The following is a 1,153,433-nucleotide window of genomic DNA, read 5'->3' on the forward strand; positions in this document are numbered from 1 at the left end:
GTCAGCCTAACAGAGAGGGAGAAAGGAGATCCCGCAAACAGATGACAGAACAACATACAGGAGTAGGGCAGAGTCCCCGGGATGACAGCAGGGCAACAGGCCCAGAAGTGACAGACCTCTTTGGAACAGAAAAGGAAATAATTATTAACTAAGCAAAAACAAAAAGTTATTTTAAAAAGTAACAGGAAAAAGAGTCATGGTATATTACTTGGTTCAGCTGATACATCATTAAATATGAATTCAACCAAAAATTCTGACAACTTTGCACATAGTATTAGGTTCTGTAGGACCCAGTATAAGTGCTGGTCACCACCAGCCAACAGCAGCATACCCCGGGGAAAGAATGTGGGCAGCAGCCTGGAAAGCCCTGAGCCCTGGCTGCACTTCCTCTATCAAGGCTCACTGAATATTCTTTGCATAAATGGACAATTAAGTCAATGAGTTTAAGAACTGGATCAATTGTATATGTTGATTCTTTCTGCCAACAAGATCCGTCCTGCCAATGAGAATAACTTCATGAAGTATACAAACATCTGACAAGCTGAATAAAAGACGATTTGTAGAAAACCACTCTCCAACACTCCCCAAATCCTAAAGTTGATTTCAATTTGTTATGCTTTTTTGTTAGACCCTTTTGGCCTGCTACCAAGATTTTTGAGCCTCTTTTTTAGAGCTATGCTGTGAATGTCTATTTCGACCCAGTCACTATAAACATCTATTTCAATCCTCATTTGCCATCTTGCAGGGTAGAAAAGTATAAGTACAGAAATCATTTTTTTTTAATTGGTTGAAATAACAAATTGGTCAAAATAATAAGTAAATATAGTAAGTGAATATTAATAAGTAAAAATTAATATTTTCAGACATAATTTTTAGATGTTTTTGTATATCATTAAGCAGTATTGGTACTCCTTATGAGTTTTAATTTCACAGATTTTTTTTAAATTTTGAAAACACTCCAGAATTTTGTTTCCTGGAACTTTTGGCCATTTTAATAATGACACATAATCTTTTAGGTAATTTTGCATATTCTGTCTGATCAAATTTTTTTATGAGTTTTCAATTTTTATCTCCAGTGCTAAGTGAACTGATTAAAAGTAAAAAGGCCCAAAATTTATTCGGTTTGATCCATAATTCCCATATTGATGATGCCTATATATCCTAGAAGCATTTATTTATGGTCATGATTTTTAATATTAATTAATTTCTCTTTAGAGAATTCACCATTTTCTAAGTACTTCAAGCTTTAAAAAACACTTAAATACATTTTTCTAGCATTCATGCTAAGTTTAGAGGACCTACACTGAACTTGAGAGAAAAATGGAACACTACCTATTGCAATGCTCAAATAATGAGAAATTGTCTAGACAGATATTTATCAGATGTTTATTCTACATTCCATTTTTAAAAAAATAACATATTAGTGACCTTCTCAGGAATATCTGGCAAAAACTGCATAAAACTGAATATTAAATGTTGCACAGTAAAATTTATGGAAATAATGGCCAAAGAGTCAAAAATAGGCATTACTCAGTTTTACTTGACTTCCCTTTACAGTTCTTTTTGGCTTGTATTTTACCTTTTATTTCTAATATCATTAATTTTCAAAAATGGATAAAAATAAATTCAAAATACTTCTGAAAAATCTCAAAAGCAAACAAAGTATTAAGGGACACTCAAAGCTGCCAGATTATGCTAGGGATCTAGCTTAGGGGTAGAGCATTTGCCTAGCATGTGTGAAGACCTGGGTTCAATTCTCATCACAGCCAAAAAGAGTTGCTAATTTTCCATTCTAGAGGTCACAAGCTAGAAAAATTTTTAAAAAAGATATTTTTTTTATATTTATTTTTTAGTTATAGGTGGACACAATACCTTTATTTTATTTTTATGTGGTGCTGAGGATGGAACTGAGTGCCTCACGCATGCTAGGCGAGTGCTCTACCGCTGAGCCACCACCCCAGCCCCTGCTGATTTTTTTAAAATAAATATTCTTTTAAAAAATGCTTTTAAGGTGCATTAAAAGTTGCAAATAACTAAGGATGAATAACTGGCAGTAGAAATCCAGTCCTTTTCATAATCAATTTGCGAGTGAATAAACTGTTTGTTGCAGTTGTCATGTCCTGCTACTGCTGAAGAAACAAGATGGGAGAGGTTAAGGATCTTGCCAAACATCACACAGCCACTTAGAGACAGACCCTATATATAAATTGAGCCTGTTGTCTTTTACCAACACAGCTCTCCCTGCATGGGCTGTCTCCTGCCCTCTGCTTTTTCCTGCTTGATCCTTTTTATAGCTGATTCCAGAGGGCTTGTCAACTGAAAGCTAGGCGGGAAATTTCATGTCTAGGTATTTCATTATCCCTTAGCAGTTTTAAAAATTGTTTGATATGAGGGGAAATGGAAATCAGTGGCTAAAATAAGACTTTGAGATTCCAGATGAATTTCCGATGTATTTCACATATTCCCGATCCTGAATCATCAAGGCTTGACTCTTCCAAAAAAGCACATTGGATTCCCAACAATGCCCTTCTTTGAGGCAAAGACAGGGCACAGGGACAGGTGGTATGTGGGACAAGTGTCTTTGTACACTGTTCCAAACTGAAATAGGAGTTTCTTTGCCAAAAATCTCTGTGCTGCTTCCAAGTTTCTTTGACTTCTTGACTTATTGAATCAGAAAGATTCTTTAAACAGGCAATGTGTTTTAATCTGAACTGGATCATTTCCCTAATGTTCTACCTGTATAAAGGATGTGAATATAAAGCATGGTAAATATTCAGTACCTGTTTGCCAGAGGGATGAAGCCCTTAATTCAAACAGACATCCAGATAAAGATAGGTAAAGATGGAGATATTTTCAGTACTGGTCAGTTTTCATTCATTGTGACAAAAATGCCTGAGATAAATCAGCTTATAAGGAGAAAATTTTTATTTTGAATCACTGTTTCAGAGATTTTAGTTCATGGTCACTTGTCCCTGTTCTTATGGTGGCACAGTACCTCATGGCAGGAGCATGTAGTAGAAGAGGCCTGTTGACCTATGTCAGCCAAGAAGAAAAGAGAGATAGGAAGGGGTGAGGGTCCTGATATCCCCTGCAAGACTATCCCCAATAACCAAACTTCCACCAAGTAAGACACACTCCTAAAAGTTCTGCTGCCTCCCAATGGCACCACAATGTGGCAACTAAGCCTTCAAAACATGGGCCTTTGGGAACATTTAAGATTCAAACCATAGCCGGGTGTGGTGGCACAAGTCTGTAATCCCAGAGGGGTGGGAGGCTGAGGCAAAAGGATCGTAATTTCAAAGCCAGCCTCAACAAAAGTGAGGTGCTAAAGCAACTCAGTGTGACCCTGTCTCTTAATAAAATACAAAATAAGGCTCAGTGGTTGAGTGTCCCTGAGTTCAATCCCTCTGATACCCCCCCCAAAAGATTCAAACCATAGCAAATTTTAAGCAAAGACTCAATTTCTTTCATTCTTCCCTTTTCCCCTCTTTTTAAAAATTGAGTATCTAGGTACATGCCTATAATCCCAGCATCTAAGGAGGCAGAGGCAGGAGAATTGCAAGTTCAAAGTCAGCCTCAGCAACTTAGCAAGGCACTAAGCAATTTAGCAAACCCTGTTTCTAAATATAAAGTATAAAAAAGGGATGGGGATGTTGCTCAGTGATTAAGCACCACTGGATTCAATCCCCAGTACCAAAAAAACAAAAAAACAACAACAACAAAAAAAAAACAAAAACAAATTGAGTCTCTAAGTTTGTTTATGATGCTAGTAAACAAACTCCAGCTAAAATTCACCATTATTCACTAATCAGTAAAATCAGCTTTTCTTTTTAAAATTATCACTTAAATACCTATAAAGGAGAATGAGGTGTGAGGTAGTGAATTAATGTCAATCACATTGTACACATTATCTCCTTGAATTCTTGCAGCGATCTTGTGAAAAGAGCCATTGTCTACTCATTTTAGAGATAGAATAGGAAAATTGAGTCTCAGAGAATTTTAGTAATTTGTTCAAGTTCACAACACTGGAACATACCTGAACAGATTTTGAGGCTTAGGTCTATCTGTTCCAAAGCCCTCCAACCTCTCCCCAGTCCACCCAACATGAAGCACAACCTCCCAAGGAAGAAAAGATTCTCAAACATCTTTTTAAGGTTTATGGAAAATTATCATCTTGAAGGTTAAGTCACATTGGAAACAGTGAATGGAAAGTAGAAGTCGCTTCTTTTTCTATGAAGGCAGTGATTCCACTGGACACACCAGGGTTTGGTTGAGGTGACCCCTCTAGGTAGGAGGAAACAGGCCCCAGGCCAATGTCCCTCTTCCAACTGGAAATCTATGCCATATTGATTGATTGCTGCATTACTTTGGATCAGCCTTCAGAAAGTTAAGCAAATGTGGTCACTTCCCACAAATCCCCGGACTTCCCCATGGCACCAAGGAAAACGCCTTTAGGGTGCCTGATTCTGGCAGTCTCTCTCCTGCAGCCTTAACTCCCTGTGGGAGAAAATGCATCAGTCTAGGCGGGTCAGGGCTGGAGTTTAGGAACAATCCAAGGCTCATCTTTCCTGGCTTGCTGTGTGTTTTGAAACAAGCAGGTATAAGGGACAAATAAATTCATATTTCTGTGCCAAAAAATAATGCCTGAAAGAAAGATCATTTCTGGGGCAATATGTGGGAATCATTCTTGAGATGAGCACCAAAAGGGACATTTAGTCTAACAAATAGGGAAGGAGAAAAGGGCAGGCAGAAAAACCAAGGGACAGGAATGATTGTGGCATGTCACAGGACAGCACTCGTTTAATATTTTGAGTCGTGGAAGTGCAATGAAGAATGGTAGAACCTGTGGAGGAGGTGGAGTGAGTCGAGAGGAGAGCTGCTTTCACCTCTTTTTCTTCTTCTTTAGACAATGGGGGCACTCAGGGGGCTGTTGGTTTTAGCTAGCCAGAACCTACAGGAGAAAACTTTCCCTCCCAACGCTCACCCTGTCCCTCTCATTGGCATGGTCCTCTGGGAGGACTCCCATTTAGAACCCCAGAATATCAACTGGATCCATCCTGAAGTCCTCCGACACTGAGGGAGTGTCGTCTTCTTTCCTGGGATTGGTCTGTGCTGTAACGTTTCAGACAATAAAGAGTTCCCTGTAAATATTAAAAATCCACATTCATGTGCTGGTACCTTATGTAAAATCAATTGGATTTAGCTATGAAAACATAGCTCAAGGACAGTCCGTTTCAACAAGGAGGTACTGAATAGGCTATCCCGGGTTCAAAGAGCACCTCCTAAAACAGATCACGGAATATACGAAGATGATTGTGCATATGTGTATACGCAGCATGTATTTTCCTTTATAATTCTTGATCTTCCAGAAAACCTTCACCACTCTTACTTAAAAAATCAATGGTAAGCCTAAAATTGGCAATAGAAATTAATAAAATATTCTTAAATCTATACATGTATCAAAGATACAGAGATTCTTACTGAAGTTCCTAGAGATTCCTGAAGTAAATCACTCTTTACCAGGAAGGTGAATGAATATAGGGGTGCAGTTGAATAAGAGGAATAACTTCTAATGTTCTACAGCATAGCAGGTTAACTGTGGTTGGCCACATTTAATTGTATTTTTCCAAATAGCTAGTAGAAGGGATTCTGAATGTTCCCAACACAAAGAAATGGTAAATGGTCGAGGTGATAGATATGTCAATTGCTCTGATTCAAACATTACACATTTATACACGTTGAAGTATCAGGCTGTACCCCATAATTATGTACAGTTATTATGTGTTAGTTAACATTTTAAAAATATTTTTAAAACAAAACATAAAGTACTGTCTTCCAAAGTAAGATCATAGTTTGTAAGCTATTGTTCAACCAATTCCAAGTTCAGAAAACGCAATTGCTCTATAGAGAACATTGGCTGAATCTCCCTAAGCAGCTGTTGGACCATGGGTTTCTCAAGGAGGCAAAATGCTAAGCTCATCTTGAGAAGGACCAAGCAGTAACTTCTACTTATCTGCTGACAGGTGTGACAGAAACCCAGCCCCAGGGACCAAGCACAGGACTCAGTGCCCATCCCTGGAGTCCACCATGCCTTGAGTGGACTTCCATCCCAAAGGTCAGGCATGAAGCTTAGAGCAGGGGCAGCAGACACATGGAAGGACCACATACTTTGCTCTGTTAACCCTTCATAGAGGGTTCACAAGGCCCCATGGCCAGGGCCAACAGATGGCATGCATGGAAGTAGCCCTTCACATAAAGACGGGATTCATGTAAATATGTGAGTCTACAGGAAACAGGCAGCCCCTCACTGGTGCCACCTTTTGTTCACCTGACCCAGGACCCAGGTGAGAAATAGATATCCTAAACTGATGCCCATAGCATCAGATGCCCAGCAACTCTCCCTCTTCTTGTCTAACAACCAAAAAAAAAAAAAAAAATGGACCTAAACAAGCACACCAGTCAGTCAAGTGGTAACAAACTGGGACACCTCATTCCCCACTCACCTTGCTTTCCCAGAGTTAATATCTATAATGCATTTCAAAACCGATAGCAAAGATGTTCTGCACAATCTAAATATATTTATAATTAATCCAAAATAGCAAGTGGCCAGCAACTAGTAACTAGTAAGTAGGGTGAATTCTGGCTGTGAGGTCAAACAAGAATTTACAAAGGAATCTTCCAAAAACCTGTTTCCTTTTGTCACATCCAAAGATGAGAAGTCTATCAGACTTCCTGAGGTCAGGAAGCCATGGGAGCGCGGCTCTCCCCAGCTCTCCAGAATGGCCACTTTTTGTAGGAAAACCTCAGAGACATTTTCCAGGGTTTCCTTGGTGTTATGATTTATATCTGGAATGTCCCCCAAAAGCCATGTCCAGGGGTAGGGCTTTTGGGAAAGGATTGAATCATGAGGGCTCTAACCTCATAAGTGGATTAATCCATTTGATGGATTAATAATTTGAATGAATACTGGGAGGAGATGGAACTGTCGGCAGGTGGGGCATGGTTGGAGGAAGCAGGTCACTGGGAGCATGTCTTTAGGGACTGTACCTTGACGCCCCCCTCCTCCCCTCTGTTTCCTGGCTGTCCCGAGCCCAGCAGCCTCCTCTGCCAAGCCCTTCCACCATGCCTCTTCTTCCTTGGAAAAAACCTGACCATGAACGGAAACCTCAGAAAGCTTGAGTCAAAATAAAGTCTTCCTTCTTTGCATTGTTTATGTTAGATATTTCTGTCATAGTGACAAAGAAGCTGACCAACATATTTGGAAATCAAAAGTTGGGTTTTTCTGGTTTGGGAGATATTAAGGAGCAGGAAAGCATGCTTCCAAGCAAGGAAGATTTCCCAGGGAGGCCAGTGGAAGAACCGAAGGAGTTTGAGGTTTTCAGGGAATAATGAGGCCAAATACAGACCACGTCCTGCACAGAGCTCCTGTGCTCCAAGGAGCAACATCATTGATGGCTACTTTGGCCTCAAGCCCCTGCATAGCCCTGCAGGGCACTGAAAGTATCTGATCCTTATTTAAAATTTTGACATTTCCTCCCCCATCAAATTTTGTGTTGATTTTGATTTTTTTAAAAAAATATTTACATTAAAGTATTATTTATCTGGGTTATTGATTCTTTGACAGATTCTTTATTTCTTGTGTCCAAGGCAAGTTCTTCCCTCCCTTGGTCCTGCTTCTGTGACTCTTTATATGGATTGCATGCCCACCCTGACTAGGGCAAAGAGGAAACAAACAGAATTGACTTGCTAGTAAGAAATACCACCAGCAGCCACTAAGAATCAGTGTAAAGAAAAGGCAAAGAAAAATGGAGGTAAAATGTGTGTCTTGACATTGACCCGATATTGTGGTTAAGACACTTGTCAGCTGAGCCAAACAGAAGAGTGAAGGAATTCCTCCCACCTGCTTCTGTAGCTGTCAGCTGGGTTTTAGCCCTCACAGGAAAAAAAAAAAAAAAAAAAAAAACACCCTCCCAGTGCAATGCGTGAGCTGGGACCTGTGGTGGTGTAGAGGGCCTGCAGCATGGTGGAATGTGGCACTGTCAGACACAAGCACAGTCAACTCCTGCCTCCTCAAGCAAGCCAACATACTGACTTTGCCAGAAGACCCGACGATGGATTTCCATGAGCTTCTGGAGGCTCCAGAGGCAAAAACATGTCTGTTTGCCATATTATAGGAATTAAATTACTCTGGATGAATGGATGGTTGGATGGATGGAAGAAAGGAAGGAAGAAAAATTTTAAAAAGCCCAAGCACCCCAGACAGAGACCCTGAGCACTAATTCCACCTTGTGTGACCTTCCTGAACCCTCTGAAATTCAGTTTCCTCATCTGTAAAATGGAGAGGAGAATGTTAACTATTTCACAGGGTTTATAAGAGGATCAAATGATAAAATGTTCCTGAAAGTGTCTCATAAGAATGTAGTTTAACAAAAGATTGTATTGGTTTAAGCAATACTAAGAAAAATGTTGTATGGTCTGGAGGGTATTTTTGGAGAAGGAAAAACTCATTGGAGCCAAAATAAAAACAGCAAGGGAAAGTCATGAATGATTAAGGGAGGTGAGTGTCTGCTACTGTCTATGGAAAACAGAAATCAAAACATAATTCCCTGAAAACAGCAAGATGGGGCTTTCAAGTATTAAAAAAAAATCATGGCAACAGACCACGGTCATCATTCCTGCATAAATGTGAATATGTTTCAGATTATAGATCGAGTTTACTCAGGGCACAGTCAGAATCCCCCAAAGCCGTCATTTTCTATTTTGAATGCTTTTCCAAATATGTAATATTCAAAATAAATGGTTAGATGCCACACACACAAAAAAAGAGAGTACTCGTGTTTTTAATAGCTTGTGAAATGCAGCCAGGGGTCTGCTGGTTGGGGTTGAAAGGAAGTAGCCCATAAACAACTCCATCAAGCGTGACAGAGCATGTTGGAGCTAAGTTTCACACAAAGAAAATTCTTCCATAGTTCCAAGGGCCTGGTCCCTCAAACAACCTCACATCCTATTGGGAGAAATGCAAGACCCCTCACGAAAGCTGAAATGATACCCTGAAAACATCCCGAAAGAGAGATGTGGCCTGAGGGTTGAGAGTTGTGAGATTTAAGATTTATAAGAAATGTGGGATACGTTCAATGCTTGCCTCTAAAATGGTTTGATAAAATCTTCTCTGACAGCTTTAGGAAGCTAAGGTTTGAATGGAAGCCTATTGTAGAGGGGACCATTTCAATTTAATTTTACTGTGGATCAATAGGCACAGGAAAAGATAAATGTATCTTTTAGTGAGGGGAGGGAGAAAGTCATTCTTTTAGATTCCTTCTTCTAGTACTTATAATTATCTCTCAAAGTGGTCAGAGCAACTACTCAAGGAAGTTATCAGAGTCCCCAAGGAGATAGCAGAATTCATTTAAGTATATAGAAAGAACATAAAGCTCAGATCTGTGCTCTGTAATCCTATCATTCAGTCACTGCTTGTATGAATGTGTCTAGGCCCTGGAACACCCCTTCGTCTTGGCCATTGCTGTGGATAAATGTGAGCCGTGCTTTATCCTCTGGAATGACCCAACCTTGTCTAATAATGGCTGATGGCTCTTCTCTATCCTCAAAGTCACACAGGAGCTACCCTATCTCTACTACAAGATCCCACCTCTGGCTACCGTGGATTAGTCCCATGGGACCCAAGCCTGGGAAATCAGTCCCTACAAAATCTGAATCGGATCTAAGAAAGAGTTATTTTCTGCCATATGGATAGAAAAACAGGCAAGACATCCTGCAAGAGAGAGGGAATAAGCACCTAGGAGAGGCAGAGAAGAGCGGTCAAAGGGGCAAAGATGATATGGGGACTCTTTGGACATCTTACTCCCTAGGTCCAAACCCAGCTTTGTCACTTCTTAGCAGACTCCATTCCTGAAGTCCATGTGCCTTCAAATCTTTGCAGTTCATGAAATCAATACTTCCACTCCACAGTTTGCACATAAGTTTGCTTGATTCAGATTGGGTTTTATAATTACAGCCTACAGAGCCCCAACTAACGGTATTCCTGTAATATAAACCCCCAAACTAAATTAGATGCTATTTGTGAAGCCCATCCCTATGGTCCCCGCACCATCACCACTGCCACCACCTCTGTTTGCTGAGTAAATTAGATTATAGCTTGGAAGACTGGCCGAAACCATAGAGAAGATCCAATCCCATCCTTTAGCTGACAGATGCAGAACCACAGAGGATAAGTGACTTGCTCAAAACCACCCTGTTTATGGTGGAAGAGTCACAGATGCTTTCTGTCTTAGCCACAGCATCTGAGGCATGAGTCTTAGAGGTTTTCAGTTTTTCTCTCGCCCTCTCTCTTTCTCTTTGGATAACTCTTGTTTCAGTGTGCTCTGACAGTGTAGCACAAGAAGTCAGATGTAGTAATTTAAGAGGTTGGGACACAAATCCTATGTTACAAGTCCAGGTACCACAATAAAATGATTCATTCTGGTAGAAAAATACGGTTTGAGCATCATACTGCCTGGGTACAAACCCAGCTCTATCACTCATTAGCTAGGCGAGCTTGGCAAGTTAGTTAAGCCCCTCTAAACTTTCCTTGTCCTCAGCCTATCTCAGGGGGCCGATGCCTGGTATGCTACCACACAATACTACTTCTATAAAATGGCAGATCACCCCAGCAGGCAGAGACTAGGGGGCCGCTCCTATGATCTTTTACACTTATGGCTTACACCTTATCAACAATACCCTCTGCCAAGTCTGAGAGGAGGCACAGCTGCCCCTGTTGTGGGAGAAGAAGGCAGACTCACTAGAGATTAAAGAGAGCTTAAAAAGCCACCTGCCAGACGTTCCTGGCTCCCCCAGCCTTTCCAAAGAGACATGCACTACAATGGGCTCTCTGGGCTTTTTCACGTTCCTCTTTCTGATTTCCACCCCCCAGGTGACTGGGATACCTGTTCACACCCTGGAGCCAAATACTTCCCTTAGGCGTACAGAAATTCTCCACCTACTTCATAGCCTCGATATTTGAACTATGCTAGAAATTTCTCTTTCATTTTGCCCATCCATCAGGTCTTCATTTCTAGTGTCAAACAAAAGTGCTCAGGCACTTCTGCCCCTGACATTGGCAGAGAAAGTAATTGAGCCGAGCGGATATTTATTTAAGTGACTGGGCGTTGATTTAAACGCTAGTGATAAATTTGTCGATCCTGCTCTAAAGACTGTTATTCTTGGTAATGTAATTGTCATGGATCATAACTACAAGACAAAGCACAGCTTCAGCCGCACGCCTTGTTGCTGCAAGATGGAATGCGGGTGCTCTTCTGGCTGTGGAGCATTTCCTGGAGGAGAGAGAACAATAGATCCTTCTCAATGTGGGATTAAACACATATGAAAACACACCTTGAAAGCTGGTAGAAGCATGGATCTGTTGAGAAATCATAGCCCTGTGCTGCTTTCTTTTGTGGCACTAAATGGCATTTAACTGATGGCATTAGATGGCACTCTGCTGCCTCTGGAATAGCTTTGCCTTCCCCTTTTCCCCCATGAAAACACCACACTTTCTCACCTGTGGCTTCTTATGCACTGTTTCCTCTCCCTGGATTTCATCTTTTTCCTCATTTACTACACCAGGACTTAACTGATAATTCTCCCCGATTCCCCAGGGCCAGCTCAACACTTGCCTCTTGATAGGTTCCCCAAGAGTCCCAAACAGGATGAGGATCCCTGCTCAGAATGCACTCACTGTTAAATTGACACACGTCCCCAGTAAGTGCCTGTTGTCTCCTCTTAATGCAGGGTCCCTCTGCATATTAGATGTTCGATAAATATTGTGGAATGAATGACTGATCACTTCATGAATCAGCTTTATGCAAAAACAATAGAAAGGAAAGCCATACCTATATCTTATGACCTAGACAAACTGGGAATTCTCTGATGTGTCAGCTGAGCTGAAAGTGCCCATTAGATTTATGGTTAACAAGCCACAGGAACAAAGAGGGAAAATATTAAACAACCATCTTATTTCTATTCCTGTGCCTCATTTCTATTTCCTGTGGGGAGACTAAAAAGCACAAGAATCACACTGTTTATATGATCTATGTGTGTTCGTAGGGGCTATTTCACAAGAGCCCACACTAGCCCTTCCTGCTTCAGAAGCTCTGATCACACCAGCTGTGGTCTCTGATAAAAATGGAGAAACAACAAGCCATTAAAAGGGAGACCAGCTTGGAAGAATCCACTTTTAAATATCACAAATGGAAATGACCCAGACTGGTGATATGGCAGCAGGGAAAGTCAGAAAGTAGATGACATTTTTCTTAGCAACAGCCCTGCTGATGAACCCTACAGCTGAGGCTCATGAGAAAGACACTCTGTCTCCATGGTTCACTAAACTACCCAGGTAAGTTCTTTTTCTGTGCCTGAATCACTGGGGACTCCAGGGCCACAGGGAATCCCTTTACACATTTCACACTAACAGTTTCCCTTCCTGTTAAACGCTTCCCAAAGAGAGACTCTGCTAAGACTTCCTATGGAGACCATAGTCCAATCTGTCTGGACTAAATGTAAAATGTAAAATTAAAATGTAAACACGAGTACCAGCAATTCAACTGCAAGGCTGGTACTGCATGAAGTATAGTCGTCACAAGATCTCTCCGAGTCTCATAGTATTATTATTTCCATTTTACAGATGAGTAAACTGAGAATCAGAAAGACAAGCCAATGTCATCAGTCACAAAGCTGGGAGCCATTGATCCAGATGGAGCCCAGGCTGTCAAACTTTCAGGCACATTTTCTTATTCATTATATTTGGATGGTGTCCATGGTCTCCACACTGGATCTATCAGAACATAGAAAAAGTGGGCATCTCCCCAGCATGAAAAACTCCTTTTGGTTTGAAGACTGTTTCTACTGTGTGTCTCTCCTCGGGGCTGAACAATCACAATCCTTTAATGTTTCCCCAATCAGGTGATTTACATATTCTAGCCATCATGACCACTGGCGTGCTCAGAATTACCATTTACTGAGTCTGGACTGCATTGCCATATTTTTTATTAAACATTTACACAAAAGCCTGAGAAACAAATAACCCAATTTAAAAAGTGGACAAGGGAACTGAACCAATTTGACCAAAGAAGACAAACAAATGGCAGACAGATATATGGAAAAATGTAGCATCACTAATCATCAGGGAAATGCAAATCAAAATCATAGTGAGATGCCACCTCGTATCTGTTGGGACGGCTAGAGATGACAAGTGATCGTGAAGATGGCTGGGAACCCTGGCGGAGGTAAGTGACCTTGGGTGCAGATTCACTCCAAGTTCTACAAGTGACTGTAAAGGGCTTGTAAGGGCTGTAAAATAATGAGCTAGTTGAGATGGGTGGAGGTGAGTGAGGAAAGGGTCTTGAAGCAAAATTGTGTACAATGGACAATTTTATTTACTATGCACAATTTCATGCAAAGCTATCCCAAGTCTGTCATTATGTATGAGACTGATTTTCAGTGTGTGTGTGTGTGTGGGGGGGGTGTAGTGGAGAAGTCCTTGAACCCATTCTCAGCCCTGCCTTCCTTCCTCCAGTGAAGAAACTTGCTGAGCCTCCATTCCTAACCTGCAACTTGGAGATAAAGTGTCTATCTCATAGAACTTTGAGAGGACTGAGTGAGTTCGCATACACAGGACTAATACTCAGTAGATGCTCAATTAAAGGTGGCTACTTATTAGCAATGGATTTGTTCAAAACTAAGCACCACTCTTCTTCCTTCTCAGAGCTGTTATAAATGTATTTTCTCTAGTACATATGAAAAGAACTGGATCATCAAAGCCTAATGTGGAGGACAGCTGACATTTTATGTTCACTAAATATTTATACCCATCAAAGCCCCAAAAGGATTTGAAGTCACTTGCAATAGAAGACACAAGCATAAGATCCACCAAGTCATTAAACAAGGGCAACAGAATAAGATTCCAGTAAAAGGGGGAGGGAGCAATGATGCAGACGAGAGGAGGGCAGGATCTCCACACTGGGTGGAAACCTTATTAAAATGCACATTCCACTTTACTGGGTCCCCAGAGTGGAGTCTGAGATCCTGCCTCCCTAACAAATCCACCCCCCACCGCCCCCATGAAGCAAATGCTGCCTCTGGTCCATGCTGTCTTGTGTAGCAGGATTGGGGAAAGCTAATGAAGAGAACACAGCACCACGTTATAGTTCGGATACATCTTTCTGTGAAAAGCGCTGCATAGATGCTAATGTAGAAATGCATTTCTATGCAATTTCCCTTTTCTCTCTCTTTTTCTCCCTCATTGCTATACAAAATTACATATAAGAGGTTGTGAGGGGAATGGGAAGATAAACAAGGAGAGAAATGAATTACAGTAGATGGGGTAGAGAGAGAAGATGTGAGGGAAGGGGAGGGGGGATAGTAGGGGATAGGAAAGGTAGCAGAATACAACAATTACTAATAGGGCATTATGTAAAATTGTGGATGTGTAACCGACGTGATTCTGCAACCTGCATTTGGGGTAAAATTGGGAGTTCATAACCCACTTCAATCTAATGTATGAAATATGATATGTCAAGAGCTTTGTAATGTTGTGAACAACCAATAAAAAAAATAAAATTTAATTTAAAAAAAGAAATGAAAAAAAAGAAATGCATTTCTAATAACCTTTTAATTAGCAGAAAACTCGGAGGGTATTGGTGTGTGTGGAACCGTAGCCCCTTTGAAAAAATGCTTTCTCTTCCTGCACCTCCCCCTACTCCTCCAGCGCCTTCTGGACCTGACACTGTGAGCAAGAAACCTGACATGCCCGACCATCCTCTTTCTAAATGATTTCAAGGAAGAAGCAGCAGGCTGCACAGATACTGGAAATGCATGATGTAACCTTTTACTTTCAGAGAAAGGGCCGTCCCTAATTCAAGCCATATTTTGCCCCATGAAGAAGATATATTTGAAACTGGAAAACATCCAAAGAAAACATGGAATCCAATATATTTCTGCAAGTCATGGCCTTTGCCTTCTCGTGGCCCAAATTACCTACCTATGCCTGGCTCGGTCCTTTCTTGTGCTGGACACTTCCCAATGCTAATTTGTACTTGAGCTCTCTAGTGAGGCATCTGTGGGTGAGAAATCTATAAAGCACTTAAAGGTTGTTGAGAGCTTCCCAGGAGTAAGGCTGTGTGCTAAAAGCTATAATAGTTTATCTCATTTAACCCACAGTGAGGACGTTCAGATGAGGACCTTCATAAAGAAGGAGAATATGACAAGGTCACACATCTAGTAGGTGTCATAACAGGGATTCAGATCCAGTTCTCTCTAACCCAGAGTGTCTTGACCTCTGCAAAATGTCAGTGGATATTTTAGAGCAGATAATTCTTTGTTTTCGCAGGTTGGGGGTATGTCCTGTGCTGTGTGGGATATTTAGGTACATTAGTAACCCCTCATTCTGGTTATGACAACCAAAAGTGCATCCAAACATTGCAAAATGTCCCTTCAGGGGTAAAATTGACCCTGGTTGAGACTATTCCTGACCCAAATCTGGGTTTTCAATAAAGAAGACTAGACATTATTATGACTTTTTTTTTTTTTTTTTTTTGGTCCTGGGGATTGAACCCAGGACAGCTTAACCACTAAGCTACATCCCTAGTCTGTTTTATTTTTTATTTTGAGATGAGGTATCACTGAGTTGCTTAGGGCCTCCCTCAGTTGCCTAGGCTGACTTTGAACTCACAATCCTCCTGCCTCAGCCTCCCCAGCCACCAGGATTACAAGCAACACATCCAGCTAGACATTATTTTTTAACACCTTCAGGGCTGAATTTTGGCCCCTCACCCCAAATATATATATATATATATATATATATATATATATATATATATATATACTGTAATTTTTCCTAATGCCTCATAATGGGATTGTATTTGGAGATAGGGCCAGAAAAAAGGTACTTGCAATGAAGCCATTAGAGTGCACCCTACTTTAGTCTGATGGGTGTCCCTATAGGAGAGGGAATTTGGACAGAGACACTAGGGTTGTGCATAGAGAGAAAAGACCACGTTAGGACCCAGCGAGAAGGCAGCGTCTGCAAGTCAGGAAAAGAGGCCTTGGAAGAAACCATTCTACCAACACCTTGATCTCAGACTTCCAACCTCCTGAGCTGTGAGACAGATGTCTGTTGTGGTCGCCAGCCTGCAGGTCTTTCTTATGGGAACTCTCACAAATGCAAATAAGCCCCAAAGAGCCACATCATGTTTTTGGCCTTTACTTTCCCATCTTGATTAGAAGGTTTTAGAATCATTCCAGGGCCTGCAAAACAAAGGGTGAACTCAGGAGTTCTATGAAGATATCCCAAAATATAACTTGGCACTGCTGTGTATAGTCCATATTTCTTTTCACAGATGGAGAATAACTGTGCTAGAAAAATCTTCTTGAAATCCCTCTCATGCCACAGCAATTGCTTTAAACCTTTTTTAACTGGTTGCCATCCACACTCTAACTCTGGTTTGTTCCCTAATCTTTCTACGTCTTTAATGAGAGTATATTTCCTAGAAACTATGTGACATGGCAATATGGTATAGTGCCAATACAGCAAGGATACTTGTGATGTCACTCCCTACTACAAACATCAAAGAAAATGAGTCCCTCGAATTCTACAATGAGAAGACATCTGGATCCTTCTTAATACTATGACCCAGGCAAGACTACCAAATGATCAGAGGTACCAGGAGAGATGAAATCTTATGTACTAGCCTAGATGTAGTGCAGTGTCTGGCTACTCATTGGAATCATTTAGGAAGTTTTAAAAAAGTACCCTTGCTCAGTCTTCACCCCTTCAAATTCAGGTCAGTTGGTCTAGGGCAGATCTAGGTATCAGAGTTGTCCCAGTAACTGCAGTGCCCAGCCAACATTAAGAACACTGACCCCTGGGAACAGAGTGAATTTAAGCTTGACCACACTAACTACAGGGCCAAGCACTGGGTTCTCGATTTCTTCAGGCCTCAGTTTTCTCACTTGAAAAATGGCCATCATAACCCTCTTGCTTATCTTATAGGATTGCTATGTTCAATTTAGATAACTTGAAAAACACACAAAACATACTATACAGTTTTAAAACCGAGATTTCGTGCTGACATTGGCACTGCTGCTTGTCATTTGGCCCCTCTATCAAGTCACTGTGCAGCCTCAGGAGAAGCAACTTCCCCTTCGGAGGCCTTCGTTTAGGCTCACATAGAATTCAGCAGGGTCTAAACTTGACTTTAGTCAAAAATCCCATGTTCCTGGCAGGAACACTTAATACGTTACATGTAACAATGGCTATTTCAGCTGAGCTCTGATTTTCTCATTAAACTAGAATGTGAGGAGTTTAGCTTCTTCCTCTTAACCATCAAGATGACAGTAAGAATTAAATTTAAATTACCCTGCGGTCTGCTTAGTAATTTGGTAATTTGGATCAAGTGACTTAAATGTTCAGTTTTTGGCCCATTAAATCCAGTTCCGAGAATCCATTTGTTTTTTAAAGAAAAAATAATCAAGATGTCATTAGAGACTTCTGTGTAAGGATGGTCATTATAGAATTTATAAAAGTAGAAGCACAGGGGAGTGAGAATATAATTTCTAACAGTAAAAATGCTTCTATAAATGATGATGTAGTTGTAGGACAGAATACCATATAGTCATGAAAAAAACATTTTTCAGAACATATTTAATGACAGACAAAGTATATGTTGAAGGACTAAGTAAAGTCTAGAACTCACAGGCCTATGTGTTGGAGGACTGTCCTCCAGAGTGGCACTATCGGGAGGTCATGGAAATTTTAAAAGATGGGGCTTAGTGGGAGGTCATAAAGTCATTGAGGAGTGTGTCCTCAAGGGGAACTATGAGACCCTGGCCTCTTGTTCTCTCTGGCTTTGCTTCCAGGGGCCATGAGGTGAGTAGCCTTGTTTTACTGTGTGCTCCTGCCCGAGGCCTCAATGAAATGTTTCTGCCTGATCATGGACTGAAGCCCCTAAAACTGTGAGCCAAAATGAACCTTTCTCGTTAAAAGTTGATTGCTTAAGCTATTCATTATAGTAATACAAAGCTAACACATATCATGACATATGTTAAGTAAAACAAGTGATCAAAGGAGAGAAACTCTATATAATGTATGCACACATGTTCTCTCTCTCTCTCTCTCTCTCTCTCTCTCTCTCTCTCACACACACACACACACACACACACACACCTGAAAATGATTACACTAAAATATTGATCAGTTCTAATAACTATGATCATGTATAAAGTGTTTTTGTTTCCATTATATTTCTGTACTTTCTAAGTTTTCTTCCATATTCATGGAATGCTTTTATCATCAGAAGGGAAAACATGATTTAAAAAAGCTACTGTGGGTTCAGATATAGGAAAGATGATACATTTGAGGAAACATCCAGTGAAGGAAAGCATAAATGCTGACGTCTCAGTCTATGAGATGTCTCAGAAGCACAGCCTATGAGAACTCAGATCAGACGGGGCTTTGGGTGAAAACTAAAGACCAGCTGCAGGTATCTCCCGTTGCCAATAGAGATCTTTTCAATTAGGGAAATGGCAAAGTCCCACAGCTCGGTGTCTAGGAGGCTTTCCCCATCTTCCCTGAAAGACTCACATTCTATCTTTGGAGGACACAGTGGAGAAAGAAAGGATGCAATGAAAGGCACCAAGTGGTGGATTTACCACAAAATCAATGAAGCAGAAGCTTCAGGGCATCTCACTTCACCAGCCCCTTCCAAAGCCAGGAATGGGCTGTACCCTAGCTGTGGTCATTATCTCTCAAATTTGCAAAAGTAAGATGAGTCACAATCTCAATATCTTCCATATTGACTTCCCTCCATCACTCTTCTGCTCACATGGGGTGGTACAGAAATGGCTGTGGCAGGTTTTGGGGACCCACTTAGTAAAGGCTTCTCTGCTTCAGCACTATTGACACTTTCAGTTGGCTACTTCTTTGTATTAGAAGTCCCATGCATTGCAGGAGGCTGAGCGGCACCCCTGGCTTCAACCCATTCAATTCCAGAAGCACCAGAACCAACCCTACCCAGTCACGAGAACCCAAACTGTCTCCAGACATTTCCAAAAACATCTGAGAGTGGAGAGCGAAATTTCCCCTGGCTGAGAACAACAAGCCTAAGGGGAAATTGAGTTGGGGACACAGTACATTTAGTTTGAGTGCAGTGGAATACAGTTACATGATTCACTATCTCTTCCGTTCATAGTTAAGTTTCCAGCTGTCCTGGTAGGAATGGCTTCCAGGAAAACTTCCACAGGTTCCTGTACTGATTCATCCCATGTGACATGAAGGTGCAAGGCTAGAAGGGTTAGTTAGGTGTGACGTGAGTAAGTCCGTAGCTCTTGGCACTTGAAATATGTATTTGGTGATGGAGAAATAAAGTTAAAAATATGAAGCCAGAAACTATTCACAGAAGGTTCTTCTGATCAGAAGTGTAAGGGGTTTCATTCCTCACCGACACTGATCAAACAAGTTCTAATCTGCAGCATATGAAGCATAACCTCACCAAATGAGGCCCTCTCATCTGTTTCTGCATGGAACCAAGAGAAATTATTCTGATATACAGATGCAAATTGTAACCAAAACTTTTCAAAGACTACAAAAAAATCAGCAATTCCTTAAGAAGGAGAGAAATACTGAATAGAAACCATGAACAGGCCCTGAGAGTTCCTGATACTGCAGCCCAGGAGAAGAATGAACCATCTGAGCATGGGAGAGGCTTTGCCTTTTTTTTTCCTTTTTTTTTTCTTATTTACTTGAAATCACTGCTGTGGATGATGATCACATAGAATATAGAGCTTGACTGAAGCAAGGACATCAGTGATATTCTGTTTAGCAAGTGCTCCAGGTCAAAGAATGTTTAGGATGGATTATTTCACAACACGTGAGAAGCCCTGAAACGCAACTGATGGAAGTTTTCTTAAATCTAGCTATTCTAAAATAGCTGCTTATAGCAAGTTATGAACTGGAAAGAAAAAAATTGCAACTGTCAATAACAACAACAAAGTTACATTGATCCACCGTGCCACAGGAAAAACGAAATTATCTTATTCTCTTCATGGACGGTAATAGTTCTATGAAGAGGCAAAGAGTATACAGCTCAAAAATATGGGGACAAGGGTATTAATGAGGTTGGGGTATTCTATTGTTAGTAAATAAAAAATGTTAGAGTATTCTGAATGTTGTAGTATTTGTGATAAGTGTTGAATTTTCAAAATTTTGAATTTGTTGAAAATTTCCTCTAATATATTTGTAATGTATATTTTTTTTTCTCATGACAGCCTCCACCCCAAGTTGCAGAAGATCCAGGTCTCACCACCCTTGGGGTTACCTCTGCAATCTCACCCCAGCCAGGCCCTGAGTTTATGACCCCTCAGGCCATCCTCCAAACCACCTAATGAAGTGGAGCATATTATTGTCCCTTTTACCACTAATCTAATTTATTGGATCCTATACCTTTCTCCAAACGTATCAAGTATTCTGAGACATCCTTTAGAAGTGCCTAGATGTCTACATCCCATAAGGAAGCCCTGTCATCCTTTCTGATGGTGCTGCAGAGTACATGTGGGTTAGTGGCTCCAGGGCTAGAGAACAGAGCCCATGCCCACCTCACAGCAACTACAAAGGGCACAGGAACTCTCAGGACAGCAGCCAACATTACTGAGCCCCTGTCCAATCAGCTCTGAACTCATCAGATCCATTAAATGGTTCCCTGATTTTTAAATGTGAAAGATGTAGTGGGCAAATTATACAATGACGAGGGCAGAATAAATACATTTAGTATGGGCCCACCAAGCAAATAACTAATGGTCAAGAAGCAATGCAGCATTATTTATACTATTAAGCCATTTATAATGAATATATATATAGTGTTCTGAGGGGTAAGTTCTTTAGCTTAGTAAAGAACTTGTGAAGAACTCCAGCAAGGAGAAGCTATTAGCCTGTTATGCTTTCCAAAAAGCTCCATGTGGGCCAGGTCTACGTATAGCTAGCACTTGCAGATGCTTGACAGATAATTGGTGAGTGAATAAGACTCCCACATTCCCTGTTTCCTGGAAGTGGAGGAGGGAACAAATAATTATGACTAGTAATTTTATTTGTTAAGCAACTCATGCCTGAAAAGGAAACCATCCTTCAGAAATCTATGAGGTGACAGAAATGAGGAGACCATTAAAAAGGAAACAACAGGCCAGGTGCAGTGGCACAGGCCTATAATCCCAGTGGTTTGGGAGGCTGAGGCAGGAGGATCGTGAGTTCAAAGCCAGCCTCAGCAAAAGTGAGGTTCTAAGCAACTCAGTGAGACCCTGTCTCTAAATAAAATACAAAAATAGGGCTGGGGATGTGTCTCAGTGGTCAAGTACCCCTGAGTTCAATCCCTAATACCCACCCCCCCACAAAAGGGAAGCAACACTGGATCCCAGTGGCTAATGCAGACACACCAACAGAGAACAGGATGAAGTCTCTTAGAAGCAAAATGACGCTGAAGAGAGAAATCCCCACAAGGGCTATTTATTTATTTTAAAGGCTAAATTTAACAACAACAACAACAACAACAACAACAACAAAATTTCTTTCATAGCAAAGATGAGGCAATCCAAAGATTCAGCCCTAGGAGGTTGCAATAGACAGTGAACATTTTCAGTTTCCATGCAGTATGTTCCGTATCTGACTGTTATGACTATTAGCCAGCAAAGTATAGCATATACCCTAAAATATGTGATTTATAAAAGTCACTTCGATCTCAATTCCCATTTTTATTACATAGTGGGACCATTTCCTTCCTTCTCTTTTGAAAATGTACACCTCTAATGCCATATTCCACAGGAAAATGTTTTCTACAGCCAACTTTATAGAAACATATATTTAAAAAGAGTTCTGAAAACCATGCCAAAATCCTGTCCTCACCAATGACTGGTTTTGTATTTGTTAGACCTGAATCAATGTATGACCTTCTTATTTTCTTTTCCTTTTGCCCTTTATAGATTTTTATTTAGATGTTTATCTTCATCTTTAAATACATAGTTTGTCTTCCTCAAGTGCAAAGAAAATTTCTTTTAAAAGCAGGCAGTATGAGATGATCGTGAGGAAAACAGAATGCACCACGTTTGATCCTGCGCTTGGCAGTGCCTGAAGTTCGGGGGAATCTCACCCCTGGGCCTTTGCATTCCTTCTGCCTACTCACCAATGGACAGCTACACAATTTACTCCAGTTGCTTATTTGTCACTTAATGTAGCAATGACTTTCCTATTAAATTATCAAATAACTAACCCCCATTTTGTATAGGACATATAGGATATTGCTTCTTTCAAATGTATTTTTCAGGATCACATAGGTGATGGCAACTTAGTTTTCCCAGTTAATTAAATTTGAAACCAGACCACTGGGGAAAAATAAAAAGCATATCCAAATGACTCAAAATAGTACTGGGCTTCAATTATATTTTAATGACTTTCACAACAAACCTCAGTGTCTGTTTTGGCAGCGAATGTCTCCCCTAACTTTATTGAGAAAAACAAGATTGAGATGCCAAAACAATTTTTAGCAAAATATCACACTGATGGTTTATTGCGTTGTGATTTAAAATAATAGAAATAAATTTTTTTCCCCAAAAGGAGAGTTAGAAATGAAACAATTCGAACTTAGTTCTTCCAGCAGATTTTAAAATCTGTTAGAAGATAAGCAATTGGAGTGGTGTCGGCAGCAATTCCATGCCCATCCTCTTCCTAAGCTCTTCCTTGAAGGAGAGGTGGCCTGTCCCTGCTCAGGCTAGCTTCCTATTGTTTGTCGTGAGAGGAAGTACTGTTGTGTGGGGCCTCTGACCCAGGAAGCAGATTAGAGGTTCTGCAGGTGGAAGAAGATGCCAGACACAGTTAGGATGGTACACATGCTTTATTCAGGGGTGGCCACATCCATTAGTTGGCTGACATTTCTGTTTCAGCCCCTAGCTGGTTCCATTTTAGGTCCTCCCTTAGCCCATTTCCATAGGCTATTTATATATGCAGGCCAAACAAAGAAGGCACACTGCCAACAGGTTACATAGAGGGACTGCTGCTCACAAGTTCATGTTTATGACCTTGAGTCTATACACTGAATCCAAGTGTTTCTGGCCTTGACTAACCATAACATGGTCAGTACCCAGCCCTGACTATACACTAAAAACATAACATAGCCTGCTGGAAGTCTCAGCAAAGGAGCATAACTACAGCCATTTGGGGCCTGCCCCAACAGGTACCCAGACAATGACCATGGGCTTCATATCCCAGAGCCACTTATGAACTAGAATCAGGCCCAAAGAACACTAAATCCAAGGTAGGTACTGGCCAGTATTTATTGGCCACAAGCAATCACCATATGACTTTGGCCCTTAATGTCAACAGAACTCGCATTTAGCCATTTCCCCATGAAGTTCCCTGAGGTGAGGCAAACTCTGGGAGACCATAAAATCTGAGGCTTAGCTGCCTCTTCCTGGCATGCGCCTGCCAGTACCAATAGCTTTTCAGAGCTGGAAATGGGTACATCTTCTCACCAAGCCCATGTCTCAAGGCCCAGGGAGAGGAATGACCAGTCATGTCAGTCCATGGCAGAGCTGAAATTGGGATTCAAGATTCTCTGTTTGCCAATAAAAGAGGTAAATAGAGAGCCTACATCCTGGGAACAAATTTTTACCCCTCACACCTCAGATAGAGCCCTAATATCCAGAATGTACAAAGAACTCAAAAAATTAAACAATAAGATAACAAATAACCCAATCAACAAATGGGCCAAGGACCTGAACAGACACTTCTCAGAGAAGGACATACAATCAATCAACAAGTACATGAAAAAATGCTCACCATCTCTAGCAATCAGAGAAATGCAAATCAAAACCACCCTAAGATACCATCTCACTCCAGTAAGATTGGCAGCCATTATGAAGTCAAACAACAATAAGTGTTGGTGGGGATGTGGGGAAAAGGGTACACTTGTACACTGCTGGTGGGACTGCAAAATGGTGAGGCCAATTTGGAAAGCAGTATGGAGATTCCTGGGAAAGCTGGGAATGGATCCACCATTTGACCCAGCTATCGCCCTTCTCGGACTATTCCCTGAGGACCTTAAAAGAGCGCACTATAGGGATACCGCCACATCAATGATTATAGCGGCACAATTCACAATAGCTAGACTGTGGAACCAACCTAGATGCCCTTCAATAGATGAGTGGATAAAAAAATGTGGCATCTATACACAATGGAGTATTATGCAGCACTAAGAAATGACAAAATCATAGAATTTGCAGGGAAATGGATGGCATTAGAGCAGATTATGCTAAGTGAAGCTAGCCAAGCCCTAAAAAAAACAAATGCCAAATGTCTGCTTTGATATAAAGAGAAAAACTAAGAACAGAACAGGAAGGAAGAGCATGAGGAAAAGACTAACAGTAAACAAAGACGAATGGGGGGAGAGAAAGGGAGAGAGAAGGGAAAGCACATGGAAATAGTAGGAGACCTTCAATGATACACAAAATTATAAGAGGTTATGAGGGTCAAGGGGGAGGGGGGAAAAGGGGAGAGAATTGAACAACAGCAGAGGAGGTAGAGAGGGAAGATGGGAGGGGAGGGGAGGGGAGGGGAGGGGGGATAGTAGGGGATAGGAAAGGTACCAGAATACAACAGTCACTAATATGCCATTATGCAATAATGTGAGTATGTAGCAGATGTGATTCTGCAATCTGTATTTTGGGTAAAAATGGGAGTTCAAAACCCAATTGAGTCTAATGTATGAAAGATGATATATCATGAGCTCTGTGATGTTTTGAATAATCAATAAAAAAAAAAGATTCTCTGTTTGCAATTCACATCTTTCTGTTCAGCTCTGCCACATTACTCCACCTTGAAATAAACGAGTTCAACTCCTTCATCCTGACAGAGATCACGATTTTGCTCCGGGTTCCAGTCATCATGGAAACTCCACTTACTTTCCATCGGAGTTCCCTGTGAGCCTCCAAATCTACCCTCTCTAGTCCATCCCTGGGCTTGCCGTGCTTTCAAGTGAGTGCCAAATGAGGGCGATAATGATGTTAATTGAGTCTCCTTATTTCTCCCCCTGCAAGTTATGAAGTGGCTTGATGAAGCTAATTTATTATAGAGTCAATGTGTTGGGACAGGGGTGGGGTCCTAGTTCATTTCAGTTCCCAGATCTTTTGCTGATGAGGCCTTTGAACTCCTGCCCACACAGATCCCATGAATCAGTGTCATTTACCATGTGCATTTAGATAATTGGAATAATAAAGATGAAATGAATACAAAAGATCTACTATTTCATGAAAAACAAATTCTTTTTATCAGTGCACCAACAGTGAAGCAGACTAGACCACCTACATTCCTGTCCCATAAAAAAGATCCTATCTCCCCCCACCCCCATCTTCACAGCATTTCATTTTCTTCTTCAAAAAGGCACTAACACATACAGGTGAGCTTCCAATCAGAATCACCACTCTGAATGGGAATGATGTGGGGATTTATATTATGCACAGGAAGAAAATTGAACACAAATGTTTCTATTTTTCTGCTTCACTACAATATAAAAGTTAAAACACACAAAGATTGGAAGTTTAAAAACTCAGCTTACTATAAACTTTGAAATTCTATGCTGAAAAAAAAAGAACAAAAGTGTTCATATTTAAAGCCACTTAGTGTGCTATAAAATCCGGGGGAAAGTATCATTCGTAAAAATGAAACACTCTTAAAGCAGTTAGGAAGACACTGTGGCTAAGAGAGGACTTCATTAATTTTGAACATTATTTTGAATGTTCAAGGCAAGTCTCAAATTCCAACGATGATGATAAATTGTGCTTCACCTCCCTGACTAGTAATTAACACAAATTTAAAAGTGACAGAGCTTATAAATTCAAAAAGATTCTTCCAGATCCATTTCCAATTTCAATATTGGTTTTAAAACTAGGATTGTGCTTCAAAATGCTAAAACAAACAACCCACAGATTTAAGTTAGAAGGAAATCACTAAAAGAAAAGAGTACATTCTCTCGACAAAGAATGCCAGGCAATGAAACTTCTAAGGGAAATCTCCATAAAAATAAACATTTGGCAATACATGCGTGGTGTTACCAATGCACTTTGACTCCTGCCTTCTATACCATAGGAGTACCTCTTGACAGTGGTCCAAGTTCAAAGCAGGGGCCTATGCTAACTTTCCATTGCTGTGACAAAATACCTAAGATCAATCAACTTATAAGGGGGAAAAGGTTATCTTGGCTCATGGTTTCAGAAGTTTCAGTTTGTGGCCAGATGGCCCTGTTGCTTTGGGTCTGTGGTGATACAGTGCATCATGGTAGGAGCACCAGGTTGAAGATGACTATTCACCTCACTGTAGCCAAGTAGTAGAGAAAAGCAGGAAGGGACCAGAGTCCCAGTATCCTCTTCAAGGGCACACCCCAGTGATCTAACTTCCTCTAATTGAGCCCTATTTCCTAAAGGTTACACCACCTCCCAATAGCACCACAGACCGATGACCAAGCCTTTGTGGGCCTTTGGGGAGCATTTCATATCCAAACTCTAGCCAGGACTCTTAGCAAATACTTGGGAGTTGTTTCATCCTTCCCCCATTCCAATCTCTCTGTGAAATTGCTATCATTTTAAGTCCCCTTCAAAATTAAATTTTGTGTTGACATTTAATTGCCACAATGATTGGGAGTCAAGACCTAGAGAGATGATTAGGTCGTGGGGTCTTGAATGGACGGATTCATTCGTCATGTTGGGAGTATAGTAGTTATTATGCTGTTTCTGCCATGAAATGACACAGTAGGAAGGTCCTCACCAGATGCTGACACTTCAATATTGGACTTCTCAGCCTCCAGAACTGTGAGAAGTGAATTTCTTTTCTTTATAAATCACCTGCTTTGAGGTATAACCTCTGTTGTAGCTGCAGAAAACTGGCTTATACAGTCATCCTGTAAGTGATCATTCTCCCTGAACCCTTCTTTGGGGACTGAAATAGTGTCTGGCCCACACAAGTCCCTCGAGAAGTATTTCTGAATTAGTTAGCCTACACTCCCACATCTCCAGGTGTCACTTCAATCTAACCTTAACAACTAGCCACAGGAGGTCAGAACAGGATACCTCAAGATACTGCACCTTGACAGGCCAAGTACTTTCAATTAAAGGACCATGGAAAGTTCTCAGAGCAAGGTCCTTCAGACCATCTCCCATCCTCTGGTCTCCTGCCCTCTTTCTCCCCCAAAGCAAGTCATAGCAGAATTGGAGAATTCTTAGAGAATATCTCCCCGAGATAGATAGGTCCTAGAAACTAGAACCCCTTTCCCCAAGTAAACAACAAAATCTGAAAAGTCACTCTCTCCCTTCTCCTTCTTCCTTGAAGAAACTCACTCTGGGAGAAGGAACACTGTGCAGAGGCTGAGAAGAATCTGGACAGACAGGCCTTGCTGGATTCTCCTCTCAGTCTATTACCATTAGATCAGACCCTCTGGTCCAGTCACATTTCTACATGGCTATTCATCAACCCTAAGCATAAAAACAGTTTTCCCTGGATCTTCGGGTCTTTATTTCCGAAGGCTCTCCTGTCACATAACACTTCCATTAAATAAATACAGTATGCTTTTCTCATGTTCTTTGTTACAGGAGCGCTGGCTATGACCTTTATAATGGGTGAGGAAAGATATCACACCTCTCCACCCACCCCTACCCCACTCAGCAGGAGAAAGTTCATTTCCCAAGAGCCTCTGCAACTTCCTGCTCCAGCTGTCTAGATAACCCCTTGACTTGGCTATCAATCTGGGCATTTCCCCACGCAGCAGTGCTATATGGAACTCTTTCTACAGGTGACCAGATTGAATCAACAGCAAAGGAGAAAAAAAATCAGAAATAGGTAAATCACAACTCTCATTTCTCTTTCTCACCAAATATATTCAAACAAAACTACACGTTCCAGCAATCTCGAGGGACTTTTCTTCCTTCTCTCTCTTCTCCTCTCCTTCTTCTTCATCTCTTTCTTTCTTACTTTCCTTCTGTCTTTCCTTTTTTCATTCCATAAAATTCAGGTATCAGCATGCCAGCATTTTAGACTTACTAAGATTTTATTAGAGAAATTTGAGATTTTAGGAGGATTAAAACAACACCGAGAGTCAGGTTTTGGGGACCAGAGGACTCCTTTGTCTTTAGATGTGTCAATAATCAATTATATAAAATGTTGGGGAAATTGTGGTCCTTAATATCTATTTGCCAATTCAAGAGTGGACTAACTCACCAAAAGAAATTCACCATCAGTTCCATATCCAGATCATCTCTGTGAGCACAGTGGCAGGCATTCTGCTAGGTAATGGGGAATCAGAAATGACTGAGACAGGAGACACCACGGCAGAGTTAAGAGGGCAGAGGGCAGAGTCAGGTAGGAAGGGCTGATGTCTATTGCAGTGCCTCCCTCAGGGCCAGGCAGAGGACCAGCAGGCCTGCCCTGAGACCCCAAAGGCCACACACGGACCTCCTGCCAGAGCCTAAGCAGAGTGCAAGACCAAAGGGAGGTCACATCAGCAGAAGAGCCACCAAGCCAAGAAAGACTAGGTGAGGTGGTTATCAGCTGCAGATATCAGGAAAAGAGATCCATGAAACACAGGAGGCAAGGCTGCCCAGAAATGACAGCAGCCACAGTGCAGCTGGGACCAGCCAGGGACCCAAGTCCATCCAGAGATCCAGGTGCCATCTTGATGCAGGTGGAGGGACTAGCCCAAGGGAGCAAGCACAGCCTGCTCCACACTCCTACCACTGTCTAACCAGGGACAAGAACAGCCGCTAGAAATGGGGTGGGGGGGTTGAGCAGTCACCTCCAAAGATGCATTTATCTAGAGAGGCCTTTAAATCAGCATTGGGTCTAAGATTTAAAGTGGGTGGTATATTTGATTGCTTTCTTCTCTCCCACCTGCCTAGTAGAACAGAGACTTCTACAGAGCACAAGACAGTTAAAAATAGAAAAAGAAACTCTACTTGCTCCTGTGCCTCTGTGTCACAGTGGACAGACCCCTGACAAAGAGAGAAGGGCAGTAAGGACATGCCAGGCTGGGTGTGGAACCGTGAATGTGAAGAACGCATTTGGGAATTTAAGAGATTTTTGTCCTGACTCGATAAGACAGTTTAAGAGCAAGACCCCTCAAGGTCAGGATATTTTAGAGGTTTATGACTCTCTGGATATGGAGCTTAAACCTTATTTTGCTAAATTTTAACTTAAATCTGATTTAGCTAAAGAGCAGCTTTTTTTTTTTTTACTCTGGATTTTAAAAAATATCAGAATTTCAGATTCACATCAGTGTTTACCTTCAATTCTCTGATCCAGAGATCTTTTTCGTTATTGAGAAATTCACTAACAATTCCACTACACATAGAGGGAAGAAATATCCTCAGGGTAAAATAAATCTCATGGACAAGAGGAGCTGAATTCATTATTGCATGTTCACGTAAAAAATGATCAAAATGACCAAAATAATAAAAGAGACACACAGTAAAACTGTACCATGCCAAGGGATTGCATGGTTTTACTTTCCACCGGACTGTAAACTGTCTGAAAGAAACACACACAAAAAAAGCACGTCTGGGTTGAATTTCAGCACGTTGCATGAGGAATTAATTACCTCCAATTTTAAACTGGCCTTTCAAGGGTTTGCTTTCAGTTTGGGATATTTATGACTTTGAATTTTTAAAAAAACTGATTTAACAGGTTTCTCCCTTTTTATTATCTGTGGTACAAAGGCAGCCGCATCTTTCCCCATCAGACAGCACAAGATCAGAGTGTGGGTACCAGGCTGCTTCTGTGTTGTGGGGTGTCATCCGGCCGGCAAAGAAACGGCAGCAAGCACTGAGCAATGGAATATACAATTGTCCCTCAGTATATTTGGGGGATTGGTGACAAGACCTCCGCAGATCCAAAAATATCTAAGGATGCTCAAGTCCATTGTATAAAATGGCATAGTATTTACATAAAATCTGTGCAATATCATCTCCTATACTATAAATCATCCCAAGATTACTTGCAATACATAATATAATGCAAATGCTATGTAAATAGTTCTGTACTGTATTATTTAGTGAATAATGACAAAGGAAAAGTCTGCATGTGTTCAATATAGATGCAACTTTTTTTAAATAATATTTCAATATGCAGTTGGTTGAATATAAAGATGCAAAACCCATGGATACAGAAAGCCCACTGTCAAGGTCTACCATATCGGTCAACATGGATTCTCTGAGGCAAAAGGGATTTTGTTTTGCAGGACAATGGGCTAACCCTACCTCATTCAAAATTTCACTAAGTAGAAATTTTGTCTGGAAGTTGAGGTTGGCTTTGTTTGAAAGTCAGTGGTGCAGTGTTCCTGCCACACAATTTATACAGGCTTTTACGATACTGAAGGATTGCACACACGCAGAACTATCTGCAACACCTTGACCGTGCCAAGGGATTTCATTCCCTTTCTTCTACCTCAATGTCCTCACCTAGTTATCAGCAAGCAAACTCCTACCCATTCTTCAAAACCCAGCTCACCCATAATTGGCAAGGCTTCTCTATCCCACAGGGAGGGGAGATTGCTTTCTCCTCTGAGCAACCTTACCCTACTCCCACATATGGCAAATATCACAGTTCATTGTGTCCATCCTTTAAAAGATAGTCAGCCCAACACTCCCCCCAGGGACCATAAGAACCTTTAGGATCGAAAGTGGATTCTAGGACAGTTTTTAAAAAGTAGGTATTTACTAAAGGCTGAGTGTAACAGATTCTAACAGAAAGATAATAAGATAATTGGGTTAGGCTCTATTAGGAGATACGCTTCGTCGCAGTGAACTTTCTGAAGTATCAGGATGCAGTCACAAGAGCAGGGGTTGAATGCCCAGGTAACATTCAGATCAATGACTGTTTATAGGTACCAAAGAATGACTAACGGTGGGAAAGAATGTTAATCAAACAAAACATTAGAGTTAATAAATAGAAGGAAATATATGTAAATAGCTCCAAAACTAAGATTTCTTAGATTACAAGCATTAATTTTTCTCTTAGGATAAATAAATAAATATTATATATATAATATGTATTATATTATATATACATATGTATAAATTGGAACATGTTAAAATTAAGAACTTTAGTTATCAAAAGACAGTGTGAAGAAAGTGAAACCTTCTCCACAGAATGGATGGAGATATTTTTTTTTAAAGAGAGAGTGAGAGAGGAGAGAGAGAGAGAGAGAGAGAGAAGAGAGAGAGAGAGAGAGAGAGAGAGAGAGAGAGAGAGAGAATTTTTTTATATATATATATATATATATTTTTAGTTCTCGGCGGACACAACATCTTTGTTGGTATGTGGTGCTGAGGATCGAACCCGGGCCGCCCGCATGCCAGGCGAGCGCGCTACCGCTTGAGCCACATCCCCAGCCCTGGATGGAGATATTTGTGATACATGCATCATATCTGACAAAGGACTCATAACCATAATAAATAAAGAACTCCCAATGAGAACAAGGCAACTTGACAGTAAGAGAGAAACTTAAGCAGATGCTTCCCAAGAGAATACACAAATAGCCACTAAACCTATGTAAAGGGTGTGGTGGCACACACCTGTAATCCTAGCAGCTCAGGAGGTTGAGGCAAGAGGATTATGACTTCAAAGTCAGCCTCAGCAACTTAGCAAGGCTCTAAGAAATTTACCAAGACCATGTTTCTAAATAAAATATAAAAATTGGCTGGGGAATGTGGCTCAGGAGTTAAATGCCCTTGGTACTAAATGAATGAATGAATGAATGAATGAATGAATGAATGAATGAATAAATAAATAAATAAAGTTGCCCAGCATCATTAGTTACTGGGAGAGCAAAAATTAAAACACATGAGATTCCACTGTAGGATTCAATCACTGATCCCCAAATAGGACACCTTGGTATTTGAGAAAACAGCAAAAGCAGGAAGGTCTCCAACTGTCTCCCCAGAAACAGACCACAAAGGAATCCTTTGACCTTCCTTTAATGTAGAACATTAGACCCTCATTCCAGAGAAGTCCTTTCCAAGTCCAGAGGAAAGAAATGAAGACACAGAGACATAGAAGAATCTACGCAAACAGCCCTTGTGGAGCCCCCTGCCCTTTTTATTCCCATGGAATCACACCCTCTTGTTCCCCAGTCACTCTTCTGCACAACTGTCCACAAAAACATACTTTTCCCTGTGTCCTTGGATCTTTATTCTGAAGGTTCCTGTGTTGCACAAAACTTACATTAATTTTATTTGTCAATCTTGCCTCTTATTAATCTGCCTTTTGTTACAGGTATCTCAGCCATGAGCCCTGCAGTGGGTGAGGGAAGGATATTACTTTTTCTCTCCTACGTGCAAGAGAATGGCAATCACATAAACACTGGCAATGACAACGTAGGTAACACAAGGGAGGAAAAAAGATCTTTTTTAACCCAGCTGAGATTCTCCACCGGGGGCCCAGTACCTTAGAGTGGCCAAAAGCAGATTAACAAGAGAAAAACAGGTTGATTGACAAGTACATGGAGTTTGCACATGGGGGTGTCCTGTGGTGAGTTACCCAAAAGAGTGGTTGAAACTTGGATTTATATACTACCTTGAGATAAAACAAAGGAAAAAGAGGTTTGGGGCATCTGGGTGGGGACAGAAAGTTATGAGAAGGTGACCAGTTGTTACTAATAAAGTGTGTTGTATAGATTTAAACTGATGCTCTCATGATTGATAAGTTAGTAAGAGTCCTCTTCCTGGTATAGGAGGAGACATCTCTTCAAACAGAAATTTTCTTTACCACAGAAAAACATGTGCCCTGTTTTAAGAGCTTTTTCTGTATTTGCTTTTTCTCAATAAAAATCTGTAGGCCAAAGAAAAATATTTTGGAGGGAGGCATAATCTGGTACACCACAGTAAGAATATGAAGCCACCTGAGGACTTATACACAACTGATGGGAGTAAAAAAATGATACAACCACTTTAGAAATGTGTTTGAAACATTCACCAAACCCCAGAAATGTGTATATATATATATATATATATATATATATATATATATATATATATATTTCATGACCCATGAATCCACACCTATGTTCACATCCAACATACACAGTTCATATGTCAACCACAAGGCATATATAGGAATATTTAATAGACCCATGTAATGCAGAAAATTGAAAAAATTCAAATGTCTTTCCATGGTGGAATGGGTATATAGTAGTACCTTTGGACAATCAAATCTTATACAACAAACAGACCTGAAGAACAGCTACAAGGATGAATTTTACCAACCCTCTGCTGAGAATAAGAAACCAGGCCCTGAATAGTCTATGCTCTGATTTGAGCCATATCAAGTCAGCTTCAAACAGAAGTAATCTCTGGAGATAGAAGTTAGGACAGTGGAGACCTTGGAGGGGTGTGGAGAGTGGGCAGGGACATGAGAGATGCTTCAACCTTCTATTCATCTGAGTGCCGGATCCATGGGGGTATTCCATACGCGGAAATCCACCAAAGGGAATGCTTACAATTTGTGCATGTTGTGTGTGTGTGAGATACTGGGGATTGAACCCATTCTCTTGCATGTAGGAGAGAAAAAGTAATATCCTTCCCTCACCCACTGCATGCTCATGGCTGAGATACCTTTTTCATTTTATTTTGAGACAAGGTCTCACTAAGTTGCAGTTACTGACCTCAACCTCTCAATCCTCGTGCCTCAGCCTCCCGAATAGCTGGACTTATAGGTGAGTAAGTGCCACTGTACCTAGCTGTGTGCCTCTTTTTCTGTGTGGTTGTTTACATGGGTGGAAAGCACACTTGAAACACAAATGTCTTGATGCAGGCCCACCTACCAGCATAGAGGCTTCGGCATTAGCATTCCACAGCCTCCTACGCTTTTCCATCCAACAGCGTGGCAAAGCTGGACTCGGCCCATAAAGCCACTCTTCTGTATGATTATAATGGATTTCTGCATTTATGTGGCGCCTTTCCTCTGCAGAGATCAAAGGGCTTCTGCATAATAAAAGATAGCATATCAAATGCAGCATATCAAACGCAGTTAGGTCTAAGGGAATAAAAGGGAAACAGTGAACTCAGGGACACATAATCTAGGAAACTCATAGACGTAAAATAAGCCATAAAAACTGTATGTAAAAACAGTCACAAACATCAACTATTAAGAATTCATTTGTGTGAAATAAAAGGCCCGCTTCTCCTGAGGTTGCTTTCTTACTCTTGACAGGAGAAGGACAGAGAGCGGCCGAGGCTTTCAATTTGGGACTTAGACTCCTAGGCACCACATGGCAAGATTTCTCTGGAGCCGGCTTGGCACCTCACCGCAGTAAAACAGAACAACTAAATAAACTCTCTGTGCTGCCGTTCAAAGCGCTTTCATATGTGCTTTAAGACATAAACTCACTAGCCCTGACAACTAATTAAATGGGCCTTTTTTATATTTGTGAAATACATATTCAATGGCTATATCTCTCCAGGGCATATAGAATTATATACATCGCTTTTACGTTCCACAGGGACATGCACCGAATGTGTTATTCTTGAGCTTCAGTTCCCGAAATCACCAAGGGAAAGTATGTCCAATGAGGAATTTTTCACTGACCCAAGGTCACTTTGGAAACCTCTGTGTGGTGACATTCTGGGTGGGCCAGTGACCCCAGGAGATGTTTCCATTAGCCTAACAAAGGATAGACACCCTTGGCTTTATGCATTGTGATACAGCTGCTCAGACATCCCTGAAATCTCTACACACGTGGAGAGAGGAAAAAGGAAAATGGTTTGCCTTGAATAATTTAAATAGTTCAGCAAATGGATAACAAAGGCAGTCCGATAAATAAACGCCCTGTTTTAATTTCACGTATGTATCCCTTGTGAGGGACAACTATGGCCAGTGGTAATGCAGAGGAGAAAAACTGGGTCATAAACATTTGGCAAGCACTTTAAATGGAGAACCTCATTAAATTCTCACAGCGACCTTATTAAGTTAGTAGTTTATTATCTCCATTTTATAGATACAAAAGTGGAGATTAAAAAAAAAAAAAGGTTAACCAATTGTCTGAGATCATGCTACATAATAAGTGATGTAATCCCAGGCAATGTACTCTTTATTGCTAACGTTAATGGGATTAGGTGGAAGAGAAACTAAGGTATTCCCTGGTAAGATTTTGTGTGGAAAGAATGCCTTGTTATCTTCTGGGACCCATGTTTTTTAGGGACTTCTCTGGCATAAACTAGTCAGCTAACTCTTAATAAGCTTGAGAGAGATCTGCTTCTCTCAAGTAGAAATGAGCCACCGGTCCTGTCTTCCTGGAGGGCCCCACCAAAGATAGGCCAAGAATCAGGGCACACCTTGAAATCTTGTTTTGACACAATACACATAAATCTAAAATATTAAAACCACTCCCTATCATTAGAGTTCATTCCTTTTGCAGATTTCTGACTTGTCCTTTGAGCCTAACCGCGTTTACAAAGTTTTCCCTAGAAGGTAAACTCACGTTCCCTGAAAACCCTATGGAATAAGTCTGATTTCCTCCATAGGCAGTAGCAATGATTCATTCATAACAAGAGTGTTGCTAACTTGTTCAATAGGAGACTAGTCTTTGGGGAAAAAAACAACAGCTAGGAGATTTTCATCTGAACAGGAGGTCACTTTAAAATTCAATTTAGTGACACCCTTGTGGGTTTTCCCTGGCACCTAGAATATATGGACTAATAATTGGGAACAGCTGCTTGTCTTGACTGGAACCACTCTATTTAAATAGCTCCAAGATTACACCCTTGGCCTCTGCTTCTTTATATACTTTGGAAATAAACTACTGTGGATGCCCAAATGTATCCAGACAATGGAAGAAATGATTTATGGGGACTGACTACATCCAGAGCCGCAAGCCCCATTCATTTCTCTGGTTCAATCATCAACGGTGAGAGAACAGCAATGTCACGTGATTATTTATCCCAAGAGTCAGCCCAAACAGGAGTTAGCTTGGGATGTGAAGTCTTTTTTTATGACCCATACCCAGGGCACAGCCATTGCATTTGACTCTCCCAAACACTTAATTATCAAGTATTTTTTTCAGTCTGATAACCCCAGCCTATTTATTTCTGGCATGCTCCAACTGAAGTCCTAAACTGTTAATGAAATTCCTTTAAAATATGGGATTTATGTCTTTTAACCGAACATTTTAAAAGACATTTTGATTTTCCTCACATTTGAGCAATTTTATCCAATTTTATTTTTGTTTTGAATCATTGATTCTATGAAGATTTATTATATGCCTCTTCTGAGCCAAGTGCTCATCCTTCAAAGTGGCCTGAGCTAAACCTGCTCATGCCAAACACACTTGTAACCTCCCTTTTTCAATGTAAATCTCCAGCAATAGAAAAGTAATAAAATTCAGCATGGCACAACCACTTGGCAAAATATTATAGGCCCATTGACAAATAATGATAACCTAATGAAGGAAATTGGAAAAATTAAAGTGATATTAAGTTAACAAGAAACAAAATTGAGTAGACCCATGATGACAACTATGTAAAATGATGCACAGACAAAAGATGGAAAGGAAATAAAACTCAGAAGGAAATAAATATTCTACATGATGAATCTCTCCATAAATATTCCAGAAAACCATACAGGTGGACAAGATGAGCAGCAAAACCACGAGTAGAGCACAACGAGGATTTCAAATTATATCCAAACAGGCAAATAAATTATATCCAAACAGCCAAAGTCAGAACCAGTTCAGACAAGAAGAAAGAAAAGTAGAGGGCTTGGTGTGGAGAAACCAAGAAAATACCCCAAAAGAGAGTGTCTATCCTGAATAGGAAAATCCTTAGCTTAGGTTTGAGAACAAGCAGGTGGAGCAATGGTTAGCGAAGACCAACAAGGGAAGAGGTCTGCAGGACCATATGTGTGGGACCCTTGAGAAGGCATCAGCTCTGCAGCAGGAGCCACCTGGAGAGGGTGGCCTTCCGAGGCGATGGTGAAGAAAAATAAGAAAAGACGACATCAAGAGTATGGAAAAACAAGAGAATCACAAAATCAGAAGACAGACTACCAACTCCCAAAGGCGGCCAATTTTTAATGAAACTGTGCTTTGCCAACAAGGAGAGGAGGAAGCTCTTGAATTAAGAAACCCCCAGCACTACCCCACCCCTTACTCCTTGCCTCTGTCTGTATGAGACAGTTATTGCTGGTTCAGGGGAAAAAAAAAAAAAAAAACATCTCACAATGACTAATGGGGCTGGGTTGTGGCTCAGTGGTGGAGCGCTTGCCTAGCATGTGTGAGGCACTGGATTCAATCCCCAGCACTACATATAAATAAATAAGATAAAGGTTCATTAACAACTAAAAAATATTTTTTTTTTTAAAAAATGAGGAACAAAGAGTACACTATCCATACAAAGGGGCTATAAGAAGTAAACAGCACAAAAATCCAAACCTTTATCTGATGAATTGTCTCACTCCCTAAACACAAAGAAAGCACAAGATGTTACTACCCCAAAGTTAATTAAAAAGCAAGCATCAGAGATGTGAGGGCGAAAAGCACTCTGACTTAGAAATCTAACACATAGTGCAATATTTTTGCCAAAAACATTTAATCAGAATTGAATCATTCAGAAAGAATCAGACAAATTCAAGTTGAGGGTCCATTTTACACAAGTGGCCTGAACATAAAAAAAAAATGCCAATATCATTTTTTTTTTGTAACATGAGAGAAGAAAAATAATTCCAGATTAATAGAGACACAAAAGGAGCAAAACAATCAAAATATAGGAGATGGCAATTGATTATACCATGGATTTTAAAACTGTAAAATGATTGGAACCATTGAGGAAATTTGGATGTGACTGCAATTAGATGACATTACTTTACCAAGATTTAATTTGGGGAGAGTGATAATGGTTTGGGGTTACACAGGAGAATTTTTTAGGTGGTATCTGAGAAAGTAGTGCAGGGTAAAAGGTGATGTCCACAATTTCAGAATGGTTCAGGGAAATCTGACAATAATGGCAAAACGTTAGCAATCAGCAAACCTGGGCAATGGATGTGAAAGTTCATTTTTCTATTCTTCAGTTGTCCTGCAAGTTTGATTTAAAAAAAATATGGAAAAATAAAAAAGAGACAAAAATGATTCAAAGATGTCAGAAGAGAAGCCAGGCTAACAATCAATCACCCAAGGGATGTATAAGGAGAGTCGTGCAAGAAGTGGGCATCATCTTGGGGGCAGACAAAGTCATCTTTCTTGACTGACACGGATGCAGGTCCCACAGGGATGGTCACTTGAGGAAAACTCGGAGAGCTGTCAGTGTACAGTTTCGTTTTCCTGTATGTGAATCATGCTTCAATTACAAATGTTTTGTTTCAGGCAAGAGTCATCAAATTCAGGAGGTTTAGTTATTTAGTTGGTTATTTTAACTATTTTTCTTTTCTATTTTTTTTAATATCACAGCAAATTAACTTTTATAATTCAGATGTTATAAATAAGTATTTTTATAGTTTAAATCTCCTTTTCCTCTTCAGGGAAGTAGGGGCGTGTGGATGATCTCAGGTGTCACACTACGTCAAGGTTCCATGTCCTATCATTCAGAAAGGGCTTGAGGCAGGCCCCTCCCAAATGGAAACTTCACTGCATTTCTATGTAGACCTCATGACAGGGGAGGTCTGCCTTCTAAATATTTCCCTTTAGAGAAATAAGTGACATTTTCATGTTGATTAAATAATGGCTTATTAAAAATGCAATTTTATTCAGCAATAAAAGAGAATAAAATCATGGCATTTGCAGGTAAATGGATGGAGTTGGAGGTTATAATGCTAATTTGAAGTTAGCCAATCCCAAAAAAACAAAATGCTGAATGTTTTCTCTGATATAAGGAGGCTGATTCATAGTGGGGTAGGGAGAGGGAGCATGGGAGGAATAGATTACTCTAGATAGGGCAGAGGGGTGGCAGGGGAAGGGAAGGGGCATGGGGTTAGAAATGATGGTGGAATGTGGTGGACATCATTATCCAAAGTACATGTATGAAGACACGAATTGGTGTGAATATACTTTGTGTATAACCAGAGATATGAAAAATTGTGCTCTATACAGAATTGTAATGCATTCCACTGACATATACATTTTAAAAAATTAACTTAAAAATAAATAAATGTATGGCTATTTCACCTTTAAAAAAAATGTTTAGCAGTATGGCCCATGCAACTAATTGTTAAATCTGAGTCTATGCATGCCCACTATCTCTGTGTTGTATTCTCACCTCAGTGTGGATACGCCAGGTCCACGAATATAGGGAAAAGGGACCAAGGAGGTCAGCACCAGCATCAGGACCTACTCTGCTCCTTTTCAAACCTGGGCAACATTATTTACAATACACAGTGTCATCTGAGTAATAAATGCGTCCTTCTCCTTATGTCCACTCATTTCAGAACCCACCTCAGAATGCCACATGGCAGATTTCATTTGTAATGCACATTTTTTATGTACCTGCAGGATAGAAGTGAGAATGAACAAAACGGCCTCTCTCTGTACAAGTATATCTGTCCAGAGAAGACTGTCAACAATTTTTTTAAAGAGAGAGAGAGAGAATTTTTTTAAATATTTATTTTATAGGGTTTTTTTTTTTTCCGGTGGACACAACATCTTTATTTGTATGTGGTGCTGAGGATCGTACACAGGGTCGCGCATGCCAGGCGAGCGCGCTACCGCTTGAGCCACATCTCCAGCCCTGTCCACAATTTTTTAAAGGAAAAAATCATCGACTTTTAAAATGATTCTGACCTACACTCCAATTTAATCTATTTGACATTTTTTAGGAAGATAGTCAAGTCCTTCTAAAACAAATAGGGAGCTCAAAGTGGGCAGTGTCCTTGTATAGAGAAGCCAGAGACAGGGCTTGGGCAACATAGGTCCATTTACAATAGCATGGCACCTAGCCACAGTCTTATTTTCTATACTTCCATGAGCACAAGCCCTAAAGCATTTCAAATACAAGTCACTAGTTGCCCATTGGTTTGCAAGTCTCTAGAGAATAGGGAAAAACTCAAGGATATTTAATGGAGAGAAAGCTTCCAGAATTCATTTTTGAGGGACACCAACTTGAGCAAGTCCTGTTAATCTTTGGCTGTGCCCACCCTCAGGAGATGCAGCACATTCAGAAAGACTTCATTCATCTCTGAGGACAATGTCCCCAAGAGAGGGGGAAAATTATACCCCAGCCTCCCTCTCCTGCAAATGATCATTTCCATTAAAAGAACGGAATGTTGGGCTGGGATTGTGGCTCAGCAGTAGAGAGCTCGCCTAGCACGAGCGGGACCCGGGTTCGATTCTCAGCACCACATAAAAATAAAGGCATTGTGTTGTGTCCATCTACAAAAAAGATTCATATTCTCTCTCTCTCTCTCTCTCTCTCTCTCTCTCTCTCTCTCTCTCTCAAAAAAAAAAAAAAAAAAAAAAGAATAGAATGTGGATTCTCCCATGGAAACTAACAGAAATATTCAGCCAGACAAAGAGAAAGAAGGAAGTTCTTCAGAAAAATCACACTGTCCATTTCTTGCCTGAACTGAAGTCATCTTGGAATTAGCATTTACAGTCGAAATTTCAAAAGGTCCATAGAAGGAAAAGGATTCCTCCTTGTCCACAAAGTCCTGAGAAAGAAAGAAAAAAGTTTTTGCTCTTAGTAAACTGAGTTTTTTTCAGTTCTTAATAGAAATGGATAAAACTACCAAGGATGGTCACACATTCGTCCTTCATGTATTGGTGCCAGCTATGAAGTCCAAAGTGGATGAGCTTTCTTCAAGTTGGATAATCTTCATTCCTTTATCATTTCCTCATGTGCAGTACACTTTACCATGTAAAGATGTAACTCTAAACACAGCACGCTGACATGGACAACACATCCTTGCATTGCAAGATCCTGGCTCACGAACCCTACAAAATTAATTTGAATATTCCTGTTGCCTATTTAGGAATCAGAATGGTGGTTCCCCTGGGGATGGGGTGACTGGAAGGAAGTACAGATACTGTTCTGTTTCTTGACCACAGTACGGATTACAGGCCTGTATTCTTTGGAATAATTCATTTATTTTTAACTTCTCTGCACGTGTGTTATTACAGTTAGTGAATTGTTAATAAAATCTTTACCCAAAAAACAAATCATGCCACCTACAGCCACAGGTTCCTCACTTGCCAGGTAAAAATCTTAACCTCTCCTATCTTTCAGGGTTGTTGTGAAAAAGAATCAAGACAGCATTGGGAATGAGTGTTATCACATGTGGGGTCCCATGGGCTGTTGTTGATGCTGCCTAGTGTTGACGATAAGCTTCTCAAAGAGCCATGTTCAATTGCGCAGGACCAGCCTACATTCAAGCAAAGTATCTGTAGTTGCCTGTGTAGACAAAGGCAGAAGGAATACATGATTTACACATTGTTAGACCACAGGGGGAACTCCTATTGCCCAACCCTTTTCCAGCCCACAGTCCCAAGATAGATTATTTTGCAACTAATTACTTGCAGATGTGAAATCATTTAGTGTTATGAAAACAGCAGAATGGATCCTGGAATGGGCGGTACTGAGCGTGGAGTGGACAATGCAACAAAGTCATTGCTATTCTCGGCTCAAGGCCTCATTTTGCAGCTCTCAGTTCTGTCTCCTTCCATTGTTCTACTAGGGAAAAAAAGTAAAAACTGTCCCTAGATCACTAAAAAGAAATCCAGGTTGTACTCTCTTTCTTAATTACTCACACCCTCAGTACCAAAACTAAAAACATAACTTCAGTCCTGTTATTTTCAAGAAGTTTTCAGCCTCAGCCAATTGAAAAGAGGATAAACTCAAAAAAAAAAAAAAAAGTGAGGCAGAAGAGATGTTAGGTTATTTTTAAAGAGAAGGAATGTACCAAAACCCTCTGAAGCCCTAGTGGGAAGAGGGAAACCCTGAAGGAGGAAATGATGGAGTGAGATTTCATATCCCTACCTCTCTCTCTGCAAGATACTTAGCCAATGACAGCAACACGACAAAAGCATGTCACCACTCCTGCTTAAAGCAATCACTAAAAAAGAGATTTCTTCTGAATTTCAGAGTGAGAAAAAACACATGCTTCCCAAGTTGGAAAAGAACAAAGGTAGAAGGAAAACATTTGCTTCAGACACTATGGGCTCAAGCTCTCCCCACCACAGTGAGCCATCCCACAGCAAATAACCCATGCAGAGGCCTAATCAATGGAAGTCAAAACTCAGCCATTGCAGGGCAGAGCCTAGAGAACCTGCATTCTTCAGTTACAAACTGTTTACTAAGCCATGCCTCAGTTGGCAGATACACTTCCACGAGTATTTATAGGATACCAGGGATTGAACTCAGGGGCACTCAACCACAGAGCCACATTCCTAGTCCTATTTTGTATTTTATTTAGAGACAGGGTATCACTGAGTTGCTCAACGCCTCACTTTTGCTGAGGCTGGCGTTGAACTCTTGATCCTCCTGTCTCAGCCTCCTGAACCACTATGATTCTAGGCGTGCACCACCATGCCCAGCCATACTATAAATTTTTGAGAACATCTTTGTTGCTTTACTAGGTTACAAAAAACTTTGTAAATAAATGATGAGCACTCTGAAACTACAAAGAAAAACAGCTGGCCTACACTGAAGTAGTACCCCCAGAACAAGAGAAAAAAAAAGTAGTAACTCCGGAATTAGGAAGGAAAATTATTTTGAACTGCAATTTTATTCACAAGGAAAATATTGTTCACTGAAAACTGTCAATCAAGAACCCTTTATGTAGGAATAATTAGAAGATAACTTGTAGGAAAAAAGATCAAAATCCTAGATCCAAAAGAGGAAAATATGGGCACATGAAAAAGCAATAAGACAAAAGTCATAGGTAAGCCCAAAAATATATTGATAATATTACTAGTCCTTCAGGCATTTGTCAGGAAATTATGCCTAAGTAGAAGCATAATATAAAAAATACTCTTAGTGTCAGCATCAATTTTTTTCTTTCTCCTGGATCATTCCCATCTGCAAAGAAAAAAGAAAATAGAAACAAAAAAATTCATTCTGCTGCCAAATTTTAAAAAGCATTGCTACAAAATAATCAAAATTGGTAAGAATTGATCATTCTGGAGGCAGAATAACAACTGACACTCATTGTTCTCCTTTCTTGTATATGTTTGAAATTTTTCATAATTAAACACATTACAAATTTTCTCCTGTTGAAAGAGAAATATTTAGCTGGGCATGGTGGTGCATGCCTGTAATCCCAGCTGCTCCGGAGGCTGAGACAGGAGGATTGCAATTTCAAAGCCAGTCTTAGCAAAGGTGAGGCACTAAGCAACTCAATGAGACCCTGTCTCTAAATAAAACACAAAATAGAGCTGGGGATGTGGCTCTGTGGTTGAATGCCCTCAGAATTCAATCCCTGGTACCAAAAAAAGAAAAGAGAGATATTTAAAACAAAATTATTCAGAAAAATAAAAAATAATAAGGTCCCCAGTACCACATTAAATAAATAAACAATAATATATCAGGTAAATTCTTTCATATAAAAGCAGGTATAAAAAGTTTCGTATCATAAAGTATTAAATAAGATAAAGGAAGATTGCATTGAGAGGTGTCAGAGAAACTTTTAAAGTAAATCTTTATACATCTAAATAGTTATATAACAGCAAAAAAATTTATATGAATAAAGAAATAGTAACAGATTCAATGTCATAGTGAAAAACTAGCCTAATCTCTCACAAACTGGCAGAGCCATAGGCAAGAATCTACAGAATATCTACAAAAAATGATATAATGGTCCTCAAGGAAAAAGCATCATAAATTCTAAAAGTAAAAAATCACAGAGGGCTCATTCCTTGATCATAATGTAATAAAACTAGAAAGTAACATTCAAAATATTTCTTAAATCCCCTTCATCTAGAAAGTGTTAAATACTTGCTTAGAAACAAGAGGAAGTCAAATCCAAAATTTCAGATTTCTTCCAATGCTGTAATTGCAAAAGTAATAGAATGCAGACAACACCATAAATTGGTAGATAATTTCTTCATCTTAGCTACATATATTCAAAAATAAAAAATATTGGAAATAAAAGAACTAACCATTCAGCTAAAATAAGGTAGAAAAAGATATAGGAACCTAAAGAAAATATGTAACTATCTTCTCGTTCTAATCTCCATCTTAGCTTGATTGCTCCTTTGTGTGTTTTATTTTAGAGACCATGTTTTTTTGTTTCATTTCTTTGTTTTTAAGCCAATCGCTGATGTCTTACCATTTTTCTAAAAATTTCTTCCAGAATCCACAAAAGATCATTCTTTAATCTTCAAGATATTGTTCTCTTTCCTTCAGTCAGCAGTATGCAGATTTCTCATCAGCCTACCTTGGAGTGTTTTAAATGTTTGTATCCTGCATAGGGAGAGTTATCTAAACTCAATTCCTACCAATACTCAGCAACAAACCCATTTCCCACAGATCTGTGGACATGCCCCTGGAATTCTGGTCAGATCTGTAGAAAGTCCAAGAACATCTCCCTACCCAATTTCATATAACTGGTGGGCACCTGTCAAGTAGAGATCTGCTGGGGTGAAGTGGAATTATTTATTCCCTCTACTGCTGAGAATCTGAATTGGGGATGGAAAATACTTGATCCTTGTGGCATCTCCAGAATTCACTCTGTGCTCAAGGTTGGCTTCACTAATAAGATAAAACTTGTAACAACAATAATCTAATCTGAGATAGAACCTGTTTTTTCTACCCTGCTCCAAATCAATGAGCATGTGAAAGCTCCCATCTCTGACCCATGCTTTTCTCAGGCCCCAGCCCCCAGCCAGTGCCCTGGCATTGCTGCTGCTCTTAACCTGGCTTCTAGAGCTCACCTTCTTCCCCAGCATCCCTTCCCTTTAGAAAACTATCTCTTTCCCCCAGCCTGATAAATAAGTAATTCAGAAGTACAGATAACATTTTTGTGTGTTTTTAAAAATTATTATTACAACCTTACAACCCTTTTGGATACCCTCATCGACCCTAACCTGGGTCATAACCTGAAATGGGCACCCAAGAATCAGAATTTAATTTCTGGCAGGTTTTTAGTTATCTATATGTTGACTTGAACTCCATCTGGAATGATCTAAAATTAAATTACCATTGTCTTTGCTTTTTAAAAAATAAAAGTGCCTTTAGCATACCTGCCAACTACTGACACTTTGAACATTTTAGACCAAAAAAGTACACACAGACCAATAATCTTACAGAAAATTTAATTTCCTACTTACTTCCTGAATGTCATTCAGGGAATAATGTACTTCACACACACACACACACACACACACAAAAAAAAAAAAAAAAAAAAAAAAAAAAAAAACACCTTATGGACTCTCCTTTGTTGGGTTACTTAGCAGTGAGTTGAATAAATCTACCCCAGGGAGGGAAGACCTTGGAGTAGATCAAAGCACATAGGATTTTTCCAGAGAAAAGCATCAGAAATACAACACAAGCTGCTTTAAACAAACAAGGGAGACTTACTAGAAGGGCCCTGAGGTAGCTTGCAGATGAGAAAGCCAATCATGGCTGTAGGGACAAGACTGGTCCTGGGGCCTTGGGGGACTGAGCAGAGCCCAGATCTGGCAGGCCTCTCTCAAGGCCTCATGTTGGCTTGGCTTAGCCCTGAACTTTCTCCACACAGAAGAACAAGGCCCCTATGTTGTTCCTTCCTTCACAAACCAAGGACAGAAGGATCTTCTCCATTAGTTCATCCAAGCATCAACCATCTGTGGAGCTTGACTTTGGGGCCCAGACATGGCTAGGGGCATGGGATACCCTGAGGACCCAAGCCAGTATTCTTTTCCCATTCCCAGGGTCCAAGTGCAGGATTTCTGAGTAGAAAGGGACAAAATGGGAGCAAAAGCCAGAAGTGCATCCAAACCCACAGCTACCATGATCAGTATGCCTTCACTTACAGCACCATTGTCCCCCATATCCACAGGGGACTGGTTCCAGGACTCTCTTGAATACCAAAGTTTAACCCTTGTACAAAAGGACAAGATATTTGCATATAATCAATACATAGCATCCTGTATACTTCAATCATGTCTAGGTTATTTATAATTTCTAGATAATTTATAATATACAATGTTATACCTATCATCTAGAGAATAAGGACAACAAATAAATAGTCTGTACATGTTCAGCACAGACAGAATGTTTTTTCAAATACTTTTGATCCATAGGTGGTTGAATGCATGGATTCAAAAATCCACAGATACGGAGGGCTGACTGAATTGTAGCATCTAATTCTCAGCACAGGATAGGATTTGGGGAAAGGAAAGGACACTGTATATCTGATGGCTTAGAAGAGAGAGTTGCTGTAGGTGGGAAGACAGAGAGAGTGGAGAATGTCACCCTATCACACTTTCAAGTGCACACTGGTACCTGTTTCTGCCACCAACAGCAAGTGTGTAAGTTCACTATCTGTCTCAACTCCAAAGCTCAGGACTGAACTGGAGGCTGTACCCTTTGTTTTTTGTTTTTAATAGTTTTACTTGCTCTTTTTAGATATACATGACAGTTGTTTTAGTCAGCTTTTATGCTACTATGACTAAAAGACCTGACCAGCACAATTATAGAGGAGGAAAAGTTTATCTGACAGCTCACAGTTTCGGAGGTCTTAGTCCACAGAAGGCTAGCTCCATTCCCCGGGGCTCTAGGTGAGGCAAAACATCATGGTGGAAGAGTGTGGCTAAGAGAACCAGCTCACATGATGATCAGTAAGCAGAGAGAGACTCCACTCTCCAAATACAAAATATATATCCCAAAATCACACCTCCAATTAATCACTTCCTCCAGCCACACCCCACCTGCCTCCAGCTGTCACTCAGTTAATCACATCAGGGATTAATTCACTGATTAGGTTAAAGTTAGAATCTGATCATTTCTCCTCTGAACCTTCATGCATTGTCCCACATGTGAGCCTTTGGGGGACACTACATCTGAACTATAACAACAGTAAAGTGTATTTTGGCATATCATACATACATGGAGTATAACCTTCCATTTTTGTGGTGGTACATGATGTGGAGTTTCACTGGTCGTGTATGTGTATTCATATATGAACATAGGAAAGTTATATCTGATTCATTCTACTGTCCTTCCCATTCCCATCCCCCTTCCTTTCATTTCCCTTTTTCTAATCCAATGAACTTCTATTTTTTCCTCCTTGCCTCCTTATTGTGTGTTCACATCTTCATATCAGAGAGAACATTCGGCCTTTGATTTTTTGGGATTGGCTTATTTCACTTAGCATGATAGTCTCCAGTTTTATCCATTTACTTTCAAATGCCATAATTTCATTCTTCTGCATGGCTAAGTAATATTTCATTGTGTATATATACACCACAATTTCTTTATCCATTTATCTGTTGAAGGGCATCAAGGTTCCATGATAGTTCCTAGAAGGGCATCTAGATTGGTTCCATAGCTTAGCTATTGTGATTTGAGCTGCTATAAACATTGATGTGGCTGTGTCCCTCTAGTATGCTGATTTTAAGTCCTTTGGGTATAAACCAAGGAATGGGATTCTATTCCAAGTTTTCTGAGGTATCTCCATACTGCTTTCCACATTGGTTGCATCAACTTGCAGTCCCACCAGCAATGTGTGGGTGCTATACCCTTTTCTTGATGTCATCATATGCCTAGCTGTGGAGTAAAGTGATCTGCCTTAGCCTGACAGGTTTTGAATTTGGACCAAGTCCTGCCCGAGCTTTTACCCTCCAAGCACACATACCGGGTGCTTGGACATTATCAACTTAGTCTCTTAAACTGTGCTTGTAGTCATTCTCTTCTGTCATTTCCTACAAATGTGCATTATATCCATTTTGACACAGCCTGGGATGGACAGATGTCGCACTCCAAGGAGACAGGATCCATATAAGACAGCTAACAGTGGGGACATCTACAGGAATCAGGGAGAAGTCTGGAAATGCTCTTCTGCAATTATGAATTGGGAAGTATGCAAAATATTTCACACTTATTATTTAGTTTAATCCTCAAAACAAGCACAAAAGAAGGCATTATTATCTCTGCTTCATAGCTAAGGAAAATGAGGCTCAGAGAGGCTGGTCCTGGAACTGATGAGCTGTCAATCATGTTACAGACTGCCTGGCAGCAGAGACCACCAAGCACTTCCCTCCAGGTCAGCCCATGGCCATCCCTGACCTTGTACCTTGAACTCACAGGAGCCTCCAGGGTCCTGGATGGCAGAACACTTCTGCCAAAATTGAGCCCTGTATGCACTCACCTCCCATCTGTGACCGGGACCCTGGAGGGCCCAGTAGGCAACCTGGACAAACTAGGAGCCTGAGAGTTTCCATTCTTGGGTCTCCGTGGGAAGCTGGGCCTTGACATCGATGGGTACAGTCCATCTCCTACTCATCCCCAGGAAAGTTTTCTGGCCTTGAATCTGAACTGTGGAGGGGGCAATGCTGGGGCATTGGGTGAAGCAGCTCTGCTCCCAGAGCAGAATGGGACACAGAGAGTGGACCAGTGGGCAGGGGAACAGTTTCCAAGCCCAAGTGACCAACTCCAATTCATGCAGAGAAAAGATGTCTGCGGGCAACACGACTCCCTTTCCCTTTTAATGCTCTGAAAACCACATTTACCAAGATTATTGTACAAACACAATTTTTATAGGAGGAAAAGAAATATTTTTTCCCTCGGAACTTGTAAAAGTATACAGAACGGAATACTACCAGCATTCTGTTATTCCATCATGAGGAAGTTATTCCCACGATCTTGAGATGGCACTGGTAAAAACCCATAAAGATGACTGATTACATTTTGGTATTATCCAGCAAAGAGCTCCTATCCACTCCTATGCCGATACTTATTTCAAACCTTAAAGGGGAAAAAAAAAAGGTAATTCACCAGCTTCACAGTGTAAGCCAATTTTTCATATTGTTCATGAGAAACCAGCCTTCAAAGTCTGTCGGCTGAGTAATGGGATTTTTTCATGAGAAACAGTTCCAAAATGTACCCTCCCAAAATATATGTCAGTTTTCTTAGAAGAAAAGGCAATCAAGTGATTTTTAAATTTTTTTTTCAATAAAGTGATTTTTTAAAAAGTTTTTTTAAGTCTTCTTTTCAAATCTTTCTCAAAGAAAAGCAAGCTATGTAGAATCATTTTTTAGTGAAGTTGGTGACTACATTTTTCACTTTGCCTTATGAGAAAAAACTGATACAATCAAAGCAGAAGTCATAGGGAAGAAAGGAATGTTGTGTAAGGACAAGCTCAGTGAGTGGCTCTTAGGGATGAAGGTGTGGGCAGGTGGCTTTCCCTGTACAGCATGTCTTTTTCCACACAATTCTTGTTTGGTTTGGTTAATCCTAGTTTGGGCCACCTGATTGGGTCCCAAAGTTTTAGAAGGGGTTAGACTGCACACCACTCACCCAGCTAAAGGGTTTTCCTGATCCTTTCTCACAAACCAAAGAAAATTTTCCTTAAGGCTAAAATGAAGGTGTTGCCACACCAGCCTCCAGGCATCCCCCTCCTTCACATTCACCTCAAAGAAGCCCCAGATCAGTTCAAGGTGGGCACTGACATAGTCTGTATTTCTCTATCTATCTATCTATCTATCTATCTATCTATCTATCTTTCTATCTATTTATTTTTGGTACTGGGCATTGAGCCCAGTAGTGCTTAACCACTGAGCCACATCTCCAGCCCCTTTTTATATTTTACTTAGAGACAGGATCTCACTGAGTTGCGTAGGACCTCCTTAAGTTGCTGAGGCTGGCTTTGAACTCATGATCCTCCTGCTTCAGCCTCCTGAGCTGCTGGGATTACAGACATGCTCCATCACACCCAGAACATTTATTTATTTTTAATAAAGAATTATTGAGTGTGGAAATGAGGCCTCTTTATAATTTACGCCCATTAAAACCAACACACATAAATAATTCTGTTCTAACTGTCATGAATTGACAGGAATAATGAGAAGGAAGTGGGGCCTTGAGTTGGTTGGAGCTGGCAATGGTCATTCTGAAGCCCAACACAAGGCTGGGCAGTGTAGCTCAATGGTACAGTGCTTGCCTAGCAGGTGTGAGGCTCTGACATGAATCCCTAGCACCACAAAAGAAAAAAAAAGAAGAAAGAAAAGAAAAGAAAGAAAGCTGGGTCATTGAGAGATGCGACAAACACCCACACTGGCCAGCCCAGGAGGACAAGGCCCAGGTGGCAAGTCAACAAGCCTGGAGAATCAGTCCCAAGTGGGAGAGCCCTTCTGAAAAGCAAGGGATGATACCTACTGGATGAAGAGGGTGGCAAGGTGTACCCAAAGGTTAGGTTGGCAGCCCTGCACGTGGGAGAGGACTAGATGCCCTCAGTGCAATGGTTGCTGGTTCCACTTCTTGCTCATTTTGTTTGTGGGGTGGGGGGCTACTAGGGATTGAACTCAGGGGCACTCAACCACTGAGCCACATCCCCAGCCCTATTTTGTATGTTATTTAGAGTCAGGGTCTCACTGAGTTGCTTAATGCCTCGATTTTGCTGAGGCTGGCTTTGAACTCGTGATACTCCTGTCTCAGCCTCCTAAGTGGCTGGGATTACAGGCCTCTGTCACCATGCCTGGCTCCACTTGCTGTTCATTTCACAAGCCAAAGATAATGTCCAAAGGACCTTTCTATTCACTTATGACCCTGAATGGTTAAGTAGCTTTCACCCTCTTCTCTGTGGAGTTGGTGGAACCTTGAATACTGAACACTTCTCAGGGATGTCGCTGTGGCTTCTGGGAAACAGTTACTGAGGAAAGAGCTTAACAGTTGGCTGCATGCCAAGAGACACCAACAGCAGGAAGAAACCAGTCCCACAACAGGACAGTAAAGGAAATGCAAAAGAAAACCCAGTTACTTCCTTGAGCACCCAACCCCTTCTCACATGCCATATTTCATTACAGTCCTGGCACACCAATCTGGCCAGCAAACAGTTTCTTCTCTAGAGTTTCCAGCCTAATTTGTAGGCAAATCTCTCCTTTCCCTCAACATGAAATACAATACCTTTCGGTGATGAGAGGGAATTTGTTCCATTCTATGCATCAATTAGCAGCTGTGATTCTCCATCCTGGTGCCCCCATTGCTCACTGGAACTTCCCCAAAAGGGAACAGCCTCCCCCTCCAGCATCTCTTTAATAATCCCGGTCACTGGAACACCAAGCAAGGGAAGTTGATGAGAATCGGGACGGCACCCATAGAGTGGAGTAAGTCATGGTTGAGTTCTTCTGTACAAACCACATGCTTCCACATCACATCCAGTGTTTCCTTACCATCTGAAATTACATCAAGCTGGGATTTGGTTTGAATTAAAAGGGAGGGTCTTTTGGAGGGAAGGGGCCCCTGAACTGGTACTGGATGAGTTAGGGCCACCCGCTGGGAGAGGCTCTGAAAATTAGACTCATACATGAGGCCAAGTAGCTGCCTGCTCAGCAAACCAGCAATGCCTGGCCTGGCTTTCCCCGCTACCTGTCCTGGGCTGATTGATGCCTGCTTGATGCCAGAGACTGAGGATGCAAGATCCACAGGGCACAGGCCCAGAGGGAGGACACTTCACTCTTAGGAGGAGGCCATCATAGGTTTTTGAGAGGGGGCACTGCAGCTGAGCCTCTAGGGATGAGGGTGGTAGGAAAGCAGGGCTCAGAGAGAAGCAAGAGGGCACTGGCAGATAGGAACTGGGACAAAGGTCACAGTCCTCAAAGGCCTGGCACAGCTCTATCCCTTCCTTGCATGAATCCCGCCTCTGTCTCAAGGTCACAGCCACTTCCTCAGAGAAGCATTTCCAGCAAGATCAAGCGCCTGCATTTTCATGGGCCTGCATCGTCCCGCGTGCTTTGTCTCCACAGTGCTCACAGGGCAGGCGTGTTGTAGCTTTCCAGGAGGAAAACCTAGAGTAAATTCTATTTCCTTGAAGTGGGACGGAAGAGGGTGGACACCTGAGGAATTTTCAGGAAGCAGGTCTATTGACTGCAGGGTTCAGAGGTGGCTCACACCTAAGAATTCTTCCTCTGAACAAAGATTTTGGAAATTCTTTGAACTTTATATCCAGTGGGAGGAGGGGCTTGGGGGTTTTACATGACAAGTGACCTCTGTTCCATCCTGTAGACCAGACACAGGTTTCATAAGTTTTTACCAAGAAAACGGAGGAGATAATATCTTTTCATACAACAAGCTAGCAGACTCTACTCTCACACCTTTTGTGTGCGAACCTGGTATTTGCAAGAAAGAGGAAGCTACCAGCCACAATAACCTCTGCAGGCATCCTGCTGATCTGACAGGAAGAGAAGCTTAATTATAGCAAGGGTCTTCTGGGTGAGGGTCTCTGGCCTGCTTCGCCTCCACCTGGTGGTCACTCCATGAGGCAAGGACAGGGTTTCTTTGGGGCTTACTATGGACCCCCATCATTATACATGGTACCTGTACATCATAGACACTAAATGTCCTTGAGGGGAAAGACTAGAAGACTGAAGGGATGTAGATAACTGAATGATGGCAGAAGGCAGGAGACCTTCCCTCTAGGAGATGTTCGAGAGTACAGTGCGGCTGGAGAAAGGGGTGGGGGTGATGCTGGGGAGCCCAGAGAAGTCAGAAGAAGGGATGCTGTGGAGGCACCTGAGTCCACCAAGGAAGTGAGTTTGAATTTGACACTGAAATCTCTGGGATCAGCAGGAGTCTGGCTGCCTGACAAACCCATCTCCCAGAACACTGGAAGTATGCTCTTAGGTATTATTTAGGGCCTTAGAGAACTAGCAGAGAGAGTTTGATCCCCACCTGACACAGGGGTGGGAGACCCTGTGGTTGACTAATCCAATTGAGTTTGCTCAACAGGCAGTAAATGCAATTTGCTGTGAACCATAATTATATACTTTTTTATTCCAAAAAATATATATGCTTTTTTATTCCAAAAAAATCTCTGCAGAAGATTCAATTAAGCTCAGATTTTTAAAAAATGGCATTTGAACTTGTATCTAACGGTCTCTTACCTTTCTCACCTCATTTATCTTTTGCTCTGTTTCTGTTTGAATTAAATCTCCCATACATGTATAAACTGGACGGATTTACATAGTTACTCCACTTGAAATGGTTTTCACATAGACCTGTTCTGCTTTGCTTATGTCTCAGCTGTACAACTTCTGTGCATTTTAATAATTATTTGGCAAGGAATTTTTAGATGCAATTAAAAGCAGCTAATCACATCAAAAATTCAAATGGAAAGTTTCACAAACTTGTGGCACATTACAAAAAAAAAAATGTAAATAGTCACAATGTGAGGGCTGTCCTAAGTTTCACAAGTGAGAATTCAAAGTGCACAAATAGTCTTGAAATATAAACCGTGGAAGAGAGAAGGCCCAAATCTGAAATTAGCCCTTTAAAGTTTTCTAAATATTTACACAGCAATAAAATACAGAAGAGTTTTAGACGAACTCAGAGGTAACCACAGTAGCAAGTGTAATTGTCGAAGTTTAATTTGTTGATAATGTAAGAAAGATTGTATTTATTTAAAGGCGATTCAGTTGAATTCATGGTTTTACAGAATGCAGTTTTAGCATTAAATAAGGCTATGTTACTGTGGTGGCTTGACGTGTGAAGTTCAGGTACCTTATTTCTGATAAAGTTAAATGACAAAGTTTTAAAATATGTGAAAGGGAAAAAAAAAAACACACAAAATAGTACCATTTGATCCCCTGCCTTGCGTCAAGCATCGCATTGAAAGCTTTGTTTTTTTATTTCAGCTCAGCCTAGTCAGCACCCCAGAGTGAGGGGGCTACTTCTGGCTTCATTTTAAGTATTATGGAGCACTGAGGAACAGAAAGAGGCAGGCACTGTCTGAGGTCACACAGCAAGAAGCAGAGTTAACACTGCCACCTGAGTCTCTCCCCACTTCCCTGCGCCGTTTCTATGGCCACCCAGAATTTTCAAAAGAAAAAAAAAAGTATTAACAAAGGAAACAAAGATTAATTCTTGAATAGTTTCCTAAATGAGAGCTCACACATGAGTATTTTAACGCAACTTAACAAAGACCCCATATGCGGGATTTAAGAGTAATTACATAATGACTAAATGACCTTCTGTGGCCTTGTAAACTAACTCCCTGAATCACACATAACGCACCTTCTTGCTTGGGTGTTTGCCCCACACAGCCTTTAATACTCTTAAGTCTGAAGTCACTGTTTATTTGGCTCTTTGAGCACAGGCTCTATTCAAAGGTGACACAAAGGAGTGCAGGATAAGAATTCTAGGGTCTGGACTGAACCTCACCAAACCGCGCTCTGCTGCTCCCCTTCCTTGGTCCCCACTGCAGCCCTGCTCAGGCAAAAGTGGGAGCTTCTTGCTCCTGGCACCCTAGGGCCCCCACTGATAGAACTCACGTTGCATTTTATTTAGCTCTCTCATTCTCTCCTGTTTGGAGGCAGGAAAGAGTATTTAATTTTATTTGCCAATTGTTTGTTGCTAGCATTTAGAAATATAATGGAGTCTTTGTATTAACTTTTACTAAATTTACTAAATTTATTCTAATAGCTGTTTTCAAGATTCTGTTGCATATGAACAAAGACAGTTTCATCTATTCCTTTACAATATCTGTACCTCCCCTCCTCACCCACCCATCTTCTGCCTTACTGCACTTGGCACGGCTCCAAGGCCATGCAAAACCAAGTGGAGGGAGGCATGAGGCACTCCTTCCATGTACAGTCTGTCCCCACCAAGTGTCAGGTTAGCCCAAGTTATCACATGAAGAAGTTCCTTCCTTTCCTACTTTGCTGAGAGTTTTTAACCAAAAGGAAATACTAAATATTTATCAAATACTCCTACTGCCGCAGCACCTATTGGGATGATCATATTATTTTCTCTTATATCCTGAATAAGGTGAATGGCCTTGATTGATTTTAGAGTGTTAAACCAACCTTGCATTTAGGGGATAAGCCTGACTTCATGGGATATGTTAACCTTTTTATATATGGCTGGGTTCTATTAATATCTCTGTCAAATTTTGCACCTGTGTTCATGAGAAATATTGTAATGGTCTTTTTCTTTTTCCTCTTCTATCTTGTTTGTTCATTTGTTTTGTTCCTTTTGTATGTTTGTTTCTTTGGTAAGAGGGAGTGAACTCTGGGGAGCTTAACCTCTGAGCCACATCCCCCCACCCCTGTACTTCTGGTTTATTTTGTTTGTTTTTGTTTTGTTTTGTTTTAAAGAAGAGTCTTCCTACATTGCTTAGGATCTGGCTAAGTTGCTGAGGCTGGCCTTGAACTTGCCATTCTCCTCCCTTAGCCCCCCAGAGTCGCTGGGATTACAGGCATGCACCACTGTGCTCAGATTTTGTTTTAAATAACACTTTTGCCCTGTTTTCTTCGGGATAATGCTGTGTTTAAAAAATAATAATAATAATAAGTTGAAAATGATTCCCTCCCCCTGTTTTCTGAGTTTGGTAGGGCTGATATTTTTATATTATCTGTTTGATAGAATTCACCTGTGAATTCACAATCTGAGAAGGTTTTTAAATATAAAAACATTTTAAAAATAGATATTGCAATGCTCAGATTTTCCTTTTATTCTTGTATCAGTTTTTGTAATAGGTAATTTTCAAGAAATTTGTCTAAGCATTTAAGCTGTAAAATTTATTGGCTCAGGATGTTCGTAATGCTCCTTCATTATCCTTGTGGTGTCACTAGGGGTGTGTACTCCTGTCCCTCCATTTATTCCTCACTCTAAGTTCATGTCTGTCCTCTTTCTTCTTGATTGGCCATTTTTCTTTTTGTTCATCTTTTCTAAAAGAAGACCTTTTGTTTCATGAGCTCCTTTATCATTTTCTATTATTGTATTTCACTGAGTTCTACTCCTTATGATTGTCTTCCATTTTTCTTGCTTCAGGTTTAACTTACTCTTCTTTTTCCAGTTATGTAAGTGGAAACTTTGGTTGTTGATATTTAGACCTTTCCGTTTTTCTAACTTGAGCCCTTAAAGTTACACATTTCTTTCTAAGCATTGGATCCGATTCACCTCACAAATTATGATATCATGTTTTCATTATCATTCAATTCACAGTATTTTCTAAGTTCTCTTGTGATTTCTTCTTTATTTTTAAGCAGGGTGTTTAATTTCTAAGTGCATGGGGTTTTCCCGTTGTCTTCTTGTTATTGGTTTCTAATTAATATCACCTGTCATCAGAAAAGATATTCTGAATGATTTTAGTACTTTAAAGTTTACTGAGACATTTTATGTCCAAACATATGGTCTCCCTAGGGGAATGTTCTATGCTCACTTAAAGATAATGTTATTTCTCCCATGTTAGATGTTGTGTTCTTTAGATGTTAATGAGGTTGATGGGGATGTTTGTGTCTTCTATATCCTTATTAATTTTCTGTCTGTTCTCTCAATCAATTACGGGGAGAAGGTTATTGAAATCTCTAAATGTGATTATAGATTTTCCTTCTGGTTCTATTGAGGTTTTGGGGGTAGGGGAAGAGTGTTGGTTCTTTTTAGTTATACGTGACAGTAGAGTCCATTTTGATATAATTATACAACCATGGAATATATATTATTCTAATTAAGAATATGGAACACTTCATGGATTTGCATGTCCTCCTTGTGCAGGGACCATGCTAATCTTCTCTGTATTGTTCAGTTTTAGTATATGTGCTGCTGAATCGAGCACTCTGTGAAGTTTTGCTTCATATATTTTGGAGTTCTATTATTAGATGTTCTCTCATATAAGATTGTCATCTCCCAGCCCCGAGTTGGGGATTGAATCCAGGACCTTGTGCATGCTAGGCAAGCACTCTACCACCAAGCTACACCTCCAGCCATTATGTTTTTCTGTTTGTTTGATTTTGGTTTGTTTTTGGTACTGGGGATTGAACCAAGGGACATTCTACGACTGAGCTATATTCCTATTATTCCTACTTCTTTTTATTTTTATTTTGAGACAGGGTCTTGCCAGGATACCAAGGGTCTCACTAAATTACTATGGCTAGCCTTGAACTTGCCATCTTCTTGCTTCAGCCTCCCCAGTTGCTGGGATTAAAGCCATATGCCACTGTGCCAAGCTCTCTTCTGTATTCTTGATAAGATTTCCCTTTTATTATTAACTTTTCCTCTTTAACTTTGGTAATATTCTTTGCTTCGAAGTCTATTTTGTCTGATATTAATATCATAGTTTAGTGTGATATATCATTTTCCTCTTAACTTTTAATCTGTCGTTAAATTGCAGTTTATGTTTTGTGGACAGTATATACTTAGATCTTGCTTTTATTTAATCTAGTCTGAGAAGAATCACACTGGATATAATCATTTATATATTTAGGTGTAAGTCTCCTACTTGCTATTCATTTTATATTTTTCCCATGTTTTATTCCTTTAATTTCTCTTTTCCTGTCTTTTAGATTAATTGAGTACTTCTTGGTGTTCTATTTTTTATACCTATACCTATTTTTTTCCTAGTGGTCCCTCTGGAGTTTATAATATATACCTTAAAAATATCATAGTCTAATCACCTTCGAATATTATTATATCATTTTATATGTAATGTAAGAAGGTTATGATGGTATGATTTTACCCTCTCTAGACTTTGTACTATTACAACATATTTTGTTTCTACACTTGTAATAAATTCCAAAATGTTATTTTTTTTGTTATAAGCAGCCAATTTTCTTTTAAATAACTATGAGTAAAAGGTATATATTTAATTATATTTATCATTTCCAGTATTCTTCATTTCTTTTTATAAAGCTAATCCATCTAGAATCATTTTCCTTCAACCAAAAGAACTTTTAAAATATTTATTTAAGTGTGGATCTGCTGGTTATGAATGAACTCTCTCAGTTTATTCATTGGGAGCTTTCATCTTAATTTGGGGGTGATATTTTCAATGGCTCTAATATTATTGACTGACAATTTTGTCTTCTCAGCACACTGAAGTTGTTCAGTTGTCTTCTGAGTGGCATTTTTTCTAATGAAAAGTTAGCAGTTCTCTTATGTTTCTTTCCTTAGTGTAATGTGTCTTTTTCACTGTTAATTTTTAAATTTTTTCTTTATGAATGATTTTCAGAAAATAAATCATGATATACCTTTGTATGATTTTTATGTTTCACTTGATATTTTTTTCTGGGATTTTTGGATTCATAGACTTTACAATTTTCACCCAATTTGGAAAATTGTCATCCACTGGTCTTATGAAAAATATTCTTTAGAAGATGGTGGCGGGAAGTGAGTAAGCCACTCCGTGCTCCGCGCCGCAGCGCCTGCAGCGTATGTTGCCGCGTCTTAAAAGAAGTAAAGATCATTAAAGGAGATCTGTCCACAAAGACTCAGCACCGTGTCAAGAAAGGGGCCTAGGTGGAGTGAATCCGCCACGACTCCAGCCAAGGTGGAGTGAGTGAGTCCATCACGACTTCAGCGCGAGCAGTAATGCTGCAGCCCCAGCTGCCCGGCTCCCTCGGCCCCTTCTCCTTCTCCTCTGCACCTTTCAGCTTTGCTTCTCCTCCGCCATCTCTCCTCCCACGCTCAGTCCCTAAATCTAGATCTCAATTTCTTTCCCCCACCCCGCCCGCTCTCCTGCGTGTCCAGTACCCGGCCCACTCGGGCCCAGAGGCGCTGCCTCCCCTCCCCCAACCCGCACCCCCTCCCCGGGGGTCCTGAAGGCCACATCTGGGCCGCTGTCGCCGCCACCGCCACCCCCGCTTCCCGCGGAGCACCATAGAGCAGACTCTTCACTGCGCGAGTGAGCTGCCGAGTAAAATGGAACAGCTGATAAGATGAGTGACAATTTAAAATCTAAGTGATCCAACATGGCGGCGGATGCGGAGAGATCAAGTCTCTAACCCCTTCAGCTGCGCGAGCATAGGGAGAAGTAAACTGTCAAAATACTGTTCGCTCAGGACCACTAGGCACTGTTGAGCTGAAGGGGATCCCGGGCGAACAGTCTGCCCCTCTCAGAACACACCAAGCCCGGATTGGGCTGCATTCTAGTTCTGGTTCGCCTGCTTCTCGTGACTCAGCACTAATGATCCCGCTGAAATAACTAGTCGGCCCACCTGAACTCACAGAGGTAAAAGACAACTGAGCACGAGAGTCAGACCCAGGGTATCCCTCTGCTGACAACAGAGGTCCCTTGCACCAGCTACCAGGGGAGTTGCTACCTGAGGGCAAACAAATTCGCTGGGGGCCCTCAGCCCCAAGCCCTACAAACTTAGGGTCTGAGGGAGGCAAACAGAAAGGGTGTGCCCAGGCATCCATGGAAACAGGGCTCCCAGGAGCAGCAGACTCGGCGTGTAGCCAGTATTGTGGTGAGCGTCACAGGTGAGCGGGGCCTGGCTTGAGGAACCACAAGAGAAGGCCCTAGGCACTCAGGATTGGAGACCCGCACAGTCTGGGAAGAAGAGCTGAGGCACAGTGATTGGTTCCCACCCATCAAGAAGAGAAGCCTGGCCCAGTTCCCACCTACTGGAAGAGAAGTTAATTGAGCTCTATGACTGCATTTATTATTATTATGATTATTTTAATGATTATTATTGTATTTTTTTTTAGATTTTATTTTCAGTTTTTGTTGTTGATGTTGTTGTTGTTCTTCAACTTTCTTATTAATGGTTTCAATTTTTTTTTTTTTTTAACATTCTGTTTATTTTTATTTACTTTTTTTTTTTTGGTACCCAGTTTTATTTTTTTTTTTATTGATTATTTATCGCATTACATAGTTCATGATATATCATCTTTCATACATTAGACTCAAATTGTGCTTTGAACTCCCATTTTCACCCCAAATACAGATTGCAGAATCACATCTGTTACATATTCACATTTTTACATAATGCCATATTAGTGACTGTTATATTCTGCTACCTTTCCTATCCCCTACTATCCCCCCTCCCCTCCCCTCCCCTCCCATCTTCCCTCTCTACCTCCCCTGCTGTTGTTCAGTTCTCTCCCTTTTTTTCCCTCCCCCTTGCCCCTCATAACCTCTTATAATTCTATGTATCATTGAAGGTCTCCTACCATTTCCATGTGCTTTCCCTTCTCTCTCCGTTTCTCTCCCCCCATTCGTCTTTGTTTACTGTAGTCTTTTCCTCATGCTCTTCCTTCCTGTTCTGTTCTTAGTTGTTCTCTTTATATCAAAGCAGACATTTGGCATTTGTTTTTTAGGGCTTGGCTAGCTTCGCTTAGCATAATCTGCTCTAATGCCATCCATTTCCCCGCAAATTCTATGATTTTGTCATTTCTTAGTGCTGCATAATACTCCATTGTGTATAGATGCCACATTTTTTTTATCCATTCATCAATTGAAGGGCATCTAGGTTGGTTCCACAGTCTAGCTATTGTGAATTGTGCCGCTATAATCATTGATGCAGCCGTATCCCTATAGTGCGCTCTTTTAAGGTCCTCAGGGAATAGTCCGAGAAGTGCGATAGCTGGGTCAAATGGTGGTTCCATTCCCAGCTTTCCCAGGAATCTCCATACTGCTTTCCAAATTGGCCTCACCATTTTGCAGTCCCACCAGCAGTGTACAAGTGTACCCTTTTCCCCACATCCCCGCCAACACTTGTTGTTGTTTGACTTCATAATGGCTGCCAATCTTACTGGAGTGAGATGGTATCTTAGGGTGGTTTTGATTTGCATTTCTCTGATTGCTAGAGATGGTGAGCATTTTTTCATGTACTTGTTGATTGATTGTATGTCCTCCTCTGAGAAGTGTCTGTTGAGGTCCTTGGCCCATTTGTTAATTGGGTTATTTGTTATCTTATTGTTTAATTTTTTGAGTTCTTTGTACATTCTGGATATTAGGGCTCTATCGGAGGTGTGGGGGGTAAAGATTTGTTCCCAGGATGTAGGCTCTCTATTTACCTCTTTTATTGTTTCTCTTGCTGAGAAAAAACTTTTTAGTTTAATTAAGTCCCATTTGTTTATTCTTGTTGTTAACTCTTGGGCTATGGGTGTCCTATTGAGGAATTTGGAGCCTGACCCCACAATTTGTAGATTGTAGCCAACTTTTTCTTCTATCAGACGCAGTGTCTCTGATTTGATACCTAGCTCCCTGATCCATTTTGAGTTAATTTTTGTGGATGGCGAGAGAAAGGGATTCAATTTCATTTTGTTGCATATGGATTTCCAATTTTCCCAGCACCATGTGTTGAAAATGCTATCCTTCCTCCATTGCATGCTTTTAGCCCCTTTATCAAATATAAGATAGTTGTAACTTTGTGGATTAGTCTCTGTGTCTTCTATTCTGTACCATTGGTCTACCCACCTGTTTTGGTACCAGTACCATGCTGTTTTTGTTACTATTGCTTTGTAGTACAGTTTGACCTCTGGTATCGCTATGCCTCCAGATTCACACTTCCTGCTTAGAATTGCTTTTGCTATTCTGGGTCTTTTGTTTTTCCATATGAATTTCATGATTGCTTTGTCTATTTCTACAAGAAATGCCTTTGGGATTTTGATTGGCATCGCATTAAATCTGTAGAGAAGTTTGGGTAATATTGCCATTTTGACGATGTTAGTTCTGCCTATCCATGAACAGGGTACATTTTTCCATCTTCTGAGATCTTCTTCTATCTCTCTCTTTAGGGTTCTGTAGTTTTCATTGTATAAATCTTTCACCTCTTTTGTTAGGTTGATTCCCAAGTATCTTATTTTCTTTGAGGATATTGTGAATGGAGTGGTTTTTCTTATTTCCATTTCCGAGGTTTTGTTGCTGATATACAGGAATGCCTTTGATTTATGCGTGTTGATTTTATACCCTGCCACTTTGCTGAATTCATTTATTAACTCTAGCAGCTTCTTTGTAGACTCTTTTGGGTCTGTTAAGTATATTATCATGTCATCCGCAAATAGCGATAGTTTAATTTCTTCTTTTCCTATTTTTATGCCTTTAATTTCTTTTGTCTGTCTAATTGCTCTGGCTAGTACTTCGAGAACTAAATTGAATAGAAGTGGTGATAGAGGGCATCCCTGTCTTGTTCCAGATTTTAGAGGAAATGCCTTCAGTTTTTCTCCGTTTAGGATGATGCTAGCCTGAGGTTTAGCATATACAGCTTTTACAATGTTGAGGTAAGTTCCTGTTATCCCTAGTTTTTCTAGTGTTTTGAACATAAAGGGATGCTGTACTTTGTCAAATGCTTTTTCTGCATCCATCGAGATGATCATGTGGTTCTTGTCTTTAAGTCTATTGATGTGGTGAATAGCATTTATTGATTTCCGTATATTGAACCATCCTTGCATCCCAGGAATGAATCCTACTTGATCATGGTGCACAAGTTTTCTGATATGTTTTTGTATTCGATTCGCCAGAATTTTATTGAGAATTTTTGCATCCAAGTTCATTAGAGATATTGGTCTGTAGTTTTCTTTCTTTGAAGTATCTTTGTCTGGTTTTGGGATCAAAGTGATGTTGGCCTCATAGAATGAATTTGGAAGAGCTCCTTCTTTTTCTATTTCTTGAAATAGCTTGAAAAGTATTGGTATTAATTCTTCTTTGAAGGTTTTGTAGAACTCCGCTGTATAGCCATCTGGTCCGGGGCTTTTCTTAGTTGGTAGTCTTTTGATGGCTTCTTCTATTTCTTCTATTGTTATTGGTCTGTTTAAATTGTGTGTGTCTTCCTGTCTCAATCTGGGCAAATCATATGCCTTAAGAAATTTATCGATATCTTCATTATCTTCTATTTTATTGGAATATAGGGTTTCAAAATACTTTCTAATTATCTTCTGTATTTCTGTAGTGTCTGTTGTGATATTGCCTTTTTCATCCCGTATGTTAGTAATTTGAGTTCTCTCTCTTCTTCTTTTCGTTAGCATGGCTAAGGGCTTGTCTATCTTATTTATTTTTTCAAAGAACCAACTTTTAGTTTTATCTATCTTTTCAATGGTTTCTTTTGTTTCAATTTCGTTGATTTCTGCTCTAATTTTAATTATTTCTTGTCTTCTACTATATTTGCTGTTGTTTTGCTCTTCCTTTTCTAGGTTTTTGAGGTGTTGTGTGAGTTCATTTATCTGTTGGTTTTTTCTTTTTTTGAGGTAAGAACTCCAAGAAATGAATTTCCCTCTTAAAACTGCTTTCATTGTGTCCCATAGATTCTGGTATGTTGTGTCTGTGTTGTCATTTGACTCTAAGAATTTTTTCATCTCCTCCTTTATGTCTTCTACAACCCATTGATCCTTCAATAATATATTGTTCATTTTCCATGTGATGTAGGATTTTTCCTTCCTTCTTTTATCATTGATTTCCAATTTCATTCCATTATGGTCAGATATGGTGCATGGTATTATCTCCACACCCTTATAATTACTAAGAGTTGCCTTATGGCATAATATATGGTCTATCTTTGAGTAGGATCCATGTGCTGCTGAGAAGAACGTGTATCCACTTGATGATGGTTGATATATTCTATATATGTCGGTTAAGTCTAGGTTATTGATTGTGCTGTTGAGTTCTATAGTTTCTTTATTCAGTTTTTGTCTAGAGGATCTGTCTAATGGCGAGAGCGGTGTGTTGAAGTCACCCATAATTATTGTGTTGTGGTCTATTTGACTCTTGAACTTGAGGAGAGTTTGTTTTATGAACGTTGCAGCTCCATTGTTTGGTGCATACAAATTGATGATTGTTATGTCTTGTTGGTGGATGGTTCCTTTTAACAGTATATAGTGACCTTCTTTATCCTTCTTGATTAACTTAGGTTTGAAGTTGATTTTATTCGATATGAGTATGGCCACTCCTGCTTGCTTCCGAGGGCCATATGAGTGGTATGATTTTTCCCAACCTTTTACCTTCAGCCTGTGTATATCTTTTCCTATCATATGAGTCTCCTGAAGGCAGCATATTGTTGGATTTGTTTTTTTGATCCAGGTTACTAGCCTATGTCTCTTGATTGGTGAATTTAGGCCATTAACATTTAAGGTTACAATTGAGATATGATTTGTATTTCCAGTCATGCTTCTTTATTTATTTATTTTAGTTTGGCTAGTTTTGCTTTTTGGTTGTTTTCCTCCCCCTTTACTGAGATACCTCCTGCTGTTAGTTTTGGGCACTATTTATCAAATCCTCTTCTTGTAGTGTTTTGTTCAAAATGCTTTGCAGAGCTGGTTTTCTTGCTGCAAATTCTTTTAGCTTTTGTTTATCATGAAAGATTTTAATTTCATTGTCAAATTTGAAGCTCAATTTTGCTGGATATAGTATTCTTGGTTGGAATCCATTATTTTTCAGCGTTTGAAATACATTATTCCAGGATCTTCTCGCTTTCAAAGTTTGTGATGAGAAATCGGTCGTTAACCTAATTGGTTTACCCCTGAAAGTAATCTGCCTCTTTTCTCTCGTAGCTTTTAATATTCTCTCCTTGTTCTGTACGTTGGCTATCTTCATAATTATATGTCTTGGGGTTGGTCTATTATGGTTTTGAATGTTTGGGGTCCTGTAGGCTTCCAGGATTTGGCAATCCATTCCATCTTTCATCTCTGGGAAGTTTTCTAGAATTATTTCATTTAATATGTTGTCCATTCCTTTGGTTTGAAACTCTGTGCCTTCTTCTATCCCTATGACTCTCAGATTTGGTTTTTTTATGACATCCCATAACTCTTGAATAGATTGTTCGTGGGATTTAAGCATCTTTTCTGTGTTGACTATATTCTTTTCAAGTTGATAAACCTTGTCTTCATTATCTGATGTTCTGACTTCTACTTGATCAAGTCTATTTGTAATATTCTCGTTTGAGTTTTTAATTTGGCTTATAGTTTCCTGCAATTCTAGGATTATTGTTTGATTTTTTTTTAAGATCTCTATCTCCTGGTAGATCTCGTTCTTTGCCATTTGAATTTGTTTGTTTAATTCATTTTCAAAATATACTTTTATTTCTTGGACTTGCTGTCTCATGTCTTCTCTAATATTCCTTTCCATTCGAGTTAGGTATCCCCTGAGTTCTTTCCATATCCCTGTTTCTGAAGTTTCTATGTCCTCTTGTAGAATTGAGTTGTCTTGCATTGTTTGAAATCCTTTTTTCCCTTGTTTTCTCATGTTGTCCACGTTACTTTCCAGTTCTTTTTGATTGTCGTGTTTCTGCTCTCTTCTATAGATTTGTTTTGTTTCTGTATTACTCTGATGTCTCTCCTTTGTGTTGTTGAACTATGCCTGCTAACGTGGATTCTGCTGGGAAGGAATTCCGACGTCTGAGCTCCAGTGACGACACTACTCTGCTATGCCGTGCCCCAGTCTCCTTGCCGGGGTGCCCTAATGGGGGGGTGTGAGTGGACTGTCTCTGTTTGGTTTCAGCACCTGGTCGTGGCAGGCAGGCAGACTCCCGCCGCCCAGTATCTCAGGCCGTGGGCAGGTGATCCATCGCCAGCGGGAGGGCGTTCTCCTACCGCCCAGTTACCCTGGCAGTGGATGAACTGTCGCCGGCGGGCCTGCAGTTTACAGCTGCCCAGTCACGAGAGCCTTGCCTCTAGTCTCCTGTTCTCTCCTGCTAGGCTTGGGTTCTCCTGCTAGACCAGATTTCCCCTCAGTGATGGTTCTCGGCAGTTCAAGCTATACTCTGGGCCTGTTTTGTTGCAATCTGTGGGAGAGTGGCAGTGGATACTTCAGCTCTCTAAGATGGTGGCCGCTGTTTGCCTTTGTTTTGTCCGCTGATGAGAGGGGGGGTTGAGGGTCAGGTGCCTCTAGCTCCCCTTTAGTCTTTATGCAGGCTCACTCTGATACTGCCTCCCCCTGAAAGTCTAGGAGAGATTTTATGTGAAATCCCCCTAAGTTTGGGGGCTGGGCTGGGTCACACACACCTGTTTTGTTGCTGCAATCTGTCGGAGAGTGGCGGTGGGTACTTCAGCCCTCTAAGATGGTGGCCGCTGTTTGCCTTAGCGGAGTGTCCCTTGTGGGGGGCGGGGCCTTACCGGCTTCCTTCCCTGACTGCAATCCCGAACTCAGCCCGGAGGTCAGTGCGGGCTTGGCTGGTGGGATACCACCGTGTCCCAGCCACTTAATTCCCTGCTGACTGGTTAACCCCTTCTCTGCGGCGCCACGCCTTCTGTAGCCTCGGGGCAGGCCGCGCGTATCAGACAGCCTGGATCCCCTGGGTCACACCGTTGGCTTTTTGGTTTCAATTTTTTAAAATTCTTTTTATTCTATTATTATTACTATTATTTTTTAAACTTTAATTTCCATTTGTTTATTATCATTATAATTTTTTTTGGTTTTAAATTTTTATTTTTTCATTTTTTCTTTCGTTCTTTTCACTTTTTTTCTTTTGTCTTTTCATTTCTTTTCAATTTTCTTATTCCCCCTTTCTTGAATTCTACCTGCCTATAATCACTCTCTTTAGTGACTTCTTCCCTTCCCTTCTAATATCTCTCCTCCCAAGCATCAAATAAATTAATAACAGTAAACAGTAACTCAGCAGTCAAACAGAACAAGAAGTATCATGAGCATAAAAAAGCAAGGAAGAAAAGGAGTACAAACAATGAAGGACAGCCTAAATATTCAGGAGGACCTGGAGTCATCAGAAAAATGGCCATATAAAGAACTCAAGGAACACCTTAGACAGATGGAAAGGAACCTTAAAAATCACATTGAAGATGAATCACATAAACAGATAAAAGAAGAAGTTAAGCATCTTTATCAGGATATAGAGATTATAAAAAAATCAAACAATAATTCCAGAAATGAAGGAAACAATAAACCAAATTAAAAACTCAATCGAGAGTATCACTAACAGAGTGGAGCAAGTAGAAGCCAGAACGTCAGATAATGAAGACAAAATATATCATCTTGAAAAGAGTCTAGCCAACTCAGATAGGCTGGTAAAAAATCACGAGAAAAACACCCAAGAGATTTGGGATAACTTAAAAAAAACAAACTTACGAGTCATCGGGATAGAGGAAGGCACAGAGATTCATACCTAGGGAATGAGTAACCTGCTGAATGAAATAATTACAGAAAACTTTCCAGAAATAAAAAAGGAAACAGATATACAAATTGTAGATGCATACAGGACACCGAGCACACAAAATCACAGTAGACCAACAGCAAGACACATTGTTATGAGGATATCCAATATACAGAACAAAGAGAAAATATTAAAAGCTACAAGAGAAAAGAGGCAGATTACATTCAGGAGTAAACCAATAAGGTTAACAATGGATTTTTTATCACAGAGGCTGAAAGCGAGAAGATCCTGGAACAACGTATTTCAAACACTGAAAGACAATGGATGCCAACCAAGAATTCTGTATCCAGCAAAATTAAGCTTCAGATATGACAACGAAATAAAAATCTTTCATGATAAACAAAAGCTAAAAGAATTTGTAGCCAGAAAACCAGCATTGCAAAGCATCTTGAGCAAAACTCTACACGAGGAAGAAATGAAAAACAATAACCAAAACCATCAGTGGGAAGTGCCTCGGTAAAGACAGAGGATGGGGGGAAAGCTAATCATGGAGAAACAAACTAAATTAGAAAAAAAAGAGATAAATAATCAAACATGGCAGGAAGTACAAACCATATATCAATAGTAACTCTAAACGTTAATGGCTTAAACTCTCCAATAAAGCGACATAGGCTGGTAACATGGATTAAAAAAACAAATCCAACAATATGCTGCCTCCAGGAGACACATCTGATTGGAAAAGACATACACAGGCTCAAGGTAAAAGGTTGGGAAAAAATATACCAAGCACACGGTCCTCATAAGCAAGCAGGGGTGGCCATTCTCATATCGAATAAAATCGACTTCAAGACTAAATTAATCAAAAGGGATAAGGAAGGACATTATATACTGTTAAAAGGAACCATTCACCAACAAGACATAACAATTATCAATATTTACGCACCAAATAATGGCGCTGTGACATTCATAAAACAAACTCTCCTCAAGTTCAAGAATCAAATAGACCACAACACAATAATCATGGGTGACTTCAACACACCTCTCTCACCATTGGACAGATCCTCCAAACAAAAGTTGAATAAAGAAACTATTGACCTCAATATCACAATCAATAACCTAGACTTAACTGACATATATAGAATATATCAACCATCATCAAGTGGATATACTTTTTTCTCAGCAGCACATGGATCCTTCTCAAAAATAGACCATATATTATGCCATAGAGCAACCCTCAGTAAATATAAAGGGGTGGAGATAATACCATGCACTTTATCAGATCATAATGGAATGAAACTGGAAATCAATGATAAAAGAAGGAAGGAAAAATCCTACATCACATGGACAATGAACAATATGTTACTGAATGATCAATGGGTTACAGAAGACATAAAGGAGGAAATCAAAAAATTCTTAGAGATAAATGAAAATACAGACACAACATATCGGAATCTATGGGACACAATGAAAGCAGTTTTAAGAGGGAAATTCATCACCTGGAGGTCATTCCTCAAAAAAAGGAAAAACCAATAAAAAAATGAGCTCACACTTCATCTCAAAGCCCTAGAAAAGGAAGAGCAAAACAACAGCAAATGTAGCAGAAGGCAAGAATTAATTAAAATCAGAGCAGAAATCAATGAAATTAAAAAAAAAGAAACTTGAAAAAATTAACAAAACAAAAAGTTGGTTCTTTGAAAAAATAAACAAGATCGACAGACCCTTAGCCATGCTAATGAAGAGAAGAAGAGAGAGAACTCAAATTACTAACATACGAGATGAAAAAGGCAATATCACAACAGATGCTACAGAAATAAAGAAGACAATTAGAAATTACTTTGAAAACCTATATTCCAATAAAATAGAAGATAGTGAAGACATTGATGAATTTTTTAGGTCATATGATTGGCCCAGACTGAGTCAGGAGGATACACACAATTTAAACAGACCAATATCAATGGATGAAATTGAAGAAGCCATCAAAAGACTACCAACCAAGAAAAGCCCAGGACCCGATGGGTACACAGCGGAGTTTTACAAAACCTTTAAAGAAGAATTAATACCAATACTTTTCAAATTATTTCAGGAAATAGAAAAAGATGGAGTTCTACCAAATTCATTCTATGAGGCCAACATCACCCTGATTCTGAAACCAGATAAAGACACCTCAAAGAAAGAAAACTACAGACCAATATCTCTGATGAACCTAGATGCAAAAATTCTCAATAAAATTCTGGCGAATCGGATACAAAGGCACATCAAAAAAATTGTGCACCATGATCAAGTAGGATTCATCCCTGGGATGCAAGGATGGTTCAATATACGGAAATCAATAAATGTTATTCACCACATCAATAGACTTAAAGATAAGAGCTATATGATCATCTCGATAGACGCAGAGAAAGCATTCGACAAAGTACAGCATCCCTTTATGTTCAAAACATTAGAAAAACTAGGGATAACAGGAACTTACCTTGACATTGTAAAAGCTATCTATGCTAAGCCTCAGGCTAGCATCATTCTGAATGGAGAAAAGTTAAAGGTATTCCCTCTAAAATATGGAACAAGACAGGGATGCCCTCTATCACCACTTCTATTCAATATAGTTCTCGAAATACTGGCCAGAGCAATTAGACGAAAGAAATTAAAGGCATAAAAATTGGAAAAGAAGAACTTAAATTATCACTATTTGCAGATGACATGATTATATACCTAGAAGACCCAAAAGGGTCTACAAAGAAACTACTAGAACTAATAAATGAATTCAGCAAAGTGGCAGGATATAAAATCAACACACATAAATCAAAGGCATTTCTGTATATCAGCGACAAAACTTCTGAAACGGAAATGAGGAAAAACACTCCATTCACAATATCCTCAAAAAAAATAAAATACTTGGGAATCAACCTAACAAAAGAGGTGAAAGATTTATACAATGAAAACTACAGAACCCTAAAGAGAAAAATAGAAGAAGATCTTAGAAGATGGAAAAATATACCCTGTTCATGGATAGGCAGAACTAACATTATCAAAATGGCAATATTACCAAAAGTTCTCTATAGGTTTAATGCAATGCCAATCAATTCCCAATGGCATTTCTTGTAGAAATAGATAAAGCAATTGTGAAATTCATATGAAAAAATAAAAGACCCAGAATAGCAAAAACAATTCTAAGCAGGAAGTGTGAATCAGGTGGTATAGCGATACCAGATTTCAAACTATATTACAGAGCAATAGTAATAAAAACAGCATGGTACTAGTACCAGAACAGGCGGGTGGACCAATGGTACAGAATAGAGGACACAGAGACTAATCCACAAAGCTACAACTATCTTATATTTGATAAAGGAGCTAAAAACATGCAATGGAGAAAGGATAGCATCTTCAACAAATGGTGTTGGGAAAACTGGAAATCCATATGCAACAAAATGAAACTGAATCCCCTCCTCTCGCCATGCACAAAAGTCAACTCAAAGTGGATCAAGGAGCTAGATATGAAATCAGAGACTCTCCGTCTGATAGAAGAAAAATTTGGCTCCGATCTACATATTGTGGGGTCGGGCTCCAAATTCCTTAATAGGACACCCATAGCACAAGAGTTAATAACAAGAATCAACAAATGGGACTTTCTTAAACTGAAAAGTTTTTTTCTCAGCAAGAGAAACAATAAGAGAGGTAAATGGGGAGCCTACATCCTGGGAACAAATTTTTACTCCTCACACTTCAGATAGAGCCCTAATATCCAGAGTATACAAAGAATACTCTTTGTATACAGAGTATACAAAGAATAAAAAATTAGACAATAAGAAAACAAACAACCCAATCAACAAATGGGCCAAGGACATGAACAAACACTTCACAGAGGAGGACATACAATCAATCAACAAGTACATGAAAAAATGCTCACCATCTCTAGCAGTCAGAGAAATGCAAATCAAAACCACCCTAAGATACCATCTCACTCCAGTAAGATTGGCAGCCATGATGAAGTCAAACAACAATGAGTGCTGGCGAGGATGTGGGGAAAAGGGTACTCTTGTACACTGCTGGTGGGACTGCAAACGGGTGCGGCCAATTTGGAAAGCAGTTTGGAGATTCCTGGGAAAGCTGGGAATGGAACCACCATTTGACCCTGCTATTGCCCTTCTCAGACTATTTCCTGAAGACCTTAAAAGAGCACACTACAGGGATACTGCCACATCGATGTTCATAGCAATACAATTCACAATTGCTAGACTGTGGAATCAACCCAGATGCCCTTCAATAGATGAATGGATAAAAAAAATGTGGCATTCATACACCATGGAATATTACGCAGCACTAAAAAATGACAAAATCACGGAATTTGCAGGGAAATGGATGGCACTAGAGCAGATTATGCTTAGTGAAGTTAGCCAATCCCTAAAAAACAAATACCAAATGTCTTCTTTGATATAATGAGAGCAACTAAGAACAGAATAGGGAGGAAGAGTAGGAAGAAAAGATTAACATTAAACAGGACATGAGGTGGGAGGGAAAGGGAGAAAAAAAGGGAAATTGCATGGAAATGGAGGGAGACCCTCATTGTTATACAAAATTACATATAAGAGGTTATGAGGGGAATGGGATAACAAACATGGAGGGAAATGAATTACAGTAGATGGGGTAGAGAGAGAAGATGTGAGGGAAGGGGAGGGGGGATAGTAGGGGATAGGAAAGGTAGCAGAATACAACAGTCACTAATATGGCAGTATGTAAAAATGTGATGTGTAACCGATGTGATTCTGAAATCTGTATTTGGGCTAAAAATGCGAGTTCATAACCCACTTGATTCTAATGTATGAAATATGATATGTCAAGAGCTTTGTAATGTTGTGAACAACCAATAAAAAAAACATATAAGAATAGTAATTGGTTAAAATTGGGAGTATACAGTTGACAAAACCTTATTATAATTGAATTTCACTATGAATCTTGTTCACTTTCAAAAAGTCTTATATTCATTGATAAATTCGTTAAATATTTACTGAGAGCCTCATGATTTACGGTCTGTTGGAGTAGACAAAAATGAGGTTGACAAATAATTGAATTCTAAAATAAAATAAACTGAAAGTAAAAAAAAATATTCTTTAAATATTTTTGACATGACCTCCCTCCCATAGACACCTCCCCCAGAGTCCTTCTAGGACTCAAATTATATGAACTCACAAGTCCTTGATATGGAGGTTCTGCTAGTTTTATTTGCAGATTTCTTTTTGAGTTCTGCCTTGATAGTACATATTGCTCTGTCTTGACATTCATTAATCCATTCATTAATCTTGTCTTCTGTGTGTCTAATTTTCTGTGAAGGCCATCCAGTACTTTCTAGCTCATACTGTTGTGGGCCAGGCTATATGGACAATGACCAAACAGACTTCATTTTGTCCTGAGACTCCTTATCCTGTAAGAAATGCTTCTTCCATGGGAAAGCCCCACCTCTGTACCCATTAATAATTACCTAGCATAACACGCTTGGCAACACAAAATAGCAATTCTTTTACAATGTAAAATTGTTCTCATTGGTTTCCATTTTCCTTGGGCAGTGTACCCTGTCAGAGATTGATTGTTTAGACGTTAGTAACCATTCTCTACTAAACTAGGGTCATTTTGACCCACTTTCCTTCTGTTTGCTTACTGATATTCCAACCTGGAAAGTCCCATGGGAAGTACCAATATACCCATTTCATTGTCTCAGTAACTCCCCAATTCAGCTTGTGTGTCTGCTTGCTTGCAGCTACATCAACCTAGATGTGGTTTTGGCCTTTAAATACCCTAAAATGCTCTGGGTTGGGGCTGTTCCTTGCTGAGACAGTTATGGGTCCTACAGTAGGCAGTCCTACTGCCTGCTGACTAAATAAAGACTCTTCAATTTGGACAAAACTGGGACTTGGTGTGTTCCTGAGCAACCTGCCCCACAATGATACAACTATATTTGTCTCCAGAAGTTCTGATTCTTTTTTTAAAATCTTTATTTCTCTCCTTTTGTGTTTATGTTTTATTTTAAATCCTTAAGTTTGTTTACAAACCTTACATTGAAGACCTTGTTTGCTAGTTTCATAATCTAGAATTTTGGGGTCTATTTCTATTGACTGATTTTTCTCCTTTTTTCTTTAATACAATTTTTCTGCTATGTGACTTTTTCACATCTCTATTTTTTTTAATTGAATGCTTATTATTATGAATGTTACTTTGTAGAGTATATAATTGTGTTGTTCATCTTTGAAGAATATTTTATTTTGGCAGTCAGTTAAATTAACTGAAGAGGAGCTAGATTCTTTTGAGACTGTTTTAAGCTTTCTTGGGCTGTTTTGGTGTTGCCTTTACTCATCTTATTAGTTTAGCTCTCTTAATAAGATATAATCCTTTGTGATTTATTTGGGGTCTTTTGTTTTTTGATATTGAAATAAATTTTATTGCATGACTTCCCATAACAGAGAAGATTTTTAAATAGTGACTTTTGCTTACTAAGTTTTTTTGTTTTTTATTTTCTCCAGAAATGACTAGAAATTTATTTTTCTTTCACTGAGTACCTAAGAGATTTTATTTGTGGCTGTGGTATAATTATGTATATACACACATTTATTTGGTCTTTGCCTTGATTTTTCATATGTACAAAAAATTTTAGTCAGATCTTTACCAAATACGCTAAGCAATCTACAAAATCTCCTCACTCTGGCTGGTTGAAACTTGAATATACATGCAGGTCTATTACAGCCCTAGAAATTGTTGACCTTACAATTCCCTTGTAGTTGTTTTTCCTCCAAAATTGTTATTTTGCTGGTCTTATGAAGTTTTACCTTAAAGAAGTACAATTTGCTGAAGCTGATTTCTATGCTTAAGTTCTTTTCTGTATTGTGCTTGTTCTATCTATATATCTGTCTATCCATCTATTAATCATCTATCTCCTGCTATGTTATATGAGTTGATATGTTCTTTGTTCTTCTTTCTTTACTGTAGTCCAAAATGGGCCTCAGAAAAGAGTGCTGGGGCAATTATAGGACTTGACTCATTTGTTTCCCCTCACTGAGTAATAACAGTGTTAGGTGATTTGATGAGTGACTGAAAACAGTTATTTAATATAGTTTGCAAAATTTTGAAGTTGTTTATAGAGGGAGATTATGTTAGTTGGCTTTTCATTGCTGTAACCAAAATACCTAACAAGAACAACTTAGGATAAAAAAAGTTTAATTTGGCTTATGGTTTCAGAGTTTCAGTCCATGTTGGCTGTCTCCATTGCTGTGGGCGATAGTGACGTAGACCATCATGGCAGAATGGCACAGCAGAAGAAAACTGTTCAGGTATTTTCAGACAGAAAGCAGGGTGTGTGTGTTCAGGGAATGGGTAACAGAGAAGACAAACCTTTCCAGGGTATGCCCCAGTCACCTACCTCCTATAGCTGGGTCCCCACCTGCCTACAGTTATCACCTAGTATAGTTGTAGTTTAAAATTATTAATCCATCAAATGAATTAATCCATTAAATGATCAATGCATTAAATGATTAGGTCATAGCTCTCATAATCTAATCACTTCATTTAACATTCCTGAATTAGTATGAAATTTTGGGGGGCATGTTATGATTTAGATATAAGGTATCCCCCAAAAGCTCACATGAGAGACAATACAATAAAGTTTAGAAATGAAATGATTGGCTTATGAGAACCTTAACCTAATCAGTGTGTTGATCCACTTGAATGGATTAACCAATGGTAACTGTGGGCAAGTAGTGTGTGCCTTGAGGAGGTAGGTCTCTGGGGGTGTGTTTTTGGGGTATATATTTTGTCCCTGATGACTGGTGTCTCTCTCTGCCTCCTGTCTGCCATGTTCTCAGCTGTTTTCCTCTGTCATGCTCTTCTGCCTTGATATTCTGTCTCAGCTTGGGCACAGAGCAATGGAGTCAGCCATCTATGGACTGAGACCCTCAAAACTGTGATCCCCAAATGAACTGTCTCTCTTCTAAAATTGTTATTGTCAGGTTTTTTGGTAACAGAGTCAAAACAAAACCAAAAACCCTGACTATAATAGAAACTGGTATAAAAAGTCGTGTTAATGTGACTAAACTGAACATGTGGATTCAGAAGCTTTTTGGAATTTGTATAAAGAATTTTGAAAAGTTTAGAGATGCAAGTTGGGAAAGTTTTAGATTATCATAAGTGGAATTCAAAATACCATAATGCTGATAAGAATGTGGACAGTAAAGACTGGGATCATCAGAAGAGGAGGACTCTAATGGAAACTGGACTAGAGGTCATTCATGTTATGTTCTGGTTAACAAGTTGTCTACATTTTGTCCATGTCCTGAGACTTTCTGTGAGGCTAAATTTTAAGGTGATGTCCTAATTAAACTGACAGAAAAAATTTCTAGGCAGTGCAGCATTCAGGCAGCAGCATAGCAATTGCTGGTGGCTTTTAGCAAAACTTACTATAATGGTCAACAACAGAAATCACAGCAGAAATATTTAGAAATCTTGGGGTTCATTCAGAAAAGTGCTAATAAAACTGACACTAAGAAACTTGTGGTTGCTAGACTTTATGGTCACTAAAGAGATGCTAAGTACTTAGAGACAAAAGGATAGATGAATTGAGAGCATCTCAGGAATTGGCAAGATCATATCCATCTCAGGCTCAATGGCATAAAAATAAAAAAAAATTCCCTTGAAAAGAAACTAATGGGGTACTTTGCTTGCACAGGGGACCTTAGGAAGTTGTTTCACCATGCTTATCATTTATTAAGGTCAAAATGACAAAAATTCTGGCTAAAAAAAGTAACACCTCATATCTAAACCCCTGGCTCCCAAAATCTCATGTCCATCTCACAATAAAATATATTTAGTTCATTTCAAAGAGTACCCATAATCTTAACAGTTCCAGCATTGCCCAAAAGTCCAAGTCCAAAGTTTACTCTGAGACTCTAGACAAACTTTTGGCTATGAACTCATGTAAAAATCAAAAGCAAGTCATGTATGTCCAGTATATAATGGCTCCGCCTTGGTACTAGTTCCCAGGGTAGCATCTGCTTGTGGGTTTTTGCTATAGTAGCTAATCATTTTCTGTGTTTGCCTGTCTAATTTAGGGGATAGTTGTTTGCCCTGTGACTTATTGATCTAACTATTAAGAAAAGTTGATTCTCTAGTTTGTTAGCTTTTCACTCATTTGGACAGAGTGATATCTTTTATCCATGGCTGGAAACTGAAGATACAGAGGGATGTTTTTAATGTATATGGATTTAACATGTAAGAAGCTGTAAGACAAACAGGATGGGGGATAGGAACTATTGTTTGAATGCTGGTAGTATTCACCTGTAAAGATATGTGACTATTTTTACACACACACACACACACACACACACACACACACATAGTTGGGGGCTAAGGTTTTTAGCTTCTGATAAAATTACTTTAAAGACTAAAGAATTATCATCTTTTGTATTTCTTTTTGAGTGCATTTCAAATTATATTTTTAAAAGAATTTAATCATATCATTGAAATTTTCACATTTATTAGCATAAAGTTGTTTAGTACAGAATTTAGCAGAAACCAGCAAGATGAAAGCTGGCTTTGACTCTGGCTGCCCTCTCAGGATTTTCGTTTTCATGGCTTGTCACAATAGTTCAATATATTAAAAGAACACATATTGGTTACACTTCTTTTAGCAGTTTAGTTGTGTCAAGCAGAATTTTTGTTTGTGCAGCCACAGCACCTAGTACAATGTCTGAAAATAATTTAATTTTGCTTTTGAATGAACAAATGGGTAAATAAATGTCCAGACTATTCAGAAGGAAAATGGGGTGAAGGAGGCTGATGCAAATCAGAAAACACATTTTCAGAAAGACCAGGACTAAAACTGAGGCCACCTGACCCTTAGTCACAAGATCTTTTGTTCTGTATCATATTTTCTCCTTTAAGGAGTGGACTTTGAGTGGTTTTCTGAAAGCAGGTGGAATCTTGACCAGATGGAGATGAGAAATAATTCTAAGCATAGAATAAAGTTTGGGAAAACATCCAAAGGTGGTACTGGAATAATGAGACAAACAAGATTCTTTGCAAGGAAACTTTTTTTTTTTTGCATTTTTTATTTCTTTTCTTTTCTTTTCTTTTTTATTGGTTGTTCACAACATTACAAAGCTCTTGACATATCATATTTCATACATTAGATTGAAGTGGGTTAAGAACCCCCAATTTTACCCCAAATGCAGATTGCAGAATCACGTCGGTTACACATCCACAATGGAAACATTGATAGAATGAAGAGATAGGCTGTACCAGAAGATGCAGGAGGGAGTACTGAGCCATTGCCACTGCAGGGGTCAGCTGGGTGCACACAAATGAGGAGAGAGACAGGGGCAAGCAGGCATCAGAGAGGTAATGGATTGAAGGGCAGCCTGGGAAGAGGTACATCACAGTTGCTGGGATGGAAAGGGAGGACCAGGTCAAGATGGCACTGGTTTTTAGAAGTAGATCATGTGACGTGTATGCATATGTGTGTGCTGTGTTTTATTATTCATGACTGACAATTCAGAAAAAGATTAAGAATAAATCACAGCTTTCATCTTCTATCCATTTCAACACAGTCTGGGGTATGTTTAATGTTTTCTTTCAGAATTTCTTGTTGACTGTTATTTTTTTCTTTTTTCCTTTTTGGGAACTGATGAATGTGGAAGATGAGTATTTCACTTTCCCATAAAGAGGAAGTAACTACTAAATTTTTATTCCAAATGACAGTAAAATAAAAGCTTCAGTTTTCTCACTTGTGACTACAGAACTAAATAAATTTCCTAACTTTAGTCTTCAAATTAATAAGAAGACTCTTGTCTTGTTTACCTAAATACAGCTCACCTAAATACAGGAAGATAATATTAAAGATTCAATGATTTCACAAAGTGGCAAGCAACTTGAGTCTAGGCTCAGTTGGGACTCTGTTCTGAGAACATAATGTTTCTAGACTTTTTGTTCACATGAAAGGATTTGGTTCCAACTGTCCCTCATATTGAGATGATTAGGAAATGAGAATTTATAGGTGATGCCATGAGCTGCTCCCTCTGGGACTGGGACCAGACAGAGCAAACATGACGATGGTGGCCAGTCAGTCAGAATTTAGTCAAATTAATCGCACGAAACCTCTCCACTCTCACCAGTCCGATCATCCTGGAGCTGGCTGGGCTGTTTTAACTTCAGTAGTATGTTGTGTGTTTTTCTATCTAAAATAGACCCATCAGTCTGATTGGACCAAAAACTGACTTTGTTTCTTTTGGGACAACTCCTGGAGCAGTTGCAAAGAAATAAGGGTCAGTAGAACTGCCCCTGAGTGTGGAAGGTGAACCATCTCTCCACAGAGGGGACACTGAGTTCGGGAACTGTTCTGCTAATCCACACAGGTTTACTGGTGTCTGTAAGGGAATAATTGCCAAAAATGAAAAGTGGATGTGTACTTAAATTTGAGCCCAAGGCCATGTGAAAGTGCACAGTGCATACCCAAAGACTCCTGGGGTATATTTAAAGGGATTTTGAACTCCTGTCAAAATCTGCACTTTCCTCTCCTGCACCTACCCCCGCCACCAAATATTCCTGCCATATACAATTTTTTTGGAGTCATTTCAAATGTGGATAAATTTTTAAAATAAACTCTTCATAGCTTAGTTGTAGGCTCTCTCTTGCTACAAGATAGATTTACTGTGATGCTAATGAAGCTTAATAAGTTGAGGGCACTGTCTTTGCTCAGGTACAGGGTCATGTTTTTGCATCATTTTAATCATAATTGGTGAAGACTACTATCTCTTCTTTGGTTTTCCCTCATATTGGACTTCAGATTTGGGGATCTGACCAAGGAGAAGTTGAGTTGGGGAGACATTTAATTTGGTTAATGAGAGATATTCACGAGGCTTGAGTCCTTTGAATATGCTTAAATTATTGCTAGATCTTTCCCTGGAGGAATGAATCCCAGGAATTCCACTGCTGCCTATTACTCTTCCTCACCCAGTCCTGAAGGAAAAGCACAGAGCAGTAGGCTGTATCAGAGACAGCATGTTCTATGGTGCCTGGCAGCAGAAGTATCAGCATCGTAGAGATAAAACACGGTGTGTAATGTACAAAATCTGATGCTCTGTACATCAGACATGTCAAAGCATAAGCTGAAGATTCCAGTTTCATGGACACCAAGTCAAAGCAAAAGTTCTGGCATATTGGGAATATATCTGATAATTCAAAGTCAACAATTGTGAACCTACCATTTGATAACACTTTCCAATATAAGTTTATATGTATCAATAACTTATTCTATCAATCAGTAAGCAAATCATAAAATCATTTTCAAATCATACCAATCTTAATTAAGATGAGATGATAAATAGATTTTTTATTATTTAATTATCTAGTTAATAAAAAAGAGTGAATCATATGAACACATTGGGGAAATATTTAAAGATCTTGCTGATTTGACATAAATATTGGTGGGGTAAAGGTAACTTTAACGAGGACTTTAATGACAAACTAACTAGTAAGAATTGTCAGTTCCAAGACTGCTTCAAATTTACCACTGTACAGAAAAAGGCTGGAAGAACCTAAAATCTTTCAGTGCAGGTATGAAAAAGTTTAATAGATGTTTTCCTAAATATGACAATAATCCTAAAATCCTACACTACATTCCTAGTAAAGAGTTATGAAGCAAAAAGAAACTTCTATAAACTATCATCATCATCACCATGATCATCATCCTCATTTTATTTACTTATTTTTGGTACTGAGGTTTGAACACAAGGACACTCTGTCACTGAACTACATCCCCAGCCCTTTTATTTTTTATTTTGAGACAATCATCATTTTATTTACTTATTTTTGGTACTGGGGATTGAATGCAAGGACACTCTGCCACTGAACACTCTGCCACTGAACTACATCCCTAGCCTTTTTTTTTTTTTTTTGAGACAAGGTCTTATTAAACTGCTGAGGGTCTCATTAAGTTGTAAGGCCAGCCTCAAATTTGTCATCCTCCTGCTTCAGTCTCCCAAATCATCAGGATTACAGACATGCACCACCATATCCAGCTACCATTAATTTTTAAAAATGATCAACAATGCCAGAGGAAAACTATATTTTAATTCACTGTACAGAATATGAAATTACTAAATTATTAATAATTGAAGAGATAAATAAGGAATTTGATGATCAAAAAATCTGAAATGATTCAAGTATATAAGCTAATATAAATGTTTGGGTATGGATTTTGTTATAATTGTGGCAATTGTCAGCTCTTTACAAATGTGTAACTTGTTATTCTTTTCTGGTTCTAAACACATATTTTTTAGTGAATCTTCAATGTTGTATTAGAATTTTTATTGAACTCTGTTCAAATCAATGTCACCTAAATACTCATTAAAAAATATGAAGAACTGAAATTTTAAGAATCAGACTTTTTCTAAGTCCAAACTTAAGTAGAAATAGTAGGATAGTTACATTGGCTTCTTCTCAGCATAATCTCTGCAATACCAAACGAGGCCAGCCAGGTCACAGGTACTTGTTCTAAATCACTGGTTTCTCCATTTCTCTTTGACTTGCTGAGTTTTAGGAGGTAAGTTGATCTGTTCATACAATGAAATATCATTTACTAAACAGTGGAAAGAAGCCAAGAACATCTGTGTCCAAGGAGCCTGCAGACCTACCTGGAAAAGAAAATATGACTTCTGAAATAAAGGAAGTGAGAGATACACATGTTAAGAGAGAAGCAGAGTTGTACAGGAATCTCCAGGAGAGGAACATGACTGCCAACAAACAAGAGACCCTCCAGAGGTTGACAGGCTTGACTCATTCATCTTCCATCTTGTTACACAAATAACTTAAGGGCACACCAGCACCCGTCAATATAACAATCTCTGACCAGGGGGCCATGCACACACACCTGTTGACACACAAAAGGAATATGAGTGCTGTCAGAAATAACTTGGCCAAGCCTATATTACACAATGCCTTTAAAGGGATTTAAGCTCTCCAGACTTATATTTCATTTTGATTTTCTTGCTTATCTGTACCTACAGTTTTATGTAATAGGGCAGACTGCCACACAGATTACCAAGTAGTCTGAGGCAGGTGTTTTTAGAAAAACAAAATACAGAGTTTGCTTGAATTCGTCAGTTTTAAGGCATGGCATAATTTTTTAAAAAATGAAATTATGGCAAAACTATTCATCACATAACCTGATGTTCCTGAACTTCAGCTGATTAAAGCCTCAGGGAATTCCTGTGTTTCCAGATATCTCTGATCTTGGAACTACCTCCCCTTTTTACAAGCCAGTCTCTCGAGAGGCTGGAAAAACAAAACAGGGAATTGGGGGAAGAGGATGCCGACCTACCTCATCACTGACTTGCCTGTACACACTGATTTAAGTTGGAACACTGTGCCAACCTGAGCCTAACCATGCTCACAGGGGATGGGGTCAGGCTTGTTCAGGTCTGGAGGGCTGGCAAGTGAGTGCCTGGGCTATTTTAAAGAGTGCTATGGAATCTTCAGGGAAAACTGATCATGCCAAAGGAGAGAGAGCCTCAAGGGTGGGGCCCAATCCTCAGACTTAAGGATTTTGAAGGCAGTGTAGTGTTTACTGCTTGGGTCACCCTCCCAAGGGTGAAGGAGTGGTAATAAAGAGCAGGTGAACCTAGGAGGCATTTTACATAAAACTAGGAGAGACTGGAAAGCTGAAGAGAATATAGCTTCGTGGCAAATGTAACCAGAGCATCACCTTTGGAAGGTGAGATCGAAGCCTGCCATAGCACAGGACCAAACCACCTTGTCAGGACCTCAGATTGGCACAGGGAAGCAGGAGAGCCCCCAGGGTACCCTAGACTTCACACTGAAGGCACAAACCACAGAGGGGTCAATAGATTTGGCTACTTAAAATTTAGAAAACTTGTATTTAAAAAATCAAACCCAGAAATAAGATGAAAAGTGAAAACTTGAGAACAATGTCTATATCATGTGATCAGCCAAAGATTATGTCATTTTTACATAGAAAGCTATGGTAAATCAGTAAGGAGATAATTACCACTACCACCACCCAAAAAGGGAAAGAGCACAACCACATAGTTCATCAGAGAAAAAATATAATTGTCCAATATACATTTTTTTTTCAATTAGGCACCACCCTAGAAATCAAAGAAGTGCAGCTATCTTACATTACAAGGTTTCAGTTTTAGAATATACTTTATGGTAGTTTTACCAATGTGCATTTGAACTATCTATCAATGTGTATTTGAGCTTTGGGGATGAGACTGGATTAAAACTCCAGTCACCTACCTAGTGACTGGGGATATTGGATAAATTATTTAACATCTACAGACCTCACAAACAGAGATATGAAAAATTGTGGTATATATGTGTGATAAGAATTGTAATGCAAAAAAATATGAGTACATGTATAAAGACATGAATTGGCGTGAACATACTTTATACAAAGATATGAAAAATTGTGCTCTATATGTATAACAAGAATTGTAATACATTCTGCTGTTGTGTATTTAAAAAAATAAAATCAATTAAAAAAATGAGAAAACTGAAAAACAAATATCTACAGACCTCAGTATTTTCCCTGGTAAAATAGAGATAACAGTACCTATATCACATGTTGTGATACATGTATACATTGTATAATATTTAAATCAGGTTAAACATTTATCTCCTCAAGCATTTATCACTTCTTTATGGTGAAAACATTCAAAATCCTTTCTCCTAGCAAGATACATTGTCAATAAACCTAATATCTAATATATTCATGTTTGAGTATGATTATATACAGAGAGTTTTGTGTAAAGTGATTCAAATAAAAGATAAAAATATTTGGTCAAGTTTGTTAGCCTTCTATTAGTGAGATAATCAACTTTGAAAAACACACATTCTGGATCACAGTTGTGGAGGTTCCAGTCCATAGTCAGTCAGCTGATGCAGCTGCTTTCTGGTGTCAAGGCAGTGCATGTGGCAGGGAGCACGTGGCAGAGGAAACTCATTCACCTCATGGCTGGGAAGGGAAAGGAAAAGAGGGAGGGGCTAGGGTATTAACATCTCCTTCAAGAGTATGTCCCTAGTGGCCTAATTTCCTCCCACTATGCCCCACTTTTAAAGTTTCTTGCATAGCACCATGGACTGGGGACTAAGGCTTTAAACTTGGGTTCTTGGGGGACATTTAAGATCCAAACTATAGGGGCAAGTAATTATGTTAATACTTTTAAGATGGTAATGATTACCATGAAACATTTACTACACATTTACAAATATACTTCTCAATGTAAAAACTCTAACAAGTAATTGTAGCAACAAAAGTCACCCTAAACTCCCAAACAAGAGAAAGGAAGCCTTTTGAATTTATATTGGTGGTCACTTTCTCATAGAACAGTGAGTGCAGTCATAGACTATATTTAAAAATGGAAAACAATGGAGGAAGAATTTGAGAGATAGAAATCATCGCACTCATGCACACTGTAGCCTTTAGGCATCAAACAATATGCTTTCAGTTTTATACCACAGAAAATAAAGAGAGAAAAATAAAAAAGAGAAGGGAAAGAATTGTGGGAATAAATTGAGAAAAAAATTTCCAAGGTACAGAGAAACCAGAGAGAGAAAAACAGAATTTAAAAAGGAGATTGAAGGACACATGCACATTGGACATGACCCTGTGCCCCCGAAAAGAAGAAAGAGAAAGGAGGACAGAGATGAGCACATGGTATACTCACAGTACAAAAATATCCATGGAAACCAAATATTTAAAGAGAGAGAGGAGAGAGAAAAAAAAACACATTTGCAAGAAGAAAGATACCTCTCTGTGACCTTTCTGAACAGAGCTGTTAAAGATGATCAGAAGTATTATACTTTTGCAACTATTGACATACACAGAACCATGGCATCTTTGTACTGGTCCCCACATGCTGGGTGAAGTTCATCCACAGGCTAGCTGTCCACACCTATGCTCCACAATTAAAAACAGTACAACTCTGTTGTTTCCTACAAAAGGATGCTAGAAATAATAAATAATGCAGTTTTTTGACACTTCACATATAGAAAACCCATGAACCACTTTTTCCTTTGTGCTGACAGAAAGGCATTCTAAAACTGGCACGGGGATATTTTAGTCTAAATAAGTCTTATAATTGTAATTCTCACTTGAAATATGCAGTTACTTTAATCTTTTACATACAAAAACCTTAATTTTAATTGTAACAGAGTGTGAATCCTTTTATAATTGGATTTTTGAAAGGTGTCACCCTTTAAGGTAATGAAAGAAGGATGATGATGTATTAGGTTTTCAAAAATATTTTAAAAAGTTTTATACAATACTAGAAAACTTATCCTCTTCCACCTCTAGTCTAACAGAACAGTCAGCCAATAGTTCTGCTATAGTGGTTCTTTTATGTATAAAATAATCCCATTCAAGTCTTCCCATGGCATAGTAAACTTTATAATTTCCTTCAAAAATCAATATAGAGAAATCACTTGTAGAGCCCTTTGATTATAAATCAACTCCAAGACATTGTTTGATAATGAGATGCTTTATTAAATTTGATACACTTACTATATAAGAACTCTTTGAAAAAAATGGGACATCAAATTATTTTGACTGTGGATCTCTGTATTATGAAGTCTGTTTCCACACTATATCATCTCGCTATGTTCTGTGATTATAGGCATATAGATGGCTAAGGGCAGTAGTAGCCTTTCCCTGCAAGAATACACAAATCTTGTCTTCCAGCTGACTTGCATGGTATTCCAAGTCCTCCAGAATAATGAGAAGCCCCATCCCCATCTCCATTCAGTGTCCTGTCCAGGGGTGAGCTTTACATAGCACCTGGGCCAGCCCCACATCTATGCTGAACATGCAGTACACATAGGGTAGGCCTTGGGAGGCATCTCCTCTCAGCCACACAACTCTGCGTGGACTATTCTGAAACTCCTTGGAGAGCTGAAACTTCTGGAAAAAAAGAAAGAGAGGGAGAGTAAAAGTCTCACTGATGACACAAAAACAAAAAAACAACCAAGAAGTCAGAAAATGACTACTTTTGCAAAATGCTCTCTGATATAGCCCGAATTGAACAGTGTGCTATTTTGCTGATTTATCACTTGTTAAGGCCACCCATTCTCTTACCAGGCACAGGAGTCTCTGCAATGAGGTGCCTGTGGTTGGTAAACAGCTCCGTGGAGTCTTGTTCTACTGATCTCTCCTCTAGGTCTGATTCTGGAATTGGAGTACAGCCACCTAGGTAAAAAACACAAATGATATTTTAAGCAATGTGTAAGAAAATCTGCCTCTCCACACAGCGACCAGAGTTTAGGAACGCACCAAGCATAAAGGTAATAAATGATGTGACAACAATCTTTAGGAATGGACCAAAAAGAATTATCTTCAATGTTACTCTGGTGAAAATACTAGAAGTGAGTTACTGCCCCCAAAGACATGTTACAGTGCTTATGACTTGGCAACAGTAGCAACAGTGTTGTCTTCAAATGTATCCTTTTTTTGAAGTCAGAGAAGACAAAACATATAGCATATGTGATATCCATAGTATAACAGTCTCTCAGCAGGAAGTCCCTTTAATGCCAGAGCATAGGAAACTATGAATGCACATGGACCAGAGAAGGGATCCTCCTTGGGCCAGGGAAAGTTGCAGGTATCCCAAGACAGTGATTTCTCTGGAATTTGACTCTCTCCCTGAATCCCAACACCTCACAGCACAGACGCCAACACTTCACAACTCAACAGCAAAGCTGTGAACTGCATGTGGGAGATTTTGATTCTAAGGTGACTTGAGGATGAGCTGGCATCATGGAGCTTTTTAAAGATTGGATAATTCATCTGACTTTATCCACCAAAATCTTGTATGGGAAACTCAGAATCATGTGAGAATCTCCCGACGACATCTGCAACTTGATCTGACTAACGTGCCCTCATTTCCTGGAAGTGAGCTAACACTTCACCCTACCCATTTCACTCCAAAGCCATTCTTCTTGTTAATGAAGTGTGATTTCTTTTTCATAGGCTACTCACACACTGAGTCCAAAGCCTCAACGCTCAGGTTGGGTTTTATGCTTGAGAAGGTTTATGAAGCTCATGACATTCTGAGGAAAGACAGGGTGTCGGCAGGACTGATTGGAAAACCACATCACTCAGAGGAGAGGAAAATGGCAAGATCCTGGGTCTGAAGGAAAATACATCTTACCACCCAGCCCTCTGCATCACCTCTGAAAAAGAAACTGATGCCGAGAGAAACTAAAGAGAAAGGTGTTGCCACACTCATAAAGTGAGAATCAGTGGTAGCCCTAGAGGTGCCCAAATAGGTAACATTGGAATCACCCATCAACATAATAGCACTCACCTAGATCTGTCTGCAAATGGCAAGACCCTTCCTGGAAGGAGAACCAGGGTAATTTTTAAATCTCTTTTGCAATGGTAAGTTTTTAGTCAGGGCACAAGAACTATTGCTATTAAGCAGTTGCTAAGTGATTGAGACCCTGCCTATATATGTTATACCGTGGCACAAATAGTATTCTGCCAAGGTCACATAATTCTGTAGTGCTGAGAAGCCCAAGAAACAGCCCCTTTCTTTTTCTCCTTTACACTCAGTCAACTGAGTGAAAAGGAAAGGGGGTGAGATTGGAAGAAGGGGCTGGGGGCACCTGTAAGGTAATGTCAGGGAGGAGAGGAAAGAAGGAATGTGCTTGCCGATGAACAGAGCCCTAATCCCAAGGGAAAAAGGAAGAAGAAGGACCTGTTTCTCATTTCAGACTCACCAGTCAGATCAAGTCACTTCTCCTAGAGACAGAGGGAGGCCAGGCATGCCATTGTCATGCAGCTACCTTCACACACAAGTAAAGGAGTGAAATGGGAAGGAGTGCACAGAGCAGTTAGCAATGTCCACCTCTGACTCGAGCTGACTCAATATTGGGGCAAAACAAAAGTATGAAAACTTAAAGAGCAACTCCTAGTTCTTTATCACAGGGGGCACAAAAAGAAAAGTCAGTTGCTGTAGACAGAGAATGGGTGGCCTTAATAACTAATGTAAATTCCTCTTCACTGTCCTGAGTACAGAGGGATGACAAGCTGCCCTGCTGGATGCTCTCTACTCTGCAGGTGCTGTATTGGGACCCAACTGTTGCACCTCCTCAGATTCCCTTAGCACATCCCACTTCAGTCAATGCCCACTGCAGGGCCCACCAGTCACCTCCCCTCACAATGAGACCCCCTTTCTTTGGATGCCTCAGGCAGGTGGACTGCCCACCATAGGTCAAGAATCCCTGCCATTTCTAGCACGACAGGAACAATGTGGTGTGAGCTCTGGCCTCCTGGGCAATGGGAAATTGGAGAACAGAAGATGCTGCGCAGACAGATTGCCTCCTGCCTCTCTCTCTAGGATCTCAGCTCTTTGCAAATCTCCAGGAAGGTGCTGTGTGCTGAGTGGGTATACCTGCTCAGTCTCTTCCTGGCTCTCTGGGAGAAGTGGTCATCTGTGAGCCAGCACCACTTGGCATGACCTCACATATTTCCTTGTTCACTTTCCTTTGTGCTTCACAAATAAATTGACATCAATTTAGTCCTTGCCTCAGGCCCTGCTTTCTTGTTAAAAAATTTTTTTTCTTAAAAAATTCTTAAAGCCAGGCCTTCAAGATTAAATTTGGAAGCTAGATTGGCCACTCTTTATTCCGCAAGAATAAGCTGGCTCCATAGCTGGTGCTGAACAGGATGGCAACCACCTCTAGTTGTAAACAAAGCTTTTACCCATGGTTTACTGGGATGATATGCACGCAGGGGTCAAGACATTGGGAGATCAAATTACTGTGGCATGGAAATATTTATAATTATAAAGACTTCAGAGTAGTGTGACTGTTCCTGATGACCAGATACCCTGCAAACAGAAAGTGCAGGCTCACTGCAGCTAAAGGGCAACTGAAAGCAAATTCAGAAAGTCAGAAGGTTTCTTGGGCCTTGCTAGTGTGAGATCATCACACCAGTAGCAGAGGGATCACCTGAGACCCGTTAGAAATGAAGAATTTCAGGCCCCACTCCACACATTTTGGATTCAAATCTGCTGAAAAGGAGTGATGAGTATATCCAATGAGATTTTTGCTAAGAAAAAGAAAATGTGTGTGTGTGTGTGTGTGTGTGTGTGTGTGTGTAAAAAGAAATATATATACATATATATACATATATTTGCTAAAAATTTAAGAGTAAGTGATTAAAGAATAGAAATAAAACATAAAACTTCCAAACTGACAGAGACCCTCTGAAGCCCATCTGTGGAAGCATAGCTTGGGTCCCACGGACACCAGATGAAGTGCCCTTGGCTTGGAGCCCACCCTATAAAAGGAAAAGGGGAAGAAAACCCTCGGCTGGATGAGATCATCAAAACACAAATGGTGTGTGGACACACAGGAGGAGCCAACAGGCAGGTACGACCAGGATCTGGGACCTTCCTGACCTGGAAACAAGGCAAGGGCCTCCAGGAGGGCAAGGGGCTCAGAGTCCTTGGGTCCTACTGTGTGCTGGGCACTCTGCTGTGCATTTGTAATGTTAATTCAATCGATCCTCAGACAACCCTGCCGGAACAGACTCTCTGCCCTCGTTTTGTTTTGTTTTTTAATTATTTATTTATTTTTAGAGGAGGAAAGTTTATTTGGGGGCTTACACTTCCAGAGGTCTCAGTTAACAGATGACAAATTCCATTGTTCTGGGTCCCATGTGAGGCAGAACATCATGGTAGAAGGGTGTGGAGATGGAAATCAGTGCAGGACATAGCAACAAGGAAGCAAAGAGAATTCTGCTCACCAGGGACAAAATATAAACACACACACACCCCCACCCCAGTGACTCACCTCCTCCAACCGCTCCCAACCTGTCTACAGTCACCGTCACTGCTCTGTTACTCCATATCAGTGGATCAATGCAGTGACGGGGTTAAACCTCCCATAACTCAAATCTTTTTCTTTTCAGTTCTTTTTCTGTTTTTTTTTTATTGGTTGTTCACAACATTACAAAGCTCTTGACATATCATATTTCATACATTAGATTGAAGTGGGTTATGAACCCCCAATTTTACCCCAAATGCAGATTGCAGAATCATGTCGGTTACACATCCACAATTTTACATAATGCCCTATTAGTAACTGTTGTATTCTGCTACCTTTCCTATCCCCTACTATCACCCCTCCTCTTCCCTCCCATCTTCTCTCTCTACCCCATCTACTGTAATTCATTTCTCTCCTTGTTTATTTTCCCATTCCCCTCACAACCTCTTATATGTAATTTTGTATAGCAATGAGGGTCTCCCTTCATTTCCATGCAATTTTCCTCTTCTCTCCCTTTCCCTCCCATCTCATGTCACTGATTAATGTTACTCTTTTCTTCCTACTCTTCCTCCCTGCTCTGTTCATGTTTGCTCTCATTATATCAAAGAAGACATTTGGTATTTGTTTTTTAGGGATTGGCTAGCTTCACTAAGCATAATCTGCTCTAGTGCCATCCATTTCCCTGCAAATTCTATGATTTTGTCATTTTTATTGCTGCATAGTTCTCCATTGTGTGTAGATGCCACATTTTTTTATCCATTCATCTATTGAGGGGCATCTGGGTTGGTTCCACAGTCTAGCAATTGTGAATTGTGCTGCTATGAACATCGATGTGGCAGTATCCCTGTAGCATGCTCTTTTAAGGTCTTCAGGGAATAGTCCGAGAAGGGCAATAGCAGGGTCAAATGGTGGTTCCATTCCCAGCTTTCCCAGGAATCTCCAAACTGCTTTCCAAATTGGCCGCACCAATTTGCAGTCCCACCAGCAATGTACAAGTGTACCCTTTTCTCCACATCCTCGCCAGCACTTGTTGTTGTTTGACTTCATAGTGGCTGCCAATCTTACTGGAGTGAGATGGTATCTTAGGGTGCTTTTGATTTGCATTTCTCTGACTGCTAGAGATGGTGAGCATTTTTTCATGTACTTGTTGATTGATTGTATATCCTCCTCTGAGAAGTGTCTGTTCAGGTCCTTGGCCCATTTGTTGATTGGGTTATTTGTTATCTTATTGTCTAATTTTTTGAGTTCTTTGTATATTCTGGATATTAGGGCTCTATCTGAAGTGTGAGGAGTAAAAATTTGTTCCCAGGATGTAGGCTCTCTATTTACATCTCTTATTGTTTCTCTTGCTGAGAAAAAACTTTTTAGTTTAAGTAAGTCCCATTTGTTGATTCTTGTTATTAACTCTTGTGCTATGGGTGTCCTATTAAGGAATTTGGAGCCCGACACCACAATATGTAGATCGGAGCCAACTTTTTCTTCTATCAGACGCAGAGTCTCTGATTTGATATCAAGCTCCTTGATCCATTTTGGGTTAAATGTTGTGCATGGCGAGAGAAAGGGATTCAGTTTAAAACCAACAAATAAATGAGCTCACACTTCATCTCAAAGCCCTAGAAAAGGAAGAGCAAAACAACAGCAAATGTAGCAGAAGGCAAGAAATAATTAAAATCAGAGCGGAAATCAATGAAATTGAAACAAAAGAAACTATTGAAAGAATTAACAAAACTAAAAGTTGGTTCTTCGAAAAAATAAATAAGATCGAAAGACCTTTAGCCATGCTAACGAAGAGAAGAAGAGAGAGAACTCAAATTACTAACATACGGGATGAAAAAGGCAATATCACAACAGATGCTACAGAAATACAGAAGACAATTAGAAATTATTTTGAAAACCTATATTCCAATAAAATAGAAGATAGTGAAGACATCGATAAATTTCTTAAGTCATATGATTTGCCCAGACTGAGTCAGGAGGATACACACAATTTGAACAGACCAATATCAATGGATGAAATTGAAGAAGCAATCAAAAGACTACCAACCAAAAAAAGCCCAGGACCGGAAGGGTATACAGCGGAGTTTTACAAAACCTTTAAAGAAGAATTAATACCAATACTTTTCAAGTTATTTCAGGAAATAGAAAAAGAAGCTTCTTCTATTTCGTCTATTGATATTGGTCTGTTTAAGTTGTGAGTTTCTTCCTGACTCAGTCTGGGCAAATCATATGACTTAAGGAATTTATCGATGTCTTCACTATCTTCTATTTTATTGGAATATAGGTTTTCAAAATAATTTCTAATTGTTTTCTGTATTTCTGAAGCGTCTGTTGTAATATTACCTTTTTCATGATTAGCTTTCCGCCCATCCTCTGTCTTTACCGAGGCACTTCCCACTGATGGTTTTGGTTATTGTTTTCCATTTCTTCCTCTTGTAGAGTTTTGCTCAAGACGCTTTGCAATGCTGGTTTTCTGGCTACAAATTCTTTTAGCTTTTGTTTATCATGAAAGATTTTTATTTCGTTGTCGTATCTGAAGGTTAATTTTGCTGGATACAGAATTCTTGGTTGGCATCCATTGTCTTTCAGTGTTTGAAATACGTTGTTCCAGGATCTTCTCGCTTTCATCGTCTGTGATGAAAAATCCGTTGTCAACCTTATTGGTTTACCCCTAAATGTAATCTGCCTCTTTTCTCTTGTAGCTTTTAATATTTTCTCTTTGTTCTGTATATTGGATATCCTCATAACAATGTGTCTTGGCGTTGGTCTACTGTGATTTTGTGTGCTCGGAGTCCTGTATGCATCTACAATTTGTATATCTGTTTCCTTTTTTATTTCTGGAAAGTTTTCTGTAATTATTTCCTTCAGCAAGTTACTCATTCCCTTGGCATGAATCTCTGTGCCTTCCTCTATCCCGATGACTCGTAAGTTTGGTTTTTTTAAGTTATCCCAAATCTCTTGGATGTTTTTCTCGTGATTTTTTACCAGCCTATCTGAGTTGGCTAGACTCTTTTCAAGATGATATATTTTGTCTTCATTATCTGACATTCTGGCTTCTACTTGCTCCACTCTGTTGGTGATACTCTCGATTGAGTTTTTAATTTGGTTTATCGTTTCCTTCATTTCTAGAATTATTGTTTGATTTTTTTTTAATAATCTCTATCTCCTGATAAAGATGCTTAACTTCTTCTTTTATCTGTTTATGTAATTCATTTTCAATGTGATCTTTAAGGTTCCTTTCCATCTGTCTAAGGTGTTCCTTGAGTTCTTTATATGGCCATTTTTCTGATGACTCCAGGTCCTCCTGAATATTTAGGCTGTCTTTCATTGTTTGTACTCCTTTTCTTCCTTGCTTTTTTATGCTCATGATACTTCTTGTTCTGTTTGACTGCTGGGTTACTGTTTATTCTTATAAATTTATTTGATGCTTGGGAGGAGAGGTATTAGAAGGGAAGGGAAGAAGTCACTAAAGAGAGTGAGTGTAGGCAGGTGGAATTCAAGAGAGGGGGAATAAGAAAATTGAAAAGAAATGAAAAGACAAAAGAAAAAAAGTGAAAAGAAAGAAAGAAAAAACGAAAAAATAAAAATTGAAAACAAACAAAAAATTATAATGATAATAAAAAATGGAAATTGAAGTTTAAAAAATAATAGTAATAATAATAGAATAAAAAGAATTAAAAAATTGAAACCATTAATAAGAAAGTTAAAGAACAACAACATCAACTACAAAAAGTAATAAAAAAAAGTAAAAAAAATACTAATAATAATCCTTAAAAAAATAATAATAATAATAAATGCAGTCATAGAGCTCGATTAACTTCTCTTCCAGTAGGTGGAGTTATGTCCACTGGGCCAGGCTTCTCCTCTTGATAGGTGGGAACCAATCACTGTGCCTCAGCTCTTCTTCCCAGACTGTGCGGGTCTCCAGTCCTGAGTGCCTAGGTCCTTCTCTTGTGGTTCCTCAATCCAGGCCCCACTCACCTGTGACGCTTACCACATTACTGGCTACACGCCGGGTCTGCTGCTCCTGGGAGCCCTGTTTTCATGGATGCCTGGGCACACCCTTTCTGTTTGCCTCCCTCGGACCCTAAGTTTGTAGGGCTTGGGGCTGAGGACCCCCAGCGAATTTGTTTGCCCTCAGGTAGCAACTCCCCTGGTAGCTGGTGCAAGGGACCTCTGTTGTCAGCCCTGGTGGGAGCGATAGCCGGGGATTCTGCGCTGCTAGTCCCACATCACTCCTGATTCCCTGGGTCTGGCTATGGTGCTCAGTTGGCTTTTACCTCTGTAAGATCAGGTGGGCCGACTAGTTATTTCAGCGGGATCGTTAGTGCTGAGTCACGAGAAGCAGGCGATCCGGGGCTTAAATGCAGTAGATTCGTGCTCAGTGTGTGTTTTCTGAGGGGCCCAAAGTGTACGCCCTAGCTCCACGTCAGCTCAGCATTGCCTAGTGATCCTGAGCAAATAGGCTTTAGATAATATACAGCTCCCTATGCCCGCGCAGTTGAAGAGGTCAGAGACTTGATCTCTCCGCGCCTGCCGCCATGTTAGACCTCCTCAATGATATTCATGTTACCCTCACAGTTTCCTGGCATAAGCAAGATCTTGGGGTTATACAAACTGCTGCTTCTGTTTCCAGTCCCGTTTTCTAGAACTGAAACCCTGCTGCCGTCGCCTCCACCTTTGGGCCGCGCTCTTGGGCACCGCGCTTGTCCGCCGCGCTTGTCCGCGACCTTAGCAGCGCCGCCGCGGCCTCCGCTCTTCCTCGGCCCAGTGCCTAGCATCCAGGGCCCAAGCGGCTGCCGCCGCGCCTCTCCAGCCCCGGAGCATGGGTCCCCTCGCAGGGGGGTGCCGAACGACCCCAGAGCAGGCTCTGTCCCAAGGTGCAGCAGGGAATAGGCGACCGAGGCGCTTAAGGCCGTGGTCCAGCCTTCGGAGGACAGGGCTCGGCACGCAGCCCAGTTCCAGTCTCTAGATGCGGCAGCTGGACCGTGTAGACAGGGCCATCAAGACACACATGCAGAAAGCAAATGGCGGCTCCCGCGGAGTGGATTTTCGGCCCCGAAACCACAGCCCAGCCAACAATTTCAATCCACTAACTCTCCCTGTATAGACAATATTCAGAAAAAAAAAAAAAAAGGGGCGGGGTGTACTGAGCTTTCTTTGCCTCAGGTACTTACAATCCACTGCTGATTACCCATTCAGCTTCTCTGCCGGGAGCGAAGTGAAAGAGGAAGCAGATGGGCGCAAAGCGCCCGCGGCTCTGAGTAGGAAAGCGTCCAGGAGCCAAGCGTCTCTTTTTCAATCTCTTTGTTTTTTCTGCTGCTTGGCCGGATGGTCCACTACAGATTAATGGTGAAAGGAGCTCTAACAAGCTGCGCAAAGACTCGATTAAAGCCGTTGCTCTGAGCACCAGGCTCAGCACTTCAGCAACCCCCGTACGCAGCGGCCATCTTCCCGGCTCTGTTTTTAAATTATTACTTTAAAAACTTTTCTGGAGTAATCTGGAAACCTAATCCTTGCATGTGAAATTTTAAAACATGCGGCATGTTTTATGAATTGTGAATTATCAGCATTGAAGCAATTGGAACAAAGCTGTTAATAAACTGCAAACTACACCAGTGATATTAAAAAGGATTTCCAAGCTGCCTGTGATTCTGAATTTTTTTATTAGTTGCTCAAAACATTACAATGATCTTGACATATCATACATTTGATTCAAATGGGGTATGAATTCTTATTTTTCCACGTGTATAGATTGCAGTATCACATTGGTTTTACAGCCACGTTTATACATACAGCCATACTAGTGTCTATTGTATTCTGCTACCCTTTCTATCCCCCCTCCCTTCCCCTCCCCTCCCATCGCCTCTCTCTACCCACTCTACTATGACACTTTTCTCTCTCCCCCCTCACATCATCTTATATGTAATTTTGCATAACAGTGAGGGTCTCCTTCCATCTTCCGTGCGATTCCCCTTCTCTCTCCCATTCCCTCCCACCTCTCGTCCCTGTTTAATGGCAATCTTCTTCTCATGCTCTTCTTCCCTGCTCTGTTTTGAGTCGCCCCGCTTATATCAAAGAAGACATTCGGCATTTGCTCCTTAGGGATTGGCTAGCTTCACTCAGCATAATCTATTCTGAATTTTTAACAAATTATATACATGACCATTTGTGTTAATGAAACCTGTTATGAAAATCTGTTTGGGGGAATCTGATTAATACATATAGAAATCTTCACCTAGTCAGATGATTATTTAAGTAGAAAATTTTACTTAAAAGGAGTTCCCCATAAATTTATAAACACAATACAACTCTAGAATTTGCAGGCATGGGGAGGAATTCTAAGCTGTCCTCAAACCTGTTTCTATATTCAAAAGCAAATTATAGAATAGGTGGACTTCCTCCTCAACAAGTGGAACATATTTTATCATCAAGAGAGTCACACTGAGGAATTTCTATCCATTGTCATAAAAAGAAAAACAAAAAACAACAAAAAGAACTCAGGCCTTCCTGCAGGTTGCTGCTGTAGATGTCACTGTAAGAGGTATAGAGTTTAAAGGTTAAGATTGGAGGTCAGGCAGAAATGAATGTGGCTGACATATGGAATACTAAGATCAGTCAGAACGCAAGGTAAGCAGCACTGTGCTGGTAAATGTGTGACAGCTGGACTTCTAGGAAAAAACAAGATAAACCCTAATCTATAGTGTTTGCCAATTTCTGTGGTACAAATACTCCCATTATAGCCAGTTTCAAGCAACCAAATATGGAGCTTGGCAGAGTTACACAGTTGTACAGTACTATTTAGTATTTTCTCCTATTCCACACACATAAATAATTTCAAGTACACACCCACTAGTGAAACAGTAAAGTAATTATGAAAGTAAAATCATTGAGTATGCATATATATAATTTATTTGTTTATAAGTTTACATAATCAAATTTGCAATAATGGCTGTCTTTTACAACTCACAAAATCCCTAGAAATCCAAGAATTGGTTCACATTAGCCAGAGTGAGCAAGCTCTCTCACGCTGAAGGTGGGGATGGTGTAGACAGTTTAAAGTTGTGCTTTGAAGCCTAGATTCAAACCATGGCTCAGCATTTACTAGCAAAGTGACCCTCCTGAGCAAGTTATTTCAATGAAATCAGCCTCAATCTCCTTATCTATAAAATAAAACTTTGGCAGCCTACTTCACAAGGGAGAAACAGATGAATGTGTATAGTGCCTGGCACACTAAAACACACATTAAGTTCTGACTATTTACTGTCAGACCAAGTCAGGAATACCAAAAGAAGAGTAGGATAAACAGGCCAAGATAAAGTTCTTCGGGTGGGGTTCTGGAAAGGTAGGGTTCACACAGACTTATAGACCTCGGAGCTAAGCCACAGCTCTGCAGCAGAGAGGAGGGTGCCTGCAAACCTTACACATGTAGCTACCACAGGAGATGGCTGTTCCACCTCACTCAAGCCATACCCAATATCTCTCCTGCTACTTTATCTGCCTTTAATATTTGATTCTAATCCAGGGGGATTCTGGGGCCCAACTAAACTACTCCACTCAGCCTAAACCAGCAGTTTGTTCAGAGAATAAATATTATTTAAGCTCTGCACCATCCAGTTTCTGGTGCCACAATCCAGTTTTGCCCCAGTCGTCCAAAAGCAGTCATAGTAAATGTGTAAATGTGATTAGGCATTGGCTGTGTTTCAATAAAACTTTATCTACCCAAACAAGCGGTGGGCCAGATATGGCGCAAAGGCCTAAGTAGTTTGCCAATCCTGACTTATGGAAAGCTGCTCTGCATATCCTAATTCTAAGGATTCCATGAGGCACTGAATAGTGCTATATGTCTTGTTTTATAACACTACTACTAGAATATCTTACAGTGTTACTATAATAAATTTTAAAATATTATTGTTTGCCCAATTCAACAAATGCTCTTTTTTGGTTGGGCAGATTTTAGTTTTTGTAACAAATGTAATTGTGCAGAATTTAGCAGATTGAGTACAGAGCATTCCCATATGTCCTCTGCAGCTTCCCTATTATTAACTTCTTTCATTAGTATGGTACATATGTTACATTAATAAGCTAATATTGACAAGTTATTATTAAATTCCAGAGTTTATTCAGATTTTCTTCATTTCTATCTAATGTCCTTTTTTTGTTTCAGGATGCTTTTCAGAGTAGCATAGCATGGGTTGTCATATTCTTTGTTCCCTTAGTTTTGGGACAGTTTCTAAGACTTTGATTTTGATGGCCTTGATGGTTTTGAGGAGGATTTGTGAGGGATATTACAGGAAGCCCTTCTGTTGGAGTTTGTCTGATTTTTTTCTTATGATTAGACTGAAGAAATATTTTAAAGGGAGGTTTCTTTTCAAATTATTGAGGTTTTCAATATTTTAGGATGATCTCCAAGTGTTTCTCTCATCTTCTATCAAAAGTAAAACTAAGCAGGCAGTGAATAGAGAGGTTACTGAAAGGGACAGAGGCAAAGCACAAGTTCAAGCTCACACAGCAGTGCACTGGCTGGATCTAGCTGTAGGAGCTAGGGCATGTAATCAGTTACCCCATGGGTAAGAAGGGAATCATGATGACACCAATTGTGAGTATTCCATGAAATCATGTATGCTGGCACTGTGCTCAGCACATAATATACCTTTTCACTCTCTACCTTCTATTAATTTTCTTAGCATAGATGCCCTTGTTGTACCTTTCTGTGGAATCAAAGAACCTAATTTTAGTTCAATCACCTGCATTTAGTAGATATCAAGTCAGAGACTCAGAGCTGATGCCATTAGAGCTTTCTCAGGATCTCCTTTTTCTCCAGGAAGATCTTAATAGTTATTTGCTTGCAATTTGGCTATCTTAACTAGTGCTTCCTTTCAATAATACAGAAAGTCCAGAGGGCTGCAAGCTGTTTTCTGGGTGATTTAAAGACTGCTCATTTGTTTTCTTGCAACAGTGACTTCACAATCAACTGGTTGTATGGATAGGAGTGTTCCACTCCTTTAGGGAGGAGAAAACATTCATATTTTTAAGAGTAATCAGACAAGAAAATACTTTTAGAGAATCACAAATGACTTGCCAACCAAATAATCTTCTGTCTTCATGGCCTGAATTGATACTAAGAATTACAAACAGCAGAAACCTCAAAAATATACACCAGTGACATTCTTCTTTTAATTAAGATTTACTTGATAGGACATTATGCTTTGGAGATGAGGTATCTCTCCTGTGTTAATGCAGGAATGTTTAGAGGCAAAATGATCAAATTGTGAAAGCTGTAACCTATGCAGTCCATCCTAGTTCAATGGAATGACTGGGTGATAACTGTGGGCAGTGGGGCATGGCTGGTGGCTCATCTGCACTGCAACCCCTTGCCCTCTCTCTGCTGCCTGGCTGCCATGAGGTGAGCAGCTTTCCTCTGGCACTGCCCTTCTACCATGATGTTCTGCCTTGTTCAGGCCCAAAGTGATGGAATCAGCCAACCAAGAACTGAACGTCTGAAACTGTGAGCCCCAAATAAATGTTTCCTCTTCTAAGTTGGTCTTATTGTATATTTTGGTCACAGCAACATAAAGCTGACTTACACAATAACATGTTTTATGAAGTTAACATCAGAACTCATTTCAAAGTTTTATAATTCATGTGAGGTGTAGAGAATGGGTGCTTTGCAATGAATATCACACTCAAATATGAAGAAGCTTCCTCAGACATTTTCTGTAAATATATTCATTTGGAAAGTTTTATTCTCTCTCTCTCTCTCTCTCTCTCTCTCTCTCTCTCTCTCTCTCTTGTGTGCGTGTGTGTGTGTGTGTGTGTGTGTGTGTGTGTGTGTGTCTCTGTTCATACATATGCACAGAGGTATAATAGTCCCTCCCTTATCCAATACTTCATTTTACATTGTTCCAGTTACCCCAGGTCAACTGCAATCTAAAAATACTTAATGGAAAATTTCAGAAATAAATAATTCATACATTTTAAATTGTACATCATTCAGAGAAGTATGATACAGATCTCATGCTATCCTGCTCCAACCCATGATCTGAACCATTCTTTGTTCCAGAACATCCATGCTATATATGCTACCTACCCTCAGTAGCCACCTTGGTTATCAGATCCACTGGCAGTACTGCAGTGTTTGTGTACAAATATCTCTTATTTTATTGTTCAAAGTGCAAGAGTAGTGATGGAAGCAGATTGGATGTGAAAAAGAGAAGCTATGAAATATTTCTTTAAAGTAAAAAGGTAAAAGTTCTTGATTTAATGAGGAAAGAAAAAACCATATGCTGAGATTATTAAGATCTACAGTAAAAATGAATATTGTCACTATTAAATAGTGAAGAAGGAAAAGAAATCAGTGGCAGTTTGCTGTTGTACCTCAAGCTGCTAAAGTTACAATCTATGTAAGTGCTTAGTAATAGAGTTTAGTACTCTCGATGGTTTCAGGCATCCATTGGGGGTCTCGGAAATTATTCCCCATGAATAAGGGTAGAATCCTCCACTCTTCATTTTTCTCGTCATTTCAAATGTATTTTTTCTAACCCTAGGAGAACGTAAGCTATAGAAAATCAAGGATCCAGTTAGTACTTTTGGCTGAGTATTTAGGAACTTTTTGGCAAAATGGAAGAATGAAAGGAAGGAGGGGGATAGAATACAGGGAGGAACAGAGGATGAAAAGGGAAAGGGGAAGGGAAAGAATAAATCATCAATATATATTATTTTTCTGTCTATACACTTCTATGCAAGACATTTGAGATGTCTTACTAAAGGTATAGATGATGAAGCATTAAACATACAAAACATATTAGTAGCTAGAAAAATATAAACCAGAATAAGAGATACAATTAGGAAGAATTATGCATAAGCACAGATAAGGACTTAAACAAGGGCTATGGTAGAGACAAAAAGAAAAACGCTCTGAAGAGAGAGTGTAGCTGCACTTTTTCTGATCAATCCTCCTTAACCTCTCTTTTTCCAACCTGGACTTCAGACTAAAGGGCCCATCTGTTCCTTACCTGGACTTAACATTTTTTTAAAGAACACCACAGTTGGTAAAGCTATGTTTGTTGGAATTTTTTTTAACTAATGGTGTGTGTCTGTGTGGGTGTGAGTGAGAGAGACAGACAGAGAGAGAATGTTCTATGTACATGGGTCAGTTCGGACAGTCAACATTTCTATGAAACTGGGTTTTTAAGGTGTTTACTGAACAGATGCCTTCCAGAAAAACTCATTTATAGGAGATGGTTAATGAATACAAAATCACAGACCTAATCAAAGCATGTCTTAGAAATATAGTTCTGGGTAATCTAGTCCTTTGTTCCTGTGTTCCTACCACAGCATAGACAATCAGGTTGATCTCATATGAAGCTGCAACTACTCTTGAGATGGGATTGGAGGACATATGTCCATCTCTCTCACCTCCACTTCCATTCTACCTTTCACTGTGTGTAATGAGGAGAGGGACTTACCACTCCTGACCTGGTATAATTTTACCATTTATGAACAGTAGAAAAAAGTACCTTTCTATACAGCCTTAGGTTTCCAGTTCTAATATGCAATATTTGTTTATCTATATTCCTTTTAAATCTACTCTACCACTTTTCTTTCTCCCTGTATTTGCAGAAACCAAGCTGATCACATTGACAGTAGCTGATCTGCTGGCAACAGTAATCTTGGTTAGCCATAGGGAGGCAGGTGAAGGCCACTGCAGTGTGTGTTCAATGTGAAGCTCTGGGGAATGTTTGGAGCTTAGTCCGCTGCTTAATAATCAACTTTGATCCCCCCGACACGGTGAGAATTAAAACATGTTCAAGACTATGCATGTACCCTATGTTTGAAAATATTTCCATTTCACACCTCATAGCAAAGACCAACTGTGTGAATGAAAGGGAGTCTAATACATTTTAAGAGGTCTAGTATGTGTCTCAACAAGTTTTAAAACCCCCATAAAGGCTGAACATTCAGTCCCTTAAGGCATAAGGGCTCCAGTCAGGGAGTCTGGATTTAAGAGAGTAGGGTGCTCCTGGCATTAAGATGTTTCCACAACTTGAATAACAATAGAAGTCCAAGTATTATAGCTGGACTGCTGGTTAGAATTTAGGTCTATTTGGTAGAGAGGACTAAGAAATTTCAGGAACATTGTCATTTTCATCCATTGATAATTATGTAAACAGAATGTACCAAGCAGAAAGAGAGTCCTATTTACAAAAGAGCAAGCACAGTCTATAAATCCTACAGATTGGAATGAATCCAGGTTAAGAATTTCTCCAGATGTCAGTCTGTAAACAGGGCTTCATAAAGTGAATTCCCCAATTAATTGTTGGCAAGAGTGATCTCCACACTGTATCGGTGCACAATGACCTCTAGCACATGTTGGCACACGGCTGCCTGGCCCTATTGATTGTTAATCAATTCTAATACAACAGAAGTCAGGGAAAAGAAGCTGGGTCAACACAACTTCTGATATGGCAAGAAGGTTCTACTAAATTATTGCTCAGGAACTTGGAGCTCTGTTCACTGAAGGAAATGAGAACTCTCTCATTTATTTGTGTTACATCTGTTTTTCTAACACATTTAGTTCTTAACCTGGAGGCTTGGAAAGACACACACCCAGTAAGAACATAAACATGGAAACTTAAAAAAAATACTCACTATTTTGTTACAGTCTCTAATCACAATGCTTTCACACACGATTGCAAGGTTATTATACCCTCCAAACAGAAACACAATCGCCTTACCCAGTCATTGTAAAAGGTGAAGAAGAGTAAGTTAACATTTTCTTTTCTTTGCCACCTAATCAATGTGTGGAGCCCTCTGCCATGAAAAGCAAAATCTGTTGTCTTTCAATTAGATCTTTTCTCTGCTGATGAGTACAGCATAGTTCAAAAAGAAAGTAGCTGTGGTTTTCAATTGCCATTTTGTTTCTAAATCTTAAGGAAATCCAATGTACAACTGGAAAGAGACATAATTTTAAAACATTTCCATTTCAAATACTTTCCTCTCCTAACTCCCTCTTCAGAGACCAAGACTCTCTCAAAGTACACACGCACAAATAAAACATTAGAGTTACAGTTGAGAAAGAAAGGAAGCCAATAGTTCTGCAATAATAATTTCAAAAAAAGAAAGAAAGAAAGAAAGAAAAAAATAGTAAGAGCATAACTCTGCTTTGCCTGGACACCACATAATAAGAGAACTAGTGTTCCTCACAGCTTCCCCCTTGCATCAAGTGGCTATTAATTCCCCAGTGATTCTGGCAACATTTCTTTAACTTGAGTTTCTTTCCACAACCTAATTAAAAGCCATAATCTTGACCAACTAGTGTTGTTTTTAATAATGACAGTCTAGGTGGTGATTATGAAACTTTGAGTTCAGCTGGGTCACTGGCTGACAAACAGGGTAAGGGGAAAGAGAAATCATGTGAGCTCTGGAGAGCCAGTGCTGCACCAAGGTCTTTTACATCTTTTACATGAGGAAATGCAGTGAACACTACGGATCTTTCCAAGGCAACTGTTATCTAGTGCTGTGTGGGTAGGATAGCCCATTAAGCAATGCCATATTTTGCAGAAAAGTATGATAAACTGAACCACTGATCATGGAAAGGGACATTCATAAAGGGGACATGGCACATACTGCCTGGAGCAAAGTCACAGGAGTCTGGGTATTGGTTTCTTTTCCCTTAAATGCAGAAAATACATTATCTACTTTCCAAGAGATGAGGGTTAAATTAATGCTTTTAATGGGTTTTAGCACAACACCTGGCACAGAAAAAACCCCCCAAGAAATATGAACTATAAATTATAGTACTCACCCCCTCATAGCAGTTATAGCCAGATACATATAAAACTGCAAGTCATGAGGACACCACAGATTTATATGTGATTTTCTAAAAATTGCTCAGGAAAAAGTTGAGGATGGCAAGCAGGCCAGTGGTAGAATGTTTATAGTTGGACCCATGGCCAAGAGTGAAGCTGTCAATGAGGCACTGAAAATAATTCAGTCTTTTAAAGAGGAAATCACTGATATTCTGCTATCACAGAAAACGGCTCTTCTGAGATCACAACAGGAATTTTAAAAGGACCCTGATGATGATGATTATGGTGGTGGTATTGGTGGTGGTGGTGTATAATCACATTGTTTATTTTCTGTTTACCAGTAGTGCCTTTACTACTGATAAATGCAAGCCTGCATGCTAATATGACATCAATGGAAGAAACATTAGGATAAAAAGGTAAAACAGTGGTAGGTTTGCTTTCTCATGGGAAATGGAAGTGGCCAGCAGATGAACCTTAAAGGAGGAAGTCTGCTGACCTAGTGTTACTAAACATAGGAAGCAGCCAAGGAACAGAGAAACAGAGCAATGTATTTCAATGTATGCCTTGAAGGAAGCAAACACCAATTATTTTTATATGACTTTAATTCTCCCAGTGAATATTTTATGGGTGTTGGCAAGTCCTTCTGGAAAAGGAAGGGATTATTAATGAAGGATTCAGGGGCAACTGCTTACCAGCATTTTAAGAAGTAACACTTAACAAAGAATGGTTTGGTTTATACCTCATCTCTAAAGATATAGAAATTTTAAAGACACTTTGAAAAAAAATAGCAAAATTATATGTCTACATATATAACCTTTTCTGTTTTGTTTTCAGATGATTCTATAGCTTGTATGATAAACAAATAAGCTTCCCATTGGAACATAAACACATAAAGTTAAGGAGTTAATTTTTTTCTTATGAAAGAGTGGGTGCATAATATATGCTTGTTGACTTGTAAAGGAATTCATGAAACTTGAGGAAATACAGCCTTTTTTTAAAAAAAGTCATCACTAAAGAATGTTCCACCACATCATTCCAGGATTGTGGGCTGGACACAGCCCACTAATGTACAGGCTAGTAAATCTGAAGAAATGACCAATGTTGTTTCTCAAAAAACCTAACTTATTATGTGTAAAATAAAATCTCTCTAGCTATCAGCTTGTTTTGAAAATTCTCCAGTTGTTTCAAAGAGCATGACCTCTGGAGTGGGGTTGACAGAATTTTAATGCTAGCTATACTGTTATTAGCTTTTTTTTTTTTAAAGAAACAACTATTTAATCTGTCTCAATTTCCTTGTTTGTAAAATGCAGAAAATAAATGTACCCAGCTCAGTGAGTAAGTGTAAAGACTAAAGGAGTTAATGATATCAAACGCTTCAAACAGTGCCAGGTTCCTAGCAGGTAGCACATGAATATTATCACAGTACCATCATCACCCTGCCATTCCCTTGTAAGAGGAGCTGGGGAGCTAAAGAGACTGAGGGTAGTGAATTTTAAGAAGGCAAGAAGCAGCAGCTATAGCTCCAGGAAAATGAAGTGTTGGGTTAGTTAGTCAAGAAAAAAATCTCAATTGGTTATCTGATCTGCCAACAAAACAAAACGGTGCTCAAAAGACATAATAGCTTGGTAAATAGAGCAAAGATTGGGGTCTAGATTAATAATAAAAGACAACAGTAAACATCATATCAGTAACAAAATTTACCATCTCTTTAAAAAAATTTTGTTAGTTGTAGATGGACAAAATACCTTTATTTTATTTATTTACTTATTTATTTTTATGTGGTGCTAAGGATTGAACCCAGTGTCTCACACATGCCAGGCAAGTGCTCTACCACCAAGCCACAACCCCAGCCCTACCATTTCTTGATACTACTTTCCTGCCAGCATCTTCTACTATTTCTTTGCTCTTCTTGGAAGCAAAACTCTTCCTAAGAGTGCTCAGTATTGGAAGTTTTCAACATTTTAGCATCTCTCATCCATTTCAGCCTACCCTTTGTTCCTAACTTTGCACAGAAGTTGCTTGAGATAACAATGACCTCCACATTGCTAAATCTACTGGACACTTCTCAGCTCCCAACTTATTTGGCCTAAAAGCAGCATTTGACATTGCTGATCATCTGTCTTCCTTGAATCTCTTTTTTACCTTATTTCTAGGATACCACATCCTACCGATTCTCCTCTTAATTCACTACATGCTCGATCTCATTATTCTTTGCTAGTTCCTTCTCTTTTCCCAAACCTCCTAAAAATTAGAGTATCCAGCTCTCAGGCTTTTGTCCTCATCTCTTTTCTAAATTTATTTCCTTGGTGACCTTATCCAGCATCATGGCTTTGAATAATATTTTCATGCTGGAAACCTGTAACTTTATAACTCCAGCCCAGATTTCTCTCCCAAACTCCAGGCTTGGATAGCCAACTACCTACCCAATATCTCTACTTGGATATCTAACAGCATCTCAAACTCAATATGTTCCAAACTTTATTTCTGTTCTTCCCCACAAATCTGTCCCACCCATAGCCTTTACCATCTCAATTCCATCTTTCCAGCTGCTCAAGCCAAAACTCTTGGGGTCACTGTGAACTCCCTTATTCCTCTCACACAGTATTTCCACTTATGTTTACTTATCATGTTTATTATTTATTTTCTCCCCTTATGTTTCAGTCAGCTTTTTTTTTTTTGCCACTGTGATGAAAGGACCCCATCAGAACTACTGTAGAGGAGGAAAGGTTTATTTAGTGGCTTATGGTTTCAGAGGTCTCAGTCCAGAGATAGCAGGCTCCATTCCTTGAGGTTCAAGATGAGGCAGGACATAATGGCAGAAGAGTGTGGAAGAGGGAACCAGCTCATATTATGATCAGGCAGCAGAGGGAGAGAGATTCCACTCTCCAGATACAAAATATATACCCCACAGCCACACCCCCAATGAACCACTTCCTCCAGCCACATTCCACCTGCTTCCAGTTACCACTCAGTTAATTCTTATCAGGGGATTAATTCACTGACTGGGTTAAATCAATCATTTCTCCTCCGAACCTTCTTGCATTGTCTCACACATGAGATTTTGGGGAACACCTCACATCCAAACCATAATGCCCTGCAAGAATAAAGAACTACAAAATGGCAAGGATCTCAAAGCCAGAGAATAGTTCTTGGCACACAATAGATACACAATAATTACTTATTGACTTGAATGAATAAATTTAGCCTGACAGATTAGACGAAACAATGGAAAGCATTTTTTACACAATATTATGTCTTTCCACTAGGAGTTTAGGAAGTAAACACAACAAAATATAGTATAGAACCTTGTGTTCCTACTCCTAATTCCACCTGGCTTCTCTGTGAACCAAAACAGGTTTTCACAAAGAACCTTTCAATAAAGTTTCTCTTTGCTTTAGCTGATATATATCTCTAAGAAACGGATCTTACTGGGTGACAACACATGGAGAGAACCTTTGAGACTGAGTAGGTGTAACAACAAAATGTCCAGTCCAGAAAAGAAATAAGATCCTGGCAGTAATTTTTGTAGGAGCTAAAGTTAAAAAGAAGCAATAGAGCACTTGTAATTCTGGTTCTTGATAATACTTATTTGTGGATGAAGGCTCTGTAAAGGAAGGTACAAAGACATCTGTCTGCTTGGGAAATTTTTCAAAACGAATGAAAAAAGATCCATCTTATTTCCACTGGGGCATCAAGTTATGGCCTGGAAGAGTTTATTTTTCCCAGGCTACTTCAAATCTAAATGTGTTTTTAAAAGCAAGCTCAATGAAAGATTAGATAAACAACTGGACAATGTTTTTTACACTCTGGTAACATAAACATTTCAAATTCCTCCCTCTTTACAAGCATAAATCTCTAATTCCAGAAAAGGTGAAATATCCTCAAAGTTTAAACATTACTTTGAATTATTCACATTTACCTTCATTTTCATCTTGCAGTTTTTTGGCAATAAAAGGATGGATTTTATCCAAGGTATGGTACTACCTTCCAACTCTGAAACACCTCAGAGGGATCCCAGCTGTACTTCCTTTGAGGATGGAACATAGCAGCCCTTCCCAACAGTTTCTTTTAGTTTCTTTCTTACCTCCTATACATCCTGCACTTCCCTTTTTCAAACCAAGCTTTATAAACAGAAAGGAAACATGGAGCCATATGCCTAAAATTAAGCTATAAAAACAATTTCAAAATTATGTCAATTAAAAAATGAAACCAGACCCCTATTTCTCATCCTGCACAAAACTCAAATTGAAATAGATCAAAGTCTTAGAAAATACTAGAAACTTTAGAACTATTAGAAGAAAACTCCATCATATAGGTACTAACACCAACTTCATTAACAAGACCCCAAAGTGCAAGAAATAAAATCAAGATTCAATAAGTAGGATGCCATCAAACTAAAAAGATTCTACATAGAAAAGGAAATGATTAAGAGCATGAAGAGAGAGCCTATAGAATGGGAGAAAATCTTGACCAGTTACCCCTCTGATAGGGAATTAAAATCCAGAATAAAGTAAGAACTCAAAAAACCTAATACACACACAAACACATAAAAAAATAACCCAATCAACAAATGGGTAAAAGATATAACAAAAAAGAAACTTCTCAAAAGAAGAAACACAAATGGCCAACAAATATATGAAAATATATTCAACCCAGTTGTGGTGGTGCATGCTTGTAAGCCAGCTTGGGAGGCTGAAGACAAGAGGATCAAACATTCAAATCCAGGCTCAGCAACTTATCAAGTCCCTATGAAACTTGGCAAGACCCTGTTTTAAAATAAAAAAGAAAAAGGGCTATGGATAAAGCTCAGTGATTAAGTGGATCTTGGTTCAATCCTTGGTACCAAAGAAAGAGAGAAAAGAAAAAATGTTTGATATTAGCAATCTGGGAAATGCAAATCAAAACTACATTAAGGTTTCATCTTGCTCCAGTCAGAATGTCAATATCAATAATATGAACAATAAGAAATGCTGGCTAGGTTGGGGAGAGAAAGTTTCATTTGAACATTGTTGGTGGGACTACAGACTAGTACAACACTCTGGAAAGCAGTTATGGAGATTCCTCAAAAAACTTGGGATGAAACCACCAGCTTTCTCATTCATTGGTATTTTCTAAAAAGATCTAAAATTAGCACTATACAACAATATAGTATACACACACACACACACACACACACACACACACAATGGACTTCTACTCAGCAATAAAAAATTTCATTTATGGAGTTTGCTGGTAAATGGATGGAAATGGAGAATATCATGTTAAGTGAAATAAGCCAAACTCAGAAACTCAAAGGTCAAATGTGTTCTCTCATATGCAGAAGCTGGAGTAAAATAAAGGAAAAGGAAAGGAAAGAATAAGATAACATAAAGAATGAATGAAATATAAATTAAGAGACACGTGAAAGCAAGTCTAGTAGAGTAGAGGAAGGGGAATGGGAGAGGGAAAGGAAGATGGGAGGGAAAAAGGGCAGGGAGAAGAGGGGAGATCACTGAAATTGATATCCATGCATATATGAGTCTGTTGTGATGAACCCAATTACTATGTATAACTATAAATCTATAATAAAAAAGAAAAAAAATTGTAAAAAAGAAAAAAGTATCCATGTCAAACACAACAGAGCTGGGTTGAAATACTTGGTAAAGAAAGAAAACATCAGGGAGAAGAAGGTTTGCTTAGGAAGGAGACACAGGAATACCATGGGAGGAGAGGTGGGAGGAGACAATGGGGATGTGAAAACCTAGAGGGAATGAGGATAACCAGCTCCCAGTACAACCACATGCCAGAAAGTTTAAGGGTGAAAGGATGGTGGCTAGGAGAGAAGAGAAAATACTGGACTCACAGAGACACTGCATTTATATCGTATTCTGCAGTTCTGCAGTTTGCTCATTTAACACTGACCTAACGGGGTAGTTATTAATTATCTCATTTGACAGATGATGACACTAGGCTCTAAAAAGTTCAAGTGATTTGCTCAGTCACATACATAGTGAGTATTAGAACCTGAGTTCAAATATGTTATATGCTAACTCCAAAATTCAAGTCCTAAATGATTCTATTTATTATCTATTCTAATATCATGCTTTTTCCTGTTAAAAAGGAAATACATACAAAAATGTAATTGTGAATTACTATTCAAAATTTAGAGTTTTAGGCTGCCAAAAATAAGATTAATACGTATACCCCATAAACTCAACAGTTACACCATCTATTGCTCAAACGAAAAGTGAATATGTTTGGAAAAATGACTTGAGGTCCATTTCAGTAAAAAAGAAATTAACATAGGAGTAACTTAAAAAGCCACCAGGAAATAAAGGTCCTTAAACTATCTAAAAAGATCCTTACATTGCTTAAAAAGAATTAAGAACTGATGGATGCTTCTATAGCAATCTAGAATATAATTACAAAGGAGAAAAAGAAGCTCAGAGGAGTGGATAAGATTTACAACTAGAAATAACTGAAGTAATAAAGTGGAAGCTATTGCTTTTTCCAATTATGTTAAGAAAAAAAGATTAAAAATTAATCTTTTAGAAGTTGGGAAAGTTCCAAGGAGTTCATAGAAGATAAAATTTAATTACAACAAAAATCAGAGGAAATTTATTTAAAGAATGATTATAGGGAAGAAAACTTAGTAACCTTCTCAAAATGCTGGATGGTGGTAGAACATTTAATATTTATATGGACATTTGTTTTCCAAAGTTAACATTACTATGTTATGAAAAACACAAAGTCCTGAGGACAAATTTACATAGGAGGAAACTCAGGGACAGTCTCACACACAAATGTATGTGCAAAAATTCAAATTAAGATGTTAACAAAATCAAACTCAGAATTATATTTTTAAAAACATAATAAGAAGAAGTTTACGCCAGAAAAGAAAAACAATTCAATCAGTATAATTTCATCAAATAAATATATCAAAAAAGACTCTCAATAGGTGATAATACTCAACATCCACTTTTGGTGAACTACCTGAAAACTACCTGAAATTAATAGGTGACATAAAATGTATAAGCAAAGCAGAAAAAAATGATCACATTAGAAAGGTTAAAGGTGAGAAGCTTGGTTGGTTATCACTAGTACTATTTAATACTCTTCTAGAAATTCAAAGAAGTACAATAAGAAAAAAAGAAATGTATGCCTTAGAGAAAAAGTAGTGATCATAATTTCTAAATGATATGAGGGAATACCTAAAAATTTTCCAAGTATATGAAATAAGAGTCTATTAGAACAAGTGGAAGATTAAAGATGTCTAGCATACACAGGGCCCTTGGATCAATTCCCAGCATCACTCACATACACATAAAAACATAAACATAAAAAATCTTGATAACTTTCCTCTACATTAATAATATCTAGTTGGAAAACATTACATTGAAAAAGATATTCAGACTGACCCCAGCCCGATGCTTGGAGGAGGAGACTGACTTAGTAGTGCCCCCCACCCATCTACCAATGCACTGCTGTCCCAGCTTGCTTCCATCTAGAGACAATAGCCAGGAATGGGAAGACCATCAACAAGGTCCCTGATAGACCTGGTTACACCAGAGGCAAGGTGTTGGTAACCTGCAGGGACACTGTAAGATTATAGCATAGAAACTGTAACACCTCAGATTTGCACTGCTAGAGAGAAAGACACATGAACAACATGAAAAAAACAAGGGGGAAAATGCCCCAAACAAACCAAGATGCTACAATAATAGAATCCATTGACAGCTCAGTAGATGAAATGTCAGAAAAGGAGTTCAGAACATACATAATTGAAATGATCTGCAAAGCACAGAAAAATATGAGAGAAACTATAGGCAACAATTGATAAATCCAACAAAGAGATTAGAGAGCAAATACAGACAACAACTGATCACTCCACCAAAGAAAAAAGAGAGCAAATACAGGTAGCAAAAGATAACTTCTAGAAAGAGATAGAGACTCTGAAAAAAATCAAACAGAAATCCTCAAAATGAAGGAAAGAGTAAACCAATTAAAAAGCACAACAGAAAGCATCACCACTAGATTAGACAACTTGGAAGACAGAACCTCAGGCAATGAAGAAAAAATTTTGAAAATAAAGTTGACCACACAATGAAGATGGTAAAAAACCATGAAAAGAACATCCAAGAATTATGGGATAACATTAAAAGACCAAATATAAGAATATTGGCATAGAGGAAGGCACAGAGATACAAACCAAAGGAATGCACAATCTCTTCAGTGAAATAATATCAGAAAATTTCCCAAACATGAAGAATGAAATGGAAATCAAATACAAAAAGCTTATGGGACACCAAATGTACAAAACTACAACAGATCCACACCTATGCATATTATAATGCAAATGACTACCATACAGAATAAGGATAGAATTTTAAATGCCACAAGAGAAAAGTTTCAGGTTATATACAGGGGGAAACCAATTCGGATCTCAGCAGATTTCTCAACCCAGACACTCAAAGCTAGGAGATCCTGGAACAACATAGACCAAACTCTAAAAGAAAATGGATTCCAACCAAGAATCTTATATCCAGAAAAATTAAGCTTCAGATTTGATGGCGAAATAAAAACCTTCCAAGATAAAAAAAAAAAAAAGTTAAAAGAATGTTCAATGAGAAAGCCTGCACTACAAAACATTCTTGGCAAAATATTCCATGAGGAGGAAATGAAAAACAATAATGAAAATCAGAAAAGGAGGAACTACACTAAATAAAAAGCCAAACAAAGGAGAAACCAACTCAAGTTAAAAACCAAAAATAAACAACAATGACCAGGAATACAAACATATTTCAATAATAACCCTGAATGCTGATGGCCTAAACTCATCAATTAAAAGACATAGACAGGCATATTGGATTAAAAAAAGAAGACCCAACAATATGCTGACTTCAATAGACTTATCTCATAGGAAAAAATGTCCACAGACTGAAGGTGAAAGGATGGGAAGAAACAGACCACTCACATGAACCATGTAAACAAGCAGGGGTTTCCATCCTCATATCAGATAAAGTAGACTAAAAACCAAAGTGTCAGAAAAGATAAAGAAGGTCATTTCATACTCCTTAAGGGAATCATGCAAAAACATAACAATCATAAATATCTATGCCCCAAACAATGGAACATCCACATATATCAAACAAACTCTTCTGAATTTTAACAAATAGACCACAAGACAATAATACTAGGCAACTTTACAACACCTCTCTCACCACTGGACAGATCTTTCAAACAAAAACTAAACAAATAAACCATAGAGCTCAATAATATAATCAATAATTTAGACTTAACAGACATATATAAAATATTCTAACCATCAACAAGTGAAAACACTTTTTTCCTCAGCAGTATATGGATCCTTCTTTAAAACAGACCATATGTTATGCCACAAAGCAAGTCTTAGCAAATACAATAAAATAGAGATACTACCCTGCATTCTATCAGACTATAATGGAATGCAATTAGAAATCAATGATAAAATAAAAAATATAAGCTACTCCAACACCTGGAGACTAAATAATATGCTACTGAATGACACATAAAGACATCAGGGAGGAGATAAAAAAAATTCTTAGAGGTCAATGAGAACTCTGATACAACTTATCAAAATCTCTGGGACACTATGAAGGCAGTGCTAAGAGGAAAGTTCATTCCATTAAGCTCATTCATTAAAAGAAGAAAAAGTCAACAAATAAATGACATAACATTATATCTCAAAGCTCTAGAAAAAGAAAAATAATCAATACCAAAAGTAGTAGAAGACAGGAAAAAATTAAAATCAGGGCTGAAATCTGTGAAATTGAAACAAAAGAAAACAACTGAAAAAACTGACAAAACAAAAAGCTGGTTCTTTAAAAACATAAATAAAATTGATACACCTGTAGACCATTCTAACAAAAAGAAGGAGAGAGAACACTCAAATTACTAAAGTTCATGATGAGAAAGGAAATATCATGAAGATACCACTGAAATATAGAAGATAATTAGAAAGTAATTTAACAATTTATACTCCAATAAAATAGAAAATATCAAAGACACTGACAAGTTTCTTGAGAAATAAGAAATGAGAAAGCTGCCCAAACTGAATCAGGAGCAATGAAATAGAAGATGCCATCAAAAGCCTACTAATCAAGAAAAGCCTAGGACCAGATTGATTCTCAATTGAGTTCTATAAGACTTACAAAGAAGAAATAATACCAATACTCCTCAAATTATTCCATGAAATAGAAAAGGAGGGACCCTTCCAAATTCTATGAGGCTAGTTAACACTGATTCTAAAACCAGACAAAGACATAAGAAAGAAAACTTCAGACCAATATCCCTGATGAGCACAGATGCAAAATTTCTCAATAAAATTCTGACAAATTGCATACAACAACATATTAGAGCACCATGATCAAGTGGGGTTCATCCCAGGAACACAAGGTTGGTTCAACATATGGAAATCAATAATCATAATTCATCACATCAATAGACTTAAAGATAAAAATCACCTCAATAGATGCAGAAAAAACACTTGATAAAATACAACACTCTTTCATGTTCAGAACACAGGAAAAAATATGGATAGTAGGGACATACTTCAACATTGTAAAAGCTATCTATGTTAATCCCAAGGCAAACATCATTCTAAATGGAGAAAAACTGAAAGCATTTCAAGAACTGCAACAAGACAGGGATGTCCTCTTTCACCACTTTTATTCAACATTGTTATTGAAACTCTAGCTAGAGCAATCAGACAGACAGACAAAAGAAATTAAAGGAATATGCATAGGAAAAGAAGAACTCAAACTATCACTATTTGCTGGTGACATGATTCTATATTTAGAAGATCCAAAAAATTTTCCAGCAGAAAACTTGTAGAACTCATAAATGTATTCAGCAAAGTAGCAGGATATAAATCAATACCTGTAAATAAAGTGCATTTCTATACATAAGCAACGAATCTACTGCAAGAGAAATTTAAAAAATCAGCCCATTTACCATAGCTTAAAAAATATAATACTTGGGAATCAATATAACAAAAGGGTGAAAGACTTATACAATGAAAACTATAAGACACTAAAGAAAGAAATTGAAGATCTCAGAAGTTGGAAAGATCTCCCATGTTCTTGGATAGGAAGAATTAATATTGTCAAAATGGCCATACTACCAAAACTGTGATACAGATTTAATAGAATTCCTATAAAAATAACAAAGACATTCTTCATAGAACTAGAAAAAGCAATTATGAAATTCATTTGGAAAAATAAGAGACCCAGAATAGCCAAGGCAGTCCTTAGCAAGAAGAATGAAGCAGAAGGCACCACAATACCAGACTCTAAACTATATTACAGAGCAATAGTAACAAAAATGGCATGATATTGGTACCAAAATAGACATATAGACCAATGGTACAAAATAGAAGACACAGAGACAAACTTACATAAATATGGCTATCTCATACTAGACAAAGGCACTAAAAACATACATGGGAAAACAGCCTATTCAACAAAACAGGGCTGGGAAAACTGAAAATCCATTTGTAGCAGAATGAAATTGAACATCTATCTCTCACCCTGCACAAAAATCAACTCAAAGTAGATCAAAGACTTGGACGCTAGAACAGAGACCCTGCACCTAATAGAAGAAAAAGTAGGCCCAAATCTTCATCGTGAGGGATTAGGCCCTGACTTCCTGAACAAGACTCCTAAATCGCAAGAAGTAAAATCAAGAACAAATAAATGGGATGGATTCAAACTAAAAAGTTGCTTCTCAGCAAAGAAACAATCAATAATGTGATGAGAGAGCCTACAGAATGGAAAAATCTTTCCCATGTGCACCTCAGAAAGAGCACTAATCTCCAGGACATAAAAAGAATTCAAAGAATGTAACACCAAAAAACCAAATAACTCAGTAAATAACAGGGTAAGGAACTGAACAGACACTTTACAGAAGAAATACAATCAATCAACAAAAATATGAAAAAATGTTCATCACCTCCCTCCAGTAATTAGAGAAATGCAAATCAAAACTACTCTTAAGATTTTATCTCATTCCAGTCAAAATGGCAATTATCAAGAATACAAACAATAATAAGTGTTGGCAAGGATGTGGGGGAAAAAAGGTACACTCATACATTGTTGGTGGGACTGCAAATTGGTGCAAACCCTCTGGAAAGCAGTATAGAGATACCTCAGAAAACAGAATGGATCCACCATTCTAAAAAAATATTTATTTTTTTAGTTGTAGTTGGACACAATGCTTTTTATTTATTTATATTTATGTGGTGCTGAGCATTGAGCCCAGGGCCTCACACATGCTAGGTGAGCACTCTGCTGCTGAGCCACAACCCCAGCCCTGGATCCACCATTTGACCCAGCTATCCCACTCCTAGGTTATTACCCAAAGGACTTAAAATCAGCATACTACAGTGATGAAGCCACATCAATGTTTATAGCAGCTCAATTCACAATAGCTAAACTATGGAACAAGTCTAGACGCTCTTCAATAGATGAATGGATAAAGAAAATGTGGTATATATACACAATGGAATATTACTCAGCCTTAAATAAGAATGAAATTATGGCATTTGCAGGTAAATGGAGAGAACTACAGAATATCATGCTAAATGAAATAAGCTGATCCCCCAAACTAAAAGCTGAATGTTTTCTCTGATAAGTAGATGTTAATCCATAGTGGGGTAGGGGGAGGGAAAAATGAAGGAACTTTGGTTTGTATGGAGGGTAATCAGGGGAGGGTGGGGTCTTGTGGATGGGAAGGACAGTAGAAAGAGACAGACATTATTACCCTATATATATATACACTAATGGAGTGACTCGGAAACATGTAAAACCAGAGGAATGAGAAGTTGTGTGCTCCATTTGTGTACTATACATCAAAATGCATTCTACTATAAAATTAATTATTTTTAAAAAAAGAAAAAATACTCAATTAATTTTTTTAACTTGTAGATGGATACAATACTTTTATTTTACTTGTTTTTATTTTTATGTGGTGCCGGGGATCAAACCCAGTACCTCATGCATGCTGGGCAAGTGCTCTATCACTGAGCCACAACCGCCGACCCTCAATTAGATTTTTAGAAAATAATTATTAGGGAAAAGAAAAGTGAAAAATAAATTTCAAGAACTATAGGATAAGAACTAAATATTTATAGATTGATATTCATGATTTGAATAGACAAAAAATACAATAAGTTCAACTGGCTTCAAATTTTAGTGTACTTCCAATCTAAATTCCCAAAGGCTACTTTAAACTTGATGATATGATGCTAAAGTTCCTAGTATTAGAAATAGAATCGAGAAATTGTGAATAAAATAATAGTGATGGGAAATTTGTACCATTGATTTTATAAGATATTTCACAGTTATAACAATTACAATGACATGGTATCAGTGTCAGAAAAACACAGGAAATGGGATAGCACAGAAATACTAGAAATAGTCCCATTTATATAAAAATACTTAGATATCACTGATATCAAGACACACCAAAGAGTCAGCAGTGAACTTCTGAATGAAGAACTTATTAGAGGGCAAGCCAGGAGTAGAAGTAAGTTCTTTGATTCCAGCCCCTTAGGGTTAGGCAACAAGCAAAGTGGGTGTAATTTCTTCAAACACATGTTGGATGCACACAGTGTTTTTAAAAATTTAAAAATGATGTCATCTAAACATCCAGGAATCAGGGTTACAACATCTACACACTTTCTGTTATACATCTCACTCTAAAGATCTTATGGTTAGTCCTCGGAATAAAATCTGGTTTCTCCTTTGCTCTAGATTAAAATGTGTCTCTGCCAGGAATGTCCTCTCCTGATTGCCTTATTCGTGTTCTTCATGAATTAGTTTAGTGAATAATAAGAACTATGATAATGATAAAGGAAACACTGATCTGGGCTTGATGGCACAAGTCTGTAATCCCAGAGGCTTGGTAGGCTGAGGCAGGAGGATACTAAATTCAAAGCCAGCCTCAGCAATTTAGTGAGGCCCTGTCTCAAAATATAAAGGGCTAGGGATGTAAGCATTCTTGAGATCAATCCCTCGTACCAAAAAAAAAAAAAAGAAAGAAAGAACGAAAAAGAAAAGCAATAACAACAACAGCTAATATTTATCAAGTGCTTTTAAGAGACAAGTGCTATTCTAAATGATATACTAAGATATCAATACTGATAGCAATCCTATAAGATTATGCCATTATTATCTTCACTTTACAGATGAGAAAACTTAAGTACCAAGGAGTTAAACAACTTATGCCAGGGAACATAGCCAGTTAGTGCTAGAGTGTGGATACAAATCCAAACAAAAATATGGTTCTAAGTCCATGTTTACAGCTTTCAGTCTGTCCCAGTCACCTCTGTAAAAATTTCTTATGCTTCAAGCCCAAAGTCAGGCCCTTGTTCCCAAATCTCCCATATACTCTTGAGGAGTGTATCACTCTTTATAATATTTTCTCTCCAAAATGAGTACAAAGTTTATTGGTTTAAAATAGTCTGTTTAGAACTAAAGAAATGGTTCTTCTCTTTCTTTTTTCCTTTCCTTTCTTATTCCTCCCTATCTTCCTCCCTTCCTTTCTCTTCCTGTCACTTTCTATCAAATGTGCATGTTCTCCCCCCTGCCACCCTCATACACACACACACACACACAAAAAAAAAACCACAACACAAAACTTTCAGCAAATGTCAGGCCAACACTTTCTTTGAAGGTCATAGATAATGACTGGCTATATAACACAGCTTGGTGTAACTACTTGCCAATGTTCAATCTTTACTTTCCCGAAAGGTTTCATTCTGAATAATCTAGGCCACAATGCAGAAAGGGTTAAGCTCTAACCTTCTAAGTTACTGAATCATGGGTCTTAATGATATTCATGAAAATCCTACACATACAAAACTAAAAAAGTTCAGAATTATTTTAGCATCTCAGCCAAAATCATCTCCTTATATATGTTCAAACTGGAATGATTTTTGTTATATACCTTTCAACTATTTCTGGAAGAGACAAATGAATAACTATGCCCGTTTGATCGGTAAAAATTTTCCTCTTGGTGAAATTATCCTTTAACAACCTCCCATGACACTCTCTGGTTCAGTCTTTTGTAGGATTCTTTGATGTTTTCTCTTGTTTCTCATGAGCAGCATATGGATAACCATCACTTAAAAAAGAAAAAACAAAGTCTCATCTGGAGACACAAGGAATAGCAATTATTTTCCATACAAATAAGAAATCTTATTTCTTGATTGCTACCTAACTCCATTTCTACCCAGCTTTTATAAACTTACCCTCACAGTGCCTATACCCATTTTTAAAAAGTCAGTTTCTTTCACTGTCTCTCTAGACAAGGCCACATGATTAACTTTCTGTTCTAAGTGATCATCTAGTAGACCTGTCCACAACTAACTACATTACCTGGAAGGACTGAGCTTCAAATCGAAAAACTATCATATATGGAGATCAAAAGCATGCTGGACTGAGATTCTAGGGCTCCAGTTTCAGCTCCACAGCTGAATGTTCTTAGGTGAATAACTTAACCTTGTTTAGTCATCTATAAAGTGGGGCCAATAACTGTACCTGCCTCGTAAGATTTTTGCAATCTTCCTAAGGATATGCCAGGTGTATAACAATTGTCCAAAAGTATTATTTCTGTTATTTTTATTTTTGTAAATAAATTAGTTTAAAAATAGATGATAAATAAAACTTTTTGTTGCTTTTTTTGGTGTTCCTTTTATGAGTACTGGCACATAAAAGAAAGTTCTTCATGAAGAACACACTAACTATGACACAACACTATAGATTACCTCTTTTGGTGGTTATTCTGTCCCAAATGAATGAAACTCATCCAGTTGAATATACACTGTATCAATTTAAGTATTTAAACAAACATTTGCCTTAGGCTTAAAGAAGTAGAAGGAATTGGGCAATGCTCTGTCTTGAAAAGCATGGCTGACATTTTATATATATATATATATTTTTGCCACTGTCAAGGGTACTGAGAAGCTCACTAACACCCTATTGAAATGGATTCTGAAGTCTGGTTGTTGTCCAAGTCATCTCATAATTTAACTTCTCATCATCTGATCATTAAAATGACAGGTAATATCCCAGCCACTGTTGAAACTCTCTTTATGTTTGAGGCTCGGTTGATGGAAAACAAACCTCAGTGCTTCAAGACAAGCCTGTGATACAAACTGAGGCCAAACCTTCTAAAGGATGCCATAAACATATTTAAACTCTCAATTTAGAGAATGAGTTTCCCTCTGCATGACACAAATAAACAAGACCAACTGGAGATGGTGAATGGCTTGGTGACCCTAAGATCTGGGAAATAAGACAAACACACTGTCTTGTTCCATCTCAGATAGAATAGGGTCTTTTGTACTGACTCCTTTTCAGCTCATAATGAATGAAGTGTTTCAGAGGACGAAATGGCTAGGTTTTGGGGGTCCCAGAAGTACAGGATAACTTCCAAGCTAGACACTGACAAGGATGACCCCTCAAAAACTTCCCACTTTAATTAGGGATTCCAAATAAGAATGTCCAATATTAAGGTTTTCAAGCTGTCAGGAGTTAGGGCCAAAGAGCAACCTTAAGCTTTCTGAATACAGAGAAACAGACAGCCCTGCAGACAGCTGGTAAAGCAGAGCCCAACATTGGGCAGAATTCCCTCCTCTGGACACAGGACACTGAGGATTTTCATTTTCCAATACTTTTAATGTACACTTCCTGCAGGCTCCAATGCTTCGTTCTGCTCTTCTTGCTTATGCTTTTTCTGTGTTGAATATATTCTATGTCCAGATAAAAGATTACATATACCATTTCCCTTTGTTCCAGAGAAATAGAAAATGTGAAAGCTTCTATACTGATAGGGAACAGATTTTAACAGCTCATGAATCTCAGAACAGGGCTGTGACAATGAGTCCTTTTTAAAAGTAATGTAACATAAAGGCATGAATTCCTACCTGAACTTGTTAACATTTTTGCTGCAGATTATGGCATAGAGATTGTGCAAGACAAGTGATAACATATTCAGTTTCTAAAACTAGGCTTCAATTAGATAGCATAGTGCTCCATTAAAATAAGAGAAACATGGAGAGAAGTGAAGATAGTATTAAATGGGTCTGCAGGAGCAGATGACTCTGTATAAAAGAAAGAAGCAGTCCTTGATATCGTGTTGCTCCTCCTCAAACCATAGCTGAACGATTTTTATTATTTCTTGGGTCTAAAGTCATACTTCCTGCTGCCCAGCTGGGAACTGTTCTGCCTGGTAGGGTTGAATGAGTACTGGAGTCAGGAGTCTAGCTAGCTCATCTCCTGCTAGCTTAACCTTATCACTGCTGCACAACCTCAGACAAGTTGCTTACAAATTCTAAGACTCAGTTTTCTCTGTAACACCACAAAATTATCATAAATAATGATAACAAAAATAAAATGAATGGGTAAAGATAGGCCATAATCAAGCACTAAGCCTTTTTAGCCAAGGGACTTGGATTTAAGGCTTTCCAAATACGGAGAAACCATTTCATGCAAGGGAATTGAATCTAGGAGATCACCATGCTTTTACCCTCTTAAAGGCTAAAATGAATAAGACGCCAACAGAGAATATGTAGCACCAAATTCTTCTTTCCTTAGGAAAGAGTGTAATATCTAGTTTTAAAATCATTTTTTTTTATTTTATTTTTTTTACATTTTTTTATTGGTTGTTCACAACATTGCAAAGCTCTTGACATATCATATTTCATACATTAGATTGAAGTGGGTTATGAACCCCCAATTTTACCCCAAATGCAGATTGCAGAATCACGTCGATTACACATCCACAATTTTACATAATGCCCTATTAGTAATTGTTGTATTCTGCTACCTTTCCTATCCCCTACTATCCCCCCTCTCCTCCCCTCCCATCTTCTCTCTCTACCACATCTAATGTAATTCATTTCTCTCCTTGTTTATTTTCCCATTCCCCTCACAACCTCTTATATGTAATTTTGTATAGCAATGAGGGTCTCCCTTCATTTCCATGCAATTTCCCTTTTCTCTCCCTTTCCCTCCCATCTCATGTCTCTGTTTAATGTTAACCTTTTCGTCCTGCTCTTCCTCCCTACTCTGTTCATAATTGCTCTATTATATCAAAGAAGACATTTGGTATTTGTTTTTTAGGGATTGGCTAGCTTCACTAAGCATAATCTGCTCTAGTGCCATCCATTTCCCTGCAAATTCTATGATTTTGTCATTTTTTATTGCTGCATAGTCCTCCATTGTGTATAGATGCCACATTTTTTTTATCCATCCATCTATTGAAGGGCATCTGGGTTGGTTCCACAGTCTAGCTATTGTGAATTGTGCTGCTATGAACATCGATGTGGCAGTATCCCTGTAGCATGCTCTTTTAAGGTCTTCAGGAAATAGTCCGAGAAGGGCAATAGCAGGGTCAAATGGTGGTTCCATTCCCAGCTTTCCCAGGAATCTCCAAACTGCTTTCCAAATTGGCTGCACCAATTTGCAGTATCACCAGCAATGTACAAGTGTACCCTTTTCTCCACATCCTCGCCAGCACTTGTTGTTGTTTGACTTCATAATGGCTGCCAATCTTACTGGAGTGAGATGGTATCTTAGGGTGGTTTTGATTTGCATTTCTCTGACTGCTAGAGATGGTGAGCATTTTTTCATGTACTTGTTGATTGATTGTATATCCTCCTCTGAGAAGTGTCTGTTCAGGTCCTTGGCCCATTGGTTGATTGGGTTGTTTGTTATCTTATTGTCTAATTTTTTGAGTTCTTTGTATACTCTGGATATTAGGGCTCTATCTGAAGTGTGAGGAGTAAAAATTTGTTCCCAGGATGTAGGCTACCTATTTACCTCTCTTATTGTTTCTCTTGCTGAGAAAAAACTTTTTAGTTTAAGTAAGTCCCATTTGTTGATTCTTGTTATTAACTCTTGTGCTATGGGTGTCCTATTAAGGAATTTGGAGCCGACCCCACAATATGTAGATCGGAGCCAACTTTTTCTTCTATCAGACGCAGAGTCTCTGATTTGATATCAAGCTCCTTGATCCATTTTGAGTTAACTTTTGTGCATGGTGAGAGAAAGGGATTCAGTTTCATTTTGTTGCATATGGATTTCCAGTTTTCCCAGCACCATTTGTTGAAGATGCTATCCTTCCTCCATTGCATGCTTTTAGCCCCTTTATCAAATATAAGATAGTTGTAACTTTGTGGATTAGTCTCTGTGCCCTCTATTCTATACCATTGGTCCACCCGCCTGTTTTGGTACCAGTACCATGCTGTTTTTGTCACTATTGCTCTGTAATATAGTTTGAAATCTGGTATCGCTATTATACTGCCTGATTCACACTTCCTGTTTAGCATTGCTTTTGCTATTCTGGGTCTTTTATTTTTCCATATGAATTTCATGATTGCTTTATCTATTTCTACAAGAAATGCCATTGGGATTTTGATTGACATTGCACTAAACCTATAGAGAACTTTTGGTAATATTGCCATTTTGATAATGTTAGTTCTGCCTATCCATGAACAGGGTATATTTTTCCATCTTCTAAGATCTTCTTCTATTTTTCTCTTTAGGGTTCTGTAGTTTTCATTGTATAAATCTTTCACCTCTTTTGTTAGGTGGATTCCCAAGTATTTTATTTTTTTTGAGGATATTGTGAATGGAGTGTTTTTCCTCATTTCCGTTTCAGAAGTTTTGTCGCTGATATACAGAAATGCCTTTGATTTATGCGTGTTGATTTTATATCCTGCCACATTGCTGAATTCATTTATTAGTTCTAGTAGTTTCTTTGTAGACCCTTTTGGATCTTCTAGGTATAGAATCATGTCATCTGCAAATAGTGATAATTTAAGTTCTTCTTTTCCAATTTTTATGCCTTTAATTTCTTTCGTCTGTCTAATTGCTCTGGCCAGTGTTTCGAGAACTATATTGAATAGAAGTGGTGATAGAGGGCATCCCTGTCTTGTTCCATATTTTAGAGGGAATACCTTTAACTTTTGTCCATTCAGAATAATGCTAGCCTGAGGCTTAGCATAGATAGCTTTTACAATGTCAAGGTAAGTTCCTGTTATCCCTAGTTTTTCTAATGTTTTGAACATAAAGGGATGCTGTACTTTGTCAAATGCTTTTTCTGCATCTATCGAGATGATCATATGGTTCTTATCTTTAAGTCTATTGATGTGGTGAATAACATTTATTGATTTCCGTATATTGAACCATCCTTGCATCCCAGGGATGAATCCTACTTGATCTTGGTGCACAATTTTTTTGATGTGTTTTTGTATTCGATTCGCCAGAATTTTATTGAGGATTTTTTCATCTAGGTTCATTAGAGATATTGGTCTGTAGTTTTCTTTCTTTGAGGTGTCTTTGTCTGGTTTCGGAATCAGGGGGATGTTGGCCTCATAGAATGAATTTGGAAGAGCTCCCTCTTTTTCTATTTCCTGAAATAACTTGAAAAGTATTGGTATTAATTCTTCTTTAAAGGTTTTGTAGAACTCCGCTGTATACCCATCCGGTCCTGGGCTTTTCTTGGTTGGTAGTCTTTTGATGGCTTCTTCAATTTCATCCACTGATATTGGTCTGTTCAGATTGTGTGTATCCTCCTGACTCAGTCTGGGCAAATCATATGACTTAAGAAATTTATCGATGTCTTCACTATCTTCTATTTTATTGGAATATAGGTTTTCAAAATAATGTCTAATTGTCTTCTGTATTTCTGTAGCATCTGTTGTGATATTGCCTTTTTCATCCCGTATGTTAGTAATTTGAGTTCTCTCTCTTCTTCTCTTCATTAGCATGGCTAAAGGTCTGTCAATCTTATTTATTTTTTCGAAGAACCAACTTTTAGTTTTGTTAATTTTTTCAATAGTTTCTTTTGTTTCAATTTCATTGATTTCTGCTCTGATTTTAATTATTTCTTGCCTTCTGCTACATTTGCTGCTGTTTTGCTCTTCCTTTTCTAGGGCTTTGAGATGAAGTGTGAGCTCATTTATTTGTTGTTTTTTTCTTTTTTTGAGGAATGACCACCAGGCGATGAATTTTCCTCTTAAAACTGCTTTCATTGTGTCCCATAGATTCTGCTATGTTGTGTCTGTATTTTCATTTATCTCTAAGAATTTTTTGATTTCCTCCTTTATGTCTTCTGTAACCCATTGATCATTCAGTAACATATTGTTCATTTTCCATGTGATGTAGGATTTTTCCTTCCTTCTTTTATCATTGATTTCCAGTTTCATCCCATTATGATCAGATAAAATGCATGGTATTATCTCCACCCCTTTATATTTACTGAGGGTTGCCCTATGGCATAATATATGGTCTATTTTTGAGAAGGATCCATGTGCTGCTGAGAAAAAAGTATATCCATTTGATGATGGTTGATATATTCTATATGTGTCAGTTAAGTCTAGGTTATTGATTGTGATATTGAGTTCTATACTTTCTTTATTCAACTTTTGTTTGGAGGATCTGTCCAATGGTGAGAGAGGTGTGTTGAAGTCACCCATGATTATTGTGTTGTGGTCTATTTGATTCTTGAACTTGAGGAGAATTTGTTTTATGAATGTCGCAGCACCATTATTTGGTGCATAAATATTGATAATTGTTATGTCTGGTTGGTGAATGGTTCCTTTTAACAGTATATAATATCCTTCTTTATCCCTTTTGATTAACTTAGTCTTGAAGTCGATTTTATTCGATATGAGGATGGCCACCCCTGCTTGCTTACGAGCACCGTGTGCGTGGTATATTTTTTCCCATCCTTTCACCTTCAGCCTGTGTATATCTTTTCCAATCAGATGTGTCTCCTGGAGGCAGCATATTGTTGGATTTGTTTGTTTAATCCATGATATCAGCCTATTATTGGAGAGTTTAAGCCATTAACATTCAGAGTTACTATTGATATATGGTTTGTACTTCCATCCATGTTTGATTATTTATCCTTTTTTAAAAAAAATTAGTTTGTTTCTCCATGATTATCTTTCCCCTCGCCCTCTGTCTTTACAGAGGCACTTCCCACTGATGGTTTTGGTTATTGTTTTTCAGTTCTTCCTCGTGTAGAGTTTTGCTCAAAATGCTTTGCAATGCTGGTTTTCTGGCTGCAAATTCTTTTAACTTTTGTTTATCATGAAAGATTTTTATTTCGTTGTCATACCTGAAGCTTAATTTTGCTGGATACAGAATTCTTGGTTGGCATCCATTGTCTTTCAGTGTTTGAAATACATTGTTCCATGACCTTCTTGCTTTCAGTGTCTGTGATGAAAAATCCTTTGTTAACCTTATTGGTTTACCCCTGAATGTAATGTGTCTCCTTTCTCTTGTAGCTTTTAATATTTTCTCTTTGTTCTGTATATTGGATATCTTCATAACAATGTGTCTTGGCGTTGGTCTACTGTGATTTTGTGTGCTCGGTGTCCTGTACGCATCTTCAATTTGTATATCTGTTTCCTTTTTTATTTCTGGAAAGTTTTCTGTAAGTATTTCATTCAGCAGGTTACTCATTCCCTTGGTTTGAATCTCTGTACCTTCTTCTATCCCGATGTCTCGTAAGTTTGGTTTTTTTATGTTATCCCATAACTCTTGGATGTTTTTCTCGTGATTTTTTACCAGCCTTTCTGAGTTGGCTAGACTCTTTTCAAGATGATATATTTTGTCTTCATTATTTGACGTTCTGGCTTCTACTTGCTCCACTCTTGTAGTGATACTCTCCATTGAGTTTTTAATTTGGTTTATCGTTTCCTTCATTTCTAGAATTATTGTTTGATTATTTTTTATAATCTCTATCTCCTGATAAAGATGCTTAACTTCTTCTTTTATCTGTTTATGTAATTCATTCTCAATGTGTTCTTTTGCTTCTTGAATTTGCTGTCTTGTATCCTCTTTAAGGTTCCATTCCATCTGTCTAAGGTGTTCCTTGAGTTCTTTATATGACCATTTTTCTGATGACTCTAGGTCCTCCTGAATATTTAGGCTGTCCTGCATTGTTTGTACTCCTTTTCTTCCTTGCTTTTTGAAGCTGCTCATGTTACTTCTTGTTCTGTTTGACTGCTGAGTTACTGTTTACTCCTATAAATTTATTTGATGCTTGGGAGGAAAGGTATTAGAAGGGAAGGGAAGAAGTCACTAAAGAGAATGAGAGTAAGCAGGTAGAATTCAAGGAAGGGGGGATAAGATAATTGAAAAGAAATGAAAGGACAAAAGAAGAAAAAAATAGGATATAAAAAAAGAAAAAAATTTTTTTTAAATAATTAAAAAAATTAAAATTAAAATTAGAAGAAAAAAAATTTTAAAAAAATTGTAAAACAAAATTTAAAAACAACAAGAAAGAAAAATGAAAATGAAAGAAAAACCCAAATAAAAAAAAAATTGAAAAGAAAAAAAACCTAATAAATGCAGTCTTAGCTTTTGATTAACTTCTCTTCCAGTAGGTGGCGCTGTGCCCACCAGGCCAAGTTTCTCCTGTCAATATGCGGGAACCAATCACTGTGCAGCAGCTCCTCCCAGACTGGGCGAGTCTCCAATCCTGAGTGCCTAGGGCCTCCTCTTGTGTCTAGTCACTTCCCACGTTTCCTCTAGCCAGGCCCCTCTCATGGGTGCCGCTCACCACAATACTGGCTACACGCCAGGTCTGCTGCTCCCGGGAGCCCTGTTTTCATGAACGACTGGGCACACTCTTCCAGTTTGCCATTCCCTCAGACCCTAAGTTTGTAGAGCTTGGGGCTGAGAATCCTCAGCGAATTTTACTTGCCCTCCGGTAGCCACACCCCCGGTAGCTGGTGCAAGAGACCTCAGCTGTCAGCCCTGGTGGGAGCGGTACTTCCGCGCCGCGGGTCCCGCGTTACGGGTCCCGCGCCACCTCTGATTCCCTCGGGCTGGCTATCACGCTCACGGGAGAGCTGGGAGGGGCCCTTATGGTTTCCCCGATGTGTGGAGAGGGAAGGCTAGGGAATTTCACACCTGTAGCCGCAGGTTTCAATGAAGTTATCTCCTCCGCCGCAGTCTGATGACGTCAGTTCTCTGCCATGGTGATATCTCTTGCAAATGGCGACAGTTCGTTTCCCTTTGCCGGGCGACCAATGCAATGGGTGGGTCCTTACTGTCTCTCCCAAGCCCCGTTTCAAACCTGTGGCCACTACCTATGAAGGCTTGGTAGGCATTTACCTCAGTAGGATCAGAAGGGCTGACCAGTTGTTTCAGCCGGATGGATTAGTGCTGAGTCACAGCTGTTTGTCTGCGGGAAGCAGGCGAACGGGAGCTTGAATTCAATCATTTTATTTTTAAAAAGAGAAAAATATTTACCAGCCTGAAGTCCTAGAGTTCATAATGGTTAATCATGCTATCACCAGCTCTGTTCAAGTCAGATAAGGTGGAATAACAATAGGAACCAGATAAAGCACCCAACTTGTGAAAAGAGATTATCTCCTTTTAATTAAGAGTAGGCAACAAACCCAAGTTATAACTTCAAAAAAAGTTGAGGTGTGTAAAATGTGCCTATTTACACAAATCAATTAATTTGTACTTCCATTTCTAGATATTTACCCAATATACATGAAAACATAGTTCCACAGAAAAATCCTATATGTAAATATTATATGGAGTTATGGGGGAAGTGAGACTAGAAAGGCCAAGAGGGGACTTTCTAAGTTGAGAAAATTGTTCTGTATCATGATTAGGTAGTGATTATATGAGTGGAAACAACTGTCAAAATTCATCTAACTATAAATATAAATCAGGACATTCTATTGAATGCAATATATATACAATATATATCCTAATGCAATATATATATATATTATTCTTGGACACAGAGATCCAGTGTCATAAGATATTGGTTCTCCCCATGTTAATTTTTCGGCCATGCTTCTCCCCACAATATAATATCAAGTCACCCTTCCCCAATCTAGAGCCTAACAAGATGATTAGAAAGTTAATTTACAATATTAAACAAGCAAGAAAATATTAAAAAAAAAAACTTTAAATCTAAAAACGAAGAGCCATAGAGGAAGGGGCTTTATAAGACATTTAAACTCTATAAGATATTTAAACACATTATAATTAGAAGTATAACAATGGAACCTGTATAAACAGATGGCCTAATGTAACTAAATAGAAGATACAGAAATAGATCTAACTACCCTGATTCTGAAAAGCAAAAACAAAACTACCATTTCTTCTTTTTTTCTCATAATGTTTATCTTTAACATAAAAATTATGGTTTAGATATGAGGTATCCACCCGAAGTGCCTATATTAATACAGGAATAGTCAGAGGTGAAATGACTCGATTGTGAGAGCTGTGACCTACCATTCTAGTTTGCTAGTTTGAATGAACTGACTGGATGGTAACTGTAGACAGATGGGGTGTGGATGGAGGAGGTGGGTCACTGGGAGTGTACCCTGAAATGGTGCACCTGCCCCTTCCCCCTTTCTTCTCTCTGTTTTCAGACAACAATAACCTGAGTAGTTTTCCACCACCGTGCCCTTCTGCTATTGATGTGTTGCCTCAGCTTGGGCCCAGAGCAATGGAATCAGCCCACCACAAACTAAACCTCAAAAACCTTGAGCTCAAATAAACTTTTACTCCTAAATAGTATCTGTTAGGTATTTTGGTCACTGCATCACAAAGATAACAGTAAAAATCCCTTGTATTTGCATGTGCTTTGAATCTTGAAAATTACTTTTTTACACATGGAACAATAGTTATGATCCATAAAGAAAAAAAAAGCAGAATATAAAACATAAGCATATATTATCTTTATAATTAGCCTGTCCTTTTATTAGAGATTGTAATTAGAAATAAAAATCTGGGCAGTAGGTATTCTCACTATTGCTAAAATGTCTGCTCCCAGGCCCTCTTAGCAGTCAGAGCTAGAGGATATTATGTACATCAAACTGTGTGCATATGTGCACATATGCACAAATCTACTTTATTGTTGTACCTATAAATCTGTATAGATGTCTGAATATCTATACATTTATAAAGATTTAAAGCCATGACTTTATATACTACTTCTGATTTCATTCCAAGGTTCTCCCCTTCCATAACTTTACCTTCTTTGTTTAATCCTAGTATACCTATAAACCCATTTCAAAACCCTCACCCCTTTGAGCAACAGATTCGCTAATGTGGAGTACAGTTTCTGTTTGTATATCTCTTTTTGCCCTCAGCCTCACAATATACAGTCAAAATGCTCAGGTTAGTGCTTTCTTCCCACTCCCTTCATTGTTAATGTTATTAATTCACAACAGAGTTAGGCTCATTACAATTTCTATCACACTTTGGGTTCCCACACATTGTTGTTTTATTTATCTACTTATTTTGGAAAGCAGGTATGCAAAACATTACTATGGTTCTAGGAATCAAGCAGCACACAAAGAGATTCTCAGAAGAGAGCTATTCCTTCCCCGTCCCTACTATCTTGCTCCCACCTTACCTATTCTTTCCATCCCTTTATCTTTTACTTTACAGGTAACCATCTCTATTTTTTCCATATTTGCATAAACTTTAATAGCAAAGTCACTCTAGCAATAAATGAATGAAAAAAAGGGAGACAAGGAGAACTTAACACATGATCCTTCCACAAATTTGGGTCAAAACAGGTATGCATGAAACTTTCAGACCTATACTGTCGCTGTTAATAGAGACTACACCTACTAATTTTGATTATGCATATTTTCTAAAACATAATTATGAAAGAGTGCAAAGTCCAATAATGATGTCAAGAAAATATTGTCCTAAAATTTTAACAAAGCATTTTGAGAAAATCTAAAACCTATTTTCCCAAATTGAGTATCAGTTTGCAACTTAAACTTTTACCACTCATAAAAAATTACCAAAAATAGATTGATGAGTCTTTACTAATTGTGACTACTTATATTTAAATTAAGCAAATTATTTTACCTAGTTCTTTATATAAAAATTACCACTTGTCCTATGTGAAATTTATTAAAAAGTTAAAAACCACAGAAATGTCATTAGAAATAATGCATTCAAAATGTAACTGCTTTCCATCAATGAAGAATAAAATAACTAAATTGAAAAGTACTGGATTTCCCAGCAATTTCAGCTGCAGCAGAATTCCTCATGAAGGTTTTCTGTGATTTAAGGGACTATGTGTCAGTGGGGATAATTAGTGCTCTGTTTCTGAACTTCAGGACCAATACTCTGTATGTTTTCTTCCTAACTTGGATGTTTCCCATTACTAAGACCAGTGCCCATGAAGCATCTTCCTTGCTTTAACAGGTGAGTTGCTGACTGTTTCCATGAGCATGGTAACCATGTCTCTAGTTTCTGAGTTATCCTTCCTGTATTTCTTTTGCATCAAGGTGTAAACACATATTTTCTTATATTCTTTCCTTCTTACCTGAAGGTAAGGATACCATAATAGTATTCTGTATTTCCCTTTTTCTTTTAATAGTATATACAATTCAACATGTTTTGAAGTTAAGCTCTCATATGAAATTAGAAGAGATTCTGAAACTGAGGGAAGATCTAATACATGATAACACTGGCAAAACCACTAAAGAAAAGGTAAAAAAAGTCACAGTACTTCACCCTTACTCTCCAGTCAAGAAATATTTTTCAAGCATCCACTATATTCCAGGAATTACTGAGTTTCAACAATGGCAAAAGAAAAAAAAAACTTTAACCTTAAGGAACTTAAAATCCAGAGGGAAGTGAGAGTCAAAGGACAATTCTCTTCCACTAAAGTAAGTCTATGATAAGGGTGACCAATATGAATCCATAGACACACAGAACTTCAACTGGGTGAGGGAGAGGAAGTGGGGATGTCAGCAAGAGCTTCTGGAAGAGGAATCATATGAACTGAGAAATGAGGTCAATTAGGAACTGGCCAGGGTTAAGCAGTAACATAGGAAGAGGCAGGAATTCCATCCATGAACAAATGTTTAAAGAGAAAATTCATCTTGTTCATGTCAGAGTGATGAGAGACAAGGCTAGAAAAGAAAGCAGTGATGAGATCATGAGGTCACAAAGGGTCTCTTCCCATGGTAGGGAGTTTGGACTTAATCCTAGAAATGATGGGAGCCATTGAAGTAAGATCTTAAGCCAACGGGAATTCTTTCTACATCTTCTGAAATGCAGAAAATGTATCAAAGACGATGAGAGGAAGAGAGAACAGGCTGCTGCAAAAAAGCAAACATAGCAAAAGTGGTGGCCTGTGCTAGGCCAGTGGCCAGTAGGGACAGAGACAAACAGTTGGAGGAAAGAGATTTTATATATCAATTTAACTCTAGTTTGGGTACTTCAGCTAAACAGGTGTTGGTACCAATTCTGATATATAAATACAAAGAAAAATGGGCAAAGATGGGTGGAATGTGGGAGCTGATAACTTCAGTTTCTGAAAATGTTGAGTTTAAGGTATTTATACCATATTTAAGGGAGGATAGCCAATAAATGATTGGATATATGGAACTACAGCTTGGGATAGACAAATCTGGAATTCATCAACATATATAAAGTAACCAATGACAAAAATTAAGATCACCCAGTGAGAAGAGAGCCAAGGTCAGAACCTAAAGGAATACCAACTTATCAGGTTAAGCAGAGAAAGAAGCCCACAAAAGAGGGTGAAGAGAGCAATGGAGGAGATGAGACAAGGTCACAGACCAGGGGAAGAAAAATGGTCAAAGAGGAGGGAATGATCATCAAGACCAGTGCTGCTCAAAGGTTAAGAAAGACAATAATGTGGGTTACTTCAGAAAAGCTTGATTCTGAAAGAAGTAGAAATAAATAGTAGTAGTGATTGAAGAGTCCTGGGATCCAGGCAAATATATGCAATATAGACATTTTTTAAAAGGGAGAAACTCAGCTGAGTTTGGATGTTATTGAGAAAAGGAATGAGTTTGCATATTCACAGGTCAAAGAAAGAGCTCCATATCATAAGATGGAATGAAAAAGCAGAAAGATAGGGCCTCAGGTAGGTTCACCTTGTACTTGATGGGGAACAGATGAGGTCTGATTTAGAGATTCTTTAACTAATACACATTTAATTAGATCCACTTTAATATGACAGCAGGCTTCCATTCTGAGAGGGAACAGAACCCAAGTACCCTTCCTCTTTTTCCTTTTATTGTCCTCATTATCTCAATGAACCACCACTGAGAAGGAACTTACCATGTGGGTAAATTTAGTTCCTCATTACAGTTATTTTTCTTATGTCCTTATGTTGTGGCTGTTGATGTTCTCAATATAAAGGATTTAATATTCTTATTGTCTTTGAAAAAAATGTCTCTAATTTGTCAAATGTACATTCTTCTTCAATGAAACTTAAGCCAATTTAGAGTCTTTCATTTGAAAGTTTTGTCTTTATATTAATAACATATGTATAAAATTTTGGCAAAATGTACTGTATATATCCAGTAATGACTTACTAATTCTCCTTGTTTAAAAAAAAAAAGATAGCACTCTGATGATAACCAGAGCTATGAAAACAGCAAACAAGTGTTCAGATGTAAAAGGCTCTGATTCTTTTATCTCTACCTTCACAATCAGAGATATTACTTCAAAACAAACAAATGACATAGAAACTACTCTTTAATTTTCAGGACACAAGGTCCTTTTTATAAATGTCTGGTTCCTCTCATTAAATGGGAGCTTTAAGGATGATGTTACTCTCAAAATTTACTATCTTCCAGGAAAAACTTTCCAACAAAATTAAAAAATAATTAAATGTATAATATATATATATATACACACACACATACATGTATATATTATAGGTACATAGGTTATGTATTATATAGTTTGAGAAATCTTGCATTGTAATTTACACTATATATATATATATATATATATATATATATATATATATATATATGGCTTTCAAACTTTTAAAAAATTTTTTTTATTAGTTACACATGACAGTACATCGATCTTGACATATGATACATCTGAATCAAATGGGGTATAATTTCTCATTTTTCTGAGTGCACAGGTTGCAGAATCACATTGGTCATACAGTCTCGTATATACACACAGCAATACTAGTGTCTATTTTATTGTGCTCAAACTTAACAAAGAAAGTACATGAATTTTTTAAGTATTAGCACTTGTCTCTAGCACTTTCAAATCACCAACTTAATATTATTTCAACATCCTAGCAATAAGAATCAATCCTTCCCATCAGTACATATCAATATTGTGTCTGTGAATATGTGAGAAGCATAGAGTGCAGCCTGTGACCCACAAGGCAGAAATCAACAAAATCTATGTTTAATGGAACCAAACCTAAATAGACATTTAGAGATAAAACTAATCCAGCTGTTATCTGCAGACCACACTCCCTGTTGTTTTGTTTTGTTTTTCACCAACAGTAAATAAGGTCCAACTCAGACCCTGAGACATAGTCCTTTCCACTTCCCACCTTGTACGTATATAAATAAATTCTGTTATTGCTATCTAAGAGGTGTCCTGACTTATTTATGGCTATATTTTAGAGTCATCCTTAAAACATCTGTGGAAATGATAGGCTTAATGTTCTGTATTGATCTGGGCTCTGCTTTTGACTCACTTGGATACTGGCTGTTAGGCAAGACTCCAAGCCAGACCTGAAGATAGGCCATTAAAACTTAAGTGACGGCATATACGTCTTCTCCTTCACTGGCAAGAATATACCCAACAATCTGGCAGTTCATGAGACAAATATAGAATTTAAGACAATCTCTGCTATCTTTGTGTGTCCTTAAAAAACAAAGACCAGGGAGCCAAGAGAAATAACAAAAGAAAACAAACTCTTGAATGACATCATTTTGTTGACTGCAACAGACTTAGTGAGGGGAAAGTCATTACCTGGCACCAATGCATTTTCTGCCAGCTCACAAATGTTTTAGCTGGTGCACAGTTACCACATCATTTCTCTCTAAGACATATTTTCTGGAAGCTCTACTAGGCAACTTATGGTCAGGATCAGTCCTCCTCATACCAAATAGGCAAATATAGGAATGACTCAGAAGCAAGGGCTCAAGGTGAGAAAGTACAGAAAGCAGAGCAAGTCAGTAAAAAAGAAGTAGTTATACATGGAAATGTGTCAAACATTGTAGAAAGGGCAGAGGACAATTAGGATCTATTGAGCACCTACTGGGTACCAGATATTGGGTCCAGGTACTTTATATGTGTTATCTTTCTTGATATTTCAATATACTTATGAAGCAGGCATTATGAGCACCATTTAGAAATGACACTGGAGCAAATGACATCTAATTAGTAAGTAGAATCTAGATTTAAGTATGTTCACTCAATTCCAATCTTTAGGCTATTTTTACTTCTCCAAGTAGTTCCATCCCATCTACCACTCTACGCAAAAATTTCCTTTTGATGTTATATCTACACTGCAATTCTACAGCCAGGTATTCTTAAGTGTTAGTTCCAAAAACTTAGTTCAAATCATTCTTTACCTCAAAAAGAGAGATTATCTCCCAGCAATGAGTTCAGTTTTTGGAGAAACAGGCTGGATCTGCTTTCAATCTCAAATGCCTGGTAAGGCAACATAGAAATATTTGTGAGATTGTTATTCTCATCATAGAATGAGCACACATAACATTTTCACCTCTTTTCCAGAAGAAATTGATCAGGGCTTTAAAGCAACAGCCAAGAATTTCTTTATGTAATCTTCCATGGCAGTTTTAGAACATCTGACGCAAAAAGGAATATATCACTTTCCATTATAACAGTTATAATAAAACAAAAAGTTATCATGAATTGAGCATTTCCCATGGGCCAGGTCCTGGTCTAAGATATGTCTTCCATGCATATCTCGCAACACTACCATGATATTAAATGAGGAGACTGAGACTCAGAAGATTTAATTGCTCAAAATCACATGACAAATTAAATGATAAGCAAGGATACCAATCCAGGTCAGTCTGCCTCAATATTCATGTTCCTAAAACACAACGTCATCTCCAACAAATTATTTGTTGCTTGTGTTAGATTAAAATGTGTTCAAATGTCAGACATACAAGAGGAATTATAGGTGAGAGTTACAAACAGGGTGATAGAAGGGGTCATGGATGAATAAGTGAACAACAGATCTACAGCAGACAATTTACATTAATCAGTAATATAACCAAGATGCAATAAAAATTTCTGGATCTCAATCTCTCTCTGTTACAAACCCCCTCCCTTTCATTAGCCAATAAAACAAAAAGGGGGAGAAGATTGCTTAAAATAAGACAAAATTTTCATCTTTAAAGTGGGATTCATTAAAAAAACAATGAAATATTTTTTTTTAATTGATGAATTCCAGGGAAGATTTTTTTTCCAAGTCTTTGAAAGCTAAAATGAATAAAGCATAAGTTTTGGTAAGTATTTGGTCTTACTGGCAGCCACATTTGGAGATCTGAAGTTTTAGCTAGCGCTTCCTCAAATACTGCAATCCTGCAACAAGGCCCACAGCAAACACTGTTCAAAGAAGCTCTTGCTTCACATTTCATGACTCTGCTTTAGCACTGAATGCAGACTGGCACAGGCATTGTGCTGCACTCCTACTGACATTCCTTCCCTTCACCATCACTTACAGCACACCCTGCAGCTAAACTGACCCATGCGTGCAACTCAATAGGCATGAGGATTGGGTTATTCACATAAGAATCAATTTTACATTAGACCAGTATAAAAAGTTGCTTTTAATGTACCAGAAAAGAGGCCAAAAATACACACCATTTCTTTGGGAGTACAAACACCACACTGTCTCCATTTTCAGAGAGAGAGAGAGAGTAGTACAGTGGTCTATAAAATAAAGTTATCAAAATTGAATATTCTATTCAATGTCTTGATTTCAGATCAGAATAATGTTAGGAAGTGACTAAAAAAAGTTATTTTTAATGTAGATTTTACCTCCAGTGTTTGTGGGGATCGAAAATTCTTTCAAAGGCTGTCTCTTAGAATGATGGCCCCATTATGATGATAATAAATTAAAAACAAAACAACTGTTACTAATCCTAACAATAAACCCATTTCCAGATCTAAGATTTCAGTGGTCTTGACCTTGGTTTAGAGTGGAAGTGAAATGTGAAATGCACAGAGGTCTTAAAAGCCAGGGCATAAATCTGGTGAATATCTACATATATTCTTGCCAATTCTTTCATTCTATCCAAACTTATCATTTGAAACCTAGAAATGACTTAACACAATCTGGAGTACTGTTTTGACAGTATTTTTGATTTACAATGATAGATCCATTGCATTTGCCTAGGTTTTAGCATTATGGATTATTTTAAAAAAGAGAATATTAAGACTGGTCTCCTTTGTTTTTTTCTGTAGCTGCTATCACTACATGTCCAAGATATTAGACCTTTTAATTTTTTGTAGGTTAGCTGTTTCAAGGTTGGTTTAGGATTCAGGGCTGTTCTATATAATATGGCACCTATTGGACTTAATGGAAGCCAATTCATTTAATTTTGGGGAAGATGAAATTCTGTCTTGTCTGAAGACTGAAACTTTGGTCAAATGGCACCTTTTCACAGAAGGAAGAAAAATTAGTATTTCATTTTCTTTTGGGTAGCTATTTTGATTTTGAAGAGACCTAGATATGAGGACTGTGTATAATATATTAACAATAAAAACTAATCTTTAACATTAGTATATATCAATATTGCATCTGAAATGTATGGTCCCTGATACTTGTTGCAATAAAAGCAGAGAAAGATTTAAAAGTTAGAGTCTCTGAAGAATAACATGAGAAGAAAAAGGCAAAATTCACTTTAATTGCAGTAGAAAGCAAAAGCAGCCTGGGGGAAGCCAGACACCCGCAATTACAACTAGGGATTGTCAGGTGCTGGTGAGTATTTGTCTTTTATTTCCACTGAAGCCAGGACAAAAGGAAATGAGATTAAATTGCAACAGGAGGGATTAAAGCTAAACATTAGGGGAAAAAAACCTTCCTGATGAGAACTCTGGTAAGCTAATGGAATACAAAACTAAGAGGCGGTGGAAGCCTATCCCTAGAGACACTGAAGAATAGACATCTATCTTTCTGGGATGGTTTTGATACAGAAGGGCCTAGAATATTAGAATGGAGACTTTTAGATTTTTCTTCCAGTCCTGAAATACTTTATTTAATAGACTGTTTCCTTGGCCCCTCTACTGAAGCTGTGATGAATGAGCCAGGGGAAGCAAGCAGCAGCACCAGTTTATTTTGACCTTGGTTGGATAAAAGCAATGCTCAGAGCTCCTGAGCCACAGCTTATGCCCAGGTGTGGCTAATCCTAGGCTAATTAATGAATGTTTCTCATGAGAATTTCACAGAGTTACAAGTTGGAACCATGCTTCTTCATTAAACAAAAGGTTTGTAAAAAAAGTTTTCTTTTAAAAAGGGAAGCAATCAAATTGTCTGTAATGTGATAGGAAGACTGAATTAAGTTTCATTATCTTGTTCCTACCCAGAATTATCTAGTGTAATACCTTAGACTGGTTTGGAGAAGATCCAATTGTTCTCCATAATATCAGAGCCAAGAAAGATATACTACTACACTATGTACACTGATCTATCCCTCACCAAGCATCTCCTGTGGGCAGACTCTGCTAAGAGCTAGGGGTAACCAATAGCAAGAAACACAACCCCTATCTCCATGGAGCCCACAGCAGGGTTGGGGTATGAGAAAAGATCTTTATAATACAATGTGACTGTAGATACAGTGTATTGGGGAAACAGGGTCAAAGATATGACTCAGGCAGAAAGGAGTGTTAGGTACTGTGGTAGAGGCAGGGAACATGGATGGCCTTAGAAAATATCAGCGCTGCGAAGGACTACAGGGGTCAGTTAGATGGAGTAGGCAAGATGGAAATCCTAGGCAGAAGAGTAGCAAGGCTGGGGACAAGGGAGACCTGAAAACAAGGGGTGGAAATGGTTCCTTCTGGGAGTTGCAGCTGGGTGAGAATGATAGCAGCATAAGTTGCTGGTGGCAAGTGGAATGAAGGGGCTAGAGAGCTAGAATTGACATCATGATTGGACCCTGAGTCATGGTGAGTAACTGGGAGTTAACTGGGAGGCCATGAAGTACATCAAGCTCTGGAGGGAAATGAGCAGACCATATGTGTCTCTATGGGTTGCATAAGATAAAGAAACTCATCTGGCAGCATATGTGACTGAGATTTCTAGTACCTGGATAGTGATTGGGTCAGGTGGGCTTTTGGGTAATTACTGGACTGTTAAATCTCATATGTCCAAGCCATAATCCTATTTTTATTGGGTTAAGTTGCTGTCCAAAACTTCAGCCAGGCTCATTCTGCCTCTGTGCCTGACAGCTAAATGAAGAGATTATAATATTGTGGCAACTCTTGGCATTTATTACTTAGAGAAGAAAAAGAGGTTAAAAAAAGCCTCATTGTTGACTAATTCTATTCTTAAAGAGCAGTTTATATCACTTGTATCTTCCTGACACTAAGAATTTAAAAATAAATGTCAAGAGTCACAGAGTTCTACTTTATCATCATCAAATTTCCTGTGGTTTCTGAGCAATTATCATAGTGCTTTACCCATCAGCTGTGCAATGTTTATTCCTGGTCTCCTACGGACACAAAAATGTTTAGGAAATCAACTACAAAGATTAGTGTGGCCATTGGGGACAATTCTCTTCCTGACGATCATTTTCACCAAAAGCAGGGAGAAGCATTATGAATCATCTGTGACCACTTATGCTTAACCTGAATACATTAAAATTTAATGGCTTTGGCACAAGAAGCCAGTCCTAACCCTGCACATCAAGGCACTAATGTGTTGGGCCTAATTGTACTTAGACAAGTCAGTCAGGAATGTATGGCAGTCAACTCTATTTTGCTGTAAAATGAAAATTATGAATCTCTAATCACAAGCATGGTTTCTTTTTTTAAATTCATTATTCATGATTTCATTCTCTTTAAATTATTCATTTTCCCAAATGTTATTGCAGCAGCCTTTTAAACTTTTCTATTCCTTTACTTTCAAGTGATAAATGCCTGAGAAGTGAGCAGTGGCAGGCCTTTTGATTATAACAAAATGCTTTTTCAACATGCTTCTGGCTCTGCTCACAATTATTTTGGACTGTGAATATAGACTGGCTATTCAAGGTTAAGACTGTCACCTTTCATTTGGTCTAGGAAATAAAAGATTCATCTAAAAAGTGGCCCAGTTCGAGAATTTTCATTTCCAATAAAACCCAAATTTTGAAAAAAGGCCTCCTTTATAATCTGGCTCCTGCCCACCTAACTGATGCTACTTCATAGCATTGTCCCCAAACACATGGGCCTCCTTTCCTACCTCCATCAAGTCCTTTGCGTGTTCTGTTCCCTTAAACTGGAATGTCCACCACTCCAATCCCCACTCTTATTCCTGAGACCACCAAGGGATTGTCATATGCTAGCTCTTTTCCAACTTTCCAGTCTCACCTTACATGTTTCCCTACTCAGAAAGGTCTGAGAACCTCCTTTACCTACCATTATCACACTACCCCCTACTCACTGCCCGCATAATATCACAGTTTATCTTTTTTGCTGTTTTTGTACTATTTCCTTCCCCACTAGTCTGGATACTTTATTAGGATAGTCTTTGTCTATTTTGTTCATTGTATACCCAGGTTCTAGTATGGTAATGAGCACAGAGTAAGTACTCCATAAATATTTGTAGAATAAATGAATTTTTAATTCCAAGACACAATTATCAAAGTATATTTTACCTCCAAACCACCTTTTCAGTTAAATAATTTCTATTTGTTGCCGGCTCACCTCGGTTTTATGAACTGACTTCATGAGCCATCAAAGGGTGCCACCAAGCAATCAACAGGCTATATCATAAAACTTGGGATGTTGCATGTCGAGGATTATATCACAGATGCTCACTGACATAAGCATACCGAGATCCTAACAGAGGTAAAGAAAAAAAATTGAGGGGAAGAAAAGTCAAATGTGAAACCATCTTCCTCCCTCAGCATTCTGCAATTCATGAAGGATGTCTGTAGCTAACTGTAGGATGGCTGGAAAGAAGAGTCTAGAAACAGCTTATCAACTTAGATGGACTCCTTAGAAATGCCACAGATCCCTGTGCAGCTTAGTTTCAGACTGAACCCTCCTCTTGGGTAGAGAAAGAGGACGCACTTTGTCCAGGATTGCCCCTCATCAGCTGTCATGGTCCATTATCACTACCCTCTTCACTGGAGCCCCATCTGACAATGAATCACTAACCCCCCCAAAGCACCAAAGCTAAATACAAAAGGAGTAGAACTAAATGGGTAGAGTTAATAGAGGGTAAGTCTCTGACTAAATTTCATTTCCACAGTAAAAAACAAAATTTGAATGGTACCTTTGAGCATGTTATGCGTTTTCAAATTAAGTGATGGTTCTGGCTAGCACACAATGTATTACTACCATAAGGAAAGCTTAGGTTCAGATATTAAATATAAATTAATGATGATGGGCTTTAAAGTAATTCAAAGTTACTCAAATGGAAACTGAGCATGTAATTACTAGACCCTTTGGCAGATGAAAATGAAAAAAAGCAAAAGATCTTCAGATAAGCAGTCCAATTAAGCACCTTGGGATTATTGAGAGATGATTTTACAAGTATTTAAGACAGGGTTATCATAGTATTTTTTGGAGTACCAATAAGTTCTTCACAACACGTCTTTGAAATATTATTATTGGCATTTGCAGGAGAATTGAAGCCAGGGAAGGAAAGGTAACTGGTTTCGTTAGAAAATTCATGCCTAAAATGACAACAGAAAGGGGTTTAAGTAAGTACTTGTTGAATAACTGATGAGCCAGATAAAGATTAGAGAAATGGAAAAGCTTAAATTTCAACTCCCAGTCCTACATACAACCCTTTAGATTAGGCAGGTCTTCTTGCAGGCCAGCTTGGACTTCTCATTACTCATTAAAACAAGATTTTGGAATGCCTCCTAAAGTCATTCAAACTGCCCTTTTGTACCTTAGGTGGCTAACGTGGCAATATAATTTACAGAGGATACATTATGTTAGACCTTACAGCAGATCTGTGATGTTCTCAGATGCCCACCAAGGACTCCAGCAAATTGACACCTCTAAAGTCATTTTCCTGGCATCTCAAGATGAATTTAGTGCCAGGTCTTCAAATATGAATAGCTCATATGTCATCCCATTATGCCACCTGGCCTCTGACCAGCACACCTTTAAAATAGATTTATTTAGGCTATAAACTTACAGGACAGTGCCTCTGTCTTCAAATATATTACATTTAAACAGCTGGGAAAATAAAAATTCCAATTTTCCAATGCTGAAATTTCTGAAGCTAATTTGAGAAACACTATGGAGAAGACTATCAAATTCTATTAAAGACACAAACTTAGATGATGTTTTATAATGTACTAAGGGAAAAACACACAAGAAGCAAAATTTCAGACTGGGAAAACTCTTGAAAGTTCATCACTCTTGTGTTTCACTTGAGGCTCAGTTAACATGATAGGTGATAAGGGTTTCACAACTTTAATTTTTAAAAAGTTTCAGATAGGGAACAAATTCCATTAGAACTGTGGAGTGTATTACTTATTCTCTATTAATAAACTCATTCATTCCTGTTGCCCTGAAAGATACCACTGTCTAATAATTTTTTATAGATTCTGAATTAACCCATAATTAGGATATTCTCAAGGAAATCCAAGTATGCAGTGTTTTAAAACACCATGCTCTGCCACATGTTGTCAGCTGTAATAAACAAAAATAGTCATAATGGAATTTATACTCACATGGATTTCATGTCTTCATTTATAACACAGAGCAATTAGAGAAACAGTATAAAGCTAAGTGCCACTGGGCAGTACTGTGACAGTAACAGGTTGAAGCATATGAAATTGCTAACATTATTTAATCTAGGAGTGAGAGTAGTCAGCAAAGGGTTGAATATTCAGGGAAGCCTTTCTCCAGGAAAGGCAGACATTGGATGAGCACTCACGGACAAAACTAAACTCATAATCTGTCCCCTTCAAACTCTATCCTCTTCCAAAGATGCCTTTTCAATGAATGGCTCACCAGCTACCTGGAACCAGCCAAATGGAGCTCTCCCTGATACCTCTTTTCCCCCTGAACCCTTCTCTCCAATCAACTACCAAGCCCTGCTGATTTCATCTCCATTGTTGATTCGTAGGTCTGAGCCTCCATCATCTCTTGCCCTCATTGTATTTATCTCATTTTGTAATTGAACATTTTTTCCTATAAATACTTATTAATTTATTTTTTTAAAAAATGTGCTGTTAACCTTTTTATGGGGCAACAAGCTATGTGAAAATTACAAAACTTTTTGTCAAATGTAATATTGAGAGTGCTTTTGACATAGTTCGCTGGTTTTTCACCTGTATCAGTATATACTGCGCAATGGGCAAGGCTAGAATCCACGAACCAAGCAGCAAAGATCTCAAGCTAAATAAGGTAGAAAGATTTTGGGAAACAAAATGTATGTATGCTGACTTCATAAACTGAAAATATAGGCTACATGACAACTGAGACTATGTCTGTTTTGCTCACCATTGTTTTTCTATTGCTTGCTAAAGTTCCTGGAATGTAAGGAAAGAATAAGTAAAGAAACTGGTATAACTGAATGTTTAGTCAGCTTTTTCACTTTTGTGACTAAATGACCTGACAAGAACAATTTTAAAGGAGGAAAAATTTATTTGGGGACTCATGGCTTCAGAGGTCTTAATCCACAGACAGCCAGCTTGAGGTGAGGTAAAACATCACAGCAGAAGAGTGTGGTGGAGGTAAGTGGCTCACAAGATGATCAGAAAGCAGAGAGAGACTCCACTTGCCTGATATAAAATATATACCCTAAAGGCATGCCCCCAGTGCCCACCTACTCCAATCACAACATACACACCTTCAATTACCACTCAGTTAATCCCCATTAGGGGGATTAATTTACTGTTGGGTTACGGCTCTCATAACCCAGTCATTTCACCTCTGAATGCTCTTACATTGTCTCACACATGAGCTTTTGGGGAACATATCACATCCAAACCACAACACTGGAGCTAACAGTTCAAAATAAAGAGAAGATGCCGAGCATGCATGAGGCCCTGGATTCAGTTTCCAGTGCCACAAAAGGGAAAAAAAGAAGAGGAATAAGAGAAGGAACAAGTAAGCTAGATAATGATGAGCTTGGACCTAAAATAATAAGTTTGGAATTGCTCTAGTTAGAAAACTTGGGATTTTTCTGTGTCCTCTGAAGAAAAAACAAGATGGGATATGGGCTCATTGATATGTCATCTATATTGGCTATCCCTATATACTAAAAAAAAAAAGTCTATCAAGATACATGTAAAACTTTTCATTAGTGATAAGGAATGAATATATATAAGAAGAAATGTTGCAAAACCTATAAGACTCCAGGTAGAAGAAGTATGCCACTCCTATCTCTGCCCTTACCATGTTCCATGTGCTGACCTTGGAAATCCTCCCTCTCTTGGCTTCCATGTGGCTACTTTCTCACAGTTTCCCTCTTACTCATTCCTTGGCTGCTTCTCCTCAATTTCCGATGTTGGCTCCTGCCCTTCTACCTGACCTCTAGATGTTGGAAGTCACTCAGCTTAGATCAGACCCCTTCTCTTTCCTCTCCCCATGTAAGTGAGTCCATCCAGCTTGGAACAACACAAATAGCTTCCATCTCCCAACAGTCTATCTGCAGTTCAGACTTTAACTTTGCACTCCAGTCCACTTGACATCTACAAGTGGATGCCAGCCAGGCCTCTCAGATGGAACGCAGCCAAAACTGAGCCTCTGGTTCTGCCATCCCCCAACCCACATCCTACAATACTGTTCTTCCCTCAGACTCTCCCAGTTCACCAACAGCAGTACTGTCTACCTCTTCACTAAAGCCAATATTCCAGAAATCATTTCTTTCCCCTCCCTTTATTTCATCCTCTACATGCAGTCCACCACCAAGTTCTATATATTTTGGCCTCTAAAATATGCCTTAGATCTGTTTCTACCTCTTTTGACACAACCCATCAAGATGGCCTCTCACTCACACATCTACAATAGTCTCTTTAGCTATCTCTGTTTCTATTCCAGCTATTTTCTAATACATTCCCCATACACCAGTCATAGTAATTTTTAAAAGCATAGATAAGATCATGTATCTTCCCTACTTAAGACTACTTGATAGCTTCCTTCTATTCACTGGATAACTATCATTTAAATTCCTTGCATGGAATGTAAGGAACAGTACATGATATAGCTCTTCCTGCAAACTCTCTTCATCCACCAAGAAATCTCTCAACTCTTCTTTCACCACAATTAATACAACCTGCAATTTTCCTATTTTGTTTTATAACTGTCTATTATCTGGCTCCCCCACAGAATGTGAGCTCCATCAGGGTAAGAATCTTGTCTCTCTCTTATTTAATAATCATATTATTAATAATCTTCTTAATAATCAGCTCTATATGTGAACACTGTGGCAGTATAAAAAATAGCTGTTAATTGAAAACAAAATTGTCCTATTTTATAAATAGATAAATTTCATAAATAAATTTCACCCTTTTAAGGACCTTATATGTGTTCATTATGTTGTTAATCTTTTTTCCAGGGTCAAAACAAGAATTGTCACATATGCTTCATTCTAAATTCATATTTAAGAGGCCACAATGTAACTGATACAATATATAAGTCTGGAAGAGAGTTTTTAAAAAGACAGTTTATAAAATAACATGAATAGTCAGGAGGCATTACTGAAACAAAGGAGAACTGAGAAAAGTTTAGAAATGGGAAAGGAATAACATTAAAGAACTATCTGACAGGTCAAGTGAGGTTAATTTGAAGATATAAGGTCTCTGAGGAAATAAGAAAAGGAGGGATGCAATTGATCCATCAGTTGTCGTTAGGATATCCATTCCATGCAGACAGAGCTGGTATAATAGGGAAATACAATAATACAACTCATAACAAAGATCCAAATATGAATTATATTTCAGCTATAAAGAAAAAGTCCAAGAGATCATAAGCAAGAATAACAGGAGTCACAGAAGACTTCTTACAGGAAAGTGACCTATAAATCGAGATATGAGAATGTATACAAGTTAGCCAGTGAACATGTGTATATGGAGTAGGGTGGCAGGCAAGGGCAGAGTGGGGGTGTTTGGGAGTGAATAGAAGACATTTTCAAGCATATGCAAAGACCAGAGGCAGAAAGAAGTTTGATGAGTGAAGGCAAAGGAGACTTGTGCAGCCAGGATGGAATGGGCAAGGGGAATTGGGAGGGAGAGTTGTAGATGGAGAAGTGGATAGAGAGAGCGAGCCAGGAGAAGTAGAGACCTCCAGGCCAAGGAATGCCTGATTTTGATCCTAAGACTAAGCATGTCTTTTCCTGAGAAAGAACAGAAAGACAAAAGATAAATAAAATTACCAATAAATTTTGAAGTGAAGTAGTGGAAAGTGAAGTCTGCTCTGGAAAGGCTTGAGCTCCCCAGGTACAGCAGAAGAGAGGTCTTCTGTGCAGAAGACCTAAACTAAACAGTGCATTTAGGAGAAAAGAGATTTGAGTTTGAGCAAAACAACAGAAATTAACTCTTGGGAAAAAGATAGAAATTCACTCAAAAACCTGATTAGCAGAGAAAGGCTCAGGTAATGTCACACAGCATGAAAGGAGGCAGAAGGAATAGGTCAGTTTTATGTTTAATTTTAGCATTCATTTCTAGTTACAGAGTACATCTAAGAATAGACAAAGATTTGCCCAGGTCTAGGAACTATCATGGAACCTTGAGGAGAAATCCACAAGTTTCAAGAGTGAAGAATACAGGCCAGTTGAGGGACAGACGAAGGTGGATGCATTTGCCAGGAGGTGGGGTGGGGACAACAGAGAACAGAGTAGCATAAAGGAGAAAGAGAGGAAATAATGGTTCAGCAAGTGATTCAATTCAAATTAATTCCACAAAGATCTGTTGAATACCTTTTAGTTCCAATTGTATTAAATTCTAAATATGTGGGAATGAATCACGGTCTCTGCCCTCAGAGATGATACCATGAGACAGCAGACTTTTAACAGTCGCTAATAAACTCAAAGGCACAATGAAGATAATAAGAATATTATTTTTATGGCATAAAATGTTTTAATGATCATTACAGCCAGTTTGTTAAATTTCTTTATTAGGAAAACTTCTCAAGAATTGCTTTGCTTCTTTTCTGAAAACTGAAACAGATTTTTTGATCAGACAATTTTAATATTAACAGTAATAAACTAATCTAAATATTATGGAACCAAACAGAATTGAACTAGTAACATAATGAATCTGTCTCAAATAATAAAATATGACAGCTTCTTATTTCACTAAATGAAGAAAAATAGAAAGAGGCTTGGGTCCTAAAAAAGATATAAACAAAAATTGCCAGGTGCAGTAGAGCACACTCCTAATCCCAGCATGGCTCAGGAGGCTCAGGTGGAAGGATCTTGAATTCAAAGCCAGCCTTAGTAACTTATCGAGATCCTGTCTCTAAATAAAATATTAAAAGGGCTGGGGATGTTGTTCAGTGGTTAGTGCCTTTGGGTTCAATCCCTGGTATAAAAAAAAAAAAAGATTTATAATCAGCCCTCTTCCCCTCATCTTGATTTACTTTTCTGCATTGTACTTTTCATTGTTTGAACTTTGTTTTCCTGTATAGTGACTGTCCCCTGCCAGCATGCAAATTCCCTGAGGGTCAGGATTGTGTCTGTCTGGTTCACCACTGTGCCTCAGTACCTAGAACAACACCTGCCCAGAGTAAGCACTCACAAATCACCTTAGGGTTCTGAATCTTGGGTGGTATATCATGTGATTTTTAATGCAAATAACAGAGAAAGTATATAACTTATTGATTTTTGTATGAGTTTACACATTAAATTTAAAAAATCATCACAGTCTGGTGTTTTACTTAATTCTGAAAGGAAATATGTCTTTAAAAAAAGATTAAAAAACATGAGGCATTTATTTGCACAAGTATGCAGTCGTGTATACTGACTATTTGTTTATAAGATGTGCTTTATTGAACTTGATCTTTTTCATTGAAACCCAACCAGACTTCTGCACCTACCTGCCATGATTTTTGTTTGTGACTACAGTGGCAATAAACTGGAGCCTGCCCCCCCACCCCCCCACCCCCGCTTTACCTTGATATTCACTAGGACAATGTATTTGCTTCTTATTTACATGTGTAGTGGTTTCCAAGACTATTTTAAACAAATGACAAAAATATCTTAGTTCAACCAATGTGCAAACACCTGTACTAAATAAAAACTACCTATTAGCATTAGCATAAATCATGGCTTCTGAGAGCAAGGGAATGACATCACTGTTTGTAGGTAACATTTACTGTATAATCCTGAACTCTGGTTCAGAAAGCAGACTTGAAAGGAATACAAAAATTCTAGTTAATTAAAATATTTGTTTTAAAACATTAAGCATTTTAAGAATAAAAAGCTAATTATTTTTTAAAGAGCATGGAGTTGAAACATTCTTCTGAACAATAAAAGATGTTTACTTTTTAGAATAGGAATTTTATACGCACTAAGAAACATCAGAAATGAGAACTTGTTTTATTTAAAGTTTTAACTGTTATCCACACTATGTATAAATCAGAAGAGTTTTTGACTCGTCCAACAATTTATTGGAATAAACACACTAAAAATGTTTTTTTTGAATAAAAAGTTTAGTATTAAAAGATTTTTTAAAAGGTTGGCAGCATGGACCTGGCTTAATTCAGCATGACAATTCTGAAAGAATGTCATCTTTTCTTGTCATGGCTAAGCAGTGTCAAAAGTAAAGCATTCCTATTTTTGGACAGTTACATTGCCCAGAATTAAAAGTGACTAAGTAATAGGAATGGGCCCAATTGTTGGGTCTGCCCCATATACATGTAAATACTCTCATCATACATGCATTTAAATTTTTTAAAACAATGATATGTGCATGTATGAATATATAATGACAACTCCCAACATTATGTACAATTATAATGTGCCAATAAAAATAGGGGGAAAAAGAAAATAATGTGACATATAATAAGTCTTTTTAAAAATTTCTTACATACATGACAATAGCGGAATGCATTACAACATTGATTATCCATTCACAGCACAATTTTTCATAACTCTGTATATAAAGTATGTTCATACCAAATTATGCCATTATACATGAGCTCTCATTAGTTTTTTTGCATTTCAATTCTTAATACACCTTTATACCACAATTTATCATATCTCTGTTTGTATATAAGATATGTTGACACCAAATTCACATCTTCATACATGTATTTTGTATAATGATGAGGGTCTCCTTCCACCATCCATGCTATTCCCCTTCTCCCTCACTTTCCTTCCCACACCTATTCCCTATCTAGAGGTAATCTTCCTCACATGCTCTCCCTCCCTACCCCATTTTTAGTCACCCCCCTTATATCAGAGAAGACATTGGGCATTTGTTTTTTGGGGTTTGGCTAACTTCACTTAGCATATTCTTCTCTAATGCCATCCATTTCCCTGCAAATGCCATAATCTTATTCTTTTTTAGTGCTGAGTAATATTCCATTGTGTATAAATGCCACATTTTTTTTTACCCATTCATCCACTGAAGGACATCTCGGTTGGCTCCACAGTTTAACTATTGTGAATTGTGCTGCTATAAACATTGATGTGGCTATTTCCCTGTAGTATAATGTTTTTAGGTCGTTTGGGTATAGTCTGAGAAGAGGAATAACTGGGTCAAATGGTGGTTCCATTCCCAGCTTTCCAAGGAATCTCTATACTGCTTTCCAAATTGGCTGCACCAATTTGCAGTCCCACCAGCAGTGTATGAGTGTACCTTTTTCCCCACATCCTCGCCAGCAATTGTTATTGTTTGTCTTCATAATGGCTGCCATTCTTACTGGAGTGAGATGGTATCTTAGAGTAGTTTTAATTTGCATTTCTCTGATTGCTAGAGATGATAAGCATTTTTTGTATATTTCTTGATTGATTGTATATCCTCTTCTGAGAAGTGTCTGTTCAGGTCCTTAGCCCATTTATTGATTGGATTATTTGTGTTTTTTTGGTGCTTATCTTGTTGAGCTCTTTATATAACCTAGAGATTAGAACTCTATCTGATGTATGAGGGATAAAAATTTGTTCCCAGGATGTAGGCCCTCTATTCACCTCACATATTACTTCTTTTGCCGAGAAAAAAACTTTTTAGTTTGAATCAGTCCCATGTGTTGATTCTTGGTTTTAATTCTTGTGCTATAGGTGTCTTATTAAGGAAGTTGAGGCCTAGCCCCATGTGATGGAGATTAGGGCCTACTTTTTCTTCTATTACACACAGAGTCTCTTGGTTTAATTCCTAGATCCTTGATCCATTTTAAGTTAACTTTTGTGCATGGTGAGAGATAGGGATTCAATTTCATTTTGTTGCATATGGATTTCCAGTTTTCCCAGCACCATTTATTGGAGATGCTATCCTTTCTCCAGTGCATGCTTTTGGCACCTTTGTCTAATGTAAGGTGGTTGTGATTCTGTGACCTCTATTCTTACCATTGGTCTACCATCCTGTTTTGGTGCCAGTAGCATGCTGTTTTTGTTACTATTGCTCTGTAGTATAGTTTAAGGTCTGGTATAGCGATACCACCTATTTCACTCTTCCTGCTTAGAACTGCTTTAGCTATTCTGGGTCTCTTATTTTTCAAGATGAATTTCATGATTGCTTTTTCTATTTCTATGAGGAATGCCATTGGGATTTTGACTGAAATTGCATTGAACCTTTATAGTGCTTTTGGTAGTATGGTCATTTTAATAATATTAATTCTGCCTATCCATGAGCAAGGTAGATCTTTCATTTCTTCTAAGGTGTTCTTCAATTTTTCTCTTTAGGGTTCTATAGTTTTCATTGTATAGATCTTTCACTTCTTTTGTTAAGTTGATTCCTAAGTATTTTATTTATTTTTTTGAGGATATTGTGAATGGGGTAGTTTTCCTCATTTCCTTTTCAGAGGATTTGTCACTCATATACAGAAATGCCTTTGATCTATGGGTGTTGATTTTATATCCTGCCACTTTGCTGAATTCATTTACTAGTTCTAGAAGTTTCTTGGTAGAGTTTTTTGGGTTTTCTAGGTATAGAATCATATCATCAGCAAAAAGTGCTAGTTTAAGTTCTTCTTTTCCTATAGTTATTCCTTTAATTTCTTTCATCTGTCTAATTGCTCTGGCCAGTGTTTCAAGAACTATGTTGAATAGAAGTGGTGAGAGGGCATCCCTGTCTTGTTCCAGATTTTTTCTCAATTTAGAATGATGCTGGCCTGAATCTTAGTGTAGACACCTTTTACAATGTTGAAGTAAGTTCCTGTTATCCCTAGTTTTTCTAGTGTTTTGAACATAAAGGGGTGCTATATTTTATCAAATGCTATTTCTGCATCTATCAAGATGATCATATGGTTTTTTAAGTCTATTGATGTGATAAATTACATTTATTGATTTCCGTATGTTGAATCATCCTTGCATCCCAGGGATGAATCCCACTTGATCATGCTGCACAATCTTTTTGATATGTTTTTGTATCCGATTTGCCAGAATTTTATTGAGGATTTTTGCATCTATATTCATTAGAGATATTGGTCTGAAGTTTTCTTTCTTTGAGGTATCTTTGTCTGGTTTTGGAATCAGGGTGATATTGGCCTCATAGAATGAATTTGGAAGTACTCCCTCTTTTTCTATTTCCTGAAATAGATTGAAGAGTATTGGTATTAGTTCTTTTTTAAAGGTCTTTTAAAACTCAGCTGAATATACATCCAGTCCTGGGCTTTTCTTGGTTGGTAATATTTTGATGGCTTCTTCTATTTCCTCACTTGATATTGGTCTGTTTAAGTTGTGTATATCCTCCTGACTCAATCTGGGCAGATCACATGACTTAAAGAATTCATCATTGCCTTCACTATCTTCTATTTTATTAGAGTATAAGGTTTCAAAATAATTTCTAATTATCTTCTGTATTTCTTTAGTGTCTGTTGTGATATTGCCTTTTTCATCCCATATGCTAGTAATTTGGGTTATCTCTCTTCTTCTCTTCGTTAGCATGGCTAAGGGTCTATCAATCTTATTTATTTTTTCAAATAATCAACTTTTAGTTTTGTCAATTTTTTCTTTTATTTTTATTTCATTGATTTCAGCTCTGACTTTAATTATTTATTGCCTTCTACTGCATTTGCAACTGATTTGTTCTTCTTTTTCTAGGGCTTTGAGATGTAATGTGAGGTCGTTTATTTGTTGGCTTTTTCTTCTTTTGAGGAATAAACTTCATGCAATGAATTTTCCTCTTAGTATTGCTTTCGTAGTGTCCCAGAGATTTTGTATGTTCTGTGTTTTCATTTACCTCTAAGAATTTTTTAATTCCCTCCTTTATATCTTTTGTAACCCATTGTTCATTCAGTAGTATATTGTTCATTCTCCATGTGATGTAGGAAATTTTCTTCCTTATTTTATTGTTGATTTCCAATTTCATTCCATTATGATCAGATAAAATGCATGGTAGTATCTCTACTCTTTTGTATTTGCTAAGAGTTGCCCTGTGGCATAATATGTGGTCTATTTTTGAGAAGGATCCATGTGCTGCTGAGAAAAAAGTGTATCCGCTTGATGTTGGTTGATATATTCTGTATAAGTCAATTAAGTCTAAGTTATTAATTGTGTTATTGAGTTCTATAGTTTCTTTATTCATCTTTTGTTTGGAAGATCTGTCCAATGGGGAGAGAGGTGTGTTAAAATCACCCATGATTATTGTGTTGTGGTCTATTTGACTCTTGAACTTGAGAAGAGTTTGATTGATGAACACAGCTGCACCATTGTTTTGGGCATATATATTAATGATTGGTATGTCTTGTTGGTGTATGGTTCCCTTGAGCAGTATGTAGTGTCCTTCTTTATCCCTTTTGATTAACTTTGGCTTGAAGTCTATTTTATTTGATATGAGTATGGACACCCCTGCTTGCTTCCAAGGTCCATGTGAGTGGTATGATTTTTCCCAAACTTTCACCTTCAGTCTGTGTGTGTCTTTTCTTATCAGATGAGTCTCATGTAGGCAGCATATTGTTGGTTCTTTTTTAAAAATCCATTCTACTAGCCTATGTCTTTTGATTGGTGAGTTTAAGCCATTAACATTTAGGGTTATTATTGAGATATAGTTTCTATTCCCAGCCATATTTATTTATTTTTGTTATTTAACTTGATTTGTTTTTCCTCTTTGATTAGTTTTTCCTTTACTGTACTACCTCCCACTGTTGGTTTTCATTGTTATTTTTCATTTCCTCTTTATGTAATATTTTTCCAAGGATGTTTTGAAGTGCCGGTTTTCTAGTTGCAAATTCTTTCAACTTTTGTTATTGTGGAAGGTCTTTATTTCATCTTCAAACCTAAAGCTTAATTTTGCTGGTTACAAGATTCTTGGTTGGAACCCATTATCTTTCAGCATTTGAAATATGTTGTTCCAGGATCTTGTAGCTTTCAGAGTCTGTGTTGAAAGATCAGCCATTAACCTAATTGGTTTATACCTAAATGTAATCTGCTTCCTTTCTCTTATGGCTTTTAAAATTCTCTCCTTATTCTGTATGTTGGGCATTTTCATTATATTGTGTCTTGGTGTGGATCTCTTGTGATTTTGCACATTCGGCATCCTGTAGGCTTCTAGGATTTGGATTTCCATTTCATTCTTCATTTCTGGAAAGTTTTCTAATATTATTTCATTGAATAGATTGTTCATTCCTTTGGTTTGGACCTCTATACCTTCCTCTATCCAAATAACTCTTAAATTTGGTCTCATTATGGTATCCCATATTTCTTGGATGTGCTGCTTGTGGTTTCTTATCAGTCTCACTATACTGTATGATATATGTTGTTTTCATTGTCTGGTGTTCTGTTTTCTAAGCGTTATACTCTCCTGTGATACTCTCATTTGAGTTTTTGAGTTTTTAATTTGGTTTATCATTTCCTTCATTTCTAGGATTTCTTTCTTTTTTTTTTTTTTGTATAACCTCTATCTCACTGTAGAGTTGATCTTTTGCTTCTTGGATTTGTTTATGTAATTCATTGTCAAAGTGATCTTTCATTGTCTGCATTTGCTGTCTAATGTCTTCCTTGAGATTCCAGATCATCTGACCATGTATATCCTGAAATCTTTATCTGACATTCTTTCTGCTGTAGATGTTACCTCTTCTAATGTTGAATTGTCCTGCCTTTTTTGTGGTCCTTTCTTTCCTTGTCTTTTCATGTTGCTCACATTTCTTTCTAGCTCTGTGTTACTGTTGGGTTATTGTTTTTCCCCTATAGATTTGTATTGCTCTTATATAGTTCCGAAATCTCTCCTTTGTGATGGGAAACAATGCGAACAGTTCCCAATATCAACTATTCATCATCTATGAGCTTGTTTTTGTTGTTAATACATTTATAGTTAGTCTCTATGTCTAGAGATGTTGGATTCAATTATTATTTAAAATACATTCATAGTTTCATAAAAGGCATACAGTTTCTGGTGGCATACAGAGAGCTGAGGGTCGGGCATTGGACTTTATGTTAAGGGAGAAAGATGTGAGGGTATGGGGTTAACATATCTTAGCTACTTTGGAGGAGAACTCTAATGAAAGGGGTTATTAGAAGGAGAACAGACAGGAGGTATTTTAGGTTAGTTAAGTATGTGGGAGGATAATAAGAAGCATAGAAACACACACTTATTTGTATTTAGTAAATTACACGTAGTAGAAATAGTAACACTTAGGAGGTTGAGAGAGGAAGAAAAGGAGGAATAAAAGTAATAAGAAAAGAAGAAGAAAAAAGGGGGGAAAAGAGAGAGAAATGAATGAAAAAAAGAGGGAGGAAAAGAGAGAAGAAAAGATAAAAAGAAAAAGGAAAGAAGGGAAAAATATGCACTCTAAGAATTCTGTTTTCTTCTCTTCCAGTAGGTGGTGTTGTGCATTCCAGGTTGAGTCACTGCCCTCAGGGTGATGGAAGCAATCCCTGTGAGGCGGCTCTCCCTCCCCTGCTGGGTGCCTCTCCGATCCCGGGTCCCTTTGGGCTGTTCTTGGTCTCTATCCCCCTCCCCTCTCCTGCCCACCAGGCCTCAGTTGATGTATCTCTTGTCTGTAGCCTTGAGTTGACTCTGGGCGGGTAGTACCCTGGCTGTCCTGAGGTTCTGATCAACTGAGTGCTATCTCTGTGTTGGGTAGTCACCAATTCATCACAGGTGGGGAGAGGGGGAGTTGGAAACCGGCAACCTGTTCTGTTGTATTCCCTCTGATAGCCACGCCCACTGAAAGCTGGCGAGAAAGGTTTTGAGTTATCACAGCAGCGGGAGGGAGAGTTGGAGATCAGGTACCTTCTCAGTTGCACTCTGCTCTGATAGCTATGCCCGCTAAAAGCTGGCGAGAGGGGCTGGAGATGTGGCTCAAGTGGTAGCGCAGTCACCTAGCATGCATGAGGCACTGGGTTCAATTCTCAGCACCACATTAAAAATAAATAAAGATATTTTTTAAAAAAAGCTGGCGAGAACAGTTTTGAGTTATCATAGCTGGGGAGAGGGAAGGCTGGTAATCACACACCTGTTCAGATGCCCATTGTGCCATCAGCTACACCCATCAAAAGTTGAAGAGGTTGATTTTCCAAGAAGGCGACCACCTGTTTTTGCCCAGGGTGTCTGGTGAAGTGGAGGGAGCTAGGCTGTTCCTACGCTACATCCAGAATTTGATCCTCCGTCAGGTGCCCCGCCGTGATGCAGGTGGCAGTGTGGCACGCTCCAGCCCTAAAGCATCAGTAACCCTGTGTCTCTGCACTGCCAGAACTCCATGGCACTCAATCTCCGCCCATCTACGGCAGGTTCCCAGGCCATGCTGCTGGCCGGCTTACGCAGCAAAGAGTGACTCTGGTTTCCCTGCATTCTGGGCTACACTTGCAACAAACCTTGTGTAAAATCCTGTCACACGCTCCATGAAGCTTAAATTCGTGAATGGGAGCTTCTGTGGGGAAAAACTTCTGACCACTCACTAGGAGTCATGCCAGTAACGGGTTCTCCTCTACTCTGCCATCTTGGAAACCTCATAATAAGTCTTAATGACTGTTTCACATAAGTAACTGGTTAACAAATTGCTTTTAAGCAAAGAAAATACCTTATCTGGGCACCCTACAAATCTAAAGGAAAATGAAAAAATTAATTCAACTTTAATAATATTTGTGAATTTAAAGTGAAACTAGAGAAATAGAATCATTTTATTGTTGAAACTGAATTCTTCACAGAATTAGTAGATAGTGGAAACAGAAGTTTAAGGGAAAAAATATGAATATTTATTATAAGTTTGAGGTGAACCAATAAAGCATGACTATTGAAAATAAATTCACTAAGGAAGCAGAAACTGAAGTCAAGAGGTTTTTTTCTCCAAAAAAAAAAAAAAAAAACGTTTTTTGAACTTTTTTAAAAAAAAAGTTTCATGTTTGTAGGTGCCTAATAGAAATCCCATAATTTTGCTCTCATTGCCAGCAACTGTTAGAATAAATATATCCATTTTTCATCCTCATATTTGAAAACAAAGAAATCCCTAATGTCCATAGAATATGTAAGAAAAGTTATTTTTAAAAGTATTTTTAGTTGTAGGTGGACATAATGCCTTTATTTTTATTTATTTATTTTTATTTGGTGCTGAGGATTAAACCCGTGCCTCACTGGCGATAGGCGAGTACTCTATCACTTGAGCCACAACCCCAGCCCAGAAAAGTTATTTTTGATATGATAGCTTCAGAGATAACTGTCTTCCTGAGGGATGCTCCTACTACTGAAGTACTTTTTAGTGGGGAGAGGGCACCTAAGTTATGTGATTTTTAAGGCTACTGAAAACTGCATGCAGTCAGAGATTCCACTGTGATATTTCACATGAGAGTAGCCTACAGGAAAATACAGCTTGCATAGATAGCTGGGTGACCAAAAAAAAAAAAAAATGGGCATTTTACAAATTTGACAGTATGGCATTATTGAAGAAATAGAAATAGTGATATTCTTTAAAAGTTATTTAATGTATCTCCCTCCCTTTCAGGCAGGGTTTTTCCCAAATTATCTTTGGATTGTTGAGTAGTCACATTAGTATAAACATCTGCAGGGAAGGAAATTCCTCAAACTCCCCTGGTATTCTATTCCTGTATTAACAACCTTACTTCCAAGAAGCTGGTCTTTGGTCATCACATTGTAATTAGTTACTAGCCAGCATGTCTATCAACAAGTATTTGCTAAGTACACACAGAGAAAATGTTATTCTGTTGGGTCTTTGATGGGAGACCTTCCTCTCCAACTCATTCTAATTGCTTCTTCTGCCAAATCCAACTCTAATCCTAGACTCAAATACTCTTCTACTAATCTTCCATTCATGTTATTATGGTCTATTACAACAAATAAGAATGTACATCCTATTAATAAATGAATGCTTCCTTTACTTACACAATACAGTTTGATTTTCAAATAATTTTGAAACAATATGTATTTTTCAAAACAAGGAGGTGTTATCAGTTTTTCAAGTGAGAAAACTATGACTTCAACAGAATAAACAGTTGTACAACTATGAAATTGCCAAGTTTATCTTTCTTCCAGGGGCTAATACAAATCAACTTCAGGTTACTACCTCGCCATTCATCTTTTCCTGCTCTTTCACAAATTACTATAAACTACTTCTCTAAAGCCTGTGTGGCTGAACTTTACTACGTTTGCCTCTTTTTTATTTGATTAATCTCTCTATATCCCAATGCATATCCAGGTTCTTACTTTTTCTCTTCTCAAATGCTAACTCTCTGCAGTCTACATATATTCTACCTTATTCCTTCAGCCTCCCCAAAGCTTCCTATTTAACACAAACATTGGATTGTAGTACTTTCATCTTGCCACACCACCTGACTACAAGCATCTGACAAAAGCCTACTTTTTCTTCCATCAGCTTTCTTATACTGTTTTTTGTTTTTCCCACTAGATTTTTCCTGACCCTCTGTTGTCCTTGATAGTACTGACACTACTTCTTCTGTGAGATCTTTGAAATTCACTGGTCTCTTTAGTCATCTTCTTGTTCCCAACCACAGTTCTTCAGCTGGGTCTCAAATCCTGGGTGCTCCACTCGTCATGACTTTACCCCCTCAGAGGATTCAATCCGGTGCAAGGTTATCAATGATGACTCCAGCCTGAGGATACCAAAATGCATTTTTCCTGCTTCAGTCTTACCCTTAATCTAAAATTTCTCAGAGACAGATGTAGACATATCTTTTCTTTCTTTTTTAAAAAATATTTATTTTTTAGTTATAGATGGACATAATATCTTCATTTTTATTTTTATGTGGTACTTAGGATCAAACCCAGTGCCTCACACATGGTAGGCGAGCACTCTACCTCTGAGTGACAACCATAGCCCTGACATATATCTTTTTATATCATTCCTTATTTCACACTTCCCTCCATGCTGTATACCATCATTGATTAGTATTTCTAAAACATAGCCTTTGTAGGTCACAAAGACACAAGTTACAAACCAACAACAGCCTATATTACCATCTTTATCATGCTTAATAATTTTGTTCAGCCTCTCAGGTCCTATATCTACTGCTTCTGACTGCTGTTCCCAATGACTTTCTAAGCTGAACCTTAACATGCTTATCTACAGACTTATCTTGCTCAGACCACAAGTTCTATCTTCAGGATTTACCATCACCCTTTCTAGAAGCCCAAAACTTATACCTAGTTCAAGGTTTGTACTTTTTACAAAAATCCTCATTGATTCCAAAAATATATGGTATGCCCATGTCAACTTCCTAGTTTTGATGTTGTACTAGTTGTATAAGATGTCACCACTTCTGGGATCGCATGTACAACTGTAGATATGTTCCTGTGAGTCATGATTATTTCAAAATAAAAGTTTAAAAATATATGGTATCAGCTGTGTGTGTGTTGGGGGGGGGGAAGTGGGATACTGAGATCACAGGGAAGAATACAATAAAATCTAAATGGGATGAGGGACAGAATAGAAATACAAAGTGATGATACTCTATGAGAAGTACTAAAATAGCCATATATCCAGGGTATCAGGGAATACAGAGAAAAGAGTGAACAGTAATGCAAGAAGGTCCATGGAATGCTTTGTGGAACATCAATTCAGCTTGGGCCTTCAGAAATTCATGGTAATTTTATTACCAGGCCCAAACTGTCTACCCAGAGCAATGAGACTCTTTATAACAGAGAAACCTGAAAACCATGGTATACTTGGAGACTATTGAGAAGTTTAGTATCAGTAAAGGCTCTTAAGGAAGAAAATGTAGGGAATATGGCTAGAAGGAAAATGTGGATCTCCTTAATAAAGAACATCGTATTTCAGGCTTAGGACTTTCAATTTTACATAGTAGAAAACTGTAAAGTCTTTTAAAGTGAGGAAGTAAAATAACCAGATCCATATCTTTTCAAAGAAACCCATACTCATGGAAAAACATAAATTTATCATAATAAACACAGATTTAGGTATAAGAATATTCACCACATAATTGTGTATCATACCATCAACAGAAACAGTTTACATGCTTCACAAAAGGAGACAAGTTAAGTATACAATCATTAAAATATTGTACACTATATAATAATGAGATAACATAATGAAAGTTTTAAAAGTAGAGTGTAAAGCAGTAGGTACAATATTTCCAATTTTACAAAATAGAAGTATACACATGCAAAGAAAAAAGACTATAAGGATATGAATACACATACACATATGTATCTGTGTATATAAGGATACATATACGTATGTGTATTCATATCCTTATATGCATACTATAAGGATATGTATATACACAGATAGGTATGGGTACTTGATCTCATATTTACCTCAGGTTGGTTAGATTATTAGTAATTTTAAATTTTCTTTTTGCTTATCTGAATTTTCTGAACTTGTACAAAGAACACTTTCATCTTCTACTAAAAAAGGCTGTTTTTAATAACTTTATTGGGATTTAATTCACATATAACTTACCTTTTCAAAATATGTGTAGGATGTCTTGCTGACCCTTGCAGAGCCCAGGCAGGCCCAGGATAGCCCTGCCAACCAGCGCGGAACTCAAGCCCAGGCCCAGGCCCAGGCCCAGGACTACCCTGCCAAACCGCAAAGAGCCCAGGCCTGGTACCAAGAACAGGACTTCACACCACTCTGAGGACCACACCCACACACCACAGCACTGCTTCTCCAAACAGGCTTCCAAAGCAGTCCTTTGACTTGCCAGTTCAACCCCATCTCTAAAAATGGTTGCTACCATCTTGAGACACCTCTAAGGGTGCCCCCGCTGCTGCTACCACCATCTTTAGTTGTGGCAGCTTCTATCTTGGGATACTGGTCAGTGGCTGGAAGCCCAAAACCAAGGTACTTACAGGTTTGACACTACCCTGCCACCAAATTCAGATGTGGACACTTCCATCTAGAGACAACAGCCAGGTTCCAAAAGACTATAACCAAAGTCCCTGCAGCTTTGATACACCAGAGGTATCCCTGCTAGGTGTGCTAACAGCCACCATTTTGTTGCAGAGGCAGTAGAGTTCCTTGCACTGGGCCAACTCTTTCTCTCTTTTCTTCTGTTAACAGCCAACTTCTTTTGATTCAGCTTCTACTCTTTCTATGAGCTAATACCTCTATATTATGACCGTCTACTTCATGAACATCACATCCTACAACCCCCGTTTCTCTTTGTCCACCATTAGAATCTGTAGACCCTTTTGTAAACCTACTGTTTATATTGCAAATAATAATTGAACACATAATTCCTGTTTACTGTGATAAAACTGTAATCATCTAAATGGGATCTCTTTGATTTAAGGCTGTATATTGTTTGCATTGGGTGCTGTTAATATTGATCTCCCTCTTAAAGGCAAGACATCAATAACCTGCAGGGAGACTATAAGATTATAAGGCAGAAACTATAATACCTCAGATCTGCACTGCTAGAAGGGAAGACATGGAAACCATGAAAAGATAAGGGAAGAAAGTGCCCAAAACAAACCAAGATGATACAATAATAGAAGTAATTGAAGCACAGTAGGTAAAATTTCAGAGAAGGAGTTCAGAATGGACAAAATTTGAGTGATCTGCAGATCAAACAATGCCATAAGAGAGCAAATACAGGCCACAATTGATCACTCCAACAAAGAGATGAGAGAGCAAATACAGGTAGCAAAGATTACTTCAAGAAAGAGAGAAATTCTGAAATAAAACCAAACAGAAATCCTTGAAATGAAAGAAATAATAAACCAAAAGAAAAAAAAACTCAACAGAAAGTATCACCAACAGACTATAGCACTTGGAAGAAAGCAACTCAGGCAATGAAGACAAAATATCTACTCTTTTTTTTCTTTCTTCTTTTTTTTTAGAGTGGGAGAGAGAGAGAGAGAGAGAGAGGGAGGGAGGGAGAGAGAGAGAGAGAGAGAATTTTTTTAATATTTATTTTTTAGTTCTTGGCGGACACAACATCTTTTTTTTTTTGTATGTGGTGCTGAGGATCGAACCCGGGCCGCACGCATGCTAGGCGAGCGTGCTACCGCTTGAGCCACATCCCCAGCCCCAAAAATATCTACTCTTAAAAATAAAGTTAACCAAACAGTAAAGATGATAAGAAACCATGAATAGAACATCTAAGAATTATGGGATAACATCAAAAAGACCAAATCTAAGATTTATCGGGATAGAGGAAGGCACAGAGATACAAACCAAAGGAATGCACAATTTCTTCAATGAAATAATATCAGAAAATTTCCCAATGATGAAGAATGAATTGGAAAATCCAATACAAGAGGCTTACAGGACACCAAATTACAACAGATCTACACCAAGGCACATTATAATGAAAATGCCTAGATACAGAATAAAGATTGAATTTTAAAAGATGCAAGAGAAAGGTTTCAGATTCTATATAGGGGAAACCAATTTGAATCTCTGCAGATTTCTCAATCTAGACCCTCAAAGCTAGGAACAAGATATAGCAAGCTCTGAGACAAAACGGATGCCAACCAAGAATCTTATATCCAGAAAAATTAAGTTTCAGATTTGATGATGAAATAAAATCCTTCCATGATAAACAAAAGTTAAAAGAATTTATAGCAAAAAAGCCTGCGCTACAGAACATTCTTGACAAAAATATTCCATAAGGAGGAAATAAAAAACAATAATGAAAATCAACAAAGGGAGGAATTACACTAAAAAAGAAACCAAAGGAGAAATCAAGTCAAGTAAAAAACCAAAATGACTAGGAATACAAATCATATTTCCATAATAACCTTGACTATTAATGGCCTAAAAGACATAGACTGGCAGATTGGATTAAAAAGGAAGACCCAACAATATGCTGCCTTAAAGAGACTCATCTTATTGGAAAAGACATCCATAGACTGAAGGTGAAAGCATGAGGAAAGTCATTCTACTCATAGGACAGAATAAACAAATAGGGGGTTCAAACCTCATATCAGATAAAGTGGACTTCAAACAAAAGATAGTCAGAAGGGATATAGAAGGACATTTCATACTGCTTAAGTATGAATCATACATTAATAAGACATAACAATTGTAAATATTTATTCCCCAAACAATGGAGTTCCTACATACATCAATCAAATCCTTATCAATGACAAGAATCAAATAGACCATAAGATAATAAAAATGGGTGACTTTAACACACCTCTCTCATCACTGGATAGATCTTCCAAACAAAAACTAAACAAAAAAATTACAGAACTCAATAATATAATCAATAATTTAGAAAAAATAATTTATACTTAACAGATATATATATATATATATATATATATATATGTGTGTGTGTGTGTGTGTGTGTGTGTGTGTGTGTAGAACATTCTATCTATTAATAAGTGAATACACTTTTTTCCTCAGCAGCACATGGATCCTTTTCTAAAACAGACCATATGTTATGCCATAAAGCAACTCTCAGCAAATACAAAAAAATAGAGATAATACCTTGCATTCTATTAGACCATAATGAAATAAAATTAGAAATCAATGATAAAATAAAAATAGAAGCTAATCCAACACCTGGAGACTGAGTAATGGGACCATGCATGGATAGCAGAAGACATCAGGAAGGAGATAAAAAAATTCTTAGATGTAAATGAGAATTCTGATATAACACACCAAAATCTCTGGGAAACTATGAAAGTAGTGCTAAGAGGAAAGTTCATTGCATTGAACTCATTCCTTAAAAGAATAAGAAGTCAACAAATAAATGATTTCACATTGCATCTCAAAGCCCTAGAAAAAGAAGAAAAAAAATCAACACCAAAAGTAGTAGAAGACAGGACATAATTAAAATCAGGAGTGAAATCAATGAAATTGAAACAAAAGAAACAATTGAAAATTTTGAAAAACCAAAAGGCTGGTTCTTAGAAAAAATAAATAAATTGATAAGCCCTCATCCACCCTAACAAAAAGGAGAGAGAAAACGCAAATCACTAAAATTTGTGATGAAAAAGGAAATATCGTGACTGATACCACTGAAATACAGAAGATAATTAGAAACTATTTTGAAAATTTATACTCCAATAAAATAGAAAATATTTGAGAAATATGAACTGCCCAAACTGAATTCGAGGACATACACAACTTAAACAGTTCTATTTAGAACAATGAAATAGAAGATGCCATTAAAAGCCTACCAACACAAGACTGGGGTTGCAGCTCAGTGGAAGAGCACTTGCCTAGCATGTGTGAGGCCCTGGGTTTGATTCTCAGCACCACATATAAATAAATAAAGTTCCATTGACAACTAAAAAAATATCAAAAGAAAAAAATTAGAAAAAAAAGGCTACCAACTAAGAAAGGCCCAGGACCAGATGGTTTCTCAGCTGAATTCTGTAAGACCTACAAAGAAGAATTAATACCAATACTCCTCAAATTATTCCATGAAGTAGAAAAGAGGGAACCCTTCCAAATTCATTCTATGAGGCTAGTGTCAACCTGATACCCATGCCAGATAAAGACACATCAAGAAAAGAAAGCTTCAGACCACTATCCCTAATGAACATAGATGCAAAAATTCTCAATAAAATTCTGGCAAATTGCATACAAAAATATATTAAAAATATAGTGCACCACGATCAAGTGGGGTTCATCCCAGGGATGCAAGTTTGGTTCAAAATACAGAAACCAATAAACGTAATTCATCACATCAATAGACTTAAATATAAAAATTACATGATCATTTCAATAGATACAGAAAAAGTATTTGATAAAATACAATAATACATGTTCATAACACTAGAAAAACTATGAATAGTAAGAACATATCTCAACATTGCAAAAGCTATCTATGCTAAGCCCAAGGCCAATATTATTCTAAATGGAGAAAAATTGGAGGCATTTCCTCTAAGAACTGGAACAAGACAGGGATGCCCTCTTTCTCCATTCATATTCAATGTATTCCATGAAACTCTGACCAAAACAATTAGACAGATGAAAAAAATTAAAGGGATACAAATAGGAAAAGAAGAACTCAAACTATCACTATTTGCTGAAGACATGGTTATATACTTAGAGGATCTAAAAAATGCCACCAGAAAACTTCTAGAATTAATAAATGAGTTCAGAAAAATAGCAGGATATAAAATCAACATCCATAAATCAAATGCATTTCTATGCATCAGTGAAGAACCCTCAGAAAGAGAAATTAGAAAAACTACTGCATTCACAATAGCCTCAAAAAAATAATATACTTGGGAGCAATCTAACAAAAGATGTGAAAGGCCTATATAATGAAAACTACAGATCACTAAAGAAAAAAATTGAAGAAGACCTCAGAAGATGGAAAGATCTCCCATATGCTTGGATAGGAACAATTAATATTGTCAAAATGGCCATACTAACAAAAGCTTTATACAGATTTAATGCAACTTCTACTAAAACCCCAACAACATTCCTCATAGAAATAGGGAAAGCAATCATGAAATTCATTTGGAAAAATAAGAGACCCAAAATAGTCAAAGCAATCCTTAGCAAGAAAAGTGAAGCAGGAAGCATCACAATACCAGAACTTAAACTATTCTACAGACTACAGTAACAAAAACAGTGCGGTATTGGCACCAAAATAAATATGTAGACCAGTGGTACAGAATAGAAAACACAGAGACAAACTCATAAAAATACAGTTATCTCATATTAGACAAAGGTGCCAAAAGTATACATTGGTGAAAAGATAGCCTCTTCAACAAAAGGTGCTGGGAAAACTGGAAATCCATATGCAGAAAATGAAATTAAACCACTAATCTCTCACCATGCACAAAACTCTACTCAAAGGATAAAGGACCTAAGAATTGGACAGACACCCTGTACCTAATTGAAGAAAAAGTAGGCCCAAATCTTCATCATGTCATCTTAGGTCTGACTTCCTTAACCAGACTCCTAAAGCACAAGAAATAGAAATGAGAACAAATAAAGGGGATGGATTCAAACTAAAAAGCTTCTTCTCAGCAAAGGAAAAAATTAGTAACATGAAGAGAATGCCCACAGATTGGAAGAACATCTTAACTACACACACACATCAGATAGAGCACTAATCTCCGGGATATATAAAGAAGTCAAAAAACTTAACACCAATCAATCAATAAATAAATAACCCAATCAATAAATGGGCTAAGGAACTGAACAGACACTTCACAGAAGAAGTAATACAATTTATCAGCAAATATATAAAAAAAAGTTCAACTTCTCTAGTATTTAGAGAAATGCAATCAGAACTACTTTAAGATTTCATCTCATTTGAGTTAGAATGGCAATTATCAAGAATACAAGCAATCATAAATGTTGGTGAGGATGTCGAGGAAAAGGTACACTCACATATTTCAGGAGGGACTGCAAATTGGTGCAACCACTATGGAAAGCAGTATGGAGATTCCTTAGAAAGCTTGGAATGGAACCACCATTTGACCCAGCTATCCCACTCCTTGGCCTATACAAAAAGTACTTAAAATCAGCATACTATAGTGATGCGGCCACATCAGTGTTATAGCACCTCAATTCACAATAGCTAACTGTGGAACCAACCTAGATGCCTTTCAGTAGATGAATGAATAAAGAAACTGTGGCATATATACACAATGGAATATTATTCAGCATTAAAAGAGAATAAAATTATGGCATTTGCAGGTAAATGGATGGAATTGGAGAATAGCCTGCTAAGCAAAGTAAACCAATCCCTCAAAACCAAAGGCTGAATGTTCTCTGATAAGTGGGTGCTGACCTATAATGGGGGATGGGAGAATGGAGGAACTTTGATTGGGCAAAGGGGTGGGTGGGGAGGGTAGGGGCATGGGGGCAGGAAAGATGGTGGGATGAGATGAACATCATTACCCCAGGTATGTGTATGACTGCACATGTGCTGTGACTCTACATAGTGTATAATCAGAGAAATGAAAAGTTGTGCACTGTTTGTGTACAATGAATCAAAATGCATTCTGATATCATGTATAACTAATTAGAACAGATAAAAATAAGGAATATAAAAAATAAAAATACATGTGGAATAATTTTTATTATAATCACATAGTAATGTGAACTTCACCATGATATCATTTTAGAATATTAGCTGTCACTCCTGCTTTTCCCTGGGCAACCACTAATATATTTTCTGTCTCCATTAATTTGCCTATTCTGGAAATGTTATGTGAATGGAATTATACAATTTATGGCTGTTTGTAGTTGGCTTCTTTCATTTAGCATAATGGTTTCAAGGCTCAACTACTCTAGCATATATCAATTCTTTAGTTCTTTTTATTACTAAAGAATATACCACTGCATGACATAACATATTTATTTATTCACTCATTTGTTGATGGATATTTGGACTATTTCTACTTTTTGGTTAAACTTTTCTATGAACATTTATAAATTCTTTTTTTAAAGTAAGAATAAAAAGACAAGGAGATTATTGATAGGTCATTTTAACAGTTTGGTAAGAGATAAAGGGGTTAGGTAATAGCAAGGTGGACAGTGAAAAAGGACATATTTGGTAGGCACCACCATCAGGTCTTGGTGACTGACTAAACACAGGATGGAAGAGAAACACAGAGTGGAAGTTGTTCTAAGGTCCCAGCCTGGACATGGGGTAACGTTATCCACTGAAATTGGACTCACGAGAGGAAATGCGTTCCACTCAGGTATATGAAAATGCAGAGGCCCGTAGGGTGGGTATTGGGTGGAGGCATGTGGCACCTGGAAGGGAAACCACAGGAAGATATGAACCTAGAAACTCATGGAATTCAGGTGGCAGTTGGATAATATTGTCCAGGGTAAAATGAAGAAAGAATATCAGCAGTCTTAAAAGGCACAAGAAGCCAGAAAGCAGATTATCAAAGATAGTTTAAGGGGGATAGGAACAATGTCCTGTACTAAAAAAAAGAAGCCAAGGAATGAAAATGACCCCATTGTAAAATACTGAGAAGTAGTAAAGTAGGTTGTAGGCAAAGGGTTCACCAGATTGACAAGGTGAAGTGTTACTAAGAGATCAGCAACTTTCATGACTTGGTCTGTGCTGGGTGAGGAGCTACAGAAACTGGAAGAAGGCAGAATCCAGAAGTCAGCTGCCCACAATTCCTGTGCAGGACTTGGATTAGTTTATCAAAACTGACATACAAACAAGCCCCATAAACACAATGCCCTTTAACAGTTCACTTCCTTTGGGGGGAAATAAAGTCAATTTTCCTGATTTGTGGAAATTGGCCCTATCTCCTTAGCACCATATCTGATACAATTACACAGCTGTCTTCTTATTGGAAGTTTCTATCACAGCCTTTTTGTAAAAGTAATACACAGTATTTGTAGGAAATGTACACAGATATAAAAAAGGAAGAGTAAGAGGAGCTCCAGATTTCACCTATAACTCTACCACCGGAGGTAATTTCCATAATACACACCTTTGTGTACATCCTTCTGAATCAGATTTTGAGCGGGAATAACTGCAGCTCAGTCTTTTGTTTTCAGCCTTTGCTGACTTTTTCAGAAAAATCTATGCTGATTCCATACCTGTGTATTTGCATTTATCTCCATGTGTGTTTTTATGATTTCTTTCTTTCCTCCCTGCCGCACCCATTTCAAACTGCTTTTATCTGAAATGTATTGTGGCATATGGTATGAAGGAGATCCTATTTCTTTTCTCCAAATGGTTGGCCAGTTCCCAACACCATTTTTTAAACTAATTCATCTTGTCCTCTTTCCATTTCTTTGAAATGCCACATTAGCACATGTGGTCAGAGTTAGGGTTCACACATTTGTAATTAGGGAGAAGGAGCTGGATCCTCCTATTTAAGGAAGGCTTAATTTTTCCAGTTTTAATTTTTGACTAATTCTTGTAATCATACAAAAGCAAAACCAGAACACACAAATATTCATTCAAAACTAACTGACCACTTATAAAATTAGTCTCTAATCAAATATTCTTCAGTGTTCAACAACAGATCAGTCCCTGCCTGCTATCAATATTTTATTGGTTAATCTCTTGCTGGCTATTGGAAATTGTTACAAATTCAACATAAATAGGCTGTAAGGGAAATATACAAATTGCATACACTATGCAAGAGTAACACTGTTTAACTAATCTTGTAGAAATGTTCCTGTCACAAGGAAGGCTAGTGATCACTGAAAATCTTGCAGTTATTCCTATTAACATTGAAGAGAAGAAAATTGACAAGAATGAAGACATTGTAGATGTTTTAAAATTATCTGGCTGGAAGCAGGGCATAGTGGCACACTGTTGAGAGCCACAGCCGAAGGGGCCCCAGCAAACTTCCAGCCGATTGGCTGGGTCGGAGCCAAAAGAGTCCCCCAATGAGCAGCTCTGTGGTCTGAAAGGGCGGGGAAACAGCCCAATGAGCATCACCACAGAGGAGCCAATCAGAGGGCAGCTGGAAGTTTGCTGGGGCCACGGTTTAAATTTAAATTGGATAAACAGCTGTTGAGGATTGTTTTAATATGTGAACAAAAAAGGAGATTAACAGATCTGTTTGTTTACTTTCACCTTTCCTTTTCATTATATTTAATAATTCTGTTCAGGATAATGTAAATTTTTCAGAAAATTGTTTTCTTTTGGTGCCTGCTGGAATGTTGCATAATACAGCCAATCGGCCTCAAGAGCGGGAGGAGTGGGGGTTGAGAGGCTCCACAGAAGCCAGTGGCAGTTGGACTCTTAGGGAATTCCTGAAGAGCTCCTGTGGTGCCGCATGTGTTCTAAAAATAAAGTTTGTTTCTGCTTGACAAGTGGCTTGTGAATTGTGCCCAGCCAGACTGTGGCAGCACATACCCATAATCCTAATAGCTCAGGAGGCTGAGGCAGAAGGGTCACAAGTTCAAGGCCAGCCTGGGCAACTTAGCAAGACCCTCAGCTGCTTAGTGAGACTCTGTCTAAAATAAAAAATAATAAGGACTGAGGATATAGTTCAGTGGTTAAAGTGCTCCTAGGTTCAATCCCCAGTACCACAACATTAAATTAAATAAAAGAAAGCAAATTATCTGCATATCAAAAGATTGAGAGAGACCTCTAGGAAAACAAGGATGAGTTGGAATATTTTTTCCTGAAAACCACTCTCCTTGTAAAGGTATTTGTAAGGTGAAATTTAAGTGTTTGAGTATGCCAAAAACTAAACAAAAACCTCATTCAATTCTTTTATTGTTGTCTCCAAAAACCAGGACATTATTATAAGCATAACCTAAATTTTGGCAAATATTAGATAAAGTAAACTTACAGTTAATTTTAAGTTACTTTTCAAACAAACCTTTTGCTTTCCCAATATCTACTATGAAATATTAGTCTTAGTTTCAGGTGGACTTTTTTTTTTTTAATTCCATATAGCCTCAAACCTTCTGTAATTTAACCAGTTCTGAATTTTCTAACTAGGTGTAAGCTCTTTTTATGATGCACAATTATCATTTACAGTTTTTTATAATAATATTTTTAAAAGGAAAATTTTATACTCTTCTTTATAAATTCCCCATCTATTCTTACATCCCCTAATTGAACCCTAGAATCCTTTGGTTGAATACTCCCAAAATGCCTTTGGGATTTTCCTTTAATATTTATTATCATTATTGATAAAAGCTTGCTTTTAGTGAGAATTTGCTATGTATCAGACACTCACTAAGCATTTTCCATGTACTACTCTATTCAATTTGGCCAACTCTAAAATAATCAAGTACCATTATTATTTCTATTGATAGCTGATAAAACAAAGAAGTAGACAGGCTAAGAAATGTGTTCCATATCATAGAACTGGGAAAGGGCCAAGTTAGCTTTGGAACACAGGCACTTCTGGTGTCGAAGTCCAATTTACAATAGTATTTTGCTATTTTGGAACTAATTTAAAAAAAAAAAGTACAAAGTATCGTATTCTTTATAGGAAAAAGCAGGCTCAAAAACCATTTAGTAATTTTCCTAAAGCCTTTCCTATATTGAATTCATATAAATTTCCTTAATGAAAGACTGCAAACTTAATAAAAATTCATTGTAAGACAAACAGTTAAACTGTACTGACAATATGAAAGTAAACACCAAACATCTTACCAAAAATCTCAGTGAGGCTTCATGAAAAACGAAACTTAAATTCTGTAAAAATGAATCATTTGGAAGTAGCCTCAAAATAACATCAAATCCTTAAGTCAAAAAGGTCATTAAGTTTAAAATACTAAACAGTGTTAATTTTAATGCATCTCCAAGGGGATAGACTAGGTACCTTATTCATATTTATACTCTATATTCAGATTAATACTCTGCATTTTCTTCTATCCATTTAATATAAAAAAAGATGCACAAAATATAATTCCTGGGTGGTCCATATCACATCTGAAAATAGTAACTGTTCTGATCCACAACCATGAAAAGGCTCATTTTATTTATCAAACTGTCTTTGCTTCCTCTCCTACTCCCCACCACTGGCTTCCTCTTGGTCCTAAACTCTGACAGTGCCAAAGAAAATACAGCTGAAGCTATGGCCCATTATGACTTCTGGCTCATGTGATCACATGAAGGAAATATTCACTTGTGGCCCTTGATCAAGCTGGTTTCCCTTCAAGCCCTTTCTCCTTGCCTGGCTTGCTCTGCTTGCCCTGCCGTGGGGCCCGCATCACTAGCCCTCAAAATTCATCTAAGATGCCACACCACTTCTTCATGGGCAGAATCTCAGCTGGATAAAATGAAGCTTAAAAAAAAAGAAAGAAGAAAGGAAGAAAGGAAGAAAGGAAGAAAGGAAGAAAGGAAGAAAGGAAGAAAGGAAGAAAGGAAGAACGGAAGAACGGAAGAACGAAAGAAAGAAAGAAAGAAAGAAAGAAAGAAAGAAAGAACCTGTATAAAAGGACAAAAGCTCCCATGTTCATGAGGTTAAAATGATTAATCTCCAAATGTCATGAGTAAGGCCCACCTATGTATGCATTAAGTTGTGCAAAGGTACTTGAGATAATTTCTTTATTGTACAGAAATTAAGAAATGACAATAATTTCTTTATTAGGCTACTGAAATTTTGTCCTAGACCCTAAACTCATAAAAGGAGGCAAATCTCTCAGCCCCAAGCACCTGCAGAGGCAAAAGTAGGTAATATATGAGAAGACAAATTAGACTACTAAACCATTCATTTTCAGATTTGAGAAAACACTGTCCTGATGGTGCTCTGTAGCAATTGCTCTAAGAGCAGAATGCATAGAGCCAAGGCTGCAGGAAAGATTTTAATAAAAGTGAATTCCTTATAAGCCATATTCTCTAGCAGAAAGATATGAATACCAGAGCTACAGGTAAGAAAAATGTAAGTTTGATGGTTCTGCAATAAAAAGAATTTGCCTGGAAAAGGTTAATTAAAAGTCTGATAGAGAGTCAATAAAGGCAGGCAGGAGAAATGCGAGGCATGAAGACCATCAGGTGATTCCCAGTGGGAAAGATTTTCAAACTCCACACCCCAGGGAGGAAGTTGTCATCATGGCCTTCACTGGAGCACAGAAAAGGCATATCCAAGGTGCTGTGCTCATAAAGTATCCAGGCTAGAAAAGACCAAAGGTTTGTTTTTTTGTTTTTTTTTTTAATTCAGAGATGTTTATCCATCTTCAATTTAATAGGGAACATGGTAAAATTACACACACTCCTGTCTTTTAATACTAACCACTTTACCTTCTTAGGCCTTCATTACCTCAGCAGTTAAGTGAGGGAGGTGAACCAGATGATTTCTAAGTTCTCATCCAGAGTTTTAAAAAATATCATGTCTGTGATATTTCCTAATAGGCCACTGTACCTTTTTATATCATGATGCATCTAGTAGATCTGAACTTACACAGTAAATTGCACAGTTATAGGCTTGAAGCAGAAATAATTCATTGTCTTATTACCTCTATGCTAATAGTATCATGTCTCTGTAGAGAATAAAATCAAGCACAAAACATACAATAAATATTTAATATATTCCTCACAGAAAAGAAACTGTGTGAAGCCATGTCTTAGCTTTCTCCCACCCCAACATTGCTGGACCAATTTAAGCAAAAGAAGGCAGTTCAGGAACTGCTTACACAGGAGGAGGCTCTGCTTAGAAGCAGATTTGTACCACTGTAGTCTGTGTGGTCTACAGGGCAACACAGTGGACAGGGAGATTTGGATGCTAGGCCTAAACCTTTTAGCAATCATGTAACTCCAGGCAAATATCTCACCTTTACTGCCTCCATTTTCCATCTGTAAAATAACTACACTTCTACATGTCTCTTCTACCTCGAAAATGGGCCAAGTACAGAGATAAAGTATGTGAAAATGCTGAGTTCTAGAGAGGAAAAGTGTCATAGGCAGATAAGTGAGCACTCATTGCCTGAAACACTTTGGCAGTAAACTCACTCTGAAGTAAACTCACTATTGTAATCAGATTGAGACAAGTAGGGTAGAGTCACTGGACCACAGAGTTGCAAAGTGAGTTATCAGAAAGTAAGAGCAAACAATACTGTGACAAGAATGTGACTTTGACAATATGATTGTGACAGGCAGCACACACAGCCTAATCTCCCCAGTGAAAGAACTCAACTAGACTGGTGTGAGACACAGAGGGCTCATAGGCTTCTGGGCTGTGAAAACATTTTCCATCTTCCTTCCTTTATTTCTTCCTCCCATGCATCTCTTCCCCCTTTCCTCCATCCCTTCCCTCCACACATTCAAAGATTTTTCTCTGAAATCTTAAGTGTTCCTTATTATAGATATGGAAATAGACCTTAAATTGCTTAGTCGTTTAAATTACAATGACTAAAGTTCCATAATCAGTACATGTGACTGAGGAAACCCCTGGGCTTTTGCTAGCTTTGTCTATAGACTCCTAATAGCTGCTCCCACAGAGGCTCAGACAGGGGTCTGCAGAGGAAACTCAGGACTGCTGCAGCGTGGACTGGCAGGGGACCAGCCAATCAGGTGGGCTAAGCCCATCTTCCTTCAGATTTTCTCCTTCATATATTCAGCATTTCCCCTGAATATGGAGGGAAAGCCATAATCTATGTTCCAATTATAGTGAAGAGTTTTCAATTATTATCTCATTAAGACATTATTTATTTCTTAGGATATAAATAAATAATTTCTTCTACAATACTGGACAGAAGATAGACAAACAGAGGCCAGAAGACTAGTTTGGAGGATGTCATGAGAGCAAGATGAAGAGGGCCCACATAAAGGCAAACCATATCAGAACTGTCTCTCCGTGGAAAAGCATTTCTATTTGAAAAGGCCAAATAACAAACATTCTTTTGAAGTAAAAGCTGATTTCTCTGTGTAGTTCAGGTCAAAGTATTTCAAGTCAAAGACTATAGAATCCAATGACTCTAAACCAGCTATTTCCTCACTGCAAAATCTAGAGGCTGAATTATACATATACTGATAACAATGGCAATAATTATCGCTTGAGTTTCTTCAGTGTTTCTCCATTCCCAGCGTTGTAGCAGGTGCTTTACAAACACATTAGGCCCTGGCAATAAGGCAGACTTTATTATACTCTATTTCCAGAGGAAAAAACTTGAGACTGAAAAGTTAAGAAACATATCCATAAGTAGCATGGGATAGAGGCAAGATCCAAACATTGGTCTGTCTGCCTCCAGAGTCTGTGCTTATTAGATTATGTTATGCTGTCTCCATGTTTATCTTTTTAAGATTTTGCTTGCATTCCTTTTTACTTCTAGGAATGCTGATTAAGGGGAAAAAGAAGGCAACAGCAAGAGCATCAGCAAGGGAGGAGGGGAAGTAGACAAAAGGCATGTTAAGAAGGAAGAAGAGAAAACCACATCACTTCCTAAACTATGGTTCTTGTCTTAGAGAAATAGATGCCACAGCTGTCACACTTAATAAATTCACTTGTACTATGCTCCCTGCTGCTGCCTTAGAGAGGGTAGGAAGAGGAAAGTGGGACTTCCAAGCTTGCTGCCTCTGACAGACCTGAGTGTAGTGAGACTGACAGCTTGTCGAGCACCCCTCCCAACCCCCGAAATGAGAAGGGCCAACCTGGGTGCCTATGACCCTCACTGACTGTCTACATTGGCACAAGCTAGAGCTCCTCCTCTACCCTGGCCCATAGGCTCCTCCTCCTCCTTACCTTGGCCCTGAAGCCTGCTCACATCTCCTGATCCCAGGTCTTTCCTTTTGTCTCTTCCTTCTTATTCAGATGACCACAGTCCAAGCAAACAGCAGAAGGGACCTAACTCATCTGGATTACATTAGCTCCTTGTATCATGCTATTTACATACACGAAATATGGTATTGCGAGATCACATTTAGTAAAACTTTTCCTTAAAAACAGTTTTATTCTCTAATCCACTTTTTATTGGTTAGGAGCAAAACAAAATGGAGCATATATTTAAAAGCAGAGGGAAGAAAAGAGACATACCATTCTAGAACTGTCTAGCAAGCAAATGCCCCAAGAATATTTATCCAAGTGGTTACCCTGGGATATCTGAGGGGAAACGTGAAAGCTATTTTCTTGGCTATCATCACTTTAATATGAAATTTAAACCCCAAACACAACCACAAGCACATTCCTTTAATTTGAGGAAAGTAAAATTGTGCTTAGGGAGCATGGACAAAGCTCTTACCTGGCATGACCATAGTCTGTGGGGCTGCAGCATCATTACTTAAGCAGAGACGGCCACCTTTGGCTAATCTATCGCAAAGCAAGGTGATGTGTTTTTTCAGTCGGCTTGTGTCTTTAGGTATGTTCAGCTGGCTGCTGAGGTTCAAAGCCTGTTCCTTCGAACTCTTTGACAGGCAGGTCTTCAATAAGTGAGAAATGGCAGCATCCACCGTTTCTTCCCAACCCTGTATGCAAAAGCCAGGAAGGGTGACAATGAGCCAAGTGGGCACTTTACTGTTAACCAGGTTATCCAAATGATTGAGTGTTTATTATGTTCAGGTTCTGGGAAAAAGCATGGTCCCTGCAATACTCCAGACCAGACACATTTTGAATTCTAGCTCTGTCAGCTGTTTGACCCTGAAAAGGTTACTAATTCCTCTTGGCCCCATCCTCCACGAGGGTTGGGGTGATTAAATGAGATGATATATAAGAAGCTCTTAGCACCGTGTCAGGCACAGAGTAATCAGTAACAAAAAGATTAATCTCCAATACAGGTCTGTTTGATGATCTGGTGGGGGAAGCTGCCAGAAGCATCGTCTGTTTTGCTTTATACTTCTGCCAAAGGAGAGCTGGCCCAACAGGCAGGACCTAGGCAGGACCTATGGATACCTCGGGAGAAACCGAAATGGAGATAAAACCCTGATGTGTCAGCTACCAGCCGCACAGCCATGGGGTTGCAGGCAAAAAAACCAAAGGAGCTAATTTCAAGAGGGATTTTGTGAGACACAAGGGCCCATCTAGTCCCATTTCACTCAAGTGACAAAAAGTAACACAAAGCAAGAAACCATTTAGCCTACTTTTGTTGGGAATAGTGTGACTGTGCTGTGGTGAAGACGTGGAGAAGTACAGCATCACCTCAGTACCATGAAGGCTGTGATCCTAGGAATAGCAGTGTTGTGGAAGGTCCTCAGCATTGCCACAGAGGATGCTATCACCAGCAGGACTGGCACAGGCACGGTCACCTTCAGGTGGGTACAGATAAGATTTGCAATAAGGAGTGGGTGGTGAGGGGGTAAAGAGCAGGATGGATCAATTGATGGACTTCCATTAGGCATCCCAGGAGGCCCAGAGATTCCTGGGTAAGATCTTCATGGGGGTTTGAGGTCCTTAGCAACAGGGAAGCCTGAATGAAATTTGGGCGTTGGTGTCTGGAACTCTTTCAGTTCCACAGCAACATCACAGACTTGAAGCCAGAACCTCAGAGGCCATCCGCTTGCTGACTTTCCTGCTTCCTAAGCTCTCTCCTCAGCCACCCTCTTGGGAGAGTAGTTTTCTGTCACTCCCAGCCTGTGTCTGGGAGAGTAATTACATCATTTAAAGAACACCCTTCAGCAATGATCATGAGCAGGCAGAAGTTTCTGGATTTGCTTTTCCTGTTTGGGATAAAGTTTTGGGTACTGAAATGTGAAAAGAGTGATCAAATTATGTTTTTTCCTCCTCTGCTATTCCTTTAAGGAAATAATATTGTATACAGTACTTCCTGCAGGCATTGTTACCATTCAGCTTCTTGTTTCCTTTCAAAGCCTTCTATTAAGAATTTAAGACTTGTAATATCTTGACCTGAAGTGGATTTATTTATTTATTTATTTATTTTTTTCTCAGAATAATTATCTTACTTTATACAAATTATGGATAAAATGTGACTAAAAATGTATAGTATGTAAACATACTCAAATATTCAAATAAATGTATGTGTTATATTTAAAAAAAATGAAGTGGATTTATTTATATATCCATTCAGCATTAAAAAAAAATGCCACTCGTACCCACAGGCTGACAAGGCCAAGAGCACCAAGGGCCATATACTCAAAGTGTTATGCAAAGAAGGACAGAAAAAGAATTTATTCTCATACATTATTCCAGAATAGTTCAATACCCTTACAATAGAGGTGATAAATCTGAGACTTGGATGAAACGTGGCTCTGGAAGCCCTCACTGTTATTGCCACTCCATCTTCAACGTTGTTTTTGAGGCACTTTTGAAATATGCAAATCAGATGATGTTATTCCCAAGCTTCAGCTCCTATATGTAAATGCTAAGTTTAGTATTTAAGGCTCTTTCTGCCCCAGCTTCTGCTCCACTGTACTCTCTTCCCACCCACCTACACCCACGCTCCCTCCTGCTCAGGCCTCTCACATGTTCAGTTCTCATGCTGCTATACCCTACCCCTACTCTTTACCTGACTGACTCCCACTTTCACCTCAGCTCAGGCACTGGCACCTAAGGATGACATTCACAGGCCCTCTTCAGGGCTCTGAGAAACTCTACTCTAGCACACCTCACCCAATGCTGGGGTTGCTGTTTGCAAGTCTAGCTTCCCCAACTGGAGTGCTAGGAACTATCCACATCATTGTACTTGGTACACTGACAGTGGTCAAGAAATATGTTTGCAGGACTGAGATGGTGGGATATAGAACCAGCATGCTAGAGTTGGGAGGGTTTTGGAGATCTTTAAGTCCAGTCTTGTGGGATTTTCCCAGGATCCTTTAGATAATACCAACTATCTGCCCAGACAGGAATATCTTCAAAATCCAAAATTATATTATATTTTTTGGGGGGTGGTACCAGGGATTGAACCCAGGGGTGCTCAGCCACTGAGCCACATCCCCATCCCTTTTTATATTTTATTTTGAGACAGGGTCTCACTAAGTTACTTAGGGCCTCACTAAGTTGCTGAGACTGGCTTTGAACTCACAATCCTCTTGCTTCAGTCTCCCCAGCCTCTGGGATTACAGACATGTACCACTGTGCCTGGCCCAAAATTTATGTTACTTTTTGAGGCAGTTCACTCCTCTCAGGACATGTACAACCAACAGAAAGCTATTTGCTTTCTAAACCGAAGTTGGCTTCAGTGGCCCTTGTTCTAACCTCCAGAACCATGCAAAATCAGTCTAAACTCTCTTATACATGACAGCCCTATATATCTGTGAAGACAGCAATTCTGTACCCTCTCCTCCAGAATAAACATCCCAGTTCCTCCAGCTCTTCCTTATATAAACATGGTTTCAAGTTTTCTCTCCATCCAAACCACTCTTCTTTGAATGGGTTCCAATTTTAAACACTTAAAAATTTATGCATCTAAGGAGAGAACCCCAAACTGACCCCAGGACACCAGGCTGGGCCTGGTAGTACAGGCTGGGACACTGGCCTCCTTCCTGTTTTCTGCGGATCCTACCTGCCAGCCTGGCTTCTTCTCTCTTGGCTGCTGCACCATGATCTTGTTTCACAATGTATACATGAACACTTCAAGCCTAGGCCCTGCCACACTCACCACTGTCTTCCCTTCTTGGCTCACACAGCAGCTTCATTAGACCAAAGTGCAGACTCTACAACTACTGCAGGACTTGACACTGATTGACATAATCCATTAATCCAGACTCTTTCATCTACTGACCCATTTCTATTGTCCCTTTATTGATGTAACTAGGAAAATTAGGAAATAATGATTTTAAAATGACTGGAAAATCCTTTCAAGAAGACCTCAAAGACTGCAAAAACAGTTTCCTAACCACTAAAGAATAATAAACCACTAGTTACTACAAAGATATCTCTCTACTACTACTAAAATCTAAATTAGACAAATATCAAAAATTGACTCTTCATCCCAATAATAATGAAATGAGACAAGGAAAGACCAAAAAAGCAACCCAGATGTTACTGGAGAAGACAAATTTTCAAGTTGCTTTTGGCGCCTTTGACAAAGATCTCTGGAGTATAAGAAGGAAAAATCCTTTGAGTATATTTTGACATCTGTATCCTCTGTGGTCATTTCAGCATGAATACAGTTTTCACTCTCCTATAGACTATTCATCTACGCAAACTTCTGTATTAATAAGTAGATTACAGCAGTTTATTAGATAATTTAAGTAGGTATGGAATTTAGTTAGCATAGAAGTACCTCAATAGAATTTATTTGCCTACTTCCAACTTGCAAATCAAGTAAAAAATCATGTCATATTTAGGTATTTGGCATGGAATAGAATGAAGCATGATGCCAATACTTCAGAGAGATTGCTACTAAAATACAGAGTTATTATTTGCAAGGTCTGAATTGCTACATAAATTCAAATATGATAATCAAAGAGAATATATTTATGAGACAAGAGGAGCCTTTGAAATGGGAGTTTAGTTTATATAAAAATACAATTCATTAATCCACCATGTAACATACCTACCTAATGAAATATTAAACAAAACTGTGTGGAATATAGAAACTACATGTGAGAAGTACCTTAAAAGTAAGCTATTTTGGTGTCTGATTCTATCATCTTTATTTACAGCCCATATCTAAACATACCTACATGCCTCACATACACATACCTAACTTATCCTTTAAAGCTGCATATAGGAGAGTGAAAGTAAATCTTAATACAGAGGAAATATCTCCAAAAATATCTGGAAGGGAACTAAGCATATACCCTTCAGTGAGAACTGGGTTTTGTTTTAGTTCTCAAATATCCATTTTAAACTCTAAAATCTCAGTTGTCTGTATGACTTTTAGAAAACAACAGCAGGTAGATAGAGGAAGAACTAAAGGCAGGAAGGAATTTAAACATATGTGTTATTCTACTTTAAGTATTGGAAATTAACTTATTCATTAGGTTTGGGAAGGGTGTGTTCACATTTCCTAGTATTAATAACTGGGTTTTTCCTTCATTCCCAAGACCTTGTCTATATCCACACTTTATGGTTTGGATCTTAAATGTTCTCCCAAAACTCAAGTGCTGAAGGCTGGGTCCCCAGTTGGTGGCATGATGGGGAGGTAGTGCAAACTTCAGGGGTAGAACTAGTTGGAGGAAATAGGTCACTGAGTACATCCTCTTGAAGGGTACAGGGGACCCAGTCTCCTCTTCTCTCTCTCCCTGTTTCCTGGATTCCATGAAGTGACTAGCTTTGTTCTACCATGTGCTCACCACCATAATGTTCTGCCTTGCCAAAGGCCCCAAAGAAATAGAGTCAGCCAATCATGAACTGAAACGTCAAAACCATGAGCCAAAATAAACCTTTCTTCCTTTTAAGCTGTTTATCTTGGATATTTTGTCACAATGACACAAAATGAAGCTGACTGTGGGACACATCGCTGTGGGAACTTTATTTTTGTCTTAGTCCACTGCCTGAGCCCCTTTCTTGGGAGCCTACTTAAAGTGTCACTCTGACAGACTGAGCTGCCTTGATCTTTGCCAGATGCCCTCCAATGAACTGGACTCTGTCTGTGGCCTTACTGCCTATTTCTCCAATGCTCAGTTTCTTGCTATGGGTATCCACAAAAGGCTACCCAGTTTTCAGCTTCCATGTTTCACCTGCCTCTGCAAAGCCTCTTATACTACATGGGGATCACAGATGTCTTTGGGTACCAGGGTGATACCCAGGTGTGCCCTGTTTCCATGGGTCAGCTCTTTACATTGAAGTTCCTGGCCTTGCCTAGTCTAATACTCCTGACAGAAGTCAAACAGGTTATTTTTTAAACTACTAGACCAGAGAGCTGCTGCTGAGTTTCTGATTGCTCTGCTCTACTTATCCTGCTAGTCTCCACTGGTCACGGTGCCCAAATATCAGTACCAAGCAAGTGGCTTATCAGAAACAGTAAGAAGCAAAAAGTCTAACCCATTTTGTAAAATTAACTCCTTAGGGTATTAATCAAAGAAATCAAAGAAAAAATAAAATGAGAATATTCCCAGGATACTTGTAAATTAAAACAAGTGAGTTAAGATAGCTGCCCCTTCTGGGTTCTGACTTATCCTCATTCACCTCCTCTGTCCCATTCACTCAATCTTCCTAAGGCATATCTGAGGTCTCCATAAAAACAGGAATAACATTATTCACTATGTCAATCTTTCAAAGGTAATAATACACTCTGGAATCTTAATTAGAAGACAATATGGAACCAGTGAATATATTTAATTCTATCTTTTTTCCACATTTTTATTGGTACATTATAGTTATACATGGTGGTCTTTGTTGTTACATATTAGTATATGCAAACAATATAACAATATAATTTGACCAATTTGGCTCCACAGCAATTCCCCCCTCCCTCCTCACCTCTCACCCCTAGTGATACTTTCCTCTATTCTATGGATCTCCCTTTGATTTTCATGAAATTCTCCCCACACACAACTTTTATTCTGTCCTCTATAGCTTCAATCCTGCTTTCTCTTTAAATAACAAAAAAAGTATAACATTGAAAACCAATGTGCAAAACAACATCTTTAATTTTTTCACAAATTATAAACTCCTGAAAACTTGTTTATAATAGAAACACTACCACATCCTTAATTGTAGTAGTATATGGAAACCCCACAAAATGCCATAGCACTGTTTATTACCAATGTGCAAAACTTAACTCTCAGGGAAAGAAAAAGGATTAAAAAGATGATCAGTCTAAAGAAACAAATGGAAACTATATGGCCATGGCCCAGGTTTCAGTTGAGGAAAGAAGACTGTCATACACAATGCCTGTCTAGCATTAAATACTTCAAGGCAAAACAACCTTTACATCATATTTACTTATCTTTTAAAGACTGTATTAAAGGGAAATAAATTTTCTCTTGCATAGATGTACAGGATTCATACTAGAAAGTCTGGATATTTATTTGACCCACAGAACATAATCAGCATTATTTTGTACTGCTTTCTATTATACTAAGCAAAAAAAAGTAAAAATAATTGTATGAAGGGTCATTATAAACCCAAATAAAACTTTGTATGTTAGTTGTAAATTACATATTGTGGAAGGAATAGTATTTACCTATGTTCAGATTATTTCCAAGGAATAGACTGTATTCAGTCAATATAGGGGCTGTCATGTAAAGAGGGTTCAAAATATTGAGCTAGTCACCCTTGAGCTGTTAGTCATCTGAAACAGCTCTTTGAATCTTAAATATAAAGTAAAATTATAACGTGAAACTAAGTTGTAGAGTCTATATGGTATCAATGAATTTGAAATCATACTCATTGATTTTTATAAAATAAAGCATTGAAAAAAGTCAGCTTGAAATTTTTCAAATCATTGCTAATAAAAGGAAGAAAATTGTACATGTAAACCACTCACTCTCATTCCCCAATATCATTCTTTTTTTATTTTAAATTGATCTTGTTGGGCTTTTGAAATTCTCAATTTCTTTTGTCATGACTCCAAAGCTGTAAAAATCTGAGGTTTCAACCAAAATTAGATGGAGGTGGAAACCTATCCACTCTACTTTGTGAAAAATCAAGCACACTGCTTGTTACTGGATGAAAATCAAAACCTGTTTAACAAACAAAAGCTAAGCAACCTTCACAGAGCTGCAGTACAAGCAGAAGCACAAGACTGCTTCAAACCAACTGACTCTGATCTTTTTTCCCCCCCAAAGCTTATACTTTGTCAAGAAATTTGCAATTGACCTGTACTCCCATCCTGACCCCATGGTTTTAGGTTGAGGAATAAAAAGCAAATTACCTACATTATTAAGAAACTTGATCCTGGATGGCCATAATCAGTTTAAAAAATAAAACAAAGCATTAATAAAATCTGAAAGAGTTAATCTCATTGATTAAGCACTGAATTTTGCTTCATGCAAAAGCTTCCAGTCACATGCACTATTCAGAAGCAACTTACAAAAGAATTAAAGACAGGAAAATCAAATTGATAATGAGGGAGTCCAAGGGAAAGTTGATTCTGGTGATGGTAAGTTGAATCATTTGGACCAATTTTCTAAGAATACTTAGAAAAAAAATTTAAAAATTTCTTCAAAGGCACAGGAAAGCTAACAAGATAGTAAAAAAAAAAGTACTAGATAAAGATCTAGGGAACAATGGAGGAGCAGAATGGTGAACCCCAAATTTGAGGTTACTTTCCCCCTGAGATCATTAGATGTGTGCTGTCACATTCTGCACAGTACCTCCACATTCACCAGCTCACACCACACTTGCTAATATATATTTATATATGCTAATATATTTTCACAAAGAGGCTATGAAAAGTACATATTGGAAATGAGAAGACATAAGCTTCTGACTTATTAAGGCTTAAACAAACATAAGCTTTCTGTATCTGAGAAACTTACTTTAATTTTCTAGGTCTCAGTTATCTCATCAGTAAGAAGCTACAACAGTATTTTTCTTCCTGGGTGCTTGTTGAGATTTAATGAGACTTCTTTTTAGTAACCGCAGGTAGTTAATTCTGTGCCATGTTTCTTATTTGTGAGAGTCTTCTCTGAAGGTTTATTTCTCCTGTGCAAGTTCACTTGATTAATATCAGCAACAACAAAGAGTAAAACACTTTGAATGTTAGGACCTCTTATGATAGAAAATGTGCTAAGAATTTTATAAATCTCTAGAGGGTGGGGTTGTGGTTCAGTAGAGTGCTTGTCTAGCACGTGTGAGACCCCAGGTTTGATACTCAGCACCACATAAAAATAAAACAAAGTTATTGTGACCATCTGTAACTAAAAAACAATCTTTGAAAAGAATTTTACAAATAGCATTTCAGTTCATCCTCTTTAGTAGCCTATAAGATAGGTGTCATGATCTCCAAATGAGGCTCTAGATGAAAGGTATTTCATTACAAATGACAGAACTATTAACAGTAGCATCGATAATGAAATCCAGGGCTATAAGTCCCATTTCTTTGACCACTATACTATGGAGCACTTCTTTCCCATTTCATTATGTATATCTTTCAATCTTTTTTGAGAAGATCTGCTTAGGGTCCTTTTACTATATTGAGATTTAGAAATGACTTCTTCCACTAGAAAATTTATGGCCACAATATTAATTCTTGATTTTAATTCTTGCACTATAGGAGTCTTGTTAAGGAAGTAGGTGTCTAATCTGATACGATGGAGATTTGAGCCTACTTTTTCCTCTATTAGATGTAGGGTCTCTCGTTTAATCCCTAGGTCCTTGATCCACTTTGAGTTGAGTTTTGTACCTGGTGAGAGATAGGGGTTTAATTTCATTTTGTTGCATATGGATTTCCAGTTTTGGCAGCACCACTTGTTGAAGAGGCTACCTTTTCTCCAATGTATGTTTTTGGCGCATTTGTCTAATATAACTGTAATTATGTGGGTTATGTACCATTGGTCTACCATCTAATTTGGTGCCAATACCATGCTGTTTTTGTTACTATTGCTCTGTATTATAGTTTAAAGTCTTGCTAAGGATTGCTTTAGCTTTTCTGGGTCTCATATTTTTCCAGATAAATTTCAAGACTGCTTTTTCTATTTCTATGAGGAATGTCGTTGGGATTTTGATTGGAATTGCATTAAATATGTATAGTGATTTGGTAGTATGGTCATTTTGACAATATTAATTCTGCCTATCCAAGAACAAGGGAGAACTTTTCATTTTCTAAAGTCTTCTTTAATTTCTTTCTTTAGTGTTCTGTAGTTTTCATTGTAGAGGTCTTTCACCTCTTTTATTTGGTTGATTTCCAAGTATTATACTTTTTTTGTGGCTATTGTAAATGGGGTAGTTGTCCTCATTTCCCTTTCAGAGGATTTGTCACTGAAATACAGAAATGCCTTTGATTTATGGGTGTTGATTTTTGTATCCTGCTACTTAGTTGAATTCATGTATTTTTACCACTTGCACATCAGACAGAATACTAACCTCTAGGGTATATAAAGAACTCTAAAAGCTAAACTCCAAAAAACCAAATAACCTAATCAATAAATGGATCAAGGAACTGAACAGACACTTCTCAGAAGATGATATACAATCAATCAACAAATATATGAAAAAATGTTCAACATCTCTAGCAATTAGAGAAATGCAAATCAAAACTACTCTAAAATTTCATCTCACTCCAGTCAGAATGGAAGCTATTAAGAATACAAACAACAATAAGTGCTGGCAAGAATGTGGGGGAAAAGGCACACTCATACATTGCTGGTGGGACTGCAAGATGGTACATCCAATATGGAAGGCAGTATGGGGATTCCTTGGGAATCTGGAAATGTAACCACCATTTGGCCCAACTATCCCACTCCTCAGTCTATACCCAAGGGAATTAAAAACAGCATACTACAGGGATACAGCCACATCAATGTTTATTGCAGCACAATTCACAGTAGCTAAACTGTGGAGCCAAACTAGATGCCTTTCAGTAGATTAATGCTTAAAGAAAATGTGTATATATGCACAATGGAGTACTACTTGGCATTAAAAGAGAATAAAATCATGGTATTTGCAGGTAAATGGATGGAGTTGGGAATATTATGCTAAGTGAAGTAAACCAATCCCAAAAAACCAAATGCCGAATGTTTTCTCTGATATAAGAATGCTAATCCATAATGGGGATGGGGGGCATGGGAGGAATGGAGGAACTTTAGATAGGGCAAAGGGGAGGGAAGGGAACAGAGGGGGAATGGGGGTAGAAGAGATGGTGGAGTGCATTGGATATTATTACCCTACGTACATATATGAAGACACAAATGGTGTGACTCTACTTTGTACACAACCAGAGATGTAAAAAATTGTGCTCTATATGTGTAATATCAATTGAAATACATTCTGCTATCATATATAAAAATTAGAATAAATTTAAAAAGGAAAAAGAAAAAAAAGAGTAGAGTGATCTATGTCAATCTGGTTGAGTCAAACATTTAGAAGAGTTCATCAAAGCTTTTAGTACTTGCATAGACTACTGAAACTGACATCTGAGAATAACTGGGGGGCCATGGCTCCTGAAAACATAACAATGATCATATTTGATTCTGATGAGTCTAAATCATAGATGCTCATCATACAGGGACTCATTATTGAGACTACTTGGAGCAGCTACCGATGTTATCAAATCATAATATTACATGGGGTAACAGACTTCCAAAGTACCAAAATATCTGAGAGAGTCCTAAGAAAGCTCGAGAGACCCCCAAGCACTAAAGAACCACCATGTGAGCAAACTACAGGCATCAATCTCTCCAGTGACAATGCTGCACCAAATATCTCAAAGAACAGGAACGACCAAACTCAAGGGGAAAAAAATGACCAGATTCAAACTCAAAAATACATAAAACCAATGATTAAAGTGTAAAGTAATACACTTTTCCTTCTATTTTTCTCTTCTCCCTTTAATTAGTTCAGATTTTTTAGAACCACCCAGAAACTTCACTATTTTAAGATGTGGCTACCTACTTCCTGTTTAATCAGGATTTCCAATGGGTATGAAACAGCTACAGAAAGATCTACATACAATTCACATTTCTATTTTCTTCAAACAGAATTCAAGTCTGGAGAAAAAGTATGTAGGATAGTACCCAAAATGACTGTGTTGTGTATCATTCAATGTTAGTGTCATTTTTCATAGCAATCAAGCTAAAATAAAAGTAATGCAGTTGCTCAAATCTCAAAAGCTGTAATTATTTATGAGGTTGCATGTTTATCCTTATATTGATTCTAATTTTAAATGTCTTTTCTCATTAAATAAAGCACTAATTTGAATACTATAGACATTTATTTATTTAAAAATACTTAGGGGCAACTAGAACAAAACATTACACTAAATACTGTGAAGTTAAAAACATCAATAAAGTTGAATCAGATATGGATTCTACACTCCAGTACCTTACACTCAGTGATGAGAATCTTAAAAATATAACAACATAGAAATAAAATGTACTGAGAAAGGTATAGGTAAAGTGCTTTAGGAATGATTAGTTTTAACCCCCATATGCCAGCCCACTTTCATCAAGAATTATTTATCATATAAAAGTTATTCAATGTTCTCCCTGATACGTGGATGCTGAAACAAAATTAGGGGGTTGAGAGTTCATTGGGTTAGACAAAGGGAAATGAAGGGAAAGGTAGGGGAATGGCAATACAAAGACAGTAGAATGAATCAGACATAACTTTCCTATGCTCTTATATGAATACACAACCAGTATAATGCCACATCATGTACAACTGCAAGAATGAGAAGTTATACTCCATGTATGTATAATATATCTAAAAGAAAAAAAATTTAAAATAACAAAAAAGCTTCTCGAACCAGAAAGTCTTTACACTTCTCTAAAAAAATATAAAGTATCTTCTGATCAGTTTTGGGCAAGAACTGATTACACAGTTTGAGTTCATTTTAGTATTATGGGAAGCAAACCACAAATTGATTAATTTTGTCAGCATTTTCTAGGACAGAATCCAGCTCAAGTGTATACATAAACACAAAACAATAAATCCACACTTATCCTTGTTAAAGTAGTCAAATTGGAAAAGAATAAAAACTCAACATGATCAGCTCGTCCAAAGTTTCTTGATTGTGTCAGATTTTCATTTTTGTGAGGTCCTTTAGTTTGGGTTCAAATCTTTTCTGTTATTTTCTTGGTATGTGACCTTGGGCATATTTCTTAATCTGCATATTGGAGCTAATAGGCCTGAGATAAGGATATGAACATAAGTAGTTTACCTGGGAAATGATCCAAGAAGTGACAACCGGGAGTGGGGAAATAAGATGGGGAAGAGGTAGAAGTCAATAAAGGGTATATTATTGAGCAGGTGCCATTCATTATAGGCAACTGGTTCTCAATCCTGCTGGACAACCCTGGGAGATGGTATTTAGAAGGGAACTGGGTATTAATCTACCAAATCCCGTCAGTAACTGGTTGAGCATGGTGGCTAGGCTATATAACCTCTACCACAGAGAGGAAGTCCTCAGGCAAAAAAAAAAAAAAAAAAAAAATGCAGGTTTTCATCAAGTGGAAGCTATCAGGAATGAGAAGTGAAGAACTTGGGTAGTGCATATACAGCATCTGTCACACCTCCTTCCTCAAAGGGACATAGTGAACATGAGATAATGTATCAAAAGTTACCTGTCATTGCCTAGCATAGAAACTGCTCAAGAAGAATTAATTTTCTTACATTCTTTTGAATTGTCTGAGGCAGGTCCATCTTGTACATGTGCATGCTTAATTCCTCTACTTTTTTCTTTACAAAACAGGAAATATTCTAATTATAGAGGTTTATTGAACTTGATTCTGAGATTGCTAAAAATTACATGGACATGTTTATGACCTTGAATTCAGACCCAATGAGTTAGAAAGCAACTAACCACTGCAGTTAAAGCATAGAAATTAGATTTTATTTCCTAGGAAGCTGGAAAATTTCATCACTCCAAATGCAAAGAGTAAAGTATACTCTTGTTAACAATATTAGTGATTTCATCTGAAAATTCTTATTCACTGTGGTGGGAAAGAAGATCTGTATTCCTGCAGTTCTCACAAACTCCATATCAGTAAGATCTAAACTTAGATTTCATAACTATGTTATACAATCTGCCAGATTAAAAATGATAGCAATAGAAACCAAATCTTCATTATTCCTCACAGTTTACTTGTGGCTTTCTCTTAAAAAATCAACAACTGAAAGATTTTCCTGTGTATATGAAATGTGCTTCTGGTCAAGGATGCCTGCTCCCAGATGGAAAATCAAGACCTTGTCTTTTTCTGTAACTTCCTGCCCCAAATTTAATCTATTTGCAAGATCCCTCTTACTAAAAGAAGTCCATAATTATGATTCTTTTACTCTGTTCTTATAGTTATGTTCCATCAGTTCTGGCACACCCCCCACCCCCACCCCACATTTCCACATTTTAACATCCCTGAAGGATGCATCTAACACTTAGTGATATCAACAAGTGTTGGCTTCAGTCTTTGGTCATCCTGTAGTTAATACTGCCTGTGTATATGCAGCCTTTATCTCAGCTGTTCACTTTATGTTACTTCCACCAACTTATATGTCATGTTCATACTACCCTGTCGAGCTGCCATTTAAAATTTCTTTAAAATTTACACTATGACTTGTCATTGAACAAAAAAGTTACTGTGTGCACAGAAAGGCATGAAAATAGAGCAGTTGGAAGTATTAACTTGTTATTACTGAAGCGAGCATTCATGAATGAAGACTGACGGCAATTCCATATTTTCTTACAAAGCAAAAGCTAAGCACTTCCCAGGATGTAAGACAGAAGATGCCTAAAGGTAGAAAAACTATGTTATGCTTTGTTACTGGGATACATGCACATACAAGACTATCCTTTGCCAAGAAATACAACTGAAATCAGAAAGAATTGCCAAATCTCTGGCATAGATGTGATTTGATTAATTAGTATATCATGCAAGATTGTAATTGGAACAGTAAAGATCAATTTACCTAAAATGCCCTGCTGTTATTTTTAAGCTGTTTAACTTTCAGCAACATGATTCAACTTATTTAAGTTAAAGAAATTTTTCAGAATGGATAGCAGAGGCTCAGAAAAAAATGTCATAGAGGCAACAGTGTCAAAGTCATTAAGAAACAGTGCATCAACCACAGTCTTCCTGGCACATAGATCAGGCTGCGAGGAAAAACACAATTGGCAATGACCTGTAGTGTAAAGGTGATTTAGCAGAATCAAACTTTAAAAGTTTTAGGAATACCTTAATCAGCTTATGTTGCTTACACATATCTCCCTATTCGGGCTCAAGGGTACTTATACCATAAAAGAGCTCTTTCAATTATTATTAAAAATTTTCAAGTTATAAAATCATTATATCATAGTTTAATTGTCAATGTTTCTGTTTTTCTTGTTGTCTTTCCTAACTAGTTCATAAAATAATGCCATAACTTAAAGTGGTTGGCATCTTATTATTGTAAGACAGTGGTAATAATAACTCCCAATTCTGAGTACCCACCAGCTACCACATTTCGCACTTTATATATTACCTCAATGTTCCTCACAAAACCTTAAGAGGTATATAAAGGGTGTCCTCATGAAACCTCAAACCTTTGAAAAGTTTCCAAATGGGGTTATAAGTTTTTTGTTTGTATGTTTCTTTTTTTTTTTCCTGGTGGTGTTGAGGACTGAACCCAGGAGCACTACACATGCTAAGTATATGCTTTACCACTAAGCTACACCCTCAATACTGATCAGTTTTTAAAAATATGGTTTAGCACCTCTGGATGATGATGATGATGATGATCATCATCATCATCATCATCATCTTCCAGATGACATAGATAACTAAACACCAAAACCCTAAATCTGAAATAATGATAAAATACTAAAGGGAGGCTCAGTGTGTGGTCTAGTTCACTGAAACTAAACAAGTGATATAACTCTAAGTTATGTTGTGTTAAAAAAATACAATTTGGATGTTATATATATTTGGATGTCTTATTGAAGAAGAAAACCTTAGTGTGTGTGTGTGTGTGTGTATATATATATATTTTTTTCAATGTTTATTGAGTTTCAATAAGTCATTTAAAGAAGGCCACAGGCAAAGCTAATGAAGTCCAGATTATGTGGTTAAAAAAAAGGCAGCAGCAGCCCCAAAAGGATATACCTGAAATGTAGAAAGAGAAAGAAACTCCTTGAGTAACAGCTCCGGGACTGACCATGTAAGCCTGTGCTACTGCATTCCTCTGACCTGGCTGATGCCTTATTCTGCAGACTGTTTTCCATCCCACTCTGGGAATAAGACACTGGAGAGTCAAGTTCACTCGCATTCTTAATATCATGTTCCTCTTCTGTACCATTTGTTTACTAGTTCAGTAAGAATACAAAGTGAAAACAAGCTAAAATCAAATCTCAATGAACACTCTCCCTTCTCTTCAAAGCAGAACCAGTGCTTAGGGTGTGGACTAGTTTACCTCTGTACAGATCAGCATCCCAATGCTCAGAGTCCCACAACTTTCCTAAGGATATGGATCTATTAAGTATTTGTTCAAAAAGAAATTTGAACCCCAGTCTGGCACATATTCTATTCAACTGATATGACACAGTTTCTATTTTCCAACTATTAGCATTAAAGTTGCTTTCAGTACTTCATAATTATAAATATAAACATTATGATACCAAATGGATTTTAGTTTACTTCTTTTAGTGCATTAACTTAGATCTGATGCAGGATTAGTTTTGTGACCCATATTTTCCTAAAGTACTCTCTGGAAAGACCATTCCAGAAATAGATGGGTATGTCTATTTTACTACACGTTTGTTGGACCATTTTTCAACAAATTTGGTTAAATCAATGTAACTAAAGTGTATATAACAGTAGCTTTCACTTGCATATATTTATCACTGGTAATATTGAAAATTTTGTGTTTACTTTTTTGAGTTATAAGAACCTGTGTGTGTGTGTGTGTGTGTGTGTGTGTGTGTATAGTCATGCACAGCTTAACAACTGGGATACATTCTGAAAAATGTGTCATGAGGCACTATATCATATGTGCATTAGAGTACCCTTAAATGTCACCAAATGATATAATCTTATGGAACCATGTTTGTATATTTAATCCATTGTTGGCCAAAATATTGTCAAGTGTCACATGACTGTATATGTGTTGTGCCTAGCTATCAATCTATCTGTATCTTTTAATATCTGTATGGGAAAGAACAAGTTTTTTCTTATACAATCAAAAATATTTAGGGGTTATAAAAATGGAGATAGTATGTTTCCTTTTCAAATAATAATTTTTAGAAACTGCATAGTTGTTGGAGGAACATCTATAATTATGTAAGACATTATGAAAATAAATAGCTTATTAAACAATCCCTAGATTGCTTACATATGACTATATGCTTAAATGCTTGAATTCTGTGGGGATGTGAAAAAATACATCTTTATTTTATAAGAAATATAAGACAAGCACATATGACAATTTTAGAGTATATATACTATGGGAGCTAAATTGTGTCATAACCCCAGGTGAAATTCACAAGAGAATGGAAGCCAGAATAAAAGGAAGAAAATAAAAATTGATCTGCCTCTTTAAAGAGGAAGGCAGAGGGATAAAGAGCAGATACTATTTGAAGTGAAAAAAAAAAATAGCATTACCAGCCCTGGTTTGATGGAAAGAAGTTGCATATCCATGGAAACTCAGCATTCTCAGAGTGAAAGGGGAGGGGGAAGCTGGGAGACATAAAAAATGAGTTCTAGAAATAAGATATGGTAGAGCCAAATGACTGAAAGTCCCACACACCTGGCACCGAGTTCAAACTGAACACAATGACCAAGAGAGCCACAGTAAGTATGGAAGCAAACATGCCAGGGGAGAGCAGTGGGCTCTGAGTCCAACAGACACTGGCTCAACACTGCAGACACAGGGGCAGAAAAGCTGCTACAGAAGCCACCACGGGCAGCCAGGTGGAAAAACAAGGACCTGAGCCAAGGGGGTTTCCCAGAAACATTTCCAAATGAACACCAGAAGGCCAGGGTGACGGAATAAACATGGAGATGCAGAGAGAAAAGGAACTGAATGTGGCTAAAGCACAGAGGGCAAGCTGGTTTTAAAGGAAAGACACCAATTTCCATGTGTATGTTTCTGAAAGAATGTATTATCTTAGAAATGTCATAATCATCTATCTGTAATCAACAGACTTCAACTGGGTTAGGAAAAGGTATTTTAAGGAAATTGAATTAATGTAATCACCTTTCCAACCAGGAGTCAAAATGGTAAGCATTGTGAAGGAGATGGTCTTCATTTTCCTCACTGCAATTGTTTCAATTTTGCTTGTTTAGTTAATTTACTTTGAAATCCCGTCTTATTTCACAAAAGATTTGAGGGCTTATCCAGGAAGACTGATGTTTTAATTCTTCATTTACTGAGTTTTTCCCAATTTTTAAATACACAAATAACATTAAATGCATCCTTTAAAGCACAATTTCATATCTGATACACACAAAGTTTAAAAATTTTGAGTTACAATATGTGCATTGTATCCTGCCTGGCTCCTATTCTGATGTACCTCAGTTATTTAGTTTTTTAAACAGCAAGAAACTCATCTTCTTGCTAAAGTATGTTATATTCAACTTCAGTGAGGTAGAACATTATACAACTTCTTAAAACCAGTCCCAACTAACTAGCAACTGTGACACATGGTAAATGACCATTATGAACATAAAACTAATTATTTCATGTTTATCTTGCTGGCTAAGATCATGGGAATTACCAAAATATTTACTTTCTGCACTATGTTCCCATAGACAGTTTTAATTGTGATGATACTTGAACAGTCATAAAGGGAGACTTAATACTGACACCAGACTTCCTCCTCTTGTTTGCCTTTTAAGAAAAGGTCATTAATAATGGTAATGATTAGCCATCTCGGTCATCACTCAATCCAGACAGCTGGCACAATGGCCCTTACATCAAATCTGACCTGTGACGTAGAAGTCTTTAAACCTTGTAAGTGAGCCTTGATAAGTCCCTCTACACAATAGGATTTCCTATTATAAACATCTGTTTTCTCACATGAACCATGTTGAACATGTTAAAAATAAGTCTCTATTTTCATATCAGTTTGTAAAAGGAATAATCAATCAAAAGTAAGGCAGGAGATCTAAATCTCCTCCTCCAACTGAAGTAAATTTCCATCCTAATTTTCCCAGGGACTTTTAAAGTTCAATACTAGGGACTTATTAAATTATTAAACCCGTAAGAACACAATCAAGCTTTTCTTTTTCAAATAGTAGATAATATCTACTGAAGATATTGAATGTACTTTGAAAGAAAAGAAAAATCCAAACAAAATGCTATGCAATGTGCCAATATTTCTTCCAACTCTTGGATTCTATGTAATCAGGTCCCAAAACCAGGGTGTAGTGCTCTTTTCTTAGAGATTCCTTCAGAGTCAATTGAACAGAAATCCAACACAACCCACTTGGAAATGTTGATACTGACTGCGCCTCTTTGCTCTCTTGCCATCTGCTAGATGAACTAAGTGGATTTTGTCCACATACCAACTCCAAATGTAACCACCTAGAATGTTGTATTCAAAAGTATTCAGAGACTATGTACAAGTTAAACAGGAAATTCATGATGATTACAATGTCTGCCAAAGCCAGGAAGGGTATATTAGTCAGCTTTCCATCACTGTGACAATATAGCTGAGATAATCAACTTTATAAATCGATTACAGATAGAAAAAGTTTATAGGCAGAAAGGTTTATTTTGGCTCACAGTTTCAGAGGTTTCATTCCATAGTCAATTGGCCCTTTTGCCTTTGGGCCTCTGATGAGGTAGTACATCATGATAGAAGCATGAGGTGGAGGAGCTGCTGACTTCATGGCAGAGACAGGAAGCCAAAGAGACAGACAGAAAGGGGAAGGGTTCCCCTATCTCTTTCAAGAGCATGCTGCCAATGACCTAACTTCCTAATAGGCTCCACCTCCTAAAGGTTCCATTATCTCCCAACAGCACCTGAAATAGCCCACTTGGAAATACTGGTACTTCTCCTTGATGGTGGACTGATGTTTTAGTGTGGATATATGGTGTCCCCTAAAAGTTACTGTTAAGACTAAAACAGATGGCAATCAAGCCTTCAACACATGGAGCTTTGGGGGACATTTCTAAACCATAGCAAAGGGAAACTAGCAGTACTCGTGCCGACTTCTTGTCTCCCCTTTATATAGGTACACAAATCTCTCCATAGAAATCTATTCCTGGGAGAGAATTTGGGTATTGTACATATGTCCATGATGATCCTAGGATACTAGAAACAGGGACCAGTGATGCAAAATATCATGGCAGAACTTAATGTCAGAGTCCTACCTTACTTTCATTCATCAAAATGTGCTGAAGCTAATTCTCTTGATGACCAAAGAAACTTTCTGCAATGATAGAAATGTTCTATATACAGGCTGGTCAATGTAGTAAACACTGAACATATGTGGCTACTGAGCTGTTGAAATACAGCCAGTGATATTCTAATTTTATTTCACTTAATTTATTTAATATCATGTGACAAGAGGCTACTATATTAGACAACACAGGACTACAATGTTTGCCCATGATGTTGAAGAAAACCCACAAAGGATGGGATCTCAGTCTGCTTTGTTTATTGAGGCATGCTGTATGCCTAGAACACTGCCTAAAACATTATTAGGTATTCAATAAATACTCCTTGAGTAAATAACTAGATAAAAGATCTTTCTTATTATGCCATACTTATTTGGCTTCTGTATGGTATCATGGGAGGGAGATATATCTCATGCTATAATTAAACACTCTTTCAGAATCAAAACAGTAACACAGTCTGCACTGACTTTGGTAAATGAAATGTTTTCAAAAAAAATTCAAGTAGTGGATTAGTAGAGATATTTACATTCTGCACTGAGAATTTACTCTAAACATCCTTAGTTCTTAATTTGAAAGGTATGAAAACAATTAATTTTAAAATTGTCCTATCAAGGGCTAGGGCTGTAGATCAATAGTAGTTAGCAAGTGCAAGGCCCTGGGTTTGATCCCCAGCACAAAAAAAGAAAAAATTGCCCTATCACATATTGTGATGGTTATTTTTCACAAAACTTCATCAGAAGACGAAGATGGTAATGACAATTACTGACTATCAAGTCCAATAATGGAACTGAGTTTAAGAGCTCTTTTTTTTTGAGATACCAGGTAGAACATTTAATGTTTTTCTTAGAGTGAAAAGGGGGTATCCCAAAAAATACATCTGGCATATATAAGTTTCAGCACCTTAAAAATTATATGTAATAGTCTGCAATACCAGCATTTATTTGCTCTATTATAGTACTGAGAAGTGACAACAATGGAAAAGCATTACTAAAAACACAGATCAAAGAAAACAATGATCAATATTGTTCCAAATGCAATAGCATTTAAACAAAATATTGATTAATGTAATGCAAAGAACATTATTTTTCCATTAGCAATAGTAAATTCTAAATATTCTGTTTTCTGAACCTGATACCATTAGAAAGAAAATATTCTAGAGTTTACTATAGCATTTACCCTGCCTTTTGACACATACCATATAGACAACAACACAACACAATCATTATGCAGAGCTGTTTGAAATGTAAATAAAATATATTCTGAACATTTTCTTCTACCTCTCAATACATGTGGGGACATCTGACCTTGAGCTGAGAGTCTCTTCTGAAAATGTTGTCCACATGTCTAAAGTCCCCCCCTCCCACATGTACCCTGCCATCTACCCTCAACCAAACCATCTAAATTACATTCAGATTTTTGTGGTATCATAATAACTTCAATATGGGATATATTTTCAACATTCTGGTAAGAGACTCCTTTCTTCCCGCCTCACCCTCCTTCCAAGTTATTTCAGGTTTGCATATTTCATTTTCACATCTCAGTGGGATACCCATCACATAGCATTTATTTGTGAGGTCTAAAGGCATAATGTGAGGGACTGTGAATGAGTATGTCAAAACCACATGCTGTATATGTATGTCTTAAAGAATGAAAAAGGATTCCTTTTTTCTCAAGACATAGAAGCTGTCTCAACAGTAGAAGCCCAAAGTGAATACCACAACCTAATTAAAGATGAAGAGCATAACAAGCAGTATTAAAATGTCTTTTTTGATTCATTCTTCTCCAAGCTATGTTTTTATCAAATGTCTTGTCTCATTAATAACTCCAATAGACATAACGAGTATGCACACCTTCTAATCTCACCAGATTTGAAAGAGAGTTGAAAGTATTTTCCTCTACATGTTTTCTGGGAGGTATGAAAGAAAAGGTTGCAGAGGATGCAGGGTGGAAAGAGGCTCTGGGAAGACACTAAGTCCACTTACTTGCCTACAGGGATGATCACACTTATTAATATACTTCCAGACAGAAGAGGCTGCTTTTAATCATCACTGGAGTAAGAAACACCACAGTCTCTCTTAGGAATCAGTTCCTACATTTAGAACCTTGATATCCAGGAAGTTCTTCCATGTTTCGGGGTAGCTTCCTAATAAACAATGGAGCTGCTTGGTCACTCAGGCCCTTGTATGTAGAAGGGACTCCTGCCCAGTTTAATGTTTTTTTGTTTTTGTTTTTGTTTTTTGTCACCATCTTGAAATTCTTAGTACTTTTATTTTTGAACTGTGTTCTGTAGGCAAAGTCTGATGGGGCAATGGAGCCTGTGTATGAAAAGGGAAGATACGAGTAGTGTGTGTGTCCCATCTCTCCTTTCTGTCCCATTCACAAACAGCCTGGAAACCTCAGAAGTGCCATGGCCCTAGGGTGCGTGGGATGCTCAAGTGAGGAAGGTACGCTGTGTCTAGATGATTAATCAGGGACACTGACAGCTCAAGAGGCTTTTCACTGGAACCAGAAAGTGTTTTAAATGAAGAAAGAATTCAGTAGCATTCAAAGAAACATGAATGACTGAGGAAGTCTACTCTATCCTTTCTTACTCCTGTTTCTTTCCCATATCATGAAACCACTTTCATTGAAAATGATAACATGGAATGAAAGGGAAAGATGCAGCCACACAGAGTTCCTTTTCCAAGTGTTGGAGTATGGCACATATCAAACAAAAAGTGAAATAAAAAGTTAAATCTTGTGCAGCAATTCCATAGTTCTGTAAAAACAAAACACATCTGCATGTATAAGCTATGAAATACAAGTTGTGTAATTTTGTTGAGTCTTCATATGAGCATAATGCTCTCATATTTGTATTTCAAAATGGCACTGCTCTTTATAAAGATCAGTGGTAAATTTTATACTAATAGTTTAGATTTTTAATTTTTCTTAGAAGGACATGAAATAGTAAATAAAAAGCACCATTGCAAGGCAACCATGGTGGTACACTCATATAATCCCAGCAACTCAGGAGGCTGAGAAAGGAAGACCGCAAGTTCAAGGCCAGCCTCAGCAACTTATCAAGTCTTTCAGTAAGCAAGACCATGTGTCAATATAAGAGATGAAAAGGGCTGGGGATCTAGCTTAGTGGTAAAGCATCCCTGGCTGGGCTCAACTCCCAGCACCAAACAACAACAACAAAAAGCACCATGGCAAGTTGAAGGGAGACAGGCGGGAGGGAGGGAGGGAGGGAGGGAGGGAAGGAGGGAAGAAAGGAAGGAAGGAAGGAAGGAGAGAGAGAGGGAGGAAGGAAGAAGGAGAGAGAGAGGAAGGAAGGAGGGAGAGGGAGGGAGGGATCCAGGTAGGAAGGAAGGAGAGAAGGAGGAAGAAAGGAGGGAGGGAGAGAGGGGCAGAGGGAGGGAGGGATGGAGGCAGAGAGGGAGGGAGGGGGGAAGGGAGGGAGGGGGGAAGGAAGAAAGCAACCTACCTTGCTTTGTTTTTAGTACAATAATCCCTCTCTTACCTACAGGGTAAGTAGGTAAGAGAGGGATTCCAAAAACCCAGTGAGTGCCTAAAACCTTGCACAGGATAAGCCCTAGGTATATTGTTTTTTCCTATGTACATACCTATGATAAAGTTTAATTTATAAATTAGGCATAGTAAGAGATTGACAATAAAAACCAATAATAAAATAGAACATTTATAACCATATGCTGTAATAAAAGTTATGTGAATACACATGTTCTCTCTTTCTCTCTCAAGAATCAAGACAAATATTAATATTTCTGGACCATGGTTGACCACAGGTTAAAAAAAACACAAAAAGTGAAAACCAAGGATAAGGGAGACTACCACATCTGTTTTAACAACACTTCAGCACTTTTCCATACTTCATGAACAAGGGGACTGCAATATCCTTTGCACTGAGCTCTACAAGTTCCGTAGCTGGCTCTGCCCTGCTTCCTCCAGTGGTAGACTGCATCCTCTATGTCTGTTCCACAAGGCCACCTTGGTAACTGTCACCATTTTCTCTGCTCACCCACCCAACAAATACTGACTGCACTATGCTCAGCCTTGTGCCACGTACTGCAGATATAAAAAGCAATAGGGTACTCTTGCTCTGAAGTATATGGGGACAGGAACAAATAACCATGGAAAGGTAGAAATATTCACCTTGCATGAATTTAGTGAGGACTATAAATAATACACATAAAATGTACAAACCAGTTTCAACAACAATTGCTAATAAAAATTGTCATCTGACAATTTTTTGACCCAATTGTCGAAAAATCTGATTCAACTGACAAAACTTGTGATTTTCAAAATTATATTCAGGACTCTTTTCATTAAAATATGGTGTGCTGGTTAAAAATATGTGCTTTGGAAGCAAGCAGACCTGTATCCATACTGGTTCTGTTGCCCTCTAGTTTCAGAAAGGAACTTCACTGTCACATCATAATTTTCACATATATGAAATAGGGATGAAGACAGTACCTTAACTATCTCTGTGACATAATTAAAATAGCACCTGACAAGCACCTAAAAATATATTTCCAGAACTATTATTTTTAGTACCATGTCCTCACATTTGGCTTTAAAATGAATTTGAGGGCTGGGTTGTGGCTCAGTGGTACAGTGCTTGTCTCACATGCATGGGGCACTTCAATCCTCAGCACCACATAAATAAATAAAATAAAGGTATAAAAAAGTGAATTTGAAACAAGTTTTCCTTTGAAAGCATTTACTCTAGTACAAAACACTAAGTTCAAGGGTCCCTAATTTCTAAAATATATATTATTTTTGTAAATAAAAACATAGAAGAAGTCACTTAGAGAAATTGATCAAATTCTGCTATGTGTGTATGACTCTGTGACAACAAAGTCCACCTTTATGTACAATTATATCAGTAAAAAAAAAAAGGATGTTAAGAAAAAGTCACCCAGAATGGCATCTGGTGGTTATATATACCTCTATGTTTCAAAGGATCTAAGATGTTTTTATTTAAATAATCCTTCACTGAAAAATTCAATTATCACCTTCATTTTCCCCCTTTTAATTCTAAACTGCCCATTCTAGGGTGAGGGCAAAAAAGTTTATAAACTATTATAAAGAACTCTATAAATGAAAGGAACTATTCCTGTCATAGCAAGGCCATCTCAGCTCTCTCTAACCTTTGAAGTGACACTTAAATTTAAGAATACTGAACAGGTTAAAATGGCTGTACTGTTTTCTCTGGAGGAAAAGGAAAGGATTAGCTAAACTGAAGGTTTATTGCCATCACTCAGGCTGTCAAATGACTGTTTCCCTGGATTCTAAGTGATTGAAGAGCACATAAAAAATAGACTGAATATCACATAAAAATGGACTATATACCTATTTTTAAAATAGCTCTAGAAAAAAATAAAGGTCCTCATTTGACACTTTATTATGGCTTAAAGAAAAAAAAAGAAGCATTTTGTAAAAAAAAAAAAATCTCAAGGCTTTATTTGATAACTTAGAAAACATGGATAGCCATGTGACATCTTTCCAAAACCAAAATCTTTTCAACAACACTGGCCGTTTCCACTGCAGGCATGTGGGTCCTTACCAATTCTTGCATGTCTTCCTGTAGTGGCAGAAATGCTGCTTCCAGAATAGCAATCTGGTCAGCACTAAGCTTCTGCCACAGGCCGATCAGCAGAATCATCAAATGGGTAGCACTTTTCAGCTTGGTGAATGCCTGGAACAGATTGCCTTGGTTTTCCTCAACAGCATCTGCTAGAGCTATTACCTGTAGAAATTACAAACTTTGGTTAGGGATAATTTCACAATTCTTGAGCCCTCAACAAATTACATTTGGCACAGTTTTGTTTTTCTTTAAAACAACTTGATGAACTTTGTCTTTCACAAGCATAAGCTATGTTGAGCAATAAAAGAGTTATCATTCATCTACTCATTTCCTTCTTTAAAAAAATGTCCAAAGTAATTCCAAATCCATATGGCCAGAAGATGAAAATATCCACAACATCAGCTTAATGCAGACATTGTTCAGTGTCTGCTTCACCATTGATTGACCTTCAATATTTGGTAATACAAGCAACCTCTAAGAAGGTTTATTATAGCCTTTATTACCAGCCATGGATACCAATCAATTAAAATATTCTTTCAAAATAATTGTATTTTCCTTAGGGTTCAAAATAATTTCATGATACCTTTTTTTCAGAAAGTAATGATCTTCCCCTGATATTAGTCTTTATATGTTACATAGTGTTAGAATAGCAAATATTTATTGACTATATCTAAAAGGCAGATAATTTCAAACATTAGGCCAGTTGAATAATGTAGTTTTTAACCCAAATGTCAGGAACAGCCCACAGGGACATGAAAGAAAAAAAAAAGTTTAGGGTGTGTTAGCTTTACAATGCCAAACCTACTTAGGATAAAAATTGGCAAGAGTGACTAGAATTTGCTTTTTTTTTTAATCCTTTTGAATAATCCTGTGGAAAAAAGAACTAAAGCAACAATTGGATGGAACATCCAAGGCTGCCCAATGGTGTTTTATTTTATTTTAATATCGTGGTGAATTCTGTGCTCATTAAAAGTAATGAACTGACTGCTCCAGAGGCTGACAGTCCCAAGAACACAAATAGCAAAGGCCAAGGCAATGAGTTCCTTTCTATAAGTCCCTGTCAGCTTGAGGGACTAGAGTTCTGATGAGATTCAGAAGTCTGGTGCAGATGAGCCATTTGGTGATATTTCATGGCTTACTGACTCTGGCCCAAAGGGCTTATTAAAAAGTCATCATTCAAACAAGCAGAGTCTACAGCTGTGTGGTCTCTCAATTCACTGTGGGGAGAGGGGCTATAAAGGGAAAGTCCTCAGAGTATCTGGGAGACCCTAGAAAAGAGATACAAGATAGGGAGAGAGGGTGCAACTGAAGGCCCTTGCCTGAAAATGCTTGACAGATCAGGATTCTTTGCCACTTAGCGGAGGGCTTACAGGAGTTATAAAAGGTAATCACAGTTCACATTCAGCTCTCCAAGGAGCTATGGAAGTTTGAACCAAGACCAATGCTACAGAAAGTACATTTCCTATTATGTGCCTAGTATTGTGCTTGCCATTGGCATTCAAAAGAAGTACATGATATCTCAAAGCCCACAAGGATCTTTTAAATTTTGGGAAGAAAACATACATATACAACCAATTAGTGGGAAGAAACATTACTATAATAATGTCCTACTTGTGCAGAACAGAAAGTAAGTGTGAAAGAAGTTAGCAAAGGGATGGATTACTGTGGGCTAGAGTTAATATCCCTGGGGCCTCTTTTACTCAAATGGGGCTTGGAACTCATCCCTTCCTATTACTTCAAGAAGTCCCCTTAAAGAGACGGAGAGAAGCCACTTTCCTTAAACCAAAACACCTGGATTTATATACTTCCCCACCCTCACCATGATTACAACTGACTCCTGTTAAAAATCTAAGTTTATACCGTTTTTCTCCCTGTGAATGTTAACAATTAAGCCTCATTGTGGAGCCATGATATTGACATAGATGCTGATTGTCAAAACATCCAAATCATTCAAAGATCAAGGTCCTAAATACCTACTGACTAGCAGGTATATGCAAGAATTTGAGGGAAACCCTGTAGGGACAATGGTGACAGATCTAATCTGTACCTTCAGAGAGTCCATAATAAAGAAAGGAAAAGAGGTCAAGGAAGCAAAAATTGACCATATAAGGAAAACAGGATAGACTCTAAAGGAGGGTTCCATTAACGTTATGATTATTATTTTAATGGTAATCCCTCTAATTAACTGAGCATAGACTGGTGCCTCAAATTTTGCTCTGTGCTATGCAGGTATCGTGGCTTCAGTCCTCATGCTTTCAATGCAACTTAGTTGATACCATGTCTCTTTCACAAATGAGAACTTTGAGGTTCAACTAATGTCTGGCATTTGCCTGGTACTGTACACAGGGTATGTAATCTGTGTGCATACTCAGAAGAGGCCCACACTTAGTTTAAGGCTCTACTATGTGTCTGTCCTGAGATTCTTAAGAATTTTATTTTTGAACCTGTGTTTTGTAATTGAAGTCAATGGAACAATGAAGCCCAAACATGAGCAGAAGATAAGTGCATTCCCACAGGAGTGAAATGCTTTTACATTTGCCTTTAAAACTGGCATTAACATATAAAGATTAGGGGTAAAGGCCATGCTTATAGTTTAAATTTTTACATTTTTCCTTACATGGAAATATGTTAAATATAAAATTAAAACAAAACAAAACACCACTGGAAGCTGTGAAAGCAAGACCACTAAAGAAAAAAAAGTCTTATTTTAATAGCTGTTTTAATATCTGCCTTTTTAACAAGAACCCTCACTTTCATTTTGCATTGGGATCTGCAAATTAAGTAGTCAGTCTGATCGTACACCTAGTAGATGAAAGAACAGAATTCAAACTTCACAGTTGTCTCGCTCCATAGCCTGCTTGAGATTACTGCTAGCTGAGTATTGAAGATTTAGGAAAGAGAAGGTGAAGGGAGAACCAGTGGCATGCTGAAGCTGGCTCAATCAGCCCTTCCCAGGTCCTGAGAAAAAAACAATTGTTTAATTGGCAGGGATTTTGCAAACCAGTTGCCATTGCTAAAAATTAGATTATATAAACTTAAAACTAAATAAATTACATTAAAAACTAAGGTAATAAATAATCAAAACTCATTTCTTCCTACTTGATGTAGGCTCCAAGGTTACTTCTGCCTATTATATCTGTACATTGGAAACACTTTGCAATAGTGGGCTACTGCCCATTTCTTTCCAACTCTGCATTCAGAGACCTTACATTGGCAGCTGAAATCAGCCACCCTGGAAGTATTTACAACATGGAAACCAACAAATGTTAAGGAGTCAGGCTTCTTATACTCCCTCTCCTTGCCACAGAGCCTGTTGTTAAATATTTACCAGCACACCACTGAAAAGAGGTACCTGAAATGCATCCTAAAGCACACACATTAGGTAAGAGAGCTTTAAAAAAGAAGGAAACAACTTGAACAAAGCAGAAAAGTGGAGGCTGGTTGCTTGGGGAAGAGTAATCTTTTATGCTGGGAAGGATATTTCACAAAACTAAAAATGTAAGCTGCGTAAGTACCAAAGAGGAACCAGAATGTCAGAGAAAAGAGCAGGCACTGGGGCAGCCACTGAGTACTCTTGAGTGTGGGTGCTGCCTGATGGAGTAGCTATCAAATCGTAAGAAATATTTGGGGCATTTTGGGGACTTAAGTGAAAGTTTCATGCACGTTCTCGGCTATCGAGAGGAAATTCTCACTAAGTATAACTGCATGTCAGATCATGGACCCACCCAACTTACTAAACACAGCTGCGTGGAAGAATGACTTCTCAGTGAGACAGCAGCCCAGGCCACAGGATCTTTCCTGAGCAAGGCCCAAAATACATCAATCCGGGAGAAGCATCGTCTCTCTTTAAGTTTCCGTCTCATTGGATATGTTTCTGTGCCATTGGGGAAACAGTCCACTATCCCCAAATGGTCACAGAAATTGGAAAGAAATGGGATAAACAATTCCTTATGTAAATTACCCCCAAGGAAAATCTTCCTGACCTACTGGCCAGCATGAAATACTAAACAGATCTCCATGTTCTCAGTTTAGTTTTACATGTAACAGCCAAGTTTACTTTGTCTTTCTTGAAAGCCAAATGAATTTAGCAGAATTAACATAGTAAAAAGAGCTGGAAAAACTAGAACCATCAAGATTCAGATCTGTGTGACCAAGGCCTAGAAGATCTCCAGCTCACCTGGAACTGAGAAATGAGGCCAACCAGCTGCTAGGACTTAAATTTGAGGAAGAGTGATTTTTCAAGGCTCATCGCTGGCTAAGCAAGCTGTGTGTTCCCTGGTGTTCAACAGAACTACAGAAAGGGAAGGCTGTAGGAAACAATAAATGCTAACAATTTCAAGCACAATGTGTTGATGGCCTTTGTTTTGCTTTTTCAAATTGAAGGTTTCCAAATAAAATGGAGACCCCAAAGGACATCTCTGTCCAACTGCCATATCAGTTGATGCCAAAGTAATGAGGCAGAGGCCCAGGGAGCTGCTTGCAGGAAAACGCTCAACTCATAAAGTGAGTGTGAAATTAATCCCAAATACTTCCAGCTGCCAAGATAGGCTCTAAAATTGGTTACAGGAAAGCAGCAGCAGCAGCAACAGTGGAGTAGACATGAATCATACTATGTGAACACGACATGTCCAATTTCTTCACCTAAACTTATTGTCCAATCTGCCTCCAAATCTCATGTGTGTGGCATGCAGAATCCCACTACTTGCTGTGTAGGTGTCATTTAATGAAGGCTGACTGTGAGCCAGGCAATGCACTCCGTGAGATCATCATTTGGTCAGATAGGAATTGTTGATCCCCTCTGTCCTCACTTGCAGATGAAGAAAAGGAGCTTAGAGACATCTGAGCACATTGGCCATGGTGACGAACAGGGGCAGAAAAGTGTCAGGATTCCAATCTTGTCTTCTGATTTCCGATTGAGTGGTCCTGCTCCTTCTATACAGATACACAAATGTATACAGGTGGCCCCACAAAATAATGCTATGGATTTTTATATTGATAATCAAACAAAAATACTAAGGAAAAACACTACTCATATATTACATTCATCACAGACATAATTTTTCTACCATAGGGCTTTTAACATGGGGTCAATTTGAGCTGGTTGGTTTCTGCCCAAAGTTGCAAAGTCACTATAAAGGAAATGAGTTCATAATTTGTAAGGAGGAAAGTTAACATAATAAGCTTTCTTCTCTTAACAAGAGAAATATTATTATGTTCAATATAGCTCAAAAAAGGGGCTGGGCTCAGTGGTAGAAGCATACCTAGCATGCATGAGGCACTGGGTTCAATACTCAGCATCATATACAAATAAAAAAATAAAGATATTGTGTCCACCTAAAAGTAAAAAATAAATATTAAAAAGATAAAAAATATATATAACTCAAAAATATGAAGATTTCAGATAAAGCATTTATTTTCTAGATCTGCTTATTTAATGAAGCCATTTTTTAAATGGATGGTTCATTTGTTTTTTTCTAAATTTCACAATATAATGTTTCAAATGGTCTGAGAAAGTTGACATTCTATAATTGTCAACATCATTTGAGGATGTCAAAGGACCAGTCACTGTGCAAAAACTTTTTTACCAAGATTATCCCATTTAAATCTCAAAAAAGGCTGAGCACTGTAATGCACACCTGTAATCCCAGCTATTGAGGTGGCTGAGGTAGGCAGATGGCAAGCCAGCCTGGGCAACTCAGGGAGACACTGTACCAAAACAACAAATTTTAAAAAGACTGGAGATGTAGTTCAGTGATAAAATGTCCCTGGGCTCAATCCTTGGTACTGCAAAAAATAAAGAAATAAAAATTTAAAAATCTAATGAGGTAAATACTATTATTGCTCCCATTTTAAAAATACTCTTATTTTTACTGAAAGGGTAAAATGTTAAGTGGCAGGGCTAGAACTCATAGTCAAGCAATCTGACCCAAGAAATGTCACCATATAACAGTGCCTACATTAATTATCTGCCCACACATTGGGCTCACCCTCGGCAATATGTGGAACAAATTCTATCAGGAGCTTCCCAATGGAAGGTTTCAGTTTTGCTGACCTTCAAATACCCCCAGATGAATTAATATAGATTTGTTATAATAAAAGGCCAGCTTGGATAAATAAGTTAAGAAAATAGATGAGTTTATACAACCCCTAGGGAAGAACGCAATAGACTGTGCTAGAACAGACAACGGCCTGGGAGCCAAGAAGATGGGACTTGCTACTAAGCAGCTCTACATCAGTTTTCAGTTTACTTCCCTTTCTTGGGCTTTAGTTTAATCATCTTGAAAATGTGGGAAATTGATCTCTAATATGCAACATGATATAAATATCTAATTCAAAAACTAGTTTGTTAAAAATATCTAATTTTTAAACTACTTTGTTGTTTTGAACTATACAAGACACTTCTTCCTATCTATTTGAACACACACATGAGGCTTCTTGTTTAATGTTTATTGACTTGGATTTTTTCATCTATAAATTATCATACAATTATGAGAATTAGACAAAAGTCAAAAATAGACAATAGCAAGTGTTGGCAAAGATGCAGAGAAATTAGAACACTGTACATTGCTGGAGAAATATGATATGGTATAGTCACTTCAGGAGACAAACTGATAGTTCCTTAAAAAGTTAAATTACCACATGATCCAGCTATTCCACTTCTAGGTATATGCTCAAAATAATTTAAAATATGTATTTACTTAAAAAGTTGTTCATTAATTATGTTATTAGTCAGTTTTCTGTTCCTATAACAATTATCGGAGAAAATAACTTATAAAGAGAAAAGATTTACATTGGCTCACAGTTTGGGTTGTTTCAGACCATGATCAATTGGCTGTCTTGCTTTGGGTCCATGGTGGCACATCATGGAAGGGAAAAACCATTTGACTCATGACCAGGAAGAAAAAAAAAAAAGGAAGAGGAAGTGTCCAGGGACCAATTATCTCCTTTAAGGACATGTCCCCAGTGATCTAAAGATCTCACACCAGACCCCACCTTCTAAAAGTTTCCATTACTTCCTAATGGTCCCAAGCTAGGATCCAATCCTCTATCTCATAGGCCTTTGGAAGTTATTATATAGCCAAGCTATAACATGAATAAAGGTTAAGAACAGCATTATTTAAGATGCCAAAAGGTAGAAACAAATGTCCACCAACTGATGAATGGATAAACAGAATGTGGCATGTCCACATGACATAATGGAATATTATTCAGTCATAAAAAGAAATGAATTATTTATACATGCTCTTATATGGATGAATCTTGAAAACATTGTACTAAGTAAGAGAAACTCATCACAAAGGACCACACACTATATAATTTCATTTGTTACCAAAAAATATAGATAATATCTTGCATCCTATCAGATCATAATGGAATGAAACTAGAAATCAATGATAAAATAAAAACCCGAAAGAACTCTAACACCTGGAGACTAAATAATATGCAATTGAATGGCAAATGGATAGCATAAGAAATCAGGAATTAAATACAAAAAAAAAAAAAATACTTAGAGGGCTGGGATGTAGCTCAATGGCAAAATGTCTGCCTTGTATTTGCAAAGCCCTGGGTTCAACCCCCCAGTTCCAAAAAAGACAAAAAAAAAATCCTACCAAAAAAAATTGAGAATAGTGATAAAATATATCAAAATCTCTGGAACACTCTTAAGGCACTGCTAAGAAGAAAGTTCATTGCATTGAGCTCATTCATTAAAAGACTAGAAAGTCAACAAATAAATAAGCTAACATTACATCTCAAAGACCTAGAAAAAGAAGAACAAATCAACACCAAAAGCAGAAGATACAAAATAATTAAAATCAGAGCTGAAATCAATGAAATTGAAACAAAAGAAACACTCCAAAAAATTGACAAAAAGTTGGTTCTTTGAAAAAATCAATAAAATTGATAAACCCTTAGCTAAGCTAAGAGAGAAAACTCAAATTACTAAAATTAATGATGAAAGAAGGAAATATCACAACTGACACTACTGAAATACAGATGATAATCAGAACCTATTTTGAAAATCTCTAATAAAATAGAAAATCTTGAAGACATTGACAAATTTCTAGAAATATATAACTTACCCAAACTAAATCAGGAGGACATACACAATTGCAACAGATCAACTTCAAGCTATGAAGTTGAAGATGCCAACAGAATCCTACCAACAAAGAAAAGCCCAGGACCAGATGGATTCTCAGCTAAGTTTTACCAAACCTTCAAAGAAGAAGTAAACACCAAACATCCTCAAATTGTTCCATGAAATAGAAAAGGAGAGAACCTTTCCAAACTCACTCTATGAAGCTAGTCAAAACCAGACAAAGACACATCAAGGAAAGAAAACTTCAGACCAATATCCCCGATGAATCTAGATGTAAAAATTCTTAATAAAATACTGGAAACTGCATACAAAAACATATTTAAAAGATAGTGCACAATGATGCACTATGCACATGAAATAAGAGTTCATCCCAGGATTCGAGGCTGGTTTACAAATCAATAAACATAATTCATCACATCAACAGACTTAAAGAAACACAGGATTATCTCAATAGATGCAGAAAAAGTATTTGACAAAATACAACATCCATTCATGTTCAAAACACTAGAAAAACCAGGGAGAGTAGGAACATATCTCAACATTATAAAAGCTATATATGTTAAACCCAAGGCCAACATCATTCTAAACAGTAAAATTGAAAGCATTCCCTCTAAAAACTAGAACAAGACAGGGGTGCCCTCTTTTATCATTTCTATTTAACACAGTCCTTGAAACTCTAGCCAGATCAATTAGACAGGAGAAAGAAATTAAAGGGATATAAATAGGAAAAGAAGAACTCAAATTATCCCTATTTGTTGATGACATGATTTTATGTTTAGAAGACTCAAAAAACTCCACCAGAACTCATAAAGAATTCAGCAAAGTAGCAGGATATAAAATTAACACCCATAAATCAAATGCATTCCTATACATCAGTGATGAATCAACTGAAAGATAAATTAGGAAAACTATGCCATTTACAATAGCCTCAAAGAAAATAAAATATTTGGGAATCAATCTAAAAAAAAAGAGGTAAAAGACCTCTACATTGAAAACTACGGAACACTAAAGAAAGAAATTGAAGAAGACCTTAGAAGATGAAAAGATCTCCCATGTTCTTGGATAGCCAAAATTAATATTGTCAAAATGGCCATATTACCAAAAGTGCTATACAGATTTAACACAATTCCTATTAAGGTTCCAATTATGTTATTCATAAAAATTTAAAAAAAACACTCATGAAATTCATTTGGAATAAGAAGATGCCCAGAATAGCCAAAGAAATCCTCAGCAAGAAAGGTGAAGCAAAGGCAACAATACCAGACCATAAATCATACTACAGAGCCATTCTAACAAAAACAACATGGCATTGGCACCAAAACAGATAAATAGACCAACTGCCCAGAATAGAAGACACAGACACAAACCCACATAAATACAGTTATCTCATATTACACAAAGACACCATATAAACACACATTGGAGAAAAGATAACCTCTTCAACAAATGGTTCTGGGAGAAGTGGAAATCCATATATAATAAAATGAAATTAGACCCTTATCTCTCACTGTGCACAAAACTCAACTCAAAGTGGATCAAGGACCTGGAAATTTGACCAGAGGCCCTGCACTACTAGAAGAAAAAGTAGACCCAAATGTCCATCATGTTGGCTTAGGAACTAAATTCCTCAGACTCCTAAAGCACAAGAAGTAAAATCAAGAATCAAGAAATGGGATGGTATCATCCCATTGCTTCTTCACAGCAAACAATGAAGAACATGAAGAGAAAACTTACAGAATGGGAGAAAATCTTTGCCACCTACACCTCAGATAGAGCATTAATCTCCAGTATATGTTAAAAACTCAAACAACAACAACAAAATAATCCAAACAATAAATGGGCAAAGGAACTCAACAGATACTTCACAGAAGAAGAAATACGAATGGTCAACAAGTATATGAAAAAATGTTCAACATCACTAGCAATTAGAGAAATGCAAATTAAAACTACACTGAGATTTCATCTCACTCCAGTCAGAATGGCAATTATCAAAGAATACAAGTAACAATAAATGTTGGGAAGGATATGGGGGAAAAGTACACTCATGTATTGCTAGTAAGACTGCAAATTGGTGAAACCCCTCTGGAAAACAGGATGGAGATTCCTCAGAAAACTCGGAATGGAACCATCATTTGACCCAGTTATCCCAACTCCTCAGTTTATACCCAAAGGACTTAAAATCAGCAATACTGCGCTCGCCTAGCATGCGTGAGGCACTGGGTTCGATTCTCAGCACCACATAAAAAAATAAAGATATTGTGTCTACCTAAAACTAAAAAAATAAATTTTAAAAAATCGGCATACCATAGTTACACAGCCACATCAATGTTCACATTAGCTCAATTCACAGTAGCTAAATTATGTATCCAACCTAGGTGCCCTTCAATAGATGAATGAATGAAGAAAATGTGGTACATATACACAATGGAATGTTATTCAGCCATAAAGAAGAATGAAATTATGCCATTTGCCAGTAAATGGATGGAACTAGAGACTATCATGATTAGTGAAATAAGACAATCCCCCCAAAACCAAAGGTCAAATTTTCTCTCTAACATGCAGATGTTGGCTCATAATAGGTGGGATGGAGGGGTAGGTTCACTGGATTGGACAGGGAGGAATGGGGGGAAGGGGGGCTGGGAATGGGAAAGACAGTAGAATGAACCAGACATAACTTCCCTATGTTTATATATGAATACACGACCAGTCTAACTCCACGTCATGCACAACCACAAGAATGGGAAGTTGTACTCTATGTATATATGATATGTTAAAATACATTCTACTGTCATGTGTAACTAAAAAGAACAAATAAAATATAAATTTATTTAAAAAAATTCCATTTGTACGAAATGCTGTAAACACAGAAAATAGATTAGTAGCTGCTTAGGGTTGGGGTAGGTGATGGATAGAAGGGAGCAGGTAGGAACAGCTAATGGGCACAGGGTCTTTTTTAGGGAGTATGAGGTGCTCCAGAATTAAATTGTGGTAACGATGGCATGACTCTGTGACTACAACAAAAATTCTTGAATGTACTTTATGTGCGTGGCACTGGTGATTGAAAGCACCATCTAGGAAAGTGCTCTACTATTCACCTATATTCACAACTCTTTTGTTTGTTTGTTTTGTTTTGAGACCAGGTCTCACTAAGTTGCTATGACTGGCCTCAAACTTGTTATCCTTCTACCTCAGTCTCCTGAGTAGCTGAAATTAGAGACATGCATCATTACATATGAAGAATTATACACTTTAAATGGATGGATTGCACCCAATATAAATTGCATCTTAATAAAGCTATTAAAATGAGAGAAATAAAAAGTAATTTGAAGGGCTGGTGTTTAGCTCAGTGGTAGACAGCCTGCCTAGCATGTATAGGTACCACATTTGATCACCAGGTTTGAGAATCTCAAAAAAAAAAAAAAATGGAAAAAGTACTTTGAAAGCACTATTGACATAAGACAGATAAATTAATACAAATAAGGCACCTTTACTTATGCAACAATTTTGATGTGTTAACAGTTTTACCATACTGCATCTAGAGTTTAATGGCATTCTGGATGATTGAATAATCATGTGACTTTGGAGTCAATCAGATTTAAGTGTGAATACTGGCAATGCTACTTACGAGCTATTGGACCTTTGGCTAGTTAGTTTACCTCCCTCAGACCTAGTTTTCTCACCTATAAAATAATATTTAATAAAAGATTGTTAACACCCCTTTTATTCATTTATAACTTGTTTGGCTCCTGATTATTTCTTAGTACTCCCCCTAATAGTTTACAACTCATTTCAAATTAGTTATACCAGATAAACACTGCTGTTTATTAAATTAATAATGACATCCAAAAAGGAGGACCTTTTATTGGTACTTGAAGCACACCGCCAAGTACTCTCTCAAAGGGAGGCAGAACAGCCATCACCCCCTTGTTTCATTACCCTCCCTCTATGATGGCTCAATGGGATATTGCTCATTTTGTAGATAATTCAAAGCAAAAAATCATGAGACTCCATATCAAATATATTACTAAAAGCCCTGTGAGTTACACATTTGAATTCCCTTATTGTCCTCCTTTAGCATTTCTTTTCAAACATGCACACACAGACACACAACTTTGCCTGGTATGACTTGTTCTCTAAAAATCCTCTGATGCTTGTTATTCAGGGAGGTATGCATTGTTTGATTTTCTTTTATATCTTATTGAAAATGCTAAAAAAATTGCACACCATGAAAACTAAAGGGAAAATAAAACTCACATTCAAAAAACTCAGAAAATTTCAGTATAAAAAGAACAATTGATAAGCTCCTAACATGCTCACAATTTTCCAGTATCAGGAATACAGTGGGTGTCCCATAAGTGCTGGCTGAACTGATAAACTTCAAAGACACCCCCTCCCCACAAAAAACCCAGCACAATTAGAAACCATAATACCAAAATGCCTCTTAAATCCTATACACCCTGTCAGGCTACCAGTTTGAATGGAACTCAAGTAATGTCACCTAGAAACAATGGACCTACCTCAATACAGCTGTCATCTACTTAAAAAAGAAAAGAAAAAAAGAAACTGCTCCATTTCACCATTAGCCATAGCTGCCTAACACCAAGGTACAGACGGCTCTAATGACTGTTGAAAAGAATTTATTCTTCAGATGGCAGCTCTCTTGTTAGCAAGATACATTTTCAGTCTAGGAGAGATTTGGAAGCTGGCAGGAAATAGGACATACTTCCCTCTCAACAGTGCTATTTGTAATGGCATTTGCCACAGACTCCAACCAAAGAGCTTGTAATAAGGAACAAGAAAAAGTTTACCAGGTCTAAACTTTTACTTTGGCTGAAAAGATCCAATTTGTATACAAAATAATTGTTCTTTTCCAAAAGAAAAATGAAATGCAAGTTAAAAAGGAAAAGAGAAAAGGCATGGAGATGGTTTAAATGCCAGAGTAGCACACTGGAAGTGTTGGGTAGCAAGTGTATAAATAATTTACTAACCATGTGTACTCATTACCTGCAGGTGAACTTTCAGCTAAATAAAATAGAACAATGGAGTTTTTATTTTGAAGGCATAGCAAGAATCTAATTCTTAGCTATTTTTGCTACTATGTTAATTTATCAAAACAGGATATGAGGACTGAATTATATTCTACTGCACCTACAATGAAGAGAAAGCCTAAAATTCCCCTTTACCATGTGTTTTGCTTAAAATTTTAAATGAAAACTTAGATTAGAATACATTTTTAACCATGGTACTGGTCTAGGTATCTAATAAAATAACAGGAAAAATGTATACATTCAGGGAAAAGTTCAGTCACACAAATTATGTCTTCACAGAAAGAGACATACTCACTGGTTAAACCACCTGATGCTTCAGAACACCAAGGTACGATCACTGTGACTCTTAGAAGTCATGATGGTTTTTCTGATCCAGGAGTAGAATTTTCCCTGACATCAATCTACACTTGCCAAATGCCTTCAGTAGTCACATAAAACTGGTCTTAGAAAAACAAATTATTCCTGAGAAATTTCTTTATACTGTGTACTATAGAACACTTTTTTCTTTTTCAATATTCTGCCCGGAAGAGTATAAAAGGTAGGCAGTGCTAGGATATAGACTTTGGCTGAGGCTTTTAAATTTTATACCATTGATACATAAAAATGTTAAATGAGAGAGACAATAAATCATTTACAAGTGACATAGAGACAAATTTTGCTATTTCTGCAAAACTTATTCACCAAATAGACATGTAACTTAATCAGCTGAAAGGAAACTAACTCCAATGCTTGGCTAATATAAAGCTAAAAATACAACTGATCTCAAGTCTGATTACTATTTTTACCTTTTTTCCCCTCTGGCTGACCAAATTTTTACCCCTTTCCATAAAATTATCTACGTATAGCCAAGTGAGACCCAAATTTTAAAAATAATAATTAATGGAATCAAGTTGTAAAAAGAAGAATGAGTGTTCTCTGGACCATGGTTACTCATTGAGCAGATTGCTATTAAAGTTGGAATCCATGGTTGGCAATGTCAGAGCTCATTTTACAAGCTCTGGAGAATGCCACAGTTATCACTCTCCAAAAACAACATCCACAGGTCTGATCTGAATAGTTTCTTAGTTTAGAATGTTTCAGGCCACATTCTTACATGCAGACATGTTGGTAATTATGTAGCCACCCACACAGCCTTGAGTGCCATCTCCAATGAAGGCAAATGATAGGCAGTTGGCTGGGTATCCTTAGTGTATTCTTTTACCTAAGGTCACAGATCAATTAGGGCATGATCAATTAGGGCATACTGATGATGATACACCAAAGTGGCAAAAAAAGGGAGCCTAGAGATCCCAACAATGCTGGTGATATTATGCATTATTTCCTCAATTTCAGTTTCACAGGTGAAAGTGACATTTTCAAAAAGTGAAACTGCTGTTTTCTTTTTCTTTTAAGACATCCATTTTTCTGGAGGGTCTATTTCTCTTGAAAATTTGTGGTTTTATGTTTCTGCTTTTTTTAGGTAGAAGATACAGCTGTATCCCTACTACCAGTTAGTACTTTGGCTAGACATGCTACAGTAGGCCTACATGGCTAGAACACATGGAAATAATATAAAAGGCAACCAGTGGAGCTGCCTGGTTTCACATGAAGGGAAACTAGGGCAAACTGTGGTACTTCTGTGATCACTGACTATTGGGACATTCTATTGGAAGAGGCTTTGCTGAAGATACATGGTGCCTGATTTCTACAGTACTGTAAACTCCTCCAGGTCTCTTATTTACTGAACCCACCCACAGTCTGTGCTTCACAGCAGGCATTCAATGCATATTTGCTAAAAATTAAATTAAAAATTCTGATGACTCAATAGCACCAGAGTATCCATTAAGATGGTCATTTACAGGATACTGCTTGGTAAAGGGAAGTCCATCCCTACATTCCAGATGAACAGGACCAGGACCTACTATCTTTGAGAAGTTTTTATAGACAATGTTTTCTAGATTGTAAATAACTGGGCTCTACTTTCATACCTTTGACATGTATTGCATTACAATAGATTCCTAAATTCATTCGGTTAAGTCTGTAATTTAACTTTAAAATTCATCACCATAGACAGAGTCACATGATATGAGCATGTAAGTCAGTTTAAGCTACATTTAAGAGCAGGGTTTCTTGGTTTGCTCATTAATGACATTTAGGGCCAGATGATTCCTTGCTGTGGGGGCTGACAGGTACTATAGGAAGTTTAGCAGCATACTAGACTCCTATACTAATGCATCCCACACCCATTAGTTAGCATTATTGTTAATTATTCCTTGTCTAAACACCCAACCAACACATGACCACAAATGTTTCCAGACATGGTCAAACATTCCCCTGGAGGAAAAATCACCCTGTTGAGATCCACTGGTCTGGAATCAGTGAATTCATGCTCAAAACAGCTATCCTTCTCATCACAAGCAAAGCCCACAAACCAGAAGGGGCTACCACAAGCACTTGCATTTAGGCTATGGGTATCCCAAGCAACACTGGAGAATTTTAATTACCATAATAAATGTCAGAAATTAGTTTTGATTGGTGAGATCAGAAGTTTGATGACTGGTATTATAGATATTAGAAACAAGTTAACTAGCAAAATCAGTGTTATTCAAGACATGTAGATAGACTTAGTCTTTTTATACTCCTGCTCTCCTTTGCATGAACAGGATACATGAATCCAGCAAGACATCGATGAGTGAGGTCTGAGGCTTTAGCCTGTGTCCTGCCTTTAGAGAAGCAGATTTCTAGCTATTTGATGCCCAATATGAGGAAAAAGAATCTTGCCCTGGATTATTATACAATCTGCCTCAAGTGAACCTTTCCAGAAAGGTGGTGGTAGTCTAGTATGCAAAAGACAGCACTCAGTCTTTCATATAGGCTGTACAGATTATTCTGTGTTCATAAAAGTTTATTTAGTAAAAATCTTGATGTATGACAAAATTTGACATAAAACTTCCCTTCATTATAACCAAGGAGAGAGGCAGTGGAGAAACAGCTTATTCTCATCCATCTCAAGTTTTGGGATAGCTATCTTTACTTACAGAAAAGAATTTAAGAGTTGTGTATAACCAAATTGGAAAAGGTAGTGTACAACATCGGGTCTGTGCTAAGTGATGGGGAGACATGTGATTTAGGAACTGCCTGTGAAGAACCAACAGCCTGAACAAGAAAAACAAATGTATTAGAAAGAAAAAAACAGCTGCTACTTACTACATGTCTGCTATGTGCTAGGGAGTCTTGTGAGTGTTGTGTATATTATTCTTAAATCATTTAATAACCCTCTAGGTAATTATTATTTTTGAATAATGAAGAAACCAAGATTCAGAGAAGTTAAGCAACTTGGTCAAAATCATATAGCAGGATCAAGATTCAAACGAGGTCTATCTAAAACCCACAAAGCAGAAATATTTCCCACCATACCATGCTGCATCCTTAGACACATACACAAACACACACACACACACACACACACACACACACACACAGAGAGAGGGGGGGGAGAGGGAGAGGGAGAGGGAGAGAGAGAGGGAGAGAGAGAGATACAGAGAAACACCCCTACCTACCTACTTATATACATAAACTGGATGAAAAATGCTATGCAAATGACTGCTAGATTGAGTTGATATGAGAAAATCTTAAAATGTTTTTCCTACCAACTGACCTCTTGAGGATGACGGGATCTGATTCCTTTGTTTGTCAATCTTAAATAAACATATATTTGAAGGCTTTAATGACTACGGTTAAGAAAGGCATGAGTTCTGGACATTACTCTTTGCCTTCCATCTACATCTATATTATCTGCAAGGTCCTGGAGTCATTTGAGCTTGTAATCCCTGAAGTAATCATAAATTTCAAACATAAAAAACTACACAGGTATGGAAAAGCAGAGATCTATCTCATCACCAGTGATTAAAACAAATCTAGACTCTGTGGGATTGACCCTAACAGAGAGACCCTTAGCTTCTTTCAGCATCAGTTTTATCCTCTGTAAAAGAGGTGTTTGACATGAAGATTAAATGAGATGCAACATAAAATAAGATTATCACAGTGCTTAGCACACAATAAGCTTCAATGAAAGTTGGCATTATTGTTATTAATTATTTCCTGTCTAAACACCCAACCAACACATTATTTAATAAAACAAAGCAGAAATAGCATACACCTGAAGATGATAATATCCCCTTTTGCCTTTACATCTCTAGTTTACCAAATTCCAATAATTTTAGTATCTCTTCATGAGACTGATTTTCACAAAGGTATATACATTGCTTACCAAAGAATATGGCATAATCTCCACACCTCACTCTCTCAAAGCACCTTGTATGTTTTCTTTTATTATATCCATCACATTTAGAATTACTTAATACTTTCAAACTCTGTAAGGACAATATTGTGAAAGATTATACAGGTCACTGGGGACTGCTCACCACAAAACAATCCAAGATGTCAGAAATCTATTGTGAAGGAATTTGAGAATGATAAACTGAACACAGTCACATCTCAGTTTACCAGTTTTCAAGGTATTTATATATTTCTCCGCTTTTATAACAGCTATTGTCAGAACAGAGAATAGGAAGGTCTTGGTCATCAATACTACTTTGATAAGTTATTAAACATCCAAAGTTCCCTTCTACTTACTGGAGAAAACTTAGTCAATTTTAGCAACAAAAAACTTAGCATCAGATTCACTTAAGAAGTTTAAAAAGCCAAAATTCTAGACTGGTCTTCTATGGGTTGAACCTTCTCTAATTAAATTTCTTTCAAGAAGAAAACTCTTACTTATATTCACCAACAAAGTTTCTCATAAAGTTTTAGCCCAGGTTTTCTCAAAAGCTGTCATTATAGAAATTCCAAGTGGTAATTTTGATCTTAAGAAGTTCATACTGAATGTTATTTGGTGTTTCAGACACATACCTGTTATCAATCACTGCTAATGTTCTACTAAAATACAAGCAAACCATTCCTTAATAGAAACTATTTCTAGCAATTTGTTGAATTCTTCTACTCTGGAGAAAAATAAACTCTAAAATTAATGAGACTAGGGGAAATGAGTTTGGCAATCATAGAATCAAACTTCTAGGGCTAGATCATAAGATATCTACATCACACATTGTCTCCATTCCCTGGATTATACATTCTTTGAAATAAGGACAGGTCCTTATTTACAGCAAATAACACTATTCAATACATTCATCTGAATTCAACTGACTAAATTTGAAAATACCTTCAGAATCACCTCATCCAAGTCCCATTTTTAATGTAAAACACAAAAAGTTCTAAGACAGAAAGATTTGATCACAGGAGTTTAGTGGTGAATCCATGTCTAATCCCTCATAACCATGTCCTCCTCTAAGGATTTTACCTATGCAGACTTATTTCGTATTTATAACAATTTTATGAATCATGTAGCTAAAGAATCTAAAGCCCCCAATTTTTGAGAAAGAATGCAAAATGCCAAGGTCCAAGAGAAGGTTAAAAGGGAAAACTTCAGGCCTAAACTTTTGTTCTTGTGGCACAAAGAATTTAAAATATGCTACACATTACCACAAGGCATGAGCTAGTAAAGCAGAAGTGAACCCACTCCAAGTGTGCAGAGCAGATGGCACAGAAGAAAAGGGAAACATAGATGTGGCCTAAAAAGAGATTGCTATGAGGTGGCAAAGTGTAGGTGTCTGAGGACAGGAGAGGGACTTGCAACTGGTAGTGGCAGGTGTCTCCATAAAATTGGATCCTGGTCTGGCTTTGATTTTCCATTTTCTCCAAAACTTAGTAATTAATTATCTTCACTATCAGTTTTATAATTTGCCAAACTGATTTCATATATTGTTTCCAATCATCTCTGACACTGCGATTATTTTTCCTGTGATCACTAGGCTGTGATATTGAGATATCATGATGAAATGTTATCCTTACTTTAAAGGAGTCTGAAAGGGCCCAAGCCTTACCATTTCTCAGGCTGGACATACGGTGTTCACTGATGGCCAGGAATGACACAGTTCAGAAAGGACAGAGTCCTAGACACATCTGGCCATTCTCACCAGAGATCCTGGGATGAGGGGCCTCAAAGAGTAAAACAAGATGGAAGGAGAAAGAAATGGCCCTGATCTCTTCTCTAGCAGCAAAAACCTGCCTAAAAGTCGCTCCATGGAGTACAAAGAACATTGGTGCTGGGGTCAACATTTGAGTCCAAGTTCTGACATTTGACCTCAGACAAATCATTCTATTTTTCTACACAATTCTCCTATTTTTCTAATGTGAAAAGAAGCAAAATAACACTAACTTGCCTCACAGAGTTATTGTGAGGGTCAATTAAAATAATGTATGGAATAAATTTTATTAAACTATGAGACAATTTAAATGTTAGCTATCATTATACTGGAAGAGTAAGTAATTTAACATCTCCACATATTCTTCATTAATATTTTACAAACCAAGGCCTATTCCTCAACTAATGTAATTACAAGGAAGACATATAAAATCAGTAGCTATTCTGGGGATGGGGGGAAAACAGCATCTGGAACAAATTACAGTTTAAGAAATGGGAAAACCAATGAATTACAACGAATCCTAGGCTATGTCTTGAAACAAAGACTACTATTTATGAGTAAAGATTCGCCAGATTATACAGTACAGAGGGGACATTCAATAGTCACAAGGTGAGGATCAAAAGATTTTCAATATTGAAAAGCTTTATAATAAAGAAAGAAGTTTTGCTTTCGGTAACACTGGTATTGAATTTCAATTTATAAAATAAAATATAGTCACTGACTCAGGACATTCACATGATGAAGATGTGAGGTAAGATACTACCTAACAAATCACAAACTCAACTCGTGTGAAATCAATGAAGCATATTTTTTTCACTGGTGAGAGCACCTGTGAGTATCATGCTCTCCTCTTAAGCAGCTGGAAGGAACTGGGGGTGGGGGAGGAAAAATCCCCTTTTCAACCTAATGGCTAGCAGGGCTACCTGTGAACAGGCAACTGGTTTGCTGCTTGAAGAATCCTGGGACTTTTCAGCATCTATCAAAACAACAATAACAGGAGCAAGAAGCTGGCCTCTGATTTGACTCAAGGTTCTTGACTTTGTCCCCTAAACCCCACATTGCTGATATTAACCTCTGCCTTAAAATCCACATATCCAGGTTAGGCAAAGTTCTTAATATGCAAAAATATGAAATGACACTCTATTGGGAGGGTTTCCTCACTTTAAAGAGTGATTCTTAACAGGATCCCTCTTAAGTTTAGCAACTCCCTAAGGGCAATGAAAACAGAATTAGATTTTAAACAAATCTCATTTCCCTATGTTTTTTTCCTCCAAAGAAGGTTATCTGACTGCTGGCTTCCTTGCTTCCAGCACTTTCACTCCCTGGGGCTTTCTCTGGGGCTGCTCCTGACCCACACACACATCCATGAGGAGGCCATTTACAGCCCACTTGAATATTATGAATTTGAGGAGCTGTGACAGCACCATTATTCTAAGACTGCTCCTGATTGTAACCTGAAAAACAAATTTAGCCTACATAGTTTAGACTGAGGAAAAAACTTAACTTTGGCAAGGAATCTTGAACAATAAGGCTAAATTATGTCTCTGAATTTTGGAGAAGACAGAGGCTGCTTTGGTTGATCCCCCCAACTCCTACTCCCCAAAAGAACATAAAAAAGATTAATTTCCAAAGTTAGGAAATCGGGCTTCAACCCACCATTGTGTGGTCATAAGAATTACACCCAACCACTCATGAGTCATCAAGCACTGGATTCAGTCAGTGAATGAATTCATCTTTTTTCCTTTTTGATGGAGGTGGCTGGCTATCTACACCATAGCAAACTGGCAAAAATGAATAATCTGGGTTAAAGTAAGCCAATGCCCTTCTTAAGGGTCACACCTAATCAACTAAATTTTTTATTCAAATGTATCAACTAATTTGACCCTATCTTCCCACCCTTGTCAAGGTTGTGGTTCACTACATTACACAATGTCCACCTTATAGAGACCCAGCTGAAAAGTTCCACTGAGACCTCAGAATTAGGAAAAGTCAATTTACTACTGAAAAAGCAAACAATAACAAAAAATTTAAAAAGAAAACAAAAACTATATGTGTCCTCTCATTCTTTATAATGTTAACGATTTTTTAATTGGTTGTGATTTGAATGAAAAGAAGCCCTATCCACGCATGGCTGAATGTAGAAATACTATATATTGTATACAATATAGATTTTTTTCTTTTTATCCAGACTGAATAAGGCTTACTGAAAAGTTAAACTTTTTGGTAGATTTTCCTGGGTCCTACTGGGCTGACTCTAACAATCAACAACTATAACTTCTTGCTAAATTAAGTGACTCATACCAGGCTAATCACAATAAGGGTCTTAATTTATCCAAATTAGTATTAGCAAGTATTTAAGTCTCAGCTCATTAAGTCACATTTCAGAACTTTTTCTCCATATCACCTTAACACTAATGACAGAGACTTGTTGATCATTTACATCTGCCTGACACTTTACCTCAAAATGATTTTCTTCAAATTTTTAAAAGTAATAGTAAGTAAAAGTTTTGAGATTAAACTGGCATCTATTAAACCAAGGCAAATGTCACATAGTAATAAACTGAGTGTTAAACTTCAAAGTATTTCCTATAAATAAGACTGGTGGGATTAAAAAATGAAGAGTAGAGTTGTTAGGAAAAAATCTCACTGGATGTTGGAGAGCCTGAATTTGTTCTATCAAAGGAACATGGTGAATCTAGAAAAGGTGTATATGCCAGTGGAGGCCCTGAGGTAAGATTGACACCATGTTTTCATAGGCCAATGAAAAGAGCCGTGTCTGAGAAGCAGAACTTAAGGGAATAGTAAATTCTGGAAAATTTACTTAAGGCAGGACTTAGTGAATAACACAAAGACTTGAGTTTAATGATTCCAAAGTCTAAGAAGGATGCCTTTTCTTCCAATCCTAGGTCAACTACTTTTTTATAGAATATGAGGATATTCTGCTCAGTTCAAGGACCAAATGACTATGACACAGGCTACCAATTGTCGAATATGTCAGTCTATTTTTAAGCTATTTCCTAGAAAAAAAATATATTCTTTTTTAACCTTTATTTTGTTTATTTATTTTTTTAATGTGGTGCCGAGGATCAAACCCAGTGCCTCACACGTTTGAGGCAAGCGCTCCACTGCTGAGCCACAACTCCAGCCCCAATATATTTATTCTTTATTTAGAATTCATGATTTATTCAAGAAAGAAGATTAAAATGTAAAATTGCTCTCCTTTTTTATTTCTCTCCAGGATCTGGTTTACTAAACCTCTTAAAATAGGGATAACTAACATACTTCTATTCAAATTAATTAAATAAATACCATTTCCATTCTAGAATACTTCAAAAATAGAAGTGGTGAGGTGTATATGGCCCAAACAACAGAAAGTCCTTAACCTCTGAAAATCACTGAAACACAAATGCTTTAAATCCACTTGATTAAAAAGTAAATTTAAGAAGTAAATATACATGTTTCATACTATATAATTTCAACTGAGCTGGAAATATGCAGTTTCTAACATAGTTTTAACAGACAAATTTCAGGCTAACTCTTAAATTGAAAGAAATGTTGTCTAAAATTAGTAATTAGGGAAAGCAAAAGACCAGCAAATTAGAAGTTCTAAAACTTACTACTAAACATAATATTATTTCCAGGATATATCTTTATATCTCAATTATACAACTGTATCTCCTATTTTGAGCCAACCTTCATGGCATCTCAACTGTTATTGTTAAACTAAAAAAAATAGGCCACCACAGCTTTTAAAAACAGAGCCCTTTTTAGCAGGATTAAAAAAGAGGGGCTACAAACAAAGAACCTATCACAATGAGATACCTTAGCATCACTTGTGGACAGTTCCTCCCACCAAAGGCATCATAGTTGTCAAACCTCAACTAGATTTTATCCATTTTCCTAGTTCTTGCTTTCTCAGTCTCTCAAATGAGAACAGATCATATGTGCCCATTCTCCTCAAGAAATATGTTCAGAATTGAATAGATATTTCATTTTTCAAGATTGTTGAATTCTATAATAGAAAATTCAAAATATAATATCAGCTTCAGTTTACTCTATTTTTTGTTTTACTTTATCTCATTCACTTTTTATTAAAAATTATTCGAATTAGTTATACATGATAGTAGAATGCATTTTGACACACTGTATACAAATGGAGCACAGCTCCTCCGTCCTCTGGCTGAACATGGTGCAAAGTCACACTGGTAGCGTAATCATACATGTATATTGGGTAATAATGTCCATCTCATTCCACCAACCATCCCTACAACCCCTTCCCTCCCTTCATTCCCCTCTGCACAATCCAAAGTTCCTTCACTCTCCCCCGACCCCATTATGGATTACCACTGACTTATCAGAGAAAACATTTGGCCTTTGTTTTTTGGGATTGGATTATTTCACTTAGCATGACATTCTCCAGCTCCATCCAGTTACCTGAAAATGCCATAATCTCATTCTTTTTTAAGGCTGAGTAATATTCCATTGTATATATGGACCACATTTTCTTTATCCATTCATCAGTTGAAGAGCATCTAGGTTGACTCTATAGTTTAGCTATTGTGAATTGAGTTACTATAAGCACTGATGTTGCTACATTACTGTAGTATGCTGATTTTAAGTCAAAAGCAAGAATCAATAAATGGGACAGACTCAAACTAAAAAGCTGCTTCTCAGCAAAGGAAATAATCAATAAGGTGAAGAGACAGCCTACAGAATGGGAGAAAATTTTTACCACACACATTCAAAGAGAGCACTAATCTCCAGGATATATAAAGAACTCAGAAAACTTAATACCAAATAACAAACAACCCAATCAATAAACGGGCTAAGGAACTGAATAGACACTTCACAGAACATGAAATACAATCAATAAACAAACATATGAAAAAATGTTCATACCTCTAGCAATTAGAGAAATGCAAATCAAAACTACTGTAAGATTTCATCTGACTTTAGTCATAAATGGCAATCATCGAGAATACGAGCAACAATAAGTGTTTTTGAGGATGTGGGGAAAAAAGTATCCTCATACATTGCTGGTGGACTGCAAATTGGTGCAACCACTATGGGAATTCCTCAGAAAACTTGGCATGGAACCACCATTTGACCCAGTTATCCCACTCTTCAGTTTATACCCAATGGACTTAAAATCATTCACTCTTAAGAACTAGTTCAGTTACTGCTTCATATTTTTCATAATAGTTGAAGAAGTTGCCATTAATAAGCCAATTTTCCATAAAAATGTCCCAAGCAAGAGGGTACACATCTCTCCAAGCTATTGATTGTGCCAAGTGGCTCAAAACTCTTAATATCATATTTAACTCACAATTCCACTTGTGTCCCCTTCATCAAAACCCCAAATCCCTTCAATTCTGCCTTCAAAATATTTCTCCATATTTACTTTTTCCTCTCCACTCCAACCAACACTATTCTCTCCAAATCACCCCTACGTTATTAGAGACTGACAAAATTGAAAAGGTGGGGGATCAAATTATATACCATCTAGAGAAAGCCATTGTTAATATTTTGAGAAATATCTTTTCACATAATGTTCTCTGACACTATTTTCATATTTTAGATACTTCACAGACTGCTTCTTTTATACAGTAAATACCATCTCGTTTAATTTACTTCTAAATTATATATCTGTATTTACCAAATGATCTGTTCCTGCCCTTATTTTATAGAGAAATACACAAGGAAATCATGTCCTACTCATGCTGTGGAGCAATTTAATAACAATATACAAGTCTTCCCAATCTTGTGTTTATCTTATCCAATCTCAACTTATACTATTTTCCTGTATCAGTTTCTTCATCTAAACTAATTTGGTCCATAATATACCACTCCAGACACAGGTATTCCCACTCCACATATTAATTTGTATTCTTCCTTCTGACCTCAAATCCTTCCTATGTTCCCTAAAGTGTAGTCCTTGCTTCTAGACAAAATAGAATTTCTGCCTCTTTATTTATGCGTTAATTATTTATTCTTGTTACATGTATTTCCTAGTATATTTCATAGTGTGTGTGTATATATGTGTGTGTAGGTGTGTGTGTATATATATATATATACACACACACAATGCATCAGTGATAAACATTCAAAGTAAAACAATGTATCTACACCAGACCTTCCCCTAAGCAACATCCCAAATAATGGCCAAGAATGACAATTAAATAAGTCATAACATAAAAATATGATCAAATTAGATCAAAGTATATGGCCCCTTCCAAAGAACTTTCTCAGTGAAGCTTTGACAAGACACCCTGGCCCATGATATTGAATCCCAAATAAGAATCCCTCTTCCATTTATTTATTACCTATGTATATTCATGCCAAAGCTTGAACTATGTTCTCCTACACTGTAGTTTTTTGGGGGGTACATTTCCTTCCTCCTCACTGAAATTGTTATGTTAAATAATTTTGTGTTCCTAGAAATCAGTAGGGGCTTGCACAAAATAAGTAATAATTATTGTTATTGCTGCTGCTGCTAACACTATAAAATAAGAATTTGACTATCTAGTAATTGCATGCTTCAAATAAGAATTTAGAAGCTTTTTTTAAAAAAATCATTTACATGCTTAGTATACACGTAGCTCTGAGTTCAAACCGCAGCACCACATACAAACAAAATTATTTACAGATATTCTTCATATCTCTAAGTTATTTCCACTTACCTAAAGTTTCTACTGAGGCTCTGATCTCTACTGAGAATTTTGATATAAAAACAACGTTGTGATTCCTCCTGCTGAATTAAGCAGTGTAGAGCTAAAAGTCAACAAGCTTGACTCTCAATGGTCTGAATCCCTCAACAAGGACAGAACTGAGCTGGGCATGCACTGTACCTTCATCACCTCTAGCAATTAGAGAAATGCAAATAAAGACTACTTTGGAAGCTAAAGTAGGAAGACTGCAAGTTCACGGCAGTCTGGGCAACTTAGTGAATCCCTGTCTTAAAATAAAAGCATTCGACAAAGTACAGCATCCCTTTATGTTCAAAACTCTAGAAAAACTAGGGATAACAGGAACATACCTCAAAATTGTTAAGCAATCTATGCTAAGCCTCAGGCTGGCATCATTCTGAATGGAGAAAAATTGAAGGCATTCCCTCTAAAATCTGGAACAAGACAGGGATGCCCTCTCTCACCACTTCTGTTCAAGATAGTTCTCGAAACACTGGCCAGAGCAATTAGACAGACGAAAGAAATTAAAGGCATAAAAATAGGAAAAGAAGAACTTAAATTATCACTATTTGCAGATGACATGATTCTATAACTAGCAGACCCAAAAGGGTCTACAAAGAAACTATTAGAGTTAATAAATGAATTCAGCAAAGTGGCAGGATATAAAATCAACACGCGTATATCAAAGGCATTCCTGTATATCAAAGACAAATCCTCTGAAATGGAAATGAGGACAACGACTCCATTCACAATATCCTCAAAAAAAAAAAAATACTTGGGAATCAACCTAACAAAAGAGGTGAAAGACTTATACAATGAAAACTACAGAACCCTAAATAGAGAAATAGAAGATGGAAAAATATACCCTGTTCATGGATAGGCAGAACTAACATCATCAAAATGGCAATATTACCAAAAGTTCTCTATAGGTTTAATGCAATGCCAATCAAAATCCCAACGGCATTTCTTGTAGAAATAGATAAAACAATCAGGAAATTCATATGGAAAAATAAAAGACCCAGAATAGCAAAAACAATGCTAAGCAGGAAGTGTGAATCAGGCGGTATAGCAATACCAGACTTCAAACTATACTACAGAGCAATAGTAACAAAAACAGCATGGTACTGGTACCAAAACAGGCGGGTGGACCAATGGTACAGAATAGAGGACACAGAAACCAATCCACAAAACTACAACTATCTTATATTTGATAAAGGGGCTAAAAGCATGCAATGGAGGAAGGATAGCATCTTCAACAAATGGTGCTGGGAAAACTGGAAATCCATATGCAACAAAATGAAACTGAATCCCTTTCTCTTGCCATGCACAAAAGTTAACTCAAAATGGATCAAGGAGCTTGATATCAAATCAGAGACACTGCGTCTGATAGAAGAAAAAGTTGGCTACGATCTACATATTGTGGGGTCGGGCTCCAAATTCCTCAATAGGACACCCATAGCACAAGAGTTAATAACTAGAATCAACAAATGGGACTTACTCAAACTAAAAAGTTTTTTCTCAGCAAAAGAAACAATAAGAGAGGTAAATAGGGAGCCTACATCATGGGAACAAATATTTACTCCTCACACTTGAGATAGAGCCCTAATATCCAGAGTATACAAAGAACTCAAAAAATTAGACAATAAGATAACAACCCAATCAACAAATGGGCCAAGGACCTGAACAGACACTTCTCAGAGGAGGACATACAATCAATCAACAAGTACATGGAAAAATGCTCACCATCGCTAGCAGTCAGAGAAATGCAAATCAAAATCACCCTAAGATACCACCTCACCCCAGTAAGATTGGCAGCCATTATGAAGTCAAACAACAACAAGTGCTGGCGAGGATGTGGGGAAAAGGGTACACTTGTTCATTGTTGGTGGGACTGCAAATTGGTGCAGCCAATTTGGAAAGCAGTATGGAGATTTCTTGGAAAGCTGGGAATGGAACCACCATTTGACCCAGCTATTCCCCTTCTCGGTCTATTCCCTAAACACCTAAAAAGAGCATGCTACAGGGACACTCCTACATCGATGTTCATAGCAGCACAATTCACAATAGCAAGACTGTGGAACCAACCTAGATGCCCTTCAATAGACGAATGGATAAAAAAAAAATGTGGCATTTATACACAATGGAGTATTACTCTGCATTAAAAAATGACAAAATCATAGAATTTGGAGAGAAATGGATGGCATTAGAGCAGATTATGCTAAGTGAAGCTAGCCAATCCCTAAAAAACAAATGCCAAATGTCTTCTTTGATATAAGGAGAGTAACTAAGAACAGAGTAGGGATGAAGAGCATGAGAAGAAGATTAACATTAAACAGGGATGAGAGGTGGGAGGGAAAGGGAGAGAGAATGGAAATTGCATGGAAATGGAAGGAGACCCTCAGGGTTATACAAAATTACATACAAGAGGAAGTGAGGGGAAAGGGAAAAATAATACAAGGGGGAGAAATGAATTACAGTAGAGTGGATAGAGAGAGAAGAGGGGAGGGGAGGGGGGATAGTAGAGGATAGGAAAGGCAGCAAAATACAACAGACACTAGTATGGCAATATGTAAAACAATGGAAGTGTAACTGGTGTGATTCTGCAATCTGTATACAGGGTAAAAATGGGAGTTCATAACCCACTTGAATCAAAATGTGAAATATGATATGTCAAGAACTATGTAATGTTTTGAACAACCAACAATAAAAAAAAATTTAAAAGAACTGGAGGTGTAGCTCACTGGTGAACACCTAACCTAGCATGTATGAGATCTTGGGTTCATCTCTCAGTGCTACAAGTGGAAAAAAAAAAAATATATATATATACACATATAAAACACAATCCTACCTACTGCCCTCTATAGCCACACTCTGAACCAATCTGATTGGTTTGCTTACTAATATTGATTTCAGGAATGTCAGTTATTAGTAAATATATAGAAAAATACCATTTTCAGCCACATATAAATTATGTTTGAGGAAAACAAGAACATTTGTTTTAAAATGTTTTTAAAACATATTTAAATTGCTCCCCAAAACAACTTTGCTTTATTCAACTTTGCTTCTCTTGTCTATTTGGAAGAGCAAATTATATTGACTGTTTTACAGAAATATCAAGATACATAAGTGAAGATTCACAAACAATCAAAATAAAATATCTAGCTCTAACGATTCAAGTTGCAATTTATACAGATTGAAAAGTAAAAACCTGAAATCATCTTTCCAAATAAATAAATAAATAAGATTACAAGTATTCCTGATTGTTTTGCTAGGCTAAATTCTCTGATAAGAACACCTTACACTCTGAAATAAAATTACATCAACTATGCTTTTTGTATTTTCCTTGATGAATATTTTGAGTTCTTACTTTTTTTTTCCAGTTAGTTTTAACTGTATTGCACCTTGCAGCAGCTACTAAAAGAGGTATTCTGTAAGAAATATAAGTATTACCAGGATCATGCCAATCTGGCAATCAGAAACTACAGTGGTTCCCAATTGCTTCCCAAGTGAATAATAAAATTACAAATATTGGCATGATCCTAAAAACCCTAACCTTTCCTTTAGCCCAGAGCTTTGTAACCTGGACCCCAAATGGGCCTCAGGGGTCAGTAAACCCCCTGAAACTGAAACTAACATTTTGCATATTTTTATGCATTTTTCTAGAGGAAAGACCCCAAAGTTTTCAGAATCCCACTGGAGTCTCTGACCTCAAAAAAGGTTCACAGCTATAATTTTAATATTCCCCTTTCATCACCTCCATCATATTTAATGGCCCACATCCATTATTATTTCACAGATCTGGAATTTCTAGCAGAGTCAAGCAAATCTACCTGCTGCCTTGAAAAGAGAGATATATGATTTCCGTCACTTAAAATATCCTAACAACCCTTACAAAGGTCTTTTTGAAATTCCCTTCCCCAACATTCCACTCCACCAGGCCTCACTGACCCAGTTCACCCTGGTGTATCAGGATTACTCATCCCCAAATGGTGACAGAATAGGACAGCTGACAAACAAGATAAGGACCTGGGGCCAGTCTACTGAATGAATTTGGGCAAATGTGTTCACAGGGGTTTTTCTGTGATACACTCCCTAGGTAATGATGTTACAAGGACTTTCCAAGACAAGTCTTAATAAATTTAAAGATAAAATTTGTAAGCAACTGGAGCCGGAGTGATAGTATATTTTAAGGCAGGTCAGGTCTCACACCATCCTTTATGTCACACCAGATCAGCATCCATCTCTTATGGAATCACCTTTAGCTATAAATGGGTTTCAATAATAATCTGTCTCTTCAAATTCACTCCATAGTAATTAATGTTAAAATTCATAAGTGATAAGTACAATCTTAAAAAAATAAGTAAATGTTGCTTTTCCCCTTCTGTTATTATTTCAATTTAATTTGACAAATTTAACAGGAACTAAAAGCATTTGGGGGGAACTTTTTAATTTCCTTTTCTGTTTTTAAGACTGGCATTAATAGCTACCAAAAGTATATGTTAGTATATAAGCTATTATAGATATACACAGTATCTACTTTATTTTTATGTCACTTAAAAAACAACAAAATCTTATGAGAAATATGTCCTAATAGTCTGTATCCAAGACAGTTGGGGTTGAGCTTTGAATCAGTAGGAGTTTAATCAACAAAACAGAAACCACTTTGAGTGCTCAAAACTCAGGAATTTTGATGTAGGATTTAATAGGTTAAAAAGGAACTGAGAAGCTAGATGGGGTGGGTTGCAGAAAGCCATCTGTGAAATGCAGGAGGACTTTTTCAGCATTGTAGCCAGTGTGGAGTAGATCTGGTATTTGGGAACTTATAGTGGCACTTCACTATCAAGACAGCACGATGCAAGTGAACCCCCCTCTTCTGCCAAAAGGTCCTGGGAAGCACCAGGGATGGGTGTGACCCCTTAGGAACTGAGCAACCTACCTGTCCCACCCTTATCCTGTTTTGGTGAAGAACTTTCTATAGAAAGCCTTTGATATATTCCAATATAAATAAAGCTCCCTACTTTGATAGAAGCTGGACCCATCTGGTCATCTTTGCCCATCACTGCCCCAGCTCTGAAACTACTTTTCTGTTTTCTGTGGTTATTTAATAGTATACTTTTCTTTATTTCTCAGCCAGCCCATCCCTCTGGAGGGAAACCCACTCCCTCCCTCCCCCACGCAGGAAGATTGTCAACAGCAGGAAATCACCATGATCCCTCAGGCTAGAGGAACAATAGGAGGAGTCTAGGATATCAGAGCCCAGCATCCAGACAGAACAACAGCAGGTTCCTTCAAAGGGACCTGGAACTGAGCAGGAGAGGCAGCTATGGAAGTGATGCTGCCAAAAGCAGACAGGGAGTCAGGAGAAACATGGACTTCTAATTTTTCCTGCCACCTTCAGGTGTCCTTCCTGTCAATGCCTTCTTATTGGCATGGATCCTGAAATGCAGTCAGCATCACTCTATTATACAGAGCAGAGCCAGAGAAGAGTGAAGAATAATGGCACAGACTAACCACACATTTCCACCATGGCTTTGTTACCTACATAAATATTCAAAGTCAAGTCCAAATAGTATCTAATATGTAAAAACTTCCTAAACAAACAACAACAAAACCATAAACAGAGTTTATATAAAATAGAAAACCAACTGCATTTTATTAGTGTTACTTTTAAAAGGCTAACAAAATTTTGTAAATTAAACTATTCTTAAAATCTTTGCATGAAAACTAATTCTACCAGAACCAACTACAGATGTCATCTTTAACTGAGGCTTTTTACTTAATGGGATGTTTTACTCCTTAATTGTCTTCCTCTCTGCATTTATTGTCAGAATCTATAAAGTTCCTTCAATTTTGCCATTTAATTCTTAGCCAAAGAAAATCTTAGAAAATAGGTATTATGTTTCTATTTTCTGGAACTTTCTGTCCAATGAAGTCTTTCTCAGGAGTTATGATGTGATTGGCAGAGACACTGCTGGTTGTATCTCCACCAATCATCTTTCTCCATTCTTTTCTCACAGCATAGAGATTGGGTATATACTCCTACTCTAAATGTGACAATGAAAGGTGAACCTGTCTCCATATCCAGGAGAGAGATCTGAAAAGTCAAAGTCTAAGGGGGAGGTAAAGGGTCCAGAGGTAGAAATTTGCCCCATAGAGAACATTCATCAATGTTTCAAATATTTTTTGGTCATCATACTAGAGGAGAGGCAGAAGTATGAGGGTGGGGCTACTATAAAGTAGTGAGCAATGGCTAGAGATGCTGTTAAACATCCTAAAATGCACAGGACAGCATTTCCCCACCACCACCCCTTCACTGCCCACTAAGAGATACACAGAAGCCCTGGTCTAAGTCATTGGTTCTAAAACTGAGGTTTCTGAACTATCAGCCTCAGCATCTAACAAGAGGAGCTTATTAGAAGTATAAATTCTCTGGCTCTTCTCTAAATCTTCAGAATCTAAAACTCTGAGGATGGGACCTTCTACTTTAACAAGTCCCCTGTTAATTCTGATAAATGCTAATGTTTCAGAATCACTGAACTAAGGCTTCAAGGGTTGCCACCTGTGTAAATTATACATATTATTGAAACAGAAACACCAGTTCATTAACTTACGGTCTATTGTTGCTACAACAGCAAAATACAACAGATGGATGGCAAGGCCAAAACATTTGCTATCTAAGCCTTTAGGAGAAAGTTTGCCAACTCTTCATGGAATCACCATAAGTCCCAGCTATACCACTCCTTGGTATTTATCCTAAAGAATTAAAGCATCATACTATACATATCCATGTTTATAGCAGCTCAATTCACAGTAGTCAAACTATGAACCAGTCTAGGAGTTCATTGATTAATAAATGAATAAAGAAAATGTGGTAAATACACACATGGAATTTCATTCAGTCATAAAGAAAAATGAAATTATGTCATCTGCATGAAAATAAATGGAACTCAAGAACATTATATTAAGCAAAATAAGCCAAACTCAGAAGGTCAAGGGTCATATGTTTTCTCTCATATGTGGAGAGGAAAAGGAAAACAAAAGAAGAGATTATGAAAATCAAAGGGGGATCAGTAGAAGGAAAGAGACCAGGGAATAGGAGGAAGGGAGGGAATGGGGAAGTTTTGGGGAGTGACACTCATCTGCCACATTATATTGTTATGTTGTGTGCATGTTTGAATATATAACAACAAATCATTATATACAACTATAATGCATCAATAAAAATGTGGAAAGAAAAAGTTTGCCAAATCTTAAAACCAATTATGATAATTTTATCATTCTCATCAGTAACTGGTTTAGGAATGGCTTACTTAGGAATAAGACTAACTTGACTATTGTGATCTATACGATGGAAGAGGAATATTGCTGGACATAAAGATGGGACATTAGGCAAAATATTCCTTATTTCCAAGGAGAACAGACACAAAAAGAGATATGCTCTATTCTCCTCTGGATATTATATTATCTGGATGTGATACTAAAACTGCAACAGCCATCTTGCAATCACAAAGAAAGCCAGACTAAGAGCAAAAACAACACTTCAAAGATAAGAGAAATAAAATATGAAACAGCTTGACATCCAGGTTAATTTTTTCCATAATGAGGTTGTATTAATTGAATAATAAGAAAAAAATAAGGGCAAAAATGGGATAAAAAACCAAGGGGTGGGGGAAAGAACAGATTCAAATAACCACAAGAGTTTTTAATTAACTTCAGTCTATGTTTAGTGCATGTATGTTTGTATCCACAATCCATACAAATACTGAAGTAAAACAATTTTGGTTTGAAGCAAATTAAATTTTTCCTCAAACCATAGTGAGGAATAACTATTTCCTTTTCCACTGCAACCAAAGCAACTTAAACTAACAGGCCACATTTGCATAAATATAATCAAAGTTTTACCACAAGACACACACAGTACAAGCTACTATACTTGCAATGCTTTCTCCAAGAAATAAACAGCTTTTGAAGACACAGATTCATTGACTTGAATCTGTGATATACCAAAATATAAATGAATATTTTAAATCTACCTCAGGTAGACTACCTCATTTCCCATAGAATATAATGTAGCTTGTCATATGTTTACATAATATATAATACACCTGGCATCGTGCAATATTCTAGAAAAAAATACAAATGGGCCATGAGCTCCTGCCTTCAAGTAGCTTCTGTCTGATAAAGAAAATGATAAATACACACAGAGAATTACAAAAAAGGAATAGAGTACAGAAGTTTGCAGAGTGTTATGAAAACAAAGATTCGGGGCAGATAATCTAATTAGAATCAAATTTGTGAGTAAGAAACTATTATGGAAACTGTAATTTACCATACAAAGATTTAAGAAGTTACACTTTGAAAAACTGGTATTTAAAAAATGTTGCATACAGAGGAACACAGAGTTTGTTTAGCAAACTAATCTGGATAAAAATATTTTAAATAGATTAATCTGTAGGCAACATATTTTACTTAAAAAAATTATACTTCCTAAAAGATCACTGCACTTGGAGATTTATCTTCATTAAATTCTCATCATTCACCTGGTAAGAACACATAATCTTTAAAGATTAGCATTCCAGGGATGGTCCCAATTTCATGAATGATAGTCTTCCTAAGTATAAAGAAGTATCCAATCCAGAGTGGGAGCTCAGCAAGACCATCCTGGGTCTACATGACCAACTTAGGGCCTTGAGGCAAGATAAAGTCCAAAACTTTGTAGAACCATGAACTAGATCAATACTCAACAAAATCACCATGACTGGGATGAGTCATTTCATTCCATGTGTGACCAAGTGGAAAAATAATTTGTTGTGTGGTTATGGTCACTGACACTATTGACAATGTTTATTATGTGATGAATTACACAAACAATAAACTTTATATGTCCACTACAAGAGAAAATAAGGGTGGTTTAGAAGATGGAGCTAATGCTACTATATTCTAGGACCCAAGAACCACAGGTAAGAAGAAGCTATTTGGCCCAAGTAGCTCACATAATTAAATATGCCATTAACTTCAACTATAAATTGCACTTGTCAATGTGTTCTGCAATTACTTTGCTGCTAAAGAATCTCTCAAGCAGTTAACCAAACCCAGACCTGCCAGGGAAAGTGTATTTATTCATCAATACTACCTAACCTTCACATTATTTAACATCATGCCCTGATCTGATTTTATCTGAGAGGTCACCCAGCTTCAAGCTTACTTATTATATTTGGTCCATTTACTAGAATTAGATCCAAAATCTTCTCTAAGAGATATTTTTTCAAGTATTGCATAAGAAATCAGTGCTACTTTTTTTTTCCTGGAAAATGATCCTCCATATGAATTTTGTCTTGCTATTATCCACCATAATATCAAAAAATAAACAAAATCCTCCATGATCAAAGTGTAGGCCTTTATCCAAAATTCTCATCTGCTCTCCATCTATTTCTTTTCCTTCAAAACTTCATAAACTCACCTGAACATGTTTACAGTGCTTTAGATAATGCCTATTGCCTCTGAGGGAATAAAAATATCATTTCTCTGCACTCATTATTTATCATTGAGCAATCACTTCTAACACTCTTGCCAACTTCACTAGTTCTCAGCTGGACAGAGAGATGAAATTAATAAATGTCCTTTTAGAAGATGCTCTGTGAGTCAAAAGGCCCTGGAGAGAAATGGGGGTTCACCCTAAGAAATGACTAGGCAAGAAATCCCTAGTGAATGATTTTAGGTACTTGTGGTCAGAGGCAATCTGGCCTGGCGGAAGTCCTCAGGCTGAGCCACCATTACCAGTCTGCTCTACCGTCTGTGCAAAACCCTGGCTTCCCATAAAATCAACTTCATTGAACTGGTGGCAGTTCACGGTTTTGAAAATTCCACTTTAACTGGAAAATTTCTAAAATGGCTTTGTAACTCTGGTTTGCTGACAACCAACATTTACAAATTTGGCAAGAATCCCCTGTTGCCCAGCTGCCTCCGATTTACTGTTGCTGGGCACAGTCTCCAGCTTGGCTGCTGGGCTCTATGCACTTAGCACTGCCATCGCCTCTGGGCAATGTGGTATGGTGGAAAGCAATGGACGGAAGGTAAGCAGACCTGGGGCCGGCCCTGCTTCTGTCACTAATGAGAATGCCCTTAAACTTCCTAGATTTTGGTTTCTGCACCTCTAAGCTTTCTTTCTAGCTCTAGAAAGACAGTTAAGTTCACTAGTAGTTACTAAGCACAGTTTAATGATTCTCTGACTCAGGCAACTTGCCATCTTTTATGCTAAAAAAAAGAAACAGTGCTGATATAACCTAAATTAATTCCAATATCTCATTTTGTCAACTCTTTTAAAACTTCACCAACTTCTGGATAAGCAAACAAGTAACAATTTAGAATAAATGGAAGACCATCACCTCTGGCTTTCTTCCTTGTCCCACTAGGATTGCCCATTCAAAAATCAACTAAAGGTTGGATGAAACAGGACAAACAAGAAGCCTGGAGAAGTGAACACAACTTAATTAGCCAATGGAACAGCAGACAGTTGCCAGAATTTATGTTGAAGAAAAATGCAGCAATACCAGCTAAAAACTACCAGACTATCCACATGAAAGTCGTCACATTGAAAACTAGTTAATCAATAATCCACAGGATAATGACAAGCTATGCCATTATGTGGCACAATGGCATTATGGAATCTTCTAAGAATCACAATGATCTATTTCTTAGCTGATATATGTTTGTCCCCTCTTGAAAAGCCTACTCAAAATTTACCTTCCATAACCACAGGACACCATCTTTGATTGGTGTCCTTTTCTATGTTCATCTATGTGCCTAGATCTCCATAGAAGAGAAAAAATTCAAGGACTCTCTTGCATGGTTCATGCACTACTTTATGAGCTTGTGTGTGACCTTTCTTCTGCAGCTTTAAATATTTCAGAGACAGTATCTTATGGCACACAGTGAGAATGCTATTTTCTGCCTACGTTGGCTTCACATCTTCCAAGGTCTGTTATGCTAAGACAAAATCTAGTACCATCTAAAAAAAAGGGAATTCATCATTGAGCACTGACATCACACACATCAGAAAAGTGATTGTTATATTCATGGAAAATGAAAAGGATAAAAGATAATTTATTTGAGAATAATAAATAGTTGTACAAAAGCAGATGAAAATTATATAATTTACATTAGGAGTTTAGGGAGAAAGTCTGACCATCAAAGCAATAGAAATATCTTAGAAAGTCTGGAAATGATTTTTATAAACCTAGGTTCTAAGTTTCTACAATAGAAACAACTAGTTGAACAACCTGTGTAAAATCATTAATCTGAAAAAGAGGATACTGGTATTCACTATTTACAAAAAACTAGAAAGCTAATACTCAAGTAAATGTGAAATCCTGGGGGGAAAATCATGTAACTATAATTATTATGACAGGGCAAGATGGTACCACAGTTGGGTTTAACACAAGGAACATTTCATGAGGGCCCGCCATGGGCCAGGAGTTGGGCTAGGTCTCCATTCCAAGGATGAACAAGACTCAGTCTCTTCTCTCACAGAGTTTACATTCCAGTTCCAAGCTCAACAAAGGCTTTCTCAGAACAAATCCAACCTAACACACCAAATGTCTGCTAGTTATGGTAATTAAAATAACGGGGACTTAAACATGCTCACAAGTGTATACTCTTGAGAAAAAGAAGATATTTTTGTAAGAAAATCAAGACAACAGAGCCTGTAGGTTTGAGTTACAAACCTGGGTTACATGCTTTGCCGAACCACAAAGAGCTTGTTTTATTATTATTTTTTTCTTTTTAAACAGCTGGGAAAGTTGTGGGGTGGTATGTCTGGTCCAAAAATGTTATTTTTTGGCTTTGCTTAGTTTTGCAAAAATAAAAGGAATTTCAAATAGATTTCATATCTTTGGAGTTCATTAAACCCTCCAGATATTTTCCCACTTTGTCAACCATTTCATTTGTATCTTATTTGCAAACATCTCCCTCTTTTATCAATTTCTCTATCATTTTTCATTAAATTTGGTATATTCCTTCTGTCTGTAAAGAAACAGAACTTTGTGATATAAAACATTTCAAAGATATTTAGCCAAATAAAAATTGATGTTGATTGGAAAAGTGACTAAAGATAAAGTGCAGATCTTGTCCAAAATTATTCAGGGTTATTTGTTTATGTACTACATGTAACATATACACTAGTAGACCTCTCTATGGGATTCTTCTTTTTTTTTAACCCTATTTTTATGGGTACATTATAGTTGTACAAAATAGTGGAATTTGCTGTTGAATATTTGTACACACAATGTAACCACAGAATTGGCCAATATAGCTCCTCAGTATTTCCCCTTTTCCTCCCCTCCTCTATGGGCCACTCTTTCTAAGTAAAAGAGAAGAAATTATCAAAATTTACAATTTGTGGCATCCTATACAGGGATAATCTTTTTTCTTATTCAGTTTAGTTCAGATGTACTACTCGTTCATTTTGAGCTAAGGTAGTTTGAAAACAATGCCTGTTTCAGTCATCTAAACTGCCTACAAGGCCATCAGTGAATCACTGGACAGGGCAACGGCCATGCTGACACTATTTACCCATGCACAGTCAATCTACTCCACTGTGACAGTGACTGTTAACATAACTACCACAAAAACAGATGGCTTCTCAGAAGAGTGGTTTCTCCACTCTTATCACTGTGTAATGGGGTCAGCCTTCATTGTACATTATGAAACAGATCCATTAGAATAGCTTTCAAAAAGTACTGAAAAGTATTTGGGCTTGAGACAACTTGACCCACAATGTCCACACTACCTCCATTAATGTTAATTAAGAGAGTCTCTTCCCATTCTACCTAGCTATTTTATCCATTCCCTGGCCTTCTTTTTATCCTTTTTCTTCTGCTATTCTCTATTACATTGGAGTGAAAGAACACATGTATCTTCCTGTAAAAATGAATAATAGTTGAACATTTAACTCACAGAGCATATGACTAAAGTTTGAACAATTATCAGAACTGATGGATGAGATTTTTTTTTCAAGGTAATCACATAGTCTTCAGCCAGGGGTTAGACCAACTCAGATTTCAGCCTCAGGATTGGATTGATTTTTCTTATCACTTGCATTCTTCCTCATTAACAGAGCTGTCACATTTCCAATTCACCACTGTTTCATGTAGGTACCCCGACTATCTAGAGTCTGTTAAAGTTTCTGTACATTAAAAGATTCACTTCACTTATTATCTTTCAGCACAAAAAGCTTCTATTTATTCATAGGAACATGAATAAATATTCATGGCTGATACTGGTTCTCAATCCTCTACCATCTAAGGATGATACAATGTGATGGGTGATATGTGTTTGTTGCTTATTTGTATATATATATGAAAGAACCCCTCCTCCAAAGTAATGTCTAGCTTAATATTAGACCAACTGACCAATTAAATTCAACATCTCCTGGATTTTATTCTATTGACTGAATTACCCTTCATGACTGAAACATCGGAAAATAGTGTAGGATTCTCAGCAGTTGAGGCCCAAGTTATGTAAGAGATTAATAGATTTGGGCAAGAAGACATTTTGGGGGTTAGAGATAGTGAGTTCCAGTCTAGGGCATGATTAATATTCAATGTAATTAAAAGATATAAAGAATTATGGGCCAATTGTGCACATTTTTATAATCTCAGCAACTTGGGAGGCTAAGGCAGGATTACAAGTTCAAGGCCAGCCTCAGAAACTTAGCAAGAACCCTCTCTCAAAATAAAAAATAAAAATGACTACGGAAAAAGCTCAGTGTTAAAGCACACCAGGTTCAGTCCCCAATAGCAAAATAAAGAATCATAACAAAGGTCTGGAAATGGAGAAATAGTCATGGTATCATAAAATCAGAGCTATTGCTCTGTGTCAACAGAAGTCAAAAATCTCCAACTGCTTTAAGCTTACACGAAATTCCTATGAGCATAAAAATGATATAATTTGATGCAAATTAGATAGCAAAAGGCTGTTAATGGATTCTTTCACCTATGTTACCTGTAATAAGTCAAAAAGAAACCCATAACATGTCTTCAGCCAGTATAATAAAGGATCAATATTTTAACAAAAATGCAGACAAGACAGTCATTCTTTAAAAAGAGGAGGAAAGAAGGAAGATAATAAATTCTGCATGAAGAATTTGATATTCTAAGATACTATTCCAGAAAGATCTTTTCATTACATAGGAAAATTCTATTAAGAACTCTAAAGACATAAGATTAACACATTAGACAGTTCAATGGAGTAATTATAAGGCAATGACAAGAGTGCAGATGGAGTGGAGAGGGGTTGTTTCACAGCACAACTGGATTCTTGATAAAGGACGGCATTAGGAAAACATTTTTATAAAGACAAGACACACAATTGGGTCAAAATCAAAGAAATACACAAATGAAATAATAGACTTTTTGTTTAAACTAGGAAGAGGAAAGCACATATGAGCTGAAGTTAATGATCTTGTCCAGCCACAGAGAAATTACAAAGGAAACATAATACAAGGTCTGGAATCCCTAATGATTTTTAAAGAGAGCTAAAAGGTGATATAAACAAAGGAGACAGCATACTATTCTGGGTCTAGTAAACAAATTAAAATGAAAGGAGGTGTTTTGCTGATAAACATAATTGATCAAGCAGACAAGATTGAGATACTGCACAGAATACTTCCTGGAAGACCATTTTGTCAAAATCAAAGCCCCTGTCTCTAAGGAGGCATGCAGCAAATGTGCTTAGGCCATCTTCAATCACCGCCCCCTCTTCTAGTTAAAAAAGTGATGCACATTCTCTTAACAGTCACTAGTCCCTGGATAGTTGTTAAGCAATGGTTGCCATAATGAGGAGTGTGGCTGTCATAATAAGTCACTGCCCCCCTCTTTCCTTGGCATGCTCAAGCACAAACACACACACACACACACACACACACACACACAAACACTTTCGTTGATCAAGTACTAGAGAGGACATACACAAAGAAGACATACATATTTGTGTGTGAGAGTGTGTGTGTGTTTGTGTGTGTGTGTGTATGTGTGTTATGGAGGTTGATGGTCCTGATACCTGGAAAGCCATCCCAGAGGAAGGCTTACCCTGAATTTCTGCTAATACCCCCCACCCCAATAGTACCACATTGACAGGCTCAAGTCCATTATATATTCCCTGGGTCAAATTTGTGCCTACTGGGCTTCTTTGTGTATGTCCTCTCTAATTGTATTTGATCAACATATGGCATTGTCCCATTTCATCCTGTTTATGAAACTCCTCTTTTGAGAAAGAGAGAGAGATGATCATGCGCACGTGTAGGTGTACTCAGGACTGAACCCAAGGGCACTCTACCACTGAAATACATCCCTATTCCTTTTCATTTTCTGAGAAAGGGTCTCGTTAATTTGTCCAAACTGGCTTTGGACTTGTTATCCTTCTGTATCAGCCTTCTGAGTAGCTGAAATTATAAGCATGTGCCACCATACCCAGCTGAAATAACGCTTTGATTATCATATATCCTTTTTTAGAATTTTTCTGACTTTTAAGGATATAAAATGTGATATCATGATTCTTACACTCCCCACTCAGTAATCAATTAGTGTATTTCAAGATTACATTACTCCAGCCAAGCTATGGAAACAACCTAGCATCTGTCAACAGGGCTAGGGGTATAACTCAGTGGTAGAGTCTAGTATGTGCAAGGCCCTGAATTCAATCCCTTATACTGCAAACAAAACAAAACAAAAAAAACTCACTAAGTGTCTGTAAACAGATGAATAAATAAACAAAATGTGAATTTATCAACATATATATGTACAGAAACATACACACAGACATATTGGAATATTATTCATCTAAAGAACCAAAAAAGAAAGTCCTGCCATTTGAAACAAAATTGACAAACCTTATGAGATTTGTCATTATGGAGGACATTATGCAAAAGAATAAGCCAGACACTGAAAAACAAATACTGCATGATCTCACTTATATAGGGAATCGAAAAAGACCAAATTCATAAAAAACTAAGAGTTGAATAGCAAATGCCAAAAGCTAAGAGGTGGGAGAAATGGGAAAATGTTGATCAAAGGGCAAAAAAGGTCATTTATGTGGGATGAATAAGTTTAGAAGCATATACAACATAGTGACTATAATTGATACTGTTTTGTGTACTTGAAATTTTCTAAGAAAGTTGATCTTGATTGTTCTCATAGCATACAAAAATCATTACTATGAGGTTATAGATATGTTACTTAGCTTGATTATGGCAATAATTTCACAAAGTATACATGTATCAAACAACATGTTTAAACCTTAAATATATACAATTTTTATTTGTCAAGTATACCTCAAAAAAGCTAGGAGAAAAAAAGACTGCCATTATTCCTACCTAAATGATCTTTCTTGATTTATATCAATTTGATCTAATTTCATAGCTCATCTGATACAGTGAAAAATGAAATCATTATTTTCATTGCTAGAAAGGGCATTCTTTAAAATTATTAGTCCAGTTAACTGTGAGCAACAAGGCAAGAATAGACTAATAGTGATAATAGCTAATGCGTATTAAGCACTTAGAATGTCCCTTGCACTAAGTTCTTTATGTGTATCAACTCAATTAATACTCAGAACCACCTATAAGATGGGTTATTATTAACCCCATTTTAGAGATGAGAAAACTGAAATACAGACAGTAAGTGAAAGACAGGATTCAAATTCAGACAATTCCCCCAAAGGGATCTGTAATTCAAAACTGTCACTTTGGATGGAATGAGTGTCATAAAATTAAAATTTATAGAGGGATCATTTTACCTCTATAAAAGGTATAAAGTTATATACCCACTATACAGGAAACAGCAAAAGAAGGAAGATGCTCACCTTATTTACTGATGTTCTCTTGGGCACAGTAACATTCCTGTCCCTGCTGCTGGGGCTCCTCTATGTACACCTTTCAGTGCCAGCCACCCCCACCCCCCCACCCCACAGCTCTACCTCATGAAGGGGATCTCATTAGGGATGAATTTTATAAGGATCATAAAAGTAATATGCTTCCTAGAAGCATTACTGGGGGAAGGCTGAAGAAAAAAGAAATAACTTATTTTTTTCCCCACCAGACTTTGGCTTTGGGGCACTAAATGTTATCTTTAAGTCAAAATCACAAGAATAATCACAGATTCCTCTCTATCTGGAGTTGCCATCAAGTAACTTAAAGATGTACAGGAGCTCTGGTTTTTATGAAAAAAAATTGAAAAAACTGTAAGAGAGCATAATCAACAAAAGTCTGATGAACTGGCACATATCATTGGTGGCGCTAGGGTGGTAGATAAAGCAATAAGTACCCAAAGAATGAGTTTCAAAGAGTTGGTCTCCTCACCTGTAAAATACAGATAATAACAGCTAAATAAGGGACTTATTACAAGTTGATAAAATCATGCAATACTTATGAGTTCCATGAAACATTTGACAATTCTAATATATTATGGAATGCAATTTTAATTTAACAATTTGATGAATGTACTTTCTAATATTAAACATTAAACATTTAATATAAATTGGAGAACAAAATTACCAATACCCCATATTTATGAACTAACTGAAGAGTCTAAAAAATTAATGTAATTTCTGTTTTAAGGTGGGAAAAACTATCAAACAGATGTCATCATATTTTCAACTGGAATCAGCTAAATGAGGGTCTTTAAAAATTCTGGGGAAAAACTAAAATTTGAAGAAAACTATTCCTCACTACCCCCTAAAATAAGTCTCTATGTAACTGTAAGGAAGTTTTTCAGTTTCATGTACATTTCACATTTATTATTCTCAATTCTATGAAGGAAATTGAAATTAGCATTCCTATTTTATAAGAGAAGGAAACCTAATCACGGAGTAAATGGAAAAATAGGAAATGAATCCCAAAACTTCTTGTTCACAGCCCTTACATTTTTACATTACCCCAGGTCAGTAAGAAATAATGCCTTTATTTTCACAAGGCTATTGTCGTTTTATTTTGACCTAACTTTTCTGATAATGGAGTGGAATTTTCCCCCAGTTAAACAAAGTCAAAGTCTTTTCAAATATGTTAACCTTTTAAATAATCTGATTAGCCAAAGAAGATAGCCAAACTTATGAGTTCCATGAAACATTTGACAATTCTAATATATTATGGAATGCAATTTTAATTTAACAAAATAATAAAAATTGTCATTTAGATGTATGAAATACTTAAATATGAGCGTATCTAAAACACTTAAAGCCATTATACTATAGGATTTGTCAACCTCATTGGACAAAAAGCAACCGATACCTAGAAAAATCTTGCATTATTTAAATTTTCATACACCCAAATACAACACAAACTTCAACTCACAGAATTTTTGGAGAGCACTAAGTTTATAGGTGATCAAATTTTAAATTTTAGTTTAATCTTTCCATAAATGAATTTAGCATCTTCATATTGGTATAATATTTCCTACAAATTAGGCTCTTCTGCTTTGGTAAACAGAGAGCATAAAAGCTTAAAACACTTGGAAAACATTATTTTAAGTTTGTTGATATTTGACTACAATAGCTCCCTTGTACTAGCTGAAGCTTGCTAAATATAGAAGAATTTGATTAACTTTATTTCAAACAAAATAAAAGGTTAAGGGCAGTGGTAAAAGCACATCATGACTCACAGAGATGCTGAATAAACTCACAGTCTAGAAACACAGAATTTTTAGAATCGGAAAGGATCATTGAAACATGGAAATATTTTGGAACCCATTTCTCCCATTGATCCAAGCAATACAGCTTTTTTTTTTTTTCTTCTACAAGGTTCCTAACAGAAACTGAATCTACAGAGCAAGGTACAAGCATCACCATGTCAGAAAGTTAATGTAGAAGCTCTCTTTCCTATTTATGAATGCATAATGTTAGCACAACTGGTTGCAAAAAGGAAAATACAAGCATCTGAGAGTCTGTCTTGGTCTACACAATGCCAAGCAACCTTTGGTAAGGTCTTGTCAATTAACTGATTACCATGCAGTTGAATGGCACAGCCTCAATCCTCTGGCCAGCGACAACTAACCACAAGGAAAGCCTGGGCACACCACTCTCTTCGTGATATCTTGGGAAATCCAAACAAATTAAGTATTCATTATATTTTACACAGACCATCCAGGCTCGCCATCAAGGCTCCCCAGGTGTTCTTTCTTTACTCATCATACACACACCCACATCCTTCAACATCCATTTTCTTCTGGCTTGCCTCTACAGTCAACACTAAGTCCTAAAAATTTCAACGTGATTGTGTTTTTAATCTACTTTTCAGACTTTAAATATTTCCTAATTAAAAAACATTTTTTGAAAAGGTGGACAGAATGCAGGCTTCCTGAGTCTGTATTGAGGCAAACCCAGAAGAACAATGCTATTGTTATGAGAAGAACTGCCCATCAAACGTGCCCTTTCACCCTCCCTGGGTTACTTCATTCTGACATGTTTAAGTAATATCCTTCATTTATGTGGCCTATGTTCTAAAGAACCCATGGATAATCTTTACATGTTTTTCCATAAGCATGTGCCTAAGCACAGAGTTTTTAAAAAGTTCATTTAGAGGCTCGAGCAGAATCACCACCACATTTTTGTCACTGCCAGATATCATGTGAACTACATTCATGTTAGCATACACAGTTTCAAACTAAGCTACTGCAATTTCCCAAGTCAATCTACTATGATAATTTTCCTATGCTCAGTGTTTTCAGATAAGTATAGCCATCAATGGGAGAATTTCTTACCTAATAGTGGAAATTTAGCAACCCAGAGCTAAATTTACTATGTGCCATCTTCCAATACCAAACCCCAACTATATGATTTCCCTTCTACACTAACATTATGCTTCTTGTCAAAATTTTTTGACAACTATTTCCTTAATTAAGGAAAGGATTACAAGTAATTCCTGACTTTAAATGTAACTGTAAACATAAGTAGGATATAAAAGACAATCACAACTAAAGATCCAAATTTGGAATTTTTACATATTGATATGATGGGAACATTTTATATTTCACAACAGGAGAAGCTAACACATAACCAAGTATTATCCCAATAAAAAGTTCTTATGTGATCTAACTAGAGTTGAGGGTTGTTTTCTTTTCTTTTCTTTTTTTTTTTTTTAGTACTGTGATCGAATCCAGGGCCTTACACACACTGAGCAAATGCCTTACCACTGATAGCACTGAGCTACATCCCTAGCCTCCCCCTCTTTTTTTAAAATTTTGAGATAGGCCATGCCTGGGCTGGACTTGAATTTGCCATTCTTCTGCCTCAGCCTCCCATGTAACTGCCATTGTAGGCATACACCACTGAGCTGACCGAGTTTTACAATTTTATTTATTTTGTTATTTAATAATTAACCTAGGACACAGACCCCATTGGAAAACTACACAGCTTCATGTTTGAATTCATAAAGACACCAAACAGAGAAATAAAACCAAAATGATCTTTTAATTGGGAAGTATTAGCTTCACCAGCCCTTGGAAAACATTTATGTTGTACATTAGAGTTCATCATTCATTCATTCAATAAATATTTATTATGTGGAAGAGACAGTGTCAGGTGCTAGGGACATTCTTGTGAACCAGACAGATTTGCTTCCTGCACTTATGAAGTTTCCTGTCTGTCTGGAAAATTAACTACCAATTCAGTTCAATGAGTATTTATCAAACATCTGTAATAAACCAGCTCTGTGTTGACTCATTTGAGGATATGAAAAGCTAACACAGGATCCTTGTCTCCCATTCTATGTCTTTGGAATTAAAAGTTTACATAAATGAAGTGCTTAGAAAACAATACAAACTGGCTGTTGGTTGCTTTAAAAAAATAGAATTCATAACATAATTTCTGAATCTACTTGGAAATGAGATACACTGTGAGTAAAGTGACAAGAGAGCATCCTAAGACTATTTTTTAGGCAAATCTTGAAAACTCCAGCAACAAGGCAAAGAAGAAAAAAACTAACTTTCTATTTTATGGGTATATCTTCAAATATAGATCTCTTCTTTTCCTTTTCAGAATAAATAAAATATTTATTAACTCCTCAAATATATAAAGGGCTATTGAGCACCCAACATAATTTTTGGTTTGTTTTGGTTTTACTTTATATCAAGTCATATGGAAAGTAGATACTGTAATGAAAGTTCAAATTGGTTTCAGTGAAGCTCAGGGGAGAGCTAGGTAATTGTTTTAGAGCAAAAGACTAGAAATTAAAGGCCTGGAATCTTTCTGAGAGTCTCACAAACTCTTCCTACGAGGAACATGGGAATTATGCAAAGTTTTTTTTTTTTTAAGTATCTTTGGTTAAAGTGGTGGATATGTTAAATAATAATCTATTTTTTGAATTAAAAAACTCAAGTATTGAGTAAAGTATGTTTCCAAATTAAGTATTTTGATTTAAAAAACAGACATAAAATTAATTTTTTTTTTTTAAAATCACTACACTGGTATGGAAAGCAGTTTGGTTACTCCTCAGAAAGGTAAACATAGATCTATCATGACTTACAATGCCACTCCAAGATATACAACTGAAAACAGGCACTCAAATACATGTCCACACATGTCCATAGTAGCAATATTTACTATGGCCAAAGGTGAAAACAACCCAAATATCCAAAAACGGATGAATAGATAAGCAAAGTGTGGTAATATTCATACAATGGAAAATTATTCAGCCTTAATAAGGAACAAAGTACTGATAGATGCTATAAAGTGGATGAATGTCCAACACACTGTGCTAAGTGAAAAAAGGCAGACAAAGATCACATAAAGCATAATTCACTTATATGAAATATATAGAATAGACAAATCCACAAAGATAGTATGCAGACCAGTAGTTGCTAGGGGCTGAGAGAATAGAGCAATAGGAGAAACTACTTACTGGGTAAGGAGTTTTGCTTTGGAGTGATGAAATGTTTGGGAACCAGAGAGAGGAGGTGATAATACAACCATTGCACAAAATGTCAACGAGTTATTCACTTTAAAATGGCAATGGTTACGTTACATGATTCACCTTGATAAATTACTTTTTAAAATACTAAATGACCAAAACTTCAGATAACATACAGGGCAGTAATGTTTGAAAAAATATAGATCCTGACAATTCTGTTTAAATGTGATCCAAAAGAGATCCTGAATGTAAAAAAGTTTTAGGAATACCTTAAATAATTTTGTTTATATTTCTTTACATGTATACTTAAGTGTGATAAACTATAAAATTTCTATATAAATAAATCTCAAAGAGTTCTTTTAATACATAAATATTTACATAACAAGAAAAGACTTGCTTTGTTTTAAAACAAAATTATTTTCACTTGTTCCTGAAATGTTTTAAAAAATCACTGATGCTGCATAAAGAGAAAACCCTGACAGGTTAAATAGATCAATCCTGGACCTAAAAGATAGTTTCTGAAATAAGAAAAAAGCAGCCATGGGCAAAGCTTTAAAATTCTAGAATCACAAAGAAGAATTAAAACCTTACATTTTAGAATATAAACCTTCTATTTCTGTTGGGATATAAATATTGACTAGTGAAAGACTATCTAATAAACTTGATTGCAATAAAACTCTTCTATCAATGTTCATCACCATGCATATTTTTACACACTTCAGAACAAATTATCTGTATGTAGACAGGATTAGGTGCCTTGCAGCACCTGTAGGAAGCTGTGAAATAAAACATGTGGTAAAAGCCATTAATAACAAAGTTGTCTAAAAGCACCAGTAGTCTCCAATACCATCAGCATGTTATAAAAGAATATATCTGACAAATCATTATTACAGGTTCTATTTAGGTTACAAAGATGTCATTTCAAATTTCAATACTATTGGGGTGCTATGAATATCCACATGGGTCAAACACTAGAAAAGTATTTTAAAGTAAATGAATATGAAAAAAAACATGTCTTAAAAATTGATCTTATTAACACATTAAGTTTCAATTGTGGAGTTTTAAAAAACCAGTACCAACCAGCACACCTAATTCCCAGATCTTGATTTCTAATACTACCTACCCTTCAATGAAAGAACTAGGACTCCTTGGAGAAAATTGCTGATTTTAGGATAAGGGCAAGAGATATACAAGTTGAGGATGGTGTATCTTATACTGCCAGAAAATACAAAAGTGCTCAAAACAAAAGTGCTCAAAATCTTGAATATTTGCTTGCACAAGCCAGCTGTGAATTTGCAGATAGGAAGCCTTTTAATTTCTTCATTGAGAGCAGTTTCTCAATCTCAGCACTTCAAATATGTTGAGACAGTATTGTTTTGTCATGGGAGGCTGTTTGGCGCATTGTAGGAAGTTATGCAGTATCACTGGCATCTAGCCACTAGATGCCAATAGCATCCTCACCCTCTTCCCCAGTTGTGACAATCAAAAATGTCCCAGAAAATGCCTTATGTCTTAAAAGTGGAGGGCCCAAAATGGCCCACCCCCAATTAAGAACCATTTCTCCAGAGAAACTTCAAAAATGCTCAACTAAATAAAATCTGATAGTTGAAACATAGAACAATGCTGTGAGATTCTGACCAGTATAAAGAACTAATCTGGCAAAGGGAATAGGGGTTCTTAAGGGAAAGGAGCTGGTTTTGTCTTCTTGATCATTTCTCCTCTCCTTTCCCCTTCATCAATCAGCAAAGGGCCCTCTTCAAGACTCTTAGTACTGTATTCCTGATCCCCTAACTTCATCCCCCCTGCTGCTAAGGAGCAGAGAAAAGCTGCAGTATTTGACCCACTTCACCAAAGCTGTCCTTCAAGGACACTCAGTAGAGAAGCAATTTAATTAAAGACAGGGACAATAGCTTGCCAGTTAAACTCAGAAACACCAAATAAGGAGGGTGCTACATTTTCTGGAATCCCATCTCTTCCACTGCTAGTAAAAAAGTTCACTGAATCCAGAGTACTAAAAGAACTGCCATAATGTGTGCAGGGTGTGAAATTGAGAAACACCTATTCCAGTGAATCACTCTTCCATAACATTTGAGAAGAAGTACAAGTATACTCCCCTTGGGCAAACACCTGTTTATGAACAGGAACATGTGATTAACAGAGACCAGTTTCTTTTACACCCTGTGCCAAATTCACTGTAACTCATTTGGCTTCTGCCAGAATTGGATTCTAATCCTGTATTCTAGACAATTAGCTGCAATCTTTAGCTTCTTGTTCTTCATTTTAGCCAAAAGCAGAGAAGGATTTTCCACAAAGAGAAACAGGCACAGAATTATAAACATAAACACTCTCCAAAATGTAAGGTAATTCCACAAATTCTTTAACTGAACTACAACTTTAAGTGCAAGTCAAATTATATATGCTGATATCTCACAACAAAGAAACTTACAGATCAAACAAGCAAACAGCTACACTGACCCATGTTCTGAAGGCTGTTTTGAAAATAGTAAAAGCAGCTTATTTTATCTCTACTTTTTTCTTTCATTCAGAAAATCATCTTTACATGTGTTCCATTCACCCTTTCTTCAGCTAAATTTTACAATCCTTCCCTGATAAAGAGTAATATAAACCATTCAGACAAATCCAGAGATTCCCTATAATGAGCACTACTCCCCAAAACAACAACACCCCACAGATTTATCCAAGACAAAATGGCTCTTTCACAAGCACACCTGAAGGCTCCATTTAAATTGGCTAGTGCCGGTCTCAAGGCAGAACTAGCTAATTGTTTTAGAGCAAAAGACCAGAAATCAAAAGCCTTGAATCTTTTTCTAATTCTGCCACTTACTGTATTATTTTGACAAGTCACTCAACCTCTTTGGACTTTTATTGATCTATAAATGACAACTATTTGGCAAATGACAGGATAATTTATGGGACAGAGAACTTAAAAGCATTGGCTAAAAGCCATAGAATAAAAGTTAAATTGTATTTTTAAACTCTAAATAGATATACTGGGGTCTTTAACACTCTGAAGACACAATTTCACTGAAATTTTTCCACAGATAAATATTTCAGATTTCCATAAAAATTAATCTGTGGAAAAATTTTGCATGCCAGAAGCTGTTTACCCTATAATACATGCTTTTTGTATATTCTGTTAAATATTTTAAGCACAAAAAATTTATTTCTTTATTACATCAACAAGTAAGTCTCTTAATGTACGGAAATAAGTACAGCGACATTTCTCATTGAGTAACTACAGTGGAACTGTTTATTAAAACAATAATGTTAGCCAAGACTCAAAAATCCTTTCTCTCTGGCTCAGAGAATGCCTTAAAATCTTGCCCTCAGGGCAGGCAAAAGAGAAGCCCTGAAATCTGCCCTACCCTGTTTCTCTGGGTGTATCAATATTAAGAGACTAGCATGATAGAGGCAAAAACTCCCCTGCACAAGCAGAAACTAATTTATTTGATTCTTGATGTTCCTCTTGTACCTGAGGAACATATGTGGTCTCTTACCACTAACACCCAGTATGATAAGGCTAATTACTTCTGTGACTCATTAATCAGAGTGTCCTGTGCATTTTCCAGAGAGATGAACCCCTGTGTAAACAAGGTCTGACTAGGCCCACAGAAGACACAGAGGAGGGCAAAAGGATAAATCCTAATCTCTCTCCCAAAGTGCTGGCTTTTCAATAGTCTGGAGTGCACCTAGGGCTCCCTGGTATGGGCTGCAACCACATTCTCTGCCCTGCACCATGGAGACCAAGTCTCAGCCCTACTTACTACTCATCCCACTTAATTAACAGTGTGACTTGTTTATTCTACAGACTTACTTGTCTTAGGAAAATTACCTTGCAATCAGAATCAATTATAAAAAGTTAACCAGTAATCATTCTACATATGGCCTTTCTATCTGTTCTATTTTTAAATTGGTACTTTTTAGATGATGTTACTTCTTCCCACTTTTTAATAAAAGCTCCATCTGACACACTGGAGGAGATACAGGGATGTTATTTAGGAGGATCCAAGATTCACCATTTTGTTATCCATGACAGCAATCTTAAACTTTCCATTTTATCTGGAAGAGACATTTATTTACCCATATCAAGGATACAGAAAACAAATACTTTAGGGGAGACAAAGGAAAAACAAGGGAAGTCCTGGGTTTAATTCAGGTTTTCCTTTTTTAACCCAAACAACTATAAAACCTACCTAGAACAAAGCAAAAGGAAGCCTTCTAATTATCATTTATAAGTGACTCTTTATTAGATTAATATTAGTACAGGTATGAGTTTAAGACTCTAAAGACATTATATTATTACATACCTCTCCTTATATTTATTATTACCACGACACAGAGCTGCCATTTGAACATAATGCTGTCTTAATTAAATGCTTATTTTTCCTTTGATATTGAATAAATTTCAATATTTATGTTCAAATTCAAAGCCTGTGGGAAATTTATCTAGCAGTTGAAAGGATTTCAAATTAGACTCTAAATTCTTAAAGACTTACTATCCCCGAATAAATTCCAAGATATTTAGTCCCCATCTGAGTATTACCACTAAAAATATTTGCTATTTCTATGATTAAGAAATATTTACTAAAGAAAACTAATATTACATAAACATTCATATCTTGGATTAATGCACTGTGTGCGAGTGAGAGAGAAAGAGAATGAAAACACATTTGATCCCATGTTTCTAATGTGATGGTTAATTTTTCCCCAGCATAATAATTTCATTATCTCTATATATTCCAAATATTTTTTAAATTGTTATTAAATACAAAAGACAGACATATTGACCTACACAACAGTAGTAATTAAATAATAATTTCCTCTTTTTTTAATATTGTAACAAAATAGATTGAGCCAAATAAGCACCCATTTATCAATAACAGTGTTGTTAAAATAGTACACAAAAAAAAACTAACCCAGATTTTTCCTATAAACCCTGAGGTTCTGATCTTGAATTAGGTGGAGCCCTAATTCAGACTCTGCCTTAAAAAAATCAATAACCTAATTACCACACCACATGGGGGGTGCTTTTACCACTGATGGTTTTCTACAGTCTCTATTACCAAGGCAACCTCTCAATTACTGCTGAGAGGCTTGGCTTCTCAGAGTGCTTGGCTTGCCTAGCATGTGTAAGGACCTGGGTTCAAACTTCATATTATTACTGTGGGGATAATTTTTGTGAAATAAAGCCTAGAGAAAACAGGACTAATTGTGTCAAACTGCCTTGAGTGTGACATGAAAGCAATACTTTGAGGTGAGAACAACAAAAAAGGAAAGGAATAATTTGTCAAGAATTTCTTTCTGGTTTAGTAAACTAATTTCTTCTGGAAATTTTTACCTAAAAAATTATGGAGGGCAACAGTGGCCAGAATCTCTATCTAATCTCATCAGAAACATGGAGACTTTCTGACAGTTGAGTAGGGGTTATGCTGTGTGTTATCTATGACCCCTGCCAAGTATAACCAACAACAGCTCTTCAATAGGAGTTACCATCTATATTTTACACATGAGGAACTGGTGTCTGAGGAAGTCAAGTGACTTGTCAAAGTCCTCCCCATTAGGAAGTTTTACAACCGGGGAATACCTATGTATTTAAAGACTATAAAAGTAGCTAACATTCAGTGAATACTTACATACAACTTCTCAAAAAAACTCTCACAACTTGATAAACTAGTTAGCACTTCTATTACCTCCCTTTTTCAGAAGAAAACTGTGTCACAGGAGAATTGTCACTTGCTGCTGATTTTATAGCTGAAGACCACAACTACTCTTAAAACAGGAAGAAGAGCCTTTGCCTTACTCTTTAAGCTTTGAAAGGCCAGAGTTGCACCCTCCTCTAGCCAAACCCTCCCATGGGAAAAGCAGCCCATAAAGCCAAGGAAATGTACCAACCCAGAGACTGGGCTTTCCCCTTCTAGACATGTTCTGACTGGCTTAGAATTCCCTACCCAAACTGCCACAAGCCCACTTCCAAGGTATCTTCCACAAATCCTTCTTCAGGGCTGGTGGTATACAGGTGTGCACATACCCACATCCATCTGCCTATAGAACAGCGGCCATTGAGACTGAAGTAGTTTGACCCAGCTCAAGAGATGAGTTATGATTTGAATTGAGTCAGCTATGACTCCATCCTTCTTGACAATGACTGGTTCAATAACCTGCCCCAAACCATTCATTATATGATATTCCTCCAGTATCAAAGATTGTTTCCAAAATGGACAGGTGACCTAACACACAGGCCAGAGAAAAATAAGGAACAATCTGCTTGGGGCTTCTTGAAATTTATTTTCTCCAAGAGTAAGTCTCTGGATGTTGTGTGTAGCTGTGGGGTCTAGTATAGCTGGAGATATCTCAGTACTACCCACTCCAGGATGAAGCCAAAACCCAGAGGAAGGCAAAGACAAGCAAATCTAGGACAAGAGAATGGAAGCCACTGGATTAAAAACAGTTCTGAGCCGGGTGCGATGGCAGGTGCCTATAATCCCAGCTGCTTGGGAGGCTGAGACAAAAGGATCTCGAGTTCAAAGCCAGCCTCAGCAACTTAGCAAGGCACTTAGCAACTCAGCAAGGCACTTGGAAACTCAGCAAGATCCTGTCTCTACATAAAATATTAAATTAAGGGCTGGGGATATGGCTCAATGGCTAAATACCCCTGGGTTCAATCCCTATTATCAAAAAATAAATAAAATTCTAAATCCTCTGGACATTCAGTTAGATGAACCCACACATTTCTTTATTGCTTAAGCCAAACTGAGCCAGGTTTCAGTTACATACAGACCAAAGCATCCCAAACTGAGTCAGGTTAGTTACCTAAAGACTCTGGATCATTACAAAGTACTGTCTACCATGAAGGGTGAGGGTTCTGGAGGAGCAGCACTGACCCCAAAGGATCCCAAAGTCCTGCTTATATCCATAGTAACATGTATTTGGATGCAGCTTGGCAATTCCTTTAACTTAGCTGCTTGGTGAATCTGAATTCTCCAGAACATACCATCTCTGAAAAGTATAGAGTTCACTTTATCTAATGGCATTACCATTCTTAGCCAATAACTGTGGTTGAAACCTTTAGACCTGATTTCCAGTACTTTAAAATCTTAGTCCTATGGAACATTTGGAAATTCTGGAAAAGCCAAGGGTTTAAAACCAGTGGAAAAACATACATTATTCTGAAGGAAAACCTTTCAAAACTACATCTCCAATTCCATCACCTTCTTAAAATGAGTGCACTTCATGTAACTTAATTTTTTCTTGATGACTCGAGAAGTCACCACTATGAACGTCAACTGCTACATTTCGTTCTAAATTTATCCAGCTAGAAGAAATTGCAGGTAATAGACAAAGCAATCATGAAATTCATATGGAAAAACAAAAGACCCAGAATAGCAAAAGCAATTCTAAGCAGGAAGTGTGAATCTGGAGGTATAGAGATACCAGAGTTCAAACTGTACTACAAAGCAATAGTAACAAAACAGCATGGTACTGGTACCAAAACAGGCAGGTGGACCAATGGTACAGAATAGAGGACACAGAGACTAATCCACAAAGTTACAACTATCTTATATTTGATAAAGGGGCTAAAAGCATGCAATGGAGGAAGGATAGCATCTTCAACAAATGGTGCTGGGAAAATTGGAAATCCAGATGCAACAAAATGAAATTGAATCCCTTTCTCTCGCCATCCACAAAAATTAACTCAAAATGGATCAGGGAGCTAGATATCAAATCAGAGACACTGCGTCTGATAGAAGAAAAAGTTGGCTACGATCTACATATTGTGGGGTCGGGCTCCAAATTCCTTAATAGGACACCCATAGCACAAGAGTTAATAACAAGAATAAACAAATGGGACTTACTTAAACTAAAAAGTTTTTTCTCAGCAAGAGAAACAATAAAAGAGGTAAATAGAGAGCCTACATCCTGGGAACAAATTTTTACCCCACACACCTCAGATAGAGCCCTAATATCCAGAATGTACAAAGAATACAAAAAATTAAACAATAAGATAACAAATAACCCAATCAACAAATGGGCCAAGGACCTGAACAGACACTTCTCAGAGGAGGACATACAATCAATCAACAAGTACATGAAAAAATGCTCACCATCTCTAGCAATCAGAGAAATGCAAATCAAAACCACCCTAAGATACCATCTCACTCCAGTAAGATTGGCAGCCATTATGAAGTCAAACAACAATAAGTGTTGGCGGGGATGTGGGGAAAAGGGTACACTTGTACACTGCTGGTGGGGCTGCAAAATGGTGAGGCCAATTTGGAAAGCAGTATGGAGATTCCTGGGAAATCTGGGAATGGATCCACCATTTGACCCAGCTATCGCCCTTCTCGGTCTATTCCCTGAGGACCTTAAAAGAGTGCACTATAGGGATACGGCTGCATCAATGATTATAGCGGCACAATTCACAATAGCTAGACTGTGGAACCAACCTAGATGCCCTTCAATAGATGAATGGATAAAAAAAATGTGGCATCTATACACAATGGAGTATTATGCAGCACTAAGAAATGACAAAATCATGGATTTTGCAGGGAAATGGATGGCATTAGAGCAGATTATGCTAAGCGAAGCTAGCCAAGACCTAAAAAACAAATGCCAAATGTCTGCTTTGATATAAAGAGAGCAACTAAGAACAGAACAGGAAGGAAGAGAATGAGGAAAAGACTACAGTAAACAAAGACGAATGGGGGAGAGAGAAAGGGAGAGAGAAGGGAAAGCATATGGAAATGGTAGGAGACCTTCAATGATACATAAAATTATAAGAGGTTATGAGGGGCAAGGGGGAGGGAAAAAAGGGAGAGAATTGAATAACAGCAGAGGAGGTAGAGAGGGAAGATGGGAGGGGAGGGGAGGGGGGATAGTAGGGGATAGGAAAGGTAGCAGAATACAACAGTCACTAATATGGCATTATGTAAAAATGTGAATATGTAACAGATGTGATTCTGCAATCTGTATTTGGGGTGAAAATGGGAGTTCAAAACACAATTTGAGTCAAATGTATGAAAGATGATATATCATGAGCTATGTAATGCTTTAAATAATCAATAAAAAAAGAAGAAATTGCAGGGAGCTCATTGGATCCTAAAAGATTTGGTACAACTATTGTACTATTATTGTTTTTATGTTTAATTTTATACTTTTTTTCTTCTTTCTTTTTAGTACTATCAGTTTTTCTCAATGTTACTAGAATGTCTAGAGTAACCCTTGTAATTTATTATATCTGCTCTACAGTGGTGTAAGAAATTTCAAAATACATAAGAATGCATTTTTAAAAATATTTAATAATAGATACTTCTGAACACTTAGCATGTTTCATGAATTATGTTCAGGGTTTTGTCTCCATTATCTCAATTAATACTCAATTAACCTCATAAGGTACACACTATCTTCTCCACTAGCAAAAAGAGAGCATCGAGGCTGGACAATTACTTAAAGCAAAACTCTAAATGAAGATGTATAGCGCTCTCCTCCTAGGATAATGCAAAGGTTTTGTGAACATTATTTTGCATATTCAAAAGACTATGGTTCTTGGAAAAGTAGGCCAAATCTTCACCATGTTGGCCTAGGATCTGACTCCCTTAACAAGACTCCTAAAGCACAAGAAGTAAAATCAGGAATCAAAAAATGGGATGGATTCAAATTAAAAAGCTTCTTCTCAGCAAAGGAAACAATCAATAACATGAGGAGAGAGCCTACAGATTGGGAGAAAATCTTTACCACATGCACCTCTGATAGGGCATTAATCTCTAGGATGTATAAAGAACTCAAAAATTTAACAACAACAACAACAACAACAAAATAACCCAATCAATAAATGGGCTAAGGAACTGAACAGACACTTCACAGAAGAAGTAATAAAATTGATCAACAAATATATGACAAAGTGTTCAAAGTCTCTAGCAATTAGAGAAATGCAAATCAAAACTACACTTAGATTTCATCTCACTCCTGTTAGAATGCATTCATCAAGAACAGAGGCAAGAATAAATGTTGGCAAGGATGTGGGGGAAAAGGTAAACTCATACATTGCTAGTGGGACTGCAAATTGGTGCAACCACTATGGAAAGCAATATGAAAATTCCACAGGAAACTTGAAATGGAACCACCATTTAACCCAGCTATCCCACTCCTTGGTTTATATCCAAAGGACTTAAAATGAGCATATTATAGTAATGCAGCCACATCGATGTCACAATACCTAAACTATAGAACTAACCTAGATGTCCTTCAATAGATGAATGGATAAAGAAAATGTGGTATATATATTCAATGGAATATTACTCAGCTTAAAGAAGAATGAAATTACGGCATTTGCCAGTAAATGGATGGAGTTGGAGAATATCATGCTAAGCAAAGAAAGCCAGTCCCCCCCAAAAACAAAGGCCAAATGTTTTCTCTAAAATGCAGATGCTAATTCACAATACAATATGATGGGGGGCACTAGAGAAGATTAGCGTTACCTTAGATTAGGTAGAGGGAAGTGATGGGAGGGAAATGGAGGGGATGTGGGGATAGGAAAGATAGTAGAATGAAACAGACATTATTATTTTATGTATATATATGACTGCATGACCATTATGATTCTACAACATTAACACTCAGAAAAATGAGAAATTATATCCCATCTATGTATGATATATCAAAGTGCATAAATGCATTATATTGTCACATGTAACTAATTAAAGCAAATTAAAAAGGTAAAAAGAAAATACTATGGTTCTTGGTAATGGAAAGAAAGCTGAACTTCAGAAAGATACAGTGTTAATATGTAAATTAAAAAATTGGAAATCAACTCAATTCCATAAACTTGTGTTAAAGAAATAATTCTCAAAATAAAACTCTTAAGAATAAACTAATGAGGTGAAAGACTTATACACTGAGAACTATAAAATATTGCTAAAGAAATTAAAGAAGATACAAATAAACCAAAGATATCCTTGTTCAAGAACTGGAACATTTAATGTTGTTAACATGTCCACACTATACAAAATAATACCAGATTCAGTGCAATCTCTATCAAAATCCCAATGGTATTTTATGTTAAAGAAGAAAAAAATCCTAAAATTCATATAAAACCTCAAAGGACCCAAAAGAGAAAATAATCCTGAAAAGGAAGAACAAAGCTAAAGAACTCATATTTCTTGATTTCCAAATATTAGAAGGATACATAGGGAGAATGGATATATATGATCAGAGTACATTATATTCAAGGGAAAAAAGTCATAAGAAACCCATTATTTTGTGCAGTTAATATGTGCTAATAATGATACACAAATTACAAAGCTATAGTAATCAAAATAGTGTGGTACTGGCACTAAGACAGACATATAGAGCATTGGAACAGAATACACTACTCAGAAATAAACCCCTATGTGTGTGGTCAAATGATGTTTAGCCAGGGTGTCAAAACAACACAAGGGGGAAGGAGAGTCTTTTCAACAAATAGTATTGGGAAAACTGAATATCCACATGCAAAAGAAAGAAACTGGACCCTTATCTTACCCCATTCACAAAAGCAACTCAAAATGGATTGAAGACTTAGTATAAAACTCTTAGAAAAAAATATGTGGTAAAGGCTTTTTAACTGGTTTTGGCAATGCCTTCCGGAATGATACCAAAGGCATAAAAAACAGACACCCAGGACTATATCAAACTAAAAGCATTCTGCATAGCAAAGAAAACAACCAAGAGAGTTAAAAGGTAGCAATGGGAGAAAATGTTTGCAAACCATATATCTGATAAAAGTACATAAGTACAAAAGCAATTCCTACAATTCAAAAACAATAATCACCCAATTTAAAAATGGGGCAAGAACTTGAATAAAAATTTTTCAAAAAAATGTAAATGGCGAAGAAGCATATGAAGAGATGCTTGACATCACTAATTATCAGTGAATGCAAATCAAATCCACAAAGGGAAATCATCTCAAACCTATTATGTTAGCCACTATTAAGAAACAGGATTTAGAGAAACGGGAACCCTTGTGTACTCTTTTTAAGAATGTAAAATGGTGGACTGGGGTTGTGGCTCAGCGATAGAGTGAGCACCTAGCACATGTGAAGCCCTGGGTTCAATCCTCAGCACCACATAAAAATAAATAAAATAAAGGTACTGTGTTCAACTACAAGTAAAAAATAAATATTAAAAAAAGAATGTAAAATTTTACACTACTATGGAAAACAGTATGTGGATGTTCCTCAAGAAACTAAAAATAGAACTACAATAATATTTACAGCTTAAGAAAGGAGGCACAGGAGATTAAGTAACTCCCAATTCAAATCCAGGCCTGTCTGACTCTAGAGCCCCTGTTTTGAACCACTACCCCATGTTGCCTCTATTTTTTTTTTTTAATGCTGAGAATGCAACCCAGGGATGCTCTGCCACTGAGCTATATCCCCTGCACTTTTTTTTTTGGGGGGGGGGATTGGGGGTTACTGAGGAATCTAACTCAGGGCCTCACATATGGTAGGCTAGTTCTCTACCACTGAGCTGTATCCCCAGCTCACTCCCTAGCACTTTTTAGTTTTTAATTTTGAAAGAGGGTCCAAGTTGCCTAGGCAGGTCTTGAACTTGTGATCCTCCTGCATCAGCCTCCTGACAGTTATGTGCCACCACAACTTGCTCCATACTGCCTTCTCAACAGCAAATGAGATCACACATGAGAGCCCCTGAAGTAGAAAACTGCCAAGGCAAAGAAAATGTACTAGGAAAATAGAAAACCTCAAAGACACTGACAAACTTCTAGAGGCATATGATCTACCCAAACTGAACCAGAGGACATACACAATTTAAACAGATCAATTTCAAGCAAAGAAATAGAAGACAACATCAGAAGCCTACCAATCAAGAAAATCCCAGGACCACATGGTTTCTTAGCTGAGTTCTTCAAGACCTACAAAAAAAATAATTAATACCAATACTCCTCAAATTATTCCATGAAATAGAAAAGGAGGGAACCCTTCCAAATTCATTCTATGAGGCTACTATCATCGTGATATCAAAACCAGACAGAAACACATCAAGGAAAGAAAATTTCAGACCAATACCCCTGATGAACATTGATGCAAAAATTCTCAATAAAATTCTGGCAAATTGCACACAAAAACATATTTTAAAAAATAGTGCACTATGATCAAGTGGGATTCATTCCAGGAAAGCAAGGTCAGTTCAACATATGAAAAATAATAAATCACATCAACACACGTAGAGTTAAGAATCATATGATTATATCAATTTATGCAGAAAAAGCATTTGACAAAATACAGAACCCTTTCATGTTCAAAACACTTAAAAAACTAGGGAATAGTAGGAACATACCTCAACATTGTGAAAGCTACCTATGCTAAACTAAGGCCAACATCATTCTAAATAAAGAAAAATTGGAAGCATTCCCTCTAAAAACTGGAACAATACAGGGATGCCCTATTTCACCATTTCTATTCAACATAGTTCTTGAAACTCTAGTCAGAGCAATTAGATGAAAGAAATTAAAGGAATACGAATAGGAAAAAAAGAACTCAAACTATAATCATTTGCTAATGACATGATTCTATACTTAGAGGATCCAAAACATTCCACCAGAAAACTTCTATAATTAATAATGAATTCAGAAAATTAGCAGGATATATAATATCAACATCCATAAATCAAATGCATTTCTATACATAAGTGATGAACCCTCAGAAAGAGAAATTAGGAAAACTACCTCATTCACAATAGCCTCAAAAAACAACAACAACAACAACAACAACTTAGGAGTCAATTTAACAAAAGAGGTGAAAGACCTCAACAATGAAAACTACAGAACACTAAATAAAGAAATTGAAGAAGACCTTAGAAAATGAAAAGATCTCCCAAGCTCCCAGATTGAATTAATTTTTTCAAAACTACCCAAAGTGCTATACAGATTCAATGCAATTCCAATTAAAATCCCAATGTCATTCCTTATAGAAAAAGTAATCATGAAATTCACTTGGAAAATTAAGAGACCCAGAATAGCCAAAGCAATCTTAGGAAGAAAAGTGAAGCAAGAGGCATCACAATTCCAGACCTTAAACTATACTATAAGGTTATAGTAATAAAAATGGCATGGTATTGGCACCAAAATAGACATGTAAACCAGCGGTAAAGAATAGAAGAAACAGAGACCAACCCACATAAATACAGTTATATCATACTAGACAAAGGTGCCAAAAACCACACATTGGAGAAAAGATAGTCTCTTCAACAAATGGTGCTGGGAAAACTGGAAATCCATATTTGCAAAATGAACTAAACCCCTATCTCTCACCATGCACAAAACTCAACTCAAAGTGGATCAAAGACTTAAGAATTAGACTAGAGACCCTATGCCTAATAGAAGAAAAAGTAGGTCCAAATCTTCATCATGTTGGATTAGACTCTGACTTCCCTAACAAGACTCCTAAAGTGTAAGAAATAAAATCAAGAATCAATAAGTGGGATGAATTCAAACCAAAAAGCTTCTTCTCAGCAAAAGTAACAATCAATGAGGTAAACAGAAAGCCTACATTTTGGGAGCAAATTTTTGCCACACGCATGTCAGAGCACTAATCTCCAGGATATATATAAAACTCAAAAAACTTAACACTAGGTAGGGGCTGGGGTGGTGGCTCAGTGGTAGAGCACTAGCTTAGCATGTGTGAGACACTGGGTTCAATTCTCAGCACTGCATATTCGTAAATAAAATAAAGGTCCATTGACAACTTTAAAAAATAGATATTAAAAAAAAACTTAACACCAAAAATCAAACAACCCAATCAATAAATGGGCTAAGGAGATGAACAAACACTTCTCAGAAGAAAATATACAATTGATCAACAAATACATGAAAAAAATGTTCAACATCTCTAATAATTAGAGAAATGCAAATCAAAACTACTCTAAGATTTCATCTCATGCCAGTCAGAATGGCAGTTATGAAGAATGCAAGCAACAATAAGTGTTGGGGAGCATGTAGAGGAAAAGGCACACTCACACATTGCTGTCAGGACTGCAAATTGGTGCAACCACTATGAAAAGCAGTATGGAGATTCCTTTAAAACTTGGAATGGAATCACAATTTGACCCAGCTATTCCACTCCTCAGTCTATATCCAAAGGATTTAAAATCAGCATACTATAGTGACACAGCCATATCAATGTTCATAGCAGCACAATTCACAATAGCCAAACTGTGGAACCAACTAATAGATGAATGGATAAAGAAACTGTGGTATATATACACAATGGAATATTATTCAGCAATAAAAGAGAATAAAATTATGGCATTTGCAGACAAATGGATGGAGTTAGAGAATATCCTGCTAAGCAAAGTAAGCCAATCCCCCAAAACCAAAGGCTAATGTTTTCTCTGATAAGTGGATGCTAAATCCATAATGTGGGGGAGGGTGGATGAGTGGAGGAACTTTGGATGGGGCAAAGGGGAGGTGGGGAGGGAACATGGGGGTAGGAAAGATGGTGGAATGAAATGGTCATCGTTACCCTAGGCACATGTTTGATTGCACAAATGGTGTGACCTTAATTTGGGTACAACCAGAGAAGTCAAAAATTATGATTAATTTGTATATAATGAATTGAAGAGCATTCTGCTGTCATGTATAACTGATTAAAATAAATGAATAATAAATAGAAAATTTATTGGGGACTGTATAGTAGTCAGTAAAAAACATGAACTGAAAAACCAACACCAGCCTATGAGAACACACATCAGAAAGGTTAGGAAATGAGGGAGGGACAGAAGCCTGAACTGGGGAATTATCTGGAGAGCTGAGCAGAGATGAAATCAGAACAAGTCCTCAGTTTTCCACATAGCAGCAATGTTTCAGTTATCAGGACAGGCAGAGGCCAGAAACCCGACAGCCAGGAATCACAGTGAAGGAACATCAAAGAAGGCAGCAGGCCTCTAATTTAACTTCCATTTCTCTGGCCAGAACTAACTGTGGAACATATCTGCTCTGAGCTTTTTTTAAAAAAGAAAAAAAAAAAACTAAAAATTTGAGATTTTCTTTTCTTTTCTTTTCAACTAGGTGCCAATAAAACTTGTGCCATTTAATCCCTTCTGCACCTCCCAGATATAACTGGAGTTCTGCTAGTAAGTAAAATAGACACCATGTAGGCAGAACTGGAACCATACATATCCATACTTCCTTCTTTGTTAAAATTTGTTCTGATTATTTACCTTTTGGAAACTCCCCAAATTACATGCCTATGGTACCTAAGGCATATATATGCTACCAAAAGTTGGCCTCTATGTGAATAAAAATGACAGAAATTCTGAAATAAACACATGACCTATAGCAGCCTTCTCAGATCACTAACTTAATTATTCCACAGACATCAAATAAATATGTAACAGTCCCTTATTAAATATCTCTAGAGCAACACTGAATATTTCTAGGAGAAAATTATGAAGATATTTATGGAGGAAGTCTTTTTTTAAAAACACATAACTAACCTAACAAGCATTCAAATCAAATCTAAAATTTCTGTATGTAAAATTTTTTAAATGTTAGGGCAATATTCAAAATTAATTCAAGTCATGACTACTGAAAATGTAGATTATTTGCTGTTAGTATTTAACTCATGAGGTACTAAGTGCTCATTATAATAAAGTTTGTCCTCAGATACAGGGTCTGACCAGACTGTCTTCCTCTAAAGTCTGTTTCTTTGTGGAGCGCCCATTCTGATTGCTCCTCTGTAGTTTCAATAATTAATGTAGGTCTCAATCCTCTGGATGCACTATCAGTCTGTGGCCATCTGCCCTAGAAGTGAGGAGAAAAAACTGCCAACCAGAAATAAAGTGGAATATTCTGGTTTGTCTCTTCTTGCACATCTTTAGCAATCTTTGTTTTTCTGTATCCTCCTCCCTGATAATGTGTAAGAAACACAGCCCTAAAAATATCCACATGGTCTTTGAAAGGACAATTTTAAGCCTTGCTCACACATTGCTGGTAGGACTGCAAACTGGTGCAACCAATTTGATCTTTGATTTTGCTTATCCCATAAATTCATTGGTTTCTTTCTTGCCTATGGTTGGCTCTGCCTGTCCCCTCCAGACTATTAAACCTCTTGGTAACAAGGCTTGCCACCTTCTGCCAATCTATGGTGAAATGTGCCTAGCAGTAGGACTCAATCTGTTCTCCACATGTTCAGGCTCTGTCCAGATGCTAGTTGGAAGGCCTCTGAGGGGCTCCACACCAGATACAATCTGGGATTGGTGTGCTTCAGACCAAGGGAATGGAAATGCAAACAACCCAAGTCTTCCTGATATTGCTGCCCAACTTCACCCCATTAGCCTGAGAGAGGAATTCTGGAAAATGTGGTATCATCTTCTGACAAACAGGAGAAATACACACAAGACAATGAAGAAGGCCGGAATTAAGTACTTTCCCATTTAATGACTTTCTACCTCTTCTGGGCCAAATACCAAGTTCCAACTTTAAGTAAAGCTTAAATGAAGGCCTTAATATTATTTTAGATAAGCTGCTTGTCAACTATGACCATGATACTGAACAGGTAGATATTCAATCAAACCTCAAGTTTACCTGATATAGTAGGATGATACTTATGAAACTTCACACTGTAAGGGAATGTCAAGCTCTTTAAAGAAAACAGACTTAATATTTAATTTTATTATTAATCATTGATACTAATTAATTATATATTCATTTATATTTACTTCACAATGCTAACCAAATGGCAATACTATGGACAAAGAATTGTATCCTAATATTAGTCACAGAAGCACAACAATTTTTGGCTCATGTATGCTTATTCTCTTTCCTTTCATATACTGCATTTTCAGGCTTCCTTTATTTACTTCCAAAGTACTGTGGCTATGGCTCTACAACTGTAGGATTTTGTTGTTGTTGCTGTAGCTGCTGTTTTAATCTCAATCAACTCCATTTTAGAAGTATCACTCTCAAATCAAATAAATTTAAATTTGGGGGTTTTCATTCTTAATATATTACTTGAAAGAATGATAAAACAAATAGCATCTACCTCAAAAATATATTAATGTCATTTAATTGGATTACAATGGTTTCAATAAAGTGTATTGTCATTTAATTGGATTACAATGGTCTCAAAGTGATGAGCAACTTGATAAAAGAGAACATTCTAACCATATGAGAACAAAACAAATTTTTTAAGCCTCAGTTACTCACTGAAGTTTTGTTGCCAAATTTAATTTTATACATCAACATATATGTAGTTTACTAAGTAGATACTCACCAGGGTAGATTATCACTTCTGATATAAATGTAATACATGCATTCCTAAAAAACTTCACATTCTGCAAATATGTATACTAAAACTAACAGAATTAGGGACAAACCACTCAAAATGTATGCAAGTCCTTAATCAGAGCACTAATTAAAACATTAAGTTTTGACAGGAATATCAGGATGGTTCAATCAGGACCTGAAAACCCAGGCTCACACTTCCTCCTACAGGATGTAAGTCCTTATGTGGATTCATTCCCAGTAGAGAACAGTTTCGTAAAAAATCCAACCTAGAGATCTGATGTATCATATAGCAACTCAATCTCAAGCATCCATGATTGATGGGCAACCTTTGAATTAAGATAACCTATAAAAGGAATTCTTTTAACATATTTAAAATAGAACTTTCTGTAAGATTTTCCACTTTTCCCTTAAGGTCTTCATGTATTGATAAGGCTTTGTTTAGCTGTGAGTCAGCTTGAAGCATGACACAGGAAAACCTGGACAGTGCTTCTACTCTCCATCACTAAAGTTACAGACTCCAAAGCATGGCCTAGAGCTCCCATCATGCAATGTTCTGGGCTCTTATTAAGATCACTAAAGCCTTCACCCTGGCAAAAATCCGAGTCAGCACTCATTTAATACATGTGCTCTTGGAGCCAAGGCATCTGTGTGTGGTAATAATGACATGCAAGTTACAAAGGAGTGTTTATATCTCACTTTAGTGTAATGTGAACATTTAACTGTTACAAATCAGCTTTCTATAATGACTAATTCTTAAAGGATTTACTGTATTTCCAATCAAAGTTCTTAACAGTATACAACAAATTTATATGAACTGATTAAGCTATCCATTATAGCAATTTCAGAAGTGCTCTTAAGACAGCAGCCAGACACGTGGAAAAATAGAGAAATTTAAAATAATCTCTATCATCCAAAATAACTATCATATTTCACTACTTTCAAATAATTTATTTCATTTTCATCTCCCTGAATAATAAAATTATTATTCTCCAAAACTGACAATGAAGAAAACAAGTTTAGATGGAGGCTATATGGATTTGGGGAAGCACTCTTCCAAGTTCCCATCCAAAGACAGCAATGGAGGCAGCCATCTCTATTTGGTGGTCCTAGTGAAATACAGATGTGCAAGGTCATATTCTGACCCCATGCACTGCACCACAGGTATCACTCTTCAAAAGGAAAAGTTGAAATTCTTGCCAGGGTTGCCTTAGGGGGAAAGGAGAGGAGGGCAATTATCTTTCAGACCTGAAGAAGTAATGTCAAAGGTCACTCTGGAGGTCAGAAGACCAATTCAAACAGTTCATCAATTCAAACACCTTCTCTGGATTTTTAAGCTACTCAGCTTGTGGTGAGCACAGTTGGAGCTCTTTGTTTCCACAACTCATAAACCTCTACTGATGACTTCTTTTCTCAGGCATTCACTTTATTGCCTTAAACTTGTCTCAAGTGAAGTCACTCAGCAGTTACAATCTATGGTCACGCAGAAGGGGTCTGGTGCCATATGTAACCCATTTTTGGCTGGCTGGCTAACAGGACTATAAGAGAATACCAGCACGGACCCTTTGCAGGTAACAATTATGAATCAATGAGTTATTTTCAACATTTTTTTTAAATGAGAGAAAATACATGTTTATATATAATGACTTCCAAGTGAAGTAAAATGTCAAGTCACTTTGTAGCAATATAGATTGCTTCACAGTGAACATAAAATCTCATATGTAGTTCCATATAGTATTAATAAAATTACATGAAAATTGCTATATTATCCTTGAGAGACAATTTTTTAATATTTTTTGAGAGAGAGAGAGAGAGAGAGAGAGAGAGAGAGAGAGAGAGAGAGGATTTTTTAATATTTATTTTTTAGTTTTCGGCGGACACATCTTTGTTTGTACGTGGTGCTGAGGATCAAACCCGGGCCACACTCATGCCAGGTGAGCATGCTACTGCTTGAGCCACATCCCCAGCCCAAGAGAGATAGACAATTTTTAAAGCAGGAGTCCATAAGAAAGAATAATGTTGGGGTTTCCAGGGTAAGAATATGGGGCATGGAAGATAGGATGTCTGGACTGAAGAGACTCCCAGTGACACAGTTAGTTTTCCATTAGCCAAGCCTCAGAATATGCAAGAAAGACATTTTCCATATTTCTCTTTGTAAAACCAACAGACATAGTGACAAGCAAGTAACCTTTCTCATCTTCCTTTCTATCAAGACTAAATCAAGTAATTCTGGTGAACTGTTACAAATTAAAGGTTTGATTCAATTATTTGGCTTAGAACAAGTTCCATTTTTACCAAAATGAATCTCCAATCCATAAATTCCTGATAATCCTGCCAGTTCTACCACAAAGTAGTCATGATTTTTCACAGAAATGAGTCCATGATCTACCCATTTATTCATATACAAGGTGTGACAGCAGAATGAGACCAATTCCATAAGCCAGTCATAAAAACCAATTCCATTAACTTTTCATACATGACACAGAAGATGCCAAATATGCTTTATGTTTCCAAGAGACTTCCTTTGCTTTCAAAGCTATTTCTTAGAAGGGTTTTTTTTTTTCTGCCTATATTTATACAGTGTGAAAACTGGACAAGGGCCATTCCAGGTAAAAGTGACTTAATAACTCTAACTAGACTTGCATTAACTAAAGGAATCTGATAAACATCTTGTTAAAAAGACAAACATAAGGAATTACATTATCCTTAATGCATACCTTCTTTGAGGGACAATAATCCTCAAACTTGGTGTGTTTACAGTGGAGCTTCCGATCATCGTTGATTTGTGAGGTGCTAATGAACTTTTCTTTCCCAACCAGAAGAAAGTAATAATTTATCAGGTCTAAATGGACTCACCATTTTAATCATTATAATATTTTGTTTGCTAAAACTTACTCTGCTGTAAGTTTAATTTGATGAAATGTTTCCAACGTTCTTCAAATATATGACACTGATACTTTCTTAAGAACATTTGTTTTTAAAAGTTCATTCTTGTATTCTGCATATAGCTTACATACCACAAACCACAATGCTCTTTTTTTCTGCTTCATATTACAGTTTGAATTATGCAAACTATTGTTATCTTAATCTCTTTCCTGTTCTTTGAGGAACTTAATACAATAATTAGTATCAAGGGTTTTCAGACTGAGTTCACGGATTCAACTGTCAAATTGACTGAATGTGGAAATTTCTTAGAAGTATACACTAGGGATGGCTGAAAACATTTCTATGATTGATGGGCAACCTTTGAATTGAGATGGCCTATAAAAGGAATTTTTAAACACATCTTAAGCTTTCTGAATTCCACAAGAAATGAGTGCAACTCCTCATAATGGATACTTAGAAAACAAATCAAAAATGTAATAAAACAAAAGTCATCAAAGCAAACATAATTTCAAATAAGTGGGCTAATGATCCTGTGAATACTAATTTCCTGAGAAATAGAGATATTAGAGGTATAAATACAAATGTGGATCTTCATGTTTCTTGCTGTACTAAGTAGAATATTCAATTCTCAAAAAGAACATTATAAAGAAATACATTATGTAGTAATAATCCAAAATATAATTAAATGACTAATTTTTCATAGGCTATTATTACAATTATTTTATTAACAGACAAATTAAACCATTGTTTCTCCATCTTTAATTTTTTAAAAATTAATCTGAGTCCTCTCTCAGTTTGCACCCTTTGAGCCCTTGTGCATATCGTCTCCAGAATTTAATGGGCCTTTCCCTTCTTTTGCCAATGAACAGATGAATCTTGCCTCAAAACCTAACTCAAGCATTTCTGGGTTAACTCCACTGCAGCTATTTTAAAGATTCCTTCACCCTGTTTCCCACCACAATCAGAAGTTCTACTTGTAAGATAATCTGTAGCTGCTTGACAGTTTCATACCTAGTAATTTTTTCCACTAAACATTTCTGCCTTTATTATGTTGTTTAACTATGCAGGAAATGCATAGATTTTAAGTGTATAGTTCAATGAGTTCTGAAAAATGCACCCACCTGTATAATTAATATCCCACTCAAGAAATAGAATATTTCTATCTGCCTAGAAAGTTTGCTCATTTCATTTCCCAGTTAATCTCCCTCTCTCTCCAAAAGCAACTATTTTTCTGACCTTGATTCCTCAATTATGTCTATTTAGTAAATCATAAATAACAGCAAAGTTGCACTGTATACATCGTGTACTAAGTCCTTGGATGATGCTAATATTTTATTGTTCCAATTTCATCTACTTTTTTTGGCTCCCATAATCTTATCCTTAAAGTCAAGCCTGTTTGTTGACCTGGTTTTTGACAATACTACTCCAAACCACATAAAAACTAAGTCCTAAAATCCTAACTCTCATATTTCCATGGCAAATTACATACATCATCACAATCAATCCACAATAGGTTTTCAAAATAGGCAGGGTAAGTGGTATTCTATTTTATAGATGAAGAAGAGATTCAAATGGTAATTGAATTGTTCAAAATTATCTTACAAATTAACTGGTGACATGAGCATTCCTTCTGTCTTTCTCTCTCTCTCTCATTCCACTCTCTCAGGCTGCACCATTATAAAGAGCTAGCTAGCTAACTTGTGTTCAGAAGTCAAGCTCCTCTGGCATTTTTTATGTTGCCTACTTTGTCCAATTTCTAGCATACTTCTCAACACTGTTAAAGTCCAAAGATATTGCTACGTCCAAAGTTGTCTTGTTTCGTTTTTACTCCAGCTAGACAAAAAACATGAGCCTTCCAGATGTGGATGGTTTTACTTCACTGTACTCCTCCTCCCTTTGAAATCTCTTGATTTATGTGAATTTGACCTATATCATCCAATGGTATATTGATGGGCCCTGAAATTTTTCCATATTCAATAATTTTCCATGTTTCTCTAATGTCCATTTACTTATAATATTTTGTAATTCAGTAGTTTTTCATTTCTTGATAAATGATTTCTTTAGAAAGGAAATAAATTCTGGCAGTTTCCCTTTATTGACCCCAAACCTTCTGGCACGGTCTCAGCAGACTATAGGGCAGCCCCCACAAACTGGGAATTGTGGCCTATGACCCTGAATGTGCTACCTAGCAGCATCCCCAAGAAGCAACAAACTCATACTTAATAATTTTACATGCTAAAAGAGATGTGCTCAGCTGCAGTGCATTTATGAATAAATAATCTGCCATTTATTTAGAAAAGAAAGGTCACTAAGAAAATAGAAATGAAAGCTACTTTGTGTTGAACTATGAGATTACTGATACTACATACTGGATATACAAGAAAGACCAAAAGAATGCTAGACATCATAAAAAAATAATATTGATGACAATACTATTGCATATGTGTATGGCAATTTATAATTTATAATGCACTTTCAAATAAATTAAACTACACAACTCCATGAGATGTTTTATTATTTCCATCCTCTGATGGATAAAACTATGGCTTACAGTTTTTATAAGAGTCTTTTCCAACTTCAAGAGTTTTTATGAGTTTTTCCAAGATCACATAGCTAGAAAACTGCCAGCCCTACAGTCTAAACCTTTTTGTGCTACAGCACTAGAAAACATTACTTAACATTACCAAATTTCCCTGGTATGCTATGTACTGTTCTAGACAATGCAACTCATGCAAAATCTAAATGCTACGGTTGACCTCACTTGCCTCACCTACCTCACAGTCAATTCCTTGTGCCCTACTACAGACTAGAAGTTCCTTAAAGAAGTGACATTTCCTCCTTAAAGACAATAAGTGAATATGGGAACAGACTTATGGAAACAGAAATGTTCAGTATAAAATAGCGAAAGCCCAGGGCATGGTGGAGCACACCCATAATTCTGGCTACTAAGGAGGCTGAGGCAGGAGGATTGCAAATTGGAGGCCACACTTACCAATTTATTGCAACCCTGTCTCAAAATAAAAAAATAAAAAGGGATGGGGATGTAGCTGAATGGTAGAACAGCCCTGGGTTCAATCCCCTAGTACATACATACATACATAAAATTAAATAATGAAAGGCAGGAAGGAAGAAATAAAAATCATGGATGGCACAGAAAAAATAAAATAGCATTTCTCCCAAATAAAATGGAAAAGTGAAATTCTGTGAAACTTGATAGGTCCATTCGATATAAGCAAAAAGTATAAGAGCTCATATAGCTGGGTGCAGTGGCGTGTGACTGTGATTCCTGCAGCTAGGGAGGCTGAGGCAGGAGGATCAAAAGTTCAAAGCCAACCTCAGCAAAAGCAAGGCACTAAGCAACTCAGTGAGCCCTGTCACTAAATAAAATCAAAATAGGGCTGAGGATATGGCTCAGTGGTAGAGTACCCCTGAGTTCATCCTCAGTACCAAAAAAAGCTTATATAGACAATCACTCAAAAATCAAAGCATCCCAACCAGAGTACCCAAGAGAAAATTCTTACAAGAAACAAATGGATACAAATAGAGAAGATATATATGAATAGCAGGACCATGTAAGCAGTGGTCAAGTAGCCCATGGAAAAAATGGTAGAGCCAGGCCTTGCATGATCCTCACACCTGAGCTGGCCTTGGGCTTTAGGGTTGGATGGTCCATAAAACTTGCTCAAGAGTACAAGTATTAGACCTGTTTATAAACCAGTTCAAAGTTTGAAACCTCTGTTTACATTCTTGGTGATTTACTTACCAAAACATGGATAGAGTTCTCAAACCTGAGCACCTTCCAAATATCATGCACTAAGGTCATAAGAGACTCCTTTGGTAACTTTAGTCATCAGAATTCTATGAACTGACCATTCCAACAGAAAGAAACAATATAAATATTATGAGAAAATTTACCTGCTTTGAAAAATTAATATCCTCTCTGTACTTTTTAATTTTTTTATTTTTTAATTCGTTCTAATTAGTTATACATGACTAACTAAATATCTGTGTTCTTTTCTCAACATACATAATATTTTAAAAAATGTTTTAGATGTTCACATGTTGCCCAAATTTATTCATCTTAACTGCTCTCCAAATATACCCATTTGTACTCCTACCAAGAGTATGGAGATTTCTCATTGCTTCATATACTTGCCAAAACTTTGCCCTATTAGATCTTTCCTTTCCTTTCATTCAGTTTTATTTGTATGCAATACAAATTCACTATGGGGGGGGGGGGGCTGGGTTGTGGCTCAGTGGTAGCACGCTTGCCTAGCATGCGTGAGGTACTGGGCTTGATTGTCAGCACCACATAACATAAATAAAATAAAGGTTCATCAACAACTAAAAAATATTTTTTAAAAAGAAAGAAATTCACTATGGGTTTTAATTTACATTTCTTTGATTGCTACCAAGGTTAAGCATCCTTTTATATTTGGGGCTGCTTCTTTTTGGCATTTTCTACACATAGCCATTGTCCAATTTTTCTATTGGATTTGTTTTTCTTAATATTTATGTGGGATTCTTTTTTTTATTCATGAAATTCATTTGGGAAAATAAGAGATCCAGAATAGCCAAAGCAGTCCTTGGAAAGAAAAGTGAAACAGGAGGCATCACAATACCAGACCTTAAACTATACTACAGAGAAATAGTAACAAAAACAGCATGGTATTGGCACCAAAATAGACCTGTAGACCAATGGTACAGAATAGAAGACAGATAGCAACCCACATAAATACAGTTATCTCATAATAGACAAAGATGCCAAAAACATACTTTGGAGAAAAGATAGTCTCTTCAATAAATGGTGCTGGGAAAACTGGAAATCCATATGTAGCATATGGATAAACTAAAAATATCTTGTCTTAATTTGGTTCAAAGTTTACTTCAATGTATAAAAGTTACATTTTGATTCAGTAAAATTTATCAATTTTTTTTATTTTAAAGTGTATCAGTGCTGGGCTGGGGTTGTGGCTCAGTGGTAGAGCACTTGCCTCACATGCGTGGGGCACTGGGTTCAATCCTTAGCACCTCATAAATAAATAAAGTAAAGGCCTACAACTAAAAATTAGAAAAAAAGAAAAAAGAGTGGCAGTGCTTTCTGTAGCTTGTTTAGCAAGTCCTGCCCTCAAATTATAAAGATTGATACCACGTTTTTCTTATACAATCTATGCCTTTCCCACTTAGGTATTTAATTCACTTAGAACTTATTTTTGTTTATGGTATGAAGTAAGGATTCAATTGTAATTTTTATGTATAAATAATCAATTGGTTTAGTTCTGTGGTATTTTAAAATCCACAATATGCTTATTGTAGCGCTTATTACAAGGTATTATAATATGCTTTTGATACTTATTACCAAAGATTAAAACTGCTAAAGAAGAGAGCTGTGTATTTTTCATTTCTGTGTTTCAGACCCCAACACCACTTCCAACAAAAATAGTTACTAAATGTACTATTTGTTAAAATACAAAGATTTCTTCTAAAGATATATTAAAAACATATGAACAGAGTTATCTAAGAAGTTCTCCTTTCTTGCACTGTAATCTTCAATATAAATCAATTTGTGTTTCTAACTAAAGAATTTATGTGAAATACAAACGAGTTTTCCAAAGAAATTGGAAGTAACTCTGACAGACACCATTTTGGTGCTTCTCTGAATATCCATTAAAAATACCCTGAGGTTAACCTACTATAGCACTTGATTTTATTCAACGAATAATCACAAATCACTGTTTGGAAAGAAGACTGGTGTAGGAGCAGGTAGGTAAGCTTCATGGTCTTTCATAAAGAGCAAACCTTGCTCTGACTCTAAAGAGGTCAATGCCAAGGCAAGTTTCAGTTTACCTCAATAGAAACAACACTGAATTAGATGGTTTCTAATTATTCTTCTAGCTAATGATTAAATATCAGGCATAAGCCTGAAACAGACAAGATTGTGATGAACGAAGATAAATTTTAGAAGGCGGTTCCAAATACTATCTAAAGCTGGAAGCTATATCTTTTCTCTTTATCTAATCCCTTATATTTTGAATCTACTGTTATTCATACAAATATTACCATCAAAATTTATATTAAATAACGCATATTACAGTTACAAGTTATACAGAAATGATCTCAGACCACTAATATTTTATAACATGAGTGTTTTCTATCATATGCCATGTTTAAATCAATTCAAGATAATTTGGAGAACATTTATCTGGCATTTATTAACAAATGGGATGCTTCCTAATACTTAGGAATATCGTTACAGTGGGGGCACTCACAACTCACAGCTTTGTTAACAAAACAGATATGTAATAAAATAATTGCAATATAATGTTATAAATGCTTTATTTAAGTGGATCTAAAAGCTGTGATAGCAAAGAGAACAGTCTAGCTTCACTGGGAGTAAGAGTAGAGAAGGGTCTTGACAAATAAATAGATTTTAAATAGTCAATGAATAGAACATCTTTGGTTTGGACTTGAAAAAGTAAAAGTTTTAGCTGGGCACAGTGGTGCTCACCCATAATCCCAGCTATTTGGAAGGGTAAGGCAGGAAGATTGCAAGTTTAAGGCAGGCTGGGCATTACAGTGAGATCTTATCTCAAAAAAAAAAAAACAATAAATGGATGGAACTGGAGACTATCATGCTTAGTGAAACAAGCCAATCCCAAAAAACCAAAGACAGAATGTTCTATCTGATATGCAGATGCTAACACACAGTGCTGGGGGGCTGTGGAGATAGAAGTTCTTTGGATTAGACAAATGGGAATTAAAGGAAGAGGGATGGGAATCAGAAAGACAGTAAAATGAATTGGATATAACTTTCCTATTTTCATATATGAATATATAACCAGTAAAACTCCACATCATGTACAACCACAAGAGTGGGAAGTTATACTCCCATGTTTGTATAACATGTCAAAATACACTCTAATGTCATGTACATATAAAAAGATTAAAAAATTAGAATGCACTGATAACTCTTAACAGAAACTGTGTTTTACTGTAATGAGCAGCTGAATTACACTGATAATTCTGACCACTTAAATTTTTACACATTAGAAGCACAAGGGACCAAAAACTCAATATCACAAGAGAACACACCAAATTCTCAGGAAAATATGTCTCCATAATGAACATGAACTGCTATTTTGTCAATGACTTATTGATAATTATGATTTTTGCAAATCAGGCAAACTAATTCCAATAGTTGCAAACACAGGATATTGCCTACCCACATAGTAAGCTTGATACTTAATTCAGTATCTATTGATTCATCTGTTTTACAATGAAAGGACAAAAACATTTTTGAAGGTATTACTTTTCTGACAACTGCAAGCTTAATGGATTTAGTTCTCTTCAATAGAACCTTGGTTTAGTCCTAACCTTCCACATGTTTTACATACAAGTATAACCAGGGTCCATTTTATGCTTTGAGTATAAACCTTGCTGCTCAAGCATGAGTAGCTTATCTAAAAATAAGCTTATTTTTAAAAATGATAGCTTTTTTACTCCTTTTCTTTCCCCTTCTCTGCCCCCCTAACAGCAGGGGAAATAAGACTAACATTTTTCCTATCCCAGGCTAAGCTATCATGTCCTACACTTCTGGATAAGTGTCACTGCCCACAAGAATAAAGAAACCTCAGGGGTAGAGCTCCATGGTACAGCACTTGCCTAACACCTGTGAGGCACTGGGTTTGACCCCTCAGCACTAAATAACCAAATAAATAAATAAATGTACTGTGTCCATCTACAACTGAAAGAAAAAAATAATAATAAAAGAAACTTCAGGCTAAACTATCATGTCCTTCACTTCCCACATGAGTGTCACTGGCCACAGAATAAAGAAACCCCAGATCTGGGAACTGGACCAATAGCTCTCTCAAGAACATCTGATGGACACTAATTAATTATATATACTGATAATATTTTGATCCCAGAATTTGTAAGTCCTTTTTTAAAAGCCCAGTGCTCCCATGGGCAGAGAAAAATCACAGCCTCTGGGACCAGAGTCCCCTGAGTTTCTCTTTTGCTAGCAAATCAATAAAACTTTTTTTTTTTCTTTTTCTCAAAACCTTGTCTTTGTTATTGGAGTGGCAATGGAGACAAGAACTGACCTTTCATATAACTAGGATGAGAAAGGAACCAACTTTTATTAAGGATCTTTTATAAACAGGGTGTTATTACTGATTCCATTAAATCTTTGAAGTAATATCATCCCTTATTAACAGATGAGAAAACTGGAGATCAGAAAGTATCAAGAACATGACAGAGTTCATATTACCAGTACATTTCATAGACAGAAGGCTTAAATGACTCCAAATATTCTAATCATTCCTATGGTTCTTTCCCTTCACCAGAAGTCTATTGATAAGATAAGACCTAAAAGAGTTCAAGTGGAGGAGATGGGGCTATGGCTCAGCAGTAGCACACTTGCCTGGCATGTGTGAGGCACTGGGTTCGATTCTCAGCACAGCATATAAACAACTAAAATAAAGTTCTATTAACAAATTTAAAAATCTTTTAAAAACAAAAACATTTCATTATCACAAAATAAACTTCATACCATTAAAAAAGAGTTCAACTAGAAAGAGCAGCAGCAAGTGACCTTCTTGAAATGGAATATTTATTTTGCCTAAGGATTCAAGATTACTTTATAATATAATGAAGACAATGTTCCTGTCAGCGTGGGCAGAGGAATAAAAATCATGTTTTATGTATTCCTTACAGAGGAGGTGAGAATTCCTAATATTCCTTAAAATATCTTGTAATAGAATGCTAAAATGAAGTAATGGAGTCACAACGTTAAAATTATTATTCATCTCACATAATGTGTTTAGAAGAGGTAAAATTTTCTAATATTTCTTAAGAAGTCCTGTGATAAAAGGTTAAAGTGAAGTAATAGAGTCACAACAATATAATGAAAACATTCCCTTTGAATTCAGTATTTTCTGTATATTTTATGAGGACAAAGCTATAACATTACATTAAATTCAAATCATCTTTATATCAAGATTATCATTTTAGGATCCATTACTTAAGATCCAATGAGTAAATGAACAGATATGCTATTTCAAATATAATTGTTTATATTAATTACCTGGAATGTCTACTAATTTTGCCATAATTATAATTTTTTAGAAAAACTATGTCATCAAAGAGTTCTGTAAATGAATTAAAAACACAGGTAAAAATACAATGAAAAGCTGGGATTGTGGCTCAGTGGTAGAATGCTTGCCTAGCATGCATGAGGCAACTGGGTTAGACTCTTAGCACCACATATAAATGAATAAATAAAAAGTTTGAAAAAAGGCTCATCAACAAGTAAAAGAATATTTAAAAAAAAAACACAATGTAATCTCAGTAATTATTTATGAGGCAGCAGACAGCAGCTCTCACTTTTCCACAGCATATTTACAGAACTCTTATCATGTATCTGAATTCAGGCCTAAACCACTCTACCATTCATATATTTAGCTACAGGACCTAGCAATTTAAGTCATCAAAAATTATATCATTAGCAAAGATAGCCCACCCAAAATGTCAGGTAGCTTTTAGCATTAGGAAACTACTAAAATAACCAAAACAGCTTAGTGAATAAATTAATGATTACCTAACTTGTCTATTTGGATGAATATATTACTGAAAAGATAACTATACAGCATTACATCAAAAATGACTATAACCAAGTAGGCTAAAACAGGAAGACTTTTAAAAAAACAGAAAATAATGGCTCAGTGTCTATGGAAAATTGTTTGGCAATATGTATCAAGAGTTTTTTAAATGCTTATATCCTTTGGCCTAATAATCTCACTTCTAGAAATCTAAGGAAATATGACCAAAAACGTACAAATGAAAAAATGTGTGATTATTAAAAACAATAAAAACATACAAAAAATATGACTGAAAATGATTAAATAATATGATTATTATATATACATCAAAACCAAATTTTTAAAATGTTGTATGGGAAAAGATTCATAATGTAATGCTAAAAAATCAGTATTCAAAACTATATATACAACCATATACAACATGCACTTTATTTTTAAAAAAATTTTTCAAAAAGACTAGAAGATTAACCTGTTACTAGGTGACAAAATTATAAATCGTTTATTTTCCTTTTTACACATTTCCAATGTTTATGGATTACAAATTTTCTAATTTTGTATAACAGTTATCTGTAAAATAAAAGATTATTTACAAGATGATGTTTACATCAGTCTCATATCAGTTTCTTATTTCATTCCAGTTGACATCAACAAAATAAAAAGACCTACTCTATAAAAGATCTACTAATGAGGTCTTTTCTATAAATGTAAAACAAATGAAAAACAGGACAAGCTGATCCAGAAGGCTCTCGACATAATTGTACCTCCTCAGACTGAATACTAATGCTGATAGCACTAATGGAATGAAACCAGAATGGCATGAATAATACATTACTTGTACCAATCAATGGTACGATGTTACAAGCTGATGGAAAACAAATACGCAGAGTAAAAACAGAGGAAGAAATTTCAAATGCAAGTACAGTATAGCAATCCATCTACTATCTCTACCGATCAGGGTGTGGGAAGATTGTTGCAACTCTGCCAAAAGAATGCAAAATCAGTAACAACTGTTGCGTTCTCAGCAGGCCAAACTATTCTACCCACAATGTGTCAGAGGAAAGGCATTACAGATGACTGTGACTGAAGGTCAATTATTGATTAATATACATGTGTTTTTATGTAACTATGGATACCCATCAACAAAAGACTATGATACTAGGAAGTGCAAATTTTGAATTGACATCTCTACTATTAGCATAAAATTATATGTACTATGTTAAAACCAAGAACAGAAATAAAATAGACATAAAGGAGTTCATTAGAGTCCACATTATGTATAGTCCTAAATCAAGGGTCTACTAGAATGTGGCATTGGAGGAAATGATTCACAGTTTTCAGCCTCTATGTAAAGTGGCTAGGTGATGGATGAAACATGCCTCAAGGAATACATAAGTCCTTTTATTCACATATATGTCAGCTCCTTTTCAACTGAGGGTCTGAATTATAGAATAGATCAGAGCCTCAGGAGACAAAACGGGAGAGAAGATACCAGCAGGTAAAAGTCCTACAGTGAAACTCTTAGGGTATAATGTTCCACATATGATAAAATATAGAAAGCAATCTTAGAAAAAGGAAAAAGCATGCTACTGTAAAACCTTACTTAGGAATGCTCATATAACTCACCTCTAGGCCTAATAAAATATGATTTCATTTTTATTTCATATCACCTTCCATTTTAGATAACAAAATATACAAATCTGAGTCTTTTGGAGTATTTTTCCTGCTAAATCTTTTCTTCTAAAACAACAAAAGAACATCATGTACAACCAGAAGAATGAGATATTATACTCCATTTATGTAGGATGTATCATACTACATTTTACTGCCATATATAACTATTTAGAACAAATTTTTTAAAAAGAAAAGAAAGAAACTAAACAAAAGTACAAAAGGTGGGGGAGGAGAGACTGTCTTGATGGTTTAATACTTTAACCTAATGGCCCAAAAAGAACATCTGGAATTACATGATATAAGCTAGTTTTCAATAGAACCCTTTAGGTTTATCAGAAAATAAACAGAAGATGTATAAAAATCACCTTATAAGGGAATTAAACTGACAAATGATTTAAGAAAAAGTTCCTGACACAACTGTTTGACAATCTATAATATTTTTTGGCATATTATAAACCCCTGTTTTCTTGGTGACCCTTCCAAGGATAAAAGGGGAAGGTTTTTTGACTGACATGGTGGTTAGCAAGTGGTACTTGGTTTGTTCTTCTGTCTTATTTTGGTGTTAATTCCCTTTTAAGGGAATAAAGCACTCCAGAGTAAAGATATTCTCCAGTTACAAAGCACTGAAGAGTAAAAATTTTCATCGATTGTCCACTATACATTAGGAGTAATTTCTACTACACATATGGCTCTTAGTCCATGTGTGTTCCCATGATACTACTCCCCAGGTACTAGTAAGACCATGTTGCACCAAGTCACCAATATGACTAGACATTATGGGGAAAAGATCCTTTCCATATGGGCCACAAGCTAATTCAGGCTCAGAGCTTCCTAAGACAGACCCTCCTTCCCACAGAGAAGCCGGTCTCAGAAAATGAAGCTTCTAAGTAGGGAAATACCATAAGGGATAGAAATGTGTGATCCCTATGGCATTAAAGCTCCAGAATCCAGTTAGGAACTCCAGCCTATGCAGGTTTACCTACATGAAATATTAAAGGTCACACATTAGGATCAGTTTACAAAATAACTAAAAAATTTTTTAAAAACACTCTTTAAGTTTTTAACTTGTTATTTGGTAAATAACTGTTCTCCTAAACTATTATAAAACTACTGTCAGAAGAAAATAAAAATTGAATTTGTAGAGTGTTTATAAAATCATAAAAATAATAAACTTTGGGAAAGGAACAAAGCAATCATGGTAGGCAAGCAAAAGAATGAAAAGATTCAGAGTGTAATAAATTAGTTGGTTGATTATAAAAAACATAAGGCAGAACCTAGTCAAAAAAGGTGAAGGCAACACAAAAATCAGGAAAGAAAAGAAGCTATAACAAGAAGTTAGGATGGCCTTACAGAGAGAAAGACAGTGACAGAGACAGGGAGAGCCACTGTAATATACAATATGCCAATGTGTTCTAATAGATGCTCCATCAAAAAACATTTGGAACTTAAGTGTGGAGAATATTGGGATAAACAAAGTTTCAACAAGTTATTTCCAGCATTTCTACTAGTATTTAACAGGCTGTCAGTATACTGTTAAATTTCCAAGATACATTATTTGACCACAGAAATATTTCACAGAATACACCCTTTAAAAATATGTAAGTATGAAGCTAGCTACAGTGAAACATGCCTGTAGTTCCAGCTACTCAGGAAACTGAGGCAGGAGGATCACTTGAAGTGTGAGACCATCCTAGGCAACATAGCAAGCCCCCCCATATCTAAAGAACATACAAACAAAAATATATCAATATGGAAAAATTTACAAAATGTATTTACAAAGCTAGCCATACACTGATTTAAAAAATAATCTCTAACAAGTGGCACAATAGAAAAAAAAAAAAACAACAACTGAGAACAACTCTAATACCCTATAGAGGTTAATTAAGCAACTAAGTATAAACCATAAGAAGAAAACTATCCTAATTATTAAAGATCTGTATATTGTTATTCTTTGTTAAAACTCCCACTGAAATGATGTCAAGGAAGCAAATGTAAGTATTTTATCCTTTGTCAGTTGACAAGGGGTAGACAAGATAGTGTTGCAATTTTCCATCCTCAGCTGGGTTTCATTTAGATGAGGAATGTGGTCCCTATAAAGCCAAGTCAATCATGTTCTTCAGTTTGAGAGGGTGGAGGAAGAAAGAGGAGAATAATCCTCTCCTGTTTTTTTTTAATGTCATAAATATTTCCTTTTCTTTGGACTGCACTAAATTCTGGAAACCCTTAAAACACTGAGGTGTGAGAAAAGGATGTGCAGTAATCCATTTTATCTGTATTGGAACTATCAATAAGGGTGGGTCTGCCTTGGTAATGAATCACTTTTAAAAGCACAATAAAATATTTAAAACTATTTGAGCTCAACATATTGACTCAATGGGAGATAGCACCCTAGAATCACACCTGTCAAAAGTTAGTGCAAAAATGACCAAAATTTAGTCTAGTATTTGAGTATTTAACTTTTTAAAAAACATTTTTATTTTTTAGTTTTAGTATTTAACTTTTATACACACGAGGTTGACTATACACCCTATACATGGCACTCTAGGCTTACACTGGTTCTCCTGGCATAATTATTCCCTTTCCTCTAGTGTGTCTATAAACACATGGTCACCTTAAACCCAAGACAAATAGTATCATTATCTTCATAAAACCTCAGTTTGCAGGAAGAGAGTAGATTCATAACTCTGCTAATGATGTGATCTGGAGGTGGGCAGATCACTTTCTCTCTAGATATCAATTTCCTCAGGTACAAAATATGGATAAAAATAGGATCATTATGAAAATTAAATAAAAGAATACCCTATGCTTAGCATAGCAGCTGGTGTTTAGTAAGCTCTACAAATGCCAACAATGAATATTACAAAATCACCTCACAGAGTCACAGTCTCTTCATATATAAATTTGTGACTAATAATACCAAAAAACTGAGTGATATAAACAATTACATGACTAAATCCTTGTAAAGCATTTAGCAGAGTGCCAGGTAAATAATACATGCTGGACAATATAGTCCTTTCTTTCCCTAAATCTATAAGAGCTGTAATACTAATGATCCTCCATCATTTGGTATTTCATTATACAAAGAGAAATACTATATCTGGTAAAATAAGGTGGAAGAGAACATAGCAAAATATAACTGATATCTAGAACAAAAGAAAGCTACACAAACTGAGATAAATTGGTTCATAGGAACAAACTGGAGGATCCAATATTCCTTTGGATTCAATATTCTAGAATGTTTGGAAGGTCTTAAATTTAGAATCATATGTTGTTGAACCTCTATTTTTCAATTCTTCAGAGCTTTCCCTGCCTTTCCACCCTTATCACACCCTAGGCTATACAGCCATCACTAAAGAGAAGACCCAACCATCTCCAAGGACATATTTAAGCATCTCCCAACTGTTAAGAACTGTGAAGGGTATAAAAATGAAATTGCTAGCTAACAAGTTAATTTGCCATCGTTTCACTGATGCTTATGGGAGATTTGGCAAAGAATTTGACTATTTACAGCATCAGCAGTAGCCAGACTGTCAGCCTTTGAGCTTGTTCCTTGAGCCCAAATTCCAATGGGTGATGTGAAAAGAGTCAAATCCACTGCATATGTTGTGTGTTGTGTTTAGGAGGAAAACCCTGAGCTTAGGGAACCTGAATCTTTTATAATGTTCAGTAAGCATGCCTGAACTTTGTCCTGGAAGGAGCAGTCTTCTCTTTATGATACCAGACAGCAAAGGATCTATCCTCTACTCTTGAAGGGAGATACTATCTCTATCATCCAAGTCTATCTGCTATAAAATATTCTTAGAAAAGAGTCCAGAGCAAAAGCAGCCAATGCCCCTGTTGATATGACGTACAGAAACAACAGACAACCACACAGAACTGTCTTCCCATCCCAACTAGGCACTCATGAAATGTGTTTCCATCCTCACACTTACATTCCTCCACATGCGAAGTGTTCTGTGTTACGACAAATTAGGAAAACAGTAACCGCAGTTTTTTTTGTTTTTTTTTAACTTTTTTATTATTTAAAGCATTACATAGCTCATGATATATCATCTTTCATACATTTGACTCAAATTGTGTTTTCAACTCCCATTTTCACCCCAAATACAGATTGCAGAATCACATCTGTTACATATTCACATTTTTACATAATGCCATATTAGTGACTGTTGTATTCTGCTACCTTTCCTATCCCCTACTATCCCCCCTCCCCTCCCCTCCCCTCTCATCTTCCTTCTCTACCTCCCCTGCTGTTGTTCAATTCTCTCCCTTTTTTTTCCTCCCCCTTGCCCCTCATAACCTCTTATAATTTTATGTATCATTGAAGGTCTCCTACCATTTCCATGTGCTTTCCCTTCTCTCTCCGTTTCTCTCCCCCCATTCGTCTTTGTTTACTGTAGTCTTTTCCTCATGCTCTTCCTTCCTGTTCTGTTCTTAGTTGTTCTCTTTATATCAAAGCAGACATTTGGCATTTGTTTTTTAGGGCTTGGCTAGCTTCGCTTAGCATAATCTGCTCTAATGCCATCCATTTCCCTGCAAATTCTATGATTTTGTCATTTCTTAGTGCTGCATAATACTCCATTGTGTATAGATGCCACATTTTTTTTTATCCATTCATCTATTGAGGGGCATCTAGATTGGTTCCACAGTCTAGCTATTGTGAATTGTGCCGCTATAATCATTGATGCAGCCGTATCCCTATAGAGCGCTTTTTTAAGGTCCTCAGGGAATAGTCCGAGAAGGGCGATAGCTGGGTCAAATGGTGGATCCATTCCCAGCTTTCCCAGGAATCTCCATACTGCTTTCCAAATTGGCCTCACCATTTTGCAGCCCCACCAGCAGTGTACAAGTGTACCCTTTTCCCCACATCCCCGCCAACACTTATTGTTGTTTGACTTCATAATGGCTGCCAATCTTACTGGAGTGAGATGGTATCTTAGGGTGGTTTTGATTTGCATTTCTCTGACTGCTAGAGATGGTGAGCATTTTTTCATGTACTTGTTGATTGATTGTATGTCCTCCTCTGAGAAGTGTCTGTTCAGGTCCTTGGCCCATTTGTTAATTGGGTTATTTGTTATCTTATTGTTTAATTTTTTGAGTTCTTTGTACATTCTGGATATTAGGGCTCTATCGGAGGTGTGGGGGGTAAAAATTTGTTCCCACAGTAACCACAGTTTTAAAAAGAAAGATTCTCTACAGCAGAACTTCTCAGAGCCTTTAATAACCCACAGTGACTTAATGATTCCAACAAGAGGATATAGAGTGCAGTGTTTTAAAATTCATTTTTCACAGAACACCTATTAATATCTCCCAGAGGAATATTCCTTGGATCATAGTTTGGGAAATGTGGGGAAAGGTTATACCATGTGCCCAGTACCATCATTCTCCTTTGTACAAGGTTACCTAATATTTTCCCATATATGTCCTAAAACCCCAAGTCCACAGGGAATTGTTTACATAAAAAATGCTGTTTAAGGGGCTGGGATTGTGGCCCCATGAGGCACTAGGTTTGATCCTCGGCTCCACATAAAAATAAATAAACAAATAAATAAATAAAGTTATTGTGTCCACTTACAACTAAAAAAATATTTTGAAAAAAATGCTGTTTAAAGATATTAACTTATTGAAGGCAAAAAAAATTACACAGAGTCCCTCTGTGTAACAGAACCTTTAAAAATAATTGAGATAATTTAGGTAAAGTACTTAGCACCAGCTGGCACACAGTAAGTGCTCAAAAAATAGCAACTATTATAAGTATTAGCCATTTTTATCATGGTACATGTACAGAACCCTCTTTGTTGTAACACACTGAATTCCTATTATAAGCAAGCTGGTGTGGCTGTAGTAACATCGGGTCATGACTAGTGATGTTTCCTTCTTGAATTCTCCTCCCGTACATTTTCCTACATGCAATGTTTCCATTTTCTTCATGCCAATATTTTACTCCACAAACTGGACCTTATAAACCTCTAGGTTTATTTTAGTCTAAATTTGATAAATGTTACCCAGAACCAGTCTTCCTTTTTGTTTTCTTTTAATGTAAAAAATTAGATCCGAATTTGTTTAGAAGAATTAATTCAAACTTTCTTTGTTTGTGCTTTCTTCAGTTTTTCTCCCTTAACAGGGTTTACCACTCAAAGGTTGAGCTGGATCTTATAATCAAGTGGCAAAAGATGCTGGCTTGGTTATCTGAAGCTCAACACTAAAATAAAATTCAGTGAGGCCCACTTGGTATTTCAAAGCGAAAGCAATGTTAAGTTAGCTTGACAAGGTCCCAAAAGAGGTTTCTTAATTCCTCACTTCTTACAGCCCCTCTCCTAACAGTGCCTTTAGTTTCTGAGCCAGCTGGGAAGGGGAAAACTGGGAGGCAAGTAGCAATCCATCTTTACAAGGCCTCTGTCACCTGGCCAGACTGTCTCTCAAAAGTGTGCCTGTTTGTCTTATTATAATCATGCTTTGACTTAATTACCTGTAACTCATTGAATAAAGGAGGTTTAAGTAGAAAGACAACAGTTGGATTTATAACCAGTCTCTAAACATAGGATATGGAAGGGAGGAGAACTTCTCCAATTATTATAAAGGTGTGTATAACAAAATGGCATGGAAATTAAATAATCTAGTACTATTCTTCGTGTTTATCATACATACATCAGAATATCCTTAGATAAGTGCTTTTCCTCCTCATCACTCAAATCCCTGTCTCCTAACTAGAATGAGATCATTTCCCCTTCATTCATAGTTTAAAAGAGAGATTAATGAACATATAAAACATTAACTTATACCCAATAACTCATACTATTTAAAATTTTTTGCCATAACATGATGGCGAATATTCACTTGCACATCTGTTACTCTCAGAATGATTAAATCTTTTAAGTTATAAAAAGGAAACTTCTAACGATTAATCTGGCATTCCAGATATTTTCTGAATAGCAGCTAAGCAATAAAGTAGATTTCCATTTCCAAAAATTTAAAAACAAATCTTATAATTATATGGCCATCAGAGGGAAGAAGAAGAAGAGGAAGAAGGGGAAACTTCCAGATAAGAAACTTCATTAAATGTGGTCTACCTGTTAAAATTGTCTACAAATTCACATTCAAACCTCTGTCTAAAACTATTTGTAGATGTTTTTAAATACCTGTTTCAGATAAGGTAAACTTTTTAAAAAATTAGTTCTCAGAATTCTCTTACTAGTGCAGTTCTCACAAGTTACAAGACAGAAATTTGCCAGGCATTTTCCTGGACCTTGCATCAGAACCACCAGGAAACCTTATAAAAAAAAAATACATCATTCTGCCTTGAAATTCACTGAATCCAGGGTGGGGCTTAGAAATCTGTATTTTTAAATGTTCCCCTCTTGATTGAACCCAAGGCAAATGTTAGAACTCTTTAAGCATCAAGTGTGTACATTTCAATTCACATCTAGTTAGCAAAAGAAAAATGATCTTTGAAAAAGAAATGGTTCTCCCTTTTTATAAGACCAGTTGATTCTCTTTTCTTTTGGAATTATAGCTAACAAGTTTTCCTGTGTTCCTCCATCTATCACCTTGCTTAAATCATTTGTTCTTCAATAAGAATAGAAAAGTCAGAATTTTAAAAATAAAATCATATACATATATACAAGGTGTGTGCGCATTTCCAGCCACAAAATGACGAGAAAAACAAGATCACTGCTATTGTCAGGTCTGAGAAAGACTGTGCTATTGGTGGCTGAAGTTGAAAATGCCTATGAATAACTGAAAACTCATAAAACATCTTTTATACTAAGTCAAAAAGTAAATTCCAATTTGTAAATTTAACTTAACTTTCATTTTATTTGCTCTAGTTCAAAGAGGAATGAAAGTGGCATTTTTCACTTCCCCACCTGAGAAAAAGCTTTATTGGCCAGACTCATATTTTTTATCAAATAATGGATGCCCCCTGGTGGCTGCTTACCCCAATTACAAGGGCTTGAGGAAGGCTTACACAGTCTTGAAAGAAGATTTATCTTTGAAACAAGTACAGAAACTAAAGCTGGTCTCTGAATGTCCTAGTATATTCATCCTGGTAAAGTGACTATCTCCAGACCTTTAATTTACTTTCTGAGGCATCTGCAATTTTTGAAGTTCACCAACTTTGACAAAAAAACAATGCAAAATATTTTTATGCTTTTTTGTTTGTTTCCTACATTCATATATTCTTTACTCACTGTATAATAACCACTGTATATAATCTGAGATCCTGGTAACTCTCAGAAGCAGGCTGTGCCTTAACTCTGCATATTCCCCACCCCTCACTAGAGACCAGGCTGTTTCTGTCCCCAGCAACAGAGGCAGATACATTCCCTGCTGTGGAATTGGTCCACATGGTGTTTGTGTAGGAGAGCTATCCCACAATCAGGCAGGCTAAAACTTCAACCCCTCAATGGGTAGCTTCTGTAATCTCTCTAACCTGCCTACAGTTGCCTATTTTGTTGACCTCCTAGCTTCTGAGGCACTCACTGTGGTCATCATTGTCTTAGACCCTTTAGGAAGTAGCACTCACTTTTGATGGGAAGATCATTAATCTGGTCACCCCAAATACTCTCCCAGTCAGGATTCCTCCAGAACATTATTATGCCAGATATAATTCAAACAGATATGCTAATATACAAATTAAATTGTTAGCTTGTTTGCTTTTTTGCCCCCAAGACTGGGAATGGGAACTAAGGACTTGTACATGTTAGACATACACTATACCACTGAGCTACACCCCCAGCCCCGATTAACACTACATTTTTCTAAACCTGATAGCACTGCTTCTCTGGTAACAAGCTCTGTTCTATTTGTTGAAAATCAAGCATAATGTCTTATATTTCTTCTCTTGAATTATCAAATTATAAACATAACAGATAACTATTCTTTTTTAATATTTATTTTTTTAGTTGTAGTTAGACACGATATCTTTATTTTATTTGTTTATTTTCATGTGGTGCTGAGGATTGAACCCAGGGCAATTGCACATGCAAGGCAATCCCAGCCCAATAAACCCTTCTTTAGAGAATAGTTAAGTAGGGCAATCAAAAGTAAGTAAATTTTGGTAGATGGAAAGCAAGAAATGTTGAACATCTAGTTTCCTACTTAACTGATATTTTTTTAAAATATCAAATTTTTACCACACAAATTTTAGGTATCATTACTATGTAATCAAATATTAGTAAAAAATATCACTCTTTCTCTAAAAGTGTGCTTTAAGTTAGAAAGTGAAGCTTCTTAAAGTAAATCACCAACTGAAAGAAAAAAATCAGCTAATCTGAAACGGTAAATATTTATCCCTTGTGGTACACATCAAATATACAGTGGTCTGCATCAGAATAATATTTATTCACAAAAGTGAAATGAATTACTTACATGTTACTCTGAAGCAGTAGGCCACATTTTTTAAAAAGGCGGAAGCATACAAACTACTGAAACTAGCAGCAAGAATAACTATATTTATTAAAATCTAGAGTTGCCATAACCTTATATATGATTTATATTTATATAAGACATGCACCTTCCAAATATGTAACATATGGACATATAGCCCCATTTAAAAATATTTATATTTATACATAATACTACACGTTCACAAATCTAGAAGGATACACACTAAACTTAAACTATGATCTTTCTTTTGGGGATTATGGTAGTTTTTATTTTTTTTCCTTCTCATATGTATTTTCTGATGAAGAATCCTAATATTTAGTTCATACTTTTAAAGAGTCAAATTTAAAAGAAAAGAAAGTAAAAACATAATTTTGCTATTTTTATGTTATTTGAAGTTACCACCATATTCCTTCTTGAAGAAGGATCTGCGTTGCTCAGTTAAAAACAAGAGCAAGCTTTTCTTTCTTGTCTGAGACTTCTTGGAGGAGGAGGGCAGCAGTGCCGAGAGCACTGTTCCAGGACCTCTTACTGTTTGTATCCATCATTTTAAATATCCAAAACAACTCTATGTCTCCACATTCCAGGCTGACTAAGGAAAGACATGAGTACGTTCTGCAATAATTGGCTTTTGCTGCACTCTGCTGGAACATTCTCTGATGTTCTGCCCAAAATGATCAATAAAGTACACCTCATTCTTTGCTACATCTGCTAAAAAATGTTCTCATGAAAATTTACATATTTCTATGAATAATTAAGAATATTTTTATCTAATTAAAAGGGACTGAGTTTACAAACACATATGCCACACAAATTTTAGGTATCATTTCTATGTAGTCATCACACTCACATATTAATAAGTGGCTATCCAAGCAATCATTGATGATGATAAAGAAGTATTTTTAAATGTTATGTTTTGTATAATGCCATCATACCGAGATCTTTTCTCATTTCCTCTAAACAAATTCAAAGATCCATCTTCAACAATGGAAATGTTGCTGTAAATTCCCTGGATGTACCTAATTGGTTTCACAGTTTGTTGAATCATTTGTTACTTATATAAAAAAAAATCTTCGCCAAATTAAAGCAGGTTGTTTTTGCAATTTGCTGGGAAACAGCCAAAGGACTTACACCTGCTTTATCTTACTACCAATCATTGAGTTTTTGCCCTTTTTCCTCCTACCACAAAACACACCTGCAGTCAACATTCAATACAAAGCTCTTTTGGTGAAAAGTAAATCAATTTGCGTTGGCCCAAGAATTCACAAAACAGTGTCTGAAGCAGCCTCAGTAATACAGATGCAATGGAAAAGAATCATGCCCGGCTTGTTTCAACAATCTTCCAAGGGCAGTGAGGTAAAACTTTCACCTTAGTTCTATCATGGGAGTTGCAAACACAAATGTTGGCAAGAATCCCAGCATACACAAAATACTTCTCAATTTTTACTAATACCTGCTAAAATTATGTTTTTGCCTCTTTGCTTGGGAAGAAGAGTCTGGAATGACCCCCTTCTTTTGTTATAATCTGCATAAATCTCTCAAAAAGGGTTCATAGGGAAAGTTTCCTTGGATTTTTTTTTTTTTTTTTTTTTTTTTTTTTTGCAAAAAGCAGGGGGTGGGGAAGGAGCAGCTTCTTCAGTAATCTCTCTCTGTGGATTTGTCTGCTGCCCTATCAAATGAGAATGGGGACATTGCAGGAGTCCATGGGCCACAGAACAAAAGTGCTGAGGGGCCTCAGCATGCGCCCTGCCCAGTTCTTCCAATGTTATCATCATAAACTGAGTGCATACTAGCGCCCCCATGTGTCTGATGCTGAACCAGCAGCAAGCCCAAAACTCAAGGCCAAAACAGCATCTTATTCTGTATAAATGATCTGCTACTAGACAACACTGTATTGTAGAGAAGACTTTGGCCTGGCAAAGATAATTGTGTCCATACAGATTAGGCACTTAGAAGGACCAGGACCTGAGCCAGCCCTTCACTTCCATTATCTCAGGATGTCATTCAATGCCCTTAAGATGAAAAAAAAAAATTGTCCTCATTTTACAGAAGAGGAAAACGAGACTCACAGAGCCTCAATAACCTGCCCAATATCACAAAGGTGGTCAACAGTGAAGTCATGGTTGAAACACAGATTTGCCTGACCTCAAATCTCTTTCAAATGCAACACACTGCCTCAGAGACCCTGTTTTTGTTCCATCTCAACTACTGAAGAACTCTGAGCTGTTCACTAAATATTTGAGGCTGCTATTCTTTCTTCTGTTAAATGAGGTAACTTAACCTAATTTCCAAGAAATCTTCAAACTCAAAAAGTCACTATCTTAGAATCTGCTCATATATTTCTTCCCCCTGCCCTTCCCTATCCTGGCAATTTTTTCCTTTGATGTGATATAAGGATGTAAATTTTCTAGGCTAAATAAACTCAAGGTAATCTGGGGGCTTTATATATCAGATGCTTTCCAGTGCTGAGAATAAAGTTTGCAATTATCAGTAATATTCTCACTGAATCTGATTTTTAACAGGGTAGAACAGTTATCAAATACAAACAGGCCCCAAAAAGCACCAAATGCTATTAAGGAATTTAAAATACTATGTTCAAAAATTGTAGTCCCTAAATTTATTTATGATTAATTCACAAGTTTGCCAAAATAGTAACATATTTGGAATCAAATAAAAAGAGGTGTTTGTTTGTAGACCCTTTTGGGTCTTCTAGGTATAGGATCATATCATCCCCAAATAGTGATATTTTAAGTTCTTCTTTTCCTATTTTTATGCCTTTAATTTCTTTTGTCTGTCTAATTGCTCTGGCTAGTATTTCAAGGACTAAATTAAATAGAAGTGGTGAGAGAGGGCATCCCTGTCTTGTTCCAGATTTTAGCGGGAATGCCTTCAGTTTTTCTCCATTTAGAATGATGCTAGCCTGAGGCTTAGCATATATAGCTTTTACAATGTTGAGGTAAGTTCCTGTTATCCCCAGTTTTTCTAGTGTTTTGAACATAAAGGAATGCTATACTTTGTCGAATGCTTTTTCTGCATCTATCGAGACGATCATATGGTTCTTATCTTTAAGTCTATTGATGTGGTGAATAATATTTATTGATTTCCTTATATTGAACCAACCTTGCATCCCAGGGATGAATCCTACTTGATCATGGTGCACAATTTTTTTGATATGCTTTTGTATTCGATTCGCCAGGATTTTATTGAGGATTTTTGCATCTATGTTCATTAGAGATATTGGTCTGTGAATTCAGTAAAGTGGCAGGATATAAAATCAACATGCATAAATCAAAGGCATTCCTGTATATCAGCAACAAAACTTCTGAAATGGAAATGAGGAAAAACACTCCATTCACAATATCCTCAAAAAAAATAAAATACTTGGGAATCAACCTAACAAAAGAGGTGAAAGATTTATACAATGAAAACTACAGAACCCTAAAGAGAGAGAGAGAAGAAGATCTTAGAAGATGGAAAAATGTACCCTGTTCATGGATAGGCAGAACCAACATCATCAAAATGGCAATATTACCCAAAGTTCTCTACAGGTTCAACACAATGCCAATCAAAATCCCAACGGCATTTCTTGTAGAAATAGATAAAGCTATCATGAAATTCATATGGAAAAACAAAAGACCCAGAATAGCAAAAGCAATTCTAAGCAGGAAGTGCGAATGAGGCGGTATAGCGATACCAGATTTCAAACTATATTACAGAGCAATAGTAACAAAAACAGCATGGTACTGGTACCAAAACAGGCAGGTGGACCAATGGTACAGAATAGAGGACACAGAGACCAATCCACAAAATTACAACTTTCTTATATTTGATAAAGGCGCTAAAAGCATGCAATGGAGAAAGGATAGCATCTTCAACAAATGGTGCTGGGAAAACTGGAAATCCATATGCAACAAAATGAAGCTGAACCCCTTTCTCTCGCCATGCACAAAAGTCAATTCAAAATGGATCAAGGAGCTAGATATCAAATCAGAGACTCTGCACCTGATAGAAGAAAAAGTTGGCTCTGATCTACATATTGTGGGGTCGGGCTCCAAATTCCTTAATAGGACGCCCATAGCCCAAGAGTTATATACAAGAATAAACAAATGGGACTTACTTAAACTAAAAAGTTTTTTCTCAGCAAGAGAAATAATAAGAGAGGTAAACAGGGAACCTACATCCTGGGAACAAATTTTTACTCCTCACACTTCAGATAGAGCCCTACTATCCAGAATATACAAAGAACTCAAAAAATTAAACAATAAGATAACAAACAACCCTATCAACAATGGGCCAAGGACCTGAACAGACACTTCTCAGAGGAGGACATACAATCAATCAACAAGTACATGAAAAAATGCTCACCATCTCTAGCAGTCAGAGAAATGCAAATCAAAACCACCCTAAGATACCATCTCACTCCAGTAAGATTGGCAGCCACTATGAAGTCAAACAACAACAAGTGCTGGCGAGGATGTGGAGGAAAGGGTACACTTGTACATTGCTGGTGGGACTGCAAATTGGTGCGGCCAATATGGAAAGCAGTATGGAGATTCTTAGGAAAGCTGGGAATGGAACCACCATTTGACCCAGCTATCGCCCTTCTCGGTCTATTCCCCGAGGACCTTAAAAGAGCATACTATAGGGATACTGCCACATCAATGATCATAGCAGCACAATTCACAATAGCTAGACTTTGGAATCAATCTAGATGCCCTTCAATAGATGAATGGATTAAAAAACTGTGGCATTTATACACAATGGAGTATTACGCAGCACTAAAAAATGACAAAATCATGGATTTTGCAGGGAAATGGATGGCATTAGAGCAGATAATGCTAAGTGAAGCTAGCCAATCCTTAAAAAACAAATGCCAAATGTCTTCTTTGATATAAAGAGAGCAACTAAGATCAGAACAGGGAAGAAGAGCTTGAGGAAAAGATTAACATTAAACAGAGACCAGTGGGATGGGAGAAAGGGAGAGAGAAGGGAAAATGTATGGAAATGGAAGGAGACCCTCATTGTTACACAAAATTACATATAAGAGTTTGTGAGGGGAAAGGGGAAAAAAAAACATGGGAGAGAATTAAACAACAGCAGATGGGATAGAGAGGGAAAATGAGAGGGAAGGGGAGGGGGGATAGTAGGGGATAGGAAAGGTAGCAGAATACAACAGTCATTAATATGCTATTATGTAAAAATGTGGATGTGTAACCGATGTGATTCTGCAACTTGTATTTGGGGTAAAAAAGGGGAGTTCATAACCCACTTGAATCAAATGTATGGAAGATGATATGTCATGAGCTTTGTAATGTTTTGAACAACCAATTAAAAAAAAAAAGAGGTGTTTGTTGCTGCACCACCATTAGGATTTAGTTTCACAACATTTTATGTTTATATTCATCATAATCTAAAGTATGTTTACATAATAAGGTAACAATGAATTTAACTAGAAAATTATTACATTTAAAAAACCAATAGCTCAATATTTTTAAACAAGCTTCCCATTTTTATCAATTATGTAATCAATTGTTTGGCCTTAATCTGAGCATGGCTATTTCAAAAAGCAAGCAAGCAACACTTTTAAAATCTATTTCCCCCCCATTAAAGGTACATTTTGTTTCACTGATGTACAATTTTAATTAAAATACCAAGTCTCTATATTTCACTTTTTAAATGACAGATATTTTCATTAATTAGCACATAGTTAACCTACTGTCACAATCCTCCCTAAATAATGTATATGATGAAAAACAATCAAGGTAATGAGGAGGGCAAAAGGTTACTTAAGACTTTACCACAGTGTGAGCTTAAATTATAGGCTTTAAACAAGATGTAAGGATCAGTGCACATTAAAAAAAAGTGCAATTTTAATGGAATGCAGAACGAATTAACTTTTTAACATTTAATACTACCCAACTGCATAATGGGATTTTGCTAAGTACTACAGGGGGCAGAAAATAAAAGTATGCTTGTTAACTACTTCAAATTGAAGGCATTACTGGCCTTCTAAATGTGACTAAATGGACACACTGTGACATACTTGAAAGACTGAGCTCACCATCTGATTTGCATGTTTTATTTGTTTCAAAGAGAGGGAAGATAAAAAACTTTTAAGGAGGGCTGGGGTTGTGGCTCAGTAGGAGAGCACTTGCCTAGCATGTGTGAGGCACTGGGTTCCATCCTCAGCACCACATATAAATAAATGAATAAAATAAAGGTCCATCAACGTCTAAAAATATATTTTAAAAAAACCTTTAAGGAGTCTGTCAGCATATTCCCGAACTCCTCCACCCTCTCTTCTCCAGCCTGAGACAGGCTTCTCTTACAGGGTTATCTTCTCCCCTCTTAGGCCTTCCACCCTGATCTATTAAGTCAACCAGAAAGGTGGCTACAAGATACTTTCAAACCCAGCTCTCTCCAGGGGGCAGAGCCACCACCCCAGTCCCCATCAACCCATAACCGAAGGAGTCTGCAGTTCAATCTGAGCCTCCTACTTAAAGCAATAACCACAGGGCACCGGGCCAGCCTTTGTTTTCATCCAATTAATTGAGTGAAAATGGTTTCCACTGTGAAAAGATCCTTCATGACCTACCTCCAAAACTTGGCAAAAAATGGAATGGAACACCAGCCTAAGCTTCAGAATTACATTGCACAAAGCCACCATGCTAGAAGCAGGCCACACACTCAGTGTCCCCAGAGAGATGGCTCTTTCATGGTCAGTTTTTGTTTCTCAACATTAGGGGTGAAAATACATCCATCAACCTACTAACCAGAAGCCTTTCCACAGAAAAGACACACTGTGTCCTGAACACAACTGTCAAAATCTCAAAGACCAAATCAGAACCAGCAATGAATGAACACATACATCTATCCTTTAACATACATTTTTAATAATAATAATAATAATAAAATCCTGCTTAAGCATCCAGAGGAACCAACGTCATGATACATTGAAGAGCACTAAACTAAACTTCCTCCAAAGATGGTAGGTACCTCACTAACTCTGAGGTACCTACCATGTGCTAGCACTGTGCTTGGATGTGAAAACAAGATAGATATGGTGCTATTCTCACAGAACCTAGGATGTACAGGTTGTTCACTGCCATAAATAGTCTCAATCACTTGGGTTTAATCTAGAAAAGGAAAGTGGCAAACTCAAAAAGTAAACAGAACATACTATTAGAAATCGTGTTGTTGTGCTCTATTTCCTGTTCTTTAATACTTCAATGAAGTCCCTAAAGAATGTAGCTGAATGAAAGACTGGCCACTAGAAAGGAAATAGCACTGAGACTTTTTGCTTCCAATGGCTGAAAGCAATTATTGACTTTGATGAGACAGGAAAAAAAAACTCCTTTCTTATAGACAACATATACTGAAACATTCCTATTTTCCATGTCATTGACAGACTTTACTAAATACTTATGACAACTTTTGCCTTAGAGACTGGGTAAAACCTGAGAATCCTTCTCAACTTGGCGTTTTTGACAGCTACCCCCAATTTTTGGGAATTGGCAAAGGAGGTGAAAATTATTTGCTAGTGTAACATAAAGTTGCATTAAATGAAGTTTCTATACCCAACAAGATTAGAGTATATGACTAAGGCTAGTTTCAATGCCATGAATCTAGGAATATGAAATCCTAAAAAGAGGAAATATCCAACTTACAATTACAACATTCCCAAAGTGTTTATTAGTAGGGTATTTAAGCCCATAGAAGGAATTTCTCCCAATGAAACAATGCTATAAATTGTGTTTATTTCACAAACCAGTTCCCAAAAGTCTCTTTTAGTTAACAATGTGCCAAAATGGAACTGGCTAGTAGTATACATTTGAAATAAGAAGCTAGTAGAGAATAACATACTTAATGGGGGTTAGTATATTATTCACAATAAATGTTTAAAGCAGCTTTGTGGGCTATACCCCAAACCTAACTACTACTTTAAAATGTTATACCTATTGTAGTTATTGGAATGTGTATCTCATCTTCCCAGTGAGACTGGAAACTACTTGAGAAGAACAGCCATGGTATCCCTCCCTGACTCACCTGCCCAGAGTCTCTCCTAAGTATCCATTAAGCAAGTGTAGATAAATAAAGATTTTTCTAGAAGAAACTCAAGAGTATCAGAGAAGCAAATGCCCCTTCTCTTATCTACCCACATAAAAGAGAAAAGGAACAATGGGGCTTCTGTATCATTTTCTAATCACTAAGAGAAGATAATTTGCTCCTTCGTTGACAGCCTCCATCGGAATGGCCATTTATGCCTATAAATTGCTTGTAAGCCAGAGATTCCAAATAATTTGGACAGCCCCACTAGAATGTAGACACTATAATGGTGTGGACCATGCCTGCCTTATGCACTGTTGAGGCCTCAGTGACCTGGCACAGTGGCCATCACTGTGCATCACAGCTCAGTGGTCTAGCATACAATAGGCACTTAAATAACGTTTGTTGATGAATGAAGGAATAATTGTCTCCAGGCAATACCTTTTAACAGACCTCGGGGTCAGTACTGGTCAGTATAGTGTCCTGAACCCTGAAATTTATGTAATTTTTCAATTCACCATTCATTTTTAAATGTTCATAAATGTGGGTAATAAAAGCAATTTCTTCTTCCTTGTAGCTTTATAATAAGGGAGGAGGGGAAGCACAAACTTGATGATAAAAGATAACTTATTTTCAGGATCAGTGACAGGTGACAATACCAGTGGTGGAAGTTATTAGACAGAAGGCACGATCCATGTGAAGGGGATAACCCAATCTCATCATGAGAGAATGAATACAGGCCCTGTGTTTCCAGAACCTCTGATTTTTCAAGAGAATGTTTTGAAGTCTTCTGGTTTTTAAATTTTTTCACTAATAAAAGTTTTAATAAAAACACTATTTGACACCGCTAGCAATTGAAGCAATGTAAATTAAAACTACACTGAGATTTCATATTGCTCCAGTCAAAATGGCAATTTCAAGGACACAATTAACAATAAATAAATGTTGGCAAGGATGTGGGGGGAAAGCTACACTAATAACATTGCTGGTAGGATTGCAAATTGGTCCAATACTATGGAATGCAATATGGAGAATCCTCAGAAAACTTGGAGTGGAACTACCATTTGGTTTAGCTATCCCATGCATCGGTTTATACCCAAAGGAGTCAAAATCAGCATACTACAGTGACACGGCCTCTTCAATATTTATAGCAGCTCAATTCACAATAGCTAAGCTATAGAACCAACCTAGGTGCTCTTCAACAGATGAATAAATAAAGAAAATGTGGTATATATACATAACGGAGTATTACTCAACCATAAAGAAGAATTAAGTTACAGAATTTGCCAATAAATGGATGGAACTGGAGACTATCATGCTAAGTGAAATAAGCCAGTCCCAAAACACCAAAGGCCAAATTTTCTCTCTGATATGTGGTTGCTAACACACAAGGTGGAATGGGGGCATAGAAGTTCACTGAAGCAGGCACAGGGGAATAAAGAAAAGAGAGGGGATATGAGAATAGGAAATAAATCAGACATAATTTTCCTATGTTCATATATCAACCAGTGAAACTCCACATAACATAAAACCACAAGAATGGGATCCTAATTGGAACAAGTTATACTCCATGTATGTATGTCAAAATACACTCTACTGTCATGTATACCTAAAAAGAACAAATTAATAAAAAACAGAACCACTGTGTGAGCCAATTATAATATCTGACCAAGATTAACCCAACTTATTACTATGCTGCCCCCAAAGGAAAAGAGGGAGAAAAACTTCTCTGCTTCCTTAGGAATGTTGAAATAAACCAAGTAAGCCTGTAAACCAGGGATATAAATAAGCAGGAGGCTGAGTCAGACAGCCTCAAAGACTCTTTAAAGTTGCAAAAATTATGGTAACTAGGGCAGTGGTTGGCAAACTTGCTAAAAATTGAAATCATCAGTGATGTCAAATTAAAAAAAAAAAAGTTGAGGCACTCAGGTTGAAGACTGATCTTCCCATCCTATATCATGATGGCCCGATAGTCCATGGAGTCCCTGAGATTCCACTGAAGACATTTTAGAAAACTGATAACTAGGTGATTGGCTACTCAGGCTGGGAGGGAGGTAAAATTAAGGCAAATCCAATAAAGGAGATATGCTCAAGAGTCACAGTCTGAAATATAAATATGTCTTGGAAAACGTTCCACTTTAAAGCACTGCAAATAAGACCCAAAGGCAGGAAGAAACCCAGAAATAATACAGGCCAAAAACTATTATTTTCTCCATATTCCTTGAGTTCCAAAGCATGTGTAGGAGAGTATGCCACTAGAAGGCCTTGAAAAAAAATAGATTAAAAAGTGCTTAACAACTGGGGATTGGACTAACCTCCGCACTCAGTCCCCACATCCAGCATTGGACCTGAAAGAGGAGCTGGAGCATCCCAAGTGCCAATAAAGATCAAGACTCAGGCCTAACCATAAAAAGAATTCACACAAAAAGTAAGAGATACGATTTTCATCTATAAAACTGGCAAAGATTTTGTTGCTGTTTTAATAGTAATTTCCAGTGTTGCTAGAGAGATGCTGAGAAGTAAACTATCTTATCTTATGTGCTGCTGGAGGGAAACTTTTACAAAAATACATAGACCTTGGCCCACCTACTCCACATCTGGAAATTTGGCCTAAGGAAATGGTCAAGAATGTACCAAGTTTTACTCCAAAATATATGCACTATGGTATTATTTACAGTAACCAAATTATCCAACACTAAAGAACTGATTGAATTTTGACAAAGCCACACTATGTAACATTAAATAGGATGCTACTGTAATATTTAAGATGACATAAAATATTCCTGAGATGAAATTAAAAGAAAAAGCAGATTTATATGATGACCCAAATTTTTTAAATAATGCACCAATGTATATACATGAAGAGGAAAACGTTCACAAGAAATTATGGGTATTTTCATTTTGTGTTTTGTAATTGTATAAATTTTACAAATTTTCTACATGATAATTTTCAATTCTTTTTAAAAAAAATAGAAAGATTACATAAGACAAAATATTTCTAAGAGGGGCCTTTATAAAAATTCTCTTTGTGGGATTTAAACATATTTCACCATAAAATACAATCAAAAGTCAATCATTACTTTCCTTGGAGATAAGCAATGGGGATAGTTTAGGGCTGACACAGTCAAGGAAAATTCTATTAATTAACCTAAATTACAAAATATGTGCTTGCTGCCTCCCTCTCAGTCCACTCTGGGAAGCTGGGTTTTTTGCTGAGTTTGGTTTTTAATTCACCATAAGCAAAGGTCCAATGGGCAGCCCCTGTCTTTAGCTAGTAGTACCAATACTCCATGTTTGCTTCCATATGCAATTGTTTGCTCTAATTGTGCTGGGTGGTCCTCCAAGACAGAACCAAGAACACATATTCTTTTCATAATTTTCTGTAAGGAGCTCTAAAAATAATGACCTTTGAACACTTAGTAAAGAAGATACTCTCAGGAAATAAAGAATCACCCTTGCATTTCCTATGATGTTGGTAGCAATATTAACTCATAAAATTTGCAGCAACTTGATAATTTAAATTAAAGGTTTAAAATGCTCCTGTTCTTTGATTTTGCAACACTTAATATGGAAGCCTATCTTAAAACATTCCATTTTTAAAAAAAGAATGTTCAAAACAAAAAAAAAATTAACTCAAGTCTTTATAAGAGAATGGTTAACTAAAACACCATTCATTCATAGTCCCAGTGAATTATCCACCTAGAGAAAGCTAAAAGTTAAAATGATTTTTCAGGCACCAAGGGTTTTAGGAATACTGGTTCACCTCATCTTTACTAGTGAAACTATATTTTATCTGGACCACTGGAGGCTAAGGGAGCTGTCATTTAACCTATCATCTAGTGTGGACTATGAAGAGTCCAGAAAAGTTAACTCATAGCAAAAAGTAAGTGGACTTTTTCTAGATCCTGGGTATCTAATATTACCTAACTTTACCTATTTATCTGTATCAAACACTGTAGTCAATAACTTTCAATTTTTTTATGGAAAATAATTGTTATTTCAAAGAGATAAAGTACTTTACAACATCATTTCTAGTCGATGGGATTCAGGCTCATAGAAAACATTTTTTCTTAAAAAAAGGTAAACCTAATTGAGATGTGACATATAATTTACCTCAAGTGATATAAAACATAAACATTTCAAATGCTTGCAACTTAACACCAAAAGGATGATAGAGCCTATTCTTGTTCCAAGATTATAACTGTTTTCTAAGCACAAAGGGATCATAAAAATTCCAGTGACAAAACTGAAAGTCCCAAAACACAATGAGAACCAAGTACCTGTACTGACTGGAGTAGGAATGATAAACACAGGCATGTAGGTTGTAAAGTATATATCTCATTAGCAAAATAATATCCTGGCCCAGAGGAAATTCCTGGCAGAAACATTAGACAGGCCTCCAGAAACTCCCACAAGGAATGCCAACTGCTTCTGAAAGAACCAGAGGGTTCCACAAATATGTACTGAGCAACTACAATGACACATCACATCAGACTCTATGCTAGGCACTGTGACACAGTAATGAACAATGTGAGGTCTGAAAATTAATTCCACCCTGGATACAGACTGAAAATCCATTCAACTAAAATATTCAGTACGTATATTCATGCTAAATAGTTTGGGGTCCTGGAAGAGAAATGATACAGAAGCATGGCTGTGAATTTTTTTCTAACAAAATAGGTCCAACTACAAAAACTACATTAAAATAATCTATTATTGAGCTGTGTAGCTCCTACTAGTCACTATTAATGTCAATTAAAATTATGTTCATCTGATAACATTTTATTTTTAAAAATTATGTATAATAAATCTGCTCATATTTCACTTAATATACATTTTATTTTTCAGATAGTTATGATTATCCTGAATAGCAAAAAAAAATAGACTGAGATAACATTTATTCATCTTTAGAATTATTATCTACATAAGAAAATCATGTTTCTTGATGCTATACAAACTGTTATAAACACCTCATACACTTCTTCCTAATCCAGAGAACTCCAGTTACTCAATAAATATTTAACAGATTAATTCCTTAAACTGAATTTCTTCATCCCTGAATTTCACTGATCAAAATATATCCTATTTTTTCTAAGAGAATTTTTTTTCTTTGAACCCCAAACATTTTGACACATCATGTTGAACATTTATAGATCGAATGACACTTCCAAGACTCAAAACCACCAAAAGCCAGCAGAAAATATACTCCCCTGGCTGAATCTAAAGCATTTAAATTAGTACATATATAAGATTCTATAAAAACCAGTAAGAAACACACCATTTTTGTGGAACTTTAAAAAAAAATCTGGTCAAAATCTAAGTTTAAATTTAAGTAAACAGGAAAAGAAGGAAGAAATGTGGTTAATCTCAAGAAGACAATTTTTCAAAGTTTTTATACTGGTTCTACAAAATGTGAAGATTGCATCTGTTTAGTGTGCCTGGCAATAAAGTTTGTAGACAAGCAACAGTGTTGAAACCTTGTCAAGAAATGCTTTAAATATTAAAAAACTATGTCAACCTTTGTTCTGCTCATGACTAAACTTGATACAATCAAGAAAAATTAGTTTCGGATGTGGGATACTTCAGGGATTTGAAGTAGTTTGCTAAATAGGAAGCTAAATCCAATTACTTTTCTGAAGATTTGGCATCTTTAACTGAAAACCAATATTCCAATTAACATTAGACAAATATCCAAGCTTATCCACATATTCCAGGCATACTTTCTGCCTAAAAAGTAGAGTGCATTTCTGTATTTAATTATTCCCATATGCATATATAGGGTCTGCATTATACTGGAGGTACATACAGTAAAAAACAGGAAAATTTTAAATGCTTCTGTGGTACATTTTTGCATGTGCAAAACCCAAATTTAATCTTCTCTATAATTTTATCTTCTTTTCTAAATTAAAAACATGCCAACATAAATCTTATTTTTAATATGTGATATTCCAAACTTAAATAAATAGTATTAATGTCAAAGGCACTCCCTAAATCACTTCACTCTACCCCCAAATTACAAACAAACAACAAAAAAACACCCCATCATCAAATATTATCCTTAGCTTTCCTGAAGCTTAAATGCAATTTAGATATTCAGAACCAGATTATCTACATGGCTCCTTTAACTTCAAGGAAAACTTTCTGAGCAAAAAGCCATCAAGTAGAAAAGACACAGTTTATTCTTAATCAGTAAAAGCTCTTCTCAAAAGGAAAAAATCTTCAAGAGTGGGTGGCTTGGTTAACACAGCATAAATGGATATGGTTCAAGGGTGTTATAACTTCTTTAATCTTGTGTCACCTAAACCAAATGTAAAATTTTATATTAATGCTATGCTATGTAACACACCATATAATTTTCTGACCAGGACTTTTGGAGCAAAAAAGTTGTTATACAATAGTGGTCTATCACACGGTATATAACTATGGAAATCGTTTTCAGTTGATTTTCTAAGGGTAAAGACCTGTGCAACAAATTAAAAGAACTTATGTATACATATGGATGTATATGAAGGTGCACACGTCAGTAAAATATCAGCTATTTAGATTGCAAGTCTCTGGTGATGTCATCCATCCAAACTAATAAGAATTATGAGATAGTGGAGAGGATAAGGAAGAAAAATGACTGGACTCCCATAATAGATTTGTAACTGAAATCTAAAAACTGACTCACATAAAAAAACTGACATAAATTTCAGGTTCCTGCTCAGTACCCACTACTACTAATTTGTATATCATATAAATCTGTTAATCCCTTTGCTAAATCTACCAAAGTGGGAATCAGCAGGGTTACTATAAATAAGAAGTGAAGATAATACCCCTAAAACAACAGAAAACAAGAATTCTAATTTTACATTTTTTTAAGGTAGACAAAAAAATTTAAATTGTATGTTAGTTTGAACCATTCACTAGAAGGACAAACAATACTTAGTGGGCCTTAAATGGAACATGAAGCTTAGTCCTCAGACCCATTTTCAGCTTTATCCTCAGTGGTTCCCAAACTATAAGTCATGAACCATAATAGTGGCATGTGAAATCAATTAAATGAATCATGAACAGATGTTTGTGTATGATGGGACAAGATATTCTAGGCAAAGTACATATATTCATTGAAAATGAAAGTAAGTAATGACTATTTCTGATTAATTTTTGTCATCCTTCCCTCATAGTTCCTAACATAGTGCTTATACATTAAAAAAATAAAATCAAATCAAAATGTCCCATAAGGGAAAATTTGAATCATATAAAAATTATTTAAACAGTGAAAGCATATCAAGTAGACTGCAGCAGATCAGACAGAACACAACATTTAAAGGAAGAAGAAAGAAAGAAACAAAAAGAACAAAGAAATAATGGCTGTAGGAATGGCCATATTTTTAAGGAAGTCAGAGATTTTCAAAACAGTAAGAATGGATAAGAGTGCCAACACACAAAGGCCATGTAATGTGACAAAAAAAAAAAATTGTTGGGTTTGGCCTTAAGAGTGATCTTGATGAAGAGGTAGAGGCAGAAGTCACATTAAAAGTTGGTTGGGCTGTGGCTGTGGCTGTGGCTGCTCAACAGGAGAGCACTCTCCTAGCAATTCGAGGCCCTGAGTTCGATCGTCAACACCACATAAAAATAAATAAATAAAATAAAGGTATTGTGTCCAACTACAACTAAAAAAGAAAATCCATTTTAAAAAAAGTGTAGGTGCTTAATATTGCTAATTATTAGGGAAATGCAAATCACCTTATACCTGTTGTAGGATATCAGCTCACACCTGTTTTAACATTATTTTAAAAATAAAAAATAAGTGTTGGTGAGGCTGTGAAGAAGAGGTAACCCCTGTATACAGTTACTTAAAATATAAAATAATGCAGTCACTATGAAAATTAGTATGGATGTTCCTCAAAATATTAAAAATATAACTATCATATGTAGTTATCCCACTCTGGATAATTATCTAACAGAATTAGAAAAGGACCTTGAGGAGAAATTTGTTTTCCACATTCATTGCAGTATTATTCACAACAGCCAAGAGGCAGAAACAACCAAATTGTCCTCTGACAGATAAATGGGTAAAGAATATGTGTATATAAGTACAATAGAGCATTATACAGCCTTGAAAAAGAAGGAAATCAGCCAAATGCAGTAGTACATACCTTTAGTACCAACAACCCAGGAGGATGAGTCAGGAGATTGAAAGTTCAAAGCCAGCCTTGGCAACTTAGTGACAGCCAATCTCCAAATTTAAAAATCCCTAGTATTTGGAGATTTAAAAAGAGGGATTTTTTTTAATTTGGAGATTTGTTCAGTGTTAAAGCATTTTTAATTCCCAGTACCAAAAAAGGAAAAGAGAAAAGAGAAAAAGAAAAAGGAGAACGAGGAGAAGGAGGGAAGGAAGAAAAGCAAGGAAGCCTTTCATATCCTGCACCATGGATGAACCTTGAAATAAACAAATCACAGAAGGACAAATGCTGCATTATGACTTGATGTATATGAGGTGTCCAACAGTCAAACTCATAGAAGAAGAAAATAGAATGGAAGTTGCCAAGAAATAGGTGAATTTTGGAATGCAAATTGTATGTCAATAAAGCTGTTTGTATCTTTTCTTATTCTTTTAATTAGCAAAAAAATTGTTTAGGTAGTCCAAAGTGGTGTTGTACTTTTAATTTAATGTGGAATGATTACATCAATATAATTAACATACTCATCACCTCACTTAGTTAACATGTTTTATAATCAGTACATTGGAAATTTTGTCCTAATATTTAAATACACAGTAGTCAATTATTAGCTATATTCACAATGCTGTGCAATTTATCTAAAAAAATCAAATTTATTCCTTCTATCTGAGGCTTTATAAAAAATTATACCTTTCATGATCTCATTTCACCCCCACCCAAGTCTCTGGTAACTACTTTACCACTATTCTTTATGAATTCAATTATTTTAGGCTCCAAATACAAGCAATAAAATGTGGCATCTTTCTTTCTTTCTGGCTTATTTTACTTTGCATTAATAATGTTCTTCAATTCCATCCATGTTGTCACAAATGACAGAATTTCTTCCATTTTAAAGGCAGAACAGTATCCCATTGCATACCATTTATTTTATTCCTTGACAGAAAATTAGCTTGATATTTTAAGAAGATAGGCTAGCTTGACTGGCAAATAGTTTCTGTGGAAATGGGAGTTAACCACTTCATGTACAATCACAAGGATGGGTTCCTAATTAGAATAAGTTATACTTCATAATATGTCAAAATATGTCATTATGTCAAAATACACTCTACTGTCATGTAAATCTAAAAAGAACAAATAAAAGAAATAGGAGTTAAGATTAGACAGATCTGTGTAGGACTCTTCAGAGATCTTTGAATGTCACAGTGAGAAGCCTTGAATTAATCTAATAAACAACAGGTATCTTCCAAAGGTCTTGGAATGAGATAAGACAAAAACAAACAAAAACTACGGATCAGTAACCTTAGCTAATGTGTCAAACCAGTAGTTGACAAATTTGACCATAAGGACCAAAACTTGTGGGATTCCCTGAGACTCTGGCCTCTACTTAATCCTCTTATATACTTCTACCTTAAATCACAAATGTGGAATGACTGATGGAGGGATATGGCCCTGAAAACCTGCCACTTTCACAGGAAAAAAAAATCCTTAAGAATAAACATGGCTTTGTGTTCATCACTCTAACAGGGGAATCAAATGAACAAAAAGGACAACCAGAAGTCAGTCCTAGATGAGTGGGAGTGGTCAAAATTTGGGTTGAGAGAGGTTAGATTTCCTTGAAATCTAATATTCTGCTATAAAAGACTTATAAATTATATAAACTAAAACTCAAAAACAAAAATACAAGTGGCTCCTCTATTGAAAAGCCCAGTGAAATTAGAGAGCTGCTAGTCTTACAGCACATTCATTAATGATTCTTAGGTAGTATGAAAACACATTTGAATTCATTTAAAGTCCAATGTTTAAAGTGTCTTTTTACTTACCACTAACTTGTTTCTGTATATTCATTAGGCTTACCCCAAATATCTTTTAAAATAGAACCTTAATTTATCCTTCGTTACATTTGGTACTTTGAAGCAACACTGATCATTACCTTCTATGTGTTACTATAGAGAGAAACACATATCAGAATTATTATAGATACTATGAGAGTTTCTATTCATCAATACTGTTATAAAGATGGCACATCTTTTAGTTAGAGTTATTGAGAAATATTACAAAATAATCTCTAGGAAACAGGATTTGTGCACCTTTATTTAAAGAGGGAAAATGTGGGGAAGGGAAAGAAAGGGGAGGGGAGGGCTGCTAGGGTTATAAGGGTTGTAATAATTGTTAACTCACAATTCAAACCATTCAGAACTCCATTTACAGAAAACTGATACAAAAGGAATAATTGTGCTAGATGGGATTAAACAGGAAGATAGATAAGATAATGAAAGAAAGCCTCATACAATTACAGATAATTGGAGGCCACTTTTATATTTTTCTCTCATCACTGACACAAAAAGATAAGATTTTCATTTCCTTATAATGTATCCATTAATACTTTTATTGTAATATTAGAAACATCTTGCTTCTGAGTATGTCTCAAAGAACTAATTTTTTCTAAAGATCAAACATCAAGTAGAAGGAAATTTTAGCAAAAGAGGGTACCCCATGATTACCTCTGAATTAGAAATCTTTATTTCAGACAGATGATCAAATTTCTAAATCTGATAATTTACCAAGATAAAAATCCTAATATTAAATTTACAATCTAGGCAGTTGTTCAAGCTGACACTAGCAAGCAGAAAACTCAAATGCAGATTGAAGAACATACAGATAAAGAAGTATGCATTCAATTTATGAAAAGCATATATGCCCCAGGGAAGTAAAGCATACCAGATGGTTATTAAAAGTGGAATTTTTTTATACACTAATAGGTCTGTTCTCTCCTTGATGTATGTACCACCCACATTAATGTCAATTAGCATTACATACCTAAATCCAGGGAAGCATAACTTCAATGTTATAATACTTTACACTTACATATCTTGTCTGAATTAACTCATTCTCACAAAGCCCTGTAACTTAGACCATATCATTACATTATCGTTACCAAAAAATGCCAACTGGCCAACAACCACACTCCTGTCTAGGAGCTGCCACTAAATGACCCAAAAGGACCCAATGGTTTCTGAAATCCTGAACTGATGAAAATATAAAATCACAAGTCCCTTGCTATAAATATGTAGATACAATAAACATTTATTGAGAATCTGACTAGAAGATAAGCACCATGCTAGATGTATAAGCACCAAGCAGATGTTTCTAAATGAATCAAAGATAAAAGTGAAGAAGGTAAAGTTCAGAGAAATGAAGTGACAGGTCCAAAGTTTAAAAAAAAAAAAAAAACAGAAAGGGCTCAGACTAGGACCCAGTTTTGTTGACACAAAGTTTGATAACTTTTTAAAATAATACCTGAAGGCATGGTTTATATGAGCAAAGGTTCCTAAAGAAACTAAGAGTGATTCTGTGAGAAACTAAGAGTGATTCTCAACTGTTTTGTTATTCATATCTAGTGAGTGAAAGTCACTTGGTCAGTAATACTCTATAAACAAGAATTTGAAAGGATTAAAGAAAAGGAAAAAATCAACAAAAGAGAAAGAAACAATATGAAATTGTGATTTGGCAATTCTCTATGTCTTCAGCTGTACTGTTCAATAAAGCAGACACTAGCCACATGTGGCTACTAAGCACTTGAAATAGACTGCAAGTATAAAATAAGCCAGATTTTGAAAACCTGCTATAAAATATAAGACATTTCATTAATAACTTTTATTTGATTACATGTTTAAATGATAATATTTTGTATGTGTAGAGCTAAATAAAATATGTTGTTAAACATTTTTTTCATTTGTTTCATTTTACCTTTAACATGGCATCTAGAAAATTAAAAATTATATATGTGGTTCACATTAGTGGCTTGGACAAACTTCTTTTGGACAACATTGGTCTAGACCATGCAGTCACACAGAAACTGAACAGAATAATGATACACTGATGTAAATTTTGGAGACTGCATTCTAGATTGTACTCTGACCTGAGTGAAGAAAATTTTAAATACTTGTGAAAGAGCTTTGTATACTTCTTTAGTTTAGCTGAAGGTGTAAGAGGGTCAGACAGAGCAAGAGACCACCCACTCTTACCCATATATTCGTTCCAACATACCATTCAGTTATCTAATTGCTCTCTTTTGAATAAACAGGAATAAACCAATTCATATATGGAATGATAATCCAAAGCTCTAAACATTCTGAGACCAGAAAAATAAGTTTTTAGAGTATATGCATAAAAAAGTAATGCCTCACTCAGAAAATAACAATGACGACCAGGAGTTTGTGACCACATCCCATTTTACAAAAAAAGTGATTATTTGTGGTATTATATTTTATCTCAGATAAAATATACATAACATAAAATTTGCCATCTTAACTACTTTTAAGTATACAGTACTGTAGTATTAAGTACATTCACACTGTTACAAAAAAATATTTATTCTCATCAAATTATGATCAGAATATTAAATTAAGATATTAAACTTATCTAAAACACTCTATTTTCAGTTTTTTTATTCCTTCCAAATATTTTCACACTTATCTATTATAGATATCTATTTCATTATTTGTTACTTACTATATACTATTTCATATACTGCTTTCTTCAACTATATGAAATGGTTTATGGTTGTCTAGCTTTTAAAATAATGAAATAATGATGTGAATGACACCACATCAAATAGTAGTACTCAAAAACACTAGTCATTTTCAAACTATGGAAAGCTGGTAATCAATACTGAAATTTCTTACAAATGAAACTAATATTATAATATTATTGTTAATTAATATTAACAACTTGATGAATGTATTTTTTCCTTTGTGAACTATTTTCTTAGCTAAATATCCAAGAGTGAAATTATAGGGTGAAAACATGTAAACTCCTTTTTTTTACTGCCATCATTTCTTTACCACTCCCATTCATCCTCAAATATATAGTTGCAAATTCTTGTGCCCTACTTTCTCATCCAATGTTCTAGCACCTTTACAGACATAATTTTCTTTAGCTTTTACGTGATCATACAGAAAACAAGTTGAACAACAACATCATGTCCTCTATAGCTCCTTTTCAGTCTATCAGCACATTGTTTCTACTTGCCAATGGCAATGAAGGAAGTGGGTCTCTGAATGGTTTCATCACATATTCCTTTGTGTTATCAGCCAAAATCAGGCTCATTTAAAAAGTCACGGACCAAAACACTCTCAGACATCTGCGTGACTTAAAATGATTTCTTATATCAATACCATACAAATAAACAGAGTGGAAGGAAGTTTTAAGTACAGAAAAAGTAACAAATAGCAAACTCCAAACCACAGGATCTCTGGTTAAAATTAAGCCTAATATAGCCTCTGTTTTGAAGAAGAGAAAAATTAGCCAAGTGCCTTTCTAGAACATTAATGACTATCAGTCATTACATCACACATATGTCATCTGACACAAACTTTTAGATCAGTAAACATTTTCCCTCTGCTACAACAGAGGGTTAGTGTTCACAGCAGGGGAAGATTTCAGCACACATAAAAGCATCAAAACATAAGCCAAACCAAAGGGTAAATCTAACTTCCCCTATTTCAATTTACTCAGTCTTGCTTCGAATAACAAATGTATGTGAATATTTTATAACATGAAAGAGAAATTATTTTCCAAAACTTTTCTGCCAAATGTAATAAGCATTAGCATTCAATTACAAAAAAAAACTGTGTAAGTTCACAAATTAACAAAGTCCCCCTCTTCCTCTTGAAAATATATCAATTTTTAGATATATCATAATTTAGGGAACTCTCCAGAAGCTTTTATTACTGATAGGTATATACATGATGAATATTAGATGATCATGAATATATAAACATTCAAAGCATGAATATGTGAAAGCAGTTTTTATGCATCTCCTTATTATTTAACCTGACCATACCTTTACTAAGAAAAATCTAGCATATCTACATCCCACCTGGCAATGACTAAAGTAAAAATGCCATGTGATATATTAAAGCACAGACTTTGGAATACATTTGCTTAATATCTGTATAACTCTGAATAATTAACTTTCTTAACCTGCTCAGAGTCTCAGTTTCTTCATCCATAAAATAGGAGTAGTGCCACCCACACAAGATGATGGAAAGCATTAAAATACTGAAGGAAATTTATTTCAAGCTGAACAGATACTGAATAAACATGAATTTCACCTCTTTTCCCTTACTTCGTCTCAGGTCCTTCAAAACTACATTCAGGTGATTGAGAAAGTAAGGCAATGTGATTACTTTCTTTCAACATTATGCCTCTAAAGTTAGGAAGTACAGGTCAAAGTTCTTTCAAAAAGGAAGATTATTTCCCCCAAATTCTAGAATACAAACAATTGAAATTGTGGTCGACAACTTGAATAATCTTTATTCACTAGAGGCCAGATCTTTTCCATGTAAGAATCCTGAGATGCTTTTCCCAGAGTGATACTCCTAGTCCCTCTCCTTCTTTCAACCACTGGCTAACTTCAATAAGGGATGCTTGATGGATGGCCCAGAGGAGTGTGATATAGTGGTAGCTGGAAAAGGAATGCAGGCAAAAAATTGGGATATGACTTTAAAGACTCCTATACAGACATAGGAAATGACTTGTGGTTGAAAATAGGAGCAAAATGATTATTTGACCCTCATGTGCATCAAAACTCAAAGCTACTGATGGTGCATCTTGAAATCAGTAACCTACCTACTGGAAATCTAAAAGACCAGAGAGAGCAAACTGCAGGATACTATGTCTAGACGAGGTTACTCATCATGCATGGCTGCTTCATGACCAGTTAACCAAGACACCTGCCCAGAAAGAAGCCCTTACACTGCCCAGAGGAGCTATCAGTGACATCCATTGCAATCCCTTTTCTTCATATTTGGGGAAGCCTATAGGTGATTTGGGGTTAGGGGTAAAATAGTTGTTCTGTACTTCAACCCTGTATTTGAAATCTCAGTTGTCTTACTCTATCCATCAGAAATTTATATCCTAACAGGGTCAGGATCAGCTACATTATTTGAGGCACCCAGTGCAAAATAAAAATACAGGGTTGGGGTTGTGGCTCACTGGTGGAGTGCTTGCCTAGCACACGTGAAGCACTGGGTTCAATCCTCAGCACCACATAAAAAAATAAACAAACAAAATAAAGATATTGTGTCCATGTATAACTTTAAAACATATTTTTAAAAATAAAATAAAGGTATTATGTCCATCTATCATTAAAATATATGTATATATTTTTAAATCTTACTTTAAAAAATACAGGGTTTCTTGTTTTTAAAGGTATTAAGATTTTGAGGATGACTATGGCAGAGCATTAAACCAAACACAGGTCTCTGTGTAACAATGCAGGTCACATTCCCATGATGCCAGGCCTAGAAGGAGACAAAATAATGGTGCCATCCTTCACACAAGCACATAACTAAGCACAATTGGTAAGTGTGTCAGTAGTCCCAATAGCCTGAAAGCAGTACTGATACTCTGTCTGCTTTAAACAACTATTGACAAACCTAGTTAATTTTAAGATAAATTATATTCAAAGTCCACAGACCACAACTATTGTAAGACCCTGTATCCTCAGTGAATGCCCCCCAAATTCCTTTAAGCCTATGCATTTCAGATGTTGTTTGGCTCTAGAGAGGACACCCAAAGGAAGGGGTATGAGGACTGTGAGCTCAAGTGGTCATCTTCTAATTCTGACTGATTAATTTGTTACAAGCAATAACCCCTAGAAAAACAAACATTTGCATATGTTCTTGAATTATAATTTGGTACAATGTTTCTGCAATGCAATAGATATGGGTGTGGTTGTATGTTTGTGTGTGTGCGTGTGTGTATGTATGTGAAATGGTTTTGGGTTTTTATTGATTTTTCTTTTAGAAATACATGCAAATGAAACAATTAGAGTCTCAGAAGAAGGTCACTTGAGGCCGTGATCCTCATGTTCCTTCCCTTTGGTACCCTCTACAGAACCAAACATCTGATATAAGTATGCTTAGAGGAGTTTGGGAGCTGCCTCTGAGGATAAAAATCTTCCTGATTCTTTGTTTTAATTTTATTTATTTTTTAGTTGTAGATGGACACAATATCTTTATTTATTTATTTCTATGTGGTGCTGAAGATCGAACTCAGTGCCTCCCATGTTCGAGGCAGGCGTTGTACCACTGAAATATAACCCCAGCCCCCTGATACTTAATTAATATCTAGATATGTGAGGCTGACAGCAGAGTTTCAGAGATGATGTATTAATATAATCTTCATTTAATCAATTAATAGCACTACTTATGAGCATAACTTATTAGACAAATAAAGATGAATATTTCCCAGAACTATAATTAACATTTGTTGAGAGCTTATTGTATACCAAGCACTCGCTCATGCAATTTGTTTACACAATTGTATTCTCACAACCCATGCAGGAGGCACCATTATCATCAACATTCTAAAAGTGGGGAAACTGAAGCTTAGGGAGGGTTTTCTTTTTGGTTTGTTTAAGTAACTGCCTAAGAGCACACAGCTAGCAAGTAACAATACCAGGAATGAAACACAGGCAAGCTGACTCTAGACAGAAAGCTTTTGTTATGGTTGAGATATTCGATGTCCCACTAAAAGCTCAAGTATAAGACGATGCAAGAAAGTTCAGAGGTGAAATGACTGGGTTATGATTAACCTAATCAGTGCATCAATTCACTTGAATGGATCAGCTGCGTGGTAACTACAGGCAGGTGGGGTATGCCTACAGGAGGTGGGTCACTGGGGGCCATTGAGTATATATTTTGTATCTGACAAGCAGAGCTCTCTCCACTTCCTGGTGCCATGCCCTGAGCTGTTTTCCTCCTCCATACCCTTCTTCCATGATATTCTACCTCATCTTAGGCCCAGAACAATGGAGTTAGTCAGACATCTATAGACTGAGACCTCTGAAACTGTGAGCCCCGAATAAACTGTTTATCCTCTAAAATTATTTCTTCAGGTCTTTTGGTCACAATGGTGAAAAAACTGATGAAAACAGCTCTCAGTTGTTATCCTATGATATACTGAATATAATTCAAACCCTACAGTATTTATTAGAATGTGCTTAAAAAAAACAGTGTTGGATTTTTACTGCACCCTTAGAAGCAAAGCAATGGCTTTCACACATTGGCTCTTGCTGTACCATAATTAAAGGCATCTAAACCCAAGGTCATCCAAGGATTGGAAGCCCACTTCACTGGCTTACTGTCTAAACTACAGGTGCTCAGACTTATATCTAAAAATCAAAGATATAGTTCCCATACTGTCTGCTCTGAACTTGCCTACTTCTGTACCTTGTCAATGGAACTTCCTGTAACCTAAGAGTAATAATAGCTACTATTATTGAATATAGAGATAGTAAGCCAAACTTTAACCCTAGTAGTCTACTCCTACTATTATATGAATGAATATTCCATATAAACTACCTCAAATTACAGCCAACTTGGCAATGCTTAATCATTTGTTTATCAAGAGTTTAAGCTACATTTTCTGATTTTCAGAATGACTTTATTTAAATTCATAGCAGTTCCTGGCCTATATAGAACCCATGAAATGCCCAAATTGCCTTTTAATTCTACATTTTTGTATTCTGATTGCTCAAAGGATATGTTTTAGGAAAGAAATTTTGCCTTTCTATGAGGAAGAGTTCATCAATTCTATGAACAGGAAATAAAGAGAATCAGAAATTTTCATGCTTCTGGACATATATTTTTATAATATATTTATACTGGAAAATCCCAATTAATTCTTATGCCACTTAGAATATGAAGGGATTCAACCTCAAAAACAGTCCATGTGCATGGAGGCAGTTCAACAGATGATCATTTCACATTTCACTGCAGTACACACGCTCTCATTTAAAAAAAAAAAGGAAGAAAAAGAAAAAAAATTTTTCTCAGCCAAGAATTTGCAGCTATAAACCTTTCCTGGCTTTGTCAGTTTGCCGGATTCCTCCAATTATGTTATTTGGGAAGAGAGAAAAGAGTTTCCATTTCTTAGCAGCTTTTAAGTATTTTAGAAAAAATCACCCTAATGATGCATGAGCCTGTACTCAAAGAATTCTCTGCAACTTTGTTCTTTGTAGTGGTGCCTTTATCATCAAAGACACAGAGTTTCCAGAAAATTATATTCATTAGTGACGACAGATCATTCATTCACAGAATGAATATTTACTAAACACCTATTTTGTGCCAAGACATGTATTATACTAAAAATAGAGTGATGAATAAGACAAAATAATCCCTTCTCCTTAGAGAGCTTACACTCTAGTTTTAGAAAAATAAATAATTGTCTCTGCTTATATTTTTCACATAAGCAAATGACCATTGCTTCCTTAAACGCTGACAATATAGCATCTTCCAGATACTGGTGACAAGAGAAACAGAATTAAATCTATCACTGCACGGCTGATTGCTTCTGAGATAATCAAAGTGGCACTAAGATCAACAAAAGGACTGAGAGAAAAATTGAAAGTTCTCTTTCCTAAGAAGAAAAGGACTCCAAGAACGTGGCAGATCTAGTTTTAAATTTATCAATAAAATACTTTTAATACTTATAATAGTGTGTTATGCTAGGGAGAGTAAGATGGGGCTCTACCAGAGCTTATTATTTCATTGCCGTGGCTAATCCACCAAGCAAACCATGCTCCCTACCCAAGCAAGGTATGAAGATAACAGCAAACTGAAGGTATGTGATATGCCTGCCTGATCACAATAGAGTTGTCTAAAAGGACTTTTTCCTTTGTGTTAGATTCAACATTAAAATACTAATAAAATGTTTCCTTTCATAAACCATGGTTTATGCATAGTACAGAATGTTCATACCCCAGAATACCATGTAGCCACTACAAATAGAGAAGTTGATCTATGGATTAATATAGAAGAACTCCAGAACACACTATTATAAGAAAAAATAAGAGGAATTCAGTTACACTAATATATATGATACCATACTCTTCATAGGTTGTTCTTTAACCTCACAAAACAATATTTCATTTCTACATATATATAAAAAAGAAAATATCTAGAATGACAAAAAATAATGATAACACTTCTGGGCAGATACAAAAGAGAACAGAAGGGAATTAAGCATTATGTATAATATTGTAATTTTTGTGGGAAAATTATATTCATGTTTATCATGTCATTAAAAATTAAAGATAGGTTAAATGACTATTATGATCAAGAAACTACCTGAGGGCTGGGGTTGTGACTCAGTGGTAGAGGGCTAGCACTACATTAAAATAAATAAATAAATAAATAAAAGTACACATCTACAACTAAAAAACAAAAGTACTTTTAAAAAAAGAAACTAACTGAACAATCAACAGCTCACTATAATGTAACTTCAACATATATTATAAAATGAATGGCAAAGTAAATTTAAGTCACATTCCCCATAGTATTCATATTTTTCATTCAAAATCTTATTTAATCTTTTGTTAACTGAAAAGGATGCACACTTAAAAATATGCACTCAAATGAAAATCCAGAGTTTTGACTATTCTTGTCTCTAATATTACAAATCATACAAACTCCTAAACCTAACACTAAGTAGAAAAAAAAATTTCACATTTAAAATGTATAATAGAGGAAGGAGAGAGGGATGGTAAAGCACTCCTAAAACCTTAGCTACATGGGAAGCAAAGACAGGAATATCCCAAGTTCAAGGCCAGCCTTAGAAACTTTAGCAAGGCCCTGTCTCAAAATAAAATAAAATAAATTAAAAAGTTGAGGACCTAGCTCAGTGGTAAAGTGTCACTGTGTTCAATTTCCCATAACAAAAAGAAAAAGGGAAAAAAATAAGACAGAGAGATAGACAGAGACAGAGACAGAAAAAAAAAAGTCTTGCTTCCTTTAGAAAAGAAAAACTTAGAGAAATTGTAAAGCATTAAATTAAGCTGCCTCAATGACCCTTTAAACATCCCTCTTCCATTGTATCTAATAAAAGAGAGAGCATCATTAAAGACAAGGCTGAGCATTTCTTCAGCTCCAAGTCTGGCAATTATGACAACATGCTTAAGAATGAAATAGACAAGTGATCAAAGAAATGTGAAGAAGGAAGGAAATGAATACAAACCAAGACAAAAAAAATTCAATAAGGAGATTGAAAAGGGTTGTCAGAAAGGGCATCAGTGCCTATAGAACTAGGGGGCTCATATAATTACTCCAGGATAAAAGAAACTGGCAGTCTGGATTTGTAGAACAATATACAAAGCATATCCATATACATTACGGAATAGTCTCTGCAACACCACAGTATTGATCCCATTTTACAGAAAGAAACTTAAGTTCTGAGAGGGTAAGGGAATTGCCAAAAGCCTTGCAGATAATGAGTAATAGAATAAAGGTCTTTGACTTCCAAGCCCAAGCCCAATGTTTTTCCCAGTATCCCACTACTCTACAGACTTTCTCTCAAAGTACTAATTTTCAAATAATCATGAAATTTTCAAGAAGCAAGTGGATTATCAATATAAATACACAAGCGGTTTCCTTTCCTGTAGAAAAAAAAAACTTTGAGAAAAATATCTGATTTGTCCTTACAAAATCGACAGATTGGAGTAGGGGGAGAGAGTAGAGCAGAAATGTGGTAATAAAGGGTAGCATGAAGGAAATGTGATGAAGAAGCTATTCAGTATCTGGCATATGGTGGTGAATACACAAACCTAAACATGTGATAAAATTGTGTAGAATACACACATTTAGACAAATGAGTACAAGTTAAATCTGAATAAGAGCTGTGAGTTTTATCAATGTCAATATCCTGCTCATTGTACAGTTTTGCAAAACACTACCATTGGAGAAAAGTGGGGAAAGGATACATGGAATATTTCTATATTATTTGTTAGAATGGCACAGGACATTTCTACTGCATTAAAAATCTCAATTTAAAAAATAATATTCAGGCATGCGAACCGTCACCTCCAATATCTGTGAATGGCTCGAACTTTGAATGGTGCACCTCCAATCCCTGAAGTGGCGCAAACTCTCCGCCAATGAAGAAGTAGCAGCCCACTAGCCTTGCTCCTCCTCATCCTGTGTTAATCCCATGAATATCAACACCCTGTTTGTGCTTGCTCTTTTACTCTCTCTCTCTCCTCTCACCCTCTCTCTCTCTCCCCTCTTACTCTCACCCTCTCCCTCTCTTATTCTCCCTCTCTCTCTTTATTTTACCTCTCTTACTCTCCCCATCTCTTCCCCTCTCTCTCTCTCTCTCTCTCTCTCTTTCTCTCTCTCTCTCTCTCTCTCTCTCTCTCTCTCTCTCTCTCTCCCCCCCCCTTCTCTTCTGCAACTGGCCACTACAGTCCTGCTAATAAAATCTCAGACACATAAAAAAAAATAATAATAATATTCAGCCAGGCATGGTGATATACACCTGTAATCCCAAATACTTGGGAGTCTGAGGCAGGATATTCCAAGTTGGAGGCCAGCCCAGACAAGACCTTGTCTCAAAATTTTAAAATACTATTTTAAAGAGCAGGAGATGTAACTCAGTGGTAGAGCACTTGCCTAACATGCATGAGGCCCTAGGTTCAATACTCAGTACTGTAAAATAAATCAGAATATTCTACCACCAACAATGATTTTTAAAACAAGACAGTGATATTATGTAAAAATATGAAAGACACAATGTAGTCAGAATCTAATCAAGAAAAGAGTTCATTATAGTGGAACTGATAGGAACATTACTCCTGAAATTAAAATTTTAAAAATTATTATTCTAAGTCAGGGATGATAATTTTGAAGCAGTTTGGAGATATACTGCCTTAACAGGGAGAGCCTTTTCACACTAGCTGAACAAATAATAAGACTACAGAAAGACACAAGGAAGAGGAGAAAAGAAAGAAGAGAAACAAAATCCATTTGAACTAGAACTCTTTGAATTAAGCTGCTTACAAATTCCATTTTAAAATATCAACTGACATAACTAGAAGCATAAATCAGTTTCTTGTAAAGATAGAGAATTATGTTGATAGTTATAGGATATACCAAGAATTATCTAATAATAATCGTAATCATAATAAACAGGAAAGAAATACCTCATCTTGGTATTCTCATACATGACTTTAGGGTGAGGAAAAAAAATTATATCCAGTGACAGAAAACTATCACTGACATACTGACCTGCTTGTAGGTTCCATCTAGCAAGACATCCAGGTGTTGAAGAGGGGCTGGTGTTTTATCTTTGAACCTTGTTAATAGCCGGCGTTGGATGGCCCGAAATTGTACAGCTCTTTCAGATAAGAGTTCTTCTAATTTTTCACCATTTATCCGTAGCTACAATAAAGAATTTCTTAAATTGAGGTTAAATAGATTTAACAAAACATGTTTAAGTAAGAATATAGGCACTAAAAGTTTTAAAAAGGGTAATGAACAAATTTAAATGATTTACAGAGTTCTAGGAATTAAAACAATATGGTATTTGGTACATGAATACATAGATAATACAGTCAAATAGTTCATATGGAAATTTAGAAAAGGTGATCCAGTATCACGGGGGTAGAGATTGATTATTTGGTAAATATTTTTTAATAAGTGAGTACATGGGGACAAGAAGGAATTTCTCCCCATTCTTTATAATAAAATCAATTTGGGAGGAAATAAAAGTTATATACAATAAAAGCACTAAAAAAATAGAATTGTTTTCTCTAATCTTAGCACAATAAAGGGCTTTGTTAGTATGAGTCAAAAGCCAGCCCCCCACACACATACACACTAAAACTGATAAAGTACTAAAAAATAAAACCAAAAACATTTAATTCTACATGGTTAAAAAAACTACAAGCCAAGTGATAAGACAAACGGCAAACTGTAAAAAGTAATGGCAACAACCAAAAAAGACAAAAGTTATGTCCATGACATCTAAAAAGTATCTACCAATGGGACCACAACTCAATAGAATTCAGTAAGAACAAAAATATGATTTTAAAAAATGGGAAAAGTTTTACCCAAAGGTTAATACAATAGCTTTTGAAAATACAGTTTGTGATCTAACAATTCCATTTCCAGGAATTTAACCCAGAACTTTGCTTGCAAAAAATAATGTATATATAAGGATACTCATAACATAAATGTTCTATTGTTAGTATACTAAGATGTTGAACATCAAATGCCCATTAATAGTAGAACTAATTAAATAAAGAAAACTATTCTGCAAGGTAGGTGCAGACATGTGATATTATCTAAAAATGCATTTAAAGAAGCAAAGCAAAATAATGCAGAATAGTATGTCTCATGATACTATCCATGTGTGTTTTTAAAAATAAGCCTGTATAGTAGCATAGCTGTGACTATGTAGAATACTTCTAAAAAGATACACAAGAAACTGGACACCAAAAATATCCATCCAAATAGAAGACTGAGGCCAGGTACAGTGGTGGACACCTGTAATTCCAGCAATAGGGGAGCCTGAGGTAGGAGGATTCCAAGTTGAAGGCCAGCCTGGACAATTTAGCAAGATCCTGTCTCAAACTAAAAAAATCAAAAGCACTGAGGATGTAGCTCAGTGTTAAGAGCACCTCTTGATCCAATCCCAAGTATTGGAGAAAAAATTTAAAAAGAGAGAAAGAAAGATTGAGAGGCTAGGGGAATGAGAATCAGAAATTACTCCTCACCATAACACATCTCATAACTTTTACATCTAATATCAATAAAATAAAAGAAAGCTAGCCAAAGTCATAGAAGAAATACTCCATGAGATCAGATCAAATGCACTGGTAATTGAACTTTATAAAACTGTAATAAACTAATTAAAATAAATATCATATCCAAAATGTTCAGAAATCAAGTATATTATGGTTTATATTTCTAGAATCATACCAAACTTCTTTTCATTGCAGGTATACTCCACATACACTTATATATAAGATAGAATCTAGAATTTTATTAACTTATTTTAATCCCAATTTTAGAAGCATTAAGTAGTTAACTAAACCAAAGAATATTCCCTGGAGGAGGGGGAAAAACTTTCATTACCAAAAATTAAGTAATACTATCAATTTTTTACCAACTAAATTTTTAAAAGAATAGTATCATAATTATCAATAATTCATTCATCTAACTGTATAATTTATTGCCATAATACTTTACTTCCTAACTTTATGAAGTACAAAAAAAATTAAAAGACATTCTCAATGTTCAGACACCAGCCAGGTTATCATTCCTTTCAATGTATAAACAAGCAGCAGTGACTAAAATGTTTGTACTTGTCAGAATTTCAACTTTTAGCAGATATTTATTGATCCCAGGGCTAAGAAATGTTTTAGGCACTCAGAATTATAGCAATAAATAAAACAGACATAAATTCATGCCTTGCTTACACAAAGGGACACTTAGATTCCAAAAGCATCTTGATTCAACATTTACAATGATTAAAATGGTTGAAAGCAGATAGTGGGGTCAGAAATAAAAGTAAGCATAATCATGCCACCTTTATTTTGTATGTAACAAAGGAAAGTGCTTATAGTTTACCATATTTTCTCAGTCCTGCCCAAAAAGAAACACTGTGATGTGGAAACATTCCAAGGAATTCCCAGTAAACAAATAAAAAGATAAAACTGTATGTCAGACTCATTAGTCAACAGTACTTAATATTCTCTACTTTAAATATTAAAAATATGTAATTAATATAGTCTTTCTGTGGACTCTCTTTCATAAACCATTAGAATCTAGTTTGGCATAGAGAAGCAAGGCTATCTTAAAACATATCCTAGAGAAATGCAAAGATTGTCAATCCTTAAAATACCTGAACATTCTCCCCCAAACTATAAATTTTGGTGCCACAATTTGGACAAATACATACTGTCCGAGAAAATACTATCACAACAGATGAAAAAAAAAACAAATTAATCCAATTTATGTGATAATGACATGATTATTCATAAATGAATTACATGTACCTGAAATTTCCCCTTCAAGTTCATACTACATTAAAAGAAGTCTTGATAGGTGAAAGTCAGTGGTCTTAGAATGTTCAAGGGATGACTGATAAGTTGCATGACTAATCATCTCATTTGTCTCTCTCTCTCACACACACACACATATCATAGTTTATAAACTGAAATATCTATTAGTCCTTAAAAATTAGTCACTCTAGGAACCAATGCTTTTGAATAATGTTCAAAGTTCTTTCAAACTTCCTATTTTGTACTGCCTATAATAGTCTGTTTATAATATAGGTAAAGTAATTGGAGCCTCCTGGCTTTATTTTTAATATACAGAATTTTTTGAATGATGACGGTCATTGTCCAACCCATTCACAAAACATGTCTCTTTCCAAATACCAAATTAATCTTCAACAGATGAAGATTCAACACCAAATAGCAATGTCAAATCTCATTTATTTAGACATTTAATCATTCATCATTTACTACACATCAATTATGCCAGGTACCAGAGAATATTTTAAGTAGTTAATCTTCATTCAGATGCAGAAGCTCTACTGTGCTTGTTAAAAAAAGGAAAAGAAAAAAAAATCACTTTACTTTATAATCACACCTCATTTATGGCCTGCTAGAATTAGTTAGCCAAATGGATGCCCATAAGCTTGAACAGTTTTAACACTAGGTTATTGGGGTCAAGGGTTAATTCCCCATGTGGGAGAATTAAATCAGCTCTGTTTCAAGGCCAGACCACGTGCTTAGCTCCAGGCAGCCACTCTGTAAATGTCTGCAACTGATCACAAACTAGGCAAGAGGGCAGGAATGAATTTGCGAAACCCACCATCAGCACAGGAATAACTCAGAGCATGTAGCCTACTAGCATCTATGCTAGAATTCTCACTCTATAGCAGTTCTTTCACATATTTAGGGATTATAGATGATGTGGGTTATAATCATACACACCTCAAAATGATGATCAATCAACTCGAAATATTCTTGAAGGGGTATGGATCCAGAAAAAGAAGATGCAAAATCTTTGATTCCCTGTTTTTCAAAATATTTCTGAAGGCGGAGAATAAGTTCATTTGTTATGAGCCAAAGATCTTCAAATTGTTCACTCTGAATGCGATACCGTTCTAAAAAAGAAAAATAATAAATAAACATAAATAAAAGAAGAAATAAAAATGCTTATTAACATATATTTACTAGCTAAAACTAAGTCAACTATCACTAACCTTGACACAAATACTAAAACTAAAAGGAAAAAACGAATTCTTTTTGTAATATATACGATTTCAGTTAACTTCATTTAAAACATACTTTTACTGTTGCTGTTTTCTGTATCAGTAATTTAACAATTTCAAATGTAAATGCAAAGGTAGATGGTTCCTCTTTACCATTTACCTAATAAAAAGTACAATAAAATCACCCAAATTTTGACTTTTTAAAAACGACTTTTTCTTAAAAAGTAAGAAAACAACCATTGCAAAAGTATGAGCTGGTATTATTACTTTGTTTCAGAAAATCTGGCATTATTACTTTGTTTCGGAAAATTGATGGGAAATAAAAATTTCTATTCAACGTTTTCTTCTTTTTTTCATAGTTTTTAATTTGAAGAGAGATTTTATAGTAAGACTCTATCTGAACATAAATTTTGTTTCCCTCTTTTCCCTGAAACCTCAGTTCCAAGAGAACTAGATTCCTTGTATTGTCTGTGACAATGACAGCGGTAATGATGATGTTGACGGTGATGCCTCCACCAACAATGAAGAAGGCAGTTGTGGCAATAACATATATAATACAAGCAACTGTTATTTGCTGGGCACCAACTATTTCAAGCATTTTTATTGCAATAGCCCCCTTCTATAAAAAGAAAAACAAAGCACAGAGAATTTTGGTGACCTGTCAAGGATCACAAAGCAAATTAAATGTCAGAGCTGGAATTCATAATATGTATCCTTCCCTACCTGTCCAAATCCTACCTATTCCTCAGGAAGAACCTAGCTTTAATTTCATCTATCCTTAAAAATCCTTGACTTCTCAAACACAGAAGCTAATATGCCCTAGGCTCTGCCTCAAGCACTCTTTTACTCATTCTCCTTTTCAGCTATATATAGAATACAATTCATGGGGTAGGCATACCTACCTACCATAGAACACGCGAAACCCTGGTATTCTCTTTTGCTGTCACACCATTTCTCTCAGAGCTCCCCCTATACTCCCGATACCCCAAAATCAGAGATAATAGTTTTTACATTTCTTTGTAAATGTCACTGAAGGTTTAATGCTTTAGAGGAAGCACAGTTGTGCGGAAGTAGGGGTAAAGAGGGACAAAGAAGAACGATGATGATGATGATAAAGTATAGTTTTAGAATCCTCTAAATCTAGTTTATTCAAACTAATCTTTAGATCCAACATATTAAACCCATACTGGTATTTATTCCATGCTTTCATTCATTTATGTAACTCTCATTTATGTAACTCTCTTTAAGACACTGGGGATAAAATCAAGAATAAAGCAAAAGCCTCTGCCCTCAAAGTGCTCAGTGGGGTCTAAGAAAGATGGTATGATGACAGAAGAATGAACACTGTTTCTGCCATCACCCAATAACAATGACTATGCCACTATGAGGCCAGGACTTCCTCCAGAAGATAGATTATCAGTATGACTGGAATTAGATAGACTACCAGCTTCTGTTAAATCACCATGAAGGTATTCCAAGATCTGGAAACAAGGCATGTTCAAGTACGTCCAGGAAAACCTATCAACAAAAAGAAAGTATAAAAATAGATCACAACTTACCACTGGGGAATATATGGACAGGGTTTTCAGCAAAACACCAGTAGTACTTTCAAGCCTAGGTGGCCAGGGGCTAAGTTGTTCAGGGAGAAGGATGACCCCAATTAGCACCTACCCTGATGCCTCATTGGAGGTGCTGGGTTTAGTCCTCATTCACAGCTTACACTGGGCATGGGAAAGCAGGAATGCTGTGGACTGGCCAACAAAGGCAGTAGTGAATCGAATTCTTCCCCCAGAGAGGCAAATTGTCTTAGCTACCTATAAGTAGAGCTCCTCCCTTACTCCTGGTAGACTATAGTAGACAACAAATTCTCTAATTTGAGAAGTGAAAAGTGGACAAATCTAAACTTCTCCCTTCTACTTTTACAAAGACTTGAATTATCTGAATAGGGACCTATAATCTCTCTCAGAGAGACATCTCAATTCCCAATATTGGGCAAAGAATTCCCCTATTTAAAAGATAAAGTAACAGAAATGTCATGTGAAATTGGTTCAAAAGAAAGAGAAAAATCAAAGGAATGAAATTCACTTTATGAACAAGAAGTAACTAAAGACTACCCTTACTTATAGATGCAATAGATCCAAGGTAACACTACATCTATTCATTCATTTAATATATACCATTGAAAGATAAATGATGGGGAGACAATAGTAAACAATACACACATGATCCTGGTCCTCATCCTAGTGAGAAAGACAGGAAACAAAAACAAAATAGAGGTTTTGAAAGGACTATGGTTCAGATAAAAAAGGATGCTGTGATAAGACCAATGGGAGTTTTCTTGAGATACTATGATCATAGAGGACCACACTGAGAGGTCAACATCAGTACTAATACTAATGAAAGTAATACTCAGAGCTAAAGTTTATCTAGCACTTACAATTTACGAGGAAAGTATCACATGCTTTTTTGAGAGTTTAGCTCATTTGATTCATATATAATATTATCATATTATTTTATTACCATCTTATGGGTTTAAAAACATTTACTGGTGTTTTATGGACAATTAAATAATCTTTCCAAAGTCATACAGATAAACTGTAAGCCAGAGATAAGATCTAAAATATTGAGTGTAGAATCCACATTACTAATCATTTTGTGCATAAAGCTTAGACCTTTAGGTAGAGGGAATGACAAAGACAAAGACCTCAGGCCAGAAAAAAAATCCATACTAGGAACGGAAAGAATGTCAGACTCATAACACACAGGGAGATCTGCAATGCTTGGTAAAGAGTTTGTGTATTATTATAAACACAAGATTTTTTAGGTAGAAGGTAGCATTGTGATTTGCACTTGTTTCTTTGTTTGTTTTTATTATCAGAGCTGCCAAGTAGAAAATGAATTGGAAAAGTATAAGAAAGAATTTATAATTAGAACGCTCTAACCATGGTCCAGGTAACAGATGGTAGTACCATATGGAACAATTAAGGGCAATCTTGCTAGGAAGGAAACCTCTAGTTTCTCAGGTCTTATTTTCTAAGAAAAAATAAAATTTTTAAATCTATAACTTTAGTTAAAATAGATTACCCAATCTTCAATTTCTTCATTTACATAAAAGGGAAAATAAAACCCTTCATAAGGTTGTTGGGGAGATTCAATATAACACTGTATGGCAAAGACCTATACAAATGCAATTAGTCTTTGTACTATTAAAATTTAGAACAAAATTAGTGCTCAAAAATATTGGCTAAAATATTAAAACTATCTGATACCAAAAACCATCTAATACCAAAAGTATAGAGTAAAACAAATTAAAAATCTAAAATGAAATGAAAAACCAAAATATACATAAAATTCTAGCTATCTGATACTCTACTCTCATCTAGTATTATTGTCACTAAATAATAGAAATCTCAGTATCATAATAAACATTTGAATATGTATGATGCATTCTATAGTTTTAAATTTTGAACTTCTTTTTCCAATAAACATTCAGGGGGAAAAAAGAAAAATAAAAATGAAAAATTGGACTTGGTATTCTGAAAGATGAAAAATATTCTTAACTTTTTTTCAGATTATGAAGAATTAACAAGAATCAATGTGTCAAAAATTTATAAAGCATTATTTTGATTATTAACATTTTCTTAGTGTTAGCATTCTAATATGATTAATATTGTCCTTGGAGTCTTTCCAGATTATATAGTTCATGGAAAGAATAAATAAAAAATTCTACTTATAAATAGCTTAAAGAGAGAAGCATTTTAAAAATACTAGTAATCAAAAAAGCTGCCAAAGTGAACACTCAATTTGTTTATCTCTTTTTCTTTGCATCTTGTAATGGCAGCTCAGTGGAAATAAGCATTTCAGTTTCCAAATAAAAGAAATTTGGATAATCAGAACCCAGTCAATTGTCACTCTACTCAACAAGTGAAAAAAAGAATATTTTTATTTAAACATGGCACAAAAATGCATCATATCAATATCATGCTAGAACATCTGAAAAACATCAATATAAAAAATGTCTGTATTCATAACATAAACAATACATCTATATAATTTATGGTATTTGGAAATTATAAATGTAAGATAAAAAAATACATGAATGCTTTTTAGATCCTAAGTTGGAAGAAATAATATGAACATTTTCAATAGATATAATAGTCTAAATATACAACCACTTTGATATTAGTAGACACTGGGGAAGTTTATCTACACTTACATTTAAAAGACTTTTTAAAAGTTGCATTTATAGAATAATCATGATGTCCCTTGATAATTCCTTAATAAATACTACTAGTAGTGTATTAATGAATCACTTCATTATTTAAACTGCTCATAGAGGCATGACTTAAGCATCAAACAGCTTTAGATTTGATCATTACAATCATTAATTGTCCCTAAATTTCTTGGCTTCATTAAAGGACTGTCTCAGAGCCCCTACAATATGATGTTTCAGACACTCAAGACAATTCACTGATCTCTAAAAACCTCATGCTTTACTAAACATGTGAAGATACCTTTCCCTCTTCCTGGAATGCCCTCCACCTGAAAGTCCATCTCAATCCTAAAGACTCTTTACTGATAAAAATCTCCTGTGGAGTCTCATTCTTTTGGAATCTAATAGCACTTAGCGCATGCTTCCGTAAGCACATCAGACATTCTATTAGTGATTCTCTTTACCTGTTTGTCTCTCCCAATACTAGTCCAGTAACTACACAAGAGCTACAACTGTCTTTATATCTAATATGTCTGCTGAATGACAAAAGAACAAAGGTATGGACTACCAAGATGAAGTAAAACAAGACTCTCACATCCCTTGTTCTGAAGATATTTTATGAACACAGTTCAAGATCACTACACTTTCTTTTGACAGATATAAAAAGAAAGGCTTCTTGTTGTTTGACTTCATACTGGCTTTCAATCTTACTGGAGTGAGATGGTATCTTAGGGTGGTTTTGATTTGCATTTCTCTGACTGCTAGAGATGGTGAGCATTTTTTCATGTACTTGTTGATTGATTGTATATCCTCCTCTGAGAAGTGTCTGTCAGGTCCTTGGCCCATTTGTTGATTGGGTTATTTGTTTTCTTATTGTTTAATATTTTGAGTTCGTTGTATACTCTGGATATTAGGGCTCTATCTGAAGTGTGAGGAGTAAAAATTTGTTCCCAGGATGTAGGCTCCCTGTTTACCTCTCTTATTGTTTCTCTTGCTGAGAAAAAATTTTTTAGTTTGAGTAAGTCCCATTTGTTGATCCTTGTTTTTAACTCTTGTGCTATGGGTGTCCTATTAAGGAATTTGGAGTCCGACCCCACAATATGTAGACTGGAGCCAACTTTTTCTTCTATCAGACGCAGTGTCTCTGATTTGATATCAAGCTCCTTGATCCATTTTGAGTTAAGTTTTGTGCATGGTGAGAGAAAGGGATTCAGTTTCATTTTGTTGCATATGGATTTCCAGTTTTCCCACCACCATTTGTTGAAGATGCTATCCTTCCTCCATTGCATGCTTTTAGCCCCTTTATCAAATATAAAATAGTTGTAATTTTATGGATTGGTCTCTATGTCCTCTATTCTGTACCATTGGTCCACCCACCTGTTTTGGTACCAGTACCATGCTGTTTTTGTTACTATTGCTCTGTAGTATAGTTTGAAGTCTGGTATCGCTATACCGCCTGATTCACACTTCCTGCTTACAATTGCTTTTGCTATTCTGGGTCTTTTATTTTTCCATATGAATTTCATGATAGCTTTATCTATTTCTACAAGAAATGCTGTTGGGATTTTGATTGGCATTGCATTAAACCTATAGAGAACTTTTGGTAATATCACCATTTTGATGATATTAGTTCTGCCTATCCATGAACAGGGTGGGTATATTTTTCCATCTTCTAAGATCTTCTTCAATTTCTCTCTTTAGGGTTCTGTAGTTTTCGGGAAAAGGATACACTTGTACATTGCTGGTGGGACTGCAAATTGGTGCGGCCAATTTGAAAAGCAGTATGGAGATTTCTTGGAAAGCTGGAAATGGAACCACCATTTGACCCAGCTATTCCCCTTCTCAGACTATTCCCTGAAGACCTTAAAAGAGCGTACTACAGGGATACTGCCACATCGATGTTCATAGCAGCACAATTCACAATAGCTAGACTGTGGAACCAACCCAGATGCCCTTCAATAGATGAATGGATAAAAAAATGTGGCATTTATACACAGTGAATAAATTATTCTGCACTAAAAAATGACAAAATCATGGAATTTGCAGGGAAATGGATGGCATTAGAGCAGATTATGCTAAGTGAAGCTAGCCAATCCCTAAAAAACAAATGCCAAATGTCTTCTTTGATATAAGGAGAGCAACTAAGAACAGAACAGGGAGGAAGAGCATAAGAAGAAGATTAACATTAAACAGGGACGAGAGGTGGGAGGGAAAGGGAGAGAGAAGGGAAATTGCATGGAAATGGAAGGAGACCCTCATTGTTTTACAAAATTACATATAAGAGGAAGTGAGAGGAAAAGGAAAAAAAACAAGGGGGAGAAATGAATTACAGTAGATGGGGAGGAGAGAGAAGATGGGAGGGGAGGGGCGGGGAGGGGGATAGTAGAGGATAGGAAAGGCAACAGAACACAACAGACACTAATATGGCAATGTGTAAAAAAGTGGATGTGTAACCGATGTGATTCTGCAATCTGTATATGGGATAAAAATGGGAGTTCATAACCCACTTGAATCAAATTTATATGAAATATGATATGTCAAGAACTATATAATGTTTTGAACAACTAATAATAAAAATTAAAAAATAAATAAAATAAAAAGAAAGGCTTTTTGAAGGCCCAATCCTTTTCCCCATGTACAACTACTATTGTATCTGAAAGCAAAATAATTAAAATGGATAAGGAAGTTATTTTAAAACTTGATCTTATTTGATTCATCTACTCTCTCTAGCATGTTAAAATCTTCTAGGATATAGAAAAGTCCAATGTATTAGTTATCTTTTCCATTTTTCAAATGCCTACCTGAAGTTATACAAATTTGTTATGTGTAATTGTTCAGCCCTAATTTGTGACACTGAGATTATGTGTTTATTCAGCATTGTTGTTTGATTACCAATTTAGCAGGATGCAGAAGTCTAAGCTGAAAAGTATTTTCCTTCAATCTTGGAGAAAATGTCTTCATTATCCTATAGCAACCAACAATTTTGATGAAAAGTTAAATGCTTTCTTTATTTCTGTTGAGTAGCTTGTTTTTTCCTTTCTAATCTGAGTACTCTAAAATTTCAAAATTATTTGTCTGGGTGTATTTCTTTTTCTCATTTATTGGAGAAAACATCAAATAGGTCTTTTCAATATCCACTACTGTGAGATTCCATCTCTTTGTCTCCAAAGCCTCCTCTCTAGTTTAGCAATCCACTCCCCCAAGGTTATAGCTTTGTCTGATGAGCTTATAATTTTAAGAATCTGCAGTCTGTCTGAACTTTTGGCATCAACAACCAATCCATTCTCTGAACACTACCTTTGTCATAGTTCACTTGTTTTGTAAGCCTTACTACTTCAACTTTTGTGATTTTTCTGTCAATCCAGAGTTCTATACTAGAATTAACACTACATGCTTTTCACAGAAAAGAAAAATACCAACACTTGTTGGGAAAAAAATATATATTTCATTGCTTTCCTGGGGATAAATATTCTGAAAAAGTAGAAAGAAGCATGAATATCTGCCTCAATCCCAGAAATCTATAGATTTCATGCTCATCTCCTTTATCACAAAATCCTCTGAGTAGAAACCTATGACACTGAAGCCAAAAGACCAATAGTAAATTATAGGGGCTTCTCTTCAGGCTTCTATTTGTGCAGTTTATCTGGGTCTTTGTTTAAAAAGTCCTGTTCTGTTTCATTATTTAGTCTGTCAAACTACTCTATGGCTATGGCAAGGAACTGCAATGTGCTCAAATGAAGTGAATAAATCAGTTTTATATGGCTATTTGGTAAAATTTTAATAAGAAGAAGTTAATTGTGGTAAACACCAATACTCTAAGAGCTGCTTTATCTATAAATACCCTCATTTGCACAAACAATAATTTTTGCCTTTTTTAAATGGTTCCAATTACAGATTGGGACAATTACATTTTTTTACAAAGCACCATCAACTGAAGTGAGACAGATATATGTAACTTCCCAAAAACTATGGGCAACAAATTTTTTAGTTTAACTTTAAAAGAATAATTATAATCACCAAAATGATTATGTCATCTAATGATAAAAGTTAACTAAAGCAAAAGAGTAGCATGTACCTATAATCAACAGTATTGTTTTATACACTATAATGATGTATATCCTCTTAATACTTGTTGGGAAATAAAAAATACCAACACTTGTTGGGAAAAAATATTTCATTGCTTTCTTGGGGAAAAATATTATGACAAAGTAGAAAGGAGTTAATTTTTTTAAAAAAAATTAAGATACATTAAGAGAATAGACCTCATATTAAGTATTCTTACTACAATAAAATAATTTTAAAATTAAATAATTGTGACAGATCACAAAGGCAATGAAAACTACTAAATCATTCTTCCCAGAGTTGTTTTTGACTTCTGTGACTTACTCTATAATATTCAGTTGTACTCAAGTTCATTTTAATAGTCACCAAATTTACAAATTCCAAAAGCTATCATGATATTAGGCACAGAGATACAGTTTGTTTCATAATGTTCCTCCTGCTAACAACTTTCTTTTGCATAAAAGAGATAACCCTTATTTTACTCTGCTTATTATAAAATAAACAATTACAACTGAAAATGCCTAAAGTAGGAAGTAAAGAAATTAGGGTTTGCTCAAACTATTTCCACACACACACACATTTTCCCCAATACAAATTTGTTAAACACTTTTTAATATTTCCCTTTTTTTCTTGAAGACGTGTATGATAATATGAGTTCAGTAACTTAAGTATACTATAAACATTAGTCATTAGTTTTGCATTGACCATTTTCAACTATTATTCTCATATGAATAAATCAATAAAGTATATTCAATTGAAACTTAAACTTGACTGTATAATTACTGCTTTTCTACCTATTGAGATTAGTATCAGCAAAAATCATTTCACTTTCATCTCTACCAGTGTCCAGTTGGGAACATAAGAATATAGACATCAAAAAATCAATTCAAGTTTCTGGAAACTCCTAAAACCTAGTTTACTATATAACTACCTTAAAAACATTTCAATTCTTTAAATTCCCCCTCTCAAACCCTTCTCATCCCCCAAACCAGTCATATATCTCTAACAAAACACAATCCTATCTTCATAACTTTTACATCCTATATATGATGGCTCTTAGTTTTTGATATCTAAACATTACCCTTACCCTTTGCAGGAATCTTGATGCGAAAATGCTTTGTGATTGATTGTACTTAATAGAAACTTACAAAAGCAGTAAAAACATGATTTTACTTACGAGAGGTTTTGGAAGCAAGAAGAGTAACTCGGGAGCCACCTAAGAATCGAAAACCCATTACATTGACCTGATCATCATCTGACTGATTGGCAAAACCTACAGAAAAAAGAAAACATATTACATAAACATAAGGCACAATTAACACTTAATATATGAAATTTAGCTGAATATATTTTTATGACACTAGCCATATTTAAAGTCCATGTATTAATGATAATATATTAACTTTGATTTTCATAGTAGCTTCCAATTGCTGAAATTTCTGACTCAGAGTAACATGCTGGAAGATTTCATTTCTTTTATTTTAGTGATTAATTCTGGGTCTGAAGGAGATCATGCCCAAGAGAACCTAAGATATACTGCCACAGCAGATAGCAAGGTACCTATTCTATGAAAAGGACTTGGGAACCAACTTAAAGAGGCTATCACTAAATCAATTTCCATGCATGTATGAGTTTGTCAGGATGAACCCAACTACTGTGTATAACCATAAAGCTGTAATTTTTAAAAAAAGAGGCTACAACTAGCCACAGACAAAATATTTGAAGATCAAATACAGGACAAAATACCTGTAGCAAAGCATACTTAATGAAAAACTGAATGTCCACTCTCACTGTTCCTATTCAATATCACCCCAGAAGTTCTAGCCAAGGCAAAAAAGAACAATCCACCAAGACTGGAAAGGGAAAAGTTAAACTGTTTTAATTTGCCAATAACATGATCATCTACATAGAGACACTGCGTCTGATAGAAGAAAAAGTTGGCTACGATCTACATATTGTGGGGTCGGGCTCCAAATTCCTTAATAGGACACCCATAGCCCAAGAGTTAACAACAAGAATAAACAAATGGGACTTACTTAAACTAAAAAGTTTTTTCTCAGCAAGAGAAACAATAAAAGAGGTAAATAGAGAGCCTACATCCTGGGAACAAATTTTTACCCCCCACACCTCCGATAGAACCCTAATATCCAGAATGTACAAAGAACTCAAAAAAATAAACAATAAGATAACAAATAACCCAATCAACAAATGGGCCAAGGACCTGAACAGACACTTCTCAGAGGAGGGCATACAATCAATCAACAAGTACATGAAAAAATGCTCACCATCTCTAGCAGTCAGAGAAATGCAAATCAAAACCACCCTAAGATACCATCTCACTCCAGTAAGATTGGCAGCCATTATGAAATCAAACAACAACAAGTGTTGGCGGGGATGTGGGGAAAAGGGTACACTTGTACACTGCTGGTGGGGCTGCAAAATGGTGAGGCCAATTTGGAAAGCAGTATGGAGATTTCTGGGAAAGCTGGGAATGGATCCACCATTTGACCCAGCTATCGCCCTTCTCGGACTATTCCCTGAGGACCTTAAAAAAGCGCTCTATAGGGATACGGCTGCATCAATGATTATAGCGGCACAATTCACAATAGCTAGACTGTGGAACCAATCTAGATGCCCCTCAATAGATGAATGGATAAAAAAAAATGTGGCATCTATACACAATGGAGTATTATGCAGCACTAAGAAATGACAAAATCATAGAATTTGCAGGGAAATGGATGGCATTAGAGCAGATTATGCTAAGCGAAGCTAGCCAAGCCCTAAAAAACAAATGCCAAATGTCTGCTTTGATATAAAGAGAACAACTAAGAACAGAACAGGAAGGAAGAGCATGAGGAAAAGACTACAGTAAACAAAGACGAATGGGGGGAGAGAAACGGAGAGAGAAGGGAAAGCACATGGAAATGGTAGGAGACCTTCAATGATACATAGAATTATAAGAGGTTATGAGGGGCAAGGGGGAGGGAAAAAAAGGGAGAGAATTGAACAACAGCAGGGGAGGTAGAGAGGGAAGATGGGAGGGGAGGGGAGGGGAGGGGGGATAGTAGGGGATAGGAAAGGTAGCAGAATACAACAGTCACTAATATGGCATTATGTAAAAATATGAATATGTAACAGATGTGATTCTGCAATCTGTATTTGGGGTGAAATGGGAGTTCAAAACACAATTTGAGTCAAATGTATGAAAGATGATATATCATGAGCTATGTAATGCTTTAAATAATCAATAAAAAAATGAAAAAAAAGAAAGTTTACATATTTGCCAATTAAAAACAGATGAGGGGTTGGGGTATTGTTCAGTGATAAAGCACTTGAGGAGCATGCTTGATGATCTGGGTTCAATCCTCAGGACCACACACACACACACACACATACACACACAAGAGGTGGGGAGAGCAGAGAAACCTTTTATGCAATGAAGCCATGGGACACGTGATAAACTAGGAAAACACTGTTTATAGCACAGATGACAGATAAAAGGGTTGGTATTTTTAATATATAAAGAATGCAGGGCTGGGGATAAAAAAAAAAAAGAAAAGAAAATCTAACTAAATATACAAAAAACTAACAACAAGTGACTTAACAATGTTGCATCAAACAAAACCCATGTACCATATTAATTGTATTTCTATGTACCAACAAAGAATAATTTGAAAGTGAAATAAAGCAATGTAATTTGCAATAGCATCAAAATATATAAAATAATTTGGAATAAATATGATAAAATATGTGTAAGACCTATACACTGAAAAAGTTACCCTCCCTGAGAAATGAAATAGCCCTAAATAGATGAAGATCTGTACTTTCATCTTAATAAACTAGAGTAAGTAGAGCAAATTATATCTTGTTTGATATTGTTATAATGTTAATTTTCTCTCAATTGGTCTATGGAATCAATGCAATCCCAATCCCAATTAAAATCCCAGCAGGATATTTTTAAATTAACAAATTGATTTTAACATTTATGTGGAAAAAAGCTAGAATATCTATAGTAACTTTGAAAAAACAAGAATAAAGTTGGAAATATTATAATACCTGAAATCAAAACTTATTGTAAATTACAATAATCAAGACAGTATTCTATTAATATTTAGCAATGTTGGTGGGCATAGACAAATAGATCAATGGAACAAAATAAAGTAAGCAAAAAATATACCCATATTAATATGGTCACATGATTTTCCACAAAGTTGCAGACAATATATTTTTTTTTTGATACCAGGGATTGAACTCAGAGCACTCGGCCACTGAGCCATATCCCCAGCCCTATTCTGTAGGTTATTTAGAGACAGGGTCTCACTGAGTTACTTAGCACCTCACTTTTGCTGAGGCTGGCTTTGAACTCACAATTCTCCTGCCTCAGCCTCACAAGCTGCTGGGATTACAGGTGTGTTACCATGCCTTGCAGTTGCAGATAGTTCTTATAGAGATTATCTCCCTATTCAAAAGTATGTATTTTTATTCAATCTCTGAGTAAGTATAAAGGAAGCAGAAGGAGAAAAATAAGAGATAAAAAATATTTACTAGCAATATATACACACATTTGACTCAAACTTAAGAATAGAATAATTTTAATAAAGAATATTTGATTTTAGAGATGTTCTCAAAGAGTTACATATAAAGTTTTTTAAGTACTTCAAATTAATGAAAAATAAATTTAAAGCACTTTACGTAATTAATAACACAAAAGTTGACTTACCATAAATTTCTAAACCTTGTGGGAAATATTCTCTGTATTCTAAATCCTATCCACAAATAAAAGGATGAGGGTACATCTCATAGCCAACAGTGCTGATTTTTTTTTTTTTAATATTTATTTTTATTTTTATTTTTATTTTTTTTACAGAATTACATATAAGAGGTTGTGAGGGGAATGGGAAAATAAACAAAGAGAGAAATGAATTACAGTAGATGGGGTAGAGAGAGAAGATGGGAGGGGAGGGGAGGGGGGATAGTAGGGGATAGGAAAGGTAGCAGAATACAACAGTCACTAATATGGCATTATGTAAAATTGTGGATGTGTAACTGACGTGATTCTGCAATCTGCATTTGGGGTAAAATTGGGAGTTCATAACCCATGTCAATCTAATGTATGAAATATAATATGTCAAGAGCTTTGTAATGTTGTGAACAACCAATAAAAAAAACAGTGCTGATTTTTAATGAAGGATTTAAAAGGGTGATTTAATCCCCAGAATTTTTTCTTTAATTCCACCCATCACCAAGAAAGTTAATGGATGTGATACATTAGAAACCTTGATTACTAAAGATGCTTTATCCAATCAAAGCTTCTATTTGTCTAAACTACTCAGAAAAACTGAGACTTGGAAAAAGTCACAACTTGACAAATTACCCCAAATGATCATTGTGATACGGGAGCCCTAAATAAGCCCCACAAAATGACCTGAATGAACATATGTTCCCTCCTGCTACCGTAGACAGGAAAACCACAAAGAGCACCTACTTATATGAGATTACTTTTCAGGGATATAAGAATATACTTTCGGGCGGGGGTTGTGACTCAGTGGTAGAGTGCTTGCCTGGCCTGTGTGAGGTACTGGGTTTGGTCCTCAGCACTACATAAAAAAATGAATAAATTAAATAAAATAAAGGTATTGTGGCCATCTACAACTAAAAATAGTTTTAAGAAAGAATATACTTTAAAAGGGTACATATCCAAAGGCCCACATGAAGATAAAGAATTAAATATTTATATTCTTAGAAAGAGGATATGTCGAAAATCCACAATAAAGATAAATAATGAATATTTACATTACAAGCCCCAAATTCCAATCTAAAACGTTTTTATTTTTGGAATACTGAAGCAAAATAATGATTATAATAATTTCAATCAAACTTAAAAGGTACAACTTATTACCTTGTTGATATAAGCCATTTCGCCTTTGAACAGGTCAAATGAGGGAAAAGTCTTTGAGGCATTTTTATATTCTTATTTAACATTTATCAGATAATTGCCCTATCATTATTTGCTAATGAAGAATTCCATTAAAAATTCTTAACATATCTGATGCTACAGGCATGTTAGTTCAAAAGTCCTACCTGGGAAGAGACTGGGAAGACTGACTGGAGATTGGTTGGTATCAATAGTTAGTTTGTGGTTTGCAGTTTTTGAAGCCTGACCTGGTAAGCAGATTAATTTCAGGGGAAGTCTAAATTTACACTGGACAACTCGAGGAGTGCCTGAAATAAGAAAAGACACGAAGATTCATAGATCTGACAAATAATTTGGCAAAGAATAATTTGTAGTTTGAGTAGTAACTTATTTTAATTTGTAAGTCTGTTGCCTGCCCAATTTATTTAGTATAATGACAATGACTGTAGAACACCATCCTGATTTATATTTTTTAAAAGTGCAAAGCAAAAATAAAATCTTAAAAGAAATATAGGCATAAGATCTTTAATAATAGTATCATATTTTTACATCATCATATTTGGAAACTATAAAAATCATTATAGTTACTTATATTCAATGACTAAACTAAGTCTTTAAAATCTTCAAAGCTCAATCTCTAATCCAAGACTATCAGCTAAAATGAGCAAAAAAAAAATCTGAATTTTGTATCAGTAAGACTCTATACAACCATATCTAAAATATTCAATATCAAAACATTTTAAATATTTAAGTAGTCTTACTTCAAATTATATTAACCATTTTTAATTAATGATGAATATGAAAGCATAATTTGCTCTACTGACATTCTACTGAAGTCCATGTCCATTTTACACATTAGTATTAAGAATACTACTTTAATATTACATTTTTAAGACATTTAACTTTGCATATCGTTTTAAGTGACATTTTGAAAAGCTTTCCTATCACTCAATTGTCAAATGTTTTCAATATATTCATATTGAAATAGATAACTGAATTTTTGACTGAATAGGATTAAAGATAAAAAATAATATACACAAGTCTATATCTTAGCATACTTCATACTATGTAGAGAAGTGGAAAGCTCAAAATGTACTAATCTACTTGATGGATTTACACATTAATTCCTTTATTTCTTCACAGTCTAGTCAGTGAGCAGCTTAAAAATAGCAAAAGCAGAAGCAATTATAAGTATGGAGACATGATCACAGAGCAGGATCTCTGGAATTAGCAATATATTTTGTTAATGACAATTGGAATTGTGTGGCTTACTCTACATCCAGGCTGGGAATACACTTTTCAGTACTACTTATTCACCAGGATAGTGAGAGATCATCAACAATAGCAAGAATATTGATATATGAGGCCAATTAAATACTTTTTCAGAGCATGTGGAGCATATTTGTCATTCTCTTCAGCATAATCTATTATCCATCAAATTTTACCTAGCTCATTTTTTGTTCATAACCAACATATGTTAAATTCACTTCTCCTGGAATCTTAGATGAAAATTATAACTGGTGTCTCTCAAGGAAAATCCCAGGGTATTATTTCCTGACATTCTGTGAGGTTTTTAGAGGCATATGTATTTATACTTTACAATGATGAAATGTTTTGAATCCAAGTAGTATGGTAACATGATCTAAAACACTGGTCAAACCACAACTATCAATATCACCACACACAAAAAAAATCATAAAAAAATTATAAAGCACTACTTTTTCCAACTTTAAGGAAATTTCCATATATTCTATATATCCCTGAATTATGAAAATGTGCTCACTGAATATGCTTCTGCCACAAAAAAATAAATTACAACTTTAATTAATAGATATGGTCTGAAAAGAACAAAAAATAGAGATCTTTTTTTTTCCATTTTAACGAGTAGTACAACAGCCAACTCCTGAAAATTGTATCTATACACAAAGCTATCTTGTATACATTTCGTAATATCATATTCTAAGCTAAATTCTCAAACAAAAGTTGGCTCCAATTGTTCTTCTAAAACTGCACCATAGCCTCTATGTCACTTGGATCAGGTACATACTGAATTCATGGTTAAAAAATAAATTCAGATAATCAACAACACTAGCTTTATACTACTGAGTCTCTTTATTTGAAGATTATTATCCTAAATCTTCAAGAACTTGTAGCACTTTCCAAAACAGAAATGAATGTATTATAAGCACTAATAAACCCAAGGAGGAAAATACATTAGAACTCAATTCACAATTCAGTTAGGTCATTTAATGACAATATCACACATTAAGGCAATGATCTGTAGTTGCTAAGATTTGTAGAACCTCTCCAGAATTTCTTTTCTCCCCAGGAATTGTAAACCTGCTTCATAGGACATTTGGAAAATATTACTTTGAAAAATGATGACACTCATACTAAATAAAATGATTATGGCTATTTTTTAAATGATGGCAGCTTGAAAAGTTTTACCTTTAGGGGAAAAAATGAAAATGACAACCTATAAAAACCAGATTAAGGAAACCATACCTTTAGAAGAAAAATTAGAATGCCACTAATTTATGATATTACCCATCAAACTGGAATTCAATACAATCTCTAGTACATAAACATGGGTTATTTGAGGCACATTTCTATTGGAGTTTACATTTTCTTGAGCAGTTTAAAGTATAAATTTGGCTTCCAATTACTCTTCAGGTTGTAACCACAGCAAAGACTAAAGTCAAAGACCAGTAGAGGCATGTGCGTGCGCGCGTGTGTGTATGTGTGTGTATACACGCGCACACACATCTGTCTGTAATAAAGAAAGAATTACATGTATTTAAAGACTTTTCAAGGTTGTTCATAGAACAGCTTTCAACTTAACTGAAAGAGCCTAACTGGGCCTGACTTTGCCCATTATCTGCAGTATTTCCTCTATGCAGTAGGAAAAACAGTCTCTATATCTGGCCTACTAAACTCTGGTAAGCTAAAAGAAAATTTCAACATGTATTTACTCAAATATTGGCCTCATCATTCACCAGTCCGACTTTTTTCTGTAGGGCTTTTTTAAGCAAATATAATCACTTCTCCCTCAAACACTTCCCTTCCCCTAACCTACTAGAGGAAATGGATAGTCGCAACTAACACAGTGCAATTAATCACAAAATTATTTAGCACTCAGAGAGAAAATTCACATCAAAACCACTCCTGACAGAACAATTTTTCCAGGAAGAGAATTCTAATTACACCTGGCGCACCCAAGAGTCCAGTATCAGTGTCAAACAGGAAGCCAAAATGTGTTTTAAAAAGAAAAAAGAACATACATCTATATTAAAGTAGGATAACTACATCTATACATTACACATCTATATAATAACTTAGAACTCTTTCCAGGGGCCTGCTAGAGTAATTTCTTACTGAAAACAAGGAACCCCAAAGCAGTAGCAATGTCTGGTAGCCAGAACTTCCTTGATCCCTTCCTGTTATGTCTGGCTACGTACTGTGCTTCATCGGCAATCATGTTTTACACTGCCCGTGTCATGTAACTTTAATGGAGAAATAATGGAGACTAACTCTTGTGGGACAACATAAAACCTTGTTTGCTTCTCTTTTTCCACATGTAAAAGCAGAACTGCTTATCTACAAAATAACCTGGACACATCAGGACAATAAAGATCAGTCTGAAATACGAAGCCTTGCATGTAAGCCCAAGTGGCAACATATTATTTTCTTGCCTACTTCATGTGGCTGAATATTTCAAATATACTCCCTCAAGCTTAATTACATTTTTAAATATATCAGAAGAAATTATTAAAACCAGTTCTAGTTTTGTATTGAAACATTAAAATTTCCATAAATTGTGATTCTTTTTCTCATAGTTTAGGCTGAATTTACAGTAAAAAAGAATAAATTTATTTCAAACATTACTGGTGTTTTTCAACTTAAAGCTAATCACTTAAAATTAATATTCTATTTTACAGTATTTAATCCAAAATCTTATCAGTTGCATACAATCTTGAGAATTAAAATGTAAATATTCATTATCAATAAAAGAATTTTTATGAATTAAACTATAATTTAACATTATTTCTATTAAGCTATTTCTCATATAAATACACATTCAGGTATCAAGATATTTGTTATATGACTCAAATTGTTGTCATTACTAAAATCATGCCAGTAAATATTCTGTTAAGTACTTTAATTATATTTGTTACAAATCAATTAATATTATCTAAAATTTATCTTGACAAAAGTATCTTTAATAAAAATAAACCACCATATGAAGTTAGATATCTAGAAAGAAGTAATCAAAGTAAGAGATACTTTTAGTGCCTGCTGTGTACCCTAATATTGCATAATATATCAATACACTCAAATAATTCAAAATCTATAAGGAAAACATAAGAAATAAATTGAATAAAACTCCCATTATGACATGTATTACAGCAGAGTCAAACAAAGGATTTGGGGAGGTGTGCAGAAATGAGTAACAAAATTTGACCCAAGCAAGTTCAAGGGGCCAAGAATTTGATGACAGTCCCCCACAAATTCTAAACAAGACAAGAAAGAGGCCCACAGAGTGAGTATACCCAGCATTTTTATCAGAGAGAAAGGTGGATCTGTTGAGGCATGCAGAAAATAGACAATTTAGAATTCAATGACAAACACCTTTGTTCTTCATTTTTTTCTTAAGTAAAAATAACAAAGCATGTAAATAATAACAAGTACACTTGTAAATAAAAACTAAGAACACTTTGAGCAATAAGTTGACAATACATCCTTTAATGTTTTTCAAAAGGAGCCATTCTGTTCTTTTTCTTAACTTTGTTCTTTTTCATTAGTCTGAAACAACTAGTAATGATCTAACTCTTCATGGAACTAGCTACTATGTTCTCCACAGCAGGATCAAATCACCACATTATCCTAAAGAGGTCTGTATAATTAAAATAGCAGTATATATAAAACAGTTCATTTGTGGTATAATACTCATCAACCAAATCTCAGCTCTGAAATTCATCTCTTTCTAAATTATCTTTTCACTTACCATCAGGATTTCGATCTATCCATCAGATGTAATGCAAAAGGGGATAGAGGAGAAAGAATGCAACAGATTATCTGCAGTAAGGTTACAACATAAATTTAATAAACATCTGTTTAAAATATAAGTTAAAATTTTCAAGATATTCTCACAGATGGTGTAGATGCTCTCTAAACCAACACAAAGTGTTCATAATTGAAGAGGCTGGCTTGAATAAATGTAATCCAACAATGTATTTGCACTCAGGAGTCCATGAATGTGTTATTCCAGTGTTAAATGTGGTAAAAAGAGGTAAAGATATCTGATCAAGTCAAAAAGTACTCAATATGTAAAAGGTACTCAATATGTAAATGGTATCAAGAATATTAGATGGAAAACAACTAAAAGGCCCAATACATAATCTTTCCGATCACTATTGCTTGAAATAATTTTAGTAGATACTACTATGAAGCAATGTTTATTTGGGGTTTAGGGGCTTGGTATTCTTTTATGTTTACATAATTTTCTTAACATTTAATTTCTAATGCACTTTCAGCCAATTAATATCTATGTGCTCTGTCCCAGGAATAATTTATAATCTTTTAAATTTCATCTATAAAAAAGCATAGTAGCCCCAAGTGGTATGTGCAACCATAAGCTCAGAGACTGATTTTACAACTTTATAATGTATTTTGAAACATTCTGCCCATATTTAATGACCCATTTCTCTATTTTAAATTTATTTTCAACCAGTATCATGAGTTTTCCTTAAAAAATGAATGAAAGAATTTGCGAAATTAAAGCATTAGCAGACTTCCAACTGTATATTCGACAGTGTAGCAAGGTGTGATATGCTGACAATTATTGAAATGTTCAATTAATGAAAATTGTTCTGGAGATCTTAACCAAATATTTCTGCTTCTTTATCTCATGTGTCAAAATGAAAATAACATTGAAAATCTTAGCAAGGTGAAGTGGCAAATGCCTGTAATCCCAGTGACTCAGGAGGCTATGGCACAGAATAACAAATTCAAGCACAGCCTGGGCAACTTAATGAGACTATGTCTCAAAATCAAAAGAGCTGGGGATGTAGCTCAGTGGTATACCACTTGATTAGTGCCTTAGGTTCAACCCCTATATGGAGGAAAAGAGAAGCCTCAATGTTCCTTTCAGAAATATCCAACCAAAAGGTCCATTATTCCTTAATTCTTTATGAAGTTTTTCCTTCTTTTTAAAACAAATTTCATCAAAGCTATTTAAACATTAAATATAAATATGTCTATAACCACAAATTTGAAAAAATATGGTATATGGCTAAAGTGGTTACTTCTAGCTAAAAATAAATTTTTAAAACAATTTTTAAAGCAAAATACTTTACAAAGCAGAAGAAATAGATTTCTAAAGCATATATGTAGGTTATAAAGTCATACTAAAGCATATAGACTTATCAATGACTAAGCAAGAAAATTCAGACAAAGAAAAAATTAAAAATATGAAAAAAATCACCAAGTAAGCAAATGGACATAAATGGTTAGGAAAAAAACATGAATAAGCCATTTTAAAACTAAAATATATATGTATGCACAGAACACTTTTAAAAAGATTAATATTGTTGAAATGCCCTATTATCAAATATACTACATTTAAAAGTACATTTAAAAAAGTAATGACTACTAAGTTTAATTTTCTACCAAACTCATGTCAAACTGTTATCATGGATGAATTCAATACATAGGAAAGAAAAAGAAACAATACTTATCAAGTTGGACTCAACCAAATAGAAATTTAAAATGATTGAAACTTACTTGGCAACCTTTAAAAATCTAAAAGAGATTTTTTGAAAAAATACAGACCAAATTTTAATATATTTGTTCTTAAATATTTTAACATATAAAATACTAAGGAGTCTTACATAGTCACCAGAATATTGTCTAAAATTGAATACTGTCATGTTAGAGTAATCCATAATATTCTTTTCTTGTTTTAACTAAGTTAGACTAGGCTTTTCTTTAGTTCAAGTAAATGAAGTTTGAACTACAATAACATTTTTCCAGTGGGAATAAAAATATATCGAATTTGCTATTAACTGAAAAAAGGAACCAAACATTATATATGGAAGTCAGTTAAACATACTTAACTCCTCCTAACATATAAAAGTAATTAAAGCCTGAATGTTCATTTAACAGTACAAAAGAGCAGGTTTTTATTAAATTATATTTTGCAACATGTCTCCCCATCTTAAACACATCATCATTTAACTGATAAATCCAACAATTTAAAGGCATAAATAGGCTTGCAAATGTGTGAACCACTGTTTACCTGTAGGTCTAGAATAAGAAACAACAGCATTTCCTTCCAAATCAGATGGTGTATAACTTCTTTTCAAATAAACAGAAAAGGATACGGTGCTAATCATCTCTGGTGCTATAAATAAAATAAAAGTAATGTAAATTACATAATCAGGTCAACTGTTATTAATAACAGTTAAAATTTATTAAGTATTCACTATATGCCAAATATTGTCATAAGTCCTTTATTTTTTAATCATTTTCATTAGTGAACATTAATTATACAGAAGAGTAGGTTTCATTGTGGCACATTTGTGTATACACAAATATATAATTTGATCAATTTCACTCTCCAATACCTCCCTAGTCTTCCCTCCCCCCTTGTCCAAACCCCTTCCATTCCCTAATTTCAAGAAGACCCTTTTTCTTTTTTTAACCTGTTTTGTTTCATTTTTTTATTTAATTGATTTTATTTTTTAATACATGATAACAGAATGCATTACAATTCTTATTATACATATAAAGCATAATTTTTCATTATTTGCTTGCTATTTGTTTTTTTCTTCTAGCTTCCACATCTGTGTCTGACTTATTCTGACTTATTTTATTCAGAATTACTCTTCAGTTCCAACCATTTTCCTGCAAAAGACCTAATTGTATTCTTCTTTATAGTTGATAAAATTTCACTATATATACGCAGTACATTTTCTTTATCCATTCATCTAATGACAGACACCTAGGTTGATTCCATAACTTGGCTATTATGTTGTCATAGTACTTTAAATGGAGTAATCACATAATCTTCACAACAACCCTACAAGATAGGTAAACATTATAGCTCCTATTTTTTTATGTGTGAGGAAAGCAGAACACAGAGTGGTAAAGATCATCCAACAAACAAGTAATATCAGGGGTAATAACTGACTCCAGAACAAGGTATCCAGCATTGGACATTACTACTCATCGTGCAAACAGACAGAAAAAAAGGTTCACAAAAAGGGAAAGAAAAATTAGGGGAAAATTATACTTTATCATAGCTAGCACACACAGTTTGTAGGGGTAAATGGAAGAGGGGAATTATATATGAATATAAGAGTAGGAACTTAGCAGACTTTGCATGTTTTTGCATTAATGAACTTGGCCTCCGACTTGTGTTAGAAAGCCATAAGAGATTTTTAACTGGAAAAATAAATTGTTCAGAATGTGTTTTAGAAAAATAAATTGAAAGTATTATAAAAATATTTTAAAGTGAGATCTAATGGTTGGGCCTCACCTACAAGGTTACTTCAGTCAATCATTCGTTTGGTCATTCAATGAATATTTATTGAGTTTTCATTAGATGCCATCAGTTGATATGGGAGGTGGAAGGGCACAAAGACTTGACAGAAAACTCAAAGAGCATTTTCACAGGACTAATGGCAGGTTGGATGTCAGTAGTTGGTGATAATGCTATACAAAGAAATCCTTACTAAGAGTTGCCTTTTAGGACAGGTCTATTGTTTTAGACATTATTATGGATATCTTTTTTGGGGGGGTTGGGGTACTAGGGATTGAACTCAGGGGGACTCGGCCACTGAGCCACATCCCCAGCCCTATTTTGTATTTTACTTAGAGACAGGGTCTCACTCAGTTGCTTAGCATCTCGCTTTTGCAGAGGCTAGCTTTGAACTCATAATCCTCCTGTCTCAGCCTCCTCAAGCTACTGGGATTGCAGGCATGTGCCACGCCACCATGCCGGGATGGATATCTTGTACAAATTCATTTTCTGATTAAATCCACACAGATTCCTTTTCTAATTAAATCCTCAAAACAATACATTTCTTATCCTCTTTTGCAAATTGAATAACTGAGGCTCCAAGTGATTACTAAGGTAACTTTCCTGAAATTACACATGGAGTGTTGAGCTAGGATTCAAACTCTAAAGTTAATATACTTTCTACAAATGTTACTGTTTCAATAAACAGGTCACTAGAGAAATACGAACAAAGAAATCCTTCCAAATTATGGTATTTAAACACAATAACTAAGCCAACCAGCTTTTAAAAAGTACTTAGAAATATGTATTCCAAACAAAATAACTGATTGAGTATCTATGTATGATACTTGAAGGGAAAATATAAGCAACACAATATTATCACTGATTTCAGAAAAGCCTCATCTTCACTATTTAAAAAAGAAACGTAGCCCTGAAATAAACACACTAATATTGTTTTTGTTTTTTAATAAACAAGAAAGAAACCCTCACACCATGGTAGACTTGAAGCCAAAACACAAACTTACCCAGAAATTCAAAGGTAAATTGATCACAAGTCAATACTAATGGTGGCTGAACATAGATGGATAATTTAACTTTTGGCAATACAATTCGATTCTGCAGTGTGACCTAAGGAAACAGTCATTGACATTAATAGAAAAATCACATTTTATCCAAATTTACATATGCTATTATAATCACTTAAAAATAACTAGCAAATAATTAGGAAAACTGAGAAAAATTAGAAGTAGAAAAATAGAACATGTAACATAAACAGTAGACTAAAATACTCCCTCCAGTTAGAAAATGGGCAAAGCAGTTAAACAGATTTTTCTCCAGAGAAGATACAAAGATGAACAGGATGCTGATGCAAAGATGCTCAATATCTTTAGCAGGAGGCTGAGGCAGAAGGATCATGAGTTCAAAGCCATCCTCAGCAAAAACGAGGCTCTAAGCAACTCAGCGAGATCCTGTCTCTAAAATTTAAAACTGGGGTAGGGGGGCCTGCTGGGGATGTAACTCAGGTGATTTAGCACTCCTGGGTTCAATCCCCAGTAGAAAGAAAGAGAGAGAGTGAGTGTGGGTGCCCACGCGCGCGTCCACACACACACACACACACACACACACACACACACACTCACATGAGAATGGCTATAACCAAACAACAATTGGTGTTAGCAAGGAACATGGAAGAACTAGGAATATAAAATGTTACAACCACTAAATAATGTTTGAAAATTTCTTAAAAAGGTAAACATAAATTTACCATACTGGCTCATGATTCCATGCTAAGAGAACTGAAAACACATATCTACACAAAAACTTGAACAAAAGTTCCTAACAACATTATTAATAATAGTCAATGAGTGGTAATAATCAAATGTTGCATCAAGATGAATGATAAACAAAGGTGGTACAGTTGTACAATAAATTAATATTCATCAAAAAAAGAAATGAAATATCGATAAATGCTACAATATATGTCAACCTTGAAAATATTATAAGTGAAAGCAGCCAGTCATAAATAAGCACATGTTGTATAATTCATTTTACATGAAATCTGTAGAATAACCACATCTACAGAAAAAGAAAGTAGATTAGCAGTTGCTTCAAGATGGGTGGAATGAGGAATGATAGCTATTGATATGACTTTTGGGGGAGACAAATGTTCTAAAATCAGATCATGTTTATGGTTGCCCAACTTGGAAAACATACTAAAAATCACTGGAGTGAGTCATATGGTATGTGAATTATCTCTACAAGGCTGTCAAAAAATGATCTACCAACAGAAAAGAAAAATCTTCCCTCATAGCTATTGAATAACTACATCATGAAATAAATGTATTCATTCTTTTTTCATATATAACTATACTATCATGATTTATCTTATCTAGTATATATATATATATATATATATATATAGTATCAGTATATTTCCTTTTATATCAGCTAATTATTCTCTTATTGTTTCCTTACTTAGAAAGATTTATACTAGTATCAATATATATTGATACACCACATTTTCTTCCATGGCTTATCACAAAAATATATGACATAGGAATTCTATAAAATATTGAAGAATAGCAATATTGACTGCTGCATCTCTAACATGACTGCATTTCCAGACTGGTGCTCTTTCTTTGTAATGCTAAAAAAAATCCTTCTACTATAATTTTTTAATTAATTAATTTTCTACTCTAATTTTGAATCAAGAGCTAAGAACTCTAGAATATCAGTTTACCTGGAAAATATGGTGAATATGGCTACAAAGGCCAGAACTTCTCTCACTTTCATCTCAGGAGTGTCAATAGAAACCATCAGACTCAAGGATCTTTACTGAGTCAAAGTGCTAAAAGTGTCATTTTCACACTATCAATAAAGGCTTAAGGACCTAACTTCCACTGGGCATATTCTCTCTTTGGATTTGGTCTCCTAAAAGTACCAGCCTCTTTAAATAGTCTCTTTTAGATCACACATGGATAGTGTAGTAAACCAGACTGTATAGTCACCAATCTAGGTAGGGTCACTGGACCAACTTAGAATCTCTAAGGACAGATCCAAGTATGGATAGTTTCTATGGCTTCCAAGTGATTCTTATGCACAACAGGGAATCGCTGGTTGATAATTGAAACACTATTCTATGTGGTACATTTTCTATGGAGAAGTTCAGTCTTATTAGATTCTATTTAATGAGACAGACATATATCATTACTAACTGATACAATATAAAGACATTTTTATTTTTAAGAAAAGTAGTTTGGGAGAAGGGGCTGTAGTTCAATGGCAAGGCACTTGTCTAGCATACATGAAGCACTGGATTTGATCCTCAGCACCACATAAAAATAAACAAATAAAATAAAGGCACTGTGTCCATCTACAACTACAAAAAATATTTAAGTAGTTTTGGCTTTTCTCTTAAATAAAAGGCATGTATTAGCCTTGCTATATTATAAAATATATGTAGTAAATAGTAATGATATATATTATACATATAATATACAAAATATACAATATACCTGCAAGCACTATATATGTTTATCAGTAAATGTGTTAATTTCAAGTGAAAAATTTTGAACTGCAAAGCAAAATTTTTAAGAGGTAATTATTAATGCAAACAAATATGACAAGCACAGCAAATGAATAGCACTTCCTTGACTTTTAATTTGTCAAAAAAAATGTTCTCCCAAAAGAAAAGAAAAATCTAGTAACAGATTTTGGCATGCCATAAACAAAACTTCCTCAATGATACCTCAAAGGTGAACAATGTAATACTTCTTAAGTAAAACCCTGATGAAAATTATGGCAAGAAAAATGTATGCATGTGGCAGAAATTTCTTCAATAAGTAAATAAATTCTAGCCCAATAAATATATTTAAGTATTACAGGTATTTAACTATCAACAATAATACAATGCCAGTTTGTGTGTGTGTGTGTGTGTATACATGTATGTGTATTTTAAAAGAAAATTAACAATATTAATAATAGTCATTAGCAGCTTTTATGTGCATGAAACTGTACTAATAAATTATTTCTGTGTATTATCTCATTTAATCTTCACAGCAGTGTATACTATCACACACCATTCTACAGAAAACGGGTACAAAGTAATTTTTCCAAGGCTGCTCTAAGTGGAAGAATCACAATTAAACTGTTATTTGCCAGTACTCAAGAGTCCTTACCAAAAAAAAAGAGTCCTTACCTTTAACCAACTGTGGTTAAATCTCAAAATAACTCTGCAAATGAAAAAGGATTCCTATTTTACAGTTTAAAAATAGAGGTTCAGAGAAGGTAAAAAACATGTTCCAGCTCACTGAGTCAATAAGTGCTAGAGATCTGAAAACTGTGACCAGGAACATATCATGAAAGTTCTATTTTATAACCAAAAATGTAAACACCTTAAAGTAGTAATATGCTATTTATAAAGGAGCAGACATTCTGACTTTGCCTGACATAATGATATCTACTTTAGACAATAATCAAAATTTTATGCTATTACAAGAAGGGCTTGCATTTAGTTTAGATGCACAATCATGATAGCGCCCATACACAGATTTATTGAATCCCAATAATGGTTTAGGCACTTTCAAAACACAAATCAAAAAGATGTGACAAAAATAACTACAGTAACAAAGAATAGTTGTGTTTGAGCCAAAAAAAAAGGAATTAAAGATTTGGCTAGATCATAGACTTCATATTTTAAAAGGAAATAATTATAGAATATTAAGGAGAACATATAAAATGTTAATATGAGAATTTTCCATGCTATTTTCTACTTCTAACGAAATGAAATATAATCTGAAGAAATATAATTCCAAATTTTTATCCTAGATATATAAATATGATTTCAAAGACCAGGTATGAACAACCTCACTGCCTAGTTGCCTGGAATAGATGGTCACGCATCATGCACACATACTCAAAGTAGCCACATCTTCATTCATTTGGAACAGATGGAAAAATTTTCTCAATTAACAGGATTTATTATGATGGAAACTTGCATGGTTATATGTCTTGGCTGCTCTTGTTATAAAAGGCCATAAGGAGAGATTTATAGCAGAAATTTGTATAGAGACTGTCAGACAGGATCAGGAAATCATTGTGTCCGCTGTGTGAGTCTAGCCAATTTTGTGTAACACTTGTATGTTGCATTCTTTCTCATGCTTTCATAATGGCAATGAGAAAGAGTTGTGAGTTTGGCATTCTCAAATATAGTAAATTTCACTAGTGGAGAATTTTCCAGTAATGTCATGCCATCATCTTATGGTGGCTATTTCACATGAAAGCTTCAGAATCACACAGGAGGGATAGTGTATTTACATATAGCAATAATTCCTGGTTGATTGGGGTGGAGGTGGCATAAGCAACTTTACCTGGTTTAGATACAAGATTTCTTTTTGCAATTTACAGTGTGCTCCTGAATTAGTATGCACATGTGTCTGAATAATATTACATAGGTAAAAAGAGGCTTGTCCACACAAAAGTATAGATCATTTCTGGATCTCTGGTTATTTTTTTTTCTTAATATCTTTGATTTCTTGCCACTAATTCCTTTACAGACTCAGAAGTATTAATGAGATAGAGTCTTTGACTGGATAGGGGGAAGGGAAACTGGGAAAGACCACCCTTGTTTCTAGTGGCAAGAATCCAAAAAAATTAGTTGAGGAAACTGTTATAAGATTGGGCTCCCTTCAACTTCAACCAAAGATCTCCACACGTGGGCCACCCGCTGGGTCCAGTGTAAGCGAACACAATTGGTAAAGCCTGGTGCTCTGTCAAGCTTCTCCAAGGACAGCAACCCATAATCTAAGAAAATATGAAGACTTGTCCAAGTTTTGACTAAGTGAATTGCCAAAATCCACAACTTTTCCTGGCTTCCAAGGTCTGGGCAGTGATAAATATTTTCAGCTTAATAATGTGCTGACTGATTACTACACTCTAATCTAAATGCCTTAAGAAGGTTCTACATTAGAGTTCTAGTTCTAAAATTCTACAATGACGGGACTCAAAATCTTAAGCAAAACCACATCCTTCATATTCTATTTTTCTAAGACTATCAATTTGTCACTACTCTACTTTGTGGCTTCTTCATTTAATATTTTCTTGCTATAAATACATCCATTTAAGGCTAATATTATGCCATACGAATGCCTGGGAATTCTTTTCAAACATATACATGGCCATACATATAAGAATTATATTACCATCCATGTGCTTCCCCAATATCATTTCACAGTCTACTACATGTGATGCTACAATCAAATGGTTGGTCTATTATGAATGGTGATGACACAATTTCTTTAGCAGATTTAAAATGATAATTTTACTTCTAGGGGGAAAAAAACCTGAATCATGCTACACATCTAAATAATGGTAGAAAAAGTCATGATGATGGTTTATATTATATACATATTACAATAAATGCAAATATCAGCTTTATATTTGCAGGTAACAACGAAGGTTTTCTACTCACTATACAAGGTTAAGGAAAATCTGAAAATTTCAAATGTTTATTTTATATTTCCATAAACTTCTTACAGGGTAACGATAGGGACAATATGATGAATATTTAATGCTGTTGGCACATTACAATCTAAAACCTGGTACAATACCTGCACTGTGATGGAAGGGACAACATCAGTTCCGATTTCAACATCAGTGGCTTGCTATAAACACAAAATTGAAAAGAGATATTACCCACCAATGAGTGAATACATTTGGGAACAATATATACTTCCTACCATCAAGTAAGAAACTAACTATAAAGGATTTATCACTCTAGTGATAACTAAAAGACTCAGTATGGCTTTTAGATTAGCTAACATTAAAAAAAAAAACTCAAAAAGGAAAGGAAAAGTCACATATTTTATCAAACCATTCTATTTCCAAATTTACTTGAATGTACAAATTTACTTGAATGCCCAATGTTGTCACTTTGTTAACTTGTTCTTTATATTATATGAAAGAAGCCTTCCTTATACTTCCCAGATAAACATCATGCCATTATGTCACTTATTTAGGTACTTGTCCTTTCAACTTGCAAAAGTATGTTTTATTTAGATTAAGAATATGTATCTCAGACATGTAAATAAGAGGCAAATGGCCTTAAACCTAGAAAATACAAATGGAATAGTACTTTTCTTAATAGTTCATGAACTAATGGGCCCTCTTTGAACATCATTGTTACCTGTTCCTATCTCTTAAACAACTCATCGTACATACGGCAAATATCTACTTATAATTTTATAGAGTAAAAGTGGCATACTGAGAAGAAACAAATATTCACTGTATGATAAAATAATACCAAGGGGAAACATATTGTAATAATACCCATATAAATTCTGTGGAACAATTAAGATTATAATGTCTGTGTTCAACCAATGAACCAGACCCTTTGTGCTTGTATATTTGAAAATTTTTTTGCTAGGAAAACTAAGCCACTTCTAATCAATGTAGAAAACTATGATGTAATGGGCATCAGCAGAATTAAGAGTTGGGAGATTCACATTCTGTTTGTGGTTCCATAGAAGATCATATTTGAACGCTGGTCCAGTTGCTCAGACAGGAAGATGGGATAGTTATGTTTCTCTCCTCCACAAAAGACTCCATTCTAATATAAGTTATATTTCTGATTCTGAGGTGCATTCTTTCATAACAACGATTCAAAATAAAATATTAATGCAGGCTTTTTGCGCCAGTACCAAGTTACCTAATATCCAGGAAGTGTTTCACATTTAGCTGCCCACAGATCTAGAAAAGAAACCAACACCTCCCGTTTCCGGCTCTTTTCAATCCATGTTGAAACACCTAGATTTTTCAAGGACAGTCATATGTTGGGAACATGAAATTATAGCTAGAGAGAAATGGCTATAAGAAGACATCATGGCACCACAGCCACATAAATTGTTGGGCTAATGTTTTCCAGTGGGATGAATATGATATTCTTAAGAAATAAGAATATCAACACAGGGAAAATGAAGCTGAAAAGAGACATCTACTTAAGAGCAAACAGCACTCAAGGTTACCAATAGGGAAATATACATTACAATAAGCACCACAACATAAGACCAAAAGTTCCCAAAGAACAGAAAAAAATTCCTCATTCCAAATAGCCTATGTTTAAAATAACCTAGAAAAAATTATGTAAGTTGCCTAAAGGAAAAAAAAAGAGTCATTTCCACAGCAAGAAAATGTGAGTACATTTGTCAGCTAACTAAGTAGAAATGTTCCATTCAGGCTTACCTTTCAGGTAGAGTAAGAAATGGTGTGTGTTAAATGGCTCATGTTTAAAATAGTTCCTCTAGCATGTGAGTCATCTGGGGTGAATGTTTCTTTCAAATAGTCTTAGAGTACCTAATTTATTATACTACAGCAATGTTAACATGATTTTTATCACAATTTGGATTGGCTGTTCACACGAGATTAATCTTTGAAGACTCATGATAATTACTTATGATAGTATGTTCTGATACTTAAATATCAAGCAACATTATATGATATGAACCACAAATGTAAAATGAGCAAATTCAATCACTTCCCTAAATTGATCAATTTCTGGCAGAAGCATAGATAAACTTAATAGATTTTTACCCAAGCCTCAGGCAATGGACTTTATCCAAACCTCAGGCAATAGGACATAATCAATCATACTCTTCAAAACTATAAACAGAAAACTAAACGAGGAGATGGAATAATACAACCAAGAATTATCGTCCCTTTCATTCCCTTTCATTCTTCCTGGTTCTTGGTATTACACATTCACAAAGCAAATATTTATTGAGTATCTATTATATGGAAAGCACTAAGGATACAAGTGAACAAGATAAGTAATGGTACATAGGTGGTGGCAATGTTGGAAAAAGCAAAATGCAATTTGGTGGTAGTGGTGGTGGTGATGATGATGATAATTAATTATCATAACAATTCAACAAATAGATTCTATTATTATTATTCTCATTTTTCAGATGAAAAGTTGAGACTAAAATAATTAAGTACCTTGCTGGGATCACACAGATATAGGTGGACGAGAATATAATTCCTGGACCAACTGAACTCTTAAACTCCCTTACTACCATCCCAAACAAAAAAAGTATTAAATGCTATAAATAATCAAATTCTAAGCCAGGCCATTTATAAACATCATCACATTGAACCTTCAACAAAAATCTTGTGGAGTAGGTATTATCATCTGAATTAAAATTATCTCAATTCTATGGTAATGAGAAAGTTTTAAAATTAAAATTAAATAAAAAAAAAAGATTGGGCTGGGGATATGGCTCAAGCGGTAGCGCACTTGCCTGGCATATGCGTGGCGCTGGGTTTGATCCTCAGCACCACAAAAAAATAAAATAAAGATGTTGTGTCCACCAAAAACTAAAAAATAAATATTAAAAAATTCTCTCTCTCTGTAAAAAAAAAAAAAAGATACCTTCAGAACAACAATCTTTCTACTACTCATCCCCCCCACACACACATACCCATATACCCTCACATCTTTTTTAGACTGGAATCCTACTGAAAAAGCTCCTTACTGGCATTAAGAAGATAGAAATGTTTTTATTTGAAAGTTTAAAAGTCTAAAATTTGTTATCTTCCCTGAAGTTTCTGTTGGGAGACCTAGAATTTAAACTGATACACTCTGATCTCAATACAAAATATATGAATACACCTACAGAGACTGGATCAAAGTTAGAAGAAACCATGGCATAAACTTTTAGGTCATCTTCTTTCTCAGGCATGGGCCAAATACCTGTAATTAAAAATAAAAGATATTTAATCATAAAGTAAAACCTGCATCATGTAATTTTTCTTTAAAGGTTTATCTGTACCATATTTTTTAAAACTCATAAACATACAAATTGAAAAAAAAATTCATTAACAGAATGAGAAGCTTAATCCTAATTCTTTTCCTCTTCAATACTGTGAAGAATACCTTCTCTTGCTCCAAAGGTATTAGCTAAGATTAGAGTCATTGACCAGTATTGGAAATTGTAATGCTATCTCCTCAACCATTAGTGAAAGTCCAAATTAATGCAACTTTTTTGAAGATAAGTTGTGGCTTTAATTATGAAAATATAAATTGTACCTATCCTATAACTTAACAATTCTACAACCAAGAATTTATCCAATACTCACAAACCCAAGGAGGTTCTCTGCTATTAATAGCTTAAATATAAAAATAAAAACAACTAAAATATCCATATATCTATTTAATAGGGAGATAGTTAAATAAAATATGGTATATCCATACTGTGTAATGGTTCCAACCTATACATAAGAGTGCATTCAATCTTCATACACTAATATGAACTCAGAGATATACCTATTAATTTTTAAAAAGCAAAATATAGCACAATGTGTTTAATATGCACATGTTTGGTCAAAACAAGTACATAAACCTTAATATTTTCTATTTTACAAAACTATTGTAAGAATTTCCTTTAAGAAAGAGAACTAGAATAAATATTAATGTGTAAAAAATAAAAAGAAAAGAAAGGTAATTAGGATCTGGATCAAAGATAGACTCATGTTTCACTATTTATCCTTTTAGTACTTTCTGAATTAGTTTTACTATGCATTTCTATATTTCAAGTATATCCCCCAAAGGTTCAACTGCAGGAAGCTTGGCACCGGACACAGTGATGTTAAGAGACAGTGGAACCTTTAAGAGGTGGGACTAACGGGAGGTTCTTAAATCACTGAAGGCACTGACTGTCCTTGAAGAAATTGACATAGCATTTGGGGACCCTGGATAGTTCTTGCAACAGGGTTGTCATAAAAAGAACAAGACTGGTCCCTCCCTTCTCTCTGGCTTCCAGTCTTACAATGTAATCTCTGCCCTCTCACACATGCTCTGCCATTGTGATGCCATCTATCATGAGGTCCTCACCAAAAGCAAGCCAATGCTGATGCTATGCCCATGAACTATGAGCTAAATAAAGTACTTTTCTTTATTTTTTTATTGGTTGTTCAAAACATTACAAAGTTCGTGACATATCATCTTCCATACGTTTGATTCAAGTGGGTTATGAACTCCCATTTTTTACCGCAAATACAAGTTGCAGAATCACAACGCTTACAGATCCACATTTTTACATAATACAATATTAATGACTATTGTATTCGCTACCTTTCCTATCCCCTACTATCCCCCCTCCCCTTCCCTCTCATTTTCCCTCTCTACCCCATCTGTTGTTGTTTAATTCTCTCCCTTGTTTTTTTTTCCCCTTTCCCCTCACAAACTCTTATATGTAATTTTGTATAACAATGAGGGTCTCCTTCCATTTCCATACATTTTCCCTTCTCTCTCCCTTTCTCCCACCCCACTCGTCTCTGTTTAATGTTAATCTTCTCCTCAAGCTCTTCTTCCCTGTTCTGATCTTAGTTGCTCTCTTTATATCAAAGAAGACATTTGGCATTTGTTTTTTAAGGATTGGCTAGCTTCACTTAGCATTATCTGCTCTAATGCCATCCATTTCCCTGCAAAATCCATGATTTTGTCATTTTTTAGTGCTGCGTAATACTCCATTGTGTATAAATGCCACAGTTTTTTAATCCATTCATCTATTGAAGGGCATCTAGATTGATTCCAAAGTCTAGCTATTGTGAATTGTGCTGCTATGATCATTGATGTGGCAGTATCCCTATAGTATGCTCTTTTAAGGTCCTCGGGGAATAGACCGAGAAGGGCGATAGCTGGGTCAAATGGTGGTTCCATTCCCAGCTTTCCTAAGAATCTCCATACTGCTTTCCATATTGGCCGCACCAATTTGCAGTCCCACCAGCAATGTACAAGTGTACCCTTTTCTCCACATCCTCGCCAGCACTTGTTGTTGTTTGACTTCATAGTGGCTGCCAATCTTACTGGAGTGAGATGGTATCTTAGGGTGGTTTTGATTTGCATTTCTCTGACTGCTAGAGATGGTGAGCATTTTTTCATGTACTTGTTGATTGATTGTATGTCCTCCTCTGAGAAGTGTCTGTTCAGGTCCTTGGCCCATTGTTGATAGGGTTGTTTGTTATCTTATTGTTTAATTTTTTGAGTTCTTTGTATATTCTGGATAGTAGGGCTCTATCTGAAGTGTGAGGAGTAAAAATTTGTTCCCAGGATGTAGGTTCCCTGTTTACCTCTCTTATTATTTCTCTTGCTGAGAAAAAACTTTTTAGTTTAAGTAAGTCCCATTTGTTTATTCTTGTATATAACTCTTGGGCTATGGGCGTCCTATTAAGGAATTTGGAGCCCGACACCACAATATGTAGATCAGAGCCAACTTTTTCTTCTATCAGGTGCAGAGTCTCTGATTTGATATCTAGCTCCTTGATCCATTTTGAATTGATTTTTGTGCATGGCAAGAGAAAGGGGTTCAGCTTCATTTTGTTGCATATGGATTTCCAGTTTTCCCAGAACCATTTGTTGAAGATGCTATCCTTTCTCCATTGCATGCTTTTAGCGCCTTTATCAAATATAAGAAAGTTGTAATTTTGTGGATTGGTCTCTGTGTCCTCTATTCTGTACCATTGGTCCACCTGCCTGTTTTGGTACCAGTACCATGCTGTTTTTCTTACTATTGCTCTGTAATATAGTTTGAAATCTGGTATCGCTATACCGCCTCATTCGCACTTCCTGCTTAGAATTGCTTTTGCTATTCTGGGTCTTTTGTTTTTCCGTATGAATTTCATGATAGCTTTATCTATTTCTACAAGAAATGCCGTTGGGATTTGGATTGGCATTGTGTTGAACCTGTAGAGAACTTTGGGTAATATTGCCATTTTGATGATGTTGGTTCTGCCTATCCATGAACAGGGTACATTTTTCCATCTTCTAAGATCTTCTTCTATCTCTCTCTTTAGGGTTCTGTAGTTTTCATTGTACAAATCTTTCACCTCTTTTGTTAGGTTGATTCCCAAGTATTTTTTTTTTGAGGATATTGTGAATGGGGTGTTTTTCCTCATTTCCATTTCAGAAGTTTTGTTGCTAATATACAGGAATGCCTTTGATTTATGCATGTTGATTTTATATCCTGCCACTTTGCTGAATTCATTTATTAGTTCTAGTAGTTTCTTTGTAGACCCTTTTGGGTCTTCTAGGTATAGGATCATATCGTCCGCAAATAGTGATATTTTAAGTTCTTCTTTTCCTATTTTTATGCCTTTAATTTCTTTTGTCTGTCTAATTGCTCTGGCTAGTATTTCAAGGACTAAATTAAATAGAAGTGGTGAGAGAGGGCATCCCTGTCTTGTTCCAGATTTTAGAGGGAATACCTTCAACTTTTGTCCATTCAGAATGATTCTAGCCTGAGGCTTAGCATAGATAGCTTTTACAATGTCAATGTAAGTTCCTGTTATCCCTAGTTTTTCTAATGTTTTGAACATAAAGGGATGCTGTACTTTGGCGAATGCTTTCTCTGTGTCTATCGAGATGATCATATGGTTCTTATCTTTAAGTCTATTGATGTGGTGAATAACATTTATTGATTTCCGTATATTGAACCATCCTTGCATCCCAGGGATGAATCCTACTTGATCATGGTGCACAATTTTTTTGATATGCTTTTGTATTCGATTCACCAGGATTTTATTGAGGATTTTTGCATCTAGGTTCATTAGAGATATTGGTCTTTAGTTTTCTTTCTTTGAAGTGTCTTTGTCTGGTTTTGGGATCAGGGTGATGTTGGCCTCATAGAATGAATTTGGAAGAGCTCCTTCTTTTTCTATTTCTTGAAATAGCTTGAAAAGTATTGGTATTAATTCTTCTTTGAAGGTTTTGTAAAACTCTGCTGTATACCCATCCAGTCCAGGGCTTTTCGTGGTTGGTAGTCTTTTGATGGCTTCTTCTATTTCTTCCTTTGTTATTGGTCTGTTTAAATAGTGTGTGTCTTCCTGACTCAATCTGGGCAGCTCATATGACTTAAGAAATTTATTGATGTCTTCACTGTCTTCTATTTTATTAGAATATAGGGTTTAAAAATACTTTCTAATTATCTTCTGTATTTCTGTAGTGTCTGTTGTGATATTGCCTTTTTCATCCCGTATGTTAGTAATTTGAGTTTTCTCTCCTCTTCGTTAGCATGGCTAAGAGTCTGTCGATCTTATTTATTCTTTCAAAGAACCAACTTTTAGTTTTATCAATTTTTTCAATGGTTTTTTTTTTGTTTCGATTTCGTTGATTTCCGCTCTGATTTTAATTATTTCTTGTCTTCTGCTATATTTGCTGTTGTTTTGCTCTTCCTTTTCTAGGGTTTTGAGATGTAGTGTGAGTTCGTTTATTTGTTTTTTTTTTCTTTTTTTGAGGAATGAACTCCAGGAAATGAATTTCCCTCTTAGAACTGCTTTCATTGTGTCACATAGATTCCGGTATGTTGTGTCTGAATTGTCGTTTATCTCTAAGAATTTTTTTATTTCCTCCTTTATGTCTTCTGTAACCCATTGATCATTCAGTAACATATTGTTTATTTTCCATGTGATGCTGGATTTTTCCTTCCTTCTTTTATCATTGATTTCCAGTTTCATTCCATTATGATCAGATATGGTGCATGGTATTAACTCCACAACTTTATATTTACTAAGAGTTGCCCTATGGCATAATATATGATCTATCTTTGAGTAAGATCCATGTGCTGCTGAGAAGAACGTGTATCCACTTGATGATGGTTGATATATTCTATATATGTCGGTTAAGTCTAGGTTATTGATTGTGCTGTTGAGTTCTATAGTTTCTTCAGTTTTTGTCTAGAGGATCTGTCTAATGGCGAGAGCAGTGTGTTGAAGTCACCCATAATTATTGTGTTGTGGTCAATTTGACTCTTGAACTTGAGGAGAGTTTGTTTTATGAACGTTGGTGCACCATTATTTGGTGCATATAAATTGATAATTGTTATGTCTTGTTGGTGGATAGTTCCTTTTAACAGGATATAGTGTCCTTCTTTATCCCTTTTGATTAACTTAGGTTTGAAGTTGATTTTATTCGATATGAGTATGGCCACTCCTGCTTGCTTCCAAGGGCCATGTGAGTGGTATGATTTTTCCCAACCTTTCACCTTCAGCCTGTGTATGTCTTTTCCTATCATATGAGTCTCCTGAAGGCAGCATACTGTTGGGTTTGTTTTTTTTGATCCAGGTTACTAGCCTATGTCTCTTGATTGGTGACTTTAGTCCATTAACATTTAAGGTTACAATTGAAATATGATTTGTACTTCCAGTCATGTTTATTTATTTATTTATTTTAGTTTGGCTAGTTTTTACTTTTTGGTTTTTTTCCTCCCCCTTTACTGAGATACCTCCCGCTGTTGGTTTGGGGCACTATTTTTCCATTCCTCTTCTTGTAGAATTTTGCCCAAAATGCTTTGCAGTGCTGGTTTTCTGGCTGCAAATTCTTTTAGCTTTTGTTTATCGTGAAAGATTTTAATTTCATTGTCAAATCTGAAGCTTAATTTTGCTGGATACAGTATTCTTGGTTGGAGACCATTATTTTTCAGCGTTTGAAATACGTTGTTCCAGGATCTTCTCGCTTTCAAAGTCTGTGATGAAAAATCAGCCGTTAACCTAATTGGTTTACCCCTGAATGTAATCTGCCTCCTTTCCCTCGTAGCTTTTAATATTCTCTCCTTGTTCTGTATGTTGGCTATCTTCATAATTATATGTCTTGGAGTTGGTCTATTACAGTTTTGGATGTTTGGGGTCCTGTAGGCTTCCAGGATTTGGCCATCCATTCCATCTTTCATCTCTGGGAAGTTTTCTAGGATTATTTCATTTAATAGGTTGTGCATTCCTTTGGTTTAAACCTCTGTGCCTTCTTCTATCCCAATGACTCTCAAATTTGGTTTTTTGATGAGATCCCATATCTCTTGGATAGATTGCTCGTGAGATTTAAGCATCTTTTCAGTGTTGACTATATTCAAGTTGATAAACTTCGTCTTCATTATCTGATGTTCTGACTTCTACTTGATCTAGTCTATTTGTAATATTCTCGTTAGCGTTTTTAACCTGATTTATGGTTTCTTGCATTTCTAAAATTACTGTTTGGTTTTTTTTTAAGATCTATATCTCCTGGTAAAGCTCGTTCTTTGCAGTTTGAATTTGTTTAGTTCGTTTTCAAAATATACTTTCAATTCTTGGACTTGCTGTCTCATGTCTTCTCTAAAATTCTGTTCCATCTGAGTTAGGTATGCCTTGATTTCTTTCCCTGTCCATGTTTCTGATGCTTCTAGGTCCTCCTGTAGATTTAAGTTGTCCTGCATTATCTGTAATCCTTTTTTCCCTTGTTTTTTCATGTTGTTCACGTTACTTTCCAGCTCTGTTTGACTGCTTTGTAACTGCTTTCTCCTATACATTTGTTTTGGCTTTGTTTATCTCTGTTTTCTCTCCTTTGTGGTGGGAGATTATGCCTATAGATGTTAGGCTTCATTGTACTTTAGAGCTGATTCATTCAATTTATACAGGGCTTCCGGATTTTGTATGCATATAGTGGTTTGTTTTTTGTTCTTAGGACTTTAGGTTAGGTGCTATGCAGGTATAAGAGTTAGTATGTCTTGGCTACTTTAGAAGATTGCTCTACTGAAGGGGGATACTAACCGTTGATTGGATCAGGGTGTTGGTAGAAGCTAGTTATTTAGGAGCACTATAGACGGCCTCGAAACATTCACCTATTTGCATTTAGACAGTTACACGAAATGGAGGACGTAATGCTTGGGATGAAAGTTGGGGGGAAGGGAAGGAAGGTGCTCTTGAAAAGAAAGAAGGAGAGGGAGATAGATAGCATAGAGGAGAATGGAAAGAACAATAAAACTTGGAAGGGGAGAGAGAGAAGGAAAAAGGGAGAGAAAAAAATAAAATGAAATAAGAAATAAAATTAGGTCTTAGAGATCCATTTTCTTCTCTTCCCGTAGTCAAAGCTGTGCCCTCCGGGCTGAGTTTTGCCCTCAATGTGTCAACAGCAATCCCTGTAAGGCGGCTCCTGGGAGACTCTCAATCCTGTTGGTCCAGAGCCGTTTCATTTCTACGGCCCCTCCTCCCTTCCTCCTGCCAGCCAGCCAGGTCCTGCTCACCGGAGGCGGTTCCCCAAGGATTTGGTTACACTTTCAGCCCCACCAAGTGCTCTATTTCCCTAACGACTGAGCACTCTCTCTGTCATTCATCTAAGCCCCAGTGCTGTGGAGCTGTGGTCCGGGAGTCAATAGTTTAATTTTTCCGGACCCCTTTGGTGGGCACACCTTCGGAATCTGGTGGCTAAGACCATTGGTGTCGCCGCTGGTGGTAATGGGAGTTGGGGGTCGAGGATCCCCTCTGCTTCCCTCAGCCCCTACAATCACCACCACTCCGTTGGCGGTAGGAGGAGTTGGGGGTCTGGAGTGTCCTCTGTTTCCCTCCGCCCCTACCGTCAAGCCCTCTCAGTTGGCGGTTGGGGGAGTTGGGGGTGGGGAGTCTTCTCTGCTTCCCTCTGCCCCTACAGTCACGCCCTCGTCACTGGCAGTAGGGGGAGTTGGGGGTTGAGAGTCCTTTGGCCCTTATGGTCACGCCCATGGAGGGATTTTGAAGTTTCCAGGTTGTTTGTATCTGATGTGGGTGGGAGTCACACACCTGCTAAAGTAGATTCCGCTGGGAAGGAATCTCTTTGGCCGAACTTTGGTGACTTCCCCTCTCTGCTATGGCGGGCCCCTGGCTCCTTGCCGGAGTGTCCAAAGGGAGGGGTGGAACTGGCTTGTCTCTGGTCTGACACAATCTCTGGTTTTAGTTCCCAGTTCGCTATTTCATAAAGGCTTGGTTAGATTCCCTTCACGTCGTCTGGGGGGGGGAGCCGTTTGCTGGGTGGTCGGGGCCGTTAGCAGAGCCGGGAGGGCGTGGGCCGTCTGCTGGGCCAGGCGGGGACCCTTCTCGCTGGGCCGGGCCGCCGGGGGCCGCTTGTAGAGCCAGGCAGCTGCGGCCGAGTGGCTAAGAGCCGGGCGGGCGGGGTGGCCGTTCGCAGAGCGAGAGCAGGTCCACCAGGAGAGCCAGGATGGCAGGAGCCGTCTGCTGGGTCGGGCGGGGACCCTTCTCGCCGCGCCGCTCCGGGCCGCTGGCCGCTTGTAGAAGCAGCCGATGGCCGTGGGATTGGACCTCTGCACCCGCGAGGCCGGCCAAGATTCACTTGTCTGGGACAAACTGTCACTTCTAATAAACTTACTAATTCCCGGCAGGTCTCCTTTTAACAGAATTTTGCTAGAAGTTCCTCAGTAGGTAGAATGTAGCTGTTTTAATGGGTCTTTCTGATCCCGTTAATGTGGAGATATTGAAAGTGCTACTTCCTCGCCGGCCGCCATGTTGGATCCAAGTACTTTTCTTTATAAGGTACCCAGCTTCAGGCATTTTATCACAGAAACAGACTAACACGTACAAGCTGTTTTCATAATTTCAAACATTTTTATTACATAATATTATGAATAAGTGACAAGAGATCCTAAATAAGAAGCAGAAATTATTTTATGCACATATGTGTACGCATATATACATACACATATGTATATTTCATATATATATACATACACATACAGACATATGTGCATTCATGGACACACAAACACAAATCCAACAATTGATGGCCTGCCCAGCAGACATTCTTCCCTCCTCCCTCTGTGGCACAGCCCTAATTTCACTGAGGTAGTCTGCTTCATCTCAGAGAAAGTCTCCTCTCTCAGGCTTCAGGTTCAAATCTAATCCTAGTGGTTCCATTCCACTGACCATTCATTATTTTAAAGATAAACATGATCTTAATCCTGGCAAATAGGAGGAAAGAGAAGTGGGGATAGTGGAATGCTGGCATATGCTTCTGGGAAAGCTGTTCTTCCTTCATAAGAGGGAGACTCAGGCCTCTTCTTCCCTGAAAAATCATATCTGCACACAATGCCAGGAACTGCTAAGGTTACCCTGTGATCCTAAGGGAAAACATCCTCACACAATGAGGACAGATGACTGAAAACATAGACGCAACTGAATACCTCACAAACAAGAAAAAAAAAATGTCCACAATTGCCACCAGGCATTCCTTCCAATAATGCAAAAATTGGAAAGGGAATTTCTAAACCTGGTAAGAGTACAAAAGGCCACTCATTGCCCATCCAATAACAATTTTTCAATTCTTCTTTACTAAAATAAGCCTAATTTTATTCTGAGCAACAAAGTACTCAGTTAAAACACTTAACTTCCCTGCCTATTTTGCAATTTGGAATAGCCAGAGAGATGTAAGTAGGAGCTGTTGAGGGTGCGGCTTCCAGGAAAGCTCTTCAGAGGCTGACTCAACTGCAGATGTGAGAGCAAAAGTTCCAGAAGCCATTCTGGACCAATAGATGACCCTGGGATAGAAGGAATCCGAATCCCTGTGACTAGAACTGCTAGGCTGCCACATCTCTGAGTTTCTCCTTGTTCAAGCTACCTTATACAGGTATTCTGTTATATGCAGCCAGATATAACCCTAAATTAACAAGGTCACTAATTTCTAATGTTTCTAGTACTGAGTGGTTATGTCAACCTAAGTCTTCCCAAACATATTTCCAATGGGGTGCAGACTCATTTATATGCCTATGTCTTACTGCTGTCCTACCCTGAAGATGTAACTATATGGGTGCCTATCTTAAATGCTGCAACCAGTGCATCATACTCACCCCTGGTAGAGAACATGATCAATTGTTTAAATCATAAGAAAACTCCCATCTCTAAAAGTACCTATCATCAGGTATTACTGCCAACTGGTAACAAAAATGCTAGGCAGGATTCTCACTAATGAGTTGAATATGAAAAGCTTCAGAATCCATGAGCCATACAGAAATTATTACTATAATTTCATGCTTACAACATACATTCCTCATATAACTTACACACATAAAATCAGCTTCAAAACACTTTTATTGCAGTAGATAATACACACCATGTGTACAACAAAATGTACTCTTTAAATTGCCTTTAAATTTTGCTGCAACTCTTCCTTTGAAAAAGTTTTTAAGAGCTTTAAGTTCAGAACACAGCCCACAAAACTGTGAATTCCTTTTGCAAGTTAAAGCCACTGTACTAAAATAAGTGACATTTAAATGAATAATGAGGTCATCAAAAAGTTCAGAGTTTTAATTTCTCATAAACTATAAATGAAATAATTTGGAACTTTAATATAATTACAGGTATTTTAATAAATAAACATACCAAAGCTTTATAAGGGTACAAAATACTAAGCTTTTTTCCATATCTAGAAATAAAATATTTTAAAAGCTTCACTTTTTTAAGTTTGTTTCTTTTTCAAGAATAAAACCATAATATAGTAGAATAAAAGGGGCAAGGAACTTCAAACATTAACTAAAATTTGAGGTTATGTAAATAATGAACTTTGCACTCAAGTCTGTGGATATATCTCCAGCTTAATTAGCACTTATTTCAAGATACACAAATGAATCCAGGCAATGACAAGTAAAATAGCCTAACCCTTCTCACTCTAGGGCATCATTATGGATGCCAAGGAATAACTTTTAGCTATAAGGGATTTTCTGAGAAATTTCATACACAATTAATGTTAATCAAAATACCATTAGCACACTGCTTATGGAAAGGGCAAAATCTCAAGGCACAAACTTTGGAGTGAAAACCTAGAGTTTTATGAACTCTAGAAATTTCACATTCATGTGCAGGCCACTCTTCCCCAATTACATTTTTAAATGACAAGATGAGACTTATAATTCCATTAATCACCAAAATACTGGTATCAAAAACTAAAAATAAAATAGTATCTTGCAGTATGACAGCTCCACTGTTAACCATTCTCTAGCCGACATGGGGGTGCTGACAACAAAGCAGCTTTTAAGTAATTGGAGGTACTTGAAAGACCCGAGTTTCATTGGCTTACTTTGAAAACTTTCTAAAAGAACGTGTGAAGCCAAAGCATAACAACTTCATTTTTAATACATACATATATATATATCATCTCAGTTCCTTAGAACCAAAGAAATATAATCTTGGTAATACACTCAAAAATACATAAATCTAGGGAAATGATTGGATCAGGATTAAGATTGGCTCTGTTGTTTTGGTTGGCCTTTGATGCTCTGCTTCTTTTACAATTCCTACTTGTTTTAACATTTCTTTTATGTGAGAATAGTCCATATTTTTTCTCATTAAAAAAATACTTTTACCTGACCCTGAAAAAGGAACTTAAAGTAATGCTTTTCACATGTCTAACTCTAACTCCAGGATTGGTGTTTTGTTTCTCCTTTTAATTTACAATAAAATTACACCCTTGTGAGTCCCAAAGTAAGATAATATTGAGTTATTCAAAACTTAGGAACTGAAAATATCATCAGTCTCTGAGTCATTAGAAATCAGCATACCACAGGCTACACTCCATTTGGACAGTTGATTAACTCCAAACATAAATTATATCACTAAGCTACAAATTACTACATTTTTAGTAACAACATGTACTGCTTTGATTTCTTTTAAAAGCAGTAACTAAATTTTTTTCAGGGATATTAGAAGTTAATAAATGCCCACTCTAACCTTCTTCTCAAGGCCTGAAATCACAACCCAAAGATTTACTTTTCCTTTTCTTAAAGTTTAAGGGGGAAAAAAAACTAAATAGTGCTGACCCTGAAACACATTGACAAAAGCATTATCTTGAATAGAGCATATTTTCCAGAAAGTTTACTATACAAAGTAAGCTCAAAGACTACATGCTAAGTAACACTGTCTTTGAAATATGACTTTAATTAATCTTGGGAGAGGAAATTAACTAGTATGTACAAAACATTGTCTATATGCAAGATAAAGTAGATTTTACAATAAATACTAAAATTAAATAATAAAAGCTGCAAATGAGATACCTTGTGATTTAACAACTTTGATAATTCTCTGAAGTTCTTTCAATTCTACATCAAGTTCATCATAGTTTAATTCTCTAGATTCAACTTTTGGAGCTTGGAATAGAGAAGGGTCTGTACCCAGGTAAGAGCACTGCAAGCGACCATCATCACTGAGGGTAACTATCACTCCCTTTAAGTCCCTACAATAAGGAAGAGAAAATGAGACATGATTAAAAAATTCAAAGTGTTTATCCTTGACAAACTACATTTTTACTCAATTCAGTATCAACATTCCAAGAAGAAAATGATTGTATATCTATTTTTAAAGTTTTACTTGAAAGACTTATTTCAAATGTTTAAATCATCATTATATTTACAGAAGTACTCCCAATGTTAAGATTTATTACAGAAGGGAAAAATAACCTCTAAAATTCTTATAATAGCCACCATTTTGGGGACCTAACCACATGGTGAACAGTGCTCTCAGGTACTGTTTTTAATTCTCACTTGACAGATTCATGACAAACTTGAGAACTACAGGTTGGTTGGTTGGTTGGTTGGTTTGGCACAGGGAATTGAATCCAGAAGCACTTAACCACTGAGCCACACCTCTGCCCCTTTTATTTTTTATTTTGATACAGGGTCTCACTATGTTGCTAAGGTTGCCTCAAACTTTCGATCCTCTTGCCTCAGAGGTGATGGGATTACAGGAATGCACCATCATGCCTGGCTGTGAACTATACTTTTAAGTCTAATGGATCAAGAGATGGAGCTGGGTGGCTGGAGCTGGAGCTCAGTAATAGAGCACTTGCCTAGAATGGATGAGATACTGGGTCTGATCCTTAGCAACACATTAAAAAAAAAATAGAGATGAAGCTGGGATGCTGGCTGGATGAAGATAATGGATGAGGTACAGAAGAAAGGTCAGGATAATCAAAGAGACAAGAGTGAAGATGGTTGAAAAAGCCAGGCAAGGCCTAGGAGAAAAACAACACGCTCCTGCTTTTTTCTCATCCTTTTCTATCTACCCTTAGGGTTAACATTTACCCTCTTTCCACTTCCTTTATACACTTCCCTTCCCAAATGCCATCAAATTTGTTTTTTTTTCCACTGTTAGACCATCGTCCTGCTTCATAACTCTTTCTAATCACTCATCATGATTTTCTCTTTTCCTCCCCGTCTGCAACAGTTTGAATGTATCCCCCAAAAGGCATGTATTGGAAACTTAATTCCCAATGCAAAAGTGTTAAGAGGTGAGACTTTTGAGAGTAGATTAGGCAATGATGGCACAACTTCATGAATGGATTAAGGTTGCTTATAAAGAACTTGATGTTCCAAGTTCAATCTCCTGCTGTTTCACACACATGCTCTCTTTCTCTTCCACCTTCTGCCATGGAATGATGCATCAAGAAGGTCCTCACCAGATGTGCATACAAACTTTGAACTTCCCAACTCCCAAACCATAAGCGAAATAATTTTCTTTTCTTTACAAATTATGCAGTCTCTGGTGTCATTGTAGTAGCATAATATAGTGTAAGACACCATCTTTTTATTCTTCCTTCTCTTAGAATCTCTTATTTCTGTTTTACTCTAGAAACTAGTCTTAATATATAAATTGTGGGTAATTTTTAACCTGCCATTGTAAAAAATAAAAACTAAGATTTTCTGAAGTTTTACTATAAAAAATAGTTGAAATGAATAGTGCATTTGCTTCCTCCTTAATTTTTCCAGAGGAAAAAAAAATCAATATTGGCATAAGTCCTTTGGGGTAGATATATAATAGACTTATTTGATTTTTGTTATATTTTCTACAGTGATCTTTTGATCAAAAAAGAAAAAAAAAGATTTTGATCTTGGTCTAAAGGTTAACTATTAATCAATTGGATAGAAGCTTTTTGAGAGAAAATAAGATGGAAAAAATGTTGCTATTTATCTGAAGAAAAAAAAGGAAATATACAATGGATAAGATATCTAAAACTTGAGGCTTACTCAGAATAAATAAAAATATTTAAACTGCCCCAACTATGGATCATTGCAACTCATCATCTCATTAATATAAAAGCTTGGCTGAGCTGAGAGTAGACACCATTATTACTCAATCCATCCCATTGGTGACCACCAACATTCACTTTACCACTTTCTTCAAATACAACATTCCTTATGCACCTTCTCCAGGGCTATGTATGGTGAGTACCACAGAACCCTGCAATGTAGCATCACTGAAATTAAAAAAATTATATCATTGATCCAACAGCTAAAGAGTTAGATAGAAGTCAGAGGACTTGAATTCTAGCTATGCCTTTGCCCTACAGAGCAGAGCCCACTTGAATTCCTCTTAAACATTCTCTATTCTAAATGGGGTGAAACTAGATAATCCCCAGAAATCTTTAAGTTATATGACTTGTTGTGTCATCTACCTCAGAAAATGAACACACTCCAGATGAAATCATTTTCCTAAAATAAAGTGTGAAAAATAACCCCATAGTAGCTCTAGGCTTTGAACCTTTGTTTGCAGGCAACTGAAGCCACCTAGTGGCCAAGGGAATTCTAACTTACAGCTCTGAGGTTTCAAGATTACAAATCCTCCCTTCCCTTCAAGTAGTGACTGTACCCTGGTCTCCAATCCACCCAGCCCCACTAAAGTCTAGGAATCCAACAAGTGCTCAGGAAACTCTAAATGTTAAAGGGAAGATCCCTAGTTACCTTCTCAAAGAATACAGTAATCATCTGTTCTTGGAATACAGACAGCATTTCCATTTCATTCTCATCCTTTGAGGGATCTAAATAATAGGAAAGCTAGCATGACCCAAAACAAATGTCCCTTCCTATCCAAATTTATTTGGTTATTGGATAGTTTAGTAGTGTAACTTTTATTCCATCATTTCAGATAGCAAATAACTGTCAATTTAGATATAAGGGACTTAACTAAAAAGTCATCTGACCATATGAAATTTCTGAGTTCAAACAGAATTTAAATAATGGGAAATACATATTTCTTTCGACTCTAAAAAAACACTCTTTATTGCTGTTAGAGGTGTTCAAGCAGAAAAGGAAAGAGTTAGGGTCTTCTTTCTCTGAAAGAACTAATCAAATGATTTTCACCAGAATATCATAACAGTTAAAGTCATTACAGAACTTAAGCAATTTACATTTTTCTTATCTCTAGAATCAGAATAACTATATGTATTTAAATTTAAAAACCCAGAAATTTCTACTATAAATTAATTCATTTAACATTGTATGCTGTCAGGCACAGTGGCATACACCTGTAATCCCAGTCACTCAAGATGCTGAGGCAGGAGGATTGAAAGTTTCAAAGCCAGCCTCAGAAATTTAGTGAGGCCCTAAACAACTCAGTGAGACCCTGTCTCTAAATAAAATACAAAAAAGGGTTGGGGACATGGCTTAGTGGTAAGTCTCCTGGGTTTAATACCCAGTAACAACAACAAAAAAAATCATATGCTTATTTCACAGAAACACTATGACAAACTCTAAATGCTCTAGAATAAATCAGTGGAATTTCTTTCTAAAACACCTAAGATGGACAAAGAGTTTGACACAGGCCTAGGAAACTACTAAATAAATAATTATTACCACTTAGTATCCTTATGTAAAGGGAAATTTTTTATATAAGTATATAGATGATACAAATATCCCAAAGTTAAGCCCAATTTATAAAAGAAAAAGGAAACACAATCAATCAAGATTTTTTAAATACTTCTTCTACTTAAAGAACATTTTATATAATGTTTTCCTTGTAGGTTAAAAGAAAAGGTTCTCTGAATGATAGAATGTTATGCTACAAGGAATCATCAATTAAATCCAACATTATGTACAGTATTCCTTCCAATTTAAAAATGGAGATAACACTGACAAAATTAAGGTCTCTGAATTATTTCTGATTCTTGAAACATATTAGCTAACTCAAAGCACAGAATAATGTACTTTATGAAGAACCAAAGTCAAAGATGTTATATTCCTAGGATACTTAATTATTTTATGATTTTAGCAATGGGGCATGAAATTAAACAACAGTGTTTAGCTATGGAATGTGAGTAATTGTTTCATCATTCAGTAAACAGATCCCTGCCATAACAATACATTAAAATAAAATTCCAGATGGATTTCAAAAGTTAAATTTAAAAATATGAAACTATAAAAATATTTATCTTCTTTTGGGATAGAAAGAACCTTTAGTGCCAGAAAGCAATTAAAGGCCACTACAAAGGAAAGGATCTTTAAATGAAACCACACAAAAATTTTAAACCTGTTATATGCTTAAGAAACACAACAGAGTAAAAACGAAAGGTAAACTTAGAAAATACTGGCAACCAATAAAAAATACAAAATTTATAAAATTTGTATAAAGTTATTGATATTCAACTGCTTTTGACCTATAAAAACAACTTTATATGTTGAACCTAATAAGCAAAGAACTTTTATACAAATCAATGAAAATATCAATAAGATTAAATCACAACAGAAAGAAGTCAAAGGACATGTGCCGACAATTCACATATAAAACTAATAAGTAGAGAAAAAACTCAAAATCAAAGAAATTTATATTTTTTAAACTATTGCAAAAGCATATTTGTTTAACACCTCAAACTACTGTATTTAATGAGTCCTGGGTAAGAAAACGTATCTGGCAACTTGGTGACAATACAACTTTGTTTAAAATCCTTTTAGGGAACATTTTATGTACACACACACACACACACACACACACACACACATTTGTGTGATCATATTACATGAATATATGCATATGTGTGTACTCAAAAAATCCTTAAAAATGCTCATTGCCTTTGACACAGTATTTGATTTCATAGTTATTAAGGAAATTTAGAAACAACCCAAATGATAAGAAAAGGGAAAGACATTATAGTAGAATGTTTACAATCCATTAAAAAATATGTTTTAGGCGGCGGGAAGTGAGTAAGCCGCTCTGAGCCCCGCGCCGCAGCATCTGAAAAGATGAGGTAAAGATCATTAAAGGAGATCTGTCGACAAAAACCCAGCACCGTGTCAAGAAAGGGGCCTAGGTGGAGTGAATCAGCCACTAATCCAGCCAAGGTGAAGGGAGTACAGCACGACTTCAGCGCGAGCAGTAAGGCTGCAGCCCGAGCCGCCCGGCTCCCTCAGCCCCTTCTCCTTCTCCTTCCCCTTCTCCTCTCCGCCTTTCCGCCTTGCTTCTTTCTCCCCAGCCGTCTCTCCTCCCAAGCTCAGTCTCTAAATTTAGATCTCAACTTCTTTCCCCCACCCCGCCCGCTCTCCTGCGTGTCCGGTACCCGGACCGCGCGGCCCTGAGGCGCCGCCTCCCCTCCCCCAACCCGCACCCCCTCCCCGGGGGTCCCGAAGGCCGCTGCCGCCGCCGCTGCTGGCACCGCCTCCCATGGAGCACCATAGAGCAGACTCTTCACCGCGCGAATGAACTGCCGAATTATATGAAACAGCTGATAAGATGAGCGACAATTTAAAATCCAAGTGATCCGAGAACACGCACTGAGCCCTGATCCGCTGAATTCAAACTCCCAGTCACCTGCTTCCCGCAGACAAACAGCTATGACTCGGCATTAATTCATCCCGCTGAAACAACTGGTCAGCCCTTCTCATCATACGAAGGTAAATGCCTACCGAGCCTTCATAAGTAGTGGCCACAGGTTTGAAACGGGGCTTGGGAGAGAAGGACCCACCCGTTGAATTAGTCTCCCGGCAAAGGGAAACCGTGTCATCAGACTGCTGTGGAGGAGATAACTTCATTGAAACAGGTGTGTGATCCCATAGCCTTGCCTCTCCACACATCGGGAAAACTCTAAGAGCCCCTCCCAGCTCTCCCGTAAGGGCCCCTCCCAGCTCTCCTGTGAGTGCTTCAGCCAGCCCGAGGGAATCAGAGGTGGTGCGGGTCCCGCAAGCGGAACTACCGCTCCCACCAGGGCTGACTGCTGAGGTCTCTTGCACCACCTACGGGAAGTGGATACCAGAGGGCAAGTAAAAGCCGCTGAGGATTCTCAGCCCCAAACTCTACAAGCTTAGGGTCTGAGGGAATGGCAAACAGGGAGAGTGTGCCCAGTCGTTCATGAAAACAGGGCTCCCGGGAGCAGCAGACTTGGCGTGTAGCCAGTATTGTGGTGAGAGGGGCCTGGCTAGAGAAAAAGTGGGAAGTGACTAGACACAAGAGGAGGCCCTAGACACTCAGGATTGGAGACTCGCCCAGTCTGGGAGGAGCTGCTGCACAGTGATTGGTTCCCGCGTATTGACAGGAGAAACTTGACCTGGTGGGCACAGCGCCATCTGCTGGAAGAGAAGTTAATCAAACTCTAAGACTGCATTTATTAGGTTTTTTTTTCTTTTTCTTTTCTCCTTTTTTTTTTTTGTTTTTTTTTTGATTTAGGTTTTTCTTTCATTTTCATTTTTTCTTTCTTGTTGTTTTATTAATTTTTTTTTACAAAATATTTTTTTAAATTTTTTTTCTACTAATTTTAATTTAAATTTTTTTAATTATTATTATTATTATTATTTTAATCTTTTTCTTTTTTAGTTCCTATTCTTTTTCTTCTTTAGTCTTCTCATTTTTCTTCTCCCCCCTTTTTTCTTGAATTCTACCTGCCTACTCTCATTCTCTTTAGAGACTTCTTCCCTTCCCTACAAATACCTTTCCTCCCAAGCATCAAACTAATTTATAGGAGTAAACAGTAACTCAGCAGTCAAACAGAACAAGAAGCAACATGAGCAGCTTCAAAAAACAAGGAAGAAAAGGAGTACAAACAACGCAGGACAGCCTAAATATTCAGGAGGACCTAGAGTCATAAGAAAAATGGTCATATAAAGAACTCAAGGAACACCTAAGACAGATGGAATGGAACCTTAAAGAGGATACAAGACAGCAAATTCAAGCAGCGAAAGAACACATTGAGAATGCATTTCACAAACAGATAAAAGAAGAAGTTAAGCATCTTTATCAGGAGATAGAGATTATAAAAAATAATCAAACAATAATTCTAGAAATGAAGGAAACGATAAACCAAATTAAAAACTCAATTGAGAGTATCACTAACAGAGTGGAGCAAGTAGAAACCAGAACATCAGATAATGAAGACAAAATATACCATCTTGAAAAGAGTCTAGCCAACTCAGAAAGGCTGGTAAAAAATCACGAGAAAAACATCCAAGAATTATGGGATAACATTAAGAAACCGAACTTACGAGTCATCGGGATAGAAGAAGGTACAGAGATTCAAACCAAGGGAATGAGAAACTTGCTGAAGGAGATAATTACAGAAAACTTTCCAGAAATAAAAAAGGAAACAGATATACAAATTGTAGATGCATACAGGACACCGAGCACACAAAATCACAGTAGACCAACGCCAAGACACATTGTTATGAAGATATCCAATATACAGAACAAAGAGAAAATATTAAAAGCTACAAGAGAAAGGAGACAGATTACATTTAGGGGTAAACCAATACGGTTAACCACGGATTTTTCATCACAGACACTGAAAGCAAGAAGGTCATGGAACAATGTATTTCAAACACTGAAAGACAATGGATGCCAACCAAGAATTCTGTATCCAGCAAAATTAAGCTTCAGATATGACAACGAAATAAAAATCTTTCATGATAAACAAAAGTTAAAAGAATTTGCAGCCAGAAAACCAGCATTGCAAAGCATTTTGAGCAAAACACTACACGAGGAAGAAATGAAAAACAATAACCAAAACCATCAGTGGGAAGTGCCTCAGTAAAGACAGAGGGCAAGGGGAAAGACAATCATGGAGAGACAAACTAAATTTTTTTTTAAAAAAAGGATAAACAATCAAACATGGATGGAAGTTCAAACCACATATCAATAGTAACTCTGAATGTTAATGGCTTAAACTCTCCAATAAAGCGACATAGGCTGGTATCATGGATTAAAAAAACAAATCCAACAATATGCTGCCTCCAGGAGACACATCTGATGGGAAAAGACATACACAGGCTGAAGGTGAAAGGATGGGAAAAAATATACCACGCACATGGTCCTCGTAAGCAAGCAGGGGTGGCCATCCTCATATCGAATAAAATCGACTTCAAGACTAAGTTAATCAAAAGGGATAAAGAAGGTCATTATATACTGTTAAAAGGAACCATTCACCAACAGGACATAACAATTATCAATATTTACGCACCAAATAATGGTGCTGCGACATTCACAAAACAAATTCTCCTCAAATTCAAGAATCAAATAGACCACAACACAATAATTATGGGAGACTTCAACACACCTCTCTCACTATTGGACAGATCCTCCAAACAAAAGTTAAATAAAGAAACTATAGAACTCAATACCACAATCAATAACCTAGACTTAACTGACTTATATAGAATATATCAACCATCATCAAATGGATATACTTTCTTCTCAGCAGCACATGGATCCTTCTCAAAAATAGACCATATATTATGCCATAGGGCAACCCTCAGTAAATATAAAGGGGTGGGGATAATACCATGCATTTTATCTGATCATAATGGAATGAAACTGGAAATCAATGATAAAAGAAGGAAGGAAAAATCCTACATCACATGGAAAATGAACAATATGTTACTGAATGATCAATGGGTTACAAAAGACATAAAGGAGGAAATCAAAAAATTCTTAGAGATAAATGAAAATACAGACACAACATATCGGAATCTATGGGACACAATGAAAGCAGTTTTAAGAGGAAAGTTATCGCCTGGTGGTCATTCCTCAAAAAAAGAAGAAACCAACAAATAAATGAGCTCACACTCCAACTCAAAGCCCTAGAAAAGGAAGAGCAAAACAACAGCAAATGTAGCAGAAGGCAAGAAATAATTAAAATCAGAGCGGAAATTAATGAAATTGAAACAAAAGAAACTATTGAAAAAATTAACAAAACTAAAAGTTTGTTCTTCGAAAAAATAAATAAGATCGACAGACCTTTAGCCATGCTAACGAAGAGAAGAAGAGAGAGAACTCAAATTACTAACATACGGGATGAAAAAGGCAATATCACAACAGATGCTACAGAAATACAGAAGACAATTAGAAATTACTTGGAAAACCTATATTCCAATAAAATAGAGGATAGTGAAGACATCGATAAATTTCTTAAGTCATATGATTTGCCCAGACTGAGTCAGGAGGATATAGACAATCTGAACAGACCAATATCAATAGATGAAATTGAAGAAGCCATCAAAAGACTACCAACCAAGAAAAGCCCAGGACCGGATGGGTATACAGCAGAGTTTTACAAAACCTTTAAAGAAGAATTAATACCAATACTTTTCAAGTTATTTCAGGAAATAGAAAAAGAGGGAGCTCTTCCAAATTCATTCTATGAGGCCAACATCACCCTGATCCCGAAACCAGACAAAGACACCTCAAAGAAAGAAAACTACAGACCAATATCTCTAATGAACCTAGATGCAAAAATCCTCAATAAAATTCTGGCGAATCGAATACAAAAACACATCAAAAAAATAGTGCATCATGATCAAGTAGGATTCATCCCTGGGATGCAAGGATGGTTCAACATACGGAAATCAATAAATGTTATTCACCACATCAATAGACTTAAAGATAAGAACCATATGATCATCTCGATAGATGCAGAGAAAGCATTCGACAAAGTACAGCATGCCTTTATGTTCAAAACATTAGAAAAACTAGGGATAACAGGAACTTACCTTGACATTGTAAAAGCTATCTATGCTAAGCCTCAGGCTAGCATCATTCTGAATGGACAAAAGTTGAAGGCATTCCCTCTAAAATCCGGAACAAGACAGGGATGCCCTCTATCTCCACTTCTATTCAATATAGTTCTCGAAACACTGGCCAGAGCAATTAGACAGACGAAAGAAATTAAAGGCATAAAAATTGGAAAAGAAGAACTTAAATTATCACTATTTGCAGATGACATGATTCTATACCTAGAAGACCCAAAAGGGTCTACAAAGAAACTACTAGAAGTAATAAATGAATTCAGCAAAGTGGCAGGATATAAAATCAACACGCATAAATCAAAGGCATTTCTGTATATCAGCAACAAAACTTCTGAAATGGAAATGAGGAAAAACACTCCATTCACAATATCCTCAAAAAAAATAAGATACTTGGGAATCAACCTAACAAAAGAGGTGAAAGATTTATACAATGAAAACTACAGAACCCTAAAGAGAGAAGTAGAAGAAGATCTTAGAAGATGGAAAAATATACCCTGTTCATGGATAGGCAGAACTAACATCATCAAAATGGCGATATTACCAAAAGTTCTCTATAGATTTAATGCAATGCCAATCAAAATCCCAACGGCATTTCTTGTAGAAATAGATAAAGCAATCATGAAATTCATATGGAAAAATAAAAGACCCAGAATAGCAAAAGCAATTCTAAGCAGAAAGAGTGAATCAAGCGGTATAGCGATACCAGATTTCAAACTATATTACAGAGCAATAGTGACAAAAACAGCATGGTACTGGTACCAAAACAGGCGGGTGGACCAATGGTATAAAATAGAGGACACAGAGACTAACCCACAAAGTTACAACTATCTTATATTTGATAAAGGGGCTATAAGCATGCAATGGAGGAAGGATAGCATCTTCAACAAATGGTGTTGGGAAAACTGGAAATCCATATGCAACAAAATGAAACTGAATCCCTTTCTCTCGCCATGCACAAAAGTTAACTCAAAATGGATCAAGGAGCTTGATATCAAATCAGAAACTCTGCGTCTGATAGAAGATAAAGTTGGCTCCGATCTACAGATTGTGGGGTCGGGCTCCAAATTCCTTAATAGGACACCCATAGCACAAGAGTTAACAACTAGAATCAACAAATGGGACTTAATTAAACTTAAAAGTTTTTTTTCAGCAAAAGAAACAATAAGAGAGGTAAATAGGGAGCCTACATCCTGGGAACAAATTTTTACGCCTCACACTTCAGATAGAGCCCTAATATCCAGAGTATACAAAGAACTCAAAAAATTAGACAATAAGATAACAAATAACCCAATCAACAAATGGGCCAAGGACCTGAACAGACACTTCTCAGAGGAGGATATACAATCAATCAACAAGTACATGAAAAAATGCTCTCCATCTCTAGCAGTCAGAGAAATGCAAATCAAAACCACCCTAAGATACCATCTCACTCCAGTAAGATTGGCAGCCACTATGAATTCAAACAACAACAAGTGCTGGCGAGGATGTGGAGAAAAGGGTACACTTGTACATTGCTGGTGGGACTGCAAATTGGTGCGGCCAATTTGGAAAGCAGTTTGGAGATTCCTGGGAAAGCTGGGAATGGAACCACCATTTGACCCGGCTATTGCCCTTCTCGGACTATTCCCTGAAGACCTTAAAAGAGCATGCTACAGGGACACTGCCACATCGATGTTCATAGCAGCACAATTCACAATAGCTAGACTGTGGAACCAACCCAGATGCCCTTCAATAGATGAATGGATAAAAAAAAATGTGGCATCTATACACAATGGAGTACTATGCAGCAATAAAAAATGACAAAATCATAGAATTTTCAGGGAAATGGATGGCATTAGAGCAGATTATGCTTAGTGAAGCTAGCCAAACCCTAAAAAACAGATACCAAATGTCTTCTTTGATATAATGAGAGCAAGTATGAACAGAGCAGGGAGGAAGAGTAGGAAGAAAAGAGTAACATTAAACAGAGACTTGAGATGGGAGGGAAAGGGAGAGAAAAGGGAAATTGCATGGAAATGAAGGGAGACACTCATTGCTAAACAAAATTACATATAAGAGGTTGTGAGGGGAATGGGAAAATAAACAAAGAGAGAAATGAATTACAGTAGATGGGGTAGAGGGGAGGGGGGATAGTAGGGGATAGGAAAGGTAGCAGAATACAACAATTACTATTAGTGCATTATGTAAAATTGTGGATGTGTAACTGACGTGATTCTGCAATCTGCATTTGGGGTAAAATTGGGAGTTCATAACCCACTTCAATCTAATGTATGAAATATAATATGTCAAGAGCTTTGTAATGTTGTGAACAACCAATAAAAAAATGTAAAAAAAAATAAAATAAAATAAAATACGCAATAAGCCTGAAAAAAAAATATGTTTTATACATGAAGAGAGAGTGAACAGAATGGGGGAAAAATCTTTGCCACCTGTACCTCAGAGCATTAATCTCCAGGTTACATAAGGAACTCAAAAAACTTAACACCAAAGAAACCGAATAATCCACTCAATAAATGGGAAAAGGAACTGAACAGACACTTCACAGAAAAAGAAATACAATCAATCAAAAAACATATAAGAAAGTGTTCAACATCACTAGCAATTAGAAAAATGCAAATTAAAACTACATTGAGATTCTATCTCTCTTCAGTCAGTATGGCAATTATCAAGAATACAAGTTAGCAATAAATGTTGGTGAGGATGTGGTTAAAAAGATACACTCATACATTGCTGGTAGGACTGCAAATTGGTGCAACCACTATGGAAAGCAGTATGGAGATTCCTCAAAAAACTTAGAAAAGAACAAACATTTGACCCAGTTATCTCACTCCTCAGCATATACCCAAAGGGCTTAAAATCAGCATACTATAGTGACGCAGCCACATCAATACTCATAGCAGTTCAATTCACGATAGCTAAGTATGGAACCAAACTAGATGCCCTTCAACAGATAAATGGATAAAGAAATTGTGGTACATATACACAATGGAATATTACCCAACCATAAAGAATGAAATTATGGCATGAAACTGGGATACAATGGGAAAGACAGTAGAATGAATTGAACATAACTCTCCTATGTTCATATATGAGTATACAGCAGTGTAACTCTACATCATGTACAACTACAAGAATGGGAAGTTATACTCCGTGTATGTAGGATATGTCAAGATATATTCTACTGCCATATATAAAAACGAACAATTTTTTAAAAATCTATGTCTTATAAAATATCTGCTATACAAAAGTAGCAAAAAATATTAAATGTAAAACAAAGTTCTGCACATCAATTTTATTCTGTTTACAAAATGTAGATTAGGAAAAAATACATAATGCTAACAGAATGGTGACTATCTAGTTAGTGAAATCATAAATTATTTTTATTGTGTTTTACAGTTACAAAATAAGATTAGAGGAAAAACTTTTTTAAGGGGAAAAAAGCTTTATTTTCCATTGCCAGAGGCTGAATTTGAATCAGCAACTTAGAAATTAAACATCTGTGGAACTCAAACATTTATCTAAATATCTTTTTCTGACAAGACCAATCTATAAAAATACAACCTGAAAATATATGAAGTGTAACTTAGAATAGGCAGCAAACAAAGCTTGTTTCATTTGCTAGTACAATGAAATAAATAATAGTTTTTAAAACAAATTTAAAAATCTAATGGTCTTTTTTCCAGCCTCATTTTATACAAAACAGAAACATTTTAAGTTATCTACTTGTCAAAGTCTGTTTTGCCACCCTGTGTAGATATCAAAGAAATCCTAAAAACTTAAATGCTACCTATTGTACTCAATTTTTATACTCTACCTTGGTAAGATGCACATTTAAAGTACTTCCTTTCAAGTACTGCAAGACAGATTCAGTACATGTAGCTCTTTCTCAGCCTTGAAGAGCTATACATGGGCACTTGAACATATTTTGAATCAGTCCATCATCATTCATTTAAGCTATGATTATTGAGGATCTCCTATAAAACAGATGGTATAAGTTAAAGAAGATATGATCCTTTCCTTATTAAAAGAAGAAAACTTTGGTCTAATTTTTTAAAAATCATAATTACAACTTAATGTGACAGATACTACAGCATGGTAGGAAGAGAATGTGGAGGCCTTGCATCAAAGAGCAGAGCAAGGATTCACAGGACAAAGAACACAAAGACTGCACCTTGACCTACAATTAGATCTTCAAAGATGGAAAGAATGGACAGACTAAAGGCAGAGGACCTCAGTCTTGGCGAACTTATTCAGTCTCACAACTTTAAACATCTCCATTGTTCAGGTTCCCACATTTATATCTCAAGCCAGACCTCTCTCTCCCACAGTCCAGATATGCAAATGAACCTTTGGAAAACAAAGCATATGGAAACCATATCTTATTCCATCAGCAAATATTGCCAGTCCTACTTTTAAATATATCCAGAATTCAACTCCTTCTCACCAAGTTCACTGCTGCATTCCTGAACAAATGCCCTTATATTCCCCTGAATAATTGCTATCAACCAGGCTTCCTACTTCTACCTTGTGCCTCTAAACTAACTTTCCAAGAGTGAGAATGTTCATGTCAGCTTTCTACCCTCCAGTGCCTCCACTGACATGCCACAGAAAAGCCCAAATCCTTATAAAAATCCTCAAGACCCCAAATATTATGAACCCTACATCTCATTTCCATTTCCTATTATTCTCTATTCTTTTTCAGCCACAGCTATACAGAAGTTATTCAATCCTTCTAGCAAAAAGAAACATGGGAAGCAATGTTTAGATATGTCAGTAGCAATCTGACAATGCTGCAGCACCTAAGCATGTGATCAGTAAAATCCATCACACTGATAGGATATTGACTTGTCCAAATACCGTGGAGCCCACATAGTAAGTTACCTATGTCACATGCCATCTATTAATCATGTGTAGTAGGACCACTCATATTGAAATTTGAAAAAATGAAATCTTTTACCCCAGAATCTTAAGAGCACTACAAGCACACTCTGACCTCAGGACATTTATATTAGCTCTTTTCTCTGCCTAGAACTCATATTCTTTTCCCAGATATCCACGCGGAAGTATCCTCCTCTTCCCTCAGGTCATTCCATTTGGGTGCTTAAATGTCACCTGCTCACTGAGGACTTAACCACCATACTATCTGAAAAGGTAACCATTCCACGCCCTGCACCCCACCACATACACTTTTTATCCTCCTCTAACACCTTATGTTCTTTCATAGCACTGGTCTAATATATTACATTATGTGTTACTTTCTGTCTCCAGTAGAATATAAGCCATAAGGCAGTGAATTTATCCATTTCTGAATGCCCAGAACAGTATCTAGCACCTATTATGAACCCAACACAGCTTTGTTAATTGAATAAATGAACAAATGAGAGAGTTCATTCTCAGAGTCATTTACCAAGGCCTTATGTTTCTTTAAAGGAATAAAATGAGTAATTAAAGCACATTGATACTCTTCTTTCTCATAGCACAGTTTCAAAAATGCTGGGCACATGACATGTAGGTCTCCAGCTAGCTATTCTTTTGATTAAAGGAAGGTTACAGTTTGACTTAAATTCAATGAATATTTGTGAACTATCTACCAAGCCCAGGCTGATGGACTTAAAATTAAAACTTGTGACACCTGTCAATCTGAGAAACCAGGTTGACTTCAGCTGACCTATCCGACCAGGCATGTGTACTCCTCACTTAGGTATTATTTCATACATTTGCCTCTCAAAATTAAGCATTTAGTAATAAAAACTAACTCTTCTAATTTTTCATTCAATAAATATAAAAAACCTACAATAACCAGGGATAGTGATAAGAACTGAGATTATATAGTTGAACAAAATATGTACAGAGTCCCTTCCCAACTTTATAGACAGGGAGAGAGCCCCTAAATAGCCATATACTTTTACTTGGGAATATACAATTATTTAAAACCATTCAATAAGTGCTGTATAAGATAAGTAGACAGATATAGATTTCAAAGAAACACTAAGTAGATTATGAGAACAGGGCTTTGAAGGGTAGGGATGAGGTTAGAAGAGACCTTGGTCTGAGGTAGTAACATGTAACCCAAAATACAAAGAATGAATAGGGGAGTTGGGGAGAAAGGGAAAATGAGTGATAAAATGGCCAATGATGTAAAAAGTTTGTTCAACAAGAAAGACCAACATATGTAAAGACTCCAAGACAAGTAGATACATGAGGCATCCAGTGAAATAAAGAATCCAGAGCAGCTGGAACAAAGAAAGCTCATGAGATTAGGTCAAGATGGGGGTCAAAAAATTTTTAAAAATTTATAAATAATGAAGGCTCTTAAAACTCTGATAAAGAGTGGAATTTTACACTAAAGCAATGGGAAATCACATCATAGTTCTTTAAATATAGGAGTGAGGAATGACATGATGGAATTCATCTCTAATTGCAATGGAAATGGGTATGGCCCGGTGGCAGAGCCCTTGACTCAATAAGAGAGAAAGAAAGGAACACTTTGAGGGGGGTTAATACTGTAAAATCAGGCAATGGGAGATGGTGGCCCAAGTAAGAATGATGGGAATAGAGAGAAAGGGATAAATTTAAACACCTGTAGAAAGTATGACCAGTTTCTCTTCTCCTAATAATTTATAAGAAGAAGATACTACCTCTAATTTATAAAGAAAAAAATAATGAAACCCAACCAGGCAAAAGAAATAGATCATGACTGCCAAGAGATAAGAAGCAGAACTGAAGTTAAAAAGCAGCAGATGAAAGCAGGGTACTGTAGCACATGCCTGTAATCCCAGAGGCTCAGAAGGCTGAGGCAGGAGAAACCAATGCTACATAAAATATTGTAGAAATGTATTTGCCTTCAATCAATAAAGTTAATACAAAATGATTATGATTGATTCCTCATGTTAAAATGACAACTGTTGGAATTCAGTAATAAAGACATATTTGATATCAATTTCTAAATGGCTATCTTCAGCAGGTGTCAACTTTGCATATCTTTAAAAAATTTTAAAACTCTTGATGAGAATTATCAATTGTTAAAATTATTTTGCTTATAAAATGGATTAATGAGTATCTACACAATCTAACAGGAATGTGATTTTCTATTTAGTAGTTGTGAAGACACATATGACTTAAAAGAAATCATTTTCATATTGGAAATACCTCAAATTATAATTATTATTCTGATAGTTAAACTAACTTTGAATTTGTTGTTTTTGTTGTTCTACTTAGTTATACATGACGGCAAGATACATTCCGATTCATTATACACAAATGAAGCACAACTTTTCATTTATCTGATTGTACATGGTAGAGTCACACAATTTGTGCAATTGTATATTTACCTGGGGTAATGATGCTCATCTCATTCTACCAGTTTCCTACTCCCATGCTCCCTCCCATCCCATCCCTCCCCTTTGCCCTACCAAATTTCCTCCATTCCTCCCACCCCACCTTAGCCCAGATTATGGATCAGCATCCACTTATATATTCGGCCTTTGGTTTTGGGGAACTGGCTTAGTTCCCTTAGCATGATATTCTCCAACTCCACTCATTTGCCTGCAAACGCCATCATTTTATTCTCTTTTAATAGCTTTGGATTCTTTAGTCCCTTACCAAATATTGAAATAGAAAACAAAAAGAACATATGAATTATATACAATTTAGTTTTAGCCTCTTTTAACTCTTTTCTCATTTCTCCATTATAATTCCATTCACTCATCATTCATTCATTCACAAAATATTTTCTGTTATATGCATTTGAAGGGCTATAGAACATAGACAGATAAATCAAAATCAGAAATATATTTAAAAAATGGTAACCTATGAAGATAGAAATAGATATGTTCCTTGATAAGTATGACATAAAGTAGAAATCACAGGTATCATAAGACAAGAATAAGTACTTTATTATTCAGAAGTAGGAATGCCATTTCTAGACAGGGAAATCAAGGACATTTTAATGGTAGAAATAAAAGCTTAAGCTAGATGCTCAAGAACAGAGTGTTCTTCAATGATGGTTTCTGAAAAGTGAATTAATTCATATGTAAACAAGGAAAAGATGTCAACAGAACTCTGAAGCTGATTCATACTCAGTTTTTCCCAACACGTGAATGTTTCAAACCCTGACACCAAAGCAGGAAAACAGCACAGGATTATACACAATGCACCATTATCCCACTGTTTCACTGCAGCTCAGTTTGCCTGTGTGTGGACGGGCAAGTGCCTCTAACTGCCTATTTTGATCAGTATGTATTTTGCTCTTGTATCCCCAAAACTTCCTTCACCTTCATATTTTAAATAAAATGCTATTTTATTATGATTTATTGAGGTTTTGCTTTGTTTGGTGGTTTTTGTTTTGTTCACTGTGTTGGTATTCTGATTATATAGTGGTAAAATTTTTCAGTGATCTAAGACAATTTATTTTTAAAAAATATTTTACTGTTAATTTTCAATTTATTACATTATAACATAAATTACTATAATATTTGAATATGTGGATTTGGAGAGTAGGTATGAAGAAGATCAAGAATGGAGGACATAAGTTAAAAGCACAAAGAGAAAAAAATGTAAACTACTTATGTGAAAGAATAAGAGCCTGGATACAATATATCATGGCTTTAAAAAAATTAGATTATTGAGTACAAAGCTTCCTATGATCTTAAACACTAAATTATAATGAAACCAATGTAGGCTTTTGAGCTGGTCTATATATGCAGCACAATCCAAATCACAATTTCAGCAGACTTTTCTTTTTTCCTTTTCCATATAAATTGACAAGCTAATTTTCATGATTTCTATGGAAATGCAAAAGAGCCTAGAATAGCAAAACAATGTTAAAAAAAAGAGAGATGAAGAATCTTCGCAGCTATCCCCAAGACACCCTATAAATCTACAGTAATCAAGACAGTGTGGTACTCGCATGAGGAAAAACAGATCAACAGAAAAGATTCCAGAAACAAACCCACACTCCTACAGTTAATTGATTTTCAACAAAGATGCCAAAGTAATTCAAAGGGAAAGGCAAGTCTTTTCAACAAATGGTGCTGGAAAAACTGGATATCCCTATGGAGAAAAAATAAACCTCACAGTACATACAAAAAATAATTTGATAGGAATCATGAACCTAAACATAGAAGTTAAACCTAAAGCTGTTTGGGGAAAAAAACATGAGATATCTTCATGACCTAAGATAAACAAAGACTTATTTAAGATATGGAAAACAAAAAAATAGAAGAAAAATGACAAATTAGACTTTTTCAAATATCATAAGTTCTGTTTATCAATAGACACAAAGGTGGCATATAAGCCTGTGATCCCAGCAGCTCGGGAGGCTGAGGCAGGAGGATTGCAATTTCAAAGGAAGCCTCAGAAACTTAATAAGGATAACTTAGTGAGAACCCGTCTCTAAAGAAAACATGAAAAGGTCTGGTAAAGTACCTCTGGGTTCAATCCCCAGTACCAAGACAAAAAAAAAAAAAAAAAAAGCACAAAGAAAATGATTAGACAAGCCAAAGTCTGGGGGTAAATATTCACAAAACAAATATCTGCCAAGTACTTTTGTCTTTTATATATAAAGAACTACTATAACAATAAAAAAAAAATCATGGAGAATCAGGGGTATAGCTCAGCATTTGCCTAGCATGCTCCAGGCCTTGGGTTTGATTTCCCAGCACTGGCAGGGGAGAGGGAGATACATCTTTAATCATAAGGGAAATGTGAATTAAAATCATAATTAGCTATCACCACATATATACTAGAATATGTAAATTTAAAAGACTGACAGCACTAAATGTTGGAGAGAAGGTGAACCAATCAGAGGTCTTATATACTATTGTTGGGAATGTAAAACACAACTACTTTGCAAAAAGGTTTGGCAGTTTCTTATAAAAGTAAAGATACAGGGCTGGGCTTGTGGCTCAGTGGTACAGCACTTGCCTTGCATGTGTGAGACGCTGGGTTCAATCATCAGCACCACATAAAAATAAAATAAAGGTATGTGTACACCTACAAATAAAAATAATTTTTTTTTAAAAAAAGTAAAGATACAACATCTTTTTGACTCAACAAATCTACTAGTTATTTGTGTAAGATAAATGGAACATACATCCACAAAAATGATTTATACAGAAGAGATTTTAAAATGAGAAGTATAAGAATTGAACACTACTCAACAATAAAAAATAAATAGCCCCTGATATTTATTTATTTTATATTTAACAACATAGATGGCTAAAAAATGTTATGCTAAACAAAATATGACAAACATTAAGTACACCTACTATATAATTCCATTTACATTAAGTTCTAGAATAGTTAACATCCCTTGTAGAAAAAAAAAATATGAATAGTGGTTACCTAGGAGTAGAGGAGAGGGAGATTATTAACTGGGAAGGGATATAGGGAAATTTTCTAGGTTATGGAAATGTTCTATAAATTGAGAAAAGTGTGGTATACACAAATTCATCCACTTGTCAAAATGGTACAGTTAAGCTGTCTTTAAATGTGTTAATCTTACCTTACAAAAGGCAATAAAACACAGGAATTACAGAAAAAGCAAGCACATCAGAATGTTGATTGTTGAATCTAAGTGTGGTATACATGAATGTTCATTTCACTATCTACTCACTTTTTACTTTTTTTACTATGAACTTTTCCATAGTAAAAAATTCTTGGGGTGGACATCAGCACATAGAATTCATGTATATACACATACCTACACAATGACACCACCAATGTACCACCTACAGAGCTGTTGTACGAAATATGCTGACTGGCATGAGCCTGCTTAACATTCTAGCTCTATGTTATGGTTTAGACCTGGAATGTATCCCAAAGTCTCATGTGTTGAAGGTTTAGTTCCTGACGCAGCAATGTTCAGAGGTGGGGCTTTTGAGAGGTGACTGGATCATGCAGACTCTGACCTGGATTAATGGATTAATTCATTGACAGCTAAATAGACTACTGAGAGGTGGTAGGAAAAGGCAAGCAGTGGGGCATGGAGGAAGTAAGTCATCAGGAGCATGCTCTGGTGAGTATTTCTTATTCCCTGGACCCTTCCACCTACCTCTACCTCCACCCCACCCAGTAGCAACTTCCTACCTGCCAGAAGTGGAAGAGCTTTCCTTCCCCATGCCCTTCCTCCATGATGTTCTGCCTCACCTGAGGCCCAAAGCAATGGAACAAGCCAACTGTAGACTGACATCTCTGAAATCATGAGCCAAAATAAATGTTTCCTTCTTTAAATTATTCATGTCATATATTTTGGTCACTGTGATGAAAAGCTAATTAACATACTCCATATTTATGCCATAAATGTTCTCTCTCCCTCCCTTCAAATTTCTCCACCTTTCCCATTACAATTATCTGTTGGTAGGCTACAAATATGATCAAAATTTTCACTGCCTTTGCAAAGTGACTTTATAGCTTATTTCATCTATAGGTGTAGCATCTTCCTCCACCCCTTGAATATGAGACAGAACGAGTGGCTTATTTTGGCTAAGAGAATGATAAGATCATCCCTGATAAAGGTGGGCTGCAAATAGAATAATGTGTCCTTATGAAAGTCAGAAAAGAAGAAGAAATATAGAAAACAGTGAAGAAATAGGCACAGATTAGAGTGATGAGTCCACAAGCCATTGACACAAGAGGCTACCACAGTCCACCAGAAGCTAGGAGAAAGGAATGGAACAGATTTTTCCTGAGAGCCTCCAGAAGGAATCAGCCCTGTAGACACGGTGATCTGGACTTCTGTCCTCCAGAACTGTAAGAGAATAAATTTCCATTGTTTTAAGCCAAAAAGTTTGTTACAATTTGTTATAACAGCCCCAGGAAACCAGTAAATCAGCCAAGAGGGCTGATTCACTGAATCCAGTCCTAAATTAACAACTCACAGAATCATGACCTAAATAAATAGTTGTTGTAAGTTACTAAATTTGGGGATGGTTTGTTACACAGTAAAACTAATTGACACAATCTGGCAAATACCCAGTCCTCTTTTTAAAACTCTTTCTACAAAGCCAATGTCATTACTTTCAGATAACAGACTACCTTACTTTTATAATCTCATTACAGCCACAAAATAATACTTCTATGTTAATACTTATAAAATATTATTACAATTTATTTTTGCATATTTATCATCTTTAAGCAGGCTTAAACTCCCTCAGAGGAAGGATTATGGTAGGATTAAATATGTATCCATTAATGTCAGTGGCAATGACTTTTTAAAAATTAAATTATTTATTTATTCTAATTTGTTACACATGATGGCAGAATGCAATTCATTTCATATTACACACAGAGCACAATTTTTCAAGTCGTGGCAATGATTTTATCTACATGAAATTTTCCAAAATGATTTACTCTGGGTTCATTGAGGTATAATACCTTTTTTTTTTTTTTTGGCGAGGGTGGGGGCGGGGGAGGCAGTACTGGGGATTGAACCACTCAGGGGAGCTCTACCACTGAGCTCTATCTCCAATCCATTTTTTTTTTACAGTTATGGGACAGAATGCTTTATTTTATTTGTTTATTTTTATGTGATGCTAAGGATTGAACCCAGTGCCTCACACAGGCTAGGCAAGCGCTCTGCTACTGAGCTACAGCCCCAGTTCCTGTTTATTTGTTTTTGAGGCAGGGTCTCACTAAATTGCTAAGACTGGCCTTGAACTTGTAGTCCTCCTGCCTCAGTTCCCTAGTTGCTGGAAACACAGGCGCACACACACCACCTTATGTGTAATACTTATTTATAAGCACATATAAAAACACTACAAAATTCCACATACCAATATCAGACTACAGACTAACAAGAAAATGTAAAACTCTTAAATGCCCCTAATAGTTCAAAGAGAACCTTTGAGATCAACACAGAATATGACCAACTTTACTTCCAGCTATCTAATATTCATTCCTTATTCCTTCTAATTATCAGACAATGTCAAAAGTGGGTAATGTATAGGTATACAGGTGGTAGCTCTAATCTAGATTGAGCTTTGAATGTGGAAATGCCAAGAAAACTAGTTATTTTAATCAGTTTTTGCATGGCTGTGACCAAAATACCCAACAAGAACAACTTAGAGAAGGAAAAGTTTATGGGGCCTCCACTGCTCTGTACACAAAGCAAGGCAAGACATTATGGTAGAAAGGTCCAGCAGAGGAAAGCTGCTTAGTTCATGGCAGAGTCAGGAAGCAGAGAAGGGGAGAGGAAGGACCGTAAAGAATATGTATTCTTCCAGGACATGCCCCGCCACCCACCCCACTCCCAGTGATCTATCTCTTCCAGCCACACCCCATCTGCCTACTTACCACCCAGGCAATCCATTCAAACTAGGATCAGGTTATAGCTCTCATGATCCAATCATTTCAGCTGGGAACTTCCTATATTAACATAGGAGGTATGGGAGAACATCTCATATCCAAACTATAACACTAGTGTATAGAGAGATCCTTTCCCAAGGAAAAGAAAAAGGCTAATTATTTTCTAAAGTTTAGGTTCAAGGCAAAAATTTTCTACAAAGAAAGCTGGATGTTTAAGTCCTTCCCTGATGCATGGGAAAAAAGACAGGATTCGAGCCAAATATTTACAATATATGGAGATAAATCAGGTATTAAGCAAATCACCTGCAAATGCTTTTAGCAAGCACATATAGAGGAGTTTCTTTTCTACTTTTTCAAAATAATAACGCTGGTTGGTCCTTTCCTGCATAACCAGGGCAAAGCTTCAAATCAATGTATTTTGATGTACATGGCTCATACTGCATACAAAAACCTGGGAGACAGGGAGGTTCAAGTCTAGAATCTGTTTCTTTATTCATAGTGAGTGTTTGGTCCTCACCTTTCCATATTAACTTCTCAAGAATGGAAAATTTTAAACAATTTTAAGGTGCAATTTGAGGTTTGTATAAATGGCATTCAGTTATTATTGCTATCTTCCATTAGCCTCAATAATCAACAACTAGATTACTTAATGGGCGAGACATGGTAATTAGAATGCTCAAGATGGGGACAAGCAAAATGGGGAGCCAAAGCCAGCTTCCAAAGACATCAAAATAGCAAGAAGTCTGCAAAACTAAGTTGTCACAGCAAATTGCAGAAATTACAGAGGTTATACAGGGGAAACTACACAAAATATCATTTGTAGTAAAGAGATTTCTTTGCAAAAAACTCTAGGTTTATTTAGCCTGTTCTCTAAAAACTAACTCGTATTAGACTTAATAGAAAGTCAACACAATACAACTAAATCTCACTAATTATGTTCACAGTCTAAACAAATAAATTGTTAACCAGAAAAAAAAGAAAGTAATGTAACTTTTAGAAGTGGTTATTTTGTACTATGGAAGTAAAATATGTTTATAAGGATTTTGCACAACTATAACTTCTTTCATAATTGAAAAAATATTTATTTAGTACCTACTAGATTCAGAAACCATTCTAGATGCTAAAAATAGGTAAACTTCACTGTCCAGTTCCCTCAAAGAATATGAAAATTATAGTGGGTGATAGAGATATATTAGCAAGGTAGACTATAGAAACAAATAGAAAGAATTTTAAAATCAGACACTGAGGAGAGAGAATGCTTGCTAGAGGGAATGACACAAGCAGAAACTGAATGAGGGAAGGAATAGGGCATTTCAGCAAAGTGTTCCCTTCCTTATAGTGCACACATACACATCATCAAAGAGTGCTGCACATTCAGAGAAAATATTTTTACTAAGGCCACAACCACTGAGTGCCAAGGATGTACCAGGCATTGTTCCAGAGTAAAACACAGATATATCTGTCCTCACATTTTAGGGAGAGAAAAAAAAAGAAATAAATATATATATATCCAATGGCAATGGGTGCTATGGTAAAATAATAAGAAAGTAAATCAACAGTCAAATTAGAATCAGGAAGACAGATATGATTTGCACAGGTATTAAAGCTGGGCAATTTATTCTGAAAAAAAGTAGAACAGCACATGCATTCAGACGCATGTGTTTATATCAGCAGAAAAGCCTATATTCCCCCAAGAAGATGAAAATGGAAAAAAATGTTAGTGATAAAAAATTAAGGGTACACAAGACTCTGAATGTCTGGCAAAAAGTTGTGAACCTTACCCCACAAGCAATGGGAAGTCACTGAAAGACTCCATGGAAGGAAACCATGTTTGCTTTCTCAATTTTTATATTATATCTGAAAGTACTGATCATGCCTCTGCTGCTTACTCATTCAATAAGGATTCACTGTTCAGCTACATGATCGTGTGTTAAATATTATTTTTAAAGTAAACATTGTATTATAGCATAATGTCACAAAGAAAAATGCCTATACCCCATTCTAGTCAACACATGACACAAGGTACCAAGTGATATAATGAATGGCCTAAGTATAGTGGTAACACAGAAAAGGATGTTCTAAAATGTTAATCTTGTGAAACCAAGAAAGGCTCCATGGAGGATTTGAAAAACAAGTAAAATTTAATGAAGAGAGATGAGCAAAAGAAAGGCATTTGGGGTAGAGAAGCAACAGGAAGGGAGGTTTATAGATATATAATCCCATGTCACTACTAATGCAGGACAGCTAAAGCATTGCTAAGAAAAAATCTTTTTGAATAAGAGTTTATTTAACAAAAATACAATTGTCAAAAGAAAAAAATGCAAATGTCTCTCAGCCACATTCTCTTTCAAAATTAAAATAGCTTTTAATATGCCACATGTGGAAAAGTAAATTTCTTACAATTTAGATTATATTCTATTGAATAGAAGAATGTCAGTGGAAAAAAACAATGACCACTATTTTTAAGCCATTGAAATGTTACTTTATAGACATTTTTGAGGGCAGCTCTCTAACAGTAAACATAGAGGGTATGTGAGAAGAACACAGAGATGAGATTACAAATGCAAAAGACTATGACACATATTGAATTCTGTGAGTGTTCTCTTCAGGCAAATCAGTAACACAATTAGGTAATATTTTAAAAATAAGGGATCTTTTTTGAAATGCAAATTTGATTACATCACTCCCTTGATTAGAAACCTCCAATGGTCTCCCATATGAAAATCAAAATCCTTTAAACAAAGTTGTGATCAGCCCCAGGCTTATCTTACCAGCCTCCCTCTAGGTGCCTCTCCTACCCTGTATCCTCCTCCCATACTGGTTCTTTAAAATAGTCACTCTCCATGCCCTTTGGCACCTGATATAATCTTCCTCTCTCCTCTTCAGAAGGATCTTTGTCTAGATCAGACAAACTCATCTCTCAGATTTCAATTTAACTGTCATAAAATTTCCCCGACTTCAAGGCCCCTACTATATGCTCCAAAGTGCCAAGTACTATTAGTTCCAAGTATTTTTCACTATTGGAATGACATATTTGTGCAATTATGTATTTAATCTCAGTCTCCCCCACTACAAGCTATGTGAATTCAGTGACCATGACTTCTTTGTTCATAAATGTATCCCCAGGATCTAGCACAGACTGACACATGTTGAATTCTGTGAGTGTGCTCTTTAGGCAAATCAGTAACATCAGTACCTGGCATAAAGGAGAAAACCAAATAAACACTCACTGCATTAATGAAGAAAGCCAAGTAAGTCCTTAAGGGACTTCCCCATGCATTATAAGATGTTAAGCAGCATCCCTGGCCTGAATTCACCCACTGAATGCCATTAACAGTCTTCCTCCTCCAGTTATGACAAAACCAAAACCTGTCTCCAAGTATTGCCAAATGTCCTGGAGCTGGTGGGTAAAATCACTCTCAGCTGAGAACCACTGAGCTAGTATAACCATACATCCTGGTTTGTACAGGACTGTCCCTACTTGCACCTATTTTCCTGGTAAAATTCTTAACAAAAAATCCTTTTCACCCTCAAAAATATCCTAGATTGGATGATGAATTATATTATCATTGTCATTCTACACATGACCCATCTGGATGTGTCTTTTTGAGTTCTCTTGGCCAGAATCAGTGATTTGTATTGTTTATAATGATCATAATTTTGCTTCCAACATAGCAGAAATTATTAGTATTATTTCTAATAAAAGTGTTTATTAAATTATTTATTCATTCTAATTTGTTATATATGATGGCAGAATGCAATTCATTTCATATTACACATATAGAGCACAATTTTTCAAGTCACTGATTGTACACAAAGTATTTTCACACCACTCGTGTCTTTATACATGCACTTAGGGTAATGATGTCTAACTCATTCCACCATCATTCCTACCCACTTGCCCCCTCCTTTCCCCTCTCTCCCCTTTGCCTAGCTAAAGTTCCTCCATTCCCATGCTCCCCCCACCCATCACCATTATGAGTCAACATCCTCATTTCAAATAAAACATTTGGCCTTTGTTTTTTGGGGATTGGCTTACTTCACTTAGCATTATATTCTCCAACTTCATCCATTTACCTGCAAATGCCATGATTTTAATAAAACTGTTTTTTTTAAAGACTACATAACCAGTCACAGTGGCACATGCCTATTTGGGAGGCTGAGGCAGGAGGATGACAAGTTCAAAGCCAGCCTCAGCAAAAGCAAGGCACTAAGCAACTTGGTGAGACCCTGTCTCTAAATAAAATAAAAAATAGGGCTGGGGATGTGGCTCAGTGGCTGAGTGACCCTGAGTTTAATCCCCAATACCCACCCGCCCAAATACTGTGGAATAGGCTTTGGAATTAGTGGAAATTAGTATAATAACAATGGAAAGAAGGAACATACCAGAGACAGAATGAATAATAGGAAATGATCAATTAAATGTGGTTAAAGAGTGACAAGAAGAAGTTCAAAAAATATCCCTGACTTTTGGCCTAAGAGAACTGGGTCTGAAGCCACCCAACATGATCAGGTATACTTCGGAAGGAGGACTGAATTTTGTGGAGTGAATGAGATAAAGTGGAAAGCAAACTTGGATTCTGAGGTACCTCCTCAAAGGTCAGGTAGTATCCACCAGACACCTGGAAGAACAGGTCTTGCAAACATGCAGACTGTTTTCATGATATGTGCTACTCCTTGGACTCCAATGCCATGGACTTCTCTAATTACTCTGGTTTTCTTCAAGGATTCTCCTTCCTGCTTCCTAATAATGAATATCCCTAAACTGACTTTTCCTTTTCTCACTCTCTACTAACTCTTGGAAAATTCAATGCTGCACTAGCTATTACCTCTGTTCTGAAGATTGTTAGCCAACCCTCTCACCTGTAACCTTGAATAAGATTTGGCCAGGTAACTTCTGAGTATTTTGAACTATATTAACTTCTATGAGTCTTTCCAGTCTCTTTGGCACACGTTTCTTTCCCTCATTCAACAGAGTGAGAAATAAACATTTCTTTCTCATAAATCTGGTCCCTTTTCCAACTTTCCCATCTCTTTCAGTATGGCTACAATTAGCCCACTGTGTTAGTCAGCTTTGTGTCACTGTGACCTGAGAAAAACAATTTAAAAGAGGAAGGATTTATTTTTGGTTCTCAATTTCAGACCATGTTCAATATGCTCCATTGCTTTGAGGTGAAGCAGAACATCATGGCAGAGGGTATAGCAAAGAAAACCCAGTTAGTTCATGACAGCTGGGAAGCAGGATAAGAGAAGAAGGGGCCAGGGACAATAAGGACCATGGACAATAAGGACCAAGGACGCACTACTTTAACCAGGTCCATACCTCTCACAGCCTCCACCATTTTCCAGTAGTCCATTCAGATATCAATGGATTAATCCACTGATGAGGTCAGAGCCCTTGTGGTCCAATCACTTCCTGAAAGCCCCACCTCTGAACATTACTGCATTGGAGACCAAGCCTTCAACATTTGAACCACTGGGGACATTCTGGATCTAAACCATAATACCTATCAGCCATGCTCCAAATACTAACCCAAATTATTTATCTGCTTAATGCCTTTATGTAAATACAGTCCCCAAATCAACTTATTCCTTTCTGAGTTTACTAGCTTGCAAAATAAAACAGCACCTTCTAGCTCAACAGTGTTATAATTTTAAGTCTTGGAAATTCTTGGATTCATTCACCACTACCTTAGTCTAGGCTAGTGATTCTCAATTCTAGCAACACATCATAATTATTACCCAGGAATCTTCTAAAAAATATGTCGTCCTCTTGAGGCCTAGTTATCCATGTTATTTAAAAACACCCACACACGTACTCTCTAGTGATTCCAATGTCACTAAGACCGAGAACCAGGATTTAGGCTCTCATTATTGCTACCTCTCATTCTGCATATGAAGAGACTCAGACTCAGAGAAGTGTCAAGATTGACATATTTCATAAGTAGTAAAAGAACCAAGATCTCTATAATTCCTAAGTCCCTATTCTTTCCATTATGCCAAAAAGCAACTGATACTTAAACAATCAATACATCCAACTGATATAATATTTCTTTTACACTGCTTTAAAAATGTTTCATTTTTCTCTCATATGTGTATGGCTGGTGTCTCCTAAGTCAAAGACGGAGTCTTCTCATTGTCCCCATAGAAATGATGTAAGGATTGAGAATACAATAAATATAAAGTCTATTCTTAAAATAGCTTTTATAAAGCAATGATTTGGGTTCACGTATTCAAAATTCCAAGCAGATGTCTATTCATCTCTTTAAAATTTCCACAATAATGTAAATATACTATCAAATGATTAAGATGGAGAATCATTATAGCACAAAATTCTATAGGGAAGGCAATTTCTAGGTGCAGAATTGGAATGGATAGTGCTTTCTTACAGCTGTATGAATATAAGATGGCAAAAATGAGACATTTAGTGTCTAATCTTTGATTAAACACCTTAGCAATAATTCTCTAGCACATACCAATTAAAAATAATTTCAGAAACTCATCGATGTCTACTTCATCATCTGCTTCCCTCCTGTCTAAAAGTTTACACTAATCTTGACAAATAAACCTCTAAACTGCTTTCACAATTCTCTTTGGGCAGCCTATTCCTTAATTCTGCTCTTATTTTCTTTTCTCAAGACAGCAGAGGGGTGTGTGACAGCTGCATCTTCCAGAGCAATTATTCCTTGGTTCCATGTCCCTTAGGGGATGCTCCAGACCCTTTCTTGTGGTTCTTCCAACTAATGCATACACTGAAGCATATTGTCACCTAGCTACCTACTGAGAACACCAAACCAACAACATCCTGCCTACTTTTTACCATTTATAAAATGGCATTTATTAAATTGTGCATCTTCAGTCCTCACCAACCAAAACACATACACTTTAATCAGCATGTGCCACTTCATTCCCAACTGGATTTTGACTTATCAGTCATTTAGCAATTGAGGTCATTTTGCAAATCTGCTAACAATATTTCACAACTGGTTTGTTTTAGAACTTGATTTTTGGAGAGTAGAAAGTGACAATATTTCAACAAAACACAATACCATTTGAATAGAATCAAATGGTTCTATTACAAATGGTTCTATTATTCTACGCTTTTACAGAACTTACTTGTTTGCAATCATATTTAGCAACAAACAAATCATCAAATCTACTGGAACAGAGCCAAAGTTAGTAACACTTTTTTAAGTTATAGGATACTTTCAGTGTCTACCAGGTACTATAACTGAGAAATCCCTGCAACAAATACAAAAAAAAAAAAAAAAAAAGCAAAAGAAGGCAAAGACAGTACTCATAAAAACAACAAATGATTTTTAAACACGTCATTACTAATAAAGAATATTTTAAAATTCTAGGTAGCTTATGATGATCCATGAATAGTAACAGACCAATTAAGCATATGTGCTTATAAATGGGGTATGAGAATGGCTTTCTTTTGTTTTTTTAGATAAAATATCTTTTTTTTAAATTGGTTGTTCACAACATTACAAAGCTCTTGACATATCATATTTCATACATTAGATTGAAGTGGGTTATGAACCCCCAATTTTACCCCAAATGCAGATTGCAGAATCACGTCAGTTACACATCCACAATTTTACATAATGCCCTATTAGTAATTGTTGTATTCTGCTACCTTTCCTATCCCCTACTATCCCCCCTCCCCTCCCCTCCCATCTTCTCTCTCTACCCCATCTACTGTAATTCATTTCTCTCCTTGTTTATTTTCCCATTCCCCTCACAACCTCTTATATGTAATTTTGTATAGCAATGAGGGTCTCCCTTCATTTCCATGCAATTTCCCTTTTCTCTCCCTTTCCCTCCCATCTCATGTCTCTGTTTAATGTTACTCTTTTCTTCCTACTCTTCCTCCCTGCTCTGTTCACAGTTGCTCTCATTATATCAAAGAAGACATTTGGTATTTGTTTTTTAGGGATTGGCTAGCTTCACTAAGCATAATCTGCTCTAGTGCCATCCATTTCCCTGCAAATTCTATGATTTTGTCATTTTTTATTGCTGCATAGTACTCCATTGTGTATAGATGCCACATTTTTTTTTATCCATTCATCTATTGAAGGGCATCTGGGTTGGTTCCACAGACTAGCTATTGTGAATTGTGCTGCTATGGCTTTCTTGATGGTTACTAGTTACTTCCACTACTAGTATTACTACAGGTTGTAAGTCTCCTTTGGGATCAGATGATTTCAGAATGTTACCAACATTTAAAATCCAATAAACATAGAAGAAGAAAAAAAACACTAATTTTGTTTCTGCATGTATACAACCAAGTGACACTTTAAAGAGAAATATGGGTTATAAGTTGAGTTGAAGATAATACTATATTGCATTACTCATGCATTGCTTATCATTCAATCAGATTGCTTTATGTTTTTGTTTTTTTTAAAATTATGAGGTCTAAGACAGGAGTCTTGCATTTAATAGCTTTTAAGAAAGATTACTCAGAGATACTACATGCACACAATATCCCTGCAAATATAATTACTTTGTTCAATAGATTGCTTGTAGTATTTGCCATCTCAATTACTTGCCAAAATATTTTATTTTGTGCTATTTCTGTCATATATCATACTAGAATCACAGGAATATGGATTCTGAAGGGGAATTCAATGCTTAAAATATGAAACAAATTACTTTGGTATCTAAAAAAACCTAACTGTGAAAACAACTCCTACACACATGTGGTAATAATTTGCAAAAGTTATCTTTTATTGGATTCTAGGTAATAACAATGGCATATGCTTTTTGTACGTCTACTCTTACAAAACAAATTTTTCACAACATAACCTTTTAAGAAATCAAAATGCTTCAGATACTTTCCATCTTGCAATATCAAACTAATAATTCAAATATCTGGCTTACAGGATTTAGAACACAAACTTTTTCAGATTACTATCAAAAGAAAAGCAGTTCATCATTTGTATTCCAATATAGTTTAGTGGTTGTAAAAAGACTCTCATATTTTAAATAACATTTTTTTCCTTTTTCTTGTTTTCCTTTTTCTTCATACTTTTGTCCTGACTTGACTATGAGAGACTTCAAGGATACTAGTACAAAATGAATTTGGTGTCTGGAAGGAAAAATTCTTCAGTAGTCTAATGGTTTCCACTACTTACTAACATATTGTGTCCTTTACAATAAAAATCTACCATTTTCAAAATCCTTAGCTTTGTATAATGCTTCAGAATTGATAAGATGCCTTTCTTATTAAAAAGTATACATTCATAACCTTATCATATCATAGTTAAAATGCTAAAAATCAAAGCTAGAAAAGTCTTAAAAGCAACCAGAAAAAGTATAGACTACTTTCAAAAAAGTGACAATTCAATTAAATAGTAGCCAAATGACCAATGGATTGATATTTTTAAAGTGCTGTAAGAAAAAGACTGCCAATTAATCTAGAATTCTATAGCTAGCAAAAAAAAAAATACCCTTCAAAAATAACAGAAGATTAAAAAAAAAACTTTTCAGATGAAGAAAAACTGAAAGATTTATTTACCAATAGATCCACACTAAAAGAAATAGTAAAAGGATAATTTTTTAGGCAGGGGAAAAAATGATCTCAGAAGCTTAAAGATTTAGGAAGAAAACTAATAATAAAGATAAAAATGTAGATATATCCAAATGTTATTAAATGTACAAAGTTCAGTACTATTTCAGGGAACCATATTAAATCTACTGAGAACAGGAATAGTATCAAAATTATCAGTCATGAGGCTGGAGCTGGGGCTCAGAGGAAGAGTGCTCACCTAGCATGCCTGAGGCACTGGGTTCAATCCTCAGCACCACATAAAAATAAAATAAAAGTATTTTGTCCACCTTCAACTAAAAAATAAATGTTTAAAAAATTATCAATTTTTTAAATTTCAATTAACATATTTTAAAGAAGAATAAAAAAGAAGAGATATATCCAAAGTTCATTTGTCCAAAATTCTAAAGGGAAATCTGGTAACTACAGGGAAAGATTCTTAGTATAGATTCTCCCTCATATAATTAAGAAGACAAAATTAAAAATTAAGATGAAAGAGAAGCAAGTTAAACTTTAACAACAGAAATAGAAAATCCTGGCTTTACTTGTGCTTTGACATTGAGAAACTATTTTTTTAGTAATGCATCTGTGAACTAGATATTTTCTGTTCTCCCTGCAAACTTTCCATCTGTTTCTAATCAGATCTGGGTCAGAAGAAGCTGACCACTGTATCCAAGGATCCCTTTTCCTCTAGCTTCCAATTGAGTTTGCCCAAGGAGGATCACAGCAGGAGACTGGAGAGAGGGAGGAAGGTGAAGTTCAGGTATTCATTTTCTCAGCTCTTCCTCTGCTGCCACGAAGGGATGTCTTATCCCTCAACCTAGGGCAACAGCTCCCCTCAAACAGCCCTCTCCTTTAGCTACAGCTACTGAGAAAACAATATGGAATGCCTTTCCCTGCCCCCTCAGATATAGATTATGTAATATTTACCATTGTTATCAGCATCCCGTAGTGTCTCTTACCCTGTCCACTCCTAGAGTATTAATTACCACATTTGAATGTGCATCATGCTGCCAAGACCCTGTGTGCCAATTCATAACATGGAGGGTAGTAAAAATAGAATAGGAACACAAGGTATGGTGGCACATGCCTATAATTCCAGCAACTCTGATGGCCAGCCTCGATCAACAATTTAGCATTTCTCTAAGCAACTTAGTGAGATCCTGTCACAAAATTAAAAAAATAAAAGTAAAGTGCCTCTGGGTTCAATCCCCAGTACCATAAAAATAAAAAAATAAAAACAAAACATAGGGACAAATGGCTCTGATACCAAAGATAGAAATAATTAGACCTGCCAACAAAACTATGATCTTCTAAGTTTCTCTTATCTCATTTATAAAATTAAAAAATAATAGTGTCTACTTCAAAAATTATTTTGGTGTGAATTATTTTTAATATATGCATTTTTCAATTAACTGATACATAATAATTATCATATTTTTGGGCCACAATGTGATATTTCAATACATGTATACAGTGTGTAAAATATTTATTATCTCTTTGTGATAAAATACTCAAATTTTTCCCTAATTGAAATATACAATTAATTATTGAAAACCCTAGTTACTCTAATGTACTATATATAACTTTAGAAGTTATTACTCCTACACATGGTGTGAATTATTTAACACAAAGACCTTGTCCAGTGGAAAGTAAAGGCTTAATAAATATTAAACTATTTGTTATTATTATTATTATTGCTTACTAGTATTTACTTCATAATTATAGTATAAAAATGACCACAACTATACTCAATATATTTACAGAGAGTAAATTTATCCATCCCACTCAGGTTTTTATCTTTTTTTTTTTTTTAGGTTTTTATCTTAATTACTATTTAACAGATCAAGTTTCACACCTGAAAATCATGACAAAAGCCAAACTATGCCCTTTTACAAAACTTCGCTTGGCACAGACTAAAATGCAACTAGTATTCATAATTTTTTCTCTATGTAAGTAATCATATGTGTGTTTCAGAAGATAGCATTAGGACAATAAGTGGTTCTACTCGAATTTAGCATTACTGGGAAAAAAATAGAGGCATAAATTAGCTCAATCTTATTTCATCTGGCTCAGAGCTAAAGTAAATTCTAACTGGGTCAAGTCAAAGCAAATCATTTCAGTACATCATATATAACTGCCCTGAACCCCCACCCTCCATAAAAGGATATATTAGATAGACATCAACGATACACTTGTGGTCAGAAAGGCTCAAAAATAAGAATAATTTGAAAACTAAAACAAAAAACAGGTGAAAGAGAAGACAGACCATCAAAATTCAGTATCCATCCTTCAAGTTTACTGTTGTGACTGAAAGTCTTAGTATTCACGCAACTGTGAGTTTAAATACCAAATATAGCCAGGAATACTAAAGCTGAGTATATGGCAGCTAGATAGGTTGCATGTCCTTTAGAAAACAACTGCAGCTGCTGCCTGCAGGGTCTGCATAATAACAATATATTTGGCAGCTCTAAACAGATAACCATCTTCCAAATTTCCTCTAAGTGAAAATCAGGATCAACAACAATAAAAGACTGCTGACTGCTATTTAAACCATCAACCAAAATATTTTTCCTAGGTTGGTTGTGGTACTGACTAAATGGGTAGAAAGAGAAAAGCACAACTTGTTCCTTTATACTGCATCAAGGTACCAGTTCAGCCTGGTGTCCAGGTGGACTACAGTTTCAGTACTTGATTAGAGATCATAACTGCCATCCTGAATCAAATCCCTGTAAGAAACAATTTCCAACTGTCTCTGATTTAAACTGTGTGAACTTGATGCAATCCAGCAAACAAAGGAAATGAAACAAATCTGAATATGAGGGACTAAATGATGTTGCTGACTAAGTAACCCATTACCTTATTTTTACCAGGAAATACCTAATTCTTTATCTAACTTTCCTATCTTGAGTCCAATCTTCTAAGAAAGATACCATTCAGAGACAACTTAATTTCTGTCAGGGACTTAATAATTATAGTTAAAGGATCTCAAAAGAAAATTATTATCAAAAGTAAACACACTGGTAAATGTTCCAAAACTAATACTAGTAATAGTCAGAACATACCGTACTGGTGCCAAGTATTCTTCTCAGTTATTCTTAACTCATCCAATCCCCATAACAACCACATGAAGAAGATATTGATATTAGATCCATTTTACAGAAATCTGGGGCTAAGGCAAAGAAAATTTAAATATCTTGCCCAGTTCTCAGAGCCAATGAACAACTCAAAGCCCTGTAGGCCACAATTCTCTGTTTTAATCACTATAATATCCTCATCCTAAAAACATAGCTTTTAAAAATATTCCTCAGCCATAATATCACTGAACTGACTAAAGCACTTCTATAGCTCTAATTTCCCCTATCTGTGAATTAATAAGTCTAGACGTACAAATAAGAGAACAGAGCATATAATTCCTTTTAAATGATAAGGCTGTAATAAAATTTCTACCCAATGAAATTTCCAAAGGTTCATTATGGCAAATCTATAAATGATTGAGAAAATGTCTTTGGTAGATATTTATAAGGCACATAATTATTCAAGAAGTATTCACTAAGATGATGGTATTTGTGTCTAACAGAGTTAATTCTATTCTGTGTTCAAGTTTTAAAGAGTAGCATCCTTTCACGGTTCTAATAAACAATCTTAACAGCCCAACTCAAAATTACTATCAAATGCCTGCTTTGTACTTCTTGTATTCCTAAATAGAACATAACCAACTAATGTCCAAGAGTTGGCTACACTGGTAACATATATTATGATATAAATCTTCTGTTGCCCATTCACTAAAAGGTAAGAAATATATTCCCAAGAAAAAGGATCTATTTCTTCTTGCTTCTCCTCTTCTTGATTCTTCTGTTGCTTCCATATTACCAAATCTGATGCCAGAATCACCTAACTACAATTGGAAAAATTCATCCACCAGTTGTAAATGGTATAATCTATAAACAAAGGAAAAAACCTACCAATAAAGTCATCTACTACTAAAGACTGATCAGCCATTATAATTTCTTAAGAGAAATGCTCCCTTATATTCTTCAGTTATACAGAGACTTATTTTATTCTTCACAGAATATATCCTACATAGAATGTTCTTTAGCACTATTTAAATGTCTTCAGAATAGTGGTGTTCATTAAACAGATTTTTACTCTAAAAACTTAGTACAGCAAGTATGTTCACAGGAGTAAACCTCAAGAGGAAAAAAAAATCAACTATCTAAGATACCCACTGACTTTTGAAATAATTCACAACAGGTCATCTCTTAGAGTCATAAGTTTTTCATTTCTAAATATTCTTTTACTCTGGCTTGTTTTCTAAGGCTTACATCCCAGAAAATCAGAATGTTTTCCCTTTCATGTCAACAATGACTTTCTTAAAGGTCTTTTCTATATCAGAGGCAGAAATATATTTCCACTGAAATTTTCTTTTTTACTCTGCAATTCTTGAAGATAACCAGGCACAGAAAGACCATAATTTTCCTTTGAAGAGTAAATGTAACTGGCACTTGGTCATTTTTGTATTTCTGTTGTCTATAACAAAAATACTAAGCCCAAGAAACACACTGAATTCTATTTGGTTTCCTATCTTAAGCAAACCACAACTGGAGGTGCCAAATTAACTCTGAACAAATTTGCTTCAGGGAACCTACAGGGGCCACAAGCCTTTAATCTTCAAGTAACAAGAGTGTTTATATGCCTCTGTTGGAAAGAGATACAGGTCTAGGATGTCAAAGGTTAGTCAACGGAGGAGGGAAAATGGAGCAGAATCTCTCAAGATGATGTAAGAAAGTAATGAACCCTACAAGTGCTTTCACTGGCAAAATGAGAGAACTGCCAAGTTTGGGTCAGAGGTCCAAAATAGGAGTCCTTTTTTTTTTTTTAGTTCAAATTTAATTTTTTTTTAACTTTAGAATTTTATTTTTATTTTTTTAATTGGTTGTTCAAACATTACAAAGCTCTTGACATATCATATTTCATACATTAGATTGAAGTGGGTTATGAACTCCCAATTTTTACCCCAAATGCAGATTGCAGAATCACGTCAGTTACACATCCACAATTTTACATAATGCCCTATTAGTAACTGTTGTATTCTGCTACCTTTCCTATCCCCTACTATCTCCCCTCCCCTCCCCTCCCATCTTCTCTCTCTACCCCATCTACTGTAATTCATTTCTCTCCTTGTTTATTTTCCCATTCCCCTCACGACCTCTTATATATAATTTTGTATAGCAATGAGGGTCTCCCTTCATTTCCATGCAATTTCCCTTTTCTCTCCCTTTCCCTCCCATCTCATGACTCTGTTTAATGTTAATCTTTTCTTCCTGCTCTTCCTCCCTGCTCTGTTCATAGTTGCTCTCATTATATCAAAGAATACATTTGGTATTTGTTTTTTAGGGATTGGCTAGCTTCACTAAGCATAATCTGCTCTAGTGCCATCCATTTCCCTGCAAATTCTATGATTTTGTCATTTTTTAATGCTGTGTAATACTCCATGGTGTATAAATGCCACATTTTTTTATCCATTCATCTATTGAAGGGCATCTGGGTTGGTTCCACAGTCTAGCTATTGTGAATTGTGCTGCTATGAACATCTATGTGGCAGTATCCCTGTAGTATGCTCTTTTAAGGTCTTCAGGGAATAGTCCGAGAAGGGCAATAGCTGGGTCAAATGGTGGTTCCATTCCCAGCTTTCCCAGCAATCTCCATACTGCTTTCCAAATTGGCCGCACCAATTTGCAGTCCCACCAGCAATGTACAAGTGTACCCTTTTCTCCACATCCTTGCCAGCACTTGTTGTTGTTTGACTTCATAGTGGCTGCCAATCTTACTGGAGTGAGATGGTATCTTAGGGTGGTTTTGATTTGCATTTCTCTGACTGCCTATTTTGTGCCTTTAGGTTACCATAATCTGAGTGAAGCTGGTGATCATTCACTAACTAAAAAGAATTTCCAAATTATAAACCCAAAATGAATGCATGACAAATAATGCAATTTGTAAATATAAAATAATTGCTATTACTTAACTGGATATCAAAACATGATCAAATCTCGTCTATTCACAAATTTTAACAACACATAATATTAAGATTTATAACTTAGCAGTACTACCAATTCCAAGATACATAAACATACTGTTATCACAAGTCACTAATGAACCAAAAATATCCATCATAATATTTTTTGAACTATTTTTTCAACAGTTTGGAAAAAACAGTTGCTAGTGTAGCAATTAAATCACAATGCAGTGTATTTCTGGATAAACCTATCTCAATTTATCTGCCTACTATAGCTGTTTTGAATTCACACAGCTTTTCTTTGATGTCAGTTTATCTAAAATAGAAGGTCACTCCATTCCAATACAATCTGGAATAATTTTTTTATTCCTCAAACTAAAATAATAATAGGTTGCTTTTTTTAAACTTACATTCAGGGTAGGAAAAAACTGAGAACATTTTAGATGGAGGAAAATTGGAAATGTCATTAAGGAGTGAAAGCAGAACTGAAGTTTAAAAATTCGGTATCACATAAAACTGTTTTTTTAATTATTTCTTACTCTCACCCATTTTATTGCTTAACAAATAATTTTAAAAGCTACCTACACTATAGTCTTTTAGTGTTGATTTAAAAAATGCTCTTCAGAATTTTCCACTTCAAATTTAAATACCAAACTTCATATGTAAGTAACAGAATGACAAAAGGTGAAAAATATCAAAAATTTCTCTATTCTGGTTAAAAATTTTACTCTTACACATCAATGGCAATTCATAACTCTCCTGTTCTCTAACAGTGAATAAGTAAAACCAAATTCCTTTGAATTTCTGACCCTTTAAAACTGATTTTAAATCCAACCTCATTTAAGCACAAATTCCAACACTGCCTGTCTTAATAGTAGACACCTGTGAAATTTTGTAATGTCTCTGTATATCTTTTAGTTACAACTGTATTTCAAATGCTCAACATGGCAGTACTAACTAAAGAAAAAGCTCCTAACTAATAAAAGATCATACTGGCCTCATAATAACAGTAAACATTATAAAGTTACTTCCAATTAGAGCAAGTTCTACTTAGGAAAGAAGAGACTATTTGAAAAAGCACTACACAAAATAAATTTATCATCAAGAAAATCATTTGCAATGAAACACAGAATATCATAGCATAACTTGCTTTTTTGATTGTATCAATTTGCATAGATAAACACTAAAAGCAACCATTTGAATTTCTATATGAATTGGTTATTATCTAGAAAATCAAATTTGGCTTCATGAATACAAATTCATTTTTAGTGTTTATCATATTTAGACTTTTTAGTATACAAGCATGACTACAAGTATATAAAAGCTTCTAAATGTGATTTATTTAGTAAGAACATAACTCTAAGGTACTATATTAAATATTACCACTTACAGTTTGGGTGACCAGCCGTAAAAGGGTCAGCTACATTACCAAAAGTTAGAGTGTAGAAGTCGTCTATTAATAATGCCCAGTGTCTTAAATCAACAAAAACCTCCAGCCAAGACCCCTTCCAACTCCCCCCTCCCATAAGCCATCCACCCTATCAACTGTGAAGGGGAAGACAGATACATACATGTATGCATACACACATACATAAGCAAGTAAATGGGTGGAATGACAGATGGAGACATAGAAGTGTGTGTGCGTGCATGTGCACACATGTGTGCCAGGGTGAGGAGAATTTGCTGCTCATGATAAAAGTAAACATTCTAAAGGAAAAGATATTTAGAAGTCTTATTACTGCTAACTGACCAAAGTAAAGCAGCTTGATATAATACAGAATAAATTGCTTACTTTAGTGGCTTCTAAGAAAGTACATATTAAATTAAGATTTGCTGTACTGTTTCTGTATAGAGGTTCTGCTAGGAGCCACAAGCAAATATACGATGTATGGCACCTTTGGTTGTAAAGTGACGCCAGCTAGCCACTGAGATGATTATGTTAAGATTTACATTCATATGGAAATTGGACTCCCGCTGTTCACCTTGGCCTGCTACGGGATTCATGTTACGGGACTCATGGAGAGTTCCCATTGGTTGGGGAAGGATAGTAGGAGGGAATTCCGGGGGAGGTCCGGGGGGGGGACGCGAGGTTCCGGTCAGACGCCCGCGTGGAAGGACCGGTTTTGGCTTGCAGGCGCTGAGAGTGTTGGCGGCTTTTTCAAAATAAAGTTTTGTTCCTGCTTGAGTGGCTCGTGATTCTGTGCCCAGCCAAGACTGCGGCAAGGTTCTAAGCCACTCGAAAATTGAGTGGCTTAGGAAAAAAAGTCTTTAAGACACCTCCACATGATGGCATTGTAACTTGTGCTCCACTGAGAAATAAGATGAAAATATTTCTAGCAGTCATATTAAAGTCACACATTAATTTTGCTCAGATCTCCTCACATAGTTAAATACTATATCTCTCAGAACCAGGTGAAGAAATAGAGGTATCAATTGAAGAATAAAAATATTATATTGAAGAAGCCAGGTGTGGTGGTGCATGCCTGTAATCCAACTGGCTCAGGAGGCTAAGGCAAGAGTATCTCAAGTTCTAGGACAGCCTCAGTAACTTAGCAAGGCCATAAACAACCAAGCAAGACCCTGTTTCAAAATAAAAATGGACTAGGGATGTCTCTCAGTGGTAAAGGGCCCTGAATTCAATTCCCAGTACCAAAATAAAGCAACAAATAAATTTGAAATGACACTGGTGAAATGAAGTACATTATTCATTAGTAACTGTAGTAATGAAAAGTATATGAATCTTTATGGCCCAGTGGCCTATAGAATAGGTTTTGTTTATCAATTAAATGAGACTCAAAACTATTTAGACAAATAGAAAGCCAAAAGTAGAACAAAAGCTTAGATAACACATTACAACACAACATCTAACCTGCCCTAAAGAATAACTTGATTTGTTTGTTTCTCTTCACATTTTCTACTGGTACATTATAGTTGAACATAATGATGGCATTTGTTGGTATATATTTGTACATGCATGATAACTCCCTGTGGGGTTGGTTTTTTTTTTTTTTTTTTTTGTACTGGGGATTGAACCCAGAGGCACTTAACCACTGAGCCAAATTCCCAGCCCTTTTTATATTTTATTTAGAAACAGGGTCTCTCTGAGTTGTGTAGGACCTCACTAAATTGCTGAAGCTGGCTTTGAACTTGGAATCCTCCTGCCTCAGCCTCCCTAGCTACTGGGATTACAAGCATGTGCCACTATGTCCTGCTGATTTTATTATAAACTATGCTGTCACTTTATCTCAGATGAAACTATAATCTCAAGAAACAATATGTCAATAGAAACAATGAAAATTTGCATTATAAGGTATTAAATTATTCAGTGCCTACATAAAAATCTATATGTGCTCTGATTGGTGCTGATTTAGCCCTTCTCTTATGACAATTTGTGCTGATTTAGCCCTTATTTCTATGTGTGAATCTTTGTTTCCTTTTTGCAACACTAAAACTATGAAGTTTTTCCCCAAGCATCACAGTATTATCTAATTATGATGTCAGTTTTTGCTGTAACTCTATAGTCACCACTTATAATTATACATTTCAAGTGACCAATGCTGAGCTATATATATAATATATATCTGATAAAAATATAAAATACTTTCACACAAAAATAAATTTTAACATATTCCATTAAAATATAATTAAATCTCCTATTTTGAAAATGGTGTGAGAAATTTTATATATAAAAATAAATAAATTCAGCTGGGTACAGTGGTATACACCTGTAATACCAGCAGTTTGGGAGGCTAAGGCAGGAGAAATCTCTAGTTAAAAAGCCAGCCTCAGCAAAAGCAAGGCATTAAGGAATTCAGTGAGATCCTGTCTTTAAATAAAATACAAAATAGGGCTGGGGATGTGACTCAGTGGTGAAGTACCCCTGAGTTCAATCCCTGATACTCCCCCCAAAAAATGTGTGTGTGTGTGTGTGTGTGTATGAATTCAATATTACTGATATAAAATAAAATCAAAGCCAGAAAACATAATTCTTTTGAAATTTAATTCTGTAATCTAAAGTAATAGTTCAGGCACACTTAGTAGCATAATAAATATTAATTATGCACACAAGAAATTCAAATAGCAATCATGTCTTTCATTAAATATGAATCTAAGACTTCATGACATTCATCTGTGTCTGACAAAACAAAAGAAGTGAGTAAAATGTTTGACCTATACAAATTAATGTTCCCTATTATCCATAGAAGAAAAGATAGTCTTACTAGGACTGAATTAAATTCCCATGAATTAGACCATAGTTTTAACCTACTCCTACAGTAACTGCTATATGATTGAAAACAATTTTTAAAGAACCAAACTAAATGCTCTTTCAAGTTTCTAGAGGCAAAGTGAGCAGGTTCTGAAACAGCATGCTCTTGACCCCTCAAGTGAGTCATTTGCTTACAGATCATGCCTTCATTAATTTCTCCATCATTTGTTCATTCAACCAATATTTGTTGAATACAAACTTACTGGTAAAGCAGAAGAAACTAAGAGTGGCCCCCATAAGAAAGTATCCATTCTATAAGCCAATTCCCTGGGAAAACTTCAGCTGGAGATGACAATTCTCCCCAGAGACTCAGAGTGTTCCTAAAGAAAACACACCACAGGACTCCAATCCCAGCTATGGGAAAAGCTTAGATATAGCAAATATTTTGTTTCCATGCTACATGGCTTTCTACATAAACCCCACCTAACACTACTATTCAGTTGAATTTGTCTTTAAGAAATCAAATCCTGTAGAATTCACTGGGCCTCTTTAGGATAGTGAATATTACTATGGTTTTCTGTTGGTTAATGATATGTGAATATCACTTGGATGGTTCAAATGATTTAAGAATGAGATCTGGCAAAACTCAACACACAGCATTAAATCCTCTTAATATATAAAAAGGTAAATTAAGACTTCTATACACACCTGGATTTCCTGAATACAAATGTGACATAATCTTAGATGATTTTTTTCTAAATTAATATAAATTTTTATGAAATAAATAAAAACTGAAAGAAATCATGTAATTGGGGAAAATAACATAAGAAAGGTGGTAACACTCTTCCTAAAAGCAACTTATAACTATTGCTTGATTGCTCTAAAGTATATTAACATTGAAAAGTAGGCAAAAGAAACCTGGACAACAATTATTCTGATTTTAACAGAACTTACTTTTCATAAGAGATCAGTTTTTGAGACTAAGTAATTAAGGAATAGAAGAGGAAAAGAAAGTTAAAATGAATAATTGATCCAAAATTATAATGATTGTGGCTTTGCAAGAAGTAAAATCAAGAAATCAATAAATGGAATGGTATTAAACTAAAAAGCTTCTTCACAGCAAAGAAACAGTCAAGAAGGTGAAGAGAAAGCCTACAGAATGGGAGAAAATCTTCGCCATGTGTACATCAGATAGAGCATTAATCTCTAGGATATACAAAGAACTCAAAAATCTTAACACCAAAAAACAAATAATTCAATCAATAAGTGAGCTAAGGAACAGAACAGACACTTCACAGAAGAAGATATACATTGGATCAACAACAAATATATGCAAAAATGTTCATCATCTCTAGCAATTAGAGAAATGCAAATCAAAACTACACTGAGATTCCATCTCATCCTGCTCAGAATGGCAATTATCAAGAATACGAGAAACAATGTTAGTGAGGATGTGGAGAAAGAGGTTCACTTATACACTGCTGGTAGGTACATATTGGTACAACCACTATGGAAACCAGTATGGAGATTCCTCAGTAAACTTGGAATGAATCTTCCATTTGACCCAGGTAACCTACTCCTTGGTCTATACCCAAAGAACATCAAAACAGCATACTGCAGGGACACAGCCACATCAATGTTTATACCAGCACAATTCACAATGGCTAATGCCCTTCAATAGATGAATGAATAAAGAAAATGTGGTATATATACCCAATGGAATATTACTCAGCATTAAAAGATAGCAAACTCATGGCATTTGCAGGCAAACGGATGGAGTCAGAGAATAAGTGAATTAAGCCAAAGCCACAAAACAAATGCCAAATGTTTTCTCTGATAAGTGGATGCTGATACATAATGGGGGTGGAAGGGAACATAGGAGGAATGGAGAAACTTTGGATAGGGCAAAGGGAAGGAAGTAGAAGGAAGGGATTATGTGGGTAGGAATGATGGTGGAATGAGATGGACATCATTACCCTAAGTACATGTATGAAAACACAAATGGTGTGACTCTACTTTGTGTACAACCAGAGATATGAAAACTGTGCTCTATTTGTGCAATATGAATTGAATTGCATTCTGCTGTCATATATAACAAATTAGAATAAATAAAGTTTAAAATTTTTGCATAGAAAACAGTAATATACATTTCCATTTCTAGCAAAAACATGTAATATGGAAAAAGAAATAAAACAAGTGCATAATTTTAATGGATCACCTATAGCTGTATTCCTTACTTACAACTTAAGTAAATTCAATAATAAAGAAATTCTAATGTTCAATTCTAACTCAGAAAAAAATTTCTAGACCACTCAAAGAGAAATATGTAACTCTGATTCATGTAATTTTTTTCCATAAAACTGTGTAATAAGTTCTAAATTTTGCCTTTTTTTATATGGTGATGCTTAGTGTTTGCAGTAGTTACAGTGGAGTCAGTTACACTAAAGAACAACAGATGGGTTGAAGGGGAGAACAAAGCCTTTCCTACCATCTGGAAGCCTGCAGAAATTGAAAAAAACAGTGAGATAACTTTTTAAATTACATCCCTCATTACTCTTAATATGACTATGTTTTAATTTTTCATATATTTCTCTTAAACTTAATTACTCTGGATAGTCCAGTGGCTTGCTCTCCCACACATGAGCCCCATCAACTTTCACATGGTATGGGCACAGTTGAAGCTTCAAAAAGTGGAGTATTTTTTTCTAACTATAGTCCTTAACAGATATATTTGCTTGCTTTATTGTTTACAAGTTTTTATAAAACGGAAATTCAATTTTTTTATTTTCCTGAAAGTTCAAATTATTGCAAAATGCATTCCTAAATATAAATTGCATATGGTCCAAATCAGAATAATTTTCCCTCCTAGAAATTTTAAAATATTCAATAAGTTGTGCTTATTCATTGAAAACACGAAAGTAACAAGATAGGATAAGATGAAAGAAGTTTGATGTTGGAAATAAATACAAATAAAAGATAAAAGGTAGCATTCTAAAATGCTGTGTCCAAAAGCAAAAGGCATTATTTTTCATTATATTTTAACTAATAAATTACTAGAAAATTCTCATTTGCAAACCATAACTTTTACCTTAAATAAAATGAAAGAGGGAATAGTATTCTTCTTGTTAAAAATACTTAACAATTATCTTTCAATTTTCATTTATTCCAAATTATGTTTGAACCTAACACATTTAAACTGTTACAGATTTAAATAAAAGAGCCTTGGCAGCATCATTAGTTGTCCAAAGACTTGAGTTAATTTTTAGAATACCTGAGATTTTCTAAAAGATATTTTGAAAATGCATTCAGACCTCCCATTCTTCAGTCCCACACTCCAAAAGTAGTATATTTTGTTTTAGGCTCTTGTTCTTTGATTTCTCAGATGTTTACCTCCACAACTTTAAATAAGATACTTGCCAGATAGAATATTCAGTAGCACTAATCTGAATGAGAAGTAATTGTGTTAGAGGCAGGGAAATGTGTAAGAGATTTTTAATAGAAATGAAAAGAGCTGGGACTTCTAGCAGCGTGGTGGACTAAATACTCTGAAGGTCCTACCTAGCATATTCTTCTTCTCTCTAGTATAACACTAACCCATGTATGATAGGATTATTTGTTTACATGTTTACTTATGATTGAAACATATTATTTGACTTCTCTAAGGCCCATGTTTCCTCATCTATAAGATCCAGATGGTACTAACTAGAATCATAATAACTATTCCTGAAATAATTAAATCTGTCAGTATGTGAAAAGCAGTCAGGATATGGCCTGACAACATACTGAGCAGTATATATTAACTATTATCATCATATGAACTCCAAGAATAGTGTTAGGGTAAAATAATACATTTCTACTTAACCAATAAATATATGTCCATAAAACATCTTTATAACATATACAACATAGTGGATATCTACAAATATTAAAGTATGCTCACTCTAAAACATTTTAACATCATAGATAGTTTTTCAATGAAATACAGAGGACACAAGAATAACAAATCTTTCTTTCTATACAAAGCAAAGGTAGAAAGCCAAGGTTTACCAACATTAGAACATAAATTCTAATCAGAACATAGTCCATTATATTACATTAATCTAAATTAAATGAATTAATCTTCAATAATGAATTAATCTTCAATAATGACATGTTGTCATCTGCCACTGAAAAACACTTTAATTTTGAATTTTTACAGTTTTCCTCTATGGTTTTAAATATTATACACTCACAACAAATTACCTGGATATCTGCCACTTTTTGTACATCAATAAAGCATGTAAAAATTTAATTTTACACGTATTTTACTAGTAAACTGCATTTTAGTAAACCAAAGTGAATTTTCTCTATGTAAAGGCAGGAAAACAAAGATGGACATAGTAGTGCATACTGTAATCCCAGCAATTCAGAAAGCTGAGGCAGGAGGATCATAAATTCAAGGGCAGCCTCAGCAACTTAGTGAGCCCCTAAAGAACCTGCCAAAACCCTGTCTCAAAATAAAAAAAAAAAAGAAGAAAGAGGGATGTATCTCAATGGTAAAGTGCTCCTGGGTTTAATCCCTACTACCAGAATGAATTGAATAAATAAATAGACAGATGCAGGAAAACCACTGAACATTGTTCTCCACTTTAGAATACATGGGAGCCATCCTGTTTACAGATTCTATGGATCATAGAGGTCAGAGTTTAAAGCCTTATTTGACCAGTGAGATTTCATTTACTTACACAAGTTTCAAGCTAAAGTTACAAAGAGGCCTTAAATGATATGACTGACAGTATATTTTATTTTTAACACTATTTTTGGTAATTTTAATTAATGTTCTATTTCTTTCTATTTTTTAAATTTTGTATTAGCTTTAATTAGTTACACATGACAGTATAATGATCTTGATATATCATACATTTGAATCAGATGGGATATAATTTCTTATTTTTCTGAGTGTACAGGTTGCAGAATTACATTCATCATGCAGTCACGTATATACCCACAGCAATAATAATGTCTATTTTATTCTGCTGTCCTTCCATTCCCTTCCCCTCCCCTCCCCTCCCATCACTTCTCTCTACCCAATCTAATGTGACCCACTTCTTTTTCCCCCTCACATCGTCATACATGTATTCTGTATAACAAATGTTCTATTTCTTTAATATAAAAATGCATCATTGTTTTCCCACACATTTTTTCATAAGTTGTAGAGAATTAATGAAGGTTTCTAAACTATTAAACCTGCTATGGTAAACACTTAAAAACTTTTGAATAACCTACCAATGTGTAGTTTTGTTTTGTTTTGCTTTTTGGTTGTTTTGTTGACAGAATCTCTCTACGTTGCTCAAGCTGGGTAAATAAATATATGTCCATAAAACATCTTTATGGCAGGGATTCTAGGTGTGTGCTACCACATTTCCACATCTGGCTCCAATGTAACTCTTTATTTAAATTCTAATGATGCAATGTTAACAGTGCATAGCAGGCAATAAATAATACTATATTCCCCACATTTCCTTTCAGATCATGATTCTAATTTTAAGTCATCCAAAATTAGCCTATACAGTAACAGATATACATTACACTCTACAATATTATTTACATACTTTTTAATTTTGTCAACAACTCAGATTCTGAAGTATAGGCCACACACTAGATAACAGAATAAAGAAACTAAGCCTATCCAGAGTTCAAAGTTCTTTTGCAAAGACATTAGCAATATGTAAACCTAAGTTTACCAATCATTTTTTTCCATTTTATATTCTTTGGTAAGCAACTAAGAAAATGTAACTTTTTCCTCTTCAAAAATAAGAGATACATAGAAAAAAAAAGTGAACTCAGTGAGTCAAATTCCAGTTATCAGAAGGAATCACTATTTGAAGTAAGAAGAGAAGCTGTAAAATTGCATGTAGTTCCCAAAAAAGATAAAAAGCAAAGCCACCAACCTGATAAAAATGATCTCCAGGACCAAAGGGCTTAGTGAGAGGTAAGATCTTTGTAGCTAGTGAAAAGCAAAACACTTTTCCTGCTGGCCACTACTCTATTAAACAACTAACTGACTCTACTCTGCTACGGGTTACTGAATCAGCAACCTAAAACATAAAAGCACTTTTGATACTAGCATAGATTATTTTCTTTGAAACTGAGAGTTTCGATTTTAAGAAACATTTACAGCCTCAATGACAGTATAACTAAAGAAGTTTTTCCTGTGGAAATACATGGTAATAAGTAGAGTTCTATCACTAAACAATTTAGAAAACAAAATGATAAACACAACCAGCATTCTAAGTGCAACTCCTTATATTTCGCTATTCAGTGTTTCTAAAATCTTTGACAGGAAAATTAAACAGATTTACTATGGAATGTAACAAAATTGAACAATCTGGAACTGTAATTACTGTTATACACCTATGAGAATAAAGATGTTGTATTTTACATTACTGCATAAAATAAAATGATAATAAAAACACGAGTTCAAGTAGAAGATTTCTAACCTTCATAAGAATAACAACCCCAATTGACAAATAACAAAGATGGGACCTTTAGTTTATCTATATAATTTATATAATTACCACAAATCTTTTCAACCTAAATAAAAGTATTAAAGTAGCCATACTACAGCTTATGAAAAGTAGCACACCAAATGATAGCCATATGTCAATGTTGGCTTAGACACATGACTGTAGAGACAATACAAACACAATTCTTGTGCTTCTCCAGTTTAATCAATCAATATAAAATATGGAGGTCATTTCATTAAGGACCTTTGATATCACACAATGGAAATAGATGCATGAAAGTAATAATGAGCTTCAAAAATAATATAACCCATTTTACACCCCCCCCCAAAAAAATTCTTCAATGGGACTGACAGAAACAATTTGTCCAAATCACAGATACTAAGGTACCAACAAGAGGCAGAAAAAATATCCTAAATATCACATAATTCTGTTCTTCCATTCCCCACAACTCTTGTGTTAAGAAAATGATATCATTAGCAGGCCCACCAGGCCCTAATAAACCCATTTCTGGTAGAGGCCCATAAAAGACAGCGGTTTTCTTGCCCCAGTACTTGTGATCCAAAACCAAAATTATATACTCTTATTCTGCTTAAGCCACAGATTTCTTAAAAACGGATTGATCATTACTAATACAAAAAAAAGATTTTTTTAACCTCCCAAATAGATTAAAAAGGCAAATCAAAAAGAGACAAGAAAATTAACAAACAAGCAAACAGTGGGGGAAGGAGCTGGGATTTCTTAGGAAAAACATAATGGTGGACAATGAAATTCAGTGAGCTTAAACAGAGTAAAATGAGCTAAATTAAACTTAATTTAATTAGAATGTCAAAAGCACCAGTTACAACCAAAAACACAATTTCTAGAAAATCACTAAAAGAATACAAACACAACATTAAGATAGGCAAGAGCAAAATCAAGAAAATAATCATGTTAATATCAAAACCCACTATGTTGAGTTTCATGGAACAGTAAATTCCTTCTTATACTAGAATTTGGCCATAAGGAATACTATGCAAAACAAACTAAACATGAACTGGTCAGGGCGGGTAGTGGATATTCAACAATTAAAGATAGCAGTATTTGTTGTGAAAAAAAAAAAAAAACAAGAATTCAGCAACCACTGGAGAAATTTATCCTTCTAAAAATTTTGACATTCTATTTTTTAATTAAAAAAAAAACATATCACTTCATTTCTAGCTTGAAGAGAAATTAGTTTTGGAAAATAACAGGTAAATTAAACAGATTTACCATGGAGAGAAATTCAGTATTATTCCAGTCTAATTCCTTACTAGATTTTTTTTTCTGCAATTTAAGAATATGATCCTAAGATTTTTCTGAAATATATAAAATAATATAGCAACAGCCTTCAGAGCGATCCCTCCAATAGTTAACTAAAACAGTCATGCAGAAACAGAGAACACACACAGAGGCACAAAAATCACTGAAAAGAGAAAGGAAAGGGATAACGGCAGGAGGAAAGAGAAAAAAACAACTCTACAAGTTGTAAATCCAAAACTTAAAAGGAATTTAGACTAAGTATCATGTAAATGAAGCCAAAAATCCAACTTTAGCTCATACCAGACTCCAGCTTCATTTCATCTCAACAAAGGCAGAAAGTTGTTTCATTCTTCCTCCCTAATCTCAACTTTGGCTAATCTGGTTCAGAAACACAGGTTCTATATAAACCAGAAAACTGCAGACATCTGTTACCTAACCTACATAGTTGAAGCAACCTATTTTATTCTAACTTACCTGAACCTCTCACCTCTACAGCTGTTTAAGAAAAAAGTCACGGGCTGGGGATGTGGCTCAAGCGGTAGCACGCTCGCCTGGCATGCGTGCGGCCCGGGTTCGATCCTCAGCACCACATACTGTTGAGAGCCACAACCAAAGGGGCCCCAGCAAACTTCCAGCTGCCAGCAAACTTCCAGCTGCCGGCTGATGATTGACTCACAGCAGCCCCAGCAACATCTAGCTGATTGGCTCCTATGCGGTGATGCTCATTGGGCTGTTTTCCTGCCCTTCAGACTGCCAGCTGATGATTGGCTCACAGCGGCCCCAGCAACATCTAGCTGATTGGCTCCTCTGTGGTGATGTTCATTGGGCTGTTTCCCTGCCCTTCAGACTGCCAGCTGATGATTGGCTCACAGAGGCCCCAGCAACATCTAGCTGATTGGCTCCTCCACGGAGCTGCTGATTGGGGGACTTCTTTGGCTCCGCCCACGCAACCCAGCCAATCGGCCTCAAGAACAGGAGGATTGTGGGAGGTGGTGAGGTTTGTGTGGGGGTGAGAGGCTTGTGGGAAGCCGGTGGTGGCAGTTGGGCTCTGAGGGTTTTTTCCTGAGGAGCTGTTTTGTTTGGCATTTGTAGTTCTAAAAATAAAGTTAGTTTCTTTTGACAAGTGGCTCCTGAATTGTGCCCAGCCAGACTGCGGCATTTGGTGGCTCGCACGGGGAGCGACTGAGGGTAAGTAAGCCTCTCGCCCCTGAGGGCAGGGCGAGAGGATGGGTAGCCATTCTAAGATTCCTCTTTTGTTTTGCTTCATTTTTGTTTTAACTTGCCTGTCCCTGGAGAAACCGCTCACATCTGAGGAAAAACTATTTGCATCTGAGGAAAAACTATTTGCGTCTGAGGAACAGATAGGGAGAAAGGACGGATGCACATGTCAGGAGGATAGAAAGGCTGTCATAATGATTTTGTGTGGTTCCATTTTTATTTCATTCTGTCTCAGTTTTGTTTGGGGTTATCTTGTTGGGTTGTATTATAGTAGAAATACGGGATCAGCAATTAGTAAAAAACAAACCGAAAGACTGTTAAGTAAATTGTTAGAGGAAGGAGGCATCGCAGTAAAATCAAGAACAGTCAGGGCATACGTTGATACAATACAAAAATGTAGCCCATGGCTTTTTAAGGAGGAGTTGTTAGATATATCACAATGGAACCATCATGGTGAAGATTTAAAAAGAATAGAAAAGAACAACCCAGGGACTCTGCCAGTTGGCACATTGCCATTGTGGGCATTGGTATCTGGTTTGCTTAGTCCAAAGCCTTCAATTCAGACAAAGGTAAAGGAAGGAGAAGACATATTGATTCAAGTAAAAGAGAAGGTCTCTCAAGTTAGTCAGAAAGAGGAAAAGATTCAAGTAAAAGAGAAGCTCTTTTGAGCTAGTGAGAAAGAGGAAGGAAGTTTAGAGCAGAAAAAGCCATCAGGGGAAAAGTTACAAAAGGAGACTGCTAATAACACCTTTCTATCAGAGAGCGTAAGTGTCCAACCAACAGCACCACCTCTACAGGAGACTGCTACTAACAGCATTCTATCACCAGAGGACATAAGTGTCCAATCAACAGCACCACCTCCATATGCTAGGAGACTCCCAACCCCCGCAGTTGATAGTTGGGATCCTGAGACAGGATCTCAAGTATGCCCTGTATTTGAGGTACGAGGGCAGCGAATTTACCAGGGTTTAAATTTCAAAACAGTGAAGGAGCTAAAAGAGGCTGTAACAACCTATGGTCCTCAAGCACCCTTCACTGTAAGCTTGGTCGAATCCATTAACAACTTGAACATGACGCCAGCAGATTGGGCTAATATGTGTAAAGCTGTGCTAAATGGAGGTCAATACCTGTTATGGAAGGTTGCCAATGAGGAATTTTGCAAGGAGACGGCTAGGCGAAATGCAGCAGCTGGTTATTCTCAGAGAAATCTAGATATGTTGTTAGGAAAGGGACCTTATGAGGATCCGCAGCAACAAATTGCATATGATCCTGGCGTATACTCACAAATTGCTGTAGATGCAGTTAAGGCATGGAAGACTTTACAAGGACATGGAGGTTTACAAGGTCAATTATCTAAGATAATACAAGGAGCTAATGAACCTTACGCTGAATTTGTAGATAGGCTTATTCAAACAGCTACCAGAATTTTGGGGAATACAGAACAAGCAATGCCATTAATAAAACAACTGGCTTATGACCAAGCGAATCGTTGGTGCAGAGATATCATTAGACCATGGAAACAGGAAGATTTAAACACATATATTAAATTATGTAGAGACATTAATGAACAAGAGCAAGTCATGGCAGCTGCAGTAAAACAGGCTTTAGATGCCAGAGACATTAATGAACAAGGGCAAATTGTGGCAGCTGCAGTAAAACAGGCTTTATATACCAGGCCAAGAACATGTTACAATTGTCAACAAACAGGACATTTTAAAAGGAATTGCTCCATAGGAGGAGGGTTTAACAAAACTAGGTATCAAAGGAGTAGAATACCGGGTATTTGCCCACGATGCCGTAGAGGGAGACATTGGGCTAATGAATGCCGTTCTCAAACCACCATAGAGGGTACTCCATTACATTGGGCTAATGAATACCGTTCTCAAACCACCATAGAGGGTACTCCATTAAAAAACGAACAAGGACAAAGTGTTTATCCACAATATCGTGGACAAAGGCATCGGGCTCCGTTGCCAAAAAATGGACAGGGGGCCCCAATGCTCCGGGGCCCCAAACCACAAATATACGGAGCACTGGAGGAACCCAGCAACCCCATCAGGGTAGTGCCCAGGACACATTGTCCATCAGATCCCTCATCAGACAAACCAGAGGGAGCGCAGGGTTGGACATCTGCGCCTCCGCCAGATCAGTACTAACTCCAGAGATGGGAGTTCAAATCATTCCCACAGGGGTAAAAGGACCTCTTCCCAAAGGAACAGTAGGCTTATTATTGGGACGCAGCTCTTCTACTCTAAAAGGACTTTTGATAAGTCCTGGGGTAGTTGATCCCGATTATGAAGGTGAAATAAAAATTATAGCCAGTTCTCCAAAGGGTATATCAATAATTTCACCAGGAGATAGAATAGCACAGTTACTAATAATACCAAACCTACATGATAAATTTTCCAGTCATGCTGTAGAAAGAGGTTCCAAGGGATTAGGCTCCACAGGTGTAGATTGGGCTATTGTTTCTTTAAATTTAGATTCTCGCCCCATGCTAAAACTAAATATTCAAGGACATGAATTTAATGGGCTACTGGATACAGGTGCAGACCTTAGCATCATCTCTCGTCAAGAATGGCCAAAACATTGGCCATTACAACAAGCCACTCAAATGCTTCGAGGCCTAGGAGTGGCGACTAATCCTGATAGAAGCGCAATGGTATTAGATTGGAAGGATCCTGAAGGATGTGAAGGAACTATACAGCCATATGTATTGGATCATCTTCCCGTAAATTTATGGGGACGAGATGTCTTAGATCAATTAGGTTTGACATTAACAAATAACATCAATCAAAATGCACCCACTATTATGGCTAGACAAGGTTTTAGGAAAGGAAAAAGAATAGAAAAACAAGAACAAGGTATAGCAGCACCAATACAAATAGATCAAGGAACAGACAGACATGGGTTGGATTTTCACAAAGGGCCACTGAGACAATAAAAATTACATGGAAAACAGAAAGACCAGTATGGGTTCCTCAGTGGCCCTTGACTAAAGAAAAGATACAAGTAGCCCATGATCTGGTCAAACAACAATTAGCAGAAGGACATATACAACCTTCTGTATCTCCCCATAATACTCCCATTTTTGTCATCAAAAAGAAATCTGGTAAATGGAGATTATTGCAAGACTTAAGAGCCATTAATAATGAAATGGTCATTATGGGACCTGCTCAATCGGGGATTCCTCAATTGTCTGCTTTGCCAAAAACTTGGTATGTTTTAGTTATAGATATTAAAGATTGTTTTTTTTCAATTCCAATTCATCCTGAGGATAGTCCACATTTTGCATTTACTATCCCTGCACTAAATCATGAAGGTCCTGATCAGAGATATGAATGGAAAGTACTCCCTCAAGGGATGGCTAACAGCCCAACTATGTGTCAAATTTATGTTAACAAAGTAATCCAGCCACTTAGAAATCAAAATCCTGAACTACAAATATTTCACTATATGGATGATGTATTATTAGCACACAAAGCTAAAAACACATTGCTAGAAATGTTATGCCACACTTACAAATTTATTAAAAAATTATAATCTAGAGATAGCAATAGATAAAGTACAATTAAATTTTCCAATTAATTATTTAGGAGTTCTATTATCCTCAACCATGGTCCGTCCACCAAAAATTCAAATACGAGTAGATCAACTCAAATCACTTAATGACTTTCAAAAGTTATTAGGAGACATAAATTGGATAAGGCCTTATCTAGGTATTCCAACAGGAGAATTGGGACCTTTATTTGATATCTTAAAAGGTCCATCAGATCCAAATTCACCCCGAATGTTAACGCCTGAAGCAAGAAAGGCATTAAAAATCATTGAAACATATATGGAAAATATGCATTTGGATAGAATTGATATAAGTTTGCCTTTATTATTTATTGTACTACCAACAAAAAATATTCCTACAGGAGTATTTTGGCAAGAAGGTCCATTATTATGGATACATTTATCTTATTCTCCTAACACTATTCTTACTAGGTATCCTGAGGCTGTAGGACAATTAATACTCAAAGGAATAAAAACAGCAAAGGGAGTATTTGGAATTTCTCCCAATAAAATTATTACTCCATATACTATGAATCAAATTGATGAATTAGCTAATGATTTAAATACTTGGGCAATAATCATGTGCAAATCTAATGTTTCATTTGATAACCACTTACCATCTAATCCTTTATTGTCTTTTTGGTCATTGCATCCTGTAATTTTTCCAAAAATGACAAGAAAAACACCTATCATGAATGCTCCAAATATATTCACTGATGGGTCAAATAATGGTACAGCAGCAATAGTTACACCTGATAAAACTTTTACATTTTTAGTACCCAAACAATCAGCTCAAAAGGTAGAGCTTAATGCAGTATTACAAGCTTTTGTGATGTTTAAAGATTCTGTATTTAATTTATTTTCTGATAGTCAGTATATAGTTAATGCTATAATATCCCTTGAAGATGCTGGTAGGATTTCCCCTTCTTCTACTGTTTTCTCTTTGTTTTCCACTATACAAAGTTTAATCTGGGACAGAAAAGATCCATTCTTTATAGGACATATCAGGGCACATACAGGATTGCCTGGAGCCCTTAGTTTGGGCAATGATTTAGCAGATAAAACTACACATGACATACATATTTTCTCTACACTAGAAGAAGCTATAAATTTTCATAAAAGGTTCCATGTCAATGCTAATACTTTACAAAAGCGTTTTAAAATAACTAAGGAACAAGCTAGACAAATAATAAAACAATGTCAAAATTGTGTGACCTTTTTACCACAAGTTAATCTTGGAGTCAATCCTAGAGGATTGATACCTAACCATATTTGGCAGATGGACGTCACACATTTGCCAGAATTTGGAAAATTAAAATATTTGCATGTTACAGTTTATACTTCTTCTGGATTTTTGATGGGCTCCCTTCATGCCGGAGAAAAAACTAAAGATGTTATAGCTCATTGCTTACAAAATTTTGCCACTGCGGGCATTCCAAAACAGTTAAAAACAGATAATGCCCCTGGTTATACTTCTACCTCTTTTAAACAATTTTGCTCATCATTTGGCATTACTCATATAACAGGAATCCCATACAATCCACAGGGACAAGGCATAGTTGAAAGAGCTCATCAAACTATTAAAATGTACTTATTAAAGCAAAAAGACGGAATTGGGAAGGGGTATATATTCCCCAAAGATAAACTTAAAATAACCCTTTTTACTCTAAACTTTTTAAATTTGGATTCATCAGGACTTAGTGCTGCAGAAAGGCATATGTGTCCAAAAAATGTACATAAGCCCAAGGTACTTTGGAAAGATATTCTAACAGGACAATGGAAAGGTCCTGACCCAGTAATTGTCTGGAGTCGGGGGTCTGTTTGTGTGTTTCCACAGGAAGAACAGCAGCCGATTTGGGTTCCGGAAAGATTAACTAAAATCCTGACCCAGTGATTGTCTGGAGTCGGGGGCCTGTTTGTGTGTTTCCACAGGGAGAACAGCAGCCGATTTGGATTCCAGAGAGATTAACTAAAGCGATTTCTACAGACCAAAAAGAAGATGATTTGGCTCAAATCCATAACAGCTGATATCCAAAACACCAATTTGGCTATCCTTACATCTGCGACAGAACCAGGATGCTTTTTTCAATATCTATTTTATTATTGCCCTTTCCCATATCATGAAGTTCTATTTTGGTTTTTGAGCTCATACAGACCTAAGTTAATGTTTTGCTGATCAGTTCTATTTTTTTTTTTTTTGACTATAGAGTTTTTAAACATTGCAATGGAGATTTCACCTGTAAAAAGTTATAAGGCCTTTACTATTATGTTATGTGTTGTATGTATTATATTATGTGTGCACACTTGTGTTTTGTGTTATATGTTTGAATGTACGTATGTCCATATATCATATATGATGAGCGCTCATGAAAAAATGGATCCAAATATTTTTTTTATTCACGTGATTTAAATGGTTTAATTTAAATTGGGTAAATAACTATTAAGAATTGTTTTAATATGTAAACAAAAAAGAAGGTTAACAGATCTGTTTGTTTACTTTCACCTTTCCTTTTCATTATATTTAATAATTCTCTTCAAGATAATGTAAATTGTTAAGAAAATTGTTTTCTTTTCTCTTCAAGATAATGTAAATTGTTAAGAAAATTGTTTTCTTTTAGTGCCTTCTGGAATGTTACATAATTTTTTCTTTAGCCATTATTGCCAGAATTCCTATCTTCATCCCAGTACCGGTGAAGACAAAGATAAAACTAATCTACAGTTTCGGCAATAGCCATCACTGAACTGCTTGCAGAACTTGCCTAAACTATGTGTCACTTGTATGCATTGTGAACTCACTTGTATGCATTGTGAACTATCTGTTGGTGCAGCGACTTGTGGTAGTGTTGGAGTATTTATACTGATGATGTCATCGATTGTACAATTTTTCCAACAAGAGCCGTCAATTGGCGTGGTGTATCTTCCTCCCTTCTGCTTGTCATGACAAAGACCTCTCCACAGGTGTGGCTGTATACTGGACCGGTAGTCAATGACGGGTAAGATCCAACTACAATGGTACCAACCTAAGACAGGAGGCTGACGCCCTGAGGTCAGCTCATCCGAAGATGGGTAAGGAGCATATGTAGTATTGGACAACCTAAGGCAGGCACGGTCCCTAAGCCACATGCTTGTTGTTTAAACAGAGAGGGGGAGATGTTGAGAGCCACAACCAAAGGGGCCCCAGCAAACTTCCAGCTGCCAGCAAACTTCCCAACAAAGATGTTGTGTCCGCCGAGAACTAAAAAATAAATATTAAAAATTCTCTCTCTCTCTCTCTCTCTCTCTCTCTCTCTCTCTCTCTCTCTCTCTCCTCTCTCACTCTCTCTTAAAAAAAAAGTCACTTTAAATTTTAAAATGATTTCCTAATAAATGTGATTTTTAAAGAAGTAATATCCTTCCCTCTGTGTCTCAGTTTTGTTCATATTTTTAAAAAGGGTTTTCAATCAAAACATCTTTCTAGGAGATAAGATCTTTCTAGGATGAGAAAATACCCCCTGATGTATAAACACAAATCACAATGACTGTTAAATATTTACCAAGCTACATTCAGCTTTATGATTTTCAGTATGACATGCAAATATGGAAAACAAGTGCATGATCTAGTTGGAAAGTTAGGAAAATTAAACTGCAGTCACCAACATAATTATGAATATGATAGAAATTAAGAGGAGTCCATGGAAGAGAGGAAAGACTTACTTATGTGAATTGAGCTAGGACTCTAAGAAGAAATTTGAAAAGCCAAGGAAGAAACGGAAAAACACTCTAGTCAAGAATACTACATCAATGAAAGCTAAAGAATAAAATGTGAAATACCAAAGTTAAAATAAGTGACTATTAAAAAAAAGAATAAGTTACTATTGTGGGCATAGCCTGCAAAGAAAAACACCAAAATACCACACCAAATTGTTTATACTATAAAATGAGCTGCAGTAAGATTTTAAAGTACTGTGGCTATAGGCTACCAGCTAAAGTTTGGAAAGATTCTCATCACTTTGAAATTTTACTCAAATAGACTTCCACTTTTAGGAATATTTGATATCACTAGAGAGGATAATGTAACCGATAAAATATGATCATTGATATATGCCATTTGGGAAACAGACCACAGCAGAGGTAAGATGCTCAGCAAGACTTACTTAGTTACTTCATGCAATAAGAAGAATCAGTAATAGCTAAGAATTTAAAGAGCATTATCACATTAAGGATCTCCTGATTCTGTAACCCATATATTGATTTCATATTTCTATAATCTAACCCACAAAACAATAATTAAAATAAAAGAATACTATCTAACCAAGAACAAAATTTAACTGTAAAAGAACAAGGAAACACAGACAGATTTAGGACTAGGGCCGCCAAGTTGGTGGGAGTAAAAGGAAATAAAAGCATCTTAGTTTCTGAGTAAAATGCTGTTATTAAGTATAATTGCACCAACTTGATCCAAATCCAATATTTCTTATTCATTGAAAAAAAAATTGAAATAGCAGCAATTTCCTTTATAAATAAACACTTCCAGCCAAGAAAGCTTCCACCAAAAAGGTTTAATCCCAAAGGTAATAAAAAGCAGGAGGGAAGTTATTTCAGTTCTTATAATTTCAAATAACTTCTAAATATAAATATGTTATAGCTAAGTAATAATTACTTCTAAAATTCTAATAAAGTTACCATAAAATTCTTTCAAAAATAGTCTAATCTTTTCCTTTTAAAGTATATTAAAAATAATGAACATAACTTTCCTGTGTTCTTATGTGAATACATAATCAGTGTAACTCCACATCATATACAACCACAAAAATTGGAAGTTATACTCCATTTATATATGTCAAAATACATTCACTCTCATGTATAACTGAAAAGAACAAATTTTATAAATAAATAAATAAATAAATAAAACCAAAAAAATAATAAAGTATATTTTAAAAAGATCTTGGGCTGGGGTTATGGCTCAGTGGTAGAGTTCACCTAGCGTGCAGGAGGCACTGGGTTCAATCCTCAGCACCACATAAAAATAAAATAAAGATATTGTGTCCACTTAAAAAACTAAAAAAATAACTAAACACATATCTATCTATCTATCTATCTATCTATCTATAAAAGATATATCTTCAATTGAATAATTAGAATTTATTATTCCTTATTAATGTTATATTATGTTAATATTTATTATATATTAACAATTAATATATAATGTGTTAACTGTGTCAATTCCCTCACAAATACTGGTGCCTATAATACAATATGACATGCTAAAGTTGAATATAAACACCATAATGCACACTATATGGAAATTTAATTTCTTATGATAACTTAGTATTATTGTACTCTTTATTTGTAAATTGCAAGTGGATGAGAAACTAAAAATTTACAATATATATCTGCTGAGAAGCCATATCTGTACATTTTCTTAAGTAAGGCGAAAGGTGGCTCTTGAAAGTCCTATATGTAATATATATGTAAAATAAGTATTTCAACTAAATGTTCTCAATAAAGTGTTTCTTTCCATCACTCTTCCCATGCCCAAAATATACCCTAAAACCACATTGACTTTTAAGTATTTAAAGATATTGGCTCCTAAAGAGCATGGAGATTATAAGCCAAGATGGGCCACAGACCCACCAGTGTGGATCTGTCTTCTTGCACCTGAACTGTCATTTGTGGGGCCAAAGAGAACAGTTCTTGGATGAATATATGGACTGCTGTAAGAATTACTCTCCCAGAAGAGAAATACCTGATTTTGCCCTGCTGGCAAGATGTTTTTCCTGTTCTAAATCCTTCTAAGTAAATCTAATACAAAATGTCTGTTGAGTCTGTTTGGTTGGACTTAAAAAGACCATCTGGTGGACATTGTAAAAGCCAATTTCAAATTTTTAAATTATTCTTCAGATACAGAAAAACTATTATTCCTGTTAAGTACACAGCAATTATAACTTTATGATAGTCCTTACTCATAAAACATAAGGAAGTAATCTCTTTTTAAAATATTCAGTATTTCAAAACACTGTTATTTTCCAATGTGTAGGCTTTAGGATGAGCATAAATACAAATACCAATACCTCCTCACTGAATTTCAACAATAATATTACACACCCAACTCTACATACCATTTTTTTAAATATGCACAAAATATTCTAAATGAGTAGAAGTGAGCACGTCAGGAATCTAAAAAAAAATTTAGACAAGGTTTTGTCTTGCACAAGATCATAAGATCCTTGTCAGGATCTTGCCTTTTATACTAATGACCTTGAAAAATTACACATTAAAAAACAAGATCTTTCTCCTATCTGGTAAATTTTGGAACTTTGATGTTAAGATAGATTTTGTTTTTCATTTTAAATGCAAAACAGTATACTATGATTCTTAAAATATAAACTGCTTAAGCACATGACATTAGCAGTGATGGATCACTTAGCATAATAAAAATAAGTTCAAACCCCATGAACACTGGCAGTAATTGATCTCTAAATGATACCCATCCAATACTATAAAAAGAAATCCTTGTTTATTTTAAATAAAACAAATTTTACTGAGTATACATATTGTAGAACCACATTGGTCATACAGTCATATATATACATAAAATAATAATGTCTGTTTCATTCTACCATCTTTCTTATCCCCACATCCCCTGCCTTCCCCTCCTTTCACTTCCCTCTACCTAATCTAAGGTAATGCTATTCTTTTTTTTTTTTTTGTATTACAATTCCTTTTTTTCAATATATGACAATAGTGGAACGCATTACACTCATTATTACCCATATACAGCACAATTTTTCATAACTCTGTATATAAAGTATGTTCACGCCAAATTATGCCATTATACATGTACTCTTTTTGTTTGCATTACAATTCTTAATACACATATATATCACAATTTTTCATGTCTCTGTTTGTATACCACAATTTTTGTATCTCTGTTTGTATATAAAGTATATTGACACCCAATGCAAGTCTTCATACATGTAATATGTATACTCAGAAAAATGAAAAATTATATCCCATCTATGTATGATATATCAAAGTATATAAGTGCATAGTGCATTCTACTGTCATGTATAACTAATTTAAACAAATAAAAAATTAAAAATAGAAAATAAATTTTAAAGAAAATAATCTATCAGGCAAATCACTTTCTTGGTATCTCAACAGCTGTCACTTTTAATTTATAAGGGACATCTTTTTAGAAATTCTAAACGAAAATAATGGTGCAAATTAAGGCTTTTTCATATTCTTTTTCAATAAAAGTTAAATTTTAAATATTTTGATTACTGACATCCACACTACAATGTCACTTGTCATTTTTTAGTAAAATCATCAGCCATTATTTTATAAAATTTCCATGGAATTTCTTAACATTTAATAAAATTATGTTAAATGAAACCACTTACTGAAAACAGCCCACTCTTACTGCCACAGGAATATGGGGAAGTTGAGTAGCCCACTTCAGTGTCACATCCTGATAAACATGCAACATGTTTTTATGGTTTCCAATCAAAGTATTTATTGTTCCTTCAGAAACTGCAGGTTGAAAATACAGAAAGAGAATACTAAGGAAATAATCATTTGAAACAGTATATTATATTTCTTTTAGAGGATTTAAGATACAAATTAATTCTAACAGCTTGAATTTAGTGCATAAAGATTTTAAACAATAAAAAATATCCATTTTTCAATTTCAAGCTACCAATATAAAAAAAAAACAGTTTGCAGACTTGCAAACTATAGATAGTGACCATTTATCTAAGAAAGTATAATTTTCCAGGCTCAGTGGCACTCGCCTATAATTCCAGCAGCTGGGGAGGTTGAGGCAAGAGGTTCACAACTTTGAATCTAGTTTCAGCAATTTAGTGAGGCCCTGAACAACTTAGTGAGAACTGTTTCAAAATTTAACAAAAATAGAATAAATTTTTAAAAAGGGGCTCGGTGGTTACGCACCCCTGAGATCAAACCCTGGTACAAAACTAAATAAATAAATAAGAAGTATAAATTTCGTTAACATTTTAACACATTTTGGCTAATGATTCACTATGGATAAGTCATTCTATTATACATTACTACTGTTTATAAAACTGTCCGATGTTCTCTTGGAAGCATCTTGAAGAGTGACATTATGAAAAGCATTAATGTATGCTAGCAGCCAATTCTATAAGTCATTTTGTACAAAGTAAAATGACTCACAAAACAAAATGTGTGTTTTATATCAAACTTACTTTGAAAGTTAAAATTTCCATTACATGTTCAGCACAGAACTATTGTCTTAGATGTTTAAAATATGTGTATGAGTGTGGATTTTTCTGATATATATAAAATATAGCCTTGACATATGGAAAAGATAAAAGAAAATCTTTCTACACACCTGAGCAATATGGGAGAAAACAACTCGGGCTACAATCAAGCTTCTTCATGAATCGAATTTGTCCATTATCCTTAAGACAAAAAAAGTTTCTCTCACCCAGAACAAAAACAGAAGATGCTGACTGATTGAAAGAGACAATACATATATCAAGGGCTTGCTCGCCAATATTTAGAGCCCAATCCACCTGCAAAGCAAAACCCATAATCAGGTTAGTTGCTAAAAACAGAACATTTCACTCATTCTCGTATCAATACAAACTAAGAAACTGCTTTATATCAAAGCAGAATATAAAAACTAGCTAGGCTTCATTAATTTTTTTTTTGGGGGGGGGGTTGTTTTTTATCACTGTATTTTGCTACTTTACAAACTCTAGCAGGATTTTTTTATATTCAAATTAACCTTTTATTTTAGCCAATTGATCAGTATAAATGCAGAGTTACAGACAAAGGAACCCTTCAAACAGGCACATTAAACCATAATGGACTTTGCCACACAGAGGCCATACTGTACTACAATAGTAAATCACCCTTTACTTATCCACAGGTTGACAACTGTGAACAGCTCTGGTAGATTTTTTAGGGGGGGTTCTTTGTTTGTTTGCTTGCTTGTTTGTTTGTTTTAGTTGTAGATGGACACAATACCTTTATTTTATTTATTTATTTTTAGGTGGTGCTGAGGATCGAACCCAGTGCCTCACACATGCCATACAGCCCTCTAGCATGTTTTGCACCATCTATTATCAGATGATATTAGATTATTATTAGCTATTTGGTTGTTCATTAAAAAGCTATCTTCTTCCCTGAAAAAAATCCTATAAGAAAGCTATTGTGGGGGCAGGAGTTGTGGCTCAGCAGTAGAGTACTTGTCTCACGCATGTGAAGCACTGGATTCTATCCTCAGCACCATATAGAAATAAATAAACAAAATAAAGATATTGTGTCCATCTACAACTAAAACAATATATATTGAAAAAGAAGAAAGAAAGAAAGCTATTGTGCTGTGTTGGACCTGAAACACTGTTATTTCTGTCTATATGCTACTGACCAAAGCAAGTCACATGGCCAAGCCCAAAGACCAAAGCAGGGAAGTACACTCTGTCCATGATGAGACCATGGCTAGGATGTGAGCTTGCGGGTAGGGAAAGGGGAATAGAACAATTAGGGTCTATAATACATACTTCACTTAAAGATATTCATTGTCCAAGATGTCAGAATCTGGAATTCAAAACCTAAATCTATTGGATCCAATGTCCATGTTATTTTAATATACATTTTTAAATTTTATTCTATTTTAATTCTGGTACAGTAGAATAAATTATTCTTCATTACTCAAAAAAGAAATAAAGCTAGCTATAGATAGGATACTCTGCACACAAGAAGTACTCTACAGTGTTTCTTTCGGCAACATGGTCAATGTTTAATAAATGCTTCCTAAAATAATGAAGTAATAAATGTACAATGAACATGTAAAAGTTTTTTAAAAAAACATCTTCCAAGTAATTAAGATCTCTAAATCAAGAAGATGCAAAAGAACAATGACATACCATGTTGAAAAACACTGGATGGGGCATATATCACCTATGGAAATGATAATGAGATGACTTCACACAAATAAAATCTGAACAGAGGAACTAATCCGGCCCTCAAAGTTAGGCTATCATCAACAAACAATGGATCAATGAAAAGTCACATTAAAGATGCAGATAGATTTTTGGCTGTCAAGACATGACCAGGTATTAATCTACCTATTTTAGGTATTAAAACATCTAAAGAAGATATGAGGGCTGGGGTTGTGGCTCAGTGGTAGAGCGCTTGACTAGCATGTGTGAGGCACTGGGTTTGATTCTCAGCACCTCATATAAATAAATAAATAAATATCCATCAGCAACTAAAAACATCTTTAAAAAAAAAGAAGATATGAAATGCAAATGGAGCTGGCCAAAAGGACAGATATTGCCAGTGTGTATATATAAGAACAATCAATAGGAGGGAAATGGCAGAGTGAACATAGGTAGATGAATTAGGCTATCTTAAGGTAAACTAAAATTCAACATAAAAATATCATTACCATTTGATTCATGTATAAATTACCTATATGAAAATCCCACTGAACATGAGACATGAATGACAATCCCATGGCAGTTAAATTTCTCATATTTTTTAAATATTTTTTTTAGTTGTAGATGGACACAATACCTTTATTTTATTTGTTTATTTTTATGTGGTGTTGGGGACCAAACCCAATCCCTCACACGTGCTAGGCAAAGGCTCTATCACTGAGTCACAACCCCAGGCCCTCTCATTACATTTTAAAAAGCTAGCATTCTAGCATTTTTTTGTCAATGGTTGTAACTCAGGCCAATATGTGCCTGACTCTGAGATATGATTTATTTAGAATGAACAGGAAAATTAAGTTTCTAAGGCCATAGTTTGAGATATAACCACTAAATACTTTAAATTCACCAGGTACTGTCACTATGTAACTTCATCACATTCTAAATGAATGAGTCTCTTAAAATACAGAAATTAACTAAAGATAGTAATAAAAATGTTTTTCCACTTCCAACCAAGATGGAAGGATTTACCATCCCACCTGAAACAAACACAAAATAGAAAATATATGAAATAACTTTTGCAAAGCATCAGACAGGAAAAGACAGTGATCCCTTAAAGAAAGAAAACATAGACAGGGGTAGTAACGATAGCTCCAATTTTGGGGGAGTTTCCAGGCTAATGCACAGGGAAGAGAAATCCAGGTAGAGACTATCAGACTCCCTGAATTTTAGATATGGACACTCAGTCCAAGGAAACAAAGGAAGTTGGGAGTTTACAAGACAGCATACCAAAGAGGAGAAGGCAACGTAGAGACAAAATTCTGGAGATCAGTAGAGTCCCTCTCAAATATTCAGTACATACATGTAAGGAAACTACCCAAAATCAAGGAAAGAGCCACCCGAAAGGACTAAATGTAACAATGAGCATCATTTCACACAGAGAATTAAAAACTAGCTATGCCTGCCAGCCAGGCTGGAAACCTTATAATTCTGAGGAAATTCAATGGAGTACTCAGAAGGATCTTGCCTGAGGAAGGGGAAATAAGTAGCCCTAGAATAAACACTGCTCTGGTCACACCTAATAAGTCTTAAAACAACACTCAAAAAGATCAAACTAGTTTTCAAGTAACTTAACTGTATCCCAGGGCTAAGCTCAAGAACAGTTTTAATAATATAAACATATTTAGTACCAATAAGGTAAAATTGACTATATCTTATGTTTTATAAATTTTTTTTAGTTACCAACCACGAAAAAAAAAAAAAACAAGAAAATATGACCTACACAGAAGAAATAAATAAATTAACTGAGGAGCTGGGGATACAGGTAAGTTGGTAGAGTGTTTGCTTTATGTGCACAAGGCTCTGGGTTTAATCCCAGCATCACAAAAAAAATTAAAAAAAAAAATAAATTGAAACTGATACAAATATTAGAATTATAAAACAAGTATTATAACTGTATTCTAAATCTTCAAAAAGTTATGTAGAGGCATGGAAGACATAAAAATATACAAGCTGAATATGTAGATATGAAAATTTTAACAAATGAGAATTAATACCACAATAGACACTGGAGGAAAAATGATTACTGGTCCTAAAAACAGCAACAGAAATTCTCCTAGAGGCTAAGGAAGTGGATCAGTGGTAGAGCATTTGCCTGACATGCATAAGACAAAGTGATGGATTAGATTCCCATCACTGACATTTAAAAAGAAAAAAAAAGAAATTTTACCAAATGAAATAGCAAGAGTAAAGAATTATTTTTTAATGGGATGTAGTTCAGTTGTAGAGTGAGACCCTAGGTTCAACCCCTAGCACTGCTAAACAAATAAATAAATGAAATGAAAATCTGTCAGCTGTAGAACAACTGCAAGTAGCCTAACTATATGTATGATTAGAGTTCCCGATGAAAAGAAGAGAGAGAGAACACAGAAAAAATATTTGAAGAATTAATGGCCAGAAAAACAATGAATTCACAGATGAAAGGAGCTCAACAACTCCTAAGCTGGGAAGGGAGAAAGAAAGGAAGAAAGGAGGCAGGTATCATAATCTAAGTTCTCAAAATAGGTAATAGGAAGAAATATGAAAATTAGGCTCAAGAAAAAAGACATTATGAACAGAGGAATATAATGTACGTAAATTTGCCTATTGAAGAGGAGATTTTTGGAGATTTTTGAATGTTGGAATATCTACACAGACTTGATCAACTGAGAATCTCTACTCCAAAAATCCAAATTTCAAAGTGCTTCAAAATCCAAACCTTTTTGAGCATTAGGTCAGCACTCTATTTTGTATAAGTTTATACTCACTTCAGTTAAAAGTGTCCCAATTTCAACATCCACAATTCTAGTGATACAACTCTATAATTTGATTTATTATAGCTATGACTAGGTATATGCCTCTGTTACTCAATAGCTAACTAAATTCTTAGGTCATTGATGTAATTATACATAGAAAAGAGAAATGATTTAAGTATTTTTTAAAAGTTTCTTCCTAGGAATTATTGTTCTTAACAAACATCTATGATTAGATTTGGCATTTCTGAAATACTTTTTAAAAGGCCTTACAACTAGTCTTTTTCCAGAACCAAGTTTTTGTTGTTCAGTCTCCTGCTTTTTATCTGCATCTGTTGCAAAAGCAAGTACTTGGTACCTGTATGAAAGAGATGGAAAAAATATCAGTGACTTTAAAATGTAAGAAGCACAAATCATTTTAAACCTTAAGGGCAATAATCCATAACATTACAAATGACTTTTTCTTAAGTTTAAAAACTAAAACATTTGCAATTGATTTTTAATTGCATTACGTCATGAGATTATGCAAAACTGTCACAATAAAGAAACTATATTCCAATTATTCAATGTTGGGGGAAAAAAAGTTTTATCAACTATCAAAGCACTTTCATTAAAACTCTGTGTGACAAATAACATGCAAGAAAGACCTAACATGGCCCCACCAGACAAGACAGAAGTTACTATAAGCAATGCAGAGGAGTTAGATGTACTATAAATTATTAATATATAATCTATGGAACCAAGAAGAACTAAATTTACTTCTCAGGTAATCTGCTTACTCACTGTAAGTGAATTTTGGCAAATTAATCACTTTGTGCTTTTGCTTAATGAAATAAATAATCTCTAACTTAAACAGTAGTAAAAAGGAAAAAAAGACTAAAAATAAGTTATTAAAAAGTATCTAATACATATACACATTAAGTATTCCTTACCCCAAATGTTTAGGACCAGATGTAGTTCAGCTTTTGGAGATTTTTGAATTTTGGAACATCTGCACAGATTTGATCAATTGAGCATCCCTACTCCAAAATCCAAATTCAAAATGCTTCAAAATCCAAACCTTTTTGAGCATGAGGTTAGCACTCAAAAAGTTTCAGTAATCAAAAGCATTTCAGATTTTACATTTTCATATTAAGGATGTTCAACCTGTATTAGGTGCCCAATTATTGATTATGGATTGATAAAGAGATAGATACAGATCTACATATAGATAGATTATTAGATTATAAAATTATTATACTATTCATTTAGTATGTAATAGGTTCCCAATAATGGTCATTATGGATATTATGACCTCCTGAAAGTATTTTATAGCTTCTATTTCAATAGTTACTATTAGCCTACACCATTCTTTTTTTTTACTGTATTATTTTAGTTGAGAATTAGCACACTTTATTTTTCACTTCTTCACAGGATTTCATAGTGTTACATGCAGTTTTGCAAAATTGTTATTATTTCCCAAGTATTTTATATTTTGATTTTCATTTATATTAAAATTTATAAAATTCTCCCTTTAGTTTCTTTTAGAAACATCCTTGGCTTTGTTCTCATTAATTTCCACTTTATTATTACTCAGCAATAAAAGAGAATAAAATCATGGTATTTGCAGGTAAATGGATAGAGTTAGAGAAGATAATGCTAAGTGAAGTTAGCTAATCCCAAAAAATCAAATGCCAAATGTCTTCTCTAATATAAGGAGGCTGGTTCACAGTGGGGTAGGGAGGGGGAGCATAGGAGGAACAGATTAACTCTAGATAGGGAAGAGGAGTGGGAAGGGAAGGGAGAAATGATGGTGGAATGTGATGGACATTATTATCCAAAGTACATGTATGAAGACATGAATTGGTGTGAATATACTTTGTATATACCAGAAATATGAAAAATTGTGTTCTATATGTGTAATAAGAATTGTAATTAACTCTGCTGTCATATATAAATTTAAAAAATTAGCCTATACCATTCTTAAAAACAACTTATAAATAGCATTCAATCTAGAAATAATTTAGTCAATCAAATTTATATTCCTTTAATTCCCATTGATTAATGGTATATTTTTAGAATAGTAATCCTACTCTAAAAAAAGAAACTTGCTTTCCTTTCTATTGAATCAAAGCTCCTTTATCATCCTTCCATAGCTCAGAGGAAAATTAAGAATAGATAAATTCAGAAACCTCATATTTTCTAAGAACTTTAGATGTCTGAGAATAAAACCCAGGGACCTACATGAATAAAATGTGGAATATCTAAATAAGCACTGAAACGTACAGTGTTATTCCAATGTTACCTGCCACTATAGTTTGGATGTGCACCCCCTAAAAGCATGTGTTAAAAGCGTTGAAACTGATGAGAAACTTACAATACCCTCTTTAAAAGACAGGCTTATAGTTATTATAAAAGTTCAGTGTTTATAAATTTCATTCATTCCATAAATATATAAAAGAGAACTAACACAGGTATTAACAAGAGAAAATACTACTAAATGACCTGTACTCATCAGGAGCTCCCAAAGTAGTTGTGGGAATTCACAGATCATCAACTAAGTATAACTCAAGAGTACCCTGAGCTAACAGAAGGTATGAACACAGTTTCAATGGATTATGATAGCAGAAACAAGAATTGGGGTTTAGGAGATATGCTCATATTATAGGTTCAGGAAAATACAGCTATGTTTTAAAGAACGAGTAAAAATTTCTCATGCTGGCAAAGAGAAAAAAGCATATGATGAAACAAATAGCACATGTAAAAGCATGCAGCAGTGAAAGAGACATGAAAGGCCTCAGTAGGAGTTTAGGAGAGGTGCATGGCAGGGAGAAATGAGTCATGGGAAATGAGATAAAAGAGGTAGGAGGGAGAAGATCCTTGTAAACCATGCTAAAAGATTTCACAGGCAGCTGCAGCAAATATCTCTATACCATCTCAAACTGACAATCAAAATCCCAAAGTCTCCCAAAGTGCCAAATAATTAGGCCTCACCTTCCAAGTCTCCAAATAGGAATGTTTTTCTATTTCTAGTTCATAATAACAGAAACAGTATGCACTGGTGACTAGAACATTATCCCAGAACTGGTCCCATTATAGATCTAACCCCAGGCAATTAATTACATAGGTGGTTTATTTCCTGAGACACCAGCCTACCTGAGGATGATATGGATATTAATGATATTGTTGCTAAAATCCAAAACTTCTTGAACTGTTTGAAGCTTCTTACATAATTACTAAGGGTTATTATTTCATCTGAGGAATATGTGAACCCCTAAAGTGGCCTCATTAACATCAAAACAGCAGGCAGAGACACAGCCGAAATTAGCTCCTGATTTCCAAATCCAGACTACTCACTTCCTGGAAGACAACTCAGAAGAGTACTTTATTACTTAAACATAACTGACAGTAAGTTTAGATGATGACAAACTTATAATAGCATCTGTTTTATGGTTCTCCCTTAACTCCTCTTAACTGTGACCAATAATGTACATGAAAATCTATTTCCAAAATGAAACAAATCCAAGCAGACTTGGAAAGTCTGAAATAAAGAAAACACTTGATTCCTTTTTTTCTTACCACTCAAGTGTTCAGTGATATAAGCTAAAGAATAAAATTCCCTTGTTGAGACTGCTGAAAGAATAATCAGGCCCCATGCAAGAAGAATTTATGAAAGAGTGTCAGACATGTTTCTCAGAACAGAAAGGTGCTAATCACAAATACAGCAACTCTAGGCGAATGGCAGTACTTTCTGAACCAAAGTTTAACCAGTCCCATGGAGCACCAATGACAAATGCAACCATATAATTTAGTGCTCTTCCATATCACATCATAAAAACAGCAGCAAGTAACTAAAATATGGATCGATGTGTCACAGAGCACCAAAGTAAACCCTCTGAAATCATTTATTTTCAAATGAAACACAGTTCTCACCTCAAAGGGTACCAGGTGATTTTTTGGAACCTTAATATTTAACCTGGAGAACTTTACTAGAAATGGAAACTCAGCATACAAAGCATTATTATGTTCATTTCAATGATAGTTTAAAAATTCTTGATTATGCCAGGAGAACAATTTTCATTGAAAAGTGCCAGTCAAAAACAGAAGCTTTCTTTACATACTGTACACCTTCATGGAATTGCTATTAAACACCTACTCTCGGCAAAGTATGATGCACTTCAGGGGGTTACAAAATTCCTTGTCATCCAGGAACACTGATTCCAATCAACAAGAAAAACAAAGGGGCAAATATTTAATATCAGTGAAAGCATGCAGCACTTAAAAGCCAGAACACGTATGATACAGAAGGCAATATATCATATTGGACAAAAATCAATGTATTTAGACAATTTTAATCTAGGAGATTAAAAAAAAAAGTGTAGTTGAACCAGTTAACGTGCACTGTGATACAGACTTCCTCAGCAAAGCTCTGCTGTAGCCAGTATCACAAAGTACAGAAATAGCTGATCAACTTACTGCCTCTTACACTGGCTTGAATACTACTTGAGGACAACAGACAGATCTTATTTAACTTTTCATTTCCAGTACCTTGCACAGTGTGTAGCACAGAAGGTTCTTGAAAAACAATGGCTAATTGAATGACTAAATAAATGAACTAAATTATTCAGTCAGTGAACAGATGGTTAAGACATTTCTTTTCTCAAGGAACTGATAGTATAAGGCATACTCTGGAACATGTCTGTATGATACAGATAGTAACATATAAATGTTGGGTTAAAAATTCAATATCTTTTGGCAATTTTATATCTAGGAGATGAAAAAAGAATAGTTGAACCAGTTAACTTTAAAAGTCCCTTCCAAATCTGAAAAGTCCACATCACAGAGGTTAAATGGGCTGGATTATAAAAAGCACTGAATGTCAATACAGTTGTCCTTTGATATTCATAAGGAACTGTTTCCAGGAGCCCCCCAACCCTCACCTCTGTGGATTCCCAAAGCTGCAAATACTCAAACTTCTTACATTAAGTTTCATAGTATTTGCCTATCATCTACACATATCTTCCTGTATACTTCTGTTTTTCTTTGTGGCACTGGGGATCAAACCCAGGGCCTTGTGTATGCTAGAGGCACTCTATTACTGAGCTATATCCCCAACCCTTCTATGTACTTTAAATCACATGTAGTATTGAGAGCCACAGCCAAAGGGGCCCCAGCAAACTTCCAGCTGCCAGCAAACTTCCAGCTGCCGGCTGATGATTGGCTCACAGCGGCCCCAGCAACATCTAGCTGATTGGCTCCTCTGCGGTGATGTTCATTGGGCTGTTTCCCTGCCCTTTCAGACCACGGAGCTGCTCATTGGGGGACTTCTTAGGCTCCGCCCATGCGACCCAGCCAATCGGCCTCAAGAGCAGGAGGATTGTGGGAGGTGGTGAGGCTTGTGGGGGTGAGAGGCTTGTAGGAAGCCAGTGGTGGCAGTTGGGCTCTGAGGGTTTTTTCCTGAGGAGCTGTTTTGTTTGGTGTTTGTAGTTCTAAAAATAAAGTTCGTTTCTTTTGACAAGTGGCTCTTGAATTGAGCGACTGAGGGTAAGTAAACTGCTCGCCCCTGAGGGCAGGGTGAGAGGATGGGTAGCCATTCTAAGTTTCCTCTTTTGTTTTGCTTCATTTTTGTTTTAAGTTGCCTGTCCCTGGAGATGAGTGAGATGGAAGAAAAACCGCTCACATCTGAGGAAAAACTATTTGCGTCTGAGGAACAGATAGGGAGAAAGGACGGATGCACATGTCAGGAGGATAGAAAGGCTGATATAATGAATTATTGTTCCAATTTTATTTCATTCTGTCTCGGTTTTGTTTGGTGTTATCTTGTTGGGTTGTATTATAGTAGAAATACGGGATCAGCAATTAGTAAAAAACAAACCGAAAGACTGTTAAGTAAATTGTTAGAGGAAGGAGGCATCCCAGTAAAATCAAGAGCAGTCAGGGCATACGTTGATACAATACAAAAATGTAGCCCATGGCTTTTTAAGGAGGAGTTGTTAGATATATCATAATGGAACCATCATGGTGAAGATTTAAAAAGAATAGAAAAGAACAACCCAGGGACTCTGCCAGTTGGCACATTGCCATTGTGGACATTTGTATCTGGTTTGCTTAGTCCAAAGCCTTCAGTTCAGACAAAGGTAGAGAAAGGAGAAGACATATTGATTCAAGTAAAAGAGAAGGTCTTTCGAGCTAGTGAGACAGAGGAAGGAAGTTTAGAGCAGAAGAACCCACCAGGGGAAAAGTTACAACAGGAGACTGCTAATAACACCTTTCTATCAGAGAGCGTAAGTGTCCAACCAACAGCACCACCTCTACAGGAGACTGCTACTAACAGCATTCTATCACCAGAGGGCATAAGTGTCCAATCAACAGCACCACCTCCATATGCTAGGAGGCTCCCAAACCCCACAGTTGATAGTTGGGATCCTGAGAAGGATCTCAAGTATTAACATGCCCTGTATTTGAGGTAGGAGGGCAGCGAATTTACCAGGGTTTAAATTTCAAAACAGTGAAGGAGCTAAAAGAGGCTGTAACAACCTATGGTCCTCAAGCACCCTTCACTGTAAGCTTGGTCGAATCCATTAACAACTTGAACATGACGCCAGCAGATTGGGCTAATATGTGTAAAGCTGTGCTAAATGGAGGTCAATACCTGTTATGGAAGGTTGCCAATGAGGAATTTTGCAAGGAGACGGCTAAGCGAAATGCCGCAGCTGGTTATCCTCAGAGAAATCTAGATATGTTGTTAGGAAAGGGACCTTATGAGGATCAGCAGCAACAAATTGCATATGATCCTGGCGTATACTCACAAATTGCTCCAGAGGCGATCAGGGCATGGAAGACTTTACAAGGACATGGAGGTTTACAAAGTCAATTATCTAAGGTAATACAAGGAGCTAATGAACCTTACGCTGAATTTGTAGATAGGCTTATTCAAACAGCTACCAGAATTTTGGGGAATACAGAACAAGCAATGCCATTAATAAAACAACTGGCTTATGACCAAGCGAATCGTTGGTGCAGAGATATCATTAGACCATGGAAACAGGAAGATTTAAACACATATATTAAATTATGTAGAGATATTAATGAACAAGAGCAAGTCATGGCAGCTGCAGTAAAACAGGCTTTAGATGCCAGAGACATTAATGAACAAGGGCAAATTGTGGCAGCTGCAGTAAAACAGGCTTTATATACCAGGCCAAGAACATGTTACAATTGTCAACAAACAGGACATTTTAAAAGGAATTGCTCCATAGGAGGAGGGTTTAACAAAACTAGGTATCAAAGGAGTAGAATACCGGGTATTTGCCCACGATGCCGTAGAGGGAGACATTGGGCTAATGAATGCCGTTCTCAAACCACCATAGAGGGTACTCCATTACATTGGGCTAATGAATGCCGTTCTCAAACCACCATAGAGGGTACTCCATTATAAAAAAACGAACAAGGACAAGGTGTTTGTCCACAATATCGTGGACAAAGGCATCGGGCTCCGTTGCCAAAAAATGGACAGGGGGCCCCAATGCTCCGGGGCCCCAAACCACAAATATATGGAGCACTGGAGGAACCCAGCAACCCCATCAGGGTAGTGCCCAGGACACACTCTCCATCAGACCCCTCATCAGACAAACCAGAGGGAGCGCAGGGTTGGACATCTGCGCCTCCGCCAGATCAGTACTAACTCCAGAGATGGGAGTTCAAATCATTCCCACAGGGGTAAAAGGACCTCTTCCCAAAGGAACAGTAGGCTTATTATTGGGACGCAGCTCTTCTACTCTAAAAGGACTTTTGATAAGTCCTGGGGTAATTGATCCCGATTATGAAGGTGAAATAAAAATTATAGCCAGTTCTCCAAAGGGTATATCAGTAATTTCACCAGGAGATAGAATAGCACAGTTACTAATAATACCAAGCCTACATGATAAATTTTCCATTCATGCTGTAGAAAGAGGTTCCAAGGGATTAGTCTCCACAGGTGTAGATTGGGCTATTGTTTCTTTAAATTTAGATTTTCGTCCCATGCTAAAACTAAATATTCAAGGACATGAATTTAATGGGCTACTGGATACAGGTGCAGACCTTAGCATCATCTCTCGTCAAGAATGGCCAAAACATTGGCCATTACAAGAAGCCACTCAAACGCTTCGAGGCCTAGGAGTGGCGACTAATCCCCATAGAAGTGCAATGGTATTAGATTGGAAGGATCCTGAAGGATGTGAAGGAACTATACAGCCATATGTATTGGATCATCTTCCCGTAAATTTATGGGGACGAGATATCTTAGATCAATTAGGTTTGACATTAACAAATAATATCAATCAAAATGCACCCACTATTATGGCTAGCTAGACAAGGTTTTAGGAAAGGAAAAAGATTAGAAAAACAGGAACAAGGTATAGCAGCACCAATACAAATAGATCAAGGAACAGACAGACATGGGTTGGATTTTCACAAAGGGCCACTGAGACAATAAAAATTACATGGAAATCAGAAAGACCAGTATGGGTTCCTCAGTGGCCCTTGACTAAAGAAAAGATACAAGTAGCCCATGATCTGGTCAAACAACAATTAGCGGAAGGACATATACAACCTTCTGTATCTCCCCATAATACTCCCATTTTTGTCATCAAAAAGAAATCTGGTAAATGGAGATTATTGCAAGACTTAAGAGCCATTAATAATGAAATGGTCATTATGGGACCTGCTCAATCGGGGATTCCTCAATTGTCTGTTTTGCCAAAAACTTGGTATGTTTTAGTTATAGATATTAAAGATTGTTTTTTTTTTTTCAATTCCAATTCATCCTGAGGATAGTCCACGTTTTGCATTTACTATCCCTGCACTGAATCATGAAGGTCCTGATCAGAGATATGAATGGAAAGTACTCCCTCAAAGGATGGCTAACAGCCCAACTATGTGTCAAATTTATGTTAACAAAGTAATCCAGCCACTTAGAAATCAAAATCCTGAACTACAAATATTTCACTATATGGATGATGTATTATTAGCACACAAAGTTAAAAACACCTTGCTAGAATGTTATGCCACACTTACAAACTTATTAAAAAATTATAATCTAGAGATAGGAATAGATAAAGTACAATTAAATTGTCCAATTAATTATTTAGGAGTTCTATTATCCTCAACCATGGTCCGTCCACCAAAAATTCAAATACGAGTAGATCAACTCAAATCACTTAATGACTTTCAAAAGTTATTAGGAGACATAAATTGGATAAGGCCTTATCTAGGTATTCCAACAGGAGAATTGGGACCTTTATTTGATATCTTAAAAGGTCCATCAGATCCAAATTCACCCCGAATGTTAACGCCTGAAGCAAGAAAGGCATTAAAAATCATTGAAACATATATGGAAAATATGCATTTGGATAGAATTGATATAAGTTTGCCTTTATTATTTATTGTACTACCAACAAAAAATATTCCTACAGGAGTATTTTGGCAAGAAGGTCCATTATTATGACCTTATTACATTTATCTTATTCTCCTAACACTATTCTTACTAGGTATCCTGAGGCTGTAGGACAATTAATACTCAAAGGAATAAAAACAGCAAAGGGAGTATTTGGAATTTCTCCCAATAAAATTATTACTCCATATACTATGAATCAAATTGATGAATTAGCTAATGAGTTAAATACTTGGGCAATAATCATGTGCAAATCTAATGCTTCATTTGATAACCACTTACCATCTAATCCTTTATTGTCTTTTTGGTCATTGCATCCTGTAATTTTTCCAAAAATGACAAGAAAAACACCTATCATGAATGCTCCAAATATATTCACTGATGGGTCTAATAATGGTACAGCAGCAGTAGTTACCCCTGATCAAACTTTTACATTTTTAGTACCCAAACAATCAGCTCAAAAAGTAGAGCTTAATGCAGTATTACAAGCTTTTGTGATGTTTAAAGATTCTGTATTTAATTTATTTTCTGATAGTCAGTATATAGTTAATGCTATAGTATCCCTTGAAGATGCTGGTAGGATTTCCCCTTCTTCTACTGTTTTCTCTCTGTTTTCCACTATACAAAGTTTAATCAGGGACAGAAAAGATCCATTCTTTATAGGACATATCAGGGCACATACAGGATTGCCTGGAGCCCTTAGTTTGGGCAATGATTTAGCAGATAAAACTACACATGACATACATATTTTCTCTACACTAGAAGAAGCTATAAATTTTCATAAAAGGTTCCATGTCAATGTTAATACTTTACAAAAGCGTTTTAAAATAACTAAGGAACAAGCTAATCAAATAATAAAACAATGTCAAAATTGTGTGACCTTTTTACCACAAGTTAATCTTGGAGTCAATCCTAGAGGATTGATACCTAACCATATTTGGCAGATGGATGTCACACATTTGCCAGAATTTGGAAAATTAAAATGTTTGCATGTTACAGTTGATACTTCTTCTGGATTTTTGATGGGCTCCCTTCATGCCGGAGGAAAAACTAAAGATGTTATAGCTCATTGCTTACAAAATTTTGCCACTGTCGGCATTCCAAAACAGTTAAAAACAGATAATGCCCCTGGTTATACTTCTACTTCTTTTAAACAATTTTGCTCATCATTTGGCATTACTCATATAACAGGAATCCCATACAATCCACAGGGACAAGGCATAGTTGAAAGAGCTCATCAAACTATTAAAATGTACTTATTAAAGCAAAAAGACGGAATTGGGAAGGGGTATATATTCCCCAAAGATAAACTTAAAATAACCCTTTTTACTCTAAACTTTTTAAATTTGGATTCATCAGGACTTAGTGCTGCAGAAAGGCATATGTGTCCAAAAAATGTACATAAGCCCAAGGTACTTTGGAAAGATATTCTAACAGGACAATGGAAAGGTCCTGACCCAGTAATTGTCTGGAGTCGGGGGTCTGTTTGTGTGTTTCCACAGGAAGAACAGCAGCCGATTTGGATTCCGGAGAGATTAAGTAAAGTCCTGACCCAGGGATTGTCTGGAGTCGGGGGCCTGTTTGTGTGTTTCCACAGGGAGAACAGCAGCCGATTTGGATTCCAGAGAGATTAACTAAAGCGATTTCTACAGACCAAAAAGAAGATGATTTGGCTCAAATCCATAACAGCTGATATCCAAAACTCCAATTTGGCTATCCTTACATCTGCGACAGAACCAGGATGCTTTTTTCAATATCTATTTTATTATTGCCCTTTCCCATATCATGAAGTTCTATTTTGTTTTTTGAGCTCATACAGACCTAGGTTAAGTTTTCCTGATCAGTTCTATTTTTTTTTTTTTGACTATAGAATTTTTAAACATTGCAATGGAGGTTTCACCTGTAAAAAGTTATAAGGCCTTTACTATTATGTTATGTGTTGTATGTATTATATTATGTGTGCACACTTGTGTTTTGTGTTATATGTTTGAATGTACGTATGTCCATATATCATATATGAGGAGCGCTCATGAAAAAATGGATCCAAATATTTTTTTTATTCACGTGATTTAAATGGTTTAATTTAAATTGGGTAAATAACTGTTAAGGATTGTTTTAATATGTAAACAAAAAAGGAGGTTAACAGATCTGTTTGTTTACTTTCACCTTTCCTTTTCATTGAATTTAATAATTCTCTTCAAGATAATGTAAATTGTTAAGAAAATTGTTTTCTTTTAGTGCCTTCAGGAATGTTACATAATTTTTTCTTTAGCCATTATTGCCAGAATTCCTATCTTCATCCCAGTGCCGGTGAAGACAAAGATACAACTAATCTACAGCTTCTGCAATAGCCATCACTGAACTGCTTGCAGAACTTGCCTAGACTATGTGTCACTTGTATGCATTGTGAACTCACTTGTATGCATTGTGAACTATCTGTTGGTGCAGCGACTTGTGGTAGTGTTGGGGTATTTTTGCTGATGATGTCATCGGTGGTACAATTTTTCCAACAAGAGCCGTCAATTGGCTTGGTGTATCTTCCTCCCTTCTGCTTGTCATGATCGTTCAGCTAAAATTTGGGGGCCAACAAAGGTGAGGCAAAGAACCTCACCCCCCCCCCGCTGGTACAAAGACCTCTCCACAGGTGTGGCTGTATTCTGGACTGGTAGTCAATGACGGGTAAGATCCAATTACAATGGTACCAACCTAAGACAGGAGGCTGACGCCCTGAGGTCAGCTCATCCGAAGACGGGTAAGGACCATATGTAGTACTGGACAACCTAAGGCAGGCACGGTCCCTAAGCCACATGCTTGTTGTTTAAACAGAGAGGGGGAGATGTTGAGAGCCACAGCCAAAGGGGCCCCAGCAAACTTCCAGCTGCCAGCAAACTTCCAGCTGCCGGCTGATGATTGGCTCACAGCGGCCCCAGCAACATCTAGCTGATTGGCTCCTCTGCGGTGATGTTCATTGGGCTGTTTCCCCGCCCTTCAGACTGCAAAGCTGATGATTGGCTCACAGCAGCCCCAGCAACATCTAGCTGATTGGCTCCTCTGCGGTGATGTTCATTGGGCTGTTTCCCTGCCCTTTCAGACCACGGAGCTGCTCATTGGGGGACTTCTTTGGCTCCGCCCACGCAACCCAGCCAATCGGCCTCAAGAGCAGGAGGATTGTGGGAGGTGGTGAGGCTTGTGTGAGTGAGAGGCTTGTAGGAAGCCGGTGGTGGCAGTTGGGCTCTGAGGGTTTTTTCCTGAGGAGCTGTTTTGTTTGGTGTTTGTAGTTCTAAAAATAAAGTTTGTTTCTTTTGACAAGTGGCTCCTGAGTTGTGCCCAGCCAGACTGTGGCAATGTAGATTGCTTATAATACCTAATTCTATGTAAAATGCTATGTAAATAGTTGTTATGCTGTATTGCTTAGGGAATCATGACCCAAAAAAGTCTGTTACAGACACCTTTTTTTTTTTGGAACACTTTCAATCAAAGATTGGTTGAATCTATGTTTGTGAAACCCAGGGATTACAGAAGGCCAGCTATCTAAAAAAAGTTCAGATTTTGAAATGGAAAATGAAGTTTACTCTAGACTCAAGAAGTGATTTAAAAGCACAGATATAAGAAAGACCTTTCAAAGACTAGATTGCAGAGGGGTGGGGGGTGTGTGTGTGCAGAAAGCCAAGTGAAATGATAAAGGCTGAACCAATGATAATAGGAAGCAAGGGCTGAATAAGAGAATTAAAGTTAGAATGGGCAGTGTTTACTGACTAAATAATTCTGACAGGCAAAGGAAAGGAAAAAAAATAAAAGAGGATTCAAAGTTTGAACCCACATGCCAGAGAACAATACCAAAGCCCTTTCCCCTAGTCCAAAAGGAGAAACAATTCTTTCAATTCAAAAGAAAAATCACAATAAAAGTGTGTCCTGAATTAGAACCACTAAGAATATGCATTTATAATGAAGATTTCTGGATCTTATCCCCAATACATCTAAGGTACTAGGATGATGGCTCATTCTATAACCAGATGCCCAGGAGATTCTAATGCAAACTAAAATTTGAAACCCAAAGCTCACATTAGTTTCTGTTTGAACATGACTGAGCAGAGTTTAAAGTAATTAAATGTCAATATCAAAAATGAAAATGAATTATATCTTAAAAACCTATGCTATTAGCCAACTACATTCTATTAATAGATAATAGATTTAGTAAAGCCTCAAAAGAACAAACCTATAGTTTTCATGCTTTCTCCCATCCTAAATTACACCAGTGATTATTACTGAATTTAACCTATTAAACTTGAAAGTACAACATAGAACTTAAAACCACTCAATTGTCATTTAATCATAATTACATTTCATTCATTTTTACCATTATAAAAAATTTTCATAATGGATAAAGCATGCATTTTTAGTAGTAGATGGAGATGAATTTAATAAATTGATATGTTGGAGAATTTCCACAGTTAAAACAATGTAGGCTTCTGTGAAATTAAACACACACATTAACAGTAAGCAACCTATGCACCACTTCCTCACCCAATAACTCCTGGAGTTATTACCAAATTAATTCCTATACACATATTTCAAAGAGTAAGTAATGGAACATTCAATTCTTTGCATTGTGACCCTAGCATAGCACTACTTGGCAAGTAGGTGAGGAGAAGAAGCTGGGTGGAAAGCTGAAAAGCAGATCTTAATACTGCTTAACTTTTGGCAGGCCTGAGTAAATAACATAGATAGTTCTCTCAACCTCTCAAGATATATATAATATTTTATTTATTACCAGTAGCCACAATTCACTGATTTATTTCCTTTAGTTCGGAACTAAGTTAGTTACAGAAGGAATATAACATGATGATACACTACCTGCATCAACTTCTGCATAGTCACAAACAGTTGCTTATTTTCAGGATTTTAAACCCTAGGTGACCCAACAATTATTCACAGAGGGTACACTGCCATTTATGAAGGGGAAATTGCATTAATTCACAATATATACAATATTGACACTTGAAGACAAAAATTTTACAGTTATCTGCTAATGAATTTATATATTCTCACCTTGGGAAAAATCAGGTTCTATAATGATGTGTTATTTAGATGTTTAAATTTTTAAATGTATCACAAAGATAGCAATAAAATAACTGAAGTTTTAAAACCCTCCAGGTCTATTTTTTCCCATTCTGAATTTCTACTTTTTTCTCAAATCTTTCTGCCAACAAAAAGCTTCAATTTTTATTAAAGTTTAGTTGACAGAGAAGAAAATGGTCTCTCTCAAACACAATTCACCAAGATCAATTCACCAAGAATTTCTAGCAAAAAGTATAAACCTTTATATATATATATATATATATATATATATATATATATATATATATATATATATATATATATATATATATACTGGAGCCTGAACCCAGAAGCACTTCACCCCTAAGACACATCTTCAGTACTTTTTATTTTTTACTTGAGACAGTGTCTTGCTAAGTTGCTGAAGCTGGCCTCAAACTTAAAATCTTTGTGCCTCAGATTCCTGAGTCACTGAGATTACAGGCATATACCACCATGCCCAGCTATAAGCTGTTTTCATAGGATCATTTTCATAGTTCATCTTTCTTCAGAATAGTTTTTTAAAAAATCATTAACATTCATAATAATACTTAGATCTTTTTCTACTATTTTTCCAATGTCATAAACATTCTTTTTTTTTGGTATAAAATCATTTCATACAAGCACATTCTTGTCTGTTTTTTTTTCATTCAGCATTATTTTATTATGATTCAGGGAATAATCACAGTAACTGCTGAGCATTTTCTACAGAGAGGCAACCTGACATCCATTAATCCTTATAACAACCTTGTCAAAATGAGCATTATTACCTCCTTTAGAGCCTAGATAAGGACACTGACAGCTATGAGAAAGAGAGAGAGAGAGAGAGAGAGAGAGAGAGAGAGAGAGAGAGAGAGAGAGAGAGAGAGAGACTTCAGCACCTCCTCACAAATCACTGCACTACACTGCCTTTCAAATATTTTATAATAAAAAGTGATATGCTCTAAGCACAACTACATTTTATCAAAGAAACCAGTCTGTTTTTCATTTGAAATATTCAAGTTCTTTGTGGAAAAGAATTAATCAGCAACAAACCAATAAAATTATGATTTCAAAGATTTAATTTACAAACATACTTGTAACTTTCCACTTGTCTGCAGGAAGAGACAGTAATGAAGGAATCTGTACGGGAACTGTAAGCAAGAGGGCCAGGCAGAAGAGAACCAGGCAGAAATCTCCCAAAAGCATAGCTCTCCTGCTCAAACACCATCAACATCCCATCCATAGACTGGATACAAATCAAATCTCGACCTAAGAAAGAATTAGAAGAAATTAGATAACCTAGTCTTTTTGTAATTATAATGGTTTATTTTATTACTATCTGCCACACAAAAAAATATTAATTTTTCCCCAGAGGCAACTGCATGGTAGTTTAAATTTTAAATTACAAACAAATGAAGCTATCAGGTTACTGCTATTAATATACATACATTTCCCAATTTTTACATTATTTAGAGTATGTCTATAATTTTAAGTACATTTATTTTTATTCATCATATGCTGAAATCTTCTACCACAAAATAATCCCTAAGAATAATCATGACTCTGGGTAAGATATCATTTTTTCCAAATTCAGAATACAACAAAAACTCTTGTTTATGGAACTGCTACTCTTCTTCACCCTATGTCAATCCCATACTTTAAAATGATTTGGATTAGTCAAGCACAACAGACAGGAGGCTATAGCTCAATGATGAGATGCATGCTTAGCATGTGAGAGGTCCTGGATTCTGTCCCCAGCACACAAAACACACACACACACACACACACACACACACACACCAGATAAAATCCATAAACTTGTCTTAGACATTAATTGTGTATACATCACAATGCTAAGCAGGGTTGGGAGTGAAAAATACAAATATTGAAAAACGTGAATCCCTGTTTGCCTTAAACAATAGATTGATTTTAGGTGACTTTTATTAATCTACCAGTATTAATTATGAAACTCACAGTTCTTAAAATATACTAAGATGATGATGATTTTTATAATATCACTAATCTGAAAAAAATGTAGTGGCTATAACTCTGCATGCTCTGCTTTGATGATTAGTGTATCTCATCACTTATTGTATAGGGTGAAACTATGTCAGAGTAAATTTAAGCCAGTCATTAAAGGAATAAATAAAAGGTCAACCTTCTAGTTTGTCTTTTCTAGCTCATACTTCCATTTACAGCAAGTCCTATAGTAATTATTCCTTAATACCTCATATATCCCTAGCAATATTATATATAGTATATTTAAATTTCAAAGAGTGGCTTTGCTCAAAGAAATCAAATTGCATAGAAATAGATGCAATTTCTTTTTATCTAAGGATAATAATATAGCTGAACAATTTTCAAAAGAAACACATATAGCCTAAGAAGGTTATCATTAAAAGAGAAAACAAACAGATTTAAGGGTGCTTTATACTGCAACATATTCTGGCTCATATTTACCAATACAAAGGGTTAATCATCCTTAAGTTTCAAGGGACACTTAAAGTTGAATACTGTTTCAACAAATGAACATTCACTAAACATATATACTGAACCACTCAGATCTCTTTAGAGACATAGGGACTAATCAAATTATGTTTTTATGTATGCATGGATATGCCACAATGAAACCCACCATTTTGTATAATTAACATGCATCAATAAAAATCTTTTAATTAAAAAAGATATTCTCTGGGGGATGGGACTGTGGCTTAGTAGTAAAGCACATATCTAGCATGTGTGAGGCACTGAGTTTGATCCTCAGAACCACATAAATAAATAAAATAAAGGTATTGTGTCCATCTACATCTAAACAACATATATATATATATATATATATATATATATATTTTTTTTTTTTAAAAAAGATATTCTCTCAATGCTCAGGTTTTTAATATGCATACAAAAAGTATCTTTTAATTTAGTCCTTGTCTTCCATATTATTAAAGGTTCCCCAAAGAGGTGTATGCATGCTAGATGTACGAGCAAGTTGTATGTGTGTATTCACAGAAGCAAAGAGTACCTATCTGCTCCCAGCACTGATAAATAAAAATGCTTCCAAGTGTTGGAAATGGATGCTGCAAAAACTTTGTAATTATAAGGAAAATCTTTTATTAGTAGGATCCTCAGGTCTCATTCAGGGCATCAATTCTTATTTTAGTTATGGTCCAACAATTGTAGTTTTTATAAACAAGTTGCAGATACTCCTGGGGCTTCAGCCTCTTCATTTATAAAATGAGTATATTTGTATAATAGCTCCAAGTTTATCAACCAATCTTCAACAAAGGCCCCAAGAATATGAAATGGGAAAAATACTGCCTCTTCAATAAATGATGTTGGGAAAACTAGATATCCACACACACAAAAAGAAAGAATTGGATCTTTATCTTCTACCATACACTAAAATCCACTCAAACTGGATTAAGGACTTAAACATAAAACCTGAAACTGTAAAACTCCTAGAATAAAACACAGAGGAAGCTCAGTAATAGTGAGCTTAAAGGAATAAATAAAAAAATTTTAATATAGGACAACAGAAGAATAGGCAACAAAAGCAAACATTAAAAAATTAGACTATCATCAAATTAAAAAGCACTGCACAGCAAAGAAAAAAATCGACAAAATGAAAAGGCAACACACTTAGAATGAAAGAAGATATTTGCAAACCCTGTATCTGATAAGAGATTAGCCTCTAAAATAGGAACCCTTAACAGCAATAAAACAAATAACTCAATTTAAGAAGTAGGCAAAGGCGCTGAATAGACATTTTTCCACAGAAGAGGTAAGAATGGTCAATAGATATATGAAAATGTATACATCATCACTAATCACCAGGGAAATGAAAATCAAAACCACAATGAGACATCACCTCACCCACGTTTGGGATTGCCTTTACAATAACAGGGATAAACCTAGAGGGCATCACGCTAAGTGAAATAAGCCAGATAGAAAGAAAAATACTACATGACCTCCCTTATGGAATCTAAAGAAGTCAAATTCACAGAAACAGAGTAGAAGACAGGTTGCCAGGGAAACGGGATGTGGGGAATGTGGGGGGACACTGGTCAAAGGGTACAAAGTTATACAAAAGGTACTGCAGTTATAAGGCATGTAAGTTCTAGAAACCTAATGTATAGTATGGTGTCTAAACAGTGAATAACAATGTATCATACACTTGAAATTTGCTAAGAGAATAGATCTTAAGTGTTTGCACCACAAAAAAAATTAAAATTAAAAAATAATTATGTGGGGAGATGGGCTTGTTAATTAGCTTGATTAAGATAATTATTTCAAGTATATACACATATTAAAACATCACATTGTGTATCTTCAATATACATGATTTTTATTTCTCCATAATACCTCAAAAAAGCTGAAAAAAGTTTCAAGTTAGAGATTAAATGTCAAAATTCCTAACATTATATAGTACATATAAGGAAAACAATAAATTACAACAGCATTATTATGAGGGTATATATTGCTTGCTTCCCCAGCACAGAGAAAAGAAATTATCAAATTAGAAAAGGGGTAAAGATAAATATCAGCTGTAAGCAGTGACAGCTAATGTACTAACAAAAAAAGGAAAAGTTATTACATAGATTTAATGTAACTTGCTATAACTCAGTCATTTGCAAAAAGAGCTTTGACGGAGATGCTAACTGGTCCTTCCAATAGCCATTCTTTCTTTAGTTCTAGAACTATGAATTGTCACTAGAAACATAGTGATCCAAAATAAAGCCTACATTTACAGTCCTCTATTACAGACACATCATAGGACGACAATGTTAATGAGACAGGAGCAAAGGTCAAATGTACAATTCTCAAGCATGCCCTTAAAAAGGGCCAACTATGCACTCCATTCCCCTCTTAGAATCATGATGGTAGTAGGTCTGAAGCAGCTGTCTTGGCCTCAGATATGAGAAAAATAGAGCCCTCCTAACCAATCCTGGACCACTTTATCTCCAGGTGGTAAAATATGACAGAAATAAATTTCTTTTTCATTTAAGTCGTCATTAAACTGGGTCTTCATTAAAGCAACCAAACTTATACTGTACTGAAAAACACAAAAACTATCTCTTTCTCAAGATTCAGCCATTATTGATGTCTCTTAAAATTTGATTTTGATTAAATCCTGGCACCAAAACACAACCTGATAAAAAGCATAGCTAAAGAAATTTTAATATGACTCCATGTTAAATAACATTAAGTAATTACAGTTAATTTTCTTAAGTGTGATCACAGTATTATGATCATGTAAGAGAACATTCTTATTGGAAGATATATGCTGAAGTATCTATGAGAAAAGAGGTACAGGTCTGTAACTTATTTCAAATAGTTCACCAAAAAATGTATGTCTGTAGACACATGTACAGTTACAACCATTGACTCTTAAGAGCAAAAACATGAATGTATGTGCTACTTTTTCTTTTTTATGTTTTTGTTAGTGCATTATAATTACATATAATAGTGGGATTCATTGACATATCCATACATGCATATAATATAATTTGCACTATTTCAGTCCCCACTTTCCCTTCCTTTCTCCCTCCCCCTACTCCCCTCCCTCTGCATTACTGGTCTTCCTTCTAGTTACTCTTTTATTATTATTATTGTTTATTTATCAATTGCAATACTGGGAATTAAAACCAGAGGTGCTCTACCACTGAGCTATATTCCCAATCCTTTTTTAATTTTTATTTTGAAACAGGGTCACACCAAATTGCCCAGCCTAGTCTTGAACTTGCAATCTTCCTGCCTTAACCTCCCAAGTAGTTAGGATTACAGGTGTATGCCACCCACCCAGCTGTTGTTGTTACTTTTTCTAAATACTTTTCAAAGTAAAGTGTATAAAAATGGAGTGTTTAAATATATATAAATTTTGTATGTGAAACATATACCAAATGACCTTGATCTGTGGGAGAGGATATCACGGTAACCAAAATATACACTTGATATCTGCATTATTAAAGACTGTGAGGTCAGAGCATATGTTCATGCAAGTAGAAGTATAAATAAAATTTGTATTCATGCCAGGCATAGTGATGCACATTTGTAACCCCAGCTATTCTGGTGGCTGAAATAGGAGGATTGAAAGTTCAAGGCCAGACTAAGCAACTAAGAAAGACCCTGTTTCAAAATTTAAAAAAAAAATAAATAAAGGATTGGGGTGTCACTCAGTGAGAGTATCTCTGGGTTCAATCTTCAGTGCTAAAAAAAAAAAAGAGTGTTCATTTCAATATGTGGTTGTCATTGAACCCTGAATTTTCAGTCTCTCAAAGGCCTTAAAGAAGTAGTTCTTAAAATGTGGTCCCCAAACTAGTAGCATCAGCATCATCTAGAAACTTCTAAGAAATGCAAATTCTAGGATCCAAATCTAAACCTACTGAATCAGAAACTCCAGTAGTGGGGCAGAGCAGCAAGACTATTCAGATGCATGCTGAAGTTTTAGAGCCTTAGCATGAAAGGAAAGAAAAATAAATAAATAAAAGTAGGGCTTGAAGAAAATTTGAACCCCAAAGAAACCTGGCACTCTTGACTCCCATAAACATGGATGACATCAGAAGCTAATTTCCTGAAACTCTGGCAACACAGAGGAGATACTTAATACACTGTAAATTCTAAGCGGACTGCCTCTAGAGCCAGATAATCTACATTTGATACCAGTTCCACCAATTCTTAGCTGTGAGCCTGAGCTCAAGTTTCCTTATCTGTCAGACACTGTACCTAACTTGTGAGAATTAAATAATGTATGGAAATGAGATTCAGTAGTAATAAATATTCAATTGCATTAAAATTAATATAATTATTTTCAAAGTTTCATGCTACATGTTGGATTAAAGTTTAACTGCTTGTTATTTTCCATACACATCATAATGATGCATTAATTATTCTTACTTTTGTTTTCCCTTCAAAAAAAATTCCACTTTTCTTCCCCTGGTTTACTGGACATTTGCTAGCTTCCTCATGGTCATCCATCTCCTCTCCTCCCATGCTCCTCACATGCTTAGCCAGGATGGGGAGAGACTGACCTCATTCTAAGCTTGAGGTTAGACCCTGACTTATGTAAACCAATTAGTATCTCACTAGTTACAGTGGTTGGTTCAGAGATGGGTATAATTTATACTCAATGAAAGAAACCAAATCCCTAAATGAAACTAAAACTAGAGAAAAAGTTACTCCCCCTGGAGAGTAATGCATAAGGAGGATAATTTCTGGAATCAGAGAGTCTTTCTAAGGGCACAGTTCAGAGAGAGCCATATAAGGCATCATTTGAGTCAGTGCATCAAGGTTAATCTGGAGCCAAATCTACCTCTGAACTTTCTGGCAATAAATTCTCATTATATTGAAGCCACTTTGAATTGAGTTTCTGATTCTGAATGAAATGTATCAACCTATTTTTCCTGTGAGAGACAGCATAGGTTGAAGCTCATCTCCTCCTATAAACCTCTCTCTCCCCTTCAATCACCTGTGTCTGTGATCCCATAGAGCCCCATCCTACCATCATCTTAGAACAAATCATCTACTGAAATGATCTGTTTCTGTGTCTCTCATTAACCTAGAGGAAACTCAAAGGCAGAAACCCTGTCTTACTCATCCTTGTAATTCCAGCAGCTATAAAATGCCTGGCATTAGTAAATGTTTGTTGAGCTGAAGTAAGCTAGGCAAAATAATTTATTCATCTGCAGTTCAAATTGGCTGAGATTTTACTGTGTCTCACATAATGAATTTGAAGTATGTGAAAAATGTTCTATTTGTTACAATCTTGACTACTGATGTTTAGAAAAATGTGGGAATCAATCCAAAACATTACTCAAAAATAAATAAATAAATCCTTCAAATCACTATTTTGAAACCACTTCAGAATACATACCAAAGGTTCCTCTTACAGACAATGAGAATAGAAGAAACAGTCCAGAAAAGTCATGAAAGTTTTGAAGGTCTGAACAGAGCCAACAAGAAAACTTCATAAAAGTAATGAGATTTTAGGAGATATTTCAATGACCTAACCATGAACCATACCCAAAGAAGTGCTTACCACATGCTTGATATCGTATTAAAACCTATAAGAAACTCAGGACAACAAGATTAACTAAACTGTCATTTATTGAGTACCTTTTATAATCTGGCCTTGTGCTAAACGTTTAACCATTGTATTTGCTATAATTTTCAATAACTCTAAAAATTAGATAATAGTCCCATTTTATACATGAAAAGACTAAAACTCACAGAATTTAATTTTTTAATATCAAAGAATTAGAAAGTGACAGAATAGCATTCCAATCAGCATCTATCTAGCTCTATTATATATCACTGAATCACTGGAAGGCAAAATTTCCATCCACTTTAAAAAATCACACATAATAATATACAAAATCTAAGTGATGTAAAGTTACTCTCCCTGGAGAGTAATGCATAAGGAGGATAAGGTCTGGAATCATAGAGGCTTTCTATGGGTACAGTTCAGAAAGAACCACAGAAGTCATCATTTGAGTAAAATAGACTAAACGTTGGGCTGAGGATGTGGCTCAAGCGGTAGCGCGCTCGCCTGGCATGCAGCGCGGCCCGGGTTCGATCCTCAGCACCACATACAAACAAAGATGTTCTGTCCGCCGATAACTAAAAAATAAATATTAAAAATTCTCTCTCTCTCTCCCCCTCTCTCTTTAAAAAAAAAAAATAGACTAAACGCTATAGGAAATCAGTGTTTCATTATAGTGAACTTCCTGAGAAAGATTTCATGATAAAGGTAGGAAGAATTGTGGACTGCAGAGGCCAGACAAAGGGAATAGGAGTCAAGGTAAAAACACAGAAATTTCTGGGAGAGAAAAGGAACACATTATACGAAGATGCAGAGTCACTTAGATTTGATCCACAGCATAATGAATCAAGTTTTATCAACAGAGCATAAAAGATAAAAGCAATCAATCAAAAAGATGACAACAGCTGGGCACAGTGACTCACATCTGTAATCCCAGAAGCTTGGGAGGCTGAGGCAGGACGATTCTGAGTTTCAAAGCCACCCTTAGCAACTTAGCAAGGCACTTAGCAATTGAGCGAGACTCTGCCTCTAAATAAAATATAAAGGGCTGTGGATGTGATTCAGTGGTTAAGCACTCCTGGCTTCAATCCTCAGTACAAAAAAAAAAAAAAACTAAGATAACAATATTTTAATGATACTTCCTCAAAAAATATGCTTTCACTATATAGAAAAATAATTATGAAGGTTGAAGATTTCATCAGAATTTAGACATTTATTTTATTCATCTTGAGCAAAGAGAAAAAATAACTTGTGATTTGAAATAGCATTTGTAAGATCTGGAAACAAATTTAGAAAGGACCTTTTAAGACCATTTTTAAAGGACTTTGGAAGTAGTGTTTATTTTCAAAAACATAACTTTTTGTGCCTATAGGGATGGAAAATGAAAGCTGGAAAGTCCCATTATGGCAGCCTCACGAAATGAGTATTTATTAAATAGCATATCTCATTTCTTTGTGTTAAAATATCATGTAGTCAAAGCTTTAACATGATACATAAACTAATTATATTCTGAAATGACTGCTGGATTAACAGTTTTCTCTATTAAATTATATAGTCTATTCACTAAAATGGTGTGTTAGAACGATGTGTGTATGGGTGGGTCCCCAGTCCAGAGGTTATTTCTACCATGCACGACCCAGAGCATTTTCCATAATTCATTATTATGGCAATGAAGGCCCCATAGGGGAAACTCCCGGATGACATTTCCTCATTTCTCTGTACCCTTTCCTTTCTTGTGCAATCTATGCAGGAGAGCAAGTGGAATGGCATACATGAAAGAAGACTACCACTACTCAGCATGCTACATGTCTTCTGAATCTATGCTCATATTTCTTTGTTGCAATGAGTAAAAATACAAGGGAAAAATGCAAACATGACCTGTGGCCAAGCATATATTGCAGTTCAGCATGCAGCTGTCAAAAATACTTGGTCTTTCTCCAAGTCTGAAAAACAGCTGTATAGGTAGTCAAAAAGGCAGACAGGAAACATCAAGAGAATGATACATAGGAACAGAAGAGTCCAAAAGTCTGTAGAACTTCCTCTCTTTTTATGCAGCATGGAAAAAAATTTTGTTGTTGTTGTTACAGAAAAACTGAAACACTAACTCATTAATCTTTAGTGCAAACCTTATTCAAAAATGATACAACATGTTTGCTATGAGCAAACACATAAAAATGATCAGAGTAGGGTTCCAATAGATACTGCCTTAAAAACAACTAGTAGGTGGATTTCTAGAGCTTGCAGGGTTATAAATTTGCCATTACATATCAGTTTTATACTTTTCATTTATATCATCATACAAATAAAACTACCACCATTGTTTTGAGATACACACTACTCTCTAGCTAAGCTTAATCATCAGTAGTAATCTGAATAAAAGAGCTAGCTTCTGTCTTATTACTCTTTCAAATTCTTTTTGTTTGAACATTTTCAAAGTAACTTGTGCATAATGGTAATAATTCAGAATCTAATTTAGATTCTATGTTTAAAAACATCAGCATAAATAAACAAATAATTTTAAAACCCTAAGCAAACACAGGAAATCAACAAATAGAATGCATGCATCGAGCTAAATAACTAATATTTTAAATTATGTACCAGGTAAAAGTACATAAATTCTCAACTACTATTCAAGTGTTACCTCAGTAAATAACTTCATGAAACTAATTACTTTAAGACTCAAGAAAATAAACATTGGGTCTACATACTAACTCTTCCTATGAACTTGTCTTCTGACATTTTAATGTGTCTCATTTTAATAGCAAACTTTAATAGCTTTACAAAGACCACTGCTGTGTGTTTCACCAAGCTATTTATCACAGCCTTTCCCTCTAAACTGTGAACAAGGTTAATAATGTATTATAAGGAAAAAACAAGCACTCGTTAAATTAGCATTATATGTGATGGATTCAGTATGAATGCAATATTAAAAGTCTAAAAGAAGGTCCTAAATGTTATATCATCACTTGCATCATAAAATAAATATTGAAAGAATTATTTCAACAGATAAAATGATCAAGTTTTAACAACATCCTCCATGCAAAAAAAATCCTCAAATTTGCGACCCTCAAAAAGTTCAGTGAATGCAAGAGGAAAGGCACACTCCTACATTGCTGATGGGACTGCAAATTGGTGCAGCCAATCTGGAAAGCAGTATGGAGATTCCTTGGAAAACTTGGAATAGAACCACCATTTGACCCAGCTACAGGGACACTGTCACATCAATGTTTATAGCAGCACAATTCACAGTAGCTAAACTGTGGAACCAACCTAGATGCCCTTCAGTAGATAAATGGATAGGGAAAAGGTGATATATATACAAAATAGAATATTACTCAGCATTAAAAGAGAACAAAATCATGGCATTTGCAGGTAAATGGATGGAGTTGGAGAATATTATGCTAAGTGAGTTTTAGCCAGTCCCCCCAAAAAACAAATGCCAAATGTTTTCTCTGATATGAGGATGATGACTCATAATAGGGTGAGGGTGAGCATGGGAGGAATGGAGGAACATTAGATAGGGCAAAGGGGTGGGAGGGAAAGGAAAGGGACATGCAGGTGGGAAAGATAGTGGACATCATTATCCTAATGATGGACATAATTACCCTAAGTACATGTATGAAGACATGAATGGTGTGAATCTACTTTATATACAATCAGAGACTTGAAAAATTGTGCTCTATATGTGTATATATAACAAATTAGGATAAATAAATTTTAAAAAGTTCAGTGAAATGAAGAGGCAAACGATTAAATATTACAACCATATAAGAACTGAGAAATATTAAAATTATTTAAAAGCTATCAGAGCATGATTAACCACGTCTGAAAGAATCAGGGAAAGCTTCAGAACAAAGATAACATGTGGGTCTTGTAGGTTAAGAGAGAATTGTCAGGCAATGAGAGAAGTAGAAACAGATGGCACACCCTACACAGAGACATAAATTATAAAAGAGCTGGTTAGAGGGCGTTAGGAGAGAGGCACTGGATGGAAGGACACGCAGATAGCTAATAAAGATGACATGCTTATCAACTGATAAGCATCTTTATTTTAGTATTGAGAGCCCTATCAGTTTCCTCATCTATACAGCAGTAGTACAGAGAGAATATTACATGATGCTGTTATAAGTAGTAAATAAAATAAAGATACATATTGCCTTAGAACCTGGTAAGCATTCAGCAAATGGTAATTGTTATTGCTAGGCTGACCTAAAAAATACTATGTGAAAAGCTTAAAATTCAAGGGGAAAAATTTCTACAAAGGAAAAAAGGATGGACATGGACACACACACACACACACACACACACACTCAGAAATTCATCCTCTTTGCCAAAGCAAGGAGGTTTTAAGACCTTAGTTACTATGGGAAATTTCTCAGAACTAAAGTCTGTGTGAACCCTTGGTTGTTCAAAATGCGTTTCCATCTATTTTCAGTTTACTTTCCTCAAAATAGCAATTTCCCTAAAATAACTAATTAAATCACTAAAGAAGTATATTGTGAGTGTGCCAGAAACCTATCTGGGAGTGGGAGATGAGCTGACAGGTAGTGTCACCCTTACCACCAGGACACACACTTATTCACATATTTATTCATAGACTCCCTCTCCCTCCCTCCCCGCTTTCACTCTTCCTTCTCCCCTTTTCTTTCTCATACTGATCTTTTCTTCTAATTTTATTTTGCAGAATCACTTCCTATATAATATATGAAACTCAGATCAGATGACATCATACAGAAGAGGCCATGTACTCAGCATTCCTTTCTTCACCCTCTTCCAAAGGAAAAATTCTTAAGGGATGAGTATAATACTAGGGTATACATTTTTTTAAAAAAATAACTAATTTCAAAGTGAGATAAATTTCTCAAAGTAATAACCAATCATAATAACAAATCCAGAGAGCACTTCCAAAACATTGAACAATAGAATTTTTTTGGCGGGAGGGGGGGTGGGGATACTGAGGATTGAACTCAGGGGCACTAGACCACTTAGTCACATCCCCAGCCCTATTCTGTATTTTATTTAGAGACAGGGTCTCACTGATTTAGCTGGCTTTGAACTCACAACCTCCTGCCTCAGCCTCCTGAGCCACTAGGATTTAGGTGTGTGCCACCATCCGGGCTAAACAATAGAAAATTTTAAAAGTACCTCTTCAGAGCTATGGATATAACTCTGAGGTAGAGTGCTGGCCTAGCATGCATGAGGCCTTGGGTTCAATTCCCAGTGCCAAAAAAAAAAATAAACTTCATTTTGTAAAAATATATTCCTCATCTATAACCTACACTGAACTATGATCAATTAATTAAAGTTATAGGGAAAAATAATAGCCAGGAAATTCCTGGTCTAAATTCACATGATTTCAAAAGATAAATCAAATGAATTATGAATAATGACAATAGCTTTAAATTTCCTGAATTGTCAATTCCTATCAAGAGTTCAATGTGCCATTTAACCACTATTTGGTCTATTAAATTTCTCTGGTTTCTTCTAAAGCAAGCAGTTAAAATGCTATATCTTAATAAAAGTTATAAGGATAAATATACCAAAATAATCATCTTCAAATACACATGCAACTGTGCTATCAACCCACTCAAAATCTTTTTGGAAGTACTCCAGTATCTCCAAGGTTAAATGCTAGATCATAAACAAGACATTCAAAGAACTCCTTGATTTCAATACTTCCTGCCATCCAGTCCCACCCCACCAGCCAAATACTCCACATAAAATAACTCTGCCATAAGTGCTTTTATATCGTTTCTCATCTAGGTCACATTTCCTTCAGATTCCATTCTCCAGTCTCAACTTCACAAAATCCTTCTACACATTCTCAGCCCCCAATATACAATACCACTACTTCCACATAGCGTTTTCCAATTCTATCCTCCCTCCGTTCTTCCATAGTATAGTTTCCAACACCTACTCTTAGTACTGAAAAAAATTTTCCTGATGAGCTAAATTGGATACATCTCCCCCCCCCCCGCTTCCAAAACTGACGCATAAATTTCTTGACAATAAAGCTATTTGAATTATTGTCTAGCCTGCAACAGTGAACACAGCCCCTTATTGGTGCTCCAAAAATAGCTATTCAATTACACCAATCTTTTATCAAAGTAAGAAACCATGTCAAATATTAGGACTAGATACCAGGATGCCCATGATCATTAAGACAATCACAATGTTCCATAATACATCACCATATTCACATGAAAACTCCTTAAGTCCTGGCATTCTATTTTATTAACCATGCTCACACCCACCATTCCCAATGGACTCTAGTAAACTTTTGGATTTGGGGGCATGACTCAGTTTGCCTAGCATTCTCAAGGTCCTGGGTTCAAACTCCAGTACAAAGAAAGAAAGAAAGAGCCTCATACAAGAAAATAAAGGAAGGGCAGGGGAGAACCCAAGGAAACCATTCAACTATAAAGAATGAAGTATGGAACCCCAAATGGATACCAAAGGAGTAGAATGATCCTTAAATCCATCCATATTTTATAGAACTCTGACTTTAAAATATACTCAGATTAAATCTTAAAGATTTAGTAATTATTAGAGCATAGGTACAAAGTTTTCTTCTGGCCAATACAAAACAGAAGATTATCTGGGGCCCAGTGGTGTACACCTGTAATCCCAGAGGCTGGGGAAGCTGAGGCAGGAGAATTGAGAAATCAAAGCCAGCCTCAACAAAAGCAAGACACTGGGGGAAATCCAAGATGGTGGGCCAGAGAGGCAGCATTCTGCATAGCTCCATGACCCAGGTCACAACTAGTGGGAATACTGCTTTGCTGAAAGTGATAGAGGACCCCTCCACAGCTGATGCCGTGCATGAATCACAGCCACCTCAGTGTTAGAAAACTACTACTACTACTCACCCATGCAGGTCTAGCAGGTGCCTTAGAGGGACCATGAGCATCAGCACCAGCAAAGAATTCCCAGACACCACTCCCACAAGGGACACTCAGCCACTACCCACGTGTAGAAACTCCAGCTGCCACTCCCTTGTGGACCCCCATCTACTAACATGGGGCTCAACCCCCCCCCCGGCCCCTGACACCTCCATCTTGGGACTTGGCAGCTATTGCCATAGTCTCCTACTCACAGTAGCCTTCCTGCACCTGGGGACATCATAGGCTCTAATGACAGCCAACAGTTGTAACACCACATATCACAGAGTTCACCTCTGAATACATCTTACAATGCCATCGCTCAGCTCCCCCCACCCGACCACACACCCTACCACTGAAAGCAGCAGTCTCCATCTTGGGTCACCTCCATCACCATCTTTAGTTGGGGCAACTACCAGTTTGGAACACTGGATAGCCAGGTACCCATGGTTTTCTAACTTCCCAGAATCCCTAGAAGCCACTAACTCAACAGAGTGACTGCCCTATTCAAAACTGCCCTCCACAACAGGTGCGCAGCCACCACAGTGCAACACACAAGACTCCCAGAGAGAAAGATTCCTGATTAGGAAGTAGAAAGGGAGAAGGTGAGGGAGATACACTTTAGAGACTAATTTAGAGGGCAGGAACTGTGAGGTCTACAGGCAAGATAAGAAGATAAGACCCAGCACCCACATCACAGGAGCAGACCGCAAAGGAGATCCTTGAGGTGCAGTCTCCCAATGGGATCAGTGGATGTCATACTCCACTTATAGGTGCCCTGCACCCAAGACCAACCCTCACACCCTGGTAATCCCCACAATCCTGAGGGCAGAGATACCAACTAAGAAGAGACAACCCCACCTATTGGATGAGAAGGGAAGCAGGAAAGATACTAATCTCCAACCAAAACAATCCTTGTTCCTTCCTTTAAGACTTTTTTTCCTTTCTTCTCCCTCTTTATTTTCCCATCCTCACATCCCCAACATATGTGAAACCAAGTACTTTTCATGAATTAGGATATTGGAGGACTGAGACAACTGAATAGTATATTACAGTTGTGTTGTATATTCTTTCTTTTTTGGTTTGTTTGTTTTTTCTCTTTTTCTCTCTCTCCAATTTTTACTATTTTGACATTTTTTTATTTTTCTTATTATATATGTGTGTTTGTCTTATGTACTCTACAGTCTTCCCTCTTGTCTACCCAAAATTACTACCTCTCTATTCTCCTGCTACTAACCTTCTCCTTTAGATTTCTCTTTCACAATTCTTTTTTTTTCTACTTTTTAAATCATTTTAGTCTGTTTATAACACACATTAAAATTAGCAGAACTGTTCCATGACAGAAGAGAAGAGATCTGTCACGCAAGGAAATGAAGATTTTCGTAAAGCTTGAGGAGAGAAGTACCATGGTGAAACAAGACTGCACTAACATCAGACAACAGCGCCAAGGTTTGTAGGTAGGAACAAAGGCAGCTCCACTGTAGTTGGCTTAAGACCACTAATGTTCCCTAAAGGATATGTCCTAAAATGCTTGGTAAATAGATCATGTGTAACACAATGGAAATGGAACAGCATGACACTTCAGCAAGTAAATCCTGTAAGTTACTGGGCAGGTTTTACAAATCCCATTCACCTGTGATAAATAACTGAATTATGAGTCTGCAAAAGTAACCCCATAAGTGGACACCCAGGTAAATTTTATTTTTTTATTTTTATTTTTTTTAAATGGGAATTTTATTTTATTTTTTTTTAGAGAGAGAGAGAGAGAGAGAGAGAATTTTTTAATATTTATTTTTTAGTTATCGGCAGACACAACATCTTTGTTGGTATGTGGTGCTGAGGATCGAACCCGGGCCGCACGCATGCCAGGTGAGCGCGCTACCGCTTGAGCCACATCCCCAGCCCACCCAGGTAAATTTTATGACCAGTGAAATTCTTAGGCCAAAAAATAGCCACATGTATCAAACCTACACTGAATTAAACTGGAACCAGTGTTGGGGGTTTCTGAAAAAACAGAGCAGGCAAGATTATTCAAACAGAAGATCCTCGTCCTTCTCCTCAGCAAGAAGGTTAGCAGGCTCCATCACCTCTCCAGCTGCTTTCCGTTGCTCCAAGTCCTTCTCACATTTTTACTTGAGAATCTTCTTCTCCTGTATTTTCTTTAACCTATAGAACTCTTCTCACTCTCTTTCGTCCAGCTCTGTGATGATATGAGCAAGGGTGTGTTCAATCCGGGGAATGATGACATGTGCAATGGCATTCACACACCTGTTAGTTATCTTAATAGCTTCATCCAGAGTCACAAAAAAGTCTGTAGTGAAGCTAGTTCCACCAGTAGTTCCACTGCTTTGGCATACTTCCTCTTTAATATAGCCAACTGTTCCCCACCCCTGGTTAAACCAGTTAGTTCATAACTGTCAGTTTCTTCATGGTAATGTTCAAATACTGGTAAAGTAACACCTGCTACATTGCCTGTCTTTGCTGAATCTTCACTTGGGCTTTATTTACATTTTGAGTAACTGTGGTGCTGAAGTCCCCTGCTGTAAACTTGGCCTCAGATAGTGAAAAGGCAGCTTCTGTCATCACTTCACCCTTCAACATTTTAGTCTCTATTATCTTCTTCAGGATCTGTCAGAATCAAAGAGTTAGGGTATCAGATTTTTTTTCAGGAGGTTTCAGCCTGTTTGTGCTCTTTATTTAAACAAGCCTTCAAGATGGTCTGTGGCATTCGCAAGGAAAAGATTTAGATCCGTTCTTTGCCCGACATTCTGAGGATGACTGTTCGGCTGGGGTCCCGGCCGGGCAATAGAGCGTGCAAGAGCTCCAGTACTGGCCACCACCGTCCCTTCTTCAACCAGAGTCAATGATTGTGTCACATGACCCCTTAGGTTGCTAAGAGGTAGCAGGGATACCCATTTTTCACTTCCACTTCCAGAGATGTGAGGGAGTAGGCTCTCTCACAATTGTTAAGATATAGTAACTGTATATCCTCATCTCTTACCTCCTCAACTTATCTTCCTATACCTCACCCCCGATTCTTTGTGCACCATCAGAAACTGTAAATCCTTTTTTAAGCCTACTGCTTATATTGCAGATAATAATTGAATTCACCATTTCTGTATATTGTGACCAAACTGTAAATATCTTAATAACAACTATTTGTTTTTAAGTGGTATTTTGTTTATATTGGGATGTGTTAATATTGTCCTTCACATCAAAGGAAAAGTACTGGATTCCTACAGGGGCATTATAAGCCTATAGAGTAAAAATGGTAATGCCATGGATCCACAAAGCTAGAAGGAAAGACACACAGGCAATATGAAAAGACAAGGAAAGAAAGTGCCCCAAACAAATCAAGATACCACATTATTAAAATCTATAGCTTGCACAGCAGAAAAATTACAGAAAAGGAGTTCAGGATGTACATAATTAAAATGTTCTGTGAATTAAAGGATGATATAAGAGAGCAAATACAGGCAGCAAAAGGTCCTTTTGACAAAGAGCTACATAAACACAGGAAGCAAAAGATTACTTCAATAGGGAGATAGAGGTTCAAAAAAAAATCCTTGAAATGAAAGAAACAATATACCAAATTAAAAGTTCAGATGAAAGAATCACCAATAGATTAGACCACGTGGGAGATAGGACCTTAGACAATATAAAATCTTGAAAAGAATGTAGACAACACAGTGAAAATGGTAACAAATCATCAGCAGAACTTTCAAGAAATATGGGAAAACATAAAAAGACCAAATTTAAGAGTTATTGGGATAGAGGAAGGAATAGAGTTCCAAACCAAAGGAATGTGCAATCTATTCAATGAAAAAATATCAGAAAATTTTTCAAACATGAAAAATGAATGGGGAAACCAAATTCAGGAGGCTTATAGGATTCCAAATGTACAAAATCACAACACATTCACAAAAAAGGCACATTATAATTAAAATGCCTAACATACAGAATAAGGAGAGAATATTAAAAGCCACAAGAGAAAGAAATCAGATTACATACAGGGGGAAACCAATTAGGTTATGTGCAGATTTTTCAATCCATTCTCTGAAATCTGGAAGATCCTGGAACAACATATATCAACCTCTAAAAAAAAAAAAATGGATGCTAACAAGAATTTTGGATCCAGCAAAATTAAGCTTTAGATTTGATGATGAAATAAAAACCTTCCATGATAAACAAAGATTAAAAGAATTTACAACTAAAAAACCTGCACTACAGAACATCCTGGGCAAAACATTCTCTGAAGAGGAAATGAAAAAAAAATGAAAATCAGCAGAGAGAGGTGTTACACTAAAGAAAAAACTAATCAAAGGAAAAGCCATGTGAAGTTAAATAACAAAAATGGCTGGGAATCCAAATCATGTCCCAATAATAACCCTGAATGTTAATGGCCTAAACTTACCAATCAAAAGACATTGGCTAGGGCTGGGGTTGTGGCTCAGTGACAGAGTACTTGCCTCGCATATATGAGACACTGGGTTCAATCCTCAGCACCACATAAAAATAAATAAACCAAATAAAGATACTGTGCCCATTTTTAGCTGAAAAAATATTTATAAAAAAAGACATAGGCTAGCTGATTGTATCAAAAAAAAAAAAATAAAAGATCCAACAATATGCTGCCTCCAAGAGACTGACCTCATAGGAAAAGACAAACACAGATTGAAGGTGAAAGGTTGGGAAAACTCATACCACTCACATAGACTGCAGAAGCAACAAGGGTTTTCCATCCTTGTATCAAATAAAGTAGATGTCAAGCTAAAGTTAATCAAAAGGGACAAAGAAGGATATTTCATACTGCTCACTGAAACAATATACCAACAAGACATAACAATTATAAATATATATGCCCCATAAAACAAACTCTTCTTAAGTTCAAGAGTCAGACCACAACACAATAATTCTGGGTGACATTAACACACCTCTTTCACCACTGGATAGACCTTCCAAACAAAAGCTGAACAAAGAAACTACAGAACTAATAATACAATCAATAACTTAGACTTAACTGACATATATATAATATTTCATCCTTCAACAAGTGAATACACTTTCTTTTCAGCAGCACATGGATTCTTCTCTAAAATATACCATGTATTATGCCACAAAGTAACTCTTAACAAATACAAAAAAGTAGAGATACTACCTTGCATTCTATCAGATCACAACAGAATGAAATTAGAAATCAATGAGGAAAGTACATTGCATGATGTTCATTCCTTAAAAAAAGAGTCAACAAATAAATGACCTAACACTACATCTCAAAGCCCTAGAAAAAAAGAAGAGCAAATCAACACCAAAAGCAGTAGAAGACAGTAAATAATTAAAATCAGAGCTGAAATCAATGAAATTGAAACAAAAAAAAATGAAAAGATTGACAAAACAAAAAGCTGGCTGTTCTAAAAAATAAATAAAATTGGCAAACCCTTGGCCATGCTAACAAAGAAAAGGAAAGAGAAAACTCAAATCACTAATATACATGATGAAAAAAGAAATATCAAAATAGACACTAAAGAAATATCGAAGATAATGAGAAATTATTTTGAAAATTTGTACTCTAATAAAATAGAGAATACTGTAGGCATTGACAAATTTCTAGAGGCATATGAGTTACCCAAATTGAATCAGAATGATATACACAATTTAAACAGGTCAATTTCAAGCAAGGGAAGAGAAGACACCGTCGGAACCTACCAACCAAGAAAAGCCCAGGACCAGATGAATATACAGCTGAGTTCTACAAGGCCTAAAAAGAAGAACTAATACCTATACTCTACAAATTAAATAAAAAAAGAGGAAGCACTTCCAAACTCATTCTATGAGGCCAATAACATCCTTATTCCAAAACCAGGCAAAGACACATCAAAGAAAGGAAACTTCAGACAAATATCTCTAATGAACATAGATGTTAAAATTCTGGCAACATATCAAAAAAAATAGTGCATCACAATCAAGTTGGTTCATCCCAGGGATTCAAGGTTGGTTCAACATGTGGAAATCAATAAACATAATACATCACATCAATAGACTTAGATAAGAATCATATGATCATCTCAACTGATGCAGAAAAAGCAGTCGACAAAATACAGCACCCAAACATTTTCAAAGAACTAGAAAAACTAGAGATAACAGGAACATATCTGAACATCATAAAAGCTATCTATGCTAAGCCCCAGGTCAACATCATTGTAAATAGAGAAAAATTGAAAGCATTCTCTCTAAAAACTAGAACAAGACAGGGGTGCCCTCTTTCACCACTTATATTTAACATAGTTCTTGAAACACTAGCCAGAGCAATTATACAGACGAAAGAAATTAAAGGGATACAGATAGAAAAAGAAGAACTCAAATTAGCACTATTTGCCAACGATATAATTCTATACCTAGAAGATCCAAAAAATTACACCAGAAAACTTCTAGAACTAGTAAATGAATTCAGCAAAGTAACAGGATACAAAATCAACACTCATATCAAACACATTTCTGTATATCAATGATAAATCCTCTGAAAGGGAAACAAAGAAAATTACCTCATTTACAACACCCTCAAAAAAATAAAATAAAATACTTTGGAATCAATCTAACAAAAGAGGTGAAGGACCTCTACAATGAAAACTACAGAATGCTAAAAAGAGAAATTAAAGAAGACCTTAGAAGATGGAAAGATATCCCTTATTCTTGGACAGGCAGAATTAATACTGTCAAAATGACCATACTACCAAAAGCACTATATGAGACAATGCAATTCCAATCAAAATCCCAATGACATTCCTCATAGAAATAGAAAAAGCAGTCATGAAATTAATCTGGAAAAATAAGAGACCCAGAATAACTAAAACAATCCTTATCAGGAAGAGTGAAGCAGGTGGCATCACTATACCAGACCTGAAACTATACTACAGAGCAAAAGTAACAAAAACAGCATGGTATTGGCACCAAAACAGACTGGCAGACCAATGGTATAGAATAGAGGACACAGAGACTCATCCACATAATTACAGTTATCTTATATTAGAAAAAGTCACCAAAAACATACATTGGATAAAAGATAGCCTCTTCAACAAACAGTGCTGGGAAAACTGGAAATCCATATGCAACAAAATGAAATTAAACCCCTAACTCTAATCATGCACAAAACTCAACTCAAAGTGGATCAAAGACCTAAGAATTAAACCAGAGACACTGTGCCTATTAGAAGAAAAAGTAGGCCCAAATCTCCATCATGTTGGATTAGGCCCCAACTTCCTTAATAAGACTCCTATAATGCAATAATTAAAATCAAGAATTAATAAATGGGATAGATTCAAACTAAAAAAACTTTTTCTCAGCAAAATAAATAATCAGTGAGGTGGAGAGAGAGCCTACAGCTTGGGAGAAAATTTTTACCACTCACAAATCAGAGCACTAATATCCAGGGATATAAAGAACTCAAAAAGCTAAACACACACACACACACACACACACACACACACACAAAAAAAAAAAAACCCAAATAACCCAATCAATAAATGGGCCAAGGAACTGAACAGGCACTTCTCAGAAGATAATGTACAATCAATCAACAAATATGTGAAAAAAATGTTCAATATCTCTAAGCAATTAGAGAAATGCAAATCAAAACTACTCTTACTCCTGTCAGAAGCTATTAAGACTACAAATAACAATAAGTGTTGGCAAGGATGTAGGGGAAAAGGCACACTCATACACTGCTGGTGATATGCAAATTGATGCAGCCAATATGGAAAGCAGTAAGGATATTCCTTGGAAAGCTGGGAATGGAACCACCATTTGACCCAGCTATCCCACTCCTCAGTCTATACCAAATGACTTAAAAACAGCATACTACAGGGACACAGCCACATCAATGTTTATAGCAGCACAATTCACAATAGCTAAACTGTGGAACCAACCTAGATGTCTTTCAGTAGATGAATGGATAAAGAAAATCTTGTGTATATATACGCAATGAAATATTACTCAGCAATGAAAGAGAATAAAATCATGGCATTTCCAGATAAATGGATGGAGTTGGAGAATATAATGCTAAGTGAAGTTAGCCAATCCCAAAAAAACAAATGCCAAATGTTTTCTCTGATATAAGGAGGCTGATTCATAGTGGGGTTTGGAGGGGGAACATGAGAGGAATAGTAAACTCTAGATAGGGCAAAGGGGTAGAAGGGGAAGGGAGGGAGCCAGGGGGTAAAAAAGATGGTGAAATGAGATGGATATCTTTACCTTAAGAACATGTATAAAGACACAAATAGTGTGAATAATACTTCGTATACAACCAGAGACATAAAAAAAATTGTGCTCTATATGTGTAATAAAATTTTAATGCATTTTGCTGTCATATATAACAAATTTTAGAATAAAAAATTAAAAAGCGAGACACTAAGCAACTCAGTGAGACCCTGTCTCTAAATAAAATACACAATGGGGCTAGGGATGTGGCTCAGTGGTTAAGTGCCCCTGAATTCAATCCCTGGTATGCTCCCAAAAAATCATAGGAGATTACTGCCAAAAAACAAAGTACCAGATAAAAGGCATTATTTAGGTTACTCCTCTAAATATTCTCTCTTCCCAGAGCAGAATTGGTATATCATAAAAAGAAACATTGAGGGGCTGGAGTTCTGGCTAGAGTGCTCGCCTAGCACAGTGAGACCCTGGGTTCAATCCTCAGTATCACATAAAAATAAATTAATTAATGATATTGTCTCTAACTACAACTAAAACATAAATGTTACAAAAAAGAAAGAAATGTTGAGCAAATATGGGTAAGGTACCAAATGTAGAAAAAGTGTAGATAAGCAGTAAATATTTTGAATGAGAAAGGCAAGACAATAATGCCTTGAATTCTAACTCCTAGATATGTCACCTTTGGTGGTTTAACTTTATTCAGTTTGTGCACCTTATTACAAACTCCAGACCCTATTTGGTTGCTGTGAAGACTGAAAGAGAGAACATAAGTTAACTACCAGAACAGTACTGGAAGATGGTAGAATTGTATGCCATCTTAATCCTAAACTTAGCACCCTTAACAAAAAGAACAAACCAACTTCCTTTAGCATTTATCTTGGATATAAGATAATTCAGTCCTTCAGTCTCAGTTAGTATTCAAGGATAGAAAAGATTTCAGAAGCAAACAAGGCCAACAGTGACCAGGAAGCTAGAAATTGGTTCAATTCAAAATTTCCCATATTGATTGTTCAAGTACTTGTTAAAGCACTGATTCCCAGGCTTTTAAATTTCACTGTCCTATAAAACATTCATCATAACATTGTCAATTTATGAACTCCCCAAACAGGTTTTTTTTCCAAAAAACAGGCTATCATCACCAACAAAATAATACAAATAAATAGGAAGTTGTTTTTTTTTAAGTCAGTAAAATATCAGCACAAGTACAGCTGATGGGTTCTCTACATTACTCCTAGGCTGGAGGATCCTCCTGCCTCAGCCCCCTGCCCATGCCACCATGCCCAGCCTAAATACAGACTTTCAACTGAAGAAATGTTAGTTTTGTTTAAAGAAAAAAAAAACTCACTAAATTAAGCTTTTTATTTTTTTTTTTTCATTATCTTAAGACCATTCAAAACTTTCCCGGGGGGAACAGCATTTGAGAACCATTTGTAGCACTAATCAATTTTAAAGAACTCCACACCAGCACTTAGGAACTATTATTAGAAAGATATTAGAAAAAAAGGACAATATTTTTTCGTTTGCAGATGCAAAGGACAAACTGGCTGTAAATCTTATTCAAGCCTAAGTACGGAAACAAACCTTTTTTTTTTTTTGCATGTTCTCACTTATTTTTTATTTTATTTTATTTTATTTATATATATATAACAGCAGAATGCATTACAATTCTTTTTTTATAAATATGTTGGCTCTTGACAAACACTACTGTCAAACTTCTGGAAACAAAAAGTGAGGCAAAGGCTCCCTCTGCTGACAAGTAGACAAAGAAATCCTAACAGGTAGCAACTCTTTTTTTGGTACTAGGAATTGAACCCAAGGGCATTTAACCACTGAGACACATCCCCAGCCCTTTTTTATTTTTTTATTTTGGGACAGGATCTTGCTAAGTTGCTTAGGGTCTCACTAAGTTGCCTAGGGTCTCACTAAGTTGCTTATGGCCTCACTAAACTGCCAAGGCTGGATTTGAATTTTCCATCCTCCTGCCTCAGCCTCCCAAGCCACTGGGATTACAGGCATGTGCCACCACCATATCCGGCCAGCAACAGAGATTTTAAAAATCTCTCCAATACTGATTGGGTACTGCATGTACTTTTAATATTCTCTATCAAAGACTACTTGATGCTTTCAAACACTAGAATATTGTTGCATCAGATAGGAATATGAAAGACATATTTAACTAGGTATTGCTCCTTATAAATTGCCTTACAGGCATGCAGTGCAAGCCTGTAATTCCAACTATTAAGTAAAGTGAGGCAGGACAATCTCAAGTTCAAGGCCAGCCTCAGCAACTTATCAAGACCCACCTCAAAATAAAAAGCAAAAAGGAACTGGGTAGAGAGGGCTGGGGATATAGCTCAGTTTGTAGAGTGCTTGCCTTGCATGCACAAGGTCCTGGGTTCAATCCCCAGCATCACAAACAAAAAAAAAGGACTGGGTTTAATCCCAAATACCATAAGAAAAAAAGAACCAATGAATATTTGTAAACCAGTTTTCAAATTCACTGGCTTCTGCTCGGTGCTTTACCAAACTATGATGCAGAGAAATTAAATGAGGAAGGCTAAAGAACTGTGGCAGATTTTAAGAGGTTATAAGGAACAAAGGCAGCAATTTCTAAATGCACTCACAACCTTATCTTATAGAAGTCCAATTAAATTAACAGAAACAAACTGTACTTCAAAATTAACAATTCTTGTTTAACAAGCGCTGGCCCACACATTATTAATACATTTAAACTTAGCTACTATCCAGTAAATTGGGAAGGTCAAGAACTATTGTCCTCATTTGACTGTGGAGTGAACTGATGTTCAGGAAAGTTGTATGATTTCTTAAAGGATTCAAAGTAGGTAAGTAGCAGGGCCAGATCTCACCATTCTATCTTCTAGTCTCCATACTGCTTGTCCAACTTAATGTTATGCTTACAGTAGGCAAATAATGAAATCCATTTCTGATTCCAAATTTAATGTGGCCATCATCACAACTGCACTTTGTATGATATAAGAAACATGGGATATAAATAGTAAATGTTACATGTTTCAAATATTTCACTTAAACAGATTAAACTTGATTGAATTGATCACTGAATTTTTTTTAAATTGCTTGAAAAGATAATAAAATTAATTTGTAAAATAAATAAAGGAGAAGAATGACAGATAATACCAATTATCCCACTAAAATGCCAGAATAAAATGTTTGGTCAAAGCAGCCTTTTAAAGTACATCAATACATTGCCCACCAAATTCAGAAGCCAACAAAGGTAAACAGCCCTTGAGACATTTTCCCAAACCAGATAAACTTAAGGTTGTTTTCATCTTCTCAAATGATATACAGAAAGGAAGAAAATAAAGGAGGTCCTCCTTTAAGGGAATCTAATAGATCCTTATATTGTCTCCATCCCACAGTATAAAGTTAAGGCCACAATGAACTCTACCCCTAATGTAAGGAGTAATGTAATGTAATGTAATGTAAAAAGTAAAAATTTGATCAAAAGACATCTAACTAGTCATACAAATAAAATAATCTATAACTGTAATAAAATGCTATTATGATTTGGATATAGAAGGTCTCCCAAAGGCTCATGTATTGAAGATTTGGTCCTCAGTTGTTTTGTTTTGTTTTGTTTTGTTTGGGGGGGGGTGGGTGTTGGGGGAGAGGTGATCAGGGATTGAACTCAGGGGCACTTGACCACTGAGCCATATCCCCATCCCTATTTGTATTTTATTTAGAGACAGGGTCTCACTGAGTTGCACAGTGCTTCACTTTTGCTGAGGCTGGGTTTGAACTCACAACCCTCCTGCCTCAGCCTCCTGGACAGCAGGGATTACAAGCATGCTGTCACTGCATCCGTCTCTGCAGTTGTTTTAATTAGCTTTTTCATCACTGTGACTAAAATACCCAATAAAAACAACTTAGAGGAGAATAAGATTATTTTGGGCTCATGGTTTCAGAGGGCCTATTCCATAGATGGCTGACTCCACTGCTCTGGACCCAAGGTGAGGCAGCACATCATGGGGGTGGCGGTCAGGGAACTGAAAGCTGCTCAGCTCATGATGGGATCAGGAAGCTGAGAGAAGGCAGGGAGGGTGAAGGAAGAACAACACTTCCAGGGCAACTCCCAGTGACCCACTTGCCTAGTTACCACCCAGTCAGACCATTCAAACTAGGATGGACTGGTTAGGTTACAGCTCTGATCATTTTACCTGTGTATATTCCTGCCTTAACAGGAGTTTGGGAGAATACCTCATATCCAAACCTTAACACCCATTCAGACGTGGGGATTTGGAGAATTGAATGGATCATGGAGCTCTGATCTCATCAGCCCATCACTGATAGATTCGTGATTTGATAGCGTTATTGGGAAGCAATGGAAACTGTAGAAAGTAGGACCTAGTTCAAGGAAGTGGTTCTTTCAACATATCTTATCCCGTGTGTGTGCGCCCGCGCATCTGTCTGTCTCCCTTCCTTTCTCTGTTCAGCCACCATGAGATAAGCAGCTCTGCTCCACTCTGCCCTTCTGCCATGATCCACCACCTCAGGCTCAGAAACAATGGAGCCAGCCAACCATGGACTGAAACCTCTGAAACCATGAGTTCAAATAAATCTTTCCTCACATAAGATTGTTTACCTAAAGTATTTAATCACAGCAAAATAAAGCAGATTAACACAAATGTCAAACAAAATTCTAACATGATTCTTTTTCAAAGAACTCAACTATTTTTTCAAGTTCAGGGGAAAGTGGAAAAGAACAAGAGTAACCAAAAAAAAATTTTTTTTTTAAGAAGAACAATAGGGGCTGGGGATGTGGCTCAAGTGGTAGCGTGCTCGCCAGGCATGCGCGGGGCGCTGGGTTCGATCCTCAGCATCACATAAATATAAAAAATAAAGATATTGTGTCCACCGAAAACTAAAACATAAATATTAAATCTATCTCTCTCTCTCTCTCTCTCTCTCTCAAAAAAAAAGAATAAAGAATAATTAGTCCTCCCACATAACAAAATATACTGTACATTTTTTAAATGATACACACTCTTTATATAAATACATTATTTATAGACAAATCAAGGAAATGAGTAGAGTATAAGATCAAATTAATGACTATGGGAATTTAGCATATGAGAAAAGAATATTCATAAATGGTGGTTAAACAAATGGATATGTATTTGGGGAAAAATAAAATCAAGAGGTCTATATGCCCTAAACTAAATATAAGAGAAGATATGAAAATACCTTAGAATATAAATGTAGGAAAGGTCTTAATAAGAACAATTTAAGATCAGATGTCATAGCAAAAGATTAAAATGTTTAACATCATAAAAAATAAATCAAAATGTGCTCAGCCAACAGGCAGCAATAAAGCATCCCCATAACTTTTTAAGTATTATCACAGTAAAACAAACTAAACCAGTCAATGGAGGTAGGAAATGTTTGCTGCTAAAATCATGTAACAGTTGAATTCTGAGAGGAAAATGGTAGTTCCAACATGACCTTTCCTATCGAACAGCACAGTCGGATTTCTGGACATCATGCCTGTTATGTCAAGGCCTGGCCATTTTCATCACTGCTCGCTCAGACATTATGGGTCTGCCAGCAACAAGCTTGGAAAACATCCTGTATTTGGAGTTACCTCATCTGTCACTAGGTAGCCGGAGGCATTGCTCTCCTGGATGCTAACTCAACTTTTGTGGGGCCCTTCTCTAGGTCCCTGGTTGCCCCCAAACATTTTAATAATTCAGCTATCTGGAAGACTGTTTTGACACTCGACAGTAGACTAAAACAAACAAACAAACAAAAAAAAAACAGCTTTGCATAGAAGTAACAGGCAAGCAGTATCTAACAAAATCCCTGCTTCTCATTTTAGGAAATTTTGCCTGAAGAAAATAAAAATCTCTGTGAGTACACAGCAAAAATAAAAATTTTAAAAACAAGTAAATGACAAACAAAAAAACTTTCCAGAAGGCAAGAGGTAGACTCAGAAGTCTTAGGGGTTAAAAGAAACACATATTCATTACTGTCCTATGTTTTGCTAAGCATATACCAGTATTTTTTTCTAATGCATTTTTAAATCAGAGAAAAGAAGTTGGGTGGTTTAAAAAAACAAATGAAAAAAGAGAGGAACTTTGGATTAGGCAGAGAAGAGTGAAGGGAGGGAAGGGGGTAATTTTTAAAAAATATAAAACCACCTGAACCCTCCTGAGTAAATATACATCACCAAGGTTCTGATTTAACTGACCAATATAAAAGCATGAAAGAGCAAGGGTTATCTCAAAAGAAACAAACCTCTGGGATTCGGGGGTGTTATAGACTGAGTGTTTGGGTTCCCCCAAATTTATATGAACCCCTAACCCTCAATGTGATGCCTTTGGAGATAGGGCCTTTGTTTGAGATGAGGTCATAGGGTGGAGTCCTCCTGGGGGCATTAGTGCCCTTACAAAAAGTGACTGACATCAGTACTTGCATTCTTGTTCCTTTCCTCCCTCCCTTTCTCTTCCCCTCTTTTTCTTCTACATCAGGACACAGTAAGAAGTCAGCCTTCTGCAAGCCAGGAGGTGATCCTCACCAGAACCCACCTTGCTGGTACCCTGACCTCAAACTTGCCAGCCTCCAGAACTGTGAGAAATAATTGGGTTTTGTTTAAGTTGCCTAGTCGATGGTATTCAGTTACAACAACCCAAGCTGACTAACACACAGGGTTTCCTGTATCTGTTATCAAGTCAAGATAAAAAGGGTCCATGGCAGACCAACTGAGGGATGTTACCAGAGGAGATTTACAATATCTGTTTCTCAAAAATGTCTATTGATTTCATTCAAACCTATAGCATGTAGCCAATGCAATTCCTTTTAACTACATCTAAGGCCATATTCTAAGTCGTGTCTATCCTTGAGCCACAAAGCAAAAACTGTGATACAGACTGAAAAAGAAAGAAAGAAAAAAGAAACTGGACATCCTTCCTACCTTTTCAGATACAGAATCTCACAAATTTTTAAGACTTGCTTGCTTTCATTTGATATATTGAGTAACTCGAAAAAATCATATTGTCAATATTTTAAAGGCTTGATTTGTATACACTAAATAAATAAATAAATAAATAAATAAATAAATAAATAAATAAATCATATGTACAATTCAGCAAATGAAGTTAACAGTTAAAGACAACCTGCCACATACAGGATGAGTGCCCATGGATGATTGCTTAATCTTGTCAAACCTAAATTTTTTCATGCCTATAATGACAATAATGACCTACTGTTATGGTTTGCATATGAAGTGCCCACCAAAGACTTATGTGTTGAAGGTTTGATCCCCAATGTAGCAATGATCAGAGGTGAGGTTTTTAGGAAATGATTAGATCATAAAGGCTTCTGAACTTTTTAAAAATGATACTACCTTATGTTGGCACAGGTATTATATATAGCTGATGAAAGAGTAAATTGGGCCTATCTCTCTACCATAAAACAATGTAAAATGTGTATCAAATTTTTTGTACAGCTAGACATGGTTACACATGCCTGTAATCCTACCTACTTTGGAGGCTGAGGCAGGAGGATCACAAATTCAAGGTCAACCTCAGCAACTTAGTAAGACAAGACCCTGTTTCAAAATAAGAAATTAAAAGGGCTAGAGATATGGCTCAGTAGTTGTGTGGCCCTAAGTTCAATCCCCAGTATAGAGAGGGAGGGGATGAATTAGATTAATGTGGTAATCCTAAAGAGAAAAATCTCTTTCATTCAGTTTATTTGATCAAGATTTCTGCAAGCTTCTAGAATCTTCTCACAACTGCCTCTAATATTTAATCCCATCTCTCACCCTGCAAAAACACAAGTCAAAGTGGATCAAGGACCTAGGCATTAGACCAGAGACTCTGAGCTACTAGAAGAAAATGTAGGCCCAACTTTCTATCATACTGGCTTAGTAACTGACTTCCTCAACAAGATCCCAAAAGCACAAGAAGTAAAATCAAGAATCAATAAGTGGGATGGTATCAAACTAAAATGATTCTTTACAGCAAAGGAAACAATCAAGAACATGAAGAGAGAGCCTACAGAATGGGAGAAAATCTTTGCTATATGCACCTCAGATACAGCATTAATCTCCAGGATATATAAAGAACTCAAAAAACTTAACACACACACAAAAAAGAAAGAAAGAAAAGAAAAAACAACAAATAGCCCAATCAACAAATGTGCAAAGGAATTGAACAGACACTTCACAGAAGAAGAAATACAAATGGTCAACAAATATATGAAAAGATGGTCAACTTCACTAGCAATTAGGTAAATGCATATTAAAACTACACTGAGATTCTATCTCACTCCAGTCAGAATGATAATTATCAAGAATACAAGTAACCATAAATGTTGGTAAGGATGTGGGGGAAAAGGTACACTTATATATTGCTAGCGGGACTGCAAATTGGTACAATCACTCTGAAAGGCAATATGAAGACTCCTGAGAAAATCTGGAATGAAACCACTATGTGACCCAGTTATCCCACTTGATATATGCCCAAGGACTTAAAATCAGCAGACTACAGTGACTCGATGTTTGTAGTAGCTCAATTCACAATAGCTAAGCTAAGGAACCAACCTAGGTGTCTATCAACAGATGAATGGATAAAGAAAATGTGGTACATATCCACAATGGAATATTACTCACAATAAAAAAATGACAGTATAACTTTTACCAGTAAATAGATGGATCTGGAGACAATCATGCTGAGTAAAATAAGCCAATCCCAAAAAACGAAAGGTCAAATGTTATCTCTCATATGCGGATCCTAACACACAACAAAATGGGAGAGAGGGAAGAACAGAGAAGTTAAGTGAAGTAGACAAAGCGTAATGAAGGGAAGAGAGGAGGACAGGAATAGAAACAAACGGAATGAAATGGACATAACTTTCTGATATGAATACACCACCTGGGCTGGGTTTGGACATAACTTTCTGATATGAATACACCACCTGGGCTCAGCCCACCTTGCATGTGCGAGACTCTGGGTTCAATCCTCAGCACCACATAAAAATAAATGAATAGAATAAAGGTTAAAAAAATGGCCATTGCTTTTAAAAAAAATATGCCACCAGTGAAAATCCATATCATGTATAACTGCAAGAATGGGATCCTAATTAGAATAAGTCATACTCCATGTATTTATAATATGTCAAAATACACTCTACGGTCTTGTATGTCTAGAAAGAATAATTGAAAAATTTAAAAAGACTTCTGTAAATGTCTAGAATGTTTCCACAACTGCCTCTAATCTCTACCACAAGATCAACAAATACAAGTAATATTAATTGTAAATGCTAAAATACATGTCATGTCAGACCAATGGGATACTCACATATGAGTTTTACTCATACTCACATATGAGTCTGTTTATTTACACAGAGCAAAACAATGAAAAAAGACATAGTCTATAATTGCAAGTTTTAGAAGCAATCTCAGTGACTAAATAAATTATGAAATATCCACATATGGAATTCTATATAGCCCATATAAGAACATAGATAGGTCTGTCTGTTTGGACATGAAAAGATGTCCATGTAAATGAATTGTGCAACTTATAGACTAAATATATAGTGATATCATTTATGTAAATGTGTTTGTAACTGAATTGAATAATGTATGTAAGTACAGGGTTGCACTCCATCTTGGGAGAAGAGTGAGATTTCATTGAGAGAATGAAATGAAAAGGGCTTTCAGTTTTTATTTTTTATAAAGTAACAATGTATTAATTTTAAGGCTGGGAATGTGGCTCAGTGGTATTGCCTGTCATGCATGAGGCCCTTTGTTCAATACCCCACACTGCAGAAAGAAAAAAAAGTATTAGTTTTATACTTTTAATAAATGTATAAAAAAATCATTAAAAAAGGAAAAAGTATTAGCTTTATATTTTTAATAAATATATAAAGAATCACTAATAAGCTGGGCATGGGAACACATGCCTATAGTATGTTATTCAGAAGGTTGAGGAGGGAGAATTGCTTGAGCCCAGAAGTTGAAGATCAGCCTGGGCAGCATAAGAAGATATCTCAAAAAAAAATATTTTAAAAAGGAAAACAAATTCAGTGATTAATTTCTTAAAAATTAAAAGCATTAAATGGACAAGGGAGAAGTGGGAGGAGGGGATCATGAACTGAAATCAAATTCCATGCATGTATGAATCTGTTGGAATGAACCCAACTACTATGTATAACTAGAAAGCCCTAATTAAAAAAAACTTTAATTATGATATATATGTATGCATAAAATGAGGATATATATGTATGCATAAAAGGCAAAGTTTAAATTAGACTGGAAAAATAAGTTTTAGTGATCTATTACACTGCATGGTGGCATAGTAAGTAAAAACATATTGTATATTTCAAATTTACTATAAGAATAGATTTTTAACATTTTCACCACAGAAAACTAAGGTGGTGAAGTGATGGATATGTTAGTTAGCTTGATTTAATCTTTCTAAAACAAATACATGTATTAAAATGTCACATTGTACCTCATAAATATACATAATTATATTATCTGTCAATTAAAAATTAGTAAACAAATAAAGCAATCCTACTAGCATATGGAATAAATAAACATATTTTTTAAAGATGAAGTCAATTTATATTTATTGACATGACAAATAGTCACAATATATTTATAAGGCAAAACCCATTTTCTCTAAAGTATGTATATGGATATAAATGAATATATAAATTCTGAATTAACAATCATAATTAATCAGAAAATTTAACTGTCCTCTGTTGTAATTACTTTGTATTCATTTAACTGTACTTTCTAACTTATAAATAATACAGTGGTTGTATAGTAATGAAAAATACTTCATAAAGTACTTTCATTACACAAAAAGGGTCTATACCTAAAGTTCATGAATAAATTCTAAGCCAGTTTCTAATCAAACAAAGTTAAAAATAAAATGACTATTTACGTAATTTTACATAAGCATGTGTATGCTGATGTGTACTTGGAGGAAACTGCCAAGTATTTCCGATAAAGGTTGAAAATGTGAATTGCCCTACACTCACCTCTGCAATTCCCCTTCACTTTCTGTATGTGTACCCACAACCTCAGTTACTTTCTATGTCAGTGCACAAACATTTCCATCTTTAGTCATGTGTATAACTTTAAAAGTCCAATGAATTTTGTCAAACAAAAAAGTTATCAGTAAAGCCAACAACTTAATTTAACATTCTCCCAACAGAAGTTGCTACATTTTAGTGTACCTTTATAAAACTCATAAAACAAGCATTTTAATGAAAAAGAATGCCACAAAACTATTAAAATGATGACTTTTAATCTTTTTTTAATGCACAATGGGCAGCCAACAGCTTTTTTTAAATCCTGAAGCTCAAATGTACTATAAGTTTATAAAAGAAAACTCTATTCCCAAGTTCAAAATTCTCATTGCTTAAAAGTAATAATAAATTCCCTAGTGAAACCTGGGTTCTGGTTTTAATTAAAAGTAAATGTGCATCAGAACATACACCGAGCCCGGAGCAGCCGAATTCCGGCTCCCGGAACTGCTCTGGCCCAGGGCTAAAGAACCCGCGGAAACTGCTTCTCATCCGGGTCCTGCTGAATACTGTGGAGGCCAGAGGGGCACAGCAGAGCCGCCACCTGCACCCGTAACAGGCCCAGCGACCCGCCGGCGTGGCAGTCACTTCACCCCATTTGGAGTAGGGGCCGAGCAGAGCCGCCGCCCGCATCCGGAACAGGCCCAACAACCCACTGGCATGGTAGCCACATCACCCCAATTAGAGTAGGGGCAGAGCAGAGCCGCCGCCCCAGCCCGCAAGGTAGGCAGACCTGTGACCAACCGGAGGAACAGGCCCAGCGGCCTGCCGGCGTGGTAGACACGTCACCCCAATGGAAGTAGGGGCCGAGCAGAGCGGCCGCCCGCATTCGGAACAGGCCCAACGACCCGCTGGCGTGGTAGCCACGTCACCCCAATTGGAGTAGGGGCAGACCAGAGCCGCCGCCCAAGCCCGCAAGGTAGGCAGACCTGCGACCGACCGGCAGAACAGGCCCAGCGGTCCGTGGACGTGGTAGACACGTCACACCAATTGGAGGTGGGGCAGAGCAGAGCCGCTGCCCGCGCCTGCAAGGTAGGCAGACCTGTGACTGACCGGCGGATCAGGCCCAGCGGCCTGCCAGCGTGGTAGTCACGTCACCCCAATTGGAGTAGGGGCAGAGCAGAGCCGCTGCCCACACCCTGAACAGGCCCAGCGGCCCACCGACGTGGTAGTCACGTCACCCCAATTGGAGTAGGGGCAGAGTAGAGCCGCCGCCCGTGCCCGGAACAGGCCCAGCGACCCGCCGGCATGGTAGTAACGACACCCCAATTGGAGTAGGGGCAGAGGAGAGCCACCACCCGCGCCCACAAGGTAAGCAGGCCTGCAACCGACCGGCGAAACAGGCCCAGCGGGCTGCCAGCACAGCAGACACATCACCCCATTTGGAGTAGGGGCAGAGCAGAGCCGCCGCCCGTGCCTGCAAGGTAGGCAGACCTGCGACCGACCGGAGGAACAGGCCCAGCGGCCTGCTGGCATGGTAGACACGTCACCCCAATTGGAGTAGGGGCAGAGCAGAGCCGCCACCCGCGCCCGGAACAGGCCCAGAGGCCCGCAGGCGTGGTAGTCACGTCACCCCAATTGGAGTAGGGGCAGAGCAGAGCCGCCGCCGGCACCCGGAACAGGCCCAGCAACCCGCCGGCGTGGTAGACACATCACTCCAATTGGAGTAGGGGCAGAGCAGAGCCGCTGCCCGCGCCTGCAAGGTAAGCAGACCTGCGACCGACTGGCAGAACAGGCCCAGCGGCCCACCAGCGTGGTAGACAGATCACCCCAATTGGAGGAGGAGCACAGCCGCCACCCGCCCCTGCAAGGGAGACTTTTCAACTATACAAGAGCAATATAAATATATAGGGGGAAAATTTCAAAAACACAACAGTTTCACCAAGCAGAAAGAAACGTGAGCAGTATGAAAACACAAGGAAAGAAAGGACCACAAGCAATGCAGGTCAACTCAACTTTAGAAGAGGTAATAGCTGCAGCAGATGGAATGTCAGATAAAGAATTCAGGAGATACATGCTTCAGATGATCTGGAGTCTCAAGGAAGACATTAGACAGCAAAATCAGACAATGAAAGATCACTTCGACAATGAATTACATAAACAAATCCAAGAAGCAAAAGATCAACTATACAGGGAGATAGAGGTTATAAAAAACAAACAGAAATCCTAGAAATGCAGGAAGCAATAAACCAACTTAAAAACTCAATTGAGAATACTACCAGCAGAGTAGAACACTTAGAAGATAGAACATCAGACAATGAAGACAAAGTATTTCAACTTGAAAAGAACACAGACAGCTCAGCAAGTCTGCTAAGAAACCATGAGCAGAACATCCAAGAAATATGGGATAACATTAAAAGACCAAACTTAAGAGTCATTGGGATACAGGAAGGTATAGAGGTCCAAACCAAAGGAATGAGGAATCTATTCAATGAAATAATACAAGAAAACTTCCCAGACTTGAAGAATGAGACAGAATCCCAAATCCTAGAAGCCTACAGGACAAAATCATAAGAGATCCACACCTAGACACATTATAATGAAGATGTCCAACATACAGAATAAGGAGAGAATTTTAAAAGCTACAAGAGAAAGGAAGCAGATTACATTTAGGGGTAAACCAATCAGGATAACAGCTGATCGTTCAACACAGATTCTGAAAGCTAGAAGATCCTGGAATAACATATTTCAAACACTGAAAGAAAATGGGTTCCAACCAAGAATCATGTATCCAGCGAAATTAAGCTTCAAGATGGAAGATGAAATTAAAACCTTCCACAATGAACAAAAGTTAAAAGAATTTGCAGCTAGAAAATCATCTCTTCAAAACATCCTCGGCAAAACATTACAGGAAGAGGAAATGGAAAATAATAATAAAAACCAACAGCGGGAGGTAGGACAGTAAAGGGGGAAAAAATAATCAAAGAGGAAAACAAACAATGTTTAGTAACATAAACAAACAAATATGGCTGGAAGAACAACCCATATCTCAATAATAACCCTAAATGTTAATGGCTTAAACTCACCAATTAAGAGACACAGGCTAGTAGAATGGATCACAAAACAAGACCCAACAATATGCTGCCTACAGGAGATGCATTTGATAGGAAAAGACATACATAGACTGAAGATGAAAGGTTGGGAAAAATCATATCACTCATATGGACTTCGGAAACAAGCAGGAGTGTCCATACTCATATCAAATAAAATAGATTTCAATCCAAAGTTAACCAAAAGGGATAAAGAGGGACACTACATACTGCTCAAGGGAACCATACACCAACAAGACATAACAATCATACATATATATGCCCCAAACAATGGTGCAGCTATGTTCATCAAGCAAACTCTTCTCAAGTTGAAGAGTCTAATAGACCACCATACAATAATCATGGGAGACTTCAACACACCTCTCTCACCATTGGACAGATCTTCCAAACAAAAGTTGAATAAGGAAACTATAGAACTCAATAACACAATTAATAACCTAGACTTAATGGACATATATAGAATATACCACCCAACATCAAGCAGTTACACTTTTTTCTCAGCAGCACATGGATCCTTCTCAAAAATAGATCATATATTATGTCACAGGGCAACTCTTAGACAATATAAAGGAGTAGAGATAATACCATGCATCTTATCTGATCATAATGGAATGAAACTGAAAATCAACGATAAAAGAAGGAAGGAAAAATCATGCATCACTTGGAGAATTAACAATAGGTTACTGAATGATCAATGGGTTATAGAAGACATCAAGGAGGAAATTAAAAAATTCTTAGAGATAAATGAAAACACAGACACAACATATCGGAATCTATGGGACACATTGAAAGCAGTTTTAAGAGGAAAATTCATTTCTTGGAGTTCATTCCTTAAAAAAAGAAAAAACCAACAAATAAATGATCTCATACTTCATCTCAAAATACTAGAAACAGAAGAGCAAAACAATAGCAAAAGAAGTAGAAGGCAAGAAATAATTAAAATCAGAGCTGAAATTAATGAAATCGAAACAAAAGAAACAATTGAAAAAAATTGACAAAACTTAAAAGTTGGTTCTTTGAAAAAATAAATAAAATTGACAGACCCTTAGCCATGCTAACGAAGAGAAGAAGAGAGAGAACTCAAATTACCAGCATACGGAATGAAAAAGGCAATATCACAACAGAACTTCAGAAATACAGAAGATAATCAGAAATTATTTTGAATCCTTATACTCCAATAAAATAGAAGATAGTGAAGGCATCGATAAATGTCTTAAGTCATATGATCTGCCCAGATTGAGTCAGGAGGATATAGACAACCTAAAAAGACCAATATCAATTGAGGAAATAGAAGAAACCATCAAAAGACTACCAACTAAGAAAAGCCCAGGACTGGATACAGCAGAGTTTTACAAAACCTTTAAAGAGGAACTAATACAAATACTTTTCAAGCTATATCAGGAAATAGAAAAAGAGGGAGAACTTCCAAATTCATTCTACGAGGCCAACATCACCCGGATTCCTAAACCAGACAAAGACACTTCAAAGAAAGAAAACTACAGACCAATATCTCTAATGAACCTAGATGCAAAAATCCTCAATAAAATTCTGGCGAATCGGATTCAAAAACATATCAAAAAAATTGTGCACCATGATCAAGTAGGATTCATCCCTGGGATGCAAGGCCGATTCAATATACGGAAATCAATAAATGTTATTCACCTCATCAATAGACTTTAAAATAAGAACCATATGATCATCTCGATAGATGAGGAAAAAGCATTCGACAAAGTACAGCATCCATTTATGTTCAAAACTCTAGAAAAACTAGGGATAACAGGAACATACCTCAACATTGTAAAAGCAATCTATGCTAAGCCTCAGGCTAGCATTATTCTGAATGGAGAAAAATTGAAGGCATTCCCTCTAAAATCTGGAAGAAGACAGGGATGCCCTCTCTCACCACTTCTGTTCAACATAGTTCTTGAAACACTGGCCAGAGCAATTAGACAGACGAAAGAAATTAAAGGCATAAAAATAGGAAAAGAAGAACTTAAATTATCACTATTTGTGGATGACATGATTCTATACCTAGCAGACCCAAAAGGGTCTACAAAGAAACTATTAGAGCTAATAAATGAATTCAGCAAAGTGGCAGGATATAAAATCAACACGCATAAATCAAAGGCATTCCTGTATATCAAAGACAAATCCTGTGAAATGGAAATGAGGACAACCACTCCATTCACAATAACCTCAAAAAAAAAATACTTGGGAATCAACCTAACAAAAGAGGTGAAAGACTTATACAATGAAAACTACAGATCCCTAAAAAGAGAAATAGAAGAAGATCTTAGAAGATGGAAAAATATACTCTGTTCATGGATAGGCAGAACTAACATTATCAAAATGGCGATATTACCAAAAGTTCTCTATAGGTTTAATGCAATACCAATCAAAATCCCAACGGCATTTCTTGTAGAAATAGATAAAGCAATCATGAAATTCATATGGAAAAATAAAAGACCCAGAATAGCAAAAGCAATTCTAAGCAGGAAGTGTGAATCAGGCGGTATAGCAATACCAGACTTCAAACTATACTACAGAGCAATAGTAACAAAAACAGCATGGTACTGGTACCAAAACAGGCGGGTGGACCAATGGTACAGAACAGAGAACACAGAAACCAATCCACAAAACTACAACTATCTTATATTTGATAAAGGGGCTAAAAGCATGCAATGGAGGAAGGATAGCATCTTCAACAAATGGTGCTGGGAAAACTGGAAATCCATATGCAACAAAATGAAACTGAATCCCTTTCTCTCGCCATGCACAAAAGTTAACTCAAAATGGGTCAAGGAGCTTGATATCAAATCAGAGACAAGGCGTTTGATAGAAGAAAAAGTTGGCTACGATCTATATACTGTGGGGTCGGGCTCCAAATTCCCCAATAGGACACCCATAGCGCAAGAGTTAATAACTAGAATCAACAAATAGGACTTACTCAAACTAAAAAGTTTTTTCTCAGCAAAAGAAACAATAAGAGAGGTAAATAGGGAGCCTACATCATGGGAACAAATCTTTACTCCTCACACTTCAGATAGAGCCCTAATATCCAGAGTATACAAAGAACTCAAAAAATTAGACAATAAGATAACAAATAACCCAATCAACAAATGGGCCAAGGACCTGAAAAGACACTTCTCAGAGGAGGATATACAATCAATCAACAAGTACATGAAAAAATGCTCACCATCGCTAGCAGTCAGAGAAATGCAAATCAAAACCACCCTAAGATACCATCTCACTCCAGTAAGATTGGCAGCCATTATGAAGTCAAACAACAACAAGTGCTGGCGAGGATGTGGGGAAAAGGGTACACTTGTTCAGTGTTGGTGGGACTGCAAATTGGTGCAGCCAATTTGGAAAGCAGTATGGAGATTTCTTGGAAAGCTGGGAATGGAACCACCATTTGACCCAGCTATTCCCCTTCTTGGTCTATTCCCTAAAGACCTAAAAAGAGCATGCTACAGGGACACTGCTACATCGATGTTCATAGCAGCACAATTCACAATAGCAAGACTGTGGAACCTACCTAGATGCCCTTCAATAGACGAATGGAAAAATAAAATGTGGCATTTATACACAATGGAGTATTACTCTGCATTAAAAAATGACAAAATCATAGAATTTGGAGGGAAATGGATGGCATTAGAGCAGATTATGCTAAGTGAAGCCAGCCAATCCCTAAAAAACAAATGCCAAATGTCTTCTTTGATATAAGGAGAGTAACTAAGAACAGAGTAGGGACAAGAGCATGAGAAGAAGATTAACATTAAACAGGGATGAGAGGTGGGAGGGAAAGGGAGAGAGAAGGGAAATTGCATGGAAATGGAAGGAGTCCCTCAGGGTTATACAAAATTACATACAAGAAGAAGTGAGGGGTAAGGGAAAAATAATACAAGGGGGAGAAATGAATTATAGTAGAGGGGGTAGAGAGAGAAGAGGGGAGGGGAGGGATGGGGAGGGGGGATAGTAGAGGATAGGAAAGGCAGCAGAATACAACAGACACTAGTATGGCAATATGTAAATCAATGGAAGTATAACTGATGTGATTCTGCAATCTGTATACGGGGTAAAAATGGGAGTTCATAACCCACTTGAATCAAAGTGTGAAATATGATATATCAAGAACTATGTAATGTTTTGAACAACCAACAATAAAAATTTAAAAATAAAAAAATAAAAAAAAGAAGAAATGAAATTTTAAAAAAAGTAAATGTGCTAAGATTGCCATCTTCTGCTAAAAAGAAAGTCAGGTTCTTCATGACCTATCTCAGGTGGACTTTCAAAGGACCTCAGATTCTAACCAGTCTTAGAGAAAGGGAGGACAGGAAAATACATATTCTTATGTGGAAAAATTAAATGAGACTATTTAAAATAGTCAATGGTACTTTAAATGCAAAGTGGTCATACCCACAAAATAAAGCATACTCTTCTTTGGGTCCATGTTCTGAGATAATAAGTATAATAATTTCTTGATGACATTTTCACATCTAAATATCAGTGCACACTTCCTCTAATTAAGCTTAACTATACTTGTCACATATTAAATTCAAAACCAAAGTATATCAGCAATACTAAATTCAAGTAGAAAACTATATTATCAAATCACTAATTTCATTACCTTCCATTTTAATTTATGTGTTTTTATACACACACACACACACATATATGTACACACATGTATATATACATGGATGTATGTGTGTGTGTGTGTGTGTGTGTGTGTATAAACACACAAATATATATGAAGGAACAAATGTGGTCTTTTTCAAGTTAAGTGACAGTTTGTATTCTGGCTTTGCCAACTTTGTCATCAACAGAATGAGAACAATATCCACTTTGCAGGTTATTGTAAAAATTCAGGTCAAGGGGTACAAAGTTTCAATCATGCAAAATGAAGAAGTTCTAGAGATCTAATCTACAATAATATGAATACATATAGCTTGTAATGTATATACATGAATTCACCAAGAGTATAGATCTTAATTGTTCTCACCCAAAAAAAAAGGAAGGAAGGAAGAAAACAGTAACTATGTGAGGTGATAGAAATGTTTATTAGCTTGATTTAGATATAGATATAATCAAATTGTACACTTTAAATACAAACAATTTTTGTCAACTAGACCTCAGTAAAGTTGTAGAAAAAGAGAATTAAATGGAAATATGCGAAGATAATCTGGCACAATCCCAGACATATAACTTGCAGTCAAAAAAAAATGTTTTTCTCCTTTTGTTCTCATTCCTGTTTTTTTTCTCTCTCATTTTGTTTTGTTTTGTTTTGTTTGATCTTGTCGGGTTTGTTTTTGACTGTCCATGGATTACCTGAAATCTTTGCTTCCATATTGATTTGTTTGTCAAAGTTAAAACAAAATTATAGTGGGTCTGGGGTTGTTGCTCAGCGGTACAGCACTTGCCTAGCATGTATGAGGCACTGGGTTCGATTCTCAGCACCACATAAAAATAAATAAAAGTCCACAGACAACTAAAAAAAATGTTTTTCTTAGCCTTTGGAAAGAAATAGAAATTTCAAAGTTAACAGGCTTTATCAGAAGACATCTTTAGCACAAGAAACAATATAATATCTGTCATTGTATTAGGTTTTTTTTTCCTTCTTAAATCAAATACATTCTCCATCTAATATATTTTAACAATTATTTACTGACTTCACACTTTAGGATGCTAGTTCTCTAATATACCAATAGCTTTCACTGGGGATATAGTTCAGTGGTAGAACTCCTGCTTAACTCGTGGAAGGTGCTGGGTTCAACCCCCAGCACAACCACCCCCCGAAAAAAATTTCATCTAACAAAAACATAAAGTAATACATAAAACACCATATCCTTCCTCCTATGAAAAGTTCTTATTCTTCAATAAAAATCATTTAAAATAAAATAAATTTCTAATATTCTAAAAAGCATCTCAGCAAAAGCTAGTAGAGAAAAGCCCCTCTCTATTAGTTAAAATAAGTAAGATTCTAAACAGATTTTTGTGACTTATTAAAATGTATTTGCAACCTGGTAACATTTTGCTAAGTCAGTCCTTGAAATCAGTCAAAATTGCAATGTGGTAAATTCTAAAAAAGGACAATAAAATAAAAATAAGTTAAAATTTCCAGCATCATCAATAGCCACGTAAATTACCAGTGCCAAGATTCAGAGTTAACCTATAACATTAATTCATTTTTCCAGAATGGCTTATTTCTCAGTCTTCCTTCTTTCTCCAACACAGTATACATCAAGTTGGGAAATTTCTAGTTGTTAAAATCTGCTAAAACTTTGAGTAATGAACAAATGTTTCTCGTTGCAAAATTCAATAATCGTAATAGAATTAAGAATTTAACATATAAAGTCCTGAAAGCATTTCTAAACAGATGAATTGTTTCAGAGTTACAACTTTCCTTAAGTCTGCCTACACCAAAACACATGTTTTTTCAATTATATAGCAAAGACTATGGCTTCTGTTCAAACCTAGATTTTATTGTTTATAAAATTAGAAACAGACACACATACATACATACACATATATATAAACATAAACACCTAAGCTATATATTACATATGAACAGTTGAAAGGTTTAATGTGTTACAAAAGAAGTTACTTTACACACATATGAGGAAATTAATGTTAATCTCTCAAATGGATAATTCATTCATGAACAAGTCTTTTTTAATCTCCCAGATATTCTTGTACATTCTATCACAATTATTTATACAACTCAGACAAAATTAAGTGATGTGAAAATATTGGTGCACTCTAGCGCCATTTTTTTTAATTCGGTGGATAATGGGAAATAAACCCAGGGCTTTGCATGCTAAATACATGCTCCACTACTGAGTTACACTTCTAGACCCAGCACCTTTTTTTGTCTTAATCAAGAATTGTTCACAATCATTGTCTATCATTTTTAACCCAAGAAAGGAGAAATCCATTTTAAGCCTCTAGTGTTCACCAAAATTACACAATATTTTTCACCAGTACTTTGCTTAAAATACATATGGATAAAAGAGTATTCTAATTTCTTTGTATTTTCCAAATTTTCTATGAATTATAGGAAATAATTTTAAAGAAATAATTAAAAGATTAAAGTACAAAATATAGATCAGAAAGCTTAGAATTGCTGTTGTAGTCACTGGCTTAAGAAAATGTGTAATAATACCAAAGAGCTAATCTATGAAATTTTTACTTCTAATGATCTTTTCAAAAGAGCATATAGTAAATTCTAATTTGGATCTAACAATTGTAGTAAGAAGAAAAGAGGAGTATAAGCTAAACCTAAAATGCAATCCTCAATTTTCATTAATATTAATCCTATAATATAGAGCAGCAGGTGATTTTGCTCCCTGTAGTCATCATACCGGATAGGGTATATAGGGGTGCTGTTGATTATCTAGTGGACAGAGGTCAGAGGTGCTACAGAATGCCCTATAATGCACAGGACAGCCTCTACAACAAAGAATTATCCAAACCAGAGTCTCAATAGTTCCAAGGGAAGCAAACCCCTGATGCTTCAGGATAGGGGTGGGGCATACATCTTAGGTTTAAATTATAAATCAAAAATCTAAAAAGATAATGATAATTTTAATTCAAAAAAAGCATTCATATCTGTTTTATTTTGAAGTATACATTAATTCAGATTTTTCCAAGCATCTAAATTATCTACTTCTTTAAAAATGTTTTAAAATGAAACCTAAGGCTAGGGTGTAGCTCAGAGATAGATCACATGCTTAGTATACATGAGGTCCTCAGTTCAATACCAATCACCAAAAATAAAAAATAAAATTTAACTGTTCTTTTACACTTAATTTCATTCTCTCTTCTCATTTTCTGTCAGCATACCTCCAACCTGTGTTTTCTTGGAATTGCAATCAAATATAACATAAAATCTACCATTTTAACCATTATCAATGTACAGTTCTGTGGCATTAAGTAAACTCACAATGTTGTACCATTCATCTATCATTTTTTTCACCTTTTTCAACTAAAACTCTATCAAACATTACTCCCCAAACTCCCTTTCACCAGGCTGTGGAAATTACCATTTAACTTTGTGGCTCTATGAATTTGAGGAACTCTAGGAACCTCATATAGGAAGATTCATAGAGCCAAGCATGCATAGGCACAACTGTGATCCCAGCAACTTGGAAGGCTGAGGCAAAAGTATCAAAAGTTTGAGGTCAGCCTCTGCAACTCTGCAAGGTCCTAAGAAATTTAATGAGACCCTGTCCTGTCTCAAAATAAAAAATAAAAAGGGCCAGGGATGTAGCTCAATGTTAATATACCTCAGATTCAATCCCTCATGCCAAAAAATTAAAAAAGAAAAAAGAAAGAATGAATGAATCATAGAGGGGTGGGATATAACTCAGTGGTAGAGTTTGTTAAGCATACAAGAGGCCCTGGGTTCAATCCCCAGCACCACAGTAAAGAAAAGAAGAAGCATACAGTATTTTTCCTTTTGTGACTGGCTTATTTCACATAGCATAGGATCTCCAGAGTTCAATCATATTATAGGACATATCAGCACTTCAATCCTTTTTATTGATATTCCATTGTACATACTTACCACATGTTTATCCATATATCTGTCAGAAACTAGATTGAATTCCTTTTTCAGTTCTTTATGTACCCTAGATATTAGTGCTCTATCTGATGTGTAAGTGGTAAAAATTTGCTCCGAAGATGTAGGCTTTCTATTCACCTACTGATTGTTTGTTTTGCTGAGAAGAAGCTTTTTAGTTTGAATCCACCCCATTTATTGATTCTTCATTTTAATTCTTACACTATAGGAGACTTATTAAGGAAGTTGGGGCCTAATCCGGCATGATGTAGATTTGGGCCTACTTTTTCTTTTAATAGGCGCAGTATCTCTAGTTTAATTCCTAGATACTTGATCCACGTTTGAGTTGAGTTTTATGCATGATGAGAGATAGGGGTTTAATTTCATTTTGTTGCATATGGATTTCCAGTTTTCCCAGCACTGTTAAAGAGACTATCTTTTCTCCAATGTATGTTTTTGGCACCTTTGTCTAATATAAGATAATTATAATTATGTGGGTTAGTCTCTGTGTTCTCTATTCTGTACCATTGATCTATCAGTCTACTTTGGTGTCAATACCATGTTGTTTTTGTTTATTGCTCTGTAGTACAGTTTAAGGTCTGCAAAAGGGTCAAGAAATTGAACAGACACTTCTCAGAAGATGATGTACAATCAATCAACAAATAAATGAAAAAAATGTTCAACATCTCTAGCAATTAGAGAAATGTAAATCAAAACTACTCTAAGATTTCAGCTCACTCCTGTCAGAATGGCAGCTATTAAGGACACGAACAACAATAAGTGTTGGCGAGGATGTGGGGAAAAAGGCACACTCAATCACTGCTGGTGGTCTGCAAATTGGTGCAGCCAATAAAGAAAGCAATATGGGGATTCCTTGGAAAGCTGGGAATGAAACCACCATTTTACCCAGCCATCCCACTCCTCACTCTATACTAAATGACTTAAAAATGGCACACTACAGGGACACAGCCACATCTATGTTTATAGCAGCACAATTCACAGTAGCTAAACTGTAGAACCAACCTAGATGTCCTTCAGTAGATGAATGGATAAAAAAAATATCGTAAATATACACAATAAAATATTACTTAGCAATGGAAGAGAATAAAATCATGGCATTTGCAGATAAATGGATGAAGTTGGAGAATATAATGCTAAGTGAAGTTAGCCAATCCCAAAAAAAACATATGCTGAATGTTTTCTCTGATATAAGTAGGCTGATTCATAGTGGGGTTTGGAGGGGGAATATGGGAGGATTAGACAAACTCTAGATAGGGCAAAGGGGTAGGAAGAGAAGAAAAGGGACTTGGGGGTAAAAAAGATGGTGGAATGAGATGGATATTGTTACCCTAAGTACATGTATGAAGACACAAATGGTGTGAATAATACTTTGTATACAACCAGAAATATGAAAAACTGTGCTCTATACATGTAATATGAATTTTAAAGCATTCTGATGCATGTATAACAAATTATAATAAAAAAGAGAAAAGGAAACTAGATTGGATTCCACCTTTTGGCTAATGCAACATGGGCAATATGGGTAACAAATATTTGTTCAAGTCTCTACTTTCCTTTCTTTTGGGCATATACCTAGAAATAGAACTGTTAGATCATATGGTAACTCATTGTTTAATTTTTGAATTTTTTGAGTATTCATTAATTCTTGAAAACATAAATACATACTTTGTTTGACCCTTACAACCTTTTCTTTTTTTCCTGCATAATGTCAGAAGTGATAGGAAAGACTCAGCAATACTTACTAACAATTATTTTTTTAAAAAGATCTACAATATATATCTATAATATCATGAGAAAGTCTAACCAAAGTAGACCTGTGTATTTGTTTAAACCCTAAAGATAATCGCCATCTGACAGTTTCAAATCCATTAAAAAGTACCACCCAAGCAAACATGCAAAATTCTCCTGGAAAAAAAATCTCCACTTTGAGCTGAGTGAGGGGGTGTATACCTGTAATGCCAGCAATTCAGGAGGCTGAGGCAGGAGAACCACAAGTTCTAAGACAGCCTAGACAAATTAGTGAGACTGTCTCAAAAGAAAAAATAAAAAGGGGCTGGCATGTAACTCTGTTGTAGAGCACCCTTGGGTTCAATACCCAGAAACAAAGAGAAAAAAAAACTTCATTTTAGAAAGTATAAGATAAATTTTTCTATTCTGGGGCTCAAATTATCAAGGGAGCAAGAGCAAGCTTTATTTTTTCAAACTGCACTGATATTCACCTATCAATGAAAATTTATAAGTTCCCCCTTTCAAAACTGAAAATGGATCACTGAAGCTAAAGTGTAGCTATAAGGCAGAAAAGTTTTATTTTTGATCAAATTATCTCAATACTGTGGATAAAGTTTGAAATATATTTGGAAAATTCAAGTTGAATGTTCAGAAGATTTTGGAAATCTAGAAATTCAGTTAAGAAATAGGCCATTATAAACTCATGCATATAAATATTACACATATTAAACTTATAAATATTATAACTCATGAATATAAGTATTACACTTACTAAAGTTTAAGCAGTAATAAAAAATAATTTCAATAAATTGAAATGCATAAAATATGAAAATAATTCAATAAGCTGAAATGCCTAAAATATTTAAATTCATAAATTCATAATAATATGCAAATAATTAATTTGTTACCTTCAAAGATCACAGCATTGCATTTTTAAAACAAAGGAAAGAATCAAACATTCATCCTACTTTTCCTTTATGAATGTGTCTCTGAGAATTAAGTAAATTTTTTCTTTTAGATATACTTCAGCTAATATACAATAAAGAAATGATAAAATAAGAATATAACCATTTTAAAGTCTGTAAAATAATAGATCTCTAGTACTGGGTAGATCATCAATTTTTTAAGAAAATGATGCTTTTACTAGATATCAAAATGCTTTAGTAAACTAGCATGAATAATTTTTAGAATAATATTTTTCATTCTTTTTAGATGTACATGACAGTAGAGTGTATTTTGACATACACATACATTCCATATATGGAATGTAACATTCTAATTAGGATCCCATTCTTGTGATTGTACATGATGTGGAGTTTCAAAGGTAGTATATTCATATATGAATGTAAGAAAGTTACATCCAATTCATTCATCAATCATTGTTGATGACAACACAAAAAGTGCTAGGAGCCACAAGCAAATATACGATGTATGGCACCTTTGGTTGTAAAGTGACCTGACGCCAGCTAGCCACTGAGATGATTATGTTAAGATTTACATTCATATGGAAATTGGACTCCCGCTGTTCACCTTGGCCTGCTACGGGACTCATGTTAAGGACTCATGTTACCAGACTCTTGGAGAGTTCCCATTGGTTGGGGAAGGATAGTAGGAGGAAATTCCGGGGGAGGTCGGGGGACCCCGGGTTCCGGAGACGCTCGGTTCCGGTGGACGCCCGCGTGGGAGGACCGGGTTTGGCTTGCCGGCGGCGGTTTTTTCGAAATAAAGTTTTGTTCCTGCTTGAGTGGCTCGTGATTCTGTGCCCAGCCAAGACTGCGGCAAAAAAGAGGGACAACCAGAGGCTGGAGTTGTGGCTCAGTGGTAGAGTGTTTGCCTTATATGTGTAAGACACTGGGTTTGATCCTCAGCACCACATAAAAATAAATAGATAGATAGATAGATAGATAGATAGATAGATAAAATCAAGGTAATGTGTTATATACAACTTAAAAATGTTTTTAAAAAGAAAACTATAAACTAACTGTGAAGCTATAAATCAAACTGCAAATTTACAATAAATATGGCCTCAGGAGGAGCTAGAGCTCAGTGGTAGAGCGCTTGCCTGAAATGTGTGAGGTTCGAGTCTCAGCACCTCATAAGAATAAATAAAATAAAGGTCCCTTGCCAACTAAAAAAAAAAAAATTTAAATATGGCCTAAGGAAACATTACAAGATACCATGGGAAAAAACAGACATTTGGAAACTAATAGCATGAACAGTCCAACCTATTCAACAAACAAATTAGAAAGAAGGGTGGAGGAGGAGGTAAGAAAGAGAGAAAAGAGGGGAGAACCTCTTTTTAACCTATTAATATATATTTTAACATATTTTTAAAAGCCAGTAAAACTTGATATTAAAACATTATTTTGCCTCTGTCAAGTTAAGCCTAACTGATATGTTTGCTGTAAGAACAACTTTTAAAACTTGAAATGAATTTACTGTCTTCAAATTATTATTTGCAATTAGTGTCATAAATGTAATAGGAAGACAGAATAGTTAAGAAGTTGGTCTACAGAGTCAGATTCACCAAGTCCAAACCTCAGCTATGCAGTAAAGTAGCTGTGTGAACCTAAGCAACTAATTTTAGAAGTATCAATTACCTCATCTGTAAAATGAGGTAATCACACTGACTTGATTGTTTTGGTGATGAAGTAAGAAATTATATGCAAAAAATTTAGCACATAATCACTCCTGAAATATGCCCAATAAATCAAGCTACCACTAGTAGTACAATAAATACTAAAGGTCTCATATTAAAATTTTAAAAACCCAAATTTAGCCAGGCACAGTGGCACATAACCTGTAATCCCAGCAACTCAGGAAGCTGAGGAAGGTAGATCCCAAATTCAAGGCCAGCCTCTACAACTTAGCAAGACCCTGTCTCAAAAATTAAAAAAAAAAAAAAGGTCTGGGATGCAGCTCAGTGGTAGAAGTCCCCTGAGCTAAGACCCCAGTCCCACATTAAAAAAAAACTGAATAATCACAGAACTCATATTCAAAAAGTAAATACTATACTCTCCACATTAGAACACACTAAGAATTAAGAAAATATCGAGGAAGAGAGAAAAATTAATTTTAAATATGTTTCAGTCAACTTTAAATGTATGTTAACAAACTATAAAGTTAGGTATTAGAAAAATCAACAACTGTTGTTTATAATAAAGTAGTTCTAGACTAGTAGCTATCAGCAAAATGAACTCAAATATAAGAAAAATTAAATAATCCTTCGAGTTATTAGGATTGTATTCATTCAAGAAACAGAAGGTATGTCAGATGAAGAAATAAGTCTTTTTGACTTGAAGTAACTCATAATCTAGTGAAAGAAAAATTTAAAAGTATAAAGTTATAGAAGCACACAAAGGGTCTCAAAGTTTCACACAAAAAGCATACCCAAGTCTGGTGGGTGGAGGGTGGCGAGGGAGAGGTAGGTATAAATGATTCCAAAGCCTTCTTGCCTCCAAATAAAAATTGAAGCCTCAAGTAAATTTTGAAGGAGTAGAAGTCAGCAAAATGAAAAATTAAGGAAAAGATTGCTATGCATAGGCAGAAGCATGAGAAAATATTGTTTTGAAGTTCCAGTTAGATAAAAGGAATAAGTTCTAGAGATTTGTTTTACAGCATGGAGACTGCAGTTAATAATAACATATTGTATATTTGCCAATTGCTGATAGTTTTTTTGGGGGGAGGCAGGGTATTGGAGACTGAACCCAGGATACTCTACTCCCCAGCTATATCCACAGACCTTCTTATTTTTTTAAGATAGGATATCCCTAAATTGCTGAGGCTAGCCTAAAATTTACAATCCTCCTCAGTCTATCAAAGTGTTAGAAATGCAGGCATGTGCCACCATGCCCAGCTCTGAAATCTTAAAGGGACTCAGAACAAAAAGTGTATGTGTGTGTGCATGTGTGTGTGGGTGTGCATGTGTGTGTGTGAGAGAGAGACAGAGAGAGAGAGAGAGAGAGAATGTGTGTGTGAGAGAGATGATGATGATAGATATGTTAATTAGCTTGATTTAATCATTCCACAATATATGTATATACCAACGCACCATGTTGTATACAAATAAGTATATACAATTTTTATCAATATGAAAAAGTAAATTAATTTTTAAACTATTGCTTTGACCTGGGGTCTGAAGTAAAACAAGACCAGAGAACTTAGCAGGATACGAAATTTACAATAAGCACTGTTATTGTTTTTATGAGTGACAGAAGCCATGAGGAATTTCAAGCAGGACAAAAACATGATCAGATTTGTTCTTTGATCTAAAGCGGCAGAATGGTGCTAGGGAACAAGCTAAGAGGCACACAGACCATAGGGTGCTCTTTCTATAATGCAGATGGACAACAAAGAAGGTCAAATGAGGCAAAGCTGGTAGAGATGGTGATGAAGCATTTCTTCCTTCATTTTTTTTTGTCATTAGAATTCTCTGCTCAGAAACTAAAGACCACCATCAAAATAAAGGCAAATGACCTTGATCCTTCAGTCCATGACATTAAAAAATTAATTTAATTTAATTTTAATTTTTTAAAAATCATACATTATACTAGCCTAGAAACTATCCCCTAGCTTTTTTCTTAAAACCAACTAGAAAACCAATTTGATACCTTGGTTTTTATAAAAATAATGAAAAAAATTTAAAGCAGACCCATATGATCTCTGTCATTTCTATCAACAATCACATGCTTGAATCTTTAACTTAAATACATACACACAAACAATACAAAATTTTTTTTAAAGTTTCAATTTTCAAAGGAGTTCATGCTGCAAAGACAAGAGGCCATAAATATAGTCAAATGAATGGTAGTGTCTGCTCCTGCTTAATTACAGGAGTGACTTTCTTTAATTTATGAAGACCCCATATTCCACTGTGGATATATCATAATTTTTCTTTTTAGGATTAAAATTTCCATGCTATATTTGGTGTTTAATCAAGAGTATTACTTTAAAAAAGTAATTCCATTATTTACAGGTTCCTCAAATGTATATATGATTCCCTTTTCAAAAAAACTTTCTAAAAATTCAAGCTTGAATGTGTTTCCAAATTAAAATTTGCTACATAACTCAATGAAGAACAGCAACTCTGACAAGGTTTGTAGGGTTGGTAAAAATTATTAAAGAGTTTATAAGCAATTAAAAATTCATTCTATGGGTTGAGGCTGTAGCTCAGTAGCAGAGAACTTGCCTAGCGTGTGTGAGGCACTAGGTTTGATCCTTAGCATAAAAAAACTAAACAAATAAAAGCATGCTGTCCATCTACAACCATAAATTTTTTAAATTCATTCTAGTACACGAACAATACAAAACCTTTACCTTGAGTTATGTGGACTACCTAAAGCACTCTAGATTTATTCCAGAATTACAAGGCTCTACAATTTCTATCAACAAATCAGGTAATTTAAAAGCAAGAGAATTATTCTAAGTAAGGACATATAGTCCCACAGTAGAAAACAATTTTCTCTTATTTTTTTTCCTTTTCCTGTTAAAATTAAATGTCCAATATTACTCAGCCATAAAGAAGAATGAAATTATGGCATTTGACAGTAAATGGATAGAACTGGAGACTATCATGCTAAGTGAAATAAGCCAGTCCCAAAAAACCAAAGGACGAATGTTCTCTCTGATACATGGATGCTGACACACAATAGGCAGGGGGTGAGAGGGTGGGGGGGGATAGAAGTTCACTGGATTAGACAACGGGGAATGAAGGGAAAGAGAGGGGGATGGGAATAAGAAAGACAGTAGAATAAATCAGACATAACTTTCCTATGTTCATAAATGTATTTATGTAATTCGTGTAATTCTACATCATGTTCAACCACAAGAATGGGATCCCAATTAGAATAAGTTATACTCCATGTATGTAAAAAGTGTCAAAAAACATTCTACTGTCATGTATATCTATAAATAAATAAATAAAAATAAAATAAATTCAATGTTCAAAAGAAAAGCAATTTTAATTCCAAATTAAGCTATCTTTAAAATAAATGCTTTTGCATGGAGTTCACAGTACTCAGTGATCTTAATCTCATACATGGTCTTTTAAAAATCAAAATATGAGCTGTGCAGTGGCACACACCTGTAATCCCAGCAACTAAGGTGGCTGAGGCAAGAGGATTGCAAATTCAAGGCCAGTCTCAGTAATTTAGCAAGGCTATAAGCAACTTAGTGAGACCCTGTTTCAAAATAATATATATAAATATATAAAGGGCTAGGGATATGGGTCAGTGGTAAAGCAACTCTAGGTTCAATCCCCAGTACCAAATATATATATATATATATGTATATATATATATATATATATTTGGTACTGGGGATTGAATATATATATATATATATGACATTTGGTACTGGGGATTGAATATATATATGACATAAGTGTTTCTTTAGAACTATCAGTATAAGATTAAACATAAATGAGTACATGAATCAGACAATGTACAAGAAGCAAATAATATAAAGGGATGCATCGTCATGTAAAACTCATTTATTTTTGTCTGTCTGTTCTTGTTTTTGCAATACTAGAGATTAAACTACCAAGAGCATTTTACCACTGTGCTATACATATCCCCAGCCCTTTTTATTTTTCATTTTGAGATAAGGTCTAATTAACTTGCCTAGGTTGACCTTACACCTGCAATCCTCCTGCCTCAGCTTCCCAAGTAGACATGCGCCAATGCTCCTGGATTGGAATTCACTTCTTTTCTAATAAAATTGAGAGTGTTTGCAAGATAATCAATTGTCTTCATATTTAATAAACATATGTACACTCAAACAGCTTAATTTCTGTTCTTTTTTCTTTTTTCTTTAATTTTTAATTGATTTTTTAAAAAAATAAATGACAGCAGAATGCATTACAATTCTTATTACACATATATCAGCACAGTTTTTCATATCTCTGGTTCATGATTATGTCCAGAGTAGTTTAATAAAAGAAACACCACAATGGCGAAAACTCAGTCTGACCATTACAAGACTCAAGCAAACATGTAAATCCCAAGTGCAAGTCAATCAGGAATAACTTAAATCCAAATCCCAGAGAGCTTCTCACATTTGGCAACATAGGGTCACAGTCAAGAAGGATCAGTGGCATCCCCTCTGATCAGACTCCCAGCAAAGTACCTGGCACACAGTAAGCACTCAAAAAATGCTGTTGTGAGACCTTCAACTAACACAGTTGATCACATGAGGTCTATCAATCACAGCGCTGTATATGGCACAAATCAGCATTTAACTCGTGTTGGTTTCTTTTTTCCCCCGGGGCCTTTTATTAGATTACTAAAATATCACAATTGGTCTAAAAATCAGGATCTTATTTCTGTAGCTGGACAACTCATATCTTATTCATCAGCCTTCTGAATTGTTTCTGTTTCAGAGACATTTTCTGATATCCTTACTTTTTTTTTTTTTTAATTCAGGGGTACTTAACCACTGAGCCACATTCCCAGACCTCTTTATTCTGCATTTTATTTAGAGACAGGGTCTCACTGAGTTGCTTAGTACCTCACAAAGTTGCTGAGGCTGGCTTTGAACTTGCAATCCTCCGGCCTCAGCCTTTGAGCCACTGGGATTACAGGCATGCGCCACAGTGCCTAGTGATAGCCTTGCTTTTAACTGTTGTGGCTTCCTGAATCAAACAAAGTAGCTGAATTTAAAATAAGTTAAATTTCATTTCCCTCAAAGATTAACTGATCTTTCTGGGCTTGAGACACTCTGAACAAGCAGCACTCATTCAAACACTCCAGCCGTATTATTCACCCAAGGAATTTCAGATTTCAACAAGAGACACATTTACCCCAGACCTCATCTTGCTCTCGATTACTGTGGCAACAGTAACCAGTTACCTTCTATTTTACTACCCTTTGTCTATGTGGAACCAATTTTTCTGTCCAGAGACTGAGTTCTACATTAATGTAACTGAAGTCCTTCTGTTTATCTGGGGCCCTTTACAATAACTACCTATCTCTTTGAGTGATATCAACATTTTCTGAAATGTTGACAGTCTGATTGATAAGAATGTTCTTCATTCTCACAGATGCTGCAAAGAGCTCATATTGGTTTCTTTCCTTCCTTTGGGGTGGGACACTAGCATATATTTGTCTTGTAACCCTAACAGTATTGAGCAAAGATTTTAAGAGAAACCCATGGTAGATCCTAACTAACTAAAAGGTTTGTGTAACTATTCCTCAGTACCCACCCATCTCCCAATGCCACATGTGGTTCATAAGCTTTGGCTTGGTCTGTTCAGTTACTGCACACTATAAAAATAATACGCTGAATTTACAAAAATGGCTTTCTTACCAGGAGCTTAAGGCACTAGTAAATAACAGTTCATTACCAACAATGACAGGATGAGGCAAATGTATGACCACATTTTGAGGGAAACCAGAAAGCTAGAACAAAATGTATTTTATATGGGCAAAGTCAGTCAACAACAAAGCAAGGACTCATACTCAGAAATTTTTGCATGAAGTTGAGTTTTTTTCCAACCTAGACTGCACTTCCTCAAAGGACAAAAGAACATTGATTCACCTCGATTTTCTAAATCTTCACTCAGTAAGTTCAAGATCAACATACAGTTATCATTAAACATTTATAAAAGAAGCCATGCCAAATCTTTTTCCTTATTATACTATACAATATATACTTCTCTGTAATATTTGAGTTTAATTCTAATTCTTTTGCTTTTTTAAGGAAACTTGACTCTTATTATGTTAGTATAATAATTTTTAAACCTATCACAAGTAAAATAAATTAAAATTGTGCACAAAATTTAATGCTTTCATCCTTTTTATCATTGCATCTTGTTTCCTTTAATCATTTGCTATTTATATGCAATCAATGAATAGTGGGCTTTTTTTAATGTTGTTTTTAAAACACTGTCTTTGAAAAACTCAGCCAGAAATGTCCATTTCAAAATGCCTACTCCAGCCAATTGGCTTTGTCAGTGGCACATGTGCAAAGCAAAAATGTAATCCATTGTAATTTTCTGCAAGTCAGATGGAATCACTTAGCATGCTCAACGTGGTTTCCAGTCCATGCCTCAATGAAATGTCTTACTGCCAGCCAGTGTTTCTTTTAAACATCAAACCTGCTACTGTTGTTTGAACATGAGTGTTATCTCAGCATGACTGGAATGTATGTGCATGCTGAAAATTATAAACATTATTCTGTATCAAGATACAATTAGGATATGTTTGCTTCATGAACATTGTATGAAATCCATATAAAATTAAATAACTAGAGGTAGAGTTTAGGAGATTAAAATCTTAATATTAATCATTTCCTCAGTTCTCAAAGTTTCTTTAAAGCCAAAAACACTTCACAGATATAATAATGCTTCATATAAGCAGAAATGGTAAATGTCAAAAGAAATCAATTATAGTATTAAAAGATTAGAAGCTGCAAATAGTCTTATGTTATGCTCTTTTATGTCACATGACAAATAACTATTAGTATATAGCCTTTTTAGTAAGAAATACCGCAAATACACAAAAGTGTAAGAAAATTTAAATTCCTACAAAATGTCACTTTCACCAAATATTTTCCTTGTTTTTCCAAGAGTTGCATTTTTAGTCAGGTAATTATTTCAAATAGAAAGGCAATCCCAATGTTATAAAAGAATATAAAAGGCAATTTGGTCCTTCCAAAAGATATTCTCTTCATTCCATATCTATTAATTAAGAAAACACATGCATCTTTTCTATTAAATAAGGTCAAAATTCTCCCACAAACTATGACCATGTGACAAAGCCAAACAAAGGAGACTTCTTGCAGGTTCTCTGCTTTTCAGTAGGTTTATTATGTGATTGCCCTTATACTATCCATAGATTTCTCTCTGTTTAAAGGCATTGTTTTTACTATAAAAAGGCAATTCATGCCTGTGCTGTGGCCCTCATTCATAATCCCAGTTAGTCAGGAGGCTGAAGCAGGAGGATCCTAAGGTCAGCCTTGGCAATTAGGAAGAACTTGTCTCAAAATAAAAAATAAAAAGGGGTGAGGATATGGCTCAGTGTAGAGTTCTTGCCTAGCATGCACAAAGCCCTGGATTACATCACTAATGGGGTGGGCAGGGGTTGGGGGGAAGTGGCAATTCATTTTTACCCAGTGGTTATAAACTTGAACCAAATATTAGTAAGCATATTTTCTTATGTGGAAAAGAATTACTCTTCTTTGTATAGGCAGACAATAATTTCTTTCCTTGGTAAACATAAGTTCAGCTCTGTTTTTTGCAACGATAGAAATGCAGCCTAGATTTATGAACCAAAAAATTGTGTGACAATCATCCATTAAAAAACAACAACAACAACAACAAACTTCTGCTAATGGAAGAACCATTCTATCTGTAATGGCAGTGTTTAGAAAAGGGTTATTGTTATTAAAAGCAGAAGGGTATATGTCATTTGAATACCCAGAACAGCATGTGCATTATGGCATTGTATATTTACCAAGAACATAAAAGGCCCAGTGGCCAAGAGTCAGAAATGTGTGCTGCCTTGTAAGGAATTTGAGTTCAAGATCATTAAATGAAGTCTTTGATCCTTAAATGGGCAAGACTGAGAAAACTAATAACAATGAACTACAGATGGTAATAACCCTTTCCCTGCCTAATGTAAGAATCAGCATTCAAATCTTCCCTTTTATGTTAGTTTCCTAAAACGTGAAATTCGTCAGATGTAAGAAAAGTCAAGAAGGGGCAGTACAAATCTAAAATATCTTATAATCTGTGTATACATATATGTATATATTACATATGTGTGTATACATATGCATATATTTATTTATTTATTTAATCTAATGATAAAATTATCCTAGAGCTTCTCTTTTCATCTAGGGTCCATATTCTCTACTGGTCCACCATGTTGACTCCAACAATACAATAGATTGAGAGAAAAATCCAAAGTTAAATCCTCTTACCAAATAGCATAGTGGAATAATGACACAAATTGGGGCTCTTTAGGAAATTTAAGAAGACACACCTCCACTCATATATGAATAAAAGAATCTAGACCTAGTCAGTATTAAATGCATTCTAAACTGTTTTCAGGTTATGAGACTAAGCTTCTATGGAATCAACCATAATCTTTTACTTAGCTGCCAAAAGGTAAATGTGGATATGGATGCTGCAGTTGATTAGCCAGAGATGGGCTCAAATCTACAGGTATAGTTTATTAATACTACTTGAACTGGATGACCAACCCCCTAAAGTAATTTTGTCCCTCCTAGGAAGCATCCCTATTAATTTGGTATCCCTTAGATACACAGAAGTAAATGAAAGAGAACATATCACAGAGAAAAGAAAAGGCTAGGGAAAGCCAAGAAATTGGAAAGGGAGGCAAAAAAACTGAATTAGCAAATGCATAATTTAAAATTTTTGTGTCACACAATTCATATAAGTGAAGTATGGAACCAGTTCAGGTGCCTCTCAACAGAAAAAAGGATAAAGAAAATGTGGTATATATACATGATGGAGTTTTACTTGGCTGTAAGGAATGAAATTATGTTATTTGCTGGTAAATGGGTAGAACCAGAGAACATAAGCCAGACTCAAAAAGTCAAGAGTCAAATGTTCTCCCTCATATATGGAAACCAGAGAGGAAAAAAATGAATAAAAAAGGTTATCTCATGAAAATAGACAGGAGCCCAATAGAACAGAGGAAGGGGCTTGAGAGAGAAGGAAGAGAGGGCAACGCAAGGAACTGGGGAACAAAATTGACCACTATGCCATGTCCAAGTACAAATATACCACAATGAATCCCACTTTTATATATAATTAAAATGTACTAGTATAGTACAGGAAGACTAGTATAGTACAGGAAGAGGATCAGGGGGAGAGAGGAGGGGAAGGAAAGGGAAAAGTACTGGGGAATGAAATTGATCAAATTATGTTATGTGCATGTACAAATATGTCACAATGGATCATACTAGTATGAGTTATTATAGCACTCCAATAACAACCATAAAATATAAATAAATAATAAACAAATTTTCTGTGTCAAAATGTCTACCATTAGCTGGGCACGGTGGCACATGCTTATAATCCCAGCAACTCAGGAGGCTGAGGCAGGAGGATTACAATTTCAAAGCCAGTCTCAGCAAAAGCAAGGCATTAAGCAATTCAATGAGATCCTGCCTCTAAATAAAATACCAAAAAAAAAGCAATGAAAGTATTCCACAGTCATCAGGATGTGGAATATAGCACCTCCTACAGGACTCTGAGAGTTGCAGTGCACACTTGAGCACATTAGCCACTTTAGGAAAATAAACAAGGAGAGAAATGAATTACAGTAGATGGGGTAGAGAGAGAAGATGGGAGGGGAGGGGAGGGGGGATAGTAGAGGATAGAAAAGGTAGCAGAATACAACAGTTACTAGTATGGCATTATGTAAAAATGTGGATGTGTAACCGATGTGATTCTGCAATCTGTCTTTGGGGTAAAAATGGGAGTTCATAACCCACTTGAAGCTAATGTATGAAATATGATATGTCAAGAGCTTTGTAAGGTTTTGAACAACCAATAAAAAAAAAGAAAAAAGAAGAACTCCTGTTTAACTGATTAATGGAGTATTTCCCAGACTCATTTGGCCAAGGAACACCTCTTTGCATGTAACAGAAGCACCATTCAGTTGAACATACTTTGGGAAGTTCAGCTTCAACAAACCAATTTTTAGAAATCAATCTTCTAAAAAATCATTCTTTGCCAAAGAAACAGGTTCTTGTCTTGCTCCTGACAATTGCACTTCTGTTCCTCTCCTGAATACTATCTTCTCCTCCCCAGTCACTCTTTTCTTCTTTCCCTAAATCCTTTCGTCTTGTTTCAAGTGCCAGCTTTAAAATCACCTTCTCAGAAGCCCATGCAGACAATAAAAATTAGTTTAGATACTCAGTACCTGCAATTTCCCTTACTCATTTTTTTCTTATCTAGAAATAAAGTATTAGGAACTTCATCATCTATTTTCTAGCACTACCCAAGGTCCCCAAGAAAGATTTTGGAGTCAGCTCAAGTTCAGACTTTAGGTCTGTCATTTACTAACTTGATGATTTTAAACATATTACTTAGGTTCTCTGAATTTTCTTGTATGATAAATTGTGGTAAAGTATTCATTTCTCACAAGTATTTATTTCTTAAGATATACATTATCAGTACTGAAAAGCAACTAGCAGAGTATCAGAAACAGTGCACAATAAATAAGTGTTTTTATTTTTATTACTTTAGAGATAAGGTCTCACAATGTCACCCGGGTTGGTCTCCGACTCCTGAACCAAGTAATCCTTCTGCTCAGCCTCCTAGGTAGTTGGTTCTACAAGAACATACCATTATACCCAACAATAACTATTATTCATCATGTTAATGTAAAAATTAAATGATGAGGGCTGGGATTGTGGAAGAACACTTGGCTCACATGTGAGAGGCCCTGGGTTCAATTCTTAGCACCATATATAAATAAATGAATAAAATAAAGGTCTATCGACAACTAAAAAAGATATTTTTTAAAAATTAAATGATGAAAGAAGTTCATGAAGCCTATGAGTCTAACATTATTATTCATATATTCTTGGTCAACAAATCATATATTTTCATTTTAATTAAGTAAGTAGATTACTCCTTGGGAAAAAAATTCTCTGAGCAAGATTACCAGAAGTCCAAAATTCAGAATAACAGAAGATTTCAAATTATTATCTTTTGTCATTGTCAAAGCTAAGTAATACTAGTAAGCAAGAAGATATTAGCACTTATCAAAGGACTTGCTGAAAATCATCTTTAAAATCATAAGAGCTTGTCATGTTACATTTTGAAGATTTATATTTTGGGGCAAGCAGCTCTTATAAGGCATTTGCTATTCTTAAATATGGTTTGTTTTTAACCATATAAATTCTAAAATTACTAAAATAACAAAATGAAGCAGTGAGAAGAATAAAAATTTCCTTCCCTACTCCTACTCCCACTCCTCAGGTTTACTCTGCTTTATGAACTTAAGAAGTAATATGTCACACCAAAAACATACACTGGAGAAAAGATAGCCTTTTCAACAAATGGTGCCAAGAAAACTGGAAATCCATATGTAGCAAAATAAAATTAAACTTCTGTATCTCACCCTGAACAAAACTCAATTCAAAGTATATCATAGACTTAGGCACTAGAACAGAGACCCTGTGCCTAATAGAAGTAAAAATAGGTACAAATCTTTATCATTTGGCTTAGGACCTGACTTCCTTAACAAGATTCCTAAAGACGAAAAATTAAAATCAAGAATCAATAAATGGGATAAACTGAAACTAAAAAGCTTCTTCTCAGAAAAGGAAACAATCAAGAACATGAAGAGAGAGCCTATAGAATGGGAGAAAATCTTTTCCACATGCACCTCATATAGAGCATTTATCTCCAGGATATATAAAGAACTCAAAAACTTAACACCAAAAGAAATAACCCAATCAATAAATGGGCTAAGGAATTGAACAGACACTTCACAGAAGAAGTACAATCTATCAACAAATATATTTTAAAAATGTTCAACATCACTAGCAATTAGAGAAATGCAAATCAAAACTACACTGAGATTTCGTATCAGTCAGAATGGCAGTTTTCAAGAATATAAGCAATAATAAGTGATGGTGAGGATGCAAGGAAAAGGTATACTTATACATTGCTGGTGGGACTGCAAATTGGTGTAACTACTCTGTAAATCAGTATGGAGATTCCTCAGAAAACTTGGAATGGAACCACCATATGACCCAGCTATCCTTCTCCTCAATCTATACCCAAAGGACTTAAAAATAGCATACTAAGTGATGTAGCCACATCAATGTTTATAGCAGTTCAATTCATAATAGCTAAACTATGGAACAAAACTAGATGCCCTTTAACAGATGAATGGATAAAGAAAATTTTATATATATATATATATATATATATATATATATATATATATATATATATATATGGAGTATTACTCAGCAATAAAGAAGAATGAAATTATGGAATTTTCAAGTAAATAGATGGAGCTGGAGAATATCACCTAAGCAAAATAAGCCAATCCCCAAAAATCCAAAGGCTGAATGTTTTCTCTGATATGCAAATACTGATCCATAAGGCAGGGCAGCAGTTAGGAAGAACTGAGGAACTTTGGATTGGGCAAAGGGGATTGAGGGGAGGGAAGGAGGTGTAGGGGTGTGACGAACGGTGGGATGAAGCAGACATTATTACCCTGTAAACATGTAAGATTACACAACTGATGTGACTCTGCATTGTGTATAGCCAGAGGAATTTGTGTACAATGTGTCAAAATGCATTGTGCTGTCATGTATAATTAGAACAAATTTTTGTAAAAGTAATAGGTCAAGTTTTCTCCTTAGAAGTTTGATTGGATATCTATTATATTTATGTTAATCACAAGGAAAATAAAATCTTTACAATATTGAGTCCTCCCTTTGAGAACCATAATCTCTCTCCATCTTTTACACATACTTCAATGAAGTTTTCTTCAATTAGATTTCTTCCTAAGAAATTTGTTACTAGGATCTTTTTCTCAACCTATTAGTTGACTATCAATTATTGCTGGTATCTAGGAAAATACATGAGACAGAAATTTTTTTCCTGTTTTTGTCTCTGATGTATCCTTAGCATATGATAGGTACTTGACAGGTATTTTATAAATGAATATACATAGTTGAATTGTATTATTGTTTGCAGTGGAACACTCTTCATAGTCCCCTCCTTACTCTTTAAGAGGAAATATATACTCTCACTCAGTGAAAGTCACACTCAGTAAGTATGACTTGCCATACTTTCTGTGAAAGTACATGACCCCACTTTACTTGGGTGTGGCCATGGTTTTGACCCAGGGAACATGAGCAAATATGATGTTTGCCATTTCTAAACTGAAACATTAGGAAGCATCATAAGTTTCTGCCAGTTATTTTGCTCTTTCCCTCTACTTCAAGAAAAGACATCAATTCATAGATGCTGTGTCCTAGAATAAAAAGACATAAGGACAGGTGTGGCTACTGATTGCCTAGAACATAACAGATACAAGCAGGAACAGAGGCCCAGGTTTGCACATTGACACAGTCAACTGAAATCTCCTTGCAATGTAAGCAAGAAATACACTGTTATTTTAATGTCACTGAAGCCTGTGATTTGTTTAAATGAATATAATATATAATGTACACACACACACCCTTGTACATATGTGCAAGAGTACCTCAGAATGTAATTACTGGCTTATCAAATATGTGAAAGCTCAACTTTTCAATTTAATACCAAACTAGGTTCAAAGACGGTTACAGAGATCCTATTGGACAAGACCCTCTATTAATTTTTGTCAGGTTTCAAAATTTTTACCTATATAAATGGTATCTGATTATGGTCTTAATTTGCATTCCTTGATCAGTAATCAGCCTGAATACCTCTTTTTTTTTTTTTTGGCAGGGGGAGGAATACCAGGGATGGAACTCAGGGGCACTCAACCACTGAGCCACATCCCCAATCCTTTTTTGTATTTTACTTAGAGAAAGGTTCTCATGGGTTGCTTAGCAATCTCCTCAATGTTGCTGAGGCAGGCTGTGAACTCAAGATCTTCCTTCCTCAGCCTCCTGAGCTGCTGGGACTATAGGCGTGTGCTACCGTGCCTGGTTCTGAACACCTCTTTATGTGATTACTGATCTTACATATTTTCTCTAAGAAATGACAATTCATCATTTTTACCCAGTTTATAGGGTCATTTGTGCTCTTATTGATTTCTATTAATTACTAATATAGTCTGGACACTAGTACATTCTAAGTTTAAATGCATTGCAAATATTTTTTTCCTACTTTATAACTTGCTTTTTCATTTCTTAATGAAAAACTCATGTGACTTCCTGATAATATTGTAGTTCTTGTGTTCAATTATAGTCTCAGGAGTACTTATTATATTATTTTTTAAATAGCTACACTTATATAAATAGTACAAAACTATTTTCAAACAAATAATAAAACAGTTATGCATAAACCGATGATAAGAGTAATTCATATATCAAAGATTGTAAGTCCAATCCTATATACCTAAGACTGAACTTTTAAAAATATCACCAATCATTATAAAATTATTATGATTAGCAGAAAGAAACTCTTCCCTTTTTTTTTTAACACGGTATTAGCAAAAGCATGTGGAAAACTCCAAGTGTAGAGAAAAAGCAATCCCCCTCCATAACTGCTGTATAACTAAGTCAAAAATCACAAGTTAACATTAAAAGGAAAATATGAGAAACAGCAGATGATAATCACTGGATGTATAGGAGAGGAAAAGGTTTTCCTTAACACTTAGGGGCCCTGGCTGTGTCTAAAAGGAAAACTGACAAAGACAATTAACAACAGAAAAGCATACAGATTTATTTAATGTGTTTTATATGACATTGGAATCTTCAAAAGGAAATTAAAATCCAAAAAAACAAATCTGTACATTTTTCTGCTAGGTTTGATGAAGAATGGACAGTTATGAAGCAAAACAATAGAGCAAAAGGGTATAATGTAATGAAAATAAACTGGCCTGTTTGCTCAGATTCTTTTCTAGGACTATGTCTTTGGAGATAAGCAGCCTACTTTACTCTGAATACAAGGAAGTCATCTTTACAACCTGCTACACAGAAGGATTAAAAATCTCTGATATGCCAGACAGTGGCACACACTTAAGGAGGCTAAGGCAAGAGGATCGCGAGTTCAAAGCCATCTTTAGTAAGGCACTAAGCAACTCAGTAAGACCCTGTCTCTAAATAAAATACAAAATAGGGCTGTGGATGTGGCTAAATAGTCAAATGCTCCTGAGTTCAATGCCAGGTACTCAGGAAAAAAAAAATCCCTCGTAGGGTTCAGGGAAAAAATGAAAATGACCTTCCTATTTCTGTTGTTTTCTCATATTCTTATATCTTATAATATTCTGGGGTAGCATTTCCTGGACCCCATCAGAGATAATGAGAACTTATCAGAAATTACCTAAAAATCCACTTCAAACTTACCACACTCATGTATAGGAATGTCCCAGTTCACCAAAATATATATATTTAGATCTTCCACCAGATTTGAAAATGTAGCTCAAAAGGGCAGTTAGTTAGCTGAAGGATTTCTCCCTTCTCTCAAGGAAGATGTTCCAGATTCCAAAATTTCCTAACACATATTAATGTGTTTCCCATCACAAAAGAGGAAAGTCATACAACTACCATGCAACTAGTCAAAAAAGAAAAAAATGGAACTATGCAAATTAGCAGATCACCAAATTATAATGGAGATGCTGATTATCATTGCTCTAGAGTAGAAACAACAAATTTAATCATTCATAAGTCATTCCAACAACTTTCCTAAAAGAAAAGCATAAACCACACTCTTATTACCTTAAAACTAATGAATTTCACAGTAAGATTATTGTGACTTTTTAAAAAGCAAATTTTTATAGCTAATATAAATAAATAAATATTTGAATAACCAAACATGTACATTCTAAAATCTATAATACTGTATAACTTTTTAGAATTACAATGATCTATCATTCTGATGAACTCAAATGAATTCCAAGACTGGGAGCAGATTTAGAGGCATTATCACACTGGATAAATGAAAAATATATAATCATAGCCTCTGGTTTCCACTATTATTTAAAAATCAAGAATTCCCCATTATTAGAATAAACCAGCTTATAGTCATATATTTTATTGTATACTACTATGTGGTTAAAATTACTTTCCCTGTTTCAAAGTTTCATTTAAGATTCCAGAGCATAAGATTATCAATGCCACATACTCTCACAGTCTAAAGCAAGATGGTACCATCTATGCATCTTAGACCATCTTGAAAAAAGTGGTCTAAAACTAGTTCTTCTAACATTAGCCCATTACCACCACTAGGCTTATAAGACTAAGAATTCATCAGGGAACTATTGAAGAAAAATAATTTCCTTGGAGAGGATTGGTGGTGTATTCACTAGTTCTACCTCCTTCTACATAGATATAAACACTTTTCTAAATGACCTGATCTTGGGAGAGTATAAGCAGGAAAATTCTTTCTCATAGTTGCTCCTTTAAACCTGCTCTGTAATTATCCTTCTGTGTTCCTGGATCAAATCTAAGGCAGTTATTACAGGTTTTCTATTTTTTCTCAGCAAATTATAAATCATCTTGTTTTCCAGGTATTAAAAAAATCTAGGTCTGCTGGGCGCAGTGGCAAATGCCTGTAATCCCAGGGGTTCAGGAGGCTGAGGCAGGAGGATTGCAATTTCAAAGCCAGTCTCAGCAACAGTAAGGCACTAAGCAATTCAGTGAGATCTTGCCTCTAAATTAAATACAAAATAGGACTGGGGATGTGGCTCGGTGGCTGAATGCCCCTGAGTTCAATCCCTGGTACAGGGGTAGGGGTGAGGGGTTCCTAGGTCTCTTGGAGGATTTCAATTTCTGGATAAAATGAAATAACTAACCTTCCCACAGTAATCCTGGAGAAAATATATCAGATAACTGTTGGCAGATGGCACAGGCCTATGATCAACAAGACAAGGGAAAACTATGAAGTGGGTCCCATCACTGCCCAAGTTCTCTGTCAAGAGGTAACTTTGCAATGGCAGCAATAGCAATTTAGAGTTCAAGTAGAATATAGGAGCCCTGCTAAGGTGAAGGGGCAGAAATCAGAGTTGCAAGAAGCTGAGGAACCTAAATGTGTGGAATAGGACACCAAAGAGAAGCAAGATCTGCACTGGAAGATGTAGAAGGCTAAGAGCCATTTCCCTGTTGAGTCCCTGAATGGGTATTGAGTTGAGCATGCACTTGGTGAAACAGTAAAAGGTTGATCACAGAATGGCTCCTCCAGGGGTGAGAACAGAACAGATATCAGAGGGTAAGAAGTACTAGGCAATGTCAAAGGTCTGGCACAGCTAGAGAGGAGAGACCTCATTAACACTTGTAAACACCCATGAGACCTAGGTATCAAGGCATACACCTGTAAGCCTAGCTGCTTGGGGAGCTGAGGCAGGAGAATCACAAGTCCAAGACCAGCCAGGGCACTTTGTTGAGAGGATGCCTCAAAATAAACGCTGTGGCGTGCACCTATAATCCCAGAAGCTTGGGAAGCTGAGGCAGGGGGATCACAAGTTCAAAGCCAGCTTCAAAAGCTTCGTGAGGCACTTAGCAACTCAGTAAGAACCTGTCTCTAAACAAAATGTAAAAAAAGGGCTGGGGATGTGGCTCAGTGGTTGAGCACCCCTGGGTTCAATCCTCAGTACCAAAAAAATAATAAAATAAAGATATGGTGATATATGGGCTGGGATTGTAGCTCAGTAGTAGAGTGCTTGCCTAGCACATGTGAGGCACTGGGTTTGACCCTCAGCACCACATAAACATAAATAAATAAAATTAAGAACAGACCGGAAGATGGCGGCCAAGGGAGTACAGCACACCAGTACGCTGCGCCACTGTGTGGGAGAAACACGAGGTGAAATGGCTGAAGGCTACCTTGGTGGGAATCCCCAGTGAAATTGAAGTGCTCCAGAATCTAGAGGTCAAAATTCCAGCGCGCGGGATTCGGCTGCAGGGGCTTGGTAGCGGGCGATTTCTCCACACGGAGCGAAGCAGTACTTGGTCGGCGGACCGCCCCGTGGTTGGAGTCTGGGACGCGTCCGAGTTAATTAGCCGCGAGTTACCAGAGAGGGATTACAGCGAAGCGGATTCTGCAGGCTCCTGCCAGTGGCACACTAGCCGCGCTGAGTGCTGAATTCCAGCTTTGAAATACAGGAGAGAATCGGTCCAGTTCGTTTCCCGACACCGGTCGGAACACGCAGGAGAACTGCAGCCGCCATCATGGAGAGCTGACGCAATCATCCCTGTTTTCTACTGATCTCAGCTCATTCAACTACAGAACAGGTGATTCCAGGCTGGTATTTGCCTGCGTCGCGCAGACAGATCGCTCAGGCTCGGGATTGGAAACTCTGAGGAGAATACTCTTCAGGCCTCACCCCTGGCAAGGCGGGCGCCGGGCTTTGAGCGGCCAGATTCTAGTTCCCCGGGTTGCTTTGGCCCAGGGCGGGAGATCCTTCTTGGCCCGGGGCTACGGAACCCGCGGCGACTGTGTCTTTGACCCTGCCCCTGTCTGAGCGTACACTGAGCTGGGAGAGGTTGGAGCTGCCAGGCCCGGGCGGGGGCCGCCTGGGCCTGAGGCTGGGGTACCTCTGTGGAGCCTGCTCCGAGCAGAGTGTGGCAGGGATCGGAGAGGCTGGGTTCTGGCCCTCGTGGCTGCTTGAGCCCAGGGCCGCGGAGCCTGCGGGGACCGCGAGCTGAGGCCAGCCACAAGTGAAACTTGCGACGAGGGGCAGCGGGTCTCTGTCTCCTGGAACAGTTTTGACCCGGAGCTGGAGAGCCCGCGGGAAGTGCGTCTTAGACTCTGCTCCAAGGGGAGCGTACACCGAGCAGGGAGAGTTTGGTGCGGCCAGGCTTGGGCACCTAGCAGGGAGAGTCTGGTGCGGCCAGGCTTGGGCTCCCGGGGCGGCTCTGGCCTGGGTTTGGGGAACCCGCGGCGGTTGCCCTGAGGAGCCTGCTCCTAGCAGAAAGTGGCGGGGATCGGAGAGACCGGCTCCTGGCTCCCGAAGCGGCTCTGGCTCAGGGTTGGGGATCCTACAGGGACTGCTTCTTGGTCCGGGTCCTGCTGGGTACTGCGGGGGCCTGGAGGGCAGAGTGGAGCTGCCTCCTGTGCCCAGATCAGGCTAAGGGTCCCGCTGGTGTGGTATCGCGACACCCCAACTGCAGCTGGGGCCGAGGAGAGTAGCCGCCCACGTCTGGAACAGGACTAGCGACCCGACGGCAGGGTAGCCAAGTCAACCCACTTGGAGTGGAGGCCGTGAAGAGCTGCCGTCTGACCCTGCAAGGTAGGCAGTCCTGCGTCCCACTGGCAGGACAGGCTCGGCAGCCGGCCAGTGTAGTGGACGAGTAGCATCGAGGCAGTCACGTCACACTGGTTGGAGTGGGGGTTGAACAGAGCCGCCGCCAGCATCTGGAAGGAGCCCAGAGACCCGTTGGAGAGGCAGTTAGGTACCCCCACTGGGAGTGGGGGTTGAGCAGAACTGCAGCCCAGGCCCGCAGGGTGGGCAGATCTGAGACCCACCGGCGGAACAGGCTTGGAGGCCGACCAGCGTGGTAGACACGTCACATCAATTGGAGTAGGGGTGGAGAAGAGCTGCTGCCCACGTCCGGATCAGGACCAACAATCCGAGGACGTGGTAGGAACGTCACCGCAATTGGAGTGGGGGCAGAGTAGAGCAGCCACCCGTGCCCGCAGGGCGGGCAGACCTACGACCAACCAGCGTAGTATATAGATCACCCTGATTAGAGGAGGATCACAGCCACTACCCGCCCTACAAGAGAGATAACCCAAATATACAAGAGCAACAAAAATAAACAGGGGGAAAAATTTCAAAAACACAACAGTTTCACGAAGCAGAAAGAAACGCAAGCAACATGAAAAGACAAGGAAAGAAAGGACCACAAGCAATGCAGGTCAACTCAACCCTAGAAGAGGTAATAGCTGCAACAGATGGAATGTCAGATAAAGAGTTCAGGATATACATGCTTCAGATGATCTGGACTCTCAAGGAAGACATGAGACAGCAAAATCAGACAATGAAAGATCACATTGACAAGGAACTACAGAAACAAATCCAGGAAGTAAAAGATCAATTTCACAGGGAGCTAGAAGTAATAAAGAACAAACAAATAGAAATCCTAGAAATGCAGGAAGCAATAAACCAACTTAAAACCTCAATTGACAATACTACCAGCAGAATAGATCACTTAGAAGATAGAACATCAGACAATGAAGACAAAGTATTTCAACTTGAGAAGAACATAGACAGTTCAGCAAGACTGCTAAGAAACCATGAGCAGAACATCCAAGAGATATGGGATAACATTAAAAGGCCAAACTTAAGAGTCATTGGGATACAGGAGGGCACAGAGCTCCAAACCAGAGGAATGAACAATCTACTCAATGAAATAATACGAGAAAACTTCCCAGACTTGAAGAATGAAACAGAATCCCATATCCTAGAAGCCTACAGGACGCCGAAAGTGCAAAATCATAAGAGATCCACACCTAGACACATTATAATGAAGATGCCCAACATACAGAATAAGGAGAGAATTTTAAAAGCTACAAGAGAAAGAAAGCAGATTACATTTAGGGGCAAACCAATCAGGATAACAGCTGATCTCTCAACACAGACTCTGAAAGCTAGAAGATCCTGGAATAACATATTTCAAACACTGAAAGAAAATGGGCTCCAACCAAGAATCGTGTATCCGGCGAAATTAAGCTTCAGGATGGAAGATGAAATTAAAACCTTTCACGATAAACAAAAGTTAAAAGAATTCGCAGCTAGAAAACCATCTCTTCAAAAAATCCTTGGCAAAACATTACAGGAAGAGGAAACTGAAAATAACATTGAAAACCATCAGTGGGAGATAGGACAGTAAAGGGGGGAAAGTAACCAAAGAGGAAAACTAATCAGGTTTAGTAACATAAATAAACAAATATGACTGGAGGAACAAACCTAATCTCAATAATAACCCTAAATGTTAATGGCTTAAACTCACCAATTAAGAGACACAGGCTAGTCGAATGGATCACAAAACAAGATCCAACAATATGTTGCCTAGAGGAGACGCATTTGATAGGAAAAGATATACATAAACTGAAGGTGAAAGGCTGGGAAAAATCATTCCACTCATATGGACTGCGGAAACAAGCAGGAGTGTCCATACTCATATCAAACAAAATAGATTTCAAGCCAAAATTAATCAAAAAGGATAAAGAGGGACACTGCATACTGCTCAAGGGAACCATACACCAACAAGACATAACAATCATAAATATATATGCCCCAAACAATGGTGCACCTACGTTCATCAAGCAAACTCTTCTCAAGTACAAGAGTCTAATAGACCACCATACAATAATCATGGGAGACTTCAACACACCTCTCTCACCACTGGACAGATCTTCCAAACAAAAGTTAAATAAGGAAACTATAGAACTCAACAACACAATTAACAACCTAGACTTAATTGACATATATAGAATATACCACCCAACATCAAGTAGTTACACATTTTTCTCAGCAGCACATGGATCCTTCACAAAAATAGATCATATATTATGTCACAGGGCAACTCTTAGACAATATAAAGGAGTAGAAATAATACCATGCATCCTATCTGATCATAATGGAATGAAACTGAAAATCAACGATAAAAGAAGGAAGGAAAAATCATGCACCACGTGGAGAATGAACAATAGGTTACTGAATGACCAATGGGTCATAGAAGACATCAAGGAGGAAATTAAAAAATTCTTAGAGATAAATGAAAACACTGACACAACATATCGGAATCTATGGGACACATTGAAAGCAGTTTTAAGAGGAAAATTCATTGCTTGGAGTTCATTCCTTAAAAAAAGAAAAAACCAACAAATAAATGATCTCATACTTCATCTCAAAATCCTAGAAAAAGAAGAGCAAAATAACAGCAAAAGAAGTAGAAGGCAAGAAATAATTAAAATCAGAGCTGAAATTAATGAAATTGAAACAAAAGAAACAATTGAAAAAATTGAAAAAACCAAAAGTTGGTTCTTTGAAAAAATAAATAAAATTGACAGACCCTTAGCCATGCTAACGAAGAGAAGAAGAGAGAGAACCCAAATTACTAGCATACGGGATGAAAAAGGCAATATCACAACAGACACTTCAGAAATACAGAAGATAATCAGAAATTACTTTGAATCCTTATACTCCAATAAAATAGAAGATAGTGAAGGCATCGATAAATTTCTTAAGTCATATGATCTGCCCAGATTGAGTCAGGAAGATATAGACAACCTAAACAGACCAATAACAATAGAGGAAATAGAAGAAACCATCAAAAGACTACCAACTAAGAAAAGCCCAGGACCGGATGGGTATACAGCAGAATTTTACAAAACCTTTAAAGAGGAACTAACACCAATACTTTTCAAGTTATTTCAGGAAATAGAAAAAGAGGGAGAACTTCCAAATACATTCTACGAGGCCAACATCACCCTGATTCCTAAACCAGACAAAGACACTTCAAAGAAAGAAAACTACAGACCAATATCTCTAATGAACCTAGATGCAAAAATCCTCAATAAAATTCTGGTGAATCGGATTCAAAAACATATCAAAAAAATTATACACCATGATCAAGTAGGATTCATCCCTGGGATGCAAGGCTGGTTCAATATACGGAAATCAATAAATGTTATTCACCACACCAATAGACTTAAAAATAAGAACCATATGATCATCTCGATAGATGCAGAAAAGGCATTCGACAAAGTACAGCATCCCTTTATGTTCAAAACTCTAGAAAAATTAGGGATAACAGGATCATTCCTCAACATTGTTAAAGCAATCTATGATAAGCCACAGGCCAGCATCATCCTGAATGGAGAAAAATTGAAGGCATTCCCTCTAAGATCTGGTACAAGACAGGGATGCCCTCTCTCACCACTTCTGTTCAACATAGTCCTCGAAACACTGGCCAGAGCAATTAGACAGACGAAAGAAATTAAAGGCATAAAAATAGGAAAAGAAGAACTTAAATTATCACTATTTGCAGACGATATGATTCTATACCTAACAGACCCAAAAGGGTCTACAAAGAAACTATTAGAGTTAATAAATGAATTCAGCAAAGTGGCGGGATATAAAATCAACACGCATAAATCAAATGCATTCCTGTATATCAGCGACAAATCCTCTGAAACAGAAATGAGGACAACTACTCCATTCACAATATCCCCCAAAAAAATAAAATACCTGGGAATCAATCTAACAAAAGAGGTGAAAGACCTATACAATGAAAACTACAGAACCCTAAAAAGAGACATAGAAGAAGACCTCAGAAGATGGAAAAATATACCCTGCTCATGGATAGGCAGAACTAACATCATCAAAATGGCGATATTACCAAAAGTTCTCTATAAGTTCAATGCTATCCCAATCAAAATCCCAACAGCATTTCTTGTAGAAATAGATAAAACAATCAGGAAATTCATATGGAATAATAAAAGACCCAGAATAGCAAAAACAATGCTAAGCAGGAAGTGTGAATCAGGCGGTATAGCGATACCAGACTTCAAACTATACTACAGAGCAATAGTAACAAAAACAGCATGGTACTGGTACCAAAACAGGCGAGTGGACCAATGGTACAGAATAGAAGACACAGTAACCAATCCGCAAAACTACAACTATCTTATATTTGATAAAGGGGCTAAAAGCATGCAATGGAGGAAGGATAGCATCTTCAACAAATGGTGCTGGGAAAACTGGAAATCCATATGCATCAAAATGAAACTGAATCCCTTTCTCTCGCCATGCACAAAAGTTAACTCAAAATGGATCAAGGAGCTCGATATTAAATCAGAGACACGGCGTCTGATAGAAGAAAAAGTCGGCTATGATCTACATACTGTGGGGTCAGGCCCCAAATTCCTCAATAGGACACCCATAGCGCAAGAGTTAACAACCAGAATCAACAAATGGGACTTACTCAAACTAAGAAGTTTTCTCTCAACAAAAGAAACAATAAGAGAGATAAACAGGGAGCCTACATCCTGGGAACAAATCTTTACCCCACACACTTCAGATAGAGCCCTAATATCCAGAGTATACAAAGAACTCAAAAAATTAGATAATAAGATAACAAATAACCCAATCAACAAATGGGCCAAGGACCTGAACAGACACTTCTCAGAGGAGGACATACAATCAATCAACAAGTACATGAAAAAATGCTCACCATCTCTAGCAGTCAGAGAAATGCAAATCAAAACCACCCTAAGATACCATCTCACTCCAGTAAGATTGGCAGCCATTAAGAAATCCAACAACAACAAGTGCTGGCGAGGATGCGGGGAAATGGGTACACTTGTTCATTGTTGGTGGGACTGCAAAATGGTGCAGCCAATTTGGAAAGCAGTATGGAGATTTCTTGGAAAGTTGGGAATGGAACCACCATTTGACCCAGCTATTCCCCTCCTCGGTCTATTCCCTAAAGACCTAACAAGAGCATGCTACAGGGACACTGCTATATCGATGTTCATAGCAGCACAATTCACGATAGCAAGATTGTGGAACCAACCTAGAAGCCCTTCAATAGATGAATGGATTAAAAAAATGTGGCATTTATACACAATGGAGTATTACTCTGCAATAAGAAATGACAAAATCATAGAATTTGGAGGGAAATGGATGGCATTAGAGCAGATTATGCTAAGTGAAGCTAGCCAATCCTTAAAAAACAAATGTCAAATGTCTTCTTTGATATAAGGGGAGTAACCAAGGACAGGGTAGAGACGAAGAGCTGGAGAAGAAGAATAACATTAAACAGGGATGATAGGCGGTAGGGAAAGTGAGAATTAAGGGAAATTGCATGGAACTGGAAGGTGAGCCTCAGGGTTATACACAATTACATATAAGAGGAAAGGAGGAGTAGGAGAAAAATTATATAAGTGGAAGAAACGATTTATAGTAGAGGGGATGGAGAGAGAGTAGGGGAGGGGAGGGGAGGGGAGGGGTGAGGGGACAGTGGAGAATGGGATAGACAGCAGAATACATCAGTCACTAGAAAGGCAATTTGTAAATCAATGGAAATGTAACTGATGTGACACAGCAATCTGTATACGGGGTAAAAATGGGAGTTCATAACCCACTTGAATCAATCTGTGAAATATGGTATAATAAGAACTATGTAATGTTTTGAACAACCAACAATAAAATAATTAAAAAAAATAATAATAATAATAAAATAAAATTAAGGTATTTTTTTAAAAAGATATGGGGATATAGAGCATTTGCCTGACATGAGCCAGCCCCTAAATTCAATCCCCAGTACCTCTGGAAAAAAACGAACAAATAAACAAACAAATAATCACCCTGGTGAAAGGCTGCTCCCTTAAGTATAAGGCTCATGTCCCCCAGATTAAGGCCTGCTCTACACCCACATCACAAGGCCTAAAACCAAGCCTTGACAAGATTCACACAGAAGAAAATCTGGGAGTTAAAACATCCCAAGTAAGAAAGATTTAGGAAATATTTTGGACATTCCACAAGGTCTTCCCTGTGAAAACATAAAGTCAAACAATTATAAGTTCATAATTAGTTATTAATTGAACTTAATATTTTCAGTCTTTTATTTTAGCCTTTCTGCTAAGTGTGTAAAGGTGCATCAATGGACTTTTGATAATTATGGTTTTAATTTCAATTTCCCTAAGAGGCAAATTGTGCTAAGCATCTTTTCATGTCCTTACTAGATAATTTATATATCTTCTTTTGTGATATGTCTATTAAAATGTGCCAATCTTTAAAACTTGAGTTGTCATATTACTGAGTTATAAGAGTTTATTAGGGCTGGGGATGTGGCTCAAGCGGTGGTGTGCTCGCCTGGCATGCTTGCGGCCCGGGTTCGATCCTCAGCACCACATGCCAACGGAGATGTTGTGTCCGCCGAGAACTAAAAAATAAATATTAAAAATTCTCTCTCTCTCTCTCTCTCTCTCTCTCTCCTCTCTCACTCTCTCTTTAAAAAAAGAGTTTATTATATAGTCTAAATATATATATATATATATATATATATATATATATATATATATATAATTTATTTATTTACTCTAATTTTATATATATATATATGTGAGCAGAATGCATTTTGACTCATAGAATACAATTTCATTTCCCTGGTTGTACACGATGTAGCACTGCACCATATGTGCAGTCATACATATACCTAGGGTAATGATGTCCATCTCATTCCACTATCTTTCCTGCCCCCATGCCCCCTTCCTTCCCTCCCTCCCCTTTGCCCAATCACAGTTCCTCCATTTTTTTCACTTAGCATGATATTCTCCAACTCCATCCATTTACCTGCAGATGCCATAATTTTATTCTCTTTTAATGCTGAGAAATATTCCACTGTGTATATCTACACCACAGTTTCTTTATCCATTCATCTATTGAAGGGCATCTAAGTTGGTTCCACAGTTTAACTATTGTGAATTGAGCTGCTATAAACATAGATGTGGCTGCGTTAGATCTAGTCTAAATATATTTTTGTCAGTTATTTGCATTATAAATATTTTCTATTAGTCTGAGACTTGCCATTTCACTGTCTTTTTTAAATTTCATTGACATATTATAAGTATACATTATACTAGAAATTTCTATGATGCATTCATACATGCACATGGCATAAATTGATTATTTCATTCTGCTATACCTCCCCAGTCCCTTTTATCCTCCCTCGCCTAAATCCCTTTCTCTATTCTTCCAATCTCTCTTCTGTGTGCATGTGGGTTTTTTTATTTCTTCTCTCCACTTTCTGCATATGACAGAAAGCATTAATACTTGTCTTTCTGAGTCTAGCTTCTCTCACTCAGAATGTTCCCAAGCTCCATCCATTTTCTTGTAAATGACATAGTTGTGTTCTTCTTTGTGGCTGAATAAAACTCCACTGTGTTTATGTGTGTGTGTGTGTGTGTGTGTGTGTGTGTGTGTGACATTTTCTTTCCCATTTGTCTCTTGATGGAAACCTAAGTTGGTTCCACAACTTGTCAACTGTGAATTGTACTACTATAAACATGGGTAGGCATGTACTGCTCAAGTTTGCTGACCTTAATTCTTTGGGATAAGTATAAGGGAGTGGAATAGCTGGGTCATGTGATGGTTCCCTTCCTGGTTTTTTAAGAAACCTCCACACTGATCTCCATGGTGATTGGATTAACTTAAAATCATATTAACAGTGAATAAACATTCCTCCACCCCACACACATACACTTGTATCCTTGCCATTTATTATTTTGGGTATTCTTAATGATTATTATTCTATGTGGAATTAAATGAAATCTCAGTGTAGTTTTGATTTGCATCTAATTTATTCAAAAACACAAACACATACTATGTTAATGTTTCTAATGAAATGCACTAGAAATAACTAGAGGTCCATTAAAATAATATTTTTTATTAATCAAACATTTATTAAGAGCATATCGCACCAGTCATGGTGGCACAAGCCTATAATCCCAGCAGCTCAGGAGGCTGAGACAGGAGGATCACGAGTTCAAAGCCAGCCTCAGCAACAGTGAGGTGCTAAGGAACTCAATGAGAGAGTTTATTTTTCTCTAAATAAAATACAAAATAGGGCTGGGTTGGTGGCTCGGTGGCTGAGTGCCCCTGAGTACAATCCTCGGTACTGGTACCAAAAGAGAGAGAGAGAGAGAGAGAGAGAGAGGGAGGGAGAGACAGAGAGAGAGAGAGAGAGAGAGAGAGAGAGAGAGAGACTACACTACAACACAAACTGGGGAGAAACTTAGGACAGCCACAGCTTCAGCTGATACTTTTTCTGCCTGCAGAACACGGGAGAAGAAAAGACACTGATTTGAAACTGGTGGTCTGAGCTCTGAGAAAAGGAGTGTGACTGATGAAGGTAGGAGAAACTGGGGTTGATTAGAGCCAGATGGAAAGTAGTGATCCCTGTGCCATCTCCCCCAAACCCAAAAGGGGATGGAGGCTAAGCTGACAGGTCCCACACACCTTCCTCCAGTACATGAGTTGAGGGTCTCAAAGGAGAAGTACCACAGAGCTGGCCAAGCAAGAAGAGGATGGAGCTTAGCATACAGGCTCCCCTAAAAAAAAACTGGGCATGGTGGCACACACCTGTAATCCTAGTGGCTGGGGGGCTGAAATAGGAGATCACAAGTTCAAAGCCAGCCTCAGCAACAGCATGGCACTAAGCAACTCAGTGAGACCCTATCTTCAAATAAAATACAAAATAGGGCTGTGGATGTGGCTCAATAGTCAGTGCTCCTTAGTTCAATTAAAAAAAAAATGCCCCACAGCAGGGACACCACACCAGACTCCCCTAACAAATTCAACAAGTTTGGGTCAGTAGATGAGAGCAAACACCAAGATACCTGCATTACACATCATAATCAAGTTGGCTTCAGTCCAAAAATGAAAAGATGTTTCAACTTATACAAGAAACATAATTAACCATGTAAATAATTACATGATCATCTCAACAGATGCAGAAAAAGCCTTTGAAAAAATTCAACATCCCTTCATTAAAAAAAAAAAAAAAACATGAAGAGGCTAAGGAATACAAGGAACTTACCTCCAAATCACAAAGACTACATATGACAAACCCAAAGCCAAAATTATACTGATTGGGGGAAAAAAATGGAAGCATTTCCTCTAAAATCAGATACATTACAAGGATATATGAAATATATTTGTTGGCCATTTGTATTTCTTCTTTTGAACAAGAGTATCTGTTTAGTTCATTTTCTCGTTTATTAACTGGGTTACTTGGTTTTTGGTATAAAGTTTTTTTTAGTTCTTTGCATATATTCTGGATATTAATCCTCTGTCAGAAGAGTAGCTAGCAGATTTTTCTTCCTTTCTGTGGGTTCTCTCTTTATAATCTTAATTGTTTCCTTTGCTGTGCAGAAGTTTTTTAATTAGATGCCATCCTATTTACTAACTCGTGGCATTATTTTCTGAGCTTTAGAGATTCCTTTGAGAAAATTGCTGCCTGGGCCTATATGTTATAGTGTTAACCCTACATTTTCTAATTCCTGGGTCTTTGATTCATTTTGAGGTGAATTTTATACAGGGTGAGAGATAAGGGCCTAGTTTCATTGTTCTATATATGGATAACCAGTTTTCACAGCAATATTCATTTAAAAGGCTGTCTTTACTCCACAATATGTTTAAAAAAAAATACTTTTGGTTATAGATGGCACAACACCTTTATTTTATTGATTTATATTTATGTAGTGCTAAGGATCAAACCCAGGACCCCACACAGGCTAGGCAAGGGCTCTACCACTGAGCTACAACCCCAGCCCCCAATGTATTCTTTTATTAATTAATTTACTTGTTCTAATTTGTTATACATGACAGCAGAATGCATTTCAATTCATAGTACACAAATGGTGCACAATTTTTCATTCTCTGTGACACAAAGTAGAGTCACACCATTCATGACTTCATACATGTCCCTAGGGTAATGATGTCCATCTCATCCCACCATCTTTCCTACCCCAATGCACCCTCCCTTCCCTTCCAACCCCTCTGCCCTATCTAGAGTTCGTCTATTCCTCCCATGTTTCCTCTCCCTAACCCACTATGAATCAGCATCCTTATATCAAAGAAAACATTCGGCTTTTGGTTTTTTGGAAATGGCTTACTTCACTTAGCATGACATTCTCCAACTCCATCCATTTACCTGCAAATGGCATAATTTTATTCTCTTTTAATGATGAGCAATATTCCATTGTGTATATATACCACATCTTCTTTATCCATCTTTATTGAAGGGCATCTAGATTGGTTCCACAATTTAGCTACTGTGAATTGTGCTGCTATAAATATTGATATGGCTGCATCACTGTAGTATGCTGTTTTTAAGTCCTTTGGGTATAAACTAAGGAATAAATGGGATGGATCCAAACTGCAAACGTTCTCAGAAAAAGAACCAATCAGTGAGGTGAAGGGAGAGCCTACAGCTTGGGAGCAAATTTTTACCACATGCACATCAGATAGAGCAATAATCTCAAAGATATAGAAAGAACTCAAAAACCTCAACACTAAAAAAACAAATAATCCAATCAACAAATGGGCTAAGGAACTGCACAGACACTTCTCAGAAGAAGATATACCATCAATCAACAAATATATAAAAAATGTTCAACATCTCTAGCAACTTGAGAAATGTAAATCAAAACTACTCTAAGATTTCATCTCTCTCCATCCCCTCTACTATAAATCGTTTCTTCCACTTATATAATTTTTCTCCTACTCCTCCTTTCCTCTTATATGTAATTGTGTATAACCCTGAGGCTCACCTTCCAATTCCATGCAATTTCCCTTAACTCTCCCTTTCCCTCCCGCCTGTCATCCCTGTTTAATGTTAATCTTCTCCAGCTCTTCGTCTCTACCCTGTCCTTGGTTACTCCCCTTATATCAAAGAAGACATTTGACATTTGTTTTTTAAGGATTGGCTAGCTTCACTTAGCATAATCTGCTCTAATGCCATCCATTTCCCTCCAAATTCTATGATTTTGTCATTTCTTAATGCAGAGTAATACTCCATTGTGTATAAATGCCACATTTTTTAATCCATTCATCTATTGAAGGGCTTCTAGGTTGGTTCCACAATCTTGCTATCGTGAATTGTGCTGCTATGAACATCGATGTAGCAGTGTCCCTGGGGAGGGAAGGGGAGGGGAGGGGGGACAGTGGAGAATGGGATAGACAGCAGAATACATCAGTCACTAGAAAGGCAATTTGTAAATCAATGGAAATGTAACTGATGTGACACAGCAATCTGTATACGGGGTAAAAATGGGAGTTCATAACCCACTTGAATCAAACTGTGAAATATGATATATTAAGAACTATGTAATGTTTTGAACAACCAACAATAAAATAATTTAAAAAAAATAAATAAATAAAAGCAATTTAAGATTTCATCTCACTCCAGTCAGAATGGCAGCTATTAAGAACACAAACAGGGGCTGGGGATGTGGCTCAAGCGGTAGCGCGCTCGCCTGGCATGCGTGCGGCCGGGGTTCGATCCTCAGCACCACATACCAACAAAGATGTTGTGTCCGCTGAGAACTAAAAATAAATATTAAAAAAAAATTCTCTCTCTCTCTCTCTCTCTCTCTCTCTCTCTCTCTCTCTCTTTAAAAAAAAAAAGAACACAAACAACAATAAGTGTTAGCAAGGGTGTGGGGGGAAAAGCACACTCATACATTGCTGGTGGGACTGCAAATTGGTGCAGCCAATATGGAAAGCAGTATGGAGATTCCTTAGAAAACTTGGAATGGAACCACCATTTGATCTAATGTATGTTTTTGGCATCTTGTCAAGGATTACAAAACTATAGGTGTTGGGGTTATCTCTGTATCTTCTATTCTATACCATTAGTCTATGTACCTGTTTTTGTTGTTGGTGTTGTTGTAGATAAACACAATACCTTTATTTTATTTTTTTTAATTTGGTGCTGAGGATCAAACCCAGTGTCTCACATGTGCTAGGCAAGCGCTCCACCACTGCACTACAGCCCCTGCTCCTACATACCTGATTTTATTCCAGTATTCAATTTTTTTCTTTTGGCAGTTTTAATTAAGTTATGGTTTAAGTCATTTGTTTATTCATCATTATTTGCATAAAGTTGTTCATAAAAATCTTTTTAACATCTTTGAGAACATCACAGCAATATTTTTATGTGGAAAAGATTCATTTAATGAAAGCCTTTGCTAAAAAAAAAAAAAATACAGCTTCTTAATTCAGAGAATAATAGTGCTCACCCAATTCCCCTCACCCCCTGAAAAACTGTAAAACTGTTCTGCCCCCGTGCCTTCTGCATTACTAGGACATAGAACATCGCAGCCTTCATCATATGTAGAAGGGAAAAACAAATTCATACAACACATCCACCATCAGCTCACTGCTGCTACCACAAACCTGAGGGTGTAGAATAAGGAAGGGAAAGCTTATAAGATACTATGAAAAAGAACAAAGGGAAGCAGAGAACTTATGGAAAGCACAGACAAAATCACTCCAGAAAGAAAAAGTGTACAATAAATGCAAAAAGTCTCAACATTGGTTGAGACCTACAAGTTTTAAAGTATGTAGAATTCAAAGTGGCAGCCTCAGAGAGTACTGATTCTTAGAGAAATTTGCTATAAGGGAAAAACAAAAGTTTGTTTATTATAGTGATATGATTAGAAACAATTCTGAAATTATTTAATCCTACTATGGGAATGTGGAAAATAAATACATATCTTGATGTTGTCTGAAGCCAGGGATCCACTATTAAATAAATAAATAAATATAGAATAGAAAATGGCAAGAAATATGTAGAGATAGACTGAAGATGGTGATACTGGTATGAACTTATGATTTCTTAATTATGTATATGCGTGAGTATGCACATTTATGTATATGTTCATGTGTTAAGTTTATGTACATTTGTACGTGTATGTGTTTATGTGCATTACATGCACAATTTCCTTGACTTGCCCTCTGAAAGGGCCTAGAAGTAAAGTTATCATAATAATGTGACATACCTCGCACCCAGATCTTGGTCTCTACCACCATTTCCCACAAAAAGGAACCTGGGCTTCTCAGAGAAATAGTTTATTCTTTGTCTGAAATAGGATAAGTATCAAATGAGCCTAAGCCACTTATTATGATAAAAATAAACGCTTTTTAAAAAAATGATGGTAGCCAGGCACAGCAATACACATCTATCCCAGCAACTCAGGAAGCTGAGACAAGAGGATGGAGCCAGCCTGGGTAAGATGTAGCGAGATTCTAACCCAAAATTTAAAAAAAAAAATTAAAGGGCTTGGGATGTAGCCCAAGAGTAGAGTGTCCCTGTGTTAAAATCCAAGTACCACCAAAAAAAAGGAAGAAAAAGAGGGTGGGGGGGAGAAGAGGAGGAGAAGGAAGAAGAAGAAGATACATCAGTGGACACAGGAGCTAGCTTGAAGAGGCTCCCACTTGACCAAATCGGGGACAATTTAAGCACAAAAATTATTAAGTTCAAGATTGAATTATAAACTAACAGGAAAAAAGAAATTCATGAGTCTATATTAATAATAAACAATGGGAGAGAAGAAATATTTACTGCTTACGGTAGAACAATGGGAACTAACTGGCAAATGTGAAGGAAGTGCTGATTTCAACCATAACAGTAAAGATTACATCAGGCAATAATGATAAACTCAAGGGGAATTTTTTATGAATAACAGGATATTTGAACTACTTAACTACTTTTCCGGGGGGAAAAACATAGTAATTACACAGTGATTATGCAACACCTGAACTAGAAATCAAAATTAATTATCACTTCAATGTGATGTGAGAAGAACACAACATCACCTATTCTTGGCAGTATTTTGGCCAAAAATTGCATAGTCTCAATTTAGTCACAAGGAAGCAATAAATAGAACGAAGACTTTTTTTAAGTGGAAGGAAAAAAATAACAATGTGATAAAATAAAAAGAAAGGTGGAACAAATTTATCATATTAAAAGAGGGTAAATAAACATGACAACTAAATGCAATGCTTGTCCCTAGACTAGAATATATGATAGTTGAAAGGAAAAATGCTATGCTGCACATCATTATATTATAAGATCGACTCACAAAAAACGTAGTGTTCCAATGTCATAAAAACAAATAAATAAGAATAATGATGACTTTTTTCTTTTTTTAATTTTTATTTTATTTTATTTTTTATTGGTTATTCAAAACATTACAAAGATTGCAGAATCACATCGGTTACACATCCACATTTTTACATAATGCCATAATAGTAACTGTTGTATTCTGCTACCTTTCCTATCCTCTACTATCCCCCCTCCACTCCCCTCCCATCTTCTCTCTCTACAACATCTACTGTAATTCATTTCTCTCCTTATTTTTTTCCCATTCCCCTCACAACCTCTTATATGTAATTTTGTATAACAATGAGGGTCTCCTTCCATTTCCATGCAATTTCCCTTTTCTCTCCCTTTCCCTCCCACCTCATAACTCTACTTAATGTTAATCTTTTCCTCCTGCTCTTCCTCCCTGCTCTGTTCCTGGCTCTCATTATATCAAAGAAGACATTTGGCATTTGTTTTTTAGGGATTGGCTAGCTTCACTTAGCATAATCTGCTCTAGTGCCATCCATTTCCCTGCAAATTCCATGATTTTGTCATTTTTTAGTGCTGCGTAGTACTCCATTGTGTATAAATGCCACATTTTTTTATCCATTCATCTATTGAGGGGCATAGGGGTTGGTTCCACAGTCTAGCTATTGTGAATTGTGCTGCTATGAACATCTATGTGGCAGTATCCCTGTAGTACGCTCTTTTAAGGTCTTCAGGGAATAGTCCGAGAAGAGCAATAGCTGGGTCAAATGGTGGTTCCATTCCCAGCTTTCCCAGGAATCTCCATACTGCTTTCCATATTGGCTGCACCAATTGGCAGTCCCACCAGCAATATACAAGAGTACCCTTTTCCCCACATCCTCGCCAGCACTTGTTGTTGTTTGACTTCATACTGGCTTTCAATCTTACTGGAGTGAGATGGTATCTTAGGGTGGTTTTGATTTGCATTTCTCTGACTGCTAGAGATGGTGAGCATTTTTTCATGTACTTGTTGATTGATTGTATGTCCTCCTCTGAGAAGTGTCTGTACGGGTCTTTGGCCCATTTGTTGATTGGGTTATTTGTTTTCTTATTGTTTAATTTTTTGAGTTCTTTGTATACTCTGGATATTAGGGCTCTATCTGAAGTGTGAGGAGTAAAGATTTGTTCCCATGATGTAGGCTCCCTGTTTACCTCTCTTATTGTTTCTCTTGCTGAGAAAAAAACTTTTTAGTTTAAGTAAGTCCCATTTGTTGATTCTAGTTATTAACTCTTGTTCTATGGGTGTCCTATTGAGGAATTTGGAGCCCGACCCCACAATATGTAAATCGGAGCCAACCTTTCCTTCTATCAAACGCATAGTCTCTGATTTGATATCAAGCTCCTTGATCCATTTTGAGTTAACTTTTGTGCATGGCGAGAGAAGGGGATTCAGTTTCATTTTGTTGCATATGGATTTCCAGTTTTCCCAACACCATTTGTTGAAGATGCTATCCTTCCTCCATTGCATGCTTTTAGCCCCTTTATCGAATATAAGATAGTTGTAATTTTGTGGATTGATCTCTGTGTCCTCTATTCTGTACCATTGGTCCACCCGCCTGTTTTGGTACAAGTACCATGCTGTTTTTGTTACTATTGCTCTGTAGTACAGTTTGAAATCTGGTATCGCTACACCTCCTGATTCACACTTCCTGCTTAGAATTGCTTTTGCTATTCTGGGTCTTTTATTTTTCCATATGAATTTCATGATTGCTTTATCTATTTCTACAAGAAATGCCATTGGGATTTTGATTGGCATTGCATCGAACCTATAGAGAACTTTTGGTAATATCGCCATTTTGATGATGTTAGTTCTGCCTGTCCATGAACAGGGTATATTTTTCCATCTTCTAAGATCTTCTTCTATTTCTCTCTTTAGGGTTCTGTATCTTTCATTGTATAAATCTTTCACCTCTTTTGTTAGGTTGATTCCCAAGTATTTTATTTTTTTTGAGGATATTGTGAATGGGGTGGTTTTCCTCATTTCCAGTTCAGAAGATTTGTCACCCAGTACCGGATGGATATACAGCAGAGTTTTACAAGAACTTTAAAGAAGAACTAATACCAATACTCCACAATCTATTTCAGGAGATAGAAAAAGAGGGAGAACTTCCAAATTCATTCTATGAGGCCAATATCACCCTGATTCCCAAACCAAATAAAGACACCTCAAAGGGGGCTGGGGATGTGGCTCAAGTGGTAGCGCGCTCGCCTGGCATGCGTGCGGCCCAGGTTCGATCCTCAGCACCACATACAAACAAAGATGTTGTGTCCACCACTAAAAAATAAATATTAAAAAATTTTCTCTCTCTCTCTCTCTCTCTCTCTCTATCTCTCTCTCTCTCTCTCTCTCTCCCTCTCTTTAAAAAAAAAAAAAGACACCTCAAAGAAAGAAAACTACAGACCAATATCCCTAATGAATTTAGATGCAAAAATCCTCAATAAAATTCTGGCAAATCGTATACAAAAACATATCAAAAAGATCGTGCACCATGATCAAGTAGGATTCATCCCTGGAATGCAAGGCTGGTTCAATATACGGAAATCAATAAACGTTATTCTCCACATCAATAGACTTAAAGATAAGAACCATATGATCATCTCGATAGATGCAGAAAAAGCATTCGACAAAGTACAGCATCCCTTTATGTTCAAAACATTAGAAAAACTAGGGATAACAGGAACTTACCTCAACATTGTAAAAGCTATATATGCTAAGCCTCAGGCTAGCATCATTCTAAATGGAAAAAAACTGAAGGCATTCCCTCTAAAATCTGGAACAAGACAGGGATGCCCTCTCTCACCACTTCTATTCAATATAGTTCTCGAAACACTGGCCAGAGCAATTAGACAGACGAAAGAAATTAAAGGCATAAAAATTGGAAAAGAAGAACTTAAATTATCACTATTTGCGGATGATATGATTTTATACCTAGAAGACCCAAAAGGGTCTACAAAGAAACTACTAGAGCTAATAAATGAATTCAGCAAAGTGGCAGGATATAAAATCAACACGCATAAATCAAAGGAATTCCTGTATATCAGCGACTTTTTTCTTGTGGCAAAAAAACCCAGGGCCTCACACACATAAGGCAAACACTCTACCACTAAGTGATATCTCAAGCCCTTTTTATTTTATTTTGGGACAGATCTCCCTAAGTTGCCAAGGTAGACCTCAAACTTATCATCTTCCAGCTTCAGTCTCCCAAGTGGCTGGGATTTTAGGCATGCACAATTACACCCAGCTAAGGAGTTTATTTCTAATCCTTGTTACTTGAAACCTACAGAACAGCATTTCTTATATTATGGTCTGCTGAACTTCTGTGGTTCCTAGATAAGAATTTTCTGGAAAGGGGCAGTACTAGGGAAGGAGTGTTATATTGTTAGATTAAATACATGTACAAATACATAACAATGAATCCTACTATTACATATAATGTACCAATAAAAATGGAAGAAAAAGAAAAAAAGAATTATCTGGGTTACTTAAAAATGCAGATTCCTGGACTCCAACCCATATTTCCAAAAACCAAATTTCTAAAAGTAACACCATAGAGATAATAATTTTTTAAACATTTTTTTAGTCATAGATAGACATAACATCCTTGTTTTATTTATTTATTTTTTTAACGTGGTGCTGAGGATCCAATTCAGTGTCTTACACATGCAAGGAAAGCATACAACCACTGAGCCCCAACCCTAAAAACAACAATTTTAGTAAACCTTTTCAGAAAAGTTTTTGTACACTGAAGCTTAAGAGTCACTGTTCTACAGTAGTGGTTCTCAAAGTGTGGTTCCAAGACCATCAGTAGCAGGAGCCCCTAGAAACTTGTCAAAAATGCAAAACCTTGGGCCCCATCCCAGTCCTAGTAAATCAGATATTCGGAGGCAGGGGGCCAGGAATTTATGTTTCAATAAGCCTTCCAGGTCATTATAATAAGACACTAAGGTTTGAGAACAAGTATTGTATAATCTTATCTCTTTATATTAAACATGCAGCTTTTATCAGGAAGCAACTATTTCCAAATTCTAAATGATTCCAATAGGACTACCCACCTTATCAACCCCTACCGCATCCAAAGAGCTATGGACTTAATCAAGAGCTGGCCCATAGAGAATACCATCTTCTGATATTATCTATGGGCTCAAAATTGAGCACAGGATCCAAGCTGGGCCACTTAGAACCTGACAAGTCCATGTTGGTCAGAGTTATTAGGGGAGACTTACTTTCCACTGAGGTTGCTAAATTGGAGACTGACAATTGGTAAATGGAACCAAACACACAGGTCTAAGTGCTTACAAACATTATCTCATACACTTACTCTGACCAAATGGGCTAAATTTGGAGTAATATGGGAGAGCCATGTGAAAAAAAGCTTATATGCTAACAAGATTGAATCAGGCTTTCTAACTGGAAACACAAAACTGGAACCTGGGATTACAAACATCTCTGACAAACACTGGATTAAAATTATCTTATAGAAGATTGTGGACAGGCACAGTTTTCATCTTCTCTCCCTCCAGATATCATATCAGAATGACAGCTATCCTATGATTTAGCAAAATTAAGAATGCAGGTTTGGGTGGGGAAGCATGGGAGGAATGGAGGAACTTTAGATAGGGCAGAGGAGAGGTAGGGGAAGGAAGGGGTAAGGAGTGTAGGAAAGATGGTGGAATGAGATGGACATCATTACTCCAAGTACATGTATGAAGACACGAATGGTGTGACTCTACTTTGTGAACAACTAGAGACATGAAAAATTGTGCTCTATATGTGTAATATGAATTGAAATGCATTCTGCTGTCATATATAACAATAAATAAATACATTTTAAAAAAGAATGCCTCCATTCTCTGAACAAAATCAATTCTATTTATAGCAATGAAAACTGAAATTGTAGGAAACTAAGAGACAGAGCCTGTTCAAATATTTTATTCTCCTTATATTCTCCATTAATTATTCATTATTAATTATACTCAGGTATTACTCACCCTGATACCAACCATGTGCCTACATGTGAGATTACTCCACAGTCTGAATATTCACTGGGTCTCAGAGGTGAAATAATTCACTGAACTATGGACGCAGACAAACAAGCTCTTTGCCCATGACTTATAACCAAACTTCTATGAACATGACCTGGCAACCATTCTGATGCCCTTTACTATTTCACTCAGGATAGAAATTGGAGATAGCCAATCATTTTTTTTTACCTGACTAGTGACTCTAAACACAAGTTTCTCCTCAATATATTATAGAAACATTATATCAAAAGAGCAAACATGATTTCCTGTTTCAAAAGAGTGAATTAAAAATTCTTATGTTCCTTTCTCTTTAAAAAAATGATGAGGAAAAAACCAACATGAACTCCTCCAAAGATATCAGAACTGTGGTAAGCTGAACGACAACCTGTGAAGATGGAAAGTAAATGGAGAAAAGAGAAATAAAACAAAAGAAGAGCAAGGTTAACTCTAAATGCCTAGAGAGGAATATATTGATTCACCCACAGAATTCTGAAAAGGCTCAGGATATAAAAGCACCAGGCACCCAGAAAGTGAAATGAGTGAGATTCTGAAAGTAGAGAAGTTGTTTAAAAATCTATGAATATGGGCTGGGCTGTAGCTTAGTGGCAGAGCATTTGCCTGACACTAGGTTTGATCCTTAGCACCACAAAAAATAAAATAAAGGCATGCTATACATCTACAACTACAAAAAAAGATTTTAAAAAAAGTCTAAGAAAGTAACTACTAAATATTGAGGACCCCCACATACAAACACACACACAGGAAATAGAAATCAGAGTCTCTGGAGAAGGTACACTAAATAAGGGACTTGAAATTAAGGGGACACAAAGCAAGGAAGGAACACCAGGCATGGGAATAAGACATACACCTGAGAACACAGGTATAAAGAAATTTTATATCCTGGATAAGCAATTCAACAACCTCTTTCCCCACTCAGCTCCAGAATACACACAACTATACTCATGCTCCCTAGACAAGGACAAAAGAAAGCTCCAAAGAAAGAAAACCACCTCAGGGAAGAAAGCATAGAGCTATTGGTATTTGTGTCCCCAATAAACAGCCAGGTAGCCCCCTAACTGTCCTAAGGTGAAGCCAACCAGTTGAAAAGCCATGGCCCTTGCCCCACAGACAATGGAGTTTATAGTCAACTTTTATTACATGATTGTCAAATATAAATTGATAGCCAATAAGCACATGGGGAAAAGTTCAACTGAATGGTCATCAGGGGAAATGTACATTGAAAACATGAAATATCACCACACCTACTAGAATTACTATAACCCAGAGGCTAAACAATAATGAATGCTGGTGATGGTGTGTATAATCTCAAGCATTGCAAGTGGGAAGGTAAATGGTGCAACAACTTCAGAAAATAGCTGGACAATTCCTCAAACACAGAGTTACCATAAGACCCAACTCCTTCACACCTAGATATATACCCAAAAGAAATTAAAACTTATATCCAAACAAAAACTTACACATAAATGTTTGTAAATAGAAGAATTTATAATAGTCAAAAAGTGAAACCACCTAAATATCTATTAGCTGATGAGTGGATAAAGTATGGTATATCCATGCAATGGAATGCTATTCTGCAATAAAAACACATGAAGTTCTGAAATATGCAATATCAAGAATAAAACTTAATAACATTATGCTGAGTGAAAGAAGCTCATCACAAAATATTTCGTATTATATGATTTCATTTATGTAAAATGTCCAGAATAAATAAATCTATAAACACATAAGGTGAGTTAGTGATTGTTATTATCTAAAACTGAAAAGCTTACATGAAAATGGGAAGTGACTATCAATGACTACAAAGTTTATTTTGGAGTGGTGAATATATTCTAATATTGATGTGGTGATGGCTAACAACTCTGAGTATACTTTTAAAAAATCACTGAATTATATACTCTAAGCAGACGAATTATATGTGATATTATCTCAATAAAGTTATTTTTGAAAAAAAAAAGAAATACAACACAATCAGCCAAGAACAGTAAGATAACCAACTCTCCACTTTTCTTCCCACTTCCATAGTCATACCTCTAGTGCCCCCACTCCCAAAACAAAAAAAAAAAAGAAGAAAAAAAAGGGGGTGGGGGGAGAGGAGCATTCTCTTGCAAAGGCTACTGACCTGCCTGAGAACTAGAGTGAGCAATGTGAGTGCTAGACTCTAGCTATACATCCCTCCTTACAGGCATTTGGAGGTCCCTAATTCAAGCTATTGCCCTATCCCCTCATTTCAAAGTCAGGCCAGTTAGTCAAAAGGTCAACACATGGCTTTTGGAAAATGGCAGATTAGAGGCATGTGGCACATACTGACTTCTCCCAAGGATTAAATCCAATCAACAGATATGCAGATGCATGATGGGGGCAGAGGGACCCTATGGAAAAGCACTGGTGCAACGTAGAGAGTCAGAAACCCAGTAAATTACAGAAGTACTGGGTTTTAGAATAACAAGAAAATTAAAAACAAATAAATTGCACCAGCACAAAACAAGAAGCAGCTCAGTAGGAAAGGGGAAGCTTCCCTCCAAGAAGGTAAAGAAAACAAAAATCTCAAGTGATTTCAAAAACTGCAGACTCTGATTCTGCCATCAGGCATATATGAAGTAAGCAGAAAGGAGACCTGGATCCTGCTCAGCAAGATGGCAGGGGAGAAAAAATTTCCTGCACTTCCCTGAGGGAAGGGGAGTCATCTTCAAAGAAGCTTCATTGTGTAGGCTTCTCCATTTTTATTTCTAAGACCCAATGGTCTCTTTCTCTTTTGTTTTTAACAGGTCAGTGGATGCCTACTTCAAGAGGCAGTCAGGCCTCAAGAGTGAGATAGTGATACATACTCTTTGGAAGCTCTAGGCAACAGGCAGCAAGATTACCAGTCTGCAGGTCTGAAAATCAGAGGAAGGTAGAATGCACATCCTTTAGAAATTGGCAATCTGAACATTGTGACAAGTAGTGAGACAGGCTGAGTGTGGATACAGAACAGAACTGGATACAGAAGTGCTGTACCTGGGTCTGGTGGAAAGCATGAATTATAGGAAATGTGAAAAAATAAGCCAACAAGATGCTTCCAAAAGTGCAAAATTCCCTAAAAACTGAATCCATAGATAAAATGCCCAACAAGGAATTCAAATAATATTCATTCCTAAAATAATCAATAAATTCAAAGAATTTATTGTTATTCAATGAATGAATTAACATAGACAATATAGGATATGAATAAGAAATTCAATAAAGAGAGATTCTGAAAAAGAACCAAACAGATGTCTTAGAAATAAAAAGCTCAGCAAGTCAAACAAAAAAACTCAGTTGAAAGTCTCACCAATAAGATGGATGCAATGGTGCATGGCTATCAACCCAGCAGCTTGGAAGGCTGAGGCGGGAAGATTGTGAATTCAAAGCCAGCCTCAACAACTTAGCAAGTTCCTAAACAACTCAGTGAGACCCTGTCTCTAAATAAAATACTTTAAAAAGGGGCTGAGGGGCTGGGATTGTGACTCAGTTGTAGAGTGCTCACCTAGCATGTGCGGGACGCTGGGTTCGATTCTCAGCACCACATAAAAATAAATAAAATAAAGATATTATATCCAAACTACAACTAAATAGATATTTTTAAAAAATGGGCTGAGATGTGGCTTAGTGGTAAAGCACCCCTGGATTCAATCCCTGGTAGAAAGGAAGGAATGGAGGGAGGGAGGGAAAGAAGGAGAAAAGAAGGAAGAAAGGGAAGGAAGGGAAGGGGGAGGGGGAGAGAGAGAAAGGAAAGAAGGGAGGAAGGGAGGGAGGGAGGGATGGAGGAAGGGAGGGAGGGAGGAAGGAGGGGGGTAAGTCAGTCAGTCTCACCAATAGAATAAGTCAAATACAAGTTTGAAGACAAAGTAGATAAACTAGAATATTTTATCAATAATTTTAAAAAATAAGGAACTATGAAGAGAAAACAAGAATTCTAGAACAACATTAAGAGACCTCACTTGAAATTTGTAGGCCTCAAGGAAGAAGTAGAGATATAGGTTAATGGCATAGATAACCTATACAGTGAAATACTGAATATTTCCCAAACCTTAAGAATGAGATGGAGGAGCTGGGGTTGTGGCTCAGCAGAATGTTCAATCACTCTAGAAATCAGTATGGAGATTCCGTAGAAAACTTGAAATGGAATCATCATTTGACCCAGTTATCCCACTTCTTGATATATGCCCAAAGGACTTAAAATCGGCATACTACAGTGATGCATCCACATCAATGTTTATAGCAGCTCAATTCCAAATAGCTAAGCTATGGAACCAACTAGGTGCCCTGTAACAGATGAATAGATAAAGAAAATGTGATATATTTACACAATGGAGAATTACTCAGCCATAAAGAAAGACTTAATGACCTTTTCAGGTAAATGAATGAATCTGGAGACTATCATGCTAAGAAAAATAAGCAAATCCCCCCAAAAAACAAAAGCTAAATGTTCTCTCTGATATGCAGATGCTAACACACAATAAGGAGGGAATGAATAATGGACAAAGGAAATTAAAGGGAAGGAAGGAGGGCTTGAAATAGGAAAGACAGTAGAATGAATCAGCTATACTTTTCCTATGAATACACCACCAGTGAAAATCCACATCATGTACAACCACAAGAATGAGATCCCAATTAGAATAAGTTATACTCCATGTACATATGTCAAAATACACTCTACTGTCTTGTATATCTAAAAAGAACAAATAAAAAATTAAAAATCAGGCCAAAGAGACAACACAGTCATACATAATAGTGAAGGGATCCAACAAGAAGATATAATAATTATACAATTTATGTCCCCAACATCATGCACCCTGTTTCATAAAATAAACATTAATTAACATGAAGGACAGAAGATAGGCACCAATTCAATACTAGCAAGTGACTTCAAGATACTTCTTTCACTAAAAGAAGAGATCATCCACAGCAAAAAAATAAAAAAATCTCAAAAAGTACTAAGGAGTTAAACTATACTTTAGATCAAATGGACTTAACAGACATCTTCAGAATATTTATCCAGCAATAGCTAAATACACTTTCATTCCAGTTGCTGATAGAACTCTCTCAAAGTTAAATCTTATAAATCATAAAATAATTATATAATCATTGGGCACAAAGCAAGTAAAATTAGAAATTAACAGTAAGAAAAGCTACAGAAGCCAAGTGCAATGGAACATATCTAAAATTACAGCAACTGAGGAGGCTGAAGCAAGAGAATTTTAAGTTTGAGGCCAGCCTCAGCAACTTAGCAAGACCTTGCCTCAAAATTTTTAAAAAATTTAAAAAATAAAAAGGGCTGGGAGTATAGATCAATGTTAGGGTGCTCTGGGTTCAATCTTCATTCCAAAAAAAAAAACGATTCCATTTCACCCCATCCAGAATGAAATCATCAAGAAGACAAACAACAATAAATGCTGGCGAGGATGTGGGAAACTGTTGTACCCTGTTAGTATGGATGTAGATTGTACAGCCACTTGGAAAAGCAGTATGGAGATTCCTCAACAAACTAAAAATAGAACCACCATATGATCCAGGTATACCACTTTTCAATCAATATCTGTGAAAAACAATTAAAGTCAACATGCTTTAGAGATATATTCCCACGTACATAGCAGCACAATTCACAATAGCCAAGCTACACAATCAATCTAGGTGGCTATCAACAGATAAATGGATAAAGAAAATGTGCTATAGACATAAAATGGAGTTTTATTCAGCCATAATAAAGACTGAAATTATGTCATTTGCAGCCAAATGGTTGGAACTGGTGGTGATCATGGTAAGTGAAATAAGTCAGATTTAGAAAGGCAAGAGTTTATGTTTCTCTCACAAGATGGTGGGGGGTGGGGAATTAGTGCTGGCGAGGATGTGGAGAAAAGGGTACACTTGTACATTGCTGGTGGGACTGCAAATTGGTGCGGCCAATCTGGAAAGCAGTATGGAGATTCCTGGGAAAGCTGGGAATGGAACCACCATTTGACCCTGCTATTGCCCTTCTCGGACTATTCCCTGAAGACCTTAAAAGAGCATGCTACAGGGATACTGCCACATCAATGTTCATAGCAGCACAATTCACAATAGCTAGACTGTGGAACCAACCCAGATGCCCTTCAATAGATGAATGGATAAAAAAAAAATGTGGCATCTATACACAATGGAGTACTATACAGCAATAAAAAATGACAAAATCATAGAATTTGCAGGGAAATGGATGGCACTACAGCAGATTATGCTTAGTGAAGCTAGCCAATCCCTAAAAAACAAATACCAAATGTCTTCTTTGATATAATGAGAGCAACTATGAACAGAGCAGGGAGGAAGAGCAGGAAGAAAAGATTAACATTAAACAGAGACATGAGATGGGAGGGAAAGGGAGAGAAAAGGGAAATTGCATGGAAATGAAGGGAGACCCTCATTGCTATACAAAATTACATATAAGAGGTTGTGAGGGGAATGGGAAAATAAACAAGGAGAGAAATGAATTACAGTAGATGGGGTAGAGAGAGAAGATGGGAGGGGAGGGGAGGGGGGATAGTAGGGGATAGGAAAGGTAGCAGAATACAACAATTACTAATAGGGCATTATGTAAAATTGTGGATGTGTAACCGACGTGATTCTGCAATCTGCATTTGGGGTAAAATTGGGGGTTCATAACCCACTTCAATCTAATGTATGAAATATGATATGTCAAGAGCTTTGTAATGTTGTGAACAACCAATAAAAAAAAGTTGTACACAATAAATGAAAATTTAAAATAAAAAAAAAGAAAGTAGAAAGTCAATTGGAGTAGAGGAAGATGATCAAGAAGAGGGGAAAGGAAAGGGTAAAGGGAGGTACTGGTGAGTGAAAATGATAAAAGTATATGCATTTACCAATATGTAACAATAAAACCCACTATTCTATAATTAATATGCACCAATTTTTTAAAGGCCAATCCACTTTTACAGTACTCAATCTTTCTACTGGTTCACAATCAAATAAAAACTGACAATCAGACCTTTCAGAAAAGCCTGCAATAACAAGCCCAAGAAAACCAAAATAATAAAATAAAATTTACTCCAGAACAAAATAAGATAATAAAAAATAGAAAATGGAGGGATTATGATCCCTTACCTCTAGGATGACAAGAAGGCCCCCTAGCAACTAGCAGGAACTGAGAGATGCAAAATATCTGAGGAATTCCAAGACAATGTAGAAAAATATGTATTTCTACACAAGTACCATTTTCCTTTACAGGATTCTAGACACATAATACAAGGACAAGGAAATGTGATCCTGGTACTTTAAATTGAACAGTATTTACATAATTCAAAAAAAGTATGTTAACTTTTAGAATTATGATAACTCATGGAAGATTTGGTTATAATTACAGACCAACATGTAAATATTATTAACCTTGACACTGTAAGAATAAATAGTGTTAACAAAAGTTGAAAGATTTAAGGTAGGGAGGAAAAAACTGTAAAGACAAGATAGCCCATGTAATCATTTTGTAAAATGTGGAATGAAGGATTTAAAAGATGATAAACCCTAAGTGAAAAAAGACAAACCCAAAAAACCAAAAGGCAACATGTTCTCTCTGACATGCAGATACTAATACACAATTGGAGGGGAGAGGGTTAGGAAGAATAGAAGTACTTTGGATTAGACAAAGGGGAATGAAGGGAAGGGAGAGGGGTCAGAAATAGGAAAGACAGTGGAATGAACCAGACACAACTTTTCTATGTTCATATATGAATACGTGGGCTGGGGATGTGGCTCAAGCGGTAGCGCGCTCGCCTGGCATGCGTGCGGCCCGGGTTCGATCCTCAGCACCACATACCAACAAAGATGTTGTGTCCGCCGAGAACTAAAAAATAAATATTAAAAATTCTCTCTCTCTCTCTCTCTCTCTCTCTCTCTCTCTCTCTCTCTCTCTCCTCTCTCTCTCTCTTTAAAAAAAAATATATGAATACGTGACCAATGTAACTCCACATCATGTACAACCACAAGAATGGGAAGTTTTATTCCACGTATGATATGTCAAAATATATTCTACTGTCATGTATAACTAAAAAGAACAAATTAAAAAAAATTTAAAAAGATGATGAACCAGGAAAAAACATAAGTATCCTGTCAGGTACAGTAGCACACACCTATATACTAGCTTCTTGGGAGGCTGAGGTAGGAGAACGGCAAGTTCAAAGCCAGCCTCAGCAATATGGTGAGACCCTATTTTAAAATTAAAAATTAAAAAGGGCTAGGAATATAATTCAGTTGAAAAGCACCCCTGAGTTCAATCCCCAATTCTGGGGGTAAAAAGGAATAAGTATCACATTTTAAAATGCAGAGATGGGCTGAAGTTGTAGCTCAGGGGGAGTGCTTGCCTAGCATGCATGAGGCACTGAGTTCGATCCTTAGCACCACATAAAAATAAATAAATAAATAAATAAATACAAGAGGGAGGGAGGGAGGGAGGGAGGGAGGGAGGGAGGGAAGGAAGGAAGGAAGGAAGGAAGGAAGGAAGGAAGGAAGGAATTAATTTTAAAAAAATGCCGAGGTGACTCAAAAATGAGAGTAGTGATATAATTGGAAGAAGAACAAGAGAAAGTGTCAATATCAAACCTTTATCACTGTGATATACCAAGAGATAAAACTGAAATAGGATAAATCAAAAACTAGTGGTATAATATTATTTAGAGGTAAGAAGTTAATCACCAGAATAAAGTTAGAGATGCATTATTTTGGAGAACAGAGTGGGGGACTACTGCCTTCATAAGCTTGCCTAGTACTTGACATTGTGTTTTATCAAATTATTTTAAATTTGTCTGCAATCTTGCACAGCTAAAAGTAAAAGGTCTGTTTTTAAAAATACAACATCTTGCTAATATACTCTAAGTATGTGGTCTATTTTTTAAAGTATAACAATATATCTTGCTACTATACTTCTAATACGTCTTTCCTTCTAATATCTCATCTCCTAGGAACTTCATCCTTGATTTTCTAGCCATTCTGCAGTGCAATGAAACACATAAAAGGGCATCTTTAAATGCTACTGCCATCATTTAAAATTGTACATAAGTGTATGGGGTATGTAATCATTTTTAAATGGGAGAGGGAAGAAAGGAAAGGGAACAGGTATAATAAAAGTTTTTTAAAAACTAAAAAGATTGCTGAAAAGCCAAAAGGCAGAGAACTGACTTCTACACTTCAAGCTTGCTTCAATAACTGTGTGATAAATACAAAGAGCCCAACTATTCTATAATAAGCACTATATAAATCCTAAAACTCTACCATGATATATTAGACTTTAAAAGCCAGAAAAATACAGTTATTGCCAGTTAATCTTACAACCAGGGAAAATTTACAAAAAAAAAATATTTCAGGCATATTAGAGCTCCCTAATTTTAGTGTCCTCATTAACTGAGTAACCCATTAGGCCAAATGGCTACTAACCTATATTGTTTGTCAAGCTTACATTTATTCCAATATAATTGATATATACTGATTTCCCAGCAGATAATCTATTTTGTATATAGATATAAAAACAATATGGTTTTCAGAAAGTTGAGCAGGAGAAGCAAAGAAAGAATAAGGGATGAATGATGGAACCAATTTCCCAAGTTTCAAAAGAATTTGTCACCATCTTTCAAAAAGAAAGGAACCATTGATTGGGTTCCCAAATTATATTATGTGTTGATCAATTCAAGAACAGCCTAATACTGCTGAGAAAACCACAGAAAAACAGAATTTTGAATAATCTTTCACTGAAAGGCAAAAGTTAAACATCATATTCCTTAAGAGAACTAGCAACAGTAGACATATTAACAGTGCTAGGCACTGTTCCTAATATATCAGGACCCACATTAAAACCACTGCTAAAGTCTAGAAATGGTCATAACAAATCTTTCAACCTTACAGCATAAAAGTCAGTTGATAATTTCTTTGTCTAACACCTAATAAAATTCATTCTTCCAAAATTGTGGAAAAGCTAAGCACAGTCCTCCCTTATTATAAAGTTTCCTGTTACAAGGTTGCATGGTTTACACATATGTTATACTTTATTATTGAAAAAAAAAGTCCTCCTTATAACACCCTCTTTGTTGTAATGCTCAACTTACTTTGCCTCCAGGCTAGAACTAATATAATGAAAGTAAAATGAATTCAGACAGATTGTTGAAGGGGGCGAGGGGAACTAGTTTCTTTCTAAAGTCTTTTTTCTTTCCTTGTAGCTTTTCATCATCTCAGCATTTTGTTCCTACTTAACATTTTCCTTTACTTTTTACATATTTCCTTCAGTAAATGAAAAGTGAAAGATTGTTTAAGCCAGTTTGTACAAACTGGAAACAAGCACTTTTAATACAACTTACACCTTCGAAAACTTTGTACAAATTTCATCTTTAGGACAATGAACAATATAGGACTTAATCAACTAACTGCAAAAAGCCATATGAAATCTTAATTTTCCACTGCCTATTTTATGTTCACAGTTCCCTAAAAGCATAAATATAACATTTCAAATTAGAGTTAGAAATATTTATCAGTTATTGTTTCCTTATTAAATAGCATTGTCTCATTTTAGCAAATATCTAGAAATGATTTAAAAGTTTCTTATTCACAAATTTCAACATAAGGAAATTTGGTTTTAAAAATCAAATTCATTTTTAATTTAAATAGAAATATAGAGGCTGGGGATGTGGCTTAAGCGGTAACGTGCTTGCCTGGCATACGCGGGGAGCTGGGTTCGATCCTCAGCACCACATAAAAAATAAAGATGTTGTGTCCACCAAAAACTGAAAAATAAATATTAAAAACAGTCTCTCTCTCTCTCTCTCTCTCTCTCTCTCTCTCAAAAAAAGAAATATAGTTCAAACATTAATCTAATACAAACAGACTTATTCATATATGCACAATTTAACCATTTGATATTCTAAATTAGTCAAAAGTGACTTAGAATATGTATTATATGAAAAATTGAAAGTATAAATTTTGTAGATTTAAAGATTAAGAGGTAAGCCAAGTGTGGTGGCATACGCCTGTAATCCCAGCAATTTGAAAGGCTTGAGGCAGTAGAATTGAAAGTTCAAAGCTAGCCTCACCAACTTATGCAAGGGCCTAAGCAACTCAACAAGACCCTATCTCTAATAAGTATTAAAAAAAAAAAAGGGCTGGGGACGTGACTCAGTGGTTAAGTGCTCCTGGGTTCAATCTCTAATAGCAAAAAAAAAAAAAAAAAAAAGATTGAGGTAAATGTATAATGTCATTTTTTCCACATAGAGCATGCTTCTAACATTAGAACTCTATTCTCAATATCCTTAGCTAACAACATTTTATAATAGTAAAAAGAATTGAAAAAAATTAACAAATAGTTAAAGAAAAATCCTACATTTATATGACACTTATTTTTACACTGTTCACATAACAAATTACATAAGGAAATTCACTATAGCTTTGTTCATATCTGTAGGAAAACTGGAAACCACTCTAAAGTCTATCAAAAAGATAATACCCTTAAATTTTATACCATACATATATCCTTTTTTTGTGGGGGTGGGGAGGACTAGGGATTGAACTCAGGGCCACTCCACCACTGAACTATATCCCCAGACCTTTTCATTTTTTATTTTGAGATGGAGTCTTGCTAAGTTGCCTAGGCTGGCCTAGAACTTTTGATCTTCCAGCCTCAGCCTCCCAAGCAGCTGGGATTATAGGCATGCACCACCACATCCAGCTCTAATATACCCTTAAAAATACCATTAACATGGTAGTAGTTAATACAAACATCCGTTTTTCATATTAAGCATTCACATCTATTTCTACCTTGCAGTTTAGAATTTAAATCTGTAAGTAAAAATTTCCATGTGGAATGGAAAAGGGTTACTGAAGCAATTTAACAGAGACTACGGGGAAAGAAAAATAGTTCATTTATGGCACTGTGTTTTGTAGATAAATTTCTGAAACTGTTGGAACTCTATGTATCACAGTGTCATTGAGTAAAGCAATTTGTAGTGATCATTTGCCTTCTCAATTGAATAAAATATCTAATATTTGTTATCCCATTGTCTAAAGAGAAACCATATTAGAACATATGTACAGATCAAAAATGATTTCCAAACACTAATAGAACTACAGTTTTGGTTTTCCAGGCTGGCCTGAAACATGCAATCCTCCTGCCTCGGTCTCCCCAGTAGCTAGGACAACAGGTGCACAACCATGCCCAGCTAAGAATACCACATTTAACCATCCCTTTGTCAAAGACAGTGCTGACCAGAGACATTACCATAATACTTTTCCAGTCTTCACATTCAGCCACTATAAAAGAAATTCTTGTACTTTTTTTTCAAGCTATACCAAGAAACTTTAAATATTGTTTTAAGCCTTTGCTCCTCTTAGAAGAGCAGGCAAAGGGGTATTTAACAACTCAATTTCTATAGTGTATACAGAGAGAGAATCAGAATTCACCTTTTAGAAAAAGTAACAACTTTAAACCATTATGTAAAAAATGAATTGGCAGACCACAGGGAACTCTCTTTATAAGTCTTCCCCCAGGAGCTAAAAGTTTTATACAACATAATATATAGAAAGACGCTATTTGAAAATAACATTGTTTTATGGGTCTTGGACCAGAAATTTTATAAATGAATGCCATGTATATGAGAAACCCAGTACAGGATGAGAGTCAATCCTATTATCCCCTTGATCTCCCAACTTCTCACTGTGGATCTATAAAGGATCTTAAAAATAAATGAGGGAAGTTCTCCAATATTATAAAACACCTACACTTTAATACCTATACAAGAACAGGAGCCAGTATACTGTAGGAATTCTTCCTCTAACATTAGTGTCTAACATTTCAACCACATGTATTAGAAAATAGGGGCCATATGGTTCACTGGTAAGACAAGAGCTATCAAAACATTATCCCCTGATTCCCTAAGAGGAAAATAGCGTTACTCTTTTATGTGCACTAAGAGTCCCACACCAAAGAGCAAGGCTGTGTTCTGGCTATTCATTCACCCCAGCTGAGCATATCAGCTCCCTCTCTGGAGAGCAATCAAAGAATCTGGACAGCTGGGAGAAGCACAGCCTCTCAGCAACCACATGTGGCCACTGATACATTCTCTTGGCAGACAAGAAAAAGGCTGCACTTTAGACAATTAGAAGTTATTTGAAGGCTGAGAATCTGATTATCTAGAGTTGCCTCAAAATGAGGCAAAAGGTGACTGACTCTCCCACTGACTTTTCACTATTTTCTTTGGCAGGACTTTTATTCAAAAGAATTCATGAATTTTTATTTATGTGACAATATAATCCCATATGAGCTTATAGAAGTCATTTTATGATTTAAAAAAATTCTACCATGCTCATATATATCATTAGTAAAATTCTGTGCACCCCCTTTACTGACAATTACAGCCCAAACATACTGAACCTCCTATATAGTATTTTCTTTCCACCTCAATCCCAAGTGTGGGACTACTGTGCTGCCAGACCTCTAATCTACACCATGCCCATATTATGTCTACATTCTGACGTTAAACTTTCCTTGGTAAAAATTCTGCTCTTTCTGAAGTTCCATTTGACTGAAAAGAAAAAAGTAGAACAACTGGAAGAGTTAAAGGAAAATGAGCTTTCAAATTGCATGATAGACAAGAGAGATTAAGGTCAAAAGGAAGTCAAATGTCTTTTATATTAAATATTAAAGGATTTAAGTAATATTTTAAATCAAAAACATTTTTATTTGTGAGCATTATTATACATTGTAGCTCTAAATTACATTTTATACTAAAAATTAATAATAAAAGGATGAAAAATATATAGAAACACTACAGCAAGTAGATGAAAACTTGTTATTTGTACAAGTAAGCTTAACACGTAAATACTGCACCATTGGTAAATTGAGAAATATTTTGAGTAAAGATAAAACCAGAAGACCCAAGTAATCACCCACACTTTACCACTAAGGAGGACAGTGATAACCATAACTCATACATTGTAATAGATGATCAACACATTGTTTGTTATATAGAAACGCAGAAGCTGGGTAGAATGAAGGCACTGGGCTAACATTTGTTCTGAAAAATGTTATATTAGATTGAAGGTCTAATATAACATTGACTCTGCCCAGTCACTGTTTTGGCTCATTCATTCAACACTTATTTAGCACCCAGTACTTGACATGACTGCAAAACACAACATACACAGTAGTCAACAAAAGCCATGGTCTCTACCTACAGTAAGCTTACAGGAAAGTCTCCCTTTCCTTCCTCAGAGAGTACATACAGACCCTCTCTCTCTAACTAGCAAGGCAATTAAATAAGAGGTAATGTATTAGAAAGGAATGTATTTGGAATTACATAGCTCAAATCCTCATTGTGCCTGGTTATAATTTCAGAGAGGACCTTTACCTTTGCTGAGCTTTGATTTTCCAGTTTGAAAACAGTAATTAATAGGGTTAAATGCAATAGCACAACACATAAGAGATCACAAATAATAGCTCACTCTCCATGTAGTTTTCTCTATTAATAAATATAAAAATTCCTGCCAGAAAAGCAAACTCCAGACATCAGAAACATAAAAACTTTACACAGAAGAAAAGCTTCTTGGCTTACAAGAAACAGAATAAATTGTGTAGAAAAAGAACAATTTGACCACATCAAAGCAAACACATTTAAAAGCCAAAAACAATCTGGAAAAAAAAAGATATTCATATCAAATACAATGAAATTAATCTGTGCTAAATAAATAGCTCATTTAATGGAAATAAAAGATTGCCTGTCCGGGATTCTACAAGAATCATCAAATAACTACTGTTGAGGCCACAAGAATTTTTTTGATGAACATCCAGTTTTCAAATCTAGCATGGGGATGAGTTTCAAAAGCCCATTCAAAAATGTAATATTGTTGATTAAGAAAACAAATAAATAAGTTAATAATAAAGAATAGCAAACATGTACTAGAAAAACTGAAACTAAGGAAAAGATATAACTTTATTATAGAGTCTTTGAAAAATGTGGACCATCAAGCAGATGTTTGTGAGAATCTTTAGGACCATGCATTATGTAAAACTGCTAACTATAAACTTCACACAAGGAGGAGCAGTGGTAAGAGTGTGAATAAACAAAATTCTGAAAATCTCACTAAAACTTCCAAATTTAGAGGAAAACAGATTCAGGAGGGAAACAGTCTGGAGAAATGCAAGTGTCCATAATACCAAAAATCTCTAATTTCACCATATTCCCTTCCTGTCAAACAACAACAACAAAAACATATTGACCCTTTGCATATTTTTCTTAAAAAAAAAAAAAGGTAGGAGTAACTCAGGAGGCTAAAGCAGGAGGATCACAAGGTCAAGGCCAGCCTAAGCAATTTAGCAAGATAAGGTTTCAAAACTTAAAAAGTAGCTCAGTGGTAATACACCACTGGTTTCAATCCTCAGTACCAAAAAAAAAAAAAAAGGGGAAGGAAGTAAAGGAAGGAGGAGAAAAGAGGACAGACTATAAAAAAGTACCAAGTAAGTTAACTATCTCCAGCAATTATGATCAGTATGAGTAAGCGATGGGCTAGAGGAGAAACTGCCACATGAACCTTCATACACACTCAAGTGGGGTCAAAAGAAAAGTGGATGGGCTGGGCATGTCAGCACATGCCTATAATTCCAGCTCCTCAGGAGTCTAAAATAGGAGGATTACAAGTTCAAGGCCAGCTTGGGAAATTTGGAGAGCCGTGTTTCAAAATAAAAAATTAAAAGGGCTGAGGTGTAGCTTATTGTGTATAGCACTGCTGGGTTTAATCCCCACTGCTGCAAAAAAATAAAAAGTGGATAGGGAGGTAATGGAAATAACTTATGATGAGATTTCGACAAACAAGAGAAGGAATATATGTGACTGACTCAGGGAAACCTGATGAGGAAATCCTTACCCAGAAGATCAAAGTTTGAGAGTATCTCCCACACCTTCCAAGATAACAGGTTACTGGCTATCCAGGAGTATAAATTTCAAGTTAAAGGCCATCCAAATAGTGTGAGCTTCACACTATTCAGATAGTATGAGATGTAAGATGCAGAAAAAAGGGCTGAGGCCATATCCTCCAGGAAGGCTGCCACAACCACAGAAAATATCTCCACCTCCCATCCCTAACCCATTACCCCCATAGACAGGTGATAGGCAGAGACTAGACAATATCTTGCCCTCAAAACAGTATATCAGGAAGGAAAACAAACTCATCTTTGATTGGGTGGAACAGATGGTAGGAAAAAAAAATATAGCACATACAAAAGCAGACTAGCCCAGACAAAGTTGACCAAGCAAGTCTGTAAAGAGTCTGGCCTAGCATATGCTCAAACATAGCCAGTATTGTGGTGAGCGTCACCCGTGAGAGGGGCCTGGCTAGAGGAAAAGTGGGGAAGTGACTAGACACAAGAGGAGGCCCTAGGCACTCAGGATTGGAGACTCGCCCAGTTTGGTAGGAGTAAACATTAACTCAGCAGTCAAACAGAACAAGAAGTAACAAGAGCAGCATGAAAAAGCAAGGAAGAAAAGGAGTACAAACAATGCAGGACAGCCTAAATATTCAGGAGGACCTAGAGTCATCAGAAAAATGGTCATATAAAGAACTCAAGGAACACCTTAGACAGATGGAATGGAACCTTAAAGAGGTTATGAGACAGCAAATTCAAACAGTGAAAGAACACATTGAAAACGAATTACATAAACAGATAAAAGAAGAAGTTAAGCATCTTTATCAGGAGATAGAGATTATTAAAAAAATCAAACAATAATTCTAGAAATGAAGGAAACAATAAACCAAATTAAAAACTCAAATGAGAGTATTACTAAAGAGTGGAGCAAGTAGAAGCCAGAACGTCAGATAATGACGACAAAATATATCATCTTGAAAAGAGTCTAGCCAACTCAGAAAGGCAGGTAAAAAATCACGAGAAAAACATCCAAAAGATATGGGATAACATAAAAAAACAAACTGAAGAGTCATCAGGATAGAGGAAGGTATAGAGATTCAAACCAAGGGAATGCGTAACCTGCTGAATGAAATAATTACAGAAAACTTTCCAGAAATAAAAAGAAAACGGATATACAAATTGTAGATGCATATAAGACACCAAGCATACAAAATCACAGTAGACCAACGCCAAGACACATAGTTATAAAGATATCCAATATACAGAACAAAGAGAAAATATTAAAAGCTACAAAAGAAAGGAGACAGATTACATTCAGTGGTAAACCAATAAGGTTAACAATGGATTTTTCATCACAGATGCTGAAAGCAAGAAGGTCATGGAACAATGTATTTCAAACACTGAAAAACAATGGATGCCAACCAAGAATTCTGTATCCAGCAAAATTAAGCTTCAGGTATGACAACGAAATAAAAATCTTTCATGATAAACAAAAGTTAAAAGAATTTGCAGCCAGAAAACTAGCATTGCAAAGCATCTTGAGCAAAACACTACACGAGGAAGAAATGAAAAACAATAACCAAAACCATCAGTGGGAAGTGCCTCGGTAAAGACAGGGGAGGGGTGGAAAGATAATCATGGAAAAACAAACTAAATTTTTTAAAAAAGGATAAATAATCAAACATGGCTGGAAGTACAAACCATATATCAATAGTAACTCTGAATGTTAATGGCTTAAACTCTCCAATAAAGCAACATAGGCTGGTATCATGGATTAAAAAAACAAATCCAACAATATGCTCTCTCCAGGAGACACATCTGATTGGAAAAGACATACACAGGCTGAAGGTGAAAGGATGGGAAAAAATATACCAAGCAACGGTCTTCGTAAGCAAGCAGGGGTGGTCATCCTCATATCGAATAAAATCGACTTCAAGACTAAGTTAATCAAAAGGGATAAGGAAGGACATTATATACTGTTAAAAGGAACCATTCACCAACAAGACATAACAATTATCAATATTTATGCACCAAATAATGGTGCTGCGACATTCATAAAACAAATTCTCCTCAAGTTCAAGAATCAAATAGACCACAACACAATAATTATGGGTGACTTCAACACACCTCTCTCACCATTGGACAGATCCTCCAAACAAAAGTTGAATAAAGAAACTATAGAACTCAATACCACAATCAATAACCTAGACTTAACTGACATATATAGAATATATCAACCATCATCAAGTGGATATACTTTTTTCTCAGCAGCACATAGATCCTTCTCAAAAATAGACCATATATTATGCCATAGGACAACCCTCAGTAAATATAAAGGGGTGGAGATAATACCATGCATTTTATCTGATCATAATGGAATGAAACTGGAAATCAATGATAAAAGAAGGAAGGAAAAATCCTACATCACATGGAAAATGAACAATATGTTACTGAATGATCAGTGGGTTACAGAAGACATAAAGGAGGAAATCAAAAAATTCTTAGAGATAAATGAAAATACAGACACAACATATCGGAATCTATGGGACACAATGAAAGCAGTTTTAAGAGGGAAATTCATTGCCTGGAGGTCATTCCTCAAAAAAAAAAAAAAACTAACAAATAAATGAGCTCACACTTCATCTCAAAGCCCTAGAAAAGGAAGAGAAAAACAATAGCATATGTAGCAGAAGGCAAGAAATAATTAAAATCAGAGTGGAAATCAATGAAATTGAAACAAAAGAAACTACTGAAAAAATTAACAAAACTAAAAGTTGGTTCTTCGAAAAAATAAATAAGATCAACAGACCTTTAGCTATGCTAACGAAGAGAAGAAGAGAGAGAACTCAAATTACTAACATACGGGATGAAAAAGGCAATATCACAACAGATGCTACAGAAATACAGAAGACAATTAGAAATTACTTGGAAAACCTATATTCCAATAAAATAGAAGATAGTGAAGACATCGATAAATTTCTTAAGTCATATGATTTGCCCAGACTGGGTCAGGAGGATACACACAATTTGAACAGACCAATATCAATGGATGAAATTGAAGAAGCAATCAAAAGACTACCAACCAAGAAAAGCCCAGGACCGGATGGGTATACAGCAGAGTTTTACAAAACCTTTAAAGAAGAATTAATACCAATACTTTTTGAGTTATTTCAGGAAATAGAAAAAGAGGGAGCTCTGCCAAATTCATTCTATGAGGCCAACATCACCCTGATTCCGAAACCAGACAAAGACACCTCAAAGAAAGAAAACTACAGACCAATATCTCTAATGAACCTAGATGCAAAAATCCTCAATAAAATTCTGGCGAATCGAATACAAAAACACATCAAAAAAATGGTGCACCAAGATCAAGTAGGATTCATCCCTGGGATGCAAGGATGGTTCAATATACGGAAATCAATAAATGTTATTCACCACATCAATAGACTTAAAGATAAGAACCATATGATCATCTCGATAGACACAGAAAAAGCATTCGACAAAGTACAGCATCCCTTTATGTTCAAAACATTAGAAAAACTAGGGATAACAGGAACTTACCTCGACATTGTAAAAGCTATCTATGCTAAGCCTCAGGCTAGCATCATTCTGAATGGAGAAAAATTGAAGGCATTCCCTCTAAAATCTGGAACAAGACAGGGATGCCCTCTATCACCACTTCTATTCAATATAGTTCTTGAAACACTGGCCAGAGCAATTAGACAGACGAAAGAAATTAAAGAAATAAAAATAGGAAAAGAAGAACTTAAATTATCACTATTTGTGGATGACATTATTCTATACCTAGAAGACCCAAAAGGGTCTACAAAGAAACTACTAGAACTAATAAATGAATTCAGCAAAGTGGCAGGATATAAAATCAACACGCATAAATCAAAGGCATTTCTGTATATCAGTGACAAAACTTCTGAAACGGAAATGAGGACAACCACTCCATTCACAATATCCTCCAAAAAAATAAAATACTTGGGAATCAACCTAACAAAAGAGGTGAAAGACTTATGCAATGAAAAATACAGAACCCTAAAGAGAGAAGTAGAAGAAGATCTTAGAAGATGGAAAAATATACCCTGTTCATGGGTACGCAGAACTAACATTATCAAAATGGCGATATTACCAAAAGTTCTCTATAGGTTTAATGCAATGCCAATCAAAATCCCAACGGCATTTCTTGTAGAAATAGATAAAGCAATCATGAAATTAATATGGAAAAATAAAAGACCCAGAATAGCAAAAGCAATTCTAAGCAGGAAGTGTGAATCATGCAGTATAGCGATACCAGATTTCAAACTATATTACAGAGTAATAGTGACAAAAACAGCATGGTACTGGTACCAAAACAGGCAGGTGGACCAATGGTATAGAATAGAGGACACAGAGACTAATCCACAAAGTTACAACTATCTTATATTTGATAAAGGGGCTAAAAACATGCAATGGAGGAAGGATAGCATCTTCAACAAATGGTGTTGGGAAAACTGGAAATCCATATGCAACAAAATGAAACTGAATCCCTTTCTCTCGCCATGCACAAAAGTTAACTCAAAATGGATCAAGGAGCTTGATATCAAATCAGAGACTCTGCGTCTGATAGAAGAAAAAGTTGGCTCCGATCTACATATTGTGGGGTTGGGCTCCAAATTCCTTAATAGGACACCCATAGCACAAGAGTTAATAACAAGAATCAACAAATCGGACTTACTTAAACTAAAAAGTTTTTTCTCAGCAAAAGAAACAATAAGAGAGGTAAATAGGGAGCCTACATCCTGGGAACAAATTTTTACTCCTCACACTTCAGATAGAGCCCTAATATCCAGAGTATACAAAGAACTCAAAAAATTAGACAATAAGATAACAAATAACCCAATCAACAAATGGGCCAAGGACCTGAACAGACACTTCTCAGAGGAGGACATACAATCAATCAACAAGTACATGAAAAAATGCTCACCATCTCTAGCAGTCAGAGAAATGCAAATCAAAACCACCCTAAGATACCATCTCATTCCAGTAAGATTGGCAGCCACTATGAAGTCAAACAACAAGTGCTGGCGAGGATGTGGAGAAAAGGGTACACTTGTACATTGCTGGTGGGACTGCAAATTGGTGCGGCCAATTTGGAAAGCAGTTTGGAGATTCCTGGGAAAGCTGGGAATGGAACCACCATTTGACCCTGCTATTGCCTTTCTCAGACTATTCCCTGAAGACCTTAAAAGAGCATACTACAGGGATACTGCCACATCGATGTTCATAGCAGCACAATTCACAATAGCTAGACTGTGGAACCAACCCAGATGCCCTTCAATAGATGAATGGATAAAAAAAAATGTGGCATCTATACACAATGGAGTACTATACAGCAATAAAAAATGACAAAATCATAGAATTTGCAGGGAAATGGATGGCACTAGAGCAGATTATGCTTAATGAAGCTAGCCAATCCCTAAAAAACAAATACCAAATGTCTTCTTTGATATAGTGAGAGCAACTTGAACAGAGCAGGGAGGAAGAGCAGGAAGAAAAGATTAATATTAAACAGAGACATGAGATGGGAGGGAAAGGGAGAGAAAAGGGAAATTGCATGGAAATGAAGGGAGACCCTCATTGCTATACAAAATTACATATAAGAGGTTGTGAGGGGAATGGGAAAATAAACAAGGAGAGAAATGAATTACAGTAGATGGGGTAGAGAGAGAAGATGTGAGGGAAGGGGAGGGGGGATAGTAGGGGATAGGAAAGGTAGCAGAATACAACAGTTACTAATAGGGCATTATGTAAAATTGTGGATGTGTAACCGACGTGATTCTGCAATCTGCATTTGGGGTAAAAATTGGGAGTTCATAACCCACTTGAATCTAATGTATGAAATATGTCAAGAGCTTTGTAATGTTGTGAACAACCAATAAAAAAATTTAAAAAATAAATAAATTTTTCAGTCTCAACAGAGTCATAGTATTCTTGAACAGTACTATGTCTATCTCCACTAAAAATCAGCTAATTGCTAAAGATGATAACTTTGCCTTATCATGGGCTTTAAGCTATAAGAAAAACCAATTTAATAGTCTGAAAATAACAAGGTTTGGTTTTTGTTTGTTTGGAGGGGGAGAGGGTTACCAGGGCATTAACTTTTATTTTGAGACAGTCTCTTTAAATTGCTAAGGTTCTCACTAAATTCGCTAAGGCTGCCTTTGAACTTGTGATCCTCCTGCCTTAGCCTCCCAAGCCATTGGAATTACGTGCATATGCCATCATGCCTACCACAAGGGTTTTTAAAGCAAAGTAATTTTTTAAAAAGTGCTCTAAAGTCTAAAGAAAAAATCTTCTCAAGAAGAATAAGTTATCTTATTCTTCACTTTCCTCAGGAAGCTGAGGCAGGAGGATCACAGGTTTAAACCCAGCCTCAGCAATTTAATGAGGCCCTAGCAACTTAGCAATACTCTGGGTTCAATCCCAGTACCTAAATAAGTAAATAAATAAATAGGGCCAACATATAGCTTGGTGGTAGAGATTGTGAATAGCTCAACCTTTAGGCAATGAAAGCTTTGTACTAAAAAACACAAAGTTGATCATTTATCAAAAACTAAGATTAGTAACTTCTGGATTAAATCGGATAAAAAAGGTAGTGGTGGCATAAAAAAAGATGTGCATCCTCACCCAAATTCAATTCCCTCTCTTACACACACACACACCATTCACATGACCTACAGAGAGCTGCTCTATTCCAGAGTTCCCACAAAATTTTGCATATATTCTCCTTTATTATGACTGACTGCAATACACCGCAGTTAGTTATTATTTATCAACTTCTAGATTGTGAGCTGCTTGAAACCATAAACAATTTTATTCATCTTTCTACTCAAACTAGTACAGTGCCTGGACTCTCAGAAGATTCTCAGTAAATATGCACTGGTTGGTTGAAGGAATGGATGCAGAAAGATGATACAAAGATGGACTAAATATATAAGTCTTGGTTCAGTCTCTAAAAAGCCCTGTACACCTCAAAAAAATCAACAATACCTTTTCAGTGTCCCTTTTGCATGCTTCAAAGATTCCTATACATTATAAGGTTTATCAATTTATCACTTATCACAGTTCTACAGGACAAATTTCGGATAAATAAGGATATAACTAACATCTCCAAGTCAGATGATGAGTAAAGAAAACTCCAGTTCAAATATCTTGACAGTAGCCAGATACATTACACAGACAACATAAAGCATCATATTCTACTGAGCAAAGTGAAAGCAGTTGATCTAAAAATGATATTTGTCTTTATCACTGACCTTCTATCCCAGCAGCTTGGGAAGGTGAGGCAGGAGGATCACAGGTTTAAACCCAGCCTCAGCAATTTAATGAGGCCCTAGCAACTTAGCAATACTCTGGGTTCAATCCCCAGTACCTAAATAAGTAAATAAATAAATAGGGCTAGCATATAGCTTGGTGGTAGAGACTCCTGGGTTCAATCCCTAGTACCACCAAAAAACTAAGATAAACCCAGGTCCATGTGCCTTCAAAAAAGCAGCTTAGATTTAAACTTCAAAAAAAAAATTAAATGTTGGGGCTGGGGCTGGGGCTCAGTGGCAGAGTGCTTACCTTGCACATGTCAGGCACTGGGTTCGATCCTCAGTACCACATAAAAATAAACAAAATAAAGATATTGTCTCCATATATAACTAAAAAAAACATTTTCTAAAAAAATATAAATGTTGGTCAGGAGCAGTGGTGTATGCCTATAATCTCAGGATCTGGGGTGAGGGTGAGGGGGGTCCAAGGCAGGAGGATCCAAGTTCAAGCCCAGCCACACCAACTTAGTGAGGCCCTAAGGAACTTACCAAGAGCCTGTCAAATTAAAAAATAAAAAGGGCCCAAGTATGGTAGCACACACCTGTAATCCCAGAAACTTGGGAGGCTAATGCAGGAAGATCACAAGTTCAACTCCAGTATCACCAACTTAGCTAGGATTCAAGCAATTTTGTGAGACCCGCTCTCAAAATAAAAAGAACTGGGGATATGACTCAGTGGTAAAACACCCCTAGGTTCAGTACCCAGTACCCCACAAAAAAAATGTTAACTTCAAAACATATCTTCCTCAAGGCTGAGTTATGGCTCAGTGGTAGAGCATGTGAAGCACTGAGTTTGATTTTCAGCACTGCATACAAATAAATAAATTAAATAAAGGTATTATATGTCCACCTACAACCAAAAAAAAATTTTAAGAATTTAACAAAAACACATCCCCTATTTAAAAAAATAGATAGTTAGAAAAAATATCATACTTTCTTTGGGACTGTTTTTTGGACTTTTCTTACAAACCAAAGCACCAACCAGAAAACTGAAATTGAAAAATCAAATATATGGCCCAGAAATTACTCAGCATAGTTCCCCATAATCTATGAAGAATCAAAGTTATACACTTAAGCCAAACAAAACAACACTCCCCAACCAATCCTATCCCATCACCCTCCCCCACACTGGGGATTGAACCCAGGGCTTCTTATATCCTAGGGAAATATTCTACTACTGAATTATATCCCCTGCCTTTTATTTGAGATACTCTTACCATATTGCTGAGGCTGGCATTGAACATGTGATCTACCAACCTCAACCTCCTGAGTAGCTGGAATTAAAGGTATATGCCACCATACCCAGCGAGCAACTTTCTAAAAGGAGGGTTTTATTCTGAATTGGAAAGGAGGTAAATTCACTCATAGACCAGATATGGGTGGCAGATTAGTTTGGTTTAAACCACAATCTTCTACATGCATACAACCTGGGTTATGAGCCTTCACTTTTTAAATTTTAGACAAGGTTTTCAACCTGTAAAGAGCTTAGAAGACTGCCTGGTTCAAAATGAGCATTTGGCAGGTGGGGCTACCACATGCAACTTCACATCACCTGAAATACCATCAGAAATTCAGAATCTCCAGTCCAATTACAGACTTAGAGTCAGAATCTGTGTTTTTATCATGATCTCCTTGTTATTCAAATGCAAATTAAAGTTTGAGAAGCACAGCTAGAAAGCACTTTAACATTATATTCTATGTTACTGAAGCCAGAATTATATAGGCAGTCAGTATAAATAAGTAAATTGAATCAGGTCAGATCAAGGAGGCCAATTTTGAGTGAGTCCCACAGGTTGGAGACTGTCTCCTGAAAGACTGAAACGCTAATTCCTTCAGAGCCCTTCCTCCACTCTTATCAAGAACCTGCCAGGCTCCAACCTGTTGCTAAGGTGACCTATTCTAGGAACTGACCCTCTCTACAGGAAGCTATAAGGTTGTATCCTTGGCTACTCCATCCTGCCCTTCTCCCTTCAGCCCACCTGTTTCCCACTTTTTGGGCATCCCCAAGGAGCATTTCCTAGGCCTAGTCAAATGCCTAGTCATGTACACAGGAAGGATAAAGAAAAGAGGAAGAGGGCAGAAAAACAAAGGAAGCCTAGGACATCTAAAAAAGGCAGAACACCTTGCTTCTGGGGATACCAGGACACCTGCTATGGCCCCCTTCTCCCTCCTTGGAGAAGTCTATGTTACCCCTTTTTAAATAAACCCTGCTTTATATGCTTGCCTCCATGTGCTTCTCTAATGTTCAAACTTCAACATGTGAGGAATCAGAACTTGTATTATAATTTTAAAAACACTATTACTATTTTTAAAAACACTATTATTTTCTGCAACTTGAAGAAGTTACATTTATTTTTAATAAGAGGTAAAGAGTTAATTTGAGATCAAAATTCCTCCATTAGTGATTTCATACCATACCTTATTCAGACAGTATAAAGGTGATGGGATAGGATTGGTTGGGGAGTGTTGTTTTGTTTGGCTTAAGTGTATAACTTTGATTCTTCATAGATTATGGGGAACTATGCTGAGTAATTTCTGGGCCATATATTTGATTTTTCAATTTCAGTTTTCTGGTTGGTGCTTTGGTTTGCAAGAAAAGTCCAAAAAACAGTCCCAAAGAAAGTATGATATTTTTTCTATCTATTTTTTGTAGAGGACTGCCATCTAGTGGTAACTAATTCTGATGTATGTACAAACAGGCCTCTTCTGCGGCCTTCCCTTGTTTTAAAACATTTTGTTTTAATACTGAGTAATATTCCTTTGTGTATATATACCACAGTTTCTTTATCCATTCATCTATTGAAGGGCATCTAGGTTGCTTCCACAGTTTAGCTATTGTGAATATGCTGCTATAAACATTGATATGACTGCTCAAAAAACCAAAGGCTGAATAATAATAAGTGGACGCTGATCCATAAGGTCGGTGCTCTTGGAAAAAATGGAGGAACTTTGGGCAAAGTAGAGAGAAGGGAAGGGAAAGGGGAGGGAAAAGGAGAGGGGAGAGGAGATGGGGAGAATCAGATGGACATTATTACCCTAGGTACATGTATGACTGCACATATGATGAGAGGTTTGCTGCAATTGTGTACAATGAATCAAAATGCATTCTGCTGTCATATATACCTATTTAAAATAAATAAATACATTTTAAAACATTTTGTTTAAAATATTGTTAAATAATAATTATTTAAAATATTTGTTTAAAAACCCGACACGGAGGGGTTTTTGGTTTGGTTTTGTGGTACTGGGGACCAAATCTAGGAGTGTTCTACCTCTGAGCTGCATTCCCAGCCCTTTGAGAGAATGGGTCTCACTAAGTTACCCAGGAAAATCTCAAACTTGCAACCCTTCTGCCTGAGCAGTACTGGGTTTTGTTTTTGTTTAATTCCTTTATTGAAGCCCTAAGTTCCCCTTTTTTATACCCAGATTAACTCTTAGGAATTTTTCAAATTAAAAGAATGACCCACTCTCTCCTGGAAAGGTAGAGACATTAAGTTTAGAAAATGAAACTTTTGAAATGTGCATAACTTAGAGGTGATTTTTGCTTTCTTCTCCCCAAGTTCTATACTTTGTACCATTTATTTGTATAGTATTCAAGGGAAAAGCTTTCTTTTTTAAAGGTTTTTCTTAATGCATTATAGTTATACATAATAGTGGTGTTCATTTGGTCATAATCTACCTGCAGGAATATAATTTGCTCCATTTCAGTCCCCAGTGCTTCCTCTTTCCCTCCCCTCATCCCTCCCCTTACTCCCCTTCTACTCTACTGATCTTCCTTCTAGTTTTTTAATTGGTGCTTTATAGTAATTCATAAAGTTGGAATTCACTGTTGTATATTCATATATGCCCATTAAAGGCTACTTATTATGAAGAAAAAAGTCATTTTATAATTATCTGACTTAATAACCTCTACATTTTACCCTAAGGAAATAATCAGAAATGTAGGCAAAGGTTAATGAAGAAAGATTTCATTTCAACAAATGAAACATTAGCTTTATAATAATCCACTGAATCAGCTCATCAAAACTTATGTAGCATTCTCAGTTAGATCACCTATAATTTCTTCTTACTACAAAAAAAAAGTACATCAATTTATATACAAAAGGAAGGAAGGAAAGGCAGGAAGAAGACAAAAATAAATAAGTGGCAACTTTATATGACTACCATATTTTGGATCATTTCCTAATATACATTCTCATGCATATTTCTATGACTTATGTTATAGTATCAAGGACATTTTCATGGGCTGGGTATATAACTCAGTTGGTAGAGTATTTGCCTTGCATGCACAAGGCCCTGGGTTTAATCCCCAGCAGAGAGAGAGAGAGAGAGAGAGAGAGAGAGAGAGAGATGACCGTGAAGAATGAATGACTCACCTCTCTAGCATTAGATTTTATCCTATATACTTCAAAGTTCACTCTTATAAAGTAAACCACTCAATAGTTCTTAATGTATTTAGAGATGTGCAACACACTTGTATGTGTGTAGATGTGTATATGTTACTGGGGATCGAACCCAGGGGCACTCTACTACTCAGCTACATCCTAAATCCCTTATTTTAAATTTTTAGACAGGATCAACAAGTATCCAGGCTGGCCTTGAACATACAATCCTCCAGTCTCAGCTTCCTAAGTCACTGGGATTTTAGATATGAGTCTCCAAACCAGGCTTCTATGATCTAATTTTAGAACATTTTCATCATTCCCAAAAGCCCTGGGTTCAATCCCCAGCACCACCAAAAAAAAAAAAAGAAAGAAAGAAAGAAATGGATAGTTGGTAGAATGAGAAACGTTATTATCTTATATACACGTATGATTATACTATTGGAGTTACTCTACACCATGTACAGGCAGAGGAATGAGAAGTTGTGCTCCATTTGTACAAAATATGTCAAAATGCATTCTACTGTAAAATAAATAAATAAATAAAAACATTGATCACTAGGAAAAAAAGAAATTGGAAAAATATGATACAGCCAAGGGGGTATGATCTAATGGTAATGAACAAGGTACTCGGCAAAGCCTGATTGTTCAGGTTCTTCTCTGTGATCTTTCATCTTCAGAGACAAGGATACTTCTCCCCTTTGGGTATAGGAAGCACACCTCTCCTATAAATCTAATGATCTGCTTCAAGGCAGAAGGGTAGAGGAAAGGTCAGAGTAATCTCCCTGCTACTATGGTGTTCTTCAAATTGTCAAGGTCTGGGCTGGGGATGTGGCTCAAGCGGTAGCGCGCTCGCCTGGCATGCGTGAGGCCCGGGTTCGATCCTCAGCACCACATACCAACAAAGATGTTGTGTCCGCCGAGAACTAAAAAAATAAAAATAAAAATTCTCTCTCTCTCTCTCTCTCTCTCTCTCTCTCTCTCTCTCTCTCTCTCTCTCTCTCTCTCTCTCCTCTCTCACTCTCTCTTTAAAAAAAAAATTGTCAAGGTCTTTCGTATTTTTTTTCCTTCTTATTTGGTGCTGGGAATTAAACCCAAGGCCTCATACATGGTAAGCATGTGCTCTACAACAGAGCCATACCCCCAGCCCCATGATCCCATATTTTAGGACGCATGTCCTGAATTCCATCACATTACTTTCGAAGTCCATTATAAAGTCCAGCAAAAAATGTTACACAAAAGCAAGAAAATTCTTTAATTAGGTTAATGTGATCTGATAAAGAAATAAAAAATACAATATAATCTATATAAAATAACATTTACTATGTGATCTAAAGAATTGTCATGAGTCTGGTGTGGTGGCTCCAACCTGTAATCCCAGCAACTCAGGAATCTAAGGCAGAAGGATCACAATTTTGAGGCCAAACTCATCAATTTAGTGAGGCCTTAACTTAGGTAACTTAGTAACTTAGGGAGACCCTGCTTCAAAATAAAAATTAAAAGTGCTTGGGAGATACTGTAGCTCAGTGATAAAGAATTCCTGGGTTCAATTCCCAGTACTCAAAAAGAAAAAAATGTTGTGATATAATTTTTTAAAAAACTACTTTTAATTAGCCAAAGCACTTTTTTTCTCTAATTATAATTTTTTGGAATCCAGATGGAATACAGAATTTAGCAATTTGCTTCTGGGGATTTGATAGGGAAAAATAAGTTGAAAATAGCAAAGGGAGATCTAAATCCCCCAATGGTGTCAGACTTTAAAAAAAAAAAAAAAAAACAGTGAAAATCAATTCTAAAAGCTGAGAGTGGAAGGAGGTACTGACTAAAATTTGCTTCTCACATAAATCTCTTTCTCTCTTCTCTTCATTAACTCTAAACATTTCCCACACTCCTCAAATAATGCAAACATTCCCATTACTCGAGTTAAGTAATTCTGCAATCTAACCAACTATTGTTTCACATCACTTTAGGTGACAGCAAACTTTTAGCTACACATCACCACCAAAAGTATCTATGATTGTGCCAGGTATGGAGGCACATTCCTATAATCCTAGCAACTCAGGAGGCTGAGGCAGGAGGATCTAAAGTTAGAAGCCAGTCTGGGCAACATAGTGAGACCTTGTTTCAAAACAAGAAATAAAAAGGACTAGGGATGTTACTCAGTGGTAAAACACCCCTGGGATCAATCCTCAATACTGCAAAACAAAAGTCTATGCTTGGTAATTGGTATGCCCAAATTCATCTATGCCCTCCCTGCTTTAACCTCTATGTATGAGTAAAATGGAGTTCACACAGATGAAAGATACTTCAAAAATAGTCATTTCTTGTGTAATTAAAGAAAAATGTAATATAACTAACCACTGTAATGTAACAGTTAAAAAATAAACTCACAAAAACAAAAACTCAAAAAGAGAAAAAATATTATAAAATTCCTAATCATGTTCTGCAGGTGGCACAAGTACATATATACATTCATACTCAACCACAGTCACAAAATAACATGGACAAGTGTCACCACATGACTTCTGTTCTCAACCCAGCACCACCAGCTCTTCTTCCGTGTTACAACACAGTGAGAAAACTCTGGCCATCAATAAGAACTCCCAACACACACTCAAATAGCAGTAATGTACACAAGCACCATGCCCTGGAGATTCCAGAAGTTCTAGTTCTATCTAGTACACATACTGAAGGGAGCATTTTTGCTAATTAGAAACAAAAATGCCAAGGTTGGAAGAACACATCCTTACCAGCCAGTACAGTCAGCTTTCCTATTATAACATTCTGCATCAGTGTATTCAACCAACCTGGCATCAAAAATATTCAGGAAGAAATGGGCCTGGGGTTATGGCTCAGTGGAGAGCGCTCATCTAGCACATGTGAGGCCCTGGGTTCAATCCTCAGTACCACATAAAAATAAATGAAGGTATTGTGTCCAACTATAACTAAAAAATAAATATTAAAAAAAATATCCAAGAAGGCTGGGATATGATTTAGTGCTAGAGCATTTGCCTGGCATGCAGGAAACACTGGGTTCTATCCCCAACCCAGAAAAAAAAAAAAAAGATGCTCTGAACTAAATATGTACAGACTTTTTTATTCTGGTCATTATTCCCTAAACAATACAATCTAACAACTATTTACATAGCACTTACATTGTACTAGTTTATAAGTAATCAAAAATATTTTAAAGTATACTAAGGATATGTGTAGGTTATATGCAAACACTGTCCCCCCACCACCTTTTTTTGTTTTGTTTTGTTTTGGTTTTTTTGGACTGTGGAGTTAACCCCAGGAACGCTTAACCACTGAGCTACATCCTCAGCCATTTTTATTTTTTATTTCACTAAGTTGCTGAGACTGGCCGTGAACTTGCAATCCTCCTGCCTCAGCCTCCTGAGTTGCTGGGATTAGGGGTACACCACTATACCTGGCTTACCTAAGGGATTTTACATAAGGGATTATGATATCTACAGGTAAGGGGAGTCCTAGACTCAATCTCCCAAGGCCCAAGGATACCAAAGGACAACTGTACTTGGGAAAAGTGATGCCTTTGTGAAATTTAAAAAGGCACCACTTCCTCTAGGGTAGATTTACTTCAAGCCAGAAAGTGTGATTTGAGAAGCAGAATCAAGCCTATATCTCAGCCCTCACTTGTCCACTCTTACAGTTGCTCTTGCGTAAAAACAACCCATAAGAACTCCATGCAGCAGCTCTGGAGATGAGTAGGATGAAGAGAAGGGTTTGCAGCTTCACCATGTCTGTAGCAGATACAGCAAGTACTGCCTGTCAGTAAGAAGGTCAGCCCTTAATCTCCCTCAAATAGGCAGGCACACAGTTCTAGCACACACACACACACACACACACAAAAAAAAAAAAAAAAAAAACTCAATTTCAGTCAGCTTATAGGCATTTAGAAATGTCTCCATAGACCATGTACAAAGGCTATGAAAATCAAACACATCTGTTGTTTAAAGTTTCCTTTTTTATTGTTTTGAATATTTGGATACAAACTTTTCAATAAAATATCTTATTTTAACTTGCTCTAAGATTCAAACTACAAAATCCTCCATGTTAATATGACCAAATATTTTAAATCTATCATTTAAAATAACATACTGATGATTAAAAACAAATTACCTTTTACCCCACCAAATGATCCATAAGTCATATTGAAGGCTGTTCTCTGAAGATTATGTTCATACATTAATTTAAGCTGATATTGGTTCCCATGTTCCACATTACCCAATGTTCCTAAGGAGAAAATAATTAAAAGATTACTTTATATTTGTTTATGTGAAAAGTCATTAATTTCTTCTCATCCTCTATACCAAGTGATTTAATGTTAGTGAAAATTGAAATGACAAAGCACTAAGACATTATGAACAATTAGCATAATGATAACACAGCACAGTTAAATCTCAGCTAGATTTTACACCATTAGATGAAATACTACCTGGGGAACATTTTATTATCTATTTCTATTAGACTTGCCTGAGTGAAGTGTAATTATTTAAATAACAACAAAATACTCTAATTTCAGTTCTCAAATAAATGAGGTTAAGTTCCTTGCATTTATAAATAATAACAGAGCAAACAAAATGACTTGAAGTATCTAAGAAAAAAAAATCTCCAACACTTTACAGAAATGCATTTTCCCATTTCAACTCTCAAAATACTCAATCCCCTAATGCATTATGTACTATGATTATGGAGAGATTCTCTAAGTTTCCCTCAGCAAGTAATGTGTTTTAATTTAACTTTGCCAAAATCACCTCCTTCAAAACAAAGAAAAAACACTTTCTCTGCATTTAATAGATCATATGAACTACAATTATCCTCCAGTTCTTTTCATAAGAGAAAAGGTTTTGTTTGTGATTGGGTTTTGTGGTTTTTTTGGTGGGGAGGGGGGAAAGGGGAGTATTATCAAGGATTGAACTCAGAGGTGTTTAACCACTGAGCACATCCCAGTCCTTTGTATTTTTTTATTTTGATACAGGGTCTTGCTAAATAGCTTAGGGCTTGCTAAATTGCTGAAGCTGGTAATCCTCCTGCCTCAGGCTCTGGAGTTGGTGGAATTATAAGATTGCACCACCATGCCAGTCAAGAAAAAATTCTTTATCCAACACAGGGCCAGCCTCAAGAATTTAGTGAGGCCCTAAGCCATTAGCAAGATCTAATCTCGAAATAAACCATAAAAAGGGGGCTAGGGATATAGCTCAGTTGGTAGAGTACTTATCTCACGTGCTCAAGGCCCTGGGTTCGATCCCCAGCACCACAAATAAATAAATAAAAAGGGCTCAGTGATTAAGCACCACTAGTTCAATCCCCAGTACAAAAAAAAAAAAAAAAAAAGATCCTTTTTTTGGGGGTGGGGGGGCAGGGGGATTACTGGGGATTGAACTGGGGTTGGGGGTTACTAGGTACTCAACCACTGAGCCACATCCCTAGCCTATTTTTGGGGGGAGACAGGGTCTCATTGAGTTGCTTACCACCTCTCTTTTGCTGAGGCTGGCTTTGAACTCGTGATCCTCCTGTCTCAGCCCTCGAGCCACTGTGATTACAAGCATGCGCCACCACACCCAGCCCAAGAAAAGATTCTTTACCCATATTTTTTCTCTGGTGGTAGCCTTACAGTTAGAGCTACAGACCAGGAATCAGGTAACAGCATTAGGAATAAAGAAAAAAGATTCAAAAAACAACTTTCTCCATAAGGAAGCATCTCTGAGCCTGACACAGTGGTACCTGACTATAATCCCAGAAATTTGGGAGGCCAAGGTGGGAGGATTCAAGTGCAAGACCAACTTGGGCAATCAGACCCTGTCTCAAAATAAAATTTAAGAAGGGCTAGGGTATAGCTCAGTAGTAAAGTGCCCCTAAATTCAATCCGCAGTTCAAAAAAAAAAAAAAATGAAGAAACATCTTTGTCATTTATTCATTCAAAATGCAAAAATTAAAGAAAATTTTAAACTACCAGAAAACAAACAAGAGTCCCCAAACTGGGTAGTATTTGATCATTAAAACAATCTAAATATATAAATATGTAAAAAAATAAAAAAATTTAAAAAAGAAAAGAATTAAAGAATATATATGCATCTATTTGTTTGGGGGTTTTTTTGTCCCAAATGACTTACCAACGTGCATTTAGAGTATAAGAATATTTTTTTTTCCATTTTAAAATAAAGGCAACCTTAAATTCAAAAAAATTTAAGAAATTTCCCCCAAATCACATAACTGGTAAAGGATATTTGCTCAACCCAGGTCTTCAGAGCCAGGCATGATATAGCCTCATGCCTGGTTATCCATCACATAAAAACATGTAGGGAATTTGGTCCTCCCCTCAGTAAAGATCATAATGTCCACAGATATGGTCAATAACAATTTCTCAAATTAAAGTAGCAAGAATATGCCACTGCAAGCTAAGTGCAGTGGCCTGCACCTGTAGTCCCAATACTAAGTAGGCTGAGGCAGAAGGACTGCTTGAGCCCAGGAGTTCCAGGCCAGTCTGGAAAATGTGTGAGACCTCATCTCTTTTAAAAAAAGAAAAGGAAATGAGAGAAAAAAAGTAACATTAAGGAGCTGGAGTCGTGGCTCAGTGGTAGACTGAGCACTTTCCTGGCATGTGTGAGGTCCTGGGTTCAATCCTCAGCACTGCATATAAATAAATAAATAAAATAAAAGATCCATTTACAACTAAAAAATATTAAAAAAAAAAAAAAAAAAAAAAAGAATTCACACCAGGGGGCTGGGGTTGTGGTTCAGAGGTGAGCACTCGCCTAGCATGCCTGAGACACTGGGTTCAATCCTTAGCGCCACATACAAAGAAAATGAAGATATTGTGTCCACCTATAACTAAAACATAAATGTTTAAAAAGAAAAAAAAAAGAATTCACACCAGGGACTGGGGTTATGGTTCAGTAGTAGAGCACTTGCCCAGCACGGATGAGGCACTGGTTTGATCCTCAGCACCACATAAAAATAAATAAAATAAAGGTATTATGTTCATCTACAAAAAAAAAAAAAAAGAATTCACACCAGTGAATACTGGATTCAGCAGTTAATATTTAAACACATTTGGCATAAAATAATAATAGGATTTGTATTTTTCCTAGAAAAGCATCAATGATACCATATTAAAAATTAGTAGGCTGGGGTTGTGACTCAGTGGTAGAGCACTTATCTAGCATGTCTCGTGAGGCACTGGGTTCAATCTCCCGCACCACATTTAAAAAAAAAAAAAATCTAAATAAAGGTATTGTGTCCATCTTAAAAAAAATTACATTTCCACAAAGATAAAAAATTATACAGGATTTGTCCTTAGATATGTAGACTGACTATAGTAAGTATATGATTTGTCTACATGAAGCTGAAGTTAATAAAAATATTTCAGTTAGAAAGTAACTACAAACATAAGAATGGGAACCTAATAACTTATACTTTACGTATTTTTGCCAAAATACATTCGACTGTCATGTATAACTAAAGTAAAAAAATTTTTAAAAGAAAGTAAACACATATTTAGAACATTTATTCTACTGGTCTTACCACACAAGAAAATTTGATTTATACAAAAAAAAAAAACCTCCAGAAAACCAAAAGTCAAAGAAAGAATCAAAGATCTCCTTGGTGACAGTCTTCAGTGTAATTTTAGATCACTACTCCACAATCTAAAGATGTTCAGTGAGCTAATTACAGATTAAGTAGGTTCATTGAGTTAAAGAACTAATTAGATTATATAAGTCCATCAAACATAAAGAACCACATCTTTTTTATCCTTCTCATAGCAACCATTAAAATTTTATAAGTTGAGCTGGCGCTATAGCTCAGTGACAGAGCGCTTGCTTGCCTAGCATGTGTGAAGCACTGGGTTCAATCCTCAGCACCCCATAAAAAAATAAACAAATAAAATAAAGGCATTCTGTCCATCTACAACTACAAGAAAAAAAATTTTAAATCTGTAAGTAGTCAGATTTGTACTGACTAGTTATGAATTTATGTACTACGCTTATGTAGTACACATTTGCATACAATTGGAAAAGACTATAAAGTACAAACTCAATATGGCTCACACATCTGTAGGCGGTTACTCAGAAACTGAAGCCCATCAAAAGGAACCTGAGGCTGGGCACAGTGGCATACCACAGTAATTCCAGGGACTTAGAAGGCTGAGGCAGAAGTATCTCAAGTTCAAGGCCTCAGAAATTTAGTGAGACCCTGCCTCAAAATTAAAAAATAAAAAGGACTGGAGATGTAGCTCAGTGGAAAGCACTCCTGAGTTCAATCCCCAGTAAAAGAAAGGAAGGAGGGAAAGAATCAGATGCAAGATGATGCTTTCTCTTACTACTGTATGGTAAAATGGGCTACCTTCAGGTCAGCAAGATCCTATTATTTCAATTAAGCACACATTTAATGACACATCACTAACCAAAAAGAGGTTAGCACAGTAGTCTCTGACTTTTAAGGGCTGTTTGGGCCTGTGGTGGTAGCGCATGCCTGCAATTTCAGTGACTGAGGTGGCTGAGGTATGAAAATCACAAATTCAAGGCCAACTCTGACAATTTAGTGAGACCCTGTCTCAAAAAATTAAAAGGGCTGGGGTGGTTGGACACACTGATGCATGCCTATAATCCCAGAAACTTGGGAAGCTGAAGCAGGGGGATCTCAAGTTTGAGGCTATGCTCAGCAACTTAGTGAGATCCTATCTCAAAATGAAAAATAAAAAGGTCTGGAAAAGGGCTGGCATTGTGGCTCAGTGGTAACTCGATCGCCTAGCAAGCCTGAGGCCCTGGGTTCGATCCTCAGCGCCACATACAATCAAGTAAAGGTACTGTATCCAACTACAACTAAAAAATAAAAAAATAAAAAACTTAAAAAAAAAGTCTGGGAGAGTAGGTCAGTGGTAGAGCACTCCTGGGTTCAATCCCAGTACCAAGAGAAAAAAATGTCTGGCAGTGGGTATTTGGTATGTCCAAGAGACTTGACTTTACATATCTTCAGTTTGCCTCAAATCCTTTTCAGAAGCACACGGACAATAAAAGAAAATATTTGGGGAGGAGGCAGTCAGGGGACAGGATGTCAAGTTCAGCTAATATTTTCATCTCCCAACACCAGTCATTTTATTTAAACTAGAAACATTTGTGCTTCCCATGTTACAGTAAAAGCTAGGTAAAAGTTCAGTCTGGAACCTCAAGAAACATTCAAGAGAACAAAAATATTGATTTCCCATGCCTCTTAATTTAAGCTATGCCAGGAGAAATTGTCAGTTTACAAATATCATAAGAGAATGAAGAAATCAGAGACAGAAGGGAAGTGAGGTGGGGCATAAGGGAATGTAGTTTGGACAAATCTTGGTCTCTAGAGAACATAAAGCTTTTAAATGAAAACAAAGAATAAAAGAGCAATAAAAATTACCATTCCTGTGGCAAATAACTTTCATTTTCAACACTAATTTAGAGGATAGATACCACAGTCCCATAAACAAACTGTGACCAAACATGCCAGCAGGCTTTTTAAAAAAACATTTTACCCCCAGCCTATGCTTTAAGCCCAGAAGCACTTTAGAGGTTTCTGTCTTTCTGAGCCTATCTCAAATGCGACCAAGGAAAGCTAAGAATCTAATCTAATTTTTAGTTTCTAAGAGGCCTTCTTAGAGCCCAATGGGCCCTCTAGAAGGGACTAAATATTAACTGTGGGTAAGTTCTCTTCCTCCACTGCCTGTGTTAATGGAGTCAGTAAAATATCACTAGTAATTAACATGCTCCCAATCAAAAAAAGAGGATTAGATCCATGCAATATAGTAACCTATATCATAACTTCTCTACTTACTCTAATACTAAATATATATCCTAATACTAAATATATATTCTATCACTAGGAGGAGCAGCATCTTTTACCTGAAACCAATGAAAGTATACTCCATCAGGCCTCTGATATAAACAGGAAGGAAAAGAAACTGACAGAGATAATAGAGAAAGAAAAGGAAAACATCACATGATAAAGAATAATAAAAAATCCACTGTCAATTGCTTCAGCACCACCCACAAATTCATACACTCATTTTTCAAAGAAGTTACTGGATTATCTACCAAATACTATATCCCTGGTTACCAAGCCTGCCTTAGAAAGTTAATAGATCTTTACCCCACTTTACTGACTACCTAAGTGTCAGTAAAGTAAAAATTATTAGTCAAATTAAATGCAAAATATAAAGAAAACCCAAAGAGAGAGAATGAGTCTGAGAAATTCAAACCTTAGAAACTAGTCTCTACAGAGTATCACTTATGTACAGAACAGCCCTACAGACACTTAGCTTTATCAAAGCCATATAAGAAATTCTCCAAATCAATATACGCAAAAATAACTCTGAAGTTGAAGTAAAATTTACCTAAGTACTGAAATTACAGTTATCTTTTAATTTTAATCAGGGCTGAAATGCTGAAACCAAACCACAATGAACTACTATATTTCCGCCCACAGAACCATGTCAGAGAATGAAACCTGATTAAGCCTCAAAATATGTGCCCTGAGTTCTAAAGAAGTGAAGACAACCAAAAGCCAAGAAATCTGAACTATAAAGAAAAAATACTTGAGGTTTACCAAAGAAAATGTATTTCAAACCACTACGACTCAGCATCTATGAATTTTGCTGGTACTGTTGAACACTTAAGAGTCTCTCCAGTGCACACCTGTAATCCCAGTGGCTTGGAAGATTGAGACAGGATGGCGAGTTCAAAGCCAGCCTCAGCAATGGCGAGGCACTTAGCAACTCAGTTAGACCCTGTCTCTAAATAAAATACAAAATAGGGCTGAGGATGTGGCTCAGTGGTTGAGTGCCCCTGAGTTCAATTACTAGTGGGGGGGGGGGGGGGGCACTCAAGAGTCCCGAGTACCCAGAAGTAGCCTAGATCAGTCATAGGCAATCCTGAACATAATTCCTGAGAGGAAGGAGATCACAAGAAATCTTCTGCTAGAAATATCAATATGCATAGAAATAACAGACCAAGAAAATGTAATGCTTTTAAGTCTCTGAAAAAGTAATGAACAATAGAAAAATGCTAAGACAAAAAAAAAAAAAAAACTTCAAATGAATGTTTTGTGTTCTCTCCCAAATCAGCACTAGAGAATAGCTATTCTTAGACATGTACAGTGGCACATGCCAATAATCCTACCAGCTTGGGAAGGCTGAGGCAGGAGAATCAGAAGTTCAACACCAGCCTCAGCAACTTAGTGAGACCCTAAGCAACTTAGCAAGACCTTGTCTCAAAATAAAATACAAAGAAGACTGGGGATGTGGCTCAGTGGTTAAGTGCCCCTGGGTTCCATCCCCAGTACAAAAAAAAATAAATAAAATAAAATAAAAAAGAAAGAAAGAAAATATCTATTATTATAGTAAAGAACCCAGTTTTTATAGTAAGGAATCCAGTTTGTAATATAAATTCCACATTGAAAATAAATGTTTCTTACCTGAGACAGAGTAGACACAAAGTTTTCTAGAATGCAACACAGCCAAATGAAGCATTTCAGTACCTCTGAAAAACAGGAAATGTTTTAAATATTAATGTTCAATATAACCAAAAAGTTATTAAATGATTACAAAAAGATCTAACTATACCTACTATGAGTAAACAATTCATTAGAAAACATTCTGAACTGAAAAATAAATGTCACAACAAATAGGACAACTGACAATTCCACATCCTCAAATACTCTGTCTTGTCAGGAACAGAGGCTTCAGCTGTAATTTGAGTTGCTCCAGAAGCTAAAGCAGGAGAACTGCAAATTAAAGGCCAGCATAAGCAACACAGTAAGACCTTCTAAAGAGAGGTAGAAAGGGAAGGACGGAGGAGGGTAGTAAGAAAGGAAGGAAGGGAAGGAGGAGAGATACTCTGCTTCAAGGACCTGCCTTCAGATTGAAATCAACTAAGGACCCAAGAAGAGTCAGAAATAAGGCTTCGTCATGAGTACTCTCCACAGTAAAAAGCTCCAACTTCTGGTTCTGGCTCTCTGACTAATTCACCTATAACTTTGGGCAAATCACTTAATCTCTCTGAACCTGTTTCGCTTCTGTAGAATAAGAGGTTTCAAATAAATCAAATAAAGTCATGTGAAAGAACCTTGTAAAGCTTAAAGCACCACAAAATTCTAATCATTATTAGTAAGTGGCACATATCACTTCCAGATCTGAAATTTATTAAAAGTATTGAAAACATTTTTTTGGACTCTCAAATAAAATAAAATGCCAACATCCCCCCTACATTTCCCAGTCCATGTCAAGTGGTTGCCAGAGACAGCAGCATGGCACCGTCTAGAGCTCCCGAACTCAGAATCTTCAAGGGTCAAGCTAATGGATGTTAAGGAGGAAAAGGTGTAAATGACTGTGATTAACTGGAGACTGGGGCCAGGCTAGAGGAGGTGGCTACTATTTGGTTCTGGGCTTGTGGCCAGATCTCCACATTTTTCATGAAACACCAGAAAGCAGGGGTTTTATGTGAAATCTCCTAGTTCTTAAATGTTGGCAGCTCTTTTACAGTTAAAAACTAGAGGCCCACATGTGCAAGCAGGTCTCTAGTCCAATCTCTGTTATAAACTATTCTAAACTACAGGACTGTAATTGAACTCTGAACACCTGGGTTGGGACTCAGACTCTGTACCTTACTTTACGTGTGATCATTTAATTGTTCAGAGTGTCACTATTTTACTCACAAAATAATAATTGTAGAAGATAATATCTGCAAAGCACTGGTACGATTGATATGTAAATACTTATTATTCATTCTACAAATGCAAAGAGGCACAGCTATCATATAATTGCTAGTGCCTTCAGAAATTTCTTTATGTATTCACATTCCAGAAAAGAGTATAATAATTGGAAAGATAGTGAAGTATGGAATCAAAATCAAGTTTTGATTGTGTGATCTTACACTATAAGCTCTAGTTTCCTTATCCTGGTACAGATCATATCTGCCTTGAAAAATAAGATTCTTGAGACAATGTTTATAAAGACCTAGATCAGTATCCACTCATTACTGTCAACTTCTTCCCCTTCCAAATGATCACAAAAATGAGAACTGTACATAGGACTATCATACAGAATGAATGTTGATCATGTTTCCTATTTTTTTTCCCAGTGGAAAGGTCAAAATGCTTTTAAAGGCAAGAATTCCACTGGGAGTGGTGGTACATACCTGTAATTCTAACTACTTAAGACGCTGAAGGTGATGATCACAATTTGAGGTCAGCTCAGCCCCTTATAGAGTCTGCTTTAAAATAAATAAAAACGACTGGTGGTCCAGTGACCACAGGCACAGTGGTCATACCAGCAACTCAGGAGGTTGAAGACTGTAAGTTCAAGGCCAACCTGAATAATATAGTGATTTTATACACACACACACACACACACACACACACACGTAATTTTTTTTTTGTACCAGGAATTGAACTCAATGGCATTTAACCACTGAACCACATCTCACCCCTTATTTATCATTTTGAAACAAGGTCTCACTAAGTTACTCAGAGCTTCACTAAGTTGCTAAGACTGGCTTTGAACTTGTGATGCTCTTGTCTCAGCTTCCCAAACAGCTGGGATTACAGGCATGCAGTGATAATTTACTATATCTTTATTTGGTCATTTTTTTAAAGCTCATCTCATTTCCTTTAAGTCATTGATGTGCCAGGTACCTTAGATTTGTTCCTATAAAAAGATCCAAAATTATTCTATCTTTTTTTTCAGGAAACAAAAGCTCAGAAGGGTATAGAAATGTACCATTTTATTACAGAGTCTCACAAAAATGAAAATAGTATCTTAGAAAGGAAGCTAGACTACCAACCTTCACCTGTGGAGCTGGGGGGAAGACAGGGCAGTGTGAGTTTCTTGGCTCTATTGAGGCCAGTGGGAAGGTAAGAAAACAACCAATGGCTGATGTTAGGAGTCTGAAAAGTACAGGGGGTCCCTGAAGACCCACCCATCCCTTCTAGAACAGTTGGTAAGGGCACCTTTCCAAAGCTACTAAACAGACCCTTGTCATTTTAGGATTTTTCTTATGGTTACATCCTTTCCACCCAGATCTGCACTGTAGATGGTTCAAAAGACTTAAAGAGGGATGGGGAACAAGGCAACTACTGGAAGTTTCCTCCACACAGCTGCCTTGGGATCAGGGCAAAATTATTCTATCTTAAAGGTTTTTATTAAAAAAAAAATTCAGAAAATGAAAAACACCTACATGACAATGTCAAGGATACATATATAGTCTCCTTTGAAGAATTCACAAAAGTTTCATAGTAAAGAACTGAAATGCTCTCCAAGTAAGACAAAATACCAGAATTAGTGGGCTGTACTTACGAAACAAACTTTCCTACTTCCACTTGAAGTATGGGATCTCGTAGATGGACTTCCAGGAGCAAATCTTCAGCTTGAGCTCCATCTCCTGTTTTTACAGGATGGGGGTTAAAGATTCTTAGGTATCCCATAAAGCTACCCACAATTATTTTATCTGTAGAGAGATTTTTTAAAAGAAGATGTAGACAGAAACAAACATTAGAAAATATCTTTGGGAATAAACTTCCTAACGTCTAAAAGAAATCTAATAAAATCAGTCTTGCTTCATATAGAAGTCCACTGTGCCAATAGAAGATGCATTTAAAGTGAATTTATTTGAATAACACATAGCTCTTCAAAAATCATTTTACATCACCAAAATTCAAGTATACTAATGTATTACATTTTTTTCCTAAGCCTTGATTTGTTATCAGTCATAATTAAACAATCAAAGCAAACTCTTTAATCAAAGAACTGATTCAATCATAGTTGTCAATTTGACAACTAATATGACTACTGAAAATTCCATATTAAGCCAGGCATGAAAGTACATACTGTAATGTATGAACTGACAAATTTCTTCAGGTTTCTAAAGTAAAAGTAAGGATGTTAATCAGAGTGAGTAAGAGTATACTGTTATAATGGAGTTACTAAAAGTTTATAAAATGATTCATGCTTAGCTTCTTTGGGTCCTGTCATGCCCTCAGCCCATTATAACTCACTGAAAAACCAAGCATTGACTTCACTATAGACCTACACTCAGAAATAAAAAGGTCAAGATGATCAAATCCATATGGCAACAAGCTAATTCTCAAAAGCAAAGTGTATATGTATGATTTTTGTAGGGGAAGGGGACAGTAGTGGAACTGAACCCAGAAGCACTCTTCCACTGACCTACATCCACAGACGCCCCCCCTCTCTTTTTTTTTTTTTTTTTTTTTTGCTGCATTGAGACAGGTTCTCACTACTAAATTGCCGAGGTTGGTCTCAAACTTGTGATCATCCTTTCTCAGCCTTCTGAGTTACTGGGCATCACTATGCCCCATTCTATGTATGATTTTTTTTTTTTTTTTTTGGTACCAGGGATTGAACCCAAGGGCACTTAACCACTGAACCACATCCCCATCCCCCCCCCCTTTTATTTGTATTTTATTTAGAGACAAGGTCTTCCTGAGTTTCTTAGGGACTTCCTAAATTGCTGAGGCTGTCTTTGACTCACAGTCCTCCCAAACTGCTGGGATTACAGTATGCAACACCGTGCCTGGCTCTATGTAAGATTTTTATAATAGTTAGCAAGTCTGTTATAGTAACCAGATCCCAAGTAACAATCTAACTTACAGATTCAAGCTATGGTTAACTAATATGGGATTGCACAGGAATTAAACAAACAAAAAGGTATTAAATAGAAAGCCATTATAGCCTTTTTATAAGAAATAATTAAATTGTGGGGCTAGGGTTGTGGCTCAGCAGTAAAGCACTTGCCTAGCATGTGCGAGGCCCTGGGTTTGATCCTCAGCACTGCATAAAAATAAATAAATAAAGATATTGTGTCCAACTACAACTAAAAAATAAATATTTTTTAAAAACAAATAATTAAATTGTAACAAAACACTACAATATATTCATCACATCCACAAGACCTTTTTTTGAAGTCTATAACCATAAGTATTTCAAATAAGTAAAAAAGAAGACACCTCAATCATGGCTTCTTGCCCATTTTCACATAAAAGTTAATTCACAGACTCAGCTGTCCATGAACAATGACAAGTTTATATGTAAGTCATTTCTATCATACCACACATACCTAATGTGAATTTGACTAAGATCCTTCCCTACAGGATTGGTAATCATTTAGTCAAGTGTACTCAGAAAAGGGAAATACCCAAGCCCTGCAAGAATATTGAAATACTAGAAATATAGCTCACTAGTATAGCACCTGCCTAACATTTGTGAAGAGCTGGGTTCAATCCCGAGCACCTCAAAAATAAATAAATAAATAAATAAATAAATAAATAAATAAAAGCATATATAAATGCAGAATACTGGCTTTGAGTTACTGAGTACTAAATCTAGAAACTCAAAAGACACTGTTGTTGCCAATTAAGAAGGCCCAGGGATACATGAACTTTTTATCAAAGTTCATCCAATGTGAGAACAAGGCCAATCTGTGCTTTTTTTTTCCTCAATTTCTGAGAGCTTAAAGGAAACACATTTCCTTAGAAAATGATACACCATTCATTTGGTTTCCTAACACATACATTTATAATGGCTACATAGAAAACTACCTCCTCAAAAAGGACAATGGAAATGTCCTTGAAATCAAAATCAAACACAGGTCCCTGTTTAATTAACCAAACTTACTAATACTAAAATCTGCACATGTAAGTGTTTTTGGCTTTGAAATTTGAAAACTATCCCAAATCTGGCATAGAAGTAGTATAGACTCCTGTTTAATTAACCAAACTTCCTAATACTAAAATCAAATGGATCTTATAGAGTTCATCAGTATTCACGCAAACTTCTCTACATCTGTATTCACTCTTACCTTCCTGCATTCTGTCATGGTGAAAAAAGATCTCATGCCTATTCAAGGTTAACCTTTCCATCTACATATCAGACACCATCTCTATCCAGTTTCTCAGAATCCCTGCTATACCAATTACAGCCTCTGTCTTACACATTATCCCTACATTTCCCCATATATCATCATCATCCTTTTTTCCTTCACAGCTAAGTTTCTTTAAGGAAGCATAAATTCTCAGTCTCCCCACCTTCCACTCTCACTGTAAATCTGGATGTCATTACCATTGTGGACACCCTCATCACAGACACCAATGAACCACTTGCTGCTAAATGGAATGGAAACTTTCCAGGCTTCTTATCATTAAAACTTCCCTCCTCAGTACTAGCCCACCTGGTTTATCTGACTCTATGCCAGCCTCCTCAGAATCAATTCCTGAATACTCTTCCCAACTCCCCATTTAATGCTTTCATTCTCCAAATTACAGTCCTACACTTCCCACATCTTAATTCCAACTGCTCTCCATGTGGAATTTCACCTATTCTCAGGGCTTTAAATACAACTGTCACCCTGTTCATTCCAAAAATCTGCCTCTATTCTGTATAACTACAAATTTCTATCTCAACAAGAATGTATCCAAAACTGCTCTCATCAACCTTCTATTCCATAACAATCATAACACTCAAACTTCAGAGTGCCACCACTCAACTTTATAGCTTTTCAAAATTCAAATGCCTGAGCCCCACCACCTCACCCAACTCCAGAGAATACAGTCTTATAGGGTCATGTAAGTCTGGAATAGGCAATCTTCACATATAGTAATCTCTCCAAGATATTACAACACAGGTATCCGGGCTTTGAGAAATAATGATTAATGTTTTTGTCTATGTAGGACATAAACATGCAATAGTTTTTCTATAGCAATGCTTGGAAAAACATAGAAAGCTGCTCATAGGTGGACATAAACTGAAGGCAAGCAATATCTCAGCATACTGGTAACCCACTGGTGGTACTCCAGAAGAAGCTCTAATAGAAATACATATATGAAGCTGGAAATGGTGACACACGCCTGTAATTCCAGCGACTTGGGAGGCTGAGGCAGGAGGATCATGAGTTCAAGGCCAGCCTCAGCAACTCAGCAAGGCCTTAAGCAACTCAGTGAGATCCTGCCTCAAAATAAAAATAAAAACAAAAAAAGGTAGCTGGGGTTGTAGCTCATTAGTAGAGGACTTGCTTCACAAGCATGAGGCCCTGGGTTTGATCCTCAGCACCACATAAAAATAAATAAATAAAAATAAAGATATTGTGTCCATCTACAACTAAAAAGAAAATTTTAAAAAATTAAATTAAAAAAATTTTTTAAAGCTGGGGATATGACTCAATGGTTAAGTACCCCTGGGTTCAATCCCTGGGGGAAAAAAGAACAGAAATACATGAAATGAGCAATATGTAATTCAGAAAATCAGTAGGAAGGATTGAGAAATAATGATTAATGTTTTTGTTTATGTAGGACATAAACATGCAATAGTTTTTCTATAGCAATGCTTGGAAAGAACAGAAATACATGAAATGAGCAATATGTAACTTTGCAAGTTCAAGTCCAGCCTCATGAACTTAGCCAGGTCCTAAGGAAATTACTAAGACCCTATCTCAAAATAAAAAATAAAAAAGAACTAGGAAAGTAGCTCAATGGTAAAGTGCCCCTGGCTTAAATCCCCAGTACCAAAAAAAAAAAAAAAAGGAAGAAAATCAGTAAGTATAGTTTCCAACCAAGTTGAGATCTAAATCTCTGGACAGAGGTGGGTTTGAAATTGTTCTCTCTGGTAGATATTTTTTTTGCAAGACTCTTCTGTGGAATCAAATAATAGGGGAACCAAAAACTTTAACAGTTGGGCAGAACCAGGTTTGATTATCCTTCAGAGACCCCCGCCCAAGGACATCCTCTGAATAGAAGGTCATCCCATCTCCTATTAAAGAAAAGGAAGGCCCAGATTTCCTCAGAAATAATTGAGAATGTGCTCAGTGTAGTTTAAAACCTCTCCCTCTCCTTAGCCAATATAATTTTCCCTTTTCACTTTTTCCCCAGATCCTAGTAATTTTATACAGTGAAAAAAAAATAAAGAAAAACATAGGGGACATTATTTATATATCCTGAACAAAACAATGGTTATAAGTTTTCTTTCTAAGAGACCAAAGAGTATTTGAATTGCAAAATAAAGTTCATTATTATAAATTATTTAAACCAAAAAATTGTTCATATGATACAGAATTAAACTGTATTTTCTTTTATTTTGCGGGGGGAGGGGGACTCGGGTTGAATTTTTATTTTGTTGTTGTTGCTTTCTGTTTGTTTTTTGTTGGTTTTTGGTTTTTTTCCCCCACTATGGGGATTGAACTTGGGTGCTTTACCACTGAGCTACATTCCCAACCCTTTTTAAGTCAGGATCTCGCTAAATTACCCAGGCTGACCTTGAATTTGGAATCCTCCTGCCTCAGCCTTCCAAACCACTGGGATTACAGGTGTGTGCCAATGTGCTCAGCAGAAGTAAACTATTCTAAAGACCCCTTAAAACACATGAAGATCCAGGCATGATGGCACATGCCTGTAATTCCACTAAATCGGGAGGCTGAGGCAAGAGGGCTGTTAATTTGAAGCCAGTCTCAGCAACTTAGCCAGGCCCTAAGCAACTCAGTAAGACCTTATTTCAAAATAAAACATTAACAAAGGGCTGGGGATGTAGCTCAGTGTTAAAATGCTCCTGGGTTAAATCCCCAGTACCCAAAAATTCAAAAAAAAATAATAAAACATATGAATATGTAAAGAGAAACAAATAATATAAAAATAGGATAGAATATGGGCTGGAGTTGTAGCTCAGTGGCAGAGCGCTTGCCTAGCATGTGTGAGGCACTGGGTTTGATCCTTAGCACCTCATGAAAAAATAAATAAATAAAATGAAGGCATGCTGTGCATCTACAACTATAAAAACAAAACAAAAAAAAATAGGATAGAATACATAATAATAAAAGGATAATGAAGCCAGAATGAAGACATAGGTCAGTCATTCAGCATCCCTGCATTCCATCTCTAGTATCACACATGCACACATACATAAATGATTATAATTGTGTTCCATAATGTATATATCTAAAGGGGCAAATCCAATCTAGGCACAGTAGCAAATGCTTCTAATTCAGTGACTCGTGACTCGGGAGGCTTATGTAAAAGGATTGTAAACTCAAGGCCAGTTTGACAACTTAGTAAAATCCTGTCTGAAATGAAAAGCAAAGAGGGTTGGGAAGGTAGCTCTGAGGTAGGGTGCCCTTAGGCTCAACCCTCAGGCAAGTCAAAGTTTGGGGGTTTAGCTCAGCAGTAGAATGCTTGCCTAGCTTACAAAAGGCCCTGGGTTTTGATCACCAGAACCACAAGAAAAATAAATAAATAAATAGCCAGGCATTAGTGGTGCAAGCCTGTAATCCCAGCAGCTCAGGAGACTGAGGCAGGAGGATCATGAGTTCAAAGCCAGCCTCAGCAAAAGCAAAGCACTAAGCAGTGAGTCCCTGTCGCTAAATAAAATAAAAAATGGGCCTGGGGATGTGGCTCAGGGTTGAGTGCCCCAGAGTTCAATCCCCAGTACCCTAATTAATTAATTAATTAATTAATTAAATGAAATAGATAATAAAAAATTAAAAGGAAAATCACTTATATTTTCTGTCTTTAAAGTTTTGCTCCAAGATGCATAGTCATGATGGCTGTCGCTATAGCTCAGTGCTAGAGCACTTGTTTAGAATGTGAGAAAAGCCCCAGGTTCAATGCCACACCACCACCAAAAAAAAAAAAAAGAAGAAGAAGAAGCATGGCACAAGTTGCTTACCTTGTCCACTTCCACTATTATCAACATCAGCCAAACACAAACAGCCTTGATCAAATTCTTCTTTTTCCCCCAGAACAGTAGACCACCAATCACGGGCTTTAAATAAAGACATTTTCTTTCACTCTAAAAAAAAAAGCATTTGTTTATAATAAAAATCTATTTCATACTATGAATTAATCATCACTTAAAGCATAACAAATTAAATTTGGATGCTTTTGAGATTAACATTTATGTATTTAACTTTGATTTTTTGTATTTGGTACACTTACATGAAACTACAAATCCAAGTGAATGGAATCCACATTAATTAGGTATTTTACAATGCCACTAGTAAACTGGGCTGAGAAATGTTTCACTCATGTTGAACTAATTCTATCATCTAGAAAAGAACTGTACAAAGAACAAAAAAAAAAAAAAAAGTGCTTTGCATGATCAAGATTCAAAATCTAGCCCAGCACAATGGTGCACACTTGTAATTCCAGTAACTTGAGAGGCTAAAGAAGGAAAACAGCAAGTTCAAAGCCAGATTAAGTAATTTAGCAAGACCCTGCCTCAAAAAGGGCTGGAGCCAGGCATGGTGTACATGCCTATAATCCGAGGGACCTAGGAAGCTGAGGCAAGAGGATAGTAGACGACTTCAGCAATTTAGTGAGATTAAGCAACCCAGTATGACCCCTCAAAATGAAAAATAAAAAGAGATGGGGAACATAACTCAGTGGTTAAGCACCTCTGTGTTCAATCTCTGCTACCAAAAAATAAAATAAAATAAAGGGCAAGAGATGCAGCTCAATGGTGGAGTACTTGCTTAGCAAGCATAAGGATCTGGATTTAATCCCCAGCACTAGGGAAAAAAAAAGAGAAAGAGATCTTATAGCAAATATGTATGATTTAAGGTTGCTGAATATCCCTGTTTATCCACAAGACTTAATCCTTTGTTTCAAAGAAAATATACCTGCAAAAAACTTTCTTTACAAACAGTAGCTGTGTTCCTAAAAAAGTAAACACAAAATCAGGGATTTTTTTCCTTTTTTTTTTTTTTTTTTTTTTTTTCTGTACTGGGGATTGAACTCAGTGGAGCTGTCACACTAAACTACATTCCTAGCCCTTTTTATTTTTTTATTTTGAGACAGTCTCACTTAATTGCCCAGGCCAGAATTGAATTTATAATCTTCCTTCAGCCACCTGAGTCCCTAGGATTTCAGGCCTTTGATCACATCACCTGGCAGGTTCCACTTTTGGCATGGCATATGATAAACTCCATAAACCAAATGTCTGCGAAAATTATTTTAACCATATAACCAGGCTTATCAGTAATCCACTTAGGAAGCTGAAGCAGGAGGATCACAAGTTCAAGGCTAGCCTCATCAATTTAGCAAGAGTCTCAGCAACTTAGTGATACCCTGTCTCAAAGTAAAAAATAAAAAGGACAGCATTCCTGGGTTCAAACCCCAATACCAAAACCATAAATAAATAAATAAAAATTACTTGGGATATAGATCAGTTATAAAGCCCCTGGGTTCAAACCCCATTATCAAAAGGGAAAGAAACCATTTCAAGTCTCTGGAAATAAGACATAAAAGCATATGTCAGGGGCTGGGGTTGTGGTTCAGCAGTAGCATGCTCACCTAGCATGTGCAAGGCGCTGGGTTTGATCTTCAGCACCACATAAAAATAAATAAAATAAAGGTATTGTGTCCAACTAAAACAATAACTATACACACACACACACACACACACACACACACACACACACATATATATATTTTTTTTAAAGCATATATCAAAAAAAAACATTATTCAAAGAAAACAAAGGTCTATATCTAGGGATATAGCTTAGTGGTAGAGCATTTTTCTAGTGTGTGTGAAGCCCTGGGTTATATTCCTAGCACTGAAAAAGATTTAAAAAAAAAAAATCTACTGAAACTCAGTAGGAACAACAATAGTCTCTAGTATTTGAAACAAGACCTATTCTTTGTCTCCCTGTTTCTATCTCAAATACACAAAAAAGGAACTCAAAATAGATCAAAGGCCTAAATGTAAGATAATGTGTAGTGTAAACCAAACATATTTTGTTGTTGTTGTTGTTGTTGTTCAATATTGGGAATTACACCCAGGTCCTTGCCTGTTCTAGGCAAGTACTCAACCAGTGAGCTACATCCTCTGAGTAAAAATCTCTTTTTAAAAAGTATTCTTAAATGGGCGTGGTAGTCCATGCCTGTAATCACAGCAGCTCAGGAGGCTGAGGCAGGAAGATCACAAGTTCAAAGCCAGCCTCAGCAAAAGTGAGGCACTAAGCAACTCAATAAGACCCTGTCTCTAAATAAAATACAAAATAGGCCTGGTATGTGGCTTAGTGATTGAATGCCCCTGAGTTCAATCCCAGGTACCGAACCAACAAACAAAAAAGTACTCTTAGAAGAATGGTTAAGTAAATTTTCATGACAGATTTAATAACAAAAGAAAAAGTACATAAAGTAGACTTCATCAAAATTTAAAACTTTTGTATTTCAAAGGACCCATCAACAAGATAAAAAAGACACCCACAGAATGATGAAAATGTTTGCAAATCATATATCAGACAACTGAAGCTGCATTTGTAACCTACAAAGAACTCATACAACTCAACAACAAAAGACAAAAATATAATTAAAAGTGGGCAGTTGAAGAACTTAGAAGATGTAAAGATCTCTCAATGTTCTTGGATAGGCAGAAATAATATTGTCAAAATGCCCATAATGCCCAAAAATGTTATACAGATTTAATGAAATACCTATTAAGGTTTGGATGACATTCTTCATAGAAACAGAAAAAGCAGTCATGAAATTCATTTGGAAAAACAAGAGGCCCAGAAGAGCCAAAGCAGTCCTTAGCAAGAAAAGAGAAGCAGGAAGCAACACAATACCCACACCTTAAATTATATTACAAAGCTATAGTAACAAAAACAGCATGGTTTTGGCACCAAAACAGAAACGAAGACCAGTGGTACAGAATAAAAGACAGAGAAACAAACCCACATAAATATAGTTATCTCATACTAGACATACACTGGAGAAAATATTTATTGAAGAGACAGATAGTGCTGGGAAAACTGGAAATCCATATGTAATAAAATGAAATTAGATCCCTATCTCTCACCGTACACAAAAGTCAACTCTAAGTGGATCAAGGACCTAGGCATTAGACCAGAGACCCTACAACTCACAGAAGAAAAAGTAGGCCCAAATGTCCACCATGTTGGCTTAGGAAATGACTTCCTTAAAAAGACCCCTAAAATGCAAGAAATAAAATCAAGAATCAATAAATGGGATGGAATCAAACTAAAAAGCTTCTTCACAGCAAAGGAAACAATCAAAACTGTGGAGAGAGAACCTAAAGAATGGGAGAAAGTCTTTGCTGCCTACACCTCAGATATAGCATTATCTCCAATACATATAAAGAACTCAAAAAACTTAACACCAAAAAAACAAATAACCCAAACAATAAATGGGCTAAGAAACTGAACAGACACTTCACTGAAGAAGAAATACAATAATCAACAAATATATGGAAAAAATGTTCAACATCACTAGCAATTAAAGAAATGCAAATCAAAACTACACTGAGATTTCACCTCACTCCAGTCAGAATGGCAATTATCAAGAATACAAGCAACAATAAATGTTGGGGAGGATGTGGGGGAAAGATACACTCATACATTGCTGGTAGGACTGCAAATTGGTGCAACCACTCTGGAAAACAGCATGGAAATTTCTCAGAAAACTTGGAATACAACCACCTTTTAACCCAATTATCCCACTCCTCGGCATATACACAGAGGACTTATAAATAAGCATACTAGAGTGATGCAGCCACATTGATGTTCATAGCATCTGAATTCACAATAGCTAAGCTATGGAACCAACCTAAGTGCCTAAGTGCCTTTCAATAGGTGAATGGGTAAAGAAAATGTGGTATATATACACAATGGAATATTACTCAGCCATAAAGAAGATTGGAATTATGTCATTTGCCAGTAAATGGATGGAAATGGTGGCTATCATGCTAAATGAAATAAGCCAAACCCAAAAGACCAAAGGCCAAATGTTCTTTCTGATATACAGGCTGCTCTTTTACAACAGGCCAAGGAAGGAAGGAGGAGGAGAGGTCCGCCAGATTAGACAGAAGGGGCATGCAGGGAAGGGAGAAGAGATGGGAATAGGAAAAACAGTAGAATGAAACAGACATAACTTGCCTATATTCATATGTAAATACACAACTATCATAACTCCACATCTCATACAACCACACAAGAATAGAAAGTTATACTCCATGTATGTATGATATGTCAAAATACATTCTACTGTCATGTATAACTAAGAAGAACAAATTAAAAAAAACACTGGGCTGCTGATATGTAGCCCAGTAGTAGAGTACACAACAAGCATATCCCTGGAATCAACCCTCAGCACAAAAAAAAAAAAAAAAAGGGAGGAGGGGGTTTGAGGACAATGGTTCTGAATAGATGTTTCTTTCAACCAGATATACAAAAAGAGAGAAGCATATAAAAAGAGGCTTAATACAATTAACCATGAAAATGCAAATCCAAACTATAATATACTGGGGCTGGGGTTGTGGCTCAGTTGTAGAGCGCTTGCCTAGCATGTATGAGGCACTGGGTTCGTTTCTCAGCATCACATATAAATAAATTGAGTAAATTGTCCATTGACAACTAAAAAAAATTTTTTTAAACTACAATATACCACTTCACCCACTATGATAGCTAGAATCAAAAAAGCAAAATATGCATAAATTGATTTTTTATTTAATTTAGTTAATTGTCTTGAATTTTAAAAAAGAAACTAGGTACAGGGCATGGTCACACAATCAAAAATCAAAAAGTGAGATAGTTGGGTGATAGGTAAAAAAAAGTCCTTAACAGATACCAATGCCTCAATCTTATACTTCCCAGCCTCCAGACTTGCAAGAAAATAAATTTCTAATTTTTTATAAATAACTCAATCTGTAGAATGGAGTTTTAGCAGCACAAAACAGACTAAGACATGACATGATTCAGCAATTTCATTCCAAGCTACATATTAAAGGGAAATAAGAACATATCCATATAAAAATCTACACACGAATGCTTATAGTAGCATTATTCATAATAACCAAAAGGTGGAAACAACCCAAATGTCCACCAACTGATGAATATATAAAGAAGAGGTGGCATATCCATAATATCATATGATCATAAACAAAGAAAAGAATTAAGTGCTAACATATGCTACAACATGAATGACCCCTAAAAATGTTATGCTACCCAGGCATGGTAATGCATAACTGTAATCCCAGGGACTCAGGGGATAAGGCAGGAGGATCACAAGTTCAAGCCCAGCCTCAGCAATTTAGGGAGACCCTGGCTCAAGATTAAAAATTAAAAGCAGGAAGATCACAATTTCCAGGCCAACCTTAGCAGTTTATCAAGGCCCTAAGCAATGCAGTGAGACCTTTCAAAATTAAAACATAAAAAGGACTGAGGATGAAGTTGGTTTAAAAGCGCCTCCTGGGTTCAATTCTCACTACCAAAAATAAAAAATTATTAGAAAACAATAATTTGAAGTTAACAGGTGCAGACCTAAAAACACGCATAAAATATTAGTTTCTAAGTTCTTAAAATAATAAATGGGAGATACTCACTTTATCCCCTAAACTCCAGAAAGTATCTTCAACACATTATCACATGACACTTTCATTTTACTTTTTATTACTTATTTATTTACACACATGTTATTTTCCATACCAAGTTCACTTAGATTTAGGTTACATTTAAGAGATAGATGATTTTAACATTTCATTGACCTAGTCCCACAATATAGAAGAAGAATAGAAGAATGGTAGTGGCAGTGAAAATCCCAAATAACATTGTGGGAAAAATATGTGGGTCTGAAAGCAGATCCCGGAATTAGGAGGCTATGACCCTGAAGCTATTTCTCATTTTTGGAACATTGCTTTCTCCAGGTTATGCTAGTATTATATCATATTTCAAAAAGTAGGAATCGGGTTTTCCACTCAGCACAGATGACAAATGCATGTAAATTTAGAATTTTGCTTTCAAAGGCAATATTACAGTTCCCAGTGTTGGGGTCTCCAGGAAGACTTGAAAGCCAGGCTCGGTGGCTCATGCCAATAATCCCACCTACTTGGGAGATTGAGGCAGGAAGATCACAAGTTCAAGGCCAGCCTCAGCAATTTAGCAAGGCCCTAAGCAATTTAGCAAAATCCTGTCTCAAAATTTAAGAACTGGCTGGAGGTGTGGCTTATTGGTTAAGTGTACCTGGGCTCAATCCCTGCAAAAAAAATAAAAGAAGAAGAAGAATCAAAGGCATAGGAAGTAAAGTCAGACAGACCGACATTCTGGCTATATGATCTTTGGCAAGTACCTCAGCCTCTAGTCTTCAAATTGTTCTGAGTGGTGGGAAAATAAAATGGCCTAGCCAGAAAGGGTGGCACACACCTGTAATCCCAGAAACACAGGAGGCTAAGGCAGGAGGATTACAACTTCAAGATCTTGCAATCTTGCCCTGGCAATTTAATGAGACCATCTCAAATTAAAAAATAAAAAGGGATGGGGCGGCTATGGTTCAGTAAGAAAGCCCCATTACTGGATTCAATACCCAGTACATACACACACACACACACACACACACAAAAAAAAAAAAATGAAGTGAAAAGAAATCAAATGAAGCCATGCATGACCACAAACTCCTACCATCTCAGGAGGCTAAGGCAGAACAATAGCAAGTTCCAGGTCAGCCTCGGCAATTGAATGAGACTGATTCAGTCTCAAAAATAAAATAAAAAGAACTGGGGATTTAGCTCTGAGAAACAGTGCCCCTGCATAAAATCCCCAGCACCATAAAATAAAGAAAAAAAAAAAAGAAGCCAGGTGAAGGATGCTGAGGCAGGAGGATCACAAGTTCAAAGCCAGACTCAGCAAAAGCGAGATGCTAAGCAACTCAGTGTGACCCTGTCTCTAAATAAAATACAAAAAAGGGCTAGGTATGTGGCTCAGTGGTCAAGTGCCCCTGGGTTCAATCCCAAGTACCAAATAGAAAAAAAAAAGGAAAAGTAATAAAAGAAATGAAATAGCCTAATACATGTAATTTTTTGTGGATGCCCAATTCATAATAAGCACTCAATAAATATCAGATAAATGCCCTTAGTAATGTAGTAGAAATAGCAGTAGTAATAACTGTGATGGTGGTAATGGTAATATGTTCTGAGAAAAACCAAATTACAAATACTACTTTCAACCTCCAGATTTAATTTTTTTCAGGGGGCGTGTACTAGAGATTGAACCCAGGGGTACTTAACCACTGAGCCACATCCCAGCTCTGTTTATATTTTTATATTTTGAGAATTTAAATGAGACCCCCCAAAATGCTAATAGCATTTTGTGTGTGTGTGGTGTAGGGTACTGAACCCAGGGCCTTGCACATGAGAAATAGTCTACCACTGAGATACATCCCCAGCTCCTGAAAGTAATCTTTGGCAGGATATGGGAGAATGTTGTGTTTATATTGTTTCAATGCTAGGGATACTGACCACTGGGCCTCATACAAGCAAAGCCAGCACTCTACTAGTTAGCTACCTCCACAGAGTTTTTTTCTTTTTTTTTTTCTTTTTTTTTTTTTTTTTTTTTTTTTGGTACTAATTAATGAACTCAGGGATGCTGTACAACTGAGCTACATCTCTACCATTTTTTTAAAATATTTTTTAGTTGTAGATGGACACACTACCTTTATTTTGTCTATTTAGTTTTTTATGGGGTGCTGGGGATCAAACCCAGTGCCTCATGCATGCTAGACAAACGTTCTACCACTGAGCCACAACCCCAACCCTCCACCACTTTTTATTTTGAGACAGACTCTGACGCTAGGCTTATAAGCATGGACACCAAGCCTGGCTCTGTAGCCCTTTTTAAAATACATAGTTTGAGATATAATCTCCCTTAAACCACTACAATCCATTGTCCTATTAATGGAACACCTATAAAAATATAAGTTGGAGAAAAGTTAGCCTTTTTAACAAATGGTGCTGAGAAACCTGGAAATCCACATATAAAAGAATGAAATCTAAACCCTATCTCTCACCCTGCACTAAAGTCAACTAAAAGTAGATCAGAGACCTAGGAATTTGACCAGAAATTTGGCAACTGCTAGAAGAAAATGTAGGCCCAACACTCCACCATGTCAGCACAGGAACTGACTTCCTCAACAAGACTCCTAAAGCTCAAGAATAAAATAAAAAATCATTACTGGGCTGGGTATGGTGGTACATGCCTGCAATCCCAGCAACTTCAGAGGCTGAAGCAGGAGTGTCAAAAGTTCAAAGCCAGCCTCAGAAACACAGCAAGGCCCTAAAAAACTAAGCAAAACCTCAGGATGTGGCTCAGTGGTTGAAGCCCCCTGGGTTCAATCCCCAGTACAAAAAGAAAAAATCAATAAGTGGGATTGCATCAAATTAAAAAGCTTCTGCACAGCAAAGGAAACAAGCACATGAAGAGACAGCCTACAGAATGGGAGATCTTTGCCACCTGCTCCTCAGATAGGGCATTAATATCAAGAATATACAAAAAACTCAGACTTAACACCAAAAAAAAACATAAAACAATAACCCAAACAATAAACAGGTTAAGGAACTGAACAGACACTTCTCAAAATAAGAAATACAAATTGTTAACAAATATATAAATAAATCTTCAACATCTCTAGCAATTAGGGAGATGCAAATCAAAACTTCATTGAGATTTCATCTCACTTCCGAATGACAATTATCAAGAATAAAAATAATAATAAATGTTGAGGATGTGGGGGGAAAGGTACACTCATACATTATTGGTGGGACTGCAAATTAGTGCCACCATGTGAGCAGCTCTGCTCCATGCTCCTCACCAGCATGTAAGTTTACAAAATAAATCATGTCATCTTAAAAAAAAAGAACCATAGTTCTACCTCTCAGTATCTTCCAAATTGTATTATATGTGTGCACATGAAAGATGTGTGTATGTGTGAGAAATCATTTCCTATTTAAAATAAAACTAAAATACAAAAAAAAAATCTATAAAATTTCTCCAGGAAATTGGAAGCTAGTTGCTGAGCTTTATTGGGAAGAGGTGCTGATAAAATCAGCTTAGTTCATTTAAACTGCTGTCTGCAAAGTAAAGAGAGAAGGAGAAATAGTAATCCTATTGCCAGAAGTATTAGGAGGTATTAGTACATGCATCCCCCTTGAGTCACAGACTGAGAACTGCTTTAACGCTTTGCTCACAGGACCTGTTGAAATGTCACAAAAGCAGAATACAACTGACACTAGGATTGCTGTATGTATACACATGGATGTATATCCAACGTGATCCTGCAATCTGTACACGTGGAAAAATGAGAATTCATACCCTATTTGAATCAAATGTATAATATGTCAAGATCACTGTATTGTCTTGAGCAACTAATAAAAAAAAAGTCACAGAAGGATGCTCGTGCATCACGTGACTCCTTCAATGGCATCCCTTTAAAAAAAAAGAATCTCACTCACTTTTGCTCTTTGTTTGCTTCTTTAAATACAAACATTCTTCCTAAGAACGGATCACCTTGCATTCCCAAAACCATTACATGGCATAACAAGATATCTTATCCACAAAACAAAACATGGAAAAGGCAATCGTGCACCACAAGTTGAATTCCAGACATATTTCTTACCTGTTGTCAAGTGGACTCTCACCCTCCTTCAAACCCTCTATCCGCAAACTTCCCTCTGAGAGCGCTTGAGGAGGACCCCAGTGATGAAGCACAGAAGGTGAAAGAGAACAGCAGCCCTTTACTATCCCTTCTTGTTCTCCTGCTCTAACTTGTACGTTTCGGGCTAAGAGAGTGCCCTGGCAGGCAGCATCACCAGCTTCACAGAGTTAGAGATGTTCCCCCAAGAAGCTCCCCTGTACCCCGTCACCCCCCAAAGTCAAGTAGGGAAAACACTTATTCCCTGGAAGAGACCGGAGGCGAGAACAACTGTAAGTCCTGCTGCTCACACACTGGAGGAAATGATGCAGGAGGCAGCGTGAGCGAGAGAGCAGAAAACGGCTGGCCAGCGGAAGGGACACCTCCCCAGTCCAGCCTAACTCCAAGCCATCCTCGCCCTGTTGTCATAGCACTTTACAACGGACGCTACTGCGCAAGTCCCACGCTGCGGCCGCGCAGCCTACTGGGGGCTGTAGTCCAGAGAGGCTGAGGCCCGGGAGGCGGGGACTGGTTTCTGGGTGGGCCGCGACTGGAATCCGGGGTCGCCTGGGCGGAGCTCGTTAGCACTGCCTACTAGACTTTAGCAGAGGGAATTAGCGCAGTTCTCCTCCCTCAGACCCAGTTTGTGAGAAAGCCACGCCGCCCGCCAGGGCTCGGGACCGACGCCTCGCCTCCCGCACCACGGCCCCACCCACTTGGCTCCAGTGGGCGGGCCCGCGCAGAGCTGCAATGAGGTGCGCGCCGGGGCTCAGCGGCTTGTTGGGTTCCCGCGCTTCGGAGGCTGGCGGCCTTGTCGAGTGAGTGGCCGCTAGTTTTTTCAATGAGATGAGCCCGAGGGCCTGTGCATGGACTAGGCAGTCTTGGCCAGCGTGTGCGCCCTCGAGGCGCAGGTGGTGCTGGTCTACTGTATACTCAAATTGAAAAGGAGAATGGGCTGCAAGACCAAGATCGTCAAGCTGGTGGAGGGTTTTGAACAGTTTCTAGGCTTTATGTGGCTTTTTTGATAACTGAACAAGTACTATTATGAAGTTATTTGTACCTGTCCCCTGATACACATGTGTAAATTATTCTTTTTAGTAATCGCCTCAAAGTGGCTTTCCTGTTATATAGGGTATGCAAAATATTCAACTTCGTAATGCCAATTTAAAAAAAAAAAAAAACTTAGTTGTAGATGGACAGAATACCTTTATTTATTATGTGGTGCTGAGGATCGAACCCAGTACTTAACACGGAAGAAGCAAGTGCTCGACCACTGAGCTACAGCCCCCATAATGCCAACTTTTTTAACTTTTTTTTTTCATCTTTACTTTCACATTGCACTTAGCTTATAATACCTTGTCGGTCATTTACCTCAAAATTTTGTTCTTTTTTCAATGGATTCCAGTATAGGCTTTAAAATTTTATGTTTTCCACCACTAATCCACATTCCCAATATAAGACACATTTGTACCCAGACACAGTGGCACACACTAGTAATCCCAACTATTTGGGAAGCCAAGGCAGCAGGAGAACTGAAAGTTGAAGGCCAGTCTGTATAACCTGAGACCTTGTTTCAAAAAAAAAAAAAAAATTAAGGGGTTGGGGATGAAAAGAAGATCCCTGCAATCAGATAAGTCTGAAAACTGTTATAGGTTCAACCTATTTCAGTGACAATGTAGGATAGTTTGAAGAACGGGATTTGCTGGGAAACCTAATGTTATTTTGCATTTGTAGCATGAAAAGCTCAGTAATGGTGCCAGAATTCTTCTCAAGGTGTATGGTAGTTACAAAAATGGTAATAGTTTTTATCCTTGCTTCTTTGCTCTCAAGCTTTACATATCCATCCCTTAATTATGAATTTATCTTTAATGACTTGCTTTGGATGAATAAGACATTAGTAAACATAATGTAGCCAACCTTGAAAGGTGCTTATGCATTGGGGCTTGCCAACTAGGAAAACTGGATGATAACAGAAATGTTATCAGGTAATCTCCTTCCCTGTAGAAGGTCCACACTAGAGGAACAAGCCCAAGTATAGCCACCAGCTAAATGCAGAGATAATCAATCCACCTCAGAGCAGAACTACTAAAAAATATTTTTTTAAATCATCAGAGACATAGGGACCATATCCATCATCAAGGCCATTTGTTTGTTGACCCAAACACTAAATAAATAAACATATATAATATGTGCAAGGCACTACGTTAAGCATGTCCCATAATTTAATATTCAGAATACAGATTTAAATCACTTTTTACCTTAAGTCATAGGACAAAATAAATTTGAGAAGAAATAATACTAATCTTACTTATCTGTGATGATCTCTGATATTTCTACTTTGCAGGGTCAGGGACTGGGGACCAAGCCTAAGCCTCCTGAGTAACTGGGACTATAGGTGCATGGTAGTACACCCAGTTGTTTTGTTTTGGGGCACTGTGAAGGATTTTTTGTTGTTGTTGTTGTTGTTGTTTGTTTGTTTTTGTTTGTTTTGCAGTGCTAGGGATCCCATTCAGGGCCTTGTGTGCTGCAGTCTGGCTGGGCACAATTCAGGAGCCACTTATCAAAAGAAACGAACTTTATTTTTAGAACCACACACGGCCAAACAAAACAGCTCCTCAGGAAAAACCCTCAGAGCCCAACTGCCACCACCGGCTTCCCACAAGCCTCTCCACCTCCCCCACTCCTCCTGCTCTTGAGGCCTATTGGCTGGGTCGTGTGGGCGGAGCCAAAAAAGTCCCCCAATGAGCAGCTCTGTGGTCTGAAAGGGTAGGGAAACAGCCCAATGAGTATCACCGTAGAGGAGCCAATCAGTTGGCAGCTAGAAGTTGCTGGGGCCACTGTGAGCCAATCATCAGCTGGCAGCTGGAAGTTTGCTGGGGCCCCTTTGGCTGTGGTTCTCAACACTTGTGAATACTAAAAAAGCACTCCAGGGGATGGGGTGGTGCCTCAGTGGTAGAGTGCTCACCTCACTGGTAAAAAAGCACCTTACAATTAAGCTACCCCCCCATGTTAATTTTATTTTTAAAATATTTCTAGCAATTCCATAAATTTGAATTCAAAATCCTCTGGTGACTCTCAACCCACAGTAAAATATATTTATATATGAAAGTTGTATTCATTAGTCCTCATAAATACTTGCGGAATTTTGTTTCCTTCTCATCTTGCTTAATCTATTTGAGATCCAGATCTTTCACAATTTATGCCAGACCTAAGACAACTCCATCCCATCCCATCTGCCTCTCCAGCATTATCTTATGACTCTGTCCCTTGTCTCATAGACCTCCAGTCCCACATTGGCTTTTTCTTTCTCACATGCACAAAGCCTCTTCTAAAGACTTATTCCACCTCATGGGATGCTTTCTTTTATTCCTTGTTCCAATAACTCCTACTTGTCCTTTAAATCTCTGCTGGTTTGTCCCTTTTTGTGGGAAGACTTCCTGAGATGTCACTAGAATAGGTATTCCATGTGGAGGATGTGGCTCAGTGTTTACAAGCTGCTGGGTTCAATCCCTGGTATTAAAAAAAAAAAAAAAAAGAACTGATCTTTGGAGGCGTGGTGGCACACACCTGTACTTCCAACACTAGGGAAGCTAAGTCAGGAAGGATCTCTGGAGCCCAGGCATTCAAAACCAGCCTAGAAATATAGCAATACCCCATCTCTAAATAAATCAATAAATAACAAAAACAAACCCTTGTCATTAAAACATTAATATATGGGTAATTATTGGTTCAACATTTTTTTTATGTAAGCTTCATGAAGGCAAAGACCAATTTATCCCCTCCACTTAGAAAATTGTCATTCCATAGTGACAGATAATCACATGTAGATGGGTAGGGGAAGACACTAAAACGAAGTAATTTATAGAGAGGGCATCAAGCATGTACATTAAAGGTATTCCATAAGTCACAGGACTTGGAATAATAGAAATTTTATCAAAGCAAACAAAAATCTGTCAAATGGGAAAGTTTTATAATTTACAATAGGAGACATAGCTTTCCAAATGACCCTGATGATCAGATCCAAATAGAACACATTTCTCCATCACAATCATGAATGAAATGTCCTTTAGAGCTGGTTGTGGTGGCACACACCTATAATCCCAGTGGCTCCGGAGGCTGAGGCAGGAAGATCATGAGTTCAAAGCCAGCCTCTGCAAAAGTGAGGCACTAATCAACTCAGTACCACCCTGTCTCTAAATAAAATATAAAATAGGGCTGGGGATGTGTCTCAGTGGTTGAGTGCCTCTGAGTCAATCCCCGGTACCCCCTCCCCAAAAAAATGTCCACTAGAATTTTGTTGAATGAGCTGGGTATGGTGTCGAACACCTATAATCCCAACAGCTGGGGAGGCTGAGGCAGGAGGATTGTTAGGTGCAGAACAGGCTGAACTATGTTATCTGCAGGGCAGGCTGAACAAATGTTAGCTGCAGGATGGCCCACACACTCAAACCCCCCTCTGTCTGTTCCTTTATCACCTGTTTGCGTCAAAGCTGAACATTCAACCCCCACTCAAGGCTGAACACTCAACCCCCCCCTTGTGCCAACAAGGCAGCTTGCAGACCCAGAGGCCCCGTTAGATTTGGTCTATAAAAACTCCCTCCTAATGGGCCCCTCTCTCTCTTGTTCTCTTGCTCTCTCTCTCTCTCTCTCTCTCTCTCTCTCTCTCTCTCTCGATCTCTCTGTCTCCCTTGCACACATGCTCTCTCCCCCGCTTTCTCTTTCTCTTTTCTCCTCTGTTGCACTGCTGCAAAAAGATCTCTTGGTCGCTCCGAGTGTTGTGGTCACTTTCCTTTCATTGGTGCCGAAGCCCAGGAGAGGATTAAAACCCACTTTCGGGTCCCTCTTCCTTCGGAAGTGCCACTCCCTGGACAGCCTGAACCCATTTTCTCGATCGCCAGAACTCCATCCACGCCCGACCTTCAATTGGTGAGTTTCCCCTTCCTGGAGTCCTAAACCCAATGGTGTTGTCAGGAGGATTTGACAGTTGATTGTCCCGCAAACATCTTTGCCCATCTTCGGGGAGGAAAACACCCCACCACAGCCTTCAAGGCCATGGTGGCCCTCAGGGACTCCTTCCTAGGGCAGAATAGACTCCTGGGTTCAAACTTATTCCCTTCCCTTCCTAGCTGGTAGTTTACCAGCATAGGCTTTGTAGGTCTTCCTCGAAGGACTCTGTAACCTCCAGGGACACACAACAGAGAACCAAACATCACACCCCACTCAGACCTTCAAGGTTTCGGTGGCTCCCATAAAGTCCTAGTCCTCTCATCTTCAAGACTCAGCCACTAGAGAGAACCTTACCCTCCCTTTCCTCCCTCTTCCCCTGTCTCTCTCTTTCCCCTCTTTCCGCCCTGGGAGTATCCGGCCTCTCCAGGAGGGGTCCCGAAAAGCCTTGGCCAAGGTCTCCCATGGCTCCAGAATGAGAGCTTCAACTGTCAGGATTCGGTGACAACCAATCTCTGCAGCTCGAACCTGCCACTAAGGCACTCCTGATTTTTGGCTCTAGCGGGGATGCCCCTTTTGCCAATAAATCAGTTTCCTCCTTCTCTCTTATTCTCCTTCCCTCTCCCTTATACTACGTTTGCATCTCCTTCCTTCTCCCCATACTACGTTTGCGTCCTCTTCCCTCCTCCTTATACTACCTTTGCGACATGGGTAACGTGTCCTCTCTGCCCGTCAACTCTCTCCCTCTTGGATAACCTCAAAACCCTCTCCTTGACACCAGACATCAAACCCAAAAAATTGATCAAATATAGCACCCAGGTCTGGCCAACTTATCCCCTAGACAAACAAAGCAGATGGCTCCCTTTTGGGTCCCTGGATCCCTCCATTCTAAGGGATCTCTACAATTACTGTCAGCATTCGAAAAATGGGTAAAGATGGCTTATATCCAGGCTTTCTTCTTGCTCCGATCCAATCCTGCTCTCTACACCTCTTGCAAACCTCTGCAAATTCTTCTAGCTTATAAACCAACACCCACAACCATTGATCCCCAATCTTCTCCTCCTCTGGACTCATCCACTTCTTTTGACCTTGCTGAGGAACCTCCACTCTATCACCTGGCTCAAAAAGGTCCTCACCCTCAACCTTCTGCCCCAGCCCCTAAGCGGTCACCCCCACCACCTCAGCAACCTGATTTCTCCCCTCCAATTACTAGATCAAAAACCCAAACCTCGGCCGGTTTTCAGACCATTGCCCCTTTACTGAGGTAGCAGTTACTGAAGGAATCCCTCCACCCACTCACTCCTCTCTTCTCCTGTCAGTACCCACACTGGGTCCCGCCCGGTCCTCTTACCAGCTAACCCAAAGCTCAAACGAGCTGAGGAGAGCCCTCAGACCCCTATCCAAGATGTAATGAAAATGGCCTTTAAAGTTGCTTTGTCATCACTGAAAACAGGTTATTAAGAATTTAAAGTCCCTTACTGGCTTTTTGGGATATTCACTCCCATCCTGTTCTACTGCTCAAGTTTTCCTTGCTAAGGAAAAATCCTTTCTTTTACATCTCTTCTTCCTCATTCTCAGATCCACCATAGCTGCACACACCCCTGCCTTCCTGTCTTCCCCCTCCCTACCCAGGCCCACAGAAAAGTCTTAACTGACCTTCTCCAAAAATCTTCACCATGGCTGATTTTAGGACTTTCAGCAAAAAAATCTCTACAAAAGAGTTTAATGTAGATAAACTTCCTCTTTTCATATTGCCCTGTTTTACTTGGCCACTGGATGGAAAAAATCAGCACTCCAAAAGCTAGACACCCCCTTATTAGTTTTTCACAAAATATGTATACAAGGCCTCTGGCCTTGAGCTGGGTCTTCACAGAGATGGCTACATTTCTAAGATAAGGAAGTTAAGGGCTCCATGGTAAGAGCTGGCAGTGGGAGGAAAGAAAGGGAAGAAAAAGCTCTCTCCCTCCCAAGTGTCCTTGAAAAGTTAACTTGCCCAGAACAACAGCAACAACAACAACAACAAAAAAAAAAACTGCTTTTTGTAAACTTCTGCAGACTCTGAACTTCTGAGCCCCTCCCCTTACATGTTGGGTCCAAAATTCTGAAACTACCTAAACTTGCAGTTCAGTGGATTAATTTATTACAACAGAAGCAGTGCCCTCTGAATCCGGTTGCAACCAAATAAAACTGTCTCCCTACCTTCAGTGCTATCTTAGGTGACTTGCCTTGTCCATCCCTACAACAATATAATTCTATATACTTAAACATTGTTCATGTTTTCATGAAATGGTCAACAGATGTGATTAATTATGTGCTGTAAATAACAAAATATCTCTTATTAAAATGGAATAATTTGCCTAAGTCCAGAAATTTACAAGGATTATTTCAAAATGTGAATAAAGAAGGAGTTAACAGATGGGAAAGAGAAATTAGAAGGTTCTAGGTATGGATTTAATAGAAGGAAAATGTGTTTCTGGACAAGAGAGTCTATGTGATTAAGTAAATAAGAGGGTTTAAGCAAGTGATAAAGAAGATCTGTGTACATTGGTTATATATGTAAGTTTTTTGAGCAAGTAATCTTGAAGGAATTAAGCATTATACAACTATGGTTAAACAACAACTGTTATTTTGCAATATTGTAATATGTTATTTCTTTAAGAGCTAAACTTGATTAATATAAAACATCAATAGTAATTATGGTACTATTACTCTTCTTTGTATATTAAATGTGTTCATATTTTCCAGGTATAAAAGTCATTAAGATAGAAGCTTTTAAAAAATTATATCAAGCTGGTGTTCTCCAAAAGGTCTCAACGTAATTTTAGGCTTATAAAAATAACATATTGGAGATTTATTTATATCATTTAATGTTCTATAACTGGACCTGTTATCAATAAGATTAATATGAATTCTATACACTGGGTACAATTTAAATGTAATATCATATTGTATTAGTATTCATGTGACATCAAGCAACAATATATGTAAACTTTATAAAATGATATTTAAAAACAAAGATCAGTTCAATAATAGAACACTTTATCTAAGATTTATAAATCTTAGCCTTACCTGAGATAAGGCCCTGCCTCCCATCTTACTATATGGCAGAATGACTCCAAAGTGGGCCAGACTTCAGCTAAAGCCCAGTACTCTTAATTTAAGGTAACTGACTTTGCTGGATGTTTATGATCAAAACTTAAAGTTAAATTAAAATGGCCAAAAAAACTAATATTTCGCTCTTATCCTCTGAGTCAGTCTGAAATCCAGGGGACAGGGAACTTCTCTAAAGAGCTTTGCAACTCTGGGCCACATAACCTCCTGATCAGGGAGATTAATGAGACCACTGGAAAATGAAAAGCCAATCCATGCATTTGCTGTGAATAGGAGGGTCATTTGAGACAGGAGACATCCCTGATGCTCCCAAGGGAAACCACATGGTCAAGCAAGACCTGGACACATCCTAGCACAAATGGCACTAGCAGAACTAAGAAGCTATTCTCAAGTTCCCCCACAGGTGACCCCTATGGGAACTCAGCTGACTCTTAATAGATAGAAACAAAGTCAATTTTGACCAGCATGATCTTAAACACCTACCAAAAACAGTTAAGCCAAAAAGTCATTCCTAGGAGTAATGAAAGACAAAAACAGCTAGAAAAGAGGAGACAGCAACTAGCCAACAGACTCCATGGGGAATGTTCAGTCAAGTATGGCCTTGGCTCCTCCCCCTCACAGGACCCCATTAGTCCTCTTTATGTTTCTCCTAAAAGGACCATGTATGTTAAATTGCCTACAGAAGTTCCTGCAAGATCAGATACACAAATTCACCAACCAGTCAGTCAATCAACCACTTCTTTAAGACTACCAGCCCTGATGCCCAAGACAGAGACCTACAACTCATGACCAACTCCTCTGGCTCCAGAGACTCTGCCCATCTAAAACCTTCTCCAACCCCTGTTTCAAGTTTTCACAACCCCTATTTCACTTCATAGGAATGAGAAATACTCTCCAGCAGGTCCACTCTGCTTATTCTGTCTGCTCTACCATACCCTCACAAGGAAGCATCAAACCTAAACTCCCCACACCTCAGATAAGGAGCCACTAGCCAGGCAAAGACTGGTAGATCAACTTCACTCATGTGCCTAGGCACAAAAAGCTTCGCTACCTACTTACTTTGGTTGATACTTTTTCAGGTTGGATGGAAGCCTTCCCTACATCCAAGGAAATTGCTAAAACCATTGCCTCCATCCTCATTGAGGGGATCATTCCCAGGTTTGAACTTCCTGCCTCCATCCAGTCAGACAACAATCCAGCCTTCACTTCTCAGGTTGTTCAACTAGTCTCCAAAGGCCTCAACATCACTTGGAGGCTCCACATCCCCCACCAACTCCCAACCCTTGGTAAGGTTGAGAGGCCTAAGGGCATTCTAAAGGATCATCTCACTAAACATGCTATTGAACTCAGGCTCTTCTGGCGCAATCTCCTGTTGTTGGCCCTCACCTGAATTCAGGTAGCCCCAAGAGCTCCCTCAGACCTTAGCCCCTTTGAGCTACTCTATGGGCACCGTTTCTTAATGAACCAAAGCTTCCCAATCACTCCTCCTCCCCTTGTGTCCTACCTGCCTAATCTCACACTTCTATGCAAACTCCTAAGGGAACATGCAGACCAGTGCCTTCCTATTCCATTCATTGCCTCAATCCCAGCACAACCACCAACTGAATTGGACCCTCTTCAACTGGGTGACTCAGTCTTAATTCAGGAACTGCATTCTCAATCATTGGAACCTCAATGGACAGGACCCCATACAGTAACAGTTACTACCCCAATGGTGGCCAAGCTTTTGGGCCACTCTCCCTGGTACCATGTCTCCTGCCTTAAAAAAGGCACCTGTTCCAAATTTCCAATCCTGGACTTCCACCACGACCACCAAACTCAAAATTTCTCACCAACCCTCTCTTCTTCTACTAATCATTGTTCTCTCTCAAGTTTTTATCTCAAACCACAGATGTCGCTTCTACATCCAAGCAACATGGCACCAGGATAACACCACCCACTCTCAGTTTATGGGTCAGGGCAATTGCCCTTCCACTGGCTGCAATCGGGCTGTCACCCTTAACATTACTGGATTCAACCAAGCCACCTCCGATACTTCCTAGAGTCCCTACAACAGGAACAATGGCTGATACCAAAGATATTCTCTGCTCAGAAATGGTTTGATGCCATTGACAACCTATGGCTTCAAGAAACCTTTATGGACTTTGCCCCTTTTGAAATAACTGTCTATAGCCACTGGATGTTATTTCTGGCTACCCTGGTGTTCACAGACTTGTCCCCTGAACATTCCTCCACTTTCCCTTCTAGGTTCCACACCACCCAGCATTAAGCAGGAAGTAGCTAGAGGACTTTACGACGTCTCCCGTGTCACTTAGAAAAACAAAAAGGGAGGAATGTTAGGTGCAGAACAGGCTGAACTATGTTATCTGCAGGGCAGGCTGAACAAATGTTAGCTGCAGGATGGCCCACACACTCAAACCCCCCCTCTGTCTGGTCCTTTATCACCTGTTTGCGTCAAAGCTGAACATTCAACTCCCACTCAAGGCTGAACACTCAACCTCCCCTTGTGCCAACAAGGCAGCTTGCAGACCCAGAGGCCCCCTCCTAATGGGCCCCTCTCTCTCTTGCTCTCTTGTTGTCTTGCTCTGTCTCTCTCTCTCTCTTGATCTCTCTCTCTCCCTTGCGCACATGCCCCTCTCTCTCTCTCTCTCTCTCTCTCTCTCTCTCTCTCTCTCTCTCTCTCTTTTCTCCTCTGTTGCACTGCTGCAAAAAAGATTTCTTGGTCACTCCGAGTGTTGTGGTCACTTTCCTTTCAAGGATCATGAGTTCAAAGCAGCGTAAGCAATTTGGAGAGACTCTGTCTCAAAATAAAACATAAAAAAAGGGCTGGGAGATGTGGATTAGTGGTTAAGTGCTCATGGGTTCAATCCCTGCAACAACAACAATAACAAAAAAAATTTTTGTTGAATTTTGCCAGACTTCATGGAACATGCCTGTAATCCAAGCTATTGGGAACAAGGATGGCAAGTTCAAGGCCTGCCTTGAAAAATTAGCAAGACCTTGTCTCAAAAAGTAATGGGAATGGTGGCACATGCCTGTAATCCCAGCAACTCAGGAGGCTGAAGCAGGAGGATTGCAAATGTGAAGCCAGCTTCAGCAATTTAGTGAGGGTCTAAGAAACTCAAATAAAATATATTGGCTGTGTAAGGTCCTTGCTTAACATCTGCATGGCCATTTTAAGTGACAGCCACCATTTTAAGGAAAAGTTTCGCTTTCCCACCCTGGTGTTTCTGAGAAAGTCTCACCACTCCCTTATACCAACCCAACCCCTAACTGCCTGCACTAGTACTTGCCTGGTTGTGATTCCTGAGCCTCTCACATAAAAGTCCCAGAACTCAAGCCTGTTTTGCCTCACTCTCCTATAGAAAGATGGCCTTTATTTGTCAGCTCTTACAAATAAACTCTCATTTGTATCTCTGCCTGGTCTCCTTCTCTTATTTCTTGCTTACCATCTCTTGTTCCTCGCTTTCCCTTCAGGCCAAGCACTGTGGTGCAAGCCTGTAATCCCAGCTACTCGGGAGGATGAGGCAGGAGGATTGCAAGTTCAAAGCTAGCCTCAGCAAAAGTGAGGCACTAAGCAACTGAGTGAGTCCCTATCTCTAAACAAAAAACAAAATAGGGCTCAGGATGTGGCTCAGTGGGTAAGCATCTCTGAGTCCAATCCCCAGAACCAGAAAAAGAAAAGGAGGAGGTGGAGTTGTAGCTCAGTGGTAGAGTGCTTGCCTAGCATGTGGAAGGCACTGGGTTCGATCCTCAGCACCACATATAAATAAATAAATAAAGATATTGTGTCCCTCTACAACTAAAAAAAAATTAAAAAATTAAAAAAATACATTCTACTGTCATGTGTAACTAAAAAGAACAAATAAATAATTACAAAGAAAAAGTAAAAGTAAAAAGGGTTGGGGATGTAGATAATGGTAAAGTTCAATCCCCAACACCAAAAAAAAAAAAAAAAAAAAAAATTTGCCCAGGCTAGCCTTGATCTTGAAACCCTCCAGCCTAAGTATCTCAAATCACTGAGATTACATAGAACGTAATTTATTGGGATTACTGTATCCAGCTACATTTTCCCTGACTTTTTTTTTTTTAACTCCTGAGTTTTCTTCAGCCATTCTTTCCTGCGGTCACTTTGGATTCCAGGAACAACAGGTCTGATAAATAAACATCTATTGACAAGAGAAAACTAAGCTCCAGGAAATAGCAACTTTATTATCATGACACCATCTCACCTAAAATATCCTGAGATAAAGACCAACTATACCATGCCCTAAGATTACCCACTTGGCCAGCTGTGCACGCCCTCTAGATATTCAAATCCTCAGCCTTTGCCTTCATTCCCCTTTCTAAAAACTTCAAAGTCTTCAGCCCCCTGAAGACAGGACTAACAATGCTGGTCCTCTTATCTTGCTGGTGTAGCTACACTAACTAAATCTCTTTTCCTTTACCACTGTTCATCTCTTGAATTGGCATCTTGGAATTGGTGGCCAATCTAGTCTATTGGGATCTCTGAATCTGGGGCCTTCATCTTATTTTTTTTTCTTTTTTGGGGGGGCCTTCATCTTAAAACTCTGGTTTAAAAAAAAATAAATAACCCTTGATGCTATAAAATCACCACCATCTTTACCCAAACACAAACTGTAGCTTTGAGGATTGACTGTTCAACTGTACTATGCCAGACTATAGGAGAAAGAGTAAGGTTCACAGAAGGATAATTCACCAGGTGGAAGTGTTATAGGAATCAAATGTCTGGGCTGTCCGCTGTTCAGTGACCCAAATTTGGTAGTCAGGAATTGAGGCAAAGTGTGGACAGCAGGCTGCGTCCTTCTGAGTTACTCCATCATATATAAACATCAGTTTTCAGCCTATTCCTAAACCAGCTACTATTTTGTAAAGCAGCAGTTTACCATAAACTAATCCATTTTGAGTTTAAATGCATGACACCTCAATAAAAATGACTGCCTATGAATTTATCTAATTAATCAGAAGTACATGGATCCATGTACCTACCAAACTTATCAGAAAGATGAGGCCCACAAACTTATAAAACACATCAGACTGCAGGGAGTGGTGGCGCACACCTGTAATCTCAGCGACTGGAGAGCCTGAGGCAGGAGAATCAGGAGTTCAAAGCCAGCTTCAGCAACAGCAAGGCGCTAAGCAATTCAGTGAGACCCTGTCTCTAAATAAAATACAAAAGGGGGTGGGTGTTGGGGATATGGATTAGTGGTTGAGTTCAATCCCCCTCCCACGGGGGGGGGGGGGGGGGCAAAATGCAAAGGGCTGGGGAAGTAGCTTTCCAGTAGAACACACTGGGAGGAAGAAAGCAGGGAGAACAAAAAAAAAAATGAATGAATCCTACTACAGGTTATGAGTGGACCTATCAAACTCATCATAAACACCGACAGGGCTGGTGCTTGTAGCTCCGTGGCAGAGCGCTTTCGAGAATCCTTAGCACCACAGAGAGGGAGGGGAGGAATGCCCAAGGAGGGAGGAAGGCATTCCGTCCATCTATAACTACAAAAATTTGAAAACTGAAAAAAGACCGGGCCCATGAACTAATAGTGTGCAGTGTGTCCAGCCCCAGGGGACAACACACGTGACTTGTACGGGGCCTAGGCCCATAAGGGGGTGTGGCCGGGCAGGTAACCTGGGTTAAGAAGCCTTGACAGGCTTCGCCCTACCCCCGCCCACCTCGGCTCTGGGTTGCCACCAGGGGGCGCCTGCAGGGACCCGGACCCGTAGCCCGGAGGTGGGGGTCGCCGCGAGGAGGCGTGGCCTCGGCTGGGACTTCGGCTCCCGGCCCGGCGGGTCGCGGGCCAAGAATAGGGGCGCTGCGAGCCGGCCGGGCCCCACACTGAGGAACTACGACCTTGGCCGCGGCCTCCGCCCGAGCCGCGCGCGAGGCAGTGATGTCGTCCGGGCTCGGACGCGACGACGCGGGAGGGGGCGGGCTGCGCGGCGGCTGCGGGAGCCGGCGGAGCAGGAACTGCCGGGAGCAGAAGCGGCGGCGGCACGACGCGCAGCAGCTGCTGCAGCTCAAACACCTGGAGTCGTTGTGAGTCCGCGGGGTGCCGCCGCCCCTGCCCTCTGGGCCGCGGCCGGAGCCGGGGACCGGGCGACGCGAGCCTGCACCTCAGGCCCCTCCTTTGCGCGAAGGGTGGTGGCCCCGGCGCCTGCGAGCTTGGCCTCCTCTGGGCTCTGGGGACCCGGGCCCCCGAGGCATCTTCCGCGCACAAGGAGTGCGGCATCGGCCCCGGGGAGGCTGCTGGCGGCGATGGTGGACCGAGTGACAAACACGCCCCGCCGGGCACTTTTGGGGACTCGTTCCCTTTGATGGCCCACCGCGAAGGGGCGACCCCGACCCTTCATCCTCGGCCGTTAAGAGGGAAGAGGAGCGCCGGGCGTGTCGCTGTGCTATGGGGAAGAGACTGGAGACCCGAAGACCCGCCCAAGAGCTGGCCCTGAGCGTCCCAAGGCTGGCGGCGGGGTTGGCGAGGGTGGCGCCTCCGCAGTCCTCAGAGTCCCGGCCGGGCCAGCCCTCAAGGCAGTGCAGAAGACGCTGCAGCTTGGCGTCCGGAGCTCGGGATGCCATGGTTCACAGTCCACCCGGCCGGGTCGAGGCAGCTCCGTGTCCCCTCGCTCCAGAGGCCTCCAGGAGTCCAGATGACCTGGAGAGCTGCAGAGGAGGGTCAAATGGAATCTGAATCTGCCCTTCTAGGTTCTTTGAGTGGGCTCTGCTAAATGGGCATGAAACAGAGAAGGGAAAAGCCATGTTAGTTTAGAGATGCGAGAAAGAGCCAGGGAAGCCGGGCACTCGGGAGGCTGAGGCAGGAGGATCTCAAGTTCCAGGCAAGACTGGGCAACTTATCTTAAAATTTAAAAAATAAAAATAAAAAAAGTTTTTTATTTTAAAGCTGGGATTGTAACCCAATGGTAGAGTGCTCTGGGCTTAATCCTTAGTAAAACAAACATTGATTAATTAATTAAAAGGACTAACTAATTGAGAGGAGGAGGAATCTAGGAATAGGGCTTTGGGGCTTCTGAGAGGTGTGGAGACAGATTAAGACACTAAATGGAGGCATAAAGGTTGACTTGTTTTTCAAAAAGTCTGAGGTGATAACAATTGATCCAAGCTGTTCTCTTCCTTTTAGCATATGGACTAAGAAAAATTTATCTTTTAGATGTAAAGTTCTCCTTATAAAAGGGAATTCTTACAAATTATTTTAGACAATTGAAGGGTTAGTAAAGTTTTCCTGTTTTTGCAGGGTATGAATTTCTTTTAGCTCAATGTATGTCAGGGGTTTATATTTGGGGGTGGAATATTCCAGTTTCAGGCAGTCTAAATAGGTTTGTGGGGGCGCTGTTCAGACCCCTAACACAAATATCAGGCAGGAGATTATATTATCATTCCCTTCATTTTATGATTCTGTAGTTAGCCATAAAACTCAAATATTTCTAAATTTGGTAGTCATGCATTCAATAACTTGTTTCTGTTTCAAACACTTCTAGTTACCTGTGTTAGGTAAGTTATATAAGGAAAGAGCCTCAAGAAATTTCTAAAATCTTTCCTAATTAATGTTGTTAAACCTCTGATGAATGTATTCCTTTGCTGGGGGTCTGGCCCAAAAGCTGAATATTTTTAATTTCATCAGGGCAGTAGATAGAGGATACAGGCCCTGCATTTCTGGCATCCACATTATAGGCATCCACATTATAGATGGGTTTTGGTGCGTTGAAGTCATTCAGTGGCACACTAGATTTCCCATGCAAGCCAGATAGATGTTCAAAGATCTTTTCCTAGTTTAAGGCCAAGCAGGGCCCGCCCCTACCCAGCTATCAATATTTATGGACTTTTTCTGTAATTCATAGACCTTTATTCACCACTGAAAAAGATTAAAACATGCTTTTACAGAAAATTGAGATTGAGTAGTTAAGTTGTGTGGTCAGGGATACAGTGACCAATTTATGTGCAAATCTAGAGCCGAATCCATTGGTCAGATTCTCACACTAGTAGGGGTTTTGCCAGTTGAAGAAACTTAAAACAGAGTGGGTTGTTGACAAGTTTGCTTTTGGCCATTTGGAGTCTTGTTTGGTTTCTAACATCAGAGAACACTTATATATAGTATTTTTAAAAATAAAATGATACTAGAAATACTAAAAAAAAAAAGGACTGGGGCTGGGGTTATGGCTCAGTGGTAGAGTGCTTGCGTAGTATGTGTGAAGCACTGGGTTCGATTTTCAGCACCACAAATAAATAAATAAAATAAAGGCCCATCAACAACTAATTAAAAAAAAAAAAAGTAATGGACTGCTTGACTCCTCAATAACCCCACATGCTCTCTGTGGCCTGCCCCAAATAAAATTTCATGTTTTATTTTTGTACTTTTTTTTTTTTTAACCGGGGTGTTTATGTTTATCCACTGAGCCACATCCCTGTCCTTTTTTATTTTTTGAGACAGGGTCTCACTAAGTAGCTGAGGCTGGCCTACAATTTCTGATCCTCATGCCCCAGCCTCCTGAGTTCCTGAGATTACAGGCATATGCCACCAAGCCCAGTTAGCTTATACTTCTGAGATGTAACTGCATCTTTCTAAACTATATACTGTTTTCTTAGAGTCAACAATTCTAGGCTAATCTATTAACTTTCTGTCATAGTAGATAAGGGTGCTATTACTAAGCCCAGGCTTACATTTGAGCTACATCCCCAGCCAAATGCAGATATCTTAAACTGTCACAGCTCAGAATCTAAAGGTACATAATGTTATTCCAGTTTCGTAATCTCTGATATTTAGTGCTTAAATATTATTTTAAACATTGAGAAGTATCTTTTCTAATGTGTTACATTGGTGAATTGGTTAGCCCTAGGAATAAATATCAGCCACCTTTCTACAGATTTATGAAACAAGTTGTAAAACGGATTTTTTAGAAAATGCCATTTCTAATGTTAATATATTGCAAAACAGAGCCAGGCATGGTGGTGCACACCTGTAATCCCAGGGGCTTGGGAGGGTAAAGCAGGAGGATCTTGAGTTCAAAACCATCTTCAGCAACAGTGAGGCACTAAGCAACTCAATGAGACCCTGTCTCTAAATAAAATACAAAATAGGGCTGGGGATGTGGCTCAGTGGTCAAGTGTTCCTGGCTTCCATCCCCAGAACCAACAACAACAACAAAATATTGCAAAACAGCATATTCTTTTTCATCATGGCAAAAATATATTTTCTTCATGAATTTGCATCTTTTTTTTTTTCTTGACAGGATCTGGCTAAATTTTAGAGGCTGGCCTCAGAGTAGCAATCGTGCCTCAGGTTCCCTAGACTCCAGGATTACAAGCATGTACCATCACACTCAGCTTGATTCTAAATTTAATTAGCCATATTTTGTTGTTTGTTCAACTCCTAAGATTTAAAATGATGTGTTTATTGGATTTGGGGATTTATATACTTTACTACCAAACTCGTTTCAGTCGAGATGCTTGAGGCATCATATTAATATTTCTAACAAATGGCTACCAGATGGGGTCTACCATCTTGTCAGGTTGTTCAGATTTCCATTGCTGTTGTTGAATTAGCCCTGTGTCATGACACACATTCCTGTTAATACTTTAAAGCCGGGGGTTGGGGAGCATGCTTCTAATTCCAGCTACTTGGGGGGCTGAGGTAGGAGGATCATTAAAGTTGGAGGACAGCCTGGGAAAATTTAGCAGGACCCTGTCTTAAGATAATCAGGGCTTGGGATACATAGCTCAGTGATAGAGCACTTGCCTAGCATCAGTTAGCCAAGTATCAGTTTGGGGAAGAGCACTATGCCAATTCTAAGAAGCTAATTCTGTTCATATCCATTCATTTACTAGGTAATCTTAAGGAGACAGATCCTCCTCTGACCCTTAGAAAAGCTCTGAATTAGTGACTTGGATATTTCTCATGCTTCATCTACCAAGTGATTTCTCCCACATCTGAACAAAAGAGGAGATGGAAAATCATTTCACTTTTCCCTCAGTGTATTCTCCTTGACTTTCATCCCTAATTTTAATTCTCCTCTGAAGGGTCTCTTAAACACTATTTGAGAGTCAGAGGGGGGGAAAAAAAAGAAGAGCCAGAATGAAAAAAATATTACATTGTATGTGTTTCTGTCCTTTCCATCCATTCTGAAATATTAAAAATGAGTGCTTCTTTGCAGGCATAGAGGAGTGAGGCACAGATCTAAACTAATCACGTTTATGTGTTACTCTTTGTAGAAGCAGTATAGATGCCTTTAAAAGCCTGAGATTTGTTCTGTGAGCAAATAGATGACTGTACAGTGTTCTTCCCCTTTAGACATTTGTCTGAAATGTAAGCATTTCACATCCAGCCTCTGGTCTCTTCAGAGTACAGTCAGCACTTGCCTCGTACATGTGAGGCACTGGTTTGCTTCTCAGCACCACATAAAAAAATCAATAAAATAAGGATATCATGTCCATCTACAACTAAAAATATTTTTTAGAAAATCACACAGTTTTAGGGGTTGGGGTTGTGGCTCAGTGGTAGAGTTCTTGCATAGCACATGTGAGGTACTGGGTTTAATTCTCAGCACTACATGAAAAAATAAATAAAACAAAGATGTCATGTCCATCTACAACTAAAAATATATTTTTTAAAAAACCACAGAGTACAGTCCTTCAAGGGTAAAAACGACAATCTGGGGAGTGTTTGATAGTTGAGTACAGCTGAGCCTAGGCCAGGGGAACCTTTCCACACTTCTGAGGTGATTCCTGGTCTGCAAACCAGATGAGAAACGCTTATCCTTGCTAAAATGTCTAATTAATAATGCTATAGCTCTGCTTTGCATTAACTTGGTGTGTTTGATTCTGTTAATATAGTTGATGAAGATTTGCTTCTTGTTTTTTTTTTTCTTTTTAGCTATGAAAAACCTCCTCCTGGACTTATCAAGGTTAGTGTGATGTCTGTACTCTGATTATTCTGTTAGACATACTTGCACACCTTATAACTTGTTAGGAAAAATGACTGTATGGGTTTTAAACCTACTTTTATGAAAATGCTGTTTCTTCCCTGCAGATGCCAGACAGGTCCTAATTTGGGCTTTGTTCCTTTGTGGAAATTTCATCAGGCATGTTCCCTTCCCCCAAAAAAACACAACCAGGCACGTGCGCACTGTGTGTTTGTGTGTGTCTGAGTTGGTGTGTGTCTGGGTGGGTGTGTGTGTTCGTTTCCTGGGCTATAGCTCCCCTTCTCTCACTGGCTGCCTCTCCTCAAAGCACTGCTGCCTCATTTTCCTTGCTTACCTTACCTGGCCAGCTCCTCAGTACACCCCATGCTGGGGTCTTGAATATCTTTAGCTCAAAGAGCAGCCTCTCAGGAGACCTGAGAGCGCATCTACTCCAGCCTCCCTGAACAGGGACCCCTCTCTTTCAGCTCCTTGACCACCCTGTCAGGGTATTTCTGCATGCGGGAGACTTAGAGTATCAGATGAAGCCAAAAGACCTCTTGTGATTTATAACTGTTGTTGTTGTTGTTGTTGTTGTTGTTGGGAGGTGTACTGGGGATGGAACTCAGGTGCTCTACCACTGAGCTACATCCCAAACCCTTGTTATTTTTCATTTTCAGACAAGGTCTCACTAAGTTGTCCAGGCTGGCCTTGAATTTGCATCTACTACCTCAGCCTCCTAGATAACTGGGATTAGGGATTACAGGTGTGCACTATTGTGTCAGGCCATAATGAACTGTTCTCATATAATATACTATCTCTATTATTACAGAAAACCTGGTTTACTTTTTTTTTTTTTTTTTTTTTTTTTTTTGGTGGTTCTAGGGATAGAATACAGGCCTTATACTTGCTAGGCAAATACTTTACCACTAAGCTGCATGCCTATCTCTATTTCAGTTTTATGCCTTGCTTGATTCCACACATTTTGAGGGAATGGAACCTTTCTTTTGATCATTGCATCTAATTTACATCAGAATGTAGAGCTCTCAAATCATTTCTGTATGAAAAACAGACTTATGCTTCCCTATAACTTCCCTATAGTAAAGTCTGTTTTTTTCTGAAGAAAGTTATTTTTCTGGTATAGTTCTACATTGATTTCCTGTTTCTCCTATCAGGTATAATTTGTCTTTCTTGTTACTGGGGATGATTTAAGAGAAAGCAAGGCAATAGTGTGTTGCTAGGAAGAAGGGAAAAAAATTCTGATGCTTTGTTGCCATGTTGTTTACACACTGTTCCCTTCATTTAGGAAGATGAGACTAAGCCAGAAGACTATTCTTGATGTACCAGGTGTCGCGTCTACCCGCCAGCAGGAATGACGACAACAAAACAGGATTCTTCTTTAGCACGCTTTATTGGGAGCATCCATTATGTTTCGTTGAGAGAAAGGACCCCAAGCCCGAAAAGACCACCCCTAATATACTTGAATCATGGCCCTACTCTCATGTCATTGGACAAAGAGCGCATAGCAACACAGCAACGGCCAATAGAGTGATAGATCTAGCGCTTGCGCACAGAGCTAGGAAATGGTTGACATCCAGTTCAAACTTGTACTTAGGATACCAAGTACTTCCTGATAACGGCCTGTTCCAGGAATTGACCAATTGGTAACATTCCGTTCTAGGAACTGGCCGACCACAAAGAACTGGGTCACCGCCCAAGAACTAGGCCCACACCCACACAAGGCAGCACAGCAAAATGGCTCACCACAGTTCCCCCTTTTTTATTTTGTTTGAACCATTTAAAATTCACCCGATCTAGGAAGTGTCCTCATGATGACCCCTCCGATCAAGGGTGGCATCCAAAGGCCAAACAAGGAAGTCACCTTTCTGAGTGCAATGGGCAACATTTACCCTTCAGAGTGCAAAGGCTGTCTTCCTTAGACATGGAAGCCTTCCAAGGTGCAATGACAACAAGGTCACTTGGTGTGCAAAGGCCATCCACATCAAAACAGGGGTCTTAGGATTTTGCCAAGCTGGCGAGCCAAATTTGTGGGGAGGCCCCAGCTTCCAATGCAGCGAGTGCCTGAACCACCTTGACCCTATCACTTTGCTGCATGCGCCGCATACGACAAATCATCCAAAGGCATAAGACAAGGCCAAAAAGAAGCATAGTACCGAATAACCCAACCCCTACCCACTCTTTAAAGTAGGAAAATATAGAAGAGGCCCAGGAGGCAAAGTCTGCAACAGAAAGGGGCTCCACACGTGTTCCATTCAAGCTGGCAATCTGAGACAGCAATTCTTGAGTGAGCCATTCTCCTTCCTGAGTCCAGTTTCCCTGTAAAAATCTAGACAATCTATTACTCTGTTCCATAGAAGCAGTCATATTGTAATGTAAAGGAGTAACACACACATACTTATAATGAGATACACATCCTAACTGAGTAATTTTATAAACTTCTTCTACTTGTTCTTGTATTATGTCTACTCTTTGATTAAGTAAATGAATACCAGCAGTAAGATGTCTATTAATTTCTTCTATTGTAGTTAAAGCTTTAGCTGTTTGATCTACCACACTATTAATAACTTGAGCTGTTTGTACTTGAGAGGCCATAGCTATGGCTGCAGTAGTAGCTGCCGCAGCAGACGCCACAATAGCTGTAACTATAGCAGCTGTAATGCCAAAATCTCTTCTCTCCCTGACCAACTGTACCAGGGGAAAAGAACTAGGATCGGCTTCAACTGGCATGGGCACAAAGGTCGGAATTTTCACCACCAAAGCCAATGACAAGGAAGTATTCCAACACTGGGTTAAATAGCACTCTTTTACAGTACAATTAACTATAGTAGAATTATTAGTATGATTAACAAGTAAGAACATGAATGGCGGCTGAACACATATTTCAGCAGCAGGGAAGGAGGTATTATGATATTCTTCATTGATAGTGATATTTGATAAGTATTTTTTGGTTCCAGATTGACATGCATTTCCAGAAACATTCTTAATCCAATGAACTCCCCCATTTAAATAGGCTACAGAGGAGAAGTCCGTTCCCGCCCCCATCTCATTGTATAATATCCAAGAGTACCAAGGCCATCCTGCCAGATTTGTCCTAGTAGAATTTCCACTAATATTAAAAGAAAACCCCTTAAGGGGAGGGGACAATTGAAACCCCGGGGCAACTTGTTTTTCTGGAACCAGAGGGCTCTGGCAAGGAGTAAACTCTGGCGGAAAGGAGTAATCGGGTGAACATCGTGGCCCAGGTCTCATTTTGGTAGCATTTGGTGTCCCCTGATATGTTGGAACGGTTATAGAGCTAACCATAAGCAGGGTGGTAACAGGGACACACCCTCCATCAGAGGAATTTCCTGAACCAGACTGTTGACCATTAGCTGCATTTAGACGAGCCTGTTTTGCAGCGGCATCCAAGTATAATGCCTTAAAATCAAGATACTGTCCCATAGAGAGACAAGCCTTTGCAAGATGAAACCAATCCATCGGCGTCATAGCATTATGATGCAAGCGTTCAAGCAATGCAATTGTAAAAGATGCCGTGACACCATTTGTCCTTACAGATTCAGCTATATCCTTGACTAATTTATAAGGTACAGGCTCAAAGTATCTCTGACCCTGCACATCCTCAAAAACAGGATATGCACCCTCCTCCTCCAGCTTCCTCCAAGTACTGCGCTTTATGAAGCCACAACATCTGCCTGGAACACTGGGCGGAGACCCTTTATGTGGCAACGGTTGTTTAGCTACAGAATACGCTGGAGGCTTCGAAGGGAGAAGGGCGGCGGCCATTGCCGCGTCATAGCGGCCATGTTCATATTCAGCCGCCATTTCCTCTAAGTTTTGTTCTTCTTCTGGGGTAAGGCCTTCTGGCTCGCCTTCCGATTCAGACTCATCTGAATCAACTATCTTTAATTTGCGGAAGGCAGATAAATCTGGATAAAGTTTCGGGCGCGCTCCCAACGCTGGAGTCACATCCTTTTGTTCCTTGAGTGCACTTTCACTTAACTTTGTATTTGTTCCCCGTTTTTGTTTTGTTTCATATATTTCTTGTTTAGATTCCTCTGACTCTGACCTACTGTCTTGGTGTCCCATTAAAACTTCCTGTCCCCTTTTTACCGCATCAGCACAACGAACGTCCTCTAAGCATGCCTTAATTAAACGCCACAACGGCTTTGTTCCAGGGCGCAGCTTTCTCTGTTGTTCTGTACGGTCTATATCCTTGCCTAACTTATTCCAACAAGGCACCGTTAAACTGCCTGTGGATTCAAACCAAGGAGCAACATCCTCCACCTCCTTCAAAAAACTTCTAAGAACAGAATCTGGGACGCGTATTTTACGCTGATGCAAAAGCTCGTGTAACGGTTTCAAGAAAACAGACTGATGTTGACCCATGATAGAACACTGTGCTAGGCCAGAGCCACCGGATCAGGGGATTACTTACCAGTACCGCCGCTCCGCATGTAAAGTTCTGAATCCTCCCGCAAAATCTCGGGGGTCCCCTCGTAGCCAACAGATGACAAAATTCCCGGGTTTCGGCACCACTTGTCGCGTCTACCCGCCAGCAGGAATGACGACAACAAAACAGGATTCTTCTTTAGCACGCTTTATTGGGAGCATCCATTATGTTTCGTTGAGAGAAAGGACCCCAAGCCCGAAAAGACCACCCCTAATATACTTGAATCATGGCCCTACTCTCATGTCATTGGACAAAGAGCGCATAGCAACACAGCAACGGCCAATAGAGTGATAGATCTAGCGCTTGCGCACAGAGCTAGGAAATGGTTGACATCCAGTTCAAACTTGTACTTAGGATACCAAGTACTTCCTGATAACGGCCTGTTCCAGGAATTGACCAATTGGTAACATTCCGTTCTAGGAACTGGCCGACCACAAAGAACTGGGTCACCGCCCAAGAACTAGGCCCACACCCACACAAGGCAGCACAGCAAAATGGCTCACCACAACCAGGCAACGAGCATGCCCAGGAATTTCTGGCTCACACGCCAACTGAAGGACTTTGATGCCGCTGGGGAAAGAAGTCAAAGTTATGCAATGTGGGTGTGGAAGAGTTTAAATAACACTTTTTGGTCTTACTATTTTTGTTTGTTTTGTTTTCATAACAAGGACCAAAAGGTGGGTAGCTTATAAAAAAGTTTCTTTGGGGGCTAGGGTTGTGGCTCAGTAGTAGAACACTCACCTAACATGTGTGAGACACTAGGTTCGATCCTCAGCACCACATAAAAATACATAAATAAAAAATAAAGATATTGTGTCCATCTATAAATAAATAAATAAATAAATAAACACTCATATTTATGTATATATATTTTTTTCCTAAAAAGTTTATTTTGGGGTTTGGGGATTTAATTCAGTAGCAGAGCACTTGCCTAGCATGTGCAAGGCCGCGAGTTCAGTCCTCAGCCCTGAAAAAAAAAAAAAAAAAAGAAAAGTTTATTTGGCTCACTAATCTGGCAACTGGAAGGTCCAAAAAGCATAACATTGGCATCTTGACAAAGGTTCCCTGGCTGCATCATGCATGACTGAGCAATGGAAGGGAAACCTGTTATGACCAAGAGAAAAACTCAAGACAAATGAACTCTCTCTATAACAGCTTATTCTCACAGGAATTAACAGAGTCCGAAGAGACAGGATGTACCCCAATGACCAGTTACCTTCACCTGGTTCCACCTCTTAGAAATTTACCACCTCAATACCGATGCACTCTGGACCAGGTGCCAGCATGTGAACTGTTGAGAAACAACTCCCATCCAAACCATAGCTGTTGAGAGCCACAGCCAAAGGGGCCCCAGCAAACTTCCAGCTGCCAGCTGATGATTGGCTCACAGCAGCCCCAGCAAACTTCTAGCTGCCAGCTGATTGGCTCCTCTGCGGTGATGCTCATTGGGCTGTTTCCCTTCCCTTTCAGACCACAGAGCTGCTCATTGGGGGACTTTTCATATCAAATAAAGGTCCCAACTCTCCTGTTGGTATGCCTAGAGAAGGCCTTATCCAATTTATGACTCCTAATAACTTTTGAAAGTCATTAAGTGATTTGAGTTGATCTACTCGAATTTGAATTTTTGGTGGACGGACCATGGCTGAGGATAATAGAACTCCTAAATAATTAATTGGAAAATTTAATTGTACTTTATCTATTGCTATCTCTAGATTATAATTTTTTAATACGTTTGTAAGTATGGCAAAACATTCTAGCAATGTGTTTTTATCTTTGTGTGCTAATAATACATCATCCATATAGTGAAATATTTGTAGTTCAGGATTTTGATTTCTAAGTGGCTGGATTACTTTGTTAACATAAATTTGACACATAGTTGGGCTGTTAGCCATCCCTTGAGGGAGTACTTTCCATTCATATCTCTGATAAGGACCTTCATGATTCAGTACAGGGGTGGTAAATGCAAAACATGGACTATCCTCAGGATGAATTGGAATTGAAAAAAAAAACAATCTTTAATATATATAACTAAAACATACTAGGGTTTTGGCAAAGCAGACAATTGAGGAATCCCCAACTGAGCAGGTCCCATAATAACCATCTCATTATTAATGGCTCTTAAATCTTGTAATAATCTCCATTTACCAGATTTCTTTTTGATGACAAAAATGGGAGTATTATGGGGAGATACAGAAGGTTGTATATGTCCTTCCACTAATTGTTGTTTGACCAGGTCATGGGCTTCTTGTATCTTTTCTTTAGTCAGGGGCCACTGAGGAACCCATACTGGTCTTTCTGATTTCCAAGTAATTTTTATTGTCTCAGTGACCCCTTCTGAAAACCCAATCCATGTCTATTTATTCCTTGATCTATTTGAATTGGTGCTGCTATACCTTGTTTTTGTTCTCCTAATCTTTTTTCTTTCCTAAAACCTTGTCTAGCCCTAATAGTGGGTGCATTTGTATTGATATTATTTGTTAATGTCAAACCTAATTGATCTAGGACATCTCATCCCCCATAAATTTATAGGAAGATGATCTAATACATATGGCTGTATAGTTCCTTCACATCCTTCAGGATCCTTCCTATCTAACACCATTGCACTTCTATGGGGATTAGTCGCCACTCCTAGGCCTCAAAGCATTTGAGTGGCTTGTTGTAATGGCTAATGTTTTGGCCATTCTTGATGAGAGATGATGCTAAGGTCTGCACCTGTATCCAGTAGCCCATTAAATTCATGTCCGTGAATATTTAGTTTTAGCATGGGGCAAGAATCTAAATTTAAAGAAAGCATAGCCCAGGGGCTGGGGATGTGGCTCAAGCGGTAGCGCGCTCGCCTGGCATGCATGCGGCCCGGGTTCGATCCTCAGCACCACATACAAACAAAGATGTTGTGTCCGCCAAGAAAGCATAGCCCAATCTACACCTGTGGAGCCTAATCCCCTGGAACCTCTTTCTATAGTACAACTGGAAAATTTATCATGTAGGCTGGGTATTATTAGTAACTGTGCTATTCTATCTCCTGGTGAAATTATTGATATACCCTTTGGAGAACTGGCTATAATTTTTATTTCACCTTCATAATCGGGATCAATTACCCCAGGACTTATCATAAGTCCTTTTAGAGCAGAAGAACTGCGTCCCAATAATAAGCCTACTGTTTCTTTGGGAAGAGGTCCTTTTACCCCTGTGGGAATGATTTGAACTCCTATCTCTGGAGTTAGTACTGTTCTGGCAGAGGGGCAGATGTCCAATCCTGCACTTCCTCTGGTTTGTCTAGTGAGGGATCTAATGGACAATGTGTCCTGGGTACTACCCTGATGGGGTTGCTGGGTTCCTCCAGTGCTCCATATATTTGTGGTCTTGGGCCCTGGAGCATTGGGCCCCCCTGTCCATTTTTTGGCAATGGAGCCTGATGCCTTTCTCCACAATATCGTGGATAGATACCTGGTCCTTGTTCATTTTTTGATAATGGAGTACCCTCTATGGTGGTTTGAGAACGGCATTCATTAGGCCAATGTCTCCCTCTATGGCATCGTGGGCAAATACCCAGTATTCTACTCCTTTGATACCTAGTTTTGTTAAACCCTCCTCCTATGGGGCAATTCCTTTTAAAATGTCCTGTTTGTTCACAATTGTAGCATGTTTTTGGCCTGGCATCTAAAACCTGTTGTACTGCAGCTGCTAAGACTTGCCCTTGTTCATTAATGTCTCCACATAATTTAATATATGTGCTTAAATCTTCATGTTTCCATGGTCTAATGACTTCTCTGCACCAACGATTCGCTTGCTTATAAGCCAGTTGTTTTATTAATGGCATTGCTTGTTCTGTATTCCCAAAAACTCTGGTAGCTGTTTGAATAAGCCTATCTACAAATTCAGCGTAAGGTTCATTAGCTCTTTGTATTACCTTAGATAATTGACCTTGTAAACCTCCATGTCCTTGTGAAGTCTTCCATGCCCTAACCACATCTGCAGCAATTTGTGAGTATATGGCAGGATCATATGCAATTTGTTGCTGCTGATCCTCATAAGGTCCCTTTCCTAACAACATATCTAGATTTCTCTGAGGATAACCAGCTGCTGCATTTCACCTAGCCGTCTCCTTGCAAAATTCCTCATTGGCAACCTTCCATAACAGGTATTGTCCTCCATTTAGCACAGCTTTACACATATTAACCCAATCTGCTGGCGTCATGTTCAAGTTGGTAATGGATTCGACCATGCTTACAGTGAAGGGTGCTTGAGGACCATAGGTTGTTACAGCCTCTTTTAGCTGCTTCACTGTTTTGAAATCTAAAGCATGGTGAATTTGCTGCCCTCCTGCCTGTTCAAATACAGGGCATGTTAATATTTGAGGTCCTGTCTCAGGATCCCATCTATCAACTACAGGGGTTGGGGGCCTCCCAGCATATGGAGGTGGCGCTGTTGGTTAGAAACTTACGCCCTCTGGTGATAGAAAGGTGTTAGTATCAGTCTCCTGTTGTAACTTTTCCCCTGATGGCTTTTTCTGCTCTAAACTTTCTTCCTCTGTCTGACTAGCTTGAGAGACCTTCTCTTTTACTTGAATTTTTTCCTCTGTCTGACTAGCTTGAGAGACCTTCTCTTTTACTTGAATTTTTTCCTCTGTCTGACTAGCTTGAGAGACCTTCTTTTTTTCCTCTGTCTGACTAACTTGAGAGACCTTCTCTTTTACTTGAATCAATATGTCTTCTCCTTCCTCTACCATTGTCTGAACTGAAGGCTTTGGACTAAGTAACCAAGATACCAATGCCCACAATGGCAATGTGCCAACTGGCAGAGTTCCTGGGTTTTTCTTTTCCTTTTCCCTTAAATCTTCACCATGATGGTCCCATTGTGATATATTTAACAACTCCTCCTTTAAAAGCCATGTATTTTTGTATTGTATCAACGTATGCCCTGACTGTTCTTGATTTTACTGAGATGCCTCCTTCCTCTAACAATTTACTTAACAGTCTTTCGGTCTGTTTTTTTTTTTTTTTTTTTTTTTTTTTTTTTACTAATTTCTGGTTCCATATTTCTACTATAATACAACCCAACAAGATAACACCAAACGAAACCAAAACAGAATGAAACAAAAATGGAACAACAAAAAATCATTATAATAGCCTTTCTATCCTCCTGAAATGTACATCCGTCCTTTCTCCCTATCTGTTCCTTAGACGCAAATAGTTTTTCCTCAGATGTGAGCGGTTTTTCTTCCGTCTTACACATCTCCAGGGACAGACAACTTAAAACAAAAGTGAAACAAAACAAAAGAAGAATCTTAAAATGGCTACCCATCCTCTCACCCTGCCCTCAGGGGCGAGCAGTTTACCTTATCACTTACCCTCAGTCGTTCCGCATGAGCCACCAAATGCCACAGTCTGGCTGGGCACAATTCAGGAGCCACTTATCAAGCAGAAATGAACTTTATTTTTAGAACACACACACCAAACCACACAGCTCTTCAGGAATTCCCTCAGAGCCCAACTGCCACTGGCTTCCCACAAGCCTCTCACCCCCCCCCCACTCCTCCTGCTCTTGAGGCCGATTGGCTGGGTAGTGTGGGCAGAGCCACAAAAAGTCCCCCAATGAGCTGCTCCGTGGTCTGAAAGGGTGGGGAAACAGCCCAATAAACATTACTGCAGAGAAGCCAATCAGCTGGCAGCTGGAAGTTTGCTGGGGCTGCTGTGAGCCAATCATCAGCTGGCAGCTGGAAGTTTACTGGCAGCTGGAAGTTTGCTGGGGCCCCTTCAACTGTGGCTCTCAACACATAGCACTCTTCCATACATCCAGTTATGTAACAGTTTACAAAGTGTGTTGCATTCTATTTAGCTTGGTCTTAGCAAACTCCTCTTTTGATGGGGACAGGGGATTGGACATCAAATTAAGGGCCTTCTTCATGCCAGACAAGAACTCTATACTGAGCTATATTTCCCTTTTTATTTTGTTTTGAGACAGGGTCTTGCAGATTCTCCTGTCTTAACTTCCCAAGTACCTGGGATTGTAGGCATGCACCTGATAAGATCATGGCATGATCCCCTTTTCTAGAAAAGAAAAGAAACTGGCTTGTGTCAGTAAGTGGTCCAAGGAAACAGAACAAGAAATAACTCAAAAGTTTATGATTCCAAGTTCATTGGTCTTTCATCACATCAGGAGTACAAGTGATATTCCTCTAAAAAAGAAAGAAAGAAAGAAAGAAAGAAAGAAAGAAAGAAAGAAAGAAAGAAAGAAAGAAAGATATTCCATGGTAGAAATGCCATGAGTATGAGGGATATGGAAGGGCACATGACTTTTGAGGAGCCATCAGAGTCCACAGAAGATATGTCTGGACAGGTGGAGTTCTTCATGCATATTCCATACCTCACCCTGCCTCCCTTGGTGCAATTATTGTCTTACAAACTACATCTTTAGCCTGATGAGGTGGTGGAGGTCTGTAAACCAGCAGCTCAGGAGGCTGAGGCAGGAGGATCACAAGTTCATTGCCAGCCTCAGCAACTTAGCAAGGCTATAAGTAAACTAGTGAGACCGTGTCTCAAACTAAAAAATAAAAAAAGAACTGGGGACAGTGCTCAGTGGCTAAGCACCTTTGGGTTCAATCCCCAATACCCCTCTTCCCAAAAAATTACATCTTTATATATAATAAGTCATCACAGTTTTATAAATATTGTTTTCTGTTGTTTTTTTTAAGCAAGAGAATTAAAAAAGCATCACAAAATATTTCTTTTATATGCACCTCTCAAGTTAACTTTACTGGTGCCTTTTTTTCACATGGATTTGAGTTACCCCTAATGCCCTCACATAATTTCAGCTTTGTTTCTTTTATAGGGCAACTCTATATGATGAGGGCCACAACCAAGTTAAGATGGCGCCTGGCAGTATGCTAGGAGGAGTGGTTTCTGAGCCATTAAGATGATGAGGATTCCTTAATGACTGACTGCTGTGTCTAGATGATGTCAATTAAGTTAAGCTGTGTGTAATTAGTTGGGTATATGTACCTCTGCAGTCCGACAGAGAAGCGGCTCCTGCTACCTTGGGTGCCCGCTACTTTTGAGTTCTCAGTTCCTGCTGAGTTCACTCGCAATAAAGTAGTTCCTGCTTCAACCTTCAAGTTGCTTGTTACCTCTCAGTTATTTTGCCCAGTCGAACTTAGGCAGCCCAGCCGGACTACGGCATCTATATATCTGTAATTTTGGTTTTGTTTTTTTGGGGGGACGGGGCTGCTGGGAATAAAGCCCAGGGCCTGGCATATACTAGGGAAGTACTATACCAATGAGATGAACTCCCAAACCCTCAAATTCTCTTCAGTTTTATTAATCTAGAAATTCTTCATTTTTCTTTTATTTTTGAAGTGCAATTTGCTGGCATAAAATTCTGATTCAATAATCTTAGCATTTTTTAAATTTTAAACTGAATCTTCATTCAATATTCAATTTTTTTCTTTTTAAGTCTTATGATTTAGAATATATCATTCCAGCCAGGTTTGGTGGCACATGCTATAACCCCAGCAATTCAGGAGGCTGAGGCAGGAGGAATTTGATTGCAAAGCCAGCCTCAGGATTTTAGTGAGGCCTTAAGCAACTTAGAGAGACCTGTTTCAAAATAAAAAAAAAATGGGCTGGGGATATGACTCAGTGATGGAATGCTCTAGGTTCAAACCCTGGTACCAAAAAATAATAATATATCATTCCACAGCCTTCTGGTCTCAACAGTTTCTAATTCCTTCTTGGGAACTGTCTATATTTGTTTTTTGTTTAGTTTTTGTTGCAAAGGATTGAACTCAGGAGCACTGTTAGCCATTGATCCACATGACCAGCCTTTTTTATTCTTTATTTTTATTTTGAGGTAGGGTTTCACCAAGTTGCTAAGACTGGCCTTGAACTTGGCAATACTAATGCCTCACCCTGCTGAGTCACTGGTGCACTACCACTTATAGCCCACAGATTGGATTGCGTATATATGATGAACTACAATCACTTAATATTGTCAAAATTCTCTTGTTATCTTGGCTTTTTAAAAAATATATTTTCAGTTTTAGATAGACACAATTCCTTTATTTTACTTATTTATTTTTATGTGGTGCTGAGGATCCAACCCATTGCCTCAAATATCCTAGGCAACTGCTCTACCACTGAGCTACCATCCCAACTCATCTCTGCTTCTTAAGTTTGTCTGTGTTGTATGAAAGTAGGGCCCTCTTTCAGTTTATTCTACTTGGAGTTTTTTAGCTTCTTGGCTTTGTACATTGTTTTCATCAAATTTAGGAAGTTTTTAGTCATTGTTTCTTCAAATATTTATTTTTCTTTAACTCCTTCTGGCATTCACATTATTTGTATGTTATTGAACTTGATGATTCCACCTGGATATGAGGACACAAACTTATAATCCCAGGTAAGGTACTCAAGAGGTTAAAATTCTTAGAGTTCCTACAGCCCCCCACCCCAACCCTTTTTTTTTTTTTACTAGAAATTGAACCCAGGGAAGCTTTACCACTGAGGTACATTCCCTACCCTTTTAGATTTTTTTCTTAAGTTACTGAGGCTCGCCTATAACTTACAATCCTCCTGCCTCCGCCTCCCAAGTAATTGGGATTACAGGCATTCGAAATGGCTCTCAGATATTTATTTTATTTCTTTTTTTAATATTTGTATTTGTAGATGGACACAATACCTTTATTTATATTTATTTATTTTTATGTAGTGCTGAGGATCGAACCCAGTGCCTCACATGTGCAAGGTAAGCTTTCCACCACTGAATCACATCCCCAGCACCCCAGCTATTGATTTATTTATTTGTATTTGTTCTAATTAGTTATTCATACCAGCAGAATGCATTTCGACGAATTATACATAAATGGAGCACAACTTTTCATTTCTGGTTGTATACAATGCAGAGTAACACCAGTCAAGCAATCGTACATTTACATAGAGTAATAATGTTTATCTCATTCCATCATTCTTTCTACCCCCACACCCACTCCCTTCCACTCACTCCCCTCCCCTCTTCCCAATCTAAAGTTCCTCCTTTTTCCTCTTCTCCCCCACATCAGCATCCACATATCAAGAAAACATTTGGCCTTTAGTTTGGGGGGATTGGCTTATTTTGCTTAGCGTGATATTCTGTAACTCCATCCATTTACCTTCAAATGCCATGATTTCATTCTTCTTTAAGGCTGAGTAATTCAGGTATTTATTTATTTAATTTTAATTTTTTTAGCTAGTTAGTTTTCATTTTTTTAGTTGTTGATGGACCTTTATTTTATTCATTTATTTATATCTGGTACTGAGAATTGAACCCAGTACCTCATACATGCTAGGCAAGCACTCTACCACTGAGCCACAACCCCAGCCCCCCAGCTATTTATTTTTGATGCTGGAGATTTTACCCAGGGCCTTGAGCTTGCTAAGAACACACTCTACCACTTACCTACACCTTTAGCCTGCAGAATCAGACACACTTGATAAAAAGATTTATTCACAAAACTGTAGTGACACAAAAAATATTTAGGGAGACTAAAAATAAATTTCCCCTTTTAGGGTACTTTTTCATGGAATTTTTTGGTAAATATTTCATAATAGAATATTTTATTCCTAATGCTACATGATTCAAGGATGCTTGGAAGCAATTAGTTGATCTGTATTTTGGAGAAACTTACTTTCATTTTCATCCATTGATTACATTTACTTTTAGAATTAGAATCTAATGAATAAAAACTTAATCTGCTGAAATTTAACAATGTCATCTTACAGAAATATTGCCCCTTTTATTTTTTGGTTGTAAATGGTATGGGCACCAAATAGGCAACAAAGAATGCTCTTTCTTTATCAAAGGCAACCAGAAGCTAGAACAGTTCAGAGGAGTAAGTAAAACCCCAGTGTTGATTACATTTATCAAAGACAGTGTATATCAAATGAGTCAGTAGTCATCAGTGAATCAAAATGTTCATATGAATACATTCTCCAGAAGCCTTTGATCAGAGCTGTCAGATGGTAAGTGCACCTTTATTTTTTTTGGTACCGGGAATTGAACTCAGGGGCACTCAACCACTGAGCCACATCCCCAACACTATTTTGTATTTTATTTAGAGATGGGGTCTCACCAAGTTGCTTAGTGCCTCTATAAATTGCTGAGGCTGGCTTTGAACTCATGATCCTCCTGTTTCAGCCTCCTGAGCCCCTGGGATTACAGACGTGTGCCACTACCTCCAGCTGCTATGCATTTTTAATAGATTAGCTCTTTAATAAATAAAAAAAAACTAACTTTGCTAGGCATGGTGGTGAATGGGTGAAATCCTAGTGACTACAGAGGATGAGACAAGAAGATTGCAAATTCAAGGACACCATCAGCAATTTAGGTAGGTCTTAAACAATTTAGAGAGACCCTGTCTCCAGTGAAAAAATAAAAATTAGCTGGGCATGGTGGCATACACCTATAATCCCAGTGGCTCAGGAAACTGAGGCTGGAGGATCACAAGTTCAAAGCTAGCCTCAGGAACTAAGAAATTCAGCAAGACTCTTGTCTCAAAAAAAAAATAAGAAATGGGTGGGACATGTGGCTCAGTGGTTGAATGCCCCTGGGTTCAATTCCTGGTACCAAAAAATATACAACTAAAAAGCTCTAGAGGATATAGCTAATTGGTAAAGTGCTCCTCCATTTAGTTCCTAGATAGGATAGGTGGGTGGGGGTGGGCTCACTTCAATTAAAATGTTCTTATTCTGTTCTGAAAGCAGACATTTTCTATTCAGCCCTCAGTTATCAGATGTAAAGTCATATTTCCTTACTAAAATAAAAGCGTTCATTTCCCAGACTTTTTTTTGCTACAGGGATTCAAACCCAGGGGCGCTTTATCACTGAACCTCATCGATGGCCCTTTTTAAAAATTTTTTTTAGATATTGATGGACCTTTATTTTATTCATTTTTTTTATATGTGGTGTTAAGAATCGAACCCAGTGCCTCACACATGCTAGGCAAGTGCTCTACCACTGAGCCACAACTCCAGCCCTCCTCAGCCCTTTTTATTTATTATTTTGAGACAGACTCTCACTAACTTGCCCAGGCTGGCCTCAGGCTTGTGATCCTCCTGCCTCAACCTCCCAATCTGCTGTGATTACAGGCAAAGGCCACTGTGCCTGGCACTGTCTTACTATTTTAAGCTATAAGTGAATATGTTTCCTCTATAGATGACAGTAAGACAGAACTATCATATCCTCACTTTATTTGAATAGAACTACCTCCCAGAGATATAAATACATCATTCAGTAATTATTTATGTCAAATGAAATATACCGCTGTGTGAATATACTGGGTTTATCAGCATATATCAAAATCAGATCCGGCCAAGGCATGGTGGCACATGCCTATAATCCCAGTGACTCTGGAGGTTGAAGAAGAAAGATTGCAAATTCAAAGCTAGCCTCAGAAACTTAGCGAGGCCTTAAGCAACGTAGGCCCTAAGCAACTTAATGAGTCCCTATTTTTTTAATACTTTTTTTTAGTTGTTGATGGACCTTTATTTTATTTATTTATATGTGGTGCTGAGAATAGAACCCAGCGCTTCATACAAGCTAGGCAAGCTCTCTACCACTGAGCTACAACCCCAGCCCTAGTGAGACCCTATTTTAAAGTAAAAAATAAAAAGGTCTGGGGATGTTGCTCAGTGGTTAAGCGCCCCTGGGTTAAATCCCCAATACCCAAATAAATAAATAAATAAATAAATAAATAAATAAATAAAATCGGATCAGGTTGGGGATGTGGCTCAGAGGTAGAGTGTTTGCCTGCTATGCATAAGGCATTAAGTTCAATCCCTTGGATTGCAAAAAAGGGGGTTGGGAGTGGTTAGCATACATAGACTCATCTACACCCTCAGCTCTAGGAGTTATGTTTTAGAAAAATATGTAATGTTAAAGGAAAATGTTCATGAAAACCTAAGTAAAAATCAATAAAATTATGTATATATCATAAAGATGGGAATTCTTCCTAAATTATGAATAACCAGTAGAAGAAATGTATCAAAGTTTAATAGAAATTACCTATTTTTATTAAATAGGATAATAGATTATTTATATAGCTAGCTCTGTGTTTATTGACTTATGTATTTATTTTTTGCAGTACTGGGATCTTTTGTTGTTTATTTTCTGGTTCTAGGTATTAAATTCAGGGCCCTATGTCCAGTAGGAAGGTGCACTGAGATGTACCACGTGCCCTCAATACATTTTATAAATTTAATTTTTTGGTAATATACAAAATGTACACAATAAATATATTCTTTTTTAGTTCAAAGCTAGTCTCAGCAACTTAGCAAGGTCCTGAGTATCTCAGCAAGACCCTGTCTCTAAATAAAATTTGAAAAAGGGCTGGAGATATAACTTAGTGGTTAAGTAACCCTGAGTTCAATCCCTCGTACCCCAAATTAATCAATCAATAAATATATTTTTTAAATTGAGATGATTTACTTACTATGTTTCTCCTATATATTTGTTTGTTTGCTTATTTGTACTGAATATGGAAACCAGGAGCTCTCTACCACTGAGCTGCATTCCCAGCCTTCTTATTTTTTATTTTGAGACAGGTCTTGTTAAGGCTTTGTGTAGTTGCTGAGGCTCGCCTAGAACTTAAGACTCCTCCTGCCTCAACCTCCCAATTGAGATTACAAGTGTGCACCACTGCGCCCAACTTCCTATATGTATTTTTATATCAAGCCTTCTTTTTTTTTTTTTTTTTTTTTTTTTTGGTAACGGGTGGAACTCAGGAGCTCTTAACCTCATCCCCAGTCCTTTTTTATTTTTTAATTTGAGAAAGGGTCTCACTAAATTGCTTAGAGCCTCACTGAATTGCTGAGTCTGGCTTTGAATCTGTGATCCTCTTTCCCCCACCTTCCGAGCCACTGGGATTACAGGCATGTGCCACCATGCCTGGCTTGAAGCCAATTTAAATTACATAAATGGTACAAGAATACATTTGTCTTATTAAGCAAAATGAAAAACTTACACAAGGTTTTTACCACCAAGTCCAATCTTACTTCTCTCCCCAGAGTGGGTCTACAGAAAGTAGTTGGATGCACATATTTCGAGACTTCTTCGGGTATGTAGCATATATTTTACTGTACTTATAAATGGATCATTATTACACATCATTTTATAACTCATTTATTTCACTAAATACTATCTTTTTGTCATCTATCCACATAGGCCAAAGAGAATCACCTCAATATTTCTTAAAATGAGTACTGTTTTATTAAAAAGATCATACCACAGACTAGGTTGTGGCTCAGTGGTAGAGTGCTAGCCTAGCATGTATGAGGACTAGGTATGATCCTTAGCACCACATAAAAATAAAGAAATAAAATAAAAATATGTATCCAACTACAATTTAAAAAAATTTAAAAAACATCATGCCACTATATGAGCAGTTATTGCCTCCTGAATAATATTGTTTCTTGTATTTTTCTAATTGGGAAATTGTTTTTCTAGCCTTAATGAATCTACAGCAAAATGACCCCTAAAAAGAATTAGAATATGTTAAACATAAAGCTATATCAAACAAAGTAGGGATTTTTAATGGTGAATGGGAGTGGGAAAGATAGTAGAATGAATTGGACATAACTTTCTATGTTTGTGTATGAATACATGACCAGTGTCACTCCACATCATGTATAATAGGAATGGGAATTTATACTCCATGTATGTATAATGTCAATATACATGCTCCTGTCATGTATAACTAAAAAGGAAAAAAAAAAAAATATATATATATATATATATATATATATATATATATAATTCAAGTGAAAAAAAATAAAGATTTTATTTATATTTAACTACCAGTCCATGAAGCCTAACAAAACCTTAACCTTTTCTGATCCCTTAAGGCACATGAAGATCCCATGTACAACATCATTCGAGACAATAAAAGACATGAAAAGAATATGAGGTGAGATCATTAATTGTGAGTGATTGGGAGGCCAGGAGTGGAAGTAGTACTACGCCAGCCTCCTTTTAACCAAGCACACTCACTCCCCTAGAGTTGATGTTGAAAATTCACATTGTGATATCTGCTTATAATTCATTCACTGTTCAATGTGTTCAATATATCTTAAACAACATCACTGAAAATCTGAGAGCTTTCATTAAAATTTATTCTTAGACATGATTAAAGACAGGGTAAAAAAGGAACCAGGCACATTAGAGCACACCAATAATACCAGGTACTCAGGAAGAAGTATTCAAGGACAACCTGGACAGAGTCCCCAATCATGTGCAAGCCTCTGGGTTCAGTCCCCAGTACCCCACCCCCAACCCCATGAAGAGGGAAGGATTTTTTTCAAATTGCTTGCACTAAATTGTACTTCTTGAGAAGGTAGACCAATTTTACACTGAGCAGTGTGGAAAAAGGTTAATTAAGTTTGCATCTTTAGCTAAGTGCAGTGATGCACACCTGTAATCCACAAAAAGAAAAATGGTGGGGGCAGAAGATATGGCTTAGGGGTAAGAACCCATAGGTATGTTTCATCACTGGTACAAAAAAAAAATGCTACATGTTTTACAAGTGATAAAGACTATGGGAACTGAACCATATATGAACAATGAAACCATATGTGTTTAATTGTGGCTTTTTACCTGCCTCAATACTGCTTTTACATCATGTTAACCTAAAAGAAATATTCAATGTTAAGCATCACATTTCTTTGATCAATCTTCTATGCCTAGGATACAACATCTAAAGCAGTTACTGGAGAATTCTACCTCAGAAGAGGATGGGAGCAACTCCAGTTCCTCAGAATGTAAAGGGAAGCAAAAAAAAAAAAAAAAAAAAAAAAAAAGAAGAAGGAAAACATAAGAAAAGAAAGAAAAGAGAAAGAAAAAGAAACAGAAGCATAAGTCTTCCAAGTCAAGTGAGAGTTCAGACTCAGACTGACAAGGACTGGACTTGCTCAGCAGTCTCTTTCCAAACATCCAACTCTGTGGCCAAAGAACAGAGATGCTTCCCAAGAGGAATAGGACAGAGAACTAGTCCAGGAGCACACCTGGCATCAAGGCCAAGGATTCTCGCTACCTTGCCAAGATGAGCCGTTCCACGGGAGCAAGCTGTCTCCACACAGCCGCTAGGTCTGGATGCCACTGAGTTGTCAGGGTAAAGTTCATTCACTGTTCCCCACCCTACCAGTTGCTTGAGTCTGCAGTTCCCTTGAAAGGTCTCCTGCAGCATGGCAGTGCAGAGGGAACCTCCTAGAAGGTGCTCTAAGCATTTGGCACAGTTTTTGTTCCCCATGGTAAAGCAACTCAGATCCCATGAACTGAAGTGCATTACTTAACCCATCTATATGGCTGAAGAGAATCAAATTGTGATTGATTTTTAAAATATACTTATGTATGAGTAAAAAAGGCATGTGGGCTGGGGTGTAGCTCTGTGATAGAGCTCTCATCCAGCATTCCCAGGACCCTATGTTAGATCAGCATTGCTTAAAAAAAAATTCGTGACAATTCTTCCTAAATCATTTCTGTCTTCCACAGTGGTTCCCGCTCTTACCAGTTTGCACTGACTTCTTTCAGCTCTGACATCTTTCAGAAATGCACATCACAAACAGGACTTTTATATGTCAGTGCATTGCATACTCACCTATGCGTTGTTCTCTGTAAACCTAAGAGTAGGAAATATGAAAGTCACCATCTTCATTGCATATACGGAGGCCTCGTTGCTGCATATAATGTGTCTGTTCCTATTCCCCTGACATGACTTGTGGATTGGGCAAAAAGTCCCCCTAGCAGCTTGAAAAACCTCAAGACTTCATTATATCGAACATGTTAGCATCTCAGTACCCAAATCTTCAGATTTTCTCAGTTATAACTCAGAAAAATGATGAAGAATAGCCAGGCATGCTCGTACACACCTATAATCCCAGTAGCTCTGGAATCTGAAACAGGAGAATTGCAAGTTCAGAGCCAACCTCAGCAATTTAAAGAGAACTGTCTTAAAATATTGGGCGGGGAGACAACAGGTTGGATATGTGGCTTGGTGGTCCAGCACCCCTGGGTTCAATCCCTGGTGGGGAGGGGGGACAGGCATATTCACTGGGAAAACTATGCGCTATCATTATCTGTTCCTCTTTCTTCAGGGATGTTGCTCCTTTCTGGATCCAATCTCACTCCTGTTGCAAACTGCTTATTTTTCCACCAGGAATCACATTCTGTAATGAGCTATGCAGGTGCTACAGGAACACTGTAGGGTCACAAAATCCAGCCTTGCATTGGGGTGAGAGTCGCTTTCCAGGAGTGCCTAAACCAGTCCTTAGGCAAAGGTTAAGTCTGACCTTCTTCAGACAGCAGACTGAAAAATCAGATTCCCTTTGCTGGACTTTGTATATTTGGCATCTCCTTTAACAACTCTCAATGGAGAGTCAGATCTCAAAAGTTTATTTAAATGAAGTTAAACTACAGTAGAGACATTTTCATCACCTTCGGGCTAATCAATGGACCCCTCCCACTCTAGAGCTGTCCAGTCTATAACTACACCCATGCTTCCTGGAGGTTCCTCTGCCTTCTCCCATGATCTTCACCTCTGTGAGGCCAACCAGGACCTGCTTTTTCAGAGACCCTTGGTATAAGGTTCACCTACTCTTCTAACTCATTTTGTGGGCTGGGTTGGTGGCTTAGTGGTAGAGCACACGACTTGCATGTGTGAGGCACTGGGTCAAATTCTCTGCACCACATATGAATGAACAGTCTGTCAACAACTAAAAAAAAAAAACTCATTTTTCAAATATAGAGTATTCACTGAGTATTCATTGAGAGATTTTGTAAATCTAGGTCTACCTCTGAAAAGCTGTTTGACTGGTGGTGCACCTTAGTGGTAGATCACACACTTGGCATAAAAGTTTCTTTGTCTCCTTCAAGGTAAGGACTGCAGCAGGTCTAAGAGCAGACATGGCCGGGTACAGTGGTGCTCACCTGAAATCCCATCCACTCGGGAGGCTAAGACAGTAGGATCGAAATTCAAAGCCAGCCTCAGAAGGGCTAGACACTAAGCAACTCAGTTAAGACAAAACACGACATCTGTGTGCAACTTGACCCACAGCACGAAGGGGACCATAGTATCGACCTTGGACCAAAGGGCATGTGACAAGCTCTCGGACACTGAGTGCCTCAACCAGGATTGGGCACAGGGCTATCTCCTTTCATTCTGTCCATGGATATAAACCCCCTCTCCACCCACAAACAGGTATTATGGTAACCCTCTCTTGAAGTCCCTCCCCCTTTGGGAACTCCCTTTTAGCCTGAATAATTCCCATTACTTTGCACTCCCTCGTATCTGTGAATTCTGTCCTTCAAAGTCACAAGAAAAATCAATGCTGTGCTACAACACAACCCATCAGTCCATATTTCCTGTTAACTAACACCATAGGTGTTGGCCAGGATGTGGGGGGAAGCTACACTGGAACACTACTGGTGGGACTGCAAATTGGTGCAGCCGATATGGAAAGCAGTATGGAGATTTCTTGGAAAGTTGGGGATAGGACCACCATTTAACCCAGCTATCCCTCTCCTCGATCTATACCCTGAAAACACTCCCTGAAAACACTCCCTGCCAATATCATGGGACAAATAAATATCCAACTTAATGGTGCGGCTGAGGTTGTAGCTCAGTGGCTCAGCGCTTGACTCTCATGTGTGCGGTGCTGGGTAGACCCGCGGCACCATGTAAAAAAATATTAAAGAATCCGAGGGGGTAAAAGACAGTGTGCACATCTACAACTAGGGGAAAAAATGTTTAAAGAGAACTTAATGGCAGGTGTGGGTTTGATATTTGTGACTCGGCCACTTTGGGTGGTACACTGAGAAGGGGAAAAGCTTAATCACATTCAGGAATGCCATATTTATTCAATCTCATTTATTCCGTTTTTAAGAGGTCACATTCTTCCTAACTTCTTTGTGGGTCCGCTGGAGTCGTTACCGGGGAAGGTGTTCCTTCCCGTGCAGACGCCAATCGGGTACAATCTCTTTGGAGGAGGTCAGCCTAGGAAACAATGAGAAGCAAAACATTACCTGAAATCCACTGAAGAGACAGTCTCACAAGCCTCAGTAGGAATAGATCTCTAGTATCCCTGTTGGGATAAAGCTAAAGGTCTTCATTCTGAAATCTTGTCAGGGCTCGCTTATTAGTAGGCCCTTTAAGACCACTGCGGGGCAGGAAGGGCCTTTCAGTCCAGTGACCTCCAACCCCTCCCCCCCACACTCAGGGCCCAGGCTTGGAAGTGGGGGAGACATAATCAATGCCAAAGCTCAATCAAGGGAAGCCTTTCGCCCTGCCAGCTCTCTGCAGGGTGGGCCAAGGCTGCCTTCTCCAACAGGGACACTGGTCAAAGTCAGAATGACTTTCGCTCCGCCCACAGGCCCACTGACCCCCTCCCGAGATGGGGAAGCCAGAGCCCCCTGGCACCGTGATCCCTCCAGGTGGGCTGCCCTCGCTGAGTGCCTTCTGGCTCCCGACATCAAGGGTCTCACAGGCCTCCTCTGTCTTCAGCCTCGGGAGCTTGGGCGGCTCCAACTCACCCGTCTTTGCACCACCCCAGAGCAGAAGGGGCGGGTGAGGGACCTCAGACCTCCAGGGTTCTGCTGTCCCAATCTCTTTAAAAATCCTGCCCTTCATGTAAATCAGACGGTCCTCGGCGTGGACTTCTTGGAAGAGGCCTTCCACCTCATAGACCCATTCATCCTGGCTGTCCTCCAAATCCTCCAGCGCGATGTCGTAATCGGGGTCTCCCTTCAACACGCAGATGGCCCTGCGGTTTGGAGAGAGAGCGAAGGCTTCCTTCTCCCTGCTCTGCGCACCCTTCCGGAGCTTTGGGCTGCTTGTTAGGCGATCACTGGCCTCCCCGAAGTCAGCTTCCAGGACCAGCTCTCCGTCTCTCCTGAACTTCCTCGTCTCCTCTTCTCCTGAGGCCTCCTCAGGGGCGCTCCAGTCACACTGCTGGGACTTGATTCTGGGGGACCCAGCCTGCGGCCCTGGAGCGGAACAGGCGCTCTCGGAAGAGCTCACCTCCACAACCACGATCTCCTCCCTGTTCTCCAGGTACTCGGACAGTGTGTCTGAGTCACAGTCAGGGACCCAGTACATACACTCAAAGGCACGCGTCTTCTTAGGACGGCTGGGATCCCGCTTTTTCCCTTCAGCTCCTCGGACCTCCGCGCTCCCTCCTTGATCCCCCTTAAGGGAGCAACCTAATTTCCGGGAGGGCAGGTCAACTTTTCCCTTGTATGCCGCTTCCCATCCATCGCGACCTCGGACACCTTCCTCCTTTCGCCATGCCCAGTCTCCCTCAGGCTTCGAATCCGAACCAAAAGCCCCCAGTCCTCTGGGACGTGGCTTCCCACTCCAGGTGGAACTCTGCTGGCGCGGTTTGCGGGCTTTGGGCTTAGCCCCCTCACGGTGGTAGGAATCCACAGACCTCGGACTCCACATCAGGTCCTTGGTTCCCAGCTGGTCCTCCATGAGTAACTGGGACTTGAGGTACTCCAGCCGCTCTTTAGAATCATATGCTTTAGTCTTGGAACCCGGACCAGAGACCACACTTCCCAACAGAGGCTTCTTCTCGGTCGCCCTAACATCCATTTGGATCACTGCTGCAGAGACTTTCTTGCACTGTCACTAAACAAAACACACACACAAAAGGGCTGGGGATGTGATTCGGTGTTCAAGTAGCCCTGAGTTCAATCCCTGGTATCACAAAGCAAGTAATCTCTAGACTACTGAAACTGTACAGGAGGAGCCAGGAAACGGCTCCATGCAAACAAACCGCAGATACACACATCTAGAGATATCAGGGGAGCTACAGGGAAAACAGACATTAAAACCATCTAAAAGAGGACAGGGGGGAAATACACGGTTGAACAAATTACAGCTGAGCTCTCAGAAACCTGGCAATGATAAGCAGGGCTTCAAATATTCCAGAAGATTATCAACTGAGAAGGAATTCAAGAGAAACCATTTTCTTCACTGACTCATCTTATGGTGCTAGGAAATGATCCCCAAGCTTCACTGACCTTCTGAAAGCACTGTGTCACTGAGTGACACTCCCCCCACTGGCCCTTTTCCCTTCCTGTTGAGTGGAAGTCTATCTACCCAGCTGGCCTTCAAGTTGGAATTCTCCTCCCTCAGCCTCCTTAGGAGGTGGCCTTACAGACAAGTGCCTCCTCACATCGGGCCACATCCGTTGGCAAATGAATCAGAAAGCACACAGAGGAAAGATAGCATCCTCAATCACAGGGATATAAGGAATCTCTCTGGCCCTCATCCAAGGAGAGCATAATACACTCAATGTATTCACTTGACATTCGCAGAGACACAGGACTGGGTAGACTAAGACAAAAGCTTTGTCAAACTTCACAGGAGGTCTGGGGTTCTAACCCAGGGGTAGGGCGCTTGCTTAGCAAGTGTGTGAAGTACTGGGTTTGATTCTCAGCACCGCATATAAATAAAGGCCCCTCGACAGCTCAAAAACGTCTTAAATAGTCAATAAGAAAGTCACCCCAAATCCCCCCCTACTCGGATACTTCAAAAACTCAATTATTCCTGACAAGAGCAAAAAATATCTAAATGCGGACATAGGCCACACACAGTTGCACACGCCTATCATCCCAGCAGCTCAAGAGCCTGAGGGAGCAGGAGCACAAGTTTGAAGCCAGCCTCAGCCAATTAGCAAGGCCCCAAAGTCAGGCAGACCCTGTCTCAAAATAGAAATAGTAGTTAGGCGCCCCTGGGTTCAACCCCTGGTGCCAAAGAACTACAGGAGCTGGGTATACAGTTCTCTGATACATCACCCCTGTGTTACATCCTCATTATCCTCAAAAAAGGAGAAAAAAAATCTTTCATGTCTACCTTCTAAAGACTTCCTGGGCCTAAATTTTGCAGGTGGTGACATTTAACAAGGGGCAGGCAGCAGAGTGGTAGCTTGGGCCTGTGACCCCATAGCAACTCACGAGTCTGAGGCAGGAGAATGGCAAGTTCAAGACCAGCCTCAGCAACTTGGCTAGACTACATCTTATACAACAGCCTGAAATGGTTGTCAGTGCGGAGTTCACTTTCAAGGCTGAAGCATGGGTCTTCAAAGCTGGATGGCCACAATCAGTTTTGTAAAACTGTGGCAAAGCCAGAGGAGTCATTGGGATTCATGTCACTTCCAGAAGCCAAGGCCTGGAGTTCAGGACATAGCTCAGTGCCAGAGCTATTGCCTAAGGTTCCCGAGTCCCTGGCAATTCTGGGTACCATTCCCAGCAAGCAGTAGTCTAGGTAGGCGCTGGGAGCCAGGCCTGGGTGGTCCTGTTCTCTCCTACCACCTGCCTGCTATCCAGCAAATGCACCACCATTATCAGACCGCCCAAACCATGGCATTAAAGACCCTTGGGTCCTTTGGCCACAGTGGCACTCGCCTTTAATCCCAGCAGCTGGAGAGGCTGATCAGGAAGATGGCAGAATTAGGAAGCAACTCCAGGAGACACCCTATCCCAGAATCAAAACATGAATAAAAAAAAAGAAACTAGGCCGGGGGTGTGCCCCAGCGGTGTGCACCACTGGTTTAATCCCGGTAGCCCAAACTGAAAAAGTAGCTGGGCTTGGTTCAGCACACTTCAGTCTTCCCAGCGGCTCTGGTGGCTGAGGCAGGAGGATTGCGAGTGCAAAACCAGCCTCAGCAAAAGCCAGGCGCTGAGCAAATCAGTGAGACCCTGTGTGGAAAAGAAAAATACAACAGGGCTGGGGATGTGGCTCAGCGGCCCGAGTGCCCCTGAGTTCAATCTCAGTGGAAAACAAACGGGAGCTCAAAGAATGGCCTGTGGCCAGTGGGAGCGAGCGCACCAATAGCAGCTCCAAATCATGCCTGAGCGATGGATCGCAGTGCTCACAAGGGAACACGCAGCCAGGGATCACCCCTACGTCCCGCTTTCGGGAATACACACCAGGGCCCCCAAGGATGCTGAACCTTGGCTCCCTGGTCCTCAACCTATGAGGTCACCTTCGCTCTCACCCACACCCTTTCCTTGTCGCAGGGAGTTAACCCGGGAGCCCAGGAAGCTCTTCCCCTCCTCAACCCTCCTCCTCACAGCTTGCAGGGCCAAGGCTGTCAGAGCACCTCCACCCTGCCAAAGTATTCCACTCACCAGACACTGCCTGGGACTCCAGAAGCCTCCAGTGGCTCTAGTGAAGTGCACAGCTCCTGCTGGGGTCCCTCTGCTCTTATAGGCACACCGCGCCTCCACGGAGCTCCGCCCTTACACAGCTTTGCATTGTAGGCCACAACCTGCCCTTTAGTGCTCCTCCTTTCCACCTTTCCTGGAAAGTGATCCTATATTCTCCTCCCTAACCCTCTCTCCTTGTAGGTTGGGTGTGGTTCATTGGAAGGTGAGAGGTTTTACATCCCTTGATGGGCCCAGGGGCCGGGTTGGGCCCAACTTCACAGAAAGAATGAAGCTACATTTCCCTTTTGAAGATTATTTTTGCAATGTACATGCAGGGATGGGACCCAGAGTCCTGGGCTCGCTAACCCCGCACTTTACCTGTGACCTACGAATTTCCCTATTTAATGTTTCCTCGCTTTGTGGGCCTCAGTTACCCTAAAACAGCAAACTGCCCATTCCCTAATTTTTAATCTCCATTCTCTGGATCCACAGGTTTTTCTCAACATAAGACTTTGGTCATCGTTAGGTCAGGCACACACCATTGCTGTCAGGTCTACTTAAGGGGTGGACGGTATCCTCACACACACCCATACCAGTTGGGGAGCAGGTGAAAATGCATGGGTGGGCTCAGGATCTGTGGGAAAGACCCATCATCCCAGGAATCGGGAGACTGAGGAAGAAGGGTCTCAGCCTCCACACCAGTGTGAGAAATGTAGGGAGAACGTGTCTCCAAAAAATGGTTTTTATTTTATTTTTTTCTCTGTTCTACTAAGTCATACATGACAGTAGACTGCACTTGGACACATGATACATACACGGACGATGACTTCTCATTCTTCTGGTTCTCTGTGATGTAGAATTACACCCGTCCTATATCCACACAGGGTAATGTCTGAATCACTCTGCAACCTTTCCTACCCCTTAACCCTTCCCCTCTTTTGACTCTCCTCTGTCTGATCCAAACTACCCTGTCCTTCCCTTGCCACACAGCCCCCACACACACCCCCCATCCCCGCCCCGTTTGTTGTGAATTAGCGTATGCATGTCCTAAAAAACATTCAGCGTTTGGTATATTGGGTTTGGTTTTTGAAAATTGTTATTGTTATTTGATTATCATCCCTTTGGGGCAGTGCTAGGGACTGAACCCAGGGCCTTTCGACCACTTAGCTATATCCTCAAACTTTTTTATTTTTCATTTTGGCCCAGGGTCCCCCTAAATTGCAGAGGTTGGTCTTGAACGTGGGATCCTCCCACCTCAGCCTCCTGAATTGTGGGATCCTATGCATGGACCACCACACTCATTCAAAATGGATTCATTTTTTTAAAGCCCTGGGGACCTCGCTCAATGGTAGAGCCATCCTGGGTTCAATCTGGGCGGGGGTGAGGGCGTGGTGAGCATGAAATGAATAAAAATGGACTGTTCTTTAATAGGCTAAATAATAGAATTGTGAGGGCTTTTGCCTTTTTGGAGGCCCAATAGCAATCTGGATTCAAGATGAACATGTTGAGCATCTGGCCAAAGCGCGTATGACTGTTTTTCTGCATTTCTGTATGAAGCCCTGAATTGGATCTCCAGCACAGCCAAAAAATAAAATTTTAGGAAAAGTTCGTGGTGGTCAATGCCTGTGGTCCTTGCGATTTTCGAGGCTAAACCTGGAAGATGGCAAATCCATGGACGGCTTGGGCAATTTAGTGACACCCTATCTCAAAATCAAAAATACAAATGGCTGAGAAGGGAACACAATGGTGGTTTGCCCCTGGTTCAATCCTCCAGAAGAAACAAATGAAACATCATAAATCTATACTATCTAGAAAAGGAAGGAATGAGTTTGTTAGCCTGCTGCCTAATATGTGACCACTCTGGGGCCCTTAAGGGTGGGTCTTTTTCCTTTTGGGAACTGTGGAGCCCATCACAAGACCAAGAACTGATCCAGCAGCAAGAAGATAAACCTTTACTCTTGGCCAAGAATGGAAATGACTCAAAAATCAGCCTCCCAGGGCTGGGGAGTGAGGAGATTATAGGTGTAGGGTAAAAGAACAGAGGGAGAGGGATAGGCTAATAAGGAAAAGAATGCCCAGGTCTTGTAACATCATGGGATCAGAGGCTGACTGGATCATTCTGGCCCCCATTTGACATCCAAGGACCCTGGGCCCACCAACCCAGGCAGGAAAATGTGACCTTCAGGAACCCTCTGCTCCAGGACTTCAAGATTAGGGTGGAGCTGGGTGAGGTGGCTCCTGCCTATAATCCCATTTGGAAGGATAAGCAGGAGGATTGCAAGTTAGAGGTGAGGCTCAGCAATTTTGTGAGACCCAGAGCAATTTAGCAAGAGTCTTTCTCAAAATAAAAAGAATAAAATAGAAGGGCTGGGAATATCCCATGTGGTGGGACAGGCCTCTAATCCCAGCAGCTCTGGAGCCTGAGGCAGGAGGATTGAGAGTTCAAGGCCAGCCTTAGCAACTGCAACATGCTAAGCAACTCAGGGAGACCCTGTCTCTAAATAAAACACAAAATAGTCCTGGGGATGTGGCTCAGTGTTCAGTGTCCTTGATTTCCACCCCCCAGTACCAGGAAAGAGGAAAGAAAAGATTTTCTGTGCCTCTTGGATGACCCCACCCACTTTCTTCCAGGAGAAGGAAGACTTGTAGAATATCCTTCATGAAAATCATGTGTGAAATAAATTTGAATTCTTGGGACATGATGGCTATTATTTCGGGGTTTTTTAATACTTTAATTTTTTGGACCCAGGGGTAGTTTTTGGACCCAGTTAGCAGTTCAGTTTACTGATGATCTACTTTCACAGTCCTTGTTTTGGGACAAAGGAAGTCACTAAATATCTGAGTTTCTCACTAAGCTCTGAGTCTGGTTTTGAACTTGGAATACTTCTGCCTCACCCTCCTGTCAGTAGGCTAGGATTACAGGTCTCTGTCACAATGCTGAAAAAAAAAAAAAAAAAATATATATATATATATATATATATATATATATATATATATATATATATATTAGTTCTAGATAGACACAATACTTTTTTTTCTTCTTGTAGTGCTGAGGATGGATCTCGGCATCACACATGTGCAAGGCATGCACTCTGACACTGAGCCTCAACCCAGGCCATTCTTTTTCTTTTTATTAAAAGAATTTTTAAAAAATCTGTGAGTTCCATGGATGGGATGGTGGCTCAGTGGCAGAGAACTCCCCTAGCATGAAGTACTAGGTTCAATCCTAAGGCCCACATAAAAATAAATATATAAAATAAAGATATTGTGTCATCTGCATTAGGATGGGTGAAGGTCTTGCTGACATGTGGCTTCCCTTCGAAGAATCAGACACCTATCTCTAAAGAAAATACCACAAGGACTGTGATATGATCAGCGGTTAAGCACCTCTGGGTTCACTCTCTGGTGCAAAATAAAAATAAATAAATGATGCATTACATAAAATAGTCCAGTGTTTGCTTTTTTTCTCTCTTTTTCTTTCCTTTTTTTTTTTTTTTTTTTTTTTTTTTGTACTGAGATCAGGATTCAGGATAGAGAGAAATACGAAATCTTAAAGGAAATACTGGAAAGCTATTAAGATATAGAAAGCATAGTTGTAAATCTTGAGCAACATTCCTTTGGCTCATGCCCTTGTAAAATGACAAAAAGACTCAAGTGCATGAAAAAATTGGTTCTAAGTTGTGCATCTTCACCCTGGTTCTGCTTCCAGACCAGATCCTGATAAAGCCCTTCTACAACTATTAGAGGACCCCCCTGAACCCCAGCTTAAGTCAGGTCTTCTCACTCTCCAGATAATCTGCATTATCCTTTGAAAAACCTATGTATATGCCTCTGTCTGCCTCATGCTGAAACTCTTTCCTGTCACATATTGTAAGAACCACCCTTGTCCTGAGTTGAGTTCCCCTGTTCTCCCTGAATTCCTCTGACCCTTCACCAGAAATATCTCTTCTCCTGTGCCAGTCAAGGATTGAACCCAGGAGTGCTTACCCACTGAGCTGCATCCCCAGCCCTTTTTATTTTTTATTTTTATTTATTTGAACTAGGAAATTAACCTAGGAGCACTTCTTCAGTGAGTCACATTCTCAGCCCTATTTTATATTCTTTTTTGTGGTACTGGGCATTGAAGCCGGTGCCTAACACATGCTGGGTAAGGAGTGGGCCATTGAGCCACACCCTTTTTAAGTTTTTTTAATTCTGAGACTGGGTCTCCCTATGATGCTCAGAGCCTTCCCAAGTGTCTGAGGCTGGCCTGGAACTTGCAATCCTCCTGCCTTATCCTCCCAAATCACTGTCATTATAGGTGGGTACCCCCTCACTCATACTCATCTTTGATGCTTTGTGATACTAGAAGCAAATGTAACTCCACTTTGTTTTATGACTGCATCCTGTAAAACAACCATGCCAAGTAGAAGGGTCATGACTGGGGCAAGATGTTCTTTTCCTTTTGCTATAGAAACTTTTAAGAACATGGAACTACCTAATGGGGCATTGTTGCTGTAACTAGGGAAATGGGGTTCTGTTTCTGTAACTGGGGTGACTGGGCTGTGATTGATTAGGCTTTCCACCTCTACACTGCACACTCCCGCTTCTATAACCTGGCTTGCTTGCATTGGCTTGACCCCCAAACATCCCTTTTGCAGTTTTCAGGCTTATAAGGAGCCCCCTTGCAATTGTTCGGGGCTGATCAGGGGAACAGCTTTATGTTCTGGTCAGTCGCCACCGGTGTGCTTCAATAAAGGCTTGATTGGATTAGATGTGAGTGGTCTGGAAGTCAGTTTATGAAACCCCAGGATGAAGCTTTAACTATAATACTTAGGGTGAGTGAAGAACAGACACCCTTGTAGGAATGGGATTGGACAAAAAGGGGAGGCTCTAACAGTAATAGACTGAAGGAGAAAACCCTGCTGAGCCTTTCTGTTCATATTTTTCTTGGCTTCTTTGTGTGGCGTTCCTTCTCATAGGAGGGTTCACCTATCTCCGAGGGGCTTCAAGGCAGAAGGACAGACTTACAGACTTCTTTGGCTTGACTCACCAACATCAGTTGACCTAGCGGGTGCCTTCAGATGCATTGCAGCCTCCATTTTGCATCTGCTTCCTTTGCTGAGTCTTCTTTCCAGGCAGTCACCTTGGATTCCAGTACCACCAGATCTAACACATAAATCCCACCTGACCAATCCTGAGTGAAGGCCCACGAGACCTCAGTTGGACCCAAACTGTTCAACTATGCACACTTCATTCCCCACTTCCCCACTTTATTCCTTCTACAATTTATTCTCTGTTTTTATTTTTATTTTTTATTTTTGGTGGTGTTGGGGATTAGACCCCAGGGCCTCGTGCATGCAAGGCAACCACAAGACCCACTGAGCTATATCCCCAGGCCTCTCCTACTATCTTTGTCTTTCAAGAGCTGGAAGAGAGAATTTTAGACATTAATACAACTTGAAGTTGTAGATGGATACAATATATTTGTTATATTTTATGTGCTGCTGAGATTGGAACCCAGTGCCTCACGCATGAGAGGCAAGCCCTCTAGAGGAGCTATCTTCCTCAGCTCCACCTTTCACTACTGAATCCCAAAGTTCAGGTCAGTCAGCTCAAGAAGACAGGGCTGAGGATGCTGGTTCTCCCACCTTGTCTTCCTCATATAGCTATACTGAATAATTTCTGCTCTGCTTCTGTGTGTGTGTGTGTGTGTGTGTGTGTGTGTGTGTGTGTTGCTGGGGACTGAACCCATTGCGTTGTTGTGCATGTGAAGCAAGCACTTCACCAACTGAGCTATATCCCCAGTCCCTGTTTTTCTGCTTTTCATGATCACTCTTTCCATTTGTTTTCTGGGGGGAGTAGGAGGCCTGATGCATTCGGACCTCCAGATTCAGGCCTCCGCTCTAGGACTCTTGTGGCAGGAGTAAGGCAGAAAGTCACATTTACAAATTTTCATGGCTTGCTTTGGAGAAGTGGTGTTCTAGTTGATGTGATCCAACATGGAGAAGTAGCATTCTGGTTCTAGACACCACATGGCTAGAGAAACAGGAGCAGGAATAAGAAGAGAGTGGAGGGTCAGAAAAATATGTTCCCTTTGTATAATAGCCATGTTTCTTCATCTTTTTTTTTTCTTTACTGAGAATTCAACCCAGCAGAGCTTTGTTAATGAGATATATCCACAGTCCCACAGTGTTTTTTAAAAATTTTTTGAGACAAGGTTTTGTGAAGTTGCTGAGGCTGGCCTCCAATTTGAGATGCTTTTGCATCAGCCTCTTTAGTTGCTGGTATTACAGGCATGCTCCATTGTGCCCCTCAAAATCTGTGTTTTCTTGTCTCCTCTTCTATCAATTCTCTACATGATGTCTCTAAGCTCTTTTGATTATTTATTTACGATTTTGGTGTCAGGGATGAAAAGCAGGGGTGCATAACCCCTGAGCAGTATTTCTGGATCTTTTTATTTTTTTAAAAAAAAGACAAGGTCTCACTGAGTAGCTTAGTGTCTTGCCTTTCCTTGGTTGAGGATGGCTTTGAGCTCAGGTTCCTGAGCCACTAGGATTACAGGCATTAGACCCTGTGCCTGGTTCATTTATTATTATTATTATTATTATTATTATTATTATTATTATAGACAGCAGACTTCTCTTTATTCAATATTTAGCAGCGGAGTCATTGGTGGAAGCCTGCAGTGGCTCATTTTGGAGGCAGAAACTGGCTGAGGGCTGCAGCAAGGGCCTCGGTCATACAGGCTTTGTTTAGGGTGTGGTACAAGAGGGCACTATATTTTAATTTCAGAAATGGTCTTGCTACATTTATCAAGGCCTCACTAAATCGCTAAGGCCAGCTTTAAATTCATGCTCCTCCTGCCTCAGCCTTCAGAGCCTCTGAAGATATAGGCTTATGTCCCCAGGCCCCACCCCCACCCCACATCCTCTTTCATTCCCTGCTGCTACTTGATGAATTCCTACACCACCTCTTGAAAACCTGATAGAAACACAGCATACCTGGCTTGGCACATTGGTGTGTGCCTGTCATCCCACTGGAGTGTCTGCTTTATTGTTCATTCACTCTTCAATGTGATTTCATTTATCTTCTCCAACATCATTGAGAATCCGCTAGCTTTGGTGAAAATTGAATCTTAGGTGTGATTAGAAAGAGGGTAAAGAAGGAACCTGGCACAATAGTGCACACCAGTAATTCCAGGAACTGAGGAGGAAGTATTCAAGGACAGCCTGGAGAATGTCCCCTATCAAGTGCAAGCCTCTGGAATCAGTCCCCAATACCCTACTCACAACCCCCAAAAGAGGGAGGGATTGTTTTCAAATTGGTTGTGCTGAATTGTATTTCTTGAGAAGGTAGACCATTTTGACACTGAGCAGTGGGGGAAAGGCATATTAGGATTGCCACATTAGCCAAGTGCAGGGATGCACACCTGTAATCCCAGCAGCTTGGGAGACTGAAACAGAAGAATCACAAGTGGAAAAGCAGCTTCAGTAAGTTTCTCAAAATAAAAAAATCCACTGGTAATAACAGCGGCTTGGGAATCTGAAACAGGAGTTGAAAGCCAGCCTTAGCAAAATGGAGGTGCTAAGCAACTCAGTGAGACCCTGTCTCTAAATAAAATACAAAACAGAGCTTGGGATGTGTCTCAGAGGCCTAGTGCACCTGAGTTCAATTTCTGGCTCCCCCACCCTTCCCCGCCCCCCAAATATGCTGGGGATAGGATAGGCTTAGGGATAAGCACCCATAGTAGGTTTTATCACTGGCACTAAAAGAAAAAAAAAAAACATGTTTTACAAGTTATAAAGACTATGGGATCTGACCCATATATGGACAATGAAAACCTACGCATTTCATTGTGGCTCTTTACCTGCCTCAATACTGCTTTTAAATCCTGTTTACCTAAAGAAATATTCAACGTTAAGCATCACATTTCTTTGGTGAATCTTCTATGCCTAGGATACAACAACTAAAGCAGTCACTGGAGGATTCCCATTCGCATGAGGATGGGAGCAGCTCCAGTTCCTCAGAATGTGAAGAGAAGCATAAAACGAAGAAGGAGAAACAAAAACATAGGAAAAGAGAAAGAAATAAATAAATAAAACGGAAGCATAAGTCTTCCAAGTCAAGTGAGAGTTCAGACTCAGACTGACAAGGACTAGACTTGCTCAGCAGTCTCTTTCCAACAATCCAACTCTGTGGCCAAAGAACAGAGATCCTTCCCAAGAGGAATAGGACAGAGAACTAGTAGAGGAGTGCCTCTGGCATCAAGGCCAAGGATTCTCGATACCTTGCTGTGATGGCAGGCCCATGGGAGCAAGCTGTCTCCACATAGCTGCTAGGTCTGGATGCCACTGAGTTGTCAGGACAAAGTTCATTCACTGTTCCCCACCCTACTAGTTGCTTGAGTCTGCAGTTCCCTTGAAAGGTCTCCTGCAGCATGGCAGTGCAGAGGGAATCTCCTAGAAGGTGCTCTAAGCAATTGGTGCAGTTTTTGTTCCCCATGGTAAAGCAACTCAGATCCCATGAACTGAAGTGCATTACTTAACCCATCTATATGGCTGAAGAGAATCAAATTGTGATTGATTTTTTAAATATACTTACGTATGAGTAAAAGAAGCATGTGGGCTGGGGTGTAGCTCTGTGATAGAGCTCTCATCCAGCATTCCCAGGACCCTATGTTAGATCAGCATTGCTTAAAAAAAATCATGACAGTTCTTCCTACATCATTTCTGTCTTCCCCAGTGTTTCCCACTCTTACCAGTTTGCACTGACTTCTTTCAGCTCTGACTTCTTGTAGAAATGCACATCACAAACAGGACTTTTATATATCAGTGCAGTACATGCTCACCTATGCGTTGTTCTCTGTAAACCTAACAGTAGGAAATATGAAAGTCACCATCTTCATTGCATACACGGAGGCCTCGTTGCTGCATATAATGTGTCTGTTCCTATTCCCCTGACATGACTTGTGGATTGGGCAAAAAATCCCCCTAACAGTTTGAAAAACCTCAAGACTTCATTATATCTAACATGTTAGGACCTCAGTACCCAAATCTCAAGATTTTCTCACAGTTTTAACTCAGAAAAACGATAAAGAGTAGCCAGCCGTGCTGGTGCACACCTGTAATCCCAGCAGCTCTGGAATCTGAGACAGGAGAATTTCAAGTTCAAAGCCAGCTTCAGCAATTTACAGAGAACTGTCTTAAAATATTGGGGAGGAAAAACAAGAGGTTGTATATGTAGCTCAGTGGTCCAGCGCCCCTAGGTTCAATCCCTGGTGGGAGGGGGGACAGGCATATTCACTGGGTAAACTATCCGCTATCATTTTCTGTTCATTTTTCCTCAGGGATGTTGCTCCCTTCTGGATCCAATCTCACTCTGTTGCAAACTGCTTATTTTCCACCATGAGTCACACTCTGTAATGAGCTATGCAGGAGCTACAGGAACAAGGCAGGGTCACAAAATCCAGCCTTGCATTGGAGTGAGAGTCGCTTTCCAGGAGTGCCTAAACCAGTCTGAGAAGGAGCAGACATGGCTGGGCACAGTGATGCTCACCTGTAATCCCATCCACTCGGGAGGCTTGAGACAGGGGGATAGAAAGTTCGAAGCCAGCCTCAGCAAGGGCTAGACACTAAGCAACTAAGTTGAGACCGTCTGTCAATAAAACACAAAAAACAACATCTGCATGCAATTTGACCCCCAGCACGAAGGGTGGCACAGTATCCACATTGGACCAAAGGGCATGTGACAAGCTCTCAGACAATGAGTGCCTCAACCAGGATTACTTTTGAGAAATCCCCTTTAGTCCTATTTAGTCCTAATAATTCCCGTTACATTGCTCTCACTCGACTATCTGTGAATTCTACCTTCAAGTCACAAGAAAAATCCATGCTATTCTACAACACAACCCATCTGTCCACATTTGGTGTTAACCAACACCATAGGTGTTGGCGAGGATGTCGGAGAAGGTACACTGGTACACTGCTGGTGGGTAGGCAAATTGGTGCACCCAATATGGAAAGCAGTATGGAGATTTCTTGGAAATTTGGGGATAGGACCACCATTTGACCCAGCTATCCCTCTCCTCGATCTATACCCAAAGGCCTTAAAAACAGCATACGAAAGAGACACGGCCACATCAATGTCCATAGCAGCTCAATTCACGACAGCTAAACCATGGAACCAACCCTGATGCCCTTTCATAGATGAATGGATGAACTGAATGTGGCAAGTACACATGAGTCAACTCGTGGCATTTGCAGGTGAATGGATGGAGGGAGAGAGGTTAATGCTAAGTGAAGTTGGCCAATCCCAAGAAAGGAGGCTGACTCATAGTGGGATGGAAAGTTCGAGCAAGGGAGGAACAGAGGAACTCTGGACAGGGCAGAGGGGTTGGAGGGGAAGGCAGAGGGCATGGGGTTATTAATGATAGTGGAATGTGACCATCATTACTATCTAAAGTACAGATATGAAGGCGCAAATAGGTGTGAATATACTATGCTTACAACCAGAGATAGGAAAAATTGTGCTCTGTATATGTAATAAGGATCATAGTGCATTCTGCTGTCATAAATAAAAAGTAATGAAATTCAAAAAGAGATCAAGTGCGGCATTTTTAAATTTGAAAATGGATAGAGTGCATACCCTATCTGTTTGCAACTAGAGTGTTCTACAGATTTCCCTCTCTGGACATGAGGAAGAAGGACACAGTTAGCCTTCTTAACCTTCCACAGATGAGGTGTCATGCCTGGGGGTCGTGAACATGCATGGAGTCTTTGAAAAACAACTTCAGAGCCACCTATGGAGGGCCCAAGGCCCAGGTCCACTGCTGGGTGTCTGAGTTGGCAAGCAGGGCCCGGGCTATGGGAGGCCAAAGGTCCCAGACATGGGGCAGGCTACATTTCCCAAAAGGAGGCCACATGGACAAAAAAACAGGTCCAGTTCCCTGGCCCTTGTTAGAATCTTGGAAAAAGTATCAGGAAAAGGGGCCTGGCCAGGACAGGAATGACAGGAGGGCCTAAGAAAAGCACAATGTGAAGGGCATGAGGACCAGTGTTGGTGTGGAGGGGTCCAGGACCAGTAAGAAACTCAGGCTAGGGACCTAGAGCAGGGCCCAGACCAGGGGAGAACAGGGAAGGGCGGGTCTAGGTCAGTGGGTGGCACTAGGGTTCTGCAATACAGGAAAGCCAAGAGGAACAGAGAAGCAGCCCAAACAAGGGGCCGACAGTCCAAGCCCAGGGATGCACAGAGCAAGAAGGGCCACCATGTGGTCAAGCGAGGAGCCAGGCATGGCAATGGAGAGCTAAGGGCCAAGGCTGGGGCAGAAGGCTCAGGACAGTGGACAGCGCTGGGGAGGGAAGGCTGGGGATCCAATAGGGGGGAGCCAGGCTCATGTGCCAGCACCACTGCCAGGTGTCATGGTTCCGGGTGCAGGACCAAAGGACCAGGGAGAGCAAGGGGCCCACGTGAGGGGCAGGGCTCTGTTTCCCACAAGATGCCCTGGCCCAGATGAGAATCAAGGGACAGGGACCAGGCCAAGGGGGCCTGGCAAGGGACAAGTTCCAGTAGGATGTCGACAGGAAGGCATGGCATAGGGTTGCCAAGGATGAGGAGTGGGGTAAGAACCAGGACCCAAGCAAGGATTCCAGGCAAAGGACCAACCCGCCCAAAAGAGGATTAGGATTAGGACCTTCCCCTAGCGCTTTTCTCTCTCCAGGGGAAAGGGCTAGGGGAAGGAGAAGGAGGCAGTGCTAGCAAGAGGAAATAGAGGGCGGAGCCAAGGGCAAGGAGGGGAGCTCACTAGGAGGCCCAAGCAAGGGGCCCCCAGGTCGAACCTGACTACATGAGACCCCATGGGAAGCCACATGACACAAGGAATGCAATCAGGGGACTCAGGTGAGCGGCCAGGCCTGGGAATTTGAGCACGAACTGTCAGGGTTAGGAGGGCTGGGTTGGGGTAGGGGCATCAGGCAAGACTAGAGGGCAGGGGATTGAAGGGAGGGGATCTGGCAGGGCAAGGTCAGAACTAGGCCTTTAGTGGGCAGAGGCCAGCCAATTCCACTCCTCTGCCCCAGATGTGTAGATCCTCAGAGAGGGACTTGGAACAAAGGAGTGCCAAAGGAGGGCACTGTGAGGGGATACCTTGTGTCCAGAATTGGGTGGGTTGGTGGGGAGCCAGGACCCATTCTTAGAGCCCAGCCTAACAGAAGCAGTGGGAGGGGAGAGTCCGGGCAATGCCTGGATACCACAGTACTGCTGTAGGGTCAAATGAGGCAAGGCACTGAACATAGCAGGAAGCAGTTTTATTTGGCTTCAGCCAGGCTCAGAGGGCACAGCTTTTGCTGTAATCAATCAATCCCCTGAACCCTGATTTCAGGCAGTTTCAGAATTTTATATCTAGCATGTAAGGGAAGGGGCTCAGAAGTTCACATAAAACCAGCTTTTTTTTTCACTGTTTTGGGCAAGTTAACTCTTCAAGACAACACCTGAGAAGGGGAGAGCTTCTTTTCCCCATTTTTCATCTCCCTGCCAGTTGTTACCATGGAGACAATTGGTAATTATCATAAAAATGTAGACATCTCTGTGAAGCCCAGATCAAGGCCAGTGGCCTTGTGTGCACTTTTCTACAAAGTACTATACTGGATATGTTTGTGAATAACTAGTAAGGGGGTGCCCAGCACCTGGAGTGCTAGTATCTTCTCAGTCAGTGGCCAAGTAAAACAGGGAAACAGGAAAATAGGAAGGTTATCTACATTGAACTCTCTTGCAGAGACTCTTTTGCTGACAGTCCTAAAATCAGCCATGGTGAAGATTTCTGGAGAAGCCAAGTTCAGACTTTTCTGTGGAGAAAGGGGATGCCACTTGAATTCCACCCTTTAGTCATGCTCCCCCATAATTTAATCCTTTAAATTTAAGAGCATCATTTCCATTATATTGGTTTAAAGCCTTATATAATGTCAAAACCTTAGTAGTTTTCATCCTTTTAACAGCAGCTTCTATAGTGGACCCATTAGTTTTAATGCACAGTGAAGCCAAATATGGGAGCAATAAATAGGTTGACAGCAGAATACCCACTATACCAGTTAAGCTTTTAAATCTACCAAAGTTGACAAGCATTTGCCAAAAGCATGTTTGGGACCCAAAGTTTAATGCCCTTCTAGGTATGAACTAGCACATATACTAATTCTCTTGTGTTGTTGGCTATACTCTTAACTGTTTGTCTATTGTTGTCCAGTTGGATGCAACAATATGAGCTGATGAACTCTGCACATATTTCTCTTTCCTCAGATTGTAGGTAATCTAACGCCAAGCGGTTTTGATAGTTAGCCACTTGCATCGGGTCTGTTGTGTGGCTAGGAGGTCAAAGATTGTGGCACTCTGATTAATAATAATTTCTAGTATAGCTTGTAAGTGAATAATTCTGTTCAACATGTAAATAGGAGTTCTCTAATTCCAACTGCCATTTTGTGCCAGTGTAGCGGGAAAATAAGTGGTAATAATCCTCTGGGATGGCCAGTTATCTTCACCCCAAGATTGGTGACCTCATCAATAAAGTTTCTTCCCAATGGACCTCTTTTGTCTTTCCAAACAGTCATCCATTCATTGCATTCCTCTGGCAGGACAAGTCCTAAATATATGTTTTACAACCTCTTGGTTATAGTGGATTGTCTTGACATATGGTTCACATGATCTCCATGGTTGGAATAGGAGTAGAACAGAACCACTTAAGGTTATCAAAGGAAACCAAACTAAATAATAGACTAATGTATTGGTTACCATAGGTTTAACAGCATAAATTAACAAAGCCAAACTAATAACACCAAACAAATCCTAGAAAATTTATGTAAGCAAGATTAAAAATGTGATTTTTTTTACCCAGTGTCCAGTCAGTAGGAGTTATTGTTATCAAACCAGTAGCAAAAACCAGAGAATTATGTATGTATCTAGAAGCAAGCGGTGGCAATGCATTATAGTATAAGAACTATCTTAGAGGTTGAAAGAGTTGATTAGTCCTGGTGGAAAGTTTATCTTTCATTGTGCATTGATCAGCCAGTCTCTCCCCTGTGGCTGAAGCAGGCAATAGTCTTCTCAAGTTTTGGCCGTGCATACACCAGTCAGCTTGCCGAGTGACTGGAGCAGGGCTGTTGTCCTTCTGACCCTCAAGCTTCTCGTGTGTTCATCTTTTTTTCTAGCTTTTTTTTTTTTTTTAGCTTCAAGGGTGTAGCAGCATCTGGAGTGCACACCCAGCCCGCAGCTGCAGGCTTGAGTCTGGTGTAGTCAATCCAGAGACCTATTTCTGCAAATTTGACTGCAATTGGGGTGGATAAAGTAACAGGGATAGGGCCCTTCCAAAGAAGTTTAGGTGTTTGAATATTCTATTCTTTGACTCAGACTGAATCTCCTGGCTTGAAGGAGTGTGCACCTGTGGTCAAACTTAGTGGCAATCTTTCTCTAACCCATTGGTTGAGAACCTGTAAAGTTTTCCCTAAGACCCGAAGCTGTCGTCTCAGGGTGAATTCTACTATCTCTCATAAGTCTCCCAATGGTTCCCTAATAAGAGGGGGGCCTCAAGTACATTATCTTATAAGGAGAGAATGTAGTCCTCCCAGGGGAAGTGGATCTAATCCTCAAGAGTATAACATGGAGAAGTTCATCACAATATAAGTGAGTCTCCTGACACAGCTTTCCCAATTGAGACTTAAAGTCCTGTTCATCCTTTGAACTTTACCAGAAATCTGCAGCCTATAGACAGTATGTAACTTCCATCTGATGTTTAAACTCTTGGTCAGTAATCATATCACCTCTGCCCAAAAGCTGGCCCATTGTCTGAGCCAATAGTTATTGGGATACCAAATTTGGGACTCTTTTCCCAGAGAAGCATCCTGGTTATATCCCTAGCCTTTTCAGAAAGGCTTCCACCCAGACAAAATAGGAACACATAAAAACCAAAAGTTACTTATAGCCCCATGAGCATGGTAAGTTCAGTGAAGTCTACTTCTAAGTCTTCAAAATGTGCCCTCCTATAGTTTGGATTCCTGGTGGGAGCTCTGGCTCCTGACAAGAACTGTTGTGAGCACAAACCTCACATTGTTTTCAAATCATCCAGGTGATATTTGTGAGGAAGGGGACATAGAAATGTTGACTCAGAACTGTCTCAAGTGCTGTATGTCCAACGTGTTCTCCTGTGGAACTGTTTGATAAAGCCTGAAGCTAGAATCTGTGGAATGGTTATGCAGGCCATCAGAAAACCTCCATCATCCTCCTGGGAGAAAATTTTCTTTTTCAGTCTTAAACCACTTACTTTCATGTTGGGAGTATATTGGCTCCCATTCTGTTAAATAGTTGGCCAGGCAGTAGGGCAGCATTTAAACCGGGGACTGGATTTTCTTCTCATTACCTGCAGACAGCTAACCTGGCTTCTCTGTCAGCTCTCCGGTTGCCCTGAGAATACACAGTGTTTCCCTTTTGATGACCTTGGCAATATATAACCACAACCTTTCTGGGAGCCCACAGTGCATCCAAAAGTTTAAGAATTTCTTGCCCATACATCATGCCTTTTTTTTTTCTCCTGAGTTAATGAGCCCCTTTTCCTTACATAAGACCCTATGAACATGAAGGGTAGCAAACACATATTTTGAGTCCATCTAAATATCCACAAAGAATCCTGCTGTCAACTGAGGTGCTTGAATCAAAGCAATAAGTTTTGCTTTTTGTGCTGAAGTTATTTGAGGAAGAGAATCTGCCTCCACAGTGGATTCCAGGGTGACCACTGCATATCCAGCAAATCATATCCCATCTTTTATAAAACTGCTTGCATCTGTGAAGTACTCCACATCAGGGTCCCTGAGGGCTGGTCTGCCAAGTGTGGTCTGCTGCAGAACATTTCATTCATGACTTCAATATACTTGTGATCAGGTTGCCCAGGGCCAATGGGCAGAAAGGTTTCTGGGTTTAGAGTCTAGATGACTTCCACATGGATCCATGGGTTCCCATAACATGCCCTGGTATTGACCATTAGTCAACCAATATTGGCCTTTGTACTCTAACAATGTGAACATGAGAAACCCTGAAAACCAATTTTTTTTTCCCATACCCAGTTTATCAGCTTCCAAAACCAGAAGATCTGTGGCTGCAAGGCCCTGTAACAAGATGGCCAGCCTTAGGCTACAGAGCCCAGTTATTTGAATAGATGTCCATGTCAAGACTCCTACAGCCATTCCCAACTCTCCATATACTTACAGAAAGTAAAGCTTTGTGAGATCAGGGAGCCCTAGTCAAGATGCTCTAGGAGTGCTTGTTTAATGTCCTCAAAGGCCTTTTGCTTAGTTGGCCCCCATTTTAGAGGATCCCATTCTCCCCCCTTTGTGTCTTCATAGAGGGGTTTGCCATAGCTGTAAATTGGGGATCCATATATGGCTCAATCTGGTAGCCCCCAAGAGTTCTCTAGTCTGATGGCAGGTTGAAGGGAATGGAATTGAGCAGATTTCCTGTGTCTTTTCAGGCCCAGTGTCTATTGTCTGTTCTGTTGCTGAGTCAGATGGTAACCAAAGTATTTGACATTTTACTTGATAGATATGGGCTTTTAAGTCAGAATCCAGTGCTGTCTCAAGGATGGTGTACTCAAGCCCCTGGGAGGAACTGTCATTTAGGGAAGGGGAGCATACATAGATCCTCTGGCGCTTTAAGATGCAGGAATTTTTTTGTTATCTCCTGGTGCAGGATATTGGCTGCTGGGATTCTCCAACTCTCAAATCTAATGTAAATCCTAGCAGAGATTGATGACCTGGTACATCATTTGTATAAAAGGCACCATGTCAATCTCACGGTGGGCCATCTGCCAATGTTGTAGGGCAGGTTCTGTGCCGGTCCTGGAGTGGCAGCCACGTTGTGCTCACCTAGGTGTGGCTCTTTGTCAGCGTGGCTTTCTCCTCTTGTCAGGTGGGAGCCAGATCTAAATGTATATATAGTACCTGCCCTGCTTGTTGTCTTATTCGATATGCCTGGGTGCATGGGGCTCTGTGGCCCTTCCTGTTTGTGGCTCACAGCGTGTTTCTTGGAGCCAGGGTGGCATGTCCTTTTGGAGTGTGCACCCTATGGCCCACTATCCGATATTAGCATGAATATATTTCTGGTTCATTAGGGGGTTTGCAGCAGCTGAATCCTCCTGAGGTGCTGGGTCCTGTGCATCAGATGCAGTTGTGTGTGTCTATCGGACCCCTGCCATATTCGTCAACCATCAAGTTCTGAGCAAGTAGGAAGAAACTGAAAGGAGGGGCTGGGGCCAAAGGCTGGGGGGAAACATTCATTCTTTCTCTGTTCAAGGCTTCGCATTTAAGCATGGCAGTGGGTGCTTGCCTGCCATGGTCTGGGTCACTGGAGCCTTCCCCTTTGGCCATGTTATTTTTCCTTATAAACATTTGGACCATTGGCTTTGTTCTAGTGAGACCCCCCTTTCCGTGACTTCTGGTTTTGTGGTGAGGGCAGCTGTAAGCAGATCTATCCTCCTCTTTATCTTTTTGGTCTGCCTGTCCTTGAGCCTCTGGGTCTCAATTGATGAAAACGATGGTGGCCATCTTTGTCAGCTCTCTGGCACACTTCTCAGTAAAGTCCTCTAGGTTTATAATTTTAGCCAAATGTCATTCTAAGCCTGTTCCACAAAGGCTGAATTGGTCACCTGTTGCTTGAGCCTCTGCATCTCTTCACTGACACATTTGCATTGTGGCAGCTATATGCTTGTATGGTGCCCGTCCTCTCCCAGGCACATCTGGGCAGGGAGGGGGCAGCAGCGGCAGTGGCCCAGACACTCACCTCTGAGTCAGTTGGGTACATCTCTTTTTATCATTACTGCCAGTTTCATAAGGCAGAGGGGCCTTAGGCAGATGTCGGCCCAGAGAAATGTTCAGGGTTATCAAAGTTGCAAGAGAGGAAATGCTGGAGAAGTGGGAGGTTTTGCTCAGCTCTGTTTGTAGATGTGCTCTGGCTTAGGCTAGGGCCTAGGGCTCGCTCCAATTCCTTCTAACTCTTGGGTACATTTTTTTTATTCTCTTAGACTCCTATGAAGGCTTCTTATATCTCTTTATTTTTAGCCCTTCTTCTTTGTTGGGGTCCCATCCTAGGTCTGGATAATGGGCTGCATCAGATCAATCATGGTTCAGGGTTTCTCCATGTAGGAGGGAGTATGACTTTTCCAGCTTATGAGCGCAATAGTGGTGAAAGGCTGGCACACAAAACTGCCTTGTCTCCCCCAGGTATTTCCATCTGGTCGTTATGGGCAGGTCTTTGAGTCCCTTGCAGGGACATCTGGAGTGCTCTCATCTGGGTTTTGGCTCTGGTCTTGGGACAAATCTCCCACCTTAATCTTGGGAGGTGAAAGAGTCTTTGGTTCTAGGAAGCCCTTGGCTCTGAGGACATCACAGAAGAAGGAATAGCCAGTATTGGGGGCCATCATTTGTTGTCTCTGAGGATGAGGGGGCTGAGGATAATGACAGTTTGATGTCCCAGTGGTCTTGGCAAAGTTGGGTAGAGTGGTACATAAAGTGGTGGGTCTCTTCTGGCTCGTGGGGAAAACTCTTTCCCTTCCTGTTTTTCCTCCATCAGGTTTTCTGGTTAGCTACTTTCCGCTGGGTCTTAGAGACCACTATGCTCCTGGCTAACATCAGCTTGGACTGTCCATCTAGACAGGCACTCGACCAAGGGGGCTGTTTCTATACTATGTCTTGACAGCAATCAATGTAATAGAAATGGTTCAGTGACTCCAACAATAATCAAAAGCACCTCAGCAATGACTCTCACATCTAAAGATCCTTCTGGTGACTAGCCCACATCTTGGGTGGGCCATTCTAATCCAGAGAGTATGCCACCTTTGTGGAGTGAGTTTCACCCCCACAGTTACCAGGAACACCTTCCTAAAGGTTTCTAACAAATATTTCCGAAGGCGCTGTTTCTTTGTGTGCCTCCCATGTTCCACTTTGCCTTGGTGTCGCACATTTTGGACAAGAGTCGCTTTGCCTGTCTCCAGCTTTTCCCGTTTGTGGGGACTTAGGGCCCTCTTAGCCTTGGGGGTCGGGACGGCATCAACCCCCAATCTGCAGCTTTCACCTAGAAGTTGGTTGGGGAAATTCCACCATACACTGTATGAGGTGCCATGGAACTGTGGATCAGGACTCCACACTTGCTTCGGCCCTCGGGTTGGGTAGGGACCCTTCCCTTTGTCCATCTTATTCACATACTTTCACCCACTTTTCCACAAACATGGTCAGAAAAAAATTTCTATACTGCCCAAATTCCAACAATTCCAAAGCAAACAAAAAGGGGCTCACGTTTTCCCCTCTGCTCACTGACCCCGAACACAGACTCCTCCAGCGACTCCCTGGGTCTGTTTCAGCTACAGCCACTTTGGAGGATCCTCGGGACCCAACAGACATTGATCAAGCCTCTCTTCTACCCGCTTAGGCCTCGAATGGGAAGTCAGGTGGGCTTCAAAAACAAATGGACCCGGGTTTACCTGTTCAGTTGGGCAGTGCTCCAAAACCCTAATTCTGGTTCCTGCTGCCTGTGGATCCCTTTGTGCTCTGGAATGGCATCTCCAGGGTACTGGTGAGTTGATCCTCCTTCAGGCCAAGATTTTTCTGGGTGCACCAAGGGGAAAGATGTCCCCCACCACCCTAGGGAATGCTGTCCCCCAGGACCCTAGGGAAGTGGGTCCCCAGAGACAAGAGAGGCAGAATAGCCTTCCCTACCTCCTCTGTCTCATCTGGGTCATCATAACTGTTGTAGGGACAAATGAGGCAAGGCACCAAACATAGCAGGAAACTGTTTTATTTGGCTACAGCCAGGCTCAGAGGGCACAGCTTTTGATGTAATCAATCAATCCCATGAAATCTGAGTTCAGGCAATTTCAGAATTTTATACCCAGCATGTAAGGAGAGGGGCTAAGAAGTTCACAGTCTGCAGAAATTCACATAAAAGCAGCTTTTTCTTTCACTGTTTTGGGCAAGTTAACTCTTCAAGAACAACACCTGAGCAGGGGAGAGCTTCTTTTCCCCATTTTTCATCTCCCTGCCAGTTGTTACCATGGAGCCCAGTTGGTAACTTATCTTAAAAATGTAGACATCTCTGTGAAGCCCAGATCAAGGCCAGTGGCCTTGTGTGCACATTTCTACAAAGTACTATACTGGATATGTTTGTGAAAAACTAGTAAGGGGGTGTCCAGCAGCTGGAGTCCTGGTGTCTTCTTGGCTAGTGGCCAAGTAAATAGGGAAAATAGGAAGATTATCTACATTGAACTCTCTTGCAGAGACTCTTTTGCTGGCAGTCCTAAAAACAGCCATGGTGAAGAATTCGGGAGAAGCCCAGTTAAGACTTTTCTGTGGAAAAGTGTGTGACACTTCAATACAGGAGAAAGAGGGGAGGCACAGGAGGGGGCCTGATAAAGGGGCTTGAAATCAAGGGAAAGGGACAGGGTCCTGGGAAAGGGCAACCTCAAGCAAGGGGCCAGGCCCAGAAATGGAGAGCCAAGCATAGTTGGCAGGGGCAGGGCTCTTGTGAAAACAGACAGGGCTAGGGAGGGGAGGGAGAGGAGAAAGGGGAGCAAGTAGTGCAGACAGAGGAGGGCTCAAGGCCCAGGTCAACTGATGTGTGTCAGGGTTGGGGAGCAGGGCCCGGGCTGAGGGAGGCCAAAGGATCCAGAAAAAGAGGAAGGGCTACATTTTCCCAAAGAGAGCCCGCAGGGCCAAAAGCCAGGTCCAGTCCCCTGGCCCTAGTGAGCATTCTTACAAAGGGATCAGGAAAAGGGGTGTGGCAGGGATATTGACAAGAGGAGGTCCCAAGGAGGGCACAGCAGGAAGTGTCAGGGGACACCTGTTGTTGAGGTGGGGGCAGGACCCTGCCAAGGATATCAGGCTAGGAACCTAGAGGAGGGCCATGTCCTGTAGAACAGGAAAGGGCAGGGCTGGGCAGGCAGGCAGCACTAGGGTTCTGCTGTGCAGGAAAGCCTAGGGGAGCATGGAAGCAGCCCAAACCAGGGGCCCCCAGTACAAGCCCAGGGAAGCACAGAGCAAGAAGGGCCACCAGAGGCTCAAGTGAGGAGACAGGCCAGGAAATGGAGACAAGGGCAATGCCTGGGGTCGGGGTTTCAGGATAGTGGACATGGCAGAGGAGGGAAGGCAGGGGATATGGCAGTGGGGAGGCAGGCTCCAGGCCCAGGGCCATTGCCAGGTCTCAGTTCCGGGAGCAGGACCAAGGGCCCAGGGAGAGCAAGAGGCCCAGCCTAGGGACATGGGTCTCTTTCTTATGAGGTGCTCTGCCCAGGTGAGAATCAAGGGCCAGGGACTGGGCGAAGGGGGCCTGGCAAAAGATTGGGGCCAGGAGGAGAACAATGGAAGGGCACTGTGGGGGGTCGCTGTGAGTCCAGAGAGGGGCAAGAGCCAGGACCCAAGCCAGGATCCCAAACAAGGGACCAATCCCACCAACAGAGCATTACAAACCCAACAAGCAGGAGGCCAGCACTCCAGGGGAAAGCACGAGTAGAAAGAGAGGAAGGGTTGGCACTAGGATGTAGAGACAGAGGGCAGCACAAAAGGCACCCATGGAGTGCAATAAGGGGCCCAAGCAAGGCACCCCGGGTCTTACCCAACACGAAGTGACACCTCGAGATGCCACATAACACGAGGAACACAGTCCAGGACTCAGGAAAGCAGCCAGGCCCGGAAACTGAATTGTGAAACGTCTGGGTTAGGGAGGGCTGGGTTGGGGTAGGGGCAGCATGCAAGGCTAGATAGTTGGGGAGGGAAGGGAGATAATCGCACAGGGCAAGGTCAGTGGAAGGCCCAGGTGCACTGCCAGGTGTCAAGGTTTGGTAGGTGAATGGGGCCCAGGTGAGGGCAGGACTGTGTTCCCATAGGGAGCCTTCAGGGCCCAGAGGCCAGCCAATTCCACTCCTCTGCCCCAGGTGAGTAGAACCTCACAGAGACATGAGGATCAAAGGAGGGCCAACAGTGAGCACTCTGTGTGTGGGGGATACCTGGCATCCAGAATTGGGGGCGGGGTCAGTGGGTAGCCATGACCCATTTGAGGATCCCAGGCTAGGGAGAAACAGGGGGACGGGAGAATCCAGGAAGTTCCAGGATACCACAGTACAAGAGGAACAGAAGGGAGGCACAGGAGGGGGCCAGAAAGTGGATCTGAAATCACAGATAGGGACAGGATCCTGGAGAAGGGCAGCCCGGTGTTCAATCAAGGGACTAGGTCAAGGAATAGAGAGCCAAGTGGCAGGACCTAGGCGGATGTCTCATGAAAATAGACAGGGCTGGGGAGGGGAGGGAGAATAGAAATGGGAGAGGGTGGCACAGGGAGAGAAGTGCTCAAAGACTAGGTCCACTGCTGGGTGTCAGGGTTGGGGAGCAGGGCCCAGCTGAGGGAGGCCAAAGGGCCCAGGCAAGGGGCAGGGCTACATTTTCCCAAAGGGATCTCGAAGGGCCAAAAGGCCAGGTCAAGTCCCCGGCCCTTGGTGTGCATCCTAGTAAAGGGATCAGGAAAACGGGCACGGCAGGGACAGGGACAACAGGAGGTCCAAAGGAGGGCACAGCGGAATAGGCCAAGAGATGGGTGTTGTTGGGTTGGGGGTCAGGACCCCAGCAAGGAGACCAGGCTAGGGACCTAGATTTGGTCCTATGCCAGGGCAGAGCAGGGAAGGGCAGGACTGGGCAGGCGGGCAGCACTAGGGTTCTAAGGAAAGGGAAGCCAAGGGAAGCAGAAAATTGGCCCAAGTGAGGGGTGCAAAGTCAAAGACCAGGGACACAGGGAGCAAGAAGGGGCACCAGAGGCTCCAAGGAGGAGCCAGGCCAGGGAATGGAGAGTGTCAAGGCTGGTGCAGGGGCACAGGAAAGGGGCAAAGGAGAAGGAGACCCACAAGCGCCAGGGGAATTTCAAGGGGAAGGCGAGGAAGGGGTTGCACGAGGACCAGAAGACAGAAAAAAGCACGAGGGGCACCTAGGTGAGCCCGCTGGCCGGCAGAGGCCAGGAGGCAGCGAAGGGAGGGCATGGTGGTGGGTTGAGATGGGTGCAGAGAGGGGCAAGAGCCAGGACCCTAGCCAGGAGCCTAGGCAAGGAACTCACCAGACCCAAGGACCAGGAGACCCGCGAGCGCCAGGGGAAAGAGCAAGGTGAAGGGTAGGAAGGGCTGCGGGAGGACCAGGAGACAGAGGGAAGCGCAAGGAGCACTTAGGGGACCACAGTGGTGGGCCCAAGCAAGGGGCCTCCATGTCAGACCCAACACCAAGAGAATCCATGCTACACCAAGGACTTGAGGAATGGGATAAGGGGCTCAGGGGAGTGCCCAGGCCTGGGGACTGGAGTGCAAAGGTCAGGGTTAGAAAGCCTGGGTTGGGGTAGGGCCAGCATGCAAGGCAAGAGGACAGTGGAGGGAAGGGAGCAGATCACTCAGGGCTGGGTTGGAGCAAGTCCCATATTAACTGCCCCGGCATCAAGTTTCAGGCAGCCAAGGGGACACAGGTGAGTGGGAAGGCTGTGTTTCCCATAGGGAGCATTCAGGGTGCTGAGGCCAGTTGATTCTGCTCCTCTGCCCCAGGTGAGTAGATCCTCAGAGAGGAACCTGGACTAAAGGAAGGGCAAAAGTGGGGACTGTGAGGGTAAACTGTGGTGTGGAGTGGGGTGGGGTGGATGGGCAGCCAGGACCCATTTGAGGAGCCCAGGCTAAAAAGAAGCAGGGGAAGCTGAGGGTCTGAGCAGTGCCAGGATACCACAGCATAAAGGGAACAGAGGGGAGTCACAGGAGGGGGCCATAAAAGGGGCCTAAAATGAAGGGACAGGGACAGGGTCGCAAGAAGGGCGGCCAGGGGCTCAAGCAAGGAGCCGGGCCCAATAATGCAGAGCCAAGTGCTAGCACCTGGGCCTGGGTGAATGCAAAGGGACATGGTTGTCTGGGGGAGCTCTTGTACAGCTCAGCCAGGGTAGAGCCGACTCATGCCTCCAGGCGGAAGACCCCTTGCACACGGGTGTCAGGGGGAGCTCCTATACCACCGCACCCAGGGTAGAGGGTACTTGCTTCTTCAGGCAGGAGACCCTTCCCAACATGGTCTCAGGAGGAGCTCTATGACGCTGCATGCACAGTAAAGGGGACTGGCCCCTCCATGCGGTGGACCCCTCCCACCTGGGAATCTGGGGAGACTCTTATACTGCCAGAGCCAGGATAGAGGTGACTCGCCCCTCCAGGCGGAAGACCCCTACCACCTGGATGTCAGGGGGAGCTCATATACCTCCACAGCCAGGGTAGGGGGCACTCACCCCTCCAGACGGGAGACCCCTCCCACCTGGGTGTCTGGGGGAACTCTTATACCTCTGCAGCAAAGATAGAGGGGACTCGCACCTCCAGCCTGTAGAACACTTTCACCTGGATGTCCAGGGGAGCGCTTATACTACCACAGCCATAGTAGAAGGGTTCTCCTGTTTAGGTGGGAGACCCCTCCCACCTGGGTGTTCGGGAGCTCTTATAGGGCATCAGCCAGGGTAGAGGGGACTCGTGACTTCAGGGTAGAGGGGACTCACCTGAGTGTAGGGGGGAGCTTGCATACCGCCTTAGCCAGGGTAGGGGTGACTTACCCCTCCAGACGAAAGGCCCCTCCCACCTGGGCTTCTGGAAGAGCACATATACAGCAGCAGCCAGGGTAGAGGGGACTCGCCCCTCAAAGCGGGATACCCCTCCCACCTGGGTGTTGGGAAGAGCTCCCATACTGCCACAGCCAGAAGAGAGGAAACTCGCCCTCCTGGCGGGAGACCCTCCCACCTGGGGGTCAGGGGGACCCCTTATACCACAGCAGCCAAAAAAGAGAAGACTTGCCCTCCAGGTGGGAGATCCCTTCCACCTGGATGTACTAGGGAGCTCCTATACCTCTGGAGGCAGGGTGTGGGGACTCTACCCTCCAGACTGGAGACTCCTCCCACCTAGGTGTCAGTGGATCTCCTATACCGCAGCAGCCAGGGTAGAGGGGACTTCTCCCTCTAGGCTGGGGACCCCTTCCACCTGGGTGTTCGGGGAGCTCATATACCACCCCAGCCAGAGCGGACTGGCCCCTTTAGGCGGGAGTCCCCACCCACTGGTGTCCTTCCTACTCATAAACCACTACAGGCAGGGTAGAGGGGACTCTCCGTTTAGGCGGGAGACCCCTCCCACCTGGGTGTCAGAGAGGAATCTGATATCCCCTCAGCTAGTGTAGAGGGGATTCACCCCTCCAGCAGGAGATTCCTCCCACCTGGGTGTAGGGTGGGGGAGTTCCTATACAGCTGCATCCAAGATAGGGGGGGACTGACTACTCCAGGCAGGAGACCCCTCCCACCTGGGTGTCAAAGTAAGCTTGTATACCACCTTAAGCAGGGTAGAGGGGACTCGCCCCTCCAGACAGGAGACACCAACCACCTGGGTGTTGAGGGGAACTCATATACCACCGCAGCCAGGATAGAGCTTACTTGTCCCTCCAGGCGGGAGACCCCTCCCATCTGGTTGTCTGGGGGAGCTCTTGCACCGATGCAGCCAGGGTAGAGGGAACTAGCCCCACTAGGCAGGAGACCCCTTCCACCTGGGTGTCAGGGGCCGCTCCTATACTGCTGCAGCCAGGGTAGAGCAGACTTGCCCATCCAGGTGGAAGTCCCCTCCCACCTGGGTGTCTGGGAGAGCTCCTATCCTGTTGCAGCCAGGGTAGAGGGGACTGGCTCCACCAGGCAAGAGACCCCTCCCACAGTGGTGTCCAGTTGAGCTTTTATTCCACCTTAGCTAGCATAGGGGGTACTCAGCCCTCCAGATGGTAGGCCACTCCCACCTGGGTGTGTGGGGGGAGGGAAGCTCATATACAGCTGCAGCCAGGGTAGCAGGGATTCCCTCCTCCAGGCAGGAGTACACTGTCACCTGGGTATTGCGGGGAGCTCATATCCTGCTGCATCCAGGGTAGAGGAGACTTGTCCCTCCAGGAAAAAGAACCCTCCCGACTGAGTGTCCAGGGAGCTCATATGCCTCCACAACCAGGGTAGAGCTGACTCGCTCTTCCAGGCGGGAGACCCCATTCACCTGGGTGTCCCAAGGAGCTCCTAATTGCATCACTCAGGGTAGAGGGTACGCTCCCCTCCAGTCGGGAGATCCCTCCCACCTATGTGTCAGGTCTGGTGGCTTGTATACCGCCCTAGCCAGGGGAGAGGGGACTGTCCCCACCAGGTGGGAGACCCCTCCCACTTGGGATTCCAGGGAGCTCATATACTGCAGCAGCCCTTGTAGAGGGGACTTGCCCCTCCAGGTGGTGGAACCTTCCTACCTGGGTGTCTTCTGGAGCTCTTACACCACCGCAGCCAGGGTAGAGGGGACTCGCCCCTAAAGACGGGAGAACACTACCACCTAGGTGTCAGGGAAAGCAGTATGCCACCACAACCAGGGTAGAGGGGACTCGCCCCTCCATGCGGGAGACCCCTCCCACCTGGGTGTCTGAGGGAGCTCATACACAGCCACAGCCAGTGTTGAAGGAATCTTGCCTCCATGCAAGAGACCCCTTCCACCTGGGTGTAGGGGGGAGCTCATAAACCTCTAAAGATCAGGGTGAGGGCACTGGCACCTCTAGGCGGTAGACCATTCCCAGCTGGGTGAAGGGAGAGCTCCATTACCACTGCAGCCAGGATAGAGGGGACTCGCCATTCCTGGCTAGAGACTCCTCTCACCTGGGTGTCAGGCTGAGTTCCTATACTGCTCAGCCAGAAGAGAGAAAACTCGCCCTCCAGGCAGGAGACCCCTCCCACCTGGTGTCCCTGGGACTCATATACCAGTGCAGCCAGGGTAGATAGGACTTGCCCCACTAGGCAGGAGACCCCTTTCACCTGGTTGTCAGGGGGAGCTCCTTTCCCGCTGCAGCCAGGATAGAGGGGACTTGTCCTTCCAGGCAAGAGACTCCTCTTAACTGAGTTCAGGGGGAGTTCATATACCTCCGCAGCCAGGGAAGAGGGAATTCGCCCTTCCAGGCGGGAGACACCTCCCTCCTGGGTGTCAGGGGGAGCTCCTAACAGCAGCAGCCAGAGTAGAGGGGACTCCCAATTCAGGTGAGAGACCCCACCCACCTGGGTGTCTGGGGCAGCTCTTATACCACTGCAGCCAGGGGAAAGGAGACTGGCCCCTCCATGTGGGAGACAGCTCCCACCTGGGTGTGAGGGGGAGCTTGTATTCCACTGAAGCCAGGGTAGAGGGGACTCGCTTCTCCAGGCAGGAGAACCCTCCCACGTGGGTGTCAGGGAAAACTAGAATAGCAAGGCAGCCAGGGTAGAGGGGATCAACCCTCCAGGCAGGAGATCCCTCCCACCTGTGTTTTGGGGTTAGCTTGTATACCTCCTTAGCCAGTGTAGAGGGGACTTGCCCTGCAGGGTGGGAGACCCATTTCACCTGGGTATCTGGGGAATATTCTATACCATAGCAGCCAGGGTAGAGGGGTATCACCCCTCCAGGTGGGAGACCACTCCCACCTAAGTGTTGGGCATGGGGGCTCCTATACCACCCTAGCCAGGGTAGAGGGGAGAATCCCATCCAGGCAGGAGACCTCTCCCACCTGGGCGCCCAGGTAGCTCATATACTGCTTCAGCCTTGTTAGAGGGGACTCGCCCCTCCAGGCAAGAGACCCTCACACCTGGGTGTCTTTGGCAGCTTTTACACCACCGCAGCCATGGTAGAGGGGATTCCTCTCTCCATGCGGGAGATTCCTCCCACCTGGGTGTCTGAGGGAGCTCATACACCACCACAGCCAGTGTTGAGCTGACTTGCCCCTCCAAGCATGAGACCCCTTCCACTTGGGTGTCTGGGGGAGCTCCTATACCTCTAAAGATCAGGGTGAGGGGATTTGCCCATTTAGGCGGGACACCACTCCCAACTGGGTGTTGGGAGAGATCTATTAATGCTGCAGCCTCGGTAGAGGGGACTCGCCATCCCAGGCCGAAAACTCCTCTCACCTGGGTGTCAGCGGAGCTCATATACCACCAGAGCCAGGGTAGAGGAAACATGTCCCTCCAGGTAGGAGACCACTCCCACCTGGGCTGTGGATGGTAGCTCCTCTCACTCCTGAGCCACTAGGTTTCATCCTCAGTGCCACATAAAATATAATAAATATATTGTGTCCATCTACAACTTAACGATGTATACATGAGTAAAATTCTCTCTTCTAGCTCTTAAAAGACAAAGATAGTAGGAGGGGCCTGGGGATATAGCTCAGTGGGTCTTGTGGTTGCCTTCCATGCATGAGGCCCTGGGGTCTTATCCCCAACACAACTGAAAACAAAGTAAAAAGAGATTGAATAGTAGAAGGAGTAAAGTGGGGAGACGGGGAAGGAAGTGTGCATAGTTGAACCATTTGGGTCCAAGTGAGGTCTCCTGGATCTTCACTCAGGATCGGTCAGGTGGGATTTATGAGTTGGACCTGGTGGTACTGGAATCCAAGGTGACTGCCTGGAAAGTAGACTCAGCAAAGGAAACAGATACAAAATGGAGGCTGAAATGCATCTGAAGGCACCCGCTAGGTCAACTGATGTCAGTGAGTCAAGCCAAAGAAGTCTGAAGTCTATCCTACACCCTTCTGCCTTGCAGCCCCTCAGACATAGGTGAACTCTCCTATGAGGAAGGAATGCCACACAAAGAAGCCAAGAAAAATATGAACAGAAAGGCCCAGCAGGGTTTCCTCCCTCAGTTTATTACTGTTAGAGCCTCCCCTTTTTATCGAATCACATTTTTACAAGGGTGTCTGTTCTTCACTAACCCTAAGTATCAAAGTAGAGTATGGGCAAGGTGGTGCCCACCTGTAATGCCAGCGATTTGGGAGGATGAGGTGGGAGGATCGCAAGTTCCAGGCCAGCCTCAGCAACTTGGGAAGGCTCTGAGCAACATAGGGAGACCCAGTCTCAAAATTTAAAAAAAAAAAAAAAAAAAAAACTTAAAAAGGGTATGGCTCAGCTGAGTTCTTACCCAGCATGCGTTAGGCCCTGGATTAAATGCCCAGTACCACAAAAAAGAATCTAAAATAGGGCTGAGAATGTGGCTCACTGAAGAAGTGCTCCTGGGTTAATTTCCTAGTACAAATAAATAAAAATAAAAACTAAAAAGGGCTGGGGATGTGGCTCAGTGGTTAAGCACTCCTGGGTTCAATGCTTGACTGGCACAGGAGAAGAGATATTTCTGGTGAAGAGTCAGAGGAATTCAGGGAGAACAGGGGGAACTCAACTCAGCACAAGGGTGGTTCTTAGAATAAGTGACAGAAAAGAGTTTCAGCATGAGCCAGCCAGAGGCATAGACATAGGTTTTCAAAGGAAATGCAGAGTATCTGGAGAGTGAAAAGAAGCCCTGACTTAAGCTGGCGGGGGGCTGTCATCTAATAGTTGTAGAAGGGCTTTATCAGGATCTGGTCTGGAAGCAGAACCAGGGTGAAGATGCACAAAACTTAGAACCAATTTTTTCATGCACTTGAGTCTTTTTGTCATTTTACAAGGGCATGGGCCAAGGCAATGTTGCTCAACATTTACAAAAATGCTTTCTACATCTTAATAGCTTTCCAGTATTTCCTTTAAGATTTCATATTTCTCTCTATCCTGAATCCTGATCTCAGTACAAAAAAAAAAAAAAAAAAGGAAAGGAAAGAAAAATAGAGAAAAAAAGCAAACACTGGACTATTTTATGTAATGCACCATTTATTTATTTTTATTTTGCACCAGAGACTGAATTCAGGGGTGCTTAACTGCTGAGCCACATCACAGTCCTTGTTGTATTTTCTTTAGAGACAGGTGCCTGATCCTTCCAAGGGAAGCCACATGTCAGCAAGACCTTCGCCCATATTAATACATGTAACACAATATCGTTATTTTATACATTTATTTTTATGTGGGCCTTAGGATTGAACCCAGGACTTCATGCTAGGGGAGTTCTCTGCCGCTGAGCCACCATCCCAGCCATAGAACTCACAGATTTTTAAAAAATTCTTTTAATAAAAAGAAAAAGAATGGCCTGGGTTGTGGCTCAGTGCCAGAGTTCATGCCTTGCACATGTGTGATGCCGAGTTCGATCCTCAGCACTACATGAAGAAAAAAAAAGGTATTGTGTCTATCTACAACTAATCTATCTATCTATCTATCTATATCTATATCTATCTCTATATATATGTATGTATATATATATTTTCAGCATAGTGACAGAGGCCTGTAATCCTAGCCTACTGACAGGAGGGTGAGGCAGATTTATTCCAAGTTCAAAAGCAGACTCAGAGCTTAGTGAGAAACTCAGCAATTTATTGTGTCCCTGTGTCCCAAAATAAGGACTATGAAAGTAGTTCAGCAGTAAACTGAATTACTACCTGGATCCAAAAACTACCCCTGGGTCCAAAACATTAAAGTATTTAAAAAAAACCCAAATAATAGCCATCCTGTCCCAAGAATTCAAATTTACTTCACACATGATTCTCAGGAAGGATATTATACAAGTCTTCCTTCTCCTGGAAGAAAGTGGGTGGGGTCATCCAAGAGGCACAGGAAAACTTTTAATCCCTCTTTCCTGGTACTGGGGATGGAACTCAGGATTACTGGAGCACTGAGCCACATCCCCAGGACTATTTTGTGTTTTATTTAGAGACAGGGTCTCCCTGAGTTGCTTAGCATCTTGCAGTTGCTAAGGCTGGCCTTGAACTCTCAATCCTCCCCCCTCAGGCTCCAGAGCTGCTGGGATTAGAGGCCTGTCCCACCACATAGGATATTCCCACCCCTTCTATTTTATTCTTTTTATTTTGAGAAAGACTCTTGCTAAATTGCTCTGGGTCTCACAAAATTGCTGAGCCTCACCTCTAACTTGCAATCCTCCTGCTTATCCTTCCAAATGGGATTATAGGCAGGAGCCACCTCACCCAGCTCCATCCTAATCTTGAAGTCCTGGAGCAGAGGGTTCCTGAAGGTCACATTTTCCTGCCTGGGTTGGTGGGCCCAGGGTCCTTGGATGTCAAATGGGGGCCAGAATGATCCAGTCAGCCTCTGATTCCATGTTACAAGATCTGGGCATTCTTTTCCTTATTAGCCTATCCCTCTCCCTCTGTTCTTTTACCCTACACCTATAATCTCCTCACTCCCAGCCCTGGGAGGCTGATTTTTGAGTCTCTCATTTCCATTCTTGGCCAAGAGTAAAGGTTTATCTTCTTGCTGCTGGATCAGTTCTTGGTCTTGTGATGGGCTCCACAGTTCCCAAAAGGAAAAAGACCCACCCTTAAGGGCCCCAGAGTGGTCACATATTAGGCAGCAGGCTAACAAACTCATTCCTTCCTTTTCTAGGCAGAATAGATTTATGATGTTTCATTTGTTTGTTCTGGAGGATTGAACCAGGGGCAAACCACCATTGTGTTCCCTTCTCAGCCATTTCTATTTTTGATTTTGAGATAGGGTGTCACTAAATTGCCCAAGCTGTCCATGGATTTGCCATCTTCCAGGTTTAGCCTCGAAAATCGCAAGGATCACAGGCATTGACCACCATGACCTTTTCCTAAAATTTTATTTTTTGCCTGTGCTGGAGATCCAATTCAGGGCTTCATGCAGAAATGCAGAAAAACAGTCATACGCGCTTTGACCAGATGCTCAACACGTTCATCTTGAATCCAGATTGCTATTGGGCCTCCAAAATGGCAAAAGCCCTCACAATTCTATTATTTAGCCTAAAAAAGAATAGTCCATTTTTATTCATTTCATGCTCACCAACACCCCCACCCCCATGCCAGCCCGGACCCAGATTGAACCCAGGATGGCTCTACCATTGAGCTAGGTCCCCAGGGATTTTAAAAAAAGAATCCATTTTGAAATGAGTGTGGTGGTCCATGCATATGATCCCACAATTCAGGAGGCTGAGGTGGGAGGATCCCATGTTCAAGACCAACCTCTGCAGTTTAGGGAGACCCTGGGCCAAAATGAAATATAAAAAAGTTTGAGGATATAGCCAAGTGGTTGAAAGGCCCTGGGTTCAGTCCCTAGCACTGCCCCAAAGGGACGATAATCAAATAACAATAACAATTTTCAAAAACCAAACCCAATTAACCCAAAGGCTGAATGTTTTGTAGAACATGCAGATGCGAATTCATAACAAATGAGAGGGTTGTGTGGCTAGGGAAGGACAGGGTAGTTTGTATCAGACAGAGGGGAGTGAAAAGAGGGGAGGGGTTAAGGGTAGGAAGGGTTGCAGAGTGATTCAGACATTACCCTGTGTGCATATATGACGGGTGTAATGCTACATCACAGACAACAAGAAGAATGAGAAGTCATCGACCATTTCAAGTACAGTCTACTGTCATGTATGACTTAGTAGAACAGAGAACAAAATAAAATAAAAACCATTTTTTGGAGACACATTCTCCCTACATTTCTCACACTGGTGTGGAGGCTGAGACCCTTCTTCCTCAGTCTCCCGATTCCTGGGATGATGGGTCTGTCCCTCCGACCCTGAGCCCACCCATGCATTTTCACCTGCTCCCCAACTGGTATGGGTGTTATTGATGGGAGTGTGAGGATACCGTCTACCCCTTAAGTAGACCTGACAGCAATGGTGTGTGCCTGACCTAACGATGACCAAAGTCTTATGTTGAGAAAAACCTGTGGATCCAGAGAATGGAGATTAAAAGTTGGGGAATGGGCAGTATGCTGTTTTAGGGTAACCGAGGTCCATAAAGCGAGGAACATTAAAGAGGGAAATTCGTAGGTCACTCGTAAAGTGCGTGGTTAGGGAGCCCAGGACTCTGGGTCCCATCCCTGCATGTACATTGCAAAAATAATCTTCAAAAGGGAAATGTAGCTTCATTCTTTCTGTGAAGTTGGGCCCAACCCGGCCCCTGGGCCCATCAAGGGATGTAAAACCTCTCACCTTCCAATGAACCACACCCAACCTACAAGGAGAGAGGGTTAGGGAGGAGAACATAGGATCACTTTCCAGGAAAGGTGGAAAGGAGGAGCACTAAAGGGCAGGTTGTGGCCCACAATGCAAAGCTGTGTAAGGGCGGAGCTCCGTGGAGGCGCGGTGTGCCTATAAGAGCAGAGGGACCCCAGCAGGAGCTGTGCACTTCACTAGAGCCACTGGAGGCTTCTGGAGTCCCAGGCAGTGTCTGGTGAGTGGAATACTTTGGCAGGGTGGAGGTGCTCTGACAGCCTTGGCCCTGCAAGCTGTGAGGAGGAGGGTTGAGGCGGGGAAGAGCTTCCTGGGCTCCCGGGTTAACTCCCTGGGACAAGGAAAGGGTGCAGGGGAGAGTGAAGGTGACCACACAGGTTGAGGGCCAGGGTGCCAAGGTTGGGCTTGCCTGGGGGCCCTGGTGTGCATTCCCGAAAGCGGGACTTAGGGGTGATCCCTGGCTGCGTGTTCCCTTGTGAACACTGCGATCCATCGCTCAGGCATGATTTGGAGCTGCTATCAGTGCGCTCGCTCCCACTGGCCACAGGCCATTCTTTGAGCTCCAGTTTGTTTTCCACTGAGATTGAACTCAGGGGCACTCGGGCCACTGAGCCACATCCCCAGCCCTGTTGTATTTTTCTTTTCCACACAGGGTCTCACTGATTTGCTCAGCGCCTGGCTTTTGCTGAGGCTGGTTTTGCACTCGCAATCCTCCTGCCTCAGCCACCAGAGCCGCTGGGAAGACTGAAGTGCGCTGAACCAAGCCCAGCTACTTTTTCAGTTTGGGCTACCGGGATTAAACCAGTGGTGCACACTGCTGGGGCACACCCCCGGCCTAGTTTCTTTTTTTTAATTCATGTTTTGATTCTGGGATAGGGTGTCTCCTGGAGTTGCTTCCTAATTCTGCCATCTTCCTGATCAGCCTCTCCAGCTGCTGGGATTAAAGGCAAGTGCCACTGTGGCCAAAGCTCCCAAGGGTCTTTAATGCCATGGTTTGGGCGGTCTGATAATGGTGGTGCATTTGCTGGATAGCAGGCAGGCGGTAGGAGAGAACAGGACCACCCAGGACTAGCTCCCAGCGCCTCCCTAGACTATTGCATGCTGGGAATGGAAGCCAGAATTGCCAGGGACTCGGGAACCTTAGGCAACAGCTCTGGCACTGAGCTACATCCTAAATGCCAGCCCTTGGCTTCTGGAAGGGACATGCATCGCGATGACTCCTCTGGCTTTGCCACAGTTTTGCCAAACTGATTGTGGCCATCCAGCTTTGGAAACCTGTGCTTCAGCCTTGAAAGTGAACTCCACACTGACGACCATTTCAGGCTGTTGTATAAGAGGAGGCCTCTCCAAGTTGCTTAAGATCTAGCCAAGTTGCTGAGGCTGGTCTTGAACTTGCCATTCTCCTGCCTCAGACTCGTGAGTTGCTATGGGGTCACAGGCCCAAGCTACCACTCTGCTGCCTGCCCCTTGTTAAATGTCACCACCTGCAAAATTTAGGCCCAGGAAGTCTTTAGAAGGTAGACATGAAAGATTTTTTTTCTTGTTTTTTGAGGATAATGAGGATGTAACACAGGGGTGATGTATCAGAGAACTGTATACCCAGCTCGTGTAGTTCATTGGCACCAGGGGTTGAACTCAGGGGCACCTAACTACTATTTCTATTTTGAGGCAGGGTCTGCCTGACTTTGGGGCCTTGCTAATTGGCTGAGGCTGGCTTCAAACTTGTGCTCCTGCTCCCTCAGGCTCTTGAGCTGCTGGGATGATAGGCGTGTGCAACTGTGCGTGGCCTATGTCCGCATTTAGATATTTTTCGCTCGTCAGGAATAGTTGAGTTTTTGACGTATCCGAGTATGGGGGGATTTGGGGTGACTTTCTTATTGACTATTTAAGACGTTTTTGAGCTGTCGAGGGGCCTTTATTTATATGCGGTGCTGAGAATCAAACCCAGTACTTCACACACTTACTAAGCAAGCCCCCTACCCCTGGGTTCCAACCCCAGACCTCCTGTGAAGTTTGACAAAGCTTTTGTCTTAGTCTACCCAGTCCTGTGTCTCTGAGAATGGTCAAGTGAATACATTGAGTGTATTATGCTTTCCTTGGATGAGGGCCAGAGAGATTCCTTGTATCCCTGTGATTGAGGATGCTACCTTACTTCTGTGTGCTTTCTGATTCATTTGCCACTGGATGTGGCCCAGTGTGAGGAGGCAAGTGACTGTAAAGCCAGAATTCCTACTTGAAGGCCAGCTGGGTAGATAGACTTCCACTCAACAAGAAATGAAAACGGCCAGTCGGGGGAGTGTCATAAGTGACATAGGGCTTTCAGAAGGTCAGTGAAGCTTGGGGATCATTTCCTAACACCATAAGAAGAGTCAGTAAAGGAAATGATTTCTCTAGAATTCCTTCTCAGATTATAATCTTCTGGAATATTTGAAGCCATAGTTATCACTGCCGGGTTTCTGTGAGCTCAGCTGTAATTTGTTCAACCGTGTATTTCTCCCTGTCCTCTTTTAGATGGTTTAATGTCTGTTTTCCCTGTAGATCCCATGACATCTCTAGGTGTGTTTATCAGCGGTTTGTTTGCATGGAGCCCTTTCCTGGCTCCTCCTGTACAGTTTCAGTAGTCTAGAGATTACTTGCTTTGTGATACCAGGGAGTGAACTCAGAGCAACTTGAACACTGAACCACCGAGCCTCATCCTCAGCCCTTTTGTGTGTGTGTTTTGTTTAGTGACAGTGCAAGAAAGTCTCTGCATCAGCGATCCAAATGGATGTTAGGGCAACCGAGAAGAAGCCTCTGTTGGGATGTGTGATCTCTGGTCCCAGTTCAGAGACTAAACCATATGATTCTAAAGAGAATCTGGACTATCTGAAGTGGCGGTTTCGGTTGGAGGACGAGCTGGGAGCAAAGGACTGGAGGTGGAGTCGGAGGTCTTCCGAGAGCGCCTGTTCTGCTCCTGGGCTGCAGGCTGGGTCTCCCAGAATCAAGTCCCAGCAGTCTCAAGGGAGCGCCCCTGAGGACGCCTCTGCAGAGGCCAGCTCCATGACTGGGGGATCCCTGAGGAGAAAAAAGGCCTCAGGAGAAGAGGAGAGGAGGAAGTTCAGGAGAGACGGAGAGCTGGTCCTGGAAGCTGACTTCGGGGAGGCCAGTGATCACCTAACAAGCAGCCCAAAGCTCCGGAAGGGTGCGCAGAGCAGGGAGAAGGAAGCCTTCGCTCTCTCTCCAAACCGCAGGGCCATCTGCGTGTTGAAGGGAGACCCCGATTACGACATCGCGCTGGAGGATTTGGAGGACAGCCAGGATGAATGGGTCTATGAGGTGGAAGGCCTCTTCCAAGAAGTCCACGCCGAGGACCGTCTGATTTACATGAAGGGCAGAATTTTTAAAGAGATTGGGACAGCAGAACCCTGGAGGTCTGAGGTCCCTCACCCGCCCCTTCTGCTCTTGGGTGGTGCAAAGACGGGTGAGTTGGAGCCGCCCAAGCTCCGGAGGCTGAAGACAGAGGAGGCCTGTGAGACCCTTGATGTCGGGAGCCAGAAGGCACTCAGCGAGGGCAGCCCACCTGGAGGGATCACGGTGCCAGGGGGCTCTGGCTTCCCCATCTCGGGAGGGGGTCAGTGGGCCTGTGGGCGGAGCGAAAGTCATTCTGACTTTGACCAGTGTCCCTGTTGGAGAAGGCAGCCTTGGCCCACCCTGCAGAGAGCTGGCAGGGCGAAAGGCTTCCCTTGATTGAGCTTTGGCATTGATTATGTCTCCCCCACTCCCAAGCCTGGGCCCTGAGTGTGGGGGGGAGGGGTTGGAGGTCACTTGACTGAAAGGCCCTTCCTGCCCCGCAGTGGTCTTAAAGGGCCTACTAATAAGCGAGCCCTGACAAGATTTCAGAATGAAGACCTTTAGCTTTATCCCAACCGGGATACTAGAGATCTATTCCTACTGAGGCTTGTGAGACTGTCTCTTCCGTGGATTTCAGGTAATGTTTTGCTTCTCATTGTTTCCTAGGCTGACCTCCTCCAAAGAGATTGTACCCGATTGGCATCTGCACGGGAAGGAATACCTTCCCCGGTAACGACTCCAGCGGACCCACAGACAAGTTAGGAAGAATGTGACCTCTTAAAAACGGAATAAATGAGATTGAGTAAATATGGCATTCCTGAATGTGATTAAGCTTTTCCCCTTCTCATCACCCAAAGTGGCCGAGTCACAAATATCAAAGGGACACCTGACATTAAGTTCTCTTTAAACATTTTTTCCCCTAGTTGTAAATGTGCACACTGTCTTCCCCCACCCCCAGTTCTTTCTTTATTTTTTTTACATGGTGCCGCGTCTACCCAGCACCTCACACATGAGAGTCAAGCGCTGAGCCACTGAGCTACAACCTCAGCCACACCATTAAGTTGGATATTTATTTGTCCCGTGGTATTGGCAGGGGAGTGTTTTCAGGGTGCCTCGTGGCTACTATAACACATGGTATTCTCAGGTCCTTTGGAGTCATGTCTTTTCACATGATTCATGTACATGTTCCCTATATTTTCAATCACTCGGATGACTTGTACCCAATTCGACATAAATGCCATCTAAATAGATGACTATTCCTAGGATAGTGATAAGAATAAAGGGTGTCTTTACTACAGATTTTCTGATTGATACTGGAGGTCGAACACGGGGGTGATTTACCACGGGGCACATCTCCAGCTTTTTTTGGACACAGGCTCCCCCCAATTGCTTGGGGTCCGACTTGCTGAGGCACCATTGGAACTAGGCGGTACTCCTCCCTAGGTCTCCCGAGTCACTGGTATAATTGGTGTGCCACCATAGATGGCTCTGAAGTTGTTTCTCAAAGATTCCATGCATGTTCACAACCCCCAGGCATGGCACCCTCGTTTGTGGAAGGTTAAGAAGGTTAACTGTCCTGCCTCGTGTCCAGAGAGGGAAATCCTGTAGAACACTCTAGTTGCTAACAGATATGCACTCTATCCATTTTCGTGTTTAAAAGTGACACACTTGATTTCTCTTTGAATTTCACTGCTTTTTATTTATGACAGCAGAATGCGTTACGATCCTTATTACATATACAGACACAATTTTTCTTATCTCTGGTTGTAAGCACAGTATATTCACACCTATTTTCGCATTTACTTGTCCTTTGGATAGTAATGATGGTCACATTCCACCATCATTAGTAACCCCATGCCCCCTGCCTTCCCCTCCAACCCCTCTGCCCTCTCCAAAGTTCCTCTGTTCCTCCCTTGCTCCCACTTTCCATCCCACTTTGAGTCAGCCTCCTTTTTTGGGATTGGCCAACTTCTCTTAGCATTGCCTTCTCTCACTCCAATCATTCACCTGCAAGTGCCACGAGTTGATTCGTGTGTATTTGCCACATTCGGTTCAACCATTCATCTATGAAAGGGCATAAGGATTTGTGGGAAGCCATTCTAACACATGATTGGGTGACTCCCGTTAAGGGCCTGAGGCGCTTTGGCTCTGTTGAAGCTTCCCTGACCCTTTCCTGATGAGAGAGCCCATCCGTGTGGGGGTGTGCCTGACCACTGACCCTGGGGACCCAATCACTGACCCTGACCTTGGAGTGCAGCCCCCCCTCAACCTTCATTGGATGGAATTCTCCCCTGAATCTCTTGTTCCCCAATAAAGGGCTACTCCCAGGCGTGTTCGCTCTCTCTCTCTCCTGCTAGTCCTGAGTAATCCTCGCTGCCCTGCTGGGTGGCTAGAGGTGGGAACCAGAGAGGTGAGCCGTCTCGGACCTAGCAATATAAATAAGGTAACTGTGTGTTTTATTTCGATCTCTTCTAACTAACTTTATGCCTAGAACCTCACTAATGAAACCACTACGCAGGCCGCGTGGTAGAAGGATTGGTTCCATGGTTTAGCTGTGGTGAATTGAACTGCTATAGACATTGATGTGGCCATGTCCCTTTCGTATGCTGTTTTTAAGCCCTTTGGATATAGACTGAGGAGAGGGATAGCTGGGTCAAATGGTGGTCCTGACCCATCTTTCCAAGAAATCTCCGTACTGCTTTCGATATTGGCTGTACTAATTTGTAGTCCCACCAACAATGTACCAGTGTCCATTTCCCCCCACATCCTAGCCAACACCAATGGTTTTTGCTTGACACCAAATGTGGACCCATGGGTTGTGTTGTAGTACAGTGTGGATTTTTCTTGTGACTTTGAAGGATAGAATTCACAGATAGTAGGGTGAGAGCAAAGTAATGGGAATTATTCAGGCTAAGAATGAGTTCCTAAAGGGGGAGGGGCTTCAGGAGAGGGTTACCAGAATATCTGTCTGTGGGTTCTGGGGCGTGGGGGTTATATCGATGGACAGAGTGAAAGGAGATAGCCCTGTGCCCAATCCTGGTGGAGGCACTCAGTGGCCGAGAGCTTGTCACATGCCCTTTGGTCCAATGTGGATACTGTGCCCCGCTTCGTGCTGGGGGTCAAGTTACACACAGATGTTGTTTTTTGTGTTTTATTGACAGACAGTCTCAACTGATTTTCTTAATGTCTAGCCCTTGCTGAGGCTGGCTTTGAACTTTCTATCCCCCTGTCTCAAGCCTCCCGAGTGGATGGGATTACAGGTGAGCATCACTGTGCCCAGCCATGTCTGCTCCTTCTCAGACTGGTTTAGGCACTCCTGGAAAGCGACTCTCACCCCAATGCAAGGCTGGATTTTGTGACCCTGCAGTGTTCCTGTAGCACCTGCATAGCTCATTACAGAATGTGATTCCTGGTGGAAAAATAAGCAGTTTGCAACAGGAGTGAGATTGGATCCAGAAGGGAGCAACATCCCTGAAGAAAGAGGAACAGATAATGATAGCGCATAGTTTTCCCAGTGAATATGCCTGTCCCCCCTCCCCACCAGGGATTGAACCCAGGGGCGCTGGACCACCAAGCCACATATCCAACCTGTTGTCCCCCCGCCCAATATTTTAAGACAGTTCTCTTTAAATTGCTGAGGTTGGCTTTGAACTTGCAATTCTCCTGTTTCAGATTCCAGAGCTACTGGGATTATAGGTGTGTACGAGCATGCCTGGCTATTCTTCATCATTTTTCTGAGTTATAACTGAGAAAATCTGAAGATTTGGGTACTGAGATGCTAACATGTTCGATATAATGAAGTCTTGAGGTTTTTCAAGCTGCTAGGGGGACTTTTTGCCCAATCCACAAGTCATGTCAGGGGAATAGGAACAGACACATTATATGCAGCAACGAGGCCTCCGTATATGCAATGAAGATGGTGACTTTCATATTTCCTACTGTTAGGTTTACAGAGAACAACGCATAGGTGAGTATGCAATGCACTGACATATAAAAGTCCTGTTTGTGATGTGCATTTCTGAAAGATGTCAGAGCTGAAGGAAGTCAGTGCAAACTGGTAAGAGCGGGAACCACTGTGGAAGACAGAAATGATTTAGGAAGAATTGTCACGAATTTTTTTTTAAGCAATGCTCATCTAACATAGGGTCCTGGGAATGCTGGATGAGAGCTCTATCACAGAGCTACACCCCAGCCCACATGCCTTTTTTACTCATACATAAGTATATTTTAAAAATCAATCACAATTTGATTCTCTTCAGCCATATAGATGGGTTAAGTAATGCACTTCAGTCCATGGGATCTGAGTTGTTTTACCATGGGGAACAAAAACTGTGCCAAATGCTTAGAGCACCTTCTAGGAGGTTCCCTCTGCACTGCCATGCTGCAGGAGACCTTTCAAGGGAACTGCAGACTCAAGCAACTGGTAGGGTGGGGAACAGTGAATGAACTTTGCCCTGACAACTCAGTGGCATCCAGACCTAGCGGCTGTGTGGAGACAGCTTGCTCCCGTGGAACGGCTCATCTTGGCAAGGTAGCGAGAATCCTTGGCCTTGATGCCAGGTGTGCTCCTGGACTAGTTCTCTGTCCTATTCCTCTTGGGAAGCATCTCTGTTCTTTGGCCACAGAGTTGGATGTTTGGAAAGAGACTGCTGAGCAAGTCCAGTCCTTGTCAGTCTGAGTCTGAACTCTCACTTGACTTGGAAGACTTATGCTTCTGTTTCTTTTTCTTTCTCTTTTCTTTCTTTTCTTATGTTTTCCTTCTTCTTCTTTTTTTTTTTTTTTTTTTTTTTTTTTTGCTTCCCTTTACATTCTGAGGAACTGGAGTTGCTCCCATCCTCTTCTGAGGTAGAATTCTCCAGTAACTGCTTTAGATGTTGTATCCTAGGCATAGAAGATTGATCAAAGAAATGTGATGCTTAACATTGAATATTTCTTTTAGGTTAACATGATGTAAAAGCAGTATTGAGGCAGGTAAAAAGCCACAATTAAACACATATGGTTTCATTGTTCATATATGGTTCAGTTCCCATAGTCTTTATCACTTGTAAAACATGTAGCATTTTTTTTTTGTACCAGTGATGAAACATACCTATGGGTTCTTACCCCTAAGCCATATCTTCTGCCCCCACCATTTTTCTTTTTGTGGATTACAGGTGTGCATCACTGCACTTAGCTAAAGATGCAAACTTAATGAACCTTTTTCCACACTGCTCAGTGTAAAATTGGTCTACCTTCTCAAGAAGTACAATTTAGTGCAAGCAATTTGAAAAAAATCCTTCCCTCTTCATGGGGTTGGGGGTGGGTACTGGGGACTGAACCCAGAGGCTTGCACATGATAGGGGACACTGTCCAGGTTGTCCTTGAATACTTCTTCCTGAGTACCTGGTATTATTGGTGTGCTCTAATGTGCCTGGTTCCTTTTTTACCCTGTCTTTAATCATGTCTAAGAATAAATTTTAATGAAAGCTCTCAGATTTTCAGTGATGTTGTTTAAGATATATTGAACACATTGAACAGTGAATGAATTATAAGCAGATATCACAATGTGAATTTTCAACATCAACTCTAGGGGAGTGAGTGTGCTTGGTTAAAAAAAGGCTGGCGTAGTACTACTTCCACTCCTGGCCTCCCAATCACTCACAATTAATGATCTCACCTCATATCATTTTCATGTCTTTTATTGTCTCGAATGATGTCTTCAGGGACAGGGTTCCATTTTCCCAAAAAAAGCCCAGAGGGACAAGAGGCCAGGTCAAGTCTCTTGGCTTGGGTGAGCATTCTGGGAAACAGATCAGTGGCAAAGCACCCCTGGGTTAAGTCCTCAGTTTTAAAAGAAGAATTACATGAGAAGTAATATATTGTGACTAAAGAAAGGTTGCCTTGTGCACATGCAAGTCTTGGGCCTGTCTAACACTGGTGAAGAATGGAAAGTTTTTCAGGTGATAAAAAGTTGTCTATTTCTTTTTCTTTCTTTTTTTCTTTGTGTGTGTGTGTGTGTGTGTGTGTGTGTGTGTGTGTATGCGCATGCGCCAGGGAGTGAGCTCAACCCTATTGTGTATTTTATTTACAGACACTGAGTTGCTTAACACCTCACCATTGCTGAGGCTGTCTTTGAACTTGCTATCCTCCTGTCTTGGCCTCCCAAGCCACTGGGATTACAGGCGTACACCCAGCAAAAGTTGTCTATTTCTGGTATAGATACTTTTACCAATGAAAATGTCCTTTATAGATGTAAATATTCTCTACACAAAAGAAATTTCTTAATTTAAACAGTTGAAGAGGAGTAGTTAAATATATTTTCCTGCTTTAACTGGTTCTCTCTCTCATATTTTATCACTGAGCTACATCCCTCATCCTTTTTATTTTTATTTTTAGTCAGGATCTTACTGAATTGCTGACAGTCTTCGATAAATCCTTGAGGCTGGCCTTGAATTTGTGGTCTTCCTACCTCAGTCTTGAGTCACTGGGATTACAGATGAGTGCCACCACCCCTGGCAAATAAGATTTTTTTTTCCATTACTGGGAATTGATCAAGGGTTTCTCACATGCTAGGCAGGTGCCCTGATGTTACTGAAAACTTGGTCCTTGTCCCCAATACTAATTCATGCCAATTTAATAATGAGGACACAGTTGAGAAAAAGGAAAAAGAAGTTTTATTGCTTTGCTAGCAAAGGAGAAGCACAGAGGACCCCAGGCAATTTAGGTGTGCCTTGACAGTAGGAGGAGGAAAGGGTGTCTCTTCCGAGGTGTGCCCAGATGTTGTATTGAAATTCACTTGTTAATTTGGGAGATAGTCACTTCCTAGATCTTCCAGTGACATCTCCTTCCTGTGGTAGTTGTACACTGAAGGACCTGTAACTCAGCCTAGGAGAGGAAAAGGTAATCTTGTTCCCTCCCACACCCCACCTCCACTCCCTAGTTAGGAGAGAGAGAGGGTGTTGTGAGGGGGCAAAATTGTGTATGCAGTCCAGGGAGAAATAAATAATGTCCACACGCTTCTGCCCCTTTCAATGCTTTATTCACTCAAATTACTCAATACAATTGCACTCTATAGGTTCTTAATCAAGAAACGACAACCCTTAATGTTAGGCACTGCAATAGACATAATCAATTCACAGCAAACAATTCTAGATTAATTCTAAGCACTGAAAAACACACTTAATCATGACAGGCTAATGTTAGACATTTCCTCTGCATGCTAAGTTCAAAATTCTTAAGCCTTAGGCTTTATGTCCAGCAGATGCACACTCACTTAGACCACAGTGATCAGATCTGAAACCAAGGCAGGCTTTTCCTGATGTGGAGGGGATGACTGGTTGAGGAGAGGGTCCTAGGGAGAAGTTACGGCTCTCACCAGGGTCCAGATGAGGTGGTAGAGTTTGAGAGCAATAAGGATCACACAGATGATCTGGAAATGATGACAAGTAATAGGATGTCAGGTCCTCATCAGGCTCTCCAGCTCAAGTGCATCCTTGTTTCAGCTGGCTGAATCCCTGTTCATCAGCTCTATTATTTATACTAATCTGGGGAGCTTTTGACCCACCCCCACCCCCAACCCCCACTTTCAGTCCTTATCAGCTTCCATTGTATTTCTCCATGACATCATTTACCCTGGGGTCAGAGACATCTGGTCTGACATCTCCACCCTGATCTTTCTTTCCCTCTTATCAGGCGAGGACAGCCTGCCAGAGGCTCCACTCTATTTATCAGAGTGAGGGGAAATAACTTGTCTGAGGCCATACTGGAGGGCTCTGTGGGTGTGCCTGGTGAAACTGCAGGTTTCAAACTGTAATTTTTAAAATGGAGTTGCTTAGGCTCAGGCCTAAGGCCATCCTCACATTGGGAGAGGAGGGAAAGAAAGAAAATGTCCCTTTTTTGATGTGGCTCAAGCGGTAGTGCGCTCGCCTGGCATGCGTGCAGCCCGGGTTCGATCCTCAGCACCACATACAAACAAAGATGTTGTGTCTGCCGAGAACTAAAAAATAAAAAAAAATATATATATATATAAAAGAAAATGTCCCTTTTAAAATAAGGAGTGAGCCTTTCAGTGGCACATTCCTGTAATCCCAGCAGTTTGGGGGAGGCTGAGGCAGGAGGACTGAGTTCAAAGATAGCCTCAGCAACAGCAAGGTGCTAAGCAAAAATCAGTGAGACTGCTGCTGAAAGCTCAGTTCTTGTGCCCGATGCCAATCCAATAATGAGGACATGGTTTTGAGAAAAAAGAAAAAGGTTTATTGCTTTGCTAGCAAAGGAGAAACACAGGGGAATTCTGTCCCAAAGGCTGAGATTCTTCCCATCAGCAGGAACAGAGAAAATGAGATTAGAGAGGAGAGATCAGGAAGAAGATCAGGGAGGAGAAGGTTAGGGAAAAGAAGATCAGGGAAAAGTTTAGGGAAAGAAGATCAGGAAGGAGAAAGTTAGGGGAAAGAAGATCAGGGAGGAAAAGGTCAGGGAGAAGAAGGTTGGGAAAAAGGAAAAAACGTGTAAGTGTCAAAGTAACAAAGAGATAGTCAAAGCATCAAGTGAACCTCTGTTACAAGACCTTATCTCTAAATAAAACACAAAATAGGGCTTGGGATATAGCTCAGTGGTTGAGTGTCCCTGAGTTCAACCCCCAGTACCAAAATAAATCAATCAATGAATAAATAACAAAAAGTAAAAAAGCTGGAGATGTGAAGGCAGGCATGGTGATGCACACCTGTAATCCCAGCAGCTCAAGAGGCTGAGGCAGGAAGATCATGAATTCAAAGCCAGCCTTAGCAATTTAGCATGGCCCTAAGCATGACCCTGTCTCTAAAAAGAACATTGTTTTCAAGGCTGAGGATGTGCCTCAGTGGTGAACTTCTCCTGGGTTCAATCTCTGGTACCCCCAAAATAAATAAAATAAGCAGTGAGGGGTATATTCAAAATGGGAACTGGGCCACTGTTCTATTTGTCCCAATGCTAAAGTAATAATGAGGACATGGTTTTGAGAGAAAAGGAAAAGGAAAAAGAAATTTTATTGCTTTGCTAACAAAGGAGAAACATAAGGAACTCCTCTTGGTGTGGTCCCTGAAGCCTGGATTACTTTTTTTTTTTTTTTTTTTTGGTAAGGATAAGGGATTGATTCAGGGATACTTAACCAGTGAGCCACATCTCCATCCCTTTATTTATTTATTTATTTATTTATTTATTTTGAAACAGGCTTCTCACTAAATTGCTTAGGGCATCCCTAAATTGCTGAGTCTTCCCTAAATTTGAACTTGAGATCCTCCTGCCTCAACTTCCAGAGCCACTGGAATTACAGGTGTGCAAAACTACCCAGCTTGCATTGCTTGTTTGGTTCTTGTGGTGGCTATGTGCTCAAATAGATAACTCTGCCTAGGATGAGGAAGAAATGTAATCCTATTTCTTTGCAGGTGAAATAAAGATTAGGGAGGGGGAGGGAGAGAGGAAGAGAAACAGACATGTCCATTATTAAAAATAAATCACAGTCAGGTATGGTGGAACACGCTTGTAATCCCAGCGGCTCCAGAGGCTGAGGCAGGAAGATCTTTGTACTGGCACCCCCTACTCCACAGAAAATCTTAACTAAGTTTCTCCAGAAATCTTCACCATAATTGATTTTAGGACTATAGCAAAAGAGTCCCTACAAAAATGTTCAATGTAGGTTAACTTCCCATTTTCCAGTTCCTTTATTTTACATGGCCACTGGCCTGGAAGAAATCAGCACTCCAGGTGCTGAATGCCCCTTTACTAGTTTTTCACAAACATTTATTCAGTATAATAGTTTGTAGAAGTGTTTTTGCAAATGCAAAATGTGATTTTTTAAAAAAGGATCCTTTAACAAGGCCTCTGGTCTTGAGCTGGAGCTTCACAGAGAAGTTTACATTTCTAAGATTAGAGAAATTACCAATTAAGCTCCATGGTAAAAGCTGACAGGGGGAGGAAAGAAAGGGGAGAAAAAGCTCTCCCCTTCTCAGATGTTGTCCTTGAAGGGTTACCTTTCCCAAAACAGTGAAAGAAAAAGCTGCTTTCATGTGAAATTCTGCAGACGGAACATCTGAGTAAGGGGAAACCAGGAACGAGAGGAGGTACTCGAGAAATATACACGAGAGTTTATTTGTCAGAGCTAACAAATAAAGTCCATCTCTCTATAGCAGAGAGAGGCAAAACTGGCTTGTGATCTGAGACTTTTATAGGTCAGGCTCAGGAATCAGAGCCCCATAAGTTCTAATGCAGGTGGTTAAGGGTTGGGTTGGTATGAGAGAGTGGTGAGCCTTTCTCAGAAACGCCCTTGGGTGGGAAAGTGAACTTTTTCTTTAAAATGGTGGCTGTCAATTATCATGGCTTTCCAGATGTTAAGCAAGGACCTTATATTGAGCCCCTCCCATTACATGGGACTAAAGTTCTGAAAATACTTGAACTTGGGGTTCAGGGGATTAATTGATTACAGCAAAAGCTGTGCCCTCTGAACCTGGCTGCAGCCAAATAAAAGTGTTTCCTGCTATCTTCATTGCCTTGCCTCCTCTGTCCCTACAACATTCTGAGTTCTAAATTGGCCTCTGAAAGAGCCAGGCACTAATCAAATGAGACCCTTATTTCTAAATAAAATGCAAAAAAGGGCTGGGGATGTGGCTCAGTGGTTGAGTGTCCCTGAGTTCAATCCCCAGTACCAAAATAAATAAATAAATAAATAAATAAATAAATACATAATAAAAAGTCTAGGATGTGGTTCAGTGGTAAAGTGCTTCTGGGTTCAGTTCTCCAGTACCATAAATCAATAGATATGTCCTTGAAGTGGCAGAACAGAAAGGGCTATATTCAAAAAGTGGATCACTGGGGTATATGGTCTCTCTCTCTCTTTTCTTTTTGAGTTTAAGGAAGACATTTTTTTTTATTTAACATTTTACTATTTCAGGATAATGATAATAATACACATTTAAATGGCACTTACTGTGGGCCAGAATACATTCACTAAATGCTTTGCAAATTGTTAATCATTGAATCTCCACAACAACCATATGAGATAGATACGATTATCAGCTCCTTTTATTATAGACGAAGAAACTGAGACAGAGAAATTAGGCACTTGCCCAAAGTCACAGAACTTGCCAGCGATGAAGCCAGAGTTCAAAAAAGAGAGGTGGGCTCCAGAATCTAGGTGCATCACAGTATATTTAAAGTAATGGGCTGGGGATGTGGCTCAAGCAGTAGCGCGCTCACCTGGCATGCGTGTGGTCCACATTTGATCCTCAGCACCACAAAGATGTGTCCGCCGAAAACTAAAAAATAAATATTAAAAAAATTTTCTCTCTCTCTCTCTCTCTCTCTCTCTAAAAAAAAAGTAATGTGTGCATATATACATCGAATGTATCCACTCTCCAAAGGTATATCAAAGGTGCATTTTATATCAAAGATTTCATTTTTATATCAAAGATTACCTCTGGATCTGATACAGCATATTGAATTGGAGGTGGGAATTCAATTTGATTTGGCAAATATATGTTTATCTGTGGAGGCTTAAGATATGAATAAGATGTAGTCACTCCTTAAGAGGTCAATGTGTAGTGGGAAACAGAAGTAAGTAAACAGCTCATTACTGTACACTGTGGTAAGTGCACACTTCTCCTATTGTGTCAACAAAGCTTGGGGGATGCTAAAGACAAAGGGATTAATTCTGTCTGCCAGGTTTCAGAAGGTTTCACAGAGGTAGTAACTGAGCCCAGCCTTGATAGCAGACAGGCTTCGATCATGGATGGGAAAAACCTTCCAGGGGATGATTATATATGGAGCAATAAAGGGGCGATAATAAACTAGCTCTGTAATATTACATGAATTCTGCCCTTGAGGGTATACCTTGCAGAAAATAGGTAGTATTTTCAGTCAGTATTAGTCAGCTGGTATTTTCTTTTTAGCTTCCCATTCCCACCCCAATACTATAAACTGAGAAGCTGGGCTAGACCCAAGAAGGATACATTTACCCAAGCTAGGAGGGATGAATTTCCCAGAATCCCAACAGCATAGAAGATTGCCCAAATTAGGATGTCAGACAAAAGTCAATCCTGATAATAGTGTCAGAATAACAGGAGCTGGCTAGAGAGGCAGGCAGCAGTGTCTTCAGAAGGACAAACCTGGTGGTGTGAGGGAGGTGGGGCTTCTGCCAATGGCACAGCTGTAGGCCCTTTAAATCACTGGAGCCTCAGAGTGGAAGGGAAACACCTTTAAAATTTATAAGCAACACTCCATGAACATAATTACATTGTTCAGCTTTCTATAATCCATAATTCCTCTGCTTGTAATAACATGTGATCAGTCCTTCTTGGACACAGCAGCTTCAAGTAAATCAAATAATTGCTTGCCATCCCACTGAGAAAAAATTCCTGACACTTCTGTGTCTTCTTCGGAGCCTCATCCTTTCCTTCTTTAACTCTTCATGTCTGGGGTAAAATTGGGAGTTCATAACCCACTTCAATCTAAAGTATGAAATATGATATGTCAAGAGCTTTGTAATGTTGTGAACAACCAATAAAAAAAAAGTAAAAAAAAAACAAAAACAAACAAACAAAAAAAAAACCTCTTCATGTCAGGGTGCCCCAAACACAAAACTGAACCTCTTGGCATCAGATTCACCATTTTTAGGTCAGGAGACATTTTATCCAGCTATATGATCTCTTTCAGTCAGATTTAAAGGTGGGCCCTGAATCAAATCACATTGAAGAATTGCTTTTTTTTTTTTTTTTTTTGAGAGAGAGAGAGAGAGAGAGAGAGAGAGAGAGAGAGACAGACAGAGAGAGAATTTTTAATATTTATTTTTTAGTTTTCGGCAGACACAACATCTTTGTTTGTATGTGGTGCTGAGGATCGAACCCGGGCCGCACGCATGCCAGGCGAGTGCGCTACCGCTTGAGCCACATCCCCAGCCCGAAGAATTGCTTTTTATTGCAGCCTCTATTCTTATTCCCTTTCCCCCATTCCTGGAACTCCCATTGGGCATTTTATTTTGTTTATTTATTTTCAGTACTGGAGATAGAGCCCAGAACACATTACAACTGAGTTGAGCCACATCATTAGACCCACAACAATATATATATATATTTTTTAGTACCAGGGATTGAACCAAGGAATATTTAACCATTGAGCCACACCTCCAGCCATTTATTTTTATTTTGAGATAGGGTCTCAATAAATTGCTTAAGACCTCTAAGATGCTGAAGCTGACCTTGAACACCTGATTCCTCCTGCCTCAGCCTTCCAAATTGTTGGGATTACAGGGTACACCACCACACCCAGCCTGCCTCCTCTTTTGGGGGATACCAAGGATTGAACTCAGGGTTACTGGAGCACTGAGCCACATCCCCAGGACTTTAGAATATTTAGAGACAGGGTGTCACTGAGTTGCCATCCTGTCCCAAGAATTCAGATTTACTTCACACATGATTCTCATGAAGGATATTCTACAAGTCTTCCTACTCCTGGAAGAAAGTGGGTGGGGTCATCCAAGAGGCACAGGAAATCTTTTCTTTCCTCTTTCATGGTACTGGGGATGGAACTCAGGGTTACTGGAGCACTGAGCCACATCCCCAGGACTATTTTGTATTTTATTTAGAGATAGGATCTCCGTGAGTTGCTTAGCATCTTGCAATTGCTAAGGCTGGCCTTGAACTCTCAATCCTCCCCCCTCAGGCTCCAGAGCTGCTGGGATTAGAGGCCTGTCCCACCACATAGGATATTCCCACCCCTTCTATTTTATTCTTTTTATTTTGAGAAAGACTCTTGCTAAATTGCTCTGGGTCTCACAAAATTGCTGAGCCTCACCTCTAACTTGCAATCCTCCTGTTTATCCTTCCAAATGGGATTATAGGCAGAAGCCACCTCACCCAGCTCCACCCTAATCTTGAAGTCCTGGAGCAGAGGGTTCCTGAAGGTCACATTTGCCTGCCTGGGTTGGTGGGCCCAAGGTCCTTGGATGTCAAATGGGGGCCAGAATGATCCAGTCAGCCTCTGATCCCATGATGTTACAAGACCTGGGCATTCTTTTCCTTATTAGCCTATCCCTCTCCCTCTGTTCTTTTACCCTACACCTATAATCTCCTCACTCCCCAGCCCTGGGAGGCTGATTTTTGAGTCTCTCATTTCCATTCTTGGCCAAGAGTAAAGGTTTATCTTCTTGCTGCTGGATCAGTTCTTGGTCTTGTGATGGGCTCCACAGTTCCCAAAAGGAAAAAGACCCACACTTAAGGGCCCCAGAGTGGTCACATATTAGGCAGCAGGCTAACAAACTCATTCCTTCCTTTTCTAGACACTATAGATTTATGATGTTTCATTTGTTTGTTCTGGAGGATTGCACCAGGGGCAAACCACCATTGTGTTCCCTTCTCAGCCATTTGTATTTTTGATTTTGAGATAGGGTGTCACTAAATTGCCCAAGCCGTCCATGGATTTGCCATCTTCCAGGTTTAGCCTCGAAAATCGCAGGGATCACAGGTGTTGACCACCATGTCCATCTTGAACTTTTCCTAAAATTTTATTTTTTGGCTGTGCTGGCGATCCAATTCAGGGCTTCATGCAGAAATGCAGAAAAACAGTCATATGCGGTTTGGCCAGATGTTCAACATGTTCATCTTGAATCCAGATTGCTATTGGGCCTCCAAAAAGGCAAAAGCCCTCACAATTCTATTATTTAGCCTATTAAAGAACAGTCCATTTTTATTCATTTCATGCTCACCAACGCCCTCACCCCGCCCGACCCAGATTGAACCCAGGATGGCTCTACCATTGAGCGAGGTCCCCAGGGCTTTGAAAAAATGAATCCATTTTGAATGAGTGTGGTGGTCCATACATAGGATCCCACAATTCAGGAGGCTGAGGTGGGAGGATCCCACATTCAAGACCAACCTCTGCAATTTAGGGAGACCCTGGGCCAAAATGAAAAATAAAAAAGTTTGAGGATATAGCTAAGTGGTCGAAAGGCCCTGGGTTCAGTCCCTAGCACTGCCCCAAAGGGACGATAATCAAATAACAAAACAATTTTCAAAAACCAAACCCAATTAACCCAAAGGCTGAATGTTTTGTAGGACATGCAGATGCGAATTCACAACAAAGTGGGGGTGATGTGTGGCTAGGGAAGGACAGGGTATTTTGGATCAGACAGAGGGAAGTGAAAAGAGGGGAGAGGTTAAGGATAGGAAGTGTTGCAGAGTGATTCAGACATTACCCTGTGTGCATATATGACGGGTGTAATGCTACATCACAGACAACAAGAAGAATGAGAAGTCATCGACCATTTATGTATGATGTGTCCAAGTGCAGTCTACTGTCATGTATGACTTAGTAGAACAGAGAACAAAATAAAATAAAAACCATTTTTTGGAGACACATTCTCCCTACATTTCTCACACTGGTGTGGAGGCTGAGACCCTTCTTCCTCAGTCTCCCGATTCCTGGGATGATGGGTCTGTCCCACAGATCCTGAGCCCACCCATGCATTTTCACCTGCTCCCCAACTGGTATGGGTGTTATTGATGGGAGTGAGAGGAAACCGTCTACCCCTTAAGTAGACCTGACAGCAATGGTGTGTGCCTGACCTAACGATGACCAAAGTCTTATGTTGAGAAAAACCTGCGGATCCAGAGAATGGAGATTAAAAGTTGGGGAATGGGCAGTTTGCTGTTTTAGGGTAACTGAGGTCCATAAAGCGAGGAACATTAAAGAGGGAAATTCGTAGGTCACTCGTAAAGTGCATGGTTAGCGAGCCCAGGGCTCTGGGTCCCATCCCTGCATGTACATTGCAAAAATAATCTTCAAAAGGGAAATGTAGCTTCATTCTTTCTGTGAAGTTGGGCCCAACCCGGCCCCTGGGCCCATCAAGGGATGTAAAACCTCTCACCTTCCAATGAACCACACCCAACCTACAAGGAGAGAGGGTTAGGGAGGAGAATATAGGATCACTTTCCAGGAAAGGTGGAAAGGAGGAGCACTAAAGGGCAGGTTGTGGCCTACAAGGCAAAGCTGTGTAAGGGCGGAGCTCCGTGGAGGCGTGGTGCGCCTATAAGAGCAGAGGGACCCCAGCAGGAGCTGTGCACTTCACTAGAGCCACTGGAGGCTTCTGGAGTCCCAGGCAGTGTCTGGTGAGTGGAATACTTTGGCAGGGTGGAGGTGCTCTGACAGCCTTGGCCCTGCAAGCTGTGAGGAAGAGGGTTGAGGAGGGGAAGAGCTTCCTGGGCTCCCGGGTTAACTCCCTGGGACAAGGAAAGGGTGCAGGGGAGAGTGAAGGTGACCACACAGGTTGAGGGCCAGGGTGCCAAGGTTGGGCTTGCCTGGGGGCCCTGGTGTGCATTTCCGAAAGCGGGACTTAGGGGTGATCCCTGGCTGCGTGTTCCCTTGTGAACACTGCGATCCATCGCTCAGGCATGATTTGGAGCTGCTATCAGTGCGCTCGCTCCCACTGGCCACAGGCCATTCTTTGAGCTCCAGTTTGTTTTCCACTGAGATTGAACTCAGGGGCACTCGGGCCACTGAGCCACATCCCCAGCCCTGTTGTATTTTTCTTTTCCACACAGGGTCTCACTGATTTGCTCAGCGCCTGGCTTTTGCTGAGGCTGGTTTTGCATTCGCAATCCTCCTGCCTCAGCCACCAGAGCCGCTGGGAAGACTGAAGTGCGCTGAACCAAGCCCAGCTACTTTTTCAGTTGGGGCTACCGGGATTAAACCAGGGGTGCACACCGCTGGGGCACACCCCCGGCCTAGTTTCTTTTTTTTTAATTCATGTTTTGATTCTGGGATAGGGTGTCTCCTGGAGTTGCTTCCTAATTCTGCCATCTTCCTGATCAGCCTCTCCAGCTGCTGGGATTAAAGGCAAGTGCCACTGTGGCCAAAGCTCCCAAGGGTCTTTAATGCCATGGTTTGGGCGGTCTGATAATGGTGGTGCATTTGCTGGATAGCAGGCAGGCGGTAGGAGAGAACAGGACCACCCAGGCCTAGCTCCCAGCACCTCCCTAGACTATTGCATGCTGGGAATGGAAGCCAGAATTGCCAGGGACTCGGGAACCTTAGGCAATAGCTCTGGCACTGAGCTACATCCTAAATGCCAGCCCTTGGCTTCTGGAAGGGACATGCATCGCGATGACTCCTCTGGCTTTGCCACAGTTTTACAATACTGATTGTGGCCATCCAGCTTTGGAAACCTGTGCTTCAGCCTTGAAAGTGAACTCCACACTGACGACCATTTCAGGCTGTTGTATAAGAGGAGGCCTCTCCAAGTTGCCTAAGATCTAGCCAAGTTGCTGAGGCTGGTCTTGAACTTGCCATTCTCCTGCCTCAGACTCGTGAGTTGCTGTGGGGTCAAAGGCCCAAGCTACCACTCTGCCGCCTGCCCTTTGTTAAATGTCACCACCTGCAAAATTTAGGCCCAGGAAGTCTTTAGAGGGTAGACATGAAAGATTTTTTTTTTCTCCTTTTTTGAGGATAATGGGGATGTAACACAGGGGTGATGTATCAGAGAACTGTATACCCAGCTCGTGTAGTTCTTTGGCACCAGGGGTTGAACTCAGGGGCGCCTAACTACTATTTCTATTTTGAGACAGGGTCTGCCTGACTTTGGGGCCTTGCTAATTGGCTGAGGCTGGCTTCAAACTTGTGCTCCTGCTCCCTCAGGCTCTTGAGCTGCTGGGATGATAGGCGTGTGCAACTGTGCGTGGCCTATGTCCGCATTTAGATATTTTTCGTTCTTGTCAGGAATAGTTGAGTTTTTGAAGTATCCGAGTATGGGGGGATTTGGGGTGACTTTCTTATTGACTATTTAAGACGTTTTTGAGCTGTCGAGGGGCCTTTATTTATATGCGGTGCTGAGAATCAAACCCAATACTTCACACACTTGCTAAGCAAGCGCCCTACCCCTGGGTTAGAACCCCAGACCTCCTGTGAAGTTTGACAAAGCTTTTGTCTTAGTCTACCCAGTCCTGTGTCTCTGCGAATGTCAAGTGAATACATTGAGTGTATTATGCTCTCCTTGGATGAGGGCCAGAGAGATTCCTTATATCCCTGTGATTGAGGATGCTATCTTTCCTCTGTGTGCTTTCTGATTCATTTGCCAACGGATGTGGCCCGATGTGAGGAGGCACTTGTCTGTAAGGCCACCTCCTAAGGAGGCTGAGGGAGGAGAATTCCAACTTGAAGGCCAGCTGGGTAGATAGACTTCCACTCAACAGGAAGGAAGTGAAAAGGGCCAGTGGGGGGAGTGTCACTCAGGGACACAGTGCTTTCAGAAGGTCAGTGAAGCTTGGGGATCATTTCCTAGCACCATAAGATGAGTCAGTGAAGAAAATGGTTTCTCTTGAATTCCTTCTCAGTTGATAATCTTCTGGAATATTTGAAGCCCTGCTTATCATTGCCAGGTTTCTGAGAGCTCAGCTGTAATTTGTTCAACCGTGTATTTCCCCCCTGTCCTCTTTTAGATGGTTTTAATGTCTGTTTTCCCTGTAGATCCCATGACATCTCTAGGTGTGTTTATCAGCGGTTTGTTTGCATGGAGCCCTTTCCTGGCTCCTCCTGTACAGTTTAAATAGTGTATAGATTACTTGCTTTGTGATACCAGGGATTGAACTCAGGGCTACTTGAACACCGAATCACATCCCCAGCCCTTTTTTGTGTGTGTTTTGTTTAGTGACAGTGCAAGAAAGTCTCTGCAGCAGTGATCCAAATGGATGTTAGGGCGACCGAGAAGAAGCCTCTGTTGGGAAGTGTGGTCTCTGGTCCGGGTTCCAAGACTAAAGCATATGATTCTAAAGAGCGGCTGGAGTACCTCAAGTCCCAGTTACTCATGGAGGACCAGCTGGGAACCAAGGACCTGATGTGGAGTCCGAGGTCTGTGGATTCCTACCACCGTGAGGGGGCTAAGCCCAAAGCCCGCAAACCGCGCCAGCAGAGTTCCACCTGGAGTGGGAAGCCACGTCCCAGAGGACTGGGGGCTTTTGGTTCGGATTCGAAGCCTGAGGGAGACTGGGCATGGCGAAAGGAGGAAGGTGTCCGAGGTCGCGATGGATGGGAAGCGGCATACAAGGGAAAAGTTGACCTGCCCTCCCGGAAATTAGGTTGCTCCCTTAAGGGGGATCAAGGAGGGAGCGCTGAGGTCCGAGGAGCTGAAGGGAAAAAGCGGGATCCCAGCCGTCCTAAGAAGACGCGTGCCTTTGAGTGTATGTACTGGGTCCCTGACTGTGACTCAGACACACTGTCCGAGTACCTGGAGAACAGGGAGGAGATCGTGGTTGTGGAGGTGAGCTCTTCCGAGAGCGCCTGTTCCGCTCCAGGGCCGCAGGCTGGGTCCCCCAGAATCAAGTCCCAGCAGTGTGACTGGAGCGCCCCTGAGGAGGCCTCAGGAGAAGAGGAGACGAGGAAGTTCAGGAGAGACGGAGAGCTGGTCCTGGAAGCTGACTTCGGGGAGGCCAGTGATCGCCTAACAAGCAGCCCAAAGCTCCGGAAGGGTGCGCAGAGCAGGGAGAAGGAAGCCTTCGCTCTCTCTCCAAACCGCAGGGCCATCTGCGTGTTGAAGGGAGACCCCGATTACGACATCGCGCTGGAGGATTTGGAGGACAGCCAGGATGAATGGGTCTATGAGGTGGAAGGCCTCTTCCAAGAAGTCCACGCCGAGGACCGTCTGATTTACATGAAGGGCAGGATTTTTAAAGAGATTGGGACAGCAGAACCCTGGAGGTCTGAGGTCCCTCACCCGCCCCTTCTGCTCTTGGGTGGTGCAAAGACGGGTGAGTTGGAGCCGCCCAAGCTCCGGAGGCTGAAGACAGAGGAGGCCTGTGAGACCCTTGATGTCGGGAGCCAGAAGGCACTCAGCGAGGGCAGCCCACCTGGAGGGATCACGGTGCCAGGGGGCTCTCGCTTCCCCATCTCGGGAGGGGGTCAGTGGGCCCGTGGGCGGAGCGAAAGTCATTCTGACTTTGACCAGTGTCCCTGTTGGAGAAGGCAGCCTTGGCCCACCCTGCAGAGAGCTGGCAGGGCGAAAGGCTTCCCTTGATTGAGCTTTGGCATTGATTATGTCTCCCCCACTCCCAAGCCTGGGCCCTGAGTGTGGGGGGGAGGGGTTGGAGGTCACTTGGCTGAAAGGCCCTTCCTGCCCCGCAGTGGTCTTAAAGGGCCTACTAATAAGCGAGCCCTGACAAGATTTCAGAATGAAGACCTTTAACTTTATCCCAACAGGGATACTAGAGATCTGTTCCTACTGAGGCTTGTGAGACTGTCTCTTCCGTGGATTTCAGGTAATGTTTTGCTTCTCGTTCTTTCCTAGGCTCAACTCATCCATAGAGATTGTACCCGATTGGCATCTGCACGGGAAAGAAGACCTTCCCCGGTAACGACTCCAGCGGACCCACAAACAAGTTAGGAAGAACGTGAGGTCTTAAAAACGGAATAAATGAGATTGAAGAAATATGGCATTCCTGAATGTGATTAAGCTTTTCCCCTTCTCAGTGTACCACCCAAAGTGGCCGAGTCACAAATATCAAACCCACACCTGCCATTAAGTTCTCTTTAAACATTTTTTCCCCTAGTTGTAAATGTACACACTGTTGCCCCCCGCCCCCCCTTCTGTATTTCATTTTATTTCTTTTACATGATGCCAGGGTCTATCCCGGCACCTCACACAGGAGAGGCAAGTGCTGAGCCACTGAGCTACAACCCCAGCCCCGCTGTTAAGTTTGGATATTTATTTGTCCCGTGGTATTTGCATGGGTCTGTTTTCAGGGTGCCTCATGGCTACTAGAACACATGGTATTCTCAGGTCCTTTGGAGTCATGTCTTTTCACATGATTCATGCACATGATCCCTCTATTTTCCATCACTCCGATGACTGGTACCCAATTCGACTTAAATGCCATCTAAATAGACCACTGACTATCCTGAGAATAGTGACAAGAATAAAGTGTGTCTTCACTACAGATTTTCTGATTGACACTGGAGGTCGAACACGGGGGTGATTTGCCACGGGGCGCATCCCCAGTCCTTTCTTGGACACAGGCTCCCCTCCAATTGCTTGGGGCCTGACTTGCTGAGGCACCACTGGAACTCAGCGGTACTCCTCCCTTGGTCTCCCGAGTCGCTGGTATAATTTAATTGGTGTGCAGCCATAGGTGGTTCTGAAGTTGTCTTTCAAAGACTCCATGCATGTTCAAGACCCCCAGGCATGGCACCCTCCTCAGTGGAAGGTTAAGAAGGCTAACCGTGTCTTTCTGCCTCATGTCCAGAGAGGGAAATCCTGTAGAACACTCTAGTTGCTAACAGATAGGGTATGCTCTATCCATTTTCGTATTTAAAAATGCGGCACTTGATCTCTTTTTGAATTTCATTACTTTTTATTTATGACAGCAGAATGCACTATGATCCTTATTACATATACAGAGCACAATTTTTCCTATCTCTGGTTGTAAGCACTGTATATTCACACCTATTCGCACCTTCATACCTGTACTTTGGATAGTAATGATGGTCACATTCCACCATCATTAGTAACCCCATGGCCCCTGCCTTCCCCTCCAACCCCTCTGCCCTGTCCAGAGTTCCTCTGTTCCTCCCTTGCTCCTGCTTTCCATCCCACTATGAGTCAGCCTACTTTTTGGGGATTGGCCAACTTCACTTAGCAATACCTTCTCTCACTCCATCCATTCACCTGCAAGTGCCACGAGTTGATTCGTGTGTATTTGCCACATTCGGTTCATCCATTCATCTACAGAAGGGCATCAAGGTTGGTTCCACAGTTTAGCAGTGGTGAATTGAGCTGCTATAGACATTGATGTGGCCGTGTCCCTTTTGTATGCTGTTTTTAAGCCCTTTGGGTATAGACCGAGGAGAGGGATAGCTGGGTCAGCTGGTGGTCCTATCCCCAACTTTCCAAGAAATCTCCATACTGCTTTCCATATTGGCTGCACCAATTTGCAGTCCCACCAGCAGTGGCCAACACCAATGGTGTTTGCTTAACACCAAATGTGGACCGATGGGTTGTGTTGTAGCACAGCGTGGATTCTTCTTTTGACTTTGAAGGATAGAATTCACAGATACGAGGGTGAGAGGAAAGTAACGGGAATTAATCAGGCTAAAAGGGAGTTCCCAAAGGGGGATGGGCTTCAAGAGAGGGTTACCATAATCCCTGTCTGTGTGGAGGGGTGCTTATATCGATGGACAGAATGAATGGAGATAGCCCTGTGCCCAGTCCTGGTTGAGGCACTCAGTGTCCGAGAGCTTGTCACATGCCCTTCGGTCCAATGTGGATACTGTGCCCCCCTTCATGCTGGGGGTCAAGTTGCACACAGATGTCTTTTTTGTGTATTTTATTGACAGACGGTCTCAACTGAGTTGCTTAGTGTCTAGCCCTTGCTGAGGTGGCTTTGCATTTTTGATCCTCCTGTCTCAAGCCTCCTGACTGAATGGGATTACAGGTGAGCACCACTGTGCCCAGCCGTGTCTGCTCTTTCTCAGACCTGCTGCAGTCCTTACCTTGAAGGAGCCAAAGACAAACTTTTATGCCAAGTGTGTGATCTACCACTAAGGTGCACCACCAGTCAAACAGCTTTTACAGAGGTAGACCTAGATAGTAGATTTACAAAATCTGTGTGGAGGTTGGGGTGGGGTCGGTGGGCAACCAGAACCCATTTGAAGAGCCCAGGCTAGAAAGAAGGAAGGGGAGCAGAGTGTCCTGACATTGCCAGGTTACCACACCATAAGGGGAACAGAGTTAATTCACAGGAGGGGGCCTTAGCCAGGTAAGAGGGGACTTGCCCTTCAAGGCAGGAGACCCCTTTCACCTAGGGGGCACTTATACAGCTGTAGCCAGGGTAGCGGGGCTCTCCCCTCCCGGTGGGAGAACACTTTCACCTGGTTTTCAGGGGAGCTCCTATCCCGCTGCAGCCAGTGCAGAGGGGGCTCACCCCTCAAGGCAAGAGACCCCTCCCACATGGGTGTTCAGGGGAGCTTCTATATCTCCACAGCCAGGGTGGAGGGGATTTGCCCCTCCAGTCGGGAGACAATTCCCACTTGGGTGTCAGGGGGAGCTCCTATACCACCACCTGTAGGGTCCAGGTACTCTACCCTCCAGGCAGGGGACTCCTCCCACCTGGGTGTCAGGAGAGATCCTATATAGCAGCAGCCAAGGTAGAGGGGACTTGACCCTCCAGGCGGGAGACCCCTTCCACTTGGGTGTCTCAGGGAGCTTGTATACCACCTTAGCCAGGGTAGAGGGAAATCCGCCCTCCAGGCCTGAGGCCCTTTCCACCTGCCTGTCTGGAGGAGGTCCTATAGTACCAGAGGCAGGGGAGAGGGGACTCTACTCTCCAGGCGGCAGACTCCTCACACTTGGTTGTCATGGAAGCTCCTATATTGCAGGAGCCAGAAGAGAGGGGACTTGTCCCTCCAGGCTGGAGACCCCTCTCTCCTGGGTGTGGGGGTTGGAGCTCATATACTGCTGCAGCCAGGGTAGTGGGGACACACCTCCAGGCAGGAGACCCCTCCCACCTGGGTGTCACGGGTGCTTGTATACCACCTTAAACATGGTAGAGGGGACTTGCCCATCCAGACGGGCGACTCCTCCCACCTGGGTGTCAGGGGGAGCTCATAAACCACCAAGGAAGAGGGTACTTGCCCCTAGAGGCCAGAGACCCCTCTCACCTGGGTGCCGTGGCGGGGGGTTCATATACCTCAGCAGCCAGGCTAGAGGGGAATTGCCCCTCCAGGAAGGACACCACTCCCACCTGGGTATCAGGGGTGCTAGTATACCGCCCCAACCAGGATAGAAGGGACTCGCACCCCCAGGCGGGAGACTGTTCTCACTTGGGTGTTGTGTGTATGTGTGTGTGTGTGTGGGGGGGGCTCCTATATCGATGTTGCCAAGGTAGCAGGGACTCGCCCCTCCAGGTGAGAGACCTCTACCAACTGGGTGTCTGGGAGAGCTCTTATACTGCTGCAGCCAGGGTAGAGGGGACTCACCCCTCCAATCAAGGACCCCTCCCACCTGGGTGTCAGGGGAACTCCTTTATTGCAGCAGCCAGGGTAGAGAGGACTCCCCACTCCAGGCTGGAGGCCCATAAAACCTGGGTGGGTGGGTGGGAGCTCAAAATAGCCACAGGCAGGATACAGGATCTGTCCCCTCAAGGCAGGAGACCCCTCCCACCTGGGTGTCAAGGGAAGCTAGTATACCACTGCAACCAGAGTAGAGAGGACTGGCTCTTCATGCGGGAGATCCCTTCCACCCGGGTGTCCAGGGAAGCTCCTATTCCGCTGCAGGCAGGATCCAGGGGACTCTATGCTCAGGTCGGAGACTCCTCACAACTGGTTGTCAAGGGAGCACCTATATTTCAGCAGCCAGGTTAGAGGGGATGCGCTTATCCAGGCGGGAGACACCTCCCACCTGTGTTTCTGGGGGAGCTGTATACCTTCTTAGCCAGGGAAGAGGGGACTTGCCCCTTCAAGCGGGAGACACCTCCCATCTGGGTGTCTAGGGGAGCTTGTGTATCTCCACATCCAGGGTAGAGGAGACTGGCTGCTCCAGGCGAAAGACTCCTCCCACCTGGGTGTGTGGTTCGGAGCTTGTATATCACCTTAGTCAGGGTAGAGAGGACTCACCCCTCCAGGCGGGACACCCCTCTCACCTGGGTGTTAGGGAGAGGTCCTATACCACCTTAGCCAGGGTAGAGAGAACTCGCCCCTCAAGGCGGGGACCCCTCCCAACTGGATTGTGGGGGAACACATATACAGCTATAGTCAGGATAGAGGGGACTCGCCCCTCCAGGCGGGAGACCCCTTCCACCTAAGTGTCTAGGAGGTGCTCTTATACCACTGCAGGCAGGGTAAAGGGGACTCGCCCTCCCAGGAAAAAGACCCCTCCCAACTGGGTATGAGGGGGGAGCTCCTATACACCTGCAGCCAGGGTAGTGGGGACTGGTCCCTCTAGGCAGGAGACACCTCTCATCTGGGTGTCAGGGGGAGCTTCTATACCACTGCAGCCAGGGTAGAGTGTACTTGCCCCTCCAGGTAGGAAATCCCTCCAACCAGGGTGTCAGGGGGAGCTGTATACCACTGCAGCCATGGTAGAGTGGACTCGCCCCTCCATGCCGTGGACCCCTCCCACTTGGGTGTCAGAAAGACATCATATACCCCAGCAGCCAGGGTGGGGGTGAATCGCTTGTCCAGGCGTGAGACCCCTCCCACCAGGGAATCAGGGGAACTCTTATACTGCCACAGCCAGGGTAGAGGGGACTCGCCCTTCTAGGCAAGAGAACCCTATCCCCTGGGTGTCTGGGGGAGATCCTGTATCTCTGCAACCAGGGTAGAGGAGACTCGCCCCTCCAGTAGGGAGACCGCTCTAATCTGAGTGTAGGGGAAGCTCCTATACCGCTTCAACCAGGGGAGAGGGTACTAGCCCCTCAGGCGTGAGACTGCTCCCACCTGGGTGTCAGGGGTGCTTATATACTGCTGCAGGCAGGTTAGAGCAGACCCCTTCGACTTGTGTATGGGGGCAGCTCTTACACCACTGCAGTCAGGGTAGAGCAGACTCGCCCATTCAGGCGGAAGACCTCTTCCACCTGGGTTGCAGGGGGAGCTTTTATTCCGCCTTAGACAGGGTAGAGGGGACTCACCCCTCCAGGCAGGAGACACCTCCCACTTGGGTGTTGGGCAGAGGGCTCTTGTATACAGCTGCTCCAGGGTAGCAGACACTCGCCCCTCAAGGTGGGAGACCACTTTAACCTGAGTGTCAGGGGGAGCTCATACAGGGCTGTAGTCATGGTAGAGGGGACTCGCCCCTCCAGGCAGGAGAGCCCCTCTCACCTGGGTGTTGGTTGGGGGAGATCCTTTACTGCCCTATCCAGGGTAGAGAGGACTCGGCCTTCCAAGCAGGAGACCCCTCCCAACTGGGTGTCAGGGGAGCTCCTATACTTCTGCAGACAAGGTAGAGGGGACTTGCCCCTCAGGCGGGGTGCCCTCCCACCTAGGTGTCTGCAGGAGCTCAAACACCTCTGCAGCCAGGGTAGAGGGGACTCACCTCTCCAGGCGGGAGACCCCTTCAACCTGGGTGTCAGGGAAAGCTAGTATACCACTGCTGCCTGGGTAGAGGGGACTCGCCACTTTAGGGGGGAGACACCGCTCATCTGGGTATGAAGGGGAGCTCATACACCGCTACAGCTAAGATAGAGAGGACTTGATCCTCCACAGGGGAGACCCCTCCCACCTGAGTATCTTGGGGAGCTTTTACACCGCTGGAGCCAGGGTAGAGGGGACTTGCCTCTCCAGACAAGAGACCCCTCCCACCTGGGTGTGTGTATGGGGGGTGCTCATATACAGCTACAGCCAGGGTAGCAGAGATTCTCGGGGATCTAGTATAGCGCCCCAGCCAGGGGAAAGTGGACTCGCATGTCCAGGCGGCAGACCCCTCCCACCTGGTTGTATGGGTGAACTCAAAACAGCCTCAGACAGGGTCGAGGCGACTCATCACCTCAAGCGATAGACCCCTCCTACCTCGGTGTGTCTGGTGGAACATATATAATGCTACAGCCAGGCTAGAGTGGTATCACCCCTCCAGGCGGGAGACCCCTCCCACCTGATTGACAGGGGAGCTCCTGTACCATGGCAACCATGGTAAAGGTGCTCGCCCCTCCAGGCAGGAGACCCTCCCTCCTGTTTGTGTGGGAGAGCTTGTATACCGCCTTAGGCAGGGCGGAGGGTACTTGCTCCTCCAGGCGGGAGACCCCTCCAATTTGGCTATGGGGTGGGGGTGCTCCTGTAGAGCTGCAGCCAGGATAGAGTCCCTACTAGATGGGAGACCCCTCACACCTGGTTGTCAGGGGAGCTTTTATACTGCAACAGGCAGGGTGAAGGGGACTCACCACTCCAGGCGGGAGACCCCTCCCACTTAGGTGTAGGGGGGAGCTCCTATACCGCCACAGCCAGGGTAGAGGTTACTAGCCCCTTCAAGCTGAAGACCCCTGCCACCTGGGTGTCAGGCGGAGCTCATCTACCACCCCAGCCAGGAGAGAGGAGACTCGCCCCTCCAGGCGGGAAACCCCTCCCACCAGGGTGTCAGGGAAATCTAGTGTACCACTGCACCCAGGGTAAAGGGGACATGCTCCTTTAGGCGGGAGACCCCTCTCATCTGCGGGAGCTCATATAAAGCAGCAGCCAGGGTAAAGGGGACTCACCTCTCAATGTGGGATACCTCTCCCACCTGGGTGTCTGTGTGTGGGGAGCTCCTATAGGGCTACAGCCAGGGTAGAGCAGACTGGACCCTCCAGGCAGAATACCCCTCCCACCTGGGTGTCAGGGGGAGCTCCTATACTGCTGCAGGGAGGGTAGAGGGGAATTGCCCCTCAAGGCAAGAGACCTCTCCGACCTAGATGTGTGTGGGGGGGAGCTCATATACCTCCCCAGACAGGGTAGGGGGTATTTGCTCCTAAAGGTGCAGAGACTCCTCCAAGCTGGGTGTCCTGTGGGGAGCTTGTACACAGCTGCAGGCAGGGTAGCAGGGACTCAAAATCCCAGGCGGAAGACCACTTTCACATGGGTGTCGGGGGAAGTGCCTATTCTGCAGCAGCCATGGTAGAGGGGACTCACCCCTCCATTGCAGGAGTCCCCTCCCACAGGATTGTGGGGGGTGGGGTGGGGAGCTCATATACCGCCCCAGCCAGGAGAGAGGAAACTCGCCCTTCCAGGCTGAAAACCCCTCCCACCTGTGTGTCAGGGAGGAGTTCCTATTCTGCTGCAGCCAGTGTAGTTGGCACTCTTCCCTCCAGGCGGGAGACCCCTCCTACCTGGGTATTGGGGAGGGGCTTCTATACCACAGCAGCCAGGGTAGAGGGGACTCTCTAATCCATGCGGGAGACCTCTCCCACCTGGGTATCTGGGGGGAACTTGTATACTGCCTTAGCCAGGATAGAGTGGACTCGCCCCTCCAGGCGGGAGACCCCTCCCACCTGGGTGTAGGGGGGAGCTCCTATACCACCGAACCCAGGGTATGGGGGATTCGCCCCTCCAGGCTGGAGACACATCCCATCTGAGTGTCAGCCGGATCTCTAATACAGCTGCAGCCAAGGTAGAAGGGAATCACCCCTCCAGGCAGGAAACCCATCAAACTTGAGTGTAGGGGGGGAGCTCCTATACCACCGCACCCAGGGTATAGGGGACTCGACCCTCCAGGCAGGAAACCTCTTGCACCTGGGTGTCCCGGGGAGATTGTATACCACCTTAGCCAGGGTGGAGGGGACTCCCCTCTCTAGGTGGTTGATTTCTTCCACCTGGGTGTTGTGGGGAAGCTCCTATACCACTGCAGCCAGGGTAGTACAGACTCACCCCTCTAGGCATGAGACCCTCTCATCTAGCTATTGAGGGGGAAGCTCATATACCACTGAATCATTTTAGATGGACTTGCCCCAGTAGGCAGGAGACCCTGGTTGTCAGGAGAGCTTATATAATTCAGTAGGCCAGGTAGAGGGGACTCGCCCCTCCAGGCAGAGATCCTTCCCACCTGGGTGTAAGGGGGAGCTCAAATGCCACCACGGACAGGAGAATGGGGATTTGCCCCTCTAGGCGTGAGACCCCTCCTAGGGTGTAGGGTGGAGCTCCTATACTGCCACAGCCAGGGTAGAGGTTACTCACCCCTTCAAGCAGAAGAGAAGCATACCCAGGGCTTATGTGCAGTGATAGGAGTTCAGCCCGGGCCTCTCAGGCCTGAGTGGAGAGTCTGGCTTCAAGGACCTATGCCTCTGAGGACAGTCACTCTTCCAGTGATTGCCTTGACATTTAGGGCAGGGCTTTTGAGGTGGTCTCTTGGCTATTGGGCAATCCCGTTGGAAATGTCCTTCCTCTCTGCAATGGAAACAAGTCCCTTTTGTGGATTGAGGAGCATTTCCTCTTCCTCCTTTTTCACCCTGGGAGCTTACTCCTCTAAGAGCAAATACCAGCGCTTCAGTTCTTTTTCTGTCTCTGAGCTCTTTTTCTTTCTTTTCCTGTTGATCTCTATTATAAAAAAACGGAAGTAGCAAATCGGAGAATGTTATCTAAAGATGGATCAGGGTCATATGCCAATTTTTGTAACTTCCTCCTAATGTCTGGGGCTGACTGAGTGATAAATTTGTCCTTTAAAAGTAGTTGGCCCTCTGTGGATTCAGGATCCACGGTGGTGTGTTTTCTCGTTGCCTTTCTGAGTTTCTCCATGAAAATAGCAGGGCTTTCCTGGGGGCCCTGAATACTTTCTGAAACCTTAGAATAGTTAATGGGCTTTTGCTTGATTCTCCTGAGGGCCTCAAGGACCAACATCTGGAAATGGCTAATTTTCCAAGCATCTTGCTCATTATTTGGGTCCCACTCAGGATCATTTCTGGGAACTGCCTGTGCTCCAGATGGATAATTGGGTTTGCTCCTAGTCTGTTCTGCTGGGGCAAGAGCAAGGTGCAGGTCATCCCAGAATTCCTCAGCTGCTCTTAGTGCTGCTTCCTTCTCATTGAAAGTCAAAGTCTGGTGGAGTAATAGCATAATATCTTTCCAGGTGAGGTCAAACACCTGGCAAATGTTTCAAAATACCTCAACATATTTATCTGGGTCCTCCGAAAATCTCCCCAAGTCTGTTTTTATCTGCCTTAGGTCTTGAAGGGAGAAGGAGGTATGTACTTTGGTCCAAATTATCCTCCTGGTACCTCCTAGAGAGGTAATATATTTGATCTGTCTATTGAAACAGATGCAGAGAGGCCAGGGTATGGAGGACAGGAGGGCTGCTGTTGCACACCAACAGCAGATGGAGATTTTGTGGGTCCTCCTGATTCTTTCTCCTTAGTAGGTGAGTCCCCAAGATTTTCACTCTTCATGGTAGATATCATAGCTAAGTCTACTTTACATTGTTGGCATAATTTAGGATTTTCGGTTAGGGCAAAGAAAACCTGGACATATGGCACCTCACACCATTTCCCTTTATTTTTGCAAAATTTATCCAGCTATAAAATTTTATTAAAAATGATTCTTCCTCTGGTGGCCAGGTTTCTCCATCAGGGAGTTTGTATTGAGGCCAGGCCTGGTGGCAGAAGAAAATTAGGTGCTTTTTATTGAGCGTCTGAGGGTCAAATCTATCCCAATTTTTCAATATGCAGGTTAATGGTGCACCTGGCATATTGGAGATAGAAGCTCCCATCTGAGTGAGAAGAGAAAAAAACAGGACTCAGGCACTCCCGCTGGAGAAAACTGTTCTCATTAGGGACTCCCTAAGCTTGAGTTTCCTTAGGGATGTCTCACAAAGTTTGAGCTTCCTAAATGGTCTAGAAAACCCATCTCTCATCTTGCTTTGCCAAGGGTGTATCTGGTCCCCTTTGGCAAAGTGCTAGGGTCTCAGTTTGCCCTGTGCCGGAGACCCTGGGAGGATTCGGACTTAAGGGCCTTACTGCTTTCTTCCCTGCCACTAAAAACCCACAGCAAAAGAGAATCGTGCACTCTTCTTGTTGCCTTTTGCTCTGTAGACTAAAGGAACCTCCTGAGGGTAAGGTATATCTCCTGGTTGTAAGGTAGCGCTTTCTATAGGAGAGACTATACCAGAAGAGTTGATTCTGAAAATGCCTCCCTCTAGCAGCTTCAACAGAACACAGCACATTCTAAACACTGGAGCAGTAAAACAGACTAATGAAAGTTACCTCTGCACATTAGGGAACCTGGGCAGCTTTTACTAATTATCCCATGTCCTTCTCAGTCCTACAACCTGAATTTCTATCATTTCTGACCAGCGAAGGAAGGGCATCCAGGAGGGAATGGATGCGGGGTTGGGAGTGTTGCATAGCCCACACAGAGGCAAATGTAACTGGGGCTTTCTCTCAGTGCCATTCATCTACTGATCACCCTTAAGGCTGTCGGGAGGAGGCACAAGTGAAAGGAGGCTTAGGAATACATCTGAGTGTAGCCCAGACCAGAATTCCGCAGTTGTTCCAAACTCCTTCCTCCACCTCCAGGCATCCTAGGCAGATCGGGATTAGGGACACTGTGTACTCACGCCAATTGCTCTCTGAGCCCAGACAGAAAAGTGGGAAGCAGCTTAGGCAGAACCCAACATGCCTGCTCTGTAATGAACAGGGGATTGAGAGCTGCCTAGGCCAGGAAATCTCTCACTGGAATCTTGAAGAGTGGCGGCTGCACTTGTTGCATTTAAGTCGCCCTCGGGTGCCCACTTCACCCTCCAGAAAGAAAGAGAGACATTGGGTGCATGGAGAGGCGCTTATCTCAGTGTAGATCTCGGTGGGGAATATCTAATCTGTTACTGCTGTTTACCAGTGAGGAGTCCTTGCTTCCCCAATGCTAAAGTATAACACCAGAGAAGCACACTGAGGCAAGTTTAGAGTGGAAAGTAGAAGCTTTATTAAGGACAGCAGAAAATACTTCTCCAGGAGGAAGAAGGGGACCCAAGAGTTGGAATCCATGGAAGGGGGGAGGTCTTCCCTCTTTTATAGCTAAGGTCTTCTTTCAGCTTTCTCGCATTTCTGTAGATGTTCCTGTCCTTTGTTCTGTTATCTTGCAGTGATAGAATATAGATGGGGAGACCCAAAAGGTGAGGGGCAGATGGGCTACAGGAGTAATCTGGACAGGAAGGACCTGGGGCTGCTTTTGATTAGCACCTCCCTGTTTTCTGGGAGCTGTTTCATTAACATTTCTTTAGAATGGGCTCTAGGCCTTGGGAACATTAACTTCCAATTGCTGCTCTGCTTTCCTGGGCTTCATTCTTAACACGGCCTTCATTTTCGATTTTACTTGATATTAGACCCCATTTACCTAACTACACTAACTACCTATCTTTAAATCTGGCTTCAGCGGGAGATCCCTCCCACCTGGATGTGGGGGGAGCCTCACTAGGCAGGAGATTCCTCCCCCCTGGGTATGGAGGGGGGATGGCACTTATATACTGCTGCAGCCAGGGTAGTGTGGACTCGCCTCTCCAGGCAGGAGACCCCTCCCACCTGGTTGTCTGGGAAAGCTAGTATACCACCACAGCCTGGGGAGAGGGCACTCACCTTCCAATCCAGAGTCCCCTGTAACCTGGGTATGGGGGGGAGATCCTATACCGCCACAGCCAGTGTAGAGGGGACCCACCTCTCCAGGACGGAGACCCTCTCATCTGCCTATTGGAGGGCAGCTCTTATACCAGTGAGTCGGTATGAAGGGGACTTGCCCCACTAGGTGGGAGACCCCTCTCATCTGGGTGTTACAGGGAAATTTTATACCACCACAGCCAGCGTAGAGGGGACTTGTCCCTCTAGGCAGGAGACCCCTTCCACCTGGGTGACCAGGAAAGCTCATATACCACCGCAGCCAGGATAGAGGGTACTTGCTGCTCCAGGCTGGAGACCCCTCCCACCTGGTTTTCTGGGGGAGCTCTTGCACCACCGCAACCAGGGTAGAAGGAACTCACCCCACTAGGCAGGAGACCCCTCCAACCCGGGTGTGTCAGAGGGCACTCCTATACCTCTGTAACCAGGGTAGAGCTGACTTGTCCTTCTGCCGCAGTCTGGCTGGGCACAATTCAGGAGCCACTTGTCAAAAGAAACGAACTTTATTTTTAGAACACACACGCCAAACCTCAGAGCCCAACTGCCACCACTGGCTTCCCACAAGCCTCTCCACCTCCCCCACTCCTCCTGCTCTTGAGGCGGATTGGCTGGGTCATGTGGGCGGAGCCAAAAAAAGTCCCCCAATGAGCAGCTCCGTGGTCTGAAAGGGCGGGGAAACAGCCCAATGAACATCACCGCAGAGGAGCCAATCAGTTGGCAGCTAGAAGTTTGCTGGGGCCACTGTGAGCCAATCATCAGCTGGCAGCTGGAAGTTTGCTGGCAGCTGGAAGTTTGCTGGGGCCTCTTCGGCTATGGCTCTCAACATCTCCCCCTCTCTGTTTAAACAACAAGCTTGTGACTTAGGGACCGTGCCTGCCTTAGGTTGTCCAATAGTACATATGGTCCTTACCATTCATCAGATGAGCTGACCTCAAGGCGTCAGCCTCCTGTCTTAGGTTGGTACCATTGCAATTGGATCTTACCCGTCATTGACTACCGGTCCAGCATACAGTCACACCTGTGGATAGGTCTTTGTACCATGGGGGGGGGGGTGAGGTTCTTTGCCTCACCTCTGTTGGCCCCCAAATTTTAGTTGAATGACCATGACAAGCAGAAGGGAGGAATATACACCAAGCCAATTGACGGTTCCTTTTGGAAAAATTGTACCACTGATGACACCATCAGCAAAAATACCCCAACACTACTACAAGTCGCTGAACCAACAGATAGTTCACAATGCATACAAGTGAGTTCACAATGCATACAAGTGATACATAGTCCAGGCAAGTTCTGCAAGCAGTTCACTGATGGCTATTGCAGAAGCTGTAGATTGGTTTTATCTTTGTCTTCACCGGCAATGGGATGAAGATAGGAATTCTGGCAATAATGGCTAAAGAAAAAATTATGTAACATTCCAGAAGGCACTAAAAGAAAACAATTTTCTTAACAATTTACATTATCTTGAACAGAATTATTAAGTATAATGAAAAGGAAAGGTGAAAGTAGACAAACAGATCTGTTAACCTCCTTTTTTGTTCACATATTAAAACAATCCTCAACAGCTGTTTACCCAATTTAAATTAAACCATTTGAATCATGTGAATAAAAAAAATATTTGGATCCATTTTTTCATGAGCGCTCATCATATATGATATATGGACATACGTACATACAAACATACAACATAAAACACAAGTGTGCACACATAATATAATACATACAACACATAACATAATAGTAAAGGCCTTATAACTTTTTACAGGTGAAATCTCCATTGCAATGTTTAAAAACTCTATAGTCAAAAAATACAACTGATCAGCAAAACATGTTAGGTCTGTATGAGCACAAAAAACAAAATAGAACTTCATGATGTGGGAAAGGATAATAATAAAATAGATATTGATAAAAGCATCCTGGTTCTGTCACAGATGTAAGGATAGCCAAATTGGAGTTTTGGATATCAGCTGTTATGGATTTGAGCCAAATCATCTTCTTTTTGGTCTGTAGAAATCGCTTTAGTTAATCTCTCTAGAATCCAAATTGGCTGCCGTTCTCCCTGTGGAAACACACAAACAGACCCCGACTCCAGAAAATTACTGGCTCAGGACCTTTCCATTGTCCTGTTAGAATATCCTTCCAAAGTACCTTGGGCTTATGTACATTTTTTTTGGACACATATGCCTTTCCGCAGCACTAAGCCCTGATGAATCCAAATTTAAAAAGTTTAGAGTAAAAAGGGTTATTTTAAGTTTATCTTTGGGGAATATATACCCCTTCCCAATTCCGTCTTTTTGCTTTAATAAGTAAATTTTAATAGTTTCATGAGCTCTTTCAACTATGCCTTGTCCCTGTGGATTGTACGGGATTCCTGTTATATGAGTAATGCCAAATGATGAGCAAAATAGTTTAAAAGAGGTAGAAGTATAACTAGGGGCATTATCTGTTTTTAACTGTTTTGGAACACCCACAGTGACAAAATTTTGTAAGCAATGAGCTATAATATCTTTAGCTTTTTCTCCGGCATGAAGGGAGCCCATCAAAAATCCAGAAGAAGTATCAACTGTAACATGCAAATATTTTAATTTTCCAAATTCTGGCAAGTGTGTGACATCCATCTGCCAAATATGGTTAGGTATCAGTCCTCTAAGATTGATTCCAAGATTAACTTGTGGTAAAAAGGTCACACAATTTTGACATTGTTTTATTATTTGTCTAGCTTGTTCCTTAGTTATTTTAAAATGCTTTTGTAAAGTATTAGCATTGACATGGAACTTTTTATGAAAATTTATAGCTTCTTCTAGTGTAGAGAAAATATGTATGTCATGTGTAGTTTTATCTGCTAAATCATTGCCCAAACTAAGGGCTCCAGGCAATCCTGTATGTGCCCTGATATGTCCTATAAAGAATGGATCTTTTCTGTCCCAGATTAGACTTTGTATAGTGGAAAGCAAAGAGAAAACAGTAGAGGAAGGGGAAATCCTACCAGCATCTTCAAGGGATACTGACTGTCAGAAAATAAATTAAATGCAGAATCTTTAAACATCACAAAAGCTTGTAATACTGCATTAAGCTCTACCTTTTGAGCTGATTGTTTGGGTACTAAAAATGTAAAAGTTTGATCAGGTGTAACTATTGCTGCTGTACCATTATTTGACCCATCAATGAATATATTTGGAGCATTCATGATAGATGTTTTTCTTGTCATTTTTGGAAAAATTACAGGATGCGATGACCAAAAAGACAATAAAAGATTAGATGGTAAGTGGTTATCAAATGAAACATTAGATTTGTACATGATTATTGCCCAAGTATTTAACTCATTAGCTAACTCATCAATTTGATCCATAGTATATGGAGTAATAATTTTATTGGGAGAAATTCCAAATACTCCCTTTGCTGCTTTTATTCCTTTGAGTATTAATTGTCCTACAGCCTCAGGATACCTAGTAAGAATAGTGTTAGGAGAATGAGATAAATGTATCCATAATAATGGACCTTCTTGCCAAAATACTCCTGTAGGAATATTTTTTGTTGGTAGTACAATAAACAATAAAGGCAAACTTATATCAATTCTATCCAAATGCACATTTTTCATATATGTTTCAATGATTTTTAATGCCTTTCTTGCTTCAGGCGTTAACATTTGGGGTGAATTTGGATCTGATGGACCTTTTAGGATATCAAATAAGGGTCCCAACTCTCCTGTTGGTATACCTAGATAAGGCCTTATCCAATTTATGTCTCCTAATAACTTTTGAAAGTCGTTAAGTGATTTGAGTTGATCTACTCGTATTTGAATTTTTGGTGGACGGACCATGGTTGAGGATAATAGAACTCCTAAATAATTAATTAGAAAATTTAATTGTACTTTATCTATTGCTATCTCTAGATTATAATTTTTTAATAAGTTTGTAAGTGTGGCATAACATTCTAGCAATGTGTTTTTATCTTTATGTGTTAATAATACATCATCCATATAGTGAAATATTTGTAGTTCAGGATTTTGATTTCTAAGTGGCTGGATTACCTTGTTAACATAAATTTGACACATAGTTGGGCTGTTAGCCATCCCTTGAGGGAGTACTTTCCATTCATATCTCTGATCAGGACCTTCATGATTCAGTGCAGGGATAGTAAATGCAAAACGTGGACTATCCTCAGGATGAATTGGAATTGAAAAAAACAATCTTTAATATCTATAACTAAAACGTACCAGTTTTTTGGCAAAGCAGACAATTGAGGAATCCCCGATTGAGCAGGTCCCATAATGACCATTTCATTATTAATGGCTCTTAAATCTTGCAATAATCTCCATTTACCAGATTTCTTTTTCATGACAAAAATGGGAGTACTATGGGGAGATACAGAAGGTTGTACATGTCCTTCCACTAATTGTTGTTTGACCAGGTCATGGACTACTTGTATCTTTTCTTTAGTCAGGGGCCACTGAGGAACCCATACTGGTCTTTCTGATTTCCAAGTAATTTTTATTGTCTCAGTGGCCCTTTCTGAAAATCCAACCCATGTCTGTATGTTCCTTGATCTATTTGTATTGGTGCTGCTATACCTTGTTCTTGTTTTTCTAATCTTTTTCCTTTCCTAAAACCTTGTCTAGCCATAATAGTGGGTGCATTTTGATTGATGTTATTTGTTAATGTCAAACCTAATTGATCTAGGACATCTCGTCCCCACAAATTTACAGGGAGATGATCCAATACATATGGTTGTATAGTTCCTTCACATCCTTCAGGATCCTCCCAGTCTAATACCATTGCACTTCTATGGGGATTAGTCGCCACTCCTAGGCCTCGAAGCGTTTGAGTAGCTTGTTGTAATGGCCAATGTTTTGGCCATTCTTGACAAGAGATGATGCTAAGGTCTGCACCTATATTTATTAGCCCATTAAATTCATGTCCTTGAATATTTAGTTTTAGCATGGTGCGAGAATCTAAATTTAAAGAAAGCATAGCCCAATCTACACCTGTGGAGACTAATCCCTTGGAACCTCTTTCTACAGTACGACTGGAAAATTTATCATGTCGGCTGGGCCTAATGTTCCTTTGGGAAGAGGTCCTTTTACCCCTGTGGGAATGATTTGAACTCCCATCTCTGGAGTTAGTACTGTTCTGGTGGAGGCGCAGATGTCCAACCCTGCGCTCCCTCTGGTTTGTCTGATGAGGGATCTAATGGACAATGTGTCCTGGGCACTACCCTGATGGGATTCCTGGGTTCCTCCAGTGCTCCGTATATTTGTGGTCTTGGGCCCAGGAGCATTGGGCCCCCCTGTCCATTTTTTGGCAATGGAGCCCAATGCCTTTCTCCACCATATCGTGGATAAACGCCTGGTCCTTGTTCATTTTTTGATAATGGAGTACCCTCTATGGTGGTTTGAGAACGGCATTCATTAGCCCAATGTCTCCCTCTATGGCATCATGGGCAAATATCCAGTATTCTACTCCTTTGATACCAAGTTTTATTAAACCCTCCTCCTATGGGGCAATTCCTTTTAAAATGTCCTGTTTGTTCACAATTGTAGCATGTTCTTGGCCTGGGATCTAAAGCCTGTTTTACTGCAGCTGCCACAATTTGCCCTTGTTCATTAATGTCTCTGGCATCTAAAACCTGTTGTACTGCAGCTGCCACGACTTGCCCTTGTTCATTAATGTCTCTACATAATTTAATATATGTGTTTAAATCTTCCTGTTTCCATGGTCTAATGACTTCTCTGCACCAACGATTCACTTGCTCATAAGCCAGTTGTTTTATTAATGGCATTGCTTGTTCTGTATTCCCAAAAATTCTGGTAGCTGTTTGAATAAGCCTATCTACAAATTCAGCGTAAGATTCATTAGCTCCTTGTATTACCTTAGATAATTGACCTTGTAAACCTCCATGTCCTTGTAAAGTCTTCCATGCCCTAACCGCATCTACAGCAATTTGTATGTATACACCAGGATCATATGCATTTTGTTGCTGCTGATCCTCATAAGGTCCCTTTCCTAACAACATATCTAGATTTCTCTGAGGATAACCAGCTGCTGCATTTCGCCTAGCCAACTCCTTGCAAAATTCCTCATTGGCAACCTTCCATAACAGGTATTGTCCTCCATTTAGCACAGCTTTACACATATTAGCCCAATCTGCTGGCGTCATGTTCAAGTTGGTAATGGATTCGACCATGCTTACAGTGAAGTGTGCTTGAGGACCATAGGTTGTTACAGCCTCTTTTAGCTGCTTCACTTTTTTGAAATTTAAAGCATGGTGAATTCACTGCCCTCCTGCCTGCTCAAATACAGGGCATGTTAATATTTGAGATCCTGTCTCAGGATCCCAACTATCAACTGCGGGGGTTGGGGGCCTCCCAGTATATGGAGGTGGCCTTGTTAGTGGAACACTTATGTCCTCTGGTGATAGAAAGGTATTAATAGCAGTCTGCTGTAGAGGTGGCGCTGTTGGTTGGACACTTAAGCCCTCTGGTGATAGAAAGGTGTTAGTAGCAGTCTCCTTTTGTAACTTTCCCCCTGATGGCTTTTTCTGCTCTAAACTTTCTTTCTCTGTCTGACTAGCTTGAGAGGCCTTCTCTTTTACTTGAATTTTTTCCTCTGTCTGACTAGTTCAAGAGACCTTCTCTTTTACTTGAATTTTTTCCTCTGACTAGCTCAAGAGGCCTTCTCTTTTACTTGAATTTTTTCCTCTGTCTGACTAGCTCGAGAGACCTTCTTTTTTACTTGAATTTTTTTCTCTGTCTGACTAGCTCAAGAGACCTTCTCTTTTACTTGAATATTTCTACTATAACTATAATACAACCCAAGAAGATAATGCCAAACAAAACTGAAACAGAATGAAACATAAGTGCAACAACAGAAAATCATTATAGCCTTTTTATCCTCCTGAAATGTCCATTCATCCTTTCTCCCTATCTGTTCCTCAGATGTGAGAGGTTTTTCTTCCGTCTTACACATCTCCAGGGACAGGCAACTTAAAACAAAAGTGAAGCAAAACAAAAGAGGAATCTTAAAATGGCTACTCATCCTCTCGCCCTGCCCTCAGGGGCGAGCAGTTTACCTTATCACTTACGCTCAGTCGTTCCCGTGTGAGCCACCAAATGCCGCAGTCTGTCTGGCCACAATTCAGGAGCCACTTGTCAAAAGAAACTTACTTTATTTTTAGAACCACACACGCCAAACCACACAGCTCTTCAGGAAAACCTTCAGAGCCCAACTGCCACCACCGGCTTCCCACAAGCCTCTCAACCTCCCCCACTCCTCCTGCTCTTGAGGCCGATTGGCTGGGTCGTGTGGGCGGAGCCAAAAAAAGTCCCCCAATGAGCAGTTCCGTGCTCTGAAAGGGGGGGAAACAGCCCAATGAGCATCACCGCAGAGGAGCCAATCAGTTGGCAGCTAGAAGTTTGCTGGGGCCACTGTGAGCCAATCATCAGCTGGCAGCTGGAAGTTTGCTGGCAGCTGGAAGTTTGCTGGGGCCCCTTCGGCTGTGGCTCTCAACATCCTTCCAGGAAGGAGACCCGTGCCACCTGGGTGTCTGGGGGAACTCCTATAACTCAACAGCTAGGCTGAGGAAACTCACCCTCCCAGACAGGAGACCCCTCCCACCTGGATGTCAGGGGGCACTCCAATACCAATACTGCTTCAGCCAGGGTAGAGCAGACTTGCCCATGTAGGCGGAAGACCCCTCCCACCTGGGTGAAAGTGAAAGTTCTTATCCCATTGCTGCCAGGGTAGAAGGGACTCACTCCAGCAGGTGAGACACCCCTCCCACATTGGTGTAGTGGGGAGCTTCTATTCCACCTAAGCCAGCAGATAGGGGACTGGACCCTCCAGGCAGGAGACCCCTCCTACTGGGTGTCAGGAGGCAGGCTCCTATGCAGCTGCAGCCAGGGTAGCAGGGACTCGCCCCTTGAGCAGAGAGGCCTCTCTCCCACCTGTGTGTTGTGGGGCGCTTGTATACGTCTGCAGCCAAGGTAAAGGGGACTCGCCTCTCCATGCAGGAGAACCCTCCCACATGGGTGTCAGGGAAAGCTAGCATGCCAGGAACAGCCAGGGTAGAGGGGACTCGCCCCTCCAGGCAGGAGACCCCTCCCACCTGTGTGTGTGGGGGGGGAAGCTTGTGTACCGCCATAGCCAGTGTAGAGGGGACTCACCCTGCCTGGTGGGAGACCCATTTCACCTGGGTGTCTGGGGAAGCTTCTCTACTACAGCAGCCTGGATAGAAGGGATGCGCCCCTCCAGGAGGAAAACACCTCTCACCTATATGTAGGGTGTGGGGGCTCATATACAGCTCTAGCCAGGGTAAACCGGACTATCCCCTCTAGCTGGGAGACCCCTCCCACCTGGGTGTCCCTGGGAGCTCATATACCACTCCAGCCAGGGTAGAGGTGTCTTCCCCCTTCAGGCGGGAGACCCCTCCCATCTAGGTGTCGGTTGGGTGTGCTCTTATACCGCTGCAGCCAGGAGAGAGGGGACTCGCCCCACTACAAGTGAGACCCCTAAACCCTGGTTGTCAGGGGAGCTCATATACCACCAGATGCAGGGAAGAGGGGACTCGCTCCTCTAGGCGAGAGACCCCTCCTGCCTGGGTATAGGGGGGAGCACCTATGCCACCTCAGCCAGGATATAGGGAACTCGCCCCTCCAGGCTGGAGACACTTCCCACCTGGGTGTCAGGGGGTTCTCTTATACCACTGCAGCCAGGGTAGAGGGTATTCGCCCCTCTAGGTGGGAGGCCCCTCCCTCCTGGGTGTCAGGGGGGAGCTCATATAACTTTGCAACCAGGGTAAAAGGGACTTGCCTCTCCAGGCGGGAGATGCCTCCCAGGCTAGGGAGAAGCAGGGGTCAAGTCAGGTCTGAGCAATGCCAAATACCACAGTACAAGGGGAACAGAGGGGAGGCACAGGAGAGGGGCTGAGCAAGGGGACTGAAATCAAGGGACAGGGTCCTGGAGAAGGGCGGCCGTAGGTTGCAGTAAGGAACCAGACCCAAGAATGGAGAGTAAGTGCCAGGACCCGGTCCTGGGTCCTATGAAAAGAGTCATGGCTGGGGAGGGAAGAAAGGGGAGTAAGGGGAGACAATGGTGCACGGAGGGGAGGTCTCAAGGCCCAGGTTCACTGCTGGTAACAGGATTGAGGAGAAGACTGTGGGTTGAGGGAGGCCAAAGAGCCCAGTCAAGGGGCACAGCTACATTTTACCCAAAGGGACTCCACAGGGCCAAACACCCAGTTACAGTCCCCTGGCCCTGGTGAGCATCTTGGGAAAAGGATCTGGAAAAGGGGCCTAGCAATGACAGGGACAACAGGAAGTCCGAAGAAGGGCACAGTGTGAAGGGCCGGAGAATAGGTGTTGGTGGGGTGTGCTTAGGACCCCACAAAGGAGCCCAGGCTATGTAACTAGAGTAGGGCCCAGGCCAGGGGAGAGCAGGGAAGGGCAGGGCCAGGTAGACACTAGGGTTCTGAGGTGTAAGGAATTCAAGGGAGCAGGGAAGAGGCCCCAGCGAGGCCCGCAGTTCAAGCCCAGCGAAGCACAGAGCAAGAGTCCCCAGAGGCTCATGAAGTCTCAAGGCCCAAACCAGGGGAGGGCAGGTGAGGGCAGGGCCGGGCAGGTAGGCAGCACTAGTGGACCGCAGTGCAGGGTAGCAAAGAGGAGCAAGAAAGAGGCCCAAGAAAGGGGCCCGCATTCAACGCCCAGTGATGCACTGGGCAATAAGGGCCACCAGAGGCTCAAGCGCAGAGCCAGGCCAGGGAATGGAGAACCTAGGTCTGGGCTGGGGCTGGGGGCTCAGGACAGTGAATAGGGCTAGAGAGGGAAGGCAGGGGATCTGTCAGGGGAAGGGAGACTCGAGGCGCAGGGACACTGTCAGGGTTCAGGGTGCACGACCAAGGGCCCAGAGAGAGCAAGGGGCCCAGGTGAGGGGCAGGGCTCTGTTTCCCATAAGATGCCCTGGCTCAGATGAGAATCCTGGGCCAGGGACCTGGCAAAGGGGCCTGGCAAAGGACGGGGCCAGGAGGAGGGGATGGAAGGGCTCAGGGCAGGGTCACAGTGGGTTTGGAGAGGGGCGAGAGCCAGGACCCAAGCAAGGAGCCAAGGCTAGGAACCAACCCAACCTAGGATGATGTGAGACCTAAGGAGCAAGGGGACCTCACGAGGTGAAAGCAGGGAAGGGGAGGAAGGGGTGACACGAGGATGAGGACACAGCGGGCTGGTGGGCTGCCTCAGGGGCACCGAGGGGAATGCAGTAGGGGCCCCAAGCAAGGGGCCCCAGGTCCGAACCGACACGAAGTGATGCCAAGCAATGCCATGGGGCACCACATGACATGACAAATGCGGTCAGGGACCCAGGCGTGGAGACAGGCCCGGGGACTGGATTGCAAACTGTCAATATTTAGGGAGGGCTGGGTTGGGGTAGGGGCAAAGCATGCAAGGCCACAGGGCAGCGGAGGGAAGGGAGGGGATCAAACAGAGCAAGGACTTCACGGAGCCCATGTCCACTGCCAAGTGTCAGGGTTCGGACAGCCAAAGGGGCCCAGGCGAGGGGCAGGGCTCTGTTTCCCATAGGAGCCTTCAGGGCCCAGAGGCCAGCCAATTCCACTCCTCTGCCCCAGGTGAGTAGATTCTCAGATAAGGCCCAAGACCAAAGAAGGGCCAAAGGAGGGAACTTTGTGAGGAAACCCTGGGTCCAGAAGTGGGGGGCAGAGTTGCTGGGTGGTTGGGAGCCAGGACCCATTGGAGGAGCCCTGGCTAGGGAGAATCAGGGGGAGTGGAGTGTCCGGGCTGTGCCAGGATACCACAGCACAAGGGGAACAGAGGGGCAGCACAGGAGAGGGTACAAGCAAAGGGCCTGAAACCAACGGACAGGAATAGGGTCCTCAAGCAGGGCAGCCGAGTGCTCAAGCAAGGAGTCAGGCCCAGGAATGTAGAGCTACGTTCCAGAGCCCTGGCAGGGCTTGGAAGAATAGGGAGGGGAGAGAGGGAAGAAGGTGGCGTAGGGGGAGGAAGCCTTGAGGTTTCAGGGTTGGGCAGCATAGACCAGGCTGAGGGAGGAAAAATGGCACAGGCAAGGGGCAGGGTTCCGTTGTCCCAAAGGGAGCCCACAGGGACAAGAGGCCAGGTCAAATCTCCTGGCTTGGGTGATCATCCTGGGAAACGGATCAGGAAAGAGAGCCTAACAGGGAGAGGGACCATGGCGGGGGCAAAGGATGGCACAACAGGAAGACCTAGAGGGTGGGTGCTGTTGGGCTGGGTCAGGACCACAGCAAGGAGCCCAGGCTAGGTTTCTAAAGGAGGTCCCTCAGTAGGGGAGAGCAGGGAAGGGCAAGTACAGGCTGGCAGGTGGCACTAGTGGACTGCAGTGCAGGGCAACCAAGGAGAGAAGGAGAGCGGTCCAAGCAAGGGGCCCCAGTTAATGGGCAACAAGGACCACCAGAGACTCAAGTGAGGAGCCAAGCTAGGGAATGTGGGGCCAAGGGCCAGCGCTCGGTCAGGGGCCTCAGGACATTGGACAGGGCTCGGGAGTGAAGGCAGCAGGGAGGCAACCTTGAGTGCGAGCACCACTGCCAGGTATTGCATGGGCTCCCGGTGGGTGCAGAGAAGGGCAAGAACCAGGATCCAAGCAAGGAGACCAGGCAAGGGACCGACCTGATCAGAGGGTTATGGACCAAAGGAGCAAGAGTCCTGTGCTGCAGAGAAAGCACGAGGGAAATGAAAGGAAGGGGCAACACTAGGGTGAGGACACAGAGGGCAGCATAAAGGACACGGTGGGGAATGCACTAGAGGGTCCAAGCAAGGGGCCCCTGGGTCAGACCCAACACCAAGTGACACCACAGGACATGAGGAATACAGTCAGGGGCTAAGGTAGGCGGCCAGGCCTGGGGACTGGAGCATGAAGGGTCAGGGTTAGGGATGGATGGGTTGGGGCAGGATGCAAGGTTAGGTCACGGGATGGAAGGGAGGGGATTAAGAAGGGCAAGGTTGTCCCTAGACTCAAGTCCACTGCCAGGTGTGAAGGTTCCAGCTGCGAAAGGGGCCCAGGCGTGGGATAGGGCTGTGTTTTCCATAGGGAGAGTTCAGGGTGCAGAAGCCAGCCAATTCCACTCCTATGCCCCAGGTGAGTAGATCCTCAGAGAGAGACTGAGACCAAAGGAGGACCAAAGGAGGGCACTGTAGGGGATCCGGTCCTTCGGGGTTTGGGGAGTATTGGGGGGAGCCAGGACACATTCCAGGAGAACAGTCTAGGGATAAGCAGGAGGATGGGAAGGTCCAGGGAGTTCCAAGATACCACAGTACAAAGGGAACTGAGGGGAGGCACAGGAGAGGGCTTGAAAATGGACCTTAAATCACGTGACAGGGACAGGGTCTTTGAGAAGGATGCCCAGGGGCTGCAACAAGAAACCAGGCCCAGGAACAGAGAGCCAAGTGCCTTGGGCCTGGCCAGCATTGCATGAAAATGGACAGGGCTGGGAAGGGGAGGGAGGGGAGAAATGTGATCTGGTGGCAAAGGGAGAAAACACTCCCCTGCCAATAAGACAAGATAAATAAATATCCAAATAAATATTGGCGGCACACCTATTATACCAGCGACTCGGGAGACCAAGGGAGGAGTACCGCTGAGTTCCAGTGGTGCCTGAGCAAGTCAGGCCCCAAGCAATTGGAGGGGAGCCTGTGTCCAAGAAAGGGCTGGGGATGCGCCCCGTGGTAAATCGACCTCCAGTGTCAATCAGAAAATCTGTAGTGAAGACACACTTTATTCTTGTCACTATTCTCAGGATAGTCAGTGGTCTATTTAGATGGCATTTAAGTCGAATTGGGTACCAGTCATCGGAGTGATGGAAAATAGAGGGATCATGTGCATGAATCATGTGAAAAGACATGACTCCAAAGGACCTGAGAATACCATGTGTTCTAGTAGCCATGAGGCACCCTGAAAACAGACCCATGCAAATACCACGGGACAAATAAATATCCAAACTTAACAGCGGGGCTGGGGTTGTAGCTCAGTGGCTCAGCACTTGCCTCTCCTGTGTGAGGTGCCGGGATAGACCCTGGCATCATGTAAAAGAAATAAAATGAAATACAGAAGGGGGGGCGGGGGGCAACAGTGTGTACATTTACAACTAGGGGAAAAAATGTTTAAAGAGAACTTAATGGCAGGTGTGGGTTTGATATTTGTGACTCGGCCACTTTGGGTGGTACACTGAGAAGGGGAAAAGCTTAATCACATTCAGGAATGCCATATTTCTTATCTCATTTATTCCGTTTTTAAGACCTCACGTTCTTCCTAACTTGTTTGTGGGTCCGCTGGAGTCGTTACCGGGGAAGGTCTTCTTTCCCGTGCAGATGCCAATCGGGTACAATCTCTATGGATGAGTTGAGCCTAGGAAAGAACGAGAAGCAAAACATTACCTGAAATCCACGGAAGAGACAGTCTCACAAGCCTCAGTAGGAATAGATCTCTATTATCCCTGTTGGGATAAAGTTAAAGGTCTTCATTCTGAAATTTTGTCAGGGCTCGCTTATTAGTAGGCCCTTTAAGACCACTGCGGGGCAGGAAGGGCCTTTCAGCCAAGTGACCTCCAACCCCTCCCCCCCACACTCAGGGCCCAGGCTTGGGAGTGGGGGAGACATAATCAATGCCAAAGCTCAATCAAGGGAAGCCTTTCGCCCTGCCAGCTCTCTGCAGGGTGGGCCAAGGCTGCCTTCTCCAACAGGGACACTGGTCAAAGTCAGAATGACTTTCGCTCCGCCCACGGGCCCACTGACCCCCTCCCGAGATGGGGAAGCGAGAGCCCCTCTGGCACCGTGATCCCTCCAGGTGGGCTGCCCTCGCTGAGTGCCTTCTGGCTCCCGACATCAAGGGTCTCACAGGCCTCCTCTGTCTTCAGCCTCCGGAGCTTGGGCGGCTCCAACTCACCCGTCTTTGCACCACCCAAGAGCAGAAGGGGCGGGTGAGGGACCTCAGACCTCCAGGGTTCTGCTGTCCCAATCTCTTTAAAAATCCTGCCCTTCATGTAAATCAGACGGTCCTCGGCGTGGACTTCTTGGAAGAGGCCTTCCACCTCATAGACCCATTCATCCTGGCTGTCCTCCAAATCCTCCAGCGCGATGTCGTAATCGGGGTCTCCCTTCAACACGCAGATGGCCCTGCGGTTTGGAGAGAGAGCGAAGGCTTCCTTCTCCCTGCTCTGCGCACCCTTCCGGAGCTTTGGGCTGCTTGTTAGGCGATCACTGGCCTCCCCGAAGTCAGCTTCCAGGACCAGCTCTCCGTCTCTCCTGAACTTCCTCGTCTCCTCTTCTCCTGAGGCCTCCTCAGGGGCGCTCCAGTCACACTGCTGGGACTTGATTCTGGGGGACCCAGCCTGCGGCCCTGGAGCGGAACAGGCGCTCTCGGAAGAGCTCACCTCCACAACCACGATCTCCTCCCTGTTCTCCAGGTACTCGGACAGTGTGTCTGAGTCACAGTCAGGGACCCAGTACATACACTCAAAGGCACGCGTCTTCTTAGGACGGCTGGGATCCCGCTTTTTCCCTTCAGCTCCTCGGACCTCAGCGCTCCCTCCTTGATCCCCCTTAAGGGAGCAACCTAATTTCCGGGAGGGCAGGTCAACTTTTCCCTTGTATGCCGCTTCCCATCCATCGCGACCTCGGACACCTTCCTCCTTTCGCCATGCCCAGTCTCCCTCAGGCTTCGAATCCGAACCAAAAGCCCCCAGTCCTCTGGGACGTGGCTTCCCACTCCAGGTGGAACTCTGCTGGCGCGGTTTGCGGGCTTTGGGCTTAGCCCCCTCACGGTGGTAGGAATCCACAGACCTCGGACTCCACATCAAGTCCTTGGTTCCCAGCTGGTCCTCCATGAGTAACTGGGACTTGAGGTACTCCAGCCGCTCTTTAGAATCATATGCTTTAGTCTTGGAACCCGGACCAGAGACCACACTTCCCAACAGAGGCTTCTTCTCGGTCGTCCTAACATCCATTTGGATCACTGCTGCAGAGACTTTCTTGCACCCTCACTAAACAAAACACACACACAAAAGGGCTGGGGATGTGATTCGGTGTTCAAGTAGCCCTGAGTTCAATCCCTGGTATCACAAAGCAAGTAATCTCTAGACTACTGAAACTGTACAGGAGGAGCCAGGAAACGGCTCCATGCAAACAAACCGCAGATACACACATCTAGAGATATCATGGGAGCTACAGGGAAAACAGACATTAAAACCATCTAAAAGAGGACAGGGGGGAAATACACGGTTGAACAAATTACAGCTGAGCTCTCAGAAACCTGGCAATGATAAGCAGGGCTTCAAATATTCCAGAAGATTATCAACTGAGAAGGAATTCAAGAGAAACCATTTTCTTCACTGACTCATCTTATGGTGCTAGGAAATGATCCCCAAGCTTCACTGACCTTCTGAAAGCACTGTGTCCCTGAGTGACACTCCCCCCACTGGCCCTTTTCACTTCCTTCCTGTTGAGTGGAAGTCTATCTACCCAGCTGGCCTTCAAGTTGGAATTCTCCTCCCTCAGCCTCCTTAGGAGGTGGCCTTACAGACAAGTGCCTCCTCACATCGGGCCACATCCGTTGGCAAATGAATCAGAAAGCACACAGAGGAAAGATAGCATCCTCAATCACAGGGATATAAGGAATCTCTCTGGCCCTCATCCAAGGAGAGCATAATACACTCAATGTATTCACTTGACATTCGCAGAGACACAGGACTGGGTAGACTAAGACAAAAGCTTTGTCAAACTTCACAGGAGGTCTGGGGTTCTAACCCAGGGGTAGGGCGCTTGCTTAGCAAGTGTGTGAAGTACTGGGTTTGATTCTCAGCACCGCATATAAATAAAGGCCCCTCGACAGCTCAAAAACGTCTTAAATAGTCAATAAGAAAGTCACCCCAAATCCCCCCATACTCGGATACTTCAAAAACTCAATTATTCCTGACAAGAGCGAAAAATATCTAAATGCGGACATAGGCCACGCACAGTTGCACACGCCTATCATCCCAGCAGCTCAAGAGCCTGAGGGAGCAGGAGCACAAGTTTGAAGCCAGCCTCAGCCAATTAGCAAGGCCCCAAAGTCAGGCAGACCCTGTCTCAAAATAGAAATAGTAGTTAGGCGCCCCTGAGTTCAACCCCTGGTGCCAAAGAACTACACGAGCTGGGTATACAGTTCTCTGATACATCACCCCTGTGTTACATCCCCATTATCCTCAAAAAAGGAGAAAAAAAAAAAATCTTTCATGTCTACCCTCTAAAGACTTCCTGGGCCTAAATTTTGCAGGTGGTGACATTTAACAAAGGGCAGGCGGCAGAGTGGTAGCTTGGGCCTTTGACCCCACAGCAACTCACGAGTCTGAGGCAGGAGAATGGCAAGTTCAAGACCAGCCCGAGCAACTTGGCTCGATCTTAGGCAACTTGGAGAGGCCTCCTCTTATACAACAGCCTGAAATGGTCGTCAGTGTGGAGTTCACTTTCAAGGCTGAAGCACAGGTTTCCAAAGCTGGATGGCCACAATCAGTATTGTAAAACTGTGGCAAAGCCAGAGGAGTCATCGCGATGCATGTCCCTTCCAGAAGCCAAGGGCTGGCATTTAGGATGTAGCTCAGTGCCAGAGCTATTGCCTAAGGTTCCCGAGTCCCTGGCAATTCTGGCTTCCATTCCCAGCATGCAATAGTCTAGGGAGGTGCTGGGAGCTAGGCCTGGGTGGTCCTGTTCTCTCCTACCGCCTGCCTGCTATCCAGCAAATGCACCACCATTATCAGACCGCCCAAACCATGGCATTAAAGACCCTTGGGAGCTTTGGCCACAGTGGCACTTGCCTTTAATCCCAGCAGCTGGAGAGGCTGATCAGGAAGATGGCAGAATTAGGAAGCAACTCCAGGAGACACCCTATCCCAGAATCAAAACATGAATTAAAAAAAAAGAAACTAGGCCGGGGGTGTGCCCCAGCGGTGTGCACCCCTGGTTTAATCCCGGTAGCCCCAACTGAAAAAGTAGCTGGGCTTGGTTCAGCGCACTTCAGTCTTCCCAGCGGCTCTGGTGGCTGAGGCAGGAGGATTGCGAGTGCAAAACCAGCCTCAGCAAAAGCCAGGCGCTGAGCAAATCAGTGAGACCCTGTGTGGAAAAGAAAAATACAACAGGGCTGGGGATGTGGCTCAGTGGCCCGAGTGCCCCTGAGTTCAATCTCAGTGGAAAACAAACTGGAGCTCAAAGAATGGCCTGTGGCCAGTGGGAGCGAGCGCACTGATAGCAGCTCCAAATCATGCCTGAGCGATGGATCCCAGTGTTCACAAGGGAACACGCAGCCAGGGATCACCCCTAAGTCCCGCTTTCGGAAATGCACACCAGGGCCCCCAGGCAAGCCCAACCTTGGCACCCTGGCCCTCAACCTGTGTGGTCACCTTCACTCTCCCCTGCACCCTTTCCTTGTCCCAGGGAGTTAACCCGGGAGCCCAGGAAGCTCTTCCCCTCCTCAACCCTCTTCCTCACAGCTTGCAGGGCCAAGGCTGTCAGAGCACCTCCACCCTGCCAAAGTATTCCACTCACCAGACACTGCCTGGGACTCCAGAAGCCTCCAGTGGCTCTAGTGAAGTGCACAGCTCCTGCTGGGGTCCCTCTGCTCTTATAGGCGCACCACGCCTCCACGGAGCTCCGCCCTTACACAGCTTTGCATTGTAGGCCACAACCTGCCCTTTAGTGCTCCTCCTTTCCACCTTTCCTGGAAAGTGATCCTATATTCTCCTCCCTAACCCTCTCTCCTTGTAGGTTGGGTGTGGTTCATTGGAAGGTGAGAGGTTTTACATCCCTTGATGGGCCCAGGGGCCGGGTTGGGCCCAACTTCACAGAAAGAATGAAGCTACATTTCCCTTTTGAAGATTATTTTTGCAATGTACATGCAGGGATGGGACCCAGAGCCCTGGGCTCGCTAACCATGCACTTTACGAGTGACCTACGAATTTCCCTCTTTAATGTTCCTCGCTTTATGGACCTCAGTTACCCTAAAACAGCAAACTGCCCATTCCCCAACTTTTAATCTCCATTCTCTGGATCCACAGGTTTTTCTCAACATAAGACTTTGGTCATCGTTAGGTCAGGCACACACCATTGCCGTCAGGTCTACTTAAGGGGTAGACGGTTTCCTCTCACTCCCATCAATAACACCCATACCAGTTGGGGAGCAGGTGAAAATGCATGGGTGGGCTCAGGATCTGTGGGAAAGACCCATCATCCCAGGAATCGGGAGACTGAGGAAGAAGGGTCTCAGCCTCCACACCAGTGTGAGAAATGTAGGGAGAATGTGTCTCCAAAAAATGGTTTTTATTTTATTTTGTTCTCTGTTCTACTAAGTCATACATGACAGTAGACTGCACTTGGACACATCATACATAAATGGTCGATGACTTCTCATTCTTCTTGTTGTCTGTGATGTAGCATTACACCCGTCATATATGCACACAGGGTAATGTCTGAATCACTCTGCAACACTTCCTATCCTTAACCTCTCCCCTCTTTTCACTTCCCTCTGTCTGATCCAAAATACCCTGTCCTTCCCTAGCCACACATCACCCCCACTTTGTTGTGAATTCGCATCTGCATGTCCTACAAAACATTCAGCCTTTGGGTTAATTGGGTTTGGTTTTTGAAAATTGTTTTGTTATTTGATTATCGTCCCTTTGGGGCAGTGCTAGGGACTGAACCCAGGGCCTTTCGACCACTTAGCTATATCCTCAAACTTTTTTATTTTTCATTTTGGCCCAGGGTCTCCCTAAATTGCAGAGGTTGGTCTTGAATGTGGGATCCTCCCACCTCAGCCTCCTGAATTGTGGGATCCTATGTATGGACCACCACACTCATTCAAAATGGATTCATTTTTTCAAAGCCCTGGGGACCTCGCTCAATGGTAGAGCCATCCTGGGTTCAATCTGGGTCGGGCGGGGGTGAGGGCGTTGGTGAGCATGAAATGAATAAAAATGGACTGTTCTTTAATAGGCTAAATAATAGAATTGTGAGGGCTTTTGCCTTTTTGGAGGCCCAATAGCAATCTGGATTCAAGATGAACATGTTGAACATCTGGCCAAACCGCATATGACTGTTTTTCTGCATTTCTGCATGAAGCCCTGAATTGGATCGCCAGCACAGCCAAAAAATAAAATTTTAGGAAAAGTTCAAGATGGACATGGTGGTCAACACCTGTGATCCCTGCGATTTTCGAGGCTAAACCTGGAAGATGGCAAATCCATGGACGGCTTGGGCAATTTAGTGACACCCTATCTCAAAATCAAAAATACAAATGGCTGAGAAGGGAACACAATGGTGGTTTGCCCCTGGTGCAATCCTCCAGAACAAACAAATGAAACATCATAAATCTATAGTGTCTAGAAAAGGAAGGAATGAGTTTGTTAGCCTGCTGCCTAATATGTGACCACTCTGGGGCCCTTAAGTGTGGGTCTTTTTCCTTTTGGGAACTGTGGAGCCCATCACAAGACCAAGAACTGATCCAGCAGCAAGAAGATAAACCTTTACTCTTGGCCAAGAATGGAAATGAGAGACTCAAAAATCAGCCTCCCAGGGCTGGGGAGTGAGGAGATTATAGGTGTAGGGTAAAAGAACAGAGGGAGAGGGATAGGCTAATAAGGAAAAGAATGCCCAGGTCTTGTAACATCATGGGATCAGAGGCTGACTGGATCATTCTGGCCCCCATTTGACATCCAAGGACCTTGGGCCCACCAACCCAGGCAGGCAAATGTGACCTTCAGGAACCCTCTGCTCCAGGACTTCAAGATTAGGGTGGAGCTGGGTGAGGTGGCTTCTGCCTATAATCCCATTTGGAAGGATAAACAGGAGGATTGCAAGTTAGAGGTGAGGCTCAGCAATTTTGTGAGACCCAGAGCAATTTAGCAAGAGTCTTTCTCAAAATAAAAAGAATAAAATAGAAGGGGTGGGAATATCCTATGTGGTGGGACAGGCCTCTAATCCCAGCAGCTCTGGAGCCTGAGGGGGGAGGATTGAGAGTTCAAGGCCAGCCTTAGCAATTGCAAGATGCTAAGCAACTCACGGAGATCCTATCTCTAAATAAAATACAAAATAGTCCTGGGGATGTGGCTCAGTGCTCCAGTAACCCTGAGTTCCATCCCCAGTACCATGAAAGAGGAAAGAAAAGATTTCCTGTGCCTCTTGGATGACCCCACCCACTTTCTTCCAGGAGTAGGAAGACTTGTAGAATATCCTTCATGAGAATCATGTGTGAAGTAAATCTGAATTCTTGGGACAGGATGGCAACTCAGTGACACCCTGTCTCTAAATATTCTAAAGTCCTGGGGATGTGGCTCAGTGCTCCAGTAACCCTGAGTTCAATCCTTGGTATCCCCCAAAAGAGGAGGCAGGCTGGGTGTGGTGGTGTACCCTGTAATCCCAACAATTTGGAAGGCTGAGGCAGGAGGAATCAGGTGTTCAAGGTCAGCTTCAGCATCTTAGAGGTCTTAAGCAATTTATTGAGACCCTATCTCAAAATAAAAATAAATGGCTGGAGGTGTGGCTCAATGGTTAAATATTCCTTGGTTCAATCCCTGGTACTAAAAAATATATATATATATTGTTGTGGGTCTAATGATGTGGCTCAACTCAGTTGTAATGTGTTCTGGGCTCTATCTCCAGTACTGAAAATAAATAAACAAAATAAAATGCCCAATGGGAGTTCCAGGAATGGGGGAAAGGGAATAAGAATAGAGGCTGCAATAAAAAGCAATTCTTCGGGCTGGGGATGTGGCTCAAGCGGTAGCGCACTCGCCTGGCATGCGTGCGGCCCGGGTTCGATCCTCAGCACCACATACAAACAAAGATGTTGTGTCTGCCGAAAACTAAAAAATAAATATTAAAAATTCTCTCTCTGTCTGTCTCTCTCTCTCTCTCTCTCTCTCTCTCTCAAAAAAAAAAAAAAAAAAAGCAATTCTTCAATGTGATTTGATTCAGGGCCCACCTTTAAATCTGACTGAAAGAGATCATATAGCTGGATAAAATGTCTCCTGACCTAAAAATGGTGAATCTGATGCCAAGAGGTTCAGTTTTGTGTTTGGGGCACCCTGACATGAAGAGGTTTTTTTTTGTTTGTTTATTTTTGTTTTTTTTTACTTTTTTTTTTATTGGTTGTTCACAACATTACAAAGCTCTTGACATATCATATTTCATACTTTAGATTGAAGTGGGTTATGAACTCCCAATTTTACCCCAGACATGAAGAGTTAAAGAAGGAAAGGATGAGGCTCCGAAGAAGACACAGAAGTGTCAGGAATTTTTTCTCAGTGGGATGGCAAGCAATTATTTGATTTACTTGAAGCTGCTGTGTCCAAGAAGGACTGATCACATGTTATTACAAGCAGAGGAATTATGGATTATAGAAAGCTGAACAATGTAATTATGTTCATGGAGTGTTGCTTATAAATTTTAAAGGTGTTTCCCTTCCACTCTGAGGCTCCAGTGATTTAAAGGGCCTACAGCTGTGCCATTGGCAGAAGCCCCACCTCCCTCACACCACCAGGTTTGTCCTTCTGAAGACACTGCTGCCTGCCTCTCTAGCCAGCTCCTGTTATTCTGACACTATTATCAGGATTGACTTTTGTCTGACATCCTAATTTGGGCAATCTTCTATGCTGTTGGGATTCTGGGAAATTCATCCCTCCTAGCTTGGGTAAATGTATCCTTCTTGGGTCTAGCCCAGCTTCTCAGTTTATAGTATTGGGGTGGGAATGGGAAGCTAAAAAGAAAATACCAGCTGACTAATACTGACTGAAAATACTACCTATTTTCTGCAAGGTATACCCTCAAGGGCAGAATTCATGTAATATTACAGAGCTAGTTTATTATCGCCCCTTTATTGCTCCATATATAATCATCCCCTGGAAGGTTTTTCCCATCCATGATCGAAGCCTGTCTGCTATCAAGGCTGGGCTCAGTTACTACCTCTGTGAAACCTTCTGAAACCTGGCAGACAGAATTAATCCCTTTGTCTTTAGCATCCCACAAGCTTTGTTGACACAATAGGAGAAGTGTGCACTTACCACAGTGTACAGTAATGAGCTGTTTACTTACTTCTGTTTCCCACTACACATTGACCTCTTAAGGAGTGACTACATCTTATTCATATCTTAAGCCTCCACAGATAAACATATATTTGCCAAATCAAATTGAATTCCCACCTCCAATTCAATATGCTGTATCAGATCCAGAGGTAATCTTTGATATAAAAATGAAATCTTTGATATAAAATGCACCTTTGATATACCTTTGGAGAGTGGATACATTCGATGTATATATGCACACATTACTTTTTTTTTAGAGAGAGAGAGAGAGAGAAAATTTTTTTAATATTTATTTTTTAGTTTTCGGCGGACACATCTTTGTGGTGCTGAGGATCAAATGTGGACCACACGCATGCCAGGTGAGCGCGCTACTGCTTGAGCCACATCCCCAGCCCATTACTTTAAATATACTGTGATGCACCTAGATTCTGGAGCCCACCTCTCTTTTTTGAACTCTGGCTTCATCGCTGGCAAGTTCTGTGACTTTGGGCAAGTGCCTAATTTCTCTGTCTCAGTTTCTTCGTCTATAATAAAAGGAGCTGATAATCGTATCTATCTCATATGGTTGTTGTGGAGATTCAATGATTAACAATTTGCAAAGCATTTAGTGAATGTATTCTGGCCCACAGTAAGTGCCATTTAAATGTGTATTATTATCATTATCCTGAAATAGTAAAATGTTAAATAAAAAAAAAAATGTCTTCCTTAAACTCAAAAAGAAAAGAGAGAGAGAGAGAGACCATATACCCCAGTGATCCACTTTTTGAATATAGCCCTTTCTGTTCTGCCACTTCAAGGACATATCTATTGATTTATGGTACTGGAGAACTGAACCCAGAAGCACTTTACCACTGAACCACATCCTAGACTTTTTATTATGTATTTATTTATTTATTTATTTATTTATTTTGGTACTGGGGATTGAACTCAGGGACACTCAACCACTGAGCCACATCCCCAGCCCTTTTTTGCATTTTATTTAGAAATAAGGGTCTCATTTGATTAGTGCCTGGCTCTTTCAGAGGCCAATTTAGAACTCAGAATGTTGTAGGGACAGAGGAGGCAAGGCAATGAAGATAGCAGGAAACACTTTTATTTGGCTGCAGCCAGGTTCAGAGGGCACAGCTTTTGCTGTAATCAATTAATCCCCTGAACCCCAAGTTCAAGTATTTTCAGAACTTTAGTCCCATGTAATGGGAGGGGCTCAATATAAGGTCCTTGCTTAACATCTGGAAAGCCATGATAATTGACAGCCACCATTTTAAAGAAAAAGTTCACTTTCCCACCCAAGGGCGTTTCTGAGAAAGGCTCACCACTCTCTCATACCAACCCAACCCTTAACCACCTGCATTAGAACTTATGGGGCTCTGATTCCTGAGCCTGACCTATAAAAGTCTCAGATCACAAGCCAGTTTTGCCTCTCTCTGCTATAGAGAGATGGACTTTATTTGTTAGCTCTGACAAATAAACTCTCGTGTATATTTCTCGAGTACCTCCTCTCGTTCCTGGTTTCCCCTTACTCAGATGTTCCGTCTGCAGAATTTCACATGAAAGCAGCTTTTTCTTTCACTGTTTTGGGAAAGGTAACCCTTCAAGGACAACATCTGAGAAGGGGAGAGCTTTTTCTCCCCTTTCTTTCCTCCCCCTGTCAGCTTTTACCATGGAGCTTAATTGGTAATTTCTCTAATCTTAGAAATGTAAACTTCTCTGTGAAGCTCCAGCTCAAGACCAGAGGCCTTGTTAAAGGATCCTTTTTTAAAAAATCACATTTTGCATTTGCAAAAACACTTCTACAAACTATTATACTGAATAAATGTTTGTGAAAAACTAGTAAAGGGGCATTCAGCACCTGGAGTGCTGATTTCTTCCAGGCCAGTGGCCATGTAAAATAAAGGAACTGGAAAATGGGAAGTTAACCTACATTGAACATTTTTGTAGGGACTCTTTTGCTATAGTCCTAAAATCAATTATGGTGAAGATTTCTGGAGAAACTTAGTTAAGATTTTCTGTGGAGTAGGGGGTGCCAGTACAAAGATCTTCCTGCCTCAGCCTCTGGAGCCGCTGGGATTACAAGCGTGTTCCACCATACCTGACTGTGATTTATTTTTAATAATGGACATGTCTGTTTCTCTTCCTCTCTCCCTCCCCCTCCCTAATCTTTATTTCACCTGCAAAGAAATAGGATTACATTTCTTCCTCATCCTAGGCAGAGTTATCTATTTGAGCACATAGCCACCACAAGAACCAAACAAGCAATGCAAGCTGGGTAGTTTTGCACACCTGTAATTCCAGTGGCTCTGGAAGTTGAGGCAGGAGGATCTCAAGTTCAAATTTAGGGAAGACTCAGCAATTTAGGGATGCCCTAAGCAATTTAGTGAGAAGCCTGTTTCAAAATAAATAAATAAATAAATAAATAAATAAATAAAGGGATGGAGATGTGGCTCACTGGTTAAGTATCCCTGAATCAATCCCTTATCCTTACCAAAAAAAAAAAAAAAAAAAAAAGTAATCCAGGCTTCAGGGACCACACCAAGAGGAGTTCCTTATGTTTCTCCTTTGTTAGCAAAGCAATAAAATTTCTTTTTCCTTTTCCTTTTCTCTCAAAACCATGTCCTCATTATTACTTTAGCATTGCGACAAATAGAACAGTGGCCCAGTTCCCATTTTGAATATACCCCTCACTGCTTATTTTATTTATTTTGGGGGTACCAGAGATTGAACCCAGGAGAAGTTCACCACTGAGGCACATCCTCAGCCTTGAAAACAATGTTCTTTTTAGAGACAGGGTCATGCTTAGGGCCATGCTAAATTGCTAAGGCTGGCTTTGAATTCATGATCTTCCTGCCTCAGCCTCTTGAGCTGCTGGGATTACAGGTGTGCATCACCATGCCTGCCTTTACATCTCTAGCTTTTTTACTTTTTGTTATTTATTCATTGATTGATTTATTTTGGTACTGGGGGTTGAACTCAGGGGCACTCAACCACTGAGCTATATCCCAAGCCCTATTTTGTGTTTTATTTAGAGATAAGGTCTTGTAACAGAGGTTCACTTGATGCTTTGACTATCTCTTTGTTACTTTGACACTTACACGTTTTTTCCTTTTTCCCAACCTTCTTCTCCCTGACCTTTTCCTCCCTGATCTTCTTTCCCCCAACTTTCTCCTTCCTGATCTTCTTTCCCTAAACTTTTCCCTCCCTGATCTTCTTTTCCCTAACCTTCTCCTCCCTGATCTTCTTCCTGATCTCTCCTCTCTAATCTCATTTTCTCTGTTCCTGCTGATGGGAAGAATCTCAGCCTTTGGGACAGAATTCCCCTGTGTTTCTCCTTTGCTAGCAAAGCAATAAACCTTTTTCTTTTTTCTCAAAACCATGTCCTCATTATTGGATTGGCATTGGGCACAAGAACTGAGCTTTCAGCAGCAGTCTCACTGATTTTTGCTTAGCACCTTGCTGTTGCTGAGGCTATCTTTGAACTCAGTCCTCCTGCCTCAGCCTCCCCCAAACTGCTGGGATTACAGGAATGTGCCACTGAAAGGCTCACTCCTTATTTTAAAAGGGACATTTTCTTTTTATATATATATATATATTTTTATTTTTTAGTTCTCGGCGGACACAACATCTTTGTTTGTATGTGGCGCTGAGGATCGAATCCGGGCCGCACGCATGCCAGGCGAGCGCGCTACTGCTTGAGCCACATCAAAAAAGGGACATTTTCTTTCTTTCCCTCCTCTCCCAATGTGAGGATGGCCTTAGGCCTGAGCCTAAGCAACTCCATTTTAAAAATTACAGTTTGAAACCTGCAGTTTCACCAGGCACACCCACAGAGCCCTCCAGTATGGCCTCAGACAAGTTATTTCCCCTCACTCTGATAAATAGAGTGGAGCCTCTGGCAGGCTGTCCTCGCCTGATAAGAGGGAAAGAAAGATCAGGGTGGAGATGTCAGACCAGATGTCTCTGACCCCAGGGTAAATGATGTCATGGAGAAATACAATGGAAGCTGATAAGGACTGAAAGCGGGTGTTGGGGGTGGGGGTGGGTCAAAAGCCCCCCAGATTAGTATAAATAATAGAGCTGATGAACAGGGATTCAGCCAGCTGAAACAAGGATGCACTTGAGCTGGAGAGCCTGATGAGGACCTGACATCCTATTACTTGTCATCATTTCCAGATCATCTGTGTGATCCTTATTGCTCTCAAACTCTACCACCTCATCTGGACCCTGGTGAGAGCCGTAACTTCTCCCTAGGACCCTCTCCTCAACCAGTCATCCCCTCCACATCAGGAAAAGCCTGCCTTGGTTTCAGATCTGATCACTGTGGTCTAAGTGAGTGTGCATCTGCTGGACATAAAGCCTAAGGCTTAAGAATTTTGAACTTAGCATGCAGAGGAAATGTCTAACATTAGCCTCTCATGATTAAGTGTGTTTTTCAGTGCTTAGAATTAATCTAGAATTGTTTGCTGTGAATTGATTATGTCTATTGCAGTGCCTAACATTAAGGGTTGTCGTTTCTTGATTAAGAACCTATAAAGTGAAATTGTATTGAGTAATTTGAGTGAATAAAGCATTGAAAGGGGCAGAAGCGTGTGGACATTCTTTATTTCTCCCTGGACTGCATACACAATTTTGCCCCCTCACAACACCCTCTCTCTCTCCTAACTAGGGAGTAGAGGTGGGGTGTGGGAGGGAACAAGATTACCTTTTCCTCTCCTAGCTGAGTTACAGGTCCTTCAGTGTACAACTACCACAGGAAGGAGATGTCACTGGAAGATCTAGGAAGTGACTATCTCCCAAATTAACAAGTGAATTTCAATACAACATCTGGGCACACCTCGGAAGAGACACCCTTTCCTCCTCCTACTGTCAAGGCACACCTAAATTGCCTGGGGTCCTCTGTGCTTCTCCTTTGCTAGCAAAGCAATAAAACTTCTTTTTCCTTTTTCTCAACTGTGTCCTCATTATTAAATTGGCATGAATTAGTATTGGGGACAAGGACCAAGTTTTCAGTAACATCAGGGCACCTGCCTAGCATGTGAGAAACCCTTGATCAATTCCCAGTAATGGAAAAAAAAATCTTATTTGCCAGGGGTGGTGGCACTCATCTGTAATCCCAGTGACTCAAGACTGAGGTAGGAAGACCACAAATTCAAGGCCAGCCTCAAGGATTTATCGAAGACTGTCAGCAATTCAGTAAGATCCTGACTAAAAATAAAAATAAAAAGGATGAGGGATGTAGCTCAGTGATAAAATATGAGAGAGAGAACCAGTTAAAGCAGGAAAATATATTTAACTACTCCTCTTCAACTGTTTAAATTAAGAAATTTCTTTTGTGTAGAGAATATTTACATCTATAAAGGACATTTTCATTGGTAAAAGTATCTATACCAGAAATAGACAACTTTTGCTGGGTGTACGCCTGTAATCCCAGTGGCTTGGGAGGCCAAGACAGGAGGATAGCAAGTTCAAAGACAGCCTCAGCAATGGTGAGGTGTTAAGCAACTCAGTGTCTGTAAATAAAACACACAATAGGGTTGAGCTCACTCCCTGGCGCATGCGCATACACACACACACACACACACACACACACACAGAAAAAAAGAAAGAAAAGAAATAGACAACTTTTTATCACCTGAAAAACTTTCCATTCTTCACCAGTGTTAGACAGGCCCAAGACTTGCATGTGCACAAGGCAACCTTTCTTTAGTCACAATGAAGCCAGATTTAAAGTTAGGTAGTCAGTGTAGTTAGGTAAATCGGGTCTAATACGGAGTGAAATCTAAAATGGAGGCCATGCTGGGAATGACTCAGGGAAAACACAGGACAATGGAATGTTAATGAAGTCCTGAAAAGGCCCTAGGCCAAAGTCCACCTCAAAGAAGTGTTAATGAACAGCCCCCAACAAACTTAAAGATACCCCATCCCAAAGAAATGATAATGAAGTCCTTCCTGCCCAGATGACTTCTTTGGCCCACCTGTGTCCCAACCCCTCCCACCTACATTCCATCACCAAACCTATAAAAAGGGGAACACATTTGCCCGCCAACTGGATTCCACCTCTTGGGTCCCCTTCTTCCTCCGGGAGAAGTCTTTTCCTCTGTCCTCTAATAAACTTCTAATTTCTACTCTGACCTTGCCTCGGCGTGCTTCTTTGGTGTTATTCTTCAACATCGGGGAAGCAAGGACTCGTCACCGGTCAACAGCGGTAACAACAATATATTACTTCTCATGTAATTCTTCTTTTAAAACTGAGGACTTAACCCAGGGGTGCTTTGCTACTGAGCTACAACTCTTTTTTTTTTAATAGGATCTTGCTAAATTGCTGAGGCTGGCCTTGAACTTGTGATCCCTGCTTCAGCCCCACAAGTTGTGTAATTACAGACATGCCCCACTAGCCCAGCCCATAATTTTCTTTCACCACCCCTTATAGGACCATCATGAAAAGCAGTACCCCCTTAAGATTAACAGTAAAAACTGGGGGTGGGGTCAAATGATACAGCTTGTGCCCCCAAACTTGCTCCCCCACATATCAAACAAGCAAAGGTACTCCAGGAACATTAACTCATAGTTTCTTATCTATTGAAAGCCAGGGATGTGCTTTTCCTTGCTCTCCCATCTTAAATCATGGCTTTTTAGCTATTCAGAGAATGCTATGTGCCTTTTCCTATCCTTTTATTCACTGTCTTGTCAGCATCAGAAACTAGGTGCATCACTAAAACCAAGATACTCTCCTCCTGAGTATCCAAGGTCAAACAACATAATGAATAAAACTGTTGAAGTGTCAATAAAACAGCAAATTCCTGGGACCTCCAAGATTTGTGTTTTCTTCCACTCCTCGCCTATATGTTCTCTTAACAGCTACGTCAATTCATCCTCATCACAGGGGAAAGGATGTTTATCCAGGACATGGCATTAGTATGAAATACTGACAATAAGATGAACCACTGACTACTTCCTCAAGATTGATGTTTACTGAAAGCACTTAAAACGCCACTCCTACCACCTTTCACGTTTGTCACACTATCTCTCTTTGAAACTAGCTTGATATTCTCTTGGCCAATGCTGTTTCTCCCTTCTGCCAGAACAAGAAGTTCCAATTTACTCTTGTTTCCAATGCAGTTGTGTCTTTATATCTGATTCTACTGATGAAGGGCACAAGAACCCACCAAGCCAGTAACAGAACCATCAAATTCTTCTTCCCTTCAGTGGCTCAGGAAGCTATATAAACCTCAATCACTTGGCCATTTCTTTGAGTGTCGTATTTTTGTGGCCCTCCCATAAGCACGTATGTAAACTGTTTTTCTCCTATTAGGTTTCTTTTTTTTTTTGGGGGGGGGGGTGCAGGATGAACTGGGATTTTTGAACCCAGGGGCCCTTTATCACTGAGCTACATCCCTAGCCCTTCTTATTTATTTACTTTTTAAGACAAGATATCGCTTCATTGCTTAGGGCCTTGCTAAACGAGACTGACCTGGAACCTGCCTCAGTCGCCCGAGTTGCTGGGATTACAGGCGTGCGCCACCGTGCCCAGCTTCCCCTGTATCCCGTCACCCCCCAAAGACAAGCAGGGGAAACATTTATCCCCTGGAAGAGACCGGCAGGCGAGAACAACTGTAAGTCAAGCTGATAACACAGAGGAGGGAAAGATGCAGGAGGCGGCCACAGCGAGATAGCAGAAAAGGGCTGGCCAGCGGAAGGGACACCTCCCCGCCAAACTCCAAGCCCTCGCCCTGTTATAGCACTTTACAACGGACGCTACTGCGCAAGTCACACGCTGCGGCCGCGCAGCCTACTGGGAGCTGTAGTCCAGAGAGGCTGAGGCCCAGGAGGCGGGGACCGGTTTCTGGGTGGGCCGCGACTGGAATCTGATGTCAACTGGGCGGAGCTCGTTAGCACTGCCTACTAGATTTCAGCAGAGAGAATTAGCGCAGTTCTCTCTTTTTGTGGCAGTTCCTTAGAACAAGGCTGTGGGAAAGCCCCACCGCCCACCGGGGATCCGGGCGCAGGCCCCACAGCTCGGCCCTCGTGGGCGGGGCCTCTCCGGGGCGAGCCCGCGTAGAGCGGCGCTTTGGGCGGGGCGTTGTGCCTCTGCGGCGTGCACGGCTCCCGCGCTTCCGAGGCTCGCTGCCTTGGCTAGCGGCCTTTACTTTTCCGGGCGGGAGGCACACTAGGGCCTGTCCATGGATCGGGCAGCCGTGGCTAGGGTGGGCGCGGTAGCAAGCGCCAGCGTGTGCGCCCTGGTGGCGGGGGTGGTGCTGGCCCAGTACATATTCACCTTGAAGAGGAAGACGGGCCGCAAGACCAAGATCATCGAGATGGTGAGTGTGGGGGCCCGGCGCCCCGAGAGTGCGTAAGGGACCAACGCCGCTGTCCATCCGGCCTCGCCTGCCAGCACCGTGCCGCTGCTGCAGTGCGAAGGGGCGCCGAGTGCGTAATCGATCAGGCTGGGGCCTCGCCAGCTAAGGGGCATACAGCTTCGGGGTCCCGCGCGGGGCGACTCCGCGGCTTGGTGACCTGGGCTTGATTCCGGGATCGAGTCCTTTGTTTTCTCCGTTTGGATGAACAGGGCAGAGAATAGATGCTCCAGGGAGCAACTACCTCGTGCTGCAAAACCCATTTCTCAAGAGATAAAGGGATAAACTGCAAGTCTTTCTCTGGACTGCACCTGCTCAAACCGTTGCGACTAACCCAGTTCGAATTACCAAAGAGGAGTTTTTATGTCGGGGCTGCCATGAAATAAATACATTATGAAAACGTAACATCTTCACTGTTTTTTTAAGAAATGCCACCCCAACCAGTAGGAATTCAGAATAGTTTATTTTGTATTTGAATGTTATTCCTTCATGTGTCAAATTCCCACGAAGTGTCCTTGTGCTCATTTTTCTCCAAAGCTCTTGCAAAAATGTTTGAATTTTTTTTTTTTTTGGAAATTTCCAACCTCATTAAACATTTTTTCTGGAGAATTCCATTTGAGGTGCACTGTAAGTAATTTGTTGTTCCGAAGTTGGATATGTTTAGTTCAGTTTTGTTGTTGGTTTAGATTAGCCACGTCTATGAGAAGTCTAATATATTTACTGGAGTGCATCCTAAATATACTCCTGATAGTGTGCTGTACATGTGAACACCTGGGGATCAAGTGTTTATGACAAATAAGGTGAGAATCTATTACTGTTACTAATAGTAACGATATTAATAAAAGAGATGGTTTGTCCTGTTGACACACACCTGTAATTCCAGCGACTCAGGAGACTGAGGCAGGAGGCTCCCAAGTTCCAGGCCAGACTCAGCAATTTAGAGACGGTATCTCAAAATAAAAAGGGGTGGGGATGTGGCTCAGTGGTAAAGTACCCCTGGGATCAATCCCCAGTACCAAGAAAAAACAAAAACCAAAAAAACCTGTTGGTCTCCATGGCACAGGTTGAATATAGGAATATTAAAAAAAAAAAAAAACTTCATGTGTTTCATATTCCAATAATATTACTGCATTCTGAATTAGTTTATTCTATGGTTATTATACCTTATTTCTCTACCTTTGTAAGTTTAGAGTAACAAAGTTGTCTCAGAAGTTTCATTTTGTTCTTCTTGTCCTGGTTAGTGAATATCAGTAGCTTTCCTTTGCCCCAAAACCAAAGTTTATCCTACTTATGTGAGAAAACAATTACCCTATCTTCCTATATGTATTTAAACTGGTCCTTCAGAGAATCCTAAGGAAGAGTTTGCTTTCTTTGTGAAAAATAATGAAGGTTCTTCAAGGATGCTAACTTTGCTTATTTGTACTGTAGAAATTTGTTAAATCTTTCATGTATACATAGTACACTATTTTAATGCAGAGTGTGATATGTGTGTGTCTTGCTAGCAGCTTTTCAATGGAAAATCTGGAAAGAGCTTTTTTTTTAAACTTTGGTAATTTTATTTTTTAAAATTATTTAAAAAATGTTTTGGTACCTGGGGTTGAACCCAGGAGTGCTTAATCAGTGAGAACCTTCCCCAGCACTTTTTATTTTGAGACAGGGTTTTTCTAAGTTGCTGAGGCTGGGTTTGAGCTTGAGGTCCTACTGCTTCAGTCTCCTGATTTGCTAGGATTACAGGCTTATGCCATTGGGCACTTTAGTAATTTTAATAAGTTGCTTATTCAGATAGGAAAAGTATTCTACTGGGAGACCCAAAATGTGGGTTTTGGTCCTGGTTAATAATTGTTACAGGGGGTCTGCTCTGCCTATCTCCTAACCTCTTACCTCCAAGAATCCATCCAAACCCATGAATGTCCAGTGGATATATATAGCTCTACTCAACAGCTAATGGAACCAGAGGTAACTACCTAATCAAAGTGGGATAGGAAAATAAATGATTTCTGGGACTTGCTGCAAATGGTTCATTTTCTCTTCCAATTGTTTTGTTTTGCTGTTGAAGTCAGGGGTGCTCCACCAGTGAATTATATCCCCAGTTCTTGTTATTTTTTTATTTTAAAATAAGGGCTCAATAAGTTTGTTCATGCTGGCCTAAAACTTGTGACCCTCCTTTCTCAGCTTCCCCAGTCACTGGGATATAGGTGTGCACCACCATGCCCTGCTCTTCCAATCCTTAATTGAGAGATGGAGGGAAGTTGCCAGTGGGATGTACATGCTTCAGCGGAAATGTCTTGTGGTGTAGCAAACTAAATATATAGAGGAAGTCGGTCAGAAGACATGCTAGAAATGTTCAGAGCAGAGATAAGAGGAGCCACTTTAAATGAAGTTGGCTGTTTGTTGTTTTTGTTGTTGTTTGTTTTTTATTTATTTTTTAGTTGTAGTTGGACACAACACCTTTATTTTTCACTTGTTTATTTTTTGTATGTGGTGCTGAGGATCGAACCCAGGGTCTCGCACGTGCTAGGCGAGGGCTCTACCGCTGAGCCTCAACCCCAGCCCTTGTTTTTTTTTTTTTTTTTTTAATATTTATTTTTGGTTAGACACAACACCTTTATTTTGTTTACTTATTTTTATGTTGTGTTGAGGATCAAACGCAGACCCTCACGCATGCTAGGCGAGTGCTCTACCGCTGAGCCACAACCCCAGCCTGAAGTTGGCTGTTTTTTTCCTTCCAAGTCTAATCCGTCATCCCTTTGCATGTTACCTGAGACCATGTACCAACTACCCTATCTATTAATCGAGCAGGTTTGAATAAATTTCTTTCTTATGCCCCACATCTCTTTAAGATTACTAATTTTATCATAGTCAAAAACTTCTTCCCCCCTTTTTGTAATAGAGATGGAAACCAGGGGTGCTTTACTACAGGGCAACATCCTCAGCCACCTCTCCTACCTTTTTTGAAAATGTCTAATACTAATAATAGGTTTTGAAGGTCATTTCCTGCTCTTTCCCACCCCTCCACCCCTTTTTGAGAGGTCTTATCAAATTTCTTAGAATTGGTCTTGAACTTATGATCCTTGAACTTGTGATCTTCCCTCCTCATCCTCCTGAGTAGCTGGGGTTACAGGATACACCACCATACTCTGCTCAGATACTTTTTTTTTTTTTTTTTTTTTTTCCGTACCAGGGATTGAATCCAGGGACACTCAATCACTGAGCCATATTCCCAGTCCTTTTTGTATTTTATTTAGAGACAGGGTCTTACTGAGTTGATTAGGGCCTTGCTAATTTCCTGAGGTTGGTTTTGAAGTCAGGATCCTCCTGCCTCAGTCTCCCAACCCACTGGATTACAGGCATAGACCTCTTTTTCTTTTCTTTTCTTCTTTTTTTTTTTTTTTTAATGATACTTCATTTTTTAAGTGAACTTTATTTTAGAACATTTTGTTATAATTTGTATAATTAATAATTAAAAATACATTTGTTATAATTAATAGTTCATTTATTATAATTAATAACTAATTATACTGGATAAATATTGATATTTATTAAATAACTTTGCTTTTTCACATTTCCTTTGTTTTTACCTGATGTCCTCTGTCCCAGGATCCCCTGTGTGCATAACCCCTTATACTTACTCATGGTGTCTTCTTTCCTCCCCCCACACCCATTTCTTCCTATCTTCTTTCCTTCTTTCTTTGTGCTGGGGGTAGAGCATGCATACATGCTCTACCACTCAGCTACACTGCTAGCCATTCTTCACAGTTTTGAATAGTTGTGGTCGTATATTTAGTAGAATGTCCCTCAATTGGGTTTTGTCTAAAATTTTTTCTTTATGATTAACTGAGTTTGGGGATTTGAGATATGTTATTTTCATCACATATCAAGGGTCCATAGTATCAAACCAACAGCTTTAACCTCATCACCTGGTTGAGGTAGTGCATGTGGGCTTTCTCCTTCCCCTCCTTCCATGCTCTTCTCTTTGGAATGAAGTCACTCTGAGAAATCCACTTTCAGAATGGGCAGCAATGCTCCACATGCTTGAGGATAGAGTATCTACATAAATTATTAGAAATTCTTCTATGCAGGATATTGGTCTATTCTCCCCTGTGTAATTATTTATGTAATCATATTTATATCACTAGATTCAGATATTTTTTTCATTTTTTTATTTTTTGCAGTTGTAGATGGACAGCATGGTTTTGTTTTATTTGTTACTTTTATGTGGTGCTGAGAATTGAACTCAGTGCCTCATGCAAATATTTGAGGGGCTAGGGCTGTAACTCAGGGGCAAGCGCTCTGCCCCTGAGTTACAGCCCTAGCCCCTCAAATATTTATTTTATTTTTGTTTAATTATTTTTTAGTACTAGGTATTAAACCCAGGGGTACTTAACCACTGAGGTACGTCCCCAGCCCTTTTTAGTTTTTATTTGGAGACAAAGTCTTGCTAAGTTGCTGAGGTTGGCCTGGAACTTGAGATCCTTCTTTTAGACTCTTGAGTCACTGGGATTATACGTATGAGACACCTATAATTATTGGTTTTCAAAAAATTTTTCTTTTAAGATGATCTTTGGTGCATTCAGGGTGTAGACTGTAGACTTAAAAATTTTTCTTTCAATGTAATTTGTTCATTCTGTATCAATTTCTAGAGCAAGGCCAGTAAGTCCTTGGCACAAGACTTAGAATATTTGCAAACTGCATAAATCTTAGCCAAATTCATTGTTTTTTTTCTTTTTTTTTTTTTTAATCTAGCAAGTTATTTATACTCTTCTATTCACTGAACAATGATGAGACTTAAATCTAAGGTATTTAATTGTCCTATATCTATTACTTAGGTTTTAAAATATGTTTTGGAAAACTGGATCATTTTAGTTATTGAACTAATATTTTGTGTTTTTGTTTTTTTTTTTCTTCTCAAGGTGAAGTTGTTTGTGGCTTTTGGGATATATAAGTAACTTCATGCTCTTTTTGTTTTGTTTTTTGGATTTTTGTGGTACTAGGAATTGAACCCAGAAGTGCTCTACCACTCAGCTACATCCACAGCCCATTTTGTTTTTATTTTTATGACAGGGTCTTGCTAAGTTACCCAGGCTGCCCTCAGATTTGTAAACCTCCTGCCTCAGCCTTCTGAGTAGCCGGGATTACAAGTTGTGCTGCAGGGTCTTGGCTACTTTCTACTTTTTTCTGTAGGTCTTTCATTTTCTTTGTTTATTGTGATTTTGGGGTAATATGAATGTTAAGTTAAAAACTTGTAAATGTTCATAATCTCAAAGCTGATGAATATGAGTGTCCATGAACTGATTGACATTATTCAATTAAAAATTCATTCAGTCAACAAACATTTGTGCAATGCCTATAGCATGTGATAATAAACACTTTTAGGGGATATAAAGGTACATGAAACACAGTAGCAGACCTCAAATATTTTACAGAATAGGATAGGAGAAATGCAAGTAACTTTTAAGTAAAATAACCATAATAATAATGGTTAATATTTATTATTTAATATGTTGCCCAAACCTAGATCTAATGTGGTGCATTCCTTGTGAGAAAGGTACAATTATTATCACATCCCACTCTTACCTTTCATTTTTATAGATACAGAAATGAGTTGCCAAGGGTTAAGCCATCTGGTCTTTTAAATGTGGAGTTAGTGGGGCTGGGGATGTGGCTCAAGCGGTAGCGCGCTTGCCTGGCATGCGTGCGGCCCAGGTTCGATCCTCAGCACCACATACCAACAAAGATGTTGTGTCCGCCGAAAACTAAAAAATAAATATTAAAAATTCTCTCTCTCTCTCTCTCTCTCTCTCTCTCTCTCTCTCTCTCTCTCTCTTTCTCTCTTCCCCCCTCTCTCACTCTCTCTTTAAATTAAATAAATAAATAAATGTGGAGTTAGTGGTTTTTATTTGTTTATGTGTTTATTTTGGTTCTAAGGATTGAATGCAGGACCCATATGTGTATCATCTACCGCTGAACCACACTTGTTTCTTTGGAGAAACAAGGCTTTTATCCACAAAGCTCAATAGAAATTGGAAGGTGGTGCTATTAAACACTAGTAAGTCACTTCTTAATCTGCTTAGAATGAATGTCATGCTACAGAATTGTACTGACAGTTAAGCAAAGCCATCAGCCATTTAACAGGACAACCAATAGAGAAGGGGTATCAAAGGTACAAGGAGGAGCAAGAGTTAAGGCACAGGGACAAGGAGTATTGTGGCTGCATCATGAAAGGATGTATACTCCGGGACAATGGGATAGGGAATGTGGATAAAGAACCCAGCTATAGGGCTGTGATTGTAGCTCAGTAATAGAGCATTTGCTTGCATGTGTGAGGCACTGGGTTTGATCCTTAGCTCTGCATACAAAAATCAAAAAAGTAAAGGCATGCTGTCCATCTACAACTACCCTTGTACAACTACAAAACATAAAATTAAATTAAAAACCCAGCTGTAGGAATCTTATAAATACATTCTAAATAGTTTTCCCTTAATTTGAAGGAAGCAAGGATTCGTGAATAGTTTGTTTGTGTTGTGTCTATGTGTATGTTTGTTTTTGGTTTTTGGTGCTGGCTAAAAAACTGAACTAATTATTATCACTGAACCCAGTGATAATAATTGTACCTATCTCACAAAAACCCTTTGTTTTTAAACAAGACAGTTGCATTATCCAAAGTCTTCTGTGAAGATAATTTATTGTAGGGGTTCAGCCTGGAAGGAAGGAAATGGTATGGGAGACTATTGGCATTATTCCTTGTGAAAGATGATTGAGACTTTAAACCACCCCAGTTTGCAGTAGGGATAGAAGTAAGGGATCAGAAGACAAAACATTTTAGAGATAAAATCAGCAGAACTTTGTGGCAGCACAGACCCTGAACTCTAATGAAAACCTGGCTTTGAATTTAGTCTTTATTACTTATTAAGCTGTAAGTTACTTAACCTCTTTGATTTCCATTTTTTTCATCTTCATTGGAATATAATAATAGAACTTTGAAGGTTAGTTGTGGAGATTGAATGAGATAACAGTGCTTGGAACATGGTCACTATCTTTGAGAGTTTATTATTTATAATCATTAAATAAAGGGTTTTAATTATAGGTAAGGATGATTTTAGAGTTACCAGGTAAGCACTGATTCTAACTATGTTGTTAACCAAGATAGAAAGCAGGGAAAGGGTCAAGTTTGAAGAGCAATCGGGAAAGGAGCAGGAAAAATATGAAATAATAAGTTCACGTTAAGTCATTAAATTTGATGTGATTAAGGAATAACCAAGCTAGGTGTGGTGGTGTACACCTGTAATCCCAGCTGCTTGGGAGGCTGAGGCAGGAAGATCACAAGTTTGACATTAGCTTGGGCAATTTAGTAAGACCATGTCTCAAAATAAAAAGGACTGAGGATGTAGCTCAGTAGTTCACCACACAGTACTGGAATGGGGACAGGCAGAACCAAGTATAAATGACATGAATGAATGAACGAATGAACGAACAAACAAATATATATATACATATACATATACCTTTTGCTGTTATTACCAACAGCAGTTGGAAATGTTAGCATGGAACTCTGGCGATATACTGGTACTAGAAGTAGTATCTACCCAAATGTCCAGCCTGCCAGCATAATACCAGGAGAGATATGATTTCTCATCCATAGTTTTATAGCAAAAAAGGAGAAGTCAGGTATGGTATCGTACACCTGTAATCCCAGCACTGCGGGAGCCTGAGGCAGGAGGATCCCGAGTTCAAACCCAGCCTCAGCAAAAGTGAGGCGCTAAGCAACTCAGGTTGATCCTTTCTCTAAATAAAATACAAAATAGGGCTGGGGATGTGGCTCAGTGGTTGAGTGCCCCTGAGTTCAATCCTCGGTACAAAAAAAAAGAAGAAGAAGAAGAAAATTTGGCAGTGCTAACATTTAAAGCATGTTAAGTAAGGACAGTTGAAAACTGCTAGAGGTGAAGTAATGGAAATTGTTCCCAAGAAGGGGCAGAATCAGCACTGTCAGTCTGCTCCAAGATTAGAAGTTGGTTTGTGACTTGCAGTGGGTTGAGCAGCCACTGGAAAAACAATGGAGAAAACCAGCAAGTGACTCTTGGCATTTTATTTATTTATTTACTTATTTTTGTGGTGCTAGGGATTGAACCCAGGGCCTCACACAACCCAGGACTGTGAGAGTGCTTTAACACTAAGCCATTCCCCCATTTTTTTGCTGCAGGGGGTACCAGGGATTGAACTCAGGGGCACGCACCACTAAGCCACATCCCCAGCCCTATTTTGTTTTTTAGAGACAGGGTTTCACTGAGTTGTTTAGCACATCCCTGGTGCTGAGGCAGGCTTTGAACTCACAATCCTACTACCTCAGGCCCCTGAAACGCTGGGATTACAGGCATGTGCCTCTGTGCCTGGCAGGGTGCTGTTTTTTGAAACATAAGCATGTTTCTTTCCAGGAGATGAACTTCTAGCAAAACTTCTTCCTTTCCTGTATCTTCAGATAATATCAGATATTTCCTTTGTGCTGTATTGTGAAGCCTATTACTGAGTCTATATTTAGAAAAGGGAGGGGGGAATAAGATTTAAACTGCTGTATCAGTGAATTAACACTATTATGTAGGTCCCCTGCAACTCCTCTACTGCTAATAGAACCCAGGGCCTCTTAAGTGCTCTGTCACTGAGCTGCATCCCCAGTCCCCAGTGCTCAATTAGTGCTGTTTGGATAAAATATAAGTACATTAAACTCATAACATTGACAGTGCATATATTCAAGATCACCTTGAATCCCTGGATTTTCAGTGTTTATAAACATTGAAATAAATATTCCAAATATGGGAATATTTGTAACAGGCCATATGACTTTGTTCTTTCAAATCACATTTGTCACATTTCCTGTGCGTTTTCCTCATGCCACAAGTTAACCACATTTTCAACTTTACTGAAAAATTTTATCTCAATGAGCTGTTTTTGTTAGCTAAAAATAATTACCTCCTAAAACAATTACAGTTTTATGATTCTTTTTCTTATTTTTTTTTTTTTTTGGTACTGTGGAGTGAATCCAGAGGCACATAACCTCTGAGCCACACTCCTTTTTAAAATATATATATTTTATTTACAGACAGGTTATTGCTGAATTGCTTAAGATCTGGATAAATTGCTGAGGCTGACTTTAAATTTACAATCCCCCTGCCTCTCCTTCCGAGCTGCTGGGATTACAGGCATGTGCCACCATGCCTGGGCTTTCTTATTTCTTTCTTTTTTTTTTTCTTTAATATTTTTTTAGTTGTCAGTAGACCTTTATTTATTTATTCTTATGTGATGCTGAGAATCGAACCCAATGATTCACACATGCCAGGCAAGTGTTCTACCACTGAGCCACAACCCCAGCCCCTTTCTTATTTCTTTTCTTGTTAATTCATTTGTATTATAGATGAAACCTCCTTGGAACTGGTTACTAACATTTAAATTTGTCCAGAAACAGTAGCCAAAAGCCATCACATCCTCAAATCTTTCTACTTTCCATCCTTGGATTAACAACTCTAGCCACTGATTAGTAGATGAGGGGTAAACATGATTTCCCTCAGTAGGGCAATTCTTGGCTGGATGTGGTGGTACATGTTTGTAATCCTATAATCCCAGCTACTTAGGCTGAGGCAGGAGAATGGCAAATACAAGCCTCTACAATTTAGACCCTACCCCAAAATAAAATTTAAAAAGGGATAGGGATGTAGCTCACTGGTAGAAGGGTAGAACTTTATTTTGAAATATAGTGATTCACGGGGCTGGGGTTGTGGCTTAGCAGTAGAGCTCTTGCCTAGCACATGCGAGGCCCTGGGTTCGATCCTCAGCACCACATTAAAATAAATAAATAAATAAATAAAGGTATTGTGTCCAACTACAACTAAAAAGTAAATATTAAAAAATATATATACTGTCCCACATGCCAGTGTTTCATAAAAATGGCTCTCTACCCACCTTCAGGTAGGAACATATTAGATATTGCAAACCCTCTATCCCCATCCCAGACAAACTGAAAGCAACTGCAGGTGGGCTGAGGAAACTGTCCTTAATTGATTCCAGTTCATGTTTAAGTTTGATAACTGCCGAAATAAACCATTCATACAATCCATATTCTTACCACCTGCAAAGTGCAAATTTTATGTCACGAAACTTTATGGTTATTTGCTCATAAATACTCAGAATTAGGGTTGCCAGACAATTACCATATAAAAGAGAAAGCATGGTGATGAGGATATAGAAAAATGGGCACTTTCATTTACTCTATTGAATTCACATATATTGATTAAATGACTCATGATGGATTTACATAATGAAATGAGTGTAACTTAAAATAAATCTGTGTAAGTTAACATTTTTAGAAGCTCAAGAGATAGTGACCAAATGGGCTGGGGTTGTGGCTCAGTGTAGAGCACTTGCCTAGCATGTGTGAGGCACTGGGTCGATCCTCAGTACCACATACAAATGAATGAATAAAATAAAGATCCATCAGTGTCTTTTTAAAAATATATTTTTTAAATTTTTGTAGTTGTAGATGGACCGCATACATTTATTTTATTTGTTTATTTTTATGTGGTGCTGAGGATTGAACCCTGTGCCTCATCCATGTGAGCCAAGTGCTCTGCCACAGAGCTACAGCCCCAGCCCCAGCCCCCCATCAATGTCTTAATAAAAAAGAGAGAGAGAAAGAAAGAGAAAGTGACTGAGGGGGAAAAAACAAGTTGCATGGCCTTTGTGCTTCTAAAAGAAATATACATGTTTGTGTGCCATTGGAAATTTTTGGAAACATACATTTGAAACTGTTTATGGTTGTTAATGGTGATAGTGAATTTAGGAGAATGAGTCTGAGGAGACTTCAATCTTTTCATCAATTAACATTTCATACTCTGTAGCTCCGGAGGCCAAGGCAAGAGTGTTCAAAGCCAGCCTCAGCAATTCAGCAAGGCCCTAAGCAACTCAGTGAGACCATCTCTAAATAAAATAACAAAAAAGGGGCTGGGAATGTGACTCAGTGGTTAGGTCCTCCCAGTACAAAAAGAAAAAGAAAACCAAGGCCAAGGCAAGTGTGTTCAAAAAACCAAGGCCAAGGCAAGTGTGTTCAAAGCCAGCCTCAGCAATTCAGCAAGGCCCTAAGCAACTCAGTGAGACCATCTCTAAATAAAATAACAAAAAAGGGGCTGGGAATGTGACTCAGTGGTTAGGTCCTCCCAGTACAAAAAGAAAAAGAAAACCTATGGGGAAAAAGGCAAAATGGGTTCAATCCTGGCACCATATAAATAAATAAATACCCTTTCATACTGTTTAAAATATCCTGAGCATGTATTACTTTGGTGGGGGAGGTTACTGGGGATTGAACCCAGGGGCACTTTACCACTGAGCCACATTCTCAGCCCTTTTTATTTTTTTGAGACAGGGTCTCCCTGAGTTACTGAGGCTGGACTTGAACTTGAGATCCTTCTGCCTCAGGCTCCAGAGCCACTGGAATTATAGGCGTGCACCACTGTGCCTGGCTATATTACTTTCATATTTTTTAAAGGCAAGATTAAAAATAAAAAAATATTGTGGTCACATTGCACAGTATCTTTGTTATGAGAATATTTGTGGTAAATTTTCTGAAGAGTCTTTGGATATGGTTTTCAAAATAAGTGACATAATCTGGAATGCCTTTTAGTATGATTAAACTGGTAGCTGAGCCAAGTAGTGTACACTAAAAAGCTATGGAAGCAGTAAAAAGAGGAAAACAGAAAAGAGACAGATTATAGAGGTAAAATCTATAGGACTTTATAATTTTTGCAGTGTTTTTGGGTTATTCTTAATTTTCATAGTAGTTTGAATGTTCTCAATATTTTTGTTTTGTTTTTTTCATGGTACTAGGGATTAAACCCAGGGGTGCTTTACCACTGAGCCACATCCCATTCTCCCCCCCCCCCTTTTTTTTTACCATGCAAGAGAACTTTATTACAAATGACAGTAGAGTGGAAGTGGGTAAAGTAAAGTAAAAACAACCTGAGACTCAAACAGCCAGCCAGCATTCTCAAGGAGAGAGTGGGCTTATCTCTAAGCAAAGATAAAGGAGACAATGCCGTCTCCAAATTTATTGCAGTTTGAGGTCTACTAGGAGAACTGGGGTCCACCTTCTGTACTCTTTGCCAGTCAGGAGTTCAACTCCTCCCTCGAGCTGGGAAGTAGAGTTCTTGTTGTTAGTGTTTTAATATCTTTTAGTTGTCAGTAGATATGGTGCTTAAGATCAAACCCAGGGCCTCACACATGCCAGGCAAGTGCTCTATCACTGAGCCACAACTCCAGCCCTTTAAGTGGTAGAGTTTTTGACCTTCCCCTTAAAATTTTAAGACAGGATTTCACTAAGCTGTCCAGGCTAGCCTCAAACTTGTGATCCTCCTGAATAACTGGGATTACAGGCATGTGCCACTGTGCTGGGGAATCCTTATTCTCTTTTAAAGATTATAATTTGTATCTTCAGTATAAACATTTACTTAAAATGTGTTACCTGGCAGGTTTTTTCCTACCCTTAAAAACAGCCACCAGGGAAATCTGTACAACACAGTTTTTCTGTCAGCAGGTGGCAGGCTTCTCTCTCCATGGCACAGTTCTACTCTTCAACTTTGTTTTATACAGATGTGTGCCACTGCCTCCAATTATATTATGGTATTCTTAATTCTGCTTCCAACCTGTATCTCAAATGGCAGAACATTTGAAGTAAGGTAAATGAGAGAGCTGTGATGTGATCAGGCAGTCTTTAATAAGTTTTAGAAAACAGTTATCTTTCTTGTGTTATCATTCTTTCATTAACTCCCAGAGTTGCTTAAACAATCTAAAAAATTTAAACCAAGTATGACAACCTTCAGCCATGGCAGACTTAAATGCCATTTTGTCATTTTTTTCTTTTTCTTTTTGTACTGGGAATTGAACCCAGGTATGCTCTACCACTGAGGTAAATCCCTAGCTGTTTTATTTTATTTTTAATTTTTATACGGGGTCTTGGTAAACTGCTGAGACTGGCTTCAGATTTGTTTGTCTCCTGCCTTAGCCTCTTAAATTGCTGGGTTTATAGGTGTGGGCCACTGGCTTTCCTTGTGTTGTTTATCTTCCTGTTCAGATTCTCTCTCTCTCTCTCTCTCTCTCTCTCTCTCTCTCTCTCTCTGTGTGTGTGTGTGTGGGGGGGTGCATGCGCCCACGCCACTCTCTTTGTTTTTGTTTTTGTCTTTTATTTATTTATTTGTTTGTTTGTTTGTTTTTGGAGGCATTAGGGATCAAACCTAGGGCCTGTTTGATGCTGGGCAAGCAATCTACTGCTATGTTATGATTCTTTCTTCCTCATTCTCAAGTTGCTTGTACATTTCAAAATTGTTTAGTAGTTGATTGAGGGTTTGCTTAATTTGTTTGGCAAGTTCCTTCTTGTAAGTAAGTGGAAGAAGATAGTGTTGCCTGCAAGATCCTTCCTGTCTTCATTTTATCTCCTCCACAGCCTGAACACATCACTTGCTCTCATTTACCTTACTTCAACTGTTCAGCCATTTGGCATACAGAATTAAGAATACCATAATATAACTGGAGGCAGTGGCACATGTTTGTAATCCCAGTGGCTGGGAAGAGTGAGTCAGAAGGATGGCAAGTTTGAGGTCAGCATGGACAATTTAGTGAGATCCTATTTTAAAATAAATTAGAATGCTTGGGCAGCATGAGAGAGGTGCTGGGTTCAATTGCTAGTGCTACTTATAAAACAAAACACCATAATCTGCCAGGTGCTATACTGAAGGTGTGTGGTCCCAGCCAAAGGTTGCTGAGGCAGGAGAATGGATCCCTTGAGCCCTGAGTTAAAATCAGCTTGATCAACATAGCACCAGTCTCAAAAAACAAAAACAGCCAGTTGTCATGGCACATGCCTGTAATCCCATCCGCTGAAGCATGAGGATAGCGAGTTCAAAGCCAGCTTTAACAATTTAGTGAGACCCTGTCTCTAAATAAAATATTTTAGAAAGGGCTGGGGATGTAGCTCAGTGGTTAAACACAGTTCAATCCCTGGTACCAAAGAAAAAAGAAAACAAATCATAATAAAAGAAGATCACCTTATGCTTGTGCAGCCTTACCCATAAACCAGGATCAGTTTGTTATCCCTATTTTACTGCATAATCATTGCTGATTTTATGCCCCCCCTTTTTTTTTTTTTTTGCAAAACAGTGGAGTATGATCACTATGTGAAGCCTTTTTAAAAAAATTGTGTTGGCAGTGGCACATGCCCATAATCCCAGCAACTGGGGAGACTGAGGCAGTAGGATAACAAGTTTGAGGCCAGCCTCAGCAACTTAGTGAGACCCCATTTTAAAATAAAAAGGGATGGGGCTAGGGTTGTGCCTCAGTGGTAGTGTTTTGTTTTTTTGTTGTACTGGGGATTTAATCTGTGGGCTCTCTACCACTGGGTAGAGAGTGTTTTTGTTGAGAACAGGGTCTTACTAAATTGTCTAGACTGGAGTTAAATTTGTGATCCTTCTACATCAACATCTCAAGTGACTAGGATTACAGATGTGCGCCACTGTGCCTGCTCACTTTTTAATATTTTGAGATAGGGTCTCACCACCCTAAAATTCCAAAGGAATTAGTTATTGGATCTATTCTGATGAAGGGAGACGGGATCAAGTTGAGAACCAAAGCATTATAGTATATTGAAATGTTGCAAAACAATCTCACTGTTAGTTGACTTAAGAAAAAAGGAGAACTAGAACTAGAAAGCAAATAAAAACTAATAGGTTTTAACCTTAGGGTTAAATTGAGTTCACCCTGTATATTTACCTTTTTTAATCCTTAAAACACAGTCTAGCTGGAGCTGGGCTGGGGCTCAGTGGTAGTGTACTTGCCTGGCATGTGTGAGGCACAGGCTTCAGTTTTCAGCACCATATATAAAAAAATAAAATAAAGGTCTGTCAACAACTAAAAATAAATAAATAAATAAATAAATAAAATAAAATAAAACAAAAAAGATATAAGTCTAGTTAGGACTTGTTTTTTTTTTTAATTTTATTTTTTAGGAAGTAGCTAGTGAGTAGCAGAGTCAGCATTCAGTCTAATCTTGACTCTCTTTGAAACTTTTAGGGAAAGTTACTCCTCGGTAATTTTGTCAATCAATATATGGCTGATCTTTAATTTTTTTTTTCTCTTCAGGAAAAAAAAGGATCAAAGTGTTTGATCTGGGGATCAAACCCAGGGCCTTGTACATGGTAGGCAAGTGCTGTACCATGGAACTATATCCCAGCCCTGATCTTTAAAATTCTTAAATTTTTCCAAACTACATATTATATAGATGTTTTATTCTATTTTGTGCACAACTTTGTGTGTGTGTGTTTGTGCGTGTGTACCTGTATATTTGGGGATGGCTTATCCTCAAGTCCTAAACAAAAAAAATTGTAAAAACAATTATGTTTTATTGAATATATAAAGACATTTTTCTTGTCATTATGCCCTAAAAAAATACGGTATAACAATTGCTGTTACAGTATTTACATTCTGAGAGGTATTATTGGTAATATAGAAATGATTTGAAATATCCAGAGGATGCATGTATTTCATATGCAAATACTGGCCATTTTATATAAGGAACTTGGGCACCTTGGATTTGGGCATTTTCGGGGATTCTGAAACCAATGCCTGGTGGATACTAAGGGACAACTTATGTGTGTGTCTTTGTGTTCCAAATTTTGGTAAGGTGAGAAAATATGTCTCGCATTCCATGACTGTTTTGTAATTCTCTGTGTATGTATATGTATTTAATTCTGATATTAGGGTCTGAGTCTGAAAGATGTAAAAAATCTGAACATCATCTCAGTACAGATTGATTCATTTACTTTAGTGGAACAGAGACACATTTGGATCAGAACATCTTTTTCTGTTTTTGTTTGGTACTGGGATTGAACTCAGGTCCTAACACATGCTAGACAAGTGCTCTACCACCAGCCTATGTCTGCAGCCCTTTGTATTTTTTATTTTAAGACAGGCTCTCACTAAATTGGTGAGGCTGGTCTCAAATTCATACGCCTTCTGCCCCAGCCTTCCAGAGTAGCTGGGAGTATGTGTGTGCCTCTGTGCTTGACTTCTAAGTATTCTCTTGAAAAAAAATATATATATATAATCTGTGGTTTTATTACTAGTCAGTGGTGTAAAATATGAGATTATGGGTAAAAGCTTAGTAGTTGATAAATCTGTTGTTTTAAATTTCAGCTCTGCTACTTTTTAATGGTTTATCCTTAGACAAGATATTTCACTTTTCTAAGCCCAGTTTACAGTTATCTTAGAATGGAGACTATTTGCCTAAATACTTCTTGCCCCCTTGACCCTTCAGGGTTTTATATTAAGAATTATATTCTTAGTAGTGTCTTCTCAGGTTAAGATTTACCTAATGTAGCAAAAAATGTTTATACCACATAGTAGTTATTCAGTAAACATTAATTCTCTTATGCCCTGCTTTCTGTACTACAGCTAATTTTGTCTAACTTTCTGTTAGATATGAAACTCTCTTATAGTACATTCAATTAAATAATGAATTTATAAAATACATTATTTATATGCAATACTTTATTGGAGCCCTCAGATTTCATTTTAAGCTACTGATATTTAATTTTACTAAAACTGTATGAGAAACATGGTTATTATAAAGCATAAAGCTTCCACATACATTTGAATCACTTTGGAATCCTCCCTAATAAAAAACGTGCTCAGTTCATATGATTCATTGTGGATTTCAAAAAATATTAACTCGTGCAGTTCACTTTCAAGGATTTGCAATCATGGACATAGCTTTAGAGAAGTCTTTTTTAGGAAGACAGGGGCTATACTGAGGATTGAACCCAGGACTCTGTTCAAGCTGTTTTTTTGAGACAGGGTCTCGCTAAATTGCCCAGGCTGCCTCAAACTTATAATCTTTGTATGTTAGCCTTTGAGTAGCTGGTATTATAGCTTTGTGACACTATGTCCTATGGAAAATCTTAATAATTAAGGTCTCATGAATCCTTGAATTGTGATCCATCATTTGTAAGGAATTTGTCCATTGTCAATATCTATTTTCCCTTGAGTCTTTTTTTATGTCTTACAATGTTGAGCACCACAAAATTAAAAAAGGTTTGTAGAAAATGATTAATGCATTTAGATAAATAAAAGTAATTTATAATTTTCACAGCCTTAAAAAAATCATTGTACTACATGTGCTTCCTTTATTTTCTTTCTATTTTTTTTGTGGGAGATCGGGAGAGGGAGGTACTAAATATTGAATCCAGGGCCTCATAGATCTCATGCATGCTAGGCAAGCACCTTGTCAGTTTAGCTACATCCCCAACCCCTTTTCATTTTGTTTATTATTTATTTATTTATTGGGGTGCTGGGGATTTAACCCAGGGCTTCATGCATGCTAGACAAGCCCTCTTCCTTTAGGCTACATCCTCAGTCCTCCTTTTGTTATTTTCTATGCACATGAAAATTAAGTATAGTTTTTCTATAAATGACATCATACTGTGACATTGTTAATAATGTTTCTCTAATTAATTTATTCCCTGATCACAAATTTAATACTTACTATAATTTATTTAGCCAGTTCTTCATTGTTGAACATTTTAGATTGTTTTCCCCCATTATTTTTAGGGTTGTGTTTTGTTTTTGTTTTTGTTTTGGTACTGGGGATTGGACTCAGGAGCACTCGACCACTGAGCCACCTCCCCAGCCCTGTTTTGTATTTTAGAGACAGGGTCTCACTGAATTACTTAGCACCTTGCTGTTCCTGAGGCTGGCTTGAACTTGTGGTCCTCCTGCCTCAGCCTCCGAGCCTCTGGGATTATAGGCGTGTGCCACTGTGTTGGCTTTCCCCCATTTTTCATTACAGTAAACAATGGATCAGTGAATGTATTTGTAGCTACTGTGTTTGTACTTGTCTGTGATTGTTTAAATGGATTTGGGGGGGTCAAGGGTTGTGTACAAATATGTCCCTTTTATTTTTTTTCTTTCACTTTTTCATCTAAAAGTACTCAGAAGTGAACCCAGGGGCACTTTACCATTGAGCTAGGTCCCCAGCAGTTTTAATTTTTATGTTACAACAGTGTTTCACTAAATAGCTGAGGCTGGCTTCCAATTTATGATCTTCTTGCTTTAGTATCTTGAGTTGCGGGGATTATAGGTGTACCCGGAAATTATAGATGTGCATTGCTATGTCCGGCTTCAAAGAAACTTTTTTTTGCGGGGGGGGGGGTGTACTGGGAATAGAACCTGGGGTGCTTACCACCAAATTACATTTCCAGCCCTTTGTATTTCTGATTTTGAGACAGGTCTCACTAAGTTGCTTAGGGTCTTGCTAAATTCCTGAGGCTGGCCTTGAACTTGGAATCAGCCTCCCAGGTCTCTAGTATTATAGGCATGTACCACCACCACATCCAGCCTGAGAAATGTTTTGGTAGCAAAATAGGAAGTGGTAATTTTCAGTATTTCAGGTTCATTGAATAATTGACAGTATGTAAAAAGCTCTGACTAGTTATTCAGAAGTGTGAGTATGTATTCCTTTCTCCATTGACAAAGACATCCATACTTGTTAATAATAAAAACAGACTTCCAATTTCAGTGTGATAATGGGAGGAAAATAATCTTGCAGGAATTTGAGTCCTGTATGAGAAGTTCTCTGCTCTTTTGTATATTAATTTAAAATCTGGAGCTTGCCAATAGGAGCAATATGAATGGTTTCTGTTTGTATGATAGTGAGTAAGGAAACTCCAAAGCAACAGGGTACATTCATTATGAACAGAGATCAAAGTCCATCCTGCTGCTAAAGAACCTGTTTTTATGACTTCTTGCTTCTTTGTATCTAGTCTGAAAATAATAAATTATTTGAAGCAAAATTCATTTTCTTATGCTTCTCTTATGCCCTTGTTCTTTTCTTGTGGTACATTTTCTTTTTCTTTTTCTTTTTTTTTTTTTTGTTTAATATTTACTTTTTAATTTTTTTTTTTAGGTGGACACAATATCTTTATTTATTTATTTATTTTTTTATGGTGCTGAGGATCAAACCCAGTGCCTCACGCATGCCAGGCAAGTGTGCTACCACTTGAGCCACAGGACTGGGGGTGTAGCTTAGTGGTAAGGTGCCCCTGGATTCATCCTTTAGTACCAAAAAATAAAATACATATAGCACCTAAACACATCACTGATATGATCATTTGTTTATTATTCCTTAGACATTCTTATACAAAGATTTTTCCTCCCAAAATAGGGCTCTTGCTTTAGATACTCAACTTTTTGGCTCCTTACAATACTAGACCATGTATGTCTCAATGAGTACCGTGTAGATTGTATATATTTCAGTAGTATACCATGTACATTTCAATGTATGTGTACCATTTAGTAATCTGCAGGAATGGATTCTGTAGTCAGAGAAGCCTGTTTTTTAATCCATTTCTGCCAGTTACCAGCTATAAGCTTTAATTTACTGTAAAATGAGGATGTTAATAGCACATGCCTTCTAGATTCCTTTTGTTTTGATTTTTTGGTATTGGGGATTGAACCCAGGGGTGTTTTACTAGGGAGCCACATCCCCATCCCCTCCCCCCCTTTTTTTAAACTTTGGAACAGGGTTTTGCTGAGTTGCTTAGGGCCTTATTAGGTTGCCAGGGCTGGCTTTGAATTTGCAGTCCTCCTGCCTCTGCCTCCCAAATTGTTGGGACTAAAGGTGTGTACCACCATACCCAGTTTAGGATTATTTTAAGTATTACATGGAATGAGAAATGTCAGGTACTTAGAATTTAATACATTTAGTTATTTTTCATAATAAATTTTAAGAGCTGCTTATTTTTTTATTTTGTTTGTGTGTGTGTGTGTGTGTGTGGTGCTAGGGATTGAACCTAGGGCCTTATGCATGGGAGGCAAGCACTCTACTATATCCTCAGCCCAAGAGCTGCTTAATTTTTAAATTTCATGTGTGCATTGCAATTTTATCCATTCCTCCTGTATTGTTACAGCCCCTCCCCCCACCTTTTAAAGTTTTGTTAAGGGTTTCACTACATTACCCAGGTTGGCCTCAAACTTGTTGGTCCTCATGCCTCTCAGCCTCTTGAGTAGCTGGGATTACAGGTGTGCATCACTGAACTGGCTTCTCCTGTATTATTGATCATTTAGGTATTGGCATTGAGGTCTGCAGTATCCCAGTGTTATAAAACAAATCTGCAATAAACTTCCTTGCAACAAAATATTTGTGCATTGACCTATTCCTTAGGATAAATCAACACAAAATTGAGCTGGGTGGTGCATACCTGTAATCTCAGCTACTTGGAAGGCCGAGGCAGGAGGATGGTTTGAGTCCAGGAGTTGCAAACTGGAAAATACAAGCAAGACTTGATCTCTAAAAGAAAAAACAAGGGGCTGGGGTTGTGGTTTGGTGGCAGAGCACTTGCCTAGCATGTGTGAGGCATTGGGTTCAATTCTCAGCACCACATAAATAAATTTAAAAAAAAAAAGCAATTAAAACCTTTTTGTGTTGTGCTTAATACAGAATGCTAATTCAGTTTACTGAAAAAACTGAAATATTGCCTGCAGAGTAGAGAGTGCTGATAAAATAATATGTATTTACATATTTGTAGGTTAGTTATGTTCCTAATGATAAAGCTTCCCTGAGCTCATATTCTAACTTATCTCTCAGGTCCTGACATGATATTAGCATATTGCCAACCTACTACTCAGTTTAAGAGCAAGACTAGTTCTCTTCAAAAAAATAAAAATATTTTAATCACAACAGTTCCATTGCTGTTTTTTCTTTCTTTCTTCTTTTTTAATAGAAAACTTCAAACTTCTTTAATCTATTCTGTGAATCTATTGTATTTTTTTCCATGCTGCTTTTATTTTTAACAGAAAAGGAACATTTTTCCAGGTTTTTTGTTTTGTTTTTTTCTTTTTGAGACAAACTCTCCCTTGTTGCCTCAACTGATCTTGAAAGAGCTAGACCTGGTCACCTATAGTCCCAGGTGCTCTGGAGGCTTAAGCTTGAACTCCTGCCTCAGTCTCCTGAGCAGATCAGATTACAGCTGTGTACCACTGGCCAAGACTTCCAAGCAGTTGGGATGGCAGGCTGCCAGGCCCAGTTCTTCCATTTTTTTTTTTTAAATAAAGCCTAGTATTCATATTTTATGTCATTGTCTTATTAAACTTTATTTTTAAATATGAAAAAATATGTAGATATACATAAAAATCACTTTAAATCTACTGCCCTGTAGTAAAGACTACTCATATTCTATTGACTGCATCATGTCTTTGTTCACAAGCCTTAAATGAGATCTTTTATTTTTACTTATAAGTAAAATTCATGTAACATAAAATATACCACTTTAACTTTTTTTTTTTTTTAAATAACCTTCATCTTCTGATACTGGGAATTGAACCCAGAGCCTCACACAGGCAAGGCCGGCACTCTACTTACTGAGCTACATTTTCAGCCCTTTTAAAATTTCGAAACAGGGTTCCATTTGGTTGCCCAGACTGGCTTCAAACTTGTGATCTTCCTACCTTAGCCTCCAGCTGGTATTACAGGCATGTGCCCCCAACCTGGACATTTAGCCATTTTTAAGTGTAGTTTGGTGGCTTTAAGTACATTTACATTGTTGTACAACCAGCTCCATCATCCATCCACCTTCAGAATTCTTTTCATCTCCCCAAACAGAAATTGTGTACCCATTGAGCAATAGCTTCCTATCCTCTTTTCCCCAGTGCCCTCCACCACCTACCAAGCCTTTTTTTTTTTCACTTTGTATTGAAATATAGTATTTATGCTGAAAAGTGCACTTTTCCTAAGCACCCGACAGACCAAAACACCACAAGGAAGGGAATGCATGCGTTAATGTAGAGGTTCCTTCTTACACTGCAGAGCTGGCTGTCAGTGTTATAATAGTACCGATTTTCCTTCTCTTAATTAACTATCGAGGTTTTTTTTCCAATTGCTTGTACTCTGTAGTCTGGTGACTTAGCTCAGAGCCAGGAGGGCTGTCACCCAAGGCATAATAAAGCACTGTGCAGAAGTGCGTCACAAGACTGTTTTTGCATAGGGCTTGGTTAAGGCTTTTGGAACCGCCCTCAGTTGCACCTTGTTCTATATTAGTCCTTCTTAGACAGGAAGAATTTTCTTTCGCTTGTGTAGCCGGTCCGGTTACCTTCAGGGTAAGTGTGTGCATTTCATGTAAACATGAGTTTCTTGTGTTTAACTTTTTATATGATAGTTTTTTGATTCTTTATCTTGTTGAAAATTTGGGGCATTTAAAAATTCAAATTAGGAAATAAAAGTAGAACAATCCATTGTAGTATAAAACTATAGTTTGCAAAGATCTGAATGTATAAAAGTTTCAAGTGTCTTGGGCTCAGAAATTACATTTTATGCATTCTAAGAGTTTCTTGTTTGACATTTTGATGTTAGGAGGAAGTTAGGAGTGTTTCAAAGTTGGGGGAAAAATAATGTAAGATCCAAGTTTGCTTTTCATTCATTTGTTCTGTGATTTGGTTTTGATGGTAGCTACATGCTTTGTGTCACTAGGATTAGGTATAGTTTATTTTGGCTTAGAATAATAATTAGTTTTTGTTGTGTGCCTCTGAGCCTTACCTCAGGGTATTATAGACTGAGATTACACTGATATATTTTATAAGTTGATAAAAGTTGTATTGCTGATGTAACAACTTGAATATTGAGAATTAAGATTCATACATGGGGCTGAGGATGTACCTCAGTGGTATGGCACTGTGGGTTCGATCCCCAGCACTGCTGTCTGCACCCCCCCAAAAAAAAAAAGTAAACAATGTTCTCAAGATTCAAATATGTATATTACAGTAAAAGCCTGAGACAGTACGCTAAGTTATATTTAAATAATTTAAATACCAGGCAAGAGCTCTACTGCTAAGCCATAACCCCAGCCCCATTTAACCCCCCAACTTTAAATCAGAAAAGTTAAATCTGCAGCAGGCCATTTCATAAAGTAGTTAGTTTTTTGTTTTTTTTTTTTTTTTTTTTTTTTTTTTGGTGGTACTGGGGATCGAACCCAGGATCTTCCACATGTTAGATGAGTGCTCTACCACTGGAGCTATACCCTCAGCCCTTTGCTTGGTTGTATCACCCAAGCTCCGCATCTGTGGGCAGAGCTTGCCATCTGTGATATTGTTCTAGGACAAAGTCAAGGGCAGAAGAACTCAAGGGTGCTTCAAGGGTCATCAGTATCAGTTACTTAATTTCTACCTGTCCTGGTTTATTCATCTTGAAAACTGCCATTGGGTATTAGAATTAATGAGAGCAGGAAGGATAAAGGAATGCATTCTCAGCTCTGATATTGTCCATTTTCACAAGTATCTAAAATTCTGACTGATCTGTTTTTACCAAGATAATTTATATGAATTGCTTATTTATTTATTTATTTATTTATTTTTTAGTTGTAGTTGGGCACGATACCTTTATTTTATTTATTTTTATGTGGTGCTAAGGATCGAACCCAGGGCCTTGCATGTGCTAGATGAGGGCTCTACCACTGAGCCACAACCCTAGCCCAGAATTGCTAATTTTTAAATAAAAAACCTTTGAAATTTATTTCTTATTCTCTTTCCTCCTCTATTATCCCTTTTATTCAGCTTCATTTTTGTGTTATATCTATTGAGTAAGTTTCACTTTCCCATTTGTGCAATCTTTTTTTCATTGCTGAATTAAAATTCTCAGGGAGAATTATTGAAATGCCACAAGAAAATGATTCTAACCTTACAAAACAACAACAACAAATTTATAGTTTGCTTTTTCATGTGCTAACCCTTCTAAGAAAGTGACATCTTTAAAACAAACAAACAAACAAAAAATAAGCTTGCGGGGAATGGGGAGTGGTGGCAGAGGCAGGAGAATCGCAGGTTTGAACCCAGCCTGGGCAACAACATAGTGAGACCCAGACTCAAAAAATAATCAAAAGGGTTGGAGATGTAGGTCAGTTGAAGAGTGCCCCTGGGTTCAAAAAGAAAATATACAGGTCTTTAAAAATACTTAGTTTGCATTCGGATACTTTAAGACTTGTTTTAAAGCAAATGAATTTTTTTCATGTAGACATACCGATTTTCATTAATTGACTTGTGAAATATTAGTATGACATACCATATCTAGAATTTTTACTTATCAAGTTTGTGCCATTTAAGTGAAATTCTTACCTCTTATTCAGTCTTTAGCCTTGTTCTACACATCCCTTGTCATGAACACTGCTATGGTAGAAACCTTAGCCTCATATTGAAAGAATACGGAATAAATTTTCTTCAGTTTTCACATTTTTTTCCAGTACACATTTGCAGATCCCAGATCTAAGAACTTTAAAACCACCTTTGAAGAGAGTTCAGAGTCCAAGGGTAGTGTTTTCTATTTTTGAATTTGTCTTCTACACTTGATGTGTTTTTTCCAGCAACTCTTCTGTTGAAGCATCTGCAACAGATGACTGTTGGCAGAGCAAGCAGAACTTTGTATACACCAGGTATAGGTTTACAAGCCTATTGGTTAAAAATACACTGTCCTCATTTTCAATGTCTGTCTTTGGATAGTGCCAGAAGGCTGACATTTATGCCGTAGTCTTTATACTTTCATAAGTGATACAGAACCTCAGATTTTTACAAAAGGATGGCAGTATCATTTCATGTGAGATCATCTTTGAATAAGGATGGATTCTAGTCAGATTAACAGTGATGACTGGGAAGTATGAAAGCTCTTCAGTTGAAATTTGCATATCCATGAATTGTAAAAAGCTGGTCATTTTCAAGTTTCTGATCACTCCTTTTTTTTGTTAAGATATTTGAAGAGACCATTAGAATTATTTTTTGGTTTTAATGGGGATTGAACCCAGAGGCACCCTACCACTGAGCTGTATCGGCAACCAACAAACCCACCCTTCCTTCCTCCCTTTTTGTCTCTCTCTGACCCAGGGTGCTTTATCATTGAGCTACATCCCCAGCTTTCTTTTCTTTTCTTTTCCTTTTTTTTTTTTGTTTTGTTTTGTTTTGTTTTGTTTTTGTTTTTGTTTTTTGTTTTTGGTAGCAGTGATTGAACCTAGGGTCACTTAGCCACTGAGCCTCATCCCTTTTGAGACAAGTTGCTGAGGCTGACCTGGAACTTTGAATATTCCTGTCTCAACCTCCTGAGTTGCTGGGCTTACAGTAGGAGCCACTGCAACTGTCTTTGTTATACACCTTTTAATAATAAAATTTAAGAAAAAGTCAAGTTTTCCTCCTTCAATTAAGTTGCTCTTTGAAGTAATATTTTTTTTCTTTCCTTTTTTGGGTAGCAGGGATTAGACCCAAGGGCACTTAACTACTGAGCTACATCCCTAGCTGGTTTTATATTTTATTTTGAGACAGGGTCGTGCTAAGTTGCTCAGGGCCTACCTAGGTTGCTAAGGCTGACTTTGAACTTGGAATTCTCTTACCTCAGCCTCCTGAGTTGCTGGGATTACAGGCATGTGCCACTTTACCTGGATGAAACAGAATTTTAATTATAAAATCTTACTTATCTGGGCTAAAGTAAAAATCAGTGTAGACTGAAAATGAATTAGTAATTTTCCCTATGGTTTATAGTGCAAGAAAGACAAAGTCAGAATAATGATAAGGGACATTTTTAAACTTTTTGGTTTAATGAATAAATACATATAAACTTTACCAAAACATCTAAAATATGTACATTGTGCCAGATATTATGTTAGATTCAAACACAACTCAGATCTTAGTTGTATTATGCTACAAAATGGTATTTATTTATTCATTTATTTAGGTGGTGATAGGGATTGAACCCAGGGATACTTCCCACTCTGGAAGATTTTATTAAAAGAAAATGGAATGGAAATTTTTTTTGTACATTTTGATTTTTTTTTTTTGTATATTTTTATTCTTTTTTTTTTTTTTTTTTTTGTACTGGGGATTGAACCCAGAGGCACTTTACCACTGAGTTATACCCACAGCTGGTTATACATTTTATTTCAAAACAGGGTCTCCATTAGTTGCTTAGGGCCATGCTAAACTGCTGAGGCTGGCCTCAAACTTGTGATCCTCCTGCCTTAGCCTCCGAAGTTGCTGGGATTACAGTCATGTACCACCAGGCCTGGTTGATTTCTTCATTCTTCTTACTTTGTTTCATTTTTATATTCCTACATTGATTCAGTAGTGCCAACACATAATTTTTCTACAACTGTATCTTTCCATTCAGAGAAAATGTTGATAAAATATTCTTGCAATTAAGCATTTTCTTGCAAATATGAACTTAATATTCATATCTTCTTAGCACCATATAAATTCTTGTGTATAATATTTTAAAGCCAAAACTTGGCTGGATAGAGTGAATCCTTTGCTGAACTTCTTGGAAAAGAGAAAAAGATGCCTGAGATAACATGGCATTTAAATAATACCAAAAGGACCCTCTTAGTATGTCATTAGCATACGTGAAGAGCCTGAAATTTATGTATGTCACGTATACCTTTTTTTTTTTCTCTCTTTTGCTGTGACATCACCTGGGGAAAATGCAGAAGATTGGATAGCCAAGATATGACTAATCAAGAGCCTGCTGTACTTAACAAAATGGTGGGTATTTGATTATTTCCAGTTCCATTTATTATGGTGAATCTTCACCTCTTTTGCTTCTCTCTCTAACCAGATAATTTTGGGACTGAAACTTTATATGGATAGAACCTCACATTGCTTGTTGAATTAATTTTAAAGGTATCTTTGAATTTTTTTTCCTTTAAATAAAATGAATGTTATACTGCTTCTCAGCACATGAAATGGTTATTTTATTCCTTTTACTGCTAAATTTCTTTGCTCAACAACACATTTAAACCATACAGAATGAATCCCCCCTACCCACCAGTACTGAGGATCAAACCCAAGGCTTTATACATGCTAGGCAAGCAATCTACCACTGAGTAGAATGCCCTTAAATTTTTTTTTAATATTTATTTTTTAGTTGTAGGTGGACATAATACCTTTATTTTATTTTTATGTGGTACTGAGGATCTAACCCAGTGCCTCACACATGCCAGGTAAGCACTCTACCTCTGAGCCACAACCCCAGCCCTTAATTTTTTTTTTTAATACTTCTTGCACAACAATTGAGTTTGTGTATTAGGATGAGTTAAGAAAAATATAGGCTTTGGAACTATAGATAGCCTTAAATCTCAACTCATTCCTACAGTCAGATACTCTTCTCCTGAGCTATGCCCCACCCTTAACTCATTTCTTAATGGCTATGATGTCATTGATTGAGGGCAATAATCTGACCACTGTGAAATCACCAACTTCATGTTGCTCTCATATATAATGAAAAAGTATGAAGCTGGGTGTGGTGGTACATTCCTGTAATAGAGCAACTAGGGAGGCTGAGGCAGAAGGCCAGCCTCAGCAATTTAGCAAGGCCCTACTAAGACCCTATCTCCAAAAAACAAAAAGTATGTAATATTTGTAATAGCACAAAATAAGCGCTCAGTAAATAATCTGCACGCTAGTGTTTTAGACATGTAAGTAGCAGATTTAGTAATACACATTTGCATCAGTTCTCTATATTCACAACGTTGAATCCTAGAAATAACAATTTGGAAAACGCTTTTCTTCCTTTATTTAACTGATTACAAAAATAAAAATTGTACATATCAGTGGGGTATCAGATTTTTTGCTACATGTAGACATTGTGCAATGATTGTCAATTTATTTTATTTTTTTGATACCATGGATTAAACCCAGGGATGATTAGCCACTGAGCTTATCCCCAGCCCTTTTTGTATTTTATTTAGAGACAGGGTCTCACTGAGTTGCTTAGCACCTCGATTTTGCTGAGGCTGGCTTTCAACTGGCCATCTTCCTGCCTTCATCTCCCGAGCTTCTGGGATTACTGGCATGCACCCCTGCACCCCACTTTTACAGTACATACTTTTTATCTATAGTCCCTCCCTGTGCAGTAGTGTACCAGAACTTTTGACTCTTAAATGTAGCTTAGTATCCACTGATTAACCTAAAAACCTGTTTTAAAGAAAGAGCTATCTAACTGGGGTTGTAGCTCAGTGATGGAACACTTGCCTAGCATGTGTGAAGCACTGGGTTCGATTCTCAGCACCATATATAAATAAAATAAAGGTCCATTGACAACTAAAAAAAAAAATATTAAAAAAAAAGAAAAACTACCTCGTGATCTATTTTATTTTTCTTTTGGTTCTTTTTGTTGTTGTTCTTCCTCTGTTCCTCTTTTTAATTTTTCTTCTTTCTTTCCATTTTTTTTCTGCTTTGAGCCTATAACTTAGAACATAACTTAGCAAGGAGATGTATTAGTCATGCTTGGTAAATCTCTTGTTCAGTTTACTTTGTCTTAGCCAGTATATGATTGAAGTCAAAAGTTGACTCAAAGTGATGATTAAGTCGTCAGTTTAGTTATTGCTGTTTTGTTAAACCATATGGATCTGTTATGTTTTTCAAAACTATTCCAACATTGCCTATTTTGTATGGTTCAATCCATATGGACATGGACATGATACATCTGTTACATGTTCTGGTGTTTGATTCATTGGGATTGAGCATATATCTCTATAAAATTAAACCAGTCTAAAACTCTTATTTTTGTTGACTTTTTTAACCCAAAATAAATACAGAGTGATGTAGAAATTTTCTACCATTAGAAACAATGTAATGATAATGGTACCCTTTATATGATTTGTTACTGGTTGGGGCCAGGACCCTCTAACTCTTGTCTCTTTTAGAAGCAAGTAGTAATAAATTCAAACTATTATTCAAATTATTCAGGAAAACAAGTAAAAGTTGTGTTTTTTTTTTTTTTTTTACTCTTCATTGTATTAATTTGTACCATTTTTGATTTAAGCTTTTTTTTTTTTTAATGTTGATAGATCTCATACATTGACAGGTCCTCAGGGTATTACTTTTCTTGTGATCTGGCTCTAAACCTCTCCCTCCAGATTTTACACACTCTTTTCTCTGCACAATTAAGTTAAAGCTGGGTGTGGTAGCACATGCTTGTAATCCCCGTGACTGAGGCTGAGACAGGAGGATCACAAATTCAAGGCTAATTTAGGCAAAACAGCAATAACCTGTCAAGGGAGGGAGAGTGGGAGGGAAGAAAATGACCTGCCTCAAGGAGTGCCTTTAACCAACTGAGGACCTGTGAAGAGTCATTTGAGGCTCCATTATGAGTATTCTCCACAGTAAAAAGTTTCAATTTCTGATCTGGCTCTCTGACTAATTCTGTGACTGATTGTGTAACTTTGGGCAAATCACTTAATCTTTCTGAGCTTGTTTCCCTTCTGTAGAATAAGATATTTCAATTAAATAAAGTCATGTGAAAGAACCTTGTAAAGTTTAAAGCACCACAAAGGGCTAATCATTATTAGTAAGTGGCACATATCACTTCCAGATCTGAAATTTATTAAAAGTATTGAAAACATTTTTTTGGACTCTCAAATAAAATAAAATGCCAACATCCCCCCTACATTTCCCAGTCCATGTCAAGTGGTTGCCAGAGACAGCAGCATGGCACCGTCTAGAGCTCCCGAACTCACAGTCTTCAAGGGTCAAGCTAATGGATGTTAAGGAGGAAAGGGTGTAAATGACTGTGATTAACTGGAGACTGGGGCCAGGCTAGAGGAGGTGGCTACTTCTTGGTTCTGGGCTTGTGGCCAGATCTCCACATTTTTCATGAAACGCCAGAAAGCAGGTATTTTAACTGAAACCTCCTAGTTCTCAAATGTTGGCAGCTCTTTTACACTTAAAAACTAGAGGCTCACATGTACAAACAGGCCCCTAGTCCAATCTCTGTTACAGACTGTTCTAAATTAAAATGACTGTAATTAAACTCTGAACACCTGGGTTGGGACTCAGACTCTGTACCTTACTTTGTGTGTGATCATTTAATTTAATTTTTCAGACTGTCACTATTTTATTTACAAAAATAATAATTGTATAAAATAATATCTGCAAAGCATTGGCACAATGGATATGTAAATACTTATTCACTCTACAAATGCAAAGAGACACAGCTATCATATAATTAATTGGTAGTGCCTTCAGATTTTTTTTTTTTTTTTTTTTTGTATTCTGGACACTCAGTTTTTCCATCATGCTCCAGAAATATTATGGTATCTTGGAAAGATAGTGAAGTATGGAGTCAGAGACCTGGGTCCAAGTTTTGGCTGTGACCTTACACTATAAGCTCTAGTTTCCTTATTTCTAAATACAGATCACATCTGCCTTGCAGGTAAGATTATTGAGAAAATGTTTATAAAGACCTAGAACAGTATCCACTCATTGTCAACCCCTTGCCCTTTCAAGTGATCACAAAAATAAGAGCTGTACACAGGACTCTAGTACAGAATGAATGTTCATCATGTCGTGTTGACTGTCCTGCCATGGAAAGGTCAAAGTGCTTTTAAAGGCAAGAATTCCACGGGAGTGGTAGTACACACTTGTAATTCTAACTATTTAAGAGGCTGAAGCTGGAAGACCACAAGTTTGAAGCCAGCTGTGGCATCTTATGGAGACTTATTTCAAAATAAATAATAAGAGTAAGGTAAAGAGTAGTGATAAACTGCCCCTGGGTTCACTCCCTAGTACTAGAGGAGACCAAAAAACAAATTCAAGACAAACAGCTGTTTCTCTTTTTCTCACATTAGATCATGCTCTGATAGCTCTCCAATCTCAGCATATACTGCTTCTCCACCCCTTTCTCAGTTGGGTTGGCTCTTCCTCCTTAGCTTCAACACAAGTGATCTTCATTTTTTCTGTTTCTCTTATATTTTACTGGACTTCTTTGCAATGTGTAGTTATTTGGGTTCCTATATTGCAGTCAATGTTAGCGAATATGTGCCTTGAGTAGAAGCTGTATCTTATTAACACTTTTTATTTCTTACAGTGCTGCTCAATCATTGTCTTATACTTTGTGTTGAATGAATAGATGGATTTGTCCTTCTCTTCCTTGATGTGGAGGAAGGCCAAATATTTGTTAGGAAAGATTGTTATCATACAACTTGGAAATGCATGATTTTTTCTTTTTCTTTTCTTTTTTTTTTTTTGGTACTGGGGATTGAACCCAGGGGCCCTTAACCACTGAGCCACATCCCCAACCCTTTTTATTTTTTATTTTGAGACAGGGTCTTGGCTGAGTTGCTTAGGTCCTTGGTAAATTGCTGAGACTGGCCTCAAACTTGCGATCCTCCAACCTCAGTTTCTGGAGTCTCTGGGATTACAGGCAGGCACCACTACACCTGTCAGTAATTTTATCATTGGTTAAAATATGAATTGTATTATTTGTATGTACTGAATTATACTAACCCTTAGTTTGAGTTTAGGTGTAATAATAACTGCTGGGTATGGTGGTTCATACCTGTAATCCCAGCTACATGGGAGGCTTAGGCAGGAGGATCAACAGCAAGACCTCTCAAAAGTAAAAATAAAAACGGTAAGGGATGGAGTTCAGTGTTAAAAGTGCCCCTGGATTCAATCCCCAATGTGTGTGTGGGGAGAGGGGGGTAAATAACAATACATTATTATAAATGGAATGCATTTGTGTATTATTAAACTTTGATGATGTTATAATTTCATTCTTGAAATTAGGATGATCATTAGTCTGGTACATTATTATTGGATTAATACCAAGAAGAGCCCAGAAATTTGATGACTATACAATAGAGATATTCATATTTAGCTTGTCCTAAAGTATCTACAAGATGATATAAAATTATTTAATACTGCTATTGAATTGTGAGTAAAATTAACTTTGAAAACAGCTTATTTAGAAATCCTTGCTTTTTGGATTTGGAAGTAGACTAATCATTAGGCATTTATTTTATTTGTACAAATACAGTATATTAAAGACCAGATACAATAAATGTATTTTAGGTGTTAATGATCTTGTATTGATTCTAGGTAGGCTTCTATCAACATATATACTTAGATTCTTGTCAGAAAGGTTTTGTTCCTTCCTTCCCCAGCATTTTACATTACGGCAGCTTTAGCAGATGATCATTATTTTTCTTTAATCACAGGGGAAATTTTTAGCCCTATATTTATTTTTCATACCATTTTATTATAATCAAATTGAAAAGCTTTTGGACAATTGAAAATAACTTGCCCTTCATATTTGAAGTATTGTTGTTTTATGTGCCACCAAACAAGTCTGTTTTTGTCCAAGAGAGATATGGAAAGAAGGGACTTGGGAGGTAAAAGTATGTGATACATCTCATCCTTCTCCTGCATTCAACTTCTTAATGTTCTGATCCTCTGTGGTCTTTGATTCTGTTTCTTGGACTGCATTCTAGAATGTTTGAGTTCCTGAGGAATATTTCTGTGTGTGTGTGTGTGTGTGTGTGTGTTAGCAGAGGAGTGTATTATATGTATTTCATCCTATTGTTCTCTGGAGTAAAGAGGTGTTCTTTGTCTACTATTATCTTAGTTCACTTCAGACCTATTTGAGTATTCTGCTTATATTATTTTTCTGAAACAAATGTTTGTGTTTTGCCCAGAGGCATAGCTGTGTAAATGTCTGTAGCCACTGGTTCTCTTTCATCACTTGTGAGTTAGAATAAACGAAGCTTAAAGTTTTTTAGTGTAGCTGAAGTCAGCCTAAAAGATTTTTTGGAGAGCAAGTTATTTTGAGTTGCCTGAAAACATAATTTAATTATGATACAGTGTTAAAGAAAATTAGTATGGGTCTAAAACCTTTTATCATTTGTGATTAGAAGACAACTGTTCTGTAATAAGCCATAATGTAAACTGTTGAAGAAGGAGCAAAGCCTGCCTGACAAGAATTCAGGGTATGTTGGTTGACTGGAGCCACCAAGTGGTCTTGGGGATAAACTCCTTCTGTTATCTGAACCTTTGAGAGAGTGATTTGCTTGAGACAAGAAAGACATCTTACTGAGTGTGGACACACTGAAATAAAACATTCAGTTTTCTCAGTGAAAACAGCATTGGTGACAAAGATCTTTTGCTACTCATAAATTGTGCCGTAAGTTACTTATTGAATCAAGCATGTGCTCATTATTATGTACTTGCCAGTTGTGGCTGAGGTAAGAACAGAATTTGATTGTCAGGTATCTGTAAAGGAGCTACAAAAGGGTTTTCCAAAACAGTAATGTTTCTTTAAACTCAACAAGAAAACAAGTCTAAATAATGTTCAGCATCATGTCCCTAGCATCTGGGAAGAGTATTTGGCCCAAAGGAGACACATCTTGTTAAGGAAATGAACAGGTTAATGAATAAAAAAAGGAGTGTAGGAGCAAGTACCTGTTTTCCTGTCTCATCTCTTGAAAAAAATCACTGTAAAATAAATGTTTATATAACCTTTAATCCATTGAAATTCTTTTTTTTTTAATATTATTTTTTAGTTCTCGGCGGACACAACATCTTTGTTGGTATGTGGTGCTGAGGATCGAACCCGGGCCGCACGCATGCCAGGCGAGCGCGCTACCGCTTGAGCCACATCCCCAGCCCCATTGAAATTCTTTAAAGCCTTACAAAGTTAAAAGGATCTCTGCATCAAGGTTGCTTGTATGGCAGGAGAGCCTATCATCCTATTTAAACATGGCTTTTAACAATTAAGTATGTAGAGACTGGGTGTGTAGCTCAGTGATAGATTCCATGCATTACTGAGGCTCTAGGTTTGATCCCCAGCACACTCCACCCCAAAATTTAGTGTTTGGTAGGTCTAAGTCTTTCATTCATGAGGAAATTTTTAATGTTAGTACCTTGCTTTTCTGTACACCTATGTCATCTTTTAGTCTTTGTTAAACAGTCTACCGCTTTTCTGATTTTTTTCTACTCTTGACCATATGTAGGAAAAACAAAATCTGATAGATGTACCTAGACAGATTATCGAACAGTAGTCCAGGGTATTTTTTTTAAATATATCTTTTAGTTGAGAGTGGGCCTTTATTTATTTATTTATTTGTTTATATTTTTTTTTAGATACTGGGGGTTGAACTCAGGGGCACTCAACCACTGAGCCACATCCCTGGCCCTATTTTGTACTTTAAATTGTTTAGAGACAGGGTCTCACTGAGTTACTTAGCACCTCACCATTGCTGAGGCTGGCTTTGAACTCGAGATCCTCCTGCCTCAGCCTTCCAAGCTGCTGGGATTACAGGAGTGTGCCACCACACCTGGCTTATTTTTATTTTTTTATTTCTATGTGGTGCTGAGAATTGAACCCAGTGCCTCACACATGCTAGGCAAGTGCTCTCCCACTGATCCACATCCCAGCCCTCGGGGAATTTTAAGTACATAAATATGTACTTAAAATGAAATAAATATGTTATGAAATAATATGTTTATGAAATAAATGTTAATATTGGCGGTAACTAATCCAGAATAAAGGCACATAAATAAAGATTACAGAGTATAACTAGTATAGAGTTGTGGTTAGAGCTACTGTTGTCTGTGATTTATATCTGACTTTAAAATGATCCATAATATCCCTCTCCGGGTCCTGCATACATAATGTAAGAGCACTATGTTCTTGTACATTTTCTTCTGATGAGTTTCATTTTTCTTGTGATAAGATAGAAACAATCAAGAACACTTTAAATTGTTGAGCAACCCTAAAGCTTTTTTGTTGTTGTTTCCTTTTTTTTGTATTATTTTTTTAATTTGTTTTAATCAGTTACACATGACAGTACAATGACCTTGACATATCATACATTTGAATCAGATGGGTTATGATTTCTCATTTTTCTGAGTGTACAGGTTGCAGAATAACCCTAAAGTCTTCATAAACCAGCCTGGTAGTGGCTTAAGTTTAGGTGGTCTGATACTTTTTATAGTTATCTTAACTTGAAATAATCTGTTGTAAAAATTATACAATGAAAAATGAATGAATTATTTAGGATATACTACCAAAAAAGAAAGATCTTAAAGAACTTTTCAAATTTAAAAATACTTAAAGTATTGTAATTATCTTTACAAAAACTTGTGTGGAAAAATTGTGTAATATTTCCTTTCTGTTGAGAAATATTTGAAAATGTAGCCAGGTATGGTGGTACACACCTATAATCCTAGCAACTCGAGAGGCTGAGGCTGGAGGATCTCAAATTCCAGGCTAGAGCCTCAGCCACTTTTTGAGACCCTGTCACAAAAAAAATAGAAAAAGTCTGGGGGCATTGGCACATGCCTGTAATCCCAGTGGCTCAGGAGATTGAGGCAGGAGGATCTTGAATTCAAGCCAGCCTCAGCAAAAGCAAGGCACTAAGCAACGCAGTGAGATCCTGTCTCTAAATAAAATACAAAATAGGGCTGGGGATGTGGCTCAGTGGTCAAGTATCCCCGAGTTCAATTCCTGGTTCCAAAAATAAAATAAAATTTTTAAAAAAGGACTGGGGTTTAAAGCTCAGTGTTTAAACCACCCAGAACCCCTGAGTTTAAAACCCAGTACTGGGCGGCAGTAGGGGTGGGAAGGGTGTGGTGTTGTCTTAAATGAACATGAATATAAACTAAGTGCTTTTTTTTTTTTTCTTAAACTGGGGGTTGAACCCAGGAGGAGGCCTTAACCACTGAGGTATATCCAGCCCTTTTTATTTTTTATTTTGAAACAGGGTCTTGTTAAGTTGCTTAGGACCTCACTAAGTTGCTGAGGCTATTTTCAAACTTGCAATCTTCTGGCTCAACCTTCTGAATTGCTGGTATTATAGAATTGTGCCACCATACCTAGCACAAGTGTCGATTTTTTGTTTTATTTTCTGGTGCTGGGGAATCGAACCCTGGGTACTTTATCACCTTAATCTTCTAGATGAAAACTATTGATTTGAGTTAAATTTTGTGTGTGTTTAAATGGTAACTTAATATGATAGTTTACATATTTAAAATATTGTCTCAACATTGTTATATGTTCAAGTAATACAAGCTTCTGCTTGTAATGTTTTCTCCCTAGACAGTCGAGTAACCATATCATATGGTTGGTATCATAGGAACCTGGTAAAAGAGGAAGTAAAATAGTTCATTTCTTTTTGCCTTTTAGATGCCAGAATTCCAGAAAAGTTCAGTTCGTATCAAGAACCCTACAAGAGTAGAAGAAACTCTCTGTGGTCTTATCAAAGGAGGAGCTGCCAAACTTCAGGTAGACTAATTATGCAGATGTCTTTATTGTTTAAATATTTTATTATTAATATTCAAACAGTGTCATTCATCTTCTTCCTATTTTGGTAACATCTGAGTAAAACAAGTTTAAGTGGACATTTTTGGCCTGTTTCTTGGAATGTGAAATCTAAGACATCTAGAATTGTCTAAAACAGAATACTCTAATGGAAACACAAATTAATAGCCTTAATATAAACATTTTCTTTTATTATTTTTCATTTGTTTATTTGTGCTGATCATTGAACCCTAGGCATTGTGCATGCTAATAGTACCTTCTACCACTGTCCCTACACCCACTGCCCCCAAACTTTAGGATTTGTTCAGTATTAAGTATTAAGCAAGTTAACGTCTGGTTGCAGTAGTGCACACCTATAATCCCAGTTACTTGGGAGACTGAGGGAGAGTGAAGCAGGAAAATTGGAAAGTTTGAGGCCAGCCTCAGCAACTTTTTTTTTTTTTTTTAATTTAGTGAGGCCCTCTCTCAAAAGGAATGGGGATGTAGCTCAATGGTTGAGCACCCCTGGTTTCAGTCCCCAGTACCAAAAAAGAAATCAAGTAACCATATCACATACAATTTATAACTTTCTACACTGATTGTTTTTGTTTGGTTGGTGGTTGTTTGGTACAAGGGATTGAACCCAGGGGCACTCTACCACTAAGCCACATCACGAGCCCTTTATAGCTTTTATTTTGAGACAGGGTCTTACTAAATTAATCCAGGCTGGCCTTGAATTTGCAGTCCTTGTGCTTTAACCTCCCAAATCCTTGAAGTATAGGTGTGTAACACCATGCCTGGCTGATTAATCAGATTTTATTTGGTGATAAATATAGGGCACTTAAGATATCACCTTGTATTTAAAGTCATTTTCAGGATGTTGTATGTGAAAAGCATTAGAAAACTTAATGTCAAAATAGTAACCTAAGCATGGTCCCGTGCTTCTAAGAAGGTATGTATTTGGATAGCAATAAAGAAATCCTGGTCATGGTGGCTGTGCTTACATAATGCCTTTCTCCTATTTCTTACAGATAATAACAGACTTTGATATGACACTAAGTAGATTTTCCTACAAAGGGAAAAGATGCCCAACTTGTCATAGTAAGTATGGTGCTCTTTTTTTTATGGTACTGGGGACCACTGAGCCACACTCCAGCTCTGTTTTGTATTTTATTTAGAGACAGGGTCTCACTGAGTTGTTTAGCGCCTCGCCTTTAGTGAGGCTGGCTTTGAATTCCCAATCCTCCTGACTCAACCTCCCAAGTCACTGGGATTACAGGAATGCACCACTGCAATCAGCAAGTGTGATATTCTTAAACAAATTTATAAAACTAATCACAGATATCCTTTTTATCTATATTACTTGTGAGATGACTGGAAGTTCCTTTTGGATATGGAAATCAGGGGGACCTGCTTTTTCTTAACTGTATTTTTTTTTAATATTTATTTTTTAGTTGTAGTTGGACACAGTATCTTTATATTATTTTTATGTGGTGCTGAGGATCTAACCCAGGGCCTCGCACGGGCTAGGCAAGCACTCTACTGCTGAGCCACAATCCCAGCCCTTTTAACTGTATTTTGAGGATTTGGGTTTTCCCCCCTTATTATATAAATAGTTCTTTTTATGTGTGGTTTTGATAGCGGAGGATATAGAAACTTAATATATCTCACCATCTGTAGTCTATTAATTATTCAAAAAAATTTTAAATGGATTTTAAACTCTGACTCAACCTAAAGAAATAGTGTTTAACACATACTGTGGCTTGGGGATGGAGCTTAATGGTAGATCTTGTAATGCCTTCCTTGAGACAGCACTGCCCCTCCCCCAAAAAAAGTGGTTGGAGGAAGGCTGTTAATAGGATTTTTATTTTTTGTCAGTAATTCCTCTTTGGAGAAATTTTTGTTTTGTTTTGTCTTTATTTTTATTTATTTAATTTATTTGTTTATTTATTTTTGTGGTACTACTGGAGATTAAGCCCAGGGGAACTTTACCACTGAGCTACATCCCCCACTTCTTTTATTTTTCATTTTGAGACAGGGCCTCACTAAGTTGCTGAGAGTCTTGCTAAATTGCTGAGGCTGGCCTCGAAGTTGCCATTTTCCTGCCTCAGTCTCCCAAATTGCTGGGATTAAAGGCAAGTGACACTGCACCCGGCTTGTTTCTTCTCTTTAGTTAAAATGGAAGATGAAAATGGGAACAGTCACTACACAATTCAGTGTTTGAAGACCTTGAATTGTTTGGCTCAGGGGTTATGTGAGGAACCACTAAGTCTCAGATTTTGAAACTGTTTTAGTTTTGGTTTTGTTTTGCAGAGTAGTTCTAGGGATTGAACCTAGGGCCTTGGGCATGCATGCAAGGCGAGCACTCTGCTACTGAGCTATATCCCTAACTCTTAACTTGCTTCTTTTTCTTTCCTTTTTTTCTTTCTTCCTGTCTCTCTCCATCCTTCCCTTTGCATGTTTTCCATATTTTTTATTGGCACATTATAATTATACATAATGGGGGCTGGGGTTGTGGCTCAGTGGTAGAGTACTTGCCTAGCACATGTGAGGCACTGGGTTCAATCTTCAGCACCACATAAAAATAAATAAATACAGGTGTTGTGTCCATCTATTTTAAAAAGATTATATGTAGGCTGGGGTTGTGGCTTAGTGGCAGAGCACTTGCTTCACGTACGTGAGGCACTGGGTTCAATCCTCAGTACCACATATAAATAAATAATAATAAAGATACATCAACAACTAAAAAATATTTTTAGAAAAAGATTATATGTAATGATTTTTTGGTTACACATTGGTACATGCACACAATATAAAATTGAATTAAACCAATATCATTCCCTGATATGTCACCTCTTCCTGTCCTTTCCTCTATTGGTTTCCCTTCAGTTTTCATGAGAACACCGCACACACCTTTCTTTTCCTTTTTCCTCTGTAGCCTCCACATATGAGAGAAAACATGACCGTTGGCTTTCTGAGTTTGTCCTATTTTGTTTAACAAAATATTTTTATTTTTAATATTTATTTATTTTAATTCTCAGCAGACACAACATCTTTGTTGGTATGTGGTGCTGAGGATCGAACCCGGGCCGCACGCATGCCAGGCGAGCGTGCTACCACTTAAGCCACATCCCCAGCCCTAAAATATTTTTAGATTCCATCCATTTTTCTTCAAATGACACAATTTCATTTCTCTTTGTGGCTAAATAAAACACTACTGTATATATATATATATATATATATATATATATATATATATATATATACACACACACACCATATTTTCTTGATTCGTTCATCAATTGATGGACATTTAGGCTTGGTTCTATAGTTTAGCTATTATAAATTGTGCTGCTATAACCTGGGCATGCATGTTTCAATATAGTATGCTGATATTTATCCTTTGGATAAATTCCAAGGAGTGGTATATCTGGGTCCTATGGTAGTTCTATTCCTAATCTTTGAGAAACCTCCATACTGATTTTCAGAGTGGTTATACTAATCTACAATCCCACTGACAGTGTTAAGAGTGTTCCTTTTCCCCCACATCCTCTGTAGCATTTAATTTTTTTTTTGAGAGAGAGAGAGAGAGAATTTTAATATTTATTTTTTTCAGCTCTCGGTGAACACAACGTTTTTGTTTGTATGTGGTGCTGAGGATCGAACCTGGGCCGCACACGTGGCAGGCAAGCGCGCTACCGCTTGAGCCACATCCCCAGCCCTGTAGCATTTATTATTAATGTTTATTTTGTTTTTGTTCTTTTGTTTGTACCAGGGATTGAACCCAGGGATATTTTGCCACTGAGCCATATCCTCAGTCCTTTTTATTTTGTTAACTTGTTAATAACAAGTTACAGTTGGGATTAAAGATATATGCCACCACAACCAGTTACTGTTTATATTCTTGATGACTGCAGTTCTGACTGGAGTAAGATGAAATATTGGTATAGGTTTTTGATTTCTCTAATTGCTAAAGATGTTGGACTTTTTTATATTATATTTGCTATTTATATTTCTTCTTTTTTAGGGGGGCCACTGGGGATTGAGCTCAGGGGCATTCGACCACTGAGCCACATCCCCAGCCCTATTTTGAATTTTATTTAGAGACAGTCTCAATGAATTGCTTAGTGCCTTGCTTTTGCTGAAGCTGTCTTTGAATTCTCGATCCTCCTGCCTTAGACTTCCAAGCTGCTGGGATTATAGCCATGTACCACCATACCCGTGTTGGGCAGAAGCTTTTTAATTTGATGCCAGGCCATTTCCACTTCTTGATAGAAATTCACTTCTTTTCTTTAGCTAATGTGAATTATAGCACTGAGACCAAAATTTGTAATAACCATGCTGGTTGACTTGTGCTTTAAGACATTATTCACAGTACTGGTAACATCTGAATATTTTCTTTTAATGCCTGTTTTGCTTTCTGTCTTCAGATATCATTGACAACTGTAAGCTGGTTACAGATGAATGTCGAAAAAAGGTAAACTCTACCAGTAATCCACCATAAATACCCTCCGGATGAGAATTTCATTAGGTTCATTCACACAAATAAGAATGGATGCAAAGTTCTTATGATCATACCTGGCTCATAATAATTATTCAGTACATGCTTTTTTATTGTATGAATATTGTCAACATATTTTAAAGGAAAAACTAATATTAACTTTTAAACAACAAAACTTAGATGTAATGGTGGCATATACCTCTAATCCTAGCAATTTGGGAGGCTAAAATGTAGGAGGATGACAGGTTTGAGCCAGCCTCTACAATTTAGCAAGACCTGTAACAGAGTAAAAAGGGTTGGGATGTAGTTCAGTGGTAGAGCCCCTGTATGAGAAAAAAGCAAAGATTTAAAACTTAGATTTAAAACTTCTAAATGATTACTAAAATATTCTACTATTCCTCTATTAATTGGAAAATTAAAAATACTTCTATTTGTTCATAGTTTTTCCTCCCTTAAAGTAGTAAAGAAATTTCTTCAGTACTTTGAGTATCTATCTCTGTATATCTTTTTTTTTCCTCTGTATATCTTAATAAAATAAGATGACTTAAATTTGTGAATATGAGAACTTGTTTTGTAATGCTACTCTGATTAGTTAGTAGTTGGTTTGCCGAATTGCTGGCATAAAAGTATTTTATAAAAGAGGTACCTTTTTGCAGATGTGTTTAATTATATCTACAAAATTAGCTTCTATTAAGTGTCAGCCCAGTTTCATCTTTTATTGTAAAGCAGTTTACAGACACTTGTTCATGTTGTCTTGCTTTCAGTAAAACAAAATGGATTAGTGACAAAACACTGTGGTTATGATGATTAAGTTATTTTATTTTCTAGTTATTGCAACTAAAGGAACAGTATTATGCTATAGAAGTTAATCCTGGTCTTACCGTGGAAGAAAAGTACCCTTATATGGTAGAATGGTAAGTGTGTATGGAATGGTGGGAACCTGAAAGCCTAACAAAGCAGTGTTACAGTTAAAACTGATGGTTTTTTTCTGCCCTGTCTATACTGTGTACAAGTACATTCTTCAATCATGTTAAAGCAGTGAATTGAATTAAACATAAAATAAATTTTTATTTTCTAATCACTCTAGGGTTTGCTTTTTAAGTTCAGTAGAACTAAATTTAAAATTCTGCACTCAAAACCAAGAATTTTTTTTCCTTACAGTATATGGACACGCCAAGTGCAGTGGTATACAACTGTAATAAGGGACTCAGGAGGCTTAGGCAATAGGGTTACAGGTTTGAGGCCAACCTGGGCATGTTAGCAAGACCAGAACCTTTAAGAAAGTTCCTTCTCGCCAAGCACAGTTGGGCACACCTGTAATCTCAGTGGCTTGGGAGGCTGAGGCAGGAAGATCGCCAGTTCAAAGTGAGCTTCAGCAACTTAGTGAGACCCTGTCTCTAAATAAAAATATAAAAAGTGCTAGTGATATGGCTCAGTGGTTAAGATCCCCCTGGGTTCAATCCCTGGTGCACCAAAAAGAAAGTTCTTTCTCAAATCAAGGCACTTTCTACTTCTTAAAATCCTGAGATCAGGAATATTTGTCTTCATTATCCCATTACCTAAAAGGGTGCCTTGCACACGTCACCTGTATGTATACCTGTATTTGTGGTACTGAATTTTTTTTTTTTTTTTTTTTTTTTTTTTTTTGTACTAGGGATTGAACTCAGGGGCATTCCACCACTGAGCCACATCCCCAGCCCTACTTTTATTTAGAGTCTGGTCTCACTGAGTTGCTTAGTGCCTCGCTTTTGCTGAGGCTGGCTTTGAACTCATGATCTTCCTATCTCAGCTTCCCAAGCCACTGGGATTACAGGAGTGTGCCACCACACCCAGTGGTATTGAACCTTGAAAATAGACTTTACCTGCATGTAGAAGCAGAATTAGAATTAGATTTCTGCATTATAGAAGAAAGGACCATCCTTCTGGGCACAGTGGTATATGCCTGTCTGTAATCCCAGCAACTCAGGAGACTGAGACATCAGGATCACAATTTCAAGGCCAGCCCCAGCAACTTAGCAAGACCCTAAAACAACCTGTAACCTGGCTCGAAATAAAAAGGGCTGAGGTTGTAGCCCAGTGCTGAAGCTCCCTGAGCTAAATCCCCAGTACCAAAAATAAAAAGAAAGGACATCTAGCAAGTAGAATTATTTGGCAGTGGCAATGGAATAAGGTTCCCTTAGAGAATGAGTACACCGTCTAATGGAAGCTGATATAGGCAGAGAGGAGTGTCATTTAGGAATAATGTAGGCAATTATTTAGATCTCCAGTGAAAAGTTAGGTTCTTTGTTAGTGAGTGGGCTGTTTGGACAGTTGTAAAGGTGAGAGTTAGATTCTAAAGCCTGGTTACACTGAGATGCTGTGTTTAGGTGTTATTACATTCATATAAAAAATAGGTGAGGTTGTATATACTTTCCATAGTTTTTTTCCTTGCTCACTAGGTAGCTTCTTCAATACTTTTTGACATTTCTTGAAAATTTAAACTACAAGAGATGAGAAAAGTGACTTTGCTTTTACCGATCACACAGTCACACAAATGACTATGCCATCCTAGGTTTGGATGAGGTGTTTTTTGTTTGTTTATTTGGTTTTGTTTGTTGGTTTTTTTTTTTTTTTAAACAAAAACAAGTAGGGAGCAATGACATGCCTACAGTCCCAGCTACTTGAGAGGCTGAGGCAGGAAGATCATAAGTTTGAGGACAGTCTGGATAACTTAGTGAAACCCTGTCTCAAATTAAGAACAAAGCAGGCAGGTAGAGGTTGGGATATAGCTCAGTGGTAGAGCACCCCCGGGTCAATCTCCAGTTCTGCAAAACAAAAAGCAAAAATGAATCTTTATTGTCTAGAAATATATATTTTAAAAATCCCCTGTGAAAGGTGCAGTTATTTCCCTAGATATGAAGGACATATTAAACTTTATGAACACTTCATCCAGATGTCCAGACAATGCTCCATCTATGTATTGTTCTGTATTTGCACATTCATGTAGTCATCTACAGATACCAGGTAGCCCTTATCCATTCCCTACTTATATTCACTATCATTGGCTTTCCATTAATCTATTGAGAAAAGGTTTGGGGTTGACAGATAAACTCATCGTGAGTACCCGTGAGTGCTGCAGGCTCACTGGTGACCCAGCTATTGCCTTTCCCTTGGGACTGGAGCATCAGGACTCAAACCACTGAGGATCAAGAGAAATCTGGTTTGGGGTTGGGGCTGTAGCTCAGTGGTAGAGCATTTGCCTAGCATGTGTGAGACACTGAGTTCAACCTCAGCATCACATAAAAATAAATAAATAAAGGTCCATCTACAATTAAAAATAGAGAAATCTAGACTGAGATCTTATCTGTAGACTGAGGAAAGACAGCCCTTTTCTTTCATTATCTTATTAACATATTTAAGTTCTGAGTTCTAGAGATCTGGAAAATGTGCAACAAATATACACATCACATTTTGAGGCACACTAGGATATAATTCATTAATGGTGAATTTTTATATCTCAGATTGAAATCCAAATATGTGGCCAAAAGAACTTTTCTTATACTGAAGCATGCTTTGTAATAAAAATAATTGTTTTAATGTATACTTTTGTTTCTTTTGTCACAACTCCAGGTATAGTAAGTCTCATAGTTTGATTGTTGAACAAGGTATACCAAAAGCTAAAATTAAAGAGATTGTGGAAGAATCTGACGTTATGCTCAAGTAAGTTTCTGAATGTTTGTTATTGTCTGCAGAATTGAAGTATTTTTATTTTCAATTGCGTATTTTTATTAAAATAAGATATGACACTACTCCATGGAAAAATACCCTAAATATACTACTTGTCCAAAATGGATAGTGTATGATAAGAAATCTAGAATGACAAGTTAAATTTTGGTGTGGGTAATAAATCACATTTAAGTACTAATATTTTTGTCCAGATTAAACCCCTAATATTTGTTGTGTTTCAAAAGATTTGCTTATTCTATTTCTCCTAAATGAAATCATACCATGTATTCTTTTTTCCTTTTAAACTTTTTTTGGTTGTAGGTGAACACAATACCTTTATTTTATTTTTATTTATTTTTTTTAATGTGGTACTGAGGATTGAACCCAGTGCTTTTTAATGGTATAAATTGTGAATGGTAGGCTTATATCTATATTCAATATGAGTCTGTTTGAACTATTAGAACAGTCATTCTCCTTCCTCTACTCTGTTGATTTTTCTTTTGCTCATTTATTTATTTTTGGTTGGCTCTTTATATGTGGTGCTGAGAACCGAACCCAGTGCCTCATACATGCTAGGCAAGCGCTCTACCACTGAGTCACAACCCCAGCCCCTTGATTGGTTCTTTCTACTTAAACATAAAGGTGAAATTCCCCATGGTATATTTATATATACACATAATGTGATTTTGTTAAAATTTATTCTACATTTCCTTCCCTTTCTCATCCCTCTTCTTTCCCTTTTGATAAAAGGTATGGAATGCGTCATGAATTTGCATGTCATCCTTGCACAGGGGTTATGCTAATCTTCTTTGTATTGCTCCACTTTTAGTATATGTGCTGCCATAGTGAGCACCCTTTTAAAATTTGTTATTCTGAGATAGGTTCTCACTGCATTGCCCATGCTGACACTGAACTTGCAATCCTCCTGCCCCCACCTCCTGAATCCCAGGGATTAAAAACACATACCACTATGTCTAGCTTTAAGCTGATTTTCCATATCTTTTACCACCTTTTACAATTTTCAATTAGTAAGACAAATACAATGCTGCTCCTTTTTATTCTTTTTGGTGCTGGGAATTGAACCCAGCACCTTGTGCATACTAGACAACTGCTATTATCGCTGACCAGGCAGTGCCACCCAGCATCTAGTGCCATTTTTTAGAACATACAGCTTCCATGGCTGAGGGTGTAGCTCAGTGGTAGAGCCCTTTGTAGAATGTATGCCCCCCAGTCCCCCACTGTACACACTGCATGTCTCTGCCTATTTTGAACTAGTAGAATTGATTAAAAGAGCCAGGCTTGGCAGCACAAGCTGGTAAAACCAGCAATTTGAGAGGCTGAGGCAGGAGAATTATAAGGCCAGCTCAGCAACTTGGTGAGGACTTGAGGAATTTAGTGAGATCCTGTCTCAAAAAATTTTTTTTTAAAAAGAGCTGGTGATGTGGCCCATTGGTAAAGTGCCTCTCCAAAAAAAAAAAAAAAGAAAAAAAGAATAGATTTAAAGGAAAGTAGTTGCTTGAAAAAGTACTCGTAGTGGTATAGATATTACCAACTGTCCTCTTGGGCAGTATTTTGAAATGAGAATATACATGAGTCATAGAATTTAGATGAAGTATTTTGTTTTTAAGCTTCTAAATGAAAAGGAGATGTATTTTGTTCTTTATTAATCATTTTGTACCTCCATCTTGCAGGGAAGGATATGAGGATTTCTTTGATAAGCTCCAACAATACAACATACCTGTGTTCATATTTTCGGCTGGTATTGGTGATGTACTAGAGGAAGTTCTCCGTCAAGCTGGGGTTTATCATCCAAATATCAAAGTAGTGTCCAACTTCATGGATTTTGATGAAAATGTAAGAACAGTAAATCATTCTCAGATTTACTTTAAAAATCTGAAAATATTTTAATCATGAAAATTTATTATAATTTGATATATATTCATTAAATTAGACCCAAGTTAATAGGCCCGGTATAGGACTCATGATCTTTTCCAGTGTCATATTTTAGAAATAATATACCCTTCGTAAATTTTTGCTCACAAGTTTTAAACTAATATTAAAATTTGCAAAACTTCTCTTATTTGAATACAGCAACTCTGAAGACTCTTTAGCATTCATAGGTGGAAAATAAGAAGGGAATTTAAGATTGAATGAATTTTCCCAAGCAAGACAGTATGTTGTAAAATACTTAAAAATGAAAAGAAGTTGAATTCTCAACTCATTTAAAATGGTCACTAGAAGATACTTCCTAGGGCCCTTCCAACCTGTCATGATTGGCATGTACTCGAGTGCTGTGAGTCTTCTAGTGTCAGAGATAAACTTTAAAATATGATGAAATAATGTGACATCTATTAAAAACTACAAAATGTGAAAACCTAACAAATAGAATTTGTAAAACCAATTTTTTTCCAAATCATTTCTGTGTTTAATAGGGTATCCTCAAAGGATTTAAAGGAGAACTAATTCATGTATTTAACAAACATGATGGTGCCTTGAAGAATACAGACTATTTCAGTCAACTCAAAGACAACAGCAACATAATTCTGCTGGGAGACTCCGAAGGAGATTTAAAAATGGCAGATGGGGTAGCCAATGTTGAACACATTCTTAAGATTGGTTATCTAAATGATAAAGTAAGTATTCAGGTCTTTTACTTTTCTTTCAAGAAAAAGTTGGGATGAAACTTTATAGCTATTTGTTGCCAAAGGCTCTTGAGATTTTATGCCTTTTTCTTTGGGAATAATTAAAGAAGTTGATAAGCACAGAAACATGCAGTGTGTAAGGTGGGGAATTAGAGGCCGTACATTCTATGAAGGGCTCTACCCTCAGCCATGGAAGCTATATGTTCCAAAAATGGCATTAGATGCTGGGTGGCACTGCCTGGTCATGAAAATCAAAAATGTCTCCAAACATTGCCAGAAATTCTTTGAACAGAATCACCCCAGTTGAGAATGACTATTCTGGAGATAAATTTTGGGTGGGGAGAACTACCATGTGGAAAAGCTCCTTTCTTAAAACATTTCAGTCTGTTTTCTTTTGGGGGGTGGGTACTGGGAATTGAACTCGGGGGCACTCAACCACTGAGTTATATCCCCAGCCCTATTTTGTATTTTATTTAGAGACAGGATCTCAGTGAATGGCTTATCACCTCTATTTTGCTGAGGCTGCTTTGAACTTGTGATCCTCCTACCTCAGTCTCCCAAGCTGCTGGTTTTACAGGAATGTGCTGTATTTTCATTTCTAAAGTCTTATGAAATTGAATGGAATTCATTTCATTCTGTCTAAAAGGCTAATATAACAATGAGATTAATATTGAAATTATTTGAAAGTCTGGGGATGTAGCTTAATGGCAAAATACTTGTCTAGCATATATAATGCCCTGGGTTCCATTCTCCAGCACTATCAAAAAAAGAAAAAGAAAAGAAATGTGTGTGTGTAAACATATAGTATAAAAATTATTTATTGGCTGCTTCTCCCAGAATGTTGATTTTATTTTTGTTCTTCTGTTGATTAGGTAGATGAACTTTTAGAAAAATACATGGACTCTTATGATATTGTTTTGGTAAAAGAAGAATCACTGGAGGTCGCCAACTCTATTTTACAGAAGATTCTATAAACAAGCATTTTTCAAGAAAACGTCTCCCATGGGTGCAAATGATACAAGATTTACTCATCTTTCCATCTAGCTGAAAGACTCTTTATTTATAAATATATTCTTGTTCTTGAAGTTTTCTCTTTACATAACTAAAATATTTTCAGACATGTTGAGTCCACTCCTGGAAGCTCCTTTCCCCCACCTCTTTCAATACACTCCTCATCATATTTTTTTTAACCCCTAAAAAAAATGTTGAAGCCAAAATTAGAAAAACTACCCCCTACTTTTCCAAAGTGAATTTTGTAGCTTAATGTTATCATGCAGTTTTTGAAGAGTCTTTTTACACCAGAAATGTTTATAGATGTTTTTAAAAAGTTTTACGAAATGGTGAAATAATGTGCATGATTTTAAGTATTGCCATTTATATAATTTGGGTGGATTATGCTAATGGTATCACCATCTCCTGAAATTGTTATATTTTGTGTGAGAAGACCAATATTTACCAAAAAAGAGTGGCACTTAATATTTGAAAAGACTGTTGGTGGCCATGTGTCACTAATCATCACAAAATATTCAAATGAAGCACTGATAATAAATATGAAATGAAAAGCCTTTTTAATTCTACTGACAAGACTATTTTTATTAATTTATTCAGCAAATATTTATTGAATACCTGTCTTGTTTTTTCCTTTCTTTCATTTTGTAATATGTGAATCCTAATGCTTTTGTCATAGTGGCTGTTTAGATTGGATATTTTCAATGAGGCCTGCATAAATTATTTTCTCTTATTGAACTCATCAAGAAAAGGCAGTACTTTAAGGCTTTCAGTAACAACTATAGTGTAGCTGGGTCTCAAAGTAGAGCTAAAACTGAGTACTGCAAAGTTAGGACCCACCATTTCTCTATAGCCTGGCTTCCTGTTCTAAATCCTTAGACTTCCATAATTGCCTTTCACAGGTTTTAGACTTGACATTGTGATACATTTGATCCAGACTTTTTTTGGTGGGGGAGTATACAACAGATTGAACTCAGCAGTGCTTTACCACTAAGCCACATCCTTAGTCCTTTTTATTTTTATTTATTTTTTAAAATTTTTCTTAGTTATGGGCTGGGGATATAGCTCAGTTGGTAGAGTGCTTACCTTGTATGCATAAGGCCCTGAGTTCAATCCCTAGCACCACCAAAAAAAAAAAAAAAAAAAAAAAATTGAAAAGGGCTGGTGTTGTGGCTCAGGGGTAGAACGCTCACCTAGCATGTGTGAGGCCCTGGGTTCGATCCTCAACACCACATAAAAATAAATAAATGAATGAATAAATGTTTAACAAAAATTCATAGTTGTTGATGGGCCTTTATTTCATTTATTTACTTATATGCTATGCTGAGAATCAAACCCATTGCCTCACGCATGCTAGGCGAGTGCTGTACCACTGAGCCACAACCCCAGCCCACCCTTTTTATTTTCTATTTTGAAAAGGGTCTCACAAGTTGCTTAAGCCTTGCTGAATTACTGAGGCTGTCCCGAACTTTTGATCCTCCTGCCTTGGCCTCCCAAGTTGCTGGGATTACAAGCATATGCCACCATACCCAGTGAAAGGTTTATTTTGGTTCAGTTTTAGAGGCTGAATTAAATACCAGTTGGCCCTGCAGGACATCATGGTGGGAGCATGTAACAGCAAAACCATTCACTTTATAGCTAGGAAGGAAAAGAAAAAAAGGACCAAGACCAAACCAAAAAAATCCTATAAACATCTTCAAGGGCATGCCCCCAATGACCTGAAGACCTCTCATTAGTCCCCACATCTTAAAATTTCCTTCACCTCTCAATAGTACTAAGGGCTAGAGACCAAAACCTTCAACCTGGACCTTTGGGGGACACTTAAGATCCAAACTAAGGGGCTGGGGATGTGGCTCAAGCGGTAGCGCGCTCGCCTGGCATGCGTGCGGCCCAGGTTCGATCCTCAGCACCACATACCAAGATGTTGTGTCTGCCGAGAACTAAAAAATAAATATTAAAAAATATTTAAAAAATTCTCTCTCTCTCTCTCCTCTCTCACTCTCTCTTTAAATAAAAAAAGATCCAAACTAAGATGGGCACAGTAGTTAATGCCTCTAAGGCCAGCCTGGGCAATTTAATAAGCCTTGACTCAAAAATAGCAAGGGCTGGGGATGTAGCTCAGTGTCAGTACCACCCCAAAACTGTGTGTGTGTGTGTAGGGCGGGGGGGGTGTCACATGGAGTTTCCATTCTGTGTGGCCCTTTAGCACTTGTAGCCTTTCTGGAAGAGCTATAACTCTAATCCATTCGCAAACATAGGCAAGTGTTGCCACAGCACCATAAAGGGGCCAGCTAGGCAGCTTGCCCTTCCAGGCAATAGTGGCTGAGATGGCCACAGGCAATTCAATGCTCTCTTTAGCCTCAGGAATAATGGAAGTTAGCAGGCAGCACTCATCTGATCAAGCCCAGACTGACTGCCCCCTCTGCCTCAAGTTGGAAGGCCCACTCATCTTCCTCAGGAAAGTTACTTCTGATTCAATCAATCTGTCTCCAGAACAGATTGTGAGCACAATGTACAGAAAACCATGTAGAAAGCTAGGCACAGTGGCACATCCCCACTACTGAGGGAGGATAGCAAAGTAGAGGCCAGCATGGGCAATTTTGGAGACCCTCTCTCAAAATATAAAAAGAACTGGGGAGCCAGGCATGGTGGCACACTCTTGTAATCCCAGCGGCTTGAGAAGCTGAGGCTGGATGATCAAGAGTTCAAAGGCAGCCTCAGCAAAAGCAAGGCGCTAAGCAACTCAGTGAGACCTGTCTCTAAATAAAATATAAAACAGGGCTGGGAATGTGGCTCAGTGGTCAAGTGGTCCAGTACCAAAGAGAATTTTTTAAAAAAGGACTGGGGATGTAGCCCGGTGGTAGGGTACTTCTGGGTTCAATCCCCAGTACAAAAAAAAAAAAAAAAATTCTTGCTTCTTGCTAAACTGAATTGCTCTTTGGAATGCATTTGATCTATCCTTCATTATCCTTACAGGTCTGCATTAAATTAAAACAAAACCTAACACTTATTCTCTACCTCCCCCACCCCCAGTACTGGGAACCAAACCCACAGCCTCGTGCCTACTAGGCAAGCACTCTGCCCCTGATACCCTCCCTCTTTCCTTTTTTTAAAATTTTACTTTTCAAGTTTGTCAAAATTTGCCCTCAAACTTGTGATTCTCCTGCCTCAGCCTCCCATGTATCTGGGATTATAGGCTGCACCACTGACTGCTTTTGGCAAGAAGCAAGATTATTAACCTATCTAATGAATTTTAAGGAATACTGTTAAATGAAAAGCTGAGCAACTGTGACTAAGTGAAAGAGGGCTTAGGAACACTAGTGCCCAAAGCCGCTGCAGCCAGGAAGGCCATGGCAACTTCCCAGAAATTACTTCTGCAAAGAGTAAACAGTAACATTTCCTTTTTAAAAACAGTATTTATTCCATTGAACGAGTGTATAGCATTTTCATGAACTATCTCAGGACTATATCAGTACAAAACAGTTTAAATTAGTAAAATAAAGCAGTTTCAAAAGGAAAATCATCGATTACTTCAGGGTAAGTGCCAATACCAACCTGGGAAGAGACGATATTAGGCAGCAATGTGGATAGGTTACTGCATGATGCGGGGAAAAGGCTGACAGGTACATTGTCACTGCTTTCCTATGGCAGAAGCATAGGACTACCCTCTCCGGGACACAAATGAGCAGCAGAAAAATGTCACCTTATTTATGCTCATCTGCCAGGATGACACTTGAACCTCAGTCACAGTGAAATTGGGGTGACTGGCCAGTGAGGCCCGGCCACTAGCCCTATGTGCATCTATCTAAGCAACAGCGCTGGAGGTGGGGGAGTGCTTTACTGGATATCAAGAGCTGGCCACCAGGTAATCCTACACAGCAGATGCAGAACCAAATTCTCTGCATGCTCTGAGACAACCTTCATTTGGTCCTCTGCTTTTTATTTTTGTCCTGGAGGCTTTTTTTAAAAAAAACCTAAAAGTTACCTACTAGTTGGAGGACCAATGCAGGTAGAAGGTGATGAACTGAAAAAACAATTGGGGGATTTTTTGGAGGGAAAGGCAGACCTCTGAGAACAGCCCCGGGTTGCTGTCTGGGAATCCTGCTGGGGCATGATGTCCTTTGCCTCTCCTGCCCATGTACAAAACATTTTTAAGACACCAGCAAGTTAAAAAAAAAAATTTTAATCTCTTTAGGTAGACACCTGGACACCACTTCTCCTATTCCCTCCAAGGTGTTTATAACTTCTACATATTATTTGCCTTTAATTACAAAATTTCCTAGAAGGCTCACAAATCACAGTTGGCAGTACAGCCCTTCCAATGCTTCGATAAATATCATGCCAAGGCCTTCTATACCCATTATGTCTTCCCTCACTGAAAGTCCACCCCAAATTCTCACGTGTGTATCAACCCACCCTGATGTATGTACCAGGTACTGTGTCACCCACCTACTACTTGCTAATGATAGACCTTCCTAGAGACCCTCACACCCTCACCGCAGGTTCTGCCACAACAGGTGGCTTGGTGTCACACACTTCCTGGCACCAGCTGGCTCATGTCAGGTTTAGAGTTCGTCGTGTTTGGTCTCCTGGTCTTTAAGTTTAAACTCCTCAGCCACGACCTTCCCATCTCCATTCCGGTCCTGATTGGTGAACATATTCTTCACGATCATTTCAGCATCAAAACCAGGAGCGAGCTTCCCTTTGCCAGTTGCCACCTGGGCATGAATGTACTCTGAGAACTGAAGAGAAAGGGACAGGATGACATGAGATAAGGGAGCCAAGAATGCAGAGTCTGAAATACAGCACCTGAGGGTGGTGGGGCTGGGACTGGGGTCTGAACTTGGAAACTGATGAGAGCTTCTGGGGGACTAAATGATCAGGTTTTGTTTTTCTCCTGGTGCAGGTGAAAACCCCTGGGCTAAATGACTACAAGAGCCCCTTGGGTCCAGATAGCCAACATAAAGCAGTCACCAGGGCAGTCCTTCTCCCCACTTAAGTGGCCACTTGAAGCTGTCTCCCAACCCTGTAAGAACACTGGCTGTATGCACACATACCATGCATGCATTCACACAGTAATAACTTACTGAGCATCTACCACGTACCAAGCATTGTACTAGACCCTTGGGCTATATCAACACACAAATCAACAAACATCTTGCCTTTGTTATGCTTGTTTTCTAGTGGGGGGGGGGACTGATAATTAATCATGAACATAATCAGTAAATTACACATTAAGTTACAAAGTGGAATGCTCCAGAAAAAAAAAAAAAAAAGTGAAATCTAGCCAAGGATGGGAAGGGAGAGTGGGTTAAAGTATTCAGTCTGGTAGTCAGGGTAAAACCTCAGTCTTCAGGGAAGACTTGGGCAAAGGCTTGAAGGAAGTGAGAGAATGAACCGAATTATTATTTATCTGCATCTTCTGAGCAGAGGACAGTGAGGGCAAAGCCCCAGGTGTATTCACAGAACAGCAAAGGAGGCATGTGGCTGGGCCAAGTGAACAGAGGGAGGGGAGTGGCAGGGAGGTGCCAGTGAGCAGATGAGGGCCTCCACAGGTCCCTTACAGCCTTGGAGATGGGGGCTCTGTAGGTTCTGAGAAGCAGCAGCCATGACTACAGTGTTCTTGGGAGTGGCCACTCAGGCTGCTGTAGGGGTGAGAGCAGGAGCATCGTTAAGAGGCTGTTGCCATGATCCTGGGAGGGTAGATGATGGTACAGGCTAAGATGCTATGAAAGGGAAGTGGTGAGAGAGTCAGTCTCTGTATGTCCTCAAGGCAGAGCTAGCAGCATTTTCTGGTAGATTCTTCATGGCCTGTGATCAAAAGTAGATTCCAAGATTACCTAGTGTTCTTACCTGAGCAAATGGAGGGACACAGGTGCCACGGACTGCAAGAGGTAGAGAGGGTTTCAAGGGTTCAATAAATGAAGATTTCAAGTAGGAAGCTGGATACACAAGTGCAACATGGAGGAAGAAGCCTGAGCAGGAGCAAATTCAGAAGGCATCAGGAAATGGATGGCAAAGCCCCTGGACCCCGTGACACCAAGGGAGTGATCCAAAGACAGAGGTGAGAACAAAGTCCAGGACCCAGCTGGAGGTACTGTGGGCATGGAGACCTGGGGAGAAGAGGCCTGAGAAGAAGCTGCCAGGGAGATGGAAGGAACAACAAGAAAAGCATCCTTCTGGGCACAGGTGTTTAGAAGGAAGAGGGTGAGAGGTGACTGGGATTCTGCAGTATGGAAGGTATTGGGCATCAGGGCAAGGCCAGGCTCAGTGGCGCAGAGGGATACAAGCCCGACAGAAGTAGGTTTAAGAAAGAATAGAGCTCGGCATGATGACACACACCTACAATCCCAGCGACTCAAGAGGCTGGGACAGGAAGGTTGCAAGTGTGAGGTCAGTCTGGGTAACTCAGTGAGACCCTGTCTCAAAATAGAAGGGGCCGTGGTTGTGGTCAGTGGTAGAGCACTTGCCTAGCACATGTGAGGCACTGGGTTTGATCCACATAAAAATAAATAAAATAAAGGTATAATGTCCATCTACAACTTTTTAAAAATTAATTAATTAATTAATTTAAATAAGAGTTTGAGGCCAGCCTGAGCAACATAGTGCAACTCCATCTCAATAAACTAAAAATAAATGAATGAGTGAATGAATGAGAGGTGGGCATGGTAACACACACCTGTAATCCCAGAGGCTAGGGACACCGAGCCACGAGGATTGCCAAGTTCTAGACCAGCCTCAGCAATTTAGTGAAACCCTCAGAAACACAGCAAGAATTTAAAAAAAAAAAAAAAAGGAGGGGAGACCAGGGATGTAGCTCAGTGGTAAAACACTCCTGGGTTCAATCCCTAGTAATGCAAACAAACAAAGATTTGAAGGAAAGGAATTGAAGGCAGGAAGTGCAAACAACTCTTTTGAGGTTACGGTTGTAAAGGGAGAAAAGAAATGAAAGAAATGGAAAGACATATCAAGAGGATGGAAAATAATGGCATGTTTGTACGCTAATGGGAACGACCCAGGAGCCAGGGAAATGCCATATAGGAGAGAAAGGGGAAAAGCTGGAACATGTGCTTGAATAAGCAGATACAGTACAGGCCTGGAGCTAGCATTCCCCAGGATTATGGCAATACAACTATTGCCCAGCTCCATGGAGGAGCATGTTGTACTGGCTCAAAACACTGAGTAGCTGTGTGACGCTGGGCAAGTCATTTACTTTCTCTGCACAGTTTCTTCTTCTGAAACATATGATTACATGAAGCAGGGTGTGGTGGCACATGCCTGTAATCCCAGAGAGGCTATATTTGGAGGCTAAGGCAGGAGGATCCCAAGTTCAAAACCAGCTCTCAGCAACTTAGTGAGAAACTTAGCAAGACCTATCTCAAATACAATATAAAAAGAGATGATTCAGTAGTTAATGCCCCCCCCTTCAGTCCCTGGTACTGGGGGGGGGGGAATGATTGTATGGCTGTTGTGAGGGTTCAGGAATGGGCTTAACTACTGCCCTTGACCAGAGAATGTAAAATCACTTCACACCATGCAGACCTGCAGTGGGCATCCAATAACTGAGAACCGAATCCAGATATGTGTACTCTAGCATCAAGGGCTTGCTCAATTTCTTCAGCGGAGTTTCATTCAGAGAACATGTGTAAAGGCCCTGGATACACATGTGTGCCGATTTCCATCAACATGAGAAATCCAGTGCAGCCTCCTCACCTTGGGAAGGCCTCACCTTCAAAACGGGCCCCTGCATCCCATAAGGCTCTCTGAGCAACTTCTGTCCCACATTCCTGCAAAGGTCAGTTACCTCTTCTAGGAGGACTTCTCCGTTGCCATCCTTGTCAATTTCTTCAAAGAGGTTGGGGGACACTTCGCTGTTCCATATGAACATGTACCCCTCAGGCAGGCCGGCCACAAGCTCCAGCAGCTCAATGTCGAACACCAAGACAGCACTGCCGGGCACTTCCCCATCTACAACAGAGGCAGGACACAGTGTGAACCCACAGAGCAGCCGTCAAGCTCACCCAGTCACACTCCCCTCCCTGGGCCTCCAAGGGCAGGTACTTCTTAGGCAAGCAAGGAAGTGTGGCAGAGGCTACTAGTTTCCTACTGTCCACAGTGACCCCTTGAGTCATGAAATCGGTGTAGGCAGGGTAGCTTTTAAAACAAATAAAGGAGTAAAATAAACTAGATTCACAAACATCACACATAGAAAGGACAGATTACATGAGTCCCTGGGTTCAATTCCCAGCAGCAAATATAAGTAAAGAAAGAAAGAGTTTAAAGGGTGGCATACACTTGTAATCCCAGCTATCAAGTTTCAATTTTATATTTAATTCTCAATGTATAAACTATATGTCAGGGCTGGGGATATAGATCAGTGGGTAGAGTGCTTGCCTTGTATGCACAAGGCCCTGGGTTCGATCCTCAGCACCAAAAACAATAAAAATTAAAAAAAGAAAGAAAATTATATGTTTATGTGTAATAAAGATTGGGAGATAAAATATATTTCTTAGTGTGTAGCTTTGAAAAACACCTCAAAGCACAGACTACAATCGTAGAACTCTTGAATAAAGCTAATAGCAGAATGTTAAGAATAACTGATTTAAGATCAGTACATATAGTATGGACCCATAAGGATATATAAATGTACTATATATTGTTCAAAATTATTATATTATATACTATAAGTTTTAATTATAAATTTATTTTGCAGCACCGGGGATTGAACCTAAGGGCACTCACTCTATCTCTGCGCCACATCTCCAGCCTTTTTTTTTTTTTTTTATTTTAAGATAGGGTCTCACTAAGTTGGTAAGGCTAGTCTTTTTTTTTTTTTTTATTATTGTTGGTTGTTCAAAACATTACATAGTTCTTGACATATCATATTTCACACTTTGATTCAAGTGGGTTATGAACTCCCATTTTTACCCCGTATACAGATTGCAGAATCACATCAGTTACTCTTCCATTGATTTGCATATTGCCATACTAGTGTCTGTTGTATTCTGCTGCCTTTCCTATCCTCTACTATCCCCCCTCCCCTCCCCTCCCCTCTTCTCTCTCTACCCCCTCTACTGTAATTCATTTCTCCCCCTTGTATTATTTTTCCCTTTCCCCTCACTTCCTCTTGTATGTAATTTTGTATAACCCTGAGGGTCTCCTTCCATTTCCATGCAATTTCCCTTCTCTCTCGCTTTCCCTCCCACCTCTCATCCCTGTTTAATGTTAATCTTCTTCTCATGCTCTTCGTCCCTACTCTGTTCTTAGTTACTCTCCTTATATCAAAGAAGACATTTGGCATTTGTTTTTTTAGGGATTGGCTGGCTTCACTTAGCATAATCTGCTCTAATACCATCCATTTCCCTCCAAATTCTATGATTTTGTCATTTTTTAATGCAGAGTAATACTCCATTGTGTATAAATGCCACATTTTTTTTTTTATCCATTCATCTATTGAAGGGCATCTAGGTTGGTTCCACAGTCTTGCTATTGTGAATTGTGCTGCTATGAACATCGGTGTAGCAGTGTCCCTGTAGCATGCTCTTTTTAGGTCTTTAGGGAATAGACCGAGAAGGGGAATAGCTGGGTCAAATGGTGGTTCCATTCCCAGCTTTCCAAGAAATCTGAATACTGCTTTCCAAATTGGCTGCACCAATTTGCAGTCCCACCAACAATGAACAAGTGTACCCTTTTCCCCACATCCTCGCCAGCACTTGTTGTTGTTTGACTTCCTAATGGCTGGTGAGGCTAGTCTTAAACTTGTGATTCTCCTGCCTCTGGCTCCTAATTAGCTAGGATTACAGATGTGTGCCACTATGCCTGGCTTAATATGACATACCTTTAAATTCTTTCATTATTTCCTTTTTTTATTTTTGGTGCTGGGGATTGAATCCAGAGGCTGGTGCCTACCACTAAGCTACACTTTCAGCCCCAATATTATATATTATCTAGATTATAGTACAGTATAAATATAGTATATTATAAGTACTTATATATCAGAAAAAAATGGATATACAGCATATTTTTTTAGAGGGTTTCTTCTGGGATTGGTGGAAGGAACAGATAGTATTTTTACAATTATTAAAGTTTGAAGAAAAGAAAATCAACCTCTGTCAGGAGCTACTCTGGACAGGAGCTAGGTACAAACCTTTAAGTCCTGAGTGAGGAGGTACTGAACAGGTATTGCACCCACTGCAATGCGTTTGGACCCTACCTCCACTCAGACAAGAGAGGTGCAACTCCAGGAGTGGGCATCACCCAATGGGGTTGGATTACACCCACTTGTTTCTTGTAACCCTACCCTTGCCTCATTTGAGTGGCTTCTCCCCAATAAAACCCGGGTTCCAGGAGTGCTCCTCCTCTTTCTTGCCTGCCTTGCCCCCCTTTGTGGGAGCTATGGCTGAGGAACAGTCACTGAACCCAAAGAAAGGGTACTTTCTGTGTCTATGTCTTTATTTAGTCAGCCAAAATTCATCTGGAGTGACCCTGACCAGTTTAGTTGTGTGTCATGACAAACTTCAAGTGCCAATCACTTTTATAAGCTACCACTTTCCTACTCCAGATATCAACAGCATGAAAACACTGTAAAGAAGTGTTCTTGCCAGGTATGGTGGCACATGCCTGTAATCCCAGCAACTTTGGAGTCTGAGGCAAGAGGATCATAAGTTCAAGGCCAGCCTCAGCAACTTAATGAGGCCCTGTTACAAAAAAAATAAAAAGGGCTGGGAATGTAATTCAGTGGTTAAGCACCCCTGGGTTCAATCCCTAGTACCAAAAATTGTTCTGAGGGCTATAGATGTAGTTCAGTAATAGAGCCTGGCATGTACCAGGCCCCTGGTTCCATCCCCAGTACTCTAAAAAAAATTAAAAATAACATGTTCTGAATCCCTCAGATGGAGAACACATTCTGTCTAAAAAACACAAAGTAAAACATAACCACTGTAAGGATATGATAAAACCAGTTTTTCAGACACTTGAAAGCTCTTTGCTAAAAGGATATTTTCTTGGCTCAGAAGTAGTGAAAAGCCCACAGCATTCCACCTCTCCCAGGAACAGTTCTAGAAGGAGGCACAAGGCTTGACCCCAGAAAAATCAACGGCATCCTCCTCCAGGAACATCTCCTACAGCATGCAGAAGACTTTTGGTATATTTCAATGAAACCCATTCTTTCTCATGAGTGCGGGGGCATTAACATGGCTCACCGAGTTCACAAACGTTTATATCCAGAAAAGAAGCTAAATACTTCACAAAATTCAGATGGTAAAAATGCCCTGACACCCCTGAATATGATCACTTACCCACACCAGCCTCCCCATAGCCCAGGTGGGGTGGAATGACCACCGTCCGTTTCTCCCCCACGCACATCTCTCTAAGACCCATGTCCATTCCCAGCACGACCTGTCCAGATCCCAGCACAATATTGTAAGTCTTGCCTAGACTCCACCTGAAAATGAAACAGAAGAGATAAGTGAGGTCATCAACCCATTGGTACCAGCCAGGGTTCTCATAAGAATATATCACTTCAGTGGCACAGTAGTGCACGCCTGTGATCCCAGCAGCATGGGAGACTGAGGCAGGAGGATCTCAAGTTCAAAGCCAGCCTCAGCAAAAGCGAGGCACAAGCAACTGAGTGAGTCCCTGTCTCTAAATAAAATACAAAACTAGGACTGGAGATGTGGCTCAGTGCTTGAGTTCAATCCCCAGTACCAAAAAAAAAAAAAAAAGAAAGAAAGAAAGAAAGAAAGAAAAATAATACATCACCTCTAGGATACTTCCACCAAAGATATAATCACCAGCTAATCGTGAGGAAACACCAGACAAACACAAGTTGCAGACAAACACAAGTGGTAGAGAACTTGCCTACTTGATAGAGTGGTAGAGTACTTGGAGGAGCACAATGGAATTCCCAGGATCCTCTGGCTATAAAAGACCTTACAGGAATACTTGATAAATGTAAAGTGAGTCTGAGGATTACAGGGTACTAATATATCAATAATTCCCTGATTTTTTAATTTTTTGGCTGTGTTGGGGATTGAGCCCAGGGCCTTGCACATGCTAGCAAGTGCTCTACCACTAAGCTACATCCCCAGCTCCTTAACGTCCTGATTTTTTTTTTTTTTTTTTTTTTTAGCAGCTGAGCATCTTTTATTACACCCTTACAATAAAGATCCTGATGGAGACTGTTGGTCCATACCAAACAGCCTTTCAAACACTTCCCACCAGTTTATGTTCCCACCCCGGCAGTGTACATTATTCTGACCACAGTCCAGCCATTTCAATCAGCTCTTTTTGCTGCTGTGACTAAAAGACCTGACAAGAACAATTAGAACAGGAAAAGTTTATTTTGGGGAATATGGTTTCAGAGATATCAGTCCATTGAAGGCTGGCACCATTCCTTGGGGCCTGAGATGAGGCAGAACATCAGGGTGGAGGAGTACGGCAGAGAAAGCAGCTCAGGACACGATCAGAAAGCAGACAGAGACTTCACTCACCAGATTCAAAATATATACCCAAAGCACGGCCCCAAGGACCCACTCCCTCCAGCCATACCACACCTGCCTGCCTTCACTTAACGTCCTGATTTTAATGAATGTCTGAGTTACACAGGACTTACTAAGAATGTCTTAAGTTTGTAGAAAATGCACACTCAGGTATCTGGAGTGACAGGATATCAAGGCAACCTGCTCTCTAGTGGTTCAAGGGGAAAGAAACATTCTTTATATCCAGTTAGGCACTTTCATGAGAATTTTTTGTTGTACATAATATAGTTATGACCCTGGATTTTAGATTCAGCAAGACCTAAGTTTCAATCCTGATTCCACCAATTCATTCGATTCTGGGAAATGTAATCTATCCATTTGCTTATCTATAAACTGGAGATAATGTTAGCTGTCTCACAGGGATATTCTAAATAGCCAGTAGTAAAATAAGGTTGGCACAGCAGAGAGCAGATAAAGAGCTCAATAAACGGACAGTGTAAAGTGCTTTTGTCTGTAGCAATCTATGACTCCAAAAAAAAAAAAAAAAAAAAAAAAACACTGAGCTTAATTATCCTTGATGCCCACAGACCCCAAGGAACCCAGGCAAAAAAAAGTTGGCTCTCTCACCTCAGTCATGACTGAAAACAATTCAAAACCTATTTCAAAATCTACTTATGGCATTCCTATCAACTTCCCAGAGGCAAACTGTGGGCATGTTCTTAAATGCCAAGGAGGAAACTCCCTCTGAAGTCCCTTGATGTCTATCACCACTTGGTGACAATACAGACAGGACATCCCCTGAGGGTCCCCTCAGGCTTCCCACCTCCCCTGGGTCCATGGCTGCTGCTGCTTTTCCTCCTCCCACTGGTTCCCAGGCCAGGGTGGCTTTCAGGGGCCTGCAAACCCAAACCAGGCCTGTGTTTGTCCGACCTGGGAAGGAAGCCACATAAGGCCACCTCTGGCACAGGATGCCTTGGCCAGAGGCCCAGGAGGAAGTAAGTCACCCTTTGTGCCCCCTGCTCCCAGCCCATGCGGTCAGCAGCACCCAGGAGCTCTCACACTGCCTCTCTCTGGGCACCAACCTGCAGGATCGCTCAGTCTCAAAGTCTCACAGAATCTTCGAGAACTGCCTTAGTTATCAAGTAATGAACGTTAGTCCTTCCTCCCTAAGGTCGGTTTCAACACAATCACTAATGACTGAATAATAATGAATCCTCCAAGGAAGTAATTTGTTCTCATTTGTCATCTCTGAAAACCCCACTAGTTTATTACTTATTTATTTTAAGGGCCCAGTTTTTCTAACGCCTTCCTCATTCCTGTTGTGGCTCCTGACTTCCTCTCCCTCCCAAGTTTCCTGCTTCCTGCCAGCCCCTCCACCCTCTCTGGCTCTGTGCCCAGGCTCCCATCTCAAGATGGGACCAGGTAGGCAGGTGCCTCGCACCCTTCCCTTCCTTCTTTTATTTGAAGCTCACACCTAGAAGAGACCAACAGGAAAGTCCTGCTGCTATTCCCTGACAATTTACACAAAATACAAATGACTCTGAAGCTACAAAATGGAGTTTCTCCTAAGAGCAAGGAACCCGCATCACATGACTCCTGAGGGCTCTGAGAGAATGTTCCACAAAACACATCAGAGGGCAGGAAGTCTGACTTTTCCCACAGGAGATGCACATCCGAACCACTGAGGAGTTCCTTTGTTCATTTCCCAGCCCCACGTCCCCTTTCTTCCGCCTTAGGAGCACCAGACAGAAATGTGGACACTGGCAAGAGCAATGACAGCAGTCACTGACCCCAAATGTTCTCATCTCATGGGCCATTTTCCCGTGTGTGGTTCACTTGGTTCACAGGGCAACAACACACCACGCTTCTTTCCCACCGTCCTCCCAGGCTTCCAGGATCCAGTGGTTGGGATTCCTTTGCAAGGTCTGTGGTAAGCCAGGGCCTGAGCATCTGGGCCCCAGAAGCTAAGCACTCATTTCATTGATTCAAAATGTGGATTTTTTTTTCAAATTTTGACCTCTGTATAATTAGGATACATTTAATTTTTTTTTTTAGTTTGTACATGGACACAATATCTTTATTTTGTTTATTTATTTTTATGTGGTGCTGAGGATAGAACTCTGCCTCACACGTGCTAGGCAAGCACTCTGCCACTGAGCTACACCCCAGCCCCATAAAATTAGGATAGATTTTATGATTGAAAATCCATCATTATTTTTTGGGTAGCACTTTTGCTTTCTTAAAGATACATAAAATAATGACCCTAATAATCAGTGAATTTTAGATTTGATGAAATATGCTAACTGCCTTAGTATGTAGGATCTTGTGGTCTCAGAAGGAGTGTTCCGAATACCACGTCCCGGGCTGTCTCCATGCCCAGCTCTCTGCAGCCCCATACACTGTCACTGAAGCCAGAAGGCAGAGGAGGTGGGAGGAATAGAGTGCAGTCCGCATCTAGAATAAATGCAGCAGCACTTGATTATAATAAAGCCCTTTCTTCTCCCCAGGTCCAAACTTGGAATCTAAATCAGAATGAGTCCAAAAGTGGATATACTTTATGGAAATATAATGAAAAGCTATAAAACGTTTCTTTCCTAAAGAAGATGTATTAACTTACAGATACATCTGAAGATTCAGCTTCACAAGAAGCAAAGTTCCTTTTACATTCTTATTTAATATATTTTCAGGTTTCTCTCAATCAATTAACATTTGCTAAATGCTCTTTTTGTGCTATGTAAACTCTGGGAAAAATGCAAGGGATAAAAATATGAATCCGGGCTGGGAACATAGCTCAGTGGTAGAGCACTTGCCTAGCACGTGTGAGGCACTGGGCTTGATTCTCAGCACCACATGCAAACAAACAAAATAAATGTTCATCAAGAAGCTGGGATTGAGGCTCAGTGGTAGAGTACTTGCCTAGCATGTATGAGACACTGGTTTCGATTCTCAGCACCACATATAAAAGAAATGAACAAAATAAAAGCCCATCAACATCTAAAAAAAATATTTTTAAAAAAGTTCATTGACAGCTAAAAAAAATATTTTTAAAAAAGAAAGGTATATTTTTTTAATTAATTAACAGATTGGGTGTCCCTGAGGTATTCACACCAGTAGCAGAGAGAGAAACAAAAAGTTAACTAAAACACAGGTAACACATAATGTGTTAGGAGATTACAGAAACTAAAGCAGTTAGTTTTTCCTAGGATTTAAGGAATGATTTTGAGGAAAGGGAGGCCACAGAAAGCAGAAGATGGACCCAGCAGAAGAGATCAGTGAGGCAGAAAATGCAGCTAAGAAATACAGCCTCCTGTGCCAGAAGCTTGGCCTTTATCTGAGGGCTGGCTTTTAAAGGTAACAGTTACATGATAAGATCTGCTGTTCTGAAAGAGCTAATTCCACAGGCTGAGAAATGACCTGGAGCAGAGTGAGAATGTTAATAGGAAACCCTCAGAATATGCAGCCCATGTCTGAAAAGAATGGTGGACCTGCTACCCAGGGGCTCGCTCCCACACCTTCTGGGCTGCCCTTACGTGGAGTCCAGCAGGGTCCCATCCAGAAGTGAGGCATTGTAGTGGTACTTGAGGTAATCCCCCTTCTTACTCAGCACGGAGCAGTCGGGGGGCTTGTAGTGGGAAGTGATGCTGATGGAGTCCGAAGGATTGTGGAAGTCGATCACATGGATGTCAAACACCAGCACTGCTGAGCCAGGGATGTTCCCTAAAGACAGACATGCGGGAACTGATGAATGAAGCCTCTAAACTGCCGCACTCCCAGATATCAGCAGGTGTGTCATCCTAGTCCCCAGGGAACCCAGATATGAAATGCTAGGGAATACTGAAGAGCAAAACTAAAAGGGCCATTAGAAGTAACCATTTTACAGGTGAGGAAACTGAGGCACAGATTGGCACAGGGTCACACAGCCAGTCATGAGCACAGTTTGGACTCAAACTCAGAACTGTGGCCTGTTGCCCCACGGAATCCTTAACTCTGAAAGACACTGGGTCAATCGATCATGGTGGAAAACTCAAGCTCAGACAAATGGAGGCTTGCCCCACCCCAACAAGAGACAAAGAATGAGACCCGATCATCAGCCTAGAGTGAAAGTCACTCCAGTGCCCAACTACTGCTCAAGAAAAACCAAACTCACATACTTCAAAGAGGAAAGAAGGAAAGGGCCCACACACATCCCGTAGGACAGTACTCCTGAGTCACCCAGTGCTTTTAGAATGCATTCTATTTGTTCCACACATTAGTACATTTTTCTTTTCCATTATCTCCACTTTTGAAAATATCTCACTTCTGAATATTGGTTTATAGTTTACAAATGTTCTTCACATATGTTCTCTTATTAACTCCCTAAGACAACCTGATAAGGTGGGTATTACTGTAAGTCCAAGACTAAAAGACACTCCTTGAATTAAATGACAGCTGGGCTGGGGATGTGGCTCAAGCGGTAGCGCGCTCGCCTGGCATGCGTGCGGCCCGGGTTCGATCCTCAGCACCACATACCAACAAAGATGTTGTGTCCGCCGAGAACTAAAAAATAAATATTAAAAAATTCTCTCTCTCTCTCTCTCTCTCTCTCTCTCCTCTCTCACTCTCTCTTTAAAAAAAAAAAAGAATTAAATGACAGCTTGGGGAAGGAGACCCCTTAGACATATGCATCAGCTGTAATACACCCTCCCCCAGCTCATTTCAGAAAAGCTCAAATGTCAAAAAAAATTTTAAATAGCATTCCATAGAACCAAGGACGTATACAGCATTATTGCTGCATTTTACTTTAAAAAAACCAAATCAAATATACTATATCTCAGGAATTAATGGTCATAACTTTCCTAGCCTTGTATTTGTATACACAACCAGGGTAATTCCACATCATGTATGATCACAAGAGTGGGAACTTAAACTGAGTAAGTTATATTTTATGTGTGTATATTCTGCCAAAATACTACTGCCATGTATAATTAAAATAAAAAATTTTTTAAAAAGTAAAAAATAACTTCATTCAAAAACAGCAATAGACACAATTCAAATAGAGATACATGAACACCCCACTTCCCATACCTGCCGAGTATCTTTCTGTGCTTCATGAATGTCCTCTCCTCTAAAACACATACATACACTTAATTGTGAGTTTGGTAATCAGTAAGAGGGCTGAAGCTAACCCCTCTTGCCTATCCATTGTGTAATAGTCGGGAACTGCCCATCAGTAACAAGAATAGCCCAAGGAAGTCAATGACCTCTGTTTTTGTTTGTTGTTTGTTTGTTTGTTTTGCAGTGGTGGGAATTGAAATCAGGGTCTCACACTTGCAAGGCAAGCACTCTGCCACTTAGCTACATCCCCAGCCTATGATCTTTGCTTTTGAGATTTGCAAAACAGGAAAGCATCTCCTGACTAGGCGATTAGGATCAGATGTGTGTCACTTGGTCTCAAACCTCAACCTATGAGAAAGCACCCACCAGTCTACAAAGTAAACCACCCATAAAATCAACCTCCTGGCAAGTGGCTCTTTAGGGACAAGAATCCCTGCCGTCCTCCTATCTGCTAGTATATGGCCGTAAATTTCTTGCTCTAACAAGGACTTGCTTTGACTGATGGCTTCAACTGTGGCAAGCAGAGCAAGCCTTTTGGGCAGTAATAAATTCATTAATTTTTTGTGCAATTTTTTTTTTTTTTTGGTGGTGGTACCAGGGATTGAACCCAGAGGCACTTAATCACTAAGCCATATCCCCATCATTTTTTTCAATTTTACATAAAATTTATTTTTTATTTCCAGACAGGATCTAAGTTGCTAAGGGCCTCCTTAACTGGCCAAAGCTGGCTTTAAACTTGAGATTCTCCTGCCTCAGCCTCCTGAGTCACTGAGATTCCAAGCATGAACCACCATGCCCAGCAACAAATCCATTTAATTTTATAGTATGTGAATTGTATCTCAATAAAAAATAAATTTTAAAATGTTTTATAGATATATAGCTAAAAGAATTGAAAGCAGAGATTTGAACAAATATTCGTTCTGAACACCAATATTCAAGCAGCATCATTCACAATCTGTCCACAACAGATGAAAGGATAAACAGTATATACGTACAATGAAATAGTCATTCAACCATATAAAGGAAGGACATTTTGATATATACTAAAATAGGGATGGGCCTTGAAAAACTGTGGCCAAGTAAAATAAGACAAATAATGTGTGGCTGGACATACATGAAACACCTAGAATAGGTAAATTTGTAGAGACAGAAAGCAGAATGGTGGTTATGTGTCTGGGGGAGGGGAGAAGAGGAAGTTACTGGGTAATGGGTTCTGAGCTTAGACTGAGATAATGCAAGAGTTTGGGGTATAGATAACAGTAACGGTTAATACAGTACTGTGAACAGGTTTAATGCCACTGAATTATACAGCTTAAAATTGTGAGAATGACAAATGTTACATAAATTTTACCACAATAAAAAAAAATAATGATGGAATTCACCTTCATAGAATAAAAGGGGAAAAACATTGCAAATGATGTCAATGCCTGGGTCCTAGCCTGAGATTCAGAAGTGGCTCACCTAGAGCAGTGGGCTCAGTCTTGGCTTGGTATGAGAATCTTCTGGAGGATTTAGTGAGTACAAAAGGCCAGCCACTGTCCTGCTCAACCCAGCTGGTCTGGTGATCTTTAAGCTCTTCAGGTGATTCTCATCCGTGACCTGCACCAATACCTGTACAACACTTGTACTAGAGAGGGACCAGGCATTGACATTTTTAAAAAGATTTCCAGAGGTCTCTGACAGGCAACCAAATTTAAGGAATGTTATTGGTAAGTCAGCAGCTGACTCTTCCCAGACATAGGGACATATATAGGCAGACACCAATTTGGTCAATGCAAATATAATGCCCACTCCAAGGGCAAAATGGAATATCCTCCTCCCCCTCCCCCACCCCTGAGATCTGCCCCTGCTTGTCAAGCACTCTCCTGATGACTCATTCAGCTGCCCTGGCACTGGGGACTGCAGATTCAAGCATTTTGATCAGTCCAGAGGTTGATTCACACCCACTCAAGAAACTTTAACATTAGGTTTGTTTGTCAGCTCCAAGGAAGTTAACATGAGCTTGTCTACCAGGTACCTGGTTAATTCAGAGGCACAAGCAGGCATCAGCAAAGACGGAAGCTCTGCGTGGGCAGGGAATTTTGTTTGTCTTCTCTAATGAATCCCCAACACTTACAGCCAGGACCTGGTCAGGAAAATATTCATTGAATCTTTGATGGACATGCAGATGGGAGTTTCTGAGAGTGTAAAATTAGAAATCAGACCTTGAGCCCTAAGACAGGGCTTTCAGCCTCAGGCAGCCAGCAGGCCTCCCACCCCCCATCTTGCTCTGACTTCATAAAGCTATTTATAGATTAAGTGTAGGAATGAGTGCCCACCACCTAACAGGTGCAAATAGTTCATCATTTCATTATGGCCTGAATCCTGGTCTCCCCCAATGAGCTCTTTAACCAATGCAGAAGTTGTCATTCCATTTTCACAAGAATGCCTCCCCAAGAAGAAACACATGAATGGGGACATAGGTCAGTGGCAGTCTGCTTGCCTAGCATGTGAGAAACCCTGGGTTCAATCCCCACCACACACACACACACACACACACACACACACTCACACACACACACACAAAGAGACACAGGTAACAACAAAAAAAGAAAGGCAGCCAGCTGCCTAGCCCAGGAGGGAAATTCATTTGTTCCTGTTGGTTGTAAGTTTCCTTTGAAAGCTCTGGGGCTTCTGGTTTAAGTCCTCAGATTTTCATTTATGGGTATTAAAAAGTCACAACTTAATGGAAATTCATTCTTTCCATCTGCCTGTGGATCAAAAAGCCAAGGGTCCAATTCTGGCTCCATCAATGATTAGCTCTTCTGGTCTTAGGCAAATGACTCAATCTCCATGAACCTCATTATTTTATCTAAACAATGAGGATAATAATACTTCAGAGATCATTTCCAGGTTTGAACGAGGCTGCATGCAATAAGTCCCAGTTGCACAATGGGTAAAAAGGATTATTTTCCTCTTCTCTTTTTCTTATAAGAGTGCTGAAAAGGCAATTTGTAACTTGAGTAACAACTAACCATCAAGGAAGAGATTCCTGGACAACCCTGTGGGTAGGATCTGTTCCTACTTTAGGGCTACAAACACATCTAAGCTTCCTAATTCCAGGGCTGTCCTCATGGGACAAAGCAGACAGCAGAGACATCTGAACCTTTTCCAGAAGGCCTACCCTTCTCCCACCAATCCTGCAGAGGAAAGTGCTATGACAAAATTAGGGGTTGGTTGATGGAAGCTGAGAACAACATAGAGGACCCAGCAATTCATTCCCGCCACAAATATGACTGAGCCCTTACTGTGAGCCTGTGGATTGTGGTGAGGAAGCCGTAAACCAAGATCTACATCTTGACACCCTTCTGGAATCAGTCCCACAGCATTAGGACCTATGCAACCCACATGAAGAGGCCACAGGTGCTAATCAAGAGAACAGAAGCAGGCCCCACACGACAGCACTTGGGCCTTACACATCAGAGGGCCCTCCCCCCACCACAACATGAGTCAGAACAAAGCATTCTCATGCTCCGAAAATTTATGAGCCTTTGGATGCTTCCCAGAGCCTCATATAATTCTTTGCAGAGCTCTGTCTCATACTTGATGGAAAGCCAAAAGGGAAAAATAATTTAAGCAAATGTTTTCCATCAATGTGCTCTTTCTGGAGAAAGGAAGAATCAGTCTTCAGTTCATCACAATACAGGCATGCTCAGGGATGTTTATCCATTTTTGTATGTCTGTGGCTGGATATAGAAATGACATGATACAAACAACAGTATCAAGACACTAAACAAACAGCGCATGAAGTAAAACCTATTGAATGTTTCTTAAGCTGGGATCTTTTGTGACTTAAGTCAGAAATTTAAGTCATGAAGAAAACCATGCATTACCATGGTACACTCTAGTTTCCAATCAGCTTGATGTTTCATAGATGCTCTGAGATAAACCCTACAAGGAAAATTCCTAAGATTGATATGATTTATCACCAACAATCAGAAAAGGTTTAACAAAGTAAATGTGTACAACTAATGAGACCTGACCAGAATTCCATCAGCAAAAAGAACACTAAAGCAAAGTAAATACAGTTGCTAATTATTCCTAAGCAAGTCTAAGTAAGTTAGCAAAAAATGGCATATGAAAGAAAATATAATTAAGAAAAATAAAAAAAGAAAAAGAAAAACAGTTCTGAAATACTATGAAGCCACTGGGCTTGGTGGCACACACCTATAATCCCAGCAACTCAGGAGGCAGAGGCAGGAGGAGGATTGCATGTTCAAGGCTAGCCTCAGCAATTTAGCAAGGCCCTAAAATAACTTAGCAATTCCATGTCTCAAAATAAAATATAAAAAGGGTTAGGGATGTGGCTCAGTGATAACACACCCCTGGGTTCAACACTCAGTACCCAAAAAAAAGAAAGAAAGAAACATGGAAACATGGGCTGGGGCAGTAGCTCAGTGGCAGAGCCTTTGCCTAACATGTGTGAGGCACTGGGTTTGATCCTCAGCACCACATAAAAATAAATAAATAAAATAAAGGTATTATGTACACCTGCATCTAAAATTACTAAAAAGAAGCAAACAAACAAACACTATGAAGCCATTAAATATCTGCTGGCACTGGGCATGGTGGTGCACCATGTGTAATCCCAGCGACTTGGGTGGCTGAGGCAAGAGAATCACAAGTTGGAGCCCAGCCTCAGACATTTGGTGGTACAGTATCTCAAAATAAAAAATAAAAAGGACTGGGGATGTAGTTCAGTGATAAAGTGCTCTTGGGTTCAATTCCCACACCCAGATGAATTATATACTTAAATGAATAATTTCATGCCATACAAAACAAAAGCCAAAAGAAGGGTTTTGCATTTTACTTGCAAACAGTTCAGCCAATAAATAAATAAATAAACATGAAGAGAGATAAAATAGAGCAAAATGTTAGCAAGTGGTGAGACAAAGTGGAATTCACTATACAGATCTTTCAACTTTGGTGTAGGTTTAAAAATTTCAAAAGAAAAAGGAAAGTAAGCCACGAACAAAGAAAAATAACAGAATGCTAGAAACTAAACCTATTTGGTGCAATCAAGTCTTAAGATGAACTTTGGCTTCGATGTTTCGACATGAACCGGACAATGTGGAAGCTGCCAGACAGTGAGGAAGGCCCGTGATACCCACCTCTTCCCTCCTCTCCATACCCCAGGTGAGGGGGGACCACAATCCTTCGCCTCTCTCCAATGCAAACACCCAGTAAACCTTCATCCATCCCAGGAATCACGTAGCCCTGCCCAATGTATGTGTCAAAGGTTCGGTTCCTCGAGTAGCTAGAAAAGAGACAAGAAAGAGGTGACTCATGGGGGACACCAGGGCATCTGTGTCAATGAGTCAGGACAGAGATTGAGGAAATTAATACCTGCCTCAGGGTGGCCAGAACGGAAGGGATTGATAGGAAATTATTACATTTTTCATTGCAGATCTTTGCATCATTTCAATTATTCAATAAGATGGTACCAGCTGAGCATAGTGGTTCACACCTGTAATCCCAGCAGCTTTGGAGGATGAGGCAGGAGAACTTCGAGTTCAAAGCCAGCCTCAGCAATTTAGTGAGTCACTAAGCAACTCAGTGAGACCCTGTCTCTAAATAAAATACAAAAAAGGGCTGGGGATGTGGCTCAGTGGTCAAGTGCCCCTGAGTTCAATCCCTGGTACAAAAAAAAAAAAAAATTACCTTTGAGAACAGAAATTCCTTTTTTTTTCCCTCCAGTGTTGGAGATCAAACCCAAGGCCTCATGCCTTCTGGACAAGCTCTATATCACTGAGCTACATCCCCAGCCTTTTTTAAAAAAATATTTATTTATTTATTTATTTTATACCAGGAATTGAACCCAGGGGTGCTTAACCACTGAGCCACATCCCCAGCCCTTTTCATATTTCTTTTTTTTTTTTTTTTTGAGACAGGGTCTCACCAAGTTGCTTAGGACCTTACTAAATTGCTCAGACTGGCTTTTAATTCGCGATCCTCCTATCTCAGCCTCCCAAACTTGGCTCAGTTTTTGTCACTACTTGTTCATGTGCCACTGCACCCAATTTAAAATGTTTATTTTTAAGACAGAGTCTTGCTAAATTGCCCAGATTGACCTGAGTTTTCAATCCCCCTGTCTTCACTGGGAGTCACTGGCATTTTAGGCGTATGCCACCTCACCTGGCCTTTTAGATGACTAAACAAATTAGGAGTTTATTACCTCAGAGACAGGTAGGCTTTTGTCATTACTTGTTCACAGGAAACTAAAGGAGTGGTCCCAAACAACACATGCCACTTGAGTGAGCAAGGCATAACAAAGGAACACACTTGAGCCATCTGTATAACCGTTGATAAAACTTTGAATAAGAGGCATAGTAATCAGCCTCTGCAACATCCAGAAGGGAGCTGAATGCTTCTAACCAGTGCTCTCCAGCTGGTCAGCCTTTAAAGACTGCAAAGCAAGTCCATATGCCTCATCTAACCATGTCTGCGAAAGGATTTAGAACAGGGGATACACCAAAGCTCCTGAAGTTCTGAGGTCAAATGTAGTCACAAAGTCACTACACCATAGACAGGAAACGATACCCAAGTCTCCTGGCACCAAGTTGACTGAGCCACCTAGGAGGTCCTTGACTTCTGGCCATTCCCATGCTAGACCCCATGGGACAGGTAAGCCCAGGATAGGGTGATGGTGGGAATCTAGGGTGAGCCTCTCCTCTTTTCCTGCAGACCCAACTAAATCAGCCTCCCAAAGGTAACTGTCATGGCAGCCTCTGAAGAAATTCAGAATCAGAAAAGAGAGACCCGTATTAGAGATGAACATATGAAATCAGCATTGACAGATACTGAGATCACATTCCACCAGTGGTGGACTTCATTTAATAAATGTTCTGATGAATGAAGGCTACAATTGTGTCCTCACCTGGAATCAAAGAAGGTGCCATCCAGAAGTGTGCCATTGTAATGATACCTGAGGAAGTCCCCACTCTGACTCCTCCGCTCACAGTTTGCAGGTATGACCTTGTTCTCAATGGAAATACTATCCTTGGGGTTATGGAGATCCAATAACGCAACATCAAATACCAGGGATGCCTGTCCAGGAATGTCTTTCCCTAGAGTGGAATGGAGGAAGATGAGGCAATCAGGATACAAGATTTAGGAAGGACTTCACCACGCCACACCCTCTGTGTTGGTGTTACTCATTGCTTCAAATATTCAAAACAGGGAAACAAACATTCTTCTAAGACTTAGATGGTTCCCCATTGTGTCTAACTTGGGGTTTCCATGGTGTCCGACCATGGGCTGATGTGTACCATGTACAGCTTGACCTACTCAGAAAAAGGAGCAAACTAATTGAAATGACAGAAGAGACTACTATGTTCACAGTGTCAAGCTCATGCTGGCAAATCAAGGCTGTCTGTGGGTGGTTGCACACCCATAAGCAAAGCCAAATACATACCTCTGTGGGTTTCTGTTTGTGTACAAATGCAAATCACAGATATTTAAAGGTACAATTCCAAAGCCCTGAGTTGGTTCTGGAAAATACTACAAAGACTTGCTCCTTGGAACCTACAGTCAATTTTCTTAAGAAGCAAAATGTAACAGTGAGTCATTTAAGTATATCCAAAACAGGATATAAATAAACCAAAGTTAGCTAAGATAACAAAAAATTTATAACCACAACCCAAAATTTAAATAGTCTTCAAATTATTTCTCTCTCTACAGGGTACCGTTTCTCTCAGATATTCCTAACAGAATACAGTCAGCCCTCTATATCCCGGACTTCCACATCTGTGGATTCAACCAAATGCTGATCGAAATATTTTTTAAAAAACTATCTGTACTGAACAGGTATAGACTCTTTTTGGTCATTATTCCTTAAACAGTATAGCATAACAACTCTTTACATGGCATTGACATTGTGTTAGGTATTACAAGTGATCTAAAGCATTAAGGAGAATATATATAGGTTATATGCAAATATTATCCCATTTTTATATAAGGGACTTGAGCATATGAGAATATTGGAATCTGCAGGTTATACCAGAACCTCTCCGGTAGGTACCAAGGGATGATTGAATCTACATTAATTCTAATTAATATATTTTCTAACATTATGCCATATGGAGCTAATGACATAGACAAAACACAGAAGAGAAGTCCAGATTTGGAAAAATTTGGCAATTCTGATATTATATGGTTATATGTCTACCTTGATGTCTATAACACTTATACCAATTCCAATCTCATTTCACATACGGGAAAGCAAGAGAGATTGGTACCCAAAGCCTCAGCTGGTAAGGCAGGGGCAGAGAGCTTTCTTATGAACACAATTATCATGAGTGGAAATTTCTGCAAAAGGATAATCCACATGACACCATAGGGTACTAGCTCTTCCTGCACAGATCAATATCAATCAATAAATAATTCTAAATCCAGAAATTTGGGATAAAAGAATGTTAACGGACAAACTCTTCCTTTTTTAAATATGTATTTTAATTGTTGATAGGCCTTTATTTTATTTACTTATTTGTGGTGCTGAGAAATCAGTGCCTCACACATACCAGGCAAGTGCTCTACCACGGGCTACAATTCCAGCCCAAGACAACTCTTTCAATGCATGTTATATCATTTTTTTAAATTTTTATTCTAATTTGTTATAAATGACAGCAGAATGCATTACAATTCATATTATACATATAGCACAATTTTTCATATCTATGGTTGTACAAAAAGTATATTCACACATTTTTATCTTCATATATATACTTAGGGTAATGATGTCCAACTCATTCCATCATCTTTTTTACTCCCTTACCCCCTCTCTTCCCTTCCCTCCCCTTTGCCCTATCTAGAATTCATCTAATCTTCCCATGCTCCCCTCCAAGCCCCACTGTGAATCAGCCTCCTTAGAAAAAAACATTAGGCATTTGGTTTTCAGGGACTGGCTAACTTCACTTAGCATTATCTTCTCCAACGCCATCCATTTACCTTCAAATGCCATGATTTTACTCTCTTTTATTGCTGAGTAATAATCCATTGTGTATATATACCACAATTTCTTTATCCAGTCATCTACTGAAGGGCATTTAGGTTAGTTCCACAGTTTACCTATTGTGAATTGTGCTGCTATAAACATTGATGTGGCTGTGTCCCTGTAGTATGCTGTTTTTAAGTCCTTTGGGTATAGACCGAGGAGTGGGATAGCTGGGTCAAAAGATGGTTCCATTCCCAGTTTTCCAAGGAATCTCCATACTACTTTCCATATTGGCTGCACCATTTTGCAGTCCCACCAGCAACGTATGAGTGTGACTTTTTCCCCCACATCCTTGTTAACCCTTATTGATGTTTGTATTTTTAATAGCTGCCATTCTGACTGGAGTGAGATGAAATCTCAGAGTAGTTTTGATTTGCATTTCTCTAATTGCTAGAGATGTTGAACATCTTTTCATATGTTTATTGATTGATTGTATATCACCTTCTGAGAAATGTCTGTTCAGTTCCTTGACCCATTTATTGATTGGGTTATTTGTTTTTTTGGTGTTTAGCTTTTTGAGTTCTTTATATACCCTAGAGATTAGTGCTTTATCTGATGTGCAAGTGGTAAAAATTTGCTCCCAAGCTGTAGGCTCTTAATTCACCTCACTGATTGTTTCTTTTGTTGAGAAGAAGCTTTTTAATTTATTAATTCTTGGTTTTAATTCTTGTGCTATAGGAGTCTTATTAAGGAAGTAGGGGACTAATCTAATTTGATAGAGATTTGGGCCTACTTTTTCTTCTATTAGATGCAGGATCTCTGGTTTAATTCCTAGGTCCTTGATCCACTTCGAGTTGAGTTTTGTGCAAGGTAAGAGATAGGGGTTTAATTTCATTTTGTTGCATATGGATTTCCAGTTTTCCCAGCACCATTTGTTGAAGAGGCTATCTTTTCCCCATCATATGTTTTTGTCGCCTTTGTCTATAAGATAACTGTAATTATGTGGGTTAGTGTCTGTGTCCTCTATTCTGTACCATTGGTCTACCAGTCTATTTTGGTGCCAATTCCATGCTGTTATTGTTACTATTGCTCTGTAGTATAGTCTGAGGTCTTGTATAGTGATGCCACCTGCTTCACTCTTCTTGTTAAGGATTGCTTAAGCTATTTTGGGTCTCTTATGTTTCCAAATGAATTTCATGACTGATTTTTCTATTTCTATGAGGAATGTCATTGGGATTTTGATCGGAATTGCATTAAATCTCTTTAATGCTTTTGGAAGTATGGTCATTTTGATAATATTAATTCTGCCTATCCAAGAACAAAGGAGAGCTTTCCATCTTCTGAAGTTTTCTTTAATTTATTTCTTTAGCATTCTGTAGTTTTCATTGTAGAGGTCTTTTATCTCTTTCATTATGCAAGTATTTTATTTTTCATTCAGGCTATTGTAAATGGGGCAGTTTTCCTTTTCAGAGGATTTGTCACTGATACACAGAAATGCCTTTGATTCATGGGTGTTGATTTTGTATTCTGCTACTTTGCTGAATTCATTTACTAGTTCTAGAAGTTTTCTGGTAGAATTTTTGGGGTTTTCTAGTTATAGAATCATATTGTCGGCAAATAGTGCTAATTTGAGTTATTCTTTACCTGTCCATATCCCTTTAATTTCTTCCGTCTAATTGCTCTGGCCAGTATTTCAGAACTATGTTAAATAGAAGTGGTGAAAGAGGGCATCCCTGTCTTGTTCCAGTTTTTAGAGGGGATGCTTTCAATTTTTCTCAATTTAGAATGATGTTGGCTAGGGCTTAGCATAGATAGCCTTTATGATGTTGAGATATGTTTCTGTTATCCCTAGTTTTTCTACTGTTTTGAACATGTATGGATTTTGTATTTTGTCGAATGCTTTTTCTGCATCAATTGAGATGATTATATAATTCTTATCTTTAAGTCTACTGATGTGATGAATTACATTTATTGATTTCTGTATGTTGAACCAAACTTGAACCCCTGGGATGAACCATACTTGATTGTGGTGCACTATCTTTTTGATGTTTCTGTATTCGATTTGCCAGAATTTTATTGAGAATCTTTGCATCTATGTCCATTAGAGATATTTGTCTGAAGTTTCCTTTCTTTGATGTGTCATTACCTGGTTTTTGAATCAGGGTGATACTGGCCTCATAGAATGAGTTTGGAAGTGCTCCATCTATTTCATGATATAAATTGAAGAGTATTTGGTATTAGTTCTTCTTTAAAGGTCTTGTAGAACTCAGCTGTATATCCATTTGATCTTGGGTTTTTCTTGATTGGTAGGCTTCTGATGGCGTCTTCTAGTTCGTCGCTTGAAATTGATCTATTTACATTGTGTATATCATCCTGATTCAATTTGGGCAAATCATATTACTCTAGAAATTTGTCAATGCCTTTGATATTTTCTATTTTATTGGAGTACAAGTTTTAAAAATAATTTCTAATTATCTTCTGTATTTCTGTAGTGTCCACTATGATATTTCCTTTTTCATCAGGTATGTTAGCGATTTAGTTTTCTCTCTCCTTCTCTTCATTAGCATAGCTAAGGGTTTGTCAATTTTATTTATTTTTTCAAATAACCAACTATTTTTTTGTCAATTTTTTTAGTTGTTTCTTTTGTTTCAATTTCATTGATTTCAGCTCTGATTTTAATTATTTCCTGTCTTCTACTGCTTTTGGTGTTGATTTGTTCTTCTTTTTCTAAGGCTTTGAGATATAATGTTAGGTCATTTATTTGTTGACTTTTTCTTCTTTTAAGGAATGAACTCCATGCAATGAACTTTCCTCTTAGTACTGCCTTCATAGTGTCACAGAGGGTTTTTTTAATATTTATTTTTTAGTTGTAGTTGGACACAATACCTTTATTTTATCTATTTATTTATTTTTATGTGGTGCTGAGGATCAAACCCAGGGCCTGAACATGCTAGGCAAGCACTCTACCGCTGAGCCACAACCCAGCCCATGTCCTAGAGGTTTTGATACATTGTATCTGTGTTCTCACCTCTAAGAATTTTTTTAAAGTATTTATTTACTGGTGTAGATGGACACAACACAATGTCTTTATTTTTATGTGGTGCTGAGGATCAAACCCAGGTCCCGCCCATGCTAAGTGAGCACTCTACCACTGAGCTACAATCCCAGCCCCTCTAAGAATTTTTTAATCTCCGTCTTGATGTCTTTTGCAACCCATTGTTCATTCAATAGCATACTATTTAATCTCCAGGTGTTGGAGTAGCTTTTATTTTTTTATTTTATCATTGATTTCTAATTTCATTCCATTATGATCTGATAGAATGCAGGGTAGTATCTCTACATTTTTAATATTTGCTAAGAGTTGCTTTGTGGCATAACATATCATCTAGTTTGGAGAAGGATCCATGTGCTGCTGAGAAGAAAGTGTATTCATTCATTGAAGGGTGAAATATTCTGTATATGTCAGTTAAGTCTAAATTATTGATTGTATTAAGGAATTCTATAGTTTTTTTGTTCAGCTTTTGTTTGGAAAATTTATCTAGAGGTGAAAGAGGTGTGTTAAAGTCACCCAGAATGATTGTGTTGTGGTCTATTTGACCCTTGAATTTGAGAAGAGTTTGTTTGATGAATGTAGATACTCCTTTGTTTGGGGCATATAAAGTTATTATTGTTAAATCTTATTGATGAATGGTTCCCTTGAGCAGTATGAAATAGCCTTCTTTATCCCTTTTGATTAACTCTGGCTTGAAGTCTACTTTATTTGATATGAGGATGAAAATCCCTGCTTGCTTCTATAGTCCATGTGAGTGGTATGATTTTTCCCAACCTTTCACCTTCAGTATGTGGACGTCTTTTCCTATGAGATGAGTCTCTTGGAGGCAGCAGATTGTTGGGGCTTTTTTAAAATCCAATCTGCCAATCTATGTCTTTTGATTGGTGAATTTAGGCCATTAACATTCAGGGTTATTATTGAGATATGATTTGTATTCCCAGCCATTTCTGGTTTTTGATATTTAACTTGACTTGGTTTCTCCTGATTAGTTTTTCCTTTAGTGTAATTCCTCCCTTTGCTGATTTTCTTTTTTTGTTGTTGTTGTTTAATCTTTGTTTATTTTTACGTGGTGCTGAGGATCGAACCCAGAGCCTCACACAAGCTAGGCAAGTGCTCTACCGTTGAGCCACAACCCCAGCCCCTGCTGATTTTCATATTGTTTTGCAATTCCTCTTCATGGAATATTTTGCCGAGGGTGATCTGTAGTGCAGGATTTTAAGATATAAATTCTTTTAACTTACGTTTATCATGGAAGGTTTTTATTTCATCATCAAATCTAAAGCTTAATTTTGCTGAATATAAGATTCTTGGTTGGCATCCATTTTCTTTCAGAGCTTGATATATGTTGTTTAAGGTTCTTCTGGGTTGAAAAATCTGTGCATAATCTAATTGGTTTCCCCCTGTATATAATCTGATTCCTTTCTCTCTTGGCTTTTAATATTCTCTCCTTATTCTGTATGTTAGGCATTTTCATTATAATGTGCCTTTTTTGTGGATCTGTTGTGATCTTTGTACATTTGGCATCCTGTAAGCCTCCTGAATTTGGTTTTCCAATTTATTCTTCATGTTTGGAAATTTTTCTGATATTTTTTCATTGAATAGATTGCTCATTCCTTTGGTTTGGAACTCTATGCCTTCCTCTTCCCAATAACTCTTTTTAAGATTATATATTTTGTCTTCATTGTCTGAGGTCTTATCTTCCAAGTGGTCTAATCTGTTGGTGATGTTTTCAATTGAACTTTTAATTTGGTTTATTGTTTCTTTCATTTCAATGATTTCTGGGTTTTGTTTTGTTTTGTTTTTTGGAACCTTCATCTCCCTACTGAAGTAATCTTGCTTCCTGTGTTTGTTTATGTAGCTCTTTGTCAAAATGATCTTTTGCTGCCTGTATTTGCTCTCTTATATCATCCTTTAATTCGCAGAACATTTTAATTATGTTCATCCTGAACTCCTTCTCTGTCATTTCTTCTGCTGTGCTAGCCATGGATTCTGATAATGTGATACCTTGATTTGTTTGGGGCACTTTCTTCCCTTGTCTTTTCATATTGCCTGTGTGTCTTCCCTTCTAGCTCTGTGGATCCGAGGCATTACCGTTTTACCCTATAAGCTTATAGTGCCCCTGGAGGGATCTAATACCTTTTCTTTGAGGTGAAGAACAATGTTAACAGATCCCAATATAAATAATATACACCCTAAAAACAAATGTTTGCTATTATGACATTTACAGTTTAGTCACAATGCACAGAAATGGTGAATTCAATTATTATCTACAATATATTCAGTAGGTTTGTAAAAGGTTTTACTGTTTATGATGGTGAACAAAGAATCAGGGGTGAGGAGTAGGATGGTATGCTGAGGAGGTTGAAGGTAGAAATCTAAAGAGGAAGATTAGTAGCAGGAGAAGGGAGAGGAAGTAATTTGGGGTAGACAAGTAAGTGGGAAGACAATAGAGTACATAAAACAAACACACATATATATTAAGAAAACCAAAAAAATGTTATAATAGTAGAAATTGGTGGGAAAAAGGGGGGAAAAAGAGTATACAATACAACTGTAATATACTATTCAGATATCCCAGTCCTCAAAATCCTAATTCATGCAAAGTACTTGGTTTCACATATTTTGGGGATTTGAGAACAAGAGAATAGAGAAGGAGAAGAAAACAAATATTGAAGGAAGAAACAGGAATGGTTTTGGTTGGAGATCAGTATCTTTCCTGATTCCCTTCTCCTTCAATAGGTGGGGTCATCTTTTGTTAGCTGGAATCTCTGACCTCAGCATGGTGAAGGTAACCAGAGTGTCACTGTGCCAGGGTAACGGCTGCTGGGGAGAGGAGGTAGTTAGAAACTGGGTACCTGGCAGCTGGAGTTCCAAACTGGGAGCTGACCCCACTGAAGATATGATGAAGGTGGCCCAAGTTGGAGGTGCCTGCTTTCAGCAGTGAGTGTCAGGTGGGGTGGGAGAGGCAGCGATGGCATTGGACGATGAGTTCAGAGAAGAGCTCTGTGGCCTGCAGTGTGTGGCTGACTTCAGAGCCTGTGTGAAGTTCCCGGGTGCAGGCAGGCTACTGCTCATAGGGAACTATCGCTGCTGCTGCAGAGTCCCAAGATGGTGGCAACTGGAGGAGCCCCACAGTGGTAGCTGGGGGTCCACATAGGAGTGGTGGCCAGAGTTCCTGTGGGAAGCTGCTGGGTGTCCTGTGTGGGAGCAGTGTCTGTGATTTCTGCTTGGGTGGGTGGCCGAAAGTTCTGTGTGGGTGCTACTGATGGTCTTGATGAGGTACCTGGTAGTCCTGCGTAGGGAGACCTACTCTGACACTGAAGCCTGGAGCCCTGAACGGGCACGGTGATGTGATTCCTGTGCAGGAGCAGGAATACAGCTGGCAGAGCAGTATTCTCATGGCTTGAGTCCCAGGTCACAGAGCGACATAGAATGCTACCTCCCTCTGGCCCACCATCTTGTATCTCCCCATGTTATACCATTTAAAGGAGGTGACCAGAGCACGTGACCCATATGGCATGCCATGCCTGGGCTCCTTCAACTTGAGGGTCTCATTAAGCAACTGGGACATCTGAAGAGTATATTATATATATTACAGCCCTATTTTGCATTACAGTTGTTTTGCATTTTATTTAGAGACAGGATCTCTAATATATATATGCAAAGCACTTGGTTTCACATATCAACTTGACCTTTGGCAGAGCCCACCCTTCGTGTCTCCTTCCTCTCAGAGGATGATAAAATCTGTTAAAAGCAGGCTAATGGGGCTGAGTTGCCAAAATTTCCTGGTTTGCACCTCTGATGGTTTAATCTATGATATTCATTCCACAGGGACAAAAATTATTTAGAAAATATATTAATTAGAATCACTACCCTGTTTGTAGTTTTACTGTGAGGGAAAACAGAATATTGGCTGATAAAGAGGATTTCTTAGTTACTCATATTTGAATTTTAGGCTTGTTTAATCATAATGACAGACTGGCAATTTTGATATATGGCTAAATTTAGATCTTTATATCTACAACCTCCAGACTGTCTAGATCAAATATCATCACAGATAAGCCAGATGTAGTGGCACACGCCTGTAATCCCAGCAGCTCGGGAGGCATAGGCAGAAGAATCGCAAGTTCAAAACCAGCCTAAGCAAAAGCAAGGTGCTAACCAACTGGGTACCTGGCAGCTGGAGTTCCAAACTGGGAGCTGACCCCACTGAAGATATGATGAAGGTGGCCCAAGTTGGAGGTGCCTGCTTTCAGCAGTGGGTGTCAGGTGGGGTGGGGGAGGCAGCGATGGCATTGGACGATGAGTTCAGAGAAGAGCTCTGTGGCCTGCAGTGTGTGGCTGACTTCAGAGCCTGTGTGATGTTTATTTATTGTAATATTTATTGTCTCCAAATAAAATACAAAATAGGGCTGGGGATGTAGCTCAGTGGTTCAGTGCCCCTGAGTTCAATCCTTGGTACCAAAAAAAAAAAAAAAAAAAAAAAAAAAATCATCACAGGTGGACAGGTGGGACAGAAAAAATAAATAACCTAAAACTCTTGAGTATCTGAAATGGAGTTTAGTTTTAATTCATTCATTTAATTGTAACTTGCCACCTGCAGCTAGTGACTACCATATTGAACACTATTAGTGTAGACCAAAAGGTCTTTTGTTGGTTTCATGTGGTCACATCTGAATTACTCACTGCAATAAAAATAAAGATGATGAGAAAAAGAACTTACCATCTCCATCTTCCCCGTAGGCCAGGAAAGGAGGTATGGTGATGATGCGCTTTTCCCCCACACACATGCCCAGCAGCCCTTTATCCATTCCAGGAATCAGCCAGCCAATTCCCACATATGTATCATAGGTTTTCATGCGATTGTGACTGAAATCCAAAGAGAAAGGGGAAAAGTTCCATACTCTGTGTTTCCAACTCATCCCTCAGGAGAGTTTTTGTTACCCAAATCTCAGCTAGACAATGAGCACATAGGCAGGCATTTATGGATCTTTGCTCCAAAACACAAAGCAGAAGTCCACAAGCAGTCCACAGTGACTGATGAAAGAGAAAGCTGTTCCCCTAATCAAACACACAGCACTGAGAGGAAACCCTAAAGGGTACCCTGTTCAGCTTAGCCCCATTTCTCCCCATAGATGCAGGCATGGTCATCTTTCCCTTTCTTTCCATGGGAAAACTATAAAAAATGAACTAAAACATGACATCTATGGCCCCTTCACTTGCTAATGAGATCTCCAAACACTGTTAAACCAGATATGCAATGATTGTTTTTAGAGTTTCCTCAAATCTATTAAATTTTGACGTGGTGCAATAGAGCACCATAGAGCCATAGAGCATGAAACACGAAGCAAAAGTCTTACATAGAGGAGTTTGGTACTAGTTAAAGTTGGGAAGGACCCCCTTTCCGGTTTCTTCACTGACACAGAAAACAAACAAGACAGAGGAACTCAGGGGCATTTCCACGGACACTGCCATAAATGGTGGGACTTACCTCGAATCGAACAGTGTCCCGTCCAAGAATGTTCCGTTGTAGTGGTACCTTACAAAATCAGACACCTGGATGGTCCGAGAGCAACTTGGAGGCTTGAAATAAGTGTGAATCTGAACTTCGTCTTCAGAATTCCAAATATCCATCAGAAGTACATCAAAATGAAGCACTGAGTTTGGGGGGATCACACCAGCTAGAATAAAGAGTTCGCAATGAGAAACTGCAACCTTTTGAGATAATCAAACAAATACCCAGGGCACCGCCAAAGTGAATGGAAGGTCACTGGTGTATAATTCCAAAACAACCCATTCTTCTTCCATCTTTCCTTCAAATGAAATTAAGAGGAAAAAAACAAGATTTTCCTCTCACCAAGGGTATCATTCAAGGGCTGGGGCTCTACCTCAGTTGGTAGAATGCTTTCCTTGCATGAACAAGGCTCTAGTTTCAATCCCCAGCACCACAAACACACACACACACACACACACACACACACACATACACACAAAGGTATTATTCAATACACCTGTGTCAATTACGTCTTTTTTCACATCTCAAGAGATAAACCTAAGAGGGAAATCTTAATTGTGTGTGTATTCACAGCTTTTCATGTTTCCCTGGCCAAAACATCTAAGATTCTCTGGTCTGCTTGACTGAACAGCCTGCAAATGTTCTGGCTGTCTGCAGATATGTTTATAAATATAGAAGGGAAACTTACAGACTCCTTCACTTCCATAGGCAAGTTTTGGGGGGATCGTCACGAAACGCCTCTCATTTACACACATGCCAACCAGAGCCTGGTCCATCCCTGCAATCAGCTGTCCTTTTCCCACGAACACGTTGAAAGTGGAGCCTCTGTCATAGCTGAAGATTCAGAAGGCAGGAGAAAAAAACCATAAATAGTTCTTCCTTGAAAGGAAAACAAACTGTCAAAATTTCCTTGAAGGTAATAACCAAGAAAAAGCCCGCCAAGTAGATGCTGATACAGCAAATGTTTTCACTGGACAGCATCTGTACGGTTGGGGTTTTCAGATTACCTGGAATACTGTCTGCAAATTTAGTTAACTCTCTAGGGAAAAAAAAAAAGAATGTTAACTGTGATTTGTAAAATAGCTACCTGTTCTTCCATACACAAAAATAAGAGTTTATATCTTTTTTTGGGGGGGTGGGGGTACCAGGAATTGAACCTGGGGAGCTTAACCACTGAGCAACATCCCCAGACCTTTTTATATTTTACTGTGCAACAGGGTCTCAATACATTGCTTGGGGCCTTGCTACGTTGCTGAGGTTGCCTTTCAATCCGTGATCTTCCTGCCTCAGCCTCCCAAATCATTAGGATTAAGGTGTGTATCACGATGTCCAGCAAATTTATTCCATTTTCTATGTGACTGGTATCTAAAAGCAGCATAATAGAGATTAAAGGCCCAAATTAGAACATGCACACACACACACACACACACACACACACAAAACCAAATCATCCAAGTAAGACTAAACGAAGAGGCTGTCTGGTATACCATAAAGCTTACTTAAGGGTTGTGGTTGTAGCTCAGTGATACAGCACTTGCCTACCATGTGTGAGGCAGTGGGTTCAATTTTCAGCACCGTGTATAAATAAATAAATAAATAAAAGTCCATCAACAACTAAAAAACAAATTTTTTAAAAAGTATACTTAAGCTCTCTGAACTTCAATTCCTCTACTATAAAATGAAAGTAATAATAATAGCCATCCCAGGATCTGCATAACAATGTGAAAAGTGCTCCAAAAACTTAAGCGTTATGCCAGTCTTACTATAATTATCACAGGTAATAGATAGTTTGAGGAAGTCTTGAAATAACTCAGATATATGTTTGAAGACTGACAGCTGATGGCCTTATGTCAGAAAATAAATAATGAAATCATGATTGTGACTTATGCACTCATTTTTGGTTTTTTTTTTTTTTTTTGAGAAAAAAGAAAAAGAAGGTTTACTGCTTTGCTAGCAAAGGAGAAACACAGGGAAGTCCTGTCCCAAAGCCTGTGATTCTTGCCCTCATTTTTTTCAGTGTCAAATTTAGCAACCAACAAGGGTCTGCCTGTTAGGAGACTGCTAGATGCTTAAGGGATATACAAAATAAGTACATGAGCTGGGGTTGTGGCTCAGTGGTAGAGCACTTGCCTAGCACACATGAGGCACTGGGTTTGATCCTTAGCACCACATAAAAAAAATAATAATAATAATAATAAATAAATAAATATGGACACATACAAATAAATAAAGGTATGTGTCCATCTACAACTAAAACAAACAAAAAAAAGAAGTATGAGTTGGGGTGTAGCTCAGAACTAGCCTAGCATGCATGCAAGTGTGGGTTTGATCCCCAGAACCACACACACACACACACACACAAATCATATAATCTCTTGTTTAGTAAAATGTTAAGAGCTGTTCAGATTGACTTCAGGTACTTCAATCCCTGGTACCTGCCACCATTCCTTTTGTAAATTTGTTCCACTTTTGCTTCATTTTCCCCTAATGAACAGCTTGGACAAGCAGTGAAGTCCATCTCACCACCGGAGGCAGGGCAATTCCGTCAGATCTGCCTCTCCACACCTCCATCTCCTCCCAGTTTTACGGCCTATTTTAATAGTCTTCCTTTCTTCAAGGTCAGGGAATAGAGAGCAGGAATTCAAGTTCAGGCCAAGCCAGAGGACAAAAGCACATGGTCAGTTTTGTGCCCAAGTCAGCTTTACACCTCCACCCTCCAGCTCCGGAACCAACACCCTCCCCCTGGAATGCCAGCTCTTGAGCTGTACTTGGCTTGCACTTCACCATGCCACAGAGCAATCATAGAACTAGCAGGTTTATAATGATGCACCCAAAAGACAAGCTTCAAAGTCTCCCAAAGTTCAGAACATGTGCAAACAGCAACTATGCATAGACAGGAAGCTAGTTTAAAAATACCTGTTTTCCCAAACTTAATGCAAGTTTTTAATAATAACTACAATTTACAAAGTATTTATTATGTGTCAGGCCCAGCAGCAAACTAGGCTCTTCACATATCCTCATTTAATCCCCACACAACACTTTCAGGTGGGTGTATGTCAGGCTCACTGGAAGTTAAAAACCTCCCCAAGATCCTAAAGTTAGCCAAGTGAGGAAAAAAAAAAAAGCTAGAACTCAGGACTATCAACTCTTATGCTCCTGGCACAGGGCCTTCCCATATGTTGTATAGAAACTGTTGATGCCCCACAGAATTAACTTAATGAATGCCTAAGCACTGTGAACAGCAAAAAAAAAAAAAAAAAAAAAAAAAAAAAAAATCTTTCTAGCCAGGAATGGTGGCACACACCTGTAATCCCAGCAGTTTGGGAGGCTGAGGCAGAAGGATTGTGAGTCCAAGGTTAGCTTCAGTAACTTAGTAAGGCCCTAAGCAACTTAGCAAGACCCTGTTTCAAAATTTTTTTAAAAAATTAATTAAAAGGGCTAGGGATGTAACTCAGTGGTTAGGCACCTCTGGGTTCAATCCCTGGTACCAAAATTTAAATAAATAAATAAATAAATACCTTTCTGGGAAAAAAAAAAGTACACATTCACACATGCAAGTAACTAACAGCACAAGACCAGTGTTATCTATGGCTTAAAACTCTGACCATCTGGAAAAATAAAGTCGTTAGCAAATTTATGCTGATCAGTGCAATTGGCATAAAGTCACATGTAGTATCAAGGCCAAAACTGGTCATGAAAAGTATTTCTGCAAACTCTGGAATAAGCACTTACACAGCTTGTCCCAGTGTCTAGCTCATTTACACCTTTTACAGATGTCCCAGTCAGGGTCCTGCGGGAAACAGATGACACACCCAAACTAGGAGTTCCAGGAAAGTTTAATAAAGAGGCTGTGCACAGCTGACATCAGACTCAATGGCGAAAAACTGAAATTTTTTCCCCTACGATCAGGAATAAGGAAATGATGCCCACCTTCACTACATCTATCCAAGTAGTCCTAGAACTCCTAGTTAGAGCAATTAAGCAAGAAAAAGAAATACCAGCCATTCAAAGTGGAGAGGAAAAAGTAAAATAGTAGTATCTTTTAATATTTATTTATTTTTTAGTTGTCATTTGACACAATACCTTTGTTTTTATTTATTTATTTTATGTGGTGCTGAAGATCGAACCCAGGGCCTTGCACGCACTAGGTGAGCGCTCTACCACTGAGCCCACAGCCCCAGCCCCAATAGAAGTATTTTATGTGCAGAAAATCCAAAATTCCAAAGAGAAACTGTTGGAATAAAACACATTTGCCATAAATTGCAGGATACAAAATCAAATACACCAAATCAGTTGTGTTTCTGTGCTGACAGTGAATAAACTGAAACAGAAATTAAGAAAACAATACTATTTATAATAGCATCAAAAAGTTTATTTAGGGATAAACTTAAAACACGGAGCCAAAAGCCTTACACAATGAAAGAAACACTGCTGAAAGAAATTAAAAATGACACAAGTAAAATGTAATTTTTTTCAAAAAAAAGAACAAAAATAAGTGAAAAAACATTCTCCATTCATGGGATGGAAGGGTTAATGTTGTTCAAATGTCCTTACTACCCAAAGCAATCTACAAATTCAATGCAATTCCTACCAAAATCCCAATGGCATTTTCTGCAGGGGAAAAAAATCCTAAAATTCATATAAAATCTCTAAAGACACCATGTATTCAATAGAATCCTGAGAAAGAATAAAGCTATACTCCTACTTCTGATTTGGAAACATTATAAAGCTATAATAATCTAAACAGTATAGAAATAGCAGAAAGACTTATAAACCAATGGAATGGAATAGCTTAAAAATAAACTTTTATGTATATGGGCAGATGGTCTTTGCAAAGGCATCAAGAGTGCATGCTGGGGGTTGGAACTGAAACTCAGTGGCAGAGAGCTTGCCTAGCACTGAAGCTCAATGGCAGACAGCTTGCCTAGCACTGGGTTCAATCTTTAGCACCACATAAAAATAAACAAATAAAGGCATTCTGTCCATCTATAACTACCAAAAAAATGTTTTAAAGATGGCATGATGAGGAAAGAATGGTCTCCTCAATAAATGGAGCTGGAAAACACAAATATCCACATGCAAAAGAAAAAACTGGCTGGGGTTGTGGCTCAGTGGTAGAGCGCTTGCCTCGCATGTGCGAGGTCCTAGGTTCAATCCTCAGCACCACATAAAAATAAATGAATAAAATAAAGGTATTGTGTCCAACTACCACTAAAAAACAAATATTAAAAAAAGGAAAAGGAAAAAGGTAGATCCTTGCCTCACACCATTACAACTCAAAATGGGTTCAAGACATAAACATAGGACCTGACATGATAAAACTCCCAAAGGGAAATATGGGAAAAGAGCTTTATGACATTGGATTTCACAAGATTTCCTGGATATGACACCATAAGTAACAAAGGCAAAAACAGACAAATGAGACTATGTCAAACTTTAAAACTTCTGAGCAATAAAGGAAAAAAATCAACAGAGTGAAAGGATAATCTACAGAATTGCAGGAAATATTTGCAACCATATAAGGGTTAATATCTAGAACACCTAAAGAACTCCTACAATTCAACAGCAACTACAGCCCAGTTAAAAAATGAGCAAACCAGCCAGGCATGGTGGTGCACATCTGTAGTCCCAGCAACTCTGGAAGCTGAGGCCAGCCTCAGCAACTTAGTGAGATCTGTCTCAAAATTAAAAAGGGCAGGAGATGTGGTTCAGTGGTATAGCATCCCTAGATTCACCTTCCCCACTAAAGAGAAGTACCATCTCATCCAGCAATCCTACTTCTTGGTACACATACAAAAGAACTGAAAACAGAACCTTTGAGAAATATGTCTGCACACACACATTCATTGCACACATATGTTAACTGCAGCAATAGCCAAGAGATAAAAGCATCCTAAATGTCCATAAATTGATAAATGAATAAAGAATATGTGGCATATAAACACAATAGACTCTTATTCAGCCTTAAAAAGGAAGGAAATCCCATCATGTGCAACAATTATGGATGAACCCTAAGGACATTAAAGGAACTAAAAGACAAACACCATGAGCTGAGGTTGTGGCTCAGTGGTAGAACATTTGCCTGGCATGTGTGAGGTGCTGGGTTCGATTCTCAGCACTATATATAAATAAATAAATTAAAATTTCACCAGCAACTAAAATATATTTAAAAAAGACAAACACCATGTGATTCAATGAAGTATATGAGGCATATAAAGTAGTTAAAGTCATTGAAACAGAAAGAATGTGGTTACCAGGGTAGAGGGCAGTGGGAAGGAATTGCTCAGTGGGTCTAGAGTTTTTCAATATTCAAAAGTTCCAGAGATCTGATGCACAACAATGTACAAATAGTCCACACTACTTTCAAGTACACTAAAAATGGCCAAGATGGTATATTTAATTTTTTTACAATAACAATGATAATAATAATAAAGGGGCTGTGTGCGTAGGTGTGCACAGGATATGGTAAATCACAAGGGCAGTGCAGTACTTCTACGGCTGGATAGGGGGTGCTACTGTCACACCTGGACCTAAAGGCCCCAAAGAGCTAGGGAGCTAGGAACTACCTAGAGGAGCTGGGACCTTTGGTTTAGGGTCATAGCCCATGGTGACCCTATAAAAAAAAATAAATACCTCTTCTTCACTCTTCTTTCCCTGATCTGTTAATGCTCCCCTGGCTGAACACAAGCAAAGTATGACATCAAGGGGGAGATCAATGACCTAACACATACTATGTGGTCCACACAGGTGAGCCTCACAGAGTAAACAGTGGGTGGAACAGGTGTGGGCCTAGAGAGACCAATAGTGGTCACCCAGTGAATAGCAACCTGCTTTCCTCTCCACTGGTTTGTCCCCAGCTCATTCACTGCTCCAGCTCCTCTATCACTGCCCCCAGACACTGCTACCTGCCCCGTCCCAGTGGGGTGATGGGTCTGCAGCACCCTCCAAAGATGTTCTTCAAATTACCCACCCAAGGACCCTAAGGCAGGAGACACTGTGTAAAACCTATCATATTCACTCATTAAACTGCCTACACAGAAGCACATTATCATGTGCCATGTTATTTTAAATAAGTAACTACACTGTTGGCTCTATTCTTAAAACACAGATAATGTGACTCTACCTCTGAAGGTACATTTAAATCTGCAGTGAGAAAATACTCTAAAAAAACAAATGGCAATGTGAGCACATTCACTCCCTAAAGCCTCCAAAGCCCATTCCTCCCTGAAAAAGACTTAAATAACTGGAAAGGAGGCCATAGCAGTCCAGGAATGGTAACAAAATTTTGGATGATGGAAAGCAAATGGAAGCCAGGTGTGGTGGCACATGTCTGTAATCTTGGTGCCTTGGGAGGCTGAGGCAGGATCGTAAGCTCAAAGCCAGCCTCAGTAACTTAGCAAGGCCCTAAGCAACTTAGTAAGACTCTATTGCAAAATAAAAAATAAAAAGGGCTGGGGATGTTGCTCAATGGTGAGGGCCCCTGGGTTCAATCCCTAGTACCAAAAAAAAAAAAAAAGAAAGAAAGAAAGAAAAGAAAAGAAAACAAACAGAGGATCAGAATGGATCTAGAAGGGAAGGCACAGATCCAGGAAATGTGGCCACAGTGCATCCTGGGGGCCTGAAGAGGCTAGGGAAGGAAGCCAGAGTACAGAAAGAGGCACTGGGTCACAGTGTGCATTCAGAACAGCCACACACACACTTGAGCCCTTTTCCTACTCTCAGTAGCTGGCAACTATAATTTTAAGTTTTATAGTATTATCTGATTTTTAAAACTCTATGTGTATATATATTACTATTTATTTATTTGTTTAGGTACTGGTGACAAACCCCAGAGCCTCCACAATCTCTACCATTGACCACATCCCCACCTACATTACTGTTTAAAACTAACTTTTTTTTTTTTTTTTTTTTTGCAGTAAGTGGGGATTGAAACCAAGGGCACTCATTCTACCACCGAGCTATATCTCCAGCTCTTTTTATTTTTTACTTTCAGATAGGGACTCCCTAAATTGCTCAGGCTGGCCTCAAACTTATGATCCTCCTGCCTCAGTCTCCCAAATAACTAGTTTATAGGAATATACCACCTTGCCCAGCTAAATTAACTCATAGATTTTTGCAAAAATTGGCATACACTTGTTCTATTCATTCCTGGTATTTTGATCTCAGATCCAGAGACAAAGGAAATATGGGCATCACAGAAGGAACAGGAAATTGCCTTTTGGTTCCATTAGGAGAACTGAAGCCCAGTTCAGCTAGGAGAGGAAAAATCAGCTTGTTGTAAATGTCAGTTTCAGATTCCATTTGGATAATGAAAAATTCAAAACAGTATTTTGAATACTTAAAAAAGACTGCTAAGCTGGGAGTGGTGGCTCATGCCTGTAATCCCAGCACTCCAGAGGCTGAGGTAGGAGGATCACAAGTTCAAAGCCAGCCTCAGCAACTTAGCAAGGCTGCAAGCAACCTAGGAAAGCCCTGCCTCAAAATAAAAAAATAAAAAGGGCTGGGGATGTGACTCTGTTGTTAAGCACCCCTGTGTTCAGTTCCTGATACACCCCCCCAAAAAAAAGAACAAATAAATAAATGAATAATAAAAAGGATGCTAAGTCAGGAATGGTGGTGTACATCTGTAGTCCCAGCACTTGGGAGGCTGAGGCAGGAGGGTTGCTTGAACCTAGAAGTTCAAGACTAGCCTGGGAAACAGACCAGTCCCATCTCAAACAAATAAAAAGACTTCCATATTTGGAGAAAGTATAACAGGAAGGAAATACAGTAATAAAGAGCAAGCACTGGACAGAGAGCCAGCTTTTGGGTACCTTAAAGTTGGTCCAGTCTCATCTGGGCAAACTCAGATGACTGATTCACAGGGGACCTACTTGATATGAAGATGATGGTCCTGCCACTGCCACATCAGAGGAGAACTGAAATTCACCTCCAGGTGAGATGATGACTCATACCCTCCCTTGGCAGAGATCTACTGTCAAGACTGGACTCAACTGCAGACTTGAAATGAGGGAAACAAGGTCTGATCTTTCTGCCTCCCTCCTCTCTCTTCACACTACGTATTCCCAATGGTGACTCTGGGCTTCCCAGGCCCTTTACCCAGGTATTTCCCTCAAACAACCACCTCCACCAGCAAATAATGAGACCTGGCAAGGGGAAAAGACACCAGTTAATGAACTGGCAAACTACCTGTCTGCTACCCAGATGGAAAAATGAGAGAAGGCTGCAATGAAAGAAGAGAGGGGAGGGAGAAGGGAGGGAGGAGAGAAGAAACAGAGAGGAGCAAAAAGAGAGAGAACACAACACATCCATTCATATCTCCATGGAGGATCAGACCATGAAATGTGAATAGCTGGCTTGGATGGTCTTTGGCACATTAAAATACCACTAAAAGGAAAACTCTGCAAAGCAAACTAAAAACATTACCGTCGTGGATTTTTGTATTAATGCAACTGCTCAAATCAAAATGTCAGATTCCTATAGATTATTCTATTTTACACAAGTGTTCAGCCCAGTAAGACATCCAAATTAAACCATTAATATGAATGTGCAGTTGTCTGCAATGCTCTACAAGTGAAAATTAAAAGTACTGCCAATAAGTTTTCATGGGGTGCTGGGCCTGCCTGCCAATGGCCTCAGGAGACCCTAGAAGAATTATCCTAGAGGTTAGGCTCTCTCCCCGCAAGTCAGCTTAGGTCCCAGGACTAACCCTCACCAGAAGCTCCTATTTATATTTAGTGGTACTGGGGACCAAACCCAGGGCCTCATGCATGCGAGGCAGGCACCCTAGTACTGATCTATATCCCTAGCCCCCACCAGAAACTTCTCTAGCATCACCTTATTTTCAGGGAAGAGCTGTTGTGCAGGTTCACACTCTTAACACTTTCTGACCTGATCAGTGGCTCAGTCCCCACATACCCCCTCCAGGCTGCCCTGACACTATCCCAGGTGCTGCCTAGTCCACCAGTTCTTCTTCATGCAACAGTATTGCTGAAGGCAGGGACAGGGGAATAGGCACCATCTTAGAACCACATGACTAAATACCCAGAGTGGACAAAGAACAGGCCCGTAGTCTCTCTTGAGAATCAAGAATTGAGGCAGTCAGCTGGAGTGGCACTGGATCCAAGAGGTTCTGTGTGCAGCGTGGAAAGCAAGCTGGAGCTCTCCCCTTAGGGAAGAGGGAGCCCCTCTGTAAGCCCTAGCAGAGACACAGAAAGTCACCTCCGTTCATGACTCTGGATTCTCATGAGGAAATGGAGATCCTTCCAACTAATTCCCTCTCCCTTCTGCTTAAGTCAGCTGGAGTGGGTTTGTGTGCTTCCCCCATCCCAACTTGAGGGTAGATTTTTATCTGTTTTTATTCTGTGTCACATTCCAACATTAGAAGCTCAATGAATGAGTGTGTAAAATGAAGCCCTAAGGAGCTGATCTCTAGGGTTCCTACTCACAATCCACTGAGGATCTCTTGGATCAATCTGTTTACTCCTCTGAGGAAAAGCCTTTAAGAGATCCCAGTCATAAACATGCAGGGCCAGCAGAGCCTTCTCTGGTTTTCATATACCTTTCAGTCCTGGGTTCCCTGCCTCTTGGCCCAAATATCAGGGCCTTTTGCTGCTCATACGCAGGATTTGGCCCATCCCATTACTCTCTTTTTTTTTTTTTTTTATTGGTTGTTCACAACATTACAAAGCTCTTGACATATCATATTTCATACATTAGATTGAAGTGGGTTATGAACTCCCAATTTTACCCCAAATGCAGGTTGCAGAATCACGTCGGTTACACATCCACAATTTTACATAATGCCCTATTAGTAACTGTTGTATTCTGCTACCATTACTCTCTTAAACATCCCCCCACCCCCGTTTCAAGGAATGAAGTCCCACCCAAGCTGAATCACAGGCTTCAGCACCAGTCCCTCCCCAAAGCCTCTCTTTGACTTCCTTCAGCACAAAGAAATCCCCTTCTCTTTGGAAGAGATATCCATGTCTCAAACTCACATGGCACTCTTCTCAGGCAGGTGACTTGTGTGAGCCAAAAGAGCACCCAGATGAGAATTCAGAGGTCAGTTACTGGCCAGAGGACCAATGTCATCACACCTTTCTGGACTTATTACATCATCCTCCATCCCAAAACCCACTGCTTTATCTTTCTCCATAGACCTCACAGACTTCTACTTTACTATATAGCTTAACGGTATAACTGTTCTCCGCTAGACGGTGAGCTCCGGAGTGCAGGATTTCTGTTTTATTAACTGCTACATCCCAAGCACTTGGAAGAGCAGGCGCTCAATAAATATTTGTTGAATGAATAAATGGATGAGTGAATGTACAAAATAAAGTTGACCCCTGTTAATGAGTCCATGATTCTTTTAAAGCCTTGGTCCCCAAAATATGGTCCTCAAAATATGGTCCTCAGACCAGCAGCATCAGCTGGGAACTTGCCAGAAATGCAAATTTTTGGGTCCCCTCCCAGAGCTCTAATCAGAAACTCTGTACACCAAGCTCTCCAGGTAAACCTTATGCATGCACAGTTTGAATTCCATGGTGCTAGAGCATCTAGACTCTACATACTCACAAAGGCATGTGGGATTTACTGAATACCACAATAATATTTACTGAATGCCTGGACCTTATGGGTCTGCAGGCAGATCTGGAGGCTGTGAATGAACCAATGAGACACTCATTTTTTTTTTTTCAGTTGTAGATGGACACAATATTTTTTATTTTATTTATTTATTTTTATGTGGTACTGAGGATCAAACCCAGTGCCTCACACATGCAAAGCATGTGCTCTACCACTGAGCTACAACACCAGCCTGAGACACTCATTTTACCGGCATAAGGATAACAGGAATACATTAAACTTTGGTCCCCAAAAGGAAATCATGGTGCACAGATTGATCATTCTCCTTACTCTATTTCTAGGAATGTCATGAAACTCCTAAAAACTTAATCAAAGCTGGGTGAGGTAGTATACACCTGTAATCTCAGATACCTGAGAGGCTGACGCAGGAGGATCTCAAGTTCTAAACCAGCCTGAGAAGTCCCTATCTTTTAAAATATAAGGAGATCATGTCTCAAAAAAATTGTGGGTTTTTTTTAATATTTTTTAGTTGTTAATGTAACTTTATTTTTTATTTATTTATATGTGGTGCTAAGAATCAAATTCAGTGCCTCACACTGAGTACCAGGCACATGCTCTGCCACTGAGCCACAACCCAGGCCCTTAAAAAATTGTTTTTAAAGGGATGTAGCTCAGTGGTAGAGCACTAGTTTAGCCACACGTGAAACCCTGAATTAAATCCCCAGTGTTGGGAGTGGTGATGTGAATCATGGTCTTTGATTGTCCTGCGGCAGGAACGTGCCTGGGCTGGGAACTTCCTGTGCAAAGGCTACAGGTTAAGACTGCCCAGTTGCTATGGTGACTCCCTACTCAAAGAAGATTCTGTGCATGGCCACTATCAGATAATTATAATTGGCTGCCCAGAACTTCATCTTTTAGCCTGCTTTCTTTGAAGAAACCTCAGAAAAACCCTTTTGATGTTAAAACCTATAAAATAAACATTCTGAGCTAGTAGCTCTGGGGCATTCATTCTTTATCAGGAATTGATGTCCCACAGGGTCTCAGCTTTCTCTCTATGTGTGTCTGTTTGTCTTTTCTAATCCCCAATTGCCCCTCACAGGTTTCTGAATTAATATCCATGCTGGTCACAGTACCACAGTACCACAAAAAATTAAAAATAAAATAAAATTTTTAAAAAGCTGAATCAGGAATGACTTGACAAGAAGCCTTCATGGAAACCTGCAGGTAAACGCTGCCATCCAGATGAGTCTGCAGCAATGGCCACAGGAGCACATTAACAAGCCCATGGACACTATGAAATAAAACCAAACCATGTCCAAGCCAGTGGCGAGAGCTGAAGGTGTGGGCCTCCTGGCAACTATAAATGCCCATAAGCTGACTCTGCTTAGAATGAAAGCAGATATTTTCTTCTGGACAAAACTTCCAAATCAGAAGCCAAAGCCCCAAACTCTAAGGTTTCCCCTCTCCCCAAAAACTTGGTAAAGGAATATCAAAGTCACTAAGTCTTCAATGGCTTTCCACTATCCTTAGACAAAGTCCAAACTCTACAACCAGGCAGCAAGAGCTCTCAAATGCTGGCCCATCACAATCACACTGTACCCCATAAATATGAAGACTTCTTACATGTCAACTGCAAATTTTAAAATATAATCATTTTTGCCAGGTGTGGTAGTGCACGCCTGTAATCACAGAGATTCGGAGGCTGAGGCAGGAGAATCTCAAGTTCGAAGCCAGTTTTACCTAGCAAATTATCAAGGTCCTAAGTGAAGCAGTGAGACCTTGTCTCAAAAAATTAAAAGGACTAGGGATGCAAATCAGTGGTAAAGCATCCCTGGGTTCAATCCCGTGTCCCAAAATAAACATATAGTCTTTTTTTTTTTTTTTTTTAAGTATTTATTTATTTATTTTAGTTTTTCGGCGGACACAACATCTTTGTTTGTATGTGGTGCTGAGGATCGAACCCGGGCTGCACGCATGCAAGGCGAGCGCGCTATCAATTGAGCCACATCCCAGCCCCAATAGTCATTTTTTTTAAAAAGAGGCTAGCTCAACCTTTCTCTCTAGCCTCCTATTATCTCTCCCTTTGTTCCTGTTTTCACTACCTGACTCCTACTCCAATCCCAGACCATACTGACCAGTTCTCACTAATTCCAACCCAGTGAGCCAACCTCCACGCTTTCACCTCTATTTGCCATGCTCTCACCCCTACCCCAGCCCACACCCCTCAGTGCCTCCATAATTTTAGTTATGTTTAGGTTATTTATTTATTTATTTTAGGTACTGAGCATTTAACAACTTTACCACTGAGCTACATCCCCAGTCCTTTTTATGTTATATTTTGTGACAGGGTCTTACTGAGTTGCTTAGGGCCTTGCTAAATTGCTGAGGCTGGCCTTAAACTTGCAGATCCTCCTGTCTCAGTCTCCCAAATTGCTGGGATTACAGGCAAGCACCTCCATGCCCAGCTATGCTTAGGTCTTAATGCTACAATCCCAGGACTCCATCCTGACCACTATCCCCATTTATACACACAACATATAATTAAGCCTCCTGTGTATTTTCACAGCTTCTTGCCTTCTTCCACCATAATTATGGGTAGACCACAGATTATGGCCACAAACTTGACCACCTAGTAGTTAGGTATCTTGATTGAATAAGTCATCTGAACTTTCTTAGCTTCACTTTCTTTGTCTGTAATGAGGTATCTTCTTCACTGTCTTACGAGGCTAAATGAATTCTTTTAAGATTAAAGAGATTAAATAAATTAATGTATATGAAGGCACATGGTAAGAACTATGTATAAACTCTGTGAGGCAGGATATGATACTATTTTTACTGTACTTACCACATCATGTGGCAATTGCCTAGGCTATAAGTGCCAGGGTCAGGGTGGGTGGGGATGTGCTGCACTAGGACTAGTTGGTCTTGAGGTAGACACTGGATAAAACGTATGATGACTGGATGTAGCTTCAATGTGGTTTTTTTTTCTGCTGTCCTGTGCTGCCTCACAGTAGCTGCCATCCCCAGAGGGTAGAACAACTTGTTCTAGGGGTGAGTTGTTATTATCATTATTTTGTGGTTCTAGGGGGTAGAGCCTAGGCCCTCATGCATTGCTAAGCAAGCACTCCAACACTGAGCCACATTTCCAGCCTTCCAAAATTCGAAGCCAGTTTTACTTAGCAAATTATCAATGTCTATCAATCAGCTCAAGCAAGAAATTCTTCCCTATTTTCTAATGAACAAATGAATGAAGACATGCAAACAGCCAATGAAGACATGAAAAGATGCTCAGCTTTAGTCAGCATTAGGGAAATGTGGATCAAAACCACAATGAGATACTACATGCCCACCAGGATGACTATAACAAAGAAGAAAAATTCCGGATAATCAGGAGTCTGAGGCAGGAGGACCACAAGTTCACACAACTCAGTGACCCTATCTCAAAAGTAAAATTTCAAAAAGGGGTCAGAGATGTAGCTCAGTGGTGGAGCACTTGCCTAGCAGTGGCACTACAGTGAGGCTCTGGGTTTAATTCCTACTTCTGAAAAAAAAAAAAAAAAAGAGGGGCTGGGGTTGTGACTCTGCGGTAGAGTGCTTGCATAGCACATGTAAGGCCCTGGGTACAATGTGCAGCATCACATAAAAATAAATAATAAAATAAAGGTATTGAGGTATTGTGTCCAATTAAAAATTTAAAAAAAGAGAGAGAATTACAAGTGTTGGTGATAATGTCAAGAACTAGGAACAAGGAATATAAAATAGCAGTCATTATGGAAAAATTTAGCAGTTCTTCATGAAATTCAACACACATACCATATGATCCAGCAGTTCCACTCCTGGGTATATATATCCAAAAGAAATGAAAACACATGTCCATACAAAATCTCATATGTGAACATTCATAACCTCATCATTCAAAATGGCCAAAATGTATAAACAAGTCAAATGTCCATCAACTAATGAATGAATAAACAAAATGTGGTATATCCATTCAACAGAATATATACACAGCCATGAAATGGAATGAGGTACTGATACATGATAATATGGATGTCATCTGGTCATCATGCTAAAAAAAAAAAAAAAAAAAAAACAGATACAAATCACCACAAATTGTACACCTCAACTTATATGAAATGTCCAGAATGGGTAAATCTATGGAGACATAAAGTACATCAGTGGTTGCCAGGGGCTAGAGGGAAGGTGGATGAAAGGTAGGAAGTGCCTGCTAATGGGTCCAGCATTTCTTTTTCAGAGTGATGGGAATGTTCTGGAATTAGATAGTTGAAATGTTTGCATAATTCTGTGGCTATACTAAACCATCACAAATATGTTCCTTTTGCAGGGGTGGGTACTGAGAATTGAACCCCGGGGTGCTTTACCACTAAGCTAAATCCCCAGTCCTTTTTATTTTTTGAGACAGGGTCTCACTAAGTTGCTGAGGTTGGCCTCAAACTCATGATCCTCCTGCCTCAGCCTCAGAGTCCCTGGGATTACAGGTATGCACCACTGCAACTGCCATTACACTCTAAATGGGTGAACTGTATGATATGGGAACTGTAACTCAATAAAGCTTCTTTTGTTTTAGAACAGCAACTGAAACAAGGAATGACAATTTCAAAGCACTCCCGCATGTACCAGATAGTACGTGTGCTAAATAACTTCTGTATATTCATTCGTTGCCTTTAAATATGGCAAGAGAGACAGCAAGTTTTCAATTAGTGAGTAAGCTCAGCACAGCCTCAGGCATATAGCAGCAGCTCAACAAACAGTTCTCGGCCTAGTCCCATGATTCATTATGAGAACTGCTGGCACAGACTAGGGTTTATAACAAAAGCCTTTAGTGAACAGTAGCCTGCTACAGGAGGCCTGTTTACCCCAAAGCTATAATGGAGAGAAACTGGGGAGTCCTAATGAATGTGATTTTGGGACAGACTTGAAAGAAGAAATCACTAGGCCAGTACAAGGCCCCAGGGGCAAGGACTGCTGTGGACGGCCTCCCACCTCAGAGAAATGTTTGTCAACCAGGAAAGGGAAAGCAGTGAAGGTTACATGCACAGTCTGCACTTGAATTTCAGGGATTCCAATCTGACTCCACCATCTACACAAGTTTCTTAGCCTCGGCCTCGGTGGCCTCAGTTACCTCACTGGTAAAATGTTCACAGGATTGTTATAAGAAATAAATGAATGTGTGTGTGTGTAATGAATTTATTGATTAAATGAGTGCTGTGTGTATACATACATACACACTCATTTAATTCTGTACACACATACATAGAAAGAGCTTAGAACTATGCCTACAGCTGGGTGTAGTGGTGTATGCCTGTAATCCCAGAAATTTGGAAGGTTGAGGCAGGAGGATCCCAAATTTGAGGCCAGCCTCAGCAATTTAGCAAGACCCTTAGCAACTTAGGAAGACTCTATCTCAAAATAAAAAATAAAAAGGGCTGAGGATCTCAGAGGTAAAGTGCCCAGGGTTCAATTCCCAGCACAAAAAAAGAAAAAAGAAAAAAAAAACGCCTATCATGTAACAGTTCAATAAATGTTAGGAACTGCGATTATCTCAGCTTCAACGTCATCGTCAATCTGTGAGAGGCATTTCTGATTAGATACTCAAGAGACTGGTCGCCAAGGGGCAGTCAAGGAAGGCGGCAGGCGTTCATCGACATCTACTCTTGGGGGTCTCCTAGTGCGGTCATTTATACACGTGTGTAAATGCTAGCGTCAAAGCGCTGGGACCAGAAGGAAGCGGAATCTGTCTCAGCTCAGCTGGGCAAGATCTTATCCAGGATTCCAGTAGCTGGGAGAGAGGCGGCCTGGGGCGCGTACAAAGGCGGGGAGGCGCACCCCCGCCACCGTGAGATTAGGATCCGGGAGCACCGAGGAAGGAGGGGCTAGGAGGAGCGCGGGATCCCGGGGCGGGGCTGGGGGAGGTCCGTCGGGAGGGAAAGGCCTGTCCGGAGAGGGGACAGCGGGCGCAAAGGGCGTGCGCGATACCTGGAGTCGAACTTCTGGCCGTCGGGGAACGTCCCCACATAGTGGTAGCGCACGAAGTCACCGCTGCGCACGGTGCGCGGACACTCGTCGGGCACGAAGCGCCGCTCGATCTGCAGCTCCGCGTCGGAGCCCAGGCCCAAGCCGGCCACGGGCGCCGCCTGTCCGGTCACCCAGAGCAGCAGCAGCAGCAGCGGCGGCGGCAGGGGTCGCGAGCCCCGGACCCTGAACGCCATCCGGGCAGCGAAGACAGGAGAGAGAGGAGGTGCAGAGTGGAGCTCAGGAGGCGCGGGTCGAGTCTAGGCGCGCAGCGGCGTTTGCAAACGTGGAAAAGCCTTCGGGTCCCGTCCGGGCGGCAGCTACCACCCCCTCTCTGGTTGCCCGCCCCCCGGCCCCAGCCGCGAGGGGAGGAGCCGCGCGCCGGGGGCGGGCGCGCAGCTCCGCGGGGCTTAGGAGTTGGCCGGCCGGGAAGAGGGGGTGGCAACTGGAGAGGGGCCCAATCTGCATCCCGAACCCGGCGAATTCTTCCGCAAGGGGCTGAGGTCCGAGATTGGGAGAGTTTATTCCTCAGGCCCAACCGCTGATCTCCGCCCCTCCCTAGAGACTTATTTAGGGCCACGAGAAGCTCCTACGTGGCCACGGATCCAGTTTTCCCTTACTGCCTCGCGGAAAGCGGGAAACTTGGTTGTTTTGTTTTGTTTTAAAATTAGTTACAAGGGTAGAATCTACATTGAGCTAAGCCATCCTTCGGCATTTTTTTTTTTAATATTTAGAGAAAGGGGGAGGCATATTTTGCTAGACATGCCTCGCTAAACATGCTAATCATGTTTCATCCTGATAGTTGTCCGGGTGAAAGTTTTAAGTTGCTTAATGTGCACAAAGTCATTAATGGATGCAGTGTAGATTGATAAAACTACAGACAAACCACAGATCCACATGTATGTAACCATGTAGGTAGGACTTCATAATAGAGACCCAGCTGCCACAAGAAATTCATTAAACGCATCCTGTGCTTAGAATTGGCTTATAATTGATTAAAATTTTGGAACACTAAATTACCAGCCAGATGTGTAATCCCAGCAACTTGGGAGGTTGAGGCAGGAGAATCTCAAATTCGAGACCTATCTCAACAGCTTAGCGAGACCCTCTGCAATTTAGCAACACCTTCTCTCAAAATTTAAAAAGCAAAAAGGGCTGGGGATGCAACTCATTGGTAAAGTGCTCCTGGGTTCAATCTCCAGTACAAAACCAAAAATCTAGAAATAGAAATAGTAAAGCACCTCTCAGGTTCAATTCCTAATACTACCAAAAAAAGAAAAAGAAAAAAAAATCATCAGCACCAATTTTTAAAAATAAGCAAGGTGTAGGTAGTGGTACATACCTTTATTCCAGCAACTCAGGAGGCTTAGACAGGAGGATGGCAAGTACCAGGCCAGCTCAGAAACTTAGCAAGGCCCAAAGCAACTTACTAAGACCCTGTCTCAAAATAAAAATTAAAAAGGGCTGGAGATGTGGCTCATTGGTTAAATGCCCCTCGGTTCAATCTCTAGTACCAAATAATAATAAAATTAAAATATATTTTAGAAAAGAATGTCTAGGGCTCGGGTTGTTGCTCAGTGGTAGAGTGCTTATCTGGCATGTGTGAGGCACTGGGTTTGATCCTCAGCACCACATAAAAATAAATAAATAATAGATGTCTATCAACAACTAAAAACAAATTTTAAAAAAGGAATATCTGAAAGGTCAGAGGCCAGTTTAGGGGTGCAGAGCAGCTTGAAGGAAGGGAAGGGGGATCTGAAAACAGATTGAAATGAATTAAAGTCAGAAGACTAGGGTTTTGTCTATAACCTCATCAGAACATCTCAGCCAAATGTTAACAATAAAATCAAACAATCTGGTGGAGACAGTACACCAAAGGAAAAAAAAAATCTACTTTTTATTGATCCTGGAATAAAGGAGGTTTTATGAATTGGAAGTTCCTCTGAGAGCAGTAAATCCTGGAGGCTGAAAGATGCAAGCTGTTAACTTTAGCTTGGCACTCACTAAGCAGGGCTAAAGAAATGACCAGCATTGGGCTTGGGTCACCGCCCAGCAGCAGAGCACTTGCCTAGCATGGGTGAAGCTCAGTTCAGTCCCCAGCACTGGGGAAAAAAAGAAAAGAAATCATCAGTGTTAAGAAAAATATCCTCAACCAGCCATCGGAGCTGAACTGAGGCCACTGGGAAGTCAGGGAACTTTGTTTCCAAGAGCTCCGCGTCTTGTTCCCTCCCCAAGGGTTTCTTAGATATTCTCCCACTCCCAGTATTGACTACACACCTGAATTCACCTTGAGATATGATGAAAAACCCTGGACCAGAAGACAGATTATCTTGGTTATTAGGTTGATGCTCCTCCTTATTCTCTGAACCTCAATCTCCTGCTGTTATAAAACAAGACATAATCTTGTCTACTCTGCCCCATAAGGTTTCTTTTTTTTTTTTTTTCAGAGTAGAAATTAGAAGTTTATTCAAGGACAGCAGAAAAGACTTCTCCTGGAGGAAGAAGGGGACCCAAGAGGTGGAATCCCCCCATAAGGTTTCTGAGAGTATCAATTGGGGGATGTAGATGATCTGCACAGCATTATGTATTAGGAGTCATATTTATCTATAAGTATTAGAAATCCAACTCAAAATGTCTTAAACAATAAAGAAAAATACCATCTCTCAAAATAGGAAGTCTGGATTGGCAGCAGGTCCAGAACTCATTAATCAATTGTCTATATAACCTCCACAAGGGCGGAGGGGTCTCTGTTCCTCTACCAGGAGGTTGGCTACTGCCTCATGATTGCAACATGGCTGCCCCAGATACAGCTAATATGTGTAAATAGCATCATCCTGAAACACAAGGGGATCTTTTATCCTCCAAGTGTCATTCAGTAGGAGCAAGGACAACCTTTCCCTGGAAACTTCCCACCAGACCTACTCTCATGTGCCACTGGCTAAAATTGTATCACATACCCTTTACCAACCAATCTGGAAGGGGAACAGAATTACTATAGTTAGCTTTAGGCAGGTCAAAATTCACCCCCAGAAAAGAAAAAAGGATCCTCAACTCTAATCAGCTTCCTCTGAACTAGATGCCCACCTAATGTTACTGAGGAAACAAAATCTAAATAAACCTTCTAGCTTCACTTTCTCTTAGTTGACTTGAAAATTGTTAACTTTGGAGGTCACACAGCTTGGCAATATATTATTAGTCTTCTACTAGCTTTGCTGTGGATATCACCTCTGTCCTGTGGGTTACAATGGTAAGAGTTACCTAGGTTGGTTCAGGGACTTGAGACTGTTTTTGCTGAAAACACTGACTCTTTTGGGCCTTCAGAAGTCGGATGGGTGAGTAGAATGGCATGAAAAAGTTTAATACCTCTGCATATCTCCTTTGCTGCTCTAGACTTTGATCAGACTCTACTCAGCTCCACATATAAACATGTGGTTCATTTTATTTATTTAGTTTTTAAAATCTATGGGTTTTTTTTAATATTTATTTTTTAGTTTTTAGGTGGACACAATATCTTTATTTTTATTTTTTATGTGGTGTTGAGGATCAAACCCAGCACCCTGCACATGCCAGGCGAGCTCACTACCGTTTGAGCCACATTCCCCAGCCCATCTATGGGTTTTTTAAAAAACTTTTTTTGTAGTTATGGATGGACAGAATGCCTTTATTTTATTTGCATATGGTGCTGAAGATTGTACCCAGTGCCTCACCCATGCTAGGTAAGTGCTCTGCCACTGAGCTAGCCCCAGCCCCTGTGGTTCATTTAAAATGTTTTATAAATTGGGTGTGGTCGCCATACCTGTAATCACAGCTACTCAGGAGGCTAGGGCTGGAGGGTCATAAGTTTGAGGCCAGCTTCAGCAAATTGGTGAGGCCCTGTCTCAAAAAAGAAAAAAAAATTTTTTTCCTATATTCCTCTACAATATGGAGTTAGCTGATTTACATTTGCTTAGTTTCTCACCCCACATTCAAGGCTTAAGATACCAACCAGCCATGACCAGAAACACCAGACCAAAAAAGAAACAAAGAGGTGACACTTAAATTCTTGAAAGATCTCCTCCTAGTCTCAAACAAAAGACTTCAATAATCCTCCCTTTATTACCCTCTCTTATCTTCTCTCCCTCATTATTCCTTTCCTATTAACTCTTCAACTCCCTGTAGTGAAAAGGCTGATCTGTGAACAAAGAGCCTGATTCTTGGGCCACCAAATAAACCTTTCTCTTCTGTCACTCTGTCTCTTGAGTCATTGAACTTATCAAGCAGCAACAAAATTTGGACTTTTTCAGGGTTACACTAACATTCTTTTTCTTTTTTACCGTACTGGGGATTGAACCCAGGGGCTCGTGCATACTAGGCAAAGTACTCTATTACTGAGCTGCATCCTCAGCCCTTTTTTAAAATTTTATTTTAAGGTGGCTTGAAATAAAATTTAAAATTTAGCCTCAGCTAAATTGGTGAGGCTGGCCTTGAATTTGCAATCTTCCTGTTGCAGCCTTCTGAGTACCTAGAATTACAGGTTTACTCTGAGATCCTTTTTTTTTTTTTTGGTAGTGCTGGGGATTGAACCCAGGTTTTTATGCATGTAAGGCAAGCACTCTACCAACTGAGCTACCTCCCCAGACCCTATGCTGAGATTCCTGAACAAAATTAGAGAACTGTTAGCAAGACAGAGAAGGGAGAATGGCAATTGGATTGGCAATCAAAGATGTTCACCCAGACTCCAATCAGGTTTGGGTCTCTTCCCTTCCACCCCAGACTTTTAAAATATTTTATTTAGAGATAGGGTCTTGCTGAGTTTCTTAGGGCCTCACTAATTTGCTGAGGTTGACCTCACACTTGCAATCCTCCTGCCTCAGTCGTTAGCGCTTCTGGGATTACCGGTTTGTGTCACCATGCCCCGAAGAAATAATTTTAACTATTACTTTTGGTGCATTACTACAGGGCTTCCCAAATGTTTCTGCTGTGTTGCAGAGGACTATGAACATGGACCTTTGGGGGCATAATCCACCAAGAGAATTCTTTTTTTTTTTTTTCCAAGTCCAAGGTTGTTTTTATTTTGTAATTTTTTTTTTACCATACGATTTATTTTTATTTTTTTAGTCATACATGACAGCAGAAAGTATTTTGACATATAATACATATATGAAATGTACATACATCAATCATATTGTCTATTCTATTCTGCTGCCCTTCCTATCCCTCCTACTCCTCCCCTCCTCTCCCATCCTTTCTCTCTATCCAATCTAATGTGACACACGTTTTTTTTTCTTTTTCTCATCACAACATCATATATGTATTCTGTATAACAATGAGGTTCTCCTTCCATCTTCCGTGCAACTCCCCTTCTCCCTCTTTTTCCCTCCCACCTGTCTTCCCTATTTAGTGGTAGTCTTCTTCTCATGCTCTTCCTCCCTATCCCATTTTGAGTCACCCCCCTTATATCAGAGAAGACATTTGGCCTTTGTTTTTTAGGGATTGGCTAACTTCACTTAGCATAATCTGCTCTAATGCCATCCATTTGCCTGCAAATGCCATGATCTTGTTATTTTTTAGTGCTGAGTAATATTCCATTGTGTATAAATGCCACATTTTTTAATCCATTCATCTATTGAAAGGCATCTAGGTTGGTTCCACATTCTAGCTATTGTGAATTGTGCTGCTATAAACATTGATGTGGCTGTGTCCCTGTAGTATGCTCTTTTTAGGTCTTTTGGGTATAGTCCGAGAAGGGGAATAACTGGGTCAAATGGTGGTTCCATTCCCAGCTTTCCAAGGAATCTCCATACTGCTTTCCAAATTGGCTGCACCAATTTGCAGTCCCACCAGCGATGTATGAGTGTACCTTCCCCCACCCCCATCCTCGCCAGCACTTATTGTTGTTTGACTTCATAATGGCTGCCATTTTTATTGGAGTGAGATGGTATCTTAGAGTAGTTTTAATTTGCATTTCTCTGATTGCTAGAGATGGTGAGCATTTTTCATGTATTTGTTGATTGATTGTATATCCTCTTCTGAGAAGTTTCTGTTCAAGTCCTTGGCCCATTTGTTGATTGGGTTATTTGCTTTTTTGTTGTTTAACTTTTTGAGTTCTTTGTATACTCTAGAGATTAGAGCTCTATCTGATGTTTGAGGGGTAAAAATTTGTTCCCAGTATGTAGGCTCCCTATTCACCTCACATATTATTTCTCTCACCAAGAGAATTCTTTGAAGTGTGGAATTTTGGATAAAAGAAAAAATTAGATTTTTCATTATCTCTTCTATGTGGCTTTTTTTTTTAACTAGGATTGAACCCAGGGTCACGCTACCAAAGGATTACATCCCCAGCCCTTTTCCCCATTTATTTATTTATTGATTGATTGATTGATACCAGGAATTGAACCCAGGGTTACTTAACCACTGAACCACATCCTAGCCCTTTTTGTATTTTATTTAGAGACAAGGTCTCACTGAGTTGCTTAGTGCCTTGCTTTTAATGAGGCTGGCTTTGAACTTGAGATCCTCCTGCCTCTGTCTCCCAAGTCACTGGTATTTTTATTTTTTGAGACAGGGTCTTGCTAAATTGCAGAGGGTGACCTCCAAGTTGCAGTCCGCCTGCCTTAGCTTCCTGAGAGCTGGACTTCTAGGCATGTGCCACCACTCCTGGTTTCTTTAATATGTTTATAGGATATGATATTTTCTTTTTGCTAACTTTTTTCTTCTCTCATCTCTCCTTAATGAGATAGGTGGGCTCTCTGGGAGAAAGAAAGAGACCTTTACTAGAAGGAGACCCAGGTCTATAACATGACCAGTCATGCTTGTCTCTTTAGTTAGATGAACAAAACCTCTAGCATCTGCTTCTACCAGATCAACTAGAACAAAAACATACACAATTTAAATGTTACAACAGTCAAAGACTTAGACAATGTTTATGGCGAGACTGTTTAACCAAGAAGAAATCTTCCTAACCTCAAATATCAAAGTATCGATATGGGATTAGATTTTCACAAAAGTTTGCCTGGGAACATGCACATTTCTCCCTAAGAAAATCCTATGTATGGTCAGAGAGCTCAACCCTGGGTTTGTCACTCCTCTTCTCTAAGAGCTGAGGGATATATGTATCCTGCCTTTGGGATGTGTATACTTTTATTTTAAAATTGATTTTTAAAAAATGACAGTGGATGCATTATAATTCTTATTACACATATACACCATCATTTTCATATCTCTGTTTGTATATAAAGTAGGTTGACACCCAATTCGTGTCTTCATACATGTACTTTGGATAATGATGTCTGTCACATTCCACTATCCTTGCCAATCCCCTGCTCCCTCCCTTTCCCTCCCACCCCTCTCCTCCCCTATCTAGAATTCATCTATTCCTCCCATGTTCCCCCTCTCTACCCCACTATGAGTCAGCCTCCTATATCAGAGAAAACATTCAGCATTTGGGTTTTTTTTTGGGGGGGGGATTGGCTAACTTCACTTAGCATTATCTTCTCCAACACCATCCATTTACCTGCAAATGCCATGATTTTATTCTCTTTTATTGCTGAGTAATATTCCATTGTGTATATATGCCACATTTTTTAATCCATTCATCCACCGAAGGACATCTAGGTTGGCTCCACAGTTTAGCTATTGTGAATTGTGCTGCCATAAACATTGATGTGGCTGTGTCCGAGGAGTGGGATAGCTGGGTCAAATGGTGGTTCCATGCCCAGATTTCCAAGGAATCTCCATACTGCTTTCCATATTGGCTGCACCAACTTGCAGTCCCACCAGCAGTGTATGAGTGTACCTTTTTCCCCACATCCTCACCAACACTTAGTTTTGTTTGTCTTCATAATAGCTGCCATTCTGACTAGAGTGAGATGATATCTTAGAGTAGTTTTGATTTGCATTTCTTTAATTGCTAGAGATGATGAGCATTTTTTCAAATATTTGTTGATTGTATATCCTCTTCTGAGAAGTGTCTGTTCATGTCCTTGACCCATTTGTTGTTTGGGTTATTTGGTTTTTTTTTTTTGTTTTTTTTTTTTTTTTTTTGTGCTTAGCTTTTTGAGTTCTTTATATTCCCTAGAGATTAGTGCTCTATCTGATGTGTGAGGGGTAAAATTTTGCTCCCAGGGTGTAGGCTCTCTGTTCACCTCACAGATAGTTTCTTTTGCTGAGAAGAAACTTTTTAGTTTGATTCCATTCCATTTATTGATTCTTGATTTTAATTCTTATGCTATAGGAGTCTTATTAAGAAAGTTGGGGCCTAATCCCACATGATGAAAATTAGGGTCTACTTTTTCTTCTATTAGATGCAGAGTCTCTGGTTTAATTCCTAGGTCCTTGATCCATTTTGATTTAAGTTTTGTGCATGGTGAGAGATAGGGGTTTAATTTCATTTTGTTGCATATGGATTTCCAGTTTTCCTAGAACCGTTTGTTGAAGATGCTATCTTTTCTCCAGTGCATGTTTTTAGCACCTTTGTCTAATATAAGATAATTGTAATTTTGTGGGTTAGTCTCTGTGTCCTCTATTCTCTACCATTGGTCTACCAGTCGGTTTTGGTGCTAATACCATGCTGTTTTGGTTACTATTGCTCTGCAGTATAGTTTAAGGTCTGGTATAGTGATGCCACCTGCTTCACTCTTCCTGCTAAGGATTGCTTTAACTGTTCTGGGTCTTTTATTTTTCCAGATGAATTTCATGACTGCTTTTTCTATTTCTTTTTTTTTTTCAAATTTAGGAATTTTTACTTTTATTCGTTTACTTTAATGTTCCTGATAATCTTTCTTTTTTTATTTTTTTTTAATTTTTTTATTGTTGGTTGTTCAAAACATTACATAGTTCTTGATATATTGCTTTTTCTATTTCTATGAGGAATGTCATTGGGATTTTTATCAGCATTGCATTAAATCTGTATAGTGCTTTTGGAAGTATGGTCATTTTGATAATATTAATTCTGCCTATCCAAGAGCAAGGTAGATCTTTCCATCTTCTAAGGTTTTCTTTGATTTCTCTCTTTAAGGTTCTGTAGTTTTCATTGCATAGAATTTTCACCTCTTTCGTTAAGTTGATTCCCAAGTATCTTTTTTTTTTTTTTTAGGTTATTGTGAATGGGATAGTTTTCCTTATTTCCTTCTCAGAGGATTTGTCACTGATATACAGAAATGCCTGTGATTTGTGGGTATTGATTTTATATCCTGCTACTTTTCTAAATTCATTTACTAGTTCCAGAAGTTTTCTGGTGGAGTTATTTAAGTTCTTCTTTTCCAATACATATGGGATGTGTATACATTTGCTTTGCTATCCTTTAATAAATCTGTGTCTGTGTCTTTTTTTTTTTTTAAAGACAGGTTCTTACTAAGTTGCTCAGGGCCTCACCAAATTGCTGAGGATGGTCTCACACTTGTGATCCTCCTGCCTGAGTCACTGGGATTACAGGCCTGAGCCACCGTGCCTGTGCATTTCTTTGGATGTATCCTGAAATTCTTTTCAGTGGTGAAAGTCAAGAAACCACCTGAGCCAAGGTGAGGTCCCACTGCCCTCTTGGAAGGATGTCCTTGGACTCCAGTCTGGTGACATTAGGAGCAAAATAATAGCATCAAGTTTACACTATGAAAGGTAGTCAATATGAGCAGAAGAATTCTAGTGTTTTCTGGGTTGCTCTGAATAGATTTGTAATGCTTCTGAAAACCTGTCCAGTAACAAGTCTGAGACCAAGGCCATTTGGCTGGCCTCAAGAATGAACCTGGGGATGGGGGTGTAGTTCAGCGATTGAATACCCACACATGCACATGGCCCTGGTTTGATCCCCAGCACCAAAAAAAAAAAAAAAAGCAGAAAAACAAACAAAACAAAACAAACAACAACAACAAAAAGAAGGGGGCAGAAGAATAAAAAAATTGAAAGGATTGTGGACAAGGGGATGCAACAGGGAAGGAGAACCCCTGTCTGTGCCTGAATACAAAGTGAAGAATGCCACCAAGTGTTTTTTTTTCCCCTCACTTAAGTAATTTTTATTTTTATTTATTTATTTTTTGGTACTGGGAATTGAGCCCAGTGACATTTAACCACTGAGCCACATCCCCAGTCCATTTTTTTTTTTTTTTTTGTACTGGGGATTGAACCCAGGCCTTGTGCACGCAAGGTAAGCACTCAACCAACTGAGCTATATCCCCAGCCCCAGTCCATTTTTTTAGGGCCTCACTAAGTTGCTGAGGCTGGCTTTAAACTCACAATCCTCCTGCCTTAGCCTCCTGAACTGCTGAGATTACAGGTGTGCACAACCACGCCCAGTTTAAATCATTTTTATTTGGGTTAAGTAAGTGTATTCTTGGCTAACTAAGAACGTTTTTACTCTCTCTCCCATCTGGAGAGCACCCCTCCAGGAGCTACAGGCATAAACTAAAGGGTAATGGATAAAATAACTTTTTAGAAATTACAACCACCAGGGAAAGAATCTCTGTTTGTCTCATTGGTTGATGAATGTGATTGTATTGACTGTCACTGTTAGAGAACTGGACTGGATCTGAGATGGTCCTAAGTTTGTTATTGTTGTTATTACAGCTATTTTTACTATTATTATTCATTTATTTATTTTATTTTATTTTATTTTATTTTTTTAAAGAGAGAGTGAGAGAGGAGAGAGAGAGAGAGAGAGAGAGAGAGAGAGAGAGAGAGAGAGAGAGAGAGAGAGAGAGAGAGAGAGAGAGAAATAGAGAGAATTTTTAATATTTATTTTTTAGTTCTCGGTGGACACAACATCTTTGTTGGTATGTGGTGCTGAGGATCGAACCCGGGCCGCACACGTGGCAGGCAAGCGTGCTACCGCTTGAGCCACATCCCCAGCCCTCATTTATTTATTTTAAAAATTATTTTAAAAATTGCCCTTGGGCTCAAACGATCCTCCTCCTTCAATCTCTCAAGTTTAGCTGGAACTAAATTTGTTGCATCACTGTGTCTGGCTGACTCCACTGGTGATGTCAATTTTCAAGGTCCATCTCCACTTTATATTCTGCTCCACAAGCAAAAAAGCTGATTTTAAAAAGGGGGCCCATGTGCTTCTCTCCCCTTGGCACCAAAAGGAAGTCCAAACCACAGAACACTTGGGCCCTTGATCATGAAGAATCCACCAAGTCCCACCTCCTACCTACAATAAAACCCAGGGCCACTCATCTTTTCTTAAGCCATTTTTTGACCTGAGGAGGTGCCTGGCCTGCTTTCCTAAAAAGTCTCAATATGTGAATAATAAAATTTTTCATACCTCTAGCTGCATGTGTGATACCTTTCATATTGGCACCAAACCAGTTCTAGAGGTGTGGGGCTCATCATGCTGCCATGGCCAAACCCAGCATGTCACTTTGGACCAGCAATCAGGAAACATCAGTCTGGTGTCAAAATACATTAAAGACTCTTCTGCACAGCAAAGTTTATAACAACATGAAGGGAGAAATCTTTGCCAGATACTCTTCCAATCGAGGATTAATATCCATAATATATAAAGAAATAAAAACACCAAACAAATAAACAAAAAACTCCAAGGGCTGGAGTTGTGGTCAGGGGTAGAACACTTGCCTAGTACATATGAGGCCCCGAGATCGATTCTCAGCACCTCATATAAACTAAAAAAATACTTAAAAAAAAAAACAATAATTAATTTCAATAAAGGGGAAAATAGCTGAGCCTGGTGGCACAGGTTTATAAGCCCAAGTTTGGGAGACTGAGGTGGGAGGATCACAACATCAAATCCAGCCTCAGCAATTTAGGAAGACACCACCTCAAAATAAAATATAAAACTGGTTGGAGATGTGGCTCAGTAATTAAGCCCCTCCGGGTTCAATCCCTGGCAACGCCACGCCCCCTCCCCCCCCATCCCACTCCTACCCCTGCCAAAAAGGGCAAATGAACTAAATACATTTTAAAATTGTTTTCCTTTCCTCTCTCTCTCTCTCTCTCTCTCTCTCTCCTCTCTCTCTCTTTCTTCCCAGGGATTGAACCCAGAGGTGCTTAACCAATGAACCGCATTCACAGCCCTTTTTATTTTATTTTTTTTTATTTTGAGACAAGGTCTCACTAAGTTGCTTAGGGCCTGGCTAAATTGCTGAGGCTTCCCTTGAACTTGCAATCCACCTGCCTCCTCCTCCCCAGTCACTGCAATTACAGGAGTGAGACACCACACCTGACTAAACAGACACTTTTCTAAAGAAGAAATATACATGACCATCAAATATATGAAAAAATCTCCAACATCTGTAGTCATTGGGGAAATGCAAATCGAAACTACATTGGGAGTTTTGGGGATGTAGAACAGTGGTAATGCACTTTTTCTAGGATGCATGAGGCCCTGGGTTCAATTCCCAGTACTTCAAAAATAAATAAATAAATAATAGATAACTAAATAAAAATTAAGCCTTAAATTGTTTAAGGTCTTAGCTAACTTCCGGCACCCAAACCTTTGTAAACACAATAAACTTGACTGTTGGCCACAGATCACATGATCTGTGAAACTCCAAAATTTATATGAAGACATGTACTTTCCTCCAAAAATGGATGAATCCCACTAATATGAGTGTGTAGTGTGTCCAGCCCCTGAGGGACACACAAGTGACTTGCACGGGGGCCCAGGCCCACTACAGGGTACGCCCTATAGCTTGGGTCAGGAAGCTCTCTTAGGCTCCGCCCCGCCCCCCGCCCGCCTCTGCTCGAGGTCGCCGCCAGCGGGCGCCAGAGTACCCGGCTGGGGTCGGGGACCGGGACTTGGGAAGCCCGAACTCGGAGGCCGCCGCGCGGAGGCGGGGGCCTTACGGCCTGGGCTGGGACCCCGGCCAGCGGGTCGCGGGGCCGCGGGAGGGGGCGCTGCGATCTTGGCCGCGGCCTCTACCCGAGCCGCGTGTGGGAGTTGCGATGTCTTCCCGGCCGGGGCGCGACGACGCGGGGGCGCGGGGCGTGCGGCGGCAGCGGGAGCCGGCGGAGCAGGAGCTGCAGCGGCGCCGGGAGCAGAAGCGGCGGCGACACGACGCGCAGCAGCTGCAACAGCTCAAACACCTAGAGTCCTTGTGAGTCTGCGGGGCGCCGCCGCCCCTCACGGGGAGGGGGCTGCGCGCCAGGCCGGGCCCGGGCGGTCCCTGCCCTCTGGGCCGCGGCGGGAGCCGGGAATCCGGCGACACGAGCCAGCGCCTCAGGCCCCTCCTTTGCGCGAAGAGTGGCGGCCCCGGCGCCCGCGAGCTTAGCCTCGTTCTGGGAGCGGCAGACCCGGGCCCCGGAGGCACCTCCCGCACACACGGAGGGCGCTGTCGGCTCCTGGGAGGCCGCGCGCGTGTCCCCGCCGCCGCCAGGAGGAGCCACGTCTCGGGGACGCGGGCGGCGTGGTGGACCGAGTGACGAACACGCTCCGCCAGGCACTTTGGGGCCTGTGGTTCCTCGTTTCCCTTTGATGGCCCACCGCGAAGGGGCGACCCCGACCCTTCATCCTCGACCGTTAAGAGGGAAGAGGAGCCCCGGGCTTGTCGCTGTGCTATGGGGAGGAGACTGGAGACCCGAAGACTCGCCCAAGGGCTGGCCTTGAGCGTCCGGAGGCTGGCGGCGGGGTCGGCGAGGGTGGCGCCTCCGCAGTCCTTCGAGTCCGTGCCGGGTCCAGACTCCAGAGGCCTCCAGGAGTCCAGATGACCTGGAGAGCGCGGGCTGCAGAGGAGAGTCAAGTGGAATCTGAATCTGCCCTTCTAGGTTCTTTGAGTGGGCTCCGCCACATGGGCATAAAACACTCTGAGAAGGGAAAAGCCATGTTAGAGACGCAAGAAAGAGCCAGGGAAGCCGGGAGGCTGAGGCTGGAGGATCTCAAGTTCCAGACTAGACAGAGCAACTTACCCTATCTCACAATAAAAAATAAAGGCAAAAGGGGGTGTAGTTCAGTGGTAGAGTGTTGTCCTAGGATTTTAACCCCAATACCGGGAGAGAGAAAAAAAAAGAAAAAACTCCGGGATTGGGTGTACCCCAATGTTAGAGCACTTGTCTGTGAGTCTGAAGCTTTGGTTTCTCTCCCACGTGCTGCGTCAGGGAGCTGAGAGTTCTTTTTTGAGACACCATTTTCATATGTTGCTCTCCGAAGCAATCCTCCTGCCTTAGGCTCAGCAATAGCTCTACTACAGGTGTACACCACCACTTCTAAACGTTTGAATATTGCCTTTTTGTGGACATTCTCTTATTTTGTCAATATTATATCTAACTGAATTTTAAGGATTACCCATTAGTTTTCTTTTTTCCTTTTGTGATTTTCTTCTACCTTATCGCCTGCATCTTCTCTGCTTTTTTTTTTCTTTCTTTCTTTTTCTCTTGTGGCATTGGGACTTGAACCCAGGAACACTCTACCACTGTGCTACATTCCCAGCCCTTTTTACCTTTTATCTTTTGAGACAGTTCTTCCTGAGTTGCACAGGCTCTAAGTTGATCTGCAACTTGTGATCCTCCTTGCCTCAGCTTCCCTAGTAGCTGCAGTTACACGCATGTACCACCATTCCTTGCTCTTTGCATTTTCTTTTAGTGTTTTTCAGGTAGAGGTTTAATTCTAATATGTAGGGATCCTGGGGTCTCCCTCATATTTTAGAGTGAAGCTCCATAATGCCATTTGGAAGGGGGCTGTTAAGGAGAGAAATAAAGCAAAGGTCCTAAATTGATGACTAGTGAGTTTCCCTGTAGAGAAACCAAACTGTAATCTCCCCTTCTTATGGGGAAACCCCCACATTTCAGTAAATGGAGCTTTTTCCTGGGACCCATTTGTTTCAAAGACTAAACTAACAACCTTATGTCTCAATGCCAGAGATGTGCCTGGCTGCCAGTGTTCTGGGACAGGGGACAGAGCAGAGCATTGCAGAGTTCACACTAAGACTCAACAAGTTTTCCAAGTGGTCAGCCCCATTCTCAGATCTCCAGTATTCCTATGCAGCTTGGCCTCTCCAGTTTTTTCTCAGAGGATTCAGCCTGCAGTTTCTTTCAAGGGTTGGGCAGTTAGATCTCCTGGGGCAGTAAAGAAAGATAACACTGGAGGCTTCAGCCCCTCCCTCCCAGCTCCCATCTTCCAAATGTTGTAACAAAGTAGCTAATCAGACATTTTCCATGGTTTTACCAGTTTTTTCTTACAATTCTTCTCTGCCCTTTTTCTCCTCCCATGTTTTCTTTGTGGCTGCTTACTTATTGTTTTACTGGAATTTTAAGGGGGTTTAGGGAGGGAAAGTAGATAAGCAAGTTGGTCAGGCCCCGTGTTATTTTATTTGCAAGTTTTTTTTTTTTTTTTTACTGGTGGATTGTAGTTGAACATAAAGATGGAATTTGTTAGCCAGGCACAGTGACACATACCTGTAATCCCAGGGGCTTGAGAGGCTTAGGCAGGAGAATTTTGAGTTCAAAGCCAGCCTCAGCAATTTATCGAGGCCCTAAGCAACCCAGTGAGACCCTGTCTCTAAATACAGAATAGGGCTGGGGATGTGGCTCAGTGGTCTGGTGCCCTTGAGTCCAATCCCCAGTACCCCAGGAAAAAAAAAAAAAAGATAGGATTTGTTGTTACATATACATGCACACAATATAACAAGGTAATTTGTAGGCCTCATTTTAATGGGATATCTCATAGTGAGGTTTTTTAAATATCTTTTTAAGTTGTAGATGGACACAATACCTTTTTTTTTTTTATGTGGTGCTGAGGATCGAACCCAGTGCCTCACACGTGCTAAGCAAGTGTTCTACCACTGAGCTACACCCCCAGCCCTCATAGTGTTTTTTTGTAAAATTCAAGACCTTTTTCTCTGTGATGATTCCTCTTAGGTCTCCCTACTCCACTCTAGCCTTACTCTACATTCTTACATTTGATCTTACTTTTTTGCCTTTTTTTCATACCTGCCAGGTTTTATAAGGCATCTGTTTTCACCCAGTTTCCAACTCTGTAGGAAACAGCTGCAGATACAACTGGGTGCAATGGAATATGTTTTTCAGGGAGGACCCCTCTAAAAGAAACCATATCCCACAAACAGTATTTTAAAGTACCTGGCAAAATAAGGATTTCTCCCCACATACTGCCTTGGAAGAATACATTTACCTCCTGTTATCTAAATTCAATCTTCCCCTAAGAGCAACTTACTAGACTCTAAATAATTTAATAGTAAGTTTTCTTTACAAATCATGCAAAATAATGGACTCTTTTTTTTAAGAACTGATTTCAAAGATAACAATGATCTCTCATCTTTCACAGTCAGAAGCCATAATGTACAATAAGCTCATGTGTAGTTGGACACAATAACTTTATTTAATTAATTTATTTATTTTTATGTTGTCCTGAGGATTGAACCCAGGGCCTTGCGCATGCTTGGCGAGCGCTGTAATGCTGAGCCACAACCCCGCCCATTCTCAACCCTTTTTATTATGAGACAGGGTCTCATTTTTTGCCAGGCTGCCCTTGAACTTGCTATCCTCCTGCCTCTTGAGTCGCTGGGGTTACAGGCATACACCAGTTCACACAAACTCTTTTAGGTTTCTATGCATAAGGCATAGCATTAATATTTCTGGTTAGTGGCTTCAGATGGACTGTATCATTTTCCCATGTTATATAGGTTTCTATTCTTGCTTATCACACACCACAGTTTTCCATTAGAAATTATTAAGTATTTGCTATAGAAAAACATTGTACTATACCTAAACAGCTAATTCTTATACCTAGTTATTTACTATGTATTCTTCAGAGGCTAAGTCGTCCTCTACCCCTTAGCAAAGCTCTGGATAAGTGATGGTGAGGGTTTGATCAGTCCTTTGGAAGGCTCCACAGATGAAGCCAAAAAGAAGGCTGTGTTGCTGTAGCCATTTATAAACATTTCTCATCCATCGGCTGGCAAAATTTTTTTGGGGGGTGGGGTACCAGGGATTGAACAAAGGGGCACTTGACCATTGAACCACATCCCTACCTTATTTTGTATTTTATTAGAGACAGGGTCTCACTGAGTTGCTTAGCACCTCGCTAAATTGCTGAGGCTGGTTTTTGAACTTGTGATCCTACTGCCTCTGCCTCTGGAGCCGCTGAGATTACAGGTGCATGCCACCACACCTGGCAGCAAAATTCTTTTCTACTACACATTGGCGATGAACAACGGGTTCATTCTCCCTAATCACCTCTGATATTTACTCTGTTCAAAAAGTTCTTTAGGGGCTGAAGCTGTGGCTCAGTGGTAGAGGGCTTGGCTAGCATGTGTGAGGCACTGGGTTTAGTTCTCAGCACCACATATAAATAAATGAATAAAATAAAAGGTCCATACATCTAAAAAATATTTTTTAAAAAAAGTTCTTTAAAGTCAGGAGTACATAAAGTATATAAGGAGTTCATAAAGTCAGTACATAAGGATGTTATAGAATCAATGTGTCCCCCAAAGCTCACATGTGGGAACTTAATTCCTAGTGCAACAGTGTTGGGAGGTGGAGCCTAAAAGACCATTAGGTCATGGGAGCTCTGCTTTCATGAATGGGTTAATGACCTTATCTTGGGAGTGGGACACTTAGAAAAGTTTGGAGGCCCTCACTTGCTCTCTATTGCATGTATGTTCTTTTATCCTTCCACCATGGGATGATACAGCACAAAGGCCCTCTCCAAATGTGGGCCCCCTCAGTCCTGGACTTTCCAGCCTCCAGAACTGTAAGAAATACATTTCTGTCAGGTGCAGTGGCACATGCCTGTAATCCCAGCAAGTTGGGAGGCTAAGGCAGGAGAATCCCAAGTTCCAGGCTGGCCTCAGCAATTTAGTGAGACCCTATCTTTTTTTTTTTTTAAAGAGAGAGTGAGAGAGGAGAGAGAGAGAGAATTTTTTTTTAATATTTATTTTTTAGTTTTTGGCAGACACAACATCTTTGTGTGTGGTGCTGAGGATCGAACCCGGGCCGCACGCATGCCAGGCGAGCGTACTACCACTTGAGCCAAAACCCCAGCCCGAGACCCTATCTTAATATTAAAAATAAAAAGGGACTGGGGATGTAAACTCAGTGGCAGAGTGCCCCTGGGTTCAATCCCCAGTGCCAAAAAGAAAGAAAAGAAAGAAGTTTCTTTTCCTTAAAATTATCCAGCCTTTGGTATTCTATAATAGCAGTAAAAGTGGATAAGACAGTCAGTCTTGATGAAGAAAATATTAAAACATTGAAATGATTGGTTCCCTGGAGATTTGGAGGGTTAAGGCACAGATCTAAGCTAAAAAATAGTTTATGTATTACTTTTGAGGAAGCGATATGGCTCTTTTAGAGCCTAAGAGTTGTTCTTTGTGCACACAGAAAGAGCCTGTAGAAAGCCCTTTCCTTGTGGCCTAATGTTCTCCAGCTTATGGGCTCAGCCTTCTGGGTCCCTGGTTCAGTCTCTGTTTCATGGGGAATAAAGGTTCTTTGACATTTACATAAAAGTATCCCAGGTGATAAAGGTTGTCTAGGAGCCACTCTTCTGATACAAAGACACCTTTATTACCAATTTCTGTTTCTTTAATCCTGCTCTTAGCTACCCATCAGACATTTGCTGCAAATGTGAAGAGTCTAACCCAGGTGTGATGACACAAGCCTGTAATTTCAGCAGTAATTTCAGGCTGAGGCATTAGGATTGCATAGTTCAAGGCCAGCCTGGCAACTTAGTGAGACCCTGTCTCAAAAAAAAAAAAAAAAAAAAAAGCAACTCCCCACCTTACCCGCCCCCTACCCCCCCCCCCCTCAAAAGAAAAAAACCACTTATTAGAATCTGGTGGAGGTTTTTTGTTTTGTTTTGTCTTAGTTTTTGTGTAACAGGGATTGAACTCAGGGACACTCAATTACTGAGCCAAACCACATCCCCAGCCCTATTTTTGTATTTTACTTAGAGACAGGGTTTCACTGAGTTGCCTAGTATCTCACTTTTGCTGAGGCTGGCTTTGAACTCACAATCTTCCTGCCTCAGCTCCCGAATTTCTGGGGTTATAGGCATGTGGCACAGTGCCAGCTTCCTGGTGTGTTTTGTCCCCAACCAGTGACAAACATGATACTAGAATAATTCTTGGATTCCAGCTGCACATCTACTAACAGTCCTATACAGGTGGGGCTTGACATGGAGCTAGCATGTGGGTACTGGGCAACAGCTTTGGAACTACCCAGCTGCTTCACTCTGACTGGCCATGTGCCTAAACCTTCAACACATGAGCCTCATAGGACATTTCAGATTCAAATTATAACACCACCAAACCAGTAAATGTTCAAAGACCTACACCCACTCATGTGGTGTATTTATACATGTCAGTATTTATACATGGGGAAAAAATGACAGGAGAAACCACTTGATTGGTTATAGGTTGACATTAGCCTTAGATGAACATGTTTTGGGAGTTTGTACTCTGTGATTAGCTGAAATCTTGGATGCTTTGATTGGCTAAGGATCAGCCACTTGTTTTTAGAATAAACTTTCAAGTTATGTTGCAGTTTGTTTACATATTAAGTTAGGTTAAAATTTACTCTGTACAGAGAGGGAGCTTTCAGCCAAATTTATTATAACAGAACTCCAGATGTCATGAGGTCTGCATGTTATGTAAGCTATCACATATGTTGGCATATGATTGTAATATCACCTTAATATATTTTTAGCATCTGTAGAGTTGTTTTAATAGCTCCCTTTCCATTGATATTAATTTTTGTGTTTTATCTTTTTTCTTGATTAGACTTGTTAAGATTTTTATCAACTTTTTAGCTTTATTATTTCTTTTCTATTTCATATATTTCTGCTTCTACTTAGTTTTTCCTTCCTGCTACCTAGTTTGAAACTAATTTGATTGTTTATCTCACTTTTTTTTGGTACAAGTACTTTAAGTTAAAAGTGTTCATCTGAGTACTATTTCATTCCAGAGATTCTGATATTTTAAACTTTATTATCTCATAGTTCAAAGCACTTTTTATTTACTTTTCTTGTGCTTTCTTCTTTGACCCATGAGATATTTATAAGTGTGCCATTTAATTTTGAAGTAGTTGAGACATGGAGGTGGGGTTCTATGTATTTTAAGGTGATTGATTTCTAATGTAATAAATCATGCAGGAAACAGTCTGCATGATTTCAAGTTTTTTAAATTTCAAAGCTTATTTTGAATATAGTCTATCCTTATTAATTTTCTACTTGTCATTTTTGTGTATAGTTCTCTGTAAATAACAAATAGGTAAAGGTGGCTGATAATGTTTTAAGCCTTCTATATCATTACTCTTTCCAGCAAAGTGAGGGGGTTTAAAATCTCCTAATATGATTGTGGATTTGTCTTTCTAGTTTTATAAATTTTTACTGCATGTATTTTGAAATTTTGTTATTAGGTATATACACATTTAGAATTGTTATACTTTCTTGAAGAAGTTATCCTATTATGGTTATGAAATATTCCCCCTTTATCTCTGAATATCTTTTTCTTGAAATTTTATATTAATAGGTCTACTTCAGATTTCTCATGCTTACTTTCCTCATTTTTTGCTTTTACCCTATTGGTGTATTGGTATTTAAAGTGAGACATATGTATAGAGCATATGGTTATTGCTTGATTTTTACAGATGTTGAATATTTATATCTTTTTTTTTAGTTGTAGTTGGACACAATGCCTTTATTTTATTTATATATTTATTTTTTTATGTGGTGCTGAGGATCGAACCCAGTACCTTGCATGTGCTAGGCGAGTGCTCTACTATTGAGCCACAACCCCAGCCCCAAATATTTATATCTTTTAGATTACAATATCTACTTCACTTATATTTAATTATTGATATTATTTTTAAAAAAACTTGACATGAAAGTCAAGTTAGTGGAAAATTGGGTAAATGATAGGTTTGATGATAGAATATTTCTAGAAAACAGGTTGATAGTCCTGCTGTCAGGCTCAGAGAAGATTGTTGGAATGGTTTTGTTACAGTTGTTCATTCTCTCATTTATCATTTACTTTTCATTTATATGTACACAGTAGCAGATTTATTTTCTTGTTTGTTAACACTTTATTTTGCAAATAAAAATTCTGTCATCAGAAAATAAAAACAACAACAAAATAGATGTCATGAGGTCTGGATAATTGTCCCAGTTTTACCTCTTAAGTGTATAGATCAGCTTTACCACTGGAATACGAGGTCAAAGCCTATGGGTCACCCTCTGCATCTTTCTTTCTTTCTTTCTTTCTTTCTTTCTGGTACAAGGGAATGAACTCAGGGTCTTCAATCAGTGAGCCACATCCCCAGCCCAATTTTGTATTTTACTTAGAGATAGGGTCTCACTGAGTTGTCTAGTGCCTTGCCATTGCCATGGCTGGTTTTGAACTCGTGATCCTCCTGTCTCAGCCTCCAGATCTGCTGGAATTACAGGAATGCGCCACCTCACCAGGCACCCTCTGCTTGTTCTGAGGCTCTAACAAAATAACTTAAAGAAAAATAAGACATTTAACATTTTTTTCTTTAGTTGTTTATGGACCTTTAGTTTTATTCATTTATTTATATGTGGTGCTGAGAATCGAACCCAGTGCCTCACGCACCAAGGCAAGTGCTCTACCACTGAGCCATAACCCCAGCCCAAGACATATTTTATGAGGCTTGGAGAAGATAGGGGTAGACTTGTCTAAAAGCTGATATACCCACTCCACAGCCAGAAGTGAAACAAAGTTTTCTAAATCATAGGCCAGAAAGGTCATAGCCCAACAAGGGACATCTGTGGAAAGTTCAGTACATGTGTAAATGTATATAGAATGAAAAATAAAGGTCCCTCCTATCTATACATAGTCATATATAATGTCCCTTTTCCTGTACCTACAAATAGAAACATGCCAAGTACACTGTTTTGCACGTACTACTTTGTAGACCAAATTATTATGGAGATGATTATTCTATTATCAGTATCTAGTTCACTCTTTTAGCATTTTTTAGTGTTTTTCTGATGATCAGATTTAATATTTCTGTTATGGAAACAGAAAATCATCACTCCAGCTTTCACTACTTGTTCAGCAGTTTGGGGGCTCCCACATTTCCAACTTTATCTAGAGTCTAGATACACTCTTAAGGCAGCTTCAGTGCCCTGATAGACCTCTTTCAGTAAAATGTTCCACGTGGAGGCATTGAAGAGACTTGAGTCATACCATAGTTTTGCCTTCTTTCTTCCCTTTTTATATATATTTTTTGGTCCATTAGGCATTCGTGACTAAACACTAACACCCACGCTGTGTTTGATAGCGTGTGTTTATGTGTCATTACTTAAAAATGAACACGAGCATCTGGTGCTGATTTTTCTAAACGTAGAATCTAGCAGCCTTTTCAGGCTGTTTCAGCAGAATGGTGAAAAGTGAAAATGAACCAGGAGCCCAGGCCCAGTTTATAGCCTTAAGACCCTGGTGGTCCCAGAGCTTGTTGGTGAATAGAAAGAAGGCCCCACAATAGACTGATATAGCAGTGATGGTCCTGACTGTACCCCATGGATGGAGCACCGAGCAGTGGTCCTGCAGGCTAAGTTCAGGGTGGTCAGCATAGGAATGGAAGGCTGTCAGAGCTGAGAAGTTGCTCCTGATGGCTCTGTTATGGGGTAGGTAGAAGCCAGGGCAAAGGGGCCTCTGTGCTGGAATACGTGATTGCCTTCCCCCCAAGAGCCCGTTCCTTGTTGAGTAGTGGATGTTATGCTGGGTAGGCAACCTGACAAAACCACCATTATGTTCTGGAACCAGACTACCCCATAGTCTTCCTACTTCACATTCTTTCTACAATCTCTTTCCCTTTTTCCAAAATAAAATCATTACGGTGGCATAATAAGTTATTATTTCAGTGAATTTAAGATGTAGTTCTCTGCAGGATCACTTTATTTACATGGGATCTTGAGTGCTGAACATATTTTATTAACTGATATAGAAACAATGTAATTTTAAGTTTTTACTACAAATATCCTTTTATTCTGACCTGGTAGCTACCTGTGGCTCAGTGAAGTGTTATGCTCCTATTAATGTGGTTAATGAAGTTTTGCTTCTTGTTTTTTCTTTTTTAGCTATGAAAAACCTCCTCCTGGGCTTATTAAGGTTAGTGTGAAGTTTTTACTCTGGTTATTCTGTGAAACATACTTAACACACTCAATAACTTGTTACGAAAAAATGTCTGTATAGGTTTTAAATCTCCTTTTATGAAAAATAAGTGTTTCTTCCCTGCAGATGCCAGACAGGTCCTAATTTGGGGCCTTGCGCCTCTGTGGAAATTTCATCAAATGTGTTACCTTCCCTAGAGAACCAGCCAGGCACAGCACGTGTGTGTGCAGGTGTGTGTGTGTGTGTGTGTGTGTGTGTGTGTGTGTGTGTGTGTGTTCGTTTGTTCGTATGTGTTTGTTCCTGGGCTATAGCTCCCCTTCTCTTACTGGCTGCCTCTCCTCAAAGCACTGCTGCCTCATTTTCCTTGCCTACCTTACCTGGCCAGCTCCTCAGTACACCCCATGCTGGGGTCTTGAATATCTTCAGCTCAAAGAGCAGCCTCTCAGGAGACCTGAGAGCGCATCTACTCCAGCCTCCCTGAACAGGGACCCATCTCCCAGCTCCCTGGCCACTCTGTCAGGGTGTTTCTCTGCATGAGGGAGAGTAGAGTAGTAGGTGAAGCCAAAAGACCTCTTGTGATTGATAACTTTCTTTTTTTAGGTTGGGAGGGTACTAGATTGAACTCAGGAGTACTCTCTCGACCACTGAACTACATCCACTGCCCTTTTTATATTTCATTTTGGTCTCACTAAGTTGTTCAGGCTCTCTTTGAATTTGTAATCTCCTGCCTCAGCCTCTTTGGTAGCTGGGATTAGGGATCACAAATGTTCACTGCTGTGTTGGGCCATAATGAACTGTTCTAATATAAAATACTATCCTATTATTACAGAAAACCTGGTTTACTTTTTTTTTTTTTTTTTTTGGTGGTGGGGGTGGTGGTGCTGGCATTAGAACCCAGGCCTTACACATGCTAGGCACTCTACCATAGAGCTGCATGCTTCCCCCACTTCAGTTTTATGCCTTGCCTGATTCCACACATTTTGAGGGAATGAAACCTTTTTTTGATCTTTGCATCTAATTTACATCAGAATGTGTCGCTCATAAATCATTCCTGTGTGAAGGACATACTTGTGCTTTCCTATAACTTTCCTGCAGTAAAGTTTGGTTTTGTTTTATGCAAAAAGTTGTTTTTTTGGTATAGTTCTTCTCCTACATTGATTTCCTTTTCTCCTACTGTAATGGAAACCCCTCCTCCACAGAAGAATCTTAATTAAGCTTCTCCAGAGACCCTCACCATAGTTGTTCTTAGACTGTCAACAGAACTTCTGCAAAAGGATTTTCAGGGGGCCAGGACTGTGGCTCAGTGGTAGAGCACTTACCTAGCAAGCATGAGGCACTGAGTTTGATCCCCAGCAACTCATAAAAATAAAAACAAACAAAATAAAGGTATTGTGTCCATCTACAACTAAAAAGAAAAAAAAATTTTTTTAATTTTCAGGTGGAGGGTATACTTGCAGAAGCAGAGTTGATAAGTAAGACTAACCCAAGGCCTTCACAGAGGCGTTTGCTTTGGCTGGGAAGCCAGCTGACAAGAAATGGGGATGGAAACTCTCCCTTTCCCAGGCACTGATTTTCAAAGACAGTGTCCTTAACCTGAATTGGTTGCCCAGAAAAAAAAAAAAAAAACTATTGTTATATGGAATTCTGCAGATTATGAGCCTCTGAGCCTGTCCCCCTACACACTGGGTATAAAGGTCTAGAACTTTCTGAACTCTGGGTTCAGAGGGATTGATGGACTATGGCGAAAGCCCCCCTTTTGAATCTTGGCTGCAGCCAATAAACCTGCTTCCTGCTAATTCCTCAGTGTCCAGTCTCATCTGTCCCATCTGTCAGGTATAATTTGTCTTTCTCTCTTGTTCATGGGGATGATTGAAGATGACATTGGGACCAACTGCAGAAGAGAAAGCAAGGCAATATTGGGTTGCTAGGGAGGAGGGGCAAAATTCTAATGCTTTGTTGCCATGTTGTTTACACTTTGTTTCCTTCATTTAGGAAGATGAGACTAAGCCAGAAGACTGTATTCCTGATGTACCAGGCAATGAACATGCCAGGGAATTTCTGGCTCACGCGCCAACTAAAGGACTTTGGATGCCACTGGGGAAAGAAGTCAAAGTTATGCAGTGTGAGTGTGGAAGAGTTTAAATAACACTCTTATAATATACAAGTTACATACTACAGTGTACAAAGTGTGCAATAGCCTTAGGCTGTAATGTTAAACAACTGCAAGTGATTATTTTCAACAAAGATCTGGGGATCAGGCTTTTCCTATAAAGTGAAAGGCATGACCAAATAACAATACAGTGTATAGATGTTCCCTTCCCAGGCAACTGTGAAACAGTTCAAATAGTGACAGTGATCTCGGTAATAGTCTTTTGAGGGGCACAAAACCAATCTGGTCCCTGGATGTTGGCATTGTTGCTGATTTTTACAAAACTAGAAAAGAATGAACACTGGGAGTAAGCCCACTTCAAATCTATTATTCTCACTGTGGTTCTGTAGTTTCCTTAAAATGATGTTTATCTGATTGGGGCAAGCCTTTGATTAACTTACAGAGTTTACAAAATTGTTGTGGTCCAATTTGTAACCATATTTTCATTACTTTTAAGAAGGAACAGATTTATACACTTGGCCATGCTTGAGAGACCTCCTGGTACACTACCGTGTAAACAAATTTACTTAGTTGTCATGTTTGTGGAATCTCAGGAAGGGGAAGAAAGCAGATGAGTATTTGTCATCACCCAGAAGTTTATAGCTTTTTTAAATAATTTAATTTAATTAATTAATTTTTTTAAGAGAGAGAGAGAGAATTTTTAATATTTATTTTTTAGTTTTTGGTGGATACAACATCTTTGTTTGTATGTGGTGCTAAGGATCGAACCCGGGCCGCACGCATGCCAGGCAAGCACGCTACCGCTTGAGCCACATCCCCAACCCAATTTATTATCTTAATATATTTTTTTTAGTTGTAGTTGGACACAATACCTTTATTTTATTTATTTATTTTTATGTGGTGCTGAGGATCAAATCCAGTGCCTTGAATATGCTAGGAGAGCATTCTACCACTGAGCCACAAACCCAGCCCCTATAGCTTTTTTTAAAAAAGCTTAAATACCACTTCTCTGTGTAATGAGGTGGGTTAGTTGTATTTCATATATCTTTTTTTTTAATTGAGAAGTTAATGAAGCATAAGTTTTAGTTGCCCTGACATTTTTTTTAAGAGGCCTATCAGGACTTCTTTAGTATGTTTGTGTGGTTATATGATGTTGTACAATTTTCCAAGGGAAGATATTTTTGTATTTGTTTCCTAAATAGCCCTTCTAATCCCCCCTTCCTCCTCACAGTGATACAAGGTTCAGGTCTCACAAAACTTAGATCCAGCCCAGATGGGAAAAAAGGTGCACGCGCATGCACACGAGCACATATATGTACACACTTTCATTATATTCACTGATTCTGGTGTTAACTGTAAGGTTTTCTCACCCTTTGATTTGTCTGCAAGTCAACAATCCTTTTGTTTGTTTGTTTGTTTGTTTGTTTTTGTTACTGTGGATTGAATGTAGAGGTGTTTTACCACTAAGCTATATTCCCAGTCTCACGAGTCACTGGGATTTTAGGCAAGCACCATTGTGCCTAGAAAGCAATTAATCTTGTAAAATTCAGATTATTTATTAGTATTTTTGAGGGGAGGATAGTCTGCATTACTAACAGTCTCCTTGTGTTGTCAAGTTTGCTGTGAATCACACTTGGTATTTCAAGGATTCCTTTAATTCTAAGAGAATTTTGAATTGAAATGGTAGACATCTACATGTTAACCTAGATCCATGGCATTTCACAGCCCCTCAGTTTTACTATACAGAAGGCAATTGGTTTAAATGAAGTTAAGTCCTTTCCATACATCAAAGGATGGGGTAGATAAACACAGGGACAGTTCAGAGGCCATCCATGATGAGCTCCCAAAATTGATTCTTTTTAATATTTTCCTGAATCCAACCCTCAAATAAAAATAAAAGGGAAATCTCTCCCTCTTTGACTGTTTTCTATAGTTGCCAGCTTGAAGGGAAATTGGCTAATCTCACCCATGATCTCCTTTCCTGCTTCCTGACTTCCTTGGTTGATACCCAAGCACAGACTCTGACTTATGTCACTATTCCCATACAGTTTCATGATTTGCCTCATATCCAGATGGATCTGAGAGGATAAAACAGGTCAGAGAAGTCTCTCCATTCCTGTTTTACTCACCATTTCATCTTCCCTTTAGATCTCAATACATGATGTCAAGTTCATAATCATTGAAATTCCTTGAAGATGTGCTTTCCTGTGTTGCCTTGACACATGTTATATATTGCCTTATGTCTCCTCCTTATGTTTTGCTACCTTTAATAAAGGGCCTCTTTAAATGGGACAGTTTCCCTGTTCTGCAGGGAAAGTCACACTAGGGTTGTAAAGGAATTAACATTTTTTAAGAGAACTGTGATTTATAAATAAGAATCAGCTGGACATGAAGGCACACACCTGTAATTCCAGGGATTTGGGGGCTGAGGCAGGAGGATCACAAGTTCAAGACCAGGCTCAGCAATTTAGCAAAGCCCTAAGCAACTTAAGAAGACCCTGTCTCAAAATTAAAAAGGGGTGGGAATGTGTCTCAGTGGTTAAATACCCCTGGATTTAATCCCTGGTACATATAAATAAATAATTAAATAAGAAAGAATGAATCAGAGCCACTTGATGAATGATGAATGGAAAAGATTTGCTCTAAAAAATAGAGTGAAGTATATAAAAATAAATTTTCCTTTATGGTACTTTTGCATTGGATTGCTTTGTAAATACTTGATGATGAAATATTTATTTCTAAAGCTTATTATTAAGATTCAAGGATGTCTGTGAAAGCAATTAGTTTACCTCTGTTTTCTCTGATCTTCCATTCATAGTTTACTGACTCCCTTTGCTTTTAGAATGGGAGTCTAATTAAGAAAAACTTTAATATAATCTGGATGAAGTAGAGCTGTTATCTTACAGAAATATTTCCCTTTTTCTTTTTAGGTTGGCGATGCAAACGGTATGGTCACCGAACGGGTGACAAAGAATGCCCTTTTTTTATCAAAGGCAACCAGAAGTTAGAACAGTTCAGAGTAGTAAGTAAAACCCCAGTATCAATTCACATTTATCACACTATCAATGAGCCAGGTAGTCACCAGTGAAATGAATATTCATATAAAATACATTCCCCAGAAACATTTTTTCCAGAGCATTTCATATTGAGTTCTGTGTTAAATTGCACTTGTGTGACAGATTAGTTCTTTTTTGAGAGGGTGGGTGCAGGAGATCAAACCCAGGGCCTGGTGCATAATAGGCATTTGCCTCACCACTGTGCTCAACCCCTAGCCCCAGATTCAGTTTTAAACAAAAAACAACAAACAACTATTTTAAAATGTTGTTTACTGCCAAGTTTGATAGTGCACACCCGTAATCCCAGTGACTCAGGAGACTGAGGCAGGAGGATCAGAAGTTCAAAGTCAACCTCAGCAATTTAGCAAGACCCTGTCTCAAAATAAAACATAAAAAAAGGGCTGTGGATGTGGCTCAGTGGTTAAGTGCCACTGGGTCCACTCCCTGCCGTGCCCCACACTCCAAAAATAAGCAAATAACACCTAATTCTTTTTCCTTTTTTTTTTTTTTTTTTTTGGTAGAGGGGATTGAACCTAGGGCACTTAACCACTGAGCCACATCCCCAGCCCTTTTATTTTGAGACAGGGTTTCACTAAGTTGCTGAGGCTAGCTTTGAACTTGTGATGCTCCTTCCTCAAATTCTCGAGTCACTGAAATTACAGGGGTGCGCCACCATAATTTTCTTAAGTAGTCATTATCTATTCAAACCCCCCATTTTTAGTTATATAAAAGGTAAGTTTTAGGGCTGGGAATATAGCTCAGTTGTAGAGTGCTTGCCTTGCATGCAGAAGCCCCTGGGTTCAATCCCAGCACCACAAAAAAAGAAAAAAAAATCGAATTTTAGCCAGATGCAGTGGTATAACCCTGTAATTCCAGTGAATCTGGAGGTTGAGGCAGGAGGATTGTATGTTTGAGGCCAGTCTCAGCAACTTAGTGAGATCCTATCTCTAAACAAAAAATACAAAGGGCTGGGAATATATAGCTCAGTGGTAGAAGAACACCCCTGGGTTCAATTCCTCTTACCATTAAAAAAAAAAAAATCATGTAAAAACGAGGGACTTCATTTCCCAGTTTTTGTTTAAAGATATCTTTTTTTTTTTTTTTTTTTTTTTTTTTTAAAGAGAGAGGCAGAGAGAGAGAGAGAGAATTTTTCAATATCCATTCTTCAGTTTTCGGCGGACACAACATCTTTGTTTGTATGTGGTGCTGAGGATCGAACCCGGGCCGCACGCATGCCAGGCGAGCGCGCTACCGCCTGAGCCACATCCCCAGCCCAAAAAGATATCTTTTAATTAAGCTAGAAGTGTGTGTATATTTCCTCACTAGATCTTTTATTTCCTTGCTTTATTTTAACAGAATCACCTTCTAGAGGTGATAACTCATTGTTCAGTAACTGCTTCTGCCAAGTGGTAAATGTACTATGGTTGTCAGCATATATCAAAATGGGGTCAACAGATGTGGCTCAGCAGTAGAGACTTTGCCTCGCATGGACGGGGCCCTGGGTTCAATCCTCAGCACCATATAAAAATAAATGAACGAAATAGAGATGTTGTGTTCAACTACAACTAAAAAATAATTTTTTTTTAAAGTGCAGAGGATGTAGCTCAGAGGTTTGATCTCTAGTACCCGCCCCCCAAAAAAGGTGAAAAAATAAAGTATATTTAAGTACTTGAAGCCGATTTAAATTATCTATATAAGAATATATATTATATAATATATTATATAATATATATTCTTATATATTTGCCTTAAAAGAATATATTGCCTTTAAAGAAAATGGGAATCTTACAGTAGGATTTTTACCACCAGGTCCAATCTAGTCTCTCCCTTTTTTTTTTTCTACTTCTTTTTTTTTTTTTTATTGTTGGTCGTTCAAAACATTACATAGTTCTTAATATATCATATTTCACAGTTTGATTCAAGTGGGTTATGAACTCCCATTTTTACCCGGTATACAGATTGCTGTATCACATCAGTTACTCTTCCATTGATTTGCATATTGCCATTCTAGTGTCTGATGTATTCTGCTGTCTATCCTATTCTCTACTATCCCCCCTCCCCTCCCCTCCCCTCCCCTCTTCTCTCTCTACCCCCTCTACTGTAATTCATTTCTCCCCCTTGTATTATTTTTCCCTTTCCCCTCACTTCCTCTTGTATGTAATTTTGTATAACCCTGAGGGTCTCCTTCCATTTCCATGCAATTTCCCTTCTCTCTCGATTTCCCTCCCACCTCTCATCCCTGTTTAATGTTAATCTTCTTCTCATGCTCTTCGTCCCTACTCTGTTCTTAGTTACTCTCCTTATATCAAAGAAGACATTTGGCATTTGTTTTTTAGGGATTGATTGGCTGGCTTCACTTAGCATAATCTGCTCTAATGCCATCCATTTCCCTCCAAATTCTATGATTTTGTCATTTTTTAATGCAGAGTAATACTCCATTGTGTATAAATGCCACATTTTTTTTATCCATTCATCTATTGAAGGGCATCTAGGTTGGTTCCACAGTCTTGCTATTGTGAATTGTGCTGCTATGAACATCGATGTAGCAGTGTCCCTGTAGCATGCTCTTTTTAGGTCTTTAGGGAATACACCGAGAAGGGGAATAGCTGGGTCAAATGGTGGTTCCATTCCCAGCTTTCCAAGACATCTCCATACTGCTTTCCAAATTGGCTGCACCAATTTGCAGTCCCACCAACAATGAACAAGTGTACCCTTTTCCCCACATCCTCTCCAGCACTTGTTGTTGTTGGACTTCATAATGGCTGCCAATCTTACTGGAGTGAGATGGTATCTTAGGGTGGTTTTGATTTGCATTTCTCTGACTGCTAGCCATGGTGAGCATTTTTTCATGTACTTATTAATTGATTGTATGTCCTCCTCTGAGAAGTGTCTGTTCAGGTCCTTGGCCCATTTGTTGATTGGGTTATTTGTTATCTTATTGTCTAATTTTTTGAGTTCTTTGTATACTCTGGATATTAGGGCTCTATCTGAAGTGTGTGGAGTAAAGATTTGTTCCCAGGATGTAGGCTCCCTGTTTACCTCTCTTATTGTTTCTTTTGCTGAGAAAAAACTTTTTAGTTTGAGTAAGTCCCATTTGTTGATTCTAGTTGTTAACTCTTGCGCTATGGGTGTCCTATTGAGGAATTTGGAGCCCGACCCCACAGTATGTAGATCATAGCCAACTTTTTCTTCTATCAGACGCCGTGTCTCTGATTTAATATCAAGCTCCTTGATCCATTTTGAGTTAACTTTTGTGCATGGCGAGAGAAAGGGATTCAGTTTCATTTTGATGCAAATGGATTTCCAGTTTTCCCAGCACCATTTGTTGAAGATGCTATCCTTCCTCCATTGCATGCTTTTAGCCCCTTTATCAAATATAAGATAGTTGTAGTTTTGTGGATTGGTTACTGTGTCCTCTATTCTGTACCATTGGTCCACCCGCCTGTTTTGGTACCAGTACCATGCTGTTTTTGTTACTATTGCTCTGTAATATAGTTTGAAGTCTGGTATCGCTATACCGCCTGATTCACACTTCCTGCTTAGCATTGTTTTTGCTATTCTGGGTCTTTTATTATTCCATATGAATTTCATGATTCTTTTATCTATTTCTATAAGAAATGCTGTTGGGATTTTGATTGGCATTGCATTGAACTTATAGAGAACTTTTGGTAATATCGCCATTTTGATGATGTTAGTTCTGCCTATCCATGAACAGGGTATATTTTTCCATCTTCTGAGGTCTTCTTCTATATCTCTCTTTAGGGTTCTGTAGTTTTCATTGTATAAGTCTTTCACCTCTTTTGTTAGGTTGATTCCCAAGTATTTTATTTTTTGGGGGGATATTGTAAATGGAGTAGTTGTTCTCATTTCCGTTTCAGAGGATTTGTCGCTGATATACAGGAATGCATTTGATTTATGCGTGTTGATTTTATATCCTGCCACTTTGCTGAATTCATTTATTAGCTCTAATAGTTTATTTGTAGACCCTTTTGGGTCTGCTAGGTATAGAATCATGTCATCTGCAAATAGTGATAATTTAAGTTCTTCTTTTCCTATTTTTATGCCTTTAATTTCTTTTGTCTGTCTAATTACTCTGGCCAGTGTTTCGAGGACTATGTTGAACAGAAGGGGTGAGAGAGGGCATCCCTGTCTTGTACCAGATCTTAGAGGGAATGCCTTCAATTTTTCTCCATTCAGAATGATGCTGGCCTGTGGCTTATCATAGATTGCTTTTACAATGTTGAGGTATGATCCTGTTATCCCTAATTTTTCTAGAGTTTTGAACATAAATGGATGCTGTACTTTGTCGAATGCTTTTTCTGCATCTATCGAGATGATCATATGGTTCTTATTTTTAAGTCTATTGATGTGGTGAATAACATTTATTGATTTCCATATATTGAACCAGCCTTGCATACCAGGGATGAATCCTACTTGATCATGGTGTATAATTTTTTTGATATGTTTTTGAATCCGATTCGCCAGAATTTTATTGAGGATTTTTGCATCTAGGTTCATTAGAGATATTGGTCTGTAGTTTTCTTTCTTTGAAGTGTCTCTGTCTGGTTTAGGCATCAGGGTGATGTTGGCCTCGTAGAATGTATTTGGAAGTTCTCCCTCTTTTTCTATTTCCTGAAATAGCTTGAAAAGTATTGGTGTTAGTTCCTCTTTAAAGGTTTTGTAAAACTCCGCTGTATACCCATCCGGTCCTGGGCTTTTCTTTGTTGGTAGTCTTTTGATGGTTTCTTCTATTTCCTCTATTGTTATTGGTCTGTTTAGGTTGTCTATATCCTCCTGACTCAATCTGGGCAGATCATATGACTTAAGAAATTTATCTATGCCTTCACTATCTTCTATTTTATTGGAGTATAAGGCTTCAAAATAATTTCTGATTATCTTCTGTATTTCTGAAGTGTTTGTTATGATATTGCCTTTTTCATCCCGTATGCTAGTAATTTGAGTTCTCTCTCTTCTTCTCTTCGTTAGCATGGCTAAGGGTCTGTCGATTTTATTTATTTTTTCAAAGAACCAACTTTTAGTTTTGTCAATTTTTTCAATTGTTTCTTTTGTTTCAATTTCATTAATTTCAGCTCTGATTTTAATTATTTCTTGCCTTCTGCTTCTTTTGCTGTTGTTTTGCTCTTCTTTTTCTAGGATTTTGAGATGAAGTATGAGATCATTTATTTGATGGTTTTTTCTTTTTTTAAGGAATGAACTCCAAGCAATGAATTTTCCTCTTAGAACTGCTTTCAATGTGTCCCATAGATTCCGATATGTTGTGTCTGTGTTTTCATTTAACTCTAAGAAGTTTTTAATTTCCTCCTTGATGTCTTGTATAACCCATTGATCATTCAGTAACCTATTGTTCATTCTCCAAGTGATGCATGATTTTTCCTTCCTTCTTTTATCATTGATTTTCAGTTTCATTCCATTATGATCAGATAGGATGCATGGTATTATCTCTACTCCTTTATATTGTCTAAGAGTTCCCCTGTGACATAATATATTTATGATCTATTTTTGAGAAGGATCCATGTGCTGCTGAGAAAAAAGTGTAACTACTTGATGTTGGGTGGTATATTCTATATGTCAATTAAGTCTAGGTTGTTAATTGTGTTATTGAGTTCTATAGTTTCCTTATTTAACTTTTGTTTGGAAGATCTCTCCAGTGGTGAGAGAGGTGTGTTGAAGTCTCCCATGATAATTGTATGGTGGTCTATTAGACTCTTGAACTTGAGAAGAGTTTGCTTGACGAACATAGCTGCACCATTGTTTGGGGCATATATATTTATGATTGTTATGTCTTGTTGGTGTATGGTTCCCTTGAGCAGTATGCAGTGTCCCTCTTAATCCCTTTTGATTAACTTTGGCTTGAAATCTATTTTATTAGATATGAGTATGGACACTCCTGCTTGTTTCCGCAGTCCATATGAGTGGTATGATTTTTCCCAACCTTTCACCTTCAGTCTATGTATATCTTTTCCTATCAAATGCGTCTCCTGTAGGCAGCATATTGTTGGGTCTTGTTTTGTGATCCATTCAACTAGCCTGTGTCTCTTAATTGGTGAGTTTAAGCCATTAACATTTAGGGTTATTATTGAGATATGGTTTGTTCTTCCAGCCATATTTGTTTATTAATGTTACTAAACCTGATTTGTTTTCCTCTTTGATTACTTTCCCCCCTTTACTGTCCTACCTCCCACTGTTGGTTTTCATTGTTATTTTCCATTTCCTCTTCCTGTAATGTTTTGCCAAGGATTTTTTGAAGAGATGGTTTTCTAGCTGCAAATTCTTTTAACTTTTGTTTATCGTGGAAGGTTTTAATTTCATCTTCCATCCTGAAGCTTAATTTCGCCGGATACACAATTCTTGGTTGGAACCCATTTTCTTTCAGTGTTTGAAATATGTTATTCCAGGATCTTCTAGCTTTCAGAGTCTGTGTTGAGAGATCAGCTGTTATCCTGATTGGTTTACCCCTAAATGTAATCTGCTTTGTTTCTCTTGTAGCTTTTAAAATTCTCTCCTTATTCTGTATGCTGGGCATCTTCATTATAATGTATCTAGGTGTGGATCTCTTATGATTTTGCACATTCGGCGTCCTATAGGCTTCTAGGATTTGGGATTCTGTCTCATTCTTCAAGTCTGGGAAGTTTTCTCGTATTATTTCATTGAATAGATTGTTTATTCCTTTGGTTTGGAGCTCTGTGCCTTCCTTTATCCCAATGACTCTTAAGTTTGGTCTTTTAATGTTATCCCATATTTCTTGGATGTTCTGCTCATGGTTTCTTAGCAGTCTTGCTGAGCTGTCTATGTTCTTTTCAAGTTGAAATACTTTGTCTTCATTGTCTGATGTTCTGTCTTCTAAGTGATCTACTCTGCTGGTAGTATTCTCAATTGAGTTTTTAAGTTGGTTTATTGCTTCCTGCATTTCTAGGATTTCTATTTGTTTGTTTTTTATTACCTCTATCTCCCTGTTTAATTGATCTTTTACTTCCTGGATTTGTTTATGTAGTTCCTTGTCAAAGTGATCTTTCATTGTCTGATTTTGCTGTCTCATGTCTTCCTTGAGACTCCAGATCATCTGAAGCATGTATATCCTGAACTCTTTTTCTGACATTCCATCTGTTGCAGCTATTACCTCTTCTAATGTTGAGTTGACCTGCATTGCTTGTGGTCCTTTCTTTCCTTGTCTTTTCATACTGCTCACGTTTCTTTCTGCTTGGTGAAACTGTTGTGTTTTTGAAATTTTCCCCCTATTTATTTATATTGCTCTTGTATAGTTGGAAAATCTCCCTTGCAGGGCGGGTAGTGGCTGTGCTCCTCCTCTAATTAGGGTGATCTGTCTACCACTCTGGTCGGTCGCAGGTCTGCCCACCCTGCGGGCGCGGGTGACGGTTCTGCTCTGCCCGCACTCCAATTGTGGTGACGTAACTACCACACCCTCGGGTCGTTGGTCCTGATCCGGATGTGGGCGGCAGCTCTGCTCAGCCCCTACTCCAACTCCAATTGGTGTGACGTGTCTACCATGCTGGCAGGCCTCTAGGCCTGTTCCGCCGGTGGGTCGCAGGTCTGCCTACCTTGCGGGCTCGGGCGGCAGTTCTGCTCAGCCCCCACTCCCAATGGGGGTACCTGACTGCCTCTCCAATGGGTCGCTGGGCCTTTTCCCGACATGGGCGGCGGCTCTGCTCCACCCCCACTCCAACCAGTGTGACGTGACTGCCTCGGTGCTACGTGTCCACCACGCTAGCTGGCTACCGGGCCTGTCCTGCCAGTGGATCGCAGGTCTGCCTACCTTGCAGGCTCAGACGGCGGCTCTGCATAGCCCCTACTCCAAATGGGGTGACTTGGCTACCATGCCATCGGGTCGCTGGTCCTGTTCTAGGCGTGGGCGGCTACTCTCTTCGGCCCCAACTGCAGTTGGGGTGTCATGATACCACGCTGGCGGGTCACTTGGCCTGCTCTGGGCGCAGGCGGCAGCTCCACTCTGCCCCCCTGGCCCCCACAGCACCCAGCAGGACCCGGACCGAGAAGCAGTCACCGCAGGTTCCCCAACCCTGGGCCAAAGCAGCTTCGGGAGCCAGAACCCAGCCTCTGCGTTCCTGGCTCACGCTCCGCTAGGAGCAGGCTCCAAGGAGCGACCCCCGCAGGTTCCCCTGCCCCAGGCCAAAGCAACTCCGGGAGCCAGAGCCCGGCCACTCCAAGCTCTCAGAGCTGGGTGCACGCTCCGCTGGGAGCAGGCTCAAAGACGCAGTCCCCGCGGGCTCCCCAGCCCCGGGCCAAAACTGTTCCGGGAGTCAGAATACAGCCGCCCCAGCTCAGCGCACGCTCCACTTGGAGCTGGCCTCAACACGCAGTCTCCGCAGGTTCCCCAGCCCTGGGCCAAAGCAGCCCCTGGAACCAGAATCCGGCCGCTCAGAGCCTGGCGCAAGCCTTGCCAGGAGCGAGCCCCTAGGAGTATTCTCCACTGGTTCTCCAGCCCCGAGCCTGAGTGATCTGTTTGCGAGACGCAGGCAAATACCAGCCTGAAATCACCTGTTCCGTAGCTGAATGAGCTGAGATCAGTAGAAAACAGGGATGATTACATCAGCTCTCCAAGATGGCGGCTGCTGTCCTCCTCCGTGGTCCGACCGGTGTCGAGAACCGAACTGGACCGCTTCTCTCCTCTGTCTCAAAGCTGGAACTCAGCACTAAGCACGGCCATTGCACCACTGGCAGGAGCCCCCAGAATCCGCATCGCTGCACCCCCGCTCTGGCACCTCGCTGCTTCCCAGCGCGCGCCGCAGACTCCAGGTGCAGGGTGCGACCCTCCGTGCGGAGAAATCGCCCGTGTCCGAGCCCCCGCAGCCGAACCTCGCGCGATGGAAATCCATCCACTAGATTCTGGAGCACCTCAATTTCACTGGAAATTCCCAACAAGATAGCCTTCAGCTGTTTCACCTCGTCTTTCTCCCGCACAGTGATGCGGCGCACTGGGGTGATGCACTCCCTTCGCCGCCATCTTCCAGCCCTTCTCTAGTCTCTCTTTCCAAAGGAGGTCTGCAGCAAGTAGTTTGACGCATGTATTTTCAGACTTCCTTGGTGGTATGTAACATGCATTTTTATGTTACTTATGTATGTATGTACTTATTTATTTTGCTGCATGGGATATTGAACACAGAGCCTCATGACTCTTAGGCAAGCACTCTACCAGTCCTTTTTTTTTTTTTTTTTTTAACTGATGCAAAATATTTATTCCAAGTTAGTTATTTTATGCAGTAGTTTTTCCCCTCAACAGACTTGTGATAACCACATCTTGTAAATCTGTAAATAATGTTATCAAAATAATCTTAATCTTTGAAATCTCACAAAAATTTATATTTTACAATCCACCCTGAATATCAAGGCTGCAAGAATAACACATTTCCTATATCCAAATATTTTACAGCTGTACCCAAAAAGGAAAAAAGAAAACAAAAACAAACAAACAAAACCACCACATATGCTTTGTTAAGGGCTAAAGTTACCCGAGCAGCCAAAAATAAAATAAAATATCCAAATTATTAGCATTAATTTAATACAGTTATAACTTCAATAGTCACTTTGTCATTGACAATGATTGCTTGAGCACAGGGGTGAGTGCCCCAAGGGCTGGTAGTAGAAGCTATTGCTGCAGACCAGTGTCTCCTCCTCTCTGCATCTCTGCACTGCCAGCTCCCACCTGTGCATCGCCCCATATATACTGTGTGTGTGTGTTTAAAAAATCTTTCCCACCACACAAACTTCTATTAAGCAGATAACAGGGAAGAACAACAACAAAAGCTAAACAAGCCAACTGCTCTTTCTTTGGGATATGATTTTTTCCCTTGTGCATGAAATATTCAACAACATAAGAAAAGGAAAAGAACAATTTCTTTTGTATATTCCCTAAACACACAAGCTGAGTTTACTGAGTCAGATTAACTGTGAGCCTTTATATGCCTATTTCCAGGCATCGTCATCTGATGTTTCACTGCTACTTGTTTCTGTGTCTGAGTCCTCAAACTCTGCTTTACAAGTGCTTCTCCAAGGGGAGAATAGGCTGGAACCGCGGCTCTATAAGAAGCCATTCTTTCCGAAGCCATTTCTTCTCAGCTGCTCTGTCTTCTTGTGGAACTCTTTTAGCTCATCCTCTGTGAGAGGAAGGCAATTCTCATCATTTTCAGGATATTCTTGCCATCCCATTGATTTCTTTTTTTTTTTTTCAGAGAGAGTGAGAGAGAGAGAGAATTTTTAATATTTATTTTTTAGTTCTCGGCAGACACAACATCTTTGTTGGTATGTGGTGCTGAGGATCGAACCCGGGCCGCACGCATGCCAGGCGAGAGCGCTACCGCTTGAGCCACATCCCCAGCCCAATCCCATTGATTTCAATAACCTATGCTCTGCTTCCAGAGAGTGTGAAAGGACCCCCCCTTCTTCTACTACAGGGAGAGAAAGACCATTCTGAAGACAGCCTTCTTCCCCATTTTCCTTTGGTTCAGGTGTGCTGTTGTCCTCCAAATCCTCCAGCTTGTCACAGTCTCTGTTCTCTGCAAAGTCTCCATTTCGGTCATCCTTCAAAGTCTTCAGGAATTCACTCTTCCTGTCAGTGGTTCGGCTGGTCAACTTGGTCAGACGAGAGGAGCTGATCTCAATTGGAGGGGTAATGCTGGAGGGACTCTCTTTGGGAGAGCTGAGAACTGCGCCACCAGCCAGTACCACTGGTTTGGTAACAGAAATTGGATTGGTAAATGATGACTCCCGGCTAGAGGAAAGGGATCCTGATTTGTGTTCCATTCTGCTAGATTTCCATGCATTGGGCTTGGAAGGAGGTGGTGCAGGTTTAGGAACCAAGTTCTTATAGACACTTGGAACCATAGTTGATGATTTGTTCCCATTTGCATGGTGAGATCCTGGTGAGGTGAATGCAGCAGAGAAGGCAGCAGCAGGATCCTCTTTGGAAACTTTTTTGATAACTAGCATCTTGGAGGGTTGCTTGGCACTAGGTGGGTTTTCCCATACTCCAGAAGGGGTCCCAATAGGTCTGCATGGCTGATTCTGTTTGCAAGCTTCTGGATTCAAAGAAGGAAAGTCTTCCTCTTCAAACTGCAACTTTTCCACCTTGTCTTCTTTCTTTTCTTCCCTAATGTCTGTAGGTGGCTTTTCTTGAAAGGCACAGCCTTTCAGGGAATGAAAACTGCCATTCCAGTGTCGATGGTTCCCTGTGCCACCTCCACTACGCTGGTTTATGCCATCATGACCTCGGGAAGAACTATGCCAACTAGATAGGTTCCCTGTGATTCCAGCATATGCTCCCTTAGAGACACCAGAGTCCACAGAATCATGGCGGAAGAGGGAGGGCTGGTGCCAGGAATTTGTCGTTAAGTATGTAGTCATGTAAGCTGGACATGGCTCACCTCCTGTAGTTCGTAGGGGCCCATTGTTAAAAAAGCCATCAGAGGAATTGATTTTTTTTTTTTAAACTGATGCAAAATATTTATTCCAAGTTAGTTATTTTATGCAGTAGTTTTTCCCCTCAACAGACTTGTGATAACCACATCTTGTAAATCTGTAAATAATGTTATCAAAATAATCTTAATCTTTGAAATCTCACAAAAATTTATATTTTACAATCCACCCTGAATATCAAGGCTGCAAGAATAACACATTTCCTATATCCAAATATTTTACAGCTGTACCCAAAAAGGAAAAAAGAAAACAAAAACAAACAAACAAACAAACAAAACCACCACATATGCTTTGTTAAGGGCTAAAGTTACCCGAGCAGCCAAAAATAAAATAAAATATCCAAATTATTAGCATTAATTTAATACAGTTATAACTTCAATAGTCACTTTGTCATTGACAATGATTGCTTGAGCACAGGGGTGAGTGCCCCAAGGGCTGGTAGTAGAAGCTATTGCTGCAGACCAGTGTCTCCTCCTCTCTGCATCTCTGCACTGCCAAATCTACCTTCTCCTCGGGGCAGGTGCTCTCCGTGTTTTTCAAAGGTGGATGTAGGTGACTTAGCTGACTGTGGTGTTGAGAAATTTAGCCAAGCAGGAACAAAGTCATGCTGCGCCATTTAGGTCCAGTGTCTCTTTTCAGCAAGGTGAGGCATCCAACCTCATGGCCAGGATCCCAGAGTGTAACCTCTGTGGTCCTGTTTTTTGAACTCCTTGAGGCTATCAGCTGGCTCTCTCACGAGGTCTTCTTGTTAAAAAGGTGCTTAAGCAGTCTGGCCAGCAGCACGCCTTGTGATGAAGCACAAAGAAGCCTGGCTCTGGGTGGCTCACTTTCTGAGTCCCTTTAATTGATCATCCTAAACTACCTAGTTCCTGACTCGCTTCCAAAGGGGGAAGGGGAACATAAAAAGTATTTGTTACATTTAAAAAAGGGGTAAGGGGAAAGAGCTATGTCTGTGTTCACCTCATTCAACTTCCTTGAGTAATGGCACTATGATGTTGCTTAAATAGGTAATACATGGACATTTGCACAGTGAGTGCAAACTGTTCATAACAAGGTCATAGCTACACAGACAGGTGGCCTTATGTGTGGGCAAGTAATGTCATCAAGGTGATAGACAAAAAATATAATATTAAAGCACTATAAAAGATCTTCTGAGTAGTCAACTCCAGTGGCAAACAACCACACGACAAAGCCCTTAAAACATAAATGTCATTATTCTTACACAACTGCTAAAAATAGTGTGCAGATATGTATTTATATTTTCTTAAACTCTAAACATATATGAAATCTTGTTAAAAAAAAAAATCAGACAGGAACTTGATACACTTTTCCCTCCACAGAACAGCAGCTTTCAAGGCAAATTTCTTGGTATAAAGCTCCTATATGTATATTCTATTTCTTTGGTCTTCAATATTTATAAATTCAGAACAAAATTAAAACAAGTAGAAAGAGGGGGTTAGGAATAGTCAAGCAGAAAGTTCCAAAATTAGGTTTTCTTCTCTTCAGTTTTCTGTATTTCACTTGTTTTGCATCTTCTTCAAAAATGAATTCAGCTAATAGAAGGTGATATGAAGAATCTTCTACTGCTTTGGTAGAGAAGTCACTTTTTATTTTGGATCCATTTCCATCATTGCTCAATCATTAACAAGGCCACATTAATCTACCAATCAAGCAGCGGCGGGGCTACAGCCAAGGACAAGACGCGGCGTCTAAGGACGCGTCCCCAGTTTCTTGGCCCGGCAAAGGTGACTAGCCCACAACCATAACAAAGCTCTTCCCAAAATGCTGCCCGGCCCACAAGGCCCAGGAGGGGCAGACTTTTTATTCATTTGATTTTGATACAAGGTCTAGCTAAGTTGCCTAGGCTGGCCTCCCATGTGACATCCTTCTTCCTTAGCCTCCTAAAATGTTGGGATTACAGGCATGTGCCAGTATGCCCAGCATTTTTAACTTACAAATTACACTTTTTTTTTTTTAAATAGTGCTGGAGATTGAATCCATGGCCTTGTGCATGCAAGGCAAGCACTCTACCAACTGAGCTGTATCCCCAGCCCCTAATTTACACATTTTTAACATTATTATTACAATCATTTTGTAACTCATTTATTTCACCTAATATTATCTCTTACTCATCTATCCATGTAGACCAAAGAGAATCACCTCAATATTTCTCAATTTGAGTACTGTTTTATTATACCTCAATATTTCTCAATTTGAATACTGTTTTATTATACAAAGACCATGCCACTGTTTATGGAGTTATTTCCTGATGGATAATATTTAGTTATTTCCTGTATTTTTCTAACAGAGAAATTCTTCTTGTAGCCTTAATGAATTTAGAATGATCTGTTTTTTGGTTTTTGTTTTTGTACTGGGGATTGAACCCAGGAAGCTTTATGACCGAGCTACATCCCTAGTCTTCTCTACTTTTTATTTAGAGATATGTTCTTGCTAAATTCCTGAGGCTGACCTTGAACTGGTAATCTTTCTGAGTCTCTGGGATTACAGGCCTGTGCTACTGCACCTGGTGTGATGATTCTTAAAAAGGATTAGTACAGCTGAGCACAGTGACACACACCTGTAATCCCAGCAGCTCAGGAGGCTGAAACAGTAGGAGCTCGAGTTCAAAGCCAGTCTCAGCACCTTAGCGAGTCCCTAAACAACTTAGTTAGACCCTGTCTCAAAACAAAATAAGAAAAAAGGGCTGGGGACACAGCTCAGTGGTTAAGTGCCCCTGGGTTCAATTCCCAGTACCAAAACAAAAAAAGACTAGAACAGCCTCAGCCTTAAGTAGCTGGGAAAATAAGTGCATGACACTACTTTTAGCTTCACATACAAACCAAGACAAATTGTGTTTTTTTTTTTTAATATTTATTTATTTTTTCTTAGTTCTCGGCGGACACTACATCTTTGTTTGTATGTGGTGCTGAGGATCGAACCCAGGCCACACGCATGCCAGGCGAGCGCGCTACCGCTTGAGCCACATCCCCAGCCCAAACCAAGACAAATTGTAAAGGTGATGTCTTGGTAGATGGAATATGAGTCTTAGTAAGAGGCTTTTTATTATATAATCTATTGTGTTTTCTGGTTTTTGAATCATGTGAGTATACAACATATACAAAAACTAAATTTAAAAGTAAATACTGTGTTCTAGTAAAAAAAATGGATTAGAACATGTTAAACAAAGCTATATCAAACAATTTTTTTAAATTGGTTTCAATTACACAATTAATAAATTAAAAAATATTTTAAAAATTTTTTTTAGTTGTAGATGGACACAGTACCTTTATTTATTTTTATCTGGTGCTGAGGATGGAACCCAGTGCTTCACACATGTGAGGCGAGGGCTCTACTACTGAACCACAACCCCAGCCCGGGACTTAATTTTTATTTAACTATTAGTCCACAAAGCCTAACCAGACTTTAATCTTCTCTGACCCTTAAGGCACATGAAGATCCCATGTATGACATCATTCGAGAGAATAAAAGACATGAAAAGGATGTGAGGTGAGGTCATCCTGATGAAAATAACAACCTATTAAGTCTTAAATTGATTAGCATTGGAAACAGCCATTCTGGTAACAGGGGGATGGTATTTTAACTGAGTGACTGGAGGGCAGATGTTTTAATCAGCTCTTTCCTGCTGTGATTAAAGGATCTGCCCAGCACAATTCTAGAGGAGAAAAGATTTATTAGAAGGCTTTCAGTTTCAGAGGTTTAGTCCATAGAAGGCTGGCTCAGTTCCTCGGGACTTGAAGACGGCTGAACATCATGGCAGAAGAGTGTGGCAGAGGGAAACAGCTTACATGAGATCAGGAAGCAGAGAGAGAGAGAGACTCTACTTGCCAGATACAAATATATACCCCAAAACCAGGCCCCAATTCCCATCTCCTCCAGCCACACACTACCACTTCAGTTAATTCCTATCGGGATTAATTCACTGATTGGGTTAAAACTCTTAAAACCCTATCATTTTTCTCCTCTACGCCTTCTTGCATTGTCTCATATGTTAGCTTTTCTCCCATCCAAACCATAACTGCAGGAGTCACTGCTGAAAAGGCATCTTCAATGTTATTGAGGATCTGAGGTGTTAAAATGTATTCTTAGCCACGATTAAAGACAGTGTTAAAAAAAAAAAAAGGGTTTGTTTTCAAATTAGTTGCATTGAATTAGTTCTCAAGGAGTTGATTACTATGAACTTGGGGGAAAGGTTAAGTATGCATCAGTTAGAAGTTAAAATTTTAAGGACTATTGGAACCTGTAGAAATATTTAAGACAATGAAAAGATAAGTATTGTTTTTAGTGAATTAATCATGATTCTTCCCCTCTTGATACTGCTTTTAAATTATGCTTACCTAAGAGATGAGGATGTTGCTCAGTGGAAGAGCATTTGTCTAGCATGTGTAAGACACTGGGTTCAATCCCCAGCACTCAAAATAAAATTATGTATATATAAGAAACCTATTGAAGTTAAAAATCACATTTCTTTGATCAATCTTTTATGTCTAGGATTCAGCAACTAAAACAGTTACTGGAGGATTCCACCTCAGATGAGGATGGGAGCAGTTCCAGTTCTTCAGAATGTAAAGAAAAGCATAAGAAAAAGAAGAAGAAAGAAAAACATAAGAAAAGGAAGAAGGAAAAGAAAAAGAAGAAAAAACGGAAGCATAAGTCTTCTAAGTCAAGTGAGAGTTCAGACTCGGACTGACAAGAATTAGATTCTCTACAAAAATCAAACACTGTGGCCAAAGAACTGAGGGAGATGTGACCCAGGAGTAACAAGTCACAGAGGACATCTGGCTTCACAGCTGTGGATTCTTACCACCTTGCCATGGTGAGCTGTCTCCACTCAGGTGCTAGGTCTGGACTGTGCTGAATTCCTCCTGGAAGTCTTATTCATTGACCCCTCCCTGCTCTTTGCTTGAGTCTGTGAGTCCCTTGAAAGGCCTCCTGCAGCCTGGGAGGACAGTGGGGTATCTCTGGGGAGGTGCTTTTGGGTGTTAGCACAGCTTTTGCCCTTTGTGAGTGACTCATTTCCCACAGGCTTTAGGCTGGACTCTTCTATGTTGTTGAGTATAATAAAAGCTTATGATTTATTTTAAAAATGTAGTTATTTATGAATAATATCAGCATGTGGTCCAAATTAAAAGAAAATTCTTCTTAATGCCTTTCTATCCCAGTTCCTTCCCCATTAGCTACCAATCTTACTAATTTGGTATTGACATCTTTCAGAAGTTCTACCACGCGGCCTGCGCAGTGGTTTCATTAATGAGGTTCTGGCATTCAGTTAGTTAGAAGAGATCAAAATAAAACACACAGACAGTACCTTATTTTAATGCTAGGTCCGAGACGGCTCGGTCTCCCTGTTTCCCTGCCTCCAGCCGCTCAGCAGGGCAGCGAGGATTACTCTGGGCTAGCAGGAGAGAGAGAGAGCGAACACGCCGGGGATCAGCCTTTTATTTGGGGGAAACAAGAGATTCAGGGGAGAATTCCATCCAATGAAGGTTGAGGGGGGGCTGTACTCCAAGGTCAGGGTCAGTGATTGGGTCTCCAGGGTCAGTGGTTACGCACACCCCCACACGGATGGGCTCTCTCATCAGGAAAGGGTCGGGATAACTCCGACACAGCCAGAGTGCCTCAGGCCCTTAACGGGAGTCACCCAATCACGTGTCAGAATGGCTCCCCACATATTCCCCCTTTTTATTCTTAACAATGAGGCGGCGGTTCACTCTCTGGAGTCCCCGGATTCTTGATTGGAGGACTCGCCATCCTATAGTTACAATACAAAAGAGAATTAACAGCAAAGAGAATAATCCAATAATGTACCAAGCGGAGTGTTTAAGAATATTTCCAGGGTTGAATCCATTTAACTCCTTCAATATTTGGTTAGCCAAAGAAGAAGGATCTGAAAAATCAGCTCTATTATTTTGAATGTCTTGGATATGGTGATGAAGTTCCAGAATATCCAAGCTATTATTACTATTTTGCCAAATACCTAATAAATGGTTTTTAACCTTCTCCCAATCCCAGAGAGAAGCATTGTACTTGGCAGCTGTAACACATACATACTTATAATTAGCATGGCATTTAAGCCTTTCCTTAAATTTTAAGGCTGAAAGTTCATTACCAATGTTAATAACAGTCGCCTCTAAGGCGTTTAATTTAGTCTCAATCCTTTCATCAATATTTACTTGATTACGCAGAGCCTTGGAAGTATTTTGAGCTAAATTATTAAGAAATTTTGCATGCTGAATATTCTGAGACAATGTCAGAGATGCAGAGACGGTTGAGGCAATAAATGAGACCAGTGCTAAGACACCAACAATTATGACTCCAATAGCACGTTTAGGTCTTGTTAGCTGGGCATGAATTTGCTGCAGGACTTGTAAACCAGCATCAGCATACCATGGCTCTGAAATATTAGCAGGTAATAAAACAAAAGAGGGCTGATGAAGTATCAGCACTCCTTTTCCTCCATTATACCTAGAAATACAATTGGTTAGGTTGCACTTATTACAAGTAACAAAATATCTATCATCTATCCATCTAACTTTTACATTTCCAATAATTAAAACATAAGGAGATTGGACACAGGCTCTTAAGCCATAGCAAGATCCCTCTTTACAGTTCTTGCCAACAAATTTTGGTAAAGGTTTGTCTGAAAAATGTAAATACTCTGAGGCAGCAATTAAACGCCAAATATCTCTTTGAATGCCTCCTTCACTATAAGTCAAAATATTACTAACAAATCCTGTAGGTGTCATAGCAGAATTTCTTCGTAATTGTCTCTTATCAATTTTTGGAGACCAGTCTAAAATATACCCACTAGCTTTAGACACCTTATGTAGTACAGGAAAGGTATTTACACAATCCATCCATTTAGGAAAGGTGCCAATTTCAATTATAGAACTATTTGGACAGTGGGGTACCGGTGGAGGTTTTGCAGAAATGACTGGCTTGTTATGGGAAAGTCCCATCTTAATTATTGATCTAGTATTAGGTTTTAAGTCTCCATAAATAGAATTATTTGTCAGTCTAGGTTTACCAATCGCTGTCTTTTCTTCAAATGATACTTTCAGACAGCCAGCATGTTTATCATGTGACCAACATAAAGGTAATTGGGCACTGTAGCCAGAATAATTAAATCTAGTCACATGATTGGGAGTAATATGAGCATCTGTAAATCCTCCCATCATGAATGAGTCATTAGTAAATACTGGAATAGATTCTCCAGTCCACACAGCTGGGTGTACCAGGGGTGGATCTGGGAAATATGTCCAATAAGTGTCTATTTGATTCCCTTTTACCTGACAGCCCAGTAGGGCAATTACTGTCGCTACCATCAAGACTGGTGTCCTGTTCTTTCCTAGGCGTCGAAGTATTTGGGAAGCCTGGGTTGTCAATTTCTTCACATCTTTCCACGAAATCAGCTTCTCGGCTGGTTCAATCTGGTCTTTCTTCATCTTTTTCCGATATCTCCTCCTTCTGGGTTGTGGCTCCTCCGTGTCTATCCTCAGTCGCTTGAGTCTGGGTTCTATTTCCTCCATGTCTGATGGCACGTTCAGGCACCCAGATAGGACGAAAAGCACCTTCTGGAAAAATACAAGCATGCCCTCGGCCCCATGATATTACCGGATCTGGGCCCTTCCACTGACCAGTCTGTAAATCTTTCCATAGAACTCTGCCTAAAGGGCCTGTCACCGAGGGAGACATTTGCCTCTCAGCAGCAGTGTGACCTTCTGTGTCACAGTTTAAAAAATTTAAAACAAATAAGGCATGATTAAGGCTATTTTGGGGAGTCATTATCTTATTCCCCCTTTTTAATTTTTGTAATTGAAGTTTGATAGATAAATGAGTTCGTTCTACAATGGCTTGACCTTGGGGGTTATAAGGAATTCCTGTTTTATGATTAATTTGAAACTCTTGGCAAAATTGTTGAAAAGCAGAGCTTACATAAGCTGGAGCATTATCTGTTTTAATCTGTATAGGACACCCTAAAACAGAAAAAGCTGTTAAGCAATGAGAAATTACATGTTGAGTATTTTCCTTAGTACGTGCTGTGGCAAAAATAAATCTAGAATAAGTGTCCACTATGACATGTACATAACATTGCTTACCAAATTGAGGAATATGAGTTACATCCATTTGCCATATTTGATTTGGTTTTAAACCACGGGGATTTACCCCTGATGGCAGAGATGGAGTGTAAATAACACACTTAGGGCATTGGCTTACAATCTGACGAGCTTGTTCTCTGGTAATACTGAATTTTTTACGTAAGCTAGAAGCATTTTGATGATGTAAGGAATGGGAAGCCAGGGCACAGTCATATGAAGACATCTGTTGACAAAAAGCTACTAATTTATCAATATTATTATTACCTGTAACCAAAGGTCCAGGGAGGCTAGAATGTGCTCGGATATGTCTAATAAAATATGGGTACTTCCTCATTAGCACTGTCTTTTGTAAATTATGAAATAATTCAAATAACTCCTGTGATGAAGTAAACCCAATAACTGAGGTTTTAATATTTTTGGTAACTCTGACTGTATATAAGTTGTCAGAATAGATATTAATAGGCTCATTTGAAAAATAATCTAAGGCCAAAATCAGGGCTTGAAGTTTTGTCCTTTGAGCTGAAGTATAAGAAGTTTGTATTACCTCTGTGTGAACACGGCTGAAGAAACCTGCCTTACCAGAGCTGGAACCATCTGTGAACACCGATAAAGCTCTCTCTATTGGATGGGAAAGTACAATCTTTGGAAAAATAAGTGATGTTAATGATGCAAATTGTACAATCTTATCACGAGGATAATGGCTATCTATCTGGCCAGGGAAATCTGTAAAAGTTATCTGCCATGAACTAGAAGTTTGAAAAAGCCAATTAGTCTGTTGAACAGAAAATGGAATAATTATGATATCAGGCTCAGATCCAATTAATTGTAAAATCCTAGTTCTACCCTTAATCACTAATTGAGCTGTAGAATCATGAAAAAGTGTTAATGTCTTTTGAGGGGAATGAGATAAGTAAATCCATTTAATAACTCCTAATTTTTGCCATATGGCTCCTGTTGGGGTATGTTCAGTTGGAAATATTAATAAATACAGTATTTCTTTAGGATCTATTTTAGTAAGCTGTGCATTTTTAATTGCAATTTCCACTTTCCTTAAGGCTGCTTTGGCCTCCAAAGTTAGTTGACGTGGAGAGGTTGGAGAAGGATTTCCTTGTAATATCTGAAATAAAGGACTTAACTCAGAAGTAGTTAACTTTAAGGATGGTCTTAGCCAGTTAATATCTCCTAATAGTTTTTGAAAATCATTAAGGGTATGTAACTCCTTAACTCTTATCTGAAGGTTTTGAGGACGGATTGTACTCCCTTGAATTATCTGACCTAGATATTGAAAAGGAGATACCTTTTGAATTTTTTGAGGAGCTATACTTAAACCCATAGTTGCAAGTGAGGTCTCTAACTGAGTAAAAATTTCTGAAAGTACTTCTGAATTAGCATGGGCCAATAATATATCATCCATAAAATGAATAATGTATGCATCAGGGAAGCTATTTCTAATGGGATCTATTGCCTGATCAACATATTTTTGACACAGTGTAGGGCTATTACGCTTTCTCTGAGGGAGGACTTTCCAGCAGTATCTTTTAACAGGTTCCTTAAAATTAACTGCTGGGACAGTGAAAGCAAATTTTTCACAATCTTCAGGATGTAACCTTATAGAGAAAAAACAGTCTTTTAAATCTATTACCATCAAGCTGTAATCTAAAGGAATGGCTGTGGGGGAGGGAAGTCCTGGCTGTAATGATCCCATAGGCCGAATTGCCTGGTTTATTGCCCTTAAATCCTGTAATAATCTCCAATTTCCTGACTTTTTCTTAATAACAAAAATAGGTGTATTCCAAGGGCTAAGTGTTGGTTCAATATGACCAGCTTGAAGTTGTTTCTCAACTAATCTATGAATTATTTTAAGTTTTTCCCCTGAGATGGGCCACTGAGAAATCCAAATAGGCTCTTCTGTGAGCCATGTAATTTTTTTAGCTGTTTTAAGGATCGGGGAAGTACTCAGTGCCCCTAATAAAAATTTTGTCCTGAAGTATTTACTAATCCTTGTCGTGGAGACTGGCTTGTAAACAGATATTTTTCCTGAAAGTTTTCCCTATCATCTCCAGGAAAATACCTCTGATTAATTTCTTCAACTGACCTTATAGAATTTGGGGTGACTAGTAGCAGTCCCATTTTGGCTAGTATATCTCTTCCCCATAGATTAGCTGGTAAAGACTCTAACACATAAGGCTTAAATATTTCACTGTTTCCATCAGAATCTTCCCAACGGAGATAGTTGGCACTTTGAGCAGGCTGTGAAATTTTTCCTATTCCTTCTAGATTAGCTGAGGCTGTATGTAGAGGCCATGTCCTGGGCCAAAATCGGCTGGACAATATTGAACTATCAGCCCCTGTGTCAATTATTCCTAGGAAATTTTTATTATTGATTCTAAGTTTTAATAAAGGGCGTTCTTGTCGCACTAACTGGGACCAATATACTCTGTCCGGCGGTTTAGAAACTGAATCTGCTGGCAGGTGCCTTTCTGAGACACAAGGCAATAATATTAATTGAGTAAAAATATCCTTTGGGGTGAGTCTTAGGGCATAATTGGATCTTACAGTAACATATAATTGTCCTTTAAATTCTGAATCTATCACACCAGGTATTACTTCAATAGCTCCCTTTAAATTATTACGCCCCAAAATTAAACCTACAGTATTTTCAGGAAGCGGCCCGAAAATCCCAGTAGGGATTTGTGTTGGTCCCGTTTTAGGATCTAATTCAACTGTCTCTGAAGGTCCTAAGAAAACTGTCTGTGATCTATGTCTCTGCTCCGGTAAAAATCGCGGACTGTCCTGGTCGGCGCCGCTAGTGACGTCACACTGTGCGACGTCTCCCCATATTGTTTCTGGGCCCGGGGAGGGGCCGAACGGAAGTTTTTTGTCCCCTCGCTAGGAGGAAATACTTGTGGCGAGAAGGCGGGCTCATCCGCGCCACCCGAATCAACCACGTGGCGCCGAGTCTTGCAATATCTATTATCGCCAGTAGATGGAGCCCTAAACCTAAATTTGTGTTGGCGACATTCGTAGGCGAAATGACCGGGTTTTCCGCAAACGTAACACTTGCTGCGGGACTTCTGAACTGAATTTTGTGGCCCCAAAGTTTCCTTTAATACTGTTGCTAAGGCTACCGTTTGCAACTGAGTGGAATCTAAGTCAGAACACAAGCGAATGTACTCAGAAATTGTTCCTTTCTTACGATGGGGGCGGAGAACATCTTGGCAAATTTTGTTTGCGTTCTCAAAAGCCAATTGTCTAACAATAAATTCGCTAGCTCCTGGGTCTCCGATGGACCTGTTTGCAGCCTGATATAGTCGGGCTACGAAATCTGAATAAGTCTCACTGGCACCTTGTCTGATTTTGGTAAGAACTAAATTGGACTGGTCCTTGGGGACAATTTGCCTCCAGGCACGTTTTGTACAATCAGTTATTTGATTGTACACTACAAAATCATAATTTAACTGTCTTTCTAAATCAGCAAAATCTTCAGTCCCTAAAAACATCGTTACTGGCGTTTCTATGCCTTGTCTTCTGTTTCTTTCTGCCTGTTCATTACAAAAATCAGTCCAGTAAGTTTTCCAAAGTAAGTAATTTCCCCCGCTCAGACAAGATCTGGCTAAAAAAACCCAGTCACTAGGAGGAAGGGGTTGTGAGCAGATATTTTCTATCAGACTCTGAACAAAAGGCGAATTTGGGCCGTACGTTTCACATGCATTTTTTAATTCCTTGATAGTTTTAAATGGAATTACAGCATGAATTCTAACTCTCTGATTTTGCTCATCAGTTTGCTCAAAAACTGGAAAGAGGTGAAAACCAGTAGTATCCTCCCCCATTTCTTGAGCCTTCTTAATACCTTGCTGAACTGGGGTAAGAAAAGTTATCTTTAATTCAGCACACCTGTTAAATTTGGTTCTTCTAGCAGGTATCGGCTGAATTTTAAAGGCTTGGGCAGGTGGTGCTAAATGCAATCTATTAAAATTTCTCTCTAAGTCCTGAGTTTCTATGTCTAATTCTTCTTCCTCAGACTGCGAGCTGTTATCAGACTCTGTACTATCGCCATTTGGAATTTGGGTTTCTAACTCACGTGGCTGAGAAGAAACCTGAGCCCCGCTAGGAGTTTCCTTTGTATTTTCCTCTCCAGGAAGATTGGTTACCACTTCTGGAGGGCTCTCCAAGATTAGAGATGCTTCTTCTTTATCATGCTGTTCTGTATAATCTGTCTGCGGGCTAGCTTGCACATTTTTAACCTTTGTTTTAGCTCCTAGCGCTTTTGTTTTAAAACGGCTCAAAGGAAAGGAAATTAACTTAGCCTCAGGCTGATTTTCCATTTGAATAGACCTAATGGCTCTTTGAATACCTCTCAGAAGCTCTTCTGGTGGCCACGGACTCTGGTCCATGTATTCAAAGAGACAAATTTTTAGGGCCGTCCAAGTTTTCTGTATATTCTCTATGCCTCCAGGTATTTCAGTAGAAAGACAAACTCTCTGTAACTTTCTTCCTAATTTCTCCCAAGTAAGTAAATTTGGAGACTCTTGGTCACAAAACCAAGGACAATATTCACCTACAATCTTTAAGAATTGTAATAACTGAGTTTTCTTTATCTGTTTTCCTTTCTGATTAATTATACTGTCTAAAATAGTTAGATACATTTCCTTATCCGAAGAAGTAGAATTTCCCATTTTAAGTAAATTAACGTCTCTTTCCTTCAATATTTCCTGGTACTTTTGTGACTCAAATGTCACTTTTTTCCTTTCTCTTATCTTATTTCTTATTTTCCTTATTCTCTTTATTACTTTTGTGACCCAAATGTCACTTCTTCCTTTCTCTTATTTCTTTATCTTCCTTATTTCCTCTTTATTTCTTTATTTCTATTTCCTTATCTTTTTAGCGCGCGCTCCCACTCAATCTAACTAATTCAGAATGCCCCACGTTGGGCGCCAATTCTACCACGCGGCCTGCGCAGTGGTTTCATTAATGAGGTTCTGGCATTCAGTTAGTTAGAAGAGATCAAAATAAAACACACAGACAGTACCTTATTTTAATGCTAGGTCCGAGACGGCTCGGTCTCCCTGTTTCCCTGCCTCCAGCCGCTCAGCAGGGCAGCGAGGATTACTCTGGGCTAGCAGGAGAGAGAGAGAGCGAACACGCCGGGGATCAGCCTTTTATTTGGGGGAAACAAGAGATTCAGGGGAGAATTCCATCCAATGAAGGTTGAGGGGGGGCTGTACTCCAAGGTCAGGGTCAGTGATTGGGTCTCCAGGGTCAGTGGTTACGCACACCCCCACACGGATGGGCTCTCTCATCAGGAAAGGGTCGGGATAACTCCGACACAGCCAGAGTGCCTCAGGCCCTTAACGGGAGTCACCCAATCACGTGTCAGAATGGCTCCCCACAAGAAGTATATATCACAAATATGACTTTTTTCTTGCATAAATACATCTGTGTACTGTTACTTTTTAAACTTAACAGTATGAAAGTAACTATCTTTTTTTTTACACCTTTATTTTATTTATTTATTTTTTTAATGTGGTGCTGAGGATCGAACCCAGGGCCTCGCATGTGCTAGTCGAGCGCTCTACCACTGAGCCACAACCTCTCTCCCTGAAAGTGATTATCTTAATACCGAGCAAATATGGCCTCGCTGCTATATAAAATGTAATGCTTATAGTCATCTTACATGATCTGTTGATTTGAGGGGAGTGGTTCGTGTAACAACAATGAAAACTCTTGTGTTACTTTGTGGGGGGGGTGGAGAGATACTGAGATACTAGTGTACTCACAGATGCTCAACCACTGAGCTACCTCAGTCTTTTTAATTTTTTGAGATAGGGTCCCACTAAGTTCCTGAGGCTGTCCTTGAACTTGGGATCCTGTCTCAGCCTCCTGAGAGCTGGGATTATAGGTGTGTTCCATTGTCCTTGATTGACTTGTTTTTAATTTGTCTGGACCTTGTGCCACTGAGATTTTCAGGTTTTTGACTCAGAAAAGATTTAAGAATGTAGGGATGCCACACCCTGGCATACACCCCTCACTTGCTTCCTCCTCCTATTGTCTGAGCAGCTGTGCTCTTGTAACTTAAAACTGGTTAACAGCAGAGGTCAGGTGGCACCTGAAACTAAAAGAAGAATTCAGTTCTTCACTGAGTCAAAGTGCAGCCTGCTGAAAGACAAGTGTGTCAGTCTACATCAAGCACATACTGCTGCTTTCAGCCCTCAGCGGGGGTCCTAGAAACTCACACTTCCTTTTCCTGCCTCTTTTCCTAGGAACTGGATTATCCCCTCTGCAGAAAGCAGAGAGTCCAAGCCCAGAGCCTTGGAATACTTCCAGTCTTGGTCTTGGAATACTCCCTTAAATCACAAGAGTCCAGACTGGAATATTGAGGACCTGCTTGTTTGTTTACCTTGCTGGGAATTGAACCTAGGTCCTTGGGTGTGCTAGTCAAATACTCTGTCACTGAGCTACACTCCCAGCCTGTGGGATGTTATGTCTGAAAACTAGAAGGCTAACCGAGTCAGCCATGCCTTCATCCTTCCTTAGCTCCTATTCCAAATCACCAGGTAAAAATCACACAGGACTGGACATGAAGTTCAGTAGTGGTATACTTGACTAATATGTATGGTATGATTGAACTCTGGGTTCAATCTGTAGCACCACACACACACACACACAAAAAAAAATACTACTAATAATACCAAACATATTATTACCCCTATCAGTTAATTACCTCCAACTCAACTGAAAACTGAGCCCATAAAGCAGACCAACAAAGTTTGCTAGTTGCCTATTCAAATCTTGCTGCTCACATCTCTAGGAACTACATTTTCCATTCCTCTCCAGGAGGCATTATCAGCCCTCAGACAAACCTTAGCCACGATGACTTTGTCATCATTGTGGTATGCAGAATTTTAAGATGACCCCATGAGGGTTCCCCTTCATCTTCAGCAGTATTAAAAAAAAATGGATTTCACTCTTATGATTAGGTTGTTACAGTTCAGGGAGAATGAGGTCATTTGAAACAGGGAGAATGAGGTCATTTGAGTGTTCTTAATTAAACCAAAAGAGCCCTTTAAAACTCCAGAATTTTCTCTAGCTGGTAACCAAGAGAAGAGATTCCAAGCCTATGAAAGATGTCATGTGCCATCACTGGCTTTTAAAGATAAAGACAAAGGGCCACAAGATGAGACTGTTGCAGACCCTAATAGCAGGTCCTGAGCAAGGAAATGCCTTCAGCTGAAAGCAACAAGAACTGAATTCTGCTTCCTCAGTGACATGGATGCATATTGTTCCCCAGAGCCTCAGGTAAGAGCCCAATACCACTGGCAATTTGGTTTTGGTTCACTGCAGAGCTAAGCAGAGAATGCAGCTGAGCCTGTCCCATCTGACATGGAGTTGCTGATAATAAATGGTTGTGTGAAGCCTTTTTAGTAATTTTTCATAGAGCAATAGAAAACATTGCAAACTCTGCTTTGGTAAGGTAATGTCATTCATGATTATTTCTTGTTTGTCTACATCATTCTCTGACTACATTGAGCCCCATATCAGGACCAGGAGGCACATGCCCTATTAGATCTTCTTTCTCAGTGCAGCTCAGATCACACTGGATTGCTTCATTGACTTGGGCATCAGCTATCTTGAGGTCAGAAAGTGGAAAATGTAACGGCAGGACAGGCATAAGGAATCTCATTTCCCCACAAAGACATTGAGCTTATCATGCACTTTGATGTCATCCTCCTAGTTAAATATCTCCACGTCTACATCAGGCTCCAAATCACAACCAGGAAGCTCAGGTCCTATTAGATGCAGTTCCTTGGTTCAGCTCATATCACATCGGATCCCTCCATCAGTTTTAGTGTTAATCCTCTTGAAGATGTAAAGATCTGAATGATCAGATCTCAGAGAAGGGCCACAGTGATACATCTCTCCTAGTATGGCAGTTCAAATATATCTTGTACTTCAACATCGGAGTCATGTTCATGTGGCTCTTTGTTTTCATAAGCTTCCTTGTTTATTTCAGCCTCCTCATCTACTTCAGACTCCAGATCAGGATGAGCACTTGTCCTGTGAGATATTGCTTCTTGGTCACCCTAACATCCAGTTGGATCACTGCATCAACTTTCTTGCACTTCTGGGTGGGCGGGGGGAAATGGTTCTCTTCACTGAGGTTCTTCTGGGCACTCACCTGCAAGCTCAGGTCTTCCGCCTCCATGCTGGACCAAAGTTGCCTCTCCTGCTGGAGCTGGCTTACTGCTATAGGCTTACACCCTTTCCTCTTTACATTATTTGGCTTTAGCCAACTGAAGCTCATCTCTGACTTTATTGGTAGTTGGCAGGATTTGGGGAGCAGTCCCACATCCATTCTTTTTTTGACCTAAGGTCATCTCCACACCAGTACCTGACTTCTTCAACTTCCTCTTCTTCAATTCCCAAGTGCTGTTCCCATAGCCTTACACTTCTTTGCTCATCTGTATTTGTGATGTCCCCACCCTCAGAAAGGTGGCAGAACACACCCTGACTCTCATAAGAATGCTGGGAAATGACATTGGACTGGGCCACTTTCTCTGGTGTACTTTCATCATAGGCCAGGCAGGTCATACAAACAGATGCTTTCTTTAAAAGCCCTTCAGAATGTGACTGCGGGAGATCCACTGCCCCTTTCTACTCTTTCTTTTTCTTGAGGCATCAGAGCTTCTGAGAGGTGTGTTTGCATTCAGAGTGTTATCAGAAGGTCTCACACCATGTAGCTACCTCTCTGGAGCCACAGATGATAAAGCACCATTGCTTTTTCCAAGAATGTTTTTGGTATCTGTGTCAACAGCAGAAGGGATACTGGTCTTATTGCCTTTGTCATGGCGGATGGCTTGTACATGGGTGTATTGATTGGTGCACGTGTTTCTAGCCTGCTCAGGACCAGTTTGAGTTTCTTTGTTTGCTTTCTTTCTTTTAGATACCAGGGATTGAACTCAGGAGCACTCGACCACTGAGCCACATCCCAGCCTTATTTTTTATTTTATTTAGAGACAGGATCTCACTGAATTGCTTAGTGCCTTGCTGTCGCTGAGGCTGGCTTTGAACTCCCAATCCTCTGGTCTCAGCGTACTTACCACTGGGATAACAGGTGTGCACCACTGCCCCCAGTGTTCCTGTTTGCTTTCTTTTTCCAAATCCATTATAAAGCCAAAATTGTGTTGTATGATAAAACTTAGGGAATATAGGCTTCAGGTTAAGTGTAGACAATAGAGATTGTGGCACTAGAATGGCAGCTCCAATAAATATGGAAAATACAAACTTCTATTCCTTTTTTTAAAATTCATTTTTCAGTTGTAGTTGGATATAATACCTTTATTTTATTTGTTTATTTTTATGTGGTGCTAAGGATTGAACCCAGGGCCTCGCATATGCTAGGCTAGTGCTCTATCACCAAGCCATAGTTAGAATATGTTACTTCTTTTATAACTCTTGTAGCCAGTACCAATATTCACCCAGAAAGCACCAGAATGAGCATCTACTGTTAAAACAGAATTACTTCCAGGTCATTGTTAACTACTGCTTACCAGTTCCTTCCTAGATTTTCCTAAGATTCAACAAAGAATGGACAATGACTCCCCCCCACACACACACAACTGAGTTAGTCTCTTTTTATTCTTTTGATAATCTCTTCCAGAGTGAACTATTTCTGTTGTAGGTGATGAAATGTACAAGGTTCCATACTTGAAATGTTGGCACTGCTTTTTTCCCTTTATTATAAGTTAGAATTAAAACTTGTTTTTTATACTCTTGTTTTTTATATTCCAGTTGCAGAAGTAGTTCTCACTGCAGGAGTTATCTGAAGACAGTCAGCTTTCTAATGGTGGCCTACAATCAGGCTCTAACTTTCTCCAGGAACATTACAGGTTGGATTTAGTTTAAACATGTATTAAACTAAGAGAACTTCTCTCAAATGAGTTGAAATGCACTTTAGTTTTAGGCAAACCTACATGACATTCTTAAAAAAACAATGCCTCCACTCCAAATAAATCCCCGTCAAAACAAATGTGCCCAAGATGATTTCTTAAGTCTTGGTGTTGTGTGGATGACAAGCAGCAGTTAGTTATGATGACAGATGATAGATCCAAAGCAACTGCCATATTTGTTAACCTTTTTCCATTTCTTTTCTTTCTTTTTTTTTTAATTTTTTAGTTGTAAACGGACAGAATACCTTTATTTATTTTTATGTAGTGTGGAGGATTGAATCCAGTGCCTCACAGATTCTAGGCAAGTGATCTACCACTGAGCCACAATCACAGCCCCACATTTTTCCATTTCTAAACCATCCTTAAAGAAAATCATATATGGGGTCACACCATCCTCACAGGATGAGAGGATGAGTCCAGGAGAGAGACCAGGCCATCTGGATTCATGTTTTCACCAATGAAGAATTGGTAGTTTTTGAAATTAGTTTTTGACATAAATGTACTTGATTTGTTCTGCAGCCCCTATCATAAAAAGTTTTACTCTCTCTGGTCTCTGTTCTTCAAGTTTGCCTTTAATTGACTTCATGTAATCTTTGATGTACTTCTTGTATGCTTCTTTTGTGAAGCTGGTTTCCTGCAAGTGGTGGTTCATGACAATATCAACACCAGTGATTACTGTGCTTTTGGTACCTTCACCCTTGGGTCCTTCGGAAGAGGCCAAATAAGCAAGTCATCAATGTTACCCTTTCTTTTATTGACCATCTTGCCCTCCATCTCCAGGCAGAGCCTGTCTGAGATCTCCCAGATCTTGTAAATATTGGAGAGTATCTCGTCAGGGCAGATGAGGTCCCAGAGCAGCGCTGAGGGGGAGGAGGGAATGGGCAGAAAAGGCCAACCCAGCCACTCCCCAACCTCATATTTGGACAATGACTTGATCAGTGGAGCCTGTAGACCCCTTTTTAACCTCTACATCTAATATCTTTTCACAAGTTAGTTTGCATTTAACTATTGCCCATTGAACTACACACTGACGCCATGTTCAGCTGGTTTTACAAGGGAAGAAGCCAAGGTAAAGAAATGTTAAAATTTTATTCAAAATTAGATTATTAAGAATGCATGCAAGGGCCTGGCACAGTGGCACATGCCTATAATCCCAGCGGCTCAAGAGGCTAAGGCAGAAGGATCGAAAGTTCGAAGCCAGCCTCAGCAAAAGCAAGGCGCTAAGCAACTCAGTAAGTCCTTATCTCTAAATAAAATACAAAATAGGGGCTGGGGATGTGGCTCAAGCGGTAGCGCGCTCACCTGGCATGCATGTGGCCTGGGTTCGATCCTCAGCACCACATACCAACAAAGATGTTGTGTCCGCTGAGAACTAAAAAATAAATAAATAAATATAAAAAATAAATAAATAAAATAAAATACAAAATAGGGCTGGGGATGTGGTTCAGTGGCCAAATGCCCCTGAATTCAATCCCTGGTACCTCCCCCCCCCCAAAAAAAAAGAATGCATTCAGGGCTGGGATTACAGCTCAATGGTTGAACAGTTGTCTAGAATGTGTGAGGCACTGAATTCAATCCTCAGTACCACATAAAATTAAATAAAACACAGGTATAGTGTCCATCTACAACTAAATATATATATATATATATATATATATATATATATATATATATATATATTTTTTTTTTTTTTTTAGTTGTTGATGGACCTTTATTTTATTTATTCATATGTGGTGCTGAAAATTAAACTCAAGGCCTCACTCATGCTAGGCAAGCTCTACCACTGAGCTATAACCCCAGCCCTAAAAATATATTTTAAAAAATAATAATGCATTCATAGTTGGGTATGGTAATGCATACCTATAATCCCAGGTGCACAGGAGGCTGAAGCAGGAGGATCACGAATTTGAGGACAGCTTAGGTAAGTTAACAAGATCCTGTCTCAAAATAAAAAGTCTGAGGATATAGTTCAGTGGTAGAGTGCCCTGGGTTCAATCCCCAGTAAAACAAAACAAAACAAAAAAACATTCATAATAATAGCCCTCACATTTTAATTATATAGCACAGAGTTGACTTTGTTCTAATAAGTAAAAATCGCCCCTATCTCAGAAAGTAAAAGAGGATATCTGGGCACAGCAGTGCATTCCTGTCATCCCAACAGCTCCGGAGGCTGAGGCAGGAGGATCTCAAGTTCAAAGCCAGCCTCAGCAACTTAGGCCCTAAGCAATTCAGTGAGACCTTGTCTCTAAATAAAAATATTAAAAGGGGCTGGGAATGTGGCTCAGTGTTTAAGTACCCCTGGGTTCAGTCCCCTGGTACCAAAAAGAAAAAAATAAAAAGGGCTGGGAATGTATCTCAGAGGTTAAACACCCTGGGTTTAATCCCCAGTACCATAAATCAATAAATAAAGTGGGTGTAGCCATATTATTTTCAGAGAGAGCAGACTTCAGAGTAATGAAAGTGGTCAGGGATAAAAAGGGTTGTTATTTAATGATAAAGGGGACAATGCCAAGAAGACACAGCAATCCTTACTGTGTATACACCTATCAAACTACTTGTCAACCAGGCACATTGGTGCATGGATGAAATTCCAACAGCTCAAGAGGCTGAGGCAGGAGGGTTACAAATTCCAGACCAGCTTCAGCAACTTATTGAGACCCTGTCTCAAAATAAAAAATAAAAAGGCTAGGTACATGTATGAGTGCACATATGGTGCAATGCTACATCGTGTACAACTAGAGAAATGAAAAGGTGTGCTGCAATTGTGTACAATGAATCAAAATGCATTTTGCTGTCATATATACCTAATTAAAATTAATTAATTAAAAATAAATAAATAAAAAGGGCTGGAAATGTAGCTCAGTGGTCAGTGATTAAAGTGCCCCTGGGTTCAATACCCAGTAGTGGGAAAACAAAAACAGACAAAACACAATTTCATCAAGTTATTTGTCAGTTTCTTTATAGTACTATAACTTTCTACTCTAACTGTATCCAAAAATAAGGTATTCTAACTTCAGAGAACCTGTAAGGAATTTTTTTTCTTTCTTTTTTTTTTTTTTTTTTTTTTTGTACCAGCAGGCCTTTACATGTGAGAAGATGAAGATCCTCTAGCCAAGTTGTATGAGGTCATCTCATACCATCCTCAATAATGGCATACAAATGGCTAGGAAGTTCTAGACCATCTTCCTAATTCTTTTTTTTTCTTTTTCTTTTTTTATTATTTGTTTATTTTTGCATTACAATTCTTAATACGCCATTATACCATAATTTATCTTATCTCTGATTATATATAAGGTATGTTGACACCAAATTCACATCTTCATACATGTATTTTGTATAATGATGAGTGTCTCCTTTCCCAATCCATGCTATTCCCCTTCTCCCTCCCTTTCCCTCCCTCCCTATTTAGAGGTAATCTTCCTCCCTTGCTCTCCCTCCCATCTTCCTAATTCTGTAAATTGATTCAGGGATGGGTTACAGAGCCATACCAAGGGGAACTATCTCTGGAACTCCTACTAAGACTACTGTAAAGAGACAGCTCTTCTCTGGGGTTATTATCCATACAGGCCTAGAAGTGTGGGGACCATCTGTATCAGGATGACATCATGAACTCAAAATCCCTCCTCACATACAGTTTTCTACTTGGGAAGTTACCCATTGTACACAACACACAGTACTAACTACAGACACCATTAAAATTATCATTGCTACCTGAAGAGCAGACTGGAGAATCACCCAATTCCCCAAAGTTGTTCTTGTACCTACTTCCTATAAATGTTCATATGCTCTCCTCTTCCTTCCTCCGTGTCTGCGTTTTTGCTCTCTGAAGTTCCTTCCTATTATAAATAACCACTATTCTGTTAGAAATCCTACTTGTCTACCCTCCAGTCTTGTCCTTCATATCATGTACTTTTTTTTACTTCAATGTAGCAGCTTTCAGAATGTTTAAGTCTTAGCCCATGCCTGTATTCCCAGCAACTCCTGAAGCTGAGGAAGTAGGATCTCAAGTTCATAGGTCAGGTCATCACCTACTGTGCACACACATCCGCCCTGCATAAGATTCATGGGGGGGCACGAACTGTCCATGTGTATGGAAGATGGGAGGGCCAATTAGAAGGTTTTCAAAACAACTGTTATCTGCCCACTGGCAACTTGCCCGTCGCCATGTTGCATTAGGGGCTCCTTATCTGAAAGGCCTGGGGAGTTCTAGCCGCCCACTGGCAATTTGCCCACCACCATGTTTGAAAGGCCCGGGGAGTTCTCAGGGAGACTCTTAACATTGATGGCTTGGATGGAATAAAAGTTGGAAGAACAAGGAAACAGAAGCAGAATTCAAGCAAGATTCTTCTTCAATGGCTGCTACCATCATCTGAGGATATTCGACTCTGACAGTGATTCTCTAGAAGGCTTAGGTCTCAGACTAGGGTAGCACTGTTGATCCCCCTTTTTCTAAGGCTGTAGCCTCTTGGACTGTGCAGCTACTGGTTCTTCCAGCTCTCCAGCCTGCAGATGGCCATTGTGGACTATCCAGCCTCTGGTTGCATAAGCCCACCTAATAACTCCCCCTTTTTATAATTATACTTACATTATGGCAAGATTGCAATAAATCATCGAGTGGATCTTAAAAAAAAATTTAGGAATTTGTATTTCCCAAAGGGAGTGAGAATAAATGTTTGAAGGGGTATTCTGAGGAGGCAGGAAAGGAGCCTGAGTACAATAATTTTTCTTGGTCAGAAAAAAGTCAGATGTTTGAGACTAGTGGGAAATGCAATCCCCAATTCAGTATTTTTTTTTTCTTCAGTACTGGATTGAACCCAGGGTCTTGGTCTTTTTATTTTATTTTATTTTATTTTATTTTTTTATTTATTGGGGGTTGGAGAAGAGGGGATATGGCCAGTGTGTCATTGAGGGGTTCTTCCTGCAGAGGAGGTTCTTCTTCCTGCCACCTGAAAACTTAAAGTCTAAAATTATTAGTGAAGAACAAAACACAGAGTCAGAAATATACTTACAAAAGACCTAAGCAACCTCATTCTACTTGGGACCTCATTTTGCTCTGAAACTTAACCTCTGACCTACTGCAGTACTAAAGTCAGGAAAATACCACAGAAAAGCTCTGTGGAAACAGTTCTCGGAAAAGTCGCAGATGGTGATCGCCTAAGATAGGCCAAGATATCGAAATATCTGAGATTCCAGATGGCCCCCACCTAGGTGTGGTGACCAATATCTAAATTAGAAGCCCTGCAGTTTGGCACGTACCCACCTTGCGACATCCTCACGATTTAAACCAATCAACTTTAAGTCAACCCCTTGAACTAAACAATAATTCTTTCCAGATTCTTTCCCGCCACTTGATACACTAATCATGTTTTAGAGTTGTTGTTTGATTTTCCCTCGGTGTGTGATGATTTGCTAAGAGATGCTATGATGTATGTGGGGGTCCCTGCCTTCTCCAAAGAATGTATAATACTGCTGCAAACCCTGGGCTCGAGGCCTCTCAGTGTCACCAGTTGCTGTGTGCACAAGCGCAGAGGACCAAGCTAGCTTGCAATAAACACCTCTTTGCTGCTTACATTGATCTTGGTCTCTGGTGGTCTTTTGGGGATCCCAAATTCGAGCATAACAATACATCCAGTCCACACAAGAGCTGGAACTAAACAAGGGAAAGATGGCCCCCGGTGATTTATTTAAGGAGGTACATCAAAGGCAGAGATAAGGTTCCAAGGGCGGAGTCTTGCTTCATAATGTCTTGTAGTCAGCAGGCTGATTGGCATCTTGGCAGCTCACACCCATCTCAGGTGCTGTGTGGGTCTCGACAGATTGGGATAGAAATTCACAATGTCCCTGGTCAATTGACTAGAGAAAATGTCCCTTGATCATTTCCAGACACCAGATGTTTCTATCCACTAGGCTTCCGTGCATGGTGACCCACACAGAACCCATGGATGGGCTTAAGACAGTGTGTGTGTGGGGGGGGTGTTAGACCAGGACACAAGAAAAGACCACTGACTCCAATTAAAATCAAATTAAAGCAAGCTTATTATTTCGACCGGCTGGGCTGCCTCTCCCACCCAAAACCACGGGAACAAGATAGCAGCTGCAGCTTTCCTGCAGCCCAGCTTTATAGCCCAGAAAGTTACACAAAGCAGGGTTACAGATAACAGAACTCTGATGAGCATAACACTAATGGTAGTTTACATTTTTGCTGGCCCCAATATCAGAATTTATGAAGGTCATTAGAGCCTCAGAAAGGTTGTTATCTGTCCAGGGAAGGTCAAGATTTGTGAGGCGTTACAAAAGTTTCAGAGGGCTGCTATCTGGTCAGAGAGCCAGGCATGGGTGAGTTCAAGGCACGGGCAGGCATTCCAAGCAGGTTCAGAATTTGCAGTAATTTATATATAGTAAAGCCAAAATTATCTTTTCATAGCTTTGTGGCGAGATGGCTCCCAATTTTAAGAAAAGATCAGGTTGAGTCTATCAGGGGGATTGAACTGAGGGGCACTTGACCCCTGAGCCATTTATTTTGAGACAGGATTTTGCTAAGTTGCCCAGGTTGGCCTCTATCTTGCCTCAGCCTCCCAAGTAGCTGGAATTGCAGGTGCGTGCCACTGTGCAGAGCCCCAATTCAGAAATCAAAGTGTATTAGCATCTGATGACCTTTTATTCATTTCCCCTGGGTAGATGCAGGAATAAGACTTGAAGGAAGAATTGAAGTTTGGAATGACTTAGTGTATTATCAGATGGAGATTGTTTGAGCAGAAACAGCAGTTTCTGAAACAATAAAAATTTTTCTTTCATACAAAAACTGTGGGGCTGGGGCTATAGCTCTGTGGTAGAGCGCTGTGCCTAGCATGCCCAAGGCCCTGGGTTCCATTCATTACCTAAATTCCAAAAACAAAAAACCCTTGAAGATAGGCTACCTGAAGGCTAGTTTCGAGGTTTCTTGTTATCAGTAAGAACCCAGTCTCCACAGATTTCACCAAGATCTCTGAATTTGGATATTTTCCTATCAACTGAGGTATTTTGTGTGAGAGGGTGTATAATGCCTGAGGTTTTTTAATGATTGCTATTTATATATTGAGGTTCCAGTTTGTGAACTGCATTCTCCACTCAGGATTCCAAATCACTATTATTGTCTTCATCCCTGTTTTCAGGTGAGGACATCGAGATTTGGAGATGCTAATAATCCACCTGTATTGGAGAAGTTGCCATCATAGTAGTTGGGAGAGAAGTAACCTGAGATCTTTGGATTCCTAAACCCAGTGCCTTTCCTGTTGTTGGGGTAGTCATTATTGCCCTCATTTTGATATTCTCTGTCCTGCTTTAAAAGAGATGGATTCTATTTTCCTCTCAGTTTGTAAGGGACCGGCGAAACATCGGAGGAAGAGACCGCCAAGAGACTGACTTCATGCAATAAGCAGAAGGGGATTTTTATTGAGGATCTGATTCAGCGCGCTGAGGCTCCAGGCTCACTCAGGAAGGGAGAGCAGCCCAGAGCCAGAGCAGGGGTACACTTTTTGGGGAGGGCAGGTGTTTTGCATACATCATAGTCTCCTTTAACAAATCACCATACACTGAGGGAAAATCAAACAACAACTCCTAGACTTGATTAGTACATTCATTGGCGGGAACAGGGCGAGCTGGAGTGATAGGTCATTCCTAAGGAGGAGGTTACATTTAAACTGATTGGTTCGGACCCTGAATGTCTACGTGACAAGCAGCACAGGGTCTTGAATGCTTACGTGAGGAGTTACACAGGATCCCAGGCCATAAATCAACTAAATGACCAGTAGGGCCTTGTCTTAACTGCCTCAGGAATTTAACTCATGCTTTGCAGTTTAGAAGCAGGTTTACAATGTCTGGTCCTTTACATTTTAACTCAGGCTTTGCAGCTTAGAAACTTTACCCTTTCAAGTTGACACTATTGATCCCAGATGTAGAATTCATTTTTTTTTTCTTTGCTGTGCTGGAATTCAACCCCAAGGCTTCATGCTTGTTAAGCAGCCCTCTACCACTGAGCAATATTCCTAGCCCCCTTTTAAAGATTTTGTTATTTGGTTTCTGGTGCTGGAGATTGAACTCAGGCACCACCAGCTATACCTTTAACCAGATGGAAAATTTAAACATTAAGTGTAAAGATGGTCTTCCCTTTTGTTTTAGTCAGCTTATTCGCTGCTGTGACTAAAAAGACCCAACCAGAACAACTATAGAGAAGGAGAAGTTTATTTAAGAGCTCACAGTTTTTAGTTCATAAACAACAGGCTCCATTCCTTGGGGCTCAAAGCAGGACATTATGGCTGGAAGAGTGTGACAGAGGGTAGCAGCTCACATGCCAATCAGGAAGCAGAGAGAGTCCACTCACCAGTTACAAAATATATACCCAAAGCCAGGCCCCAATTCCCACCTCCTCCAGCCACACCTCACCACTTCAGTTACCCCTGTTAATCCCTATCAGGGGATTAAAACACTGATTAGGTTAAGACTCTCACAACCCAATAGTTTCTCCTCTGAATCTTCTTGCGTCATCTCACATGTGAGTATTTGGGGAACACCACATCCAAACCATAACACCTTCCTCACCTTGAGCCTCTTTAACATTAAAGATGCAGGGCCTCACTAGTAGGCTCATTCATCCACTGCACAAATATTTGAGTACCAAAAAGAGACACGTACAATTCTAGCCCTAAGGAAAGGGCAGAGAAAGAAAACAAATTGATTTTCCTAGAAAGCCTGATTTCTTGTCAATATTTGCAATAAGATATGATTTTAAATCATCAGATTGGGGATGGGGTATAAAAACTCCAATAACACCAAAGGTCAAGGCAGATGTGCAGTCACAGGAACCTGTATACACTGTTCAGGGGAATGCAAATCAGTAAAATGGCTTTATAGAGAAAGTTTGAAGTATCTAAAAAAGTTTAAAATGGTCAGGTGTGGTGGCACATGCCTATAATCCTAGCTACTTGAGAGACTGAGACAGGAAAATGACAAGTTTGAGGCCAACCTGGATAACTTAGCGAGATCCTATTGTCAAGAGCCATCTGTGGGCTGTGTGTGGATGGCATTGCAGCCTAGTGAATAGGAGAATCTGGTGTATGGGAACTTACAATGGACATTTTCTCTGGCTGACTGCCCAGACACATTATGAGCCCTATTCAAGCTCTTCCTGATCCCACACAGCACTGGAGTTGAAGTGACCTGCTATAGCCAAACAGCCTCTCAGAGATGGATGTGACCTGCCAAGATGCCAATCAACCTGTTGACTGCAAGACACCATGAAGCAAGACCCCACCCCGAAACCTAATTCCTGCCCTTTAATATACCCCCTTAAATAAACCAGAGGAACCATTTTCTAATTGTCCAGCTCCAGCTCCTGTGTGGCCTGGATCTATCAGGAGCTGCAGGTTTCCTTTAATACTATCTTTTCTGACTTTCTGTCTTTTGTTTGTCAGCAGTTATTTCTGACTTTAAATTCTTAGGAGGCTTATCCCTCTGAGCAGGCAAGAGTTCTGTGGCAATGTGCTGCTCCTCACCACCACCACCACCCCGCCCTTGATACCATATCTCAAAATAAATAAAATTTCTTTAGAAAGGGCTTGGGATGAAGCCTCAGTGATAGAGCTTATCTAGCATGCTATGGCCCTGGGTTCAATCCTTAGTACCACAAAATAAATACATTAAATAAAGTTGAAAAAGTGTCAACCCCTGTGAACTACCAGTTCTTCTAGAAATATCTTAGGAAAATATCTTGCATATGCATACACATTCATTTAAAATATTTGTCATAGCAGCATTGCTTATAACAAAAAAATTGAAACCACCTGTATGTCCATGAAATGAGAATGGACAAATAAGTTATAGATAAATGGCAAAATACTATATAGGAGGGCTGGGGATGTGGCTCAAGCGGTAGTGCACTCGCCTGGCATGCGTGCGGCCCGGGTTCCATCCTCAGCACCACATAAAAACAAAGATGTTGTGTCCGCCGAAAACTAAAAAATAAATATTAAAATTCTCTCTCTCTCTCTCTCTCTCTCTCTCTCTCTCTCTCTCTCTCTCTTTAAAAAAAAAAAAAACTTAGGAGCCTGTGAAAGTGGCTTCTTTATAAAGGAGTTAAATGAACTGGAACTACATCTATCTACACGAATAAATCTCAAATACACAGTTTTAATTTAGAATTTATGAATAGAATTTATGAATATCTTAATTTATAATTTTTCTTGATATTGTAACTGATTATTTTTATTTCTAACTTGTTTAGAAGTGTATAGGAAGACTATTGGGATCTGCATATTAATTTTTTTTTAAAGAGAGAGAGAGAGAGAGAGAGAGAGAGAGAATATTTTAATATTTATTTTTTAGTTTTCGGTGGACACAACATCTTTGTTTGTATGTGATGCTGAGGGTCGAACCCGGGCCTGCATGCATTCGGGACGAGCACGCTACCGCTTGAGCCATATCTTCAGTCCCTGCATATTAATTTTAAATCCTAGCAACTTTGATAAAATCTCTTTGGTTCCATTTTGGGCAGATTTAACTGGATTTTTCACATAATATTTTTTCCTCCTTTCAGTAAATATCTTCTCATTTGTCTTATTTTTTTTTAATCTGTTAAAATCTTCAGCATGGGATCTGGGGTGGTGGCGCAGTGGTAGAGCCCTTGCCTAGCATGTATGGGGCACTGGGTTCATTTCTCAGCACACATATAAATAAACAAAAATAATAAGGTTCTATCAGCAACTAAAAAAATTAAAAAAAAAACAACTTCAGCATAATATTGAATTTAAAATGATAGCAGAGGGCTGGGGATATAGCTCAGTTGGTAGAGTGCTTGCCTTGCATGCATAGGGCCCTGGGTTCAGTCCCCAGCACCACACACACACACACACACACACACACACACCAAAAAAAAAAAAAAAAAAGATAGCAGGTTTTGTCTTATATTTAATTGCTAGGGATTCAATAGAAGTTATAAATGTAGTTTATTTTATAAATGACATTAATCAGGTCAGTAGGGTTTTTTATTACTAGTTGGCTGGGAAGTGTTAGATTTTTGAATGAGTATTGTGTTTTATCAAATGGTTTTCTGCATTAATTTAAATAATCACGTTGTTTCTCCTTTGCTTTGTTAATCAAGCATACTTTTTTTCCTCCAATTCTATCCCCAGGGCAACACTACAACTGAGCTACAGTTGCAGCCCTTTTTATTTTTTATTTTGAGACTGGGTCTCACTAAGTTGCCAAGGTTGGCCTTAAACTTGTGGTCCTCCTGCTTCGGTCTCACCAGTCACTAGAATTACAGATGTGTTTCATTGTGCTCATCAGTAATGCACGTATGGTACTGGGGATTTAACCCAGGGTGCTTTATCACTGAACCACATCCCCAGCCCTTTTTTACTTTTTTATTTACAGACAGGGTCTTGCTAAGTTGCTTAGGGCCTTGCTAAGTTGCTGAGGCTGGCCTCAAACATGTAATCCTCCTGCCTCAGCCTCCTGAGCTGGGCAGTAATGCACATTTCTTAGTAGATTTTTATCTCATTAAACTAAAAAAATAAGTTTAAAAAATTGACCTTATATTCCTGGGATACTCCCAACTCAGTCATGATATATTTTAATTTGTACAATTCTAATTTCTGATATTTAGGATTTTAGAATCTAGGATTAGAAATGAAATCATTTATAACTTCCAATTCTCATATGGTGTATAGTTTCAAGAGATCTTAGCCTCATCAAATAGGTAAGATAACTTGTCATCCTTTCTGTTGTGTACAGCAATTTGCAGAAGAGAATTTTCTATCTGTTCCTTGAAAATTTGGTAGAAGTTCTCTGAAAGAATGTGTTATATATATATATATTTTTTTTTTTGGTAGAAAGGCTTGACTAGAGATGCATTTTATCTAATGTTCATAAAAATCTATTCATTTTTTTAACTTTTATTTTGGAGTATGTATGCTACTGGGGATTAAACCCAGGGTCTCACATGCACATGCTAGGCAGGTCCTCTATTACTGAACTACATCTCAGGCGGCCTCAAATTTACAGTCCTCTTGCCTCAGCCTTCCAGGTACCTGGGATTACAGGTGTGTACCATTGTGCCCAGCCTTCTAAATACTTTTTAGTTTTATTTTACAAATTTTGATATGTGGTGTTATCATAGTCATTAGTACCTAAATATTTTCTAACTTCTATTCTTTGCTCTTTTTTTTTTTTACTTTTCACAGTATTTATCCTTTTGTTTTCTGTAATTAATAAGAGGTAAGTTTTTCTCCTTTCCTTTCTTTTCTTATTTATTTATTCATTTATTTTGAGACACCTCTTGTTATATAGCCAAGTCTGGCCACAAACTCCTGACCTCAAGCGATCTTCCCACTTCAGCCTCCTGAGTAGCTGATACAACAAGGACTTGCTACTATGCCCAGCATTAAGTTTTTCAATTTATAAACATTGGATTATTTTGATTATTATTTTGTTGATGTCTATCATATCTATTTATATTAAATGTCTAATTATATTAAATTTCAGTCAAAGAATTTGGTTTGTAAGCTACCAATACTTTGCTTTTTGTTTGGACTTGCCTTATGTGTGTGTGTGTGTATATCTATATCTATATATATTCAAGTTTTATAAATGATTTATATTACCTGGAAAAGGAGTTTATTCAAATCAAAATTTTTTAGTTCAAATTCTCTGAACACTTACTAATTTTTGGTCTATCTCATGTATAAGTGAAAAGTAGAGTTTTGGGGCTGGGGATGTGGCTCAAGCGGTAGCGCGCTCGCCTGGCATGCGTGCGGCCCGGGTTCGATCCTCAGTACCACATACAAACAAAGATGTTGCGTCTGCCAAGAACTAAAAAATAAATTTAAAAAAAAAGAAGAGTTTTGTTTTGATTTTGTTTTTATTATTATTTTTTTTGTTGTTGTTGTTGTTTGGTTTGGGGTTTTGTTTTGTTTCATTGATGAGCACTGAACCCAGCAGCACTTAACCACTGAGCTATATCCCCAACCCTTTTTATTTTTTATTTTGAGATAGAGTCTCTATAAATTGCTAAGATTGACCTCAAACTTGCAATCCTCCTGCCTCAGCCTCCAAGTAGCTGGGATTACAAATGGGTGCTAATATGCCCAGGTGTATGTTTAAAATCCCCCATTATGAGATATGATTTTTTGTTTTGTTTTGTTTTGTTTTTTGTGGTGCTGGGGATCTAACTCAGGGTCATATATATATATATATATATATATATATATATATATATATATATATATAGTGAATTCATGGCTTTAATATACTTATAGATGGATAGATATAAAAATATATGTACAAGGGCTGGGGTTGTGGCTCAGAAGTAGAGCACTTGTCTAGCCCATATGAGGCACTAGATTTGATTCTCAGCACCACATAAAAAATAAAGACATTGTGTCCATCCACAGCTAAAAATATGTTTAAAAATATATATGTGGGTGGGAGAGGAAGGGAAGGGGCAGGGGGTTAGCAATGATGGTGGAATGTGATGAACATCATTATCCAAAGTACATGTATGAAGACATGAATTGGAGTGAACATACTTTATATACAAACAGAGATATAAAAAACTGTGTTCTATATGTGTAATAAGAATTGTGATACATTCCGTTGTCATGTATTTAAAAAATAAAAGCAGGGCTGGGGATGTGGCTCAAGCGGTAGCAGCGTGCGGCCAGGGTTCGATCCTCAGCACCACATACAAACGAAGATGTTGTGTCCGCCGAGAATTAAGAAAAAAAAATAAATATTAAAATTCTCTCTCTCTCTCTCTCTGTCCCCCTCTCTCTCACTCTCTCTTAAAAAAATAAAAGCAATTAAAAAAATTAAAATTAGAAAAAAATATACATATATGTACATGGGTATATACATGTATTTACATATATACAAATGTCACTCCATTTTTTTCTTTTTGTGATGCTAGGGATTGAACCTAAAGCCCAGGGTCTATGTGAGTACTCTAGAGCTACATTTTGGGGTGTCTCTCTGTTTTTAAATAGAAAGAATAAGTGTTCAGCAGTAGGAATTTGTGTGACTTGTGTTTGTTCCCATAATAACATTTATAATTGTGTGTGCAGGTATATGCTTACATCTGCTTACATTGTGTTTTGTTTGCTGAAAAGGCCTAAATCAACAATACCTCAGGAATAAAGAGCACAACTTGTTCCCAGAGCTTGTTTCTAAATACTGTTCTCTACTAAAAGGAATCAGAGCTTTTTGGAGAAATTGCTGATTCTAGAGCTCAGGCAGGGTAATCAAGATGAGCCTGGAACATCTTATGCCAGAAGATAAGGGGACACAAAGAATAAGGGGGACACACTGAAAGGACATAGGAGCTGGGTGTGGTTGCGCACACTTGTATTCCCAGCAACTCAGGAGGCTGAGAGGCAAGAGAATCACAAGCTTGAGGCAACCTCAGCAACTTAAGACCCCAAGCAACTTAGTGAGACTTTGTCTCAAAATAAAAAATAAAAAGGGCTGGGGATATAATTCAGTGGTAAAGCATCCCTATGTTAAATCTCTAGTATCCCCTGCAAAAAAGAAAAAGTTCATAGGAGTCAGCTCCTATGGTCACCTACTTGCCAAATCTGGACACATGAGCATTTAAAGAAAGAATGATAGTAATAGGTCATGACCCATTTTTAAAAAGAGTCTCAGGGCTGGGGTTGTAGTGTTATGCCAGATTCGAGGGACCCCAATAGACCTACAGGAGCTGAACCTATGCAAGCACACAAAAGTCTTTATTGCAAGCTCGAGCCTGGACTCACAACCCGTTCCCGACATAGCGGTCCCAGGGAGTGAGTCCTGGTCCTTTGTCCAGTGAGATTTTATAGGTTTTGGGAGGATACTGTATGCATCACAACACCACACAACAAATCATTCCACATCGTGGGAAAGTCAAACAACTCTTAACATTGATTAGCACATTCACTGGCGAGAACAATTTTGTTAGGGGTGATTGGTTAGTACAAGAGGGGATTCCTTTGAACTGATTGCTAAACTACATGGCTTCCCAACATGTAATCAACCACCATAAACTACTTGGGGGTCATCTGGCATTCCAGGTATTTTCCCTGTCTTATGCTGATTGGAGGTTGCTAGGGGGGTTGCTATGGGTCCTAGCTTAACTGAGTCAGGGACACCTGGTGCCTCAGTCCTCTCTGTTATTTACAGACAAACAGATCAGCAGGGTGGGTATATGCTTTGGAGTACTCTGTGGGTTTTTCCAAGGACAAGGGTCACGCCCCCTTCCTTAGGACAGGCCTTGAAGTAGAAGCTGCTGTTATTTATTTTTTTGAATGGAGTCACATTAGTTTCTCAGTAGCTCTGTGGTAGAGTACTTGCCTAGCATGTGTGAGGCCCTGGGTTCAATTCTCAGCACCACATAAAAATAAATAAATAAAGGTATAAAAAAAGATAATAAAATAAAGGTATTGTGTCCATCTACAACTATACAACTAAAAAAGATATATTTTTTAAAAAGAATCTGTGATAAATGTATAATAAGGGAAATCTCTCCCTTTATTTTTAATTTGAAACCCAACTAATAAATGTAGAAGGAATAATGAATTTAGAAAATCACCATTTGTCACTGCACACCAAGAATGGCATCTGGGCAAGATGACGCACACCTGCAATCCCAAAAGCTGCGGAGGCTGAGACAGGAAGATCGAAAGTTCAAAGCCAGCCTCAGCAACTTAGTGAGGCCCTAAGCAACTCAGTGAGACCCTGTCTTTAAATAAAAATATAAAAAAGGGCTAGAGATGCAGCTCAGTGGTAAAGGACCCCTGGGTTCAATCCCCAGCACCAAGGGTGGAGGTGTGGTGTTATGCATTTTTAATCCCAGCTATTTGGGAGGCTAAGGCAGGAGAATTGCTTGACCCAGGAATTCAGGGACACCCTGGGCAACATAGTGAGACCCTGTTTCTTAAAAATAGGCCCAGGGATGGGGAGAGGATAATAACAAATTGCTAAGAGCCACAAGCAAATATACGATGTATGGCACCTTTGGTTGTAAAGTGACGCCAGCTAGCCACTGAGATGATTATGTTAAGATTTACATTCATATGGAAATTGGACTCCCGCTGTTCACCTTGGCCTGCTACCGGACTCACGTTACCAGACTCTTGGAGAGTTCCCATTGGTTGGGGAAGGATAGTAGGAGGAAATTCCGGGGGAGGTCAGGGGGACCCCGGGTTCCGGGAGACGCGCGGTTCCGGTGGACGCCCGCGTGGGAGGACCGGGTTTGGCTTGCCGGCGGCGGTTTTTTCGAAATAAAGTTTTGTTCCTGCTTGAGTGGCTCGTGATTCTGTGCCCAGCCAAGACTGCGGCAACAAATATCGGCAAGGGTGTAGGGAAATTTGAACTACATACATTGTTGGTGGGAATTTAAAAATGGTGCAGCCCATTTGGAAAACTATTTGGCTATTTCTCAAAATCTTAAATGTATCCCAAAAATTATAGTCCCCAGTGTATACCAAGAGAAATTAAAATATATGTCCACACGAAAGTACTTACACCATTGTTCACAGTACCATTATTCATAATAGCCAAAAAGTAAAAACAACCCAAATATTTATTAAGGAAGGAATGGATAAGCAAAATGTGGTATTTTCTTACAAAATATTATTATTTGGTAGTAAAAAGAGTGAAGAACTGATACATGCTACATCATGGGTGAACCTTGAAAACATGCTAAATGAAAGAAGCTAGTCATGAAGACCACAAGTTGTTGGATTACACTTATATTCAAATATGCATATCTGTAGATACAGAAAGTATATTCATAGCAGAGGTGAGCAGGGGAGAATGGAGAATGACTGCTTCGTGGTTCTGGGTTCTTTTTAGGGTGATGATAATATTCCAAAATTGATCATGGTAATAATTGCCCAGCTCTAAACGTCTTGAATATTGAATTATATATATCAAGTTGGTGAATTGTATGGCACTTAAATTGTATCTCAATAAGTCTGTTTAAAACAAGGATAGATACTAAAACTAGTGGGTGAATATTTGAGGAATGAATAGATACTTATATAGTACTGCTGGGAATGGTGATGCATGCTTGTAATCCTACCACCTCAAGAGGCAGAAGGATCACATGTTCAAGGCCAGCCTGCACAATTAAGTGAGACCCTGTCTTCAAGATGAAAAATAAAAAGAGCAGGGGATGTAGCTCAGTGGTAGAGCACCCCTGAGTTCAATCTCCGGTACTATAAAAACAAACATCCTACAAAAATAAAATATCACAGTATGATTGTGGATATTATTTTTTCCCTTGAAATTTTATTTTAAAAATACCATATCTTAGTTGGGTGTGATGAAGTACACCTGTAACCCCAGTGCTCAGGAGATTGAGATAGGAGGATTCTAAATTTGAGGCCACCCTCAGCAATTTAGTGAAACCCTCAGCACTTAGCAAGACCCTATCTTAAAACTTTAAAAATTAAAAAAAAAGGACCGAGGATGTGACTTTGTGCCCTCATTTCAATCCCCAGTACCCAACAACAACAACAAAAAATCAAAACACATTTTGATATTGTATCATTCAACACATACTGAATTGCATTTTTCCTAGTGAATGATTTATTTGATTATGTCATATCCACCTCCCATCCCTCTTCTGAAAGTCTGTTTTGTCTTCCATGCATATTGTTGATTCAGCTTTCCTTTTGGTGATATTTGCTGTTATAAGAGCCTTTTTCCATCCCAGTAATTTAAGCAATCAATTTCATCGGTTGTGTGTGTGTGTATAAAACTTTTCAGTTTTTTATCTTCTAATAGTTTGAATTTTCTACTTGTTTGTAAATTACAGATTCTATTTCTGTTCTTTTAGTGTTCACTCTTTGTAAAGCCTAACAGGAAGCCTCCCTATGAGGTCTGAGAGACTTCTATCATACAACCATTAACACATCAGAAACAGTAAAAATGATCAGATCACTGTTTTTTTTTTTGTTTTTTTTGTTTTTTTTTTTGTAGTAGGGATTAAACCTGCAGCACTCTTCTACTGAGTTAAATCCCCAACTCTTTTATTTTTTCTTTTGAGACACGGTCTCCCTGAGTTACTGAGACTGACTCTTCAAATATGCCTCAGTCTCCAGAGTAGCTAGGATGTTAGGTGTGCACCACCGTGCCTGGCTCACATCACTTTTCTTTTTTTTTTTAAAAAAAATTTTAGTTGTAGATGGACACAATATCTTTACTTTATTTATTTATTTTTATGTGGTGCTGAGGATTGAACCCAGTGCCTCATACATGCTAGGCAAGTGTTTTGCCACTGAGCTACAGCCCCAGCCCTCATATCACTTTTCTATGTGAGTGAAATTCAGTCACTTGTAAAGCCCAATAATCACTCTCCGTGGTCACAAACCCTATATTTGATGTCTTTTAGCACCATTTCTATCACTGTGTTTATTTCTAAAGAGTTTCATTCAAACTGTTTTTAATTATTTGTAAGTAAACTAAACAGAAGGAGAGTGTCATTAAGGGGGAAGGTTTAGCCTAAAAATAGCAATAAGTTTTACCTAGGCAAAGCAAGATTTTGGAGTTAAGGAATAGAAACAGTCTTTTTAGAAATACCATGTTTATCTAGTGCAATGGCATTCACTTAGAAGACAGCATAGGTTAGAGATGGTATGCTCAGGTTATGCCATTTAAGACTTTGTTACCAGGCACGGTGCTGCATGTCTGGGATTCCTACCAGTTGGGACCATTCTGGGCAACTTAGCAAGTTTCTGAGAAGCTATTGTGAAAATCTACCGATGGTAGTTTGTTTTTTTTTGTTTTTGGTTTTTTTTTTTTTTTTTTTTTTTTTTTTTGATACTAAACCTCACGTTAGATCTTCTTTTTTTTTTAATTATTATTATTTTAATTTTGAAGTACTGGGGATTGAACCCAGGGATGTCAAGCCACTGGGCTAAATCCCAACCTTGCCACACTCCCTCTTTTTTGTGGTACTGAGGACTGTGTACTTGCTAAGCGGGTGCTCTACAACTGGGCTATCTCCCCAGCCCTCCTAGCCCTTTTTATTTCTTATTTTGAAACAGGTTCTCACCAAGTTGCCAAGGCTGGCCTTTAACTTGCAATCTTCAAGCCTCCCAAGTAGCTGGGATTTCAGGTTTACCCCACTGGGCCCAGCTAAAAGGGCTTCTTTTGCAAGAAAAATTTAAGAAAATGTATTCTTCCCTAGTGTCAGGAAGACACATGGCCTCAAGCCATCAGGCTTCTATTCTGGCCAGATCCACCTGTGGTTGGTTGTAGTAGTCTTGGGCCATGAGTCCACCTTTGCAGTAGCAGTTCATATTACCCTGAGTCTTGGTCTTCCTTGGTGCTGTGCTAGTCTTGGCAGACAGAGGAGTCAGGGTATTGAACAGCTTGGCATTGGTGGTGACTGGCATGGCCTGTAAGCCTGGGGCTAGTCTATCCACAGTGATTCTGCTCAGAGCTATGCAGAATCTCACAGTGCCTGCCTGTGGATGAGGTGTTTGGGCCTACCTCAGTACCAGGTTAAGTATTAGAGTACTCTGAGGATGAACTGATGACATTTTCTAGGTATTCCTCTGGCTTATTTTGAGCAACACACCCACTGTGAATTAGGGACAAACCTGAGCTTGAAATTGCTCTCTAGTGTTGAAAAATTCACATCACATCAACAGTGGCAAACCAGGATTTGTATACATGGTGAAAGTGTCTACATGCTCTGAAAAAATAAATAGTCTGCTTAGAATTTCTGGAAAGACAGGCACAAACAAAGCCAGATTAAATAACTAATTTTTCAGAGCCCAGATAACATCATACACCAACAAGTATCAAGAGCTTTCAGGAAACTATGACCTTCCCTAACAGTCAAAATAAGATGCCTAGATAGTCATCAGTATGAGAGAATACTCAGATGGACAATTTAAACACTGCTTTTAAGGAAACTCAACTAGCTTCTAGAGGACTTGGATAAATGATTCAATAACATAGAATTTTTTTTAATATTTCTTTTTTTAGTTGTGGTTGGACACAATACCTATTTATTTATTTTATGTGGTGCTGGGGATTGAACCCAGTGCCTTGCACGTGCTAGGTGAGCACTCTACTGCTGAGCCACAACCCCAGCTCCACCTAACATAGAATCTTAACAAATAGCTGTAAGGAATTTTTTAAAATCAAAGCCAGAGCCAGGATCTGTGGTGCACACTTGTAATCCCAGCAGCTCAGCTGGCTGAGACAGGAGGATCAAGAATTCAAAGCCAGCCTTCATAAAAGCAAGATCTCAAGCAACTCAGCGAGACCTTGTCTTTAAATAAAATACAAAATAGGGCTCTGAGAAACTGATGTGACTCCATTTTAAAAAATAAATAAATAACAGCAGCTTCTACCCCAAGGCCTCTCCTAAGGAAGCGTGCGTGACCCTTGTCCTGGGAAAAACCCACAGAACACTCCTAGGCACATACCCACCCTGCTGAGTTGTTTGTAAATAACAGGAGAGAACTGCGGTGCCAAGTATCCCTGACTCAGTTAAGTTAGGTGAGGACCCACAGCAACCCCCTAGCAATCTCCAATCAGCAAAGATACAGGGAAAATACCTGGGATGCCAGATGACCTCCCAGTAGTTTATGGTGGTTGATAACATGTTGGGAAACCATGTAGTTTAGCACGTACACCCCTCGTGGCCTAAACCAATCAGTTCAAAGGAATCTCCCTCCTGTAATAACCAATCACCCTACCCAACTTGTTCCTGCCAGTAAATATGCTAATCAATGTTAAGAGTTGTTGTTTGACTTTCCGGAGATGTGGAATGATTTGCTGTGTGATGTTGTGACGCATAGAGTATCCTTCCCAAACCTAATAAATCTCACTGAACAAAGGACCAGGACTCACTCCCTGGGACCACTGCATTGGAAACGATTGTGAGTCCAGGCTCGAGCTTGCAATAAAGACCCTTGTGTGATTGCATTGGATTCGGCTCCTGGAGGTCTATTGGGGTTCCACAAATCTGGCATTACAGCTCTAGGCTGAGTGCCCTTGAGTTCAATCCCTGGTATGCCTCCCCCAGCCCAAAACAAAACAAAACAAAACAAAAAGAGAGCCAGGGATGTAATTCAATGGTAAAGCAGTAACCTTGCATGCCCGAGGCCCTGGGTCCCAACCTCAGTACCACACACGGAAGAAGATGGAGGAGGAGAAGAAAAAGAAATCCTTGAGCTTAAAAATACACTAAAAGAGCCAGATGTAGTGGTGCATGTATACAATTCCTGTGATTCAGGAGGTTGAGGCAGGAGTAATCTCAAGTTCAAAAACAGGCAGGAGGATACCAATCCTCAAAAAAGTAAAAATAAAACTACCATTTGATCCATTCCTGAATGAGATCAATGAGTGATCTCATTCCTGGATATGTTTCCAAAGGAAATGAAATCAGTGTGCCAAAGAGACATCTGCACTCCCATTTTCATTTGTACCACTGTTCATAATAGCCAAGAAATGGAATGGACCTAAGTACCCATCAGCTGATGATTTGATTCAGCAAATGTGGAGCATATACACAACAACGCACCGTTCAGCCATAAAAATGAATGAAATCCTATCTTTTGCAGCAATGTGGATGAAACTGGAGGATATTAAATAAAATAAGCCAGACAAAGAAAGACAATTAGTGCACAATCTCATGCACGTGGAATATAAAATGTTGATCTTAAGGCTGGAACTACATAACTCAGTGGTAGAGTGCTTGCCTAGCACACATGAGGCCCTAGGTTTGATCTCCCGCACCAAAAAAACATATTTTTTTTAAAATGCGGCAAAATATATTTAGAAGAGAAAAAAATTTTACCCGCTTAGGATCTCTGGCTAGGTCTGAGAATTAAATAGACTTAGCAGGAAATTTTTATATAAAAACGGGAGTTCCCATTAAAAATAATGAAGAACCAAAGAAGTAGTAAAATCTCAAGTGCTTAAATGTTAGGTTAAACAAAGAGATAATTGTGGAAAAGTAGTTAAAGTGAATAGGAAGACTAAAGGAAAATAACTGACCTTAAGGTCTGTTTGTTCAGAATGCTCTCAGTCTGGACTCCCCATCTCTGATGATAAGAATGTTTCTTTTTTCCTTCAGGTATAGGGAGGTCATCTTTCAAACGGAAATTTTGTCTCCTGCTTTCAGGATGAAAAGGAGCCACAAAATGTGCTTCTGCCTGTTGTTTTTCAAATGCTGTTAGTTTAGCTGTGCACAATGGCACCCACCTGTAATCCCAGCGGCTCAGGAAACTGATGGGAGGATTATAAATTTGAGGCCAGTCTCAGCAACCCAGTGAGGCCCTAAGCAATTTAGTGAGAGCCTGTTCTCAAAATAAAAAGGGATAGGGATGTGGCTTAGTGGTTAAGTGCTCCTGGGTTCAATTCCATGCACACACACACAAAAAGTGCTTTTAGTTTAAAATAATTCTCATGCTGAAGTGGCATATTTTGGAGGGATTTGGAACATGAAGGCAGGAGGATCCCAAATTCAAGGCCAGCCTCAGCAACTTAAGAAGAGCTTGTTTCAAACTAAAAAATAAAAAGGGTTTGGGTGTAAAAGCAACAAAGTAAAATTTACAATTTAGCCTTTTTATGTGTAGAATTCGGTGGTATTATGTATTGTTGTGCAGCCATTATCACCTCTGTCTCTGGAACATTTTCTTATTCCCAAACTGAAACTCTGTTTCCTAAAGTAACTCCTCATTCTCTCTCCTGCCTGGCCCTGGCATTCACCATTCTACTTTCTGTCATAATGAATTTGACTGTTCTGTATGCCTTGTATAAATGGACTCATGCAATCTTTGTCTTTTTGTTTTAAGCTTATATCACTTATCATGTCTTCAAAGTACATGTTGTAGCAGATCTCATAATTTTTAAAAAAATATTTGTTTATTTATTTATTTAGTTTTTGGCGGACACAACATCTTTGTTTGTATGTGGTGCCGCACGCATGCCAGGCGAGCGCCCTACGGCTTGAGCCACATCCCCAGCCCAGATCTCATAATTTTTTTAAATTTGTTTTTTAGTCGTAGATGAACACAACAACTTTATTTTGTTTATTTACTTTTATGTGGTGCTGAGGATCGAACCCAGTGCCCCGTACATGCTAGACAAATACTCCACCACTGAGTCACACTCCCAGCCCCTCTCATAATTTTTTTCTGTTTAAAATCTGCATAATAGCTGGGCATGGTGGCACATACCTGTAATCCCAGTGGCTTGAGAGGCTGAGGCAGAAGGATTGTGAGCTCAAAACCAGCCTCAGCAATTTAGCAAGGCCTTAAGCAACTTAATGAGTTCCTGTCTGAAAATAAAAAAATAAAAGTGATGGGGATGTGGCTCAGTGATAAAGGGCTCTTGGGTTCAATGCCTGGCACTGTAAGGGGACAAATAGATGAGGATGGGGGAACACGTGGTTAAGAGAATAATCCTATAAAGTGAGCCCACTGTTCTGACTTCCCATATGCTTTGTTTGCCAAAAAGCAATCTGCCTGCAGCCCCGCCTGGCCCAAGGGGACAGGAAATGTCACATTCCTCAACAAATAGGCAGGGGGCCTGAAGGCCTAGCAGTCAGTGTAAGTAATAAATTATAGGGGTTGAGAAGATGAGGGCTGGTTATCAAAGAGAAGATCACATTTTCTTGCTCCAAGGATTGCTAAGCCTCCAGATCACACTTCCAAGACACAAGCGGTTACCCTCTGGGCTGCTCCTTCCTGCCCTTAGAAGAAAAGAGAAGGTGGGGGTTCTGGGGTCTATAAAAGAACAAACACATTCACTTCTTCAGCACCCAGCTCTGGACCCCACTTCTCTCCAGAGAAGTCTATCTCTGTCCCTTTCTTAAATAAAACTCGCTTTCTATGTCTAGGCATTTCTCTGGTGTTTAATCTTCAACATGGGAGGGGGAGGCACTGGGGGGCACTGGAGGACCTGATCTTCAAGACCTGTATCAGCACCAAAAACCAAACAAGCAAACAAAAAACCTCAAACACTAAAAGCTGCATAATATTTGATTGCATTGCAATAATATTCCATATTATTGTATATATATCACTTTTTCTTCATCCATTCAAACAGTTTCCATTCCAACGTTTCCATCTTTTGGCTATCGTGAATAATATTGTGATGAATGTTGGTGGATAAATATCTGCTAATGTTCCTACTTTCAATTCCTGGGGATATATACTTAGGAGTGGAATTACTGGATTCTATGGTAATGCTATATTTAACTTTTGTGTGTATATATTGTTTTTTTATTCTTGTTTTTTTGTGCAGGGCTGGGGATCCAACCCAGGGCCTCACAAATACTAGGCAAATGTTCTTCTGCTGAATACTACTAGTTCTCTATGTTTAACAAGGATAAAACACATAATATGAACTGTTATTAAGTGGCTAGTATGTTCTGGGAACTTGATTTACATTTATTAAAGCCTTATACAATATTAAGGCTTTTTTTTTTTAATACTGGGGATTGAACCAAGGGGTGCTTAACCACTGGGCCACGCCCACAGTCCTTTTTTTAAACAATATATTTTATTAGAGACAGGGTGTTGTTGAGTTGCTAAGTGCCTCACAGCATTCCTAAGACTGGCTTTGAACTCGAAAATCTCCTGCCTCAGCCTTCTGAGCCATTGGGATTACAGGAGTGCGCAACTGCACCTGGCCAATATTAAGGTATTGAATGACTGTTTTTTGATCTCCCAGGCTAAGAGAAGTTAAATAACCTGCCATTATCAAATAGCTAGTGAATGTAGATTTGTTTGCTTATTACAGTTTATTTATTTATTTATTTATTTTCAGTACTAAGGAATGAGCCCAGGGCCACACCACATACTAAACAAGAAATATACCCCTGAGCTATATTCCTAGACCTTTAAAAAAATTCTTTTTTGAGACAGTGTCTTGCAAATTTGCCCAGGTAGGTCTCAAATTTGAGATTCTCCTGCCTCAGGCTTTGAAGTACCAAGGATGACAGGTAAATATGCCATTGTGCCCAGCTCTGAATGGTAGATTGAGAAGACAATTTGGTTCAGAGCTAAATATACTGTTTTGCTTTTGTTTTCATTTTATAGTGCTGGGGATTGAACCTAGGGCCTCACAAATGCCAGGCAAGCGCTCCACCCACTGAGTTCAGTCACCAGCCCTAAATGCACTTTTTTAAAAATATTTTTTTTTTGTAGTTGTAGATGGGCAGAATGCCTTTGTTTATTTTTATGTTGGTGCTAAAGATCAAACCCAGGGCCTCATACATGCTAGGCAAGTGTTCTACCACTGAGCTATAGCCCCAGCCTGAAATGCACTGTGATTTGCTATGTTGATCTTATGGTTTGTTTGTCTTTGCAGTCTCAGCCATTTCTTCCTGAGAGAACCAAGATTTTGTTAAGATAATGAAAAGCAATGTAGCACTTCTGTAATCCCAGCTGCTCTGGAGGTTGAGGCAGGAGGATCCTAAATTCAAAGCCAGCCTCAGCAAAAGTGAGGCGCTAAGCAACTCAGTAAGACCCTGTCTCTAAATAAAACACAAAATAGGGCTGGGGATGTGGCTCAGTGGTCAAATGTCCCTGTGTTCAATCCCTAATATCCCCCCACAAAAAAGAAAAGCAATGTGATCAAAGAGGGATCTCTTTCCCAACTAATGATTGGAGTCTAATTACAACAATCTCATTCTACTAACCTAGAGGACATAAATGAAATTCTGACCTAGCATGGTGCTGCACCCCTATAATTCCCACTACTTGGGAAGCTGAGATAGGAGAATTGAAAGTTTAAGGCCGGCCTGGGCAGCTTAGTGTGACCTTGTCTCAAAAAACTAAAAGGGAATGTGGGTAGCTGGGATGTAGCTTAGTGGCAGAGTTCTTGTGTGGCATGCAGGAGGCCCCCAGTAAAGGAAGAGCTCTGTTCAGGATTCTGGGAAATATTGTCTTGTATAACTACAGAACAGTTTCAAAACTAGAAAGTCAACTTGGCACAATGCAATTAACTAGACTACAGACTTTATTTAGATTTTGTCACCTTTTATGTAAACTCTTTCTTGGTAGGTGTTATATATTAAACAAATGTTCTATGGAATTTTATCATATATATAGAATTATGATTCATGATCATATATACACACAATCAAGATACAGAACTGTTCTGTTACCACAAAGAACTTCTTTGTGCTTCATTTTCATAACAATATCCATTTTAACTAGATTTTCTTTGTACCATTACAGTGAAGCAGAGTGTACAGGATATATTACACATGAGCTCTGTACTCTTCCCATCAGAGCTGGCCCCAGTAACAACCTTCCCCAGAGCCCAGGATTTTTTTTTTTCCCATACTAGATATTGAACTCAGGACCTCACACATGCTGGACAAGTACTCTACCACTGACCTACATCCCCATCCCTTTTTACTTTATTTTGAGACAGGGTCTAAATTGCCAAATTGCCAAAGCCAGCCTCTAATTTACCTCAGCCTCCTGAGCAGCTCGAATTTTTAGGTACATACCATTATGCCTGACTGAGCATTTTTTTTTTCTTTTTTTGCTGGGAGGGGAATACTGAGGATTGAACTCAGGGGCACTCAACCACTGGGCTATATCCCCAGCCCTGTTTTGCATTTTATTTAGAGAAAGGATCTCACTGAGTTGCTTAGCACCTTGCTTTTGCAGAGGCTGGCTTTGAACTCTTGATCCTACTGTCTCAGCCTCCTGAGCCACTGGATTACAGGCATTAGCCCCTGACCTGACTCAGAATTTTAATAGGTTAAAATATTGTTAAACCCGGGGCCAGGGTTATGGCTCAGCGTTAGAGCGCTCGCCTCGCACCTGAGAGACCCTGGGTTTGGTCCTCAGCACCACATAAAAATATATGAGTAAAATAAAGGTATTGTGTCCAGCAACAACTAAAAAAATAAATATTAAAAAAAAGCCTCTGGGGAGGCTGAGGCAGGAGGATCACGAGTTCAGTCAGCCTTACCAACTTAGGCCCTAAGCAACTCAATGAGACCCTGTCTCTAAATAAAGTACAAAATAGGGCTGGAGATGTTGCCCAGTGGTAGAGTGCCCCCGAGTTTAATCCCTGGTATTGAAAAAAAATATTGTTAAAATGAAAACTTTTGACAAGCCAAATTTACCATTGTTTATCTTCAGTATTTCCCCCCCCCCCCCTTCATGGCTGTTAATAATTAAATGAAATCATGCCTTGTTAACTGAAAATGAATGCTTGAAATGATGTCATGTGTTTAATTTGGAATATAGATTACAAGGAATGTGCTGTATATTCCAAAAAAAATGTGTACATGTTAGAAAATACTGATTTATGTTCTCCCTGAAGTGGACAGTGTAACAAGCTGTGATTTTTCAAGGCTTTCCAAGCCAAGAGGCAAGATCTGTAAATGAATGTAGAGGGTGTTTCAGGTAGACCCCTAAGCTAATGATGTCAAGCATCCTGTAGTTGTTCTAAGGTGGTCGTTGCAAAAGGAACACTGAACAATGAGTCAGCCTCCTGTTTACTGGTCTCTTCTTTCTCATTGTTTTATTCCAGCTCCCTTTGATACTTATTTTTTAAAAAGGGATGAAAACCTGGCTGGGGATGTGGCTTAAGCGGTAGCGCGCTCGCCTGGCATGCGTGCGGCCCAGGTTCGATCCTCAGCACCACATACCACCGAGAACTAAAAAATAAATATTAAAAATTCTCTCTCTCTCTCTCTCTCTCTCTCTCTCTCTTTAAAAAAAAAGGATGAAAACCTTGAGATAATGGATTGCAAACAAGTACAAAATCTGAAGATAAACGTTCAACCTGTTCTTTCCCCGGTTAAGATAATAACATGCCAAAAAGAGTAGTTTCTTTGAAACTCTAGAAACATCAGTCTGTCCTGGCAGCCCTTATTGTCTTAAGTGTTAAGAAAGGATGCCTGGGGCTGGGGTTGTGGCTCAGTGATAGAGCACTTGCCTCACATGAGAGAGGCTCTGGATTTGATCCTCAGCATCTAATTAATTAATTAATTAAGCTCTTGTGTCCATCTACAACTAAAAAAAAAATTAAAAAAGAAGGGATGTCTTAAATATTAACCAACACACTATTTGACCACACAATATTCATTCCCAGTGCTTTTTTTCCCCCCTTGTAGACTTGTGCTAAAACTTGGGAAAATGAAGTGCTTGCAGCTACATGTGACCAAATTGCAGTTCTAGACAAGGAAATGAACATGGAAGTCTGTTGAGGTGGGGGTGGGGGGAATAAGATAGTGTCTTGAGAAAGCTTTTACTTTCCTGAAAACAAAACAAAAACAAAGCAAAACAACAACAACAAAAAAAAAAAAAAAAAAAAAAAAAAACAAAACAAAACAAAAAAACCCTCCCCATCTTCTTGCCTTGTATAAGAGTGAAAAGGGTAAAACTACTGTCACCATCTTGCATCCTCTAGAGAATCACAGAATCGATGGCATTGCTATTCTTTTTCTTTTCTTTTTGGTACTGGGGAAATTAACCCATAGCTTTGCACTTGCTAGGCAAGTGTTCTCCCACTGAGCTACATGTTAAGAGTCTCTCTGAGTTAGTCAGGCTGGCCTCACAATTGCGTTACCCCACCTTAACCTCCGTAGCAGCTGGTATTACTGGCAGTGGCACACAGGGGTTCTATTATTCTTGAGCTGTTGAACCAATAAAGCTTGTTAGGTGACCAACTAGACCCCTATTTGTTTAAGCCTTTGCAATGGAATTCTTTTTTAATTTGAACTCAAATGCCTTCCTCACTGTGTAAGTACTAAAATGATACATTTCTAGTCCCTTCTATCGTCTTTATACTTATACTTCTTTATTCCTCTATTACTGTTTTATCACCCTAACTAGAAAATTCAGTTATCCTTGATTTATTTTTTTCCCAATATTCTTGGTAATTAAGTCTTGTTTATCAGTTTTCAAGTTCATCTGTACTTCATCATTCTCACTGACATTGGTTTGTACTCCTTCCTAACTTGTATCCTTACTTCCAGTCCAGCATCTACCAGTTTTATAATTACCTTATAATCACCATAGATAGCGTTTGTCATTGCTGCCTTCTGATTTTAGACTTTCCATCTTCCTATCTAGTCTGGCATATTGTAGGTGCTCAAGTGTTTGTCAAATGATTGAATCTTTTATATTAAATTTTTTTTTTTAGAGACAGTGAGAGAGGAGAGAGAGAGAGAAAGAGAGAGAGAGAGAGAGAGAGAGAGAGAGAGAGAGAGAGAGAGAGAGAAAGAATTTTTAATATTTTATTTTTTAGTTCTCGGCGGACACAACATCTTTGTTGGTATGTGGTGCTGAGGATCGAACCCGAGTCGCATGCATGCCAAGCGAGCGCGATACCGCTTGAGCCACATCCCCAGCCCTTATATTAAATTTTTAAAAATTTTGGGCTGAGGTAGAGCTTTAGCACCAAATTTTGGGCTCAGTGGTAGAGTGCTTGCCTAGCATGTGGGCGGCACTAGGTTCAATTCTCAGCACTGCATATAAATAAATAAAAATAAAGGTCCTCAACAACCAAAAAATAAAATAAAAATTTTAGTGTTGTGGATAGAATTCAGGGCCTTTTGCAGGGCAAGCAGATCTACCACTGAGTTACACCCCTAGCTGGAATGATTGAATCTTTTGCATGGCTTCTTTATTGTTTGATTATTAAGGTTTTTTCATATTTTAATTGATACATTATAGTTGTACACAATGGTGGGATTTGTTGTTACATATTCGTACATGCACACAATATTACAATATAATTTGACCAATATCATTTTCCTCTCCCCCACACCCTGTTTCTTTCTTCTACTCTACTGATCTTCCTTTGATTTTCATGAGACACCTCCCACACACATCTTTTTTTCCTTTTCCTCCCTAGCTTCCACATGAAAGAAAACAGGATCCTTGACCATCTGTTTGGTTCGTTTTGCTTAACACAATGCTCTAAAGTTCCACCCATTTTCCTGCTAACAACATAATGTCATTTTTCTTTATGGCTGAATAAAATTCCATAGTGAATATGTCTCCACATTTTCTTTATCCATTTATCTGTTGTTGGACACTTAGACTGGTTCCATAGTTTGGCTATCGTGAATTGTGCTGCTATAAACATGGGTAAGCATGTGTCATATAGTATGATGATTTTAATTCTTTAGGACAAATATCAAGAAGTAGTATAGCTGTGTCATATGATGGTTCCATGCTTAGTTTTTTGAGGAACCACTATTCTGATTTCCATATTGGTTATTACTAATCCCACCAACAGTATAAAAGGGTTCCTTTTTCTCCTCATCCTCTCTAGTATTTATTATTTTTTGTATCCTTGATGGCTACCATTTTGACTGAAGTGAGATGAAATCTCAGGAAAGTTTTGATTTGCACTTCCCTAATTGCAAACGATGTTGAATGTTTTTTCATATATGTTGGCCATATTTCTTCTTTTGATAAGTGTCTGTTTAGTTCATTTGCCCATTAACTGAGTTGTTTCTTAGGTATAAAGTTTTTGAGTTCTTTATATATTCTGTATATTAATTCTCCATCAGAAGAATTACTAAGAAAGATTTTCTCCCATTCTGGAGGTTCTCTCTTCATATTCTCCTTGTTTTTAAAACATTTTTTAGTTGTTGATGGGCCTTTATTTATTTATATGCAGTGCTGAGAATTGAACCCAGAGCCTCATGCGTGCTAGGCAAGTGCTCTACCACTGAGCCACAACCCTAGCTCTCTTTTCACATTCTTGTTTCCTTGTGCAGAAACTTCTAATTTGATGCCATCCCATTTATTAATTCTTGGCTTTATTTCCCAAGTTTTAGGGGTCCTATTGTGAAATAGGACCTGTGCGCGCGCGCTCTCTCTCTCTCTCTCTCTCTCTCTCTCTCTCTCTCTCTCTATATATATATATATATATATATATATATAAAGACTCAAAGTGAGTTCCTTTATTTTTTAATTTTTTAATATTTATTTTTTATTTTTCAGTTTTCCGCGGACACAACATCTTTGTTTGTATGTGGTGCTGAGGATCGAAGCAGGGCCGCACACCAGGCGAGTGCGCTACCGCTTGAGCCACATCCCCAGCCCCAGACCTGTGCCTATATGTTGGAGTACTAACCCTATGTTTTCTTCTAGAAGTTGCATAGTTTCTAGTCTAATTCTGAGGTCTTAGATTCATTTTGAGTTGGCCTTTATGCAGGGTAAGAGATAAGGGTCTAGGGTCTGGGGGTTATAACTCAGTGGTAGAGTGCTTGCCTAGCACATGTGAGGCACTGGATTTGATCTTCAGTATCACATAAAAAATAACACCTATAATCCCAGCGGCTCCGGAGGATGGAAAATTCAAAGCCAGCCTCAGCAACTTAGCCAGGTCCTAAGCAATGCAGCGAGACCCTGTCTCTAAATGAAAGATTAAAAAGGGCTTGGGATGTGGCTCAGTGGTTAAGCACCCTGGGTTCAATCCGCGGGACCAAATAAATAAATAATAAAGGTATCGTGTCCATCTCTAACTAAAATATATATTTAAAAAAGAGATAAGGGTCTAGTTTTATTTTTCTATATGGACTATTATCAGATAAGCACAGAGGGAATTCAATAAAGGTTTGTTAAATGACTCTACTTTCTAAATTCTGTAAAACAAATTATCAGTAGTTCCAGATACCACACATATTGGCGTGCATTCAGGTGATTTAGACTAGCATCCAGGAAGTTAATTCCTTTAGTAATGTATATGTTTTTATCTTAAAGTCATCTCCGTTCTCTAGATTGGGCTTGTGCCAAGAGTGAAAATTAGGCAGAGTCTGTGTGAGCATTTCTGCTCATTTTTTGATCCATGAATAACTCCTAGCAAATGAGACAGCAAAACTACAACCTTCTGCTTGCTAACAAGCTATGGCAAGTTAATCACACTAGTGAGGGCCACAGCCATTTGCTGATACAAGCGCTTCGCATTGGAATTTGTGAGAAGGGGGGCCGTCGCATTGCACCAAAAACTAACTGGAGCCTTTCCTCGCAGACGCTCCCCTTCTTCCCCAACTGCGGGTCCTTCCGGGTGCTACTTTGACCTTTTCCTTGGCCTCAGAAAACTCAACATGCTTTAGAAAGTGGAAGGCGTGTTTTGGAGAGCAAGGACGGAGGAGACAAAGCCCAACGTCTCCCTAGGTTCCCACTTCCCAGGTCTGGCATTGTTTAGTCTTACAAGCTCCCACTCCTTGACCCAGCCTGCAAATATCTGCCATTTCCAGGGGGAAAAAACCTAAGAGGAAAACGACTGCCGGTGTCATAAAATAGGGTGTTTTGGGGCCTGGATTTCTTAGTGCTGAATTTCTCAGGCCCCTCCTTTCGCCAGCCCTCTAACCCGCCACTACCAGATAGAGCTCGCGCCGCAGGCCCGGGCTGATCCGAGACCCTTCCTCCGCGCAGGCGCCCTCACCGGGCTCCCCTGACCTTCCCCGGGAACCCCCTTCATTTACGCTCGCCGTCACCTCGCGCCGCCCCCGCCCTTCCTGCTCTTTCCGTTTCTTTCTTCGCGCCTGCGCGGCCTCAATTGTTTTGGCTTTCCGGTGGGATCCAGCAAAGGAAAAGGGCGGGGTAAGTCAGCTGAGGGCGGGGGACGGGGGGCCTGTCTCGAGAACCCGGGAAACTGAAAAACTGCCGCTTGTGTCGACAGGCGCGTGAGGGGAGGGAAGGGAGGCCGGGGGAGGGGTGGGCGCGCTTGCGGGCGGGCCAACGGTCCGCTGCCCGCGCGCTTCCGGGCCGCGGAAGGGGCGAGAGCGCGCGGCGGGGGCGGGGCGCGGGCGGTGAGTTGGGCGTCTTGCGGCCCGGGGCTGACGAGGCGGCGCGGCTCCCGAGGGAGGAGTCTGGCGGCTGCTGGGCCCTGAGGAGCGTGCGGCGCTCCCGCAGAAGACGCTGCTTTCTGCATCGGACTGGCGGGCCGAGGGTGGGCGCGAGAAGAAACCGGAAGGAAGAGGCGGCGGCGCCAGCCTTCCTCCGCGGGAGGCGGAGGCGAGACCCCGGCCCGGGCCGCTGCGGAAGGGCCACGCCCCCGCCACCGCGCCCGCGAGGCCTTGTGTGTTCGGGCCCGCCGGCCGGATCGAGTGACTGAGGGACTCGGGTGAGCAGGCATCGCGGGCGCTGGGCGGGAAGGGGAGCCTGTGGCGACCTGTGTGAAGAGTTGGGGAGGAAGCCTGTAGCAAGAGGGGGCTCAGCCCTTTGTGGCCCGGTGGGCGGGGGGCGGCGGCGGCTGCGGCCTCTTTCAAACCCGCGTCGCTTCCGCCGCGGGGGGAGGGGCGGCCCGGGCGCTCCCGCGGGGGCGTTTCCGGCCCGGGCCTGGGTTCTCGGTGGCCGCGGGTCTCCCAGGCGCCGCCCGCCCTTGCCCGAACAGCGCGCCTTCACTCGACGACCCGCGGTGTGTTCGCGACAGCGTGCGCTGAAGGAGAGCAGCCCCTTCCTTATGTTTTTATTTTTGTTATGTTTCTGATGCGTCTTAAGTAAACCAAGAGCGGTCTAGATTAACGGAGATCCTGTTATGGTCTACTAATGATTTTAAGGAGAAAGCAGAAGCTGCTCTTTGAGACGGGAAATTGTGTACGTGTTTACTTTAGACTGTGAAATCGTTAACTTATATGAACTCGACCACCTCCTTCTTCTTATGAATTGGAAAGTAGTGGAGTAGCAGCGTATCTTAGTTCGCCGTCCCGCAGTTGTTTGGAGTTAACGGCTTTTTCCCTTCTGGCTGAGCAATCTTTAAGATCTCTTTGTAGTTACCTTAAAGGGAGAGGAATATCCGTTCCGCTGTCTACAGGATTTCTAGAATGGTCAGTTTCCACGAATGCCTGTTCAAATTAAAACAAAGGATTCAGAATGGAAAAGTTAACTTTAAAAATATATGCTTTGGCCAACGTCTACATCAGTTAGTCTCATCAAAACGTAGGGGACCAGGACTGGTCACGTGTTGTTTATACATGAATCTGTATGTCTGGCTCACTGGGCAATCAGGCATTCAGAAACAACCCTATTATGGCAGTGCGCTCTGACGAAAATTAATTCTTACAGCGAAGCAGTTAGTTACCTGTTTACCCTACCCTGAATTAGGAATTTTTGCCTGAATTTGAGTAGTAAGGACTGCGCATCTCTTCCCAGTTGTGAATGAGTTAAGTTAGTAGAGAACTTTTTTTCTGGCAATTTTTTTTCAGAAGGATCCCCCCCCCCCCCGCCCCTACCTAAAATACATTCAGAAGTCAATTCAGCCAGTTTTCCAATCTCCATGGTGTGAAATTTTCTATTATTTTAATTTGGCTGGTAACTGATGTTATGTTTACTGCTTTGATCTTTTGTTGGCCTAGTGCTTTTTTAATACCTTTTAGATAGGGTCCTAAAATCTTTAAGAGGTCTGTCAATTTTCTTCAGGACTATGGCGTTTCTCTTGAGCACGTTCTAGTCCACACAGAGTGCTATTCTCTACGTAGTGCTCTTTTTCTCAGTACATGGCGTTGTAGAAGAGTTTGTAAGTTCTGTAACTCCTACCCCTTATTGCTCCCATAAGAAGCAAAATCACAAAATCTAATGTTATTCACAGGACCTGAAAGAAGATGGGATGGAAGAGACATATTCTAGTAGTTAAGTACACACTCCATGGATTTTTTTTTTCTCTTTGGTTAGTGGAAATAATGAACTATTTCATCATATCTAAACATTGAACATTGTATTTATGGTGCATAGTAAATTCCTAGAAACTTGAGTGCAGTCTTTATAAAGCCAAAGAATACCTTGTTTTTTTCTAAAGATTATGCACGTTTAAGAGAAAAAATAATTATTTTCTTTGTCCATGTTCCTATCACAGTTGGTACTGGAAAAAAGGACATACAAATGAAGATTTCATTCTTTCCTTACACCTCAGTCTTTTCCAGTTTTGTAGAGTTTGAATAGACCAAATGATATTTAAATAACTCAGAATGCCCAGTTTGGTTCCAGTAGTTATTTTAAGTGTATGAAGAGTGTTGCTGGTTCTCTTGGTGTGGATTTGAAGTGCTTCGATTCTTTGTAGGAGAAAGGAATTATTATAAGAGATTTGGAGAAAATATAATTATTTGATAAGAGAGTATTTATTTCTCTACCCCATTCTCATGCCTCTGACAAGTAGTGACTTGTAATTTCTGTGGTAAGCTTCTAAGAAAAAGTTTACCTTCACTTTTACTTACAGAAAGAAACTAGTCATAATCATTGTTGGCTAGGCTCTTCATGACTTCATACATGAGTATTTGAATATCTAGGAAATCGACTGTGATTTAATAAATCATTGATTTGGTGGAAAATGAAGTTCCATGAAAAAGTTGAGGTCAGTTTTGCATTAGCATGCCTTTCCACAGCTTTCTTAATAAGACACTATACAAGACTATGGGGGGGGGGGAATGTGTCCAAAATAAAAGGACATACTACATTCATATAATTACTTTATCACAGGTGGTGTGCCTTTTTTATTCTTTAGTTTTTTAAAAGCAAGATAACTTACTAGTCATAATACAGTACAGATTCTTGCACTACCCTGAATTTGTTTAGGGTGCTGAACATAATAACCTGATGGAACCATTTGGTCTTTTCAGTATTATAAAGAAGGAACACAGGGGAGACTAGTTATAAGTTGTGAATTTGGCTAGAGAAAGAAAAATGTTGAAATTTATTAAACTTGAGAAATTCTTCAAAGGGCAAGGTGGTTTTTTTTGTTGTTGTTGTTGCTACTTATTAAAACTCAGAAAATTGTTTATGTAGCATTCGATAATCAAAAGAACAAATGCTTTTGATAATTTTAAAGCAAACTTTCTAGCATCAGTGTTTTGTCCTACCAAAGGAGAAGCTTATCACATTGAAATGAAGAAAGATTAGTTTTTATGATTGTGCCATCATGACTCTGAATTTAGTTTTTGTGCACTGACATCAGTTTTCACAATACTAGTCTTTGATAATTTTTTTTTGATGATTTGTACCATCAAAATATCCTCTAAAAACTTTGAATGAATTTTTCTTATCTCCAATACTATTTAGGACTGGGGGTAATAGGTTATTAATAGAGCGTTTGCCCAGTCTGTGTGAAAACTTGGGTTCAATCCCCAGCACTGCTAAAAAACAAAATACCATTTAGCCAGGATGAAAAGAATTATTTCAAGTGCTGAGATCTCATAATTGGAATTTTTAGTCCTGGTAAAGGTATGGAGATCAGGAACTTGGAAAGTACTACAAAAGCTTAACCAGTGAGTGGACTAATGGTAATTGCAAAATTTTACATAGTAGTATGTGTTTCAGGCCTTTAAACTCATTTAATCCTTGAATAAATCATTGAAGAGAGTTCTGTTTTTATTTTCATTTTACAGATGAGCAAACAGTTCAGTGCAGAACTAGGCTTTCAAACCAAGTAGTTTTGAGTTCCATGCTCATGACTTTTTTTTTTTTTTTTTGCAATACTTGATTCCCAGAATACTCTGAATCTTTTCTAAGAAGTTTTCAGTCTTCTGTACTGATATTTGTAGCATTGAAAGATGCAGCACATTGAAAGTGTTTCCTGTGGATGAAATGAAGTATGTATCCCACTACCCTTTGTGGAGGAGAGATCTGCCTTGATTGAACACAGGGCCTCACACATGTCAGGCAAGTGCTCTACCACTGAGCCATGACTCCAGCCCCATTTTTAAAAATTTAATTGTTGTTATTTTGTTTTTAAAGAATTTTTGCTTTGTTGCCCAGATTGGCCTTGAACTTGAGATATTACTGCCTTAGCCTCCTGAATAGCTGCAATGATTATAATTATTATTATTATTTTAAAATATTTTTTTGCATTGCTGGGCTCAAAATTAGCCTTGTGCTTCTTGGCAATTGTTTACCACTGAGCTATGCTTCCAGCCCTTGTTTAATTAATTAATTAATTAATTTTGCAGTACTGGAGATTGAACTCAGGGCCTTATGCATGCTAGGCAAACATTCTACCACTGAGCTACATTTGAACCCTTTAAAAAATTGTGCAGGCTGACTTCGAATTTGTGATCCTCTTGCCTCAGCTTCCCAAGTGGGAAAATAGGTGTGTACCACTGTGCCCAGTCTTATTATTTAAGAAATTCCTGGTACTGGGAATTGAACCCAGGAGCAGTTTACACTGCACTACATCCCCAACCCTTTTTATTTTTTATTTTAAGACAGAGTCTTGCTAAATTCCCATGGTTGGCCTTAAATTTGGCACTCCTCCTATCTCAGCCTTTCAAATCATTGAGATTACAAAGTGTGTGCTACCATGCCTGGCATCTTTCTATTATTTATCCTTCCTCCATTTTTTTTTTTTTTTTAAGAGAGAGAGAGAGAGAGAATTTTAACATTTATTTTTTAGTTTTCGGTGGACACAACATCTTTGTTTGTATGTGGTGCTGAGGATCAAACCCGGGCCGCACTCATGCCAGGCAAGCGCTCTACCGCTACCGCTTGAGCCACATCCTCAGCCCCTTCATTTTTCATTCATTGCTCAGTTATTTGTCTCATTTTCATATTCATAGTACTTAATCCCTTACCTTTTTTTTTCTTGAGCCTGTAATCTTGCCTGATTAACATTGGGAAAGTTTGCTTTGCTTCTGTTTGTGTTTCTGTAACTCCTCATTAGAAGGGTTCTACTGATACACCTGTAAAATGATAACTAGGCTTCAAAGTGAAATTAGTCATCTTCTTCCTCAACCCCCTCCCCCATGAAAATACTGCCTTCAACCTCTGAAACCTTAGAAAGCGTTTGGAATGGTTTTAAAAATTTCAACATATCATACATTAATCTTCGTTGGTTCTTTAGTCTTTAATATCAATATTTAAAACCTATAGGACAAATTCATTGTTATTGTTATCTCTTTATGAGTATTAGAATAGTATTTGTGTAAATTTCCTTTGCAGATATTCAAGTATATTTTGCATCCTGAAGACCTAAATATTTTTTTTGTGTGGTGTTGGGAATCTAACCCAAGGCCTTGTGTGTGCTAGATAGGCACTCCACCACTGAACCCCAACCCCAGCCCTTTAATAATATTATAGGAAAGTGAAGTGAGCAATTCAGACAGTGAACTTATACTTCTGAAATAAGTTAGTTTCTTTCTGCGTTTGTTTTTATGGTAAAATTGAAAAATCAGGTTAGCTCTAGAAAGATTTTACTCTAATCATTTTGATTATTTAAGGGAGGAAAAACATTGAAATAATTTTCTGTAGGAGGTGTTTTAGATTTGTAAGTGATTGTGTGTCTGTACATTACTGATTTATTTAATTTTGATGCTCATTTAGTTGCAGGTTGTTTGCTTTGAAATGTTTTTTTTTTTTCAAGTTTTATTTATAAATTTGTGGCCACATTGAAATATAAAAACACTTGATAGCCTTTTCTCAAAGGCATCATAAAAGGGGGTTACAATAAATGAAAATGAATTAAAATCATGCAGATACATACAAATAAAAGATCATATCATAACCTTCCGCTGAGTTAATTTGTTTTGTTGCTGTACATCAAAGGGCACAAGCCTCTAAAATTCACAAAATTAGGCGATGAATAGAAAGGCCTTTGCAGCGACTGACTGCGTGTCCCATAAAAAGGAGTCGACCAGTTATCTCTCAAGTGGATGAAGCCACAGGATGAACAGAATCTGTACTGTACCAAGTACCACTGTTGAAGAGGAGGGGGCACCTCGAGAGGAGGGGGCACCTCGAGACTCGAGGGCAACTCGTTCATCTCGTTGACATCAAGTGGGGCATGGGAATTGGGAACTAAACACTGCAAATGAAGTTCAGTAGAAATCACTTGATTCCTTGGTCTATAGGTGAGCCAGGAATGAAAGACAGAACCATCGTAGAAAATCTGTGGTACGATTCCACAGAAACTGACAGGATAGTTAAATTCAAGTTCATTTGGTCGCACATGAATTGCCACACAGCCAGTCCCAAGAAATAATTCATCAGGGCCTATCAATTCATCTTCATAAAATAGTGCTCTGTTAACTACTATACGGAAATTAAGATGGCTGCATTCCACCAGTACTTTGTTCTGCCCAGCACACATCCACATCCAGGAAAAAAGTGGCAGCAACAGTCCTTCCAGCACGAGTACGGCCTTCATCATGCTGGATCTCAGGGTAAGATCCTCTCAGGAAACAGCGAGGGAGCGCTTTGAAATGTTTTTGTGGTACTTTTACTCAGAATCTTTTAGACTTGAGTTTCTAAATATATTAGAAGGAGAAATGTTTTCTTTTCCTTCAGTTATTTCAATTTATCTTTTTACTTGTATAGGAAGTCCTTAGGTGTAAAAAATAAGCAGGACTTTGTACTTTTAATAATTAGTGGATAGAGAAAGGGATCTCATTTTGTGTGTAGCATTCCAGTCTTACTCTTATTCTCTTCTGTCAAGCAAATCAGTTAAAACCATTGAACTGAGCTCAGGACTTGGGGGGGGGGGAGTTAAAAACATCCATAGTTTTGGGCTGGGGTTGTGGTTCAGTGGTATACCGTTTGCCTAGCATGTGAGAGGCAGAGTTCAATCCTCAGCACCACATAAAAATAAATTAAATAAAGGTATTATGTCCAACTACAGCTTAAAAAAAATAAATCGGCAGTTTTCATGTCAAAATACATAGTACTTTTCTTTGAGTGTATGCTATTTGCATGACTCCCATTTAATTTTTAACGCCAGTTGGTATTTTTCATTGTAGAATATGTTATAATGATCAACTTTAGTTATAGGACTTTCCTATTAATCTTCAAGTACTTGGTACCAGGAATTGTGGCATATAACAGTGATTTCCTATTTTCTTTGGCCTTTGGTTCATCTAATGAATCCATGTGCTCACTAAATACCTTTATATAAGAATTGTCTTGTATATATCTTGTTTTTCAAATGTATATGGATGTGGTTGACAAAATAGTAGTTTCAAGGTTTTTTTAATATCATCATCATCATCAGTAGTGGCAGTGGTAGTAATGTTTGTTTTTAGGTTTGGTTTTTAGAACAGGGTCTTGTTATATTGTCTATATTGGCCTCCAGCTCCTGGGCTCAAGAAATCCTTCTGCCTCAGCCTCCTAAGTCATAGAGAATGCAGGTGTGAACCCAGCTAAGTGTTTTCAAATCAGTATTAGCCTTTGTTGTTATTCCCCCCGTCCCCAACAAATTATCTGGAGAGAGGGATGTCTTCTTCATTGAACCTTAATAAAAGGTATTCATAGCAAAATCTGTTTCTGAAGTCCATCAAACGAGCAGAGTTTGGGAAGGTAGTTGTGTGATTAGGTGAGAGATATTAGAATAGTCAATTGAGAAGAAAAGAATCTATACAGGTTAGGTTAAATAAGAATTACATGTAGTTCAACTTCCAAAAATTTAAAATTTGTAATTTTTCTCATTTTTGTGGTCTGAAGGGAAAACATTCCAGCAAAAACTTCCAAGTATATATTTTAGTCACTGAGTCAATATTTCATCAAGCAGTCTAAAGCAGAGATTGGTACGTGTGGCCTGTTTTTGTAAATAAAGTTTTATTGAAATACGCATCCATTCATTTACATATTGTGTTTGGCTGCCTTGGGATGGGAGTTTTTTTTTTTTTTTTTTTTTTTTTTTTAAGAGCATTATGGTTATATATCATAGTTGGGTTCATCCAGACAAACTCATTGGACGCAGGGAAATCTTAACAGTCCCCAAACCCTAAAGTATCTTGTCTTTATGGTGAAAGAAAATATGATATCTTTGGAAAGTTTTCTTTTTTAAATTAGGTAATCATTATATATGTTAATAAAACCCGCAATATTTAAGTAGATCTTCAGTAAGTTGTTCTTTCTTTCCCAGTGTGAACCACTGTTAGCAGTGGAACCAAGCACCAAGCCTTTGTTCATTTTACTTGTATTATAGTTTTTAAGATAAAGAATAAAATTTCTCGTATTCTTGTTTCTATCATAGTTTGGAGTTCAAAGCTGTGTGAGGATGTGCACACGTGTTCCCAGCAACCCAGGAGGCTGAGGCAGGAGGATTACCAGTCATGATACCTAAGCAAGATCCTGTTTTAAAATAAAAAGAGTGGGGAATTTAGCTTAGTGGTAGAGTGCCTCTCGGTTCAACCCCCGCTATCACAGGGGAACAAAAAGTTTGGAGTTCAAGACGAAACTTGGTGATAGAGTAATACCCTATCTTGGAAACAAACAGTTTTAGGGCTGGAAGTGTAACTGAATGGTAGAGCCTGTGCTCAATTTAGCATGCACAAGAACCTGGACTCAGTCTACAATACCCCACTCTTGAAAAAAATGAATAAATAAATAAAAACTTTGGAAATGAAAGACCAGAACAGTTCCATTTCAAGAAAAATGTTTTTAATATGCAGCTTGCTTCACTCATTTACCTGCCTCTAGTGACTACTGTTTTTTAAAACACCATGTTTTTAATTGCCAACTATGGTTTTCCCTGTAGCCAGCAGTGAGAATAAATGCACTTGGTGTTTTGGAACCTTTAATGATTGGCACCTCTCAACCTAGGTACTTCAAGTGCAATGATTGGCACTTAATAAATTCTCAATAAACATTCTTGAATTAAATTTAAGCAGCTATTAATTTATAATAAAATTAAACAGTTAACTTGGTACCTGAGAATTATTCAATCTGAGGATGCCAGCTTCTAAGAAAACAGGAAAATGTGACTTTTTGAAGTTAACTTTTGATGTAATATGGAATGGTATGAAAAACAATACAGTTAAAGAAATTTTTGTGAAATATGTAATATTTCACTTCATAGTTAAGTATTATAGTACAGACTTACTTTCGTTCTTTTTCTTAAAAGAAGTGAAGGAATCTTGTTAGATGTGTTATGGGGAATTTGAAAGGTGTTGGTTGATCATCCTAAACTTTGGAACTATTTGTATGTTTAATTGATACATTTTTGCAGTCTGTGTTCCCAGAGAGATAAGATACTAATTTTGTTTTAAATTGTACTAGATATACATCTGTTTGAATTCCTGTTTAGTGTGATGTCTGAATGACTTCTGCTTATTTTAATGTAATTTTTATTTAAGATTTCTCTCCTGGATTATAAATCTAGCAAAATCTGGATGAAAAATAAAAATGAGACCCTCAAAAATCAATATAGAAAAATTAGGTCATATCATTGTGTGGCTAATGAGTGACCAGACTTATCTATACTAGTCTCTAAGAAATTCTGAGATGTAGCAGTATATCCTAAGTGCAACTTGGCCCTGGTCACCAGTTGCTGTCACTTTGTTTGAACATGGATGAAGACAATTTGGGGTCCTATAGCTGGGGTTAGGACTTTGAGTTTATTTAGGCATGTATCCCCCCTCCCCCCCTCAGGCCTTTTGTTGCAGGGCTAGGATGGAACCCCAGACTTTACAAGTCAGTCAAGTGCTCTACTGAGCTATATGCCCAGCCTAAATGGATGCATATACATGTGTGTGTGTGTGTGTTTGTGTGTGTATATATATATATCCCCATAGTTTTAATTTTTTAATAAGGGGATGGGATTCAAGAAGGCATATTGCTCTTGGGGTTTTTAAAATTACTTCATGGCCTTGACATATCCTTCATATTGTTGTATGCAAACAAACACTTGTTTAAAAAACCACCTGCTCTGTCTCTATTCCTTTATTTTCCTTACATAACAAATGTCATAAATGCCTCTGTATGGGTGTCTTCCATGTACTGCTCTAAATGCATATTTTTTTATGAGAAAAATCTTTATGATACCATTGATGTAGAAGGTATTAAGCATTTGCAATGCCAAATGTTGTTTTTTGCAATACTTTACTTGCAATTTTGAGATTCAAAAAAATTAAAAGAAAAATTTTGCTAGTAAACCTGACCTGAAGAAGAAACATGAAGAAAATTATACATGAAGCTATGTATAATTTTTATTTTTTACAGTGTTTCCCCCAGCAAAGATAATGTGTCTACTTACGGAGCACTGCCCTAGAGTCCTTGAGAGGATTTTTAAAATAGGATACATGTACCACATTACTGCCATAAAATCTGAAAAATTCTTAATTACAGAATATAACTGTCCCAAGAGTTTTGAATAAGGGATTGTGGGTGGGTATCTGCTTACTTGTGTGTATGAGAATGATTGTTTTTCTACACTCTTATAGCACCAGATCTTGCTGCATTATATGTGGCAATAGCCAGCGATTTTAGGTATTGTTAACTTTAGAAGTTGGAGTAATAGAACTTAGATTTATAGTATAAATCAGTTCTGGAAAAGTAAAGATGCTACCTTAAATGAACCAAAGTCTCTGCTTTTGCACCTGTTTTAGTTATTTCCATATTTGTTGGAATTTGACAGTCTATATCAAGTTAACAATTTGTGTAATAGTATAGCTTGGCAGGAAGATACGATATGATCTTCTTTTTGACATAATGGATGATATTTTGAGAGAAAAATATTAGTGGTTTTAGTGATGATGATATTTTTATGTCAAAATCACTATTTTCTGGGCTGGAGATGTGGCTCAAGCGGTAGCGCGCTCGCCTGGCATGCGTGCGGCCGGGGTTCGATCCTCAGCACCACATACCAACAAAGATGTTGTGTCCGCCGAGAACTAAAAAATAAATATTAAAAAAATTCTCTCTCTCTCTCTCTCTCTCTCTCTCTCTCTTTAAAAAAAAAATCACTATTTTCTGATTAAGAGATCTAAAGGTTGTTTAATAAAAGAAGAAGAGGTGGTAGTTTTTTTGTTTGTTTGTGTGTTTTTTAGTTATAGATGGCCACAATATTTTTATTTTGTTTGTTTATTTTATGTGGTGCCGAGGATCCAACCTAGTGCCTCATATATGCTAGGTAAGTACTCTACCACTGAGCCACAACTACAGCCCCGAGGTGGTAGTTTTGTAGCTTATATGTTAGTAGCATTTTGTCTGGATTTTCTCTCATTTTTTTCTTTAATTCCTTTGCTGAATGTTGTAAATACTAAATTCCAAATAAGATTTCAAAGTGAAACTTTCATTCATCTGGAATTTTTGTGATGAATTGTATGCAGTATGACTAAAACCTAGGTTTTTTTTTTTTTTTCCTTCAAGTAGTTAGACGGTTCTTCTAGCTTTTATATGTTGAAATAAGCCAGTCTTCCTAATTTGAAATGCCATGTTTATCCTCATGGTAGTCTAATGACTTGTGTGTACTTGGATTTATATTATATCGATAATACATCTTAATATTTAATGAGTCTTAAGAAATTGCCCCCCACCAATATTTTGACATCTTTTGTGCATTCTTACAGGTAATTTCCCTGAAAATAAGATTTAGATTGTATTTGTACTTAAACTAACTTACTAATTTGGAAAATATTCATATTTGAGTAATATGGCATTTACTGTTTTATGAAACATATTTCCCTCCATTTAGTTTTTTTTTCAATAAAATTGTATGCTTAAACATAAGATTCCTAGGAAAGATCCATTCTGCAAAGAAATACATTTCTTCTCTCACACTATTGACCTGCAGATTTTAGAATACATAGCTTAGGGCTGAAGGTGCTGCTCAGTGGTAGTGCCTGCTTTCTTAGCATGTGTTCAGGATTAGGTCCAATCCCAAGCACCTTGAAGAATATTCGCCCCCCAACATATCCTACACATTGGAAATAAACAGTTTAAATCTATTTATTGTGTAGTTTAAATCATTTTAATTAAATATGAAGTCTTAACATTTAAAATATATTTAAAGATGACAGTCATTACTAGAGTGAGGGTTCTTACTCCCCTTTAATTATGGTTATGTGTTTTTGCTAAGCAAATAAGTAGATCTGGTTTTGGTAACTTATTCTTTGAAGAACTTTTAAAAAAAAAGTATGCTTACTCACGTGTTTCTATTTTCCTGGGATGTTTATACTTTGCATAGAAGACAGAAAGTTAAAACTCTTAAGTGTTTTATTTTAGTTATACATGACAGTAGAATGTATTTTGACATATACATACATAGAATATAACTTCTCATTCTTGTGGTTGATGTGGAAAAACTGTTAAGTGCTACTTTTCTTTTTTTTTTAATGTAGACTTTTAAAATGTTCATTTTTCTCATGTGTCATTTTTATTTTAATGTCTAAAGTTTAACTTCAAATATAATTTATAAGCTGCCATTTTAAACATTGTAGTCTAGAAGTGTACTGGCCTAGATAACTTAACTGATCTTTTTTCTTTTTAGTTCTCTGGAGGATCATTGAACATAGGATGTTGCCACAAAATCTACCTCCTGTATTTTTCTCTTTTACTCATGAGCTGCACAATTGCAAATTTGAGCAGGATGTCTGAAGACCATGTTGAAAAACTCTGAAGAATCTAATTAACACAGGATGACCTAGCAGTGATTTTAAGCCTATAATAAGATACTATTCATTAGTGACTGTGTCAGTCTTGGTTCTGAATGCTGCAGATAACAGCAAGCAGACTTTCTCTTTTATTTCTGAAGTATTCACTTGACCTTCTATCAAGACTGACTTTTCTAATCTGTTCCGGGAAATATTAATGGAATACAGTCATGTCCACTCAAGACGAGAGGCAGATCAATACTGAATATGCTGTATCCTTGTTGGAACAGTTGAAACTGTTTTATGAACAGCAGTTGTTTACTGACATAGTGTTAATTGTTGAGGGCACTGAATTCCCTTGTCATAAAATGGTTCTTGCAACATGTAGCTCTTATTTCAGGTAAGTACTTTAATCTTGATAAGTTTGTAATTATAAATAAGATTGTTAGCTTGTTTTAGGAGGAATTCTTTTATATGTTAAATTTTTTTAAAAAATGAGGTCTTGAGCTGGGGATGTGGCTCAAGCGGTAGTGCGCTCGCCTGGCATGCGTGTGGCCCAGGTTCGATCCTCAGCAACACATACAAACAGAAGATGTTGTGTCTGCCGAAAACTAAAAAATAAATATTAAAAAATTCTCTCTCTCTCCCCCCCCTTTGGAAAAAAAAATTAGGTCTCAATGTTTTGCTTAAATTTCCAGTTTAGATGATGTAATATTGTCAATTTATTTCCAACATGTGTAACATACAAAAAAAGATTTTACAAAGGCATAAATACAAGAGATTTGTTAAAATTACCTAAGGTAAAGTTTTAATGTTAGGGAGACATGAGGATTGAGAATACTTTCTTCTTTCAGAGAAATGAAAATCAGATAATTTTACTCTGGAGATATTCAAATACTACATTGAGAAAACAGTGATCCTTATTTATAAATTTAAGTTGTAATAGACTAATAATTTTTAGAAGATGATAACTGTTATTATTTCCTTCACAAAAATGTATCTTTTTCTTAGACTTGGTTACTATTATTCTTGGGATACCTTTTTTAAAGCTTAACTTCACATTTTTTATGATCTTTTGCATCTTTAAGTTGCATGAAAAAGAATAGAAGCTGGACATAGAAATTGCTTTTTGTGTTCTGTACCCTTAAGTGGACTTTTAGTTAATATTTGGAAAGGACAGGGTGAATAAAGATGAATTAAATGTATATCACTGTATTCCTGCTACAAATGTTAACAGGGTACGTGAAGATCAGCAATGAATTAATTTCTGCTGCTCTTTAGTGGCAGCTATAAACAGGACAGATTAAACTGACCTTTCAAGGCTAATTTATATGAAGATAGAGAAACTTCACATTCCTCAATGTACCACATCCCATAATTGCAGAAGCTAAGGCCAAAATGCTAGTTGCCTAGCTGTGCCTATATTTTTTTATTTTGGTTGAATCTGAATTTTTTATGAAATTTCAGGCACTGATTTTTTTTTTCTCTGTCAGAAAGATTAGTCTGTTTGCAAATATTGATTCAAAAACCTGTTTAATCATTAGAATTCTGTTGGGTGCTTTTACAACTGGAGATCATTGGATTACAAAGCCAGAACTACTCATTTGGTGGGTTTGAGGTATGAAATTGCATCTGTTTATTAGAATCTGTGTATTAAAGAACATTGCAAATGGTTACGATGCTGGGGGGGAGCGTTTTCCCCCTCCCCTACAGATTCATTAACTTAGGTTACAGATCAAGGTTCCAAGTTCAGTCAATACCTTGGCTCATAAGTTTTCCTTTTTAATGGCCATTAATTATAAATTGGTTACCCATTTAGAGCTTTTTGCTTTAGTTATGGATTTTCAGATTGAGATTTGTAATTTAGGCTCCTTTGTCATCTGATCTAACTTTCAAACCTGTACAGAAATTCTATTAATATTTTCTGTCTTTTCTTTATTTTGACCAGAAAGTAACAACATGGGTTTACTTAGTTGTCTTCCATTTTTCCTCCTTTATTATAAAGTTTGTGACTGTAGAGATAACATTTTTAAAATTCTCTAGCCATGAGGTTATTTATCTTTAACCAATATAGTTGAAATTAGTGTTCTTAAAGAACAGGAGACTTGAATTTTCCATTAATATTACAATCTTAAAGACGAGTCCTTCCAAGACTTTCATTATTTCTTATCACTAGCAGTTCCTTTTTTTTTTTAAGTTTCCTTGATCATCTGAAGGAATATGACCTCCCAAAAGCAAGTCATATATTTTATATTTATGAGATGAGTTAATAGTCCAGTATATGTTTGTATTAAAGCTACTTATCACAAAGATCTTATCTGTGGGTCAAGTGAATAGCAGTAAGAAGAAAACACCCATATATTAATATATTCTTGCCATATATGATCTTTTATCTGAAATGGGTAAATTATCGTATACTTTGATCTTTTTCCAAGTGTTCTTCAACAGGATTCCACTTTCAGGTTTCCAGATTGTTACATACAGTGCTACTAAAAATTTAGAAATTCTGCCTGTTAAACTAGATATGTTCTTCCTTTGTAGTTTGTGTTACCTGTACCATCCCATCAAAAACCTGTAGATACTTCTGAATAGTAGTTTCTATTTCCTGGTAACATTTACTGAACGTTTTACACCCCAAATGAGAGAATTATTTGAGAATTAACCAGAACTTGTATGGTACTTAATCTGTATTATGTAAATTATGATTTGCTTTTGCTTAAAAATGTCAGTTTGAAAGTTTCAGATTGGCTAGGCTTCTACTATTGTTGGTCTTTAGGAAACTCAGTTACTTTACAGAAGTTCATTAATTTGTTGTCAATAAAGCATAATTTAGGCATAACTAATCTCCGAGCCTCTGTATAGTCAGCCATTCTCTTGCCCTTAGTCCCTTTTCAAAGTTACTGCCCTCTAGAATAAAGGTAAAAACAACCGCTTGATCCCTAAATATTTCATTTTATTTTGAATATTTTTTTTAGTTGCTAGATGGATACAATACCTTTATTTAATTTATTTATTTATGTTTATGTGGTGCTGAGGATTGAACCCAGTGCTTTACATGTGCAAGGCGAGCCCTCTCCCCCTGAGCCACAACCCCTGCCCTAAATCTTTCAATTTTTTTATACCTTTATTTTACTTATATATTTTTATGTGGTGCTGAGGATCGAACCCAGCACCTCTCACATGTGCTAGGCGAGTATTCTGCTGAGCCACAACCCCAGCCCCATCTTTTATTTTTATTCAGAACCTTTACAGTTCTTTTTCAGGTTGCTTGTGATTATCTCCCATTTTTCTATGCCAGAAAGGTGAAGGTGGTAGCAATAAGTGTTTTGAACGTTTTTCAAGAACATTTCCTGGCTCTTTATTTTTCAGTCAAGTTTATTTGTGGCCATTCGGTGTCCTTTAGTGGGAAATCATTGATCACCCTAACTGACATTGTTTGTACCCCCTTTCCACTCCTTGCTTGTCTGGAATCAAGCTACCATTCTTTTTTTTTTTTTTTTAAATTATTTATTTATTTTTAGTTTTCTGCGGACACAACATCTTTGTTTGTATGTGGTGCTGAGGATCGAACCCGGGCCGCACGCATGCCAGGCGAGCGCGCTACCGCTTGAGCCACATCCCCAGCCCCAAGCTACCATTCTTATTGCTCATTCTGAGCTATATTAGAAGTCATCTGTGACTAATTGCTTTTACGGCATTTATTTCCCTTGATTTCACAATTTTAATTTTTTTTTTTTAGTTGTACTTGGACACAATATTTTTATTTATTTTTATATGGTGCTGAGGATCGAACCCAGGGCCTAACGTGCGAGGCGGGTGCGCTACCACCGAGCTACAGCCCCAGCCCAACTTCACAGTTTTTGACACCCTCTGCTGTTGTTTTGAGTAGTATTATGCTGGTCTGGTGATTATTTCTCTCATGATTTTATTTTTGGTGGTACTGGAGATTGAACTCCACTGACCTGTGAACCCAGTGCCTTGTGTAGGCTAGGCAGTTGCTCTATCACTGAACTACATCCCAGCCCTCTTTCATTGGGATTCTTTTTTTTTTTTTAATTAAAAAAAATTTATTTATTTATATGTGATGCTGAGAATTGAACCCAGTGCCTCACACATGCTAGGCAAGTGCCTACCACTAACCCACAACCCCATCATTGAAATTCTTGAGTGGGTTTTTCTTTTATAGTTAGTCTTTCTCACATAACTTACCTGTCTTTAGTTTCTACTGCATGAATGTGTCACCTTCATTGTTCCACTGATATTTAATATTTATCTGATTATTATTTCCATTTGACCCATCTGCCTTTAAATCACATATATCCAAAATTTAACTTACTTTTCCCCTGGGATTAACTTTTCTTCTTGGATTTACAATTTTTCTTTAAATGGCTAACAATAGTTTTTCAGGTTCTTAATTGAAAATGAATAGGTAATTTTGACTCCTCCTTGTCTGTTTGGTGCTCTATCCCATTGCCTTTGTTCAGAAAATAATCAGGACTTGTAGGCCCTTTGTAATATTTTTTGTATCCATTTCTGGCACCTTCATCTCAGGTGTTTTAATTCTCATTGCTGTAGCCTAAAACAAGTTTTCATACTGCTAGTCTTTGGCTCTTGAAGTCATCCTACAGTACATTTTATCATGTTGAATTTTTTTTAATAGTTTTTAGTTGTCAGTGGACCTTTATTTTATATAGTGCTGAGGAATTAACCTAGTCCCTCACACATGCTAGACATGTGCTCTTCCACTGAGCTACAACCCTGGCCCATCATACTAAATCTTGACTTAAAATCCTTCAGTCTTTTCCATTATGTACAAGAAAAAGCTCAGACTCCTTTTTTTTTTTTTTTTTTTCATTTTTGGTGCTGAGGATTGAACAAGGGCCTTGTACATGCTAATAAGCACGTACTCTACCACTTACCTCTTATCTTACTTTAAAAGGCTTTCCATGATGTCTGACTCATCATTCCAGTTTATTCTTTAGTATCTCCATGAACCTTATGTATTCAACTATGCCCCTTTAACAGTTGGATTCTACCATATTTTATCAATTTTGAAGGTGTCCCCCAACTCTTCATTTTTTTTAATGTTCTTTTTAAGGTGGACACAATGTCTTTATTTTGTTTTTATGTGGTGCTGAGAATCGAACCCAGTGCCTTACATATGCTAGGTGAGCGCGCTACCATTTGAGCCACATCCCCAGCCCCTCTTCATTTTTTGAGACCAGGTGCTAAGGTTTTGAGGCTGGTTTTGAATTTGTGATTATCCTGCCTCAGTCTCCCAAGTAGCTGGGATTACATGGATGTACCATCATGTCTGACTCCTCATCTTATCCTTGAGAGGCCAAAGCTAGTGATTGTTATGATGGATCCCATTCTTTTTGGGGTGGGGGGTGGGGGAGTAATGATGATTGAATCAAGAGGAGCTTAATCACTGAGCCACGTTCCCAGCCTTAAAAAATTTTTAAGCCAGGCCCAGTGGCACACATCTGTAATCCAGATGGTTTGGGAGGCTGAGGCAGGAGGATCCAGAGTTCAAAGCCAGCCTCAGCAAAAGGAAGGCACCAAGCAACTCAGTGAGACCCTGTCTCTAAATAAAACACAAAAGGGTTGGGGATGTGGCTTAGTGGTTGAGTGCCTCTGATTTTACTGGCCGGTACCAAAACAAAATTTTTTTTTTTTTTTTTGAGACAGCATCTTGCTAAGTTGCTTAGGGCCTCACTAAATTGCTGAGGCTAGTCTTGAACTTGGGATCCTCCTGCTTCAGCCTTCAGGGTTGCTGGGGTTACAGGCATGTACCACTGTGCCCCGCCTGATGTCTCATTCTTTTTTTTTTTTTTTTAGTTGTATGTGGAAACAATACCTTTATTTTATTTGTTCATTTTTATGTGGTACCAGGGATTGAACCCATGCTTCACGCTTGCTAGGCACCTGTTCTACCACTGAGCCAACCCCGATCTGCTATTCTTCCCCCGCCCCAATATTTTTAATCGTAGATGGACACAGTACCTTTATTTTATTCATAAGTTTTTATGCTGAGGATTGAGCCCAGTGCCTTGTGAGACTCTACCACTGAACTACAGCCCCAGCCCAGCCTGCCATTCTTTTTTTTTTTTTTTTTAACATTACAATGATCTTGACATATCATACATTTGATTCAAATGGGGTATGAATTCTTATTTTTCCACGTGTACAGATTGCAGGATCACATTGGTTATACAGCCACGTTTATACATGCTGCCATACTAGTGTCTGTTGTATTCTGCTGCCCTTCCTACCCTCCCCTCCCCCTCCCCTCCCCTCCCATCACCTCTCTCTACCCCATCTACTGTAACACATTCTCTCTCTCTTTTTTTCTTCCCCCTCACACCATCTTATATGTAATTTAAAAAAATATATTCTTTTTGGTTGTACTTGGACATAATATCTTTATTTTATTTATTTATTCATTCATTCATTTATTTATATGTGGTGCTGAGGATCAAACCCAGGGCCTTGCACACCCTCTACAACTGAGCCACAACCCCAGCCCCACCTGCCATTCTTTCTTTTTTAATCATTCTTCTTTCTTAATCACTACATTTAGGGGCTTTTCTCTTCTATGCATATACCCTATCTCAAAGAATAAAATGGATTGGGGATGCAGTTCAGTGATTAGAGCATCCCTGGGTTCAACTCCCCATTCTTTTTTTTTTTCTTTTTTTATTTATTTTATTTTTTTAAAAATACACAATAGTGGAATGCATTATAGTTCTTATTACAAATGTAGAGTACAATTTTTCATATCTTTGTATATAGAGTATGTTCATGCCAATTCATGCCTTTATACATGTACTTTTTTGCATTGCAATTCTTATTACACATATATACCACAATTTTTTATATCTGTTTATGTATAAATTATGTTGACACCCAATTCAAATCTTCATACATGTACTTTGGATAATGATGTCCATCACATTCCACTGCCCTTGCTAATCCCCTCCCTTTCCCTCCCACCCCTCTTCCCTATTTAGAATTCATCTAATCCTCCCATGCTCCCCCTCCCTACCCCACTATGAGTCAGCCTCCTTATATCAGAGAAAACATTTGGCATTAACTCCCCATTCTTATTCTCAGCCCTAGGTAACTACTAATCTCTGTTTATTTTCCTTTTTTGAACCATTTCATATAAATGGATACTTGCAGCGTGGTCTTATGTTCGTTTCTTCACTGAGCATAATGTTTTTGAAGTTCATTTATGTATAGTATTTATGAACATTTCTTTTTTATTGCTGAATAATATTTCATTTTCAATTATCCAAAAGAAAAGGATATACAAGAACTATGCCATTATATATGAAAGACCTGTGCAATTTTGGATTTTGTCAGGTGTATCCTGCAGCCAATACTGGGGTCACTCCCCATTCTTAATCTCTGCTCTAGGTAACTGCTAATCTCTCTGTTTATTTTCCTTTTCTGGACTAATACAAATGGATTTATACAATATGTGATCTTATATCTGGCTTCTTCACTGAGCAGCAATGTTTTTGAGGTTCATATATGTTATAATATTTGTCTTTTTTTTAATTTTATTTTTTTTGGTCGTAGTTGGACACAATACCTTCATTGTTATTTATTTATTTTTATGTGGTGCTGAGGATTGAACCCAGCACCTTACACGTGCTAGGCGAGCATTCTACCGCTGCACCACAACCCCAGCCCCAGTATTTGGGTTTTTTTTAAATTGCTGAATAGTATTCCACTGTACAACTATAAGGAGTAGATTAATTTTTTTTTAGTTGTATGGAGGCAGTTCCTTTATTTTGTTTAGTTATTTTTATGTGGTGCTGAAGATTGAACCCAGTTCCTCATGTGCTAGGCAAGTGCTCTACCACTGAGCCACAACCCTAGCCCCAGGAATAGGTTAATTTATATGTGTTTACCCACAATGGCATAGTGAAATAATCTGATATATCTCTGGGACTGGATCATACATGCTTCTCTGTTGTTTCCTTCAATAATCTTCTTAAGTAACTATTCTAAATAAATATCTCATGTTGTCTAATCATTTCTTTTTAGTTCTGCATTTGTTTTACACTGAATTCTTCAGCTTTGTTTTCCTATGTTCTACTATAGGGCTATGTTCATGAGTGGACTAAGTGAAAGCAAGCAGACACATGTACACCTGAGGAATGTGGATGCTGCCACCTTACAGATAATAATAACTTATGCATACACGGGTAACTTGGCAATAAGTGACAGCACTGTAGAACAGCTTTATGAAACAGCTTGTTTCCTTCAGGTAAGCAGTTTTTTCCCTCTCGGTTATGTACTTCAGTTGGTTTATTTTTTCAAGAAACATTGTTTTGCTGATGTTTCATGTATGTAATTTTCTTATTGCAGATTTTTAAAGGGAACTTTTTTTTCTCTATTTATAAAATGTGAAAAGAGATAAAGAATAGGTTTTGTTTCACTGGTTAACCTAGTTTTATAATAGGAACTTAATTAAAAAGGTAGATGATAATTTCATCCTGATTTCATATTCTGCCTAATATGCCTGCGAATTTAGATTTCAAATTAATCTTAATGTTTTTAAATTTAAATGCTATAATTTTCCATGTTTAAAGCTTAAACATATTAATGTCTGGTATTTTCACAGAGTTCAGGTTTTCATGGAAATTATTGAATTTAAATATTTATAATGGTTATAGGACTATATTAAGTTATTAAGAAGTAAAGTAAAACAAAAAGTGATGGTTGATATAGTGTGATAAACTGTATTTTTCTCTTATGTTCCCTTCAAAAAAATTTTTTTTTTATTGTAGGTGGATGCAATATCTTTGTTTTATTTATTTATTTTTTATGTGGTGCTGAGAATCGAACCCAGTGCCTCATGCATGCGAGGCAAGCACTGAACCACTGAGCTACAACCTCAACCCTCCCTTTTTTAATTTTAAGAGGAATATAAGTATTTTCCTCATTTCTTTTCATGTTTTGGAATAACACTACTTCAGAAACTTTCTCCATTGGTTAAATTTGGGAAGCAAAAAGTTCATGGTACCTCATAGGTATATGATAAACGTGTGCTAAATAATTATGAATGACACTAGTCAGATGTTAATACCTGAGTATAACTCTGGGAACTAGAACTCAATTCATTCCCTGTGTAGCTTCTTTTCAGTCTTGTACTGTAAAATTGTGCAGTATTTTGTGTCTACAGTTTGTGGAAGTTGAGGCTGTAGAAGCTTTATTTTGTGCTTTAGACTCAAAGGTATTCACTTCCTGAATCCAAACTTGGAAGGGAAAACTGCTTACTGTAAGCATTGATTTTCTGTAGTTTGCAAGTTTTTCTTAAAGCCAGGAACTAAAATAATTGCTAAGAAATTGATGCATTTAAAGAAATTCAGATTCTAGAATACTTACTGTAAATAAATTCACATTCTAGAACATTTATTGTTAATATCAACACTGTTCCTAATATCAACACTGTTCCTTATAATTCTTTTCTGCCATATTAATGAAAGTCATATTGCTTACCCAGATGCAGCAGTACTCTCTCTCTTGGGTTGGGTTGTCTGGTAAGCCTGAGATATAGGCTTTATATCCCAGTCCTATTTATTTATTATTTTATGTGGTGCTTAGGATAGGACCCAGTGACTCACTTGTGCTAGGTAGAGTGTTCTACCAGTGAGCCACAACCCAAGCCCCCAGGCTCTTTTATTTTTTTAATAATCGTACTGTATGATGGGTTTTGTGGTACTGGGAGTTGAACTCGGAGGGCTTTACACATGATAGACAAGCACTCTACCACTGAGCTACATCCCTAACCCACCTTGGACTTTTTTTTTCTTTCTTTATTGATGCCTTATAACATAGTGGTATTTGTTGTCCAGCCCTTTTTAAAAATTTTTATTTTTAATTTGAGACAGAGTCTCACTAGTTTAGGCTGGCTTTGAACTTGTGATTCTCCTGCCTAAACCTTCTGAATGGCTGGGATTACAGTTGTGTGCCACTATGCATGGCATGTGTTCTCTTTCTTGGACAGGTGTGTAGGCCTTAAGTGAGAGAATGAAAATGCAAAACTGCAGTTTTCTATTATTACTGGAAGACCTTATTTCCTTAGTCCTAACCTTAGTCCAAATACATGTCTATATCTTAGATAAAAATAAAAGTTGGGGCTGAGTGTGTAGTGCAGTGGTAGAGCATTGCTTAGAATGCATGAGGCCTGGAGTTCCGTCTCCAGCACCAAAACAGTAAAACTGTCTATCTTGCTCTTACCAGCCTTTTTTCTGTTTGTTTTACTTTAGGTAGAGGATGTGTTACAACGTTGCCGAGAATATTTAATTAAAAAAATTAATGCAGAGAATTGTGTGCGATTGTTGAGTTTTGCTGATCTCTTCAGTTGTGAAGAATTAAAACAAAGTGCTAAAAGAATGGTGGAGCATAAGTTTACTGCTGTGTATCACCAGGAAGCATTTATGCAGCTATCACATGATCTACTGATAGACATTCTCAGTAGTGACAATTTAAATGTAGAAAAGGAAGAAACAGTTCGAGAAGCTGCTATGCTATGGCTAGAGTACAACACAGAATCACGATCCCAGTATTTGTCTTCAGTTCTTAGCCAAATCAGAATTGATGCACTTTCAGAAGTAACACAGAGGGCTTGGTTTCAAGGTCTGCCACCCAATGATAAGTCTGTGGTGGTTCAAGGTCTTTATAAGTCCATGCCCAAGTTTTTCAAACCAAGACTGGGGATGACTAAAGAGGAGATGATGATTTTTATTGAAGCATCTTCAGAAAATCCATGTAGTCTTTATTCTTCTGTCTGTTACAGCCCCCAGGCAGAAAAAGTTTACAAGCTATGCAGCCCACCAGCTGATTTGCATAAGGTTGGGACAGTTGTAACCCCTGATAATGACATCTACATAGCAGGGGGTCAAGTTCCTCTAAAAAACACAAAAACAAATCACAGTAAAACAAGTAAACTCCAGACTGCCTTCAGAACTGTGAATTGTTTTTATTGGTTTGATGCACAGCAAAATACCTGGTTTCCAAAGACCCCAATGCTTTTTGTCCGCATAAAGCCATCTTTGGTTTGCTGTGAAGGCTACATCTATGCAATTGGAGGAGATAGTGTAGGTGGAGAACTTAATCGGAGGACTGTAGAAAGATATGACACTGAGAAGGATGAGTGGACAATGGTAAGCCCTTTGCCTTGTGCTTGGCAATGGAGTGCAGCAGTTGTGGTTCATGACTGCATTTATGTGATGACACTGAACCTCATGTACTGTTACTTTCCAAGGTCTGATTCATGGGTAGAAATGGCCATGAGACAGACTAGCAGATCCTTTGCTTCAGCTGCAGCTTTCGGTGATAAAATTTTCTATATTGGAGGGTTACATATTGCTACCAATTCTGGCATAAGACTCCCCTCTGGCACTGTAGATGGGTCTTCAGTAACTGTGGAAATCTATGATGTGAATAAAAACGAGTGGAAAATGGCAGCCAACATCCCTGCTAAGAGATACTCTGACCCTTGTGTTAGAGCTGTTGTGATCTCAAATTCTCTTTGTGTGTTTATGCGAGAAACCCACTTAAATGAGCGAGCTAAGTATGTCACCTACCAATATGATCTGGAACTTGATCGGTGGTCTCTGCGGCAGCACATATCTGAACGTGTACTGTGGGACTTAGGGAGAGATTTTCGATGCACTGTGGGGAAACTTTATCCATCCTGCCTTGAAGAATCTCCATGGAAACCACCAACTTATCTTTTTTCACCAGATGGGACAGAAGAGTTTGAACTGGATGGAGAAATGGTCACACTACCACCTGTATAGTTGTGGAGTTCAGGGAGTGCACGCCTGATTTCATGTGCTTTGTCATTTCCTTTGCTAAATGGGAGGATATGAAAGGACTAAATATGAGTACATAAATATCTATCTTTGATAAATTTTATTTTTATGCCCTACTTAATATTTGCATCAGTATAATATATATCAGTGAGTCTTACAGAAAGATATGCTTCCATAATTGAAATAGGTTATTCAATAATGAGAAACTTTTATGTGTATCATGAGAGCATATAAGAGTCTGATTATCTAACATTGTTAGCCCTGTGTATGTATAGTTCAAGAAGTTCACTTACAAAAGTAGTTTCCTGTTCCTAGTGTGGTATATCACAAATTGTGCTGAGGTTAATTCAATATATGGATTTCATTCCTGTGCTTCTGTTTTGAAGTCCTGGAATACCGTTTTTCCAGTGTAATTAATTCAGCTGCACTTAACACTAATGTCCATGTTGGTATAGAAATGTTGTCTAAATCCTGTACTATAGTTGAAGAAGATCTTCCGTAACTTCATGGTATTACACAGGGAAAGCTATGACTGCAGGATCAGTCTAACTATACTATTAGGTGCATGTATTCTCTTTCCACTAACTTATACTTGTCTATCTAGAATACAGGTTGTCCATTCAGCTGGTCATTTGCCAGGTGTGGACTTAAGTTGCTGGGCTTGCAATATGAATTGCTAGCCCCTCATTGTGCGGGTCTGTGTGGAGCTTTAATCAGTAAATGTCTCCACTTCTGTATTACATTAACATTGGCTCATGCATATAACTACCTGCTGCTGATGTAGTTCTCCATCTTAAAGTTTTAGAGCGGGTTAACCAGGTCATTACATCTTAATTTAATAACAAGCATTACTGTAGAGTGATTGTGTATAGGTATCTGTTAGCTGTCAGGGTGTGTTTTTTTTAACCTGATGTGTGTGTGTTGGGGGGGTGGGATTAGGAAGGTGAACTGTTCAGGAATTTTCTGCACAAGCTGTGCAGAAGAGCAGATAACTAGCGCTGCTCTGGCATTAATCCCAGGAACCACTAGCAGTAGTGGGGCGCCGCCAATCTAACATGAGCACAGGTGCTTCATGACAAACATTACTAGCATGTTCAACTGCATAATGTTCTGGCACTGTATTTTGAATGACATTAATTTATTAAATAAATTGTATATATTCAATTTGTTTTTGTTTTGTGGTGGGAACGGTATAACTGCTTTTAGTTTGGGTTTTACTGGGTCAGCTTAGCTAGTTGTAGGTAATTTCATCAGAATTTTGAGATGGACACACACACATACATAATAGTCTCCCATTACCTATAGTTTCACTTTCTGCAGTTTTAGTTAACTTAGATCTGAAAATAAGTGGGAAAGAACAGTTCATAAGTTTTAAATTGTAGGATGTTCTCAGTAGCACGATGAAATCTTGCCATCTGTTCTGTCCTGCATGGAACATGAATCATCACTTAAGAGCCATCACTTGTCATGTTTGTGTACAGAGAGAGATACTGTGGCCTATTATAATTTTTCTGTTATCATTAATCTTACTGTGCCTAATTTATAAGTTTTATTACAGATATGTATGATACAGGAAAAATCAGGATTTGATACTACCACAATTTTTCAACTTTGCTGACATACTAGAATCATCTATGGTTGTAGTTTCTTTCTTTTTTTAAAAAATATTTTTTTAGTTGTAGTTGGACACAGGGCCTAGCACATGCTAGGCGAGCGCACTACTGCTGAGCCACAACCCCAGCCCCTATGGTTGTAGTTTTAAAAAGCTTGGGGTAAGCTGGTGCTGGGTGCATGCATGTAGTCTCAGCTACGCGGGAAGCTGAGATAGGAGGATCACTGGAGTTGAGACCAGTCTGGACAACATAGCAAGACTCCATCTCAAAGCAAATATTCAAAACAAAACACAGACAAACACAACAAAGTTTGTTGTGCTGCTTGAATCTAATCCCAAATTAGATCCACAAATGAACCACAAGCTCTTGATGGGTGGACACAGCAACAGTATCTTTGAAAACATTACAGGTGATTCTTTGGTACAGTCGTATTTGAGTACCATTCATTGGTTTAGGCCTTAAATATTTAAGGATTGATTTAAGTTTACCAGTCTTCCTAGAGCATATCTTTGTCATGTTTACAGACATTAACTTTCTTCTAGTGAAGTTCAGATTCTTCATTACACTTACTTTTTTTGTCCTGGGACTGAACCCAGGGCCTTGCATGTGGTAGGCAAATACGCTGAACCACTAAACTATACCCCAGCCCATCCTTTAGCTTTAAGACCCTCTAAAATTTGCCTTTAAAATTACCTTCACAGTCTTAAAGTGCATTGTTTCCCCATCAACCTTATAATCAGGCATTTGCTGTACTTTTTATGTTACTCATAGAATGGTCTTTTTCATCACAACTATCTTTGTGTTTTTCTGTATTATTCAAGTTCTGTTAAGGTAGTTTTAAAGTCAGTGTTTTTCTGATGCCATTTCTTACTCTGCTGAAAAGAATCACTTCTGATCTTTTAATGCCTAGTATCTTGCTCTTAATTGTACTGGTCATTCTATTGAGTATTCTTTTATCTGTTTTAATGCTTTTTTTTTTCTAAGCAAAATGGTCATTAAGAGTGGAGATTATTTTATTTACAGCTATATCCCCTTCAGTGCAATATAGTGCACTGTAGATAGTTGATATATACAAACGTTGTATGAAAAGCAGATAAACACAAAAGAAGTATATTAGTATGTTATTTCAGAGGTTTTAATCCTTAGTCTTCTGGCTCCAAGGCAGAAACATGATAAAAGAATGTGGTAGAGAAATCTAGGTCTGCTTTTGGCAGCTGGTAAAGAAAAGGGTTTCAGGGACAAGATACAATCCCCAAGGGTGTGCCCTTGTATTCCCAGTGACCTACTTTTTCCAATTGTGCCCTGCTGCTTTATTTTCCATCACCTCCAGGTAGTCTATTCAGCCATCAATGGTTTAATCCATGTGCCCTGATGAATGCTGGGTATAGTAGTGCAGGGCTGTAATCCCAGTTATGTAGGCAGGAGGATTATGCTTTCAAGGCCAGTCTCTGCAATTTAAAAAGACCCAGTCTCTTAAAAAAAAATGTAAAAGGCTAGGGATGCAGCTCAGGCAGAGTGCCCCTGGGTTCTATCCCTATTACTGCAAATAAATTAAATAAAAAAAAAAAAACACCCATTGATGGTAGAGCACTTGTTTGAACATGTGAGGCACTGGTTTCAATCCTCAGAACCACATTAAAAAAATAAAGGTATTGTGTCCATCTATAACTAAAAAAATATTTTAAAAATCCACTGATGTCAAGAGTGTTCACTTCCTGGGGCTGGGGATGTGGCTCAAGCGGTAGCGCGCTCGCCTGGCATGCGTGCAGCCCGGGTTCGATCCTCAGCACCACATACCAACAAAGATGTTGTGTCTGCCGAGAACTAAAAAAAATAAATATTAAAAAAAATTTTCTCTCCCTTTAAAAAAAAAAAAAAGATTAAAAAAAAAAAAGTGTTCACTTCCCAAGAGCCTTACCTCTGGATGTTGCTGTAATGGAGAGCAAGCTTTTAGCACATCCTTTTGGGAGACATATAGATCCAAACCTTATGAAATTTGAGAGTCAAACCCAATACAGAAAATACCTTACTCTGATTAGAAGTATTGTTAGTCATCTTGCTTCTTAATCTTTTTGTTGTTGCCATACATGGGTTTAAACCCAAGGGTGTTTTACCATTGAGCTGCTTCCCCAGCCCTTTCACAGTTCTTTGAGACAGGTTCTCTGCCAAGTTGCTCAGGCTGGCCTTGAACTTGTGATCCCCCTGCCTCAGTATCCTGAGTCCCCGGAATTATAGTTATGTGCCACCACATCCACCTGGATCTGTCATCTTAATACTACAGCTCGTCCCCACAGCAATATCCTAAACTCTTTAGCCCTGTTACTTACAACACAAAAACCTGAACCTTAGGTAACTTCAACTCTATTTTTAATTCTTTGGTTGTAGATGGACACAATACCTGTATTTCATTTATTTATTTTTATGTGGTGCTGAGGATCGAACCCAGTGCCTCATTCATGCTAGGCAAGAACTCTCACAACCCCACCCCGTCTTATCTACCTTTATACCGGGGTTGAAGTATTACTATAGAAAATCACAAGATAACAGATTGATGCCAGCATATCATTTGCAGTCACCATCCTCAACTAGGTCTTAAACATAAGCAAACAAGTTAATAACAATTTGAAACCACCAGCCCCATTAAATCTTCACCTTCCCCAATTATTCTCAATTTGCAGTTTACTTCTATTTCACAGGGAAAAAAAGGGAGATTTCTTTGGCTATATACCTTGCTACAGCTACCTACCTGTATCCACCATTTACTTCTACTCCTCATAAAGAAAACAGAAGTGTTTAAGGGTCTGTATTGAAGATTTCATCCTTTCTGACCTTGGAAACTTTTACTGTGTGATTCCACTGGCTCTCAAAATCTTAAACTTTTTTCCCAACCCCAAAACTTTAAGCTTAAAGTAATCCTTCCCAGCTGATTGTTTTGCAACCAGGTAATTGTTTCAGTATCTAACCTTTCTAATTGGGTCTTTCCCTTTCACTCAACATCATCAAAATAGGCTGTGGTAGAGCTCACTGGTATAGCACTTGCCTCCAATGTGTGAGGCTACATATCAAAGAGAAAAGAAAAAGGCATTATCATCCATCTGACTACTTAAGCTAGAAATTTACAAGTTAGCTTTGACTTATCCCTCCCCTTCACCTCCACATTCTGTCAAGTCACAAGGGCTTGTGGTTCTCAAATCTGTTTAATTCATCCTCACTTATTTTTTTATTTTTTATTTTTAGTTGTAGTTGGACACAATACCTTTATTTCATTTATTTTTATGTGGTGCTGAGGATGGAACCTAGCACCTCAGGGCACATGCTAGGTGAGCGCTCTACCGCTGAGCTACAACCCAGCCCTAATTCATCCTCACTTCTAACATTAATTTAGAGCCCATCATCTCTCACCTGGAGAATTTAAAAAGTTTCTAAGTAATTCTTTATAGAACAGCTTTAAAGTATATGGTTCAGTTGCCTGCAGTATATTCAGAGTTGTACAACCATTACCACAGTTAAAGAACATTTTCATGACCCCCAATAGTTCTCTGAGCATACTCCATTCTTTCCAGATGATTCCTCATTGTTATAATTTCTCTATGCTGTAACCAGATTATCTTTAAAAATACACACACACACACACACACACACACTTTTGCCAAAGTCTTTATTACCTTTAGAATAAAACCCAGGTTCCTTTCTGATTTACAAGGCCTTTAGAATCGGGTCTCTGCTTGCTTTTCTGGCCTAATTTCCTTCCTGTGAATTTACATATTCACCAAATTGAATGTTTTAGTTATTTTAATGGGCCTTCTTTTTTTTTTTTTTTTTTGAGAATTTCAATATTTATTTTTCAGTTCTCGGCGGACACAACATCGACACAACATCTTTGTTTGTACGCGGTGCTGAGGATCGAACCTGGGCCGCACGCATGCCAGGCGAGCGCGCTACCGCTTGAGCCACATCCCCAGCCCGAATGGGCCTTCTTTCATATACACATCCCTTTCCTTTTAAACACTTCTTTGGTTAAATCTGAGGTAATTTGTACATTCTAGTTTATTCCTGCTTTCACTTTCACTCTCAAAATATTCCTGTTTGGTTGGTAAATGGTGTAAGATACATTTCAGGTATCTTCCTCAAGGAGGCTTAAAAAATATATTTCTACTGGCCTGGAGATATATCTTAGTGGAAGAATGCTTGTCTAGCAGCAAGAAAAATCTTTCTACTACCTTGGGTTACCTTTATTTAAATTTCAGAGGCACTGTGTGTTACCTAACACTCACCAAACTATTATAATTACTCATTTTGATTGTTATCACTATTGTGAGGACAGGAACTTGTATCTGTTCTATTTATTTTTGTGTTCTCAACACCTAACGATGGCTGGTACATAGTAGGCATTCAACTGAACAAAATCTACATAAAGCAGTGTATAAGTCACAAAGGGGATTTGACTAACCAGGATAATTGAAACCAGGATTTTGGAATCAATAGTGAAATGTCTTTGACAGTATGAAGTAAGGATTAATTGATTTGAATTAAACAAACTTCCCAAAATATAAAGAGGACAAGACCAAACAGTGCTTATCTCCAGAAGGTCAATTTAACATCTGACAATCATATAGTAAATTATATTAGCAGAATGAAAGAAAACCCACATTATCATGCCAATAGAAGAAAAAAATTGGCAAAATTCAAGATGTTATGACAACTCAGCAAATTAGGAACAAAAGGAAACACCCTCAACCCTATAAACATATAAAAAGTCTACTCCTAATAAGCATAATATTTGAAGACTTAAAACATTCTCCTTAAGATCAGGAACTAGACAAGGTTGCCTGCTTTTACTAGTTCTATTCAAAATAGACCTAGCCAGACCAATATGGCAAGAAAAAGAAAAGGCACATAGCTTAGAAGGAATCTTACAGTGAACGACTAGACTAAATTTGTAAGGTAATAGGATAAAAAGATCAAACAGTTGCATTTTATGTACTATCAAATATAGGAACTATTAACAGTGAAATTAAAACATTTGGAAAAAAAATTCTCACTCTTTAAAAAAAATAAAACATTTGGGATTAAAATTAATGAAAGATGTATAAAATTTATAAACTGATAACTTATGACATTGCTGAAAGATTAAAGAAATGAAATATGTTTGTGGCTTGGAATAATCAGTATTGTCAAGATGTCCGTTCTCTCCAAATTAACCTGTAAATTCAATACAATCCCTAGCAACTACTTACATGCCTTTTAAAAAATATATTTATTTTTTAGTTGCAGAGGAACATAATACCTTTATTTATTTTTGTGTGGTGCTGAGGATTGAAACCAGTGCCTCACATGTGCTAGGTGAGTACTCTGCTGCTGAGCCATAAACTCAGCCCCCACATTGCCTTTTTTCTTCCTTTTTTAAAATATAAATCAATGGGGCCAATTCCAAAATTTACATGGAAAAGCAAAAGATTTAAAATAGCCAAAATAAAGTTGGAGGATTTACACTAAAATATTTAAAAATCTTAGTATAATGAATATAATATTGTACTTCAAAGGGAGAGGCAGCTGGGCATGGTGGCACACACCTGTAATCCAGGTGGCTCAGGAGGCTGAGGCAGGAGGATCAAGAGTTCAAAGCCAGCCTCAGCAAAAGCAAAGTGTTAAGCAACTCAGTGAGACCCTGACTTTAAATCAAATACAAAATAGGGCTGAGGAGATGGCTCAGTGGCCGAGGGTGAAAGAGTCCCAGCAAGAAGAAGGCACACGCACAGTAGAAGCAGAGAGGAACATCAGAACTGTTGACACCACACTTATGAGAGTCTCACTGCCAGCCACACCCCATCTTGTCTGATCACACTGTGCTGGCAGGACTGGGTGTGATGTCACAGAGAGGGTGCTTTAGCTCCTGACACCATCTCTCTCTGAAGATCCTGGGCCCATACCACTGTCTGATTGGAGGATAAGGGCTTCAGGTCCCTCATCACTGGTGCTGCCAGTACCAGAGGCCATCACAAGTAAAGAGCCAACATCAGCAGTGCCATGTATTACCTGATAGAAGCCACATTCCCACTGTAGGAATGGCCACATAGTGTGCATCCCACACATTCTGCTGACTCACAGAGGTAGTGGTTCTCTCCAGCTCTGACACAGCATGCACTAAGCCTAAACTCACTAATCATAACCAAAGAAACTACAGGGAGAATTCACTACAGTGCTTAGCTAGAAGTAAAGGCAACACTGCATAACAAACTGATAAATACCCTAAGACACATCTTTGACACTAGTAAACTATGACTATATAAGAAAGGAAAAAAAAAAAAAAAAGAACCAAGACTATTCAAAACAACTAGAAAAGAATAAACAAATAACTGATTTATTATGTTTATGGCTTTGAATAACCTTGAAGTAAATGGACTAAGTTCTTTAATTAAAAGAAACATATAAACTGAATTAAACAAAGCAAAACCCAACAATATACTACCTTCAAGAAACTCATTTCAAGCCAGGTGCAGTGGCACACACCTGTAATCCCAGTGGCTTGGGAGGCTGAGAGAGGAGGATCAAGAGTTCAAAACCAGCTTCAGCAATGGCGTGGCACTAAGCAACTCAGTGAGACGTTGTCTCTAAATAAAATACAAAATAAATAGGGATAGGATATGGCTCAGTGGTCGAGTGCCCTTGAGTTCAATCCTTGGTACCAAAAAAAAAAAAGAAAAAGAAAAAAGAAAGAAACTCATTTCACCAGCGAGCACACATGTAGACCGAAAGTGAAAGCATGGAAAATGATTGATATTTCAAACAAATGGAGTCGTAAAGGAAGCAGGAGTAGCTATACTTTTGTCTGACAAAATAGACTTTAAGACAAAAAATGTAAATGAGACAAGATTGTTATATAATGGTCAGGTGACCAACTCATCAAGAAGATATAATGATTGTAAATCTGAGCACCTAGCGTCAGAGCACCCAATTTTATAAAATAATAAACCTAAGGTAGAGATAGGCTCCAGTACAATAATGGGGTATTTCAATGCTCCACACTCATCAATGCATATATCATCCAGACAAAATATCAATAAAGAAACAGAGTCAAATTATATTCTAGATCAAATGAACTTAAGACACTTTCAGAGCAATCCATCCAATGACTAGAGAATACATGTTCTTTTCATCAGTGTATAAAATCTTCTCTAAAACAGTATATGGGGCCACAAAACAAGTCTTAGCAAATTGAAAATATTGAAATCATAATCATCCTTTTGTTTTGTGCTGGGGGTCAAACCTATGGCCTCATGATGGCAAGCACTCTCCCACTGAGACATATCCCATTCTCAGATCTTGTATCTTTTCTGATCATAATGAAATGAAATTAGAAATCAATAGCAAGAGAAATTTTGGAAATGATACAAATACTTGGAGACTTAACAACATACTTTGAACAAACAGTAAGGAGGTCAGAAGGGGAATTTTTAAATTTCTTGCAACAAATGAAAATATAAACACAACATACCAAAACTCATGGGATGCAGCCAAAACAGCATGAAGAGGGAATTTTACAGCAATGATGCCTATATTAAAAAAAAAAAAAATTTCAAATAAACAACCTAATAATGTATCTCAAGGATTTAGAAAAGCAAGGAGAAAACAAACCCAAAACGAGTAGAACAGAAATAGCAAAGATCAGAGTTTTTAAAAAAATTATGAAACAAAGACTTGGTTCTTTTTTTTTCTTTTTTTTAAAAGAGAGAGTGAGAGAGAGAGAGAGAATTTTTCAATATTTATTTTTTTTTTAGTTATCGGCGGACACAACATCTTTGTTTGCATGTGGTGCTGAGGATCGAACCCGGGCCACATGCATGCCAAGCGAGCGCGATACCACTTGAGCCACATCCCCGGCCCCAGACTTGGTTCTTTAGATAAACAAAATTGTCAAATCTTTAGCTAGACTAACTAAGACAAAAAGAGAGAGGGAGAGAAGACCCAAATAAAATTAAAGACAAAAAAGGAGACATTACAAATGATAACACAGAAATTCAAGGACCATTAAGCATTATTTTGAAAAACTGTATGATAACAAATTGGAAAATCTTTAAGATACAGACAAATTCAATCAAGAGAATATAAAAAACTAAATGGGCCAATATCAACTAATAAGATTCAAAAAGTAATAAGTCACCTAAGAAAGAAAAACCTAGGACAGGATGGCCTCACTGAAGAATTTTACTAAACTTTGAAAGAACTAATACCAATGTTTCTCAAACTATTCCATATCATTGAAAGGAAGGAAACCTTTCCTAATGTTTTCTGACACTAAATTTATTGTGTTACCAAAACCTGACAAGGATCCACCAAAAAGGAAAACTAGAGACCAATGTTTCTGATAAACAGATGAAATAATCACCAACAAAATACTAGCAAATCAAATTTCACAGCACAATTAAAAAGATTATACATGATCATTTCAAGGATGCAAGAATTGTTCGGCATATGCAAATCAATAAATGCAATACATCACATAAACAGAATGAAGTATAAAAATCATATGATTATCTCAAGAGATGCAGAAAAAGGCATTTGATAAAATTCAACATCCCTTCATGATAAAATCCCTGAATAAATTAGATATTGAAGGTTCATACCGCAACATAATAAAGGCTATATATAACAAACCAAAGACAACATCATACTGAATGTGGAAAAACTGAAGGCATTTCCTCTAAGTGCAGGAACAAGACAAGGGTGTCCACTCTCCCCACTCTAATTCGGTAAAGAACTAGAAGTTCTAGCCAAAACAATTAGGCAACAGGAAGAAACAAATGATAGACAATTAGGAAGGGAGATCAAATTATTCCTTTTGTAGATGACATGATTCTATACATAGAAAAACCTGAACACCTCACCCAAAGACTATTAGAAGTGATAAATGATTTTAATAAAGTAGCAGGATACAAAATCAACATACAATATAAAACCAATATATTTTTCTATACACCAATAATGAATTTGCTGAGAAAGAAATCATGAAAGCAGCTAGGCACAGCGGCACATGGCTGAAAAGCCTAGTGACTCATGAGGCTGAAATAAGAGGATCCCAAGTTCAAGGCCAGCTTTGGCAACTTAGTGATACCTGTCTCAAAATAAAAAATAAAAAGAGCTGAGGATATAGCTCAGTGGTAAAGCTGAGTTCAATCCCCAGTATTATTAAAAGAAGGAATTAAGGGAGGAAGAGAGGGAGGGAGGAAGGGAGGGAGAAAAGAAAGAGGGAAGGAAGGAAAGAAATTGTAAAAGCAATCCCATTCACAATAGCTGCAAAAATAAAGAAGAAAGAAAACAAGAAAGAATGAATCTAGGAATGACTTTAACCAAGTAAAAGACCTCTATAATGGAAACTACACAACACTGATAAAAGAAATTGAAGATGATGCAAAAAGATGGAAAGACTTTCCATGTTCATGGATTGGAAGAATTACTTTGTTTAAATGTCCAAAGCAGTGTACATATTCAATGCAATCCCTATCAAAATACCAAGGACATTCTTCACACAACTAGGACAAAAATCCTAAAATTCATGTGGAAGCACAGAAGACCCTGAAGAAACAGGGCCTGTGTGGGAAATGGGAAATGGATGCTAACGGGAGTGATGGAATGAGACAGTGATGGAATGAGACAGTGGTGATGGTTTTACACGTTTGTTGAACATACTATCAACTACTGAATTATAAGCTTTAAAAGAATGGACTGTGGGACATGTAAACTTTGTCTCAATAAAAGTATGGCATTTATAAGACAAGTGGAAATTATTTATTTTGTGGTGCTGGGGATGAACCCAGGGCCTTGTGCACACCTAGCAAATGCTCTAACATCCTAGTCTCCAACTAGTGGAAATTTAAATATTGATTTGTTAGTTGATAATATGAAGATATTATTGTAAGACATAAACATGTAAAAAATATTTATCTTTTAATAATATATATTCTTAACTATTATTGGTGAAATATGATGCTGGGATTTGTTTCAAAATTAATATAGGATAATCAGAAAAATCAATATTTTTGCAGTTATCAGAAGATTTAATCAAGTAAGAATCATCAGTGGGTACTTATGATGGCTACAAAATAGTCAAGAAATACTTTGATATTCTCCCTTCAAGGGTGGGAGCTTTAAAATAAAATTTGGAACTTTATTCTCCTCCCTTGGAATTTGGGACCTACTGACTCTCAGTTCTGATGACCAGACATGGGGGAGATGACACTATGACTTCAGGACTAGATCACAGGAGCCACTGCTCTCTTTCTGGGAGCCTTGCTCCAGGGGAAGCCAGCTGTCCATCATGAGGAAACTTGAGAGGCCGTATACATTTTTGTGATGCTGGGGATTGAACCTATGGCCTCGAACACCCCATGCAATGCTCTACCACAGAGCGACACCGCTGCCCTGAATTGTATATTTAGGGTAAAGGAGCATGAAATCGGCATCATACCCTCAAATGGTATGACGGTTCAGAAGCCTGTGTGAGTAGGTGGAGAAAGAGAATGCACAAAGGAATAAAGTGGGATTAAAATTTTAACAACGAGTTTAACAACGGTAATGGTGTTCCTTTGTGATCGTGCGCATGCATGCTGTTCCAGCTCAAACCCAAGGCTTTGCACATGCCATGCACACACTACCACTGAGCCACACTCCATCTCCTCCAAGTGCCTTTTCCAGCTCCTTAACTCTAGGGCATCTTAACTCTAGGGCCATTTTGTGTTATAGATTATGTGTGATCTGAATTTGAGTTCCACCTTGGAGTTTTTTCTCAAAAAATTGGGGAAAATAATGACATGAATATATTAAGATTAAATATCTATAAGTATGCTAAGCTTTTTAGCATATTAACTGGCATATAGTAATTGTTTAATATAACTTTTTTCTGATCTACATCTGAAGTCCTTTCTTTAATTTTATTTTGAGACAGTGTGTCTCGCTAAGTTGCTTAGGCTGGCCTCAAACTTGTGATCCTCCTACCTCTGCCTCTCAGGTAGTTGAGATTATTGGTGTGTACCACATGACTAGCTGAAATGACTGTGGTTATTGGATGAGTGAGAGAAACAAAAAGATTAATTTCCATAGAACATTGGAGCCAGGTGTAGTGAGCACACCTGTAATCCAATCAGCTGCAGAGGCTGAGGCAGGAGGATCCCGAGTTTCAGGCCAGCCTTGGAAATTTAGCAAGGTCCTAAGCGATTTAGTGAGAACCTGTGTTAAAACAAAAAATAAATAAATAAATAAAGAGGGCGAGGGATGTAGCTCTTTGGCAAAGTGCCTCAAGGTGCAATCCCTAGGACTAAAAATAAGATAGAATATTGGGGACTAGAAGTGTAGCTCAGGGCTACAGCACACCCTCAGTAATTATGAGGCCCTGGATTCAACCCCCAGAAATGTAATAGGCAAAAAAACAAAAACAAAAAACCTCTTCATAATTATTTAGGTTGACTCATATGTGTTGACTATATATATATGTGTGTGTATACACACACGTATATTCAGCACTAGGTAACCAGTGTTCTCTATATACCAAAAATTAATATGTAAAAAGAGTGACTTATATAACGTCCTCATTAAAAGTAGAAGACAGGGGCTGGGGCTGTAGCTCAGTGGCAGAGTATTGCCTAACATGTGTGAAGCCCTGGGTTCGATCCTCAGCACCACATAAAAATAAACAAAGGCATTCTGTTCACCTACAACTACAAAAAAAAAAAAAAATTTTAAAGTAGAAAATAAAGAAACTTTCCCATCATTTAACAAGCCTGGTTTTTAAAAAATCTCAGCAAAATACATATAACATAAATTTGCCATCTTAATCATTTTATGGTGTGTATCTCAGTGGCATTAGCAAATTCACGTTGTCGTGTAGCGATCCTCACTGTCCATCTCGATAACTCTTTGATCTTCCCAAACTGAAGTTCTGTACCTCTCCCCTCAGCCCCTAACAACCACTGACTGTCTACTCTCTGGTCTACTTTCCGTCTTTGTGAATTTAACTACTCAGGGTACCTCACTTAAGAGGAATCATATGGCACTTGCCTTATGGTGGCTGACTTGTTTCACATGTCCTAAAGGTTCATCCATTTTCTAGCATGGGTGAGAATTTCCTTTCAAGGGCTGAATACTCTTCCATTGTATTTGTGTACCACATTTTGCTTATCTGTTCATCCATTGAGAGACAGTTGTGTTGCTTCCCCCTGAAAGGAAAGTGACCACAACACTCCCAGCGACCAAGAGATCTTTATTGCAGCAGTGCAACAGAGGAGAAAAAAGAGAAAGAGAAGAGAGAGAGAGCAAGAGAGAAAGTAAGAGAGAGCAAGAGCAAGAGAGGGAGAGAGAGAGAGCAAGAGAGAGAGAGAGAGGGGCCCAGCAGGAGGGAGTTTTTATAGCCCAAATCTAATGGGGTCTCTGGGTCTGCAAGCTGCCTTGTTGGCACACAAGGGGGTTAAGTGTTCGGCCTTGAGTGGCAGGTTGAGTGCTCAGCCATGAGCGAGGGCTTGGGCGTTTGGGCTTGAAGCAAACAGGTGATAAAGAACTAGACAGAGGTTTGAGTGGCCAGGTCATCCTGCAGCTAACTTTGTTTGGCATGCCCTGCAGACAGCTTACTCAGCCTGTCCTGCACCTAACACCACCTCTTGGCTGCTGTGAAAAATGCTGCTATGGCTGGGTGTGGTGGTACATGCCTATGATTCTAGATATCTGGGAGGCTGAGGCCAGAGGATTGCAAGTTGGAGGCCAGCGTGGGCAACTTAGCAAGATCCTGTCTCAAAATAAAAAATAAAAAGGGCTGGGAAAAGCTCAGCAGAAAAGCACTTCTGGGTTCAATCCTCAGTGTCTTGCCCCCACCAAAAAAAAAAAAAAAAAAAAAAAGAAAGAAAAGAAAAATTGCTGCTATGAATGTGACAGAATACAAATATCACTTCAATTCCCTTCTTTTAATTTCGAGCCTCAATTTCTACATTTGTTGGAGAAAGTAGGTTTGTTTTCCAACCTTTTTACCATTTGGGATTTAGTTCGTTTGATGTTGTTAATTGACTTTTAAGAGGACACCGATATGCTGGGTTTTATTCCAGGCTGAGGCTTGAGCCCAGGGCCTCCGGAATCCCAGGTAAGTGCTCTATCCAAGTCCGAGCTTTTCTTGACAAAACAAACCATGAATGATCTTTACCTTTTTGCAATAGCTCAGCTTGGTTAATTTCAAGGTGTTTCATTTCGAGCAATGCTGTGCACCTGAGCAGCTGATTTATTGCTGATGGAGGAAATCAATAGTGGAAACCTGGTTTGGGCTTCGGATGCTGCGTGCGCACCGAGAAACTGATCGAGGTCAGTCTAGCCCGTGGGAAAGGGCACACAAGCTCAGTTTCTCTACAGTAACAAAGTTTTCTTCAAGGACTGAGCTGTTATTTTCTTGAGCGAGCTTGAGTTTGCCCATGCCGGACTTTATTTTCGCCAGGCACAGCACACAAGGATGCTTCTTCCCTCCTTTCTAAGAGGTTGCATAATTATGCAGATCTACAGAGCGTCTTTTTCCCCTGGACAGTGCTTTCTGGAACTGCTAGATTTCCAGATGAGAGCTGTTTATTCTGGATCAGACTGAATTTGGTCAGCTGGATTCTCTTGGGTGTGGAGCGTTTTTTTCTTACCCTTGGCCTACTTGTGGGGTTTCCAAATATCCTTTTACAGTGTCACCAAGTACTCGGTAAAACAGAAATAGTTGAAAGCCTGGCTTCTCTTGCCTTCAGTTCCCTTTGCTGTTTGTTCAGTCGTCACAGCGTGTCAGCTACAGTGGACTTTGAAAACCATAACCACAAGGCCTCACGTGGGAAAGGAATGCTTAATGTCCCAACGTTCATCAAGTGCCTATTACAGTGGGTCTCCCTGTCCTTACAGCTAGTTACAAGTCCAGATAGCTGCCCCCAGGCCTTGAGGATGGGGATGGAGAGGCATTCAGACCCCATTGGGAACCAGTTGGACCTGCTGGAACAGCCCTAGGAGCCGGCTGCTGGGCTCTGCCCATATGCAGGGTCTCCTCTACTTCTCTTTTTTTTTGGGGGGGGGGTGGGAAGGATACTGGGGATTGAATTTGGGGCACTTGACCACTGAACCACATCCCCAGCCCTATTGTATATTATTTAGAGACAGGTCTCACTTAATTGCTTAGTGCCTTGCTTTTGCTGAGGCTGGCTTTGAACTTACGATCCTCCTGCCCCAGCCTTCCAAGCTGCTAGGATTACAGACATGCACCACCACGCCCAACCTTTACCTTTCTTTATGCCTGGCTTCTGTGCCCCCAACCACAAACAATGATTCAAAAGCAGAAAAAAATCACCATTGTAAATCTCCCTAACAAAGCAACTCACTTTCTATGTTCTCATGGCACTGAGAAGAGACACAGGAAGGAGAGAGAAGAGATGCAGGGGAAGCCCATTTGACTCCTGCTGGCCTGTGAGCCTCCTCCTCCCTTAAGAGTGTTATTTGTTTGTTTGTTTATTTTAGTTGTTTGATGGACTTTTTTTTTTAATGCACTGCTGGGAATCCAACCCAGTGTCTCACACATGCCAGGCAAGTGCTCTACCACTGAGCCACCATCCCAGCCCCCTTAGGTAGTTTTGTATTCTGCATCTTCCCCGTCTCCACATTACCCCAGTTTTCCCAATGATTGCTCCTTAGATGTCTGACACTGAGTCCGGGCTTACTAGTATTGCACTTCAGTATCCAAACCCAGTTCTCTGTTGGTTGTCCCCAAGGTTTCATTATTATAAAAATCATCACATCATAGAACTTCATGCCCATAACTTTCCCCCTTTTCTTTGGATTATCTCCTGCAATGCTGGTCAGGCTGAGGATGGAAGTGAATGTGTTTTAAATGAATTAGTTGCTCTCCTGAGTTGTTGACCATGCTTCTCAAAAGCACCTCTCTTTTAAAGCAATGCAACAAGCATTGGCTTAACATCCAGACACATCCCTGAGAGAGTCACCAAGTCAGAGTACGGGCCCTGGCTGCAGGCGGGGAAACAGAGTGGTGGAGACCTCAACAAAGCCATCACAGGTGGCTAGGTGTCCTGTCCAGTGTCCTCTTCAGCCTGTGCAGCTTGCACATTTCACCTGGATACAACTTAGTTTGGGCGAAGACCTTCCCATCTCAAAATGTATTTGAAGATAACCAGTCCAAATCCTTTACTTATTTTTTTTTTTAAAGACACAGGCCCAGAGAATATTTAATTTTTTTAACTTGTCTGAGTTCACACAACAATCTGGACCTGTCTTCTGGCTCCACCTTTTGGGCTGTGTATGCACAGAAATCCCCTTTTAGTAAAGGAGGGACACGTGGCTGTGACTGGCCTGGGAGCCCAAGGGAAGCGGGAGATCACCTTCTTTTTCTTGTCTCTCCTCCCAATTCCTTTCCATGAAGCTGTGAGGACTTTTTTTTTTTTTTTTTTAAACAGCACATCTGTCCTGTGGTGAAAGCCCACCTTTATTTCCCTGTTGCTTACCAAACTCTAAGGGTGTTCTGATTGGTGAGGATTCTCACCTGCTCCAGCCCCATCGTGCTTTCCAAGGAAGGAAGCTTGACCAGATGGATTCTATGCCCCCGTTCTGTGTCTCTCTGGTCCCTTGGTCCTGAGTGCCTTCCCTGTTTCACTGGATTCTACCCTTCGTGCACCAGCAGAATTCTCTGGGGTCACAGTGTCCCTGGGGCACCTGAGGCTACTGGAAGGTAGGACCCTTACTGCTTCCATCCTTCCTCTGGCACCCAGCGCAGGCCCAGAAAAGGGCTGCCCTCCTGGAAGGAGGGGGACCTGGAAAGAGAAATTTGGATTACATTGGCAAGTCCTGGATGCAGGGAGCAGGTGATTGTGTTTTTGCTCAAGGGGAACTCTCAGCTCATCAGTGGGTATGGAGCCACCCCTTCAGTCCTTAGGTCAGAGCTGGAGTTAGGGTGAGGCATAAAGTGGAGAGAGTAAGACCTCATTCACATGGCGCTCTAGCATCACAGCTGAACTAGATGTAGGCAGCTCCAGAAGAAGCAAGCATCATACTCTGGGACTTCTCAGGTTTTAGAACTATGAGCCACATAAACTTCTAGTCTTTGTAAATTACATAGTCTCAGATATTTTGTTATAGCAACAGAAAATTGACCAAGACAATCTCCCAGTATCTTTTTTTTTTTTTTTTTTTTTTTGGTACTGGGATTTGAACCTGGGGTGCTTAACCACTGAATCACATCCCCAGCCCTTTTTATTTTGAAATAAGATCTTGACACGTTGCTTAGGGCATAATTAAGTTGCTGAGGCTGACCTTGAACTTGCGATCCTTGATCCTTGATCCTCCTGCCTCAGTGTTTTAATCAGCTTTTTTGCTTCTGTGACTCAAAGACCTGACAAGAACAATTTTAGAGGAGGAAAAATTTATTTGAGGGCTCATGGTTTCAGAGGTCTCAGTCCACAGACAGCCAGCTCCATTCCTTCGGGCTCAAAGTGAGGCAGATCATCATGGTGGAAGAGTGTGGATGAGAGAGATGGCTCATAAGGTGGTCAGGAAGCAGAGAGGAAGAGACTCCACTGCCCAGATATAAAATGTATACCCCAAAAGCATGCCTTCATGAATGCCCCACCTCCTCCAGCCACATCCTACTGCCTTCAGTTACCACGCAGCTAATCCCTGTCAGGGGACTGACTCACTGATTGAATTATAAGGCTCTCACAACCAAATCACTACATCTCTAAGCATTCTTGCATTGTCTCACACATGAACCTTTGGGGGACACCTCACATCCAAAATAACACTCAGCCTCCTGAGTACTGGGGTTATAGGCATGTACCACTATGATCTGCTTCTCATTTTTTTGAAGGAAAATTTTTGGTACTCATTTAATTTGCTCACTTACTCATGATTACTAATGAAGGATCTGATGCATATGGGTAGGTAATCAAGAGGATATTTTGAGTTCAGGCTTTGTAGTTAGGGATTTATTTATTACAAGAGCTCTCAACTGCTTTTTCTCCCCTGAAATTCACATACACAAAATTAGGAAGAGATTCCATTTTGTAGTGATGGCCATCATAACTTTGCCATTGCATCCTGGATACAGAGTGCCCCCATGTGTGCTGGAACATTAGATGCTTAGGTGAATGGTTTATTTGTGATCTGAAACTAAAGAATTTCTCGTGTCCTCAAATGACAAGGTTGAAAGATTATCCCTTATTTTCTGCCCTTTGTGACCAGACAGGTGCTATTGAGGCAAGCAAGACCCCATCTGAAAACAAAAATCTGATGCTATCAAGGTGGAGTTGGTGTCAGATCCCAAATGCAGAGGGCTCGGTCCCACACAACTGCCTCCAATTCAGATGACAATGGAAAATATGGACCTTGTATTTCTTTTTAAAATATATATATTTTAGCTATACATGGGCACAATATCTTTATTTATTTTTATGTGGTGCTGAGGATCAAACCCAGGGTCTCACACATGCAAGACGAGTGCTCTACTGCTGAGCCACAACCCCAGCCCAGGACCTCTGTATTTCTGACCAACTGGTTAGAAGCTGGGTGTTTCTATGACCTCTGATTTGTGTTCCATAATTTGCTAGAAGGGCTCTGACAAAGGCTGTATTTGGTAAACTCTTTAGTCAGGCTCCTCTGACTCCTCTCCTTGATGAAGCCTGAGTTTCAGACTCCCTCTCTATTCACCTTGAATCCAGTTTGTGCAACAGTCCTTGCCTTTTCCACAATGAGGTCTGATAGTCTAGCTAGCATGGATATCATTGTGTAGAACCCTCCTCCCCTGAAATGACAAGATTACACATTATTATATTGATTTTTTTTTTGTACTAGGAATTGAACTCAGGGGCACTTGATCACTGAGCCCTATTTTGTATTTTATTTGGAGACAGGGTCTCAATGAGTTGCTTAGCACCCCACTTTTTGCTGACGCTGGCTTTGAACTCGTGATCCTGGTGCCTCAGCCTCCCGAGCTGCTGGGATTACAGGTGTGCGCCAGAGCGCCCAGCTTTATTGTAAATTATTATATTATGAAGTGATAAATAAGACAGAATAGCTTTATCTTGGTGTGATATCACATGCCTATAGCCTTAGCCATTTGGGAGACAGAGATGGGAGGTCTGCTTGAGCCCAGGAGTTTGTGACCAGCCTGAGCATTGTATTGAGATCACATCTCGGGAAAAAAAAAAAAAGGCAGAATGACTTTAATTGACTTAAGGAATAGAAAGTGTCTTGAAATAGTCCCCCATCTGTGCATCCAAAGCTATCATAAAGAATGCATGAAGCCAGCCTAGAACTGTACATGTATTTGCATTTACATAATTGACAAAGGACTAGTATGGAGAATATACAAAGACTTTCTACAAATGAGACAGAGTACCCTATAGGGTACAATGGGTAAAAAACTTGAGCAAAGCACTTCACAGAAGGGGAAATGGGAACAACCAATAATCACTTGAAAAAATGTCCAATTTCTTAGAAATTAGGGAAATACAAATTAAAGCTACAAGGTATTCTTTAATTCCCACCTGAAGCACTGGTGTGGTTAAAGAGCATATTCTGTGGGTGCAAGTACCATTGGTGCTGCCATGTGGCAATCAACTGGGATTACCTTGTGTGATACATGGTCACATGTTCTGCTCTTCTTCCCTTTAAGAGGTTGACGACTCTTCTTGAACTGGGGCTGGCCTTAGTTTGGCCAATAGAATGCAGCAGAAGTGACATTCTGGGACTTCCAAGAAGAAGCTTGCACCTTGTTCTTGGAGCCCAGCCTCCATACTGTCAGGAAGCCCGTGTGTCCCAGGGGGTGTCTCTTTGCTGGTTAGAACCCAAGAGCTGCCACTGGAAGTTGGATCCTCCAGTTTAGTTGAATCTCAGCAGCTGATACTTCTGGGATCAGATGAACCATCCCTGCTAGTCTCTGCCCAAATAGCAGATCCTTGAGAAAAATAAATGACCAGTACTGTTTAGAGTGTTTTTCCTCCTTCCACGTTATTGTTTTAAGCTTAGTTTTTTTGTTGTTATTTTTATTCATTTATTTTTTAATAGTGCTGGGGATTGAACCCAGAGCCTGTGCGTGTGAGGCAAGCACTCTACCAACTGAGCTAAATCCCCAGCCCTGAAGCTTAGTTTTTTTTTTTTAATTTTATGGTATAATTATGCCATCATTTATATACCATAAAATTAGTTTAAGTGAGTGATTTTTAGTACATTTGAAATGTTGTGCAACCATTACCAGAACTTTGTAACACTTCTATCATCCCATTAAAAGCCTCTGTTAAGCACCAGTTTGGGGAGGCATTGTTACGAAGTGGTAGAGAACAGAAGCCTTACAAAGGTGAAAGTGTGCACTCACTCTGGCTCGGCAATTCCATTGCTAGGTCTGAACCCCAGAGAATCTCTTGCACACATGCTTCAGGAGACGTGCACAAGGATGATCTTAGCAACCTTGCTTGTAATCGCTAACTTGGGAAGGGAGGCAAATAAAATAACAGTTCATGAAAAGTGAGTGTAGAAATACATTGCAAATATGGAGAGTCCTCAGAAAACATGGAATGAAACCACCATCAGCTATCCCACTCCTCGGTCCATACCCAAAGGACTTAAAATCAGCATACATTAATAACACAGCCACATTAATGTTTATAGTGGCTCAGTTCACAACAGCTAAACTATGGAACCAACCTAGATGCCCTTCAACACTAAGCGACTCAGTGAGTCCCTGTCTAAATAAAATACAAAATAGGGCTGGGGATGTGGCTTAGGGGTTCAGTGCCCCTGAGTTCAATCCCTGGTACTAACAACAACAACAACCACAATCACAACAACAAAACCCTTCTGTTGTCATGTATATCTTTTTAGAAATAACTTCAATTTGTTCATTTATTTTTTTTTATATGGTTCTGAGGATTGAACTCAGTGCCTCACACCTGCGAGGCAAATGCTCTACCACTGAGCCACAACCCCGTGTTCATGTATATGAAAGAAAAGAAAAAAGAAATACATTGCAGTATATTCATACAATGAAATACCTTTGAGTAGCAAAAATGATGAATAGCTAGACAAAGCAACATGACTTAAAGACTTAAATGAACCAACAAAAGCAAGTCAACAGGTCATATGTATACATACATGAATTGTATATATATATATATATATATATATATATATACACACACTCAAGATTTAACTTGCATAAATTAAAAAATTAAAAAATCTGAAAAAATCCCCCTGAAAATAATGTGTAGAAGGGAAATACGCGATGAAATTTAAGAAAAATAGGGATAGGAGATACCATCTTCAGTTAGATGATGGATTGTTATTACTTCTTATACCCTACACATTGAACATTCTTTTAAAGCCTTCCTCCCCCCCCCCCCCCAGTGTTGAGGATTAAACCAGGGCCTCATGGGTGCTGGGCAAGCATTCCCCTATTGATCTATATCTCCAGCTCATTGTTAATGGTTAGTATAAAGAATTAAAAATAATCGGGCTGGAGTTGTGGTTCAGAGGTAAAGTGCTCACCTACCATGCGTGAGGCACTGGGTTCAATTGTCAGCACCACATAAAAATAAAATAAAGATAAAAAATATAGTGAAGCACCAGGGAGTAGTGGCCTCTAATCCAGCAACTCAGGAGGCTGAGCAGGAGACTCCCAAGTTTGAAGCCAACCTGGGCAACTTAGCAACACTCTGTTTCAGAACAAAAATAAAAAGGGCTGGGGCTATAGCCCAGTGGTAGAGTGCTCCTGGAACAAACGTGTATTCAGAGTCGACCACGTATCAGACACAGCACCAGTCTGAGTGTGCACAAGTTCACAGTCCTTTCTATAGGCAATGATATCACTCATTTCTGGTCCTCTTCCTACTAGCTACAGGAATGCATACCGTTCTCTTCATTGTCTCTCTTTTTCTTGTGGACTTGACCCTTTCTCCTCTGGTATTGTGAAACATCTCCCTTCTTCCCCAGTTACACATCAGAACTGTCTGTCCATTTATCCAAGGTTTACTAAGTGCTTCCAAGTACCTGGTACTGTATAGGCCTTGTGGATACAACAGTGGATAAAACAGACACAAGCTCTTGTTCACATTCTTGGGGAATAACAATGGACAAATATGAGAGCAAATGCATCTATGACATATGCATCCTGTCCTTAAACCCACTGCAACAAGAAATCCTGTGGCTCAGAGGTTAAGGAGCCAGCAAGTGTGGGTACTGGATACTCCAGTTTATGGTCCCAACTTGTTAATAATTATAAGGCTCTGAGCAAATGTAGAGTGAGATTATTGTTGCCAATGTCTAGTGAAATGAAAACACAGGCATCTTTTTATAATTTTCACTTGTCCATTTTCTAGAAAGATGTGCCTGAAAACTAAGCCATATTCCTTCCCTTGACCATACGTACCTAACTCCAGAAATAAATTTGAACATGTCAGATACATTTTACGTGTACAACTTGAATTTTTTTTTTTAGTTGTAGATAAACACAATACCTTAATTTATTTTTGTGGTGCTGAGGATAGAACCCAGTGCCTATATATGTGTGAGGCAAGTGCTTCACCACTGAGCTACAGCCCCAGCCCATTGATTTTAAGTTTTTGCACCTATATAACCACCTGGGCCATGTTATTCAATCAATATAAGCTTAACCCTGCAATATATCACAGTTTGAAAGAGGATAAAGCATCTTTTTGTTCTCAAAGAAAATGAATTGATGTTTTCTTTTAATATTTATTTTTTAGGTGTAGATGGACACAACACAATGCCTTTATTTTTATGTGGTGCTGAGGATCGAACCCAGGTCCTGCCTGTGCTAGGTGAGTGCTCTACTGCTGAGCCACAATCCCACGCCCTTGATGTTTCTTTACTAAATGTTTTGGCCTGTGAAGTTGGTATAAATTTAATTGCACTTTCCAAAACCTTCTGGCTTACTTGATGGAAGGTATTTCAGAAGCTTGACCCTGGAAAGACAGCCATGTCACTTGACACCATCTTCACACAGACAGGACCCCAAGTCCTTCTCTGGCCTGTTTCTGCCACTAGGGATTTTCCCCTTCTCACTCTGTTTCTTCATACTTTTTTTTTTTTTTTTTTTGTATCAGGAATTGAACCCAGGGGTGCTTAACCCACTGAGCCATATCCCTAGCCCTATTTTGTATTTTATTTAGAGACAGGGTCTCACTGAGTTGCTTAGCACCTCACAGTTACTGAGGCTGGCTTTGAATTTGCAATCCTCCTGTCTCAGCCTCCCGAGTTGCTGGGATTATAGGCGTGCACCACTGCACCTGGTTCCCTTTTTATTTTTTCATACAGGGTCTCCCTGACTTGTTCAGGGCCTCTCTAAGTTGCTGAGGCTGGCTTTGAACTTGCAATCCTCCAGCCTCAGCCTCCTGAGCTGCTGGGATTACAGATGTGCCCCACAACGCCCATCTGTTCCTTCATACTTAAAGTCTCACCAAGCTAATCTCCCAGGGTGGAGTAGGAGGCGGCTCTCTCTTCTTTATGGGACCTTCTGGCTTCAGCATCCACAAAGACTGTTCATTTTCAGCTCTCCTCTGTTCATCCCTCACCCCTCACTGGAGGTTCACTCACACTGACCTGCTCCTTTTCTGCATCTCAGACCATAAAGCCCCCATCTGGTGGGGACTGAAAATCAGCTCCCATCTTTACTACCTGTTCTTGAAATCTTACCCTCTTCACTGAAGCAGCTCAAACGCCTCTTCATTCAAGAAGTCTTCTCTGCTTGTCTCAGTAGAAAGGACTGCCATGAAACTTTAGTGGCCCTCCCAACATGCTCATCACTTTCTTTATGTCACAAACTGATGTTGGTTTCCTTCTGGACACAGGCAGTGCCTCACGCATGGTAGGTGGGTTTGTGACTGGGTGAGTCTGTACTCATTTCTGCTGGGGCTGCAGAGATGGTGGCCATCATCTCAGGGTCAGCTTGTGAATTAGCAGGTTCCTCTGCCTGTCATGGGGAGCATTAGGTTCTGTGCTAGAACACTTTATGCTATACTTTGGTCGACCATACTCTGGCTTCCTGGAGAGCAGCCTTTGGTGAGCATCTCCCATGAGCGACATTGTCCATGTGGGAAATCCGTTTTGCATTCTCCATGAATGACACTAGACACTTTGAAACAGCCTGCCCTTTCAGGGAGAGCAGTCCCATGATTAGCTCAACAATTTAAAAGGACCCAAAAGACATGTTCCGACTAGAAGAATGGTGACAAGCCCCCAAAAGAAAATTCTAAGGATAAACCTCAGATATTTAAAATAATTAACTGCACTGAAACTTTGAGTCTCAAAGTGAGGAATCTGTCACCAATGGAAAAACACACCTTAAAGATTATTATATACAAAAGATTTAAAAATTCCAGTCCTGTTGGCCTTGTGATAAAGTGATGACACACACAAAAATACTCAATTCATGTTTGTCTTGAAACTCTACCTGGGACTTTCCATCTGCATTTTGTGAGAGTGAATGATGTATTGGGGGCACAGAGGCTTTGGTTTCTAAATGGATAATCTTGCACAAAGAACCAATTCAGGACACAGTAGCCAGGGACAGTGTAACTGAACCTGTCCTGAAGCTTCTAGGAAGCGCTTGCTCCATGACTGTTTTCTAGGGCAGGTGGAAAGGCTACTGGTGCATTCTTGGCTGTCCTGCTTCTGACTTAAGCTCTCCCCAGAGCAAGTACAAGTTTTCTGTTAAATGTTATCAGGAAAAAAATAATCGGTGGATTGGATTGCATATAAATGAGAATCCCAGTGTTACTTGCAAATGGACTTTTTGCACACACACACACACACACACACACACACACACAACCTAGTCCCTGCTTGTAAAATACACAATGGATAAGTGAGTTTTCTCCCAGTCTGAACGCATCAGCACCGTGGCACGGTGCTGTGCATCTCGGGCGCTTTGCTCTATCAGGGTGACTGAAGCAGATGCTCAAGTGTCCTCTTGGCCCTGGGACCCCACAGCCACAATCATCTCACAAGGACTTTTCATGACCACCACCCGGCTCTCCTGAGCTAACCTCTGGTGAAATCAGAGGCAATGTTTTCACAGTGGCTGGTTTTTGACCAAAGGCTGTGCCCCAGTTTTTGTTCTTGGGCTTATCGTGTTGGAGGCACATGTGATCTGAAGTGAGAGGGAAGCTGCGAAACTGGGCCAGCGAGGCAGGGCCAGGGGTGGCGGCTGAGTCCAGAGGTGAGGCAGGTGGAGGCAGCGGGCCCAACTCCTGGATGAGCTTTCTAAAATGCCACTTGCCCCTGGGGAAATGTCCCGGTGTCCCTGTTACCCTTAGACCAAGTTCACAGGCTGTTGGGGCTCTCCTCGCTCTGACCGGCCTTGTCTTCTGGCCTCATCTCTTGCCTGACCCTCCTTGCTGCCCTGGTTCCAGCCATACCAAAGAACACTGGGTTTCTAAGCCACGCTGCTTCCAAGCCTTCCCCGGCTGTTCTCAGCCCTGGGGCCCTTCACATCTCTTGACTTCCCACCTCACCCCTAAAGCTCTCAGCCTGAGGAAGAGGTACGCATTTGTTGGCCCCCATGGTGTGCTGGCTCAGCACCCTGGTTCACAACCCAGCACATTCTACCCTCTGCTGACTGCCCACCTCGGACCAGCAAGCTCCACAAGGGTCAGGAACTGTGCATGTGCCATGTAGTATGTGTGGTATACAGTAGACACTCACATACTGCACAAGGAAGGCAGGGCTTAAAATAGTGTGAGGAACTCAGGTTAGTCTAATGAGTGACTTCCAGTGCAAATAAATAGCCAAAGACTGTGAATCTTGGATCTCTCTGTGTGGGGGGGATGGGGTCAGGGGATGAGGGGTGAGGTGGTGTCACTCTCTCTGGGGCAGGGTTAAAGGTCCTTCAGGTTTGTGGTTCTCCAGGACAGTTCTGTAAACACTGGACATTTATGTGATTGTTTGTTTGGTGGGGACCCAAACAGGTAACTCTTCCCCTGAGATCAGGCAATGCTCTGCTCAGGCCCTGTAACAAAATGAGAAGAATATGGACAAATTATATGAGTAAAACCTTAGTTAATATTAAAAAAAATTTGTTATGGGTACAATATCTTTATTTATTTTTATGAGGTGCTGGGTGTTGAACCTAGTACCTTACATGTGCAAGACAAGTGCTCTACCACTGAGCTACAGCCCCAGCCCCCTTAGTTAATATTTTTAAAAATATTTGTTTTAGTAGTCAATGGACCTATATTTTATTTATATGTGGTGCTGAGAATCAAACCTAGTGCCTTACATGCTAGGCAAATACTCTACTCCTGAGCCACAACCCCATTGTAGAATATTTAATTACTACTACTATAAGCTTTTTTTTTTTTTTTTTTTTGTGGTCCTGGGAATTGAACCCAGGGCTTTGTGCATGCGAGGCAAGCCAATATTCTCATAACCTTGAGGTAAAGAAGTTTTTTTTTGGGGGGGGGAAGGGGGGTCTTGGGGATTGAACTCAGGGACACTTGACCACTGAGCCACATCCCCAGCCCTATTTTGTATTTTATTTAGAGACAGTTGCTTAGTGCCTTGCTTTTGCTGAGGCTGACTTTGAACTTGTGATCCTCCTGCCTCAACCTCCCAAGCTGCTGGGATTACAGGTGTGCATCACTGTGCCTGGCCTGGGTTTTTTGAATAAGATTATAAAAATTCCTAAACCTAAGTAAATAAATTTGACTACATTAAGAAACCTAACTAACCACCAGAAGATGTCACTATTGAAGATAAGTCACAGAATGAGTTTCTAGCAACACACATAAATTGATAGACAGTATCCAGAAAACACACATTTCACACATGCACACTTTCATACTTGAGTGTGCTAATCATTTTGGTTTGTCATCTCCAAAATGCTATTGAAACTCAATCCCCAAAGTAATAGCATTAAGAGGTGTGGCCTTGGGGCTGGGGTTGTAGCTCAGTGGTACAGCGCTCATCTAGCACGTGTGAGGCCCTGGGTTCGATCCTTAGTACCACATAAAAACAAATGAAAAAATAAAGATATTGTGTCCAGTTATAACTAAAGAATAAATATTAAAAAAAAGAGGTGTGGCCTTTAGGTGGCTGGATTAGGTGCCCTTATGAAAGGGCTTGACAGGGAGTTTAGTCCCTTTTTCATTTCTCTTGCCCCTTGTGCCATGGTAGGACAGTGTTCCTCCCTTCCAGAGGATGCAGAAACAAGGTGTCATCTTGTAAGAGGAAACCAGTTTTTTCCAGAAGTTGAACCTGCCAGTGCCTTGATTGTGGACTCCTGGCTTCCAGACTGAGGAAGAAGTTTCTGTTCTATCAATTAGCCAGTCTTAGATATTCTGTTAGAGCAGCAAACCTACAACAACGTGTGTGTGTGTGTGTGTGTGTGTGTGTGTGTGTGTGTGTAAACTCATGCATATGAGAAATAGAAAATCTAATAGAAAAATGGATAGATGACTTCAAGAGGCATTTTGCAAAAGTGGAAATCTAAATGGATGAAAGTTTCCAACCTTGGTAGTACTCATGGAAATGTAAGTTAAAACCTACAATGGAATACCCACCAGAAGGGCAAAAATGTACAAGTGTGATGATATCAAGTGATAGAAACAATATGGAGCAATGGGAATTCTCATACCCTGCTGGGTGGAAATGGTAGCACCACTTTTTAAAAATCAAGTTGGCATTAACTGAAGTTGAAGATGTGCATCTTTGCAGAGATGTGATTCCCCTCCTACAGTTATACCCTGGAGAAATGGGCACAGGCACAGAGGGACACACACACATGAGCATGGTCAGAGCAGTCCTGCTTTCACATCAGCCTCAACCTCAAGCAGCTCAAGTCTGCCTACAGCTGACTGGACATTCGGTGGCAGAGCTATAAATTGGAACAGAATTAGAAAGTGATAAGAGAATGATCTCAAAACCCCAAATTCAACAGAAAATGATGCAAATGGTATGATTCCACATGTAAAGTTTAGAACCAGGCAAAAGCAGACCGTGTTCTTTGGAACAAACATAGGAATCATTATCATATAAGTCAGAATGCTAAATGAATGATTTGGAGGAAGAAGGAATGATTTAGACAGCTGGTGGGCTTTTTAGGTGCTGGTAATATCTTCCTTAACTGAATTATGCTTGCATGAATTTCTACTTTGTATTAATTGTACTGTATGTATATTTTATGCTTTTCTACGTGTATTTCATGCTTAAGTTGTCCTACTGATTGTAAATCTCTAAGACAGGGAAGCATTTTATTTAGTGCTCAATAAATGCCGAATCCACGATTCACAATAGTTGGAAAGACTAATGAAGGAGGTAGGCTGGAGCTGGTCTTTGACTAACGTGTATAAAGGGTTCTCTCCATAATGCTTCACCAACAACTAGAAGGGTGGAAAAGCAACCACAGTGGTGATGGCCAAGGCTTCTGTTGGCCAGGGGGCTCGTGCAGTCAGGGCATCAGTGTTGAAGAAGCTATTAAGTCCAGGGTCCCACACTAGGCACTCAGGGTTCATCACACAGGAACTGGTGGCCTTTTCATTTAGCAGCAAAGTTGCTTTGGGGCCAGCAAGCAGTTTCTAACTCTCCATTATGGAAATTCCCAAACACATTAAAAAGCAGAGTAATCTAATGGGCCCCTCACTCAACTTTAGCCATGACCAACATTTCATCAAGTGGCTTTTGTCATTTTTCTATGGTTCCAGTCCACATTTATGTGTTCCAGGAGTGCAGCCCAGTTCACTGAAGGATAAAACATACATTGAAAAATATTAGAGAGCTAATTTTTTTTGGCAGTACTGATAATTGAACACAGGGGTTCTTTACCACTGAGATATCCCCAGCCTGTTTTTGATACAGGGTTTCAAGTTGGCAAAGTTGGCCTCAAACTTGAGATCCTCCTGCCTCAGCCTCCTGAGTTGCTGGTATTACAGGCATGTACCACCAAGCCCAGGGAATTCTAATTTGTGTGTCATGTTAGGATACCCAAAGGCGGGTGTTCATAGGATCAAGAACAAAGAACACATCCACTGATCTGCTGCCCCACTTGATCTATCCAACTCTGTGATCATGCAGAGTGTGTCTGCATGCACCAGATGAGGATTTGCTGATGGTTTAGTTGGACAGGTCATTTCTACCACAGTGTGCTTCCCCGACCCTGCAAGATTATCTCAAGCCGTAAAGTCCTTCATGAAGTTTCTTGGAAAGAAGTGGTTCCAAAATCATGCTCCTTTCAAATGCTACCAGATTCAGTTACTGCAAAAGGTAGCTCTTTCCTGGGTAGTGATGGGGACCCTGTCTGAGTAGGTAATCAGATAGGGAAGGATGCCAGTAGGGAGGGCCAAGCTCTACCACCCTCGAGTCCTCCCATCAGCTCCAGGGCTCTCATATCCATGTCAAAGAACACTGGTGGCTTCGACTTAACCCTGTACCATCACTCAGAGAAGCACACATTCTCAGCTGCAAGGACCTTTGCTGCTTCTATGACGCACATCACAAAGCCCCAGTTTGTAGAAGAGTTGTAAGGGCTCCACAGAACATGGACAGACATATGAGAATGTACTAGAGTTCTTAGGGAAATGTTGAGGGCTATTTTGAAGCTTAGCAGTCCAGGTGGAAAAGTGGGCTGCCTCAGGACAGCATCCCACTCCTCTGGGGCTGTCAGTAATGTGACATGTCATTATTACATGAATGACCTCTTTGGTACTTCGTGCAGTACTGAGCAGTCAGTGTTCCGCAGAAGCCATGGGGAGGTCACCACCTTGAAAGCTGAGGCGCTCCCTCCTGTGAGCAATGTCAGAATGAGGCATTAAATGAGCAATGAGTCCTTTGGTTCATCTGTGTGCTGGTTAGTAAATGAAGCTGGCACTGCGTCCTACCAGAGGCACACCAGGAATAAGAGGGCCACAGGCAGGGCGTGTCTAGGAGGACAGGTCAAGTACCACTGTATGCAAGACAAACAGGATAATTTTATTCTCATTTTTTTCTTAAAATAAAGATACAATAGAAGTTTTACAATTCAATATGATTAGACTTGATTTATAATTTTAATACTTTTTTTTAAAAAAAAACAAGTTGCAACAGAAACAAAGAACAAATACAAATTATAAATCTTCTAGAGCAAGGAGAAACTACCTTTCTGATCAAAACATGTAGCACAGCTAAATTTCCTTAGAAAACTTTTTAAACTTTTCTAAGCTAAACATTCTTAGAAACTGTTTGTGGAAAGCCTTTCATCTCAGATATCTAAACTATTTTTATAACCACTAGGTGCCTTTACTAACTCATTGATCAAATGCTTCCTAAATTTAGGAACCAATGACCAAACAAAACATATAAGTCTCGATCTTATTTTCCAGCTATAAAATATTAATATTTTAAGAAAAAAACCCAAAATATTTTCTAAGCACACAAGCTTTCTGAAAACTTCAATGACCTTTTCTGGCTCAGTACCTGACTGAAATGTTCAAATGTTTATATTGCACACAAAAAAATTTGAGCAGCATACTACATGTGTGTGAGAAGCTGATGAAAAATAAGATTGGAAAAAACCCCTAAACTGTATTACATTTACATGATTTAAATATATAGTCTCTATATCTTTAATTAGTATAAGTAAAAAGGTAAACTTCTGAACGCACAGAAATACAAACATATTTAGAGTTTTACAAAATATATCCAACCCCTTAGACATGCACAATCTCTTTGGAGTTGCCACAGAAGGGAGCTTGTTTCTTCTCAATAATGAAAGCAGGAAGTTATGTGTACAAAGTCATTCATATGAAAAGAACAAAGATGCACATTCCTTTTCTTTGTCTTTGACAAATATTTATGGAATGTTGGAAATTATGGAAGAACAATTCCAATGTTATGAAGCCTGAAGATTGGAATGAGAAAACTCTGAGTGGCACATTACATGCTGCATGGGATGACAATCACCTTGAGTGACCAGGGCAGTGTTCTCTGTCATGTTTAAAAGGTACCAACGGATGGGTGGAAGTCATGAATGCCATGCCATCTCTGACCAAAGACTCAGAGCACGCCAATGTCGATGCCATTTCAAGAGTCCCAAGGAATGCCCAATAGGGGTACAGTTCACAGGCCACTTTTGGCTCCTCTCCACACTGGAGAGGCAGCATTTTTCTGTGGTTAAGGATTGGGACACTGGCCCTTACAGCATTAAGAGCTCTCAAACTTACCACTAGCACTGGTGAGAAGAGGACCACTGGCTAAGTTCCACAAAACTTTTCTCCACAGAACATATTAACAAAACTTGCCTGCTAGGAAGATTATGCCATAGTTTCATTTAGAAATTTGTTAATAGCAGATTAAATTGTAACTTCTAAAAAAAAATTCTTATGTTAGCAGATTAAATACTGCTCTCAAAATACTTTCATTCAGATTCTAAGTGTCTGTTCCTCAGTCATGCAACCATATCTCACTTCTCTTTTTTCCTCATTTGCTTTCTCCTTAGTTTTCCAAAGGAAATTAATCTAAACAACATTAAATGACTATTAGAACTTGGAAAGCAGGATATGGTTGAGGAAGTGAGGTCATATCTCTGGTTTGCTGCCAAAGATAAGTGCTGCAATATATTAAAGTGAAAGTAGATAAGAATTCTTTAGGGCTTGGGAGCTAGTGAATCACTAAAGGATTTGGGGATACACTATTCATACTGGTCACGTGAGCCAAACACATACACAAAATCATTCTAAGCCTTTGCAACATGCAACTTTTTCTATTCATCTAGCCCACAGATAGTGTTAGATCTCCCTGTCTTACCTATGCTGTTGTTATTGTAGTGCCTTGTAGGAATATTCTAGGGTTTTCCTCAAACAGTACTTTAAGTCACATGGACAGCAGCGAAACCACCTCCGGCTAGATACAGCCTGTGTGTTTGCACACCTGAGAACAGCCGGCTGACTCTAGCTCCTCAGGCCTAGTTACAAACACTCAGTTCTTAAACATAAAAGACTTGGTATTCACTGGAGAAAGTATAGCCACCAACAGATACACCTTTTATTAGTGTGATGTCAAAAGATGGTCCCAGTGGCCTCTCATGTCTCACAGAATCAGTGTCTGGAGGGGGGCTAGCCACTTAGCTGGAGTCTGGAATGCAATTAGGTGGGCTCCCAGGACAGGGGCCAGGCTTCCTGCCCTCAATATGCTGTGAACTTGGGGATCTTCCTGAGAATATAATGACCTATGAGCCTTGAAAACTCCAGTATCTCCTAGAACCTAAAGGAAAGTATGGGTATGGTCTTCTGACCATTTTTGATAAAAATTCTATTTTCTGAGATATTTGTTAAGTGATCACTTAAGAGTCAGACCCTTAACATGCAACATTAATTGAATGTCCAATTAAAATATACATTCAATTGAGGAACAGGTGATACTAAAGCAAAGTTAAACTTCATGTAACTATTTTTACTTTAGTAGTTTCCAAAACATGGGTTGGACTGCTTTTGGATGGGAGATGGAAGTTTACCCCCATCATACAAACCTGGCACAAACTAAAGGAGGAACCAGTATCTTGCTGGCTGACCCTTCACAAGGCTCTCAGCTCCTGGCATGTGACCTGGCAGTTGAGAAGTAACAACTGAACATGAATATACCTTCATGTTCCAATTAATGATGTGGCCTTGAAATGAGATGAGATCTTAGAATGAATTCTTTATAGTCTCAGTACAACAGTGACTAAAATACCTTTTAAGGTTTTGTTTGGTATTATTTTCTTATCTTCAAATATTTCCTGAGGTTAATTTTTCTGGCTAACATGAAATAATGAAGTTCTCACATTAAGCCCCTCAATTTATCATCATTGAATTCTCAAGGTTTTTTTGGGGGGGTGGGGTGGGGAGGGGAAGGGGTATAGGTATTGAACCCAGGGATGCTTTACCATTGAGCCACATCCCCAGTCTTTTTTATTTTTGAGACAGGGTCTTGCTAAGTTGCTCAGGCCAGCCTCCAACTTGCGATTCTTCTGCCTCAGCCTCCCAAGTCACTGTGATTATAGGTATGTGCCACTGCTCCTGGCTGAATTCTTGAGTTGTTATGCTCCAACATAAATATGCTTTTAGATTTATAAGACTTGAGTAGCACAAATTGGTAAATTTAGGGATATTTAGATTATGCCTCCATGTTCATTTCCCATGCCTTAGGAGGATTTACTTTATAAACAAACATTTCAAAAGGGATAAATCAAATATAATCAGTGTCCTTAATTAGATCCCATATTTCCCCAATACTTCCCATATCATATGTAGACTATACTTACAATGAATTTCCAAGTGTCCTTTGCTACTGAGAAGGCAATCTGTTCCCCATAAGTACTCCCTGAGAACATCATTCAAGTTCCCTTGCAAAACAAATGAACTGAGCAGGCAAACACCTGAGCTCTAGCTGTGTACAGATAGTTAGCATGCAGCACATGCATGCTCGTGGCAACCTAAAATCAGACATCCTTATGAAATAGTGACTGAGGGCATGGCTGTAGTTTTTTTTCCCCCTGCCTCTTGCTTTCCTAAGTTGAGATTTCTATTTAATATTTATGACTCACTTTATTTTTCTCTTAAAAACACTTTTAGAAGGGAGCAGGGACTGACTACAAGAGGACTGTCAAGGAACTGGGAAGGCCACGTGCCTTGAAAAGCTTTATGAAGAAGAACACCGGGTTGGGGAATGCAGCTCAGTGGTGGAGCACTCACCCAGCAGGTGTGAGGTCCAAGGTTCCATCTCCAGCAGTGCCAACATAAAACAACAAAACACAAAACAAAACAAAACCCCACCCCAAAACAAAACAAAGCTAAGAGAAAAAAACCTGTCTAGGTCTGTCAATGGAAAACTATTCAAAAGAAGAAATAGAAGGCACAAACTTTGGATTAAAAAAAAAATAAAGGCAGTAACTTGACTAGGGTTGACAGAAGCAACACATTGGTCTTGGAGAGCACTGCCCCACACACATTCATGTCAAACTGCTCCAACACCACGGTCACCGTCACTATGTTAGTTCTCTGCATATTCTCTGGCTCGGTTAGGAAGAGGACGACAACACAGTGACACTCCTGGCTGCTTCAAAGCAAGTTTGTCAGGAAGGAACAAATTAAAAAACCGAAAAAGACACCCTAACCTCAGAACTTCCCCTTCTGACATTCACAGTTCTGGGAAGAAATGATTTGATAAATGTGTTTTGTGGGTAGAAAAAACAAACCAAAAATCATCCTCTAACTCAGGAAAACAAAGGCTGGACTGTGTGGCCTTTTAACTTTATAAACACATTTTAGGGTTAACTTTAGAGAAATTAAAATAATAGTATAACTTAATTTTAGCAAATATAAATTAAAATGGCCATCTAGATATTCAAATAGCAAAATAGAACAAAATATACATAAGTAAAAACTTTTCTAACGTAAACAAATGTACATCTCAGAATTCATTAGATGTTCATTGTGTGTTCACTGTGTTTTAATCAGGCTCAGAATGAAATAAAATGAAATAAAAGTAGTCAATTTAAACCCCAACCTGGAGTCAATTTAAACCCCAAGCCCATTCCTGCCATGGATGTGATGTCATCTTTTTAGCATCCAGTGGTCTTCATTTAGAAAAAGTGCAACTGTCCATGTAAACAGTTCTAGGTCTCAGTCCCCTGCTGTGGACCCAGGGCCAATGAAGGAGAGGTTGGGAGCAGCAGATGGACAGGAGCACTTAACACCTAAGAGAGCCATGCAGCCTCTGCTACCAGCCTCAGGGCTTCCCATCGGGGGGCTCGGGGAGACTCTGAGGGGCAGATGTGGTGAAGGTAGAAAGCCATGAAGACATAGCTGTCCTTGCACTGGAAAAAGCTCCTCCAACTGACTGACCTGAGTGGAATGACAAGGATAAACAAGGAAAAATGTCAGCCAGAGAACAATGCTCATTAATAAAGTTAACTCACTGGACGCCAATATGTTATAATTAGGAAAATAACCATTTACATTTCTGGTTTCAAAACAATCCCTCTCCATATGGGAATACCTTATAGGAAACTGGATGATTTTTTTGGGTGTATGAGTCCACTCTTGCATTTGAAAGATGGACAGGAGTACCTAACACCTAAAAGAGCCATGCAGCCTCTGCTACCAGCCTGTTTATCAACCTGTTTAATGCAGTATTAATATCAACACTGGCTGTGCATCAGAATTATTTGGAGAGCCTAAAAAGTGCTCTCGTACCTTAAATATTGAGTTGATTATTGATAATAACCTAATCAGGATAGAGTGGTTAGGTTGTCTTAGGGAAATTTGCTTTTTATAAGTTAACACTGTGTTACATTCACCAACTATAGAGCTCTATCTACCTGAAAAGTTGATACTAACATGAAATTATTTAAGTTGAATCACATTCTGAGAAAGGGGAATGTAGAAGAGAATTGGCCTTTGAATGAATGAATTTATTAATTGGTACTGGGATTAAACCCTGGGGTACTTAACCACTGAGCCACATTATCAGCCCTTTTTGGTAATTTATTTAGATACAGGGTCTTGCCGAGTTTTTTCGGGCCTTGCTAAGTTGCTGAGGTTGGCTTTGAACTTGTGATCCTCCTGCCTCAGCCTTTCAAGCCACTAAGATTACAGGTGTGCACCGCCATGCTTGGCTTGGACTTAGAATTATTAGCAGTGGGGGCTGGGGATGTGGCTCAAGCGGTAGCGCGCTCGCCTGGCATGCGTGCGGCCCGGGTTCGATCCTCAGCACCACATACCAACAAAGATGTTGTGTCCGCCGAGAACTAAAAAATAAATATTAAAAATTCTCTCTCTCTCACTCTCTCTCCTCTCTCACTCTCTCTTTAAAAAAAAAAAAAAAAAAAAAAAAGAATTATTAGCAGTGGCATCACTAAAAATCAAGTACAATAGCTGAGTGTGGTGGCACACGTCTGTAATCCCAGCAACTCAGCAGGCTGAGGAAGGAGGATCATAAATTCAAGGTCAGCCTATCAAGATCCTTTTTTTTTGTTTTTTGTTTTTAAACCTGCTTTTTATTTATTTTATTTTATTTATTTTATTTTTTTTATTGATTGTTTAAAACATTACAGAGCTCATGATATATCATCTTTCATACATTAGACTCAATTGGGTTTTGAACTCCCATTTTTACCCCAAATACAGATTGCAGAATCACAACTGTTACATACTCACATTATTACATAATGGCATATTAGTGACTGTTGTATTCTGCTACCTTTCCTATCCCCTACTATCCCCCCTCCCCTCCCCTCCCCTCCCATCTTCCCTCTCTATCTCCAAGATCCTGTCTTAAAAATAGAAAAGAACTGGGGATGTAGCTCAGTGGTAGAGCATTGCCTAGAATGCATGAAGAACCTGGGTTTAATCCCCAGTACCACAAAAACAAAACAAAATAAAGTGAACCTGTAGTACAGCTATAAATCCTGTGTTTATCTTTTTTTATTTTTAGTTGTAGTTGGACATGACAACTTTATTTTATTTATTTATGTTTTGATGTGGTGCTGATAATCAAACCCAAGGCCTTGCTAGGCAAGTGTTCTACCACCGAGCCACAACCCCAGCCCCTATGTTTATCTTTTAAAATGAGCCTGTGGAGTTCTTTCACTGTCCTTCTAAGGATATAGGATGTTGGAACTATAAGGATCTCAACATGGAGCTTTTGAACTGTTTAGTAAGGGTCAGTTAACCTTTCTCGGGAACTAAGAAACGAGAGATGCTCTACTGGTATGACAAAGCAAATGAAGCAAAACATAATTGGCAAGTCAGAGATAACTGAGTTCCTTTTACTATAACAATGCTTCTAAGTTTGAAATTAAAAAAGGTTAAAAGTATAGAAAAGGAATGAGAAAAACTTTAGAATAGTTACGGAACAATCTTCAAAATATTTTAAATGCCTGGGCACAGCGGCGCACACCCGTAATCTCAGCTACTTGACAAGCTAAAGCAAGACCATCACAAGTTCAAGCATAACTTGGGCAATTTAGTGAGATCCTATCTCAAAATAAAGGAGCTGGGGATGTACCTCATTGGCAAAGCACCGCTTAGCATGCATGAGGCCCTAGATTAGATTCCCAGGACTCCCCTGCCAATTTTTTCTTATTATTTTTTTCTTAAATTTAATTTAATTTTTATCAAGATAAGGTTTGGTCATGTGGCTTGAGTTGGTCTCAAATTCCTGGATTAAGTGATCCTTCCATATAACTGGGACTATAGGTATGTGCCAATGTGCCTGTCTATCAACATTTTTTTAAAAGCTTACCAGGACAGTAAGGGTGAATCACTGACCTGAGGCCCTGGTCATGAATTATACTTTGATCTCAGTCAACATATAATTTTTTTTTTTTAAGTGGAAAAAGCTAGGTGCAGAATTACATACTTAGCATGCTATTATCTGTCTGGCTTTGGTATCTGGGTCAATAACAGCCTTAGTTCAATGCACTATTTTCTGAAAGATTTTGTGTAAAACTAGTATTACTTCTTCCTTATATTTTTGAAAGAATTCAATGTGAAGCCATATAGGTCAAGATTAAATTTAAAACCTGTGGCAAAGTTTTAAATTTTAAGTTCAATTTTTCTACTAGATATATAAAGTTATTCAGATTTTCTGTTTTTTTATTGCATCAGTTTTGATAATTTGAGTCTTTCAAAGAATTTGTATATTTCATCTATGTTGTCAAATTTGTTGACATAGAAATGTTCACAATGTTCCTTTATTTCTAATTTCTGTAAGATCTATAGTGATGTACCATTCTTCATTCTAATATTGGTTATTTGTGTCTTCTCCTTCTCTTTCTCTTTTTTTGGTACTGGGAATTGAACTCAGTGGTGCTCTACCACTGAGCCACATCCCCAGCCCTTTTTATTTTTTATTTTGAAATAGGGTCTTGCTAAGTTGCTAAGGGCCTTGATAAGTGGCTGAGGTTGGCCTTAAACTTGCAATTTTCCTGCCTCAGCCTCCCAAGTTGCTGGGATTATATGCCACTGTGCCTGGCATTTCTTCTTCTTTTTATCAATCTATAAAGGCTTTATAAATGTCTTTGATCTATTTTTTTCTTTTTTTTTTTTTTTTTGTACCAGAGATTGAACCCAGGGGTGCTTAACCACCGAGCCACATCCCCAGCCCATTAAGTATTTTATTTAGAGACAGGGTCTCACTGAGTTGCTTAGGGCTTTGTTAAGCTGCTGAGGCTGGCTTTGAACTCAAAATCCTCCTGTCTCATCCTCCCGAGCCACTGGGATTACAGGCATGTGCCACCATGCCCAGCAATATCGTTGATCTTTAGCAACAACAAAAAAATTCAACCTTTAGTTTCATTAATTTTCTTTGTCATGTGATACTACATCAGAAGATAGCAGCTCCTAATGTCCATTTTATTTTGAGTCTCTGCTATTTATAAAGAACTGTGGGCATCTCAGGGAATGGTGCAAAAAACTCTGGTGAAGTTTCGACCCTGGTGGCAGAATAGTGATCTCATTAGAAAATTTTGTCACTACCCATCAGATGTGTGAAATTAATGAATCCTATATTATCTGGTGTGATAAGAACTTTTTTAAGTAGGTAAGATGAAAATTTGAAACCCCTTTTGTATTATTGTAATATGTAGTTCTCAAAAACTCTATGTTTTTATCAATTACATATTGAGGGCAGAAAATAGAAATGTACAACTCCAATCTGTTCCTGGTTAAAGGCATGCCTTACCAACAGCTTTTCCTGTTTGTACAACATTCCGGCTAGTTGTGACCATGACGTTTCCAATTTTTTTGCCACGTTCACTATTCTGAACAGAACTGAGTAAAAGAGAGAAGTGTTAAGTACAATTTAAAAAAATCTCACACATGCACACATACATTCATCACTCTATAACCATACCAAGTTAGAATTATTAAGAAGCTAAAATTATTCATTATTTGTTATAAAATCTATTAACCATTTAAGTGCAAATTTTCAGAATATGCTGAAAGATTTAGATGAAACAAACAAACAAACAAAAAAAAAGGTGAAGACATAAGGATGTGTAGTTAAATCTCCTAGATAGATGTGGTTTGCCAAAGGTACTTCACCAAAATAAGAATGGCAAATCCTATTATTAGGATTAACTTCCCTCTCTATCATGGAACAAAAGTATTTTTACTTTGAAATATACACACTGCCAAGCTAGACAATGTTATGCATATATTTGGTTACTATTTAAAGCACAGTTTATCAAGCAGAAAAACAAAATTCCTAATTAACAATGAAACACATGACATAAATTTCAGGCAAAAGAATTTTCCCCATATTTTTTGGGGTACTCACTGAGAGAATCTTAACTTCATGTCTGATACTGAGTACTGGCCTTGAAATGGATGGCTGTAAAACAAAGAGTTACCATACACACAAAAATTAGTAAACTTCTCAGGGGTGACATAACTGGGTCATAGCTTTCTATTAACACTATGAGATTCTAAAGAGATTACTCAAACCCTCTTGAGTTTTAGTTTCCTCCCTTGTTAAATGGGTGGTGTGTTTGTGTGTGTGTGTACGCACGCTTGGGAGAATGGGCAGTTATATTAGTGTACCCTGATATTCTGAATTATTTGGTCTGGGTTAGGCTCAAGCATCAACATTTATTTTTTTCTTTAATTTAATTTTATCAAGATAGGGTTGGCCATGTTGTTCGGGTAGGTCTCAAATTCCAAGATTAAGTGATCCCATAGAGCTGTGCCTGCCCATCAACATTTTTTAAAAGCTCACCAGGACAGTAAAGGTGAGTCACTGACTTGAGGCCCTGGTCATGAATTATACCTTGATCCCAGTCAACATATAAATGTGTGCTACTGGTCATGAGATGTAGGTGGACCAGCAAAAATCCATACTTTGTTAAAAAAGCAATTAAATATGCAGGTCTTGCTGGAAATGGTGGCACACGCCTATAATCCCAGCAGCTCAGGAGGCTGAAGCAGGAGTATCTTGAGTTCAAAGCCAGCCTCAGCAGTTTATCGAGGCCCTGAGCAACTCAGTGAGACCCTGTCTCTAAATAAATTATAAAAGGGACTTGAGGATGTGGCTCTGTGGTTAAGTGCCTGGGTTCACACCCTGATTAAAAAAAAAAAAAAAAAAAAAAAAAAAAAAAAAAAAAAGCAAGGTCTTCAAAATGGTACTATATTATTAAAACAAACCGGGAGGCTGAGGCAGGAGGATCACTTGAGCCCAAGAGTTTAGGGCCAGCTTGGGAAACACAGCAAAACCCTTTCTCAACAAACAAAAACAAAAATAAAACCCCAAACACACATCTTGACTACAGTCAGACTATGAACGAATAGGTCAAAAAATCCAAATCTTTGTGCTGGGGCTGTAGTTCAGTGGCAGAGCGCTTGCCTAGCATGTGTGAGGCACTGGGTTCGATCCTCAGCACCACATAAACAAATAAAATAAAGGCATTCTGTCCATCTACAATTATAAAATATATTAAAAAAAAGAAATCCAAATCCTTACCTCATATTCAGGGGTTCCTCTGTCAAAGTCTAACAAAACAGAACCCTAGTAAATTCTTACTCATGCAAACTAGGCAAGTGTTTACCACTGAGCAACATCCCCAGCCTTCCATAGCTGCTTATTAAGTGCTATTTAAAAAATGGCAATGAATTGCTCTGGGTCAAATTAAGCATATGTAACTCTTCCTCCAGAAAAATTCTGAATTCCTGAATCACAAGACTGAAAAACCTTGGAGATCACATAGTCATTCTTTCTGTTCCTGGAAGGCTGTATTTTAGGAATGAAATGTGCCCTTGGCTTATTGAAAATGGCCTTTTCTAATCTTTAGAAGTTGAAAAGGGTTTCACAGATAACAAAAATTACAATTAGTTTGGAGTATTTCTAAATTATACTTAAAGACTATCACTTATATTCTTTTTTCCTTTTCTTTCTTGTTCCTCTTTTTTTTTTTTTTGATGGTGTTGGAGATGGAACCCTGGGCCTCACTCATGCTAGACAAACCAAAACTACCACTGAGCTGCAATCCAGCTCCCATTTCTTGTTTTTAATATGGTAAAAATATTGAAAATCTGCTATCTTGACCATACAATTACCCTAGTTAATAGATCTTTCTTCAGCCTCCTCTCAACTTACATAACTTTTTAAATTTTATTTAAAGTACTATTTTACAGTCCTTTAAAACTCACTCCAAGTAAACTCACTCTCATGGACCTGCATTACAGTCTGCAGTGCTGGTTCAAGATGAAGGCACTAGAAGCAGTAACTAAACTCTTACAGTTCATTATGTTAACTAAATGATAACTAAACCCACATTAGCACCAAACCTATTAATTTTTCTTGATAGAGACATTTTTTCCCAAACTCTTCTACATCACTTTACCCCCACACGCTTCCCCAGGTCACTACCACTTAAATATCTGGGTGTGTGTGCAGGAGTGTCCTTTTTAGGACCATTTAAATCACATCCTTAATTAAATAAAATTAATCCTTGCTCCCAAGTAGGATGGCAGTCAGTACAAAGTTGACCTCTGTGAATTTTTTTTTTTTTTTTGTACTGGGGATTAAACCTGGGTCCTAGGGGTGTTTTACCACTGAGCTATATCCCCAGTTCTTTTTATTTTGAGACAGGGATTTGCCAAGTTGCTGAGGTTGGGCCTTAACTTGTGATCCTCTTCCCTCAACTTCCTGAGTTGCTGGGATTACATATGTGAGCCACCATGCCTATCCTTTTTTTTTTTTTTTTTAAGTACTGGGGATTTTTCTGCAATACTGGAGAACCCAAGGTCTCACACATGTGTCCATTTCTTACCAAGAAGTAAAAGTTTAAAATGCACAAACATACACACATACAAAACCAGTCAGGTATGCTTATATCATTAAAGACAACATCATTTAAATCTTTTAAACATAAGTTCCCAGCATGTATGAATTATATCAATCGATCTCCTAGGATTCTACTCTGTTGTACACTCTCCCAAATGTTATTTCATAACTGTATCACTCCACAGTATATCTTTTATGCCTACATGGGATAGTTTGTCTAGTCAATATTTAGTATTGTGGCAGGTATTAAATTTTGTTGCATTTTAGAATCTCAGATATTTCCTTCTAAACTTAGTCTTGTTTGCTCACTCAGCTGAAGTATAGCTCTAGGGAAAGTGAGAGAAGATCATTATGTTCTGAGCATCACCATGTCAAGAACTTCCACTATGACCACATCAATGCTGGAGAAATGTTAATCCTTCCAATAATATCTTGTGTTTTTTGTACAAAGACTTTGAATATGAAAGCAGTTTTTAAGCTGCTTCTCTGTATGTAGGTTTTTTTGATTTTTTTTTTTTTTTTTTTGGTGCAGGCATCAGCAATTGAACTCAGTGGTGCTCTACCATTGAGTTACATCTCCAGCCCTTTTCATTTTTTGTTTTGAGACAGGGTCTTACTAAATTGCACTGGCTGCCCTTGAACTTTTTTATCTTCTTGCTTTAGCATTCCTGGTTGGGTGAGGCATGCCCTGGGATCACAGGTGTATACCACTTCTATGAGCTTTTTAATAAACTATTTAACGTGATTCTTGAAGATATTCACAACATCAAAATTAAGACATAGTTTTCTTTGTATAGGGCATACTTAGTAAAGAAACCATTTTATGTACTATCAGTCTTCAGAGGATGTGCTTACTTTGGATTTATTTCTGCAAGTGCTGGATGCTTGTTGCTGTTCCATACTCTGTAGTTGTGAGTATTCTTCCATGCTGTAACAAAAGTTGTCCCATAGTCCGATATTATCTTTTCATTATCTGTCAAGTAAATATTTGAAAGAAATTGATCCTGTCTGTAGCCTTTCACAATGTGAAGATTAACAACCATAAAGGGTGAAGGAATGGCTTTATCCCCCACTCCCCCAACTTGTTTTGGGAGATAGCCTAACCAGATGTCAGGAAACTTGGGTCTAGTTCCAGAATCCTGTTAAGAAGCTATGTGGTCTTTGGCAAGTCACTTAATCCCTCAGAACTTCATTTTCCTAACTGGAAAATAAGAGGGTTGAGCCAGATATTTTCCAAGGTTCCTTACAACTCCAAAATGTTTCCCTGTTCTCTTTACTATTATAAGGACAACATTATTTATTAAACAAAAACTATCTATTTGATTGTGAATAAACATACTGGTTTATACATATTGAGAAGGCAGGTAGGATATCTTTCTTTGCATAAATGTTATTTTTCTACAAAAATAAGGTGACTACATATATTAGTTCTTTTTAAAACATATTTTTAGTTGTAGATAGACACATTTCCTTTATTTGGGAAAGGCAAGAGTTCTACCACTGAGCTAATACTTAAAAATAATATAAATGGGGATTTTCATACTTAATGCTCAAAGTTTTCAAAGCAGAGCATTTCTTCCACTTGGAAGAACAGAAAATGGAGAACAGATTCAAATGGCTATTGCTTTATGTATTAACTGCATTTTTTTGCTGTGAAGGTAAAATACAAGTACCTTCTGTTGCTAGAAAAAGAAGAGTAGGAGATAGGAAGCTCCATTTGCAGTATTAAGGTTTTTTTTTTTTTTTGGCAGGAGGGTATTGGGGATTAAACTCAGGGGCACTCAGCCACTTGGCACATCCCCAGCCCCATTTTGTATTTTATTTAGAGACAGGGTCTAACTGACTTGCTTAGCACCTCGCTTTTGCTGAGGCTGGCTTTGAACTCATCATCTTCCTGCCTCAGCCTCCCGAACTTCAGGGATTATAAAGGTGGTGTTCTAAGAATATATTCCTCAAGCAGCTCATTGGGCTCAATTTGCTCTCTTCCTTGATAAGACCTGGGCCTGAGCCAGACTGTTGGGTTGAAATTCTAGCTGTTTCACTTAAAACAGAGCACGGAGGAAGAGCATGAGAAGAAGATTACCATTAAATAGGGATGAGAGATGCATGGGAATGGGAGAGAGAAGGGGAATCACACGGAAGATGGAAGGAGACCCCCACTGTTATGCAAAATTACATATAAGATGGTGTGAGGAAGAAGAGAGAGAGAGAGAAGAGTGTCATAGAGTGGATAGAGAGAGGTGATGGGAGGGAAAGGGAGGGGAGGGGGGAATAGGAAGGGTAGCAGAATACAATAGACACTAATATGGCTGTATGTATAACCGTGGCTGTAAAACCAATGTGATACTGCAATCTGTATACGTGGAAAAAAAAGAATTCATACCCCACTTGAATCAAATGTATGATATGTCAAGATCATTGTAATGTTTTGAGCAACTAAAAAAAAAAAAAAAAAAAAGAAATTCTAGCTGTTTCTTACCAGATGTATGAACCAGCTATTCAACTCTTTCTGCCTCATTCTGTTTTGCATACAATTCGGGGATTGGGGGTTGGGAGGGTGAGGAAAAAAGGTATCTACCTCCAGGATTCTTTTTTAAAATTTTTTATTTTTAGGTGGACACAATATCTTTATTTTACATTTATTTGGTGCTGAGGATCAAACTCAGTGCTTCATGCATGCTAGGCAAGCACTCTACCACTGAGCTACAAACCCAGGCCGCCCCCCCCAGCCCCCCTCCAGGATTCTTATGAGGATGAAATGAATTATTACATGGAAAATGCTATATACATTAAATGTTTTTTAAAAAGTTGGCTAATTCTATTATTCAGTGTTTTACTGCTCCCCTGGGAAAATATGTTTAAAAGTTAAACTAATTACTCTGGAAGCCAAGGGACTGGTAGAGACTAGTAAAGACTGAGATTCATTCTAGATTACTGGGTTACAAGATTTAATTTTAGTGTTTCAGCTGCTTCATTTATAGAGGCAGCAGACAATTAAAAGCATCCCACTGACCAATAAGGATTTTTTAATTTGCTTTCCTTTACAAATGAAGACCATGCCTGGACTTAAGACTCCATATATTGGAGGGTGATAGGGATAGGAAAGACAGTGGAAAGAATCTGACCTAACTTTTCTAGGTACATATATGAATATATCACAGTGAATCCCACCATAATTTTATCAAAATGAACTTTACTGCCATGTATAACTAAAAAGAATCAATTAAAAAAACACAACTCCATATATCCTATGTGTGAAGAACTGGCTTAGGAAAAGGTGGTATAATATTGATTAAAAAAATTACTGTCACAATAATGTGAATGTACTTAATGACACTGTGGAAATGTACATTAAAAGATGATTAAGATGATAAATTTTGTTATATGTATTTCATGAGAATTTAAAAACATAGTGGTAGAGATAACTGAAGGAGACAGAAAACTCAAGCTCAACATTTTTTTTTTTTTGTACTGAAGACTGAACCCAGGGGCACTTAACCACTGAGCCATATCCCTAGCCTTTTTAAAAAAATATTTTTTATTTAGAGACAGGGTCTCACTGAGTTGTTTGAGGCCTAATTAAGTTGCTGAGGCTGGCTCAGCCTCCTGAGCTGCTGGGATTACAGACCTGCGACACTGCACCTGGCTTCAATAGTCTTTTAACAACAAGAAATATAGTGAATAGTTGCCAAATGTCCAAGGTGGAAAAGTTCATGTCAGAATTCTACTCCACTGTATGTATATATTTTTTCCTAAGTGGAATGAGATAGTTTTAACACTGCATTTATATTTAAATCATTTTAATCATTAATAGGAATAAATATTATTTCTTACAATGGGGTATACATTTGAAGGTTTAATTATCCAGAATGTTATTTTTCACACAAGAATGATGAAGATCAGTATTTACTGTCTTCATATAAGCTCATGCTTCTACTACAAAGAAAAATTTAGTTTCAGAACACATATTTAAAGGGATTTATTTTTTGCAAAAGGACTAACAAAAATACCAGAGGCACCAGGTCTGATATGCACATCTGTAATCCCAGCTACTTGGGAGGCTAAGGTGGGAGGACCACTGGATCCCATGAGTTCAAGACCAGTTGAGCCAATAGTAAGACCCATCTCAAAAAAAAAAAAAAATCCCTAAAATACCACCATAAAGCCCAGATCCAAATATACATATACATAGATTAAAAAGGTCTTAAAGATAAAATATTCAAATATTAATAGTAGTTATCTCTATATAAAGGAGTAACAGGTAATTTTCTATAACAAATATGTATTTCTTGTGCAATTCAGAATATCATATATGTTACAACATGAAAAATTACAAAAAAAAAAAAAAAAAAAAAAAAAGGGTGACTGTGTGCTAAGTGGTTTCTTACCTAACTGCAATGTAGCAGCCAGCAGGGCATGGATATAGACTGCAAACTGGGCCCGGATCCATTCGTCACCTCCCTCCCAGCCAGTGCCATCCAGGAAGACGTCATCTCGGTTTTCAGTCACGTGCTTCACCAGGTAATCAGCAAATCTTAGGTCTGCAGTGGTTGGGTTAAGTAGCTTCCTGAGTTCTGGATCATGGATTTGGATCAGAGCTTCTTCTACCTACAGGATGCCCAGGTATAAGTCAGAATCTGGGCATTCATGAAGATATTCGTGCCACACTTAAAAAACTACTGGGAAGTTGGAACTAGAAATAAAAATATATGAATAATAGCATTCTCAATTGGTGACTCTAAAAATGTGCCAGGTTTTTATACTGGAGCTTTTTTCTTTTTGTGTTTAAAAATATTCATTTTCTGTTTTTAGGAAATACATGCATAAATATACTATACTGAATTATAAAAGTAATTCATGTTGCTTCTAAATATTTTTGAAAAATAGAGATACCTATATAATAAAATTACCTTTATTTCACTATAGAAATGAACTTAAGTATAATTCCTCAAAAGTCTTCCTTTTAAGTGCATACTTCAGAATATCTTTAATTATGTAATATTTGATATAAAAAGAAGTTTTTGTGTAACTTATACATTGGTTTTCTTTTTTAAAAAATATTTATTATTTTTTAGTTGTAGTTGGACAAAATACCTTTATTTCACTTATTTATTTTTTATGTGGTGCTGAGGATCGAACCCAGGGTCTCACACTTTCGAGGTGGGCGCTCTACCATTGAGCCACAACCCCAGCCCCTACATTGGTTTTCAAATAGAAATAATAAAACAAATAATCAAGAAGCTGCCAACCAACTTCTGTACTACAATATAACCAACAATGCTGAAGCAACTCTGGTCCTCCTGTCCATATCCAATGGTCTTGGACAGTGTACAACTTTGTTTCCTTTCCAAAATTGGGATCATAATAAATATGATTTCAATCATGGCTTTTTCAAGTATTATTGTTGTTCTCCCATGAAGCAAGTAGTTTCCATCATTTACTCCAAAAACTTTTAACATGTCTAAAATTTCTTTTTCTTAAAATTACTTCAATTGTAAAGTTAAAAAAAGATTTAAATTTTATATACTGATAAAATGTCAAATCTCTATTCTTAACTTTAAAAAAATATTTATTTTTTAGTTGTAGCTGGACACAATATTTTATTTATTTATTTTTATGTAGTGCTGAGGATAGAACCCAGGGATTCGCACATGCTAGGCAAGCACTCTACCTCTGAGACTTAACCTTAGCCCCCTTAACTTTCTTTTTAGAATTAAGAGCATATTAATAAGGCTAGAAAGATTTAAATTATTTGAACAATAAACACATTTTAGTCATAGATCCAAAATGCTCAGGTTGGAATCCTGACTTGATCACTTATTAGCTGTTTGACACTTGCAAGACACTTATCTTTCAGTTCCTCACTCAGCTCATGCAGGTGTAATCCATAGACAGTAACAACACCTATATCTCACAGAGTAGTTTTGTAATATAATTAGATCAGTTAACAGCAAGTGCCTAGGATGCCTGGCATACAGTAAGCAATCACTATCCTTACTAGTGTTGTTGTTATACCTTTAAAATTACATTTAAGAAAGGAACAAAGGGATCAGTAGGCCAAGTACACCCACTTAGATGTACAACGTACTTCCACAATGGCATCACTGAGGTGTTTTTGTTGTCGAAAAAGGATGTTAGTAGCTCCAGCAACAAATCCCCGAACGGTGACATCAGAGAGAAGATGATGCTGCTGCAATGCCATGTAGGGCAAGCACAGATATCCCTGTGGATCATAAGAGTAATAGGAAATATCAGAAAAATAAAGAACAGCTGCCTTTCTTTTCAAGCTAACAGCAGGAAAGCTAACAGTAAAAGAAATGCCTATTGCTCCCTGCCTGTCTCTATATCTGCTAACCTTTGACTCACTAAAATAATATTCCAGGGGAATCTTCGCTCTTGACTGCAATATATCCAGTTACTGATTAGCTAATCTTCTTCATGAGGGGTTAAATATTGGCAAGGTGGTTAACATGAAGGTTGTTTTACTTGATCACTTTGTTCCTGGTTCAATTTAAAAGCCTCTCTAGTAATTAACAAATTGAATTTTATAATTCAGGAAATGAAGTACTAAGCCCATTAAAAAAGTATGTTGTTTAATAGAAAGCTGTTAGAAATTTAAAAATACATGTATCTGCATGTAAACACTGAGTACTATTACGAGAATACCACATTATTTTATTATCCTATTAAAATCATGCAGGACTGGGGCTAGGGCTCAGTGGTAGAGTGCTTGTCTAGTAACAGGAGGGCCTGGGTTTGATCCCCAGAACCAGTCCCCTTCCCCCCCAAAATCATGCAAAAATGTAATAATACTTGCTGCTATTTAAAGCAAAAATGACACTGGCAGTGGTTGTGTATTTAACTGGCTTCCATTTGAATTGTATTTGAAATAGCACTTCTTTGATAATTACAGTTCAATTGCTAAACTTTAAATAGGCATTAAGTATACGAAAAACAAATAAGACCCCATACTTCTTGAGAATAAAGGTACGAACACTGGAATGACTGACTGAAGGAGGATATGAAATTTCTGCTTAATGATTCTAAACAGAATAGTTTTCAACATGTGGTTTCACTTGTGCATGAAGCCAGGAGGATAGACTTGTTGAGCCCCTGAAGTTGTTTTCAGTCTCAAGTTCTGTAAGTTTTCTACCTCTCATCACTTTTTAAACACTAAATTAGTTATTTGGGTGATATGCCAGATATAACTTGATTATACCATGAAACAAATCTAAGGAGAGGAGATACATCTTTTATAACTTCATATTCTTCACTACATCTGTATCTGACAGATGGTTGTTAAGCAGTTACTATGGGAGAGAAGAGTTCCAGAAGTTGGAATATAGGTCTAATGACTTGGTTTTATTCTTATTCTTGACAATGTCTTTGATGCTCAATAAAACCCTAACTATACAACCAGCAAAACAGATCAATGTCTATGTATAGAGATGTTTATAATGCTTCTCAACCCAGGTCTGTTGGGACTGAAGGCTGAAAGGACCTGTGCCCCTCATTCAGAACCACTCAGCCAAAATAGGTGGTTTGGGGCTCATGCTTCATGCTTGAGCTGTGTGCCGTTCATTTAAAAGAAATGGTACCTCCTACCCCCACAAATGCCTATTTCCAAAAAAAACCTCTACAATACTGAATGTTCCTTACACTTGATGTGATCCCTACAGAATACCTGCTTCCCAGTTAGGACTGAGACTCTTGATAAAGGTACTCTCAGAACTGTCAATTATTACCAAACATTTACACAGCAAAGTAGCAGTAAGAGAACTTACATTTCATAATCAATTCTGTTAGGGAAGAAAGGTCTATTATCAACAGTGGGATTCTTGGCTAAGTCAATAACAGTATCAAAACTAAGAAGTAGGTTTTTATTTTTTCTTCTTTAAATAGGGGGTTGGAGATATAGTTCAATGGGAGAACAGTTGCTTTGCATGGGTTTGATCCCTAGCACCACAAAAAAGAGGAAAAAAAGGAGTTATAAGCTTTTAAAAAATGTATTTTTTTTTTCTTCTTTAGATGGGCATGGTGGTAGATGCCTGTGATCTTAATGACTTGGGAGGCTGAGGCAGGAGGATTATAAGTTCAAGGCCAGGTTGGGCAACTTAGTGATATCCTGAAAAAACAAACAAAAGCACCCCCAAAACCAAAAACAACAAAAACTTTTAAAAATAATAAATATATAAACCCTTTGGCCCAGTGTTCTGCCTCCTGTAATTTATTCTACAGATAAACCTACTCATGTGTGATATTCCATTTATGAAAAGTTACTGTGACATTATTATATCAACACATAGGAATCCTAACTGTTCAAGAATAAAGGACTAAATAAATGTTCAGCCATATAGTGAAACACACTGCAGCCATAGAAAGTGATGAAGTTCATTTTTAAGGAATATCATGTAAAGGAAATTAAAGCGCAGAAAAACAGTCATAGTCAGTTAACACTTGGTAAAAAGGGAGGAGATAAATCTATGCATTTTTTTTTTGAACCCAGAGGCCCATGCATGCCCAGTCCTTGAGCACTCACTGAGCTACATCTCCTGCCCCACTGCAGTTAAATTTTTTTTTTTTTTTATTCGAGACAGGGACTTGCTAAGTTGTCCAGGCTGGCCTCAAACTTGTAATCCTTCTGTCTCAGTCTCCTGAGTAGCTGGGATTATAGGCTGTGCCACTGTGCCTACTTCTATGCATTTCTTTATGCATAAAATATCTCCAGAAGGAGATGTAAGACACTGATACCATTAACTACTATTGTAAAGGGCAGCTGGATAGCAGGAATGAAATGGAAGGAAGACTTCTTAAAAAATCCTTTTTATTTTCTTTTTGATGCTGGTGATTCAATCCAGGGCCTAGTGCATGCTCAACACACTCTTCTCCTGAGCGATACCCCAGCCTATAGAGACTTTATTATAGATGCTTTGAAATCTTTAACTACTGAACTATGAGGGAGTATTACATATTTATCACATGGTTTAAAATGATATTTTGAAGCAGTTTTAAAATTGTGCCATTACTTTTAATGATGATCAATTCAGTGTAAATCTTAGAAACCTTAATGTAAGGTGGTAGCAAAAGTGCAGTTCCTTTTACATAAAGCAGCCTCCATATCCAAGCCCACTCCTGGTTTCCTACTTTTTAAGGACACTTTAACTTCCATATGTGAAACTGCAGTATAAAATGGTAAAAACAAAACAAAAAACACTAAGAAAATCACCAAGCAAACATCACTAAGATAAAAAGTCACCATGTACACATCACTGAGCTATTTACATACCTATGTTCACAGCAGCATTATTCACAACAGGCAAGAGGTAGAAGCAATCTAACTATCCGTTGATTAATGAACAAATGAATAAAGAAAGTCAGGCATATTTATACCATGGAATATTATTCAGCCTTAAATAGGAAGGAAGTCCTGTCACATTCTACAACATGGATGAATCTTGAGGAGGTTAAGCTAAGTGCAATAAGCCAGTCACAAGTAGACAAATACTGTATGATTCTACTTATATGAGGGAGCTAAAGTTGTCAAATTCATAGAAATTTAAAGAATGGTAGATGTCAGGGACTGGGAGGAAGAGAAAATGGAGAGTTATTTAATGGGCACAGTTTCAGTTTTATAAGATAAAATTTTGGAAATCTGTAGCACAAAAATGTGAATACAGTTAATATTACTGAATAACTATATACTTAAAATTAGTAAAGATGGTAAATCTGATTTTTTTTTAACTACAATTGAGCAACAAAGCAAAAACACATTTCAATTTAGTAAATCTGGTGGAACTAAGAGTTCATCTAAAGAGCTGGGAAAGCATACTGTGCTTTTTTTTTTTTTAAGAATATTTTTTGGGGCTGGGGATGTGGCTCAAGCGGTAGCGTGCTCGCCTGGCATGCGTGCGGCCTGGGTTCGATCCTCAGCACCACATACAAAGATGTTGTGTCCGCCAAAATACTAAAAAATAAATATTAAAAAAATTCTCTCTCTAAAAAAAAAAAAAAAGAATATTTTTTAGTTATTTTGTACCTTGATTTGATTCATTTATTTATATGCGGTGCTAAGGATTGAACCCAGTGCCTCACACGTATGGGGCAGGTGCTCTACCACTGAGCCACAACTCCAGCCCCACAATGTGATTTTTTCACTCGACATGGAAAAGGTAAAGATATGACTGGAAATAACAGCTGTTTTCTCATCTTTTCTCTTGTTAGGGTCAGTAAACATGTTCATGAACTAGAAACTTCCATACTGTAAAGATTTCAATTCTCTCCAAAATAATCTACCAAAAATCTCAATCTACGTGAGTGAGGATTCAGTAAGTTGATTCTAAAACTGATGTGGAAATGTAAAGGGCAAGAAACACTTGAAGAACAATGCTATGACAGGAAGACTTTTCTTTACCAAAATGATTCACATGGTAATAGCACAATGTGAGGACTGGTACAGGATAGACAAATGCCTCAATAAACAGCAACAAGAGTCCAGAAACAGAGTCCCTTCCCTACTATACACAAAGATCAATTTCAGGTAGCCCAAAACATAAAATTCAAAATTATAATGCTTTTAAAAAAAATAATATAGGAAAACGTTTTTATGACCTTGAGGTAGTAGAGAATTTCTAAATAAGACTCCTAAAGCACTAACCAAAGTAAAAAATTAATAGAAAAGATATTTAGATATATGAAGAAGTTCCACAAATCAGTGACAATAAGAGAGACAATCCAGAAGGTTTGAATCAATACTGCGCAGAGTGAAACCAAGTGGCCAAAAGTTCATGAAAATAATGATTACTGAAAAATGCAAACCACCACAATTGGCCTCTCTTTTGAAGTGGCATCTTGTTACATTGCCCAGGCTGTTCTTGAGCTCCTGGGCTCAAGTACTCCACCTGCCTCAGCCTCCTGAGAAACTGGGACTACAGGCTACAATTTTAGTATTTTAATATATATTACATGCAGTCAAGACTGGATTTCCTCAATTCATCCTTTTTAAAAAAGAAATCTGAATAATTAAAAACAAACCCAAGTCAGGTGCAGTGGCATATGCCTGTAATCCCAGCAGCTCAGGGGGCTGAGGCAGGAGGATTGAGTGTTCAAAGCCAGCCTCGGCAAAGGCAAGGAGCTAAGCAACTCAGTGAGACCCTGTCTCCAAATAAAATACAAAATAGGGCTGGGGATGTGGCTCAGTGGTCAAGTGCCCCTGCGTTCAATCCTTGGTGTCCCCCCTACCAAAAAAAAAAAAAAAAAACAATATCCAATACATTCAGTGATTTCTAACTCCATATCTATTAAGTTTCAAACTCTTATTAATTAAAATCCTCTGAATTATTTCCCTATAGCTTTATACTATGGTCACAGAACATCACAGCGCTATATATTTAGTGTGTATTTTACAATTTTCAAGGACAGTTTTCAGACCTGAAAATGTATTCGATACTGAAAGTTAAATACTAATGTCTTTATTACTAGACATTACACTTTACCTTTGTGAAGATGGCCAGGGGCATGCCATACTGGTCCTCTTCCAAACCTGAAATAAGCCCTGGTATCAGGACCACCTGCCCCATATTGGCTTGAGGTTGTACAGTAATTGGAGTACTATTTGAGGGCACAGAGTCTTTTGGAAATAAGTTTGTCTGGTCTGACCCCACCAGTTCCCTTTCTTTCAGGTTGGGGTCCTCTAAGACACTAGGATCCAAGGTCTCCCAGTCACTTTCTGAAGATTCTGGAGATGGACGAGATGGAGGTTTCAAATATTGATTAGTATCACTGGGTTCCTGTCCTTTACTGCTGTCATGTTCTAGTTGGAAAAAAGGTTTTTCGGTCTTGATGGAAGCATCTCCTCCATGGTTTCCTGCTATGATTTTCTTGACAGTTCCCAAATTGGTATTTGACATGTTAGAAGCTGACCCAGAAACAAAATCATCTGCAGGAGGATTACTTTCCTGAAGACCAGCATCTTCAGACATACTCTTCCGGGGCCTGTACTGAGAACAGTCACTGAGACCATGTTCAATCATGCCTAAAATACATAATATTGGAGAACAGCTTGGCTTATAATAAAATGAAAGAAAATAGGAATTGTATATTCTGTTTTATTTAGTGAAAGTCTTCTATTAAAAAAATTTAAAGCTATGTTTACATACATTTTAATAAATAAAAAAGGAAAGAAAGAAAACCCAGAACTCCCTTAATCTATGCCAAAAGGAAAATGCCATGTTAAAACAGAAATATTAGGGCTGGGGATGTAGCTCAGTGGTAGCATGCTTGCCTAGCATGTACTAGGTCCTCAGTAGTGCAAAAACAAAACAAAACAAAATATTAAACAAAGGATAGAGTAGATACTACCATCCTCTTACCTGGAAAAAGGGACAACACAGTCATCAGTGCACCCACCAATTTATTCACTGGAGAAATATAAAAAAGAACCTGAAATGGATTCAATCAAAATTAAATTAGAAAATCCACCATAATATTAAAAAAGGGGAAGAGCAGCAATTAATAAATGTATAAGCAATGATAGAAAATCACCATTTAGCGTCCATCATGATTTGAGTAAAAATTGCCAAAGACACTAAAACTACTGTGAAAGATTGTTGAACAACAGGGATACTCACAATGTATTATTCTACAAATTACATATTGATAACATGTTAACCGCCACCTTAACCAAAATTGACATCACCAGAAATAGTACAAGTAGTTATGAGCCTTTGATATCATATCCTGAGAATATACCACCACCTCTGAAGCATTCTTACCAAAAAGTTAAATTTGAAACTAGCCACAAGAAAACAGAAACTAAACACTGCAAGACTAGTCTGGATTTTTTAAACAGTGCGAATATCATGAGATACAAAATGAAACTAACAAAAAGAGAGAGATGGTGGAACTGTTTGAAATTAGAAGGAGTGAGCAATGCAATAATACATAATCCTTGATTGGATCCCCTACAAAAATCAACTATTAGCTATGGATTTTTTTTAATCTCTAACAAAATATAAATTATTTATTGTGACACAAGTGTAAATTCTAGCTTACAGTTTAGTCTTATGTCCATGAGGTTATATTCACATAGGAGAAAAGTTCAGTCATTCTTTTTATTTTTAGTTTTTGGTACTGGGGATTGAACCCAGGGGCACTTAACCAGTGAGCAACATTCCCAGTTCTTTGTATTTTGAGAAATTCTCTAGTCACAAAGTACACTTCAAACATATAAAGTATTTCTAGAAAAATCCAATTAAATTTTTGAGGAACCAGGAAAAAAAAAACAGCTATAAAGGAATTATGACATCTGGGAAAATTTGAAAATGGACTGTTTACTAGATGTTATTTATTGGGTCATGTGAAATTTCTCAAATGTGATATTGGTATTTTGGTTATGCAGGAATATTCCCTTATTTGCAGTACCATGATGTCTACAAAATTTCTTTCAAAGTTTCATGATTCAGCTGGGCGCAGTGGCCCACGCCTGTAATCCCAGTGGCTCAGGAGGCTGGGACAAGGATCGTGAGTTCAAAGCCAGCCTCAACAAAAATGAGATGCTAAGTAACTCATTTAGACCCTGTCTCTAAATAAAATACAAAATTTTTGGTTGAGTGTCCCTGAGTTCAATCCCCAATAATCCCCCCTCAAAAAGTATCATAATTCAGGGGAAAAATGAAATGAACATGTATAAAGCAATATAATGTGAAAGTATCAAATTGTAAATACAGATCAAGGGTAAAAAGGTATTATATTATCTTAACTTTTAGTAGGTTTAACATTTTTCAGAATAAAATTTGAGAAAAAATTAAATTAGAAACAGGATTCAGTTAGAGACTACACCTGAACTAATACCGGCTAATGCTAAATGACTTGGTAAACAAGCAAAGATTTGCTTATGTTTAAAAAAGAAATCACAGGGGGCTGGGGATGTGGCTCAAGCGGTAGCACGCTCGCCTGGCATGCGTGTGGCCTGGGTTCGATCCTCAGCACCATATACAAACAAAGATGTTGTGTCTGCCAAAAAACTTAAAAAAAAAAAAAAATTCTCTCTCCTCTCTCTTATAAAAAAAAAAAAAAAAAGAAAGAAATCACAGGCTGGGGGGTGTAGCTGAGTGGCCAATGCATGCTTAGAATGAGAAAGGCTCTGGGTTTAATCCCCAGCACAAACAAAAGAAAAGAAAGAAAAAAATTAAGTTATATATTAATAGATTCTTTTGTAATTTAAAACACAAATTCAGAAAAGCCCAGAATCAAGGCATAAATTTTAAAGTAATCTTTATTTTTTAACCTTCACTTTATTTATTTATTTTTATGTAGTGCTGAGACTCGAACCCAGCGCCTCACACATGCTAGGTGAGTGCTCTACAGCTGAGCCACAACCCCAGCCCTAAAGTAATCTTATAATAGGAAAATCTTTCAAAAGTAAATGGATACACTCACTCTTTAGCTCTATAGATATTTGATTAAATGTCTGCCTGCCTGTTAAAGAAGAACAGTAACAACTACACATTGAATAATGTACTTTTGTTGTAAATGGATAAACATTTATAGTATAGCTACATGGAATATTATTCAGTCTTAAAGGGAAAGAAAATTCTGACACGTGCTACAATATGCATGAACTTCAAGGGCATTACGCTAAGTGAAATAAACCCAGTTATAAAAAGACAAAATACTGGGTTTGGGATGTAGCTCAACATTACAGCATTTGCCTATCATGCATGAGATCTTGAGTTTCATCTCTAGCACCCCACACTCCATGTACACTCACACAACAAGTATTGTATAATTCCATTTATATGAGGAACCTAGAGTAGTTAGATTCAGAAACAGAGGGTAAAATGGTGGTTGCCAGTAGAGAGGGAAAGGAAAAATGGAAAGTTACTGTTTAATAGGCGCACAGTTTCAGTTTTGTATGATGAAAAGAGGTCTATGGATAGATGGTAGTGATAGATGCACAACAAAGTGAAGGTACTTAATACCACTGAATTATACACTTTAAAACAGGTAAGATAGACCTCCATGATGGTGCACACCTGTAATCCCAGCTATTTGGGAGGCTGAGGAAGGAGGATTGCAAGTTCGAGGCAAAGATCAAACTGCCTCCAGAAGAAATGCATGAATTTACCCTTCTATGGCAGTGAAAAAGAATATATATGCTTCAGCTCACAATTTGATAGGCCAAAAATGTGTTAATACTTTATCATCTGTTCCTTTTTTATGTAAAAAATGTAATAAATATTGCATCTTTTCTCTCACCTTTTTTTCAAGAAGAATGAGTTTAAACAGGATTAAGACCTGCAGAAAGGAAAAAAGAAACATTGTATTATAATGAGAAACTCAAGTCTTTTAATCATTTGCTGTTTCCCTTCCTGAAACACAATCATATATCATTTAATTAATATTAAGTAACTACAGCACTTTAAAAAAATATATAAAAAACTATGAACTCATACCAAGAAATTAAATATATACCAGAATCTTTTTTGTTTGTTTGATTTTGGTTCCAGGGATTGAGCCCAGGGGTACTTTACCAGTGAGCTACATCCCCAGAGTTTTTATTTTTTATTTTGAGACCGGGTCTCGCTAAGTTACTTGGGGCCTTGTTAAGTTGCTGAGGCTGGCTTTGAACTTGCGATCCTCCTGCCTCAGCCTACCGAATTGCTGGGATTACAGGTGTGTACCACCAAAACCCAGCTACCTGTATCCTTATAATAAGATAACTACCTATGTTCTCTAAAAATTTGTGAGCGTAACTTAAATCTTCAAATGAAATGATCATTTTTGGAAGGAATGTTGCCATTTTGCTTGAATATGTGTAAGTTTTTAAAGGGCAGGGATTATTCATTTATTTCTGGATGTCATTCAATAAATGGTTAAAAAAAAGTAGATAGGGGATACATACATAATAGTTTTATTTAGCTATTAAGAAGAAAAAATCTGCTGGAAAATGGGATGGTACTGAAGAGTACTAGGTTGAGCAAAATAAGACTCAGAAAATCAAAGGTCATATGTTCTCTCTCATACATGAAAGCTAGGAAAAAAAAAGTTAAAAAAGGGAACCTTGGGGCTGGGGATGTGGCTCAAGCGGTAGCGCGCTCGCCTGGCATGCGTGCGACCCGGGTTCGATCCTCAGCACCACATACCAACAAACATGTTGTGTCCGCCGAGAACTAAAAAATAAATATTAAAAAAAATTCTCTCTCTCTCTTTCTCTCTTTCTCTCTCTCTCTCTCCCTCACTCTTTCAAAAAAAAAAAAGGGAACCTCATGAAAATAGAAGGGATATTAGCAGAGCTGAGGAAGGGGTTCAGGAGATGAAGAAGGGGAGGGAAAAGGGGAAAGAAATTTATCAAATGTTAGCTACTAAGTTACAATGAATCCTGTCACAGGCCAGCCATGGGCTGTGTGTGTGAACTATGAGTATTTGAGCCTATGGGAGGATTGGCCTGATGTTGCGTGCTCTTTGGGCCATGCAACAAACATAGGCACTTTCCTCTCTCTCTGCCTTTTATCCCACAGAGCACCTGAGATGGGTGTGACTTGCCAAGATGTCAATAAATCTACTGACAACAAGACATCATGAATCGAGACTTAACTCCCTGAAATCTGACCCTTTGCCTTATTTGGAAACATTCCATTGAACCTCCCCTTGTGCCCCCTCTATCAAAATAAAAAATTCTGGTGGCTCCCGCTCTTTCCAACGGACCTCTAAGGTTGAGAGCTGTCACTGGACCCCGAGAAAAAGGTATTTTCTCTTTGTGTGATTATTTTGTGCCAACCCAAATTTACTTGGAGCAACCTGAATGATTTAGTCATGTGTTGTGACAGAATCCCACTTTTATGTATAGTCAAAATAAATCAATAAGAATGAATCAATTTGAAAAAAAAAGTTTGATAAATGAATGACATGTGTATGTCCTAGTCAACATATGCCTTAACAATGAAGATCATAATCCTCACACTCAAAACAAAAAAGATCAGAAAGGATAAAGATAGATATTTTACTGGAAAATGTTCCATTTTCATGACAACACAAAATATTCTGTAAGATCATAGGGGGTATGGGACAGGAAGGATGGTGGAATGAGATGGACATCATTACCCTAGGCACATACGATTGTACAAATGGTGCGACTCTACATGTGTACAACCAGAGAACTGAAATATTGTGTTCTATTTGCATTCTGCCGTCATGAATAACTAAGTAGAACAACAAAAAACTACTCTGCAAGATCAAAACATGTTCTTTTTAGTCTAATGTCATTATAGCTGAAATTACAAAGACAGGAGAAATGCATTATATTGTAAGAAGTAAACAGAGTATGCGCTCCTTTAGAAATTTCTGATTCAAGCACTCTTTTCTTGTTAATATTTTTTAGTTGTTGATGGACCTTTATTTTACTTATATGTGGTGCTAAGAATTGAATCCAGGGCCTCAGACATGCTGATTTCCATTTGGGCAGTGCCCACATTACTGCTGAGACGTTCATATATTCACAGCTATCCAAGGAGCAAGAAAACATCTGCTCAAAAACAGACAAAAATTATCCTGATGATTAAAAGAATTTGGTTACTGCTAATGCTAGGCAAGTGCTCTACCATTGAGCTACAGCCCCAGTCCTCTGATACAAGCATTCTTGACACTTTCAACTTGGTATAGTTATAAGATGAAACACTATATTAGAATAACTAAGAGTAATGCCTATCATAAGAGATCTGATACAAGCGTGAAACAATCTCTATTTGATGCAGTACTCTTAAATTTGCCATTAAAATAAACACAGTAAAAACAGTGTCTCCCATTTTAGCACATCATAAATTAAAGAAGGTATCATACCTTGTGTCGAAAATGAAGGACAAGATCTCGAGGAGACAGACCTATAATGTTAACAAAAAAGCTAATCTGTGACTATAGTTCTACTGTTTTTGTTGAAAATTAGGAAGAGAAGGTTAAAAAAGAAACTCAGATAATGCAAATATTCAAATATTTACGTAATATTTGATTCAATACACATATGCTTAGAAATAGGGCTATCCAATAGAACTTTCTGTAAGGATAGAAATGTTTTAGAATGTTTTAAACCTGCCCTGTCCAGTACAGCAGCCACATGTGGTCACTACATACTTGAAATAAGGCAAGCGTGACAGGCAAACTGACTTTGACTTCGGGTACCAGGGATTGAACTCAGGAGAGCTTAACCACTGAGCCATGTCCCCAGCCCTTTCTAAATTTTGATATAGGGTCTTGCTAAGTTGCTTAGGGCTCACTAAATTGCTGAGGCTGGCTTTGAACTTTTGATCCTCCTGCCTCAGCCTTCTGAGCTGCTGGGATTGCAGGCATTCACCACTGTCCCAAGCCTGACAAACTGACTTTTAAATATTATCTAATTTTTATTTATTTGAATCTAAATGTAGATAGCTACTATACATTGCTAGTGGCTGCTATTGTGGACAGTGCAGGTCTAATATCTTCTTCCATTGTATAAGCAAACTATACAAGTTTAAAATTTATAAAGTTTGAGCTAAGTGCAGTGGTTCATGCCTGTAATCCAGTGATTTGGAGACTGAGGCAGGAAGATCTCAAGTTCAAGATCAGCCTGGGCAATCTAGTAAGGCTCTGTCTCAAAAAAAAAAAAAAAAAAAAAAAAAAAAAAAGTTGGCGATGTAGCTCAGTGGCAAAGCATCTCTGGGTTCAATCCCCAGTACAAAAATAAATAAATAAAAAAAATAAACAATGCCTAACAGGATATTTAAGGAAAAAGCAGTATCATACATTGAAGAATTTAGGTCCCACATACAGATGTAATTCTGATCATAAAGTTTAAATGCATTTTAGTTAGCTGAACAAAGAAATGGGGGCATTTCTTCTGACTTATAAAAATGTTACTTACCAAGATATACTTGGGATCCTTCTAATGAAGTTCCACTCAAGGAACTATTCATATGGTCATAAAGCTCCTATGAAATAAAAACTGAGTTTAGAATACTTTATTATCATTTTTGACAATGAGAAATACACTGATCAGAAGATAGTTGGTTTACAAACTGAGACAGCTTATTTTGTCAGGTACTAGATTTAGAACCATCAAGGTCTCTCTGAAATCTTGCCAGTTTTCAACATTCATTCCTTCTTTTTCAGACATGAGCGCTATCATAAGAGATCTTATACAAGCGTGAAAAAAGCTATCAGATGGGCTGGAGTTGTAGCTCAGTGGTAGAGTGCTTGCCTAGCACAGGCAAGGCCCTGGGTTCGATCCTCAGCCTAAAGATAAATAAAAGAAAGGTATTGTGTTCATCTACAACTTAAAAATAATAATTTAAAAATAGCTATCAGGGTATTACTTCTATTTTAGAGCTTGATTCATTCACATGGTGGTATGAACATTTAGGATGAATTCCCTCTGCTTCCTTGCTAAATTCCTAACTGTCCTACTCTTATCAGTATTTAGGAGAGATCCATCATCCGTATGGTAAATGACAGCCTTGAGAAAAACACGTTATCCATCTTTAATAAAATATCCTATGGTTTCTCTGGTTTATGAGAATTAGGAATGAGAAGCTTGATATATAAACACACTGTACAGTTTATTAATAAGAAAAGTTATTAAAAGAAACATTTAGTTATTTATAGTCATATTTCCTAAAAAACACAATTTTGTTAATTAAGTATTTGGGTAGATTCCCAGTACTTCAATGTTTTACTGTAAAGGGATTTTCAAAGAGTGTCTTTCTTAAGCTAATAATTGATTATCCTTCACAGTATTACTGACAAGATGCATTTAATTCATGAACTCTACCTTCAGTTAAACACATCTAGGCAGGGGCATAAGGTTACCTTTAGAATGGAAATTTGGGAAAAATCCTTCTCTTCGAAATATGCGTGTGTAATGAGTTGAAGTTTCGCTTGAAGTAAGCCATAGAGGGGCTTAATAGAAAAGAGAAATTACCATTAGGTTTATAATAGAAAACAACAAGAACAACAAACAAACCCCTACAACTTTTTAACTTGAACAGAAGAGAGAGATGAAAGTCACTGTCAACTCCATGGCCCTTATTATTTATTCATAGCAGGAAGCTGAGATGTCCCCTATACTTGCTCTTGTACCGCAGGGGAAGGTGTCTAGTGCCCTGGCAGTACAGTGAGTCAGAGTGTGGGCTCAGACAGTGCTTAACTGTGGGCACTCAACCGCTCACACCTGCTTGCTAAGCTGAACGCAGGCATAACAAGACTGTATCTCACACAGTTGTTTAAGGACTAAATAACAGATAAACACAGTAGAGTACTGACATGTAGAAGGCACCCAACATTAGATTTAAATCGCATTCTCACTGTGCACATGTTCTTGGTGTGCCTGTGACAACACTTAATCATCCTCAAGGCAGTCTTATTCTTTTCTCTAGTTGAATATTCATCATTTAATTTAAGTTCATTTCCCCTTTTTTATCTTCTGGAAAAGTTTAGAACAACTCATCTTATCTTCTATCATAATATTCTTTGTATGCCTGAATGAAGCTATATAATTTTTATTTCTTCTATATAAGATCTTCTTTTACTGCATCCATCTTTTTAATCTTCTTTTCTAGATGTTTTGTCATTTGTATGTCCTTTTCTAGGATGCACAGACTGATATATATTCTAATTAGTTAACAACAAGTCATGCTGGAATAGTTTTTCCCCAATATTCCTGTTAGTGTATTATTATTACCATATTTCTATATACAGGCTATAATGTACTGTGAACAAACAGACTGAGTGAGCAAGCTCTTCCTATCCATATCTGTTTTAGAGACAGATAAAAATTGGATTTCACCTTGATTTTTATCAATTCCATGTCTTATGAGAATTAGATATTGTTTCTCTGAGATGTCTTTACTTGTAAATGAAAAAAGCAAATATATCAATGTTGTTATAAAGATAATAATGACAATTATGTAGGCCACCCTTCTAAATAAATAATACATAAAACTGTGTATTATGAGATTAGCAACCTACCAATTTTATGATATTGGGGTCTTTTATAATTCCTTTTCCAACAGACTCTTATCCTATATTTAAAATTATTTTCTTAGAAGAAATATAGAATCTCAAAAATCTTATTAAGGCCCAAAGAATGATTATTATTCAGGTTTTTTTTTAGCTTAGTAATAAAAACCAAAAATACATTCTGTCTTGCAAAAACAATTTGCATTATGCAAAGTACACTTAAATTGCCTGTGTGTACATGAAAGTAGACAATTGCAGAAGAAATAATTAAACAAAACCTACATACATTTGGTGACAAGGCTAGTGAAAAAAGTTCAATTTTGATTTAGGTTTACTGTAGAAATGGCTACATTTCTATATGATAATCATATAGCTCTAAGATAACTGATATGATGCAGATATGAATTATTCCCACAAAGGGGATTTTGGGGACTATGTTTAACATGTAGAACTAGAAATTTGACTGTACTGGAAAGGTGCTATTATCCCTTTAGTAATAAACATGATATGGTGGTAAATGATTTAATTAAGAGAGCTATGAAAGCCAAGAAATGTTAGGCATCTTCTTTATAAAAAGTTAAATAATTATACTCTTCCATTTGATCAACTTGTACCCAGAAGAAACATAGTTTTCATGTATTATTATAGTTACAATTTCACTATGTCATTTCCCTTCCTCAAACATAATTTTTTTTTTTTTTGTACTGAGGATTCAACCCAGGGGCACTTTACCACTGAGTCACATCCTAGTCTTTTTTATTTTACGATAGGGTCTCACTAATTTGCTGAGGTTGGCCTTGAACTCACAATCCTCTTACCGCCTCAGACTCCCAAGAAGCTAGGATTACAGGCATGCAACACTATCTCTGACTTTAAAATTTAAAGAGAAATTTAAGTCTAAAAATTTTCACTACAATAGCCATGAACTTCTGTATCATCAATAAAATCTTAGTAACTATATTTTAAATTTTAGTAAAATATTATTTATCCAATATCTTGGGAACTAAACAAAAATGGATAAATGAAACATATCAGCTACCTCATTTTTATCAAGTGCCAGCTTCCAAACTAACAAACTATCAGATTTCCTCCCTTTTACCTATACTTGGGTAGAGGAGCAAATGAAAGTAAAATTGCTGAAAGGTAAAAAGAGAAAATGCAAGAGCATAAATAATAAGCTCTTGACTAATTTTAATAAATTATTGTTCTCATAAATCTCTTCTAATAATGCCTTATTCTCAAATAAATTTGCCATGTATGTTTAACACACAAATAAACAAGTTACTTGGTCTCTTACCAGCTTGCTTAGAACACAGACACTTTTCTGAACAGTTTCTCTGGTGACATCTGCTTGCCTTACTTTCAATGCCTATTATAAACAAATAGTCATTATCAGAAATATTTCATAGCAATATTTACAAAACATCTTTCAATATGAAAATAGTTATTAAATAGAAGAAATCTCATATTTAAATTAAAAAATTTATTTGAGAATCTCAGAAAATATTTATTGAATGAATAAATGTCAGCTTAGTCACTTTGCATCAGAAGCTATGACAGGCACTGGGAATATAAGAGAAGGGTTAATTCCTATCCTCAAGCAATGTGTAGGCTGATGGAGATTATGTACAACTCAGCACACCCAAATCAACCAATCAATGCAATCCAACCACTACTGATTCTGATTTTAAAATAGGCTACCCTTTCACAAGATTGTTTCTGGTGAGACAGGGCTAGTTTAAGAGATGACAAAAATAGCTTATTTCTCCACAGATGGAAGAACTGTCAGCAATTTTGTTAAGTTAGTTGTTCTGGGAAGCCTGTTCTGGGGTCTGCTCTGGCTGACTTGATTATGGCCCAGCATTAAGCATAACTCATTTCTCAATAATGATAATCATGTAAGAATTCTGTAGTTTTCTGCTGGTAGAAACAAGTCTTGATTTGATCAACTTCAGGTAAAGCTGTGAGGGAAATAAGAGGGACTGTTTGGCTTCTAGGGTGCTGCGTGACTCTCCTTGGATCTGTTCAGAGAATCAAAGGACCTCAAGTGACTGGTGATTAATCATTACATTGGGTGAAAAGTAGATGTCTTTTCCCTTGAATGAATTTATCTATTATGTCCTACCTTCAAAGGGAATTAAAGTCTTTCTCCAAGGCTCTAAGTCCTTCTGAGATATGGCTTATCTATCCAGTTTCTCAGATGCGGCTTGAAAAACTTAAGAGAAATGGGCAACTCTGATATACTCTGAAATGAATCAGTCTTAAGGGCTGGGGGAGAGAGGTAGTATTTAAAACCCGTGCAGGGTATTCGAACTCTAGTTAATGACAACAATGAGGGGTAAGAAGAACTTGGAAGAAATAATTTTAGTAGTATTCACATGACCTACAGAAGACAAGAGGAAATAAAGGGATGGATTTCTGAAATAGGGCAGCAGCTCAATTCATCTCATATGTGTAAGAGTAACAATATGTGAAGAAATCAAATGCACAAAGCTACTGGGCTAACTTTTTGTGAGGCAGGCCCAACATGGCTTCCTCACTGACATTTCCGGCTAGCTATGCTTTTAGTATGTAGTCCCTGTCATAAACATAATTCAGCATATGTACTCAAGGTCATAAATATCTGCTTGTGGAAATATACTCACTTATGTAACCTGTTGGCACTGTGCTTTGTTTGGTCTACATATAAAAAAAGTCTATGGAAAGACTCAGGGGCTGGGGACTACTGTCACTTCTGAATAAACCATATGCACTATTCCAACTTGCCTCACATCTTCTTGCACCTGCTGGGATCCTGGATCTGCTTCCCAGGGTCTGAGCCTCCTGACACTCTGATTTTCAGGTTAAAGTACAGTTGATAATGTGAAATAATATATTTAGCTTTAGATTCAGTTATTCATTCTACAAACATTATCTGGGTGTGTTCTATATTCCACACCCTGGGTTTGGAGGGTTATTTCATAGTAGTTAACTACTTCAGATATCTTGAAATTTACACCTGTAGTTTACTTATGAATGGTTCAGGAAACAAATTCACACACACACACAGATCAGGAGAGGCAGAACATTAAGAACTGCTGAGTCTATGTGGTGGGTATATATGTGTTCACTGCACCATTCTTTTAATTTATCTGCATGTCTGGAATTTTCATTATAAAAATTTAAAAATGTTTACTATTAATTATTCATCTCAGATATCTTTTCAACTTTATAATTGCCCACGCTCTAGTCCCAGAGATTCTAATTCAGTCAAAGAAACAAACAATGGGCTGGGATTGTGGCTCAGTGGTATAGCACTTGCCTAGAATGTGTGAGGCACTGGGTTCGATTCTCAGCACTGCATATAAATAAATAAAATAAAGGTCCATTGACAACTAAAAAATATTTAAAAACAAACAAACAACCCCTCCCTAAAAAAAAAAAAAACCCACAAAAAATCCTCCAGGTAATTCTGTTAGAAACCATTGTTTCAGTGCAGTGGTTTTGACACTTGATTACACATTAGAACTACCTGGGGCATCTTTAAAACTCCTGATGCCCAGAACATTAGCTCGAAATCTCTGGGGTTGGACTCAGCCATCTCTGACTTTAAAGTTCTCAGTGATTCCAATTTGTAGCCAAGGCTAAGAACTACACACTACTTTAGAGCATGAATGAGAAGAAAGAGATTTTTATTCATAAAGATTTATTCCCACCACAAAAAATAGTGCATCCTACAAGCGCCATAAAAGTGTGGGGATACCCATCTTAGTTTATTTGAATTGATTAATTAGGGATATTAGTGTAAATTAGGGAGTAAGTTGGCAGGTAGTTTAAGAGTAATCAAAATCTTAGTTATAGATTAACTGTGTGCACTTGGAAACCATTGTTAAGTACATTGCCCTACTAAAATGTTGTTTGAAAAGCACATTATGGTCCATTTTTCTAAGTTATATATTGTTAAATAAAACTGTAAGAGGCCACTAATTTGGACTGTGCTCTTATACTAGAGTCAACAGACCAAACCAATAGAGTGTAATCTCAGTTAAATTTGGTTGATTGGGGCTGGGGATGTGGCTCAAGCGGTAGCGCGCTCGCCTGGCATGCGTGCGGCCCGGGTTCGATCCTCAGCACCACATACCAACAAAGATGTTGTGTCCGCCGAGAACTAAAAAATAATAAATATTAAAAAATTCTCTCTCTCTCTCTCTCTCTCTCTCCTCTTTCACAAAAAAAAAATTTGGTTGATTGCAGAAGACTCTAGCCAATGAGTAATTTAGGATATAATCAGCTTTACTGGTTTCTATGCCTCCTTCAATTTTTCTAAAAATGCTGTCTACATATGCTGTTGGTTATTATTCTCCAAACCTGCTCTGGTTCTAGGAGCTGCCCAATTTGTGAATTTTTTTGTTCTTTTTTTTCTTTCAAATAAATTATTAAATTTAAATGGGCTAACAATACTGCTATGATTTGGATAAATATTCCCAGGTGTTAAAGACTTGGTCACCAGCCTGTGGTGCAACTGGGAGCTGGTGGAACCTTCACAGCATTTCAAAGACAAATGAATCATTTGGATATTGCTATCTAAAAACAATGTACAGGGCTGGGGATGTGGCTCAAGCGGTAGTGCTCTCGACTGGCATGCGTGCGGCCCGGGTTCGATCCTCAGCACCACATACAAACAAAGATGTTGTGTCCGCCAAAAACGAAAAAAAATAAATATTAAAAAATTAAATAGTCTTTTCCTCATGCTCTTCCTTCCTGTTCTGTTCTTAGTTGTTTTCTTTAATATCAAAGCAGACATTTGGCATTTGTTTTTTAGGGCTTGGCTAGCTTCGCTTAGCATAATCTGCTCTAATGCCATCCATTTCCCTGCAAATTAAAAGACTACAGTAAACAAAGACGAATGGGGGGAGAGAAACGGAGAGAGAAGGGAAAGCACATGGAAATAGTAGGAGACCTTCAATGATACATAAAATTATAAGAGGTTATGAGGGGCAAGGGGGAGGGAAAAAAAGGGAGAGAATTGAACAACAGCAGGGGAGGTAGAGAGGGAAGATGGGAGGGGAGAGGAGGGGAGGGGGGATAGTAGGGGATAGGAAAGGTAGCAGAATGCAACAGTCACTAATATGGCATTATGTAAAAATATGAATATGTAACAGATGTGATTCTGCAATCTGTATTTGGGGTGAAAAAGGGAGTTCAAAACACAATTTGAGTCAAATGTATGAAAGATGATATATCATGAGCTCTGTAATGCTTTAAATAATCAATAAAAAAAATTAAATAAAAAATAAAAACAATGTACAAAATGTACAATTATATAATCATAGGCACCAATGTCAATTTATAAACATATTAATGTGACTAAGTTGGTAATATTAGAATAGTTATAATTTGCTTATAAAAATCTAAAATGGGGGTTGGGGTTGTGACTCAGTGGTAGAGCGCTCATCTAGCATGCCTGAGGCACTGGGTTTGATTCTCAGCACAACATAAAAGAAATAAAGATATTGTGTCCATCTAAAACTAAAAAATATTTTTAAAAAAAATCTAAAATGAACTTGGGTGTGATGGCACATGCCTGTAATCCCAGCTACATGGGAGGCTGAGGCAGGATGATCACAAGTTCAAAGGCACTTGGGCACCTTAGCAAGACCTTGCCTTAAAAAGGGCTGGGGGTGTAGTTCAGTAGTAGAGTGCTTGCCTAGCCTATGGTAGCCCTAGGTTCAATCACCAGTAGCACAAAACAAAAATAAAACCAAAAAATCAGTGAAAATCTAAAATGACATCACAAGCACCACATGAAAAATAAAGATGTGTTTCCTTCACTAATAACACTTAAGAAAGGAGTTGGGAGTTTTTTTTTTCCTATTGTTGCTCACCATTAACTATCATACCTTGGCTTCAATTTGTCGATAGCAAGAAATACCATAAACGGTGGCTCCATTTCCATTTCTGGGTGGTAAGTGAAAAAACACAGTATCTAAGAGATACATGGAAAAAATGTAAATAACAAGGCAAATCACCCTTATTAATAAGTATAAAAATTTGAAGTTATCATAATGTAGTTATTAACATGCAAATGAAGATGTATGAAGGAACCATGTCATACTTATTTTCAGCATCACAATCACTGGTTTCTTGAAATTTATCTCAATGCCTTATAGTATATGCTCATCACAAAAAACACAAGAGGCTGAATTAGAACAGGTCAAACAGTACAGTTACAGAATGTACATAGAATGTACTTTATATAAAGAAAACTGGTCCAGACTAAAACAAAGTAGAGTCATAAAAACCAATGGGCAACATTGAATCTTGAATCAACTAAGAAATTTGGGGAACAGCTAGGGAAACTGGAACACAGACTGGATGTTACATAGTATTACTGTTAAATCTCTTAGCTGTGATAATGGTATTAGAAGTTATGCTGGGGGATGATCTTATTCTCTGGAGATGCCTACTTAAGTATTAAAGGTGAAGTGTCTGTCATTGTTTCCAGCTGATTTTAAAATAGTACAGAAAAAAACTGTTCACATACACAAATACAAAAAAAAAATCTGCAGAATATTCACTGTAATCTTAACTTTTCTGTGTTTGAAACTTTAATAATAAAGTTATGTAGAAAAAGGATCTCTGAAGTTACAAATCCTATGTTTAAATCCTGTGCTTAACTGTAAGTAACAACTGATTCATTCTGTAAGGAAATTATTAAATACTATATTAAGAAAACAGGTAATCAAGTTTAATTTCTGGTATTTTCCTGCATCTCTAACACCATAGTAAAATATGGTGTAGGAGACTCAGTAAGAACTTCAAACTACTACTTTCTTTGAAGGTGTGAACATGCTCTGCATGTGAGCAAGCAGAGACTTGTGACAGCTCCAGAGCTGGAGAAATCATCTCAGGTGTTCGCAGGTGTCGGGCACTGGAGTAATAAGCTAGTAAGTCTGAAGCTACAGACTCAAATAGTGTTCAGCTAACTTTCTTCTTTCGTCTCTGAGAGGAGTCAAAATAAAGCATAATTATAGGGAATGCTTTCTAGTAGCAGCTGTCCTGCTTTGCTAATCACTTTTGTCAGGGCTCCTGGTAAGGATCACAGGCCATAGCCCATGTAAGTTCAGCACTCTCTGGTCATTCTCTTCTCTAGTGCTTGACTAGTCATCTCCAAATAACATATAAATATTTTATAAATAACTACAACAGGTCAAAAGACTCATTCACCACAGAATTTTTTTTAAAAAAACTAGCACCTACTAAAAAAATAAGTAAAAATAGGACCTACTAATTTCTCCACTGTCTTCTCACATACCTTCCTGGTAATTGTGTGCGCCATCTGGTAAGGCAAGGAAGGGCAAATATTTCCATTCTTCAGGCAAAGTGTGGCTGTCATGTCCATCTCCTGGAATCAGGGGCGGGTAAGAGAATTCAACCTACAACAGTAAGGAATGTTAGCTAAAAGGTGGTTGATCAAAAGAAGCATCTTATCCTGACAGGCAAAAACACTTTTAAACCCCAAAGGACACTAGTTGGGGTAAGCCACATTCACTGATGTTATCAGCAATCCTATGACATAGAAGAGTAAAAAAGAAGGAAAGATTTGTAAGCCTTTTCTGATTGAAGGGCACCAGTTGGAATTCAACATGCTGTCTATTCATAAAAAATGTTATAAAAAATGTTATAAATAAATGTTATAAAAAATAAATGTTATAAATAAAAGTGTGGACACTACATATAGTCCAAGAATTCTCTGAGTAAAATTAAGGCTGTTGTAGGCTGACTTAGACCCAGAGTGTTTACAACATGGTTTCTTTGAGAAGCGTGTTCAGAATTTTAAACAGCCAGCTTTGGAACACAACTCATTCATAAATTGTAGTCTGCCTACACTGTGTTGGCAGTGTTCTAGAATTCCTGTGGCCTGATGGTAGATTTACTATCAACCTGCTAGTTGAGTTCAAAACAGTTAATAGAAACTCACTTCTATTTCTATATATACACAAAACAATTAAAAACAATCATAATGGCCACACAGTATCATTTCATTAGTCAATATTCTATCATTGAACTTTTTTTTTTTTTTTGTACTAGGGATTGAACCCAAGGGTATTTAACCACTGAGCCACATTCCCAGCCCTTTTTTGTATTTTATTTAGAGACAGGGTCTTGTTAACTTGTTGAGGATGGTTTTGAACTTGCAATCCTCCTGCCTTAGCCTCCAGAGCTGCTGGGATCACAGGCATGTGCATCGTGCCCAGCTATTCTCTGGGTTTTTAAAAATATCATTATATCAATTAATAAAGAAGGTGATCTCAAAGAATTTTAAAAAATTATAAACTTCAATAGTATATATTGTATACTATTGAATATATATAAATATATATATTCAATATATATATATTTAATAGTATATATAAATATATATTTGATATATTTATATATTAATATTTCACATATTAATATATTTAAGCAAATATATTAAAATATTTAGCCAGGCATGGTAGCTCACACCTATAATCCCAGCACTTTGGGAGGCTGAGGTAGGAGGATCACAAATTCAAAGCCTCAGTAACTTAGTGAGACTTTATCTCAAAATAAAATATACAAAAGGGCAGGGGATGTGACTCAGTGGGTAAGCACTTCCTGGTTCCATTCCGGGTACCACAATAAATAAATAAAATAAAATATTTAAATATGTAATAAATATATAACTATATACTATATGTTAATCAATCAATCAATCAAGTCTTTGTGCCTGGTTCCTAGAACAAAACTCCTAAAATACTTGGCTTTTCCTGGAAGATGAGGGCCTTTCATAATGTATAATAAATGCCAATCAACCATACCTGAGTTTATGCTAGGATGAGGGAAGGTCATCAGAAACACCAAATTTTGATAAGAAAGATGAAATTTTAAGGTGCATCCCTTGACCTCTGGTGAGTGGAAAGAGGCTAGAGACTGATTTCAGTCACCAATGGCCAATGTGTTAATCAATCATGCCTATGTAACAAAATCTTTATATTCCTAAACAACAGGGTTCAGAGAGCTCCCAGGTTAAGGATAGCAAAGTGAAGTGAGAGTGGCATGCTGGAGAGGGCATGGATGCTTCATGCCCTTCGAGCATGTGTGTGTGTGTGTGTATGTTACTGGGGATTGAACTCAGAGGTACTCTACAACTGAGCTACATCCCCAGCCCTTTTTATTTTTTATTCTTATGTCAGGGTCTTGCTAAATTGTAGAGGCTGACTTTGAACTACCTTGAATTTGTAATCCTCCTGTCTTAGTCTCAGGATCACAGGACAAGTGCTATGCATTTCTTTATCTGAGTTGAAGGTCATCCACACTGTCCTCTGAATTTGAAACCAGTCAGAATTATAGGTGGCCTGAGGACCCTGGATTTGTAACTGGTATCTGAATTGAGAGCAATCCTGGGGAACTGAGACCTTAAGCCTGTATAGTTTGATGCTGAGTAGTTAATGTCAGAATAGGATTAAATTATAAGAATCTGGTGAACTAAAAAAAAATTATAAGAATCTGAGATCAAACATCAAAAAATAATCAGCGATTTCCAAACTGATGGTTTCTTTAAATCTTAAATTGTATATTTTTCATATTTTGAATACTAATCACTCTATATGTCCCCTTTCTATATGTTCAAATAAACCCAGGCAGATGCATAATTCCATGACACAGAAGCTTAATAGGAAGTTACCTTAAATTTTAAATATACTCAGTTGAATCAAAATGCAATTTAAACAATAATGCTAATTAAATCAACCACTACCACAGAGAGTGAAGGTAGTAATGGTAGTCAGCCTCACTGCCTACTTCTAGGGGGAAATCATGATCACCATAGTTTATACAAATGGCTCTCCATGTATAGTTGTGTAGACTCTGTAACACAATTGTGTTACAGAGTCTACACAACTATACATGGCAGCCCTCCATATATATGAAAAATATAGACAAAAACCAACATTAAACTCTGTAGATATTAAGAAACATCTAGACTATTATCCAAAATTAGGTAGCATAAGTTCACAGTCCAAAATCTAAATCAAATTTGGGGATCAAAGATGTTACCTGAGGGCTGGGGTTGTAGTTCAGTAGTACAGCACTTGTCTAGCATATGAGGCACTGGATTCAACTCTAAGCACCACATATAAATAAATAACAGAAAAGTCCATTGACAACTAGAAAAAATATTTTAAAGTTGCTCTCTGGGGCTGGAGTTGTGGCTCAGTGGTGGAGTGCTCGCCTTGCATGTTTGAGGTGCTAGATTCGATCCTTAGCACCATATATAAATAAATAAGTAAAATAAAGGTATTATGTCCTCCTACAACTAAAAAAAATTTAAAAAGAAGTAAAAATGCTGTCTGATAACACACACCAATGTGAAAGAGGTATGAATGCCCCCACAATTAGAACAATAATGTTATTAAATCAAGCAAACTTCAAATATCTCTATCTCTATTTATATAACCAATATTCATGTAGCAAGTCTACCTTGATTCCAATCATTTTACAAATTCACATGATTACAAACTGAGAAGAGGAGGGAAAAAGAAGACAACGACTGACTTCTAAAAAGTGAAAGCTGAATAAAGATGCTATAATCACCAAGAATAAAAAGGCAATTTTTGCTAGGCGTGGTGGCTCACACCTGTAATCCCAGCAGCTCAGGAAACTGAGGCAGGATGATCAAGAGTTCAAAGCCAGTCTCAGCAAGGGCGAGGCTCTAAGCAACTCAGTGAGACCCTGTCTCTAAATAAAATATAAAATAGGGCTAGGGATGTAGCTCAGTGATCGAGTGCCCCTGAGTTCAATCCCAGGTACCCCTCTCCCCAAAAAGCAATTTTTAAAAAAATGTCAAATGAACTATGCAATAAAGGGTGACCTACATTTGTCCTCCAGGAATGGTAAAAATCACCACATAACCCTTTTCATAGTTTATACATCAAGTCAGCAGCCATCTACTTTGTTCTCTGGAAATAATGTTGAGAAAACAAAGAAAGACTACAAAATAAAAAACAATAGCATAGTACCCTAGTGTGAACTTTTGAGTACTTCAGAAGTACCCTTTGTTCACTTTTTAACAATGTAATATCCATTCCACTCTCAAAATCACACAATAGAAGCCACACAAATTAAATCCATCCATTTAAACACGGATACACCATGGCTTACTGAGGAAAGGGCTTCCCAGTTAATTCTACCGCTGCTCTACCTCTTTGCTCCCTTCCTAGGCACAGCAAAAATGTTATTGCCTGTCACTCAGAAGTAGAAGTGTTTCTTTTCTTAATAGACATTAACAGTTTAGGTACCAAAGTCAAGGCTTTGCCTTGTTTTCCACTTAACAAAAAAATGACGTAGGGATGTAGTAGAGTACTTGCCTAACATTTGTGAAGCCCTGGGTCCAATCCCCAGCACCACAAAAACAAAACAATACTATGTTTTTATTTTTAAGATTAGGTCTAAAAAATATAGTCCTGGAAGTCAAAGACATGTTTTCATTCAGTTATGTTCTCTTCCAAAGCTTTTGAAAAGTCAATACTATAAAAATAATTGGCATTTTTCCTCTTCACAGTTGGCAAGAAATCACTGTATTTGTCAATGGTTGATTTTTAAGACAACTTGTGCTTAACAATCCTATATCTCAGCATGATGTAGTATTTCATAGATTCATGAATGCCCGAGAGGCCCAGAAAAATATAGTGTATACTATAGAAGTAAAATGGTACTACTGAGACTTACCAGTCAAAAGAAGTTTGTTTCTAGATTAATGCAAACAAAAATCTTAAAGCATTTGCTTTTATGGGTTTAAGTATTTTAAATAAAAGGCTGCTACTACTATTTTTCCCCCAAGAATTAAATAGTCATTTTACTATTCTATATTTTTTAAGATGGAGTACTTGGATTTTCACCAGGAAGATGGATGATATGCATTTCACATCTCTCCCGCCTTTTTGCATTTTAATTTAAATGTAAGAAATTTATTTTTTATATAATTGTAAATCCTACTACAGTGAAACCAGAATCACATCAAGACTGTATTACATAAAATATGGCATTTTATTTTATTTTTAATTATTTTTTTAGTTATAGATGAATGCAATGTCTTTATTTTGTTTATTTATTTTTATGTGGTGCTGAGGAGCAAACCCAGTGCCTCACATGTGCGAGGCAAGTGCTCTGCCACTGAGCCACAACCCCAGCCCAAATATGGCATTTTAACTATATAATATGAAGGATGTAACTATAATATAAAGGAGGCAGGCTTTCATACTAAAGTTTCTTGAGGCACTAAAATTAAGAACTCATCATTCTGTTTTCTGTTTTAAATCACTGGAACTTTACAAAAGTATATATGTTCATTAACATGAAAGAGTACATATACACAGTCAATTAAAATACACCTTTATAGTATAATGCTCCTTAAAAGAAATATTTCTTCTAGGAAGAAAAAATCTTGTAAGTATTTGTCTCAATTAATGTTAACAGTAAATATATACAAATCTCTGTTATAGAGATTTGGCACTCAATGAAGCATCAGTATTTACAGACATACAACTCAAAAATCAGAAATACCCTCAGATATGGTGCTAATACAGTTTGATTTGTATTTCAGACAAATAATTCCCAGTAATACCAGATTAGTTTTTGGAGAGCTACTTTATGTAAAGCTAGACAGCTTCAAATGTTTTTAATTATGAGCTCTTATTTAAAAGTAAAAAATGCTCAATGCTATGGCAAGGACTATAATCCCAGCTACTTGGGAGGCTGAGGCAGAGCATCATGGGCCGTTGAGAGCCACAGCCGAAGAGGCCCCAGCAAACTTCCAGCTGCCAGCTGATGATTGGCTCACAGCGGCCCCAGCAACTTCTAGCTGATTGGCTCCTCTGTGGTAATGCTCATTGGGCTGTTTCCCCGCCCTTTCAGACTACCAGCTGCTCATTGGGGCATTTTTTGGCTCCGCCCACGTGACCCAGCCAATTGGCCTCAAGAGCAGGAGGAGTGGGGGAGGTTGAGAGGCTTGTGAGAAGCAGGTGGTGGCAGTTGGGCTCTGAGGGTTTTTCCTGAGGAGCTGTGTGGTGCAGTTAGTTGAGTGGTTCTAAAAATAAAGTTCGTTTCTTTTGACAAGTGGCTCCTGAATTGTGCCCAGCCAGACTGCGGCAATGGGCAACTTAGTGAGAACCTATCTCAAAAAAAAAAAAAAAAAAGGAAAAAATAGTGCCCAGACATGGTGGTGGTACATACATGTCTATAATCCAAGTTATCTGGGAGGCTGAGGTGGGAGGATACTAAATTTGAGCATAGCCTCAGCAATTTAGTGAGACCCTATCTCAAAATTTAAAAGAAAAGAGATGAGTGCTAGAAATGTTGCTCAGTGGTGAAGCATTCTTGAGTTAATTTCCAGTACTGGGAGAAAAAAATCATGAAGGATTTTAAATTTATTTGGCTCATTAGAATCTTTTATACTGATGAAATCTAGAACTCTTATACTCCTAGGTTGCAAGAAAAACAAGCATTTGGATCATGTAGCACAAATGTGTACAATTATGTGGAGAAAAATCTCAATTTTTTTCTTATAGAGGTTTTGATGAACTATGCATTCATTGATAAACACTCCATCAAGATACACAACTTTCATCATCCCAGAATGTAGCCCTGTTCAGACTGCTATAGCCAAACATCAGTTCTGTCTGTCCTTAAATTGAAGGCCATGTTTCTGAAGATAGTCTCTGATGAGGGGTATTCCACAAAAGTTTGCTGATTTCATTAAAGAATCAAGGAAATGTAGGAAATTTCAGCAATCATCTATTTTAAAACTCTCATTTTACTGTTAAACTGAAGTCCATAAACATAAACAACTTGCCTAATTGTAAACAATTAGCTTACACAGCCAATAATCATTCAGGCCAAATCAAGAGAATCTTGGTTCTCTTGATTCCTACATATACTTTTCTGCTGATCAAGTAGAAACTAGTTAAAAGAACAGAGGATATTAAGAATACTGTACATAAAGCTCCTCTACCAGAGGTGAGATAAGAATTTATATAAAAATAAGGTGGAATCATAGATAAGAGATGGTACAAATGAAAAGTTATTTATTTCCAGGTTCTCAAATAAACAAGGATGATATCAAAGCTACAAAACCCATTTTTCTTGAAGGAAAAAATTTAATTGGAGGGAGGAGGGAGAGGGAGAAGTGCTGGAGACTGAATTAGAGTAAATCATACACCATGTTTTTGTTCTTATGTCAAAATGTATCCTAATATTTTATATAACTAAAAAGAACCAATAAAAATTAATTAGAGGGTTAGGGTTGGGCTCAGCAGTAGAGTGCTCACCTGGTCCTGGGTTCGATCCTCAGCACCACATGAGAATAAATAAATAGTATAAAAGTATTGTGTCCAACTACAACTTAAAAAAAAATTAATTAGAATCTTGGGCTGGGGTTGTGGCTCAGTGGTAGTGAGGCACTGTGTTCGATCTTCAGTACTGAACAAAAAATAAACAAATAAATAAAAAAAAGATACTGTGTACATTACAACTAAAAAATTTAAAAATCAATTAGAGTCTTTCTAAAATTATTTAAATCAATTTATTTCAATGAATTTTAGTAATATTTTGTATATCAATTTATTTACAAGAAGGCTTTAGGTTTCCTTTTTATAAAACCTATGACAGTTATTTACTTTTTTTTGTGTGTGTGGCACTAGTGATTGAATCCAGGGGTATGCTATAACTGAGCTACATCTCCAATCCTTTTATTTATTTATTTGAGACAAGGTCTTGTTTAGTCACTGAAGCTGGCCTTGACCTTTCAATCCTCTTGCCTCAGCCTCTGGAGTAACTGGGATTACAGGCATGTGTCACAGCTCCCAGCAGAACCTGTCTTTGATCTGATGGCATTTTAAGCAAATATAATAGGACCAGTCTTACTCAGAAATATTAAGTAGGTAAGTAGACTCCTCTCCCTATATGTCTTCATCTACCTCTTACAGTACTCATCCCTAGCAGACCAGGGTCTTTCTCCAGTCTTCCAACATCTAGCAAAATCTATACTCAGCAAGGGATCTGAATTTTATTAATAACATGAAGAAGAAGGTTACCCATGGTGTGTAAGCATTTTATTAGCAATCAAAGACATAAACCAAAGAAAGGCACTTTCCAGCCAGCTGAGATTATAAGAGGACAAAGGAATCTCCCTGTTATTTCTAAACTTCCATTATATAACTTGACACCCAGTCTGCTTAGCCAGCCATAATGCCAAAGAAAACTATTTCCCAATGAAAACTATTCCTGTAATGTTAGAGCCCTGCAAGGTCAGAGGTTTTCATCACTTGAGCATATACAAAAAGCACAACCCAAATCAGGGAAAACACTTCACTAAAATACTAAAGTTTAAGAAATAAAAGTGTGGGGCTTGGGATATAGCTCAGTTGATAAAGTGCTTGCCTCCCATGTACAAGGCTCTGGGTTCAATCCCCAGCACCACCAAAAACCAAATAAATAAATAAACATATAAACAAACAAATAAATAAGTAAAATAAAATTGCAATGGAGGTCCATCTTCTTTCAGGACAAAGTTCCTCTAAAGCTAGTAAATAAGAAGAATTTTAAAATGCTGTTTCTACTCTAACCTTCTAAAGTTTTGTTCTTTCTGTTCCAAAATTCTACATACTTCAACAAGAATCACAAACAGTAACTTTAGAAATGTTTTATCATTTGTCACTACAGGACGTCAGTCAAGAGCAGGTGCCAAAACAACAGGCTTTTCAGAGGGCCATCTGTCACCCAAATCTGAATGGATCAGAGCTTGAGTACAGCCTAACATAAACCAAGCTCCCTAATGGCAACTCACCCCTGAATGTTCATTGCCACATTCTGTCATCCAGGAAGACTTTCCCAGCCTACTCAGATCAATAGGAAACTATGCTGTTCATTTCACTTCTCCTGGTTGCTTTATGCATTGTTGCAATTACTGTTAATATTTGCTCCAGTTCTTTTATAATTTTCCTGTTTTTAGAAGTACAGTGTCACAGAACTTTATTCAAGAATTAAAACTGCTAGCTATGTATACGAAACCATCAACTCTATCAGGAAAGAGGTTAAAAAAATAATAATGCCAACATTTTTGGGCTGGGGCTGTAGCTCAATGGCATGCGTGAGGCACTGGGTTTGATCTTCAGCATCACATCAAAATAAAAAAAATAAAATAAAGGCATTCTCTCCATTTACAACTACCAAAAAATAAAAAAAAAAAAAAGGCCAACATTTTATGACATCAATTTGAAAAATAACTTGTTTCCTATCACGTATTTTAAAAGTTCCAACTTCTCTATGGAGGAACTAAAGAATTTATCTGATATATATGATTATATTTACTTAGCAAAAAATGAGGCTAATCTGACAAATAAAGTTCATATACTGGAACAAATAAAACTCTGGAACAACCTGTTGGAAGCAAATTTAGTACAGAAAAGGTGAATGTAAATCATTTTATGACCAAGAATCTAATTTCAGGTAAGTTTTTAAGGAAGAAGGGCCCTTTGTTAAATGGCTAAATTAAAATTTTTTTTTCAGACAAAAGAGTTAAGAATTCATAAATATTTCAAAATTATCTTAATTTTGTAGTAATATTTTTAAAAATGTTGTTGTATTTTTATACCTTTATTTATTTTTATGAGGTGCTGAGGATCAAACCTAGTGCCTCACATATGCTAGGCAAGCGCTCTACCACTGAGCTACAGCTGCAACCCTTGGAGTAGTATTTTAAATCACTTAAAATGTTTTAAATGTGAAGTATATCAATAAACTACAAAAATCACTGCTGCAAACCAGCATGTTATCTACAGAAGAATTCAATCCTACAAATTACCCCAAAAAGAGTAAAAAAAAAAAAAAGAGAAAATTAATAGATGTTCTTATTAATTTAAATGAAGGACCTTTTTTTAATTTTAAATACAACCGAAAGGGCTGGGGTTGTAGCTCAGTGGTAGAGTGCTTGCCTAGTATGTGTGAGACACTGGGCTCAATCCCCAGCACCACATAAAAATAAGCAAACAAAATAGAAGTATTGTGTCCATCTACAACTTAAAAAAAAAAATACAACTTAAGATTTCAAAGGTGGAAAAAATTTCAGAAAAGATGAACAAACATTGTCTACAAGCCTAGTTCCTGGGTCTCAACATAGCTTTATTTAGAAGATGGCTTTTACGTTGTGGTCCATTTGAAGCAACAAAGTCATCATGCTTAACCAAGCAGACTGCTGAAAAGCATTACTTAAGGTTTTACCTCAGTGCACTTGAATCTAAAAGTTAAAATTACAGTCAGGTTAGGGAATTTTCACTATGAATAATCTCAGTGCACATAAAGAAGTGGCAATCAACTTGACCCACAGCAACAGTTGGAAAAGCAGGTTAACAAAGCACACTCAAGCAAGTTAAAACCATCTCAAGTCAAGAGTCACAATCCTTGGGGCTGGGAATGTGGCTCGAGCGGTAGCGTGCTCGCCTGACATGCGTTCGGCCCGGGTTCGATCCTCAGTACCACATACAAACAAAGATGTTGTGTCCACTGAAAACTAAAAAAATAAATATTAAAAAAAAGAGTCACAATCCAAAGAACCATGCACTTTAAAAGTATATATATATATATATATATATATATATATATATATATATATATATATATTTTTTTTTTTTTATTTATACATGGATATAATATCTGTTTATTTTTTTTTTAAGTGGTGCTAAGGATTGAAGCCAGAGCCTCACATGTGTGAGGCAAGCACTCTTTACCACTGAGCCACAACCCCAGCCCAAGCCATGCATTTTTAATCCTTTACACCTGGAAGGAAATCTGAAGATGGGGAATGAGGCAGCAAATTAATCCATTCTAGGGTAACTTACATAATTACAGCCTCTGATAACACCTGACATACTGGTTAAAAACAACAGTAGTGCCTATAAAATATTTTAAGATGTGTGTAATACACACTTTCTAAAACATGAAATGAACTTGGATTTTGAGGGATTAAGAAAATAAGAATTGTAAAACATCTAAAAAGACACTAATTTGCATAAGTGAGAAACATAGTTTAAGAGTGAATATAAGGTACAGTGAAAATTCTAGTCCATTGTTTTTATAATACTCATTTCTTCCTGGTTAAAAAAAAAAAAATCAACATTGTGCCAGGCATGGTGGCACGTACCTGTATTCTCAGCAACCCAGGAAGCTGACGTGGGAGGACAGCAAATTCAAGGCCATGCTCAGAAACTTAGTGAGAACCTGTCTTGAAATTAAAAAGGGTCTGGGGATGTCACTCCCCAGTATCCTCTGTCAAAAAAACATTTTTCTTAATACTTTATAAAAACAAAGACTAAAAAGGGGGAAAGCAAGGTAAACAAAATGAAAAAAATTTTTCTACCTTTTCTAATAGTATATATACAATACCATGAATTTATACAAATTTTGTCTCCAGCAAAAGTTTGGTTGTTTTTTTATTAAACTGACACTCAGTTTTAATCAACTCAATGTCAGACTTTCATTCACTTTCTCTGTGTTCTGAGTGAACTGGCTGGGTTAGCAGCCCCTCTTAACACAATCTGGTTGGTATCTCCACTGGTTTTTTAGATGACTCACTCATCAAACCTTAACTCTCTTTAGGCTACAGAATCACAGTATCATTTATTCAACTTACCACCATTAAAGGAACAACAGAAAACTGACATGATTACTAGTAAGCCAAAAATGTTTCTCTAAGAAGTAGTAATAGTTCCATTAGGATAAATATTTGATTCTTGCAAAAACTATAGCTTTTAGTGCTTCATTTTCTGCTGTAATACAAGAGAGGTGGGTGTAATGTTAAAAAGCTGCAATAAATCAAGCCATTTTGAGCAACAACTGGGATTCTCATCTTTCACTGCACTGTGACAGAACCCTCTGCACTGTTTTCTATAAGTAACCCATATTTAACAAGTTTATTAAAAACAAAACCAATCCCCCCCCAAACTGCCAGTCTTTGTGAAGCACCATATGGACCATAACAATAATACATTCATTTTTTAAAGGTTTTTAAAAAACTTTATTTTTTTTAATATGGTGCTGAGTATTGAACCCAGTGCCTCACACATGCTAGGAAAGTGCTCTACCACTGAGCCACAATCCCAGCCCCAATACATTCATCTTTATTTTCTAAGAGCCTACAACCTAAAAATGCTGAAAAGGATGTAGCTGAGCACAGTGGCACATGCTTACAATCTTAGCTACTTAGGAGGCTGAAGCAGAAAGACCTCAAGTTTGAGGTAAGTTCTTAGCAAGAACTGTTTCAAAAAAAAAAAGAAAAAGAAAGAAAAGAAAGGAAAAGCTGTAGCTCAGTGGCTAAGGACTGGGGTTAAATCCTCACTACTACAAGGGGTAAAAAAAGATTTTTTTTTGTTGGGGATGATGGAAAAGTTTTGGGTACAGATTGCAGTGATGATTACACAATGCTGTGAACCTGTTACTAAACTGTAAAATTATGAATGGTTAAAATGATAAATATTATGTATACTTTTAAAAAAAGAGAGATGCAATTATATTGATTAGTGAGCTAGCTGTAAAATATACTCAAGTCCCAATCTCTCTGCATTTCAGTTTATTCATCTGGAAATTTAAGGGAGTTGGAGTGGATGATCTAACTTTCTTGTAAAATTCTTATAAAGTATCTGATAGTGGGAACTGGGAAGTAAAGAAATATTAAGCTTTTTGGATGTGTTGGAGGTCACAGGAACTATGTGATGCCATGATGTCATCCAGATCTCCTGACTCTTGGTACAGTATTAATTTTACAAACTAGTGGTTTTACTTGTGTGCTAAAACACAAAGCCAGAAAAGGCAAAGAAATGTCAAAGTCTCCAGGTGCTACTTTAGCCCCCTGTATACTTAATGTCTCTTAAACCTGTTGTTCAGTTTTCTCTAATCTCTAAGCAGTACTGCATGTTATTTCCTTTCTGAAAATATAAACTATATTACTTCTAATACACACACACACACACACACACAAAGTAAAAAACACAATAAATCTTGACTTTTGGACGACAGCCAAATTTAAGAGATTTCAACCTATCTCCTACCAATGTAGATAGTTTCTTCTTTCTTGTCCAAAGCTCCATTCTGTGTGGTTCTGAAGTGGGCCTCCAAATCTTTTTTTTACCCTGAGACACTTCTACAATGCCACAGCAGAATAAACACATATGGTGTGAGAAGCAATGCTAGTTCTGACTCCAGGATTGTTTTGCAGTGTGGCCTCAGGAAGCAAGATCATATTACAGCTTTGAAGTTTCAATTACTTCACCCATATCCAAAGAAAGTTATAAAGTGACTAGTAAGTTCAAACTAGTGAGTGCTACATTGGATGCTGTTTCATCCTTCTTGGTGTCTTTCTATGCTGTTTTTATCTGAGGGATGAGGAATATATCTTATATTTAAGTAGTCTTTAAAACACATCTTTTCCCTCCCTTCACCACGTTTGTAATCATACTCTAACAACTGAACTCTTGCCAGTAAGTCTTCTAAAATGTTACATCTTCCGTGAAAGGCAGAAACCTAAAAGCTACCTTCTAGTGGTAGCAATCAGTATTTTCAATACTTTAAGAAAACATTTCACTTTACTGTTCTCTGGCACATTATGACATCATTGCCTTCCAGTGTTTGCTGGTTCATTAAATAATCCTGTTTCTATTTGTTCCTTGGCCTTCAATACACAGATTGCAAATGTCCAATTTCAGATGCTGGGTTAAAGATCCAGTGAAGAAGCTGAAAAAATGTCTATCTGTACAATTTGCTCGGTGAATACACTTTCTATTATTGCAATTATTTAGAGAGGTCAACCTCATCAAAAGGCAAGCTCTGGACAAGATCAAATAGCAATAGGCCCAAGGTGGGGCGGGGTCAGTCGCCAACCCTAGCATGACAGATTCTAAAGCGTCCAAGACATAAACAAAGGAAGTTGATTTTCCTACACGGCGCATGCATTAGCCTCAACCTACTTGAGGCATTTGCGTGGAAGCCACTGCGCTCACAACCTTGAAAACCCAAGACCGAATGCTGGATTTTTGTAAGGATTTGCATTATGGGTGGATACCCCGCAAGTCAGTGGAGACACTGACGGATGGGGAAGAGAGTGGGACTATCTCCATTCCTCCCTCCCACTCCACCAAAGGAGGCCGTAAAAACCTAACAACCTACACGGACCAACCAGCACCTCCGCTGCTCATCATGCAATTCTCAGGAGCAGAAGAAAGAAGGGGTTGAGGGGCAGAAGGAAGAGAAGCAAGCTGAGCAGAGTGGTGGAGGGCAGCGGGCGCCCGCGAATACGCGAACGGCCAGATGCCGGCGCGGGCCCTTTCCTCACCTGGCAGCCCTTCTTGTGGTGAAAGCCGACCACCACGATGTGCAGGACGGGCCCCCGGGGGCCGCCCTCGCTACCGCGCCCGGCCTTCTCCATGGGGCCCGCACCACGACGACTTCAACCGCCAAGGCCGGAGGGCCGGACGACCCCGCGGCCCTCGGAGGCCCAAGAGTGGCGGGCCTCAGGTGTCAACTAGAGGGCCGCATGAGGGCAGCGCAGGGGCCCCGGAGGAGGAGAGCAGCTCCCGCAGCTCCGCGCCGCCCCCCGCGGCCACGGCCGCTCTTCCTTCATCCGCTTCCGCGGCTTCCGGGCTGTCACCTGACGCGGCGGCCGCCGCCGGCGGGGCGGGGCGGGGCAGGACCGGGGAGGAGCCGGAGGGGAAAGGGCGGAGCCTGGGGATGGGCGTGGCTAGAGGAAGATAGGTCTCCAAGACAGGGGCGTGGCCTTCGTGGTAGGTGGGCAGGGTTCATACGGAGAGGGCGGGGCCAGGAAGGAATCATCGTGGGGGGTAAGGGCGGGGCCTCTGGGAGGTCCTGGGGGCGCTGTTGGTCACACCTGCTCCTCTTTCTTGAGATTTGACGTCAAGTTTTTTTCTCCTCCCATAGTTATCTATTCTTCCTCCTTAAAATCTCTGCCCCTTCCCTCCTTGTTCCTTAGCTTGCTTTCTTTGTGAACATCTTCTGTTCTCTCTTTAAGACCCTCCACCCTCTGGCTTAGAGTCTTTCTGCTCTGATATTCATTTAAATTTAAAAACAAGGAAGCAGATTGGCGAAGCTGAGTATCTTGTGTATTCAACCTTTAAATTGCTTACTTACCCGAGATTGCTTTTTGTTTTCTTCTTGGTTTGTTTTCACATTTAAAATTTGTAAGACTTTGGGGGCAAAAAAGAATTTGGAAGCTTTTTTACGGCCTAAAGCAGAACATCCTTGACAATAAAGGATGTTTACATGGAGACCTGTAAACTGATTATCTAGTCCCAAGATTAACTTTTTTTTTCATTCCATCTTTTCATGTGTTTACTATTTAGCTTAGCACAAAATGTATGGATATGTTTGTCTAGGGTTTAATTCCTTTATTGATTGTATTATTTCAAAAATTTAAATCTACAAATCTCATATAAATTTAAAGTGAATAATAGAAATGCTAGCAGATTTAAAAAGTCATAGCCAGGGAAGTTTGAGAATTAAATAAAGTATAGCTGCCTGTTTCAAATACAATTTGATATTACTATAATAACTGGAATTGAAGCATATCTTCACTAAGTTGCATGTCCTTTAGTATAGGCAACTTTAGCATTTGATATTTTCCATATCTTGTCTTGAAATGTAAAAGACTTCCATTCTAATCTAAGGATACCTGAGAAAAACAGCAGTTTTCGAGTCAAGTTTAATTTCTATGATTCAGTAGAACTGTTTTTTTTTTTTTTTTTTTTTTTTTTTGTGGAGGGGTACTAGGGATTGAACTCAGGAGCACTCAACCACTGAGCCACATCCCCAGCCCTATTTTTGTATTTTATTTAGAGACAGAGGCTCACTGAGTTGCTTAGTGCCTCACTGTTGCTGAAGCTGGCTTTGATCCTCCTGCCTCAGCCTCCTGAGCTGCTGGAATTACAGGTGTGTGCCACCATTCGAGGCCAGTAAAACTGTTTTAATGTTAATAAAATACTGAGAATTTTCAGTATGTTGCCATCCATTTTTTTTTATATTACAAAACTTGGCATTGGCTCAGAAATGTGTGTAAAATTATATTATTCCCTATAAATAGAATTTGTTAGTTATTTCTTGATATGCTACTTGTTTGTGATATGTCAACTATTTGCTGTGTTAACATTTTCTTGATGTAAACTGCCCTGATATTTCCAACAATTGGTATAGCTAAAGTTTAAGTCTTTTTTTTTTTTTTGTTTTTTAAAGAGAGAGTGAGAGAGGAGAGGGAGAGAGAGAAGAGAATTTTTTTTTTTAATATTTATTTTTAGTTCTCGGCGGACACAACATCTTTGTTTGTTTGTGGTGCTGAGGCCGCACGCATGCCAGGAGAGCGCGCTACCGCTTGAGCCACATCCCCAGCCCCTAAAGTTTAAGTCTTACTGAAAGCCTTTTTTTTTTTTTTTAAGGGAGAGAGAATTTTAATATTTACTTTTTAGTTTTCGCCGGCTCAGGATCGAACCCGGGCCACAGGCATGGCAGGTGATCGCGCTCCTGCTTGAGCCACATCCCCAGCTCCAAACTAACTGAAAGCCTTTCAAAGAAATGTAAGGGCAGAACATCTTAGAACTCTGTCTACTCAGTAACAGCTTTTATATATGTGTGTCACTTTGCATCCTGGAGCTTTCACCTAAGACTAAATCATCTATTCATATCTGTTATGTTGGTTAAATGTTGAAAAAAAATTCTTGGGGCTGAGGATGTAACTCAGTGGTGGAGAACTTGTCTAGCATGCAAGAGGTCCTGGGTTTGACCCTACTACCTTTAAAATAATACTATAAACAAAGGAGATATGTGTCAGATCAGGCTGGGCAGGTAGCAATCAAAGGAGGCAGATTTAAAAGGGCCGCTGAACAAGCTTTATTGAGATATCACTCCCCAGAGGAACTTGATCAGACCCACAGAGGGGACAGGGGAAGGGTCTGAGGAGAAACCGGGTGGAAGCGGACTGGACTGGACTTTTATGGGGCTTACAGCAGGAAGGGAAGGGCTTGGGACAGGAAAAGGTGTCTCTAGGGTCCCTTGCCCCCTTGGAGTTGGTCAGGGGAGTTGGCTGAACTCCAGGATTGGCCAGGGGGTCCTGCTGATTGACAGGAGTTAGGAGATCTGGCTGATTGACAGGCGTTTCCGCCAGCATCTGATTGATGTTCAAAGCAGCGTGGGCTGCTTTGTTCTAAGTTGCCACTAAGTCGCCACCAAGTCGCTGCCACTGACCTAACAATATGTAACTGGGAAAACTGGGAGAGAAAAATAAGCAAGGGAATTTCTAGTATTTTTTTCTGTCTGCAAATATACAGACTGATCCATTAACAATTTAGAATAACAACTTCTTTACATTATTATCATTTTGCTGATAAACAAGTGTTTAATGAGACACTGCTCTTCACAGAGGTGACTATAGAGACTTATAAAAATTATAATCCAGGGATATATATCCATGCAGCACAGATCTGAAATAAACTGTTGTCTTACCACAATTACCCTGTAAACTGACTGCAACCCTTCTCTCCCCAAACAACCTGAATCTTACACAAATACAGTTATGGGTGAGGGAACCAGAAGCCTAGCTTTGTGGCCAAAAGTAAAAACCAAAGGAAAAATAGCAATTCAGTGGTTAGTTGGCAAAAGCTGAGAATTCAGTGCCCTTCACTGTGCTGCTTTGCTCTTCTTGCTCTTGCTGGTTTTCGCTGGAGCCCATCCATGTTAGTCCTCATTAGGTTTGAATAAGCCATCTGAAACTTTATTCACTTCTTTGGAGTCTACCACAATGGCGATCTTTTTTCCATTCATAGATCTTAACAGACACTTGTCTGAGAGCTCAATTGTCTTCCACAGAACCTTTCCTCAGTGCAGGTTTAGTTCCACCTTCACATTTCTTCAATGTATGCGCCGAGGGACAACTGACACTTTGGAAGAATCTGGTCAGCTCCATCAGGAACTGCTGGCCTCCTTTCCAGGAGCAACATCACAGCACCGTGGGCTCTACTCTGCCAGCATAAGCCCCAAGCAGGTCTACGTTAGTTTAATTACTTATTTATTTATTGGTACCAGGGATTGAACCCAGAGGCACCTAACCACTAAGCAACATTCCCAGTCATTTTTTAAAAAAAACTTTGAGACAGGATGTTTTCTTTTCAGATGATGATTGAGAAACTGATTTTAAAAAATGGTACCAGGTATCACAACAGTAACAGATTAAAAAATTCTTTTTTTTTTTTTTTTTTGAGATAGGGTTTCACTAAGTTGCTTAGGACCTTGCTAAGTTGCTGAAGCTGTTTTTTTTTTTTAATTTCTTTTTTTTTTAGTTGTAGAAGGATGCAATACCCTTATTTTATTTATTTATATTTATGTAGCACTGAGGATTGAACCCAGTGCCTCACACACGCAAGGCAAGCGCTCTCCCATTGAGCCACAACCCCAGCCCCTGAGGCTGATTTTGTACCTGCAATATCCCCCCCCCCCCAAGTCTCCCAAGCCTCTGGTCTACATTAGTTTTTAAACGAGTTCTATTAACATTGAATAAATTTATTAACAGGATATTGCCCACAAAGGAAAAATATCTACTAGGAAAATAACAGAAATTTCTCCTCTGTTTAAAAAGTATTAGAAGTAGATTATCAAGACTGGAAACACCAATTTGAGATAATTGATTACTTTTGTGAAACTTTATTTGAAAGGAGACTTTTGGTTATATTTACACAATAACATTCAGTTCCAGGGAAAAAAAATTAGAAATGCCTTTCTGAACACATAATACATTGGAGAGCCTCTTCAAATTACATACACTTTATGATGAATTATAAATTCTATTTATGTCTGCTCTGCAAAAAGAGAACTAAAGGGAAAAAAAACCTTGAGAAATAGAAATATGACATTTTCAAGTTCATTAAAATTCCATCTGGAATTGGCCTGTTGTTTCTTTTTTGAGATCTTGCCTCAAAAAGAATACAATAAATAAAACCACTACCATTTCTGTTTAGAATATTCTATTTAAAATAACAACTTCTTTACATTATTATCATTTTGCTGATAAACAAGTGTTTAATGAGACACTTAGTAGTAGTCCTTATTAACTGTAGTCCTTATTAATTCTATTGTGTAATTGAACTATATGTGACACATTTTGCAGAGTCTAAAGAGACTTTCTTTATTCTTTAGTGGCATTGAAAATTGCTAACATTCATTTTGCTCTTATAATGGAAAATTCAGAGCAATGACTTCCTTCTTTTTTCCCCTCCTTCCTTCTTTCCTTTTTTCCCTCCCTCCCTCCTTCCTTCCTTCCTTTCCAGTACCAGGGATTGATCCCAGGGGCACTCTACTAATGAGCTACATCCCTATTTTGTTGTTGTTGTTGTTTTAAGACAGGGTCTCACAAGTTGCCCAGGCTGACCTCAAACTTGTGATCTTGCTTCCTCAGCCTCCTGCATTACTAGGATTACGGTTGTGCATCACCTTGCATGGCCTCTTAAAAGTACGCTTTTATGATTTTTATACTCATATCTAGTAATGGCAATGCCTTGAATTTGATCCATACTCTCAGTATGGTTTGGTGAAAATAAAACAGAAATAAGGATGGAAAAGAAAAACCACAGAAAGAATAGGGCTTCACAAACAAAGAGCATAACATTGTGTTTAGAACCTTATGGAGATTAAGTAGAATACTGATGGGTATGAATGAAAAAGATTTTAATAAACATTCATTGGGAACTACAGTATACCGGAATTGTGTTAGGCACAGTGCATCAAACAGGATATTGCTGCCTTAAAGTGGTTTATGTTTGGTTATAAAAATAAGATGAATTTTAAACCAGCTAATTGTGTAGACCCTACTCTAAGCCAACAATCATGTTAGGGAAACAAAGGTAAATAATAGTAGCTCAAATTTAATAGGTTTGCTATTTTCCAGGTCCTATGCTAACCTTTTTTTTTTTTTTTTAGAAAGAGAGAAAGAGAATTTTAATATTTATTTTTCAGTTTTTGGCGGACACAACATCTTTGTTTGTATGTGGTGCTGAGGATCGAACCCGGGCCGCACGCATGCCAGGCGAGTGCGCTACCGCTTGAGCCACATCCCCAGCCCCTATGCTAACCTTTTTCATCAATTATCTCATTTAATCTTTTAAAACAATTTTTTGGACACCTTAATTACTTATCTTTTTATATGGTGCTAAGGATTGAACCCAGTGTCTCATATGTAATAGCGAGCACTCTACCACTCAGCCACAACCCCAGCCCTCACTTAATCTTCATAGTAATTTTCTAAATAGGTACTATTATCCCTTTTTCCCCCCAGTGGGTAAATTGAGACTTAAAAAGGTTAAGCAACTTGCCCATGTCAAATAATTACAAGGAATCATGGTGGAGCTGGAGTTTGAATCAGTCAGTGGATTTAAACACTACACACTACTGCTTTACAATATTCTTTGCCTCAAGGAACTTAGTCTTTTAGGGAGAGATAGCCTTGTTAATAATTATACGAAAATCGCTGAAAACATTCTGATAGCTATTAGTATTGCTGCCAAATAATGAAAGAGTCCACCAAGTCTACAAGAGTCAGAGGTGATCATATTTGATAAGGGTCTTGAAGGATGTGCAAGATTTTATCTGAAGTGGGGGAAGGGGATCATAAAGTACATTAAAATAAAATCACTGAAGACCGCTATTATGGAAATATATTTGGGAATGGAAGGGTTTTATGATAAACTTAGAGGAAGTATGTAAGATTTTAATAAAAATACAGCAGGAGAGGTATGGGGGTAGGTACATGCCACTCTATTTGGAATATTGCTCTTGCCCCTATTTTGCATGTTTAACTTTTATACACACTCTGAGACTAGACTTCTGTCAATTCCTTTGGCTGGTGGGACAATTGTTTAACTTTGAGTACAAGGAATCTCATCATACTTGTCTCAAAAGATGTTTGTAAAGGTTAGAAGTGTACTTGTTAAGTGTTCTGGTACCTAGTAGGTGCTTGATATTTAAGGATTGGGGTGGGGAAAAAGACAGATTTGTTGAAATTTAGAAACGAGTTGAGTTCTCCAGGATCTCTGAAGGTATAAAGAGGTCTTTTGGTTTTATTATTCATGGTGCCTTGTACATAAAGTTTGTACTTGTCTTTCTCCTCCATTCATCCTTAAGCAAGAATAGAAGGTAAAAGAAAAGAGGCACTGAGAAGTTAATCACCAAAGCTGAAAAAATCAGACAGGCAAAGACTCACAAGCAAGTAAACATATTAGATTTTACAAATATAATTGGAAAAAAATAAAGTTCACCTCGTAATTGCACTGGATACTTACATGATTCTGGGAAAATCCATTTTGATTATGGTAGTACTACATAATGAATGTATTTCTAAAATCTATATTTAATTTAAAAACTTTGTTCCTTAAGTTGTAAATAAGCTTTTTTTCTAGCATCAGTGCACTGTATACCACAATTTATCATTAAATACTTTATTTGTTGAAATTATGTAAGTCAAACTCAACTGGTTTCATAAATGTTTTGAACATTAAAAAAAAAAAAAGAGCAGAAGACCCTTTTTGTTCTGTACATTACTTTGTACTAAGCAAGTTGCTGGTCACATAGTATGCAACAAATACATGTGTGTTCCATGAAGGAAATGAATATTTATCAAGTATTTATTGCAGGACTTATTTTTTTCTGTGACATTTCATTTATACTGTTTAGCTTTAAGTTCCTGGAATACGAATGTAAAATGGACTAAGAATTTGTTTGCTTTCTATACTTTTGAAACAGAAGTGAAAAAGCATGCTTTTCTAAGTGTGATGACATTGACATATACAATGACTGACATTTGGTGGTTGCCTGTCAGACAATAATTATTTGGTGAAGAATACTGAATGGAAAAGCCCATGTTAGACGCCTAGATATAACAAAACTAGTAAGACCTAAGGAAAAAAATTTAAGAAGTCCCAGTATAGAAAGTCTTTTTAAGTTAGTTGTGGATTTTCAATCCTCTGGATTTAGAAGCAGCAGATTCCTTAAGAAAATGAGTAGTGCCTGGCGCAGTGGCACAGGCCTTGCAATCCCAGTGACTCTGGAGGCTGAGACAGAAGGATCACAAGTCTTATCAATTTAGCGAGGCCCTGTCTCAAAACAAAACAAAACAAAACAACAACAACAACAACAACAACAACAAAAAACCAAAAACCAAAAAACAAAAACAACAACAAAAGAAAAAACAGCTGGAGATGTGGCTCAGTGGTAAAGCGCTCCCGGGTTAAATCCCCCCCCCCAACCTTTTTTTTTTTTTTTAAAGTAGTTTTTGCGAAAACTACAGAACACACTTAGAGACGGGAAATTTGAATTTATTTTATTGTTCTGAAGAAAGATACTGGCTTGAGATAAGATGCAACTTTCTAGGGGGAAATAAGGCGCCACAATGGTCTACGCATTTTCTAGTCCTCCGGATTGAGGGAAGGATTTATTCACGAAGCAAAATACCTTTAACGTTTTTCTGAAACTTCGAGGGCAAGAAGGGCATCCGTCGAAATGGCCGAATACTCAGAGAAAGGAATTATTTCACTGAATCCCACTCTGTAAAAAAACTAAGCGGGTCGATACACGTGGATTGTGCAGATCGTACACTCGGCTTCCGATTGGTCGGGCCTGCTTCGGCGCCGGGAAAAAAGCGGAAGCGCGCTCTTTTAAAGTCGCCGTTCTAACGTCGAAGGACGCTGGCCATTTCCGGCTTAGCCATGGCGGCTAACGCTACAACCAACCCGTCGCAGCTGCTGCCGCTAGGTAATCGTCTTCCCTCTAGGAGTCGGATCCGGGAGCTGAGGTTGAGGACCTGGGAGCTAGGGGGAAAAGTATCGAGCACTTTCCCGCTCGGCGGCTGGTCTGGACTCCAGGACTCCGGGCGCCAGGCCGCCGCTGCTCTCTAACGTGGTTTCGGAGGCACAGCCGGCACTGGAAAAGGTGTACACTTAGTGAAAGCGGCCTCGGCTTTCTTTGTGGTGAACTCGCCTCTACTGTGCCACGGGTAGCCGCTTCGCTTCTCGCTTCTCGGCTTGGCATTTAAGGTTCGCAGATTAGATAGACCCGGTAATCTGTGTGGTCGGTTGAGCTTGGTGCCACCGTCCGCAGCGAACCTTAAAAGAGGAATCTGGAAACTAGTCCCTTTTCTCACTCATTCATCAAGTAGTTTGCAACACAGTATCTGGGCACTGTTCAACAGTGAACTTAAGTCACAGCCTTTGTGGAGATGGGGTTGTGGCTCAGTGGTAGAACGCTTGCTGGGTTTGGTTCTCTGCACCGAAAAATAAAGGTCCATCAACAGATAAAAAATGTATTTAAAAAAAATCACAGCCTGTGCTTTCGGACAGCAAGCTAGTAAGAATAATGCTAAGCTGACTAAAGAGATGTTCGAGTTGCAGTCAGAACACAGATGGACTTCTTTGGGTGAGGGAGGTAGTGACAGGAAAGTTTCTGGTGAAGATAATTATGCCTCTTTCCTCCAATATGTAGTTGGTGAAGAGTGTTTGAGTTAGTGGATGTGACTGTGGTTGAATCATTTTCCTTGGGCAGACTCTTTTGGAATGCCCCGCATATGTCAGACACGGATCACTGGGGAAAGAATTATGAACAAGAATTACCATGGTTTGTGCCCGATGGACTGTAGAGTCAGAGAGAATGGGGTGTGTGTGTGTTGCATTAATCATGTAACGTAAAACAATAAAACTATAGTCATTAATAACTACAAAAAAGACGTAAGTGGAGATCAAGGAAGACTTTTCTGTTAAGTAATGCTTGGACAGAAATTTGTTTTATGAGACCTAAAGTTGTTGAATGAATATTTTTCCTGGTTTAACTTTCACAATATACAAATAAGGCTTGCCAGTAGGCACATTCTGTGCTGGGGATTGAACCTAGGTCCTCAGGTATGCTCAGCAAGCCTCCACCACTGAACCACACTCCCACTCTTTCAAATTTGTTGAAATAATGAATGGATAAAATATGTTTTCTCTACAGAGCTTGTGGACAAGTGTATAGGATCACGAATTCACATTGTGATGAAGAGTGATAAGGAAATTGTTGGAACACTTCTAGGATTTGATGACTTTGTCAGTATCCTTTCAAAAAGTGGTGGTGGCCTAGGTTTTTAAAATGTATTTACTAATGCAGGTAGAGTTATAGACATTCAGTATATTTCTGACTGATGATAAAAATCATTTTATTTGGGGGAATCTGGTGATAGGATTGATTGTTAGAGTTATACTGAAAGAAGACGAAGTTCCTACCAATAACATGCCTTTTCAATTTGAGTCAATGTGTTAAACATAATTAAAATAGAACAAAAGCAGAAGCCAGAATAAATTCAACCTGATATATGTATTTTCTTAACTCCAAATTTCAGATATGGTGCTGGAAGATGTCACTGAGTTGTAAGTAGTATCGAGGATTAAAGAATCAGGGGAAATGTCTGTCTTTTTAGTTAAATGCAATTATAATATGATTGAGTCAGTAAAATGATAAAAAAACATTACTTATGGGATTACCTTAAAAACAAATTTTATTTACTGATATTTGTAAAATTGGATCAGAGGGTTATTAATGTAATTTTTAGTAAATTGCTAGGAAGTTAGTATAGACAGAGCTATAAGGTAAAAGATACTAAAAAAGAGTAATTTTAGAGCTCAGGTCAAATTAAAGAACTAGTAATAAGAACATTTAACTGTATAACAAAATGTAAATTATGGCTTGATGGTATTAATTTATAAAAATTATAACCATCTGTTTTTAAAATTGAATTGATTACAGATTGGTTTAATGACTAGGGTTCAGTAATAATAGATACGTTAATACGTTAAAGAAAAAGAATGAGGCTGCTAAATGTTTCATGTTGTGTTGGATCTCCATCGCAGGTTTCAGCTTTTTTTTTTTTTTTTTTGAAATATTTTTTGAATTATAGATGGACACAATATCTTTATTTATTTTTATGTGGCGCTGAAGATCAAACTCAGTGTCTCACATGTGCAAGGCAAACGCTGTACTTCTGAGCTACCGCCTCAGCCCAAGTTTCGGCTCCTTTTTATGAAGAAGTAGATGTAGATCTTAGGCTAATCAGTCTAATCTGTTGCCCATGAGGAAGAATGTACATTACCTAGTGGATAATCTTTTTTTCTCTGAAAATTACTAATATAGTTGCCTGACCTCACCTTCATTTATGTGCAAATTAACATTTTTGGTGCTGGGATTGAACTCAAGGCTTTGTGCATGCCAGCTTCAAGAACAGCCATTTTAGAGAGGAAATGTATTTCCAAAATGTTGGCTTTGATTATCTGTTTATCATGACTAATTTTATCTGTTCATTTAGTGAAATCACACCAGAAGGAAGACGGATTACTAAATTAGATCAGATTTTGCTAAATGGAAATAATATAACAATGGTAAGACCCATTAAGCTATTTTATTTAGGTGCTAGTCCTTTTGGCAGAATAGGGATTACAAAACTAACTTGTATTGCTGGTTGCTTCACTAAATGCTCATGGGCCAGTAGTGTCTAAGATAGACTAAGGATCCTCTGATGGTCAGGGCCAAAAGCCTGAGATATTGTAAAGGCATTGGGCCTAAAGATTAATTTGCGTGGGTTTTTAAAATTTTGTGTTTTGTTAGAAATCATTGTTGAGATACATAGTATTAATTTATAATGTTGGGAATTACAGCCAGATATTGATGACCTGGAGAGAATGGGGATGTGAGGGAGGGGGGAAGAGACAAAGGTGGCTTTGATTAATGGGGAGCACATAGGGGTTTTTAGATGACATGGTGATATTATTAATATACTCTTTTTCCTCCAATACAGCTGGTTCCTGGAGGAGAAGGACCTGAAGTGTGAACGAATTTCCTTGACTTATGCTAGATTCCATTTTGTTTTATAATGACAACAAAATAGATTTTTTAAAAATCTTTTAATGTTTAGATTCTCTAAAGCTAATTTTCCCGTTAAAGGGAAATGCTTTAAAGATGTATTGTATGACCATTTTTCTAAGTTAATCATGATTATCTTGGAAAGAAGAAATTAGTTTGTTTTTTGAAGACTAAAAAATAAAGGTGTTTTTGGTTAACTGTTATTTATTACACTACAGTAGCCAGAGGAACAAAGATTGTAGTTGTTTTGCCATTTGCTTTCCTGTCATTTTATATCAGTTTGCATCCTCATTTATATTATCATTTGATTTCTAAACAGTTATTTCAAACAAAATGATGAACTTTGATTTTGAAAGGTACATTTAAAATACCTGAAATGATTCTAGAATTAAATTTGAACTCTGGTATTTTGTGCTGAGGATTTTTCTTTGGCATTGCTGAGTTTTGGGTTCTAAGACATTTTTACCTGGTAGGACCAATGGGGCTGGGGATTGATTCGTTTTCTAAATTTGGTGTGGGGTTTGATGATAATCTTGTGGATCCAGTTAACTCTCTCTGGTTCCATTAAAAAGTGAAGCAAAACATAAACAACAAAAGAAGTAAATTGGACTTCCTCAAAATTAAAAACTTTTGTTTCAAAGCACACCATCATGAAAATAAAAAAGACAACCCACAGAGTGGGGGGAAGTTATTTGTAAACCACATGGCCGACAAAGGACTCATCTAAAATATAGGATGAATTTTTATAAGTCAATAATAAAAAGACAATCCAGTTTAAAAATGGGCAAAGGATTGGAATAGACATTGTTCCAAACAAACACAAATGACCAATAAGCACATGAGAAGGTGTTCACTCATTGCCATTTTAGGGAAATGCAGATCAAAATCTCACTGAGAGGAAATGCAGAAAAAAACTCACTGAGATCGTACTTTGTATATACTATAGGATGGCTATAATAAGGGAGAAAATCACAAGTATTGGTAAGGAAATGATAAAATTAGAACTCTGGTACATGTTGATTTGAATGTAAAATGATGCAGCAGCTGTGGAATACATTTTGAGGATTTCTCATAAAGTTACCATATGACCAAGCACTTCTACTCTAGGTTTATAGTCAGTAAACTAAAAACATACCACATAAAACCCTATATACATATGTTCACATCAGCAGCATTTATAATAGCTGTGAACTGGAAACCCAAATGTCCGATGGATAAATGTGATTTATTCATACAATGAAATATTACTCAGCTATAAAAGGGATCAAGTGGGCTGGGGTTGTGGCTCAGTGGTGGAGCACATGTGTGAGGCACTGGGTTTGATCCTCAGCACCACATAGAAATAAATAAAGGTATAAAGAAGAATATTAGTAATAATTATAATAAAAGGAACGAAGTACTTTTTCATGCAACAGTGGGGATGAATCTTGAATATTATGCTAAGCTAAAGAAACCAGATACATTAGACCATATGAAATGTTCATAACAGGCAAATTCATAGAAAGCAGTTGATGGAGGCAGGATGGGGAAAGGAAAGTGACTGTTAAAGGGGATAGAATTTCTGGGGTGGTAAAAATGTGAAGCTCAGGGTGGAGGGTCATACAACTTTGTGAGTATACTAAAATCCACTTGTACTCTTTAAAAGGATGATTTTTATGGCATGTGTAGTTATATCAATTTTTAAAAAAGTGAGCCATGGGAGATAATGTGTAATGTAACTTCTGAGGCCCCAAAAGAATCACTTTTCCAAAAGTGTCAGCCCAGGCTGTGGCTGTTGAAAGGACCCTAACTCTATCTAATCATCAAGACCCCCTTTGGTTAATATTGAACAGAATGAGAATTTAAGAAGATTGTTTACTTATTTTTATGTGGTGCTGAGGATGAAACCCAGTTCCTCACATGTGCTAGACAAGTGATCTACCACTAAGCCACAACTCTAGTTCCAGGAAGATTGTTTTTTAATCTTTAACTTAAGAATGTTGGATATTTGGACTTTTAATTAAAGACAAGGGGTGCTTTACCATTGAACTCCATCTCTAGTCTGCCCCACCCCCTCTTTTTAATCTTTTTGAGACAGGGTCTCATTAAGTTGTTGAGGCTGGCCTCAAACTTTGAGATTCTGTCTCAGTCTCCCCAGTTGCTGGGATCACAGGTGTTTGCTGCTATGCCCGACTTGAATTTTGATTTGCAAGGGGAATTTTTGAATTTCTCCTTGTAAATTTGATAATGAGAGGAAATTAGATTTTGACTTGGGCATGTGTATGTTGGTATTTTATTAATGGGTCTTGATGCTCCGTTATGGCAGGTTAGACTGTGTGGCAGGCATACCTTATGGTGGGCAGTGGAGTGAGTTTTGTCTTGGAATTTTATAGCCTTAAAGTTATTTAAATTCATCTATTATTCTGACCAATCCAGAATCTTGGGAACAAAATCAAAGCTTCCAATGATTCCAAAAAGACAATCAAAGGAACAGTAGTTGGTATTTGGGGTGACTTCTTGATAGACTGCACTGGTTCTGGAGATGTAATGTTTTAAGCCAAGGGGGTAAAAATAACAAAAAGATGGGAAAGGTAAAAGAGGAATGCTTTCCCCTTTCTGGTGTTCCCCCCCCACCCCAACATGGAGAAAGATCAATGTAACACACCTGACCTTTGTTGTTCCTTTATTCCTCATACTCCAGGAGATACGCAGTGACTTATTTGATTGAATGTAGGGAGAGGGGAACTTAAATGCGTTTACTGTTTTCCTTTTGGGATTGTATTGCTTGCAGTTAGTGTGAGTTCTCTTTGCTGTCAGTTTTATTATAACTTTTGGCTCCTAAATGGTGGTTTGGTGAGTATATCTGAAGTATCCTTGTGTTCATACAAAAAAGTAACCACTGCTCGCTGATGAAAGCTATATCATTTACCTAGCCTATGTCAGTAATAAAAATGACCAGTCTGTTTACCATTTTGCCTTTTTTCTTTATAGGTTTAGAAATCAGTTATGGAAGAGGGGTGTACTAATTGGTTTTTTTTTGCAAACTGTAGTATTTCTCAAGTCTCTGATGCACTAATACTACAAACTTCTGAATTTCCTGACTGCCTACTGTGGTACTCTTTCACATCTGTCCTCCACAATGATCAGAGCATTTGAGTTGATATATCTAAAATGTAGAATGAGGTCATATGACACTTGGGCTTTCAGCCCCTTCAATAATCTACTCTTTAGAGAGAGCTAGAGTTCCCTAACAGTATTCTGTGACTATTTGTTGACTGCCAGCTACATCTTGGTCTTCCTTTCAGTAATAGAATTTGTATTGTAACACTGGCTATTTCCCCAATTTGGGTTTTGATTTGAATCATATTGGACATCTGTGGATGTCCCTATATCCAGATTTCTCTTTACTTGGTTCACTTCTAGTCAAGACTAGGATCAAGCATCACCTCTTCCAGGAATTCCACCAATATCTTCCACCCTTCTGCCACTACCCAATGCTTATATAGTCAGGTTGTAGAGACTTCAAAGTGCTTTTCCGTTATACTGACTTGTACAATTGTTAACTTCTAGTAAAACAGCATCAAGCAGTGCATGCCATTCAAAATCTTGAAGTCAAAACAAATTACTGTTGGATGAGAGTTCAGAGTCTGAGCTGCCACTAACACTACATCATTTGAATATCGGAAGAGTTTGGCATGGTAATTGTACTTCTGGCTATTAACAGGAAAGGTCAGAGGTAGAAGGTTGGGAGGGTCCTGGTGCTCTGTGATTCCCACTCAGGCCTCCTGGCTGCCATCCTGTAAGTTGATATTTGTGATGACTACTTCATCTCACAGGCCTGATGCCCACATGCACACTATTTCTATGCCAGTCACAAGGAGTTTGAGGTCAGTGGATATGAACTGGGACAGAAAATGACTGGAAACCAGGCTTCATCTACTTTATTGAAGGGTGACCCTGACAGAATCTTTGATTTTTAGGCTTTTCATATTTGAGTTTAGGGAAATCATGCACTATATCAACTGACCAGCAGAGGGCACTAGGAACCAGCCTGCTAGTTGCTAAAGCCACAGTGTCCTTTTTCCTTGAACCTCATTGAAACTCAGGTTTCTGGTTGCCTGCTAGGCTGTACTTACTGTTGGATCACAGGACAAGCGCAGGTAAAGGGGTAAACGCATGACCATTTCACACTTTTCAAAAATTCTCCTTTTCATTCATATTCTTCACATTTTCTACATGAGGGAGCTTTTCTACCCTTAAATATTGTCTTTAGTACAGTGTGGATAAAAAAAAAATGGGTTCTGGAATCAGATTTACTTGAATTCTAATCCTAAACACTTGTTTTATAATTTTGGACAGTCTACTTAGCTTATCTGGCCTCAATTCCCTAATTTGTAAATTGGGAATATTAACCACCTCTCAAATGTTGTAAAGACTAATAAAGATTTTATATGTAAATCGTCCAATATATTTTCAGATATATAGTAAGTGTCAATGAATGGATAGTTGTTATTGCCTTTGTGTCAACTTTTTTTTTTTCTGTTGCAGCAATTTCAACAATTGATGGGGGAGAATATGGGAGGAATGGAGGAACTTTGGATAGGGGAAAGGAGGGGACAAAGATGTGGGAAAGATGGTGGAATGAGAAGGACATCATTAGGTACATGTATGAAGGCACAAACGGTGTGAATATACTTTGTATACAACCAGAAATATGAAAAAATGTGCTCTATTTGTGTACTATGAGTCTAAATACATTCTGCTGTCACGTATAACTAATTAGAACAAATAAAAACAAAACAAACAATTGAAACTGTCAGTCCATAACAGTTGTCCAAGAATGAGCCTATAGCCATCACAAAGCATGGTGCTTAAGGCAGTGGGAGGCAGGGAATTCACCTATGTTAGTTCTGGCTGCCCCTGCCTTCATTAATGTGGGCCCCTGGATCTTGGACTTCCCAGCCTCCAGAACTGTAGCCATCCTTGGAACCTGGTTTGGAGCTGTTGCTATGGTACTCCACCTCTATGGATGGTGAGGGTTGGGTTCTTTATAAATCAAAGGTATTCTGTTACAGTGCACAAAGTAGGTAGGAAGGCAGTCAGGAAGTCCAAGTTGCTAGTTTTGTGTAACCTTGAACAAGTCACTCCTTTGTTTCAGAGGTTCAGTTTTCTTACCTATAAAATGAGTTGAATTGAGTGTTTGGGCTTCCTCCTAGTACCCAACCCTATGCTCTGGGTTGTATGCATTTCAATAGAAGAAAACATCAGCCAAAGACTTGAAGTACAAGTTGAGAGGAGGGATGTTCACTCTGAGTTGTGGTCTATTTTCAAGGCTCAGGCATGCTCCCTCTTCTTTTTAACCATTATCTGCCCCACCATTACCTAGTATGTTGTACTTGGAATCTGATCTGCATTGGGAGCCATTCAGAACTTGAGAGCACATTCCCATATCTATGGATTGCTTCTGATTTACTGTGCTGTGGAAGTCTAGCAGTTTTCATAGTTAATCTTTTAAAACTGTGATGATTCTGTTTTCTTTGCTGCCTGACTCATGGCTTTCCTGCTCCCCACTTATCCTGGAGATTCATAGATGTGAGATGCTTTTTCTTAAATAACTTTCTATATTGACATGAGGGCAGTTCTTGACCCCCCATTCTTCATCTTTGAATACCCACTGCTAACATCCTGAATATCTTTTTACTCTACCCTACCCCTTTTCAAAAAGAACTGTGGCAGCCAACAAGGATGTCTACAAAATAATTGGTCATTATATTTCTTATAAAATAGAGAATTATACTCGAAGACCATGGGGTGTGATGAATCATAGATATGTGGGTCACAGGCTTTCCTGCTTCTGTGCTGTCTGGGAAGGACTCTATTTACTTCCTTTTAAGTATTTTCTTATGCCTCATAATTGCTGCTTCTTGGTCCATAGGCCCCATTAACACTTCCTCCTAGCAGCCCTGTTATTTGTCACTGTTTTTAACTAGCTTCATGGTCAGTGTCTCCTAAGGGTGGTAAGAAATGGGAAGGATCTTATTCTTTCTCTACTGAGTTGCCTGGAGAGTGTCTCTTGGTGATTGCAGCTGCAAGTGTGACATTTAATTAGTGGAGAAAATTGAGTCAGACAAGAGGCAGCCTGTGTCAACCAGAGGGGGAGAAAGGGCTGGGGAAGAAGTGATATGCTCAGGGGGGCAATTTGGCCCAGGTTTTCTCCTAGACCCAGATTGGGTGTGCACATCACCTCAGGTGGGGATTACAGAAGCTTAAGGAAATTTCCACTGTGAAGGGAGTCTCAAGTGTGTCCTTATAGACGCCTGGTGTCTTCTGTTGGGCACCTGACATCTATGCTGGGAAAGTCAGTGATGAACTCTTGAGACGGGAGCATCCTAGCTGAGGAAGCCCAGCTTCTTGGGCTTCCTGCTCTCTCATCTGGTGGGGAGGATGACACAAGCTTGGTTTGGGATCTGTGGCTTTCAGAACACAGCATCCAGAGTGTGATGAGTTGGAAGGGCTTTCAGCAGCTCTAGGCCCAACTTTTCACTTTAAAACCGAGGAAACCTGGAACTGGAGAGGGTCCTTGACTTGCCTAAGGGACTCATTTGCTGTGCTGGAACCAGTGCTGGGGCACTGGAACCTGGTTCAGAGCTCTTGCTTTGTCTCTATGACTGAATGGTGATGGCTGAGTTGCCCTGAAGAAAATGACCTCTCCCTCACCTCTTTAGGCCTGAGCTTCAACACTTCTCTGTCCTACAGATATTCTGGCTTATTTCAATAGAGCCACCTCTTCGCTGCAAATGTAGAACTCCTTGGAGTGATTCTTCTGCCACCTCCAGGTTCCTGACACCTTGAAAAAAAGCTGACAATCAGCAGTGGAAGTTAAGGGTGTGGGAGGATCTGGAGGAGGGACTTAGCTGGGACTGGAGCCAGGAAGGAAGAAAGAGGGCCCAGGAAGCAATTTAAAGGTGTGAGGTGGGGAATGTGGCTTCTAATGTTTGCTAGTACTCAGTCTGTTTTCAGATCCATGCAGTTGTATCAAAACTGTCCGTTTATAGTGGGTTTTCTGAATTAGAATCCAAACTAGATATTCTCATTGCATTTGATTATTACATCAAAAAACCTTTGTCCAGAGCTTCTGCAACCATAGTTCTGAGGGACAGGGTAAATCATTGCAACTCGTCTGTTCTTAGAGTGTGGCTAACCCAAGGGAGGTAAAGAGCAACAGGGCTGGGGATCACAAGTCAATCAGGTCCAAGTTTCCTGACTTGCTCAGAGGTGTGTGACTTGTTTGGTTTTTACTTTTGTCACCATTCACTGCTGGAGTGCTTCATTGAAAGCAAACAGTGCAGTGGTGAGACACCTCTAGCTTCTGACTCAAATTCCTTGGCTTAATTTATTTAACATGTGAGTTCCTTTGAAACTCTCCAATCCATGATCTCTCATGTCATATATATTGAGCACCAATTATGTGCCAATGCTGTTATTAGGGACAGGACAAAGATCAGTAAGAAGAGTGAGGAAGTTCTTGATTAGATGGAGGGTGTGGGTGTGTCCTGTCAGCTACAGAGAAGGAAAATGTGCTGTGAGTGCTCAAATGAAAGGTGAATGAAGTGGTCAGCTCCTCTGGGGTAGTCAGGAAAGGCCTTTCCCAAAGAGTTAGAACTAGGCTGTTAAAGGACATTTGCCTGGCAAAGGAGGCAGGTGGAGGAAACAATATTCTAAGGCACTAAAATCTTCTAAAATGCAGCAATGATGTTGAGTAGCAGTGTTTTAGAAGTCACATGATGGATATTTACCTCATGAAAAGTAATTCCATTTTGCCTGTAAAATGTGGCTTCAGATTTTAAATAATACTATTTTAAATAGTACTTTTCAGAACAAATGATGACAATATTATCTTTTTAAAATTTTATTGGATTGTACATTTATCATCCTGCCCTACTTCCCATTCCTTTCCTGTCAGAATAAACAGTTTTTTTTTTCCCCACTGTAACAAACAGTTTTACTTCATGGCAAATTCTAAAATTCCATTTCTTTCCCTCTTTTTTTTTTTGGTCCCAGGAATTGAACCCAGGGACTTAATGACTGAGTCATATCCCCAGCCCTTTTTTTTTTAAAAATTATTTAGAGGAAGGGTCTTACTTAGTTGCTTAGGGCCTCTCTGAGTTGTTGAAACTGGCTATGAACTTGTGATCCTCCTGCCTCAGCCTCCCCAGCTGCTGGGATTATAGGCATGTGCCATTCTACCTGGCTCTAAAATTCCATTTCTTTCTCAGGCCCCCTTTACCACTTTCTAATCTCTCTTCTTTGACTGATCAATATAAAACCAAAATATGATGATAAAAATATGCTCATTCTTAAAAAAGAAAAAAATCCTAAGCACCTTTTTACCTTTAGATTTTGGTTATTATCTATTCATCATGGGTCAATGACCCTTGATACAAAAGTGAACTACCTACTTGGTTTAAACCCAAACCAAAATTGCAGTTTTGAGGGGATTCTTAAGGGAACCCCGTTAAGAATCCTGCTGCCCATAGAGAGGAATAAGATTGACTGTAGGGGGATCCCCATCACCGAGCAGTGGGAGCCAGGCATTTGACAAAGAGGGAGGCCTGGAAAATGCACTCACACTCTCACTCAAGTGGCTCTGCAATGCTCAGATAGATGGGCAGAACTCTACAGCAGGTAGAGGAGATTTGGAATGTGGTGTTAAAGTCCTGAACTTGGGGGCTTGTTCTAGCTCACAGCTGCTTGACAAGTGATCTCAACTAGGTGACATGTATGGTGGTTATTCCTTTGTGCCAGGCACATTACTAAGCATGATATTCATAACTACTCAGTAAGGTGGGATATATTATTGCCTCCTGCATCATCCAGGATTCTCCAGAGAAGCAGAACCAGGAGTGTGTGTGTGTGTGTGTGTGTGTGTGTGTGTGTGTGTGTAATTATATATATTTAAAGAAAACATTACTTGTGACAATTGTTAAAGAGCAGTAAGGTAGACTTTCTTTAGAGGAGCTCTCATAATAGGTAAAGGGACTATGGAAATGGGGTTTTATAGTAAGGATGAGAGATTGGGCTCAACTCTGAACACAATATGGAAAAGTGTGAATTTATACTCAAGGGTAGAGTCAGAATTCCATACTGACTTCACATCCCTTGCCCTTAACAATCATGGGGCACTGTGGTCTATTCTTCAACTAAATATGAAGTTAATAATATATTTCCTTTAATAATTCCTGTATTTTTCTCTTTTATTCTTGTTTGGTACAGGGGATTGAACCCAGGCATGCTTTACCACTGAACTCCATCCCCAGTCCTTTTGTATTTTTTATTTTGAGACAGGATCTTGCTAAGTTGCCCAGATTGGCCTCAAAGTTATTATCCTCCTGCCTCAGCCTCCTGAGCAGCTGGGATTACAGGTGTGCAGCATCACATCTCACAGTCATTGTGCTTTTATTCTGTCTCATTCCAAGCTGAGAAACCAACAAGACAATGCCTATATGAGTATCTTAAAGACTATTAAGGGAAAGGAAAAGGAAAAGGAAGCAGCATTCACTGTGCACCTGTATGTGTGAGCCACCATGCCAGACCCTTCATAGTTGTCTAATTTAACACAGTAAATGTGAACCCTCCGTCCCTTGAGGTCTTGGAGGAATGGACTAGACCTTGTACTCTCGATTTCCATGGGGCAGGCAGGTGTAGGTACTAAGTACCTATGTGTGATTGGGGTCACTGCCCAGTGGTATAACATGAAATCATGGCAATCAGTGGTGCTAGGAACTTCTTGGGTGGGGCAAAAGATTTGATGGGGGATCAATATCTTCCAGGAGATGAAACGATACTCCCAGCTCATGTAGGGTGGTTTGCTGGGGAAATTACCTGCAGGTGATCTTGCTAAAAGTATTGATTTTTTTTTTGTGCAATGCAATCCCCAGGTAGGAAAATACTGCCTCATATGTCATATGGACTCTTTAGAACTTTATCTTCCTGTAGGCAAAGTCCACTTAATAGGTACTGAATTCCTTTAATCCACAACCCTGGCAAGTGTTGCTGAGGTAACATATAGGTTTCTGCCCTATGGCTTGTTCCACATCTATCCCTCTTCAGATCAACTCAAAGCAGCAAAAATAGCCAGCCTGTCATGCAAAGGGCTTTGTGTTCAGTGGGCATATTAAGGAATTAAGGACTTGTTTACATGAAAGCAGGGTACTGGTGGTTATTTCAATACTAGTAAATGATATCTTGGCAGACAGGTTTATTTCACCCTAGTCTCTAGAATGACTGGGATTTCTGAACTTTCCAGGAGTTACCTAAACTTGAGTCTCTTGATCTGAGGGAAATGTTCTTTGGAGGAGAAAAACTGGTTTTGCTTCATGTGTTAGGAGGAAAGGGAGCAAGGTTTTGGAGTTAACCACATTTGATTGGGGGTGTTGGCTGTGTCACTTCCTAGCTGTTTGAAAGGGACAAATTTACCTCCCTCTCCAGGTCTCAGTTTTCAAATATATACAATATAGGATCTGGTGTGGGTGTTAACAGGTTCCCCTAACTGCTGGGGAAAGGGATGTACACTGTTGGGATGAAAGAGAAGGGAGAAGTGGGGAGGATACTGACTATTCTTGGAGCATTCTGTTTTTACCTTTGTAAAATGGAAAGCACAATAGATAGCAATCATCTTACCCAGAGGTCAAAAGCTTGATGCCTTGTGCTCAATCAGTAGTTGGGGGTTGCAGGTTGAATTGGCAATTGGAAGTTGGTTGAAGTTTGATGCAATCAGACTGGAGAGTTCTCAGCCTGGTAGTGGGGAGGGAGGGTCTCCTCTAGGAGTCTCCTAGGTGGCCCCTCCTGAGCACATGTACCTACTTGCCTCCACACGGACAACCAGATCAGCAACATCGTTATCACCATGGGCAAATGCAGGCCCCAAGCAAGATAAGACAGTGGACTTCAAAGTGCTTAGGTCACCATGGCTGCCAGCACCAAGAAGCTGTTCCAGAAGTTCTGAGACTGGGTACCTGCCACTCCCCAAAGTGAAATATAGTTATTTTCCATTCATAGGCCAGACTTGGGATCTCTTTACCTTACCAGGGAGGGATTGTACCTGGGAATTGACCAGGGCTGACAGAAAAGGTAATTTTTTTTCATTTTCTAGGGGAATAAATATAGAAATGGAGCCCGATTCTGATTTCTTGTTTCTAGGTGAGAACAAAGCAACCGGACCTAAGATGCTGCCCCTCTCTCTGGGTTTCTGCTTTTAGTCCTTGTTACCTTCTCTTAAGTACATCATAAGACTGCTTGGAACATTACCATGAAATAAGATATGTACAGAACTTAGCCTATAGTGGGGACTCAGTACATGGTGGGTCTCCTTCCTTCCAGATCACTGCTGGGGGAGGCTCAGTGCACATTGTGAGGAAGCCATTCATCCCTGGCTGCCATTTGCATTCAGACAAAATCTAGTTAAGTTGGATACCAGGGCCATCTGGGAGGTGAAAAGTATGGTTAAAGGTGTGGAAGGTGAGGGGTCTGCCTGTGGAGTGGGTTCTAAGAACTGCAGTGGATGCTGTCAATATCCCCTGCAATATTCTGTTAGCTCATTCACGTGGGTGGATGGTTTCCATATTACACTAGTGACTTCCTACCTCAAATGCAAGATTCTTTGTTTAAAGGCTTTCTCTGACCTCATGACCATGTTCTGTATAGAAATGTTGGGGACTTAATGTAGCCAAGAAGAGCAGCTCTTAACAGAAGGGGACAGGTTTGATGGATAAAAATCTCGGCTTCCTTTCTCCTGGGTGGGATGATTCTGTGTTGTGTTCTGCACATTCTCTTGGAGGGTCTCTAGCAGGATTGAGCCACAGTTGTCTACAGCAGCTGTACTTATTAGCTCACCCAGTTGCATAGTATCACATACCGACCCACTCCCTCATTTGCTTTCTGAGATGACCTCTAAAAGCAACTGTTCCCAAGTTTTTTTTCCTCAGCATCTGCTTTTGGGGGAACCACAACCAAGAGAAAACTCATAGCTCTGGAGCCTTCTGAAACATAGGCCCTGCTTCTCCAACCTGGGTCAGCTCCCACTGTTCTCTTTTTCCTTTCTCATGAACTCCTGCCACTTCACAGCTGTCAGTTTTGAGGGAGGGGAAAGCTTCAATCCCCAGGATTGTGGAAGGTAACAGTCTTTCCAGTTTTGTCCTTTCCCCCATAACTCTTCATCAATCAGAAAGAAGGCACGAGAGGAGGCTATTTGCTTTGCCAATCTTGACTGCAATTATGTCCATTATTTACAATACCTGTGGGGTTGTTTTTCTAAATTTTTATTTGTTCTTTTTAGTTACACATGACAGTAGAATCTATTTTGATATATTTTATGCAAGTATGGAATATATTTTATTCTAATTTGGGTCCCGGTCTTGTGGGTATGCATGATGGTGAGATTCATTGGTGTATTCATATTATGTCTGATTCATTCCACCATCTTTCCTATTCTTTTTTTTTTTTTTTGTGCTGGGGATTGAACCCAGGGCCTTGGGCTTGAGAGACAAGCACTCTTCCAACTGAGCTATACCCCCAGCACCTTTTTTCCTATTCTTATTCCACTTATTTTCACTTCATTACCCTTTGTCTAATCCACTGATCTCTCCAACCCTTGCTGTGGGTTAGCATCTATATATCAGAGAGAAAATTTGACCTTTGGTTTTTTCACTTATTTCACTTAGCATGATAGTCTGCAGATCCATACATTACCAGTGAATTTCATAAAGTCATTCTTCTTTAAGGCTGAGAAACATTCCATTGTGTATATATACCACATTTTATTTATCCATTCATCTGTTGAAGGACATCTAGGCTGATTCCATAGCTTGGCTATTGTGAATTTTGTTGCTATAAACAGTGATGTGGCTGTATCACTGTAGTATGCTGATTTTAAGTCTTTTGGATATAAACCTGGGAGTGCAAAACTGGGTCAAATGATGGTTCCAATCCTAGTTTTTAGAGGACTCTCCATATTGCTTTCCAGAGTGGTTGCATCAATTTGCAGTCCCACCAACAATGTATGAATGCACCCTTTTTCTGTGGGTTTTTTTTTCTTTTTTGCTGCACGGGGCTTGAACTCAGGGGCACTCGACCACTGAGCCACATCCCAGCCCTATTTTGTATTTTATTTTATTTTATTTTATTTTAATTTTTTATTGGTTGTTCACAACATTACAAAGCTCTTGACATATCATATTTCATACATTAGATTGAAGTGGGTTATGAACCCCCAATTTTACCCCAAATGCAGATTGCAGAATCATGTCGGTTACAGATCCACAATTTTACATAATGCCCTATTAGTAATTGTTGTATTCTGCTACCTTTCCTAACCCCTACTATCCCCCCTCCCCTCTCCTCCCAACTTCTCTCTCTACCCCATCTACTGTAATTCATTTCTCTCTTTGTTTATTTTCCCATTCCCCTCACAACCTCTTATATGTAATTTTGTTTAGCAATGAGGGTCTCCCTTCATTTCCATGCAATTTCCCTTTTCTCTCCCTTTCCCTCCCATCTCATGTCTCTGTTTAATGTTAATCTTTTCTTCCTACTCTTCCTCCCTGCTCTTTTCATAGTTGCTCTCATTATATCAAAGAAGACATTTGGTATTTGTTTTTTAGGGATTGGCTAGCTTCACTAAGCATAATCTGCTCTAGTGCCATCCATTTCCCTGAAAATTCTATGATTTTGTCATTTTTTATTGCTGCATAGTACTCCATTGTGTATAGATGCCACATTTTTTTTATCCATTCATCTATTGAAGGGCATCTGGGTTGGTTCCACAGTCTAGCTATTGTGAATTGTGCTGCTATGAACATCGATGTGGCAGTATCCCTGTAGCATGCTCTTTTAAGGTCTTCAGGGAATAGTCCGAGAAGGGCAATAGCAGGGTCAAATGGTGGTTCCATTCCCAGCTTTCCCAGGAATCTCCAAACTGCTTTCCAAATTGGCCGCACCAATTTGCAGTCCCACCAGCAATGTACAAGTGTACCCTTTTCTCCACATCCTCGCCAGCACTTGTTGTTGTTTGACTTCATAGTGGCTGCCAATCTTACTGGAGTGAGATGGTATCTTAGGGTGGTTTTGATTTGCATTTCTCTGACTGCTAGAGATGGAGAGCATTTTTTCATGTACTTGTTGATTGATTGTATATCCTCCTCTGAGAAGTGTCTGTTCAGGTCCTTGGCCCATTTGTCGATTGGGTTATTTGTTATCTTATTGTCTAATTTTTTGAGTTCTTTGTATACTCTGGATATTAGGGGTCTATCTGAAGTGTGAGGCGTAAAAATTTGTTCTCAGGATGTAGGCTCCCTATTTACCTCTCTTATTGTTTCTTTTGCTGAGAAAAAACTTTTAAGTTTAATTAAGTCCCATTTGTTGATTCTAGTTGTTAACTCTTGTGCTGTGGGTGTCCTATTAAGGAATTTGGAGCCCGACCCCACAATCTGTAGATCAGAGCCAACTTTTTCTTCTATCAGACGCAGAGTTTCTGATTTGATATCAAGCTCCTTGATCCATTTTGAGTTAACTTTTGTGCATGGTGAGAGAAAGGGATTCAGTTTCATTTTGTTGCATATGGATTTCCAGTTTTCCCAGCACCATTTGTTGAAGATGCTATCCTTCCTCCATTGCATGCTTATAGCCCCCTTATCAAATATAAGATAGTTGTAACTTTGTGGATTAGTCTCTGTGTCCTCTATTTTATACCATTGGTCCACCCGCCTGTTTTGGTACCAGTACCATGCTGTTTTTGTCACTATTGCTCTGTAATATAGTTTGAAGTCTGGTATCGCTATACCGCCTGATTCACACTTTCTGCTTAGAATTGCTTTTGCTATTCTGGGTCTTTTATTTTTCCATATGAATTTCATGATTGCTTTATCTATTTCTACAAGAAATGCCGTTGGGATTTTGATTGGCATTGTATTAAATCTATAGAGAACTTTTGGTAATATCGCCATTTTGATGATGTTAGTTCTGCCTATCCATGAACAGGGTATATTTTTCCATCTTCTAAGATCTTCTTCTACTTCTCTCTATAGGGCTCTGTAGTTTTCATTGTATAAATCTTTCACCTCTTTTGTTAGGTTGATTCCCAGGTATTTTATTTTTTTTTGAGGATATTGTGAATGGAGTGTTTTTCCTCATTTCCATTTCAGAAGTTTTGTCGCTGATATACAGAAATGCCTTTGATTTATGCGTGTTGATTTTATATCCTGCCACTTTGCTGAATTCATTTATTAGTTCTAGTAGTTTCTTTGTAGACCCTTTTGGGTCTTCTAGGTATAGAATCATGTCATCTGCAAATAGTGATAATTTAAGTTCTTCTTTTCCAATTTTTATGCCTTTAATTTCTTTCGTCTGTCTAATTGCTCTGGCCAGTGTTCGAGAACTATATTGAATAGAAGTGGAGATAGAGGGCATCCCTGTCTTGTTCCGGATTTTAGAGGGAATGCCTTCAACTTTTGTCCATTCAGAATGATGCTAGCCTGAGGCTTAGCATGGATAGATTTTACAATGTCAAGGTAAGTTCCTGTTATCCCTAGTTTTTCTAATGTTTTGAACATAAAGGCATGCTGTACTTTGTCGAATGCTTTCTCTGCATCTATCGAGATGATCATATGGTTCTTATCTTTAAGTCTATTGATGTGGTGAATAACATTTATTGATTTCCGTATGTTGAACCATCCTTGCATCCCAGGGATGAATCCTACTTGATCATGGTGCACTATTTTTTTTGATGTGTTTTTGTATTCGATTCGCCAGAATTTTATTGAGGATTTTTGCATCTAGGTTCATTAGAGATATTGGTCTGTAGTTTTCTTTCTTTGAGGTGTCTTTGTCTGGTTTCGGGATCAGGGTGATGTTGGCCTCATAGAATGAATTTGGAAGGGCTCCCTCTTTTTCTATATCCTGAAATAACTTGAAAAGTATTGGTATTAATTCTTCTTTAAAGGTTTTGTAAAACTCCGCTGTATACCCATCTGGTCCTGGGCTTTTCTTGGTTGGTAGTCTTTTGATGGCTTCTTCAATTTCATCCATTGATATTGGTCTGTTCAGATTGTGTGTATCCTCCTGACTCAGTCTGGGCAAATCATATGACTTAAGAAATTTATCGATGTCTTCACTATCCTCTATTTTATTGGAATATAGTTTTTCAAAATAATTTCTAATTGTCTTCTGTATTTCTGTAGCATCTGTTGTGATATTGCCTTTTTCATCCCTTATGTTAGTAATTTGAGTTCTCTCTCTTCTTCTCTTCGTTAGCATGGCTAAAGGTCTGTCAATCTTATTTATTTTTTCGAAGAACCAACTTTTAGTTTTGTTAATTTTTTCAATAGTTTCTTTTGTTTCAATTTCATTGATTTCTGCTCTGATTTTAATTATTTCTTGCCTTCTGCTACACTTGCTGTTGTTTTGCTCTTCCTTTTCTAGGGCTTTGAGTTGGAGTGTGAGCTCATTTATTTGTTGGTTTCTTCTTTTTTTGAGGAATGACCACCAGGCGATGAATTTTCCTCTTAAAACTGCTTTCATTGTGTCCCATAGATTCCGATATGTTGTGTCTGTATTTTCGTTTATCTCTAAGAATTTTTTTATTTCCTCCTTTATGTCTTCTGTAACCCATTGATCATTCAGTAATATATTGTTCATTTTCCATGTGATGTAGGATTTTTCCTTCCTTCTTTTATCTCTGATTTCCAGTTTCATTCCATTATGATCAGATAAAATGCATGGTATTATCTCCACCCCTTTATATTTACTGAGGGTTGCCCTATGGCATAATATATGGTCTATTTTTGAGAAGGATCCATGTGCTGCTGAGAAAAAAGTATATCCATTTGATGATGGTTGATATATTCTATATAAGTCAGTTAAGTCTAGGTTATTGATTGTGGTATTGAGTTCAATAGTTTCTTTATTCAACTTTTGTTTGGAGGATCTGTCCAATGGTGAGAGAGGTGTGTTGAAGTCACCGATAATTATTGTGTTGTGGTCTATTTGATTCTTGAATTTGAGGAGAATTTGTTTTATGAATGTCACAGCACCATTATTTGGTGCGTAAATATTGATAATTGGAGGGACCGGAAGATGGCGGCCAAGGGAGTACAGCACACCAGTACGCTGCGCCACTGTGTGGGAGAAACACGAGGTGAAATGGCTGAAGGCTACCTTGGTGGGAATCCCCAGTGAAATTGAAGTGCTCCAGAATCTAGAGGTCAAAATTCCAGCGCGCGGGATTCGGCTGCAGGGGCTTGGTAGCGGGCGATTTCTCCACACGGAGCGAAGCAGTACTTGGTCGGTGGACCGCCCCGTGGATGGAATCTGGGACGCGCCCGAGTTAATTAGCCGCGAGTTACCAGAGAGGGATTACAGCGAAGCGGATTCTGCAGGCTCCTGCCAGTGGCACACTAGCCGCGCTGAGTGCTGAATTCCAGCTTTGAAATACAGGAGAGAATCGGTCCAGTTCGTTTCCCGACACCGGTCGGAACACGCAGGAGAACTGCAGCCGCCATCATGGAGAGCTGACGCAATCATCCCTGCTTTCTACTGATCTCAGCTCATTCAACTACAGAACAGGTGATTCCAGGCTGGTATTTGCATGTGTCGCGCAGACAGATCGCTCAGGCTCGGGATTGGAAACTCTGAGGAGAATACTCTTCAGGCCTCACCCCTGGCAAGGCGGGCGCCGGGCTTTGAGCGGCCAGATTCTAGTTCCCCGGGTTGCTTTGGCCCAGGGCGGGAGATCCTTCTTGGCCCGGGGCTACGGAACCCGCGGCGACTGTGTCTTTGACCCTGCCCCTGTCTGAGCGTACACTGAGCTGGGAGAGGTTGGAGCTGCCAGGCCCGGGCGGGGGCCGCCTGGGCCTGAGGCTGGGGTACCTCTGTGGACCCTGCTCCTAGCAGAGTGTGGCAGGGATCGGAGAGGCTGGGTTCTGGCCCTCGTGGCTGCTTGAGCCCAGGGCCGCGGAGCCTGCGGGGACCGCGAGCTGAGGCCAGCCACAAGTGAAACTTGCGACGAGGGGCAGCGGGTCTCTGTCTCCTGGAACAGTTTTGACCCGGAGCTGGAGAGCCCGCGGGAAGTGCGTCTTAGACTCTGCTCCAAGGGAAGCGTACACCGAGCAGGGAGAGTTTGGTGCGGCCAGGCTTGGGCACCTAGCAGGGAGAGTCTGGTGCGGCCAGGCTTGGGCTCGCGGGGCGGCTCTGGCCTGGGTTTGGGGAACCCTCGGCGGTTGCCCTGAGGAGCCTGCTCCTAGCAGAAAGTGGCGGGGATCGGAGAGACCGGCTCCTGGCTCCCGAAGCGGCTCTGGCTCAGGGTTGGGGATCCTACAGGGACTGCTTCTTGGTCCGGGTCCTGCTGGGTACTGCAGGGGCCTGGAGGGCAGAGTGGAGCTGCCTCCTGTGCCCAGAGCAGGCTAAGGGTCCCGCTGGTGTGGTATCGCGACACCCCAACTGCAGCTGGGGCCAAGGAGAGTAGCCGCCCACGCCTGGAACAGGACCAGCGACCCGACGGCAGGGTAGCCAAGTCAACCCACTTGGAGTAGAGGCCGTGAAGAGCTGCCGTCTGACCCTGCAAGGTAGGCAGTCCTGCGTCCCACTGGCAGGACAGGCTCGGCAGCCGGCCAGTGTAGTGGACGAGTAGCATCGAGGCAGTCACGTCACACTGGTTGGAGTGGGGGTTGAACAGAGCCGCCGCCAGCATCCGGAAGGAGCCCAGAGACCCGTTGGAGAGGCAGTTAGGTACCCCCACTGGGAGTGGGGGTTGAGCAGAACTGCAGCCCAGGCCCGCAGGGTGGGCAGATCTGAGACCCACCGGCGGAACAGGCTTGGAGGCCGACCAGCGTGGTAGACACGTCACATCAATTGGAGTAGGGGTGGAGAAGAGCTGCTGCCCACGTCCGGATCAGGACCAACGATCCGAGGACGTGGTAGGAACGTCACTGCAATTGGAGTGGGGGCAGAGTAGAGCAGCCACCCGTGCCCGCAGGGCGGGCAGACCTACGACCAACCAGCGTAGTATATAGATCACCCTGATTAGAGGAGGATCACAGCCACTACCCGCCCTACAAGAGAGATAACCCAAATATACAAGAGCAACAAAAATAAACAGGGGGAAAAATTTCAAAAACACAACAGTTTCACGAAGCAGAAAGAAACGCAAGCAACATGAAAAGACAAGGAAAGAAAGGACCACAAGCAATGCAGGTCAACTCAACCCTAGAAGAGGTAATAGCTGCAACAGATGGAATGTCAGATAAAGAGTTCAGGATATACATGCTTCAGATGATCTGGACTCTCAAGGAAGACATGAGACAGCAAAATCAGACAATGAAAGATCACATTGACAAGGAACTACAGAAACAAATCCAGGAAGTAAAAGATCAATTTCACAGGGAGCTAGAAGTAATAAAGAACAAACAAATAGAAATCCTAGAAATGCAGGAAGCAATAAACCAACTTAAAACCTCAATTGACAATACTACCAGCAGAATAGATCACTTAGAAGATAGAACATCAGACAATGAAGACAAAGTATTTCAACTTGAGAAGAACATAGACAGTTCAGCAAGACTGCTAAGAAACCATGAGCAGAACATCCAAGAGATATGGGATAACATTAAAAGGCCAAACTTAAGAGTCATTGGGATACAGGAGGGCACAGAGCTCCAAACCAGAGGAATGAACAATCTACTCAATGAAATAATACGAGAAAACTTCCCAGACTTGAAGAATGAAACAGAATCCCATATCCTAGAAGCCTACAGGACGCCAAAAGTGCAAAATCATAAGAGATCCACACCTAGACACATTATAATGAAGATGCCCAACATACAGAATAAGGAGAGAATTTTAAAAGCTACAAGAGAAAGAAAGCAGATTACATTTAGGGGCAAACCAATCAGGATAACAGCTGATCTCTCAACACAGACTCTGAAAGCTAGAAGATCCTGGAATAACATATTTCAAACACTGAAAGAAAATGGGCTCCAACCAAGAATCGTGTATCCGGCGAAATTAAGCTTCAGGATGGAAGATGAAATTAAAACCTTTCACGATAAACAAAAGTTAAAAGAATTCGCAGCTAGAAAACCATCTCTTCAAAAAATCCTTGGCAAAACATTACAGGAAGAGGAAACTGAAAATAACATTGAAAACCATCAGTGGGAGATAGGACAGTAAAGGGGGGAAAGTAACCAAAGAGGAAAACTAATCAGGTTTAGTAACATAAATAAACAAATATGACTGGAGGAACAAACCTAATCTCAATAATAACCCTAAATGTTAATGGCTTAAACTCACCAATTAAGAGACACAGGCTAGTCGAATGGATCACAAAACAAGATCCAACAATATGTTGCCTAGAGGAGACGCATTTGATAGGAAAAGATATACATAAACTGAAGGTGAAAGGCTGGGAAAAATCATTCCACTCATATGGACTGCGGAAACAAGCAGGAGTGTCCATACTCATATCAAACAAAATAGATTTCAAGCCAAAATTAATCAAAAAGGATAAAGAGGGACACTGCATACTGCTCAAGGGAACCATACACCAACAAGACATAACAATCATAAATATATATGCCCCAAACAATGGTGCACCTACGTTCATCAAGCAAACTCTTCTCAAGTACAAGAGTCTAATAGACCACCATACAATAATCATGGGAGACTTCAACACACCTCTCTCACCACTGGACAGATCTTCCAAACAAAAGTTAAATAAGGAAACTATAGAACTCAACAACACAATTAACAACCTAGACTTAATTGACATATATAGAATATACCACCCAACATCAAGTAGTTACACATTTTTCTCAGCAGCACATGGATCCTTCACAAAAATAGATCATATATTATGTCACAGGGCAACTCTTAGACAATATAAAGGAGTAGAAATAATACCATGCATCCTATCTGATCATAATGGAATGAAACTGAAAATCAACGATAAAAGAAGGAAGGAAAAATCATGCACCACGAGGAGAATGAACAATAGGTTACTGAATGACCAATGAGTCATAGAAGACATCAAGGAGGAAATTAAAAAATTCTTAGAGATAAATGAAAACACTGACACAACATATCGGAATCTATGGGACACATTGAAAGCAGTTTTAAGAGGAAAATTCATTGCTTGGAGTTCATTCCTTAAAAAAAGAAAAAACCAACAAATAAATGATCTCATACTTCATCTCAAAATCCTAGAAAAAGAAGAGCAAAATAACAGCAAAAGAAGTAGAAGGCAAGAAATAATTAAAATCAGAGCTGAAATTAATGAAATTGAAACAAAAGAAACAATTGAAAAAATTGACAAAACCAAAAGTTGGTTCTTTGAAAAAATAAATAAAATTGACAGACCCTTAGCCATGCTAATGAAGAGAAGAAGAGAGAGAACCCAAATTACTAGCATACGGGATGAAAAAGGCAATATCACAACAGACACTTCAGAAATACAGAAGATAATCAGAAATTACTTTGAATCCTTATACTCCAATAAAATAGAAGATAGTGAAGGCATCGATAAATTTCTTAAGTCATATGATCTGCCCAGATTGAGTCAGGAAGATATAGACAACCTAAACAGACCAATAACAATAGAGGAAATAGAAGAAACCATCAAAAGACTACCAACTAAGAAAAGCCCAGGACCGGATGGGTATACAGCAGAATTTTACAAAACCTTTAAAGAGGAACTAACACCAATACTTTTCAAGTTATTTCAGGAAATAGAAAAAGAGGGAGAACTTCCAAATACATTCTACGAGGCCAACATCACCCTGATTCCTAAACCAGACAAAGACACTTCAAAGAAAGAAAACTACAGACCAATATCTCTAATGAACCTAGATGCAAAAATCCTCAATAAAATTCTGGTGAATCGGATTCAAAAACATATCAAAAAAATTATACACCATGATCAAGTAGGATTCATCCCTGGGATGCAAGGCTGGTTCAATATACGGAAATCAATAAATGTTATTCACCACATCAATAGACTTAAAAATAAGAACCATATGATCATCTCGATAGATGCAGAAAAGGCATTCAACAAAGTACAGCATCCCTTTATGTTCAAAACTCTAGAAAAATTAGGGATAACAGGATCATTCCTCAACATTGTTAAAGCAATCTATGATAAGCCACAGGCCAGCATCATCCTGAATGGAGAAAAATTGAAGGCATTCCCTCTAAGATCTGGTACAAGACAGGGATGCCCTCTCTCACCACTTCTGTTCAACATAGTCCTCGAAACACTGGCCAGAGCAATTAGACAGACGAAAGAAATTAAAGGCATAAAAATAGGAAAAGAAGAACTTAAATTATCACTATTTGCAGACGATATGATTCTATACCTAACAGACCCAAAAGGGTCTACAAAGAAACTATTAGAGTTAATAAATGAATTCAGCAAAGTGGCGGGATATAAAATCAACACACATAAATCAAATGCATTCCTGTACATCAGCGACAAATCCTCTAAAACGGAAATGAGGACAACTACTCCATTCACAATATCCCCCCCAAAAATAAAATACCTGGGAATCAATCTAACAAAAGAGGTGAAAGACCTATACAATGAAAACTACAGAACCCTAAAAAGAGACATAGAAGAAGACCTCAGAAGATGGAAAAATATACCCTGCTCATGGATAGGCAGAACTAACATCATCAAAATGGCGATATTACCAAAAGTTCTCTATAAGTTCAATGCTATCCCAATCAAAATCCCAACAGCATTTCTTGTAGAAATAGATAAAACAATCAGGAAATTCATATGGAATAATAAAAGACCCAGAATAGCAAAAACAATGCTAAGCAGGAAGTGTGAATCAGGCGGTATAGCGATACCAGACTTCAAACTATACTACAGAGCAATAGTAACAAAAACAGCATGGTACTGGTACCAAAACAGGCGAGTGGACCAATGGTACAGAATAGAAGACACAGTAACCAATCCGCAAAACTACAACTATCTTATATTTGATAAAGGGGCTAAAAGCATGCAATGGAGGAAGGATAGCATCTTCAACAAATGGTGCTGGGAAAACTGGAAATCCATTTGCATCAAAATGAAACTGAATCCCTTTCTCTCGCCATGCACAAAAGTTAACTCAAAATGGATCAAGGAGCTCGATATTAAATCAGAGACACGGCGTCTGATAGAAGAAAAAGTCGGCTATGATCTACATACTGTGGGGTCAGGCCCCAAATTCCTCAATAGGACACCCATAGCGCAAGAGTTAACAACCAGAATCAACAAATGGGACTTACTCAAACTAAGAAGTTTTCTCTCAACAAAAGAAACAATAAGAGAGATAAACAGGGAGCCTACATCCTGGGAACAAATCTTTACCCCACACACTTCAGATAGAGCCCTAATATCCAGAGTATACAAAGAACTCAAAAAATTAGATAATAAGATAACAAATAACCCAATCAACAAATGGGCCAAGGACCTGAACAGACACTTCTCAGAGGAGGACATACAATCAATCAACAAGTACATGAAAAAATGCTCAACATCGCTAGCAGTCAGAGAAATGCAAATCAAAACCACCCTAAGATACCATCTCACTCCAGTAAGATTGGCAGCCATTAAGAAATCCAACAACAACAAGTGCTGGCGAGGATGCGGGGAAATGGGTACACTTGTTCATTGTTGGTGGGACTGCAAAATGGTGCAGCCAATTTGGAAAGCAGTATGGAGATTTCTTGGAAAGTTGGGAATGGAACCACCATTTGACCCAGCTATTCCCTTCCTCGGTCTATTCCCTAAAGACCTAACAAGAGCATGCTACAGGGACACTGCTATATCGATGTTCATAGCAGCACAATTCACGATAGCAAGATTGTGGAACCAACCTAGAAGCCCTTCAATAGATGAATGGATTAAAAAATGTGTCATTTATACACAATGGAGTATTACTCTGCAATAAGAAATGACAAAATCATAGAATTTGGAGGGAAATGGATGGCATTAGAGCAGATTATGCTAAGTGAAGCTAGCCAATCCTTAAAAAACAAATGTCAAATGTCTTCTTTGATATAAGGGGAGTAACCAAGGACAGGGTAGAGACGAAGAGCTGGAGAAGAAGAATAACATTAAACAGGGATGATAGGCGCGAGGGAAAGTGAGAGTTAAGGGAAATTGCATGGAACTGGAAGGTGAGCCTCAGGGTTATACACAATTACATATAAGAGGAAAGGAGGAGTAGGAGAAAAATTATATAAGTGGAAGAAACGATTTATAGTAGAGGGGATGGAGAGAGAGTAGGGGAGGGGAGGGGAGGGGAGGGGTGAGGGGACAGTGGAGAATGGGATAGACAGCAGAATACATCAGTCACTAGAAAGGCAATTTGTAAATCAATGGAAATGTAACTGATGTGACACAGCAATCTGTATACGGGGTAAAAATGGGAGTTCATAACCCACTTGAATCAATCTGTGAAATATGGTATAATAAGAACTATGTAATGTTTTGAACAACCAACAATAAAATAATTAAAAAAAATATTGATAATTGTTATGTCTTGTTGGTGAATGGTTCCTTTTAACAGTATACAATGACCTTCTTTATCCCTTTTGATTAACTTAGTCTTGAAGTCGATTTTATTCGATATGAGGATGTCCACCCCTGCTTGCTTGCTAGGACCGTGTGCGTGGTATATTTTTTCCCATCCTTTCACCTTCAGCCTGTGTATGTCTTTTCCAATCAGATGTGTCTCCTGGAGGCAGCATATTGTTGGATTTGTTTTTTTAATCCATGATACCAGCCTATGTCGCTTTATTGGAGAGTTTAAGCCATTAACATTCAGAGTTACTATTGATATGTGGTTTGAACTTCCATCCATGTTTGATTGTTTATCCTTTTTTTAAAAAATTTTTTAGTTTGTTTCTCCATGATTGTCTTTCCCCTCGCCCTCTGTGTTTACTGAGGCACTTCCCACTGATGGTTTTGGTTATTGTTTTTCATTTCTTCTTCTTGTAGTGTTTTGCTCAAAATGCTTTGCAATGCTGGTTTTCTGGCTGCAAATTCTTTTAACTTTTGTTTATCATGAAAGATTTTTATTTCGTTGTCATACCTGAAGCTTAATTTTGCTGGATACAGAATTCTTGGTTGGCATCCATTGTCTTTCAGTGTTTGAAATACGTTGTTCCATGACCTTCTTGCTTTCAGTGTCTGTGATGAAAAATCCGTTGTTAACCGTATTGGTTTACCCCTAAATGTAATCTGTCTCCTTTCTCTTGTAGCTTTTAATATTTTCTCTTTGTTCTGTATACTGGATATCTTCATAACAATGTGTCTTGGCGTTGGTCTACTGTGATTTTGTGTGCTCAGTGTCCTGTATGCATCTTCAATTTGTATATCTGTTTCCTTTTTTATTTCTGGAAAGTTTTCTGTAATTATTTCATTCAGCAGGTTTCTCATTCCCTTGGTTTGAATCTCTGTACCTTCTTCTATCCCAATGACTCGTAAGTTTGGTTTTTTTATGTTATCCCATAACTCTTGGATGTTTTTCTCATGATTTTTTACCAGCCTTTCTGAGTTGGCTAGACTGTTTTCAAGATGATATATTTTGTCTTCATTATCTGATGTTCTGGTTTCTACTTGCTCCACTCTGTTAGTGATACTGTCAATTGAGTTTTTAATTTGGTTTATCGTTTCCTTCATTTCTCGAATTATTGTTTGATTATTTTTTATAATTTCTCTCTCCTGATAAAGATGCTTAACTTCTTCTTTTATCTGTTTATGGAATTCATTCTCAATGTGTTCTTTCACTGCTTGGATTTGCTGTCTTTTATCCTCTTTAAGGTTCCATTCCATCTGTCTAAGGTGTTCCTTGAGTTCTTTATATGACCATTTTTCTGATGACTCTAGGTCCTCCTGAATATTTAGGCTGTCCTGCATTGTTTGTACTCCTTTTCTTCCTTGTTTTTTGAAGCTGCTCATGTTACTTCTTGTTCTGTTTGACTGCTGAGTTACTGTTTACTCCTGTAAATTAATTTGATGTTTGGGAGGAAAGGTATTTGAAGGGAAGGGAAGAAGTCTCTAAAGAGAATGAGAGTAGGCAGGTAGAATTCAAGGAAAGGGGGGATAAGAAAAATGAAAAGACTAAAGAAGAAAAAAATAGGAACTAAAAAAGAAAAAAATTAACAAGAGAAAAACAAAACAAAAAAAAACAAAAAAATAAAATAATAATATTTTAAAAAAATTAAATTAAAATTAGTAGAAAAAAATTAAAAAAATATTTTGTAAAAAAAATTAATAAAACAACAAGAAAGAAAAAAATGAAAATGAAAGAAAAACCCAAATCAAAAAAAGAAAAAAAAAACTAATAAATGCCTTCTTAGAGTTTGATTAACTTCTCTTCCAGTAGATGGCGCTGTGCCCACCAGCCAAGTTTCTCCTGTCAATATGCGGGAACCAATCACTGTGCAGCAGCTCCTCCCAGACTGGGCGAGTCTCCAATCCTGAGTGTCTAGGGCCTCCTCTTGTGTCTAGTCACTTCCCACTTTTTCTTTAGCCAGGCCCCTCTCACCACAATACTGGCTACACGCCAGGTCTGCTGCTCCCGGGAGCCCTGTTTTCATGAACGACTGGGCACACTCTTCCAGTTTGCCATTCCCTCAGACCCTAAGCTTGTAGAGTTTGGGGCTGAGAATCCTCAGCGGCTTTTACTTGCCCTCTGGTATCCACTTCCCCGTAGCTGGTGCAAGAGACCTCAGCAGTCAGCCCTGGTGGGAGTGGTAGTTCCGCGCTGTGGGTCCGCACCACCTCTGATTCCCTCGGGCTGGCTGTAGCACTCACGGGAGAGCTGGGAGGGGCCCTTAAGGTTTTCCCGATGTGTGGAGAGGGAAGGCTATGGGATCACACACCTGTAGCTGCCGGTTTCAACGAAGTTATCTCCTCCGCAGCAGTCTGATGACGTCGTTTCCCTTTGCCGGGCGACCAATTCAACGGGTGGGTCCTTCTCTCCCAAGCCCCATTTCAAACCTGTGGCCACTACTTATGAAGGCTCGGTAGGTACTTACCTAGGTATGATGAGAAGGGCTGACCAGTTGTTTCAGCCGGATGAATTAATGCCGAGTCATAGCTGTTTGTCTGCGGGAAGCAGGTGACCGGGAGTTTGAATTCAGCGGATCAGGGCTCAGTGCGTGTTCTCGGATCACTTGGATTTTAAATTGTCTCTCATCTTATCAGCTGTTTCATTTAATTCGGCAGCTCTTTCGCGCGGTGAAGAGTCTGCTCTATGGTGCTCCGCGGGAGGCGGCGGTGGCGGCGGCGGCGGCAGCAGCGGCCTTCGGAACCCCCGGGGAGGGGGTGCGGGTTGGGGGAGGGGAGGCGGCGCCTCAGGGCCGCGCTGGCCGGGTACCGGACACGCGGGAGAGCGGGCGGGGTGGGGGAAAGAAATTGAGATCTAGATTTAGAGACTGAGCTTGGGAGGAGAGACAGCTGGGGAGAAGCAAGGCGGAGAGGCGGAGAGGAGAAGGAGATGGGGCCGATAGAGCCGTGCAGCTGGGGCTGCAGCCTTACTGCTCGCGCTGAAGTCGTGATGGACTCCCTCCACCTTGGCTGGATTAGTGGCGGATTCACTCCACCTAGGCCCCTTTCTTGACACGGTGCTGGGTTTTTGCCGACAGATCTCCTTTAATGATCTTTACCTCATCTTTTCAGACGCAGCGGCGCGGAGCACAGAGCGGCTTACTCACTTCCCGCCGCCATCTTCCTCTTTTCCCTATTTTGTATTTTAGATAAAGACAGGGTCTCACTGAGTTGTTTAGTGCCTCACTTTTTGTTGAGGCTGGCTTTGAACTCGTGATCCTCCTGCCTCAGCCTTCTGAGCCTCTGGAATTACAGGTGTGTGCCACTGCACCTGGCTTGTGGAGTTGTTTTTATGAAATACTTTTGCAAATGAAGGGGCCCTCCCCTTGGAATGAGAGTTCTATGTAGTTGGTTCTCGAGCATAATTGTTGTAGTAGACACTTGAAATTGTTCTCCTAGAGTTTCTCTCTCCATGTAGTTAAAACAGAAGTTGCTGTGTTAGTGTAGAGTGACTGACAAGCCCTGGGTTTTAGTTGATTAGTCAAGGCATTGTCATCTAACGGAAGTTCAGTCATTGAAACTCTTTCCAAGGAATTTTGAACTTGGGACTAGAGAGGCTTGAATTCAGTCTCTCTCCAGTAGCTGAAGCTATAAGATAGAAATCTTAGGAGCTGCCATCAACTAAGTTTCCTGCTATGTAAAAAAAAGCCAGTCTGATTGGGAAAGAAAGATATTCAAAAAGAAGCAAAGTTAAGTGATAAAGGGAGAGCCCTGAGCACTCATGGTCTTGTTCCAACCATGGCCCGGCTGCATCCCTGGATATTCTCTCAGGTTGGCTTAGAAAAGGGTAATATTTTCTTAGATGCTGAAGACCATTCAGTTCCATGTTTTACTTAAACTGATTTGAATTATGTTTCTGTTACTTGTAACTCAAAAGTCCTAATTAGCACAAAGGTAAGTAAGTTTTAAACTCTTAAGGATATTTTGTAGAGTTCCAGCATGATTTCTAGTTTCTCCCAAGATACTGTTGGGAAACCTTTACAGTATCTTCTTACCATCCATCATGCTTTCCCACCACTGAGGCACAGCCATACTGTGGGTAAGGTTTTGTGGCTCCAAGGATGGGCCTAAACTGTTTGAGGCAATAATAGTACTCTTAACATTTTTTAGTGGTTGAATCAGAAATGAGCATCTGACTCAATTTGGGAAGTTTGTTGGGGAGTACTGGGAAAAGCTTATTTTCTCTTAAGAGAAATCTGCAGGAAGAGATGTTCACTCTCAGGCTTTTGCTGTGTGTGTGATAAGGCCAGGAGCGATTGTAGCTCTCTCTTTACCAGTCTAAGGATGGAGCCAAGACAGGTAGGTGGTCAAAGAAATGGAGATGGAGCTACTCTGTATTCGGTGTTCCAGTTTAGTGGGTCAATGGATTTTCTTATAATTTCACCTAATTTGGATTAGGGCTTTCTGTTTTGGTATTTTGATGCTGAAAGCATGCTGACCAGTGCAGACTTCTCAGCCAATGGACCACAGAATAGTCTTTGTTCATATCAAGTCTTCTGTGCCCAGAATCTGTCACTCCTCTTACATTTGTCCCATGTGGTTCTCATTCTAGTGGGATTAATCTTAGTACTTGGTGCCCTTGTATCAAGGTCTCTGACTCTACTTTTGCAATTGTTTGCAAAAAGTTGGTGTTTACTCCATGGAAATCAATTGATGGGAATCAATTGTTTCTTTCAATATATGCTGCAATATATTGAGGTCATTCTGTTTTTGCTTTTCTTGGAGTAGCTCTTATCTGCCTTACTAGAAAGTGGTCCAGTATGATACTTTGGTGCCTGCTTTCAACCTTAGTAAACTTTTTTTCTGCTTTGTAACTGTAGTCTCCTATGGCAAGAAGAGACCTCATCTGGAAGGGATCTTGGCTGGGAACAGAACTGCCCTCCCAACTCATTGCACAACACTGGGATGCTTTCTGTGTAAGATGGTCTGCAGCCTCTCTGGCAGCAATGGCACAAGGTTTCTCCTGAGGAACTCAAGGTCCTTAAAGCATGTGCTGCACAAGCATACAAACTTGTTTTGTTTTTAAAAAGTTTCCTGCAAATCATAGGGAAGGAGCCACCAGAATAACATTGTGGGGAATTACAGTGTCTTCAGGAATCTTGAAAATTCTAGTAGTACTGATTTTATAATCTACACTAAAATCTTGGTGGGTCACTTCCTTTTTTGTATTGTAGTCTTTTTCTTTGTTCTCATGGAAAAGAATGAATGTGAAAGAGGTGAAGCAACATGTGGCAAAATTAAGAATATTTCCTCAAGAGCTGGGCTCCCTGCCCCAGCTCAGCCATAGCACTTCTCAACCTCCTCCTCCCCTTCCTCTTCCAATGGTACCTACTGGCAGCTTATTCCCTGCTCTTGCCACTGCCACCACCTTGAGCATCCCATGGCTCTATCAAGCCTGCCATCGCTGATGTGGTACTGTTTGCAGCAGTTCACACCAAGATCTGTTCCCCAAAGTGGTGAATAGGCTGGGGCTGGAGCTGCACAAGGTGGTCTCTAAGAAGTTCAGCCATCAGGGGGTCAGTATAATGATTGGTGAGTGTGAGAGATGAAGCTGTTTGTATCCTACAGTGTGAAAATGAATGACGCCTTGACGTAACCTCTCATTATCATTGATGGGTGAAAACCACATGGTCCTCCAAAGCAAAGGCGGGATTCCCATGTTTTCCATATACCCAATGAATTAAAAAGGACAAGGGTCATGATCCAGTTACTCCAAAACTTTAGCCAATTCGTTTCAGTAACTGAGGAGGAACACATCATTACCATGGATTGCATGCTGTTCAGGTACAGAGATTCTTCACTATCTCTGTGGATGACTTACATGTGGATCCAAGAGAATATTGTAGACTATAGGAACTATGTCACTGTTTTACCTGAAGTAGGAGGGTCTAAAAGGACTCCATAACTCATTGATAGACCAAACATGGAGTTTGCCTTCCTTCGCTGAGAGAGGAGAGCCATGGGGGTGCAAGGGCGGGTGGTAGGATGTTTTTGGTTGGTGATGTCGACGACTGATGGTTGTGGGCTGGGGTTGTGGCTCAGTGGTAGGGTGCTTGCCTAGCATATGTGAGGCACTGGGTTTGATCCCCAGCACCACATAAAAAAACTAAATAAACAACAACAAAAACATTGATAGCTATCCTCACTGATGACATGCCTAATGCATATGGCACAACACTTCATGCTGCAGACAAGCTACTCTTTGCTGGAGTCACTAGGGTTAATGCCATTTTCACTCATGGGAACTTCTCTGGGCCAGCTGTTTGCAGAATTAATATTGCTGTCTCTGAGATTGTCAGTGTTACAAACACCATTCCCCCAAAGGACAAAATGATACACTGCTTTAAGATTCCAGTTATTTTGATATTCTAATGATTTTGGCTGAGGCAATCCAAAGAGCACATGACACCAAATCTGTTTCTTATAGATTTCTTGTTTAGCCATGTCTCCATGTAGCTCTAGAACACGATATTCTGAACTAAAAAAAAATTAACTTTGGAACGCAATAAAACATAAAATGATGAATCTTTGAGCATCAGATCTATTTTGAACCTTAGATATATATCTTTATGGTTTTAGGACACAGTAGGTAGAGAAATATTTACTTTGTTTATAATTGAACATGTCTTAAATAAGAAATATCTGTATAGTTTTGACTTGTTTTGCAGTTTTGGGGATTGAACTCAGGCCCTCATGTATGCAAAGCAACCATTCTAACCCACTAACCTATGTCTTCTGCCCCCTTTAAAAGGGGGATTTTTATGTATTAAAAATATATATGTGTGTGTATATGTATATATATATATATATATATTTTTTTTTTTTTGAGGTAGGTTCTCAGTAGGTTGATGAGGCTGGCCTTGAAGTTGCCATCCTCCTGCTTCAGCCTCCTGAGTTGTTGGGATTATAGGTGTGTGCCACCATGCTTGGCTGACTTTGACTTGTTGTGACAGGTATCTTTTACCTTTATTCTTGTGGTATTTTGATGCACAATTATATTATTTTATAGAATTTCCTTCTGTAATAATACCCACTTTGGAAATTCATAACTTACTGGTATGGTTTGGATATGGTTTGAGTGTGTCCCTAAAGGGTACATGTGTTGGGTGGGAACTTGGTCTACAGTGTGGTAATGTTGGAAGGTGGTAGGATCTTTAAGAGGTGGAGCTGAGTGGGTGGTCCTTAGGTTACTGGGGGAGCTGTGCTCCCAAGGGATTAAGGAAGCTGTCATGGAAAGTGGTCTTGATCCCTGAGTCTTTCTCTGGCTTCTTGTTTTGGTGATGTGATCTATTCTTCCTCCCTCAAGTATCCTGCTATTTACTATGGAGCTCTTGCCAGAGTTGGCACTGTGCTGTTTGGACTTTCAACTCCCCAAATGGAGCTTAAAACCTCTTTTCTTCATAAAGTTAGCTGGTCTCGGGCATCTTGCTATAGTAATGAAAAATGGATTAGTAAACTTACATATTTAATAAATATTGCTAAAGATTGTTTCCTATTAAAGCACTTTGGTTGTTTACGTGTAATAATAATGTTATGAATATTTGGGTAAAGGCATATGTGAAATCAGAACATTTCTTTTGAGTGAACATTAAGAAATCACATAATACCTTGTAAAAAATCATATAAAAATCATGAATACTGATTTTCAGGGTTGGAATAAACTAGGTTAGTTTTTTGCTTAATTTGAACCAATTTTTATTTAACTAAAAATAGCCATTGACCTATTTCTTTTCTGTTACGTTAGACTAATCAAGGATGATATAATTCTAATTAAATGCAGTTTTACAAATTTATCTAGTATAACAGGGATATCACCACAACTTTTTAACTAGCACTTCTGAAAACATGTAATAACTACTCATACTTACTTGAATTTCTGTTTTAATCAAAGTTATGTCCAGCAATAATGCCATTTTTTAAGCTCATCATCATATGGATGAGCAATTTAAAAATTATTTTGTTTATATTTTTTGATGAAAAAATTTTGATTGCTTTAATGAGTTACAGATTGAAGTTGGAAGATGTACTGTATTTTCTAGTTTTTTGACATGCATTCTAATATATCCTTCCAGATTGTTCTTTTACATAGAGTATGCAGCTTCTACCCTTTATTTTTTTCCCCTCAATGATTTTGTTGTGGGTTTCCTTTGAAACAAAGACTAGATCTTTATTTTAATTATTTATTTTTATGTGGTACTGAGGATTGAACCCAGCGCCTCGCATATGCTAGACGAGAGCTCTACCGATAAGCCCCAGCCCCAGCCCCCTTTATTCTGCTTTTTGAGATAAGAAACAAATGAGTTTGTTATGACTGTGTCCAAATATACATTCAAACACTATGTATTTGTTTACTCACTCATATCAATGTTTTTGTCTTTTGTGTTCCAAAGCAACACAGGTAAATTGATTTAACTACAGTTTTTATTTGGGATACATGGGTAGAAGAGTGTTAAGAAAAAAGGACAAAGTAAACAATCAGAAAAATGTTCCAAAAATTGCCAGAGGTGATGATGGACAAAAACTTCCTAAGGCTTATGTTGCCCCCAAGCTGCAGTTTAAAACATTTTCCTAAGTGAGTTGCCATGCTGAAGAGAAGGGCTGAACTTCATAAGCACCTTAGCTGCACAGGCAACCTGAACAATTCATATCAAAAAGGGAAATGGGGATCTGGAATCTCCATTCTGCTGAATCTTAAAAAAGGGAGAGAACACACTTTCTAATCTAAATTTTGTAACTTGAAAATCAAAGCTACTGATTAAACAAGGTTGAATAGCATTTAGGGTTTTAAGCTCTTAACAGTAAGAGGTTAAAGTTGAAGCTAGCAAATAACATTGAAATATTATAACAGAATTGGTATATTTTATTTCACATTGAAAGAGGTTTCATGTAAGAATTTTATTTTAGGATGATACTCATTACAATATAGCAGTACAGGAAACAGTTTGTATCTACAGAGAATGGCTTAGCATGGTGAAAGGAGCCTTTTTTTTGGAAGCTTTGTACTATTTATTACTTTTGTGAATATATGAAATCTGTGTTTGAATTTCTTCCCTTAGAGAAATGTAAATGTAATTTTTTTACATGCTCTTGAAGACATCTTGACATTATTCTCAGACTAAATACAGAATAGGCTAAAACAAGTTCATTTACAGATAAACATTTTGCTTTGAGATTATTAAAGTCTAAAAATATACTGAGCTAAATTTAAAAATTGTGATCCTTAGACAGAAAATGTGATTTAAAATTTGCATTCTTTTCCTGGCTTGATAATTTACTGTTTTATTATTACTTAATATTTCTTTTTTTTTTTTTAAGATTTCTTTTTTTTTTTTTACATTTTTTTTATTGGTTGTTCACAACATTACAAAGCTCTTGACATATTATATTTCATACATTAGATTGACATGGGTTATGAACTCCCAATTTTACCCCAAATGCAGATTGCAGAATCACGTCAGTTACACATCCACAATTTTACATAATGCCATATTAGTGACTGTTGTATTCTGCTACCTTTCCTATCCCCTACTATCCCCCCTCCCCTCCCCTCCCATCTTCTCTCTCTACCCCATCTACTGTAATTCATTTCTCTCTTTGTTTATTTTCCCATTCCCCTCACAACCTCTTATATGTAATTTTGTTTAGCAATGAGTGTCTCCCTTCATTTCCATGCAATTTCCCTTTTCTCTCCCTTTCCCTCCCATCTCAAGTCTCTGTTTAATGTTACTCTTTTCTTCCTACTCTTCCTCCCTGCTCTGTTCATACTTGCTCTCATTATATCAAAGAAGACATTTGGTATCTGTTTTTTAGGGTTTGGCTAGCTTCACTAAGCATAATCTGCTCTAATGCCATCCATTTCCCTGAAAATTCTATGATTTTGTCATTTTTTATTGCTGCATAGTACTCCATTGTGTATAGATGCCACATTTTTTTTATCCATTCGTCTATTGAAGGGCATCTGGGTTGGTTCCACAGTCTAGCTATTGTGAATTGTGCTGCTATGAACATCGATGTGGCAGTGTCCCTGTAGCATGCTCTTTTAAGGTCTTCAGGGAATAGTCCGAGAAGGGCAATAGCAGGGTCAAATGGTGGTTCCATTCCCAGCTTTCCCATGAATCTCCAAACTGCTTTCCAAATTGGCCGCACCAATTTGCAGTCCCACCAGCAATGTACAAGTGTACCCTTTTCTCCACATCCTCGCCAGCACTTGTTGTTGTTTGACTTCATAGTGGCTGCCAATCTTACTGGAGTGAGATGGTATCTTAGGGTGGTTTTGATTTGCATTTCTCTGACTGCTAGAGATGGAGAGCATTTTTTCATGTACTTGTTGATTGATTGTATAGCCTCCTCTGAGAAGTGTCTGTTCAGGTCCTTGGCCCATTTGTTGATTGGGTTATTTGTTATCTTATTGTCTAGTTTTTTGAGTTCTTTGTATACTCTGGATATTAGGGCTCTATCTGAAGTGTGAGGCGTAAAAATTAGTTCCCAGGATGTAGGCTCCCTATTTACCTCTCTTATTGTTTCTTTTGCTGAAAAAAAACTTTTAAGTTTAATTAAGTCCCATTTGTTGATTCTAGTTGTTAACTCTTGTGCTATGGGTGTCCTATTAAGGAATTTGGAGCCCGACCCCACAATCTGTAGATCGGAGCCAACTTTATCTTCTATCAGACGCAGAGTTTCTGATTTGATATCAAGCTCCTTGATCCATTTTGAGTTAACTTTTGTGCATGGCGAGAGAAAGGGATTCAGTTTCATTTTGTTGCATATGGATTTCCAGTTTTCCCAACACCATTTGTTGAAGATGCTATCCTTCCTCCATTGCATGCTTATAGCCCCTTTATCAAATATAAGATAGTTGTAACTTTGTGGGTTAGTCTCTGTGTCCTCTATTTTATACCATTGGTCCACCCGCCTGTTTTGGTACCAGTACCATGCTGTTTTTGTCACTATTGCTCTGTAATATAGTTTGAAATCTGGTATCGCTATACTGCCTGATTCACTCTTTCTGCTTAGAATTGCTTTTGCTATTCTGGGTCTTTTATTTTTCCATATGAATTTCATGATTGCTTTATCTATTTCTACAAGAAATGCTGTTGGGATTTTGATTGGCATTGTATTAAATCTATAGAGAACTTTTGGTAATATCGCCATTTTGATGATGTTTGTTCTGCCTATCCATGAACAGGGTATATTTTTCCATCTTCTAAGATCTTCTTCTACTTCTCTCTTTAGGGTTCTGTAGTTTTCATTGTATAAATCTTTCACCTCTTTTGTTAGGTTGATTCCCAAGTATCTTATTTTTTTTGAGGATATTGTGAATGGAGTGTTTTTCCTCATTTCCATTTCAGAAGTTTTGTTGCTGATATACAGAAATGCCTTTGATTTATGCGTGTTGATTTTATATCCTGCCACTTTGCTGAATTCATTTATTAGTTCTAGTAGTTTCTTTGTAGACCCTTTTGGGTCTTCTAGGTATAGAATCATGTCATCTGCAAATAGTGATAATTTAAGTTCTTCTTTTCCAATTTTTATGCCTTTAATTTCTTTCGTCTGTCTAATTGCTCTGGCCAGTGTTCGAGAACTATATTGAATAGAAGTGGAGATAGAGGGCATCCCTGTCTTGTTCCGGATTTTAGAGGGAATGCCTTCAACTTTTGTCCATTCAGAATGATGCTAGCCTGAGGCTTAGCATGGATAGATTTTACAATGTCAAGGTAAGTTCCTGTTATCCCTAGTTTTTCTAATGTTTTGAACATAAAGGCATGCTGTACTTTGTCGAATGCTTTCTCTGCATCTATCGAGATGATCATATGGTTCTTATCTTTAAGTCTATTGATGTGGTGAATAACATTTATTGATTTCCGTATGTTGAACCATCCTTGCATCCCAGGGATGAATCCTACTTGATCATGGTGCACTATTTTTTTTGATGTGTTTTTGTATTCGATTCGCCAGAATTTTATTGAGGATTTTTGCATCTAGGTTCATTAGAGATATTGGTCTGTAGTTTTCTTTCTTTGAGGTGTCTTTGTCTGGTTTCGGGATCAGGGTGATGTTGGCCTCATAGAATGAATTTGGAAGGGCTCCCTCTTTTTCTATATCCTGAAATAACTTGAAAAGTATTGGTATTAATTCTTCTTTAAAGGTTTTGTAAAACTCCGCTGTATACCCATCTGGTCCTGGGCTTTTCTTGGTTGGTAGTCTTTTGATGGCTTCTTCAATTTCATCCATTGATATTGGTCTGTTCAGATTGTGTGTATCCTCCTGACTCAGTCTGGGCAAATCATATGACTTAAGAAATTTATCGATGTCTTCACTATCCTCTATTTTATTGGAATATAGTTTTTCAAAATAATTTCTAATTGTCTTCTGTATTTCTGTAGCATCTGTTGTGATATTGCCTTTTTCATCCCTTATGTTAGTAATTTGAGTTCTCTCTCTTCTTCTCTTCGTTAGCATGGCTAAAGGTCTGTCAATCTTATTTATTTTTTCGAAGAACCAACTTTTAGTTTTGTTAATTTTTTCAATAGTTTCTTTTGTTTCAATTTCATTGATTTCTGCTCTGATTTTAATTATTTCTTGCCTTCTGCTACACTTGCTGTTGTTTTGCTCTTCCTTTTCTAGGGCTTTGAGTTGGAGTGTGAGCTCATTTATTTGTTGGTTTCTTCTTTTTTTGAGGAATGACCACCAGGCGATGAATTTTCCTCTTAAAACTGCTTTCATTGTGTCCCATAGATTCCGATATGTTGTGTCTGTATTTTCGTTTATCTCTAAGAATTTTTTTATTTCCTCCTTTATGTCTTCTGTAACCCATTGATCATTCAGTAATATATTGTTCATTTTCCATGTGATGTAGGATTTTTCCTTCCTTCTTTTATCTCTGATTTCCAGTTTCATTCCATTATGATCAGATAAAATGCATGGTATTATCTCCACCCCTTTATATTTACTGAGGGTTGCCCTATGGCATAATATATGGTCTATTTTTGAGAAGGATCCATGTGCTGCTGAGAAAAAAGTATATCCATTTGATGATGGTTGATATATTCTATATAAGTCAGTTAAGTCTAGGTTATTGATTGTGGTATTGAGTTCAATAGTTTCTTTATTCAACGTTTGTTTGGAGGATCTGTCCAATGGTGAGAGAGGTGTGTTGAAGTCACCGATAATTATTGTGTTGTGGTCTATTTGATTCTTGAATTTGAGGAGAATTTGTTTTATGAATGTCACAGCACCATTATTTGGTGCGTAAATATTGATAATTGGAGGGACCGGAAGATGGCGGCCAAGGGAGTACAGCACACCAGTACGCTGCGCCACTGTGTGGGAGAAACACGAGGTGAAATGGCTGAAGGCTACCTTGGTGGGAATCCCCAGTGAAATTGAAGTGCTCCAGAATCTAGAGGTCAAAATTCCAGCGCGCGGGATTCGGCTGCAGGGGCTTGGTAGCGGGCGATTTCTCCACACGGAGCGAAGCAGTACTTGGTCGGTGGACCGCCCCGTGGATGGAATCTGGGACGCGCCCGAGTTAATTAGCCGCGAGTTACCAGAGAGGGATTACAGCGAAGCGGATTCTGCAGGCTCCTGCCAGTGGCACACTAGCCGCGCTGAGTGCTGAATTCCAGCTTTGAAATACAGGAGAGAATCGGTCCAGTTCGTTTCCCGACACCGGTCGGAACACGCAGGAGAACTGCAGCCGCCATCATGGAGAGCTGACGCAATCATCCCTGCTTTCTACTGATCTCAGCTCATTCAACTACAGAACAGGTGATTCCAGGCTGGTATTTGCATGTGTCGCGCAGACAGATCGCTCAGGCTCGGGATTGGAAACTCTGAGGAGAATACTCTTCAGGCCTCACCCCTGGCAAGGCGGGCGCCGGGCTTTGAGCGGCCAGATTCTAGTTCCCCGGGTTGCTTTGGCCCAGGGCGGGAGATCCTTCTTGGCCCGGGGCTACGGAACCCGCGGCGACTGTGTCTTTGACCCTGCCCCTGTCTGAGCGTACACTGAGCTGGGAGAGGTTGGAGCTGCCAGGCCCGGGCGGGGGCCGCCTGGGCCTGAGGCTGGGGTACCTCTGTGGACCCTGCTCCTAGCAGAGTGTGGCAGGGATCGGAGAGGCTGGGTTCTGGCCCTCGTGGCTGCTTGAGCCCAGGGCCGCGGAGCCTGCGGGGACCGCGAGCTGAGGCCAGCCACAAGTGAAACTTGCGACGAGGGGCAGCGGGTCTCTGTCTCCTGGAACAGTTTTGACCCGGAGCTGGAGAGCCCGCGGGAAGTGCGTCTTAGACTCTGCTCCAAGGGAAGCGTACACCGAGCAGGGAGAGTTTGGTGCGGCCAGGCTTGGGCACCTAGCAGGGAGAGTCTGGTGCGGCCAGGCTTGGGCTCGCGGGGCGGCTCTGGCCTGGGTTTGGGGAACCCTCGGCGGTTGCCCTGAGGAGCCTGCTCCTAGCAGAAAGTGGCGGGGATCGGAGAGACCGGCTCCTGGCTCCCGAAGCGGCTCTGGCTCAGGGTTGGGGATCCTACAGGGACTGCTTCTTGGTCCGGGTCCTGCTGGGTACTGCAGGGGCCTGGAGGGCAGAGTGGAGCTGCCTCCTGTGCCCAGAGCAGGCTAAGGGTCCCGCTGGTGTGGTATCGCGACACCCCAACTGCAGCTGGGGCCAAGGAGAGTAGCCGCCCACGCCTGGAACAGGACCAGCGACCCGACGGCAGGGTAGCCAAGTCAACCCACTTGGAGTAGAGGCCGTGAAGAGCTGCCGTCTGACCCTGCAAGGTAGGCAGTCCTGCGTCCCACTGGCAGGACAGGCTCGGCAGCCGGCCAGTGTAGTGGACGAGTAGCATCGAGGCAGTCACGTCACACTGGTTGGAGTGGGGGTTGAACAGAGCCGCCGCCAGCATCCGGAAGGAGCCCAGAGACCCGTTGGAGAGGCAGTTAGGTACCCCCACTGGGAGTGGGGGTTGAGCAGAACTGCAGCCCAGGCCCGCAGGGTGGGCAGATCTGAGACCCACCGGCGGAACAGGCTTGGAGGCCGACCAGCGTGGTAGACACGTCACATCAATTGGAGTAGGGGTGGAGAAGAGCTGCTGCCCACGTCCGGATCAGGACCAACGATCCGAGGACGTGGTAGGAACGTCACTGCAATTGGAGTGGGGGCAGAGTAGAGCAGCCACCCGTGCCCGCAGGGCGGGCAGACCTACGACCAACCAGCGTAGTATATAGATCACCCTGATTAGAGGAGGATCACAGCCACTACCCGCCCTACAAGAGAGATAACCCAAATATACAAGAGCAACAAAAATAAACAGGGGGAAAAATTTCAAAAACACAACAGTTTCACGAAGCAGAAAGAAACGCAAGCAACATGAAAAGACAAGGAAAGAAAGGACCACAAGCAATGCAGGTCAACTCAACCCTAGAAGAGGTAATAGCTGCAACAGATGGAATGTCAGATAAAGAGTTCAGGATATACATGCTTCAGATGATCTGGACTCTCAAGGAAGACATGAGACAGCAAAATCAGACAATGAAAGATCACATTGACAAGGAACTACAGAAACAAATCCAGGAAGTAAAAGATCAATTTCACAGGGAGCTAGAAGTAATAAAGAACAAACAAATAGAAATCCTAGAAATGCAGGAAGCAATAAACCAACTTAAAACCTCAATTGACAATACTACCAGCAGAATAGATCACTTAGAAGATAGAACATCAGACAATGAAGACAAAGTATTTCAACTTGAGAAGAACATAGACAGTTCAGCAAGACTGCTAAGAAACCATGAGCAGAACATCCAAGAGATATGGGATAACATTAAAAGGCCAAACTTAAGAGTCATTGGGATACAGGAGGGCACAGAGCTCCAAACCAGAGGAATGAACAATCTACTCAATGAAATAATACGAGAAAACTTCCCAGACTTGAAGAATGAAACAGAATCCCATATCCTAGAAGCCTACAGGACGCCAAAAGTGCAAAATCATAAGAGATCCACACCTAGACACATTATAATGAAGATGCCCAACATACAGAATAAGGAGAGAATTTTAAAAGCTACAAGAGAAAGAAAGCAGATTACATTTAGGGGCAAACCAATCAGGATAACAGCTGATCTCTCAACACAGACTCTGAAAGCTAGAAGATCCTGGAATAACATATTTCAAACACTGAAAGAAAATGGGCTCCAACCAAGAATCGTGTATCCGGCGAAATTAAGCTTCAGGATGGAAGATGAAATTAAAACCTTTCACGATAAACAAAAGTTAAAAGAATTCGCAGCTAGAAAACCATCTCTTCAAAAAATCCTTGGCAAAACATTACAGGAAGAGGAAACTGAAAATAACATTGAAAACCATCAGTGGGAGATAGGACAGTAAAGGGGGGAAAGTAACCAAAGAGGAAAACTAATCAGGTTTAGTAACATAAATAAACAAATATGACTGGAGGAACAAACCTAATCTCAATAATAACCCTAAATGTTAATGGCTTAAACTCACCAATTAAGAGACACAGGCTAGTCGAATGGATCACAAAACAAGATCCAACAATATGTTGCCTAGAGGAGACGCATTTGATAGGAAAAGATATACATAAACTGAAGGTGAAAGGCTGGGAAAAATCATTCCACTCATATGGACTGCGGAAACAAGCAGGAGTGTCCATACTCATATCAAACAAAATAGATTTCAAGCCAAAATTAATCAAAAAGGATAAAGAGGGACACTGCATACTGCTCAAGGGAACCATACACCAACAAGACATAACAATCATAAATATATATGCCCCAAACAATGGTGCACCTACGTTCATCAAGCAAACTCTTCTCAAGTACAAGAGTCTAATAGACCACCATACAATAATCATGGGAGACTTCAACACACCTCTCTCACCACTGGACAGATCTTCCAAACAAAAGTTAAATAAGGAAACTATAGAACTCAACAACACAATTAACAACCTAGACTTAATTGACATATATAGAATATACCACCCAACATCAAGTAGTTACACATTTTTCTCAGCAGCACATGGATCCTTCACAAAAATAGATCATATATTATGTCACAGGGCAACTCTTAGACAATATAAAGGAGTAGAAATAATACCATGCATCCTATCTGATCATAATGGAATGAAACTGAAAATCAACGATAAAAGAAGGAAGGAAAAATCATGCACCACGAGGAGAATGAACAATAGGTTACTGAATGACCAATGAGTCATAGAAGACATCAAGGAGGAAATTAAAAAATTCTTAGAGATAAATGAAAACACTGACACAACATATCGGAATCTATGGGACACATTGAAAGCAGTTTTAAGAGGAAAATTCATTGCTTGGAGTTCATTCCTTAAAAAAAGAAAAAACCAACAAATAAATGATCTCATACTTCATCTCAAAATCCTAGAAAAAGAAGAGCAAAATAACAGCAAAAGAAGTAGAAGGCAAGAAATAATTAAAATCAGAGCTGAAATTAATGAAATTGAAACAAAAGAAACAATTGAAAAAATTGACAAAACCAAAAGTTGGTTCTTTGAAAAAATAAATAAAATTGACAGACCCTTAGCCATGCTAATGAAGAGAAGAAGAGAGAGAACCCAAATTACTAGCATACGGGATGAAAAAGGCAATATCACAACAGACACTTCAGAAATACAGAAGATAATCAGAAATTACTTTGAATCCTTATACTCCAATAAAATAGAAGATAGTGAAGGCATCGATAAATTTCTTAAGTCATATGATCTGCCCAGATTGAGTCAGGAAGATATAGACAACCTAAACAGACCAATAACAATAGAGGAAATAGAAGAAACCATCAAAAGACTACCAACTAAGAAAAGCCCAGGACCGGATGGGTATACAGCAGAATTTTACAAAACCTTTAAAGAGGAACTAACACCAATACTTTTCAAGTTATTTCAGGAAATAGAAAAAGAGGGAGAACTTCCAAATACATTCTACGAGGCCAACATCACCCTGATTCCTAAACCAGACAAAGACACTTCAAAGAAAGAAAACTACAGACCAATATCTCTAATGAACCTAGATGCAAAAATCCTCAATAAAATTCTGGTGAATCGGATTCAAAAACATATCAAAAAAATTATACACCATGATCAAGTAGGATTCATCCCTGGGATGCAAGGCTGGTTCAATATACGGAAATCAATAAATGTTATTCACCACATCAATAGACTTAAAAATAAGAACCATATGATCATCTCGATAGATGCAGAAAAGGCATTCAACAAAGTACAGCATCCCTTTATGTTCAAAACTCTAGAAAAATTAGGGATAACAGGATCATTCCTCAACATTGTTAAAGCAATCTATGATAAGCCACAGGCCAGCATCATCCTGAATGGAGAAAAATTGAAGGCATTCCCTCTAAGATCTGGTACAAGACAGGGATGCCCTCTCTCACCACTTCTGTTCAACATAGTCCTCGAAACACTGGCCAGAGCAATTAGACAGACGAAAGAAATTAAAGGCATAAAAATAGGAAAAGAAGAACTTAAATTATCACTATTTGCAGACGATATGATTCTATACCTAACAGACCCAAAAGGGTCTACAAAGAAACTATTAGAGTTAATAAATGAATTCAGCAAAGTGGCGGGATATAAAATCAACACACATAAATCAAATGCATTCCTGTACATCAGCGACAAATCCTCTAAAACGGAAATGAGGACAACTACTCCATTCACAATATCCCCCCCAAAAATAAAATACCTGGGAATCAATCTAACAAAAGAGGTGAAAGACCTATACAATGAAAACTACAGAACCCTAAAAAGAGACATAGAAGAAGACCTCAGAAGATGGAAAAATATACCCTGCTCATGGATAGGCAGAACTAACATCATCAAAATGGCGATATTACCAAAAGTTCTCTATAAGTTCAATGCTATCCCAATCAAAATCCCAACAGCATTTCTTGTAGAAATAGATAAAACAATCAGGAAATTCATATGGAATAATAAAAGACCCAGAATAGCAAAAACAATGCTAAGCAGGAAGTGTGAATCAGGCGGTATAGCGATACCAGACTTCAAACTATACTACAGAGCAATAGTAACAAAAACAGCATGGTACTGGTACCAAAACAGGCGAGTGGACCAATGGTACAGAATAGAAGACACAGTAACCAATCCGCAAAACTACAACTATCTTATATTTGATAAAGGGGCTAAAAGCATGCAATGGAGGAAGGATAGCATCTTCAACAAATGGTGCTGGGAAAACTGGAAATCCATTTGCATCAAAATGAAACTGAATCCCTTTCTCTCGCCATGCACAAAAGTTAACTCAAAATGGATCAAGGAGCTCGATATTAAATCAGAGACACGGCGTCTGATAGAAGAAAAAGTCGGCTATGATCTACATACTGTGGGGTCAGGCCCCAAATTCCTCAATAGGACACCCATAGCGCAAGAGTTAACAACCAGAATCAACAAATGGGACTTACTCAAACTAAGAAGTTTTCTCTCAACAAAAGAAACAATAAGAGAGATAAACAGGGAGCCTACATCCTGGGAACAAATCTTTACCCCACACACTTCAGATAGAGCCCTAATATCCAGAGTATACAAAGAACTCAAAAAATTAGATAATAAGATAACAAATAACCCAATCAACAAATGGGCCAAGGACCTGAACAGACACTTCTCAGAGGAGGACATACAATCAATCAACAAGTACATGAAAAAATGCTCAACATCGCTAGCAGTCAGAGAAATGCAAATCAAAACCACCCTAAGATACCATCTCACTCCAGTAAGATTGGCAGCCATTAAGAAATCCAACAACAACAAGTGCTGGCGAGGATGCGGGGAAATGGGTACACTTGTTCATTGTTGGTGGGACTGCAAAATGGTGCAGCCAATTTGGAAAGCAGTATGGAGATTTCTTGGAAAGTTGGGAATGGAACCACCATTTGACCCAGCTATTCCCTTCCTCGGTCTATTCCCTAAAGACCTAACAAGAGCATGCTACAGGGACACTGCTATATCGATGTTCATAGCAGCACAATTCACGATAGCAAGATTGTGGAACCAACCTAGAAGCCCTTCAATAGATGAATGGATTAAAAAATGTGTCATTTATACACAATGGAGTATTACTCTGCAATAAGAAATGACAAAATCATAGAATTTGGAGGGAAATGGATGGCATTAGAGCAGATTATGCTAAGTGAAGCTAGCCAATCCTTAAAAAACAAATGTCAAATGTCTTCTTTGATATAAGGGGAGTAACCAAGGACAGGGTAGAGACGAAGAGCTGGAGAAGAAGAATAACATTAAACAGGGATGATAGGCGCGAGGGAAAGTGAGAGTTAAGGGAAATTGCATGGAACTGGAAGGTGAGCCTCAGGGTTATACACAATTACATATAAGAGGAAAGGAGGAGTAGGAGAAAAATTATATAAGTGGAAGAAACGATTTATAGTAGAGGGGATGGAGAGAGAGTAGGGGAGGGGAGGGGAGGGGAGGGGTGAGGGGACAGTGGAGAATGGGATAGACAGCAGAATACATCAGTCACTAGAAAGGCAATTTGTAAATCAATGGAAATGTAACTGATGTGACACAGCAATCTGTATACGGGGTAAAAATGGGAGTTCATAACCCACTTGAATCAATCTGTGAAATATGGTATAATAAGAACTATGTAATGTTTTGAACAACCAACAATAAAATAATTAAAAAAAATATTGATAATTGTTATGTCTTGTTGGTGAATGGTTCCTTTTAACAGTATACAATGACCTTCTTTATCCCTTTTGATTAACTTAGTCTTGAAGTCGATTTTATTCGATATGAGGATGTCCACCCCTGCTTGCTTGCTAGGACCGTGTGCGTGGTATATTTTTTCCCATCCTTTCACCTTCAGCCTGTGTATGTCTTTTCCAATCAGATGTGTCTCCTGGAGGCAGCATATTGTTGGATTTGTTTTTTTAATCCATGATACCAGCCTATGTCGCTTTATTGGAGAGTTTAAGCCATTAACATTCAGAGTTACTATTGATATGTGGTTTGAACTTCCATCCATGTTTGATTGTTTATCCTTTTTTTAAAAAATTTTTTAGTTTGTTTCTCCATGATTGTCTTTCCCCTCGCCCTCTGTGTTTACTGAGGCACTTCCCACTGATGGTTTTGGTTATTGTTTTTCATTTCTTCTTCTTGTAGTGTTTTGCTCAAAATGCTTTGCAATGCTGGTTTTCTGGCTGCAAATTCTTTTAACTTTTGTTTATCATGAAAGATTTTTATTTCGTTGTCATACCTGAAGCTTAATTTTGCTGGATACAGAATTCTTGGTTGGCATCCATTGTCTTTCAGTGTTTGAAATACGTTGTTCCATGACCTTCTTGCTTTCAGTGTCTGTGATGAAAAATCCGTTGTTAACCGTATTGGTTTACCCCTAAATGTAATCTGTCTCCTTTCTCTTGTAGCTTTTAATATTTTCTCTTTGTTCTGTATACTGGATATCTTCATAACAATGTGTCTTGGCGTTGGTCTACTGTGATTTTGTGTGCTCAGTGTCCTGTATGCATCTTCAATTTGTATATCTGTTTCCTTTTTTATTTCTGGAAAGTTTTCTGTAATTATTTCATTCAGCAGGTTTCTCATTCCCTTGGTTTGAATCTCTGTACCTTCTTCTATCCCAATGACTCGTAAGTTTGGTTTTTTTATGTTATCCCATAACTCTTGGATGTTTTTCTCATGATTTTTTACCAGCCTTTCTGAGTTGGCTAGACTGTTTTCAAGATGATATATTTTGTCTTCATTATCTGATGTTCTGGTTTCTACTTGCTCCACTCTGTTAGTGATACTGTCAATTGAGTTTTTAATTTGGTTTATCGTTTCCTTCATTTCTCGAATTATTGTTTGATTATTTTTTATAATTTCTCTCTCCTGATAAAGATGCTTAACTTCTTCTTTTATCTGTTTATGGAATTCATTCTCAATGTGTTCTTTCACTGCTTGGATTTGCTGTCTTTTATCCTCTTTAAGGTTCCATTCCATCTGTCTAAGGTGTTCCTTGAGTTCTTTATATGACCATTTTTCTGATGACTCTAGGTCCTCCTGAATATTTAGGCTGTCCTGCATTGTTTGTACTCCTTTTCTTCCTTGTTTTTTGAAGCTGCTCATGTTACTTCTTGTTCTGTTTGACTGCTGAGTTACTGTTTACTCCTGTAAATTAATTTGATGTTTGGGAGGAAAGGTATTTGAAGGGAAGGGAAGAAGTCTCTAAAGAGAATGAGAGTAGGCAGGTAGAATTCAAGGAAAGGGGGGATAAGAAAAATGAAAAGACTAAAGAAGAAAAAAATAGGAACTAAAAAAGAAAAAAATTAACAAGAGAAAAACAAAACAAAAAAAAACAAAAAAATAAAATAATAATATTTTAAAAAAATTAAATTAAAATTAGTAGAAAAAAATTAAAAAAATATTTTGTAAAAAAAATTAATAAAACAACAAGAAAGAAAAAAATGAAAATGAAAGAAAAACCCAAATCAAAAAAAGAAAAAAAAAAACTAATAAATGCCTTCTTAGAGTTTGATTAACTTCTCTTCCAGTAGATGGCGCTGTGCCCACCAGCCAAGTTTCTCCTGTCAATATGCGGGAACCAATCACTGTGCAGCAGCTCCTCCCAGACTGGGCGAGTCTCCAATCCTGAGTGTCTAGGGCCTCCTCTTGTGTCTAGTCACTTCCCACTTTTTCTTTAGCCAGGCCCCTCTCACCACAATACTGGCTACACGCCAGGTCTGCTGCTCCCGGGAGCCCTGTTTTCATGAACGACTGGGCACACTCTTCCAGTTTGCCATTCCCTCAGACCCTAAGCTTGTAGAGTTTGGGGCTGAGAATCCTCAGCGGCTTTTACTTGCCCTCTGGTATCCACTTCCCCGTAGCTGGTGCAAGAGACCTCAGCAGTCAGCCCTGGTGGGAGTGGTAGTTCCGCGCTGTGGGTCCGCACCACCTCTGATTCCCTCGGGCTGGCTGTAGCACTCACGGGAGAGCTGGGAGGGGCCCTTAAGGTTTTCCCGATGTGTGGAGAGGGAAGGCTATGGGATCACACACCTGTAGCTGCCGGTTTCAACGAAGTTATCTCCTCCGCAGCAGTCTGATGACGTCGTTTCCCTTTGCCGGGCGACCAATTCAACGGGTGGGTCCTTCTCTCCCAAGCCCCATTTCAAACCTGTGGCCACTACTTATGAAGGCTCGGTAGGTACTTACCTAGGTATGATGAGAAGGGCTGACCAGTTGTTTCAGCCGGATGAATTAATGCCGAGTCATAGCTGTTTGTCTGCGGGAAGCAGGTGACCGGGAGTTTGAATTCAGCGGATCAGGGCTCAGTGCGTGTTCTCGGATCACTTGGATTTTAAATTGTCTCTCATCTTATCAGCTGTTTCATTTAATTCGGCAGCTCTTTCGCGCGGTGAAGAGTCTGCTCTATGGTGCTCCGCGGGAGGCGGCGGTGGCGGCGGCGGCGGCAGCAGCGGCCTTCGGAACCCCCGGGGAGGGGGTGCGGGTTGGGGGAGGGGAGGCGGCGCCTCAGGGCCGCGCTGGCCGGGTACCGGACACGCGGGAGAGCGGGCGGGGTGGGGGAAAGAAATTGAGATCTAGATTTAGAGACTGAGCTTGGGAGGAGAGACAGCTGGGGAGAAGCAAGGCGGAGAGGCGGAGAGGAGAAGGAGATGGGGCCGATAGAGCCGTGCAGCTGGGGCTGCAGCCTTACTGCTCGCGCTGAAGTCGTGATGGACTCCCTCCACCTTGGCTGGATTAGTGGCGGATTCACTCCACCTAGGCCCCTTTCTTGACACGGTGCTGGGTTTTTGCCGACAGATCTCCTTTAATGATCTTTACCTCATCTTTTCAGACGCAGCGGCGCGGAGCACAGAGCGGCTTACTCACTTCCCGCCGCCATCTTCCTCTTTTCCCTATTTTGTATTTTAGATAAAGACAGGGTCTCACTGAGTTGTTTAGTGCCTCACTTTTTGTTGAGGCTGGCTTTGAACTCGTGATCCTCCTGCCTCAGCCTTCTGAGCCTCTGGAATTACAGGTGTGTGCCACTGCACCTGGCTTGTGGAGTTGTTTTTATGAAATACTTTTGCAAATGAAGGGGCCCTCCCCTTGGAATGAGAGTTCTATGTAGTTGGTTCTCGAGCATAATTGTTGTAGTAGACACTTGAAATTGTTCTCCTAGAGTTTCTCTCTCCATGTAGTTAAAACAGAAGTTGCTGTGTTAGTGTAGAGTGACTGACAAGCCCTGGGTTTTAGTTGATTAGTCAAGGCATTGTCATCTAACGGAAGTTCAGTCGTTGAAACTCTTTCCACGGAATTTTGAACTTGGGACTAGAGAGGCTTGAATTCAGTCTCTCTCCAGTAGCTGAAGCTATAAGATAGAAATCTTAGGAGCTGCCATCAACTAAGTTTCCTGCTATGTAAAAAAAAGCCAGTCTGATTGGGAAAGAAAGATATTCAAAAAGAAGCAAAGTTAAGTGATAAAGGGAGAGCCCTGAGCACTCATGGTCTTGTTCCAACCATGGCCCGGCTGCATCCCTGGATATTCTCTCAGGTTGGCTTAGAAAAGGGTAATATTTTCTTAGATGCTGAAGACCATTCAGTTCCATGTTTTACTTAAACTGATTTGAATTATGTTTCTGTTACTTGTAACTCAAAAGTCCTAATTAGCACAAAGGTAAGTAAGTTTTAAACTCTTAAGGATATTTTGTAGAGTTCCAGCATGATTTCTAGTTTCTCCCAAGATACTGTTGGGAAACCTTTACAGTATCTTCTTACCATCCATCATGCTTTCCCACCACTGAGGCACAGCTATACTGTGGGTAAGGTTTTGTGGCTCCAAGGATGGGCCTAAACTGTTTGAGGCAATAATAGTACTCTTAACATTTTTTAGTGGTTGAATCAGAAATGAGCATCTGACTCAATTTGGGAAGTTTGTTGGGGAGTACTGGGAAAAGCTTATTTTCTCTTAAGAGAAATCTGCAGGAAGAGATGTTCACTCTCAGGCTTTTGCTGTGTGTGTGATAAGGCCAGGAGCGATTGTAGCTCTCTCTTTACCAGTCTAAGGATGGAGCCAAGACAGGTAGGTGGTCAAAGAAATGGAGATGGAGCTACTCTGTATTCGGTGTTCCAGTTTAGTGGGTCAATGGATTTTCTTATAATTTCACCTAATTTGGATTAGGGCTTTCTGTTTTGGTATTTTGATGCTGAAAGCATGCTGACCAGTGCAGACTTCTCAGCCAATGGACCACAGAATAGTCTTTGTTCATATCAAGTCTTCTGTGCCCAGAATCTGTCACTCCTCTTACATTTGTCCCATGTGGTTCTCATTCTAGTGGGATTAATCTTAGTACTTGGTGCCCTTGTATCAAGGTCTCTGACTCTACTTTTGCAATTGTTTGCAAAAAGTTGGTGTTTACTCCATGGAAATCAATTGATGGGAATCAATTGTTTCTTTCAATATATGCTGCAATATATTGATGTCATTCTGTTTTTGCTTTTCTTGGAGTAGCTCTTATCTGCCTTACTAGAAAGTGGTCCAGTATGATACTTTGGTGCCTGCTTTCAACCTTAGTAAACTTTTTTCTGCTTTGTAACTGTAGTCTCCCATGGCAAGAAGAGACCTCATCTGGAAGGGATCTTGGCTGGGAACAGAACTGCCCTCCCAACTCATTGCACAACACTGGGATGCTTTCTGTGTAAGATGGTCTGCAGCCTCTCTGGCAGCAATGGCACAAGGTTTCTCCTGAGGAACTCAAGGTCCTTAAAGCATGTGCTGCACAAGCATACAAACTTGTTTTGTTTTTAAAAAGTTTCCTGCAAATCATAGGGAAGGAGCCACCAGAATAACATTGTGGGGAATTACAGTGTCTTCAGGAATCTTGAAAATTCTAGTAGTACTGATTTTATAATCTACACTAAAATCTTGGTGGGTCACTTCCTTTTTTGTATTGTAGTCTTTTTCTTTGTTCTCATGGAAAAGAATGAATGTGAAAGAGGTGAAGCAACATGTGGCAAAATTAAGAATATTTCCTCAAGAGCTGGGCTCCCTGCCCCAGCTCAGCCATAGCACTTCTCAACCTCCTCCTCCCCTTCCTCTTCCAATGGTACCTACTGGCAGCTTATTCCCTGCTCTTGCCACTGCCACCACCTTGAGCATCCCATGGCTCTATCAAGCCTGCCATTGCTGATGTGGTACTGTTTGCAGCAGTTCACACCAAGATCTGTTCCCCAAAGTGGTGAATAGGCTGGGGCTGGAGCTGCACAAGGTGGTCTCTAAGAAGTTCAGCCATCAGGGGGTCAGTATAGTGATTGGTGAGTGTGAGAGATGAAGCTGTTTGTATCCTACAGTGTGAAAATGAATGACGCCTTGACGTAACCTCTCATTATCATTGATGGGTGAAAACCACATGGTCCTCCAAAGCAAAGGCGGGATTCCCATGTTTTCCATATACCCAATGAATTAAAAAGGACAAGGGTCATGATCCAGTTACTCCAAAACTTTAGCCAATTCGTTTCAGTAACTGAGGAGGAACACATCATTACCATGGATTGCATGCTGTTCAGGTACAGAGATTCTTCACTATCTCTGTGGATGACTTACATGTGGATCCAAGAGAATATTGTAGACTATAGGAACTATGTCACTGTTTTACCTGAAGTAGGAGGGTCTAAAAAGACTCCATAACTCATTGATAGACCAAACATGGAGTTTGCCTTCCTTCGCTGAGAGAGGAGAGCCATGGGGGTGCAAGGGCGGGTGGTAGGATGTTTTTGGTTGGTGATGTCGACGACTGATGGTTGTGGGCTGGGGTTGTGGCTCAGTGGTAGGGTGCTTGCCTAGCATATGTGAGGCACTGGGTTTGATCCCCAGCACCACATAAAAAAACTAAATAAACAACAACAAAAACATTGATAGCTATCCTCACTGATGACATGCCTAATGCATATGGCACAACACTTCATGCTGCAGACAAGCTACTCTTTGCTGGAGTCACTAGGGTTAATGCCATTTTCACTCATGGGAACTTCTCTGGGCCAGCTGTTTGCAGAATTAATATTGCTGTCTCTGAGATTGTCAGTGTTACAAACACCATTCCCCCAAAGGACAAAATGATACACTGCTTTGAGATTCCAGTTATTTTGATATTCTAATGATTTTGGCTGAGGCAATCCAAAGAGCACATGACACCAAATCTGTTTCTTATAGATTTCTTGTTTAGCCATGTCTCCATGTAGCTCTAGAACACGATATTCTGAACTAAAAAAAAATTAACTTTGGAACGCAATAAAACATAAAATGATGAATCTTTGAGCATCAGATCTATTTTGAACCTTAGATATATATCTTTATGGTTTTAGGACACAGTAGGTAGAGAAATATTTACTTTGTTTATAATTGAACATGTCTTAAATAAGAAATATCTGTATGGTTTTGACTTGTTTTGCAGTTTTGGGGATTGAACTCAGGCCCTCATGTATGCAAAGCAACCATTCTAACCCACTAACCTATGTCTTCTGCCCCCTTTAAAAGGGGGATTTTTATGTATTAAAAATATATATGTGTGTGTATATGTATATATATATATATATATTTTTTTTTTTTTGAGGTAGGTTCTCAGTAGGTTGATGAGGCTGGCCTTGAAGTTGCCATCCTCCTGCTTCAGCCTCCTGAGTTGTTGGGATTATAGGTGTGTGCCACCATGCTTGGCTGACTTTGACTTGTTGTGACAGGTATCTTTTACCTTTATTCTTGTGGTATTTTGATGCACAATTATATTATTTTATAGAATTTCCTTCTGTAATAATACCCACTTTGGAAATTCATAACTTACTGGTATGGTTTGGATATGGTTTGAGTGTGTCCCTAAAGGGTACATGTGTTGGGTGGGAACTTGGTCTACAGTGTGGTAATGTTGGAAGGTGGTAGGATCTTTAAGAGGTGGAGCTGAGTGGGTGGTCCTTAGGTTACTGGGGGAGCTGTGCTCCCAAGGGATTAAGGAAGCTGTCATGGAAAGTGGTCTTGATCCCTGAGTCTTTCTCTGGCTTCTTGTTTTGGTGATGTGATCTATTCTTCCTCCCTCAAGTATCCTGCTATTTACTATGGAGCTCTTGCCAGAGTTGGCACTGTGCTGTTTGGACTTTCAACTCCCCAAATGGAGCTTAAAACCTCTTTTCTTCATAAAGTTAGCTGGTCTCGGGCATCTTGCTATAGTAATGAAAAATGGATTAGTAAACTTACATATTTAATAAATATTGCTAAAGATTGTTTCCTATTAAAGCACTTTGGTTGTTTACGTGTAATAATAATGTTATGAATATTTGGGTAAAGGCATATATGAAATCAGAACATTTCTTTTGAGTGAACATTAAGAAATCACATAATACCTTGTAAAAAATCATATAAAAATCATGAATACTGATTTTCAGGGTTGGAATAAACTAGGTTAGTTATTTTGCTTAATTTGAACCAAATTTTATTTAACTAAAAATAGCCATTGACCTATTTCTTTTCTGTTACATTAGACTAATCAAGGATGATGTAATTCTAATTAAATGCAGTTTTACAAATTTATCTAGTATAACAGGGATATCACCACAACTTTTTAACTAGCACTTCTGAAAACATGTAATAACTACTCATACTTACTTGAATTTCTGTTTTAATCAAAGTTATGTCCAGCAATAATGCCATTTTTTAAGCTCATCATCATATGGATGAGCAATTTAAAAATTATTTTGTTTATATTTTTTGATGAAAAAATTTTGATTGCTTTAATGAGTTACAGATTGAAGTTGGAAGATGTACTGTATTTTCTAGTTTTTTGACATGCATTCTAATATATCCTTCCAGATTGTTCTTTTACATAGAGTATGCAGCTTCTACCCTTTATTTTTTTCCCCTCAATGATTTTGTTGTGGGTTTCCTTTGAAACAAAGACTAGATCTTTATTTTAATTATTTATTTTTATGTGGTACTGAGGATTGAACCCAGCGCCTCGCATATGCTAGACGAGAGCTCTACCGATAAGCCCCAGCCCCAGCCCCCTTTATTCTGCTTTTTGAGATAAGAAATAAATGAGTTTGTTATGACTGTGTCCAAATATACATTCAAACACTATGTATTTGTTTACTCACTCATATTAATGTTTTTGTCTTTTGTGTTCCAAAGCAACACAGGTAAATTGATTTAACTACAGTTTTTATTTGGGATACATGGGTAGAAGAGTGTTAAGAAAAAAGGACAAAGTAAACAATCAGAAAAATGTTCCAAAAATTGCCAGAGGTGATGATGGACAAAAACTTCCTAAGGCTTATGTTGCCCCCAAGCTGCAGTTTAAAACATTTTCCTAAGTGAGTTGCCATGCTGAAGAGAAGGGCTGAACTTCATAAGCACCTTAGCTGCACAGGCAACCTGAACAATTCATATCAAAAAGGGAAATGGGGATCTGGAATCTCCATTCTGCTGAATCTTAAAAAAGGGAGAGAACACACTTTCTAATCTAAATTTTGTAACTTGAAAATCAAAGCTACTGATTAAACAAGGTTGAATAGCATTTAGGGTTTTAAGCTCTTAACAGTAAGAGGTTAAAGTTGAAGCTAGCAAACAACATTGAAATATTATAACAGAATTGGTATATTTTATTTCACATTGAAAGAGGTTTCATGTAAGAATTTTATTTTAGGATGATACTCATTACAATATAGCAGTACAGGTAACAGTTTGTATCTACAGAGAATGGCTTAGCATGGTGAAAGGAGCCTTTTTTTTGGAAGCTTTGTACTATTTATTACTTTTGTGAATATATGAAATCTGTGTTTGAATTTCTTCCCTTAGAGAAATGTAAATGTAATTTTTTTACATGCTCTTGAAGACATCTTGACATTATTTTCAGACTAAATACAGAATAGGCTAAAACAAGTTCATTTACAGATAAACATTTTGCTTTGAGATTATTAAAGTCTAAAAATATACTGAGCTAAATTTAAAAATTGTGATCCTTAGACAGAAAATGTGATTTAAAATTTGCATTCTTTTCCTGGCTTGATAATTTACTGTTTTATTATTACTTAATATTTCTTTTTTCTTAAAAAACCACTTTTTAAACTATAGTTGCCAATGGACCTTTTATTTATTTATATGTGGTACTGAGAATCAAACCCAGTGCCTCATACATGCTAGGCAAGTGCTCTGCCACTGAGCCACAACCCAAGCCCCTTAATATTGCTTTTATATTTTAAATTATTTTATACACATTTGTGACTTAGGCTGAATTTAGCCCTAATGAAGGGCCAAGTTTTAAGGAGATTTGTGGGTTGCATCTAATGCAGTTGAAAAGATCCTTTGCAAACATGGATTCCAGTGTTCCCCAATCTGTTACTACTCATGGTCTGAAAGTGGTGAAACCAATCACTTTTTCTCGTCATGTAGAGCTCTGCTGAATCCAGAGAGGTTCACTCTCTTTCTAGTCATATAAGGAGTCAGAGGAATATGACCATATGAGAGTCATTGAACACCACACTTAAGTTATATCAGTCAACTTACTGTTGTTCACATTATACCATAGTGTAAGTCAAAAACACATGGGAATAGTGATATTGTGGTGTGTCCCTCCTTATCTGTGGCTTCAGTTACTGGTGAGCAACTATGGTCCCCAAATATAAAATGGAAAATTCAGAAATAAACAACTCATAAATTTTAAATTGCATACCTTTATGAGTAGTATGATAAGATCTTGTATTATCTTGCTCCAACCTGCCTGGACTCATCCCTTTGTCCAACACATCCACAATGTGCATCCTACCCACCTGTTAGGCACTTAGTAGCTGTATTAGTTATCAGATCTACCATGTGGTATCATAGTGCTTGTGTTCAAATAACCTTTATTTTACTTAATAATGGACCCAAAGTGGAAGAGGAATAATTGCTGGAAATTTGGATATGCCCAAGAGAAGCCAGAAAGTGCTTCCTTTAAGTGAAAAAGTTTAAGTTTTGACTTAATAAGGAAGGAAAAAGATCGCATGCTGAAATTGGTAAGATCTAGGGTAGCAATGAATCTTCTACCTATGAAATTGTGAAGAAGAAAAAAATTCATGCTAGTTTTGTCATTACACCTTGAACTGTAAAAGTTGTGTCACAATATGTGTAAGAAAGAACATAGTATACATAGGGCTTGATACTCTCCATGTGTTATGGTTTGGATGTGAGGTGTCCCCCAAGAGATCATGTGATAGGGATTAACTGGTAACTGAAATGGTAACTGAAGATTGGTAGGGTGTGGCTGGAGGAGGTGGGGCATTGGGTCATGGCTTTGGGGGTGTATCTGGTTGGTTGTGTCTCTCTCTCTCTGCTTCCTGAAAATCGTGTGAGCCCTGTCCCTCTGCCACACTCTTTCTCCATGATGCTCTGCCTTACTCGGATCCCTGAGGAATGGAGCTGTCCTTCTATGGACTAAGACCTCTGAAACTGTGAGCCCTCAAATAAACTTTTCCTCCTCTACAATTTTTCTGGTTGTGTCTTTCAGTCTCAGCAGCAAAAAGGCTAACTAAAACATCATGATTTCAGGCATCTAATGAGGGTCTTGGAATGCAACTTCTGGATAAGTGGGCCAGGGGACTAGTGTATGTGCTAAGGCATTTTAATACTGTGCTAATACTGTGCTAAGGTATTTTCAATAAAATCATCAAAACAGCAAAAATCAGAATCATTTTCTCTTAAAAATATTTTGTTCTTTCTTACTGGGGATTTCTTGGAAGTTGATGTAGTCCAGTTCTAGTCTAGTTCATTTGGCTACTCACAATTGATGAGAACAATTCAAATGTCCATCAATGGATGAAAGAAATTGTGGTATATCCATACAATGGAATTTATTCAATAATAAAATGAAGGAATGAAGTACTGATTACTGCTATAACTCATGGAACTTGAAAACATTAAACACTAACCACCCTGAATGGTCTCATATTGTGATTCTTTTTATAGGACATATCCAGAATAGGCAAATCCATAAAGTAGGAAGTATATCAGAGGGCACCAGGGGATAGGAGGAGTAAGGGAAATTGAGGAGTGACTACTTAATGGGTGTTTTCATGGGTGATTAAAAAGTTCTGAAACTAGAGGAACTGGTGGTTACACAATATTGTGAAAACACTAACCACCCTGAATTGTATACTTAGAAATGATTAATTGTAAGTTATGTGAATTCCATCTCATTGAAAAGAAAAAAGCAGCTGGATAGTTCTTTTTTTTTTTTTAAATGTGAGCTCCTACCACCCCCAGCCCCATTGTTGGATTTGCCTCCAGGAAGCATACTGACAGGTAAGCTTACTTTATAAATGGTGTGAGGTGACTACCTGGCTTGGAGTGACTCATCATCATTTATTAGGCACCTTGGAGGCTTGAAAGCAGTGCATTTTGGGCAATTTGCTGATTATTCCTTTAGGCAATCCTAATACTGAGCCCCGTGGGTAGCAAGAAATAGCATGTGATTAGAGCAGAAGCAATTACTCTTAGAAAAGCATCATTAATTTCAAAAGCTCTTGTCTTGAGCTACTGGCTAAGTGGAGACAAATTAGGATGCTGTCTAGAGAAGAGAAAGTGGTTTCCCCTCTTTAGGACAGAAAAGGAAACCTAATGCAATGTCATCTGTTCCAAGCAGTTAGTCCTCCTGGTGTGTGTGCGTACGCGCTCGAGCGCATATGAGACTGGAAGGTTTGGGAAAAGGCAGCGGGTGGGATGGTTGGTTGTAGGAGGCCTAGGGTTGTACCAATTCTCCTTCAAATTGCTTCAGTGTTCTGTTGCTTTGCCATGATAAAAGCATGGCATGTTTCCCATTTGTCTCCAATATTAATTAGACTCCACTTCTGGGGTCTAATTAATACTGTAGAAAGGACAGGGAACATTTTCAGAAGACCTGGCTTCTAGAGCTTGTTTTAGGATCCACTGTGTCTAGCCATAAGGCTTGTCCTTTTTCTCCTTGTTCTTCAACAGAGCAAATCAAAGCAAATCAAGATAATCTCTTAGGTTCTTATTAGAAGAGAACTCTTGACATGAAATTCTTATTAACAGGGTGTGCAGAGCATTTGGACAGGCCTCTTGCTTTCCACTCTGGAACTCTGCTCAGGCAAAACTGAAAAACAAGCAAAAATAGCAAGATTAAAATGAAACAACAAAACCCACCAAAACCAGACCTCAAAGGCTAATAATTATCATAGGAATTTGTCAAGATTGTTACCATGATTACTCCTTATAGTTTGTCTCTCTGAAGTTTAAAATAACACATATTGGCCCATAATATGTGCTTTTATATTGGTGCATTGTAATTACATAAGATGGGATTCATTGTAACCGATTCATGTATGCACAAAACATAATTTGGTTGATTTAGTTCCCCAGTACCTCTCTTTTCCCTTTCTTCTTCCCTATCCTTGATTGCCTTCCTTGATTTACTGGCCTTTCTTCTATTTTCATGAGATCCCTTTTTAAATCCTTTTTTTTTTCTCTCTAGCTTTCAAGTATGAGAGAAAACATATGACTCTTGACTTTGAGTCTGTCTTATTTAACTAAGCATGATGTTCTTCAGTTCTGTCAACCAGTAAATGGCATAACTTTGTTCTTTATGGCTGGGTAAAACTCCATTGTGGTTATGAACCATATTTTCTTTATCCATTCATCCATTGATGGACACCTAGGCTGGTTTCCTTTCCTCACTAAATATTCCTTCTCACTGCTATAAACATGGATATGTGTGTATCACTATAGTATGATGACTTGGTTCTTTTGGGTAAATACTGAGGAGTTGGGAGTTTCCAGTCCTACTCTTTTGAGGAAACTCCATAGTGATTTTCATAGGTTATGCTAATTTACAGTCCTACCAATAGTGTACAAGAGTTTCTCTTCCTTTACATCCTCTCCAGCATTTGTTATTATTTGTATTCTTGGTGATTGCCATTCTAACTGGAGTGAGATGGAATCTCAGTGTAATTTTTTTACCTACATTTTGCTTATTTAATTTTTTTTTTGGTGGTGTTGAGGATTGAACCCATGCACACTAGGCAAGCGCTTTACTATTGAGCCACAAACCCAGCCCTCTCAAGGTAATTTTGATTTGCGTTTCCTTAATTGCTAAAGGTGGTGAACATTTTTTTTCATGTATCTGTTGGCAATTTGTATTTCTTGGAGAAATGTCCTTTTAGTTCTTTGCTCATTTATTGATTGGGTTTTTTAAAAATTCTCTATATATTCTGGATATCAATCCTCTGGCAAATGTTGTCTCCCATTCCGTAGGCTCTCTCTTCATGCTCTTGTTTCCTTTGCTGTGCAGAAGTTTGAAAAAATTGGACGCTATCCCATTTATTAATCTTGGTTTTACTTCCTGAGTCTTAGGAGTCTTATGGAGAAAGTCATTGCCTATGCCTATATGTTGGAGTGTTGACCCTATATTTTCTTATGTTCTAGGTTTTTTCTTTTCTTTTCTTTTTTACTATGTTTGTTCATAGAGATTATATCATTGAATGATATTTTGAGGTATTACTATTTCCCCTTTGCAGATGAGAAAACTAAGATCCAAGGAGATTATGTAATAAGTTGTAAATTTCATAGCTAGGGTTTGAGTATAAGTTTTTTAACTCCAAGTTTAGTGCTTTCTCTGCATTACATATATGAGACTCTTCTTTCGAGGAAGACTTAGGTATACCTACACTTTCTCTTTCCAGCTTTCTTCCTTCCTACCTACCTTCGTAATAGAATCCCTAGTCCTTCAAAAGAAAAAAACAACAACTATATTTGGGCTTTGCAATTCTATATCTTCGAGTTTTATTTGACAGTCTGCAGTAACGTGGCTCCTGTTTCCAATTTTCCATTGAAACACTCTGCAAAAGGTGGTTTCTAAAACAAATGGGAGTATTTAATTTGTATTCTTACTGGATCTCACCATGGTGGTGGCACTATTGCTGTTCTTCTAATTGCCTTGTCTGGTCTCTCATGGTTTCCTTCCCTCACTAAATATTCCTTCTCAGTTTCCTTTGAGGGGTCCTCTTTCATTCTGCATGATCAACAGTTAAATGTCCATGCACCATGAGAGAAAGCCCATCTAACTCACTGTCACACAGTAAGCAGACATCAGTGTATTTCCCAAAGTCTGAATGATTCAAGGTCAAAAACACCCAAAGTACAAGTTCCCTGTTGAGGTCTGACACCTAGTCTATTGCCTTCACTTTTGAATCCTCACTACTTTGTCCATGGTTGGCATAGAAGGAGATATTTGCTGAACAAATTGAAAGAATGATGGGTAGCAGATCTCCAAATAAAGAGGAGGTCCATTCCATGCAGAAGGTACAGAAAGTGGCCAGGAGTAATTGGGGCTTTCCTAGGCAACTGTGAGTAGCACAGTGTGATTAAAGCATAGGGTGAAGGGCTGGAGGAATCGAGGAAGGCTAGGTTGGGAAGTGTCAACAAAACCTCAGAGAGTTTGTCTATTCCTCCCATGCTCCCCCTCCCTACCCCATTATGAATCAGCCTCCTTATATCAGAGAAAACATAGATAGGGCAGAGGGGTGGGAGGGGAAGGGAAGGGGCATGGGGTCAGAAATGATGGTGGAATGTGATGGACATCATTATCCAAAGCACATGTTTGAAGACACAAATTGGTGTGAATATACTTTGTATTCAACCAGAGATATGAAAAATTTGTGCTCTATATGTGTAATATGAATTGGAATGCATTCTGCTGTCATATATGAATTAAAAAAAAACACCTTTGAGACTTTGAAAGGGCCAAACCCTCCTCCCGCAACCCCACAAAACCCAACAAAAAGCAAACAAAAAAGAAAGAGAAAAGATTACTGAGAGATGTCCTGTAATATACTAGGGATTGTACAGTGCACTTTTCCATAGTGGTCTGTAATTTTGAGCATTTGCCACTCACAAGTTGATAATGCAAAAGATTCTTGTCTCTAGAAAAGAAAATGTTAAGTCAATGCAGTATATTTCCCGCTTCCCCCAACCTCCAGCCCTACCTGACAAAGCTTATACCTTTGCATTTATTAACAAATTTATCTCAGCATTCCTCAGTGCGTATGTTGTCTTGTGTTGTGGATACCATGTAAACTGTGTTTTAAATATCTTATTGGTTCCTCATTAATTAATGAGCTGAGTAAAATATTCAATGTGTGTTCATTTTATATTTACATGAGAGTCATGATTTTACCTTTTATTTTAAAAATACCTTTAAGAAAAAGTGGGTGAGAGTTAGGTTCCGAGTAGCCTTGAAAGCATCTCTAGAGGTTTAGATTTTATAGGGTCAGAGAATATTAAAGCTGAAACCAAATGGGTGGGAGATTTGTGTTTTGAGACAAACATGTTGGAGTTCAAGCAGTTGGAGTAGAGAGACCAGCTAGCTATTGGGCCATCGTCAGAGTCCAGGTAGAAGATGAGAGATGGAATAGGACCCAGCACTAACCTTAGCACATAAAGGGATGCCTGTGACATTGCTAACATTTACTGAAGGAATAAAGGCACAAATGTGCAAAAGTGGAAACTGCATTAATGGTAGGAAACAAGCAGGACAGAAAAGCATTTCTGAAGGCAAGTTTCCATTAGGCACACCCATTTTCTTCTAGACTGTAACTTAAAACTTTCTGATCAAATTTTGGGTTTATATTTCTGCAGATTATTAATATTAATATTGTTGATGTTGTTATTATTATTATTATTTGGTACTGAGAATTTAACCCAGGGGTGCTTTACTACTGAGCTACATTCCAAACCCTTTTGTTTTTTGAGACAGGATCTTGCTAAATCGCTTAGGGCCTTGCTAGATTGCTGAGGCTGCCTCAGCCTTCCAAGTTGCTGGGATTACAGGTGTGTGCCATTGTCCCTAGCTTCACTGATTTTTCTTTCTTTCTTTGTTTCTTTGTTTCTTTCTTTGTTTCTTTGTTTCTTTCTTTCTTTCTTTCTTTCTTTCTTTTTATTTATTTTTTATTGATTATTTAAAGCATAACATAGCTCATGATATATCATCTTTCATACATTTGACTCAAATTGTGTTTTGAACTTCCATTTTCACCCCAAATACAGATTGCAGAATCACATCTGTTACATATTCACATTTTTACATAATGCCATATTAGTGACTGTTGTATTCTGCTACCTTTCCTATTCCTTCCTTTCCTTTCCTTTCCTTTCCTTTCCTTTCCTTTCCTTTCCTTTCCTTTCCTTTCCTTTTCCTTTCCTTTCCTTTCCTTTCCTTTCCTTTCCCTCCCCCTCCCCCCCTCCCCTCCCCTCCCTCCCTCCCTCCCTCCCTCCCTCCCTCCCTCCCTCCTTCCTTCCTTCCTTCCTTCCTTCCTTCCTTCCTTCCTTCCTTCCTTTCTTTCTTTCTTTCTTTCTTTCTTTCTTTCTTTCTTTCTTTCTTTCTTTCTTTCTTGGTACTGGAGATTGAACTCAGGGGCACTTGACCACTGAGCAACATCCCCAGCCCTTTTTTTGTATTTATTTAGAGACAAGGTCTCATTGAGTTGCTTAGAGCCTTGGTAAGTTGCTGACTGACTTGTACTAGTGATTCTCTTGCCTCAGCCTCTGGAGCTACTGGGATTACAGGCATGTGCCACTGCACCCGGATTCACTGGTTCTTCTTATTTTTTTTTGTGTGGGGGAGCCACTAGTGATAAGTCTATATAGCAACACATATTCTAAAATCCTCTTTCACTTAATTCTATATTCATGGTTGGTCACAGGTTGTTTCTGCTGACCAAGAGAGTCTTTAAGTCACAAGATCTGACAGTTTCTCTCCCTGCAGAGTTTCATGGTCCCCAGAAAAGTAAGCAAAGAAATTGGTGCTTTGAGATAGGTACAATAGGGTCCCCAATGAACCCCTTGTGCAGTCTCCTCTCACATTTGCTATATTACTCTGCCAACGGGCCATTGGCAGGTATGAAACAAGCAGAGGCTGGATACATCGTTGTACATCAGGCTTGTTTTCTGGAATGAACCCTCTTGGAGCCCAACTACATTGCTGTAATGAAGTCTAGGCTATACCAGTGGAGAGAGACCATATAAGGGAACAGCTGCACTTGGAGACACCCTGGAAAGAAGGACCATGAGAAGGAGAATGGGGATCCCTAGCTTAGTCCTTTACTGAATGCAACTGCCTGAGGGACTCCAGCCAATAGTACATGGAACAGAAGAATATTCCAGTCAAAACCCACAGACTTAGGAGAAGTGATAAAATCATTGTAGTTTTAAGTCACTACATTGTGTGTGTGTGTGTGTGTGTGTGTGTGTGTTGGAGAGTAACAGCAAACTGAAATACAGGGTGAAAACAGCTTGCCTAGATAGGAACCAGGAAGGGCACATTTGAGCCAAGTTCACTCTCAGAAATTCTCCATCAGTGGCCCCAGTGATTCTGTTCCACAACACTTCTGAAAATGGTAAGGCAGCAAGTGCACATTCTTTGTGAGCTGTCTCAGCCTCACTCTCAGCAGACTAAGGCTAATGAGTCTTTTAGTGATTCCTTATTTCATCCCGGTCTGATCTGCCTGGATCTCACTGGAGGGACGGACAGCATGGCAAGCCCTCAGGTGCAGCAGATTCTAGGAGTACCCTGATAATTGTCTATATATATCAGACAGTAGCCTGTAAAACGGTTTTCACTATAGCAAAGTCTTGAGGAGTTTAGAGCATTGGGTCCATTTGGCTAATTAATCTTGATATTTAATGCATACATAAAGACATACACTTTTTCCCAGTAGGAAAATGTTAGAACATGAAATTAGAGCTAATGAAAGTGAGGAATGACAACCAGAAGTGACTGTCTTATTCTTGCTTTGAATATATATATGTATATATATATATTTATCCCACTTAGACAGGGCTTTTAAGAGTTAGCTACTCTTGAGTGACCTAAAAAATGGGTATCTGGCCAAAGATATAGCAAGCAACATTCCCCTTCCAATATTCCCTGTCGGAAATTTCCACCTTTGTGAGCAGTCTCAGCCTCAGCTCTAAAAATTATTTATTCTTTAATTGCCAACCTGCATTCCTTACTCTTCTACTCATCCTACTTACTATCATCCTCTGTAATATTGGATGATAATTTTAGCTGCTTTACTTGAGGAATATTTGGTTGCAGATCCATGAACTGGTGTTGAGCCGTCACTTGGCTGAGTGGGTAAAGTAGGCTGAAGGCAAGGGCAGGTTACTCAGGGAGATTTTTCTCAAGGATGTGTAAAGGAAGGATAGAGAGGGGAAGGGCAAGATATAAAGAGGTGGATTTGAAGGTTGTGCAAGGTGGCCTCACTGGGGTGAAGGGTTGAGGCTGTCCACTTCTTTGTTTCCACTTCTATGGAATCTTGATTATCCATAATCAGCGAGTTTGTTGTGGAGTTGACCTGCTTTGAGCTGTGTTGATGTTCTGAGTCCTTTGGTTTATGGTGGTAACAGAGATGTCCCATGGAGTTCCACACTGCCTGGGTTCTGTGGGTCATATTTGTGGCTAGAGCTTTAGGGATATAATTCATGGAAATTGGCCCTCACACAAAGTCCCTGCCCCCTCATTAAGAAGAACTCTCCTGGGCTGGGGTTGTAGCTCAGTGATAGAGCACTTCCCTACCACATGTGGGGCACTGGGTTTGATCCTCAGCACCACATAAAAATAAATAAAATAAAATAAAGATATTTGGTTCATCTACAACTAAAAAAAATTTTAAAAAAAGGAAGAAGAAGAAGAGCTCTCCTGTCTTCTTGAGCAGGCCAAAAGGATTTGATTAATCAAGGACTGAGTTCAGGGGGAGAGAGTCTGGGGATAGGAGATGGAGCCATTGTTGCCTCCCAACCTTGGTAAAAGAAGCCCAATTTTGTTTGGAAGGCTATGCCCAGCTCTAGGTGAGAAATCAGAATTGGCTTTGGCTCATTATGGGGTTCTACTTCCCTTTGTCAGTGACTGGTTTAGGGGACTGGGTATACTACTTGGTTCTGGTCAGTGAGAGATCAGGAGGAACACTTAATGGTTGAGTTCCAAGGGACAATTTTATTTATCCCTAATACAAGAGAGACCTATATTAAGAGAAGGCCCTTCCTCATCAGTCTTCTTCCTTCTTGCTTGGATTGCTGTTGTGTGAAGATGTCATGCTTGGGGCTTTGGCAGCCACCTTGTGGCCCTGGGAATGAGACCAACACAGTCGCAGAGAGGCTGACCAACCTGGGAGCTTCCTACCTCCAGATGTTTAGTTAGGCCAGATGAATGCAGACACTTGTGGATAAGCCACCATTACCCTGATTTTCTGTTGTGTGAGACTTATATAGAACTCAAGTATTTTTCCCTTGCTTGGTCATAGGCTAAATGAAATTGGATGCTTTGGTGTCCTCACCTTGAGTGTGGAGTTGAGATTTTAAGTTGTAGTTCTGGTTGCTAGGCAGCAGAAGAGGGTCTGGTCAGGTCCCTATAGAGCTTTCTCTCTCTCTCTCTCTCTCTCTCTCTCTCTCTCTCTCTCTCTCTCTCTCTCTCCTTTCTTTACTTTCATCCTCACTCCCTCTGCCCTACCTCCAGGAACTGCTTCTGTGGATGGGGGCAGCCCCTAGTTTGGAGGTAGACCCCTGAGGGAGCTCATGCTCTAGTTGGATGTGGTGTGTTCTACTCTGGCTGGAATTCTTTCAATCTGGATGGGACTCCATGGGCCCCCATAGCTCATGAGCTAAATGCAGTGTACCACCTGCAACATCTTGGACCACCTCTGATGGATGCTCTGTGGTTCCTTCCTTCCAACCCAAACCATTTCCTTCTATTCTATGCCTTCCATGGCAAGTTCTGTCATAAATCTTGGCTAAAACATTTAATTAAAGAGCCTGTCATTCAACCTTTCAATGTTCTAATTTCTATATTGATAGAAAGTTAATTGTTATTGTGGAGACCAGATGAAGTTAAAATGCCCACGTCTCCTGCTCCCAGACTGCTCCCCTTGCCTTGACCTCTTATTCAGATTAGCTTGTTACCTCCCCACCTCTACCATACCCACTGGCTGCTGGGACCCAACTTCCTCCTCATAACTCAGAACTGGTGACTCCTTTGGTTTTTAGGATATGGCTTCAATGTCTATTATGACCCCAGTTTTATTTTGAATTAATGGCCTTTTAGCAAAACTGGCAAAAAAGTTCTTCAAAAATTAAAAAAAACCAGACAAAATAGAAGAATAAATGCACTTGGATCCAAAATACTTCTGTCATTTTCAAAATGCTGCAAATTTGATAAATGGTGGGAGGTTATTGTAGCACCGTAGGTAAGAACATGCGTGGGTCTGAGTCAGAAAGACCTGGGTTTGAACCTGTGTTAACTTGGACAGGTGGCAGAACCTCCTCCAAACCGTTTCCTTCCCTCTTAAATGGTGTTAATGACATACTGGCCTCACTGTGCTATGCCAATGATGTGTTCCATCTGGCCAAACCCTTGGCTGAAATCACCCCAAAAGTGGTGACAAAGGAGTTTCTACAAGTCACTTCTCCAAATCATCCTGAGATGGGGCCTATTGGGTTTCCAAACAAACAAATAAACACTAGACAGTAGGGTTATTAGTCCAAAGCATTTATTAGGGGAATGTGTTATACAGAGGGTTGCAGCTTCCACTGGACAGACAGTGAGACAAGAGATGTCATATTCAAGTTATGTCTGCAACAAGGGGGTCTGGTTATGGAGTTTATGTGAGGGCTTAAGGAATTTGGCTCAGTCCTGGGGTTAGTTTCTTTCAGTGTTTTGTACAACAACCTGAACACCTGAATCAGTGCCTGGACAGGTTCAAGACCCCGACTTTAGTTCAGCCCCATGGGGAAAATCTGCAGCTGTCTGGGTCATGGGTAAACCTGGGAACCCTACAGCAGATGCAGTTTCTGGCATGTATAGAAGTGAAGACACTTTTAGTCTTCTGCATTTGAGAGACTAATAATACAAATAGATAATGGCCAAACTAAAAATATAACTCTGACCTACTATCTGCAGCAACCAATTCAGGAAAGTAAATAATGAACCCCTGTAGCAATTGCTCTTTAATGCCAAACCTGATTAATAATGGACAGTTTCTCTAATTTTTGCTCTTGCTTCTAACTTGTGACCATTTAGGGGAAGTCAAATATGCTCCCCTAACAATCATGTAGGATGGTCCACTTCTGGTTAGCCAGCTTCCAGCTTCCTAGGCCAACAGCCTCCAACTAGGGTACACCTAAAGCCTTCCCCTAAGCCCCATAAAGCCTTCCCATTCCTCTGCCTGCCTGTGAGTCCCAGAGATAATGGCCAATTCCTTTGCTGCTGCAGGTTATGAATAAATAACCATTGCTTGTTCTCATTTGGGTGTTCTTCATTTATTTTCACACGTTTGGAGTAACTGCTTCACTTAATAGTTTGAATTTGGAGAATTGAAAGGATTTTAATTGCTAAGGAGATAGAGATGCACACACCTGATCAGTACACACTTGTATACATGGGTGTCACATGTATCATACCATACCCCATAAAGATGCACAATTATTACATGTTAATAAAAAGTATTTTAAGTAAATGCAACAAATTTCCATTGCATGCCCGTATTTGCTAGGTGCGAGGCTATTTCCTGTGATTTTATGTGTCTTTATATATAAGGTATATATGTAAGGTATATATCTACCTTAGGAGTGCTTAATTCATACATAAATACTTCATATAATATAATATTATATAAAATTAGAATAATATTTTCACACACATTTTATGTAATATTATGAATTATTAAAAATAATACCAATAATATTGTCTCTTATCTTTTGGTTTCCTTTCCAGACTATGTTTCCTGTTTCTGTTTTAGACTGGCTCAAAATTGGGTGGGTAGGGACAAACAGAATGATCAGTCTTGCATCTGTAGATGTCCTTTGAAGTCTGAGGTAATTATAGACATTAGGTTTTCTTTTTTGGCTTTATTTCCTACCACAGGGTAGTGACAATGAAGAGCAATTGAAACAGATCTACTAATAGTCTTTAGATTTTAATCACAGGACTTTGGAAGAAATTCAACCCACAGTAAAATCCAAGGGGCCTTGCTGGCAAATTGGTGGCATAGTTGCCTCTCTCTCCTTACTGCTGTCTTTGACAGGCATCTTGAATCCATCACTGTACTCTTTTCTGATCTGCCTGAATATAGCTCCAGAAACCTGCTCAACACAGACCTATAGGCAGCCACTACCAATCAAATACAGGGACACTCTAAATGGAATGGATTGCCATGTCTTTTCGGTTATATTCCTTATAAAACAAAGGTTGGTGGAAACCATTTAATTCATTTAATGACCCAATGGAGGGTCAAAACCACAGCCTGAATTATGCTGCTCCTGAGAACAGAATTAGCTACAGATTGAAGTAGGACCGATTTCAGTACAATATCAAGAAAAAGCATTTTTGTATGGAAAGTTAAAAACACATAAAAGTAGAGAGGATGGGATAATTAACCCTCACGGACAATGAAGGATATGGAAAATAACATCCCTCAAGAAAAGGAAAATGTCAGCCCCCAGGGAGAAAAGGAGGACAGTGTGATCCATCTGGGAGGGGAGGAGAGAGAAGGTAATCATTAGGCTCTGGGCTCTGATCTTTCATCCTTTCCCAGTAACTCTGAGTCCTGGAGGGGAAGGCAAACAAATGGGCTCTGGGCTCTAGATTTTTACACTAGTAACAAGTTTCAAGTTTTTACAACTGTTTCCCTGAGTTAGAATGACTTTCAAGCTTTTACAGCTGTTTTTCTGAATTAGATTTTTTAACTTTCACAACTAGTTTCCTGACTGCCCAGTTGGCATGTCCCAAGTCTCTAATGATGAAGTCACACTAAACATTCTGCTGTGATTAACTCCCATTAAGACTTATACAAATCAGACCCCTCTTGTGACCAGTGCCAATTTTCTCCCTGAAAATGTGCTATGTTCCATTCCACCACTACTTAATAAAGACAGCTTGCTGACCCATGAGGCCTGCTCCCATTTACTGTTACTTTTGCTTACAGACCCATTGCTGTGTTTCAGTCATTATCAACTCATGGTGTATCTATTTTCTCTCTACTTTCTTCCTTCTTTTTCTACTCTGGGTTATTCTGAAGAAAATCCTAGCCATATTATATCATCTGTGAATTTTTTATATACTTTTTTAAGTTGTAGATGGACACAATAACTTTATTTTATTTATTTATTTTTTAATGTGGTGCTGAGGATCGAATCCAGAGCCTCACACGTGTGAGGCAAGCGCTCAACCACTGAGCTACAACCCTAGGCCCATCATCTGTGAATATTTTAATAGGCTCCTTAAAATATGAGAACTGTTTGTAGAAACTTAAGCCTATTACCTATTTTACCTAAAAATTAACAATAATTCCTTAACATCATCAAATATGCAGATAATTTGCAGATTTTCCCAATTGTTGCCTTAATGTTTTTGACAATAATTTGTTTGAATCAGGGCCTGAAATAAAATATTTCAGGAAATAAAGTTCATATGTTCCAATTGGTGGATAGTTCTAAATAGCTTTGTATAAGATTTTTACCCCTGCATCATCGACACAGGCAATTTATCTGTTCAAGAAATCAGTTGCTGTCCTTTAAAATTTCACAGCCTAGACTTTGCTGAGACCATCAGGAGGCATGTGCTATCTGGTCTCCGTTTTTGTTATTTTTAGGGACTGTTGATAGTCATTGCCTAGAATCATTGCCTAGTTGATGAGTGACAGTCTCAGAAAGCAATGAGAAAAATCAATTTTATCTATTCTCTTTAGATGAGTCTGTAAGATCGCATTCCAAATAACATCTTTTTAAGGGAGATATTCTGAAAAAAGTAGATCTAGAAGAAGATTTTGGAAAATGTTATTAACACTTATTATAAAGTTGCAATGAATAAATTATCACAAGAATAGGCCAAGAGATTTAATGTTCATTCCATGTTGTTTATAATAGTAGAAAATGTTAATAGCATAAATTGCCAACGTTGGGGTGTTGGTTATGGTACATCAAAGAATGAGTGAATACGTTACTGACCTTTCAAATCATGTTGTACAATTTTGTTTTTCATGGTGCTTGGGATGGAACCCAGAAAATTTTAATTATGTTCTCAAGAAAATGCATTAACAAACATCATTATCCTAGGTACATGTATGACTGCACATGTGGTGCACCTTACATCATGTACAGCCAGAGAAATGAAAAGTTTTGCTCCATTTTTGTACAATGAATTTTAATGCATTCTGCTATCATATATAACTAATTAGAACAACAACAAAGAAAATACATTAACATAGAAAATCTCATCTCAACATAGTATGTAAAATAGGATCTTAATTTTTAAAAAGATGAATATATTGGACAGGCTATATGACTGGATAGATATATATGATTGGAAGATACTATTCTGAAAATTAATATAAATCATATCTTGGAGATTATCATATGTAGTGGCACTAAAATAATCAAGATGCATTTATTTATTTTTTTAATAGCAAGGGAAAACTTAATAACATGCCAGTGTGGTGAGATTATAAGTGGTTTAAATTTTATACTTTATTGTCTTCTGTAGTTTCCAAAATTTCTCCCATGGATGTGTGTCATTTCAATAATCAGAAAAAGATTATATATATATGTATGTACGTACTGGGGATTGAGCCCAGGGACACTTAACCATTGAGCTACATCCCCAGTCCTTTTTATTTTGAGACAGGGTCTTGCTAAGTTACCTAGGACCTTGCTAAGTTGCTGAGGCTGGCTTTGAACTTGTGATCTTCCTCCTCAGGTTCCAAATCACTGGGATTATAGGCATGTGCCACTGTGCCTGGCAAAGTATTTTTTTTTTAAATTTTGATTGTTCTCTTTGGTTATACATGACAGTAGATTATATTTTGACATATCATACATACATGGAGCGTAACTTCCCATTCTTGTGGTTGTACATGATGTGGAGTTAACCTAGACATATGTTATATGAACATAGGAAAGTTATGTCTGATTCATTCTACTGTCTTTCCTAGCCCCATCCTCCTCCCTTCCCTTCATTCCCTTTGTCTAATCTACTAAACTTCTATTAAAAGAATGTATTTTAAAAAATGATGGACTCCCCACTATTAGGAGCTATAAGTTTTAATTTTACTTTGTTTTGTTTGAGAGTAATATCTCTATTATGAGATAATATGAGTCCCTATACTGGAGAGAAAATTGGAGTAGATAGCTCCCAAATCTAATTCAGATATTAAAAACAAATTTTGTAATAGTACTCAGAACATTAGTTGGAGTCAGATGGCCTGGGAACGAGGTCTGTGTTTATCCCTGCTTACCATTGAGGTTTGGGTGATCTCTTTTAGCTTTTAAGCCTTTGTTTTGCTTTAATATAGAATGAGAGAGAATAATACATTTAATCTTTATGATTTACAAGGATACTACTAAGACAAATAAAACAATGGAGCATCTAGCAGAAAAACCACAGCCTGCGTGTCATATTTTAAAGAGTAATTCTTGTGCTGTTTATTCTTGAACCATACCCAGAGGCTTAGCAGTGGCGCAGCTTGCCAGAGCTCTCCATCCCAACCTTTCTCCATCTCTCAGGCTTCCCTGGGGCAGGCCCCCTCTGACCTTTCAGTATTCTCATTCCCTCTCTTGTCTGCCAATGCCTGGGGCACATCCCAGTCTCCCAGCATTATTTTATATTCTCATCCCCACTGGGCAGGAGCCATGTCTAGTTCTGCATTTATAGTTGACCATAAAAAAGCAGACCAATCAATGTTCAAGAAGCCCAGCAGAGTTACTGCTTTGCTTTGATGTGTTGTGATTTGACTTCTGAGTACCTGGTTGGGGGCCTTCTCTGGAGCCCTATGAACTTTCTCGGGAATTGTCAAGACTGTTTCCGCAGAGGGCAGTTAGAATAAGACTGATGATAGACAGATCTGAGAAGCTGGTGACAGCAGTGATTGTGCTGGAGTGAGATGGAGCAGGAAAGCTCTACCTTGAGCTCCTCCACTTCTAACATGTTGGTTGACTCTAGTTCAGTCAGGGACCACCATGGGGACCAAGGGTTAATACCCTCCCAAGGCCTTAACTCAAAGACTTCTTGCTCATTAAAAATGTGGTATGTGTTCTTCCCTACTCTCCTTTTCTCTCAGAAGCAATCATATCAACCACAGAGACCAGGTGCATCGTAAAAGCCAGAATGCCTTGATAGAAGAAATACAGCAGTTTCTGGGATTAACTAATTGCCCATTCCTCAAGGCCAAGGTGTTAGTACAAGGACCATGTCCTTAACCAATGTAAAATTATCAGACTTTAGTCCACCCCAGAACATTGACAAAATCATATCTCCCTTTGTGTTGAGAGCAGCCTGGTCCCATCTCTGTCAGGGCTGTGTCCCTTCAGCTGAAGCTCCAATAAAAGCTCTGCCAGTGTGTTTACACTCAACACTTGTCAGTGGCTTGATTTAATTTCTATCATCACAGAGTCATAAATTCCCTTCTTTGGTATTGGTTTTCCCCACATGATCCAGGAGGATTCAGGATTTTTATGATAACTTTGGGGGCTACTGTCTGTGTTGAACCTGTGAATTCCAAGTTAATGACCCAGGTTCCATTTCACATTACTGAGCCTCAGTGTTCTCATCTGTAAAACAAAGATATATTCACATTATTATGAAGATTACTGTAAGGATTAAATGAGGTAAAGTATGTATAATATTAAGTTCTATGTCTAGTGCTATGAAAATAAAGTTAAGATGGCTGTAGAATGGTCCAAAGAAAGAGAGTAAAATTTTCTGTGTGTAGTTTGCTGCACAAACACAAGTCCTTCCATCTTTTACTTACAGATAAAAAAGTGCTGTTTGGAAGGAATGTGCTTTATGAGTCCAGCTTGCAACAGTTTCCAGACCTGGGACTTCTGCTGACTTGTTGGCTGATTCAAAGGTACAACGGGCCATGACAGCCTCCTAGCAACCAGTCATGTATAGCTTAATGTATAACAGATTCCAGTACCAATCAAAATTCATCCAGAACAACTTATGTAACAAGGCCAAGAGAAAGTTGTTCAAAACAAGTTATATCACTTTATCAGTGTTCCCTGTTTTTCTCTTTATAAGCCCAGTCCTTCTTTACCTTTGATAGAACACTTTAGTCTCTAACTGAACATGTGTCTCCCAATTTGGAGTCTATTCTGTTCCTGAGCAAAAACTATCTTTGCTTTTGTTTTAACTTTTTGGTTTGCAGGGATCAGTAGGTTCTCAAAGTATTCTTGTCTGCCTTCAGAAAATATGAAAAATTACGGCAATGGGAAGAGATGAACAGCATTTGGAGATGCAGAAGAGCAAGGTTTGTTCAGCACCAGTGCTGGCTCAGTGGAGTTTTCTTCAAAGGTTGGGCACAGCCTTTGTTCTCAGTACCTTTTATACAACATAGACTTCTGAGTTTGAAGACTTTATCCTGATCCCTCCCCTCTCTCCAGGCTGCTCTGGTTCCTGTCATAGCTGCTGAGCAAGCATGGTTACAGAAACAAACTAGCAGGTTGCAGCTGTTAACAGAGATAAAAAGGAAAAGGAAACATCTTAGGAAGGAATTGCTGCTTCATTCTAAAAGGGAACCATTCAAGACAGTATAAAATAAATCACACCCAGACTTAGCATGGAGAGACTATTTGAAGAAACTCTTGCAGGTGTGGGGGGTGGGGATTGTCTTGATAGGGGAGGGAGACTTGTAATAGGGAGGGTGCTCTGATCATAAGATCTGCAAAGCTCTCAAGAGTTAGACAAAAGTGTTTTCTTTTATTGAGAGGAAATAGCAAGGGATGATATAATTGGGTATGTGGAAGTGGGGTGAAAGGCTGGCATGCTAGAGAGTAGATCAGAGAAGATTTGACCCCAAGGCTGCCCTATTCTCAGGAGGGGTTGTCTGCTAGCTCAGGCTTAGGGTGGGTCAAAGGTCAGGGCTGGGAAAAAGGAGAGACGTTTCATCAACTTGATTAACAAGCATTTTATGATAGATGAATGCTGAAGAAACGGTTCAGTTAATCACTTAGAGGACAAAGAATAGGAGACGAGGAGGGTCTATGTCTAACCTGGTCCTAGGGAAGCAAGGGATCATCCATGAATCCTGTGTGATGAGGCTGTTTTCCAAAACACAAAATGGTAGAGCATTATAGACTGAATGTTGTTTCCCTTGAAATTCATATCTTGAAACCCTAACCTCCAAAGTCATGGTGTTTGGAGGTGGTATCCTTGAGAGATAATTAGGGTTAGATTAGGTCATGAGGTTGGAGCCCCTGATGAAATTAGTAACCTTATATAAAGAAAAGGGGACACGAAATCTGCTTCTCTGTGTTGCCAACTGTATTGGCATCCTGATCTTGGACTTCCAGCTTCAGAGATACAAGAGATAAATGTTTGTTGCTGAAGCCGCCCAATCTATGGTATTTTTGGCATAGCAGTCTGAATTGACTAAGAATAATAGGGGATGTCCTAACCTTCACTGTTTTCCAGAAGGACGGGGCTCTGGTAAATTTAACATTTTAAGAATTTCAGGATCCAAAGGGATTATTCCTCATGGATGACTCTCAGTTCTGGTGGGATGTTGGCAGGTAAGCCAGAAGATCTCTTCAATGCTTCTCAGTGTAGACTCTGCTGAGCAGCTGTTGATGGAAATCCGGTGAGAGCTCTCCTGCCTTTGGTGGATGAGGTCATGGGATGGGAGAAGAGAAGAGAGTGAGGTAACCAACAGCTGGCATGTTCTCTAACCAAGCTCTGTCTGAGCATATCCATCCCCCCTTTTTTTAGTGATCCTGGAATTAATCCCAGGGCCTTATGCATTGAACTAATCTCTAGCCCTTTTAAAAATTTTATTTTGAGATAAAGTCATACTAAGTTGCCAGGGTTGACCTCAAACTTGCAATTTTCCTACTTATCCTCCCAAGTAGGTGAGATTACAGATGTGCACCATTGTACCTGGCTACAGCCCTGTGTTTTAAAATACAAGTGGGAAAAAAAGACAGGGAAGATTGTTTTAATTTTTCAGGTTCTTCTCATGCCACTGACAAAATAACTGGAAGGATCTGATTATCAGCAATAGCACCATATACAAAATTCACAGTCGAGCTAAACTTCTGTCCCTGAGAAAGTGTGTGTGTGTGTGTTTCCTAAACTCAGGGATAAGAAATAGGAGGAGACATCATCTCCAGGGTGGCAAAGCCTTTCCAGATCATCCATCAATAGGGAAGAACTGGGTTCTGGGGTAAAATTGCTCAGAAAGCAAGAAAAAGAAAAATGTGGACAACATGTCAGAACCAGAGAGACCTGGATTTGAAACTTGATCCTGCAATTTTTATCAGGGTGAACAGTCATTTAACTCTTGCTGATGAATTTACTTCCTCATCTGGAAAAGTGGGGAAAAAATCCTGAAGGGTCATTAGAAAGAATAAACACAGAAGGGATGAAAAGGGGAAAGGCATTGACATTCACTGAGCCCTTACTGTGTAAGGGATAGGAATATTCAAAATAGGTAAGAATAGTGTGAGTAGGCATGATGGCACACACCTGCAATCTCATCTGATTGCAAGTTCAGAACAAGCCTTGGCAACTTAGCAAGACACTGTCTCCCAAATAAAAATAAATAAATAAATAAATAAATAAATAAATAAACAAACAAACAAATAAATAAATAAAAGGCTAGGGTTGTAATTCAGTGGTAGAGCAACCCTGGATCCAATCCCTAGTACTATACATGTCAAAAAAAAAAAAAAAAAAAAGAGACTAGAGGTCCAATCAATCAGATACTACCTTCAGTACCAAGGCCCCCTGCTGTGCTGGCCGGCTATAAGATGTGTGTGTGTGTGTGTGTGTCTGTGTGTCTGTTTGTCTTGGGGGGAAGGCCTGTGTTAGCCAGAGTGGCAGGGGAAGTCTGGAGGTTTAGGATAGCATCTCTTTACCATTCCATATAGAAGAAGTATCATATTCATGTATATTTACAATAGGTATAGTTAAGTGGAATATTTCACTTAGGGTAGGTCAGGGACATCTTCTTTCCATGCCCACTTTTGCATTATTAATGTTTGTATTAGTCCATTTTGTATTGCTATAACACAATACCTGAGTCTGGATACATTATTCAGAAAAGAGGTTTATTAGCTCACAGTTTTGGAGAATCTAGAGCATTCAGCTCTGGTGAGAACCTTCTGACTACATCACATCACAGCTAAGGCATCATGGAGGGAACAAATGGGAGAAGGAGCGATCATATGGCAAGACTTCCAGGAAGCAAGAGACATGGAGGAGCCAGCCTTGCATTATTTACAATAATCCACTCTCGAATTCTATCCACTTCTGTGAGAGCATTAATCCATTCATAAGGGGGGAGCCCCCAGGAACTAATTACTTTCCATTAAGCCCCACCTCTTTCTGTTTCCACTGCCTCAACATCACCACAATGGGACCAACCTTCCAGCACATCAGTCTTTAGGGAATGAACCACATCTAAACCATGGCAATACAGTTGCCTATGTCTAATTTACTGGAAGGGCAAGCCAAGGTATAAGAATAAAAGAACTTTCTCTTTTATTTTTATTTTTTTAAGTTGTAGTTGGACACATACCTTTGTTTCACTTATTTTATTTTTATGTGGTACTGAGGATCGAACCCAGGGTCTCGCACGTGTGAGGCGAGTGCTCCACCACTGAGCCACAACCCCAGACCCAGAACTCTCTTTCTTAAGAGAGGGTTTTCCCAGAGTGAGGATTTATATTGGGGTTTTCGCAATAAAAGAATAAAAAGGTATTCAAAAAATCATAAAGAAATGAACACAGTCATATAAATGCATGACATTGTAGCTAGTTTTATGTGTTAACATGACTGGGCCATGGAGTACTGAGATGTTTGGTTAAACATATTCCAGAAGTGTCAGTGAGGAAATTACTGGGTAAGATTTCATTTGAATTAGGGGGCTGAGTACAGCAGGATGCCCTCTCCAAGGTTAGTGGGCCTCATTCAATTCTTTGAATTGAATCACAAGTTGGAATGAAGGAGAATTCTTCTGATTGATAGTCTTCCGCCACCTTCAGACCCAGACTCAAATTGGAGTTTACACCATTGGCTCTTCTGGTTCTCAGGCCTTTGGAATCACCAACTGAAATTATCATAGGCTCTTCTGGTTTTCAACTTGCCTGCTGCTGGTCATGGGACCTCAAAAATACATGAGCTCATTACTCATGATTAATCTTGATTCCCTTTTCTCTATTTATATCTGCATATATCTATATCTCCTTTAGATCCTGCTTCTATGGAGAACCCAGACTAATCCAAAATGGGCAGGTGGATCCTATTGTGGTCCTTTTGCCTGCACTGAGAACATGGGTCCCTGAGGCTGGCAGAAGTGAGAAGACACTACTCTAGCCCTTGCAAATTGTAGGAGGTAGTGGTATGTGTGTCCCTAAATGGTGGAGGTTTCTGTGTGTAATGTTGGCTCAGAGTCTAGGATTTTAGCTTCTGCCCACATCACAGGAAAGAGTCTAGAGAAAGAGAGAGAAAGGGAGGGAGGGAGAAAAATAAAGGGGGAAATGGAGGGGTACAGGGAGAAGGAGAAGGAGGGGGAGAGGGAGAGGGAGAGGGAGAGGGAGAGAGACACATGGAGGAAGAGTACACTCGGTTGTATCATAGCTGTCCCATCCTGGCTAATCCCTTGACTTGTCTTTTCTCTAAATTACCAGTTTGGGACTCGAAAACCTCTTTTTCCTGTTCCTCTCCAATTTTTGGATTTGCTGATTTGATTGTTTTTGGAAGCCATCTCTACAAAAATACTACTTTTCATTTACTTGTGTGCATGGCATTTCATAGATGACAGTGTCAAGACACATATCATGCTGCCACAAAAAGAGTGCTTGTGATAGTCAGCTTTGCATTGCTGTGAACAAAACACCTGAAAAGAACAACTTGGATGAGAGAAAGTTTATTTTCGCTCAAGGTTCCAGAGGTTTGGTCATGGTTGGCTGAGTCCATTGTTCTGGGCCCAGGATGAGATAGAACTTCATAGTGGAAGGGTGTGGTGAAGGAAAGCTGCTCTGCTCAGGGCAGCCAGGAAGCAGAGGGAAAGCAGATAGGGAAAGTGGATAGGGCCACCTGAAGAGGAGCCTCTCCAGGGTATGCCCCAGACCCACCTCCTCCAGCCACCCCCAACCTGCCTTCAGTTACCACCCAGTCAGCCCAACTCAAATGCACTGATTATGTTACAGCTCTCACAATCCAATCATTTCACCTCCAAATATTCCTTTGTGAACATAGGAACTTTTGCGGACACCTCACATCCAACCCATAACAGTGCTGGATGCTAAGGCAGAGGAAGGCAGGTTTCTAGGCTAGTTGAGGAATCCTCTATGAGGTCACTCTCCCCTCACACATTACAACATCAGATTTGCTGTGTATTATGCAAGTGTCTTGTTTCATAATTCAGTGCCTGACAACCTTTAGAACAGGAGCAGTATGGATAGGAGAACAGATTTAGAAAAAAAGAGTGCCATGAGCAAGACACAGCTCCATCACTAACTGGCTGTGTGACCTTGGGCAAGACTTCTCTGGGCTACACTTCTTTTGGATGGGGCAGTACTGGAGATTGAACCTAGGGGCCTTCTACCACTGAGCTATACTCCAGCGCCCCTCCCCCCACTTTTTTAGGGGGGCAGACTCTCATTAAGTTTCCAAGACCAGTCTCCAACTTCCGACCCTCCTGCCTCAGCCTCCTGAGTAGCTAGGAGGACAGGGGTGGGATCAGTTACACCTTTTAACTGAAACGTTATCCCAGGTTTCCCTTCTGCCCCACATTAGGCACCACTATCTTCTCATTGCAGGCAGAGAAACAGATGGGGCCAGTGGCCTCATCCTGGCCAGCAAAGCAGGCCTATTAATAGGGCCCCAGGCTGCTCGGCTTCCAGTCTTGGGAGCCCCCAGGGCCTGCTGGCGCCTCCCTGCTTGCTTTCTTGAGCCAGATGTAGCTCAGCTGATTCTGCTGGCACTTCCGCCTCCCTCTCAGATCTTAAGCCCCTAAAGGAAGGATAAAAGGGCGGCGTCCAGGGTTAGGGACACTGGAGAAGACATGCTGGGGAGGGGATCACCAAGCAGCCCTGAGCCTGGCACCCTCCAGGAAGCACAGCCTAGAAGAGCAAGACTTTAGCTTTAAGAAGAGTAATTGAGAAGAAAACAATCCTGGCTCCTCCTTCGCCCTCGCGAAACCTTCCATCCTCCTCCGGGACAGAAGCGTCCCAGATGTGCCAGGAGGAGAGGAACAGGGCGCCAAGCCTTTGTCCCCAGGTGAACCGAGTGCAAAAGTGGGGGAAAAAGTATCCCGTGCTCAATGCCACGCCCCTTTCTTCTCTCGGGCCCCCATTAAAGCCTCCGGACAATCTCTGTACCTCAACATCTTCCTTCTGTCCAAGTGCCCCATCCACATTGGACTGTCAGGCGCTGACACCACCCAGATTACTTCAGTCTACTTGGGGTGGGCGGGCAGCACTCCCTGCAGCCTTCTCTTCTTCCTGAAGGGACAGAGGTGGAGCAGTCGGTGGAGGGCGCCCCGATGCCTGAAGGAAGTAAGCCTTTGGCAGCTTAGGGGTGTCGATCCTCTGGGGAGCCGGGGCGCTCACCTGGGCCCGGCCTGGCGCGCCGAGATGGGATCGGTCTCCTCGGCGCTGGCGCGGTCCCGCAACACCGTGGTGCAGTTGGGCTCATCGCCATCGCAGCCCGAGGCTCCATCGGCAACTCCGGTTGCTCACAGAGACACACTCGTGTTCCCCCAAACTCGTGAAGAGACGCCCAATCCTCCCGCAGCCTGGGAGGCGCTGCCAGCAGCCGAGAGCCGGGACCAGCGCCCGAAGTTGGAGAGCCGGGAGCTGTCCGCGGTGCTGAAGCGAGTGGAGACTATGTCCCAATCCTGCTTGCCACGAAGCTGCAGCCCTGCGGGTGAGTTTCTCTAGTTCGCCTGACAAATCGCGGGGAGCTCCTGCCAGGAGACCTTTTAGGGAACTTCTTACCTTCAGGGGGAGAAGAGAAGACTCTCTATCCCAACGGGACTTTGCTCTTCTTGTCGTCTTGGCCATAATTTCTTTTAAAAGTTAAAATTTATTTTTAGATCAGTAGGGGTTATTTTAAAAGGACTATTTTTCATTGGGGTTTAAACATAGCTGGCAAGACAGCTAACACCCCAAGGACCCCTTTATTCAGCTTTGTACTGGCGCCAGTACCACAGGGAAATGTCTTTTTTGTCGCCTTGGAAAGACAAGTACAAAAGAAGCATTCCTTTCTGCCTTGTCCCAGGGGAATTAGGAAAAGGGCAGAAAATTCTTGCTGGTCCAAGACTTAATTTTTCCTGTGAAGAAGGAAGCCAGGGTTCGAACTAGTTCCTTCAGAAGGGACTTGGGGTGCCAGCTTAGGGGAAGACTTTTAGGACAGGCAATGTGGGAGAAGTGAAAATTATTCACAAGATTTGGAGTCAGCAGTGAATCTCAGTCTCCACCTGCTGCCTTCACTATGATCTTGGGTAGAGACTCTCCCTGTGCTTCCAGTGTTTCATCTGTGTCATAGGGATGGTAATAATACTCATGTCACTAGGTAGCTGGAAAATATGAGCCGACAGGATGCATGCAGAGATATTTTGCAAACTGTAGAATTCTGTGCTAATATCCAGATGCATGCAGAAGTACTTGGCAAACTGTAGAATTTTATGCAAATATCCAATATTATATCTGAATGAGATCTTTTCACTTCATCAGTTGAGGGAATGAAATGACAAAACTTTTAAAAATTTTAATGGGAGATATTCAAAAGATCCATTTATTCAAAGCAGGTCCTGTTTTGTGCAAGTGGGAGTAAAATTTCTTGGTCATAATTTTAAAAAGACACTCTAGAATGTTGCTAAATATATATGTTGGCCTTTGGTCTCATTCTTGAATCCTCACTTCATCTCAAGCAAAGCTGAGGATTATCTGTTATTATGCCTTTGCTAGTTTTCAAGGATTGAGTAGATCAAGTGTACAATGTTGGTCCCCTTAAGTGCAAAAGGATGAAGTTAGTGGAGAGGGGATTGGCTTACGCCTGGACTCACTGAGAGGTAAGGATATGTGTATTATTTTTCCCTTGAGAATTTTCTTTCAAAAAATATTGTCAGCAAGACCTTGTTTCAAAATATAAAAAGGTTGGGAATGTACCTCAGTGGTAAAGCACCTACCTCTGGGTTTAATCCCAGTACTGTGAAAAAATAAAAACACATTTTCAGTTTTCCCATTAGCTTTTATTTGTTCTTGTTCAATTCAAACAGACATCTCCCCACAATTAAAAGAAGAAATACACACGTTGTTCTGATTAGGGAGGACTTACCATTGTTAAATATGTTTTCATGGACATATCTTTTGGTACTTAAAAAAAGAGAATAGGAGTTAGGATCCTGTGTTCTGCTAAGTTCAACATCTTTGGTCAGCTTACTTAAATTTTCTAAGGTTGTACAATCTTCTCTTTAGAAATGAGTACGAATGTAGTTATCTCATCCCCTATGCCAGGAAGTTCAAAGGAAATTATGAAGGTAGAAATGGTTGGCACATTATAAATATTGTATAAGAGCAAAGCATTGTTAAAGTATCTGGAGACTTAGTATTTTCTAATGTGTAGGTGAATAGTTTTTATACAAATGTATTATGGTCTACATTGGGGAACTCTTAAATATTATTTTTTGTGTGGGGTATTAGTTGACTTACAAACTTATGTATCCATGAATGGTTAATACTTTTTTTCCTTGCTATGCCTTTGCTAGTGTGATCAGAAGATTAGGATATTGCAATTAATTCACACATTTATAATGTCATGAAACCAATTTCTAGGAATTTGCACTCAATTAATTTCTGTTCTAGGTTTAATGACTATACCCTGGAAATTCTTTAACTTTTTGATTGTACAGGATTTTTTTATGCCTTCCATTTTTATTTCATAAATAATATTTCCAATTAAAATTACATTCTGAGTTTTATATCACCTAGGATACTTATACAAAATTATTAGATTTCTTATTTTTGTCATTTAAAAAATTAGTGCTTGAGATTACATCTCTGAAGTATGGTGGGTTTCAGACAGCTGGAATTGCAGATGACGTCCATTTTTATCATCTGTAAAAATGAAGTGTGTTGTCTTTCACTATGAAACTTGGTGGCTTTTTGCTGAACCAAACTGATTTATTTCTAAAAATTTATGGTGTTGCATAGAATAACAGAAACTTGTGAAATCTGGGAGCAAATTAGTTAGGTTTGCATATGTATCTTTTTTTTTTTTTTTTTTTTTTTGGTACTGGGGATTGAACTCAACCACTGAGCCATATCCCCAGCCCTATTTTGTATTTTATTTAGAGACAGGGTCTCACTGAATTGCTTAGCACCTCCCTGTTTTTGAGGCTGGCTTTGAACTTACAATCTCCCTCTCCCCCATCTCAGCCTCCTGAGCCACTGGGATTACAGGTGTTTGACACCGCACCCAGCCCATATCTTATCTTTGTGTGTGTGTGTGTGTATGGTGGGGATTGAACCCACAACTGAGCTATATCTCCAGTCCTTATAATTTTTATTTTTTTTTAATTTTGAGGCAGAATCTCAATAAGTTGCCTTGGCTGGTCTTGAACTTGCCATTCTCCTGCCACAGCCTCCTAAATCACTGGAATTACAGGTGTATGCCATTGCATTTAGCTTAAAATTTGTATTTTAAACAAATTTTTACACATACACACACACACATACACATACATCCCACAATTATTTGTGGGATGCTATTTTGTGAGATTGTGGGATGGAATTTTTAAATTATCATTTTACAGTTGAAGACACTAAAGCACAGAGAGGTTTATTAACTAGTCACACAGCTAGCAAATGACAGAGCAAGCATATAAACCCAGATAGTCTGACTCTGGAACTATATGTTCCTATCTATTTCTCTAAGTTGTTTTCTTAGCTTCTGTGTGTTAGTTTGCCATTTGTTCCCCTTTATTTTATTATTTTTAAAAAATATTTTTAGTTGTTGATAGACCTTTATTTTATTTTATTTTTTTTAATTTATATACGGTGCTGAGTATTGAACCCAGTGCCTCACACCTGCCAGGCAAGCGCACTATTCAGGGTCCAAAGTCAACTACTTTTTCTCATGGAAATTTTAACTCTTTGAGCCTCTGAGATTTGTTCTGTTAGGCATGGTGATTGTTTCCCTACTCCCTTCTCATCTTGTTGTGCAGATTCAGTGAGATAAGTCAACAAAATCCAAGTGAGGATCTGGTGTGTGTGTGTGTGTGTGTGTGTGTGTGTGTGTGTGTGTGTGTGTTTCTTTTTTCTTGCTGTGCTGGGACTTAAACTTAGGGCCTCATGCATGCTGGGCACATGGTGTACCTCTGAGATACGTACATACATACATCCCCAGCCCAACCTGGTATGTATTAAGCATGGGTGTTTTCTATGTTTGTTTGTTGCAGAACTTTGGTGGAAAAGAGGGAAAAGAGGGAGAAACTTAACCCTTTAATGAAAAGGCACCTCAGAGTAAATAAATAAGAAAACAAACAAGAAATTGTTCACAGCTCTCTATTGCTTAATAATCTGTGGTTAATTACCAAAGGCTCCTAGATTTTGTTAGAAAACCCTCATTATTGTTGCAAGTGATTTTTTTTGGGGGGGAATAATCTATGTATTAATATTTTAAGGGTTCTTTTAATTTTTAGTTATTGTCCCCTTTTTTTCTTTTCTTTTCTTTCTTTCTTTTCTTTTTTTTTTTTTTTTTACATTTGGAAAAGATGTCCTGTAAGCACTGGATTTAAATTGCTTTAAAATGCAACCAGTTTTTGTCCAGTGGCAGCCTTGAAGAGTTATCTGGCCGGACTTTGTCTGTTTGGTTTCCATGTAATACTTCTGTGATTCCCGATGACGTGGCTACTATTTGCCTCTAGCTGGGCCCTCTTAGATGTTAGAATTGGTGGTTTCCAAACATCGGTGCTTATCAGAGTCACCTGAGAGGTAATTCCAGAACCTTAGGTTGGTTGCTAGGGGATAGGGCTGTGGTTTTAGCACATTAGCCAATTTTTCCAGGTGATTCTGTTACCACCAAGTGTTTATTGCAGGCACGTGGAGACTTACTAAAAACACAGTCATGGGCCCCTCCCAAGTTTCTGATTCGTGGGTCAGACAAGGAACAGAGAATTTGTATTTCTGACAAGTTTCCAGTTGCTGCTGATGTTTCTGTTCAAATGGTCACTCTTTGAAAACCAGTTGCCTCTAATAAAAGTCATCCAGGAGGGCATCTGGAAATAAAGAATGTCACCTTAGCCCTTCTTGTTTTGGGACCTGGGCAAATGCTGTGGAGGAGAAACTCTGGATTCCGACAGCTTTCATCTACTCAATCTCTTTCCTTCACCTCCCCAGCCCCTTAGCAACCATTTTCTTGCCAATTTCTAAAATGTCAGGATAATTATGATCCTTTACCAGTGAAGCTTTTAACTTGGGATTAAATTTTTGGGTAACTTTTAGCTGAATTAAAAGGACTGACTAATGTGAAAATAAAACAAAACTCTCGTCATTTTAAAGATCTGTGGGTGGATGGGTGAGGTGTCGACACCACGGGTACCTTGATCTTTCAACACTCACAACATCTCTTAACATCTGTCCCTGTTCTGAGTTAATTTAAGCAGACACGAGCAGCCTTCTAAAGCTGAGGCTAGTGACAGGGAATACTGATGAGAACAGAGTGTGACCAGCAAGTACTGGGCTCCTGAATGTGACATTCTCCAAGAACTGCCCCCTCAACACACCTCCTTCCCCTAAGGGACACAAATCGGGATCCCAGAGTCCTGTGAAGGCTGAGAAGTCTTGGAACCACTTTCCTCTGATTCTCTTCTTATAGTTACTAAAGTCATTGCTTCTGAAGTTAGTCTCAGCTGAGGGCAGAGTGGGGTGCCCTTCTTAGCTCTGAGCCACCTGTGGCACATCTACCTGCTGCTGGGTGGAAGACTGGTACTTCTGATCTGTACAGCACTCTACAGATTAGAAAGCCCCTGGGGAGCCTCTTTGTCATCTTCTCTTCATAACAGGTTTCTGACGGAGATGGGACCGATGGCCTTATTGATCCCCTTTAATAAAGAAAGCAGATTTAAATCACCTTTTAGTTTATTATTGATGACATGTTTTATCCTAGATCACCGCCAGTTAGTTAGACTTTCAGGTGTCCCATTACTAATTCCTCCAGGCAGTACCACACCAGGAAAGCCGTCTCCAGAACCTTGATCTGGAATCTCAAAGGCTCTGATACTTCCTGGCTCCATGAACTAACTTCTCTGAGCCCATTTTGTTATCTGGGTAATGGAAATGGTACTAACTTCATCTAAATAAGGTAGTTTATATAGGTTCTTAAGTCTTGGACATGATAGTTGTTTAGTAAATATTGGGTACCTTTACAGATAATGGAGAGAGTAACTGTGTTAGGCAAATCCCCACCTAGAGCTGGAGTCCTACAGTCTATGGACTGGCAGAGTTAGGATACAGATCTGCTGATTTCTAGTTCTGGACTCTTTCCACAACGCCATGATGATTCTTCAGTGGGAGTTAATAAGGGGAGAGAAGATGATGGGGAAGAGAAAGGGAGTGGGACCAGAGAGTGGGACTAAAGGCAGAGGGGAAGCAAGCAAAAACCGCAGTCCACATGGTGTTAGAGTTTTGGGGCTCTGGATCACCTAATTCTAAGGTAATGACTCAGTGCCCATGTGTTTTTTTTTTTTTTTTTTAGGTACCAGAGATAGAACCTAGGTGCATTTAACCACTGAGCCATATCCCCAGCTCTTTTTTTTATTGATTATTTAAAGCATTACATAGTTCATGATATATCATCTTTCATACATTTGACTCAAATTGTGTTTTGAACTCCCATTTTCACCCCAAATACAGATTGCAGAATCACATCTGTTACATATTCACATTTTCACATAATGCCATATTAGTGACTGTTGTATTCTGCTACCTTTCCTATCCCCTACTATCCCCCTCCCCTCCCCTCCCCTCCCATCTTCCCTCTCTACCTCCCCTGCTGTTGTTCAATTCTCTCCCTCTTTTTCCCTCCCCCTTGCCCCTCATAACCTCTTATAATTTTATGTATCATTGAAGGTCTCCTACCATTTCCATGTGCTTTCCCTTCTCTCCCCGTTTCTCTCCCCCCATTCGTCTTTGTTTACTGTAGTCTTTTCCTCATGCTCTTCCTTCCTGTTCTGTTCTTAGTTGTTCTCATTATATCAAAGCAGACATTTGGCATTTGTTTTTTAGGGCTTGGCTAGCTTCACTTAGCATAATCTGTTCTAATGCCATCCATTTCCCTGCAAATTCTATGATTTTGTCATTTCTTAGTGCTGCATAATACTCCATTGTGTATATATGCCACATTTTTTTATCCATTCATCTATTGAGGGGCATCTAGGTTGGTTCCACAGTCTAGCTATTGTGAATTGTGCCGCTATAATCATTGATGCAGCCGTATCCCTATAGAGCGCTCTTTTAAGGTCCTCAGGGAATAGTCCGAGAAGGGCGATAGCTGGGTCAAATGGTGGATCCATTCCCAGCTTTCCCAGGAATCTCCATACTGCTTTCCAAATTGGCCTCACCATTTTGCAGCCCCACCAGCAGTGTACAAGTGTGCCCTTTTCCCCACATCCCCGCCAACACTTATTGTTGTTTGACTTCATAATGGCTGCCAATCTTACTGGAGTGAGATGGAATCTTAGGGTGGTTTTGATTTGCATTTCTCTGATTGCTAGGGATGGTGAGCATTTTTTCATGTACTTGTTGATTGATTGTATGTCCTCCTCTGAGAAGTGTCTGTTCAGGTCCTTGGCCCATTTGTTAATTGGGTTATTGTTATCTTATTGTTTAATTTTTTGAGTTCTTTGTACATTCTGGATATTAGGGCTCTATCGGAGGTGTGGGGGGTAAAAATTTGTTCCCAGGATGTAGGCTCTCTATTTACCTCTTTTATTGTTTCTCTTGCTGAGAAAAAACTTTTTAGTTTAAGTAAGTCCCATTTGTTTATTCTTGTTGTTAACTCTTGGGCTATGGGTGTCCTATTAAGGAATTTGGAGCCGACCCCACAATATGTAAATCGTATCCAACTTTTTCTTCTATCAGACGCAGTGTCTCTGATTTGATATCTAGCTCCCTGATCCATTTTGAGTTAATTTTTGTGGATGGCGAGAGAAAGGGATTCAATTTCATTTTGTTTCATATGGATTTCCAATTTTCCCAGCACCATTTGTTGAAGATGCTATCCTTCCTCTTTTTAAAAAATTAAAAAGAAAGTTTTGAGACTAAATGGCTTAGGGCCTTGCTAAGTTGCTAAGGCTAGCTTTGAACTTGTGATCTTCCTGCCTCAGCCTCCTGAGTTATTGGGATTACAGGCATGTGGCACCATGCCTGGCCAATTCCCACAGTTTTATATTGTCTTTAATGTATTCATATTTTTCAACTTAGATGTGTGTGTGTGTGTGTGTGTGTGTGTGTGTGTGTGTGTGTGAATGTGTTGGCTTTAATCTTCCTTTTGGGAGTGAATAGTTAACATTAATACCCTAATCAGAAATACTCAAGAAAAGTGCATCTCTATATTCTTCAACTCTTCCTCCAACTGCTCCAACTATGTTATATTAACTGTGTTAAAGAGTTTTAAAATCAACATATGGTTAATTAGAAATAATTTTTCATTGGTCAAAATGAGAGCTGTTTAAGATATGCCACTTGGTTAGAAATCTTGTCAGGCACTTCTTTCCTTGAGTAAATGGGGTGTAGAAGTCTTGTGAGTCCAGTCTTTTATACCTGCTCTGGTGGCTCCCTACTCCTAGGTCTCTGATTTGGTCCTGTTAGCAGAGGATTTTGAGGCTGAATCCTGCTTAGAGTGCTGGCTGGTTCTCTTTGCTATATGGCCCCAACCCAGGTGCAAGGAGCTGGAAATGAAATCTCTGTGTCCAGGAAGAGGAACAGAACAGTAAATATTGTGAGAACTCGTGACATTAGTACATTTTAGAGTTGATTTTCCTCATTTTACGGTTGAAGAAACAGCCTTTCAAAAGTGAAGTGACTTGCCTGAGATTACAGAGCTAGTAAGTAGCAAAGCCGGGGTTCAAACTTGAAATTGGGTTGGAAAGATGGTAAATGTTAAGTTAAAGGTGAACAGTGCAAGGTAGACTCTAGTTGATTGAATTGCATGGTTTATGCCATGGCATTGCTTTTCAAAGGGTACTTGGAAACGCTTTGCCTCTGAAATACTTGGGGTTCTTATTAAAATGCATCCTTTCGGGCCCACTTCTATATCATTCGAGAATGAATCAGAATCTGATGGTGAGGCCCAGAAATATGTTTTTACACCCCCAATGAGTCTTAATCACCCCAACTGTGAAAATGTGCTCCCCATCCCTGTGGTGTTTGCATCATTCTTTTGAGAGTCCAAGTGACCAGCTGATGGATAGAATGAAATGGAACTAAAATCAAGTGAGATCATGGATGTTCAAGGCCTTTGTGAAATAGTACGCACATGCATTAATATGTAACAACAAATCCCACCATTATGTACAACAATAATGCACCAAAAAAAGTGGAGAAAAAAAGAAAAAGTATGCATAGGTCAGAGATTGATTTGATTTTCAGAATGGCTGGGGTCAGGAAAATAGGCGCCTATTTGGCAGCAATTGGAAATAATGAGCAAATATCCCAGGAAACTGATGTGGGCTATGTTTAAACTGGCCCTTCTTAGATGTCATCTCCACTTTCAACAACCTGACCCTGAGTCAAAATAATCATCTTTCACAGGTTCTTAGTTTCAGTTAGTCAAGTATTTTTTAAAATAATGATTTAATTTTGCACTTAAGTTTTCATATTACTTGAGCAATTACAATCTCACTTGAATTTCACAATAAACCTTTGAGATGCCATTCTTATGATCTATTATAAAGCATTTTAAAAATTTTTAGTTTTAGATGGACCCAATACCTTTATTTTGTTTATTTAGTTTTTTTTTTTTTTAGTGTGGTGCTGGGGATGGAACCCAGTGTCTTATGCATGCTAGGCAAGTGCACTACCACTGAGTCATAATCCCAGCCCTCTTATGATCTCTTTTAACAAGTGAAAAATCTGAGGTTGGTTCAGAGAAGTGACTGAACTTGTTATGGTCACACAGCTGAAGGTATGAGGTAGGATTAGTTTCTGGATCTCTGACCTCTAAGTGTCTTCTGTAGCTTTCCACTCATGGGCTGTGTTCAAGCTGTGCTGGTAGAATGCAAACTCCCAGAGGACAAGAAGCATGCTTTTTGGCATCTATGTAAGCAGTGGAGGCTTGAGGTTTTCCTTTTGTGTAAAGGAAAAATGAGGCCAAATTACTAGGTATTGTTACTTCTTAGAAGGAAGAAGCTTAAGTCCAGGGCTGGACAGTCATTGCCAGTGGAGGTTGGGAATATTCTTTGGTCTTAACTGCATGGGCAGATGATCTAGAAATGGCATGTGGTTACCATGTCCTCCAAACACTACCAGGAAGGTGCAGCATTGCAGGTTTCTATTGAGGTGGCTGGACCTGCGTGGAGCTGCTGACAAGGTGTCCTCCTACACTCCAGGGGCTCCCTCTCCTGAGGGAGCTGAAACTAATCCTCCAGTGGACCTTCTTGCAGTTGGAGGGGCTGCTTTTTATCTCTCTCTCTCTCCTCTGTCATTTCTATTTTTTCTAGTGTTCTCCTTTGCAAGTTCTATTTTATTAAATATTCTGAAGAATATGAGAAAATTGATATTTTGAACAATATGTGCATTTGTAGGAGTGAAGGAAAAGCCCTTCACCATCTGAAGATTTGCTGGATTGAACTAACAATACACAGATTAATAGGAGAAAAAAGTATACAAATATATTTAACATATGCAGGGAGCAATCACAGGAGTGTGGTTATCCCCAAACCCAGTGAGATCCATGCCATCTTTTTTTAAAAAAAATATATATTTTTAGTTGTTGATGGACCTTTATTTTATTTATTTATACACAGTGCTAAGAACAGAACCCAGTGTCTTACACATGCTAGGCAAGTGTTCTATCACTGAGCTACAACCCCAGCTCTTCCATACCTTCTTCAGGGAGGAAGGGATATAGGTGATGTGATGATTCTTGAGGGGAAGTAAATAATTATGAGTAAATGAGTATGGGTTCAATACTCAGACAACAGTAAATGAGTCTTTTGGGAATTGAGTGGACTTAGGAGATGGGCAACAGCTTGTGATCAGATCTTCCCAGAAGTGGTTATATTTTTTTTTCCCACAGATACAAATTTAGTTGATGAAAACCCAGGGAACAGACTAAAGGTAGTTATTTCTTAGGTGGGTCTGCTCTGCAGGCAGATAAGGAAAAGTCAAACTCTGTTTTTCCTCTTCTGTTGCCCTTAAGGACCTTTAACTTAAAATACTCGGTGTATTGGGGGCCATATTTGGGAATATTGTTTTCTGAGGCATAACAAATTAAATTAGAAGTCAAATTTCAGTAGTGGGCTCTTTCCTCCAAGCTTTGCTCCCCAACATTGTCTTCTCCAGCTTACAGATTTCAGGAGGGTTCCATCTTATCGCCATTTTTCACCCAGTGGTGAATGAACATGGTGAACTCCCTCCAAGATTGCATTTTGAGCTTTCTGGAGGAAGAAGGGACATCTCTCTCCCTTCCAGGCTACACATGCAGGGCAGGGAGTATCCAGAGGCCCTTGCCCCTAAGTCATCTCCAAGGACACCGTGAGCCTCTGCATCCCACAGGAGTCAGAAGCAGGGTGAGGGTTGGAGATGTTTCTGGGAGGAACCCCTCTATTAGATGGAGGGTACTCAATGTATTACCTCATTGAGGACCAGGCCTGTGTTTACATATCAGTGCCCTTGACTAACTCCAGGCTCTGATGAAGGCCTGGTCAGGCCATATCACATCTGAAGTCTCCCTGGGGGCAGAGGGAGGTGGGCACTGCTTCCTTCCCTAAGAAGTAGTCCCTGCCCAACTTGGGGTGGAGGAGTGGGATTTTTACCCACCACGTGGCCTTGGAGATGATAGGGCTGCAGTGAATTCTTCCTTTTTCCATTCTGTCACTTTTTCCACAGCCACACTAATTGTAGGCTCCTCAGGGAGAAGGAAAGAAGGCACGGCTTTGTTCTCAGCTCCCTCTCTGCCTTGCCCTGTGTTTTGGAGTTGTCAGCCTTTCTCCAGCCTTTTAGCTTTGTTATTGTCAGTCCTGGGATCCTGGCTCCCTAGGGCCGGGAAAGGAGCGGTAACTGTAGAGTGCTCCTGTGTGTGTGTGTGTGTATGTGTGTGTGTGTGTGTGTAAATGGATTACTTGAATATACAAACTTTGAAGGGACTGGAAAAAATTGCATGTGTACTTTCAATATTTATTTGATACTTTTGTTTCACCTATTTAAAAATCTCAAGTTGCATAAAACATTAATTTAGGATATTAAGTTTTCATTCTTACACTCCATGAAAAAAATTTATCAAATCTTTTTATGTTTTAAATCCCTATTGTTGTTGTCTGCACTAAAACCCCTTATTTTTGGGGGGGGATTGTCCTCCTTTGTGTCTTGTTCGTTTGTATTCTAGCACTGTTTGAATAATGTTGCCACTGGAAATTTTACAAGTAAGCATTGATGACAGACATTCATTAGGTGTCAGACATTCCAATCCATCTCTCCTCTTTTTGTAACGTCTTAGTTCTAATCCAGCAGGAAGGAGAGACTTGATAACATAACTGTAAGGTGAGTCCTCTCTTAAGGGCTGATGCCTCAGTCAGGTGCCTGGTAGGAAACGGAATTCCACACAAATGCTTTAAAGGGAGAGCCTTTGATGAAGGTATAGGCAAGGCTGAGGGAGCATATGAGGGCATCCAGAGACCAGCCCTGGTGGGAAGCTGGTACACTTGCAGGCCTGAAGGAACAGAGGAGAAATGGTGTCATCAGTCCTATGAGAGCTGCAGCAGGAGGAGAGAGCACCCAAAGAGGACTGTAGTATGTGGAACAGAGCCCCCTCCTGGAAAGCAGCCGGGGAAGAGGGAAGAGACACCAGGTCCTTCACTGAACCTTGGATCTTCTACCAGTGCTTGCTACTGGAAGCTTGAGGGCAGAAAACATCGCTGACAACTGCAAAACATGGGCAAGGCAGAGAAGGACAGAAAATGGTGGTGGGTGGCAAGTGGAGAAAAAGCAGTTTTTTTTTCTATTTTCTTGAATTTTCCAGATATATAATGATATTATAGCAATAGTTTTATATTGTAATTTCCAGTTTTTAGGCTTTTTATTTCTTTCTCTTGTCTAGTTATATTCATAACTACATTCATAGTATCTCTGGGGCCAGGTTGAATGGCAATAGTGAGAGTGAACCTTCTTGTTTCTGACTGTATTTGAATCCAACATGTGTATATGCACGTGTACACACATATATTAAAAATCATGTGCATTAAGAAATATAATATGTTAAGGATACACATGTGGGAATATGTGTGTATACACATACATGTGAACATATACATATATTTATGTGCTTTATATATTAGATAAATATAAGAAATTGTTCAAAGCTGCTTATTTTGTTTGGAAAAGAATAATTTTTTTTGAGGTACCAGGAATTGAAGGTAGGACTCCATACATGCTAGGCAGCTAGGTGCTCTACCATTGAGCCATATCCCCAACTCTATTTTGTTTTACTTAAAAAAAACAAGAATAGGGCTTGAAATTTGTCAAATGCTCTTTCTGCCTTTAAGGAATCACTATGACTTTTCTCCTTAGATCAGTAGGTATGAACAATCAATAGAATTCCTAATACAAAACCACCTCTGCCTTCCTAGAATCAACTTTACTTGCATATGACGTATTAGTGTTTTAATGCATTGTTGCATTCTGTTGATTAATATTTTATCTAGGATTTTTGTATTGATATTTTTAAGTGAGATTTGCCTTTAGTGTTTACTGTGTGTGAAATATTTATCAGGTTTTATTATCAATATACTATCCCCCTGATAAAGAATAACATAGAAGTTTTCCTTTTCTTTTCATACTACAGAAAGTGTGGATATCATTGAAATTTCTTGCCCTTTGAGAGTGTATAGAATTCTTTTGTGAAAACTTGGGGCCTGGTGCTTTTCTAGGAGGTTGTGTTTTGATCATTTCCCCCTCTTTCTTCTGCAGAAACTGGACCACTTAGACTTTTATGTTTCTTGTAAGGCATCTTTAGACAAAAGAAAACTGTCTATTTCATTTGGATTTTAAAAAATTATTAACTTAGAGTTGTGTAGCTTCTTATGCCTCTTTTAATGTTATTTATTTAAAAAATTTTTTTTAGGGTTGAAGGACCTTCATCTTATTCATTTATTTATATGTGGTGTTGAGAATCGAACCCAGTGCCTCACATATGCTAGGCAAGTGCTCTACCACTGAGCCACAACCCCAGTCCCAATGTTATTTATTTTTTATTTTTATTTTTGGTACTGGGGATTGAACTCAGGGGTGCTTAACCACTGAGCACATCCCCAGCCCTTTTAATTTTTTTATTTAAAGACAGGGTCTCACTAAGTTGTTCAGAGCCTCACTAAGTTGCTGAAGCTGGCTTTGAACTTGAGATCCTCCTGCCTCAGCCTCCCAAGCCACTGGGATTACAGGCATGCATCACCATGCCTGGATTTCTTTTAATGTTATTTAATGTTCAAGCAGGATGGGCTCAAGTTCTACCACCAGATTTGTGCCCAGGAGTGGGCTGTGCACATTCCTCCTGGTCATCCCAAATTTCTGATGCCCAGAGTCTTCTGTGACATCAGTCTTCTGAAAAACTTTCTGATTTCAGCAACTTCAGCATTTTATGCCATTGAATTTTCTGAATCCCATTTTTTTTCATTATAGAAGGGTTTTATTGAAAACATCAATATGTTTTGCTGAGCAAGAGAAAGTCTGAAGCATTTTTCTTCCTCCCTCGATATTAGATACAGAGGTCATCAATGGCATCTGAGAAAAATCCATGTCTTCCTCCTTATCGCTCATTCTGTGGTTTGTACCTGAGTGGATTGTCCTGGAAGATTTTACTTATTCTCCCCACCAACATGGAGCTTCTAGGAGGGAGCTTCGTTTTCTTTATTTTTTAGGTCCTAGTGTCTGACACTAGATCTGGCTTACTTTAAGAAGTGTGGTAGAGAAATCAACAGAAGGAGCTTGATGGTGCAGGGGAAAGAGCAGAGGATATCAAGGTGTTAGTCCTGGCATGGCCTCTAGTTTGGTTTTTGGCCTCTGTGGGATAAGGCACTTAACTTGTCTGGACGCCTGTGCTTTTTCTATAACACAAAGATACTAATACCTGGTTTACCTCATGGGGTTGTTGAGTTCACCAAAGACTATATTGGGCATGAAAGGCACTTTGAAAGGCCTTTGGCATGATGATTGGTCTAATGCATAAGGGACAGGTGTGCATCTGTGGATCTGCAGATACAGTAATAGGCTTCTCACTTCATCAGATCTTTACAGTAGAATAGATATATGGAAAAAGTCTTCTTACCAATTCCTAGAATAATTGATAAAGCGCAGTCAACATCTTTCTAAATGCAGGGCTGAGTTAGCAGGAAATTAAGGGAACCTCTTGGGAACCTCTTGGGCGTGCTGCTGATCTCAAAACCAGGTTTTGAGTGCTCTGGAAGACGAGAGATAAGCCTTTGGCTCTGAGTTTGGGCAGCTGGGACTGAACCCTCTGCATGAAGCTAAGAGGAAGTAATTTGTTAAAGGAAATTTTGCATACCAGTTATAGTAAAAAGTAACAGTAAGTTAACTCGCTGTTTAGCCTGGTTTTGGATGGAGGAAATAAAAGTCTCTTTGAAGATTTCATCTATGCACTTCTGCTGTGCTTGGGTTTGAGGTTCTGGTTCAGACTACCTGTGTGGTCTGGGATACTATATGACATGAAGGGAACATTGGCCATTCCTGGGGTCCAGACTCAGGAGATGAAAACACTTGCTGGAGAGATGGATTATCAACCCAGGTCCATAGCACTCCAGATAAACCCTTGATAGAATAATGCTTCATGTAAAATGACAAACCTCTGAGGAAACAAGCCACTTCAGCTGACATTTTAAATGAGAAATGCAAGATTCATAGAAATGTAGATAGTATGATTCTATGTTTTTTAAACACAAGGTTGTGTTTTCTTTTTTATTTGATTTAAATTGATTTCTAACTGACACATAAAACATAAAACAAGGCATATTAAGTGGTAACACATATCTATTTTTAAGAAAACAGTCTTCACTGCTCATGCCCAACTGACCCTTAGTATTCCCACGAGCTTTGATCCAGGACCCCCTTCCGATACCAAAATTTGCAGATGCTCAAGTCCATTATATAAAAAGGCACAGTGTTTGCATATACCCCAGGCCCATCTTCTTGAATAGTTTTTTATTTTTAACTTATTTTTTATTGGTGCATGGGATTCACTTTGTCATTCGTCCTTGCACGTAGCATAATTTGTACCATCTCCTTCATCAGCACCTCCCTTTCCCCTCCTCTCCTCCCTTCTCCCATATGTTCTAAATCACTTCTAGGTTATCTATTCTACCTAATACAATGTAAATGCCATGTTAATTGTTGTTATACTGTGTTGTTTAGGGAACAATAACAAGAAAAAAAGTCTGTACATGTTGAGTACAGATGCTGATATTCCCCCCCCCCCAAACATCCTCTATCGGTTAAATCCACCCATGTGGAACCCATAGTTATGGAGGGTCAACTATATTCTCATTACCTCTCTCTGGATGAGTTTGCCTACAGTTAGACGACCGTACACCAGTGCAGGATACACATCAATTGTTCATGTGGCTGATACAAAGTGGGTTACTGCAGGAAGAGTCAAAGGAGCAAGCAAAAATGAAAAGGCCTATGCACTGCCAGCTCTTCCTTTCTTCTTCATACCACTCTGTGCTGTGTTTTAACTGGAAGGTGTTTCTTTGTGTTCCCTTAATCAAGAAAAATCAATTATAGTATGGACATGTATGAATAAAGCACAATGAATCCCATTATTATGTGTAATTATAATGCACCAATAAAAGTGAATTAAAAAAAAGAAAAAATCAAGCAGCTCCAAGGGGCACCCCCACACCCCCATGCACACAGGCCTAAAGAATATGGAGAGTCATCAGTGTCACTGAACAATGAAATAACAGCTGTTGAAAATTAATTAAACACTAGTGTGCATGCCATAATGAACAGCTCCCACTTATTTTTTGCTTGCTTTGCAGCAGGCACTTTTTAAATGCCTTCTAAATCCTTCAGTCCTCATCAAAATCCTATGAAATAAGGGCTGTCATTGTAATCTTTATTTGAGCCATGAGAAAAAGGAAGCACTGAGAACTTCAAGAACTTGGTTGAGGTCCCTGACGGGAGGATCCAGAATGTAGACCCAGAAATTCATTTCTGAGCCCAGGTGCTTAGTCATTCGGCTGTTACATATGCACAGGGAAGATTTGATGCAATCATGAAAATTCTTTTGCTGGGAATGGAACACGGATAACTTTAGAATCATTATTATTGGATTTCATGTTTCCTGAACTTTGCTATCCTTGGAATCAAATAAGGAAAAGATATAAAAAGGGCATTCTTTTCTGTCACTCTCGGCCCCCCACTTCTCAGTACCTAACACTGTCACTGTACCAGATAAGAATAGTTGCAGTTTGCACTGTTGAATCAATCAACATAAAAAAAAATAAAACATTGTAAGCTGGGGATGTGGCTGAGTGGAAGAGTGCTTTCCTGGCATACTTTAGGCCCTGGGTTCAATCCTTAGCACCACAGAACAACAACAACAACAACAACAACAACAACAACAAAGCCAATGTGATTATTGAACCAGGGGTTGTTTCAGGGTGATTGAAGAAGGGAAAACTGAACCAATATTTATTTTTTTTAAATTTGTATTTTTTAGTTATACATGACAGTAGAGTGTGTTTTGACATATTATACATACATACAGTATTTAATAGCGAGGTCCCATTCTTGTGGTTGTACATAATGTGGAGTTAGACTGGTTGTGTATTTATATATGAATATAGGAAAGTTACGTCCAATTTATTCTACTGTCTTTGCTATTCCCATCCCATCTCCCTTCCCTTCATTTCCCTTTGAATCATCCAATGAACTTCTATTCTGCATCCCACCCCATTTATTGTGTATTAGTATCTGCATATCAGAGAGAACATTTGGCCTTTGTTTTTCTGGGATTGGCTTATTTCACTTAGCATGATAGACTTCAGTTCCATCCATTTACCAGCAAATGCCATAATTTCATTCTTCTTTATGGCTAAGTAATATTCCATCGTGTATATATACCACATTTTCTTTATCCATTTGTCTGTTGAAGGGCACCTAGGTTGTTTCCATAGCTTGGCTATTGTGAGGGGAGAAGAATGTGATTGCCACAACATTTGTACTTCCACACCACAGGTCCCCTTTAATGATTGAAGTGATGAGTGATTTTGATGCTTGTTTACATTTATGGTTTGGCTTTTCCATCTGAGTGTCTTCAAACCTTAAAATATACCTAACTTGCTCTCACTGCTCAGAAACCAGTGTTGATTATTTCATAAGAGAGAAAGTGGTGGGATGGAGGATTTAAGTGCTGCAGTCTTAGAACATAGAAAAGAGCAAAGGATTGTTAGAGATTTTTGGAAGTGAAAGTCTGTGGTGGAGAGGGGGAGGACTAAATGATGCCTTAAAATCTTAGCTGTTCAGGAAGCATGGAATCCAAGTCTTTAGGCTTGTGTCTTCACCCACTTTTTTTTTTTTTTTTTTTTTTTTGTGGTACTGGATGTAAGCAAAAATAACCAACCTGGTTTCGGCACCATTATGAAAACACAAATAACTGGGATGGACGCAGACCTCAAACGAATCAGCAAGCTCCCCTGTATTCCACATTGATTGGAGTCAATCAATCAGGCACTTGAGGGCCTTATTTTCTGTGTAGAAAATGGCTGCCAGTTACAGAAGGAGTCTGAGTTTAATAGTTTACAATGAGGGTGAATTAATCACTGAAGATTGAGGCAGAATATGTTGGTTTGGGCATTTAGCAAAAAAGTTGTTAAAAGCCCAAAACTCATTGTCACTGGGAAAAACTCAGAGCTCGGTGTTCACGGCTTCTCTTCTCCCTCTGGGAACCACTGTTACCCAGAGTTTCACTCTTTTCTTTTCTCCTTCCAGGACTCATCAGCAATGAGAAAAGGTCAAAGTCCAGGGCCCAGCATGTCAGTATCTGCCCCCTCCCTTCAGGACCCATTGTGGTTGGAAGGGGATGAATGTTTGCTTTTGGTGGAGATATGGGGTAGGAATCTGGGAAGGAGTGAAAGTTTGCTTTTTCCCTCAGAGCCCATTGTTACTGAGAAAGGATTTACTGAGACAGGATTAATGATTGCCTTCCTCCTCCCTCTTCCTCTGGGTCAGACAGTTTTGGGGGGTTGTCATTTCCCTGTTCTGGGGGTTGTCATTTTCCATATTCTTTACTGGGGATAAAGCCCAGGACCTTGTGCATACCATGGGAGTGCCCTATCGCTGAGGCACATCCCCCACATATTGTAGTTAGCATGATTTCTATTATTAATGTTGTAGAATATTCATGGATAGTGAATTTTGTCCTCTCTGGAGAACCAAAATGCTTTTAGAAATGGAGTTAGAATAGAAGTAGCTGATTATCTGAAATGAGAACACATTATGTTGGGATGGTCTCGGGGTCCTGGCTCCAATTCAGAATGGACTCACCAGTAGTCCTGAGACACTCCATAGCCACAGTGTTAGGCAGGGCCTAGTGACCTATTTTTGCCCTGGTCAGCGTTCCTTGCAAGCTCCTTCTCTTAGCACCTTCTTTTGCCAGACAGGGCCCAACATAAGTAACTTTTTAATGCTCTCATCTTAATGACTCACTTTCAGCAATTTTTGGGGGGCTCTTGGGGGGCTGTCGATAATAATTACTATTATTTGTTGAAACCGGGTGTAGGATAACATCATGTAAGTACTATATCTCTCCAATTCAGAGCAGAAACAACAGAGAGGGTGAGTGTAGTATTAATTTCACGTCCAACTTGACTGGGTTAAGAGATGCCCAGATAGCTGGTACAATATTATTTCTGGGTACAACTGTAAGAATATTTCTGGAAGAGATCAACATTTGAATTGATAGACTCATTAAAGAAGATGGCCCTCACCAATGTGGTTGGGCATTACCAAATCTACCAAGAAACAGAATAAAACAGAAAGGTGGAAGGTGGAGGAAAAGTGATGTCAGGTCTTTTATTCCTCCAGCTCACTCTCTGCTGGCTGTTCTTCAGTTTGGAGTCATAGCTCTTACTAAGTGATCTTGGAAATTCTTCCATTTTTTTTTAAATGTAAGCAGTTGTGAACCTTCTGTAGTTTATCCAAACACTCTCCCATCTATGGACATTTAGATTATTTCCAACATATTACAATTTCAAATAAAGCTGCAATAAATAACCTGGGATATATGTTTCTACTATTGTTTGGAGGAGTATCGTCAGGGTAAATGCCTAGAAATGAGATTGCAAGGTCAAAGGGATAATGCATATGTAGCTTTGTTAAATATTGCCAAATTTTCCTTCATAAGAGTTGTACCAGTTTGTATTCCCACCAACAATTAATAAAAAAGCCTGTTTCAGCTTGGGGGTGTAGCTCAGTGATAGAGCACATTTATGTGGGAATCCCTGGGCTCAACCCCCAGCATTTTTTTCCAGAAAAGAAAAAAAATATGTATATACAATCTTATTCTCTGTGATGATATGTTGCAAATTTGGGGAGCAATGGTTATAATACTTTTTGTCATTTAAAAATACATTTACATGTAGTCTAATTTATCTATCCTTTCCTTTATTGCATCTGGATTTTTAGTTATAGTTAAGAAGCTTTCCCTAGAGGAATTTGCTCAGGTTCTCATCTAGAAATTGCTTGGTTTCTTTTTCTTTTAGGACTCTGATTTTTTTTTGGAATTTTTCCATGTTTATAGTGTGAAGCACAAATCTAATTATGTTTTTTCCAAGTTTTTCCTAAATGATTTATTAAAATCATCACCTCTGATCCAAGTGATTTGAGATGCCACTTATATCAAGTATTAAATTTCCATATACAGTTTAAACTATTTCAGGAGTTAGGACTTTATTACACTTCTCTGTGCTTTATTCATTTGCTCTTATCACATTATTGTTTTTTCTTTTTTTTCCCAACAACTTACTATATACCAAGTGTACAGTAAAATTGAATTTTTTGGTAAATACCCACATGTCTATTTGGATTCCAAAATGAACATATTACTATTTTTACTTTATTACATATCTATCCATCTATCATTTTTCTCTTCCTCCGTCAACATCTTATTTTTTCATGCATCGCAGAGGAAGTCGCAGACTTTGCGCTTCTTCCAGTACTTCAACATGCACATCAATTTTAATTATAGAGGTTTTGTAGTGTGTCATACTGTCTGGTAAGACCAGTCCTTCTGACTCACAGCTCTTCTGGGTTTTCATAGCTATTGTAGGATTCTTTTCCCATATAAACATTAATATCAATTTATCTAGTTCCTTTTTTATATAAAAAAAGCTTGTTGATGGTTCTGTAGTGATTGTATTAACCTTTTAAATTAGGAAGAGTTGACTTTCTAAAAATGATACTGTGTTGTTCTACTCAAGAAGAAAAGATGTTTTTCTTTTAAATTAAATTTGAAAGAAAAAAAAGGAAGAAAAAAAAACAAAAAGAAAAGAACACGATTTCTTTTCCCCTAATTGTTCAAGTTAAGATTGCTTT

At 38.8% G+C, this 1,153,433-nt stretch overlaps 8 protein-coding genes and 3 pseudogenes across 26 annotated transcripts; 5 read left to right on the forward strand and 6 right to left on the reverse strand.

Annotated features, from left to right (window-relative positions):
* Nucleotides 1-84,468: 84,468 nt before the first annotated feature.
* On the reverse strand, nt 84,469-596,912 carry BBS9 (Bardet-Biedl syndrome 9). Of its 6 annotated transcripts, none has more exons than XM_081288277.1 (23): nt 596,707-596,912; nt 586,970-587,092; nt 580,601-580,685; nt 577,723-577,787; nt 570,400-570,513; nt 450,829-451,003; nt 435,517-435,601; nt 430,900-431,083; nt 429,932-430,061; nt 367,189-367,367; nt 355,030-355,106; nt 351,970-352,023; nt 346,387-346,489; nt 344,138-344,242; nt 341,846-341,860; nt 337,008-337,148; nt 332,104-332,199; nt 322,371-322,543; nt 318,652-318,804; nt 198,760-198,942; nt 173,620-173,842; nt 85,057-85,167; nt 84,469-84,882 (listed from the first exon to the last, which is right to left on the reverse strand). In XM_081288277.1, exons 2-23 carry the CDS (start codon nt 587,079-587,081, stop codon nt 84,851-84,853), a joined length of 2,595 nt encoding a protein of 864 aa, XP_081144403.1. In that variant the 5' UTR covers nt 587,082-587,092; nt 596,707-596,912; the 3' UTR covers nt 84,469-84,850. The 6 variants fall into 6 exon arrangements, with proteins under 6 accessions (XP_081144403.1, XP_081144401.1, XP_081144402.1 ...); XM_081288275.1 differs by having other exon boundaries at nt 580,601-580,751; XM_081288276.1 differs by lacking the exon at nt 341,846-341,860 and having other exon boundaries at nt 580,601-580,751.
* LOC308645857 (V-type proton ATPase subunit D-like) lies at nt 466,577-467,420 on the reverse strand (annotated as a pseudogene). The gene has a single exon. The product of its transcript is annotated as a V-type proton ATPase subunit D-like (transcript).
* A 13,527-nt stretch (nt 596,913-610,439) lies between the features above and the next one.
* Nucleotides 610,440-635,090, forward strand: LOC308645631 (retinitis pigmentosa 9 protein homolog; annotated as a pseudogene). Its single transcript has 7 exons — nt 610,440-610,834; nt 615,678-615,708; nt 617,009-617,049; nt 620,686-620,777; nt 629,926-630,035; nt 634,045-634,106; nt 634,883-635,090. The product of its transcript is annotated as a retinitis pigmentosa 9 protein homolog (transcript).
* Nucleotides 635,091-740,533: 105,443 nt separating this feature from the next.
* NT5C3A (5'-nucleotidase, cytosolic IIIA) lies at nt 740,534-789,591 on the forward strand. 3 transcript variants are annotated; one of them, XM_081287908.1, is made up of 10 exons: nt 740,870-741,009; nt 767,577-767,631; nt 777,053-777,151; nt 778,198-778,267; nt 781,597-781,643; nt 782,496-782,581; nt 785,277-785,366; nt 787,064-787,226; nt 787,805-788,005; nt 788,887-789,591. In XM_081287908.1, exons 2-10 carry the CDS (start codon nt 767,596-767,598, stop codon nt 788,986-788,988), a joined length of 894 nt encoding a protein of 297 aa, XP_081144034.1. In that variant the 5' UTR covers nt 740,870-741,009; nt 767,577-767,595; the 3' UTR covers nt 788,989-789,591. The 3 variants fall into 3 exon arrangements, with proteins under 3 accessions (XP_081144032.1, XP_081144034.1, XP_081144033.1); XM_081287907.1 differs by lacking the exon at nt 740,870-741,009 and adding an exon at nt 763,126-763,221; XM_081287906.1 differs by lacking the exon at nt 767,577-767,631 and having other exon boundaries at nt 740,534-741,009.
* A 3,611-nt stretch (nt 789,592-793,202) lies between these two features.
* Nucleotides 793,203-842,093, reverse strand: FKBP9 (FKBP prolyl isomerase 9). The gene is made up of 10 exons (XM_081284054.1): nt 841,717-842,093; nt 824,822-824,967; nt 824,110-824,299; nt 823,342-823,487; nt 813,512-813,701; nt 811,746-811,891; nt 805,032-805,218; nt 800,320-800,465; nt 796,827-796,990; nt 793,203-793,764 (listed from the first exon to the last, which is right to left on the reverse strand). The coding sequence occupies exons 1-10, from the start codon at nt 841,947-841,949 to the stop codon at nt 793,588-793,590; spliced, it is 1,725 nt and encodes a 574-aa protein (XP_081140180.1). The 5' UTR covers nt 841,950-842,093; the 3' UTR covers nt 793,203-793,587.
* A 12,397-nt stretch (nt 842,094-854,490) lies between these two features.
* Nucleotides 854,491-899,892, forward strand: LOC308645630 (retinitis pigmentosa 9 protein-like). 2 transcript variants are annotated; one of them, XR_014021248.1, is made up of 8 exons: nt 854,491-854,777; nt 864,728-864,758; nt 866,754-866,883; nt 869,802-869,893; nt 884,839-884,900; nt 885,903-886,227; nt 896,598-896,806; nt 899,684-899,892. XR_014021248.1 is itself a non-coding variant. In XM_081287909.1 (6 exons), the coding sequence occupies exons 1-6, from the start codon at nt 854,626-854,628 to the stop codon at nt 886,099-886,101; spliced, it is 666 nt and encodes a 221-aa protein (XP_081144035.1). In that variant the 5' UTR covers nt 854,491-854,625; the 3' UTR covers nt 886,102-886,498. The 2 variants fall into 2 exon arrangements, 1 of the variants encoding a protein (XP_081144035.1); XM_081287909.1 differs by lacking the exons at nt 896,598-896,806; nt 899,684-899,892 and having other exon boundaries at nt 885,903-886,498.
* Nucleotides 880,305-881,356, reverse strand: LOC308645253 (vasculin-like protein 1; the record flags this gene model as incomplete). The annotated part of the gene is made up of 1 exon (XM_081287310.1): nt 880,305-881,356. A coding segment is annotated over exon 1 (1,017 nt), but the record flags the coding sequence as incomplete, so codon positions are not given.
* LOC308645632 (translationally-controlled tumor protein-like) lies at nt 897,536-901,080 on the reverse strand (annotated as a pseudogene). Its single transcript has one exon. The product of its transcript is annotated as a translationally-controlled tumor protein-like (transcript).
* Nucleotides 901,081-931,917: 30,837 nt separating this feature from the next.
* On the forward strand, nt 931,918-957,729 carry KBTBD2 (kelch repeat and BTB domain containing 2). Of its 3 annotated transcripts, none has more exons than XM_081285901.1 (4): nt 931,918-932,036; nt 944,626-945,128; nt 952,844-953,009; nt 955,015-957,729. In XM_081285901.1, exons 2-4 carry the CDS (start codon nt 944,959-944,961, stop codon nt 956,548-956,550), a joined length of 1,872 nt encoding a protein of 623 aa, XP_081142027.1. In that variant the 5' UTR covers nt 931,918-932,036; nt 944,626-944,958; the 3' UTR covers nt 956,551-957,729. The 3 variants fall into 3 exon arrangements, with proteins under 3 accessions (XP_081142027.1, XP_081142026.1, XP_081142025.1); XM_081285900.1 differs by lacking the exon at nt 931,918-932,036 and adding an exon at nt 932,158-932,559; XM_081285899.1 differs by lacking the exon at nt 931,918-932,036 and adding an exon at nt 932,159-932,567.
* An 18,754-nt stretch (nt 957,730-976,483) lies between these two features.
* On the reverse strand, nt 976,484-1,041,689 carry AVL9 (AVL9 cell migration associated). 4 transcript variants are annotated; one of them, XM_081283305.1, is made up of 17 exons: nt 1,041,346-1,041,689; nt 1,030,026-1,030,091; nt 1,027,258-1,027,347; nt 1,025,843-1,025,928; nt 1,021,261-1,021,332; nt 1,018,815-1,018,904; nt 1,017,871-1,017,937; nt 1,016,817-1,016,857; nt 1,014,237-1,014,275; nt 1,011,350-1,011,419; nt 1,010,474-1,011,012; nt 1,005,070-1,005,204; nt 1,003,370-1,003,589; nt 999,837-999,954; nt 996,480-996,533; nt 995,883-995,971; nt 987,119-992,041 (listed from the first exon to the last, which is right to left on the reverse strand). In XM_081283305.1, exons 2-17 carry the CDS (start codon nt 1,030,069-1,030,071, stop codon nt 991,926-991,928), a joined length of 1,872 nt encoding a protein of 623 aa, XP_081139431.1. In that variant the 5' UTR covers nt 1,030,072-1,030,091; nt 1,041,346-1,041,689; the 3' UTR covers nt 987,119-991,925. The 4 variants fall into 4 exon arrangements, 3 of the variants coding, with proteins under 3 accessions (XP_081139430.1, XP_081139431.1, XP_081139429.1); XM_081283304.1 differs by lacking the exons at nt 987,119-992,041; nt 1,030,026-1,030,091 and adding an exon at nt 976,484-977,130 and having other exon boundaries at nt 1,027,258-1,027,378; XM_081283303.1 differs by lacking the exon at nt 1,030,026-1,030,091 and having other exon boundaries at nt 1,027,258-1,027,378.
* An 8,020-nt stretch (nt 1,041,690-1,049,709) lies between these two features.
* On the forward strand, nt 1,049,710-1,053,136 carry LSM5 (LSM5 homolog, U6 small nuclear RNA and mRNA degradation associated). 3 transcript variants are annotated; one of them, XM_081287704.1, is made up of 6 exons: nt 1,049,710-1,049,810; nt 1,051,041-1,051,136; nt 1,051,426-1,051,453; nt 1,051,981-1,052,049; nt 1,052,386-1,052,458; nt 1,052,875-1,053,136. In XM_081287704.1, exons 1-6 carry the CDS (start codon nt 1,049,765-1,049,767, stop codon nt 1,052,905-1,052,907), a joined length of 345 nt encoding a protein of 114 aa, XP_081143830.1. In that variant the 5' UTR covers nt 1,049,710-1,049,764; the 3' UTR covers nt 1,052,908-1,053,136. The 3 variants fall into 3 exon arrangements, with proteins under 3 accessions (XP_081143830.1, XP_081143831.1, XP_081143832.1); XM_081287706.1 differs by lacking the exon at nt 1,049,710-1,049,810 and adding an exon at nt 1,049,820-1,050,091; XM_081287705.1 differs by lacking the exon at nt 1,051,981-1,052,049 and having other exon boundaries at nt 1,049,711-1,049,810.
* Nucleotides 1,053,137-1,153,433: the final 100,297 nt, after the last annotated feature.

This window comes from Spermophilus citellus (assembly GCF_964194105.1).
Source record: "Spermophilus citellus genome assembly, chromosome: 3".
NCBI lineage: Eukaryota > Metazoa > Chordata > Mammalia > Rodentia > Sciuridae > Spermophilus > Spermophilus citellus.

Excerpts from the sequence above, each read along its gene's own strand:
- BBS9 (XM_081288275.1), bottom strand. The coding sequence starts at position 587,081 with ATGTCTTTATTTAAAGCCCGTGATTGGTGGTCTACTGTTCTGGGGGAA. Across the intron at positions 451,004-570,399 it reads ATCATTTGGTGGGGTAAAAG|GTCGAGATTTGATTTGTATC; the intron begins GTAATTTGTTTT and ends ATTCTTTCTTAG. Across the intron at positions 355,107-367,188 it reads CAAAGTTGTTAAATCACAAG|GTATTTGGCCCATGCCTGAG; the intron begins GTATCTCATTTG and ends TTTTAATTACAG.
- NT5C3A (XM_081287906.1), top strand. The coding sequence starts at position 740,872 with ATGGATCGGGCAGCCGTGGCTAGGGTGGGCGCGGTAGCAAGCGCCAGC. Across the intron at positions 781,644-782,495 it reads CAGATGAATGTCGAAAAAAG|TTATTGCAACTAAAGGAACA; the intron begins GTAAACTCTACC and ends TTTATTTTCTAG. Across the intron at positions 785,367-787,063 it reads GAATCTGACGTTATGCTCAA|GGAAGGATATGAGGATTTCT; the intron begins GTAAGTTTCTGA and ends TCCATCTTGCAG.
- FKBP9 (XM_081284054.1), bottom strand. The coding sequence starts at position 841,949 with ATGGCGTTCAGGGTCCGGGGCTCGCGACCCCTGCCGCCGCCGCTGCTG. Across the intron at positions 824,300-824,821 it reads CTATGGAAGTGAAGGAGTCT|CTGGTGTGATCCCCCCAAAC; the intron begins GTAAGTTTCCCT and ends TCTTTATTCTAG. Across the intron at positions 796,991-800,319 it reads CTATGGGGAGGCTGGTGTGG|ATGGGGAAGTGCCCGGCAGT; the intron begins GTAAGTGATCAT and ends CCTCTGTTGTAG.
- LOC308645630 (XM_081287909.1), top strand. The coding sequence starts at position 854,626 with ATGTCTTCCCGGCCGGGGCGCGACGACGCGGGGGCGCGGGGCGTGCGG. Across the intron at positions 866,884-869,801 it reads AGAAGTCAAAGTTATGCAGT|GTTGGCGATGCAAACGGTAT; the intron begins GTGAGTGTGGAA and ends TTTTCTTTTTAG. Across the intron at positions 869,894-884,838 it reads AGTTAGAACAGTTCAGAGTA|GCACATGAAGATCCCATGTA; the intron begins GTAAGTAAAACC and ends CTGACCCTTAAG.
- KBTBD2 (XM_081285901.1), top strand. The coding sequence starts at position 944,959 with ATGTCCACTCAAGACGAGAGGCAGATCAATACTGAATATGCTGTATCC. Across the intron at positions 945,129-952,843 it reads ACATGTAGCTCTTATTTCAG|GGCTATGTTCATGAGTGGAC; the intron begins GTAAGTACTTTA and ends GTTCTACTATAG. Across the intron at positions 953,010-955,014 it reads AAACAGCTTGTTTCCTTCAG|GTAGAGGATGTGTTACAACG; the intron begins GTAAGCAGTTTT and ends GTTTTACTTTAG.
- AVL9 (XM_081283303.1), bottom strand. The coding sequence starts at position 1,041,438 with ATGGAGAAGGCCGGGCGCGGTAGCGAGGGCGGCCCCCGGGGGCCCGTC. Across the intron at positions 996,534-999,836 it reads CTTGCAGAAATAAATCCAAA|CCATCCATTTCAAGGCCAGT; the intron begins GTAAGCACATCC and ends TTTGTTTTACAG. Across the intron at positions 992,042-995,882 it reads ACAAACAGGAAAAGCTGTTG|GTCAGTCAGTTGGAGGAGCT; the intron begins GTAAGGCATGCC and ends CATTCCACTCAG.
- LSM5 (XM_081287704.1), top strand. The coding sequence starts at position 1,049,765 with ATGGCGGCTAACGCTACAACCAACCCGTCGCAGCTGCTGCCGCTAG. Across the intron at positions 1,051,454-1,051,980 it reads CTGGAAGATGTCACTGAGTT|ATGGACACAATATCTTTATT; the intron begins GTAAGTAGTATC and ends TTTGAATTATAG. Across the intron at positions 1,052,050-1,052,385 it reads CAGTGTCTCACATGTGCAAG|TGAAATCACACCAGAAGGAA; the intron begins GCAAACGCTGTA and ends CTGTTCATTTAG.